Source organism: Bos indicus x Bos taurus, chromosome 5 (assembly GCF_003369695.1).
Source record: "Bos indicus x Bos taurus breed Angus x Brahman F1 hybrid chromosome 5, Bos_hybrid_MaternalHap_v2.0, whole genome shotgun sequence".
Classification (NCBI taxonomy): domain Eukaryota; kingdom Metazoa; phylum Chordata; class Mammalia; order Artiodactyla; family Bovidae; genus Bos; species Bos indicus x Bos taurus.
The window spans coordinates 68,035,519-69,188,951 of NC_040080.1; the positions used below are offsets into that span (position 1 = coordinate 68,035,519).

The window sequence follows — 1,153,433 nt, forward strand, 5'->3', positions numbered from 1 at the left end:
TTGTTCCATGTAGCCATAGCTCATTCCTTTGCAATGTTGTTCAACATGTCTTTGTATAAGACACACTGCAATCACTATATTCATGTTTGCCTATCCATGAGAACATAAAATATTTTCTGGATTTTCTTCTATACGTCATGTTGTTTTATGCTGCCAAAAACTAGGATAGCTCAAATGTTCATACAAACATCTCATCAAATCCATTCCTGAAAGAATGACAGATAAAGGTTGTACAGCTTGTAGTGATTTCAAGTTCTCATGGAGTTAGTTACTACATCCTCTTCATTTTTCCTATGGGAGCTTTAGTTTCTCTGACTATGTCTCATCAAGTAATGATGTCAGGTTTTCTGCTTCAGAGAATTTGAGTCCATGCAACCTTGAACATAGAAATAACCCTGAACTGAGTCCTACTGCCACATTTATTCCAGTGGGCCAAAATGAGTCTTTATGTCAGCATCACCATCAGAGAATAATTTCACATCTCCAAAACACACTCTACCATCTTGCTGGAATGTCATCCATGCCTGATTTCCTAAGGGGCTTTCTAATTCTCTTAGTTCTATTAGAGTTTTCACTACATTGTTTCACAATAGTGACAACTTGACTATCTTCACACTATATCTTCAGGACAGTAAGGATCATCTATGTTTATTTCTTTACTTCTATATTCTTGATACTATCTAATTTTTGGAAAATAAGCTTTTGGATCAATAAATTCTGAATTAGTGAATAAATCAAAGATTTTCTAAAATACTTAAGTATGCTGGTTATTTAAAATCCAGACAGAGAGCATCCTTGCTTAAGGAAATTAACATTTTAAAGAAGCAAGGGAGATAGAGGATTTGTTCCAAATGAGCTCTTACATGTCAATTAAAAGATAAATAATTGAACAGAAAAAATAAGCAAAAAACATAATTATTCAATTTCCTTAAAAACCATGTTTAATAATGGCAAATGTTCATTCTATCTTAAAACCTATTCTGAATGACTTTCATATGTTAACTTACTAATCCTCACAATAACAAGAGGTAAATAATATCAGTCTCATACCATTTTACACAAGATAAAAGTAAGGCACAGGGAAGTTACTAGAATATGGTGACATCGCTATCGTATGGTGCAGTTGAGATTCAGACAACCTAGCTTCAAAGCCTGAATGTTCAACCATTATTCAACACTGCTTTAAGAACAATAGATACAAGAAGAGGTGGTCCACCTTACTCATGATGAAAAATGTAAATTGAATAAAAACGGGTACCACATTTCAACTCCAACAGAGATGCAAAGGTTGACAGATAGGTACTCCATAACTGTGACTGGTAGTATAAACTGAAGGGAAAGTTGGCAAGATCTGTCCAATGTACCCATATGTGTACAAAGAGACGTACACAAGTAAGTTCAAGACCAAACTGTTCATAAAAGGAAACAAGTGGAAACTGCCTAAATTTATAAGGAAGCAGTTCTGATTACATATATGGTTATATATCCAAACAACAGAATAATGTACAGTTGCTAAAAAATACCAAAATAGGTGTATCTATACTAACATGGAAAAGCTGTCCCTGATATAATTTCAATTTAAGAAAAAAGACCCAGCAAATTCCTGAAAAGAATATATTTTAGTCTTATGGATAAGAGTTAATATGTTAAATATACTTCATAAATCTCTAGAAAGCTATACTTTAAAATATTAACAGTGGTTATGTCCATATAATTGGTCAGCATGCTGAGGGGAGATGGATTTGGGACCATTTGACTTTAAAATGTACCTTTCTATTCCAAATTTATTTCAATGGGTGTGTATCACTTTAATATTAAAAAAGTCAACAGTGACAGTAATATAAACCCCTTACCCTCTTTTATAAATACTAAAGTAATACATATAATGACCAGCACACACTGCCCAAAATACACATGGTGGCATCCTCACTTGCAAGTGAGATCCAGACCCAAGGTGCCCACCCCCAGCAGAGCACTTACATTCAGAACATAGTAGCCAGTGTCTATTGTGGCCCCATTAGATTCCTGACAGAATCTCTCCCGGCAAACCATCTCTCCAGGATAACTCTGGTGTTATCAGTCTTACAAACAGCTCTCCAGGGCATTTCTTCTTGTTATTTGTATAGCAGTTTCACAAAACCATAGCATAATGTAAGTTTCTGAAAACTGCCATTGGCTTCCAGAAGTAGGAGCTCAGGTGGCATTTTCTTTTCTTGGCTCCTGGTTCCGTGCTTTAATGCAGTATCTAGATTCCCTGGAGGACCATTATAGACCTACTGCCTCTTTCTTAGGAACTTAAACTGACTGGCCATATGTCATCAGACTCTCAACCCACACCATGATTCCCCATTATTTTCAGTGGAATTTAGTGTCCAAAAAAGAATATGAATGATAAAGCATTTACTTTTCTAGCAAAATAGTACCCTCCCCACCCTTCCACCAAATCTATACTAAAAGTAGTAGTTTCCTCCAATAAAGGAAAAGTCAGAAGGCTAGGACTTGGACCACATAAAACAGAAACATTTTTATTGTGTTTTTCTTTGCCTTAATTTTCTAGAAGATTTACATCCATAAGAAGTTTCAGGAGCAACGCAAATACTTAAAGGATGGCAATGCAATGCAATTTGTAGACACAGAAAAAGCTGAAGAACAGGCTCTGAAACTATAGACACTCATGATTCTAATATATGCTCTTAAGAGTTTACTAAAGAGCTTAAAGCTGAATCCACTATTGGTTGGTCAAGAGATAATGTGACAATATAATTTATCTTCCAAAACATAAAGTTTTGGTGGAAAGTGAGATATTATTAGTAATACTGTGGGATGACAGGCATAAAGTAGGAGTCTCCCAAGGAAAACAGAATATGAGGTCACCCTGTCAGAAGGACAGCATAACCAGTAGATTGATTTTGGCCTTGATGTTAAGTAGACTTGTATTAATACTTTAATTACAATTCCTCAGTTTTAGAGTAAAATTCTTATATGGGTCTCAAAGTCTTCTTTTATCAAATTGACTTAGTACAGAGAGAGCTTGAAAGTGTGGAAACATTAATATACATAAAGCACATACTTCACTGCAGGCATTCAAAATAGTAGTTCTATCCTTATATGAATAGCTTTGTAAAAAGAATAAAGCTCTGTCAGCTGACCTCTCTACATTTAAAGTTCTTAACTTCAGTATGTTAGATTATCAGACTTTTCAACCACAGTGCTTTTTGCCAGAAGAAAATGGGAGTCATATATGCAAAATATTCCAATTAAATATAAGCCAAGAGTTTATAAAAGGTACAGATAAACTGTTACAGATATATAACCGTACCTTTTACTGCTATAAAAGGTACAGATAATACAGATAAAGTCACAGGCTTCCCTGGTGGCTCAACAGTAAAGAATCTGCCTCTAATGCAGAAGACCTGGGTTCAATCCCTGGGTCAGGAATATTCCCTGGAGAAGGGAATGGCAACCCACTCTAGTATTCTTACCTGGAGAATTCCATGGACAGAGGAGCCTGGTGGGCTACAAGCTATAGCGTGGCAAAGAGTTGGACATGACTGAGCAAGTAACACTTCCATGTTTACAGACAAACTATTATCAGTATGGAAGAGCTCAGAGAATACTGTTCCCATGAAAATCTACTGAGGAATCTACTAGAGTAGGCAGGCAGATAACTATATAGACACTGGCATAAAGACTTGTGATGAGCATTAAACATACAGTTAATTGTGGAACTACAATTAGAAGAGATTAGAAAGGAGAAAGCATAGTGCGTCATGGCTAGTATGCACACAGAATAGACTATGTTGGTAGTGATACTAACAATATCGATATTCTGAGACTATTGTGATTACAAGGTACAATAAAAGAAAAGAGGATTATTCTAAAGTTATTACGAAAACCTTGAGAATGATGATTCCTGGTTTGGAAGAAAGAAGATACAAATATAGAAAAGATTAAGTTTAATTAATTTGATTAGAAGAATCAGCATGAGACCATTAAGTAGTTTATCACATATTTTATATATATTTATATATGTGCTATATCTATACGTATAAAATTAGCACTTCCCAAATCACTGCAGATGGTGACTGCAGCCATGAAATTAAAAGACATTTGCTCCTTGGAAGAAAAGCTATGACCAACCTAGACAACATATTAAAAAGCAGAAACATTACTTTACCCACAAAGGTCCATCTAGTCAAAGCTATGGTTTTTCCAGTAGTCATGTGTGGATGTGAGAGTTGGACTATAAAGAAATCTGAGCGCCAAAGAATTGATGCTTTTGAACTGTTGTGTTGGAGAAGACTCTTGGACTGCAAGGAGATGCAATCAGTCAATTCTAAAGGAAATTAGTCCTGAATATTTATTGGAAGGACTGATGCTGAAGCTGAAACTCCAACACTTTGGCCACGTGATGCAAAGAACCAACTCATTGGAAAAGACCCTGATGCTGGGAAAAATTGAAGGTTGGAGGAGAAGGGGCCAACAGAGGATGAAATGGTTGGATGGTATCACTGACACAATGGACATGAGTTGAGTAGGCTTTGGGAGTTGGTGATAGATAGGGAAGCCTGGTGTGCTACAGTCTATGGGGTCACAAAGAGTCGGACATGACTGAGTGACTGAACTGAAATGAGATGGTTTGCTAGTGGTAAAGAACCTACCTTCCACTGCAGGCAACGTAAGAGACCAGGGTTTGATAGCTAGACCGGGAAGATCCCTGGAAAAGGAATGGCACTTCAGTATTCCTGCCTGGAGAATACCATGGACAAAGGAGCCTGGTGGGCTACAGTCCATAGGGTTGTGAAAAGTCGGACATGACTGAAGTGACTTGGCATGCACTTAGTACACGTGCATACCTATACCTAACTTTAGGTATGACCAAAGAGGTCAAAAAGCAGTGACCAGCCAGGTAACACTGAGCATCTCTAGTGCACAGGTTCAGTCTTAAACTATTACACAAATAAACAAATGAAGCCTTCTTAGAAGATTATCTCCTTCCAAGCCTAGGTCAGGGAATGCAAAAGGTGAGCCTAGAACATCTTATCATATCAAATTGTAAAGAAGTTTTCAGGCTCAGGTAAGGTCAAAAAGCCTCTGGAGTCAATCTAATGAATCTCCTTTTACCCCAAAGATGGGAAAATTATAACTTCCTTCTTATATTAAATGCAATTAAACCTTCCAAGCCTTCCAAACATGCATGAATCTAAGAGTATATAAAATTATTTTAAGGAAGATGAAGAATGAAAGGAAAGTATTTCTTTATCTTGAAAATTGGTAAATAAAAAGAACCAAGCATTTATTTTACCTTTCCTATATAAACCTTATTACTAGATAACCAAATAATAAAGTACTGAATTCGACTATCTCCATTTTCAGTATCTACTAACTCAGGTTCTTCAAAAGATAGAAAATGAAAGTTGTTCAGTTGTGTCTAACTCTTTGCGACCCCATGCACTGTACAGTCCATGAAATTCTACAGGTCAGAATACTGGAGTGGGTAGCCTTTCCCTTCTCCAGGGGATCTTCCCAACCCAAGGATTGAACCCAAGTCTCCTGCATTGCAGGCCGATTCTTTGCCAGCTGAGCCACAAGGGAAGCCCAAGAATACTGCAGTGGGTAGCCTATCCCTTCTCCAGTGGATCTTCCCAACCCACAAATTGAACTGGGGTCTATTGCATTGCAGGCAGATTCTTTACCAACTGTGCTATCAGGGAAGCCCAAAATTGTAACAAAAAAGGATGAAGCCATAAAAGAAGTAACAATGATTTTTAAAATAGCAAGATCAAATTATAGTGTCCAAACTGCAGTCTTGGGTAAGAAAACTGTAAAAAAAAAAAAAAACATGAAGAAGTGATTCAGTATCCAGTAGTTAACTACTTTGAGGGAATTTTAATGAGAATGAAAAAGTTATATTTCTGGTATATGTGGTGGTTATCAGTATAATAATCTACAGAATAACACATATTTGGGTGAGGGTTCACATCTTACAATACAGAGACAGAAAATGCCCACACCTTGTTCTATTCCCAAAGTTTCGGATTTCACTGATGGGGCAGGGTTAGAGCACTGTATATTTTGTTGACTTTCCACAGATGATTTTAATGTGTAAACACAATTTTTTGCCCTGCTTCTAATGTTGAAAAAAAAAATGATGAGATATTTGAACTTGGGAAACTTACAATTTAGACAAAATGAAAAGTATTTTATACCTTATTGAGTCACTGAGAGGTAGATACCTACTGGTAGATGTCTGCATAAATTAGACATATTATATAGACAATGGAATATTATTCAGTCATAAAAAGGAATGAAATCTTGCCATTATGCAACAACATGAATGGACCTAGAGGGTATTATGCTAAGTGATATAAGTCCAAAAAATGCTATATATAACTTCATTTATATGTAGAATCTAAAAAAAAAAAAAAACACACACACAAATGAAAAAACAAAACAAAACGGAAGCAGACCCACAGATACAGAGAACAAAGGTTTCCAGAGAAGAGGGGGTGGGGGATGAGAAAAATGAGTAAAGAGAATTAAAGAATACAAACTTCCAATTATAAAGTAAGTAAGTATAGAAGTGTAATGCACAGCATAGGGAATATAGTCAGTAATATTATAGTTTCATACGGTGACAGATGGTTAATAGACTTAACCTGGTGATAAATTTTTAATGTATATAAATGCCAAATCACTGTGCTGTAACTCTGCAACAAATATAATGTTGCATGTCAACTATACTTTCATAAAAATGGGAAAAATATTTTTTAAATGTGACTTAAGAAAGAGATTCATCAAATCATATTTTTCTTAAAGAACAACAATTCGTGTGTCACTGATTCTTTTTAATCAACAATTTAACAACTATTTTGATGTCACTGATTATTTTCAATCAACAATTTAACCTTTAAATTCTTCAAAGTTATCTCTGGTATTTGTACTCCCATAAAGCTAAAGCAAAGTCCATTTTGTCTTTTTTATAACTGTCAAATATTTTTATTGAAAAAACACAAATGTATATTTTATACATATTATAATTATAATATGAAATTTATACAATATGAACTATAAAACTATACTTTTTATAAAACTATATGTTTTCATCTACAATTTTATATTCTATGATATAAACTTTTCCTAGACTTCTCATAATAACCAAGCTTTCACATTTCATCAGTTTTTCAGACTCTCTTCATTGTAAATGTTTTGGTGGTGATGGTGGTTTAGTTGCTAAGCTGTGTCCAACTCCTGTGACCCCCATGGACTGTTGCCTGCCAGGCTCCTCTGTCCATGAGATTTCCCAGGCAAGAATACTGGAGTGGGTTGCCATTTCCTTCTCCAGGGGATCTTCCTGGGCCAGGGATCTAACCTGTGTCTTCTGCATGGCAGGCAGTCTCTTCCATAGAGGGTGGATCCTATACCGCTGGGCCACCAGAGAAGCCCCTGTAAATGTTTTGCTCTTCACTAAAAGCATTTTTCTCCTTCACTCTGCTTGAAACATAAAATCTTCAATATACCACCATCCAGGGTTTGCCGTGCCATACATTCCATAAGTGAGCCAGGCCCCTTGACACTTTTCTCACGGCTCTTGCTCTTATTTATTGACCTTTCCTTTGTTTACTTAGCATTTTCACAGAGGATAGTTTAGAAGAGGAAAATTGCTGGCATCCAAATCAAACTAGTTCATGTTATCACACTTTTTACTAACAGCAGCTAAGGGAACAGAGTAAATCATACTTTCTGCATTTCTGGCTGTCAATAACCAAGCAGAGGATGACAGTTCATCACTGCTGCTGCTGCTGCTAAGTCACTTAAGTCGGGTCCGACTCTGTGCGACCCCAGAGACGGCAGCCCACCAGGCTCCCCCGTCCGTCCCTGGGATTCTTCAGGCAAGAACACTGGAGTGGGTTGCCATTTCCTTCTCCAATGCATGAAAGTGAAAAGTGAAAGTGAAGTCGCTCGGTCCTGTCCGACTCCTTGCGACCCCATGGACTGCAGCCTACCGGGCTCCTCCGTCCATGGAATTTTCCAGGCAAGAGTACTGGAGTGGGGTGCCATCGCCTTCTCTGCAGTCCATCACTAGAGGAAGTATGATTTTTAGTTTTCTTAATTGATGTAATAGTTACATTTTCTAGCATGTTAATCACGTTTTAAAGAGGCAGTAGCTATTAAAGATGCTATAAAACCCAGGCATTTGATAGTTATCTAGTCTAACTGAGCTACTCCCTGCCATTACACATAATTGAAAGTTGATTTACCCGTCAACACTAAATAAACAATACTGTACCCTAAGAATAAATATTTTAATAATATATTATCTTTTTATTTCAGTTACAACAAAACTATGATCCAAAGCAGCCTACTGTAGCATTAAATGACTTACTTCATTTTGCTTACTTCATTTTTCCTCTAAATTCATAATTAAGAGTAAAAAAAACAACAACAACAAAACTCTTCTACATATTTATTTTAGGAGGGCACAAACCAAAGCTAAAAGTAACCCTCAAATGTCCTAGCTAAAGACCTGCTGATATTATAGCAGAATCTAAGAATATAAGTAAAAGGCTCTCAATTATTTTTTCATTCTTAAATTATACTGAATTGCTGCTATCAGAATGGAGAAGAAAAAACAGAAGAAAAAGATGGGGTTGTAAATTCCTTGATATTTAAATAGATTCCTCAGTAAATATTTAATCTTGAATCTTAATTTTCTTTTTCTAAATCTGATATTAAAAACTAGAGTGGTTTGACCAGACACATTCTCTAGACAAGTTACAAAATACATTAACTGAAACACACTTGTTATTCATAACCATCAGTGAGTGCATCATGGCCTAAGTCGACTGCCAGGAAGTACTAAACAGACCATTACATTTCAATCCCAGCATCATCTATGATGCATTATAGGTCCATTTTTGATTGGCTGAAGGGCCTTATTAAATGATTGGCCTTGTATTGCATGAGTTTTGTAGTTCACATCAGAATGCACTGACCTTGTCTGTCAAAACCAAATGTACTGTTCCAGAGAGAGAATTTCCCAGCTGTTGAAAATATTAGGTTTCACATGATCTGATAAAAATCTTAGATAGAGCCTATATTTCTTCCTTAGTAAAGAGACTATATCAAGTATTATTTGACTTCTACTGATGACTAATAATGAATTTAAACAACTGTTACAGTCCACTCTAGGTATATAATTACTTTAGAAGATATGAACGGTTTATGATTCAATTATTAAAAAGTATTGTTTGCCTTTAGTAAATTTGGTCCTTTATAATCAGAACCTTTGGACACAAATGGAAGTGTATTTTAATTTAATTTTAATTACACATTTGCCCCACTATCCAAAAGTAGAGCAGATCATTCTCATGAAATCTTGAAGCCAAAATGGCATAAAGCAAAAAAGCAGTTACCTTTTTTCATGAAAGTAAAAATCCTGTTTGATTTCTTTCAGTTAGTAAAAACAGATACTCTTACAGTTTCTTCGTAAAAGCTACATGGGAAAAAGTAAACTTTCAAAAAGACGGTACCTATATTTCTCAAATATATCTCAAGAAAATTCTGTTCTATTCAACCAAAGTAAATTCATAACAAACCAATATGTACAAATGGCAATTTTTACAATATCATGATTTCATCTTTGAAACAAGAATCAAAATCATATGAATGCTATACAGTAAAAAGTGGATTGTTGGTAAGCAATGACCCCATGAATGAATGAGAAAAGACACTCACGGTGGGCCTTAGGAGCAGCCAAGAGAACTTCACCCAAGAAAAGAGGCAACCAACACAACAGATAAAGGACCAATGATGCTCACTGCTCCTTGAGAGAAAAAAAATAGTTCAATGGTAAAGGAGTACCTCTAAAATTATTAACAATAGAGAAAAACTAATACATATGTAAAATGTTTTCATAAAATTTAATTACTGGAATTTCACATATTATTTTCATTTAAATAATAACTTGAAAATTTTAATAACTACCAAATATATATCCTTATCATAGTAATTTTGGTTCTGCTTGATCAAAGTAAATTCAAAATGAAATTATAATACCTTTGTATTTACACCTAATTGCCCATATAAACCTAATTGCCCATATAAATCTAATTGTCTCAAAAAATACATTCACTTGTTAGAACCTCCACAAAATATAAAAAATAATTACTTTACTGGCTATCAAGATAACAGAAGGACACAGAACTCACCTTCTCCCACAAAAATATCAAAAATATATCTACATGTGGAACAATTCTCACAAAATACTAACTGAACATGGAAAGAAGATCTCACACAACCAAAGTCGTGAAAACCTGCAACCTAGGATACTCTACCCAGCAAGATAACAATTTAGAAGACGAGATAAAGAATTTCTCTGAGAAGCAATTAAAACTAAAAGAATACAACAATATTAAATATATCATAAAAGAACATTGAAAAATACTCTTTTTAAAATTGCATCAAAATAAAATACTTAGGAGCATACCTGACAAAGGAAGAGAAAGACTTATATGCTGACAAGTATAAAATATTGATAAAAGGAATTTAAGTTGATTCAAAGAACTGGAAAGATACCTCAAGTTCTTGAACTGGAAGAATTAATATTGCTAACATGGCCAAACCACCTGAAGCAATCTACCAATTTGATGTAATCCCTATCAAATTACCATGACATTTTTCAAAGAAGTAGGTTAAATAATCTTAGAATTTATATCGAATCACAAAAGATCCAGAATTGCCAAAGCAATCCTGAGGAAACAGAAAAAAGCTGGAGGCATAACCTTCCCAGACTTCAGGCAATACCACAGAGCTACAATAACCAAACAGTGTGGTACCAGCACAGAAACAGAATCAATGGAGTAGAATAAAGATCTCAGAAATAACCCCACACTCCTACAGCCAATTAATCTTTGACAAAGTAACCAAGAATATACAATGGAAGACAGTCTCTTTAGCAAGTGGTGTTGTGAAAGCATGCAAATCAGTGAAGTTAGAACACTGCCTCACATCATACACAAAAATAAACTTAAATGACTTAAAGACCTAAATATAAGATATGATATCATAAAACTCCTAGAGGAGAATGTAGGCAAAGCATTCTCCCACATAAATCACAGCAACATTTTCTTAAGTCAGCATCCCCCCAAAAAAGCAAAAATAAACAAATGGCACCTACTAAAACTTACAGCTTTTGCACAGCAAAGTACATAAACAAAATGAAAAGACAAACTACAGACAGGGAGAAAATATTTGCAAAAAATGCCACCTACAAAGGTTTAATGTTCAAGATATGCAAACAGCTCATACAATTCAGTATCACAAAAAAAAATTTTTTTTAATGGGCAGAAGACCCAAACAGACATTTCTACAAAGACGTACAGATAGCCAACAGGCACATGAAAAGATGCTCAATATAATTAGTTAGAGAAATAAAAATCAAAACTACAATGAAGTATCACCTCACACACATCAGAATCAGTCCAGTTCAGTTGCTCAGTCATATCTAACTCTTTGTGACCCCATGGACTGCAGCACGCCAGGCTTCTCTGTCCATCTTCCCTGTCCAACTCCCGGAGCTTGCTCAAACTTAAATCCATCGAGTTGGTGATGCCATTCAATCATCTCATCTCCTGTCATCCCCTTCTCCTCCTGCCTTCAATCTTTCCCAGCATCAGGATCTTTTCAAATGAGTCAGTTCTTCACATTAGGTGGTCAAAGTATTGGAGATTTCAGCTTCAGTATCAGTCCTTCCAATGAATATTTAGGACTGATTTCCTTTAGGATTGACTGGTTGGATCTCCTTGCTGTCCAAGGGAATCTCAAGAGTCTCCTCCAACACCACAGTTCAAAAGCATCAATTCTTTGCCGCTCAGCTTTCTTTATAGTCCAACTCTCACATCCATACATGAATACTGGAAAAACCATAGCTTTGACTAGATGGACCTTTGTCAGCAAAGTAATGTCTCTTCTTTTTAATATGCTGTCTAGGTTGGTCAGAGCTTTTCTTACAAGGAGCAAGTGTCTTTTAATTTCATGGCTGCAGTCACCATCTGCAGTGATTTTGAAGCCAAAATAAATAAAGTCTCTAACTGTTTCCACTATTTTCCCATTTATTTGCCATGAAATGATAGGACTGGATGCCATGATCTTCATTTTTTGAATGCTGAGTTGTAAGCCAGCTTTTTTCACTCTCCTCTTTCAGTTTCATCAAGAGGCTCTTTAGTTCCTCTCCACTTTGTGCCATAAGGATGGTATCATCTGCATATCCAAGGTTATTGATATTTCTCCTGGCAATGTTGATCCCAGCTTGTGCTTCATCCAGCCCAGCATTTCACATGATGTACTCTGCATATAAGTTAAATAAGCAGGGTGACAATATACAGCCTTGACGTACTCCTTTCCCAATTTGGAACTAGTCTGTTAATTATATGAAGTTTATACTTCATATACTGAAACACATACTAAAGTAGACATCAGAATAAATAACATCAAAAAGTTTACAGATAATAAATGCTGGAAGTAGGTGTGTAGAAAAGGGGAGCTTTTCCTACACTGTTGATGGTAATGTAAATTTGTGCAGCCACTATGGAAAACAGTATGAGGATTCCTTAAAAAAATAAAAAAATAGAGTTGGCAACCCCAATCCTGGGCACATATCCAGAGAAAACTCTAACTGGAAGAAATTCATACATACACTCCAATGTTCAAAGCATCACTGTTTACAATAGCTAAGACATGAAAGCAGTCTCAGTGTTCACTGACAGATGAATGGTTAAAGATGTGATACATATATCACAAATTTACTTGTACACACATATACACACACATAGGAATATTATCCAGACATAAAAAAAGAGCAAAATAAGGCCATTTCCAACAAAAAGGATAGACCTGGAGTTTAATGTATATAGGTGAAAGAGAAATACAAATACAAATATATGACATCATTTATTTGTGGAATATTTAAAAATGATACAAAAGAACTTATTTGTATCATTAAGTTCAGACATAGAAAACAGTCTTATGGTTACCAAAGGGGTAAGGGGTGAGGGATAAATTAGGAGTTTGGGATTAACAGGCACACACTACTATATATAAAACAGATAAACAATAGGAGCCAATGTATAGCATAGGCAACTATATTTAATATACTGTCAATCCAGTGTTCTTGCCTGGAGAATCCCAGGGATGGGGGAGCCTGGTGGGCTGCCATCTATGGGGTCGCACAGAGTTGGATACGACTGATGCGACTTAGCAGCAGCAGCAACATAAGCTATAATGGAAAAGAATCTGAAAATTTTCATATATATATATATCTATATATATATATATCTGAATCACTTCCTTGTATGCCTTGAAACTAACACAAACTTGTAAATCAAGCATACTTCAATTTTTAAAATTATAAAACAGAAAAGAATTAATTTGTATTTTATTTGTTGAAATTAGTGATCTTGCAAAAAGCCTCTTTATAATTAATTGTCTAGAGGAGACCGATGTATTATCTAGCCCTCAGGTGCAATGACTAACATACCAAATGATGACCTTGACTTATTCACTTCTTTGATTTGCAAAAAGATATTCTGTGTTTCCTTCCACCTTATACTTAACCACTATTATCAAAATAATTTCATAAGTACCCAAGAAATCATCTGAGGCCCCAAACTTTTATAGAATGTATAAAAGAAAATTGTATAATTTTTACAAAAATAAATTTGTGTTATGTGCCTGAAGTCACTGCAAAATATCAAAATATCTATTTATTAATCATATTTTATAACTAATATTTTCATTTATAGCATTTCTATATTAAAGCTACTTATGATTAAAATGTAGTATATAAAAATCAAAATTCATACAATTATTTTTAAAACTTCAAAGCACAGATCCTCAAAAAGATAAGAAGCTTTACAAAAAAATACTGATATCTGAAATAAAAAATCATCTTCACAGCACATTAATTTTTTATCCTGAATTTAAAGACATCCTATAGTCATATGTGGCCCATTAAATATAAAGCAAGTGTTCAGAGATTTGACTATTTAAAATATAAAGTGCAAGAAGTACCTAAACCAAACAAGGCATGGGACTTGAATTTCTTCCTGACCATACGAGAGTTTCCCCTATGACCAGATTTGCCTTCTGAAGTAAAAGTCACCCAGAACTGAACTTTTTCAACTACACAAGCTTTGGATAAAACTTTTTACTAAATTAATAAATTGACCTGCAGTTCTACTGATGAGAAATAATGCCTAGCTTCTGAATGATTATATTATAGGATCAGTTAATTTCTTTCCTGTATGTTTATTAAAACTATGTCCCTAGGGAGTCTATATTGCCATCTTCCTTGTGCCAAGATTTAAAACAGAGAGGAGAAGGTGTTTAGAAGATTGCTCTGGTGACTGCTGGCTTCCCACAACCACTTCAGCCCACGACCAAGACAGAGCCAAGCAACTTACTTAGGCTCAAAACTTCTGCTCCAGAAACTTGGAGTCAGATCTTGCACCCAAGGGTAGCGAAGGTAACTGAGATGACAGGGAGAGCTTACACCTGATACCTGGCTCCAGCCTCTCATCCCTAGCCTCACCTCCTATCAAGATGATTGTTGCTAGTACACACTGAGGAAAGATAAGACACACAAAAAATGGAAAGATATCCCATGCTTTTAGATTGGAAGAATTAATATTATTAAAATGTCCAGATTACCCAAATCAATGTAGTCTCTATCAAATTCAATGTACTCTCTATCAAAATATCCTTATTTTTCACAGAAGTAGAATAAATAACCCTATGGAATCACAGAAGACCCAGAATTGCCAAAACAATCCTAAGAAAAAAGAAAAAAAGCTGGAGAGGTCATCTTTTCAGACTTCAGACTGTACTATGTAGCTACAGTAATCAAAATAGCATGATATTGGCACAAAAACAAATGTATAAATCAATGGAAGGGTTCCCTGGTGGCTCAGTGGTAAAGAATCCACCTGCAAATGCAGGAGATATGGGTTCAGTCCCTGATCTGAGAAGATTCCACATGCCATGGAGCAGCTAAGCCCATGCACTGCAACTACTGAGCCTATGCTCTAGAGACTGGGAACGCCTGGCACTGAGCCCACATGGCACAACTACTGAAACACGTGCAACCAGGAGCCCATGCTCTGCAACAAGAAAAGCCGCCAAAGACAAGCCTGTGAACCACTTCTAGAGGTGAGTCCCCACCTGGCAACACTAGAGAAAAGCGCAAGCAACAACAAACACCCCATACAGACAAAAGTGAATTATAAACAAAAATTTTTAAAATAAAACAATGGAATAGAATAGAGAGCCTACAAAGAAACCTACACACCCATGTCTAATAGGTGAAAAACAAGGCAAGAATACACAATGGAGAAAACACAGTCTCTTCAATAAGTTGTACTGGAAAGAATGAGATTAGAACATTTCCTCACACCACATTCAAAAATAAATTCAAAATGGATTAAAGACCAAAATGTAAGATCTGAAACCATATAACTCCTACAAGAGAACACAAGCAGAACACTCTTTAATATAACTGCAGCAATATTTATTAGAACCTATCTCCTAAGGCGAGAGAAATAATGTGATAATAAATATTCTAATTAAACTTAGAAGTTTTGTACAGCAAATAATGTGATTTCCATTGACAAAACAAAAAGACAACCTACAGAATGAGAAAAAATAATTGCAAATGATAAGACCAACATGGGTTAATATTCAAAATATGCAAACAACTCATACAAATCAATAGCAAAAAATAAGTAAACCCAAACAATGCAGGAAATGGCAACTCCAATAATTCTTGCCTGGAGAATTCCATGGACAGGAGCCTGGCAGGCTACAGTCAATAGAGTCACAAAGAGTCACACATGAATTAGTGAAAATATTATAAACAGCCCAATCAAAAAATGATAAAAAGACCTGAATACACATGTTTCCAAAGGCACACAGATGGCCGAAAGGCACATGAAAAGATGCTCAATATGCATCAGGTGGCCAAAGTATTGGAGTGTCAGCCTCAGCATCAGTCCTTCCAACGAATATTCAGGACTGATTTCCTTTAGGATATACTGGATGGATCCCCCATGCAGTCCAAGGGACTCTCAAGAGTCTTCTCCAACACCACAGTTCAAAAGCATCAATTCTTCAGCGCTCATCCTTCTTTATAGTCCAACTCTCACATCCATACATGACCACTGGGAAAACCATAGTCCTGACTAGACAGACCTCTGTTGACAAAGTAATGTCTCTGCTTTTTAAAATTTTGTCTAACTTTGTCATAACTTTTCTCCCAAGGAGCAAGTATGTTTCAATTTCGTGGCTGCAGTCACCATCTGCAGTGATTTTAGAACCCTAAAAAATAGTCTGTCACTGTTTCCCCATCTATTCATCTATTTGCAATGAAGTGATGGACAAGATGCCATGATGTTAGTTTTCTGACTTCTGAGTTTTAAGCCAACTTTTTCACTTTCCTCTTTCACTTTCATCAAGAGGCTTTTTAGTTCTTCTTCACTTTCTGCCGTAAGAGTGGTGTCATCTTCATATCTGAGGTTATTGATATTTCTCCCAGCAATCTTGATTCCAGCTTGTGCTTCATCCAGCCCAGCATTTCACATGATGTATTCTGCATATAAGTTAAATAAGCAGGGTGACAATATACAGCCTTGATGTACTCCTTTCCGATATGGAACTAGTCTGTTGTTCCATGTCCAGTTCTAACTGTTGCTTCTTGACTTGCATACAGATTTCTCAGGAGGCAGGTCAGGTGGTCTGGTATTTCCATCTCTTTCAGAATTTTCCACAGTTTGTGGTGATCCACACAGTTAAAGGCTTTGGCATAGTCAAATAAAGCAGAAATAGATGTTTTTCTGGAACTCTCTTGCTTTTTCGATAATCCAACGGATATTGGCAATTTGATCTCTGGTTCCTCTGCCTTTTCTAAATCCAGCTTGAATATCTGGAAGTTCACTGTTCACATACTGTTGAAGCCTGGCTTGAAGAATTTTGAGCATTACTTTAAAAGTGTGTGAGATGAGTGCATTTGTGCGGTAGTTTGAGCATTCTTTGGCAATTGCCTTTTTTGTGATTGGAATGAAAACTGACATTTTCCAGTCTTGTGGCCACTGCTGAGTTTTCCAAATTTGGTGGCATATTGAGTGCAGTACTTTAACAGCACCATCTTTTAAGATTTGAAATAGCTCAACTGGAATTCCATCACCTCCACTAGCTTGTTTATAATGATGCTTCCTAAGGACCACTTGACTTCACAGTCCAGGATATCTGGCTCTAAGTGAATGATTACCTATATTTCTATTATTAGGGAAATGCAAATCAAAATCGCAAAGAGGTATCTTCTCACACTTGTCAGAATGGCCAACGTCAAAATGTATACAAATAAGAAATGTTGGCAAGGATGTGTGGAAAAGAGAACCCTTGCATAGTGTTTCTAGGAATGTAGACTGGTGCATCCCCTATGGAAATAGTATGGAGGTTCCTAAAGAAACTGACAACAGAACTATCATATGATCTAACAATTCCACTCCTTCGGTATATATCCAGAAAAAATGAAGACACCAATTTGAAAAGGTAAATGCACCCCAATATTCACAGCAGCGTTATTTAAAATAGTCAACCCAAGATGGAAACTCAAATGTCCATCAGCAGACAAATGGATAAAGAAGATGTAGCGTGTGTGTGTGTTTATATATTATATACATGTAAATATTATACACAGATGGATCTAGAGAATATTATGCTCAGTGAACTAAGCTAGAGAAAGATATGATAGCACTTACATATGGAAACTGAAAAACAAAGTAAATGAATATATACACAAAACAGAAACAGACTGACAAATGCTGAAAACAAACCAGTGGTTAGCAGTTGGAGAGGGAAGGCAAAGTAGCATGATATGGGAAAGGGATTAAAACTAAAAACTACCATGTATAAAACAGATAAAACAGCAAAGATGTATTATAAAGCACAGAGAATAATAGTCATTATCTTCTAATTGCTTTTAATGGAATATAAACAGCAAAAATACTTAATCACTAGGCTAGTCATCTGAAACTATGTATAAATAAAATTGGCAGGGGAAACTGTCAGAATTTAATAGAAAAAAAAGTTTACATAGTTCACAAAATAAAATGGAATATCCTTTACTCTTAAAATAGAAAATGCATTTAATTTACTCATAATTTGAAATAAAGTGATACTGAGTATCTGATTCTTATCTCAAAAACTGCAAAAACAGTTAACAGTCTGAAAATAGAATCTGTTGTGTAGCTTTTGGGTAGAAACAAATACTCTTATGTATTGCTAGTGGGAATTTAAAACTGGTACAAAAATTTTAAGTACAATTTTGCAAAACCCATCAAAATTGCATGTCCACTTACCTTTTAATTCAGCAACTGTACATTTAATAATTTACCCAAATATACATACTCAAGTTCACTCACTGCATCACTGTATACACAATCTCAACAATGGCCATACATAGGTGAGTGGTTGAATAAAATATAGTAACTATATATTATGAGGAACAATGAAGTTGTTTAAAAAAAAGACAAAACAACTTCTATGAACTGATGGGAGTGACTGCAGGTTTAATTATTACATGACAAAAAAAAAAGAAAAATATTTTAATAGAAATATAAGAGAAAATAATAAAGTGTACATGCATCTATTCACTTATGCAAATTAGAAACATAGATGGGATAAATCAGAAACTAATGAAATGAAGGTTATATAACAATGGTTCACAAGGTTTTTGCATAAAAACTGGGTGGAAAGAATGGGAGAAAAAAACAGATTAGATAGAATCATAGGAGCCATATTGATACTACTGTAAATAAAGTTTTTATGTATTTCTACGAGGAGATTCAACCAGTCCATTCTGAAGGAGATCAGCCCTGGGACTTCTTTGGAAGGAATGATGCTAAAGCTGAAACTCCAGTACTTTGGCCACCTCATGCAAAGAGTTGACTCATTGGAAAAGACTCTGATGCTGGGAGGGATTGGGGGCAGGAGGAGAAGGGGACGACAGAGGATGAGATGGCTGGATGGCATCATTGACTCGCTGGATGGACGTGAACGTGAGTCTGAGTGAACTGCGGAAGTTGGTGATGGACAGGGAGGCCTGGCATGCTGTGATTCATGGGGTCACAAAGAGTCAGACACAACTGAGCGACTGAACTGAACTGTGTTACTATTTTATAGATTTAAATAAGTAAATAAAATCAACATGGACAGAGTTTGGAGGCCAACATGGAACAACAACAACAACAAAAAACAGATGAATCTGGCTGCTCTGCAAGCAGATAATATAACTTATTTAAGAGGCAGGGGGAGAATCAATGTAAATAACCTTGGAAAATAATATTTTTAATATATTCTCCAAGGCTAAGCATAAAAAAGAAAACACAAATATTGTACTCTAGTTCGCAGGGTTTTTTACTACAGGATGTGGGTTAGCAAATATGAAGCTATTTTGAGCATATTCTAGGTTTGAACAAATAAATACACATGCAATGCATAATGAAAACCATATTTCTTAGTATTATAGAAAATAGTTGCAAGAAATGAAAAAAAATATGTTGAGAATGTGCTCCTCAGAAAGAGTGAATAAAGCAATATAACTATAAAAACATAACATCTGGAATAAAGAAAATTCAACACATATGTAACTAACAAAATCACCAGGATATAGGTAAGGAGAAACACAAGGATGAGATTTGAGAAAGAAGCCAATTGATGGACCAGTGCAGAGAGGAAAAGAGGGATCCAGGATTTCAGGAAAGATGTTTGTAAGAGGAAAAAAGGACATATTGAATCATCTGATATGTTTGGTCCATCCAGGGAGGAGTTTTATACTTTTGACAAAGAGATGTGAATAAATTATTGCTAGAGAACAAGAAATGAACCAGCTTTTTATTCCAATAAAGTTAAAAAAATATACTGAAAAGGACAAATAATCATAATGTATGACATTATATTTTTCCATAACAATTTACTATGCAAAATGATCCTGGAACATAATTTTCAAAGAATAAGAGTTAAAATTTTGAATATAAAACTTCATATTCAGTTGAATTATTATTTGAAATTCATGGCATAATAAAACTATTTCCATCATTCATGGTTTCAGATATTTAGTCTTATAAAGACCTACACTGAAGAAACTTTTGGATGAAGTTCACAGATAAGGAAAACAAATCCAGAAGATGTGGGGAAAGAAGATAGTAATAGTAAAAAATAAGCATTAATTTTTAATTTAAGGGCAATTACCATAAGATTCAAGAGTATATAATTTTAAGCCAACATAATAGCTTCATTTATTCAATGTCAAGCAGAAATAGACAAAAACAGAAACAGAAAGTTCAGTAAGTAGAAAATTTGCAAACTAAGGCAAAAATAAATTCTAATATAAGAGAAATTACTGTAGGTGTCTATTGGTTACACTCACCCACTGAAATCTAGAAGCTCCTAGACAGAATAAAAAATATTGAATTAAAAGAAGAAAAAGCTAAAATTGAAATGTATGTGGTTTCAAGAGATACATATAAAAATCAATGGGATTGGAAAATAAAAAGATGCAAAAGGGAGGGGAAGGGAGGGAGGAGGGTGGAGGGTTCAGGATGGGGAACGCGGGTATACCTGTGGTGGATTCATTTCGATATTTGGCAAAACTAATACAATATTGTAAAGTTTAAAAATAAAATAAAATTGAATGTCATATTAAAAAAAAAAGATGCAAAAGAAAAAAGACACAGGCAAAAATGAATCAAAATCACACCAGAATAGAAATCTTACTATGTCAATAAAGAAAAATATATCAGAATTACAAAAGACAAAGACAGACACCATCTACTTCTAAAGGAACAACAGGGCAGAATGATATAACCATCATAATCATATATGCAACTAAAAATTCAGCCTCAGAATACATAAAGCAACAGCTCATGTGTAGGAGAGATTTTTGTTACATTATGTCTTGTCTTTTTTCTCTTAATCAATGTTCCCAGAGTTTTATCTATATCATTAGCCTTTTAAAAAACAAAATATTAATTATTGATGCCAGCTACCTCATTTTTCTGTCATTAGTTTTTGTTAGGTTTTATTTCTATTCATACTTTCTTTGGATTATGCTGCTGGATTTTTTCTCTTCAAAATTCTTAAATTACTTGGAAATCCCAAGCCTGGCAGACTACCGTCCATAGGGTCACAGAGAGTCAAACACAACCAAACATGCTTATGTTTACCTTGTTACTTTTTAATTTTTCTTTTCTTTATTTCAAAAGTACATGTTATTATTTAAATTTCTTTGAAGTTATAGAGTAGGATGGTAATAAATAAAGTATTCTCTTCATTTCTGAGCTTAGCTACTAAAGTATTGCTCAAAATTCTCCAAGCCAGGTTTCAACAGTATGTGAGCCATGAACTTCCAGATGTTCAAGCTAGATTTAGAAAAGGCAGAGGAACCAGAGGTCAAATTGCCAAATTCCACTAGATCATAGAAAAAGAAAGAGTTGCAGAAAAAATATCTAGTTTTGCTTTATTGAGTACGCCAAAGCCTTCGACTCTGTGGATCACAGCAAACTGTGGAAAATTCTGAAAGAGATGGGAATATCAAACCACTTGACCTGCCTCCTGAGAAATCTGTATGCAGGTCAAGAAGCAACAGTTAGAACTGGACATGGAACAACAGACCGGTTCCAAATTGGGAAAGGAATACGTCAAGGCTGTATATTGTCACCCTGCTTATTTAATTTATATGCAGAGTATGAATGCCATGCTGAATGAAGAAATGCCAGGCTGGGTGAAGCACAAGCTGGAATCAAGATTGCCAGGAGAAATATCAATAACCTCAGATATGCAGATGACATCACCCTTATGGCAGAAAGTGAAAAAGAACTAAACAGCCTCTTAATGAATGTGAAAAAGGAAAGTGAAAAAGTTGGCTTAAAACTCAGAAGTCAGAAAACTAAGATCATGGCAGCCAGTCCCATCATCTCATGGCAAATAGATGGGAAACAACAGAAACAGTGACAGATTTTATTTTTGGGAGCTCCAAAATCACTGCAGATAGCAACTTCAGCCATGAAACTAAAAGACACTTGCTCCTTGGAAGAAAAGGTATGGCCAACCTAGAGAGCATATTAAAAAGCAGAGACATTACTTTGCCAACAAAAATTTACCTAGTCAGAGCTATGTTTTTCCAGTAGCCATGTATGGATGTGAGAATTGGACTATAAGGAAAGCTGAGTGCTGAAGAATTGATGCTTTTGAACTGTGCTGTTGGAGAAGACACTTGAGAGTCCCTTGGACAGCAAGGAGATCCATCCAGTCCATCCTAAAGGAAATCAGTCCTGAATATTCATTGGAAGCTGAAGCTGAAACTCCAATACTTTGGCCACCTGATGCAAAGAACTGAGTCATTTGAAAAGACCCTGACGCTGGGAAAGATTGAAGGTGGGAGGAGAAGGGGATGACAGGATGAGATGGCTGGATGACATTACTGACTCAATGGACATGAGTCCAAACTGTGGTGTTGGAGAAGACTCTTGAAAGTCCCTTCGACTGCAAGGAGATCCAGCTAGTCCATCCTAAAGGAAATCAGTCCTGAATATTCATTGGAAGGACTGATGCTGAAGCTGAAACTCCAATACTTGGCCACCTGATGCGAAGAACCCACTCATTGGAAAAGACCCTAAGGCTGGGGAAGGTTGAAGGTGGAAGAAGGGGACAACAAAGGATTAGAGGATGGCATCACCAATGTAATGCACATGAGTTTGAGTAGGTTCCAGGAGTTGATGATGGACAGGGAAGCCTGGCATGCTGTAGTCCATGGGGTCACGAAGAGTTGGACACAACTGAGTGACTGAACTGAGATGCAGCATTTTGGCACTTTATTATATAGGAATTTTTTTGTATCCATTCTTTTTCCATGTACTTTTTGTAACTATGGGAAGATTCCAGAGCATTGTAAATGCCAGTTTCTTTGTAAAGGCACACTACAAGTAGGTAATATAAATTGATACTCCTTACCCATATTTGAGTATTTTTCATTACGTCAATTTTTCATTAATGTGATACTTTGAACCATTCTCAGAATGTTTCTTAAACATATGATTCTTAAAATGAAAAGAATAAAGACAGATTAAAAACTTGGAATCAGATAATCCTAAAGGAGAAGGGATTGATTTTTCAGCTTCTTCATGTTTTGCTCTTGAACATGAACAGTTAAGATCACCTGTAACACATAGAAGAATAGAAAAGTGGTGTCTCTAAATGCATGTTGTCCAGCAGGCCTGCTGAATAGGAACTGCAATTTATGGCAGAAAGATAGAGAACTGTCAGACACAACCAACAGACTAAGCAAGTACAAGTACAGACTGCCGGATGTGAAATGATGACTGTCTCTTAGTGGCCATATTACCTTGAGTTAGTCACTGAGGTTCTCAAAGGTTCAGCTTCATAATAACAATGATTATAATATCAGTACTTCCTACCTCCAAGTTGTTTTCAGGATTAATTAATCCACATAAAACATTTATTCAAGTATTTGGCAGAGGGTCCTTGTCAATAAGCAATAATCACTTTTACCACCCGATATCAGTACAAATAAATCTATACACACACTAAGCTCACAGTAATTTCTTATATTTTAGAATTTCCTGAGTGGCCTTATCTGTTCTATATTTATAAGAATGAGGGTGGTTGTGTAGATAATGGACACATCTCTACATGACTACCCTCCTGCCTATAGAGTCAGTATTCATTATGCCAATAGCCATATGTGGCTAATTAAATTTAAATTAATGAAGTTACATAAAATTAAAATTATTATTTTCAGTTATACTTATATTTCATGTGCTCAGTATTCACGTAAGATCAATGATTACCATACTGAATCATCACAAAAAGTTTTCATGGGCAGTGCTGATAGAGGAAGATACAACTTTAAGCTGAGTCAATCACATTCTCTCTCATAGGAGACTGAGTTTGGAGTGAATATGGAGTCTGGAAGCAGTTAGGCACAAGCGCCATTTTTATTAACACCTTAGAAAGAATGCCACAAATCCCTGGTGCTAGGCGTGAGAGTTCTGATTAACTGGCCTTTCCAAAGTATGGGTGTCAATCAATTCCCTAAAGTTTTCAATGTTCCCTAATAAGTAATAAAGCAAAGAAACTCTACTTAGTTGGAAAGGTCTTCTCCCAATGAGTTGCTTTGTTTTCACTTTTTCTTACAAAGATTTTCAAGTAAAAAAAAAAAAAATCTAATTTTTAATTAAGTTGTATCTGAATTATTACAGCATGCTTAGGTAACCCTATCCATTTCCACAGGTATAAAATTTCTTCTAGAACGTGTGTAGGTTCATGCTGTTTCTGTTCATCTTATACCCACAGGATTAATTTCCCAAAGTGGCCCTGCTAAGTGTGTGTTGATTTTATTGTTTTAAGATACAAATAATGGTAAATAATTTGAACTATGCAAAACAATAGAAAATGGCAATTAAGTTCTCTGACACCCTGATCCACCGTCTTGCAGTTCCCTTTCCTAGAGGGAAACACATTTATCAGTTCTGTGTGGTTACTTCAGGAGACAATTGTCTCCTTTTATGGTTGACAGTTTAGATTTCTAATCAACTTCTAATTTATTCTGTTTAGTTTAAGGGAGAATTTTTTTTTTCAAATAGCCAATTATCTCAACTTCATTTATCTATAGAATTCATCATTTCCCTAAGGTTTTATAAACAACAGCATTTTCATATTCCAACTTCCTATTTATGTGTTAGCCATTCTTAGCATTCTCTTCCATACTGCTGACATACTCCATTTTCTATTCTCACACTACCTGTCAAATATTTCTAAAATTATATGTGGAAAGATAGAGTAAGATAGAATTAAAGAGAGATTTACGAGGGAAACTAACTTTAAATAACATCTGGTTTCAGGGCAAGGCAAAGCTCTTCAAAGTTTTTCCTTTACAATCTCATTGTGTCCAGAGGACCTCTGAATCAAATTTGTAAGATCCATTTAATATTCATTGGAAATTGGTTTAGGATTTGTTTGAAGTTGTGAATTTAATTCAGATGTCCATTATATCTACTACTGTGGGCAGGAATCTCTTAGAAGAAATGGAGTAGCCATTGCAGTCAACAAAAAAGTCTGAAATGCAGTACGTGGATGACAAAATGAACCCTGGTCGTTTCCAAGGCAAACCATTCAATATCACGGTAATTCAAGTTTATGCCCCGACCAGTAATGCTGAAAAAGCTGAAGTTGAATGGTTCTATGAAGACCTACAAGACCTTCTAAAATTAACACCCCAAAAAAGATGTCCTTTTCATTATAGGGGACTAGAATGCAAAAGTCGGAGAAAGCAACGACAACCCACTCCAGTGGGTTGCCTGGAAACTCCCATGGATGGAGGAACCTGGAAGGCTGCAGTCCATGGGGTCGCGAGGAGTCAGAAACAACTGAGTTACTTCCCTTTCACTTTTCACTTTCATGCATTGGAGAAGGAAATGGCAACCCACTCCAGTGTTCTTGCCTGGAGAATCCCAGGGACAGGGGACCCTGGTGGGCTGCTGTCTCTGGGGTCTCAAAGAGTTGGACACAACTGAAGTGACTTAGCAGCAACAGCAGCAGAATGCAAAAGTAGGAAGTCAAGAAACACCTGGAGTAACAGGCAAATTTACCCTTGGAATACAGAACGAAGCAGGGCAAAGGCTAATAGAGTTCTTCCAAGAGAATGCACTGGTCATAGCAAACACTGTCTTCCAACAACACAAGAGAGACTCTACACATGGACACCACCAGATGGTCAACACCAAAATCAGACTGATTATATTCTTTGCAGCCAAAGATGGAGAAGCTCTATACAGTCAGCAAAAACAAGACCAGGAGCTGACTATGGCTCAGATCATGAACTACTTATTGTCAAATTCACTTAAATTGAAGAAAGTGGGGAAAACCACTAGACCATTCAGGTATGACCTAAATCAAATCCCTTATGACTATACAGTGGAAGTGAGAAATAGATTTAAGGGACTAGATCTGATAGACAGAGTGCCTGATGAACTATGGATGGAGGTTCATGCCATTATACAGGAGACAGTAATCAAGACCAACCCCAAGAAAAAGAAATGCAAAAAACCAAAATGGTTGTCTGAGGAGGCCTTACAAATAGCTGTGAAAAGAAGAGAAGTGAAAAGCAAAGGAGAAAAGGAAAGATATACTCATTTGAATGCATAGTTCCAAAGAATGGAAAGGAGAAATAAGGAAGCTGTCCTCAGTGATCAATGCAAAGAAATAGAGGAAAACAATTGAATGGGAAAGACTAGAGATCTCTTCAAGAAAATTAGAGATACCAAGGGAACATTTAATGCAAAGATGGGCTCAATAAAGGACAGAAATGGTTTGGACCTAACAGAAGCAGAAGATATTAAGAAGAGGTGGCAAGAATACACAGAAGAACTTTACGAAAAAGATCTTCATGACCCAGATAATCACAATGGTGTCATCACTCACACTCACCTAGAGCCAGACATCCTGGAATGTGAAGTCAAGTGAGCCTTAGAAAGCATCACTACAAACAAAGCTAGTGGAGGTGATGGAATTCCAGTTGAGCTATTTCAAGTCCTAAAAGATGATGCTGTGAAAGTGCTGCACTCAATATGTCAGTAAATTTGGAAAACTCAGCAGTGGCCACAGGACTGGAAAAGGGCAGTTTTCATTCCAATCCCAAAGAAAGGCAATGCCAAAGAATGCTCACACTACCGCACAATTGCACTCATCTCACATGCTAGTAAAGTAATGTTCAAAATTCACCAACCCAGGCTTCAAAAATATGTGAACCGTGAACTTTCAGAAGTTCAAGCTGGTTTTAGAAAAGGCAAAGGAACCAGAGATCAAATCGCCAACATCCGCTGGATCACTGAAAAAGCAAGAGAGTTCCAGAAAAACATCTGTTTCTGCTTCATTGACTATGACAAAGATTTGACTCTGTGGATCACAATAAACTGTGGAAAATTCTGAAAGAGATGGGAATACCAGACCACCTGACCTGCCTCTTGAGAAACCTGCATGCAGGTCAGGAAGCAACAGTTAGAACTGGACATGGAACAACAGACTGGTTCCAAATAGGAAAAGGAGTGTGTCAAGGCTGCATACTGTCACCTTGCTTATTTAACTTATATGCAGAGTACATCATGAGAAATCCTGGGCTGGAAGAAGCACAAGCTGGAATCAAGATTGCCAGGAGAAATATCAATAACCTCAGATATGCAGATGACACCACCCTATGGCAGAAAATGAAGAGGAACTAAAGAGCCTCTTGATGAAAGTGAAAGAGCTGAGTGAAAATGTTGGCTTAAAGCTCTACATTCAGAAAAATAAGATCATGGCACCGGTCCCATCACTTCATGGCAAACAGATGTGGAAACAGGGGAAAGAGTGGCTGACTTTATTTTGGGGGGCTCCAAAATCACTGCAGATGGTGACCGCAGCCATGAAATTAAAAGATGCTTGCTCCTTGGAAGGAAAGTTATGACCAACCTAGACAGCATTTTAAAAAGCAGAGACATTAATTTATCCTCAAAGGTCCCTCTAGTCAAGACTATGGTTTTTCCAGTAGTCATGTATGGAGAGTTGGACTAAAAAGCTGAGAGCCGAAGAATCGATGCTTTTGAACTGTGGTGCTGGAGAAGACTCTTGCGAGTCCCTTGCACTGCAAGGAGATCCAACCAGTCCATCCTAAAGCAGATCAGTCCTGGGTGTTCATTGGAGAGACTGATGTTGAAGCTGAGACTCCAATACTTTGGCCACCTGATGCGAAGAGCTGATTCATTTGAAAAGACTGTGATGCTGGGAAAGATTGAGGTCAGGAGGAGAAGGGGACAAAAGAGGATGAGATAGTTGGATGGCATCACTGACTCAGTGGACATGGCTTTAGGTAGACTGTGGCAGTTGGTGAAGGACAGGGAAGCCTGGCATGCTGTGGTTCATGGGGTCGCAAAGAGTCGGACACAACTGAGTGACTGAACTGAACTGAATGACATTATTAAGGAAAATGTAGTTTTTAATGTAAAAAACTCTTCAAGAAAAAAAAAAACAGTTATGCAGTATACACACAGGTGCTTTTTTAAAAATTGTAAAAAGCTGCATAAATTATTGCAAATCATTTAAAACTGCAAGGAAATGTTATGCACTAAATATTAAAGCATGCCTGTCATGAGACAACCTCCCCTTTGCACACTTATTGAATACCTTTTGTAATTACAAGGTAACTAAATTGGATGGCATGACTATAGTTAATAAAAGCATATAAATTTCATTTCAAAAGAATGACTATAATTAAAAATGTTTTTAAATAAAGTTATTGCTTATGTAGACAGGTATGGAGGTCAAAGTTGTTAATGACATAACAATTCAACTTGTTTCCATGGCTCAGAGCTTTCCTAAAGTCACACATCACCATAAGGAAGTATGGATGTTTCAGTACTCTGACACATTAGGCTCTGACACCTTATTTCAGACTTGGATTTTCCCCATTCAAATCATCATGACATTGTCATATCTTTATAAGTATTGTTTTAAAAGTCATGTGAATAACTCTGTTGTTACTGCTAGTCTTGCATGTGTGCTGATCACATGTATCTTCATAAAATTTTTCCTCTCTCAGTACTTTCTAGGAACTGTCCAAAAATTGTTTCCTTCCTATTTTCTCCACATGTGAAACAATTTCCCTATAGACCTTGGCAAAACTTCCATTACTTTTGGGAAGCCTATCAAAATCCAACAATCTTTCACACTCCGATTAAAGGACAAGACTAATCAGATTTTTAACAATATAATAAAAAAAATACTGAAAAAGAACAGTATGTATAGTATACCTGCAGTAGCATGAAAACTACTAACCCTCTTAGAATATGAACTACACAGAATTGTACTAAATGTTCAAAACTAAACACATTTATGTTTGGTTTTGTGTGGTTTGAGTAAAAAAGACTAGTTCTGCCTTTATAACCTAAAAGCCTACAACAAAAGTTGCCTGTGGGTCTAGACTGCAGCTTCTGAATTCTCTTCTACCATTGGCCTTAAAAAAAGGTTAAATGTAAGCATATTATAATGCTATTGGTACTAACAGTGCCATGATACCAGTGGTCTACTTTTTGTCTGAGATAAACAACTCCCTAAGTGAGATAAATCCTTTGGCCATACTCCTAAAAGGACTGTTTAACCATTTCTTAAATAAGACTATCAGAACTAATGTTACTATTTTTATCACCCATTTTATCAATTTTTAAATTCAATCAAAAACACACCAGTTTCTGTCTCATATATACTATATACTGCTACTGCTACTGCTAACTCACTTCAGTCATGTCCAACTCTGTGCGACCCCATAGACAGCAGCCCACCAGGCTCCCCCATCCCTGGGATTCTCCAGGCAAGAACACTGGAGTGGGTTGCCATTTCCTTCTCCAATGCATGAAAGTGAAAAGTGAAAGTGAAGTCGCTCAGTCGTGTCTGACTCCTAGCAACCGCATGGACTGCAGCCTTCCAGGCTCCTCCGTCCATGGGATTTGCCAGGCAAGAGTACTGGAGTGGGTTGCCATTGCCTTCTCCCATATATATAGTACTTTCTAAACATTTCTTCTAGATGTCCAAAAACATCTTAAGATGAACAGATCTGAAACTCAATTCACAAACTACTCCAACTCTAGTAGTGTGCAAGAGAATCACCAAAATACTTGTAGATTTTGACTGTTATTCTTGCGCCCTTTAGCATTACATTCAGTTGATCACAAAATCACTACTGATTTTGCCTTCTAAATATCTTTAGAATCCATCCATTTCTCCCAAGGACAATTGATGACTCCATAGTCCAGTTCTCATCCTTCATAGTTCATCTTTTATTCATACTCCATTCTATCTCATCCCCCTCAAGCTAGCTATTCCCCTACAGCTAGATTTTCTTTTTTCAATATGAAAATCTAATCATGTGACCTCCCCATCTCCATTTAGACCATGCCATTGGCTTTTCACTGCTCCTAAAATAAAGATGCAAATTACAATATGCTCTACATGAGGTAGCTAAAGTTTACCTCTCATTCCTCACATTATTCCATGATGCCCTCAAGTTATTCTCTAAGCTCCAGTTACCACTGATTATTTGCATATGCTTTTCTTTTCTTTCTCTTTCTTTACAACTTTTATCTTCACCTCTTTCCCACTGCACACTTAACTCCTCTAAGATATTATCATTTCTTCATGGAAATCTTTACTCACACACATCTTATGACAAATCCATCTTATTTATATCTCTTAACTCTGTGTCTTTTCTAAATAGAAATATCCAAGCTGAAGTTTTATATCTTATTCTATAACTGTTTTCAATGAGATCTCTCTCTCATATACATGCAAGGAGGGGAGAAACCAGGTCTACCTTGCTCATCATCATAACTTCAGCTCAGTGCCTAGAAAATCAACAGCTAATTCAATAAATAATTGCTTAATGAATAAGTAAACATACTGTGTTCCCTACCATGTGAGCTCATTCTATTAGCTCTGTGTGTGTGTGGGGGGGGGGGGGAGATGAAAAATAAAGTTCTTTCCCTCGTACTTTCCTTAGATCATTTCCATATTTAAAACTGAAAACTTCCTCCCCCACTACTCAAATAATCCTAATCCTCCTCATCCTGCCTTTTTCCTTAGTACTTCTCACCTTCTAATACACTGTAAAATTTAATATCACATCCATTGAAAGCAGGGATTTTTGTCTTTTGCTGACTGATGAACCCTAATCACTTAAAACAACTCCTGGCACATGGTATGAATTTAACAAATATTTGTTGGATGAAGGAATGAGTATTTCCAAAAATAATTAATCACAGAACATCTTATTCAAAAGAGCTGTTTCCTACAACATTGACTTCCAACTTAGTTAACTACATTATACAACTATAACAATGGTTTTCAACAGTTCTTTTGCCTGTTTGGGAACATTTGGAAACATTTGGCTGATGTCTGAACATATTTATAATTGTCAGAGCTTAGGGTGGGGGAAAGCACTGGTATCTGGTGGATAGAGGGTAGGGATATTTCTAGATATCATCAGTGTACAGGCAGCTCCCCACAACTAAGAATTAGAGGGGCCCCAAAATACCAAAAGTGCAGAGGATACAATATTCTGAACCTCAGTCTCTACTGTTTGAGTCCCTGCATTCTTTCCATGAACTGACAGCACTTCTTTCTGCCATGTCAAAGACTTCCCTTCAGCTGTGCCATTTCTTCTCTTGCTTCAGGCTTGTCAGTATGGTCCTGAGATTTGATTACCACTATGTATGCCTTTTGTAAAATTTGGTGAATTTAAATTTATCAAATGAGATGCCCTGTTTAATTTCCTCTCTTCTACAGAGCCTAGAACATAGAGATATCACACTTCTATTTCTGACAAGGCTGTTTGAAATCAGTAAGCTTAACTCATCTTTCTGATTAAATTTGTCATTTAAAATCAAATGTTACTTAGTGATATTCCAATAGCTTCCATTAGAAACCAGACAAGCAATCTATTCTAAAGATATATGTTCTTAAAGTTTGACTGCTGATAATAACAGGCAAGTTTGGCCTTGGAATACAAAATGAAGCAGGGCAAAGGCTAACAGAGTTTTGTCAAGAAAACATACTGATCATAGAAAACACCTTTTCCAACAACCCAAGAGAAGATGCTACACATGGACATCAAAATATGGTCAAAACTGAAATCAGATTGATTATGTTCTTTGCAGCTGAAGATGGAGAAGCTCCATACAGTCAGCAAAAACAAGACTTGGAGCCAACTATGGCTCAGATCATGAACTCCTTATTGCAAAATTCAGATTTAAATTGAAGAAAGTAGGGAAACCACTAGGCCATTCATGTATGCCCTAAATCAAATCCCTTACAATTAAAGGATTTGATAATGGTAAATAAATTGAATCTAATCGTCACAGTGGAGGTGACTAATAGATTCAAGAGATTAGATCTGGTAAACAGAGTGCCTTTAGAACTATGGACAGATGTTCACAACACTGTACAGCAGACAGTGACCAAAACAATCCCCAAAAAAGAAATGAAAGAAGGCAAAGTGATTGCCTGAGGATAGCTGAGAAAAGAAGCAAGGTGAAAGGCAATGGAGACATGGAAAGATACATTCAGCTGAATACAGAGTTCCAGAGAATAACAAGGAGAGATAAGAAGACATATTTGAAATACAAGAAATACAGCAAAACAATAGAATAGGAAAGAAAAAAGATCACTTCAAGAAAATTGGAGAACTCAAGGGAACATTTTGTGCAAGGATGGGCACAATAAAAGACAGAAATAGTAAGGACCCAACAGAAGCAGATGTTAACAAGAGGTGGCAAGAATACATAGAATTACTATACAAAAAAGGTCTCAATGACCTGGATAACCACAATGAGCTGGACACATAGAGCTGGACATCCTGGAGTGTGAAGTCAAGTGGGACTTAGGAAGCATTACTATGAAGCAAGCTAATGGAGGTGACAGAATTCCAGCTGAGCTATTTAAATTTCTAAAAGATGATGCTGTTAAAGTGCTGCACACATTACATCAGTAAATTCGGAAAACTCAGCAGTAGCCACAGGACTGGAAAAGGTAAGTTTTCATTCCTATCCCAAAGAAAGGCAATGCCAAAGAATGTTCAAAATACTGTACAACTGTGCTCATTTCACATGCCAGCAGCATCATGCTCAAAATCCTTCAAGCTCAGCTTCAGCAGTATGTGAACTTCCAGATGTACAAGCTAGGCTGAGAAAAGGCAGAGGACTCAGAGATCAAATTGCCAACATTTGTTGTATCATGGAGAAAGCAAGAGAATTCCAGAAAAACATCTACTTCTGCTTTATTGACTATGCTAAAGCCTTTGACTCTATGGATCAAAACAAACTGTGGAAAATTCTTAAAGACATGGGAGTATCAGACCACCTCACCTGTCTCCTGAGAAACCTGTGCGCAGGTCAAGAAGCAACAATCAGAACTGGACTAGTTCAAAATTGGAAAAGGAGTACAACAAGGTGGTATACTGTCACCCTGCTCATTAACTTATATGCAAAGTATATGGTGTGAAATGCCAGGCTGGATGAATCACAAATTGGAATTAAGATTGCTGGGAGAAATATCAATAATCTCAGATACGCAGATGATACCACTCTAACAGCAGAAAGTAAAGAGGAACTAAAAAGTGTTTTGACAAATGTGAAAGAGGAGAGTGAAAAAGCTGGCTTAAAATGCAATTTTCAAAAAACTAAGATCATGGATGGCATCCAGTCCCATTACTTTATGGCAAAAAGAATGGGAAAAAGTAGAAGCAGTGACAGATTTTATTTACTTGAGTCCCCAAATCACTGCACATGGTAACTGCAGCCATGAAATTAAAAGACACTTGCTGCTTGGAAGGGAAGCTATAATAATCCTAGACAGTGTATTAAAAAGCAGAGACATCACTTTGCCTACAAACACCCATATAGTCAAAGCTATGGTTTTTCCAGCAGTCCTGTATGGATGTGAGATTTGGACCATAAAGAAAGATGAGCCCTGAAGAACTGATGCTTTCGAACTGTGGTGTTGGAAAAGACTGTTGAGAGTCCCTTAAACAGCAAGGAGATCAAACTAGTCAATCCTAAAGGAAATCAACCCTGAATAGTCATTGGAAGGACTGATACTTAAGTTCCAAAACTCTGGCCACTTGATGTGAACAGCTGATTCATTGGAAACAACCCTGATGCTGGGAAAGATTGAGGGTAAAAGGATAAGTGGGAAGCAGAGGATGAGATGGTTAGACAGCCTCATCAAGTCAGTGGACATGAATTTGAGCAAACTCCAGGAGATAGTGGAGGACAGAGAAGCCTGGAAAGCTGCATTCCATGGGGTCACAAAAAGTCAAACATGATCTAGTGACTGAACAACAACATAACCTCTCAGAGAACTGAATTTGAGGCCCCATCTGATTTCAAGCAACTTAAGTTTCCCTTTCAAAAGTTTACTAGGGATAATATATAGTCACTCCACAGAATCTGGATATAATTCCTTCAGTTCAGTTCAGTTGCTCAGTCATGTCCAACTCTTTGTGACCCCATGAACTGCAGCATGCAGGGCCTCCCTGTCCATCACCAAATCCCAGAGTTCACTCAAACTCATGTCCATTGAGTTGGTGATGTCATCCAACCATCTCATCCTCTGACGTCCCCTTCTCCTCCTGCCCTCAACTTTCCCAGCATCATGGTCTTTTCAAATGAGTCAGATCTTCGCATCAGGTAGCCAAAGTATTGGAGTCTCAGCTTCAACATCAGTCCTTCCAATGAACACCCAGGACTGATCTCCTTTAGAATGGACTGGTTGGATCTTCTTGCAGTCCAAAGGACTCTCAAGAGTCTTCTCCAACACCACAGTTCAAAAGCATCAATTCTTTGGCACTCAGCTTTCTTTATAGTCCAGCTCTCACATCCATACATGACTACTGGAAAAACCATAGCCTTGACTAGACGGACCTTTGTGGACAAAGTAATATCTCTGCTTTTTTATATGCTGCCTAGGTTGGTCATAACTTTTCCTTCCAAGGAGTAAGCGTCTTTTAATTTCATGACTGCAATCACCATATGCAGTGATTTTAGAGCCCCCCAAAATAAAGTCAGCCACCATTTCCACTGTTTCCCCATCTATTTGCCATGAAGTGATGGGACCGGATGCCATGATCTTAGTTTTCTGAATGTTGAGTTTTACGCCAACTTTTTCACTCTCCTCTTTCACTTTCATCAAGAGGCTCTTTAGTTCTTCACTTTCTGCCATAAGGGTGGTGTCATCTGCATCTGAGGTTATTTATATTTCTCCCGGCAATCTTGATTCCAGCTTGTGCTTCATCCAGCCCAGCGTTTCTCATGATATACTCTGCATATAAGTTAAATAAGCAGGGTGATAATATTATCTATTGTCTAAGTAAAAAAATTACTTGGAAATTATTCACATTCTGTGAAATAAAATATATTTGACTACTAAGTAAACCATATGTGTCCAAAATAGGATAACATGTACCCTTCAGGTTAGAATTATTCAGGATATCTTATTTACCATTTTAACTTTGTGCCTAATATGTCATTATCACATACTAGGTACAAGGTTTCAATAGAAGTTTGGGAAGGGCATAAAGCAAATGTATGACATTAATGACTACTTTTTACTAGCTCACATGTGAAAACTTTATACAGAGTGAAGTAAGCCAGAAAGAAAAACACCGGTACAGTATACTAACGCATATATATGGAATTTAGAAAGATGGTAACAATAACCCTGTATACGAGACAGCAAAAGAGACACTGATGTATAGAACAGTCTTTTGGACTCTGTGGGAGAGGGAGAGGGTGTGATGATTTGGGAGAATGGCATTGAAACATGTATAATATCATATATGAAACAAGTCGCCAGTCCAGGTTCGAAACAGGATACTGGATGCTTGGGGTTGGTGCACTGGGATGACCCAGAGGGATGGTATGGGGAGGGAGGAGGGAGGAGGGTTCAGGATGGGGAACACATGTATACCTGTGGTGGATTCATTTTGATATATGGCAAAACCAATACAATATTGTAAAGTTAAAAAATAAAATAAAAAAAGAAAAAAAATATGATATAAGTTTTATTCCTTCTGACTTTCCAAATTAGAAGAAGATAATTGGACAGATTCTAAGAAAAATCCCAAGTCTGTATTGAGGTTTACTGGAGAGGAAGGAGGGGAAAGGTGAATAAATTACTAATGTCTGACATGAGTGTAAAAATTGTAAGTGGTAGCAAGAGTAACATGCATTTAGTGCCCCAGACTAACCCTGTTCAGAAAAACTAGTATTTTTCTTTCACTCTTGGTTTTAAATAAGGTCCTCATTTCTGTATGGGATCTATCAAAACCACTTTCTTTCATACCAGTTGACATCAGTGCACATTAGCTTGTTACCTACTTGGATTGAAGCAGTCTCAGTTTCCATTTTTGTAAGTGCAAAGTGATCCAGGTTGAGCTCACCTTAGAACTGAGGGTGAAAAAAGAAGGAACGCATCTTTGTGAAGGCACATGAAAAGGAGTGTTGAGAGAAGTGGGAAATTAAGAAGGTATGACCCCTTTGGTTTCAAAATGCTATAAATGAAGAGGGATATGTTTTCTATTGTTTCATAACAGGTTACCACACATTTAGAAGGTTAAACAATATCCATTAATTATCTCGGTTTCTGTAGGTGAAAAGTCCATCATAGTTTAAATGCATTATCTGCCCAGGGTCCAGTAAGTTGAGATCAAGGTGTTGACCAGGTTTGGGATCTCATCTGAGACATGGGCTCCTCTTCTAAGACTACATTATTATTTCAACAACTCAGTCCCTTGCAGCCATGGAACACATGGAGGACTGTAGGCCAACAGGAGAATCACTGACTTCTAGGATCTTTCTTAAATGTCTTGTCTGTTTAGGTGGCCCACTCACAGTAATCACTATTTTGCTTAATGCAAAATTAAGTGATTTGGGACTTCAATTACCTCTGCAAAAATCTCCTTACCTTTGCCATATAACATGAGAATGACTACTGAATCCTGTTCACAGGTCCCCTTTTCAAGGGGAGGAGATTAAATAGGGCATGTTCATGGATCTTTGGGGTCATCATAGAACTCTACCCAACATAAATCCAGTTAGAGAAGAAGCTAAGAAAGCTGATTTCACATCCAGTATCGCTTATAAGAGACAAAGGGAAACACAGGCTGGGAGAGAACCATCTTCCATCAAATCTCACAAAATATCTGAGAAGGAAAGGGATACTGAGGGCTCAGGGTGACCCCAAGGGGAAAGCTAGTCAGAGGCATCACTGGCATGACACATAGCAAGACAGAAGTCCCTTTGTGGGTGGGAACCAGCCACAGTGCCACTGTGAGTTTCTCCAAGGATGACCAGGAGTGAAGAACCTGAGTGACCCTAATTCCAAACACATATTTGTAAAACATTGTATAGAGAATCCAGAATTTTCCAAAGAGATTTTATTAAGGGTTGGGGAAGAAGTCATCTGATTTGGGGAAGTTATAATTGTAGTGGGTGTGAAATAACAAAATGTATTTACATAGATTTAACTTCTGTTTTACATATAAGTTACTTAGAGTTGCTCAATTTTAGGCAGACATTATAGATGGCATTAATATGAATTCTATGACTTTAGTGATATCTGCTCTAAATAACAAACCACACACACAAATGGAAAAAGTGAACACTGGACAATAATGAAATGCTACAGGCTCGACTCCTCTGTGGTGGACATGTTTGAAGTTTGTTGCTTTGAGATACTACAGTCCATGGAATTTTGTAAGATTCTGTGTTTTAAATAAAAGAAAATAATTGGACATCTGAGAACTATAAGACAAGCATTCCTCTATTACAAAAAAATCATTGTACTATATGGTTGTTTAATGTGTCCTCCTATTAAATGTCTCCAAGGCAAGCACTGAGAAAAAATATTTTCACTTTCAGCCTCACCAGGATTTTGTGTCAAACTGCCTCATGGCCTCTTGTATTCAGGATTACCCTCACTCCTGAGTTATTATGTAACATAATAGAGATCACTGCTACTTCCAACTGGCCTGTAAGCAGCAGGAGAAAGTATAACTCTAATCTACTCTCATAAAATAATATATTTCTATTCTATCTTTCACCATTCTCCTCCCTTACAACTGGGAAAACTCTTCAGAAAACATATTCACCTAAAGGATCTGAAATGGGAGTTGCTTTGTTAGCAAAATAATGACATCAAGCAATAAACAGAGGACTTTTATGAGCAGAATCAAATATTTATCAACAAAAGGCATACATGACTGCTCTTTAAAAAAGAGCTGCAAGCTGTGAATATGTCTGCTGACTGATTTTTTTGAGATGGGATTCTAAAGCTAAATAAGCACTAGATAATTCTTTCCCTTACACAGGCCATCAGAATCAAGGGGATTCCGACAAACTGATACTGCTCTTGGGACCGGGGGGGAGAGGATGTACTTTTGAATAAGAGTTTGAATTAGGAAAAAAGATTCTTATATTTACATAATTAAAAATTGCATTCTCCACATTTGCCTTGCTTGGAAGAAACACTAAAGCCCTAATTAACCCAGAATGACCCATTGCATTCATGTATGACTTTATAATTTTCAAAATGCTGTAAATATGTTACTTAAGCCTCACTAAAACTGTGTCCAGTCTAGTAATAAAAGAGAATGAGAAAAAAGAAGTAGGACTCCATTTTACATATATGAAAGGTAAAGCCAAAGAAAGCAAGTTACTTTAACATTATATAGAGATAGTTCCTTAGGTCTGCATATATGGCATAGCCTAATATTTATTTTCTGTCACCCCAAAGAGAAAAGAGAATTAAATTAAGAGGGTAAATCTTGAGTTCTCATCAGACACACACAATGTTTTCCTTTTCTTTTATTTTGTATCTGTATGAGATATTAGATGTTCACTAAACTTACTGTGGTAATCATTTCATGATGTGTGTGAAATCAAATCATTATGCTACACATCTTAAACTTATATAGTTTAAGATAGTGATAGTGGTATAATTTCCTGTTTTCAAACTGTGGTGGCAGATAGAGAACGCTCCATGTAACACTTTGTGATGGGATACAAATGGCAGGTCATATTCAAATAATGACATTCTCACAGACATATCCACATTTTGATCAAACAAGACACTCTTTGGTGGGAAAGTAAGGAAAATTGCTATTCATTTGGCCTTTACATATGAAGTTAACTTATAATGTAATTTTATAAACATGAAAAAACTAAATCAAAAATTTAGAGAGATCAAAAATTGATATTCTGTGAATAAAAATAAATGTGTGACTTATCTCACTTACATAGTATTAAATTTTATTTTAATGCATTTTAATGTTTTTAAGACTCCATATACAATACCAGCAAAGTGACTTAGTTATGGACAAATGAACAAACATTAAAATACACACTATTATAATTATGACTGATTTGTGCTGTTATATGGCAGAAACCAACACATTACTGTAAAGCAATTATCCTTCAATTAAAAAAAGTAAAAATAAATAAAAATGCACTATGACCCAACATGTAATATACAGATTTCATTGATTAAGACATAATATCATTGCTGCTTTTACCTGTATCCTGAATGATAGCTTTGATTTAGCCAATGTAAATCATTTTAATGACTTATTTATTTCAGGAAAACATTTTAATAGGATTTAAGGAAATTTAAGAAAATCATTTTAATCATTTTAATGAAAGGAATTTAATTCCTTTAATGATTAAAGGAAATCATTTACTTGTGTAAGATATATTCTTTTTCATTAAAAATTCTGTCAAACGTTTACTCTGTGCTAAACATGGTTTACAAGAAGAGAACACACACAGAAGTCCCTACCTTCATAAATGTTTTATGGGAAGATACGAAAGAAAACAAATTATATAGCCTACTGAGATAAGTGCCAAGAGAAAATAATTAAAGCTGAGAAGGTAAATGTGAATTATTGGGTGAAAGGAGGAGGGGATGCAACTTTAAATAGGGTGGTCACTTGAAAAAAGTAACTCCAGACAGAAGCATGCCTAGGTGGTTTTTCAAAGAGAAACACGACTAGAATATTGGGAATAGACGAAAGAGAGAAGTAGGACAAGAGTTCACACAAGTAATGAGAAGAAAGATTATATAGAGCCTTGTAGGTCAAAGAACAGGGCTCTGGCTTTTACTTTTTTTAATGAATTTTTGAATTTGAGTCAGTCCTAGTGAGGTGGATGAACCTAGAGCCTGTTACACAGAGTGAAGTAAGTCAGAAAGAGAAAAACAAATATCATATCTTAATGCATATATATGGGATCTAGAAAAATGGTACTGGTGAACCTATTTGCAGGGCAGGAAGAGACACAGACATAGAGAACACACTGGTGGGCAAAGTTTTGTGAGGGAAAGAAGAAGGTGGGACAAACTGAGGGAGCTGCATTCACATATATACACTGCCATGTGTAAAACAGATAGCTAGTGGAAAGCTGCTGTAAAGCTCGCACAGGGAGCTCACCTCGGGGCTCTGTGGTGACCTAAAGGGGTGGGATGGGGAGGGAATGGGAGGGAGGCTCAAAAAGGAGAGGATATATGTATACTTATAGCTGATGCACATTATTGTACAGCAGAAACCAATACAACATTGTAGTTATCTAATTAAAAACAAGTTAAAAGTCCAAAAAATTAAATATAAAAGCAAAGGATTTTGAACAAGGAAGAAATATAATCAAACTCATATTTTAAAAGGTCACTCTGGCTTCTGGACTGAGTAGAGATCAGAAGAGGGCAAAGATGCAAATACTGAGCACCATTAGGAGGGGATTGTCATAATCTACGTAAGGGTGATGGAAGCTTGATCAAGAGGTGCAGTTGTGGTTATATTCTTATACATCTGTAAGTTGAGAGGTGAGAGCATTACCTGACATGTTAGAAAAATGTGTTGAAATAAAGAAACAACCCAATTGTCTCAGATCTTTGACCTGAACCGCTAGAATGGTGGGGTTGCTAAAAACTAAACGGACAAGATTATAGGAGAAGCAGGTTTGGTGCAAATTATCAGAAACTCAGTTGGGTTCATTAGGCTTAAGATGTCAACTGAACAGGCCAGAAGAGATTTATTTTAAATCTAATCTAATTCTAGTCTTTTTTACTCTCTTATTTATAACTAACCCAGTGGTAAAACTTGGAAGAAAAGTAACCATAGAATCACAATTGGAAAGCCCAGCAGTGTTATATAACCATTGTGTTTGGGTGCTCAGTCACTCAGTCCTGTCTGACTCCATGGACTCTAGAAGGCTTCTCTGTCCATAGAATTTTTCAGGCAAGAATACTGGAATGGGTTGCCATTTCCTCTTCCAACCCAAGGATCGAACCCACACCTCCTACATTGAAAGGTGAATTGTTTTACCACTGAGCCACCTGGGAAACCCACTATATAACCACTGCCTCAATTATATATTAATATGGACTATGATAGTGATAAGACAAGTTATGGATTACACCAAATTTCTGATGACCATTCTTGACTTACTCCTTTCTTTACCTCTCAAGAGACTGATATGTCATGCTTGATTGCAAAAATAATTTGAAATAGTTAACACTTAAATTAGTACTACACTTTAGTACTTGACCTATTATTTAAAAAAAAAAAAAAAACTCCATTCAACATCTTTAACAATTACCAAAAGTTAAGAACTGAAAGGATAAGGTGAAATCCAATCAGTGGCATGTCAGAATTGCAAGGACTTTCAGAAATTTTAGGAGGGAGGAGAAAAGAAACTTCAGTTTTAACATCACAGACTCTTTTACTTCCTAAAACCTATTTATAAATGCATATAAGTTGGTAAGAGAATTATAGCTTAATGGTAGATATCTGTTCTCAGAATCATCCTTCCATTAGTGCTTTGTGAAAGAGGCTTTGTCATCTTCTCCTTGGGAGAGGGTAAATTCTTTCCCAACAGCCTTCTGTGTCCCACATATAAATGGATGACATCTCCATAACTTAATGAATCATTCCAAAACATGTCCAGTCCTAGCTCAAGTTCAGCCTAATATGAATTGATAACGTGTGCAGAGACAGGGAGGTGTGTGTGTGGTAACTCTCATACAGGCACATACATCTATCAGATGCAAGCACACGGGGTCATAGTTTTAGAATGATGATGGTTTTAATATGCGACCCTGCTGCTCCCTGAAACTTGACTGAATGAAAGAGATAATGCAAAAGGAATAATGTATCCTAAATGATGCCAACTATGTGTACTAATTTACAGAGGTTACTCACTGCTGCTTTAGAAGACTTATGCATCACAGATGTAACTATTAATTACAATGTTACTGGAATATTTGTAATCACTTCAAAATTAACCTTTATATCCTCAGGAGGTTTGCATTTATAAGAGTCACTTGGTGTCTCATAGAGAAACTAATTAGTCAACAAATGATAAGTACAGAAAGAACACAAATTAGTTCTTTGTTTACTGCTACATGGTGGTACCATGTAATTTGTATTGTAATTAAAATGTTTTATATTGCAAACAGAAAATATTTAATTCAGCGATAGATAATAATAGCAGTTTCAAGTGTTCCAGGAAATATGTTGACACATTCACTGGGCTTTACTCTTTTGGTATTCACAATGCAAGAAAGAAATGGTGGAAAAATAAATCTAACCATTATCAAGGGCATTTCTCTCTTTCATTACCATTGCAAGAGTCTCGGAGTAAAATCTTCATAAAAGCTAGAAAATACTTTGGAATAGACAAAACAAGAAAAATTCAGAAATAGGGGACAGGTAATTTTTTAAATATAGAAAAACATTTTTATAATATCTCATAAGAAGTAGTTTTCCAAATATAAGGATAAAAGGTTTATAAAAAAAATCCTCTCAGTCATCCCTAAAATGTTACAAGTACCACTCTGTGATGTTATTAATCTTCTTCTTGTTTATTATTAATCTTCTTAATTAATTATTAATTTCTCTAGATTAACTCTTCTAGCAATGGAGGCTTTACCCAGATCCTGAGCATTAGGTTATGTCCAATTTCTCCCATCCTCGAAGAAGTGGGATTTAAATAAGCTTTATCCCCAGTGACAATTATTAATTATTTATTAATCTTCTTCTTCTTTCTCATTTTAAGGAATAAGAAAGAGGCAAAAACTGGGGGTTAAATTTTTAGTTATCTTTATTCTGCATGACCGAAAGCCTTGATCATTCCTACTTGTTTTGATTTACCAGCAAAACATCTTTCCTCTGTGCTAAAGAACGAAAACACAAAAATGAGGGTCTTTTGATTTTATTACAATGATATTTAAATTGTGCCTTCTATGTACTCAAATTTTGTCTCTTCATTTAAAGAATTTTTATTTCATTTTCAGTAACTTATTCTTTATATTTTCTTCTTTTCTATTCAATATTTCTGAGCATTTTTGTTTCACTTTATATTTTCTCTTGGACCATCCTTGATAGATTTATCTTTAAGTTATTTTCAGATTGCTCTATTCTCATTTATCTGGTTACATCCTTCTGACTTTTGATGTTGGTAACTGTTCTCAGTGTTAATTTTCTTCATGTATATAAAAGTTAGGACTCTGTAGTTTGAATTGAAGTGAGGTTTTTCTCTCCCATTTTCATCCTTTGTCATCTAACAATTTTGAAATTTCTCTAAAAATTTTGAAATTTTCTTTGTTGTCTAGCAATTTTTAAATTTCTCTAGATTAACTCTTCTAGCAATGGAGGTTTTACCCAGATCCTGAGCATTGGATTATGTCCAATTCCTCCCATCCTCCAAGAAGGGGGATTTAAATAAGCTTTATCCCCAGTGACAATTGTAAGTCTTATTTTCATCACCTTTCACAAACCTTGCAACCTCAGTGCAGCCTTTACTTTCTATCCATGAGATCTGCTCTGTTCTCCTACCATAAATGAACACTTCTACTAGCAGTTCCCATCTGCAGGAGGATCATTTGTTGCTTTAGTCCTATTTGTCCCATTGTATTTTGGTTCCATAAGTGGAAGAAAGATGCTTATTTTTAATTTACAAGTTTTCTAGTTTCTTCAGACTCTATTCTTCTGAGATGACAAAAAACAAAAAAAGCAAAACAGTGCCGCCTTTCGAGGTGAAAAGCAGGCAGCGTCTGCTAACTTTGCTCTCTGTTCTTATTCTCAACCATATTGTTCTTGGATGTTCCTTCCTTTCTGTCCTAACAATATTTTACAAAACTGAGTTTCCACTGTGGTCTAGTAAAACAAAAATTTTTGACATAAAAATATCAAAGTCGTTAAAGACATCAGCTTTGACAGTAGAGAAGTAGGGTCAGTCTTATCACTTCAGTGAAACATTTATCCTTCAAGAACTTGCAGTCTATCACATAAAATGAAGATAACAGTATTACCACAAAGAAGTTTAGCTGAGAAGAATAAATGAAGAGTGCTTAATTAAACTGGCCACACAATATTAACTATTTATATACTTAAAACCAGTTATTTGTCTTACAGACTACCCTGTATTGAAAATTATGAACCTCAGATAGGGAAAGATGAAAACATCACCTGCAAATCCAAATTCTTCAGCTTATACTTGGACCTTTAAATTTACTGGAAATATATTCACATGTTTTTGATCATCAGTGCTCACCCGCCACGGGTCAAAGAATGGTAAAGAGTTGGAGGTTCTGATGTTCCTTTTGGCACTTTACTTTCTGGATATGAACTCCCAGAAGAGCAGGCAACTCTAAATTTACCATGTGCTACACACTCTTCACCACTGAATCAGTAAGCACCACATTTATGCTTAACATAATGAAACATGGAATTTTATGCACCCATAAGGAAATCCTCCCTATAATTCTTGGAATATGAGTTATTTGCTATTACAGTAGTAAAAACTCACTGAACATTTCACTTACTGTGTGCCCTTAGATACATTAATATATTTGACTATCTCTCATCTCTAAAATGAAGAAATATTATATCAGTTCATTGTGAATATTAAATGAGGTAATATATGTAAATTGTTACCAAAATGTCTGATAAGCTAATAATGCAAAATTTACTTCAGGTCTACTTCCATCTTTGTCAACAGGTCTATCTTCAGGTTTCAGTGAGAAGCCATCCTAATAGTTGACTAACTTCAATAGCATAATGCCTGTTAAAATTTATTCATCTTCATGCTCCACTATAGACTATTTCCACCATAAAATTTGTAACAAATGTAAATTTCCTGATCCAAACTCTTCTAAACCCCTTATTTTATGTCTGACTTTTTGTTAGACACTATAAAAAGGAAAAAATTCCATTTTCTAACCTCACATGCATCTTAGGAGTGGCCATGTGACACAGTTCTGGCTAATGAAATATATGTAGAAGTCCACATATGCCTCTCCCCTTCCTTTCTTCCTATCCAAAACATGGATGTGACACCTAAGAGATAAAGAGTTATCTTTCAGTTACCAGGCAACGTGTTGAAGACGATGAAATGTTAAGAAAAGGCTTGGATTGCTAAGAAGATCACCTGCATTAACTTCTTCCAGAGAAGAAGAAAAAATAACTCACTATTTGATGTAAGACACTTGATATTTGCTCTTGAATGTACTTCTATGTGGGACTAGCAGTAAAGAATCTGCCTGCCCATGCAGGAGACTCAAGAGACATGGTTCCAATCCCCAGGTCAGGAAGATCCCCTGGAGGAGGAAATGGCAGCCCACTCCAGTATTCTTGCCCAGAGAATCCGATGGACAGAGGAGCCTATTGTCCTCTGGGGACCCTATGGTCCATAGGGTCACAAAGAGTCAGACACAACTGAAAGCAATTTAGCATGCATACGCACATAATACTATGTAACTTATCATTGAAGCTTTGTACCTGAGTGAGTGAGAAACTGGAGGAAGCAATGTTACAGTAAGAACCCTAAAAATCTATAGTCACTCAGATAGCAGTTACAACCTTGAATGTAATACTTTCTCTAAATAACCCATTTCTCTTTATTTTGTTCTATTCTTTCCTCTGCTTTGCTCGGTTTAGTCACTCAGTCATGTCTGGTTCTTTGCAGTCCCATGGACTGTAGCCTGCCAGGCTCCTCAGTCCATGGGGATTCTCCAGGCAGGAATACTGGAGTGGGTTGCCATGCCCTCCTCCAGGAGATCTTCCCAACCCAGGGATCAAACCAAGGTCTCCTGCATTGCAGGCAGGTTTTTTACTGCCTGAGCAACCAGAGAAGCCTAAGAATACTGGAGTGGGTAGGCTACCCCGTTCTGCAGCGGATATTCCTGACCCAGGAACAGAACCAGGGTCTCCTGCGTGGCAGGCGGATTCTTTACCAGCTGAGCTACCAGAGAAGGTATACCTCCCTCCATCCATATTATTTAACTTTTAAATTAAAATAATATACATATTAGATAAATATAATAGTAGATAAATACTTGTAATCCAAAGATGGTAATTCTTTGACCAGGTACTCTGAAAAAAACGCCTGTTTACTCTTTTTTGCTTATTTCCTCCTGCTTTTCTCCATGTTTCTACAAAATATATTTATAATATTTCTTAATAATAAATATTAGATACTATAATTTTCCAATATTATATATGATAATTTGGCTACATTTAATCCTATATCTCTAACTTCCCCAGTAGGTTATATCATTTATCTCATTGAAATTTCTAATCAGCCTTTGAACAAAATGAACAAAATAAAAGATATATGCTTATACTTTGTTTTTATGCAGCTTTTCCTGCTAGAATTTTTATTTGCCTGAAATTTAACAGGATGCACTTAATGATTAGTGTATTTTATTCATTTCATTGAGCTCTCAATGGATCCATTCAAATGACTGACATGTTTCAGTTCTGAAAAATTTTTTGTCATATATATTATCTTTGTTCCATTTTCTCTGTTTCATCCATCTGATATTGAATCTTACAGAATCTCATCTCAGTTTTTATTTTTCCTCTCATAGTTGTTATCTTTCTATCCCTTTTTCCTAACAGATTTCTCTGCTTTTATCTAATCTTTCTTCTGGATTTTTTTTTTCATTATGGTCACATCACAGTTTAAAATTCTAAGGGCTCTTTGTTATTTTAAATAAGGTGATATTATTTTCTATATATGCAATTATTTCATACACCTCTTAACATGTGAGGATTGGACTTTCTTGCATTTTTGTAGTATAGAGAATGGAAGTTTTCTTTTGTTCTAAAAGATAACAATATTTATTCATGGTTCACATTTTTCTATTTTTATAATCTCTGCTGCTCATGTTCAAGGGTTTATTCACATGTTTGTTAACCACTGATTCATCCATTATATTTAATAATAAAATAGTCAAACCAAAAAAAAAAAAAACTGATTAGAAGTTCTGTGGAAGAAAGAAACAGTCTATGTAAAGTGTGTTTGGAAAAAAGCTTTCATTTTCACTGATAAACTATTCAGGTGTCAGTTTTACCAGAAGCTCTAGAAAGAGTAGATACCAAGCTCCTGGTATTTTGTTTGAGGATTGAGAGTGTAGATTTTAGAAGTTAACTATTTGATACCAATACTTTAAGCAGAGACATCACTTTGCCAACAAAGGTCCATCTAGTCAAAGCTATTGTTTTTCTAGTAGTCCTGTATGGATGTAAGAGTTGGACCATAAACAAAGCTGAGTGCTGACGAATTGATGCTTTTGAACTGTGATATCGGAGAAGACTCTTGAGAGTTCCTTGGACTGCAAGATCAAACCAGTCAACTCTGAAAAAAATGCCTTTGAACTGCAGCACGCCAGGAGTCCCTGTCCATCACCAACTCCCGGAGCTTGCTCAAACTCATGTCCACATACCAAATTCTGCCTTCAGTCTCTACTTGGCATCTCTGATTCTTTGATTGGCTCTTTATTTTAATCGAGTGGAGATATAGTCATTTGTCCACTCAGTGAGCAGGGTTGAGGAAACATTGGTTCTGCTTCCTCCAAATACTGACTTCCAACCAATCCTCATGTTATGTCATTTAATTTGTCCCTGTACTCTGTTTCAAGCAGCATCTTTGAGATGGCAACATCTTTTGGATTCAGTGACTCTAATTGACTTTCTTTTCATTCATATCAGTATGATGTGAAACGTATATTCTATACCTTCCTCCTCTCTCTAGCTTCATTTGTACAGAAGTTTATGAAGTCTCATCCACACATTCTCAGTCCCATTTTATCTTTTATAAATTTTCATCTTTTCAATGGTTATATATTTAGAGTACTGAGTAAACTAAGAGAGAAACTTATGCAGTCAATCCACATAACCAGTAAACAATATATTTTAGATGACATATGGTATATTTATACAACAAACAAAAGCTAAGTTTAGCTGAAGGTATACAAAAGATAGCAATTACAATGTGTTCTGAAATGCTTATCTTTCTATGGATATGGATTAGAGAGTGCTTACTTTAAAGAGCCAATCATTTGGTAAAAGAAGGATAATGAGTATTTGAAAAATAATGCCAATTAGAATGGCTTAAAGTAATTGGGAGTCTTTGGCCTAGAGGCGATAAGCTGGCAGTGAGAGATGACTTAGTGCTTAGATGTCGTGACTAGTTCTCCTCCTTTCTTTCATCTGAACAGACAGACAAGCAAGTAAAATGTAAAATACTTGCCTCAAAAGAAATTTTAAAGAATCATCCCAATACAAAAATGCCCATATACTGAATTGTACAGATGATTTAGACAAGTAATACAAATTCAGTGTATATGAAGTATAGGTATATGGAAATAAAAACAGAGGTCTAGATTAAAAGAGCAAAAAAAAAAAATTACTAATAACAAATGCAGGCAGTCTTTAATTTTGCACAGTATCTGTAAATGAAGTTGTTTGCATTCGTTTCCCAGACTGCCATAGGAAATTACTATAAACTTGGTGGTTGAAATAAGAAATTTATTTCCTCATGGTTCTGAAGGTCAAAAGTCCATAATCAAGCTGTAAGCAGGGCCCTACTCCCTCTGGCTCTAGGGAAGAATCCACTGTTTGTCCTCCTCTAGTTTCTGGTGGCTGTCAGCAATCCTTGATTTACAGGCACATAACCGCAATCTCTGCCTCATAATCACATTGCCCCCTCTTCTGGCTTCTATTCTTCCTGTCTCAAATTCACCTCTGCCTTTGTCTTATTAAAAAGATTTGTCATAATTTACAATGGCAAAGATTTTATTTTTAAAATAAAGTAACAATCATGGGTTCCAGGGTTAGAAGACAGACATACATTTTGGGGGTGCTACCATTCAACCCACTAAGATCATGTGTATAAGAACCATATCTTTACATTGATCTCAGTTATCATGCAAGTGTGCAGAGGGAGACCTGCCTATAATTCCTATCAATTATTTGGCTTTTCAAGGTGAGGAATTGAGACCTGGAAACATATCTCAGATTATATAGCTTAGCTTAGCATGACAAAAGATAGCATCAAAGATGTGAAGAACCAGAAAAAAGTATTTTAAGTGCCAGTGCTATCATCAAAAATGTGAGCACAAGACTATAAACTATGTATAGCAGGGCTTCCAAGGCCATCCAGTCAGAAGCCTCCAGGTGATAAACAATTCCCACAAAAAGTTATTCTAAGCAGTCACTGATCAACGTTCATTAAGTAACATGAGGTCTAATACACGCAGTATAACATCAACAGAACATGCAACATTACTGTCATGCTTATGTGCTTAGCTGCTCAGTTGTGTCCAGCTATTTGCAACCCCATGAACTGTAGCCTGCCAGGCTCCTCTGTGGGATTTTCCAGGAAACAATACTGGAGTGGATAGCCATTCCCTTCTCCAGGGGATCTTCCCAACCCAGGAATCAAACTCAGGTCTCCTGCATTACAGGCAGATTCTTTACCATCTGAGCCACCAGGGACTATAAAGTATTTAATTCATACAGTATTAGATTACTAATTTCCTTTATGTTTAAGTGTTATTAAGATGAAATTTATGCCAATACTCATTTTAAATCAGTGCTGATTTTACTGTCTTGCTGGTTTGCAAATGAATCAATGGAAAATACATATCAAACTAATGGAGAATAGGATATAACAGAATACACAATAACTTAGTATATCCCCAACACAAATATACAAAAGTATTTAAAACAAAATGAATGTTTGTAAATTAAACCTTATAACTTGAGTAATTAAACATCAATAAGAAAAGTGCACATTATAGTGAAGACATTGAATAACCACTGTTAAATCACCAAAATACAAGGGTACTGAGTTTGTTATATAACTGGTGCTTTAAAATGTGTTAATTTATAGTCTTAATTTTATGATTTAATTAAGCAAACAAGAACACAGTTAAGGGAGGGTGTTACTCCACCGGACCAACTGAGCCAAATGTTCTGGTCAAATATTTTCAGAAATTAATCGATCAAAGATTGAATATCAACATTTCAATGGTAAGAAAATAGGTCTGTGGGTGACTTTGTTTTACAAGTGAAAAATAGCATTTAAGTATGTTAATGAGGAGAGACTTTACACATATAAACGCATTAATATTAAAATGGGTTGAATCCTTAATTCATTATTTATTAACTCTATGACCAAGTGTAAGTTCTTTAATGTGTCTGTACCTCAGGTTCCTAATATATAACAGAGATAATAATGCCTCTTTCACCAGTTTATTGTTAAGGGTAAATGAGGGAATACGTTGCAAGCCCCAAAGAGAACAAGGGCTTTAAAAACTTATTATAATATTAATCTTTAAAATAATCTGTAGGTAGAACCCTCAAATATTTTAGCAATACCTTTATAGTTATAAACCAGCAAAAGGTACCAATTCTAGTCCACTAATTATAAGCAGAAGAGACCAGAATTAAGGTAAAGATTGTACCCAATGGTTTTAACTAATGAACTCAATTTTTAAAAAAGTTTATAGAATGCTTTTTGTGGCAGTAATTGAGCTGGATAATAACTGAAATGCAAAGATGAGTAAATATTGATGTTGGCCTTCAAAACTTCAGTTGATTTAGGAAGGTAGATAATTACACAACAATACTCAATACAGTATTACACTACAAGTACCGCTACAAAGAAAGGGCCTGAAATAGTAAAGGTGGAAGTTTTTTAATTTTTCCAAGGTAGGTTTTGTATTTCTGTAATAAAATGGATTTACTGACACTTCTTAAGATGGACTTTAGAGTCTGATATTGATGAGTGTGGCATGTGAGGCAGAGTGTGTCCACAGGCCTGCTGCTAAGTCGCTTCAGTCGTGTCCGACTCTGTGTGACCCCATAGACGGCAGCTACCAGGCTCCTCCATCCATGGGATTTTCCAAGCAAGAGTACTGGAGTGGGGTGCCATTGCCTTCTCCACCACAGGCCTGAGAGTATTACAATTAGATGCGAAGGGCATGTACAATGGGATGAGGGTAAATAAGGAAGGAGCATTTGCTTGAAGTTTTATACACCAGGATGAAGAGTTTATATTTTCTTCAGTGATAAGGAGGGATTGTTAATATTCCTTTTTTCTTTTTTGAGCAGTGGAAATAACATTGTAAAATTATATTTTAGAAAGATTATGTTTGATTTACAAGTTAGGATGGATTAAAAATTGTAAACAATAAAGGGAAGAATATCAATTACATAACACTTGTATAAAAGTATCAGTCTAAATGAGAGATAACGAGAGCCTAAGCATATGGGACTCTGAGTGACAAATATAAATGACATTATGCAAGTCAAATCAATAGGACTTACTGGTTGCCGATAGGAGAAACCAGAGAAATCAAAGATATTCTTATAAAACAAAATTCAACAGACAGTAACAACATCGTGTGGGTAAGAATGAAGGAGGACATATATAATGGAATATTCAGTTCAGTTCAGTTCAGTTCATTTGCTCAGTCATGTCCGACTCTTTGCGACCCCAAGAATTGCAGCGCGCCAAGCCTCCCTGTCTATCACCAACTCCCGGAGTTTATCCACACTCATGTCCATCGAGTCAGTGATGCCACCCAGCCATATTACTCGGCCATAAAAAGGAACAAATTTGAGTCTGTTCAAGTGAGGCAGATGAACCTAGAGCCTGTTATACAGAGTGAAATAAGCCAAAAAGAGAAAAACAAATATCATATTAATGCGTACATATGGAATCTAGTATGTACTGATGAACTTATTTACAGGGCACGAATAGAGATGCAGATGTAGAGGATGGCCCTGTGCACACAGCAGGGGGAGGAGAGGGTGGGATGAACTGAAAGTAGCACTGATAAATATATACACCACCATGTGTAAAATAGCTAGTGGAAAGTTGCTATGTAACCAGGGAGCCCAGCACAGTGCTCTGTAATGACCTAGAGGGCTGTGAGGGGGAGGAGGAGTGAGTTTTAAGAGAAAAGAGATATATGTATACTTATGGATGATTCACTTTGTGGTAAGGGGCAGCCAATACAACATTGTAGAGCAATTATCCTCCAATTAAAAAAAAACTCAAAAAAAAAAAAAAAAAAAAGAATGAAGGGTGATGATGCTAAGTGAGTACAGAGTCACAGAAATAAAGGTAGACTATTCCCATACAGGAGAGCTTGCCTATCACTAACAATGCCACTAGAAATTTCAAAAGAGTGAAGTATGAGAAAAGATTATGGCAAATAGGTGATTATACATATACATGTGCACACAGAGCACATACATATGTTGCATCTATGAGAGGAAGCCATGAACAATAAAGATTCATTGAAAATAGAATTCCAAGTAGGAGAGATGAGCCTTTAAAAATAAAAGATTGAGAGAATAGAAACATATTTCTAGGAAAATAGAAGTAAAAGTAAGACAAATTTATTATTTCTGTAAGAAAATATATGGTAGAGTAAGAAGTGAATCTACTTCCTAAAATAAGAGCTTGAGAGTGGAGTAAGCAAGCATTGAGTAATGTACATATTAAGCTAGAAAAAGTTGTCACAGGAATAAAATTAAGTCTTCATGCTGGTCATCAACAACACAAGATAAATAAGAGGAATATTCAAATATAGTAAGGACAATACAATAAACATAATTGTCATGATTTTGTGACTTCTAGCTATATTTATCTGCCAAGAAGATGAGAGGGATAGAAAAAGCTACAACAAAAGGAGTACCAAGGCTGAGTCTTCACAAAGCCCAAACGTTGGCTATTTTGTTGTGCATACATGCTTAGTCCCTCAGTCATGTCCAATTCTGTGATCCTTTGGACTATAGCCTGCCAGGCTTCTCTGACCGTGGGATTTTCCAGGCAAGAACATTGGAGTGAGTTGCCATTCCCTTCTCCAGGGGATCTTCTTGACCTAGGGACTGAACCCACATCTTCTGTGTCTCCTGCATTGCAGGAACGTTCTTTAGCCACTGAGCCATTGGGGAAGCTCCAGTTCTGTTGTAAAGTAACTTATATATTTATTGCAATTTCATCATGAAAGTGCCTAATCATGGCTAGGCATAGAAATAAAAGAAAGTGAACAAAATAGACTGAGAAAGGCAGAAGAGTACAGGAACAACAAAATCGGGCAGGAAACTGAGTTGGCAGTGTCAGATAAATGGGAGAAGTCAAAGGAAAAATCAGAGTGGCTCCTGCCAAGTAAGAGTTGTGGGTTCCATTCATTCTTGGGTTGGGAAGATCCTCTAGAAAAGGAAACTCTCTCAAGTATTCTTGCCTGAGAAACCCCATGAACAGAAGAGTGTAGCAGGCTACAGAACATGGGGTCCCAAAAGAATCTTAGCTATTAAAAAACAAAGAAACAACTAAGATAATGCTAAGGAATTGAAACTGGAAGTATTTGCATCAAGTGTATAGAGTAACAGATTGCTAAAATATGTTTCTTCTTGTTCTTTAATAGAAACAAGAAATCAAACCATGGATCAGAAGAAGCACACGAATCATATGCAGGGGATATTCAGATCAATCCTTTCTACAGAATGCAGTAGAGATCATTTAAAAAATATTACATAATTACATAATTTACTTCTTTTAAATGAACTATCTGGATAACCCTGTGCTTTTGTATGGTTCTGACTTCCACTATAGTCAGTTAGGGCTTCCCAGGTAGCTCAGCTGGTAAAGAATCTGCCTGAAACCCGGTTCAATTTCTAGGTCTGGAAGTTTCCCTGGGGAACGGATAGGTTACCCACTCCAATATTCTTGGGCTTCCCTGCTGGCTCAGGCAGTAAAGAATCTGCCTGCAATGCAGGAGACCTGGGTTCGATCTCTGGGTTGGGAAGATTCCCTGGAGGAAGGCATGGCAACCTACTCTAGTATTCTTGCCTGGAGAATCCCCATGGACAGAGGAGCCTGGTGGGCTACAGTCCATGGGGTCGCAAAGAGTTGGACATGCTCGAGCAACTAAACGCAGCACAGCACATCACCAGTTAAGATTATTCCATCATTCATTCATCCACTAGATTATGTACTATATTCAATGCACTATGCCAGAAAATACTTCTCAAATACGATAAAGATGTTGTTGTCATAGAGTTTACTCTATAGAGATAAAAACAAACTAAATAATTATATATATATATATATATATATATAAAGATTCCATGTATTGAGAGAGTGTAATTTCCTCAGTTCTGTCTCACCACAGCAAAAATATGAAGCTCAAGGCATGAGGGCGGGCCAACCCAGAAGAGAAGAGAAGCCCAGAGGCTCAATTTGGCTCCTCTTTTTACATGTATTTTCTCCTCCCCCGAGCCTGCCCTATATAAATTGAGCTAGTCAGGAGGGCTGTGTTTGTTTCACCTGAGGTTCCCACTCTGGTCCTCAGACTTTCCTTTTCTCTATTTTTTGGGCTTTTCCATTCTTTGTCTTTTAGCCACTGCCATTCTGGACTCCTTTTTCTTATTCTACCTAACACATGAGAGCTTAAAACAAAAGAAGTTGACCAGACAAGGAAACATTTTTAAGAAAATACCACTTGACCTGATAACTGCAGATGAGAAAGCAATAAATGTGTTTGTTTGTACATTGTTTGTTAGGGGTTGGAGGGGGAGATTTGTGGTAGTAGTTATGTATGTAAGATGCTATATGCAAACACCTTTGAATGCAAGAGAAAGCCAGATTTCAAATACTCTGTAACTGAAAACAGTCCAGTATTACTAGAATGTAGAAACAGACAGGGAGATAAAGCAGTTTTCTGTATGCCATATTAAATATTTTAGTTTTATTCTAAAAGCAATTGGCTACCAAGGAACCCACTTAAGCAAGAGGTGTCATAACTAGATTGTATCTTGAGATCACCGGCTGCAGGGTGGAGAAGAGGTAATACAGAAGCCAGCACAAATAAAGAAAGATCACTTAGTAAGAGACTGAAATAGACCAGAAGATATGAAGCTGATTTAATCAACAGTTGGAAGGGGAAGAAACTGATGAATTTATAAGATATTTAGGAGGCTCAATTGACTGACAGGGTTTAGTGATGGATGGCATGGAAGTGAAGGTGAGGAAATTGTCAAGCATATCTTTTTTTGGCAGAGTAGATGAATGATGGTATCATTTATTGAGATAGGGAACTCAGGAAGAACATCGTGTTTCGGAACAAGTGAAGTCAAGTGCTTTGTCTTTGAGATATCACATTGATATTCCCTTGAGACTGCTTGATGGCAATGCCAAGTTAGCAAATGAACATTCTGTTCTGGAGCTCAGTGAAGGGGTCTCAGCCTGTGCTGTGAGGTTTCTAATAGCTGGATGGACAAGAATAAAACTGCAATGATGTGGTCAGCAAAGTAGCAGGAAGTCCAGGACACCAAGTGTCATGAAACCAAATGAAAGAAGGTTTGGTTTTGGTCCATGTTGTTTTTTTCCAAAGGAGAGAGGTTGCAATTTAAAAATACTGTCTAACCCTGCTGTGTGTGTGCCTGTGTGTTAGTCACTCAGTCGTGTCTGACTCTTTGTGACCCCATGGACTATATAGTCCATGGAATTCTCCAAGTAAGAATACTGGAATGGGTTGCCATTTCCTTCTCCAGGGGACCTTCCCAAAACAGGGGTCAAACCTGGGTCTCTGCATTGCAAGTGGATTCTTTACCATCGGAGCCACCAGGGAAGCCCCTAACCCTGCTGAGAGGTCAAATAAAGAAGTGAAAAAAAACAAAAAAACAAAAAGTGGTTTTGGGGATATAGAAGTCATTTAATAAACTTAAACAAAGCTATTTGACAGAGTGAGGAGATGGAAATCCCATTAGAGAAGATTGAGGTGAGAGTGAAAAATGAAGAATAGACATTGAAAATATTAAAACTCTGGTCAAGAAGTTGATCTTAAGAAAAGATGGGGGGGAAGTCCTCTTCTTTCAGCTACTGTGAAGTAGCTGAAACTGAATTTATTCTAACATAATAAACTAGAATACTACACAAAGAATATTGAACACCTATTTTCAGATATTGGACATTAGGCAAGGTGGCATTGCGACCCAGGAGAGAATGAGGTGCACTTGTATTTACCTTCCTTTTCTACCTAGAGATGCTTGGGCAAGAACAGTTATCCTAAGACATTCACAGAATTCTGGAAGAAATGAGGAGATGGAGATGAGCATTCAGCAAAGGATGGTGGTGAAATTTGCAGGGCAAATTAACAAAGAGGAAAGTTATACAAGGGAAAGGCTCAGGAAATCTGCATAGGACCTTTCTTAAATCTGCTGCTGAATAGTAAGCCACAAATGCATAGGTGGAAACTCCAAGAGGTTAATTAAAAAAACAAAAAAAAAAGAAAGAAAGAAATTTCAGGGGACTTTAAGAAAAGCAACTTCTAGAGCTAACACAGCGCTGGAAGAGAGTAAAGTTCTGGCCAATAAAAAGCAGAGAATTAATCCAATAGTCAAATGATTCAGTAGAAACACTAGAAGGGTTATACTTTATTAGTAGAATTAAGTGAAATCTGAAATAGCATTTCTCAATAAGGCATGGTTCTACCTCTGCATAACATCTTCAGTAATGTATGAAAACATTTTTGGTTATCACATTTGGGGAAAAAGAGGTACTACTTGTATGTAGCAAGTAGAACTCAGGGATGGTGGTCAACATTCTATACCTTCCAGAACAGTATGCTAAGTCACTTCAGTCGTTTCCGACTCTGTGCGACCCCATAGACAGCAGCCCACCAGGCTCCCCCATCCCTGGGATTCTCCAGGCAAGAACACTGGAGTGGGCTGCCATTTCCTTCCCTACAGCAAAGAATTATTCAGCTAAAAGGTCAATAGTGCTGATGTTAGAAACTCTGTACTAGAGTAAAAGAAGTACTGTCCTTAGATAGAGGCGGCAGTCCTGAGCCTGGCCATGCACCTCAGGGGTTTTTAATGTTTCTCATTTCAAAGGCAGGTTTCCTGCATTGCCTGGGAACAGCTGAGACTACTAGCAAGAGACTAGTGGAGATCCATTGAGCTTTGCCCAGAAATTGTGTGGGCTCAGTCCCCATTTGTCTCGAGAGTTCTCAGAACCTTCCCATGCAAGGGATCCGTTAAATGTCACAAGGAGCTCTGACACACATGCATATGGAACTGTTTAAGGACTGCACGATTCTAGAAGGAAGGCTTTCACACTTACTGCTTCTGATAACTCACACAGGTGTTTCCTTCACAAGACTGTGAAACTATGTTACTACAGTTAAACTTGTAAAACTTCGTAACCACAGTGTTGACTTGTTGGGATGCTCACTCATGTTGAACACACACACACAGAAGTCGCTCAGTCGTGTCCGACTCTTTGCGACCCCATGGATTGTAGCCCACCAGGCTCCTCGGTCCACGGGATTTTCCAGGCATGAATACTGGAGTGGGTTGCTGTTTCCTTCTCCGGACAGGTGAGTTCAATAATCTCTAGGCTGATTAAATTTCACCAGCAGCGTGAGGAGCTCTGCATGCTAGTGGATGGGCTCTTCCAATGCCACCACTTTCAGTCTTCAGCACCTGAGGGTAGTGAGGTGGAAAATGATATCCCTGACCCTATTAATTCTGTTAATACCAACACTTCTGGCTCCCAAGGCAGTCATTTAATCACACGTACAGGATCATGGGTCAGACAGCCCTTTAAGGGTAGTCATACTCCATCCTCCAAGAATTTCCAAACCATTGCTCTTCTGATTATACTGTCTCTTGATTCCAATCTACCAATATGTGGTGATATTGCACTTTTCTGAGTTGGCTCTCTGCCGTTTCAGATGAAGACCCAGTATTCTTTGAGCAGATAACACTGTTAGTAACATGCTACCAAGAGACCCTTCCCCCATCCTCCCCACTGATGGCAATGTATAGAACTTAAGACTGCTCTCAACCTTGAAAAAGATTACATTTTAGGAATGAAGTCACTGCAGCCTAAAAAGTTCAGGAGAAGAAATAGCTAGATGTGCTGTTCTACACATGTATGCTATGAAATTCTGAGTGGTAAATTTACCATAACCAGAAAATAAGTTATTTGTATTTTATGCATACTCCAGTAAGACACATTTGTACTATTCTTCAATAAAAAGCATATTGACATGGAATTATATTCAGTATTCCATGATAAACCATAATGGAAAGAATATAAGAAAATATGTACAACTGAATCACTTTGCTGTACAACAGAAATTAACACACTGAAAATCAACTATACTACAATATTTTTTTTAAAAAGCATCCTTACAATCAGTATTGTTGCATTTCCCAGTAACAATTCACAAATGGAATATGTAAATATGTTAAAAACACATAATTAAAAAAGCACAAGTCAAATTCACATTTGAACACAATAAGCATTCATAAATACCTTGTAATTACACTCTGAAGAGGATCCTTTAATGTAGATCCACTGAGTCATTGCTAGTCTATCTTGCACAGGTGCCTTCTTTAAAAATTCCTTTCAGTGGCATTTATTGAAAGAATGTCCTATCACGTTTAACTAAAACCTAAATTTCAAGATAATCTGGCACTCCCAATTTAAACTATATTAAAACATATTCATGCACGTTAAAAACATATTCATGTATATATCCTGCTGCTGCTGCTGCTGCTAAGTCACTTCAGTCGTGTCCGACTCTGTGCCACCCCATAGACGGCAGCCCACCAGGTTTCCCCGTCCCTGGGATTCTCTAGGCAAGAACACTGGAGTGGGTTGCCATTTCCTTCTCCAATGCATGAAAGTGAAAAGTGAAAGTGAAGTCGCTCAGTTGTGTCCTACTCTAGCGACCCCATGGACTGCAGCCTACCAGGCTCCTCCGTCTATGGGATTCTCCAGGCAAAAGTACTGGAAACAATCCGCCTGCCAAGGTAGGAGACATAAGTTGGAACCCTGGGTTGGAAAGATCTCCTAGAGAAGGAAATGGCAACCCACTCCAGAATTCTTGCCTGGAGAACTCCATGGACCTCTGAGCCTGGTGGGCTACAGTGCCTGGGGTGGCAAGAGTCAGACACAACTTAGCGACTATCAACAGCATCATTATGGAAATTAATGGCTAAAGTATCTAGAAAAATTAGGGAAAAAATGTTTAATAAACATATTCTGAATTAAAGAATATGAAGGACTTATTGTCTTTATTTACAACACTGTTTTCTGTGAAGAAACTTAGCCTTTGGGTTGCTATTCCTTTCCACAGGGGATTTTCCCGACCCAGGGATCCAACCCAGGTCTCCTGCATTGCAAGCAGATTTTTTACCGACGGAGCCACCAGAGAAGCCCCATTGGGGGCACAACTAAAAAGAAAACTAGTGACTTAGTGGAGCTTTAAATTCTGGCAACTTTTGTGCTTTCTCCAACATAAGACTTAAAACCTGAAGCTTTAACTCACCTGGGAACTGCCCGGGACAGCGTCTGGAGCTGCTGAGGCGTTGGAGCTGCAGGCGGAGGTAGGAGGGGGCCTCCGGGTCGTGGGAATCTGCTGAAGCCCGCCATTGTGGGCACACCTGGTCCATGCAAGACGCTCAGTATCTCAAGAGCCGGCAAGCGTGGGGGTGAGCTGACCCGCTGGCGGAAGCGTGTGCGTGGAGTGACCTAGGCTGCTGGAGCCGACCCGCTCTGGGATGCGCTGGAGGCCTTGGTTCTCTGGGGCCTGCCCAGAGCCTAGTGCCATGGTGACATCCTGGGCCTGCTGGACTGGCAGGTACAGAAGGGGCAAAGCGTAGCGGGGAGGCCTGGAGTTGGGAGACGCAGGATGAGCCAGTTTCTTGATTCACCGACACCGGCTTTTGGTCTGGCATCATAGAGGCTTTGTAGGGCCTAGACCGGAGAAGGCAATGGCACCCCACTGCCTGGAAAATCCTATGGTTGGAGGAGCCTGGTAGGCTGCAGTCCATGGGGTCGCTGAGGGTCGGACACGACTGAGCGACTTCCCTTTCACTTTTCACTTTCATGCATTGGAGAAAGAAATGGCAACCCACTCCAGTGTTCTTGCCTGGAAAATCCCAGGGATGGGGGAGCCTGGTGGGCTGTTGTCTATGGGGTCACACGGAGTCGGACACAACTGAAGTTACTTAGCAGCAGCAGCAGCAGGGCCTAGGACATCTTCAGGCCAGCAGGAGGTGAGATGGGGCCAGGTTTTCCAGGAACACTCAGGGAGTCCTGCTGTGGAGGCACTGGTCTGGGGAGAGGCTGGGTTCTTGGGAGCCCTGAGGGAGCCACGTAGCTGGTGGGAGTCAGCCTGGTCCTGAGGCAAGGGGGCTCAGTAGTAAGGTTAGTAGGTGAGTCAGATGTTCACTTTATAGCCTCTTCCTCCTGACAGGTGTTTCTACTTGCGCATGCGCACGTGCCTCCTTCTGGTCCCTGGATGTTGAAGGAGGGGTACCGAGGGTAATGTGAGACTGTCTTGCCTTCTCTCCTCAAAAGCTCCTTTTTTTTTGGTGTGTGTGTGTGGGGGGGGCGGGGATTTCTGTGCCTCTCTCGGGTTCTGTAATCCCTGTAATCTCTCACCTGGAACCCTTCAGTTCAGTTCAGTTGAGTCGTTCAGTCGTATCCGCCTCTTTGCAACCCCATCAACTGCAGCATGCCAGGATTCCCTGTCCATCACCAACTCCCGGACTGATTCTTGTGAATTTATGGTGGGGGAAAAGGAAGTGGTAGAAATTTCAGTGCCGCCGTTTGGCTGATGTCCAGACAAGAACTTTAAAAAAGTTATTATAAGTGTACAGATTTAAACAAAGGAAATTGTGGACATAATGAAATAGAAATAAACAACAACATAAAGATCAACTATGTGCAACTTTTTGAGATGAGAGATAGCATTTCTGAAATGAACTTTTCTCTGCAAGGTTTTGCCAACAATCAGACATTAGACACTGCAGAAGATAAAGATAGTGAACTTGAAGATACAGTAGTAGAAACAATCCAAAATAAAACACAGAGAGGAGAAAGACAAAAAAATGAAACGTTTCAGTGATTCAAGTGACTATATCAAGCATTCTAACTCTTATAGTTTTATGTTTGGGAGGTAGGAAGGGATTCAGAGGGGAAAAAAAAAAAAAAAAAATATATATATATATATGGAGAAATACTTGCTGAAAACTTTCTGAATTAATGAAAAGCAGAAAAATATAGAGCCACAAAACACAAACATTCATACTAAAAACCTCATAATCAAATTGCTAAAAAATAAAATAAAAATTGGAAAAAAGCCAGAGAAAAGGCCTCATTGTGTATATACAGTGGAACAAAGATAGTGCTCACAAACTTCTCATGAGAAACAAGCAAGCCCCAAAGCAGTGAAATAATATTAATGTGCTGAAAGAAAGAAAACTGCAAACCCAGAATTTTTATCCAAAAAAATATTCTTCACAAATTCAGGAAAAAATAATAGATTTTTTTTTTCTTTTTTTTTTCCAGAAAAGTGTATCACTAGCAAAGCTGAATTACTATAGCATATGTTTTAGTTAGAAAGGATATATATGCACACTAACATTTTGGGTGTTATATTGTATTGCTTCTGCTTACTTTGAGTAGGTGGAGTTTTGACATGGCTTGGCTACGTGATGACTAGTGCTTTTTACTGAAACTCCCTAGATGGATTTCTAAATATTCCTCTCAGCTAATGGACATTGGTAACCATAGTATAAACACAGCCTAGATGAGTAGCTGAGGTTACAAAATTAGTTAATATCCCTTATATTGTGTAAATTAATTTCTGGTTCAGACTCATTTAAAAATATAATACTAAAAAAACCTGACTTTAAAATGCAGTCCAATTTCAGTCTTTGGTTTATTATTTCCATGCATTATCTGGGGGAGTTTTATTATATTCTGCATATATATTTGTTTCACATTTGATGTCTTTAGTTCAGTAAAACTGGGATAAAACCAGTTGTTTGATAGCATAAACTAATGTGTGATTTATAATGATTTTAATTTTACTTGAAGAATGCCTTCAGAATTATCTATTGCACCTTACTCAACCCAGAAGAGAGTTAATTAAAACTTTGTAGATTAATTGAGCAAATTTTAAGCATTTTAAAATGTAATTTATCCTCTGTTATTTTTAACTTTTGCTGTAATGTGTGAGCCAGTTTATTGAATATGGTAAAATATTTATTCTTTCTTTCAACCAGTATTTATTTTAAATGAAATATTTTTCACTTAATAATAAATATGTATAGGAAAATTTATCTGCACCAGAGCTACAGAGGCCTTTCTAAGAAAGAAAACATACTGTGTTTCACTAGAAAATCAGGTTGAATAGAAATATACTTCCTATATTTTTTACTCACCAAACTCAAGAACATTTATTATCTAAAATGTGTTGGGTGCACATAACTTAAATGTAAAGAGTGAAAAAGGAGCTCATTTCATCCATTCAGACAGTTCTCATAGAAAGAATTTACTGTCAGTCCAAATGGAAATAGCTTAACATGATAAATGTTTTTTAGAGTTGAGTCTGTCCACCAAAGGTAGATTTATAAATTCAAAAAATCCTATGCATATATATTCAAATTGCTGTAAGATTTTGACAATATTGAGTATTGCTTTAAATAAAGATTTCCTCCTCCAGTTCAGAAAATTATTTTTTATGAGTATGACTTTATTTACAAAAAAGGATTTGAAAATGTTTTCTTATTTTGTTTCCAGTTGAGTATTCAGATGAGCACACTATATTCTTCGTATTTTATTAACATAAGTATTATAGATGGTCTTTTCCAACATGTAGCACTTGAGTCACCTAACTGTCTTTTCTGGCTAATAATATATTTTGCATACATCTGACCAAAGGTCAGATCAGGCCATGGTCACCTACATGGAAACCAAAAATTGTAGGCAATAACTTCAATAAGAACAGGAAAATAGTGCACAAGCATGCACATGTATGTATACCATATACATGTGCATAAACACATGTGTTCATGTGTACTCACACATCATGCATAACATAACTTGAAATAATGAGGCTTGGAAAAAAAAGCAGTAGAGCATGTTTATACACCGTTTCCCAATGAAAGTCACAAACGGAATAAGGCATAGGCCCTGTAATTGATCATCAAAAGCACTTATGAATAATGAGAGAAGACTGCAAAATATTTATATCAATCTTTACAGACATCCTTTCTTACACTGATAAAAGCATATCCAGTACTGCCAGAGACATTTCTATTGATGTATCATTAGTAGCATCCATCAATCTACAACCTGCATTGAGATATCAGTGAAATTTGACAGTCTTCTGATTGTACTTTCTAAGCCCTGAATCTTTCTGCTTTTGATCCTCCCCACTTCAATCTCCAGCCAATTTTAACTCAAGATCTTGCTCCATTGCATTTTGTAACTTCTTGATATATTTGTAGGTTAATGCTTCATGTTTTAAGCCTCATAACAGAGAAAATATAAGAATATAAGCTTCTACTAAGTTGCTACCTTTCTCTTTCATTTTACCCCAGACACTAGGTTTCTTTAAAGCAAACAATGTTTAAAATAATTCCTTTATATCCTTTAATTCAGAATACATGTTTACCAAGCATTGTCAGACTTTTATTTTGGGGGGTTCCAAAATCACTGCAGATGGTGACTGCAGCCATGAAATTAAAAGATGCTTACTCCTTGGAAGGAAAGTTATGACCAGCCTGCTGCTGCTGCTAAGTCACTTCAGTCGTGTCCGACTCTGTGCGACCCCATAGACGGCAGCCCACCAGGCTCCCCCGTCCCTGGGATTCTCCAGGCAGGAACACTGGAGTGAGTTGCCATTTCCTTCTCCAATGCGTGAAAGTGAAAAGTGAAAGTGAAGTTGCTCAGTTGTGTCTGACTCTTCGAGACCCCATGGATGGCAGCCCACCAGGCTCCTCCATCCATGGCATTTTCCAGGCAAGAGTACTGGAGTGGGGTGCCATTGCCTTCTCTGATGACCAGCCTAGATAGCATATTAAAAAGCAAAGACATTACTTTGCCAACAAAGGTCCATCTAGTCAAGTCTATGGTTTTTCCAGTGGTCATGTGTGGATGTGAGAGTTGGACTGTGAAGAAAGCTGAGTGCAGAAGAATTGATGCTTTTGAACTGTGGTGTGGGAGAAGACTCTTGAGAGTTCCTTGGAATGCGAGGAGATCCAACAAGTCCATCCTAAAGGAGATCAGTCCTGGGTGTTCATTAGAAGGACCGAAGCTAAAGCTGAAACTCCAATACTTTGGCCACTTCATGCAAAGAGTTGACTCATTGGAAAAGACTCTGATGCTGGGAGGGATTGGGGGCAGGAGGAGAAGGGGATGACAGAGGATGAGATGGCTGGATGGCATCACCGACTCGATGGACATGAGTTTGAGTGAACTCTGGGAGTTGGTGATGGACAGGGAGGCCTGGCGTGCTGCGATTCATGGGGTCGCAAAGAGTTGGACATGACTGAGCAACTGAACTGAACTGAATCATTTTTCTAATTTTTCTAGACAGCATTATCATTTATTTTTATAATATTTAAATTAATCAGTTTGCTTTAATATGCCTTAAAACCAAGTGGAAGAAGTACCAAAATATCTCAATATTTAGTTTTTAAAATTCAGTATACAATATTTGAATCTACTTCACATTAAGCTAATGCTACATTAAGCAATTCATGTGATAGGCTTTAATATAGGCTAATTTAAATAAATACCACTCAAAGGAATTTTTGTTAAGTACCTGTGCAAGATAGACTAGCAATAACTCAGTGGGTCTGCATTCATGGATCCTGTTCACAATGGAATCACAGTGTAATATGACCATCTACGAGGTTCAAATGAGAATTTGCATGGTCCTTTTTTATTACACATTTCTAACATATATTTACTTATACACCTCATTCATGAATTGTTACTAGAATGTGTAACAGTAGTAATTATAAGGATGATAACAGTTTACATTTATTTAAAGCGTACTATGTGCCTGGTCTATACTTTATGCAAGATTTTTTCAGCTAACCCCCACAAAAGCCTTAAGAAATAAGTAGTATTACCCTACTTTTACAGAAGAGGAAACTAAAGTTTAGAAAAACTAAGAAAGTTATTGTATGAAGAATACATGAGACACATTCAGGTGGTAGAGAACTGATCGACTCATCAGAAATAAATTAATATAGGACAAAAACCAGTGGAAAATAGGAGTGGATAAATAATATGAACAAAATGCAGTTATTGAGAGTCAGAATAAGGTGTTCAAAGACAATGTAAAGAATGCATAATAGTTCTGGAATCAAACCAGAAAGATTCCCATCTTCATCACTTACTAATTACATTACCTTGGGCAAATTTCACCGGATGTAAAATAAGTATATTACTAATACCTCACAGGCTTGTTGTGAAGATTAAATGAGATGAATGAGATGATGGATGGTAGAAGTAATTAGTATTGTACATGCTCAATAACTTCTAATCACCGACCTGATCCTATAGGTAGACGGGGATAACATTGCAAAAGTCTTCAAGACATCACTCTGTTGTAAATAATAAATTAGAAAAGACATGAATTGGAAGTAGACATGCCCATTAAGAAACTAAACTGCATTAGTTGCTGGAATTCACTCTTTTAGAGCCTGTTAGTAGTACTGAAATGGAATATAATGGAAAGTAAGGGGAGGGTGGGAAATTAAAGAAAGAAAAGACATATGTGAAACAAAGTCTTGGACAAAGTCTGAATAGAGAGTTCACGCTTCCAAATTTAAACAGTCAGAAATGTTAATAGATGGACTTTCATCTAGACTCCTCAAATGTTTCAGTTTCATCTGTAATATGCCTGCCAAGTATTTTTAGAACATATATTGAACAAACTGCTGAACAGAATAAGCTTCTTAAAATAGATCATTTTTTTTCCAGGCAACTTTTAACTGTATAAAAGCAAACTCCTTAAATATCTGACCCCAAGAATCTCATATCTATCTTGTGTCCATAATCCTAGTGTCTGAATCTATACAGTGTGATCCCATTTCCACACACAGAGTCTTTCAGATAACCTAGCCTCTGATAAATTTTCTACAAATAAAATCCCTCAGACTGTTCAGTTGTTTGCGAACTGAGCTCTTTTATTCATTTTTATTAAGGTAACTGATTTATAATACTATATAACTGTCTTGTGTTCAACATTATAATTTTACTTCTGTGTACACTAACAAGGTGCTCACCACCAAAAAATCAGTTTCCAACCATCACCATACAGTTGACTTCCTTTACCCATTTCACCCTCCCCCAACACTTTTCCTCTGGTAACTGCTCCTCTGTTCTCTGTGTCTACATGTTTGTTTTTATTTATTTTTTTATATTCCAGCTATGAGTGAAATTATACTATAATTTTCTTTCTCTACCTAACTTGTTTTACTTTACATAATACCTTCAAGCTCTATCCATGTTTTCAGAATGAAAAAAAAAAATCATTCATTTTATGACTGAGTAGTATTCCATTGTGTATGTATATATATATATATATATATATATATATATATATACACAAATATATATATATGTATATATACCACCTCTTCTTTATCCATTCATTTAAAAGAAAAGAACAAAGCTGAATTTTTGAATCTTCTCACTATCTTTGCTCTTCATTATTGAACTCTGCCCTGATGTGTATTAAAGAGTAGAGCTCGACATAGGGCCTTTCTACTTGAAGAGTGTTCACAGTGTAGCATGATACAGGAAGCAAAATACTTTGGTACACACAGTGCTGGAACAGAGATATATTTAATGTGCTAGTGACAGAGATATATCAACTTACTCTGCCTAGAGAGCAGTGGCTTCTGTAAAGATGAAGTCTTCACAATAGGATAATAATTGAACTTGAATGACTAGGAATGTCTGAGTTGGAAGAGCATGACATCAGCCCCTAGCTTTCAATATATGAAATTTGAAGAAAAACTATGGCATGCTGAATAAAAGCTGTGAATCCATGAGGGATGAATGCAGTTTAGAGTTTATGAAGAATAAGTTTGGAAAACAAAATTGGCAAAGAAGATGAGAACAGACTTTGAATGATTCTGTATAGTATACTAATATCATAGCAAAATAACATATCTGCAAATGAAATGGCTTATTATTATTGCTCTTATGATCATTAAAATTACTAATTTCTTTTGTTCATACTTATTTCTACTATCAAGTTATGTTTTACCCAACTGGAATTTAAGCAGTTAAATTTATTGGATCCAACATAGAAGTCATCAGTCAAGCATATGACAACTTTTTTCTATCATGACTCTATTACATATTTTCTTTTTTTTTTTTTAATTTTATTTTATTTTTAAACTTTACGTAATTGTATTAGTTTTGCCAAATATCAAAATGAATCTGCCACAGGTATACATGTGTTCCCCATCCTGAACCCTCCTCCCTCCTCCCTCCCCATACCATCCCTCTGGGTCGTCCCAGTGCACTAGCCCCGAGCATCCAGTATCGTGTATCGAACCTGGACTGGCAACTCGTTTCTTACATGATATTTTACATGTTTCAATGTCATTCTCCCAAATCTTCCCACCCTCTCCCTCTCCCACAGAGTCCATTAGACTGTTCTATACATCAGTGTCTATTACATATTTTCTTACCTTCCTCTTTTCCCATGCTCCTTAAGTTTGCTTATTATATTATGACATAAAGCATAATGGCTAGAATACAGTACATTTGACCCATACACAGTGTAAGGGCTAAGGGCTACAACCTTCCACACAGTCAAAACTCTGTGTATAACTTTATAGTGGGCTCTCTGTATTCATGGCTCTGCATCTACAGATTCGACCAAGCAGGCAGACCGTGTAGTAGTGATAGCCGACGGTGAATGACATCAGATTCGTGATCTCTGAAGAAGATTTAGCTTTGGGACCAGGGACCAGGCTTGATCACTCAAGAGCTTTTGTGTAGCACAGTTTTATTAAAGTGAAAAAAGGACAGAGAAAGCTTCTGACATAGACATCAGAAGGGGGACAGAGAGTGCCCCCCTCATTAGTCTTATCAAGGCCTTGTATACTTTTACCAGACCCACTCCCACAACATACATCTTAAATTAACAAGAACAGAACTAACAATAGAAAGATCTTATAAGACCCACTCCCACAATATATGTCTTAAGGTAACAAGACTAGTCCAAAGATTCTTGTTAAGGAAAATCATGTCCTCCAGCAACATTGTTATATTGACTAAGAAAAAGTTAAGTCGCTAGCTCAGTCATGTCCAACTCTTTGCGATCCCATGGACTGTAGCCCACCAGGCTCCTCCATCCATGGGATTTTCCATGCAAGAATACTGGAGTGGGTTGCCATTTCCTTCTCCAGGGAATCTTCCCAACCCAGGGATCGAACCCAAGTCTCCTGCATTGCAGGCAGACGCTTTAACCTCTGAGACACCAGGGAAGCTGACTAAGACAAAGCAATGTAGAAAAAAACATTTGTCCTTTTCTCCTTGAGAGCCCCAGACCCCTTTCTCCTCAAGGGCTCCGGACCCCTTTCTCTGCCTTGGGGGCCCTGGACCTCTTATCTTCCTACCTAGGAATTGACTCTGTCAGTAGTACATCTTTAGTGGAAAATATCTGTACAAGTGGACCAGAGCAGTTCAATTCACTATTTTTTTTAATAGTCAAATGTGCTAATATTATGAATTCTGGCTATTATATCATACATCACATGCAAAAGTTAAATAGATACAAATCATAGACCTAAATACAAAATTTACAGCTTGTAAAATATCTAAAATAAAATAAAAGAGGAAGTCTCTGTGACCTTGGAGTAGACAATACTTTCTAATATATAACACCAAAAGCAAAAAAAGAAAACAACGAAAATCACTAAGTTGGCCTTAATCAAAATTAAGACTCTTTCTCAAAAATCAAACATTCAAACCACAGGTAAGGAGAAAATAATTACAAATCACACATCTAATAAAGTATTTGTGCCCAGAATACATAAGGATATTAAAAATGGGTAAAATATTTTAGAACTTACTTCACAAAAGAAGCACCTGGCCAATAATCATTTGAAAAGATGCTCAACATCTTTTCCTTTAGGAAAAAGCAAATTAAAGCTACATGAGACCAACAGGGACTGACTATATAGCACAGGGAACTATATTCAGTATTCTGTAGTAACCTATAAGGAAGAGAATGTAAAAGAATATATACATATGTATATTCAGTTGTATATATATAACTGAATCACTTTGCTATACATCTGAAACTAACATGATATTGTAAGTCAACTATATTTCAATAAAAATGATATCTATATAAAACACACAGAGAAAAAAGACATAAGCTACCAGTACATATCTATTAGAGTAGCTAAAATTTTAAAAACTAATATATCAATTGTTGTTGAGGATGGATAAACTGGAACACTCATACAGAGTAGAAATGTAAAATAGTACAACCACTTTGGAAAACTGTTTGGTAGCAACTTACAAAGTTAAACATATATCTTCCATATGTATTGTATTCCATAGGTATTTATCCAAAAGAAATAAAATTGCATGTCCATACAAAGCTATATATACATATATATATGGATATTTATAGCAGCTTTACTTATAGTCATCCAAAACTAGAAACTACCCAAAATGGATAAATAAATTGTGGTACATCCACACATTGGAATATTATTAATCAAAATAAATGAGCTACAATTCATGAAAATACATGGATGTATTTCAAAATAATCATGCTGAGTGAAAAACCCAGATCAAAAGAGTACGTGGTATTAATTTCATGTAATTTGCATTCAAGAAATTGCAAATTAATATGTAAATAACAGCTGATCAGTGATTGTTCCAGTGAGAAGAGGTAGATAGGGAAAGGCAGGTGGGAAGAATCACAAAGGAAGAGAAGAAAGTTAAAAGGATTATGACTGTTAATTATTGTGAGTGTAGTGTTTCACAAACATACATATATTTCAAAACTATAAAATTCTCCACTTTAAATACACACAACTCATTGTGTGTCAATTATATTTCAACGTGTGTGTTTAGTCGTGTCCAACTCTTTGCGACCCTGTGGACCGTAGCCCACCAGGATCCTCTGTCCATGGGATTTCCCAGGCAAGAATACTGAAGTGGGTTGCTATTTCCTCCTCCAGGGGATCTTCCTGACCCAGGGATTGAACCCACATCTTCTGTGTCTCTGCATTGGCAGAAAGGTCCTTTACCATTGAGCTACCTAAAATATCAGATAAATTCTTCAGTTTCAACATAGCCTCCAACAGTTTACTGGATGATGAATGTCCTCTATATTGTTTTTGTGTGAGTCATGGTCCTCACTAATAAACAGCAAAATTGATATTTCTAACCCATTTTTTAAGAATCCAGAAAAGAAGGATTGTGAGTTACATGGAAAGCATCTCATGAAGCCTGGGAATAAGGCATCTGATAGGAGACCTGACTAATCATAAGAGAAAGACAGTCAAATAGTTTTGGGCATTTGGTCCCATCCCTTCATAGCAACTAGATGGGAAGAAGTAGAAACAGTAACAGATTTTGTTTTCTTGGGCTCCAAAATCAATGCCAACCGTGACTGCAGCCACAAAATTAAGATGCTTGCTCCTTGGAAGAAAAGATATGACAAACCTAGAGAGCATATTAAAAAAGAGACATCGCTTTGCCAACAAAGGTCCACGTAGTCAAAGCTATGGTTTTTCCAGTAGTCGTTACGTATGTAAAAGTTGGACCATAAAGGAGGCTAAGCACTGAAAAACTGATGCTTTTGAATTATGGTGCTGCAGAAAATACGTGAAACTCCCTTGGATGGCAAGGAGATCAAACAGACAATCCTAAAGGAAACCAATGCTAAATATTCACTGGAAGGACTGATGCTAAAGCTGAAGCTCTGGTTCTTTGGCATCTGATGTGAAAGGCCATCTCATTGATAAAGACCCTGATGCTGGGAAAGACTGAGGGCAGGAGGAGAAGGGGACAATAGAGGATGAGATGGTTGGATGGTATCAGGGACTCAGTAGACATTAGTCTGAGCAAACTCCAGGAGCTAGTAAAGGACAGGGAAGCCTGGTGTGCTGCAGTTCATGGTGTTGGAAAGAGTCTGACACAACTGAGTGACTGAACTGAACTGAAATTAATTATTATTATTATTTGAACTTGAAATCATAATAAAATATGGTAATATTCTTCCTTTTCCGTCACTGATCTAGAAGGAATGAAATCTAAATGTCTCTAGAAGAATATTCTCTATTACACTGTCTAGTTCTATGAGAAATTTCTAGGAATATTTCTACTTAAATGAAAAAACAAACCCCAGGGACAGTATAATCAAGACTTTAAGACTTTATATAGGAGTGATGAAGAACTTTTAATTCTTCAGGCACTTAGTAGAAGCTTGTTTGGTGTTTTTCAGATAAAAACATTATCTGAAAAATTCTTGACCTTACTGAAAAATGTCATCTAAATGATGTAAAAGGTGATAGTTTAAACCACAAGTAACGTGGATTCAGATAAAGGGAGAGAGAAACAGAGATGATATCATTTGGGAAGTGTATTACTAACTTCTTGGTCAAATGAGAATAGATCTGTTCCTGACACAGAACAATGTCTAGGTTGAGCACCTTTTAGAACTTCCGTTGTTAATGGCACTTCAGATTGACTACACTGGGCTGGTTCAAGAACACCTTCTCTCTCATTATCACCACTCTGATCTACAGCAGACTTCAATATTTTGATCAACGGTAATGAGGACATTTTAAAAGGACTGAAGATTGATAGATACAATATTGACTTTGGGCCCTGACATTTGAAATTGAGAGGATGAGTAGGTTGGCAATAAGAAATATTATATATATATTTCTTATAATATATATATTATATATATAAAATATAGCTATGTTTCTGGAGTACTGAAGAGAGTTTATGTTGATAAAGGCTTTGGAAGCAATATGTATAGAAGTGAGATTAAAGCTTTAGAAGTAAAAGAGGTATCTAAGGGAAGGAATATACACTAAGAAAAGAATAGCAGACCAGTGATTAAAGGAAAGAGGTGGGGGAATATAAACAAATATAAGAGAAGACAAAGTGCTGAAATGGGAGTTACCAGGTTTGCATCAACTAGTGCCTACTTTCTAGGTTAAGAATTCAAGGATTCTGTAAGGCTGTAGCTCACTTTGCATTGAAATTTCTTTTCGCATAATTTTATTTTTTAAGAAATGTACTTGGAAGCACTGAAACATTTTAATATGCAAGAATAATAAAAAGCTAACACATGTATATTCAATTAAAAACATGCTTCTGTGACCACTGATACCATCCTGGTGGAATATCTTTTATATGCTATTCAAAGGAGCTCTGTGGTTCTATAGAGAAACTCATTTTCTGGCAGAAGTTCGAAAGCATTTCTGGTATTAAAAAAAAAATCAATGAGGAAAAAAGCAAGAAGGATGAGTGGTAAACTCTCATTTAAAATCTTGTACACTCAACAGAATACCTTTCTGCAGCCTTTCAATGAGACAGGACTTCTTTAATTTGAACTGAAACAGGCTGTGTTCTATATTTCTTAGCTTGGCTGACATAGAGGTCAGAGATTTACTATGGGACAAGTTAGAATCGCTTACATATTTCTTAAATTTAGATTTGGCCTAGATATTTTTCCTTCTGAAATGATAAGAGACATGGCAATAAAATTAAACTGCTGCTTTTTATCATTTTGAACTTGCAAAGTTTAAAACAATTATAAAATAAATTGTGCTTAAGGAAACCATTGAACTTATTAAGTCTGTCTCTTTAAAATGATTGAGTCATTTTATCTCCCAATCAGCCTTGAATTGTTTTCTAAATGATCTTAGGGCATTGTCTGAATAGCCTTTCTTAGCAGGCATGCACAAACATATACAAATGTGAGAATAAAATTATGCTAACTATAATAGTGTTCAGTGTGAATCTTTGACATCTTTTACTTGGTGCGTGCTACTACGCTCCCTAAGGTTGTACCCTAGTCATTGTTGTCACAGGAGAGTATTGGATTCAGTTTAGTCGCTCAGTCCTGTCCTACTCTTTGCAACCCCATGAATCACAGCACACCAGGCCTCCCTGTCCATCACCAACTCCCAGAGTCCACCCAAACCCATGTCCATCGAGTCAGTGATGCCATCCAGCCATCTCATCCTCTGTCGTCCCCTTCTCCTCCTGCCCCCAATCCCTCCCAGCATCAGAGTCTTTTCCAATGAGTCAACTCTTCGCATGAGGTGGCCAAAGTATTGGAGTTTAAGCTTTAGCATCAGTCCTTCCAATGAACACCCAGGACTGATCTCCTTTAGAATGGACTGATTGGATCTCCTTTCAGTCCAAGGGACTCTCAAGAGTCTTCTCCAACACCACAGTTCAAAAGCATCAATTCTTCAGCGCTCAGCTCTCTTCACAGTCCAACTCTCACATCCATACATGACCACTGGAAAAATCATAGCCTTGACTAGACGGACCTTTGTTGGCAAAGTAATGTTTCTGCTTTCGAATATGCTATCTAGGTTGGTAACTTTCCTTCCAAGGAGTAAGCATCTTTTAATTTCATGGCTGCAATCACCATCTGCAGTGATTTTGGAGCCCAAAAAAAAATAAAGTCTGACATTGTTTCCACTGTTACCCCATCTATTTGCTATGAAGTGATGGGACCAGATGCCATGATCTTAGTTTTCTGAATGTTTAGCTTTAAGCCAACTTTTTCACTTTCCTCTTTCACTTTCATCAAGCTTTTTAGTTCCTCTTCACTTTCTGCCATAAGGGTGGCAGCTGAGGCAGAAATATATTAGAGTTAGATGGATGTTGGGCCATGAGGTCTGATAAGTTTAGAGCAGTTTGCAAGAGTAGAAACGGACAGAAGAGACTTAGTGGCTGATTGGATGTGGGCAATGAAAGAGAGAAGGAGGAAGCAGAAATGAATTTCAGGTTGATGTAATCAACAATGGGAGAGATGGAGAAGATTATGTAATGACATAGGATTCATTGGAATTAAAGCCAGTTTGGGCTTTCCTGGTGGCTCAGTCAGTAAAGAATCCACATGCAGTGCCAGAGACCTGGGCTCGATCCCTGGGTTGAGAAGATTCCCTGGAGGAGGTCATGGCAACCCACTTTAGTATTCTTCCCTGGAGAATCCCCATGGACAGAGAAGCCTGGCAGGCTACAGTCCACGGGGTCGCAAAGAGTCAAGCACGACTGACAGACTAAGCACAAAACAACATAAAGCCAGTGTGGAGGATTCTAGGAAAGGAGCAGAGAAGCTTAAAGATGGTTGTGAACTGAATAAGAAACAAAATGGCATGATCTGGGCTCAACAGCATCTAGTTTGGAAATACCAATTCTGCTATTGCTAGCTCTCATCTCTGCTTTACTTTCCACACAGCCAATAGAATGATCCTTTTGAAATACAGTAGAACATTTTGCTGTCTGCTAAAATCCCTTCAATGAATTATCATCTTCCTTAAAAGGAATCTCACCATCTTCATCCTCCACCCTCATCCCCAGCCTGTGATCAGTGCTTCAATTTCCTCTCATTCTGCACCTTGTTTACTTTCCTTTGTCCCAAGTAGTCTCCTTACTTGTCTATGATTAATGCCAATTAATGTTACCAATGTCCTCATTGGTAACCCCATTATTTTATTAACGTCTCTACTTAAAACTCACCTTATCAGAAAGACCCTCATTAACAAACATCTAAAAACATTGATTTTTTTCTTTCCCTACTCTGGCTTAATTTTCTTCTCAGTCTTCATCACACCTCTATTAATTATATAGTAATATGTTTATTAAGAATACAAGCTTCTTGAGAATAGGGACTTTTTTTCCTTCCCTCTTGTAACTCCAATGCATAGAACATAGTATGTACTTAATTCAAACTTTGAGTTGATTATCAATTTTGTTCAGCACTTCTGCTCACCAATGTCCTCTTCTCTTACACCTCTGCCTTTTTTAAGTACCAGTGGAAACTCTTTTGATAAATCTCTACTAACTCAACTTTCCAGGCATTTGTTCCCTCTCTGAAGGCTGGTGTCCAGAGGATACTGAAATCTCACCGCTGTTAGACTACTTCCTAGCAGTATTATTTACTTCTTCTACTAGTAAATCAATAGCACTGGCTTCCAATCTATCAGTTGGACTTGTCAGTGTCATTGCATAAAGTAATTTATTATTATGTAAATCAATATGATATGAGTGTGAAAGGAAAAAAACTGTTATTTCTGTGAAAACTAATTTGAATAATATGAAAAGACTTGATAAATGGGATTTATATTTTAAAACATTGCTATTGGCTGCCAGCTTTAAAAGACTGAGGGAAAAAAGGTCATAAACATCCAGAATTATTCACTCAGTATGATTATATATGCACATAGCCTTATTCTATTTTAAATATATTCAAACTGGAAACCTTAGATAATGCCTTATGGGTGTGGTTTATGCCAAAAGAATGATGTTGAATTTCAATCAGTGAAAAAGAAAAGTCTTTGCTATGCATCAAAAAACCAGAAATGTATATTTATATGTTTCAGGTTAAAATAAAATATTCAGGGCATTTATGAATATTTTTAACTCTCCATTTAACTGTTTTTTCCCCTTAATTAACACTGCTAGCATTTATTAGGTAAATTGATTTCTTGTTAACTTAACCCCATAGTCTCCATATTTTGCCCTTCCCTCATTCATCTCAGCACAGATGAAAATGAAGTTCCATCTTGTGTATATACTTGGATCTACTGGCTTTGGTTGACCTTACTTCCATGTCAAAAAGCCACCTGTATTAGTTTCCTAGGGCTGCCATAACAAAGCACAAAACATTGGATTTGTTGTGCTTAATTCCCTCGTGATTCTGGAAGCCACAAGTCTGAAATCCAGGTGTCTGCGGGGTTATGCTGCCTCTGAAGTGCAAGGGAAGGATCTGTTCCAGATCTCTCTCCCAGCTTCTGGTTGTTCCTTGGCTTGTGGTTATTAACTCCAGTCTTCACGCCACATCCTCCCTGTGTATGTGTCTGTGTCCTAATCTCCCCCACTTTATAAAGACACCAGCCATATTGAAATATGGGCCCACTGTACTCCAGTATGCCTTCCTCTTAATTTGATGAATTATATCTTCTTAATTTGATGAATTATATCTACAGCGATGTAGTTCCATACAAGGTCACATTCTAAACTATTGGAGGTTTGGACTCCTACATATGAATTATGGGTAGACACACTTTAACCTGTAACAATGTCTCACAGAAAACTTTGAACACAATGGAAACTAGTAAATTCATAAGAGACATATTAAAAAGTAAATGAGAAAGTATGTGACAAAGTGATGATAGTATGAATACTGCCAGGTTTTTTTTCCCCTTTCCATACTTTCTTTTTCCATTATTTTGCCAACCCTATGGTTTATCCTCTGAAATTCAGATTCACTTTTCCAACACCTAATGAGTCTAATAAGCCAACTGTGCAACTACACAAATGGACAGATACAACTATTTAAGAACTTTATGAGCGTTTTTTGTTTGCTTGCTTGTTTGTTTGTTTTTATTTCTCAAATTTAGGTATATCTTCTAGTGGAATAAATGCTTGTCATTGTTTGTGCCAAACACAAGCATCACTCTGTATAGGACTTTAGCTTTTGCCTAAATATGAAAAGGGATTACAATTTTGGATCAAGATTGTACAAAAATACATACCATATGTTTGGAGAATCCTTCTTCCAAAATTTGAAAATTATATTATCAAATTACTCTTAAGCCATTATTTCCATAATAAAAAAAGAGGTAGCTATGTGAAATGATAATTTAAATGACATGCTGAAATGCTGATAGGCTTAGACAGGCATAACCAAATTAAAGGGAAAGTCTGAGCAAATATTCATTGAACATTGAGTTCATCACATAGCCGGTTGAAATATATTAATTAAAACATCCAGTTGCAGAAGCTTTATTAATCCACTGGTGAACATAAAACTCGGCTTTGCTTATAAGCCATAATGATTAGATCAGCTTATTATAGCCTAAGGTTTTTGTTTGTGTTTGCTATTGATAATTTTAAAGGGATTTCCTTTTTTAACTGTGAAACATTTCTTACATTGAAGCATTAACAATGCTTACATCTTCTCTTTGAAATAATGGGTGATTCATCATCAGGACAGGTTTCTTACAAATGACTCATTTATCTCAGCATGCAGTCTTAATCATAAAAAAATTCAATGACTTAATATCAGTGATGGCTAAAAAGACACACATAATTTACTTATACTTTCTTGCCAAATTTAAAAATATTTAAGTAAGACAATGATTTTCTTCATTTATTATGAAAAAGACAATTAGTCTTAAAAAAAATAAGTCATAGGAAATAATTTTATCCTTACTTACTGGACTGAATTTTATGAGGCAATAATACAAAAAATATATGGCATTTTTCAATAGATGTGGCCACTGTCTTTCAACTGACAATCTACTTTTCTTTTTATTTCATTTTAAAAATCTTACCTGACCTTCAGAGAAATGATCACATCCTATTTCCCCCCCTTTTCCTTTCATTTCTGTTAACAGCATTCAGTTCAGTTCAGTCGCTCAGTCGTGTCTGACTCTTTGCGACCCCATGAATCGCAGCCCGCCAGGCCTCCCTGTCCATCACAAACTCCCGGAGTTCACCCAGACTCACGTCCATCGAGTCAGTGATGCCATCCAGCCATCTCATCCTCTGTTGTCCCCTTCTCCTCCTGCCCCCAATCCCTCCCAGCATCAGAATCTTTTCCAATAAGTCAACTCTTCCCATGAGGTGGCCAAAGTACAGGAATTTCAGCTTCAGCATCATTTCCTCCAAAGAAATCCCAGGGCTGATCTCCTTCAGAATGGACTGGTTGGATCTCCTTGCAGTCCAAAGGACTCTCAAGAGTCTTCTCCAACAACACAGTTCAGAAGCATCAATTCTTTGGTGCTCAGCCTTCTTCACAGTCCAACTCTCACATCCATACATGACCACAAGAAAAACCATAGCCTTGACTAGACGGACCTTTGTTGGCAAAGTCATGTCTCTGCTTTTGAATATGCTGTCTAGGTTGCTCATAACTTTCCTTCCAAGGAGTAAGCATCTTTTAATTTCATGGCTGCAGTCACCATCTGCAGTGATTTTGGAGCCCCAAAAAATAAAGTCTGACACTGTTTCCATTGTTTCCACTGTTTCCCCATCTATTTCCCATGAAATGATGGGACCAGATGCCATGATCTTAGTTTTCTGAATGTTGAGCTTTAAGCCAACTTGTTCACTCTCCATTTTCACTTTCATCAAGAGGCTTTTTAGTTCCTCTTCACTTTCTGCCATCAGGGTGGTGTCATCTGCATATCTGAGGTTATTGATATTTCTCCCGGCAATCTTGATTCCAGCTTGTGTTTCTTCCAGTCCAGCGTTTCTCATGATGTACTCTGCATATAAGTTAAATAAGCAGGGTGACAATATACAGCCTTGACGAACTCCTTTTCCTATTTGGAACCAGTCTGTTGTTCCATGTCCATTTCTAACTGTTGCTTCCTGACCTGCATACAGATTTCTCAAGAGGCCAGTCAGGTGGTCTGGTATTCCCATCTCTTGCAGAATTTTCCACAGTTTATTGTGATCCACACAGTTAAAGGCTTTGGCATAGTCAATAAAGCAGAAATAGATGTTTTTCTGGAACTGTCTTGCTTTTTCCATGATCCAGCAGATGTTGGCAATTTGATCTCTGGTTCCTCTGCCTTTTCTAAAACCAGCTTGAACATCCGGAAGTTCACGGTTCACATATTGCTAAAGCCTGGCTTGGAGAATTTTTGCATTACTTTACTAGCATGTGAGATGAGTGCAATTGTGCAGTAGTTTGAGCATTCTTTGGCATTGCCTTTCTTTGGGATTTTAATGAAAACTGACCTTTTCCCATCCTGTGGCCACTGCTGAGCTTTCCAAATTTGCTGACATATTGAGTGCAGCACTTTCACAGCATCATCTTTCAGGATTTGAAAGAGCTCAACTGGAATTCCATCACCTCCACTAGCTTTGTTCATAGTGATGCTTTCTAAGGCCCACTGGACTTCACATTCCAGGATGTCTGGCTCTAGGTCAGTGATCACATCATTGTGATTATCTGGGTTGTGAAGATCTTTTTTGTACAGTTCTTCTGTGTATTCTTGCCACCTCTTCTTAATATCTTCTGCTTCTGTTAGGTTCATACCATTTCTGTCCTTTATCGAGCCCATCTTTGCATGAAATATTCCTTTGGTATCTCTAATTTTCTTGAAGAGATCTCTAGTCTTTCCCATTCTGTTGTTTTCCTCTATTTCTTTGCATTGATCACTGAGGAAGGCTTTCTTATCTCTTCTTGCTATTCTTTGGAACTCTGCATTCAGATGCTTATATTTTTTCTTTCTCCTTTGCTTTTCACTTCTCTTCTTTTCACAGCTATTTGTAAGGCCTCCCCAGACAGCCACTTTGCTTTTCTGCATTTCTTCTCCATGGGGATGGTCTTGATTCCTGTCTCCTGTACAATGTCACGAACCTCCATCCATAGTTCATCAGGCAGTCTATCTATCAGATCTAGTCCCTTAAACCTATTTCTCACTTCCACTGTATAATCATAAGGGATTTGATTTAGGTCATACCTGAATGGTCTAGTGGTTTTCCCTACTTTCTTCAATTTAAGTCTGAATTTGTTAATAAGGAGTTCATGATCTGAGCCACAGTCAGTTCCCGGTCTTGTTTTTGTTGACTGTATAGAGCTTCTCCATCTTTGGCTGCAAAGAACATAATCAGTCTGATTTCGGTGTTGACCATCTGGTGATGTCCATGTGTAGAGTCTTCTCTTGTGTTGTTGAAAGAGGGTGTTTGCTATGACCAGTGCATTTTCTTAGCAAAACTCTATTAGTCTTTGGCCTGCTTCATTCCGTATTCCAAGGCCAAATTTGCCTGTTACTCCAGATGTTTCTTGACTTCCTACTTTTGCATTCCAGTCCCCTATAATGAAAAGGACATCTTTTTGGGTGTTAGTTCTAAAAGGTCTTGTAGGTCTTCATAGAACCATTCAACTTCAGCTTCTTCAGTGTTACTGGTTGGGGCATAGACATTACCATTCTCTTAATCGGACAGACTGAATCCTGAACTTCATTTATGCATTCAACAAATATATACCTGATTACTGCCAACTGACTTTGGGGAAACTTGTTCTAGCCTCAAGGAATGCAAAGGTAAGAAGAGACAACTTGTGAAAAAAAAAAAAAAAGAGCATAATCATATACCATTTCACACTCACAAAATGGAAAAAAATGAAAAGCATAAAAATGTTAAGCTTTGTGGAGAATGTGGACTAACTGGAATTGTGACAATGCTCGGGGAATGTTATTTGATCAACAACTTTGAAAGACCTTCTATTATTGTCTATATAAGTTGAAGATACACTTACCATATGCCAAGCAAGTTGACTTTTAGGCATATACCCTATAAGAGCTCATGCATATGCATACCAGGACATATATAAGCATGTACATAGCCATAGTGTAACAGTCCTATGCCTAATATAGGTCTTTGCCTTCCAAAGTGAAGAATATCTGATGAATGTTAGTGAGTATGGAGTATTTAGATGTTACCATTGTTGTTGTTATTTATTCATATGTTACAATTATTCTTTTGAAGACATTTAATTTGAAAAAGTGATAGGGATAAAGAAGCACTGATAATCATAAAAAATGACATTAAAAATGAGAAATAACATCATAACAATACAGACCAATAGGAAGTAGAATTGACAAACCATAAAAATCGTAGAAATAAAAATAAAGCTATTTATTGGTTTAAAAGTAATTAGGAATATTATACTTGCATAGTCAAGAGAATAGTAAATGAAATATGCTACTGAGGAATCCACCCAGAACACAGTTCTGAGAGCTGCTCTTTGTTAAACCCAAACCAAACCCACAGTACCATCCTGCACTGAGCTTAGATACTCCCACTGGCTTTGAAATTTAAATGAAGCATCCAGAACTCTACTTTCTATTTTAAGACCAGCTCTTCCTTGACTGATTCTGCCTTCATGTTGTGAGATTACACGTTCTCTCACCAACTTGTGTATGTTCTGACACTGGCTTAGGCATTTAGTTACCAAGTGAATTGTAAGAATTGGATGATGGATTAATTTCTCTCTGCATTGTGTTTATGTATAATATGAGGAAAATAATAGTGTTCTCTTGGTATTTTACTAGGATTAGATGAGTTGCTGCTGCTGCTGCTAAGTCGCTTCAGTCGTGTCTGACTCTGTGTGACCCCACAGAGGGCAGCCCACCAGGCTCCACCGTCCCTGGGATTCTCCAGGCAAGAACACTGGAGTGGGTTGCCAGTTCCTTCTCCAATGCATAAAAGTGAAAAGTGAAAGTGAAGTCGCTCAGTCGTGTCCGACTCAGCGACCCCATGGAGTGCAGCCTACCAGGCTCTTCCATCCATGTGATTTTCCAGGCAAGAGTACTGGAATGGGGTGCCATTGCCTTCTCCGTTAGATGAGTTACTGTATGTAAAACGCCTAAAGTACTACCTAGAGCACGGAACGTTCCTTTATTTTTCCAATTCCTATTTCATTTTGGATAGTTTCTCTTGCAAATTTTCCAAACATATCTATCTTCTGCAGTGTCCAGTAGGCTACTAACTTCTTTGGTATCGTTCTTCTCCAGTATAGTTTTCATTCCAGACATTGCAATTTTCATTTCTAGATGTTCAACATTGGTCTTTCAAATATATACATATATCATTCATGTTCTGCTCAATGAAATTAATCTTTCCCCTACTTTTTGAAACATATGGAAAATATTATAATACTGTGTTAATGCCCATGTCATGTCTGTTAATATTATAATCAGTGTCACTTCTGGGTCTCTTCCCATTGATTGATTTTTATCCACATTATGGGTTGTATCTTACTGCTTCTTTTCATGCCTTATACTATTTGATTGAATTTTTTTTTAACTTATCAAGTCTGGAAATTTTGTATTTTTATAAATTCTTAAACTATTTTCTAAGATACAGTTTATGCTACTTAGAAACAATTTTTCAGTTTTATTAGGTAGAACCAGAGCAGTCTTTGGTCTAGAGATGATTTTTTACTTCACTACTGAGGTGATACCATTCTGAGTACTCTACATAATGTACCTTGATTTCAAGCTTTTATCCTCTGGCAGGTGGGAACACAGCTAGGCCTAGCCATATGTGAGTTTGTAGGGGTTGCACTCTGTTCCTTTCAAGGTGGTTCTTTTTCCAGCCTTTGAATTTTTTTCTGACATATGATCAGTGCTCAGCTGGAGACTAGAGGGAGACTCTGAAGATCTCTAAAATGTGTTCTCTTTTTTCTCTTTCTCTATGAAACACTGTACTCTGCTGTGTGAATTCCAACTACCTTGGCCTTACTGAACTCTCAACTCAATCTCCTCAACTCAGGAAGACTGCCAATATCTGAAAATAGTTGTTTCATATATTAGTCTCCAATTTTTTTAGCTGTTTTTGGGTGTGAGAGTAAATCTGGTCACTATTCATCCTTCGGGCTAGCAGCAAAAGTTAAATAAGCTATTATTAATAATGACAACCCTCTGAGTCTTATGTAGCACTTACATGGGAATTGCATGAAGTAAGTTAGGCTATATGTGCATGTGTATTAGCATCACAATTAACTCCATATGGGAAAATAGGTGTCATTGCTTTCAACATGTCTTTTAGCCATCTGTGCATGCATGCTAAGTCACTTTAGTCATGTCTGACTCTGTGTGACCCTATTGACCGTAGCCTGCCAGGCCCCTCTGTCCATGGAATTTTCCAGGCAAGAATACTGGGGTGGGTTGCCATGCCCTCCTCCAGGGGAGCTTCACAACCCAGGAAACAAACCTTTGTCTCTTATGTCTCCTGCATTGGCAGGCTGGTTCTTTACCACTAGGGCCTCCTGGGATGCCCATCTACCCATTGGCATTTCAGCATTCAAAAACTAAGATCATGGCTCTCGATCCCACCACTTCATGGCAAATAGATGGGGAAAACATGGAAACAGTGACAGACTTTATTTTCTGAGGCTCCAAAATCACTGTAGACAATGACTGCACCCATGAAATTAAAAGATTCTTGCTCCTTGAAGAAAAATGACAAACCTAGACATCGTATTATAAAGCACAGACATCAGTTTGCCAACAAAGTTCCATCTAATCAAAGCTATGGTTTTTCCAGTAGTCATGTTCAGATGTGAGAGTTGGACCGTAAAGAAGGCTGAGCACTGAAGAACTGATGCTTTGAATTGTGGTGCTGGAGAAGACTCTTGAGAGTCCCTTGGACAGCCAGGAGATCAAACCAGTCAACCCTAAAGGAAATCAACCCTCAATATTCATTGGAAGGACTGATGTTGAAGCTTCAATAATTTGGCCTTATGATTTGAGGAGCCAACTCATTGAAAAAGACCCCAAGGCTAGGAAAGAGCAAAAGTAGAAGGAGAAGGTAGTGGTAGAGGATGAGATGGTTAGATAGCATCACCAACTTAATGGACATGAATTTGAGCAAACTCCAGCAGACAGTGATGGACAGGGAAGCGTGGCCTAGGGTGGCGGGGGGGAAGTAATATGAGTTAAAATGGATAAAGAGAAATTTCTATGCATTTATTTTGGTGATGATTGAGCAAGTATACACAGCTATCAAAATTTATCAAAGTATGCACTTAATATATCTTTATTTTAATAATGTAAATTATACATCAATAAAGTTAATAATAAGAAGAAAATGCAATTGGCACACTTTTCTACAGAGATACCCTACATTTTCGGTGGAATTAACACTTAAAATTTTTACTGAACACCCCTTAAAAATAATATGTTCCCTAAGGATTTTTTAACTTTTATATTAGAATATAGTTGATTAACACTGCTGTGTTAGTTTTAGGTATACAACAAAGTGATTCAGTTCTGCATATGCATGTATCTATTTTTTGCAAACTCATTTCCCGTTTAGGTTGTTATGTAATACTGAGCAGAGTTCTCTGTGTTATACAGTAGGTCCTTTTTGATTACCCATTTTAAATACAGCAGTGTATACACTCAGGATCTTTTAATTTTCTGGTTCTTTTTATCTACAATGCTCTTTCCCAAAACAACAAGATCCACAGGCACTTCTTTGAGCTCTTCGTTGAATATAATCTTATGAAGACACCACCCATGACATTCTATGTAAAAAATAGTACACCCACTTTTTGTCCCCATCATTCCACTTCCTTATCTTGCTTGATTTTCCTTCATAGCAGTTATTGCCACCTGCACATTATGTGTGTACTCGTTTATGTATTTATTGTCTGCCTTCTCCCACTACTGAAGGAGACAGAGTTTTTGCTGTTTCACTCACCTCTGTGTCCTAAAAGCCACAAACATGGAAGTGCTCACATGTATGTGCTCAATAATATTTGCTGAACAATTGCTAGCAAGTAGGAAGGCAGTGGCAAAATTAGCTGTATGACAGCACATAAGATGGTTGCTGCTGCTGCAGGCCTGGCTGAAGTTAAAACCGGAGGCAATGGAATGAAAATTATAGGAGAGTAAGCAGTGGACTTCAATGCTGGCTGAAAATTATTAGTACCTGGAGAGCCCTTAAGTAAAACACTTCTAATATCCAGGCCCTGCCACTGGAGAATCTATTTTAATTGGTCTAGAATTGGGTCCAGATATTAACTTTTTAAAGCTCTCCAGGTGACATTAAGGTGCAACCAGGGGTGAGAACCATGGACATAGAAGAACAATTCAGCCCTGTTCCTGCTCTTTGACTTTTGGCCTTCAATATACCCACAGGCCAAAATCTATGACCACTTCAAGGCTCAAAGTGCCTGGCTTCAAAACTCAACTCTCTCAAGCAAGAAGCACAGAAAAGTTATGATTCTAGACATTTATGTTATCAGCGACTGTCTATGAGTTTATGTTGGTGTGTGCATGTGCAAATATGGGAGAGTACATTTTTAAGTGCGCATATCTTTGAGTTTGGGGGAGGGAAAGAGGGAGAAAAAGAAACAATGTGTGTGTGTGTGTGTGTGTGTGTGTGTGTGTGTGTATACCCTACGTGTTTGAAACATGCTTTTAAATTTTTTCAAAGAGACATAAAACACAGTTGATAATTTAGTGATTTATTCAAGTACCGTGACATTTGTTTGGTTTGCATGGTTTCATGATTTTTAAGTATTGTAAGACAAAGCCTCCTGGCCAACTACCCCTTCTTGTTCAGCTGGAACTCTAAGACAAGTCCCAGCCACAAGGGTGGCATCAGGTCTAGACTGTAGGTTGCAGAGTATGCAAGATTATTTCTGAGATAACCTACTAGTCAAAAAACAATCGAATTTTTGGAAACAAACTTCAACCTAAGGCTGAGATGAGGCGTCAAAACCAGGCTGATAAGTGGGAAGATAAGATAGCAAGGGGAGCACCAATAAGATCAAACACTTTGGTTTGAAAAAGAACATGAAAAAACTGAAAATATAATAGATAGACCCTGAATGTTGTGATATGGGCAGTGTGACATCTGCAGCTTCATGTGGGTGCAGACATGACCTAATGTTATTGTAACTATAGTTCATTTACCTGGATCAGAGATACGTGAAAATAAAATACAGTAGAGAAAGGAGACCAACAAAGCAGTCATCATTTAATCAATTTCTCTACATAATGCACATGTGTTCAGAATTAATTTTGGATTACAGTAAGCAGATGTTCAGCCTATCTTTATTCCCATTTTATTATTTAGAATTTAGATCATTGGACATTTAACAAAATAAGTATTACTAAAATGAACTATGAGAACCACTCACATTTTGTTTTATCAAAAAATTTTAATATTAAATGAGAAAGTGACTGCAAATTAGGAAAAACTTTTCAGCATAATTGCATATAAAAAGCCTCAGGTTTTCAAAGTATATACGTTAGGGGGTATTTTTTTTTTAACAGTATCAAGAATATACTTCTGGAAATACAAATATGTTTTCCTTTCAGGAGAAAAATGCATTTATTGCAGAGTATTTGTTACATTTAAAGGCAAGTGATACTTATATATACAAAGTAATCAAAATATAAACAAGATTTACATTAAATATAGAAGCAGAAAACAGGAAAATACAGTAATGAATAGTGTGAAAACAAGAAAAGAAGATTTCAATCATGGTAAAATCACCAAATTTCAGCCAGTTCTGTTGCTTGGTCGTGTCCGAATCTTTGCAACCCCATGGACTGCAGCACACCAGGCTTCCCCATACATCACCAACTCCCAGAGCTTACTCAAATTCATGTCCATCAAGTCGGTAATACCATCCAACCATCTCATCTTCTGTTGTCCCCTTCTCTTCAATCTTTCCCAGCATCAGGATCTTTTCCAGTGAGTCAGCTCCTTGCATCAGGTGGCCAAAGTATTGTTGCGTCAGCTTCAGCATCAGTCCTTCCAATGAATATTCAGGACTGATTTCCTTTAAGATTGACTGGTTTGATTTCCTTGCAGTTCAAAGGACTCTCAAGAGTCTTCTCCAACATCACAGTTCAAAAGCATCAATTCTTCAATGCTCAGCTTTTTTATGGTCCAACTCTCACATCCATAAATGACTACTGGAAAACCCATAGCTTTGACTAGATGGACCTTTGTTGGCAAAGTAATGTTTCTGCTTTTTAATATGCTGTCGAGGGTAGTCATAGCTTTTCTTCCAAGGAACAAGCGTCTTTTAATTTCATGTCTGCAATCATCATCTGAAGAAATTTTGGAGCCCAAGAAAATAAATCTGGTCACTGTTTCCCCATCTATTTGGCATGAAGTGATGGGACTGGATGCCATGACCTTAGTTTCCTGAATATTGAATTTTAAGCCAACTTTTTCACTCTCCTCTTTGACTTTCATCAAGAGGCTCTTTAGTTCCTCTTTGCTTTCTGCCATAAGGGTGGTGTTATCTGCATATCTGAGGTTATTGATATTTCGCCCAGAAATCTTAATTCCAGCTTATGCTTCATCCAGCCTGGCATTTCACATGATGTACTCTACATATAAGTTAAATAAATAGGGTGACAGTATAAAGCCTTGATGCACTCCTTTCCCAATTTGGAACCAGTCCATTGATCCATGTTTGGTTCTAACTAAAAATTCAAAGTTAAACTGAAGAAAGTAGGGAAAACCACTAGACCATTCAGGTATGACCTTAATCAAATCCCTTATAATAATACAGTGGAAATTACAAATAGATTCAAGGGATTATATCTGATAGAGTGCCAGAAGAACTACGGGTGGAGGTTCGTGACATTGTACAGGAGGCAGTGATCAAGACCATCCCCCAAAAAGAAAGGCAAACAGACAAAATGTTTGTCTGGGTAGGCCTTACAAGAGAAAGGCCTGAGAAAAGAAGAGAAGCTAAAGGCAAAGAAGAAAAAGAAAGATATACCCATCTGAATGCAGAGTTCCAAAAAATAGTAAGGAAATAAGAAAGCCTTCCTCATTGATCAATGCAAAGGAATAGAGGAGAAAAATAGAATGGAAAAGACTAGGGATCACTTCAAGAAAATTAGAGATACCAAGGGAACATTTCATGCAAAGATGAGCACAATAAAGAACAGAAATGGTATGGACCTAGGAGAAGCAGAAGATATTAAGAAGAGGTGGCAAGAATATAGAGAAGAAATATACAAAAAAGATCTTAATGACCCAGATAACCATGATGGTGTGATCACTCATCTGGTGTGCAAAGTCAAGTGCCTTAGGAAGCATTACTATGATCAAAGCTAGTGGAAAAGATGGAATTCCAGCTGAGCTCTTTGAAATCCTAAAAGATGATGCTATGAAAGTGCTGCACTCAGTATGCCAGCAAATTTGGAAAAATAACCAAGTTTACTGGTTGAAATATATCTAGCTCCCCCTAGTTTTTAAAAGCATTTAAAAGTGCAGTCATATTTCCAAATAGTACCTTTCCACTAAGAAATAGAAAAATTCTTCAAACAAAATGATTAAATCATATCCTTAGTGAAGCTTTCAGTAAACTACCATAATTACCACTAAATTCTCTTTAAACCTCTTATCAGTCAGGGTTTAATCAAGAGGCAAAAACCACACAGTAATTTGAACAGCAGAAGTTTTATATGAAGAAATATAAACTACTTATAGGTAATTAGCTACTCAAGGGGATAAGAAGAAAACTCTAAAGAATACACTAGAGCTAAGAAAGAGTACCAAGAGTAAAACAAACTTGGAGATGGGCCCCTTCCCAGGTTGGAGTTTGGTTGTTGTTTCGAAAGTGCAATTGAACACGCTGGAGTTTGGAAAAATTCATGGCATTCCCCAGCACCAGAGCTAGTCCATAGTCACTGATCTGAACCTAGGAGTTGGAGAACTTCCCAATAATGTTAATGAAGTTCACTAAATTTCATTAAATTAAAGTTCATTAAATTCACTAGGGAGCTTGTTGGACTCCCACAGAATTTGCTAAAACTTCCTGCCAAGGTGGGAAGGAAAAGATGCTGAAGTTATCAGAAAGTTATGTGGGGCACCCCTGGAACTCCTGGAAATCACCTTGAGGAAGAAGGTAGGGGAGGGCATCCTGAGGAACGTGCAGGATGCACGTGCAGGATGGTGAATGGAGAAGGCAATGGCACCCCACTCCAGTACTCTTGCCAGGAAGGTCCCATGGATGGAGGAGCCTGGTAGGCTGCAGTCCACTGGAAATCTAGGAGTCAGACAGGACTGAGAGACTTCACTTTCACTTTTCACTTTCATGCTTTGGAGAAGGAAATGGCAACCCACTCCAGTGTTCTTGCCTGGAGAATCCCAGGGACGGGAGAGCCGGGTGGGCTGCTGTCTATGGGGTCGCACAGAGTCGGACACAACTGAAGTGACTTAGCAGCAGCAGCAGGATGGTGACCAGGAAACCAGATACAGGGCCTGAGGAACCTGCAGGAAGGCTTGCCCAGAGATGCCTCTTCCACTGGCTGCTCTGCATGCCAGTCTAGCAGCACAGGAACCAGTAGGAAGAAGATCGCAGCAGAAAGAGTAGAACTCGCTTCCTCATGTTGTGTCCCTCATGCTGCCTCAACTGGCATTGCTTAACATTGGGCCAGCGTACCAGAGAGAAATCCGAACCAGAAGCAGGGTGATGAAGGTTAAATTGAGAGCTGAGAGGCAATTCACTGATAACTGGCATATCACTCCCCTGACACACGCTAAATTCCTAATACTTTTCACATCAACCTACTAATAGTTTGGAGTTCTAGTTTTTAATAAATAATTACAATGTTATTAGGTCTTTTATGACTGATTTGACTGTTTGTTACAAAATAATCTATATCTAGCAATTTATTTCTCTTTAAAGATCAATTTCTAATAAAGTTAAAAACTCAGAACATCAGTGAAAGTGAAAGTCACTCAGTCGTGTCTGACTCTTTGTGACCCCATGGACTAGCCTGCCAAGCTCCTCTGTCCATGGAATTCTCCAGGCCAGAATAGTGGAGTGGGTAGCTTTTCCCTTCTCCAGGGGATCTTCCTGACACAGGGATTGATCCCAGGTCTCCTGCATTGCAGCTGGATTCTTTATCATCTGAGCCACCAGGGAAGCTGCAGAACATCAGTGGCCTTCCAAAAACATCAGGAGGACTTCATGGTTAATTTTTCCTGGATCCTTCGAGGATAACATTTAATATATACTTAGAACTTTCATTATTATCACATGAGTATCCATCAAACATTATTAAGGAGTAAAATTAATGACACTAATACATTTTTCTCATCTCCCAAAGCTACTTCTAATACATAACTAAATTGAATGAAACTAATTCACTTTCATATTTAATAATCCCTGTGTGAATTTAAAAATATGTAATTCTTGTTAAAACCTATCTTTTTTTCCTAACCCAAAATATTTGGAGAAATATACTTAAAGCAGTAGATGAGTTTAATGCTCTTTTTAAAACACCATTGAATAAAATAATATGTACAGGAAAATAAACAGCTGCTTTTCTAAAATTTCTTTATTCTTATAAAGATTTAGTTGCAAATGCTGTTTATTTGGAGTATTGAATGGCTAACAAAAGAAATGTCTTTCTAGAAGTCTCTGGCACTTCTTAAGTATGAATATTTTACTCTACAGAAATAGAGGCCTTTACACTACTCTGCCAGAACAAGGTGACTAAAAGCAAGCAACCTCCAGGTCACAACAAAGAGTCAACCTTCCTAGTAATCTTCCCATTGAACTCAATTTAACGCCTTCTTATTACTCATCAAATGCATCTAAACCAATGGATCTAATGACATCATTTGTTTCACAACTGGCCCACCTGATAAAAGAAAATTAGTTCCATGCTCAATATTTGAGAGGATAATGGACTCTGTAATGACACAAAGTACTGAACTCTGTCTTGTTTATAGGAAAATTTCAACAAAAGCATGTACATAAAGGTACTGTAAAACACAAAGATTATTTGTACTAACTGCTCACTGTTCTTTCGTGTTGTTAGGTTCTGCATGGTACATGTACAAAAGAGCAGAGAAAAGCAATGAGGGCTTGAATGTACAGCAAATGCAACCTTGCCTATTTAAAGTGTATTTCCTCACAAAATGCAAAGTGTATTCCAGTAAACTATATAATTTATAATTTTTTAATAAATTGAATAACCACATGATCTAGGTTTCCAATGATGGTATAAAATCTAAGAGACCAAACAAGCAGGATACAGGACAGATCCCTACTTCTTGAAGCCCACACGTAGCAACTGCCTCTACCTCACACCAGTTTTCGGATGGAACATAGTCACCTGTGAACTGGCTCAGTGCAGCACCAATAATGCTGCATTGTATAAAGCCGCACCACTAATAAATGTCACTTCATAGAGGTCAGCCCAATCACGTTTTCTTTCTGTAGTTGTGCCAAATTTCTGTAAGCTGTTCATACAAAGAGGCAATGGTATCAAACCCTGAATCTGTCCAGTCCCCTAAAGGACCATTCATGCACATGTGCTTTTCTCAGAGAAACACTTGTTATCATCTTCATGGAGCACTATTTTCTTTCAAATACACCATAAAAAAATCTCTGACAGTATTTTGACTAGAAAACTTGCTTGATAAAGGGACATATACGTAGAACCAGTTTAGGTGAACATACATGAAACTCTGAGGACCTCTGAGGTATTTCTTCTCTCTTTACAAGGCTCAAGGAACCAATACTGATACTGTCTTCTAAATGCCAAGAAAATGCAAATTCTAGTGAATGCTCAAGTCCCAACCAATCACAATTAATTAACTGAATTTATGTTAAGCACTGTGACCTAAATGATATGGGAATTATGACATCCCTAGGCAGAGCAAAATAATGGAAAGATTTTCTCCAAACCCAGCAAAAACTGTCATTTCACTTATATGATCCCATTTACAATGTGGCAAGTCTGGAAGTCATTGTCAAGACCAATCACCTCAAACTTTCTGAAAACCTTGACATTCTCACATTGATTAGATGACTCTCTGAATAAGGTGGAAATGCAAGCCACTCTTGGCTGTTTAAGGGTTAGTTTATGAATTAACTAATTCTTGGAGACCTCATCCATTTCTTTTTAACAGCTACATTAAAAAAAATAAATGCTCCCAGGATAAAAACTTGAATTGCAATTCTAACTCTTTCAAAGATTTTGTATCTGTTTTAACATCAAATCTCCATACCAACCTTACACAAAAAACAACCATACACAAAAAAACACAAAAGCCATAAAAAAATGGTGGCCACAATCAGTGACAGATAAATCAAGCAAAATGATCTTCATATTGATGAAGGCCATTACTTGTTTTCTCCCCCCAGCATATACTCTTTTCATATGTACACTGCTCTCATTTTCTCACTTAGCATCTTATCTAGATTTCATTAACAGAGCATTATTCTCAGCAAACTAAACTCGGCATGGCCATTAATTTTAAGTTTGGTTAATAATGGAAAAAGTTATAATTGTTCAGAAAGGCATTTGCCTTATGCCCCAGTGCAAAGTTGCTTCAGTCGTGTCCAACTCTTTGTGACCCTATGGACTGTAGCCCACCCATTTGCATTATAAGACTTCAGTTTACCTTTGGTATTGGCTGTTCAATGTGATTTGTCAGGACACTTCTTGTGTACTACTTCATACACTCACAACCCCACCTTTCATTCCAGCTACTGGAGAAATTACAAGTTCTGTGAACTTTGGCAGGATCTGATCAGATCAAATCATGAAGTTCCTTTCCTTAGCTCCATCCCTGGAACTCTGGGTTTCTGTCCTGAGGCTCCAGAATGCTTCATTGCAAGATACTCACTAAACCCTCTTAGCATTCACACATGTGAAAGACAGAGTAGAAGAATAATGTGAGTGAGAATATATACTCTTGGGAAGTGGCCAGTGATACATGGCTATCTGAGAGGCACTTGAGAGAAGACTGAAAGATCAGTGATAAAGAAGGCTAGTAGAGAAAAAGAAAAGACAAACAAGAACTGGCAAAGCATGTAAAGATTTCTATAAAACCAGAAAGCAGGCATCATGGAATATACACTAAACACCAAAAAAAAAAAAAAAAAAAAGATCAGACTGCTTTCATCATAAGCACCCCAGAAATGGCATAATATATAGATATATGGGCTATATGGGCCCAACAGGAAGGACTCCAAGATTCCTGCTGCTGCTGCTAAGTCGCGTCAGTCGTGTCCAACTCTGTGCGACCCCATGGACTGCAGCCCACCAGGCTCCCCTGTCCCTGGGATTCTCCAGGCAAGAACACTGAAGTGGGTTGCCATTTCCTTCTCCAATGCATGAAAGTGAAAGTGAAGTCGCTCAGTCTCACTGTTAGCGACTCCTTGGACTGCAGCCTACCAGGCTCCTCCATCCATGGATTTTCCAGGCAAGAGTACTGGAGTGGGGTGCCATTGCCTTCTCCGCTCCAACATTCCTAGATCTGTCTAATGCTGCTGCTTCTAACTGTCCAGCCTACCAAGAACAGAAACCATCACTCAGCCTTTGTTATGGCAGCAGGTAGATTAAATTGTTTCTCTTCTATTTGGAAGGGTCAGAAGTTCATCCTCATGAAGACAGTTACCAATTCCAAGTGTGTGCTTGCTTTTCCTGCCCTCAGAGTCTTAGCCAACAACACTGTCTGAGGTCTTATGGAATGCTTAATCCACAATTAAGTAGTCCTATATGCAGCCATGAAATTAATGATGCTTACTCCTTGGAAGGAAAGTTATGACCAACCTAGATAGCATATTCAAAAACAGACATTACTTTGCCAACAAAGGTCTGTCTAGTCAAGGCTATGGTTTTTCCTGTGGTCATGTATGGATGTGAGAGTTGGACTGCGAAGAAGGCTGAGCACCGAAGAATTGATGCTTTTGAACTGTGGTGTTGGAGCAAACTCTTGAGAGTCCCTTGGACTGCAAGGAGATCCAACCAGTCCATTCTGAAGGAGATCAGCCCTGGGATTTCTTTGGAAGGACTGATGCTGAAGCTGAAACTCCAGTACTTTGGCCACCTCATGCGAAGAGTTGACTCATTGGAAAAGATTCTGATGCTGGGAAGGATTGGGGGCAGGAGGAGAAGGGGATGACAGAGGATGAGATGGCTGGATGGCATCACTGACTCAATGGACGTGAGTCTGAGTGAACTCCGGGAGGTGGTGATGGACAGGGAGGCCTGGCGTGCTGCGATTCATGGGGTCGCAAAGAGTCGGACACGACTGAGCGACTGAACTGAACTGAACTGATAGAGTGAAAGAGGAGAGTCAAAAAGTTGGCTTAAAGCTCAACATTCAGAAAACTAAGATCATGGCATCTGGTCCCATCTCTTCATAGCAAATAGATGGAGAAACATTAGAAACAGTGTTGGACTTTATTTTTCTGGGCTCCAAAATCACTGCAGATGGTGATTGCAGCCATGAAATAAAAAGATGCTTACTCCTTGGAAGGAAAGTTATGACCAAGCTAGATAGCATATTCAAAAGCAGAGATATTACTTTGCCAACAAAGGTCCATCTAGTCAAGGCTATGGTTTTTCCAGTGGTCATGTATGGATGTGAGGGTTGGACTGTGAAGATAGCTGAGCACCAAAGAATTGATGCTTTTGAACTGTGGTGTTGGAGAAGACTCTTGAGAGTCCCTTGGACTGCAGGAGGTCCAACTAGTCCATCCTAAAGGAGATCAGTCCTGGGTGTTCATTGGAAGGACTGATGCTGAAGCTGAAACTCCGATACTTTGGCCACCTCATGCAAAGAGTTGACTCATTGGAAAAGATTCTGACGCTGGGAGGGATTGGGGGCAGGAGGAGAAGGGGATGACAGAAGATGAGATGGCTGGATGGCATCACCAACTCGATGGACGTGAGTTTGAGTGAACTCCGGCAGTTGGTGATGGACAGGGAGGCCTGCGATTCATGGGGTTGCAAAGAGTTGAACACGACTGAATGACTGAACTGAACTGAACTGATACATCACAACACCCAAACAGGACATACTCTTCATAGCAAAGAAAGTATGAAAGTGAGACCATTACCATGGTATCAAGTGATTTAACCTTGATGTTTACCATTCCCACAACCCTGGGCTCTGCAGGAGTAGTGATCCTTGTTTCTATAAGTGGTGCCATCTTGCATGTGGACACAATAAAGTTCCCACTGAACTATAAGCTATGGTGGCCACCAGAATATTTTGTATTCCCTGTGTCTAACTCCAATACTTTGGCCACCTGATGCAAAGAACTGAACTCATTTGAAAAGATCCTGATGCTGGGAAAGATTGAAGGCAGGAGGAGAAGGGGATGACAGAGGATGAGATGATTGAATGGCATCACTGACTCAATGGACATGAGTTTGGGTAAACTCCAGGAGTGGTGATGGACAGGGAGGCCTGGCATGCTGCGGTCCATGGGGTCGCAAAGAGTCGGACACGACTGAGTGACTAAAGTGAACTGAACTGTGTCTAGGAACGAAGAGAAGTCGTTATCTTTGGGGGAGTAATTTATCCTAACCAGTAGGAGGAATAATACTGTTTCTACAAAATGAGCGTGGAAAGGAATATAAGTGATCCACCTGGGTTCCTCTTAGTATTCTCTTACCCCATCGTAACTGTAAATGAAGTAACTCTGACCTGAAAAGAAGTATGAAGTCCCTGAAACTTCCTTAACTCATCAATATTGTAAATCAGAAGCTACAATACATCCCAAAAGGAAGTATGGGAATAAATGCCACCATAAAAGATTTAGGGGTGGTGGTATCCATTACATCTTCAATCAATACATTTGTTGGGCTCTGCAAAAATTAAATAGATAGTGGCAGATGATGTTGAGCTCCATAAATTTTGCCAAGTGGTAGCCCGAATCACAGTTACCATGCAAAATGAGGTATCTTCACTGGAGAGAATAATGAGGTATGTAGTGTGTAGCTATTGATCTGGTTAATGCACTCTTCCAAATCTTTATCGATAAGGAGGATCAAAGGCTGTTCTTTATTACTGCGTGGGAAAACACACATAGTCTCTTTGCTCTATGAGTATATTTATTTTCCTGCTCTGTCATAATACAGTCCTTAATTATCTTGATATTACAATGGAAATAGACCATACTATAGTTACTGTCTATGATCATGATTTAAAAAGACTTCTGGAAATAAATCCCTTATATATTTCATATTGAAACATATAAATATACTTTTTTACTGTAATAATGTACCACATTCTGTTAGATTATATCATAATGTAACATAACTGTTACATAATAAATAAATTATTCATTTTTTATTTTTATTTATTAATATTTATTTGGTTTATTTATTAATTAATTAATTATTATTATTTATTAATAACCCTTCCAATTTTGCTTATAAGCAATGTTCCACTGATTTTCTAGATAATGTGTATTTGATAATTTTCTTAAAACATAGGACGAAAATTCAACTCTGGCTGGCCAAAAATACATAAGTTTTAAAATTGTAGATACATAAACAGTCAGCTCAAGAAATATTCTAGTTTGCATTGTCACTAACATTTCTTGATACATTCACCAACATTAAGTAATATGAATGGAAGAATTTAATTCAATAATATCTTCCTTGGGGAAATCTGTCCCTCTCTCTCTCTGTTTGTTGTTCATTTAGTTCTTAACCACCCCAGGATTATTTCAGTAAAGGAAGAGTACCACTAAACTGCTTTCTTACGTTCTTAGATGTCTGATTCTTTTAAATGGAATGTTCTTTTGTGTTTTTAATGCCCTTGAAAATTTGAGTGTTGACATTTGGGAATAAAAGGTAAGGCTGAACTGATTGTTGCTCTATGTAGGAGTGAAAAATGAATCATGAGATTCTCAGACAATTAGAATGAGATGTGGAGAAGAGAAGAGGAAAGTGAGAAGAAAGAACAAAAGCAAAGGAGAAAGAGAAACAGTGTATACATGATCAGAAGGGAAAGAAGGAAGAGACCTGAAAAAGAGGGTCAGGAAGGGGGAAAGAAAGAGGAGAAACAGAGAGAAAACACAGGTAAACGTTTACATCATGACAAGAATGGTAAATTTAAGGAGAAAAGAAAACTAGGCAATGAGGACATTTGGGTGGAAGAATAAACAAGAGACATTAAATAGGCTTTGTTAAGATTGCAATATAGTTGAAAAGTCTCCCTTTTGTATTAATGTTTTGTTCAAATGGAAAAGAAAAGGGAATTTGGGGTAATGCTGAGTTCCAAATCATCCACTTGGTAGTGATTCACAGTAGTTTGTCAAAATCTCTGGTGTATTGAAAGGGTAATTCTGGGCAGCTTTGGACTAGTAAGAAAACACTTAACCTGGGGTCAGAAGACCAAGTTCTGCCTAGTATCACCTTCTAAATGGTAATAAGAGTGTCATTTAAAGCTTCCCAATCAAAATTTCCTCAATTGAAAAGCTTAAAAGATAAAAATGAACATTTTGAGTTATTAGACTGGTTGAGTATATAAGCTTTAAATAAAAAATATTTGCATAATATTCCATGTAGTAATTCATCAATAAATGTTTGCTGAATGCAAAAAGACTATAATTCTTAGAAATACAATAGAAAAAACCCAGAATAAAATATGTAAACCAATGGGAACTAGATAAGATGGAGACAAAGGGATTTTGCAGCTCTTTAAGAATTGTTCCCAATTATTTGACTCTAATTTGATCCCTTTTCTTATTCACAAAAATCATATTATTGAATTTCAATATGAAATGATATAAAGCTAAAAATAGATTTGAAAATTCCTATAAAAAATAACTTTTCCCTTTCAGTGATTATCATTTTCCATCAGAGACTTAAAAAGATTTACTTAAAGAAATATTGACTAAAACCAAGCAATATTGTGATTTCTTATGATTGTTTAAAATATTTAAATATTAAAATTATTTATAAAGTATAATAAGAATTTTCTTCTTCTTCAGTTTCTACATACTTGTTATCTCCATAATCAGAGAGATTTAGAGGGAATGAGCTGTTTAATTTTAATTACCATAATCTATTTAATTGACATAGAAATATATTGAATTACTTATAAAACTGCTAACTATGTAAATCTATCTCTTCAGAAGATATTGACTGAGGAGACCCTAATAATCTAATGTAAAAATATGCACTTTCACTATTTTTAAAATATGAATTATTGATCCAACTAACAGCTCCAAAGGAGCTATTAATGCCCATCATTAACACTATTTAATGACATTTTAAAGCAATGATTATTCACCTAATTGACCATGACAGTTGCTTTGGTGGAGCTATGGTATGACATCTAATATCTACTTAAAGACTTTTTTGAAATTGCAATTATTGCTTCATTGTGCTATCACAGAGAGGTAAGTAATGACTACCACCACTGTCAATGAGAGCAGAATTAAAAGCTCCTCCTTGCTCAGTAGAGTAATTTTTGGTACATCCGGACATCACAATAGTCATGAATTTAGCTGTAAAGGTGGCTTAGAAACTTGAGAGTTACTGTATGCTCAATGAATTAGGTCCATTTTCCTAAATTCCTTCCCCTTCACTTTTTTTCCTTTCCACTCCTTTACCTTCCCATTTTCCTGCATCATTCTCTTTTTAATTTTACTAACATTACTAACTACACGTCGTGCCCAGTGTACAGTTATAAACTGCTTGCCCCTGGTAATGCAAGTTAAATAAAACTCATTCCCCCTTTCATATTCTGTTGGAATAGGGATAAAAGTTAAGTTGATGAATAATTATGGCTCAGTGTATTAAATGTTATTTAGGGATATACAAAGGAATCACAGAAAGATGTCTTCTAATTCAGATGGGAGAATCAGGGAATGGTGTCTGAAAATCATGATATATAACCTGAACTTCTTTGGAAAGAAGTCTATCCAAGTAGATCTGGAGAAAGAGGGTGTGTCTATCTGTTCATGATCCATGGCAAGGAATCAATTTGACTTATACTGACCTCTAACCTGATGCTCAGAAAGATTGAAGGCAGGAGGAGAAGGAGACAACAGAGAATGAGATGGTTAGATGACATCACCAACTCAATGGACATGAGTTTGAGCAAAGTGGTGAAGGACAGGGAACCCTGGCATGCTGTAGTCCATGACATCACAAAGAACTGGACATGACTGAGCAACTGAACACCAACAGCAACAACAACTTCTAACCATCAAGTGAATTAACTTTTCCTCTTTCGGATTTACCAGAAGCAAATGCAAATACTATTGTCTGTTTCTTAATTGAGAACTCAAATTTACATTTAACTAGTATGATTCTTGTTGCAAGAGAACACCGTGCGTGCGTTAAAAAAAAAAAAAGAAGAAGAAAAGAAAGACATAGCAGTCTGTCAGATCTTGCCTTCTCCTTGACATTGCTGCAGGGTATTTAAGGTCTTTGCGGCCCTTCTGAAGCTTAGACAAGAAAGAGAAATCAAAGGCTGATGAATTTGTGGTGAGGTAACACATGAGTCATCTCTTGTTTCTGATCCTGGTGTCCCCTACTGTTTATTAGTTTGAATTAGTATCATAGTTTCTGTGGAAGTAGAGGACAATCACTCAAAATGTCCTCGCTTCAGTTACTCAATAAGTCCTCTCCTCCCATTACTGACAAGCAAGGATAGTGTGGTGAATCAGTCATAGAGAGATTTATGATATTAGGAGAAGTCTGAAATTGAAGTATCCATTGCAAAGTTAGCTGACATTCTAAAGCACAAGAGGTGAGGGGAAAACATAGGTTAAGATTATCAGGGGACTTACCTGGTGGTCCAGTAGTTAAGAATCCACCTTCCAATGCAGGGGGCACAGATTCCACCCCTGAATTGGGTAGATTCCACATGCTGAGGGGCAGCCAAGCCCCTGTGCCACAACTACTGAAGCCCACATGCCTAAAGCTTGTGCTCTGCAACATGAAAAGCCACCACAATGAGAAGCCTGTGCTGCAACTAGAGAACAGCCCCGGCTTGCCACAACTAGAGAAAACCCATGTGCAGGAATGAAGACCCAGTGCAGCCACAAATAAAAGGATTATCAGAGAAAAGGGGATTGTAGAAACAACACAGTTCCATTATTATTTGCATATCCCTAACATCAAGTTGTGGAAAAGGCAATGGCACCCCACTCCAGTACTCTTGCCTGGAAAATCCCATGGATGGAGGAGCCTGGTAGGCTGCAGTCCATGGGGTTGCTGGGAGTTGGACACGACTGAGCGACTTCACTTTCACTTTTCACTTTCATGCATTGGAGAAGAAAATGGCAACCCACTCCAGTGTTCTTGCCTGGAGAATCCCAGGGACAGGGGAGCCTGGTGGGCTGCCATCCATGGGGTCGCACAGAGTCAGACACGACTAAAGCGACTTAGCAGCAGCAGCAACATCAAGTTGTAATGAAAATCAGGCTAGCATGAATATAAATACTTTTTCTAGGGCAAAGAGGAAAGCTGCACAGCAAACTGGGAATTTATAATAGCAAATTTCTATCTTTGGATTGTGTGCATGTATTTGTGCATTCAGGATTTGAAGCAAGCCTAATAGAAATATGGGCTTCCCTTGTGGCTCAGATGGTAAAGAATACGCCTGCAGTGCGGGAGATCTGGGTTCAATCCCTGGGTTGGGAAAATCTCCTGGAGATGGGAAAGGCTACCCACTCCAGTATTCTGGCCTATCAGAAATATATGCAGCAAAGATATTCTGATGCATCAGATAACCTATTTCATTTCAGTGTGACTGGAATATAAAATGTGTACATGTTCTTGTCTGGGTTCTATGCTGTTTACATTGGATAGAGGTAGCAAGGTAATGAAAAATAAAGCTACAGGGGTAAGTAGGGGATCACCTAAATAAGCTGGCCTTACCTGGCCAATTAGGGTATGTGGACCTTATCCTAAAGATTAGATAGAAAACAATCAAGAGTAAGTATGGAGGAACGATGTTAATTTCTGGAAAATTTACTGACACCTAAATTGAAATAAAGAGATAAATAGAAATAATAGATAAAATGAAATAAATTTCATTCAGAAGAGACCTGAATGAAAATTAAGCAGACCAGTAAGGAGGTCTTGGGTATTGTCATAAGTCAATTAAGAAATAACTTGTGCTTTAATTAAGCATTGTCAATAGCATTAAGAGGAAGTCAAAATAAGATAAAAGAGTCATGGGGAGGATTGGTGAATATATTTAATGCCACCATGTGAGTGTTTTTAATACCACTGAGCTGTACATTTAGAAGGGTTAAGATGGTAAATTTTATGCTATGTGTATTTACCACAATTTTTAAAAATGGAGGGAAAAAAATGGAATTTGAGAATATAAAAATTTGCAAGGCAGGATTGTATTTTAGGATGAACTTATTGTGGATATGAATAAGGAGGAGTGTCCCTTGTGAATCTTTTATTTCTGAGTTGCAAAATTGAATGTGAAAGGTGGACATTCTCTGGTTCAGGAAAAACAGGGGAAGAGTAACTTTTTTGACTGGAAGAAAGGTGACAGGCTAGATCATGTGTTTATTGTTAATGCTGATTTTGAGATGTCTGTTGCTATCTAGTTTATGATGTCCAATAGGCAAAGAGAAATATAGATGTGGGCCGGAGGGAAAGGTCTGAGTGAGGGATATTGAAGACATAAATTTGAGTCATAAAATTTGAAGTCATAAATAGGAGTCATAAAATTTGAACTTAAAACTATGAGTGTGGCACAGAGAATACCAAAGAGGATTAGAGAGGATGAATGCAGTTTCAAGCTGAGGATTGAACACTGTGAATGGGGCAAGTGGTGGAAGAGAAGCCCTGGAATAGTGAATAATAAGCTGTTAAAAAAAAAAGGGAGAAAAAGGACTAGGTGAGACTGACATCATAGGATAAAAGGGAAGATAAGTTCTCAAACAAGAGATGCTTTAGCAGTAGCAAGTGGTACAGGAAAAAAAAAAAAAGAATGACATAATTTATAATTAGGAAGCACAAATCTTTTCAGCAGAAGTTTGGGCATGAAAGTGAAGTCGCTCAGTCGTGTCCAACTCTTTGTGACCCTGTAGACTGTAGCCTACCGGGCTCCTCTGTCCATGGGATTTTCCAGGCAAGAGTATTGGAGGGGGGTGCCATTTCCTTCTCCAGGGGATGCTCCTGACCCAAGGATCGAACCTGAGTCTCCCTCATTGTAGGCAGACGCTTTACCGTCTGAGCCACCATGAAAGTCAGGCTAAATAAACGTGAATTAATAAGGAAATGTGAATGACAAGGGGAGATATATAGTTCATGCTTGATGTAAAAGGAAACACTTTGCTATACAGTGGAAACTAATACAACATTATAAAGCAATTATATTCCAATAAAATTTTAAAAAGAAAACTTTTTTTAAAAATATAAGAAAGCAGAGAATAAAAGCTGTAACTGCAGAAAGATGCAGAGTGTATAGATACATGATGAAACCAAAGTTTTTGTTTACATTTATTTTCTTGTGTTTTTATTTTTATTTTTTTTTCATTTTTTAGATGGGAGACATTTTGGTCTGTATTTTGCTTAAAAGGCATCAGTGTACAGAGGGGACTTGAAGGTTCATGGTAACATAAATAATTAGAAGAATAGGCTTCTAAAATATGAGTGGTGTATTAGCCTAAAACAGAAGGAATAATATTTCTGCTAAGATATCAAGAAAGAAGGACAGGAGAGATTATCAGGAAACACTTGGAAGTCACACCAGATGGCCTCTATTAGGAGACAGAATAATATTATTATATAAGCTGAGTCTCTAAAGAAAAATACTTTGGATCCAAATCCCAGTCACATCACTTAGGAAAGTTGTTGAGCTTCTTCCAAGCCTGTTTCTCTATTTGGAAAAATAGGGTGATATTGAATTAATTGAGAAAATATATGTCAAGTGATTAATGTATTACACAGTGTTCAGTTTATGTTATAAGCTATTATTTTCTTTAGGGAAAAAAAAGCTGAGACAATCACCAATGGCACTAAAGTCAGCTACATGGTGAAGGTTTAGTGACCATGTTGAGAATTTGGGAGAATTGTTTGACTATAAGATGTGTTACATGACATTAGGAATTTTCTGCATAATAGTGGGACACCAGTAATGCCATTCTTCACATATAGTAGGTTGCTGCTGCTGCTAAGTCGCTTCAGTCCTGTCCGACTCTGTGTGACCCCATAGACGGCAGCCCACCAGGCACCGCCGTCCCTGGGATTCTCAAGGCAAGAACACTGGAGTGGGTTGCCATTTCCTTCTCCAATGCATGAAAGTGAAAAGTGAAAGTGAAGTCGCTCAGTCATATCTGACTCTTAGCGACCCCATGGACTGCAGCCTACCAGGCTCTTCTGTCAATGGGATTCTCCAGGCAAGAGTACTGGAGTGGGTTGCCGTTGCCTTCTCCGTATAGTAGGTTAGAATCCTCAATTATTTTGCAGCTTTCATCTCATTCTTTCTCCCATGTACTCTTGTATTTATACAGCTTTAATGATTCTCCCTGTTGCTGGGAGAAATATCAGTCACCTCAGATATGCAGATGACACCACCCTTATGGCAGAAAGCGAAGAGGAACTCAAAAGCCTCTTGATGAAAGTGAAAGTGGAGAGTGAAAAAGTTGGCTTAAAGCTCAACATTCAGAAAACGAAGATCATGGCATCCGGTCCCATCACTTCATGGGAAATAGATGGGGAAACAGTGGAAACAGTGTCAGACATAATTTTTTTGGGCTCCAAAATCACTGCAGATGGTGACTACAGCCATGAAATTAAAAGACGCTTACTCCTTGGAAGGAAAGTTATGACCAACCTAGATATCATATTCAAAAGCAGAGACATTACTTTGCCAACAAAGGTCTGTCTAGTCAAGGCTATGGTTTTTCCTGTGGTCATGTATGGATGTGAGAGTTGGACTACTAAGAAGGCTGAGCACCGAAGAATTGATGCTTTTGAACTGTGGTGTTGGAACAGACTCTTGAGAGTCCCTTGGACTGCAAGGAGATCCAACCAGTCCATTCTGAAGGAGATCAGCCCTGGGATTTCTTGGAAGGACTGATGCTAAAGCTGAAACTCCAGTACTTTGGCCACCTCATGGGAAGAGTTGACTCACTGGAAAAGACTGATGCTGGGAGGGATTTGGGGCAGGAGGAGAAGGGGACGACAGAGGATGAGATGGCTGGATGGCATCACTGACTCGATGGATGTGAGTCTGAGTGAACTCTGGGAGTTGGTGTTGGACAGGGAGGCCTGGCGTGCTGTGATTCATGGGGTCACAAAGAATCAGACATGACTGAGTGACTGATCTGATCTGATCTGAATGACTCTCCATTAAATTTTATTTTTTTTGTCAATTGATATATATTGGACAGCTTTTACATGGCAGGGACTGCTCAAGGCTCTAGAACACAGCACTGAATAAAACAGCTAAAATTTTCCACCCTCATGTAATTTCACTTAAGTGGGAGAATCATAATGAGCAAGATAAAGTAGTGAAATAGGTATCTTATTAAATGGTGGTGAGTGCTAAGAAGAAAAAGCATGGAAATAGGAGGAAGTAGGACTACAATGTCAGATAGGGCAACAGAGAAGGCCTCTCTTGAAAGGTGACTGTTGAATGAATATCCCAAAGTGACAGATCAAGTTATATGGATAACTGAAGTATTCCAGATACTTTAACAGCAAATACAAATATCATGAATGGTCTAGAAGGCCAAGTTGATTGAACAAAGTGAATAAGGAAATGATAGAAAGGTAATAGGACATTGTATGGCTGTTGTACTTTTACTCTGGGCTTCCCTGGGGGATCAGACAATAAAGAACCTGCCTGCAATGCAGGAGACCTGGGTTCAATCCCTGGGCCTATAAGATCCTCTGCTGAAGGGAATGGCTACCCACTCTGGTATTCTTGCCTGGAGAATTCCATGGACAGAGGAGCCTGGTGGGCTCACAAAGAGTCAGACAAGACTGAGAGACTAACACCTGCACTTTTTCACTTGTGCTTTTACTCTTAAATGAGAAAGGAAGCCACTGATGGCATTTTAAAAGGCTTGAAATAAAATAAAATTAAAAAAAAAAAAAAAAAAAAGGCTTGCTCTTGCTGCAGTGTTCAGCAAGGGAGAAAAGGACAGGCAGGGAGACCAGGTAGGAGGCTATTACAACAGCACAGACAGGCAATGCTTATGGCTCAGATTAGAGTAGTAGCAGATGAGGTGGTAAAAAGTGGGTGAACTCTGGATACATTTGAAGATGGGGCCAAGTGTAAGATATCAGTTATGAAAGGGATATTTTGATGCCCATCTCTCTGACTATGGCACATAACTCTCAGTTCTTTCTAAAGAAGCCAAAAGACAGATATTAAATTTCAACTCCACCAGTTCCCTCAAATTACCTTCTGTTCATTTCTGACATTTGACATTATAATTTTCACAAGTTTCAAGAACTGAGATATTACTGTTTAGACTTCCTCTATCACGGCTTAAAATGTTTTTTGAGTAATTTATTATGGGGTAAATGTTCTGAGTTTAGTCAAACAATAACATTGAATACTTTGACCTTATGTAAATCAGAACCTCTCTTAATCTCAATTTCTCCAGTGATAGAATATTAATTTCTGCCTTTCCAAATTCATTCACAAGAGTATTCCAGTCAAAACTGATAATGTATGCTGTAGAAAATGTCATTTGTTATTTGTATCATTCCCCATGTACAAGTGTCTTCCAAAGAGGAACTTTGCCTTTTACTGTTTTCCAGTCCTCCACAGTGATAACCGAGCTTTTAATTTTTATTGACCTTTGTGTCTCTATATGACAAAGCAATTAGTAGAAACTAGAAAGAGTTGATTCTTCCCAAATTACAAGTAATGAGATTGACCTTAGCTCTGTTACAAATAAACTTGTTTTGAAACAAAATCACAACCAATATAATTTTTTAGGTTTCTTCATCTTTAAAAATAATGTTTGTCTTTCTTACTTGTTCCATTTAGTCCTCCTGCATAATTTTAATGCATAAACATCCAAATATTATATGCTAAAACTGAAAGACATATTATTAACAATTGACATTTTGTTGGAATGCCCATACACTCATTATGAAGTGGAAGAAAACCAATTTATTAATTCATAGTCATGTGATTCTGTCTGCTGTAGTCAAGCAAATTATTACAGATATTTCTTTGTTTAGGTACTTTAGATTTGGGGAGAAAAATAAAGCTATGCAAGTAAAATCATATGGAAAACTGTCTTTGGTATCAACATTAAACCCACTTCATTTTTTAAAATATTTATTTTCATAATGAGATGAATGTGTAAATTATAGAAAGCCACTTGTTTTAATGCATTATTAGTTATCCAAAATTTTAAGCTGTTGCAGGAAGGTTATCACTAGGCTTTCAGTTTAAGTAAATAAGTAGTGCTATTGAACAATTTGACCTTCAAGTGAAATAAATGAAAATTCATCTACTAAGGTTTTTAAGTAAATTCAACTACAAAATGTTTCAGTTTCAGTTCAGTCACTCAGTTGAGTCTGACTCTTTGCAACCCCATGAATCGCAGCACGCCAGGCCTCCCTGTCCATCACAAACTCCCAGAGTTCACTCAAACTCACGTCCATCGAGTCGGTGATACCATCCAGCCATCTCATCCTCTGTCGTCCCCTTCTCCTCCTGCCCCCAATCCCTCCCAGCATCAGAATCTTTTCCAGTGAGTCAACTCTTCACATAAGGTGGCCAAAGTATTGGAGTTTCAACTTTAGCATCATTCCTTCCAAAGAATACCCAGGACTGATCTCCTTCAGAATGGACTGATTGGATCTCCTTGCAGTCCAAGGGACTCTCAAGAGTCTTCTCCAACACCACAGTTCAAAAGCATCAATTCTTTGGCACTCAGCTTTCTTCACAGTCCAACTCTTACATCCATACATGACTGCTGGAAAAACCATAGCCTTGACTAGATGGACCTTTGTTGGCAAAGTAATGTCTCTGCTTTTGAATATGCTATCTCGGTTGGTCATAACTTTCTTTCCAAGGAGGAAGCGTCTTTTAATTTCATGGCTGCAATCACCATCTGCAGTGATTTTGGAGCCCCAAAAAATAAAGTCTGACACTGTTTTCACTGTTTCCCCATCTATTTCCTATGAAGTGATGGGACCAGATGCCATGATCTTAGTTTACTGAATGTTAAGCTTTAAGCCAACTTTGTCACTCTCCTCTTTCATTTTCATCAAGAAGCTTTTTAGTTCCTCTTCACTTGCTGCCATATGGGTAGTATCATCTGCATTATCTGAGGTTATTGATATTTCTCCCGGCAATCTTGATTCCAGCTTGTGCTTCTTCCAGCCCAGCGTTTCTCATGATGTACTCTGCAGAGAAGTTAAATAAGCAGGGTGACAATATACAGCCTTGACGTACTCCTTTTCTTATTTGGAACCAGTCTGTTGTTCCATGTAGAGTTCTAACTGTTGCTTCCTGACCAGCATATAGGTTTCTCAAGAGGCAGGTCAGGTGGTCTAGTATTCCCATCTCTTTCAGAATTTTCCACAGTTTATTGTGATCCACACAGTCAAAGGCTTTGGCATAGTCAAGAAAGCAGAAATAGATGTTTTTCTGGAACTCTCCTGCTTTTTCAGTGATCTAGCAGATGTTGGCAATTTGATCTCTGGTTCCTCTGCCTTTTCTAAAACCAGCTTGAACATCTGGAGGTTCACAGTTCACGTATTGCTGAAGCCTGGCTTGGAGAATTTTGAGCATTACTTAGATTTAATATAATTTTCCCATTTTTTTGACATCTTAAAAATACAAATTTGTCTTTCTTTTACTAGTTCTAGTAATATATATTATTTATGTCCTCCTGAACCATATACTTGATAGAGAGTATTAAATCAGATGATACCTCAAGACAATGGGAAGCCACAGAAATAACTTGCATTATCAAAAATTTACTTATGAAATGAGAACTTGGTTGTTTTATTATTATTCATCTCTTTAAAACACATTCAGCAAATACATGTGTCTACTTAAAGGAAAATCTATATATAACAAGATATTTCTTATTCAACAATATTGGGTTTCTTGTCTAAGCACTGTGTCAAGAAGTTTCAGCTGGTCCTTCATCTCTTACAGGTTGAGTGACTAAATACTGACAACTCCGGTACATTTGAAGGCTGTGTATCGTTCAGTGTGGATAGGATAGGATTGGAAAGCAGATACTCTCATTCAGTCAACAAATGCTCTGAGGGCCACTATGGGCTGGGCACTGCCCCAACATTGGAAAGTGTAGCAGATGTTTAAGAGCCTTAATGCTGTATTTAGAAGATGCACTTTTCCCCCTCACACTTTAGTATCTCTGACATTGCAGTACCTCTTACAGCAAACAAATGGCACCTTAGCTTCAACAAAACATGGTCATTCTAATTCCCTTTACTAAAATAGCATTTTTTAAAGAATAGCATTTTTTTAAACTCCCTCGAATGAAGAGCATGGAGTTTAAATATACAAGTAAATCTTGATCCCTTCTCTTATACCACTGTGTGAGAGATCTAATATTGACATTTAAATAGCACGCTTTTAATAATGTATATGCGTGCAAGCACCATTAATTTCTCAAGTTGTGAACTACTTGAAGCCAAGGATGACATCATATTCTTTTCTTTCTTCAAACATGTGAAGAATCAGTTCAGTTCAGTCACTCAGTCATGTCCAACTCTTTGCGACCCCATGAATCATAGCACGGCAGGCCTCCCTGTCCATCACCAACTCCCGGAGTTCACTCAGACTCACGTCCATCAAGTGGATGATGCCATCCAGCCATCTCATCCTCTGTCGTCCCCTTCTCCTCCTGCCCCCAATCCCTCTAAGCATCAGGGTCTTTTCCAATGAGTCAACTCTTCACATGAGGTGGCCAAAGTATTGGAATTTCAGCTTCAGCATCAGTCCTTCCAAAGAACACCCAGGACTGATCTCCTTTAGGATGGACTGATTGGACCTCCTTGCAGTCCAAGGGACTCTCAAGAGTCTTCTCCAACACCACAGTTCAAAAGCATCAATTCTTCGGTGCTCAGCTTTCTTCACAGTCCCACTCTCACATCCACACATGACCACTGGAATAGGCACTCATTATATATGTATGAATGGAGACATGATCACTGAGACTTGAGCCAAGAAAGGAAGAATTTTCCTCTTTCTCCCATTTAATTTGCCTTTGTATTCTACAAATAACAACAGATACATGGTAAGAAGTCATTTCCTTTGATTATTAACTATATAGGTATTACAAAGAGTATATGTGTGTGTGCCTTTGTGTGTATTCTTTATTACGGTTAAAATCTGAGTTCAATAATATTGTGAATATTTTGACCTGACCCTGTATTTGTATTTTGAAAAATACCAGACTGCAGGGTATATTTAGGATAATTTTAGACATTTGCCTTTTGCTTTGTACAAAACTGTAAGTGAGTTGCCAGAATATTGTGAAATTTTATTTTTTCCCTTTAGATTAAGGAAAATTATTATAAAGCACAGAATAAAAAAAATTATAAAGCACATAAGCCACAACTAAATATTTGGACATGGACTAAAGCTATGTTCCCAGCTAGCTAGATTTTTTTTTCCTTATGAACCAGGGTTTTGTGTGTCTCCGTGTAGCCTCTGCCATGGATCTCTGCACAATACCAGACTTGTTCTCCCCTGTTGTCAAATAGAATCCCACAGATATAGCTTGTGTTATTTCTCAAAAAAAAAAAAAAAAAAAACCCTCTCTCTTGCTTTCAGAAACTTAACTTGGCTCAAAGGAATTTAAACTACAAGAGCAAGCAAGCATCTTGTAAACAGATGCTTTTGTAAACAAAGGATCTTGATTTTTCAACCCACAAAATGCCCTAGCTTCCAGAACCACATGTAGTACTAGCTGTTCTAAAGACCAGCAGAGGCTATACACTTTCTCCTCTTCTTCCCACACACCCTCCTGTTCAGTCTTCTCAGACTTTGCCAACCCTTTCATCTAGTTTTTACTTTGTGGGTCTAGCTGTCTCCTAGTTTCACAAAAATTGATTTGTTAATTTTGTGTTTGGTATTTCTTGTTGCTTTGGGGTAATAGGAAGGAATAGAAATGCCAGCTTTACCCCATCATCCTTAAATCAGATATTCTCTGGAAATGTTTCTATCAAAGCAGGAACCATTGAATGTATTTTTGCTACAGGTAAAATAATTTTCTGAGGATCTGCTCTCAGAGTTATTTGATGAATACCTAGCTGTTCTCCACCTATTTATTCCACCGTCCATTGAGTTATTGCTACTTCCTTACTCTGGCTCCAGAGAAGTCACATTTTAAATGTGACTGGTGAATCCCAATGGATTCTGCCCCGCCATGAATTACATAAAATCCCCATTGCTGTCTGCTCCTAAGATGAAGCAAACAGATTAGTTATCATTAAGGAAGGTCATGTCTCTATTGGTTCATTCTCCCCCAACCACCCTGTAAACACAGAGCATTTATCTATCTATCTTTGAACAGTATTATTCTCAATATTTGACTTTCTGCCTGGTAGCTATATTTGTGATCTTCATCATCAATAGTGTATCTGGACTCAGGATTGTTGTTATTATAGTTTTATTTGGGTTTATTTTAAGTATTCTACTAACTTGATTGAATTTCTACTCTAACTTCACATACAGGCATGTGCACTCAGTCACTCAGTGGTGTCTGACTCTTTGTGACCCCATGGGTGATAGCCCTCCAGGCTCCTCTGTCCATGGGACTTTTCCAGGCAAGAATACAGGAATGAGTTATCATTTCCTCTTCCAGTGGATCTTCCTGACCCAGGAATTGAACCCATGAGTCTCCTGTGTTGGCAGGTGGATTCTTTACCATTGAGCCATCTGAGAAACCCGTTCTAACCTTAGGTGCTTAAATGTTAAGCTTTTCCAGTCTTTGGAGGATTTATAGCCTAATGTTTTCTCAACCTTCTTGCAGATGCTCTAGTGCTGTTTGATTTCTCTGTTATGATACTAAACCTTACTGAACTTCAAGACCTGGAAATACATTCACTCAGCACTGCTCACTTGGTTCTAAAACACAGCTCTCAATTCATTACCACACCCTGAAATCCTAATCTCTGCCTCAGCCAACCAAATGTGAGCATCTTATCAATGTAAACAGAATCCATTGCTACTAATTCTCTGCTATGTCAACCAACTTTTAGTGAGCTCCGAATATCCTCAGATACACTAATTTTTTTAAATATGCAGAAAATAACATTCTCCATAGTCTTTAGAAGTTAAGTAGAAGTTTTAGTTAAGTACTTGATGGTTAGCACCAACTGTGTCAGCTTAAAGCAGATAATGTTTGAAGAATCCGAAGAAGCACAACATGAAAAGTGAAGGAAGAGTGCCAGATTGTAGCTGAGAGAACAGCTGTGGCCGAGATCTAGAAGAGCGGTAACCGTGGTGCTTTCAGTTTAAAATGAACCTTGTGAAAGTTCGGAAGGGCAGATCTCAGAGAGACTATATTTAAATTTTCTTTTTTAAAATATAAATTTAATGGTGAAAGTGGGCACCCTTGTCTTGTTCCTGACTTTAGAGGAAATGCTTTCAATTTTTCACCATTGAGGATAATGTTTGCTGTGGGTTTGTCATATATAGCTTTTATTATGTTGAGGTATGTTCCTTCTATTCCTGCTTTCTGGAGAGTTTTTATCATAAATGGATGTTGAATTTTGTCAAAGGCTTTCTCTGCATCTATTGAGATAATCATATGGTTTTTATTTTTCAATTTGTTAATGTGGTGTATTACATTGATTGATTTGCGGATATTGAAGAATCCTTGCATCCCTGGGATAAAGCCCACTTGATCATGGTGTATGGTCTTTTTAATGTGTTGTTGGATTCTGATTGCTAGAATTTTGTTAAGGATTTTTGCATCTATGTTCATCAGTGATATTGGCCTGTAGTTTTCTTTTTTTGTGGGATCTTTGTCAGGTTTTGGTATTAGGGTGATGGTGGCCTCATAGAATGAGTTTGGAAGTAAAACTCTCACTATTTGCAGATGACATGATCCTCTACATAGAAAACCCTAAAGAGTCCACCAGAAAATTACTAGAAATAATCAATGACTACAGTAAAGTTGCAGGATATAAAATCAACACACAGAAATCCCTTGCATTCCTATACACTAATAATGAGAAAGCAGAAAGAGAAATTAAGGAAACAATTCCATTCACCATTGCAACGAAAAGAATAAAATACTTAGGAATATATCTACCTAAAGAAACTAAAGACCTATATATAGAAAACTATAAAACACTGGTGAAAGAAATCAAAGAGGACACTAATAGATGGAGAAATATACCATGTTCATGGATTGGAAGAATCAATATAGTGAAAATGAGTATACTACCCAAAGCAATTTATAGATTCAACGCAATCCCTATCAAGCTACCAACAGTATTCTTCACAGAGCTAGAACAAATAATTTCACAATTTGTATGGAAATACAAAAAACCTCGAATAGCCAAAGCGATCTTGAGAAAGAAGAATGGAACTGGAGGAATCAACCTACCTGACTTCAGGCTCTACTACAAAGCCACAGTTATCAAGACAGTATGGTACTGGCACAAAGACAGAAATATTGATCAATGGAATAAAATAGAAAGCCCAGAGATAAATCCACGCACATATGGACACCTTATCTTCGACAAAGGAGGCAAGAATATACAATGGATTAAAGACAATCTCTTTAACAAGTGGTGCTGGGAAATCTGGTCAACCACTTGTAAAAGAATGAAACTGGACCACTTTCTAACACCATACACAAAAATAAACTCAAAATGGATTAAAGATCTAAACGTAAGACCAGAAACTATAAAACTCCTAGAGGAGAACATAGGCAAAACACTCTCCGACATACATCACAGCAGGATCCTCTATGACCCACCTCCCAGAATATTGGAAATAAAAGCAAAAATAAACAAATGGGACCTAATTAACCTTAAAAGCTTCTGCACATCAAAGGAAACTATTAGCAAGGTGAAAAGACAGCCTTCAGAATGGGAGAAAATAATAGCAAATGAAGCAGCCGACAAACAACTAATCTCAAAAATATACAAGCAACTCCTACAGCTCAACTTCAGAAAAATAAACGACCCAATCAAAAAATGGGCCAAAGAACTAAATAGACATTTCTCCAAAAAAGACATACAGATGGCTAACAAACACATGAAAAGATGCTCAACATCACTCATTATCAGAGAAATGCAAATCAAAACCACTATGAGGTACCATTTCACACCAGTCAGAATGGCTGCAATCCAAAAGTCTACAAATAATAAATGCTGGGGAGGGTGCGGAGAAAAGGGAACCCTCTTACACTGTTGGTGGGAATGCAAACTAGTACAGCCACTATGGAGAACAGTGTGGAGATTCCTTAAAAAACTGGAAATAGAACTGCCTTATGATCCAGCAACCCCACTGCTGGGCATACACACTGAGGAAACCAGAAGGGAAAGAGACACGTGTACCCCAATGTTCATCGCAGCACTGTTTATAATAGCCAAGACATGGAAGCAACCTAGATGTCCATCAGCAGATGAATGGATAAGAAAGCTGTGGTACATATACACAATGGAGTATTACTCAGCCATTAAAAAGAATCCATTTGAATGAGTTCTAATGAGGTGGATGAAACTGGAGCCTATTATACAGAGTGAAGTAAGCCAGAAGGAAAAACATAAATACAGTATACTAACGCATATATATGGAATTTAGAAAGATGGTAACAATAACCCGGTGTACGAGACAGCAAAAGAGACACTGATGTATAGAACAGTCTTATGGACTCTGTGGGAGAGGGAGAGGGTGGGAAGATTTGGGAGATTGACAATGAAACATGTAAAATATCATGTAGGAAACGAGTTGCCAGTCCAGGTTCGATGCATGATGCTGGATGCTTGGGGCTGGTGCACTGGGACGGCCCAGAGGGATGGTATAGGGAGGGAGGAGGGAGGAGGGTTCGGGATGGGGAACACATGTATACCTGTGGCGGATTCATTTTGATATTTGGCAAAACTAATACAATTATGTAAAGTTTAAAAATAAAGTAAAATTAGAGAAAAAAAAAAAGATATAATTCAGGAAGTTTTTCATGCTAAAAAAAATATATATATATAAATTTATTTATTTTAATTGGAGGCTAATTACTTTACAATATTAGAACTTTCTTTTCTATACACAACAGTAGGTGATAGGAAATCGAAGCTTGGTCTTCTAAACAAATTCCCACAAGCTCTTCTGTAACACATTTATTTGCACTTCTCTGTTTATCTCCCTATAAATTAATTGTGGACATTTATGTATTAGCATTTGAGAATTGATCTACTTAATAATCTTCCTGGGTTAGGAAGATTCCCTGGAGAAGGAAATGGCAAACCACTCCAGTCTTCTTGCCTGGAGAATTCCATGGGCAGAGGAGCCTGCCTAGCTACAGTCCATGGTGTAGCAAGAGTCAGACACGACTTAGTGACTAAACCACCACCAATAATTTAATAGAATGGTAGAAAGTCTGAACATTATTGAAGTCATTTTTTAGTAAACTTAAAGAAAAAGATGCTATTTTGTTTTGGGGAATTGTTATAAACAGTTATCAGGAATCAAATATATAATATCCTTATTAAAGATGCTTTACAATATACACATATATTAAAATTAAGACAAATTGAATTTAATTTATTAAATTCAATTTATTTATTGAATAAATACTTTTATGAAATTTTAATTATTAAATTATTAAATTCAATTTATTTATTGAGTAAATACTTTTATGAAATGTGTATCCTAATTTATTAATTAAATTCAATTTGTCCTAATTTTAATGTATTTGATTAGTTTGTTGCTGATGTTGCTTTAACTGAAGGAGAAAATTATTTAAATGCTGAGGCAATCATTTGTTTTGCTGAGGTCTTCTGTGTTAGAAGAAAAGGTAGGAGATTATCAGTGTAAATTTGGAATGAAGAAAATCATACTACAAAGGTTATAAACCCAAAATGTATAAAGACAAAATGTAGACACAATTGACTGTATACAAAGGAATAAAAAAGTGTTTGATAAATATATTACAAACAAAGTCCAAAGGCATGTGATAGATTAAGAAAACTATTGGCAAAATATGGGGCAGATAGTCAATAGGGCTTCCCTGGTGGCTCAGTGGTAAACGAACCCACCTGCCAATTCAGGAGATATAGGTTTGATCCCTGGGTCGAGAAGATCCCCTGGACAAGGAAATGGCAACCCACTCCAATATTCTTGCCTAGGAAATCCCATGGACAGAGGAGCCTTGCAGCCTACAGTCTACGGGATCACAAAAGAGTCGGACACGACTTAGTGTCTAAACAACAACTAAGAGTCATCAATCCAACAACCATTAAATACCTATACACTGAGAAGAAAAGGCAAACAACATGAAGAAAAATCAACAAATGATTTAAGAGTTTCATAGAAGTCCAAATATTAAATGAATGTATGAATTCCCCAATTTATTCATAGCCTGCTGAAGCTGCTGCGTCGCTTTAGTTGTGTCCGACTCTGTGCAACCCCATAGACGGCAGCCCACCAGGCTTTTCTGTCCCTGGGATTCTCCAGGCAAGAACACTGGAGTGGGTTGCCATCTCCTCCTCCAATGCATGAAAGTGAAAAGTGAAAGTGAAGTCACTCAGTCGTGTCCGACTCTAGCGACCCCATGGACTACAGCTTACCAGGCTCCTCCGTCCATGGGATTTTCTAGGCAAAAGTACTGGAGTGGGTTGCCATTGCCTTCTCCGATCCATAGCCTAGGGAGTGCAAATAAAAGAACAAGGTACTGTTTTTAAACTAGCAGCTTGGCAGAAATTTAAGATATACCATCCCATGCTAGCAAGAACATCAGTAAGTGCAGTACTAGTCAAAGTGTCAATTGCTGCAAACATTTCGAAATTAGTCTGGGAACCCACCAAACACACTTTAGTGACTGAAAACATGATTAGCTTGTTGGAGGTGGTCCTTAATCCAAAATGCAGTCCCTGTCCATACAATTCACAAACAATGTTTTAATCTAAGCTTGTTTTTTTTTAGTCTTATTCTTTAACTTGACTCATGCTAATAATTTTTCAATATATATGAGGGAAAAGAATGTGAAACTGAAGTCAATATAATTTTTTTTGTCTTTTGGAAAATTTCTAAATAGAATATAGTACATTTCTCAATTTATTGCTTATTGAATTTAGTATTACATATAATAAGCATTTTAAAATATCTTTGTATTTGAGATGCCAAGATAAGCATCTGTAACATAAAAGTATTTCAAATCTAAAAGCAAAGAAGGCAATTGTATTATAACCAGCATAGTACTACATCCCGAACCAATAAATTAGTCTGAAGTTTCTCTCTTTTTTTTTTTTTTGCTGTGTAGCAAAATTTACTTAACACTTATTCAATCGTTTATTTAAGAGCAGTTTCAAATACTTAATATGTATTGGGAAATGTACTAGATTCTGAAGATATAAAAATGAATTATCAGTGGACTACACAGAAAGTAAATCAGCAGTTACAAGACAAGATATAATATTTACTATTTATTTAATAGTAAATTATTTAATCCATTATATTTACTATTGATACTTTAGTTATAAGCCTAGAGTACATGACAGGCTCCTTGTTGTTCAAGCTTTTGGCAAGACAGGGAACATGATGTTTCAGGCAAGTCTTCTGAGAAGTAATGTTTAAACTGAGAGTTAAAGAGGAATAGAAGCTGTGTGCAGAAGAGGGAAAGAAAAAAAGATTTCTAGGTAGCTTCCTCAGTGTGAGTGTTGTAGGTTCAGGTATCTGTAAGTGCTGGACCAAAGAAAATACATACTTGACTCTGCTGTGTTTTGTTCCTTTCTTTTAAACCCAATTTTTAAAATTTAAACCCAATATTTAGCACTTATTAAAATGTTTAATATGCAGAGCTACATAAAAGTAAAAAGTCAAGATTTCAAAAGGGGAGTCAGGAAGTGCAAACAAAATAGTCTTTTTGGCACAAGAAATACTACCTAATTCAAATAATATCAATAATATTAAGTACACTTGTGTTCTCTGTAGCAAGCTATAGGAAATGCTAAAGAAAACCCAATAATACTTACACTGCACACAAAACACTTGCAAATGTTAAAAAAATAATTGGTCTTCAGTATCCACTGCTGGAACACCTGTTGACAGAAGAGATATAACTAGTTAAACATTCTTAGCATACCAAAGGCTTTAACTTCTGTTATATGAACTGTGAAACATCTTTGGTTTATAATTTCCTCTATTTGGTCTTTTTTAAATTTATTTTTTAATTGAAGGATAATTGCTTCAAAATTTTGTTGCTTTCTGTCAAACCTCAATATGAATCAGCCATAGGTATATATTTGGTCTTTTTTAATTCTTAAAGCATTAAAAGATACCAAAGAAATGTTATATTTTCCCAAGTTTTTAAGAATTCACCTAAAAACAAGTGGATATAACCTCTATTGAATAACTGAGTAAGTTAGGTTTCAGTGAGGAACATTTTCTTCCCAATGAGACAAGCTGAAATAGAACTGATATACTTATACCTTGAGCATGTACTAAAATGTTTAATATGCAGAGCTTGCAGAAAAGTAAAAAGTCAAGATTTCAAAAGGGGAGTCAGAAAGAGCAAACAAAATAGTCTTTTTGGCACAAGAAACACTACCTAATTCAAATAATATCAATAATATTAAGTACATTTGTGTTCTCTGTAGCAAGCGCTTATGTTCTCAACATAAACAATTTATTCCCATAATGCTGTGTCCTCTGTGTCCGTCCTGCAAATAGCCAGGCTCATGCTGCCTCCTTTCCTTTATTTATATGGATTCAGGGGTTAAAGTATTGACCCACTTCCTTCAAGGGCTACCTCAAGCTCTTCTTCTTCATGAAGCTTTCTGTTAGCATTCAAACCCATATCAATCTTCCTATGCTCTGAAACACCAATATTATCAATACCATATATCTTAGCATCATTCTTCAAACAGTGATTGAGTAGTTGCCTACATTGTGCTTGGTGCCAGGGAAGCGAAAATAAATTAAGCTTGATGCCTTCTTTCACTGCTCAGAGTCCGATCAGGGAGACAGATGTAGAAACAAATACAATGGAAATTACATATTCAAGAAATGTCATTAAGGGAACAGAGGCTAGAGTAGTTTTTGTTTTTGTTTTTGTTTTTAGAGTAGTTTGTTTAGTCATGTTCTATCTTTATTTAGTTGTTTCATGTATAATTTAATATATCTGTTCTTTGCCTCCTAGCTTACAGAAGACACTTTAACACTGAATATCTAGTGGTCTATTGAGTAGAATGTTTGGATACATTTTTGTGAAAAAATAACAGTGTCTTTGTAATTTTTCTGTAGATCTAGAACAGTTCCAAAAATTTAAAACTTATTTTAAAAAATAACACTAAAGACTATGCCCATCGAGAGAGAAGTAATATTTGTGAATTACTTAAGTTTCCATTCATTTCATATGTATTCCCCACCTTCTTAGTAGTTTTGTTCTCAGAGCCTATTACCTCTTTCCCACATCCAATTTTCTTATCTAGAATTCCCCTACATTCCTCTATATTAGTTAAAACCTGCAAGATGATACAAATTGATTAACATTGCAGTACTTTGAACAGAAACATGAATTCCAATTTTGAAAAAGATGTGTATAGCCAGTTTTAGCATCATAACTTGGAAATATCAGTTGGCCTCATGTGCAGATGGAGCCTAAACGCTGAATGTCTGGCTGCTAGGCCAGTTTTGACACATTAGGAAAAAAAAAGAGAGAGAGAGAGAGATTTGTAGTTGTCTGTGGAGGCGACCTAAGATAACAGGATACTCCCCTGTTTTTATTATAACATTTTTCTTGCATCTTCTAGAATGTGATCATATCAGTTTCCTATTGCTGCTATAACAAATCACCTCAAACTTAGTGGCTTGAAACAAAACAAACTTACCGTCTTTTTGTTTGAGGAGTCAGAGCCAAAAGGAGAGACCTGAGTTTCTGCTGGTAGTTCTGGGAGATTTGTTCTCTTACCTTTCTCAGCTCCTAGAGACCACTCACATTCTTTGGCTTGTGGCCCCATTCCTCTATCTTCAAAGTCAGGAACATCGAACTGACCCCTTCTCACACTGCCAACTCTCTGGTTCCCTCTCTTCTACCTCCCTCCTCTACTCTTCCACCTCCCTCCTCTGCTCTTCCCTTGTGATTACACTGAGCCCACCTGGATGATCCAGGCTAATCTCCCCATCCCAGAGTTAGTCTCTTAGCAAACAATTACATCTGCTACATTAATTCCCTTGCCATGTAACCTTTAAAACCTGGAGATTAGGACATGGATATCTTTGGAAGATGCTTATTGTCTCTAGCATGATTCTGCCAAAATATCTGCCCTCCTCCAATCAGACATGCCAGAACCAGCTTGGATACCCTCTCTGTCCTTAGAAATCAAGACTGGTTACCCTCTCTGTCCTTAGAAAACACAGCCCTATAAATTGCAACTCACGGTGCATACTGAAAATCTTTACTTTCTCTTGAGTTAGGAATTCTGCCATTTTCAGGAGGTACATCTTCTGACTCTATCTTGTGTGTACTAAAAGTGTGTTGGTCACTCATTTGTGTCTAACTCTTTCTGACCCCACACACAGTAGTCCATCAGGCTGGCTCCTCTGTCTGTGGAATTCTCCAGGCAAGAATACTGGAGTGGGTTGCCATTCCCTTCTCCAGGGGATCTTCCCAACCCAGGGATGGAAGTTGGGTCTCTTGCATTGTAGGCAGATTCTTTACCATTAGAGCCACCAGGGAAGCCCTGGTGTGTGATAAAGCTCACTGGATTAAAAGCAAAATAACTTGTTTTCAGTTTTCTCTTTGAAAGTCAATTTTAACAATTTTAATGATAGAGTATTGGTCAAGATTCTACTCTTTGGTCATCAAATTAAAACTGACCCTGACTAGACATTGCTATTGAGATAATTCAAGTGCCACATCTGTACAGAGGACTGGATAGCTTTAGCACATTTTATGCTGATTATGAATTTAAGCCTCATTAACAATAGACAGGGATTCATCTAGCCATTCAGCATAAATTTTTTGAATACTACTTTTTTCAAGGCCACTGGCTAACAAGTGGGAAATCAGGAGAAATACAGACCGATGTAGTGCTAACTATATAAACTTAACATTTGACCAGGAGACAGAGGTGTAAAACTACTAAATATATAATGAATTATTTAATTACAGTTGTGGCCAATGTAGCAAAGAGCAAAGCTTTATATATCCAGTAATTCTCCAGCTATCAACTAGGTTAGAAGGAAAGGGCTCACAAAAAGGGAAAGAAAGCACTAATGGAGTGAAAATTTTACCTGTTTAGTTCACCACTGTGTATGTGTCACTTTGCATAGTGCAGGGGACTTACTAGAAACTTATTAAATATTTACTACATGAAAGAAGATGCTAGAATGGAAAAACCAGAGTGTTTTTATTAAGAACTGTATTATTAAAAATGTATAATATTTGGACAGCAGAGCAGCCTTGCATAAACCATGTTTCCCATAGGTTTATGCAGAGGAAAGATGTGATCTGTATTGAACAAGACCCTTCCTGTTCTGTCCCAGGTCTTTGATTGAGCTTCCTCACAATTTTCTGAGCCCAAACTGCAGTAGTAGAGTCAAAAACAGTTTGGCATGGCTCAGATCCTGGAGTAAATGGGGCCTGTATGCTCAAGTATAGGGTTTCGAGTAAAAGCTAAGATGTAGACACATAGAAATCGTGCTCTCAGCAACAAGTCTGAGAAGGGATCAACAGACTCAGAGGAGCAAAGAGACAACGGAGCTAGCAAGTGCTGATGAGAAGGCAAACATGGAAAATAGGAATAAGCTTGCTAACATTTGTCTAATTGCATTTGTCCAGACTACCCTCTTATGTCTCAGAGCGTCTCATGAAAGTAGTAGAACTCACATCCCATGCTGAGCTTCAAGATTTTCACAATACTCATAATCTGATAACTGCCAGCATTTACCTTCTAAATGAGGTGTGGAATTAATAACAGTCTTCTCTTCTACATCAATATGAGCTAAAACTAAAAGTAAGCCTGTAAGAGCGAGATAAGAAAAAAAGTTTTATTCCTCTTATTGTCAGAATATGTGTAATTTGCTAATACAGTTAAGAAAATTAATCCTATAATCTTCTCACATTACATATTAAAGAAGAAATCATTTGTAGTTTATTCTTACCTTATTTTTTTCTTCCTCTTCCATGTTTTTTTTTTTTTTTTTTAAACTCTGGTCTAGAAACAGTAAAAAAGGCAAAGTAGTCTCACAGTTCTTTCAGTCAAAGAGAAAATAACCTTGAAGTCAAACAAAGAATGTCTATCATTTAAAGTAGAGATGAAGAAGATCTGATTAAAATCAGAATTCCCATCACTACATCTCTACTCACCACACCAAAATCAGTGGCTATTGATTCTTTTAATTAAAAAAGACCTGTTATAGAAATACTACACTGAGACCAATCCCATATGGGCATGTCTGCCTGGATTTCTATTTTTTTGGCTCATACCTCAGAGATAGACATGCGTAAATTTGCAATTAAACATTACAGGACCATGATGCATGCTCATCCACTGAAAAATCCCAGGGGGAAAGAGTATAAAACCAAGGGAAGAGAAATATGAGTAGACTCTCATAAGAGAAGGAGAAAAGATAATAAGAGCCCAAGACACAGAATAATGGATCAAAGAGTCAAAATAGAAAATGAAAAAAAAATTAATGAAAGCAAATCACTAAAATCAAGATGAATTATTCATTAATCACTCAAATCTCCATTAAGTGTATAACAAAAATATTATTAAATGAAGTTTAGACTGGGTGTTATATCCAACATTAAAATGTTACTTATACATTATCTCTAAAAATGTGAATCAACATTTATTCTCATTCTGTGTCTCTCTAATACTGTCATTATGTGAAGTTATTGGTGATGAACAGGGAGGCCTGGCGTGCTGCAATTCCTGGGGTCGCAAAGAGTCAGACACAACTGAGTGAATGAACTGAACTGAACTGAATGTAGACTTCAGCTAAGAAATAGGAGACAAGGTAAAGCTTATATATATATATATATATATACATACATATATAGTGGTAGTTTAGTCACTAAATCATGTCCATCTCTTGTGACCACATAGACTGTAGCCTGCCAGGCTCCTCTGTGCATGGGATTTCCCAGGCAAGAATACTGGAGTGGGTTGCCATTTCCTTCTCCAGGGGATCTTCCCAACCCAGGGATCAAATCCAGGTCTCCTGCATTGCAGGTGGTTTCTTTACTGACTGGAACCACCAGGGAAGCATATATATATATATGCTTATATGTATATGTATATATGTATGTGTGTATATATATATATGTATATATACATACACACACACATACATACACACATATGTATATGTATATATATTTTTTTATTTTTTACTAATAACAAGTAATAGCTATAAATCAAAGGAAACTTCAGCTTTCTGGCACCAATTAATGCAAATTGGCACCAATTAATGACTTTCTATGGTTGTTTTCTCCTTTCTCATATATTTGGAGTAGGAAATGGCAACCCACTCCAGTGTTCTTGCCTGGAGAATCCGACAGACAGAGGAGCCTGGAGGGCTACAGTCCTTGGAGTTGCAAAGAGTCCGAAACGACTGAAGAGACTCGGCACACATAGCACATATATTAGTATTTGCAACATATATATAGAAGCAAAATAAGAGAAAAGGGAATAGAAAATGATAGGAGAAAAACAGGGAAAAAGAAAAAATGAGAAAGTGTATCATTTCATAAATGGATCTGATCATTAAATTTGCATTGCAGGTTATTTCAGTTTTGCATTTCGAATACTTGAAGTATTTTAAAATACTTACCTTTCTTCTGTTTATTAAATGCAAAGTAGTTTAATGTTCTTAGGTCTGGGACCATGATGTTGGTGTCTGGAGCAAAGCCAGTTCTCCACATTTATAAAAATGTTCTAAATATATATTTCCTCTGTATATTATTAAATTATTAATAGTGAATTTTTCTCTTTCTGAGATAGATTCTTTTATAAAGCATAAGGGATGGTGTTTAAATGTAAAATGCAGCATTCGAGGAATAAAACCACTGTAGCAACTTACAAAATTCTAAACAGAAAATGAGGAAGGCATAAAATAAAGCTACAAGAAATGATAAAAAGAAAGCAGAAGTAAACAATGAAACTGTAAAATAGGAAAAAACACTGAGAAAACAAGGTGTGGGCCAGTTGGGGAAAAAACTGATTAAAAGTCTTTGAGACATTACATCTGATTACCCTAATTGTTCCCTTTGGAAAGACTAATTCCTACAGGCTTTTGTCAATGAATCCTGTTGCTTATTGTTGTTATTCATTTGCTAGGTCTTGTCCAACTCTGAGACCCCATGAACTGCAGCAAGCCAGGCTTCTCTGTCCTTCCCTGTCTACAGGAGTTTGCTCAAACTCATCTGCATTGAATCGATGGTGCCAACTCCCTGAAGGCTGTTAAAGAGAAAAACCACAAGCCCAAAAAGGTGTCACTTGTGCTGCTGCCCATGATACCAAATCTAGATTTAATACCTAACCTAATGGCTGTTTTGGCCTTCCTCAGAAATACAATAATAATTGATTAGTTTGGAATTCTGCTCAGAACCAACGAGATAATCTGTCATCTGGGGCCTCTCCATTCCCCAGTCCCCACACCCACCAGGTACAGAGGAAGAAGAGGCAATCTGCATGATAAAACCCTTAACATTCCCTTTTCCCCCAAAAAAGATGTCCTAGCCTAAATAATCCTTGCTTTCATTTTGCTAATAGCTCCTTTGCCCCACCCTTCTTCCTATAAAATCTTTTCCATTTTATATAACTTCTCTGAGCATCCCCCGCTTTACTAGAAGTATTGCTGCCTGATTCATGAATCACTGAATAAAACAATCAGCTCTTCAGATAGACTAGGTTGAATTTTGATTTTTAATAAGGACCACGGCTGATTAATCTGTCATTTAAGTTGTAAACATTTCAAAGACATTTCTTCTATTATGTTTATGGCACCTTGGAGCTCAAAAACATTCAGTCAATTCAAATTTTCTTAGATTATTTTATCAAAATTGTAAAGAAGGAAGGTATCACCATATATTGCCATCCAGTAGGAAAAAAGGAAAAATATTTAAATCATTAATTTTTAAGGGCGTGGTTTATATATTAAGAATTGGTGATCATATACAGGTCACAATGGTCACCACAATAGAGAATGAATACTCCATAAAAAAGGGGGAAAAAAGTTCAATCACAAAATTGTATGTTTCCTATCTTAGTAATGATCCTTGAAGATCTGGAGAAACCAGTCCCAATTAGGATGGCTGTGAGCAAAAGATTATGTTCTCCTTTGCTTTGCCAACAACGAACAAGATCTTTTAAATATTCAAGATCTGATTCACAGAAGAGTTTAAGAAAAACAAAAAGATTAAAATAAGGAGCAGAGTCTCCTGGTGGTCTTGTACACTGTTGCAAGAAGGGTGAGTTTTACGGTCCTTGAAGCTGATCAAAATTTTTCTTGGGAAAGACCTAGTGACCAGATGGTAAAGTAGGAAGGCCCTTGCTTATCTCACCTCATGGGCATACCAAAATGACAACCATTCACAGGGCAACTACCTATGAGAAAGACCTGAGGACTAGCAGAAAAGATTCTCCACAAAGAAATACACAAAGAAGGAACCACAATAAGATAGGAGCAGGGGCAGAGACACAGTATAGTCCAGGTAGGCAATCCACCTGGGATGTGATTTGGGGAGGATAATCACAATTGCAGACATTCTCTCCAAGGAGCAAGGGCTCTAAGCCCCATATTGGGGTCCCCTACCTGGGGGTCCTGCACTGGGAAGACAAGAATCCAGAACATCTGGCTTTGGAAGGCTTTGGAGCTTGCATATAGGAGAGCCAAAGGACTGTAGGAGCCAGAGGTGCCAATCTTTATTTTTAAAATAACAATTGTAATTCAATACACAAAGCACAAAACATATACAATGTGTATAATTCAATACACAAAGCACAAAATGCCATACTAAACTGATGGCAACAAAATATGGTATTTCATTTGCATTGCATGACAAATGACTAGCATCTTTACTCATAATTGAGTTCCTGGAAATCAGTAACAAAGACATTGATATACCAAGGGAAATGAAGGGAAAAAAAGTGAAATAACACAAGTGACTAGTAAGGATTAAGCATATACGAAGATGACTGAGCTGAAAAATGACGGAAGAAAAGCACTTTCTTTGTAATATCATATCGCCAAAGATTAAAAATGTAACATATGTACAGTTTTAGGAAGCATAAGCATATAAACAATGGGGGAAAAGATTGATGAAGTCCTATCTGAATAGTAGGAGAAAGTCTATTATAGTTTGAACTCAAGCTATAAATTTAGAGTATCTTTAGTCCTAGCATTTCCAATTCATTGGAATTATTTCAATAAATTACTTGGATAAATTTACAATTTACCACAAAATAAATTGTATTTATTATAAAATAATTTGTATTTATTATGAAATAAACCTTTTTCTTTTGCTTAAAAATTTTGTAGTTAAAAACTGACTTGCATATTAATTTATCAATAAGCCCAAAACGATGTGTTCATGTTCATGAACATGAGATTTCATGTTCATATAGTTAATAACATAGAGGTGGCAGAATTAGAGGAGGAAAAAGGCATTTAAGAAGTAAAATAATATACAAATTTCCATATCCTTTGATATTTTGAAAAAAATGATTCCAACCTTAAAAGGCTCATGCCACTTCTCATAAGCTCTGAGTCCCAGTGTAGAGGCTGTAATTTGGAAAGTCGTTGTTACTCAGTTGCTAAGTTGTGTCCGACTCGTTCGGCCCCCTTGGACTGCAGCACGCCAGGATTCCCTGTCCTTCACCATCTCCCAGAGTTTGCTCAAACTCATGTCCATTGAGTCAGTGGTGTGATCCAACCATCTCATCCTCTGTTACTCCCTTCTCCTCCTGCCTTCAATCTTTCCCAGCATTAGGATCTTTTCCAAAGATTTGGCTCTTCACATCAGGTGGCCAAAGTGTTAGAACTTGAGCTTTAACATCAGTGCTTCCAATGAATATGCAGGGTTGATTTCCTTTAGGACTGATTGGAAATTGGGTCAAATCCACTTGCTGATATTGGAAAGCTTCCCTCCAGGAAACTGGGACTTCCCCTGGGATCATATGCTGGTGGCAGCCACTTTGGGAAACGTTATACCATGAAGAGACTTATGCTGGCAAGCACCATTTTGGTGTCTTCCCACTCGGCTATTAGTGGCAGGGGCTTACCTGCTTGCTAGCAGGCCAGTACAAGTCCTGGTACCCATGGGTCAAGCAGCCCACTTCATAGGACCTGGCCCCACCCACCAGTGGGCTGGCACCAGCCCCAGCCTGCTAGTCAGCCCAGGACACACCCTCACTTGCCACCGGGCTGTCCTGCAGCCAGCCACCCTGGGACCCGGCCCTGCCCACCAGCAGGCCAGCAACCACCACATGAGACAGGGTCTGGCAGCCAGTTGGACCAGGGGCTGACTTATTTCCTGCCTTAGGCAGACAGAGGAGAAAGTTAAAGTGTCCCTCTTATTTGGCTGTTTCTTACTTAATTTTCATTCAAAATAGTCAATATGCTACTGGGGCATGTTTGGGGGTGACCTTGCCCTGGGTCCTGAGTCCAGTTTGTGCCCTGGTCTCTCACTTGGGCCAAAGTCATTCCCCTAATGATTGGATGTCTTGAATATTTTTACTGAGTGGTTTGAAAAGTGACCCCCCCACCACCACCATACTTGAATAAACATCTGCTTCAATTGATACATGTTAGAACATTCTTCTCACCTGCAGCGGAGACAACAAATACTCTACCCCCACCCCACCGCACCTCCCAATTAGCTCTCTTTTTCACTTGCAGCTAATAGGGGATCTGGTGCCCGCATTTCTTACTGGTCATATGCCTGAAGTAGTCACCGATATATTAAAACGTTGAAATACAAACACAAAATTATACAAAGTTTGGCAGAAGACTATAGTAAAATATTTTTCAGATCTGGAAACTAGTGATAATTTCTCAGCTTTAGAAAAATTTTAAAAGCCATGGAGAAAAGATAGGCAGTTTCAAACTTTCAGAAACATCTTTACAATGGAAATCAGCAAAACTGAGACATATAGGAAATCAAACTCCTGCTATATGTAAGTGTTCATGTTCATATTATGTTCATGTTCATATCAAAAAATTCATGTTCATATTATGCAGAGATTGCCTTTGTATTTACAATAAAAATATCAAGACCCCCAAGAGATACACAGGCAAGTGAAGTGAAAGTTGCTCAGTCGTATCCAACTCTTTGTGACTGCATGGACTATGCAGTCCATGGAATTCTCCAAGGCAGACTACTGGAGTGGTTAGCCATTCCCTTCTCCAGGGATCTTCCCAATCCTGGAATCGAACCCAGGTCTCCCACATTGCAGGTGGATTCTTTACCAGCTGAGCCATCCGAGAAGCCAACATAGGAATCAAACTGGCGTCTCCTACATTGCAAGCGGATTCTTTACCAGCTGAGCTACCAGGGAAGACTATATAGGCAAGGATCATGAATAGATCGTTAGCAACCAAAGAAAAGCAAATATTCTAAACATTAAAATAGTTCATCCTCACTGCTAAACTTAGAAATCCATATAAAAAACAATTTAAATATCATTTTAACCCTACTAAGTTGCAGGGAAAGGAGTTCTACTTAGCATTTATACTGGAGATAAACAAATATGCTTATACAAAACTTGCTGAATTTTGAGCTGCAAAAACCCTAAAGGCAAGCAATATAACAAGTGGCACAGTGGTAAAGAACCCGCTGCCAATGTAGGAGAAACAAGAGATGCAGGTTCAATCTCTGGGTCAGGAGGATCCCCTGGAGTAGGAACTGGCAACCCACTCCAGTATTCTTGCCTGGAAAATTCCATGGACAGAGAAGCCTGGTGGGCTATAGTCCATGGGGTCGCAAAGAGTCAGATATGACTGAGCATGCACCCATAACAATATATAGCAAGAACCAAAAATGTTCATTTTGTCTCAGGAATGTCACCTCTGTAAATTCATCATAAAGATAACTGAATGGAAGGAAAAAATCAATAGATAAAAAGAAGCTCATGGCAGGGCTGTCAAATGCTAGCTACATATCTAAACACACACAGACATGCTCCCTGTATTCTCTGAGTAGCACATAACATAAATTCTGTAAGAAATATGCCATGCGTTAGAATCATAATTTTGAAGACTGTGGAGAAATACAGAGTTTCTGGTATTAATGGGAAAAGAATAAAAATAAAAATGAACAAAGAGAGGAATTGACACTGTGACTTGTAGTTACAGAAAACATAAAGTTCAGAAGTTAATCTGTAAAACTAAAATTCATGTTAAATGGCTGGGATTAGAAATAGGCTATTTTTCTAACATTTTAATAATCTTATATAGCGCTTAAGAGCAAAAAAAAAAAAAGAAGAAGCTACTTTGTTCTTTCAAAGGTTTGTTTCTGAAAGGTAAATCGTTTGTCATTATCAGCACTGTCAAAAGAAAATGGTAAGAATTTCATTTGGTATGGAAATAAATTAAGTTTTGGTTCATACAAAACCCTGTTAAAATCTAGATCTATAGAGAAGGAAAATTCTTGCAGAGAGCTAGAAAAGAAGGTGAGATTTCTTTCCATTTAAGGGAAACCCAAACTTTCATCAGCACCTTAAAATACTGCCGATTCTGGTCACTTAACTATACAGAAGGAAAAATAAAGTCAAAGGCAAGAGAGCTGGAATTAGAGCATCCACATGTCAAAGAAAATAGTAACGAGCTATTCTTCAAGCTGAAGTAGGTATGGGTCCAGCTACAAGAAACGGCAAAACCTTCTGACACTTCATACCTAAAGTTCCAGAGACCTCTTTAAACTCTGAGAAAGATTTTGACAATAAATTGCAAGAAATAGCTACATTAATTGCAAGAAATAGCTATATTAATTCCAAGAAAACAGACAAGTCACCGAATAGCAGATATACCTAGGTATTTCTTATTGTTATAAACTGATGATGAAAATACTCAAACATTCTCATCTTTTAGGCATCACAGCATGAAAATAGAGCTTTTTAATTAATTTGGTTAGTATTTTTATCAAAGATAAATATACTTACCATATGAGGCAACAAGTAATTCTACAAGGATTAAAAAAAAAAAAAAAAGCAATATTTTGTGCACCATTTCCTCTCTCCAAAGGATTCACTTTTAGCTAAAACTTTTCGTATTTATTTCCTTATCCCTAATAGTTTCTCATAGTGATACTTGTAAATTTTATTTCCATTTTAAGGCACTATGAAGTAAGTAGATAATGCCCTCCTGGTGCCTACTACACATGCACATTCACATGTCTTAATCCTCTAACCTCTGAATTTGGTTAAGATAAATATTCTGTTTTTCTTTACTAGATGCATGGTTGTCACTGCTGAACTATGTCCTTTACCATAATTATTTTTGCTTTTCTGGACAATGTTTTGTTTTCCCTGTAATTATTTTTTTCTGCTCGTCTGATTAGCTTTCTATGTAGTCACCACTGATTTAATTCCTTAAATCTAATGTGATGTGTGGGGCTTCCCAGTGGCACTAGTGGTAAAGAACCCTCCTGCCAGTGCAGGAGAGGTGAGAAACACGGGTCCAGTCACTGGGTGGGGAAGATCCCCTGGAGGAGGGCATGACAACCTACTCTAGTATTCTTGCCTGGAGTATCACATGGATAGAGGAACTTGATGGGCTACAGTCCGTGGTGTCTGTAGAGTTGGACACGACTAGGATGCACACAATGGCACCCCACTCCAGTACTCTTGCCTGGAAAATCCCATGGATGGAGGAGCCTGGTGGGCTACAGTGCATGGGGTCGTGAAGAGTCGGACATGACTGAGAGACTTCACTTTCACTTTTCACTTTCACTCATTGGAGAAGGAAATGGCAACCCACTCCAGCGTTCTTTCCTGGAGAATCCCAGGGACGGGGGAGCCTGGTGGGCTGCCGTCTATGGGGTCGCACAGAGTTGGACACGACTGAAGCGACTTAGCAGCAGCAGCAGCATGCACACAGTGAGATGTGCAAGCCTCACCTCAACACACTGAAACAATTTGTTATCGCATTACTTTCATTTTTCTTAAAGAAATCTTTCCTGGAATCATTTGCCCTGCATTAGCCTGATTGTCCTTGAATCTGATACACTGTTGTTTTCTTGGGAATGTCTCTCTGATTTATTGGCATTTGTTTCACTTTTATTCTTTTTGGAGCCTTGTGTTTTTCATTTCATATTTTCCTCTATCTGGAAATAAAGATTCTAGATAGGAAATATTTTTCAATCAGAATTATTAAGCCATTGCTCTATTACCTTCCAATTTCCAGTGTGTCTATAAAGATTATCTAGTACCATTCTGATTGTGAAAATATCAGGTCATCTTCTTTGTACCATTTGGAAATTTCAGAGTGATAGGTGGCACAGTATGACTTTTTCATCCACTATGCTATATACTTGGAGGGGGGACTCTCAGTCTTGGAAATGATATTCATTTCTATGTATTTTTCTTAAGTTGCTTCTTTGATGATTTTCTGTTGTTTGTTTTCTATTTCATTCTGGCAGTCACGCTGTTGTGATCTTGGATCACCTGGACTGGTTCATTAATTATGTTATCTTTTCTCTCTGGCTTTATATATCTTTATCTCTTTGATAAATCTCCAAAAAATCACTTAGAAAATAGGGAAAGGAGATTTTCCTAATCTTATCTTCTTATTCTTGTTTTTTTTTTTATTTTTATAATATTTCAATAACTAAGAATTCACTTTACAACTAGATGTTCCTTTTTGTGGCATGTTTTTCTTATTTAATTAGTGTAGTACATTTTCTTGTTGCTTTACAAATATCAGAGACATTATAAATATTTTCTTCTGCCTTAAAAGCCCATATTTACTCTAAATCAAGAGGTCATATAGTGATTATTAGCACAGACTCCAGTAACTAAGTGCCTGCATTCAAGTCAAGACCCCACTGCTTATTAGTTAATGTGACCTTGGGAAAGTTAGTTAACCCTTTAATATCAGTTTCTTTATCTATCAATATTATAAATGATAGAGTTGTTCCAAATATTAAATAAATAATACTTACAATACACAGAAGAACTATACAAAAAAGATCTTCATGACCCAGATAACCACATGGTGTGATCACTCACCTAGAGCCAGACATTCTGGAATGGGAAGTCAAGTGGGCCTTAGGAAACATAACTACGAACAAAGCTAGTGGAGATGATCGAATTCCAGTTGAGCTCTTTCAAATCCTAAAAGATGATACTATGAAAGTGCTGCATTCAATATGCCAGCAAATCTGGAAAAATCAGCAGTGGCCACAGTACTGGAAAATTTCAGTTTTCATTCTAATCCCAAAGAAAGGCAATGCCAAAGAATGCTCATTACCACACAATTGCACTCATCTCACATGCTAGCAAAGTAATGCTCAAAACTCTCCAACCCAGGCTTCAGTAGTACAGGAACTGTGAACTTCCATATGTTCAAACTATATTTAGAAAAGGCAGAGGAACCAGAGATTAAATTGCCAACATCTGTTGGATCATTGAAAAAGCAAGAGAAACATCTATTTCTGCTCTATTGACTATGCCAAAGCATTTGACTGTGTGGATCACAATAAACTGTGGAAAATTCTTCAAGAGATGGGAATACCAGGCCACCTGATCTGCCTCCTGAGAAATCTGTATTCAGGTCAAGAAGCAAAAGTTAGAACTGGACATGGAACCACAGACTGGTTCAAAATTGGGAAAGGAGTACTTCAAGGCTATATATTGTCACCCTGCATATTTAACTTATATGCAGAGTACATCATGGTAAATGCTGGACTGGATGAAGCACAAGCTGGAATCCAGATTGCCAGGAAAAATATTAATAACCTCAGATATGCAGATGATACCACCCTTATGGCAGAAAGCAAAGAAGAACTAAAAAGCCTCTTGATGAAATTGAAAGAGAATGAAAAAGTTGGCATAAAATTCAACATTCAAAAAACTAAGATCATGACATCTGGTCCCATCACTTCATTGCAAATAGATGGGAAAACAGTGGAAATGGTGACAGACTTTATTTTGGGGGGCTCCAAAATCACTGCAGATGGTGACTGAAGCTATGAAATTAAAAGACGTTTACTCCTTGGAGGAAATTATGACCAACCTAGACAACATATTAAAAAGCAGAAACATCATTTTGCCAACAAACGTCCGTCTAGTCAAAGCTGTGGTTTTTCCAGTAGTCATGTATGGACATGAGAGTTGGACTTTGAAGAAAGCTGAGCACTGAAGAATTGATGCTTTTAAACTGTAGTGTTGGAGAAGACTGTTGAGAGTTCCTTGGACTGCAAGGAGATTCAGCCAGTCCATCCTCAAGGAAATAAGTCCTGAATACTCATTGGAAGGACTGATGCTAAAGCTGAAAGTCCAATACTTTGGCCACCTGATGCAAAGAACTGACTCATTTGAAAAGACCCTGATGCTGGGAAAGATTGAAGGGTGGAGGAGAAGGGGATGACAGAGGATGAGATGGTTGGATGGCATCACCGGCTCAATGGAAATGAGTTTGAGTAAGCTCTGGGAATTGATGATGGACAGGGAAGCCTGGCATGCTGTAGTCCATGAGGTTGCAAAGAGTTGGACATGACTGAGTGACTGAACTGAACTGAACTGAATAGTTATAAAGTACTCATAACAATGGTTGACATAAAGTGAACGCTATAAATGCCATGTTAAATGAGAAGCTGATCATTTTTTCCCCATTTGTTAGTTTTGGACTTTGCTATTCATACATTACTTTAGATATTTTGTGATGTCCAATGTATGCACAGATCTATTTCTAGAGTACCAAAGAGATGACAGCAGATAAAGAATCTGCCTGCGGTGCAGGAGACACAGAAGACACGAGTTCGATTCCTGGATCAAGAAGATCCCCTGGAGAAGGAACTGGCAACCCACTCCAGTATTCTTGCCTGAAAAATCCCATAGACAGAGGAGCCTTGTGGGCTACAGTCCAAAGGGTTGCAAAGAGTCAGACACGACAAAGAACACATACACACACACACACACACACACACACACACACACACACCCCACACACACAGAGATGACTGAAAACTCTATGCCTGCTAAGGGTCTTTCCATTTGCAATCTTCACCATAGGCCATTTGATGGGGGAGCCCTGGATATCACTATGTTCATATCTTGGGCTTGTCAGATCCCCTGTCTGAAGAGTACATACCTGCTTGTAAGATAAGAAAAGATGATGATGTCTTTCAACCTTCAGTGTAAATGTTTACTTAAGCTTTTCTTTAAGGTATTTCTACCCATCACTCTGTTTTGTGGTTTCTGGAGAATGAACTCCAGTGTTCGGTCTGTTAGGGATGAACTAAATTAGGGAAGACCTGGGTAACCAACTTTCTCTTAAAGCAAATTTCATCATTTAAGTCCTTAGATTTTATTGTCACAGGCTTACAAATCACATTCTCTGAGCTGGTCAGTTAATAATCACTTACCCTCAATTTTCCAGGTTCCAGTGCTCTCAGCAAAAGTGGTTTATTATCTCGTTTATAAATCCTTTTGCTATTTTGCTATTTATATCTTGTTATAAATCCTTTTGCTATTTTGAAAGGGATTTTTTACAGAGAATAAAGGTGAATGTGAATGTTCACTTTACTATCTCTACCAAGAATGTGAAATGCCTATTTAAGACAACGAAAGGCAATTATTAGTGAAAAAAAAAGTTGTCTAGTTGTACCTAGGCATTTATCTCTATAAATTTCTTTTTCTTCAGAAAGCATTGATATTTTTGGAATAGCACTGTGGAATAATTGCATCCATTTAACAATTCTCTTCTCAATAATAAAGCAGAAAGAATACCTTAGTTCTGAATCCAACCAAGATATTCACTCCTCTGCTCAGCCAGCCTCGGTCTCTCTGCAAAGGAATTGCCAGTGGTGCTAGTACTCAACACCAACCACCACACGTTGCCTTCTTTACGTTATGCTTAAGCATGTAAACATACATGAGGTTGTCTGTCTGTGAGGTGCTATATCTCAATTTTTTTCCCCATCTTCCATGAAAATTGTTTCAAAAGAGATTTTAGAAAAGCGAAAGTGCTTCGGAGAGAGCTCAGAGAAGCATCATCTTCAGAAGTAATTCAGAAAAGGTCAGCAAAAAGAGAGTGAGAAAGTAAGAAAGAGCAGTGGCCAGAATATTCACTTTCTCTGTATCTGATATGGTGAGGGAAGGCTTGCTTTTCAGGTCTGAATTTTGCTATAAACAGCGCTGTACTTTTCAACAGAATGTGCTTTATGGTAAGAGTTATTTCAAGAAAAGCCTTTTTTGCCTTACACTCTGTTGGGGGAAAACAAATTAAGGGCATTAAATTGGGAGTAGGTGTATTTTTTTTAACAGGGTTTCAGCAGTGCTAATTAATATTGCTAAGTTTAGCTATTCATCTATTCTGTATTTTAATTAAATAAAATTATAAGTGAATGGAAAGACATTACTAATCCATGGTTAGTACTATGGGTCTTAAAAGCAATGACTGTCACTAAAATATTACATCAGTGGCACTGTGATGGCAGCACAATCTTTACTGCAGACAAGTATCTAGGGGAAATCTGCAGCCTATCAGTACTGTACCCTCAAACCTACTAGAGATAAATACGACAGCAGAATTGGAGCATAACATCTCAACCCTGAGTCAACTGAGTTTATCTTCTTTTGAAACACTCTGTCTCTTTTCATCCCATGTTACACCCCATCCAAATGTTCTGACAAGTATAAATATCAAAGAAGCATAGTGAATGATTTAAACATATAACAGCTAATGCTGCTGCTGCTGCTGCTAAGTTGCTTCAGTCATGTCCGACTCTGTGTGACCCCATAGACGGCAGCCCATCAGACTCCTCCATCCCTGGGATTCTCCAGGCAAGAATACTGGAGTGGGTTGCAATTTCCTTCTCCAATGCATGAAAGTAAAAGTGAAAGTGAAGTCGCTCAGTCATGTCCAACTCTTAGTGACCTCATGGACTGCAGCCTACCAGGCTCCTCTGTCCATGGGATTTTCCAGGCAAGAGTACTGGAGTAGATCACCAGTGCCTTCTCCGAACTGTTAATGAGTGAAAGATTTCTCTTTCTGCCTACATGCCATCTTTCTGTAAAGTTAGTTCCTGGAATTATCAATACCTATTAACAGAACACTTGCCCTATAAATTTCTCCAGACTAAACAGAGTTATTGTATTATCTTACTAACTTTTTAAAAGTATATTCAATTATTAAACTTCACCTCAGGTTGTTCCATTTTGATCCCAAATTCAAGATAGTCATCCTGAAAAGCATTTATTGATGTGCAAAATGATTTATATTTTACTCCTAAAAGGTGTTTTGCTTGGTGCTCTTTAAAATTAGACCACTGAGACTTAATTATTTTCTTTTTTTAAAAATTAAACAGCTATATTTGTAAATACAAATATATGTGTTCTGTATTATTATATTTTATATAAAAATATATTTTTGAGCAAGATAATGAATCCCCTGAGACCCCATGTAAATTTACCAGCCCCACAAAAGTATATTTTTCCATCATGTAAAATACTCCACACCTCTGACTATATAGTGGGCTTTGATTTGGAGAGGAATAGAGAATAAGATTGTGACATCATGTGGAAAAGTGAATTTAAATTGTCGTAGATAGGCAGCAATATTCAAAAATATCAGAAATTTAAATCACTGATTCCCCATTATTTTCTTTTCTTAAAACATATACAAGCTGTGAGACAGAAACGTGCCCTGGTTACCTAGCTGAGTGATGAGAACATGTGTCACTCTCTGCCTATTCATTCACATACTGCCTGATAAAGAATTGAAATTGTAGGGAATGTTAATAGAAAGACAGACTGTGAAGTTCTTCTGTAGAGGCTATTACTTGATGCAAATGAAAAATGCAGAACACAGTGCTCTGGGCTCTTTGGCCCATTCTGCTGAATTGAAAGGGAAAATTGAAAAGGCTCCAATTATTCCATTTATTATTTTGATGAGTTTTTATAACATGAAACACATATGTGATTAATGAGGATTTTATGTAGACTATGCATAAAAAACTTCATCTACAAAAAGCAAATAGTGTTATTTTCTGGCTAGTGAAGGTGAAAATGAAATGCAAAATAAAGTTGATTGACTTAAATTTAATATATAAAAGGTAACACTAGTTAATAGAGTATTGATTAAAGATATAAAAAGAGATGGTGACAATTCATCAAATATCCTTGTTTTAGATCCTCAGCATGACTGCTTAATAAACATCTTTTCTTGTAAGTAATTTATATTTTCATATTACTCCTTTCATATCTTGTTTCTTTTTCCTATAGAAATATCAAAATCACATGCTACCATTACCAGCAGCACATACTTATGCAAAAACTATTATTAAAAAAAACTCCGAGTTTAACATCTTAAATGGGATTGATCTTAAAATAGAAGCAGATGCCAAAGGGTTAGAAGTAAATATAATTAAAACACATCAGCTATAATCAGTCAATTAATTCAGGCTCAAAGCTATAATTGAAAAAGAAATATATCTGTAATTTTTATGTTCTTAATCCATATAATATTAATTTTCAAGTAATTTAAATATGATTCATTCATATATTTTATATGAATTTATAGTTTATTTTGTATAAATTTATAACATAATTTACTTCTAAAAAATACTTGTATCTTGACCACTTTATAATATATCAAATATTTAAAATAATTTTTAAATCTTAAGAAAATTCAGTTTTTTTATTGAATTTATCTTCTCTTCCTTGTTACCAGGTGTTGTACTCCCCATATATAGACAACTGACATCCTCAAACCACACACACTTATAAGCTTCCATTCAATATTTAGCTCTGTGAAAGAGAAGGAATCCACACAGCCTCTCCCCAGGGTTATGCAAAAACAATTCTGAATCCTAATTCAAGAAAAAAATTAAACCGCTCTCTATGCAACAACTTCATCCTTTGTTTTCCTCTAAGTCTTGACATGTAGACTGATGGGCAGGTCCCTAAGCACAGCACTTCAGCCCTCCTGAGAATACCTCATGGAGTACATATCATTCTGTGACGTCTGTGATTGTTTCTTTATCTGTTAAAGGAACAAAAATAATAAAGGAACAACCACCCTACTTATCGTATTGCATTTTAAACATTTTCTTCTTTTTCTTGAACCACTGGTTAATATCAAGCTACACTTGACAATTGGAACTTTAGCAAGAAATCTGCAACTCTGTCAAAACAAGTATTACTTGTTTTACTATTACTGTATGTTCATATATGGCCAAATAAATGGACTGTGATCCAGCGTAGGATGAATAGCCAGAATGGCCAGTTTATCAATCCAGTTGGCAATCTGGTCAGTTGGTCCAAGAAATATCTAGCTAGAACCAATGGATAGTTCACAGGAAAATATATTGAATATTTCTATTATGTCCTACTTAAGTTTCATAAGTATCTTTCAACATATAAGAACATAAAAATACAGTAATGTGTTACATTTACTGATGATAGAAAAACAGGATTAAGAGCTGCATTATTTCTGCTCACAAATAGGATCCTGCAAAGTTGAGAACACCCTAGGGTAGAACTATTCTCTCCTCCTTGAAATGATGTAATAAAAGAGTAAAAATATTTGCTGGACTAGTATTTTAAAAGGAAGCACAGATTTTAGACTTGAACTAAAAAAGAAACAAAACCTTAGCATATGTTTTTGCTCCAAATTTCTCATATATGGTTAAAAAAATGTACAGCACATCTCTGCATGTCTACCTTCTATGCTATGCTATGCTAAGTCACTTCAGTCGTGTCCGACTCTGTGCGACCCCATAGACGGCCTCCCACCAGGCTCCTCTGTCCCTGGGATTCTCCAGGCAAGAACACTGGAGAGGGTTGCCATTTCCTTCTCCAATGCATGAAAGTGAAAAGTGAAAGTGAAGTCCCTCAGTCGTGTCCAACTCTTAGCAACCCCATGGACTGCAGCCCACCAGGTTTCTCCGTCCATGGGATTTTCCAGGCAAGAGTACTGGAATGGGGTGCCATTGCCTTCTCCGCTACCTTATATAGTCAAGTGTAATCATTCTTGCCATATACCACCAAGATAATAGAAACTAATAGCATTTTGCTGGAATAATTTTGAACCTTCAAAAAGAGCTGCTGAATATGGTTAAGTATTATTATTAATCACTAGCTATGCTCAGGATCAATATAGATGCATAATAAATTTAGCTTTGCCTGAATTATGCCTGAAGATATATTTAAACAATTATGTGATGCTTCTACATAGTTATGTAGACCATACAACCCAAATTTTCCAGCTCAATTGCAGAGTTAAATATTATATTTCATTGTCAGCACATGTGTCCTGGTTTTTATTTTGAAAAATTTAGTCACTTTATATACCAGTGATATTCCAAGATTCATGATATTTATGTGGTGTATTCTCATTAAAATTTCTTCTTGCTGCTTTACCAAATACGACTCTCCATGGAAATAATATTGAAATGCCATATTATTTCCAAAATTTCATGAGCATGTATTTTTTTCCTTTTACCTAATTAGGCCAAAAGTTGGTGTAAACAGTAAAAGATAACATTACATTGTTTGCCATTCTTCCTTCTCCTCTATAGTCATTAAATTACTAAATCAACATTAGTTGCAATATGCACAAAATCAATCACTGTTCAGCCTAAAAAGTAACAGAGATTTTCCCACAATTGATATAAACCATATCTTCACAGAGGATATATTAGGAACACAGTTTGCAAAAATACCTGGCTACTCATAATAACAAGTTTGTAATATTCCTTTTGCTTTACAAAGTAACTGTGCATTTATTTTTTTTTTTTTTTTAGATTTTATTAGAACTAACTCTGTAAGGTTGGAGAAGGCAATGGCACCCCACTCTAGTACTCTTGCCTGGAAAATCCCATGGACGGGGAGCCTGGTAGGCTGCAATCCATGGGGTCACTAAGAGTCGACATGACTGAGCGACTTCACTTTCACTTTCATGCATTGGAGAAAGAAATGGCAACCCACTCCAGTGTTCTTGCCTGGAGAATCCCAGGCACGGGGGAGCCTGGTGGGCTGCCGTCTATGGGGTCGAACAGAGTTGGACACGACTGAAGCGACTTAGCAGCAGCAGCAGCAACTCTGTAAGGTTACCATTTCAAAGAGGCAAAGGCGCTAGAGCAAAACCCTAAATGATGGGGTTTTGTCAGTTCAGCCACGTCTGGCTGGATCCATAGGAAAGATATAAGAACTGAACTAGTGTGGCAGACAACCAGGAGCATATTTCTTCAAGCTGCTGCTTAAAGATCTTCCTTTTAATATTCTAAGTAGTAGAGAGGGAGATGAAGTCAAGAAACTCAAAGTTGACTCAAAGAAAATTGGATGGAAGTTGACAGAATAGATGATTCTGAACAAAATTTAATGTGGGTGTTTTTTGACTTACATTCATGCCTTGCCTGGTTGCTAGGAAGAGGTGAGCCGATCTGAACAAAGAAGAACAGCCAAAAGAAATAAATATACCCTTACAAGTAAGAGTATAGTAGTTTTAGAATATGAACAAAAAGTCTTCAGTACTGTGACCATCAAGAAATAGAGGTCTGCCCCTTTCTTTTAAATCTGGGTGGAGTTGTGACTGCTATAACCACAGAATATGATGGACACAGCACCATATGACTTCTGAGGATAGTTCATATAAAATCATGCAGAGTTTTCCTTATTTTTATTGGAACAATTGCTTTTGGAATCTCAAGCTCCGTATCTGACTATCTTGAAGTCTTTATGCCATGAAGAAATCCCAGGCACCAGAAGAATCTTCCAGACACATATTAGTGAAGAACTCTCTAGATAATTCCAGCCTCCAGTTATTCAAGTCATTCAAGTCATTCACAGCCACTTGGGTCTTCCCAGTTGTGACCCAAATATCATAGGGACAAACTAGCCCCACTATGACCTTTCTAAACTGATTCACAGAACCTGTGAGCATAAGAAAACTGTTTGTTTTGTGTCTTTAAGCTGTGGGGTAGTTTGTTACACAGTAATAGACAGCAGATACAATGGATAAATGTAATACTGAATACATGTCAGGACAGGGTTTTTCTCCAGTTCTTTCTAGGAGCAAGGCTTTGGTAAGAGAAGAGACTGAGAGAGAGAGAAAAACCCATACCCATTTACTCAGACACATCCAATTCTTTGCAATCCCAGGGACTGTAGCCTGCCGGTCTCATCTGTCCATGGGATTCTCCAGGCAATAAAACTGGAGTGGGTAGCCATTCCCTTCTCCAGGGGATCTTCCTGACCCAGGGATCAAACCCATGTCTCCCACAGATTCTTTACTGTCTGAGCTAGAAAAGGTCCTCATTTAGCTTATGGCAGAAAGTGAAGAGGAACTAAAAAGACTCTTGATGAAAGTGAAAGAGGAGAGTGAAAAAGTTGGCTTAAAGCTCAACATTCAGAAAACTAAGATCATGGCATCCGATCCCATCACTTCATGGGAAATAGATGGGGAAACAGTGGAAACAGTGTCAGACTTTATTTTGGGGGGCTCCAAAATCAATGCAGATGGTGACTACAGCCATGAAATTAAAAGATGCTTACTCCTTGGAAGGAAAGTTATGACCAACCTAGATAGCATATTCAAAAGCAGAGACATTACTTTGCCAACGAAGGTCCAGTGTAGTCAAGTCAAGGCTATGGTTTTTCCAGTGGTCTTGTATGGATGTGAGAGTTGGACTGTGAAGAAAGCTGAGCGCCAAAGAATTGATGCTTTTGAACTGTGGTACTGGAGAAGATTCTTGAGAGTCCCTTGGACTGCAAGGAGATCCAACCAGTCCATTCTAAAGGAGATCGGTCCTGGGTGTTCTTTGGAAGGAATGATGCTAAAGATGAAACTCCAGTACTTTGGCCACCTCATGCAAAGAATTGATTCATTGGAAAAGACTCTGATGCTGGGAGGGATTGGGGGCAGGAGGAGAAGGAGACGACAGAGGACGTGAGTTTGAGTGAACTCCGGGAGTTGGTAATGGACAGGGAGGCCTGGCGTGCTGCAATTCATAGGGTTGCAAAGAGTCAGACATGACTGAGTGACTGAACTGACTGACTAGCTTTAGACTGGATATAAAGTAACTAAGAGAGGCAGACAAAAGTAACAAGACAAAGTTTTGTTGTTTTTATAGCAATTTCCTTCTGGAAAATGTGAAGCATCTAAATTTCCCAGTGACATTCAGTGTAAGGACTGAAATGATCTATTGTCTTTTCAACTTCAGTAACAAAGAGAAACTGAAGAACCTTGCCTATCCCTTAAAGAATGCAGTCTGGATCTTTTAATGAGAGCATGGTAGAAAATGCAAAGAGAAACGTGGAAGGAAAGGGGGAGGGAGGGAGAGGAAGAGGAGGGGAGAAGGGAGGAAGAGAAAATACCCATCTGAGATGGATGCTGTAGGCAGGAAATTAATGTTAGCTCCTTACATCAAGGCAGTTGTACAATCAGCAAAGAAAAGTTTCTCTTCTTCATTTAATTTTGGAGAGTTGAGATCGACTAAAATACAGAAAGAAATCACCTCAAAGCCTAATCCAACAGCGTGCGTACTATCTGATTCTCAGAGGAAGCTACTATTTCAGGCTTCAGAGGCTTCCCTTCTTTCTCCCTCATCAGTTTATATTTCTTCTAGGAATCTCTTCTATGTATTTGTAGTTTTAAAAAATCAGTTTTTAAGTTTTATCTGACCAATTTCCTGCACAAATAACAAAAGAAAGATGGTAGTTTAATAATTTGTTGTTGTTGTTGCCAAACCGCATGATTTGTGGGATTTTAGTTCCCCAACCAGGGGTTGAACCCAGGCCCTCAGAAATGAGACCATAGAGTCCTAACCACTGGGCTTCCAGGGAATTTACAATAATTTGTTATTAAAATTTAGCACAAGAAGTTCATGTGCCAACAATGAAAAGACAGTGTATTTCAAAGGTATTTTATAACTAGTCTGAAAAGTCTGGAAGGAAGGCAGAAAAAAAGACATTGTTTATTTACATTTTAATAGAGTAAGAATTCCATTTTGAAAACTGCCGCAGTTTTATTTTAAACCAAACCATGTTTGAATATGCCCATTTCAGCATTTTTAAACACCTCTGCTTCCCATTAAGCCGCTACATATGTTTAATTTCCTCAGTTGGAACTCCACTGAGATAACAATATACAGAAAAAAGCATGAGCACTTTGGGCAATCCACAATCCACAATTACAAGACAGTTGTAATAGTACCTGTATAGTGTGTTCCATCTCAGTGGCTAGAAAAGTACTGAATCTGACAAAATAAATTCTTGCTCTCCTGAGTGGACAGACTCCACTACACTAGCTCAAAGATGACTATATCATATATTGCCACTTTTAGGGAAAATTTTATATACATATGCTTCCTTTCTACTTGACACTAAGCTAAATGAATTGAGTGAGCTCAAATATTTTATTTTGTCCAGTGATGTTGTAAATCATGTTGAACATCTAAAGAATCTCTCTTGTGAGGTAGTTTATTACCAAATATTTACACAAGAAATGTGAAGGGATGTGGTATTCATTCACATAGGAAAGAAACTAGAAAATTGCAACTGTTGAACTACTGTTTATGTAATGAGGTCTATAACTTCTAATTTTAAGTTAGTGCCACTTACTCCTCTATTGGAGAAATTAACTTTCACGAGTTAATTAGAAATAAGTGCATTACACTGAGAGATTATTCTACCCGTCAATAAAACTGATTCTAGGATGTTTTGATGCCTGTCACTCTACAAGTCATAAATCTTGAAAATAACACTGTCAATTCTTAATAATCTATAAATTAATCTCTCTTTCCCTCATTCTCCCCTGTTTCAGAGGAGGAATTACCCTAGTCTTTTTCATGACTCCTAAGTTTATGTCTGTTCTGCTTTCAGTTATTGCTGCCTTTTACAGAGAAATCCTTTGCTACTGGAAGACACTCTAAGAGTTGAAAGAGATTGACTTGTAGGAGTAAATAGACCTTAGTTCTGCTGTTGCTGCTGCTAAGTCACTTCAATCATGCCCATAGACGGCAGCCCACCAGGCTCTGCTGTCCACAGGATTCTCTAGGCAAGAATACTGGAGTGGGTTGCCATTTCCTTCTCCAAGACCTCAGTTCAGACCTTGATAACTCACTGTTTCCTAATTCCCAGAGGTGTGGCCTTAGAGGAATTACTCAATCACCTTCTACCTTTAGGTAAAGAGTTTGTAAAACTCTTTCCTCTATGGTGTGAAAACATTGGCCTTTGGTTAACTTTAGCAAAATGACTCCTGCATGGTAAATTGGATTTGGATGAGAGGAACTAGAAATGTACTATGAATACATTATAGGAAAGCCTTAGGTATTGACTTCCCTAAATGTAAAGACTCATAACTAGCAACTTCCTCACTGTTTCCATTGTTTCCCCATCTATTTGCCATGAGGTGATGGGACCAGATGCCATGATCTTAGTTTTTTTGAATGCTGAGTTATAAGCCAGCATTTCACTCTCCTTTTTCACCTTCATCAGGAGGCTCTTTAGTTCCTCTTCATTTTCTGCCATAAGGGTGGTGTCATCTGTATATCTGAGGTTATTGATATTTCTCCCAGCAACCTTGATTTCAGCTTGCGCTTCATCCAGCCTGGCATTTCACATGATGTACTCTGCATATAAATTAAATAAGTATGTTGACAGTATACAGCCTTGACATACTTCTTTCCCAATTATGAACCAGTCCATTGTTGCTTGTCCAGTTCTAACTGTTGCTTCTTAACATGCGTACAGATTTCTCAGGAGGCAGGTAAGGTGGTCTAGTATTCCCATCTCTTTAAGAAGTTTCCACAGTTTGTTGTGATTCACATAGTCAAAGGCTTTAGCATAATGAAGAAGCAGAAGTAGATGTTTTTTTTCTGGAATCCTCTTGCTTTTTCCTATGATCCAACTGATAAACAAACTTTGTTTTTATTACCGTCCTTTTTGCAACTCTCCAAAATGCAGTGGAATGAGAAAAGGACATATGCTTCCTGCTTGTGCAATTCCATCCCTCTCTTTTTTAGGGCCAGATTTTGAGATGGGTTTTGTGCAAGAAATACTGCCAGAAATTGAAAGATAAGTCCTCTTGGAGCTAAGTGTCCTTGAATATAAACAGAGGCAACTAATTCTTTTATGGACCTGTGAGGGGAATGAGAGCAGAAACATTTAGTAACTTAACAAAAATCCCAGAGCAAGTATTACTTCTCTTTACAGGCCACCTTATCATTGATTGAAATGGTTCAAAAACTTGCCACAGTTGTCTGATTATACAACACCCCCCACACACACACATAGACATACTAAATCATTCCAAATGATAAGAAAATAAGATAAAGTAGAAAACTAAACATAAGTCCAAGAACCAGAGGAATTCTGAGGTACTGGGTCTGTGGGAGTGATCTCACCTTGTCTTCATGCAGGTAACTATTGGAACATTTGCTCTCTACAAAGCAAGATGAAGTTTTACATTTGTTGCATCTGTTTTTCCCAGTCTTCCTTTGATCCTTGACCCTCAGCTCAACAACAACAAAGTATTGCCTCCCCTTCTTCTTCTAAAGCTCTCTATAATTTTTAAATCTTTCAAAGAACCTGTATTTAATTATCTCTAGCACCTGTTTCCTTGTTTGCCTGCCCAGTTCAATCATAAATTCCACAGTGAGAGCAACTGTAAATCACTCATAGGATAACCCCCAGGATTCAGTACATAGTATGTCCTTACCAAATATTTTAAAAATTAATAGATGAGCTAATACAATGAGGAGAATTTATTTGTTTGCTTTGTTATTTATTATATATATATATAGTATATTGTATCTATTATATAATATATTTATTATATACTGGAGTATACTTGCTTTACACTGCTGTGTCTGTTTCTGCTATGCAACAATGCAAATCAGCTATATGTATGTATGTGTATGTGTATATGCATAAATATACCATCTCTCTTGAGCTTCCTACCCTTCTCGGTCATCACAGGCTACTGAATGGAGCTCCCTGGACTGTATGGCAGCATTCCACTAGCTAGCTGCTTCACACTCGGTAGTGTGTATGTGTCAATACTACTCTCAATTCGTTCCACCTTCTCCTCTGCTCACCCATGTCCGCAGTACTGTTCTCTGTGCTTGCGTCTCGTTCCTACCCTGCAAATAGGTTCTTCTAAGTGAGTCAGTGGAGACAGTGATATTTGTCCACATAATAATGCAAATTTCTGTTTCTGCAGGCGGGGGGAAGCATATGTTTAAAACTTATGTCACTAAATATCATATACATATAAGCATTTAAGGCCATCTGATGATTCCTGATGTATTTCACTGGGCTTAATAAAGACTTTATGGGGTCCAGAGCATGTATGCCAGGCTGTTGCTGCTGCTGCTGCTAAGTCGCTTCAGTCATGTCCGACTCTCTGCGACCCCAGAGAGACGGCAGCCCACCAGGCTCCGCCGTCCCTGTGATTCTCCAGGCAAGAACACTGGAGTGGGTTGCCATTTCCTTCTCCTTTGCATGAAAGTAAAAAGTGAAAGTGAAGTCGTTCAGTTGTTTCCGACTCTTAGCGACCCCATGGACTGCAGCCCGCCAGGCTCCTCCATCCATGGGATTTTCCAGGCAAGAGTACGGAGTGGGGTGCCATTGCCTTCTCCGCAGGCTGTTGCTAGTTTAAGGTAAATAAATATATAATATTTTAAAAATAATACTCAAAGAAACTAAATCTCCTTTTACTCAGAATAGAACAATTTTCTTCTATCTTGTTATAAAATAAGCTATATAATCACCAAGGCTCAGAAATCTTTAAGAAGAGAGAATTGGGAAAAGGAATCTATTTTACCTCTGAAGAGATTTTGGGGAAGAAGAGAAGCAATAAATTCATGACTAGATCCTAAAAAACAAGAACCTTATTAATGTGCTATATGTGTATTAATCCATCAAAGTTTACTCACAAAAGGAAAGAAAAGATCTTCATGAAACATTTAAGGAAATTTGTCCTATATTTGTACTGGAAAGACAGAAGCAAAGATCTAGGGGTCATAGGGTTAGACTGCAAGAAAGAATTCTTATTTTTACCCTTAGCAAAAGCAAATTAGAAATGTGTACACAGATATCTGATTTTTTTGACTAAAAAGAAATCTCTTCAGTGACTCTTCATCATCTTACAAGCAAGCCCCTCCTGCATTCTAAAAGACCTCACTTACTCAAGCTCCTGAATTAATAAGGAATATGTAGATTACAAAGAAACTCAACTCAAAATAAGCTAAACAGAAAGGGGGATTTGGTTGGATAGAAAATCTAGTTCCTCATGAAAGAGTTGATCAACCAAATTAATAAATGAGCTTGCATGGTAATGCAGGCTGACCTCAGAAAGCAAAGGAACAAGAGTGCGAGCAGTACAGGATGACCCCCAGGCCTCAACTCAGCTTCCTTCTCTTGTTTGTTGCTGCTGTTGTTGTTGTTTTTGGCCATACCATGTGGCTTGTGTGATCTTCGTTCCCCAACCAGGGATCCAACCAAGGCCCTTGGCAGTGTAAGAATGGAGTCCTAAACACCTAATCAGCCTCCTTCTGCTCAAAAACCTCTTATTCCAAACTAACAAACTGCACATGTGGCAAAAATATGGCCCCTGATAAAACTCAGGTTTATGTCTGACTGCTTCAGCATTGAAAGACTCATTGGACTTTCTAGATGCCAAGGGAGTGTCTCAGCTTGGATAGAGTACCCAATATGTATCAAAGAACAGTAATGGAGGAACAAGGTCACATAAGAACATGAGAGTCCCCTTAGTGTCCATGTGAATGGACTGAAAAGAGAGCTATTTCCAGAGGAAGGAGAGCTGTTCCTGAGAGAGTTGTCACCAGATCAAAAAAAAAAAAAAAATCAGACTTTTATAAGTAGAGTAATAGCCCCCAATGATGTCCATGTTTTAATCATCCTAATGCTGGGAATCTGTGAATATATTACCTTGGATGGTAAAAAGGACTTTGTGATGAAGTTAAGGTTTTTGAAATGGGGAGATTATAATGGATTACTTGTGTAGACTGTGTACACCCAATATAATCACATCCTTGTAAAAGAAAGAAGCAAGAAGGAAAGTCAGATAGGAAGATGCTATGCTTCTGGTTTTGAAGATGAAAGAAGGAACCATAAGCCAAGAAATACGGTCTGCCTTCAGAAAGTGGAAAAGGCAAGGAAACATTCTCTCTGAAATTCCAAAAGAACACAACCATGCTAACACTTTAATTGTAGCCTAGCCAATCCCATTTTGGACTCCTGACCTCCAGAACTGTAATGTAACAGTACCAAGTTTGCAGTACTTTGTTACAGCAGCAGTAGGAAACTAATTCCCAGTCTGTCTATTGTAACCTCACTCCTTTAAGCAGCAGGCTTATACATGTCATGTTCCAACATACACAATTTTCTGTTATTTTGAAAGAGTAATATAAAATTAAAACTTTACTCTCGCCAGTTACGTTTAGTGTATGTTTTTGCAGCATGTCTTCTAATACCAGCCCTCTGACTGATCTCTAAGAGATTGTAAGTGGATAAGTCATGTCTCTACTTCTTTGAAATACAGCCCCATCAGGAGAATCCACTGACCAATATTCCTTCCTGACAAGTCTCTCCTCCACATCTTTGGGTTAGTGTTCTCTCTTGCTAATTTTGTATTGAGGTGTATTTGACAATTAAGAATTATGTATATTTAAAGTGTACAATTTGATGATTGGATAAATATATTATAAAAATAATCAGCACATTCAATATTAACATATCTAGGTTAGTGGTCTCTTCTAATTATTGTTGGTTTATTTCCTCTTCTACTGATCCCTTAAACATACACATCTTTTCCTCCAGTCTATGATCTGCTCCTCTGTATACTTTCTCCAAAGACCACTAGCATGGCACTTGGAGACACCCAGATTTCAGTATTATGTCTGACAATCAAATGTGGGTCAGATTATTCAGTATGACTGTGTTTGCCAAATGATCATAATACCTGCTTGTATTGTTATTGGATGATCAGAGACATCTAGAAAATGCCTTCATGTAGTATAGATAGTAAATCATGCCTTTATTATTTTGCTTTCTATATTTCCTCTTCATTTTTTCACAGTTGTTTTTCTCTAACCCTGCTGTTTCGTATGTAGTTCTAAAACTGCCTACTGGACATCTGCCTATGCAGGCATTCCCTTATGGCCACAAGTCTAAAACCATTGCATTTCTCATGTAGTCCACAACTTCTGAGTTTTATATTATCATAACAGAACCACTAGCAATCACACGTCACAGTATATCACCTGACTGGAAAGTTAATAAATTACCTTCCAACTAGCTGTTTCTTAAAGCCAGTTAGTGTAGTCAATCAATTGTGTCTGACTCTTTGTGACCCCATGGATGGGAGCCCTCCAGCCTCCTCTGTTCATGGAATTTTCTAGGCAAGAATACAGGAGTGGATTGCTATTTCCTTCTCCAAGGGATCTTCCCGACCCAGGGATCAAAACTGTGTCTCCCACAATACAGGCAGTTATCATGAAATATCTCACTTAACTTCTTCATAATATCCACACTTCAGTTTCCAAACGTTTTCCAGTTTCTTTGACGATTGATTCCCAATCCTACCATCTTCAATTTCTATGATGATACTATTTTATAATTGGATGAAAATGAGTTCCAATGAACTACCCCATCTTGCTACCTCGTCACCTCAAATTTTCTGAACATCTTAATTAACTCCTTACTTTTATCCTTCTATCAGGGAAAAAAAATTACTCTTCCTCTCCATCTAACTTTGAAAGAAGGAAAACCTCACAGCAATTTAAAAATCAGTTTTAAGTGTCAAAAAGAGCTGGATTCAATACCAAGCTTTTTTATTTTATAGCTATTTTATTAGCTATGTGATCTGTAACAGCTTAGCTTTTATTTTGTCTTATTCAATATGAAAAATACCTCAAAAGATTGAGATGATGATTGAAAATGGAAGAGCACTGCATGGTACCTTTACACTCTTCTTGACCACATTGCCTTTTGGTGGCATCCCCCTACTCTCTACCATATGTATTCCCTCTCATCACTACACTTCTAATCTGGATCTCATTAAACTGAAAGTATTTGAGACTAAATGTCCTTCCTCCAAACTCGATTTTCTGAAAAATATTTAATCACCATACAGAGAGTTGCCAGATTCAGAAAATAAAAATACAGGACACAGTTAAATTTGAATTTCAGGTAACAATTAATATATTTCATGATTTTTTTTAGCATAAGTATGTTGCAGGCAATATTTGGGATATAATCATACTAAAAAATATTCATCGTTTTTCTGAAATTGAAACTTAACTAGTTATCCCCATATTTTATCTGGCAACCTTAACAATATATCATTTTAAAGATAGATAGGGAAAATCTCTGGGAAAATCTCTGCTTTAATTTTTTCAAGATACTTAAATGGAGAGAGTGTTCTGAGAGTTAAATGAGTTCATGTATGCAAAATATCCAGAAAATGCAGGGCATGTGGTAAGCATTTGTTAAATAGTTGCTATTTACTAAAACTTTTGAAAACCTTATAGGTGCTTCTGTTAATACATACAAATATTACTATTTTATAGATGATAAAACTTAGAAAGTAACATTAAGGTCTTGTGGGTATATAATGATAGATGTTTACCTCCTCTAACTGCTAAGCTGATGCTTTTCATAGTCTTATAGGTCACCTGCCATGAATTGTAAGGTTCCAATTTATACACAATATGTGGGATTACTGCAGAGTACTAATGTCTTGGGCAAACTGACAATGTAGTTTAAAAAGATAAACCTGCTCTTTAAAAAAAGGAAGAATAAAAGAGGCAAGAAAATAGGCAAGAAAGGAGAGAGAGAAGGCAGTGAGAGGATGTATTATACTGAAAGTGGATCACCCATTATCACTCCGGGTTTTGTGGTTTAATAAAGATAAGTTTATCGTAGGGAAAGCATTAACACATTTTTACTACTGCTGAGTGATTCATGCTATGGAAAATTTCTGTTTCTCTGTACTCCTCTCCTGCTTTGGATAATGCACTCTCTTATTAATAGTCATTTTCATTAGACTTGGTGAAAACATATTTAAAATGAGCCATTTTTACTCCCTCCATCATTGAGAGAACTCAATTTTGAGGACAATAAATTTCTGTCTCTCTTGTTTACAATGGACCAGCATGTGCCTCATGCCATTTCCTGTCTTCAGCTGTGAGATATTACCAGCCTAACAGGGACAAACCAGTAATGTACACAGAGAGACAATACTCTGAAGGCATCTCATATTTTAAAGACACACTGGAATAAGTCTATTTGGTATGACCTATAACCTCACACGGTATTAAAAAGCACACACACGGTATTAAAAAGCACACACTGTGCTGAAGAAACAAAGTATAAGGTCTAGTAATAAATAGCTGCAGAAGGAACTAGATGAAATTAGTATTTGATTTCAAACATTCAAAGATATATTAAGGATCTAAATCTATTTTATTTTGAATTGGCTATATTAAGTCTACGGATCATCTAAATGGACTCAAAAGAAATCTAGTTAGATCATTCAACTCTTAAAGAGTCAATGTTCATTTGGTTTTGAAACTAAGTGTGTATACCTATTGATCACAGCATAACAAACTCTCCCCAAATACAAGTTGACTTGAACCCAGATCCATTGGATAAGTATTATGGAGAAGAATAGCACATATTTGAATTTTTAATATTATGTATTAATTTAAGAGCCAATACTTAGTTTTCCTATTGCATTTAATTTGTCACCTGAATTATCTTGATTGAAAATCAGTAGCAAATAAGTGTCTAGACTTCTGTTTTTGACTACATTTTTTGAGTAATTCCTAGACTGCTGGAATTACTCAGTGTCATCAGTAAAAAAGGCCATGAAAGAAAAGTACAACATTTTCACTAACCTTTCTAAAAAAGTCATTTCTAAATAGCTGCTTCAATCATTTCTTCTTCTTGGCAAGCAGTAGGGGTTTTCTAAAACTTTTTAGGGCTCACAGTGGCCCACACACTTGGGCAAGTTTACCTTCTTATCCTTTGGGGTCCACTTGCAAGAGTGAAAAGAATTAGAGGAGCAAATATACTTTACCTCAATCAAAATTCTAGGTGCAATCTGCAGGTGACTTTTTAACAACCAATTTACTGTAGCCAAATCAGTCACAAGCATTACATAGAGGACATTTTGCAAGATGGGTTCACCATAGGTGGGACAATTTCTGATGAGACACCATTAGGGTAACTAGCATGTAGTCAGCATCACTGGGGATCTGACAGATTCAGGTAAGGATAGTACCTTCCCAAGCAAACATACTGTAATCAGTGGGCAATTGTGTCCAAACTATAAGGTGTTTCAACTTAAAATCACTGAATATAGTTTATATCAAAGAACACAAGTAAGACCAAACACCACAATTGATGAACTACATATAAAGCAGTAGATAGTTAATAAAGAGCCTCTTAATTATGTTGTAAACTTGAAATTTTTGTAAAAAATATGTCAAAAATAGTCATCAAAGATACACAAGCAACCAATTACCATTGGTATAGCAATAATAACATCATGATTCAAATTTAATAATTCTTAGACTCCTGTCTTAATTTATCTAGCCACAAATGCTGTTACAACTTTTATTTATTTATTATAATACATACCTATAACTATAGACTTAATAAAGGAAGACCTATTCTAAATGTATAAAATCTTTAAACAAAACAAAAATATTATTAAAATTATTAAAAATGATAAAACTATCAAACCAACAATATCAAATTTTCCATCAGTAATTTAATAGGGTGTGCTATTTTACTCAAACTGAACAATTATTTTCAATGTACATATGATACATATTTGGCTTCACTCACATATCAGTTGGGAGAGAATCTGCCTGCAATGTAGGAGACCCAGGTTTGATTCCTGGGTTGGGAAGATCCCCTGGAGAAGAAAATGTCAACCCATTCCAGTATTCTTGCCTGGAGAATATCATGGACAGCCTGATGGGCTACAGTCCATGGGGTCCCAAGAGTCGGACATGACTTAGCAACTAAACTACCACCACCATGATATATATTGCTGTGATAAAGGTTCTAAATTTAAAATAAATATATATATATATATATATACTTTTTTATTGTGGGAAAATACACATAACAAAATTTTGCCATTGTAGCCAATAAGTGTACTGTTCTGTGAACATTAAGTATGTTCACATTTTTGTGCAACCATCACCACCATCCATCTTCAGAACTTTTTCATATTCCCAAGTTGAAAGTCTCTGTCCGTTAAATATCAGTTCCCCATCTCATCTTCCACTCAGCCCCTGGCAACCACAGTTCAGCTTTCCAACTCTAGGAATTCTACTACTCTAGGTACTGTATATTAGTGAAATCATAGAATATTTGTCCTTTAGTGACTGGATTATTTTTTTCAGCAAAATGTCCTCAAAGTAAATCTATGTTGTATCATGTGTCAGAATTTTCTTCCTTCTTGCGTGCAAACTGTCACTTCACCATGTCTGACTCTTTGCAACCCTGTGGACTGTAGCCCACCAGGCTCCTCTCTCTGTCCATGGGATTCTCCAGGCAAGAATACTGGAGTGGGTTGCCATGCCCTCCTCCAGGGGACCTTTCAGACCCAGGGATCGAACCTGTGCCTCCTCCATTTCCTGCATTGGCAAGCGGGTTCTTTACCACTAGCGCCATCTGGGAAGTCTGAATAATATTCCATTGTCTCTATGTTTCACATTTTACTTACCCATTAATCTGTGAATGGACACTTGTATTGTGTCTACCTTTTGTCTCTTGTGAATGATGCTTCTGTGAATACAGGTGTACAATTGTGTGTTTGAATCCCAGTTCTAATTTATTTGGCGTATGTACCCACAAGTGAAATTGCTAGATTATATGGTAATTCTATATTGATTTTTCAAGTAATTTCCATGTTTTCCACAGAAGCTGCACCATTTACATTCTTACATTCTGGTAATCAATTTATATTTTTGATTCTACTCCTTTTTAATAGTGCCTTGATCATAACACCCAACTATCTAATTGGACTAAACATCTTTGCTGCTAATAAAAATAATCTCAAAAATTATGCTGATAATGGTAGTTCGTGTGAGTACTTGATTTTAATGGATGAAGATATCTCCTCAAAGCGCTGTTAGCATTTTGTTACTGTTCCTTCTAACTTCTTCCTATTTTGGATTCTTCATATTAGCATATATGTGTACTAATGTACGGAGAAGGCAATGGCACCCCACTCCAGTACTCTTGCCTGGAAAATCCCATGGATGGAGGAACCTGGTAGGCTGCAGTCCATGGGGTCGCTAAGAGTCAGGCACAACTGAGCGACTTCACTTTCACTTTTCACTTTCAGGCATTGGAGAAGGAAATGGCAACCCACTCCAGTGTTCTTGCCTGGAGAATCCCAAGGACGGGGGAGCCTGGTGGGCTGCCGTCTACGGGATCGCTCAGAGTCGGACACGACTGAAGCGACTTAGCAGCAGCAGCAGTACTAATGTAACAAAAAGAGAAGATATTTCTCTATGCCTACTCAGGAAAACAAGTCTTATTTTTTTGTCATCCATCCAGCATTCATTTGCAAAAGGTCCAGTATCTCTCTTCTTTAGTAACCAATCCTTGTGTGATTCTTGTTCTGTTTCCCAGGACTAAGTTTTCTTTGAGGGCAGTCTCAGATTTGCTGGGCCTCTAAGGGCTGTAAGTGATATGCCAGGTCACACTCCTGAGAAAAGGGGGATTCCTCCCTGGCCCTGTACCAATAAGCTTACTGCTCCTGCCTTCTTCTCCTGGACTCTGCAGGTGGCCGTTAACTCCTCTACCATTAGTACCTCATCTTCACCATGACATCTTCCCAAACACCCTTGACACAGGTTCACCTGGTTTCTAGACTCTCATGCCCTCCATTGTTTGAGGCAGAAAGAAATAACTCCTGAGCACCATTCTACTAAGAAAAATATTATCCATCCAATTCATTCTGATCTTTTCTAATCCACTCCTTAAAAAAAAAAAGAGAGAGAGAGAATAGTTCAGGATATATCCAGAATAAAATCTAGCAGAAAATAGATGTAGTTAATAATTTTTATGAGATTTCTATTCTTAAATATAATGGAAGAAGTGAAAGAAAAATCTGCTTAAACTAACTCTACAAATGCTGCAACTTGTATAGATCTGGACACATTATACTAAGTGAAATAAGCCAGAAACATAAAGACAAATACTGTATTATCTCACTTATATGTGCAATATAAAATATTTAAACTCAAAGAAGCAGAGAGTTGAATGCTGGTTGCCAGGGACTGGGAAAATGAAGAAAGGATGGTCAAAGAATACAAGGTTTAAGTTATGCAAGAGAAATACTTCTGGATGTCCACTATGTAACATGCCTATAGCTAATTTTATTATATACTTAAAATTTGCTAAGAGGGTAGGTCTGTAGTAACTCATCTCACCACTAAATAAGTAAATAGTATAATAATAAAGGGAATAAGTGGAAATTTGGGGAAGTGGTGAATTTGTTTATGGCACTGATAGTAGCAATAGTTTCATATATATATGCTTATCCTGAGACTCATGGAGTTGCATACATTAAGCATGTACAGCTTTCTACAACTCAGTGAATTTTTTTTTTTTAAGAAAGCACGTGACCTGGAAGTAATGCCTCAAGAGGCTCCAATACTTTAGCCATCTGATGCTAAGAACTGACTTACCAGCAAAGACCCTGATGCTGGGAAAGACTGAAGGTGAGAGGAGAAGGGGACGACAGAGGATGAGATGGTTGGATGGCATCACTGACTCAATGGACATGAGTTTTAGCAAACTTCAGGAGATGGTGAAGGACAGGGAAAGAGTTGAACATGACTTAGCAACTGAACAACAACAAAACTGAGTATTGGGGTGATCAAGTGATTTGTTTTTTGCAGATAATTTTGTGTTTCCTCATCTGTAAAAATAGTTAATTTTAAAATAATTGATGATTTAAACAAAATGTATAGTAGTGGAAAGATATAGTGCATTGGAAGAAGACCATCTGGAGCATGGATCTTGTGTTCCACACAGACTAGCCACATGGACTCAGTAAATTATGTAAGTTCTCCGAATCTCAGTTTATTCACCTGCAATTTAGGTATGAAACTTTTACCTTGAAGCACTGATATAAGGACTATTAGTCAATATACATAATGCATCAGATCACCTAAATGTGATAGACAGGAAATGCTTAACACATGAGAGCCAGTATTACATTTTGGAAATTTTTTACATTTTCACCATCTTTTTCCCAACCTCTGGAGAGCAAGAGACACCATGTTTAATACACTAAAGTTACAGCTGGCATTATCCAACTCAGCAGGAAATCCATTTAAACACCCTTAACGCTTCAAAATTTCCCAGCCCTACCTGTCTGCCTGCACTAATAATCCCCAGCAGTGGGGAACCTGCCTTTTATTCCTCCTATGAGGCTCTGGCACCAGCACAATGACAGGTTATGTTTCTCATATTCTGTCCTCCACTTGCACCGCTTTGTTCAGGGTCCTGTAATAACATCTCAGAAAGTAAATTTGTGCTAGCCCAGGTAAACTTTGTTATCCTGTGGCACATTATCCCTGAGTCATTAAATGCTCCAGAGTAAATCCTCCTGCTCTGCAGTTTAATAGGGAGTCACTCAGAGTTCTGGAATCAATTACGTTCCTGCTCCCTGCTTCCCTCCACAGAAAAGGGTTGACAAATGACACACAGAGGCCTGGTTAGTGAAATGAGTCACTTTTCCCTTAACTGCAACTTAATCAGCATGGTAGTCTTAGTGCTAATGAACATGAGTCCAACCAAATTTCTGCTGGAAGCAACCCAGAGAACTTCTCCAAGGCAATCATTTTATCGATGAGAAAATTAAAGTCCAAAGAGTAAATGATCCACCAGGACATAGTAGGCTCTGATTACAAGCTTGGTGAATGAATTAACTTTTATGTCAGAGAGCTGGCTTTTAGTACAAAAAGTAATAGCTTATGTATTTTAAGGGATGACTGTTGTTCCATACTATACTAAGTGCTTCACGTGTGTTAGCTTAGGGGACCCTTGCCACAACATGTTTTACAAACTGAGGAAACTGAGGTTTAGAACACTTGGTGATTCAACCAAGGCCACAAAGCTTTTAAGAGGTGAAAGTGGATTTTGGTCCTTGAAAATCTGTCCCCAGATCACATACTCTTAATAAATAGTCTATGCTCTTCTTCAGATTAGGGTTCCAATCCTGCATTTCTGTTTTTAAAATACCTCTTAACTCTCTCCATTTCTCTCCACGGTTATGGGTTTCCCTAGTGGCTCAGTGGTAAAGAATCTGCCTGCAGTGCAGGAGACTTGCAGGAGATGTAGGTTCAATCCCTGGGTCAAGAAGGTCCCCCTGGGGAAGGAAATGGCAACCCACTCCAGTATTCTTGCTTGGAAAATTCCATGGACAGAGGAGCCTGGCGGGCTCCAGTTCATGGGGTCATAACGAGTCAGACGTGACTGAGTGACTTACCAACAACAATATTAATCAAGTTCAGCCACCATCCCCTCACATTTCTATTTCTGAAGCTGCCTCCTAACTGACCTTACCTCCAATCTTCTCCCTCTGCTATTCACCCTCTACTATTCTTTTCAGAACTATTAGACTAATCCTTCAGAAAGACAATTTAATCATACTGTGGCCCATGGTTTAAGCTCTGAAAAGTTTCCTCATTATCCTTGGTATGTAATTCGGCTTATCAATGGCTCATAGGACCCTTCATATTCATTCCCCCCTTGAAACTCATAGCCCTATTATATTTTTTTTTCCTATTATATTTTTAAAATTTCTTTTACTTCCTAAAAACAATACTCTCTTTAACCTTGAATCTACCCTTTGTCCTTGCTGCCTAACATCTACTGATTGATTCCAGGATCCAGGTTACTTACTTGGGAAAGCATCCACTCAACCTCTCCCAAGTCTTGCTTAGATGCCCCTTCTTTGTATGTGTTTCTCTAGCAAACACACACACACACACACACACACACACACACACACACACACAAACAAGCAAAAAACCTAATCACGTCATAGTGAATATTATTGTTGAGTTGCCTGTTCCTCCCATTAAATGACTTACCAAAATAAAATTCAAATTAAATTTGCCTGTTCATCATTGGATCCCATTTGCCTTGGAAATCGGTTAACCTGTCTGTCCTTCTGTTTCCTCAGGATGGTGATGAATGATGCCTGCTGCTGCTGCTGCTAAGTTGCTTCAGTCATGTCTAACTCTGTGCAACCCCATAGATGGCAGCCCACCAGGCTCCCCCATCCCTGGAATTCTCCAGGCAAGAACACTGAAATGATGCCTACTTCATTGAATTAAGGGGCTTCCCTGGTGGCTCAGATGGTAAAGTATCTGCCTGCAGTGCAGGAGACCTGGGTTTGATCCCTGAGTTGGGAAGATCCCCTGGAGAAGGAAATGGCAACCCACTCCAGTAGTACTCTTACCTGGAAAATCCCATGGATAGAGGAGCCTGGTAGGCTACAATCCATGGGGTTGCAAAGAGTCGGACACAACTGAGCGATTTCACTTTCTTTTTTTTTTTTTTTTCTTTCATTTAATTAAATAAGAAAATACACATAAAGTATGTATTGCCTGACATAATAATTCCTTAGCAAATGACAATAAAGATAATTTTCAATATAGAGATACTTTGTGATATTTCATCAGGAAGGCAGGACAATTATATTAAATACCAGCTTAAAATGGTGTCTGATATGTTTAATATGAAATACAAATTTCATTTTGAACAGCGACAAATTTAAGAAATACAGAGAAAGGATGACACTGAGAGAGAGCAAAGGGGAGAGGTAAAGTAGAAAGAATAAAAGCATAAATTTGAAGAAGTTGGCCTTCTTATTAGCCTGCAGGACCCACTATCATCCTATGCAAAGGTCCTGTGGCCAGGGAAGCCCAATTCAGCTTTCTGAGGGAAGGAGGAATCTACCAGGGTAGAATAAGAGTTTCATAGGGCTTATTATTCCAGTATGGAATATTCTATATTATTTAGGGAATTCCCATTTAAATCCTGGGAAAAAAATCAATGTATTTGCTTACTAAATCTTACATTTTTCTTAAAAAGATAAAAGACATGTATTTCACAACAGATGAAAGATAAACTTTACCAAAAATGTCTAGGCTGACCATTTGAAACTCATTCACACTAAAGTAGAACTAGTCAGTCAGCAAGATGTTTGGCTATTGTTAGATTTTTCCCATTTTCCTTTCTAGAGGCAGATAGAGAACAGGACAATTTTAGTTACATCAGAAGTTGAAGTATGCAGCTAAGTCTCTGTGTCTACCTTGAGGGTAGGCAGGGTGGCAACAACAATCAATACAAGGTATAATTCAAAGGGGCCTCCCAGTTGGCTCAGTGCTAAAGAATCTACCAGCTTTGCAAGAGATGCTGGTTTGATCCCTTTGTAAGGAAGATCCTCTGGAGAAGGAAATGGCAACTCACTCCAATATTCTTGCCTGGGAAATCCCATGGACAGAGGAGCCTGGTGGATTACAGTCCATGGGGTCACAAAAGAGTCAGACATGATAGCATGATTTAGCAACTAAACAGCAACATAATCCAAAGACTTCCTAAATTTAGTTTAGGGCAGCAGATAGAGTGAATATTTTGTATAAAGGTGTTTTTGTCTTAAAAAACTTTGAATTCATAAAGTTCTGCTTCACATATTAATATTTTAATGAACATATATCATTGTTTAGTGTAGAATCTCAATTCCTATGGGAGTTCTTAATCTTGAAGTTGTGTACATAGGAAGCTGCCCTCCAAGAAGCTGGCAACTTAACAGCAGAAACTACAGTGGGCTAAGTGAAGGAGGGGTTCCATCCATCCAAAAATCCATGCTTTTGTGGGGGCTAGACAACCTCCCCTCCAGAAGAAATTGTGGATAAGAATGTGAAAAGCTGAGCCAAGCCACAGTGAGGTTCTCCAGTGTGATAAGCCAGACACTTAGAAGGCTTTCACTGTATATACATATATTCTTTATGGATGGATGTTTGCGTATGCGTGTGTGTGTGTGTGTATACACTTACATTATATATATATTTAAAGTGATATCAATTACAGATTTTTTCTTACGTGACAAGCAAAATAGGGGGGAAAAGTTCTTATTGTAAGATAATTTGGCTTGTGAGTACTAACCATTTGACAGACAGAATGCTAAGCACTGCTTTCATGTCCCTTTGCATCTGCATAACAACCTTGAGAGATAGTCATTGTTATTCTTATCTTACTACGTAGAAATTGAGGATCATAGAGGTTAACTAAATAGCCCAAGGTGACACAGCCTACATGGCAGAACCAAAAGCCCTGCCCAAATTTCTTAGGCTTAAAGATGAGATTATAGCCCCCAACCACAGCACAGGGGACCCTCATTTAGTCTCCAGGTGAATGACCACCGTTACAGAAGTACGGCTTAGAACATACACAAACACAAGCAAAGGCAAGAAAAGGTCCTGGATGATGATACCTCTTCACCTCCAAAGGAATAAACAAAGTCAAGGTTTGACTATCCAGAAAACACTCCCAAACTGTAAAGAATGCTTTTCCCTTTTAAAGCTCCCCTCGTGGTATCAGGCTGCCAAGCATTTCCTTGCAGGAAGACATTACATAACCTTGCAGACCATCCCAGTGCTTCCTACTCCCCTTACACTCAACAACCCCCAAGACTTCAGCCTTCTATTTGCTTTCTCTTTAAGAAAATACTCTCCAGATGCAAAGATAATATCAAACAAAAATAGCTTTTTAGTTCATTAAAAGATCACTTCAGGCCAGAACAGGATTCTTACCTCTTCATCTTGTTTTCATGTCAAACATATTAGTAGAAAAACAATTTGCCGTCATTGATTTCCCCAAATTCCCACTCCCAAAACATATCCCAAGTATTCATCTCCCATGAAATTCTGTATTAGCAGATTAAGTTATTTCAGGTACATTGAATGATGATCTCTCAGGCATTTAAAATAATGTAAGCAAAACTAAAAGTACAACCTTCAAATTGCCCAAAGAGCACTTTATAGCTCTATTTTCCCTATATTTTATAACACTGAATGAAAGGAAACAAATATATGACTATTGAATCAAGACAATATTCTTCAGAGACAAATGTGAAAACAGGAAGTTGATCTCCATAAAATTAAGAAGTTACATAACATACTGTGGTACAGCTTAGACTTTAAAGTGCATGTGAGTTACTGGAGGATCTTGTTACATTTGAGATTCCATTTCAGTAGGTCTGGAGCAGGACTGAGATTCTGCATATCTAACAAACTCACAGTGGATACTGCTGCTGCTGGTCTAGTTACCAAACTTTGAAGAGCAAGAGCCTGGTTATGTAAGGAGTAGCTCTTGAATTAAATAGCCTGAGTTTGTAGCTGGCTTGCAACTTAACTATGTTGTGATCTTAGGTGCATTATTTAACCCTCTCCCTGTTCAAAATTGTCTGTAAGGCAGGGCTAATCAGAATGTTGTTTCATAAGACAGTGTATGTGAAACATTTATCATAGTGTTTGGTAAATAAGAGATAATTAGAAGAAGGAGCAGGAGGAGGAATGAGTGAAGAATTAATGTATTTTCTTTTAATGTGGCTGTTTAACAGGTGCAAAGGGACAAGTTTTCAGCCTTATGGAAATAATGGAATTGTGTGTGTGTTCACTGTTTCACAACTATCTCATTATATATGCATATATATTCACTGTTTCACAATTACATAATTATATATGTATATATATGTGTGTGTGTGTGTGTGTGTGTATATATATATATATATATATATATATATATATATATGTAGGAAATGGCAACCCACTCCAGTAGTCCTGCCTGGAAAATTCCATGGACAGGGGAGCTTGGTGGGCTATAGTCCATGGGGCCACAAAGAGTTGCACACAACTGAGCACATGCACACACACACACAGTTTTAGTGTTGATTCACATATTTACTTAGGCTTTCTCCAAAATGAATGAGAATACATGATAAAATGATGAGCATGCCTCAGGATCTAAAGAGCAGATATAAATTGGTCACTGAGTGTGAGCTTCTTGACCAAGCTCACAACCATAAGTTCGAAGTTGAAGTTGAGTCACTCAGTTGTGTCCCACTCTTTGCAACCCCATGGACTGCAGTACACCAGGCTTCCCTGTCCATCACCAGCTCCCGAAACTTACTCAAACTCATGTTCATCGAGTCAGTGATGCCGTCCAACCATCTCATCCGTCAGCCCCTTCTCCCACCTTCAATCTTTCCCAACATCAGGGTCTTTTCTAGTGAGTTAGTTCTTTGCATCAGGTGGCCAAAGTATTGGAGTTTCAGCTTCAGCATCACCCTAAAACTGGCTCAAAATCCAGGAGATTCAGGGAAGCCCTGAGCTCATGAAACAGCTAACACAGGACTAATTTGACTACTGAAAAGCTACTGAGAAATTTTGATGGCCACTTGGAACTAATTTTCCAGCCGGAGGAACTTCTGGTCAGCTAGTGACGATAAAAGGTTTTTCCAGGGGAGTAAAAGTTAGCTTGACTAGTAGGAAGAGAAAACCGCATGTTCAAAGGTCGGACATGGTGGAGCATGGTGGGAAAGAATTGTTGAAAGAAGATAAACATTCTGGGAGAGCAAATGGCAAGAGGCTACATGGCAAGAAATGAGGGTAGATACTGGGGCAATGCCAGATCATGGCTGACCTGGAGTCCATAGAAAGAGATTTATCTTGCTCTTAAGAGCAAGCATTGACATGATCAGATTTCAAAATATCACACTATCTTTAGTATGATATAAGGTCTGGAATGAGGCCAGAGCTGATACTGATCAGTTGGAAGACTATTAACAATCATTGAAAACAATGATAGTAGAATGAGAGAGGGGGAGGTGATTCACTGAGGTGAATCAAGAAGGTAAGGTTGTCATTTTAGAAATATATATGATAAATTAACCATTCAGCAGCTTAATGTATGTCTTCCTTCAATCCTGCCACCCTCTTGCTAATAAAATTTCAGAGTTGTCATAGTTCTGAGAATAACACTGTAAGTCAAATAATATCATCCAAGTATAATTTCCCAAATATTTTCGTAAGAGGGAATTGTGTTCTGACCAAGAGGTTGATATGCAGTGATTTAAAAGCCAGACCGCACATGTCACATTTAATCAACTGTAACTTGGTGTGTGAGTATGCTGTATGAATGAAAACCATTTTGTCAAGAGGCAATGTCTGAGTCTGCAAACCGGATTGAACCTCCACAGTAACGTGAGTCATCACAGGGTTTAGCCATCTGAAACCTGAAACCCAAGAATCAAATCTTATGAACTGAAACATATTGGGAGTCAATAGGTCAATGTAGTGTTGCACTATTTGCTGTAACGACACTAAGCAATCACACGGATGGATTGGCAGAGCAACCTTCGTGTGAATCACCGTTGTAGCATCACCCTGAGTTCATTTTTAGTTTGAACTATCTATGAAAGAGCTGGAAGAGACACATGGCAGTACCCCTAAAGGAGATGCTGTGACTCAGGAGCGGACAATGCCAAGATGAGTGTGTATTTACTTTTATCGCAGAGAGCTGGATGGCAGTGCAGCCTGGAAAAGTTCCAGCGACATAACTCACCCTCGATGATGAAGAGATCAGTGCTTTAAAGAAAAGAACGTAGGCTTTGAAGCTGGACTAGATAAACGTGTCTTTGCATTGAAGTACTTACACTTTCTGGCTTTGCGAGCGTGGGAGAGAAAGACGAACCACATTTTCTCCCTGTGAAATAATAATGACTGATTTATACCACATGTGAAGACTGAACAGCCAATATACAAAAAGCACATAGAAAAGTGACACATTTGTCACATAGAAGTGTTCATAAACATGTGTTCTTTTTGTTCATTTTTCAGTGAGTGCTTCAGGACTTTAGTGTACATAAGAAACCCCTAGAGGGTTTGTAATAATGTAGGTTCATAGTTTCCACTTCCCAGTATTTCTAACTTACAGATCTAGAGTAGTTCTCAGAAATGTATATCCCAAAGCACACCAGTGCCTGATGCAGCTGATACACGGACTAGTGATTTCATGTTGAGAGTATTATAAGAGAGCTGAGACAGTTTTTCTGGGCCACAAAGGGGCAATCCTGGAACCACTACAAAAAAAAAAAGGATGGAGTTCTGACTCAAAGAACGCTACAAAAAAAATGACTCAAGTTTCCTGGAGTGGTTCAAAATCTCCATAGGAAAGAAGGTGTCCTTACCTGAGGCCAAATGCAGGATATTTCTCAGAAGCAAATGTCAGTGACTGGAGATCATTCTGCCAAGTAACCTAAAATTTAAGGCAAAACCATAAGATCATCCTATGACTAAGAATGTTTGATTTTCAAAGGTTAACTCTTATTTTAGCTCAGTGAGTGAGTTTTTAGGGGAAAATGAATCCAGTATTTAAATGTTAGGACATATATTTCTATATGCAAATTCATTTTCTATGTTTTATTTCCCCTGCTTTGCTATCTCAGAATCTCTAAGAAGCAAAGTCAGTTTCTTCTTATTATCCCCTCACTTAACATTTCCTTTGCTCAGTTCTGTGCACAGAACTCTCTCATTAAGAACAACGAGTCAATCAACCTTCTGCATACAGGATGTAGTATTTTATACTGTGTTCAAACACAGCAGCAAGTACAACAACATTTTACCTGATTTCCAAAAACTGTTCATCTCCCTAAGCAAGCTCAATTCATTTACCTTGGCAGCCAGCTCCCCCCTCCAGCTGAGGTGAGTGAACCAGCTAGTCTCATTCCCAAGTAGCTGTCCATTCATCTACTAGCCTTGTTCTTCTAGATGTGTGAATGCATTAAATCACGTGGGGCTCGGTGGCGATAAATCACAGCTCTGCATGCCTGACTTCCACTGAAGCTGCTGACAAGAAAACCTCATAAAAGAAGATCACTCAAGATAATAATCTTGTTCCAGATATGATCTGGGGGGAGCCAGAAGCCATAAAAGGGAGAAAAAAAGGAGAGGAAGAAGATGTGACCAGTCAGCATGAATTCAAAATTAAAAAAAAGGAAAACGAAACAATTTAGGCTCCTTCTTTTAAAATAGCTTTAGTATATGAGAGAATGAGAAAAGAATTCCCCCAATCACAATTCTTTGGGAACAAAACTAACCTGGGCTTTGTAAATAGGAATTTAAGACTTAGGAGAAAAATAGTTTTAAAGTTGCTAATCATTGCTTTCACATTCGAGGACCCTTTCAAACGCAAAAAAAAAAAAACAAAAAACAAAAAAAACCTCTCTATATTTAGGTCTTTTTAGAGCCCCAGGGAGAAATCAAGGAACTGGTAATCAGCACTTTTAAGATTAAATTCTAAGTGACCCCAGACAATCAGAAAATGGAACTTTCTTCTCTTCAAAGGTTCATGTAGTATGTGACTTGACTGAATGCAATCAGGTAGAGAACGTAAAAGAAAAGACCTGATTCTGAGTTAAGACAAAATTTCAGAGGTACAGGGAGAAAGGCAGACCCCAGAAAACGGGAGAGACGAAATCATCAATCTATCTCTCACAAGATTTTAAGACACAGTGTATTTTTCCATGTCTACAGTCTTTGTAGCTGCAAGAAAAGCAAATCAATTAAGGGATAGTTTGTTTTAGGAAAAGTATTAATGAAGGGTTTCTTAGGGTCTCTTGTAAATAAGTAGTTCTTATATAGTACTCTGTATGCTAAAATATGTTTCTAAACAGGTTTCCCTAGTCACATCTAACGCCTAAAGTAAGATTTGCCCGTCTTCTGGTTTCCATAGAAAACCCTCTAATGTGCCCAAATTTTAATCATTAAGAAACTCGTCTTGTGAAGGAGGAAAGAAAGTTCTTGAAAGTTTTTCATGCACTTCTCCTGAAAATATTTCTGAAAGACTTTGAATGAAATATAATATTCATTCAGCAAAAAGTCATGAATTAGCAACTCTCCCAGCCTCTCTACTTTCTCGGTTTGAGGCGGCTTCCGTGTGAAGACTGACTGCACTTCTGACACCATCAACACATCCAGCTGTGCTCCCTAAAGCTGAGACAGCCTCCCCATAGCAGGCCTTTTCTTGGCACCCTTGGGGATGGATACAGGTGGAATGCACATGTTGGATTCAGCTTCCACTTATCACTGACCTAAGCACCACATCCACCCCTCATCACTAGGGTTATCAGGCCACTCGGTGCACACTCTGTGTTTATTTCATCACCAACCCTAGGAGAATGTATCATGTGTCTAAATTTTGTGCTCTCACATGCCCAACTCTCCAGGTTCAGTAGCAACTACTTTGCTACTTAGTTCACTGCAATTTTGTGAACTAGGTATGGTAACAAGGCCAACTAGGTATATGCCCACCTAGCCGTGTCCATTCTATGTCTAATAGTATGACTTCTACTATCCCTATGCCAAAGACCCACATGGTCCTAAATGTTCACTTTAAATACCAGCTTAAGCCACAAGGATACCCAGAACCTGTAATACCCTCTTGCTCAGCCTCTTCTGCCCTTCCAACAACAACAACAAAATGTCTATATCAGTTGCTGCAGTATTATTCTACCAATTAGAGTTTTGCAAATGAGGCATGTGGTTCCGTATCTCTGTTCCTTTGAAAGTTTTTCTGTTTATAAAGCTAACTCCAGCATGTCCCTCAAAACTCTATTCAGGCATAGAATTTCATGCAAGCTTTCCTAGGTCCCTCCTTCCCAAATCTCTCTCACCTCTGTGCCCCAAAGCTGTGTGCACAAGTCTATAGTAACCTTTTCACTGTTTGTTTACTGGTCTGTCACCCTCAAACAATTTGAGTTATTGATTTATCAGCATGTTGCCATTTTAGAAAAGTTCTTTCTGCATCTGCTTCCATGCTAAGTACCCAGATCTCTGTTGTAGCATTTAATTCTTTAAAGTCAGAGATAAAATTTTCTCTATTTTTTTCAAATGGGAAAGCACACTCAGACTGAAAACAAATGATTTGCTCAAGGCCAAACAGCTAGTAAATAGAGGAGCAAAGATTTGAACCTCCAAAGTTTTCAGTCTTTGCCAATTTCCAATACTGGTTCTCTGTTGTCGACAGTGGCAATGCTTAACACTTGTTAACTTACTGATACGAATGAGTGAATGCCATTATTGATTCAATGCAATTGTTTAGATTAGGAAAGGTGCTTGACCAGAGCTATGCCAATCAGATTCTCTCTCCCAAGATTTTACAATTTGACTAAATTCTTGTTATGTTCCTCTACAGTACTAACCTGGAGAACTTATTCATTCAGTGACAAACTGGGCAACTAGCTCACAATCTCTCCTTCAAAACCTGCCATCCTCCTGGGGAAATCTGGATATCTCACCCAATATGCTGACATCTCACTTCCCTGAAGCCTCAACAGACATCTCCTTGTATCTTGACACCCTTTCCCTGAGAACTGACCCTAATCTGCAAGGCTGACCCAAGGAAGTTAGGTTACAAGTATCTAACACATTTCACAGGCACAAGTTGTTTGAATTAGAAGCCTAAACAGACATCTCCACAAACCTCTACTTGTATCTTGACGCCCTTTCCCTGAGAACTAACCCTAATTTGCAAGACTGACCCCGGGAAGTCAGGTTAAGAGTATATAACACATTTCACAGACATAGTTGATTGAATTAGGAAACATACTAGACCAAAGTTGCACCAGTTAGATTCTCTGTCCCAAGAATTTAGAATTGGGCTGGTCAAGTGAATAAAGAAAACATTTAAACTCTGGACATGAGAAGTGGCCTGGTTTGTTCATGTACATGTCAAGCAGTGAAATCTAGTGTAGAAAGAGAATACTGAAGTAGATACATAAAGAGGAAGCAAAAAAGATACAGAATATCACTTGAATAAATGAGATGGTTGGATGGCATCACCCACTGAATGGACATGAGTTTGGGTAAGCTCTGGGAGTTGGTGATGGACAGGCAGGCCTGATGTGCTACAATCAATGAGCTGCAAACAGTCGGTCATGACTGAGTGCCTGAACTGAACTGACTGATCACTTGAATTATTTACATTTTATGCTTACTTTTACAGCATGGCTTATTTCCAGGCTGCCTTTTGGTTTGTTCCACGTATATGTATATGTATATATGTGTGTGTGTGTATATATATATATATATATATATATATATATATACATGCCAGAAAATTTGAAAAACTCAGCAGTGGCCACAGGACTGGAAAAAGTCAGTTTTCATTCCAGTTACAAAGAAAAGCAATGTCAAAGAAAGCTCAAACTACCGCACAATTGCACTCATCTCACACACTAGCAAAGTAGTGCTCAAAGTTCTCCAAGCAAGGCTTCAACAGTACGTGAACAATGAACTTCCAGGTGTTTAAGCTGGATTTAGAAAAGGCAGAGAAACCATAGATTAAATTGCCAACATCCGTTAGATCATCGAAAAAGCAAGAGTTCCAGAATAACATCTACTTCTGTTTTATTGACTATGCCAAAGCCTTTGATTGTGTGGATCACAACAAACTGTGGAAAATTCTGAAAGAGATGGGAATACCAGACCACCTGACTTGCCTCCTGAGAAATCTTTATGCAGGTCAAGAAGCAACAGTTAGAACTGGACATGGAACAATAGACTGGCTCCAAATTGGGAAAGGAGCACATCAAGGCTATAGATTGTCACCCTGATTATTTAACTTATATGCAGAGTACATCATGAGAAATGCTGGATTGGATGAAGCACAAGCTGGAATCAAGATTTCCAAGAGAAAAATCAATAACCTCAGATGTGCAGATGACACCACCTTTATGGCAGAAAGTGAAGAAGAACTAAAGAGCCTCTTGATGAATGTGAAAGAGGAGAGTGAAAAAGTTGGCTTAAAACTCAGCATTCAGAAAACTAAGATCATGGCAACTGGTGCCATCACTTCATGGCAAATAGATGGGGAAACAATGGAAACACTGACAGACTTTATTTTGGGGGCTCCAAAATCACTGCAGATGGTGGTTGCAGCCATGAAATTAAAAGATGCTTGCTCCTTGGAAGAGAAGTTATGACCACCCTAGACAGCATATTGAAAAGCAGAGACATTACTTTGCCAACAAATGTCCATCTAGTCAAGGCTATGGTTTTTCCAGGAATCATGTATGGATGTGAGAGTTGGAATATAAAGAAAGCTGAGCGCCAAAGAATTGATGCTTTGAACTGTGGTGTTGGAGAAGACTCTTGAGAGTCCCTTGGACAGCAAGGAGATCCAACCAATCCATCCTAAAGGAAATCAGTCCTGAATATTCATTGGAAGGACTGATGCTGAAGCTGAAACTCCAATACTTTGGCCACCTGAGGCAAAGAACCGACTCATTTGAAAAGACCCTGATGCTGGGAAAGATTGAAGGCGGGAAGAGAAGGGGACAACAGAGCATGAGATGGTTGCATCACTGATTCAATGGACATGAGTTTTAGTAAGCTCCAAGAGTTGGTGATAGACAGGGAAGCCTGGCATGCTGCAGTCCATGGGATTGCAAAGAGTCAGACAAAACTGAGAGACACAACTGAACTGATATTTATCAGTTCAGTATATATATGTATATATATATACTACATTTCACAAATTTTCTTTATTGTTTTGAGTTATTTGGAGAGTTTTAAGATAATTCTTCATTCCAGGTACCTTCTCCATCACTTTTATTCAATCGCAGGACTTCGGGAGCACCTCAAATAGCTCTACTGTTACAGAACCAAACTTGGGCCCATGCACCTGTATGTAGTAAAGCTCACCTACTGACACTTGTAGCTATTGTTTAGTCAGTTGTGTTCAACTCTTCTCCAAACCCATGGACTGCAGACCTCCAGTCTTCTCTGTCCATGGGATTTCCCAGCCAAGAATACTAGAATAGGTTGCCATTTCCTTTTCCAGTGGATCTTCCTGACCCAGGGATCAAACCCACATCCCCTGCATTGCAGGTGAATTCTTTACCACTGAGCCACAAGGGAAGCCTCTAGCAAACTAATACCACACCTCTAAATGTGCTTCAGGAGAGTGTGTTTGTGGCTTCTGCCATTTAAGGAGCAGGGTGATAAATAACAATTGGGATGCCACTTTTCAGTATATAAACTTTCAATTTCTCTGCTTCTAGTCCTGTACTTCACCATCAACACACCCAAAAGCGCACACGCGCATACAGACACACACACATCTTATTGTGTCAGGTGTCCTGACATTTTTATTTAATTTCCTCAGAGAAAAAGCCCCCTGGATAGCTGTGGGAGACTCTCCTGATTTTGATAACTGAGGCCATGGATCATCAACTTCAAGTCCTCCATTCAGAGATCTTCAAGAGCCCTCTCTTTTCTTCCTATGCCTGCTCTTTACTTTCTATGGTACATGGTTTGTCTAAGACCTGAAACTCTATGAAGGGTCTTGAGTCTTTTAGATGTACTGAAAATTCAGCAAGCGACGTTAATATCTCCTTCTGCAATAGCCTAGTTTCTAAATTTCTATGCTTCTTCAAAAGTGTATGGCATACTCATTGTCACCATTGTGGATATACATATATATGTATATTTCTTAATTTTTAAATTCTCATCATAACTGGCTTTCTGAAAGTGTGGAGGTAAGTATACATGAACAATTTATTTCTCTCTCAACAAAACTCAATCAGCTTTTAAATATGTTCCTAAATTTGTATCTCTCTAATTCCACATTTCCTTTTAACTACTGTTCTGTCAGCCTCCTCCACAGACTTCAAATTATTTATACTCCTTATCTCTATTTCATTACCTCTCCATTCATCTTCACTCATCTCATCTAGCTCCTCCCCCTACCCAGGCTCCATTAAAAGTCCCTGAATAATGTCCCCTAATATTTCAACATCATTGTATCCTGTAGACACTACACAGTTGACAGCTCATCATCACTGTTTAGATGCCCATCCTCAATTTCTTGTTGCATTCTCTCCTGTTGCTTCTCATGACACTTCCTCCTCATAACTTGTCTTCTACCTTTAAGGTTATGCATTCCCGGCCTTCTTCATTGGCTTAATCTCCTCTGTTGTTGTTGTGTTAGTCACTCAGTCGTGTCCGACTCTTTTCAACCCCATGGACTGTGGCCTGCCAGGCTCCTCTGTCCATGGGGATTCTCCAGGCAAGAATACTGGAATGAGTAGCCATTCCCTTCTCCAGGGGCTCTTCCTGACCCAGGGATTGAACCCAGGTATCCTACATGGCAGGCAGATTTTTTACTGTTAGGAGCCACCAGAGAAGCCTCCTGTTCCTGAAATTTAAATGTTGGGCTTTCCCAAGGTAGTCTCCTCTACCTGAACATTACCTCTGAGGCAAATTTCTCTTCAGAGGCTACTCTTTACATGATGATTCATTCTACTCCCTTGGTTCCAGTTACTGCATGTTCCCTTATGATTCTTAGATGTTCTTCTCTAGATCACACTAGGCCTGGGACCCAAGGGTTCATATAGTCTATTACCTATTTAGCATCTCCTTACAGATTTATTATAGGCATTTCAAACCAAATATTTAAGTCTAAAAATGGTAATGTATCAATACCACGATATGAGAGAAAAGCTGGAGTATATAAAGGAAATAAAATAATAACCAGAAATACAGAGGCAGAGGAGTATGTGTTGTCAAGGAAAGCAGAATAGACCACTAGAACGATGGATTTGTAAATCAAGGTATTATGAAGATCTTGTAAGAATCCACACTTGGAAAAAATAGGTATTAGGTTAGATAAATTTTGAAAGAAGAGTGAGAGGTGCAGCACAACTGTGGTTTTGGTAGTGTAGAGGCATTTAATGAGAGTCTTTGGGGAGTAGGGAGGTCAAAGTGATGGCACATGGAATGAAAAAGTCAGACATTAACCTTTTTCTATCCTCATGTTCTGTCCTGATATCCCTTCTGAGTACAGATTTAATTCTGGTATGCTATTCATGTATAAAAATGTATATTTTCAAATCATTCATTCAGCATTACCAACCATCTCTCAAGCTATAGTCATGTAGGGGTACAGACAAGACTCAGTTTGACTTTACATTGTTATATTTCTTAGTTTAGCCCCACCAGCTAGATCCTCAAAACTCCTGAATGAAAGCTCCTACCTCTATATGACATGAAGATAGAGAGGAAGGTCACTGGAAGGTGTGACCTTGTGGTGCCTGAGGAACTGTTTCTTGTTCCTCTAAGGGACTCTTAGTTTTCCTCACCAGTTATTGTTCAGTTGCTCAGTCATGTCCACTCTGTGACCCATAAACTGAAGCACACCAGGCTTCCCTGTCCTTCACTGTCTCCTGGAATTTGCTCAAACTCATGCCCATCGAGTCAATGATGCCATCAACCATCTTATGCTCTGTCACCCCCTTCTCCTCATGCCCTCAATCTTTACCAGCATCAGGGCCTTTTACAATGAGTTGATTCTTCACATCAGATGGCCAAAATATTGGAGCTTTAGCATCAGTCCGTTCAATGAATATTGAGAGTTGGCTTCCTTTAGGATTCACTGGTTTGATCTTCTTGAGAGTCCATGGAACTTTCAAGACTCTTCTCCAGCACCACAATTTGAAAGCATCAGTTCTTTGGCTCTTAGCCTTCTTTATGATCCAACTCTCACATCTGTACATGACTACTGGAAAAACCATAACTTTGACTATACCTTTGTTGGCAAAGTGATGTCACTGCTTTTTAATATGCTGTCTAGGTTTGTTTGGAGAAGGAAATGGCAATCCACTCCAGTATTCATGCCTAGAGAATTCCAAGGAGAGAGGAGCCTGGCAAGCTACAATCCACAGGGTCACAAAAAGTCAGACACGACTGAGTGAATATCCACACAGGTTTTTCAAAGCTTTAATTCCAAGGAGCAGGCATCTTTTAATTTCATGGCTGCAGTCACTTTCACAGTGACTTTGGAGCCCAAAAAAATGTCTAACGCTGTTTCCATTTTTTCCCCATTGAAGTAGGTGAGACTGTGCAAAGTTTCCAGAAAAAATATTGTTAATGAACCGCACTTGAGTCTGCTTGACTGACTGTCAGCAACATCAATCTATTGACCACAGATTGTGATGAGCAAAATGTACAGTGTTTATTGAAAGATGCACAACAGGGAGCCGAGCAAGGAGAACAGGCCACTCATGCTCAAAAGATCTGAACTTCTCGTGCCTTTTGGGGAAGGGTTTTTAAAGGCAAGGCAAAGGAGAGGGTTGCAGGGTACCTGATCAGCTTGTGTATATTCTTCTGATTGGTTGGTGGTGAGGTAACTGGGTGGTATTTTGGGAATCTCAATCATCAACCTTCCAGTTCCAAGTGGTTTGAGATCTACATCCAGGTGGTTAGCATACAATTATTTCTTGCATCTGCAGACAGCTCAAGGATATGGTTCAGGATTCTATCACAACCCTTGAGGAGGAACTAATGTCCCTTGACTTTGTTTTATGGCTAACTACTATTATTTTGCCCTGTTTGACTGTTTTCCTTTGTTTTTGAATTTTCTTATTTCTCTGATTAAATTTGCTCCTTGGAACTCAGGAAAGGCCTAGGAAGCTAAAGCTTTTCAATGAACAAGAGGAAGTGACACAGGGAGGTCTGTCCTACAGCATTTCAGTATGAGCGCCAACATGACTCTTTTATCAGTGTTGTTGTGAAATGAACTATGCTGGTTTGATACAACAACCAATATGCTCTTTCTTCTGCAAGAAGTCTCATACCAGAGGTATATACTGAGCCTTTTGTTTTCTTTCTCCTATAATTCTGATCACAAAAGGGTATAAATGTGCTTCTCCAGGGCAACTAGTGTTGCTTCCACAACCACTTTAGGAACTTTCCAGGCGTAATCTGAAATTGGCCCCTGTCCTTGGTGAGGGAGACCAAGAAAAAGCTGTTGGTGTGTGTGTTAGTCACTCAGCCATGTCTGACTCTTTGCAACTCCATGGACTAGGCTCCTCTGTCCATGAAATTCTCCATGCAAGAATACTGGAGTGGGTCCTCATTCCCTTCTCTGGGGAGATCTTCCCAACTCAGGGATCAAACCCAGATATCCTGCATTGCAGACAGATTGTTTACTAGCTGAGCCACCAGGGAAGCCCAAGTAAAAGGTAGATTACTCTATTTGATAGGTGGCAGGTTCAGTACGCAAAGGACTTACATAGGATGCTTGTCTTGGGCAGCTACAGGACCAATAGATCTCTGTATATACCTGCCAGAATCTTAAAATTTTACAGTGTAGGCCTTACCAGGGATCAGCCAGAAGCCGAGTCCATAGCCTCATCATCACATATCTATTTCAAGGCTGTTTCCTTGGAGCAGCTCCTGGGAGTGAGGAAGGCAAGCTGAATACACATTCCAAGAACAGAGGAGGGGTCGGGGAGCCTCCAGTTGCCTGGTTCCAGTGTGTGCATCAATTGACCTTCACATTTTGATTAACTCCTCCAGTAACCAGTCGGCTTACATTGTTCCACACTTTGTCATTCTGATTGTTTTTTATATATTTTTCCCCTGCATCTCATCTTGGAACTGAGTTTTCAGATTGCTCCTCTTTATTTTACATGGACGTTCAGTTTTGCAGGGCAAAATGGGATCTTACAAAACTCTAACTTTCAGCTCTATCTTTTTTCAAAGAACTGATCTTTTCCCTATGCCATCCATCTTGACTCATTCTCATAGTTTAGTCGGCTACAACTTGATCATGTGTCTCTTTGGAGCTGTAACTATCCATCCTTAAGCTAATATTGAGAGATAGAACCCATTTCATATTCCCATCTTAAAGATGACTATACTAACACTTAGTCTGCTTATTTCAGAAAATTCTTAAAAGCTAGTTAAATAAAGTACTGTCTATAAAATGTTTAGCAGATAATAACACTTCTCACTACTTCCACACCATACCACATGGTCAAATCATAATCTCTCATGCAGATTATTCCAACAGGCTCTTCATTGAGCAACCCACAGTTTATTTTTCATTCTCCCACAACAACTCATGATATTTGTAAACATAAATTTGTCATTCCACAGTCACTCCATTCAAATTCTCCAATGGTACCCCATCTCAGAGTCAAAACCAAAGTTCTGATGTTGCTCTATAAAGCTCCATTTGACCTAGTCCTCTATCATGTCTCTTACTTGATCTGAAATGACTTTTCCTTTCATTACCTGCCCCTTTAACATTCAGTTCAGTTCAGTTCAGTCACTCAGTCGTGTCCAACTCTTTGCGACCCCGTGAATCGCAGCATGCCAGGCCTCCCTGTCCATCACCAGCTCCCGGAGTTCATCCAAACTCATGTCCATCAAGTCAGTGATGCCATCCAGCCATCTCATCCTCTGTCGTTGGCCTTCTTGTTTTCATAGAGTGCAGCAAATATGCAGCCACCTCAGGGCCTTTCTTCTCTGCCTACACAGCCCCTCCCCTACCATCCCAGGTATTTGCATGCCTGTATTCATTATCTCCAGCATCACCTTTGCAGCTTGCCTAGCAACCTGATTTTAAATTATAACCTTCCCGTGACTCCCTGAGAGCTTTCCAGGCAATGCTAGTGGTAAAGAACCTGCTGCCAATGCAGGAGACCTAAGAGACACGGGTTTGATCCCTGGGTCAGGAAGATCCCCTGGAGGAGAGCCAGGCAACCCACTCCAGTATTCTTGCCTGGAGAACCCAATGGACAGGAAAGCCTGATGGGCTACAGGCTGTAGTGTCACAAAAATTTGGATATGCCTGAAGCGACAGCTCTCATGCACGCATGACTCCCTGAACTCCCTAACTTCCTCCCTATTTAATTTTACTCCATAATATTTTTCATTATCTGATATATTCTGTGTTTTAGTTATTTTGTTTACTGTCTATATCCTAAACTCACACACACACACACACACACACACACACACACACACACACCCATTGTAAGCCACAACATCAGGAATTTGTTTCTGTTTTGTTTTTGGTTACATCCCCAACAGATAGAAAATTGCCTGGATACCTAGTGGGTGCTCAATAAATATTTATTGAATTAACAGTGAACAGTCTTTCCCATAGTAATAATTTCCATAGTAATATTTTCATATTAATGAAAATAATATTAATATGCAATATTAATTTATATTTCCATAGTAATATTTCCCAAATAAATATTAATAAACATTTGGTGCATTTGGTATTGCTATTTTTCTCTTGACATTGTTCTATTGCCATTAGTATTAGCCAGAATGAGAACCCAGTTCTTCTGATGTCACATCTCAGTGATCTTCTTGCTCATCCAAAAATAGTGTGGGTTAGAAGATAAAGAGAGAATAAATTATACCAGCAAACATAAATAAATAGAAATAAAAAGCATTCCAACATAAGAACTAATAAGTTTTCATCAAATGCACACTGAAAATATGAAGGATGCAGCAAAATTGTTAAAATACGTTCCATATCCTCCCACATTATCTTTCAAAGTAGCATGGAGGCCAGTGATGCAAATAATGATTCAGGTGTTGTTATCAAAGAATAAGAATTACATGGTTCAAGGTGCATGAATGTGTACGTGCTGAGAGTATTTGGCAAAGGCATTTCATAAATTGACAAAAGGTACAGGGAGGAAAAGTGTGTAACTTCTTTCCTTAAAAGAAAATATTGAACTTTTTCCTAACTTGGGACTGGAGGTACTAAATACATTTTCACAGCAGTCAAAAATTGGGAATAACTCCCAAATCCCCTTTCTTTAATTTTGAAAGTTATTAGATCATTCCCATAAAGATGGTTGCATTAGAGTTTCCCCTAAAGATATCTCCTACCTACTAAAAGAAGTATTGTTGGCCACATATCTATTGTATTTATGGTTTATGGACTAGGTCAGACAATTGCTAACTTCCTGTCCATGTCACCACATGCCTAGCATGTGGAGACCACAAGGTTGCAATCAATGTCTTACAGTAGATGAAGGAGCTTTGCAATGTTATTCAGCCCCCATGAGCCTTCCTTTTCTCACCTGTAAATGGCTCTCATTGCATCCTTTACTTATAATGCTGTAAGGATTAAAGAGATGATTATGTAAAGTTCTTGGCTTAGACTCTAGAAAATAGCAAGTAATGATAAATGTTAATTTCCTTTCAGTTCCCCCAGATACTCAAACCCTGGGGCTCTTGCTCAAACTAGTTCATCTAATCACCTAACGTTAAGTATATTCCCCGTCACTGATAATAGAAAACTTTCTTTCTGAAAAATGTTCTATGCCAAAATAAGTGACAGAATTGATTGTAAAATGGCATCTAAAATGCATAATAGAAGAGAAATTTTGAAGCAGCTAAGACTCAAGTAGCTGACTGACAAGTTTAGCTAGGGAGGCCCAGATCAGGATAAACAGACTCTGTATAAATGCTGTTATGAGATGATTAAACAAGGCTATAATAAATGACTTGATCTAGATCATGGTATACATTCCACCCACTTGGAGCCTCCAAATTTTTTCCCCAGACCTCCATATTGTTTTATATTCCTACCAACAGTGTAAAAGTGTTCCAATTTGTCCACATCCTCACCAACATGTTATCTTTACTTATTTCGGTTCAGTTCAGTTCATTTTAGTCACTCAGTTGTGTCCGACTCTTTGTGACCCCATGAACCGCAGCACACCAGGCCTCCCTGTTCATCACCAGCTCCCGGAGTTTATCCAAACTCGTGTGCATTGAGTCGATGATGCCATCTAACCATCTCATCCTCTGTCGTCCCCTTCTCCTCCTGCCTTCAATCTTTCCCAGCATCAGGGTCTTTTATAATGAGTCAGTTCTTCGCATCAGGTGGCCAAAGTATTGGAGTTTCAGCTTCAACATCAGTCCTTCCAATGAACACGAAGGACTGATCTCCTTTAGGATGGACTGGTTGGATCTCCTTGCAGTCCAAGGGACTCTCAAGAGTCTTCTCAAACACCACAGTTCAAAAGCATCAGTTCTTCAGTGCTCAGCTTTATAGTCCAACTCTCACATCCATTCATGACCACTGGAAAATCCATAGCCTTGACTAGATGGACTTTTGTGGACAAAGTAATGTCTCCGCTTTTTAATATGCTGTCTAGATTGGTCATAACTTTCCTTCCAAGGAGTAAGCGTCTTATAATTTCATGGCTGCAATCACCATCTGCAGTGATTTTGGAGCCCAAAAAAATAAAGTCAGCCACTGTTTCCACTGTTTCCCCATCGATTTGCCATGAAGTGATGGGACCGGATGCCGTGATCTTAGCTTTCTGAATGTTGGGTTTTAAGCCACCTTTTTCACTCTCCTCTTTCACGTTCATCAAGAGGCTCTTTTGTTCCTCTTCACTTTCTGCCATAAGGGTGGTGTCATCTGCATATCTGAGGTTATTGATATTTCTCCTGGCAATCTTGATTCCAGCTTCTGCTTCCTCCAACCCAGCATTTTCCATGATGTACTTTGCATAGACGTTAAATAAGCAGGGTGACAATATATAGCCTTGATGTACTCCTTTTCCTAGTTGGACCCAGTCTGTTGTTCCATGTTCAGTCCTAACTGTTGCTTCCTGAACTACATACAGGTTTCTCAAGAAGCAGGTCAGGTTGTCTGGTTATTTCTTTTCTAACCACAATTTCCTATTTTTCTAATTCAACATTTTAAGAGTTAGCATTCTCTAGGTTTTTGCCTTTTATTTTTTTTCATATTCTTCATTATTTAAAAAGAGACCTCATTTATCTCTCTTATATCCTATGGTTTCAACTTTGATCTTCTTATTTCTTATACCTGTTTACCACACTAAATGCCCACAAACAACTTGTGTGCTGAGTCTCAGTACCCTAAATTAACTTCACTTCAGCTAATCATTCACCATTTCCATCTGTCCCATACCAGAACTTGTTAACTTGTCACTTCTAAATAAGTGATTTTACCAATCATGGAAGGTTCAGCACTAGAAATGAGCTCTCTCTGCCCTTCTCTTTCTCCCTTTATCTCCTCCTTTCCTTATTTCCCCTTTTCTTCTGCTCCCTCTCTCACTTTCTTCATTATTCATTTGACAACTAAACATGACTTTTCACCTGTTGCCAAAATTACATTCATAAAGCCAAAGAGGAAAGTCATAGGGCCAAACAAAACATTTTGGTTTAATTTACCCATTAGGAATGGCTGCATAAATTAAACCTGACCATTTAAGGCTGATGAGAATCAATTCAGAAATTAATATATAAAGGAGTTATGTAAGTATCAAAAGTGGCTCCTCCTACCCCACCTTGTTCGTTGTATCTAATTAGTCAAATCATGTAAATTGTGACACTTAAATAGTTCTCATTCCACTTGACTCTGTTCTCTCTTGACCATTTTTATGGGCCTTCTTAGGGCTCATCAGTCCTGCCTAGGTTACTACAGCCCAAGGGCTCCATTCTCTCTATCCCAGCTCTGCACTGTTGCTGGAATGATCTTTCTGAAAATCCAAGTTGACTTTCTTTCTTCCTTTTCAAAGCCTTTGGGGTTATGGTGGTCTTAAATGTGAAATTCAGTCTCCTGACCATATAAAGCCCTTCATGAGCTGATACTCTATTCTCCCCAGGCTCAAGTCCAGTAGCTCACAATGCACCAATTCCCCCATCTCATGTGACTCCTCTGTATCAACTTAAATATCACCTCCTCTTTGAAGTCTTCCCCGACTCCCCAAAGCTGACTTAGTTAAGTGCTCTTACTTCTATCCCCATAAACATTTTGTGCAGATCCATTATGGCAAATATCTCACTATATTTTATATAGAGAGAGTCCTGACACTAAAGTCCTGGGGGCAGACTTTGTGGCTTATTTAATTTGACATTAAAGTCCTAAGGGCACACTTGCACTAAAATCCTGAGGGGCAACCTTTGTGGCTTGTGTGCGTGTGTGTGTACAGTCGCTTCAGTCATGTCTGATTCTTTGAGAACCTATGGACTGTATCCCACCAGGCTCCTTGTGGGTTGCTGTGCCCTCCTTCAGGGAAACTTCCCATCCCAGGGATTGAACACTACTTATTTCTTACGTCTCTGTCATTGGCGGTGGGTTCTTTATCACAAGCACCACCAGGTTTTGTCACATCCAATGTTAATTTCTTAATGCTAAGCAAAGTGCCTGGTATGCAATGAGCTTTCAATAATTGCTTATTGAAAAACCCAATGAGCAGGTAGGTTGAATCACATGTGGCATACCTTCTCTACATAATATTGAGGGTCTATAGTAAAAATCCTAAATATCTGTTTGCTTTCTCAAAGGGTTCTTAAAGATGTTTCTCAGGGTCTCAGAAACACAACTCCTCTGGGTATAAAGGATTAATAGGGCCACTCTAGTCATCTAACGAAGTCTGAGCAATGAAAGGTCATCTATAGACCAATCTAATATACTTCTTTGGAGCAAAGCCTTGTGGCATATTTTCAATGACTTAGCAATGCATTATGTATTGTCAATAATATCCAGACTGTAGCCAAGTAGTTACATGAGACTAGAGCACAAGGTCACAGGAGAGTTTATGGTGCTTGTAACTGAACAGCATAAAGTCAATCTTCAATTCAATGAAGGAAATAACACCACTGACAGCATCACTTTCCAATATGAGACAAATAAATTGCTTTTATGATTAGAGACATGTAACACACGTGTCCAATCTCCAATTCACTTCCAACAATGAGTTCAGCTGTCAACTAACCCTGGCCTTCATGGTCAAGCAGGTTATCATAAGACAGCATAATGCCATCAGAAGCCTCTCTCTACAACCTCTCCACTGCAATTAGTTCAATCCAAATACATGGGAGTACACATATATGTGCATGTACACACACACGCATGAGCTGTGTATTATTTTCTGTCCCTGTCTGACCAAGGCTCAAGGTATGTTTTTAACAGAAGTCTCCCTGCCTTTGAATTCATAGACTTCTGCGCTGTCTTCTTTTGTAACACTTTCTCAACCTCAAATATCACTTCCTTTTTGGAGACATTCAGTTCATCTTCTTCAAAATGAGTCACTCCTCCCTCCTTTCCCCATGGCCCTTTGAACAAAACTTATTGTAATACATATTTCAAAGTTATTCTAATTATTTGTTTATCTATTTCATTTTTTCTACTTGCTGGTTAACTCCTTGAGGACAGAGAATATGGTTTGCTGGGCCTTATGTCTCAGTACACAGCAGGCTACCTGTCACATCTAATGTGCTCATTATGTTGTTGAATGAATCATTGTATTTCAGTTATAGGTTTGCCATTATTCTTCTAAGAACACAACTTTAAAAACAAAAAATAGTCCTTTTTGGATGGTCTATGTCTTTATAATTCTAGTCTCACTCATATCTGCAAACAAAGCTCATATGTTCTGTCCAAGAGCTTTATGTCCCAAGTGGGAGTCCTCCTTTCCAGCCGGGCTGGCTCACCACTGCCCAACATACATTAAACGCTAATCCCTACCTTGATTCATTCAATTTAAAGGGCCTTTTCTCCTCTTCTACAAGTATTTGACACTTACCTATCATGAACAATTCTCCAGTGTTCTTGCCTGGAGAATCCCAGGGAGGGGGGAGCCTGGTAGGTTGCAGTCTATGAGGTCGCACAGAGTCGGACATGACTAAAGCGACTTAGCAGCAGCAGCAGCAGCATCATGAAAGATCCTATTGAACTCTCACTTCCTCCATAAAGCTTTCCCAACATGTCCAGTCCTGACTTATCTTTTCATTCAAGGACTGGGGCCAAGGTTATGCCTATGCCTCTCTTATGTGCACAACTCCTTCATTTGTATTCTTCACAAGATTCAGCACTTATGCATTCGTTCCTAATTACTTTTCACTTATTTTTCCCATTTTATCACCTAGGCCCCCTAAAAGGTGTAGGGCATTCCAATGTTTCCCTTTTATAGCATTAAGTATATACAGATCATTTATACTGTAACCATAAACTTTGTCCAGTGTCATACTATCTCATGAGAAACTGATTAATTTCCTGCTGCTGCTAAGTCGCTTCAGTCATGTCCGACTCTGTGCAAACCCATAGACGGCAGCCCACCAGGCTCCCCCGTCCCTGGGATTCTCCAGGCAAGAACACTGGAGTGGGTTGCCATTTCCTTCTCCAATGTATAAAAGTGAGAAGTGAAAGTGAAGTTGCTCAGTCATGTCTGACTCTTAGCGACCCCATGGACTGCAGCCCACCAGGCTCCTCCATCCATGGGATTTTCCAGGCAAGAGTACTGGAGTGGGGTGCCATTGCCTTCTCTGGATTAATTTCCTACATATGGCTAAATCTGGAAACCTTTAAAACAAAGATGAGATTAAAATAATTATGAAGAACTTATTTATTATGGAATAAAAAATTTAAGAAAGGGATTATTAGACCTTTGACTACTTAACAAATTAGGGAAAGGAACTCTCTTTCCTGAAATCCAAAATAATTTTCACAGATGGGAAATTAATATCAGTTCAGTTTTGTTAAGTCACTCAGCCAGGTCTAACTCTTTGTGACCCCATGGACTACAGCATACCAGGCTTCCCTGTCCATCACCAACTCCTGGAGCTTGCAAAACTCATGTTCATTGAGTCCATGATGCTATCCAACCATCTCATCCTCTGTCGTCCCCTTCTCCTCCTGCCTTCAATCTTTCCCAGCATCAGGGTCTTTTCCAATCAGTCAGTTTTTCACATCAACTGGCCTAAGTATAAGGGTTTCAGCTTCACCATCAGTCCTTCAGGACTGATTTCCTTTGGGTTTGACTGGTTTGATCTGCTTATAGTCCAAGGGACTCTCAAGAGTCTTCTCCAACACCACAGTTCAAAGAATCAATTCTTTGGTGCTCAGCTTTCTTTATGATCCAACTCTCACATCCATACATGACTACTGGAAAAACCATAGCTTTAACTAGACAGATCATTGTTGGCAAAGTAATGTCTCTGCTTTTTAATATGCTGTCTAGGTTGGTCATAGCTTTTCTTCCAAGGAGCAAGCGTCTTTTAATTTCATGGCTGCAGTCACCATCTGCAGTGATTTTTGGAGCCCAAGAAAATATGTCTGTCACTGTTTCCTTTGTTTCCCCATCTATTTGCCATAAAGTGATGGAAACGGATGACATGATCTTTGTTTTTTGAAAGTTGAGTTTTAAGCTAGGTTTTCCACTCTCCTCTTTCACTTTTATCAAGAGGCTCTTTAGTTCCTCTTTGCTTTCTGCCATAAGGATGGTGTCATCTGCATATCTGAGGTTATTGATTTTTCTCCTGGCAATCTTGATTCCAGCTTGTGCTTTTTCCAGCCCAGCCTTTTGCATGATGTACACTGCATATAAGTTAAATAAGCAGGGTGACAATATACAGCCTTGACATACTTCTTTCCCAATTTTGAACCAGTCTGTTGTTCAATGTCCAGTTCTAACTGTTGCTTCTTGACCTGCATCCAGAGTTCTCAGGAGGTAGGTAAGGTGGTCTGGTATTGAGAGGGTAACAGTCAGGAAGGCCGGGGGTCTTCAAATGGAGGAAATAGGCTGCAAGTGTCAGACATTTTTTATCTTTCTTAAGCCACAGGAGGAAACAAACTAGTGAGAGATATATATATATATATTCCCTTCTCTATACAAATTTTAAAAGGTTTCTCTTAAAATACTGTGTTGCCATAATTACACCTGGTTCCATCTGAAGTTAACTGTTCTCAAACCTTGAGTTAACCAATGCATTTTTCTTATCGAAATGTTTGTCTTAAGCTACGTTAATGTACTATGCATTTACCCCAGACTCTGTCTTCAAGTCAGTTCTGCCTAATGGCTCAGAACCTACTTGACAAACCATTATGTTATACTCAGACATTGTTACCCTAATCAATGTAAATGAAACTATTTGTATGGTAATCTGCCCTTCTACAAGATTCAAGTAAATCATTTTATGGCCAGGGATGAATTGTCTGGTGCCAATATTATCCCAAAATACATGTTAAGGATGAGGGGCCTGGTGCTATTTTGAGTTTTAAGCCATTCCTTTCTTTCATTAACAAACTGCTAGTGACTATATAACATCCAGCTGAAGACTAGCAGGGAGGTATTCTTTCTGCCCCCTTCTGATGCCAATGTCACAAGCTTTCTCTATCTCCTTTATACTTTAATAAAACTTTATCACACAAAAGCTCTGAGCAATCAGGCCTTGTCTCTGGCCCTGGATTGAATTCTTCGCCTCTGGAGGCCAAGAATCCCGGAATCTTTTCATGGTTCAGCAACAACCTTTCAGTATCCCAACCTCTGTAAGGATATTCCACAGTTTGTTGTGATTCACACAGTCAAAGGCTTTGGCATAGTCAATAAAGCAGAAGTAGATGTTTTTCTGAAACTCTCTTGCTTTTTCTATGATACAACGGATGCTGGCAATTTGATCTCTGGTTCCTCTGCCTTTTCTAAATACAACTTGAACATCTGAAAGTTCTCAGTTCATGTACTGTTGAAGCCTGGCTTGGAGAATTTTGAGCATTACTTTGCTGGTGTGTGAGATGCGTGCAATTGTGCGGTAGTTTCAGCATTCTTTGGCATTGCCTTTCTTTGGTTTTGGAATGAAAACTGACCTTGTCCAGTCCTGTGGCCATTGCTGAGTTTTCCAAATTTGCTGGTATATTGAGTTCAGCACTTGCACAGCATCATCTTTTAGGATTTGAAATAGTTCAAGTGGAATTCCGTCACCTCCACTAGCTTTTTGGTAGTGATGCTTCCTAAGGCCCACTTGACTTTGCACTCCAGGATATTTGGCTCTAGGCGAGTGATCACACCATTGTGGTTATCTGGGTCATTAAGATCTTTTATGTATAGTTCTTCTGTATATACTCTTGCCACCTCTTCTTCATATCTCTGCTTCTGTTAGGTACATACCGTTCTTTTTCTGTCCTTCATTGTGCCCATCTTAGAATGAAACGTTTCTTTGGTGTCTCTAATTTTTATGAAGAGATCTCTAGTTTCCCTTTCTATTGTTTTCCTCTATTTCTTTGCATTGATCACTTAGGAACGTTTTCTTATCTCTCCTTGCTATTCTTTGGAACTCTGCATTCAGATTGGTATATTTTTCCTTTTCTCCTTTGCCTTTAGCTTCTCTTCTTTTCTCAGCTATTTGTAAAGCCTCCTTAGACAACCATTTTGCCTTTTTGCCTTTCTTTTTTTTGGAGATGGTCTTGATCACTGCCTCTTGTATAAAACTAAACACTATAATTTTATAGCAATATTTATGTAGTTAGTATTAAAGAATTGTATATTCAGGAACACTGAGAAATAAAAAAAAAAAAAAACTTTCTATAGCAATGTGACAGAAGGATAACAAGTAAATTTCTACAACACTTGTGTTTATCTAAAAAAAACTACCTCTCAGTTAATAAGGGTTATTTCTTATACTATCTTGTTGATAAACCTCTGTACAGGCTGATTCAATCAAAATTTCTGTATCTCGCAGAATTCCTATAACAATTGAATATGTGTTCTAGCCTCAATTTCTAACATATAACTGCATTAGTAAAAGCATAAAACTACATGGGATTTATCATACCTGGTACCATACAGTTTATTATACTAATTTTTTTAGAGAGGTAGCTTACATAATTTACTTTCTCTTTCAGAAAGAAGGTGGAAAGCACAGGAAAAATTATTATAAGTGTATGTAGTTGGGGCTTTCAAAGTATAGCATTTATAGAAAAATCTTTTATTTAAAAAAGAGAGCTTAATATCCCAATTGTTTCCCAATTTGTTTGCTATTATATAAACTTGGACAATTTGTTTTTATATCATATTAAGATATATCAAGTTGGTGGGGAAAAGCTGGGCCATTCTGCTCAGTAATGTTTTTGTGAAATGTTTGTAGTCTTCAGGACGTGAAAGGAAGAAAATTGCATGTATTTATCACCCATTATGATCCAGGAACTGTGCTTGTTACTTAACCATTATCTCTCCTACTATCTTGTTGATAAACTTGTGTACAGGCTGATCTAATTACAACATTCACTTTGAGGCCATTAGTATTTTCAGTGCTGCAGCGTGCAGTGTACGAAGTTTACAGCAGTACAGCAAACTCTGGAGTGAGAGAAAGTGAAAGTGTGACAGTGTTCGTTGCTCATTCATTTCTGACTCCATTGACGGTAGCTTGCCAGGCTCCTCCGTCCATGGAATTCTCAGGCGAGAATACTAGAGTGGGTTGCAATTTCCTTCTCCTGAGGATCTTCCCAGCGCATGGATCGAACCCACGTCTCCCTCTTTGCAGGCGGATTCTTTCCCATCTGATCCACCTAGAGTGACAGCCTCATTCAAATCACAACTGTATCATTGACTGTCTGTAGAGACCTCTCTGGACCTTAACTTTATAATCAAGAAAATAATAGCATTAAAACTTCTACCACATAGTTTTACTGATAAAGATTAAATTGAGTCTGGTATTTGTACATCTCTTAGAATAATACATTGGCAATTAGAAGTGTTCTCTACATGTTAACTGACATTACTTAAAATTAAACATGTAATTAATTATTCCCTACTCAGGATGCAATTTTTGCAATAGTTGCTTCTTAGATGTTAGTCTTGAAATCATCCTTGCTGGGTCACCAACATGGAAATGAAATGATAACCTGAGCTCACCTGAACATAAACTCCTTAATAGATTTATTCAATTAGTTCTTCAGAGACAGATACATGCCTGGGAGTAACCAAATCATATTATAAAAAATGATAAATACATTTAAGTGGTTTTGTTTAGTAAATAAACATTTTCAAAAGATACAGGCACTGAAGTGCTGGTAAACCAACTCTCTGGGGAAACATAAATCTCTTATTAGTGTTTGCAGATTTCTTTGATATAAATTCTCCCACAAGCTAACTACTCTTTAACGTCAAGGAACACAATTCTTGGATATTTGACATTTTGATTCTCATAAACTGACGTGAGCCAGCCTCAGAGACCATGGGAATAGGGGTATTATCTGCCTTCATTCCTCTTCTAACTAGAATCCCTCCAGTGATGTGGCAGTGTTATCTTTGCCTTGTACTTGCTTTTCTATTTATTACCTGTTTTGATTCTATGTGACTAGAGCTTTTTGACTGTTCATGTATTTACACAAACTCCAGCCATTGTGTCACAAAAGGTTTTAATGTGCTAACTGCCAAGTGAGCCCCAATCAGCAGGATGTAACATAAAGGTCACTACCCTGCAGTCATCAACTGGATTTAGCTTTCAGAGGAGTTTCTTTTGATCAGTCAACAGCTTTCTGAAATACTGAATTAATTAGCAGCCTCTACAAATTAAGAGCTTTCACATAAAAACATGAATTCTCAGTTTGTCTTATGAAGTTTGAAGATCTGACAACACCAAGCCCACATCCCCATGAGGCAGTATCTTCCAGGAGCTAATTGGGCACTGCCTCCTTTAAGAGCATACCATATGCTCTCTGGCTTGCCCATGCATCCTCCACTCTTAATGCTTCACACCCTGGTCAGTTTTGCTCATTTCTATTACCTATCTTGCCCCTGAAAGATTTTGAGTTGGGATTAATCTGAGGCATAATGTGGTTTTAAAATAAGAAGAAGAAAAAAAAAAAAAAACTTTGGAGTTAGACAAACCTGGGAACGAGTCCAGCCTCTGCCATTGACACATGTGTGAACATAAGCAAGTGATGAAACTCTGCTAAGTCTGTTTCATTCTCCAAGAAATGAAAATAGAAAGTCACCTCAAAGGATTATAAGGAGGCCTAAACATGACAGCACTTGACAACACCTTGCCCAGCTAGCTCCATCCTAGTGATCACTCTCCCATTTCTCAAGGGGACCTCTTGCATCCCTTCCAATTTTGTTCATTTCACTTTGCTAGAACTCAGTTTCTCTTATGTTGGACTCACTGAATTGGGTGTCTTTATTTCTTTTCCTTTACCATTTCTTTTGTTTCAAGTTATATTTTCTTTGTGCAAATGCTGCTTACCTCAGAAATGTCAATTGCCTCACTGGTCTCATTTTTGCTCTCTGGTCTTGCCAATCATTTTAACTGTGTAGGACACATGTACATCTACTGGATCTGACTTGTCATCTCCTCTGTCCACACCCAGTGAAAGAAATATGGAGATATCCCAGTGGTTGAGATTGGAAACAACCCTTTACTAACCAACCCTACAATCCCCTCCCTGCTCCATAGAAAACAAAGTACAGACTTTCAGTTATGAGATGAATAAGGTCTGAGGCTCAAAAGTATAACATGATGACTGTAGTTGATAACAACTGTGTTGTATAATTAAAATTTGCTAAGAGCAGAGAACTTCAATGTTCTCACCAAATAATAAATAAAAGGTAAATATGTGAGGTGATGGATGTGTTAATTAATTGAGGAGAATCTTTTCAGTGTATACATACAGCACATCACCATGTTACACACTTTAAACATCTTAAAATTTTATTTGTCAATTATACTTCTGTACAGCTAAGGGTGGTAAACAAGGTAATATTGCCCTCAATATATGCCCTGCACTTTCAGTGTGAAGCTTTTTCCACTGTTGTAGGATAGGTAAAAACTGCCAAATACATACTTTACAAATTAGCTGCTGATTCTATTAATGTTTTTACTCTATACAGAGGAGTATTTTATCACTTTATCAGTTTCATTTTGATAACCCCTTCCTTCTGAGCACATATATGCCACCAACCATCTAACCTAATGAAAGTACTTGTGCTTATTATTACAGCAGATAACAATAGCAGATTTATCTCCCTTCTTCACTTACTGTCACCGAATAAGTCCTTAGCCTCTGTTGATTCTACTTCCATAACAAGCCTTGAGTCTGTATCTCTGATCTCTGCTATCATCCACCCTAGTCTGAGCCATCCAATTTCTTGCACAGAAAACTGCAACAGCCTCAGAGCTGCTCTGTCTACATACAATTGGACATACATGAACCTTGTCTCCTTCTATTAACTAGAGTGATCTTCTACACTATCAAATCTGATATGTCACTCCACTGCTTGAAATACTTCAAGGATTTCATTGGCCTTAGGAGAAATCTCAAATTCCATGCTTTAGCACTGTGGGATGAACTGGTAGTACAGCATGGAATAAGCCAGACATGGCCCTGTCTTCAAGGAGTTTAAAATGTACTGGCAAACAGAGACAATAAATTGCAAAAATGTAAGTAACTCTACAATTATAATTTTGGTAGGTTCTATGAAGGAATCTTTGTATCTATTTAAATTAATTTATAATATATATTTATAGAAATGATAGTGTTATTATTTTAATTTTGAAGGTAGCCGTGACAAAATTCTGGTGAGCAAAAGGATGGTGCAAAGTTTTAGTTAATAGAAGCTTCTTACAGTGATAAAACAGTGTTTTTTTAGGTGTTCTGTGGGCATTTTCTCATTGAATTTTTGTAGAAGACCTTTGTATATTCTTTCACAAATATTTATTGACCACTATGTGCCAGGCATGGTGTGATGAAACAATGTTATAGAAAAGATTAAGACAGAAAACAGACGGGGAGATTAAGAAATATAATGGCATAAGAAAAAACAGTAAAATTACAATTAAAGTAATTACTGTATATGAACAGAAGCTACAATTCAAAGATTTGAACTCAAGGCTATCTTAATCCCAAGTCTATTCTCTGGATCACAATATTATGCCACCTCCTTGAGCTCTCTCCACAAGACAGAAGCATATATTTTAGTCAAGAATCCTACATTTATTCTATTACACACTTAAAAGAGCCTGTCCTTATTATTTTTAATAACTAAATATAGAATTTTAATTATAAAACAGTTTCACACATTAAAAGCTACATAATAATTGGAAAACAATGATCCACACAATATAGTATGAGCATTTGTTAATTCATAGTTAATTTTATTGATCTCAAAATCCAAATCATTACTTACTTAAATCTTACAGTTTAGCAGTCTCTAATGGCCAAAATTTGCTTCACTGGTGATCAGCAGTAAAGAATCTGCCTATCAATGCAGTAGTTGCCTCCTTGATCCCTGGGTCTGGAAGATCCCCTGGAGAAGGAAATAGCAACCCAGTCCAGTATTCTTGCCTGGGAAATCCTGTGGACAGAGGAAACTGGCAGGCTATAGCCCATAAGGTAACAAAGAGTCTGACAAAACTTAGCAACTAAACAGCAACAACAATATTGACCAAAATAGTTGCAAGACTGCCAAATTCTCACTCCCTTTTGATCTCCAGGTAGTGAGTTTTTCTTGTTTTTGTTTCACTTTGATTTTTGTCAGTCATTTCAATACAAAAAAAAAAAATTCTTATGACAATATTTCTATGAGGGCCATGTCCCCATATCTTAGCACATATCAACAGAGAGATGCAAAATAGAGTTAACTGAATGCCTCCATCATAAGAAATGCTGTACTATATGAAGCACAAGCTGGGATCAAGATTGATGGGAGAAACATCAATCACCTCAGATATGCAGATGACAACACCACTATGGCAGAACGTGAAGAAGAACTAAAGAAACTCTTGATGAAAGTGAAAGAGGAGAGTGAAAAAGTTGGCTTAAAACTCAATATTCAGAAAACTAAGATCATGGTATCTGGTCCCATCACTCCATAGCAAATAGATGGGGAACCAGTGGAAACAGTGACAGACTTTATTTTTGGAGGCTCCAAAATCACTGCAGATGGTGATTGTAGCCGTGAAATTAAAAGATGCTTGCTCCTTGGAAAAAAAGTTATGATCAACCTAGACAGCACATTCAAAAGCAGAGACATTACTTTGCTAACAAAGGTCCCTCTAGTCAAGGCTATGGTTTTTCCAGAAGTCATGTATGAATGTGAGAACTGAACTATAAAGAAAGCTGAGCACTGAAGAATTGATGCTTTTGGACTGTGGTGTTGGAGAAGACTCTTGAGAGTCCCTTGGACAGCAAGGAGATCCAACCAGCCCATCCTAAAGGAAATCAGTCCTGAATATTCATTGGAAGGACTGATGCTGAAGCTGAACCTCCAGTACTTTGGCCACCTGATGCGAAGAACTGACTCATTTGAAAAGACCCTGATGCTGGGAAAGATTGAAGGCGGTAGGAGAAGGGGATATCAGAGAATGAGATGGTTGGATGGCATCACCGACTCAGTAGACATGAGTTTGAGTAAACTCCAGGAGTTGGTGAGAGACAGGGAGGCCTGTTGTGCTGCAGTCCATGGGGTCTCAAAGAGTCGGACGGGACTGAGTGACTGAACTGAATTCCTCCTTCCAGAAAGAATGAAGTGTTACAACAATCTAGGTAGAATAACTGCCCAGTCTGGCAGAATTACCGTTTGCATTGAGCCATCTCATCTCAGAATTGGACAAGATAGGAAAGGGACTCATTTCCAGCCTACTTTTATGTGCTTAAGCGCCTATCAACGTTGACACCTGGTGGTTATCTGGCACATAAAGGAAACACTCTACTGATGAGATACTTCTCAGAAGAGTACCGCAGTCTCTTTCCTGGAGCAAAAACTTATGTATCCCGACTGTCCTATTTGAGACATTCAGAGCCAGTCTGTTTCCTCTTCAATATAACTATCCCGTTGAACATTATTATGCATCTGTTGAAATATCACATTAACTATTAAAAACAGAATAACTACTATGTTACATTTGAGGTTTTACTTCCTAATGGTCAGTGTAACTAAGGCTGTCTTTTTGATTCTACATCTGGGAAAATGAGTAATGGTTCTTATAGTGTTCTGCAGGCCATTCAAAGATGTTTATTCCAGTTATCTTGTCAGCTCCCTCTTCATCTTCCTTTTCAGGCTGACCCATTTAGTTCCTATAAGCAACTTGCAGGAAATAGTTGTAACTTCTCTGAGTTTGTTCCCAGTTTATTGTGTTCTAGAGAAAATGGCTAGATATGAATTCAACTGTTACTATGTATATTTTTCTAAGCTGTTTAGATCACAACATTTAAAAAGAAAACTTACTTAGAAGGTGTATTGGTTTAAATAAGTGAAAAGTTCAAGGAAAAATCTTTCTTTAGGACCGGCTGGATACAAGGCTGCTAGCAATGAAGTCAGGGATGTGTAATTTCAACTTGACTCTTTACTGGTTTCATTCTCTGGCAGTGGCTCACTCACATTGCTCTGGCATAGCAAAACTATGGAAAGAGCACACTCATTTTCCAGTTCTAGCAAAATGCTTGGATTGATATTGAGTTCCTGGCTTGCTCACATGTCTACTTTTAGTCCAAAAGCTGAGTGGGTTATTCTGTTCCCTTTGGCCAGGCCTGAGTCATGTGACCATTCCAGGAGGCAGCATCAGTTCAGTTCAGTTCAGTTGCTCAGTCGTGTCTGACTCTTTGCGACCCCATGAATTGCAGCATGCCAGGGCTCCCTGTCCATCACCAACTCCCGGAGTTCACTCAAACTCATGTTCATCGAGTCAGTGATGCCATCCAGCCATCTCATCCTCTGTCATCCCCTTCTCCTCCTGCCCCCAATCCCTCCCAGTATCAGGGTCTTTTCCAGTGAGTCAACTCTTTGCATGAGGTGGCCAAAGTATTGGAGTTTCAGCTTCAGCCTCAGTCCTTCCAATCAGTTCCACTCAAATCACATGAACTGAAAAAGAAAAATAATGAGTTCTCTTATACCAAAAAAAGGAAGACTGGGCGGCTGAAAATACTGATATTCATTATACTGCAAAAAGAGCCATAGTGACAGCTTTTGTATGCCCTGTGATCCAACAGGGACATAAAATAAATTACCCTTTGGAGCACCTGAAAGTGGTGATAAGTGACTTTAAGTTAGAAGGCTAGTTTGAATTTGTCTAAAATTTGAATCTTTAAATTCACCAGCATATGTCCTGTACCTAGCACAGTGCTTTGGCCATAATGGAGGCTCAGAAAATGTTTGTAAAATTGTTATTTAAGTTTTAAGCTAACATGATACCACAAAAGGTGAATTTATTTTCAAATATTATAATCAAGACCCAAATATAAACTATGAATGAGTCAGATATCCATCAACAAAGTATAGACCTTCTTTGCATTCAATGTGCAAAGAAATTTACATAGATTTGTTTATTTAAAGTAGGTGAGGGAGATATAAGGAAGTTTGGGGAAAAATAAAAGGAAAACTCTATGTGGTATCATGGAAAAACAGAGAAGGAAGGTGTATATCAGTAAAGCTCCTTAACTGTGAATAATACATTTAATTATTAAAACTGAAAGCAGAGTAAACATTCTGTTTACTTTGATTTAACACTCTTCCCCCTTTTGTCTCAAACTGGAAGATGAAAATAGACAGGTTCGTTGTAATTTTCTGAGCAGTCAGTTTTACTTCTTGATCACAGCATAGATTTTTCATGGGTTCACAAGGCAGAGAATTTGTTGATCCAATAAAAACAATTTCCATGGGTTTAATTTAAATTAATTTTAAAATTAATTTAATAATAGCTTTCTCACCAACATTAAAGTGTATGAAATTCATTTGCAAAATGAAACTAAAAGCTATACTCTTCCTTTTAACTTTTGAAAAAGTAGTAAAATATAAAAGAAAATTTATCAATAATCATTTGCAAATGTATAATTTAAAAGCAAACCAATAAAGTAATTTAACCTTGTAAGTCTCATGCAAGAAACAAAACAACAAAATACTGATTCGGCGAATGATAGATGCGGTGAGGATCAGTCTTTCTGAGAAGGTAATGTTTTAAGTAAGACAAAAGTGGTGAAAAGGAGTCTTCCATATAAAGGATGGAAGGAGATATGTATCCTGGCAGTGAGAATAACACATGCAAAGGCTCTAAGACCAAGTGACATTTGAAAATTTAATGAACTGTAAAAAGCCCAAAGGTGACAGATGTTTAGATGGTTTAATGTGCAAAATAGAAAGAGTTCAAATCATGCAGGATTTTAGAGGCTATGGTAAAAGAATTTAAGTTTAATCTTAAGGACAAAGAATAAGACGCATCACTGGTTTTAAAATAGGAGAATGTTATGATTTTATTTGTGTAATATATGTACATAAATAATAAATTGAAATCATCAAAATCTATGTGTTACAGGAACCCAATATTCCCATCATTAAATAAAAACCTTAGTTCTCCCACATCCTTTGCTCAGGATAGTGAAATACTTTAACTACTGGAGAAACTCTAGATGCCCTAGATAGAAAATAGGTAAGATCTACTTCTAAAAATGATAACGTAATCTCAGACTTGTTAAAGAGAGTTTAAATAAAGTTCTTGTACTAGTGATAAACAAAGGATATTTTCTTTATCATTCAAATCAATAATGAAAAGTTAAGCAACATATAAAAATAAACAAATGATAAGAGAAGTTCATAAAAAGAAACATGTAAATGGTAAACAGAATTTTGAAATAATTCTTGCTGCTGCTAAGCTGCTGCTGCTAAGTCGCTTCAGTCGTGTCCTACTCTGTGTGATCCCATAGACGGCAGCCCAGCAGGCTCCCCCATCCCTGGGTTTCTCCAGGCAAGAACACTGGAGTGGGTTACCATTTCCTTCTCCAATGCATGACAGTGAAAAGTGAAAGTGAAGTCACTCAGCCATATCCGACTCTTCGCGACCCCTTGGACTGCAGCCTCTGAGGCTCCTCCGTCTATGGGATTTTCCAGGCAAGAGTACTGGAGTGGAGTGCCATTGCCTTCTCCCGAAATAATTCTTAAGCTTACTTATTTTTTAGCTTTTTATATAGCCAATTAACAATGGTGTGATAGTTTTAGGTGGACAACAAAGGGATTCAACCATACCTATATATGTGTTCATTCTCTCCAAATACTCCCTCCCATCTAGGCTGCTGTTACATAATATTGAGCAGAGTTCCCTGTGTATACAGTAGGACCTTGTTGGTTATTGATTTTAAATATGAAAACAATGCTTAAGCCTATAGATGAATAAATGCAAATCAAAACACAAGATTGGCCTAGGTCTATTATACATAGATTTATATATTGTTTATTTAGCTATAACATATATTTAACAACTATTACTCCCCTTACATATGTAGACAAATCATTTAATGTTGAAAAAAACTAAAAACAATCACCCAACTAAATTTTTAATATGCCCAACTAAATTGTGACCCTTTTTTATTTGTATGTTTACAATTTATTTTGTGAAGATTGAGTTTGTATTTAGATGAAATTGCTTGCTTTCAATTCCAGGTTTTCTTGTGCACATACAGAAAGTGAAGCAATAGCTGTTATTATACTAGTTCCAGTAGCAGAAGAATTTCACAGACACTCAAAAAATATAAATTTTGTGTGTCATAAGATACTTTGGGCTTCCCTGGTGGCTCAGTAGTAAAGAATCTGCAATGCAGGAAATGCGGGTTTAATCCCTGAGTCAGGAAGATCCCCTGGAGAAGGAAATGCCGGGTCCCTTCATTATTCTTGCCTGGAAAATCCCAAGGACAGAGGACCCTGGTGGGCTACCCTTCCATCGGGTTGCAAAGCACTTGGACAATTTAGCAACTAAACAACAACAAAGATACTTCAAATAGAATGTCAAAAAATTAATTTTGATAAATATGATGTTTCATCCAATTCATGTAATCTAAGTAAAGTTTTAAGATATTCATTAATTCAGTGGTGATATATGACATTAGTTTGAATGCTAATATAAACTCAGTTAATTCTCAAAATTGAAAATGATTTTTCTTGGGATGACAGTGTGGATACAATTTTGGGTGGAGCACATTGTGAAGCAAAACCAAGTTCTCGTTAATTAAGAAAAATCTAAAAATAAAAATGTACTTAAAATTGGTGGTGATGAACACCTAATTTATAATTGTATAGAAATGAGCTGTAACATACCAGTCCAAAATGAAGCTGAAGTGTCAAAATATACAACTAGTTTTACATATACTAGTGAAAGTAACTTTGTTGAAGCGAAACTGATGTTGAACACAAAAGAATATTTCAGCTTTATAGCATATGTTCTCTGACTTAAAGTCCTTCCATCAATTTGATTTTAAACCTATATGACCTTTTGAAATCGACTTTGTAAATAAATAATAGATATTTTAAACTGCCTAAATATGTGGTCAGAAATGATAATTTTATATAGAAGAATAGAGGGGCCCATAATAGGTTAGGTAGTGTTATTTGCTCAGTCATGTTCAACTCTTTATGACCCTATGGACTGTAGCCTGCCAGGCTCCTCTGTCCATGAAATTCTCCAGGCAAGAATACTGGAGTGGGTTTCCACTTCCTTTTCCTGGTGATCTTCCCCACCCAGGGATCAAACCTGGGTCTCCTGCATTGCAGGCAGATTCTTTACTGTCTGAGCCACCAGGGAAGCTCCATAATAGGTTAACTTAGTTTAATTTTTTTTTTTTTTAATGTTCAGAACACTCATAAGGAATGTCAACATGTTCCTTCTTTTCCACAGTGTCACTCAGAAAAGTGAAGCATCTTCCTGGAACAGTATGGAAGTGCTCAAACCTTCTCTAGTTTCCTTATGAATTCCTGCTGTTTAAAAACACTTTATTCTGATTTCAAAAAGTTACTAATGGAGTAATTCACTGCAAATATTCAGACTATTATGAAAGATATAAAATATAAAGGGAACATCCTCCTTAATTGAATCTCACAGAATAACTACTGTTAACAGTATGTGCGTTATTATTCTTTTTCTCAATCTCTCTTCATTTATGTTTATATATATGTATGTGTGTATATTATACATATATATGCACATGTAAGTCAAATGCATATTTATGTGGAGCATGTTTTACAATTTTTTAAAATAACAACATAACAATATGTATTGGACATCTTTCCATGGCATACTGATCTCTCGCAATCTGTTTAAGAGCATAGAAATCTGCTTTTAAACTAGCAGCCATTCAGAAAATTGTATGTTCATTATACAAACTGAGTCTTTCTCAAGATTTCACTAAATTTCTGTTAATCTTTCTATTAATGAAAAAGTTATCAAGGATCCCAGAAAAAATAAATGACTATAATAATCAATTGAGGAAGGAGGGAAAAGCTCCATCTGGAGTCACTCACCACTGCTCAGGTCTTAGGATGAAGTGACAGCTTGAATTTAAAGAACTTTCATAAGGAAATACCCCAACAATCAAGCAGCTGTGGAGTATAAATGATTTTATAGCCAACAAAATATATATTTCTAATAATAGAGTAGTGTATTGGAGGCTGGTTTGGGGGCAGGCTATTGTTTAAGGAAAAGTCTGTCATCCCAGTGATGTCAGGGTTCTGAGGGTTATGGAAATCGACTCTATCAGGACTGTAGCTCAGGAAATGGAGTGTAACAGGTCAAGTACTGTATCAATTTGGGGCAAGCCACCGGGCAGAAGTGCCCCTGGCATGGGTCAGTGCCCCAGCCAAATGAAAAAGAATATAAATAGATCCAATTAAAAGCAACCCCCTTTTGGAAGTCACTTTGGCTCTTAAACAGGTGGGCATATCTGCGTATCTTTGGTTAACATTTTGAGGGGAGTAAAAAGCAATACAAACAAAATCTCCCTTACCTACCATGGCTGGAAGTGAAATGAGTAGCTAAAATGGAAGAAATAAAATTAAATTCCATGATCATAACTGGATTATCTAAAGAAAGTTGGAGGGTGCTACTTGGAGGGTGCGATTCAATTTCTGTTGCTGAAGTGTGACCTTAGGAAGTTAACTAGTGTAATATAACAACTCATCATGGCCAAATTTCCAGAGGCATTAAGACTCAGAGAGTTAAAAATAAGTTGCTTAGACAATGGGAGAAAAGACCATTTAAGGTGAATATTTTCTGTCTAAATTAGCTAGATTGGCAGAATATATTAAATGAATTCACAACATAGGTCCAAATTTCACATTTATTGAAAATGCTATGTTCAAAACATGGTACTGGGTGCATTCACATAACTTTTCATAATCAAATTGAGACAACAATTTTGAAAGAGGGTTATGATAAAGACTGCTACCAAAGTTAAGAAGCGACTCACTAGAAATCATTGTTAGCTAACAGAAGAGCCCTTTTTGAACCCAATCCCCCATACACCATAACTATAAAATTGCTAGATGTTCTACTTTTCTTAACAGAAGCACATTTGGCAACACGTGATGCCTGGTTGTACACAGTGACCCATGTCACTTTTCTTCCAGCAAGGTTCACGGGTAAAAAGCCCACAAGGCTGCTCATAGTAAACCAGAGTTTCAGCCCCAGGACTGCCCTTAGCTGTGTGATCCCAAGCAAATCAGTTCAGCTGGCTTTGATTTCCTACAAAGAGAGTGAATTGGTAGAAACCATCTAAGATCTATTCTAACTCCACAATGCAAACTTTAATGTTAATTTGTATTAATTCTGTGAATTGTGATCCAGATTTAGCAAAATGCACATACCCTGAATAAAGGGTACTGTGCTAAATATTTTTTGAAAGATTAGATACTTTTTCCCTCCCAACAATCCTATGGGGTAGATATTATATTATTGTTCCTATTTCACATATTATTCATAAAAAACAACTGAGGGACTTCCCTGGTGGTCCAGTGGTTGAGACTTCTAATACCAGGGGGATGCATGTTCCAATGCAGGGGGCACATATCTGACCTAAAATCCCACATGCTGTGTGGTGCGGCCAAAAAAAACCCCAACCAAACAAAATTAAGCTTTCACTGACTATAAATGACACAAACCATAATTTATATCTATGCATTCTGACAAGTTCAGCATCTCTACCACAACCACCAAGACATCTCTTGATCATGGTGCCCTGCTGTGCTCAGTCGTGTCTGAATTTTTGTGACCCCTACCCCCCTCCCCCGGAGAAGGCAATGCCACTCCACTCCAGTACTCTTGCCTGAAAAATCCCATGGACGGAGGAGCCTGGTAGGCTGCAATCCATGGGGTCTCTAAGAGTCGGACACGACTGAGCGACTTCACTTTCACTTTTCACTTTCATGCATTTGAGAAGGAAATGGCAACCCACTCCAGTGTTCTTGCCTGGAGAATCCCAGCGACGAGGGAGCCTGGTGGGCTGCCGTCTATGGGGTCACACAGAGTCGGACACGACTGAAGTGACTTAGCACATAGCACCCCCCCCACCTCCCCGCCCACAGACTGTAGCCCACCAGGCTCCCCTGTCCATGGAATTTCCCAGTCAAGGATACTGGAGTGGGTTGCCATTTTCTCCTCCAGGGCATCTCTCTGGCCCAGGGATCAAACCCGCAGCCTCTGCATTGCAGGTGGATTCTTTACCACTGAGCCACCAGGGAAGCCCCTTGATCATAGTGGATAAATTTAATTTATATTGGCTCCATTACCTCAAAACTCCTTCTCACCATCACTTTAGAGGTTGGGGTTCCAAGAAAGCAATGTAGAAAAATTCAGAAACATCAAGATTTTTTTTAGAAAGTTGCAATAAAACTGAAATATATGGCACGATTGTATGTTGCTCACAACTTTAATCAACCTGAACCATTCACAGGAAGAAAGTCTGCGACTGTGTTTGCATTCCTAAAACCAAAATCCAGAAATGTAATCTGGCTAAGAGAAGGGAAGTGTGATGACAAGCACTTATGTCTCTAGTATTTGAGAGAGTTTCTAAAAGCAGCTTTTATATTTTATCCTTTATTCAGCTTTCAAAAGCTGTGGCACAAGATGCAGCCTGGGCTGGAAAACTGGGAGAGAATACACATCCCTGCTTTGTTTATTAATGTTTTTCTTCTTTGTAAACATCTGGATTTATACACTTTGGACTTCTCTCTTTTTGCTCCTTTGCAAGAGACTTAAATTATTTTTGTCTAGTTTTATTGAGATACAATTGACATATATCATTGTATTAGTCTAAGATGTACAACACAGTAATTTGATATACATCTATACTTCAAAATAATTACCCCAGTAAGTTTAGTTAACATAAAATTTCCTCACATAGTTGGGACTTTTTTCTTGTGACAAGAAACTTTTAAGATCTATTGATACTATTTAAGCAACTTTCAAATATATAATATTGACATTACATTGTCAATAGAAGTTTATACCTTTTGATTACCTTCATACATTTACTCCAGCTCCCAAGTCACACCTCTGGCAACCACTAATCTGATCTTTGTATCTATGAGTTCAAGTTTTTATTTTTTAGATTCCACAAAGATCATACAGTATTTGTCTTTTTCTGTCACATAATGCCTTCAAGGTCCATCTAGGTTTTTAAATGGCAGGATTTCCTTTTTATGACTGAATAATATTCCATTATATATTCCATTATATATATAAACCACATTTTATTCATTCATTCATCTGTCAAAGGACACTTATTTTTTTTTTTTTTCCAATTTGGCTATTGTAAATAATGCTGCAACGAACATGGGGTTGCAGATGTCTCCTTGAGAGGTCTATTTTGTTTCCTTTAGATACATATCCAGGATTGGGATTGCTAGATCTCACGGCAGTTCAATTTTAAATTTTTGAGCAACCTCTGCAGTGTTTTCCACAGTGGTTACACCAACTTACATTCCCACCTACAGTGCACAAGTGTTCCCTTTCTCTATAGCTTAGCCAGAATTTGTCATCTTCCAGGTGGAGCTAGTGGTAAAAAACCCACCTGCCAATGCAAGAGACATAAGAGATGTGGGTTCAATCCTTGAATCAGAAAGATTCCCTGGAGAAGGAAATAGCAACCCACTCCACTATTCCTGCCTGAAGAATCCCATGGACAGAGGAATCTGGCAGGTGACAATTCATGGGGTTGCAAAGAGTTGGACACAACTGAAGCAACTTAGCATGTCTTTTTGATAGAAGCCATTCAAACAGGTGTGAGGTGATATCTCATTATGATTTTTTAAAAGACTTAAATTAACTATAAAAAATATTTTTGAAGAGATAAGGGAAAGTTAGAATCATGAATGTCATTTCAGTAAATGATAGTACATATTCATAAGAACAGGCAAACATAACACACATGTACACTTCCTCTTTAAAAAACTACCTGCTGTTTAAATCCAACCATCTCTAGCAATCTTTCAGAATAGCAACAAAAGTGATAAGAAAATGTGTTTGTGACTATGCTCACTTTTCTGGGGAGCATATTCAAAGAACTGTGACCCCAGGAAATTGCAAACAGCTACTTATATATAGTGCTGAAAAGTTAAAATCTACCAAGACTACTTGTAACATAATCTAGAAAAGGCATTATTTTTTTTCATTGGGTTCGATATTAATGGGGACTATTAAACTATCTACATGGCAATTGGCATTCAGTGCTGTTGGGTAACTCTTGTCAGATAAATTGTATCACTCACCATTCACACTGAATCATATCTGGAACATGAAAAAATGTATATACATTGCTATCAAATCAAATGATACCTTTTTATTGACATATTTTGTTGTATCATAGATGGAAAATTTTTAACTGAATAGTATGTATTGAATAATTTATTCTACTCATAATAAAAAAAGTAATAGTCTAGGGAAAATGATGATTTTTTGGCCTTTCTATTGAGAATGTGACATATTGGTGGCACTTTAAACAAATTCTGTGCCTAAAGACTTAATGTGCATTTCCTGACCACCCTAGATATATAGTCTCCATATATTTCCTTCATTTTTATTCATTTATTTAAAATGTCCTTATTATAACAGTTATTTGTATGTATACACTCTTCTCAAATAGATGAAATTCTCTTAAACAGAAATTTTAAATATTGGTTTAGCTGCTGAATGGAAAATGAATTAGGAGATGAGATAGGAAGAAAAGCAGCCATATCATAGTAACAATTTAGGGCAGAGGCAGAGATAGGTCAAGTGAAGTAGATTTCAAGTTTATTTGAATTGAACAAATAAGGAACTATGAATAAACAAGAATGTGTGCTGATCCTTGTCAAGAATGACCCATATTCTTAACTTCAGAAATTGTGTCAATGGTGGTAGAACTTTCTTGTGGGTAATGGTAAGAAGAGCAGTTTGGGAGACAGGGTAAGGTATATCAAAAGTGTATCTGTGTAATATTAAGTTTGAGATGTCTGTTGGAAATGACAAATATTTGGCTATAGGATTGAGGAGTGTAGAACTCAGAATAGATGTTTGAGTTGGAGAAATCTTGGAGTTACCACCACAGAATGAATTGTAAGCCATGCTTTAAGAGACTCTAGAAGGAGAGTACACAAAGGAAATGTATGAGGATCTTTGGTCAGTTCCTTAAGAACTCTGCTATTGAGAAATCTGAAAAGGAGTCGAAGTCACCAAAGGAGGTGGATAAAAAGAGTCAAAGAGTAGAAAAAACACTAGAAGACAAGAGAAAAAAAGAAGAAAGTGAAAGTCACTCAGTCGCGTCCAACTCTTTGCGACCCCACACACTAGACAGTCCATGGAGTTCTGCAGGCCAGAATACTGGAGTGGGTAGCCTATCCCTTCTCCAGAGGATCTCCCAACCCAGGGATCAAACCTAGGTCTTCCGCATTGCAGGCATATTCTTTACATCTGAGCCACCAGGGAATCCCAGAAGACAAGAGAAAGGACTGTTTCAAAAAGTGATCAACAATATTATCTTCTGCTAGGTTTAATAAAATATATACAAAATAAAAAGTTCATTCCCTTTGTATTATGGGAGTCCTTAGTAATCTGAGTGGGAGAAAAGTAAAATATATAGAAGGGACATATATGTGAAGAAAATGAAAAAGTGTGAAGTCTTTACAGGAGTTTGACTGTGGGAAGGGGTGGAAGGACAGAGTGGTAGCTCTGTGTATCAGGATAATTTATGCCAGCTGCCTCTAACAGACAAACCCAAGGACTTCACATAGTCAGTATGTCTCACTCATGTGGTGTTTGGTGATGATCCTTCCTGCACTTCCCAATCCCATAATCATGATGTCTAGAACACGTGGCCTCTAAGTTCACTGTGACAAGACCTATGGAAAAGGTACACCAGCTTTTAGCATTACATAAACCTTTCACTCACACTCCAAGAGCCAGAACCAGTCTAATGACCAAGGAAAATTGGAAATTTTAAGGGAGCTCTTGAAATAGTCAGTGTACATATACTGCTATACCACCGAAATTGAAGCAGCAGGTAGGGCTCAAGGAATATTCTTTTATTTGTTGATTGGTGTGCTTGGTTTGTTATTTATGATGGGAGATGTTGTAATCCATTTTTGTTATCTGATGAGAACAGTCTGGGAAGGAGAGAGGAATGAGATAGAAGCCGAAGAGAAAGGAAATCTCAGAAGACAGAATTTCATGGGAAGGGAAAAGGGAATAGAATCCAAAGCACACAAGCAAAAACTAGCCTCTGACACTTTATCTGTTGAGTCACTGTCATAAATGGAAGCCATAGAGATTGGTAGAATTATACTTTTAGATTTGGTGGTAGAAAGATTAAGTGCCCATTTGGTGACTTCTTTGTCCTCATAATGTGAAGCATGGTTATCAGCTGAAACTCAAGTACGTGGTGAGGTGCAAGCCCAAGAGATTGAGGAACATGGTAAGGATGTGAAAGTTTCCAAGAAGAAAACATCTTCCATTGGAAACCTGCTTGATTTATTTCCTGCCACTTTCCCTCAAATATTCAGTTTTCCAACTACCCTAAAATATTTAACATAACACAAATATGCCATGTGGGCTGCCCTGGTGGCTCAGATGGTAAAGAATCTGCCTAAAGGATGATGAGGGAGACTTGGGTTCAACCTGGGTCAGGAAGATCCCCTGGAGAAAGGAATGGCTACCCACTCCTATATTCTTGCCTGGAGAATTCCCATGGACAGAGGAGCCTGGCAGGCTATAGTCCATGGGGTTGCAAAGAGTCGGAATATGCCATGCAATTGCTCTGATTCCATATTTATCCTTGCTTTTTCTCTTCCTGGATTAATCTCTCCAACCCCATCTTGTCTGCCTTGTATATCTTCAGCTCTTGACTCAAGTAGGAGCCCTTTTATGAAAACTTTTCTTCTTCTAGGAAGAGTTGGTCCCTTCTCCTTCCTCTTTCAGTGAACTATGTCTCTCTCATTAAACTCTAAGTTTCCTGAGATCATGAAACCTTTATTCACAGAACCTAGTACACAGCATTGCACAAAATGTGGAGATACTCATAACTGCTGCTTGAAGTTACTGGCATTTAGTAGAGTATTAAGTATGTTAAAGATTGTGAATAAAGTTTGTCACTCTAAAGATCTGATAGAAATCTAAACTTCAAGTGTTTAAAATATAATTCAAAATAGCAAAACAGGATAGAAATCAGCCCATATTTACTAACAGAGAATGGGTGTTTTCTGCCACATAAGCAGCTAGTTCCAAGTCAGAAACACTGTAAATAACTAATTAAAATATCTTTCTGCTGTAATAAAAATAAAATGCCTTAAGCAGTCTAACCTGCTTTCCCCAACTCATTTAGCAACTTCCTTACTGTGTAAAGGCCCTTCACAAAATAGACACCAGCTTTGCAGAAGGTATTTTTGAATAATTGAAATATGAAAGCAAAAATTTTAAGACATGCCATCTGTTTTGTTTTTCTTGGAACCCAATGATTTTATCTTTCCTGAGTTTCAAACTACCTCACCCTTTATAGCAATTCATTAAAACTTCACAGCAGGGGGAAGGTGAACAGGAGAAGCACAGCCATAGGATATGAAAAATAGCTGTTTCTGCTCTGATTTCTGTATTCAGACCTCCCAATTAATCCAGGGCATTTCTATCACTTTGGGTTGTTTCTCTCAACTCTACAAACCCTACAGGCAGGAAAACTTGGAGCTAATTTTCAATCTGGCAACTCAATTTTTAACCAATCTAACCTGACATGGTTACATCTTCCATACCACTGTGCAAACCTAATTAAAATCACCACTGTTTAGGTAATAAAAGTATTGCCATATTTCTCAAAATCAAATTAAAATCCAGGATTCCAAAGTTGCCATCACTACATGCACCCCTGCACGTTATTAGGAAGCAACATATAATTACTGGAGGCAGAGTTTATGGGGAGCACAAATTTATTTGGCTAGATTTTGGAGCATATTCCTTTATCCTCTATTAAGTTGCAAAATTAAATGTTCCCTCAAAAGTAGAGGCAACCCCCATTGCATGGGAAACACTGAAATTAAACTGGTACAATGGAAAGAACACTGGTCTCATATATGAGAGCCTTAACTTCCACAGCTCCTACTACTACCTAATGTGCAACACAATACCTCTGAGTCTAGGTTTTCTCACCTGTGAAATGGGGGATTTGGCCCTCTTGATCCCTAAGATCAATTTCAGTCCTACAATCTGCCTACAATCTAACTTACAATCTAGCCTTAGCAATGCAAAGGCTACAGAGAGCATTCATGTCTCATTGTGAAACCTATCTGTATTCTTTTCATATTGCCCAGTGCTGTGAAACTCAATAGGTGTTTAATAAATGGTGGATAAACATATGTATAAGTCAGCAGAATGCATGGAATTAGAAGAGAGAATCAGGGAGAATGATTGATTAAAAAGAAGGAAAAAAAAAATAAGACAAATGAAACATTTATTTAGCATACTTTCCCACTCCTTCTTTACTCACCTGCTATTTAATTTTTTTTAAGTACTGTTCGCTCCTAAACCAGTTGTGAAATAAATTGTTATGTATTAAAGTACCTGTTTTAATTAATATTTATCTTAGCAACAAGCATCAAAAAACCCCAAATAATAGTGGCTTAATTAAGAAAGATGATTAGCTCTCCCTCATGTAAATTAGGCACTTCAGAGCTGGTGGTATTGTTCTATGACCATCAGTACTATAGTCTCCCTCTGTTTTTTGTTCTCATTTTTCTTTTTTGAAAACTTTTTAATTTTATACTGGGGTATAGCCGATTAACAATGTTGTAATAGTTTTAGATGAACAGCAAAGGGGCTCAGCCATACATATATATGTGTCCATTCTCCCCCAGATTCCCCTCACATCCCAGCTGTCGCATAACATTGCTTTGCTCTCATTTTTAAAAGGAAGATTCCACCCTGCAGCCAAAAAGGCTGATCATCTGTAGCATAACTGCATGTCAGAACTAGGAGGATAAAAAGGAAGAAAAAGGCTTGTCTTTGAGGAAACATCACATCATTTTACATGCAAAGAGCATAGTCATGGCCACACAAAGGAGGCCAAAAGTTCATTGTCTTTTGGTGTTTTTCTGGGAAAATATTACCACTAACATTTGGGGTGTATCTATTACTTTGAAAGAAGAGGAGAATGGATTTGGAGAGATGATACTTCCCATTGGGCTTCTGGCCTATGTACAAAATCTTGCGCTGGACTCAGGAAAAACTGTGAAGTAGCTTTTAGGGACATCTGGCTTCCATTTTCTGTGTCACTCTCATTTTTGTATAATAACAATTGCTTGTTTCCTCCCAATCTCTCTTAACCTGGAGGAAACTAGACAAACTCCTTCATTTTAATCTATTAGATGCTCATTGTGGTATCTCCTCAAAGAACATTTGCATTTTCAAAGAAATCTTAAGATTCAAAACTTAAGCCTAGAAATGAAATAAATGTCTCATTGAATAAAGGCCACAATGAAGGAAAAGGGGTTTTAGGAGGCACTCTCCCATGAGCAGCTCAAATGTTACAGCTGAGCACTGTGTTGGCTTCACTGGTGGCTCAGACAGTAAAGAATCTGCCTGCAATGCAGGAGACCTGGGTTCGATCCCTGGGTTGGGAAGATACACTGGAAAAGGGAATAGCAACCCACTCCAGTATTTTTGCCTGGAAAATTTCATGGACATGGACAAACGAGCCTTCAGGCTACAGTCCATGGGTCACAAAGAGTCAGACACAACTGAACAACTAATACATGTAACACGTCCAGCAATAAGGCCAACCTGATATCACCTTCATTATTGTTTTTTCTCCAATAATTCTTGTCTCCATCCTTCTGCTGAGTCATGATTTTCTTCTTTCTATGCACTTATTAACTGTTATAGAACTACATGGTATATAGAAGAGTTTTATTTTATGCTATAACTAAACTTGATCTTCTAAATCTAAATGAAGATTACAGCTTGACATCATTGAAAACTTTAGGTTACAAATCTGCCAAATATTGAACTACCAAAATCTTAGTAGATACTAATTTATGGACACTAATATACTCAAATGCCATTAATGATATTAAATTTTAATGAACGATAGTTACGCTTATGAAAGCAACAATAATGAGGTAAGTAGCATCTATCACTATCAGTTCAGTTCAGTCACTCAGTCGTGTCTGACTCTTTGTGAACCCATGAACTGAAGCACGCCAGGCCTCCCTGTTGATCACCAACTCCCAGAGTCCACCCAAACCCATGTCCGTTGTGTCAGTGATACCATCAAACAATCTCATCCTCTGTCATCCCCTTCTCCTCCTGCCCTCAGTCTTTCCCAGCATCAGTTCAGTTCAGTTCACTTCAGTCACTCAGTCATGTCCGACTGTTTGCAATCCCATTATTTGCACCACGTCAGGCCTCCCTGTCCATCACCAACTCCTGGAGTTCACTCAAACTCACATCCATTAAGTCAGTGATGCCATCCAGCCATCTCATCTTCAGTCATCCCCTTTTCCTCCTGCCCCCAATCCCTCCCAGCATCAGGGTCTTTTCCAATGAGTCAACTCTTCACATGAGATAGTCAAAGTAATGAAGTTTCAGCTTTAGCATCATTCCGTTCAAAGAACATCCAGGACTGATCTCCTTTAGAATGGACTAGTTGGATCTCCTTGCAGTCCATGGGACTCTCAAGAGTCTTCTCCAACACCACAGTTCAAAAGTATCAATTCTCTGTCACTCAGTTTTCTTCACAGTCCAACTCTCACATCCATAAATGACCACTGGAAAAACCATACCCTTGACTAGAGGGATCTTTGTTGGCAAAGTAATGTCTCTGCTTTTTAATATTCCCAGCATCAGGGTCTTTTATAATGAGTCAGCTCTCCGCATCAGGTGGCCAAAGTATTAGAGTTTCAGCTTCAACATTAGTCCTACCAATGAATACCCAGGACTGATCTGCTTTAGGATGGACTGGTTGGATCTCCTTGCAGTCCAAGAGACTCTTAAGAGTCGTCTCCAACACCACAGTTCAAAAGCATCAATTCTTCGGTGCTCAGCTTTCTTTATAGTTCAACTCTCACATCCATACATGACTACTGGAAAAACCATAGCCTTTCCTAGAGGCTATATTACTTTGTTGGCAAAGTAATGTCTCTGCTTTTTAATATGCTGTCTAGGTTGGTCATAACCTTCCTTCCAAGGAGCCAGCGTCTTTTAATTTCATGACTGCAATCACCGTCTGCAATGATTTTGGAGCCCAGAAAAATAAAGTCAGCCACTGTTTCCACTGTTTCCCCATCGATTTTTCATGAAGTGATGGGACCAGATGCCATGAACTTTGTTTTCTGAATGTTGAGCTTTAAGCCAACTTTTTCACTCTCCTCTTTCACTTTCATCAAAAGGATCTTTAGTTCTTCACTTTCTGCCATAAGGGTGGTGTCATCTGCATATCTGAGGTTATGGATATTTCTCCTGGCAATCTTGATTCCAGCTTCTGCTTCCTCCAGACCAGCGTTTCTCATGATGTACTCTGCATATAAGTTAAATATACAGCCTTGATGTACTCCTTTTCCTATTTGGAACCAGCTTGTTGTTCCATGTTTAGTTCTAACTGTTCTTCCTAACCTGCATACGGGTTTCTCAAGAGGCAGGTCAGGTGGTCTAGTATGCCCATCTCTTTCAGAATTTTCCACAGTTTATTGTGATCCACACAGTCAAAGGCTTTGGCATAGTCAATAAGGTAGAAATAGATGTTTTTCTGGAACTCTCTTGCTTTTTCCATGATCCAGTGAATGTTGGCAATTTGGTCTCTGATTCCCCTGTCTTTTCTAAAACCAGCTTGAATATCTGGAAGTTCACGGTTCACATATTGCTGAAGACTGGCTTGGAGAATTTTGAGCATTACTTTACTAGCGTGTGAGATGAGTGCAATTGTGTGGCAGTTTGAGCATTCTTTGGCATTACCTTTCTTTGGGATTGGAATGAAAACTGACCTTTTCCAGTCCGTTGGCCACTGCTTAGTTTTCCAAATTTGCCGGCATATTGAGTGCAGCACTTTCACAGCATCATCTTTTAGGGTTTGCAATAGCTCAACTGGAATTCCATCACCTCCACTAGCTTTGTTTATAGTGATGCTTCCTAAAGCCCACATGACTTCACATTCCATGATGTCCAGGTCTTAGGTGAGTGTGAGTGATCATCGTTATTATTTGGGTCGTGATGACCTTTTTTGTACAGTTCTTCTGTGTATTCTTGCCACCTCTTCTTAATATCTTCTGTTTCTTTTAAGTCCATACAATTTCTATCCTTTATTTTGCCTATCTTTGCATGAAATATTCCCTTGGTACCTCTAATTTTCTTGAAGAGATCTGTAATCTTTCCCATTCTGTTGTTTTCCTCTATTTCTTTGCACTGATCACTGAGGAAGGCTTTCTTATCTCTCCTTGCTATTCTTTGGAAATCTGCATTCAAATGGGTATATCTTTCCTTTTCGCTTTTGCTTTTCACTTCTCTTCTTTTTACAGCCATTTGTAAGGCCTCCTCAGACAGCCATTTTGCCTTTTTGTATTTCTTTTTCTTGGGGATGGTCTTGATCCCTATCTCCCGTACAATGTCACAAACCTCTGTCCATAGTTCATCAGGCACTCTGTCTATCAGATCTAGTCCCTTAAATCTATATCTCACTTCCACTGTAGTCATAAGGGACTTGATTTAGGTCATAGTTGAATGGTCTTGTAGTTTTCCCCACTTCTATTACTATAAGACATTCTAATTTATGGAATAAATTCAGCCCTTCATTTGCCCCATTGTGCCTAGCTATTAGAGCACAGGTATGGGTTTTTTTGTTTTTTTTTTTTTTGCCAGTTTATTTTTTTTTAATTGAAGGATAATTGCTTTACAGAATGTTGTGGTTTTCTGTTAAACATCAATAAGTATAAGCCATAGGTACACCCATGTCCCCTCCCTCCCAAACTTCCCTCCCATCTCCCTCCACATCCTACCCTTCTAGATTGTCACAAGCTACTGTTTGAGTTCCCTGAGTCATACAGCAAATTCCCACTGGCTATCTATTTTACCTGTGGTATTATAAGTTTCCATGTTACTCTCTCCATACATGTTACCCTCTCTCTCCTCCCCTCTCCCCATGTCCATAGGTCTGTTCTCTGTCTGGTTCTCCATTGAGTGAGTGAAATCCCTCAGTCATGTCCGACTCTTTGCAACCCCATGGACTATACAGTCCATGCAATTCTCCAGGCCAGAATACTGGAGTGGGTAGCCTTATCACTTCTCCAGGGGAATCTTCCCAACCCAGGCATCGAACCCAGGTCTCCCACACTGCAGGTGGATTCTTTACCAACTGAGCTATCAGGGAAGCCCCTGGTTCTCCTTTGCTGCCCTGAAAATAAGTTTATCAGTAGCATCTTTCTAGATTCCATACATATGCATCAGTATATGATATTTATATTTCTCTTTCTGATTTACTTTATTCTGTATAATAGGCTCTAGGTTTGTCCACCTCATTAGAACTGACTCAAATTTGATTCCACATTGTGAATCACTTATCATTCACATGGTTCACTTTATAGATATTGTGATCTACTGGGTGAATTCCAGATTCTAAATTAAACAGCACAGAGCATGACAGCTCTCCATATCTATAAACTTCTGTTTAGAACAATTGTAGACTGCTTAAAATTGGTCTAAAGCATCTGGTAGGTGTTATTTCACTTAAACATGGTACATTTTTATCTAAATTAAAATTTTGGAAGATTTTAGGAATCTTTTAAAGATATCACAGTTATGCTGAGGAGTTGAAAATAATTGGGACTCAGTTTCATGACCACCTACTGCACCAACATGCAAGTTCCTCAGACAGCATTTGTTCTGAGTCCCCAGGCCACTCAATTCTGACTAGGTCAAAGAATGGTACATAAAATGAGGAAGATATGTGCAATGAAATATCTGGGAAACTCTTAAAATGGCAAAGTCCTGAGTTTCAATCTTATATAGGCATAGAGTGCAGACAGAGTGCTAAAATCTTGATTTTTTTTTTTTAATTACTAGAAAATCAAGTGATTCTGATAGAGGTTGCAGTAGTTGGAATACTCCCCTTTCCCCACCTCATAATCTCCTGAACCTGTGACTATTTACCTTACACAAGAAAGGAAATTTATATTTTGATATTGAACTCCATGAGCTGTTTGTTTATTTTGGATATTAAGCTTTTGTCCACTGCTTCATTTGCAAATATTTTCTCCCATTCTGAAGGTTGTCTTTTCCTCTTGTTTATGATTTCCTTTGCTGTTCAAAAGCTTTTAATTATGTGATTGTGGTAAATGACTTTGAGATGGGGAAGAAGAGCCTAGATTACCCAGGTGAGTCCGATCTAATCACCCAGTCCTTAAAAGTAGAGGACCCTTCCCAGCTGTGGTCAGAGGAGCAGGCTAGAGAGGTAGCTCAGAGACATTTAACGTTGCTGGCTTTAAAGATGGAGGTAGATCACCGTGAAACAAGAAATGTAGGTTGCCTCTGAAAGCTTTTATGAAAGGCTTGGAATTTTTTGTTTTTCTTTTTCTTTTTCTACAGGCTTCAGAAAGGAACACAGAACTGCTGACACAGTGGTTTTAGCCAATGAGATCTGTATTGGACTTCTAACCCACAGAACTATACTGTACTCAATTTATGTTGTTTTAAAACTGTGGTGTTGGAGAACACTCTTGAGAGTCCCTTGGATTGCCAGGAGATTCAACCAGTCCTGGGTGTTCATTTGGAAGGACTGATACTAAAGCTGAAACTCCAGTACTTCGGCCACCTCATGCAAAGAGTTGACTCATTGGAAAAGACTCTGATGCTTGGAGGGATTGGGGGCAGGAGAAGGGGACGACAGAGGATGAGACAGCTGGATGGCATCACCAACTCGATGCACATGAGTTTGAGTGAACTCCGGGAGTTGGTGATGGACAGGGAGGCCTGGCATGCTGCGATTCATGAGGTTGCCAAGAGTCGGACATGACTGAGCGACTGAACTGAACTGAACTGAACTGAGATTTTAAAATAGTCAAAAATACTTACCTGAACTGAAGCCTTTAAATTTGTGACAGTGTGTTAGAGAAACAGTAGAAAACGGATACATGGGTGGCCTAAAATTCTGCAAATTCCTGTTAAGTATTCAAAAATACTAAAGCACACAATCAAATGACATTCAAGTGGAATGAGTGTGATCTATTCCTCAAAAGGGAAAACCTTTTCTTCAATGTTCAATTACTTAAATTCAGTAGTGGGTATTGCTCTTATGATATGGTTATAAGATATGGTTTCAATTTCATCAAAAACTGAAAAAGAGTAAAGGATAAAAAGTATAATATCATATATGAAACGAGTCGCCAGTCCAGGTTCGATGCACGATACTGGATGCTTGGGGCTGGTGCACTGGGACGACCCAGAGGGATGGTATGGGGAGGGAAGAGGGAGGAGGGTTCAGGATGGGGAACACGTGTATGCCTCAGGTGGATTCATTTCAATATATGGCAGAACCAATACAATATTGTAAAGTTTAAAAATAAAATAAAATTTTAAAAAAAGATATAAAGGTAAGGAAGAAAAGAATGCAGGAAGTAGAAAGGGAATAAGGAGAAAACAAAAAAAAAAAAATGAGAGAAAAACAGGAGACTTGTTTACTTATGTTGGGGAAGTAGCCTGATAAAAGATTTTAATGCTTTCTTATTACCAACAAAGGCCCAGCAAGTTAAAGTCATGAAGTGGCCTAATAAATAGCCAGGACCTCTCCATAATTGTAGAACTTTTTTTCTGAACATGCCAAAGCTATTATGCCCTGTGAAGCACATGTGCACCAGTAATTTTGATTCTGTTCTAAATTTGGCTCCTAATCACTATTCCACTTTCAATCAAAAACACTCTGCATCTCCTGTCTCCAAGCATTTTGACTTTTTAATTTCTGTAATAAAATCTCAATCTGCTGAATGCTATATATTTCCCAAATCCTGAACTCCAACTTGATACATTTTAAAACCCAACCGAGTTCTCTTGTCTCTTTTCCAGGGCCAACCAAAAGCAAACTGTAAATGGGGAGAAGTTTGGTTTTGAGTAAAGAGTTTTTCTCTTGCTAGAGGCTACAATCTACTCCATAGGTTGGAAACCCTAAGGCTATGTGGAAAGTTCCTAAAAGCTTGTGAGCCTCAGGCAGAGGTAATTTGGAGGGCATGTAGAAGGTTTGAGTTTCCATATTTTACAGCCAAATATCAGATTTAGAAAAAGTAATGGTTAAAGCATTTACGGGAGAAGGCAATGGCACCCCACTCCAGTACTCTTGCCTGGAAAATCCCATGGACGGAGGAGCCTGGTAGGCTGCAGTCCATGGGGTCGCTAGGAGTCGGACACGACTGAGCGACTTCGCTTTCACTTTTCACTTTCATGCATTGGAGGAGGAAATGGCAACCCACTCCAGTGTTCTTGCCTGGAGAGTCCCAGGGACACGGGAGCCTGTTGGGCTGCCGTCTATGGGGTCGCACAGAGTCGGACACGACTGAAGTGACTTAGCTTAGCAAAGCATTTACTAGTTAATATGAAGATCTACTAGAAAATATGTAGATGACATAACTCTTAGCTTGGTAAGAGCAAGGAGTCTTGGTAATTGGTCTCAGCCCTTATCTAGGTAAATAGTGCCATGAACCATCATGTTCATTGTCTTTTGGGAAAGTTAACTTTTTCCTCTGAATTTTTTTTTTTCTGGATGAATACTCTGATTTACCAGAAATAAGACAGTGCTTACTATCATGTTTATAAAAGTTCCTTATTTCTGCTAACACACTGATCCAGAGAGATCTTGGTCTCCCTAAGCCTTTCTTCTCTGTGAATATCCTATCCACTTTCCATGTTTTATTTCTCCTCCATAGACTCACCCAGTGCTCCAGCTGTCCCAGTTGCCATGTCAGAGCATAATGGATAATTCACAGAGCTTCATTATCGTGAGTTAATCCTCTTGCAGTCTAAACTCCCAGTAGGTTCTAACTAAGGAAATAATGAGTAAGCCAGGATCCAAAGGCAACCTCTAGCCCAGTTACCTTTTACAATATGGCCCAGGAATTCAGTTTATGAAAAGCAGTCAGATTTGGATTAAAAGTATATTTTAAGACAATTGAGGCAATTACAGGGAAACTTTTTTTAATGTGCATTCTTTTGAATTGAACTAAGCATGAGCAGAAGAGATTTCTTCATGAGATGGACATTTTTCTTTGTTTTAATTGAAACTGAAACTCGAACACAAGGATCTGTAAGAATATGAATTATACTGCATGGTCAGAGCATGTGGCAGCCTCCCCTCAAAAAATAAAAAAAATAAAAATGGGTGATGCTAACACTGCTGATAGCATGTGTCACCCTCCTTAGGTAGCCCATGTAAGGAGGAGAGAAATAAACAAAAAAGACTTGCATATAAAAATAAAACCACAAAATCTCTAAAAGGAGTATCATAGAATGTGGTGGTGGTTATTATTGATATTCTGTAGTGGAGAAGCATTTCTATGTTTTTTATATTTATTACAAAATTTTCAAATATATAGTATGGTAGGCATAATAGCTCCCCAAAGATACCTACAACATCATCCCTGAATCCTGTGACTATATTACTTTACAGGACAAAAGGGAGTTTGGAGGTATAATTGAGGAAATGAATTTTAAGATAAAGAGATGGTTACCCTGGATTATCCAGGTGAACCCAGTCTAATTAAAAGCAGAGAGCTGTCTCTGGCTGGAGTCAAAGTGATGTGACAGAAGTTGGAGGGAAGAAGGTTTGAAAGATGTTGATCCACCTTTGCTGAAGGGAGACCACCTGGAAAGAATGAGCCATGAGCCAGATTGTGGCAGCCTCTTGGAGAAGGCGATGGCACCCCACTCCAGTACTCTTGCCTGGAGAATCCCATGGATGGAGGAGCCTGGTAGGCTGCAGTCCATGCGGTCGCTAGGAGTCAGACATGACTGAGCAACTTCACTTTCACTTTTCACTTTTATGCACTGGAGAAGGAGATGGCAACCCACTCCAGTGTTCTTGCCTGGAGAATCCCAGGGACGGGGGAGCCTGGTGGGCTGCCATCTCTGGGGTCGCACAGAGTCGGACATGACTGAAGCAACTTAGCAGCAGCAGCAGCAGCAGGAGGATAGATGTACCTAGCTGACAGCCAGCAAGGAAACTGAGAGCTCAGTCCTATGACTGAAAGGAATTAATCTGCCCTTAGAAGCACATTAGTTCCCCAAGCCTTGAGAAAGGAACTCAGCCTTGCTGACTAGTTAAATTTGATTTTATTATATTGGAAGTAGAGGTCCCAATTGAACTATTCTGTACTTGCTCTTCTGATCTCCATTCAAGTTAACAAATTACAGAAGCAATAGAAAACTAATTCATATTTTAAAAATGAAATATGATAAACATCTATGCCCACTGCTTAAATTCAACAACCCTAAACATCGTCATATTACTCATTTATGTTGTATTTTGCTCAATTATTTCAAAGTGTGTTTTAGAAGACCTGACTTAATCACTAAGTACTTGATCATTCATCTCTTCAAAAAAATACTCTCCTACATAAGCACAGTATCATTATCACAATTAACAAATTGAAAATACAGTCAGTTCTGTTATAATGCTTCTCATGAAATGTGAATTTGTTCCAATGCAATTAATACATTAGGAACAATTTGAGCATAACAGGACTTTGAATTTGCTTATGACTATGATGTTTTCAGAAAGCTATAAATACTTTCAGCTTTTCTATTATTTGGAACAGGATCCAATCAAATATCAGATTGCATTTGGTTATGTCTCTTAAACACCTTTTTTTTTTTCTAATGACACTGATTTTTTGTTTTGTTTTGTTTTTTGATTGGGCCAACTGTCTTAATAGACTATCTTAGATTGTTTCTGGGCTTATCTAATTGTATCCTCAAAATTTAATTTGTTTCTCCCTTACATTTTCTGTAAAATGTTATTTAGAACCAAAGTTTTAATTACAGTCAGTTATATATTTGGGAAGAGCAACTCACAGGTGAAAACTAAATAACCCCTCCTCTCCTTTCTTTCATCAACTGGGTCTATTTGTTATTCTGTCTAAATTTCTACTGACAAGTCAAGAAAAATATTTAATTCTTCCCTTTACCAGTTTTAAGAATAAGGAGTAGGTGTAATAGAAATAGGGGATTTCTAGGTAAAACTCAGAAGTAATAAAAGAGAAGATTAGTATACAGTAGGTATAGGTATTTTTAAATGAATGTATCATAAAATTATGAAGTTAAAAGAGTAAACTAGAAAGATTTATTACTCATATTGTAGATAACTGCTAATTTCTCTAAAAGAAAAAAAATCTATTAATCAGTAAGAAAAATACCAGCACTTCTATAGAAAAATTAAGAAATGACTATCAATATAGAGAAATGTACATGGCTCAGAAGTATTAATATGCTCAACATTTATCTCACTTTTCTAGTATCAATGTATAACTTTTTTCAATGTGCAATAAAAATGATAAAATACATTGTGATTGAAATGTGGAGCAACTGGTGTTTTTACGTGTTGCAGCTAAAAGTCAAAGTATATAAAACCTTTATTAAAGGTTATTTGGCAATTTTTTTTTTAACGTTGGAACTGATATATGGATTTTTAATTTTTGTATATTGGAGTATATTTTGTATATTTTTCTTAAATTTTGCATATTTTGTATATTAATATTGGAGTATAGTTGATTAACAATGTTATGTTAGTTTCAGGTGTCCAGCAAAGTGATTCAGTGATACATACACATTTATTTATTATTTTTCAAGTTCTTTTCTCATTTAGTTTCAAGTTCTTTTCCTATTTAGGTTATTAGAGAATATTGAACACAGTTCCTGTGCTATACAATATATTTATATATACACCACATCTTCCTATTGGTTATCTATTTTAAATATAGCAGTGTGTATGTGTCAATCCCCAATTCCCACTCTCTCCTTCCCCTTCCCTCTTCTTCCCTGGTAACCATAAATTCATTCTCTAAGTCTGTGAGTCTATTTGTAACCGAAAATACGGGCCAGCTGCTTGCCACCCAAAAGCCAATAAAGAGATCAAATTGGTGGACAGGAAAGTTTGCTTTATTTTGGATGCTGGCAACTGGGAGGGTTGGGGGCAGACACCTGTCCAAAGCTCAACTCCCCCAACCCCTGACAATCAGTGGGCAAGAGCTTTTAGAGGCAGAGGGAGGGGGCTACATACAGAAACAGCACAGTCAGCTCTAACAGTGGCCTTGAAATTGGTCATTGGTGGTCTGACCATTATCATCTTGATTGTTTTCAGCACAGTTGATCTTCAGTTCCAGGTTTGGTTTGTTTCCATTCCTATGAGGCCAGTTCTCAGAATTATGGCAGTTTATGTCATGGCTACAGTCTGGTCATCATGTAGTTAACTTCTTCCATCTGGTAGATGTTTCAGTATCTGCAAAACAGCTCACAGGCTATGACTCAGTATATTATCTATAGTCCTTGAATATCCTTAATAATTGAACTATTATAATTTAGTCTCCTTTAACTCTTTTCTTTTGTTTCTGCATTTTGTCGCATCTCTGATTAAACTTATTCTTTGACTAAATCTTGTCCACAGACAAAAGGCAGGCAGAGGACATGGGAGGCAAGGACCATAGGGTCCTGCTCCATTTCATGTTTCTGTTTTGTGAATAAGTTCATTTTTATTATTAAAAAAAAAATTCCACATATAAGTGATATCATATGATGCTTATCTTTCTCTGTCTGACTTACTTCACTTAGTATGATAATCTCCAGACCCATCCATGTTGTTGCAAATGGCATTATTTCATTATTTTTAATGGTTGAGTACTTTTCCATTGTATATATACGTATGCATATATATATATATATATATATATATATATATCACATCTGTATCCATTCCTCTGTTGATGGACATTCTAGTTGCATCCACATTCTTATTATTATAAATAGTGGTGCAGTGAATATTGGGGTGCATGTATCTTTTCAAATTATGGTTTTCTCTGGATATAGGCCCAGGAGTGGGATTGCTAGATTACATGGTAGCTCTGTTTTCAGTTTTTTAAGGAAACTCCATACTATTCTCCATGATGGCTGCACCAACTTACATTCCCACCAACAGTTTAGAAGGGTTCCCTTTTCTCCACAACCTCTCCAGATTATTTGTAGACTTTTTGATCATGGCCGTTCTGATTGGTCTAAGGTGATAGTTCATTGTCATTTTAATTTGCATTTCTCTAATAATTAGTGATGTTGGGCATCTTTTTGTGTGTCTCTTGGCTATCTATGTGTCTTCTTTGGATAAACATCTATTTAAGTCTTCTGCCCACTTTTCGATTGGGATACTTTTTTTAAAAAATTGAGCCAAATGAGCTGTTTGTAAATTTTAGAAATTAATCTCTTGTCAATCACATCATCTGCAAATATTTTCTCCCATTCTGGGTTGTGAGTTTCATTTTGTTTATGGTTACCTTTGTCATGCAAAAGCTTTTGTTTTTAAATAAAACCCATTTGTTTATTTTTTCAATTTGTTTCCATTACTCTAGGAAAGAGAAAAGGTATGATTGTGATTTATTTCAGAGTGTTCTTCCTATATTTTTCTCTAAGAGTTCTATATTATCCAGTCTTAAATTTAGATCTTTAATTCATTTTTAGGTTGTGTGTGTGTGTGTGTGTGTGTGTGTGTGTGTGTATGGTGTTAAATTATGTTCTAATTTCATTGTTTTACATGAAGGTGTGCAGTTATCCAACCACCATTTATTGAAGGGACTGGCTTTTCTCCATTGTCTGGTCTTGCCTCCTTTGTCATAAATTAATTGACCATAGGTATGTGAGTTTATTCTGGGCTTTCTATCCTGTTCCATTGGTCTATATTTTTGTTTTTGTGCCAGTACTATACTGTTTTGATAACTGTAGCTTTGTAGTATTGTCTGAAGTCAGAGAGCCTTATTCCTCAAGCTCTGTTTTTCCTAAGATTGCTTTGGCTATTTGGGGTCTTTTGTGTCTCCATGCAACTTAAAAAAATTTTGTTCTGCTTCTATGAAAAAATGCCATTGGTAATTTGATAGGGCTTGCATTGAATACACAGAGCACTTGGTACTGATTATCAAAATTAATCCATATACTCTTTTAATCACTTCTCCTTAAGAATTTAGCCTATGGATATTCTTATAGATTAAAGACTAATGTAGACAGTATTTCCATTACATTTTCAATAATTTGGTAATGGTCTACATGTCCATTAGTTAGGATTGAGTAAAAAAATTTGTACAGGCTTTTCAGATGAAGGGCTTCCCTCATAGCTCAGTCAGTAAAGAATCTGCCTGCACTTCAGGAGACCGGGGTTCGATTCCTGGGTCAGGAAGATCCCCTGGAGAAGGAAATGGCAACTCACTCCATATTCTTGCCTGGAGAATCCCATGGACAGAGGAGCCTGGAAGCTCCCATATTAAGTGAAAACGCAACATGCAGAACAGTGAAAATAGGCCAGAACTGGCATCTATTGAAAATATAGGTATGTCTACAAGCATGTGTGCACAGATCATATACACATAGTCATTGCTGTCCAACTCTTTGCAACCCTATGAACTGCAGCCTGCCAAACTCCTGTGTCCATGGGGATTCTCCAGGCAAGAGTACTGGAGTAGATTGCCATGCCCTCCTCCAGAGGATCTTCCTGACCCAGGGACTGAATCCAGCTTCTGGTGGTCTCTTATGCCTCCTGCATTGGCAGGCGGGTTCTTTACTACAAGCTCCACCTGGGAAGCCCAGCACAAACATACATGTGCCTATCTGCAAAAGTAACTGATAGCAGTCCCATCTTGGAATGAGAACTATGTGGCTGGGAACAAGAACTGGAGAGAAATATTTTAATATACATTCTTTTGTACTTTGTGAAGGTTATGCTTCCTGGATGTATTACCTATCCAAAAATAAAATACATATGTATGACTGGAAGAGATCACTTAATGGGTGAATCTCATAGAAGGGGAAAATTCAAGAGCTTTGTTTTCATTTATGGAGGCTAGAATTTGGATATCAAGGTGACAGAGGATTATGATCCCACTGCGATATGAGGAAAGAATCCTTCCTCATATCTTCTAGCTTCTGATGGTCTCAGGTGTTTCCTGACCTGTGAGAAAATAACTCCAACCTCTGCCTCTGTCTTTACACTGCCCTCTTTTCTGTATGTTTTTACAAATCTCCTTCTCTTGAAGAACACCAGTCGCTGGATTTAGACCACCCCCTGCCCAACCTAGGATGACTTTATCACAAGATGCTTAATTATGTTTGCAAAGACCCTATTTCCAAATGAGATCACATTCTGAGGTTTCAGGTGATGTGAATTTTGGAGGGGACACTACTTAACACACAACATATTCCTACCAGGGGAGCTGAGAGGGTAACATTCTGAGCTGCCATGAATGTAGTGAAAAGTGAAAGTTCTGTTGCTGTGAGAGAGAGGGCTAAACTGATTTAGAGGGAACAAGCTGTCTCTGGCTCCCTGCACTAGCTTGGTTTTATTTTTACCTCACTGTTTGGTCCCTTTTTTAGTCATTATGGTTTTCTTTCCCTTTTCTTTTTCCCCTGAACTTTGTGTGTTGGAGAGCCTCAGATCCTAGTTCTTAAATTTCCTAACTCTGATTTCCCTGGATACTGAGTTTCATATCCAAAATCTTTAAGACCCTAGCTTCTCATCAGTGCCCTCACCATTGTGCCCAAGCCAGGACCACAGAGTGTGTCCAATTGTAGTCTCAAATATCGGTCACTCTCAGAGCCTTGCTGTTCAATCCGTGCATCCTATTTTGTGGCCCAAACACTGGCTACTACACACATCTTCTAACTCCCAGCAGTTTGGTTCTCATGTTTTTCCCTCTATCTGGAATTCTTTCAAATTCTTCTACCGTGTTCCAACTCATTCTTCAACTGTCAGATAAATACAGCTTCCTGAGAGAAGCTTTCCCCAACCTATCACAAATCAGTCCATGCCCCCTATTATATACTCTCACCTTTTACTCTCTACGCTTTTCCATCATAACACTTATTTCCATTAAATTGAATTCATCTATGCCATTGTGTACTGAATGAAAGGCAGCATGGCAGAGTGATGAAGAGCACAGGTTCTGGACCCAGTTCAACTGGGTTTAAATCCTATCTCATAACCTCCTAGCTTTCTGACCTTGGACAAATTGCTAGACTATCCTCAGCTTCCTCATGTGAAAAATAGGATGAACATAGTATATACCTGATGAGACAGCTGTGGGAATAAGGATATGAGCATGTCCATATGTAGAGACATGTGAATAAATACAGCTGATACATGTGACAGCCATGTATTCAGCCATGGAATAATAATATATTTCTATGAGTGATACAACTTGAATTTATGTATTATAAAAGCTGTAACCTAAAACTGCAGATGACTTGAGGCACGACTGCATATTTTGTTAAAGTATATGTTTTTTAGAAAGGCTCCTTATATGTGTGAAAGATAACACTGCTGCTGCTACTGCTGCTAAGTCGCTTCAGTCGTGTCCGACTCTGTCCGACCCCATAGAAGGCAGCCCACCAGACTCCCCTTTCCCTGGGATTCTCCAGGCAAGAACACTGTTGTGGGTTGCCATTTCCTTCTCCAATGCATGAAAGTGAAAAGTGAAAGTGAAGTTGCTCAGTTGTGTCCGACTTCGCAACCCCACGGACTGCAGCCTACCAGGCTCTTCCACCCATGGGATTTTCCAGGCAAGAGTACTGGAATGGGGTGCCACACAGATTGTCTCAAATTCCTATTTTCCCCCTTGCCTTGTTCAAAACATCGGCTTAGGTGCAGAATACTATGATTCTAAGCTTTCTATAAGCCAGAAATGAGTAGGAGATCAAGTTTTGACCAATGACAAGGATAGAGAAATACCTGGGAGGACTTTTCATGTCAAATCAAAAGACAGATCCTTCCAGGAGAAGACTTAAGTGGTGGTTACTGAACCCTTTGCTGAATTCCCCTGCCCAGAATTCATGAGATCCAAATATTGAAGAATGGTAGAACAAGTGAATGAAAAGAGCCAGGTGCTTGATGACTTTTTTTGTACAACTATATTAGCCCTGGATGCCTACACTGGACTTCTTATTATATGAGAAACATTAACCCTAAAAGGCTAAGTAGACATGCAATGGCCAGACTAAATACACACATCTGGTTCACAAATGAAGCCCAGGAAGCCAAACACCTGCAGCAATGAGCCTAGAAATGGTCAGAACTTTGTCAAGGGTTCCTGACAACTGTTTTTGCTTTCTCTCCTCATTCAAACTCAAGATCAACCAGCAAATGTCAGTGTTTCCCTCCAAACCAATCATATAAGATGCCCTATTCCTAGAGAACCTGCCTCCAGCTTCCCCAAGTCAATAACCTCTAATCAGAGCACATGTGAAACCTTGTCTTTTTTTTTTTTTTAACTATAAAATCTTCCCAATCCTCCAATTGCCTTTGAGTCTCTGCCAAATGCAAATGACAATGTCTGACTCACTTACTATAGAAAGTTCTGAATAAATAGTCTGCTTTTTCTCATTTGGGTGGTCTTCGTTTGTTTTCACAACCTTGTATGTGTTTAAACATCTGTTTGCCAGTTTTTCTGTTACTCAAGGCTAAGTGAAATCTTGATGTACCATTATTGTTGATGCTTTTAATGAGCTATTTTACTAATAAGACAAGGAAAACTATTCCTGAATGCAGTGTGTCTCAAACTTCAGTGTGCATATAAACTCCCTGGGTGTCTGATGTAGTTGGTGTGGGGTGAGGCCCAAGTCTCTGGTTCTAACAAGTTCCCAGGTTATATCAATGCTACTGATCTGAGTACATTTTGAATGGCAAGTCCACAGTGGATACCTTCCAGCAAGCATTTAGATCTCCAACAATTTTATAATTAAAAGTATCAATTTTCCTTTCTGATGGGGGAGAGTGATGCTAGGAGGGCATGGGTTCAGCCAAAGAAATGAACATGGTATTTCATGTTCTCCTTGCCTCCAGACTTGGTTCTTTGATGTCTGGGACCTCTCTAGGTTTCCCTTCTAGACATTCTGGGTAGGCAAAGTCAAAGAGTTTAATAAAAATGCACTAGAAAACCATGCATCCAATCTGAATCTCTCACTCAAACACTCTTCTTTGTGAAAAGCGATGAGAAGTCTGTGCCTGACATTCTAGTTGCTGCAGGGCTTGACCACCCATTGGTCATACAATCTGGTCTTCCAGTATCAAAATGATGACACAGCAGTGCTTCAGTAATGAGAGGAAAATGTTTCTAGAATGAGCCTGCAAAATGCTGAGTCTCCAACAGATAAATCTGAGAATGAGAGAGGGGGGAATTAATCAACAATTTCACTATAGCCACATTTTTTACTTTCAGAACAAATATACAGCTTTTCCCAAATCACTCCCTTATGCAAACACTATAAGAAAAAAGCACCCCACTACAATAAATAATGAGTCTGTTTATTAACATCACAGAAAAGAATACTCTGAATTTCTGAGGGAAGTTTTATGTTCTGAAGACTAAGCCTGAAATTTTATTCAAACAAAATCTTGATCAAAGGCCCTGTCAAGAGAAGAAATCTTAGAATCCGGTTCTTACCTTTTTTTCCAGGTATTTTGAAATGCATGAAACTCAAATAGGAGTTTCCCACAACCCCTAAGCAGGCACAGAAGCTGTCTCCAGTCTCAAATTTGTGGCAACGTGGTAGATTATGAACAAATCTACCAAGAACACATCGTTTTGAGAATTATAAATCAGACTGGCTGCTCCACTCACAGAAAATAAAGCCATTATCATAACTTTCTCACCAGGATCTGAAAGTCACCAAAACATGAAAGCCTGTTATACCTCCTGATATGCAGTAAATGGATATTAAAGCATATGGACTAGCAATTATATCTTAGAGTGATAATCTGGCAATCTTTGTGCTCTCTGAGAGCATAGTAAAAGTAAATATAATCTTAAATGTGGTAGATGACCAAGACAGTCTACTAGATTTACTTGACTAAAAGCTTGATGGTCTTCTCTATGCCCTAACATCCCTTTTCTTACAGAATTTACATTAGAAAACTTGTGATTGTGAACCCTTTCCTTGCCCCTTTGATATGTAAATCTTCCTAAAAGTTTCTTACCAGTTTCACCACCCAGAAATGTCTGTCTGAAGGACTTGGGTGTCATCTCTTTGAAATAAAGTCAAGGAAACAACCATAGGTGTGAACAGGTACACAGGGTATTTGGGGCCTCAAGGCTCTTTCTTTTGGAGGAGCTTCTACTTCCCTGAAGGGTGAAGTTCCTCATCACTCATTTAGCTCCTGCTTCTGGGAGAGGTCCAGGAATACCTGAAAGGGGGAGAAGAAATAAACACAGGGATGTTATGCTGCCTCCTGTAGTGAATGCAAAGGATTATACATTCATATTCCATGAATGATATAAAATTACTAAAGCTGACCCATGTGCTCCAAGGTAGACCATGGGATGCTGTCCTAATACAGGCTGAAGCTCTGGACCCACTTCCCATTCTCTGAGGACTTGTAGGAGCCTAACTCCTATGAGTTCCTTGATCCAGGTTGCAAAACAGCCTACCTCCTGTTAGGATAATAGGGGAAAGTTGACTCTTCTTTCAGGTAAGGCCAACTAGGAAACACAAATGACCTAAGACTCTTCTCATTTCAGCTCTTAAAAAACTCCCCAGCCCTTTGCTTCAACTGAGTTGAGCTCAGACTGTGTTCTGGCCTCTCCTCTGTTGCAATAATCTTGAAATTTTTCCTTGCCTGTTTAACTTTATCCTGTGCAATATTTCCTTTGATGTAGGCAAACATTTAATTATGTAACCTACTAAAGGAATGCACCCATGTTCTCTAACATGTTCACCATTTAAGAGAAGTAATGAAAGGGGGCAGTTTTCCAAATACTGCTTACAGTCCCCACCACAGCAAAATTGTTAGCATTCTGGATTAGAAGCTGACACCAATGAACTGATGTAAGCTTCACAACAAACATGTTAGGTTTATACCATATCGGAGGTAAAATGTAAAGAAATAGAGGTATAGAGGGGAAAGGCATACTTCCTGTTGACTATCTGTCCCACACTTTGCAGTGAGGAGAGTCTGGAATTAAGTATGGTAATTGATTTTCGAGGACTACATGCACTGAGTCTTTAGAAGGTCAAAGAGAAGTATCTAATTTAGATCGGGGAGGTGTTAGAGAGCAAGTGACATTTTAATTACAACTTGAAGGATCAGTGGGTATTAACCAGGCAGAAAGTTAGAGAATAGTTTACCTAGGTGGCGGGAACAACATGCACAAGCCATGGAAACATGAGAAGGCAGAGCATACCCTGCTGTTGGGAAAGACTGAAGACAGGAGGAGAAGGGGATGACAGAGGATGAGGTGATTGGATGGCATCACTGACTCAAAGGACATGAGTTTGAGCAAGCTCCAGGAGTTGGTGATGGACAGGGAAGCCTGACATGCTGTAGTCCATGGGGTTGCAAAGAGTTGGCCATGACTGAGCCACTAAACTGAAACAGACCTGAGACCATGTGTTGTTGATTGGTAACTGGTTCATAGTGTGTATGCAGAACCCTTAATTCTTGTTCCCTCACCCCATAACATATACATTAGCTAGTGCATTCAATTTAACTTCCAAAACAAGATCTATCCCCTTCTCACCATCTCTATTCTACTTAAGTTTGAAAACAAGAGTAAATTTAAAGCTTTGATTTCAGAATCGAGCCTCTGTGGCTTGAGCAAGGTCATAACACTAGTAAAATGGTTAGCATAGAATTCAACCACTTCTTATCTCCCCTATCATGACTTCCCTAGCCAGCTACCATAGTTTTTCCCTGGGTCATTGCACAGCTTCCCAACTAGTCTGCCTGCTATCACTTTTCACTCTCCTACAATCTCATCCTTGGACTACAACCAGAATGCTCCCTTAAACCTGTAAATCAGGGTCATGCTTTTGGTTAAATTCTTAGAGTTGCTTCACATTGTCCTTAGAATAAAATCTAGATTTTTTTTTTCTTGGAGGGGAGCATAAATATGTTTGTTCTACTCCTCTGGTTTCATGAAAGGTTTTTAGGAAGGTACTTTTAGACTTTTGCCTCATTTTAAAACCCTAATCATGAAGGTATCTTTAATCACTGCATCAATAAACTGGAAAGAGAACTGACAACAGATGGCTTAACCTCCCCCTTCTTCTTGGGATCTATAGGCTTGTGCAGAACTTGCCCACAGGCCTGCTCTCTGTCAACCAAAGAAAGGGTCTTGGCCCCAGTGGATATTTTTGGATGACTCTCTCCTTATTTAGGAACACATCTAAAATGTCACCTGACCAACCTGTCTAAGGTAAGACTTTCACCCCCATTACTCCTGTAGAAATCAGTTATTTTACTTATAACATCACTCACTACATGAGATTTCCTTCATCATTTGTTTTGTTTTGGTTTTGGATCTTTCCACACTGGAAAGCAAATCCATAAGAGCAGGAATCTTTTCCTTCTGTATCTCCAAAGGCTAGACCCATACCTAGCACAGGTGGACAAATAATTGTTATGTAGATTCAATCTACAGAAGTAAAGAATGGTTCAGATGAGATGAGATCAGATCAGTTGCTCAGTCGTGTCCGACTCTTTGCGACCCCATGAATTGCAGCACGCCAGGCCTCCCTGTCCATCACCAACTCCCACAGTTCACTCAGACTCACATCCATTGAGTCAGTGATGCCATCCAGCCATCTCATCCTCTGTCGTCCCCTTCTCCTCTTGCCCCCACTCCCTCCCAGCATCAGAGTCTTTTCCAATGAGTCAACTCTTCGCATGAGGTGGCCAAAGTACTGGAGTTTCAGCTTTAGCATCATTCCTTCCAAAGAAATCCCAGGGCTGATCTCCTTCAGAATGGACTGGTTGGATCTCCTTGCAGTCCAAGGGACTCTCAAGAGTCTTCTCCAACACCACAGTTCAAAGGCATCAATTCTTCAGCACTCAGCCTTCTTCACAGTCCAACACTCACATCCATACATGACCATAGGAAAAACCATAGCCTTGACTAGATGCACATTTGTTGGCAAAGTAATGTCTCTGCTTTTGAATATGCTATCTAGGTTGGTCATAACTTTCCTTCCAAGGAGTAAGTGTCTTTTAATTTCATGGCTGCAGTCACCATCTGCAGTGATTTTGGAGCCCAGAAAAATAAAGCCTGACACTGTTTCCACTGTTTCCCCATCTATTTGCCATGAAGTGATGGGACCGGATGCCATGATCTTCGTTTTCTGAATGTTGAGCTTTAAGCCAACTTTTTCACTCTTCACTTTCATTTTCATCAAGAGGCTTTTGTGTTCTTCTTCACTTTCTGCCATTAAGGTGGTGTCATCTGCATATCTGAAGTTATTAATATTTCTCCCGGCGATCTTGATTCCAGCTTGTGCTTCTCCCAGTCCAGCGTTTCTCATGATGTACTCTGCATATAAGTTAAATAAACAGGGTGACAATATACAGCCTTGACGTACTCCTTAGATAATTAAAAATAGTTCTGTTAGCTAAGGGCCTCAAATTTCATAGCATAAAATCTTTGCCCTCTTCAAATAGAGGAATTTTAAAAGTTAAAACTTTAAAGCATTGTTCAAAGTTTTGAAAACTGAAAAATAAAAATAAAAGGAATTTAACTCTCAAATAATAATTTTTATAAATTATAAATTATTAGAAAATAATTAAAATTTAGCCATGAAGCTATGCAGAATATGTGAGTTTTACTTTCTAGTTGAAAGAGATACATCAATAGACAAAGTAGAATTTGGTTATATAAAAAATGGTCACCTTTTGATTCATTGCCTAATATCCTTAATAATGTAAATTTACTGCTTACCTATACTTAAGAGCCTGAGAAATGTAATTGGGTTCTCTATCCCATGTGAGTAATCTCTAATTTTCATATTCATTAAATCACTTTTAATCTCACACACGAAAATACGCTACTGCTCCTAGTTGTCTAAGTAGGAAGATTCATTTTGTAAATGAAAGCAGCTGTAAAATGACTCATTAATCTCTATAACATCATAGGTGATTCAAAGGACATGATTTTAAAACAACTGTCTACCTTGTACTATGTAAAGACAGTTTTTAATTTATTGTCAATATCTCCTGGTCATTTTCTAGTGGTTTTAAGATAAGTCTCAGCTAATATGTCTAGCTTGACTTAGAAAATCTAAGTCATCATATATCTGAGGCAAAGATATTGATCTTCCTGAATGAATGTTTGAATTCCCACAGTCCATATTCTCCAAAAGAAATATATTAATAGATTTGAAGATGTTTGGGAATTACAAAGACAAGAGATAATTTCTTCTTTTAACACTTTATTCCACTGATCCCCTGTAATTTCTCCTCTCTCAGATGAAGTTTGGGTAAGGCATTTGGGTAACAAGACTATCATTGCTGCTTTCAAAGTGACATTTGATTAAGCCAAGCACCTAGGGCATTTATTTAGAAGGACTGGATTCTTGTGCTAAGAAGTTAATCCTTGTGTTTCTGATTCAATTACATTTGCAGATTCAACCAGGACTTTTAATTCTATCTCTTCTTCCACAGGTGATTACTTTGAGGGAATTCTGATAGTCTAAGTTACATTTGCTGTTTATTTTTGGAGATCTTCAAATAAAGTAATGGAGGTAGACTTAGAAACCATCTTTCTCTATTTAAATAAGGTAAGGAGGTTATTGCATTCTTTTAGCTATTATTATCCATCCATTTTGTCAATGTTTCTAAAACTTAAAATGTACAAACCACTTTGAAAAAACAATGTCTTAAAGACTATTGATATTAAAATAAATTTTTTGTAAAATGACTTCAAAGTTAAACAAACACAAAACCAGATGTAAAATCATTTCATTTATATAATTTAACTACCATAACCCTGAAATTAATTTAAATATTTAAACACTAAAAAAAAAAAATAGTTACAGCTTATTTATTGTGATGGATGAGGTTGTGTCCTGGAATTAAATTGACAAGGTTGGGGTTTAACAGTTAAAAGATGGAGCCTCAAGACTAGTTCTGTATGTCATAATTCTTCAGTTTTAATTTTTAATTCAGAACATGGATTTTTGCAAAAATATGGTAAGAATACATTAATAGATCCCAATTTCAGAAAACTCAAGACAACTACCACTTACAAGTCATGGCTATTAAGCATATTCTCAAATGTCAGTTTCAAAAGTCAGTCTGAAAACTTTCTCATTCAAATTAGTATTAAACTGAATGAAAACTTAATCATTGATAGATGTTGGAAAATATTTATAATTTAATACTTTTACCATAGTCCATGCTAATGAAATGCTATAAATGATCTATACAAATTAGGTTTACTATAACTCTGGTCACAATGTTTATAGACAGTGCAATTTCAGCACAGCTTCCTCACACTTGCTGTACCTATACTACTTTGAATCTCAATTTTCCACTGATGTTCTCTAAGCTACATCAATACCCTCCTTTACACAACCTTGATGCTGGGAAAGATTGAGGGCAAGAGGAGAAGTGGGCAGCAGAGAATGAGATGGTTGGCATCACTGACTCAATGGACATGAGTTTGAGCAAACTCTGAGAGATACTGAAAGACAGGAAGCCTGGCATGCTGCAGTTCATGGGTCACAAAGAGTTGGATATGACTTAGCAACTAAACAACAACACAGTACCTTATGGGGCTTTCGGTCTTCATCTGGACAAACAAGATCTTAAACACAAATATAAATGTTGGCACTGTGATTATGTGAAAATCCCAACAGTAACTCTTGAATGCCTAAGAATTTACCCCCAGGCCCATGGAAGTTTTGATGAGGTATTTATTTAACCACAAAAAACATAGGTTAAATTGGCGGGTATAGTATGTGTTTCAAAGAAAAAAATACATTATTTTCTTCTCCTTTTTAACCTCCTACTTCCAATGTACTCCTGACCTTGACTGAAGGAGGATAGATGAGGGCTCAGCAAGGTTAACATTTTTAGCTGTCTTCTATGTGCCTGGTGGCCCTAGAGCAGTGGCTGCATGGTGGCTGAGTGGCTGTGAGGAGATACCCCATGTCTGCTGCTCAGTGCTGGAGCAACTGTGAGGAGATACCCCACATCCAGGGACAGAGAAGCTCCAGCAAAACAACAGGCACTGGAGCAGCAGCTGCGCAGCACTGGAGTGACTTTGAGAAGATACCCAATGTCCAAGGGCAAAGGAGAAGGCCCAGCAGGATGGTAGAAAGGGTGAAATCACATTTAGAATCAAACCCCAAACCCACCAGAGATAGGGCTCATACCTTGTGTGCACCAGGACCCAGAGACCCCACAGACACTGAGACAGAACTGTGTTTGTGTGTCTTCTGAGGAGGATATGGGTCAGCAGTGAATTGCTGCAGGGGCAGGGGCTCTGGGTGCAGTAGACCTGGGTATGGCATAAACCTTGTTCGAGGAGGTCGCCATTAACCAACCATAGAGCTGCCAGAACTTACACAGGATTAGGGAAACAGACTCTTGGAGGGCACAAACAAAACCTTGTACACACCAGAACCCAGGAGAAAAGAGCATTGACCCCACAGGAGATTGACCCAGACTTGCTGTGAGGGTCCAGGAGTCTCTGGCAGAGACATGGGTTCATGGTGGCTTGCTGCAGGGTTGTGGACACTGAGTGTAGCAGCATGACTCTTTTGAAGAAGGACACCATTATCTTCATTCAGTTCAGTTCAGTGGCTCAGTCGTGTCCGACTCTGTGAGACCCCATGAATCGAAGCATGCCAGGCCTCCCAGTCGAACACCAACTCCTGGAGTTCACCCAAACTCATGTGAATTGAGTCCGTGATGCCATCCAGCCATCTCATCCTCTGTCGTCCATTTCTCCTCCTGTCCCCAATCCCTCCCAGCATCAGGGTCTTTTCCAATGAGTCAACTCTTTACATGAGGTGGTCAAAGTAATGGAGTTTCAGCCTCAGCATCAGTCCTTCCAATGAACACCCAGGACTGATCTCCTTTAGGAAGGACTGGTTGGACCTCCTCGCAGTCCAAGGGACTCTCAAGACTCTTCTCCAACACCACAGTTCGAAAGTATCAATTCTTTGGCGCTCAGCTTTCTTCACAGTCCAACTCTCACATCCATACATGACCACTGGAAAAACCATAGCCTTGACTAGATGGACCTTTGTTGGCAAAGTAATATCTCTGCTTTTCGTATGCTACTAGGCAGCTGCGATGGCTGCGATGACCGGCGCACTAAGCGCAGGCGGCTGCGACGACCGGCGCACTAAGCACGGCCGAGAGGAGCTACCCCATGTCTGAGGTCAGGGGCAGAAGCCAGGAGGACCCCATGCCTGAAGGGCAGCAGCCAAGAGGAGTTACCCCATGCCCGAGGTCAAGGGCAGCAGCCGAGAGTGCCAGGCTGCTAAGGTGCAGGAATGGCTGAAAGGAGCTACCCTGCGTCCAAGGTCAGGGGGGGCGGCTGAGAGGGCTACCGTGCGTCCGAGGTCAGGGGCTGTGACGAGAGGAGTTACCCCATGCCCCCACCCACAAGTCCAGGGGCGGTGGCGGGGAGGAGCAACCCCACGCCCAAGGCCAGGGGCGGCGGCTGGGAGGACCAATCCCACGTCCAAGGAGCCATGGCTGCACGGGCGCAGGAGGGCCTAGAGGAGCTATCCTACGTTGAAGGTCAGAAAGGGCTGCAGTGAGGAGATACCCCTCGTCCAAGGTAAGGAGCAGCAGCTGCACTTTGCTGGACTAGCCGTGAAGAGACACCCAACACCCAAGGTAACAGAAACCCAAGTAAGACGGTAAGTGTTGCAAGAGGGCATCAGAGGGCAGGCACACCAAAACCATACTCACAGAAAACTAGTCAATTTAATCACACTAGGACCTCAGCCTTGTCTAACTCAATGAAACTAAGACATGCCTCTGGGGCAACCCAAGATGGGTGGGTCATGGTGGAGAGATCTGACAGAATGTGGTCCACGGGAGAAGGGAATGGCAAAACACTTTAGTATTCTTGCCTTGAGAACCCTGTGAACAGTATGAAAAGGCAAAATGATAGAATACTGAAAGAGGAACTCCCCAGGTCAGTAGGTGCCCAATATGCAACTGGAGATTAGTGGAGAAATAACTCCAGAAAGAATGAAGGGATGGAGCCAAAGCAAAAAGAATACCAAGCTGTGGATGTGACTGGTGATAGGAGCAAGGTCTGATGCTGTAAAGAGCAATATTGCATAGGAACCTGGAATGTCTGGTCCATGAATCAAGGCAAATTGGAAGTGGTCAAACAAGAGTTGGCAAGAGTGAATGTCGACATTCTAGGAATCAGCGAACTAAAATGGACTGGAATGGGTGAATTTAACTCAGATAACCATTATGTCTACTACTGCAGGCAGGAATCCCTCAGAAAATGGAGTAGCCATCATGGTCAACAAGAGTCCGAAATGCAGTACTTGGATGCAATCTCAAAAACGACAGAATGATCTCTGTTTGTTTCCAGTAAACCATTCAATATCACAGTAATCCAAGTCTATGCCCCAACCAGTAACACTGAAGAAGCTGAAGTTGGACGGTTCTATGAAGACCTACAAGACCTTTTAGAACTACACCCAAAAAAGATGTCCTTTTCTTATAGGGGACTGGAATGCAAAAGTAGGAAGTCAAGAAACACCTGGAGTAACAGGCAAATTTGGCCTTGGAATACGGAATGAAGCAGGCCAAAGACTAATAGAGTTTTGCCAAGAAAATGCACTGGTCATAAAAAACCCTCTTCCAACAACACAAGAGAAGACTCTATACATGGACATCACCAGATGGTCAACACTGAAATCAGATTGATTATATTCTTTGCAGCCAAAGATGGAGAAGCTCTATACAGTCAGCAAAAACAAGAACGGGAGCTGACTGTGGCTCAGATCATGAACTCCTTATTACCAAATTCAGACTTAAATTGAAGAAAGTAGGGAAAACCACTACACCATTCAGATACGACCTAAATCACATCTGTTACAGCTATACAGTGGAAGTGAGAAATAGATTCAAGGGATTAGATCTGATAGACAGAGTGCCTGATGAACTATGGATGGAGGTTCATGACACTGTATGGGAGACAGTGATCAAGACTATCCCCAAGAAAACTAAATGTAAAAAGGCAAAATGCTTGTCTGAGGAGGCCTTACAAATAGGTATGAAAAGAAGAGAAGTGAAAGGCAAAGGAGAAAAGGAAAGATATACCTATCTGAATGCAGAGTTCCAAAGAATAGCAAGGAGAGATAAGGAAGCCTTCCTCAGTGATCAATGAAAATAGAAGAAATCAATAGAATTGGAAAGACTACAGATCTCTTCAAGAAAATGAGAGATACCAAGGAAACATTTCATGCAAAGATAGGCATAATAAAGGACAGAAATTGTACAGACCAAACAGAAGCAGAAGATGTTAAGAAGAGGTGGGAAGAATACACAGAAGAACTATACGAAAAACAGCTTTACAACCCAGATAATCACGATGGTGTGATCACTCACCTAGAACCAGACATCCTGAAATGTGAAGTCAAGTGGGCCTTAGAAAGCATCACTACAAACAAAGCTAGTGAGGGGATGGAATTCCAGTTGAGCTATTTCAAATCCTAAAAGATGACGCTGTGAAAGTGCTGCATCAATATGCCAGCAAATTTGGAAAACTCAGCAGTGGCCACAGGACTGGAAAAGGTCAGTTTTCATTCCAGTTCCAAAGAAAGGCAATGCCAAAAAATGTCCAAACTACTGCACAATTGCACTCATCTCACATGCTAGCAAAGTAATGCTCAAAATTCTCCAAGCCAGGCTTCAGCAATATTTGAATCGTGAACTTCCAGATGTTGGTCCCATCACTTTATGGCAAATAGATGCGGAAGCAGTGGAAACAGTGACAGACTTTATTTTTCGGGGCTCCAAAATCACTGCAGATGATAACTGAAGCCATGGAATTAAAAGACGCTCGCTCCTTGGAAGAAAAGCTATGACCGACCTAGACAGCATATTAAAAAACAGAGACATTACTTTGCCAACAACAGTCCATCTAATCAAAGCTGTGGTTTTTCCAGTAGTCGTGTATGGATGTGAGAGTTGGAATATAAAGAAAGCTGAGTGCCGAAGAATTGATGCTTTTGACCTGTGATGTTGGGGAAGACTCTTGCGAGTCCCTTGGACTGCAAGGAGATCCAGCCAGTCCATCCTAAAGGAGACCAGTCCTGGGTGTTCATTGGAAGGACTGATGCTGAAACTGAAACTCCAATACTTTGGCCACCTGTTGCAAAGAACTGACTCACCAGAACATACCCTGCTGCTGGGAAATATTGAAGGTGGGAGGAGATGGGGACAACAGAGGATGAGATGGTTGGATGGCATCACTGACTCAATGGACATGAGTTTGAGTAGACTCCGGGAGTTGGTGATGGACAGGGAGGCCTGGCGTGCTGCAGTCCATTGGGTCTCATAGAGTTGGACACGACTGCACGACTGAACTGAACTGAACTGGTGTGCCTGGTGATTTTCATACTTAATCTCATTTAATCCTCACACCATCCTTGGCCAATCCGGACAGAGGAGTCCAGATAAATTACATAACGTGCTCGATCCCACAAACTAATAATTACTTCAATCACCTTCTAAACCTAGTTTTTTCTTTCCAAAGTGGAGGTTCTTTCTCCTAAAGACTTAAAAAACCCATACTATCAAACTTCAGGGATCACCGTCAATTGTGAGTTTGTTTTTCCCCCCAAAGACAGCAAACTTTTAGGAGTTCCCCGGCATTGGTTAGGATTGGTGGTTAGGACTCAGGTCTTTCACTGCTATGGAGGAATTATAGTGTCATAGTGACTGTAGTGAAAGGCGTCCACCCTAGTGTGGTGATATTTATTTGTCCATGGCTACTTTTCTATCAATGAATGGATAAATGAAAGAATGAATGCAAAAATAAAAGTTAATATATTCCTGGACATAAAATTTATATCTTTAGGTCAATCCAAGTTTAGATCATTCTCTTTGCAACTGGAGTAAGATAGTATTACACTGACTAACTTCTATAAGCTTTCTTTGAAAAGTTCAGAAAACAGGGAGCAGAGACCTGGACTATGTGCCTTACAGAGCTAACCCTCGAAAATGTATAGCTGGTTACAGCTAATGTTATTAAGTACGGAACTTTGAGCATCATGAGCTACAATGCAAGGCCAGGCCCTGAGTGATATGATATACAAATAAAAAGTCCAGTAAAAAAAGTTCTATTTATTCTACTTGCCAGCTTTTTTTTTTTTTTTTTTAAGGTGGAGGAGGAAAATTCACAATCAAATTTGTGGGCAGTGATTTTCCTTATGGGCTACTAAAGATGATGCTTATACTGTCTTTTATACCTCACTCTCATTTATTCACTAAGCTAATTATTATCACCACCTACTGTTTTTAACATTGTCATGGGTTTTAGAGAGTATGCCAAGAATTCTTCTTTATTCTTTGCATGTTGTCCTGAGGAATAATGAATATCAGTAGAGATAAGAAAATGGGAAATCATACAATAAAAGCAAAAATTCAAAGGAATATAGAGACAAATGCTAAATTAATTGCCCCTCAGCTTAAATATAATTAGGAGTAATGGCTGTCACACCCCTTGTAATATACAATGCAGTGAGAAGCCACCCAAATTCTATTTTCTCCAATTATTCTTCATTTATATCTTTGACAAGAGGAATAATAATTCTTGTCAAAAAGTCTTACCAAAAGGAAGCAAGAGAGGGCTATGCAAGTGTTCTCAGGTTGCAACAAAATGTCAGAACCCTGAAACTTCAAAGTGACAGTGAGTGTCCCAAAATGGTTCCCCAGGTATGTTTCTATTTAGTCTTAAGATGGTAGGTGCTGCAATAGGGCATCAGAGGGCAAACACACTGAAACCATACTCACAGAAAACTAGTCAATCTAATCACATTAGGACCACAGCCTTGTCTAACTCAATGAAACTAAGACATGCCCGTGGTGCAACCCAAGATGGGTGGGTCATGGTGGAGAGATCTGACAGAATGTGGTCCACTGGAGAAAGGAATGGCAAACCACTTCAGTATTCTTGCCTTGAGAACCCCATGAACAGTATGAAAAGGCAAAATGATAGAATACTGAAAGAGAAACTCCCCAGGTCAGTAGGTGCCCAATATGCAACTGGAGATCAGTGGAGAAATAACTCCAGAAAGAATGAAGGGATGGAGCCAAAGCAAAAACAATACCCAGCTGTGGATGTGACTGGTGATAGAAGCAAGGTCTGATGCTGTAAAGAGCAATATTGCATAGGAACCTGGAATGTCAGGTCCATGAATCAAGGCAAATTGGAAGTGGTCAAACAAGAGATGGCAAGAGTGAATGTCGACATTCTAGGAATCAGTGAACTGAAATGGACTCGAATGGGTGAATTTAACTCAGATGACCATTATATCTACTACTGCAGGCAGGAATCCCTCAGAAGAAATGGAGTAGCCATCATGGTCAACAAAAGAGTCCAAAATGCAGTACTTGGATGCAATCTCAAAAATGACAGAATGATCTCTGTTCGTTTCCAAGGCAAACCATTCAATATCACAGTAATCCAAGTCTATGCCACAACCAGTAACGCTGAAGAAGCTGAAGTTGAACGGTTCTATGAAGACCTACAAGACCTTTTAGACCTAACACCCAAAAAAGATGTCCTTTTCATTATAGGGGACTGGAATACAAAAGTAGGAAGTCAAGAAACACCTGGAGCAACAGGCAAATTTGGCCTTGGAATACGGAATGAAGCAGGCCAAAGACTAATAGAGTTTTGCCAAGAAAATGCACTGGTCATAACAAACACCCTCTTCCAACAACACAAGAGAAGACTCTATACATGGACATCACCAGATGGTCAACACCGAAATCAGATTGATTATATTCTTTGCAGCCAAAGATGGAGAAGCTCTATACAGTCAGCAAAAACAAGACCAGGAGCTGACTGTGGCTCAGATCATGAACTCCTTATTGCCAAATTCAGACTTAAATTGAAGAAAGTAGGGAAAACCACTAGACCATTCAGGTATGACCTAAATCAAATCCCTTATGATTATACAGTGGAAGTGAGAAATAGATTTAAGGCCCTAGATCTGATAGATAGAGTGCCTGATGAACTACGGAATGAGGTTCGTGACATTGTACAGGAGACAGGGATCAAGACCATCCCCATGGAAAAGAAATGCAAGAAAGCAAAATGGCTGTCTGAGGAGGCCTTACAAATAGCTGTGAAAAGAAGAGAAATGAAAAGCAAAGGAGAAAAGGAAAGATATAAGCATCTGAATGCAGAGTTCCAAAGAATAGCAAGAAGAGATAAGAAAGCCTTCCTCAGCGATCAATGCAAAGAAATAGAGGAAAACAACAGAATGGGAAAGACTAGGGATCTCTTCAAGAAAATCAGAGATACCAAAGGAACATTTCATGCAAAGATGGGCTCGATAAAGGACAGAAATGGTATGGACCTAACAGAAGCAGAAGATATTAAGAAGAGATGGCAAGAATACACAGAAAAACTGTACAAAAAAGATCTTCATGACCCAGATAATCATGATGGTGTGATCCCTGACTTAGAGCCAGACATCCTGGAATGTGAAGTCAAGTGGGCCTTAGAAAGCTTCACTACGAAAAAAGCTAGTGGAAGTGATGGAATTCCAGTTGAGCTCTTTCAAATCGTGAAAGATGATGCTGTGAAAGTGCTACACTCAATATGCCAGCAAATTTGGAAAACTCAGCAGTGGCCACAGGACTGGAAAAGGTCAGTTTTCATTCCAATCCCAAAGAAAGGCAATGGCAAAGAATGCTCAAACTACCACACAATTGCACTCATCTCACACCTAGTAAAGTAATGCTCAAAATTCTCCAAGCCAGGCTTCAGAAATATGTGAACCGTGAACTTCCTGATGTTCAAGCTGGTTTTAGAAAAGGCAGAGGAACCAGAGATCAAATTGCCAACATCCGCTGGATCATAGAAAAAGCAAGAGAGTTCCAGCAAAGCATCTATTTCTGCTTTATTGACTATGCCAAAGCCTTTGACTGTGTGGATCACAATCAACTGTGGAAAATTCTGAAAGAGATGGGAATACCAGACCACCTGATCTGTCTCTTGAGAAATTTGTATGCAGGTCAGGAAGCAACAGTTAGAACTGGACATGGAACAACAGACTGGTTCCAAATAGGAAAAGGAGTTCGTCAAGGCTGTATATTGTCACCCTGTTTATTTAACTTATATGAAGAGTACATCATGAGAAACGCTGGACTGGAAGAAACACAAGCTGGAATCAAGATTGCTGGGAGAAATATCAATAACCTCAGATATGCAGATGACACCACCTTTATGGCAGAAAGTGAAGAGGAACTAAAAAGCCTCTTGATGAAAGTGAAAGTGGAGAGTGAAAAAGTTGGCTTAAAGCTCAACATTCAGAAAACGAAGATCATGGCATCCGGTCCCACCACTTCATGGGAAATAGATGGGGAAAACAGTGGAAACAGTGTCAGACTTTATTTTTCTGGGCTCCAAAATCACTACAGATGGTGACTGCAGCCATGAAATGAAAAGATGCTTACTCCTTGGAAGGAAAGTTATGACCAACCTAGATAGCATATTCAAAAGCAGAGACATTACTTTGCCAACAAATGTGCATCTAGTCAAGGCTATGGTTTTTCCTGTGGTCATGTATGGATGTGAGAGTTGGACTGTGAAGAAGGCTGAGCACCGAAGAATTGATGCTTTTGAAATGTGGTGTTGGAGAAGACTCTTGAGCGTCCCTTGGACTGCAAGGAGATCCAACCAGTCCATTCTGAAGGAGATCAGCCCTGGGATTTCTTTGGAAGGAATGACGCTAAAGCTGAAACTCCAGTACTTTGGCCACCTCATGCGAAGAGTTGACTCATTGGAAAAGACTCTGATGCTGGGAGGGATTGGGGGCAGGAGGAGAAGGGGACGACAGAGAATGAGATGGCTGGATGGCATCACTGACTCGATGGATGCGAGTCTGAGTGAACTGCGGGAGTTGGTGATGGACAGGAAGGCCTGGCATGCTGCAATTCATGGGGTCGCAAAGAGTCGGACACGACTGAGAGACTGATCTGATCTGATCTGAAGACTATTGGAATAAAGTGATTCTACTCATAAACCTCTCATAACAGGAAAACAGAGGCTAAAGCTCTAACTAATAACTTCACAGTCACTCTTCATTCTTGTCAGAAAAGGCACAACACATTTTAAGGGTACTATATTTAAATGCTACTATAATTTTTTGCAAAAGGTTATGCAAAATGTTTTGCAAAAGGTAGTAAAATAAAATTTTAAGTTGATATTCTACCAAATAAATGCATGAAAATAAGCTGCAAAATAATTTTTTGTTGAGTCTCTTTACTCTTATTTCTGAAAGAAGCAGCATAAAACAAATTTATATCCATATGAAAAAGTTTCACTAAGATCGTTATATTTTCATTAACTATTAGATAAATACTATAATTTATAGTACAATTCTTTCTAATAATATGGCATTTATGAATGTTAAGTTTAATTTAGAACTCTTGGAAATGTATTAAGCAATTAAAAATTTATCCATTTTTTTTCAACAAGATGAGTGTTATAGGCGCCTACAGTTGTCCATTTATTTTTGCCCTGTTAGTAAATGTTAATGAATAAACAAAATCTGTGTGCATTAATATGCTATGAGGGGAAAAAACCTTGTTCTTTTTTTAACATTTCAATTTATTTTGAAATTGTCTACTAGCATTTCATACTTACAAGGATTTATTTTGTCAGTTGTAACTAAGTCATCGTTATTACAATGGCATAGAGGTCAATATTCTATCAGTTTTCCAGATAATTTTTGTTAGTTAGAAATATATGGACCATTTTCTTGTGCAATTCTTTTATCTTATTTCCTGTAACTTCAGAAAAAAAACTATACCTTAAAAGTTTACTGTAGAAAGGAGACAGTCAAAGAAGAGATATACAATCCACAACAGAGAAGTGTATTAGTAAAGGCCAGTATGCTAATTCATTTAGTGAACACCTCGTGTATGCCAGGGACTGCAGTAGTCACTGGGAATACAAGGGTGAGCAAGGCTGACCTTGTATAGATCATCACAGAACTTCAGACTGGTTGGAAATAGAGAAGAAAAAATTCCAGGATCCAAGACAGGGCACAACCAAAACCTTAAACCAGCAAGTCCTCTGACAGAAATGACATGAAAATAGGCTTGACCTAATGGAAGATATGATTAGAAAGCAGTGAGATAAGGTGATAGATAATGAAGAACAGATCATATATGTCTAGAATAACAGGACTAATGTCTTTGAATAAAATGGAAAGTTGAATTTTAGACATAGTCTAGTTTCTGATCTGCATCAAGCTATAAACAAATTAACTACTCAGTGAATTTACTAAAATCAGAAGTCTGTATATTAGCATTATTTGATCATGTTGCATTCCACTGTGATCATTTTTTATTTTAGTTTCGGACATTTTGAATATAGCATTTCAAAATGTAGATGTCATGCTTTTCTTTTTTATTTTGGAGGAAGAGTTTGAAAAATGTAGTTTGTCAGCTGATAAGAAATAAATTCCAAAAACATAAAAGCATTGTAGAAAATGTAACATTCATTCATTTAAATAGTTTTTTTTACATTCGCTTGTACTAGGCAGCACTTCTATATCTCATGGTTAAGATGAGGAACCAAAAAGAAAATGTCTCCACCTTCACAGAGTTTGCACTGAAGTGGGAGAGACACGTAGAAAGAGAATAAGCAGATTATTATATGATACAATGGCAGAAGATGTGTGCAAGAAAGAAGAAAGTAGGACAAGTATAAAAAGGGATGAAGATGGTAAGTGGGAAGCATAGATATTTTGGATTCAGTGAGCAGATGGGAATGTCAGAGGAAGTGACATTTGACCAAAGACCTGAAGGGAATGAGAAATGATCCACATGAGGATCCGGGTGTGCGAGGATACAAGAGAGCTTCCAGGAAGAGAGAAGAGAGTGAGTGGAAATTTGCTGAGGTGGGGACTTGACATGTTTGAGGAATGACAGGGAGGACAATGGGACTCTGAGCAAAAACAGAAGTGAGAGAAGGATTGAAAGGTAGTCATGTAGGGCTTTGTGTGCGTGTGTGCTCAGTCGTGTCTGACTCTTTGTGATCTCATGGACTGTAGCCTGCCAGTCTCCTCTGTCCATGGAATTCTCCAGGTAAGAACACTAGATTGGGTTGCCTCTCCTTCTCTAGGGGATCTAGGGGATTGAATCCACATCTCTTACATCTCCTGCATTGGCGGGTGGATTGTTTTACCACTAGCACCATCCCAGGCCTTTGTAGACCACAGTAAAACAATTGAATTTATTATAAATATCATGGAAACCAACTGCACAGTTCAGAGAAAAAAAGTGATACAGTCTGATTTGTGTCTTGAAAGGCTATCACTCCTGTTTGGTGAAGAAACTATAGAATATGCTGATAGAAATAGGTTAAGTAATTAAAAGGCATTTAATAGTAATCTTGGTAAGAGACTAGGTACATGGAAGTGGGTATATGGAAGTGTGAAGGTGGTTCTAATTGGCTACACTCATAATATAATTTGAAAAAGGATGGACAGAATTGTTAGTGGATATGATTGGTGAAAGGAGAGAATAAGCAGAGTTCTTGTTTGGGGTATACACAAGTGGGTGTTAAGAGAGGGATAGATTCTATGGGAAACAAAAAATAATGAGATTGAGAATTGAACAAAATATAGGAAAGATGTTCTTATTCAGAGCAAAAATAGAAAGTAAAATCAGGAAAAATAAAAAAGGGGAAGACAGAAGTCTTAAATGAGAATTTAAATGCAGTGATTATATTTGAGAGAAATTACAACTTTTAAAAACTTTTAAAAAGCACAGTTACTTGACTTTGTAACTGAATAGTTCTGTTGTCACAGACCAGGAAATATCTTCACTACTTTGGCAGACTTTACATTGAATAGATATTATATTATCATTATAGTATACTCCCCTGGAAAATTGCTTTAATAGTATATGAATATGTCATTTGCTTGACAATGATAGTAGGTCTGTGCATTTGTGTCATTGTTGAGCCTGAAAGAAAAGGGACAATAATCTAAGTGCCTTTCATCACAAGTAAGGTGATGCCAGCCTAGAAGATAATGAACTTCCACGGGGTGGACAAACAGCCAACACGCTGTTATATGCTACCGACGTGTCCTCCCAGAGCAATTTATTACTCAGAAGTTTTGAATTTCCCAAAGGGGAAAGAAAGCCTTTCGTGGGCATAGGTTTTTTTAGTGAATGCTTATGACAGAGCATTTCCTCTTCATTCTATGTCACAAAGCTGCTTATCTATTAGGAATGGGAAAAGTCAGCTTTGATAAGTTGGAAGCCTATTTAAAATTCTCTAGCTCAGAGCCATTATCTCAGTGCCTTTTAGAGTTTCACATTCCCTGTTTTCAAGCTAAAGGGAAAATGCGGAGAAAGTTATGCCTTCTAACATAATACAGGGCTTTGATTGCTAGAGTTTGGTTGCAAAACAATTTATAAGTCACATATATTGATCACATTAATTTCCAATTGCAGGTTTTTAAGCTATAAAATAAATAGAGTTGGTCTTAAAAGGAAACACAGAAAGACCACCAGGTGCACATCAACCCCTAACCCATTTTCACAATATTACAGCTGCTCAGACTTTTGCTTTCCAGCAGCACCACCCCTCATTTGGAAGGATATAGCTTATTAGGTGTTTGATCTTTTATCAGTATCCTATGGAGGCTAATGACAGTTCAAACAGAGCTATAATGATCTTACCATTAAGTCTGGGGGAAAAGCCAAAAAGAGAATCTAGAATCCTGGAAAACAGTAGAGCTAAAATCAAACCTAACTGCTTTCCAACATTGTCTAGCTTAGAACATCATAAGAGGCATGAAAATACAATTGGGAAATTTTCCTAGAGCTAGCAGGTGAGTCATTATGTGACTTAACATAAAAGCAAATTTTGAATAATTGCAAGCTTCAGTTCAGTTCAGTCACTCAGTCGTGTCCAACTCTTTGCAACCCCATGAATCACAGCACACCAGGCCTCCCTGTTCATCGCCAACTCCTGTAGTCTACTCAAACTGATGTCCATCAAGTCAGTGATGCCATCCAGCCATTTCATCCTCTGTCATCCTCTTCTCCTCCTACCCCCAATCCCTCCAAGCATCAGGGTCTTTTCCAATGAGTCAACTCTTCGCATGAGGTGGCCAAAGTATTGGAGTTTCAGCCTCAGCATCAGTCCTTCCAATGAACACCCAGGACTGATCTCCTTTAGGATGGACTGGTTGGACCTCCTCGCAGTCCAAGGGACTCTCAAGAGTCTTCTCCAACATCACAGTTTAAAAGCATCAATTCTTTGGTGCTCAGCTTTCTTCACAGTCCAATTCTGACATCCATAAATGACCATTGGAAAAACCATAACTTTGACTAGATGGACCTTTGTTGGCAAAGTAATGTCTCTGCTTTTGAATATGCTATCTAGGTTGGTCATAACTTTTCTTCCAAGGAGTAAGCATCCTTTAATTTCATGGCTGCAGTCACCATCTGCAGTGATTTTGGAGCCCAAAAAAATAAAGTCTGACACTGTTTCCACTGTTTTCCCATCTATTTCCCATGAAGCTTAGGCAACTCCTAAACTTTATGAAGTTTACCCATCCACAAAACTGTTGCTTAAGACCTTTCTATTGTTGTTTACCCCAAATTACCCCTCCTCATCAGCAAGCTGAGTTTGATATATTTAAACCTAGCTTATGGACCTTACGGAGCTGTTTCACATTTGTGTGCCTGCATGTGTGGTTGCCAAAGTCATGTCTGACTCTTTGCGACCCCATGGACTGTAGCCTGCCAGGCTTCTCTGTCCAAAGGATTTTCCAGGCAAGAATACTGGAATGGGTTGCCATCTCCTTCTCAAGGGTATCTACTGGACCCAGGGATTGAACCCACATCTCCTTCATTGGCAGGTGGGTTCTTTACCACTGAGCCAAAAGGGAAGCCCCCAAAATTTTGAAATATAGGTCACTGCAGAGACCTCTCAGTGACTCCACTCTGAAGAACAGATGATTTCTCAAATCCTGTTTTCATTCTTTTTGTTCATACTAATTTCTGGACCATCTGGGCTGGCCCCTCTGCTGTATATGGCTCTTTCCACAAGATTGAGCTTTTGCTTCTGTTTGTACCTATGCTATTTCTTTGTCTTGAAGGAGGAAACAGAACAGGCTCTGTCTTGAAAGCAGGACTCCATCTTGGGCCAGACTGTGGACTTTGAGCTATATGCCCAGTATCTATGGAAACAACATACCAACTGGAAAGCTAGGCCCCCTGAAGGAAGAGCCCCAGGGCTCATACTTAGATTCTCCATCGCCTAAAATAATACCCTAACTACCTGAGTAACCGAATAGAATCATATATTCTATTATGCTTATTGGGGTATGACCACAGGCCTATTGATAATTGTCCACTGTTAACTACCTAGGTAAGGCATATAAATCACCAGGTAACTTTGACTGTATCTTTATTTTTCCTTTGTTCAGACTAGTTTCAGGGAATTTGGGGAGGCAGCTTTGTGCACAGCTTTGCGCACATGCACTTAGGGTATAAAAGTTTTTCACAAAAACTGGTCAGGTTTCCTTGGCTAAGAGGAGACTCTGCCTTGGGCCCGCCAGTGTAATAAACTGCACTCCACTACCTGCATTGTCCTTCTGAGTGAGTTTGTTTCCTGGAACGCATGGCTACAACAGTCTCAGTCCCCTTCATGTTGAATGGAATAGTAATAGCTGACATTCAATATTACCTAGAACAAAGTAGCCATTGAATAAACGTGAGCTAGATTTGCAAGATAATTCTATTGTAGTAATACAACATCTAGGAAGACATACCACTTCTGCCTTGGAAAAGTTCTAAATTTAAATAGCTAGAGGGAGTGGGGTTTGCTAAGGAGATAATGACTAAGTATCTCAGCAGAACTGGGGAGAAGCTGGGCACAAGCCCTGCTGGTCATCACCCTTGATTCCTGAAAATTCTCACAATTGAAAGAGCTAGTGATTAGGCTTTAAGATCTGAATTTACATATTATCTAATATTTGAGGAAACCTTCTCTGTTAGCTCCAAATTTATTTGTTTAAAAAGAAATCACCTTTCCTTAAAATACAAAGTTACTATTATTACTGCTACTACTAGAATCATATCCTGCTGACCAAAGTTATATGACTGAATCATTATATAAATGGACTATGTACTTCCATTTGTGATGTTCATGGAGGAACATAGGAGACAGACTTAGAGACTTTTTTTTTTGACTTAGAGACTTTTATGTCAGGACTTTGAGGGAGAACGGCGATGGTGGGGTCTTGGGTTGTAACTTTGGGCAAATGAGATCTTAGCAAGTCCAATAACCTTTGACCAGCACAGTTCCCTCCCTTGGCTTGACTAAACTTTAGACCAGTTTTGTTCTGACTATAGGCTCCTGACTTCCCTTTTCTTACAGCATTTACTTTAGACTACTTGTAATTGGATGGTGGAAGGGCATCATCAATTCAATGGATACGAGTCTGAGCAAACTCCAGGAGATAGTGAAGGACAGGGAAGCTTGGTGTGCTTCAGTCCATGGGGTTGCAAAGAGTTGAACACGACTGAGCGACTGAACAAAAACAACTTGTAACTGTACATTCATTTCCTTCATTTTTAAATGTAATCTTTTAAAAAGCCTCTTACCAGTTTCACAAGCCAGGGATATCTTTCTCAAGAAACTGGGAGCCATCCTTTTGAAATATTAGCAAGGAAAATAGAGCCTCTTATCTCCCAGTCTCTGTGGGAGGGTAGGAGCCTAACTCCTGTGGGTGTCTTTGTCCGAGTTTAAAACTACCTTCTCTCAACTTTACCTTTCTTTTGGGTAAGAGCAATTAGCAAACACAAGTGGCCTAAGATTCCCCCCAACACACATCCTCCCACCACAACATGCACACACACACTATCTCTTAAAAATTCTCCCACCCTTCCTCTCCTCCTAGTTAAGTATCCAGACTCTATGTGTTCCTCACCCGCCTATCTCTGGCAATAGTATCAGACTAAAATCAAATTGTTTGCCGATTTTATCCAGTGAAAAAAATTTTAACACCCTACCACCCATACAGTGGCAACCCACTCTAGTACTCTTGTCTGGAAAATCCCATGGATGGAGGAGCCTGGTAGGCTGCAGTCCACGGGGTCGCTGGGAGTCGGACACGACTGAGCGACTTCACTTTCACTTTTCACTTTCATGCATTGGAGAAGGAAATGGCAACCCACTCCAGTGTTCTTGCCTGGAGAATCCCAGGGACAGGGGAGCCTAGTGGGCTGCCATCTGTGGGGTTGCACAGAGTCGGACATGACTAAAGTGACTTAGCAGCAGCAGCAGTAGCCCATACACCAAGAAAGGAACAGAGTTTAGTCTTAGACTCCTACTATCTCTGATCCTTTCTTGACAGGTTTATAGGCCTTTGTAGGTCTGCCACCTGCTTCGTTTCTGCCAAGAAATGAGGCAGAAGATGACCCGTTCATGTGGGCATTCGTCAAGCTCTGCACCTTCCTGGTTGGAGGCACCATCTTAGTTTTTTATTTTAATAACACTGTGTTTCTGCTGTCAATAAAGTGAATCAATTATATGTATAGATTATATATACATCCCTTCCTCCCACCTCCTATATCCCACCCCTCTAGGTCATACAGAGCACCAAGCTGAGTTCCCTGTATTATACAGAAGCTTCCCTCTAGCTACCTAGACACCCTCTTTTTCTTTCTTTCTCCTTCCTTCATTGTTCTGCCCCCTCCCTCTTCCCCTTCCCATTTTTTTCTCTTCTTTCCCTTTCTCTCCCTTACATTAGTGACAGTTATTCATTTTTCCTGAAGGATCCATCATCTCTTTAATGAGTTCAGTCTTTCAGAAGAAAATAAAATTGATTTTATTCTAATGTAAAGGAAATTGGCAACATGATTCTGTTTCTTATCATGAAAAAACCATTGAAGTGAGGAAGGCTAAAGGGCCAGGGGGAAGAGGTTGAGACAAAATAGGTACAGAAAATAAAATAGAAAACTGATAGCTCAACAAAGTATCTTGCTAGAATAACATGACCTGTAGCAACTCAAAGGCAATGGCAAAGAATGCTCAAACTACCACACAATTGCACTCATCTCACACGCTAGTAAAGTAATGCTCAAAATTCTCCAAGCCAGGCTTCAGCAATATGTGAACTGTGAACTTCCAGATGTTCAAGCTGGTTTTAGAAAAGGCATAGGAACCAGAGATCAAATTGCCGACATCCGCTGGATCATCGAAAAAGCAAGAGTTCCAGAAAAACATCTATTTCTGCTTTATTGACTATGCCAAAGCCTTTGACTGTGTGGATCACAGTAAACTGTGGAAAATTCTCAAAGAGATGGGGATACCAGACCACCTGACCTGCCTCCTGAAAAATCTATTTGCAGGTCAGGAAGCAACAGTTAGAACTGGACATGGAACAACAGACTGGTTCCAAATAGGAAAAGGAGTACATCAAGGCTGTATATTGTCACCCTGCTTATTTAACTTATATGCGGAGTACATCATGAGAAATGCTGGACTGGAAGAGGCACAAGATTGCTGGAAGAAATACCAATAACCTCAGATATGCAGATAACACCACCCTTATGGCAGAAAGTGAAGAGGAACTAAAAAGCCTCTTGATGAAAGTGAAAGAGGAGAGTGAAAAAGTTGGCTTAAAGCTCAACATTCAGAAAACTAAGATCATGGCATCTGGTCCCATCACTTCATGGGAAATAGATGGGGAAACAGTGGAAACAGTGTCAGACTGTATTTTGGGGGGGTTCCAAAATCACTGCAGATGGTGATTGCAGCCATGAAGTTAAAAGACACTTACTCCTTGGAACGAAAGTTATGACCAACATAGATAGCATATGCAAAAGCAGAGACATTGCTTTGCCAACAAAGGTCTTTCTAGTCCAGGCTATGGTTTTTCCAGTAGTCATGTATGGATGTGAGAGTTGGACTGTGAAGAAAGCTGAGTGCCGGAGAATTGATGCTTTTGAACTGTGGTGTTAGAGAAGACTCTTGTCCAACCTAAAGACCAGTCCTGGGTATTCATTGGAAGGACTGATGCTAAAGCTGAAACTCCAGTACTTTGGCCACCTCATGCGAAGAACTGACTCATTGGAAAAGACCCTGATGCTGGGAGGGATTGGGGGCAGGAGAAGAAGGGGACTACAGAGGATGAGATGGCTGGTTGGCATCACGACTCGATGGACATGAGTTTGGCTGAACTCGGGGAGTTGGTGATGGACAGGGAGGACTGGCATGCTTTGACTTTTGGGATCGCAAAGAGTTGGACATGACTGAGTGAATGAACTGACTGAACTGTGGCAACTCATCTTCCCAAAGGAGAAATGAAACTTTGGCCACCACTTCCCTATGAACAATTCAAGTGAAACTCTCTCTAAGTGAGAGTGTGGTAGGCAACCCTGCAGACTAGCAGCATCAGCATCCTGGGAGCTTTCAGAGACACCAAATCTCAGATCCTACCTAGAACTACTGGATCCAACCTACAGAGCCATGAGGATCCCAGGTGATTCCAGTGAACCCAAAGGTTTGAGAAACCCTGGCATGGAAAGCAAACTCTAGAGTCAGAATAATAATGGTGGCAATTCAGGATGGTGTGTCCAGTAGAGTCAAGCAAGCTATCAACAATGCTTTAACAGATAAGGAAACAAGGCAATGAGAAGTAACTTGTCTAAAGGCACAAAGTTAATGCAGACATACCTTGTTTTATTGTTCTTTACTTTATTGCACTTAAGATACTGCTTTTTTTTTTTTTTTACAAATAGGAGCTGTCTGGCAACTCTGCTTTGAGCAAGTCTATCGGTACTATTTTGCAACAATATTTGTCCACTTTATGTCTCTTTGTCACATTTTGCTAATTCTTGTAATATTTCAAACCCCCCCAGTGACAATAGTACTCTTTGATGAAGATTCAAATGATGGTTAGTATTTTTCAGCAAGAAAGTTTTAGTGTATGTATATTGTTTTTCATATAATGCTATTGCACACTTAATGGAGTACAATATAATGTAAACATAAATTTTATATGCAGTGGGAAGTCAAAACATTTGTGTGACTTCCTTTATTACAGTATTTGCTTTACTGTGGTTGTCTGAAAGCAAACCTTCACTGTAGCTGAGATATACCTATGAATGGAAAAGGAAGTTAAATAAGAGTTCAGTTCAGTTCAGTTGCTCAGTTGTGTCTGACTCTGTGACCCCATGGACTGCAGCACACCAGGCTTCCCTGTCCTTCTTCAACTCCTCGAGCTTGCTCAAACTCATGACCATCAAGTCGGTGATGCCATCCAACCATCTCATCCTCTGTTGTCCGCTTTCCCTCCTGCCCTCAGTCTTTCCCAGCATCATCCCAGGCCTTTTCCAATTAGTCACTTCTTCGCATAAGTATTGGAGTATTGGAATTTCAGCCTCAGCATCAGTCCTTCCAATGAATATTCAGGACAGATTTCCTTTCGGATTGACTGGTTTGATTTCCTTGCAATCCAGGGGACTCTTAAGAGTCTTCTCCAACACCATGGTTCAAAAGCATCAAAATAACACCTAAATTGAAGTCCTGAGTCTGCTACTTACTAGGAAACCTTGAACAAGTTACCCAAACTCTCTGAGGCTTTCTTATCTAAAAAATAGAGGTAGTGTATACACTCCACAGTTATTATGTAGATTAAATGAGATTACCTGTATAAAGAATCACATATGTTGATATTATTGTTTAGGTTTAATGTTTCTGATAATCTCTGGGGAAAAAGTAGTCATTCTGTTCAAGAATAAATATATTCAGTTATCCTTATGTTAGATGTGAGATGAGAGTGAAGGTAACCATAACAGGTATGCAAGACAATACTGAGAAGAATTTACTTAATTTTCAGATCTGTGGAAATACATGATATATTCCAGAGACAGAGTTTAGAGAAGAAATTAACAGGTCTGAGAATTCAAAGAGAAAATGAAAGAAGTCATGGGAGGAAATTTTAAACCAGCATCTTTTGTTGCCAATTAGCAGACAATTTTAACTTAATGTTTGTATTAAGCCCTGAGGTGTTTTAAGTTAGCATAATCAATCATTTTACCATGTGATTTGCCTTAGGTTTTCCCTTTTTTTTTTTTTTTTTTTTGCTTTGTTTCTTTTTTCTTTTTTTAGCAAGAGGTTTACTCAATAGGGTAGAAGATGAGAGACATAAAAAAGTGGAACCTGTTAAGAAGTTGTGAGGTTAAAATCGTGTTCCTAGAATCCTGGTTCTATACTAGGCCTGTCAAGCCACGAGGCAAACTGAGAAGTCTCCTGCAGTGTTTTCAAAGAAACCCAATACAAAAAGAAAAGGAACAGTCTAAAAGCAAGCAGTATGAGGTGCAAAAGAAATCATGCTGTTGCAAAACCCTCCCTTGTTTTAACCAGTGCACACACACTATGAGTGCACAATTCACCCTTATACACACACACACACACACACCCTTATATCCATTCCCCATTTCTCTGCCTCCAATATTTTGCTTTGCTGGTAACCAAAGTAGAGGTTCTGAAATTACACGGAACATTTGAAAATAAAAAAAAAAAAGACTCAAATTTCCTTTAAAATATATTTTTGCTTTGAAATTTATCACCAGGCACATGTAACATGGGGCATGCTACAGTGTAGGCAGGGAACCTTGCTAGGGTTCCTCATGCCATTTAAACCTCCAATTTCTTAATTATCACCTACTTCCTACTCCCTAGAATGAACCCGTTAGTATATTTTATAGTATTAATAGATCTATTATTAGCAATTGTGTTTCAGAATTGCTTTTCATATAAAAGGCTTGCACTGACTGTGTCATCCCATTGATCTTACCTCAATGTGCTCCTTACAGTCATTTCAAATGGCTAATAACTTGCTAATATAACTTTACAGGTACATTTTGTCCCCTTCTCTCCGCTGATTGTAGACATACCAGCTCATTAAATGCTGTGAAAGAACACAGGTTAAGGTCCTTTCTTTTAACAAGCCAGCCATGTGAAACTGAAGTCTGAGCTCTTTTTCTTGTAATGATCTTGCTGCACCACCTCCATAATAGCAGGAGGTAGGGTGTGCGGCGAGAATATTTCACAGAGCTGCTTCTACAAGGGATAATTAATTTGGGAGTGGTATTTTCTAAAGTTTTCTTTCAGATCTTGCTTTAATCTTCTTTTTCCTCTCTCGTGTCATTGCCAAATCTCATCGGTACAGGTGGTGGGCCAACTGAGAAGCACGCCAAGGTCACACTGCAAAATGAAACATGTTGAGGCACACGTGGGCACTAACATTACTGGTCCTAGCCTGGAGCTACTTCTAACAACACATAAAAAGACAGCAAGTTGCGGTCACTTAGCAAAATAGCATCAGGGACAGTGTGAGTCTGCAGGAGTCCTCAAGCGTTGGTGGTTGCTAGCACAGTTGCTAACTATAAAACACAGGATTTTCTATTCCCGGAAGTCCTTGTGATTACATTTGATTTGGGGGTCAAGTTGGAATGAAAAGTGTTAGCGCTAGTCCAGACTGTTTAATAAACTGCTTACATATAAAGGTGAAATAGGCCTGAAATTATTTAAATACTCAATAACAATATAGAAGCCAGTTATAGTAGAACTATTAAGAAGTTAGTAGTGTTTCTTGCTGAGTTTACTGTAAAACAAATATTGCATACCTGCCAGAAAAAAAATCACAGATTTTAATTTTAATTCCATTACCGCAGTTAAATTAACACAAAATGACAAAGTTGCTCAGTAATTGTGTTCTTTTATTATACCCACTGCTTATGCTTTCAAATAAAATCAGTCAGCTCTTACAAACAGTGTTTTTCACAGGAGACCCTTTCAGTGAATGCCTGCTTCCAGAGTCTTCACTTAGAGTAACCCCCTGCTGACTCAATTCACTTACAGATATTTTCATAACCTCTCTCACACGAACATAAATGTTCATGGGCTACATCCAAGAAGTTAACAAGCCTAAGATAAGAGCTCTGCTGAGCAATGAACTCAATTCCTGCTCTACTTTGAGGGAGAACATGGGATGCTAGCAAAATAATGTAATGAGATACATCAACCTGTCTGCCTAGGGAACTCAACTTGCTCAGAATAAATTAATTTAAACCACCAATCCGGAGAGTTCAAATGCAAATGACCAACATAGCTACATTACCCATTCTGTCTAGTTTTCACCATTGCAGTACTTTTCAGTTATTCGAACACAAAGACAGAGGCTCTCACCACAGTGCTCCTGTAATGTTATGTACACACTGCCTTTCTAGCCTTTTCTTTCATATTTCACACTTCTTTGGATGACTTTTTTTCCCTAGGGATCTTGGGTGCCCTGAAGGTAGCACGTATATTTTGGTTTTAACAAATACTTGTCATATGAGTGAATGAATGAGTAGTAATGGATTGAATATTTTAAAATTTCCATTTTCTTTCAGATGACCTGAGCTCTTAATTTATAACTTCTGTGTTTAGTATTCATACTATATTATGTTTGCAGATATTTTAAATTTCAAATGTACCATCTTTATTTTGCTAATCATCTTCCAAAGACCTTTTCAAATGTAACCTGAGCCATGAAGCCTTTGCCACTTCTTCTAACAGCTAGATCTCTTCCTTCTTTGATTACCCATAGCTCTTGAAACATACTTCTGTTTTAGAGCCTTTCTTACTGCTTTTAATTTAGAGTTACTTATTTAATTTTTATTTCCCCAAACCCACAATTGTCTAAAATTTTCTCAAGGACAGGCAAGGACCACCTTTTCACAGTTGCCAAGTTCAGCATATATTCATGTATATATAATAGCGGTTTGATTCACCTTAACTAAAAGTATTGATCCAAAATATGGCTCAATATTATAAAAGATATCATAATGATTTTGTCAGGGGAATATGTAATTTCCTGGGTTCTGTCTCACTGCAGCAAAAATTTGAAATGGCAGACTGGTGTTACAGCTCAGTTTTATTTGGCAAGCAAAGGAAAATACATCCTTGAGGACTGAGAGCAGATGAACTCAAAAGAAGAGGCTCAATCTTAGCTCCTCTTTTTATATGTTCTGTCTCCTTCCCCTGAGTCTGCTCTATGTAAATTGGGCTAGCCAGGAGGGCTGTTTGCTTCATCTGAGGTTCTCACTCCAGTCCTTGGATTTTCTTTTGTTTCATTTTCATGGGCTTTTCCCTTTCTTTGCCTTTTAGCCACTGCCATTTTGGACTCCTGTTTCCTATTCTAGCTACCTAACAATTTTACAAAAATAAAACATGATCCCTGCTTATAAAAAGTTCTGGTCTTAAAATACATGAATTTTACCTAAATAACTCACCAAAATGATGAATGTGGGCTAAAATAGTTATAATTAACAGAATAGGGAAGAAGCAAAATTTTTAAAAGTAAAAAAGAACAAGAACTATAATCTATGAAAAACAAGTATCAGGAGTTATACTGTAATACAGTGGAATGAGCTCTGCCATTTGCTTTTTTAAGTGACCTTGGCAAATTTGCATTGCCTTCTAGGATCTCTATAAAATGGACAATCATACCCACTTTATTTATTGTGAGAAAGATGAGATTTCTGAAGCTTCTTTTAAACTTTAAGGTGCTACACAAATATAATTTAAACACAGGATGTGGCTTCAGGAATAGAAGGAAATGGAGACGGATGGAAAGCATTATGTCATATTGAAAACTCTCAGAGTAGCTTGAATTTGAGGAAGTAGAAAGGAGAACATGTGCATCTATCTTTAATGTGGAGAATGATATTATCAGCCCGTCAGTCAGTTCAGTCGCTCAGTCGTGTCTGACTCTTTGTGATCCCATGAATCGCAGCACGCCAGGCCTCCCTGTCCATCACCAGTTCATGGACAAGTAGCTTTAAGATGTATAATTGCAAAGTATTCAGAAGTAAGTCTGCCAGAGAAAGAGGAATACTGTATATTCTTACCTATATATAGAATCTGAAAGAACTGAACTCCTAGAAATAGAAAGTAGAATGATGGTTTCCAGGAGCTGAGGAAATGAGATGTTGGTGAAAGGGCACAATCTTCCAGTTACAACATGAATAAGTGTGGAGGGTCTAATGTACAGTGTACTGTCTGTAATTAACAACATTGTATGGTGTTAACATACTTGAAAGTTGCCAAGAGAGGAGTTCTTGAATGTTCTCACCACCAAAAAATGGTAATTATGTGAGATATTTTGTGGTGTCAACTAACCTTATTGTGGTAATCATTTTGTAATATATATGTATCACATTATCCCATTGTATACCTTAAGCTTATACAATGTTATCTCACTTATATCTTAGTAAACCTAAGAGGGATAGGAATACAATAAATTTGTATGTGTGGGACCAGACATTACCATTTTTTAAAAAAACATACCAGGTTATTCTAATGTGAACCAAATGGAGAATCAAACTGTATACAGTGGTTGTTTTACTTTAATATGCATAAGCTCCACTTGGGGACATTGTCAATATGCATGTTTTGATGCAGTGAGTCTGGGTTGTACCTGAGATTCTGTGTTTGTAATAAGTCAGTCATAGGTCCTAACAATATCCTCTTTACTCTCAAATAACTAAATTTTAATAAAAAAAATTTTAAATGATCTGAAATTCTTAGAAATAAAAATTGCTATACAGTATGTTGTATTTGGGAGAAATATTTTTAGGGTAGTTTTTTCCCCACAAGTTTTATTGAGACATAATGAACATGTAAGATTTCATTAGTTTAGCATATACAGAATAATGATTTAATATATGTATTTATTGCCAAATTATTACTACCATAAGTTTGGTAAACATCTGTCACTTCACATAGTTAAAAAAAGTTTTCCTCTGTGATGAGATCTTTTATGATCTACTATGTCAACATCTTTTAAATATATAATGATAGTATAGTATTAATATTAGTATTAGCATTAATACTAAATATAGTATTAATGATAGTCATCACACTATACATTACATCCCCAGAATTTATTTGTATTATAATGGGAAGTATGAACTTTTTGACCACATTTACAGATTTCCCAACTTTCCACTCCCTTGCCCTGATAGCCACAAACATGGTCTGTGTCCATGACTTTGGCTATTAGATTTCCCACATAAGTACTTATAAAGTGTTTTCCTCTCTGACTTATTTCTTAGAATAATGCCCCCAAGTTCCATCTATGTTGTTGCAAGTGGTAGAATTTCTGTATCTTTTATGGCTGAATACTATTCCATTGTACATATGTGTGTTTATGTACATAAACATATATAAATATATGAAAATATGTAAATATTGGGTATGCTAAAACATTCATTCAAATTTTTCCATAAGTTATTACAAAAAACTCAAAATTTTTGGCCAGCTCACATATATATTCCCCATTTTCTTTATCCATTCATCCCTCAATAGATACTTAGGTTGTTTCTATGTCTTGGCTATTTTAAATAAAGCTGCAATAAACAGGGTAGTGTGTTCTTTTCAGGATAGTGATTTCATTTTCTTCAGATATTTTCTAGAAGTAGAGTTGTTGGATCATATGGTAGTTGTATTTTTAACTTTTTGAGGAACCTCCTACTATTTCTTGTAGTGGCTATACCAATTTTCATTCTCACCAACAGCATTCAAGAGTTCCCTATTCTTCACATCCTTGCAAAACGTGTCTCTTAAAAAAAAATTGTTTATTTTTACAGTAGGTCCTTGTTAGTTATCTATTCTAAATATAGCACTATGTACATTTCAGTCCCAAACTCCCAATTTATCTCTCCCCTCTCACTTCCCCCCTGGTAACCATAAATTCATTCTCTAAGTCTGTGAAACTTTTCTGTTTTGTAAATAAGTTCATTTGTATCATTTTTAAGATTCTGCATATAAGCAATAGTATATGATATTTGTCTTTGTCTGACTTACTTCATTTAGTATGATAATCTTCGGGTCCTCTGTTTTGCTGCAAATGGCATTATTTCATTAGTTTTAATGCCTGAAATATTCCATTGTATATACGTACTGTATATTCTTCAGTTATTGATGGATATTTAGGTTTCTTTCATGTCTTGGCTATTGTAAACAGTGCTGCAATGAACATTGAGGTGGGCATGTAACTTTTTGAACCGTATCTCTTTTTTGATAATAGCTATTCTAACAGAAGCGAGGAGCTTTTGACTTGCATTTGCCTAATGATTATGATGTCAAACACCTTTGCATGTACCTGTTGGCCACTTGAATATCTTTTTTTGGAAAATGTCTATTCAGGTACTTTGCTCATTTTAAAAATTGAATTATTTATATTTTTGCTATGAGTTGTAGAATTTCCTTATATGTTAATATTTTGGATATTAACCCCTTATCAAATACATTATTTGCAAATATTTTCTCTTATGCAGTAGGTTTTCACTTAATTTTGTTTATTGTTCCCTTTGCTATGTAGAAGTTTTTTACCCTTTCCCTATTGTGTATTCTTGGATCCTTTGTTGTAAAGCGGTTGACCACATATGTGTGGGTTGATTCCTAGGCTCTCTATTCTGTTCTATTGATTTACATTTCTGGTTTTATGTCAGCACATACTCTTTTGACTACTATAGCTTTGAATATAGCTTGAAATCAGGAAGTGTAACACCTTGAGCTTTGATCTTCTTTCTCAGGATTGCTTTGGGTATTCAAGGTCTTGTTTGGTCCCATACAAGTTTTATAATTCATTTTCTATTTCTATAAAAAAAAAAAAAAAACATTGAAATAATGATAGGAATTGCATTGACTCTATAGATGGCTCTGGGAAGCACAAGCACTTTACCAATACTAATTTTTCTAATCTATGAGCCCTGGATATCTTTCCATCAATGTGTTTTCAATTTCTTTCATCTATATGTCTAGTTCTCAGTATTAAACCTTTCATCTCCTTGGTTAAATTTATTCCTAAGTGTTTTGCTTTTGGTACTATTTAAATGAGTTTTCTTTTTCAGATATTTTGTTGTTAGTGTGAGGAAACACTACTGACTTTTGTGTGTTCATTTGATATGCTGCCTCTTTACTGAATTCACTTATTAATGTAACAGGGTTTTACTGTTGGAGTCCTTAGGATTTTTATGTATAAAATCAAGTTATCTGTAAACAAGGATAATTTAAATTCCTTCCCAATTGTAATGCCTTATTTTTCTTCATTGCTCTGATTAGGACTTCCAGTACTATGCTCAATAGAAATGGTGAACAAAACCCTGTTTTGTTCCTAATATTTGTGCAGAGCTTTTGCTATTGAGTATGATTTTAGCTGTGGGCTTGGCAGATTGTTTTTAACTCTAAAATTTTAAAACACACGCAAAAAGCACTCGGTATGCCCTGGTGATTGAGAGACCAGAATTAGGAGACTAAGCTAGGAGATAGTTGTTGCCATTTGGTCACTAAATCATGTCTAGCTCTTTGCAACCACATGGGCTGCAGCATGCCAGGCTCGTCTATCCTCCACCATCTCCTGGAGTTTGCTCAAATTCATATCTACTGAGTCGGTGCTACTATCTAACCATTTCATCCTCTGCCACCCCCTTCTCCTCCCACCCTCAATCTTTTCCAATATCAGTGTCTTTTTCAGTGAGTTGGCTCTCCTCAACAGGGGGCCAAAGGATTGGCACTTCAGCTTCAGCATCAGTCCTTCCTATGAATATGCAGAGTTGGTTTCTTTAGGATTGACTGCTTTGATCTCCTTGCTGTCCAAGGGACTCTCGAGAGTTTTCGCCAATACCATAGTTGGTGTTGTGAAAAGCATCAATTCTTTGGCATTCTGCTTTCTTTATAGTCCAACTTTCACATCCATACATGACTACTGGAAAAATCATAGCTTTGACTATACAGACCCTTTTTGGCAAAGTGATGTCTCTGTTTTTTAATATGCTAAGTTTGTCATAGTTATTCTTCCAAGGATCCAGCGTTTTTTAATTTCATGGCTGCAGTCACCATCTGCAGTGATCTTGGAGTCCAAGAAAATAAAGTCTGTCACTGTTTCCATTATTTCCCCATCTATTTGCCATGAAGTGATGGGACCGGATGCCATGATCTTCATTTTTTGAAGTTGAGTTTTAAACCAGTTTCTTCACTCTTCTCTTTCACCTTCTACCTGCCATAGAATCTACCTGCCAATGCAGGAGACACAAGCAACTCAAGTTTGATCGCTGGGTTAGGGAGATCCCCTGGAGGAGGAAATGGCAACCCACTCCATTATTCCTGCCTGGAAACTCTGATAGATAGAGAAACCTGGTGGGCTACAGTCCATGGGGTCGCTAGGAGTTGGACATGACTGATCATGAGCAAGAGCACGAAACTTTCACCTTCATCAAGAGGCTCTTTAGTTCCTCTTTGCTTTCTGCCATTAGAGTGGTATCATCTGCAAGTCTGAGGTTGTTGAGCTCATATCTGAGCCAGGAGATAGCTATAGAAATTTAGGCACATAGGTGATTTAAGTCCAGCTAGAATAATGGTACATAGAATGCAGAAGAAAAGGGAGAAAGCTGTGAGACATCTTAATGGAATACTAAGTAGAACTTGAACAGATAAGGATAGGATGATGGAAAATGCAGAAGATTAATAAAGCAGAAACAAAGAAAATTAGTTGTGGCACAGTAATATATGAAACAAGTGAAAAGATAAACCAATGTAATATTTTATGTTGGTTGTAAATTTAGAAAACAATGGTCATAATCTACAATTTGGGATATAACTGAATTGTTGTAGTGTAGTCACATAGATTTGGAGGAACTAGATAACCTATTATCCTGAAATATTGATCCAACCCTCAACTTTTCTGGATGAGGCAGAGTGAAAGGGGTTCTTCATTATCTTAAGTGATAGTGCTCTCAGGAAGTATATCTGTCATTTAAACATGGTGTTAAATCCAGCACCTTTTAAACTAGAACTGTATCTTCTTGATGTTCATCCTACTTAGTACTTTTTAAAAATCTCATATAGAGTGAATCAACTTCTATGTTCAAAATATAACTAGTAAACTAAAATATGTTGGGTACTTAACACTATTATAAATATATGGAATGTAAAATGGAGAATCAAAGATTATTCCATGTTTACATGAGGTTTACAGGCTAAAAAGTAAGAAAGGTGCATTGTCCTTTCCAAATACTGTAAATGAGAGCTATTAATTTTAGACTAGCTGTATCTGAAGCTTGAGTTATTCCTGGCCAAAGCAGGCATGAATTAACAAGAAGAAAACTCATGTTTCTTTGACGATCTTAGAACTCCACTAAATTGAAATTTAACCTTACCTTTGCTTTGTGTACAATCCCTGTACTTCAGCCTTTGTTTCTCTTCTAGTCCTCCTGCTCTGCATTTTACTATTTTGATGGCCAACTAGGTCAGGTTGGATCTTTTCCCTTGGAGATAAATTTTGTACATATGTTGACCTGGCCATAAATACAATACAAGTGTACCTTGTCATCTGGACCCCTCTTTCTATAATCTGTTCATCAGATTCAGTCATTCTTTCAACAAATACATATTGAGCATCTAATATATTTCAGGTTGGCTCTTCATGCCTACCTTTACTAGCCTAAATCAAGTCTAACTCTTCTAACACTTTACATTGAACTTTTTGTAATGCCCTGATATGATTAAGACCTGTAGCCAATTCCGTTTGTTATTGTTTAGTTGCTAAGTCATGCCTGACTATTTTGAAACCCCATGGACTGTAGCCCTCAAGGATCTTCTGTCCATGGAATTTCCCAGGCAAGAATACTGGAGTCATTTGCCATTTCCTTTTCCAGGGGATCTTCCCAATCCCTGGATCGTACCTGTGTCTCTGGAATTGGCAGGTGGATTCTTTACCACTGAGACATCAGGGAAGCCTCTGTTACTCTCAAATCAAATCTTGTTTCTAACGCTTTTTCTTCCCATGGGTTCATGTTGCTAAAGTTTTAGCATGCATTGTGACTGGGGCTGTCTAAGACATTTAAAAAAACAAGGTACATTTATATAACAACATAGATATTAGTGAGTTCCAAATGTGAGAGTTCTTAATGAAATTCAAGTCAGTATGTACTGCCCTATGTGTAACAAACACTTTTTACAATTTTTTCTATGAACTTGCAGTCCATGCAGTTTTGCAGCTCAATAAGTTTTCTTATATTCTTTCATCTGCCACCTGGTTTGCAACTGCATACCAAAATCTATTCACTTACTTTTCTAATCTTTGATCACATGATAATGGATAAATTTTTTTCTGTACCAAGCTCTGGCACAGTTTGCTGTCTACAATATTTCTCTTTGTTTCTTTGAAGAGTAAATCAATTCTGCCTCTGTGGAAACTTGAAAAAAATCAAAAATTATAAAGGGGTTCCTAACCCCAAGTTTTTTCATTCTGGATACCATAATCTTAAATATAATTCTATGGGTCCCACTCATCTAGATATCAACCCAAGAGAATAACTGAGCAACTGAAGCTGTTTTATTCTTAACTTTGTAAAGATAGCAAAATATTTAGTTGAGAGTATCCCCCACTATGGAATAAGAATTATATACATATTACTTAGAATAATTATATGAAAACATTATACTTTTAAAAGCTATATATTCAGTAGAGCTATGATACTAATCCTGTTTATTCTTATTAAGCAATGGTGACAATCTTTAGCCTAATATGGCACTGGTTCAACTGGGATTCCTGTTCTTGTGTTGTCAAAATAGCTGATCTTTTTCTGTAGACTCCACACAATTTGTCTTCTAAAAGACAGTTCAGAGATATTACTTACTTATCACTGAATCTTTATCCTCTATTTTACCTTTTAAATTTGCTGAAGCTTTTTTCTAAGTACTTAGTCTAGGCCAGAGACAAGTTGGTTGCTCACCAAACCCATCTCCTCCTTCTCCTGAGACAGCAGTATATTATATTAGTCTACGGAGCCATGTGGCTGTGTGACTAAGCTCTGACCAGTGGACTGTGGATAGGGAGCCACACCATAAAAACCCTCCACAAGGGATTCAACACGCTTTGTTTCTCTGCTGACTAGCTGGAAGGAAGATGACCCTGAGGGCCCCTTTGTAAGCCATAGGTTGAAAATTCTTGAATAGTTAAGAGAAGAAAGGAGACTAGGTTTTCTGTCACTGAGAGAAGAGCCTTTCATCAATCAGGAACACCTGTTTGGGCATCATGGGAGAAAAAAATAGACTATACAATTTATTGAAATTTGAGATTTTATCTTTTATAGCAGCTAGTAATATCTTTGCTAATGTACTATTTAGGCCTGGAGATGACTGACATGATGCATTTCTGCTCATTGTCTTTACAAGTTCTGTATTTTGTGCTTGGCCATTCATTAGCTAAGTTTTGGGGCTTCCCAGGTGGCACTAGTGGTAAAGAATCTACCTGCCAATGCAGGAGACATAAGAGACAGGTTCAGTCCCTGGGTTGGGAAGAGCCCCTGGAGGAGAGCATGGCAATCCACTTCAGTAATTTTGCTTGGAGAATCCCATGGACAGAGGAGCCTGATGGGCTACTCTGAAAAGGGTTGTAAAGAGTCAGACATGACTGAAGTGACTTAGCATGCATGCACATCCATTTATATCTTGGGTTTGGATTTTCAAGTTCTAACTTTACTTTATTCCTCAATAGTAAACAATTTTACCCTAGATCTAGTTAAAATTCAAGAACAGAGATTATTTTATGCATCTATTCTCTTCCTACTCCTATTTCTGTGGTATAAAGGAAACAGGAAAAAGAAAACATAACTTCTCAACCAAGGTTATCCTGCATCAGTGAAGAATTTAGTTTGAAGACTGGTCCAAATTATCTCTGGATGTGTTGGCAGATAAGCAACAAAGTAGACTCTCAAAACCAAATTCCAGGTTGGGAGGTGGTCTGGGAAGCTGCTCCATCCTAGAGTAAGCAGCTCACATCAATATTGGCCCCCTGGTTGGACAGAATCATGACATGGGAAGTGATATCTAGAAACTTGTCTTAGCTATTGGGCCCCCTACCATATAGGTTTTTATTCCCTCCACCTGCCCATGGAGAGAGACCCTTACCTTCTCTGTGCTCTGGGGTCCCTGCTTTGGCTGACACAAGATATATATTTCCTCTGGGCCCTGTCTCAGTACTCAGAATTTAAGCAGGCATTATATGTTTTGTGACTCTCTGCGATGTCATGGACTATAGCTGCCAGGCTCCTCTGTCTATGGAATTCTCCAGGTAAGAATACTGGAGTAGGTGGCCATTGCCTTCTCCAGGGGATCTTCCCTACCCAGGGACTGAACCCAGGTCTCCTGTATTGCAGGCAGATTCTTTACCATGTCAGTCCCCAGGGAAGCCCTGTATATTTTACTAATTCCCTTCTTTTTATGTTAGGAAGTTTATACAGGTAAGCTTATATATTGGGTCAAGGATAAATAACTCTCTTACTCTATCTCCTCATACAAGTACTCATCTTCATATGCAGTAGCGTCACAGCACTCCTGACTGAAAAATAGAATCCTCAAAAAATGTTCTAAGTTGTAAAGGAGAAGCTCTTTAAACTGGGAATTAAACCCTTTCTTCTTCCTCAATAATACTACTCAACAAATAGTAAACATCTGCTGTGTGCAAGACACTATACTTGGCTCTCTCTGTGAAAGAAGAAAAGAAAAAAAGGCAGGTTCAGGCCCTGTACTTGTTGGAGCCTCGTGTGTATGTACTCAGCTCTGTCTAGCTCTGTTTGACCCTTTGGACTCTAGTCTGCCAGATTCCTTTATCCATTGGATTTTCCAGGCAAGAATACTTGAGTGGGTTGTTATTTTCTCCTCCAGGGAACCTTCCTGACCCAGGGACTGACCTTCATTTCCTGTGTCTCCTGCATTGCAGGAGGATTCTTTACCCACTGGGCCATCAGGGAAACCTGTTGGAGCTGTAACTCTAGTCAAATAGTCTAGAAAGGAGAAATAGGGAAACTGTGTTCTGTTGTTGTCAGAAATTATACTTTTCGGATGGTTATCTGGACTGAAAACACCTTCCTTTTTAATGTTTTTATCAGTTTGAAGGAGCTAAGCGATGTGATATTTAAAATGCTCATATTCTATGACCTGTGGGTCACAATAAGTGGCTTACTTTGTGTTTTCCCCAATTTTTTTTTCTAACAAGTTTGTACATTCTTCAGCATAGGAACCACATTTTTCTATCCTGTTCATTGCCAAGCACACTACCTGGCACCTGATAAGCCCTCAGTAAATAATTAAGTGATTTCTGCAAATATTTCTGTGACCAGAATGCCTGAGTACTGATTTTACTGGCCTGAAAAAAACGGCTGCCCTCTCTTGTTCCCTTTTGCTATTCATAGGAGAACCATGGGAATGTGACCCACTGACTGAAAAGAACTCAATCAGTGCTGGAGAAATCTCTTGATTAAACCTGTTTTCAGTTCAGACTCAGATCTCCTTGCACTGTTGCTAACATATCCATCACATTTCTAACTCACGGAAATTTTGTCTGGGTATATCCTTGTCCTCACAGTTGCGGGGGAGAGGGGGGTGGCGGGAACCAGCAGGGCACATTTGCACGCTTGCCCTTATTTCAAGAGAAAGGACTGGGAGGCACACTCATCAATCACTCTCTAGAAAGTAATGAGAGAAGGGAAATCTTGGGGAAAGCAATGATAAGGTGAGAGAGTGAACAGGAGACAGATGCAGAATCCTGAAAATCAGAGTAATTTCAATGACAGAATTTCCTTACTCCAGATACATGCAAATATTACAGGGAATGTTGAAAATATCAAATTCTGAAAAGAATACTGAGTGTAGTTACAAGAAAAGTCTTTGGAATTGACCTGACTATTCATTTACTTATATTGACAGTAACTTTCTCAAAATGCTTAATGAAAACTTAGTCATTAGGTATCATAAATTACCTATGGACAATTTCTTTAGAAAATATGCATTTTGTGAAAGAAAAGTTTGATTTGATTTAGACCTTTAATTTGTGGCTCCATGAGAAGTTATGTCTATCTTAGCATCAAATACTTTAAAAGCATATATGTATCAGAAGGTTACAAACATATATCACTTTCTGGTATAATTGGAGGTAACTGTAATATTTTTGCTAGTCTATAAAATTCTAATAAGTAGTTTAGGTAATAGTCCTATCAGATAAAAGGGACTTTCATTCCGTATGCCTCTTACTATTACCAGCTTAGAGCAAAGCAAACATCATAAGACCTGTACATTCTGGAATTTTTTTTGGTAATTAAACAACTTCAGTGAGGTCCAAAAGTTAATCAGATTATTTTGTTTCTTTTTCTGTCTCTGCAAACTTTTTGGAATAGGAATAGGTAATGCCATCAAGTCTGTTGGTTCTGTCATAGTTAAAAATTAACCAAAAGTCAGATACACTGATATCAAGATTCATTCCACTACACTACATGTCTTCCTGTAGATACTCCAGGGCACTGCTTCTATTAATTATTCAGTTATATTGTGCTATTTATAAGATTGTTCAGAGAATGAAGTTATTTATTCCATTTAAAAGGGGAAATAGTGTAAGATTCAAAACTGTTTGGGAAATAATATGCATTGAGAAATACCGGAAAATAATAATACATTAATATCATAGACATTTCAAATTTTTGTCAAGAAAGATATGGCCAACCAAGATTAAAATTTCCCATGGAAAATGAGCTAAGAATAGAAAGTCCATGTTCTCCATAGATATGTGTGTATTTATATGCATACATCATCAATCAAAAAAAGATGATAAGATGAAATCCACTTAGAAATCAACTTCTCTATTAAAATAGGATTGATCCTCCAAGGCAACACTATTAAAAGAACAACTGCATGGGCTGGGTCAATAATAAAGTGAGGGCATTCTCTAAGTCATTTAGAATCTATCAATAACTCCTATCTCCACCGTTCATATGTCCTAAAATGTAAATCTGAACATATGCCCCTACAAAAAATTTCTCACTTCACCCTCACATTTCAGGGTTATCTTATAAGAGATGATAGATAGAACCTTCAGTTGATCCTGAGAAGAAATTTAATTTGATTTTTCCTGAGGCAGCATCCTGCCACCCACACATTATCTCTCCCTTGAGTTGAAATAGCTCTTAGCATTCAAATGAACAAAAGTTCAAATATGCAGAAAAATACAGCTTTGGAACTACTGAATTGTAGTCCCAATCTGCCTACAAAATGTAGAGAGTTTGAATAAAACCTAAAGCTGAGTCACAATATTATGAACATATGGGTTCACATATACATTGTCAATAGCCCTATTGGGAAAAGTTAAGGGAATCCATGTGGAAACAGTCACTCAAACCCCGTGTTTCTATTTGGTCATCCTTTCTATCCTCACAGTCAGATTTAGTGTCTAAAGAGTGTGACAGGGCAATAACAGAGAAACAGTCATCTTAAGTACCCTTTCCCACATTATGGATTAAGTTCAGTTCACAGTGTAAGGGCGTTTTTATTTTTTCCCTCTTTGGGAAAATTTTTCTGTTTATAGTCTTTATTTTAAGCCTGGATTACCAAAATGGCATCTTAGTGTTTATAGTCCTTGAATTGGCATTAAACTCAAACATATTCAAAGCGAGTATTGTCATATCAGGCCAAGAACAGGCACTCAGCTGCTCTGGCTCAGCTTCTACATCTGACACTTCACTAAAATTATTTGATACCAAAGAAGTGAAAATGTGACCATGGTTTTTCTCACATCACAAATTGTATATAAAGCAAAGGGCAAATTACATTCCATTACAAATGGAAAAGAGGCATTAATTTCTTCTAAAAAAGAAATTCTGATTTTAAATATTATCTTTAAAAAAAAATGTGGTAAGTTCATGAGATAGCAAAAAAAAATACAAATTGTCATTATATCATCACCAGGAGAGAACCATCTGATAAAATTAAAGATCTAGTATTTTAGAATACTTTTCACATTTTCTTACAAATTCATGTGTGTTTTTCTGTATATGATAATATTTTTTATGTAGCTTACATTTTAACTTATCATATGTGCTGTGTAATTTAAAACACTTCATAGAAATTATCTTAATCGATATAAAATATTTAAACATGATTATATACTGCATTTCTTTTTAATTTTCCCTGTCCATCACCAACTACCAGAGCTTACTCAAACTCATGTCCATTGAGTCAGTGATGCTATCCAACCATCTTGTCCTCTGTTGTCCCCTTCTCCTCCTGCCTTCAACCTTTCCCAGCATCAGAGTCTTTTCCAATGACTCAGTTCTTCGCATCAGGTGGCCAAAATATTGGAGTTTCAGCTTCAACATCAGTCCTTCCAATGAATATTCAGGACTGATTTCCTTTAGGATGTACTGGTTGGATGTCCTTGCAGTCCAAGGGACTCTCAAGAGTCTTCTCCAACACCACAGTTCAAAAGCATCAGTTCTTCAGCACTCAGTTTTCTTTATAGTCCAACTCTCACATCCATACATGACTGCTGGAAAAACCATAGCCTTGACTAGACGGACCTCTGTTGGCAAAGTAATGTCTCTGTTTTTTAATATGCTGTCTAGGTTGGTCATAACTTTTCTTTCAAGGAGCAAGGGTCTTTTAATTCCATGGCCTCAGTCACCATCTACAGTGATTTTGAAGCCCAAAAAAATAAAGTCTGACACTGTTTCCACTGTTTCCCCATCTATTTCCCATGAAGTGATAGGACCAGATGCCATGATCTTAGTTTTCTGAATGTTGAGCTTTAAGCCAACTTTTTCACTCTCCTCTTTCACTTTCATCAAGAGGCTCTTTAGTTCCTCTTAACTTTCTGCCATAAGGATGGTGTCATCTGCATATCTGAGGTTATTGATATTTCTCTTGGAAATCTTGATTCCAGCTTGGGTTTCAGCCAGCCCAGTGTTTCTCATGATGAACTCTGCATATCAGTTAAATAAGCAGGATCTTTTAGGAACTTTCAGATATACAATACAGTGCTGTTAAGTATGATCACCATGATGCATATTACATCCCAGGACTTGTTTATTCTTATAACTGTAAGTTGGTACCTTTTGACCACCTTTATCCATTTTCCATGTCTCTACATCCTGCCTCTGGCAGCTATTATTATATTTGCTGCTTCTGTAAGTTTATTTTTTTTTAGATTCCACATATGAGATCATATAGTTTTTGTTCCTGGTTCTGACTAAATTCACTTAACATGATGCCCCCAAGGTTTGTCAGTGTTGTTGCAAATGGCATAATTTCTCTTTTTTTAATCACTGTGAATAATAGTCCACTGTAAGCAAGCAACACATTTTATCTATTTTATCTATTGATTCATTCATTAATAGGCATTTAGAATGTTTACATGTATTATTGGCTATTGTGACTAATACAGCAATGAACATGGACGTGCAGATATCTCTTTAAAATAGAGATTTGATTTCTTTTTGACAAACACTTAGAATTTGGGTTACTGGGTCACATGGTAGTTCTATTTTTAACTTTTCAGGAAACTCCATCCTGTTTTTCACAGGGACTGTACCGTTTTACATCCCTACAAACATGTGCAAAGGCTCCTTTTTTCCCACATCCGCACATTTCCTTCATTTAGGTTTCTGTCTTCCACCATACAGTCTTTATTATTCTTCCTTGTCCAGTTATAAAAATACATATACAGTATTTGATTCTATAGTGGTTACTTCAGATTTTTCAAAAAAATGCACAAACTCTGTGATTTTTTATGTTATTATTTTATAGAGTCATTCTGAGAACTAGTTTAGGATATGTTAATAAATAGTCCTTTTCTGTGATTTTTTATGTTATTATTTTATAGAGTCATTCTGAGAAGAACTAGTTTAGGATATGTTAATAAATAGTCCTTTTCTGAAAAGCTAGGGATGTAACAACCCTCCCCACAATCTTAGTGGCTTCTTACAACAGGTCACCATTTTCTCTCAATTCTTTAGGGTGAGCGGGTTCAGCTCAGGGTCTTGGAGTTTGTCAGGAGGGACAGGGTTCCAGTCATTAGAACTCAAAACTATGGTAGATGCCTAAGGATATTCACTATGACAGCTGGTAGCTGATCCTGGCTGTTGCTGAGTCTGAGCTGGGCTAACCAACTAGTATGTCCACACAGTTTTAACACGTGACTTTTTCTTCTCGCAACATGGTAGTGACTGGGTTCCAAGAAAAGTGTTGTGTTTTTTTTTAACGTTTTATTTTTTGTTGGCGTATAGCTGATTAACAATGTTGTGATAGTTTCAGGTGAGCAGTATAGGCACTCAGCCATACAGCCATGAATACACGTGTCCATTCTCTCCCAAACTCCCCTCCAATGCAAGCTGCCAAATAACACTGAGCAGAGCTCCATATGCTGTATAGTAGGTCCTTCTTGGTTATCCATTTTAAATATAGCAGTGTGTACATGTCCATCCCAAATTCCTTACTATTCTTTATCCTCAACCTTCCACCTGGCAACAAGCTCCTTCTGGAAGCCTGTGAGTCTGGTTCTGTTTTATAAGTTCTTTTGTATCATTTCTTTTTAGATTCCACATATAAAGGATGTCATATATTTCTTCATCTCTGTCTGACTTACTTCACTTGGTAGGATACTCTCTAGGTCCATCCATGTTGCTGCAAGTGGCATTATTTCATTCTTTTTAATGGCTGAGTAATATTTCATTCCATATATGTACCACATATTCTTTATCCATTCCTCTGTGGATGGACATCCAAGTTCCTTCCGTGTCTTGGCTATTGTAAACAATGTTGCAATGAACACTGGGGTGCATATATCTTTTCAGACCATTGTTCAAGGAAAGATTATTCTGATAATCCCAAACAGCACCTATAAAATGAATTTAGCATCAGAAATCCTAAGACAAGACAGCTTCTGATGCATTAAATTACTCAGGAAAAAGTTAAGACCTGCGTAGGTGCAAGAGGAGGAAAAAGTTCCACTTTTTTGTTGGAAAGAACAATATTCTCATACAAGGAGGGAAGGAATTGGTAGAGGCTGTATTTTAGATACTTAGAAAACTTTCTCATAGATATAATATTTTTGAACATACTGAAGAAAAATCTTGTGTAACAGCTAACCAAATTATTTTTTCAAGGCAAGTTTTTTTTTTTTTTCCCTCACACATAACTCATCATCCTTATAACAACAGTCCCTTAACAAGTAAGTTTCAGAAGCGTTACTTTAGGCCAGCATTGTCTAACAGAAATATACTACAAAACATGTGTAATTTTAAGTGTTCTAAGAATCCCATTAAAAAATAAAAAATAATAGCATCTTTTATTTAACCCATTATTTCTAAAATAATATCGTTAACAACATGTAATCAACATAAAAATTGATAAGATGCTTTACCTATGTTTGTACTTGTTTGAAATCCAGCTTTGCTGAAATCAGTTCTTTCTATATTAATTTTCTGTCTGACTAATATATCCACTGTTGATCATGGAATATTAAAATCTTCTACTATTATTGTGCTGCTGTTTATTTCTCCTTTTAGATCTGTTTGTATTTGCTTTATATAATTAGCTCATCTGACATTAGATGCTCAAAAATTTACAACTGTTGTATTTTCTTGATGAATTAACCTTTTTATCCTTACATAATAACCTTCTTTGTCTCTTGTAACCATTTTTAACTTAAATTTTATTTTGTCTGGTGTAAGTATGACAACACTTGGTCTCAATAAGCTTTTGCTTGGAATAGCTTTTCCATCCCTTCACTTTCAGTCTAGGCATGTCATGATGGCTAAAAGGAGTCTCTTATAGGAGCATTTTATGTACCTTGCCTTTTTATTCATTCAGTCACTCTTCCATTTGGCTTGTAAAATTTCCTCAAAGGACCTATTGATAGATGTGGACTCACTATTGCCATTTTGTTCATTATGTTCTGTTTTTCTTTTACCCTTTACCTCTCTTGTCTTCCTTTGTGATATGATGACTTTCTGTGGCAGTTTGCTTTGATTCCTTTAATTTACTCTTTTGTACTACAGGTTTTTCCTTGATGCTTACCATGCATCTACACGTAATTTATTTATTATGGCTGGGCTGGGTCTTTATTACTACACACAGATTTTTAAGGGCTGCTCTCTGACTGCGGTGTTCAGGCTTCTCTCTGTAGTGGCTTCTCTTATTGCAAACCCCAGGCTCTGGAGCACAAGGGCTTCAGTAGTTGTGGTGCGTGGTCTCAGTATTTGATCACATGGACTTAGTTGCTGCACAGCATGTGGAAGCTTTCCAGGCCAGGGATCAAACCCGTGTCCCCTGTATTGACAGGCGCATTCTTAACCATTGGATCACCAGTGAAGTTCTACATATGATATTTTGTAGTTAAACATCCTATTTTAAGCTGGAACATTTGGGCTCCACAGTCACCTCTGGTTGGGTGGGACCACAGGCTGTGTTCTGTGGCAGGGTGATGCCCCTGGTTGGAGTCTTTAATTAGTGCTGCAAGGTGAGTTCCTCAACTTTTCTTGGCCAGACGGGGCCTTAGGCTGTGCTCCCCAAATCGAGTTGTGTAGATTTTGCATTCAGGCAGGGCTGCAGGTAGAGCTTCATGATCAGACAGGGCCTCAGGCCGTGCTCCACAATCAAGAGAGTCATAGCCTGTGCCCTGAGGTGAGATCAGGCCGCAAGTGGGCTCCGCCACTGGACAGGTGTTGGTTGTGCTCTGCTGTTGGGCAAGGTCATTGGCCAACCTGCCTGGTCAGGTGGGCCTCCAGCTGAATCCTGCAGTTAGATATGGCAGGAGGCTGCTGTGCTTCTTGGTTGGGTGGGTCACTGTCCCGGGCCCCTGGTCAGGTGGTGTCATGGCGTGTACTCAGCAATAAGGCAGAGCCATAGGCTGCACTCTGTTGTTGGGCAGGGCTGCAAACCAGTCTCTGAGGCTGGGCAGTTCCATAGGATGGGTCTGAGCTGGAACCACTGCTTGGTCTTCCTGGTCAGACTGGGCAGGAGGGTTTGCTAAGGAACTGGACAGGTCTGCTGACTTATTTCCCTACCCAGCCATGCCTTAGAATGTGCTCTGCAGCTGCCTGGCATCTATGGCTGTGTTTCCTGGTGCGGCAGTATGGGAACCACACTCAGCAGTTGGACAGGGTTGGTAATTTGTTTTCTTGTCTGGGTAGGACTGACAAGAATGGGCTCCATGGCTTATATGGCTGCTGGCTGGGGACACAACCCAGGTATAATTGCTCACTGAGTTCTCTGGCCAAATGAAGCCACAGCTGGGATTCTCCTTGTACCACCACCAGCAGAAATGTGGTCTGCCAATATTCATGCACTGGTTGCTATGAACCCCTTCTCCATCCCTGTCTGATCCCTGGGTGTCCAGGCACAGCCAGTGATGCCTTAGAGGCAAGATCCAAGTGGCCCTTTTGGGGAGCATCTGACAATGGTGTGAAGAAGAATGTCTACGTAGGTTGGGCTTTCTTTTGCCCAGTGGAGAAACTGAAGGCCAAGGGAGGCTCCTCTCAGTTTGGTGCTGTGCCAGTGTGGGGAGAGGGGCAATGCAATCAAAGTGAAATCATTCCTTTTGCACTTCTAATGTGGTCCTTCTCAGTCTCTGTGGTCCAAGGGAGTGCTTCTGCCTAACCCATGGGTTCTGGGGTCTTCGTATAGGTGTCTTTTCTGTGGATAGTTGCTAGTCTTGTGAGTGGGATTGAAGTCAGGGAGCACCTATTCTGCCATCTTAATGATATCAGCTTGTTTCTTTTAATAAAGTAAAACTAACCTGGCTTCAGATTGTCAGTAGAAAGAAAACACAGATAATCTTTTATTCTGCTCCTTAGTCCTTAGGCTCTTATAAAACTGCTTCTGTCAGGTTTAAAGTAAACAAATATAAAAAGAAATGCATAGCTCACTTGTGTTTATCCATAGGAATTCATTTGGTATGACTTTGCTGAACAAAGGTAAATTGCTGCCCAACCTCCTTGACTCTCTGTCAGAGACAGAAATTGTTTCTGTGCACCAGTCTGTATTTCTTCCTTGTACAGGTTTATAATGTATAAAGGAAGACGAGAGATCACATCTTCAAACATGTATTGTATACACATCTTTCACTCTTCCTTTTCATCCACAGTATTTGGCATAAGAAAATTATATATATATCAGAATCCTGTATCCTACTGAGTATCATCTTCAACTTCTGTTCTACTGTTTCTTAGTAAATATAAGCCCCAAATGATGTAAGAATGTACTAATGGGACCTCAGGAAGGGGATGGGCTTGATTCTGCTTTAGAAACCAATACTTCACAGTAGGGGATTGATTGCCAATTTTCTTGTTGCTGCACAATCTGCATGAAAATGCAGGAAGTAAATAGCAAGAACTAAACTCACTTCATGGTAGATAGCTCCATTTCAAAATGGCAAAATTTATCACAATATTGTATCTTACTTCAGCTCCATATGATCTAAGGTTATTGTAATTTATTTTCTCATACATATGGTACTATTAAATACAGTTAATTTCAGATGTTAATCAGTTAATCAAAACATTAATTCAGTTTACCCAGTGTAACTAAAATGATGCTAATACATCAGTAGTGATAGAATCCAATGTGTGTGCTCTTAGTTGCTCAGTCATGTCCGACTCTTTGAGACGCCGTGAACTGTAGCCTGCCAGGCTCCTCTGTCCATGGGATTCTCCAGGCAAGAATATTGGAATGGGTTGCCATTTTCCCATCCAGGAGATCATTCCAACCTAGGGATTGAACCTGCGTCTCTTGCATCTCCTGTATTTGCAGGTGGATTCTTTACTCTTGGAGAAAGAAATGGCAACCCACTCCAGTATTCTTGCCTGGAAAATCCCATGGACAGGCTGTAGTCCATGGGATCGCAAAGAGTAGGACATGTCTAAGGGACTTCACTATCTTTACCTCTAGCGCCACCTGGGTAGCCCGGTAAAGTCCAGTACTAGGTACACAATGATCACCAGAGAGAGTTTGTGCTCCCTACTACTTTCTACCTTGAAGAAAAGTGCCAGGAGGCATAGGTGAAATATAAAGACATTGGTAATGATGCCGGGGTATATTTTTGACTAAAAGAGAAAAGAATGAACCCTGCTTCTCCATAGCATGTACTCTTTGCCTTTTTCTGGCAGGGAGGGCACCTCTTTGGAGTATCTCCACATTATCTTTTTGAGATCTTGATGCTTTGTAACTTATTAAGGCTTGTACAAAGTAACTATTAACTATCTCCCATTTGGTAATGAGTTCTTGTTCTGGAAAACCCTAGAGTAATAGTACTCAACAGAAGGCAATTTTGCTACAAGAAGACAGTTTGTGATGTCTAGAGTCATTCTACATGCTACAATGTATAGGACAGCCCTCCCCAACAAAGAATTATCCATTCCAAAATATCAATGTGCTATATTAAAAAACTTGGTATGTACTGCAATGACCAGAATGAAGGCCAGAGGGCGAGGGTGGGAAGCCAAAAGCAGATGACAGAGGTATTTACATTATTACATCAGTCTCTAATCTTCCCTATCACAATAAGCCTGTCATCTTGGTATTGTCTCCATTTTCCTCATGAAGAAGGCATTGCGTATGTGCACACACAGGTATACCTGCAGATAGATACGTAGATGCATAGAAATATTATAAATAACCCTCCAAAGTGAATTTTAATTACCTGGTTTTTTGTGTGTGTGTTCAGAAAATATTATGACAGTTCAAATGAGTTATTTTGCTCAATAGTTCACAGAGCCAAGATCTAAATTCAAGTCACACTGCAAACTCTTGGTTGTTCCATGGTACCACTCTATCAACAGAAGTGCATATTCATTCATCTGTGAGCCATTGAGTCATTCACTCATTGAACTACTATTTTTCTCTTAAGGGTGATTGGACCTAGAAAGTATCAGACTGCATGTGTTCACATCCATGTAGCTCTTTGCAGTTGTATAAAGTGCTTTTTTCACATATTATCTTATCCTCAAAATAGATCAGAAAACTGTAGCTCTACAGATTAGGGAAATCAAGACTCACCATTGAATCTTTCTGATTCTTTCCATTAACCTTCCCTAGAAGAGCCATTCTCACCTTAGCTCGTCTCATGTTCGCCATAAGTGTTATTTCAGTGCTTCCCAAATATTTGAACAAAGTGGTAATACTTGCTCAGTCACTTTAGACAAAGTATTATTTGTTCATTCTCCTGGCGTTTCAGCTGTGTCAAAATCTCCCAGGCCACAAGAGCTGAAAGAATCAAAGACCTGACACACCAACATGTTGTAGACACTGGTTGAGAGCATCTGGTTAGCCTCACATACAGGCTTTACAAGACCTCTCTGTTTACTCCCTTGCTCACTAAAATGTATTGGGTTCATTTGAACTATTTGGCCAGCCCAATAGTAAGCAATACTAACATTATGTCAATAAAAGCACAAATTTATAATCAAAATTGCAATGATTAGTGTCCACATCAGATGAACATCTCTATAAACATATCTTCATGTTTCCTAGAATTTTAAACATTGTAGAAGACTAACTCAAACATCATCCAAATTATTTCTGAAGGGATAAGATAAAGAAATAGTTGTCTCTTAAGAGTACACAAATGGTTAGTGTATTTCTCTCAGTGTTTTTTCTCATCATCAACACAAACCAGTAAGAAAAAAAGTAAATTATGATATAATTATGTGCTTTTCTAGTATACCATTTACCATTAATCCTTACCTTTACATGCTATTGTAATTCATTTTACCCAACAAAAACAACATTCCTAATGATGTATTAGCTCAAATTTAGTGTAATATTTCAGGAAGTAGAAATAGGAATCTCAGACATAATAACATGTCACTATGAGTGAATTTCCTTCTGTGCCTGTGTCACTTTTGAGTGTATTTTTCCCCTCACTGGAATTTGGTCTTTTCAGATAACACTTCTCAACTCCCATCACAGCATTATAAATAAGTTTTAAATCCTTTTGAATTAAATAATTTCACAGTTTCTTCTTGGCTAACCTTTTTCTCTAGCTAATCTAGAATATCTATGAAATGTGAACAGATCAAATAATCACATGCATCCTATTTCTTACTTGAATGTGTTAATTGCTAACAACTTCTTGCAGTATTTTCTGTTACCATGAATAAAATCACATCGATTCACTTCATCAAAGGTGCTGAAATAGTAACCATTTGAAAGAACAGAGTGTATTAAATAATCTAGTTTATTTGATGGGTTTTTAGGAAAATTGAATTGTGATTGTGAGAGAGTATAGAATGTTCAAATATGGTATATCATGTTAGAGGATATTTAGTAGCTTTGTGTGTGTGTGTGTGGTTATAAATTTTCAACCTGCTTTGTTAACAATTCTGAGTGAATCAGTAATTTAACCTCCTGGTGAAGAGAAGGCATATTCTTGTGGAATTCCAGAAAATGCCAGTCATCTGTGAATTAATTGTCCAGAATCTAATCCCAATAAATTATGCACCTGTGTTTTCAAAACACATATGTTATTTGTACTCTACATATAAATTGAACTGAATAAAGTTTTTTTGTGTGTGATTCATGTATTCATAACCCCAAAAGCTTAACTCTGTGAAAATTTGTCTTTTATCTAAAAACAATGTTTATAACTGCTATTCCTGCTTAGAGTTACACACACACACACACACACACAAATTCCTTCTTCCAAGCAGAGATTTATGAATGAGTAAAGTAATTCGAAAATAATGTATAGACAGTGACATAATTGGTATCATAGTAAAAAAAAATTTTAACAAATATAAATATGTTTAGGTCACTGTCCGCTCAAAGTCTTCGGTAATCCCCCCACTGACTTGAAGATAAATACTAGGCATTTTATTAGGTACCCAAGGTCCTTTAGCCTTTCCAGCCTCATGGTTCTCCCCTCTTCACCATGCCTTCTGTTCCAGGTTTGGCCTATCTGATATTCCTTGAACCTACACACCAGAAGTACTATTTTATGCCTTTGCCTAGATGTACTTTCCCCAGGCTTCTATCCTGATGAGTAAAATATTTTTTCCTGCTGAGGGTAATCAGCATTCCTGCCTTAGCTTGTGTGTGTAGCCCTAGTTAGCCACTCGGTCTGCTTATGCTACATTGTTCACACCTCTGCCTTGATTAAAAGATGAACTACTTCTACAGAACGGAAATGTTTATTCCTCCTCCAAGAAACATACAAGACCTTAGAATGTGAATTTTGTACAGAAAACTTACACTTGTTTCAGTCTAAACTTACTTCTCCTAGTCACCTCATTCCTTCACTTAATTTGTTTTGACCTTGTAGTTTTCTATGACTACATTTTCAAATAAGTAAATATACTTGTATTAACCTAGAAGTTGGCATTAGAGTTCTTTTTAGAGAAAATTATCTTTATTAGGTAACACATTTCTAAACCACAGTGAAAAGGTAAGCCCCTGTGGCACGTGTTGGCAGCCTTCAAGACTACAAAAGCTATCATGCTATTGCCCTGCATTGACAATGAACAGGAATTTGTTGGTGGGAAATGAAGAGGAAAGAGAGGAGGGGGAGAAAGGAGGACAATGAAGATTTCAGCTAGACTTTGAATACTGCAGAGAAACTTAGAAGCAGGGTTGTCCTAATGAGCTGATTTCATTGATGCAATATAGACCTGTCCATCATTCTAAATCTCAAATATATAATCTGCACCAGGAGACAGAATTCCACCTCTGGGATGTCTAGGTACATAGCAGGGACACTGGGAATGGTATCATAAGAGGATCCCTAAACTGAGATCATGAAGGTAGTAGCTGAAATCAGGTATATCCATGAGAACAGAACCTCCTGATATTTGCAGGCATATTTTTCTAGACAACAGTCTATGGAAAGTCAATTAAGTCAATCTGAGTAATACTTTAAGGATAGTGTGACTCCACTTGGTAGTAGTATGGAAGAAAATCAGTCATGGCACCATTAACATAAGACTTTGTTTTAAAAATGCCTAGCAAGAGAAGGCACAAAATGATCTTTCTAATTTGAGAAATAGGGGTGGTGACTTTATAGAGCTTTGGCAGGAGGCTTAACTATTTTCAGCTAATAAAAAGAACAGTGCAAGGGCAAATGTTAATTAAAAAATAAAATGCTTAATTTTCATTTTTGAAAATAGACTTTTACCCCTCCCTTTCCTTAGAAAATTTATTTTAAAAAAACATAAGTTTTTTCTTTGTCTCTTTGAAATACATGTATATCTTTTCAGAAGTTATGAAGCCTCTTGCCAGCTTTATGAGCCAATAATATCTTTCTCAAGGACCCAGGAGCCATCTATTTGAGATGCAAGCATTAAGGAAGACAGCACCCCTACCTTCCCAGTGTCTGCTGGGAGGACAGGAGCCTGCCTTCAGCAAGTGCCTGGCTCAAGTTGCAAAACTACCTCTTGTCATAAAGATATGATACATTTATTTTCCTTTGGTGTGAAAACTATTAACTACCACAGTCATCCCAATTACCAGGTGAATTTACGGTGAACTATGTGTAACAAATGGTGCTGCCAAGTACCCTGACTTGACTAGTTATTTATTTTTAGAACATGTATGCAATGAGCTGTATATGCTTGGCTTGCCTTTATAAAGGGGTGTGGTTTCTTATTGTTTTTGTAATCTCTTCACAAATTGCTTATGGTGCCTATAACATTCTGGTTTAATGCTCATTCAGTAGTAAAATGTTTCTCCATTATCATTGTGCTGAAGTGTTCTACATTGTGAGGAGATTTTGATTTTATTTATAATTCCAGGAACAATTGGTCAAAAGAAGTTTTCCCCAAAATGGAGCAATTTTGTTTGTAGATTAGCAACCATTGGGCAATTTGGATTTTACCTAAAGAGACTGGGTAGGAGGGTGTATTACAACAATATCTTGTGTATTAGACTAATATCTTGTGCAGAAGAGGGTGGGAAAAAAGCAGATGTGAAAAAGAAGGGGAACACAAGTACATGAAAGAATCACAGTGGGAAATTCTCATTCAATATCTATTACAATGGATTATAGAAGTAAAGTTATTGATTAGAATTCTCTTTCTCCCATAAACACACTGACATCAAAAGGATTGTATAACTCATTCTGCATCCTAGCTGTCCAGCATTTACTACAGTGAAAAATGTTCTTTTTTTTTGAGTTGATATATAATTGACATTACATTGTGTAAGTTTAAGGTTGTGTAATGTGTTGATTTGAAACTATTGCAATATAATTGCCACCATAGCTTGAGCTAACACCATTATCACATCCCACAATTATTTCTTTTGTTGCATGAGAATATTTAAGATCTAGCCTGTTAGCAATTGTGAAGTATATGCAGTATTGTTGATTGTAATTAACAGGTTACACCTTCAGTTCAGTTCAGTTGCTCAGTCGTGTCCGACTCTTTGTGACCCAATGAATTGCAACACGCCAGGCCTCCCTGTCCATCACCAACTCCTGGAGTTCACTCAAAGTCATGTCCATCAAGTCGGTGATGCCATCCAGCCATCTCATCTTCTATCATTCCCTTTTCCTCCTGCCCCCAATCCCTCCCAGCATCAGAGTCTTTTCCATTGAGTCAACTCTTCACATGAGGTGGCCAAAGTACTGGAGTTTCAGCTTTAGCATCATTACTTCCAAAGAAAACCCAGGACTGATCTTTAGAATGGACTGGTTGGATCTCCTTGCAGTCCAAGGGACTCTCAAGAGTATTCTCCAACACCACAGTTCAAAAGCATCAATTCTTCAGCACTCAGCTTTCTTCACAGTCCAACTCTCACATCCATACATGACCACTGGAAAAACCATAGCCTTGACTAGACGGACCTTTGTTGGCAAAGTAATGTCTCTGCTTTTTAATATGCTATCTAGGTTGGTCATAACTTTTCTTCCAAGGAGTAAGGGTCTTTTAATTTCCTGGCTGCAATCACCATCTGCAGTGATTTTGGAGCCCCCAAAAATAAAGTCTGACACTGTTTCCATTGTTTCCCCATCTATTTGCCATGAAGTGATGGGACCAGATGCCATGATCTTAGTTTTCTCAATGTTTAGCTTTAAGCCACACCTTAGGTCTCCAGAACTTTTTTATCTCCTTGTTGCAAGTTTGTACATTTCAATAACATTTCCCCAATGTCTCTCCCTAACAATCCATGATAACCACCACTATTCTACTCTGCTTCTTCAAGTTCAGCTTCTTAAACTTCCATTAAATAAGTGATATCATACAATATTTGTTTTTCTATATCTGACTTTCCTCATTAAGCATAATTCCCTCAGTGTTGTTCTTTCTCTTTCATGACTTGATAACATTTTATTGTATATAGCTAACACATCTTTATCCATTCATCCATTGATGGATACTTAGATTGTTTCTAGGTCTTGGCTATTGTTAATAATGGAGTGCAGATACCCTTTTGATATCCTGTTTTCGTTTCCTTTAGGTATATACCCAGAAGTGAGATTTCTCAATCATATGGTAGTTCTATTTTTAATTCTTTGAAGAAGCTTCATATCATTTCCCTTAGTAACTGTACCAATTTACATTCCCACCAACAGAGTACAAGTTGTCCCTTTTCTCAGCATCCTTGCCAAAGCCTATTATCTCTCTTCTTTTTGATAATAGCAGGTATTGAGGCGCTATCTCATTATGGTTTTGAGTTGGATTTCCCTGATGATTAGTGATGCTGAACATCTTTTCATGTGTCTGTTGTCATTTGTATGTCTTTTTTGGGAAAATCTCTATTCAGTTCCTCTGCACATTTTATATTGAATTGTTTTGTTTCTTACCATTCAGTTGTATGAGTTCCTCATATACTTTGGATATTAACCCCTTATCAGGTATATGATTTGCAAATATTTTTTTCCATTCTGTAGGCTGTTGTTTCATTTTGTTTCCCTCATTGTGCAGAAGCTTTTAGCTTGATGCAGTCACACTTACTGTTTTCTGCTTTTTGTCTTAGTTTTCAATGTCATATCCAAAAAATTATTGTCAGACCTCATGTCAAGGAGTTTGCCTCTTACATCTTATATTGATGTTTCATGATTTGAGGTCTTACATTCAAATCTTTAATTCCAGTAGATTTTTGTGTATGGTATAATATAGGGATTCAGTTCCTTCTTTTGCATGTGGTTCTCTTGTTTTCTCACCACCATTTATTGAAGAGACTATCCATATCCCATTATACATTGTTGGCTCCTTTATCAAAAATTAATTGATCATACACATGTGGGTTTATTCTTGGCTGTCTATTTTGCCCCATTGATCTATGTGTCTGGTATTATGCCAGTACATGCTGTTTTTATTACTACAGCTTTGTAATATAATATGAAGTCAAGAAGTGTGATGCCTCTGGCTTTGTTTCTTCTCATTGCTTTGGCTATTCAAAGTATTTTTTGGTTCCATGCAAAATTGAGGATTATTTTTTTTCTATTTTTGTCTAAAAATTACATTATAATTTTAAAAAGGATCGCATTGAATCTATAGATGGCTTTGAATATTATGGATGTTTTACAATATTAATTACTCTGATCCACAAACATGGGATACGTTTCCATTTGCATTTTCAACTTCTTTTATCAAAGTTGTGGTTTTCCTGGTATAGGTTTTCACTTCCTTGGTTAAATTTATCCCTAAGTATTTATTGCTTGTGATGCTGTTATAAATAGGATAGTATTATTTTAGCTCTTTTCCAGATATTTGTTATTATATATAAACAATTAATTTCTGTATATTGATTTTACATCCTGTACCTTTGCTTAGCTGATTGGTTTCAAATGATGTGGGGTTCAGTTTTTGTGAGTTTTTTTATATATAAGATCATATCATCTGTAAACTGAGACAATTTTACTTTTCTGATTAAAATGTCTCTTATTTCTTTTGCCTGGTTGCTTTGACTAGAACATGCAGTACTACAATGAATAAAAATGGCAAAAATGGACACACTTGTCTTGTTTCTAATATCTGAGGAAAAGTTTTCTATCTTGTATCATTGAGTATAATGTTAGCTGTGGGGTTACTATAACAACCTGTTTTATGTTGGGGTACGTTCCTTCTATGGGCTTCCCAGGTGGCGCTACTGGTATAAAACCTGCCTGCCAATGCAGGAGACAGAAGTGACATGGATTTGATTCCTGGGTTGGTAAGATCCCTGGGAATAGAGCCTGGCAACCCACTTCAGTACTCTTGACTGGAGAATCCCATGGACAGAGGAGCCTGGTGAGCTACAGTTCATATAGTCACAAAGAGTCAGACATAACTGAAGTGACAGTATGCATGCACGCATGTATCTTCTATACTCAATTTGTTGTGTGTTTTTATCACAAAAGGATGTTGTGTTTGTGACAAATGCTTTTTCTGTATGTATTAAGATGATCATGTGGTTTTTATCTTTCTGTTAATGTGGTGTATCACATTTATAGATTGATATATATTGAACCCATCCATATATCCTAGGGATAAATTCCAATTGGTTATAGTATATGATTCCCTTAATGTATTGTTGAATTCAGTTATTGTTAATAATATTTTATTAAGAAGTTTTGCATCAGTATTCATCAGGTATATTGGCCTATAGTTTTCTTTTCTTGTAGTATACTTACCTGTCTTGGGAATCAGGGTAATACCACCTGGTAAAATGAGTTGGGGCGTGTTCCCTGCTCTTTGATTTTTTGGAAGAGTTTGAGAAAGGTTGGCATTAGTTACAGCATTAGTTATTTAAGTATTTGGTAGAATTCACCAATGAAACCATCTGATCCTGGGTTTTTCTGTGTTGGAAGGTTTTTGACTACCTATTTAGAAACCTTCCTAGTTACTGGTCTGTTTAGATTTTCTATTTCTTCATGATTCTGTCTTGGTAGTTGTATGGTATAGGAATTCATCCATTTTTTCTAAGTTATTCAATTTCTTGGCATGTAATAATTCACAGTAGTCTCATATGACCTTATGTATTTTTGTGGTATCAATTGTAATGCCTCTTCTTCATTTCTAACTTAATTCGTTTGTGTCTTTTTTTCTTAGTTACTCTAGCTAAAGGATTTTTTTTCTTATCTTTAAAAAATACAACAGTTCTTATTTTTGCTCTTGCTTTAGTGTTTCTGATCTTTTTTCATTTATTTGCATTCTGATCTTTATTTCCTTCCTTCTGCTAACTTTGGGATTAATTTGTTCTCTTTGAAACTAATAGCTGACAAACTTTTTCCAAGCTCTAGGCATCTATTACAAATTAACTTTAAAACAGGTCCAGGTATTGTGAAAAAGAGGTCTTTTGACATAAAGCTTGTCTTTTTTTGTTGTGGTTTTCACATGGCAATTATTATCAATTTGATTTATCATTAAACATAAGTGCAATACAAATCCAAGAATGCTTTTGTCTAGAAATTGATAAATTGATTCTAAAATTATATGGCAATGCAAAGCACATAGAATAACCAAAACAATTTAAAATCGATGAGCACAGTTTAGAAACAGATGACCCAGTTTAAGACATGCTGTAGCACAATGTTGACCAAGTGGTTCTGGCATAAGAACAGACAGAAATAAGTAACAGAGATCCAGAGGTGCTAGCTTCTAGTAACAAAATAAATGACCCATGGGGATGAAATGTACATCATAGGGAATATGGTCATTTATGTTGTAGTATCTTTGTATGATGATGGATGGTAACTAGATATAATACAGTCATTATTTCATAATGTATAGAAATAGTAACTCACTATGTTGTTCATCTGGAACTAATGTTGCAGTTGAATCAAACTTCAGTTAAAGAAATATGTAGACTGGCAGGAAATACATCCAAATGGTAATAACGGTTACCTCTGGGATAGTGAGGAATATGGGTGATTGTTCATCTTTAATTTATGATAAGGCTTTCTTTAATGACCTTATTTCTCTCTCCATTTGTTGGAAAGAGTATTTGTGCTCCCCAGAATCTACTCCCCAGATTGTGGGAGTAGATTCACTCCCACACTCCCCAGAATGTGCTCCCCAGATTCCATCAGAATCTTCAGTCATCTGAATCTGATTTTCAAATTTGGCTTCTTCATTATGGTGGTTTTGTTTGGTTGGTTTGGCTTTTAATCTCTGTTCTTAAAAACCTCTTTGTCACTATCCTAATGCCTTATCAGTTAAATAGCCCTTCAAAATTTACATGTTCCGTAGAAGAGGTTTCAAAAACTTTGGAATTGAAGGATACAGCTTTCTCATTCTTAGTAAAGTTTCCTCACAGCATTAGACATTCTCCTTATTACTTCCAACCAAGGATGAACATGCTGACACAGCCTCTGAAATCCCACGCCCAGCCCTGAGGGCTGCTTTAATCAAATCTGTAATCTCAAGGGGCATAAATAAGCATTTCTTTCTCTGCCTCCTACACTGTATTGCTAATCACCCTACCATAATCATGTTAACTCCTCCACCACCTCTTCCATCAGACAGAAGCTCCCAGATCAGAAATATACTCTATTTGTATTTTAATCATTAGCATCCTGTACCTTTTCTGGTACTTAATAAGTGTTTGCTGACTCAATGAATGAATCACAATTTCTCCAAATACAAATAAAATTTGCTAAATTAAACAAGGAAAAGGAAGAAAGTTAAACTAGTGGACATCTCTGGATGATTGGTAGTGACCAACTGGGAGCTATGTTAAGAAGGACTATGACTATAAATGTAAATATGTAAGTAAATATGTATATACACCAACATACACTCCTTAGAAAGACTACTGAAATTAGTAATATTTTCTATGAACTAGTAGAATAACGCTGTCATGAGTGACACGTATTTACCATTTTGAGGTCAGATTTTCAATGTGTGTGTGTATGTTTGTATAATTTTATAGTTTACAAAGACCCTAATGTATTTTAAAGCATTTGATTTTTTACAACAAACTTATTTCCTGCTTTACAGATGTGTAAAAGGAGGTTAGAGCATTAAAGTCATTTTCCAAAGATTGTAATTTATAAAGTTACTCTGGGACTCAAACCTGACTTCTAACAACAATAACAAAATAACAGAGATATTCCCACTACACCACTATTGCTCACTTCTCTATCACCTGTAATTATACACAATTCATGTGCAGGCATGCCCAAGCAATATATGGGTGGCTACCATTTTAGCATAATTATAGCAAGGAAACAATCTGGAGAATATAAACTGAACAATTTTTACCAAAAGCGATCCATATGTCCCTTGCAAATGTCAGTTATTAACAGTTACTAATTATACATTCGTATTCAGTACAAATGATCAAGTGATCATTTGTTCAAGTGATTGGAGGTTATACAAGAGTTAGTTTAACAACAGAAATGTCCACATAGTGATTGAACTTTGATGGTAAAATTAAGTTGAAACCCTTCTTATTTGCTTTGTATTGCCTGGAAAAGTCAAATTAGCATAGATAAGCAAATAGTTCTAGCAACTATGATCCAAGTATAATGTAGCTCAAAAATATGTAAGGGAAAAGAATAAGACATGAGGGAAGAACTCAATGAGGCTGACTCAAGGCATTAGCCTTCTCATGTATTTGGTATTTTGTTTTATTCTACATATTCATTGTTTTTTCAAAGTCAGCCCCTCGGGGATTTAGAAATGGATGATGAACAGGGGAACAACTCTAGAATTCTACAATCCTCTATAAATTCTGCTAAAGCCCATGTAATATGTTCTGAATTGGGGGCTGAGGAATAAAGAAGTTAGGGGGACAGAGCCAGAAAGTTTGTACTCAGATGTGGAAAGACACCTTCTGGTCAGCATTGCTGTGTGACTGTGGGCAAATAGATTCCCCACAGGTTTCTGGCCTCAGCTGTGCACCAGATGGTTGGGATAATAACATGGTGTTGTGGGGCTTTCCTGGTGGTGCAGTGGTAAAGAGTCTGCCTGCCAATGAAGGAGACCTAAGACATGCGTTCGATCCCAGGGTCAGGAAGATCCCCTGGAGGAAGGCATGGCAACCCACTCCAGTATTCTTGCCTGGAGAATCCCATGGACAGAGGAGCCTGGTGGGCTATAGTCCATAGGTTCACAAAGAGTTGGGCACAACTGAAGCAACAGTTTGTATGCACATATGCTTGGAGTTGTGAGGAGCAAATGCGTAAATGTGCAAAATGCTTGAGAAAATGCCAGGGCAATGCCAACCACTCAGTAATTATAAGCTACTAGTAATAAAAGTAGGTACAGGGTCAAAATTATTGTTTTTTTTAAATAAGAATAATTGCAGGAGTACTGAAACTCCAATAGTTTGGCCACCTGATGCAAAGAACTAACTCATTTGAAAAGACCCTGATGCTGGGAAAGATTGAAGGTGGGAGGAGAAGGGGACGACAGAGGATGAATAGATTGGATGGCATCACTGACTCAATGGACATGAGTTTGAGTAAACTCTGGGAGTTGGTGATGGACAGGGAGGCCTGGTGTGCTGCAGTCCATGGGGTTGCAAAGAGTCAGTGTCTGACTGAGAGACTGAACTGAGCTGATAGTGGGAAGAGCACTCTGGAGTCTAAATACCTGGCTTTAAATACAACCCCTGCTGCTGATAAACAAACCTCTTAACCTCACTGATTCTTAGTACCATCATTAGCAAAATGGATCTAATAATATTTAATGCAAAGGGCTATTATGAAGATCAAGGCCTTGCACATTAAAAAAAAAAAAAAAAGGTTTTATAAGTGAAAAGAAAAAATACTATGTAAACTTTAGTTACTCTATTCCCACAAATCCTCAGCACAGTTTGTGAGAAAGCTGTTATGTCAGTTATACCATAAGGTAGGCTCAAATTTGAAACAGACTTATGCTATTCATTACCACTCTGACAACCAGGTAAGAGAAGATCTGAATGGCAGGCTGGAGAAGAAGGGCAGGGTCAAAAGAGAGAACTGGAGCATAAAGCACTATTTTGGAAGGGTTGAAGTAATTGATTATAAGCAAAGAGCATTAGACCTCAGAGAAAGAAGACATTAGGAGGATCAAATACCCAAGAAAAGTTTCAGCCACAAACCACACAATTCAACTAAGTTAGACCTAGCATGAACTTTTTGTTATTTTCTTTTCAACTTAAAATTATGAAGGATGTATTATTGAATTGGACAAAATATTTTGCTTAGTTTAAGTATGATGTGAAAGCCATTTTTTAAGAGTTCATTATGATTTTCCAGCTCACTAACTCACTCAAGTTAACTGTAAATACCCACATATAAATTACCTTTTTCTTTAACCTCTGATAGATTGCTGTGTTGTTGTGTTCAGTTTCTCAGTCGTGTCCAGCTCTTTGAGACCTCATGGACTATAGCCTGACAGACTCGTCTGTCCATGGGATTTTCCCAGCAAGAATACTGGAGCAGGTTGCCATTTCCCCCTCCAGGGGATCTTCTTGCCAAAAAAGCCTCCTTTATCTTAAATTATTTGGTGTTTTCTCTCCAAAGATTCTGTGATGAACAATGCACAATTCTAAAACGTTATAGTTTCTGAAACTCATTTTATAAAAGTGGAAAACAACGTTTGGCTACCAGAAATTTCTGTAATGACACTGGCATCCTGAGCAGAGACCTGTAAAAGAGCCCACCTGTCAGCAGATCTTGCTAAAACATTACATCTCCTTTCAGAGCAGACGGTAGCTATTAGCTCTTTAATATGAAAATGAGCAGTCTCAGCATAGTTTCAAAACTTGTGAAATGTCACCACACACATTTCACTGCACCTGCACGAACCACAGAAATTACAGCCATGTTCCCAGTCTCATTAAAAACGTCACTGACAGTTGCCTTAACTCACTTTTTTTGCTTTGAAACCATAAACTCTGTTTCCTGTCCTAAGCAAAAATATCTAGACTTTCCAGGGAAAAGCAACTTTTTTAGATACACTGGGTGGTAATGCTAATTCACACACAAGATTTTAAAATTGCCCTTGATTCTAAATTGTGCCCTGTGGCATTCTTAATTAATTCTCAAATGTGTTGTATTCCTTTCTAGGTATTCTCTACCTAGTTACAGCAAAGCCACAGTGAGGTCTTTGCAGACATTAAGAATTAATACTTTAAGTAGTAAGTGGACTGGAGACTGAGATATAAAGATAAGTGAAGATAAAAAATAAGGGATTTAAGTAAAACTGAGCCCATAAAAGTAGTTCTCCCAAGATTATGAGTGCTTTGGTTGGGTCTCTCATTCACTTCATATTGCCCTCAGCACATAGCCCGCTCAAATATGCATTTTATAAATACCTATTGGTGCTGACACACAGACACGACTTTTAATAACACCACAACAAGGAACCCAAAGTGCCAAGTTTTATTAAACCTCCTCCCTCCCACCCACCGAAAAAAAAAGTGCATTCTCTCCTAAGTTCTCAGTTATTGACAGTAGCAGAACATTTTAGCTTCCCATTTATGTTTTAGGTCTAAATGCTATTTTTTAACATTCTCATTGATCATCTCTGGACACTTTTTATTAGGATCTCAGATGTTAGTGGAGTTGAATGATGCTTTTCTTTGAAAGTTTGTATTTGCAAGTATTCCCTTCTTGAAAGGCAGACAAGTCTCCCAGAACAAAAGGGAACTGGAACCCTCTCTGAGGTTTTTAAATATAAAAATACTGCTGATGAGCTTGAATAAGTCCTTTGAATCCAGCCTTCATAACTAATACCAGTAGCTCCTGAAGGGGAAATTCACATAAAGGTAAACAGCCTGGATTAATGATCTGGGCGCAGCACCAAGACCCAGACATGTTTGGAGGAGATGTCTAGGCTCTAGCAGGGCTGGTACTGCTCATGCTGATCCGGTCTCCCTGGCATCTTCCACATGTGTAAGGGTAACACCAAAGAGCAAGACCCTTAAAAATAGATAACACCACTGTTGGCTCCAAAGATTGCTATAGGATGCATGGATTGAATGTGACATTGTGCTCTTGCCTTGCTAAACCTGGGCATGAAACTAACAGCAACTGCCTCACACTCTGGCTTCCCTGGAAGCATCACAGCCCTGGCTTCCCCAAGGGCACAGTGATTTCCCAAGCAAGTAAGGTCCACTTGATGGTAGCACATTTCCTCTGGCTACCTTGGGCATTGTTGAGTTCCATCTCATTGGTTCACAGGGTTCCATGGTCACCTATAGAAGTTCATTCAGAGGTTAATGACCATATCTGGGATTTGGAGAAAACATTCATGGAATTAACCAAGTAAAAGACTGAACTTTTTTCTAGTTAATAGGTAGAGTGTTAGTGTTCAGACACAGAGCAAAATGTAAACATGACCTTAATTTACTCAGATGCCCAACTGATGGACATAAATTTTTCCTCTCCATAATCAGCCTTCAAGAACTCTAGGGATTATCTGGCATAAAAACAAGCAAAGCTAAAGCATATTATAGTAAATCAATATGTCAGTTGAGTGGTACATATATAAATCTTGAAGTGTCATTTTTCACTGGAACCAGTTTTCCTGCACAGTGTCTGTGAGACAGTTTAATATGCTGCTGCTAAGTCACTTCAGTCGTGTCCAACTCTGTGCGACCACATAGACGGCAGCCCACCAGGCTCCGCTGTCCCTGGGATTCTCCAGGCAAAAACACTGGAATGGGTTGCCATTTCCTTCTCCAATACATGAAAATGAAAAGTGAAAGTGAAGTCACTCAGTCGTGTCCGACTCTTAGTGACCCCATGGACTGCAGCCTACCAGGCTCCTCCGTCCATGGGATCTTCCAGGCAAGAGTACTGGAGTGGGTGGCCATTGCCTTCTCCAAATATGGCTTATTAAGCCAGAGCTTTCCTGAGTAAGAGTCCTGCAATTGAGATACACCTCCCTCATACTGAATGCTGATCACCAAGGGATACTTAGGTTCATGGCTGGGTAGATGCCTTGCCTCTGTCTTTGTCAGCTGATGCCAAAGCCATGATTCACAAATTGAGCAGTCCTGACATGTCTAAGAAATTAACTCATCTCCTTGCTTTTAGTCACCATCTTTTTTCTCCTCTCCTTTTCATTCAGATGTCATGTTCCTTGACCACCTTGTAGAGCAGCACTTGGCATTTTTCATTTCAGTTCAGTTCAGTCGCTCAGTCGTGTCCGACTCTTTGTGACCCCATGAATCGCAGCACGCCAGGCCTCCCTGTCCATCACCAACTCCTGGAGTTCACCCAGACTCACGTCCATCGAGTTAGTGATGCCATCCAGCCATCTCATCCTCTGTCGTCCCCTTCTCCTCCTGCCCCCAATCCCTCCCAGCATCAGGGTCTTTTCCAATGAGTCAACTCTTCGCATGAGGTGGCCAAAGTACTGGAGTTTCAGCTTTAGCATCATTCCTTCCAAAGAAATCCTAAGGCTGATCTCCATCAGAATGGACTGGTTGGATCTCCTTGCAGTCCAAGGGACTCTCAAGAGTCTTCTCCAACACCACAGTTTAAAAGCATCAATTCTTTGGCGCTCAGCCTTCTTCACAGTCCAACTCTCACATCCATACATGACCACAGGAAAAACCATAGCCTTGACTAGCTGGACCTTTGTTGGCAAAGTAATGTCTCTGCTTTTGAATATGCTATCTAGGTTGGTCATAACTTTCCTTCCAAGGAGTAAGCATCTTTTAATTTCATGGCTGCAGTCACCATCTGCAGTGATTTTGGAGCCCCCCAAAATAAAGTCTGATACTGTTTCCACTGTTTCCCCATCTATTTCCCATCAAGTGGTGGGACCGGATGCCATGATCTTCGTTTTCTGAATGTTGAGCTTTAAGCCAACTTTTTCACTTTCCTCTTTCACTTTCATCAAGAGGCTTTTGAGTTCCTCTTCACTTTCTGCCATAAGGGTGGTATCATCTGCATATCTGAGGTTATTGATATTTCTCCCGGCAATCTTGATTCCAGCTTGTGTTTCTTCCAGTCCAGCGTTTCTCATGATGTACTCTGCATATAAGTTAAATAAGCAGGGTGATAATATACAGGCTTGACGAACTCCTTTTCCTATTTGGAACCAGTCTGTTGTTCCATGTCCAGTTCTAACTGTTGCTTCCTGACCTGCATACAGATTTCTCAAGAGGCAGGTCAGGTGGTCTGGTATTCCCATCTCTTTCAGAAGTGTCCACAGTTTATTGTGATCCACACAGTCAAAGGCTTTGGCACAGTCAATAAAGCAGAAGTAGATGTTTTTCTGGAACTCTCTTGCTTTTTCCATGATCCAGCTGATGTTGGCAATTTGATCTCTGGTTCCTTTGCCTTTTCTAAAACCAGCTTGAACATCAGGAAGTTCACAGTTCACATATTGCTGAAGCCTGGCTTGGAGAATTTTGAGCATTCCTTTACTAGCATGAGAGATGAGTGCAATTGTGCAATAGTTTGAGCATTCTTTGGCATTGCCTTTCTTTGGGATTGGAATGAAAACTGACCTTTTCCAGTCCTGTGACCACTGCTGAGTTTTCCAAATTTGCTGGCATATTGAGTGCAGCACTTTCACAGCATCATCTTTCAGGATTTGAAAGAGCTCAACTGGAATTCCATCACCTCCACTAGCTTTGTTCATAGTGACTTCACATTCCAGGATGTCTGGATCTAGGTCAGTGATCACACCATTGTGATTATCAGGGACATGAAGATCTTTTTTGTACAGTTCTTCTGTGTATTCTTGCCACCTCTTCTTGATATCTTCTGCCTCTGTTAGGTCCATACCATTTCTGTCCTTTATCGAGCCCATCTTTGCATGAAATGTTCCCTTGGTATCTCTAATTTTCTTGAAGAGATCCCTAGTCTTTCCCATTCTGTTGTTTTCCTCTATTTCTTTGCATTGATCGCTGAGGAAGGCTTTCTTATCTTTTCTTGCTATTCTTTGCAACTCTGCATTCAGATGCTTATATCTTTCTTTTTCTCCTTTGCTTTTTGCTTCTCTTCTTTTCACAACTATTTGTAAGGCCTCCCCAGAGAGCCATTTTGTTTTTTTGCATTTCTTTTCCATGAGGATGGTCTTGATCCCTGTCTCCTGTACAATGTCACGAACCTCAGTCCATAGTTCATCAGGCACTCTATCTATCAGATCTAGGCCCTTAAATCTATTTCTCACTTCCACTGAATAATCATAAGGGATTTAATATAGGTCATACCTGAATAGTCTAGTGGTTTTCCCTACTTTCTTCAATTTAAGTCTGAATTTGGTAATAAAGAGCTGATGATCTGAGCCACAGTCAGCTCCTGGTCTTGTTTTTGTTGACTGTATAGAGCTTCGCCATCTTTGGCTGCAAAGAATATAATCAATCTGATTTCGGTATTGACCATCTGGTGATGTCCATGTGTAGAGTCTTCTCTTGTGTTGTTGGAAGAGGGTGTTTGCTATGACCAGTCCATTTTCTTGGCAAAACTCTTTTAGTCTTTGCCCTGCTTCATTCCATATTCCAAGGCCAAATTTGCCTGTTACTCCAGGTGTTTCTTGACTTCCTACTTTTGCATTCCAGTCCCCTATAATGAAAAGGACATCTTTTTTGGGTGTTAGTTCTAAAAGGTCTTGTAGGTCTTCATAGAACAGTTCAACTTCAGCTTCTTCAGCGTTACTGGTTGTGGCATACACTTAGATTATTGTGATATTGAATGGTTTGCCTTGGAAATGAACAGAGATCATTCCGTCGTTTTTGAGATTGCATCCAAGTACTGCATTTCAGACTCTTTTGTTGACCATGATGGCTACGCCATTTCTTCTGAGGGATTCCTGCCTGCAGTAGTAGATATAATGGTCATCTGAGTTAAATTCACCCATTCCAGTCCATTTCAGTTCACTGATTCCTAGAATGTCGACATTCACCCTTGCCATCTCTTGTTTGACCACTTCCAATTTGCCTTGATTCATGGACCTGACATTCCAGGTTCCTATGCAATATTGCTCTTTATAGTATCAGGCCTTGCTTCTATCACCAGTCACACCTACAGCTGGGTATTGTTTTTGCTTTGGCTCCATCCCTTCTTTCTTTCTGGAGTTATTTCTCCACTGATCTCCAGTTGCATATTGGGCACCTACTGACCTGGAGAGTTCCTCTTTCAGTATCCTATCATTTTGCCTTTTCATACTGTTCATGGGGTTCTCAAGGCAAGAATACTGGAGTGGTTTGCCATTCCCTTCTCCAGTGGACCACATTCTGTCAGATCTCTCCACCATGACCCGCCCGTCTTGGTTTGCCCCATGGGCGTGGCTTAGTTTCATTGAGTTAGACAAGGCGGTGGTCCTAGTGTGATTAGATTGACTAGTTTTCTGTGAGTATGGTTTCAGTGTGTCTGCCCTTAGTATGATCTAATTGTTTCCAACACAGAGGAGACTTTAAACCTAAATTACCATAGCCTGGTGTTATCTATATAAATCCATCCCTTAATTGTGGGAGATTTTTTCCTCCTTTGCTGAAACTTTTCTTGTTGCTCTGACTGAGCTTGAGTAATAGAAAAAAAGCTCAAATTTATGGCCAGAGTCAAAGCAGCATAATTAATTGGCCCAGTGAGGGGATCCTATCTAGTAATATCACAGTTACCTGAATATGACTATAATTTTTGTTTTAAGTAAATTTTCTCAGAGCCAACCAGTTAGAGTCTTGTAGTAGAGAAATTTAACAAGGTAACCCAGAACTAGACACAGGTAATTGGCCACAAACCCAACAATTGAATTAATTTTTAAAACTAGCATAGAATCAGGCTTATGATAGAAAAGCATTTCATTTATATGCAGAGGTCTAAGAAGTTAAGAAAACATAAATGATCATACAAATCATGTCCAGCACCTTGGGCAAGCTGTCTACCTCTGATGTCATCATCTTTTCATCCTGGTGTAGTGTAGTTTCTCCTGCTTGAGCATCATTTTAAGGTGAGATCAGGTCAGCTGTCTTCTCTATAAACCAATCCACTGTAGGGCCTGGTCAGGGCACTCTGGCTGGTTGTCCACATCAGGAGGAGATCAGGGACAAAAGGGTCCCAGTTGTGGCTGCTGGGTCTGGTCCATTGGCAGGCAAGCTGACCCCTGAGTACCCCAAGTGGTCAGGATGTCAGTCTCAGCAAAGAAGAGTCCCCGTGGAGTCGCCATTTGTTGCAGGAAGGCAGACCCCTTCCAGGGCCTGAAACTGGGCTCTTGTCTAACACTCGGAAATGAATTGTCCGAGGAGACACATGTGCGGATAAAGCAAGAGACTTTATTGGGAAAGGGCACCCAGGTGGAAAGCAGTAGGGTAAGGGAACCCAGAACTGCATTTTTAGCTACCTTCAACTCACCTATTGACTTTTTGAACTGTGGCACTCCCACTAATTGCATGGTGGTCAGTGAATTTTCTCTTCCCAATTTTAAAGGTACATGAATTTAGAACAGTGAGATAAGATTATGATTTTGAAGTAAAGGATTTCTGACAATCTGCTGTTTGGATTTTTGAATCTTTATTTTTTCCAAATTTATCATCAGAATTTTTATTTAAGAATTTCCTGATTTTTCATTATTTTGGCAAAATATTCATATACTAATTGAAAGCATGTAAGATTTCAACAATTCTTCAGTACAATACTGTCATCTTCTTTTATTTATAGTGGAGTCTAGTTGCTTTACAATGTTGTGTTAATTTCTTCTGTACAGTAGAGTGAATAAATATATATCCCCTCTTGGATGCAGGGGAGGATTTCCTTGCCACTGAGGTCACCACAGGGCACTGAGTAGAGTTCCCTGAAGTACACAGTAGGTTCTCACTAGTTATGTATGTTATACAATAATAATTGTATATATGTCAATCCCAATCTCCCAATCCATCCCACCCCTCCATCTGCCTTGGTATCCGTATGTTCACTCTGTATGTCTGGTTTCTCTATTTCTGCTTTGCTATTTCGTCTATACCATTTTTCTAGATTCCACATATATGCACTAATATACAATATTTGTTTTTTCTCTTTCTGACTTACTTCATTCTGTATAACTCTCTCTAGGTACATCTATGTCTCTGCAAATGGCACAATTTCTTTCCTTTTGTATGGCTGAGTAGTATTCCACTGTATATGTGCACTGCATCTTTTTGATCCATTCCTCTGTTAATGGATATTTAGGTTGCTTCCATGTCCTGGCTATTGTAAACAGAGCTGCAGTGAACATTGGGGTGCATGTATTTTTTTGAATTATGCTTTTCTACAGTACTCCAAGAGGTAGGATTGTTGGATCATATGGTAGTCTTACTTTTAGTTTTCTAAGGAACCTCCATATTGTTCTCCATAGTGGCTGTATCAATTTACATTCCCACCAACTTTGTGTTAGGGTTCTCTTTCCTCCACACCCTCTCCAGCATTTATTGTATGTAGATTTTTTGATGATGACCATTATGATTGATGTAATACCTCTTTATAGTCTTGATTTCCATTTCTATAATAATTATTGATGTTGAGCATCTTTTCATGTGTTTGTTGGCCATCTATATATCTTTGCATAAATGTCTATTTAGACCTCTGCCAATGTTTTGATTGGGTTTTGGGGGGTTTTTTGGTTTTGAGCTGCATGAGCTATTTGTATATTTGGAAGGGGGGTTGTTTTTTAATTTATCTGTTTTTGGCTGATGGGTCTTTGTTGCTGCATATGGGCTTTCTCTAGTTGGAGTGAGTGTGCTTGTTGTGGTGGCTTTTCTTGTTTTGGAGAATAGGCTCTAGGGTGTATGGGCTTCAGCAGCTGTGGTACACAGGCTTTGTTGCCTCACAGCATGTAGAATCTTCCTGGACCAGGGATTGTACCTGTATCCCCTGCATTGGCAAGTGGATTCTTACCACTGGACCACCAGGGAAGTCCTGTTTGTATATTTTGGAGATTAATCCTAGTCAGTTGCTTCATTTGCAAATATTTTCTCCCATTCTGAGGATTGTCTATTTATTTTCTTTATAGTTTCCTTTGATGTTGGAGAAGGAAATGGCAACCCACTCCAGTATTCTTGCCCGGAGAATCCCGTGGATGGAAGAGCTTGGTGGGCTACAGTCCACGGGTCGCAAAGAGTTGGACACGACTGGGCAACTTCACTTTCACTTTCCTTTGATGTGCAAAAACGTAAGTACAATTAGTTAATTAAACAAAATCCCATTTGTTTATTTTTGTTTTTATTTTCATACTCTAGGAGGTGGGTCAAAAAAGATCTTGTAGGAATTTATGTCAAAGAGTGCTTTTCCTATGTTTTCCTTTAAGAGTTGTACAGTGTCCTGTCTTACATTTATGTCTTTAATTCATTTTGAGTTTATTTTTGTGCGTGGCATTAAGTAGCATTCTAATTTCTTTCTTTTTTTTTTTAACTTGTAGCAGTCCAGATTTCCCAGCACCACTTATTGAAGAGGTTGTCTTTTCTCCATTGTATATTCTTGTCTCCTTTGTCATAAATTAGGTGATCATAGCTGTGTGGGTTTATCTCTGGGCTTTCTACCCTGGTCAATTGTTCTATATTTGTTTTTGTGCCAGTTCAATACAGTCTTGATGACTGTAACTTTGTATTATAGTCTTAAGTCAGGGAGCCTGATTCCTCCAGCTCCATTTTTCTTAAGATTGCTTTGATTGTACAGGGTCTTTTGTGTTTCCATATAAATTGAACACTTTTTAGTCTAATTCTGTGAAAAATGCCAAAGTTAATGCCAATTTGATAGGGATTGCATTGAATCTTTAGATTGCTTTGCGTAATATAGTCATTTCTACAATATTAATACTTCCAATCCAAGAATATGGTGTATTTCTCAATCTGTTTGTATCATCCTTAATTTCTTTCATCAGTATCTTATAGTTTTCTGAGTATAGTTTTTTTTTTTTCCATCTTAAGGTAGATTTATTTCCAAGTATTTTATTCTTTTAGTTGCAATGAAAAATGGGATTGTTTCTTTAATTTTGCTTTCTGATCTTTCACTGTTAGTATATGGGAATGCAGGAGATTTCTGTGCATTAATTTTGTATCTTTCAACATTACCAAATTCATTGATTAACTCTAGTAGTTTTCTGGTGGCATCTTTAGGATGTTCTATGCATAGTATCATGTCATCTGCAAACACTGACAGTTTTACTTCTTTTCAAATTTTGATTCTTTTAGTTAATATTTCTTTTTCTTCTCTGATAGTGGACACTCTTGTCTTGTTCTTGATTTAGGAGGAAATGCTTTCAGTTTTTCATCTTTGAGAATGATGATTGCTGTGGTTTTGTCATATGCAGCCATTATTATATTGAGGTAGGTTCCTCTTTGCTCACTTTCTGGAGAGTTTTAACATAAATGGGTGTTGAATTTTGTCATGCTTTTTCTGCATCTATTGAGATGATCATATAGTTTTTATCTTTCAATTTTTCAATATGGTATATCATATTGATTTGCATATATTGAAGAATTCTTGCATCCCTGGGATTAAACCCACTTTATCATGGTGTATGATCATTTTAATGTGCTGGTGATTTCTATAGGCTAGTATTTTGTTGAGGATTTTTCATCTGTGTTCTTTAGTGATGGTGGTGATTTAGTTGTTAAGTTGTGTCCAACTCTTGTGACCCCATGGACTGTAGCCTGCCAGGCTCCTCTCTCCATGGGATTCTCCAGGCAAGAATACTGGAGTGGGTTGCTATTTTCTTCTCTGGGGGATCTTCCTGACCCAGGAATGGAACCTGGTCTCCCGCATTGCAGGCTGATTCTTTACCAACTGAGCTATGAGAGAAGCCCACCTTTAGTGATATTGGCCTTTAATTTACTTTTGTGTGTGACATCTTTGTCTTGTTTTGGTATCAGGGTTTTGGTGGCCTTGTAGAATGAGCTTGGGCGTGTTTTTCCCTCTGCAATTTTTGGGATGAATTTAAGAAGGATAGCTCTTTGTTCTCTAAATGTTTGATAGAATTCACTTGTGAAGCCATTTGGTCCTGGACTTTTGTTTGTTGGAAGATTTTTTAATCATGGTTTCAATTTCATTACTTGTGATTGGTCTGTTTATATTTTCTATTTCTTTCTTGTTCAGTCTTGGAAAGCTGGACCTTTCTAAGAATTTGTCCACTTCTTCTTGGTTGTCTATTTTATTGACATGTATCTGTTTTTTAGTTTCTTATGCTTCTTTATTTTTCTGTGGTGTCAGTTGTAACGTTTTCATTTCTAATTTTATTGATTTGAGACATCTCCCTTTTTTCTTGCTGAGTCTAACTAAAGGTTTATCAATTTTATTCTTTTTCTCAAAGAACCAGCTTTTAGTTTTATTGTTCATTGCTGTTGTTTTCTTAGTTTCTATTTTATTTATTTCTGCTCTGGTCTTTATGATTTCTTTCCTTCTACTAATTTTGAGTTTTGTTTATTCTTCTTTCTCTAGTTGCTTTAGATGTATGTTTAGGTTGTTCATTTGAGATTTTTCATGTTTCTTGACAGAGGATTGTATTGCTTCCCTCTTAGAACTGCTTTTGCTGCATTCCGTAGGTTTTGAGTCATGGTGTTTTCATTGTCATTTGTTTCTAGGCATTTTTTTGGTTTTCTCTTTGATTTCTTCAGTGATCTCTTGGTTATTTAGTAGCATACTGTTTAGCCTCCAAGAGTTTATTTTTTACGGTATTTTTTTTTCCCTGTAGTTGACTTATAATCTCAGTGTTGTGGTTAGAAAAGATGCTTGATATGATTTCAGTTATCTTAAGTTTACTGAAGCATGATTTGTGACTGAACAGGTGAACTATACTGGAGAATGTTCCATGTGCACTTGAGGAAAAAGTATATTCTGCTGCTTTTTATGAAACATAAGTGAAGTCACTCAGTCATGTCTGATCCTTTGCAACTCTATGAACTGTAGCCCACCAGACTCCTCCATCCATGGAATTTCCCAGGCAAGAGTACTGGAGTAGCTTGCCATTTCCTTCTCCAGGAGGTCTTCCTGACCTAGGATCAAACCCAGGTCTCCCGCATTGTAGGTAGACATTTTACTATCTAAGCCACCAGGAAAATGTCTTATAAATATCAATTAATTCTATCTGGCCTAATGTGTCATTTAGAGCTTCTGTTTCCTTATTAATTTTCCATTTGGATGATCTGTACATTGGTATAAGTGGGGTATTAAAACCCCCCACTGTTGTGTTACTGCCGATTTCCCCTTTTATGGCTGTTAGCATTTGCCTTATATATTGAGGTGCTCCTATGTTGGGTGCAAAAATATTTATAATTGTTATACCTTCTTCTTGGATTGATCCCTTGATCATTATGTAGTGTCCTTCCTTGTCTCTTATAGCAGCCTTTATTTTAAAGTTTCTTTTGTCTGATAGGAGTATTGCTACTCTTTCTTTTGATTTCCTTTTGCATGGAATATCTTTTACTACTCCCTCACTTTCATTCTGTGTGTGTCCCTAGATCTGAAGTGAGTCTCTTGTAGACAGCATACTTGTGGGTCTTGGTTTTGGATCCATTCAGCCAGTCTTTATCTTTTGTTTGGAACAATTAATTCATTTACATTCAAGGTGATTATTGAAATGCATGTTCCTATTGCCATTTTCTTAATTGTTTTGGGTTTGTTTTTATGTCTTTTCCTTGTCTTGTGTTTCCAATCTAGCACTTGTTGTAAAGCTGGATTTGGTGGTGCTAAATTCTTTTAGCTTTTGCTTGTCTGTAAAGCTTTTGATTTTTCCATTGAATCTGGATGAGACCCTTGCTGGTTGTAGGTTTTTCTCTTTCCTCACTTCAAATATATCCTGCCATTCCCTTCTGACCTGCACAGTTTCTGCTGAAAAATCAGCTGTAGATCTTATGGGAATTCCCTTGTATGTTATTTATTGCTTTTCCCTTGCTGCTTTAATATTTTGTTTTTGTATTAAATTTTTGTTAGTTTGATAATGTGTGTCTTGGCATGTTTCTCCTTGGGTTTATCTTGTATGTGACTTTCTGCACTTCCCAGACATGGGTGACTATTTCCTTTCCCATGGAAGTGAAGTTTTTCAATTATAATCTCTTTAAATAATTTCTCAGACACTTTGTCTTCCTCCTCTTCTTCTGGGATCCCTATAACTTGAGTGTTCATGTGTTCAGTGTTATCCTAGAGGTCTCTAAGACTGTCCTCATTTCTTTTCGTTCTATATCATTCTGTTCTAAGGCAGAGACTTCCTCCATTCTATCTTCCAGGTCAGTTATCCATTCTTCTGCCTCAGTTATTCTGCTACTAAGGCTTTTGTTTCCCTAAGGTATGTGTAACTTACAGCTTTTGGGAAAGATTTAAAGAAAAAGAGAACCAAAATATATACAGTCAAATATATTCTACTTCCCTATTAAATAGGAAATGTAATAGTTTAGCAAAGGAAGTTAAATAATGTGAATTATGAGTAGTGACAGAGTTCTTCACACAACTTAATCAAAGTTATAATTGGCCCACCCAAACCCAAACCAGAGTAGCCAATAACTCAGAAAATCTTAGTCTCATGTGTCAATTTCCACCAAGACCCAGAGAGAAATGAAACATGACCTTTAGCTGCAAGATAGTGAATGCAGAGAATGCAGCTACCCTAGTCCAGTATCACAAGGATCTTTTCAGTAGCAAACAGGAAAATATAGCCAGTACTACATAAATATAGTTGATAAAGACTCTACACCTTAAAATCTGAATTGTATAGACTTATATACAGAGAGCATAAGAACTGTCTGCACCTTGGATATCAAGGATAATATAAAGAAGTGATCACAGTGTGGTGAGCCAACTCCTTTCTGATAGAAAAGAGGATTATAAAGCTACTAAACTCCATAATATACAAGAAAGGCTAAGGATCAAGGCTTTTAACACATACAATCTAAGCTAGATATAGTTCCAGTTTTCAAGTTACGTATATTGATTGGTATGAAAGCCAACTTGATATTGCAGTGTGCTGTGTGTGCTAGTCGCTCAGTCATGTCCCACTCTTTGTGGCCCCACGGACTGTAACCCCCCAGTCCATGGGGATTATCTAGGCAAGAATACTGGAGTGGGTTGCCATGCCCTCCTACAGGGGATCTTCCCAACCCAGGGATCAAGCCCAGGTCTCCTGCATTTCAGGAAGATTCTTTACTGTCTGAGCCAGTTAGAGAGTGACCCAAAATCAATGGTTCAAATAAGATAGAAATTTGCACTTTAACTGTGCAAGATTGGCAGGCAAGCTCCACTCCATCAAGCAATCTGTGGTTCAGATGAGCAAGGCAGTTCTACTATCCTATGGGCATTGTTATCAACTGCATAGTAGAACTGAGTTTGGAGGGTCCTGCAGTCCAAAGGGGACACATTTCACTTCTACCCACATTCCACTGAAAGAAGTAAAGAGCAAAATTTGGTGGAAAGCTAGCAGGATTTGACTTAACAGCACGGTTGCACATTTCATTTTTGGTTTGAGAGAAATGTGTGGTTGGATGAATGGTTGAATGGATGATTGCCATCTATTAACAGTTTTCAAAATACTGAAATGTATATGATCTAGTTGGTGTAATGACTCTTAATTAACCCTTTTTATGTTATAAATTCAAAGTCATGAGTTTAAGGGGAAAAAAATTCATTGATCTGAATGGATTCAAATTTCAGAGATTAAAGTGTGGAGAATAAGGAGAATAGGTAAACAACAATATCACTGAATGCTGTCTCATTAAGAATATCCCTAGACCTTACCTTTGTTCATTAAGGATTTACATTCATTTTCCCCATCTTCAGTTTTCTTTATTGATACATAGTTGTTTGTTACCTTTCTTATATAGTGAGCAATGACAGGTACAACATACATATGCACATATGTGATAGATCATTGAGAAATATACACCAAAAACCAGTAATAAAATGTGCTATGAGGTTGTAGAGAAAAGGAAACCATTGTGCATTCTTGGTGCTAGTATAAATTGGTACAGCCACAATAGAAAATGATACAGTTTTCCTCAAAAAATTTATAAAGGTATGATCTAGCAACCTCACTCTTGGTTATATGTCAAAAGGAAATGAAATCAGGAACTCAAAGATATCTGCACCCTCATGTTCATTGCAGTATTAGTCACAATAGCCAAGATATGGAAATAGCCCAAGTGTCCATCAACAGATGAATGGATAAACAAAGGTGTGGGATATATATAAAATGGAATAATACTCAGACATAAAAAGGATTGAAATCTTGCCACTTGTGATAACACAAATGGACCTAGAGAGTATTATGCTAAGTTAAGTAAGTCAGAAAGGGAAAGACAAATACTGTGATCCCACTTTTGTGTGGACTCTAATGTCAAAATAAATGAATATAAATATAGTTAATTATATACATATATGTGCATATATATATGCACAATAGGATGTTATTCAGCCTTGAGAGAGACGGAAGTCCTGCATTTGTGACAACATGGATGAACCTGTAAAAGATTATGCTAAGATTAAGCCAGATACAGAGAGACAAATATTGTATGCGGGATCTACAAAAAAATTAAATGCATAGAAGTAGAGAGTAGAAAGGTGGTTACAGGAGCTAGAGGGGTGAGTGAAATGGGGAGAACTTGTCAAAGGCTACAAAGTTGCCATTTGTAGGGTGAATAATTCCAGAGATCAAATGTGCAGCATAGTGACTATAGTTAATACTGCACTGAATACCAGAAATATGCTAAGAATAGATTCAGGTACCTTATAAAAAGAACTGATAACTATATGAGGAGATGCATTAATTAACTTAAATTTAGTAATTATTTCACTATACAACATGATTTGATATACATATATATTTGATGTGTGTATATCAAATCATGTTGTATACCTTAATTATCTACCATTTATATTAAAATGTATGTTTAAAAATGTGCTATATATTGACTGATTTGGAGACCAATTGACTCATAGTATTGTTGGAAAGAGGAAGATTTTTCAAGGAGCTCCAACCATTTTGTCCATAAAACTCTCTTCTCTCAAAGCAAAGTAGTTCAAAAGGTTATGAAGATGCATGTTTAGTGTTATACATGTACTTACAGGCCAAACTCTCAACTGCTTTCCTGTCTGACCCATTCACTTCACCATTTTCCTACTAATATAATAGAAATGTTTATATAATGGGGAAGGGAATTATGACCTTTGAAGATTTCCTGATCTGAGACGAGCAGGGAGCATACCACTATGGCAGTCTGTCAAGAATGAGTGTTTAAACAGTGTATTTAACCTGACTTTTTTGAACTAGATTATTTGATAGCCATAGAATCCAAGTACCACCTTTTTAGTTTCCCATTACATTGATCTCTGCAACATCTGAATAAAGAGAATGGCATGTTCTTAAAAACAGAAGGTTTCTAGAGCTCTGCTGAGCTGTGAGCAGTGGCAGCATCTGCAGAAATTTGCATAGGAACAGGTTTACACCAAGCTTCTGTCAGTATTTCTTAGGGTTTTACGCTCATTTCACTGACAAGAAATGGCTTCATCCCTATAAAAATGTCTTCCAGCAGTTTTTACTTGTGTATCAGTACTTCTTATATGAAGCAGAAGAACACATTAAGAAGAACAAAGGAGGCAGTCTTATGTCCTGGTTATACTTAAGGGCTTTGTAAGCATATTAGTGGATATGCACCCATTGCTTGCTAGCTTTGAATCAGGTCAAATTATTTAAACAACCTAAGGCTCAGTTTCCTCATCTGTAAATAGACTATCATTTTGTTTCATGGTACACAGTCTGAGGATAAAGTGAGAGAATATGTGAAAAGCATTTAGGACCGTGCCTAGCACATGGTAAGCAGTCACTAAGCATACTACGGTTACCTACTGTTGTTTATTCTTTGATGGACTTTGATTTAAGAATAATATTGACTGTTTGTAAAAATTATGACAAAACCCTGCTGTGGTCTCTATCTGGATCTGCAATCCATAGCTTCTTCCATTAGTATTTAAATTGGTGGTAAATTCATAAGTTTCTACAGCACTTCAAGGTAATGTTTTCCTATATGTCTCAGCATTGACTGATGGTCAAAACATCTGAGACTCACTGTGCTTGAGAAACTGGTAATGAAGCTTATAGAGCTTATTGAAAATGCCATTTAACAAAATATATTAGCCCATTCGAAATGTCACCTCCAACTCTATTGTATTTCAAGTTAAACACCATGCAAAAATATATCTAAAAGGCTCTATTACTTGCTTATTTTCAAGGGTATGGGGAAAATGTCACCAATTTGCAGACATCAAGGGCCTCTATAGTGTCTCTTTGACAAAAGGGTGGGAAAGCAAGCTATGCACAAAACATGCACTGGTAATGATCCCTCACTTATTAGAAATAATGTTTTCTGATTTCCAAATCTTTCAGAATAGAAACTGCTCATTTCGCTATTTCATGGCATCTTTTTTGGTATCCATTAATGTAACATTTCCTTCTACATTCAGTGGGGGAGATTTCTCTCTAGTGAAATGTCACCCTCCATAAATAAGAGTAGTGCAAGCCTTCCATCACTGTAATAGTTAAACAATGGCAAAGCTGAGTAATTGAAACAGAAAGAGAAGTCACCTTGACAGGGCTGTAACTGGCAAAAGCAGTTTAAGGTACCATAGCTTTTATTGTGAATGAGTTGAGTGAATTTACATCTATTCACCAAACAAAATATATTTAAATAATATTCCAGTTTTGAGACAAATCAAGGAAATTCTTCTTGGACTTCTTACCTCTCTGTTTAGTTATAAGAAAATATGCACAGTTTGGAAAATAAAATTAAACTGGAGCTTCTTTAGCATTAGGAAAACTACTGAAGTCACTTTGGGGTCTTCTACAAAAGAATGTCACTAAAATGAAAAATGAATGAAGTGCTTGCTTTGACCCTTGATATGAATTCTAGGACTTTTTAAAGGTTTGGGTTTTGTTATTGTTTACTATCCCACAATGGGTATATACAAAATCAGTTATATTAGACTGTTTGGAGTTGTAGCTGCCAAAGTAGATATTAGGAAAACGTAGACTACAAGGAATTTAGGAAATAAGCATGCTACTTTAATATACAGCTCACTGGGTAGGATATTCTTTTCTTTCCCCTGAATTAAACACATAATTGCATCAAACTGCCATTTGGCATCACTAAAGTAAACCTCTTTTGAACATTGTCATTACTACTTTTTGTACAATCCAAGAAATGGCAGCACTTCACTTTATATAGTAAAAGTTAAAAGACTGTTTTGAGTTATAAATATGTGGACTTTCTATAACTTTTAGTTTGGACAAAGATTCTACTTAAATGAACTGAACAGAAATTAAATTGCCAGCTCAATATTATTGACATTTAAATTCTATGTAGGAAATACTATAGGACCCAACAATGAAAATTAGAGCTTTTTGTAGAAAAAAAAAAATTTAGAACTCTTAGCCTTAATGTTTATTGCCTATCAAACATATTTTCCAAATTTAATAAAATATAATGTGTTCCTGCTTTGATGCATTAACATTTCCCATCACACTTTCAATGGCATGGTGATTATTGCTTAAAATTAAACTTTAGCAGGCCTCCGAATCTAAGTCCAAGAGCTATTCAGTTGCTGCATGACATTTTTCTGGAAGTGACAGAAATATAGAAAAGATGCTGAAGTGAATTCATCAGGAATATGCCTTGTAGCACCCCACTGGGCAAGCTGAGTTTTTCCTGAAATAGTTACAGAATAACATTTTTTCACAGAAGCAACCAGAGACCCTTTTAGTGAATTCAGGACCCATTGCGATGGGGATGTGTGAGATATTGGACCCTGCCTCTACATGCAGACAAAGCAAGCTTTGTCCCAGATGACCTGGAAGTAACTGCTCATGTCTCATTGGACTTTCTAGGACCACCTATCTTCAACCAGGAATCTCTGTACAACATAATTCTTCCCCAGTAAAGTGATTATTTCCTTTGTATAGGATGATTACAATTTCTAAGCATGCACACACACACACACACACACACACACACACGCTCACATGTTCTGTTAATGGGCTAGTTTCTTTTTTTAAACATCCTTTTACTTAGAATTACTGTTACTTTCCTTTATGTAATGCATAATGAAGGGTTTCTGTGGTGATTCAGACAGTGAAGAATCTGCCTACAATGTGAGAGACCTGGATTTGATCCCTGGGTTGGGAAGATCCCTTGGAAAAGGAAATGGCAACCCACTTCAGTATTCTTGCCTTGAGAATTTCATGGCCAGAGGAGCCTGGCAGGCTATAGTCCATGTGTTCGCAAAGAGACAGACACGACTGAGCAACTGTGAGAGAGAAATGCACAATGGAAATGAAAATTAATACTGTGAGAGTCTTGGTAGAGCCGAGAAAATCCAGAACCACCTGCTGAAACATCAAGATGAGATTTTCAGACTTGTGTTCTATTTTCCCGGTTTCTGAACTTTGAATATTTATAAGTATATTATGAATGGTAATTTTTCTATTAAAACTGAAAATAATGCTGCATAGTGTGACACATACAAGTATACTTAAGAAAATAGAAGGGGATTTTTAAAAACCAGAATTTCTTTTAGAAAGTGAGGTATTTTGATTCTTAGACCTTTATTCTATTCCATGAGGAGGCTGCCCATTGGGGCAGAATATTAGCAGGACTGGTCTCAGACTGAAATGGAGTCACCACTTTCAAACCCAGAGATCATAGTAAAAGGTTAAAAATATTGAAGGGGTCTAAATCTAACTAGAAGCATGGTCCTGGAAATTCCATTAACATAAGTCTTAACGTACTTTGCTAAAAGCAAATTCTTAAAGGGCCAAGCCTGATGATTGTCTTCATATTTAAATGACCTTTTAAAACTATTACAATAAATCTATAAAACAGCTATATGCTGCTTTAATATGGTGGAGCTGATGGTTATCCTGACATGTTTTTCTTAGGCATTATCCTCTTTGCTTCTATAATCAATGCTATAAATTTTAAGTACAACTACCCTTTTATAGGAAAAGGTATTTAACATAAAAATCAGCCTTCAGCATTGTTTGACCTGAATATTACCAAATTATAAATCCCTTCCTTCTCAGGCAAGCAGTGCTTAGTGTTTTTGATACTCTACATAATTGTTGCATTTCCTTTGCCAGGTTGATTTATATCTGAAAAGAGAAAGATAAATCTACTTCTTACTTTAACCTATATGTATAATTAAGTTAATTCTATATTTCATTTGGCATATGAAAATATGTCACTGATGGCTATTTAACATCTTTCTTTACATGACATCCTTTGTTTAGATTCCTAGCATTTCTTCCAATTAACTTGTTTCTACATGACAGATACAGTTGCCCCTTGAACAGCATGGGTTTGAACTGTACAGGTCCACATACACCCCCTTTTTTTAAACAATAAATATTACAGTACTACATATTTCCTAGCTGGTTGGATCTGTAGGTATGGAACCATAGATACAGAGGAACTGAACTGTGTCTAAGGAGGGCTAACTATATGTTATAGGTGGATTTTCCACTGCTCAGAGTTGGCAGCCCTAAACCCTACATTGTTCCAGGGCCAACTTTACAGTGATTATAAGTCCACTGTTGGACTGATATAAAAGCCCAGGCCTATGGTTCTGTGTATCTTTCCCATAAACTAGACCTGACAAAAATCTGGTTTCCTTGAGTTATCAAGACTCATCTATATGGTGAGTCACTAGAAACAATTATTCTTTCAATCTGTTCAACAGGGAAGAAAATTGAGTAAATTTTGTCTCCTGGCATATTTGTTTCTAGCCTATCCTTACAAAGTCTTAAAAAAGTGGAAAAGTGATAAGTGCTTATATAATCTTATCAAAGCATAGAGTATAAAAGATAACCTACTTTTCACATTCCAAATTCAAGCTTAAATTTATCATATTGAATACATAGTCTACAGATTTCTACCTTTCTTGGCTTCTTTAAAAAATTATTCTTAAGAAGGAAACAAAACTTTCTATCCAACTTTCTGGGACCCTGAAAGAAGCCCAGTGTAAGTCAAAGAAGACTGTATTCTTAGAACTTGTCATCTGTTAAAAATGTTACATGAATGCTTGTTTTTCAAATCTAGACTTTTTCCCTGTCACCCCTGTCTCAACTGAGATTACAGTTATAAAATTTTTCCATTAGCATCAGTGACAGAGGGAGGGCCAAGGGCTTAAAAAAAAAGTCACAAATGGCAAAAGTCACATGAGACCTTGTGTCACATTTTATGTAGGTCTTCTTTACCAATTGTGCCACTGCAAAGACCTTGCCCACCAAATAGCAAGTTACCAAAAAGAAATGTTTTCTAATAGAATTGTTGATAGAAATCATGATTTATATGACATAAATAGGTAAAATGCATCTGTGCTCAGTCACTCAGTCAGGTCCAACTCTTTGCGATGCCATGGACTATAGCCCACAAGGCTCCCTTGTCTATGGAATTTTCCAGGCAAGAATACTGGGTGGGTTGCCATATCCTGACTCCAGCGGATCTTCCCAACCCAGGGATCAAACCCATATCTCCTGCATTGGTAAGTGGAGTCCTCACCACTGAGCCGGGAAGCCCCAAAATAGGTAAAATAATATTCAAGAAATCTTACCTAAATATTAGAGTGTCAAGCCTCAATAGAAACAAAACAATTCTATTTCAAAACATTCTGACTGATTTGAACCTGGGTATATATTTGTTCATACTGGTAACTCTCACTCTGGTGAAAAAAATGAAAGTTTTGATTATCTGAATGTTGTATTTTATCCTTTATTCTAGTAGGATAAAGCTATTCTTTAAAATAAATGTATTAGTTGGGAAACTACTCAATAACAATTGTGATAACCACTTCCCTGTCAGATCCTTCTTGATGTTAATTATTTCATAAAATTTTCACAGCTGCAGAGTTAGTTGCCATTGCCCTTATTTTGGAGAAGGAAATGGCAACCCCCTCCAGTATTCTTTCCTGGAGAATCCTGTGGACAGAAGAGCCTGGTAGGCTGCTGTCCATGGGGTCACAGAGTCAGATATGACTGAAGTGACTTAGAATGCATGCATGCATTGGACGAGGAAATGGCAATCCACTCCAGTGTTATTGCTTGGAGAATCCCAGGGACGGGGGAGCCTGGTGGGCTGCCATCTATGGGGTTGCACAGAGTCAGACATGACTTAATTGACTTAGCAGCAGCAGCAGCAGCCCGTATTTCACACAGGAGAAAATTAGGACTTAGAAAACATGAATAACTTGTGCCAAGTTGTCGAGACTGAACTGGGACCCAGGTCTTCCTGATTGTAGACACCAAGCTCTGAACCACTAAGCCCAATCAATTCTGTCCTTTTTATAGAAGTAGTGTACCATTGAAATATGTTACAGTTATATGAAATTCAGCATTCTAGCTTCCAAAAGAATAAACATTTCTGAACTTCACTAACTATCTAATAGAATTCCAATATTGGAAGAGAAAATTAAAGTAGACAATCCCTCTGGCTAGGACACTAGCAAATATTTGATATAAATTGACAGTCTTTGTGCTTCTGTTTGAGACAGTGAGTATTATGTCACTACCTATGGAAGCACAAGCTGGAATCAAGATTGCTGGGAAAATATCAATAACCTCAGATATGCAGATTACACCACCCTTATGGCAGAAAGTGAAGAAGAACTAAAGAGCCTCTTGATGAAAGTGAAAGAGAAGAGTGAAAAAGTTGGCTTAAAGCTCAACATTCAGAAAACGAAGATCATGGCATCCAGTCCCATCACTTCATGGGAAATAGATGGGGACACAGGGGAAACAGTGTCAGACTTTATTTTTGGGGGCTCCAAAATCACTGCAGATGATGATTACAGCCATGAAATTAAAAGATGCTTACTCCTTGGAAGGAAAGTTACAACCAACCTAGATAGCATGTTCAAAAGCAGAGACATTACTTTGCCAATAAAGGTCCGTCTAGTCAAGGCTATGGTTTTTCCAGCAGTCATGTATGGATGTGAGAGTTGGACTATAAAGACAGCTGAGCGCCAAAGAATCGATGCTTTTGAACTGTGGTGTTGGAGAAGACTCTTGGGAGACCCTTGGACTGCAAGGAGATCCAACCAGTCCATCCTAAAGAAGATCAGTCCTGGGTGTTCACTGGAAAGACTGATGTTGAAGCTGAACCTCCAATACTTCGGCCATCAATGATGTAAAGAGCTGACTCATTGGAAAAGACCCTGAGGCTGGGAAAGATTGAGGGCAGGAGGAGAAGGGGATGACAGAGGATGAGATGGTTGGATGGCATCATCAACTCGATGGACATGGGTTTGGGTGGACTCTGGGAGGTGATGATGGACAGGGAGGCCTGGTGTGCTGCAGTTCATGGGGTCGCAAAGAGTTGGACATGACTGAGTGACTGAACTGAACTGAACTGATGGCATGAAAGACCAGCCATAACTATTTCTAGTAAGTTGTTTGCAGCAAGATCTTTTAGAATATAAATACATTATTATATAGACTTTTCTACTAATAGCACTATGTTTCCCTCCAGTTGTTCTTCCTATAGTTATCTAATGAGCTTCTACATACGAGAAATGATCAGGGAATCTCTCTGAGGTAATTCCAGCAACTGTGGCATATGGAGACATTGTTTTCAAGTCCCTTTGCCATGATTTCTAAGCAGCATGATTACCTGGTGGTAGAGGCTAGAACAATTGTCAACCCCCACTTCTAAGTTCTGAAGTGTTCTCTCCTGCAAATGTCAGGCCATCCTGACAGGTTTTGTGCTAACAGGAAACAAGGAAAATTTTTCTATCAGAATTTGAGTATGTACATTCTTTTGTCCATTCCACAGTGAATATTTTTCTGCTATCAAGATCAATTCCATGACTCTATGAAAGGAATTTTTGAGACTTTTGCATTTGGTGCATTTAGCTCTATGTCACTTATGAAGCCATTTTGTGTTTCTGAGCAGTTATGTTCCTCTAAATACTGGTGAAGATTTGCCAGACTGATAGGTTTTATTTCAGTAAAGATATTTCTCCCTCTATAGCTCTGCTTTTCCCCAATTCAAATCAAGAAGACATACCTTTGAAATAAGATGGTAGAGAGCTGTGATGTAGTGAAGAGTGACTCTTCACCTTCCTTGTCCTTCAAGTTCCTCAAAGACTGTGATTGTGCCACTTATTCCTCCCATGTTCCAGTTACACAGACATATTCACTCTATTTACTCACAAATTAATGATGGATAAAGGCACAATAAAGGACAGAAATGGTATGGACCTTACAGAAGCAGAAGATATTAAGAAGAGATGGCAATAATACACAGAACTATACAAAAAAGATCTCCAAGACCCAGGTAACCATGATGGTGTGATCACTCACCTAGAGACAGGCATCCTGGAATGCGAAGTCAAGTGGGCCTTAGGAAGCATCACTACGAACAAAGCTAGTGGACGTAATGGAATTCCACTTGAGCTATTTTAAATTATAAAAGATGATGCTGTGAAAGTGCTGCACTCAATATGCCAGCAAATTTGGAAACCTCAGTAGTGGCCATAGGGCTGGAAAAGGTCAGTTTTCATTCCAATCCCAATGAAAGACAAAGAACGCTCAAACTACCACACAATTGCACTCATCTCACATGCTAGAAAAGTAATACTCAAAATTTTCCAAGCCAGGCTTCGACAGTATGTGAACTGTGAACTTCCAGATGTTCAAGCTGGATTTAAAAAAGGCAAAGGAACCAAAGATCAAATTGATGACATCCGTTAGATCATTGAAAAAGCAAGAGAGTTCCAGAAAAACATCTACTTCTGTGTTACTGACTACAACAAAACCTTTGACTGTGTGGATCACAACAAACTGTGGAAAATTCTTAAAGAGATGGGAATACCAGACCACCTGATCTGCCTCCTGAGAAATCTGTATGCAGGTCAACAAACAACAGCTGGAATGGACATGGACCAACAGACTGGTTCCAAATTGGGAAAGGAGTACATCAAGGCTGTATATTTAACTCATATACAGAGTACATCATGAGAAATGCTGGGCCAGGTAAAGCACAAACTAGAATCAAGATTGCCAGGAGAAATATCAATAACTTCAGATACACAGAGAACACCACCCTTAGGGCTGAAAGCAAAGAAGAATTAAAGAGCCTCTTGACGAAAGTGAAAGAGGAGAGTGAAAAAGTTGGCTTAATACTCAACATTGAGAAAACTAAGATTATGGCATCTGGTCCCATCACTTCACGGCAAATGGAGACTATCTCTCACAGCAGTGAGAGACTATTTTGGGGGGCTCAGAAATCACTGCAGATGGTGCTTGCAGCCATGAAATTAAAAGACGTTTGCTCCTTGGAAGAAAAGCTATGACCATATTAAAAAGCAGAGACATTACTTTGCTAACAAAGGTCCATCTAGTCAAAGCTATGGTTTTTCCAGCAGTCATGTATGGGTGTGAGAGTTGTACTATAAAGAAAGCTGAGCACCAAAGAATTCATGCTTTTGAACTGTGGTTTTGGAGAAGACTCTTGAGAGTCCCTTGGACTGCAAGGAGATCCAACCAGTCCATCTTAAACGAAATCAGTCCTGAATATTCATTGGAAGGACTGATGCTGAAGCTGAAACTCCAATACTTTTGTGCCTGATGTGAAGAACTGACTCATTGGAAAAGACCCTGGTGCTGGGAAAGATTGAAGGTGGGAAGAGAGGGGAACAACAGAGGATAAGATGTTTGAATAGCATTACCATCTCAATGGACATGGGTTTGAGTAGGTTCTGGAAGTTGGTGATGGACAGGGAGGCCTAGCATGCTGCAGTCCATGGGGTCGCAAAGAGTGGGACATCACTGAGTGACGGAGTTGAACTGACTGAAATGAATGAACACATTCCTGGTTTGAGCAGCTCAGCACTGCCTTTCACCACACTTCTGTGTGTTCAGTGCTGCCTACCAGTGGAGATCTTTGCTTTACTGATTATATCCCACTCCCTAGCTTGGTCTTTTTATGTTAACAGAATTGACAGTCTTCACTCAGACATATATTGTGATTCAACTATTCAAGAAAGCGGATAGTCCAACTTTTCTTTTCCTCCCTACCTTTTTCTTTTTTTATTTCATTATTTAAATAAACAGGAATGTGTCTGCTGCTCGCTGGACACTCATTTAAGATCTGGGGAAATAATTCTTAAGAAAATAAACAAGATCATACCTTCATGGGTTTACATTTGTGTCAAATTAGGGAGGGAGTTAGGCAGTATGTGAGTAAACTAGATAATACCATATTAGACAAAAGCTTTAAGGAAAATGAAATAAAGTTAAGTGGTGGTGAATGGACAGAGTAAAGCATTGCATACTTTGATAGGGTACTTGGAAAGGCATCTCTTAGGAGGAAACATTTGAAAAGATATGTGAATGACAATTAGAAAGCTAACTCCCGGAATCTCTGAAGGACAGATGGAACAGTCAGAGTAAGGAATATGGGGTTTATTCTGTTGTTTGAAGTGTGGTAGACCTTTGGAGGAGAAGGCAATGGCACCCCACTCCAGTACTTTTGCCTGGAAAATCCCATGGATGGAGGAGCCTGGTGGGCTGTAGTCCATGGGGTCGCTAATAGTCAGATACGACTGAGCAACTTCACTTTCACTTTTCACTTTCATGCATTGGAGAAGGAAATGGCAACCCACTCCAGTGTTCTTGCCTGGAGAATCCCAGGGATGGGAGAGCCTGGTAGGCTGCCATCTATGGGGTCGCACAGAGTTGGACATGACTGAAGTGACTTTGCAACTTAGCAGTGCACATAAAAGTTATGCATATAATATAGTCTATTAGGTGTGCAGTAGCATTATATTTAAAATGCAATGTGCATGCATGCTAAGTCACAATTGTGTCCAACACTTTGAAACCCCATGGACTGTAGCCATCCAGGCCCCTCTGTCCATGGGATTCTTCAGGCAGGAATACAGGAGTGAGTTGCCGTGTCCTCTTCCAGGGGATCTTCCAGACCCAGGGATCAAACCTATGTCTCCTGTGGCTCCTACTCTGCAGGTGGATTCTTTACTGCTGAGCCACCAGGAAAGCCCCTTCAAATACAGTGCATATGTCTTAATTAATACATAATTTACTGCTAAAAGATGCCAACCATCATCTGAACCTTTGGAGAGTCATAATCTTTTTTGCTGGTGCTGAGTCTTGCCTTAATATTGATCACTGCTGACTGATCGGGGTAGTTGTTGCTGAAACTTAGAGTGGCTGTGGCAATTTCTCAAAATAAGACAACAGTGAAGTTTGCCCCTTGATTGACCCTTCCTTTCACGAATAATTTCTCTGTGGCTCGCCATGCTTTTGGATAGCACTGTAACCACAATAGAACTTCTTTCAAAATTGGAATCAAGCCTCGCAAACCTTACTGCTCCTTTATCAACTAAATTGATATAATATTCTAAATCCTTTGTTATCATTTCAACAACCTTCACAGCATCTTCACCCAGAGTAGATTACATGTCAAGAAAATACTTTCTTTGCTTATTCATTAACAGCAAATGCTCATTTATTTTATCATGAATTCAGTCACTTCTTCAGATTCTATTTCTAGTTCTCTTGCTATTTCTGCCACATTTGCAGTTACTTTTTCCACCGAGGAAGTCTTGAACCCCTCCAAGTTATCCATGAGGGTTGGAATCAACCTTTTGTAAATTTCTGTTTGTATTGATATTCTGAATCTTCCCCATGAATCACAAATGTTTTTAATTGCACCTAGAATGGTGAAATTTTTCCAGAAGGTTTTCATTTGACTTTGCCCAGATCCATCAAAGGAATCACTATCTGCATATTTCTTAAAGGGTAGAACTTGAAAGTCAAAATTACTCCCTGATGCATGAATTGCAGAATAGGTGTGGTGGTAATAGGTGTGAAAGTAACATTAAATTCATTGTATTGAATACATCAGAACCCTAAGGTGACCAGATTCATTGTCAATGAGTAGGAATATTTTAAAAGGAACCTTTTTTTCTGAGCAGTAGGTCTCAGTAGTGGGCTTAAAATGCTCAGTAAACCATGTTGTAAACAGATGTGTTGTCATCCAGGCTTTGTTGTCCATTTATAGAGCACAGACAGAGTAGATTTAGTATACTTCTTAAGAGAGCCTTAGGTTTTTTGGAATGGTCATGAGCTCTGGCTTCAAGTCCAGTTGCATTAGCCCCTAACAAGAGAGTCAATCTGTACTTTGAAGCTTTGAAGCCAGGCCTTGACTTCTCCTCTCAAGCTCTGAAAGTCGGATGGCATCTTCTTCCAAGGGAAATGTGTTTCATCTACATTTAAAATCTGTTGTTTAGTGTAGCCACCTTCATTAATTATATTAGTGAGATCTTTTGGATAACTTACTGTAGCTTCTAAATCAGCACTTGCTACTTCACCTTGTATTTTCATGTTATGGAAATGGCTGCTTTGCCTCTTTCATGAACCAACCTCTGCTACCTTCAAACGTTTCTTCTTCAGTTTCCTCATCTCTTCCAACCTTCATAGCAAAACGTTGAAGAGAGTTAATGGTCTTTCTCTGGATAAGACTTTGGCTCAGGGAAATATTGTGGCTAGTTTGATCTTTTATCCAGACCACTAAAACTTTTTCTGTATCAGCAGTAAGACTGTTTGACTTATCATTCATGTGTTAACTGGAGTAGCGCTATTAATTTCCATCAAGAACTTTTTCTTTACGTTCACTACATAGCTTAGTATTTGATGCAAGAGACCTAGCTTTAAGCCTATCTCAGCTCTTGCCATGCCTTCCTCACTAAGAATAATCATTTATAGTTTTTTATTTAAAGAGAAAGACGTGCACCTCTTTTCACTTGAGCACTCAAAGGCCATTATAGGGTAACTGCTGCTGCTACTGCTGCTGCTAAGTCGCTTCAGTCGTGTCCGACTCTGTGCAACTCCATAGATGGCAGGGATTCTCCAGGCAACAACATTGGAGTGGGTTGCCATTTCCTTCTCCAATGCATGAAAGTGAAAAGTGAAAGTGAAGTTGCTCAGTCATGTCCAACTCTTAGCGACCCCATGGACTGGAGCCTACCAGGATCCTCCGTCCATGGGATTTTCCAGGCAAGAGTACTGGAGTAGGGTGCCATTGCCTTCTCTGTATAGGGTAACTAATTTACCTAATTTTGGTATTTTTGTCTCAAAGGGAATAGGAAGGCCTGAAGAAAGGAAGAGAGATGGGAGACTAGTCAGTCAGTGGAGCAGTCAGAATACACACAACTTTTATTAAAAGTTCTCCATATTATAAGGGTGTGGTTTATGGCACCCCAAAACAATTGCAATTGTAACATTAAAGATTACAGGTTGCCATAACAAATTTAGTAATAATTTTAAAGTTTAAAATATGTGAGAATTTACCAAATGTGACATGACAAACACTAAATGAGCAAATGCTTTTAAAATAAAAAGCAAAAGTGCCAATAGACTTGCCAGACTCAGGATTGCCACAAATGTTCAATTTGCAAAAACCATAGTATCTGCAAAGTGAAATAAAGGAAAGTGCAAAAAAACAAGGGGTACTGGTACATTTGATGCATTTTTTATTGGAATGATTATAGGTTCACATACAATTATGAGAATGGTGAAGGGCAGACATGTTGTACCTCTTGTATAATTTTTCTGATGCTAACATCTTGCAAAACTATAGTATTACAGAAAGAATACTAGCATCCATTCAATGTATCCCACTTTTACTTGCTATTGTTTTTCACTTTAGTCATATTAATATGTGTTGACTTATATCTCATTGTAGTTTTAATTTCTGTAGTAACTAATTATTTTGAACACATTTCCATGTACTTATTTGCCATCTTCAAATCCTCCTCAATGAAATATTCATGTCTTTCACCATTTTATACTGGAGATCAGCCCTGGGATTTCTTTGGAAGGAATGATGCTAAAGCTGAAACTCCAGTACTTTGGCCACCTCATGCGAAGAGTTGACTCATTGGAAAAGACTCTGATGCTGGGAGGGATTGGGGGCAAGAGGAGAAGGGGACGACAGAGGATGAGATGGCTGGATGGCATCACTGACTCGATGGATGTGAGTCTGAGTGAACTCCGGGAGTTGGTGATGGACAGGGAGTCCTGGCATGCTGCAGTTCATGGGGTCGAAAAGAGTCGGACACGACTGAGCGACTGATCTGATATATATATATATATATATATATATTTAATTAAAGGATAATTATGTTACAATATTGTGATGGTTTTTGCCACATATCAACATGAATCAGCATTAGGTAGACATAAGTCCCATCCCTCCTGAACCCTCTTCCCACTTCCCTCCCTACCTTATCCCTCCAGGTTGTCACAGTCAGGACAGAGCACTGACTTTGGCTTCCCTGTGTCATACATCAAATTCCCACTGTCTACCTATTTTACATATGGTAATGTATATGTTTCAGTGTTATTCTGTTGTATCATCCCTCCCTCTCCTTCCCCCACTGGGTCCAAAATAACTGTGTCTCCTTAGCTGCCCTGAAAGTAGGTTGTCAGTACTAGATTTCTAGATTCCATATATATGCATTAATATTCAATATTTGTCTTCCTTTTTCTTACTTCACTCTGTAGGTTCATCTACCTCATTAGAACTGACTCAAATATGTTCCTTTTTAGAGCTGAGTAATATTCCATTGTGTATATGTACCACAACTTCTTTATCTATTCATCTGTTGATGGACATCTAGGTTGCTTCCATGTCCAAGCTATCATAAATAGTGCTGCAGTGAACACTGGAGTACATGTGTCTCTTTCAATTCTGGTTTCTTTGGGGTGTATGCCCCACCATGGGATCGCTGGTTCATATGGTGGCTTTATTCCTATCTTTTTAAGTTATCTCCATACTGTTTGCCATAGTGTCTGTATTAGTTTGCATTCCCACCAACAGTGTAAGAGGGTTCTCTTTTTTTCACACCCTCTCCAGCATTTATTGTTTGTAGACTTTTGATGATAGCCATTTTGAGCAGTGTGAGATATCATGTTGTAGTTTTGATTTGCATTTCTCTAATAATGAGTGATGTTGAGCATATGTTCCTGTGTTTATTAGCTATCTGTATGTCTTCTTTGTAGAAATGTTTTAGGTCTTCTGCTCACTTTTTGATCGAGCTGTTTGGTTTCTGATAAAGAGCTGCATGAGATGCTTGTATAATTTAGAGATTAATTCTATGTTAGTTGTTTCATTTACTATTATTTTCTTCCATTCTGAGGGTTGTCTTTTCACCTTATTTATAGTTTCTTTCATTGTGAATTAAAAAAAAAGAAAGAAACAACTTTTAAGCTTAATTAGGTCCCATTGTTTATTTTTGTTTTTATTTGTATTACTGTAGGAAGTGGGTCATAGAAAATCTTGTTGTGATTTATGTCAGAGAGTGTTATGCTATTTTTTTCCTTAAGAGTTTTTATAGTATCTGGTCTTACATTTAGGTCTTTAATCCATTTTGAGTTTATTTTTGTGTACGGTGTTAGGAGGTGTTCTAATTTCATTTTTTCACATGTAGCAGACCAGTTTTCCCAGTACCACTTGTTGAAGAGACTGTTTTTTCTCCATGGTATGATTTTGCCTCCTTTGTCAAAGATAAGGTGCCCATAGGTGCATGGATTTATCTCCAGGCTTTCTGTTTTCCTCCATTGGTCTATATTTCTGTTTTCATGCCAATACCATACTGTCTTGATGGCTGTAGCTTTGTAGCATAGTCTGAAGTCAGGTAGGTTGATTCCTCCAGTTCCATTCTTCTTTCTCAAGATTGCTTTGGCCTTTCAGGGTCTGTTGTGTTTCCATAAATGTTGTGAAATTATTTGTTCTAGTTCTGTGAAAAATACCATTGGTAGTTTGATTGGTATTACACTGAATCTATAGATTGCTTTGGGTGGTATAGTCACGTTCACTACATTGATTCTTTCAATCCAAGAACATGGTATATCTCTCCATTTGTTTGGGTCATTTTTTTATTTCTTTCATCAGTGTCTTAAAGTTTTCTGCAAACAGGTCTTCGTCTCTTTAGGGAAATTAATTTCCAAGTATTTTATTCTTTTTGTTGCAATGGCGAATGGGATTGTTTCCTTAATTTCTCTTTCTGATTTTTCATTTTACTGTATAGGAATGCAAGAGATTTCTGTGAATTAATTTTATATCCTGTGAATTTACTATATTCATTGACTAGCTCTAGTACTTTTTGGTGGCATCTTTAGGATTTTCTTTGAAAATCATGTCATCTGCAAACAGTGAGAGTTTTACTTCTTTTCCAATCTGGATTCCTTTTATTTCTTTTTCTTCTCTGATTACTGTGGCTAGAACTTCCAAAACTTCCACCATATTGAAAAATAGTGGTGAGAGTGGGCACTCTTGTTCCTGAATTTAGAGGAAATACTTTCAATTTTTCAACATTGAGGATAATGGTTTCTGTGGGTTTGTCATATATGGCCTTTATTATGTTGAGGTATATTCCTTTTAAGGGCTTCCCTAGTGGCTCAGATGGTAAAGAATCTACCTGCAGTGCAGGAAACCTGGTTTTGATCCCTGGGTCAGGAAGATCCCCTCTAGAAGGAAATGGCAACCCGCTCCAGTATTCTTGCCTGGAGAATCCCATGAACAGAGGAGCCTGACAGGCTACAGTTCATGGGCTCACGAAGAGTTGGACATGACTGAGTGACTAACACTTTCACTTTCACTTTCATAATCCTTCTAGGGGCTTCCAAAGTAGTGCTACTGGTAAAGAACCCACCTGCCAGTGCAAAAGATGCAAGCTACACAGGTTCAATCCCTGGGTCTGGAAGATTCCCCTGGAGTAGGAAATGAGTATCCACATCAATATTCTTGCCTGGAGAATTCCATAGACCGAGGAGTCTACAGTCCATGGGGCCACAAAGAATTGGACATGACTGACTAACACTGTTTATATTCCTTCTATGCCTACTTTCTGGAGAGCTTTTATCATAAACGGGTGTTGAATTTTGTCAAAGTCTTTCTCTTCATCTACTGATATAATCATTTGGTTTTTATCTTTCAATTTGTTAATTTGGTAACAAATTAACAAATCACATTTATTAATTTGCTTGTACTGAAGAATCCTTGCATCCCTGGGATGCATTTGATTATGATATATGATCTTTTTAATGTGTTGTTGGATTCTATTTGCTAGAATTGTGTTGAGGATTTTTGCATCTATGCTCATCAGTGATATTAGCCTGTATTTTTTTTTTTTTTTTTTTTGGCGGCATCTTTGTCTAGTTTTGGTATCAGAGTGATTGTGGCCTTGTAGAATAAGATTGCAGAGAAGGCAATGGCAACCCACTCCAGTACTCTTGCCTGAAAAATCCCATGGATGGAGGAGCCTGGTAGGCTGCAGTCCATGGGGTCGCTGAGAGTCAGATACGACTGAGCGAATTCACTTTCACTTTCCACTTCCATGCATTGGAGAAGGAAATGGCAACCCACTCCAGTGTTCTTGCCTGGAGAATCCCAGGGACGGGAGAGCCTGGTGAGCTGCTGTCTATGGGGTATCACAGAGTCGGACACGACTGAAGTGACTTAGCAGCAGCAGCAGCAGCAGCAGAATAAGATTGAGAGTTTTCCTTCCTCCTCAATTTTCTGAAAGAGTTTGAGCAGAGAATGTGTTAGCTTTTCTTGAAACTTACGGTAGAATTTGCTGGTGAAGCCATCTGGCCCTGGGCTTTTGTTTATTGAAAGATTTGTTATTACAGTTTCGATTTCTGTGCTTGTAATTGGTCTGTTCATATTTTCTATTTCTTCCTGGTTCTGTTTTAGAAGGTTATACTTTTCTAAGAATTTGTCCATTTCTTCCAAGTTGTCCATTTTATTGGCATAAAGTTGCTCATAGTATTCTCTTATGATCCTTTGTATTCCTGTGTAATCTATTGTAACTTCACCTTTTTCATTTCTAATTTTATTGATTTGAGTCTTCTCCCTTTTTGCTTGATGCAGTCCATGGGGTAGCAAAGAGTCGGACATGACTGAGCGACTGAACTGAACTGAACTGATTTCTCCCACCTCTAGCAATGACCAATCTGCTGTCTGTTTCTGAGTTTGGTTGATTGTAGATTCCATATATAAGTGAGATCATACAGTATGCTATGTCTGACATTTCACTTAGCATAAGGCCCTCAAGGTCTATATACCTTGTCATGAATGACAGAATTTCCTCCTAAATAATCAGTTATATTCCATTGTATGTATGTACACAGATGATAGCTTATGGTGAACAGTGTCAGACTTGTGATTTCTAAGGAAGAGAATTTAGCTTCGGGACCAGGAACAAGGCTTAATCACCCAGAGCTTTCATGTAACAGAGTTTTATTAAAGTATAAAAAGGATAAGGAAAATTTCTGACACAGACATCAGAAGGGGACAGAGAGTGCCCCACTCCCCAGTGTTCTCAAAGCCTTATATACCTTTTCAATTGGTTACTAAAAATAGAGCCATTCTCATGACTTACATTTTAAGATAACACGATTAGTCAGAAGGTTCTTAAGAAGGAGAAACATGTCCTTGAGCAAGATAAATTCAGTTCAGGTCAGTCACTCAGTGGTGTCTGACTCTTTGCAACCCTATAGACTGCAGCAAGCCAGGTTTCCCTGTCTATCACCAATTCCCAGAGCTCACTCAAAATCTTGTCCATTGTGTTGGTGATTCCATCCAACCATCTGATCCTCTGTTGTCCCTCCTTCTCCTCCCACCTTCAATCTTTCACAGCATCAGGGTCTCTTCAGAGTCAGTTCTTTGTATCAGGTGGCCAAAGTTTTGGAGCTTCAGCTTCAGCATCAGTCCTTCCAATGAATATTCAAGACTGATTTCCTTTAGGATTGACTGGTTTGATTTCCTTTCAGTCCAAGGGACTCTCAAGAGTCTTCTCCAACATCACAGTTCAAAAGCATCAAATCTTCAGCACTCAGCTTTCTTTATAGTCCAACTCTCACATCCATACATGACTACTGGAAAAACCATAGTTTTGACTAGACAGATCTTTGTTGCAAAGTAATCGCTTTGCTTTTTAATATGCTGTCCAGGTTGGTCATAGCTTTTCTTCCAAGGAGCAAGCATCTTTTAATTTCATGGCTGCAGTCACCATCTACAGTGACTTTGGAGCACAAAAATGAAGTCTCTCACTGTTTCCATCGTTTCCCCATCTTTGTGCCATGAAGGGATAGGACTGGATGCCATGATTTTAGTTTTCTGAACATTGAGTTTTAAGCCAACTTTTTCACTCTCCTCTTTCACTTTCATCAAGAAAATCTTTAGTTCTTCTTCACTTTCTGCCATAATGGTGGTGTCATCTGCATATCTGAGGTGATTGTTATTTTTCCTGGCAATCTTGATTCCAATTTGTATTTCATCCAGTCCAGCATTTGGCATGATGTACTCTGCATGTAAATTGACTCATTGGAAAAGACCCTGATGCTGGGAGGGATTTGAGGCAGGAGGAAAAGGGGACGATTGAGGATGAGATGGCTGGATGGCATCAACAACTCAATGGACATGAGTTTGGATAGGCTCTGGGACTTGGTGATGGACAGGGAGGCCTGGCGTGCTGCAATTCATGGTGGTCACAAGGAGTCAGACATGACCGAGCGACTGAACTGAACTGAACTCTGCATATACGTTAAATAAGCAGGGTAACAATATACAGTGTTGATGTACTCCTTTCCTTATTTGGAACCAATGTGTTGTTCCATGTCCAATTCTGACTGTTACTTGTTGACCTGCATACAGATTTCTCAGGAGTCAGGTCAGGTGGTCTGGTATTCCCATCTCTCAGAATTTTCCACAGTTTATTGTGATCCACAGTCAAAGGCTTTGGTGTAGGCAAAAAAGCAGAAGTAGATGTTTTTCTGGAACTCTCTTGCTTTTTCAATGATCCAGCAGATGTTGGCAATTTGATCTCTGGTTTCTCTGCCTTTTCTAAATCCAGTTTGAACATCTGGAATTTCACAGTGCACATATGGTTGAAGCATGACTTGGAGAATTACTCAAGCATTACTTTGCTAGCGTGTGAGATGACTGCAACTGTGTGGTAGTTTGAACATTCTTTGGAGTTGCCTTTCATTGGAATTGGAGTGAAAACTGACCTTGTCCAGTACTGTGGCCACTGATGAGTTTTCCAAATTTGCTGGCATATTGAGTGCAGCACTTTCACAGCATCACCATTTAGAATTTGAAATAGCTCAACTGGAATTCCTTCAACTCCACTAGCTTTGTTCGTAGTGATGCTTCCTAAGGCCTACTTGACTTCACATTCCAGGATGTCTGGCTTAGGTGACTGATCACACCACGGTGGTTACTGAGTCATAAAGATCTTTTTTGTATAGTTCTTCTGTGTATTGTTGCCATCTTTTCTTAATAACTTCTGCTTCTGTCAGGTCCATACCATTTTTGTCCTTTATTATGCCCATCTGTGCACGAAATTTTCCCTTGTCATCTCTGTTTCCTTGAAGAGATCTCTAGTCTTTCCCATTCTATTGTTTTCCTCTATTTCTTTGCACTGATCACTGAGAAAGGCTTTCTTATCTCTCCTTGCTATTCTTTGGAACTCTGCATTCAAATAGGTATATCTTTCCCTTTCTCCTTTGCCTTTTATTTCTCTTCTTTTCTCAGCTATTTGTAACACCTCCTCACACAACCATTTTGCTTTTTTGTATGTTTTTCTTGGGAATGGTCTTGATCACTGCCTCCTATACAATGTCACAAATCTCCGTCCATAGTTCTTCAGGCACTCTGTCTATCAGATCTAATCCCTTGAATCTATTTGTCACTTCTACTGTATAATTGTCACTCGAGTGTATGTTCCTCAGTTCTTTGTCTCATCACAACAAAGATTTGGAGCAACGGACATTAAAGCCCTCCGAGCATCACAGCTCTCGGGTCTTGGACAAACCGTGTTACAGCTCTTAGGCAAATCGGTGTTACAGTTCCATGTTATTTATAAGATAGCAGGAGAATCCAAGACTTAAAGAGAAGAGAGTGGAGGAGTGCGTGGGGAGGGAGAAAGAGAGAGAGAGAAAGAAAGTGCGCGCGCATGCACGCGGGAGAGAGAGTCCGAGAGAAAGCGCTTTGGCTGCTCCTTTTATATGTTTTTTCCTCCACCTGGGCCTGCCCTATGCAAATTGGGCTTAGCCAGGAGTGCTGTTTGTTCTGTTTGTTCTGCCTGAAGTCTTCACTCTGGTCCTCGGACCTTCCTTGTCTTTTAGCCACCTCCATTTTGGACTCCTTTTCCCTATTCTACCTACCTAACATTCCCCCTCAAGAGATGGGAGGCCCAATTCTTTGGGAATAGGGGCGTCGAGGTCTTTCTGGCTACTTCCTGCTGAACTGGGGCGGCGAGGGGTATTGGGCCTCACCCTCTTGCTAGTCTCAAGCCTCAGAGTCCTTATAGCGGTGTCCAAGGGTGTGTTTGATATTTTCCATGGTCAGCTGTAGTTTTATATCTTTGTAGAACTGGCACTGCATGTTGTAGCTGGTTGACCTGGGCAGAGACAAAACAGGTTAGACAATTGACAGTACATAGAATAATCATAAGCATCATCAATATAGCATAACAAGGACTAGTAGGGACATTGGTCAATTTTAAATTCACATCGCCAGGATAGCTCAAGTCCCTCCTTGTTCAGGGATCAGAAGATCTATTTCCTGTCTGTCTTGGAGTACAGTCTCTGTCAAGCTGTGTTGGCTCCTTAGAGTTATCCTGAGAAATCTTATCCCCAGAAACCAGATTTTGGGGGGTCTTCATTAGAATGGCACTCATTGGTAGTTTTGAATAGGTATTTGAGATCTCCCAGGGGCTCAAAGGTGTATCGAGTGTCCTCTTCTGTTTTCTTCCATGGCTTGACTCATGAGTAGTGAATCCAGGAGTCATTTCCTGGTACCTTGACTGCTGTAGGGGTAGAAAGTATTACAGGGTAGGGGCCCTTCCATGTGGGCTGGAGTTGAGCCTTTGGGGACCCATCTTTCCAGACTTTAATTAGGACTTGAGTTCCTGGAGCATATAGTGGTGACTCTTTAGAATCTTTTGGGTCCTGGTTCATACCCCACAAGCGTATATCCTGTTGGAATTGCCCAATGGCCATGGTATAAGACTGGAGGATCTGAACCTCTGGATCTAGGAAGAGGTCATTAACATAAACAAAAGGTCTCCCATATGGCATCTCATAAGGACTAAGACCAACCTGTTCCTTAGGGGCAATGCGGGTGCGGAGGAGAGCTATTGGTAAAGCCTCCTTGCATCCCAGGGAGGTCTCCTGGGTTATCTTTTTTATCGCTGATTTTAAGAATTGATTGGCTCTTTCTACTTTTCCTGAAGATTGAGGCCTCCAGGCACAATGGAGATAATAAGTAATGCCCAATGCTTTCGAGACTCCTTGGGTGACCTTAGAAGTAAATGATGTCCAATTGTCACTTTGTAATGACCTGGGCAGACCAAATCTTGGAATGATTTCATGGAGCAGTTTTTTAACTACCTCCTCAACCTTCTCGGTCCGGGTGGGAAAGCCTTGAATCCATCCTGTGAATGTATCTATCATAACTAATAGGTATTTATACTCTTGAGAAACTGGCATCTGGGTGAAGTCCATCTGCCAGTCCTCTCCTGGGTAGGCCCCACGTCGTTGGACGGGCTGGGCCAGCTGGGGTCTTCAAGCTCCTTGAGGGTTATTTAATTGGCAAATGGGACAAGAGGAGACCACCTGTCTTATAGTTATTTGGAGGCCTGTTCCTCTGAAGGACCTTTCTAGTAATCTTTGGAGGGCCTTTTCTCCTAAATGAGTAGTGGCATGTAAGGAGTTAACCAACTTCCATTGGAGGTTTCCAGGCAGAAAAAGGAGTCCCTCCTTTTGGAACCACCCCATATGATCTTCTTAAAAGCCCTCGCTCTTAGCTTTAAGAGTCTCACCTTCAGTATATGAAGGAGTTTCTGGCAAATTAGTCTGTGGAACTAAGGTGGCAATCCCTATTAGGTCATGGTTCTGTAATGTTGCAATCTTACCTGCCTGATCAGCTGCTTGGTTCCCTTGTGTCACTTCCGTGTTCCCTTTTTGGTGTCCTTTACAGTGGGAGACTGAAACCTCAGTAGGCAGGTGGACTGCCTCCAAGGGTCGAAGAACCTGATCACCATATTTGATTGGGGACCCTCAGGTGGTCAAGTGGCCCCTTTCTTTCCAAACAGCCGCATGTGCATGTAGCACCAGAAAGGCATACTTGGAGTCAGTGTAAATGGCTATTCTTTTTCCTTTTCCCAGCTCTAAAGCTCAAGTCAGAGCTATGAGCTCAGCTAATTGGGCTGAAGTACCTGGTGGCAGAGGCTTAGCCTCTATGGTCTCAAAATTGGAGACTACTGCATACCCGGCTCTTCTTTTTCCATCCAAGACAAAGCTGCTTCCATCAGTGTACCAGATTTCCTCAGGATTGGTCAGAGGATCTTCTGACAATCCCTCTAGGGGTTTTGTCCAGTGGTCCAAGGTTTCTAGACAAGAGTGAAATGGGAGAGAGCCCTCGGGGGTAGATAGGAGGGTGGCTGGGTTAAGAACCTCTCAAGGGGATATAGTGAGGCCTGGATTTTCCATCAGCATTACTTGATATCTGAGGATTCTTTGATCAGACATCCATAAATGGCCTCTCCCATTTAGGAGTTGTTTTACTTGGTGGCTGGTAAAAATAGTTAGTTTGCCCCCAAAGGAGAGTTTTAAAGCATTTTCTATCATGATTGCAATAGCTGCAAGATTTCGAAGGCAGGGGGGGCCAACCTCGGAAAGTTGGGTTGAGCCTCTTGGATAAGTAAGCTACAGGCTGGGGCTCAGATCCCAACCTTTGAGTTAACACTCCCAAGGCTATTCCCTCTCTTTCATGGACATAAAGTTAGAATGCTTTTTCTGGGTCTGGCAATTTCAAGGCAGGTGCCTGAGTTAAGACCTGTTTTAGTGTAGCCTCTGCCTCCTTTTGAGGAGTTCCCCACATCAGTGGGATTGAATCATCTCGTCCCTTTAAGTTTTCGTATAAGGGCTGGGCAATTAGACCATAGTTGGTTATCCAGATTCTACAATAACCAGCTAGCCCCAGGAAAGCTCGCAACTGTTTTCGAGTCGTGGGGGAGGGCAACTGGAGGATTCCTTGTACCCGATCAGAGGACAGCCTCCTGGACCCGTGTGTAATCTGAACTCCCAGGTAAGTCCCCAGTCTCTCTTTTGAGAGGATATTGTTTCCGGTTAGGAAACCGAGTGGGATCTTGGAGGACAATGATGACTGGTTCAGCTTGGTGGCCTCGTCCAGGAATCCCCTGATCCCACACCTGGGGGTTAATTTTGTCTTCGCATAGTTTTTGGTCCCTCTCTATTGAAGGTGTAATGGGTTCTTCAGTAGTAACCCGGAGCTGTAGAGTTCTAGGGGCTGTAAAACTTCCCATCACAAGGGTGGTCCCCAGTTTAGTGAGTATATCTCTTCGCAATAAGGGGGTAGGACACTCAGGGACCACCAGAAACTGGTGGGAAAATATTTGTCCATCTCAGCAACAAAGAAGTGCTTGGGTGAATCTTTTAGTAGTTGCTTTTCCTGTAGCACCCAAAATGGTACAGGTTTGGGAGGAGAAGGCTCTGGAGTAGGAGATCAAGACAGAGTAGGTAGCCCCTGTGTCAACCAAGAAATTCTCGGACCTACCTGCCACATCCAGTTGCACCCTTGGCTCCAGCCCCGTGAAGGTTATCTGTGACAGGCGGGCTGGCTGGAGCGGGCCGCTTCAGTCCTCTTGAACCATCGTGAGGGTAGGCTTGGCGCTTGACCTTGAGGCTCTTGGGTCCCAAGGGCAGATGCCACCCAATGTCCCAGTTGATGGCATTTGTGGCAAGCTGTTCTAGGAGACTTGTCATGGTTTGGACACTCTTTGGCCCAATGCCCCGCCTGTCTACAGATCAGGCATCTGTCTCATGCCTTGTCCCTCAAGGACTCGGGGTTTGCCATAGGGCTTCTCTGGAGGGCGGCCAGCATCTGGGCATGCCTTGTCTCTTTCTTTCTCTCCTTCTCCTGGGCCTTGGCCTCCTTCTCCTGTTCTGTTATAAAAGGTATTGGTGGCTGTCTGGACCATCTCATCTAAAGAGGCAGCAGGGTCCTGCTGTTGTAGCTGCTGTAACTTAATTCTGATATCTGATGCACATTGGGACAGGAATTTGTCCTTTAAAATCACCCATCCCTCGTAAGAGTCTAAGTCCAGGTTGGTAAACTTTTGGAGTACCTCTTTTAAGCCTCTCCAGAAAGGCAATGGGGTTCTCATTGGGCTCCTGAGTTATTGCTGAGACTGGGCACATTCCCACAAGTAATAGGCTTCTTTATGTTTCCATGGTTGGACTTCCTTAGGGGTGAGTCTTTCTGAAGCTTATCCTACCCAGAACTGTTGCAACCTGAGAGCCAGGCGTCCCCGGGTCAGGGTGCAGATCCCCAGGCAGGCTGAGGCGTGACGGCCTCCCGAGGATTGGGTCCCTGGGCAGGTCGAGGTGTGACGACCTCCTGGGACCCCTGGGACTAAAGGATCCCTGAACAGTTTGAGGCGTGACAACCTTTCGAAGACCGATCCCTAGGCAGGTCAAGGCGTGATGACCTCCTGGGACCACCCCCCTTCCCCGGACTGGAGTTTGGGCGTACCCAAGAGCTCCAGTGTGACCAGTATTGGGTAGGATTAGGGGTTGGATATTATAGAGTATTTCCCAACTATTTTCTGGTTGTCTCTCTAGAAGATTGTAGGGGCAGCCTTGTGGGTCTGGATGGGGCTCAGGAAAAGAGCATGAAACAGGAGGGAAGGGGGCAGAGCACAACCTTTGAAAGAATGACATAGCACAAGGGTATAACGTAAACCAATTAAAATCAATTGGGTCCAAGATGACAAGTCAAATTCAAGTAAACCTTAATCCCCAATCTATAAACCAACAGACACACCCAGAGGTGGCAGGACAGCTCCAAGGCACAAGGTCAAAAGAGGGAGGAGTGGGTGGTTCCCCAATGGCTGGGATGATCCTCTCACTCATTAGCATATGAATTCCATCCCCTCACAAAACATAGCCAGGCCTAATACCATGGCCGCAGCCCTTGCCCTTGGCAATGGTTCACACCCTGAAGAGTGGCTTCTCTCTGGACCCTAACAAATCTACCTCTTATCGCTTTGTCTCTCTGAAATTTTGCAATGAGACATCAGAGCCTGAGTTTCACTAGTTTTGGCTGGGCTTGAGTCCCCGGAGAGAGCTGAAGGACAGGAGGAAAAAGCAGTGGGAAAAACATGCCAAGGAATCCCCTTCATAGCCCGCCAGAAAATTTGCTAAATATCTGACCGGTGCTCACAGTTTCATTGGTCTGAACTTTGGCACAGAGAAGAGAAAGGACAGAAGAACCCCCACCAGCTTGGGTAACAGCTACTGGGACTCAGCAGATAGAGCCTTTGGGACATGCTGAGGAGTAGCCTCTCCAGAGTCCCTCAATTGTGCCCCTGCCGCCCACCTGTTCGCAGGAGGTTCAAGGAAACAAGAAACGAGAGATTGTAAAGGTCCCTCCAGCCATTGGAGCGAGGACCTCTTACCTTAACTGGAGGTCTTCTGGAATCTGAGACTGGGCTGCGTGAGCTTTCTGCTGAGTTCGTTTTTCACTGTCCCGGTTTCCAGCACGATGGGCCTTCCCCTTTGCTGGGTTTCTTCGCTTTCCGCTTCTAGTGTGGGAGCTTCGCTGAGTTGGGCTCCTGTTGTGCTTGGCCTCTTCTACGCAGAGGTTGTTTCAGCCAGTTTATATCCGAGTCACGGCCCCATAGATGTCACTCGAGTGTGTGTTCCTTGGTTCTTTGTCTCGTCACAACAAAGATTTGGAGCAATGGACATTAAAGCCCTCAGCACATCACAGCTCTCGGGTCTTGGACAAACCATGTTACAGCTCTTAGGCAAATCAGTGTTACAGCTCCATTTTATTTATAAGATAGCAGGAGAATCCAAGACTCGAAAAGAGAGTGGAGGAGTGCATGGGGAGGGAGAAAGAGAGAGAGAGAGAGAGAGTGCGCACACGCATGCAGGAGAGAGTCCAAGAGAAAGCGCTTTGGCTGCTCCTTTTATATGTTTTTTCCTCCACCTGGGCCTGCCCTATGCAAATTGGGCTTAGCCAGAAGTGTTGTTTGTTCTGTTTGTTCTGCCTGAAGTCTTCACTCTGGTCCTCGGACCTTCCTTGTCTTTTAGCCACCTCCATTTTGGACTCCTTTTCCCTATTCTACCTACCTAACATAATCATAAGGGATATGATTTAGGTCATACATGAATGATCTAGTGGTTTTCTCTACTTTCTTCAATTTAAGTCTGAATTTGGCAATAAGGGGTCATAATCTGAGCCACAGTCAGCTTCTGGTCTTGTTTTTGCTGACTGTATAGAGCTTCTCCATCTTTGGCTGCAAAGAATATAATCAATCTGATTTCAGTATTGACCATCTGGTGATGTCCATGTGTAAAGTCCTCACTTGTGTTGTTGGAAGAGGGTGTTTGCTATGACCAGTGTGTTCTCTTGGCAAAACTCTATTAGCCTTTGATCTGCTTTGTTTTGTACTCCAAGGCCAAACTTGCCTGTTACTCCAGGTATCTCTTGATTTCCTACTTTTGCATTCCAGCCCCCTATAATGAAAAGGACATATTTGGGGGTGTTAGTTCTAGAAGGTCTTGTAGATCTTCACAGAACCATTCAACTTCAGCTTCTTCAGCATTACTGGTCAGGGCGTAGACTTGGATTACTGTGATATTGAATGGTTTCCTTGGGAACAAACAGAGATCATTCTGTTGGTTTTGAGATTGCATCCAAGTACTGCATTTTGGACTTTTTTGTTAACTATGATTTCTACACCATTTCTTCTAAGGGATTCTTGTCCACAATAGTAGATATAATGGTCATTTGAGTTAAATTTACCCATCCCATCCATTTTAGTTCGCTGAATCCTAAAATGTCAATGTTCACTCTTGCCCCCTCCTGTTTGATCACTTCCAATTTGTCTTGATTCATGGATCAAACATACCAGGTTCCTATGCAATATTGCTCTTTACAGCATTGGACTTTACTTCCATCACCAGTCACATTCACAGCTGAATGTTGTTTTTGCTTTGGCTCTGTCTCTTCATTCTTTCTGAAGTTATTTCTCTACTGATCCAGTAGCATATTGGGCTCCTACTGACCTGGGGAGTTCATCTTTCAGTGTCCCATCTTTTTGCCTTTTCATACTGTTCATGAGGATCTCAAGGCAAGAATACTGTAAGTGGTTTGCCATTCCCTTCTCCAGTGGACCATGTTTTGTCAGAACTCTCCATCATGCCCCATCCATCTTGGGTGATCCTCCATGGCATGGGGCTCATAATCTCATTGAGTTAGACAACAGGGTTAGTTTTCTGTGACTGTGGCTTTCTTTCTGTCTGCCCTCTGATGGATAAGGATAAGAGGATCATGGAAGCTTCCTGATGGGAGAGACTGACTGAGGGGGAAACTGGGTCTTGTTCTGATGGCGGGGGGGGGGGGGGGGGGGTATGCTCACTATATCTTTAATCCAATTTTTAAAAGATACATTATTGTTATATAATTATTAGTACAGAATTTAAAGTAAAACATACCCTTGAGCAAGATGAGTTGTTTTGTTGTGTAATCATTGTCTCTGGGCTTAAAGAAAGAATGTCTTATGTGACTTTTCTCCTCCTTGAGGGCCCTGGACTCCTTATCAGCCTAAGAATTAACTCTCTCACATACATATATACACACATACACACGTACATGTTTTCCTTATAAATTTATCTGTTGATAAGCTATTATGAAGAATGCAGTGTTGAGCATGGGGGTTCAGAAACCCCTTCAAGATAGTGGTTTTGTTTCTTTTAACTAATAACCTAGAAGTAGAATTGCTGGAGCATATGATAGTTCTATTTTTAATTTTTGAGGAACCTTCATACTGTTTTCCATAGTGGTTGTACCAATTTATATTCCTATAAACAATTCACAAATGTTCCCTTTCCAGCATTTGCCTTTTATCTTTTTGACCCTAACAAGGGTGGGAATAAGTTTTTGGTTTGCATTTCCCTATGATTAGTCAGAGAAGGCAATGGCACCCCACTCCAGTGTTCCTGCCTGGAGAATCCCAGGGACAGAGGAGCCTGGTAGGAGGCCGTCTATGGGATCGCACAGAGTCGGACACAACTGAAGCGACTTAGCAGCAGCAGCAGCATGATTAGTAATGTTCAGCACCTTTTCAACAGCCAGCACCTGTTGGCCATTTTAATATATTCTTTGGGAAAGTATTTATTCACTTCCTCTGTCCATTATTAATCAGATTTTTTTTTTTTTTTTTTTTTTTTTTTTTTGCTATTGAGTTGAAGAGTTGACTCATTGGAAAAGACTCTGATGCTGGGAGGGATTGGGGGCAGGAGGAGAAGGGGACGACAGAGGATGAGATGGCTGGATGGCATCACCGACTCAATGGATGTGAGTTTGAGTGGACTCTAGGAGTTGGTGATGGACAGGGAGGCCTGGTGTGCTGCGATTCATGGGGTCGCAAAGAACTGGACATGACTGAGCAACTGAACTGAACTGAACTGAACTGAATGAGATTTTATATATTTTGTAAATTAACCATTTTACAGATACGTGATTAGCAAAAGTTTTCTTCTATTCTGTAAATTGCCTTTTCATTTTCTTGTTTCTTTTGCTGTGCAGAGGCTTTTTAGTTGGATATAGTCCCACTTGTTGTTTTGCTTTGTTGCCTTTACTTTTGGTGTGATATATAAAAACTCGTTGGCAGGATGAATTTTATGGTGCTTGCCCCCTGTTTTATTCTAGGGGTTTTATGCTTTCAGATTTTACATTCAAATTTTTAATTCATTTTGAGTTGACTTTTGTGTGTGGTGTAAGGTATGAATCCAGCTCTGTTCCTCTACATGTTGCTGTATTACACTATTTATTGGACACTGGGCTCCCCAGGTGGCCCTAGTGGTAAAGAACTTGCCTGTCAATGCAAAAGACATAATGACACAAGGGTTCATTATGTGTTGGGAAGATCCCCTGGGGGAGAGCATGGCAACACACTACAGTATTCTTGCCTGGAGAATTCCACAGACAGAGGCCTGGTGGGCTTCAGTCTTTAGGGTCACAAAAAGTCAGATATAACTGAAGTACCTTAGCAAGCAAACATTTGAAAAGACTATCCTTTCCCTATTGTATTCTTGGCTTAACAATTAATTGACCATGTATGCATGGGTTTACTTCTGGGCATTCTATTCTGTTCCATTGATTTATGTGCCTGTTGTTTTTTTTGTTTGTTTGTTTTGTTTTATGCCAATACTATACTATTTTGGATACTGTAGCTTTGTAATATGGTTTGAATTCAAAGTGTGTAATGCCTCCATCTTTGTTCTTCTTTCTCAAGTTTGCTGTGGCTATTTGGGGATTTTTGTGGTTCCAAACAAATTTTAAGAATGTTTACTGTATTTTTGTGGAAAATGACCTTCCAATTTTTATAGGGATTGCATTGAATCAGTCAAGTGCTTTAAGTAGTATGGAGTATTAACAGTAATAACAGTATTAACTATTAATTTTTTCCAGTGTATGTGCATGAAATATCTTTTATTTATGATGTCTTCAATTTCTTTCATCAGTGTCTTACAGTTTTTAATGTATAGGTCTTACACTTCCTTAGTTAATTTATTATGAGCATTTTATTCTTGTTGCCATTGTAAAAATGACTTTTTAATTTACCTTTGATAGTTTATTATTAGTATATAGAAACATAACTGATTTTTGTATCTTGATTTTGTGTGCAACTTTAGTGTAATTTGTTTATTACTTTTAACAAATCTTGTTTGGACTCTCAAGGTTTTCCTACATGTTATATCTAGTCATCTGGAAATAAAGACAGTTTTACTTCATTTCTGATTTGGATGCATTTTGTCTATTTTTCTTGCCTGATTGCTCTAGCTCTTACTTCTAGTACTGTGGTGAACAAGAGTGATAAGAGTGGGTTCCTGATCTTGTTCTTGATCTTTGGGGAAAAGCTTGTAGCTTTTAAACATAGAGTCTGTGGTCTCATATATAACCTCTATTATGTTGTGGTTAGTTCCCTCTGTGCCAAGTTTATGAGAGCTTTTATCATGAACGTATTTTGAATGTTGTCAACTGCTTTTTCTGCCTCTATGGTTTGTAACCACCATGTAATTTTTCTCCTACATTTTGTTAATGATGATATAGTGTATTTTTGTGGTATCCTCTCTGTCTTGAAGAAGTGGCCACATGTAGGAAATGAAAATTTTAGTTTACCTTTGTCCTCACTCTTGTCTCTCAAACTTTCATGATTGTTCAGCTTTCTCTGTTCATAGTGATTCCCAGTATTAGACATTGTTCCAAGACCTGTCAGTGTTTCAAAGAGGAGAATCTCAGTCAACACCTAGATGCAGGCTTATTAGAAACTGAATCCTCAAGTAACAGTTTTTAAAATGTGTAAATATACTTCTTTTAGGGGAGATCAGGAGATGGGTATTTTTGCCTGCTCCCTCTGGTCAAATCTTAGGTGGATAGAGCATCAAGAACTGTTTGTTTGTTTGCTGCCATACTCAGGCCAATGAATACAATTCCTGGCAGTCCTCAGAGCCAGGCTTATCAAAGGAAGTGACCTCTGAACAGAAGGCATATTAGCTTGGATATCAGACATGTGCACAATCTGTTTTGGGGCAATACTAGCATACCAAAGTGAGACAGAGGGAGATATGACAGCTAGTCTCTCCATTATCTGGACAGTATTGCAGTCAACTCCTGGAAATGTGTTAAATTAGAAGCCTGGTCCTCTGATGACAGCTTTTATAATAAATCAATAGGTCTCTTTAGTGGGAAGACAGGATGTTTCAGTCTAGTACCTCTGCAGTGGGCCCTGCTGGGGGAGGATTCCAGTGGAGAGTCCATGTGTGCCCATTAAGAACTCTTTTCTTAGTTCACAATAGCCTTATGGGTTTCATGGACACAATACCTGTTGTCTTTCAGAGGTAGATGTTTTAGGGAGCTCTCTCCCAGGTATAAATCTGAAAAGATTATATGGGGCATGAGATATGGAGTCTAAACCTTTCTCTTCTCAGGGAAGCGTTGTGACTTCCTTCCCATTATATGCTGATGCTCAGGTGTCCCAATTATATGTTGCCAAGAAAGGGGTATGACAAAATATCTCCTCAGCCTCTCCTACCCATTTTTTCTCTTTTGTCAAATGTATGTGAGCCACTCACTCAGCTCATTTCTGAATTTCTTTCAGAGGAAAGAATGTTCCATTTGTAGCTGTAGATTTAGTGTGTCCATGGAGGAGGTAAGTTCAGAAGCTTCCTGTATCATCATGAAATTAAACTCTTACTGTTGAGTTTTGGAAGTTGTTTATATACTCTAGACACTAGTCATTTATTGAATATGTGGTTTGAAAATATTTTATCCAAGTCCATCATCTTCCTTTTCAATCTTTTCACATGATATTTCACAAAGCAAGTTTTTAAATTTTAATGAGATGCAAGCTATTAATTAATACTTATGGATCATATGGGCTTCCCAGGTGGCTCAGATGGAAAAGGGTCTGCCTTCAGTGTGGGAGACCCGGGTTTGATCCCTGGGTCAGGAAGATCCCCTGAAGAAGGAAATGGCAACCCACTCCAGTACTCTTGCCTGGAAAATCCCATGGATGGAGGAGTCTGGTAGGCTACAGTCCAGGGGTCACAGAGTCAGACACGACTGAGCAACTTCATTTCACTTCATGGATCATATATTTAGTATCAAGTCTAAGAACATTTTGCCTAGCTGTAGATTCCAAATATTTTCCCCCATGTTTTTTCCTAAAAGCTTTATAGTTTTGCATTTCACATTTAAGCCCACAATCTATTTGGAGTTAATGTTTGTATAAGGTGTGAAGTTTAAGCTAAGATTTTTGAGGTTCTGATTTTGTTGATCTGTTTTAGTGTTTGCCTGTGAGTGTACAATTGTCCCCACACAATTTGTTGAAGATAATTTTATACTTTGGAAATTTTATTTTGACTATTGTATGGAGAATGGATTATGGTAAAGGGAGGTAGCTCAGCTGGTAAAGCACCGCCTGCAATGCAGGAGACCACAGTTCAATTCCTGGAATGGGATCAAACTGGCGAAGGGATAGGCTACCCACTCCAGTATTCTTGGGCTTCCCTGGTGGCTCAGATGGTAAAGAATCTACCTACAATGCAGGAGACCTGGGTTTGATCCCTGGGTTGGCAAGATCTGCTGGAGAAGGAAATGGCAACCCATTCCAGTATTCCTGCCTGGAGAATCCCCATAGACAGAGGAGCCTGGTAGGTTACTCTCCATGGGGTCACAAAGTGTCGAACACAACTGAATGACTAAGCACAGCACAACACAGCTTAGTCAGAGAACAGACAGAGAAATGGGGGGAGAGCAGCAAATAGGAATGAGGTGACCAGTTAATTATTTTTTTTCATTTGTCTAGGTAAGAGATGATGGTGAATTGTAACAGGTGATAGCAGAGGAGATAAAACAAAATATTCAATAGATTTAGAGTGTTTGTAGATGTGGAGTAAATAGCACTTGCTGATGGTATTAGTTGTAGCAGTGAAAAAAAAATTAAAGATGAATAAGTTTTAATGTGAGAAACTGAGTGTATTATAACTATATTTATCAAATTAAAGGAGACTGAGAAAGGAGAGCTGAAAGTTAAGACAGAGGTATCAAAACTTCTGTTTTGTCAATATTCTGTCTGAACACTAATTAGACATCTGAGTGAAGATGTCAAGTAGATTGTTGGAGTAAGGATCTTGGCATTCAAGGGCAAGATTAGGGCTGAGATACTAAATTTGAGGAGTCATTAGCATGAATAATATTTTTAGGGAGGAAATCTAAATAGAAAAGATCAAATCTTTCATCATTGTCTTAGATTAAGAAATTAAGTCTCCTGAAAGATCACATGTGTATATTTCCTAAAAGTGATAAAGTTGTGTTAACTACTAACCTAATCCAGTAAAATTCTATTTAATTATTTATACTTGGCATGCATCTTTGATCAAATACTTTAATATATTTTATTGTAAGAAATTACTAATTACCTAATTTAAATTATATATCTTAGTAGTCTCTTGTATGTGTGTTATTGCACCTAAAAATTAGAATCTGATAAAATAAAAGGCCTTAGCTTATGCTGTATAATCATTTATCTTTTAAGAATAGCTTCAATGAAACTAAAAAAAAAAAATACTGAAATAAATTATGTTGGCTAAACATGATGTATTTTTAACCTCAGAAACTATGATAATAAGTGAAGACAACCCTCATAATTCCAATCAATTCTCACATTTTATGTGTTTCAAAGGACCCTGAGTGACTGGATTAGTGTTCTGGATACAATGAAAAGATTCAGGTCTGCTTTGGAGTGTATCACAGCCTTTTTTTAATGAATCTTTAGTCATGGATATTGATGAATCCCTATAGGCTGAAAGAAAAGTTGATTCAAAAATGTGTATATTTATTGAAAATGGGGTAGAGGAATTTACCTGAAGATAATGATATGGCTCTACCAACAGCTCTGTAAGGATCTTCAAGTATTTATATAAAAAAAGATATGTGCAAAAGATAAGAACACATTAAGTACAGACTGTGTATAATACAGATTTGTATGAATATTAATTAGAAATCAATAACTGAGACATCTGGAAAATTCCTGTAAAACTAACTCTCTTTAATTTCCTCTCAATAGAAAGGCCAGAACACTTCTTTTTGGCCAGATGCTTGTATGTTAAATGGTGATTGAGAGAGAATTTCAAAATATAATGGAGAGTATAAGTATTTTGGCATTTGGGAGGAGAAGGCAATGGCAAGCCACTCCAGTACTCTTGCCTGGAAAATCCCATGGATGGAGGAGCCTGGTAGGCTGCATTCCATGGGGTCGCTAGGAGTCGGTCGCGACTGACTGACTTCACTTTCACTTTTCACTTTCACACAATGGAGAAGGAAATGGCAACCCACTCCAGTGTTCTTGCCTGGAGAATCCCAGGGATGTCAGAGCCTGGTGGGCTGCTGTCTATGGAGTCGCACGGAGTCAGATACGACTGAAGTGACTTAGCAGCAGCAGCAGCAGAGACCAGCTACTGGTTTGAAGCCCTGAGATAGCTATGTCTCTGAATCAAGGTTCCCTATAAATTCATAGTCATTATGTACATCTCCACATAAAGGTTTAAGTATTAAATGAGATTATATAAATCAAGGGTTTGGTGTTAGAGTAGGGGTGTTTTAAAAGACAGTCTTTTTCTTTAATTCCTGTTTCATTTCTGCTTGCTATCTCCAAAAGAATCACTTCCTACTGCATCAGATAATTAAGATGAGTAATAAGGAATCAGACACATATATATGTATATAGGAAGACATTCTTTCAATGGATTCATGCATCAGTTTCAGATGGATTATTTCTCCAAATTATTGAAAGAATTCAGATTACAGCACCAAATCATTAAATAACAATCATTAAATAATCAGAGATAATGTAGAAGCACTGGGAAATGAAGGGTAGTAAATGTTCTGATTTCCAAAGACTAAAAGAGAAATAATGGTTGGATTATGGCACAAAGAGTTAATGTATTCTAGTCTACTGCTACTGCTACTGCTAAGTCACTTCAGTCGTGTCCGACTCTGTGCGATCCCATAGACGGCAGCCCACCAGGCTCCTCTGTCCCTGGGATTCTCCAGGCAAGAACACTGGAGTGGGTTGCCATTTCCTTCTCCAATGCATGAAAGTGAAGAGTGAAAGTGAAGTCACTCAGTCATGTCCAACTCTTAGTGACCCCATGGACTGCAACCTAGCAAGCTCCTCCATCCATGGGATTTTTCCAGGCAAGAGTACTGGAGTGGAGTGCCATTGCTTTCTCCGATTCTAGTCTAGGTTACATAATAATTCCAAGTAATGCAGAATTCACTTGACCATAGTGTTAACAGTGAAAGTGAAATCCCTCAGTTGTGTCTGACTCTTTGCGACCCCAAGGATATACAGTCCATGGAATTCTCCAGGCCGGAATACTGGAATGAGTAGCTGTGCCCTTCTGCAGGGAATCTTCCCAACCCAGAGATCGAACCCAGATCTCCCCCATTGCAGGCGGATTCTTTACCAGCTGAGCCACAAGGGAAGCCCAAGAATACTGAAGTGGGCAGCCTATCCCTCCTCCAGGGGATCTTCCTGACCGAGGAATTGAACCAGGGTCTTCTGCATTTCAAGCAGATTCTTTACAAACTGACGAGTGTTGACAGAGTTACAGTGAAACATAACTAAGTCACACAATTTTAAACAAAAGACATATAAACCTCTTTATTCTAATTGGACATTTGTTTTAAGATATTAAGCTGGATGTGGAGGAATCTTGACTTGTGATAGCATCCCATGTGTGATCATGGTTGTGTGTGTGTGTGTGTGCTCGGTCGTGTCCAACTCTGCAACTCCATGGACTGTAGCCCACTAGACTCCTCTGTCCATGGAATTTTCCAGGCAAGAATACAGGAGCAGGGAATTCCTTCTCCAGGGAATCTTCGCAACCCAGGGATTAAACCTGCATCTCCTGCATTGGCAGGCAGAATCTTTACCACTGTGCCACCTGAGAAGCCATGGTTGTGGAAATATTCAAAGACAACTTTTGGTCAGCAGTGGGGAGCACACAATGACTCTACTAAGATCTTAGATATTTGCTCATCTCTTCTTTTACGTTGTTTAGTCCAGATGAGATATCATCTGCATAGATAGTGTTGATCCACTTGGAGAGTTTTACATGCAAATCTGGCACTTAATCTTGGTTTTATTTGTACAGCATTCAAACCAACTAACCTAGAAACTGTAAGCATCTTTACTTATAACCCATATGATTTATTACCCACCAAAATTGATAACAAGTCAATGTTTAAGACCACAGGCTCTGTAGCGGGATAGCCAGGATTTTAATCCTTCTCTACCACTTTTTAGCTAGCAAATTATTATACTTAACCCCTTCTATTCAGTTTCCTATCAGCAAAATGTAGACAATCATAGTACCACCTTCATTAATGGTTGTGAGGACTAAATGAGTTAAAATTTGTAGAGGGCTTAAAACTATATGGCATAATCACCTAAAAATGTGAAGTAAACACTGAATTAAAATAAAGTATTGTTTTTATTTGGTCTTTAAATTAAGACTGCTAACTTAGAGATGGTCATTTGAAGAAAATTTATTTATAATTAGAAGTGAGAAGATAAAATACAATTCACTGCTTAGAATAGCATAAGAATGCCATACAGGTCAGACCAGATCAGTCGCTCAGTCGTGTCCGACTCTTTGCGACCCCATGAATCATAGCACACCAGGCCTCCCTGTCCATCACCAACTCCCGGAGTTCACCCAGACTCATGTTCATCGAGTCAGTGATGCCATCCAGCCATCTCATCCTCTGTCGTCCCCTTCTCCTCTTGCCCCAATCCCTCCCAGCGTCAGAGTCTTTTCCAATGAGTCAGCTCTTCACATGAGGTGGCCAAAGTACTGGAGTTTCAGCTTTAGCATCATTACTTCCAAACAAATCCCAGAGCTGATCTCCTTCAGAATGGACTGGTTGGATCTCCTTGCAGTCCAAGGGACTCTCAAGAGTCTTCTCCAATACCACAGTTCAAAAGCATCAATTCTTCAGCGATCAGCTTTCTTCACAGTCCAACTTTCACATCCATACATGACCACTGGAAAAACCGTAGCCTTGACTAGATGAACCTTTGTTGGCAAAGTAATGTCTCTGCTTTTGAATATGCTATCTAGGTTGGTCATAACTTTCCTTCCAAGGAGTAAGCATCTTTTCATTTCATGGCTGCAGTCACCATCTGCAGTGATTTTGGAGCCCAGAAAAATAAAGTCTGACACTGTTTCCACTGTTTCCCCATCTATTTCCCATGAAGTGATGGGACCAGATGCCATGATCTTCGTTTTCTGAATGTTGAGCTTTAAGCCAACTTTTTACTCTCCACTTTCACTTTCATCAAGAGGCTTTTGAGTTCCTCTTCACTTTCTGCCATAAGGGTGGTGTCATCTGCATATCTGAGGTTATTGATGTTTCTCCCAGCAATCTTGATTCCAGCTTGTGTTTCTTCCAGTCCAGTGTTTCTCATGATGTACTCTGCATATAAGTTAAATAAACAGGGTGACAATATACAGCTTGATGTACTCCTTTTCCTATTTGGAACCAGTCTGTGGTTCCATGTCCAGTTCTAACTGTTGCTTCCTGACCTGCATACAAATTTCTCAAGAGGCAGGTCAGGTGGTCTGGTATTCCCATCTCTTTCAGAATATTCCACAGTTTCTTGTGATCCACACAGTCAAAGGCTTTGGCATAGTCAATAAAGCAGAAATAGATGTTTTTTGGAACTCTCTTGCTTTATCCATGATCCAGCAGATGTTGGCAATTTGATCTCTGGTTCCTCTGCCTTTTCTAAAACCAGCTTGAACATCAGGAAGTTCACAGTTCACATATTGCTGAAGCCTGGCTTGGAGAATTTTGAGCATTACTTTACTAGCATGAGAGATGAGTGCAATTGTGCAGTAGTTTGAGCATTCTTTGGCATTGCCTTTCTTTGGGATTGGAATGAAAACTGACCTTTTCCAGTCCTGTGGCCACTGCTGAGTTTTCCAAATTTGCTGGCATATTGAGTGCAGCACTTTCACAGCATCATCTTTCAGGATTTGAAAGAGCTCAACTGGAATTCCATCACTTCCACTAGCTTTGTTCATAGTGATGCTTTCTAAGGCCCACTTGACTTCACATTCCAGGATGTCTGGCTCTAGGTCAGTGATCACACCATTGTGATTATCTGGGTCATGAAGATCTTTTTTGTACAGTTCTTCTGTGTATTCTTGCCATCTCTTCTTAATATCTTCTGCTTCTGTTAGGTCCATACCATTTCTGTCCTTTATTGGGCCCATCTTTACATGAAATATTCCTATGGTATCTCAGATTTTCTTGAAGAGATCCCTAGTCTTTCCCATTCTGTTGTTTTCCTCTATTTCTTTGCATTGATCGCTGAAGAAGGCTTTCTTATCTCTTCTTGCTATTCTTTGGAACTCTGCATTCAGATGTTTATATCTTTCCTTTTCTCCTTTGCTTTTCACTTCTCTTCTTTTCACAGCTATTTGTAAGGCCTCCCCAGACAGCCATTTTGCTTTTTTGCATTTCTTTTCTATGGGGATGGTCTTGATCCCTGTCTCCTGTACAATGTCACGAACCTCATTCCATAGAATGCCATATACAAACAACAATTACTCAAATAAAGGTATTTAGATACACCTGAGAAAAGAAGAGAAGCTAAAGACAAAGGAGAAAAGGAAAGATATACCAATTTGAATGCAGAGTTTCAAAGAATAGCAAGGAAAGATGAGAAAGACTTCCTCAGTGATCAATGCAAAGAAATAGAGGAAAACAATAGAATGGGAAAAACTAGAGATCTCTTCAAGAAAACAGAGATACCATTTTGCACAAAAATGGGCATAATAAAGGACAGAAATGGTATAGACCTGACAGAAGCAGAAGATATTAGGAGAGATGGCAACAATACACAGAAGAACTATACAAAATGATCTTTAGGACCTAGATAACCACAATGGTGTGATCACTCACCTAGAGCCAGGCATCCTGGAATAAGAAGTCAAGAGGGCCTTAGGAAGCAACACTACAAACAAAGCTAGTGGAGGTGATGGAATTCCACTTGAGCTATTTCAAATCCTAAACGATGATGCTATGAAAATGCTGCACTCAATATGCCAGCAAATTTGGAAAACTCAGCAATGGCCACAGGATTGGAAAAGGTCAGTTTTCATTCCAATCCCAAAGAAAGGCAATGCCAAAGAATGCTCAAACTACTGCACAGTTGCACTCATCTCACATGCTAGCAAAGTAATGCTCAAAATTCTCCAAGCCAAGCTGCAATGGTATGTGAACCATGAAATTTCAGATGTTCAACCTGGATTTAGAAAAGGCAGAAGAACTAGAGATCAAATTGCCAACATCCGTTGGATCATTGAAAAAGCAAGAGAGTTCCAGAAAAACATCTGCTTTTGCTTTATTGACTACATCAAAGACTTTGACTGTGTGGATCACCACAAACTGTGGAAAATTCTTAAAGAGATGGTAATACCAGACCACCTGACTCCTAAGAAATCTGTACGCAGGTCAACAAGCAACAGTTTGAACTGGACATGGAACAATAGACTGGTTCCAAATAAAGGAGTACGTCAAGGCTGTATACGGTCATCCTGCTTATTTAACTTATGTGCAGAGTATATCATGCCAAATGATGGACAGGATGAAGCACAAGCTGGAATCAAGGAGAAATATCAATAACCTCAGATACACAGAGGATACCACCCTTATGGCAGAAAGCGAAGAACTAAAGAGCCTGTTGATGAAAGTGAAAGAGGAGAGTGAAAAGGTTGGCTTAAAACTCAACATTCAGAAAACTAAAATCATGGCATCTGGTCCCATGACTTCATGGGAAATAGATGGGGAAACAGTGTCTGACTTTATTTTTTGGGTCTCCAAAATCACTGCAGATGGTAACGGCAGTGATGAAATTTAAAAAATACTTACTCCTTGGAAGTAAACCTATCACCAATCTAAATAGCATGTTAAAAAGCAGAGACATTATTGTGCCAACAAAGGTCTGTCTAGTCAAAGGTATGGCTTTTCCAGTAGCCATGTATGGATGTGAGAAAAGTGAAAGTGAAATCATTCAGTCGTGTCCAACTTTTTGTGACCCCAAGGACTCTAGTCGGCCAGACATCTCCAGCCTTGGGATTTTCCAGGCAAGAATACTGGACTGGGTTGCCATTTCCATCTCCAGGGGATCTTCCTGATTTCCTGGTGGCTCAGATGGTAAAGAGTCTGCCTGTAATGCATGTAAAGAAAGCTGAGTGCCAAAGAAGTCATGCTTTTGAACTGTGGTGTTGGAAAAGTCCCTTGGACTGCAAGGAGAGCCAACCAGTCCATCCTAAAGGAGATCAGTCCTGGGTGTTCATTGGAGGGACTGATGTTGAAGCTGAAACTCCAATACTTTGGCCACTTATGCTGGCCAAAGAAGAACTGACTCATTGGAAAAGACCCTGATGTTGGGAAAAGTTGAAGGCAGAAGGAGAAGGGGATGACAGGGGATGAGATGGTTGGATGGCATCACTGACTCAATGGCCATGAGTTTAGGTAAACTCCGGGAGTTGGTGATGGACAGGGAGGCCTGGCGTGCTGTGGTCCATGGGGTCGCAGAGAGTCGGACACGACTGAGCAATTGAACTGAACTGAACTGTACAGCCAAGAAGCTTAATTATCTGTATATAGGCCTTCTTTTAAATATTTTTCTATTATGCTTTATCATTGTGCTATACAGTAGGGCCATGTTGTTTATCCATTTTATATGTACCAGTTTTCATCTGCTAATCCCAAACTCCCAACCCAATCCTTTCCCACTGGCCTCCCCCTTGGCAACCACCAGTCTGGTTCTATGTACATGATTCTATATTTGTTTTGTAGGTAGGTTCATCTGTGTCATACTTAGATTCCACATATAAATGATATCATATGGTAGTTGTCTTGCTCTCTCTGACTTAGTATGATCTCATTACATCCATGTTGCTAAAATAACATTATTTTGTCCTTTTTAAAAATGGCTGATAGTATTCAGTATTGTTCTATATATGTAAACTTCTTCTTTATCCAGTCATCTGTTGATGGACATTTAACTTGTTTCCATGTTTCAGCTATTGTGAATAGTGCTATGAACATAGGGGTACATGTATCTTTTAAATTATAGTTTTGTCTGGATATATCCAAGAATAGGATTGCTGGATTACATGGTAATCATATTTTTAGTTTTCTGAGGAACTTCCACGCTGTTTTTCACAGTGACTACACCAACGTATATTCCCACCAGCAGTATAGGAGGGATCCCTTTTCTGCACACCTTGTCCAGCATTTCTTTGTAGACTTTTTAATGATGGCCATTCTGACCGATGCAATGTGGTACCTCAATGTAGTTTTGATTTGTACTTCTCTAATAATTAGTGACGTTGAGCATATTTTCATGTGCCTGATGGCCATCTGTATTTCTTCTTTGTAGAAATATCTCTTTAGGTCCTCTGTCCATTTTTTAGTTGGCTTGTTTTGTTGTTTTCAAGTTGTATGAACTGTTTGCATATTTTTGAAATTAAGCCGTTGTTTGTCACATCACTTGCAAATATTTTCTCCCAGTTCTGTACACTGTCCTTTTGTTTATGGTTTTCTTTGCTACTTTAACTTAATCTTTATAACAGTCTAGGGCAGCAGAGAAAACCAGATACTATTATTTTTCACAGATGAGAAAATCAAGGCTCAAAAAATGTAAAAGTAATGTGCTTGACTAAAGTCTCAACTTATTTCATGGCCCAGATTCTCTGCAGTGCTCTCAAATAACGGCTAAGTCACAAATCAAAAACCTCTTTCACTCTTATTCTTAATATTTCCTTGAAACAAATACCTCTTTCACAATGGGGAAATTCAGCAGAGCTTCTGTTTACAGTTGCATGAGATGGATGCTGCACAAACCGAGGGACTGACATTCTCATAGTGGTGTAGCTAAGTGGTGCTTCTTGAATTTGTGCAGTGCCCAACCCATATGAGCACATGAGGTATGGATGAAACAACTAGCTTTACTGATCCAAAAGCTCAAGTTAGAAACACCAAGCAGCTGTAGAATTGCCATCCTGATTTCCATTTCATTGTGTTTTCACCCCAAAGAAGAAACAAAGATGAAATCAAATAAAGTAACTTTAAGAGAATATTTGTCACTCTGGTTGAATTTTCTTTTACTTGAAATTCACCCTGTCTATACTCAATTGAATAGAATGACATTTGATTGAACTGACTGGGAAAGAAAGTGACAAGGTACATCCGGATTCAGTTTCTCATATTTGGTTTATTGTTTAGTGCAGCAATGCCTGAAATTAAATGAACACACACAGAAGATTCATCATAATGCTATCTGTGGAGTTCTGTTACAGGGAGACATTGCTATTACAAAATCTTCCCACAGTTGAACTCTGAAGATGGACTTGATATTCTGCACAATAGCACCTTTCATGTGAGTCTGAAACCTTTTTTCCCCATATTTTCACTGAAATCAGAAATCTGGTAATTGGATTTGTAAAAGTGCCTTGTGGAGTAATTATGTGTAATACATTCTCAAGTATTCTTTCTTAGTAAACCTGTTAGGGATGCTAAGAGATACCTCACACCTTTCCTTTCACAACTGCCACATGGTCTTCTTTGAAACTGGTTCCAATAGTGAGTTCCTTTAATAGAGAAAACAGGCTGTTTTAACTTTTAAAAAACTAAATAAGAATCATAAGACAAAAGGATATAATGTTTAGCTTGAGGTGAGATGAGGAGGGCCAAATAAGTTTCACTCAATGTCATTACAACGCTACTAGAAACAGTTAAGCCAACAAAATATTTAAGCTTCTATTAGTGTTTAGAGATATTGGAAATATATATCATTAGTTTTCATAATAAAATAACACAGAATTTTAAAATGTCTAAAATCATCTTTTAAAAAAATAGAAACCAACACATTGTAAAGCAAGTATCCTCCAGTTAAAAAAAATAGCACAGAATAAATTAATAAAAAGCATCTAAGGTAAAAATATGACCAATGCTGGTGATGTTTTAGTAATATATTTGGAATGCCTGACAATGAACTAGCAATAGATTGTTCGTGTACTCTAGAATAAACATTTAAATTATAATTTGAGTGTTTCCTAATGCCTTGAAATTTAAAAAGAAATATGTTCCATGAGAACTCACCAGCAAAGACTGACAACAGTGATTATCTTTCTGCCAGTTAGCAGCATGGAAATTAGAAGGAGCCATTTAATCCCTCAGATTGTTTAGCTGTGACATTTTTGATGCATAGTACAAGAGATTTAACTATCAGCCAGAAAACAAACAAAGATTAACATGACATTTGCACTGCAAATCACAATCATGCTCCATTTGCCAGAATCTTTCTTAACAGCTGATACTCAGCATTTCCAAGTTAGGAACAAGTTAGTCAACAAGAAGCAAACTCACTTATTACTAAGTGTGACTAGGTAGTGCATATTGAATCATGTAATGATTTCATTTAATAAGCAATGTCTTCACTACCTGCTGCATCCCAGACATTCTTGCACAATTAAAGTTGAGACAAAAAGGCGAGGACTGCAGACGTTAGACAGCAAACAAATAAACACTATAAAGAAAAGCAGTGGGCACATAGAGAAGAGGCATCAGAGTTGGCTTGGGTAGGGGGAGAGGCAGGTCAGGGGAGACTTGGCAGAGACACTCACTGAAGGAAAGTGCTTATTTTTTTCCACCTCCTCATTTTATAAAAGAAAAAGAGGACTTAATTGACTGCAGATAATTACCTCACAAGCAACTTTTAAAAATTCTATGTAAACTATATTCAGTTCAAACTTTAAGATATCAACAGGAAATATATATATATAACTAAGATTAATAATAATAGTTTAATACCACCTATGCTGAATTATGGAGAAGGAAATGGCAACCCACTCCAGTATTCTTGCCTAGAGAATCCCAGGGACAGAGGAGTCTGGTGGGCTGCTGTCTATGGGGTCTCACAGAGTCAGACATGACTGAAGCGACTTAGCAGCAGCAGCATGCTGAATTAGCTGAATTAAGTCCTTCTTGAGAGCTTCATTCTAGGAAGACTTTGTTTAAAAATTATTTTATCAATAGTAATCTTATGATGTCTCAATTTTTTCCCATTTAATTCTATGGTAGAATTGTTAACATAATTTGATAATTTAAACTTACAGATGTGATTTAAAAAACTGACTGGCAAGGTAGGAGGAAGATAAAGGTAGAGTCCAGCTTCAGAGACAAAAGAGGTGTTTGGGAGGAGCAACTCTAATACTTTGGCCACCTCATGCAAGAGTTGACTCATTGGAAAAGACTCTGATGCTAGGAGGGATTGGGGGCAGGAGGAGAAGGGAACAACAGAGGATGAGATGGCTGGATGGCATCACCGACTCGATGGACGTGAGTTTGAGTGAACTCCGGGAGTTGGTGATGGACAGGGAGGCCTGGCGTGCTGCAATTCATGGGGTAGCAAAGAGTCAGACACAACTGAGCGACTGAACTGAACTGAACTGAACTGAAGGAAGTTTTCAGAACTACATGCAAGGATTGGGTGTGATAGGATTAGCAGTACAAGCATTCTTGTTCAGTCCCTAAGTTGTGTCTGACTCTGTGACCCTGTGGACTGTAGCACCCCAGACTTCTCTGGCCTTCAATATCTCTCACAGTTTGCTCAAACTCATGTCCACTGAGTCAGTAATGCCATTTAGTCATCTCATCCTCTGTCTCCCCCTTCTCTTCCTGCCTTCAGTCTTTCCCAACATCAAGGTCTTTTTCCAATGAATCAGCTCTTTGCATCAGGTAACCAAAGAATCGGAGCTTCAACTTCAGCATCAGTCCTTCCAATGAATAATTCAGGGTTGATTTCCTTTAGGATTCCTTTAGTACAGACATGGGGTGGGGGTGGGGGGCAGAAAGTATGTAAGGGCAAGAAAATGGAAGGCCATTTATGTCTGATATAGAGTATAGGTTTCATATCAGGACCATGAGGAGCCATTGGAGAATTTAAAGTTGATGTGTACAAAAATCATATTAGAACTGAAAGGTTATTCACATAAACAAGCAAAGTTTGTATTGGAGGGGAGTAAGACTAGCATGAAGCCACTAGAGGTGGCTGAAAACATGGGCCCAACTCTTCATCCTTTCTTCTATCTAATCTTACAACGTGACTTTACAGCAGCTTTCAGTAAGAAGTAATGATTTGCAGTGATTTTCAGCTTTCTCCACCTGCAGAATATGAGTTACCTTCGTAACTGGCTGTAGCCATGAAATGTAGTCAAAGTGAGTCTTTACCAGTTCTGAGTGTGTATCTTCATGGTTACAGAACCCTGCCTGCTCTGCCATGAGAACAAGCCAAACTACCACTTGGAAGTAGTCCAGTTGTTCTAGCTAAGATCATCCTAGACCAGCTTACAGTCAGATATTCCCAGGAGATGTGAAAAAGTCGATAGACTCAGCAATGCCTGTCCAAACACAGCTCCCTGCAGACATAAATGTGAGCCTAGCCAAGATCAGAAGAACTTCCCAGTTGACCTATAGATTTCGGAGGCATTATTTTTTTATGCTACTGCATTCAGGAATTGTATATTACACAGCAGGGGGTAACTGATACATCATTCTAACAAATCTTCCCTTGATGCATTATGAATGGATATAGTAACAGGAAACAGCTTCCAATTAAAAATCAAACATAAATCCTTAACACAGAATGCAAACTATGCAAATTCTTTCTTCTGTGACATACTCAGGCCTTAGTGAGGTTCCTCATTGCTAACGTAGCCTACCTTCATCAATATGATAGGCTTCTTTTTGGAGCACTGTGTTTTCCTGCTCTTCATTTCCATGTTTTACTTTGAGTCACTACTCTCTCTCTGAGTGCCGCTCTATGCAAACTCAGTGTTTTGTGGAATTTATCTGAAGATTAAGTTCATTTACTAAAAATTCAGTTTATTATCACTCCCGGGAGGGATATCATTTGAATAAAAGGTAAAACTTTTATTCACTGCATCTAACATAGTTCTTGGCACATAGTAGGAACACAAAAATGTTTGTTAATGAATTAATGGCTCTCTCCTAATTAATACTCATCCCTAATAAGCGTTCTCCACTTTCAAATCTATTTCAAGTCTCTGTTCCCCTCCCTAGATTTAAAAACCAACATTCCATTTTATTTGCTCTTTGAATTTTCCTACAGCTCATGACACATGCTTTTCATGGCTAAATTAACACCCTACTAGTTACTACTCTAGAGGTTATAATCCTATCTCTGCCACTTATTATTTTGTGGCACTGGAGAAATTGCTTAAACACTCTGTGGCCCCAGTTTTTTTAATTAGCAAATCATAATGTCAATAACACAGATCTCAAGTAAGATTAAATACATACTTAAAGTGCTTAGAAGCTTCCTTGGTGGCTCAGACAGTAAAGCATCTGCCTGCCATGCAGGAGACCTGGGTTTGATCCCTGGGTCAGGAAGATCCCCTGGAGAAGGAAAAGTCAACCCACTCCAGTATTCTTGCCTGGAAAATCCCATGGTTGGAGGAGCCTGATAGGTTACAGTCCATGGGGTCGCAAAGAGTCGGACACAACTAAGCGACTTCACTTTAAAGTACTTAGAAAGAACATCTGGGGCACAGTAAGCTCAAGAGAGGCATCTAAAAATGTCAAGGTTTACTTGAAATATTTTCTACTCCCCTTGGAGATTCCAAACTGAATTTTGCCCCTTGTATACTCAGCAGACAAAAATCTACTTAATACCTGAATGTGCCATTCTTTCACCCAGCGGCTTCTAGCATTATTTTCCTTGGCCTCACTACTAAATTTTTCTTCAGCTTCATCCATCTTTTTCTTTGCTTATCTGACAAAAGAAAGGTTATTCCTCACCCACTAACCCTTCTGCTTAATATTCCCAACCCCACCTGTTTCTCCTTCCTCCAGGATATTAATCCATCCCTCCCTTTATCAATTTCTCCTTCCCTACTGCCTCCTTGCACTCAGCCAATAAACCTTTCTGCCTTCACCTGTCAGAAAAAATATTTTCACTTAGTCTGGGAGTAAGGTTACACTTAATTCCAGGGGTGGGGGAGGAAATTATTTAAATATAATGCTTCTACACTGTCCTCTTCTATTTATCATTTGTAATGATACTACCCAGCTCCAAACTCATTTATATCATATATGACTTTATTATTTTCTACCAACTTGACTTTACACCATTGTAGAACAAATTATTTTGACATTTTTCACAATAAAAGAACCACCATTGAGTAAATATTATGTACAAGATAGGGTGCTGAGCATGTTACATGTATTAATTCACTGAATCTTCACAACAATCTTGTGAGGTAGATATCTTCATTTCATGAATAAGGATACTGAGACTTAGTTAATTTATCTCTCATTTATCTATTCATGATCTTCAGTTCAGTCGCTCAGTTGTATCTGACTCTTTGAGACCCCATGAACTGCAGCACGCCAGGCCTCCCTGTCCATCACCAACTCCCAGAGTTCACCCAAACTCACATCCATGGAGTCAGTGATGCCATCCAGCCATCTCATCCTCTGTCATCCCCTTCTCCTCCTGCCCCAATCCCTCCCAGCATCAGAGTCTTTTCCAATGAGTCAACTCTTCGCATGAGGTGGCCAAAGTATTGGAGTTTCAGCTTTAGCATCAGTCCTTCCAATGAACACCCAGGACTGATCTCCTTTAGGATGGACTGGTTGGATCTCCTTGCAGTCCTAGGGACTCTCAAGAGTCTTCTCCAACGCCACAGTTCAAAAGCATCAATTCTTCAGTGCTCAGCTTTCTTCACAGTCCAACTCTCACATCCATACAAGACCACTGGAAAAACCATAGCCTTGACTAGACGGACCTTTTTTGTCAAAGTAATGTGTCTGCTTTTGAATATGCTATCTAGGTTGGTCATAACTTTCCTTCCAAGGAGTAAGCGTCTTTTAATTTCATGGCCGCAATCACCATCTGCAGTGATTTTGGAGCCCCCAAAAATAAAGCCTGACACTGTTTCCCCATCTACTTCCCATGAAGTGATAGGACCAGATGCAAGATCTTAGTTTTCTGAATTTATGATCTTAGAGTAATTCTGTAAGCCTAAATAGCCCAGGGACAAGCTGATAATCATCTACGTGCTGATCAACTTCAGTGATTGCTTTTTGACTCATGGTCTAACTACCTAATGACACTTCTCTGTCATCAGTCACCAAATACCTAAACACCAATGGACTCGTCAATGTTCACATCCCCATAGAATTTCTATGGGGTTTGGTCCAGCTTATTCCTCATACATTTTCTTTTTTCCATCTAGATAGGAACACCCCTATTTCCATCTATTCCTTTATTGCTTTATATTTTTAGCCCTAGGTTCTTAACATGCCTCTCCTCCTTTCCTTCCTTCTATAACACTATATATAAACACAGCCTAATTTCTATATTAAGAAAAATGAAGTTTCAATTCTGCCTCTCTGACACAACCACTGTGCTGCTTTTCTTTTTTATTTCCTTTGGAAATAGAAGGGGATTAAAAACATGTGCTGTTTCCACTTTCAAATCTCTCATTTACTCTCCAACCCACTGAAATCTCAAATCTACAATAAACACTTCATTGAAACTGCTCTTTCCAAGACCAACACACTGTAATTACAAATCCAATAAAACCTGTTCAATTCTTATCCAACATGATTTTTCTGAATGTTTCCTTGGCACTTTTAACTCATTAGGCTTAAGAATTTATCTCATCTCCACCTGCCACTCAAATCCTTTTCCTCCAGAGTTTTCTAATATTTAACTAAATCTCAATTATCCCATTTTAGTAGGCTCAGGACTAAGTTCTCTTCCACATCTTCATTATACTTATCCAATCATCCTACCCAACTTCTCATTTCTACCTTGGCAAAATCCTTCATTATTTCTTAACCCAGTGAAAGAAAGTGTTAGTCACTGAGTCATGTCTGACTCTTTGCAACCCCGTAGACTGCAGCCTGCCAGTCTCCTCTGTCCATGTAATTCTCCAGGCAAGAATGCCGGAGTGGGTAGCCATTCCCTTCTCCAGGGGATCTTCCCAAGGCTGGGATTGAACCTAGGTCTCCTACATTGCAGGCAGATTATTTACCTTCTGAGCCACCAGGGAAATCACCCAAAGAGCTTTTCAAAAATATTTGTGCCCAGACTCTAATCCTAAACCAATTAAGAGACTCTCAGAAAGTAGAGTTGGACATTGGTAGTTTTATATCTTCACGTAATTTAAATTACAACTAGGATTGATAGCCATTTGCTTCCCCACATTCTCTTCAAGGTAATAGTCCAAGCTCAGGCCCTCAGTAGCTCTCCGGGATTATGTCAGTCGCCTCTAACTTCTCTCCAAGCCCATAATCTCTCTTCTTTAAGACCTTCTATCACTTTTTGCTGAAATCTCTGAAACAAAACTTTGCAGTGCCCTGCTCACATAACTTCTAGAATAAAGTTCAATTGCTTTGTGCAACAGATAAAACCTTCCAGAAGAATGTTTGACAAAGTGCATACCATTTAGTAATTTGAAATATAGCGAAGATTTGAAAAAAATCAAAACAAATGTGAAACACTTCAGTCTTCTCTGTACCTACTTTCCATTGATTAGCATAGTGCCCTGAAGATTCACGGCATTTAAAAGTATCCATTGAACAGATTTTAAAGACCACTTTAAAAGTTAAACTTCAGGTAACACCTGATTTAGCCAAATATGCTTGTGTCTAGTAGGAATTTAGTAAGTCAATTATATGCTGGATAATTGTAATATTTATACTACTTTTCAGTATCACACCAAGTAGTGAATAAAATCTGCTACCTCTACCCTTTTTTCAAAGCATTCTATATATTTAAAACAATAGAGAAAGAAGGGAAGCAAGGGCAGGATGGGAGGGAAAGGAGGGTAAGGAAGAAAACAAGAAAAGAAAGGAGGGGAAGGCAGGTATGAAGTCAGACAGACAGACAAACCTATACTTCAATAAAAACAGTAATGTTCTATTATGAATTCTCTATGTGGATAAGGGGAACGGGAGATGCCCAGTATAAGTCTCCCCAACTTTTCAGCTTCTCTAAGACGTCTTTCTTTTTCCTAATTCTCTCTACATAAGTGGGTGAAAATGAGAAACATCTCCATGATGATAAATACTACTAGATATATTTGCACATGTTGCTCTGTCAGATGGATATATGATCATGAGAGTTTCCCTGGTGGCTCAGATGGTAAAGAATCTGCCTGCAATGTGTGAGACCTGGGTTCTATCCCTGGGTTGGGAAGATCCCCTGGAGAAGGGAACAGCTACCCACTCCAGTATTCTGGCCTGGAGAATTCCAAGGACAGAGGAGTCTGTCAGGCTACAGTCTGTGGGTCATGAAGAATCAGACATGACTGAGCAACTTTCACATATGATCATGAATTGAGAAAATTATCAAAACTTTTAAAAGATCATGCCCCAGTTAATGTCCCACTTAATTGCTGTGATACTAACCATTGTGTACTATTAAAAGTCACAATCCAATTATATAGCATTGTATATATGGGTCTTGCTAAGAAAAATGAAGAAGAGTAACAAACTCCTTTTTTATTTCAACCATAGATACAGAATCTCAGACCTCTTCCTATCCATTAATGCCAACTGCAAATTTGAAATCTTATATGGTACTGGTTTGATGTTAAAACTGAAGGCTTCCATTGTGTTAATGCAATAAGAATGTATAAAAATAACTCTATAGGATATCATTCCATAAATAGAGAACTTTAAAAAAGTTATCACGAATCAAACACCTATTGACCCATACTCTGTGTTGTCACATACTGGAGTAGATATTTACCAAATTAATTAAAAAGAATAGGATCATACATCACATATTATTGTTGTTTAGTCCTTGGAAGAAAAGTTATGACCAACCTAGATAGCATATTGAAAAGCAGAGACATTACTTTGCCAACAAAGGTCCGTCTAGTCAAGGCTATGGTTTTTCCAGTGGTCATGTATGGATGTGAGAGTTGGACTGTGAAGAAAGCTGAGCGTGGAAGAATTGATGCTTTTGAACTGTGGTTTTGGAGAAGACTCTTGGGAGTCCCTTGGACTGCAAGAAGATCCAACCAGTCCATTCTGAAGGAGATCAGCCCTGGGATTTCTTTGGAAGGAATGATGCTAAAGCTGAAACTCCAATACTTTGGCCACCTCATGGGAAGAGTTGACTCATTGGAAAAGAGTCTGATGCTGGGAGGGACTGGGGGCAGGAGGAGAAGGGGACGACAGAGGATGAGATGGCTGGATGGCATCACTGACTCGATGGACGTGAATCTGAGTGAACTCTGGGAGTTGGTGATGGACAGGGAGGCCTGGCGTGCTGCGATTCATGGGGTTGCAAAGAGTCGGACACGACTGAGTGACTGAACTGAACTGACTGAGTCTCTAAATCATATCTTACACTTTTGTGACCCCATAGACTGTAGCCCTCTAGGCTCCTCTGTCCCTGGGATCTCCCAGGCAAGAATACTGGAGTGGGTTGCCATTTCCTTCTCCAGGGATCTGCCCAACCCAGGGATTGAACTCACATCTCCTGCATTAGCAGGTGGGTTCTTTAATACTGAACTACCAGGGAAACCCCAGGCACAAAAATAAACATACTCAAAAGTGTATGTGGAACAAATGAAGTCTGAAAAGTTCTGTATTTGAGAGGATAGTATTGTACCAATGTCAATTTCTTGGTTGTATAAGATGTTATCACTAGGGAATGGTGGGGAAAGGGTACACAGAAGGCTTCTGAACTGTTTTCATAACTTTTTATAAAAAATTTAAATTCAAAATCAAAGCTATTTAAAGTAATTTAAAAGGCTAAATCATAGCCATATTTGTTTTAATTAACACTCCCATATATGGTTGACCTTTGAATAATGCTAGGGTCAGGGGAGATAACAATTAAAAATCTACATATAACTTAGAATGCATCCTCCCTGTTTGTGATTCCTCCATATGCATGATTTCACCTCCCTGGAATTAAGCTCAGATTGTGTAGTGCTAAAGTATTTACTGTTGAAAAAAATCCATGTATAGGTGGACCTAGGCAGTTAAAACCTGTGTTTTCAAGGGTCAACTGTATAATGAATTTCAAAGGATAAACAGTATATTCTTTTAGACAGTTTTTTTTTTAATAAAATGAGTTTTGTATATTGCTAGCAAAAATTTGCCAGTTGTGCTCATAGTCAAGATGTGAGCAAGAGGCACAAGTATAAATATATCTATTTCAATTGTTTCTTAGCAAAGAAGCAACCCAAAAATTGGAACCTTGTGTAAATGGCAAGATTTGCCATGGATTTTTATAAAACAATTAAAGAATATATGTCAGCTTTCCCATAAAATCAGAGGTTTTCCTGGATAGTAACTGAAGTGCTTTTAAAATAGAACACTGAAAAACAGATTCTCTGAAAATAACTCAGGAAAGAGAGTCCATTTTTATATTCCAATTTTATTCACCTTTTCTGAAGAGTCACAACATTACTGGGGATAATCTAGTTAGTATATTTGAAATTCCATTTATTTTTTCTATTGATATGCATGTATTACACTTGAATATAATACAGTATTTCCAGTGTTGTTTTAAAGGACATAGTTTAAAAAAGAGAGCATAATCTATAATTTCAAACCTAGGACAAATTCATAATTTCTAAAATAATATAATTTTCCACTTTGTTCCAAAGAAATTAATATTATCACTGATGCAGAAACTCCAGCACAACTATTACTCCTTTCTTTACAAGTTCAGACAGTCTTGAACCATTGCAAAATTCACTCAGAGCCATCTAATTGTATGCATAATGAAAATGGAAGAAGAAAGTCATTCCATGGATTTATGGGTCAGTATACTTTAGTTCAATATCAAAAGTATACTTTACAAATTTCATATTTAACAAATTTTACAGTGTTAGTCATTCTGCTGAGAAAAGATTCTGGGTAATATATTGGTCTTTGAAGATTGTTACCAATTTACCCTGGAGAGCTTTGGTCTGTAGGTCAGCCTCCATCATGGAAATCAACATATACATAATTGGCCATGTGAGTGAGTTTTAAAATCACAGAAGATACCTACACTCTGTCTAACATAATAGAATGTCTAATAGGACAATTTCTGAAGTATCTTCTTATCAATCTAAGATGAGTAAACACAGAAGCCTCTCCCTTTACAATCCTTCAAACTATACATTTACACAATATTGTTACAGAATGGCTATGCAATGTCCATTCTTCTTTCCCTCCACATAACAAATGAAGCAAAATAAAAGTAGTATAAAATTACACATTCTGTGAATAACTTAGAAAAAAAAGTACATATGTGTTTAAGGCCTTGAAATATTTGTAAGATTTTCCTTTAGAACTGAAAACCACAGATGTGAAAAGGACTACAAAAACATGGACAAAAACTGACCTAAGAAATTGTTTGAATGGGAAAACTAGAAACAAATATTTATAAATTTGAAGCCAAGGAAATGAACAATTTATTCTACCAACAGACTTGAATAAACAAATAGGCATTCAAACAGTCCTTGGAATCAAGCAAGAGACAGCCTTTTAAAAATAAGATAGAAATGACAGTTTAAAAAAATATTAGAAGAAATCTAAGCAAATAATTTTCGAGCTAAGAAATCAAAACCCACATGCATCCATGGCAATTTTTTGAAACTGAATGTTACCTAAATACTTGACTGCTCATTGATGATTTCTGTGAAGGGAAAAAGTAAAGATAAAAATAAAAGAAAAAGTTCACTTAAAAAAAAAAAAAAACTCTGAAAGGGAATGTACTCTAGAGGTACCAAATAGGAGTATATAATGAAAATGGTAATTCAGTTCTAACTACTACCTATTTAACTGACAGAGAGCTGCAGTAGTGTGTTAGCCTTGGGGAAACATGTCAGCTTGTCTATACATTCTTATATGATTGATGTTTTCAGATAACTATAACTTGCCAACAATAACTATTATCAATGGATATATATTTCCATTCCTTTAACAAAAGCAACTTTAAGATGTTAAAACATGTAGGCTTTCAGAGCTCCAAGGTTAGGATACAAATTAAATTGTCTCAGTTTACACCATGCCAGAGGAGAAGTTTGCAAAGGAAATGTCACTGAAGCCATGTACAATCCTAGCCAGTGAACACAGGACCCAGGAACAGGTCCATGACAGAAGGCCAGTGCACTTGAGAGACTTTCAGAAACAAGAAAGGCAGTCACATTTGGGGCCAAGAGCCCAAAGGGTAGGTGTCTCTGATACCATCCAGAAATGCCAACTCTTCAGAGAGCAACTTCAAGTTCTTTTTTAAGTACAATTATACAAGTTGAACGCAGTTCAAATCTGATGAAATCTTCATGATACTGAAGTTCATGTAGGACTTCTAAAAAGTCTTGATTCCAAGAAGCTGATTATGAGCCATGAAATCCCCCAGAAGTAATAGACTCCAGAGTGCCACTTCGGAGCTGTATAAAATTTTTCCTTCAAGATCACCTATGAATTATGTTTGTATGCATATGTTCAATGTAATCAGCCTTGAGGATCACTTGATTTCACCTTGGTTAATGGGTTACCTACAAAGAAAAAGAAAGTAGAATCATTTCATAACAGCTATCATCTTAAAACTCTACACAATTAAGTATTAGAAATGAATAAGTAAAAACTCAAAGTGCTGGTATTTGCTATATTAAATAAATTACTGAATTTTAAAGGACTACCATATTTAGGTATTTCTAGCTTATTAAAATTATTTTCTCTATTCTTTCATAATATTTTTGAGAGCCATTTGCAGTTATCCAAGTGACTCCAACAGTGACCAGGAAGATCTCAACTGGAGAAGTTACCCCTTTTGGACCCAAAGAATGGCTCTGGAATCCATGTTCTTTGCATAGACTTTGTGAATATAATCCAGAGACCATACACTTCATGCCAGGAGTCAGTGAATGAAAGACTTTGTTCTTAGGAATCCAATCAGACCACATCTTCAAGAAAGCCCTTGGGATTTGGTTCCATAAAAACCATTCTTGAAATAGTTGACAAGTTGAATGCTTATTTGACTCAACTGCATTTCAGAAAATCCACTATTCATAATGCAAAAAAAAAAATTGGGGAGAAAAACAATTATAGTACAATCCTTTACCAAATTTTAAGGTCCCCAAAATTTCTCATGAAATTTATTAGAGCAGTATTATTAAAGCTATTGTACATATTATTGAGGCAGAATCATGTGGATTTTCACAGGTACTCAAGTCAAAAGAATGTTTATTTACAGGAAAAAAAGAATAATAGCTAGAATACCTAATATGTACATAGATATCATTATATGTATGCAGAAGAAATATGATACAAAGAGAGACAAAGATTTCTGCTGTGTCAATGAATTTCTAGTTATGCTGTTAATACCATGGTACTTAGGATTGCCTAACAGTTCTTTTCCAGTGATGCTTACAACAAAAAGTGAATTTTAAAAAATTATTGTGGATATTTTATTTTTATTTCATTAAGTAACATAGTTACTTATCTTTTAACGAAACATTTGCCAAAAGAAGGGTTTTTGTTTTGTTTGTAGTTTGATCAACTACGAAAAATAAAAACATAAAGTAACAAGATGTTGCTCTGCCATGGCTGGTTTCAAATTACAGTATAAAAAAAAGGTGTAAAATTCAAACATGTATATTCTGCATGGAGGCAGCAAACATGTTTGTGTCTCTTTGGTCAGTTTCATTCCCAAAGGTGGAGCTTCTGCCTGCAAATCTGTAGCTTCTTACTCCCACTCACAGAGGACTGAACTGATGATGGAGGGATACAAACATAATGGGCCTGCTGGCCTCTAGAGATTCTGGGAGCAGGGGTGTCTTAGACAGGGCAGCGATTTTATTATCAATTTGTCTGCCACTCAGTGATTACTTTATACAAGGTCTGTGAAGGGTTCCCAGTCTGGGAGTCAGTGTAAAAAGAATATGGGGAGGACATATATTTCTATTTGTCATAGGTTGCTAATGAAGATAGCTCATCATTGTGAAAAATACAGAAATTTTACTTTTATGATACACTTTTTTTGACAAACATTGATTTAATATGGTCTTTGATTTCCAGTGGCTGAGAAAATTCACCTGCCTTTTCTGAGAATTCTCCTATTGGTTGCAGGAAGAAATCACTGTGAAATGTAATATGGGCACCAGTGTTTGAAATGACAGGAATAACGAAGAGAACAAATGATTTAGCCTCAGGAGAGGTTCAGCACTCAAGGGACACGCTGCAACAACTCCAGGAAAGTGAGTAACATGTCCTTTTGAACTACTACAAGCCCAGATTCTAAGTAATCTATTGGTGGGTATGGCAGACACATTATTACATCTTCATTCCAAGGTAAGCATTTTGTTCTGCTGGTTTATATAAAGCTGAGGAGTGATTCTCTCAACTATTTATGTATTTAAAGCTTTATTTTCACATAATTTTAATTTCAATTTAATTTCATAAATTTAATTTCAATTTCAAATAATTTTAAAAACAGACATCAAATTTACAGTATAAAACCAAGGACTTATCTATCTGAAATACAATCTTCCTCCATCTCAGTAGAGGAAACATAAGTATACACAAACACAACTATACAATCCAGATCCTCATAAATGTACACTTATATTATGCTGTGAATTATATATATGTACATTTACATTTCTATCAGCTAAAATAATTGCTAGAAAACTAAGCTTAACTCAAAGAAGTAATTGTCTAAATAAGCATGGATTGAAACAATGAAAGCTTTTCCTTATTCTCTAATTTTACACAATGTTTCCTAGTTTTTTAATCCTAAAAAACCCTACATTTTATGAGATGAAGACTAAGCGACAATTAATTTTAGGTATGATTTTTCCAAATTATTTGATTGTGATCAGAGGGCCCCTGTGGTTGGCATATAGTTGCTGGATTTAGGTCAGTGTGGCAATAATGACACTGACTGTGTCGTGCAATATCTGGGCCCCACAGTTTCCCATGTGTAGAACGGAATAATCTTGTTAGCCTCACAGTGGTCCTGTGAGGATCAAGTATATTTATGAACACCTAGCTTTCTCAACTATAAAGTACCATAAAATAAAAGTTTTAGAGTTGGGGTCAGTTTTTTTTTTTCTTTCAATACATAAATCTTTAACAAGAGAACCACTGAAAGTAGAATGAGAGGATCCTACTGACAGACAAGTTAGAGGACTGCACTTAAGAATTCAAACAGAGGCTGTCGTAATTTGCCCTTTTCAATGAAATATAAATATGAACATAAATCATCACCCTCCTTGATAAGCTCCAGATTTGTACCAAACAAAATGGCAAAGCCAAAGATTTTAAAACAGGCAGATGATTCTGAATACAGGTACCTTATCACCAATTTTCATCATCTAATATGCAAGATCCAAATAACATTTTAAAAATAATTGTCTAAAATGTAATACAAAAAAATGCATTTATGGTTTTTATGCTCATTAAGTCCAAGTGACTCATAGTTAAATTCTGACATGCTAATGGGGGAGAAACGATTGCCATTTTAACCTTTATAGATGATAAACTGAAACTTTATTTTTTTTTAACTGAAATTTCTTAATATGAGAGATCTCAGGCAATACTTATACAATTCAACATTTAAAAAATTTTCTTTCACTTAAAAGTAAGTTTTTAGTACACCAAATGAAACACTGCCTTTTATTTTTTTTAGAACTTAAATATTATTCTCTTTTCACTCAAGCCCTATCTTTTGGACGAGGCCAACTAGTAAAAGTTTTACTTTCTAAGGAAGCTTTTCAGCAAATTTTCAGTGACTAAAAGCAGGAGGTTGCAATAAAATCAATTTTACAGGATAGGAAATTGCATTTACTATCATGAATTCACTGTCTTCTCATTCTGAGGGCAATAGATATAAAATACTGCATGAGAGAGAGAAATGGTCCTACGATCATTACGGATATGCCTTGAGCTTCATACGCTATAATCACTGTCTCAGTAAATTTGCCTTTCCAAAGGCAGTATTCTACACAGCTGTTCTTTTGCATGCAACTTTTATTTGTGTGTGCTGCACACCAGCCAATTCGGTAAGTGAAACTGCTGGGCTGCTGAACACATGCAATAATAATAACCATTAGTATTATTATTTCTAGTTACAAGCACAAAGCTACCTTGGTAATGAGCCACCAGGATGAAGAAGCTAATCTGGTAACATTCAATAAGAAGCACCAATTATTTTTTTAGATGAAAGCATCCATTTATTTCTTCCAGTCGAACAAATCTATTATAGGGCTTTCAAATTTCTCAATAATTTATGCTAAAATCATGTCTTTTAAGTCTGCTCACCAGTTTAAATTGAGAAACCAAAACCAGGTAAATGGCATATTTGAGATTAAGTGAAGTCAACTATTTTAAAATTGTGTGTGCTCAGTTGCTCAGTCATGACTCTTCGCCTGTAGCCTGCCAGGATCCCCTATCCACAGATTTTTCCAGGCAATGGTACTGGAGCGGGTTGCCATTTTCTACTTCATACTGTATTAATTTTGTATTTTGACCATTGTGTTACATCCTCTGCCTATCTTCAAGGTAAAATAAATTTAAAAGGTTAAAAAGGAAAAATATTCAAGAATCTATTCTGTCCCCAAATGTAAAAGATGCTTTGATGTTTCTATACAGTTCCTAAAATCGTTATATGTATAGAGTCTACAGTTCTTTTTACCCTGTTTAAGTCATGCTGTTTAGGTTACCAATGGGAGACAGTACACTATGGGGAGAGACATAGTGACAAGTAGTGTGAGCTCTGCAGACAGACTGCCTGAGTTCAGATCTCTGCCTTATCACTTTCTCACACTGTGGGGTTGAAATAAACTATTTAAACTCCCTGAGCCTTAGTCTCCCCATATGAAATACAAAAATGGTATTATCAGCCCTCATAAGTTTGCTATTGTGATTAAATCAGATAATCCCTGCAAAGCGTCAGTCCAGGCAAATGCTTTTCAAATATTAACAGGTGGTAACAGTAGTAATTCCCAGCTAAGACTCAAAAGGTGATACATAGGGTATCTACGGCAGAGGACATTACATCTTGTTTCTCTACAAATATTGATTTAATTAGTTAATTTTCTGTCTTATAGTAACTGAATTTGCAATCATTCATTTCATATGCTGTTAATCAAAGTCATATGATGGTAGTTATATATAAAGAAGAAAGCACTATTGTTTTGGTTGGCTTTGGGAGAGACTGTTGTTTCAGACAAGGTGAGAGGGTATTTAATGGTCAAAAAGAATATACTTTGAAGTCAGGCTGTGTAGGTTCAATGTTTCATTCTGTTGATAACTCAGCATGTGACCTTGAATAAGACAACTATAATATTAGTACCTACATCATAGGGTTGTATGAGCTGAGGAAAAATAAATTAATTAGTCAAGTGCTTATATTCTAAGACTTCCCTGGTGCCTCAGATGGTAAAGAGTGTGCCTACAATGTGGAAGACCCAGGTTCAATCCCTGGGCTGGGAAGATCTCCTGGAGAAGGAACCCACTGGTATACTGGTAACCCACTCCAGTATTCCTGCCTGGGAAATCCCATGGATGGAGGAGCCTGGCAGGCTACAGTCTACAGGGTCGCAAACAGTAAGATATGACTGAGCGACTAACACAGATAATTATATTCCAAGGTACATAATGAGCATTATGTAAGTGGTAACTATTATTATTCAGATATGAATACATTTCTAGGCAGCTGAATGCACTGAATTCTTAGTTTTGCTCTCAATTATTTCTGTGCATATGTTACTAGTCTTTATAGGCAATTCCATTATTGGTCTTTCTGATGAATCAGCTGCCATCAGACTCTGAATGCAGGAAAAATATTTAGGAAATTAGTACTGTACTTTAACCATCTAGGCTTAAAAATAAATGTGGTATAATTATGCCAAACAAAATGCAGATTTGTAAATTTCCTTATTCATTATGTTTCTTCTGATGTATTTGAGTTCTATCTCACATCTCAGATATTTATTTTTTTAATTTTAGATATTCACTTTGCCCACCTATATAAGTTTGTGAAATCAATGCCAAAACTCTACAATATACATGTGAATCTTATCATATTAGCTTAATTTACAAAATATTCTTATTTTTCCTGGGTGGTCACGAAAATCTTGTTATGAGGAACTATATTCCTTTGAATATAAAATAAGTCACATATACAAAATATTAAAGACAATGCCTTATGAAGATTACAAGTCAATTTCATTTTTTAAAAAGTTAAATTTTTGCTAAAATATCTGTGTAATAAGAGAAACACTTATCTTTAGACTGATGGATATTCTTTAAACAACTGGAAGGCAAGGACTATGCAGCTGTATTTCTGAAGGGAGGCAGTAGGTTGAAATGCAGTACAAGTCCAATTTTTACAATACAACTGCTTAACAGGCCCCATTTCAAATGAATGTTTTAATAAATAAATTTAACTTACTCAATATAGGTGTAAAGGAAGACTAGAATACCCTCACAATCCTAAATGCTGACTTTTTAAATTAATTTCTTTACTGAAGTATAATTGATATACATTATATTAGTTTCATGTGTATAACATAAGGTAATCTACCATTTAAAATCTTTCTGAATCAGTAACTGGATTCTTAAAGCAATCCCAATTTTTTAAACCACTAAATGCTGATTTGAATGAACTTTTCTTGCTTGGAATATAATTGCTGCTTCACTGCAAATGTATTTTTTTAATGTAGCTGTTACAAGTACATGAATTAAATTCTTGCTTCACTCTTTGTGTACTAAATGTGCAATTAAAACATCATTACTCTGCAGTAGCAGGCTTTCTCATTTAAGCAGGAGAAAAGCTGCCATTCAGTTGGTTGTAACAGTACATGAATGCGCTTGTGCTTTCTTAAAGCACCTTATGCAATGAGGTACTATGAAATGAAAGTTTCCTATTGGTCTGAAGTAATCATTTAAGAGCAAGCTGACCAGACAGCTTTTAAGTATAGATGATGCAATATGAGGCAATGACTTACATGAATTACTGTCATAAACATGTACATCTATATAAAAAAGTAAGCCTCTATTTTGCTTTCATGGTGTTGGAGGTGATTCCGATAAGCCCTGAAACTGACTACATTTTCATATCATAGTTTAATTTTCCTTCCCAAGAATGACTGGTGCTATGGATTGGCCTCCACGTTTGGGGCAAAAAGCCAATCTACTTATCACTTCAGCTAGGGTCAACATTACTGTGAATTGACCTTGTTATCTGTTCTAGGAATTCTCAAAAAAATTTAACAGCCTTGGGCAATTAGAAATATAGTCATTTCAAACAATAGAGCTGTAGTTAATTGATTCTATGTATGTGTACCACAGTGTGGGTCCCAATATGGAAGCAGAAAATGGCATAGTCTTCCTAGACTTCTGGGGAAAAAAAAAGAAAGAAAACAGAGCCCCAGATTGACTGAGAAGAGGTGGCCTTGTACTGATAAGAGTTTATAACAGTGATACTACCGTCTGGTTTTTATAACTCTGAACAAGTCACTTTAAAAAAATCTCTGAATCTCCAGGGTTCATTCACACATGCCAAACAAGTTGGCTGGACTCAGTGAGTTTCTGATTCCCTTCTGTCCCCAAACTCATGACTTTTCTTAAGGACTAATTCAAAAGAGGATAAAACTTTATCCTGATTACTTAAATTCATGGGTGGTATAGCCACCATGTAGACTTCATTTTTCTGAAAAGCCTATATTAGAATGCAGAACTAGTGAGCTTTTTACCACAAATACAACATCTGTCAGTGGCTTTCAGGTTCCTGTGCTGTGCCAATGAAGATCTCTACTAGAAATGAATCTTGGGGAACAGATGGACTTGCACCATTTCTTGGAAGTTTGAAAGCTGTGCAGTGTGCCTGCCATGAACTCTTTCTTCTATGTGAATCAGGAAAGAAGATGACTGTTTCCATTGCCGTTTATGCACATTCATCCACTCAGAGGCAGATCAGCTAACATTAACTGTTAGCCAAACAAAACATTCCCTGGTTTCTCCTTGGGTATTTAATAATTTCCTCTGGGACATTAAGAAAATTTTAAAATTTTCTTCTTCTCCTGGTCCTGCACCATACACATTCTTACATTTACTCCAGGTGGAAAATGACAAAAAATAGATGCTTTTGAAAGACAACAGTATAATGGGGTTACACTGTTCAAACTTTATGGAAACATGATAAAGTCCTTAAAATGGGAACAGTTATTTTGAATGCTTTGAGGAAAGCTGGTAGATTTTTAATAATATTTTTCTGCTGCTGCTAAGTCGCTTCAGTCGTGTCCGACTCTGTGTGACCCCATAGATGGCAGCCCATCAGGCTCCCCCGTCCCTGGGATTCTCAAGGCAAGAACACTGGAGTGGGTTGCCATTTCCTTCTCCAATGCATGAAAGTGAAAAGTGAAAGTGAAGTCGTTCAGTCGTGTCCGACCCTCAGTGATCCCATGGACTGCAGCCTACCAGGCTCCTCCATCCATGGGATTTTCCAGGCAAGAGTACTGGAGTGGGGTGCCATTGCCTTCTCCGATATACTATTAATAGCAAAGTTTACCTATTTTTAGAGACAGTTGAGACTTTGAATGCAGTTGGAAAGGCACTTTACCTAAGTTTGATCGGTTCATTTTTTTAGACTCACTTCTCATTTATAAAGGAGTTATTTGAATGGATAGTTTTTATCCAATTTCTGTCATAAACACTTTAAAAATTTATATCTGCTCAAGCATCACAGTTAAGTATTTCAGCCTCACAGCACATGAGGGCTAACAGAAGTAAGCACTAAAAAATTATGCTTAAAAGATGATTTTAAGATAAGTGGACTTTTGGAAGAAGGATTGACACTTTGAAGAAATCTGAGTTACTGGTGTAGGAATTACCAAGAGCAACATTTTCCCTTAGCTTCTGGTTGGTTGAGTTATAAATGTAAGTTGCTCTTGGTAACAACTTCTCCTTGAGATACTTGTCTGCGTAAAGAATATGCCTCTGTCGTTTTGAAAAGAACTTGGTGAAATTTGTGGAAGCATGAGACTAGTACCATGCCTGAAGCAGCATATACTCTTTTTCATCCCTATATTCTGCCGTAAAATTAAGTTTAGAGATGACCACTCCACATGTGGTATATCTTTGGAAAAAAATCATTCTGTAAGTTAAAAAAGCTAGAATTCATTTTCTGAAGGTCAGGGCAGCATAGGCAGTGATGTTTAATATGTTGGAAGTTTCTGCTTTGTTTCTATTTCCCAAATATATTTCTCACTTTTTAAAAAATAGTCTTAATCCAGTAGTCTCAAATTCCCAAAGTTGATTAAAATATGAATCTTTAAATCTAACCAGTTCTAATTACCTAGATGCCGGTATGACATAGTTTATTCAATTAAGGGGCAATTTAACATACAAAGAATGAATGATTAGGTAAGAACACAATCTTCATTTGGCTTATGGAGATTAGGTAAAAATTTGATGGTTCCATGCTTTTCATGCTAATTTACAGACTCATAGGCAGGTTGAACACTGACAGAGGTCCACTTATACACTCAGGGTTTTTGTTTCTGTTCTTAGGAGAACAACATATTAGCTACAGGGTCTTTGTAGGTGACAACATTCGGTTGACCAACAATGACATTGGCTATTTGTGGCCAGTTTGAGGGCCTCCTATTAAAAAAATGATGCCTCCCCTTTTTCCCTTTTTATGAAGAATAATTCAGAGCCTTTTTTACTGACCACTGAGGCAGTTCTGGAGTCATTTTGAATCTTTACTCCTTAATGAAACTTCTGTCCCTTCCTTAGAATGTCACCAATGCTAGGATTTGCCACACTAATGCTCCAACATGGAGCCAGAACATTTTTGGATGTGGAAAAATAAAAAAAACTATCATCAAACACAGCAGAAACCTTCTCTTTCTACTCCATTCAAATTTGAAGAGTTTTACACGTTTGCCTAAGGAACAAACCCATGTCAGGTACGCCACTGTTAAAAACATTATTACAGGAAACAGACCTGGGCAAAGGGGAATATTTCAACAACCATAAAGGGACAGCAAGACAATAACTTCCTTTACCTCCATAAAAACCCACAATGGGGACAGTTTTGCATCTTTCCTAGAGGATTATAAACTCTTAGAACATTCTTTTTATTTCAGAGAAACACATACCCATAAATAGGGCCTAAAATAAACAGCTCTTACGAGAAACTGATAAAAGGATAGTAAGCATTTCTCGTGACTATTTTGGGAAGCATTCTGCACAAATGTAAGAAAGGAGTTCATTTAAAATCAAGGAAGGAGGGAGGAGCCAAGATGGCGGAGGAGTAGGACGGGGAGAACACTTTCTCCCCCACAAATTCATCAAAAGAGCATTTAAACGTCGAGTAAATTCCACAAAACAACTTCTGAATGCCGGCAGAGGACATCAGGCACCCAGAAAAGCAACCCAACTCTTCGAAAGGAGAGAGAAGAAATACAGCTCCACCCACCAGAACACCGACACAAGCTTCCCTAACCAGGAAACCTTGACAAGCCACCTGTACAAACCCACACACAGCGAGGAAACACCACAATAAAGAGAACTCCACAAACTGCCAGAATACAGAAAGGACACCCCAAACTCAGCAATTTAAACAAGATGAAGAGACAGAAGAATACTCAGCAGATAAAGGAACAGGATAAATGCCCACCAAACCAAACAAAAGAGGAAGAGATAGGGAATCTACCCGATAAAGAATTCCGAATAATGATAGTGAAATTGATCCAAAATCTTGAAACTAAAATGGAATCACAGATAAATAGCCTGGAGACAAGGATTGAGAAGATGCAAGAAAGGTTTAACAAGGACCTAGAAGAAATAAAAAAGACTCAATATATAATGAATAATGCAATAAGTGAAATTAAAAACACTCTGGAGGCAACAAATAGTAGAATAACAGAGGCAGAAGACAGGATTAGTGAATTAGAAGATAGAATGGTAGAAATAAATGAATCAGAGAGGATAAAAGAAAAACGAATTAAAAGAAATGAGGACAATCTCAGAGACCTCCAGGACAATATTAAACGCTACAACATTCGAATCATAGGGGTTCCAGAAGAAGAAGACAAAAAGAAAGACCATGAGAAAATACTTGAGGAGATAATAGTGGAAAACTTCCCTAAAATGGGGAAGGAAATAATCACCCAAGTCCAAGAAACCCAGAGAGTACCAAACAGGATAAACCCAAGGAGAAACACCCCAAGACACATATTAATCAAATTAACAAAGATCAAACACAAAGAACAAATATTAAAAGCAGCAAGGGAAAAACAACAAATAACACACAAGGGAATTCCCATAAGGATAACAGCTGATCTTTCAATAGAAACTCTTCAAGCCAGGAGGGAATGGCAAGACATACTTAAAATGATGAAAGAAAATAACCTACAGCCCAGATTATTGTACCCAGCAAGGATCTCATTCAAGTATGAAGGAGAAATCAAAAGCTTTTCAGACAAGCAAAAGCTGAGAGAATTCTGCACCACCAAACCAGCTCTCCAACAAATACTAAAGGATATTCTCTAGACAGGAAACACAAAAACGGTGTATAAACTCGAACCCAAAACAATAAAGTAAATGGCAACGGGAACATACTTATCAGTAATTACCTTAAACGTAAATGGGTTGAATGCCCCAACCAAAAGACAAAGACTGGCTGAATGGATACAAAAACAAGACCCCTACATATGTTGTCTACAAGAGACCCACCTCAAAACAGGGGACACATACAGACTGAAAGTGAAGGGCTGGAAAAAGATTTTCCATGCAAATAGGGACCAAAAGAAAGCAGGAGTAGCAATACTCATATCAGATAAAATAGACTTTAAAACAAAGGCTGTGAAAAGAGACAAAGAAGGTCACTACATAATGATCAAAGGATCAATCCAAGAAGAAGATATAACAATTATAAATATATATGCACCCAACACGGGAGCACCACAGTACGTAAGACAAATGCTAACAAGTATGAAAGGAGAAATTAACAATAACACAATAATAGTGGGAGACTTTAATACCCCACTTACACCTATGGATAGATCAACTAAACAGAAAATTAACAAGGAAACACAAACTTTAAATGATACAATAGACCAGTTAGACCTAATTGATATCTATAGGTCATTTCATCCCAAAACAATGAATTTCACCTTTTTCTCAAGCGCACATGGAACCTTCTCCAGGATAGATCACATCCTGGGCCATAAAGCTAGCCTTGGTAAATTCAAAAAAATAGAAATCATTCCAAGCATTTTTTCTGACCACAATGCAGTAAGATTAGATCTCAATTACAGGAGAAAAACTATTAAAAATTCCAACATATGGAGGCTGAACAACACGCTGCTGAATAACCAACAAATCACAGAAGAAATCAAAAAAGAAATCAAAATTTGCATAGAAACGAATGAAAATGAAAACACAACAACCCAAAACCTGTGGGACACGGTAAAAGCAGTCCTAAGGGGAAAGTTCATAGCAATACAGGCACACCTCAAGAAACAAGAAAAAAGTCAAATAAATAACCTAACTCTACACCTAAAGCAACTAGAAAAGGAAGAAATGAAGAACCCCAGGGTTAGTAGAAGGAAAGAAATCTTAAAAATTAGAGCAGAAATAAATGCAAAAGAAACAAAAGAGACCATAGCAAAAATCAACAAAACCAAAAGCTGGTTCTTTGAAAGGATAAATAAAATTGACAAACCGTTAGCCAGACTCATCAAGAAACAAAGGGAGAAAAATCAAATCAACAAAATTAGAAACGAAAATGGAGAGATCACAACAGACAACACAGAAATACAAAGGATCATAAGAGAGTACTATCAACAATTATATGCCAATAAAATGGACAATGTGGAAGAAATGGACAAATTCTTAGAAAAGTACAACTTTCCAAAACTGGACCAGGAAGAAATAGAAAATCTTAACAGACCCATCACAAGCATGGAAATTGAAACTGTAATCAAAAATCTTCCAGCAAACAAAAGCCCAGGTCCAGACGGCTTCACAGCTGAATTCTACCAAAAATTTAGAGAAGAGCTAACACCTATCCTGCTCAAACTCTTCCAGAAAATTGCAGAGGAAGGTAAACTTCCAAACTCATTCTATGAGGCCACCATCACCCTAATACCAAAACCTGACAAAGATCCCACAAAAAAAGAAAACTACAGGCCAATATCACTGATGAACATAGATGCAAAAATCCTTAACAAAATTCTAGCAATCAGAATCCAACAACACATTAAAAAGATCATACACCATGATCAAGTGGGCTTTATCCCAGGGATGCAAGGATTCTTCAATATCCGCAAATCAATCAATGTAATACACCACATTAACAAATTGAAAAATAAAAACCATATGATTATCTCAATAGATGCAGAGAAAGCCTTTGACAAAATTCAACATCCATTTATGATAAAAACTCTCCAGAAAGCAGGAATAGAAGGAACATACCTCAACATAATAAAAGCTATATATGACAAACCCACTGCAAACATTATCCTCAATGGTGAAAAATTGAAAGCATTTCCTCTAAAGTCAGGAACAAGACAAGGGTGCCCACTTTCACCATTACTATTCAACATAGTTTTGGAAGTTTTGGCCACAGCAATCAGAGCAGAAAAAGAAATAAAAGGAATCCAAATTGGAAAAGAAGAAGTAAAACTCTCACTATTTGCAGACGACATGATCCTCTACATAGAAAACCCTAAAGAGTCCACCAGAAAATTACTAGAAATAATCAATGACTACAGTAAAGTTGCAGGATATAAAATCAACACACAGAAATCCCTTGCATTCCTATACACTAATAATGAGAAAACAGAAAGAGAAATTAAGGAAACAATTCCATTCACCATTGCAACAGAAAGAATAAAATACTTAGGAATATATCTACCTAAAGAAACTAAAGACCTATATATAGAAAACTATAAAACACTGGTGAAAGAAATCAAAGAGGACACTAATAGATGGAGAAATATACCATGTTCATGGATTGGAAGAATCAATATAGTGAAAATGAGTATACTACCCAAAGCAATTTATAGATTCAACGCAATCCCTATCAAGCTACCAACAGTATTCTTCACAGAGCTAGAACAAATAATTTCACAATTTGTATGGAAATACAAAAAACCTCGAATAGCCAAAGCGATCTTGAGAAAGAAGAATGGAACTGGAGGAATCAACCTACCTGACTTCAGGCTCTACTACAAAGCCACAGTTATCAAGACAGTATGGTACTGGCACAAAGACAGAAATATTGATCAATGGAATAAAATAGAAAGCCCAGAGATAAATCCACGCACATATGGACACCTTATCTTCGACAAAGGAGGCAAGAATATACAATGGATTAAAGACAATCTCTTTAACAAGTGGTGCTGGGAAATCTGGTCAACCACTTGTAAAAGAATGAAACTGGACCACTTTCTAACACCATACACAAAAATAAACTCAAAATGGATTAAAGATCTAAACGTAAGACCAGAAACTATAAAACTCCTAGAGGAGAACATAGGCAAAACACTCTCTGACATACATCACAGCAGGATCCTCTATGACCCACCTCCCAGAATATTGGAAATAAAAACAAAAATAAACAAATGGGACCTAATTAACCTTAAAAGCTTCTGCACATCAAAGGAAACTATTAGCAAGGTGAAAAGACAGCCTTCAGAATGGGAGAAAATAATAGCAAATGAAGAAACCGACAAACAACTAATCTCAAAAATATACAAGCAACTCCTACAGCTCAACTCCAGAAAAATAAACGACCCAATCAAAAAATGGGCCAAAGAACTAAATAGACATTTCTCCAAAAAAGACATACAGATGGCTAACAAACACATGAAAAGATGCTCAACATCACTCATTATCAGAGAAATGCAAATCAAAACCACTATGAGGTACCATTTCACACCAGTCAGAATGGCTGCGATCCAAAAGTCTACAAATAATAAATGCTGGAGAGGGTGTGGAGAAAAGGGAACCCTCTTACACTGTTGGTGGGAATGCAAACTAATACAGCCACTATGGAGAACAGTGTGGAGATTCCTTAAAAAACTGGAAATAGAACTGCCTTATGATCCAGCAACCCCACTGCTGGGCATACACACTGAGGAAACCAGAAGGGAAAGAGACACGTGTACCCCAATGTTCATCGCAGCACTGTTTATAATAGCCAAGACATGGAAGCAACCTAGATGTCCATCAGCAGATGAATGGATAAGAAAGCTGTGGTACATATACACAATGGAGTATTACTCAGCCATTAAAAAGAATACATTTGAATCAGTTCTAATGAGGTGGATGAAACTGGAGCCTATTATACAGAGTGAAGTAAGCCAGAAGGAAAAACATAAATACAGTATTCTAACGCATATATATGGAATTTAGAAAGATGGTAACAATAACCCTGTGTACGAGACAGCAAAAGAGACACTGATGTATAGAACAGTCTTATGGACTCTGTGGGAGAGGGAGAGGGTGGGAAGATTTGAGAGAATGACATTGTAACATGTAAAATATCATGTAAGAAACGAGTTGCCAGTCCAGGTTCGATGCACGATACTGGATGCTTGGGGCTAATGCACTGGGACGACCCAGAGGGATGGTATGGGGAGGGAGGAGGGAGGAGGGTTCAGGATGGGGAACGCATGTATACCTGTGGTGGATTCGTTTTGATGTTTGGCAGAACTGATACGATTATGTGGAGTCTAAAAATAAAATAAAATTAAAAAAAATAAAAAAAGAAAAAAAAAAAATAAAATCAAGGAAGAAAGTGTATAAAAATCAATAGACAACCATTTTAACATAAAAGGGTAAGAGAATTGTAGAAACATTATGTAACAATATTCAATTAGAATTCGCAGACTTAATATTTGCAATTGTAACCATTCATAGGTTGCCTGCACATCTATATCTACAGTAATTTGTAATTTGCTGAAGCATGAACCTGAATCATACCTACTTTAATGCTGATAAATGAGGCCATGTCATTTACCCAGTGTGCCTGGCCATCCACGGGCCTTCAATTCTCAAGGCAGCTTTGTGGTTCTCTATCATCAACTGTGTAACCCCCACTAATGGTCTGAATGGGATTCATGACTTTTTTCAGTTGTAATTTATGACATTTTGTAGACAGACTTTCAAAAGTTTTCTTTATAATCCCTCTTTCCCAAAGTACCCCCAAAATATAAAACATGTACTACTTGATTTTCAAATATTTAAATATTTGACAGTATAACATGAATCACCTGAAGGAGTGGCTAGTAATCAGGGTCAGATAACAGAGAGCTTTGGTAAAATGAATCAAAAGTAAAGAAAAACATTTCCTACATAAAGTGAGAGTTCTGGATAGTTAAAATTAATAGCAGAAAGAAGATTAATCATGTCATAATATAAAAAGATATTTTCTAATTTTGAAAAAAAAAAAGTGAAGTGAAAGTGAAGTGGCTCAGTCGTGTCCGACAAACAAAAACAGGTCTTTGTGCAACAAGAACAGATCCCTCTTTCCCATCATTATCACCTTGGCCTCTCTCTACCTAACCAGAAAATGTGAGATAAAAATGATTGTCTGAGGAAGAACGGAATTTTGGGTTCTAGTCACATTTACTTTATCCAGATATATCAGGGCCAATACAGTTATGAAGTGGGTCAATGTCATGACTTGCCATGGTCACATGTGACTGAAGGCAAAGGGTGAAGTTGGAGAAAATTTAGAAGAGCTTCACATTTTTCAGAAAAAGCAAGGGACAGATGAGAAATACACTAATTCATATTTCCAGGCCTCCATTTTCTTCACATTGTTCAAAAACATGGAAAGCCTTATAGATGGTTCTTTAATTTCATTTCTCCCCATTGAATATTTTTAACAATGATAGCATTTTCTCCAGATGTTTATCTCTAATTAGTTTCTAGACCCTAGTCATCTTCTTAATCAGTTCCCCCCTGTGTCTTATTGTTACTATCTTAATCGAAGCCTTTATTCTGGTTTGTGGGGTTGGAATAACCTCCTAATTTGTCTCCCTGAGTGGTCTCATGCCTTGGAGCTTCTCCTCCTGTTTGCTATCATGATCCTAAAAAGAAAAAGCTATAAAAATGTCCTATTATAGAAGGAAATCTAAATTCTTGCTGGTAATACAGACAGTCGTTTATGATAAGACCTCAACCCACCCAGCTTCATCTTTCCTCTTCCCACCCTCTTCAGAGATACACAGACCCAACTCCAGTCACACCTAATGATTTAATCCTCCTAGGACTTGATATGCCCTGTCCTATCTCCTTATCTTTGGATACATTTTACCTTTGCCTAAAATATTTTCCTTTCAAACCTCAGAACAAACGTTACCACTTCTAAATCATAAGCCTTTGTGATTCATCCAGTCAACATAATAGATGGAAAACATACTTTTTCCATACTTCTATATGGGGAACACATGTATACCTGTGGCGGATTCATTTCGATATTTGGCAAAACCAATACAATATTGTAAAGTTTAAAAATAAAATAAAATTTAAAAAAATAAAAAAAAAACCTATCTTATTGCATTATGATTATTTATTAACCTGTTTGTTTCTCTCACTTAACTATGATGTACTGAAAAAATATTAGCATACATTTTGTTTCCTCAGTGCTAAGCCGTATTTCATTCCAGGTACATAAATGATGCCTGCTGCTACTGCTGCTGCTGCTGCTGCTAAGTCGATTCAGTTGTGTCCGACTCTGTGCGACCCCATAGACGGCAGCCCATCAGGCTCCCCCGTCCCTGGGATTCTCAAGGCAAGAACACTGGAGTGGGTTGCCATCTCCTTCTCCAATGCATGAAAGTGAAAAGTGAAAGTGAAGTCGCTCAGTCGTGTCCGACTCTTAGTGACCCCATGGACTGCAGCCCACCAGGCTCCTCCGTCCATAGGATTTTCCAGGCAAGAGTACTGCAGTGGGGTGCCAAAATGATGCCTAATACTTACTAAATGAAAGGATGAAATGAGGAATGGGTAGGTGGATGGATAAATGAACAAATTAATGTATGAATATAAGGGAAAAGTGATAAGTAATTTCAGAAGGGAAACTAGAGATACTATTTGGATTCTCTGGGAATAGCAAGAGGAATGATTAAGTGACCCAAAAGGTCAGTACCTCCATTTAAAAAAAAATTATGATTATTCCCATGATGCTGTGGTTTCAAAATTTGAAATTATAGATATGCATGGGTCTTGACATCAGCTTCACATTTGTACCTCGGATATTTAAATTTATTCTCATTTGGAGAAGGTCTGATTTTTAAAATGAAATTAATTCAGGAAAATAATAATGCAAGAAGATAATAGCAATCTGTGGTGCTTTAATTGGTTTTAGACTAACCACTTGGGATGTAGGAAATGTCCAAATAGATACATCAAGGTTCATTCTGGCATATTCATTACAGTTAATATTTCAGTTTAAAATTATCCTAATTAAAAAAAATCACTCTCTTGAGTAATTTGCATACTTCTGCTTAACACTGTCAGGATATTTTCTCATGAAATACTATGTGGTGACAATTACCCTACATCTAGGTATTACATGTTCACTTGCATCAGGTATGGTGGTACAAATGAAATATCAATTTTCCTATGATGTAACAAAGTAACAGATACCACGATGAGCGCTTTGTTCCCAAAATACTGTACATGCAATCTCTCTCTCTCCACCATACATGCTATAGACATACTAACTTAATTTATAGCCTCCATATTTAAGATGCCTCACCCTTCCAACCACCACTTTATTTTTTCAAATAAAGAGACTAGTATTTTTAAAGGCAAACAAGTTCATTTTTGCTTAGCAAAATGCAGCTGACTGCATTTTCTGGTCTACATTCTAATGCCAAAGACAGTGAATCATTCTGCTCCTCAGGGAAACCTGGAATCACCCTTCCTTTGCATTCATTCCTCAGGTCATAATTGCCAGCATCAGTAGACAGCTGAGTGCACATCCATTTTCTTTTGCAATCCTCATGATTATTATGTGAAATTTTTCAACTTTTACAATTTATTGTTAGTCTTTGTTACTAAGTACTATTATCTCCAGGTTATAGTTGAAGAAACTGAAGCTCAGATAACTTAAAAGTGAAGCTTCTCAAAGAAGCATATAAGTGTAAGTGATACTCTGGGGGCTGTGATCCCTATTTGGGGGGCTTTAAAACTAGTGAAACAGGTCCTGCATACCTGGTTCTTCCATTCATTTGTTTGACTAATATTTACTGAGCACATAATAAGTGGCAGGCACTGTCCTTTGTATGGGGGGAAAAAAATCACTGCTCCTGTGAAACTGACAATCTAGAGAGCCAGACAAATGACAGACATGACCCGTAAAATTTTTAAGTATGTTAGGCCATGCCAACAGAAAGTTAAGAGAAACAAAAGGATTTTTGAGGCAGGAATATGCAAGTTCAGTTAGATGGGGAAGGCTTGCTGAGAATGTGAAATTGCAGGAAACACCCACAGAGATAAGAGAGCCAATCAAGCTGACATCTGGAGGAAGAACATTTCAGGCGGAAGGAACAGCATGTGCAAATGTCCAGAAACAAGAAAAGTAAGAAGGGCAGGGTGGTGGCAATGGAGTAAGCAGTGAGGAGAGTGGTAGTAGATGAAGTCACAGACGTTTGTTCATTTGTTCATTCATCTATTTCTTTGTTTATTCCACAAGTGTTATTGCTCCTATGTTACTAGGGTAAAAGGGGGCAATGCAGATACTATCCTTGTTCTCATGGGGGCACAAAAAGAAACCACATTGAAGTTATCAGAAACACACATGGCTTTGTATGCTCCTCCCTCTAGAAGCCTCATTCCTGGAAGTTGGACCTGGAGAGAGCCTAAGTACATATGTGAACGAGACCACGATGACTTCTTTTCATAATGGACTCTCTTCCTATTCAAATATTTATTCTTATAACTTAGAGGGCTACTGTTCTTTCTGTTTAGACAATGAAGGCTTGCAGTGTTTTAAGGAAGAGGGTAGTCAGGGACTGTATCCACACACATAGGGCAAGCAACAGAAGTTTTTCCTGGCAAATGTTTTCCACTGACTGGTGGCAAAGAGTTCCTGCATAACATGAGTTACATTCACTCCTACTGCAGCTAAATTGAGACATCTCCTAGTATAGAAAACCAATCCAGAAATAAGAAGGTCACTCATCCCTCCATTGTAGCACTTAGTTTTTCATGTCTACAAGAAAAGCTTTAAAGCCATGTTCCCTCCCCCTAACTATTCAGCTGTTCTTGAGCTATTGAAGTTAAAGAGAAATGTGAGTTCAGTCATGAGAAAAAATACCATATCTCTGCTTTTAGAAGATTCTGAAAGAAAGAGATGGAAAAGCAGCTAAACTAATATCCAAAGTACAGGGGAAAGAATATCTTAGGTGCTACCCCATCCATGGCAAACTCATTTGAAATGTGTACTAGAGGGAAAGCCAAAAACTATTTGGTCCATTTAGGCTCTTCTACTCAAATATTTATTCTTACAACTTAAAGGGTAGATTGCCTGCATTTCATCCCAGCTCCATTGCTTATTAGCTCTGAAACTTTGGGCAACATTTTCATTTCTCAATCTCCTCATGCATAAAATGAAGATAATAATCATGACTATCTCATGACATGTTTGTGAGGATTAAGTGAACTAATATGTGTTAAGTGCTTATAATACTTCTTGATAATACTGAAAACTTAGTTATTTTTACTAATTCTAGTAAAAAGGGAAGTAGCATGAAGCAGTAATGTATGCAGAAAGTCACTTATGTGATTTCTTCATGAGGAATTAAACCTTTTATTAGGAAATATCCCTCCTTAACAGTAATTGTTGCCACAAATTCTTCTTTACTACTAGTATTACTGTATCACTTTTTGTTAGGTTAGTTTTTACATAGTGTATTTTTTCTGGGTTTTTTTTTTTTTTAATTTTGTTTTCCCTTATTTTTATAGTTCAGAGGCACTATATATAACAGGTACTCCTGTTAAATAACATATACTTGTGTTTTGATTTTTTGATCCAGATTGACAATCATTGTATTTGCCTGTTATTAATAATTGGGTCATTCAGGCCTGGGGGATTTGGTATAATCACTGACAAATATGGGTTAATAACTACCAAGTACTTGCTATTTGTTTCACTTATTCTAGATTCCATTTTCCTCTCCTTTGCCTTCTTTTGTTAACACTGACAGTTACCTCCAAGGCTTTAGTAACTCCCAAGTCTGGACTAATCTCTCTTGCTCTTCACCACCACTTCTCCACCCTTCCTCCCTGCTCCCCACCCCTCGACCTTGGATTCTAGACTAGATGCTCTTCCCTTTCTTGTGGACTTTTCAGTGCCTCCAGGTATACCACCTTATAATTTGTCAAATTCTTCAATCTCCTTTTGGGGGCAGGAAAGAAGAAAGGGGTACCTTGACCATATTACTAAATATCCATTACTAAAAGTGAAAGTCAAGTTATGTGGGATCAGTTTTAATGATGAACTTGGTGTTGATTAGTCATCCAACAAATTAAGTAACAGTTCAGATTTACTTTGGTATTTACCTGCATCATACCTCTGCATTATAATCATGTTTAACTCAAGTCTTCTCTTCAAACTTACTTTCATCTAATGGTCAGACTAGAAATTAAGTTGCTTATACTTCACTGACTATATTTTCTAGTTTGCCTTGGATAATCCTGATTTACACCTGTCGTCCTGACTTCCTGTTGGGTCTACCCTGGAAATAAGGCCTCAGGACCATAAATTCTATTATCACCTACATAGAGTAATTACCCTTATTGTGGAAATTTGAATTTTAATAAATAATTCCTGAATGTTGAAATCTTTAAGCTATGAATGAATGACTCTCTGATACAAGAATATCAGCCACTGAAATTCAGGCAAAAGGGGAACATAACTTGAAGCATAAAACATTTCTGAAACCCATTAAATCACATGAAATTGCTAATAAATTTTTAAGGCTGGCATTGAAGAAGGGTTCCTAGATATAGCTCTGTACTAAGTTCTTCAACCTTTCCATCATAAAAATGAGACATAGAGGTTGTAATGTGAAAAATTGACTATAATATTATTAGTTAGTACTATAATCCAAGGTCATGAACTCTGAAAAGCAAATTAACACTATTGCATAGACTATTACTTTTAAGATAAAATATTTGTTATAATAAAAAGGCAAATAGGCTTTGTACAAAATCTAGGTCTATTTCAAAACACTGTCTTAAGTATAGGGTTCATTTCCTGAATTTGGGGGGTTATGTCTATTAGTTTATAAGTAAAAATTCTATTATGATGGAACTTTCCCAATTTTGCCCAAACTTGAAAAAGGCAATCATTTGTAAATTTCAATTTCTCCCAATTAAAAAAAGTTTACATGTTTGACTCATATGAATGCTCATTAACTGATGATGAGGAGGAGGAAAATGATGAATTTAGGATTTTCAGAAAATTAGGCAGGCAGTAATTATAAGCAATGGTTAAGAGCATGGGATTAAGAACATCAACCAGCCAGGGAGCTTATCCTGAGGTAGCTATTTGTCAACTGTGCAGCCCTATTATTTCACTCTCAAAAACCCCTCCGTTTTCTTCCCTATCAGTTCAGTTCAGTCACTCAGTCATGTCTGACTCTTTGTGATCCCATGGACTGCAGCACGACAGGCTTCCCTGTCTATCACAAACTCTGGGAGCTTATTCAAACTCATGTCCATTGAGTCAGTGATGCCACTCAACCATCTCATCCTCTGTCGTCCCCTTCTCCGCCCTCCTTCAATCTTACCCAGCATCAGGGTCTTTTTCAAATGAGTCAGTTCTTGGCATCAGGTGGCTAAAGTATTGGAGTTTCAGCTTCAGCATCAGTCCTTCCAATGAATATTCAGGACTGATATCCTTTAGGATGGACTGGTTGGATCTCCTTGCAGTCCAAGGGACTCTCAAGAGTCTTCTCCAACACCACAGTTCACAAGCATCAGTTCTTCAGCATTCAGCTTTCTTTATTATCCAACTCTCACATCCACACATGACTACTGGGAAAACCATGGCCGTGACTATATGGGCCTTTGTTGGCAAAGTAATGTCTCTGCTTTTGAATATGCTGCCTAGGTTGGTCATAACTTTTCTTCCAAGGAGTAAGCATCTTTTAATTTCATGGCTGCAGTCACCATCTGCCCAAAAAAACAAAGTCAACCACTGTTTCCCACCTATTTGCCATGAAGTGATGGGACCAGATACCATGATCTTTAAGCCAACTTTTTTACTCTCCTCTTTCATTTTCATCAAGAGGCTCTTTAGTTCTTCACTTTCTGCCATAGGTGTGGTATCATCTGCATATCTGGGGTCATTGATGTTTCTCTCAGCTATCTTGATCCCAACTTGTGCTTTATCCAGCCCAGCGTTTCTCATGATGTGCTCTGTATATAAGTTAAATAAGCAGGATGACAATATACAGCCTTGACATACTCCTTTCCCAATTTTGGAATCAGTCTGTTGTTCCATGTCCAGTTCTAACTGTCGCTTCCTGACCTGCATACAGATTTCTTAAGAGGCAGGTCAGGTGGTCTGGTATTCCCATCTCTTGAATAATTTTGCACAGTTCATGGTCATCCACATAGTCAAAGGCTTTGGCAGAGTCAATAAAGCAGAAATAGATGTTTTTTTGGAACTCTTTTGCTTTTTCAATCATCCAATGGATATTGGCAATTTGGTCTCTGGTTCCTCTGCCTTTTATAAAACCAGCTTGAACATCTGGAACTTCACACTTCACATATTGTTGAAGCCTGGCTTGGAGAATTTTGAGCATTACTTTACTAGCATGTGAGATGAGTGCAATTGTGTGGTATTTTGAGCATTCTTTGGCATTGTGTTTCTTTGGGATTAGAATGAAAACTGACCTTTTCCAGTCCTGTGACCACTACTGCATTTTCCAAATTTGCTGGCATATTGAGTGCAGCACTTTCACAGCATCATCTTTTAGGATTTCAAATAGCTCAACTGGAATTCCATCACCTCCATTAGCTTTTTCTTCCCTATACAATTAGATAATCCCTATCTCATCCCACTACTGTGAAGATTAAATGCAATAATGCCTGTAGTGAGAATACAATAAATCCTAACAAACACTTTGATTCAGTACTTGAAAATAAATATTTTCAAAAACATAAGTTTAGGCCCCATTTCATTGCCCTCAGGAGGCTCTGCCCAAACTTCTTTTCTTCACTTTACAGCAGAGGTGGGAACCTCTGCCTTAGAGAACTAGAGGGGAATGTTACAATTTTGGGGTAGAAAACTCTGGATTTGAGACTATAGCATTGCTTTTCCAGCCAGTACAGAGCTGTTTGGAGGCTGGTAGGGATGGTGAGGCCTGAAACAGCTTCTGGAATTTCTGAGCAGCCCTGGTCAATACCAGATGGACCCAGTAGTTTTGAGTTACATGGACAGTCTACTGTGGCAATCAGACTTCTCACTACTGGATCCTCCAAGCTGGCTCAATGTTTATGTTATTGGGTTTGCCTTTGAGTACTTTTCCAGCAGTCAGTTTCATGACTGCTCTGACCATGTCTACTTCATCAGCCCCGAAGTTACTCAGTTCATCAAGTGCACTGGCAGCCCAGCAGAGACTGCCATGTTCCTTGAACCCTTGGACCTCCCCAATAAGAGTTATATTTTTAGCCATCAATGATAGTTCCAACCACACAGCTGGGGGAACCCACTGGAGCTTTTTTGGTTTATCTGCAAGATAAAAATGGTCTTTTTCATTATGATTCTTATGGTAATAGTAACTCACTCCATGTGAAGCAGGTAGCAGAGAAACTGGAGGCTTTCTTAGGCTTTCTTCTCTTTATGGAAGAGAAAACTCCTGCTCAACAAAACAGCTATGACTGTGGGATGTATGTGAAATGGAACACTGAGGCCTTGTGTCAGAACTTCTTTAGACAACAGCCAGAATCACTACTGCAGCTACTCGCTCCTACATACATCACAGAGAAGAGAGAAGAATGGAAAGATCTCACTGCCAGACTTGCTAAAAATGAGCTGTTGAAATATATTTGACTTTTGAAGTCTCTTCCTTCTGCTGTCCCCAAGTGTTGGAGGCTGCAATCTCAGTGCCTGAGGGAAGATGCCTGGGAGAGGAATGCTTAGAATGCTTACCTTCTCATGAAAGAATGTTGTCTTCTGCATTATTCTAGTGGAAAGTGTCACTTTAACCCTAACTTCAGAGCAATATGTTCTGTAAAGATGTCTTCAAAATATGCACAAAAATTGATTAATTCCCTTTTGGGCTCCCTTATACACATTCAGTTCAGTTCAGTTCAGTCGCTCAGTCATGTCCGACTCTTTGCGACCCCATGAACTGCAGCACGCCAGGCCTCCCTGTCCGTCACCAGCTCCTGGAGTTTACCCAAACTCATGTCCATCGAGTCGGTGATGCCATCCAGCTATCCTATCCTCTGTCGTCCCCTTCTCCTCCTGCCCCCAATCCCTCCCAGCATCAGAGTCTTTTCCAATGAGTCAACTCTTCGCTTGAGGTGGCCAAAGTACTGGAGTTTCAGCTTTAGCATCAGTCCTTCCAAAAAACACCCAGGACTGATCTCCTTTAGAATGGACTGGTTGAATCTCCTTGCAGTCCAAGGGACTCTCAAGAGTTTTCTCCAACACCACAGTTCAAAAGCAAGCATCAATTCTTCGGCGCTCAGCTTTTTTCACAGTCCAACTCTCACATCCATACATGACTACTGGAAAAACCATAGCCTTGACTAGATGGACCTTTGTTGGCAAAGTAATGTCTCTGCTTTTGAATATGCTATCTAGGTTGGTCATAACTTTCCTTCCAAGGAGTAAGCGTCTTTTCATTTCATGGCTGCAGTCACCATCTGCAGTGATTTTGGAGCCCAAAAAAATAAAGTCTGACACTGTTTCCACTGTTCCCCCATCTATTTCCCATGAAGTGATGGGACCAGATGCCATGATCTTAGTTTTCTGAATGTTGAGCTTTAAGCCAACTTTTTCACTCTCCTCTTTCACTTTCATCAAGAGGCTTTTTAGTTCCTCTTCACTTTCTACCATAAAGGTGGTGTCATGTGCATATCTGAGGTGATTGATATTTCTCCCGGCAATCTTGATTCCAGCTTGTGCTTCTTCCAGCCCAGCGTTTCTCATGATGTACTCTGCATATAAGTTAAATAAGCAGGGTGACAATATACAGCCTTGACATACTCCTTTTCCTATTTGGAACCAGTCTGTTGGTCCATGTCCAGTTCTAACTGTTGCTTCCTCACTTGCATATAGGTTTCTCAAGAGGCAGGTCAGGTGGTCTGGTATTCCCATGTCTTTCAGAATTTTCCATAGTTTATTGTGACCCACAGAGTCAAAGGCTTTGACATAGTCAATAAAGCAGAAATAGATGTTTGTCTGGAACTCTCTTCGTTTTTCCATGATCCAGCAGAGGTTGGCAATTTGATCTCTGGTTCCTCTGCCTTTTCTAAAACCAGTTGAACATCTGGAAGTTCATGGTTCACGTGTTGCTGAAGCCCGGCTTGGAGAATTTTGAGCATTACTTTACTAGCGTATGAGATGAGTACAATTGTGCGGTAGTCTGAGCATTCTTTAGCATTGCCTTTCTTTGAGGTTGGAATGAAAACTGGCCTTTTCCAGTTCTTGGTTTATTCCAAAGAAAAAAGATTGATCTCTAAAACAAATTGAGAATATGTGAAATCTAGAAGCAAGAAAAAAATCGTAGAGCAACCAAAACTTACCGCACAGCCCACATATTTCAAGAGATCAACTGGCTAGAAGCAGATCAAGACCTAACCTAATTCAAGATTGAAGTATTATCAGTTACTCAGTTCTGTGATACCTATTCTATTCAACAAGCAAAAGCTTTCCCAGTATAACCTTTGCCAATACTTGATAGAGATGGTGTTAGCCCATAGTCACCCATCTGATTCCTAGAGCACTTTAAGAAAGGGGGAATCTTAAATAACTTTGTTGAAAGTTTGTCACAGACATTTGTCTGTGGTGGACCTCTTGTTTTACATCTGAAACTTACTAAAAGTTGGTTTATTTTTGAGATATAAAGGAGAAAAAGTGACCTTTCTCAACTCTCACTTAATTCAAAATGCAGACGATATAATTTTTGAAATGTGGAACAGGAGTAAAAAGAAATGCTACTCCTTCTACAAGGAAAAATAAAAAACAAAAACATGTTTAGCTACTCCAGATTATTCTCATTATTCCACTGTTATAAAATATGAACTCTAATTATATAACAAGGCATTAAATGTAAATGCATTTCTGGCTCTTTGATAATATCATTGTCCTTTCAATGCTATGCATCTTCTGGGTCAAGTCCACTTTATTTTCAAAGGTTATATAAGAGTGAGGATAAATTATAAAGAAGGCATATTATGGACCTATATATAAGACCTATATATATAAGACCTATATATATAGGACCTATATATATAAGACATATATAAGACCTAATGTAGTGTATTTCCTGAGATCAAAAACTTATGTATAACATATTTTGTTTGAAATATACTGAGGTTAAAAAATCACTTAAGTTTTATTTGTTATGCCATAAATAGGAATTATTGGCCTCTGCTAATTGCTGAATGTCTATAAACGCTTCCAGTATCAGTTTCTACTTGGTGTTTTTGTGATTTAGTGAGAGCATTAATGTTGTATTAGCAATAGCAGAATGGGCAAGGGGAGCTCCACATTCAATAAAACAGTCCTTTACTGCTGCAGCAACTAATCTCATCTCACATTGCTATAGGCAAACAATTGCAACAAATTTACCTGAAAAAAAAAAGAACCCCCCCCCCATACCTAGCATGTAAACCACAACATAACATCCCTCCCTTTCAAGTTAACAATTTAACCATAAATGGATACTTTCTGTGAGTCCTCCTTGAATTGTATCAGTGAATATAAAAGTATCAGCGAAGTTAATGTCAACAAGAGGCAGGGGAAAAAAAAAAAAAAAAAAAAGCCACCTTTACTTTGTAACTTCAAGAAATCCTCAAAAGAAGCTGCTGAAAAGCCACCAAAGGAGAAACTGTTTCAGTTCCTGCAGCATAAACCTGGGAAAGATACCTTTATAACTGATTAATACAGAAGTTCCCACTAGGCTTATCTATCTTATCTTTAATAGGTAACTGGAAAGGCCCAGATCCTGTGACTATTACAGGCCCTGGAATCCACTTACTCCATCTCTATGGTTTAGGATGAATTTTTGTAGCTAATCCAAAGGGGAGGGAATGGGTACACATAGACCAACCTCAAGGAACTTGTGTTTTTTCTTTAAAACCTTTGTTTCAATGTGCATGGAGGTGGTAAAAGAAGTCTTGAGAAATCTCTGTGTCAGTATTTATTTAACAAGACTGACTCCTGTGGAATAATAGTGTTTATGTTTGAGTTGTGAGGAAACTGGTCCACTTTTTGAGCCTATTAGTAACTTGCTTGATTCATCTATTTCACTTAACAAGGCCATATAGCCCTTGCATTCAGCCAAGAGTTCTTTTAAGTGCTTTACAAATATTAACTCATTTAATCCAAATACGGAAACTATATGGTAAGTGCATTGCTGCCCCAATCCCACAGATGTGCAAATTGAGGAGCACAGATGTAAAGCAATTTGCTCAAGTCCATCAATTACTCAGTTGCACAACAGGGATGTGAACTCAAGTAATCTAACTTCTAGACAGTTGGTTTCTTAATCATTATACCATCCTTGAAGACTTCTCAATGGAACGCAGCTTCCATTTCTCATTGAAGCAAATGAGATCCATTGTGAAAAGACAGACAGACATTCCTGACAATGTATCCACTGAGAGTGGTTAAGGCAATGCTAATATAACTCTGGGATCCTTCCTAGAGTTTTCAACAATTTTTTTTTTTTTTAATGTAAAAGTCCTACTAAATTAAACATAGACTATTTACTCCCCTCCCAAAAAACAAAGCTTCTTTGTTTACATGTTAGGCTAAGCAGCTAGGCATAGAGCTCCACAGTGTTTTTATGACTCTACTTCTTAGCTCTGTTGTATGTGGTATAACTAAGGAGTGAGATTGTTTTCTTTGGTGTTGTAACAGTTTTTTTTTTTTTTTTTTTTCTTATCAAAATCACATACTTAGACATAGATGATTTAAGATTACAACTTTTCAAACTACTTGTCTGCTTTACATATCTTATTAGAAGATTGCCCTTTCCAAAGTAAGCTTGTATCTAATAGTCATAATAAGAAGAATGTAGACTAAAGAGATCAGAAAATATGTCAAAACTTCTACTGTAGATAGGAAAATATGTAATTTGAAGAGACTTCTCCATTCAGCAGAAATATTGTGATTATATTTGTCTTTGGATATCCAGTTCCTGATACAATGACTGGCGTTGAATATATGTTCAATAAGTGCTTAGTAAATAATGATTCAGATTTGATTTTGTTTTCCTATATCTATTGATAGGAACTATATCCATCCTAAAGGAGATCAGTCCTGGGTGTTCATTGGAAGGACTGATGCTGAAGCTGAAACTCCAATACTTTGACCACCTCATGTGAAGAGTTGACTCATTGGAAAAGACCCTGATGCTGGGAGGGATCGGGGGCAGGAGGAGAAGGGAGTTGGACCCGACTGAGCGACTGAACTGAACTGATATACAGGGTAAAAAAATTTCTCCGTATTTACATAGAGTGCCAAACTATACACATGAAAAACATCCTCTAGGCATATAGAAAGATATCACTTCTTTTTATATAGGTGTCATATATATATGTGTGTGTGTGTGTGTGTGTGTGTGTGTATATATATATATATATATATAAAATGTTAATTTTGTCTTTTCAAAGAACAATATCTTATCTCTTCTATTATATATTTTAGTCTCTTTTTCATTTATTCCTCTCATCCTTGTTAGTTCATTCCTTCCACTATGTTTGGGTTTAGGTTGCTGTTCTTCTCCTAGGTTCTTAAGGGGTAAAGTTGGATTGTTAGAGATTTTTCTTGTTTCTTAGGTTTTTATTTTGTGGTTATTATGAGGCTTACATATAACAACTTACACTTATAACTCTCTATTTGAGGTTGATAATAATTTAAGTACAAATAATCTAAAGCTCTACAGTTTTATTTCCCATACCACATTTTATCTTTTTGATGTTATGTTTTAAATCCTTCTATCTTATGTATCCCTTAACACATTTTATAGTTATTTTTACAAAATATTTTTATCTTTCATTATTCATAATAGCTTTCTAAGTAATTCATTACCTTCTCCATATATTTACCTTTACCAGTGAGATTTATACTTTTTATATGTTTCCTTGTTGCTAATTAGGGCCCTTCCTTTTTAACTTAAAGGGGTCACTTTAACATTTTTTTGTGAAGCCAGTTTAATAATGGACTTGGTTAGTTCTTATTTGTCTGGAAAATTCATCCATTCCTTCAATTCTAAATGACAACTTTGCCAGGTAGAATATTCTTAGATGGTAATTTTTCTTTCAGTACTTTGGATATTTCATGCCACCTCCTTCTGACCTGCAAAATTTCTGCTGAGAAAACTGCTGATAGTCTTGCGGGGGTTTCTTTACAGATTGTTTTTTCTCTTGCTGTTTTTAAGATTCTCTCCTTGTCTTTAATTTTGACATTTTCAGTTCAGTTCATTTGCTCAGTCGTGTCCGATTCTTTGCAACCCCATGGACTGCAGCACGCCAGGCCTCCCTGCCAATTGCCAACTCCCGGAGTCCACCCAAACCCATGTCCATTGAGTCAGTGATGCCATCCAACCATCTCATCCTCCATCGCCCCCTTCTCCTCCTGCCCTCAGTCTTTCCCAGCATCAGGGTCTTTCCAAATGAGTCAGCTCTTCGCATCAGGTGGCCAAAGTATTGGAGTTTCAGCTTCAACATCAGTCCTTCCAGTGAACACCCAGGACTGATCTCCTTTAGGATGGACTAGTTGGATCTCCTTGTACTCCAAGGGACTCTCAGGAGTCTTCTCCAACACCACAGTTCAAAAGCATCAATTCTTCGGCACTCAATTTACATTTTTTTAATTTATTTTTTAATATAAATTTATTCATTTTAATTGGAGGCTAATTACTTTACAATATTGTATTGGTTTTGCCATACATTAACATGAATCCACCACAGGTATATACATCAATTCTTCAGTGCTCAGCTTTCTTTACAGTCCAACTCTCACATCCATACATGACTAGTGGAAAAACCATAGCCTTGATTAGATGGACCTTTGTTGGCAAAGTAATGTCTCTGCTTTTTAACACGCTATCTAGGTTGGTCATAACTTTTCTTCCAAGGAATAAGCGTCTTTTAATTTCATGGCTGCAATCACCATCTGCAATGATTTTGGAGACCAAAAAAAAAATAAATAAAAGTTAGCCACTGTTTCCCCATCTATTTGCCACAAAGTGATGGGACCAGATGCCATGATCTTAGTTTTCTGAATATTGAGCTTTAAGCCAACTTTTTCACTCTCCTGTTTCACTTTCATCAAGAGGCTCTTTAGTTCTTCTTCACTTTCTGCCATAAGAGCAGAGTCATCTGCATATCTGAGGTTATTGATATTTCTCCCTGCAATCTTGATTCCAGCTTGTGCTTAATCCAGTCCAGTGTTTCTCATGATGTATGAATATAGATTGGATTCTCTGGTTTTCATCTTATTAGGAACTCTCTGGGCTTCCAGAACATGAATGTCTGTTTCCTTCTCCAAATTAGGGAAGTTTTCAGCCATTATTTTTTCAAAACAGCTTTCTGCCTTTTTTTTTTTTCTTTCCTCCTTCTGTAATCCCATGATGCCAGTGTTAGTCTGATATTGTCCATTAAGTTCCTTAAGCTAATCTTGACTTTTTTTTTTCATTCTTTTTTACTGCTCTGATAGGGTATACCCACTGTTCTGTTTTCAAGTTCATTGGTCTTTTTTTGCCTCCTCTAGTCTGCTGTTGAACCCCTGTAGTGTAAATATTTTTCAGATCAGTTATTCTAAACTTTGGCTTCCCTGATAGCTCAGTGGATAAAGACCCAGGAGACATGGGTTCGATCCTTGGGTTGGGAAGATCCCCTGGAGAAGGAAATGGCCACCCACTCCAGTATTCTTGCCGGGGAAATCCCATGGACAGAGAAGCCTGGCAAGCTACAGTCCAAAGGATCACAAAGAATCGGACACTACTGAGCAACTAAGCACATATTATAAACTTTAGTCCTGTGACTTCTATTTGGTACTTTTTATATGTTCTTCTCATATTGAGGTTTTCCCTGTGTTCATTTATTCCTCTCCCAAGTACAGTGATCATGCTTAAATACTATTACTTGGAATTATTTACCAGGAAAATTACTTATCTCCATTTCACTATGTATTTTGACTGATAAGACAGAGGAGTTCAGTCTTTTGTTCCATTTAGGACTTCAAATGATGGCATGAGGCCCACCCAAATGAAGGGTAATCTGCTTTACTCAAGTCCACCAATAAATTTAAATCGCTCCTAAAAACAGCCTTATAGAAGCCTTTAGGAATGACTATCTGATTTGAGTTCCTATAATAACTGTCCCTGGAGAAGTCAATGGCAACCCACTCCAGTACTCTTTCCTGGAAAATCCCATGGATGGAGGAGCCTGATAGTCTGCAGTCCATGGGGTTGCTGAGAGTCAGACACAACTGAGTGACTTCACTTTCACTTTTCACTTTCACGTATTGGAGAAGGAAATGGCAACCCACTCCAGTGTTCTTGCCTAGAGAATCCCAGGGATGGGGGAGCCTGGTGGGCTGCTGTCTATGGGGTCTCACAGAGTCGTACATGACTGAAGTGACTTAGCAACAGCAGCAGCAGCAGTAACTGTCCCTAGTCTTGGAAACTATGGAATGGAATATTCCAGAGATAAGAAATGTAAATTCAAATGAGTTATTATAGCTAGATCCAGATGCATCAGGTATTAAGTTATTACCCCTAAAATTGATCTTTTAGATACTGTAGTGTGTCCTCCTTTAAACTGTGAAATCAGTTTTCCAATAATTTCTAAAAATGAGAATATACCAATGTGTTGTGTCATGGCATTTGTAATTCCGTAAACATGCTGTACCCATTTAAAATAAGGTAAAACAGTTTTGAGACCTTGTGACTTCATGCAAAAGGTAGCTTAAACCATTTAAGATTACTGTCACTTGGGGGTGGGGGTGACCTTGGAATTACTAGTGCTGATTAAACCTGTTTTTCTCTTCCCTCAAACACATGCAGACACACATACACCTCCACAGAAACATCCCCTAAAATGTTTGACCGAACATCTGGGCACTATGGCCCAGACAAATGTACATATAATATTAACCATATACCAACTAATACCTTGCCCTTGACTTTCTGACTTTCTGAACACACGGTTCCTATATTTACTGCCTTCTAATAATCAAGATCATGTGATGACTGAGCAACAGTTGCAATATTTCTTGAATTTCTTTCTAGTGGAACTTGAAAGGGACACTCTCAATATGACCATTCTACTTGTAAAGCCTATAAAGTTGTAGCTATCATTTGCCTTTTGAGCAGGAATTAGTCTACCTTCATGATGGGTTTGCAGAGATCTGAATACTGAAGTGCTTAGGGGTACCACCCCTGCACAGTCAAAAATCTGCACATACACAATTCCTTATCCACAGATTCAACCAATCATGGATCATGTAGTATTACTGAAAAACATCAACATGAGTGGATCTATACAGTTGAAATCTCTGATGTCAACTGTAACTTCTACCCTAGATATTTTTAATCTATTGATACTGAACACTTTTCTTTCATGTTACAATATCTTTGGTATAATATACTGTGATAAGATATAGTTGCACTGAATTAGGGTCTCCTTAGACCATTGCATAGGTGAAATGTGAATTTGTCAAAAGTCACCATTAACCGAAAGCTTTATTCATAAAGGACTTTCCTTACAGCTCATACAAGAAATCATCAAGGTTATAATGTGGAGGCAGATAGTTCACATCTATATTATACATGCAGGGGTGCTCTCAACAAGTTGATTTCACTGCTGAAATTTAATCTCAAACAATGGTTGGCTGTCTGGCAGACATTTGCCTTCAGTAATCTCATAAATCGATCACATGTTGTAATTGAAGTTGGAGGCTGAGATTTCTAATCATGATACCTGTTTAAATTTATTTGTCAGCCAATGTGTTTGTTGAGAATATTCAATTTTATTTCAAGATAGAATAAAAGCATCTCAGTTATGAATCCTAGAAACAGGCTGACCAAATCAACTCTCTTCATGATTACTCAAACAGTCCTTTCTAGAATAGGGTGTTTTAAAGTTGTAAAACACATTGCATTTGATTATTTGCAAATATCCTTTGAAAATGAATTTACACTGCCTGGTATTATTTTGTCTGTCTGTCTCTCTCTCTTACTTCTAGTGTTCCTTTAATAGGGCTAGAAAGAGAATAGGAGAGGCAAGGTAAAGGTAAAATATATTTGCCACCAGAAGAGAATAAGCAATAAAGAGTAAAGGTAAAATAGCCAACAGTAAAAAGAACCTCAGCAGAACAGCCCTTTATTGACTTCAGGCTAATCCCATCATAAATCATAGGAAGCCAACATCTCAACTTAATAGGAGCAAAGCACAATAATACTGAACCACAGCAGCAAAAGGTACATTCAGCGGCTAAATAATTCTTGTCTATAATAAGTTCAATATTAAGCATTATATACATGGAATTCCCTATCTTAGTTATAAACTATAAAGATTTTTGGCTTCTTTGCTTTAATTTGGCAATTTGAGTTTTATATCTTGGGTGACATTTTAACTGAATGGTTGGTTTTGCTGTTAGTAATATGTTAAAGATTTTAAAATTGTTCTATAAGCTTGAAGCATTAATAGATATGCACAGTGTTATAAGGCTCCAATATTCTTCTTTTCAGGTGGCAATTTTAAATTAGTCTCTGTTTAATTAGAGCTATTACTATGGTCCCATATACAAATCTTTCTCCTTCCCCTCTCTCATATTTTAAAACTATCAGAAAAATTTTAAGTGATTTAAAAGTCTAATCCAGAAAGTACTTAGTGTTGTCTCTATGAATAGTTCATCAAGAGGAAAGAATCTAGTCGAAAAAGCATCCTAATGGATTTTCATTTTCGTATAGCGGTAGAATAACAGATGCAAAGGTGGAAAACAATGAAAGCATATTTTGACATCACAGAACATAATATTTCCATTGTGCTTAGTCACTATCTATTAAGCAGACAAATTATTTAGTAATTTGCCTTTGAATGGTCTAAAAACCTGTTGTCCATGTGTTTTAGGAAGGTTATAGGCCAGCAACATTACACTGCCCATGCATTCCCATGGCATCTATACAAACCTCTGTCCGACCAGTTCTGCACATGAAAGTGATTTATTGACTTTCTCTCCAGTTGACCGTGAACTCTTGGACAGCAAAGTTTTTTGATTTTTTTTTTTTAAAATTAGAATCCCCAAAGCCTACCACACTATCAGGCTCAGTGCCACATAACAGACCTCCAATTGATCTTTGCAGACTGAATGAACAAACGAATGGATAGGCTTCCCTTAAATAGAGTTAGTTAGTTCTGCTAAAGGGAGTCATACTCCTATTTTAAAAATGTTTCTAACACTCCATTCTGTTTTAAATAGATGTATATTCTGCAGTGTTTACAATGTGTCACCAATGACACCATCCAACTAGGATTCTGGTATTAAGATTTTGATAGTAAGTAATATTCAGCTGACAGATCATGAACTTCCAGTACTTCTTTCAAATATCACACCCAGAAAGAAACTTAAAGACCATATAATCTGTTGTAGATTCTATGTCCTTGTTGGATCAACTGATGGCCCTGTCTCTCTGGAACTCTCCCATTCTGTGTTCTCTTGGAATCTTGTCTCTCTTGGTTTTCCGAGTTCTCTGTCTACACTTCATGTTCCTTAGCAAGTACCTTATACATTACCAGCTAAAATGTCATTGATGCTCTTCCCTTTCAACATATTCCTTTTAGGACAGCCTTTTTAGTTAATTATTTCAACACCATCTAGGTATGATTGGACTCCCCTGGTGGCTCAGATGGTATAGAATCAGCCTGCAATGAGGGAAACCCAGGTTCAATCCCTGGGTAGGGAAGATCCCATGAAGAAGGGAATGGCCACCCATTCCAGTATTCTTGCCTTGAGTATTCCATGGACAGTGGAGCCTGGTGGGCTGAAGTCCATGGGGTCTCCAAAGAGTTGGACATGACTGAGTGACTAACACTTTCACTTCAGGGATGATTATTCTTAGACTTCTATCTTGATTTCTAGGGCTATATAGTAAACTATCCACTCAATATCTCTACTTCATTGTGTCTTTATCAATTAGCATTACCAAACAGGTTAAGCCAGAAATATGGGGAGATAATTTTCTCTCAGTAGCCTCTTATATTCAGTTTGTTACCAAGCCTTGCTGATTTTCCTTTCCTACTCCTGGACACCCTCAGTGTATCGCTTTTTTTTTTTTTCCCCTTAGTTCAAAATTGTTATCCTTATCTCAGTTCCCTACAATTCACCACTGTAGCCAAATAGACTTTGTAAAGTGTAAATCAGACTCTTCTCCTTTACTATTTAAGGTTCTTCAGTGGTTCACCATTGCTTAGAGAATAACACCCACTTCTTTTAGCATGGCAGTTAAAAGGCCATCGTGATTCCCTTCTCAGGGGTTCCATCACACATATGAAATTACCCCATGAGCTGATTTTAATTCCAGGAATAAGACATGCTCATCTATGCCTCCCTGGCTTTGCATAAGCTGTTTTGTGTTTGTTGTAGTAAAATGAACTAGTTAACTCTGAACTTCTGCTTATCCTTTTAAATCACAAATTGATGACTTCCAGAAATGAGGAATTTACCATTTCTCAAGGCAGCCCGTTCAACATCATCTTGAGCTGACACCAAGAGAGTTATTCCTTGTCCCTAATTATATTCTTTGTAGTCACATAGAACAAGTCTAATGTTTTTCTTTTTCATGTTATATCTTTAAAAAATTAAAAAACTATTACTCCTAGTGCTTCTATTCTTTGAGGAAAATATCAACAAAATCCTTTATATAAACTTCTTTTTTTCACGCCCATTGAACGTTGGTGTCTAGAATTTTATGGGTACTACAGATGTGGTCTAACCATTATATAGTTAAGCTCAACTCTGCTTTTGTACACCTCACAACCAACTGGCCATTATTTAGAGGTAGTCTGCGAGGAGGGGGATGGGATTTACTCTCATCCAAGAGAGTTAGACTACAGCTGTTTCTGCACAAAGCATCTGGAATTCTGAGCTTGAGGGAAATTTTACCATACTCTCCAAAGAAAATAAAAATGGATCTGAAATCATTGATTCAGGCATTTAAATTTCATAGAAAGTGTGTGGAGAGTAGTGGGAAAGAGCCATTGAAGAATGTATTCAGGAAAGATTATATTTTTAATAGAGGGGTTGTTATACACCACAGAAAAGAAAGAGGCATAGAACCCCCACTAGCTAGAGATGCTCCAACTTCCTGTTCTCCCAAGTCCTATGACATACTGTTCTTCTTTGATTGTGCTCAGTCATATCCAACTCTTTGTGACACCATGGACTGTAGCCCGCCAGGCCCCTGTGTCCATGGAATTCTCCAGGCAAGAATACTGGAGTGAGTTGCCCTATCCTTCTCCAGGGAATCTTCCCAACCCAGAGATCAAACCCGTGTTTCCTGCATTGCAGGTGGATTCTTTACCACTGAGCCACCAGGGAAGTCCCCCAGGAATATAACTTTGAACAAATAGCAAGCTCCTTAATATTAAAAATAAATCTCTGACATAGTTTTAGTCCTCACGTAACAGACAGGAATGCTATTTAGGCAGTAGCCTAAAGATATAAACCTCATAGTGCTAATGACATTATGAAATGTCATAATGAAATTTTATGATGCCTGAACTAGATTCCCATTACAATGTGCAAACATTCACAATTAATTATAAGATTATAAGCACAATATTCAGAGTAACACCCACAAAAAATACCGGGCCCAAGTACTGTAGAAGCATTTAAATCTTATAGGAACTTCAAAACACTCATGAGTTGTCCATTTCTCATTTTAATTGTAAAAATGTAAGCCAAGTTTTTTTAAAAGAATATATTTTCTGATGATTTATTTGTTAAAGGTCTTTGCAATAATTTCTAATAACTCTCTAAATAAATAACAAAGGAGACACTCTTGGCTCTATTAAATTACTATTAATTAAGTAAGCAGCTCTTAAATTTAAAATACTAGGTTTAAAATGTCACTTTTAGAAGTGGTACTGCTTGGACATCTAGATTGGTATTCCTCTACCCTTAGACTTAAATCTAATTGAGGAAAAAAACATTCTGTCTACATCTCTTTTTAAAACTTAATATTACAATAATTACAGGATTGCTTAAATGCTTTTTTCAAATGTCTGTGTCATTTGAGATTTTAAATCTTCTCTAGTATGAATTTCACTCAATATCTCCATTTTTTCTTACCATGATAAAAAAATTTTTACTTACTCCTCTTAATAAATATCAAATTTAAGAAGTTATGCTTAAATTTCTACTACATAACCTAGATTTAGTGGGTATTAATGTAAAATATAAAGCCTGTTCTCCCCAACTCACATAATGTCAAATTCCTCATTCTATTTGCTCAAGACAAAAATTAAAGTCAATACTGACTTGCCTCATATTACCTTTCTAATCAAAATGTGACCACTTGCCCTTGCTCACTCCCCTCAGGCACACTAACATCATTGCTATCTCTTGAATATGATATTCCCAGGGGAGCTTCCATGGCAGGTATTTTGTGCTTTTTCTTCCCTTTACCTGAAAAGCATGGCCTCTAGATAGTCATGTGGCTTGTCCTCATATCTCCTTTGAGACTCCACTATGCAAACTCCCTTGGCTCAGCACTCTCTATTTCTCCTCCCTGCTTTACTTTCTCCCATGGCATCTACCACCATCTAATATATACTTTACTCATTTATCTTTATTTTGTCTCTCCATGTGTGACAGGAAGAATTCTAAAGATATATCCCCAAGATTCCTGTCCCCAAGGAATTCAAAGAAACACTAATCTTAGTACTTCTGTGAAGGGACTTTGCTAGGTAATTAAAGTTGCTAATCAGCTAACCTTAAAATAGGGTGATCATCCTGGACTATCTGGGTGGGACTAATGTAATCACTTGAGTTTTTAAAAGCCCAAGAGTCAGACAGAGGAGAAATGGGGGAATAAGGACGTCAGAGAGATTCAAAGTGTGAGAAAGACTGAATGCGCCCTGGCTGGTTTGATGATGAAGGAGGCAATGTGATAGAGAAAGCAGGCATTCTGATAGAGGTGAGAGAGTCTTCCAGATGCCAGCTGCAGAGGGATAGAAACCTCATTCCTACATCTACAAGGAACCAAACTGCCAATGACCTGAATGGGCTTGGAAGCAGATTTTCCCTTAGAGCCTACAGAAAAAAAAACAGCCCTGTTGGGAAAAGATGAAGAACCCATTGGTTTGAACCTTATGAAACACAGAGCAGAAAAATAGCCAGGCATGGAAGTTGGACCTACAGATTAGTAATGGATGTTGCTTCACATCACTAAGTTTGCTAAGGCAACAGTAAAAAATCAACACACCCTATAAGAATCTAGGCCCTGTGAGGCCAGGGATCCAGTCTGTTTTCCCCTGTGCTGTGCTATGAAAAAAGAAAAGTGACAGTGTTAGTTGCTCAGTCATGTCTGATTCTTTTCAACCCATGGAGTGTTGCCTGCCAGAATCCTCTACTGGAGTGGGTAGCCATTCCCTTCTCTAGTGGATCTTCCTGACCCAGGGATTGAACCTCGGTCTTCTGCATTGCAGGCAGATTCTTTACCATCTGGGCCAATGTGCACTAGAACCTAGAATAATACCTGACAATAAAAGACAATAATTACTTGCTAAATTGAAGAACAGATACAGTATACACATTCTTTCCCATGAAAACTATATTTTAAAAGATCTTGTGAAATTTTTACCCCAAAATATTGACAAAAAATATTTAAAATATAAAACACGAATTGACTTGAAAACTGTCTATTCAATAGCTTGTATCTTTGCAAGTCAGCAGTGGCTATCACTTCCATGCAGCCAACACAAGCAGCAGTCAAACACCACTTCTAAAGTCATGGTTTCCAACTTGCATGTTGAAACATCTTGTTGGGTTATAAAAATCAATTTATGGGGTTGATGAAGAGAGGGAAGAATGAAGGAAAGGAGAACAAAGGAAGGAAATAAAACACAAAAATCAGAATTTTAGTTATAGTGTGGGGTATATGAGTGTGTGTGTATTGGGGTGGGTGTTGTATATATCTTGGATCATAATGTAAGATGTATTTCTTACTTAGGTCCCATCAAAATAATTGAAAACTACAGCCCTAAGAGTCATCATGATCTGTCATGGATGGACATGGACAAGAATACAATTCAGGGCCTGGTCAGAGGTGAGATAAAGACAAAAGAATGACGAATGTGTCTGTTAGAAAGGGCTGATCAAAAAAAGACCATACTACCCTAAGTCTATGTTAAATTCACAAGTCAAGAAGGGAGCTTGTGATTGAATAATTCACACAAATTGTACCACCTTAAAGTGAGAAAATGAACCTTTCTTCTCTTGCTGTGTTCTTGCCTTGCCTTGGACCTGGAGTTGCTCCCCTGGACACCATTCAGACCCACCAACTCAGAGTCATCAAGTCTTGGTATAAAATCAGGCAGCATCTGGAAAGGGGTGACTGGAGACTGTAATCAGCCAAGCACCCTAAGATGCTATTTCTTTTCTCCCTTAGAGAGAGAGGATGAAAAACCTAGCACTTATTTATCTTCTGATATCAGCCAGTTATTAGTATCATATAAATTTAGCTGGAAAAGAAGTTGGAAATGTCCTTGGCACAAGGAATCAAAGAATAAATGGTGGTTAGAGGAACTTGAAATTGAATCTAGATCAATATTCTCATTTTTCTGCAGATGAGGAAGCTGAACTACAGGCTTATGCTATCCCTATTATTATAATAATGTTATTCTTGACTTATGTTTACCAGTAGATTCCAACGTTTATTGTTGCTACTGCTAAGTTGCTTCAGTCGTGTCTAACTGTGCGACTCCATAGACAGCAGCCCACCAGGCTTCCCCATCCCTGGGATTCTCCAGGCAAGAACCCTGGAGTGGGTTGCCATTTCCTTCTCCAATGCATGAAAGTGAAAAGTGAAAGTGAAGTCACTCAGTCGTGTCCAACTTGTAGCGACCCCATGGACTGCAGCCTACCAGCCTCCTCCGTCCATGAGATTTTCCAGGCAAGAGTACTGGAGTAGGTTGCCATTGCCTTCTCCGAATGTTTATTGTTAGTGATCTGCATATGGATAGCAAAAGAATAATGCAATTGTATACTACTTTTTCCCCTACTCAAGGGCATATTCCTGGTGGGCAGGCAACATGCTATATATATATATATCTTTGTGTTCTAGTTAGTGACTACAGTAGTTGGGGAAATTAAATAAGATAATACCTTCAATGTATTTAGCAGAGTACCCAGCATACTTTAAGAGCTAAGTAAATATTTTCATATTTGATTTTGTTGCTTTGATTATAATATGAGCATTTTTACCATAAAATATTTAGGTACAGGAAATTTTTAATATTTGTTGATTCTCATTGAATTACACAACAAAGTAAAATCATATTTTATGCCCTTAAAATCCATTATGTTTGAAGTGATGTTAAAAAATTAGAGTTCTTATCTGTTTAAGGCATTTTAAGTAAACGAGTAAAGATGAAAGAATTCCAATTAGTTAAAAATTACTCAGAAAATGTCTTGTTAGGCATATGAGGATTCATGATTCATAAAGATAATATCTTTAATGAAAATATAAAACTCTTGTATAATATCAACTCAAGTTCACTTATCCTTAGGTAAGAAACAGACCTCAGAGCTGTGTGACCACTGAAATTTGAAATCTGTACCAATGCTGAAGGGCTGTAAATCCTAAAATTAGAATGTGACTTCTTTTAGGAGATATTCCACAGAGAAAGTATATCCAAACATTAAAAGAAATGAACCACAGTCTATTTTTTCTGAGGATTCCAACAATGTTATCAAAGATTTTTTTTTCTCAACTCTTACATGTTCTATAGCACCTTTCCCCTCTGCTACTTTTCTATTCTATAATTAGCAGATAATTATGTGCTCTTTCACAGTGGAAAGACTATTCTTTTATTAATGATTCTTTGAAAAGTTCTTTATTATTTATCTTTGAAAGTGAGTTCGAAATCAAAAGCCTTTCATGGCTCTTTTCTTTTTAACTTAGGAGTTCTTTAAAGTAATACACTAGATGCTTACAGATGTTGTATGCAGTCATTAAGTTTTACCTTTAGGTGAGAAGTAGGGCTTGGGAAACAAATGTTGCATCCTCCTTTCTCTGCATAAATGTTTGAAGTTTTGAAAGCATGTATGCAAAATATTGATGCTCCAACAAGGCCTGTCTATGCTATGCCTTTTCCCCTTGTTAGGACAAATAGAAAATGGGTTATAACAATAAGCTTCCTGAATCTAGTACAAAGACAGAAGGAGGATATAATTAGCATTTATGGGAAGTACAATGTAAGTTCCAAATTAGTCTTAAATGAGGAATTCACCCAGCCCCTGATCTGTAGTCAATTCTGGAAAGTATCATGCATCTCTGCTGAGGCCAAGCAAGCCTCATTGATGTTTTTGGCTGACTGCTTCTCTTCTAACATTAAATTTACCAGAGTACTCCAGATTGGATATGGGCAATTATGAGGGAGGGTGTATGTTATTGCAAATTTTAATCATTTCTTGAGCCATTTTGCTTGCAGTGTAATCCCACAAGATCAACATATTCTGCATAAGAAACCCAAATGGCTTTTGGCTGAGAGCAGCTCTTCAGTTACTTTATAACCTATTCCTGCTTAACTTCTAGATGTTCCCATTTGTGGCTGCTGCTGCTGCTAAGTCACTTCAGTGGTGTCCAACTCCGTGTGACCCCTTAGACAGCAGCCCACTAAGCTCCCCTGTCCCTGGGATTCTCCAGGCAAGAACACTGGAGTGGGTTGCCATTTCCTTCTCCAATGCATGAAAGTGAAAAGTGAAAGGGAAGTCGCTCAGTCATGCCAGACTCGTAGCGACCCCATGGACTGTGGCCTACCAGGCTCCTCTGTCCATGGGATTTTCCAGGCAAGAGAACTGGAGTGGGGTGCCATTGCCTTCTCCGCATTTGTGGCTAGGACCTGCCAAATCAGGGCCTCAAGGGCTTGTTGGCTCCCCACAGTCATGGCTACCTTATTCAACTGGATAGTAATACCAGTGGTTAGAACAGTAATCAGATTTCTTCTCAACAATATTGCTGCTATTTAAGTATGGCAGACCCTACCTCTATCCAACACTTTCACTATGGGTAAAGTAATGTGCCAGAACTGTTTCAAGAATTTTTCTTATCTCCTGTACTTTTGGGGCTATTTCAACAGAGATGGCAGAACAATAACAACCTGGTGACCTTGGGAACTTTTCTTCTTTGGGGCTTCGGGGAAATTCACCCACGTTGTTGTGTAAGCCAAACTCACATTCATAATTTAACATCATTTTGCCCAGCCATTTGAAATGCCATGATGCTCCTTTAGGTGAAAACATCTAAGTAGCTTCATTTTCACCAGCAATCTTTTTACTTGTGAAGCAAAAAATAAAAATAATTTACTTTGATTGTATAATCAAGAAGCTCCTTCTCTCAAGCCTTTTATCTTCTCTTATATATAATGATTTTTCCTTTTTAAATGAGAATCAAAGACTCTTAGGCTTGGAAGGAATTATTAAAACATAATTTAATACAAACATCTACTGTTTCATGAAACCTTTCAACAGTGTCTTCCAGGAGGTTTTACAGCTGTTCTCCAGGGCAAAAGAGATGAAGGAAAAATAAAAAGGGCAATCCACTATAAGTACATTAATTATATAAACTTATAATTAAAATAAACCAGAGGATCTAGATGTGGTCTTCCCTACTCACAAGCACTCAGTCTTTTATCCATCTTGTTTAATTACACTAGGAAGAATTTGTGAAGAAGAGACTCAATTTTATTTGAACTCTTGATAATATGGCCAAACAGGGAGTAAAGCAACACTTGTGAAAGAATTAATTACAAGAATTTAGATCACATGGTCCCGACCTTTTCATTTCAATGTTCTGAAAAGCTAAAAATATTTTTAAAGGTCTGCTTGAACAGAATTATAGTAAGTTTTAATCACAGTTATATAAGTTAAATGAGCTAGTATAAACTATGGGTTCAGAGGTTAGGTTCTGCAATAAAAAATGTATAGTTTGAACCCTAACTTCTCATTAATTAGTTATATGACCTTGAGAAGTCACTTAACATTTTAAAGCTTTGACTTACTCAGCTGTGAAAAGGAGATAATATTACCTTCTTTACCAGGCTATTAAGAGGATTAAATAAGCTAATTCACATGAAGCACATTTTCAGTATATGACATATATTTTACGTATCTAATAAATGTTAGCTTCATCATTATCCACTCATTTAATAAAAACATAGAGCCTTTTTATTGGAGCATAGTTGCTTTAAACTGCTGTGTCAGCTCCTACCGTACAGCAAAGTGAATCAGCCATACATAAACATACATCCCCTTTTTTGACTTCTTTCCCATTTAGGTCACCAGAGAGCGTGAATAGAGTTCTCTGTGCTGTATAGATAGGACGTTCTCATTAATTATCTGTTTTATACATAGTATTTATATATATGTCAATCTCAACCTCCCAATTCATTCTACCTCCATTCCCCACCATTCCTCCTTGGTATCCATGTGTTCTCTACATATGTGTCTCTATTTCTGCTTTACAAACAAGATAATCATACCATTTTTTAAAACTCTCCATGTATGTGTTAATGTATAATATTTGTTTTTCTCTTTCTGACTTTACTCTGTATGGCAATCTCCAGGTCCATTCAAAACTCTGCCTATTTAAACTTAAAAACTTTTGCACAGCAAAAGGAAACCATAAACAAAACAAAAAGACGACCCTCAGAATGGGAGAAAATATTTGCAAATGAAACAGCTGACAAAGGATTAATCTCCAAAATATACAAACAGCTCATATAGTTCAGTATCAAAAAATCAACCCAATCAAAAATGGACTGGAGACCTAAACAGATATTTCTCCAAAGAAGACATGCAGATGGCTAACAAGCACATGAAAATATGCTCAAAATCACTAATTATTAGAGAAACGCAAATCAAAACTACAATGAGATATCTCATCACACCAGTCAGAATAGCCATCATCAAAAAAATCTACAAACAATAAATTCTGGATAAGATGTGGAGAAAAGGGAATCCTCTTGGATTGTTGGTAAGAATGTAAAAGATACAGCCCCTATGGAGAATAGCACAGAAATTCCTTAAAAAACTAAAACTAGAGCTACCATATGATCAGCAATCCTACTCCTGGGATGTACCCAGAGAAAACCATAATTCAAACAGATACATGCACCCATGTTCACTGCAGCACTATTTACAATAATCAGGATATGGAAGCAACCTACTACTGCTGCTGCTAAGTCACTTCAGTCATGTCCGACTCTTTGCGACCCCATAGATGGCAGCCTACCAGGCTCCCCTGTCTCTGGGATTCTCCAGGCAAGAACACTGGAGTGGGTTGCCATTTCCTTCTCTAATGCATGAAAGTGGAAAGTGAAAGTGAAGTCACTCAGTCGTGTCTGACCCTCAGCGACCCCATGGACCACAGCCTACCAGGCTCCTCCGTCCATGGGATTTTCCAGGCAAGAGTACTGGAGTGGGGTGCCAGAATTTCCATAAATAGAGGAGCAGATAAAGAAGCAGCTGTGGTACATATATACAATGGAATATTACTCAGCCATAAAAAGGGATGAAAACCATAGATGTTAGATGAATCACTACTTTAAAAAAATTGTTTCATAATCAAATCTTCACACATTTCCATGAGTGTTATTTTAGACCAAGGATTAATAATTGGGGGGGTGGATTTTCATGCTATAAGTAGCTTATAAGGAAGTTTTATATTGCTAGAATGATTTTAACAAATCAATATGGGTTATATCATGTGCTAACTGAATAATACAATTATTCTAATTAACTGATCATGCCCTCCATGGATTTTAGAAAGGAGTGTCAGCATTTAACTGACAAGTTAGAGTCATGATTCATTTGACAAAATATAACGTTACTATTTATTATAAACTTGGTTACTTCTGTGTATGGCTGAATACACAGAAAATACACTAAAGATATTACTCAACATTATATATCTCATGGGATTTTAAATTAATCCTCTTGAATATGTCCAGACAAGATTTAAAAAAAAAAAAAATAAGAAACTGCTATTGTTAAATAATACCCTAACTAGCCTCTAGTTTAATGTTACTTTTTATAAAACATTATTATCTTCTAGTCCCCAATTATCCAATTATAAGCAATAGTCAGCTTTCCCTTCAGAGCAAAAATCAAAATAAGACAGAACTTTCATCTGCTGATTCCACAAAGAATTTAAATTCTGCCAGTCTACAATATCCATTGGAGGTAATTAGAAAATCAAAGAATAAAAGTATTTTTCACTTCTCCCCAGAAATCAGTCATTGCAAAGTGAAATACATCACCATCTGAAGAGCATTCCTTTTATACTGACCCTGAGATTTGAAAACTCCACTAGGTAATTCATTACAGTGATTACAAACGCAACCATTAGAAAACTATTTATTGATCCAGAAATTAGGGAGGTCAAAAGAATTACTTTCATAAAAATGAAAGAATATTAACTAGGAAATGTTTATTGAATCATAAATAAATTCTCCTTTTTTTCAGGATTTATTCAGATTACTATCCATCAGAAGAATGAGGGATTAGGGTCACCTCCCCAGCATTTAACATGCATCCTCCAGCAGGAGTCGGAGGCGGTTCACATTACTGTGAGTATCTCATTAAGGAATAAACAGTATTTAATTATTAGGTAACACGACAGTTGTTGGCAACCTACAGATGTTATTCTGAGTGAAACAAAAATGTGCTATGAAAAAATGAATAGGGAGAAAATGAGGAAAAAATGTACCGTGTAAAACTGTACCCTCTCAATCCTACAACCACTTAAAGAGGTCACTGCACATGCTCCATGCTCTATGAATTCAGCGATCTTTAACTTTCACAGACTGACTGTCCACTTACCCTAGTTGTTTTCACTTTATTCCCAGAGGAACAGCTCCATCCTTTCCGATCTGGAAGAACTTTACATTCCTCTCCCTCAAGACATGGTTGCATATGGCACCACCATTTCTGTTCCACTATGGAAGCTATAGATTGAAAAAAAAAGCAATTCAAGGTTTTCTATTTGGGCTTGTTAATTGTCTGGGTGTGCATGCTTTTTTTTGTTGTTTTGGTCCAAAGGTAGTAAATTTTTATAGATTTTCTGACTAAAAATATTTTTAATTTTAAAAAATTTTACTGTGATAAGAATACTTAAAACTTTAAGAGGGTAAATATTATTATATATGTTCAGTGTATAATACAGAATTGTTAATGATAGGCACATTTTTGAAGGGTTTTTCATACAAACACATAGGTTTCATTGAAATTAGCATATTAGAAACAAATTATGTGGATGTAGTATTATGTTTATGTATAGACATAAACATATAAGAAATTGAGTCTATGACCAGTTTAGAATCAATATTTTAGAATCAATGTCATATCTCCCCCAAGTAGACTAAAATCAGGAAGGCATTCAAATTGATGTCTTTTTTTTTTTTTTTAAACTATGGGCAGTAACGATCATTGCAAAGAATGCATCATGAAAATATATGAGCACTTAACAAAATATTATTTATGATCACATCAATTATACAGATCCACATAAATATTTATATCCTATTCGGTGAATCCTCCAAGAAAGAAATTAACATTTTGATGAATCTCTATAAAAATATTTCATGTGACTTCTATCCACAACTAAACATTCATTCATATGTATGATATTTATTTTTTCATTCTTAAGAACCATCCATGGGTTTAAGGACCCAAACTATTTAATCATCTATTTTTATATTGCCTTTGCCAATTAATTTACACACACAAACATACACACTGGCCCTCCACTAGCAAATCAGTATTTCATGGTATCAAAGTAAGAAGTACATGGACTTCTTGGAACCTGATTATAGTGCCTTTTGCTATAAGACTGTGCAAGTCCTTAGACCTTCTTTCAGTGGATTTTAAATTTCAGAATGCTGTTCAAATGATCTCATGCCAACCATATGATTGATGGTGTGGCCCCCCAGATGAACCCCAGAACTGAGAATCACTGTGAGATTCCAGTTCTATGCAGTCCCCAGTTACACTATCATGAGAGCAATGGAAAGCCTCACCATCCACACAAGATGGAGCAGCTCGCGTGGTGCCCGCCACCTGCCCAGGGAAGCAGGAGCACTTGACTGTTTGTGACCGTTCTTCTATCTTGTTCTTATTACAGCATCTGTGGAGTGCCACCACTTCGCAAGTGCCTGTTTTAACATGGTGAGCTGCACACAAAACAAAAACAAAAGATGAGACAACACTGAGAAAGCTTTGGATACTTCCCTCCCTTTTTAATTAGAAGTGCATTAAATATAGCTCTATAAAGGGTCCACCATGCATGAAACTAGAAATACAATGATGCTGACTCCATAAGGCAGATTTGATTTCTTTGCTAAATGTGGTAGGACCATTTCTATCAGTAAATGCCTGGTGAAGCAGGAACAGTTAGTGGCTAGATTAGAATGAGCTGTTAGAACAAACAGTCTGAAATATAGAGGCAATATGTGGTGCCATCAAAAACATATTTATTTGCATGTGGCTTTTTTTTTTTAACACCTTTTTGTTCAATATGTTGATCAAAGTAGGGTCACTCCATAGACAAAGTGCCCTCTACTGGGGCTGAGACAAGCCTTATTCTCAAAGTGGGTGGGCTGATAAAGGTGATAGTCTTTAGGTTATTCTCTCTCGGGTTGAGGCTAAGAGTCAGGAAGGGAATTTCTTTTCAGAACTTAGGAAGTCTGAGGGTGGGAACCCACCTCCTCAACATTCTTCTGCTCAGTTTTCTTGGAAATGAACTAACTGGGTGATTTTTTTAAATTGCTGCCATTTTCCTGAAAGTCCCATCCAGTCTCAGGACCCACAGATCATTCCTGCGGATTTTGCCTGAGGGAACAACTGCCACCAAATGGCAACAACCACAGCCAGAATGTGGACAGACTTATATCTGCCCTGGCAAAACCCAGTCCAACACGCTGTGAGGCTCCACTGGCCGTTTTCTCAGCCTCACAGTAAGGCTACCCAGCTGCTGAGGTGATTGACATTTTTGGACCCCACTCATCACATTAGGATAGGGTTCAAGTTTGCCTTCATTGTTTCTTTTTCCCCAGCATATCTTCTTCAAAGTAGTAACCCTACTGTGAAACGATAAACCAAAAGTTCCATCTGCTAAAAATAAAAAAACAGCTTAAAATCAAACGTTTGTTGAAATGTTATGTTTTCAGAAATTTTAAAGCATGTGATTGCTATAAAAACAGAGATTTAAATAGAAAAGTAGGACATCTGAAGTTATTTAATGTTATAAACATATTAAGACCCATTTTGTAAATAAGGTTAGGACATCATGCATTTATATTAATTTTCCCCTTAGAGATGGGGAACCACTGAGCAGGGACTCAGACTAGACTGTTTAGATTTTTCTTGTGAGAACAGATCACATTCACTGTCCACCTCCTTCCCTATGTGAGACCAAGAGACTCAGGTATAGCTTTGACACATAATCCTCAAAAGAATTGCAAGAAGCAAGTACCATTTCCAATGTCATGAAGGTTTTTCTGCCATGGTAGATACAAACAGGGATTTCTCTGTATGTGCTTCAAGCAGAAGGCTATCTCTACAAAAGGTAAAAACTTGAAAGCCAAATTTCTGTTCCTTGTGCTCTAGACAACAATATTTTCTTAGCTAATAATGATTCACTTTCTCTCAATTTATTGAATGCTTTATGTAATATGCAGGTCAAAGTACTGCTTTCTACACTGAACCTCACTTATTCCCTTTTCTTCTGGAGTATAATTGCTTTACAATGTTGTTAATTTCTGCTGTACAGCAACGCAGATCAGCTATATGTATATGTATATCTCCTTTCTCATAGACCTCCCTCCTAACCCACTGTCCCACCCTCTAGGTCACCACAGAGCACTGAGCTGAGCTCCCTGTGCTATACAGCAGGTTCCCACTAGCTATCTATTTTACACATGGTAGTGTCAGTCAGTTCAGTCGCTCAGTTGTGTCCGACTCTTTGCCACCCCATGAACTGCAGCACACCAGGCCTCCCTGTCCATCACCAACTCCCAGAGTCTACCCAAACTCATGTCCATTGAGTCAGTGATGCCATCCAACCATCTCATCCTCTGTCATCCCCTCTCCTCCTGCCCTCAATCTTTCCCAGCATCAGGGTCTTTTCAAATGAGTCAGCTCTTCGCATCAGGTGGCCAAAGTATTGGAGTTTCAGCTTCAACATCAGTCCTTCCAATGATCAGTCCTTCCATGGTAGTGTAAGTCAGTCCTAATCTCCCAGTTCATCCCACCTTTTCCTTCCCCTCCTGTGTACACACGTCTGTTCTCTATATCTGTATCTCTATTCCTGCTATGCAAATAGGTTCATCTGTACCACTTTTATAGATTCCACATATATGTGTTAATAAACGATATTTATTTTTCTTTCTGACTTACTTCACTCTGTATGACAGACTCTAATTGAGTTACTACCACATATCAGGGATAGTTCTAAGTAATGGGGATGCAACAATGCATAAGATGAATAGAGACCTGCCCTCAAAGAGCTCATACGCCTGTGGAGAAAGCGAATAATCCTTAGGGACTAATAATTAAGTAAGAAAACAGTAGATTTTCTAGCTTCTTAAAAGAGATGCAATAGGGTAATGTGATAGAGAGTAACCAAACAGGGAGAGAAGGCAGAATTGTATAAGAGTCTCAGGGAGGACCTCTCTGAGGAAGTAATCTGAGTGATGACCTGAGTGATGATAAAGGAAGCCTCCATGATGAAGAGCTAAGAAAGGAATAAGTTTCCAAAGGGATGGAGCAGCAAATGACATGGTTCTGAAATGGGGAAATGGCAGCAAGATGACCAGTGTGGCTGCACCATGGTGGAACAACTGAGAGGCTGAGGACAATGTGTCAGAAACAGAGGGAAATGGCTTAGGGGCAGGTGTGCCACAGTAAAGAGATTGAATTTTTTTCTCATTACAAGACAAAACCTTTGAGTGGATATGTTATCTCATTAGGACTTCTCCCGTAACTCAGATAGTAAAGAATCTGCTTGCAATACATGAGACCTGAGTTCGATCCCTGGGTTAGGAAGATCCCCTGGAGAAGGGAATGGCAACCCACTCCAGTAATTTTGTCTGGAAAATTCCATGGACAGAAGAGCCTGGCAAGGCTACAGTCCACAGGGTCACAAAGAGTCAGGCACATCATCTCATTAATGCTTTAGGAGTTTACTCAGGCCACTCTTTAGAGAAAAGACTGAAGAAAGCAAGAGTGGAAGCAGGGATACCAATCATGAAGGGGCTACAGGAGTTCAGGAGATGAAGGATGGGACACAGACTAGACTAAGAGTTGGAATGAAGTGCCAGATGAGGAGGTATTTCAGGGTAGAGTTGGTTTGAATGGACTGAATGTGAGCTGTGAGAGAAAGAGGAGTTAAAGATTATTTTTAAGCTTGTCCTAAGGAATTAAAAGTTGGTGGTTCTGGAAGATAGAAGAGGCCTGGGAAAGAGGTGTTTATTAACAGTTGGGTTGGGTCAGAATTGCTTGCTTCTGTTTTGTCTTTGTTAAGTCTGAGAGTCTTATAAGACACTGGAGGAGAGGTGTAAATCAGGCAGCATCATTTACACAGTGGGGTTCAGGAAAGAGATCTGGACTGCAGATAAACACTTAAGTGAGTTAGGTTAATAGGTGATATTTAAAGTCATACACTGACTAATTACCATGAAAAGACTACTGATAGAGAAGCAGATAAATAATAGTCTAGAACCTAATTCTAGAATTGGGAAGCAGAACATGAAGTAAGAGGAAAAGAACATGAGACAAGGCATGGAAAACTAAAGAATAAACTGTTTCAAGAAACATAGATTGGTCAGTTATTCAAATGCTGCTGAAAGCTTTAATAAATAAAGCAAAATAATTGTCTACTAAAGCAGTATTATGGTGCAGCGGCTCAAACAGAGCCTCCAAAACCAGAGTGCACGTGTACAAAGTCACTTCAGTTGTGTCCAACTCTTTGAGACCCTATGGACTACAGCCCACCAGGCTCCTTTGCCCATGGGATTCTCTAGGCAAGAAGTAGTTGGGTTCACATCTGCTGCTGCTGCTGCTAAGTCGCTTCAGTGTGTCCGACTCTGTGCGACCCCATAGACGGTAGTCAACCAAGCTCCCCTGTCCCTGGGATTCTCCAGGCAAGAACACTGGAGTGGTTTGCCATTTCCTTCTCCAGGGTTCACATCTAAGCTCTTCTAAATAGTAGTGTGACCTTGCCCAAGTCAGCAACTATCTCTGATTAGCATTTTTCATATCTAAAGGATGAATATTAATAGCACTATCTTCATATGACTGGTTAGAGGACTAAATGAGTTAATATGTACAAAGTATTTAGAGCATTCCCCGCCTCATAGCAGGCACTCTGTGTTAGCTATTATTAGCACTTGATCCAGATGAAAATCATTTTAATGGCATGATGGAGATAAAAGCATGATTAAAGTAAGTTTATTAAAGAATGAGATGCAAAACTGTAGACAATTATAAAAATTTCTTTCAAGGAGTTTTTCTGTAAAGGGAAAAAGAAAATGAAGCAGTAGTTGGAATGAGTCTAAGGGTCAGGGAAATTTTTTTTAATGGATGCCATAAAAGCATGCTTGCTTGCTGGAATAATCTAGTAGAAAAAGAAAATGACAATATAGAAGAGAAAGAGGGTAATTTTAAAAAACTGTTCTTGAAAGGGGAAAAAAAAGAATTAAGATGCAGGGCATGTGGTGGGGTTGGCGTTAGATTCATGTGGGGACATTTAATCCATTTTAACAAGAGTGAAGGTGGGATGCGTGAATTTAGTCAGGTAGGTGTGAGCCGTTTAGGTGGTTAGAAGATAATGCAGTTTCATATCTGATGTCATCTCATTTGCTATGAAATATGAGAGATGTTTGAGAAAAAAAAACATGAAATATGTATTTCAAAGAGGAAGAATAAATGTACTGGGAAGGAGTGGTGGGAATGCCTGGCAGGGAGCTGGCTGATGCACACGGTAAACTGTAGAAGACATAGTGGAATGAACGGAGGGGTGGGATTATAGCACAAAACGGAAATAAACATCTGTGTGATGACAGACTACCTGGGATGCTTGGACCTCCAATAGGGATGATGGGATGTGTCCTGCAGGTCTTTAAATGGAAGCCAGAGACAAGAGATTATTAGGGTTTCTTAAGATAGTGATGCTATTAGGCAGAGCACTGATCTGAGACAGCTTCAGGGAGAGCCAGATGTTGGTTCAGTTCTCTCTCACAGAACCACAGAAGACAGGCGCACACAGTGAGGTTCCATGGGTCCCTACCCTGAGACAAGAAACACCATTTCAGCATTACCCACCAGGGCCATTCTATCATCTTTGTCATATGGAGATTTTATCATAAGTTGGAAAAGAAAGTTGGTGAAAAATCTGCATCTGGTTTCCCCTTCCCAATGTCAAAATTCTTTTCTACTTTGCCTGACAAGAAAAACTGTACTTCTCCACCCCGTTAATTATATTTAGATGTGGTGATGGAACTTGCTTTGGCCAATGAAATGAAAACTAGACTTATGAGCAAAAGCAAAGGATATCAGTCTGTGAGGACGTATTAATAGTATTCATTCACCAGATTTTTCCCCACCAGCCAGAGCAACAAATTATACAGAAATTACTTAGTGACTGAGCACAAGAAAGGGATAATTAAATTTAGAAAAAAAAATAGAATAGATGGTAGGTAGGTTGATGATAAACACTATACCAAATTCAGTTCCCAAGTTAAAAGACATGAAACAGGGCCCCCACCAACCACATGGACATAAGAGTAAGACATAAACCATAAAGTGTTACAAGACTCTAAAATTTGATTGCTTGTTAATATCACAAAACAGCCTACCCTGACAATACCATAGTACTTTCTACTGCTTCCTAGGTTGTTCAACAGGAGATAGATAGAAATATATATATATATATATATATATACACACACACACACACATATATACACACACACACACACACACACACAAATGCATTGGTGAGTGGACAAGTCAGTGAAGAATGATAATCTCAAAACCAGATCATTCTAGGGCATTGAGTCAATGAATAAATATATATAAGAAAATGCTGTTTAGACATTTATATAATTAAATGAATTGTAATAAATTATTTCCAATTGGATAATGCTGGGAAGGATTGGGGGCAGGAGGAGAAGGGGACGACAGAGGATGAGATGGCTGGATGGCATCACCAACTTGATGGACGTGAGTCTGAGTGAACTCTGGGAGTTGGTGATGGACAGGGAGGCCTGGTGTGCTGCGATTCATGGGGTTGCAGAGAGTTGGACATAACTGAGTGACTGAACTGAATTGAACTGAATGCTGGCTAAATTCTGTATGTCAGAGCTCTGGTGAAGAAAGTGTGCTTCTTTCTTCTTTGAGGAGAAAAAAGGTGAAATGGTGCCCATATGGTATAAGGAGAAAGATAAGGTTGGAGCTGCGCTGAGAAGAAGAGAGGCATGTTTCCCTTCAGAGAAGATGGGACTAAATGTTAAGGGATTCATAATAAAGGTGACCTGGAAGACCGAGCCTCACAGACCCACAGCTTTTCTGCCTATGAATAAAGTGCACAGACACACAGATTGTTTCCTTGTGAGAAGTGGGATTTTGTAAAAAACAAGCAAACAAACAAACTCTATCAACCTTTGTTCTTTTTATTAAAAATTAAAGTTGTAAAGTTTCTTCAGGGGAATTAGAAAGGGATCAGAGAAGGAAATGGCAACCCACTCCAGTATTCTTGCCTGGAAGGCAGACAGAGGAGCCTGGTGACTGGAGATCTTCGGGTCACAAAGAATCAGACGTGACTTAGTGACTGAGAACAAGAAAGGATAATTACATTTTTAAAAATGGAATAGATGGTAGGAATATATGCAGGTAGATGTGGAGGGTTGGGTGGAAGGATGGATAATCCTACACTCAAAGAGTTTGAAGACATGGGTAGGGAGAATACTGGCTGTTCAATATTTTTATATATGCCAGTTAATGTGGTAAACAAAATGAGATACTTCAAAACAGACAAGTGAATCTTCTAGCAAAATTTAATTCACCTAAGCATGGCACCTGTCTCCTGAGAAACCTGTATGCAGGTCAGGAAGCAACAGTTAGAACCCTTTATGGAACAGTTGATTGGTTCAGGATTGAGAAAGGAGTATGGCAGGGCTATCTGTTGTCACCCTGTTTTATTTAACCTATAGGCTGAGGACATCACGAGAAATGCCAGGCTGGATGAGTTACAAGCTGGAATCAAGACAGGTGAAATAAACATCAACAACCTCAGATATACAGATGAAAAGTGAAAATGAAGTAGCTCAGTCATGTCCGACTCTTTGCAACCCCCGTGGACTGTAGCCTACCAGGCTCCTCCATCCATGTGATTCTCCAGGCAAGGATACTGGAGTGGGTTGCCACTTCCTTCTCCAGGGATCTTCCCGACCCAGGGATCGAACCCGGGTCACCTGCATTGCAGGCAGACGCTTTACCGTCTGAGCCACCAGAGAAGCAATACACAGATGATACCACTCTAGTGGCAGAAAGCAGAGAACTAAAGAACCTCTTAATGAGAGTGAAGGAGGAGAGTGAAAGAGCCAGTTTAAAACTACATATTAAAAAAACTAAGATCATAGCACTCTGCCCCAATACTTCATGGCAGATAGAAGGGAAAAACCTGGAAGTAATGACAGATTTTCTCTTCTTGGGCTCTAAAATCACTGCAGATGGTGACTGCAGCCATGAAATCAGAAGACAATTGTTTCTCGGCAGGAAAGCTATGACAAACTTAGACAATGTGTTGAAAAGCAGAGACATTATTCTGCCAACAAAAGTCCATACAATCAAGCCTATGGTTTTCCCAGTGGTCACATATGGTTGTGAGAGCTGGACTGTAAAAAAGGCAGAGCACCAAAGTATTGATGCCTTTGAACTGTGGTGCTGCAGAAGACTCCTGAGAGTCCCTTGGACTGCGAGGAGGTCAAACAAGTAGATCTTAAGAGAAATCAACCTTGAATACTCATTGGAAGGACTGATGCTGAAGCTCCAGTATTTTGGTCACCTGATGTAAACAGCTGGCTCATTGGAAAAGTCCCTGATGCTAGGAAAGACTGAGGGCAGAAGAAACAGAGGGCATCAGAGGATGAGATGGCTAGATGGCATCACCAATGCAATGGACACGAACTTGGGCAAACGTCAGGAGATGGTGAGGGACAGGAGGCCAGGTATGCTGCAGTCTATGGGGTCGCAAAGAGGAGGACACAACTGTGCAATTGAACAACAGCAAAGCATTGCATAGGTGTTCCCATATATAATTCTTATTTTTCTGCTATATAACTTAACTCTTACATCAAATTCTTATAGACAAAGGCTAATTTTTCATGTAAACTGCTCAGTATGTGGTACATGTTTAATAATTAGTAAACAAGTAATAAGAAGGTAAAACTAATTTCTGTGGTTTTCCTTTAAAAGCTTAATGACTGTAAAAAATTAAAGCAGTTACTAGACTTCTCTACCCAGAGTCAGGCAGAGCTCATGATAAACTAATCTAGTCAAATATTAGGCCTTTCCAAATTAACAAAATAGACTTCACAGACAATCAGCATCATACTAAAATGATGCAAGACACCCTGGAGAAGATTTAAATGAAAAAAGAACAACCAATTTCCTTGATGTCATAATCCCCAAGTCACAAAAGATAAAACAACAAGAACAACAATAACAACAACAAAAAAAAGACCCTCACGTCTTTCTGCTACTTTCTCCTCCCTGGACATAATGCAGAGCACAAAATGTTGCCTCTTACACCTTGGTGAAATGACACTAGACACACATAGGCTTAATTCCTATGAAAACAGGAATACCAAGTCTTGCCCAACTCTAATTGTTGCCTGCCAAGGTTATTCTTGCCACCTCTTATTAATCTCTTCTGCTTCTGTTAGGTCCTTATCATTTCCTCCTTTATCATGCTTACCCTTGCATGAGATGTTCCCTTGATATCGCAAGTTTTTTTGAAGATATCTCTCTTCTTTCCCATTCTATTGTTTTCCTCTAATTCTTTGCATTGTACACTTAAGAAGGCAGTTCAAAGCCTCCAAAACCAGAGATCATCTGAATTAAATTTGCCCATTCTCATTGCTTTGAGTTCACTGATTCCTAAGATGTCAGTGTTCACTCTTGCCAATCTCCTTCTTGACCACATCCAATTTACCTTGACTCATGGACCTAACATTCAAGGTTCCATTGCGATACTGTTCTTTACAGGATCGGACTTTGTTTTCACCACCAGACACATCCACAACTGAAAGTCATTTCCACTTTGGCCCAGCCTCTTCATTCTTTCTGGAGCTATTTCTCCAGTCTTCCCCAGCAGCATATTGAACACCTTTCAAACTGGGTGGGAGTTTGGGGGTGGGGCTCATCTTCCAGTGTCATATCTTTTTGTCTTTTCCTACTATTCATGGGGCAAGAATACTGGAGTGATTTGCCATTCCCTCCTCCAGTGAATCACGTTGTCAGATCATATATCATCAAGGGAATATCATATGCAAGGAGGAACACAATAAGGGACAGAAATGATAAGGACCTAAGAAGAAACAGACAAGCTTAGGAAGAGGTGAAAAGAAAACACAGAAGACCTATTCAAAAAAAAGGTCATAATTACCTGGATAACCACGATGGTGTGATCACTCACCTAGTCAGACATCCTGGAGTGTGAAGTCAAGTGGGCCTTAGGAAGCATTACTATTGAATAAAGCTAATGGAGGTGATGGAATTCCAGTTGAGCTATTTCAAATCCTAAAAGATGATGCTGTTAAAGTACTGTAGTCAATATGCCAGCAAATTTGGAAAACTCAGCAGTGGCCACAGGACTGGAAAAGGTCAGTTTTCATTTCAATCCCAAAGAAGGGCAATGCCAAAAAATGTTCAATCTAGCACACAATTGTGCTCATTTCACATGCTAGCAAGGTAATGCTCAAAATGCTTCCAGCTAGGCTTGAGCAATACCTGAATGGAAAAATTCCAGGTGTACAAGCAGGATTTAGAAAAGGCAGAGGAACCAGAGATCAAATTGCCAACATGCACTGGATAATAGAGAAAGCAAGGGAATTCCAGAAAAAAATATCTACTTCTGCTTCAATGACTACACCAAAGCCTTCAACTGTGTGGATCATAACAAACTGTGAAAAATTCCTAAAGTGATTAGAAATAACAGACCACCTTACCTATCTCCTGAGAAACCTGTATTGAGGTCAAGAAGCAACAGTTAGGACATGGAACAACAGACTAGTTCAAAGGGGGAAAGGACTACAACAAGGTTGTATGTTGTCACCCTACATATTTAATTTATATGCAGAATACATCATGCAAAATTCTGGGCTGGATGACTCACAAGCTGAAATCAAGATTTCTGGGAGAAATATCAACAACTTCAGTCATGCAAATAATACCACTCTAATGGCAGAGGATGAAAAGGAAGTAAAGAGCCTCTTGATGAGGGTGAAAGAGGAGAATGAAAAAACTGGCCTAAAACTGAACATTCAAAAGACTAAGATCATGGCATCTGGTTCCATCACTTCACAGCAAATAGATGGGGAAAACTGGAAGCAGTGAAAGATTTGATTTTCGTGGGCTCCAAAATCACTACAGATGGTGACTACAGCCATGAAATTAAAAGGCTCTTGCTCCTTGGATGAAAAGCTATGACCAATCTAGACAATGTAATAAAAAGCAGGGGCATCACTTTGCCAACAAAGGTCCGCATAGTCAAAGCTACGGTTTTTCCAGTAGTCATGTATGGATGTGAGTGTTGAACTATAAAGAAAGCTGAGCACCAAAGAACTGATGCTTTCAACTTGTGGCACTGGAGAAGACTCTTAAGAGTCCCTTGGACAGCAAGGAGATCAAACCAGTCAATCCTAAAGGAAATCAACCCTAAATATTCATTAGAAGGACTGATGCTGAAGTTGAAGCTCCAATACTTTGGCCACCTGATGCGAAGAGCCCACTCATTGGAAAAGACCCTGATGCTGCAAAAGATTGAGGACAGGAGGAGAAGGGGGCAACAGAGGATGAGATGGTTGGATGACACCACCAACTCAATGGACATGAGTTTGAGCAAACTCCGAGAGATAATGAAGGACAGGGAAGCCTAGCATACTGCAGTCCATGGAGTCAAAAACAGTTGGATACAACTTAGTGACTAAACAACAACAAGCTTACTACCCTTGTATCTCATTTCAACAATAGGATATGGCCCTACTGGTTCCCTAGAAACATGGCCTTAAGAGACAGCCTCTTAAATCGTATCTCAAGATTCTTAAATGTTATTGCAAAGCCATTGTGACTGGGATGAAATCTTGTAAGACATTTTACTAAATCCTTTGTTTCTAACTACATTTCACCTTCTCCACAGGATAAAAAAATCTGAATAGCATTTGGTTTGTATGTGTGCACAAATTAAATATATATATATATATATATATGCAGATACCTATATTTACACATAAAATTATATATACATATTGTTTATATAGGGACTTTATATATATGTGTGTGTGTGTGTGTGTGTGTGTGTGTTAATACAGTCACATTTTATTCATTACCTATGAACCAACTGAAAAGAAAGTAAAGTGAAAGTCTCTCAGTTGAGACCCCATGGACTGTAGCTGCCAGGCTCCTCTGTCCATGCAATTCTCCAGGCAAGAACACTGGAGTGGGTAGCCATTCTCCTCTCCAGGGGATCTTCCCAACCCAGGGATCAAACCCAGGTCTCCCGTATTGCAGGCAGATTCTTTACTGTCTGAACCACCAGGGAAGCCCAAGAATACTGGAGTGGGTAGTCTATCCCTTCTCCGGAGGATCTTCCTGACCCAGGAATCAAACTGGGCTACCCTGTACTGCAGGCAGACTCTTTACCAGCTGAGCTACCAGGGAAGCCCTGCTAGAAATACATAAATATGAAAAATGGATTCACAGTAGAATAATATTTATGCAAATCATTTACCTTGAGTAGTGGTTGCTTGCCTTTAGTTAATAAGAACACAAAGCTATGCATATCACATTCTAAATGTAAGAATAATCCATTCACTCTGGAAACAATTCAAGGGATAATTACCATGGCCTACATCTATAGAATATTCACTGTATATTATGCATTATTCCATTTTATTATCACAGCAACTATTAAAGAGGAAACTATAATTATCCCCAATTTACAGATGAAGGAACTGAGCCAGGAAACGGTAAGTAACTTGCCCAAAATAAAATAGCCAATAGACAAAACCAGACGTGAGAATTCAGGGCAGTTTGCTTTCAGAAGCCACGATCTTCAACTCTGTCATGTAATGCCTTTTCTATGGAGCTCTGCACACCATGCAGTAAACTATAGTTTCCGATGATGTGAAGGAAAGCACAAAGTGTATCACTGTCCCTACAAGGGATGCTTGGTAGCCTTGAAAGGACGAGGGCACTGGAACTGAAATCCTTCAGTACAACTCTGCCCTGTACTGCACTATACTTGAGTGAATGTTTAAGTCTATTTGCCTTTCACAGAACTGCTGTTCCTCTCTAAAATAGCTCCAGAGTCCTTATAAAGATTTAAATGAGATAATGTATGTGAAACTGCTTTTAAATTGTATACCATTAAAATTTTTTATTGTAACTATTAATGAAATGAATATCAAAATGATCCAACATATATACATTTTAAAAATAGAGCTGAGAAAGATCCATATTCTATAAAAGTTCTAATTTCATAATATATACTTAATTATGTTGACATGAGATGCTTGTAAAAAGAATCTGACACAAGCCACAGAAGAGAGTAAACTTAGCATCAAGTTGTGAATTTTTCCAACTTGATTTCCTCTCCATTAGATTTCAGTTCTTATTTGTATTCTGATTTGTCTCATTGATTCTGAAATTTTGTCTCCATATACTTCTTTTGAATAGTTTTATCATCTTGACTAGCTCCCCAGACAGTCTGCATTACAATTTCTAAGCAGAAATAAAGCATCACCTACATTCACCAAAAGGTATCTGAAATGCAAGCTAGTTAGTGGACTTAGGTTGCTGTAAATCACGTTGAATGGAAAAAAATGTGCTGAAACAAAAACTTTTTGAGACAGCTAGTTTCTCACGTTAATTCATTAGACTGAAAAAAATGGGGCACATGTTTAGACTTTCATGCTCAAGCAATCTAATTGAAAGAAATGGTCGTTTAAAAAACTCAATGAAATTTCAAAAGTTCACATAATTTATGAAGTCAGGGTGATCAGGGAGGAAATAGCCAAATGCCAATGACACTTTTACAGAGCTTGTTTTCTAAAACTGTTCCAGTTTCATATGGAAAAGATAAAATCATTAGGGAAAACCAGATTGCCACTAAACGATAATAATCCTAATAACAGTACAGTCTCCATTAACAAAAGCAAACCCTCAACCAGGGGATGTCCTGCAATCTGTTTTAAGAGAAAGAAGCAGAAAAAAAGATTTATTCTTGGAAGAGTTTTAGATTTATTGCCCCTCAGCTCAATCATGAACACCTTCCACTATGTTTTAAATGAGAAGTGATGTTGAGGAAGGTAAACCTCAAGGAATATTGGTCTCTTTATAAACTGTTCAGCAACTTCTGCTGGTAAGGCCTGCTCTGAAAAAGAGGAACTGGACCCATCAAATCCATCTCTCTAAAAATCTGAACTCAGACTTACAGAATTGTCCCCTGGAAATGGACCCTTACATCCAAAGGCCATTTGGTGTCAGGAGTCACACCTTGACCTGTGGAGAGCTTTTTGCAAGATTCATGGTGTTGAGAGATAGGGACTCACAAGAAGCAGGTAAGAGCAGGAGCTAAGCATGAGGGCAGAAGTAAGAGATAAAGAAGTAGGTAGTTCTACCATCCACCCTCGTGTCTGCCTTTCCTTAGGGCTTCCTGAACTTTTCCCTCAATTCCTGAAACATTTTATAGAATAGGTTTCAATAAGTCCCTTTTTCCTGATATAATCTGATGATGTCTCTGTTCTTTGACCCCCAAATAATATACTGACTAGGCTATTTCTCCTTTTTAAATAAAGTTAAAATTAACAAAAGCTAATTAGCAATCAGAACTATTGTATGGCACTGGGAACTGTATTCAATACCCTGTAATAAACCATAATAGAAAAGAATATGAAAAAGAACACACACACATCTGATTTACTTTGCTGTGCGTCAGAAACTAACACAACAATGTAAATCAACTATACTTCAATTAAGAAAAGAAATATTTTCTACCCCCACTTCTAAGAGCAAAAGACAAATTTCTACCTTCAAAGTAGGATCTGGGAAATTCACAATTCAACCATCTCACTTTCTATATTTATCTCATATTGAAAACTGACATTTCAAAAGATGACTATCACCAATTACTATGAGGGGGACATGGTCCATTATTTTCTTTTTTTTTTTTTAATTTAATTTTCTTTTTTTTTAATTTAATTTTATTTTTAAACTTTACATAATTGTATTAGTTCTCTAAGTCGCTTCAGTCGTGTCCAATTCTGTGCAGCCCCATTGACGGAAGCCCACCAGGCTCCCCCGTCCCTGGGATTCTCCAGGCAAGAACACTGGAGTGCGTTGCCATTTCCAGACACTTAAAAATAAACTTCCTGTTTAATCCCAAATTATACCCCCAAAATGTGAAGAATCATAACACCCTCAATTCCTAAATACTATGAGAGTCAATGCTATTCTTTTATGACTGTTAGTATTCCTATAAGTGCTTGTAGGAAGAAGGGCAGTGCAGCCCAAGTGCTTTTTGAGGAAAATGATAGAGTGAGTAACAAGAGCAGTGAAAAAAACATGGGATTTTTGTCCCTGAAGAGTGAAATGTTGAGTGTTTGAGTTTCTTTCCTCATCTGCAAAATGAAGAAATCAGACTAGTTTTAGAGTTAATTTAGAGGTTCCCTCCAATTCTAAAATGCTGTGAGTTTATGAAATGACAAGTTCCATTATAATGGGTACAATATGTTAGACCTAATAGAAAGTGAAAGTCGAAGTAAAACATATTTTTAATTGATCCAAACTCACAAATTAACTTCATTAAGTCACTGAACTTAATGAGAAACTGAGAAGAGAGTTTATGAAATTTATATTGTGAATGTATTTCTTATCTGTATGAAGCCATGAATCTTAACTGCACAGTATAATATTCACTATAAAGTCAACCTGTATCTTCATCCTGCTTTATGCACAAAATAGTTTGATTACTGTTGATTCCATGAGAGCAATCAAGTCAGAATATTATATATAGCATGGTGGTTTGGGTGAGGAGTCTGAAGTCAGATGGTCGAGGTTCAAGTCCCACCTTTAAAAGCAAGTATCTACCTATTCACCAAGACTCCCTTTTCTTTCCCACAGGGAACACAAGTAGACTACATTTTCCAGTCTCCCTGGCATGCAACACATGGAATAAGGGCAGGAGTGAGCTATACTTCTTCATGATCAGGTCTTCAAAAACCCTCCCCCATTATCAGCCACTCTCTGTCTTCCTCTTTCAGATAGAAGTCAGTATCAAGGGTTATCCTGAAGAGTCACCATCATCCTGCGACCCTGAATGATGTATAAAGATCTACCCTCTGATACTAACTGGATTCACATGCACAAGAAATAAAATTAGGCTTTGTTAAACCAGTAAGATTTAGAGGTATCCACCTGCAATGCAGGAGACCTAGGTTCGATCCCTGGGTTGGGAAGATCACCTGAAGGAAGGCATGGCAACTCACTCCAGTATTCTTTCCTGGAGAATCCCAGTGGACAGAGGAGCCTGGCAGGCTATAGTCCATGGAGTCACAAAGAGTCGCACATGACTGAGTGACTAAGCACAGCTGTTAGAATAGCACATATTAATTAGTATGGAATAATATTCCTAGTAATGGATGTAGGAAGGAGTTGGATGCACTCCAAACATTTGATAAGAAAAATTACACAGAGAATAAAAAGAGCCTGAATGTTTGTGTCTCCTCTCCCACTCAAAATTCATATATTGAAAACCTCATGCCCAAGGTGATGGTATTAAGAAGAAGGAACTTTGGGGTTTTTGAAGGTGATTAGATTTAGTGCTTTTATGAAAGAGACTCCCCAAAAGCTAGTTTACTCTTCTGTAACATGAGGATACAACATGGAGTCTGAAACCCAGAGGAAGGCCCTCATACTACCACCTGATATCCTGATGTTAGACTTCTAACCCCTAGAACTGTGAGAAATAATTTTCTGTTTTTTATAGGCTACCTAGTCTTTGGTATTTTGTCATAGCACTCCATGTGGACTGAAAGATGAAGACAAAAGATGTGTTTTTTTAAAAAATTACCTAACCTCTCTAAGCCTTAGCTTCTCATCTGTGTAATGAGAATTACATTATCATCTAAAGGGTTATAATGAAGATCAATTGAGTCAACATTCATAATGATGCTTATATATGAGAAAGAGTAGATCTTAGCTATAATTATTAGATGCTAGGTAGAATTATTATGGATACCTTATTTAAACCCTTGAATCTATTCATATACAATGCAGATATCTAAGAGAGAATCATTGATTCTTAGAGACTTCTAGAATAATAAAGTCCTTTGTTGTTATTTAGTTACTCAGTCATGTCTGACTCTTTGCAACCCCATGGACTGTAGCACACCAGGTTTCCCTGTCAGAAATTGATGGTGAGAAAACATGTTAATTCAAGATCAGAGATTAGTACTCAGCTCTCTTAATATTAGTCCAGTGTCACTTCCATTACCAACCCCCACATTTCTGTTCACCAAATTCCTCTCTTCTGCCTCTTTTAAACCTCCTTATTTTCTCTCTCTCCTCTACAACTTCACTTCTACTGTCTTAGCCAAGCTATCCATAGCAACTTTTCCTTAAATAATCATGAGGATCCCTATTGGCTAGATCATTCCCTTACACAAAAAAAAACACACACCATCTACCTTGGTAGGTCTTTCTAAAAAAATTATAAATAGATAATAAAATTAAGGCTATGGTTTAAAAGTATTCTTGGCTCTTTATTTTTCATAGGATAAATTCAAAACTCTTGGGCATAGCATGAGCATCCTCCCATCAGACCAATTCTGATTTCTCCAGCCTCACTTTCCTGGGTACTCTTGACACAACCTACACAGAAGTTATATAAACTATTTTTATAATCTTATTATATCTTTGCTCAGCACCTTTCACTCTTTCTTGAATACTGGCCCACTTTTTACTCTAAGGAAACACCTATCCCATCTTTAAAGTTCAGAAAACTATGAAGCTGTTAATCAACCTCTCAGGTAGACTGTACTGCTCTGTCCTCTGGTTAACATTTTCTTATTTTACCACACTTGTCGCAGTTTTCTATATTTACATTTTATATCTCTCTTTCCCTCTACTAAATTGTGAGGCCCACACTCATGATTATTCATCTCTGAATCCCTAGCTTGAGGCACAGTTTGAGATCCATAATAGAGAAATCAATATCCTTGATGAATAAATGAATAAATAAATGCTTTACTATAAGAGTTTTCAGGAGAGGGAAAAAAACAGTAAGTTTTAATCATTTTTTTCAAGTCCAGTCTTAGATGAACTTATTAGAATTGTAAAAACATTTGACCTTGCTATATTGAAATGGATACATGAATATGTGTTTAATTTGTTCTATCGGAGAACCAAGTAGAGTTTCAAGAGGAAAGACACATTCAATGAGCCCTGGATTAGGCAGTTGGAAGCCCTAAATTCCATTTCCAGTACTATCACAGTACTGGGCTTCACTTGTGGCTCAGCTGGTAAAGAAACCACCTGCAATGCCAGAGACCTGGGTTTGATCCCTGGGTTGGGAAGATCGCCTGGAGAAGGAAAAGGCTACCCACTCCAGTATTCTGACCTGGAGAATTCCATGGGGTCACAAAGAGTTGGACATGACTGAGTGACTTTCACTTCACTTCACTTCACTTCACTATCACAACTAATTGTGAGTAAATCACCTAATCTCTCTAAATCACAATTTATCATCCACAAAATAAGAAAGTTGGCCATATAAAATAGGAAACTATTTAATATCATATATAAGGAAAATAATATGTCAGCTAAAAGCATTTCAACCAGTAGCATTTGTACATAACAGAAGAAAGTTCCAACATAATCACCAAAAGTCTGTTCATCAGAGAAGTCATGTGATGATGTACTTTGACACAAGAGACCTTAACTTTGGTCTCAAATTGGTCAGGAAAGCTCTTTGAAAAATCATTTTACTTATTTAGACTGCAGTTTCGTCAACCACACAATTAGAAGGATCTCTGTTTCTTTTCCACTCTGAAAATTTACTGTAAGCTACATACAAATCTAGATAGAGGCACTAAAGTCATTTAATTTTAAGAAATGATTACCCCTGAGAGAAGGTTGAACTTCTATTTCCTGGATCTAATTTTGCAGATTCATAATTCCATACCCTTCAGTGTACTAAGAGGTTTTCTACATTGGAGGCATTTTGTGGGGCCAGCAAGATATCTATAAACAGAAGTAATCAACATTATTCAAGAATGAACAAAATCTCTGGCTTCCAACAAAATCTTTTCTCATACATGGAAGGTTTTCTTTATTCCCAGTGATTGACATGAAAAGCAAATTTAGGTTTTCTTTCCTCACTACTTCAGCAATTTCAATATGGAACTTCTGGGTTCTGAGTGTCACTCTAGATCAAAAAGATATAAATCCTAAGTCAAATTATTAAAGCAGACTAGACAAGGCTTTTTTTAGTTTTCAGATGCCAGTAGCTCTTTGAGAAATTATATTCCGTACTACCTAGTCACTGGGTAAGAACTTTACACTGTCATAAAAACCAAATTTTATGGTTGTTGATAGCTTCTTAGATAATGTCTTCTTTAAAAATGTGTTCAGAATTCACATTTGATTGGAAATTCAAATTAGAAGAGAGAAATAGCAAAGTGTAGTAGAAGGATCATTGCTGGATGAGTTGGAAAAATCTATGCCCTCCTTTGCACTCCACTACCAACTAACCCTGCATTCACACATGGAAGATATACATAATACTGATTATATCTCAGGCACTGTGCTGTCTCCTGAGAATATAAAACCAAAGGGAAAACAACTCTCAATGAGTTCAGAAGGCAGTAGAGGAAGAGAGCCATGTGCACAAAAAGTAAAATAAAGTGATTAAAGGGCCATGACACTCATAGCCACAGATTGTACTAAGATAATCTAAATCCATGAATTCTACCCAGGAAGGGGCAGGCATGAGAAGGGAAATAGGAAATAATTTGTAGAGAAGATGTTTAATCTGAATTTTGCAAGATGCTTGAAAGCTTGCCAAGCCAAACTAGCAACACTGACCTCACTTAGCTTCCTGATCTGGAATAGATGGTCTCTGAGGTTCCTCTGGTTTTAAATTTCTATAATTTCATTGACCTTTTCAATAAAAATATAGAAAGGTTTATATTGATTTGGTTTACTTTGCCAAATATAAATATGTGTATATTGAACCACAGAACATGTACCATCCAAAACCATATATTAAAATACTTAGAATATAAACCTTTCTAAAACACTTGTCCTGCTTCTTTAAACATTTATCTCCTAAGTATCATTTTACTTTCAGTATTAATCCTGGCCATGATTGTCGGCTTCCAGCCCTCCGATGTGCTGAAGTGTAGCTTTACACAGATGCGAAAAAACACAAGACTCAGTGTGAAATGTAGCAGTGAGTGAATACTAACCGGGTGACATCCCAGGAATGTTATTTAGTGGAAAAGGTCCCTGGTGTCAGTTTGTTCTTTGCATAATTTGACTTTTTCTCCTAAAAGTGATGTGAGCATGTACAGTAAGGCCCTCCTGGGTAGTGTAAAATGGACACCATCCAGCAAAACTAATTAATGAGTCAGAGGCTCAGGCGGTCTTTTGCTAGGGGGTAGCAGAGCATCTGGTGATTTCAAGAGGAAATCAGACAGATGCTGGCTTTGCCACAGCTGAGTCTTGCTGTGTGACTTTGAGCAAAGTTCTTACAGTCAAGCTGCAGTTTCCTCATCTGCCAAACAGGAATAATAAAGCTACTTCACAATCTTGTTAGGAATATTCAATAAAAGAAAGTAGGTAAAGCTCTTAGCACTGTGTCCACCACATAGACAGTGTTCAGTGGTTATTGGCTATTATTATCAACAATATTATTACAAATACAGGGCTCCTATTATCCTTCTGAGGACAGTCGTCAGGATAAGAGCTAGGACAGATGGCAGTGGTTTTAACTGAAACAGTAGCATTGATATATATATATACACACACACACTACTATGTCTAAAACAGATAGCCAGTGGGAAGCTGCTACACAGGGCAGCTTGGTGCTCCATGATGACCTAGAAGGATGGGATGGGAGTAGGTGGAAGGGAGGCTCAGGAGGGATGGGATATATGTTTACATATAGCTGACTCACTTTGTTTTACAGCAAAAACTAACACATTGTATAGCAATTATACTCCAACAAGGAATAAAAGGAAACTAATTTATGGATCTAGTCATCAGCAAGTTACTCTCTTCTCTAAGTCAGTCAGTTCAGTTGCTCAGTTATGTCTGACTCTTTGCAACCTGGACTGCAGTCTGGACTGCAGCACGCCAGGCTTCCCTGTCCATCACCAACTTCTGGAGCTTGCTCAAACTCATGTCAATCATATCTGGTTGGATGGCCGGTAAGGCCATCCAACCATCTCATCTTCTATCATCTCCTTCTCCTCCTGCCTTTAATCTTTCCCAATATATAAATAATTGCACATAGCATAGCTGACACTTGAACAACATGGGTTTGAACTGTGATGGTTAATTTACACACAAATTTTTTTTCAATAGCAAACAGTATAGTACTACACCATCCATGCTGGATTGAATTTGCACAAGTGAAATCCTGAAGGTACCGGAACCATGTATAGGCAGGGTGGACTGTAAGTTTTACGGGAACTGTTGACTGCTCCGAGTGTGGATGCCCCCTACTGCCACATTGTTCATGGGTCAACCATAGCTGAGAACACAAATCTAGAGGCAGACTGTGTGTGTGTGTGTGTGTGCGTGCATACATGTGGTCAGTCATGTTCGACTCTTTGCAGCCCTTTGGACTGTAGCCTGCCACTGTCCATGAGATTTCCCAGGCAAGAATACTGGAGTGGGTTGCCATTTCCTCCTTCAGAGGATCTTTCTGACCCAGGGATTGAACCTGAGGCTTCTGTGTCTCCTGCATTGTAGACAGATTCTTTACTGCTGACTCCAGAGCCAGACTGTGTGTTAGTCACTCAGTCATGTCTGACTCTTTGCGACCCCATGGACTATAGACTACCAGACTCCTCTGTCCATGGGATTCTCCAGGAATGAATACTGAAGTGGGTTGCCATTGCCTTACTCAGATTCAAATTCCAGTTCTGCTCTTTGCTTGCTGCATAACCTTTGACAGGTTACTGAATGTCTCCATGTTTCTGTTTCCTCATTTGTAAAATGAAGAAAAATCATAGTATCTGCCTCACAGCACATTTTTAGGGACTTAATAGCTAATAAATAGAGAGCATTTGCAACAACAGTATCTGGCCACAGTACATATTCTGTAAATGTTTGCTATTGACATAAATGATGATTTGCTTAACACCTTTGGTGAAGCAGGAGGTAGTGTCATTGATGAAGGATGAGTGGGGAGTGAGGGGGAAGATGTGGTTGGTGGTAGGTAACTTCTTAACTACGCAAAATAATATTCTCAAGAAGCCTTCCTGAGGAATAGGATAGCTGAGAGGTCATTCTCTAGGGTCAGAAACACCCGGATTAGAAAGCTAACCTCACTGAAGTTACTTCACTTCAAATTCTCAAGGGGCTCAGTCATAAAGTGGGATACAAATTATCCACCTCATGAAAATGTTGTGAGGATGAAATGGAATACTGGATGTGAAGTAGTTACCTCTATGCCTTGGGAAATTCTTTTTGAAGGCTTGACCTAAGGACTATGTCAATTCAAAGCCCTCAACTTAACCACTGCTGGGCATTGTCTCTCTAGGCTAAGGCCCAAGAAAGCCACTCAGAAAAACTGTCAAACTGTTCTGCCACCAAACCCCACTCTTGAACCTTATTCATCACTATATCATCTCTTCTTCCTTCAACCCCAAGCTGAACTTGCTTCTTACCTTGGGTTCTTAATGAGAGTCCTCATGACACCTTGTGAACATTTGCCAACAGGCACTTGCCATCATCCTTGGCCTTTTGGTCCAATTCTGTTCCCACCTACTCACCCTAGCTCTTATCTCTCATCCTATTACCCTTCTCATGCATAACTTCAATTATTCACTCATTTATTATTGACTAATGACTTGTGGTATGCTAAACGTAGGGAGGCCAAACTCTGCCTTGGTGGAGAAGACAAATTTTGATCAAACTATGATAGAGCTGGAAGGCAGTACAGGGGAATGATTTGGGATACAGGCTATGGAAACTGATTGGGCTTCTGAGGTGACACTAGGGTTAAAGAACCCACTTGCCAATGCAGGAGACATAAGAGACATGGGTTCAACCCTTGGATTGGAAAGATTCCCTGGAAGAGAGCATGGCAACCCACTCCAGTATTCTTCCCTGGAGAATCTCATGGACAGAGAAGCCTGGCAGGCTACAGTACATAGGGTTGCAAATAGTCAGACACAACTGAAGCAATTTAGCACCCATGGAGTCAGATCAGCCCAGGTCTTCAGGCTTATTAGCTGTCTTCAATGACCTATGTCATTGCTCTAAGATTAAGTTTCAGCTGTGGGGACATGTGAATACCAATGACCACTTGTAACCCTCTTACATTTACTTACCTACTACTTGTCTTGGTAATTTGCTTAAGACCAAAAAAGGAAAAGAAATCCTTTTACCTGTGACCCTTTGCTTGCAAAGACAGATGGAAGAGGAAGCTTATTTTAAAATATGATCTGATAAAAAGGAAAAAAAATACGTTTTCAAAGCTTTGGCTATCTTTCTATAAATAAAAGATCACCACCACATCTCTGTTTTTTGAAAACACAAAGCAATGAGCTCCACTAGAGAATGAACTGTGCTTAGTGTCACAATATAAAGCTCTGAGTTCACCTTGGGCAAGTATCTTTGCACATTATGTTGCATTTAAGAAAACATTTTTCTTCTTAAATTATGCTTAAAAGGTAGTCAGACTGAGAAGTACATTCTTTGTAAGCATTCTTTGTACATTCTTTGTAGCATTGTACATGTCTTTGTGTGTCTGTGTGTGTGTGTGAGAAAGAATAGGATAAATTTTAATCTAATTTTCACACATCTGAAATCAGACAGAATGAGGAGTACTTTTACTATACACTGGTATAGGAGTCAAGGACCCACAGAAAAAATCAATACTTTGAGTGACAAAGTTCAAAGGACCATATCATTTATTATCTGACTCAGGACCCATTCAAGAGTGAAAGGTTTGCTATTAATGATTATGCTTAAATAATAGGTATTAAATGGAGCTGGCTGTATGCCAACTGGAACATATAATCATAGCCAATGCTCACCCTGAACCAAAGCCTGCCTTTGATAGGAATAGTCTTACTCTAGCCTAAATACCCAAGCTTTTAGAAATGTGCTGCTGTGGATCATTATGTCTTATGAACTCTCATGGTGGGGATTAGGGGAGACTTAAATTCCAGAAGAGACTAAAAGCAATTGGGAAAGTACAGGCTTCCCTAAATGGGGATGGAGAATTTTTCACTCTGAGGAATCAGTCACTGTTTCTTTCTCTGAAAAGCATATGCTGGGCTCCAGGTTTTTGCCCAGGTACAATCAAGTAGTTTCCTCTCACTGCTGCTGCTGCTGCTAAGTCGCTTCAGTCGTGTCTGACTCTGTGCGACCCCATAGACCACAGCCCACCAGGCTCCCCTGTCCCTGGGATTCTCCAGGCAAGAATACTGGAGTAGGTTGCCATTTCCTCCTCCAATGCATGAAAGTAAAAAGTGAAAGTGAAGTCGCTTAGTCGTGTCCAACTCTTCACGACCCCATGGACGGCAGCCCACCAGGCTCCTCCATCCATGGGATTTTCCAGGCAAGAGTACTGGAGTGGGGTGCCATTGCCTTCTCCATTCCTCTCACTACCACAAAGCAAAACTGATTAGCAAGAATCAATTTTGACTCTTCCATGCTAGATCTGTGTCTTTGGCCACTTTTCTTATTATAATCACACATAATGGCCTGCCTCAGAGAACCGTTCCTGCTCTGTGCCACTTAAAGTGTCTTTGGTTAGATCAGAGAAAGATAATCTGACCCCGCCACCTGTGAATGATTTTAAGAAAAAGAAACTAACACATCCCCCTGCCTGCTGCTGCTGCTGCTAAGTCGCTTCAGTCGTGTCCGACTCTGTGCGACCCCATAGACAACAGCCCACCAGGCTCCCCCGTCCCTGGGATTCTCCAGGCAAGAACACTGGAGTGGGTTACTATTTCCTTCTCCAATGCATGAAAGTGAAAAGTGAAAGTGAAGTCGCTCAGTCGTGTCCCACTCTGTGCGACCCCATAGACGGCAGCCCACCAGGCTCCTCAGTCCATGGGATTTTCCAGGCAAGAGTACTGGAGTGGGGTGCCATTGCCTTCTCCTGAAGCTTGCCATTCTAGGAGATGTTTGCACAAATTAAATGGTCTTTTTACTTTGTTTCCACATCTCCACCTCATCTCTGATCCATAAAAGAACCTGGCATCCAGACTCTGACAAGATGGTTATTTTGAGACATTAGTCAGCCATTTTCTCCACCAGCCTGCTATCCAAATAAAGTCCTATCCCTTCACTCAATACACCACCCTTCAGATTCATTGGCCTCTCATAGAGTGAGCAGAGTAAGCTTTGATTCAGTAAGAAAACTGTGGCATCTGCAGTGTCTTTGTACTAAATCTGTGCTTTTCCTTTGTTACTATAAACATTAATACTCAATAAGATAACATCTCTATTAATGAAGAGAATACAGCCCAAATGATATTGATCTTAGGCACAACTTTACAACCAGAGGTGTATTTTTGTGTTCAAAGTGTGTTTGAGGAGATCAGAAAAGGACAGTTACAATGTGAAAAGTCATTAAATGCCCATGAAAACAATGTCAAATCTCCCTGAACATAATATAGGTGATTCCGAGGCATAGAGCATATGGAAAATATGGCAGAGCTCAGATCAAAAGGGTGGGCAGGCAACATATACAGAGAGGATAAATGCCAACAGGCACACCTGTGCTAGTGCAGGACAAGGGTCACAAATGGAAGAAGCTGATGGCTCAGTGGGTAAAGAATCCACCCACAATGTAGGAGACATAGGAGACGTGGGCTTGATCCTTAGGTGGAGGAAGATCCCCCTGGAGTAGGAAATTTCATAGACAGCATAGTCTAGTGGGCTACACTCCAAAGGGTCACTAAGAGTTGGACATGATTCAGCAACTAAGCACATAAATATGCAGGGACATGAGATCAACTTCAGTGAGAACCAGAAACCTTCATATGTTTTTCAAAAACTGAAGAGCTTAGAGGTGAGGTTAGAAAGGGAAAGAATGTGGAAAGTGGATGGCCAGAAGGCATCAAGTTCTCTTCAGCTTGACTAAACTTGAGATGGATTTTTTGCACACTATACTCCCCTGACTGTCCTTTTTTTTTTTTTTTTTAATAGCTGTTACTGTAGCAAATTTGCAATTGAAAATTCTTCGTTTCCTCCTTTGAGATATGAATTGTCTCCCAGACTCCTGCCAGTTTTACCATCCAGGAATGTTTTTCTCAAGGATGCAAAAGAAGCCATCCTTTTGAAATATAATCATCAAGGAAGTTGGAGCCTGTCCCAGTCCCTGTGGGAGAGGAGGAGCTTCACTTTAATCTGTACCAATTAGCAGATGCAAAGGAACACAGATAGACCAGTCTCCCGATAATGTCCTCCAGTACTTTTCCTCCAACTCAACCTCTTCCTCCCAGCCCTGCTTCCATTGTTTAAAAATTCTCCTGCCTTTTTTCTCAGTGATATTCCATCTCTCTTCCCTTGGCACTAGTCTTGAATGAAGTCTTCCTTGACATTTTTAAAGAAGGTTGAGTGCCGAAGAATTGACTGTGGTGCTGGAGAAGACTCTTGAGAGTCTCTTGGACATCAAGGAGATCAAACCCATTCATCCTAAAGGAAATCAACCCTGAATATTCATGGAAAGGACTGATGTTGAAGCTGAAGTGCCAATACTTTGGCCACCTGATGTGAAGAGCTGACTCATTGGAAAAGACCCTGATGCTGGGAAAGATTGAGGGCAGGAGGAGAAGGGGATGACAGAGAATGAGATGGTTGGATGGCATCACCAACTCAATGGACATGAGTTTGAGTAAACTCTGGGAGATAGTGAAGGACAGGGAAACCTGGCATGCTGTAGTCCATGGAGTTGTAATGAGTTAGCGACTGAACAACAAAGCACAAAATTTTCTTTCACAGGCTCTCAATGTACAGCAGTGCTTGGATACTGAAAACATTACAAGGTCTAAATTAACTTTGTGTGACCAGGATAAATGTGATTTCTGAGGCTCCTGAGAGCCTCCTCCTAATCTCACTTTCCAGACAATCTCTTTACTAGCTTGCTGAGGAAACAGAGTATTCCTAACAGGGAATAAGCCTGTCCTACAATCGGAGAGAAAGGTCTGGCTGATGCAATGCTTCAGTGTGAAGGCATTTCAGAAGTGTTGTAATCAGTCAATCAATAGGTATAAATAGGTCTTTATAAGATACTTTCCTGTTTGGATTGAGGAGCAGGAAGCATGAGAAGAACAGAAGGACAAAGGGGAAATGGGGAGGAGGGGAAAAGTCAGAAAAAGGAGGGAAAAGACAAATACCACAACATTTACAGCTTAGCCTAGAGTCTGCCTCATCTACCTCCAGCTGGGTGGGATAAAAAGAAGTTAGGGGCTGAGGTATTTTTGTCCTGCAGCTGCAAACACAGGCTGCCACACTCAGCTTGATTAATGAAGATGTTCAGGGTTTGTTTTATTAAACACTCTGACTTCTTGTAAAGTAGCTTAGATTTTAGAATATCACTGTACTTGAAATCGGACATGGTTTTTCCACTTTTCTTTCTATGGCACGAATCAAATTTGTGGTATGTGTGTGTGTGCACACATGTACAATACAGCCTCAGGCAAAGCAAAAATTATCAATCCCCCTCCATTACAGACAATGTCATGTTGGAAAAAAAAAGCCCTCAGTGTAAAAGTGTTAGAAATAAACCACAAACATATATCTTAAAGTCATTAGTGAATCTTATAGAAAAAATATTGTAACAATAATATGTTACTACAAAAAAATTTTACTGAATAACCTATAACAAAATAATTGAACTAAAATAATAATAATTACAATTTAAAATTCAGAAGAGTAGCAATTTTACTTTCACTTAGGGATAATTGCCAATAGAAGTAAAAATGGCAGTTTATGAGATTTCTTGTCATTCACCAACCCATAAAACTCATAAAACCCTTTCTACCTGTTCTGAATTTTGTTCTTATACCTCCTGAACTGGGGTCCTCCTTAGGAAACAGTGGGATTTGGGCCAGGAGGGATCGTGTATTAGGCACAGTGGTGGTGTAAATGACTACTAAAAAAAGCCTTTTATCCCATGTAAATATTTGAGCCCAAAAGTACAAGGTTAAATTCTTGGCCTAAAAAAATAAGCTTGTAAAGATTTTCCCTGTCCCTTTGTTATTTAATCAGGTTTCAAACTCCTCTTAATTCAGGGAAGGTTTAGAAGAGGTTTTAACTAGTGTTGACATTGTATGTAATACAGTATTTATGAGCTTAGGTGAAGCAAATATGTTTACTTTCTATTCATTTAAAGTATTTAGGAACATTTGAAAGAGCCCTTTTATTTCCTGATAATGAAGACCAGAGCTGACATTTATATCTATTTTCCAGGAGGTCCTAGAATTTAATCTTAAAGCTTGAGGAAAATATTTGTGGAGAATCTATGCTAAAACACTTCACATATTTTGTTCTCAATATACTGTACTTTAATAAAAGGGTCAATAAGTTTTTTGAAAAATACTTAGATAAAACACTGCTTACAGATCAGTAACTACCTGATAAGCAGCCTCAGGCAAGGAAGTTTGAAGTGTTTGGAGCCCACAGAAGATCAATCAGAAATATAAAAACCAAACTATAAAGAAATATTATAAAGAATACAAAAATTAGTATTCACTTACATGGTACTGTTGAATAATACCTCCCTTTTTTGGTTAAGACAAATTCATATGAATAGGCCTTGATTTCATAATGTCTAATTATACATGACAGAATCAAGTCTATTTCTGATAATAATACTATCTGATAATAAACTGTTTCTGATAATGAAGAATTTGGTACCACTCCTCTCTGTCCTACTAGTGTACTTAGTTATCAAACTCTATTGTAAAAATTGGCTTCCTCTGCTAAGACAGGGATTTCTTAATTTGGCACAGAGTAGTGAAAATGGAATACTGGCTGCCATGTCAATAAACAAGGACATGACAGTCATCAGTGACTGCAGCCCTTCAAGGTGAGCTGGTGAGCCCTAAGGGCACTCGGGAAGAAGACTAGCAACAGTCTGGTAGCCATCAGACTGCAGTCACTCCCTAAGGTGAGCACCAAGGGAGCTCAGGATGTGAACAACACAGGATACTGGCCCTGATAGCTGAGATGATTATGAAAGAAATTTTATTTCAGTGAGCCCAGACTCTTGCATCTTCCCATACACAGAAAAATACTAAATTCCTCAACTTGAAATACCTGGTTTTCTTTAACAATAATATTTTGATGTTCAGACTACCTGCCCTTTGCTTCAAACTTCTATATAACCTAGTTCCTCCCTTCACCTGCTCAGAGCAGTTCTCTCAGGGTTACTTGAGATACTGTTTCTTGGGTTTGACATCCTAAAATTTCCCACTGAATAAAACATAACTCTCAACTTTTAGGTTGTGAGTATTGTTTATGTAGACAGTAGGTTTTCAATAAACATTTACTGAATAGAAATGAATGAACATTAAGGATATGCCAGACAGGAAGCTAACAAAGCATGCTTCACCTTCTATTCCAGACTTGACATTACTTACTTTATTAATAAAAAATTACTTCAGAAAAGGGAAGCGGCCAATAGGATCTGCTCTTTAAACTAGTAGAGCACAGGTGGTCTACTAGCTGATCCACTGGACAATGGTCCTCATTGTGTCTAAGATCAGAAGTAAGAACCCTGTCTTGCTGTAGGTTGTATAGACTGCATTCCTTCTGAAATAATTTTAAACTATTTTAAATGTAATTCATTTGGATTCTTAAGTTCCAAGACAAAATCAAGACCCCACTAAAAACTGAAGAATTCAGCACCCTATATTTACAATTTTAAAGTCAGTGTCATTAAGAAGGAACAGAAGTATGTCTTTTCAATATTTATATAGCTTAATGTTCCATTTCAAGGCTTTTACTAGTAGTTCAATCAGTCAGAGAAGATGAATATAGTGGTAATTCTACATAAGTAACCTAAGACAAACTTAAATCATGCATAAACAGAAGATCAAATGGCAGTCAGAGACATGAAAACAGCATGGTCACTTTATGAAGCCTGGTGGGCTGCTGTCTATGGGGTCGCACAGAGTCAGACACGACTGAAGCGACTTAGCAGCAGCAGCAGCAGCAGCAGCAGCAGACTTTTGTGATCAAGGTTTATCTAGGTGATCATGCTTTCTCCTGTGAGATAGGCCTTTCCTGGAAAAGAGTGGAAAGATAGAGACGGAAAGGTCATAGTCTAATTTTTTTGAGAGTTTGAAAATGAGTCCATCCCATGCAGAAAGAAAGGAAAGGAAAGAGGGGGAAAGATGGTAAGAGACTGAGCAGACTTCATCAGTTTGGGCTTCTACAACAACGGTATTATAGACTGGGTGGTTTAAACAACAAACATTTGTTTCTCACAGTTCTAGAGGCCAGGAGGTCCAAGATCTAGGCCCCAGCAGATCCAGTGTCCAGTGAGAGTGTCCTGGCTTGAGGACAGCTATCTTTTTGCTATATCCTCACACGCTTGAGAGAGAGTGAGGTTATATCTTTCCTATCTTTTTAGTAAGAGTGCAAGCCCCATTTATCAAGGCCCCACCCTCAAGACCTAATTACTTCCCATAGGCCCCATCTTCTAATATCATCCCATAGGGGGCTACGAGGTTCAATACGTGGATTTGGGGAGCGAGGACATAAGGCTTCAGTCCACAGCAGAGACTGCCTCTCGCTCTAAATCTTTTGAAGTGTGGATGATTGGAGAGGCTCTGAGAAATTTTCTTGTTAAAAGAAGGATCCAGTACCTAGGATCAGCATAGCAAAGAATGGCAAGCACATCAAGAGAAGTGACATAAAAGAAGCTCCCTGAGAAAGGTGTAACACATGGTTCACCCCTGGTCTTCATTGTATCTAAGATCAGAAGTAAGAACCCTGTCTTGCTGTAGGTTATACAGACTGGGTTTCCTCTTTCCCCTTTCACTGGCATAGTATCATCTTCATGGAATTGTTTCCAATCCACAGTTTGGAAAAAGAGTTTGGGGAGAAACTTTTCACAGTCCAGTATAGGGGGAGAAAATACTTTAGAGATAAATTTCAAGTGTTCAATAATTTATCAAAAGAGAAGAAAATTAGATGGGAGTTCATCACAAGTTCTAATTTAATGAAACGGGACATTCAAAGTGTCTTGCAATATCTTCTTCTCATTTTTCAAAAAATTGTATTTCAAATTTACATTACAGGGAAGGAAAGCTTTATATATTTAGTCTTTTTACATTCTCTCATTTAAAATTATTTCCTTTTTTTTTCTTTTTAAATTTAATTTTCTGACTCCTAAGAAAGGAATCCTAACAGGAAATGAATGTTACCACATTTTACTACAGTGTAGTTTTTCCATGGAACCAATGCCCAGATTATTCCTATTTTTTGGCAATGCCATATTAACTGTAAATATGAAAGGGGAACCTCATCCCTTTTTGTAGTCAATGAAGTGCCAATCATGCCTAGAACTGTCCATATGGATGTGGAGTATAACACCTCTGGACTTTGAGTATATGAGCACATTTGTATTATATTTGTTTACTGATACAAACATATTTACTCTGATGCAAACCAAAAAAAAGTCATTTGTATATACACATGCTCCTTGCAAAATCCTATGAAAGACATGTTGGAAAAAGAAAATAACGATCAATAAAAATGGGAGATATTGGAAGTTTAAAAAATCAAAAATTGAGCACAAAACAGAAAAAGTGCTTTACCAAATACATTGTTTATAAGAGGATTTAAGTATTAAATACTTTCCAAGTTACAAAATAAATATGCCATATCATCTAAACTTGCTGTTCTGGCACTAAAATAAAATGCATACATAAAAGTAACTTTTATCCACCAGTCTCTGTATCATAACTCACACTTAATTTGTAATGATTGAGTACACTGGTATATTATCATCTAAACCAGATCTTTTTCCTCAGCTGATATCCAGGAAGAAAAAAAAACAAGTATTACCTTTAAGAAGAACCCAGAATAGCATATTGAATCTGTTTTTATACCTATTATCTCATATAAACTTTATAACTTCATAAAAGGGAAAGTTCACAGTTTTAAAACAGGCTCAAAGAAGTTTGGTTTAGCAACTTGTTCAAGGCCAGGTTTCAAATTCCTCTTAATTTAGGAAAGGTTTAGAAGAGGTTTTAACTAAAGTTGACATTGTATGTAATGCAGAATTTATGAGCTTAGGTGAAGCACATATATTTACTTTCTATTCATTTAAAGTATTTAGGAACATTTGAAAGAGCTCTTTTATTTCCTGATAATGAGGTGAGTAAGTAAGTCCTGTCAGAGTCAGATACGACTGAAGCGACTTAGCAGCAGCAGCAGCAGCAGCAGCATCAGCAGCAGGGGAATATACGGAGAAGGCAATGGCACCCCACTCCAGTACTCTTGCCTGGAAAATCCCATGGACAGAGGAGCCTGGTAGGCTGCAGTCCATGGGGCCGCTAAGAGTCGGACATGACTGAGCGACTTCACTTTCACTTTTCACTTTCATGCATTGGAGAAGGAAATGGCAACCCACTCCAGTGTTCTTGCCTGGAGAATCCCAGGGAGGGGGGAGCCTGGTGGGGTGCCTTCTAAGAGGTCGCAGAGTCAGACACGACTGAAGCGACTTAGCAGCAGCAGCAGAACCATGTACAAAATGAAGCATTAAACTTAGAAAATAGAGAGGAAGATCCCAGTTAGAAACTGTTGATTCTTGGTTGAGGAGACAGAGTTGTGAGTCCAGGAAGGAAAAAACAGCTAGAGTTTACAAAACAGTTTACCATAGAGGAGAAGCTACACAGAGAGAGAACTTGAGTAAAGAGCAGAGTAATAATCAGTACATGCTTCTGAAGAAAGTATCTGAGGCAGGGAAAAGAAACACCCAAAAGGATTCAAGGAAACAGTAGCTAGAGATCACACAGGACTGGGAATAGTGCCTGGTTTCAACAGCTAGACTGGAAAACCTTATAATTCATGAGGTATTGAATACTCAGAAGGACCTTACCTCAGTGGTAGAGGATAATTAGTTTTAGACTAAATGCTGCCCTGGTCCTGCCTTACTAATCTTAAAAAGCAAGACCCAGAGCATATAAAACTATTTCCAAGTAACTTAACAGTGTACCAAAATGAAGTTTAACAATATTTATAATTTTAAAAAATCCAGCACCCAAAAGGGCAAAATTCATAAAGACTTTCAACCAGTCAAAAATTAACAGACATGTAAAGAAACAGGAAAATACGACCTATAAAAAAGAAAATAAAATAATGAAGCAAATGAAACTGACCCATAATTGACATAGATGTTAGAATTAGCAGACAAACCTCAAATCAGCTATTGTATTTGCATTCCAAATATTTAAGAGGTGAGAGAGAAAAAGACTGAAAATGTTTTGAGAAAAGGAAAAGACAAAAATAATTCAAAGTGAACTCTGAAATATGAAACCTGCAATGTCTGGGATGAAACAATACACAGGATAGGATTTGTGGTGGCTTAGACTTTCATGCATTGGAGAAGGCAATGGCAACCCACTCCAGTGTTCTTGCCTAGAGAATCCCAGGGACGGGGGAGCCTGGTGGGTTGCCATCTATGGGGTCGCACAGAGTCAGACACAACTGAAGTGACTTAGCGGCAGCAGCAGCAGACTTGCAGAAAGAAACAATACTATAAAGGCAGAGCAACCCAAAATAAAACACGAAGCAAAACAAAGACTAAAAATATAAACCATAAGTAGAGAGCCAGCAAGCTGTGGGTCTAAACTATGTGTAATTGGAATTTCTTTAATTATATGTGTGTATGTTTCAACTACATTTACTTATTTGTCTTTCATCCACTTTGAGTTTCTGAAGAAAGGGAGTGAGGTTGAAGGATAAAGAAAGATATTTTAAGAACTAATGGATAAAACCCCCCAAATTTGATTAAAAATTTAAAACTACAGATATCAAAAGTTCACCAAACCCCAAGAAGAAGAGACATGAAGAAAACAGCAGCAAGGAACAATATAATGATATTACTCTGATAAACAGACAATCATAAAAGCTTCCAGAGAAAAGAGACTCATAAGGTCCAAAAGAACAAAGATGAGGAAAAGAGAAGATCACTCATTGGAAACAATGCAACTGAAAAGTAGTGGAACATGTTTTCGAGGCTGAAAGATAAAAACTGTCATACTGATAATTCTATATCCAGCAAAAAATATCTTTTAAAACTGAAGGCAGAATAAAGATATCTTTAGAAATACAATAGCTAAATAATTCATCACCAGCAGAGCTGCACTACAAGAAATGTTAAAGGAAGTCCTTTAGGCATAAGGAAAATTGTACCAAATGGAAATATGAATCTATGTAAAGGGATAAAGAGTACAGGACATAGTATGACGTGGGAAAATATATAGGATTTTTCTTATGATTTAATTATTTAAAAGAGTGACTTCTTATAAACAGTAACAATATAGTTTGAGGTTAATAACACATGTAGATATGAAATGTATGTTAGCAATAACACAGAGACAAGAAAGGGGAAGCTGAAGTACACTATCCTAAGATTTTCACAGTATTTGTGAAACATAATATCACTGGAAAATAAACTGTTACCTTTAGTTAAAGATGTGTACTGTATACTCTGAAGCATCCACTGCAATAACAACAAAAGTTATAACTAGCAAACCAACTAAGATATAATGGAATCATAAAATTACTCAATCCAAGAGAAGCCAAAAAAATATTTAAAAGGAGTAAAAACTTATAGGACAAATAGAAAACAAATAGGAAGATGAGTGATTTAAACAACCATATAAATAATCAAACAAAACTGTTTAAATACACTGATTACAAGGCAGAGATAATTAAATTAGATGAAATTTCAAGATAACTATTTAAAGATAAAATAGGTTAAAATTAAAGGGTGGAACAAGCCATGCTAAGCAAACACTAATCAAAACAACTGGAATGAGTATTAATTTTGAACAAAGTTGATTTCAGTACAAAGAATATTAACAGGGATAAAAAAGAATACAAACAGGGATAAAGAGGTCAGCTCATCAACAGGATATAACAGTTGAGTTATACAAAGAATATTTTCTGGACACAGTGGAATTAAATTAGAAAGATCTAGAAATTGCCCAATTATTTGGAGACAAGATAACATACTTCTAAGTCATAGGTCAAAGAAGACATGCAAGAGAAAGTAAAATACTTTTAACTGAAATTTTAATGAAAATGAATTATAATCTGCCAAAACTTGTGGGATGCTGGGAAACTAACAGCACTAAGTACCTACATTATAAAAAGAATAAAAATATATTCTTATTCTTATTTATTTAATTAAATATAAATTATTATATATAATAATATATTATTATTGTATTATCTTATATTACTTATATATAATAAGAATCTTAAATCAATGCCCTCAGCTTCCTTCTTAAGGAACTACAAAAAGAAGGGGAAATTAAACACAAAGTAAGCAAAAGAGAGAAAATACTAAAGATTAGAATTAAAAATAAGTGAACTAGAAAAATAGAAAAACAATAGAGAATATCAATAAAAACCAAGAGCTGGTTGAGACATTTATGCAATTTAATAAAATTCATAAACCTCTAGCCTGGATTATGAAGAACAAATGTGAGGAGAAAAAAATTACCAATAACAAGAATGAGAGATGTGACCTCACTACAGATTTTATAGATATTAAAAGGGGAGAAATAAAGAAAATAACTTTGGGCCAATAATGTTAATGGCTTGGATGAAATGGACAAATTCCTTGAAAAACATAAGTTAGAAACTCTACTTAAGAATTGGATAACACAAATAGCCCATATCTATGAAAGAAATTGAATTTTTAGCTAAGAGCCTTTCCACAATGAGAACTCTATGCCTGGATGACTTCACTTATTAATTCTACAAAATATTTAAGGAAGACATAATGCCAGATCTACCAAAACCCTCTGAAAATTGAAGAGGAGAGACTATTTTCCAATTCATTCTCTGAGGTCCATATAATCCTGATAACTAAACCAGCTAACTCATTATAAGAAAACTATTGTTCATCCCTCATGAACATAGAGGTAAGAATTTATTTATTTATTTATTTTTTTAGAGGTAAGAATTTAAAGCAAGATTCTAGCAAAATAAATCTAACAATATATTAAAATGATAATACAGATTGATCAGGCAATGCATGGTTTGTTTAGTATTTGAAAATCAGTGTAATCTACCACATTAATCAAAGAGAAAATGATTTTGATAAATACAGAAGAAGAAACTGACTAAATCCAACATCTATTCCTGATTTAAAAAAAAAAAAACTCTCAGGAAATTAGGAGTAGGAGACAACATATTAAATTTGATAAAGAGTATCTATGGAAAACCTACAACTATTCTATGTAACTGTGACATATTAAATCAGAAGAAAGACAAAGATGTCCATTCTCACAACTACTATTAACATTTTACTGGAAGTTCTGAATAGTTCAATCAGGCAAGGTAAAAATATGAAAAGTATCCAGATTGAAAACGAAGATATAAAACTGCATTAACTGATAACATGATCACCTACAGGGAAAAAAAACCTATAGAATCTACAGAAAAGATACTAGAACTAAGTGAATTTAACAAGATTGAAGGATACAACATTAACAGACAAACATAAATTGTATTTCTATATATGAGCAACAATTAAAAAAATGAAAAATTTTAAATAGCATCAAAAATTATGATTACTTTAGCAATAAAAGCAACTAAGGAATATCTAAATCAATGGAAAGATATATCTTATTCAGGAATCAAAACATTTAACATTGTTAAGATGTCAGTTCTCCCCTTACTGGTCATTAGATTTGTCGTGATCTTAACCTATCAGAAGATTCTGTAGAATCTTATAAATGCAGCTAAAATTACTACAGAAGTGCAAAAGAGCTAGAATATTGAAAATAACTTTGGAAAACAAAACAAAACAAAAGCTACAGAACTAATACTTCTTTTTTTAATTTATTATTATTATTTTTTTTATTTACAATATTGTATTGGTTTTATATAAAGGTTTATTCATGGGAAATAGATGGGGAAACAGTGGAAAGAGTGTCAGACTTTATTTTTGGGGGCTCCAAAATCACTGCAGATGGTAATTGCAGCCATGAAATTAAAAGACACTTTACTCCTTGGAAGGAAAGTTATGACCAACCTAGATAGCATATTAAAAAGCAGAGACATTATTTTGCCAACAAAGGTCCATCTAGTCAAGGCTATGGTTTTCCAGTAGTCATGTATGGATGTGAGAGTTGATCTGTGAAGAAAGCTGAGCTCCGAAGAATTGATGCTTTTGAACTGTGGTGTTGGAGAAGACTCTTGAGAGTTCCTTGGACTGCAAGGAGATCTAACCAGTCCATCCTAAAGGAGATCAGACCTGGGTGTTCTTTGGAAGGAATGATGCTAAAGCTGAAACTCCAGTACTTTGGCCACCTCATGCAAAGAGTTGACTCATTGGAAAAGACTCTGATGCTGGGAGGGATTGGGGGCAGGAGGAGGAGACAACAGAGGATGAGATGGTTGGATGACATCACCGACTTGATGGACATGAGTTTGAGTGAACTCCGGGAGTTGGTGATGGACAGGGAGGCCTGGCGTGCTGCAATTCATGGGGTCACAGAGTCGGACATGACTGAGCAACTGAACTGAACTGAACTGAGAATAATCAAGACTATATAGTACTGTCATGAAGGTTGAAAAATAGAAGAGTGGTGCATAATAAAGAAACTAGAGATAGGCCCACACCCATATGGATAATTTTCAACAAAAATACAAGGGCAATTTAGTGGAGAAAATGCAATCTTTTCAACAAATGGTGCTGGGAAAATTGTCTAAACATGTAAACAGAACACTTCAACAACAACAACAAAAATATGACAGGTAGCACATATGCATGTGGAAGGACATTCAACATCTGTAGTCATTAGGAAAATGCAAACAGAACCACAATGGTACCTTCTTAACACACCTATCACAATTGCTAACATTGAAAAAACTAACTAAACCAAGTTTTGGCAATACTGTGAAGGAAATGGAAGAACTAGAATTCTCATACACTTCTAGTGGAAACGTAAAACAGAGCAACTACTTTAAAAATCACAGCAAATGTGCTCCAAAGTTACTGCAGATGGTGACTGTAGCCATGAAATTAAGAGACACTTGCTCCTTGGAAGGAAAGCAATGACAAACCTAGACAGCATATTAAAAAGCAGAGACATTACTTTACCAACAAAGGTCCATATAGTCAAAGCTGTGTTTTTTTCCAGTAGTCATGTATGGATATGAGAGTTGTACCATAAAGAAGGCTGAGCACCGAAGAATTGCTGCTTTTGAACTGCGGTGTTGGAGAAGAGTCTTGAGAGTCCCTTGGACTGAAAGGAGATCAAACCAGTCAATCCTAAAGGAAATCATTCCTGAATATTCATTGGAAGGACTGATGCTGAAGCTGAAGCTCCAGTGCTTTGGCCACCTGATGTGAAGAGCCGACTCATTAGAAAAGGCCCTGATACTGGGAAAGATGGAAGGCAGGAGAAGGGAACAACAGAGGACGAGATGGTTGGATGGCATCATCAACTCAATAGTCCATGGGGTTGCAAAGAGTCGACCATGACTAAGCAACTGAACAACATCTTTGCAAAGAGTTTGTCAATTTCTTAGAGTGCTAAATATTCCATATAACCCAATCATTCTATTCCTAGTATTTTCTCAAAAGAAGTAAGAGCATATCTATATAAAGACTTGTAAATAAATCTTTATAGCAGATATACACACAAAGAGGCATACTCATCAAAAGCTTAAAATGACTCAGCCATCAACAGGTGAATGGATAAACACATTGTGATCTAATCATACAATATACTACTACTAAGTAGTAAAAAAGCAATGAACTATTGATACAATCAACAACATAGATGTCTCTCAAATAATTATGCTGAAAATGAAAGTGGCCAGATTTAAAGAGCATATATTATATAATTCCATTTATATAAAAGTCTAGAAAAATTCAAACTAATTTGTAATGATAGAAAGCAGATTCATGGTTGCCTGGAAGTTGGGAGCTAGGATAAAGTGAGGAAAAGTGGGAAGGCAATATTTTAAAGGAAAAAATTACACTATTCTCCTATTCTAAGAAAGAAATTTCTTAGTCAAATGGGGAAAAACTCAAGAAATGAGATTTGAAAGGTATTATTAAAATTGTGATTTGACTTGAAAAGTCATGCATGTCTAGGAGTTTTGAGTCCAGCTATTGTCTTTGCAATGAATAGAGGACAAAAGTAACTTAGCTTTAAACTTGTCTTAAATTTAGCTCTGAACAACAGTGAAGCATCTTCTTGTTCCTAGATTATGAGACGTGACAGGCAGTCTTTCTGAATCTGAAATTTACTGACTGCACAGTTTAACATAAATATAAATGCAGAAACCCTGATGCTGGGAAAGATTGAGGGCAGGAGGAGAAGGAGGTGACAGAGAATGAGATAGTTGGTTGGCATCACCTAATCAAAGGACATGAGTTTGAGCAAACTCTGGGAGATAGTGAAGGACAGGGAAGCCTGACATGTTGCAGTCCATGAGGCTGCAGAGTCAGACACTACCTAGTAACTGAACACCAACAACCTGTTACAATGCAGGAACGTTCCTAAGAACTACCAAGCCAGTGCAGGTACAGTGGACATCCTTCGTCATATATCTTTCAAGCAGCCGTTACAAAACTCTCAACCAGACCACTAGTTCCAGAGAGTAGTCAGTAAATTCACAAGAGTAATTCTTGGTAACTGTTTACCACCCAGTTGCCAGACCAGCTAACTTAGATGAGCTAATTTCATTGAGCAATTAACCTATTTATTCCAGTTGGATGTGAGCAGAGTTCACACAGCATCACACATTAATATCATCTCTAGTAGCCTTCAAAAGCAAGGCTAATGAATGGTTTGCCACAGCCGCACTGCTGAGCATGCCCCACTGCACACGCCAAACGAAAAAAAACCCCTCATCCATCAGCTTGCTTGCCAGCCACCAGTAACAGCCATCTGTCAAGGAAAACTTTTCCTCTTTGGGGAAAAAATCAAGAAAAGTCAAAATGTAAGCATTCTCTTGAGAGTTATGCACTAATGACCCAGTGAAATTAAGCCCAGAATAGTATCAGGACACTTCCAATGAGCTGCAGTGGACAGTTGGATGGATTTATAGCTGCTGATTCAGGGAAAGTTTTACATGAATTACATGGCAAATCGGCCTAGACTCAGCTGGGTGCAAAAATCTGTGAGAAAAAAAAAGAAAAAAAATAGAAAACCACAGATGGAGTAGTCCATGTAGAAACTCTAGGATCTGGCCAGTTTTCATCCATCTGATTTCAGCCTCCTCAGGGTACAGGGACTTATTTATTCAATCAGTGCTTCACTGGTGAAAGCATGTTTCCCTGAAAGGTGATCTCATCTTCCACAAAGTCAAGACCCCTCCTTGGCCAGAGAGGCAGATAAAGCTTTATTGCTGATGCTTCAGTTAAAGCTGTAAGACATCGGTTATCTGGACTTGTTGATGCAAGAGTTTACTGCCTATCAGTTAGATTTCCTCCCATCTGAAATATTTGTCTTTTAATATTTTGAATATCAACCACAAGAAGAAATATATTTCATATCAGTAACCCCTACCTAGAGAGGGGATTTTCCAAATACTCAGCACTCAGTGTGTCACTGGCATCAATTTTTCACGGGCACATCTCCTATCAGAATAGGGAATTTATCAAAGGGACTAAGACATCAGCCATGTACAGCCTATTACTGCCATGACAATTGGCTACATTATCATGAAACACAAGTTTGAACCATACTTCCCCTTATGGTGAGCAATGCATTTATATATTTTATTCTGTTCTATCCACTTTCTTTCATTTGTTTATATGCTAACCATCCCAGATGGTGCTAGTGGTAAAGAACCCACCTGCCAATGTAGGAGACACAGGTTGGATCCCTGGGTTGGGAAGATCCCCTGGAGTAGGAAATGGCAACCCACTCCAGTATTGTTGCCTGAAGAATCCCACAGACAGAGGAGCCTGGCCAGCTACAGTCCATAGGGTCACAAAGAGTTGGACACAACTGAAGCAACTTAGCAGCCACACACATGACCTATTAAAATGCTTTCATGATCAACTAACGCACATAGCATGCAGTTCAGAAAACACTGCCCTGACAAGGTGATTAAATTTTTTTATTGTGGAAAAATACACATAACATAAAATGTACCATTTTAACCATTTAACTGTTCAGTGATATTAAGTACATTCACATTGTTGTGCAACTATTACCACTATCCACCTCCAGAACTTTTTCATCTTCCCAAACTGAAATTCTGTACCCATTAAACACTAACTTCCCACCCCCTCTCTCCCTAAACCCTGGCAACCACCATTCTGCTTTCTGTATCTATGAATCTGACTACCTTAGGTACTAAGGCTCATTTTTAAGGTATAATATTTATACAAAGTAGGAATAAGTATATAATAGAACCATCATCAAAATGTGAAGTTCTCTCATACTTATATATTATATTGTTAAATGCCTTATGAAAAGATACTACAGATCAGTGATACAGAGATCTACATGAGATATTTAAAATATTCTATATGTCCATCAGCAGATGAATGGATAAGAAAGCTGTGGTACATATACACAATGGAGTATTACTCAGCCATTAAAAAGAATGCATTTAAATCAGTTCTAATGAGGTGGATGAAACTGGAGCCTATTATACAGAGTGAAGTAAGCCAGAAAGAAAAACACCAATACAGTATATGAATGCATATATATGGAATTTAGAAAGATAGTAACAATAACCCTGTATGCGAGACAGCAAAAGAGACACAGATGTATAGAACAGTCTTTTGGACTCTGTGGGAGAGGGAGAGGGTGGGATGATTTGGGAGAATGGCATTGAAACATGTATAATATATGATATATTATATATGAATTAATATATATATGAATATAATATAATATATGAAATGAATTGCCAGTCCAGGTTTGATGCATGATACAGGATGCTTGGGGCTGGTGCACTGGGATGACCCAGAGGGGTGGTATGGGGAGGGAGGTGGGAGGGGGTTTCAGGATGGGGAACATGTATATACCTGTGGTGGATTCACGTTGATGTATGGCAAAACAAATACAATATTGTAAAGTAATTAGCCTCCAATTAAAATAAATAAATTTATAAAAAATAAAATAAAATATTCTATAGAATAGTATCTAAGATAACTGATTATATGATCTTTAAAGGGAAATACTTAGCATCACCAAATTTTCTTCTCCATTTTTCCTTCATAGGTCCAAGTGCCAATAATTTGAACCTACCAAGAAGCAGCATATCCTAAAATAGCTTTCAACCAAAAAACAAAAACGGATAGAGAACACAGCTTCCTTCATTCTTGGCTCCACTGGTTCTCTATATGACTTGTACCAAATTTGCAGATAGTCTTTATTACCAAACATTTGATTAAAATCCATATTTCATTTTTTAAATTCACAGACAGATAATAATACTTTGTGGATAGGGAACAATATTACAGAATCCATTTGTGATCTCACAGCATATGTTTGTTCTTCTTTTTCTTTATATTTAAAAATAATGTTCCATTCACTGCTTAGTAGTATATTATTATTATTATTATTTATTATTAACTTTTGGGAAGAAGTCATATATAGGTGTTATCAATAATTTAGACTTTGTCATTAAGGACATTGGTCCTACCTTGGGACAGGTTTTGATGTGTATAAGAGGGGCTTGTGAGAGCTGAGGCCAAGAGTATAGCCCTTTCAAGAGGGCAAGAAAACTAAAGCCCTAATGGGGTAGGACCACCATCCAAGGCTCACCACAAACTTCTAAGGTAAACAATTATAAAATATATGCATATGTCCGATTTAGAGATTAAATAAACAAGGATAACAGGATAAAATAATTTACTCAAGGGTGGAATCCAGGCAAAGAGAGATGGTATCGGGTCTCTAGTACAGTTCTCTTTTTCTCTGGAAAAGTCTTAATTTTTCTATTCCATCTAGTTTGCTGCTGCTGCTGCTGCTAAGTCGCTTCAGTTGTGTACGACTCTGTGCGACCCTATGGACAGCAGCCCACCAGGCTTCTCTGTCAACAGAATTCTCTAGGCAAGAATACTGGAGTGGGTTGCCATTTCCTTCTCCATCCATCTAGTTTAAGATTGTATAAATCAAGTAAATTACATTGCTTGCAAATAAATACTATCATTTGTAATGGTAGGTAACCGATACTTTTATAAATGATAACTGAGAAAATATCATAGAATTAATTTAAATGGCACTTAAAAAGCAGAACATAGTTGAAGTAATAAAAGTAGTAATCATAAGATAATATAATTAATCATAGTCTTGAATAATATACGGACTATCTATCCATGTTGTACATATAATGTTGGTAACCTTTATCTATGATGTCTCTTTTAATTTTCAATACAACCCTAAGAAGTTGGTAATATTCTTGTATGGGAACTCTGAATTCAAATTTAAAACTTGATAGAGAAAGAAATGCATAATTGGAACCTTCCTTTCAGAAGAAAAATTTGACAGCTTTAGGCAATTTATATTTATTAGGAGGAAGTTGCCAGTGAGAAACCTTGATTCAATAACTGAAATCAGGAAAACATGAGAGGACTTTATTTGGACATGTTGAATTACTGGTAACAGCCCAATATAGAGGGAGAAATTCATCAAGACTTCGTTGGAAATGTGGAAACTTGATTGGCCTGAGAAATGAGCTGGGAAGTCATCTGCTACAACAGTAAAATCCATGAAGCTTTAAGAGTAGAGAGGGCACCATCAATGATAAGGACTCAGAAGGCAGAATTTTAGAAATAGGTGAGAATGAACCATGAAAGAGAAGGAATATTCAGAGATATAAGGGAATCAGGGTAAGGCCAACTAGAGATGGAAATGGAAGAGAGATTTGAGAAAGTGGTTGTAGGCAACTGTGTCAAATGCTTCAGAAAGGCTAAGAAGGACCCGTAGGGAGAAAAATCCTTTGCTGACCTTCAAGAGAACACTTACAAGTCACAGGGTCAGAAATAGACTCCACATGGAACAAAAGAGATAAAAGTTAATGAGATGCCATTTATCATTCTCAGTGTAAGACACTGTAAAGCCAGCAAGGATCACTGTAGTGCATGTCAGTTACGAAGACTGCCTCAAAGGAATCCAGGGGCTAGGTATTTTCAGTGTCAGAGAGCTCCATTTGTGTGCCATTCTACACTTAAAGCATTGTAACTTGAAACATCCACCATCCTTTAAAAGTTGCTTTTGAACTTTGAAAGGCAATATATTCCATTTTTAAGAATGGAGAGCATTAATAACTATTTAACATTTTCCTCCAGTGGAATATAGAGCTAACCAATACTTTTATCCATGTGGTACAGATGATAAACAAGACAAGGCAACTGATAAGAAAGATATGTCCAGTGATAGGAATGACTTACTAGCGAGCATGGCTGGCTATGTTTTCAGCTCTAAAACCCAAAGTTCTGTTAGCTCAAAGTCTCTGGCCAAGGAGACTTTACCCTGGAGTTCTAAGTCTATCATGCAACAGAGTAGAAAGTGAAAAAGAGGAATCAATGATGGCAAAGTTATAAAATTCACTCTCAAGTGACACTAAACAATGTCTGATTTCATTTAGGGTAGATTTCATTCAAATTCTGCAACCAACTTTGTTCCCAACTTTAAGCATCAATGTTCTATTCACTCTAGATACACTGAATAAGATTATTCTATTATTAAAAGCAAGAACCTATGTCAGTAATTGTACATCTTATGGGTAACAAAATTAGCCTAAATCCCCTTAGGCATATGTTGTATCAGTCAACCCTGTGCTGGCATATATACATAAACTGAACATAAACACAATTTTTTTCTAAGATTTTGCTCAACTGTTTAATAAATATAACTATAGCTTGTTGATTTACTAAGTATTTTTGTGAATTTTTAAAATCTGAAGCATAGTAACTTCTGCCTTCATGACTAGCTAAATGAGATCTCAGGAGATTAGCTATTACAAATCACTGAAATAACAAAAATATAATACATATTCCAGAATACTAAGAACAATAAGAATACTAAGATTTACATATCACTCCCCATGTGCCAAGTGTAATTGTATGCATATTATGTATATTATCTCTTTTAATACTCTTAATAAGACCATAAGAGAGGTATTATTACTAGATACAATATTCGTCACTTATCAAATTAAGGAAGAAAAATAGCACCAAACTCAGTGCATTTGTTACAACTTTCCCACTCAAAATATTCAACATCTTCAAATGACAGTATAAATTCTGAGACCTCAAGTACCAATCCACAGTTTCCTGTCCAAGTCAAGACTAGAATACAATGGCTTTGCATACTTAAATGAAAAAAAATCTGTGACTCATATTTCTCTTTTATAAACTTTCAACATGTAACAGGGAGTTGACACAAGTGCCCAATTCACTATTAATGTGATTAATATATAGGATATAATGTCCATCTTCAAATACTCTTGTCACTAATTATAAGCATTCACAAGCATATCTGTCAAGAACTTGCTATAAACAAAGCCATATGGTTTATACTACTCCCTTCTCACAACTTCAGATTCAGGGAGACTTGAATTAGCTCGTCAGGCACACTCTCCATGATTTTCTCCATGAGAGAAGGACATGAGAAGGGTACTTCAACCAGTTCCTACTCATAAACTTATGTTAATGTCACCCAGAATGTAGATTAGGTCGAGTCTGGAGCAGAGAATTGAGTCAGGAACTGCATTTTATATTACAATGATTCTGGATGTCATTCATATAATATCTTTGGGTCAAGGTCGTCAAACCAAGGTAAGTTTCTATGAAACAAGCTCCTACAGTAAGTATGCTTCCAGGAATCATTATGACCGGAAGTCTTTTAAAAATTAATAAATTCTAACACCTTTTAAGCACTTTCTAGTCCCAAATGCTTTGTACACACTATCTCATTTAAACCTTACATTAACCCTTTGTATCTCTTATTATTCCTACTTATCAAATGAGAAAATTGAGGCACCTATAGATTAAGTAACAACCTAAGATTATATACTCATAGTGGGTAGAACCAAGACTCAAATTAACAAAACTTCAAATTTCAATGGCCTTTGGAAAGTTACCTATCCTTTATCCATAGCATTCCTATTCTTACATAAAAATGATTTGACATTGTAGCCAGACAGCAGGACAAGTCTTACTGTAACATTCACATATTATTAAGCTTAAAGCTTAATTAAGCTTAAAAGCAGAATTAATGGATAGCATAAATGCTATAATCATTCCTTGCACAAAATCAACAATTCTATTTTTATCTATCCATAATAGAATATGTATCTCACATTAATCCATGATAAAGACAATATATATTATGATCAAAATTTTATTTTAATGATGATTCACTAATTTAAAATAAATAGTACTTGAAGAAATATAATGGATATAATGAAGGCACAATGCTTTCTAATGCACAAAAATTGACCACAATATGTAAATATTATCATTTGTTAAAACACATTAGCAGTCCTAAAAAATGGGTAAATGAGACCCATAGCACATGCTAGTGAGATATCTATACATTACCTCATTCCTGACTATATATAGAAACATCCAATTTTAATTCAAACACTCAAATTCAATGACTATTAGATTACATATTACTAAATTTATAATAATATGTTTTTTTTAATGGACACAAAATACACTTCAGGTATACCTGTGGCGGATTCATTTAAATATTTGGCAAAACTAATACAATATTGTAAAGTTTAAAAATAAAATTAAATTAAAAAAAAAAAAATGGGGGGAGGAATTCCCTGGCAGTCCAGTGGTTACAACTCTGCACTCTCACTGCTGAGGGCCTGAGTTCAATCCCTGGTCAACTCAGGCCCTCACCAGTGACAATGCAGAGTAAGTCCATCAAGACACCTTAGGCTATAATTTTTAAATTTCCAGAATGAATACATACATGCTGTAGAAATAAGGAAGTGTATTCACTAGCATGTGCAAATGTCAACTTGTTTAATTTTCCCTTTTGAAAGCACAGGGATACTAATAAGCAGAACTCATTACCATGTTTTTAATACAATTATCTATTCATAAACCACAGAGCTAGGGTGGAATTGACCCTAATTTCTGATGATTTTATTTCAACAGAATTAATAAAATATTAAATTGTTTATTTATGTACTCGGCAATATGCAACACTAAATACAAACATAAGATATAGTGTCTACAATCAAGATATATAGAAGAGAATGAAGTTAACAACAATTAACATTGAGTCTGTCATTCAGAGTGAAGTCAGAAAGAAAAAACAAACATCGTATATTAATGCACATATGTGGAATCTACAAAAATGGTATTGACGAACACATTTGCAGGAACAAAGATGCAGACATAGAGAACCGACCTTGAACATTATGGGGGAAGGAGAGGCTGGGACGAATTGAGAGAGTATCATTGACATATATACACTCAGTTCAGTTCAGTTCAGTTCAGTAGCTCAGTCGTGTCCAACTCTTTGCAACCCCATGAATCGCAGCACACCAGGCCTCCCTGTCCATCACCAATTCCCAGAGTTCACTCAAACTCACGTCCATCAAGTCAGTGATGCCATCCAGCCATCTCATCCTTTGTCGTCCCCTTTTCCTCCTGCCTCCAATCCCCCCCAGCATCAGAGTCTTTTCCAATGAGTCAGCTCTTCACATGAGGTGGCCAAAGTACTGGAGTTTCAGCTTTAGCATCATTCCTTCCAAAGAAATCTCAGGACTGATGTCCTTCAGAATGGACTGGTTGGATCTCCTTGCAGTCCAAGGGACTCTCAAGAGTCTTCTCCAACACCACAGTTCAAAAGCATCAATTCTTCCACGCTCAGCTTTCTTCACAGTCCAACTCTCACATCCATACATGACCACTGGAAAAACCATAGCCTTGACCAGCCAGACCTTTGTTGGCAAAGTAATGTCTATCCTTTTCAATATGGTCTCTAGGTTGGTCATAACTTTCCTTCCAAGGAGTAAGTGTCTTTTCATTTCATGGCTGCAGTCACCATCTGCAGTGATTTTGGAGCCCAGAAAAATAAAGTCTGCCACTGTTTCCACTGTTTCCCCATCTATTTCCCAGGAAATGATGGCACCAGATGCCATGATCTTCATTTTCTGAATGTTGAGCTTTAAGCCAACTTTTTCACTCTCCTCTTTCACTTTCATCAAGAGGCTTTTTAGTTCCCCTTCACTTTCTGCCATAAGGGTGGTGTCATCTGCATATCTGAGGTTATTGATATTTCTCTTGGCAACCTTGATTCCAGTTTGTGTTTCTTCCAGCCCGGCGTTTCTCATGATGTACTCTGCATAGAAGTTAAATAAGCATCGTGACAATATACAGCCTTGACATACTCCTTTTCCTATTTGGAACCAGTCTGTTGTTCCATGTCCAGTTCTAACTGTTGCTTCCTGACCTGCATATAGGTTTCTCAAGACGCAGGTCAGGTGGTCTGGTATTCCCATCTCTTTTAGAATTTTCCACAGTTTATTGTGATCCACACAGTCAAAGGCTTTGGCATAGTCAATGAAGCAGAAATAGATGTTTTTCTGGAACTCTTGCTTTTTCCATGATCCAGCGGATGTTGGCAATTTGCTCTCTGGTTCCTCTGCCTTCTCTAAAACCAGCTTGAACATCTGGAAGTTCATGGTTCACGTATTGCTGAAGCCTGGCTTGGAGAATTTTGAGCATTACTTTACTAGCGTGTGAGATGAATGCAATTGTGCAGTAGTTTGAGCATTCTTTGGCATTGCCTTCCTTTGGGATTGGAATGAAAACTGACCATATATACACTACCATATGTAAAGTGGATAGCTAGTGGGAAGCTGCTGTATAACACAGGGAGCTCAGCCCCGTGCTCTGTCGTGACCTAGAGGGATGGGATGGTGGGGGAGGCTCAAGAGGGAGGGGATATATGCATGCATATAGCTGATTCATTTTGTTGTACTACAGAAACTAGCACAACATTGTAAGCAATTATACTCCAATTTAAAAAAATAAACAACAACAACAACAAAAATCGCTTACTTAGATGTGAAGGATAGAGAGGGCATATGATGACTTGTTTCCCCAAACTGTGCTGTAATTTTGAAAGGAAAATGTATGATTATTTTTGTATTTTATCCTTTCTGTCTAAAAGTATAGTGACCCAAAAAATGGTATATAAGTGTATGTGTGTATATGTCTATGCATTCCCCATCTCACGGGGAAGAAACCCCATGGGAAAACCTTTAAGGATGATTAGAATTTAGATAAGCTGAGAAGCAAAGCAATGTGCAAAAGCTTAGAAGTACAAATGAGAGAGCGCCAAATAATTGATGCTTCTAAACTGTGGTGTTGGAGAAGACTCTTGAGACTCCCTTGGACTGCAAGGAGATCAAACCAGTCAATCCTAAAGGAAATCAGTCCTGAATATTCATTGGAAGGACTGATGCTGAAGCTGAAGCTCCAGTATTTTGGCCACCTGATGCAAAGAACTGACTCATTGGAAAAGACCCTGATGCTGGGAAAGATTGAAGGCAGGAGGAGAAAGGAACGACAGAGGATGAGATGGTTGGATGGCATCACTGACTCGATGAACATGAGTTTGAGCAAGCTCCAGGAGTTGGTGATGGACAGGGAAGCTTGGCGTGTTGCAGTCCATGGGGTCACAAAGAGTCGAACACGACTGAGTGACTGAACTGGACAAATGAGAGGATAGGGCATGATATTTAGTAGGATGGTAAGATTAGATTGATGTTTTAAAAGCCTCTAAGTTTAAGCAGAAGAGCTTAGATTTCCAGGATAAAAACAACACTGAAGGACTATTGGTCTGAAAGGAGTCTTGCAGGATGGGTTATGGGGGTGAAGATTGGAATCAATGAATTAATGTGGTTGGCAATAGCTTTACATCCTTACATGGTGCCTGCAGCACAATATACAATTAGTAAATGTTTACCAAGTGAAGAATCAATGAATGAACTATGAGATCAAAATGGAAAGGGAGGCTAGTAAAGGCATTTAGAAATGGTGGCGATGGGAAACAGATGAATCACAGAGGACATCCAAGTTTGGAGCTATGTGAAAGCACACAGTTTGAAGGTGCTTTCTGTGCAAGATCACACCGATGGAAAGGCAGAGAGCACAAGGTTCAGTGAGCAGCATCAAAAGTCAGGCTTCCTTGATCATATCACAGTCCTAATGCTCGCTAGCTAAACTTGGGCAAGTTCTTTCACCACGTGAGCCGTGGTTTTCTCATATTTAAAATACTGATAGTAAAATAGTGCTTTTGTCTTTAAAATGGCATTATAATAGTACTTATAAGATTAGCTGAGATAATAAAAGTAAAGTACTTCGTAAACTGTCTTACACATGTGTGTGTGTGCACGTCTGCACACATGTTCTCAGTCATGTCCAACTCTTTGTGACCCCATGGACTATGTCCAATCAGGGTCCTCTGTCTATGGGATCTTCCTGGCAAGAATGCTGGAGTGGGTTGCCATTTCTTACTCCAGGGGATCTTTCTGACCCAGGGATCAAACCCATGTCTCCTGGGTCTCCTGCATTGGCAGGCCATATACCATTGTGCCACCTGGAAAGCCCTCAGGTTACACATAGTCAGCTTCAATAAATGTTAGTTACTAGACTTGAGGTTGGGGGCTTCCCTGATGGCTAAGTAGGTAAAGAATCTGCCTGCGATATAGGAGACCGCCTACAATGCAAGAGACTCAGGTTTGATCCCTGGGTTAGGAAGATCCCCTGAAGAAGGAAATGGCAACCCACTCCAGTATTTTTGCCTGGGAAACTCCAAAGACAGAGGAGCTTGGTGGGCTACTGTCCATGGGGTCCTCCTGAGAACTACATTTCTTCTCTCATCATCTTTGCCATCTGATCATATTATTTCCTTTGTGTAAAAAAATAAATATAAATTTACTGTTCCTATTGTTTCATCACTTAAAGATTACTCAAACATTGGTAAATGAACACCAGAATATTTTTCCTTAAAATAAGCCTTGCCCAATATTTTAAGAAATTCTGCCTCTGATCTTCAATGTATTAAACCTAACTTCCTAGAGTTATTTTGACTCTTTTTTCAATGGAGCTGGGAAGGAGAAAGTGTGTTAAAGGAGGCATCGTCATTACTTTGAGTTCCTTTAAAAAAAATGCTATAACTTTAGGGCAAGACTCCTTTGTCTTTAAATGTAGATATCTCCACTTACACTTAAGTGCATTTTAGGGGATTAAATGTAGCCTCAGATAAAATTTAGATAATTTGGGAGGGCAGTGCTGGCAACCGAGAACAGATTCAAATTATTGTTTCACATGATACGATTCCTATTACTTTAAGAAGACCCTCATAACATTTAAGCACTAATAAAATTTAAATAATATGGCAGAAATAGCTTGTGATCTAATGAGACAGCTATCTCCCTGTACTCCTTTCCTTATTTCAGAGTCATTGCTGGAAAGTAGCTGCCTGGCTAAAGACTACACTTCCCATCTTCCCTTTTACCTTGGTGGGGCCAAGCTGTAGTCAGTGGAATCAAGGTGGATGTGAGATTCACCACTTCCATTCTTGGGGCATAAAAATGTCCTATAGAATCCTCAGTGATCTGCTGTTCTTCCCATGTCAGCCAGCTGGAAGTGTTTGCTTAAGGGGACTTCCTAAGCCAGGTTTTGAAGAAAGCAGATTTTAGTCAGCCTGGGTTTCTGAAAAACTGGGTGAGAATTGAGATCAACCCACCACTCTTCCTGGCACTGTCAGGGAATAGAATTTATTGTATGAACATATGAGATTTGGTGGTTTGTTTTTGTTTTTTTTTTTTTTACAGAAGCTAGAGTAACCCTAGCTAATCTACCCAGTCCGATTACTATACAGTCAACTATTAATACATTAATACTACATAATTTACATGTAAATAAAAATAAAAATTTCTCTCAAAGGAAATCTTCAAAGGAAGATTTCTAAATAGCAATGTCAAGTGATAAACTATTATTAATGTTAATAAAAATAAATTTAAAAAATAATTTGTCCAATATTTATCAATTGTTTATGATGTATGAAGTGAACTGAAAGTCGCTCAGTTATGTCTGACTCTTTGCAACTCCATGGACTGTAGCCTGCCAGGCTCCTCTGTCCATGGACTTCTCCAGGCCAGAATACTAGAGTGGGTAGCTGTTCCCTTCTCCAGGAGATCTCCCCAACCCAGGAATTGAACCCAGGTCTCCCATAATTCTATATAATTATCACAATTAATTCTGAAAATCCTAGCATTAAAAACTATAAAGCACAGAGAGGGTAAGTGACTGAACCAAGATTATATTGTTATTAGTTGGTAGAGAAGGGATTTAAAATACTCAAATGGAAGATAATCATATGGCTAGAGAGCAAAGAGAATATTAAGAAATTCAAGCCAATAAGAAAAAAAGCAAATCTATAAGTTGACTGTCCGTTCAATTAGAAAGTGTTTATATACAGGGCATGACGATATTCAAGGACTTTGGGAAACAAGATGTAAAGGACATAAATCATGACATGAAGCAATTTTAAAACTATTTGGAGACAAACCATCTACAACGTAACCATAAGAAAACAAAAGTATATGTCATAATAATATTGAAGACTATGATGAGAGTTTAAGTGAGAACGTTCACTTTCCAGTAAGAGTGCAGTTTTCATAGAAAATGCACTTAGTCTGGCCCTTCCTAAATGAGTAGAATTCAAGTTAGGAAAAAATCAAGTGGACAAAAACATGCTATAATCAAACATAGGAAATGAATGAGCAAAGAGCCAGAAAAATAAGTAGCAACAGTTCATAGTGAATCTTGAATATCAAACTAAGTTTTCACTTTATTAAGCACATAAACAAAGCCACTAGCAGAGTTTTATACCAGTTAGATCAGTGGTCCCCAACCTTCTTGGCACCAGGGACCAAGTTCATGGAAAACAATTTTTCCACAGACTGGGAATGAAGTGAGGTGGGGATATGGTTCAGGCAGTAATGTGAGTGATGGGGAGTGGCAGATGAAGCTTCGCTCATTCATCTGCCTCTTACCTCCTGATGTGCAGCCGGGTTTCTAATAGACCCAGCTAGTACTGGTCCATGGACCAGAGGTTGGGGACCCCTGAGCTAGATAAGGGCTTCCCTCATGGCTCAGATGGTAAAGAATTGGCCTGCAATGAAGAAGACCTGGGTTCAATCCCTGGGTTGGGAAGATCCCCTGGAAGAGAACATGGCAACCCACTCTAGTATTCCTGCCTGGAGAATCCCCATGGACAGAGGTGCCTGGCGGGCTATAGTCCATGTGATCAATAAACCTAGTGATTGAGTATGGATTGAACTAGAGGGTTCAAACCTGAAGAGCCTCATCTTCTTCTCCCTGTGTTAGTGTAATGGCCATTTTGTTTGGTGCTTTACTTTTCTTTTTAATAAAATTTACCAAAGATGATTTAAAAACTTGGATGAATTAAAAAATGCAAAATAACTTCCTAGCTTGTTCGCTATAGTTCCTTCCTTAATTTTCCCTTGAGTATATACACAGAATACTGCTTTACAAAAATAACTCTTTCTGTTGTATAACCTCCTTTTAAAACTTTTTCATCATAGTGGTTGTATAGCATCCCATCAATTGACTAAATCATATTTTATCAAAAAAGACCCAATTATAAAATTAGTTTGTACTCATTATTGACTAATATTAATAACTGTGATGAATATCAGACCAATACCTCTCCTCAATAAGACTTCCCTGGTAGCTCAGATGGTAAAGCATCTGCCTACAATGTGGGAGACCCAGGTTCAATCCCTGGGTCAGGAAGATCTCCTGGAGAAGGAAATGGCAACCCACTCCAGTATTCTTGCCTGGAAAATACCATGGATGGAGGAGCCTGTAGGCTACAGTCCATGGGGTTGCAAAGAGTCAGACACGACTGAGCAACTTCACTTTCACCTCCCCCCAACAAAGATGTCCACATCTTAATCCCCAGGATCCGTGTATATGTCACCTTACATAGCAAAAGGAACTTTGAAGATATAATTAATTTAAAAAACCTTCAGATGGGAAGATTATCCTGGAGGTTGGCCCAATGTTCTCAAAAGTGTCCTTTAAGAGAGAATGTAAAAAAAAGGGGGGGGGAATATAATAGTGGAAACAGAGGTAAAAAGATTGGAAGATGTTATACTGCTGGCTTTGAAGATGAAGGGTGGGGCAATGAGTCAAGAAATGCAGATGCCTTCTAGAAGCTAAAAAAGGGAAGGAAATGGGTTTTGCCCAAGATGCTCCTGAAGGAGCAAAGCCCTGACTCCACATTGAGTTTATCCCAGTAAGATCCACTGTGAACTTCTGATCTACAGAATTGTAAGATAATTTGTTTTTCTCTAAGTCACTGGGTGTGCAGTCATTTGTTACAGCAGCAATAGGAAACTAAATACATAAGGTTTTTGCATCAAGTATTTAAATGTGAGAGAAGATAGTGTCATGAATAGAGCAGCAGTGGCAGAAATAGTAGAGAAATGGAAAAATCTGATATATATTTTTGAGGCAGACCTAGTAGAAGAGGCATTAGACTAATGGATTTTGACTTGAAGAAGTAGACTGTGAAGACATGTATTAAGTTGGGAAAATTGTGGAAAAAACAGGTTGAGAAGGAAGAAGAATGGGAAAATAAAGAGTTTTATTTTGAAAATGTTAAATTTCAGATGCCTTTTAGACATTCAAGAGGGGATAAGTAGGCAATTGAGTATATTCATCTGGGACTCAGAGGAGAGGAAAGGGCTGGAGACAAAAAATTTACATAGAATTTGGGAATCATTAGTATTTAGACAGTAGTTAAAGCTGTGAGGCTATATAAAATATTCCCCCATGCTCTGTTTATTAAGCACTTACTTTTCTAATATTGGGACATTACAACAGTGAATATCAAGACAAGACTGCCTGTGCTTTCATGGAGCATTTATTCCAGTGAAACAAAATAAAACAAATGAATAAATAATAATATAAATTAAAATAAGTGTTATAACAAAATAAAGTGAGGTGATGTGGGTTCTCAGGGCTGATTGAAATGAATGAAGCAGTTGGAAAAGTCTTCTTCAGTTGACAAAAAGTACTAGAGTTTAGCGGAGGGAAGCATCATTAGATTGGGAGTGAGAGACTCCTTCATTGAGGAAACACTTAAGCTGACGTGTGTATGACAACCCTACTCCTAACCCTTCCTTGTGTATGGCAAAGGAGCAGCCATACTTATTGGACTTCTTACCTGTCTTCTCCCATTTGACTGAGCACTTAGAGAACAAATGTATTAACTAATAACTAATTCTTTTTGTATGTACAGAATCTGGCACTGATAGAGCTATTATTATGATCTATATTATTATACATGACTTTGAAACATTATGAGCAAATGATAACTATTTATTGTGTGCTAGATTTGGGAGATCAAAAGAAATAAAGAGATTTTGTTGCTGTTTCCAATAGCTCACAATCTGTTTGAAGAGACTATGAGGGAATGATGCTAAAGCTGAAACTCCAGTACTTTGGCCACCTCACGCGAAGAGTTGACTCATTGGAAAAGACTCTGATGCTGGGAGGGATTGAGGGCAGGAGGAGAAGTGGACGACAGAGGATGAGATGGTTGGATGGCATCACTGACTTGATGGACGTGAGTCTGAGTGAACTCCAGGAGTTGGTGATGGACAGGGAGGCCTGGCGTGCTGCGATTCATGGGGTCGCAAAGAGTCAGGACACAACTGAGTGACTGATCTGATCTGATCTGATGTATAAAAACACAGTGACTGAAATGCAAATATGTCAGGAGGCATATTGTACCTGCTACATTATATGTGACATAATGACATCCTGATAAAGTGAACTAAAAGTGGGCTTATATGAAGGCAAGATTCTTAAACCAGACCTCACATATAATAGGATTGGGGACTTTGACAAGTAACTCTGAGACTTAATTTTCTAATCTGTAAATGGAAATAAACAAATCTTCCTGTCCCATGTTCATGTGACAGGGCTAAGTCGGTCAGAAAGGGAAAACAACAAAATGATTATCATGATAGTAAAAATAATATGTATTTCAGATAATATATCCTAATCATTAGTCAGTCAGTAATTATTAATAGGATAACATTATTAAGAAACTAAACTGCAAAATATACTCTGGAGATAGAGAATATATAATGAAGAATTTATATTATATGATTTTGACTTACTGGAATTCTTAAACATACACAATCAATTCCTAGACAAGATTTTTTTCCCCCTAAAAGTGAGATTTTTATCTTTTCATACTCAAAGGTCATCTTAAAGGTAGTGCTTTAAATATATTTTCTGTGCTAAGTGGTGACTAGGTATGCCCTAGGTCTTTAAAAACCAATGCCATAACTCTCTCCAGTTTTGATGCAGATTAGTGTAGCTCAAGGCAGCCATAAAAAAGCCACAATGAGTGAATTTTAGCAAAAAGCAATAACAGTGATATATAAAAATCACCAGAATAAACATAAATCAGCCACCTCAAAATGACATATTGATACAATTCTGTGGTCTTTTCAACCAACCTCTACTTTTCTCCAGGCATTTTCCCCCAAATGCTCCAAACTTCATTCTCAGAAACTTTAAATCACAGCGATGGCTCTGGGGAGCCTCCACTGTTCAGTTTTCCTTCACTTCTTGCTTCCATCATCCTTCAGCAACACCCAGGGCTGCCAGCTATCCAAAACAGACTCTCCCCAGCATCCAGCATCAGCTGTATCATTCCTCCTCATAATTCAGCACAGGATGGCAGCCAGCCTCACCAGGAGAATGGAATCCACATCTTCCTCCATTGGGATTTGAGCCAACTGACTGATCATTTTTCTGAAGCCCCAACTTCCTCTCTATCCTGCTCAACCATGATTAAATCTTCACCTCATTCTCTCTGATCTATACTGTCACATGTCTTCTTCTTCTTCTTCTTCTTCTTCTTTTACCATATAGCATCTGCCAAACACGATTTCATAAAAGTTGTGCTCATTTCAGTGCTCATATTATTTTGCTTGTGTTTAATAGCCACATGCTCAGTCACTCAGTCATGTCCAACTCTTTGCAACCCCACAGGCTGTAGCCCACAAGGTTCCTCTGTCCATGGGATTTCTCAGGCAAGAATACTGGACTGGGTTGCCATTTCCTTTTCCAGGGAAACTTCTTGACTGAGGGGTCAAACCCACGTCTCCTGCATCTCCTGCATTAGCAGGTGGATTCTTTTACCACTGAGCCACTTGGGAAGCCTGTTTAACTGGTAATGTGCCAAAAAAAAAATATTCACTTTGGATAAGTAATATAACTTCCCTGGGACTTCATCTTCTCATCAGTAAAATTGGGGTAGGGTGGATTAAAATTAGTATTTTTCAGACCTTTATTAAATAGTGAGATTCTTTCTCCAAATACTATTGTATATCAATATACAAAGCAAATCACCTGGAATGGATCACCTCCATCACCATCTGATGCAGGTTGAAATAAGATTCCAGAGTCCTGTCCCCTGGAGTATCATCACCCTTTCCTATGACAGCCCCTGAGATATTTTTAAGTCTCAAGACTCCAAGGGGCACATGACTGTCTTTGAACAAAGTGATCAAGAAGTTCCTGTCTAGCTCCAATATCCAAAGATTCTATTTAATGTGGAGAGGAAGATTGAGAGGCAAGGAAACTATATTGTTGTTGAGTGCTAATTTTTGTTTTATTGAATTGACCCATAAACAGTATCTCATTCACTTCCCCCCAACAATGCTATCATACTCATTTTTACAAATGAAAAGACACACACTCAGAGATTGTAACCTGATGGTTTACATATTTGTAAGAGATTAGGATGAGATTCAAACTCTTGCTTATCCTATTATTGTATATTGCCTCTAAACCACATCACCTCTTCCTAACCTACCCTTCATCAGCCATCATCACTGGTTAATTACAGTTTCTTACATGGATGTTAAGCATATCTGACCCATGGAATACTTATCCTAGTTAAAAGTAGAACAGTAGGAAGGAGCAGGTTTATGTAGACCACTATAAGAAATAATAGTTTTGAGCTAAAGAGATAGAGATGACAACATTGATAAATTTATAAATAGTTAAAATGTGCAAAACCTAAAAATTTTTAAATGTACTAGAAAAATTGTGATTACCTGAAAAGTTTACTTCAAAGAATATATTGTGAATTCCTCTTAACCCATTCAGTATCATCAAGTCAGGGCATTTATGGGATTTCTAGGACTTGTAAAATCTTTCCAATAGTAAAATGTAAAGATAAGCAGATTTTTTTTTCTCATATAACCAGCTGAATTGCACGTCCCCAGAATACCTCTTATGTAAATCCAAATATCTCTGGATAATTACAGAAATAGTATCATTGTAGAAAACATACTAGGGATCTGAACTCAAAAACTTGTTAGATACTGCATTATCACTCCCTATTTATCAGCGTCTATCTTTCCTCAGATTCTATGCTATCTTTGCTCTTTTTCCTCTGGCAGATGTTCAGGGGTGAATTATGCAATTTAGAATCCAAAATTCTACTTCATCCAGATGCCTAATTTGCTAACTATTCACTTGTCGAAAACACAAGTTTACTATCTATTACATAATGGTGACAGCTCAGAACAGCTTCTGTTTTCCATTTCATGAACCGATATTGAGAATCTGACAAATGTCCCGGAAGGCATTTTTCAGTACACATTTCCATGAAATTTTATTAAATTTCATAAGTGCACCAACATCTGGGAGGTTAAAACTTTCTCCACCAAAGTTTTAAGTTTCAAAATCGTTGTACATTTTTCATTTCAAAATCTATGGGCAAATTTGTGAGATAATCATGAAACTTCGTTTAGTCTCCAAATCTTGTTAAAAGTGTAGCTGATCTTGAAAAGAGCCACTCTTCCCTATCCAGACAACATGGGGAGAAATTGTTTGTACAAGTCTTAATAATCACTGTTGAATTCTTAAAGAATCTGCATTTACATCAGTTTCTTCTCCAATAGTTGCCAACATCTCTCACCATGTTAAGGATTCCATTACTCTATGGATCAATGATGACATATTGATAGACTGTGCATCTAATTTATTCACTTCAACATGACATGTTTATAAAACGATGGTGTGGGCATGAATTGTTCAAATAACTGGACACCAAGAGATAATAATAATATTGTATTGTGTTCCAACCTTAAATCTGTCTCACTGTATTCAAATAATGTGGGAAATGTATGTTTAGATTAACATCTACATTCATCCCTTCATTGATTTTCACTTACCTCTAAGAAGCAATAATAGCATTATTTCTTTCTTTCTAACTATATGATTCTTTCACTCTACCTAATTGTGAGTTTTAGGAACTTCCACTATCCAGAATGCTGCCTGTCAGAGTCAGTAACACAAAAGGAAGAGGAGGTAGGAAGGTAGAGAAGGGGAGAGGGGGAGAGAGAGAGAAGAGGAAAGGAAAAGAAGGAGGAGAGGAAAAGAAAAAGATAAAGAAAACATAAAGATAAGCCTAATACATGAACGTGAAAATAACTCTACTTGGAAAATGAGATGGATTCTAATCCAAGCTCTTTTTCCTTGCTGGAATATTTGAAAACATACTTGCCCTCCCTGGACCTCATGTATAGAACAAATGACTGGGACTAGGTGACTGGTAATTCTAGCAGTAACATTCTATTAGGTTTTTTATTTTGTGGTTGTTGTTTTCTTTTTCTTTTTTAACAAAGGGACCTACACACACATGCAGAGAAAAGAGAGAGAGAAAGAAATATTCTTGTTCTTTGTTTTGAAATATTATTCAGTCAAGGGATATAACCGTACCAAACTTTGAGATGTCTATACCTTCTCTAATTTGTTAGTGAGAGAGACAGCATCTTTTATTGCCTCTACATATTAGGCATTCATTCAAGGACCAGCTCCTCTTCTTTCCTAAAGATTACTTATAGTATTGACACTTCATTTCATAGGGCTCACGCACCAAACACACACACCATGCAATTAAATGAGGGCACTAAAACATCCCATTACAATCTGAACTAACTACTGCATGTAAGATAAATATATCTCTTAACTCACTTTTTCTAGCCATAAGGTAAAATGTTGATACATTTAGACTCATGATTAAGTATTTATCATATAGGTAAGTGGCTTGAAAATTCTCAATATTTTATTAAATGGAATCTGTTTTTATGATTCTTTTTAACAGCTAATCTAGGAAGTGGTTAGGAAATAAAAAGAAAACCACAGTTAAATAAAAGTTATTTTTCAGAACTCAAACTGAACTTTTCAGGTAGCCTGGTGAATATTATCTTTTATTAAAGTAGAATGCAAGGAAAAAAGAGAAGAAAACAATGGAAGAAGGGAGGGAGGTAGGGAGAATGAGAGAGAGGAAGAGAGAGAGACTGTTGGAAACGTTTCTAGGAATTTTGTTCCTCACTCAGACTGTGACTCATACTAACATAAAGTTGCAAGTAAGAACTCTAATAAGAACACATTTATTCTCTATCCTTAAAAATCCACTAAGCACTTCTGCAAGAGAATGTTAATTATAACAATGCGTAACTGACTTTATGGGATTTAGACACAGAAAAAAAATTTTTTTTAATTAACTCATTTTCTGCCATGCCTTAAAACTTTTTTCTAAAACTTAGTAAAATTTCTGAACTTAGTTTTCCAAATTTTAAGTGATTTTCACTTCTGTAGAACTTTTAATTCATAGGAATTTTCCTATTCATTTTTATCTTTGAGTTTCTAATCCACTTATGGGGTAAATGGGAATTGTTAGCCCCATTTTATAGATAGTCACAGTTATATGTGATTAAATGAATTAATTTTAAAACTTTCTAGAACTAAAAATCAATTATAAAGCAACAAATACAAGAAATTTAATGATAGATTTTATGGAAAATCTCTCTTTGAATATATTTTGTGAGTTATAATTTCTCATTTATTTTAAGATAAAATGAAAAGAAAATATTAATTTGTGTACTAATTCAATCTGTAGCTACTATAGTTAAAGGTTTTCATCTTATTCTTTGATGATGAGAAAACATAAATTTAAAACATTGAGAACTGGTTCTTTCACCATCAAAATCTTGTAATTCGTGTACTGCAGATATAATATAAATCACCTATTTATTACATATTTATTAATGCATTTTCCATGAAACCCTGTAGCATTAAATTGGGGGTAATATACAGTAGTAAAGGAAATGAATCATCTGTGCCTCTAACTGCAGTCTATTACAATAAACCCACCTAAATATGAGATCAAATTGCCAACAACCACTAGATCATAGAAAAAGCAAGTGAATTCCAGAAAAACATCTATGTCTGCTTCATTGACTACATATGCTAAAGCACTTGACTGTGTGGATCACAACGACCTGTGGAAAATTCTTAAAGGGGTGGGAATATCAGGCCACCTTACTTGTATCCTGAGATACCTGTATGCAAGTCAAGAAGCAACAGTTAGAACAATGGACTGGTTCAAAATCAGGAAAAAAGTACATCAGGGCTGTATATTGTCACCCTACTTATTTAAGTTATATGCAGCATACATCATGCAAAATGCCAGGCTAGATGAAGCATAAGCTGAAATCAAGATTGCCAGGAGAAATATCAATAACCTCAGATAGGCAGATAACACCATCCTTATGGCAGAAGGCAAAGAGGAACTAGAGCTTCTTGATGAAGGTGAAAGAGAAGAGTGAAAGAGCTGACTTAAAACTCAACAGTCAAGAAATTAAGATCACTGTATCTGGTTCCATCACTTCATGGCAAATAGATGGGGAAACAATGGAAACAGTGACAGACTTTTTTTCTTTGACTCCAAAATCACTGTGGATGGTGACTGTAGTTATGAAATTAAAAGATGCTTACTCCTTGGAAGATAAGCTATGACAAACCTACAGAGCATATTAAAAAAGAGAGATATCACTTTGCTGATAAAGATTCATCTAGTCAAAGCTATGTTTTTCCTGTAGTCGTATGTGAATGTGACAGTTGGACCAGAAAGAAGGTTGAATGCTGAACAACTGATGTTTTTGAACTGTGGTGTTGGAGAAGACTCTTGAAAGTCCTTTGGATTGCAAGGAGATCAAACCACTCAATCCTAAAGGAAATCCATCCTGAATATTCATTGGAAGGACTGATGCTGAAGCTGAAGCTCTGATGCTTTGGTCACCTGATGGGAAGAGCCAACTCATTGGAAAACAACTCTGATGCTGGAAAATATTGAAGGCAGGAGGAGAAGGGGATGACAGAAGATAAGACGGTTGGATGGCACCACTGACACAATGGACATGAGTTTGAGCACACTCGGATAGAGAGTGAAGGACAGGGAAGCCTGGCATGCTGCAGTGCAAGCTATCACAGAGTGGAACACAACTGAGGGACTGAATAACAACAACAAATACTCTAAATCAGAATGAAAATTCAACCATGAAGAATCAAAATGCAGATAAGGTAAAATTGCTAGAAAACTAAGAAACCAGCTTGGAGCACAAGATATTTGCTCACTGTGTACCTTCCTGGTGTTAACCGTCACTTCTCTGTCAGTCTCTCCAGCCCTTCAGATACAGGAACTGTTCCAACTGCAGATTTGCTCTAGGGTTAGTTTATATCACCACACTCTTAACATGTGTTTTTGCTGTTCAGTTGCTAAGTCATGTCTGACTCTTCGTGACCCCATGGACTGTGGCACTCGAGGATCTCCTGTCCTTCACTATCTCCCAGAGTTTGCTCAGAATCTAGTCCATTGAGTCCATGATGCTACCTATACATCTCATCCTCTGCTGCCTCCTTCTCCTTTTACCTTCAATTTTTCCCAGCATCAGGATCTTTTCTGATGAGTCAGTTCTTTGCATCAGGTGGCCAAAGTATTGGAGCTTCAGCTTCAGCATTAGTTTTTCCAGTTAATGTTCAGGGTTGATTTCCCTTAGGATTGACTGGTTTGATTTCCTTGTTGTCCAAGGGACTGTTGAGACTCTTCTCCAGCACCACAGTTCAAACGCTTCAATTCTTTGGTGCTCAGCCTTCTTTATGGTCTGACTTTCACATCTATACATGACTACTGGGAAAATCAGAGCTTTGACTATACTAACCTTAACATATTGCATGATAATTTTGTTTATGTTTCCTTCTTTCCCAATAGACTATGAAATACTTAAAAATAAGAACTAAGTCTTGACCTATGTATTTCTAGGGCCAGTGTAATGTCTAGTATGTAGACACTTTATACTAAAGTGTATAAATATGTAATTAAGAATAAATGATTTATATTAAGGGAAATACAAATATATTCTCCAAGGAGTAGATCCTAATCAGGATCAGAGAAAGCACCAGGAATACAGCCAACATTCAGATAAAGGTTCTTCATTTATTCATAATTGATCATTTCAACCATTCATTCCATATGTATTCTCTGTAGAGTTATATTTAACTCTGTGGAAATACAATGGTAGTTGTTTTTATTCCATAAGCTAACAGCTAGCACATGCATTAAATATCCCATTTTAAAAATTGTGTAAAAGAATCTTCTAATTTTACTCTTTATGTGCCAAAATAAGCATAATATCTGTGTGATTTTCACTGTGTTATGCCAATTTAAAAATGTTTGTAAAAATATTAAAAAACCTGCTTCTTTGGATCAAAGCCAGTCTCCATAAACTATATTGAAGTGAAGTAATTTCAGTGCAGGTGCTCATTAACTTTGCTATCTAAGAGCCCAGGTTCTCCAAGAAGGTCACAAATTCAGCTTCAATTCTGGGCAAACCACTCAATCTCTGAGTACTTTTGTTAGCAAGTCAGCAAAGTGAGTAGTTGTACCAGATAACTTCACAGGTTCTTTCCTGCTCAGAGCACTCTATCCTGGTATAATTGCTCTTCAGGAATCTTAGTTTGGACTCTGCAGTAGTTTCAGTCCTTGAAACAAAACCAGATAAATATAGTCTGCTGCTGCTGCTGCTAAGTTGCTTCAGTCATGTCCGACTCTCTGTGACCCCAGAGACAGCAGCCCACCAGGTTCCCCTGTCCCTGGGATTCTCCAGGCAAGAACACTGGCGTGGGTTGCCATTTCCTTCTCCAATGCATGAAAGTGAAAAGTGAAAGGGAAGTCACTCAGTCGTGTCCGAATCCTACCAACCCCATGGACTGCAGCCTACCAGGCTCCTCTGCCCATGGGATTTTCCAGGCAAGAGTACTAGAGTGGGGTGCCATTGCCTTCTCCAAAACATAGTCTTCTATCCCCTCCTAATTCATCAGGTCCTTCAAGGTTTGTGTCCTACCGGTGGAGATCTGGCATGAATTTCTTCTTTTTTATTTTTTTTAAGGAGAGGTAGGGATGGGCTGTCCTGCTAGTCCAATGGTTAACCCTGGTGGTCCAGTGGTTAAGAATCTGCCTGTCATGAAAATGAGTATACTACCCAAAGCAATCTATAGATTCAATGCAATCCCTATCAAGCTACCAATGGTATTTTTCAGAGAACTAGAACAAATAATTTCACAATTTGTATGGAAATACAAAAAACCTCAAAGAGCCAAAGCAATCTTGAGAAAGAAGAAGGGAACTGGAGGAATCAACCTGCCTGACTTCAGACTATACTACAAAGCTACAGTCATCCAGACAGTATGGTACTGTCACAAAGACAGACATATAGATCAATGGAACAAAATAGAAAGCCCAGAGATAAAGCCACGCACCTTATCTTTGACAAAGGAGGCAAGAATATGCAATGGAGAAAAGACAGCCTTTTCAATAAGTGGTACTGGGAAAACTGGTCAACCTCTTGTAAGAATGAAACTAGAACACTTTCTAACACCATATACCAAAATAAACTCAAAATAGATTAAAGATCTAAACATAAGACCAGAAACTATAAAACTCCTAGAGGAAAACATAGGCAAAACACTCTCTGACATAAATCACAGCAGGATTCTCTATAACCCACCTCCCAGAGTAATGGAAATAAAAGCAAAAATAAACAAATGGGACCTAATTAAACTTACAAGCTTTGCACAATGAAGAAAACTATAAGCAAGGAGAAAAGACAGCCTTCAGAATGGGAGAAAATAATAGCAAACGCAGAAACTGATGAAGAATTAATCTCAAAAGTATACAAGCAGCTCCTGCAGCTCAATACCAGAAAAATAAACAACCCAATCAAAAAATGGGCCAGAGAACTAAACATACATTTCTCCAAAGAAGATACACAGATGGCTAACAAACACACGAAAAGATGCTCAACATCACTCATTATCAGAGAAATGCAAATCAAAACCACAGTGAGGTACCATCTCATGCCAGTCAGAATGGCTGCTATCCAAAAATCTACAAACAATAAATGCTGGAGAGGGTGCAGAGAAAAAGGAACCCTCTTACACTGTTAGTGGGAATGCAAACTAGTACAGTCACCATGGAGAAGAGTGTGGAGATTCCTTTAAAAATTGGAAATAGAACTGCCATATGACCCAGCAATACCATTGCTGGACATACACACCAAGGAAACCAGAATTGAAGGAGACATGTGTACCCCAATGTTCATCGCAGCACTGTTTATAATAGCCAGGACATGGAACCAACCTAGATGTCCATGGGCAGATGAATGAATAAGAAAGCTGTGGTACATATACACAATGGAGTATTACTCAGCCATTAAAAAGAATGTATTTGATTCAGTTCTAATGAGGTAGATGAAACTGGAGCCTATTATCCAGAGTGAAGTAAGCCAGAAAGATAAACACCAATACAGTATAATAACGCATATATATGGAATTTAGAAAGATGGTAACGATGACCCTATATCCAAGACAGCAAGAGAGACATAGATGTAAAGAACAGTCTTTTGGACTGTGGAAGAAGGTGAGGGTGGGATGATTTGAAAGGATAGAGTTGAAATGTGTATATTATCATAGGTGAAGCAGATCACTGGTCCAGGTTTGATGCATGAGACAGGATTCTCAGGGCTGGTGCACTGGGATGACCCTGGGGGATGGGATGGGGAGGGAGATGGGAGGGGCATTCTGGATGGGGAACACATGTGCACCCGTGGCTGATTCTTGTCAGTGTATGGCAAAAACCACTACAATATTATAAAGTAATTAGCCTTCAATTAAAGTAAATAAATTAATTTAAAATAAAACATTGTCAATTTATGACCACAGATACAAATAGTTAAACAGAGGTAGGAAAGCTATTTGTTGTACTACATGATGTGTGGGTTGAATTTTATAATAAAGAGTATAGTTTTCCATTAAAAAAAAAAAAAAAAAAGAATCTGCCTGTCAATGCAGGAGACATAAGTTTGATCCCTATTCTGGGAAGATCCCACATGCCTTGGGGCAACTAAGCCCATGCACCATAACTACTGATCCCATGCTCTAGAGTCTGTGCTTCACAAGAGAAGCCACTGCAATGAGAAACCTGCACACTGCAAGTAGACAGAAGCCCCCACTCGTGGCAACGAAAGAAAGCCTTTGCACGGCAAAGAAGACCCAGTGCAGCCAAAATAAGTGAATAAATAATAAGTCTGAAATTCTATATTCTGGATACTTTTTTTTTTCAAAAAAGAAGTAGGGATATGACTCCTAGCATAATATTAACAACATAATCTGAAGAAGGACTTATGCATGAGCAAATAGCAACCATATGCCGAAAGCCATCACTGTGGTGCAAGATTTTAAATTGGCCTCTAAGATACCCAGCTACTCATGTCCACACCCTTGAGGGTTCCCTCCCTTTGAGTATAAGTGTGACCTGTGATGAGCTTCTAACAAGTAGAAGATGGCAAAAGTAATGGGATGTCATTTTCTGATTATGTTATATGAGACCCTGTCTTGCCAGCAGAATGGCTTCTGAGTCTCTTTTCTTTGACAGCTGTGAAGAAGCAAGCTGCCAGGAAGTGAAAACACACTACAGGGATCTGCTGGTATCTAGGAGCTGAGGGCAGCCTCAGTCCTACAGGCAACAAGGAAATGAACTTGCCAATCACCTGAGTGAGCTTGGAAAGAAAACTCTCACCTGGTTGAGCCTCTGATGAAATTGCAGATCCAGCCCAAACCTGGACTGCAGCCTGGTAAGATCCTAAACCACTGAACCCAGTTATATAGTGTCTGAGCTCCTGACTCACAGAAACCATGAGATAATAAAACACATGTTATTTGAAGCTGTCAAGTTTGTGGTAATTTGTAATGTAATAATATCAATAGATAACTAATACAACAGTGAAGGTAATATTGGTCTTCTCATACCTGTATTTTGTGTAGGGTGCTCATCAGTGCCATGCTAGGTAGTAAAAAGTATTCTGATCAATTTTCAACTCTCTATTCAAACAACAGATAAAGCTATTTTATTTCCCTCCAAAATGTAACACATTATTCTCTCAGAAAATTGAAATAAAGAATACCTTATAAAATAAGTGAGGAACTTATGCTCAAAGTTAACTGATGAGGTCTTTGGCCATTCATTGCAGTTAGAGTCCACTAATACTAAGAATAAAAATCTTAAATTTATTCACTTATTCAGTCATCAAATATTTAATGAAGTTCTATTTTGTGGAAACTGTGGAAAGTACTCTGGGGAATCCAGATATGAATAAGGCATGACTGATGTCCTAAGAAAAATTACAACTCTGCCGCAGTAAGTTTTGACAATGTGTTGTGCATGCAAAAAGGTTTTAAGTTGTTTATAATACTGTATGTCTTAGTGGATCATAGTTTCAGAAAAGAGGAAAATACGTGCATTATTGCAAAGTAAAATTACTTGTACGAACCCATCTATAATATCTGTTTTTTTAAAATTTGATTTCAGATAAATAACCATAAGTCTTATAGATGGGTAATATTTCAATAACTGGATACATGGAAGAGAACACTCTATGGGAGAAAACAGTGAATAAAGGCACACAGAGCTAAGAATAAGTTTCTGTTGTTTGGTTGCTAAGTCTTGTCTGACTCTTTGTGACCCCATGGACTGTAGCCCACCAGGCTCTTCTGTCCATAGATTTTCCCAGGCAAGAATACTGGAGGGGGTTGCCATTTCCTTCTCCAAGGGATTTTCCTGATCCAGGGATTGAACCCAAGTCTCCTGCATTGGTGGATTTCCCTGGTGGTTCAGATGGTAAAGAATCTGCCTGCAATGCAGGAGACCCAAGTTTGATCCTTGGGTTGGGAAGATCCCCTGGAGAAGGGAATGGCTACCCACTCCAGTATTCTCACCTGGAAAATTCCATGCACAGAGGAGCCTACTGAGCTACAGTCTATGGGGCCGAGAAGAGTTGAAGATGAATGAGTGACTAACACTCCTGCATTGGCAGGCAGATTCTTTACTGCTGAGTCACCAAGGAAGCCCCTAAGAATAAGGGGCATGTTCAAATAATAGAGAATTTCCGTTTGAAAGTCATCATGGTTTATTGGAAAGATCCCAATAAACAGCACAGTATAGAGCATCAGTTAAAAAATAATAAGGGCCTGAAACAGGCTGGGATCAACAGAGGATCCAGGCAGACAAGAAAGATGTCATGGATGTGGACCCTAGAATAAGCAAAACAGCTGACTGCATGAGACAGATGTTAGAAATGACTTGAAAATGACTCTGATATTCCAAGCCTACATGAGAGGGAATAGAAGCATCATTAACAGAGTAAGGAAAGCTGAGAGGTGGTACCAGTTTGTGAGGAGGGAATAGTTGGATGTGGTACCTATTTTACTTAAAGGGCTAGTTAGAAGGGAGGGCTGAGAAGTAGGTATGGAGAAGGAGATCAAGGAATGAGGAAACAACTAAAGCAGTAGTTCTGATTGAGTGTTAGGTTTATGATGAGTCAGTCTAAGTTGGTAGAGAAAAAAATGGGCACAGTGATATATTTAATACCTTTTCAAGGAGACTGAGCAACAAGGGCTTCCCAGGTGGTGCTAGTGGTAACAAACCCACCTGTCAATACAGAAGATGTAACACAGTTCAGTTCAGTTCAGTTCAGTCGCTCAGTCGTGTCCGACTCTTTACACAGTGTCAGATGTAACACACTCGGGTTCAATTCCTAGGAGGAGGGCATGACAACCCACTCCAGTATTTTTACCTGGAGAATCCCATGGACAGAGAACCCTGGTGGGCTACATTCCATAGGGTTGCAAAAAGTCAGATATAACTGAAGTAACTTAGCATGCATGCAAGCAACAAGGATCTTGAATAAAAATGTGGGGAAAATTAGAAGATTGGAGTTTTTCAGGCTGTTTTACAAGATTAGATGTTTTTCAGGCTATGTATTACAAGAACAATTCAAAAGGAGAGAGCTCTGATCTGAGTATTTTCAGAATATGAAAATAAATATTTATTAAAAGATGCTATAGAAATCTATAAAGCACAAATTTAAACTATAATTGTTATTTTGGAATAGCAAGTTCCTTTTCTATTAGGGAAAATTAAAGAGAAAGAAGACTTTCTATCTCTATTTTGAATATAAATAAGCCACAGAGCTATAAGAATGGAATGTATGTATAGCTGCATTGAATATGGAAAGGTTGATGAAAGTTGTGAAAAACCTGAAGTCATTTTATATATCTTCTTTGGGCAATTTTCTGACATGCTTTCCAATTCTTAATACAGCACCCTGAGTTGAACCAATGACAGCCAGATGCAAGATTATAGCACTTTGTCTTCAGCTATGGAAAGCAAGTTATTTCTTGATGATGAATGTTAGGTCCAGACAAGCAAACACCATGCCCACTAATCCTATAATTTGCATTTGTTTTAGCAGGTTTCCATGGTTTCTATTTTTAGAACACGCATAGCATGATGTGCCGCTCTTCCACATCTCAACACAGCACTTAACACAATCACACGGAGAAAGTGCTTACACTTATCCATTGACCCATAATTATACATACACATATCTGTAAAGTTGAAATTGTGTTTTAAGTGAGAAAACAGATGTAAAATAGCTAGCAAAGTGAATTCTCATTAAATACTTAAACATGCAACTTAGAAATAGTCAATGACAAGTCTCGTGATTAAAAATAAGAAAACTGGGAAACAGTTCTAAGCTTAGAAATATTAACACCAACATAAAGTAAATAATTTACGAAAGTTTGAGTGGCCACAAGTCAGGCCACCCATGGGAGCTCTAACACGGTGCAGTGCATGCGTACTCAGTTGTGTTCAACCCTTTTAGACTCCATGGACTTAGTCCACCAGGCTTCTCTGTCCATGAGATTTTCCAGGCAAGAATACTGGAGTGGGTTGACATTTCCTACTCCAGGGGATCTTTCCAACCCAGGGATTGAACCCCTCTCTCTGGCATCTCCTGCACTGAAGGTGGATTCTTTACCACTGACCCATTGAGGAAGTCTCATGGGTTTTGATATAGTACATATTAATTTCCTAGTGGCCAGGGAATCTCACCATAAATGCAAAATATTACCCTCAGCTTTGACTCATGCAAGATGCAATATGCACAGTCTAGACTGTGCTTACCTTCTCATTCACTCAATTTCTCTGTCTCTCAGTTCTCTTACTAATATTTTCATACTTCCTTCAGTCTTATGTACTTAAGGAATGACAACATGTCAAAAAACAAATGGAGTCAATTTGTAGAGGCCATGTTTTCTTACAAATATGGAAGGAACTGTACTGACAATACAGAGACCGAATATTGTTCTCCAATACCCATGTCCTCCATCTTGTACAGTAAGAGAACTTTCCAATCTTTAGCTCAGAATGAACTAAGCCCAGTCTCTTGCAGTTGCAGGTAGCCTTCTGATTTAGTTTTGGTCACAGGGATGCCAGTAGAAGTATGATATACAATTGACAAGTTGTACCCTTGTCAATAAAAGAAAGTAGCCTGTCCTCCCCTTCCCCTTTTCCACCACCATGGTCCAGGAAGATGAAGGGGTCACATTAGGAAGCTGAAGCACTAAGGGAGAAGAATCTTCCATCTTGATGAATTCTTGTCACACATCTCCAATACCATTTCAGAATTTTATGAGAGAAATAACCTTCCATCTCACTTAAAGCAGTATTACTCTGAATCTTGCTAACCTATCTTTGTGATTCCAAAACACTCATGTATTATTGAGGAAATAGTTTCTCTGGTGTTCTTTGTTCTTAGAAATCATACTTGCTTTATTTTCCTTTTAAACTTGTAGCTCCACTTTGAGAAAATGATTATATTCAAATAATCTCAGAGCAGTAAAAATTTTAAGTAACACGTGGTTTGATGTTTCCTGATGTGTAGTCAGTTGGATAAGCAGAAGTCTCATAAGATATAAATAAAGGGTATTAAAGTCAAAAAAGTTTAGAAAGCACTTAAAATTAATTCCCTTAAGATTCATGAGGCATATTAGTATATCCAAAAATAAGAGTATTCCTAAAATAAATGAAAATGTTTAACTTTTTCCCCCCTAGAAACATAATATAGAAACATTTAAACACAAATGTATTAACATACTTCATAAATACTCTTCTGTAGAACATTCTTTGGAGATTCTGAATCACTAGTTAATGCATAAGCCCTACTATATGTTCAACAAATGGCTCTTCATTTCTTGCTTAGATACCATCCAATAACAGAAAACTCATTACATCAAAAGATGGTCCATTTCAACCACTTCTCACTTGTGAAAATAAAGTTAATTAAGGATGATATTAATTAGTTCTATTAAATGTGTCCATGTCCTCCTTTTTTACCCCCTTTCCATTTGCCACAATGTATTAAGGGTGGTTTACCAGTTTAATGATGGCATCTGAAAATTCAATGAACTCATTTGAAACAATTCATATACTCAACCTACCGAGGGTTTCAGTTTCAGTTTAGCAATGTTTTATCAATTCATTTTAGTTTCACAAGCATTCTACACATTAGAGAGGAAGGAGTAAATTAAGGAAAATTTACTTTCATTCAATCATCTGATAACCTAGCAAATAACATTGAAAGAAAGTCAATAATCTTCAGATAATCACTATAACCCATTTCTTTACTTGCCACTTGGCTAGAATCCTGAGAGTTGGAATGTCAAAGAATTATGTAACCTAAGTGCTCCTTTAGTCTTCCACATCTAATCTCCTAATCAATAATTACTGCCACATTATATGGCCATCAAACCATATGTGCATGGGCCACATTAGTTTTTCATTAGTCATAATAAAGCACAGTCTATTAAAAATTTTTGGATCACAACAAACTGGAAAATTCTTTAAGAAATAGGAATATGAGATTACCTTACCTGTCTCCTAAGAAATCTGTATGCAGGTCAGTAAGCAACAATCAGAATCGGTCATGGAACAACAGACTGGTTCAAAGTGGGGAAAGGAGTACGTCAAGGCTGCATATTGTCACCCTGCTTATTTAACTTATATGCAGAGTACATCGTGCCAAATACTGGATGGGATGAAGCACAAGATGGAATCAAGATTTCAGGGAGAAATTTCAATAATCTCAGATATGCAGATGACACCATCCTTATGGCAGAGACTGAAGAGGAACTAAAGAGCCTCTTGATGAAGGTGAAAGAGGAGAGTAAAAAAGCTGGCTTAAAACTCATCATTCAAAAAATGAAGATCATGACATCCGGTCCATCACTTTATGGCAAATAGATGGGAAAACAATGGAAACAGTGACAGACTTTATTTTATTGGGCACCAAAATCACTGTGGACAGTGACTGCAGCCATGAAATTAAAAGATGCTAGCTCCTTGAAATAAGGGCCATGACAAACCTAGACAGCAGCGTTAAAAAGCAGAGATATCACTTTGCTGACAAAAGTCTGTATAGTCAAAGCTATGGTTTTTCCAGTAGTCATGTATGGATGTGAGAGCTGGACCATAAAGAAAGCTGAGTGCCAAAGAACTGATGCTTTTGTTTTTTTTGTTTTTTTGTTTTTAATTTTATTTTATTTTTAAACTTTACAATATTGTATTAGTTTTGCCAAACATTGAAATGAATCCGCCACAGGTATACCTGTGTTCCCCATCCTGAACCCTCCTCCCTCCTCCCTCCCCATACCCTCCCTCTGGGTCGTCCCAGTGTACCAGCCCCAAGCATTCAGCATCGTGCATCGAACCTGGACTGGCGACTTGTTTCATACATGACATTATACATGTTTCAATGCCATTCTCCCAAATCTCCCCACCCTCTCCCTCTCCCACAGAGTCCTTAAGAACTGATGCTTTTGAACTGTGGTGTTGGAGAAGACTCTTGAGAGTCCCTTGGACTGCAAAGAGATCAAACCAATCCATCCTGAAGGAAATGCATCCTGGATTATTCATTGTAAGGACTCATGATGAAGCTGAAGTTTCAATACTTTGGCCAACTGATGGAAGAGCCTACTCATTGGGGGAAAAAAAAAAAAAAAAACCCTCATGCTGGGAAAGATTGAAGGCAGGAGAAGAAGGGGACAAGAGAGGATGAGATGGTTGAATGGCATCACCGACTCAATGGACATGAGTTTCAGCAAACTCCAGGAGATGGTTAAAGACAAGGAAGCCTGGTGTGCTGCAATCTATGCAATCAGCCAGAGTCAGACACAACTGAGTCTGAGCAACAATAAACCAAAATAATATAATTTACAGCATAATTTTATATAAATAGTAATGTGCATGGTATAGTAACTGTTTAACTATGAAATTAAAAATTGTTTTGCCAAGATAACTGATACTTGAGAAAAGAGTATCTAAACTATTTGTTTTGATCAACTTTTTAATAGAATTATTGTCCTGGCCAATTTTTGATCAAGCTGTTTTCAATCAGATTACTTGCTACCCTTTAATAAATTAACCAAATATATAGTTCTCAGGAATTTTTTTAAGCTGCATTCAGTAACTTTAATCAAACTGATTTCAATCAAATCTCTTAGACCTTACTAACTGTAGCTTTCAACACTAAATGTCAGAAGTTTAATTAAAGAGAATTAATAGTGATTCTACTGAGGTCCAAGTAATATATAAACATTTGAATAGCTATCTAATGACTCTACATGGACAGTTTGATTCTGAATACAAATATAATCTTGAATAAATTAATGATGTTTTTGTTTCTTTTCCCAATTACAATTTTAAATTAAGCTTATTCAAATGTCTCATCACACTGGTAAGATATTTGTGGGTATTCATTAATTCTATTTAAAACTATAAAGGTCTCAGGATACATTTAGTTTCTGAGCTGTTTGTTGGACACTTATGTTTTTAAAAAGAGTTGTGCATATAATACAGGCTTGCCTCATTGAACTTCTGTGTGATCAGTGCTCACATAATGAACAGGTAGATAACCATAATTCCTAATCACAATAACATAAATTAAATAAAGACAGCAAGTTACTTGGCTCCTTTGTTAATAGGAGAACATGTAACTTGGAGGAAATGTTCTTATGAGCTTTATATATTAAACTATTTTAGTCACTAATGTAAATTTATTTTTTCTAATAGTAAAATGTCTAGTCAAGGCTATGGTTTTTCCAGTGGTCATGTATGGATGTGAGAGCTGGACTGTGAAGAAAGCTGAGTGCTGAAGAATTGATGCTTTTGAACTGTGGTGTTGGAGAAGACTCTCGAGAGTCCCTTGGACTGCAAGGAGATCCAACCAGTCTATTCTAAAGGAGATCAGTCCTGGGTGTTCTTTGGAAGGACTGATACTAAAGCTGAAACTCCAATACTTTGGCCACCTCATGCAAAGAGTTGACTCATTGGAAAAGACTCTGATGCTGGGAGGCATTGGGGACAGGAGGAAAAGGGGACAACAGAGGATGAGATGGTTGGATGGCATCACCGACTAGATGGACATGAGTTCAAGTGAACTCCAGGAGTTGGTGATGGACAGGGAGCCCTGGCGTGCTGCAATTCATGGGGTCTCAAAGAGTCAGACACGACTGAGCAACTGAACTGAACTGAACTGAAAATGCAATAATTTATATTTAATATTGAAAGTTGCTAATTTTACATAAAAAAACAATTTAAAACATCCAAAGGTTTAAACAAATAGGGACATATATGTATTTAATAAATTTCAAAAAAATACACATTAGCTAGACATCTTTAGGAAAAATATATCTCTTTTTGATCCCAAAATTTTTATTAAATGTAAATAATAGTAATATATGTAGATAATAAGGGAGAATAGTAAAGATTATAATGCTAATCTTTCTATAATTATTTAGTTTATAAGTACTGACAATATTAAAATATATTTATTTCAAATCATCTTCAGAGAAAATATGAACACAAGTACATAAAAGAAGAAGGTTTGAGAGAAAAATGGCAATGAAATCCCCCTTTGCACATGTTCTTTTGCAGTGCGATACTAGCACTAGCCAATCAAGAGATGAAGTCTACTTCCCTCTCCTTGAGTGTGCTTATCCTGTTTTTATCTGAGCTGTCCTTAGTATCTTGCTTGTGCCCCAAACTATGGAGCAATAGATTGAGACTGTGTGATTTCCCAAACTAGACCACAGAAGGCCATGCACCTTACACCTGCTTCTCTTGGAAAGACCACCTATCAGATGTTCCAGATGTGTCTTTAGACACTTCCTCTGAGAAACAACCCTGGCACCATGTTGTGACATGCCCAAGCCAGAGGAGATGTCACCCAGAGGTGCTCTGGTCAATAGTCCCAGCTGAACCCCATCTGCCACTCATGTTTGACCTGGCACGAGACACAAAGTCTCCAAGTGACTCCAACTCTAGTCTTCAAGTCACAACAAGCCAACCAAGTATTCTCAGCTGACACCCCAAAGAATCCACCACTGCTCTGTCGTGTCCCAATTCCTGATTTACAGAGTTTTGAGCATAATAAAATGGTCATCTTTTTGCCACTAAGTTTGGGATAGATGATTATGCAGCAGTAAATAACCAGAACATTCACAGATTTATTAACTAAATCCAGTGTTTTCTATTCATTTTTCATCCTTTCCAACCTTACATTAAATATTCATCTTACCAGTATGTTCATGACATAGCACATTCTGATTCTCCCACTACCTCAATCTCTTTCAGTGGATTCATTTCCTCTGAATGAATAAACTCTCAAAGGAATCCCAAAGGTCCTTTATTCAACCCTTTCCCTTTTGATTACCTCATCCATTGCTAGGATTTAAGTTATAAATTCATTTATTGATTAATTCATTCAATAAGTATTTATCGACCACCTACAATATGTGTTAGACACTATTCTAGGGTGTGGATATATATTACTATGCACCATACAGACAGCATCCTTCCTCTGAGACTGCATACATTCCCATAAGAATAAACAGAAAATAAACTAGTACACAATAATATAATATCCCACATAGAAATCAGCACTATGAAGAAACAGAAAGCAGGGTGAAAAGGACAGAGGGGTATTATTTTACGTAGAGTTATAATGGAAGACATTTTTAATAAGTTATATTTCATCAGAGATACCAAGGGAACATTTCATGCAAAGATGGGCACAAAAAAGTACAGGAATGGTATGGACCTAACAGAAGAAAGATATTAAGAAGAGGTGGCAAGAATACACAGAAGAACTATTCAAAAAGATCTTCATGACCCAGATAATCACAATGGTGTGATCACTCACCTCGAGCCAGACATCCTGGAAGATGAAGTCAAGGGGGGCTTATGTTAGGAAACATAACTATGAATAAAGCTAGTGGAGGTGATGGAATTCCAGTTGAACTATTTCAAATCCTAAAAGATGATGCTGTGAAAGTGTTGCACTCAATATGACAGCAAATCTGGAAAACTCAGCAGTGGCCACAGACTGGAAAAGGGCAGCTTTCATCCCAATCCCAAAGAAAGGCAATGCCAAACAACATTCAAACAACCACACAGTTGCACTCATCTCACACACCATCAAAATAATGCTCAAAATTCTTCAAGCCAGACTTCAACAGTATGTGAACTATGAAATTCCAGATGTTCAAGCAATATTTAGAAAAGGCAAAGGAACCAGAGGTCAAATTGCCAACATCCACTGGATCATTGGAAAAGCAAGAGAGTTCCAGAAAACCATCTACTTCTGCTTTATTGACTACACCAAAACCTTGACTGTGTGGATCACAATAAACTGTGGAAGACTCTTTAAGAGATGGGAATGCTAGACCACCTGACCTGCCTCCTGAGAAATCTGTGTGCAGGTCAACTAGCAATAGTTAGAACTGGACATGGAACAAAAGACTGGTTCCAATCTGGAAAGGAGTATGTCAAGGCTGCATATTGTCACCCTGCTTATTTAACTTATATGCAGAGTACATCAAGCGAAATTTCAGGCTGGATGAAGCACAAGCTGGAATCAAGATTGCTGGAAGAAATATCAATAACCTCAGATAAGCAGATGACACCACCCTTATGGCAGAAAGTGAAGAAGAACTAAAGAGCCTCTGGATGAAAGTGAAAGAGGAGAACGAAAAAGTTGGCTTAAAGCTTAACATTCAGAAAACTAAGATCATGGCATCCAATCCCATCACTTCATGGCAAATAGATGGGGAGACAGTAGAAACAGTGGCAAACTTTATATTTTGGGGCTCCAAAATCACTGCAGATAGTGATTGAAGCCATGAAATTAAAACACACTTACTCCCTGGAAGGAAAGTTATGACCAACCTAGACAGCATATTAAAAAGCAGAGACATTACTTTGTTAACAAAGGTCCATCTCATCAAGGCTAAAGCAGATCTTCAGGAATTGGGAGCAAAGCACAGTTATTGTTTAAGAGCTACCTATGAAATTATTAATTGCAGTTAAGTCTCAATTAATTTGATAACCATGAATTTCAAGTTAGAAAAGGCAGTATGATTCTTTCCAAACCCCTTTAGAAATGGTAACATTTAAATTCCTGATTCTTGGGATCAAGGACATCACTCTCAGTCCCTACTCATCCTTCATGAGTCTCTACTTCCTAGCCAGTAAAGTCAAATATCTCTGGCATAGTACCCAAGAGCCCTTATATAATAGCTCCAATCAATAACTATCTTTCTGAATGTATCTCCATCTATAATGTTCCAGAACTCTATTGCCCAGACAAACTGGGGAGACTTACTACTCCAAACATGCCATAAACCTTCATGACTCCCTACATTTCATTATGCTGTTTTACTCTTTCCACAGCTCCAAAACATCAGTGACTTCAAATCTGGCTGTGCATCAGAATAATTTGGGGAGGTCTAACACACACATTTGGAGAAGGCAATGGCACACCACTCCAGTACTCTTGCCTGGAAAATCCCATTGGCAGAGGAGCCTGGTAGGCTGCAGTCCATGGGGTCGCTAGGAGTCGGACACGACTGAGCGACTTCACTTTCACTTTTCACTTTCATGCATTGGAGAAGGAAATGGCAACCCACTCCAGTGTTCTTGCCTGAAGAATCCCCCATGGATGGGGGAGCCTGGTGGGCTGCTGTCTATGGGGTCGCACAGAGTTGGACATGACTGAAGCAACTTAGCAGCAGCAGCAGCAGCAACACACACATTAAATAGCCCCATTGCAAGATCTGAGGTAGAAGCCAGAGATTGTCACTATTCTCATGTGATTCTCATGCAGTCAGATTGGTCCCTAAACCAAGAATGGAAACCACTGTGCCAAATGAACCCATTAACAATCTGCTCATCCTTCAAGATCCAGGGGATATCTCTTAATCACTACTCCTTCTTGCTGAAATTCATTACTTTCTCACTTACACTATGTTTATTTTTTTTCTATATGCCAGGCAGTGATCTAAATGCTTTCATACACATTACCTCACTCAATCCTTACAAGCACCAAAAATCAACATAGCTTAGATAGGGTTCCTTCCTGTTTGCATCATTTTGCTCCTGCGCCTCACAGGGACATGTGCCCAGCTTATAGGCGTCTGCTTCTCACTCAAGAGAAATGGGAATGTGGCAGCATGAGCAGGAAGTCAGTAAAATCAATAGTATCAGGCTGCCTGATGTGACTTGCTGCTGGATTCCTTACCTGCACATCAGCCCTTATTTCTGCAGTGAGTAACTCCTGTGATTCACAATGTTGACCTTAGCCTGATCCAGTGACTTTAGCTTCTGCAGGGGGAAATCTGGTGGACTGACTTCGCCTTCAGGCCAGTCTGCAGCTCCATTTGTAATAGAGCCCACCCGCTGGTTGTAAGTCTCAATACAGTTGTGCTCTGACCTGGTGTACAGAGCTTTGTACAATGTTTTGCTAAGAGGTCAGTATATGTTTTCCCAAGTCTCTTCCTGAGGAAAACATCAACTCATAGGAGACTATCCCAATTAGATAACTTCAAACAGTGAACAAACCCTGAAGATAAAAATAAGTGAGAAATAACTGCAAGAAATATCCAGCTTTGAAATCCTACCAACAGTTGATTTTACCATTTGACTAGATTCTTATTTTTTCTGGCCTAAGTGACAGTCATTTCTCTTTATTATCACTCCTTATGCAATAAAATCAGTAACATTATATAATTCACTGAAGCCACAGCAATCATTTTTTACATAAAATCATGTAATTTATTTCTTCCATGGTCCCTCAAAACAATTCTTGGAACACAATATTTCTTTTTTTTTTTTTTCCTGTCTGTCATTTTCTTAACTTTTTTTCCTCTGTGACTATGAGCTTCTAGAATTACTTGTGTTGTCTCAGTTGCTCCGTCTTGACTGCTTTCTACATTTCTAACTAGATGCTAATCCATTTCTCTTCATTGCCTGAGAAAAATCAGCTTGACCCCAAACTTTACTCTCTTCTTCTGACTCTAGAATACATGAAACCTGTGAACAGGCATCAAGAAGAACATAAAAACTATATACCATCCAAACTGAGCCACTGTTAACAGTAATGTTTTTCCTTCTAGGTTTTGATATATCCATATATAAATAACTATATTTTTAAAATGAGGATAACACTATACAAGGTTTTTACTGTTATTAAATTATATATGTCAAATTTTGTACACTTCTCGTTCTTTGGGAAAGAAGACTTAATATTTAACAAACAAATTATCTTTAATGCCTGTAATATTTTACTAGACACTACAATGATAAATTGGTTTTCAAACTATTGAATATTTGGATACTTTTCATCATCTACTATTACAAACAACACTATGAGCAACACTATCAGTCAGTCAGTTCAGTCGCTCAGTTCTGTCCAACTCTTCACAACCCCGTGGACTGCAGCACGCCCGGCTTCCCTGTCCGTCACCAACTCCCGGAGTTCACCCAAACTCAGGTCCATTGAGTCAGTGATGCCATCCAACCATCTCATCCTCTGTCGTCCACTTCTCCTCTCGCCTTCAATCTTTCCCAGCATCAGGCTCTTTTCAAATGAGTCAGCTCTTTGCATCAGATGGCCAAAGTATTGGAGTTTCAGCTTCAACATCAGTCCTTCCAATGAACACTCTGGACTGATTTCCTTTAGGGTGCACTGGTTGGATCTCCTTGCAATCCAAGGGACTCTCAAGAGTCTTCTCCAACTCCACAGTTCAAAAGCATCAATTCTTCGGCACTCAGATTTCTTATAGTCCAACTCTTACATGACATCCATACATGACTACCGGAAAAACCATAGCCTACCTAGATGGACCTTTGTTGGCAAAGTAATGTCTCTGTTTTTTTTAATATGCTGTCTAGGTTGGTCATAACTTTTCCCCCAAGGAGTAAGTGTGTTTTAATTTCATGGCTGCAGTCACCATCTGCAGTGATTTTGGAGCCCAAAAAAATAGTCTGCCACTGTTTCCACTGTTTCTCCATCTATTTGCCATGAAGTGATTGGGCTGAATGCCATGATCTTTGTTTTCTGAATGTTGAGCTTTAAGCCAAATTTTTCACTTTTCTCTTTCACTTTCATCAAGAGGCTCTTTAGTTCTTCTTCACTTTCTGCCATAAGGGTGGTGTCATCCTTAACAATAGCTATCTTTAAATTATCCAGAAAAAAAAAAAAAAAACTATGAATAAACATTTTTAAATATAGATCCTCTGGGAATTTCCTGGCAGACTCTGCACTCCCACTACAGGGGGCCCAGGTTGCACCCCTGGTCAGGGAACTAAGATCCTGCAAGCCCAAAAACAAAACAACATAGATCTCTGACATAGGTCTGAATTTGTCCTGAGATAGATTTATAGAAATGAAATACTACTGAATGAAAGACCACAAACATTCTGTTCCTTTCTTCATTTAACCTAAAAACTATGCTTTTTATCATCTATATTGTGTCAGACCCTGCCATAGGTTCTAGAAATACAGCTATGGTCAAGATATAGCACCCATCCTTAAGGGGCCTCCCGTCCAGAAGGAGATACAGTAATTGTACAATTATTAGTACTTAGAAGTACTAAGCATCTTCAGTACTGAAATAACAGTAAGTAGAGTAGATATTCCCTTAACTCACGTCTATTTTTAAACTCTGGATTATTTGATATCCTCCATTCCTAGCCTTTGACTAGTGGATTCCCCAACACCAAGAGCAGCATACTCTTGGGTTATGGCTACTTGTTCCTACTGGTTAAATTTTGTATTTACCAAAAATCAATTGAGTGTCCTCACAAACATAGTTGTATCAGTTGTAACTGTACTTACATAATCCAATTAACTATTATAAAAATTGATACTATTCAAATGTGAAAGATTTGGTAAGATTCAAGAAAGATGATTAACTAAAAATGTACTTCTGAGAAGACAGACATAAGTAAAAAGTGCAAAAGATTAGAGAAAAATATATGGAAAAATGCTGCACACAGATTATTCAGAAAATATCTCAGATTCTTGAATCCCAACCTGGAAATTTAGATCATACATTGAGTGCTATTTATACAGGGAAGATAAGGCAAAACTTTATTCAGAGGACCAATTTCCAAGTAAAGGCCTTAGCCATCCATAACAGTTGAGTGAATTGATGTACATTTTTGTCAGTTTTAAATTTTATGATTTCCTCCTTAAGCCAGCTGTTGGACTATTTCTGCTGGTCTCAATGACACCTAAAAATATAAATAATTCCTTAACAGAAGCAAAGCTCTTATAAAATAGTTCCAAACTGCTTTGTTGAAAGTTTATCTAATTCTGTTCCTCAAAACTAATTCATGTGTCTTTTTTATCATAAATTAGCTATCACTTAGAATTCGGAAACTTTGCCAAGAGAGTGTGTGTGTGTGTGTGTGTGTGTGTGTAATTGTTATGTTTTTAGAAAATTAATACTGAAATGGAAACAATACTTGAATGTTTCTATGTTTACTGGGAATTTGTGTTTCTTCCTTTGTGAATTTTATGCTACCCTCTAAGACTGCTTTTGGGGTTTTCCCTTAATGGCTTGTATTAAAAAAACATTCTTAATGTATTTAAGCTATTACCTCATTACCTGTCATAAATAATTTTTGAAGTCTGCTTAACTGACCAAACTTTTAAAGTATCATATAGTCATAGTCATTATTCTATAACTTTATTCTTTAAACGTATCTCCACCTTGTGAATGATATAATAATCAATAGATTTGATAAGGATTGCAATCAATATTCTATCTTAGAGCAATGTTATTTTTATTTTCTTTCCTTTTATTACTATTTTCTTAAGTTTTAACAATCAAGATTCAGTTCAATTCAGTCACTCAGTCATGTCCGACTCTTTGCGACCCCATGAACTGCAGCACGCCAGGCCTCCCTGTCCATCACCAACTCCCGGAGTCTACCCAAACCCATGTCCATCAAGTCGGTGATACCATCCAACCATCTCATCCTCTGTCGTCCCCTTCTCCTCCTGCCCTCAATCTCTCCCAGGATCAGGGTCTTTTCAAATGAATCAGTTCTTCACATCGGGTGGCCAAAATATTGGAGTTTCAACTTCAACATCAGTCCTTCCAATGAACACCTAAGACTTATCTCCTTTAGGATGGACTGCTTTGGATCTCCTCACAGTCCAAGGGACTGTCAAGAGTCTTCTCCAGCACCACAGTTCAAAAGCATCAATTCTTGGGCACTCAGCTTTCTTTATAGTCCAACTCTCACATGCATACATGAGCACTGAAAAACCATAGCCTTACTAGACAGACCTTTGTTGGCAAAGTAATGTCTTGCTTTTTAATATGCTGTCTAGGTTGGTCATAACTTTCCTTCCAAGGAATAAGCATCTTTTAATTTCATGGCTGCATTCACCATCTGCAGTGATTTTGGAACCCATAAAAATAAAGTCAGCCATTGTTTCCACTGTTTCCCCATTTATTTGCCATGAAGTGATGGAACCAGATGCCATGATCTTAGTTTTCTGAATGTTGAGTTTTAAGCCAACTTTTTCACTCTCCTCTTTCACTTTCATCAAGAGGCTCTTTAGTTCTTCTTCACTTTCTGCCATAAGGGTGGTGTCATCTGCATATCTGAGGTTATTGATATTTCTCCCAGCAGTCTTGATTCCAGCTTGTGATTTTTCTAGCCCAGTGTTTGTCATGATGTACTCTGCATACAAGTTAAATAAGCAGGGTGACAATATATAGACTTTTACACACAATATACAGACAATATACAATGTACTCCTTTACCTATTTGGAACCAATCTGTTGATCCACATCCAGTTCTAAATGTTGCTTCTTGACCTGCATACAGGTTTCTCAAGAGGCAGGTCAGGTGGTCTCGTATGCCCATCTCTGTCAGAATTTTCCAGTTTATTGTGATCCACATAGTCAAAGGCTTTGGCATAGTAAATAAAGCAGAAGTAGATGTTTTTCTGGAACTCTCTTGCTTTTTCAATGATCCAGTGGATGTTGGCAATTTGATCTCTGGTTCCTCTGCCTTTTCTAAAATCAGCTTGAACATCTGGAAGTTCACAGTTCACATATTGCTGAAGCCTGGCTTGGAGAATTTTAAGCATTACTTTACTAGCAAGGAGATGAGTACAATTGTGCGGTAGTTTGAGCATTCTTTGGCATTGCCTTCTTTGGGATTGGAATGAAAACTGACCTTTTCCAGTCCTGTGGCCACTGCTGAGTTTTCCAAATTTGCTGGCATATTGAGTGCAGCACTTTCACAGCGTCATCTTTCAGGATTTGAAATAGCTCAACTGGAATTCCATCACCTCCACTAGCGTAGTGATGCTTTCTAAGGCCCACTTGACTTCACTTTCCAGGATGTCTGGCTCTAGGTGAATGATCATACCATCATGATTATCTGGGTCGTGAAGATCTTTTTTGTACAGTTCTTCTGTGGATTCCTGCCATCTCTTCTTAATATCATCTGATTTTGTTAGGTCCCTACCATTTCTGTCCTTTATTGAGCCAATCTTTGCATGAAATGTTCCCTTGATATCTCTAATTTTCTTGATGAGATATCTAGTCTTTCCCATTCTATTGTTTTCCTCTATTTCTTTGCATTGATCACTGAGGAAGGCTTTCTTAGCTCTCCTTGCTATTCTTTGGAACTCTGCATTCAAATGGGTATATCTTTCACTTTCTCCTTTGCTTTTCGCTTCCCTTCTTTTCACAGCTATTTGTAAGGCCTCCTCAGACAGCCATTTTGCTTTTTTGCATTTCTTTTCCATGGGGATGGTCTTAATCCCTGTCTCCTGTACAATGTCATGAACCTCCATCCATAGTTCATCAGGCACTCTGTCTATCAGATCTAGTCCCTTAAATCTATTTCTCACTTCCACTGTATAGTCATGAGGGATTTGATTTAGGTCATACCTGAATGGTCTAGTGGTTTTCTCCATTTTCTTCAATTTCAGTCTGAATTTGGCAATAAGGAGTTCATGATCTGAGCCACAGTTGGCTCCCAGTCTTGTTTTTGCTGACTATATAGAGCTTCTCCATCTTTGACTGCAAAGAATATAATCAATCTGATTTCGGTGTTGACCATCTGGTGATGTTCATGTGTAGATTTTCTCTTGTGTTGTTGGAAGAGGGTGTTTGCTATGACCAGTGTGTTCTCTTGGCAGAGCTCTGTTAGCCTTTGCCCTGCTTCATTCTGTACTCCAAGGCCAAATTTGCCTGTTACTCCAGGTGTTTCTTGACTTCCTACTTTTGCATTCCAGTCCCCTATAATGAAAAGGACATCTTTTGGGGGTGTTAGTTCTAGAAGTTCTTGTAGGTCTTCATAGAACTGTTCAGCTTCAGCTTCTTCAGCACTACTAGTCGGGGCATAGACTTGGATTACCGTGTATTGAATGGTTTGCCTTGGAAATGAACAGTGATCATTCTGTCATTTTTGAGATTGCATCCAAGTACTGCATTTCAGACTCTTTTGTTGACTATTATGGCTACTCCATTTCTTCTAAGGGATTCCTGCCCACAGTAGTAGATATAAAGGTCATCTGAGTTAAGTTCACCTATTCCAGTCCATCTTAGTTCACTGATTCCTAGAATATCAATGTTCACTCTTGTCATCTCCTGTTTGACCACTTCCAATTTGCCTTGAATCAAAGATTATGTGGCACACATTGTTATTCCTCTATGTGATTTCTTCTTCATTCTTTAACATCTCTCCTCACAAGCATAAAAAATGACACTGCTCTTTCTTCATATCATAACCTTTAACCCATTGTTGACTACTTGACAGTTACATAAACTGCAAAGCACTTTTGATATATAACCATTCAGCTGCTGCTGCTACTGCTAAGTCGCTTCAGTCGGGTCCGACTCTGTGCAACCCCATAGAGGGCAGCTCACCAGGCTTCCCGGTCCCTGGGATTCTCCAGGCAAGAACACTGGAGTGGGTTGCCATTTCCTTCTCCAATGCATGAAAGTGAAAAGTGAAAGTGAAGTCGCTCAGTCATGTCTGACTCTTAGCGACCCCATGGACTGCACTGCAGCCCACCAGGCTCCTCCATCCATGAGATTTTCCAGGCAAGAGTACTGGAGCGGGGTGCCATTGCCTTCTCCAGTAGTATTTAAATATGAGTCATATTCTTGGTTTAGACAGGATGAAAGAAAGTATCACATGAAATCCACTACCTACATGAAATCCACTAATATTCTTTTAAATGAAACTAATTTGGAATCTGTGAACACTTCATCTCTAATAATCATCACTGTTATCTCTGATCGGCTCATTTAGAAATTTTGTGACTGAATCCAGGAATGCATTCCTACATTCAATAACTACTAATCAGATAGTACTCTTAGCAAGATTCTGCACTAATTGCTGAAAATAACACAGAACAAACAGATGTGGTTGCAGCATTCCTGAAACTTGCATTCTACTGGGGAAGAGCAATGGCAAACAAATTATACCAATAAAAAAGTAATTATAATTTTAATAAGTGTTATGAAGAAGTGCAAACCGCTACAAGAGCTTGTAATTAGGGTTCTTTGAGGAACTACTCTCAGAGAGGAGCACTGAAGTAATGGGAATAATTAGCCAGTAGAGTAGACAACTTTGGAGTTGGCTGAGTGGCTCACAAAATTCACAAAGAACTCTGCACTGCCACATCTGTTTTACACAGGCTTAGCTCACAGCCTGAGCTGATTAAAGTAGGCATGGACATTTGATCCAAGGTGAGGCAATTCTGGGGACTAACCCTAAGAAAGGAGAATCAGTGCCTCTCCAGTCATAGAAGAGTCAACACAGGAGGGAGAACCAGCACTTTGCTGTGGCTGTTCTTTGCATGGGGAGGGAAGAAATTGTAGGAGAAGAAAATAAAGGCTATATGAGAGATTTATGGACATGAGAGGCAGAGACAAAAGGGAATCCAAGCAATACTTAAGTTTCCTGAGGCAGTTGTCCCCAAGACCTGGATCACTCCTGCCTTTCATACAGCTATGGGAGGTGCTGCAGCATGCTTCCAATAAATTCCACGTTTGCCAAAGCTTGTAGAATATGATTTCTTTTTTCATTTCAACCCAAAGCACGCTAAGTCACAAAAGCAGGTAAAATGGGAGAAAGTGTATTCCAGACAGAGAAGACAACAGACACCAAGGCTCAAAGCAGACAAAAAGTTGACACCTTGAAAGAATCCTTCGAGATGAAAAGAGAAATCATCTGAGATGAGACAAGGTAGAAAGAGTTGGAATCCTGGGGGGCCTTATGGACCATCTACAGAGTCTGGGATATAGCCTATGAGAAATATTCATACTGTTCCTCCTGAAGCAGAAAAGGAAACAAACAAACACAAAAGGCAATTCAATGACTGAAAAACATGTTCCTCCTAGGTAGTTTTAAGTACTTTCAGCAAACACTTTGGAGCACCTATTAGATGCCAGGTACTGCAGAAGTGCAGCAGAATAGTCAGGGGAAGGATAAGTGTGGAAGGATGAGAGTTTGACTTCCCAGAGGACATTTATACACACACACACACACACACACACACAACACTTACTCACTTTGCTGTACACCTGAAACTAACACAATACTGTAAATTATCTATACTTCAATTTTTTAATGGTGAAAAAAGAAATTTAAAGAATTTTAAAGTACATTTGTCAATAATTTTGAAGCAATAAAACATTTGTAAATATTGTGATTAATAACCTTAAAGCTATGATTCTCAACTGGGGAAAATCCCAGCTCCCCATCCCCAGGGACATTCAGCAATGTCTGGATACATTTTCGGTTGTCAGGCCTGGGGTAGGAGAACTGCTTGTATTGAGTAGGTTGAGATTAGGGATGCTGCTAAAATCCTGCAGTGCAGAGGACAGGACCCCATGACAAAGAATTACCCATCTTCAAGTATCAATAGTGTCAGGGTTGAGAAACCCTGCCTTACAGTAAACAAGGTAATAGCAAAGCTATTATACATGAAGTTGCCAAAAAGTGGAGATTTCATTCAGGCTTGTTCTATCAGGTGTTAAAATTTGCCTATGCCTCGGGAACACTGAAGCAGGCCATCTGTTGTGGTCTAGAAACTTACTAATGGGGGCCATAGGATAGAAAGATATGAAGATGAATAGACAACAATCAATCCTAAGATACCAATAAACATATGATCATGTAAAACAATGAAGTGACTATCTGATGTGAGAGTTGGAACATAAGAAAGTCTGGGTGCCAAAGGATGATGTTTTCAAACTGTGACGCTGGAGAAGACTTTTCAGAGTTCTTTGAACTGCAAGGAGATCAAGTCAGTCAATCCTAAGGGAAACCAAACCTGAATATCCATTGGAAGAACTGATGCTGAAGCGGAAACTCCAATACTTTGACCTCCTGACGGGAAAAGCCAACTCATTGGAAAAGACCCTGATGTTGGGAAAGATTGAGGGCAGGAGGAGAAGGGGGTGACAGAGGATGAAATGGCTGGATGGCATCACTGACTCAATGGACATGAGTTTGAGCAAATTCCAGGAGATAGTGAAGGACAGGGAAGCCTGGTGTGCTGCAATCCTTGGGGTCACAAAGAGTCAGACACAACTGAAAACAATAACAATCTAACCCGGACTAGGGGATCAGGTAACACTTCCTAGGTGAAATATGTCTTAGTAGCTGCCTAAGAAGATAAAGGAGAAGGCAATGGCACCCCACTCCAGTACTCTTGCCTGGAAAATCCCATGGACGGAGGAGCCTGGTAGGCTGCAGTCCATGGGGTCACTAAGAGCCAGATACCACTGAGCGACTTCACTTTCACTTTTCAATTTCATGCATTGGAGAAGGAAATGGCAAGCCACTCCAGTGTTCTTGCCTGGAGAATCCCAGGGACGGGGGAGCCTGGTGGGCTGCCGTCTTTGGGGTCGCACAGAGTCGGACACGACTGAAGCGACTTAGCAGCAGCAGCAAGAAGATAAAAGCATGAGCAGAATCAGTATCAGAAGAATGACAAGGACTCAGCCAAGCAAAGCTGAAGTAGACAATGGAGTAAAGATTGCAGGTAAAAGGAGCCTGAAATATGAAGATCTAGGGCTGCCACCTATGGGGTCGCACAGAGTCGGACACGACTGAAGCGACTTAGCAGCAGCAGCAAGAAGATAAAAGCATGAGCAGAATCAGTATCAGAAGAATGACAAGGACTCAGCCAAGCAAAGCTGAAGTAGACAATGGAGTAAAGATTGCAGGTAAAAGGAGCCTGAAATATGAAGATCTAGGGCTGCCACCTATGGGGTCGCACAGAGTCGGACACGACTGAAGTGACTTAGCAGCAGCAGCAGAGCTGTAAGAGTGCATGGAATGTCCATGGGGCTCAGGTCCTCAGGAAATCTGAGGCAGAAAACCCAGGAAGGGGAAGGCTAACCAATAGAACGGTGAAGGGGTAAGTCCTTGCTGTCCTCAGAGGGGCAGGAACTCAAACTGAAAGCAATGTAGCCGCAGTGAGTGCGCGCATGCTCAGTCATGTCTGACCCTTTGTCTCCCCGTGGACTGTAGCCTGCCAGGCTCCTTTGCCCATGGAATTTTCCAGGCAAGAATACTGGAGTGGGTTGCCATTTCCTATTCCAGGGGATCTTCCCAATCCAGAGAGCAAACCTGCATCTGTTGCATCTTCTGCATTGGCAGGTGAGGTGTTTGTGTTTTTTTTTTTTTTTTTGCCACTAGTACCACTTGAGAAGCCCTAATGTAGCGGCAGTCTGGCTAACAAAGCAGAGTTGTGACTTGGTATACTGTGAAGTAGGAAGTAGTGGCATTTTTAGGTTAATTCTGACTTAATATGCTTCAAGTCTATTTTTATGTATGTGCCTGAAGTGCCTGAGTTCTGTATTTCACTGTGCCTGTATATTGAGAGTGTGATAAATCAGGGATAATGTTATTTGGCATGTTTCACAACCAGTCAGTTTGACTGACACAAGGAATCAACCTTACATATTTTAAAACCTCTTAAATTTACTTTGGTCATAAGGCTGGGTATATGAAACATTCACCTCCATTTTTGTTCCTTGACAACCATTTCTTTAATTTTATATACATGTTAGTCTGCAACATATACCCTTCAACCAGAGAACAGACAGTAAGTTGCACAGATTCTGTAACTAGTGGTAGTTTAGTCGCTAAGTCATGTCCAATTCTTGCGATCACGTGGACTGTAGCCTGCCAGGCTGCTCTGTCCATGAGATTTTCCAGGCAAGAATACTGGAGTGGGTTGCCATTTCCTTCTCCAGGGGATCTTCCCAACCCAGGAATCGAACCCAGGTCTCCTGCATTATAGGCAGATTCTTTCCCAACTGAGCTACAAGGGAAGCCCAACATATACCCTTCAACCAGAGAACAGACAGTAAGCTACACAGATTCTGTAACTAGAAGACTTACTAAAGACACTGGTTGAGAGATGACAGAACAAATAAGCCTACTGAAAAATCTCAGGTAGAGAGAAAAACAATTTGATACCGGCTGCCAGTGAATTATCTATGTTTCTAAGGCAACTCCCAACATAGCTTGTTGTCTTCAGTAGTTATACATCAGAAATTTTTTAGGCTTTTTTCTTTCATTAAAGGACTTCTATTCTTTTTTTTTTTAAATTTTATTTTATTTTTAAACTTTACATAATTGTATTAGTTTTGCCAAATATCAAAATGAATCCATCACAGGACTTCTATTCTTTAAAATAATCTAGATCTCCGGCTAAACAAAAAAGCTACTATTTTCCTGACCAACTTCCTATTAAAAGAACAAAGGAAAACAATAATCTGTTTCTTTTCTGAAAGTGTTAGTTGCTCAGTCACATCCGACTCTGCAACTCCATGGACTGTACTGTCTGAATCAGTTTTAATTCAGTTTCTCTTCTGAGACTGGAACAGTGAGGATGGTGTTACACCGATAGACACTTCAGAGACCGGGAACAGAAGGCATGAGGGAAATTTAGAGTTAAAGTATGGTCAAGGCCAGCGTTCAGAGGCCAATAATTATAGAGGTGCTGGAAATCAAGGCTAAGTAAGGTCAACCATCAGCAGGAGAGTCCAGATCCCACTTACAAAAAGAGTCTTATACTGGCACAAAGCATCTTCAATTTAATTCAACAGACTGATGGAGTGTCTAATCCTCCCAGGGCCCTAAGAATATCCATGTCTCCAGCTGGAGCAAGGGTCAGCCTGATCTAGAAGTCGGGCCACAGACTGCTTGTACCAGAAGGTGCTATGCTGTGCTGTGCTGAGTCGTTCATTCGTGTCCAACATTTGGTGAGACACAGTATAAATGTGGTCCATGAGAACTGTGTACAATCACAGATAGTGTCCAAGCACAGCGAGAATAGACCCTGGCAAAAGAGTTGCATTAGATTATGACAAGCTCTCTCCCTTTATTCTAAATTTAAATAGTCAACATAGGACTTTTCTTCCCAAAAGAAAGGTATTTTGGAAGAACCTTTCTCAAGCCAGCATACTTCTTAAGGCTGGGGCTAATTCAAAAAGTAAAAGTTTACAAGCTGACTGATTGTGTGTGTGCCCATGAGATTCTCCAGATAAGAATATTGGAGTGGGTCACCATGTCCTTCTCTAGGGGATCTCCTGACTCAGGAATCAAATTCACATCTCTTGCATCTCCTGCATTGGCAGGCGGATTCTTTACCACTGTGAAACTGCAACTGATAATAGGGTATCCAAATTGGTCAAGGGAGGTAATAGACAAACAGAGCCCAGATAAGCCAAGTTATATTTCAGTTTCTTACCCTCAACTAAAATACTGGTCAATGCCAGATAAAGCTTAAGATTTAAGAAAAGGACCAGGGGGTTTTAATGGCACAGTCTTCATAGGTAAGTTTTGTTTCTGTTTTTGCTCATGATTTAAAGGTGTATTGAAAATAATTACACTTAACACTAGATCATGAATTTTCTCAGCCACCTACAAAAGCACACAGGGACAAAAGCTATATAGTAGAAAAAAAAAATACCATCTGATTCATTCAACCAAAGAGCTTCTCCCACATGGAGGAACTTGCTCTTTTTTTTTAGGGGGGTGTCAAATGCGATGGCACCCCACTCCAGTACTCTTGCCTGGAAAATCCCATGGATGGAGGAGCATGGTAGGCTACAGTCCATGGGGTCACGAAGAGGAGTCGGACACGACTGAGCGACTTCACTTTCACTTTTCACTTTCATGCATTGAAGAAGGTGTTCTTGCCTGGAGAATCCCAGGGATGGGGGAGCCTTGTGGGCTGCCGTCTGTGGGGTCGCACAGAGTTGGACACGACTGAAGCGACTTAGCAGCAGCAGCAGCAACAAATGCTCAATATCAAGTGCAACCAAGAGTATGTATTCTAAAGGCAGATGCAATTTCAACATAGCATGTTCCTGATTTTTTTTTTTAAGTTGAACTCTTTTGTTCTTGAAAATGTCAGGTACAAATCCTCTGAAATCTCTGACATCTTCAGCCTCCAAACAGTGGATTACATAAATGTGTATGAAGAATAAGAAGCCAAGTTAAGGACCTGAGTATATTCAGGTTTGTGAGACTTTTATAATGAGGCCATTTAAAGAATTCTCATGTCAAGGCCAAGTGTACTCAGTGCAATACTTTCAATAAATCAAACAAAAACACATATTCTAGGATAGAAAAAGTCAGATGAGACCCATTTTTTCAAAACCCTCAAAGCATGAGGAGCCCCAAATATTTGACGATGTTTTAATTTCATCAAAAATGAAAAATACAAAGTAGTAGCCACAAACTGAACATTAGGAAAACCCAAAGAGCTATACAACGCTGAAGTAGATGTTCTTTCTCTTTGAAATGCCCTGCACAAGTCAGATTTAAACCTCAGATGGTAAAGAGTCCACCTGCAATGCAGGAGACCCGGGCTCGATCCCTGGGTTGGGAAGATCCCCTGGAGGAGGGCATGGCAACCCACTCCAGTATTCTTGCCTGGAGAATTCCCATGGACAGAGGACCCTGGCAGGCTGCAGTCTATGGGGTTGCAAAGAGTTGGACATGACTGAACGACTAAGCACAGCAGCACTGTTACTGAAGACATCTCTTTGATGAATTTTCACTGATATTTGAACGGCACTAGCCCCAGATTCATCATGTGGCTGCAACTAATGTTGAATAAACTGGAGAGTAGATGAGTGGCCATATGCACGGAGAAGCTGAGCAGGTCTACAGAGGGAAGAATGTACCAGACATTCAGGGTAGTGTTGAGATTAATTACCACATGGAGAGACACTAATGGCCTGCTGTATGTTTATTAGGTCATACAGGAGACCAGGGACAAATTTTGCAACAAACTTCCCTCACTAAAAGCACATGATGAAGAAGACGGCAATATGGAAAGTTATTTCAGAAAAATCTTTTCTATCTGTAACTACAAGTCTAAGCTACCTGCATCAGATAAATTACTTGCTAAATTACGCTACATCATTTTTTCCTTAAAACAAAGTTCAGTTCAGTTCAGTTACTCAGTTGTGTCTGACTCTTTGCAACCCAATGGACCAGGCTTCCCTGTTCATCACCAATTCCCAGAGCTTACTCAATTCATGTCCATTAAATCAGTGATGCCATCAAACCATTTCATTCTCTGTTGGCCCCTCCTCCTGTCTCCTTCAATCTTTCCCAGCATCAGGGTCTATTCTGGTGAGTCAGTTCTTCTCATCAGGTGGCCAAAGTATTAGAGTTTCAGCTTCAGCATCAGTCCTTCCAATGAATATTCTGGACTGATTTCCTTTAGGATAGACAGGTTGGATAGACAGGTAGGATAGACACCTTGCAGTCCAAGGTACTCTCAAGTCTTCTCCAACACCACAGTTCAAAAGCATCAATTCTTCGGCGCTCAGCTTTCTTTATGGTCCAACTCTCACATCCGTACATGACTACTGGAAAAACCATAGATTTGACTAGAAGGACCATTGTTGGCAAAGTGATGTCTCTGATTTTTAATATGCTGTCTAGGTTAGTCATAGCTTTTCTTCCAAGGAGCAAGCGTCTTTTAATTTCATGGCTACAGTCACCATCTGCAGTGATTTTGAGCCCAAGAAAATAAAGTCTTTCACTGTTTCCATTGTTTCCCCATCTATTTGCCATGAAGTGACTGGACTGGATGCCATGATCTTAGTTTTCTGAATGTTGAATTTTAAGCCAAGATTCCCTCGTGGCTCAGATGCTAGAGTCTGTCTGCAATGTGGGAGACCCAAGTTCAATCCCTGGGTTGGGATGATCCCCTGGAGAAGGAAATGACATCCCACTCCAGTATTCTTGTCTGGAAAATCCCATGGACAGAGGAGCCTGACAAGCTACAGTCCATGGTTTCACAAAGAGTCAGACACAACTGAGCAACTTCACTTTCACTTTTGCTTTCTGCCACAAGGGTCATGCCATCTGCATATCTGAGGTTATTGGCAGTTCTCCCAGCAATCTTGATTCCAGCTTGTGCTTCATCCAAAACAAAGTTGGGTTACAGTAATTCCCCGTTATCCACAGTTTCACTTACTGTTGGTTTCCAAAAACAGTAAGCAGAATATTCCAGACGTAAACAAGTCATAAATTCTAAATTGCATGTCATGCTCAGTAGCATGATGAAATCTCACAATGTCCTGCTCAGACCTGCCTAAACATGAATCTTTGCTTTGTCCAGTATATGTATTCTGACTGTAAATCAACAGTATTAGATCAGCTATAAGAGGATCACAGTACTTGTGTTCAGGTCATCTTTGTTTTACTTAATAACAGTTCCAAAGCACCAGAGTAGTGATGCTGCGATTCAGAGCTACCAACGAGCAGCTGTAGAGTGCTTCCCATAAATGCAAAGTTCGAAGTTCTTCACTTAATAAGAAAAGAAAAATGTGTACCTACACTGTTAAGATCTATGGTAAGAAGGAATCTTCCATTGGTGAAATTCGGAAGGAGGAAAAAAATTCACTCTAGCTCTGTCACACCTCAAACTGCAAAAGTTAAGGCCACAGTGCATAAGTGCTTGGTTAAGATGGAAAAGGCGTTACATTTGTACATTAATGTTCATCACAGTATATTGCTATAATTGTTTTCTTTTATCATTAGTTATTATTTTAATCTTTTACTGTGCATCATGTATAAATTGAACTTTATCATAGGTGTGTATGTGTAGGAAAAGACAATATATATATATATATATATATATATATATATATATAGTTTGGTACTACCCTTGGTTTCATGCATCTGCTTGGGGTCTTAGAATGTATCCCCCATGGATTAGAGGGGGTTATTAGGAAGCAGTTGAACTCTAGATATTGGGGAAATTGTTATTTAGGAAAATCCGGAATTGCAGAAAAAGCAACATAAAGACTTTAGGAAACTGTATTTCTCATTTTATTCTGCTTGGAATAGTCTAGAATTAGAGTAATCTGTAAAACACAGAAGTAACTCCAAAGATCATAAAGGTCAGCCTGTTTTTGAAAATGAATTGAGAAATTAGCGGATGTTAATTCTAAGGAAAGGAGGACTAAAAGATGTGTGCCTGAAAATACTGACAGGACCATTACACAGAAGGAATAGTCATGTGATGCTTTGTTATCTGTTTTCAACTGGTTGCAATTATGCAGATATTATTACTTCTAATTATGGAAGTAGGCACATATAAACACAGATGAACAAATATATAAATATATGCAGACATGAGAAAAATTTTCAAACAAGTTCAAATGATTTGATATTTCAAACACTGAAACTGCTGATTGTGGCAATACATTAAAAAAGCTGAAGACTGGTCAGGAGTATTGCATTGAGTTGGCCAAAAAGTTCAGTTGGGAAAGCCAAATGAACTTGCTGGCCAACCTGACAGAATGGTCATGCTCTGATTAATGGTTACAGTATATGACCTCCAAGAATTTTTCACTTTTGAAATTTTGAGTTAATTGGTTAACATGGAAAGAGCAAATGTTCAGCGTTAATAATAATACTGGAAAAATAATACATACTTGGCTAATAAGAGGTGGTTCTAGAAGCACTTAATAATTTATGTAGAGATGTAGATAATGGGGGGCAGGTGACGCTTTAAAAGATCAGAGTTTTTATAAACCAGTGCCTTCTCATTATTCATTGAATAATTTCTTCCCTAGAAAAGCCACATGAGACTTCATGAGAAGTCCACTTTAAATTAATTCTACATTTCAGCCAATAAAGAATTACTTCAGCCTTGAACTTCAGAATGACATGGAGTGGCAGGCATCTCCTGTTTGAAAAAGATTCTTATTTAAGTGGTTTTCTGAGAAATATTTCAAGGCATTTTCAGTAAGACTGAAATCTGGTCAAGTAGTGTTTCAGTGTTGCTATATTCAGAACTGAATCATATATACGGAGTCATTTGTCAAAATAGAAGGACAAGTTTGCTTTATTTTTATAGTAAGACAAAAGAAAGCATTTTCTACATATTTTCTATGCGCTGTTATTTCTTCAGGATACAAAATTTATATTACTGAGACTAAAGTCATTTTGCTATAGGTTAAAATGAATCATTTTTATAGAAACTAGGTTTTAAAGCTCATTACACCCAAAGATTTCCATTATGATCTAATTTGAAATGAAAGTAAACAGAAATAATAATTTTATTCTTCTAAAATAAGAAGTCACTGTGCTTCAATAAAATATCACAAAACACAGTTATAGAGAAGTAACAAACTGGCTAAAAAGCACAACTCATGAACAATGATCAGCCATGTGAGAATCTATTATTAGTTCATAGAAAATCATCTTTGTCTATGAGGGATAACTTGTTGTTTTCTCATACCTAGGTAGTATTGTTTCCTGCCTTAAAAACACTCCACAACGCAACTTTATCTGGAGTATTACAAAACTTAGAAGTAATATACACAGTGTATATTTATATATTACATATAGACTATCTAAAATTCAAAGAAAGCTACCATTATGTTCTTAGGACCAAGTACAGAAGTGGTGTGTAAGTCAAAATGAATCAAGAATGATGAAGTAGTCTACTTGAAGTGGTAGCTGATGGTTCCTGGGTAAACAGTAGAGAATAAACAGAAATTTCATAAACAGAAAAAAGTCAAATGATAAACTGAGAAAGCAATTGGTTGAGTTGACATTGTAAATCTTGGGTGCCTAAGATAGCCGCAGCCTAATCGTGTCCACAGCATTTGTAGCACTGACAAAAATACAGGAGTTTCTTTACTGTGACACAGGCCATTCAGTGAGACTTACTAAAGTGTAAATATATTCAAATTTTTATTTACAGTATTCTTAATACTTTGTACCTAGGTTCCCTCCTTGTTTACTCTGTGACACTATCTCTTAGGGGGGGAAAATGCATATGGAGATTCCAAATATGCCCAAGAGCTTAGGCACCCCCAGATTCTGGCTCCCAATAACCCAAGCCCCACATTTCTCATCACCTTATAGGGTCAGGACAACTGACATAGAGACCTCGAAATATCACATCATGAAGCATTGTGCCTCTATGATCAATCTTTGATTTATCAATAAGAATAGGATCTTTAGCACAGAAATTGTCCCTGTGAGGATTTGATATGAGAAGCCATATTTGAGACATTAAAAAAAAATCCCCTCAACAGGACTTACTTCCCTATAGCATAGGGAACTGTACTCAGTATCTTATAAAAAACCCATGATGGAAAAGAATCTGAAAAAGAATACACACACACACACATAATTGAATCACTCTGGTGTACACCTAAAACTAACACAACATTGTAAATCAAGTGTACTTAAGTTTTTAAAAATCCCCTCAAGGGGTGAGTTAGGTTAGTATCCTTTGGGGAAGAAACTACCGATTTTCCAAAGAAAGTGTCTCAGCACTTGGAAATACAACATTATTACTGAAGTTCCCCAGTATGTCCAGAGGCTCAAGCAATCATTTGCTAACTCTATAAAGCACTTTGCTGCTAGCATTCACATAAACAATCCATAAAATAAGGTTCTATAAAAATATAAAACATCCAACATACCAACATACTTTGTGGAAAGATTCCAGGATGTTCCTATTAATAAAATAGATATAAAGTTGCCTAAACCCATTTTGGAACAGGAAAAGTTAAAGTGTTAGCTGCTCAGTTGTGTCTGACTCTTTGCAACCCTATGGACTGTCCATTCTCAACCCCATTCTCTGTCGTGGAATTCTCTAGGCAAGAATACTGGAGTAGGTAGCCATTCCCTTCTCCTGGGTATCTTCCCAACCCAGGGATAGAACTAGGTCTCTTGCATTGCAGACAGAGTCATTACCATCTGAACCACCAGGGAAGCCCATTTCCTAAGATCATAATTCCTTCACTAACACTACAATAAACATCTATCAATATATAATAGAATGGTTGTGTTCAAATAACCAGAGAATTCATTGTATTAAAAAAAGTTTTTACTCCACTTTGAGGACATTAAAAATAATATCAACCTATACTTTGAAATAAATATATTCAGAGTCCAAAGTAAAAGTCCAGATTCTCTTAGAAAAATGAAACTTTACCTAAGGAACAACAAAGTCAACCTTGAAAAGTGGCAATTCCAGTACTGATCAATACTAATACAAAATCCCAGAGTATCTTCACAGGTACTGTCATTGCAGATCTAACATACTAGATGAATAGACTTTTTTTCCTATCTTATTAACATAGTGTAATTATTGTGGTTTGACGTTTGATGTTCTATAGCATATTTTTGTCCAAGTTTTTAAGAAACTGTTCTCAATTTTTCTTTTTATCAAAAAATATACGTATTTGGTTTCAATAGCTTTTTCTAAATGGTTAGATTCAAGTTCAGAAATACCTCTGAAAGATGAATGGGATTCATTCTAGTATTTATACCAAGATAATATTCTTGGTAGTAATTCTACCAGGAATTTTCATTAATGATATAATTTCTTAAAAGTTTATGACTTATGTGAGAATTCTGTACTCTGATAAAATAAGATCACAAGTCCAAAACAAATTCAAGTCAGAAATCTCTGAAGGATAACTGGTTATAAATCTTTCTGTGATATCCAAGTTGACTTGATTAGAGCTACTATCTTTGTTTATGTAACTTGAATATTATTTCACTTAAAAACTTGATTTGTGGTTAAATGAGACTTGTAACCTAAAACAATTGCCTGGCCAAAGGCAGCTCTGAGACTGACAGTCACATTTTAGAAAGGTGTTTCATGCAAACACAAAGAAATTTCAACAGCTGTTAAGTTACAGTGGTCAAAGTTTTGCAATTTCAAAATCCAAGCTGTTAGTCTAGAAAAACTAAAGACTTGAATTTTATGTCCCAGAGGTATTTCATCAACTAATTCATATTGTGATCATAGCTTGCATCCTGCCTTCCTTCTTACTTCCCACACAGATTCCTCATGCTTCTCTGAGCCCCGTTTCAGCCCTGACACGTTTCCTCCCATCACAAATCCTTCACTCATTCATTACACATCCTCTGTCTCCTGCTTTCACCAACCTTCTCAGGCTGACACATATTTATGCATTTTCTAGTCATTTTACTTTTTCTTTAGCGCTAAGATGGACTTGTCTCTATCATTTCTTCTGCTGTTTATATACCTGTGCACATGCTTTGTCTTTGTCTGTGAATAGGTAAGATTTTATTAAATACTCATTGTGTTCAGATTTTCATTAGATAATTGTGTTTTTCTTTTAGTTGATGAGTTCCTTGAGAGCACAATGATCTAATTCACTTTGATAGTTTCTTGGTGACTAAATAGTATCTGCCATGTAATAAATGCACAACACATATTTGTTGAATGAATGAATGATATATAAATTATCGGAAAACTAAATGGAAAGAAAAAACCAATGGGAATTTGATATTATTTCTGAAAGTAACTTCTCTTCAATATTTGATACATATAAATACTTTGAAAAACTATAATATGTAAAATGTTTAAGAAAAATACATTAGGACACATGTATTCCCATGTCAACATAATTGACCTAAAAAGACTGAAATTTCCTCATTTCTAAAATGAATTCATTTACAAAGTTTATTTAACATAAATTTTAAAAATATATATATTGCAAAGAAAGAAAGTGCTTTATCTATCTTTGACCCAAATGTCCCCAAGGCATGAGCTTTGTACAGGAGTATTTGCTACAGAAGGAAATGGCAACCCACTCCAGTATTCTTGCCTGGAGAATCCCATGGATGGAGGAGCCTGGTGGGCTACAGTCCACGGGGTCACAACGAGTCGGACACGACTGAGCAACTTCACTTTCCTTTACTTTCATAGTTTTAGAATAGCATATCTTTGTTAGGAAACAAACACAAGAGTGGTTTTACTTAAGTAACATCTATTTTGAGACAAGACATTTGCAGAGTTAGGAAATAACACATAGGCCATAGCTACTACACAAACACAAATAGCCTAATAATTTATTAAAATGGCATGCTAACATGTTTTTTCCCTGAATCCTCTATTAGTGTGGCTGTCACTTTTATCTATAGCTGATTTTCACTTCTTTTTATAGCTCTAATGTTTCAAGTCAGGAAAAAACTTATTGATTTTCTTAGCATTAACCTTCCAGTGAACTAGTTATAACTTTACAATATATTATCAAGCAGATAGATCTTTTTTTTTTTTTCTAACAGGTAACACTCAGTTTCCTCTAAACACTCCTATAGATGCACATTTGCAAAAGCATTTTAATTTCATGTATGGGGTTTATTATATATACCATATTTCAAAATAGAAAATCTTTCCTTTATGATTCACACTTTAATTTTATTTCCCAAGAAATGCCTTTCAAAACTATCAATATTTATAAAAGCATTATCAGTAAAAATTAAAAATTTTGTATATAGTAGAAACTATAATGAGTTATGGCACTTTAAAAGAAATTTCATATGCATTATCATTTTTTTTTACCTCTATACCAATCCAGTGTAGGAAAATGAACACCTATCACTCCTACTTTAAGATACCCTAATATCTCAAGGTTAATGTATTTCACCCAAGGGCATTCAGCTCAAACCCTAAATTCTCCTAACTCCAAATCTTCTTTTTTCACCACTCTGTAAAGTAGCTTAGGCACCATTTCAAATTAGTTTTACAGTTTGCATATCCTACAGATGCAGTCTTCTCTCATATCCACTGTGAACTTATAAACAATTTATTTGGGGAAGTAGACATGTTCATCATGAGTAATCAGCTAAGTAGTCATTTTGTTTGATAATTTAATATCCAATCTTGTGTCCTGTTGATTTCATTTTATTAACATCCAAATATCATGACCAGACTTGATTTAGTAAGTAAATTACTTCCCATTATACAGACAGCCAGTACATTAGTGATACACAAATGGAACTCACAATATGAAAAAATAGAGACTATAGTGAAATTGTTCAGTTGTGTCCGACTCTTTGTGACCCCATGGACTGTAGCCTACCAGGCTCCTCTGTCCATGGAATTTTCCAGGCCAGAGTACTGAAGTGGGTTGCTATTTCCTTCTCCAGGGGATCTTCCCAATGCAGGGATCAAACCCAGGTCTCCTGCATTGCAGGCAGATGCTTTACCATCTGAGCCACAGGGGAAGTCCAATAGAGACTATAGAAGATATTAAACATGTTTTCCAGTGACTTGATAACTTGTATTATAAAAGTATAGAACAGTATGATTTGGTAATTTGATAAGAAAGGTATTCACAGAAGTCTATTGTGACTGAAAAAAAAAATTTAAGTACTTCAATAAGCCATCATCTATTTGTTATGACACTGTTAAAAAATACAAATAAAACAAACTATAAGATATAGAAAAGAACTTTTTCCTCAAATATTTTTTCATATGAACTCACAAATGTATAGATTACTGATCTAGTAGGTTATATTAGCTTTTCCAAGTCTTTATATCAATGCTACTAGGAATTTTTACAATGATTAATGAGAGGAAAAGAATATTACTATGAAACAGAAATCATAGTAATGAAAATTGATTAACTCTGGGTCATGCACTTGCAACAAGAGTAATATCATCCCACAAGAGTGTGAAAATTGCTTCATGGGAACCATGAAAAAACTATGGAAAACTCTTACCTTCTTTATCTACAAAAATCACAGATACACATGCAGCACATAAATATATACAAATTTCAAGGGGTGAGAATCAACTAAAAAAAAATCTAAAAATCTCCTTAGAGAGCAAAAGTAGAAAAAGAGTTGAAAAACACTGCTCTATGTCAATAAGCATTAGCAAATTCTGCAGTAAGTTAAAAAAAATTCAAAACTCCTTTGACATCCTTTAATTGTTGCTAGGTGATTACAATCAGTCATAGGAATACATTATAGAAATTCCCCAAAATGAGTTGTGAAATGCTTGTTGATAACTGTGCAGTGTCCAGTATATACACCTGGAAATAACTGAATATTTTTAAATTAATGAATGGTTCACGGTCAAAAGGTAACAAATGTTTCATAATTTTCATCTCTTTTTTTTAAGCACATAACTATGCAATAATGATATAACTTCATCCAGTGAGTATCAAAACCAACACCAGAAAACTATACCCACCTAAAATAGTAAGATTCACTCTTCTCTTAGCAGACTTGCTTTGAGTTTATTACAAAAACAAAAAATTCCTGAAAGCAGGGAAAGAAGCTACAGTAAAAAATCTAAGAGAAAAAAGAGACTTTGCAAGAAGAAATACTCATAAATGGAGCAGGGAGCTGGGGGCAGGTGGCACAAGGCATGGGCATAAGAACATTCAGAAAACATTTTTTTTTTGCATGGTATGCATGCAAAAAATTAAAAGTATAAAAGAATAAGATTTTGCACAAGTTTGGGCAATAAAGGTGAAGAAATCACCCAACCCGTCTCCTCCAAAAAGAGCAAAAGAACACAAAGAATATAGAAAAATATTAGAAGACAAGTTCAGGAGGTCAAACAGCCAAACAATAGGAAATCCAAAAACTGAGCGAGGAGGAAAAAAGTGAAACTGGACAGAGAGATAGGAGCACTACTTAAATACAAAAAAAAGTGAAACTGGACACAGAGATAGGAGCACTAGTTAAATAAAAGTGAAAGTAAGATTATCTTTGAAAACTTAAGTCTAGCTTGAAAAGATTCACTCAATAATTAAAAGGACAAAACCTAGATATATATTGGCAATTTTTTTTTTTAATTTAAGGTGACCCAGGGATTGAACCCAGGTCTCCTGCATTGCAAGCAGATTCTCTACCATCTGAGCCATCAGGGAAGTCCTAAATTAAAAGAAACTATGTTAAAAGGATTCAGGTACTCCACACCCACCATCACTCCACCACAAACAAAAAAGAAAAAAAGAAAAATTACCCATAGCTAGTAAAAGAACAAACGTGGTTGAAAACACACATTGTCTGGAGTTCTGAAGCTGTGCTCCTGCATATTATATGCAAATGCACTGATCAGGCAAAATGTAAACTACTGGTAACAGCTCAAAGTGTTAATCCTTTATAAAGAGCTCTCATAAAACAGGGTCACCTAATAAAAACAGTGGATAAATTACATGAAAACGCAATTAATAAAAAAATCAACAGTCAATAAACCACTAAAATTTAATCTTTAATAACCAAAAATCACAAATTAAAACAGGATGAAATTGACAAAAATTAGTTAGAATGATAAATCTCAAGGACTCCAAATTGGTCTGGCCAAGTGTTGACAACAGTATGTAAGCTCTTTGCTGATGGGAATATGAATAGGGATGTTTGTAATTTTTCAATAATATCAAAATGCACACATTTTAACATGCATCATGTTAATAAATCAATCTGCCTGCAATGCAGGTTCGATTCCTGAGTGGGAAGACCACTGGAGAAGGGATAGGCTACCCACTCCAGTATTCTTGGGCTTCCCGGGTGGCTCCAGCTGGTAAAGAATCTGCCTGCAATGCAGAATACCTGGGTTTGATCCCTGGGTTGGGAAGATCCCCTGGAGAAGAGAACAGCTACCCACTCCAGTATTCTGGCCTGGAGAATTCCATGGATTGTATATAGTCCCTGGGCTTGCAAAGAGTCGGATAAGACTGAGCGACTTTCACTTTCACTTCGTGAATATATTACATATATTACATCATTTTAATTTTATCAGTGCTTCTTTTATACTTTCCAAATATTCTAAAATGAACATGTTATTTTTATAGTTAAAAATATCATTTTTAAAACATGTTAAAATTTAAGCCATTTGAACTAGTACTCGATCACTGCAAATTAAGAAAGGAGAAAAATCTATGGATACAGTATATTCCCAATATTATACGAATAATATTTGAAAGTTAATAATTATATATGTATAGGATTACAGGTGTTTTAAATTTTCTTTTTTATATTTTATACATTTTCAAATTTTCTCTGACAACAGTGAGACACCCTATGTTCTGAAAAACTACAATCTATAAACATTAAATTTGAAAACCATGTAAACGGAAAATATACAGTGGATGTGACCAAGGTTTAAAAGTTATCTAAGGTTTTCAAACATCAATGAAAGAAATATTAAACTGTCAAAGGAATCAATGAATAAATCAAATATTAGAAAATGAAAATAATTCAAACATTAACTATCCATTAACAGAAAATATAAATTAAAATATGAATAAGAGACTATGTCAGGACCTTCTACCTTAACAAAGATATTGATTTGTAGCCAATATTTTCAGACTGGTGAGAAGCAAAGTCTTATATACCTCTGTGAAGGAATAAAAGGTAATTCGACAAAATGTATAAATATTCGTGCAGCAGCTACCTGTCATTTTCTTTCAACATGTATCTTTCTATATTCCTGTCTGTATTGAAGTGGGTTGAAAACTTATACTAGATTCTTCCGACTTTCTTGCCAGCTGGCTTCTGGTTAGATTCTGCACACGGTAGTGTGGCAGCCACAAAGATGGATGCTTAGTTCTCCCTCAAAAGTACCCACTGCAAATAACATAGTTGAGTGATGGCCTCCAGTAACTCCACCTGTGGATCTGTGTCAAGACCACACTTCATTTGGGCGGCAAGCAGGCAGTGACACAACAGCCCTTTATGGGACTCCCTCCAATGGGCAGCCTTTGCTCCAGGACTCAGAATTGGCCTGGCCAAGACATTTTCAAAACTGGGCTAAAGTTTAGGGTTCTTCCTACTGAAGCCTCCTTCCTTCTTTCTCTTCTTTCTCTTCTTTCTCTTCTTTCACAGGTGTCAAGCCTTCCTCCTGGTCTGACGACTAACCCCATCTACTCCTGCTCCCTCCCTCTTTATACTTCAAAGATATTTCCCACAATAAACAATCATGCACATTGAATTCTGTCCTGGAGTCTGCTTCTTGGAGGAAAGTGCTCTTAAGAAAGAGGGAGTCCAATTTTTTCTCCAGCTTCTGGCTTCAGAAGTGCTAAGGGAGATTGTGTGAATATCTGTTGACTTCAGCAGCATTTGCTGAGAGTTCAGCAGCATTTTCTGAGAGCCCAGCAGTGCTGGAGGCCCGTGGGCTCTTGGAATCTCGAGACAGAATTGGTTTCAGGCTTCTGGCTTAGAAGCAATGGAAGTGATTCCCAAAGCACCAGCAGTGCTTCAGCAGTCTCAACAGTAAACACTATAAGTTGGAACTCTGGGGTAACTCTGGGCTTCCCTGGTGGCTCAACTGGTAAAGAATCTGCCTGCAGTGTGGAAGACCTGGGTTCAATCCCTGAGTTGGGAAGATCCCCTGGAGAAGGCAACAGCTACCTACTCCAGTATTCTGGTCTGGGGTAGAGAAAGGAACAGCTACCCACTCCAATATTTTGGCCTGGAGAATTCCGTGGACTGCATAGTTGTATAGTCCATGGGGTCACAAAGAGTCAGACACTACTGAGAGACTTTCACTTCACTGGGTACTCCATTTTCCTTTTTGCTCTCCCATCCTTATGGGCAGTTATAGCTTTCTGTAGTTAACCAATGTCTGGATAGTAACATCACAATTCCCTGTTTCATTCTCCAACTCTTTCAACACTGTTGTAATCAGTTCTTTATTTTAAACCACTTACTGTGATTTCCTTTTTACTGAGTGAATGCTGAATGACACAAAACTAATCATTTTATTCTTTTTCACCTCAAAAGTTCTCACTTGTGTTAACTATGTAAATAAATTTAAAATGAACAAAATGCATTAATAAAATTTAATTAATTGATAACTAAAGGAGTACGTCAAGGCTGTATATTGTCACCCTGCTTATTTAACTTATATGCAGAGTACATCATGAGAAACTCTGGGCTGGAAGAAGCACAAGCTGGAATCAAGATTGCCAGGAGAAATATCAATAACCTCAGATATGCAGACGACAGCACCCTTATGGCAGAAAGTGAAGAGGAACTAAAGAGCCTCTTGATGAAAGTGAAAGAGGAGAGTGAAAAAGTTGGCTTAAAGCTCAACATTCAGAAAATGAAGAACATGGCATCTGGTCCCATCACTTCATGGGAAATAGATAGGGAAACAGTGGAAACAGTGTCAGACTTTATTTTGGGGGGCTCCAAAATCACTGCAGATGGTGATTGCAACCATGAAATTAAGACGCTTACTCCTTGGAAGGAAAGTTATGACCAAACAAGACAGCATATTAAAAAGCAGAGACATTACTTTGCCAACAAAGGTCCGTCTAGTTAAAGCTATGGTTTTTCCAGTGGTCATGTATGGATGTGAGAGTTGGACTGTTAAGAAAGCTGAGCACCGAAGAATTTATGCTTTTGAACTGTGGCATTGGAGAAGACTCTTGAGAGTCCCTTGGACTGCAAGGAGATCCAACCAGTCCATCCTAAAGGAAATCAGTCCTGGGTGTTCTTTGGAAGGAATGATGCGAAAGCTGAAACTCCAGTACTTTGGCCACCTCATGAGAAGAGTTGACTCATTGGAAAAGACCCTCATGCTGGGAGGGATTGTGGGCAGGAGGAGAAAGGGACAACAGAGGGTGAGATGGCTGGATGGCAACACCAACTTGATGGACGTGAGTTTGAGTGAACTCTGGGAGTTGGTGATGGACAGGGAGGCCTGGCATGCTGCAATTCATGGGGTCACAAAGAGTCGGACATAACTGAGTGACTGAACTGAACTAAATTAATATTAATATCAAATATAAATAAAAGTTCTCACACAAATGTTTTTATATTAATATTAACAAACAAAACAGTCTCAAAGAAATCTAACAACAAAGATTTTCTTATGTAACTTAGGGTACATTATTACAATGTTTTTTCATGTCCCAATTAAAAAATGTTTTATTGATAGTTTTAGATATATAAAAAATATATCTAGATATATATTTAAATATATAAGGGCTTCACTGATAGCGCAGTTGGTAAAGAATCCGCCTGCAAGCAGGAGACCCTGGTTTGATTCCTGGGTTGGGAAGATCCCCTGGAGAAGGGAAAGGCTACCCACTCCAGTATTCTGGCCTAGAGAATTCCATGGACTGTATAGTCCACGGGGTTGCAAAGGTCGGACAGGACTGAGCAACTTCCACTTTCACTTTAGATATATAAGTAAATACACATCATTTGTTGCTATTTTGTTGCTGTTTAGTCACCTTCAGTAGCCAAGTTGTGTCTGACTCTGCTACTCTTATGGACTGCAGCACACCAGGCTTCCATGTCTCTCACCATCTCCCAGAGTTTGCCCAAGTTCATGTCCAATTGAATCAGTAATGCCATTCAACTATCTCATCCTCCGTCACCATCTTCTTCTGCCTTCAATCTTTCCCAGCATCAGGGTCTTTTCTAATGAGTCAGCTGTTTGCATTAGGTGGTCAAAATATTAGAGCTTCAGCATCAGTCCTTCCAAAGCGTATTCAGGGTTCATTTCCTTTAAGATTGACTGGTTTGAGATGGTTTCACAGTGAATTCTATCAAAAATTTAGAGATGAACTAACATCTATCCTACTCAAACTCTTTCAGAAAATTGCAGAGGAAGGTAAACTGCCAGACTCATTCTATGAGGTCACCATCACCTTTATAACAAAACCAGACAAAGATGCCACGAAAAAGAAAACTACAGGCCAATATCACTGATGAACATAGATGCAAAAATCCTTAACAAAATTCTAGCAAACAGAATCCAACAATACATTGAAAAGATCATACATCATGACCAAGTGGGCTTTATCCCAGGGATGCAAGGATTCTTCAATATTCATGAATCAATCAATGTTTTACACCACAGTAACAAATTGAAAGATAAAAATCATATGATTATCTCAATAGATGCATTTGAATCAGTTCTAATGAAGTAAATGAAACTGGAGCCTATTATCCAGAGTGAAGTAAGTCAAAAAGAAAAACACCAATACAGTATACTAATGCATATATAGAGAGTTTAGAAAGATGGTAACAATGATCCTATATGCGAGACAGCAAAAGAGACACATATAAAGAACAGACTTTTGGACTCTGTGGGAGAAGGTGAATGTGGCATGATTTGAGAGAATAGCATTGAAACATGTATATTACCATATGTGAAATAGATCGCCAGTCCAGGTTCAGTGCATGAGACAGGGCGCTCAGGACTGGTACACTGGGACACCGTGAGGGATGGGATGGGGAGGGAGGTGGGAAGGAGGTTCAGAATGGGGGACACATGTACACCCATGGCTGACTCACGTCAATGTATGGCAAAAACCACTACAGTATTGTAAAGTAATTAGCCTCCAATTAAAATAAATATATATATGTTGATGTATGGCAAAAAAAGTAATTAGAAAAAAAAAAATATATATATATATATTTAAAAAAAGATTGACTGGTTTGATCTCCTTGCTTTCCAAGAAAGTCTCAAGAGTTTTCTCCAGCACCACAGTTTGAAAGCATCAGTCCTTCGGTGCTCTGCCTTCTTTATTGTCTAGCTCTCACATCCATACATTACTACTGGAAAGACCATAGCCTTGACTATATGGACTTTTGTTGGCAAAAGAGATGTCTTTGCTTTTTAACAGTGTCTAGGTTTGTCACAGCTTTCCTACCAAGAAGCAATTGTCTTTTAATTTAGCATTTATTGCTAATTATACTACTAAGTGGGGAAAAAGATAAATTTGAATATGTACTTATCATATATAGCCCGTAGAGTTTTATTCAGAAAAATATACTTGGGGCAAATTGTGAACCTGTGAACCAAAGTGCATGTACAATAATGTCCACAGTATCATTGGCAATAACAGCCAACAACTGGAAAAACCCATATGCCCACCTCAGTAAAAGATAAATGCATCACATTCTTCTCACACAATGGACTCCTATGTCACAATGTGGATGAATCTCAAGAAAAAAAAATGTTGAGGGAAGAAGCAAATAACACTTTTATTTTTATTTTTTTTATTTTATTTTATTTTTATTTTTTTTTAAATTTTATTTTATTTTTAAACTTTACATAATTGTATTAGTTTTGCCAAATATCAAAATGAATCCACCACAGGTATACATGTGTTCCCCATCCTGAACCCTCCTCCCTCCCCATACCATCCCTCTGGGTCGTCCCAGTGCACTAGCCCCAAGCATCCAGTATCGTGCATCGAACCTGGACTGGCATCTCGTTTCATACATGATATTTTACATGTTTCAAATAACACTTTTAAAAATACCTAACATGATCCCAATTTAACAAAATCAAAAACAGACAAAATAATCCTCTATAGTTAAGCATAAGAAGACAAGGAGAGGTACCTCTGTGGGCAAAGGGTTGTAATCAGGAAGAGGGATAAGGAACTTTGGGGGGCTGGTAATATTTTATTTACTGTCCTGGTTGGTATTTTACAACAATTGCTATCTTTATAATTGTTATTTTGAGTGTACATATGTGTTTTGTGCATTATTCTGTATTCATGAGATATCTTAATATTAAAAAGAGGAGAAAACTCAGGATATTAAACTCCAGGAAAACCGCAACTTTATCTACATCATTTAAATCAGAATCACCAAGACCATGGTCACAAAAGAGTTGGGCACGACTCAGTGGTTAAACAATAACACTACCAGCCCAGAACCGCATAGTCTCTCACCTAGTCCATGTCAATAAATGTACAAATAAATAACAACTGAATGAACAGAATGCTCTCAAATATGTCTAATGCATTCATAAATTAAATCAGATGAAAATATGCCCACATGCCATCTAATTAATTCTATGTGCACGAATTATGGGTAATTTGATTTCTCTTCTTGATATTTTTCTTTCTTACCAAAGCTTCTCAAATAAACATGCATTACTTTGAAAATTCAATGAAATAAATAATAAAACGTATTGTTAAAAGTCGAAAGTACAGTCAGTTAATGTTATGGCCATTTTTCTTTCTCTTAGGCCTTTAATCTAATTGTTCTTATAAACAAGGCTCTTGAAACACTATGAATTATAAATCAGGGTTCTTAAATTTTGGTGTACATCATAGTCAACTGCAAACCAGCACAAGAGAACATAGTAACATCCTAGCTAAATTAGATCAAACAATTTTAACTGAATATGACCCCAAAGGATCCGCTCCAGCCACATCCCCTGTTTAACTGCACACACCATCCTCCCTGCTTTATGTCCTTGAGACACAGTGATCTTGTTTTTGCTCCAAAGCATTCTCTTCCTTCGTGTTTTAGCACCTTTGCACAGGCTACTGATCCTACCTGGATGCCAGCTCCTGCTCTCCATTTAGGCCTTAATTCAAATGTCTCTTCCCTAGAAAAGACTTTCCTGATTGCCTTCCACCCATTTTGTATATTATATACTCTTATCCTGAATATCTCTAAATATTTTAATGCAATTTATAATTAAATATCTATTTTCTCAATTATCAAATTAGTGTTTTTCACACCTACTATTTTGTAAGTTCCACAGAGCATGAAACAAGCTTGTGTTGGTCACTTATTAACCTCCAGAACCTGACCTAAAACCCAACACTTAACAAATACTCAATATGTATTTTGTATATTTTAAAGTGAGAAAAGGAGGTCACAAAATTTTATACAGTTTTTGAAAGCGTAACAGTGGTTATTTTGGAACATGAAATCATGAATGACTCTTATTTCTGCCTCTTTTGCTTATCTATATTTTTAAAATATCAATTATTGTTGTTGTTCAGTCACTCAGTTGTGTCCAACTCTTTGTGACCCCATGGACGACAGCATGCCAGGCTTCCCTGTCCTTCAATATCTCCCAGAGCTTGATCAAACTCATGTCTATTGAGGCAGTGATGCTATCCAACAATCTTGTCCTCTGTTGCCCCCTTCTCCTCTTGCCTTCAACCTTTCCCAAATCAGGGTCTTTGCCAGTGAGTCAGCTCTTAAGTGTCAGGTGGCCAAAGTACTGTCGTTAGTAAATATTTATTGCTTTGGAATTAAAACAAATTTTGTTTTAATGAAAAAAATATATTTTGTTTATTGGGTAACTGGTTGGACACATAAATAAACTATCAAATGAACCAACAAATAAATCAAGAACTACCAAAAGGAAAAAACTAAATGGCTGCTCTCTCATGTAGGCTTTAGGCTGAAAATCACAGTTTAACCTTTTTTCTGAAAAAATGTCATTTAATCAAAAGTTCCAACTCATATTAGTAATCACCTAATATGACACTGAAGGATAACATATAATTAAATGAACTGGCAAAACCAATACAATATTGTAAATTTAAAAAATAAATAAATTAAAAAATGTGTGTGTGTTTAACTCTCATCTGTGTATCAGTTCAGTTCAGTCGCTCAGCCGTGTCCAGCTCTGTGACCCCATGAATCGCAGCACACCAGGCCTCCCTGTCCATCACCAACTCCCGGAGTTCTCCCAAACCCATGTCCATAGAGTTGGTGATGCCATCCAGCCATCTCATCCTCTGTTGTCCCCTTCTCCTTCTGCCCCCAATCCCTCTCAGCATCAGGGTCTTTTCCAGTGAGTCAACTCTTCGCATGAGGTGACCAAAGTATTGAAGTTTCAGCTTCAACATCATTCCTTCCAATGAACACTCAGGATTGATTTCCTTTGGAATGGACTGGTTGGATCTCCTTGCAGTCCAAGTGACTATATCCCACACTAAATACAGATCACTTTCCAACTCAAACATTCAATGATGATTCGTTCTATCTAAATTTAGTTTGGATATGATGGGTATAGGAAGAAAAGACAAGAAAACAGTCTTCTAAGATTATGACTGTTTTTCTATTGGGAACTTGGCATTCTAAACTGAAGTATTTCCTCTCTGATCTCCACTATCTGAAGCTATACCTGATGTAATTTCTTCCAAGGGGAAATAGTGCTTATACTTTTTGATTGGCTGTCACAATGCTCTGAGTTAATCACTACACCCTTCCCAAAATGCCCAGCCTGAAACAACTGTGAGAATTCAGGACAGAATATCTGTGGAGATTTGTCTGTGGGTGAGGGACTTTTAGTGCCCAAAGCTCAGAAGACTTTATTAAGCAGGCAATGACATTTTCTGATTTTTAGATATCTCATTTTTCAAATACAAATGCTCTAGATTTCTACAGTGTTTCTACATTGTGTTAAAAAAACAGAGTAAAACTATTCTGCAATTGGTTGCTCTTGAGAACACAGTGCTATTGCACTGGTATTTGGAAGAGCTATTTATTTTGTTGTTTCATCTCCTACACTTACCTATTCTGTAATGATCTCATCTCATACCACTCTCTTCCTTACATACTCTGCTCTACGCACAGCAGCCTTGCTACTCGTCATTCTCCAGGCATGCTCCTATTTGAAAGCATTCATACTTATTTACTGCTCTGCCTGGAACATCCTTCCTTCAGATATTTTCAGGGCTAGTTCCACTGGAAACTTTAAGTCTTACCCAAAGGCCTTATTTAAAACTACAATCCATCTTGAACAATTCTCATACCTCTTTCTTCCTTTCTTTTTTCCATAGCATTTACACTATAAAACTGGTTTCCTTTTTATTCCATCTTCCCACCTCTAAGACAAAAACTCCACAAGTACAACATTTTTGCCTCTTATATGTACTGCAATATTCTCAGTCCTTATTGTGGGTACTCGAAAACTATTGAGTAAAACATATTTTCCATCAGAATTATTCACTTATATTCCTGTGAAAACTACCAACAGACTCTTTGAGTCTAGCAATCCTGGTTCCCAGAAAGGGAAAGTGTGTACAAGGGGAAACAATAAGAATCTTACTAAACATACAGCTTCAATTGCTGCCTACTCAGAACCATATAGGACTCTTTGAGAGTCCCTTGGACTGCAAGGAGATCAAACCAGTAGATCCTAAAGGAAATCAACCCTGAATACTCATTGAAAGGACTGATGCTGAAGCTCCAATACTTTGGCCACCTGATGTGAACAGCTAATTCATTGGAAAAAACTCTTGTTGCTGGGAAAGATTGAAGGCAGAAGGAGAAGAGAGTGACAGAGGATGAGATGGCTGAATGGCATCAGTGATTCAATGAACATGAATTTAGGCAAACTCTAGGAGATGGTGAGGGACAGAGAGGCCTGGTGTGCTGCAGTTCATGGGGTTGCAAAGAGACAGACACAACTGAGCAACTGAAAAACAACAGCCCCATAGACGAGCAAGAAAAAAAAAGGGACTTAAATAGTGATGAGATTAATGACCTCACTGGTCACAAGGAAGAGGGTACTTGCTGGACAACTACCCTCTGTACCAGTTCTGTACCAGGACAGAAGAAAATAGGTTAGGTTCTCATATCGTCCACTGAGGTATTTCTTGGCAACCCCAATGCCCAGTTACAACCATAAATTTTTAATTTTGTAAGTACAACAACCCCAGAATTAAGAGCATAATAACACAGAGCTTAGAACCCTTAGCTGTGAGGTCTAGGTAAATCATCAAGGTAAGCCTTCTAGCTGAATAGGAAGGAAATAGGAATCTAATGGCTAAGGAAGTGGGCAGATAATGAGTATCAGCTAAGGCCTTGGTATCAACTGCATTAGTGATGGCCCCACAATTCCTCCTCAAGTAAGTGTTTTTGGAAATTGTAACCAACAAGAATCTTTGATAAGCTTTGCTTGGACAGAGTAAGTTTAAATAAGAAGCAAGCAACTCTAAGGGGTAAAAGAAGTGGACTGCATGATACGTAGCTGTTGGTTCACTACCAAGACCCTTTTTATCAGCAGCGCACCTTACCCATACTTGCTGTGAATGGTAGGAGATTACAATTCACAGCCCCTCCCTTGTTTAGAGCTCTACCACCTGTTAAAGAGAAGCTTTTAATATTCCAGGAGGGTTACTCCCTACCGTGTTTAACATGTCAACAGAGAGTGCCAAATGGACACAAATGGAGAAGAGGCTCTTTATCTCACTTCAAGGAGGGAATCAACTCTGTGAAGCAATTTATCTTTTGAGCCACCTGAAGGACTTGACCAGGCTATTCTCCAGCTGAGACCCTATTTGTGCTCAACTTTTGTCTCCAACTCTATCCTGCTGCACTTGCTCTCCACCTCCTGAGAGTATTCTTTCTATAAATCACATAAATAAGAATTCCTGACTTGGCTCTGATTTTAGAGAAGCTTACCTAAGACACATGCAAATCAACTCATGAAGAATGAATTCTAAATATAGGCCTTAAAAACTCTCACAATATGATTCCAATAAATATTAGCTCACAAAATTTTAAAATCACAAAACCCTAAAATAAAGTACGATGAGTGAGAGTCATGAGGAGGAAATCGTAAAAATTTCATAAAACAGAAGCCTCAAATATATGTGTGACATTTGATATATAATGTATAAAAAGAAATAGAAACTAAGCAAATAAAGAACAAAATATATCAAAAGCCAAGTCAATTTGTAAGAAAAAAGAGTTTTTAGTAACATGTAATAGATGAAATTAAGACTCCATAAATACGTGAAAGAGCAAATTAGACTGAAGAGAACACATTTTTGGTAGGAAAAAAAAAGATTTGAATTAATACTGCAGAATACTGCACAGAAAGACCTGAAGGTGCAAAATATAAGAGACTGAAATACATGCAGTACAGAGAGGGGAAGCTGACATACATATAACCATAGTTCTAGCTCAGTAGAGATATAGAAGGAATATCTCAAGATGTAATATCTGAAATTCTTTCAAAGGTCATGAAAGACACCAATCCACAGGAAGTCAACTAAATCCCAAATAATACAAAGAAATTCACTACCAGATATTTGTCATGTCACATGGAATGAGACTTCCGAGATTTGATTTCTTCTCCCAACAGTTACCCTAGCTAGGCAATTTGGGTCAAATGATTTAACTCTTCTTTGCCACAGTTTCTGATCTATATAACAGATAAAATAATAGTAGCTACATTATAGATTGTCATAAGTATTAAATGAGTTCATATCTACAAAGCTCTTAAAATAGAGCTGTTGGATTTTTAATATTCATCTGTATTACCTTTACCTTGAATGCTCACACAGTGTGCTCTGGATCAGAGACAGATTTCTTATTAATTATCTCACAATAAAAAATGAAAATAAGCAAACAGGGCTCCTTTGCCCTAAACCTAACCTATGATGAAAGCCATGTGGTCTGTGGGAGATAGAGACTTCACTCTTAAAGAGCACACACAAACTCCCACATGTTCTGGCACCCAGTGCAGGAGTAGTAATTTGAAAGAAGCCTGAGTTAGACCTAGCAGAGTTGCCTGGAGAGGCAGGGGCTGGTTGCAATTCACCCTGGGGACATAGACATTCACAGTAGCCATATATGGGAGCTTTCTACCACATGGACACTGCTGCTTGCAGCTGCCATCGTGGGATCCTCCCTCTGGCTTATTAATGCCAAGACCTGGCCCCATCCAACAGCTTCTAGACATCAGCGCTGGAAGTTCAGTTCAGTTGCTCAGTCATGTCCAACTCTTTGCGACCCCATGGACTGCATGCAGCACACCAGGCTTCCCTGTCCATCACCAACTCCTGGAGCTTGCTCAAACACATGTTCATCGAGTCAGTGATGCCATCCAACCATCTTATCCTCTGTCGTTCCAGTGCTGGAAACCTCAGGCCAAACAACTAACTGTTTGGGAACACAGTCCCACCCATCAGCAAACAGACTGCCTAAAAACTTCCCGAGTTCACAGCCACCTCTAAACTCAGCACTTCCAAAGGGTCCATAGTACAAGAAGGCCAAGACCCAGCTCCACCCACCAGTAGGCCAGCACCAGCAGCTCCCATCAGGAAGCCTGCACAAGCCTCTAGACCAGCCTAATCTATGATGGGGCAGACAGCAGATAAGACAGCAGTAAGAAAATCACAATTCTTCGCCTGAGGACATAGTCCACCTCATCAGGCCAGACGCTACCCTGGGACCAGTGGGGACCCAGCTCTGTAACTAGCAGGCCAACACAAGCTTCAGGACACCATGGACCACATATGCAACTGAGTCAAGAACCAGACCCCTGTCCACCAATGATCTGACACGAGCTCTGGGATCCCTGGAACCTGAAGCCAGGCTCTAGGACTGATCTTACTACCTGCCAGTAGTCTGGCACTGACTCCAGGATTCAGATTCATTCACCAGTAGTGGGTACGATAGTCCCAGAGTCTTCTGGACTCTGACTCCAACCACCAGTGAGTTAGTATTAGCCTCAGGGCATCCTGGGGTTCTGCAATCAGCTGCCTCCTGATCAGGCCCCACTAGCAAGGCAGGGTCTGATAATCATCTGGGCCAGAAGCCAACAAAACCCACCAGACTGCCTACACAGTCAATCTGTCACAACAGAAGGACCTAGACAGCCCTCTTAGAGGGAATCTCAAGAGCATATAGCTTAGATAACAAGAGAGGAGTGTGCTGCTGGGTGTTTTGATTTTTTTTTTATACAACTAGAATGAATAATTCTAAAATTTGTATTGAAACACAAAAGATCCGGAATACCCAAAGGAATCTTGAATACAAAGAAGAGAACTAGAGGTGTCACACTTCCTGATTTAAGACTATGCAACAAAACTATAGCCATCAAATTAGGATGGTACTGGCACAAAAACAGACATATATCTATATCAATAGAACAGAATAAACAGCCCAGAAATAAACCCATGCACCTCATGGTCACTAATCTATAAAAAAGAGGCAAGCGTATGTAATGAAGAAAAAATAGTCTCTTCAATAAGCAGTGGGAAAACTGGACAGCTACAAGTAAAGGAACAGAATTAGAAATTTTTCTCACATCATACATAAAAATAAACTCAAAATGGATCAAAGACTAAATGTAAGATCTGAAACTATAAAACTCCTAGAAGGAAACATAGGCAGAATACTCTTTGACATAAATCATAGCAATACATTTCTGAATCTCTCTTAAAGAGCAATGGAAGCAAAATCAAAAATAAACAAATGGGATCTAATTAAACCTAAAAGCTTTTGCACAGCAAAGGAAGCCATCAATAGAACAAAAGACAACCTACTACATGGGCAAAAACATTTGCAAATGATATGATAGATAAGGGGTTAATATTCAAAATATATAAACAGCTCATACGACTCAAAAAAAATACAATTTGGTTAAAAAATAGGCATAAGTGAATAGACATTTTTCTGAAGGAAAACACACAGATGGCCAAGTGGCATATGAAAAGATGAACATCACTAATCATCATGGATATGCAAAGTGAAATCACAATGAGATACCACCTCACACCTGTCAAATGGCTATCACAAAAATGATCACAAGTAATCAATGTTCACAAGGATATGGAGAAAAAACAACCTTTGTACACTGTTGGTGAGAAGGGGAATGTAAATTGGTGTACCAGTATGGAAAACAGGATGGAATCTTTCCCCAAAATGGAAAAATAGATCTACTATATGATGCAGCCATTCTATTCCAGGGTATTTTACCAATATAGTCAGAGAAAACTATAATTTGAAAGGATACATGCTTCTGAATGTTCATTGCATCACTGTTTACAATGGGCAAGTTTTGAAAGCAACCTAAATATCCATAGAGAGATGAATGTATAAAGATGTGGTATGTATGCACAATGGAATACTACTGAGCCATAAAAAGGATGAAATTGTGCCATTTGCAACAACATGGATAGACCTGGAGGGTATTGTGCTTAGTCAAATATGTCAGAGAGAGAAAGACAAACATTGTATGTTATTAAAATAAACAAATGAATATGGTAAAACAGAAACAATCTCTTAGATATAGAGAATAAATTAGTGATTAATAGTGGAGAGAGGAAAAGAGGAGGGGAAAAATAAGGGTTGGGGATTAAGAGACACAAACTATTATGTATAAAATAAGCCATAAGGATATAGTATATAGCACAGGGAATGTAGCTAACATTTTATAATAACATTAAATGTAATATAATCCATAAAAATTTTGAATCACTGTGTTATATACCAGAAACTAATCTAGTATTATAAATCAACTATACCTCAATAAAAAGAAATAATTGAAAAACTTTCTTAGTACTACTTTGAAAACCCATTTGACAGAATCCGGCAAGACTGAAGATATGCAATGCCCCATGACCTAGAAGTTTATTCATTGGAATGTGCCTTTGAGACACCCTTGCACATGTACAACAGGAAAGATACACAAGAATATTCATAGAAACTTAGTTCATAATGACAAGAACACAAAATATTCATGTATGGACTGTAACCACCAGGTTCCTCTATCCATGGGGATTATCCCAGCAAGAACACTGTAATGGGCTACCATGCCCTTCTCCAGGGGATCTTCCCAACCCAGGGATCGAACTCAGGTCTCTTGTATTGCAGCCAGATGCTTTACCAAAGAACCACTAGGGAAGCCCAAGAATACTGGAGTGGGTAGCCTAACCCTTTTCCAGGGGAACTTCCCGACCTAGGAATAAACTGGGGTCTCCTGCAATGCAGGAGAATTCTTTATCAGCTGAGCTACCTGGGAAGCCAAAAAAAAAAAAAAACAGAGCAACATTAAATAATAAGAATATTAACCACAGGTATTTACCATCAAATGTAATGAATGTCACAAATATACTATTTGGCAAAATAGCAAATTATAAAAACACAGTATAACACTATTATGTAAATCAATAACAAAATTCAGCAGCATGTCATGTGGATATACACAGATACATGGTAAAATTATAAATAAAAGCAAAGAAATTATAAATACAAAGTTTAGAATAGGGATTAGCTTAGGTAAGGAGGCAAAGAAATGAAATTAGAGTGGAAGACACATGTTCAAAAGAATTAGAAATGTTACATGTCTCAATCGGGTGATGAGCACACTTGTGTTCTTTTAAGAATATGTCCTAAATATTCAGTTCAGTTCAGTAGCTGAGTTGTGTCCAACTCTTTGTGACCCCTGAACCGCAGCATGCCAGGCCTCCCTGTCCATCACCAACTCCCGGAGTCCACCCAAACCCAGGCCCATCGAGTTGGCGATGCCATCCAACCATCTCATCCTCCGTTGTCCCCTTCTTCTCCTGCCCTCAACCTTTCCCAGCATCAGGGTCTTTTCCAATGAATCAACTCTTCGCATGAGGTGGCCAAAGTATTGGAGTTTCAGCTTCAACATCAGTCCTTCCAATGAACACCCAGGACTGATCTCCTTCAAAATGGACTGGTTGGATCTCCTTGCAGTCCAAGGGACTCTCAAGACTCTTCTCCAACACCACAGTTCAAAAGCATCAATTCTTCGGCGCTCAGCTTTCTTTATAGTCCAACTCTCACATTCATACATGACCACTGGAAAAACCATAGCCTTGACTAGATGGACCTTTGTTGGCAAAGTAATGGCTCTGCTTTTTAATATGCTGTCTAGGTTGGTCATAACTTTCCTTCCAAGGAGCAAGTGTGTTTTAATTTCATGGCTGCAATCACCATCTGCAGTGATTTTGGAGCCCCCAAAAATAAAGTCAGCCACTGTTTCCCCATCTATTTGCCATGAACCAGATGCCATGATCTTAGTTTTCTGAATGTTGAGCTTTAAGCCAACCTTTGCACTCTCCTCTTTCACTTTCATCAAGAGGCTCTTTAGTTCCTCTTCACTTTCTGCCATAAGGGTGGTGTCATTTGCATACCTGAGGTGATTGATATTTCTCCTGGCAACCTTGATTCCAGCTTGTGCTTCTTCCAGCCCAGTTTTTCTCATGATGTACTCTGCATAGAAGTTAAATAAGCAGGGTTACAATATACAGCCTTGACGTACTCCTTTTCCTATTTGGAACCAGTCTGTTGTTCCATGTCCAGGTCTAACTGTTGCTTCCTGACCTGCATACAGGTTTCTCAAGAGGCAGGTCAGGTGGTCTGGTATTCCCATCTCTTGAAGAGTTTTCCACAGTTTATTGTAATCCACACAGTCAAAGGCTTTGGCATAGTCAATAAAGCAGAAATAGATGTTTCTCTGGAACTCTCTTGCTTTTTCCATGATCCAGCGGATGTTGGCAATTTGATCTCTGGTTCTTCTGCCTTTTCCTAAACCAGCTTGAACATCTGGAATTTCACAGTTCACGTATTGCTGTATGTACATTAATTAAAATATTATGTACATGTCAAATAATATGTAAATAATACTTATTAGATGTAAAATAGTTTAAACAAAAGGAATATTTGCATAGAAAATATAAAAGGAAGAAAGAAAGGAAAAGGGGAAAGAGGAAGAGAAATTTTTCCTACATTCTTCCTCCAAAATATTCTTATAGGGTGGAAATGGATCAGCAAAACAACTCAAAAGTCATTTCTATACTGCACTGGGTTTGGCACTTTGAGTAGGTTTTCTGAGTCAATCTCATATGTTCAAGAAACATTCTTTTTTTTTTTTTGGCAAAAAGTAAGAAAAGATCTTTGTTTTGAGGTTAGCACAGAACAGAGCACAACTTATAAGTTCTTAAAAGCAGCTCTAAAAATTGTATGCAGTATTCACTATGGAGCAGTCCTTTTGATTGATTCTCTTAGAGACCCCACGACTTGGCTTTGGAGATGAGAAAACATCCTTATCATGAGCCCTTGTTTTGCTGGACTGACACTCACAATTACTATGAATCTCTCCCATTTCTCTCAATTCTATTTTTATAGACTGAGAAGGTGCACTGGGATGACCATCCATGGGGACCATATGGATGATATGTCTTCTCTATTCAGTTCAGATCAGTCACTCAGTCATGTCCGACTCTTTGCAACCCCATGAATCACAGCACACCAGGCCTCCCTGTCCATCACCAACTCCCGGAGTTCACTCAGACTCACGTCCATTGAGTCAGTGATGCCATCCAGCCATCTCATCCTCTGTTGTCCCCTTCTCCTCCTGCCCCCAACCCCTCCCAGCATCAGGGTCTTTTCCAATGAGTCAGTTCTTCACATCAGGTGGCCAAAGTATTGGAGTTTCAGCTTTAGCATCAGTCCTTCCAATGAACACCCAGGACTGATCTCCTTCAGAATGGACTGGTTGGATCTCCTTGCAGTCCAAGGGACTCTCAAGAGTCTTCTCCAACCCCACAGTTCAAAAGCATCAATTCTTCGGCGCTCAGCTTTCTTCACAGTCTGACTCTTACATCCATACATGACCACTGGAAAACTGGTGTCTTCTCTAGTGAAGTCCAAATCAGGGGGCTCGGCCCCAGTAGTTTGCCCCTTTTTAAAAGGTGAATATTGAAAGCTGCAGTTATAACTAGACATGGAACAAAGGACTGGTTCAAAATTGGAAAAGGACTACGTCAAGGTTGTATATTGTCACCCTGCTTATTTAACTTACATGCAGAGTACATCATGCAAAATACCAGGCTGGGATGAAGCACAAGATGGAATCAAGATTGCAGAGAGAAAATATCAATAACCTCAGAGATGCAGATGAAAACACCCTTATGGCAGAAAGTGAAGAAGAACTAAAGAGCCTCTTGATGAATGTGAAAGAGGAGCATGAAAGAACTGGCTTAAAACTCAACATTCAAAAACCTAAGATCGTGGCATCTGGTCCCGTCACTTCATGCCAAATAGATGGGGAAACAATGGAAACAGTGAGAGACTTTATTTTCTTGGGCTCCAAAATCACTGCAGATGCTGACTGCAACCATGAAATGAAAAGATGCTTGCTCCTTGGAAGAAAAACTATGACCAACTTATACACCATATTAAAAAGCAGAAACATTACTTGGCCAAAAAAGTCCATATAGTCAAAGCTATGGTTTTTTCAGTAGTGTGAATGTGACAGTTGGACCATAAAGAAGGCTGAGTGCCAAAGAATCGATACTTTTGAACTATAGTGCTAGAGAAGACTCTTGAGAGTCCCTTGGACTGCAAGGAGATCAAACCAGTCAATCCTAAAGGAAATCAATCCTGAATATTCATTAGAAGGACTGATGCTGAAGCTGAAGCTCCAATACTTTGGCCACCTGATGGGAAGAGCTGACTCATTAGAAAAGACCCTGATAATGGGAAAGATTGAAGGCTGAAGGGGATGACAGAGGACAAGATTGTTGGATGGCATCACCAACTCAATGGACATGAGTTTGAGCAATCTCCAGGAGATGGTGAAGGACAGGAAAGCATGGCATGCTGTAGTCCATGGGGTCTCAAAGTGTTGGACAGGATTGAACAGGATTCAGTCAACAACAGGATTGTTGTTGTTGTTGTTGTTGTTGTTTAATGTTGTTTTAATATTATACCAGTAACCCTTATTTAAAAATTTTTAAGCTTTATTTATGGATCTGTGAGCTATACTAAGGAAAAGAAGAAAACATGCACAGTGGGGCAAAAACAGGATTGTGAAATATGAAGAAACTTTTTATAAAATTCATATTTTGAAAGGTGACTTTTTTGTTTTAAACATAGGGGGGAAAGATTTATAAGTGTTTGTAAGTGTCACACCACATCTTTCCCTCCCTGGCATACTTCTTCCATGTAATGCTAATTAAATGCACACGTGTAACTATTTTAAGTGTTAACAAAATTCAAGGCACGCTTAACTCTAATCAAAAATAAGAAAGTAAGTTGCTAATCTGTGGACTTTACAGAGGAAAAAGAACTAGATTGTAAAATCATATTTCACAGAAAAATCTAAATTGACTTTTCAGGTTATGAATACTTAATTATGGTAGGAACAGTCCAGAAATAGCCCATTTTAATTCATTTAGGAAAAAGTATTTATTCACTATGCTGAGTCTCATGCTCAGGAAAGAGAACAGAAAGAGGCATAATTTTGAGCTATCAAGCTTAACACACATAAATAAGACAAATATCCTCCCTTCCCCTGTTTCATGGCAGGATTGAACCTGCTTAATATCATACTAGCGGTAAAACCCAAATAGTGGCCAAAGATATACTCTGGCATGAAGAAATATGACCTACAAAAAGTACTGAAATTCACATGTATACATATTATTAAGATAAATATTATTAAAGGTGCTTTCATTATTGGATAATTACACGTTGAAACTCATCTTTGTTGCCTGTCAACTCAACATTTTAACATCTTAAAAATGGAAATGGTAGGAATAAAGCAGATTCACAGTTCTGTACTCTGAATATTATTTGCAGAAGTGACAGTAATCTTGGAAACATTTTAATACTCATTCATTCCCTATCAAAGCCATATTAGGATCTCTGCATCTTCACTTGAAAAGAACTGCAATGGGCAGACCCATATTTAGTAAAAGTAACTCACCAGTAAAGGCAGAACACAATAGTCTGTATTAAACAGAGTTTCCTTCCATAGACAGCGAGGAAGAAATGAGAAGAACTTACCTTTATGATGGTTTGCACTGGATACAACTTTCCCCCACAAGGTTACAATAAATATTATTATTAGCAGTTTTCCTTTTGTTGCTTTCTGTAAGTATCTCTTACTCATCCTGTAAAAAATGATAATAATAATAATAAAAATCTTAAGTATGTGAACCCACTGTTTATCCACTATAATCATGGTACAAGTTCCTATGACATTTTAACACCTACATTTGCATTTCTTATATTAAAATACTGTTCTCTGCATATAAATTATGAACAGAAAAAAGATTAAAGTTTTCCAAACAAAGTACCTTGATACAATGCAAGTGATAAGAGAGGCCCTAGCTCTATCAACCTTGTTTCACTTAATGACAGCTGAAACCAACCAAAAAACATTACTATTTTTCTCTCCATATAAATATAGATTCATCTTTTTCAAAAAATTCAAGGCACAGCTGTTTGAATAATCTTTAAGTAAGTGATTTGTTTTACTTTTAAAAAATTCTTCTTCAAAGCCAAGTCAAACGGTCAGGGTAAACAGTTGAGATAAAACGTATTTGATGAATTCCTGCACAGAATAAAATCATTTCAAATCTACTATTTCTAATGTGCTTTTTAAAAGTCACTTTACTGTACGACATCACTACTGCTGAAACACAGGTGTCTTAATATTGTTGGAACCTACCATGCTGTACTTTATGAGTAGAAGAAAAATGAAACAGGAGAATGAAAAATAGCAAGTTAACATTTGCAAGTTGAGACTACAAAACAGGAAAACAAAGCAATGTTATAATAAAATAATAGCTACCCAAAACAAAAGTTTAGCACCTACTTTCTGTAGCACTGAATACAACATTATTTCAACTGTTCTTCAGGACAAATTGGGGATGTTGGTATGTCTATCCCCATTTTGTAGATGATGAAGGACAGAAATTACATTAAATTTGTGTTTAATGATAGAGTGAAAACTCAAACACCAAATTGCCTTAATCTAAAATCTTTACATTAACTATTATATTGCTAAGGGGTAAGCAAAACATAAAATATAATCCATCCGCATTTTATTTATGAGGGAGATAAAATATACATCCATCACACTGTACCTCCCCAGATTCAATCCTGAATGGACAGAACTCCATTCTTATCTGACCTGCATTCTTGTCTTAGTTCTAGTGCAAGTTTGTGAGGTCGCTTCCTCACCTAGCCTGATTCCTCCTCCTGAGTCCTCCATGTTATCTTTTTGCTCACACCTTCACTTCCAAAACATTCTGTCTCCAAAAGTATGACTCTGTGGTAGCAATGATGACTGTATAATTTTGAAGAGGAGTCACTCATACCAATAAATGGATTAAAAATAAATTGATATTTTATGCATATTTAATACAGATACACAGTTACACTTCTTGGCCTGGAGAGATTGTTCACACTGATTCAGATGTTGAGGGGGCAGCAATGTGTGACTAAGAACACAGACTCCAGACTTACTCCTGAATCAGACTGTTTGGATTTGAGTCTGGCTCTCTTGGCTTCTGATTGAGTAATCTTGTGTGAGTTTCTGGATCTCCTGCTTCAACTTTTTCTTCTGCCATATGGAGTATGTATGTGAAGAGCCTGGCCCCATGGCTGGCATGTATAAGGGCTCAATGACTATGAGCCTGGAAAGTGTTCAGTCATTTGGATGTTTTGTTGTTCCTGGAGTACATGAGAGGCCCATCCATGCATGAGATGATTGAAGGGAATTTCAGTGGACCCAACAGCTGCAAGTCCTCCATGGACCTTGGTTTTGTGACGTGTTTAGATAATGTACAAAGGAATAAGTGTTGACCTTTGGATTAGATGGCTTGGTTTAAAATCTGGCTTATTGCCTACTATCTATATGACTTTATAAATTACTTAACTAAGTATTTTTGCAACCAAAGTGAGAATAATATCTATCTCATAGTTGTTGGTACAAAAACTAAAGGAATTAGTTCATGGAAAGAATTTACCACTACACATACAAGATAATTAATGCTCAATAGGTGTTAACCATTACTACGGCCATAACTTTGTTAGACCTGCATTTCCCAAATCTGTGTGTCCTGCGAGGCATCACTTCACAGAATGTTAATACAGTATTGAAAAACAAAGGGGGCAAGTAGATTTACAAAACTCTGGGTGCAACCAGACTTTTTGAAACAAGAGGCATATCTGAGTGTACAGCATTGTCTAGAAACCTTTCTTCACAGCGTAATACAGTATACTAATGTCCTCAGGAAGTATCTTAGAAAAACAATCTGGTTTAGGGATATTCAATCTCAAGTGCCCATTTAATTCCCATTTAAAATCTTCCATTCTATTACCTTTGTGGTTTTTTGGCACTCTTACTGTTAGCTTTGTTATGAGATTCTTCTTTTTCTCACATTTTTGCCACCATCCTGCCTCCTCTCCTACATCCAATCCCTGCAACAATATTGTACTGCATAACCTATAACAGAATGAACAGTTTAGCAAACTTCATCTGACAAGAAGAGCTGCTTAGCATAATTCTTGATAATAGCTTTCCCATAGCAAATGGCCTCTGCTACAAGGTCAATGACCCATTGTATTTTCCCTATCATTGTTCCCCGACCACATGGCATGACAGAACTGACAACTGGTCAAACAGATAACTAGACATATGGAAACAGAAACACCCACAAAGTCACCAGGCTGTCAAACTGAAAAAGGAAGGAGAAAGGAGGTCAACATATGGAAGTCTGTAAAGACCCCTGCCTTTCCTCTCATACCACCCCTACCCCTATCCAGTCAATGACCACGTTCTGTCAATACTGCTTTCTGAATATCTCTTACTTATGCACACATCCCTGCTGCAATACTGCAGCTCAGGCCACCAAAATTTTTCATGGGCAACACGCAGCCTCCTAACTGGACTTCCTGCTGCCAATATTGTCGTCCTTGGGAACCAAAGGCTGAATCTTTGTCTGCTTTTCATATGATTCTGTTTGTCATGTTTAGTACTTAGGAAGTACCTGATAAATACTGCTAACTGAGCGAAACGCATTCTCTATGTGTGCTGTGCTTAGTCACTCAGTTGTGTCTGACTCTTTGTGACCTCATGGACTGTAGCCCACCAGGCTCCTCTGTCCATGGGATTCTCCAAGCAAGAATACTGGATTGGGTTGCTGTGCCCTCCTCCAGAGGATCTTTCTAACCCAGGGATCAATCCCAAGTCTTCCGTGTTGCAGGCACATTCTGTACCATCTGAGCCACCAGGAAAACCCGTATAGCACACTCTATATTGTAGCCAAACATGTAACTATGATCATGAGACCCCCTTCATGTGATTGCAACTTTCACACGATTCTCTTCTAGGTTTAAGGGAAAGAAAAAAAAAAAAAAAAAAACTTGTACTGGTATCAGAGTTAAAAACAATAACTTTACTTTTTCTGTCTTTCTGTCTCCAATCTTACTTTACACCATTCTTCCCCAACTCTCTCTCCATGTACACTCATAGTCAATATTTTAACTCTACAAAATTTCCTCTACATCTTCCAACTAAATCTCCATGTCACCTGAAACATGTCACCCATCTCCATGTGCCACAGACTCTTCAAACTGCTAACTTCTATTCATTGGTCAGGGTGTAGCTTAGAATTCCTTCTACAGGATTTGGTCAAGACCATGTTAAAAGCCGGAGAAGGCAATGGCACCCCACTCCAGTACTCTTGCCTGGAAAATCCCATGGGCAGAGGAGCCTGGTGGGCTGCAGTCCATGGGGTCGCTAAGAGTCGGACACGACTGAGCGACTTCACTTTCACTTTTCACTTTCATGCATTGGAGAAGGAAATGGCAACCCACTCCAGTGTTCGTGCCTGGAGAATCCCAGGGACGGGGAGCCTGGTAGGCTGCCGTCTATGGGGTCGCATAGAGTCGGACACGACTGAAGCGACTTAGCAGCAGCAGCAGCATGTTAAAAGCCCTACTCTATATAGACCAGGCACATGTCACACTGTAATATAATTTTCTATTTACTTATCCCCATCCCTTACTGTCATACAAGATTTCTAAAGATAGGGACTGTGAACCATACATTTGAAAATACCTAGAGCCTGAGAGTCTCTTGAACTGCAAGGAGATCAAACCACTCAATCCTAAAAGAAATCAACCCTGAATATTCATTGGAAGGATAGATGCCGAAGCTCCAATAATTTTGCCACATGATGCAAACAGCCAATTCATTGGAAAAGACCCTGATGCTGGGAAAGACTGAGGGCAGGAGGATAAGTGGGCGACAGAGTACAAAATGGTTAGATAGTATCACCGACTCAATGGATATGAATCTGAGCAACGTCTGGGACGTACTGAAGGACACAGAAGGCTGGCACACTGCAGTCCATGGGGTCACAGAGAGTCAGAAATGACTTAGCAACTGAACAATAAAAGAGAGCCTGGCCCAAGGTTCAGCTCAATAACTAAGAGAGTATTTGTTGAACGTGGGTCACATCATGTTGTAGAGCCAAAGATATCATGCCATTGCCAACATGAGCAGGAAGCAAGTGTATGTCACTATTTTAGGATGAAACTAGGAAAAGACCCACAGAAAGAAGAAAGTGAGATAGGGGTAGGGGAGGGGAAGATAAGACAAAGCGAAGAAGAAAAAGAAAAGGGAGAAATCCAATCTGGAATGTGATTTATTCTGATTTTAAAATAACAACCAAGATTGAGCAAACTGAAATGTAACAGAGTGATGACTGATGTTCCACGAAGGGGCAGCACCCAGGAAGAAAACCCTAAAGAAAATAGGCTGGATGGTATGCTTCTTCCTGACCTTGTACAAGAGCACAGAGGGTGGGGGCACTCACTTCTCATTCAAGGTGCTAAACACCAGGTCTCAGTCTAAAAATTTCCCCCGTAGTCAAAGGTTGAATGCACTTTCAAAATTGTCACACTGTTGTTTTGTTTTTTTCTTTTTTTTTTAAAGCAACATTTAAGTGAACTTTAGAACAGCAAAAGCTGTGAGAAGAAGAAACTGGAAACTGAAGGATAAATTCACAGAGAGGATGAAACCTTGAAATTGCTCCCCAAGCAGCAGCCGCTGGCAAGACAGGGGAAATAGAATAATTGAGAAATGCTAACCTTGGCGGTGAAGGATGTTGAAGTGAAAAGCTGTCAAAGTAGAGAACTGACAATTAAATCTCCAGACTTTCTTTTGCTCTTCTCATCTGTACTATGTTTCAGTTATATCCGTTCAGATGTCTGAATGGTGTTAGAACCCTCTGCCCCCACACTGATGTTAAAAGTGTATTTCAATTATAAATAAGCAAGAAACTATTATGCTCCTAGAAAAATCACTTTACCATAAAAACAGAAGGCAGGTTTAACTAATATAAAGAAGATGGAAAGGGAAAAAAGGTGGGAAAGACTTATAAACAAGAAGATAAAAAGCTGGAGCCTGGAACCCAATCACCTGGCCTCTCCTAGAGCTTAAGGCACTTATTTGTGGAAGTAAAGGTCATGTGTATGTGTGTGTTTAGGCACGCTTGGTCATTCAGTCGTTTCTGACTCTGCGACCCCATGGATTATAACCAGCCAGGCTCCTCTGTCCATGGGATTTCCCAGGCAAGAATACGGGAATGGGTTACCATTTCCTTCTTCAAGGGATCTTCCCAACCCAGTGATAGAAACTGAGTCTCCTGTGTCTACTGCATTCCAAGTAGATTCTTTTACTCCACTGAGCCATCAGGGAAGCCTTAATAATGGTCATATAAGGCAATGTATATTGGGTTGGCCACAAAGTTCATTTGAGTTTTTCCATGTTACAAAAACCCAAAGGAACTTTTTGGCCAGCTCAGTACAAAAGTCTTTTTATATGACGTTTTTCTACACTGATCTAACATTCATATCAACCTTGTGTCAACAAATTACGATGGCATGAACTTTAACAGCCAAATCTAGTAAAGGGATTTAACCTTGAAATAGAATGCTCCAACTGATAAGTTCCTTCTGTCCTGATAGGGACCAGAATGGTATTTATAAAATGTAAATCAAATAATACCACACCCTGCTCTTTGCTGAAAACCCTAGAAATTTACCTGCGTATTGAAATAAGAGTAAAAATCTAAATTTCTCACTGGAGAGAACATTCAACATCATCTCCCTGCTTGACTTTTCTGACCTCAATTCACATCCATGTTCCCCTCCATCTTTACACTTCAGACACATTGGCCCTCCCTCTGTCCCTTTGTCAGAGGAGGTAATCAGGAGGACATGACTGCTGGTTGATACTCAAGCTGTACCCAGGCAGCTTCCTTCCCTGTCCTAGGAATGTATATTCTGCCCACTGTGCCGACAGGGAGAGCTACTCCAAGGATGTACCTTGAGAGGTGATGTGTGCTGCTAAGACCATCCAGACTGAATACATGACTGAACCCTAGTAAAGCCTCTTAAGATTTGCTGGGCAGCTGAGGAATGATTTCCCTCATCCAGCACCTAAGACAAGCCTCCAGTGTAAGTTCCCTTGCTTGTTAAATGCTCCACTTACCAATCTCCCTTGTGCATCCCTCCTCACCCTCCACATATGGAGGCCAGTTTCAGATTTCACCCTGGAAACTTCAAGGGTGTAAACCAATCCCCTTGCAGCCAAATTCATTCTAGAACCCAAATTAAATGTTAGCTCTGCCTTGAAAGCTCTCCCTCTAGTCTTTGCATGGTCAGTTTCAGTTCATGGTCACCTCCACAGAGAACAACTCCTGAGCATCTTACCCTTCAGAGTCCAGAGACACCCACCCCACTCTCTCTTGTTCTTAATATCCTGTCATATAGATCTTCCTCATCTTAAAATGGGGCTACATCCAGATTAATTCAGTGTACATTGAAAATGCATTTGATACACTTAACCTACAAAACATCAGAGCTCAGACCAGCCTACCTTAAGCATGCTCAGAATACTTACATTAGCCTTTGCATGCATGCTAAGTCGCTTTGTGTCCAACTCTTCATGACCCGGTGGGCCGTGGCCCACCAGACTCCTCTGTCCATGGGATTCTCTAGGCAAGAATACCAGAGTGGGTTTCCATACTCTCCTCCAGGGAATTTTCCTGACCCAGGGATCGAAACCAAGTTTCTTAAGTCTCCTGCATTGTTAGGCAAGTTCTTTATCACTAGCACCACCTGGAAAGCCCAACATTAGCCTACAGTTGGGCAAACATAAAGCCTATTTTGGAGAAGGAAATGGCAACCCACTCCAGTATTCTTGCCTGGAGAATCCCATGGACAGAGGAGCCTGGCAGGCTACAGTCCATGGTGTCACAAGAGTTGGACATGATTTAGTGACTAAACCACCAAAGCCTATTTTACAATGAAGTGTTGAATATCTCATAAATTTATTGAGTGCTATATTGAAAATGAAAAACAGAATGGTAGTATGGGTACAGAATGATTCTAAGTGAAGCAGCTATTTACTTTTGGGATCATATGGCTAACAGGAAGCTTCAATTCACCCATATTTTCCAGTATCAGGAGCAAGTATTGTACCACATATTGCCAGACAAGAAAAAAATTCAAAATTCAAAGTATAGTTTGAAAGTATAGTCAAATTCAAAGTTATATGAATGCAAACCATTTAAAGTTGGGGACCATCTGTATTTCCTCCATTTATTATAATCTGAAATTATTTTATTCATTTATTTACATATTTGAGGTATTTATTTTCTTCTCTCGCTAAAATGTTATTTCTATAAGGACAAATCCTCTCCACTTTTTTTTTTTTTTTTGCCCCACCACACAGCATGTGGAACTTCTCCAACCAGGGATTGAACCTGTGTCCCTGCATTGGAAGCACAGTGCTTTAACCACTGGACTGCCAGGGAAGTCCAAGTTCCTCTCCATTAATCACTGTGCCAGCACACAGAATACCTACATCACAGAACATCAACATATGTTCAATGAAGGAATCTGTGCCTTGATTTTAGAATCAGAACAAATGAATCCTTTTTAATGGAGGTTTCATTACTTTTTTATTTTAAACAACTAAATGTCTGCTATACTCAGTGGCTAAGAATATCAGTGGAAAGTACGGTGCACAGGCTGGCGTGTGGAGAGATACAAAATGAAGTGAGGAGCATGGGAGATGAGAAAATGGAAACAGACTAAATCACTCTTTTAAGAAACAATACTGAAAAGGGAAGTAAAGACAAAATGGTAGCGAGAGACTTGAACAGGTGATTGGAAAAAGCCAGAAGGAAGAGGTATGTTAAAAATACCAAAGTCAGGGTAGACTAAGTTTTTGTAAATATCTATGCTCTACAAAGACAAGTTATTATGACAATATTATTATTATCCTAAGTATTGTTATTACTTTTAATTTCCCTATTTTATATTGAAGCAAATGCATCTTCCAAAATTAATTATCCTTTGTTTTCTGATAGGTTATTACAATAACCCTACTAAATATGACATCTTGAGCCACAAATTTCACTACGTTGCTGGTTTTATCCAATAATAATGTCCAACTTGACTAGCATTTATGCTAGTCAAGAATATTGCTATTGCAATATTCTTTGAGGCAGGCAGACAGTGATATCAGTATTGAGATTAGATAAATATAGATGCATATTAAAGTATAAGGGATCCGTGTGTGTACATATTTTGTACATACAATATATAGTAGCAAATTTAAGAGATAATCATGTGACCCTACCAATAATCCTGTGGTATTGTATTATATTATCCAGAAGCTGAGGTGGTAATCTCTACTCATTTTTATTATTGGTATTCATTTGGATCCACTTTATACCACATATCCAATACCATGACATTATAGTATTTCACACCACACTTAACTGTGTATGTTATTTGAATTAGAATCTACCCACTGAATAGAATCTGTATTTCCCATTTTAAAATTATCAAAAGTTTATAGACTTACAGGACTTCCCTGGTGGTCCAGTGGTTAGCAATCCACCTTGCAGTGCAGGAAATGGGTTCAATTCCTGGTCAGGGAACTAAGATCCCACATGCCAAGGGGCAACTAAGCCTGTGTGCTGCAGCTGCTGAGCCTGAGCGCCGCAGCTGGAGAGAAGCCCACACGTCCCAGTGGAAGATTCCATATGTCACAACCAAGACCTTAAGTAGCCAAATGAATATCTAAAAAGTAAAGTTTATTTACTTTGCATTTTTATATGCCAGTCATAAGATTAGTCCAATTAATTCACATTTTTTTTAGGTAACTTCAAAGCAAAGACTTTGGAATATAGTCCTGGTTCTCACATTTTTCTAAATGGAAACAATAGCTATAAAATTCACTCAATACATCAGTGTTTCATGATGAATGTACCTTTTACATTCCATTCAGTTAAGAAGTCGACCCTGGAGATTTAGCCAAGAAAGCTCCACTGGTTTCTAAGGATTGCCTGGCAGCAAATATAAGCCTCTTTTAAGAACCACTATTGCCTCCTTCCTTCACCCAAAATTTATACTTCCATTCATTTTCCTACAATACTGCAATTTTGGTGGGTATAGAAATCCAGGAGTGCTTTTGCTTGATGCCTAGTAATGTACAACCAAAGTGCTGATTTTACATAAGTGCCTTTGCCACCTACAGACCATAATGATAGGAAATAGAAATGTATTATCCTTCAAATGATTTTTCCTGAAACATACAATATTCTAAGGCTCCAAGTGCTAATACCCAAAACAGACAAAAACACTATAGGCAAAATAAAGCAATCATTTATGAGAGACACCTGAAATGACGAGGGCTAAGCTAAACCACATTGCTGTGCATGTTATTACAACTGAATCACTTACCTTCCTTTTCAACCTATAAAATGGGAATGCCATCTATTTTTTCAAATAGGAATGTCATTAAAACTAATAAGAAATTGTGTGATGGCTTGAACTTAAAAGAAAGTTATGTGCTAAATCAGCACTACTACTATTTCTTCAAAGATCCTTCTTTCAGAGCATGGCTTGCAAGGCAGAACTGCTTACCTGAATATGATCCTAGCTCTGACATACAATAGGAAAATGCCTCTGTCGAGTGTACTTAACAACTATGAGCCTCAATGCCCACATACAGAATGCATAAATACTATTACATACTGGTAGGACTGTTGTAAGGAATAAATACAGTGTATATAAAGAATCTGACACAAAGCCAGAATAAAGTAGACACTCAAACTGTAGTGATTATTATACATTATTAATAACATCTAGGGCATAGCCACCTGGCTGGGAATTAGTGAGAAATAGTTTTTGAGCAACAAGTAAAAGAACTTACATGTTTTAATCATAGGTGAAAATGAATCTACTTTTAGGAATTTATCCTAAGTCTATAGAATTAAAGACAGGAATATGAAAAAGTCTTAAAAAAAAAGCAAGGCTAATTAATAGAGTCTTCAGATGGCTCTGCAAAATGAATACTGATACTGGGATATCAGAGAATAGACATCAAATTTATAAATGTACAGAATTCTAAGATCATTAGATACATTAGATCATTAGCTATCTCTAATGCCTATAGAGATACCTGGAACACAGCATGCTAACTGAAGTTATTAATATTGCTACATATGTTTATAGTTTTAAATACACTGGTATCTATGGCCAACTAATCTATGACAAAGGAGACAAGAATATATGAAGAAAAAGAGTCTCCTCAATAAGTGGTTATGGAAAAAGTGCACAGCTTCATGTAAAAGAATGAAATTAGAACATCTCCTGGGCTTCCTTGGTGGTTCAGTAGTTAAAAATCCACCTTGCAATGCAAGTGACATGGGTTTGATCCCTGGTCCGGAAAGATCCCACATGCTGCAGAGCAATTAAGCCCATGCGCCACAACTACTGAGCCTCTCTCTAGAGCCCATGAGCCACAACTACTAAGCCTCTCTCTAGAGCCCATGAGCCACAACTGTTGAGCCCACATGCTGCAACTACTGAAGCCCACGTGCCTAGAGCCTGTGCTCCACAGCAAGAGAAGCCACCGCAGGGAGAAGCCTGCTCACTGCAACGAAGAGTAGCTCCACTGGCCAAAATCAGAGACAGCCCACGTGGCATCGAAGACCCACCACAGCCAAAAATAAAACAAAATAAATAAATCTTAAAAAAAAGAGTCTATTATGTTTTTTTTTTAAAAAAACGAGAGAGAGAACATCTCTTCACATCATGTACAAATATAAACTCAAAATTGATTAAAGACCTAAATGCAAGACATGAAAGTTTAAAACTCCTAGAAAGAAAACATAGGCAGAACACTCTTTGACATAAACTGTAGAAACATTTTTGGGGGGATCTGAATGAAATAAAAGCAAAAATAAACAGATAGGATCTAATTAAACTTAAAATTTTTCACAGCAAACCATCAACAATATGAACAGATAATCTACGGAATGGGAGGAAATATTTGCAAATGATATGACAGCTAAGGGGTTAGTATTCAAAACATATGAACAGCTTATACAACTCAATATCAAAAACAAAACAAACAAAATGGTCAAAAGATCTGAATAGACATTTTTTAGAGAAGACATACAGATGGCCAACAGGCACGTGAAAAGATCCTCACGATAACTTTCTGATGTAAGCTTTGTACATATTAATATTCTCAGATTACAGATCAAATCTGAAAGAACATTTGAAGACAAGTTGTAGATGGTGGAGGGTCTTGAAACCAATTTTCTGCCCACTGGTTCAGTTCTCATTGCAAGTTAACAATACTCCAAATACTCTGTAATGGGCCCCAAAGTAGATGGTACATTTTAGACTTAAAAAAAGACTAAAAGCAAGTTCTAACTATCATTTATCTAGAAAATCATCAAAAGAAGATCACCATATTTCCATGACACTGGATAAAGGAAAGACTATTGTTTTTCATTACTGTGGTCTATGGGCTACAAAACAGTCAATCTTTAAATGGTGTATCTTTTATTATTTATACTCACTGCATGATCTGGTGAAAGGTGAATTAAAACTTCAGAGTTAAGGGTCCAATATCTACCAGATATTAGTCTATTGAGATTAGACCTAATAAAATTGTTATACCAGAAGTGACAAATTTAGGATTATCAGATAAAATAAAGGATGCCAACTTAAAGTCACTTTTATATTTTTACAGGTTTACTGAGAAAAATAATATATTAGAATGCTGCAAATATTAGTGTATACAGTTTGATGCATTTGGCCATGTCAACACTCATGATACCATCATCATTATCAAGACACACAAATATCCATCACCTCCTAAGTTTCCTTGTGTTGTTTCCCTCTGTGTATAAGTCTGTTAAGGACAATGTTTAACATGAATTCTACCATCTAAACAAATTTCAAAGTGCACAATGCCACATTGTCAATTATACACACTATGCTGTACAGCAGATTTTCATAACTTATTCATGCTTTATAACTATAACTTTATACCTATTAAATAACTCCCCATCTTCTCCCACAACTTCTGGCAAACAACTTTCTGTTTTCTGCTTTTGTAAGTTTGACTGATGAGATACCTCACATGAGTGGAATTATGCAGTACTTGTCTTCTTGTGACTGACTTATTTCACTTAGCATATTGTCTTTCAGATCCATCCATGTAATCACAAACAGCAGGATTTCCATCTTTCTTAAGGCTGAATAATATTTCCCTACATGAGTACACCAGGCTTCCCTGGTGACTCAGTGGTAAAGAACCTGTCCTCCAGTGCAGGAGGCATGGGTTTGACCCCTGCATGGGGAAGATCCCCTGGAGAAGGAAATGGTAACCCACTCTAGTATTCTTGCCTGGGAAATCCCACGAACAAAGGAGTCTGGTGGGCTACAGTCCACGGGGTAGGAAAAAGAGTCGGACACAACTCAGCAACTAAACAACAGCGAGTATACCACATTTTCTATATCCATTCATTTGTCAGTAGTCATTTTGGTGGTTTTAATATCTCAGCTATTGTTAACAACACAGTAGTAAACTTGGGAGTGCAGATCTCTCTTCAAGATATTAAGTTCAATTGTACTTTAGAAATATACCAAGGAATGGGATTGCTAGATTCTTATGGTATTCCTATATGGAAGAATTTTTTGGGTGGCATCACGAACTTAATGGACATGAGTATGAGCAAATTCTGGGAAACAGAGAAGGACAGGGAAGTTTGGCATGCTGCAGTCCATGGGGTCGTAAAGAGCTGGACATGACTGAGCAACTGAACACGACAGTGATATTCCTATCTTTAATGTTTTAAGAAACCTGAAAAGTGTTTTCCACAGTGCTTTGTAGACATTCTCACCAACAGAGTGCAGAGGTTCCAATTTCTCCACAACCTTACTGACATTTGTTATCTTTTGGCTATTTGGTGATATCTCACCATGGTTTCGATTTGCATTTCCCTGATGATTAATGATATTGAGCATCTTTTTATGTACCCGTTAGCCACCTGTAAGTCTTCTTAGGAAAAATGTCTATATAACCCTCTGCCCATTTTAAAATCTATTTTGTTTTGCTGTTAGATTATAAAAAGTTCCTTATATTTCAGAAATAAATCCCTTATCAGATTTATCTAAAATTCACATTTAACTGCTGCTGCTGCTGCTAAGTCACTTCAGTCGTGTCCGACTCTGTGCAATCCCATAGATGGCAGCCCACCAGGCTCCCCCGTACCTGGGATTCTCCAGGCAAGAACCCTGGAGTGGGTTGCCATTTCCTTCTCCAATGCGTGAAAGTGAAAAGTGAAAGTGAAGTCACTCAGTCATCTCTGACTCTTCTCAACTCCATGGACTGCAGCCCACCAGGTTCCTCCGTCCATGGGCTTTTCCAGGCAAGAGTACTGGACTGGGTTGCCATTCCCTTCTCCAATTAATTTAAATAAGACATTAACATTGACTTCTATGTGGAAACATGCTTGAAGAAAAAAAAACATACTTAGAATATAGAGAATGGTAGAAAATAAAATAAATCTTCATATGTTTTCTGATTGTCTATTTTCTGCATATAGACTCAAGAAAAGATGTCTAAAAACTACTTCTTCAACTTGGCTTAAGTTCTTCTGACCAGTGTTTAAGATATGAATTGTATATTTCAGTTTAAAATGTAGCAAATTTAGTCTTATGGCAACTAAGGACATGAGGCTTGAAGTCATAATGGGATGTTGAGACTACTTTGTACCACCTGCTAGAGACATGCTATTTAATTTCATAAAGCCTTAGTTTCTGCTTATGTAATATGTAGATAATAACAATACCTACTGGAATGCTAAGTAAGTTAATTTATTTAAACTTCTAAGCACAGATTCTGACACATAGTAATTGATCTATAAATGCCAGCTGTGACACAATAATCATTTAAAATTCTTCTGTGATTAACTTCTTTTTCAATACGGAAAAACCAGGTAACTGATCTCAGTATCTTTGCCACAAGGCACAAAGAAGACAACACTAAACACCTATCCTTCATTCTTACATGCCCTGTTGGGGTGTTTTACTCCTTTCAAAGTATAGTAGTTAAATCAATCAGATTTTAATTTAATCTCTCTTTCACTTCACAATATTAACCTTAAATAAAATTCTTTCTCTGCATTTCTGTTTTGTATTTAGTGCCCTACTCTTACGATTATTTATCATTCTTTTTAATTATGAAACACTGTTTCCACAATTCAAATCTGCTCTTCCCAAGGGAAAAAGTTAGCAGAAGGCATTATGGTTATGTGCTTGTGGCACAGCAGTAAAGGATCCTCCTGCCAACACAAGAGATGTGGGTTTGATCCCTGGGTTGGGAAGATTCCTTGAGAAGGAAATGGCAATCCACTCTAATATACTTGTCTGGAAAATCCTGTGGACAGAGGAGCCTGGTGGGCTACAGTCCATGGGGTCACAAAAGAGTCAAGCAGGACTTCGTGAATGAACAACAATAAACAACATTATGATTACCTGGTATGGTCAAAGTGAGATTTCACACCGAACCACCCACAACAAGTAATATATGACATCAAACAATAAACCAGAAGCAAATTTGAGTATAACTGAGATAAAACTTAAAATGAAGTAGAGCTATTTAATTGGAAAGAAGCCTAGGCCGTACCATTTAATATAGAATATACGTGTACTATCAAATGATGGTGCATTGATGATATTTATAAAGGAGATGGCTATATTATTAAAATCTAGACAACACAAATCTTATTTCATGCTCAATCTCCTCCTACAAAAACTTTAGGCAAATATGTCAACTAGAAAAATCTTGATTTACCTCCTCCCACCTTCTTACAGCAATGATTCTCTGTCAAAATATGGCTAGAAACAGGTGGTAGGAGACAGGCAGTATGTAGACAAGCCACAAAACATCCACTCCTGAGTGACAGAGATGGTGATGTTTCACAGCTGTTGGGTGGCATATAACTAAATAGAATAAGAAAACTCCCAATCATACTCACTCTTTGATAGATGCCAAAATCACAAGCCTAGGATATAATTTTGTGATTCTGTATGGCAAAATCATCACCAGCTCTACATATAACATCTAAATTCCACATACAAGATTCATAACAAAATATTTTCTTCCCCTTTTAAGTAAACCTTTTATGATTATTAAAGGAAATATTTTGTAGTCGTAAAATCAGTTCTAAATATTTGTCCACTCAATTACCATTGAGACTAGGTAAGTACTTTTTTACTTTTGCTCTAGTTATCCTTGTTCTCTTAGGAAATGAGGCTGTAGGAGAAATTCACTCCACTTCGCAATTTCTCCTTCATGCTAACAAAGAAGCAAAAGAATGAGTGGCAATGATAAAAATAATTCATCTTCAACGGTTCTTTGTTAGGATAACTTTTGTAACTTAAGAATGACACATTCAGGCTTTTCTGTGGCTCAGCAGTAAAGAATCTGCCTGCCAATGCAGGAGATATGGGTTTGATCCCTGGGTTGGGAAGATCCCCTGGAGGAGGAAATGGCAACCTACTCTAGTATTCTTGCCTGGGAAATCCCATGGATAGAGGAGCCTGGAGGGCTACAGTCCATAGGATTGTAAACCGTCAGACATGACTGATCAACTGAACACACACACACGCAAGGACACTTTCTCATTGTAACTACAGCTACAGGTCTGAGGGCATCCAGTGTGGCCCATAGGCCATCACACATTGTCCACTAATAATATACATTCAGGAGAGAAACATGTCTTTACCAATAAACCACTGCAATATAGTCCCTCCCTCAGCATAGAACCTTCTCAGCAGTAAGTGACCTAAAAGGTTAAAGTTGTATTTCTGAAGGCCTCCTCACATATAACCATCTCCCAAAAGGTACTAATATTAACTCATTTCAACCTTACCTTCGAAAAGTATAAAAGCAAGCAAACCTTGGACAAGGCACTGAGAGCTGTGTTGAAACACATGCCATTCTATAGCCTCAAAAACAAACAAAAAACAATGGAAAGAAGTCCAAGAAGAGGTAATCAAGTTCAACAGAGTCCACACTCTGCTCTAAGAGTAATGGTTTGAGCAAAATGTTTGGACACCCATGTGTACCATCATTTAACTCCAAGCACAGCAGTGTTGCAATGCATGATTAAAAGAGATTGCAGTTCTGAGACGTGTACATTTTCACTACTTCACTGTACACACACTCCTTGTGTGTGTTCAATATTTGTACATAACTTCATAAATGTTAATGAAATCCTTTAGAGAGAAGGGTGGCACATGAGCAGATTTTAATATAGTAAAGTATTATACTTACTGTTCAGTTAATAACATAAACAATTGAGAAGTTAGTTCATTAAGAGTTAAAGCAGCAACCACTATATGTTTAGACCTCATTGTCCTACTCCAGTATTCTTGCCTGGAGAATCCTGTGGACAGAGGAGCCTACCGTCCATGGGGTAGCAAAGAGTCACACACATACATACTGATTACTGGCTTCTTCCTTTCACAACAAGATTTCGGCTCCTTTTAAAATCTTACTTTTTTACCCTTTCCAATATCTGGAATTTCCTTTTCCGAATAAAATCACATAATATACAGTATTTCCATCTTTGCCACTAGCCATTTCTTTCCATCCCTATCATTTTCTTTACGGTGAACTTGGTTTCTTTAGTTGGAGGGCGGGTATGTTCCAGCAGTATGCAAATCACACAGTGAAGCAGCAGTCAAGCAGTTAAATGTGCACTCTTGAGACATTTCCCCAATGATTAGACTTATTAGATTCTGAAATTATAGCCCAAAGTGTTGGCAGAAGGGTGTTACCTGAATCTCTTTCAGAAAAAATCCCCAAAATAACACAGACTAGAAGGAAGTCCTACACTGGGGCCGGGGCAGGTAGGATTAGTCCAAGCTACTGATTGAGTCTCCCTGATGGCTCAATCAATAAAGAATACACCTGCAATGTAGGAGGCCCAGGTTAGATCCTTGGGTTGGTAAGATGCCCGGGAGAAGGAAATGGCAACCCACTCCAGTATTCTTGCCTGGGAAATCCATAGACAGAGAAGCCTGGTGGGCTACAGTCTATGGGATTGCAAGAGCTGAACACAACTTAGCAACTAACCCATTACAGCCAGTCATTCCATATTTGTTGAAAACCTACTGACCTTATTTCCTCCCAATTTATATCCTCTTACTTCATTGTCGGGAACAATAATCCAAGACACAGCAGGTAGAATACTTTACAACAACTGTGCCAGATACCATGTCAGTTTAACAGCAATTTAACCAATAATCCCTGAGTTAACACTCTTCTTATGTGTGTGCTGTGCTTAGTCACTCAGTCATGGCCTATTCTTTGAGACTCCATGGACTGTAGCCCACCAGGCTCCTCTGTCCATGGGGATTCTCCAGGCAAGAATACTGCAGTGGGTTGCCATGCCCTCCTTCAGGAGGATTTTCCCAAACAGTGATCGAACCCAGGTCACCTGCATTGCAGGCGGATTCCTTATCATCTGAGCCACCAGGGAAGCCCAATACTCTTCTTACCATGTATAATTAAAGTACTTTGTAAAGTATTTTATAAATTATACTTCTTACCAAATCACATTACAATAGCTAATATCATACAGGATAAACATCATGCTGTGTATATTTAGCAGAATATCATGCAGCCTTGAAGAAGGCAATGGCAACCCATTCCAGTACTCTTGCCTGGAAAATCCCATGGACAGAGGATGGGATTGCTAGGCTGCAGTCCATGGGGTCACAAAGAGTTGGACACATCTGAGCAACTTCACTTTCACTTTTCACTTTCGTGCATTGGAGAAGGAAATGGCAACCCACTCCAGTGTTCTTGCCTGGAGAATCCCAGGGACGGGGGAGCCTGGTGGGCTGCCGTCTATGGGGTCGCACAGAGTCGGACACGACTGAAGCGACTTAGCGGCAGCAGCAGCAGCATACGTTATTTGTATAGTATTCTTCTCTCCCCCTACTAGAATACAGACCCCATAAAAGCAGGAACCCAGGCTTTCTATTTCACTACATTATCCCCAGTTTACTTACAATACTTCTTGTCACAGAGTAGGCATGGAATAAATGAATTAATAAAACAAAGAAATGCTACATATATCCTTTTAATTTTGAACTTGGTTACACTACATAATCATGTACTTTTTCTTATGTCTGATAACATTTAATTCCTCCACCCCTTGCAGGCAATAGGATACTGTTAACTGTTAATCTATCTTATGTGAGTCCCATCTCTGTAACCACATCCTAAGCTCCTTGAGAAGCCATATGCTATAGCTCTGCTTCCCTAAAAAGGATCTTACCTTCCATAGTGCCATATGGTATACTAACAACATTCACATCCATGATCACATTTGATACACATGACCATGAGGCTGGCAGATATAATCATCCCCCTGCAGAGATGAGGACACAGGCTCAGAGAAATTCAGGGATTTGTTCAAAGTTACTAAGTGGCAGAGCCAGAACTCAAAACCAGGTCTTTTAGCTCCAGGCCCAAAATTCTTTCCAGTTTGGTAATGAAAACAACAATGCTCATGTCCTATTTAACACATTTTAAAATAGAATTATGTATTTTTAAAGAATTCCTACTATATTTGGGAGTGGGGGAGGATTTATACAAAAAAAAGAAAAAAGATACCTTGACCATGGATTTTTTTACATGCTCAAAAAGATTAAAATTATAAATGTCTGGAAATAAATTTAGCTATTTACTGATATAAGACTAGAGGGAAAGAGGAAGAGAGAGAGGCAGAGGGATAGAGAGGAGAAAAGGAGAAAGAAATGTACATGGAAATGTGAGTTTGGTTCTGTCATACCTCCCATTCTCATTAGGAACCAGAAATCCAGAATCATATCTGAAATCTCTCAATTTTTAAATGTTCTCAATAATTCAACACTCTGCATGACAAATACTGCCTGTGGGCAGCTGCGTGGCCTCTGATCTAATCTGCCATTTTGGGGGGTATGTTTTAGAACAGACAGAACTTCCTAGTCATAGGCTATAGAAACTCTGTTTGACTTGAATCAGAAAAACAAGCAGGAGGAGAGCATCTAATAGCAAAAATGACCTAATACAATATTAAAAATCTTAAAAGATTATACTGTTAAAGTGGTGCATGCAATATGTCAGCAAACTGGAAAAACTCAGCAGTTTCAGGCCACAGGCCTGAAAAAAGGTCAGTTTTCATTCCAATCCCAAAGAAGGGCAATGCCAAAGAACGCTCAAAAACTGTACAGTTGCACACAGTTCACATGATAGCAGGCTTGTGCTCAAAATCCTTCAAGCTAGGTTTTGGTAGTAGTGAATTGAGAACTTTCAGATGTATAAGCTGGATTTAGAAAAGGTAGAGGTACCAGAGGTGAATTTTCCAACATTCATTGGCTCACAGATAAAGCAATGGGGTTTCAGTAAGAAATCTCCTTCTGCTTCATTGACTACACTAAAAGCCTTTGATTGTGTAGATTGCAACCAACTGTGGAAAATTCTTAAAAACATGGGAATACCAGACCACTTTACCTGTCTCCTGAGAAATCTGTATGCAGGCCAAGAAGCAACAGTTAGAACTAGACATGGAACAATGGACTGGTTCAAAATTGGAAAGGAGTATGTCAAGGCTGTATATTGTCACTCCACTTACTTAACTTCTATGAAGAGTACATCATGTGAAATGCCAGGCTGGATGAATCACAAGCTGGAATCAAGATTGCCAGGAGAAATATCAATAACCTTAGATATCCAGATGATACCATAATAATGGCATAAGGCAAAGAGAAACTAAAAAGCCTCTTGAGAATGAAGCAAGAGAGTAAAAAATTTGACTTAAAACTCAACATTCAAAAAACTAAGGTCATGGTATCAGGTCTCATCACTTTATGACAAATAGAAAGGGGAAAGTGGAAACAGTGACCAATTTTCTTTTCTTGGGCTCCAATATCACTGCCATCAGTGACTGCAGCCATGAAATTAAAAGATGCTTGCCCCTTGGAAAAAAAAGCTATGACAAACCTAGTCAGTGTATTACAAAGCAGAGACATCACTTTTCCAACAAAGGTCTGTATAGTTAAAGCTATGGTTTTTCCAGTAGTCATGTATGGATGTGGGATTTGGACCATAAAGAAGGTTGAGTGCTAAAGAATTGATGTTTTCAAACTATGATTTTGAACAAGACTCTTAAGAGTTCCTTGGACTACAAGGAGATCAAACCAGTCAATCCTAAAGGGAATTAACCCTGAATATTCATTGGTAGGACTGATACTGAAGCTGAAGCTCCAATACTTTGGCCACCTCATGAGAAGAGCCTACTCATTCAGAAAGACCCTGATGTTGGGAAAGATTGAAGGTAGGAGGAAAAGAGGGCAGCAGAGGATGAGATGGTTATATGGCATCATCAACTCAATGGACATGAGTTTGAGCAAACTCTCAAACAGTGAGATAGTGAAGGACAGGGAAGTCTGGCACACTGCAGTCCATGGGGTCCCAAAGAGTTGGACACAACTTAGCAACTGAAAAACAACATCCCCATTCTTCTTATTTAATCCAACTGAAAATTGTGTCTAGACCTGTGACTTCCAATGAGTGCTTTTTCATCAGAGAACTGTACTTTTAGGAATATTTTAAAATTCATAGATTTAGAGATGTTTAGAACATGAATGCAACATAAAACTAAGTGTGCTGTCCATGGGAGAATCCAGAGGCTAAAAACAGAGTATTTGTTCTTGCAAGGACAAGATCCAATGCTATGCTCACATAAAGATTCTAACTGAGGACGAAAGAAAAGGACCTACTGAAAATCAGATGTCTTGAACTAGAAGTAGTAATCACAGCATCTGCACTTTGGCGTCGGGTAGAAAACACAGGAGGAAGACAATAAAGCACAGGGTATAAAAATACCAAAAAAGTCAGCTGGTTCTTTTCAACTGGGAGGAACAAAAATTACAGAGTGCAAAAGGATATTCAAAAGACTCTGGTAAAAATGTGAAGCCTTAAATAGCTCATAGTTCAGACAAGCTGGAATATAGATGCAAAGTAAGCAGAGAATAAAATGTTTGTACTTAGTTTTCTCACAGTATAAGGCTCAAAGGCCAATCATAGCTGCTTCAAATTAATTCTTTCACCAACCTCAGTAACATGACTTCCTTAGCAGTGCCATCTTTCACATACCAAAACACTTCAATTTATAGAAAAGGCAGAGGAACCAGAGATTAAATTGGCAGCATTCTCTGGATCATCAAAAAAGCAAGAGAGTTCCAGAAAAACATCTATTTCTGCTTTATTGACTATGCCAAAGCCTTTGACTGTGGATCACAATAAACTGTGGAAAATTCTTAAAGAGATGAGAATTTCAGGCAGACCACCTGACCTGCCTCTTGAGAAACCTGTATGCAGGTCAGGAAGCAACAGTTAGAACTGGACATGGAACAACAGACTGGTTCCAAATAGGAAAAGGAGTACGTCAAGGCTGTATATTGTCACCCTGCTTGTTTAACTCATATGTAGAGTACATCATGAGAAATTCTGTGCTGGAAGAAGCACAAGCTGGAATCAAGATTACCAGGAGAAATATCAATAACCTCAGATATACAGATGACACCACCCTTATGGCAGAAAGTGAAGAAGAATTGAAGAGCCTCTTGATGAAAGTGAAAGAGGCGAGTGAAAAAGTTAGCTTAAAGCTCAACATTCAGAAAATGAAAAACATGGCATCTGGTCCCATCACTTCATGGGAAATGGGGAAACAGTGTCAGACTTTATTTTGGGGGGCTCCAAAATCACTGCAGATGGTGACTGTAGCCATGAAATTAAAAGACACTTACTCCTTGGAAGGAAAGTTATGACCAACCTAGACAGCATATTAAAAAGCAGAGACATTACTTTGTCAACAAAGGTCCATCTAGTCAAGGCTATGGTTTTTCCAGTAGTCATGTATGGATGTGAGAGTTGGACTATAAAGAAAGCTGAGTGCCAAAGAATCGATGCTTTTGAACTGTGTTGTTGGAGAAGATTCTTGAGAGTCCCTTGGATTGCAAGGAGATCCAACCAGTCCATCCTAAAGGAGATTAGTCCTGGGTGTTCATTGGAAGGACTGATGTTGAAGCTGAAACTCCAATACTTTGGCCACCTGATGTGAAGAGCTGACTCATTTGAAAAGACCCTGATGCTGGGAAAGATTGAGGGCAGGAGGAGAAGGGGACAACAGAGGATGAGATGGCTGGATGGCATCACCAACTCGATGGACATGGGTTTGGGTGAACTCCGGGAGTTGGTGATGGACAGGGAGGCCTGGCATGCTGCAGTTCATGCAGTCGCAAAGAGTCAGACACAATGGAACAACTGAACTGAAGTGAACTCTCCAGAAAGCACCTCTAAAAAGTATCAAACGTGAATACCTTGGCCAACATTCTAATCTATGTCTAAATCCTCTACTGACTACATGAAAATGCAGAACAAACACATGATTTGGAGTAAAAATACTTGAATTCAAGTATTGGTCACCTGCTACTGCTTAGGGAAGTGATTTCTGGAGTTATTTTATCTCTTGGAGCCTCAGCTTTTTTTGAAGGTATAATACTTGCTCTAACTACTTTACAGGATTGTTAAGAAAATCAAAAGAGCTAATCTATGTGAAAAACGTATAAGTTTTAACCCTAATAATCATATTATCTAAAGAGTCAAAGTTTCGTCATTCAATGAAACCATAGCCTCACCAATCATCCAACAAATATGCCAGTTACTTTAAATAATGGCTATAATGTATCTGTGAAAATGACAGGCAGGATCCTTGCACAAATGGAGTATACAGTTTGATTAAAGTTGTAGATTTAAGTTTTGACAAAAATATAGCAAACAAAATAATTCATCATTCAGCTAATAAAAGGATTATAAATACATTTTAATCATGTATTGCTCATTTTCTATTAATTTCCATAAATAAAAGAGTATAATGGCATAGATTCAATTCTGAAGTACACTGAGCCTGAATTCACAAACTATTATTTACTATATACACATCATCATTATGTGATAATTATTAAACAGCATAGATATATTTGCCATTAGGCAAACTTAACGGAAATGCAACTGTTTACTCCAAGTTTGGCTTGGGGCAATATCGTTGTTCAGTCGCTAAGCCACGTCCGATTCTTTGCAACCCCATGGACTGCAGCATACCAGACTTCCCTGTCCTTCACTATCTCCCAGAGTGTGCTCAAACTCATGTCCATTGAGTTGGTGATGCTATGTAACCATCTCATCCTCTACCACCTCCTTCTCCTCCTGCCCTCTGCCTTTCCCAGAATCAGGGTCTTTTCCAATGAGTCAGCTCTTTGCATCAGGTGGCCAAAGTATTGGAGCTTCAGCATCAATCCTTCCAATGAATATTCAGGGTTGATTTCCTTGAGGATTGACTGGTTTGATCTTGATGTCCACGGGACTCTTAAGAGTCTTTCATGCAAGGCCTTCTGGTGGGCATTGTAAGCAATACCAAGATCAGCAAGCCCCAATTCCTTCCTCCTTTAAGGGACTCATAATAGAGGAACGGACATGAGATTTATAAGATCACTTAAGTAGGAGAATGAGGCATGGAATACTAAATAAAAGATTGTAGAGGTTTAGGGAGAACCCCAGGGACGGGGGAGCCTGGCAGGCTGCCGTATATGGGGTCGCACAGAGTCGGACACGACTGAAGCAACTTAGCAGCAGCAGCAGCAGCAGAGACAGTGACCAAACATCCCTTTCAACGTACCTTCATAAAATGTTTACAAATAGGACAAAGCACAAGACTAGTAATTCTGAGTTAGATTCTAATCATATCTTCACTCAAACTGGTTATATGAATGGAAATAAATTATTTCAAGCCAGTTTTCGTATCTATAAAATAAAAAAATAAAACATTACCAATCTTATGGTTTTTTCAAATTTTTTCTGAAAAAAAAATCAAGATAGAATAAGCAGATTTGTCTGAATATCAGTTCCTCCACAATTTTGGCAGTTACATTATGCAACAAATGGGAAGTACCCTCTCTGTTTTTGACACTAAGAACATCCTCCATAAATGTTAACCCTGTATATGAAGTAGGAAATAACTGAGCTAAATCTTAACATACGGGTAAGATTTTAATAAGCACAGATGATAAGAAAGCATGACATATCAAGATACGTTTTTGATATTCAAATTAAGTTTAATTTAATACAAATGTCACATCATCTTAAAGAAATGGAAACTATCATGACTTAAGTATTCATTCTGTAATGGGTATGTTTAGACAAATTTAAGCAAACAGCAAAGATTCAGAAGTCCTACCACCAAATCTACAAGCACTGAGAAAATGATAAAGCTAATTTAATCTAGGGAAAGACATGGAACTGGAAACATGCAAGGATTAGAAATGGCAAGCAGTCTCACTTGGCTTCACCCTTAAGTCCATGGACTGGAATAAAAAGTTAAGTCTAGAACAAAGCATTTCAAAAATAAGAAAACAGCCTCAGGGAGATGAAATGACTTGCCCAATAGGGACACAACCATAAGTGGTAGACTTAGGCCCCCATCCAGGTCCTCTGATTACAAATTTCTTGTTCCTTCAAATCATTCTACGGCAATAACAGTGGGAATGTTATACACCAAATGAAAGAGCAGAAGGAGTTTTGGGTCTCATATTGGTTGCCATTTTTGCACTAAGGGAGAAAGACAACATAATGCCAAGGGACAGAGAAGTTTGGCCCTTTTTTATTCCTCTACTATGTTCAACAGAATGAGTCGAACTCTTCTCCTCCTTCCATGCTAGTGACTTGACCATTGATGTGCTTGCCTTAGCAGGCTTCATTTCCATCTTCTGACAAAGGATAACACTACTGATATAAACTAGTATTCTCTCCTTTCAGAATGTTCATTTCTATGTAAGGAAACAAATTTGTCTAGAAATAAATTTGTTTAGGGTACTATCTTCACTCCATCTCAAGAACCAATCAGAAAGAAACCCAGTAAGTATAACTAATGGAATACACCTAAATCTAGAAATATTCCCATAGTTCTGACAAAACATTGGTTAATATTTGAGTGATGATATGGGTAAGGCCTCCCTTTGATAAAGGAGAGTGCATTATAGGGAGCGGGGGAGAGGCTCAGGAGGGAGGGGATTATGTATACTTACAGCTGATTCACATTGTTGTATGGCAGAAACCAACACAACATTGTAAACAATTATCCTCCAATTACAAGAAACAAAAATTTTAATTAAAAAAAAAGACTGAAGTAAAGTAAAATCTGGCCATTAAAAGGACATGCACAGTCTTTGAACATCAGAGTAAATTGTATAATATTAACCATAGTAGTTAACTTAGAAGTTAACTACTTCTAAGGTGCTTATGATGGTTCCAAATCAGTAAAACTTTTGCTGATATTAAAATATACCCTTTAGGATATATGATGTGGCCTAGTAGTTCAAACTCAGGCCATAAGAACATTAATTTCCATGAGCTTTTATAGAGGTTTTAGGGTCAGACAGTAATCAAGATGTTTCAGAGCAGAGAGTATATGAATATATCACCCAGATTTAAAACCACACCATAAAATCCCATTTGAGACTGTTGGAGAGGGCTTTTATGAAGCTGAAGTGTTTAACCCACTAGCTGAACACTTGAATCTTGTCTGATAGCATTTCACTTAAGCATTCTAAAATATGAAATATTGGACAATAATAAAAGATGAATAATAAATTTATATTAAAAAATTGTTTCAAGAAGAGTATTTTTCTAAAGCTCGAACCTATCTGCCTCTCCTTTAGATTCATCCCACCCTCTAGTACTTAGAATCAGTTCTAGCAGTTGGAATGAGAAATTTAAGTAGAGCTGGCCCCAAACCATGGGACTCACATCACATTTGTCAGTCTGGCCCTCACCAGGTGCCCTGGTTCTGGAAATGGAGCTTCTATCATTTTTCCAGGCCTGATTTCTTTATCTAGCACCTATAAAGGACTTCTCTTTGCTCTTGCCATCTCCTTGGAGTTCTTTCTGATCCTGAAACTTAGCCCTAGTCTTTGCTACCTCCCAATAGTCTCCCTTGACATTAATTGTCTGCTTATACCTCTCCTGCTCTCCACAAGAATTCTCTGGGCTATGCTGCTTTTGCCTTATGGCCTAGATACCAGGCTTCACCTACCAGAATGAAACTTCCCTCAAAGACCCAAGCTGGCCTGATCCCACTATCAGGCCCTCATAACGTCAAGGTCTAGCTCTGAGTCCAAATGGACATCTGTGTCTACTTGATCACTGGGGGCTTATAATCTAACTGAAATAAATACACACACACACACACATACACACACACACACACATATCTGGGGTATATATGTATTTATGTATATGTGTATGTGTATACACATATGTACACATATATGTGTATATATATAGATGTAGATATAGATAAATATATGTATTTACATATTTTTACAAATATATATAAATAGATAAGTATATATAAACATATACCCCAAATATACACACACACATATATATATATGGGGTGTGTATGTATATATATATATGTATATGTGTATATATATATATATCAGAGAAGGCAATGGCACCCCACTCCAGTACTCTTGCCTGGCAAATCCCATGGATGGAGGAGCCTGGTAGGCTGCAGTCCACGGGGTCACTAGGAGTCGGACACGACTGAGCGACTTCACTTTCACTTTTCACTTTCATGCATTGGAGAAGGAAATGGCAACCCACTCCAGTAGGTTGCCATAATAATATAAATCACATATTACATACATATATATAATATAAATAACATACTTATAATGTAATAAATATAAATATATATAATCACATAATATAATATAAATCACATATTACATACATACATATATTTATGTGTGATATGTATATATACATATACATGCATATATATAATTATATTTATGCCCATATATATATTAAAATTTATGTATATAATATTTGGAGAAGGAAATGACAACCCACTCCAGTATTCTTGCCTGGAGAATCCCATGAACAGAGGAGCCTGGTGGTCTATAGTCCATGGGGTTGCAAAGAGTTGGACACAACTGAAGCAACTGAGAATATACATAATTGGTTCTTGACTTTTGTTGTTTTATATTGTTAGTTCTTATAGGTATTTAAAATATCAAAGAAAAAAACAATGTGGTTCATGAACTGGAAAAGACCTTGACGCTGGGAGGGATTGAGGGCAGGAGGAGAAGGGGATGACAGAGGATGAGATGGTTGGATGGCATAACCAACTCAATGGACATGGGTTTGGGTGAACTCTGGGTGTTGGTGATGGACAGAAAGGCCTGGCATGCTGCAGTTCATGGGATCACAAAGAGTCGGACATGACTGAGTGACTGAACTAAACTGAACTGAAATGTTCATTCAGATTTGTCCACAACAACTTATGGAAAACATGAATGAATATTTTGGCCAACACAATAGAAAACAATGCTTTCTGATAGGATTAGCTTTATTATTAAATTAGTTAAGACATATAAAGCACTTAGCAAATACTGAAATGTTCAGTTCAGTTGCTCACTCGTGTCCGACTCTTTGCGACCCCGTGAATCGCAGCATACCAGGCTCCCTGTCCATCATCAACTCCCGAAGTTCACCCAGACTCACGTCCATCGAGTCAGTGATGCCATCCAGCCATTTCATCCTCTGTCATCCCCTTCTCTTCCTGCCCCCAATCCCTCCCAGCATCAGAGTCTTTTCCAATGAGTCAACTCATCGCATGAGGTGGCCAAAGTACTGGAGTTTCAGCTTCAGCATCATTCCCTCCAAAGAAATCCCAGGGCTGATCTCCTTCAGAATGGACTGGTTGGATCTCCTTGCAGTCCAAGGGACTCTCAAGTGTCTTCTCCAACACCACAGTTCAAAAGCATCAATTCTTTGGCACTAAGCTTTCTTCACAGTCCAACTCTCACATCCATACATGACCACAGGAAAAACCATAGCCTTGCCAACTTCTATTATTACTGTAACCCACACAATACTCAGGGAGAGAAAATGATGAAATCAGAACATTTCTAAGTGATTAGAGCAAGGAGGTATCATGCTCCTGACTCATAGGCAGTTTGTCATTACTCCAGCCCCAATCGGAACTCTTCCCACCAAAAGTAAATGCAAATCTTAGCTGTAGGTAAAAGAACACCACACAGAAAAGTCATTCACATGAAGCAACCGTAGCTACATCCTCTTACAAACAGAAAAGCAGGCAAAGTGAGAATGATAAGTACATATAACAACTCATGTTCTGCAAAGCTTTTAAAGGATGCAATCTTTCTTAGAAATTCAGTAAGAGGCTACACTTTAAAAGATCAAGTAGACACAAAGAACTTTAGAATAAAAATGACGGCCCCAAGCAAGAATGCAATAATCCAACACATATTAGGACAAGGCAAGCACCAAGGAGGATCAAAGCAACCTAAAGAAAGAAAATTTTAGTGGATCAAGGTGTGGGTATATTACCATATTCTTAGTGAACAGATCCTAGAAATGAACATGAATTTCAGTCTATAGAATTTGCCTTGTACGTAAACATGCTTTAGGCAGTCACAAAGTAAATTTTAGAGTATATTTCTTATTCCAAAATGCAGGATTCATTTATTTTCAAACAAAGCCCTCCTGATCCTCTTCCTTCCCAGCAGAGGTCAACTCCCCTGGGGTTGTAGGAGGCTGTACACCAGAGGGGTCTACAGCCAGTCGGCCTTGACTACAAACTGCCTGTATGACTTTGGTAGAATTATTTCCTCTCACTCTCTATTCATCTCCTTGCCTGCAAAGTGGAATTAATGCCAGAATTTACCAAATAGGAATAGCATGGTTATTTTTTTTTTAATTTTTGTTTTTAAACTTTACATAATTGTATTAGTTTTGCCAAATACCAAAATGAATCTGCCACAGGTATACATGTGATCCCCATCCTGAACCCTCCTCCCTCCTCCCTCCCCATACCATCCCTCTGGGTTGTCCCAGTGCTCTAGCCCCAAGCATCCAATATCGTGCATCGAACCTGGGTTATTAAATTAGCTAAGCCAGGTGACAAGTGAAACAGTTAGGATGTTGCATGACACACAGAAAACATATATATTGTTTATCCATTGGGTACCAAGTTAAAGGATGTCACATTTGTTGCTGACAAATATCTAGACTAACTGGATCCTGCTGAGTATTCCAGTCAATGTTCTGGGGACTACTGGGGGGCCAAGGCAGATAACTCCTCTTTCACAATGGTGTGTTCCACCCTGCTTCTCAGGGCTCAGTCCCCCCAACTAGGCTTAACAAGTTCATTTTCTCTGGCTTTATTTTACCTTACAATGTAAGTTACTAGGAATGAGTTGCCTGAGGACCTGGATGGTTTCTTTGATCTCTGTGGACCATACATTTAACATAACATAACATCAGGCACAAACCAAGGTTTCAAAACAACAAATGATGAATGATCAACAAATAAATATCAAACAAGGGAAAAAAATTTTAAATCCAAGACGACTTGCTAAAATCAGCAGGCTTTTAAACTAAGAAAATGAAATTATCGTTTTAATGTTATTTTAAGAGTTTATAGCTAAAAGCACTAGCAATGCTTTTTAAAGTGAATTGTGTAAACTGTCATGTTGGAGATCTTGAAATGTTTTAATGGAATATTACCACCATTTCCTTCTGTCACTTAAAGACTTAAAAAATTTCTTTCTGCCCCAAATGTTCTGAGAAGCGTGTATGTTCTCTATGCATTGGACTGCGTAAACATCGAAAAATTATCTGCTTCTCCATCAACCACTGATTTTTTCCATTACCAAATGAGAGATTCTAAAGGCCCACAGTGACTAGGATAAATCACCCCATTTCATTTACTCTATTAAAGGAGATATTTTATGTTCTACTGCCACAAAATTCAAGATGAATGGCAGAAATAGCCTGTGAGCTGAAGACTTCCATTTTAAAATGGCATCACAATTTATCCTATTTCCTACTGTACCATGAGCATTACATTATTCATTAGAAGCATTTGTTTTTAAGCAGCTATTACACAGCTTTCATTGAGCGTAGCCTTCCCAGCATATGGTGGTGCTTTGGAGAGATACCTTCCAGAGATAAGGTCACTTTGTGGAATTCTCCCCCATGTGACCACAGAGTGTTTGCATACATACAAACTCACTCCATGACATTCTTGTCATGTCTGCTCAGTGAGCAAGTAATTTGCCATTCTCATTACTCCAGGTACTTGGTACCTGGTGGAAAATCAATCTTCTTTCCGCTCCATACATCACAGCTCCCCCAGACACCCAGTGCATTCTGGCTCTAAAATGAAGCTCTGAGAATAAGACACAAACTTGTTTCAGCAAGTGCATCATCCAAAGGGGCTAATGAAAGTTACACCTCACTGGGAAACCCCATCTTGGGGCAGGGGAAATGTCTATACACAAAGCAAAGGTGCTGTTTTGTGCAAAGCAGTTCCTACACCAGAGGGAGAGATGTCTTAATAGAGGAACAAACAAGTAGCTGCAGGGGGTTTAGTGAACACTCTTTCAGAAATATTAATCTACCAGCTCTTCAGGTCACAAATCATTTTCTCCACCTCTTTGACAGGCTGAAATTTGACTTTGAAAGACAATCCATTGTAGGATCCTGACTGGCTATAATATATCAGGCTTTTCCCCAGGGGCAGAACCAGCTCATACCAGCAGATGAAATCATTCTGTGTTTTCATTGGTACTGATTGCTGTTTTTTTCATCAACATGTCCAACTCAACATCATAACATAAGTGCCAGTGGGAAAAAGAAGTGGAAATATTTTCATTCTATGCTGCTGCTGCTAAGTCGCTTCAGTCGTGTCCAACTGTGTGCAACCCCATAGACGGCAGCCCACCAGGCTCCCCTTCAAATCCAAGGAAGGGTAACATGCTGGAATTTTCATGGCTCAAATGCATTTTAGAAAACCACTAATTCAGTGCCAACAAATATTTATTGAATACCTACTATGTTCTATTTTGGGAGCTATAGATAAAATAGTTAATAAAAGAAACAAAGTCCTTCTCCTCACAGAATTTATGTTCCAGAAGAGTGAAAGTAAATGAACATCTAAATAAACCAATATGGTAGTTTCAAGTATTAATTACAGCTGATGAAAAAAATAAGAGAGCCACGTGATAGACAGTGATGGAAGGCTGGAGATTTCAAAGCAACATCAGAGAGGATGGTGAGAAAAATAGTAGTCAAAGGAACTAGCCATGAGAAAAAAAGGGAAAGCATATTCTAAGGGGAAAAATAGAGAAATATTGAAATAGAAGGCAGTGTGGCCACAGCAGGTAGGCATGGGTCAGAAAAGTGATACTGGCAAGAGTTGGATCACAGAGGCCTTGGTTAAGATAAAGAATTTGGGATTATTCAGGGGAGGGAGATGGGCTGGAAGTTCAAGGGTTGGGGGACATATGTATATCTATGGCTGACTCATGTCGATTTTTGACAGAAAACAACAAAATTATGTAAAGCAATTATCCTTCAATTTAAAAATAAATTAATTTTTAAAAAATAATTTGGGATTATTCAGTGTGCAGTGAAAAGTCATTGGAAGGTAGAAGTGGAGGAAGCTTTACAATAGGGCAATTTACAATAGGTCAAATAACATGATCTCATGAACATCTTTTAAAGATCACTTTATAAAGAGTTTTTACATGGATACAGAATTGTACAGAGTTGATGTAATAGAGCTAGGAGGAAGCTGGGGCCATCGCAAGTGAGTTGTTATGATGGCTTGACCAAATAAGGTATCAGCAAAGATGAATAAAACTGCATACACTGTGGTATGTTTTGAGTATATACACCTCAGAGCTTGTCCAAATATTTTATGAGAAGGTAGTAAAGAAAATATTGGTGTCATTAGTAACAAAGAGAGGAGATGGAAATGAATAATTCTCTTTGGACATACTAAGTTTGAGAAGAGAGGTGTCCAAGATGATACTTAGGAAGTTGGGAACCCAGACCTGGAGCTAAGAGAGATAAATTCTGGGGCAGACAGATGCTGTTTAACACCAAGTATCCATATGAACTCACACTGGGTAGGGTTGCCAGATGAAATACAGGACACAAGCTAAACACGAATTTCAGACATAATGAATAATTTTGGTTTAAGTATATCCCAAAATAGGAAAGATGATATTTAAGGGTACAAACTTACAAAGAAAAAAGGTGGGAAATATGTTCACTTTTATTTTCCCACAGTTGCCTTTATGTTTCATGAATATGGGAATTATAAAATAGCCAGTAGAGCAGATAGAAAGTCCTGGAGATCTAATGCACAGTATAGAGATTATAGACAACAACACTATCTTATATACATCAGACTTGCTAAGAGACTGCTGCTGCTGCTGCTAAGTCACTTCAGTCATGTCCAACTCTGTGTGACCCCATAGACAGCAGCCCACCAGGCTCCCCTGTCCCTGGGATTCTTCAGGCAAGAACATTGGAGTGGGTTGCCATTTCCTTCTCCAATGCATGAAAGTGAAAAGTGAAAGGGAAGTCGCTCAGTCGTGTCCGTCTCTTCGCGACCCCATGGACTGAAGCCTACCAGGCTTCTCCGTCCATGGGATTTTCCAAGCAATAGATCTTAATTATTTCCACCACAAAAAAAGAAAAAGTAATTATGTGATATGAAAGAGGTGTTGGCTAATGCTACGATGGCAATCATATAAATATATATACATAAATCTATCAAATCAATATGTCATACCCCTTAAACTTACATGCTATTGCATTTCAATTATATCCTAGTGAAAAGTATGTCCCAAACACCGCATGAAACATACAAAAGTATGTCCCAATAGTTTATATGATAGGTAGATAGATAGATATAGACAGATGTATGTGGATACACACTACACGGGACATCAGATCAGAGCAGATCAGATCAGTCGCTCAGTCGTGTCTGATTCTTTGTGACCCCATGAATCGCAGCACGCCAGGCTTCCCTGTCCATCACCAACTCCCAGAGTTCACTCAGACTCACGTTCATCGAGTCAGTTATGCCATCTAGCCATCTCGTCCTCTGTCATCCCCTTCTCCTCTTGCCCCCAATCCCTCCCAGCATCAGAGTCTTTTCCAATGAGTCAACTCTTTGCATGAGGTGGCCAAAGTACTGGAGTTTCAGCTTAACATCATTCCTTCCAAAGAAATCCCAGGGCTGATCTCTTTCAGAATGCACTGGTTGGATCTCCTTGCAGTCCAAGGGACTCTCAAGAGTCTTCTCCAACACCACAGTTCAAAAGCATCAATTCTTCGGCGCTCAGCCTTCTTCACAGTCCAACTCTCACATCCATACATGACCACAGGAAAAATCATAGCCTTGACTAGACAAAACTTTGTTGGCAAAGTAATGTCTCTGCTTTTCAATATGCTATTTAGGTTGGTCATAACGTTCCTTCCAAAGAGTAAGTGTCTTTTAATTTCATGGCTACAGTCACCATCTGTAGTGATTTTGGAGCCCAGAAAAATAAAGTCTGACACTGTTTCCACTGTTTCCCCATCTATTTGCTATGAAGTGATGGGACTGGATGCCATGATCTTCATTTTCTGAATGTTGAGCTTTAAGCCAACTTTTTCACTCTCCACTTTCACTTTCATCAAGAGGCTTTTGAGTTCCTCTTCACTTTCTGCCATAAGGGTGGTGTCATCTGCATATCTGAGGCGATTGATATTTCTCCCGGCAATCTTGATTCCAGCTTGTGTTTCTTCCAGTCCAGCGTTTCTCATGATGTACTCTGCATCTAAGGTAAATAAACAGGGTGACAATATACAGCCTTGACGTACTCCTTTTCCTATTTGGAACCAGTCTGTTGTTCCATGTCCAGTTCTAACTGTTGCTTCCTGACCTGCATACAAATTTCTCAAGAGGCAGATCAGGTGGTCTGGTATTCCCATCTCTCTCAAAATTTTCCACAGTTTATTGTGATCCACACAGTCAAAGGCTTTGGCATAGTCAATAAAGCAGAAATAGATGTTTTTCTGGAACTCTCTTGCTTTTTCCATGATCCAGCAGATGTTGGCAATTTGATCTCTGGTTCCTCTGCCTTTTCTAAAACCAGCTTGAACATCAGGAAGTTCACGGTTCACATATTGCTGAAGCCTGGCTTGGAGAATTTTGAGCATTACTTTACCAGCGTGTGAGATGAGTGAAATTGTGCTGTAGTTTGAGCATTCTTTGGCATTGCCTTTCTTTGGGATTGGAATGAAAACTGACCTTTTCCAGTCCTGTGGCCACTGCTGAGTTTTCCAAATTTGCTGGCATATTGAGTGCAGCACTTCCACAGCATCATCTTTCAGGATTTGGAATAGCTCAACTGGAATTCTATCACCTCCACTAGCTTTGTTCGTAGTGATGCTTTCTAAGGCCCACTTGACTTCACATTCCAGGATGTCTGGCTCTAGGTCAGTGATCACACCATCGTGATTATCTGGGTCGTGAAGATCTTTTTTGTACAGTTCTTCTGTGTATTCTTGCCACCTCTTCTTAATATCTTCTGCTTCTGTTAGGTCCATACCATTTCTGTCCTTTATTGAGCCCATCTTTGCATGAAATGTTCCTTTGGTATCTCTGATTTTCTTGAAGAGATCTCTAGTCTTTCCCATTCTGTTGTTTTCTGCTATTTCTTTGCATTGATCGCTGAAGAAGGCTTTCTTTTCTCTCCTTGCTATTCTTTGGAACTCTGCATTCAGATGTTTATATCTTTCCTTTTCTCCTTTGCGTTTCACTTCTCTTCTTTTCACAGCTATTTGTAAGGCCTCCCCAGACAGCCATTTTGCTTTTTGCATTTCTTTTCCATGGGGATGGTCTACTTACATTAAAAAACGTTACATAAAATTCAAATTTAAGTAGGCATCCTGTATTTTTAATTGATATATCTGGAAACCCCAACTCAAAGTAAGATTTTAAATAAGAAAGACCAAGACCTAGTACACTCTGAACTTTAGAGGTGTAACAGAGAAAGAAGAGTTTATAAAATGTTTACAAGGAGCCCTAGAAGGGGGAGACAGTCAGGAGAGAGTGCTTCCACAAGCATAAAAAGAAAAAAGACATCCCCAAAAGAAAGAGATAGTCAACCGAGACCAAAGTGTGGACTGTTGCCTAGGGATTGAATAAGAGAAACTCAACAAGTAACCATGACAGTGGATAACAGGGAAGCAAGCCTTGGTGACCTTGGAAACAGCAGCAAGAGTGAAGGGGAGGAACAGAAGTCCCTTAGGAGTGGGATAAGGAGATGAAGAAGTGGAAACAGTGAACATAGAAAACAGGATGGTAGCATGGGGAGATGTAGGGTCAGGAAATGTAGGAGGATTTGTGTATGTTGGCGTGAATGATTCAGTAGAAAAGGAAAAGTGAACAACTCAGGACTGAGAAGCATGAAAATGGTAGGACCAAAGTCCTTGAGAGGAAATGAGACCCAAACCATGACAGATGGGTTGACTTAAAGTAGTAGAAGCAAATTTTCCACCATAAAAGAAAGAAGATAGTGGATGTGGGGATAGTTTCCATTGTTTTCAAATTTTATAAATGATCACATAAAAATACATACACAAAATAGTCCATTCTTTCCTACATTTTAGTTTGTTCAAAATAACTATTATATACTATTTAAACAAGCGTAGAAGAAGAAGGAGACAAGGGTCACAGGATGAGATGGCTGGATGGCATCGCCAATGCAATGGACATAAACTTGGGCAAACTTCAGGAGATGGTGAGGGACAGGGAGGACTGGTGTTCTGCAGTCCATGGGGTCACAAAGAGTCAGACACAACTGGGCGACTACAACAACATCCCAAAACAATGAATTTCACCTTTTTCTCAAGTGCACATGGAACCTTCTCCAGGATAGATCACATTCTGGGCCATAAATCTAGCCTTGGTAAATTCAAAAAAATTGAAATCATTCCAAGCATCTTTTCTGACCATAATGCAGTAAGATTAGATCTCAATTACAGGACAAAAACTATTAAAAATTCCAACATATGGAGGCTGAACCACACGCTACTGAATAACCAACAAATCACAGAAGAAATCAAAAAAGAAATCAAAATTTGCATAGAAATGAATGAAAATGAAAACACAACAACCCAAAACCTGTGGGACACTGTAAAAGCAGTCCTAAGGGGAAAGTTCATAGCAATACAGGCATACCTCAAGAGACAAGAAAAAAGTCAAATAAATAACCTAACTCTACACCTAAAGCAACTAGAAAAGGAAGAAATGAAGAACCCCAGGGTTAGTAGAAGGAAAGAAATCTTAAAAATTAGGGCAAAAATAAATGCAAAAGAAACAAAAGAGACCATAGCAAAAATCAACAAAGCCAAAAGCTAGTTCTTTGAAAGGATAAATAAATTTGACAAACCATTAGCCAGACTCATCAAGAAACAAAGGGAGAAAAATCAAATCAATAAAATTAGAAATGAAAATGGGAGATCACAACAGACAACACACAAATACAAAGGATCATAAGAGACTACTATCAGCAATTATATGCCAATAAAATGGACAATGTGGAAGAAATGGACAGATTCTTAGAAAAGTACAACTTTCCAAAACTGGACCAGGAAGAAATAGAAAATCTTAACAGACCCATCACAAGCACGGAAATTGAAACTGTAATGAGAAATCTTCCAGCAAACAAAAGCCCAGGTCCAGATGGCTTCACAGCTGAATTCTACTAAAAATTTAGAGAAGAGCTAACACCTATCCTGCTCAAACTCTTCCAGAAAATTGCAGAGGAAGGTAAACTTCCAAACTCATTCTATGAGGCCACCATCACCCTAATACCAAAACCTGACAAAGATGCCACAAAAAAAAGAAAACTACAGGCCAATATTACTGATGAACATAGATACAAAAATCCTTAACAGAATTCTAGCAATCAGAATCCAACAACACATTAAAAAGATCATACACCATGACCAAGTGGGCTTTATCCCAGGGATGCAAGGATTCTTCAATATCCACAAATCAATCAATGTAATATTAACAAATTGAAAAATAAAAACCATATAATTATCTCAATTGATGCAGAGAAAGCCTTTGACAAAATTCAACATCCATTCATGATAAAAAGTCTCCAGAAAGCAAGAACAGAAGGAACATACCTCAACATAATAAAAGCTATATATGACAAACCCACAGCAAATATTATCCTCAATGGTGAAAAATTGAAAGCATTTCCTCTAAAGTCAGGAACAAGACAAGGGTGCCCAGTTTCACCATTACTATTCAACATAGTTTTGGCCACAGCAATCAGAGCAGAAAAAGAAATAAAAGGAATCCAAGTTGGAAAAGAAGTAAAACTCTCACTGTTTGCATATGACATGATCCTCTACATAGAAAACCCTAAAGACTCCATCAGAAAATTACTAGAGCTAATCAATGAATATAGTATAGTTGCAGGATATAAAATCAACACACAGAAATCCCTTGCATTCCTATACACTAATAATGAGAAAACAGAAAGAGAAATTCAGGAAACAATTCCATTCACCACTGTAATGAAAAGAATAAAATACTTAGGAATATATCTACCTAAAGAAACTAAAGACCTATTCATAGAAAACTATAAAACACTGGTGAAAGAAATCAAAGAGGACACTAATAGATGGAGAAATATACCATGTTCATGGATTGGAAGAATCAATATAGTGAAAATGAGTATACTACCCAAAGCAATTTATAGATCCAATGCAATCCCTATCAAGCTACCAATGGTATTCTTCACAGAGCTAGAACAAATAACTTCACAATTTGTATGGAAATACAAAAAACCTCGAATAGCCAAAGCAATCTTGAGAAAGAAGAATGGAACTGGAGGAATCAACCTGCCTGACTTCAGGCTCTACTACAAAGCCACAGTTATCAAGACAGTATGGTACTGGCACAAAGACAGAAATATAGATCAATGGAACAAAATAGAAAGCCCAGAGATAAATCCACGCACATATGGACACCTTATCTTCGACAAAGGAGGCAAGAATATACAATGGATTAAAGACAATCTCTTTAACAAGTGGTGCTGGGAAAACTGGTCAACCACTTGTAAAAGAATGAAACTAGCACACTTTCTAAGACCATACACAAAAATAAACTCAAAATGGATTAAAGATCTAAGTGTAAGACCAGAAACTATAAAACTCCTAGAGGAGAACGTAGGCAAAACACTCTCCGACATACATCACAGCAGGATCCTCTATGACCCACCTCCCAGAATATTGGAAACAAAAGCAAAAATAAACAAATGGGACCTAATTAAACTTAAAAGCTTCTGCACAACAAAGGAAACTATAAGTAAGGTGAAAAGACAGCCTTCAGAATGGGAGAAAATAATAGCAAATGAAGCAATGGACAAACAACTAATCTCAAAAATATACAAGCAACTCCTACAGCTCAATTCCAGAAAAATAAATGACCCAATCATAAAATGGGCCAAAGAACTAAATAGACAGTTCTCCAAAGAAGACATACAGATGGCTAACAAACCCATGAAAAGATGCTCAACATCACTCATTATCAGAGAAATGCAAATCAAAACCACTATGAGGTGCCATTTCACACCAGTCAGAATGGCTGCGATCCAAAAGTCTACAAGCAATAAATGCTGGAGAGGGTGTGGAGAAAAGGGAACCCTCTTACACTGTTGGTGGGAATGCAAACTAGTACAGCCACTATGGAGAACAGTGTGGAGATTCCTTAAAAACCTGGAAATAGAACTGCCTTATGATCCAGCAATCCCACTGGGTTTGGGCATACACACTGAGAAAACCAGAAGGGAAAGAGACACGTGTACCCCAATGCTCATCGCAGCACTGTTTATAATAGCCAGGACATGGAAGCAACCTAGATGTCCATCAGCAGATGAATGGATAAGAAAGCTATGGTACACATACACAGTGGAGTATTACTCAGCCATTAAAAAGAATACATTTGAATCAGTTCTAATGAGGTGGATGCAACTGCAGCCTATTATACAGAGTGAAGTAAACCAGAAAGAAAAACACCAATACAGTATACTAACGCATATATATGGAATTTAGAAAGATGGCAACAATAACCCTGTATACGAGACAGAAAAAGAGACACTGATGTATAGAACAGTCTTTTGGACTCTGTGGGAAAGGGAGAGGGTGGGATGATTTGGGAGAATGGCATTGAACATGTATAATATCATATATGAAATGAGTCGCCAGTCCAGATTCGATGCACGATACTAGATACTTGGGGCTGGTGCAGTGGGACGACCCACAGGGATGGTACTGGGAGGGAGGAGGGAGGAGGGTTCAGGATAGGGAGCACATGTATACCTGTGGCGGATGCATGTTAATATATGGCAAAACCAATACAATATTGTAAAGTTAAAAAATAAAATAAAATAAAATTTTTTAAAAAGCCAAAAAAATAAAAAACACTAAAATTAGAGCTAGTTTAATCCAGCTATTGCACTTCTGGGTATACATTCAGAAAAGACAAAAAAGTTAATTCAAAAAAATGCACGCACCCCAGTGTTCATACCAGCACTATTTATATTAGCCAAGACATGGAAACAACTTACATGCCCATCAACAAATGATTATCTTAAGAAGATAATAACACAATCTCACTCAATCATAGAAAATAGTGAAATATTAACATTTGCAGCAGTATGGATGGACCTAGAGAATATCATGCTAAGTGAAGTATGTTAGAGAAAGGAAAACATTATATGATACCACTTATTTGTGGAATCTAAAAAACAATACAGATCAATCTATATAGAAAACATAAACAGACTCACAAAGAGCACAAATTTTTGGTTACCAAAGAGAAAAGGAATTAGTAAGCAGGGGTGGGCAGGGTGGGGACAAGATAAATTAGGAATATTGAGATTAAGAGATAAAAACCACTGTCCATAAATTAGATAAGCAAAAAAGACTTACTGTATAAAAATGAGAACTATATTCAATATCTTAACCAATAATGGAAAATAATCTCAAATATATATGTGTCTGTATATATGTATGTACATATATATATAAATATAACTGAATCACTTTGCTGTACACCTAACTAACACAATATTGTAAGTCAACCACACTTCAAAAAAAAAAATGTTTTCTTATCAGGTGAGAAAAATAACACATATACAAGATTCTCAACAACTAGCCACAAACCATAAAGCCACAGATAGGTGACAAGGAAGAGAAGTGAAGGCAAAGGAGAAAGGGAAAGGTATACCCATCTGAATGCAGAGTTCCAAAGAATAGCAAGGAGAGATAAGGAAACCTTCCTCAGGGATCAATGCAAAGAAATAGAGGAAAACAATAGAATGGGAAAGACTAGAGATCTCTTCAAGAAAATCAGAGATACCAAAGGAACATTTCATACAAAGATGGGCACAATAAAGGACAAAAACAGTATGGATCTAACAGAAGCAGAAGATATTAAGAAGAGGTGGCAAGAATACACAGAAGAACTATTCAAAACAGATCTTCATGACCCAGATAACCATAATGGTGTGATCACTCACCCAGAGCCAGTCATCCTGGAGTAAGAAGTCAAGTGGACCTTAGGAAGCATCACTATGAACAAAGCTAGTGGAGGTAATGGAATTCCAGTTGAGCTATTTCAAAAGATGATACTGTGAAAGTGCTGCACTCAATATGCCAGCAAATTTGGAAAGCTCAGCAGTGGCCACAGGACTGGAAAAAGGTCAGTTTTCATTCCAATCCCAAGAAAGGTAATGCCAAAGAATGCTCAAACTACCACACAATTGACTCATCTCACACGCTAGGATGGTATGGGGAGGGAAGAGGGGGGAGGGAGGAGGGAGGAGGGTTCAGGATGGGGAACACATGTATACCTGAGGCAGATTCATTTTTATATATGGCAAAACCAATACAATATTGTAAAGTTAAAAAATAAAAAAAAAAAAAAGAATGCTCAAAATTCTCCAAGCTAAGCTTCAATGGTAAGTGAATCAAAAACTTCCAGATGTTCAAGCTGGATTTAGAAAAGGCAAAGGAACCAGAGATCAAATTGCCAACATCTGTTGGATCATAGAAAAAGCAAGAGAGTTCCAGAAAAACATGTATTTCTGCTTTATTGACTATGCCAAAGCCTTTGACTGTGTGGATCACAACAAACTGTGGAAAATTCTTCAACAGATGGGAATATCAGACCACCTTACCTGCCTCCTGAGGAATCTGTATGCAGGTCAAAAAGCAACAGTTAGAACCTGACATGGAACAATACACCTGTTCCAAATTGGGAAAGGTGTATGTCAAAGCTGTATATTGTCACCCTGCTTATTTAACTTATATGCAGAGAACATCATGTGAAATACTGGGTTGGATGAAGCACAAGCTGGAATCAAGATTGCTGGGAGAAATATCAATAACCTCAGATATGCAGATGATACCACCCTTATGGCAGAAAGTAAAGAACTAAGGAGCCTCTTGATGAAAGTGAAAGAGGAGAATGAAAAAGTTGGCTTAAAACTCAACATGCAAAAAACTAAGATCATGGCATCCAGTCCCATCATTTCATGGCAAATAGATGGGAGAATAATGGAAACAGTCAGACTTTATCTTCTTGAGCTCCAAAATCACTGCAGATGGTGAGTGCAGCTATGAAGTTAAAACATGCTTGCTCCTTGGAAGAAAAGCTATGACAAACCTAAACAGCATATTAAAAAGCAGAGACATTACTTTGCTGACAAAGGTCCATCTAGTCAAAGTTATAGATTTTTCCAGTATTGATGTATGGATGTGAGAATTGGACCATAAAGAGAGCTAAGCACCAAAGAATTGATGCTTTTGAACTGTGGTGTTGGAGAAGATTCTTGAGAGTCCCTTGGAGTGCAAGGAGACCAAACCAGTTAATCCTAAAAGAAATCAATCCTGTATATTCATTGGAAGGACTGATGCTGAAGCTGAAGCTCCAATACTTTGGCCACCTGATGTGCAGAGCCAACTCTTTAGAAAAGGGCCTGATGCTGGGAAAGATTGAAGGCAGGAGGAGAGGGAATAACGAAGACAAGATGGTTGGATGGCATCACTAACTTGATGGACATGAGTTTGAGCAAGCGCTGGGAGATGGTGAAGGCCAGAGAAGCCTGGCGTGCTGAAGTCCATGGGATAGCAAAGAGTTGGACACAACTGGGCGATTGAACTGTACTGAAGTGTCAAATACTTTGATTCCATTAAAAAGTCCAGTCCTTCGATATCTTTCTACCCTTCACAAAGGATACACTCACTATTTCCTGATCTAGTCATCACATACTCAAAAATAAAACAGATCTCAAAAACTAAACCAATGACACTGTAGCTCAGTTTTCTTCAGCTTTATTGATATAAAGCATTGTGTATGTTTAAGGTATACAATATGATGATCTAAGTATATATTGAAAAACAACCAAACTAAGGTAAGTTAACACCTCTATCCCCTCACCAAATTACCAGTTTTGTATGTGTAATGAGAGTACATTTAAGATGTACTGTCTTAGCAACTTTCGAATATGGAGCAAAGTATTGTTATGTATAGTCACTTCACTGTACATTAGATCTACAGAACTAATTCATCTTGTAACTTGAAGTTTACAGGCTTTGACCAACATCTCATTTCTCGTACTCCCTATCAGCCACCAGCCTACTCTCAATTTCTATGATTTTAACATCTTTGGATTCCACATATAAGTGAAAACATACACTATTTGTTTTTCTCTATGATATTTTATTTACCATAATGCCCTCACAGTTCATCCATGTTGTCACAAATGGTAGGATTTCCTTCTTTTTACAGCTGAATAATATACCATACTATATAAATATCACATTTTCTTTACCCATTCATCCATTGACAGACACTGAGATTGTTTCCATGTCTCGGTTGTTGTAAATAATGCTGCAATCAGTGTAAGACCTGATGAAGGCTTCCCTGGTGGTTCAGATGATAAAAAAAATCTACCTGTCAATGTAGGAGATGCAAGAGATGCAGGTTCCACCCCTGGATTGGGAAGATCCCCTGGAAAAGGAAATGACAACCCACTGCAGTATTCTTGCCTAGAAAGTTTCATGGACAGAGGAGCCTGTTGAACTACAGTCCTTATAGTCACAAAGAGTCAGAAATGACTGAGAATGTGCACACACACAGACACACACACACACACCTGGAATTTACTCAAGGACTTCAAAGCCAACACAAATACAATGGAGGAGAGATTCAGAGAGGGATTCACAAAGGTCAGCATTCCCTAGAAAGACACCCTTGCTTATTTTAAATAACCTCAATAGTTCATATATTTGACAGCTTATATCTCTAAATTATAAATTGAGCAGACTCTTCATAAAGGGAACTTCTCAGAGGTTGGGACTATGCCATTCTGCAGAGTTGTATCCCAGAAGTCCACAAGAGCACTGCCATGTACTAGATACTCAGTACATGTGTTTATTGGATGAATAAGTAAATGGAAGAATGGAGGAAGGCATTCCTAGGCAACCTGGTAATCTAATGTTCTAATTTAAGGTATAAAGAACAGATTATGCCAATTCCTCAGATGTTTAATTTTATATAGGAGTAACTCCCTTCCACCGAAAGTATTGTGAATAAGAATTTTGTTAAGACATAAGACTACAAATCCAAACAGCACCTGAAGACAGGAAGACAGAGCAAAGTGTGAGAAAGAATGGAGGGAGAAAGGAAGAGAAGGATGATATAATACAAAGGTTAGGGAGGGAAGGAATACAACTATCGAATGTTGGATCAAGAGGATAGCACCTAAAAATCTATGACCATAGATGAGGCAACAGGGAGCCAGTTCTTTATTCTATTTCTCATTTCTCCTTCCATAGCAATTACATCCTTAAACTTAGCCAAAGCTAAGTATGAAATACACAAGGAAAGTAATGACTCTGAGGTTATGAGTTAATAAAATTTTGGAATGAAAAAAATTAACAATGGCAGTCACAAGCACAAATGAAGCCAAAATCTAATTATACTATACTTTCATGAATACAAAAAACATTATGAAATATTTTTATAATCTACCAAATACCATGTGTTTTTAATCTGCCCAGGGATTCCACAGACTTGCATACAATTATCTCTTCAGTTAAATACACAGCACTCAACAAGTGCTGAGATTCACATTCACATCATTGTTCCTGATATTATGGGGCCACTTCAAATGCTGGAAGCTCTTACTTTGCCACTCTATCTGCTTAGAGAGGTTTTGGTTATCAGCATTTCAATCTGCTCATTTTAATCAGTACTCCTACACTATTTACCTATACCTTACACGTGAGTCTTTTGACAAATGATTTATTTGATTTTCTTTATTCTTATCTTGGCAGCACTTTGAAAACTGAACGAAGGAAGAAAGAGGGCTCAGCAGGCATTGGACAACGTGTCTCATTGTCAATGGAAATGCTAAATATACTCAATGATTTCTGAAACAGCCCAGTATCTGAGCTAAGCTTCTAAAGAGAGATGTAACTGTATTATCAGTGTTCTTTCCTTCTGCTTGCCATCAAGCTATTGGTGATATAAACAGCAAATGGAGCATATAGTTATCTGAGAACATGGTGCCCTACCTAGGTCGTACCTTATCTCTGCTGTCAGTCAAGATGTTTTGAACAATAACTGATTTCATAAGCAATTGCTTTCTATCCTATTTGATACACAGAAAAACAGGTAATATATGTAGAGTTAGGAAGAATAAAAGTGGATGTGAACCACCACCTACTAAACCCATCACCAAGAACAAAAAAATTACTACTGTTCTTAAAGCTATATAGTTCCCAGTTTCCTTCCTTCTTCTCCTCCTCATCCAAAAGTAATCACTAACTTTTTTTTAAGTAATTTTTGCAGCTATATATGTATTCCTAGCCAATGCACTAATTCAATTTGCTTAGTTTAAGCTTTACAAATATGGTATCACACTATACACAATCTCTTGAAACTTGGGTCTTTTTTTTCACTCAACATTATGTTTCAAAGATGTGTTTGTGTCATTGTATTCAACTGTAATTCATTCATTTTCAAAGTTAGATAATCCCTTGTGTGACTTTAGCAAAATATACTTATCCATTTTTGTCACTGGACATTTAGGATGTTCCTAGGGATTTCTGTTTTTGTATTTTTGACATTTTAAATAATACAACTAGAAATATTCTTATATACATCTCCTGGTTCACATGTGTTAAGAGTTCCTCTGGAATTTATACTTAAGAAAAGAATTGTTAGTCATAGGGAATGTATGTGTTTAACTTCACAAGATGATACTAAATTGTTTTCAAAAGTGTCCATCCTAATTTACACCCCCATTAGCAGCACTGTTGGAGTTTCCATTACCTACACTCTTGCCAACATTCGATATATTAACAGGAAAGCTTCTCTCTCTCTCTCTTTTTTTTTTTTTTTTTTTTGCATTCTAGTGGGTTTAAAACAGTATCCATTTTGATCTTAATTTGTATTTCCTTTATCATTACTTAAGACCAAATTTTTATTGAGATATAGCAGATATATGGGCTTCTCTGGTGGTTCAGATGGTAAAGAATCTGAAAGCAATACAGGAGACCCAGGTTTGATTCCTGGGTTGGAAGATACCCTAGAGAAGGGAATCACAATCCACTCTAGTAGACTTGCCTGGAGAATCCCATAGCAGCAGAGGCTGGTGGACTACAGTTCATGGGGGTCACAAAGAGTTGACTTTGTGACTCAGCAACTATCACACACAGCTGACATCAACATTTTATTAGCTGATATCTTTTTATATGATGCTTGTCTAACTTCATGATTTTCATTGATATTCATTAATTTCTGAATAAGTAAATGATGTTTAATGTTAGCATTCAGCATTATTCCTTTGTTTCTATCAGTGAGCCACCAAAATCACATTGTTGTTGTTTTTTACCACTGAACTAACCAGCCAGTAAAGAAAGTTAAGCTGTCCATGTGATTACCAATTTCTGATCTGTTTTTATAAGAAGCATATTGGATTTTCTTTTAAGAAGCTGTTGGTCACTTTTTAATGATCTTTCTAAAATGTATGCCTACATATGTCTATTTGACTAAGAATATTTTCCCAATAGCATTCTGTCTATTTTCTAAACTGTGGAAAATTCTTAAAGAGATGGGAATACCAGACCACCTTACCTGCCTCCTGAGAAACCTGTATGCAGGCCAAGAACCAACAGTTTAGAACTGGATGGTTCAAAATTGGGAAAGGAGTATTTCAAGGCTATATATTGTCACCCTGCTTATTTAACTTATATGTAGAGTACATCATTTAAAATGCCAGGCTGGATGACTCACAAGATGGAATCAAGATTGCTGGGAGAAATATCAATAGCTTAAGATATGCAAATGGTACTACTCTAATGCCCAGAGAGTAAAGAGGAACTACAGAGTCTCTTGATGAGGGTGAAAAAAGAGAGTGAAAATGTTGGCTTAAAATTCAACATTCAGAAAACTAAGATCATGGCATCCTGTCCCATCACATGGCAAATAGATGGGGAAATAGTGGCAAATTTTATATTCTTGGGCTCCAAAATGACTGTGGACAGTGACTACAACCACAAAATTAAAAGGCACTTTCTCCTTGGAAGAAAAGCTATGACAAACCTAGACAGCATATTAAAAAGCACAGACATCACCTTGCTGACAAAGGTCTATATAATCAAAAGTATGGTTCTACCAGTAGCCATGTACAGATGTGAGAGCTGGACCATAAAGAAGACTGAGCACCAAAGAACTGATGGTTTCAAATTGTGGGGCTGGAGAACACTCTTGAGAGTCTCTTGGACTGCAAGGAGATCAAATCAGTCAGTCCTAAATGAAATCACCCCTGAATATGCATTGGAAGGACTGATGCTGAAGCTGAGGCTCCAATACTTTGGCCACCTGATGCAAAGAGTTGACTCACTGGAAAAGACCTTAATGGTAGGAAAGATTGAGGGTAGGAGGAGAAGGGGACAACAGAAAATCAGATGGCTGGATGGCATCACCAACTCAATGGACATGAATTTGAGCAAACTCAAGGAGATAATGAAGGACAGGGAAGTCTGGCGTGTTTCAGTTCACGGGGTCCCAAAGAGTCAGACAAGATTTGGCAACTGAAGAAAAAGAGCAATGCTGCCAAATTTGATCTGCTTTCTGAGTTTCAACTCTTCAATTTCACTTTTTAAAATACTTTTAAATTCTACTTTCCACTGTTGTAGTTAAAAAAAACATTCTCTAAATTTTATCATCACTTGCAAATTATGGCAAAATAAGTACATGGTATTCCTACAGCAGAAAAAGACATCTAAACAATGTAATTATAATGCAAAATCATGATTTTTTGCAAGAGGTCATCTGAAGAAAGTAGAAGTACTTGGCCTATAAAAAGTATTTTCTTAGATAAGATCAGAAGAAATACAATGAGATTTAACGTTGAGTTGAAGGCACCATACCCATAAAACATTTTGAATTCATACAGCTTTGTGACATTATGTCTCCCACAGCATCAAGAGACAATTTTAGATTGCCAAACCACATCAGTTAATGATGATGATTATACAGCTATGCATCCTCTCACAGATCTGCCACGATACATTTCTGATAATGGGGTCTGTTTCTTTGAAAATCTTCATGCATAGGTATCAAATTTTACTTCTTTAATGTATATGATTACAATTCTAGAAAACACAGTTTTTTTACTTTTATAGCTCCTGTGACTATGGATAGGGTTTCCAGTTCTGCACCTCTGCCACTTAAGCTCTTTCACTGCAACCTACTGATTTAGCCACAGGCGTTAACATTAAAGATTCTATATTTTCATGGTATGACACTGTAGGTATTTAACCTCTTGTTTACCTATGAAGTCTACGCTGTGTACAGTAACACAATGTAAGAATTCTAGCCAAACTGTGGAATCAAGGAAAAATATATCACCTCAGTTAACAGCTTAATTGATATATTTATAAAATGACTGTCACAACTTTTAAAAATAAGATATTAATACCATGACTACTTTCTATCTGCCCAGCTACTCAAAGCTGGAGATTGCATACTATCAATGCTTAGTTCAAAAAATAGCACATAAACCACTTCCTGTGCTAGAGTTAACCTTGCTTTCCTCATCTTCTCGGCCTGTCTGTGGCATAAATACAACTGAGCCTACCCTTCATTTTGAAACACTCTGCCCTCTTCTACAAGTGACGCATTGAACACCTTCACACTCTTGATTCTCCTGCTACCTTCCTGGCTTCTCATTCTCAGGGTGCTTAGCCTATATTTGCTCCTCAAGCTGACCTCTGAATGGTTACCACAGTGTCTCATGGCTCTGTTGGAGCCTTCTTTGTCTGCAGTGTATCCCCAAATCACCTCATCAAGTCTCATGGCTTTAATATGATTTCCTCACTGTTAACAAAATTTTCCTCCAACCCTGACATCTTAACCTGAGGCAGACTTTCATACTCAAATAACAATTTATAAGATTCCCTGGCAGTCCAGGTGTTAGGACTCTGTGCTTTCAATGCTGAGGGCCCAGGTTCAAGCCCTGGTGAGGAAACTATTAAATGTTAATAATATTCTGCAAGTCTTGGTGGCATGGCCAAAAAGAAAATGTAGCATTTCCAAGTATATGACTAATGAATATCTCATACTTAACAGATAGAGTCATGCATTTCCATCGTTCTCTCCCACTATTTCTCCTATTCTTCATTATACCACCATCTTGCCAAGTAAATAAATCAGAAGTCACCTATTTTCCCTCCCATTCCCAACTTTCATCACATCCTGTACTCAGTAGCCTAAATATACATTAAATCTACCTACTTCTTTCCCCCTCCATTCTTGTCCAAGTCTCACCTTGACCACTACAATGGGGTACTATCTGACCTCTCTGCTTCCACTCTTTCACTGTAGAATTTTTTCTCCTAATAATGTAAGAGCCATCATGCAAATTCCATTTTTACATGCAAATTTTACACTGGTTCACGTAACATCCGCCGTGGTACTACCAACGTGCTGTTATTACTGAGAATAAAATCCCAGCTCCTGCTTGTGGCCTCATAGGCCACGCATGATCTGGCCCATTCTACCTCTGCCATTTGATCTATTATATTTCTCCCTCCCACTCATCTCTTTCCTAAAAATTCTAAACTCAAATTTCAAACCAGTCAATCCTAAAGGAAATCAACCCTGAATATTCATTGAAAGAACTGATGCTGAAGTTCAAATACTTTGGCTACCTGATGTGAAGAGTCTACTCATTGGAAAAGACCCTGATGCTGGGAAAGATTGAAGGCACAAGGAGAAGGGGATGACAGAGTATGAGATGGTTGGATGGCATCATCAACTCATAGGACATGAGTTTGAGCAAGCTCCAGGAGATTGGGAAAGCCAGGTGTGCGGCAGTTCATGGGATTGCAGTGTCAGACACAACTTAGTGACTGAACATACACACAAGTCCTCAGGTCCTTTACATTGTCTAGTTCCTTTCCCTGAAAGTTTCTCTCATTCCCTCATTCTTCAGATTTCTGTTCAAATTTAACCTTTTCCAAGAGGGTTTCCACCTGTTATGTAAAGCTTAGTCCCCAGTTGATTTCCATCCAACGAACATCACTATCAATAATAATGTATTTGTGCATTTGTTTGTATATTTTATGATTCCTACCACTAGCATCTAAATTCCATATGAAGCATTTTTTCTGCCTTATTCACTACTGGGTTCCACATTACTCGGTCTAGAACAGTGACTGACACATAATAAGCACTCAATAAATATTTATGAAAGAAAAAAATTTTATAAAGCCCCTCCTTCTGATACCCACGAGCCATTCCCAGAAAAGGCCCTGAATTCTTTTTATTTTCATGTCAAATTGAACAGTCCTGGAGAAATTTCTTGATTTGTGTTCTATTCTCTAATTTTAAGAAACAGTGATTTTAAATCTCTACAGTTTCTCTGTACATCAACCATTATATGTGAGTCAAAAACACAACTGCACTCATGAAATTGAAAACTTCACATTTAATTTTACTTCTAAGGAAGTTCAAGATCAAACGCTATTTTCTAAAACATCAACTGTAATTTACGCTCATTCAGTTACCTGCCTTTCAGACAATGGAATAGTAACAGTCTAAGTGATTTGAGAAAAATGCTTGACTTTCGGAAAGTCTACTATATTTTCAAGAATCATCATCAGGAATTACTAAAGATTTCTGCAACTGTAAAGCCATGTTTTTGAAACACTAAAAAACTGACACATCATAGAAGTTAGAAGTAGAAACCTTAAAGCATCCTTCTATATTGACTACATTATTAATAACATAAAAAAATACAAATTTGATCTCCATCAATACACTATGGCAGTTGGGGATGATGTTCTAAAGACAACACACATAAAGACCCTCCTGGCTTTGCAATCACAATACCAGGTTGAAGGTAAACCAATAAAAAAGTTTGGGCATTTGGACGAAAAATACTACAGATGTTTTTTCTAGTGGGACTAACTTCCCCCAAAATTCAGTTATTTAAGAGGCAGAGTAGAAAAGTGAGAGTATAGGGAGACTTTAGATAGAAGTTTAAAATTTGGCTCTGCCTCTTACAAGTTTGTACTCGATTGTTTTACCTATGTTTCCTCATCAAGTACTCTGTCCTGGAGACTACACTAGTTGCTAGGACTATAAAATAAGCCTTTAGTAGTGTAGAAACTTAGTTTTAGCCTTCCCTTAGTGGTTCAGCTGGTAAAGAATCTGCCCGAAATGTGGAAGACCTGGGTTCAGTCCCTGGGTTGGTGAAGGGAATGGACACCCACTTCAGTATTCTGGCCTGGAGGAGTTCATGGACTGTCTAGTCCATGGGGTCGCAAAGAGTCGGACACAACTGAGCGACTTTCACTTAGAGCCTTTAGATTTCTCCTGGATAAAATGGAAATAATACTAACTCCATTGATGATCAACCAAGATAAAGTGGGTGACATACATGGCACAAATGAAAACACTTCGATAAACAACTTATTTTCATAATTTTCAACCAGGTTACATTAACCAATGGGCTATGCGATTCCTCCTAGCGATGTATAGTCTACATTATTCGGTTCCACTGGCAAGAAGCACACTGTAACTACTGGCCTGAGCATAAAATGAATGAGACTACAAGAGCAGTTGTACCTAGAAAATGTCAGTATGCTGAAAGGTTTATTAAATAAATGGTTCATTGGCCTCATTCTTTCAGTCAATGAAAAACCACAAAAATCTACCATGCTGATTTCATTTACCAGCCAAGGTATTTTTAAATGTAATATCTTCAGCAGGTTTCCATTAAAAATTAGATGCTAAAAAGAAGTCAGAAGAAAGTGTACATTCAGTACCTAATGAAGAATTATGAGTTTTGTTTTGTTTTTTTCATTTTCTGGTTCTCCATTTCCTAAGAATTAATTGGTTAAATCTAGGAATATAGCCAGCAAGTATTACTCTGTTTCATGGAGAATTACTGTACCTAATTCAGCAGTACATGAGATTCTTACAATGTAATAGAAATATTTTATGACTATCTTAAAAATGTAATCTCTTATCTTCTAGAGTAAGAGATTGTATTATTGTTCAAAAGCCTAAGCCATTACCAGGCCTTTTAATAAGTGTGCTAATTACTTGAAATGACATAAGAAGTACCACAAATGAAAGCGCAATAAGCTGTCAGTTGTTTTTGAAACCATAGTTCAATAACCCAACATTACTATTATCTTAAACATTAAGATACTAGTTTTGAGAGTTATAAATAGCTATAATAATGATGATCCAAACTAAAGACAATAAATCCTCAGCTTAGCCCCTCAAAAGGTAAGATGTTCTCAATATTATTTCATTAACATTGAGGATCAAGTTTGCTACTGTACATAAGTGAATATGTAAACTATAAAAATGCTAAAGAAATGAATAGAATTAGTAGCACCAGAGTCTTAGCATCAGCAGACAGACCACTGTTACCTAAAAACTGTGGGAAAATTTCCTCATATCAAATCAGTATGAAATGAGATTATAATCAGGAAAAAAAGGTTCTTGTCCTCCTCAGTTATGAAAGCAAAGCACAATGCATAATCCCTTTCTCATACATAGGGGATAATAGCTTTTTGAAAATTACAAAAAGGCAAACACTCATTTTACTAAGTCCCTGAACAAAATGCCTTTAACATCTATCTATTGCTACCAGGCATGCAGACACTCTCTCACACAGAAGCCCCAAAGCTGTCTCTTTTAATACTTTATCAAATTCATCTGAGAATACATGGAAAAAGCCTAAGTTCAGTAATCAAGTTGTTAACATGCATCTTTAGTACTTTTAATCTCCCTTTAACAAAGACAGTATACTACCTAATTCAGAGTAACTGCAGGGACACGAATTTGGTCCTTAATGGGTTGACAAGAAAAAGTATAACTATTCTAAACATTGAATGCTAACTTGAAAATATGGAAAAGTCACCTATATTCCACCACATTATAGAATATCACCACCTGCAGGATATAAGGATGTCACAAATCCTACTACAAGGATACAGGTTCCAGGGGGCTCTGGAAAATATGCAGAATATAAATTCTGAAAGTGTCAAACACAGTGATATGTGGTGCTAGAATGTCCCAGAATGTCGTCTGTCAAGAACCATCAGCCCAGACACCCAAAATCAAACACCAAAAGGTGATCCACTGAATATAATATCATTAAAGAACATGAACTCATCTCAAGTAAATTTGAGGAAATCTTTTTACATAGCAACACAGAAACAATTTTACCTATATCTGAGCATGAAGGAATAAACTAGATAGTATCTCACGGTCTCTCCCATTCGTGTATGTCACTGTATGATCAGAATGTTGCACTCTACAAATCTCAGCCTGTCTCAACTGTTGCTAACTTTCCCCCAAAGCCAGTTTATTCCCTGGTCTGCAGTGTGATTTTTAATCCTAGAGTGATACAACAGTGCAATTTCAGGAAGCGTGAAGGAGCCTGCATTTCACTGTCAGAGAGTTACCAGAGATGACAGTTTGTAATCCCATGGACACAATGAAGGATGCTCACATATCAGGAAATCTAGAGAGAAAGGCACCCAAGGCCCTACACAGGATAAGTAGTCAGTCACAAATTTGTAAACTGTACCGAGCATTTTGACCTTGAAGTCACAACATTTTCAAGGTTCTATTTACTTGTCTATAAACATGGAGGTGAGTTATCAAAGCATAAGAAAAAAATCATGCCATTTTAGAGCATACTAGGTAGTGCCTGGGGATGCAAGGGTAAGTAGGGCACACAGCCTCTTCATGGGTAAAGCTGACCAGGAGGACATTTCCCTATGAGATTTTGAGCCTCTGGGGCGTGGGGAGAGACATCTAGTTTAGAAATATACATTTGAGAATCAGAGCATATGGATATGTGTGAGGAGGTGAGGGGTAGTTAACGAGTGAGAAGCATGATGTGATCAACCAGCAAAAAGTCTGGTGTTAGCAGAGCTGTAGAAGAAAAATGCCAAAATTTAAGGAAAAGCAAAGGAAAAGATGCCTACGCCAAAGACACAGAGGCATGAGAAATGCCAAGAGTGTGCAAGGATTAGGCAGCCAATGGGGGATAGAGTTACATGGGAAGGAATCAAAGAGCAGTGGCAAATGTAGCAAAGCATAATAAAGAGGGCTTCCCTGGTGGCTCAGTGGTAATGAATCCACCTGCCAATGCAGGAGACACGAGTTGGATCCCTGGCCCAGGAAGATCCCACCTGCAGAGGAGCAACTAAGCCCATGAACCACAGCTATTGAGCCTGTGTTCTAGAGCCCAGGAGCCACAACCCCTGAAGCCCACATGCCCTAGAGCCTGTGCTCTGCAACAGGAGAAGCCACAATAATGAGAAGCCTTCTACAACTACAGAGTATCCCAAGCAGCAACGAAGACCTAGCACAGCCAAAACTAAGTAGATAAGTGTATTTTAAAAAGAATAATAGAGATTGGAAATGGGAGAAAGGAAGACTTGAGACTGATCACATCTGAAGGCTTTAAGTTTTTTTATACATGAAAAGGCACACTAAGTTTTGGAAAATCAAAGTGGAAAAGTTGAGTAGGATCTTAAAGGGAATGGTAAAAATTTGGAATAGTCACTGAAAGGAATCTACTTAATAAAAACTTAAAAACTTTTCTTGACCACTGAAATGAACAACTGACATACTTATTGACTTTTCAATGTGTAAAGATAGTGCATTTATTCGACAAATATTTTTTAAAGAGGTTATAGGAAAAGACAAGGATACACAAGATAAATCTCAGATGTTAAAAAGTCAAGTGTGTAAATAATTCCCAGTACAACACAAAGTAAGTCCCCAAGAGTCACAAGTATCCTTGTGTTTGTGTGTGTGTGTGCGTGTGTGTGTGTGTGTGTGTGTGTGTGTGTTCTGGAGCCGGTGGCTATCAGATCCATTAACCCTCTTTTCTCTTTCAGTCCCTCAGGATACAAAGCATGCATTCATTAGATGATTCATGCAACTTGGGAGTACAACCCACAGCATGGAAAGAAATGGTCTCTTATTTTTATTCATTTACGTATCAGAATTTGAGTATTAGGAACATAACTCCTAGGACTAAACTAGGTGTTAGGAAGACTGGAAAGGATCACTCCCTCCTGACTTCCATAGGGTACAATAAGCTGAGGACAAGCAACACATGAAGAGGCTGGGGGCGGGGATCTAAGGCTGTGACTATCCGCTTGTCTCAACTATGTGAACAACACTCACCCCAGAGATTGACTTTGGGATAAATATAATCAATAAATACCTCCTGGGCAGGGCTGGGGGTTAAAGTAGTATAAATAATAGCCCCTGTCTTCAAGGAGCTCCCAATTTAGTTGGAAAATAAAACTTACCCATGAGAAATCTTAAATAACATTAAGATTCTGTAGACTGGTCAAGACGACGAGAGAGCTTCCCTAGGGTTATGCAGTGGTTGCTGCTTAGTCACTCAGTCATGTCCAGCTCTCTGTGACTCCATGGACTCTAGTCTTCCAGGTTCCACGGAATTTTCCAGGCTAGATTGCAGGAGTGGGTTGCCATTTCCTTCTCCAGGATTATACAGAATTTTTATCAAATTCATGCTATAGACTGAAATGTATTTAAAGAAAAAAAGAATACATTTAAGGGAAAGCTATGAAAGAGGCAGGAACTGGGCTGGGTCTTAAAACTGGGTAAAGGTCGAGACCCCATGCAGCACAGCAAAGAATATCCAATCCCATCACAATCAGTACCTCCTTTGTCATCACTCTTGATAAACTCATCCTGTGCAACTCAGAATCATCTGTATTTCTTCAAAGCGGGTAACCAGCAGTCCTAACACTGCCAATGATTTGAACAACACTATTTTAGGAGATATTCACCTCAAAGATCAGATACTTGACTGTTGCTTTGTCTTCAGGACTTGCAAAAATAGGACAAGTAATTTGCCTCCAAGTTCCCCGCCTAGCTAAGGAGTTATAGCTTGTACAGATGTTCACGAAGGTTGCATTTATTCATATATTGTCCTCATGATTTTCAGAAGAAAATAGCCACGTTTACTTTAGGTTTTATTTTCTGGGCCATTCATTTAAGATTGGATTGGAAAGCTTCTTTGAGTTTTGCATTTAAAAAACAAAAACCAAACCAAAAAATCACAGCAATTTACCATAATTAGCACTCCTAGAATCACTCAGCAGCAGGAAGTTCCTTACCCCAATTCTCAGTATTCCCACCTTCACCCAGTCTCTGGCCAACTGTTTAAGCAAATAAGCACTGAAGTTGGCCCAATCCTTAATCCATCAAAACCCCTAAGCTATAAACAACCCTACCATTTCTTTCACAATTCCTAAGTCAAGCTCCACTGTGGTTAATTCTTTGCATGTCTGAGTTATGATATTTTCCACTCACATAGCCCTTAAATTAATTCACCTTGGGGTATCAAATTAAATCCCATAGGAATTCATTGTTAGGCTTAGGTACAGGTACTGAAGATCACACCCAATCTTTAGAAAGCCCACACTTATCACGCATCCAGTGAGCAAGGTTATCTGTCCTAGTTTGTTTTCCGGGGCAGAACAAGAATAAAACCAGAGTTGGTGCCAGGGAAGCAGAAAGCAAGCATCAGGCCCAGACAGTGAGTCACAAATAGAACTGGGCATAAAACCAGAATTGATTACAGAGACTCTGAATGAGAGACATCAAGAACTTGAGAAGGTGAAACACCAGAACAGCAGCCAAGAAGCAACAAGCAAGGCTCTGAAGAGGAAAGTGAGCAATGAAAATGCAAACAACACAGGACACCAGAAAGGATGTAGAGAATCTCAAAAAAGAACCAAATGAAAGCCAAGCCAAAGTCAATGCCTCATCCCTACTTGCTAAGTGTTCTCATCCAGCTCTTATTTGAGGAAAAACTTAACAATTTTATCCAAACTCCACAGTGAAACTTACCGATACTGATAATTACTGATTTATCAAGTGCCTGTGTGCCTAGCATCATATGCATGTTATCTCATTTAAGCCTCAAAACAACTCTCTAGGCATTAATCAATACTCTATTTTATACATTAGAAATACAAACTGCAGAAACGTGTGTAACTTCTTAAGGTCACCCAAACAGTAAGAGCCCAAGATGGGATTCAAAATGCTCATTGCTCTACAATATGCTATTTATGATGGAGTTTGTGCAAGCAAAATGCATGCAGTTCTCATTCTAGAACTGTGCTGTCCACTGCAGTCACCACTAGCCACATGTGGTTATCAAGCACTTAAACGGTAACTAGAGCCACATGTTGAAATAATGATATTTTGGATATAGATTTAAATAAAATACATCGTGAAAATTAATTTTCCCTCTTATTTTTTTATATGACTCAACAGTACATGAACTGAGAACTCCCAGATGGTCAAGCTGGATTTAGGAAAGGCAGAGGAACCAGAGATCAAATAGCCAACATCCACTGGAGCATAGAAAAAGCAAGAGAACTCCAGAAGAACATCTGCTTTATTGACTATTCTAAAGGTTTGACTGTGTGGATCACAACAAACTGTGGAAGATTCGTCCAGAGATGGGAATACCATCCTCATGGCAGAAAGTGAAGAGGAACTAAAGAGCCTCCTGATGAAGGTGAAACAAGAGATTGAAAAAGCTGGCTTAAAACTCAACATTCAAAAACGAAGATCATGGCATCCTGTCCCATCACTTCATGCCAAATAGATGGGGAAACAGTGGAAACAGTGGCTGACTTTAATTTTGGCCTCCAAAATCACTGCAGATGGTGACTGAAGCCATGAAATTAAAAGACACTGTCTCCTTGGAAGAAAAGCTGTGACAAACCTAGACAGTATATTAAAAAGCAGAGACATTACTTTGCTGACAAAGGTCCATCTAGTCAAAGGAATGGTTTTTCCAGTAGTCATGTATGGATGTGACATTTGGACTATAAAGAAAGCTAAGTGTTGAAGAATTGATGTTTTTGAACTGTGGTGTTGGAGAAGACTCTTGAGAGTCCCTTCAACTGCAAGGAGACCAAACCAGTCCATCCTAAAGGAAATCAGTCCTGAATATGCTAAAGCTAAAACTCTAATACTTTGGCCACCTGATGCGAATAACTGACTTCTGATGCTGGAAAAGATTAAAGGCAGGAGGAGAAGGGGGTGACAGAAGATAAGATGGTTGGATGGCATCACTGACTTAAAGGATATGAGTTTGAAAAAGCTCTGGGAGATGCTGAAGGCCAGGGAAGCCTGTTGTGCCGTAGTTCATAAGGTTGCAAAGAGACACAACTGAGCTACTGAACAACAACAACTAGAAAAGTTAAATATATTCAATTAATATTTAATACTTATTCTATATACCTCATATTGCTGTTGATTATCTTAGAGCATAAATTCAGTCTTTCTTGAGTCCTTTTTAAAACAAAACATAGGACTTCCCTGGTGGTCCAGTGGTTAACAATCTGCCTTGCAATGCAGGAGACACAGGCTCAATCCCTGGCCCAGGAAGATCCCACATGCCACAGAGCAACTAAAGCCCACAAGCCACAACTACTGAAGCCCATGTACCCAGAGCCCATGTTCCACAACAGAAGCCATCACAATTAGAAGCCTGTGCACCACAACTTGGCTTCCCAGGTAGAGCAAGTGATAAAGAATCCGCCTGCCAATGCAGGAGACATAAGAGACTCTAGTTTGATCCCTCGGTTGGGAAGATCCCCTGGAGAAGGGAATGGCAACCCACTCCAGTATTCTTGCCTGGAGAATCCCATGGACAGAGGAGCTTGATGGGCTACAGTTCATGGTGTTGCAAAGAGTGAGACATGACTGAAACAAAGCCTCTGCTTACCACAACTAGAGAAAGTCCACGCACACTAATGGAGACCCAGCAAGACCAAAAATACATAAATAATTAAATGAACTTAGAAAAACAGAGTCTCCAAATAGGATTTTTTTTTTTTTTACTTTACAATATTGAGGCGGGGGATGATTTGGGAGAATGGCATTAAAACAAATAGGACTTTAAATATATGCTTAGTTGCTCAGTCATGTCCAATTCTTTGTGACACCATGGATTGTAGCCCCACAAGCTCCTCTGTCCGTGGGATTTCCGAAGCAAAGAATACTGGAGCCGGTTGCCATTTCCTTCCCCACGGGATCTTCCCAACCCAGGGATCAAATCGATGTCTCTTGTATCACCTGCATTGCTGGCATCTTCTTTTACCGTCTGAGCCACCAGGGAAGCCCAAAGTTTTAGCTATGAAGAATATTCAGACAGGTAAAAAGCCAACAGAAAGTTCTAACTTTGCTCCTGATTTTACCTTCCTTGCTGGAATCACTCTGTTTACTGTAGCCACCAGCATCCAAGTATGGAAACAAACTCTTCTTTTATTTCCTCTTACAATAGCTAAGAAATTTCTGCCTCTTCCAAAAGGTATTTGAATGACCATGATAAAACAGAAGTGAATCACAGATGATTCAAGGAATAGTAAAATAGACCTGATAACAGATCAGAGGTTTCTATTCTGACCTTAGTTAACTTGTATAAGAGCTTGGAAGCCTCACCCTACCTCAGTAAGGAAGCAGCCATGTAGGCCCGAGGTCACAGACTTGCAGAAACTTATAGAATCCTCTGCTGTTTATACAGATAAGAAGAACAGTTCTGGTGAACTACTAATACAAAAAGGAGTGGCCATGTGTTCGGTAAATAGGTGACGGATGTCTGTCTTCAAAGAATCGAATCTCAAATTTTGAAAAATACTCTGCAGGGGATGGGATGAATTTGTAGATTAGGGTTAACATATATATACTACTAAGTATAAAATGGGCTTCCCTGGTGGCTTAAAAGGTAAAGAATCCACCTGCAGTGTGGTAGACCTGGGTTTGATCCCTGGGTCGGGAAGATCCCCTGGAAAAGGGAATGGCAACCCACTCCAGTATTCTTGCCTGAATAATCCCACAAACAGAGGAGGCTGGCAGGCTACAGTCCATGGGGTCACAAAGAATCAGATACAACTGAGGGACTAACACTTTCACTTTTCACGTATGGGAAATAGATAACTAATGAGAATCTACCGTATAGCATAGGGAACTCTGCTCTGTGGTGACCTAAATGGGAAGGAAATCCAAAAAAGAGAGGATATATGTATATGTATGGCTTATTCACTTTGCTGTACAGTAGAAACTAACATAGTAGAAACTGTACAGTTGTAAATTAATGGTTTACAACATTGTAAACCAACTATATCCCAATAAAAATTTTTAAAAATTAAAAATAAGTAAATAAAATCAAAACTGTCCAATAATTGCTATGGAGGCAACTATGAACAATCTCCTCTCCTGGTTTTGAGGCTGTTGGCTTTAGTGCACTAGAATGAAAACCAAGTAAAGAAAGAAAGAAAGAACCAGGAAAGAAAATACGCAGGCAAAGTACTAAAAAAGCTGAACTGGTCCTGATTGCTAGACAAAGTGTCCACCTTTATAGAACTCAAGAAATCAGCATCTTCAATTGACAGAGAAAACTTCCAACTTCTCTTAAAAGATTTTACAGATATGTATTGATTATTACATACATTAATCCCTGGAGACAGCTCTAATTCAACAGCTCTTGTTGGCACAGGGGAAAAAAAAAAATTGGGGAGATACTGAGAAAGAAATGTACTCCAAGCTTCAATATTTAATATGGCACTTTGAGGGATGTCCCAAAGTGGGTGATCCAGTGGTTAAGACTCTACCTTCCAATGCAGGGGGCAATCCCTGGTCAGGGAGTTAAGATCTCACATGCCTTGTAGTCAAGAAACTGAATCACAGAACAGAAGAACTGCTGTAACAAATTCAACAAAGACTTTAAAATGGGCCACATAAAAAAAAAGATTGCAGTTTAAAAGCCTGACTTCTTTTCTAGCCTCTGATGTCTGTGTATCACATCCTTCTGGTTCCTAGGATAGAAGTTAGGAGGATGTGAACGACAGGGAGCAAGTAGATCATGATCCCAACTTCTGTTTGTAACATTCTTTATTAATATTTGTTGTATGGCTTCACTTTCTCAGTAATTTGTTATGCAAATGAATGGGGTCAGCAAAAAATGAACCAAAGTCCTTTATGCACCAGAGCTACAATCTGGTTAGAAAACATATGCCTGGAAGGTAGCTATGCCCAGCCTGACTTCGGGACAGTCAGATGACGGGAGAAAGTAGATGCCATATCTTCACAACCCTTCACTAGAGCCCAACATCTGAGTCTTGAGAACTATTATTTCCTTGTATCCAGAATAGAGGTGACAAAAAAAAAAAAAAAAAAAAAAAAAACTCTTTAAATAAGCAGGTTTGGAAGCAGCTGTGTCGCAAAGTAAATACAAGCACAGGACTGAAAGGGAAAGAGCAACTATATTTCCATCCCGACTGACTTGAAGCAGGACACAACCTTGCTGGAATTAGACTAAGTAGTCACTCCATCCCCTAACATCTCCAACATTCTAGAATTCTGTGGTTTGTGAAGGGAGAGATTTGTTCCTTTCATCTATCCTAAACAATTATAATAATACCATGCAAGAATGAGATCAGTCTTGACTATAGGCAAAAAGAGTGATAAAATTTGGGGATGCCAGGAAATCTACCCTAATCCCCCCTCTCTCTCCACACACCTGTCCCTGATGCTGTACCTTTAAAGATGAAAACCCACAGGTATAATTTCACTAAGTATAAGGTGATAACAGTGTTCACTGTTTAGGATGAAGGCATTGAAATCAAACTTCATTTACTTCTTAATTTTGCCATGGGAAATGGCATGTCTTTGGATCTAATATTAAATTTATGTAAAGGGTCTACAGTTTGTCTCACATGAGAGGAGGAAGACTCAAAATATGAGCATCATATTCACCATGTATGCATGCTAAGTTGCTTCAGTAATGTCTGACTCTTTGTGACACAATGGACTGCAGCCCGCTAGGCTTCTCTGTCCACTGGATTCTCCAGGCAAGAATACTGGAGTTGGTTGCCATGCCCTCCTCCAGAGGATCTTCCCAACCCAAGAACTGAACTTGTGTCTCTTAGGTGCATTGACAGGAGGGTTCTTTACTACTAGCACTACCTGGTAAGCCCCACTTTCACCATACAGCTCCCCAAAGTTTGCACAACTCTCCAAAAGTGTGGGAGTTTGGGCAATTGCCTGAGTGTTCATAAGGTTGGAATCTATTATTTAGAAAGCCTAGTTATTGGAAGCTGTGAGTCCACTCTAAACCCCATGAAAATGATTAATGTTCTTCCAGTTAAAGACTCTCTTGGTCCATCAATAAGCAGAGACTACCTAGCAGAAAATATTACATGTGGGAGACTTTCCTTCAAAAGACATATCTAAAAATATCCTCATGGCTAGATTGTAGGACCTGCCATTACATTCTCAAGACTTCACCTTAATATTATCATATACCATTCACTGATTCCTTCAACTCGTACTTCAGTGAATGCTATATGCCAGGCAAGGGATCCAGAGTTGACAAGGAATTAGCTATACAAGGCTTTTAGTCTCTCTATAGCTGTTTTATAGTGGACATGATTTGGAACTTGCTCTAAACTCTGTTTCCCCAATTAACATAGTTTAAGATTTGGAAGGGACGACGAACTTATGTAGTCCACATATCTGTCAGTTCTCTCTGCAAGATCCCCACCAAGTGCCTGTCGCACGTGTTCTAGAAATCACCCCAAGCAAAGGAACTCAATTCCACCAATTAGGACAGATGCATTTTCCCAGTAGATCCTCGTCCTAAGGCAAGCAAATCAAAGCCCCCATCCAAACGTGCATTTTTCAATACTGAGGACAGCTCTCACCTTTCTCTTGACTCATCTAAGTCCTCTCTGGGGACTTCAGTCATTCCTCATATGAAATGGCATGAAAATGTTTCTAACTGGAGTTATTCTCTTCTGTATAGGTTCCAATTTTTCTGTGTTCCTATTGAAAGATGAGATCCAGAGCTAAACATAATAAAAGGAGAATTTATATATAATAATTTTTTTAAAATACACTTTGGGGTCTGATAGATCTGTGTTAGAACCTCAGCTCTAAAACTGCCAACTATTTTTGACTTTCAGCAAGTTAATTAACCTCTCTGAGTCTGGTTCGCAACTTCTGTGTCCTAGGAATCAGAATGTTTCGTTACATTCCTCAAAGGTTGATTACAAGGTTTAAATGTGATTAGCATGTCTATTGTCCAGCATGGTATCTCACAAATAGCAAAGGTTTAATTAATGGTAGTTGTTTTTACAGTGTTATTATTTTTACTTTCTAGCTGTAATCCGACTAGACCAAAGTAAAGTGTGACTGTTAGGTCATCTTTGAAATTGTTGAACTTACTTAAAGACTCTCTATTGTCTTTTTTCATTTTTCACCTTTGGCTGCAATATTGTACTTTTGCTTTTTTATTTGCTGATTTTTTGGCTTGCTTTTGCTTTCATTCCACTATTATTTAGAAAAAAATTTCTGAGCATAGACATCTGAGCCACATGTTACAGTGAATCTGTAACACATGTTCAAAAAGATCACTTATTCCCAATTAGTAGAATCACTGTGAAAATTCCAAATTAATCTAAGATGCTCTCCATTTCTGCTTGAGAAATAATTTTAAAAGGATATACTTCAGGGTTTATGCTTCCTTATCCAAATTACGTACAGATGTTGCCTGGAAATGTATTCTTAATAGCTACATTAACTATGATAAGTTCACTCACATCATTGTCATTCATGTCTAATTAACCTAAATGCCCAACTGGGAGTAGTAAGAACTTGTACATGGCAAGGAGAGTGAGTCATGTGGATCTCCCAGCCCCCAGTCCTGCCATTAGAATATACAAGGATAAGAGAGAGAGATGAAGATGAGTGTTCAAGATCAACAGGGATAACTGTCAGAAGAACCTGGTAAGAACCTTAACAGCATAGATCAGAAGTCATTGGACATGGAGACATTTTAACAAGGAAAGCATTCATGAGATAATAAAATAGTATGAAAAAGCATGAAACTTCCCCTATGAGTCCAAGTCTAGATAGCATTTTGAAAGAAATGCAAAACTTTTTTCATAGTTTTCAGCTGTCAAAAATTAAACATTTCATTTTTTTAATAACAAGGTCAGAGTTATATCCAGTTCTTCATGTGGTATTCCTGAGGATAAAACACCCAGGCTCTACTTGATTATGTCCACTAGTGAGAGGCTCACTATCTCATAAGGCATAGCATTCTGCTGACGGACTATCTTTTGGTTAGACATTTGCTCATTTTATTAGATCAAACTCCGTACCCTCCTTAACTCCCTGGTATAATTGACCTCTGCTCACTAGAGTCACATATCAGGAAGCTCAATAGGTGGGAAATTGAGGGGAAAGGGCTGGTAGGTATTTGGACACATAGCATTTTTCCTGTTGCCCGTTAAAGCAGGCCAGCCAACTTATTCCTACTAGGGAACAAGCCCTTTAGGGGCCTGAAAAAAAACAGAATGAGAATGTTTGTCTGTCCCTGGATATAAGTCTATCAAAGTCACACAATTCCTACATCAGACATAGATCTAAAGGCCCAAGAAGCCATGTGGTTAAAAAACACACACACACATACAATTTAGCCAACAGCAGGGAAAGCCTAGCCCAAAGAAAGAGAATCAATAGCTAAATTTTGGAAACAAAAAAGACAACCGTTCATTTAGAAATTTCCTGAATCTTATGAACAAATGCAGTTCTAGAGAGACAGTAGTGTGTAGTTCAGGGGTTCCCAATTACATTGGGCTAAGAACCTGCTTGTTTAAAATGCAAGCTACTGGGTTCCATGGGCTTCTCAGAAGGCATTAGTGGTAAGGGGCCTCCTTGCCAATGCAGGAGATGCAAAGAGATGCAGGTTCAATTCCTGGGTCGGGAAGATCCCCTAGGAAAGGACATGGCAACCCATTCCAGTATTCTTGCCTGGAGAATCCCATGGACAGAGGAGTCCGGTGGGCTACAGTCCAGGGGTTGTAAACAGTCAGACACAACTGAAGCAATTTAGCAAGCACTGGGTTCTATCCTTAGAGTTTCTAATTCAATAAGTCCAGTGTGGGACCCAGGAGACTTCATATGTAACAAGGGCAGGCTCTTTGGTAAATATCGGTGCTATGATTAACAGCTCTGGAGTCAGAAAGATATGAATTAATATTATACCTGGGTTTGCCAGTACCAACCATATTTCTTCTTTAGTAAAATGGAGATGATAATCATAGTTAACAATCTCTTTGAGGTGTTAAAAGAATGAAATAAGACAATGTGTGTAAAGCTATAACACAATGCCTATAAGAAAGTGATGACCAACCTAGATAGCATATTCAAAATCAGAGACATTACTTTGCCAACAAAGGTCTGTCTAGTCAAGGCTATGGTTTTTCCAGTGGTCATGTATGGATGTGAGAGTTGGACTGTGAAGAAAGCTGAGCGCCAAAGGAATGATGCTTTTGAACTGTGGTGTTGGAGAAGACTCTTGAGAGTCCCTTGGACTGCAAGGAGATCCAACCAGTCAATTCTAAAGGAGATCAGCCCTGGGTGTTCATTGGAAGGACTGATGCTAAAGCTGAAACTCCAGTACTTTGGCCACCTCATGAGAAGAGTTGACTCATTAGAAAAGACTCTGATGCTGAGAGGGATTGGGGGCAGGAGGAGAAGGGGACGACAGAGGATGAGATGGCTGGATGGCATCACTGACTCGATGGACGTGAGCCTGAGTGAACTCCGCAAGTTGGCGATGGATGGGGAGGCCTGGCATGCTGCAATTCATGGGGTCACAAAAAGTCGGACATGACTGAGTGACTGAACTGAACTGAACTGAACTGATAGTAGCCCATTAAGTAATTTGTAGCAATCATCATTTTTTACTTTTCATTATTACAATGTGTTGATTTCAGTTTTCCCTCAAGGAATTACTTCAACCATCAATACCACTTTCCCTCTTGCCTTTCTTTTTCTGATGCTCTGTGTGAAATTCAGAAGATATCTTTGGAAATAGGACATAGAAAAATCAACCAGAAAATGGTATATTTGATATTCAGTACACCTTTCATAGCCAACCTTTCCCTCTTTCAACTTGCCCTCTCCTAGACACCAGCCCCTGATTTCTACTGCCATTTCTCTAAAACAAGCCTACTGGCATGTTGCACTTTTTGCCTAGAAAGCTCTTTTGACTGCCTTTCTGAATAAATATTTTCCATCTGTGAAACACTCAAATCAACCATCACCTCCCCAATGCAATCTTTCTGATCATCATATTTTGTTTCATAATTATAATTGTATAATGGTCAATTTCTTCATTTATCTCATATGATCATTGAGTCTAAATCTGCAGTAAGAGTAGGAAATTGGGCAATAGGGCAGTATACAGTAGTTAATCACTCAACCCAAAACAATAAAAGTCTGTTTCAAATTGCTTAATATAGGCAAATACATTTTTGGTCTAGCTTATCAGTATTGTAATCTCAATTTTCCACTTCACTTTCTTGCTGTTGACTCATGTGAAAATTTCTCAGTCTCATTAGTTCATTACCAATATGAAATTATTATAAGCAAAATGTTTTAAAAAGTAATGAGCACATAGGCAATTTTTTAAGTACTTGAAACACCATCAAGCAATGAAATTAAAAGATCTATACTGTTGGTATAATATATAACTGATGTAACAAATCAGCACTAATTTAAATACTAATTGAGACAATGAATTATTAAATATTCATTCTTTCCTTGACAATTGAATAAATCATTAAGTATACTTCATAGAATAATATGATCTTTTAATAATGTTATGATAATAAGTAAGTCATACAGGGCTTCCCTGTATGTATGACTAATCCAGGTCAGAATGATGGTGACAGAAGTCAGAGCAATGACAGTGGAGGTGGTGAGAAGTGGCCAGATGCTGGATATAATTTGAAGGTAGAATCAGAAGTCTTACTGATCGATTGAATGTGGCTGAAGGCAGAGTATGAAGGCTTACCATTAGATTGAATGTGAGTATTAGAAAAAGAGTACTCAAGGTTGACTTCAAGGTTTTGGAAAATAGAACTGCCACTATCAAAGATGGAAAGGGCTATCAGCTGTCTATCAGCTCTTCATGTGGAATTGTTGGATTAAGCAATTTAATACAAAAGTGAGAATTAGATACTATGCCTATGGGTGAGTATATACAGAAGAGAAAACAGGATTAAAAACTGAGCCCAAGACCTCACAAACACTGAGTATTTAGGGAAAAGAGAAGCAACCAGTAAAGGAGACTGAGAAAAAATAAGGCAGGATAGAAGAGTGTGGTTTCCTTTAAGTCAAATAAAGAAAGAGTGTCAGGGAGAAGCGTGTGATCAGTTATGTCAAATGCTGTTAATTCTTCAAGGAAGATGAGGACTAAGAACTGAATATTGGCATTAGCCATGTGTAAGTCTTTGGTTATCTTATTTATTTATTTTGGGGGCGCTGCACCAAGAGGCGCATGGGATCTTAGTTCCCTGACCAGGAATGGAACATGCACTGCCAGCAGCAGAAGTTTGGAGTCTTAGCAACTGGACTGCTGGGGTAGTCCCTGGTTATCTTAACTAGAGCAGATTTAAATAAGAGGGAACACAAAGACCAGATTATATTTGTTATAAGAGAAACATGCAAATATTTTACATCACTCTAAAACAAAATTAAAGTTAGAAAATATTTAGAGTCACTGCCCTACATTACACATGAAAAAGAAGTCTAAGAGTTCTCATCACATGGAAAAAAAATATTTTCTATTTCCTTAATGTTGCATCTACATGATATAGATGATGGGTGTTCACTAAACTTGCTGTGGCAATCACTTTGCAATGTACGTAAGTCACATCATTATGCTGTCTACCTTAAACCCACACAGTTCTGTATGTCAGTTATAGCTCAATAAAATTGGAAGGGTTAAAAAAAGAGAGAGAATGGAAGAAGAGCAAGATTTCTTCAAAGGGAGGTAAAATGATGGAACTGGTGGGGAACTGTGGCAAAAATTACTTTAAAAATCCTGCATAAATTACTTAATGTTATGTATGCTGGTAAAAAAAAATGATCCACTTGAGAGGTAATTAACTGATGATGGAAAAAGAAGGGAGAATCCATAGTTATGTCCTTGGGAGATAGGAGGTGAGGTTCATTGTTCCAATGAGTAAGTGGAGGGACTGGCTTTAGGTATGAACAGAGATAATTCATCTATAGCAATGGTTCACAATGCTGGCAGGACAGAAACACCCCCTGGAGAGTCTTTTAAAAATGCAATGCCCAGGTAGGTTCTAGTTTAACTGATCTAGTGCAGGAGCTGAGGCATCAGTAGTTTTATAAAACCTCCATGTGATTCTAACTGTGCCAACAGGATTGAGAGCAATGCTCTACAGTGGAGGCAGGAAGGTAGAGGGTGATGGGTGGGTAGACGTGTTGGTGAAAGTTCTCTACTGATTCTTCAGTTTTCTGAAAGACTCAGGAAGTAAGGCCTTCAGAGAAGAGTGGGGATGAGGAAGGGGTTCTGGCCTTTGAGGAGGGAGGGGAAAATGGTGAAATAGACATGTGGAGAGTAGAAGACAGCATGATTGCCAAGAAGCATTCAAGACCCATTTGAGGTGTATGGTTACATATTTAAAGAGACACCAGTCAACCTGTTTTACTCTTGCCTCAATCAGCAAAACCCAACATTCAAAAAACTAAGATCATGGCATCTGATCCCATGGCAAATAGACGGGGAAACAATGGAAATAATGACAGACTTTATTTTCTTGGGCTCCAAAATCACTGCAGATGGTGACTGAAGCCATGAAATTAAAAGATGCTTTCTCCTTGGAAGAAAAGCTATGACCAACCTAGACAACATATTAAAAAGCAGAGACATTACTTTGCCAACAAAGGTCCTTCTAGTCAAAGGAATCGTTTTTCCAGTAGTCATGTATGGATGTGAGATTTGGACTATAAAGAAAGTTGAGCGCTGAAGAATTGATGCTTTTGAACTGTGGTGTTGGAGAAGACTCTTGAGAGTCCCTTGGATAGCAAGGAGACCAAACCAGTCCATCCTAAAGGAGATCAGTCCTGGGTGTTCATTGGAAGGACTGATGCTGAAGCTGAAACTCCAATACTTTGGCCACCTGATACGAAGAACTGACTCATTTAAAAGGACCCTGATGCTGGGAAAGATTGAAGGTGGGAGGAGAAAGGGACGACAGAGAATGAGATGGTTGGATGGCATCACTGACTCAATGGACATGAGTTTGACCAAGCTCCGGGAGTTGGTGATGGACAGAGAAGCCTGGTGTGCTGCAGTCCATGGGGTCACAAAGAGTCAGACACGACTGAGTGACTGAACTGAAAAATCAGCTGGGCCAGTGCAGAAACAGAGAAGTTTGATTTAAAGAAGTTTATGCTTCTCCAAGGAAGTATAAAGATGCAAAAGAAGGGCAATTCAATAACAAAAGCAAGGTAGTGAGTGTATAAACTGACCATGGGATTAAAATTAGATAGAGAGGGCTGAGAGGATAAAGAGACTGGAGGATAGTAAAGTTGGTACGATTAATGGGTTGAAGATCCTGGAGGGGTTGAAGGGCTAATGAAGGATATGAGAAGGATTTCAGTATAGTAAAAGGAATTTAATTAAAAGGCCATGGATGGTAGTCAGAGAGTAGCCCAGCTGAAATTGAAATTGTGTGTGGGTTATAGTTATCAATAGTGCCAAGGCCTGAGGATGACCTGGGATTAAATGGCTGAAGTAGGAAGCATGACAAACTATTAGAGAAAGGGAGTTTAAGAAACCAAGCTGTCAGGACTTCTCTGGTGGCTTAGTAGTTAAGACTCCATGTTTTAAGGCAGCGGGTGTGGATTCGACCCCTGTTCGGGTAACTAAGAGCCTGCATGACGTGTGACTTGGCCAAAAAGTTTTTAAAAAATAAAGAAAGAAATTAAGTTGTCAAAGTGTTGGAAGGATTATACAGAGTTATATCAAAATTTCCATGAATTAACAGTGGCAGAAGGTAAAATCATCAGGAAGTGCAGAATAGTTTAAGAATCAGTGGTAAGAACACTGAGAGACAGCAGATCATACATTCTGCTGACATGAGTTTCAACAGTAGGGTGTTTGAGAGAGGATGAAGGGGGAACGAGTTAGAATTGCTGATGAGTAACTGGGAAACCTCCCTCGTTTCCAACCTTGATAGTAGAACTATTGGAGGAAAAAAGCAACCACTTGAAATACCTTCAGGGGAAGCAATATTCTCTGAAAAGCCAGGTTATCATTAGTACAAGAAGGTGAAGGAACTGTTCAGAGAAAATGGGGAATATAGAGGTTTTGTTTACAAGCGACCTTAAAGGGCCCAGTGTAAAAGTGCTGGGAGATGAGGAGAGTAGGAGGCAGAGACAGAGGAGGGGATGGGCAACCCTAATGGGAATTAGCACGTGTGAGAAGTCTGGAGCTTTTATGGAGAACAACTTTAAAGGAATAGAGAGCAAACAAAACTAGTCCTTACATGCTCAAGGCAAAAATGCATTGGGTTGGCCAAAAATTTTGTTCAGGCTTTTCCATGCAATCACACAGAAAATCTGAATGAACTTTTCGGCCAACCCAATAATAGTGAGGCTGAGAATGATTGGAATAAATGGAAGAATTCTCTCTTGACCTTTTAGATGGAATTAAATATGTCCAGAGCAATGGAGTGTTCTTAGCCCTCCGGTTGGTGGGATGTATGTTCTTCCTTTAAAATACAAAGTAAAATTTTGTATGAAAAACAGATCTGTTAAAAAAACAAAAATTGAGGTAGTGTTTAGTCAGTAGTGTCTGACTCTTTGCCACCCCATGGACTGTAGCCCACCAGGCTCTGCTGTCCACGGGGATTCTCCAATCAAGTGTACTGGAATGGGTTGCCATACCCTCCCCCTGCAGGGGATCTTTGCAAACCAAGGATCGAACTCAGGTCTCCCGCATTGCAAGTGGATTCTTTACCATCCGAGCCACCAGGGAAGCCCAAGAATACTGGAGTAGGTAGCCTATCCCTTCTCCAGAGGACCTTTCCGACCCAGGAATCGAACCAGGGTCTCCTGCATTACAGGTGGATTCTTTACCAGCTGAGCTACCAGGGAAGAGGTGGTAAAAGCAACAGTGAAAAGGAGATGAGACTTGGAAACTGAACAGTTGAGGTTAAATTTTAGTTATAGTAACTGGTTATCAAACTACAGTTGACTTTGTAGGCCATGACCCTCCACACATTTGAAAGCCCACACATAAGGTATAGTCCGCCCTCTGTGAACATGGTTCCTCCATGTGTGTGGTTCTGCATGCATGGATTCAACCAATTGCAGATCAGATAGTGTTGTACTGTAGTATTTGCTACTGAAAAAAAGTCCACATACAAGTGAAACTACATCTCAAACCTGTGTTGTCCAAGGTCAACTGTAACTGTTTTTACAGATTTAATCACCAGCTTCCCATTGGCCATTGTGACCCTACAGTAATTTATGGTCACAGAAGCTGTCCCTTAGCACCCATATTCAATTTGTGTTATTCTCATCTCTAGAAGACTCTTTTGGAAGAGTCAGAAACATCGATAATCATAATAATAAACATAATCTGATTAAGCACAGTTTGCAAGAGCTATGGGGCCAAGAAGACTGGATGAGCAACTCCATATCCAGAGCCAAGGTGGGGCTAAGTCATCACAGGAAGTCCACATCAGACTGAGTCTGGATTGATCTCCCCAGATCAATCGATCACTGTGCAATTTCCACACATACAACAGAGCAGCAGATGGCAAATGAAAAGCAGCACAGACCATGTGATACTTCCCTGGTGCCAAAATCCAAAAGCTCTCAGAATCAGCCTTGGGAAGAAGGGGAAGAAAAGGAGAACAGAACCCTGAATCTGACTATTCACCCAAAACAGACTTAGGTTTTAAGGCAGAAGTGACTGTATAACCCTAAAAAAGACAAGTCAAAATGAAGCCTTGAAAGCATCAAGGGTTTTTTAGTTTAAATTTAGTTAAATTAATGTTAGTTTAAATTTAGTTTAAATTAAGTTTAAAATTCAGATAAAGGAATACAGAAAGGTTTACATCTTTGTACCCCCTGAATACTAGAAGCCGCTTCAACAAAAGTAGGAAACATGCATTGAACATTTAGCATATGGTAGGCTTCATGCTAAGCAGTTTACATGGATTATCACATTCCTCTTCACAGCAACCCTACAAGTAAAAACTATGATTCACTCTATTTTGCAGATGAGAAAACTGAAACCTCATACCTATCCAGGGGCAAAAATCAATATTCAAGCTGCTGGATACAAGACACCTGATCCTAACCATCACGCTCCATACTGTTTACACCTAGTAGTAGAGCAAGCCATTTGTATAGTCACTATTTTGGGACCTTGCTTTACGTTAGTACATTACATTCAGTGGATATCTCTAAAGGGCTTATTTCTCCACTGGAGTTAAGTTCCTCAAAACCTTGGAACATACTTTCAGAATTTTCAGTCTCCCCTTACAGCACTCTACATGAGATAGGGAGTAACTAAGGCCCCTGAATAGCAATGTCTGTAATCCAATTTGTCAGGTGCCACGGGGCACAGTGGTTCACCTGGGAGCAGCTGCTTCCTTTGAGAGCCTTGATGTTAAATCCTAAGAGGATTCCATAGCAGAAGCAATTTGGCGCCAACATCTTAATGAATACAGTGAGAACCTGTCTCCTACTTAAGCCTGGTTATAGTTAGTTGGTTTGATAAAATACATAACTAGACAGACCAATGAGAGGTCATTTGTTTCCTTTTACTATATGTCAAAATAGCTGAAGAAATTACACTATTCAACATGTTCTTGCTCCTCATGCCACCATCAGTTTAATCATGATCACAAATAGCTCTAGTTTTCCCCAAGGCATTCTATGATTAAGTGTATTATCTTTTTTTTTTTTCCAACTTTAGGATTCTAGTCTGTTCCATACATTATCGTTCAGCATTCAATAATCAATCCTTGCTATAAGCACATACAAATTAATCCTCATGCTGAATGCCTATAATAGACTGGAAGTCTCAGACACCTTGGTTCATCTAATACATAAAAACACCTTAATTTTAGATGTAAGTATTGCAATACTCCAATTCAAATCAGTGTAACCAAGAGGGCACAATGCCAGTTCCTCTGCCTGTGAGGAACACCACAAAGCACTGTCCAGGTGCAGTGAAAGTGGATACCTTTTAATGCATTTTTGTTATAAGCATATTCTATGAAGGCCATGATTGAGGAATCTACACTCCTACCATGTAATCATTATTGAAGCTTACCTGTGGTCTTTTGTGAAACCCTCCAGAATACATAAAATCTTTGATCTGCTCTACTCCAAATAATTTCAAAAACTAAAGAGAAATAAGCTAATCTCCAGCATGGAAGGTGCTGTTTAACTCAAGCTGCGCGGATCCCTGTTGGTCACCATCATTTTGTAATGTTACTAGGGCTTTTGTTTTTAAAATGCACAGCAGGCTTATAAAGCAACTTTATCTGGTGAATTATCTTCTTTGGGAAATCTTCTAGAACACAAAAGTAATATACAGCAAACCAATTTTTGTATCAGGTTTGTGCCAGGAAATTTCTATAGATAATCAAAATTCTGTATACAGGGCTCTTGCTGCTGCTACTAAGTCGCTTCAGTCGTGTCCGACTCTGTAAGACCCCATAGACGGCAGCCCACCAGGCTCTCCTGTCCCTGGGATTCTCCAGGCAAGAATACTGGAGTGGGTTGCCATTTCCTTCTTCAATTACAGGGCTCTGCTTGCCTACAAAAATGTATCTGAAGACAATTCTGCTTCACCAATGTTTTCATTCCTTGCAAATATTACACCAAAGCATAAATTTTCTCCTTTACCTTGTAACTTTTTTCACCTCAGTTACTTCAAATAGCATTATAAATTATTGACTCATTTCAAATTAAATTTTATACCAGAAAACTAATTTCCTTATCTAAAGTAGTAGAAGAATGTATATTATTAGTGTACATAAACAAAAAGCACCCATATGGTATTTTCAAAGGAGAAAAACAATTTGTATACTTTCCCATTTGGGGAAAATGGTTTCTGAAGGCCGACTACAAATTCAGTCCACTGCTGGGGAGGGAGGAATTTTCCTCTACCCTTCTAGATTCTTCTGGCTGGTCTAAGAAGTAAATCAACATGATACAGATCAACAGGAGGAATTAAACAAAAGGTTAACAACAAGTATACATGAGAGAGACCCAGGAAAACAGTAACTCATCAAAATGGGCAAAACCCTCACCTTAAATATCATCTCCAACTGAAGATAAAAGAGGATATTGGGGATAGTGGTTTTGGACTTTGAAGGGAAGGAAGGCAACTCACAAGGAGATGGAAAAGCAAATGTTTGCTAAACACACATTTGCTGAGCCTTGTAGAAAAAAACGCCTCTTGAAAGTGAAAGTGGAGAGTGAAAAAGTTGGCTTAAAACTCAACATTCAGAAAACAAAGATCATGGCATCCAGTCTCATCACTTCATGGGAAATAGATGGGAAAACAGTGGAAACAGTGTCAGGCTTTATTTTTGGGGGCTCCAAAATCACTGCACATGGTGACTGCAGCCATGAAATTAAAAGACACTTACTCCTTGGAAGGAAAGTTATGACCAACCCAGATAGCATATTCAAAAGCAGAGACATTACTTTGCCAACAAAGTTTCGTCTAGTCAAGGCTATGGTTTTCCCCGTGGTCATGTATGGATGTGAGAGTTGGACTGTGAAGAAGACTGAGTGCCGAAGAATTGATGCTTTTAAACTGTGGTGTTGGAGAAGACTCTTGAGAGTCCCTTGGACTGCAAGGAGATCCAACCAGTGCATTCTGAAAGAGATCAGCCCTGGGATTTCTTTGGAGGGAATGATGCTAAGCTGAAACTCCAGTACTTTGGCCACCTCATGCAAAGAGTTGACTCACTGGAAAAGACTGTGATGCTGGGAGGGATTGGGGGCAGGAGGAGAAGGGAATGACAGAGGATGAGATGGCTGGATGGCATCACTGACTCGATGGACATGAGTCTGAGTGAACTCTGGGAGATGGTGATGGACAGGGAGGCCTGGCGTGCTGCGATTCATGGGGTCACAAAGAGTCGGACACGACTGAGCAACTGAACTGAACTGTAGAGAAAACGAGACACAGATTGCATGTACCCTGTCAGAATTTCCCCCACCACTGTCGGCCCACATTCTTTGCAGATATCTCTGGTGATAGCTCCATTCCAGGGAACACGCTTCCTTGTCTAGATTCTTTTAGGCAGTTAGGAGGAAGGTCAAAGTTTCTTTCTCAGTCTTTCTTCCTGAGTCTTGAATTTCTTTTTTTTCTAGCGCAAAATAATCTGCATGCCACAGAGACATTTGGAGTGGCAAGTTTTGCTCCTATATCACCAATTCCATCAGTGATAGGGCTCTTTCTTTTGAACTTTTTGTTTTGTATTGGAGTAATGCCAGTTAACAATCTTGTGATAGCTTCAAGTGAACAGTGAAGGAACTCAGCTATACATATACATATATCCATTCTCCCCCAATCACCCCTCCCACCCAAGTTGCCAAATAACATTGAGCAGAATTCTATGTGCTGTATTGAATGTCCTTGTTGGTTATCCATTTTAAATATAGCAGTGTGTACAGTTCCTTCTCCAAATCCCTAACTATCCCTTCCCTCCAGCAACCATAAGTTTGTTCTTTAAGTCTGTGAGTCTCTTTCTATTTTGTAAGTAAGTTCATTTGTATCATTTCTTTTTAGATTCCACATATAAGGGATTTCATACACTATTTCCCTTTCTCTGACTTACTTCACTCAGTATGACACCCTCTTGGTCCATCCATGTTGCTGCAAAGCATTAATTCATTCTTTTTAACGGCTGAGTAATATTCCTTTGTATATATGTACCACACTTTCTTTATCCGTGCCTCTGTTGTTGGACATTTAGGTGGCTTAGCTATTGCAAACAGTGCTGCAATGAACACTGGAGTGCATGTATCCTTTCAGATCGTGTTTTTCTCCAGATATATGCCCAGGAGTGGGATTGCAGGGTCATTTGGTAGCTCTACTTTTAGTTATTTAAGAAACCTCCATACTGTTCTCCATAGTGGCTGTACCAATTTACATTTCCCACCAACAGTGTAGGAGGGTTCCCTTCTCTCCACACCCTCTCCAGCATTTATTGTTTGTGGATTTTTTGATGATAGCCGTTCTGGTTGGAGTGAGGTGATATCTCACGGTAGTTCTGATTCTCATTTCTCTAATAATTAATGATGCTAAACGTCTTTTCATGTGGCTCTTGACAACAAAAAAAGGAATTAAGATACACATGATGAAATATTATTTTCTTTTCTACTTGTGTACAACTTTTGAAAAGAAACTTTAAGGTGGTAACCCTTTAATGAGAATAGTAATAATACTTTCTGAGGCTGGGAAAATTAGCTACAGAGGTGAAAGGGAAAAATCAGATGATGGTCCAGCAAGGAGAAGAAAGATACCACACACACTCTCAAGTCTTTTAATGCCCTAGAATCGCCCGTCAAACATTTTTTTTCTATAAGACTCTAGATTTTTGGCACCCAAGTGCCAAAGGTTAAGGTTCCATTAACCTTCTCATATCCTTCTTCTCCCTGGCAGAGAGTTGATGGTTATATATTTTATGAAAATCCACTGGAAATTATTCTGCATGGTACACTTTTTGCTGCATCACAGAGCCATCAAATTAAATACTAGATGTAGGCTTCCCTAAGCTACAAGCTGCTGTCTCTGGGGAACTATGAAAGCTAAGCAGGGTTCTAGGTAGACACAGAAATAGATAGAAATTAGGTTTACCCAGCTGAGCTTAAAATCAAGTTCCCCAAACTTCCACATAGTGAAAAAGGGCTCTGGAGGTCAAGGTAAAAGAGATACTTGTGCTGATGTAGGAAGGAATCTTTGTGTGCTAACCCACATTTGTTTCATTTCTAGATTTATCTCGGATGCTTCAAGGCAGCAAGGAAGGAACATGGAATTTAGGACCAGACAGACTGAACCCAAGTCCCAGTTCAATCTCATAAAGATTCTTAACAAATACATTCTTAATTGCTCTGAGCTATAGTTTCTACATTTATGTAAATGGGAAGGTGATAACTACTTCATTAGTTTGTCATGATTAAATAAAACAACAAAGTTTTAAATAAAACAATAAAGGTGCAGAACGTGAACCCAGGGGTTAAAAATATGTCACCTCCTTAACTAAAACTGTTCAAAACAGCAGCTGTTGTCATAGTAGCAGATATAGTAAGAACAATAATAATGACCTTTAACTGAACACTTGCTAGACTAGGTACAGTGCTAACACATGCACATTGTTGTTGTTTAGCCACTAAGTCGTGTTTGACTCTTTTGAAACTCCATGGACTGTATCCTGCTAGGTCCTCTGTCCATGGGATTTCCCAGGCAAGAATACTGGAGTGGGTTGCCATTCCCTTCTCCAGGGGATCTTCTCGACCCAGGGATAGAACCTGCATTTCTTGTATTAGCAGGTGGATTCTTTACCACTGAGCCACCAGGGAAGCCCTAACATATGCACATAGTACTCCTAAATCTCATAAAAGCCTTACAATATGGATGTTATTTCACTGAAAATTATCACTATGGAGTGGTGCAAACAGTAAGGAGAAAGCTGGATAGGTAGAGATTTCATCCCTTGATTGGACTCCAGGGTCTGCCAAATTGGCATCTAATTTGACTTGAAGAAGGTTAAGTAACTTCTCCAGGATCAGACAGATAAGAAGTTCCCAATGCTCATCTTGTTCATGTATTCTAAATACAATAGTTTTCCCTAGTATATGGAACATATCTCAAGACCTAAAAGTAAAAGAGATCCTTGGGGCCCAAGTAAATCCATATATCTTCACTACCATAAATACTCCCATTGCAGAGCTCAAGACAGTCAGATAAAAACTGTTCCACAGACTCCCTTAACCAGAAACTAGTAAAGTAATATCATGATATAATTAAAATTATAGTATACAATTATATTAATTTATATATTTATAGTGTAATTTTAATAGTATAAAATTATACTATTAATATATAAATTAATATAGTATACTAATAATATTGTACTTATTAAGCAGTACTATACCCATCAGAGACAGAAGACCAGAACCTCCAATCTAATCATGAAGTCCTCAACAGGTGGCCTAGAGGAACCCAAGGTCTTACTCAAAAGAGCTCAGAGACTCCAAATTGATGAATAAACCCTAACCCTCACCACCACAGATGACACTATACTAATGCATATATATGGAACCTAGAAAGATGGCATTGATGAACCTATCTGGAGGGCAGCAATGGAGACAAAGACATAAAGACCAGACTTATGGACATGGTCAGGGGGAGGAAGGAGAGGGTGGGATGAATGGAAAGAGTAGCATGGAAGCATATACACTACCATATGTAAAATAGATCGCTAATGGGAATTTGCAGGGAACTCAAACCGGGGCTCTGTAACAACCTAGATGGGTAGGAAGGGGTGGGAGGGGAGAGAAAGGTTGAATAGGGAGGGGACCTACATATACCTGAGGCTGATTCATGGCAATGTACGGCAGAAACCAACACAATATTGTAAAGCAATTATCCTTCAATTAAAAATAAATTTAAAGTACAGGACGTAAGTAACTCTTCTGTTAGGAATTAATGGTGAGTCCAAACATCAACTAGAATCACATTTAGCACCTTAGAAAGGAACAAAATTACCATGATTATGATGAAGAACCCCTTTCCTATACTTCTTTATCATGCCCAGCTGAACTCAGATGAGATATATGATAACTCCTGGAACCACCAAATATATACCAACGAGATGCTCCTTTGCCTGAGAAAACCCTGCCTCAAAGCAGAGAGAAACTGTCTTCAATTCATCCAGACACATCTTCATTCTATAATATTTGTGACACTTTACAAAAGATACTTTTCTATATCTCAGAAGCTGTGCTACAGATATCCAAGTTGAGTGAGAGTTTCTCTAGACAGAACTTTCAATGCGGTCACTCTTGACATTTAGCACATAGTGAATTCAATGGTTTATTCAGGAAGGAAAAAAAAAAACCTAGTCCAAAATCTAAATAAATGAAATATATTGATTTTACAAAGACTCACCACTTCTTGAAAAAATTTCCTCAAATAATCACTTCCTTACCACACTTAATGTGTGACTCTCCTTCCACACTTTCACTCATCGGGAAATGTATTTATAAAATGAAGAACATCGATTTGTCTCAGATCAGGTAAGATTTATGAAAAATGAGTCCACCTGGCTGAATTCATAAACACCAACTAAGCCTGTTATGAATACATATATGAAAAAACTAATTACTGACTATATAGCACCATCACTTGAATCAGGATGAAAAATAGAACTGCATATGCAAAGTGCTAAGTTTTGCTAATATTCCTTCAGTTCAGTTCAATTCAGTCGCTCAGTCGTGTCCGACTCTTTGTGACCCCATGAATCGCAGCACGCCAGGCCTCCCTGTCCATCACCAACTCCCGGAGTTCACTCAGACTCACGTCCATCGAGTCAGTGATGCCATCCAGCCATCTCATCCTCTGTCGTCCCCTTCTCCTCCTGCCCCCAATCCCTCCCAGCATCAGAGTCTTTTCCAATGAGTCAACTCTTGAAAAAAATGTTAATTTTATGAGAGTGTGCTTTATTTTTAAAATGTCTGGTTTCTGACAATATTATCCAAAAATAATTATTCAATAGTGAATGCCAAGAAATACAAGTACCAAAATGATAAGCAATACTTCAAGCTACCTTTTCCAGAAATACAATCTGTTTCTCAATTGATAGAAACTCATCATAAGCAACTGCCTATATCATAGTTCTCCAGGAAACTTTTATTATGTTCTAATTCATCAAAAGCCACCACACTAAACTTCCATTTAATACTTGAATCAATGAAATAATTCACTGAGCTATTTATCAATTTATAAACACCTTATTAAGTATCAATGTGCTACATCACACCAATTTTAAACTCCATGAAATATAATCAGAAACTAATTCCTGATATATACATAGTTTCAGCATGAGATTTACACAGGTTTCACAAACACCATAGCTTTAACAAAAAGAATATGACATTCTTCAGTATATTCATTACCTTGAAATAGAAAAATTATAACCACTGATCAAAGAAACCTGCCACAAGTTTTAAAAAATCATTTTTTGCAATGATCAACATGAACAAAACCCAAAGAGAAACCAAGACTTTAAAAACTTGGTGTCTGACAGCCCTACTCCTCACTAAACTGCATAATCTTGGCCAACTTGGATTTCAAATTTCACATCTATAAAGTAGGAAAAAGCACAATTTCTGTCTATTTCAGAGAATTTTTGTGGAGCAAATGGGATAATTTATGAGCTACATACAAGTACTTAATGTTATTATCAAGGGAATTTTCAACTGAAAAGAGAGAAACCGTGAAATTCATTAGTTACTTATCTCTCCTGGTGGGACTGTTCTCTTTACCCACTCATAGCAGAAGAGCCAAAAATAAGCTGTTTGCTGAAGTAGCACTCAGAGAAAAAGAGCAATACTCTGCACTGAAATGTTCACTCCTGGGGAAGTTCCTAAATTTCACTGAGCCTCCCTTTCTAAATAGAACAGCTTCCCAGCCCCCACTTTCCACACATGTGACAATACACTGAACAGTGTTCAATCTTCCTCACCTTTCCCATGTGTAAAATCAGCTTTATTAACAATATATTTAACACCTATACGTCATGCTTAGCACATCCCTTTATCTGTCAAAGAATAGGTTCCAGCGGCTGCAGATATAACAGAGAAACAGAACAGAAAAAAAGCCCAGACCCCAGTTGAGGTTATATTTGAGTATGCTAAGAACAAACAATAGGCTGAATACACAAGTGCCATCTTTAGTCTCTTACATGACAGCAGGGCCAACTTCAAAAACACAAGGGTCTGAGATCAGAAGGACCTGTGCTTGGCCTAACATTGTGCTGGTGTCACCTTGAAATTCTGAATACTTGTGAACAAGTGGCCCAACATTTGCATTTCCTAGATGGCAGGTAAAACTGTAGAAAAAAATAAAGTGAGGAGGGAGATAGGGAGACATGTGGTGGGAGGAGTGGTCAGCAGGGCCTCAGCACGACCCTCTGCATCTTGAGCTGCACGAGGGTGCCCGGCTGAGCAGGCAAGGGAAGTCAAAAACCACCTAGAAGTAGAGAGAGTCTTCTTTGCAGAAAACTGTGGGCAGCTTTCCAGATAGTTTTCACAAGAGAGGACAATTACACAGATTACCAAGTGTCACAGGTACCTTTCAATGCAGTAGCCCAGCAGCCGGTCTCCTTGTCCCTTTGCAAACCACAGAGCCATGCTTCCAGGGAGGGCACCACTTCGTTGACACAGACAAGGTAGCAATGGGGCTGCTTGTAAAAGAAGGCCTCTTTGAAAGGGTGACGATCAAATAAAGGTCGCCGGAGGTGAACAAATGAGTTGTACAGAATGGAGGAAGAGGAGAAGGCCAAGGGAACAGTACGTGCAAAGACCTTGAGACAGGAGCTGTCTCAAATTCTTGCACAAGCCCAGAGTTCAAAAAGCCCTATTAATGCATACATGTGGAATCCAGAAAAAAATGGTACAGATGGATCAATTTGCAAAGCAGAAATAGAGACACAGAAGTAGAGAACAAACATATGGATACCAAGGGGGTACAGGGGATGGGATGAATTGGAAGATTGGGATTGACATAAACACTCTACTATGTATAAAATAGATAACTAATGAGAACCTATTGTACAGCACAGAAAACTCTACTTAATGCTCTGTGGTGACCCAAATAGGAAGGAAATCCAAAAAAGAGGGGATATATGTTCATGAATGACCGATTCACTTTGCTGTACAGCAGAAAATAACAAAACATTGTAAAGCAACTAAATTCTAGTAAAATTTTTTTTTCTTTAAAAAGCCCAAAGTGGGGGTGGAACAGGGTCAGAGAGGCAAGTGGCAGTGTGAGGCCATAACCAGAACTTTGGCTTTTAGTCAGATATGGGAAGTCATTGATGTTTTGCACAATGTCATTTATGGATTCTGGCTTGAGAATAGACTGAACGTGTTAAGAATGCAAATATAGGGAGTGCAATAGGAGCTTGTTGTTGTTATCCAGATAAGAATGATGGTGGCTTACACCAGGATAGTAGCAGAAAAAAAATTGGTGAGAAGAGGTTAGATTTTGGATATATTTTTGAAAGTAAAGCCAACAGGACTAACTGATGTATTTGTGAGTGTAAGAGAAAGAGAATGACTCCATGGACCTTACTCAGAAGAACTAGAAGGATAGTTACCATTAACCATTAAGATGGGGAAGACTGGCAGAGCTTGTTTGGTGGGAAATCAGTTTTAGATAATTTACAGATGACTCTTGAGCAATGGGTGTTAGGGGTGCCAACCTCCACACACTCAGAAAAGTAGGTCCTCTGTGTCTATGGTTCTGCACATGGATTCAATCAATCTTTGATCCTATAGTACTGTAGTATGTATTTAGTGAAAAAAATATCTGTGCACAAGTGGAACTGTGCATGTCGAATTCATGTTATTCAAGAGTATACTGGAGATGTGTAATCAGATATGAAAGTAGGCAGTAGAGTAGATATATGGGTTTGGAATTCAGGAGAAAGTCTAGGTTAAAGATTCAAACTTAGGAGTCATCAACATATTGATATTCAAGGTTATGATACTGGACAGGATCATCAAATAAGTGATTTAAATCATCAATAAGTGATTTAAAGAGGTCTAAGACTGAGACCCAAAGTCCTTTAACATTTAGAGTGAAAGAGGAAGCACCAGAGAAAACTGAGAAGGACCAGCCAGTGGGATCAGAGCAAAACTAGGAAGGTATGATGGCATGAGTCCCAGGCAAGTACATCCAGGAGAAGAAGATGATCACTGCATCACACACATACTGCTCTGAGGTCAAGTAAAGTGAAAGTGAAAGTTGCTCAGTCAGGTCCGACTCTTTGCGACCCCAGGGACTATACAGTCTGTGGAATTTTCCAGGCCAGAATACTGGAGTGGGTAGCCTTTCCTTTCTTCAGGAGATCTTCCCAACCCAGGGATCAAGTCACATGCAGACAGATTCTTTACCAGCTGAGCCACAAGGGAAGCTCAAGAATACTGGAAGGAGCAGTGAAAGTACCCTTCTCCAGCAGATCGTCCTGACCTAGGAATCAAACCAGGGTCTCCTGCATTGCAGGTGGATTCTTTACCAACTGAGCCCTAGTCAAGTAAGAGGTCAAGTAAGAGGACTGAGAATTGATCCTTCCATATAGACAAATTGATCCACCTAAATAAATGGGGGCTATAATGGTAACTTCAAAAAAAGAGATGTGTGAAAAAACAGGTCAAATCTATAAACTACTTCATGAAGCTGATAAAATACTATAGTTGTGAGTCTATCATTTAGTTACATTAGGGAAAATTGTATTAATTTATTTCAGATGAATATAGTTTGATGCCAGATTGTTCCACATAGGAAACACTAGCCATTTATGACTACTGAATACTTGAAATATGACTCATGTGAGTCAGGAACTAAATTTTTAACTGTGTGTGCTAAGTTGCTTCTGTTATGGCCAACTCTATAAGATGCTATGGACTGTAGCCTGCCAGGCTCCTCTGTCCATGGGATTCTCCAGGCCAGAATACTAGAGCGGATTGCCATGCCCTCCTCCAGGGAATCCTCCCTGACCCAGGGATGGAACCTGTGTCTCTTACATCTTCTGCATTGGCAGGTAGGTTCTTTACAACTAGCGCTACCTGAAAAGTCAATTTTTAACTTTAAATTTTAGTTAACTTATGGTAAAGAATCTGCCTGCAATGCGGGAGACCCGGGTCTGATCCCTGGGTTGGGAAAATCTCCTAGAGAAGTAAATGGCAACCCACTCCAGTATTCTTGCCTGGAGAATTCCAAGGACAGAGGAGCCTGGTGAGCTCCAGTCCATGGGGTCACAAAGAATCAGACACGACTGAGCAACTAACACACAGAAAACTTTAAGTTTAGTTTTAAAACATAAACCTCATTCAGTTATTTAAAAACATTTATGTTTGTTTTGAACAGCATGTGTATGTGAATCTATTTTTAACTGTAATTTTACAAAACTGAAATACAAATCAAGTGCTTTTCATGAAAATTTATAATTTGAATTGATAATACTACAACTGTTGACTGTAACCAAATTTCTAAGACTACTATTCACAAAACCTTAAAATAGATTATTAATAATTCTTATATTGATTATATATTAAAATAATTCTAGATATGGTATACAAAGTATTTTTTAATTAACTTCAGTTATTTTACTTTTTTTCATGTGGCTACTAGAAAAATTTTAATAATATGTTGGCTCACATTATATTTTATTAGACAGTATTGGTTTAATAGATTCAATGTTGTAAACAAAAGTAGGTCTTGCCAAAATTAAGAACTTGGTCACCTCTTTCATCACGAGCTTCTCTACAGCAACTGAAAAACAATGATGTTCAAAGGAACAGGTAATGTTTCCTTTCTAAAAATTTGCATGTCCAATTACCATTCTGTTCATAGAAAATCCCACCTCGGTTCACTGAGCCAATTTTCACCCATCCTTCAGAAATCCTCCTGCAGTGCAGGAGATCCATGTTCTATCCCTGGGTTGAGAAGGTCTCCTGGAGAAGGAAATGGCAACTCACTCCAGTATTTTTCCTGTAGAATTCTATGGACAGAGGATCCTGGTGAGCTAGTCTGTGGGGTCACAAAGAGTCGGACACATCAGAGCAACTAACACTCTCACTCACTGTCTTCAAAAATTTAACCAGCAATATATGCTCTGCGAGGATGAATTTTCTGATTCCTGTAAGCCAAGATTTTCCCAGTCTCCTTGGTATAGAGATGATAGCATTAGTGCATTATACTTTTAATGACATGAAAAGTGAAAGTGAAGTCGCTCAGTCATGTCCAACTCTTTGTGACCCCATGGACGGTAGCCTACCACGCTCCTCTGTCCATGGGATTTTCCAGGCAAGAGTACTGGAGTGGGTCACCATTTCCCTCTCCAGAGGATCTTCCCAACCCAGGGATTGACCCTGGGTTTCCCGCATTGTAGGCAGATGCTTTGCCGTCTGAGCCCAACAGGGAAGTTTCATGACAAAGAAATCACAAATATCTGGCAAGCAGCCACACACCTAAAAGGAAAAAAAACAGAGAAATGATACCAAGAATGACAGAGTACCTATCACATGTTAGCAGCAACAGTTTCAAATTTAATCTTCACAAAACCCCTCATTGTTATAGTAAACGCTAAGAGTCACTGAGTGGCATTCAACAGACATGGCAGTAAACACCTTACGTGTATTATTTTCTATCTTCACAAGTCCATAGCATTATTATCCCCATTACACAGAGCAGAGGATAAGAAACTTACACAAGATTACACAGCTAATAGGGCTTCCCAGGTGGCTTAGTGATAAAGAATTCACAGGCCAATGCAAAGACGCAGAAGATGTGGGTTCAAGCCCTGGGTTGGGAAAATCCCTTGGAAGAGGAAATAGCAACCCACTCCAGTAAGCTTGCCTGGGAAATCCCATGGACAGAGGAGCCTGGTGGGCTACAGTCCATGGGGTCACAAAGAGTCAGACACAACTTATCAACTGAGCGCACAGGCACACAGCTAATAAGCATCAAAGCCAAGATTAAAAGTTTAGGCAGTCCCTTATATTTGAGATCTGAAGGAAGCATAACCTTAATGCAAACAACTTCTAATACAAACAGTTACAAATCTGAAAGCTGGAGAAATCGACTAGAGGAAATTTTGTCCACAGAAATATATGGGGGCAATAGTGTGACACCCCAGAAGACCTTGGAAATAAGACAATCAGAGACAGGGAAGGTCACTTTAAAGATTGATTAATATATTCAGAATGGTTTGATTCATATAAAATACAAAACTTGGCAGAACAAGTTATATCATTTCATGATGTGTCTGTAAATTTTAAAAATTATAAAAAGCAAGCAAATGATTTTCACAAATGGCAGGATGCTGGTCTCTCCCTGGGGAGAGAATTTATTGTAATCATGGGGAGCTCAAGAGTGTTGTAAATGATCCGTTTATTGATGTGGCTGGTAGTTTTTGGATGTTTACATTGTAATTCTTAGTAAAACTGTATATATATTTTTATGCAAATACAATAGCTGTGACATCTTAGCTCTATAGCCCACATTCCTATTAAACCCATACAGGAGAGGAGCAGAGGTCAGTAAGTGCCTCTCCCCATTGCTGAGTCCTACTCAACATTCTGTCTTACTTTAATCATCATCTCCCCACCCAAGCCTAATTATCCTATTTAAGTAGTTCCTCTCTGTCTTACTATCATTTACTGCTTATCACTTGTGATGGTTAATTTTACATCAACTTGACTGGGTTACAGGAGACCCAGTCTCGATCCCTGCATCAGGAAAATCCCCTGGGAAAGGAAACTGAAACCCATTCTAGTATTCTTGCCTGGGAAATCCCACGGACAGAGGAGCTTGGTGGGCTACCGTCCATTGGGTGGCAAAAGAGTCAGACACAACTTAGCAACTAAACAATAACAATAAACACATTTGAAACAGTAGACTGAGTAAAGCAGATTGTCCTTGCTAACATGGGTTGCCTTCATCCAATCACTTGAAGGACTAATTAAAATGAAAAAATTGGTATAGCCACTAGGGAGAATACTATGGAGATTCCTTAAAAAACTAAAAGTAGAGTTACCATATGATCCAGCAATCCCACTCATGGGCATATATCCACAGAAAACCATAATTTGAAAGGATACAGGCATCCCAATGTTCACTGTAGCACTATTTGCAACAGTCAAGACATGAAAGCAACTGAAATGTCCATCCATGGAGGGATGGATAAAGAAGACATGATACATATATATGATAGAATATTATTTAGCCATAAAAAAAGAACAAAACAATGTCATTTGTAGTGACATGGATGGACCTAGAGATTGTCACACTGAGTGAAGTCAGACACAGACAAAATATGATATTGCTTATATGTGGAACCTAAAGAAGTTGTACAAATGAACCTATTTATAAAGCAGAAGTGAGTCACAGATGTAGAAAGCAAACTTGTGGTTACCAGTGAGGAAAGGAGGAATGGAGGGATAAATTGGGAGATTGGGATTGATATATATACACTGCTATATACAGAATAGATAGCAAACTAGAACCTACTGAATAGTACAAGGAACTCTATTCACTACTCTGTAATGACCTGCTGCTGCTGCTGCTAAGTCACTTCAGTCATGTCCGACTCTGTGTGACCCCATAGACGGCAGCCCAACAGGCTCCCCGATCCCTGGGATTCTCCAGGCAAGAACACTGGAGTGGGTTGCCATTTCCTTCTCCAATGCATGAAAGTGAAAGTGAAAGTGAAATCGATCAGTCCTGTCTGACTCTTCACGACCCCATGGACTGCAGCCCACCAGGCTCCTCCGTCCCTGGGATTTTCCAGGCAAGAATACTGGAGTGGGGTGCCATTGCCTTCTCCGCTGTAATGACATATGGGAATAAAATCTAGAGAGTGGATGTATGTGTGTGTATAACTGATGCACTTTGCTGTACAGCAGGAACTAACACAACATTATAAATCAACTATACTTTAATTAAAAAAAATGATCTTACCAAGAGGTTAAATTTTGTGGGGTTTTTTTTTTTATAGGCAAACATCCATTCTAGAAAGGTTTTTTTTAATGGTTAAAATAAAAGAAGTCTAATATTTTAAAAAGAAAAATATCAGCAATTTGGACTATTCCCACTTAGAACACCATTTAGACTGAAAACTATGAATAAACAAAAAGTGGATGCCCATGTCTGCAATAAATGTGCACAGGTATGCATAAATATGGTGGCTCCAATTAGACAACTGACCACTGGTTGTGAGATGAAAATTAAATGAACCATCGGAAAGAGGAGAGAAAGGTCAGAACCACAGGGGAAAGCCTTGGCAACTTTGTCTGGAAAACAAAACTACAGAGGGAAAGGAGATGAAGGGCGCTGAAGGAAAGAGAACAGTGAAGATGTGTCACAAAGGAAGCATACTTTATCCTTTTTTTTTCTTTCTCCACATGACCCTGAAGCATGTACTATGAATTTCAAAATAAGTCAGGAAATCAATTCACCAAGCTAAAATTGTGTCACAGTTTCATTCCTGGGTTCTGGAAGGACTGTCAATAATGCCGCCTTTGGCACCCTTTGAAAGATGATCCAAATGATACACCCACCCCTTTAGGCTTACCTGAGGGAAGGATATCCACTGAACAGAATCTGGTGCTACAGGAAATCTTGACAGTAATATGTAACTGTGTCGATATTTATAATGCCTCCTTTCCTCTTAATATTTATTCTGATAGTTTATACTTATAATTTATATTGTGTACCTGTACTATATACTAGAATATACTCAGGAAAGCTAGGAGGTGAATATAAGTTAAAATTTAAAATATTTCATGGAAAAAATTAGCTGGTAAATTCATGAATAAGTGCATTGGCACAGAGTTTCATACCTGCAATAATCATTAAATAGATTAACTTTTCTAAGATGCTTGGAAAAGGACTTGGCATATGAAAAATATGTTAAATAAAAACATAAAATATGAAATGTATGTACATATAATACACACATTATATTCACTTTTCTCAAAATACTGCCTATTATGTAAAGTAAATACCTATTTGAAAATAGGCTGCAAAGTCCTGATAAAATGCTACTTAATTTTTTACTATTTCCCTGTGAGTGATTCATGGTTTTACAACAGAAAAAACATTTGTTGCCAACATATTCCAGCTTAAATGCATTTTTATAGTTTGGCTTTTCTTATTTTAGAAGTATTATTATATTATACATTATATATATATAATATATAATAATATATATATTATATTTTAGAAGTAGAGGAGTATTATTATATTATATATAATATATAATAATATATATATTATATTTTAGAAGTATTATTTAGAAGTAGAGGAGTCTCTGGGCTAAGTGTCTCTTGTAATAACTGATTTCAGTTTCACTACTGGGTTGTGGAAGGCTGAGAAGCAATGGGGAGGTAAGTCATATCACAAACTATAGAGTTACATCAGGTGCTACCTGCCTGGCTTTAATTTTGAATCTAAGACTGTAAAAAACACATCTGAACAAAAGAAAGAGATTATATTACTGTTTTTCAGATGGTCAAGCAAAATTTAGCTAAAGCTACAACTGCAGAGGCAAAAATAAACCCTGGTATTCTTAACGTCTAATAAAAGCTAGACTCTATATGTGGTCAAAAACTGTCTAAAGAAAATAAGGAAATCTTCCTCAAACAGGACATGGGGACTACCTCCACTTGTACAGCTTGAAGATAAATGGATCCTGAACAGCAAGTATTCTCCACTGTCTGCCTCCCCAGATTGATCCTGCTGCTGTAGTCAGAACTCTCAGGCTCCCAACTCACAGAATGTTAGAAATAAAAGGGATCCCAGCAAACATTTATACCCGCCTTGTGTTACAAAGGGAAAAACTGAGACCCAGAATCAGTTAACTGACTTAGAACTTAAGTTACTTGTTGAAGGTCACATAGCCAGAGTTATGGCCAGACCACTTTCTCATCACCTTGCTTCGTCACTGCTGTCCCAATTTTGTCATCCATCGTGACTCTAAACAGTCCTTCACCAACTCTCCTACTTCAAAATAAGCCACACCCCTAGGATCCTGATTACATAATCACCAACCCAGTTTCAAACGCTGGAATTATCAAATAAGGCATACTTCTGGTGACATATTTAAGATCACTTAAAAATCAAAATGAAGTAAGGTTCATGAAAGTTCAGGCATCCAAAATGGAGCCAGGTGGCCACCTGTGGATATGGTTTCAGACATGTTCCAGTATCACTGAGAACTTGACTTTTTTAAACTGAATCAAACTTGAGGACACTATCAGCCATTTTCAAAACAGAATTTGCTAGTAGCTGCTAGCTGCAACTTTGTAGTTCCAAAGCCCTCCTCCACCCACAATCTTCCCAACTATGTAAACTTTCCAAAACCTAACCAATAGTTTTCTTTTTTTTCCAGCAACAGAGAAATCAATGGTTTAATGTATGGGGGAGCTTACACATCTGAAGCAAGGTCCTGGAGTGACACACCATTATATGCTGCAAATGGCCAGCAGGACATGGAGCCAGTCTTGGCCCCTGGGGAAGGGGTAAAGAGGAAATTACCAGTTATAAGGAAATCTACATCAGGTAGGCTCATTAGTTATCACAGAAACCAGGAGAGAGGCATGCTCCTCACCGTCTCTTTGATTACGAACAATCACCAGCTAGTCTGGAGTGAATACTCGACTTCCCAGGTGGCAGTGGTAAAGAATCCACCTCCCAATGCAGGAGACACAGAAGATGTGAGTTCGATCCCTGGGTCGGGAAGACACCCTGGAATAGGAAGTGACAACCCACTCCAGCATTCTTGCCTGGGAAATTCCATGACAGAGGAGTCTAGTGGGCTGCAGTCCATGGGTCGTAGAGTTGGACACAACTGAGCACAGATGCATGCACTAGGAAGGTAAGTCAATGTGAGTCTGGTGTAGATGAAGCAGGCCCTGTATGTTCACGGATGGCCAGCCCAGGTTCACACCTACAACTTTCAGGCCCCACATGCTGGTGGACCACCCCCACCTCTCTCCATCCCGTCTTGTATTTCCCCACATCCTGCCACTCACAGGAGTTTCCTCAGTCTCTGGCTGCTAGGCCAATTATTGGACTGCACCCTGAAGGCCTACAAGACCTGTGCTTTCCCAGCTTCAAGACCAAAGAAAGAGCCCAGAGTTGAAAACAGAGATATTAATGGTTTAATGGAGGCAGGAGCTTCCACATCTGCAACAAGGAGTGACACTCCTTGATAGTCTTGTTTTTCCTCCAGGTCCTAATTTACTTTATGATATTTTAGCAGATGAAACATGATTTATGTTAAGTGTTATTTATTATTGTCTTAGTGACAGCAGTGGCACAGTGGTAAAAAATCTGCCTGCCAATGCAAGAGACTCAAGAGACATGGGTTTGATCCCTGGGTCAGCAAAATCCCCTGGAGGAGTGCATGATAGCCCACTCCAATATTCTTGCCTGGAAAATTCCATGGACAGAGGAGCCTGGTGGGCTACCGTCCATGGGGTCACAAAAGAGTCAGACACGACTGAGCAACTGAGAACACACACACAGTGATGTTAGTAGGACTTCGGAAATCTAAGCTCCTGCTGCCACCAAAAGCTCAGTCTGTCTGCACTCTGGTCCCAAATCGAGTCTCAGAGACAGAGTTTTAGGTGAAGTTGAAAAGGATAGCTTTATTACTTGGCCAGGCAAAGGGAGACACACAGGGCTTCCGCCTTGAAATACTATGTGCCCCCTCCCCCCAACCACTTGTTTCTTAACAAGCACTATTACTTCTCGTCTGCTCCAATCCTAATTCTTGACTAACAATTTACATAACCTTGCAGGTGTCTTACTTTATAATCTCCTCCCACTTGTGGTCCAGCAGCACACAATTCAAGCACATCTTGTATCTGTTTCTCTTGGGCTGCAGCCCTAACAAACTCCAAATAAACGTTCCCCCCGCCAACCAGGTCTCCATTCTTGGAATTCATGATTAACAACTCTGCCAAACTAATCACTATTTGCACCTATTAATGAAATTTGTTAGTCAACATTTAAGGCTTCAGTCAGATTTCTGTAACCTGTAATATTCACCTCATAAGAAGAAAAAAATAAGTTAAATATAGCTTAATACACATTTGAGAAAAAATGCAAAGGACTTTAAGTAATGTAATAACCCAAGACAGCTAAACCCAGGGTAGCAATTTGAATTCTTCCTGGTGTTAATGGTGGCTAAGTGGTGAGGAAAATGAATTGCCAAAGAATGTATTTCTCATCGCTACTGCCACATTTTTTCTGATTTTTTTCTTGGACACACATGACTAGTACCAAGTCTCTGCAAATGTGACCATTTATCCAGGTGATGATTGACAGGAAGAGGGCAGATAGAACCAAGACAGATATCTATGCTGATCATTTTCCACCGCAGACTCTCTTAAGGTAAAAATGTCCATAATGTCAATCTATATTTCAGTGCTTTCATTAGATAATTATTTTTATCTATTAGGTAATAATGAAGAAGCTATGAGATGTTCAGCAGGGAAATAGACTATAAAAATAAAATATTAAATATGAAAGGTTTTTATCAGTTTTCTCTACTATTATTTTGCATGCCCCATCCTGAGGTTTTAGATTTTTATCTCTTATTGTTATGTTCAAGATTTTTTAATTAATTCAAATTAATATATTCTTTCCTAGATTTTCAGTACCTAAATCCTTACCTTCCTGGGATCAACACAAAAACTCCAAGAACTGACAAAGACAAGCTCATTGGAAACAGGCTTTCAGAAATACAATGCTTACATTTTATTATTTACAGAATATTTCTACATAAATACATTGGATGATACACTGGATGACTAAAAAACAAAAAAATACACAACATAAAAGTTGAGAATTATGTTTTATTTGGCGGACTTTCTAGGTCAAGCCTGGGAGGCAGCCTCTCAGACCAGCCGAGAGGGACTGCTCTGACCAGGTAAGGGAAGACCCAGGATATGAATGTTTTTGCAACAGACTAAATGGTCAGAACATCAACAGATTACTGTTAATTAAAGAAAACCAGACATCTCATGTTAATGAATTTAGCACTTTTCTATGTATGGGAAGATAAAATAATCTGGGCTCACTACCATCATTCCTTTGATATTCTCCTTAACTATCTCAGGCTTCCCTAGTGGCTCAGAAAGTAAAGAATCAGCCTGCAATGCAGGAGACCGGGATTCAATTCCTGGGTCGGGAAGATCCCTGGGAAAAGGGAATGGCAACCCACTCCAATATCCGTGCCTAGAGAATTCCATGCACTGAGCAACTAACACTTTCACTTTCAAAAAATTTGGCCATCTGGGGCCAGTGTCCTGTTCTTTCCATATTGAGTCCCCTGAGAATGCACCCTTGGGGGTGGCTGCAGCCCTTTGGTCTCCATCCAGAGTTCCCTTAGGGCTCGCCATGGGGGGAGGGGCAGGTGTAGTGGATTGAGTCTGCAACATCCTTTGTTTACTGATATGGCAGGCAGCTTTTTAGATCTACATATTCATGTATCCACACCAAGATTTTCTAACTGAGCAGGACCTGAAGGGGCCTTCCTGGGACAGACCCTTCCCCCATATCCTCTGGACTGCAGCACATCAGGCTTCCCTGTCCTTCACTATCTCCCAGAGTTTGCTCAAACTCATGTCCATTAAGTTGGTGATGCCATCCAACCATCTCATCCTCTGCTGTCCCCTTTTCCCCCTGCCTTCAATCTTTCCCAGCAACAGGGTCTTTTCTAAAGAGTCGGCTCTCTGCATCAGGTGGCCAAAGTATTGGAGCTTCAGCTTCAGTCCTTCCAATGAATATTCAGGATTGATTTCCTTTAGGATTGACTGGTTGAATCTCCTTGCAGTCCAAGGGACTCTCAACAGTCTCCTCCAACACCACAGTTCAAAAGCATTAATTCTTCGGCGCTCAGCCTTCTTTATGATCCAACTCTCACATCCATACATGACTACTGGAAAAACCACAGCTTTGACTACATGGACCTTTGTTGGAAAAGTATATCTCTGCTTTTTAATACACTATCTAGGTTTGTCATAGGTTTTCTGCCAAGAAGCAAGTGTCTTTTAATTTCATGGCTTCAGTTACCATCCACAGGATTTTGGAGCTGAAGAAAATAAAGTCTGTCACTGTTTCCGTTCTTTCCCCATCTATTTACCATGAAGTGATGAGACCAGATGTCATGATCTATATTACCTAGATAATAATATCTTATGCACACTTCCTGAGTTGTTTTACAGATGCTAAAATCTCCACCAAATAGCAGATATTAACTACTTAATGACCATGACCACACAGCCCCAGGCCTATGGGAGCCTGAGGACTAATAATACTAATCCCCCAGTGACAAGGCTCTGTTCAGTTCAGTTCAGTTCAGTTCAGTCGCTCAGTCATGTCCGACTCTTTGTGACCCCATGAATCGCAGCACGCCAGGCCTCCCTGTCCATCACCAACTCCCGGAGTTCACTCAGACTCACGTCCATCGAGTCAGTGATGCCATCCAGCCATCTCATCCTCTGTCGTCCCCTTCTCCTCCTGCCCCCAATCTCTCCCAGCATCAGAGTCTTTTCCAATGAGTCAACTCTTTGCATGAGGTGGCCAAAGTACTGGAGTTGCAGCTTTAGCATCATTCCTTCCAAAGAAATCCCACTCTGTTACCTCACCTTCAACCAGTCAGAGAATTGTGCACTAGGTGATTCACAAATGCTGAGACTCCCCTCCCTCATCTGACCTTTAAAAATGCTTTCCTAATGCATATATATGGAATTTAGAAAGATGGTAACAATAACCCTGTGTACGAGACAGCAAAAGAGACACCGATGTACAGATCAGTCTTATGGACTCTGTGGGAGAGGGAGAGGGTGGGGAGATTTGGGAGAATAGCATTGAAATATGTATAATATCATGTATGAAATGAGTCGCCAGTCCAGGTTCGATGCACGATACTGAATGCTTGGGGCTGGTGCACTGGGACAACCCAGAGGGAGGGTAGGGGAGGGAGGAGGGAGGAGGGTTCAGGATGGGGAACACGGGTATACCTGTGGCAGATTCATTTAGATATTTGGCAAAACTAATACAATAGTGTAAAGTTTAAAAATAAAATAAAATTTAAAAAATAAATTAAAAAAAAATGCTTTTCTGAAACTCGTTGGGGAGTTTGGGGGTTTTGATCGCTACCTGTCCTGGACTCTGTATGGCACTTTATACTGACACTGCACTTTCCTTCTCCTCAACTAGGTGTCAGTAGATTGGCTCTACTGCTCATGAATAAGTGGACCTAAGTTTCGTTCACTACCAGGTTTCCAATTTGTTTTTTGTTAATCTTTAGGATTCTTTTCATTGCCTTAAAAAATTGTATATCTGAAGCTGTGGAAAAGTTATGACATAGATAAGAGTTTGAGAAAAATCATTTACAAGTCTCAGAATCAGGCATACTCCCTGACTAAATGTTTCCAAATATATTTGATTATTTATGTGGCCATAAAAGACTTCCCTGGTGGTTCAGATAGTAAAGTGTCTGCCTAAGACAAGTGTTTTTGGTTTTGCTCTCAAGATGACCTTTTTTAAGACAATTTCTCCTCCTTTACATTTTGTAAAAACAGAAATCTGTCAAAGTAGCCCAGAAAACCAAGACCAGTTTTTAAGTATGTCATTTTATTCTGAGTCAATAATAAAGCACATTCACCCAAAGCAAAACTATACGGTGTCTCTTCATCCAATCTCCTGTTCATGTTTATCATTTCCTCCATGAAGCAATAAGGCTCTTCTGGAAATTAGAGAAATATTAAGTAAAGACTCAGCTATTCCAGTGTCCTGAGAAAACATTGCCCAAATCTGAAAGCACTATGCAAAGGCATTGCATGCTTGCACTTTTCAAAGAAAAAAATGGCACTCCTCTTAAAAAAGACCTATAACTTTGTATTGAGTTCAGTTTAGTCGTTCAGTCTTGTCTGATTCTTTGCGAACCCATGGACTGCAGCACGCCAGGCTTCTCTGTTCATCACCAACTCCTGGAGCTTGCTCAAACTCATATCCATAGAGTTGGTGATGCCATCAAACAATCTTAGCCTCTGTTGTCCCCTTCTCCTCCTGCCTTCAATCTTTGCTAGCATCAGGGTCTTTTCCAATGAGTTAGTTCTTCACATCAGGTGGCCAAAGTATTGGAGTTTCAGCTTCAGCATCACTCTTTCCAATGAATATTCAGGACTGAGTTCCTTTAGGATTGACTGGTTATATCTCCTTGCTGTCCGAAGCACTCACAAGAGTCTTCTCCAGCGCCACAATTCAAAAGCATCAATTCTTTGGCACTCAGCTTTCTTTATAGTCCAACTCTCACATCCATACATGACTACTGGAAAAACCATAGCTTAGACTAGACAGATCTTTGCTGGCAAAATAATGTAGAGACATGATTTTTAATATGCTTTCTAGGTTGGTCACAGCTTTTCTTTCAAGGAACAAGTGTCTTTAATTTCATGGCTGCAGTTACCATCTGAAGTGGTTTTGGAGCCTCAAGAAATAAAGTTCGTCACTGCTTCCATTGTTTCCCCATCTATTTGGCATGAAGTGATGGGACCGGATGCCATGATCTTTGTTTTCTGAATGTTGAGTTGTAAGCCAGATTTTTCACTCTCCTCTTTCACTTTCAACAGGAGGCTCTTCAGTTCCTCTTCCCTTTCTGCCATTAGGGTGGTGTCATCTGCTTATCTGAGGTTATTGATATTTCTCCCAGCATCTTGATTCCAGCTTGTGCTTCATCCAGCCTGGCATTTTGCATGATGTACTCTGCATAGAGGTTAAATAAGCAGGTGACAATATACAGCCTTGACGTACTCCTTTCCCAATTTGGAACCAGTCCATTGTTCCATCTCCACTTCTAACTGTTGCTTATTGACCTGCATACAGATTTCTCAGAAGGCAGGTAAGGTGCTCTGGTATTCCCATCTCTTGAAGAATTTTCCACAGATTGTTGTGATCTACATAGTCAATGGCTTTGACATAGTTAATAAAGCAGAAATAGATGTTTTTCTGGACTCTCGCTTTTTCAATGATCCAGCGGATATTGGCAATTTGATTACTGGTTCCTCTGCTTTTTCCAAAACCAGCTTGAACATCTGGAAGTTCATGGTTCATGTACTGTTGAAGCCTGGCTTGGAGAATTTTGAGCATTACTTTACTAGCATGTGAGATGAGTGCAATTGTGAGATAGTTTGAACATTCTTTGGCATTGCCTTTCTTTGGGATTGGAATGAAAACTGACCTTTTCCAGTCCCATGGTCACTGCTGAGTTTTCCAAATTTGCTAGCATATTGAGTGCAGCACTTTCACAGTATCATCTTTTAAGATTTGAAATAGCTCAGCTTGAATTCCATGACCTCCACTAGCTTTGCTTATAGTGATGCTTCCTAAGGCCCACTGACTTCGAACTCCAGGATGACTGGTTCTAGGTGAGTGATCACACCATCTTGCTTATCTGGGTCATGAAGATCTTTTTTGTATAGTTCTTCTGTGTATTCTTGCCACCTTTATATTACCAACCTTGCCAACTTTGGCATCTTTGTATTACCACCACTCAACTAATCTATTTTTCATGTGGTTATTTCAATTGAATTACAAGTATTAGTAACAATAAGTTAAATGCAAGATACTACTCCATTGAAAAACAGGTACAAGTTAGTAACACCTTTCAAGTCAGGAAAATAGTTGAGCAACAGTAATTCAAAAGAGGTATAATTTCACCAAAATTACATTGTAAAATAAGCACAAATTAAGTGCAGCTATGATTCAGCTTTACCTTGAGATTAATAACAACTGCCAATCTCTTACTAAGAATTCACAGTTCTTTTAGCTTACATCCTAGTTTATTTGCTACATATCCATGGGATTTTTAGCCTACACATACACACACTCACAAATATGTATGATTAATAAGCAGTGACTTCAGTTAGTACGCTGTTAACAACACACAGGATATAACAGCTTCATGACTTCTATATTATTGGGGAACCTGTGTCAATGTCTTCCTTAAACTGGAAGTACTTTACTCAGCAAAATACAAGGGCATAGTTGAACCAATGTAGTACTGAAACAGTAGGTAAAGGGGCAGGACACAAGCTTTAAAAGAATGACATAGCAGCTGAGAATGCGACATAAACTGGTTAGAATCAACTAGGTCCAACATGGCAGAAGATTCAACTTCCTGGAAATCCCTGTTCCTTCCCCAAATTAATCAGGATAATCCTCCCACTGGCCTATGGAGTCATCCAGCCCATTGAAAACTACCTCCTCTTATATTAGGGGTGTTCTCCCTTTTTCAGATGACCCTGTGCCCTGAGGCCATTCTCGCCTTTTGAGAGGGACTGCTTTCTCTCTATAGAAAGTGTATCTCCCTAAATTAATCCACTATTTACCTATCACTTTGTCCCTCTTTGAATTCTTTCTGAGTCCAGACATAAAAAACCTGAGCTTCATAAACAGGTGTGCTATTTCATTTAAAAGAGCAGGCTCAAGTCTCTGTCTGAGTTATGTGCTTTCAGAATCACAGGGACATGGAGGACAGAACAGTGTATCACACAATCAGTCACAGATATAGGTATTTCACTGATGACAAGTCACTGTATGCACATTTTCTAAAAAATATATTAAAATAGAACATACTTTCTTAGATCTACCCTTACCTGAATTTATTTAGAAATAAGGGTTTAGAGAGACTTTCCCTGGTGGCTCAGTGGTAAAGAATCCACCTGCAATGCAGGAGTTGCAGGAGACACAGGTTTGATCCGTGGGTTGGGAAGATGCCCTGGGATGCATGGCAACCCACTCCAGTATTTTTGCCTGCAGAATCTCACAGACAGAGGAGCCTGGTGGGCTACAGTCCACAGGGTTGCAAAGAGTTGGACACAACTGAAGCGACTTTGCATGCATGCAAAGGTTTAGAAGAGAGTTTAGGGGTGACACTGAACTTACAGGATTAATTTTAAGGCAACTGCAGAGCTACTGATGGGGACTAATAAAGGTTTTCAAAAAGTCCACTCAAGACTCCAGAGAGAACATTTACTTTTTCTTTTTCTTCTGGAGGAGTGGAAGGAGAGAATGGAATACTCTCCAAAGTAGCCCTTGGAGTCAGTAATATATAAATCTAAATTCAAGTTAATTGCTTAGAAAACAAGAGGCATCTCATGTACAGTATAGATTTTATCACAGTCAACCAATATTTTTCCTATGTGTATCTATTTTAACCTTATAAGATTTTTTTTTCTCTTTTCCTTTTTGGGTCCTGATGAAGGAAGAGGAGAGGATGGGTTGGGTTGTGCCCAGGAGTAAAAACAACCCAGAAAAGGTGAATCAGGTGAAGGTACTGCAGCCATGAGCAATCTTCCCAAAGAAAGTCCAGTCTCACCGGACCTTAGGATATTACAGGGGCCCACAGGGTATTCGTAGGATGAAAAACACCTGGGAGACCCCTCCCAGAGACTCTTCCTCCCAGACTCATCTATAAGGGCCTGGCTCATTCCACCTTTCATACAAACACCAATCCTCCTCAAGGTCTCCCCAGCAGTCTTCACCCCAATATGAGGTGCCTTGCCTCAGTGGACTGTCCAGGTATATGAACTGTCTGTGGCCTGAATGCTTACCAGGGGAGGAAGTGCCTAAGGACAGAATTGGGAGGGAACTGCGCATGTGTGGGCCAGAAATCTGCAGCCTTCCGGCAGCCTCAAGAGCCACGGGTAGTCACAAGGGCTTCTGGGCTAGAACTCCGGGGCTCCAAATGCACGTCTGCCGAGGTCCAAGGCCACGCAGCCTGCATGTGTCATTTCATTGCACATTCTCGGGGCCCAGCATCTGTGAGGTGTTTCAAATGCCACCAATGAGACCATAGCTGCCCGTTCCTCCAGCCTTACCACTGAAGGGCAGTCTTGGGGCATCAGTGTCTTCTCCTGACCCAGCTCATCTGTCAGCACCCTTGGTAGGGAAATTTTATACACAACGGAAAAATACCTTTGGTAATATTGCTTGGAGATATGTAGGTGAAGTAGATTGAGCTGAAAAGACACTGTGATTGTGGGGAGCAAAGTGGGTGGAGAACATAATCAACATCCTTTCTAAAACTTCCTCCAAATAATACTTAATTCTCTTTGGGTGAGCTACTTACTACAGTGTTAAATGTAATTTCAGTTTGTTGCAAAATGGGAAACTCATGTACCTAAATGACACTTGGTAACTTTTAATGTTAGAAACTGGGACAGACCCCCCCCCCAAAAAAAAATGTCTAGCTGTTACATTACTACACAGATATTTCCACTTGAACTTTTTCTCAGAGCAAGCCCTATTTCAGGGTTTGTTGACCTACATGAAATCATTAAACCAGAGAAAAGATTTATTAACTTGAAGTCTTCATTCATTGTATAATTCTTAGAAGCTCACAAGTACCAGGGTAATATAACCCTCCCTGAATACACACACACACACCATCATCCCAGTAAAAGGTATTTTGAGGGTCTTGTATTAAGAGTAGACTACAATACCTGGAAATAATATTAGTTTTACTAAAAAATAGTGTCTTAAAGACCCATATTATTAGAGTAATACAATAACTGGATTATGAACTTACTAGCTGATATTTATTGCTTAATTTAGATAAAATATTAATATTGATTGGGCACATATGTTAACTACATTATTTAGACCAAATAATAATAATATTATTACCCTATGTTTACCTTCATACAATAGATGTTTCTAGAAAGATTAAATTTAATTAAAATGTGTATTAAATTAACTTTAATACATAGTCAAGAGCTGGATTGACTTTTTCTGGAAGGAACTGCTTAACGTACAGCATTACATGGTTCTCACACTGGACATTGGAGCAGTGGATATGATTGAACCATGAATCAACAAAAGCATGTAGTGATTTTATTTATATCAATTTTCTTGGTGCCAGGAAGTCCTCTTAATGTCCCAAATTTAATGATGTAATTTTAGTGATTTTAAAATTTAAATAGCCCAATAATATGTACAAACATTTTAATTTAGTCTCAACCACAATTTCTCTGTTAAGATGAGAGCATGAGATTTAGTGGCAGATACTAAGACATGAATAACAATTATCAGAAAATTAGATTCTAGTGGCCTACTAATTTATGAAGACTAGTTAGTTTTTGGTTTTTTTTTCCCCTAATACTTTTGTCCTACACTTTCCAAAGGTTTTCAGGAACCCCTGTCAGGGTCAAAATATTCCATTTTATTGCATCTTGTCTCACTAGATTCTTTTGTTAAAAAAAAAGAATTCTTTTGCTATGTATTCCCTTATCAGCTTTATACATGCTCATCTTCAACAACTAATATGTCTTCAATAGAAACAAATGCTTGTCTTTTGTAGGTGGAGTAAGGAGTTCACTGACAAAGCAAAATTAAACAACTCTTTCACAGTTGTTTTTTGTCCCTTCCTCCATCTTCTTGAAATCCAAAAAGAGGAAGGAAAACACACAGTAATATTGGTTTGATGACTCTCTGCCTTGAAATGCCAATTTTTTGAGAAATTAACTGGGATAAAATGACTACATTTTCAGTATCCATAATAATACCTGAAAATGTAGTTGGGTTTGTTTTTTTAAGAATCTGAAGTTAGGTTTTCACAGAAGACCAGATGGTGTTTTTTTGGTTTGGGGGTGGTAGTGGAATTTTGTTTTGTTTGTTGTTGTTGTTTTTTAAAAACAGGTGTGACAGTCATTTTCTCCAGCTACTGTATTAGCACATTTAATTGCTAAGTTCACAGGCAGCCATCTCAATTCTTTTACCAGCAGATGGTGAAAGTGATTTTAAAAGAGGAGTAAGGATTTTTCAAAAAACATTTCAGAACCGCATAAGATCTGCTCCTCCCTCAATGGGTGTGTCAGCCTCTGATGAGCGCTAATGGAAGTCACATAACTGCCTTGACAGTGCATTTGCCTTTAATTACTTGATGGTTATCCAGATTTTGTGAAATTACTCACACATTATCTAACAAAGCTTTATGTACTTGCAGTAACTTTCTTCACATCATTTTATCACCATTAGCTAATTAAACTTCACTGCAAAATACATAGGTAGAAAGTTTTATAGGCTTTATTTTACTGAATGTAAATAGTGTATCACCTGGTATATGACCAAGAGAATGGAAGTTAAATGTAAGTCCCACACTCACAAGGATTTATAACTTCATATCATGTTTGCTCCTCAAGTATAAATGACTTGAGTTTAGAATAAGGAGACATTTAGTGTGACAGGCACTTAGTTGCTTATCCATATCCGTTCTTCTCTTCTCAGCTAACAGAATCCTTTTTCTGTTCAGACTGGCCATTGTTAAAGAAAAAATTCTGACACTTGTTTCCCTTCTCCAAGGGATCTTCCCAACCCAGGAATTGAACCCAGTGCTCCCGCATTGCAGGCAGATTCTTTACCAACGGATCTGTCAGGGAAGCCCTCAGATGATAAGAGCTTAAATCCGGAACTACAGCAATAGGGATATTGCAGTAGGAGACAGAGATCGAACTCAACTCCAAATACAGCGAAGACAAAGGTGGCCCAGTGGCAAAGATTCTGTGCTCCCAATGCAGGGGGGCTGGATTTGATCCCTGGTCAGGGAGCTAGATCCCAAATGCTGCAACAAAGATTGAAGACCCTGGGCCATGCAGCCAAATCAATAAATTTTTAAAAACAACAAGAACAAAGGCAACTGGGGATCTACAGGCAAGGAACAGAGTTGAGGGGCCAGTGGATAAAAATTTATAGAGAGGAAACATCAAGGACAAGAGGATTCCTGCTAAAATAACCTAATAGGATTCTTGCTAAGACAAGTCAAGGATTTGTACATTAAAGATGGGGGATGAACAGCGTGACCAAGATCAAAGGTGGGGGAATTCTCACTAAAATGACTTAGCAGGATTTATTGTTAACACTGGGCTGGGCAGGCCAAAGACAGAGTGGGAGCCAAAGCTGAGGGCGAGTCAAGAAGAGGACTCAAAGGAGCCATCCAAAGTTTGGTCAAAAAACCTTTGTTACCATGTATTCAGCTAAAAGTTTAGATCTCCCTTGCAGTTGAGTATGACATGTTACATGGTTGTGAACAATACATAAAGGAAAGTCTGCTGCAAAGTTCTGGGACTGTTTTTACTTTTCAAGTGTAGTCACTGCCTTCTCCCACTTCTTTCTGAACATAGCGAATCCCAATTGTGACCACAGAGATGGAAGCCACATGCTGAAGATGGTGGAACAGAAAGAGCGAGCCCAGGACATTGCTGAAAACATGTAACTCATAATGCAACTCTGGGTTGCTTCCTCCAGATTTCTTTTTATGTGAGCAATATTAAACCAGTTTAGTCAGGTTTTCTGTAATTAACAGTAGAAAACAATCTTGGCTGAGACATTTGGCAAACATGATTCCCTTATTATAATAACAGTGTTCTTGGTAAAATTATAAGTTCAGTTGGAAAGATAAAATTCTGAAGTTAATTCTTAAAAAATTAAGTATGAATGAACCACAGACATCTCTTTCTTCGGCATTTATGCAATGCTTCTTTTGAGAATATGTTACCAGAGGAGAAATCTAGGCTATGGGATATAAAGATTTGTAATCCAGGTTTTAAAAATTTAGCATGAGCTAATATAATCCACGTGTAACATCAGGATTCCTGGTTAAGTAAAATAGAAAGCAATCATTAAAACAGAAATCACAGCATTCTGAGTAGCCACACAGGTATCTGAACTCCGTGGTTCTCTGGAAGAGAAACTCTAGAGAGCCCTGGGAAGCAGAGCACATGGCTTCCATAAGAGCAGAGACCCTCATAATATCTAATCTGCAAATAGCCTCCCCCAAAGCCCTAATGTTCCAAGTAAATATTATCATTTCCAACATGTGCTATGAGATGAAGAATATGGGAAACCCCTATCCAGATTAGTGACTTAACTGTGGCTTGAATTTTGAGATGGATTACAAGCAAATTGCTACATAAATAAAATATTAACATTTATAAATGACTTTGTTTGCAAATGTAGGCAAATTTATAATAACCTGTGAGTGCCATTTCTCTCACTCACATTTTGATAATTTCCTCTTTAGTTTGTTAATGTTTTTAATTATGCATACATACACACACATAAAAGCATAAATGTGGCTCACACTTTTGGGAAGGGCAGTCTTCTTATAGTTTCCCTTTTTACTCAGCTTCCTACATCCCCTTATCCTTCAGCCATCTCCTCCAACCTCCATCTACAATAGCACCTCATCCTTGCTCCTCAGGGGACCTAGGTTAGCAAACTGGTGCGTATTCTTTTCTTATTTACTCATATAATCCTATACAGACCTAGATGTGCACAGAAAGATATGTACAGATACATATATATAATTTTCTTGTCATTGTTTTATCAAAAATGAGCCATATTATTAAACTTCCCTTTTCTTACACAATACTGTCTCATGGAAATTCTTCCAAGTTATGACAGTAATATTTTCTTTAAATGGCTACATAGTATTCCAAACTATGGAGATACATGTATTATATATAGCATACACACACACTTTATTTTCTGATTTTCAACAGGACAAAATGCCTTAGTAAATACTTACTTATAAATAGGTGCTTTTATTTCTATGGTATAAATTCCCAACACCACAATTCTAATTTTTTTCAAACAACCTCTGAAAGTGGCTATTTCCATCAGCAATATATGAATAACCTTTTTTTCTACATCCCTACCAATAATTTCTATCACTAATATCTTTCAATTTTTGTTATTCTAATAATTATGAAGTTATATCTCATTTTTACTTTCATTTCCATTTCTCTACATTTAGATTAGAGCATCTATTCACATTTGTTGACCATTTGTATTTGCCCTTCTGCAAATCATCAGATCATATCAGATCAGTCGCTCAGTCGTGTCCAACTCTTTGCAACCCCATGAATCACAGCACGCCAGGCCTCCCTGTCCAACACCAACTCCCGGAGTTCACTGAGATTCACGTCCATCGAGTCAGTGATGCCATCCAGCCATCTCATCCTCTGTTGTCCCCTTCTCCTCCTGCCCGCAATCCCTCCCATCATCAGAGTCTTTTCCAATGAGTCAACTCTTCGCATGAGGTGGCCAAAGTACTGGAGTTTCAGCTTCAACATCATTCCTTCCAAAGAAATCCCAGGGCTGATCTCCTTCAGAATAGACTGGTTGGATCTCCTTCCAGTCCAAAGGACTCTCAAGAGTCTTCTCCAACACCACAGTTCAAAAGCATCAGTTCTTCGGTGCTCAGCCTTCTTCACAGTCCAACTCTCACATCCATACATGACCACAGGAAAAACCATAGCCTTGACTAGACGAACCTTTGTTGGCAAAGTAATGTTTCTGCTTTTGAATATGCTATCTGGGTTGGTCATAACTTTCCTTCCAAGGAGTAAGTGTCTTTTAATTTCATGGCTGCAGTCACCATCTGCAGTGATTTTGGAGCCCAAAAAAATAAAGTCTGACACTGTTTCCACTGTTTCCTCATCTATTTCCCATGAAGTGATGGGACTGGATGCCATGATCTTCGTTTTCTGAATGTTGAGCTTTAAGCCAACTTTTTCACCTTCCTCTTTCACTTTCATCAAGAGGCTTTTGAGTTCCTCTTCACTTTCTGCCATAAGGGTGGTGTCATCTGCATATCTGAGGTCATTAATATTTCTCCCGGGCAATCTTGATTCCAGCTGGTGTTTCTTCCAGTCCAGTGTTTCTCATGATGTACTGTGCATATAAGTTAAATAAACAGGGTGACAATATACAGCCTTGACGTACTCCTTTTCCTATTTTTCTTGGGCTGTTTACCTTTGTTTTGAAAATTTTCTTAACTATATAAATATTGATCACCATGACTGTATATATTCCCAAATCTATCACATGTTTATCTGTTTTTTTCCATACATAGATTTTCAACTTTTAAGTGATTAGATAAAAGCTTTCTTTTTCCTTTGTACATAATCAGTTATTCATCTTGGTTAATGAAGTTTCCATAACCTTTATGTTTTTTGAATCATTTATATATTTTTTAACTTTTTACACTTTAATCTGAAATTTATTTTGTATATAGCATAAGATAGGGATCCATTTTTATTCTCTTTCGAAGAAATTGAAGATACAATGTCTGAATATTAACTCCTTATATTTAACTTCATTATTCTCTTATTTAGTAATCTATTCATCTATTTTTATAATGATTTGACTAGAGGGTTTATAGTGTGTTGTTTTATCTAATATGAAAAACATCTCCATATCCTTCTTTTTCACATTTTTATTGACTATTCTCAGCTATTTATTCTTCTATATGAACTATAAGACCATTTTATCCATTTAAGAAATTAATCTGTTGGGATTCTCATTGAAATTGCATTAAATATACATGTTAATTTTGGAAAAGTTGATATTTTCATTATATGCCTCCCCCATATAAGAATTAATATATCTATTACTTTATGCAATGTTTGCTTTACAGTTTTTGTTTGTATAGGTCTTCTACTCCTCTGGGTAAGTTTACTTCTAACTATTTTACAGTTTTATCACTAAAGGTAATATAGTATTTCTAGGTATGTCTTACTAGGACAAAGAAAATAAATTGCTTACTTTTGTTTAGGTAGTGCATATTTGGCAAACTTACCAAATTCTGTCATTAATTCTATCAGTTGTTTATATCCAGTACAAATATACATCTTAGGTACATGCTTTATTGAGTAAGAATAAAGTAAAACCAGTGTGGGTCCTGGAATGGGCACGAAGATTAAGGCCATAATACCAACATCAACCACTATGCCTTTGTATGGAGATGGAAAAACAGAATGTCTCTCCTGAGATATTTAATAAATATATGGACTAAGATTTCATGTATTATTACTCAGTTTCCACATATTTCTTCTCCAATCCGAAGTATGCATTTTTGCTTTTTCTTTAAATATTTGAAATTATCTCATAAATTTACAGCTTATCAAAAATTTCAGTGCATTACTTTTTATCCAGTAAACGGGGATGGTTTGTATGCTGGATTTGTTTAATTTTTAGTTTCCTATTTTCATTTTCAATTTCACATTTAAATAACTTGAATAATGTCTTTATCATTCACCACTTTAAGCCTATGAGTTTAAATCTTAACTGAAATTGGTTTGTTGTTTTATACTATGATTCTATCTTCAATTTCTCTAGAAAATATCTCTGGGTTCAACACTCCTTCCTCTGCGCTCCCAAATCATTATGCACGCATTTCTACATAGCAACAAGATAGCACAGAAAGGTGCCCAGCCCATTACATGGTGAATTCTTTAAGGGAACAAGCTACACCCAGTTACCACTGTATCCTCAATAACTAACACACTGCTGGGCATATTTTTGGTGCAAAATATGTCTGTTGAACAGAGTTTTGTGGTTCACACTCAATTTGTATTGATTTATTTTATCTTCACAGCCACTCTGTGAGAAATGCTTTATCATTAATCTCATGTCTCAGATGAAGGCATCAACTCTGAGCAGCTCAGAGAGTGATGGTACAAGACTGGAATCTGGTCTTCTGGCTCCTCTCCCACATACTTACTCCTGTTACCCACATGATCAGAAGTAGTACATCCTCCAATTAAAGCAGTGTTTAGCTATATAATCAACTGTATGATTCAGTCAATTATACTACCTTTCCAGATATTTTTAAAACTATCAGTGTGCCTTTTAAAAATTATAGCCACTTAGTCCTGGAGAATCCTGTGGACAGAGGAGCCTGGTGGGCTGCTGTCCATGGGGTCGCACAGAGTCAGACACAACTGAAGCGACTTAGCATGCATGCATGCATGCATGCATGCATTGGAGAAGGAAATGGCAACCCACTCCAGTGTTCTTGCCTGGAGAATCCCAGGGACAGAGGAGCTTAGTGGGCTGCCGTCTATGGGGTCGCACAGAGTCAGACATGACAAGCGGCTTAGCAGCAGCAGTAGTCCTGCCTAAGTGAAAAAAACTTCCAATCTCAAACTTGCCTTGTTAAACTAAGCATCTACAGTATCTCATAAGCATGTACCATGTGACTAAAAAAAAAGTGGAACCCTTCTTTGTCCTTTCCGTATTTGCAATCAACTTGGGTCTATCATTTTTACTTAGATATATACTCTCTGTCCAATATTAATGCTATATAATGGTGGTCATCTTGGCTGATGAGATAATACGGTTTCTAAGCAAAATTTTATTCTAGAGTTAAATCTTTTGCTTTCTGGGATTTTTTGGCTTTGCTTTCTGGGAACTTCTGGCTTGACATAACACTTTATATCCCACAGTGCTTTTACATAAATTTAATGTCAGTGGGCAAACCTTCTCCCCTTTATTTTATAGGTAAAGAAGTTATGTTCTAAAGAGGATAAGCATCACATACTTGTTCGGTCACAAAAACATTGAATGGTCGTGCAGAGATACACACCAGGTCCTATGACACCAAGTTTATGGAACTGTTCTTTTTACTTCTCCAGCCATGCAATAGAGTATATTTCAGGTTCTCCATGTGACCAGAAGTTTTTCATTTGTTTGTTTTGAAGATAAAGCCTATGTTTGTTGCAATCTCTTCTATAACACAAAATGTTTAGATTAAAAAGATTCCCCAGATTTATTTGATTTTATCTTGTTATCTACTTGAGGCAAGTCGATCTGGTGCTTTCTCCATGAACAAATGGATAGCATTCAACTTCACTTTAATAACAGAATGCTTAATCCCTCTAATTGACAAAAAACCTTACCTATCATTGGTGTTTTTCCTTACACTGGAATTCAATAATTTGAACTTTGCTTATTACAACAATACTTTCACTACTTTTCACTATTGATTTGCATTAAAATCCACCAAATGCCACATTCATTCTTGATTCATTCATTGGTTAAAGATCATGTGTTTTACATTTAATACAGAACTTCCAGTAATTCCTGCTTATCTTCATTATTTTAACCCAAAGCCATGAAAAGTAACAAGTACCTGAATCACAGTTTAATTCAAAACATAACACAAGTAATGTAAATTATCTCCCTGAAATAGTTCTTATTTTATATATATATAAGGTCCTTATTTTATATGGGTAAAGGCTTGATCTGGTCATCTTTTCCTTAATAGTGTTCTATTTAGTCACCTAGGAGCTGAAAAGTAGACAATAGCCATGCTTATAATTCTAAAAAATGCAGTCATGAGTGGATGGAAAACTGAGTCTTATGATTTTTATTCTTGCTTATTTGGTTTCTAAATCCTTTTAATCATTATTACTGTGTTAGTCACTTAGTCATGTCCAACTTTTTGCAACCCCAGAGACAGTAGCCCACCAGGCTCCTGTGTCCATGGAATTCTTCAGGCAAGAATACTGGAGTGGGTTGCCATTCCCTTCTCCAAATATGTAGCAGGCTCCTGTGTCCATAGAATTCTCCAGGCAAGAATACTGGAGTGGGTTGCCATTCCCTTCTCCAAATATGTAGTCTATACTTGGCTTTCTTTGTTTTCAGATTACATGCTCATAAAATTCTTTATTAGCAAATCTTATCACTCCTTCCTTACTGATATTCCCCATACCATAATTTAGACAGTCATTTTAACCTAGATTTTTATAAAAGTCCCCAAATCATCTCCCCTTCACTCTTTTTCATCCCTCCATGAGCTGCTCAATTATGCTGAAGCTGAGCTATCAGAATGCTTTAACCTCTAGGAGATAAGACATGCCCAGACACCTCAAATTTACCACATGCTAAATAACTCTCTTCCTCTACTGCCCCGCCTCCCCCAGTCTGCCATGTCTCACTGAGTCTTGGCATTACCAAGTTAGCAACGAGTCATCTCTGATCACTCCCTCTTCCTCATCCCACACTTTTCTTCATTCATTCATCTATTCACTAAACAAATATTCAACACCCTAGTTAAGTATTAGAACAATGCTAGGTACTACTCAATTTGTTCTTTTCACCAGATTTTTCTTTCTCTTCTCACTTTGCCTAATGTCATAATTTTATTCATCCTTCAGGAACAGTCCAAGTGTCATTTGTAATTCCTATATGAACCTCTAAATTTTCCTCATCTTCCCCATACGATTGGTTTTCTTATGTGTCCAAAAAATTATTAATTTACATACTTCTGTTAAAACATGCAGGGCAGTTTGATTTGAATTGGAAAATTATCTATACCCCCTCTACCAGATTATAATGGCTCTAGTACAGTAAAATGCTTCATTTATCTTTAGGTTCCCATCAAGAAGTAAGTAGAGAGGTTCAAAGGTGAACTATCAATGTTAGCAGAGCATAGTCACACAATATTTGAGGAAAGGTCAGACTTTCAAATTCAGGCAAGCAAGCAATCACCTGGGAGAAGGTAACTGGCAAGAATGGTTCATTTCTTGAGAAAAGAGTGATATAGTGGGCAGGTAAACGGGCAAAACTCAATCAGGGAGCAAGACAACAAGTTGACCAAAGTCCAGGCAAAAACTTAACAAGCAGGACTACATCAAACCAAAAGGCTTCTGCCCAACAAAGGAAACCAGCAACAAGGCAAAAGTGCAGCCTAAAGAATGGGAGAAAATATTTGCAAACCACATATCCACTAAGGGGTTAATGTCCAAAATAAAGAAGAAATTCACACAACTCAATAGCAAAAAAATGTTAAAAAGTAACCCAATTTAAAAATGGACAAAGGACTTGAACAGACATTTTTCCAAAGACAACACACAAATGGTCAAGAAGTACGTGAAAAGGTGCTTAACATCAATAATCATCAAGGAAAAGCAAATCGAAAGCTCAATGATGTATCATGTCACACTTGTTTAAATGACTTATCAAAACAGAGAACAAATGCTTGTAAGCATGCAGAAGAAGAACATCTGTACACTGTTGGGAACATAAATTGATGCAGCCACTATACAAAACAGTATGGGAGGTTCCTTCAGAAATTAAAAATAGAACTACCATATGAGAGTTGGTAACTCTCATATATACTCACTTCTGGGTATATAATTTCAAAAGAATTGAAATCAAGACCTCAATGAGATGTTCCTACTCGCATGTTCATAGGAGCATTATTCACAATAGCCAATGTATGGACAAAAACTAAGTGTCTGCCAATGATGAATAGATAAAGAAAATATGGTATATAAGTATACAATGAAATATTCAGTTCAGTTGCTCAGTCATGTCTGACTTTTTGTGATTCTATGAACTGTAGCACACCAGGCCTCCAGTCCATCACCAACTCCAGGAGCTTGCTCTGGTGATGCCGTCCAACTATCTTACCCTCTATAGTCCCCTTCTCCGCCTGCCTTCAATCTTTCCCAGCATCCGGAACTTTTCCAAGGAGTCAGTTCTTTGCATCAGGCCAAAGTATTGGAGTTTCAGCTTCAGCAGCAGTCCTTACAATGAATATTCAGGACTGATTTCCTTTAGGATTGACTGGTTTGGTCTCCTTGTAGTTCAAGGGACTCTCAAGAGTCTTCTCCAACACCACAGTTCAGAAGCATCAATTCTTCAGCTCTCAGCTTTCTTTATAGTCCAAATCTCACTTCCATACATGACTACTGGAAAAACCATAGCTTTGACTAGATGCACCTTTGTTGGCAAAGTAGTGTCTCTGTTTTTAATATGCTGTCTAGGTTGGTCATAGCTTTTCTTCCAAGGAGCAAGTGTCTTTTAACTTCATAGCTGCAGTCATCATCTGCAGTGATTTTGGAGCCTCCAAAAATAAAGTATCTCACTATCTCTGCTGTTTCCGTATCTATTTGCCATGAAGTGATGGGACCAGATGCCATAATCTTTGTTTTCTGAATGCTGAGTTTTAAGCCAGCTTTTTCACTCTCCTCTTTCACTTTCATCAAGAGGCTCTTTAGTTCCTCTTCATTTTCTGCCATAAGGGTGGCATCATCTGCATATATGAGGTTATTGATATTTCTCCTGGCAATCTTGATTCCAGCTTGTGCCTCCCCAAGCCCAGCGTTTCTCATGATGTACTCTGCATTTAAGTTAAATAAGCAGGGTGACAATATACAGCCTTGACATACTCCTTTCCCAATTTGGAACCAGTCATGGAACCAATTTGTTCCATGTCTGGTTCTAACTATTGCTTCTTGACCTGCATATACGTTTCTCAAGAGGCAGGTAAGGTGGTCTGGTATTCCATCTCTTGAAGAATTTTCCACTGTTTGTTTTGATCCACACAGTCAAAGGCTTTGGCATAGTCAATAAAGCAGAAGTAGATGTTTCTCTGGTATTCTCTTGCTTTTTTGATGATCCAATAGATGTTGACAATTTGATCTCTGGCTCCTCTGCTTTTTCTAAATCCAGCTTGAACATCTGGAAGTCTATGGTTCACATACTGTTGAAGCCTGGCTTGGAAAATTTTGAGCATTACTTTGCTAGCATGTGAGATGAGCGCAATTGTGTGGTCATTTGAACATTCTTTGGAATTGCCTTTCTTTGGGACTGGAATGAAAACTGACCTTTTCCAGTCCTGTGGCCACTGCTGAGTTTTCCAAATTTGCTGGCATATTGAGTGCAGCACTTTCACAGCATCATCTTTTAGGATTTGAAATAGCTCAACTGGAATTCCATCACCTCCACTAGCTTTGTTCATAGTGATGCTTCCTGAGGCCCACTTGACTTCACATTCCAGGATGTCTAGGTCTGGGTGAATGATCACACCATCATGGTTATCTCAGTCATGAAGATCTTTTTTTGTATAGTTCTCCTGTGTAGTCGTGCCACCTGTTCTGCTGCTGTTAGGTCCATACTATTTCTGTCCTTTATTTTTCCCATCTTTGTATGAAATGTTCCCTTGGTATCTCTAATTTTCTTGAATAGTATTTCTAATAAGTGAAATATCCTTCAGCCACAAAAAAGGAAATCCTGTCACTTGGTACAAAAATGAGTCAACCCACAGGACATTATGCCAATTGAAATAAGTCAGAAAGAAAGAGAAACAACTATTAATATCACATAGTATTGCTTATATATGCAAAAATTTTCAGTAACAAGATAAATAAGGTCTGAAGATCTACATGGTGACTATAGTTGATAACACGGTACTGTATACATCTGTTAAAAGAAAGGAACTTAAATGTTCTCACACACAAAACAAGTTAAATACAGGGAATACTTTCTTAATGTGTAACAGACCATCATATTGTACACTTTAAATATATCACATTTCATTTGTCACTTATACCTCAATAAAACTGGAGGGGAGGAGGGAATTGAACACTAGAGGCAGGACAGGACTGAATCTCAGGAGCAAAAAGTAAGAAGTCTAATAACCAGGGATTGACCAGTTCCAAGAGTACTTGGACACAACTGTGAAATTATTTATTTTGTTTACTTGCTAAGTCATGTCTAACTCTTTTTGCAACCCCATGGACTGTAACCCACCAGGCTCCTCTGCCCATGGGATTTCCCAGGCAAGAATACAGGAGTGGGTTGCCATTCCTTCTCCAGGAGATGTTCCCAATCCAGGGATTGAACCCATGCCTCTTGCATTGGCAGGCAGATTCTTTACCACTAAGCCACCAGGGAAGCCCTTATTACTCCTTAACTAGTTTTAAATGGCACTGTGAAGTGGGAATGAGACTGAGATGACAAGCAAATCAGTGACCCCCCCAGTCAAAAGGCCAAAAGCTAAAATTTGTAACATGGCCTAGAAATTTCTGAAAAATATGAACCCTGCCTCCATCTCCAGGCTCATCTGATATTATTGTCCTTTGAGCACATCCTCTAAGCTTCAGCCATCCTAGCATCTAGTTTCTCCATGTGCCTCTCCCAGAATCTTATATTTTTTTCCTTCTCTTCTCCTTATCTAGCTAGCTCCCACTTATTCTGTAGTTTTCCACTCAGGTAATTATAATTTCATTCACTTTTTCACCATAAAGGCAGTAACACTGTCTTAATTGGTGTGTGTATGTGCAGGGGAGGTTGTAAAATATACAAAACAATTTTTATCTTCCTCATTTTAAAGTTTAGGTACATTCACATTGTTACACAACCAATCTCCAGAACTCATTTTATCTTACAAAACTGAAACTCTATACCCATTAAACAACAACCTCTTCTGCCCATAATTGGAAACTACCTTTCCACTTTCTGTCTCCATGAATTTGACAATTCTAGGTACCTCATTTAAGTGGAATCACAGTATTTGTCTTCTCTTTGTAACTGGCTTACTTCACTTAGTATAATGGTCATTCATATTGTAGCATATGTCAGAGTTTCCTTTCTTTTAAGGCTGTATTATATTCCATTATACTTCCCAGGTGGCGCTAGTGGTAAAGAACCTGCCTGCCAGAGCAGATTAAATGTAAGAGATATGGGTTTGATCCCTGGGTCAGGAAGATCCCCTGGAGGAGGGCATGGCAACCCACTCCAGTATTCTTGCCTGGAGAATCCCATGGACAGAGGAGCCTGGTGGGTTGCAGTCCCATGGGTTCACACAGAGTAGAACAAGACTGAAGCAACTTAGCATGCATGCATATTCCTCAAGGAAATCAACCCTGAATATTCATTGGAAGGACTGATGCTGAAGCTGAAGCTCCAGAACTTTGACCTCCTGATGTGAAGAGCCGACTCACTGGAAAAGATCCTGATGCTGGGAAAAATTGAGGGCAAGAGAAAAAGGGGGCAAAGATAGTTGGAATGCCATGATCAACTAAATGGACTTGAGTTTGAGCAAACTCCAGTAGATAGTGAAGGAAAGGGAAGCCTGGTGTGCTGCAATTCATGGGGTCGCAAATAGCCAGACATGACTGAGCGACTAAACAACATATCGCATTATATGTATATGCCACATTTTATCTCTTCATCCATAGGTGGACACTTGTGTTGTTCCCACTTTTTTGGCTACTATGAACAATATTGCTATGAATATAGGTGTACAAAATTTCAAGACCTTGCTTTCAATTCTTCTGGATATATACCAAGAAATGTAATTGCTAGATCATATAGTAATTCTATTTTCAACTTTTTGAGAAACTGCCATACTGTTTTCCATAGCAGCTGTACCATTTTACCTTCCCACCAACCGTGTATAAGTGTTCCAATTTCTCTTCATCCTCGCCAACACTTTGTCTTTTTTGTTTTTAATCTAATGGGTGTGAGTTAGTATTAATCATCTTTTAAATCATCCACATCATCAAGTTCATGCCCAATAAGATAATAAATATTCAATAAATACATATGGAATTAAATTGGCAAAAAGTTCAGCTCAGAAGCATCCAAGGAGAACAGATGCACATCACATGGAATGATCCTATCTCAAGGGAGGTTGGAGGACAGCCCACTTTGCTCTCACTTGCAGCTATGCTAACACAACTTCTAGCTTCCTGCTTTCTCATTTGAGGTGTTTTAAACTATGTAGACACATTTACAACACTAAGATGGGAGATTTCAAAAATAAATATGAAAAAATTTTTTTCTAGTCAAATGAAGCATTTTTCTGTATCTATCTTTTTCTATGTATACATCCTATTGTGTTAAGTTTACATATGAGCAGCAAATATGTGGGAGAATAATAGCCAAGCTGCCCTAGGGATAAATTGCATCTATTATTACAAACAAATTTTTAAATTGCTTCAAATTAACAGTGAGAAGTGCTGAGGGACTATACCACAGAAGGTCTCGATCTTTTCTTGTGGGTCAGGCTTCAGTGAGGAGATGACATTTTAGTGTATCTTTCTCTACCTGTATATTTATTGTGTTAAGTTTTCAGAGCAGCACATGAACTTTTCTGTAAGTAGGCAATAATTAACTCAATCAAGATACACTAATTAATCTCCTGCTAAATATAAACACTGTGCTAGGCTCAATGGGGTTACAAAGAAGAATTCAAGGATTTAACTTGATCCCAAGAGGTAACATACCATCTGGGAATAACCATGTCCCATAGAAGTTCTATACCAGAAAAAGTTTAAAGTTTTTAAACACAGTCATCTAACTGTAAAGGATAAGTTACAGAGAATCTAACAGCCATCTATTACATAGTTAGTGAAATGATTTGATCCTCAAGAATCTTTTGATTCTAAAGACTTAAAAATCAAATATTATGCCTCCATTGTTCCATCTATGAGTTTAAATAAAACTCGTTCAGCAGTCAACATAGACAAGAAACACTAACATACTGGAACTGTTCTTTCAATCTATAATAATGCAAGATGTTGGAAATTGAAATGAAAGCATGAAAGCTTAAAGAACTTGAATCATTCAAAATAGTGTTGACAGAAGTGTTCTCCTGTGGACTTTCATACATTCCAGTTCACAACTAAAAAAGCAATCATGAATAGTAGCAGGAGGAGTAAAAATATACCTATCAGAAGAAAGCAAACTAACATGCACTTAGTCAGGATTTATGGAGTGTAGTATTACATGAATGAAGAGAAAACATAATCTACTTACCAGTGTCACCCATTTTCCAACAAAGAAGATAATAATCCAAACATGATATCCACACAAACAACAAATCCCATAAACAGGTCTGCCGGCCATTATTTCTGCAATTTTTGTCCTGGCCTGGTAATATGGTGGGCAACTACTGTTTATCAGGGTCTTGTTGCTGGTGCAGTGGGAGCTCATCACTCAACAGACATCATATTATCACTGAAAGGTGTTGAAACCTGTTCCCTATCTCCTTTCAACATTAGCTGTTCTTTGAGGTAGCTATACAGGTGGCTAGATAATTAGAAAATGAAATATTTAAAAGCCTTCATTTCTGCTGAACTGACTTCATTTTCTTCATATACAATTTCTTATTCTGATTTCTGAGTCTTTCTTCATGCTACATGGTATATCTTCTGTAATCCCTCTACCAACACTTCTATGACAACCCTGTCAGCACTCTTAACTTTCCCTAACTCACTTCATTCTCCAAGCCAAACATCACTTTGAGTTCCTATAAACTCAAACTTATAGACTTTATAAATGTATTATAGTATAATAAGCTTGTGCTTTAGCCTCTACATTTTACATGCTTCAACAGTGCACGTTAAAGCTTGTTGCTCATCTTAAACTACTGTACAAAAACATGAGACACACAAGTGTGAAAGTGAAGTCGTTCAGTTGTGTCCAACTCTTTGTGAGCCCGTGGACTATAGCCTACCAGGCTCCTCCATCCATGGGATTCTCCAGGCAAGAATACTGGAGTGGGTTGCCATTTCCTTCTGCAGGGGATCTTCCTGACCCAGGGATTGAACCACGATCTCCCTCACTGCAGGCAGACACTTTACCCTCTGAGCCATCAGAGAAGCCCTGAGACACAACATGGGCCTCAGTTTCATTGCCATTATCAAAGTCCTACATTCAACATTTTGAGCTTCTTGTGTTTGTTTGGAGATACACACACACACACACATACATACATACACACACACACACACACACACCTGCTTTGCTTATTTGTTTTAGAGATAGTATGATTTAATGATAGTAATAATCACAATAGCTTCCAATGAGAACTTACTCTGTTTCAGTCACTGTGCTAGTCATTTTACACATATTTTTTCAATCATTGAAACACTGCTCTTCAGTTAAGTTGGTATGAGGATAATTATTTCAATTAACTATATTAGGAAACTGATAGAGAAAAGAGGTTAAGGAATTTGCCCTAGAATTCCTGTCTCTGTGAATTCACATCTGCTAGAGATGATATCGAGAAGGCGATGGCACCCCACTCCAGTACTCTTGCCTGGAAAATCCCATGGATGGAGGAGCCTGGTGGGCTGCAGTCCATGGGGTCGCTAAGAGTCGGACATGACTGAGCGACTTCACTTTCACTTTTCACTTTCATGCATTGGAGAAGGAAATGGCAACCCACTCCAGTGTTCTTGCCTGGAGAATCCCAGGGACAGGGGAGCCTGGTGGGCTGCCCTCTATGGGGTCGCACAGAGTCGGACACGACTGAAGCGACTTAGCAGTAGCAGCAGCAGCAGAGATGATATCTATAGTGAAGGGTGGAACTAGTGTCATCTTTAGAGACACACAAAATTGAGATGCACAAAATTAGAGACTGATTTCAAATACCTTCTCTACCCCTCACAAGCTATATTACCCTAGGTGAGTTCATGAGCCACTTTGAGCCACATTTCTTCATGAAGAAAATAATGTGATTATAAGTAATAAGAGGAATTATGGATAAAACACAAAAAGGTGACTATCATACAGAAATATTTAGCTAGTTATATTTCTTCTTCCCTTTTTCTTCAAGTTAAGAAATATCTTTATGACATTGCTGTGCCCTACTGTTCCTAGTATAATAATGGTACCATAAGTAATCCATAAATGTTTTGTGACTATGTATTTTTTATTTTTAAGGAAAAATATATACTCAAATAGTAAGCAGTTTAAAGGTTTTTTAAAAACTCTTTTGAAAAACTACTTTAAACTTCCTTTTTTCCTTACTTCAGAATCTATTACCCATTACTAAATAGATACCAAGAATATGAAAACCTACAATGTAACAGGATGTCTGGATAAAAAGTCAGTGACTGCAAAGGATAACCCTCACCCAGCATGGGGGTATTAGACATCTATGAAAATACAGGATCTAGTCTGTTTGCCCAAATCTTACATTACACATTGTGTAAGATAGCAGTGTATAAGAGGCATGTACCCATCAGCATCTCAAATGAAAGATCAAGTAGGTACTAAGTGAAAAATAAATGAAGACATATACCTGATTAACAACGAACACATAGTCTAACAGAGAAAACATATATGACATAAGGTGGTAAACACTTTTTAAAAGGTACAAAAATAATAATATAATGGCACAAATGAGGGAGATATTCACTAAGCTTGAAGGATCAGAGAACTCAATACACATTTGAATTTGGCCCTTTAAAAGCATACAAGTTCACAGACAAAGAAGGAGACAAAGGGATATTCTATATGGAGGAAACTGAGAACAATTGCACAGGTGCACGAAAAAATTACAATGTATTAAGTTCAGAGGATGTCAAGAATCCAATATGGCTAAAGAAAAGGGCAAATAAAGATGTACTATCAGAGATAGGACAAGAAAGGAGCATACAGTCAGATGCTGAAGACTGCCGACTAAGGTATGTCACTCCCACCTGCTCTACAAGAGTTAAGTCATTAGCCACTGTACTGATGACCTTCAAACACCCTGAAAGGAATTCAGGACAGATGTTAGGAATGAGATACTGTGTTCTGGGAAAACTAGCAAAACAATCTTTCAGACAGATATTTTCAGGAGAAAACTTAATGAACACAAATTCCTGCACATTCCTGTAGTAAGAAAAGCATTAACTAAGATATCTGCCCCTTGTGACTAGCAGCAACCTTCTGTCTAGATGTGTGCTTGATTACACGTGCGCGCTACCAAAATCGCATATATATATATAGACCTCGCCCCACCTCTTATCTCTTCAGAACAATTTCTCAGCTATCTGAGAGGCTGTTTCCTGGGCCAGAGCCCCTCAATAAGACACTGAAGAGATTCAACTCACAGCACTTAAATTGTACAGTCTATTTTTCCAGTTGACAAGACCTTGATAGCCATGCTAAGAAGCACAGAGTCATAGCAGAAATTTGGGCTCTATCATTTGAACCCAGAGAATATATTTGACTTGCCATTTGAATCCAGATGTACACCAGATTTCTGTACCTTTGTGGTTAAAATATATATGTGTTCGTGTGTGTGTGCATGTGTGTGTGTACTGAATAAAATACTATTCTTTATTTATTCTTGGCACTAAGAATAAAAAAGGATAAAGAATAAATCAATTATCCAATGATAACAGAAATTATAAGTAGAGATCGTCAAATGAGAATAGAACTGACAATGACTAAAAGTGTTCATGATAAAACTTGTTAGCAACTAAAAATTGATTGAAGAATCAAATTTTCTTAATTTATATATATTTTTGCTTCCCAAATATTGGACTTTAAAAAGTAATGGCCACAAAAGAAAAAATATAATGTCAGAAGCTGTAATTTATTAAATATGATAAGAACAAAGCTAGCTATCAAAGATACGTAAAAGTTAAATGAGCAAAAGGGGAATAACACATGTGAAATATAAGAAATAAATCAATGTAGCCAATATAACATTTTCCTTTCAGAGGTTATGGTGTTAAGAATGAAATAGCAGATCAAGCCCAGAGCCTGAAGGACCTTACAATAGTCAAAGGAACTTGGTTATAACAAAAACTAAGGTCTTCTACAAGAAAATGACATAATGGAAGCACTTTTTAAAGAAAATTAGTTACCAAACCTGCATTAAGTCCCTACTGGGCCAGGATAGAGTTGTTAAGTGGTTACAGAAACCACAGTCTCCAATTAGCAAGCTCTTACAGAAAGCATCGTGAACACCCAAATCAGAATGGCTGCATTGCGAACAGAGAAGAAAAATCCAAAAACGGTTTAGGCAATGGAAAAAAAAAAGGGTCCTCAGTGATTCACTTTAAACAAGTAAAACAAACAAATGAAAAACTAGCAAGGTGAGGAACATTTCTTCTGCATTTAGACCTAGGAACTCCAAAAATGAGAAGGTAAGCCCTACATCTAGTGACTCATTAATTCTAGATGAATCAAGATTGAAAAAAGTTACTGGATATAGAAAAACATGTCATTAGTGAAGTTAAAGAATGAAAAGAAAAATTGGAGGATATGGAAAGCAGGGCAAAATAAGGAGTGACAAAATTAGTGAAAAAAAGAACAAGGAATGATTGGAAGTCAAAGACAATGTATGTTGAATATGCATCCAAAAATCACATGAGAAAAGGTGATCAGAGATTTCCTTTAGAAAAAGAAAAGAAAAAAAGAAAGTTTACCTGGGTCTTTAAAGATGGGAAGGAATCAGAAAATGGTAAATTATATAATATTCTGGAATATATTCTATTTTGTTATTCATATTATGAGAAGAGAAGTTAATAGAGGAAAATAAGTTATATCCAATAATAAATCAAGCACCAGGGTGAGGGCATCAGTATTTATAAAGAACAAGTTAAGAAGGGAGGACCTTAAATTAGCTTAGTTAACTTAGTTAATTTCACTCTCCTAGACCTTGCAAAGTTGTATGGATCCTGCTGTTGCTGCTGCTAAGTCGCTTCAGTCATGTCTGACTCTGTGCGACTCTATAGACGGCAGCCCATCAGGCTCCCCCATCCCTGGGATTCTCCAGGCAAGAACACTGGAGTGGGTTGCCATTTCCTTCTCCAATACATGAAAGTGAAAAGTGAAAGTGAAGTCGCTCAGTCGTGTCTGACTCTTAGCGACCCCGTGGACTGCAGCCTACCAGGCTCCTCCATCCATGGGATTTTCCAGGCAAGAGTACTGGAGTGGGGTGCCATTGCCTTCTCCGGTGTGGATCCTAAGTCCATATATTAAAACATTTGCAGTTAGAATTCACAGCTTGCATTTTGTTTTCTTGGCCAAACCCTTACTGATGGGCAAGGTATAAAGGTATTTGGTCTGGATAACTTAGGGAAGCTAGAAATGGGGAAAGAACTAAGCAGTAAAAAAAGAATACAGAATGAAGAATCTGTAATGCAATGTGAACAAGTAGAAAGACTTTTCTAAAAGATCAAATCACTAGTACCTAAGAACAAACTGATAATTGGAAATAGATATTATTGGCAGCAGTAAGTCATTTGGAGGAAGAGCTGGGCATAAGGGCATGAGATGTCAAGAGAAAGAAGCATACAAGAACTATCTGAGGGAAAGTGGAAGGAGTAACCCTTAAACCAGGATCAACTGGATTACAGATCCATGATAGGAAGTAGAGGATGTATCTTACACAAAAATCGAGTGATCCAAATGAAATAACTCATGCTTTAGAAATCATCTTCCCACCTACCTCAATATTCCATTCAAATACTAGCACCAGAAAACAGAACACTTTATTATCATCCCAAGGTGAAAATATTCACGTGAATTGTATAAGAGAACAACTTTTTCCTCATCAAGCATTATCATATCCATTAAGATAAATGCATGTTTTTAATACACCTATCAAAAACAGATTATAGCTATTACTACTAAAAGTCATTGAGTTCATTTCTTCTACTTAGGAGCAGATAGGAATACAAATTAAAGGTACACTACAAAAATGCTATAAGTTTCAAGTGCCTCTAACCTACTCCCTTATATAACAATCAAGGGGAAAGACTACTTCATATCTCATTTTTATTACATGTTGCAAAGGTAGATAAGTTGTGATGTCCTTAGAAAATACCATTTAGATTATTATTTTTTAATTATAGGTTAACACAGTGGTTCCTAACCTCGTTTTCATATTAGAATCATATGGGGAATTTTAAAAATTCCAAATCACAGACTACCATCTATAGCAATTAAATCACAACCTCTGGGTTTGAGGCACAAGCATCATTATTATTTGAAGTTCCCCAGGGGATCCCAATGTGCAGACAGGTTGGAAACCATTGTTAATACAGAACTCCCTCAAGGAACCCTGATTAGCCCTTGAGAACAGCAGCTCTCAGACTTTGCTGCACACTAGGATCATCTGGGAACTTCTTAAATCCCTAGAACTTGGCTGCACCCCAGACTAATTTAATTATAAACTTGGGGAGATGAGAGCCAGTCATTAATTGTTTTTTAAAGCTCCAAATGTATAGCCAAGTTTAAGAATCAACATGGCTTGTAAAAGTAATCACAATCATTAGATGTCTGGGGGGAAAAAAGCTTTATTTTTTAATGTAATAATTCTTATTGAAACTCTCCAGAAAAAGAAGAAGAAGAATGTGTATTATGTAAAAATAATGATGCTCTAGTAAGCAGATCAGCTATTATGTTAGCAGTATTAAAAATTAAGACAGCGGCAGAAAAAGACTAAGCAAGACAAAGGGAGAAAAAGGAATGTAACCCATTGCATTTAAAGAGGTGTGATTGAATCTCTCAGTCTCTACATAATTAAAATATGTGCCTGGCCTATTCACTACTCTTGCCAAACATGTAAGTCTAAAGAAAACTTAAAAAGAAAGAAGTTTAGTGGTAGAAAAAAGTTTCCAAATACTCGGATATGTAAATTGGGTGACCCAATAACTTCAAAGCAAGTAAAGGTCATTTCTCATCCCTCACTCTCATTCTAATCAGTCGGTTCTGGCCACTCTGTGGTTTTCCTGAAAATTAGCTAAGTAAGAACAAAATGTATATTACATTTCAAATGCAATGGAAGGGGTGATTGAATTAAATGATTTGATGACATAACTTTTAAACGTTTATTTAATCTTCGCCTTTATGTAAATATCTTTCAATGGAAGGTATAAGTATCATTTAAAACAGATTTTATAAAGTATAATTAGATGTGCTGTCAGATGGGAAGACAAATTAAAAGTGCAATTCACACTGTTACAGCAGCAATGCCACCCAGAACAGCTGATCTCCTGCACAATGCTCACAGCAAAATGAAATCCAGTCTCTACGGCTTATGTGATAAGACACTTGCAAGGATACTAGCATTTGAATTATTAATCAATGCAGTTTCCTTTGGTGAAAAAAAACTCATGTGCTACAAAAATGGAGGAAAGATTTTTTTTCATCAGTGGCAAACTGACTGCTTGGTCCAAAAATAAAAAGTCTCAATTATCATCAGTTCATCTAAACAACAGCTAGGCTCAGTGCTCAAACGTGCTCAGTTGTTTCCGACTCTTTGCAACCCCAGGGACTATAACACAACCAGGCTCCTCTGTCCCTGGAATTTTCCAGGCAAGAATTCCGGAGCAGGTTGCCATTTACTCCTCCTGGGGATCTTCCCGACCCAGAGATTGAACCCGTGTCTCTTGGGTCTCCTACATTGGCGGGCAGATTTTTTATCACTGAGCCACCTGGGAAACCCCAACAGCTAGGCATGCAACACCAATTGACAGCACATGGTTATGACAAAGTCATGTGCAAACAATCTATACAGCTGCTGGTGGCCAGAACAGACTGCTCCTTATGCCTCTAAGGCATATTCTTTATTTTCAATTAAAGTTACAACCTGCTTTCCCCCTGAATGCAGAAAACAAACTCATATGAAAGTATCTTCCTTAAACCCAGAGGATAGAAAGCATCCTATCATCAAGACTTAAAGAATTCAAAGCTAAGAAAGCTGCATAAACAAACTTATTTCTTCACTAGTTGGCTAGCCTAAGCACTAGCACCTTTTCTTTGTTAAATCATCACAAAGATCTGGTTCTTTGTCTAGTAATGATATACAGTCTGCTTTAGTCACTTTGGGGGGTCTCATTTCTATGAGACTTCTGTGCAAATCAATTAATTTTTTTTTTCACATGTGACTGTCTTGTTTCAATTTTATTATTAGAGCAGCCAAAAAGAATTCAAGAAGGCAAAGGGGAGCACATTTCCACCTGCCCAACACAGCCAATCATTTGGGGAGAATTCAGCCATTGTTATAAATGTAAATCCCTGGTCTAAAGCCAGATGAACCAAGAAATTTTTAAATTATCTGCAATTTCTAATGCAAACGTAGGTGCAATTCTAGATATTAGCAGTCTTATCCTGAAACATCAAGAGGAATTCAAGAGGCAAACCTTTAAAAATCATTTTCCCGCTTCACCAGCTTAGACAAATCTTTCATAGATGAAAAAGTCAAAGATGATATGATTTGACCTTTCAATCTCTTCATTGAGCCACTGTTGAATTCACTAGGCACCCAATCAAAAGACATATGTTTTTTTCCAACAACCTGAGTTGTTATTGTTAACTAAACAATGAGGTCATTAAACTGACTTGGCTCAAATGCCACGGGGGTTTCTATGGAACCTACCCAAAATCTAAGCCTGTAAATGTCTCAGAGCTACAAGATCAAAGCTTAAGAACGACCAATCACAAACAGCCAACTAGGCATTAAGCCATAGCCAAGCAAATAGTTTACTTACTTTGTTTCCACACCTTCTGTTCTGTAAGTTTTTCCCTGGCTCCTGTAGGAGAAGCATTCCTAACTACTTCTATTTAATAATTTTGATGTTGCCAAATTGGAATTGATTTTTTACTCAATTAGACTCCAAAAATGTTTAATATGCTTCAGTTTATCTTGCAACATACATAACTCTGAAAATAAATATCATAAAAACAATTTTTAAATGGACTATCTTAGCTGTTAAAAGAAACACATATGACTCAATCAGTTTTTACTTTGAATCTGGTCAGCAACGTTTATTACGATTCAAACATTATAAGGAAAATAATATAAGAAACATTCATTTTAAGCACAAAACATTTTGCAATTTTCCTGTGAATTTGCTTTATAAATTTAATATATTTTAATCCAAATGAAAGACAAACTTTTCTGCCCAAGCTTCATTAAATGGTTGATATGATCAATATTTCAATTCTTCTCTTAGCAAAATCTGTGGATAAATAAAACATTTCATCTCCAAATTTTAAAATGGTTCTAAATTGCTAATACTAAAAAAAGCATTTTTAATTATCTCCTTCTCTAAAAGATGGTCTAGGCTCTTTGTATTCACACTAGAAATATTATAAAAGCTCTAGCAAATTATGAAACAAAAATGCCTTATTGTTTGATTTTCTTATTTGATGTTGTTCACCAAGTAAGCATGTCCTGTCTTTCATTGCAAAGCTCAGATAATGGATGTGCTGCTGTCAGCCAAGCCCTTTCTGACTGAAACCTCTTCTTTCATGAAACTCATTCAGTAACCCTGAACCTGGCCTCTAAAAAGAACATCGTATTTGCGTATCTTATAGTTGGTAGACCAAGGAAGTAAAATTGTCACTCTTTTTAAAAGCAGAGCTTTCTCGTGGCTGCATTCATTTAATTCTACACGTCTTTGTCATTTCCTAGAGTATGTGGCCACTCTTTCCCTTTGTCTTTTTCAGCATAAATCAATGCAAAACAGCCACTTTTGTGAACAACAGTCTTTCAGCCAGGTTCCTAATAATGCTAACATAGTGGTGTCCTCATTCTTCTGATCAGTCCTCAGACATCCTTTGATTATTGCAGGGTAAAGGGAAAAGGAAGGATCGTAATACAGATTTCAGTAGACTAAGAGTTGCCTTCTTTTTGATTAAGAATTTATTTTTTAGGAATCATGAAAACCTCATAGCTCAGTTGGTAAAGAATCCACCTACAAGGCAGGAGACCTCGGTTCTATTCCTGTGTCGGGAAGATCCCCTGGAGAAAGGATAGGCTACCCACTCCAGTATTCGTGGGCTTCCCTTGTGGCTCAACTGGTAAAGAATCCACCTGCAATGCGGGAGGCCTGGGTTTGATCCCTGGGTTGGGAAGATCCCTTGGAGAAGAGAAAGGCTACCCACTCCAGTATTCTGCCCTGGAGAATTCCATGGACTATATAGTCCCTGGGGTCCCAAACCGTTGGACACAACTGAGCAACTTTCACTTTCATGAAAACAGCCCCACAACACTGTCTATGGTATGGGTGTCAGAAGCAGTGAAGGAAGGCAGAATTTACCTCAAATATGTCCCCTTGGCATAAGGATTATTTTAGGGTACTGGTTATTCTTAAGAAATAGCAGACATAGGAAAAGCTCTTGAAAATCAAGTAGAAGTCACCCTTTTGTAAGAGATATTTACAAAGGAAGTCTCCATTTGTAACCACATCTCCCTTTCCATACCAGGAGGAGGATGTTTAAATCTCTAGAATCTCTTATCAGTGGAAAAGGCATGAATTTAAATCCACATAACAATCCTACCCTTGATTGCTGTGTTTCCCCTGGCAACCTTCCAAAACTGACCTCTCTCTCTCCCAACATCTCCTTTGTCTTTCTCTGAAGAAAGTATTTAAGGTGGTAGCTTGGGTCATTTGGGGAAGTCACTTAGTTTTCCTACGTATCTCCCTTGTATATAAGAAGTAAACAAGTCATCTGCTGTTTGTTTTTGTCCTGTTAATCTATTATTTATTAAAGGAGGGAGGTCTCAGCCAAGAACCTAGAAGGGTTGAGGAAAAATTATTATTTTTCTTTCCCCATAGCAGCATTACCGAGATTTTGTTTAGCAATGAATTTTTACTGAGCTGTGTGATTTTGAGCAAGTTTCTTAGCTTCCCTATACCACATTTTCCCATGTGGAAATAAATGTAATATTACTCTCTCAAGAGGAGGTGGATTAAAAGGGATGATGTACATAAAATACTCTGCCCCTGTGAGTAACTGCCAAATTAAATTAATCCTTACTTTGAAAGGAGAATTTAATAATGATCTCCAAAAAGCCTAACACCCTCTAAAAATGACTTCTAAAATAACTGGTGAATCCAGGAGCTGCATTCATCATATACACCATATCCCACATTCCAAGATATACATCTATTAATGTCACAATATTTTGTAACAAATACTCTAAATGGGGGACTTAATCATTTTCAAAATGAACATGAATTTTGACATTGAAAACAAAGGATAAATGTTCCTATATCAGAAAGAAGATATGACATACATCTTTGTCAGAGAGAAGCACTGGGGTGAGGACAATAAAGAACAAGCAGCCCACAGGTCACACACACCCTCACACGCATTAACCTGGTTGTCCTTGTGGTGCTGAGTGGCTATCAAAGTTGAAGATGTCTTGGACTCAACTGGGGAGCATTTAAGTCTACGTGGATAAAATGCAGATTTCTGGGCCTCCACGTAAACTATTGAATTGGAACCTAGGGCGCTGGGGGGAAGGGTAAAACCCTAGAAGAATCCCCTCTGAGGCTCAGTGTCCTCACCAGTGACTGCAAAGCAGCAGTCCATGCACTGTACTCCAAGAAAATGCAAGAACCGAAGTCTCATGTGAGCAGTGGCTATGCTTACTGACTCTTGCCTAATCTTGCCTATATGTGCATGGCATTTCAAACTAGGCACACATAGTCAATATTTCCTAAATGAACCCTTGCAACTATCTCCTAATCGGAAAAACCAAAAGCTTAGCTCTCCAGTAACCAAGAATGTGTGTGAAATTCATTTTCATGAGAGAATGCATTTCACTTGTTCAGTGCTAAACTATAATAGGTTATAATGTGAAACTAAATGACATTTGCCATTTTCTTACAAATAACTTGATGTTATGCCCTCTTAGTATCAAATGAATTACCATCAAAATGAATTCTGGTCAAACAAACTCCCCCAAACACCACAGTTACTTTATTATGGTGCAGTACAGTTGTATAATTACCCTACCACTGCAGAGCACTTAGCACATAATTAGTTAAATAGTAATTATCCTTGGAGAACCAATAACTAAGTGGAATCTGTGTATGAGAAAAGGAATCACTGCCTTACTGGATCAACAAGGGAAAGAAATCTTCAATGAAGGTTTAAAAATTAATCCACTAAAGAATATCTCAAAATCATGGATTTTAGATCATATTATTTAAATAATATGAATAAAATGAATATGAATAAAATGAATACTTAAATAATATTAATAAAAAAGAAACAAAGTCAAATAGAGAAAATGTGTTGAAAAGATGATTCATTTTCTGTATTATCATTTCAGAACTGAAAACTGACTGCATAAGTTCACCTTTTCTACTTAAAAATGCTAAAATCCAGTGTATCTACGTACCAGGGCATAGAAAGAGTGTGAAAGAGGGAGGTAATATATGTTCTAGTAAGTCACTGAAGTACTGCCCCTAAAATGTTCTGAATCGGATAAAATGTCATTCAAATTGGAAAAGGAAGGAGTGTTCATAAGGAGGAAGTTAAGAAAATAACAGAGAAAATAAGAAAAGTGAAAGAAAAAAGAAAAATCGATCTCAAAAAGAAAAGCACTCTGAACACAAGGTAAGCATCCAGCATGGCCCTCACCCCAGGCCACCAGTCATGGCAGTAAAAGCACCCAGAAGGAAGCCAGTTAGTGAAAGACGCAGAAATGGGGAACCTGATGGGAAGAAACATCTCACAAAGGAATAATTGTGGAAATAGAGAAATAAAAAGGAAAAATAAGCAGCCAGCCCTCCAAGTCCATTCCCCTCCCCACATTCTGTAGGCGAGCCCTACTAACCTTGTGTTCTCTGAAAGAATACTTTAAATACCATACTGCCAAGAGGCATCACTGTGAATGTTTATTTAGAAAATAATTTATTTTCTTTTACATAAGTTATCTTTGAAGTGTATTTCATGGTTATGCATTGTTCAGAATTACTTCCAAATACTTGTTCTCCCACAGGAATACGTCACTGGAATCACAGTAACAGAGAATCAAAAAAGATTATTTGATTTTCAAATAACAGAGCATGACTTTGCTTTATCTTCTGGATCTCAGGTGCAAGGAAACAGGGCACTCTCATCATTGGAAAGCCTCTCTCTTTGGCATAACTTCCAATGTATTCCTAAATCCTACCTTGCTTGGTGTCCCAACCCCTTTCCTAAACTGCTTGCTATATGTCCTGAAATATGACCATAGATTTATGAAAATAGGAAGTTCGTAGGAATGTGTTTCACTTATTAAAAGTAAATAGTAGACTACGCATCTCATTTTTTTATTCTTTTTTTTCTAAACTTGTACCAGGTTCTTAATATCTAAGTTTTTTAATATCTGTCCATTTTGCTCCATCTATATCTAATTTGTTGCCTTGAAGTGCACAAGTTGGGTATACATCCTCCACACTTTACTTTTCAGTTCCTTAGTTACAAAAATCTTTGTTGCCTCTGATAAAGAATATTGCTATTGCTATTGTTATTGTTATTATTGTTGCTGTTCAGTCGCTAAGTTCTGTTGATTCTTTGCAACACCAGGCCTCCCTGTCCATCACCAACTCCTGGAGCTTACTCAAACTCATGTCCATTGAGTCAGTGATGCCATCCAACCATCTTATCCTTTGTTGTCCCCTTCTCCTCCTGCCCTCAATCTTTCCCAGCATCAGGGTTTTTTCCAGTGAGTCAGCTCTTTGCATCAGGTGGCCAAAGTGTTGGAGCTTCAGCATCAGTCCTTCCAATGAATATTCACGACTGATTTCCTTTAGGATTGACTTGTTTGATCTCCTTACTGTCCAAGGGACTCTCAAGAGTCTTCTCTAGCATCACAACTTGAAAGCAGCAATTCTTTGGCATTCAGCCTTCTTGATGGTCCAACTCTCATATCCGTACATAACTACTGGAAAAACCATAGCTTTGATGAGATGGACCTTTGTTGGCAAAGTAATGTCTCTTTTTAATACACTATCTAGGTTTGTCATAGCCTTCCTTCTAAGGAAAGCCCAATGATTTTGGAGCCCAATAGAGCAGAATATGCCACTGATTATTTTGAATTGAAGTTACTTAAGGAAAAACCAATAAATAAAGATATTGTGAACCTCCTCTGTCCACAGGAAACAAATCTCACATGTGAAAAGTGCCCTCGCTGTACCAAAAGGATAAAAGGCATCCTTATCAACAGAACCAAAGAATTTAGAGCCAAGAAACCTGTATAAACAATATTTGTGACCTCGTCACTAATTTGCTACCCCAAACCCAAACCCCTGTGCTTTGTGAGTTCTTCACAAATGTATTGTCTAAATTACCTAAAAGGTATAAAATGCTGCCTTCTTTGGTCAGGCCTTGTATTTTTATAATCTCCTGTACAAGTAAATTGAAAATGTTGTCCTGCCAATATGCCTGTTAATTTTTTTTAATTTTTTATTGGAGGATGTATTGTGTTATTTTCTGCTGTACAGCAAAGTGAATCAACCATACATTTACATTAGACCAGCCAAAGAATTGAGAATGGAAGAAGGGAAAAGTTTTCTACCTCTGCACCTCTAGCTCTTAAGTACTACTCCTATCACCACCAAAACAGATGAGAAGATAATCCTCTGATATATTCCTTTACCTTTGTTAGAATTTGCTGTCAGGCATACCTAGGTCTGAGAGAGTGGCCATGCAGCACACGTTAACTTAATTTCATTAACTTCTATCAGATAAATTTCCAGAATGACTAGACAGGCACACCCTTGTTTTACTGTGTGGTGCTTTATTTGCACTCTGCAGACACTGTGGGTTTTGTTTTAAGTTGCTTTTTTTAACAAAGGTTCGTGGCAACCTGCTGTCAACCACGTCTACTAACGTCATTTTTTCCAACAGCATTTGTTCACTTCATGTGTCTGTGTCACAGTATGGCAATTCTTGCAGTGTGTTAGACTTTCTCACTACTGTTTTATTTGTTATAGTGATCTGTGCTAAGTGATCTCTGATGTTACTATTGTTAATGTTTTGGGTTGCCACAAGCCACACCCATATAGGATAGCGAACTAAACCAAGACATGTATGTGTTATGAATGCTCTGCCAACTGATCGCGTCTGTCTCTCTCCCTCCTCTCTGGCTTTCCTATTCCCTGAGACACAATAATACTGAAATTAGGCCAATTAGTAAACTTACAATGGCCTATAAGTGTTCAAGTAAAAGGAAGAGTCAAGTGATGGGGCAAATTTTATTGCTATCTTATTTTAAGAAATTGCCACAGTCATCCCAACCTTCAGCAACCACCACTCTGATCAGTCAGCAGCCATCAACACTGAGGCAAGACTCTCCCACCAGCAAAAAGATTATAGCTTGCTGAAGGTGCACATGATGTTTAGCATGTTTTAACCATAAAGCATTCTTTAATTCAGGTATGTACGTTATTTAGATGTAATGCTACTGCACACTTACTAGACCACACTATAGTATACACAAAACTCTTACATGCACTGGAAAACCAAAGCTTGTGACTTGCTTTATTGCAATATTCACTTTAGCATGGTGATCTGAAACCAAATCCGCAATATCTCTGAGCTATGCCTGTATTCTTACCAACAACTGGGTGGGGAAAAAAGAGGTAGTATTAAAAAACATTTTGTCCTAGGTGCTTTTCATATGTTTAAAAGCTCTTTAATTCCCTTTCCTGCTCTGTGGATCCACACTCCATTCAAGTCTAGTTTTAAAAAGGAAGGAGAAAGAAAGGCCTATTTCTGAAAGCACAAGGTCAACAGCTTACATGTATTACATAACATCTTATGAAAACATGTACGCATAACACTTTATGGAAAAACCTGAACAAACTGATAAACTCAAATAATTTGGGTTGAGTAGGTGATAAAATATATCACTGTTTTAAAAGGCTCAACCATGTACCGGGACTAGCACTGGGAAGTTAAAAAACTAAACAGTGCTGGAATATGGTATATTTTCTACAGAACACCTTATTTATTTTGTTCTTCACAATACACTACATCTCCCATAAATACACTCTCCCATTTATACCCAATGAGATCCGAAATGACACCCTTGAGGAAGAAAACAAAGAAAAGCTCCCATTCAGACTGCCAGTAACTTTCCTTCTGGAAACTTTCTGTTATTATCACCAAGTAGTAAAACGGGATGGGTGGAATTCGAGGGTCTAGATCCCTAGAGTTATTAATCAGCAGTCTAAAAATCAATCTGAAGGTTCTGCATTTTAAGAATTAGGGAAGTCAGTGCATATCCCGCTCAGAGGCTGAAAAACAAGCTTAACAGCTCCTATTAACCAAATAAAGCTAATAGCCTCAAGCCCTAATACCAATAGCTCTATGATCTCAGGCTTACTCCTTTTTGTTCACTTTTATTATTATTGCTACTCTGCAAATATATCAAGCAACCCAAGGTCTCTTGCTATTATTCTGCCCTGAACTCTCTATCCCCATCTATCCACATGGCTCATTCCTGGCTTTAATCATTTCTATTTAGCAAAAATGCCTCCACAGCCACTCTTCATGGCACTCTGCCTTATATGCTCTGCTATACTATCTTTCAGTGCACTTATCACATATATTTCCCAACTAGAGTGTAAACTGGAGAAGGAAATGGCAACCCACTCCAGTATTCCTGCCTGGAGAATCCCAGGGAAAGGGGAGCCTGGTGGGCTGCTGTCTATGGGGTTGCACAGAGTCAGACATGACTGAAGTGACTTGCAGCAGCAGCAGCAGAGTGTAAACACCACAAAGACAAGGATTTTGTTTCTTTTCTTGGGCTACCACCAGCATCTAGAACAGCACATGGCCCAAAGAAGGTTCTCAAATATTTGTGGAACAAATCAGTTTAGATTATGATAGACCACTGAAGATCTAAATCATGAATGAGGCGAGAGCCCAGTCCCTGCCCTCATGGAGATTACACTCTCATATGAGAAACAGACTAGAAAGCTGTAAGCTTTGCAATAGAACTCAGGTCTTCTGAACCAGGTAGCTCTTTCCATACCAATAGCTGAGGGAAGACATTATCAAATATGACAAAAGAGGCTGTAAAAGCCAAGGTGGTTGCCTTTTTCCATCATGTATCTTCAACACTTTTATGGTTTTCCAGAGATCCATTCCCTGGGTTAGGAAGATCCCCTAAAGGAGGGCATGAAAAACCACTCTAGCATTCGAGCCTGTAGGATCTCCATGGACAGAGGAGCCTGGCAGCCTACAGGGGTGCAAAGAGCTGGACAAGGCTGAACAACTAAGCACACAGCACATTCAGCTTAGAGGCAACAAAAGAGAAAGTAGCTGTGAGAACTCTTCACAGACTGTTATTATTCTAAAGAGCGTTTTCAGTTATGTTTCTCATACATGGGATAGCATTTAAGTTTTAAATAAATTATCACCATAGTCATTTAATCGATGTGCATACATTTACACATATACATAATCACATGTATGGTTTAACAAGGGGTACAAGAACTGACAATTTGGAATTGTTTCTGTGATTATATAACTTGTCCCCATTAAGTCAGGATGCTTATTTTCTAACAGGATGAAAGCAATATCCACCAAGTCTTGTTAGAATTGTGATGGTGTTCTACTACCAAGCAAGTTAGAACACATAGCTGCTGTCCACATTCACTGGGGTAAGAATAAACATCGTATTTTATATTATAAGCCAGACTCTCCTTGACTAAACTTGAGGAAAGTGAAAGGAACTGAAGTTTAAAACACTGTCCTAGAATTTAATTTAGAGAGATGGAGAAGGTGAAAGTTGCTTTGAATGTGAAGTTGGGCTGATTATGCGATTTACCCTCTAGAAGCCACAGTTCATTCGTGTTGATGGACAATGCTGTCTGACACCAAAGAAATCCAATCAAGGAGACGAGCTGCTGCACTGAGAGCTTAAGGACTCAGACCTCAAGACTGGATAGCAATACTGGATTTATTTTGATTTGTATATTATATCCTAAACATGGATAAACAAAAGAAAATAGAAGTATTTTGCAAATAATTTCCACTAGAAGTTTATTTTATCCTTTATACACTTTATCTTCTGGAAATCATCAAGGACAAAGTATTAAGCAACAGTCTTCTAGTCCTAAACTCTTAGGGGAGAAAAACAAATTTCTTTAATTTATACTGTCTATCATCATGAAATACACTGAATTGTTATGATAATTCTGTATGGTAATTTTTTAATTTGCCTATTTGTACATTTCATTTTTAACCTTTATTGGCATATACTTGATTCACAATGTATGTTACTTTCTGCTATATAGCCAAGTCAATCAGTTATACATATACATATACCAACACTTCTTTTAGATTCTTTCCCCACATAGGTCACTACAGAGTATGGAGTAGAGTTCCCTGTGTTATACAATAGGTCCTTATTAGTTATATATTTTATACTTTAGTATATCTAAAATGTTATCAGTTCAACATGTAATTAATATGAAAATTAGTAAGGTATTTTATATTTTTAATTGCATCAAATAAAAATAAATGGTGCTACTGTATAGTATGAAAAAAGTGCATGTGTCTGTGTAGTTGGTCAATAGTAATGAAATCACAAATGTAATTCAATCTTCAGTACGTGGTATTTATTCAAGCAGAAATCAAATACAGTCCTTACAAAAAGAAGGCTCTTTTGAAACAACTCAATATACATGTATTAGAAATTTTCACTTTCCTCTTCTTCATGGCTATTTCTCTCAGATGTTAGGATCAGGGTATGTATAAGAGAGATAATTTTTTTTATTCCAAAAAATATATTTATAAGTGTATAAGAGTCAAAAGCATACCAATTCTCTGTTTGAAAACTAAAATCATTCAAATTTCGAAGAATTACATAAAAATCTGATATTATATAAATCAGCCTTGATAAAAGTCAAACCAAGGAGAAGACAAGCAAAGCTTCTATGTCAGAGGCTCACATTCCTCAGCACTAAAGCCACCACCTGATAAAACGAATTCTCTTGGTCAAGAAAAAGAGCTCCAGCAAACCCACATCTTGGGGAATTATTTAAAACAGAAGATACTAATTATTTTCTCTAAGAATCTCATCTGAGATAGCTGAGTTTCCTCCTCCAAATATAAACAAAGTCATTAAAATCATAATTTTGTTATAGTTTTTAAGCATCCAGTTTTATAAATGAGGAGGATAAAAATAACTTTGTGTTCTTTTCAAAATTCACAGAACAAGCTTGCGGTACAGTTTTCAGAATCTTAGTGCAGCAAGCTCCACGACTCATAAATCATAATGTGCTTCCTCTTGGCATCCTTTTCACATGTGGCTGAATTAAAAAACCAATAAGGAGTGGTGAGCAATAGTACTGCTAGTTTCTGTTAGAATGAGCACTTTATCTACAGATCTCTGCTTTCTCTTCAAGCCAGTAACCCATTTAGGTCCAGGACAAAGGAATACATGGTTGTGGCCAACTCATCACCGAGCAAATGTACAAATGCACTTCTCTCAGGATCTGGGGGCCATTACTGCACAGCCTGAGTATCATGCCTAATTTGTGTCTTGCCATATTCAAAATGCATATTGCCTTTGTTAGAAACGGACAGTAAATAGTATTCCCCTGCGAGCTCCCAAACTAAAGAGAGTCCAAAAAAGTCTGCACCCATCCCAAAGACAGTTAACCTGTTGAAAACTGTACTTTTGAGAATAATACCTAAACCCCAAATAAATTAAATTATTCAGGCTGCTCCTTCACCTAAAGGAAATTATCAAGATCTGCAAATAAAATAATAAGTAGCATCTCACAAAAGCTCTCTTTGGTGGAAGGAAGTCAATAGACACAGAAACATTGCCCCAAAACAGAGTGTGCTCAGGAAGCGCAGGGAGGGAAATCTAATGGTTCTCATAAATACCTCAACATAAATCAAGGCTTGCAGCAATGTTTGCTGAAGCCTATTAAAGTCAATAAATTCTCCTAAGGCTTAAATCATATAAAATAAATTAAAAATGATAAATCATCATCACGGTGAAACCTTCTTTCAGTTAGTATTCTTCTACAGTAGATGAATTGCTGCTTCGGACAGGTATGTGGGGTACAGTCAGGTTGGAGGGTTGCCCTGGAAATGCACAGGTTTTGAGGGATTATTTCTTGGGCCATGCATGTGTGCTAAGTTGCTTGTCATGTCCAACTCTGTGTGACCCTATGGACTATAGCCTGCCAGGCTCCTCTGTCCATGGGATTCTCCAGGCAAGTATACTAAAGTGGGTTGCCATGCCCTTTGCCAGGGGATCTTCCCGACCCAAGGATCGAACCTGCAACTCTTATGTCTCCTGCATTGGCAGGAGGGTTCTTTACCACTAGTGTCACCTGAGCCACCACAGCCCATCGTGAATTCCAGATTGAGCTAAACTCCCTCCTTTACAAGTCTCAGTGGAAATCTCTCTTTCTCCTGAGGAAGCACTTTGGGGAAAATTATTTTTTGTTGGCTTCTTTTTCATATATCTTATATGGCCGCCTCATTCCCCAATAAGACTTGAAGCATTTCAGGCAACAGAGAGCGAAATAAACTAAATGTATTCTGAAATGCTCCAAGATTTAGAGTCTAGAGAGTTTTTTATAATATTAAGATACATAAAACAGCTGAGTTAAAAATTAAAATGGATCAGAAGCCATTTAGGAAGTAATGAAATCAAAAGTATGTGAGCCCATATGGAAACAAAAACTCTGCTAGTAATAAACTCATGGAGGAGTTTTCCACTTGATCCTTCCTGCACAGAACCTTAAGAAGCAGAGTACAGAATGTCTTCAATTCATTCATTAATTCAACAACTGTTTATTGGCAGCAATTGCCATGTGCACTGCAATTCTGATGAAGAACAATTCTTCAAATAGAGCTGTTTCTTAACTTGCCCTTTGTTCAAAGCCAATGATATAATATTTAATTATATTCCACCAGTAAAACTCAAAACAAAAACTCAGAAAAACTACTCAACCAATGTATTCTACTAGAAAACCAAGGTTTTAGCTAAGATGTGTTGTCTTCCGGTGATGTAGTTTGGCCCCTGCAACAGAATTGAGAGACTATTCAGTTCTCATTGAACAGCGTGTCTCTTGAACTGTTTCTCAAAATACCATTTCAAACCTCTTTGGGGAGGAGGCTGTACATGCAAGCTTGGGCTTTCTGCTAAGAGATGTATGAAGTAGGAGTCTACACTTCTAATTGATGTCACAGAAGCAAAAGTAGTCATCTTATGCTGACACTTAGGAATTCAACTTTCCTCATTGTTTCAGAAAACAGTCTCATCATGATATAGAGATAGATACAGAGGTATCTGTGAACAGGAACAGTTTTTTTCTCAAAAATAAAGATTTTTCACTCAAATGCTTCTTACATGATTCAGATACCTCTGACCATGAAAAAAAAAAATTAAGACAGATATTTGTTGATAGCATGCTATATTGATCATACCTGTTTAAGATGACACATTTAAAGTAGCACTGCCTCGTGGCACTCACCACCAAGAAGAGTTAGCTGGAAGAGGGTCCTATGCTTACTAGTTTGGGGCAGAAGCATGGAATTCTATAACAGAGCTGCCTGTATCCTTTCATCAAGATGTGGGAGGATGCTTGGCAATCCATAGAGGAGATGGACAATAGTAACAACTACCTCATATCACACACACACACACACACACACACACACACACGCACAACGGTTATCCACTGCCCCCCAAAAGGCTCATGTCAATGACATATTGAAAAGCTGGGTCCTCCCATTAAAGTTCCCCTCAAAGTAAAACTTTGACAATTGTACCTGACTTGGCCAAATTGCCCATCACACTCCAACAGTTTCTAGGCTATATGAAATCATTCCTGGCTAACCAAGAGTATAAAAACATGTGCTCCCCACTCTAACTGCTTACCAAAGCCCTCAATACCACCACTGCAACTGCCGTCCTCATCCAGAAAGAATGTCACTGCCCACCTTTTAGAGGAGAAAAGCCAAAGCCAACTCACAACTTATATTCATAGATGGGTGTTAGAACCTGTACCTCTTCACCCACCTCCAGAATAGAAGTATTTCAAGCGCGGCATCTGGCAGAGCTCATCATCTGAAGCAAATGTATAGAAGTGCACAAAACAGGATGCCAAAACCTATTGCCCTCAGAGCCTGTTAAAAATGACTTGGAGAGAGGGATATGAAGAGGACATTGATTATCCGGGCTGGAGTGTGCCCATGTCAGAACAATTAATGCACCCTAAGCGTGTAAATAATCACCTTCACTATTTTAATGATTTCAGTAACTGAGAATCATCTTTTCTTCATCCGTTTCACCTCCCAAACAGCCCTCCCTACGATTCAGTCTCTATTAGCAATCTGCTGAGACATTAATTAAATATTGACCCAAAGAAATGTCTGCTACCTCTGATATCATGGCAATTCTCCAATCGAAAACCAGCTCTCAATTTGAGATACAGCACATGAAGAATTCTATCTCACCACTTTGATTATATTTTACCTGCTAGTACTTGGAAGCCAAAGGATTTCATTTAAAAATAAAGATTAAAAAATTCATGACAACTGCAATATAATGGGAACATCCCTGGATTAACAGTCAGGAGTCTCAGTTTTCTATGATGGCACTGTTCTTCCAAACTCTATGACTAAAACCATGGACCATTTGTTCATTCAATTTTTTTTTTTATTCAACTAAGTGTCTATTCTGAGCTAAGCACTGTGTCACTATCTCTGACTCTTCATTTGTTTAAATGGCAATGAATCTTAAAGGGCAATATTTATATCTATTCTGACAAACATACCAGGTAGTTACAAGTATTAAATAAAATTGTTTATGTGGGTAGTTCTCGGTAAACAATACAGCACTATGCAATTATGAAATGGCTATTACTAAAAACATTTTAAGCTGATTCTGCATTTGACCATCACATCAAGGGGTGAATATGTATAGAAAGAGAATTTGTGGGTACATGATTTGTAAATTATGCACAGTGATGTGTATATTATAATATATGTGAGCTATAACAAATGAAATATAATTTGTAGAATTAATAGAAATGGTGAGACAGAATATTTAAGTGAGGAACACAGTAAATTTTTTTAGATATTCATGAAATAACTATAAATGGGGCCAAATGAAATTTATAAATTATAAGACAATACATGGAGAGAAGCAACAGAACATGCTACTTTACACTGTGTTCCAGAACTGGATTGTCTAGGTGCAATTATTAGCTTTACCACTTTCATCTACTGCCTAGGAAAAGCTGCTTACTTTCTGGGTCTCAGTTTCCTCTTCTATAAAATGTGGTCAATTATAGTATCCATCTTCTGGATTTGATAGGAGGATTCAGTGGACTAGCATATTAGAGTTCAAGTTCTACAGCACTTCCCACCAAAGGATGAATTGTGTGTTTACAATGCAAAGACTTTCCCAATTTTTATATTTAATGGGGTAAAAAGCATAATGATGCCTATAAATCAATTTGCTGAATTTTACTGAAGGCACATATAGATTTTATGTCACTTCTCTATTCAAGTTCCTATAAAGGTTTCATGTTGCCTACAACATGGTCTCAAGTTCTTCATTGGCTTTTTTTTTTTTTTAACTTTACAATATTGTATTGGTTTTGCCATATATCAACATGAATCCACCACAGGTATACATGTGTTCCCCATCCTGAACCGTCCTCCCTCCTCCCTCCCCGTACCACCCCGCTGGGTCGTCCCAGTTCATTGGCTTTTAAAGTCTAATATTATCATCTACTATCCAAATATTTCTCACATCCTTGAACATGAATTTTACAGTTCAGTTATATCAATTGCCCCATTATTGGCTCTTTTCCATTAGCATAAATTAATGCTACGTCTCTCCTGTTTAAAAAAGCTTTGTTGATCTTCCTTATTTCATGTCTTTGCTTCTTCTTACAGCAAAACTTTCTAAAAGAATTATCTATACTTGCTGTCTGAATATCCTGATGCATTCTCTCCTGAACCTATTCTAACTTAGTTAATTTCCTGCTAGTTTTCCAAAAACAGCTCCAGTCAAGGTCAGTAATCAACACTGTCAAACCCAACTGCTACTGCTCAGGGCTTTTCTCACTCATCTATTAAAACCTGACTTCACTGATCACTCCCTGTCTTTTGAAACAGCCTCTACATTTTGGCTTCTAAAACATTACTCCTTCAATCCTTCTCTTACATTATTTCTCAGTCTTCTTTGCTGATGGTTCCTTTTCATCTTCCTGACCTCTAAGCACTGATCTAACTCAGGACTCAATCCTTAGATCTCTTGTCTTCTTACACCAACTCCCTAGTTCATCTCACCCAGTTATATGACTTTTTAAAAATATCTAAGTGCAAATTTCTCTCAAATTTGTATTTTAGGCCCTCCCTCTCTCCTGAAATTCAGACAAACTTCCAAACTCTATTAGTTAATTCTATATGGAAACCTAAAAAAGAGCCTCAGTTTGTATGTCCTGCAGAAATCTTGATCATTCCACACATGGCTGCTACTATTCTATCTCCCTAATTTTAGTATATGGAGACTACATTCGGAAGAAATATTTCTTGATCACCCTCTTTCTCTCATACTCCACATTCCATCCATCTACAAATCCTGCCAACTATTTATTGAAAATATAGGCAACAACTAATCAGATCTCATAGCTTCCACTGCTTTCTAACCCAAGGGCCCCTTTGCCTTTCAGCTGGACTTTTCACAAGAGCCATTCACTGTGCTTTCACCCTCGTCTCCCTATAGCCTGTTGCTGCACAGCAGCCAGGGTGAGCCTTTAACATATGTGTATCACCACTGCCCTCAAATATCTAGATGGTTTCACATTTCAATCTGTCAAATCCACTGTCTCTACCACAGACCCTGATGGTGCCTTCGCTAAGGTCCTATATGATCTGACCACCGCTTCATCTCTGACAGCCTTCACTCCTCACCAGCTCCTTCATCCACCTTTTTCTGCTTCACCTACACTACTCTTCCTTTTCTTTCAATATACATCCCTCCACAAGATTATAAGTTCTATGAGAGTGGAAACTTGGGCATTTTATAAACCGCTGCATCCCTGGAACCAAGAACAGTGCCGAGCACATTTATATACTCTCTGAAAGAATAGACTGAATGAATGATGATCCTTTCTCTCTCTGTTGTTCCATAAATAATAGCTCCTACACATTCAGTGTCAAGCCCAATGCCTACAGTATGTCACATCTTCATGAGAACTCTGAAGGCAAGCATCATTATCCCTATTATGCAGATGAGGAAGCTGAATCCCAGGAAGGTTATATTTCACATCCTAAATCACAAAGCTGGAGAGCAGCAGCAGTAAGGTTTTTTAACTAGAGTCTCTATTCATTTCACCAGGTCTCTCTGCTCATTAAATATTCCACCATCATTTCCATTCCTTAAACTGGTGTTCTTACTATATCCAGAATGCCTTCTTACAATCCTAAATCTCAGATTTCCACTATGAATCAGCGCTTCTCTTAGTAATTTCCTTTTTCAGCATCCCATTCATCCATATGAATCATTCCAATTCATATCAGTGTCTCCATTCTCAGAATTAAAGTGCTTAAAGCTTGTGAGGTACCACGGTCCTCTCAAGTATACATGTTTTCCATCATTTTCTAATCTGTATGTGTGCTAATCTTATCTGCCAAACAGATATCATTCAGGGCTTTATTTGGAACCCATTTTATTAAAATGTCTTTCTGCCTCATATCTTGGTCATCATGTTCCTAATAGGTGTTAAGTGATGGGTTGACCAGAAGATACACAAATATGTATAAGAATACAACGTACCTAGATGTCAGAAGCTACAAACCTCATCATTGCCAAATAGTCCTATCATTGGACAGACACAGAAGTTCAGAGTGTAGAGATCCATTTGCTTAGATGAATCCAAGTTTCATATATCAGGATTTTTCTTTCTAGTCCTGCTAACCCTCAGTTCTCACATTCATAAATTGAGGACACTCAACAAATGGTCACGGTTGGGTGTAGATGCTGAAATAGATGCTTAATCATTTTCTAACACAGAAACTAAAGTGTGTGTGTTAACAAGATCCTTATCTGCCTCAAGTTTTTGCATTTCATTCCCCTCCAATTTAGACTGAAAGCAGATGAAAGATTCATGTTCCTTAAATACCATATCCCTCAAATTTCTTGCTGTCTTATGAAACTCTGCACAGCTCTCTACATAGAATGAAGTCTAGATTCATCTCTGACTCACACCACAAACTGCTCAACACCAGATCCCACTCTACAAACTGGCCTGCAACTTTGTAACTAGTAATCCAGCCAATAAACTTGCTCATTTTAAGTAATTCAATGAGATGTCATATGCACATAATACTGATAAACATATTTCCTGCCATATTGGTAAACAAGGATTCCACAGTCATCAGTACTTGCAGCCGCCACGGATGGTGAGCTGGCAAGCCCTGAGGGAACTCAGGACGTGAAAAACACAGGACACTGGCGCCACATAGCTGAGGTGCACATCAAAGGAATGATTTCAATGAGCCCAGACTCTTGTATCTTCCCATACGTAGCAAAGCACTCAATTCCTTAAGATATCTGGTTTCTTTAACAGTAAACTTTCAGCATTCAGACTACCTACTCTTTGTTGCAAAATTCCTATACATCTTAGCACCTCCCCTTGCCTTCTCTGAGCAGTTTCTCAGAGCTATTTGAAGTGCTGTCTCCCCGCCGCTTGTGGAAACGGGGTTGAGGCTGCATGTCCCTGAGCTCCACCCGGCCCAGGGCCTGAGGCCCCAAGTTAAAAAAAAAAAAAAAAATGAAGTGCTGTCTCTGAGGCTTCAGTCCTCATTTTGCCCCAAATAAAACTTAACGTGCAACTCTCAGGTTCTGCAAATATTTTTTAACAATACATCTACCCTATCCTTTGTCCCTTGCCCAGGTAAGTTCACCTGTACAGTGTACCTTTTCCACCCTCAGTTTAGACTCCATGGACACTCTCCCCTTCTTCACAGTCCAGACATCTCCACTGAGAAAAAAGAAGCCATCAAAGTGGAATTCTGTCACCAGCACAAACTTAAACAAACCTATCTGTTTGTGCTGGCTCTGTCTTCTTCCCTCTGATTACAATGAAGAAAATTCACTATTCTTATTAAAAGCCAATGCCTCCAGTCATATCATACTCAATCTCCTATCCTATGGTCTTCTCAAGACCTCTCACCTGAATCTTAAGCCTCTCTGTCTCAAACCCTCTCCAGAGTAATTTTCACTAATATTCAAATGTGTTTCAATATGTCCCAACTGGAGGGAGGAAAAAAACATCCCACCAATTCACTTACCCCCCCAACTTGTTTCTCTACTCTCCTTAATAGTCTACACAGACTACCTCTACCTTTTCATGTGCATTCCCATTTTGGTCCATCTAATCACATTTCTCAGAGAAGGCAATGGCACCCCGCTCCAGTACTCTTGCCTGGAAAATCCCATGGATGGAGGAGCCTGGTGGGCTGCAGTCCATGGGGTCGCTAAGAGTGGGGCATGACAGAGCGACTTCACTTTCACTTTTCACTTTCATGCATTGGAGAAGGAAATGGCAACCCACTCCAGTGTTCTTGCCTGGAGAATCCCAGGGACAGGGGAGCCTGGTGGTCTGCCGTCTATGGGGTCGCACAGAGTCGGACACGACTGAAGTGACTTAGCAGCAGCAGCAGCAACCACATTTCTACCCATCTTTCCATCAATATTGTTTTCCTCAAAGTTGTCAATGACCTCTGTTTTGCCAAAGGTAATGGACTCTTCCTTGTTCCTCTTTTTTGACATCCTCATAGCCTCTGATGAGTTGCCCACTCTATCATCCTTGGTTTCTACATCTTTAAAATCTCAGCTTTCTTCTTACTTGCCTGGAGAGTTTTCTCTGTCTCCTTTTTCTTTATCTCATCTCTAAACATTTGTTCAGAATCTGGGTCTGGGTCATATTCTCTATGCTCTACAATATATTTTGAACATGTTCACTCCTCTGCATCTCCATTGAAATCAACCCTTTACAGGCCATCATCCTTGCTAGCCTAGACCACTGAAACTGCCTCCTCATTGGTTCATTTATCTTGTATCTCTTCCATTTGCCATTCAACAAGAATGATCCTATTAAACACAAGTCAGTTCACTTCACTCTCCTATGCAATACCCTCAGTAGCCTCTCATACAAAGAGAGTAAACTCCAGCCTCTTAAACTGATCTCTGAGGCCTTGCATCATCTACTCCCCACACCCCTACCCTGTCCCAGAAGGACTTGAGTGCACAGTCTTGCACCCCTGTCACTGTTAGCTCACTGTGCTTCACCCACAATGGTTCAGTTTCTCAAATAAGCTAAGCTTCTGCTCATGGCATGGCGTTTACACATGCTGCTCTCTCTTCTCAAAATATCCTTCTATCGTCATATGATCAGTTTCTTCAAGTTCCACAAAAATGTCACCTGCTTAGAAAGTGTTTGCTCATGACCTCACAATTCCATCAAAATGTCTTTGCCATCATCACTTTTCTCTATTTGTATACTATGTCTTCAATATAGCACATATCTAATTGTTTTATGTAGTTGTTTAGATTTGTTGTTTTGTTTGTTTCTGCTTCCTCTAATAAAGTATAGCCTGGGACCTGGTCTGCTTTTTTCCAACGTCACGTTCCCCCATGCCTAGCATAGTACCTGGCTCATAGTAGATAGTTAAATAATTCAGGTTCAATGAATATGTGCAAGATTTAAGAGTGTATCTGCTAGTATATTTATAATTCCGTTTATATAAAATATCCAGAATATGCATATCAATAGAAACAGAAAGTAGGTGAGTCACTGTCTATGGCTGGGGATAGCTGAGAAGAAAGAAATGACTGCTAAACACTAGTATGGGAATTCTTTCTGAAGCAATAAATATGTTCTAAAATGGATTGCAGTAATGGCTTCACAAACTCTCAAATACACAAAAATCACTAAATTGTATACTTATAAATAGGTAAGTTGTATAAGTATGTAAATTGCATAACAATAATGCTGTTCACACCCCCCCAAAAGAGTACAGTTAACTAATCCATGGGTTGATTGGGTCTATATGTTTGTTTTTTACATTTCATTGACAAAAGATGTACACTAACCTAGAGATTCTTTGTTTTATAATACTTAAGGTTACTATCCAAAAGTAAATGAATATGGAATAATGCTAGCAAGACAATCAAGTAGTAAAGAAGTATTTCTCCAACTCCTACTATATATCATGTGAGATATTGAAGGAAACCAAAAAGAAAAAGGCCCCTAACCTGCCCTTAAAGAGTATGAAGAATCATTTTAATCCAGTTTAAGATGCGTAAGAGGGAAACAGTGAAGATTACTGCATCAGAAAACTCTTGTTGGAACTTCCCTGCCATTTCAGTGGTTAAGACTCCGTGCTTCCAGTGCAAGGAGCATGAGTTCAATCCCTGACTGGGGAGCTAAGATCGCAATCACACATGCCACGCAGCCAGGAAAACATAAAAAAGAAACCTCTTGTTACCCATCTGTCATCCTCCTCCCTCCCTTTTTTACTCTAACTGGTACTTCAGTAACCAGCTGTGTGCAGATGTAACCTAACAGCCCCTCACCTCAGCTTTCTACCAGGGGCCCCCACTGCAACCACAGGGACACTGCAGAAATGCCCATCAAGTCCAGTATATGTGCAAACCTAGAGTTGTTGTTTAGCTGCTAAGTCAGCAGCAAACAGTTCAAAAATTCACCTTGGATAGATTATGATTGCTTCCCTCTTTCTCTTTCATGACTGTTCCATTTCTTCATCCTTGGGTCACTTCCCCAAATCAACTACCTGTGTGAAAGCCCTTGTCTTGAGTTGTGGTTTAGGAAGGAGAAGTCTTAGTTTCAAGCACTCTTCAAAGTATATTTCTCTATTCTCATCAGCTTAGCAAGAGAAACCAAATACCCTGAATCCAAATTATGGCATAATATCAATCAGATAAGATAGCAATAAATTCTTCTTAGGTCTACACACTTGCCAAGCCACTTTAGTCAACAAATCATTTCAATTCATGCATTCCTTTATCAAATATTGATTATCCACTATAAACCAAGGTCCCTTCTAAGTCCTGGAAATACAGCAGTGGACATAACAAAATCTACATCCTCAGAAGTAAAGGATTAAGAACTACAAACTACTACATAAAAAATAAATAGGCTACGTGGATGTACTACAATACTGGGAATATAGCCAATATTTTGTAATAATTATAAAAGGAATACAGACTCTAAAAACTGTGAATCATTATGCTGTATACCTGAAGCTTATATAGTTTTGCACATCAACAATGCTATTGTTGTTCAGTCACTGCCATGTCTGATTCTTTGCGACCCCATGGACTGCAGCACGCTAGTTGACCACATCAAGTGTTCTTAATTTTAAAATATCTGTACTCTCTGGAGGTTATATTCTAGTGGAAAGCAAAAAGTAACAAACAAATATATATCAGCTAGTGATAGATGGAAAATTAAAAATAATAGGATAGTGATAATGAGTGATGAGAAGAGGTTGTGACAAGAGAAGGATTCTTTGAAAGAGTGGTATCTGAGCAGAGACGAATGAAGTGAGAAGGGAACCAGGAGAAGAGGGCAAGGCATAACTTTGGCCATAGGATAGGACAAAAACTGGCTGGAACCAACTAGGTCAAACATGACGGAAGATTTGACTTCCAATAGGCCTTAAGCCGTATTATACACTCATTGTAATACATTAGCAAGTGCTAAATGACATGCCCGCCAGTACCACGACAGTTGAAGTGAACCATAAAAGGTCAAAAAGCTGGTGGTGACTCAGTCCTAGAAATCTATACCCCTTCCCCCAAACAACTGGAATAATCCTCCCATTAGCCTATGAAATTACCCAGCTCATAAAAACTAACTATGCCATATTTCAAGGCTCTCTCACCTTCTGGGATGGCCCACAATCTTCTGTGTGGAATCTGTTTCACTTTAAATAAATCCACTTCTTTGGAAAAGACCCTGATGCTGGGGAAAGATCAATGGCAATAGGAGAAGTGAGCAGAAGAGGAGGGTTAGATAGCATTACTGACTCAATGGACATGAATTTGAGCAAAATCTGGCAGATAGTGAAGGACAGGGAAGCCTGGCGTGCTGCAGTCCCTGGGATTGCGAAGAGTCAGACACAAATTAGGGACTACAATGAACAAAATCCACTTTTTACCTATCACTTCATCTCCAATTCTTTTGCAAGAAGCAAGAACCTCAAATTCACCAGGAAGGCAAAGGCCTCTGCAGTTGGAATGAACTTGGTCTGTTCAAAGAAGAGCAAGAAGGCAGGAGAGCTGGAGTTGAAGGAGCGCGAGAATGGCAGGAAAGAGGCAGCATAATTCTTGAAGGAAGTTAGAGGAAAGCAAGAGGTGGCCACAGGGGAGTTTTGAAATGTGACTGAATTTACATTTCTATAGGATCTTTCTGACTGCTACGTGGGGAAGCCTTTTTGGAAGGGCTGAAGTGGAAGATCCAGGGACCAACACAAAGGTTTAACAGTGGTCCCTAGGGAGAGAAGAGTAGATAAAGATGCAGGGAGGAAGAAAGCATTCAAATGACATAAGCATCTAAAAGAAAAGTGAACACGTTAATCCTCTCAAACAGTAAGTTTTTCTTGCAAATGAATATTTTGACCCAAAGCTAAATTCACATTAAAACAAAATTTTAAATGGAATTTTTAAGTAAGAAAGTACAAACAACAGTTCATACTACTGACAAAGAGAAGTCTTATTTTTAAGCACTTATGCTAAGGAGAGAACTTAGATCAGCTTCTTCAGTCACAATCCACAGGAAATCAAAGGTCAAATGTAAATTATACAAGTCTGAAGGGAAAAGAAAATCCTAGGCTCACAGGTGGAAAGATGAGAAAATTAAAAGGAATTTAATGAATACATTTAGTGAAGGAATTTGGGGAATAACCTAGGACAGGTAAAAGAAGAGTAGAGGTTTTCCTAAAAAGTATGATTGCTAATTCCTGTCACTCAGAACATCAGTATGAGGGGGAATATGAGGTTTCATTGAAATGATGATTTCAGATCTACACATTTTTTTAAGATAAATGTTTTGCTGTTGTTTAGTCACTAAGTCATGTCCTACTCTTTGCCACTGAGTGACTGTAGTTCACCAGGCTGCTCTGTCTTTTAGGGGAAGCACACTGACTGAAACCGCCCACCCTGGCCAGGCACCATAGTAACCATTTGCATGAGATGTTTTAAGACAGGAGGTCCTGGTAAGGAACACAGAACTGATAAGCCACCACCAACCAGAAGAGTCCGGGAAAGGTCAAAAGGAGACACCACATGTCCTACTACCTCCCAGAATCCTTATCTCTGGCATCCATCTTGGCTGAACAAGGCATGCACCACCAGGAAGGACTCTCAGTCAGAATGATTGGCTAAAGACAACCGGGAAACTAATCCCATCACCATAAAACCTGAGACTGCAAGCCATGCGGCAGAGCTGTTCTCCTGGGTTCTCTTACCCTCCTTTTCATACTGTTCATGGGGTTCTCAAGGCAAGAATACTGAAGTGGTTTGCCATTCCTTTCTCCAGTGGACCACATTCCGTCAGACCTCTCCACCATGACCTGCCCATCTTGGGTGGCCCCACACGGCATGGCTTAGTTTCATTGAGTTAGACAAGGCTGTGGTCTGTGTGATTAGATTGACTAGTTTTCTGTGATTATGGTTTGCGTGTCTGCCCTCTGATGCCTCTCGCAATACCTACCGTCTTCATGACCAAGATAATTACGATGGTGTGATCACTCACCTAGAGACAGACATCCTGGAATGTGAAGTCAAGTGGGCCTTAGAAAGCATCACTATGAACAAAGCTAGTGGAGGTGATGGAATTCCAGTTGAGCGACTTCAAATCCTGGAAGATGATGCTGTGAAAGTGCTACACTCAATATGCCAGCAAATTTGGAAAACTCAGCAGTGGCCACAGGACTGGAAAAGGTCAGTTTTCATTCCAATCCCAAACAAAGACAATGCCAAAGAATGCTCAAACTACCGCACAAATGCACTCATCTCACACGCTAGTAAAGTAATGCTCAAAATTCTCCAAGCCAGGCTTCAGCAATACGTGAACCGTGAACTTCCAGATATTCAAGCTGGTTTTAGAAAAGGCAGAGGAACCAGAGATCAAATTACCAACATCCGCTGGATCATCGAAAAAGCAAGAGAGTTCCAGAAAAACATCTATTTCTGCTTTATTGACTGTGCCAAAACTTTGACTGTGTGGATCACAATCAACTGTGGAAAATTCTGAAAGAGATGGGAATATGCAGGTCAGGAAGCAACAGTTAGAACTGGACATGGAACAGACTGGTTCCAAATAGGAAAAGGAGTATGTCAAGGCTGTATGTTGTCACCCTGCTTATTTAACTTCTATGCAGAGTACATCATGAGAAACGCTGGACTGGAAGAAACACAAGCTGGAATCAAGATTGCCAGGAGAAATATCAATAACCTCAGATATGCAGATGACACCACCCTTATGGCAGAAAGTGAAGAGGAACTAAAAAGCCTCTTGATGAAAGTGAAAGAGGGGAGTGAAAAAGTTGGCTTAAAGCTCAACATTCAGAAAATGAAGATCATGGCATCTGGTCCCATCACTTCATAGGAAATAGATGGGGAAACAGTGGAAACAGTGTCAGACTTTATTTTGGGGGGCTCCAAAATCACTGCAGATGGTGATTGCAGCCATGAAATTAAAAGACGCTTACTCCTTGGAAGGAAAGTTATGACCAACCTAGATAGCGTATTAAAAAGTAGAGACATTACTTTGCCAACAAAGGTCCGTCTGGTCAAGGCTATGGTTTTTCCAGTGGTCATGTATGGATGTGAGAGTTGGACTGTTAAAAAAGCTGAGCACTGAAGAATTGATGCTTTTGAACTGTGGTGCTGGAGAAGACTCGAGAGTCCCTTGGACTGCAAGGAGATCCAACCAGTCCATCCTAAAGGAGATCAGTCCTGGGTGTTCATTGGAAGGACTAATACTGAGGCTGAAACTCCAATACTTTGGCCACCTCATGTGAAGAGTTGACTCATTGGAAAAGACCCTGATGCTGGGAGGGATTGGGGGTAGGAGTAGAAGGGGACGATAGAGGATGAGATGGCTGGATGGCATCACTGACTCAATACACATGAGTTTGGGTGAACTCCGAGAGTTGATGATGGACAGGGAGGCCTGGTGTGCTGTGATTCATGGGGTTGCAAAGAGTCGGACATGACTGAGCAACTGAACTGAACTGACTAACATGCTAAACATTTTCCTTTGTGTGTTTCTAGGACTTTCTTCCGGGCATAGCAGTCAAGCGCTAACCTGCTCTATAATAATACCAGGGCATTATGCTAAAGAGGTCGGGTTTTTACTCAGCTGGGTGAATAAGACCTAGTTTCAAATACTAGGCTTTGTCACTTCTTTCCTCTAGAGATTTCATTTAAGACTGAAAAATACCCTTGCCATAAGAGGATATCAATATGTGAGGGTTTTTTTTTCCTCTTCCAACATAACTGAATGAAAAATTAAAAATCCTAGTCTACCAAAGCATGCCTCATTCTTCAAAGTGGCCTTAAGACTCTCATGAAATTTTCCCAGACATTACCAAACAATTCATGCCATAGCCTCAACATATGAATACAATTAGGCTTTCATTTTAAAGTATTTAAACTTAAGCTCATAAAAATCCAACTTGGAAGATCCTCAGGTATTAGTATCTGCATTTGCCAAATAAAGAAGTTAAAGGACAGAGACCTTAAATATCTTACATAGAAGCATATAACTTTGTACAGTATGGAGAAGATATATGTATGGATACAGCTTCATAAAGTGATGATCAGCCCATTGATCATCCATTGATGGTGGGTTAATCATTTAGCTGTCTGATTGATTAGCCTGTCATGTGCCCAGTTCCATGCTAATCAACACAATTTCATAGAGAGTAATTCAAAAGCTCTAACCAAATTCCTTAATCACCAGTACCTGCTTATTTATCTATATAATGACATTAATACTAGTACCTATATCCCAGAAAATATTTTGAAGATTAATCAAGGTTATGTATGTGAGCACAAAGGTTTTTTAATGAACTTAAAGGAAAAATTTGGCAATGAAAACTAATAATAATTGAGCTCCTCCCATCAGAAGGGTGGAAAGGTGACCTGGATGACATATGTCAGAAATGATGGATAAAGACTTTCCCCAAACCTGTGAGATTGTGTAAAGAGGTAAGATAGTGGCTAATATAAGTTCTTTTTACCTCTCTTTTCTGACATAGGTGCACTTTCTCAGAAATATTCATATATTTACAGAGAAAAATCTTACAAACAAAAAATTAATATGGGTTTCAGAGACATTCCAAAATAAATTGATCAAATGTTTGTTTGAATTAACCAACTCATTTATTTTTCCATTAAGATTTCTGCCACTTTCTGTTTCTTGTACATTTTTAAAAGAAAACAAATATAGCAAACAAAATTAAATTATAAAAGATAATAAATGCAGCTTTAAGCCTAACCCTCTAACTTATCATTTTGCCTGTGTCATTCTTTACTTTCTTCATATGTTTTAGCTATTCCAACTATGTTAGGAGAAGCTTGAGATAAACCACACCATATACTTTCTTTTTACTCCCTGCAACACTTGCTATAATTTCTAATACATAACAGATGGTCAGGACCTTGATATCATGAGAGTTGTGAACCAGATTCCATATCAGGTAGTACCAACGGCATGGAGCACATGGAACTCTCATGCATTCCAAGAGGGAGGTCAGAATTGGTACAAACACTTTGGAAAAATGGCGGTATTTATGAAAATTGAACATATACATTCTGGGAAAGATTGAGGGCAGGAGGAGAGGGGACAGCAGAGGATGAGATAATTGGATAGTATCACCAAGTCAATGGACATGAGTTTGGGCAGACTTCGGGAAAGAGTGAAGGACAGGGAAGCCTGGCATGCTGCAGTCCATGGGGTCACAAAGAGTCAGACATGTGATTTAGTGACTGAATGACAATGATGAACATATACATACCCTATGACCCAGTGATTCCACTACTCGTACATATTCAGCATGTATGTATAAATGTGTACCCTCAAAATCATCAGAGATGTTCAAAACAGTAATAAATGGAATATCCACAAACTGAAACAATCTACATGTTCTTTCAGGACAGAGAATAAAGGAATTATTGCAATACAATTATAGAATACTGTGCGGCAATGAAATAAAACAAACCATCTCCTCTCATATCAATAATGGTGACTTGTACAAACAGAATGTGAAGCAAAAGAAACTAGACCCAAAGAGGTTCATATTCTATGAATCAATTTACATAAGGTCAAAAACAGGTAGAATGAATGTATAAAGACAGAAATCTGAATAGCGATTGCCTTTGGGAAAGGGACATAAGAGGGACTCTTGGCACACTGGGGAAAAAAAACATGTCTCTTTTTGCCTGTAAGCAAAAAGCTTGAGGATCAGCATTATTATGCTCCACCACTGCCTTCCCCCCTTCCTAATGATATCACTGTAATTTATGAATATTTTACAGGAATTCTAAAAGGCAGGGGAAAGAGCATCAGAGCAAGAACATTGGTCTGTAAGACATTGTTGAAGTTCAATTGCTTCCTTGACAGCTCTGCAAGTCAGTTAAGCTGCTAAACTTCACTGTGTGCCCACATCTGAAAAATGTATGAATTGAACTGACATCTTTTATTCTAGGCAACACAATATATAGTGATTCAATTGTACATAAAAAGTAAAACAAAAATACACTATGATTACAATTAATTAAAAACTAAACATCAGAAGAAACTAGGGGAACTACAATTATAATGGCTCTTAAATGATGATGTTGTCAAACAGTTACAATACAAATGAAACTTGGAATCAAATGATCCCATAGTGGTACAAATAGAACAGTGTTACCAGAAAAATAAGATCCAGATGCTTTTATCAGCAGCCCAAAGATCCCTCAGCCCTCCAGACTCTCCTTGTTGTATGAACCACACCAAGTGTCCTTTCGTCCATCCAATGGAAAAAAATCTTCAGGGACAGGCAATGACATGATATGATCGGGCAGGTCACAGCCAGTGAATCTTCCAGAGGCTCCTGCTTCATTGTGTTTGCATGGATCATAAGCTATAGTACTCTACATATTGCTGCTAAGTCGCTTCAGTCGTGTCCAACTCTGTGTGACCCCATAGACGGCAGCCCACCGGGCCCTGCCGTCCCTGGGATTCTCCAGGCAAGAACACTGGAATGGGTTGCCATTTCCTTCTCCAATGCATGAAAGTGAAAAGTGAAAGTGAAGTCTCTCAGTCATGTCCGACTCTTAGTGACCCTATGGACTGCAGCTTACCAAGCTCCTCCGCCCATGGGATTTTCCAGGCAAGAGTACTGGAGTGGGGTGCCATTGCCTTCTCCGACTCTACGTATTACAGGTATTCAATAAGTATTGGTAGATTTGATTCCTTGAGATAAAAGTGTTCTGTGAGGCATACACTTCAATCATAAAAGGCATTTCTTGGTTTCTCCTTTTAATGGGAATGTAGCCATCTTGTCATCTTCACCTTCTTCCTCTAACAGAAATTCTGGCTCCTCCTTTAGCAGCCTGCTTCCCTTGAGTCTCAGGACTCGGGCTTCCTTTCCTACAGCCAGGCCTTGGAGTGAGGTAGGCACCCTCGTTTCTCACTGCAGTGTCTCTCTCTGGTTACATTCTCATATTACAACACATTCTTCTCATTACATTCTCCTTCTCTCCTCCATATAATATCCTAGCTTGGAGTCTCATCAGATTTAATCACCCAAGCCCACAATGTTGATGTCATCTTCTCTTGACAGTTTTAGCTCCTTGTGTACTATGACTCTCTAAAGCCCAACTCCTTTCTTCATATTTTGGCTATTTCAATTTATACATAAATAGGTCTTCTAAGAGCCTGGCCTCTCCCCAAATTTCTTTCCTCCAGTAATTATGTCCTATGCCCTCCTCTAGCCACTCCCTCCCAAGTCACATTCCTCACCTTGATTTTATCTACAAATCCTCCAAAAATTTATATTTCATGCATCCCATTTCCTAATCACATCCCATTTTCAGGTGCATGCCTCCTCTTGTACCTCAGATCACTCTGACAATGCTTAGACCCCATAGGAACTTGCAGAGCATTGATCCTACCAATTTTCACTGTCCTTTACCCTCCTAATATGTCTCCACCCTCCTACATAGATTAAAATTCCATGAAAAATTATTATAACCACTTCCTTGCAGTTATTCTTAAATCCTTTCCTCTGTCACCATCATCATCTCACATTAAGTCTCCTAACATGTCCTCCAGCTTCCAATTTTATCTACCAACAACCTACTGACAACAGAACACTCAGAAGGATCCTTTAAAAAAAGTAAGTCTGATCATGTAATCTTCCTGTTCAGTACCCTCCACTGACTCCCGTCTCAGAGTAAAATCCAAAGTCTAACCATTGGCTTACAAGCCCAGTCATGATCCATGCCCTTCATATCTGATTTCCCCTTCTCCTACTACTCTCTGTTCACTCACTGTAGACAGCAACGGATCCCCTCAATGAGCCTCAAACCCACCAGAGATGCCATGCATCAGGGTCTTTGCACCGTCTCCTCTGCCTGGAATGCTCTTATCTTAGGTATATCCCCATGAGTTTCTCCTTCGTCTTCAAATTTTGCTAAATGAGGCTTACCTTGAAATCCTATTTAAAACTGTAACCCATTCACCCCAGACTAGCACTCCCAACCCTCCACACTCCGCACTATTTTTCTTACTAGTATTGCTCTTTTATCCATCCACTATACTGTAAAATTTATTTATTATGTTAATTGCTTTCCCTTGCTCCTCCACTATTAGAATTCAGACTCTATGAGTGACAAAGGTCTTGATCTGTCTTGTTTAATTATATATCCTGAGTACCTAAAACAATGCCTACTACATAGTAGATATACAATAAATATATTTAAAGAAATTAAACATAAGTATGTTTTTGTGTGTGACTTGGCTGGATTTCAAAAGAACCAAAGGCAGATTGTAGTAAAACCTTTCAGATTCCTTGTGTACAATCTTTCTGCAAAAAGTGTGTTAAAAAAGATTAGAAAGTTCCTAATGACCCATATATTAAAGTCTAAAAGCTGATTTCTGTATTTTTCCCTAAAAGTAACAAATGTCCTAATTGTAGATCCACAACTAAGTCTATAAAAGTATGATTAATTTATATTTATCTAAAATACCATATATTATAAATGGAAAACAGTGAATGAAACCATCTCAATATCAAGCAATTAATGAAAAACCCAAGGAGGGACTTCCCCAGTGGTTCAGGGGATAAGACTCTGCCGGAACCTGAGTTCAATCCCTGGTCAGGGCACTAAGATCTTACATACTGCAGCTAAGCCCATGTGCTACAACTAGAGAAGCCCACATGCCACAGAGAAGACCTAGCACAGCCAAAATGAATTTTTAAAAACTGAAAAACACAAAGTTTTGAAGGTGATGGATATGTCACCTGTGGTTACGGTATTGTGGTTGTGTACATGTGTGCAAGCTCACCAAATTATATACATTAAATATGTGCAGTTTTCTTGCATGTAAATTTCCCCCAGTAAAGTTGTTCCCTTTTTCAAAAGCAAAACAACTAATAAAAGTCTTATTTTATGAATACCAGCACTTAAGAGCAGCCATATTTAATTAGAGAGAGTGAAAATGAGAAGGAAGACAGAAATTTTATATCAGTTCTGAAGGGCACTCTAAGGCCCTTTTAAGGTTATTAGAAATGGGGCCTTTGTTATATCTATTTTCACCTCAAAGCTTATCCCTGTTACAAATAGATTACCAGCACTGCTGTTCAACTTCCAGTCCACATTCAGGTTCTTTTGAGCTCATCTAAATGAAATAAAAAGAGAGTTGGAAAGGGTAAAGGAGAGCAGGTATATTTGAGATCACTAAGCAACAGCTGGAAGGGGGTGCAAAAAGGTGTTAAAAAAAAGAAAAATTACTTGAGCTAAAAATAGCTGTATCGTAGAAAAGGAAAAAAACATCTCATCTCTGCTCTGACATGAGGAGAGAAAAAGAAAAAAACAGCATCTCCACATTTGGCAGAAAATGTGACAACGCATAAACTGCCTTTAATACAAGGAAGACAATATAAATGTTCAATTAGGGAATCAGTGAATAAAATAATCAGTGAATGAAATAATAAGCTGTATTATTATATATATTATATATATGTTTGTAACTTGAGGGTTGCTTTCATTCTGGGAAGAAAGACGCCTAGCAAGAAGTGTCATATCTTGACGACCAGTCATTCTGATTACCTTTTAAGGGTGCTATTTTTATTCATATTGCCTTCACTTTAGCTTTGCTTCTTTCTCTCTTTCCAATCAGATTTTAAATACTGATCCACTGTGGCTTCAGAGTACAGATATGCTCTTGGAAACTCACATACAACATAATTTAATTTTAAAATATTGGTGAAATGCATGCCTTATTATTCAATTACATTTATATAGCACTTTCCATATTACTAGCCATTTTAAGCTAAGATTTTAGTACAAAAGTGCTTTCAGGGACCACGTACCACCTGTAGTTACTCTAGTCCAGACTGTTCATTTTGAAAGCAGGAAAATGACGTCCAACAAGGTTCAATTGTCTAGAGTCAGAAAGTCGGCCTATAATGCAGGTCCTCTCTCTGTACCTCCTGCTTTCTCTCCAGTAACCGACACAAATAAGCCAGGCAAGCCTTACTACATGCATTTTACAAAGAAGGAAATTGACGCGGAGACAGGTCATATACTCTAAGCTGTGCAAACAGTGAGTGCCCAGCTCAAGTCTGATGCTCTTTCTGATATGCGTACCTGTCAAAGGAAAGTCACAGTTGGAAAGAAACAACTGCAAAGCAAGTAAACCTTGGATAATCTACACCCAAATCATCTATTTATTACAATTTGCTTTGCATTATTTTCATATCAAGCTCTACTGAGGCAAAACAAATCTGTTTTCTCTTTTTTTAATACCAGTAAGGCTCATAGCAAGGATTTATTATTGTATTTTTCTTCTCTCAATTAAGAGAAACAACTTTTAATCTCTCTTGGATGACATGAAACTATAAAATATGGCATGATAATAGGAGTATTGACTAGATCCTAAGTTCCCTTCCATTGGATACTTTTTTTTTTTGTAAACTGTGTACAGAGGATTTAAAAGTTCAACATTTTGGAAAGGTTTTGTTCTTTTTTTAAACCTTTCTTTCTAATTCATCTGTGCTTGTTATTGACCAAAGAAAACAGGGTTGTGAAGTCTGCCCTCTGCTGGTAAAAAGAAGAAAATATGAGTTATGTGAATATCTGATATTATCTAAAGATCTGAAATATACTGCACTACAAATGATTGATTTTTAAGATAACCATCATGTTGTAGTATAGGCACTCAAAGTTGGAAAGAAAAATAGATTTACGAGACATAGAAACTGAAATTGAATGATAGGATTTATATTTATTTCAACATTTTACATTTGTTTTACCACTAACTGAAGTCGAACAACGAGCTATGGCTAGGAAGCTGTCACTAGGAAGAGAATGTTAAATCTGCCTCAGATAGATGGAGCCACTCCAATTTTTCAACATATTTTGCCAAGCAGATTGTCACCTGCTTATCAATTGGAAAATAGCAACTGCAAGCACCGACACTGTCATTTAAATGGAAGTCACCAAATTCTGTGACCAACACATCCTCTCTCCACCCATTTTCTATCACCGCTCTTGAGTAATTCCACATCGATCTTTTTAATACTTGCTTGCAAGACAAGAGAGAGACAATCCCCAGTTCACCTCAGATGTTCATTACAAGTCTGTGCTTTGGACTCAAGCAAGTTACATAAACTATATATATATATATATATATATATATAATAGGGTATAAAATTAGGACAACATTTCTTACATTATAGGGTTGTTTGTGGACTAAAGGGACAATCCACGTCCCTTATTACGTTGGGTCAAGTAACAGATCCTGCCTTGAAGCATGATAGATACGCTGTGATGATGATCTGTGCATGTTATCTGTCCCCTGGTCAGCTCTCCTACCATTTTACCCCTGCTTCAGCCATAGTGACCCCATGTTAAGCACACCATGCCCCTGGGCCTTTGCACATGCTGACCCTAAGACTGTATACAGCTTAGAACCTGTTCTCAGTTCATTTAGGGCTCTGCACCATGTCAAAGCAGAGAAGGCAATGGCACCCCACTCCAGTACTCTTGCCTGGAAAATCCCATGGATGGAGGAGCCTGGTAGGCTGCAGTCCATGGGGTCGCTGAGTCAGACACGACTGAGTGATTTCACTTTCACTTTTCATTTTCATGCATTGGAGAAGGAAATGGCAACCCACTCCAGTGTTCTTGCCTGGAGAATCCCAGGGACGGCGGAGCCTGGTGGGCTGCCGTCTATGGGATCGCACAGAGTCAGACACGACTGAAGTGACTTAGCAGCAGCAACCATGTCAAAGGGCTCTTCCCTGATCTCCCTATATAAAATAATACCCTTTATGCTGACTTTCTTCCTAGCACTTATCATTTCCTGTTATTACAGTGATTTTCCAGTCCATATCTTCCCACTAGGAAGCAAATTCTGTGAGGCAGGGGGTTTATTTATTTGGTTCACTGCTTTTTCACAATGAGTAGAAGAGGATCTGGTTCATAGTAGGTAATCAATTACTAAGCTTCCCAGGTGGCTCAATGGTAAAGAATCCACCTGCCAATGCAGGAGACTCAGGAAATGTGGATTTAATCCCTCAGTTGGGAAGATCCCTTAGAGGAGGAAATGGCAAGCCACTCTAGTATTCTTGCCTAGAAAATCCCATGAACAGGGAAGCCTGGCCAGTTACAGTTCATGGGGTTACAAAGAGCTGAACACGATCTAACCCAACATCAGTTCAGTTTAGTCGCTCAGTCGTGTCCGACTCTTTGCCACCCCATGAACTGCAGTACACCAGGCTTCCCTGTACATCACCAACTCCCAAAGCTTGCTCAAACTCATGCCCATGATTCCTTAGGATGAACTGGTTTGATCTCCTTGCAGTCCAAGGGACTCTTAGAAGTCTTCTCCAACACCACAGATCAAAAGCATCAATTCTTCAGCACTCATATGCATGTGTTAATCAGTTAATATTTTTATTGAATGAATGAATGAACTTAGCAGGTATATCATAGAGTTTGTTGCTGCGGTTAGTCACTAAGTCATGCCTAACTCTTTTGCGACCCCATAGACTAGAGTCTGCCAGGCTCCTCTGTCCATGGGATTTCCCAGACAAGAATACTTGAATGGGTTGCCATTTCGTTCTCCAGGGAATCTTCTTGACCCAGTGATCAAACCCATGTCTCCTGCATTGGCAGGTGGATTCTTTACTGCTGAGCCACTGGGAAAGCCCAACACAGAGATAATTTCAGCTCTTAATGGGAGAATAAACCAATGACTTCTAGAGCCCCATTCTGTGATTTTATAAAGAAAAATCATTGTGAATAAAGAGACCCCCATCTTCTTCCCATTGATTATTAAGAAAGTACTTTCAGAAGTCTTCATAATCAGGACTTATAAGTCCTTTCTTAGTCCTTTTTATGCAAAGAAAAAAATTATAAACAAATTAACCAAATAAATTTTGCAGACACCATGAAAAAAGATTGATCAGATATTTAAATAATTGAATGCACTACTATGTAAAATATTTTTTTCTTCTGAATTCCAGTAGTCTCCCCTTATCCTCATTTTCACTTTCCATAGTCACAGTTACTTGCCATCAACTGTGGCTTGAAAACATTAAATGAGAAATTCCAGAAATAATTCACAAGTTTTAAATTGCACACCATTCTGAGTAGCATGATGCAGTCTCACACCATTCCACTCAATTCTACCCAGGATCCCCAACCATTCACACAATCTGTTCCTGACATCTGACCATCCTTCATGGCCCGATGATCCATGATCACCTGAAGCAGATGCTGTTCCTGACATATCATATAGAAGGTCAATAATACAAGACCTTTTACGTAGATCCCATTTAGTTTTGTTTTCACGTTCATTACTCTGGAAAGTGGGTCCAAGAGGGCCTTGCTGTGATTTATATCAAAGACTATTCTTTCTGTGCTTTCCTCTAAGAGTTTTATAGTTTCTGGCCTTATGTTTAAGCCTTTTAGTTTATTTTTGTGTATGGTGTTAGGAAGTGTTCTAATTTCATTCTTTTACACATAGCTGTAGAGTTTTCCCAGTACCACTTATTGAAAAGGCTGTCTTTTCTGCATTGTATACTCTTGCCTTCTTAGTCAAAGATAAGGTGCCTGTAGGAGCATGGGTTTATCTCTGGGCTTTCTATCTGATTACATCGTTCTATATGTCTGTTTCTGTGCCAGTACCATACTGACTTGATTATGGTAGCATCATAGTATATTCTGAAGTCAGGAAGATTGATTCCTCCAACTCCGTTTTTCTTTCTCAAGATTGCTTTGGCTATTCGGGGTGTTTTGTGTTTTCATACAAATTGTACTTGTGCACACAGTAGGGGAAGGAGAAGGTGGGGCGAACTGAGAAAGAGACATTGACATATATACACTACTATGCATAACAGATAGCTAACGGGAAGCTGCCATATAACAGCCTGGTGCTCTGCAATGACCTAGAAAGGTGGGTTGGGATGAGGGGATGGAGGCTCATGAGGGAGGGATACCCACACACACATACACATATACATGCAATTATGACTAATTTGCATTGTTGAATGGCAGAAACCAACACGGACATTTATCTGTAAAACAATTACCTTCCAATTAAAAAAAATAAGTAACAAATAACTTAAGTCTTTTAAAAAAAAAGGAGTCAATGGTAGCCTAATGGTACATCACAATGCCTTTCATTCACCTCATTTCATCTCATCATGTGGGCATTTTATCATCTCACATTATCACAAGAAGAAGGCTGAGTAAAGATATGTAGAGAGAGAGACCACTTTCACATAACTTTATTAAATTATAATGTTATAATCATTCTATTATTATTGCTGTTATCTCTTATTGGGCCTAATTTATAAATTATTCATAAGTATTTATGTATAGGAAAAAAACATAGTATATAGGGTTCTGCTGCTGCTGCTGCTAAGTCGCTTCAGTCATGTCCGACTCTGTGCGACCCCATAGATGGCAGCCCACCAGGCTCCCCCATCCCTGGGGTTCTCCAGGCAAGAAAACTGGAGTGGGTTGCCATTTCCTTCTCCAATGTATGATAGTGAAAAGTGAAAGTGAAGTCGCTCAGTTGTGTCCGACTCCCAGCAACCCCATGGACTGCAGCCCACCAGGCTCCTCCATCCATGGAATATACTTTCAAGTATCCACTGGGGGTCACGGAATGTATTCCCCAAGGATAGGGGGTGGAATACTGTATTGTCTTTTCCTTTTGATCAATCATTTTAAGACAAATAAAATATAGCAACAAAAAACAACTATAAAAATATCACATTCCTGGAAGTAGTTAAGTGGTTAAATGTTAAATATTTCACATAGTTCTTGTTCTTTTAAAAATAAAGCTTTTAAGAGAATAATGCTTCTTGAGAAAGAAAAAGGGAAAGTGGTGACATAGAAAAAAATATACATTTTAAATGTGTGAACATATGCTAGTACCTATTGCTTTTTTTTTGTTATGACACTGTCAACACTTGTTAAAATAGAAGCATTTCAACATATGATCACGCACTGTGACATCTTCTAAGTTTGATCCAAAGATGATATGCCTAGAATTCATCTAAAAGAAATATTAGACTGTGTTAAAAATACTGCTACTATAAAAGTCCAACTTTATGAAGGACAGATTTTAAGTATACTTGTAATCACTAAGGAATAAGCAAAGTGATGGAATTGTTAACATATCCAAATATTTCTAGTTGGCTTTCTGCTATTACCATATATCTAGATGTACCAGGATTACACAGAAGAAAAATGATTGCAGTCATTTGGTGTTTAGAAAAATACCTGACACTATCCATTTTATTGCCAACATTTAGGCCCCATATTATACATGATGGGAGAAATGACCTTTGAAGAAAATTGTGGGGTCAAATAGAGAAAAATCAAAAAGAAATTGACAGAAAGGACTGTTGTTGTGATCATACTTGCATCTCCTTCTCAAATGACCAAATCCTCGAAACCAGTAAAATTTGTTATGCTTCTGAATGAAAATTTCCATCCAAATACACATGAGGGCTTCCCTGGTAGCTAAGCTGGTAAAGAATCCCCCTGCAATGCAGGAGACCCCAGTTGATTCCTGGCTCAGGAAGATCCTCAGGAGAAGGACAGGCTACCCATTCCAGTACTCCTGGGCTTCCCTGGTGGCTCAGCTGGTAAAGAATCCACCTGCAATGCAGGAGACCTGGGTCCAATTCATGGGTTGAGACAATCCCCCGGAGAAGGGAAAGGCTACCCACTCCAGTATTCTGGCCTGGAGAATTCCATGGACTGTATAGTCCATGGGGTCACAAAGAGTCAGACACAACTGAGCGACTATCATTTTCACTTTCAAGTACAAATTACAAGAAAGGAAATCTGGTAGCATGTATAACCAGCTTTTTGAAAAAAGACAAAGGCATGAAAACTTCTGTATCTAGCCATTTGTAGAATCATCATCTTGAATGCATAACTTCTGCTCTTCATAACATTTTGCAAAGTAGTAAACTATTTAAAATCAATTAAATGAATTTGGGGAATATCATAAGAGCAAAAGGTGGAGAAGGAAATCATCATATTCCCTGGTACCCATCCTTTTTTACAGAGATATCAAAAAGCAGGTGAGAAAACTCAAGCTCCCAAAACCATGTGCCTAGTATATGTCAGGAACTAGCAGCTGCTGAGAATATAAAGATGATATATAGTTTGAACCCCTTTAGATCTGACAGAATTAATAACATAGCAAACAGGACTTCTGCATGCATGCATGCTAGTTAAGTTACTTCAGTCATGTCTGACTGTTTGTGACCCTATGGACCATAGCCTGCCAGGCTCCTCTGTCCATGGGATTACCCAGGCAAGAATATCGAAGTGGGTTGCCATTCTCTCCTGCAAGAGATCTTCCCGAGCCAGGGATCAAACCTGCATCTCTTAAGCATCTCTTACACTGGCAGGCAGATTCTTTACCACAAGCACCACCTGGGAAGATTTGGTGGATAACATTACCACCATGGAATAAGTCAAAAAGAAACAGTATTAGATATGGAGCAATTTAGACACATTCATTTGGCCATTTCAGATATAAAAATTTTATGTAAAAGTTTGATATTATTTCAAATGACTAAGCCGTTGCAAGCAATACATTATGTCATTCCATCCTTTTGTCACCCCTAGAAAGTACTAAGATGCTTCCCTGATAGCTCAGTTGGTAAAGAATTCACCTGCAATGCAGGAGGCCCCGGTTCAATTCCTGGGTCGGGAAGATCCGCTGGAGAAAGGAAAGGCTATCCACTCCAGTATTCTTGCCTGGAGAATTCCAGGTCGCAAAGAGTTGGACACAACTGAGTATTTCTCACTTTCACTTTCAGAAAGTACTAAGAGAATTACATTCCTTGTTTTGCATATAAGAAAACCAATGTTCTGAAAATTTTATGACACCTACAAGGTGGAAAAAATAAGATTTTAGATCTGAACTCTGTTCTGCTAGCATCTAAGTCTATGGTTTTTCTGTTTATAACAATTTATCTTACCATAAAGAATAAATGCATCTTCCTTTTGTTTCCCTCTTCAGACTCTGATGGGAATGCCTTAGTGCAACTGCACTGTATGTCAAAATAATTCAGTGTACTTTGAAAAAGGCCTCCAAACAGCTTTTCCATTACCATAAAAGCATAAAGGGAAGTGGCCTATAGAAGTAGCCTTCTTAGAGGTAGCCTTATTATTAATATCATATTTAGATGTGATTAAGAAACACACCAGTCTCCACTAATTTTTATATCTTCTTACTATATTTTGCAGCATTAAAACATCCCTACAAAACCATTAATTTGAAACTGTAGTATAAGATACTCAACGAGCTCCAGGTCTTGCAGTAAGTACACCAGCATCTCAGCAACTCCACTAAGCTCTTCTGGAAACCTCAGTTTTCCTCACCTGTATAACAGAGCTAGTACTGACCACCACATTTGTGAAATGCTTGGTTGAGCTCTCAAGACATAAATGCTAAATAAATCATACTGCTACTGCTGCTGCGAAGTCGCTTCAGTCGTGTCCGACTCTATGCGACCCCAGAGACGGTAGCCCACCAGGCTCCCCCGTCCCTGGGATTCTCCAGGCAAGAACACTGGAGTGGGTTGCCATTTCCTTCTCCAGTGCATGAAAGTAAAAAATGAAAGTGAAGTTGCTTAGTTGTGTCCGACTCTTCGCAACCCCATGGACTGCAGCCTACCAGGCTCCTCCGTCCATGGATTTTCCAGGCAAGAGTACTAGAGTGGGGTGCCATTGCCTTCTCATAAATCATACATTTGTATATAATTTTCAAATGTTCTTAAGTCATTTTTATAATGTACGTGCAACATTACAGATAGAATCTATAGAAATCTAGAATCTTTAAGGTCTAATTTTTTTAGTCATATCCAGTAGACGCTGAGTACATAAAAGTGATTTAGCAATGACACTAAAAATTCAGACCACCTGATATAATCTAGTGCCTAGAGAATTATCAATAAATATTAATTATCTGTTACATTATTAAAAGTTGATAAATCTGTATTTCTCCTAAGGTAAATATAAAAAACAAAATATCTGGTCTGTAACAAAACTTATTTGTATTACTTTTATTTTCTTAATATATCACATTGAAACTAATGAAAAGCACACACACCATATTCTCCATTTCCCAGCATTTCTAACAAACTGCTGGTTTATAACAGTGTTGCTGTTGTTGTTGTTTTAATAACAGTGTTGCTGTTGTTGTTGTTTTAATAACAGTGTTGCTGTTGTTGTTTTAACTTCTTGCAGATGTTTTGTGGTAGCGCAGAGGTGCCTATGGTCAGAAAGTATTTCCCATTTTTCTTAGTACTTTCAAAGTTTCATTGCTTATACTCTTATTCAATTGTCTAAGCACACAAGTAGAAAAATCTCTGCAAGAGTGATATTGTGTCTGAATTATTTCATCTCAGACTTTATCCTATTCCTAAAATTACACTACAAAAACAAATATGTGGAACTTTAATGGCTAGGAATCCCATATATAACATAGTACTTGAAATTTAATCTCACCAATAACAATAGAGAATCAATATGTTTTAGACACAATAATACCGCCAAATACTCCACAATAAAATGCACTCACAGAAGAAAAAAATTAAATTCTCTTTTCTCAATTATTGCAAGGTTGGAAAAAAATCACTTAAATATAAATACTGGAGGAAAATGTAGCTTACAGAAAATAATGTAAGTACATTCATGCTGCAAACAAACAAAATTTGCCCAGTTAACGAAGAGTTTAGGGCCTCAGTGCACACTTACACACCCTTCTTATTAAAATGCTGGAAATTAATTCCTTGCCTAAGAGGCATTCATGGTTCCATATTTAAAATCATACAGGTTCACAGGGAGAACATTTAGATTATCTCCAGATGCTGTCATGCGAATTTAGCCTATTACAGAGCATTTGCAGTTCACAGACAAAGAATCAGTAAATTCAGTGGGATAGGCTATGTGAGAAGGATTAGGTTACCAGATTATAAATGAGGAAGAATTTTACTACATGGAAATCAGTGAGGTAAATTCAAGCTTTGCAGCTTATAAATTCGTGGTATTTACGGTAAGGGCAACACAATAGAAATCAATGCCTGCCTCTACCCACCCACAAATCTCTAATCATAGTATGTTAACAGACTTGAACTAATATAGGATTAAGTAGAACACAATTTTCCTGGTTAACATACTTTAAAAAAATTGTTAAGAGTGTTTATTAAGAAACACAACAAGAAAAAGGAAAGAAGACTTCCTGTTGCTACTAGGTACCATTTGAGACTTAAATACATAATAAATCTATAATTCCAATATCTAGTTTTTCAGGCAAACAATACACCCAGATATTTACCACCACAAACATCATCATCACACAGCATGGTGACTCTGCTGGACTTAATCTATTATAAAAAAGCACCCTTATTACTACTATTCCAATACCACAGTGTGAGTAATAAACCACATTGTGAGGTGCACAGTAGTACTTAATGAACTGCAATAACGTGAAACTGCTTTTCAGTAGAATGTGTAGAAACCAGGTCATTCCACTGGATAACCTATCTTAGTCACTCAGCTACTTTAGTCTTTAAATCTTGACCATTTACAGTTAGGCACTATGAGAGATTCAACATGTAAATATGATAAATTAGATGTAAGTTAAGCCATCATGTAAGTGAAGTGACATCGCTCAGTCGTGTCCGACTCTTTGTGACCCTGTGGACTGTAGCCCACCAGGCTCCTCAGTCCGTGGGATTCTCCAGGCAAGAATACTGGAGTGGGTTGCCATTTCCTTCTCCAGGGGATCTTCCCGACCCAAGGATTGAACCCAGGTCTCCCTCATTGCAGGCAGACGCTTTAACCTTTAAGCCACCATGTAATGTTCCCTTCAAATATAGCATAGTCAAAAGCCAAAACACCATTACACTTTTACAAAAGTTGATATAGCAGCAACAAGTTTCATTTCTCAAGCCATACCCAGCTGGTCTCATCAATATATGCAGAGAAGAAATGACCAACTTTTTAGATACACTTTTCACAAATAGTGCCTAGGACACAAGAGATGATCCAGAAATACTAGATAGCTGATTGTTGACAGATACCTTTTGTGAGCTACTGTGAAACAAATTCACCAAATTTTTACAATACACATTATTCCACTGGGTTCTATAACATACATTAAGTTGAAAGGCCTTACTGATATCACTAATCTTGATTCTATATTAGGCACCAAAAAGCAAGTAATTAAAAGCTACGTCCTCAAGGTTACTGTGTACATTTAGAATATTAGTGAGTCAAATTTGGCACAAGATACCAATATGCAGACCTAATCAAACGGTATATTAACCAGTGCTGCTGAGTAATTAATTTTGTGTTTGCGAGCTGGAAAGAATTTAAAACCATTTTCAGCTACTTCTCATCTTGGCTGCCCTCATTGTATATACCCAAAAAGCAACTCAAAGTCAGATTCAGGTAGCACGTATTAAGCAGAACTACTAAATATCAATTAAGCAGAACTATTAAATATCAATCAATGGACTGAACCTTCCTACATAAATTGATGATTCTGATATTCAACCAGGTTTCAAAACCAACCTGCCAGTGTTTGAGTATAATATCTCCACAAAGTCACGTTTAACTACCTTCAGCAGTGAGACAAACAATCTGGAAAAGGCCATGCATTTTATTTTTGAAGCATGCATGCACACATGCACAAGAATGTTTATCCTACAACCTCTTGAATCTTTCAAACAAGCCCTCTTGCTGTCCTACACGAGAGCATAGCTCATCACAAACATGAAAACAGTTATCACTTCTCCACTTCCTTCAATTTAACGTGGTCTGTCCATCATCGATCTTTTTGATAGCATCACATCTTTTTCTTTCACATAATTTACAATGAATGTATCAGCTGTGTGTTCACTTTTTACCTCCTGTGCTCTCCACTAGGGCTCTGAGTTCAAGGATCAAGGCCATTTGTGCACCATTGCACAGCCAGCACCTAAGGCACAGCAGTACTTAGCAGACGGAGACAGCATACAGCAGTACCCAGGTGATGGATATTCAGGCGATGGATGAATAAGCAAATGATTTGGAGGCTGCTGCTGCTGCCGCTAAGTCGTTTCAGTCGTGTCCGACTCTGTGCAACCCCAGAGACGGCAGCCCACCAGGCTCCCCCATCCCTGGGATTCTCCAAGCAAGAACACTGGAGTGGGTTGCCATTTCCTTCTCCAATGCGTGAAAGTGAAAAGTGAAAGTGAAGTCGCTCAGTCGTGTCCGACTCTTAGCGACCCCATGGACTGCAGCCTACGAGGCTCCTCTGTCCATGGGATTTTCCAGGCAAGAGTACTGGAGTGGGGTGCCATTGCCTTCTCCGTGATTTGGAGGGCATCAGCCCAAATTCAACTTTGTTAATTCTTAAAAACTTAGAGAAGTTATCACAGAAAGAGGAAGTACCTGATTTAACTGGTCTCCTACATAGTAGAAAAGTCCAGTAAAATATTTTTTAATGTTTTTTAAATAAACAAACTTGTCCAATAATGAAAGTCAGCAGTATCTTTATTCTATACATATTTACTGTTGCTCCACAATGTACAACAATGCCTCAAACACTGGTAACAGAACAGATAACAGGTCTTCCCCTCAGGATGTGATAACAAGATTTAAGAGTTTACTATACAAAGAAGTAAAGTAGAATATTTACTGCATTAAGTTCACAAGTTCACTGCAAAGATATAGCAGTGGAACGTCAATCTCAGTAATTGGATAATAACCATTATAAGAAAAAGTGGGAAAATGTAGGCCTCAGTTTAAACCAATAAATCATGGAGTTATAAAACTAAAACAAGCAGTCAAATTTAGAGACAGAAAGCAGAATGGTGGTCATGAAGAGCTGAGGAGAGAGGAGAATGGGGAGTTAGTGTTTTACGGGCACGGAATTTCATTTGGGGAGGATGGAAAACTGTGGAGATGGATGGTAGTAATGGTTGCAGGGCAATTCGAATGTACTTAATGCCACTGAACTGTACACTTAATCAGAATGATCAATTTTATGTTATGCATTTCTTCCACAATGAAAAAAAAAAAAACAGAGTCACACAAGCTGATTATACCTTCTGAGAGTATGATCGTCATTTAGCACCTCCACGTACAGAAGGGCTGGTCCTGAGTTTGTTACTGACTTCCACATGCTCAAGGATGGAGAAACACCCCCAGTATCAGGATCTTCACATAAAGAAAGACAGCTGCATTTGACAAATGATGCAGCATTATATGACTAGCAAGGAACCTCAAGGACACTTGACAGCTCATTTTTTACTCAGATTCCCTTTGAGGAAAGTTCTCCAGGGCTATGAGATCCAGTGTTTTGTTTTTTTTAATTCTCTCACCTTCAAAACACAGAGAAAGTTTTACCTCTCAAGTTAAAAAAAAAAGTCTAACTCTGAAAAATCCTAAGACACAACCATCAGAAATGACTTCAGGATGCAATTGACAAAGCTCACTGGAAAATGTTACCACCACCTGAATACTGTGTCTGTTCTCAGTCCCTTCTTCATACCACCACCAAGGGAAACAAAATTTAGAATCAGAATGCAGGTGGCATATTATTGGGGGAGGGGGACTTTTTTGGATATAAAATGCAAGGCATACTGTGACAACACTCCTTTGAGTCCTTCTCAGAATTAAGCAATCTACCAACCATTCGTATGGAAAACAAAACCATAAACTGTCACTGTCAAGCCAGTCAACAACATTTATGATCATGTGTTCAGGGTACTAGTAGATAAAACAAAAGACTTATCATTTGCCCTACAGGAGCTCGAAACAGGAAGGAAGATGATTTGTACTCTGTATTTAGGGTTGAAAATCGGAACACAATGATGAAGAGTGTGGGCTCTGAAGTGAGACTAACTGTGATGCAGTTGCAACTCACAATTTGTTAGCTGCACATCGTTAATAGTAACAAAGGGCTTAGCACACACCAGGAAGTTTGGTCTATAATCCATCCCAGTTAATCCTCACAAACTGTATAAAGTACATACCACTCTTATTTTACACATAAACTCAGGTTATTTAAATTCCCTGAGGCTCAGTTTCTCTGGGAGGGGGAAAGGATTAATACCAACTCATACCATTGTTTTGCAAGTTAAATGAATTAATGTGTAAAAAAAAAAAATTAAAATAGGATACTGTAGGCTCTCAATGAATGAAAGCTGATGCCATGGTTTAATTACTACACATTTATGGAAATAGCACATATTTGGAAAAGTTATTCTCAGGGAACATTTCAGAGACTGCTACTTTTTCTACACACTGAACTGTTTATAAATACAATTCAGCAAATGTGTGTGTTCCTGTTATATGCAAAACCCTGTACCAGACACTACAATGTACACAAAGACATATGATTAAATTTCTATCATTAAGGTGTTTAAACCTTAATGAATGAATTTACAAGAAAATACATACTGTCTTAAATTAAGACAGCTGACCAATGGACCAAGGATTGGGGTTTTGTGTAAAATATCCCTGTTCTGTGTATTCTGTTACATTCAGCATCATTCTTCCATCCCATAAATGCGATTTGACATTTTTCCCTCTATGAAATATGACTTCCTACAAGTTAAATACTAGGTAAGTTCACCCAAGCGTGGTTTCTCTTTTCTCCACATTGATATGGTGTATATTTTATAAACACCTGTACCAATTGAATACATGCTGATTTCCAATCACTGGTATGCAATTGTCTCAATAAAAGAAGATAAGCAGCCTGCATTCAGACATTCTATTTATAATGACAACCTAAGTTACCACACTCACTACTATTTTCTCTGATTAGAATGAATGAAAATAAATTATCAATAATGAAAAAGCTTCTTATTCATCTCACATGGTGATGTGCTTTCAATTCCTACTGAGATTTCCAAATGTATTTGTGGTGAAATCTACCCAGAACACTGATCTCAGTTGGAAATCTTATAGTTTGGGAGAATGCAGGAAATTTCCCCAAGGAAATAGAGAGATATATTATATAAGGTACTGGATAGTCTCACAGTAAATAAGTATTGAGCATATATAAGATGCCTGAGAGAATTTATAATGGAATATCTGACACTATAACTAAGATATGTTATAAAATATCTCCTATCTCTTCTAGGCAAACCCCATCAAAGTAAACTTTTGAAAGCAGTTAACTTGCTGAAATAACATAATAATTAGTCAAAATCCTTTACATTTCACCATGAAATCTCTAATACAACCAGTATCCCTTATCTTTCCAGGAAAGAATAGCAATATATACATGTAATTAAATAGTGTTGCTAAGCAAAGGCTTAAGACAGTATTTTTTAAATATATCTACAGATTTTAGCAGAGCACCAAAGAATTGATGCTTTTGAACTGTGGTGTTGGAAAAGACTCTTGAGAGTCTTTTGGACTGCAAGGAGGTCCAACCAGTCCATTCTAAAGGAGATCAGTCCTGGGTGTTCTTTGGATGAACTGATACTAAAGCTGAAACTCCAATACTCTGGGCACCTCATGCGAAGAGTTGACTCATTGGAAAAGACCCTGATGCTGGGAAGGATTGGGGACAGGAGGAGAAGGGTTTGACAGAGGGTGAGATGGCTGGATGGCATCACTGACTCGATGGACATGAGTTTGAGTGAACTCCAGGAGTTGGTGATGGACAGGGAAGCCTGGCATGATACGATTCATGGGGTCGCAAAGAGTTGGACACAACTGAGAAACTGAACTGAACTGAAGCTTAAATGAAATTAGAAAGCTGATGTTTTATATCACACACAAAGTGTTTACTTCCTGATCTTCCAATTTAATTGTTTTTCATTTTTTAGTGATACTTAACATGTTTAGTCAAGTTCAGTTGTATTTATTTCAGTGTTAGACACCAAAGATACCTCATTATCAATAATGAAAGACAGTCTCATCATTATAGATTAGACTGATGCCAAGCAGTCTCAACAGAATATTGAGAATTCTCATAAAAATATTTCATTGTTACTAAATGACTATCGATGTCATATCCTATACTGGTACTAGGCATATAGTATAACTTCAGGAAATGATAGAAAAGAGCAACACAAGCAAAGATAATTAAAATACAGTATGAAAAGTGCTACAGTAATGGGATATATAATATTAATACAAAGCTCCATAGAAGCACAGATGGATATGGACTCGTCAAAGACCCCATCTCCTTTTTCACCTGGAGGAGAGCTGAATTCAATTTTGGAAAGCTGATCCTCTATCTTGAAGAACAAATACTAGCTCACTAGGCAGAAAATTAAAACGAGCAAACAAAAACAAGAAAGGACATTCTCAGTAAAGAAAGAGACAAGGCGCATGGCCTACAGGTAGAAACAGACATGCTGTTTTTAGAGAACGTCAATTCCCTGTGTCAGTGAGCTGCCATGCACACTCAAATGCACCGGCTGAGCACTATTCTCATGCCAGGCATTTTGCTAGACTAGGGAGCAGCAAACAGCACACAGATCAAATTTTTCCTGCTGCCTGATTTTGTATGGCCTGCAAACTAAGAACAATTTTTGTATTTTTAAGTGGATGAAAAAAAATCAAGAGAAGAATAGCATTTCAAGGTACATGAAAACTGTACGAAATTCCAATTTTAGTGTCCATAAATAAAGTTGTCCACAGGGATACTCCAGGCAAGAATACTGGAGTGGGTTGCATGCCCCTCTCCAGGGAATCTTCCCAACCCAGGACTCGAACCCAGGTCTCCTGCCTTACTGGCAGATTCTTTCTTTACTGTCTGAGCCACCAGAGAAACCCAAAGATACTGAAGTGGATAGCCTATTCCTTCTCTAGGGGAACTTCCCAACCCAGGAATTGAACGGGGGTCTCCTGCATTGCAGGTGGATTCTTTACAGCTGAACTACCAGGGAAGCCCCAATAGTAATAGCTAGTACTTATTGTAACTACTCACTAGGCAGTTGCTAAAAGTTTTACATATGTTAACTGTGCAAGTAATTCTTACTCAACTGGGGACATATATACAATAACATGATTGGATTTAACCCTTTTCTTGGAAGAAAATATTTTTAGTGTTCAAATCACATGATTTTTTTCAATCCTAGGTAAATATATTGGAATTCCCTTGTAGCTCAGTCAGTAAAGAATCTGCCTGCAATGCAGGAGACCCGAGTTCAATTCCTGGGTGGGAAAGATCCTCTGAAGAAGGAAATGGCAACCCACTCCAGTATTCTTGCCTGGAGAACCCCATGGACAGAGTCTGGCAGGCTACAGTCCATGGGGTCACAAGAGATGGACATGACTTAGTGACTAAAGCACCACCAGCTGAAAATATTGAACACCTGAGCGACTTCACTTTCATTTCACTTTCATGCATTGGAGAAGGAAATGGCAACCCACTCCAGTGTTCTTGCCTGGAGAATCCCAGGGACGGGGGAGCCTGGTGGGCTGCCGTCTATGGGGTCGCACAGAGTCGGACACAACTGAAGCAACTTAGCAGCAGCAGCAGCAGCATAACCTTAACTCCTTTTATCAAGCAAGACAGGTAGCTGAGCCATCATTCATTCATCCTCATTCATCACTCCCTACAATCAGGTACTAAGTGTCTCTCACATGTCAGGAAGCAAAGTGAAGAGGCCAGGGTATACAACTGCAAGTAGTTTTTTCTGTTCCTAGGAGTTCCAACAGTTAAATACGAAAAGCAAACACACCACCAATCTCAGACCTGAAACCCAGTCACTGATCATTCCATCAACACAGCATTATCCTGTTGGATATACCTAATCCTTGAAAAGTTTCTTCTTAAAGTTTTCACTTCTAAATAGTTTTGTGGATGCGTGTTACAGTAAAGATGATAGAAAGATGGAAAGAGAATTAACAAGTATTGGTAATGAGAATGAAGCCAAAAAAGACAGAAGTCAGTGCTTCACACATGGTACTTTGGGCCTGTTTCCCAAAAACAAAGCTAATAACAAGGGATTGTTACTTGGCATGATTAGCTTAGAAATAAAGGGAAAAGGGCATAGGGGACAGGAGGTGGACCCACCAAGGTTAAGGACAAGAGGTGCGCTTGCCTTCATTTATTCTAGAAAGTATTTCACACCTCTAAGTATTTTGCTTATATTAAATCGATTTGTTTTTAAGTTCAGATCTAAATTTAGCAATTACATGTACATCAAGGATACCAGTGTCTTATGGTGTATTTCCTAGGCTTAATCACGTCATTGGAAAATTAAATAATATCAAATGACAAAGAAGAAAGTTACCATTGTGTTAGAGTATTGCCCACACACTAAAAGATTTACAAACCCAAGACTTATGGACCACAAATTAGAAACTATGATTTTGTAATTAGAAAGATGCTAAAGTGTATCTGGAATTCCCTGCAGACTTCTTACAGTAGCAATATGCCTTTGAGACTCACTAGAAAACAGCCCCAAGAGGGAAAGACAGCATCCTGTGCCTCTGTATGTTTTTCAATGCACCTGAGATGGGTAGCTTTACCACTGTACTTTCACTCTTCGTATTCTAAACTTGACACCCTGACAAACGGGATTTTGAAAGGCAAAGAGAAAAAAAATAGGTAGGGAAAACCACAGGTCTCTTCCCAAAACTTCCTACCAACATTTACCTCTCAATTTTTTTTCTTTACTGCAAATTATCATCCTTATTGTGGTAACTAACCTAAGTTACCTAATTAGAAAGTTTAAAGAAGAGATAAATAGACATTTGTTAAGCCTGTTGTGTCAGAAGTGCAGATTTGTTCTAAAGTACTTTTCTGTGTCTGACTTAATTAAAAGTTTTCCAACCTCAGGCTCAACTGTCTTCCCTCTACTGCTTGAAGAGATTCTGCTTCTACTCCTCTTACTTGCCTTGGATGTGGAGACATTCTCTGCATCATTTGGACCCCTTCCCCATCTGACCACACCATAATTTGGTACAATCACCCTTAGCTACACTAGAAAAGTCAATGAACAGCTCCATGATCTCAGCATTCATTCTCCTTAGCTCTCTGTACAGACTTGATATATACTACCGAAAAGATAACTTTCCAAAATCTACAGCCTAAGTAACCTAACCATATTATGTGGGCTGAATAGTCATGGAGAGTTTGATAAATTGGGCCTAGCAACAGATAAGGGCTTCCCTGGTGGCTCAGATGGGAAAGAATCTGTGTGCAATGCAAGAGACCCAGGTTCAAACCCTGGGTTGGGAAGACCCCTTGGAGAAGGGAATGGTTACCCACTCCAGTATTCTTGCCTGGAGAATCCCCTGAACAGAGGAGCCTGGTGGGCTACAGTGCTTCTCATAGGCATAGCTTCTTCTAAAATGATTCTGTGACAGTGTTCAAGGTGCCTACTGACTAACTTGAACACAGCCTCTGCAGACTGTTTCTACTTTGTAGATAGATGAAACTCCTGTTCTACCTGAGAAATCATTCTGATTCCTACATAATGACGATCTATTATTTGACGCTTTTTCTCAGTAGGACAGAAATCAAAAAAATGTTATTATGCACTGTTTCAACTCACAGTGAAGAGTTTCTACAGAAAACATATCTATATTTCAGGCAGACCAGGTGAAAATTAGCAAGAACATCTTACTGCTATTTTGCTAATGCCAGTGTAAAAAAAATATATATATATATATATATATATATGCTTTAACTTGCTTTGCATCACACTTAGTAAAGCATAATAAGCATGCATTTTAAAGGCATTTAATAAAGCATGTCTCAGAGATACTGCAGTTTCAGTTCCAGATCACTGCAATACAATACACTGCAATACAGGTAAAAAGTCCCATGAATTTTTTAGTTTCCCAATGCCTATATGTTTACACTACATTGTAGCCATTACGTGTGCAAGAGCATTGTCTAAATAATGTACACACCTTTTTTAAAATATTTTATTGCTAAGACATGCTAGCTATCATCTGAGTCTTCAGCTAGTCCTGAGTATTTTGCTGCTGGAGGGTCTTGCCTTGATCTTGATGGCTACTGACTGATCAGAATGGTGGCTGCTGAAGGATTGAGGGGGCTGTGGCAATTTCTTAAAAAAAAAAAAAAAGACAATGATGAAATGTGCTGCATCAGTTGACCTTTCCTTTCACCAACAATTTCTTTATAGTATGCAATGCTGTTTGATAGCATTTTACCCACAGCAGAACATCTTTGAAGATTGGAATCAATCCTCTCAAACTGTGCTTCTGCTTTATTAACTTATGTACTATTCTAAATCTTTTATTGTCATCTCAACAATCTTTTGAGCATCTTTACCAGGAGTACATTGCATCTCAATAAATCACTTATTTGCACACCATAAGAAGCAACTTCTCATTTGCTAAAATTTTATCATGAGATTGCAACAATTCAGTCACATCTTCAGGCTCTACTTCTGATTCTAATTCTCTCGGTATTTCCACCACATCTGCAGATGCTTCCTGGTCCACTTAAGTGTGGAAGCTCTCAAAGTCATCCAGGATGGCTGGAATCAGCTTCTTCCAAACTACTGTTACTGTTGATATTTTGACTTCTTCCCATGAATAACAAACATCCTCAATGGCATCTAGAATGGTGACTCCTTTCCAGAAGGTTTTCAATTTACAGTTGACCCTTGAACAATGAGGGAGTTCAGGATGCCAACCCTCAATACAGTTCAAAACTGCAAGTAACTTACAGTTGGACTTCAGCATCCACAGTTCAATCATAAATCATGTAGTACTTCAATATTCACTATTGAAAACAATCTGCATAGAAGACGACCCACGAAGTTCAAATTGCATTATTCAAGGGTCAACTGTACTTTGCCCAGATCCATCAGAGGAGTCATTATCTATATCAGCCATAGCCTACCTAGAGAAAAACTCTAATAAAAAATATTGAGCACCTACTATGTGCACTGTACAGAAAGCCAAGATGAGTAAGTAGTCTAGACTCTAAAATAACTTAACATATATTAACATGGCAAAAAATCAACCTTGTTTCATTTTTTTATACCATATATATTTTAGCACTTTTGGAAACCAAATCAATGAGGACCATTAATATTTTATATCTTAAGGGATTAAAAAAATCTAATAATACAATAATTAGAAGGGGCATTCACATCATGCTTTTTAGATAAACAAACACTAACCATGAAAAAGATTAATCAGAATTAGTCAACTGCCTTTCTCTAGCCCTCTGACAAATCTCTCGTGAAATGGGAAGGTTGGTTAGGTGTTCCACTTGTGTGATTTCCATTGCTCACACATTCCATGTGTCAGGAAGGTTGACCTTAGCAGATGGATGTAGCCAATGTGAGAAGTCACACAAAGAAGAGAGAGGAGCACATGATCCCCTCTCTGCCAGGTCTCCCCACAATTTGCACTGAGATGAACCCATGATGGATTTGCTTCCTTCTGGCTAATGGGAACCTCCAGTCTCTTGGCAAAGCCTGGAAACATCCCTTGTCACTATGACAGGTTCATCTCCTTGCTAATCTGCTTTTCTCTTTTCAGCTCCAGCCCAACTTGACCTTTCGTGCAGCATATTCTGTCTTTTTTCTCACAAACAGCTCTGATTCCTCTATCAGCTGGCAGACAGGGGTCACTCTGTCCAATTTTGTTTTGGTTTGCAGAGCCTGGGCAATGGCCTGTTTTGAATTTGCTGATTAATGCTATTATTTGGCTTATTCTCTGTATCTCCTATTTTTATCAAAGGTTTCCATTTCAGAAAGAAATCAAAATTGTGGTAAATCTTTTGGGGATTCCAAGCTTAAACAAAATGCCTTCAACAAAGGAGAGCACTTAGAATTATAAATTTGCATTTAAATGCTTGACCATGCTGGCATCACTTATGTAGCAATATCAAACAGCATGAGATAAATCAGAACACAGCATGAAATTATAGTCCTAACTTATCCCATTTCATAATAATTTTAGGGTCTTTCCTTTAAAAACCAATAGCTCAAAGACTTACATTTTTCCACAGAATATTCTTCTGTTTTGCATAATAGCTCTCCCATGGTTCATAGAATGACATATTAAAAAGCACTATTTCTACAATAATTAATCCTAATTTTCAAATTTAGCTAAATGACATCTGCCACATATTTATAACTATGAAATTAGACAAAATCATTGAACTAAAAGACTAACTTAAAATATGTAAATGAAAATTTTCTAGGCTGGACCAAGAAAATTACTTGGTAAGTTACTATTTTGATTGCATTTTATGTGATTGCAAGACAAAGAATCAACAAGCCATATGCAGCTTTTGCACATGGCCCTAGACATAAGGTATGGACTAAGAGGATAATATTTACAATCAAATAAATTAATGTTGTTCATGGGACAATAGAGTAAGGATAAAAAAAGTTACTAGGTAAAATTATTCTCAAGATAAGTTACATAAATTTTTTTTAAGAAAATGAAATTCATTGTAACAAGCAAAGCAAGAAAAGATTCATAGTTTCTCTTTGCTAGTGTTATGATTGATAATACTTATATTTGTATAGCATTTTCATATAAGAAACCCAAAACAATCTGGTGATTTTTTTTTCCTTGCATAGTACATCAACATTATCCTACTTTGTAGAGAGTAAATTTAACTCCTGCTCCAGGGGAAAAAAAAAAGATCTTCATATGTGGCACTTTGCCATATGCCAGCCCCAGTTTGAACTCTATCTTTGTAATCTAAATCTTCTATGCAGTTATTCCCATTTTAGATATAAAGAAATTGAAGAACACAGGGTTTAATTAATTACCTTTGACAAATTTACCCATTTGTCAAAGGTAAAAAATGATCAAGCAGAGATTCTAATCCAGGTATCTGTACCACTCACAGGCTTCATCAGCCTGTTCTAATGCTTTTCCATCACCAGACTGATTCAGATCTTATGTAATTCAGATTACATAAGAAAAAAGCTCAGGAGTTCTGAGGTGCAGTGGCTAAAAATCTCCTGTCTCCATGTTATCCAAATCAGTCATCCTTTTTTCTGTGTGAAAGGATTCTGACGCTTCAGTCTTGATGTTTACTTCCTGACTCATCAGAGCTATAGAGGCAGGCTCTGTTATCAAGCTGGCTGGGTTCAAATCCCAGGAAGCCATGTCATGGATGTGTTCTTATTTTCCAAAGAGAGAAAATTCCCCAAATATTTTTCTACTACTCTAGTGCCATATCAAGTTCTCAAGGAATGTATACAAAGCTCATGTTCATACTCATTTTCTATGATAAGTCTGAGCTTGAGGACCTAGTCTGTCTACCAAGAGCTGGACCAGGAAGGGAAAGGAAGACTGATGTTCATTCGCCCCTCCACAGTGAGCCTCTCCTCTCTCTCCCCATCTTTAACTTCTGAACCTCAACCTCTTTTGTCTGCAGGGTAAGAAATCAGTAGGTCTTAGAAAAAGACCACTTCTATCTAAGGCTCAAGCAAAGACATTTATGAAATAATTCTCAGCTGCCAGCAACTCAGTACTCACAATGTGGCCAACAATAGAAGCCCCAGTGGTCAAACATGTCAACATGGCACAAAAGAAAAGCATCACATGAGTACCTAGAATCCATCTCAGATTACAAGAAAGTTTAAACAGATTGTGTAAACTCAGTTAGTTTTCCTAAGTTTCTCCTAAACTATTGCTTTAATCATAACAGAAGGTTCTCAAAGCCCCTGACAGCCAGCAGTTGCAAAGTTGACACCAGGTTGATGGGCCACCTGTTGCAAGGTAGGAGCCAAGAACAAATGTGAGCAAAATCAGCTTTGTTTATTAAGCAGCAAAAGGGACATCTGTCATAACAGCCAGTACAAACACCCCAAAGGACAAAATGTAGACCAAACTATTCAGTTCTTGTTTGCTTCCGTCAACCCCTTCTTCACATCTAATACATATCTAAGAGGGATCTCTGGCACTTATTATCTGTACTGTGATAACAATAACATGCCACAAAAACCATAATTATTTTCACTCTTAATACATGGGCTAAACATGTATTTAATGTATAATTAATAGATACACATTAGAAAATTTATAAAGATGGATATTTTAAATGAACAATATGATAAATATTGAAAATGCAAAATGTTGTCGATGTATTTAATTTTTAATTAAAAATTAGGTAACATTTTAACTCATATAATTGGTTTTAAACAGCTTTTATATTTTTATCCCAAGTGAAAACAGGCCAGCTATTCTGAACCACTGAGTTGGACACATAATCTACAAGGGAGACACTCAGTGGCAGCACTGTCGGGGTCGATTGAGATGCAAAGAAGAAAGCCATTAAATTATGGAAGACCTAGCGTGTGCCTGACATACTGGACAGGTTGCCCTGTATGTTTCTTTTCAACACTAATATTATGCTTGTGAGGGAGGTATTATCATAGGCATTTTATAGATAACAAAATGGTATTATCGTAGTCATTTTATAGTAATTCAGAGATGTGACTCATCTAAGGTCATGCAGGTAAAAACCAGCATGTCTTCTGCTTGCAAAGTTACCAGCTCCAATAAACTATGCACTATAGTTTCTTTGTCCCGTGCCTGAAAAACTTAAATTCACATGAGAGAGTGCCTATCAGACAATATGGCAGGACATCCTCAGCTGATGAGACAAACAGTTCTTCCCCTATACCCATCCACAAAAAAAATGTGGACTATTAAGGCAAGAGAAAGTGCGATCACTCTATACTTCTATATCGCTTCACTAGTTAAAATAGAGGTCAAAGTCTCTCTAAAATGGCCAGAACAATAAACCCAGATGAGGAAAGTTGACTCTAGCTCTCATGATCATGGCTACATAGATGGAATTACATAAGAGAGGAATTTCTCCTTCCTCTCTCTCTTTTTCTCTCTCATATTCTCACTCTCTCTAATTCATTCACACACACACACACACACACACCCCACACAGGGCCTAGAGAAGTTTCTGGAGAATCAGGATGAACCTAGCAATAGCATCACACCAGTATATGGAACAAATGACCTCAGAATTAACATAGGGCACTGCTTTTAGAGTAAAGTACTTTTATTTCCCACTGAGATCTCTTCTGACTCCTTCATATAAATAGGCATCACAAGAATTCTTCCATGGTGTCACTCATGTATATTCTAGCAACATAAAAGTACACAATTTATCTTACAGGAGGAATTCACAATGGTCATTCCCACCACTCATTAATTTTCATCATTTCACTGTTCAGGAGGAGAAGCTCAGATAAGGTAAAAATACACCAGAATTCTTAGAAACCCACAGATGGTGGCAGAGTGAGGAGGTAGCTGGTTGGGGTTAGAAGATAATGGAGATGGAGACTCCTAGAAACTCAGAGCCAAGGGTATGGTAAGGATCGCCTAAGTGTACATTTCAATGACCAAAAATTAAGATGGAGAGAGAGAGCCATGAGGGAAACTTTGGAGAAACAAAAAGAGAAGACCCAAGGGAGCTGGAGGCCAAAGAAATGAGTAAGAGCAGTTTAAAGGAGTTTAGGAGGAGGCCAGAGCATGGGCTGGAAACAGCAATGAGGAACGAGGAAAACCTGGATCCCATCACCAGGCCTGGGGCTAGAAAGCAGAGGCACAGGAAGGGGATAGCCACTTCTTGCCAGGCTGGCCATGCAAACAGCAACCTCAGAGAAAATTAAACATCAGATGAAGTAAAAGGAATATACAGAGAAAAGTCTAAAACTATCACATATTTTTCTGATAACAGTCCATGGGCTCTAGAAAGCACCAGGAAGAGGTTTTAGGAGTCAAGGAGGAGTGTTGTAAGGGACAAGACAGTGTACAGAAGCTGAAATAATTGGGTATGGGACATGGTGGGGTGTGACATGGAAGACTGAAAGTTGGTATTGGGACTGACTGACATGAGGAAGACAAGGCGTGTCCCAGTCAATACATGAGAAGATCAAGAGGTGGGTCCAGTGCAAAAGCCAAGAACTTTCGACAACCAAGACAGGTGCTGACGAATCCACAGAATATTATAAAGAATACACATTGCTGTGCGTATTTATCTTGAGAACTTGGAGAACAGAAATTTAATAGTCATCTAGGCTATAAATTCCTCTTGCAATAAAAGCACAAATGTCTCCATGTTCCAAAATGGTGTCACTTCTGATCACCTATATTTTGTAGCATATGGAGCATAATTCAAATATTTATGGTGACCTACTGTATTACCAATCTTATTTAGTTTCAAGTGTGCTCTAATATTTTCAGAATGAATTTTCCAGACCGATTTAATTTCTTATCTGGTAAAAAAATATATAGCTGATATAGGATAAGGAATATTGTGAAGAAACAGTAAATTATTCGTAACACAGCAAAGATTCTAATTAGGCCCTGCTTGCTTTCAATGATCAAACTGGGAAGATATGGTCCATAATGTAAATAACATTTAAAAGTTGGCTGGCAAGTGTGCTTAAAAAGCAGTTATTGATGGCACAATACCAACCTGGAAATGCAAAGCAACTGTTAGTCCAAGAGATCAGTGGTAAGTGATGAATTACGAACACCTCTGCTGCTAATTTTAACACAAAGAATAATGTTGAACATACAAAGCAGAAGGAGATGGTTATGACGAGGGAAAAACACACCAGAGAAACAGAACAGACAGAACTTCATTCAACAATATGACTCCTCTCAATACAATTCAACCCCAAATTTTTCTGATGGATCTGTTAGTAACCTTGACATTAATAGAACATGCACATTAAGACTGAATCAAACTTTGCCAATATCTGTGACAATTGTTCTGAGAATTGTTTTGAAAACACAAGTATGTAAAAGGGTTATAGGGAATACAAAGCATTATGCTTATAATTGTACCTGTAATAATAATAATAATTTTAGTTTTACTTCTAGTCTCACCACATGAAGTGTTTACAGCCTTAAGAACCCCTGGCATGATAAAGGGATTGGCAATCATATCATTTTTCATCTTATTTTTAATTACGTTCCATAGTAATAATGGGTTTTGCTTGCTTTTCCTTCAAAAAAATCATCATATAAGACTTCTTGATGCATTAAAGAAAAATCTCCAGGTCCCTTCTAATAAGAAAAAACAACAAACATGCCTACAGCTACTTATATTTATGAGCATTAAGAGTGTTGTTAGTTTCTCCTGCTCAATATTAATCAGGCAAGTGGAAAAGTATGTTGAAGTTCCCATGTTCCTTTTTATCTAAAAAATAAAATCAGAAAAGGAAGCAGCATTCTCACCTAAGAATATTCTCCTCCTCAGCAATGATTCCCACTCTTCATGACTTTTTATCATTGTTGTTGTTGCTGTTGTTATATCATCAAGGGATTTAAAGAGTAAACAAACACCTATGATCCAAACCTCTGTCTCTTCCTCTCCCCCAACTAAGGATCTTCCCTGCAAGGAAACACGTGCATGGATGGCTACCTCACTCCTTCAGCCATGTCACACTGGCACCTGGAAAGTTAGTTCAACTTCTACATGGAGAGCAATGAGCTAAGTAATTACCCTTGCTTTTCCAAGGCTGAAATTATGGTGAGTTACATCACTCTTTGGCAGAAATATCACCCTTCCTGTGTTTCCTGATGAAACATTACCATATGCCTACTCTCATCATGAGGTTTCTCATGAAACTGCATATACTTCCTGTGTGTTTGGAGATCTTAACATCCATGAGCAAAGGAATTCTTCAAATCCTAAGAGCAGGAAATAGATAATGACTAACAATGATCTCACTCATTGCAGATCACTGATACAGAATGTATCAGCACTTAGGAAAGATGTTTGCTTTTATTAGTTCTGCACATTTTTGCTACATTTCTTTAGATTTCAAAGATCCAGTTCTCTTGTGACCGAGGTTCCCATTAATGAGTTAATGCCTCAAGAAAAGGACCCATTGTGTGTGTATGTGTATACATATATATCTCACATCTTCATTATCCATTCATCCAATGGGCACTTAGGTTGTTTCAGTGTCTTGTCAATTAGGAAAAATGCTGCAATGAACATAGGGGTGTATGTATCTCGTCAAATTTGTGTTTTTGTATTACTCAGATAAATATAAAAAAAAAAAAAAGATTCCAGCAACACTGACTTTATCATGTAAATTCTCTACCTATTCCTAATCACTGGTCCTAAACCAAAAAACTAGCAGAGAAATTTCTATCAATGATCCTGCCAAAATATGAAGAACTTTCTTACAGGTGTAATGATTTACGTCACCAATTTATGAATACATTGTGTATCAAATGTTCATATATAAGTTGAATTTTGTAGTTGACATGCATTTTCCTACAGAATCAATGGTTTAAAAAATGGCTAGGTTTCCTGGCTAACCTATGAAAATCTACTTGAACTATTATGTGCCTAAGCAAACAATACTATTTCAAATTTGTTTCACTATCACTTAGAACATTGTTTCTCTATGGAAAAAAACAAATCTAGAGTTCATCCATTCACTCATTTATATTAAACTGAATCATATGAAAATGTCATATATGTAGGTCAAATAATAGCTGAATATCAACAACTTCATATGATTAAATCTGATATATTCATTCAAGAAAAATTAACTGTATAGCCCAAGAATAAAAGAGGCTGGGAACAAAGGTGGGTAAGTCAAAGTCCTGTATTTACAGATCATTACTCAGTTAACACACAAATGTGTGTAACAGGTACATGACATTATGGACAGCAATTTGATGCATTTTGACTCAAGGGCAGCTAAAAACAGATCACACATTTCTTCATTAGAAAGCAATGTAAGCAGTAGATGTCTTCACCTCTCTTGAACCCCAACTCCCTTTGCCAAGCCCACACCCTAAGAAGGGACAGGAGGATGTTTAGGCATTACTTGGAAGACAAATCACATGTACACACTCAAATGTTTACTAGACTTGCCTACAACAGGAAAGGTCAGAGCCAATTCATTCTCCACAAATTTATTCATATATAATGGCCTATAATTCAAGTTTTCTCATTATTCTCTTTAGCTGTAATGTTCATTCAGGTTTTTCCAGAATAATAGATTAATCAATATAATAAGGATATTCAGTCTGTTTTCTATTTGAAAAATCTAGAGGATGAACACCTCTGCTTTATGTAAGCTGCCTAATTATGTTAACTATATTTGACCGAGTATATATTAGACAGTGAGCCAAGCAGGATGTTTGGATCATAATATGATCTCTTATTCTCAACTCTAATGTACATAGTTAATCTTCAATTAAATTTCTCACCAATTTCCCCATAGCCGTATTTTGTGCTATATTCTTGTTATTAAATTCCTATAAAATTATATTTTGGGGAATTGGATGAGACAATCCCAGAATCCAGTCCAATTCCAATAGAATTTTGAAATGTTACTCATCTTTCTGAATATAAAGTAATAGTCATTATTTTTTTAAAAAATCAAACAATGCAAAGATAAAGTAGAAATCGAGTGAAAGTGAAGTCACTCAGTCGTGTCCGGCTCTTTGGGACCCCAGGGACTGTAGCCTACAGGCTCCTCCGTCCATGGGATTTTCCAGGCAAGAATACTGGATTGGGTTGCCATTTCCTTCTCCAGGATGTAAATGTAAATTCTCTACCTATTCCTAATCACTGGAAGATCTCCAGGAGATCTTCCGCACCCAGGGATCGAACCCAGGTCTCCCTCATTGTAGGCAGATGCTTTACCATCTGAGCCACCAGGGAAGTCAGTCAGATGTAATTGGAGTGAGAGAGAATAAGGACAGCAAGGAATGATGATTTAAAAAAAAAAAAAGGAGAGTGATTTTGGACTTGTAACAAAACTACCATACTCAAAAAAGCCATGACCACAAGGGGGAAGGGGTAGTGGGATGGATTGGGAGACTGGGGACTTCCCTGGTGGCTCAGATGGTAAAGCCTCTGCCTGCAATGCAGGAGACCTGGGTTCAATCCCTGGGTTGGGAAGATCCCCTGGAGAAGGAAATGGCAGCCCACTCCGGTATTCTTGCCTGGAAAATCCCATGGACGGCGGAGCCTGGTAGGCTACTGTCCATGGGGTCGCAAAGAGTTGGACAGGACTGAGCAACTTCACTTCACTTCACTACTATGTATAAAATAGGTAACTAATGAGAATAGGTAACCAACTGAATAAGCACAGGGAACTCTACTCAATGCTCTGCTGCTGCTGCTGCTGCTGCTAAGTCGCTTCAGCCGTGCCCGACTCTTAGCGACCCCATGGATTGCAGCCTACCAGGCTCCTCAGTCCATGGGATTTTCCAGGCAAGAGTACTGGAGTAGGTTGCCATTGCCTTCTCCAACTCAATTCTCTCAGATGACCTAAATAGGAGGGAAATCTAAGGAAAAGGAGATACACATATACTATACTCCAATTTAAAAGAAAAAAAAATTTCTTTTAGAAAGTTAGATTTATCTGTATTTTCCGTATTTTCCAGGACTGAACGCTTCAAATCCCCATAATTGATAAATATATAGACTTCACAAATTTATCATGGGAACTCTCTAACAATAAAGATATGAAATCCTTTCAAACAAGCAAACAAAAAGCCACAACCAATATATCCTACTTTGTCTATAATTACTATACAAAACAGTATGTGATTAATAACTGATATGGTTTAAATTTGAAAATGCTCTATAGATTTAGAGGAGAGATGTCACTCCCAGCTAATGTGTCAAAAATAGCAGTAGGTCTACTCAACAAATCACTTTATAAATCACTTATTTGACCATTCATTCATTCGAGATATTTATTGAGTGACTACCAAGTGTAAAGCCCTATGAGAGTCCCAGGAGATCCAAAACTGAATTGGCCCTTCCCTGCTGCAGATTATATTCTCAGGAAGAAGGTAAGATGTGAACAACCGATTATACAATACACTCAGGGTGTTATTAAGGTCAAAGGCACAGGAATGCATGGTGCTCTAAGAGCATTTGCTGCAGTTGTCCGACTCTTTTGCGACCCCATAGACTGTAGCCTGCTGGGCTCCTCTGTCTATGGGATTTCCTGGGCAAGAATACTGGAGTGAGTTGCCATTTCTTTCTCCAGGGGATCTTCCAGATAAGGCCACCTAACCTAGTGGGAGAGATATGGAATGTGTGCTTGAGGAGTGCTGGTAACTGAGCTTTAAAGGGTTCAGAGTGAATTCCTACCATGAAAGACAAATGAAAGAAGTAGAAATGGGGTCTGAATATGGAGAGTTTCAAATGCAAAAGGCTAAAAATAGAAAGGGACAGAAGTTATTCAAAGAACTGAAAGGAAACCAGCGTGCCTTGGAGTGCACAGTGCAATAAGAAGGTAGTCAGAGATTAGGCTGGTGAAACAGGCAGCGGCCAGATACCACAAGGCAAGGTTTCTTAATCGTAGTGCTACTGACATTTGCAGTCAATACTTCTTTATTGTGAGGACCTGCCCTGCACACTGGAAGATGTTCAACAGCATCTCTTGTGTCTACATGGTAGATGCCAGTGGCACTATTCCCTAATCCTCACATCCTAGGAGAATCAAAAATGTCTCCAGATTTTGCCATATGTGCCCTTGGGGACAAAACCATCCCCAGTTAAGAACCACTGCCATAAGGCCTTGTAGGTGATATTAATACTGAGTCTGACCTTTATGCTTCAAGCAATGACATAATACTGAATACTATAAGGAAATGAGTGATTTTTCAAACAACCTGGGTAGGGCAAGAGGAAATTAAAGAGTGAAGTTCTACAGCTGTCAGAGAAACGATAGCTCTCCAAACCTACAGAAGAGAAGGGGGATCAGTTGGTCGACCCCTCCTGAGATGTTCTAAATGAGGTAAGCTGCCTCCTTGGCAGTGGACACAGGACCACTGGTTGTATATTTCCTCATTGTCCATTCACTTATCTGCATCATTTAGACTTCAGGCGCCTTTTGTGCATCTGTGTTCACCAAACAGCCTAGGAGTAATGCTGGGGGAGTGGGATTTTGCTAAAACTTAGTATGGGAAATAAATTGTAAATGAGGATTATAAAATATAGAATATGTAGCAATGATTATGGGCTTCCCTGGTGGCTTAGTGGTAAAGGACCTACCTGCAATGCAGGACACTGGGGTTCGATCCCTGGATCAGAAAGATCTCCTGGAGAAGCGAATGACAACCCACTCTAGTATTCTTGCCTGGAAAACTCGATGGACAGAGGAGCCTGGTGGGTTACAGTCCATATAATTTATGCTCCTTTGAGTATGTCCTCATGTGTGTGTGTGTGTGTGTATACATATATATATATATATATATATATATATATATATATATATACACGAATATACTCTCATACTTTCATCACAAAACTAAAAAGATCAAATTTCAAAGCCAGAGCAAATATCAAATACTGAAAATGAAGACATCGTGTCACCAGAAGGAGTAATTCTTTTTTAAAGAAAAATCCCATGTACTAACTTGAGACCTTTATTGTTTAGAACAGAATGTCAGTCAACTGTTTTCACCCTTATTAACTCGGTTCCTTCTGCTTTAAGAAAAGCATGTAATTTGTCACTGAGGTTTCTTTTTACTTCAGTCCTGCTGCATTGTTAGTGATTTTTATATAGTGAGTGCTTGGTGGGTATTTATCATGTTATTTAGAGGCAATAAATTAAGTAAATCTGGATGAGCTTCTAAAAGACTTGATATGTACACCCTCATTAAGAACCATAAGCAAATGCTTTCTGTCATAACACTGACCAGGTGAAAGTTAATTTTGTTTAGTGCCTCCACCTTCAGATTTTGTCTCTTTTTCTCTCTTGCTCCTTCCCATGTGTGGGCTGTGCCACTGAACTTTTTGTTCCTTCTCCATCTGTGCTCACAAACCATGGCCCATCTGTGCAGGATGAGTTTCATTCAAACCAGTAACCAAGAAGCAAGAACCAGTGTCCCTAAGCATCCAACTGGGATGGATAAACACTGCCAGTTGAATCCCTTTGACCCAAGAGCCAGGTGAAGTCTCCAACAGCCAGTGCTGTCACTGAATTGCTCTCACTGAAATTCTGGCTCAAAGTTCCAGACAAATTCCTGTCTTCTGCAAAATGATATGATTGTTTTTCTTCACTTTTTAAAATTTATTTTTAATTGGAAGATTATTGCTTTACAGTGTTGTACTGGTTTTTTTTTGTACAATAACATGAATCAGTCATAAGTATACGTATGTTCCCTCCCTCTTGAACTTCCCTCTCACCCCCACCACTTTTTTGAATTGGAGTGTAGTTGCTTTACAATGTCATATTAGTTCCTGCTGTACAACAAATTGAAATAACTATATATACACACACATGTATCCCCTCCCTCTTGAGCGCCCCCCCTCTCCCAACCCACCTGTCTACGCCACCACAGAGAATCTAGTTGAGCTCCCTGTGCTTTATAGGCAGTTCCCACTATCCACTTTACACATGGTAGTGTGTATACGTCAATGCTACTGGACTTCCCTGGTGTCCAGTGGCTAAGACTGTGCTCCCAGTGCAGGGGGGCTGGGTTTGGTCCCTGGTCAGGGAATTAGATCCCACATGCCTCAACTAAGAGTTTGCATGCTACAGCTAAAAAAAAAACCATATGACTTTGAAACCATTCATGCCGTAAGTAAATAATGTATATCTGCTTCTAAGCACTTGTAGCAGGGGTTCAAGAGCTTTGGCTAGCATCGGAATTGTCTGCACTGCCTTTTACAAATATATATGCCCAGGTCCCACTACAGACTTATAGAATAAGATTAACCAGAGATAGAAGCTGACCACTTATACTTTTTTAAAAATCCACAAGAGATCCTGCATGCCAAATTCTGATGTGCACCAAAATCTGAGAGTCATTCCTATACTTTATAGAATAGAGCAATAATTAATAATTATTGCTGAAACAATTTATTAATTGGTCAAGATAAAAGATAATTGACAACATAAATTTTCATACCTGATAATTTGACAGTTTCCTCTACTAGACTGAAATCTCTTTGGAGGAAACAAAATACCATAAACACCTTTGTACCCCATACTAGCCATATAGCAGATACTCAACAAATTTCAGAAAAATGAGTACTTATCTACATACATGAATATCAACTCTAATCAGTTTTCTTATTTCATTTGTATATAAGAAAAACTTCTAGACATACATAAAGCAAGAGGAAAAGATGGAATGCCAGGATCCTCATTTCATTTTATCACTTAGAGGTGCTATGCAAGAAAGTACAACATATCAGGTTCCCAGGAAGGAAATCCATGTTCCATTCACCCATCTTTTCCACCATGAGTGTATTTTAAGTCTCAATTATTACAGGAAATTAAAATCAGCCATTTGTACATGATAGTCATCAAGCTCCCAGGAAGAAATTAGATTACTCCCGAGTTCCTCACCCAGTCATCTCCCATATGCCCATTCACCGACCTGACTGCTCTTCATGGCATTACTGTTTTGTAATATCTGCCTCAGAAGACGCCTGCATCTTTTCTAAAACAGTGTAATAGTTTCTGTCCTTGCCACAAGTGGCCCACAAAGGATATTCTAGATCCCACATTCGATTTGAGACATCAGCAGCTCAAATGCAGAGAAAATGCAGAACAGGAAATGCAGAATCAGAATTCCTAATATGCATGTACAAAATGCCACGGGTACACTGGATTGTGAGGATATACAAATTCATCTGATGTGTCAAACTCTATGCACCATATACTAGTTCTCTATTTTATTTATTCTGAACCCATCCAACAATGACAAATATTCTTCTACTTATAGAGCACTCCATGAAAACCGCTGAGTAAGGACACTCTAATAGGTTCTCCGTTCCTAATAAATCACTATAATTTATGTTACACAGGTCCCCCTGGAGAGGATAATAAGAGGCTGATGTGCATAACATATTTCCTCAAAAAAAAAAAAAAAAAGAAGAAGAGAAATGCCTTTCACTGGATTCTTACTCTGGACAAGCAGTTGTAAAGCAGAAATTTGATGGTTGAGAGCAGGGCATTAAGCAGTGTCAAGAGAGATCTGTTGCCAAATGGAGCTTAGAATAAGACTTTTTAAAGTAACTGTGTGGAGATTCCTTAAAAAACTGGAAATAGAACTGCCTTATGATCCAGCAATCCCACTGCTGGGCATACACACTGAGGAAACCAGAAGGGAAAGAGACACGTGTACCCCAATGTTCATCGCAGCACTGTTTATAATAGCCAAGACATGGAAGCAACCTAGATGTCCATCAGCAGATGAATGGATAAGAAAGCTGTGGTACATATACACAATGGAGTATTACTCAGCCATTAAAAAGAATACATTTGAATCAGTTCTAATGAGGTGGATGAAACTGGAGCCTATTATACAGAGTGAAGTAAGCCAGAAGGAAAAACATAAATACAATATACTAACGCATATATATGGTATTTAGAAAGATGGTAACAATAACCCGGTGTACGAGACAGCAAAAGAGACACTAATGTATAGAACAGTCTTATGGACTCTGTGGGAGAGGGAGAGGGTGGGAAGATTTGGGAGAATGGCAATGAAACATGTAAAATATCATGTAGGAAACTAGTTGCCAGTCCAGGTTCAATGCACGATGCTGGATGCTTGGGGCTGGTGCACTGGGACGGCCCAGAGGGATGGTATGGGGAGGGAGGAGGGAGGAGGGTTCAGGATGGGGAACACATGTATACCTGTGGCGGATTCATTTTGATATTTGGCAAAACTAATACAATTATGTAAAGTTTAAAAATAAAATAAAATTAGAAAAAAAAAATAAAGTAACTCAGATGGGAGAGGGAGAGGGTGGGAAGATTTGGGAGAATGACATTGAAACATGTAAAATATCATGTATGAAACGAGATGCCAGTCCAGGTTCGATGCACGATACTGGATGCTTGGGGCTAGTGCACTGGGATGACCCAGAGGGATGGTATGGGGAGGGAGGAGGGAGGAGGGTTCAGGATGGGGAACACATGTATACCTGTGGCAGATTCATTTTGATATTTGGCAAAACTAATACAATTATGTAAAGTTTAAAAATAAAATACAATTTAAAAAAAAGAAACTGCTTATGTCTCATATAAATAAAATGAAAAGTTTATATAATAAAAAAAATAAAGTAACTCAGATAAAATTAATGTTACACTGCCTCAGTATCAATGCCATATTTACCGTTAGTATGTCTAGGATTGCTGCTAAGAACTCAAGAAAGGGGACCTCAAGGAGAGGCTGGCATCACCACCTGTTGCTTAGAAAATCCTGAGATGCATATATACTAGTGCCTGTGCTAAGTTGCTTCAGTTGTGTCTAACTCTTTGTGACCCTATAGACCTTAGCCTGCCAGGCTCCTCTGCCAATGGGATACTCCAGGCAAGAATACTGGTGTGGGTTGCCATTTCCTTCTCCAGGGGATCTTCCTGACCTAGGGATCGAACCTGTCTCCTGTGTTTCCTGCATTGCAGGCAGATTCTTTACCACTGAGCCACTGGGGAAGCCCTAAGCCATAGCCCTAAGCCTTAAGCCACACATTTTCTAAGCCACAGCAGCCCTAGAAAACTAATACAAACATTCAGTTCAGTTCAGTTCAGTCGCTTAGTCGTGTCCGACTCTTTGAGACCCCATGAATCGCAGCACGCCAGGCCTCCCTGTCCATCACCACCTCCCGGAGTTCACTCAGACTCACGTCCATGGAGTCAGTGATGCCATCCAGCCATCTCATCCTCTGTCATCCCCTTCTCCTCCTGCCCCCAATCCCTCCCAGCATCAGAGTCTTTTCCAATGAGTCAACTCTTTGCATGAGGTGGCCAAAGTACTGGAGTTTCAGCTTTAGCATCAGTCCTTCCAAAGATATCCCAGGGCTGATCTCCTTCAGAATGGACTGGTTGGATCTCCTTGCAGTCCAAGTGACTCTCAAGAGTCTTCTCCAACACCACAGTTCAAAAGCATCAATTCTTCGGCGCTCAGCCTTCTTCACAGTCCAACTCTCACATCCATACATGACCACAGGAAAAACCATAGCCTTGACTAGATGAAACTTTGTTGGCAAAGTAATGTCTCTGCTTTTGAATATGCTATCTAGGTTGGTCATAACTTTCCTTCCAAGGAGTAAGCGTCTTTTAATTTCATGGCTGCAGTCACCATCTGCAGTGATTTTGGAGCCCCAAAAAATAAAGTCTGACACTGTTTCCACTGTTTCTCCATCTATTCCCCATGAAATATTGGTTATATATATATATACAGGAACAGGAGGAAGTGCTAGCAAAGGAAGCTAAGAGATCATTGTTGGATAGAGAAAAGTGCTATATCATAGGACCAAAGGGGAAAGAGGTCAAACTGAATTTGGATTAAAGAGAAACATGTAAGAATTTCATAGAAATTACCTAAATACTTGCCTCCCCTTTAAAATGATCTTTCTGGTCAAGTGAGCAACTGGTCATGTGATAAGAAAATCTCAAAACATTTTTGAGACATCAGTTGTTAGCCGAAAAGAACTATAACAAATTCTTACAAGTCTATAGGACCTTACTATTCAAAACATTTTTATCACTGACTCTTAAAACAATCTGATGAGGTATACATAGCCTCCACTGCTTAATAGAGTTGAGAAGAAAACTGAACTTTAAGTGAAATTACAAAGTGCCAACATTATGTTAACTGTTTCTTTATTTAGTGTCTACAATTATCTTCTGAGGGAGTTGTTACCTTTCACAGCAGAAATATAGAAATGTTAGGCAAACTGTCCAGAATCAGAGAGCCGTAACTGGTTTTTGTTTTTTTTTTTTTAAAGGCAGTCAAACTCATCTGTTGCTTCTAAAATTCATGTTCTTTCCACTACATGGTAACAGACCTCCATTGGGACTGCTGAACTCTGTGGAATAATTACTGAAATTAGTCAAGTACTGAAAATAGAACTATATATATTTTCCTTCTGACTTCCCTTCACCCATTTCTCCTATCTCACCCCCTGCCTCTGGCAACCACCACTCTGAATCTATTAGCTTAGTTGTTTTACTTGTTTTTTTTAAGATTCTATGTATAATAAACATCATACAATATTTGTCTTCCTCTTTCTTACTTATTTCACTTAGCATAATGTCCTTGAGGTCCATCCAAGTTGTCACGGCTGAATAATATCCCATTTCATATATGTACCACAATTTCTTTATCCATTCATCCATCAATGGATCTTTACATTGCTTCCAATATTTTGGCTGTTGTAAACAGTGCTGCAACAAAGGGGTTCATATATCTTTTCCAAATAGTGTTTTTGTTTTCCTTGAATTAACACCCGAAAGTACTATTACTCTTGGTTTCATTAATCTTTCCCATTATTTTGGGGTGGGGGTCTCTACTGTAATTATTTCCCCACTGATCTTTATTATTCCCTTCCTTCTGCTGACTTTGGGCTTTGTTTTTTTCCTAATTTCTTTAGATTGTAGTGTATGTTGTTTATTTGAGGATATTCTGCTCATTTTTTAAATCAGGTTGTTTCTTGTCATTGAATTGTATGAGTTCTTTATATATGTTTGGTATTAACCATTTGTGGGGTACATGATTTGCAAACATTTTCTCCCACTCAGTAGGTTGCGTTTTTATTTTCTTTTGATGAAGAAATGATGATTTCCTTTGCTGCGCAGAGGTCTTTTAGCTTGATACAGTCCTGCTTGTTTATTTTTGCTTTTGTTGCCTTTACTTTGGGTATGAGAGTCAAAAATTATTTCTAAGGTACATCAAGGAGCTTACATTCTATGTTTTCTTCTAGGAGATTTATGGTTTCAGGTCTTAAGTTTAAACTGTTATTCTATTTTGAGTTATTTCTGTGTATGAGGTAAGATAGTGGTCCACTTTCTTTCTTTTGCATGTAGCTATCCAGTTCTCTCCTTAATTATTTTCCAGTAATTATTACCATGAGATAGGTACTAAAAGAAGATTAATGAAACTCTGTCTTCTTAACTTTACAGTAATAATTAAAAGATATTTCTCCTCTCCGAGAGAACTTTTGTGCACAGAGCAACTCAAGAAAATTCACAGAGAAGTACCTAGAATTTATTGCTGCCAAAAAGAAATATATTTCCTACCAATGTATATTAATAAAATGGACTTTCTGGTCAGGTGGACAACTTTAACCGGCTATGTGGTTAGGAAATCTTGAGGTAGAATTTGGAGGTCACAATCAGAATCATGTGTATACTTATTTATTATTCTGCTTGATAAAGAGTAGAAAATCAACTTAGGACACAAACCATATGGCACATTACAATGTAAAATTTAAGCATTTTAATAGCATCATGTTTTCTTACCACACTGAATATTAAATAAAGCTTTATGGTTTAATAAAGATTTCTCATAGGACCTAAAAGGTTTTTTTCAAATGCTAACCTAATTCATTTTAAGGTAATTTTTTGTGCATCTTTAAGTTCTAAAAGAAAATTACAATACTGATTAAAATCCAAGTATCCAGAAAAGCAAATGAGATAGCATTCTTTTATTATTTAATATTTATTTTTGGACTCAGAGTTATAAAGCTTATCCAAGAGGCATTTAACTTATCCATGTAGACTTAATACCTTACAGAAATGTATTTTAAATAATGATCATGATGGAAAGTCTCTTAGAGAGATGACCTCCACAATGCCAAATATTCCATACCTGAAGGGAATTCCCAGGAGAGAGGATAGTCCTCATCTGTCCCCAGGCTCTCTTCTTCCCATTATCAAAATTAACCTGAAGTCTCAACTGTGCCCCAGAGTTTAGGATCCTAATCTTATTAAAAACATTAATAAGATCATAAACAAAAACATGAGCAACTCCACCCCAAAATTTAGCATAAAATAGAATCAACATAAGTCTCCTTGGATGTTAGCTCAATCCTGGTGCTTATAACCAAATACTGATATTTAATTCTAGTTTCTGCACTCAAATCTTTGGTTCAGTAACATGTATGGTGCATGTTTTCCTCCAAAATAGAGACTTTGGCTTCATCTGGGCAGCCTTTCTTCTGGAATAGAGTCTTGCCCTACATGCCATTCTAGTGGCTGAGAACTTGCAATTAGTGGAATGTCTTCTCTGGTCCTACCAGCCTAAAGGTCTGCCTGGAGCCCTAAGTACTTACATTATATTATGTTAGCTTACCTGTCAAAACACTTATAACTCTATGAAGAGCCTTTATTTTGTTTGTTGCTATACTTTTTAACAACGGGCTCTGCATCTCATCAACCATATTAAATTGCATATATCATCTTACCATCTGTTCCGTTCCAGTGAGATGGCCTTTCAATATACTCTATCCTTCCAAGGTTAACTGTGCTACAGCCCAGGCCTGAGCACAACCTACCGTCTGATCACTTTTTGGATTCACCTAAATACAGAATTGTCATCACCTTGTCTTTCCTGCATCCTTTAGAGTCTTCTTCCTCAAAACTTCATAATTTCTACCAATCTCAATGGTTTTATAAAATTCAGAACCTCAAAAAAAAGAGCTAGAGATATCAGCCATAAATGATGAAGCAACAAATATTTATAAGTAGTATGTCTCATTTCTAAAAATAAAAAAGATGCCACTTCAATTAATATTTCAGTGTTTGGCTTAAATCCTACCTTATTTCAGAGGGATAAGTAATATTTGCACTTAATGAAAATTATACAGTAATTGAATCTCAAGAATTAGTCACAATAATCTTTAAATTTTACCTGTTGGTGTTTTGTTTTGCTTCAAATAATTTTGGAAATATGTCACATACTAAGTACCTTGCAAGGAGCCTATTCTTCAAAGGAAAGGCCTAAGTTGTCTAACATATAATATGTGATAATTCCATCTGATATTAAACCCATAAATCCCTATACATTGGTTGAAACCACGTGCTGGGGAATTTTATTAAGATTTATAAAAGCTTTACTGCCATCAGATTGAATGCTGCCTTAACAATTATGATAATCATTTTGGAAAAATAGACCAAACAAAGGAAAGCACTAAAAGATAACAAGTGGCACTTGTTCTAACATTCTAAAGCAAATATAATCCTCTTAAATTCAAAAATCTTCTATTAATTACTCATGAGACTTTAACTGTTCTTCGCAGTTTCCAAACGTTTTCATCTTTGAAATGCATATTTTCAGATACATACAGAAGTACGTGAGAATCCATTAACAGTATGATCCTAAATTAACACCATTTTCCTTTGTGAAAGACAGGAGGCAGTGGGTACAGAGGATATTAAGGAGTTATGGATTGTTTTGCTTGTTTGTTTTCTAGGTACCAAAAAAACTCAGATTACAAAATCTTCCTTCCCTTTCATCTATACCCTGTTGTTTAAATGGACCAAAGCTTTCTAGTTTACATTCTTAATATAAACACAACTAACAATAATCTAGGAATTTTAACACTTTCAGTTCAGTTCAGTTGCTCAGTCGTGTCTAACTCTTTGTGATCCCATGGACTGCAGCACACCAGGCCTCCCCATCCATCACCAACTCCCGGGGTTTACTCAAACTCATGTCCATTGAGTCGGTGATGCCATACAATCATCTCATTCTCTGTCGTCACCTTTTCCCCCCACTTTCAATCTTTCCCAGAATCAGTGTCTTTTCAAATGAGTCAGTTCTTTGCATCAGGTGGCCAAAGTATTGGAGTTTCAGCTTCAGCATCAGTCCTTCCAATGAATATTCAGGACTGATTTTCTTTATGATGGACAGGTTTGATCTCCTTGCAGTCCAAGGGACTCTTAAGAGTCTTTTCCAACACCACAGTTCAAAAGCATCAATTCTTCAGCACTCAGCTTTCTTTATGGTCCAACTCTCACATCCATACATGACTACTGGAAAAACCATAGCTTTGATTAGATGGACTTTTGTTGGCAAATTAATGTCACTGCTTTTTAACATGCTGCCTAGGTTTAACACTTTAAAGCTGCTATTATGTCTATGTAACTTAGAGTAACAAAATCTCTGTATCCACAGATAAAGTAGTGAAAGTTACAGATCATGAAGATACCAGGAATCCACGCCTGGGAAAGGAGTTTCCAAAAGGTAGCAAAGGGCAACATATTCTGGGGATAAAACCAGACCAATCATGTGTATTTTCCACGAGCAGGGAAGTCTGAACAGCCTGTGTTGGCTTGCACCAGGCAGGCATCATCATGAAACGGCCAACAGACCAAGCATTAATAAACATGGAGGTGGAGTGATTTTTAGCTCAGACTCATCCTCCTTTGATCTGGCTCCACTGTCTGCTGCTTACATGCTGATAAATCAATAGTCTTTAGCAGACATTAGTCCTTATGCCAAACATCTTGGAGGCCAATCCTTTTTTGGAAGATTCCATGAGAATAGCGTCTTTTTAATTCTTTTGAAGTACCACTAGCCAAATGCTAGCTGAACGGCTGGGCTTAAAATCTCTCTCAGGTACGGAAAGCGAAGACAAGCAATTCATCTCCTTCAAGCTTCCAAACTATGTGAGAACAGAGCAAGACCTAGAATGGCTGGGCTGATTTCTGCTTCTCCTCTCATTTGGCACAAACCCGTCCCCATCTGTGTTTCTTGGGCCCTTTGAAAATCACTGTGCCTGATATTTTGAGCCCTTGAACACCAGAGATGGCAGAAAGAAAAACACCAATACAGTATACTAATGCATATATATGAAATTTAGAAATATGGTAACAATAACCCTGTATACAATATAGCAAAAGAGACATTGATGTATAGAATAGTCTTTTGGACTCTGTGGGAGAGGGAGAGGGTGGGATGATTTGGGAGAATGGCATTGAAATATGTATAATATCATATATGAAACGAGTCACCAGTCCAGGTTCGATGCACGATAATGGATGCTTGGGGCTGGTGCACTGGGACGACCCAGAGGGATGGTATGGGGAGGGAGTATTCAGGGAGGAGGGTTCAGGATGGGGAATACATGTATACCTGTGGTGGATTCATTTTGATATATGGCAAAACCAATACAATATTGTAAAGTTAAAAAAATAAAATTAAATTTAAAAAAAAGAAAAAAAAATAAATGGAAAAACATACAACCATCCATTTAATATAGCAATGAGTTTGTTTATGGAGAAATGTAACTAGTCCATCTGACAGACATCTGAGACCTGGATATTCCTTACTTAATGTGGATATAGTCAAAGTGATAAGAAAGAAATAAGAATATAATTCTAAGGAAATATTATTCCCACAAATTAAATTGATTCCATTCATGCTCCAGTTGTGCTGTTCATTTCCAAAGTTTTTTATGCTGATAACCTCCTTGTCAATTTCTCTGCTCATGCTTTAGGCTCACACATTCTCTTAATCTGTTAATTATCTGTATTAGTTATTCATTGAATACTATGTGCTTTTGGTTGGAATCTGACCAAGCAATGAAGTTGCATGCTTTCCTATAAATAACTTATAACAGACAAATCTATATTTCATCATACAACACACATGACATACTCCCCAGAGAGATGTTAGCATTAAAAGAACAGTCTTTTGGACTCTGTGGAAGAGGGAGAGGGTGGGATGATTTGGGAGAATGGCATTGAAACATGTATAATATCATATATGAAACAAGTCGCTAGTCCAGGTTCGATGCACGATACTGGGGCTGGTGCACTGGGACGACCCAGAGGGATGGTATGGGGAGGGAGGAGGGAGGAGGGTTCAGGATGGGGAACACATGTATACCTGTGGCGGATTCATTTTGATATTTGGCAAAACCAATACAATATTGTAAAGTTTAAAAATAAAATAAAATTAAAAAAAAAAAAAACAAGGATGCTTACTTTTTTCTTTCAAAGCAAAGTAACATGGATTCTAAAATTTGCAGTTAAAACTAAAATATTCAAAAGCAACAAATTATTTACAGGTAGAGATGTTATGCTTTCAACTTACACCCTACAAACTTTGGTCATGTCTTCTATTAAAAAAAAAAAAAATGAACCTATATCTGGGGTGCCAGATATTACCTGGGGCTATTTGTAATGTTTATTTAAAAAACTGAAAAATATTACATATGAGAGAATCTAACATGACATTTTTCCTTTCCCCTTCCCCAAATCAATCTAATTACAATGGCTACCAGAACAATATGAGAGAAACCATTGTTCTCAACACACAGGTAACAAACCACAAGGAAACTTCTCAAACCACTATTGCCTACAGAGTCAACAAAAGACAAGAAAGATTACAGACTGCCTGCAGTATGAAAGACTAGAGCAAGGGAGCTGAGCACTAACAGAGAACTTAAGGATAAGAACATTGGAGGGAAAATCAGATGAAATGATGAAACTGGAAAGGAAGAAAAGCTAGAGAAATAAGGGACCCCCATTAGATAGGGATACAAAGGTCAGAGTAGCCCATGGCTATAATAAGGGATCCCAAAGGCAGCAATGCTATAATTTGCTTTTGAAAAACTACGACTGGGTCCAAAAGATTAAAGTGTGTTTCTGATACTATTCGACCCTAAAATTCAATCTGCTCCCATGTTTGTTGTGTATCAGAGCTAGAAAAATGAGTTAAGATAAGTCAGTTCCTATGATTTATTGCTAACCAATTAGGGAGCTTCCGGCTCACTGATCAGAAACAAAGATTAAAGGAAAAAGATACTGTAAAGGCTACACTTTTGCAATCTTCTATCTCAATTGACTACACAAAAAGATATGCAGAATCTCATTTAATATGAGTTATAAATCACTGCAAGTGTTAAAGGGAAAAACAAATGTTAACACTTAAACATGTTTATTCTGAATTTTGGGTTACTGTTATCAAACTGAAAAAAAAAATATTTTTAAATGAAACTAAAAGTGCCCTTATTTTGACAGAGCAAATCTATCCAATATAAAAATATTTATATAAATTTAAAATATTTATATAAATATAAAGTAAATTCTGGTACTATAATTGCTATTTGGCCCATTTCATTCTAACTGCCTATGCCATAATTAATCAGCAAAAACAATGGTCAGGATCAATACATGAATAACTAAAACCATGTGGATTGAGGGATTTGTCTTGGTCTAACAGTTATTTAACAGATTACTGCTCTGTTCATTAGATGGAGTTAATACTTTAACATATTACTCGCAAAATCCCAAGAATTTACACTTTTACTTTTTATTCCTTAAGCTAACACACAGAGAAAATGCATGTAAGATATGAGCGAAGTAAGTCAACAGAGAAGGAGAAATATCATACGACATCCCTTATATGAGGGATCTAAAACAAACAAAATAAGACTCACACACTTAGAAAGCGAACTTATGGTTGCGGAGGGGTATGGGGAAGGATGAGTGAGAGGGATAGTAAGGGAGTTTGGGATAGACATATACACACTGCTATATTCAAAATGGATAACCAATAAGAACATTCTGTAGAGCACATGGAACTCTGCTCAGTGTTACACGGCAGCCTGGATGGGAGGGGAATTTGGGGGAGATGGATAAATGTATGTCTGTGTATGTATACATATATATATATGGCTGAGTCCCTTTGCTGTTTAATCGGCTATCAGATCAGATCAGATCAGTCACTCAGTCGTGTCCGACTCTGCAACCCCATGAATTGCAGCACGCCAGGTCTCCCTGTCCATCACCAACTCCCGGAGTTCACTCAGACTCACGTCCATCGAGTCAGTGATGCCATCCAGTCATCTCATCCTCTGTTGTCCCCTTCTCCTCCTGCCCCCAATCCCTCCCAGCATCAGAGTCTTTTCCAATGAGTCAACTCTTCGCATGAGGTGGCCAAAGTACTGGAGTTTCAGCTTTAGCATCAGTCCTTCCAAAGAAATCCCAGGGCTGATCTCCTTCAGAATGGACTGGTTGGATCTCCTTGCAGTCCAAGGGACTCTCAAGAGTCTTCTCCAACACCACAGTTCAAAAGCATCAATTATTTGGCGCTCAGCCTTCTTCACAGTCCAACTCTCACATCCATACATGACCACAGGAAAAACCATAGCCTTGACTAGACGAACCTTTGTTGGCAAAGTAATGTCTCTGCTTTTGAATATGCTATCTAGGTTGGTCATAACTTTCCTTCCAAGGAGTAAGCACCTTTTAATTTCATGGCTGCAATCACCATCTGTAGTGATTTTGGAGCCCAGAAAAATAAAGTCTGACACTGTTTCCACTGTTTCCCCATCTATTTCCCATGAAGTGGTGGGACCAGATGCCATGATCTTCGTTTTCTGAATGTTGAGCTTTAAGCCAACTTTTTCACTCTTCACTTTCACTTTCATCAAGAGGCTCTTTAGTTCCTCTTCACTTTCTGCCATAAGGGTGGTATCATCTGCATATCTGAGGTGATTGATATTTCTCCTGGCAATCTTGATTCCAGCTTGTGTTTCTTCCAGTCCGCGTTTCTCATGATGTACTCTGCATATAAGTTAAATAAACAGTGTGACAATATACAGCCTTGACGTACTCCTTTTCCTATTTGGAACCAGTCTGTTGTTCCATGTCCAGTTCTAACTGTTGCTTCCTGACCTGCATACAAATTTCTCAAGAGGCAGATCAGGTGTTCTGGTATTCCCATCTCTTTCAGAATTTTCCACAGTTTATTGTGATCCACACAGTCAAAGGCTTTGGCATAGTCAATAAAGCAGAAATAGATGTTTTTCTGGAACTCTCTTGCTTTTTCCATGATCCAGTGGATGTTGGCAATTTGATCTCTGGTTCCTCTGCCTTTTCTAAAACCAGCTTGAACATCAGGAAGTTCAAGGTTCACATATTGCTGAAGCCTGGCTTGGAGAATTTTGAGCATTACTTTACTAGCGTGTGAGATGAGTGCAATTGTGCAGTAGTTTGAACATTCTTTGGCACTGCCTTTCTTTGGGATTGGAATGAAAACTGACCTTTTCCAGTCCTGTGGCCACTGCTGAGTTTTCCAAATTTGCTGGCATATTGAGTGCAGCACTTTCACACCATCATCTTTCAGGATTTGGAATAGCTCAACTGGAATTCCATCACCTCTACTAGCTTTGTTTGTAGTGATGCTTTCTAAGGCCTACTTGACTTCACACTCCAGGATGTCTGGCCCTAGGTCAGTGATCACACCATCGTGATTATCTGGGTCATGAAGATCTTTCTTGTACAGTTCTTCTGTGTATTCTTGCCATCTCTTCTTAATATCTTCTGCTTCTGTTAGCTCCATACCATTTCTGTCCTTTATCAAGCTCATCTTTGCATGAAATGTTCCTTTGGTATGTCTGATTTTTCTGAAGAGATCCCTAGTCTTTCCCCTTCTGTTGTTTTCCTCTATTTCTTTGCATTGATTGCTGAAGAAGTCTTTCTTATCTCTTCTTGCTATTCTTTGGAACTCTGCATTCAGATGTTTATATCTTTCCTTTTCTCCTTTGCTTTTCGCTTCTCTTCTTTTCACAGCTATTTGTAAGGCCTCCCCAGACAGCCATTTTGCTTTTTTGCATTTCTTTTCTATGGGAATGGTCTTGATCCCTGTCTCCTGTACAATGTCACGAACCTCATTCCATAGTTCCTCAGGCACTCTATCTATCAGATCTAGGCCCTAATCGGCTATACCCCAATACAAAATTAAAAGCTAAAAAAAAAAAAGAAAGAAAGAAAATACTTGCAAGAAGACTAAGATCCTAAAATTAGCTAAGTAAAATAGTAATAATACTAATTACATCAGGAACTGAAGCATCAACAAATGTGATTTATTAATATGTGATAAACATATTATCAGAGAAATTTTCATCACTTCTGATATCTCTGCAGCATCTCAGCAGTAGCAAGGTCTTTAGGACAGAAATAAGATTAGGATAGAGGGAGAGAGAAATATGGAAGGCCAGGTGTCTGAATGCCTGAATTTTAGGTCCCCAGTTGATAATTTGCATGACATCTGACAAGTCATAACCTCTCTAAACCACAATTCTTCCTTAATATATAAGCTCAGCTTGTGTCCCAGGAGCACTGTGATAACTAAATTAGATGGTGCAAGTGGCATTACTTTATAAATGATAAAGTCCAATATAATATAAATATATTACTACCACCAATGTTCAGCTCAACAGAGGAAACAATAAGAAATAATGAAGAATAAATTGGATTAGATGCTGAGTTTATTTGATCACAGAGTACTGTTAAGTTTCATTAATTCAATTTTCAATGCAGATTTTCAAACTTATTTATCCAAAGTGTTAGTTTGGCATTTTTAAATAAATACTTATTTGAGCATAAATCTTATTTAACTAATTAATAAATTATCTTCTTTCCTTGAAGTACACATAGCCAAAATGCAAAGCAACTGTCATTTTACTATCTTAGTGAGATTTTTTAAAAGTAAATAATAACCTTTTAGTTTCACTTCAGTCTACTAGCCTTCAAGAATGATCTAGTTCTGAATTTTCTGGAATACTAGGATATGCATAAACAGAGGCTAAAACAGAAAATGGGCAATTACTTTCTCAGTCAGAAAGTTTCTGAATGAAAACTCCTCACAAGTACTTTGTCTGACACTTTGCAACCCCATGGACTGTAGGTCACCAAGCTCCTCTGTCCGTGGAATTCTCCGGGCAAGAGTACTGGAGTGGGTAACCATTCCCTTCTCCAGGAGATCTTCCGGACCCAGGGACTGAACCCAGGTCTCCTGCATTGCAGACAGATTCTTTACTGTGTGAGCCACCAGGGAAGCCCTAAAACATCAGAGAGAGAGAAAAAAAAAGACAACTACATACATTCTTACTTTAAAGAAAACAATGTGTTATGATAAAGTGATCTCTGAAGTATATTTTTTCAAATAATTTTTTTTTGGTGATCAGCTTAAGATAGAGATTGCTTCCAATCAGGGAAATTCTCTCTCAACATCTACAGTGAATCACTTAGGGAAAAGCAAATGTACGACTGTAACAATACTCTTGAGATACTAGAAATTAAAATCCTCACTTAGCAGTACACATTTTCCTAGTTACGATTCCCAGATTCCTGAATCTTCATTTGTTGTCAGTTACTATTCAACATTTTATCATAATGCTGTTTCATAAAATTCATTTACACTTATGCCCTCATAGTTTCATGTTATAATCACAGTGAAAGTGTTAGTCATTCAGTTGTGTCCCATTCTTTGAAACCCCATGGACAGTAGCCCACCAGGATCCTTGGTGCATGGAATTTTCCAGGCAAGAATACTGGAGTAGGTAGCCATTCCCTTCTCCAGAGGATCTTCCTGACTCAGGGATCAAACCCAGGTCTCCTGTATTGTGGACAGATAAGCTGTATTATGAGTAAACTCAATATACAAATTGCCCAAATCATAGAATTAATAAAATAGAGAACTAAATGGTTTTACATAATCCAAGGCCCAAACGTTCTTGAGTTATTTCATAGTAGATAACAGGACCCACTAGCAATATGTAAATATTTTAGCTGGAAACCACATACATAACGAACATACACTGAAGGAGAGGAATGTATCACCAATGATCTGATAATATAAGCAAGATATCTGTAGGCAGAGTCACATTAAGAAGCTGACTCGCCGTGCAGTTGCTCATGTTATCAAGAAACCATCACTAGAAAATTGGAGAAAACTGTGCTGATACAAAGTTATCTCAAGGAGAGTCTGTATGAAAGAATAAGTCTCAAGACGAAGAGTATTTCCTCCAGTGGTATTTGTTCAAACAGCTCTGGTGATGTGCCTTCAAGGGAAGGAGGTGGCATTCCCTGAGTGAGCCTCCAGAATCCTTCCTGTACCCACCACTCCCTCCATTGGCATCCCTCCAAAGAAATGTTAAAGGAAAATGGATACATACATAGGTATGGCTGAGTCCCTTCACTGTTCACCTGAAACTATCACATTATTGTTAATTGCGTATCAGTTCAGTTCAATTCAGCCGCTCAGTCATGTCCGACTCTTTGTGACCCCATGAATTGCAGCACTCCAGGCCTCCCTGTCCATCACCATCTCCCAGAGTTCACTCAGACTCATGTCCATCGAGTCAGTGATGCCATCCAGCCATCTCTTCCTCTGTCGTCCCCTTCTCCTCCTGCCCCCAATCCCTCCCAGCATCAGAGTCTTTTCCAATGAGTCAACTCTTCCCATGAGGTGGCCAAAGTACTGGAGTTTCAGCTTTAGCATCATTCCTTCCAAAGAACACCCATACACCAATACAAAATGTTTTTGGTGTTAAAAAAAAATTTTTTTTAATAAAGAGAATTTTCCAGAAGGGGCATGAAACCACTGCTTAACCAGGGCAGGCAGATGTCACCTAACATGATCAGATTTTCCTTTAGATGGTGCACTCTGTGGCAGCACTGTGAGTTGGAGGGGGGACATGTAAGGTCACAGAGATATGAGCAGACAAGCACACTGACCCTGTAAGAAGTGTCTGGCATGTAACCCAGGGGCTGTGAGGATGAAAAGGAAGCGGGTGAACCCAGGCATGAGTTTGGAGGAAGTCATACAGGGAACTGGAGAAGGCAATGGCAACCCACTCCAGTACTCTTGCCTGGAAAATCCCATGGACGGAGGAGCCTGGCAGGCTGCAATCCATGGGATCGTGAAGAGTCGGACATGACTGAAGCAACTTTTCACTTTCATGCATTGGAGAAGGAAATAGCAACCCACTCCAGTGTTCTTTCCTGGAGAATCCCAGGGATGGCAGAGCCTGGTGGGCTGCCATTTATGGGGTTGCACAGAGTCGGACCCGCCTGAAGCGACTTAGCAGCAGCAGCAGCATACAGGAAACAAGCCAACAAGGAGAAGAACAGAGTGTCCTTAACTAAAATATTTTCAGTTGAATAATGGGTGCACGCTCAGTAGTACTCAACTGTTTGTGACCCAATGGACTGTAGCCCACCAGGCTCCTCTGTCCATGGGATCCTTCAGGCAAGAATACTAAAGTGGGCTGCCAGTTCCTCCTCCATGAATAATGGGTGAAAGAAGCTAAACAACATTGAATTCAGGAAGAAATGAATGAATGAAAAAAAAAATATAAACCCTTTCTCCAAGAAGACTGACTATGAAGGGGTGTTTCCAATCATCTTTAACATTTTAATAGCATTAGAAGAAAGTCAACATATATGGGAAAAATAGAAGGAGATGAAAACCAGGTTGCCAGGTGAAGTCAGTTTACATATATTATATAAGATGCTATTAGATTTATTGAGTGACATATTTACAACATAAAAAGTAAATTAGAGTCTTACCAAGAAAACCCTCTGCACCTCACACACAAACAGCATTGACAAGGTTCTGCAGGGAAGCATTGTTAGCAGTTACCTGTAAAAGAGCAGCTTTGAAAAATTTCCAAGCTGCCACCTGAATATCACAAATGAATAATTTAGCTAAGTGTGAATTACCTTCAGACAATGTGTAGATTCACAAGTATAAAATCAGACCAATGCTGGCCAGAGCAATGGCACAGCGCCAGCTTGTTTGGGTATACAGCAAAGCCATCTCTCCCTGGTACGTTTGAGAAAGCCGATTTTTTTTGGAAAGACAATTGCAAGATGCCTCTACTTGGCTCAGTGGTAAAAAATCTACCTGCCACTGCAAGAGACACAGAAGACATGAGTTTGAGCCCTGGGTCAGGAAGATCCCCTGGAGGGGGAAATGGCAACCTGCTACACTATTTTTTGCCTGGAGAATCCCACGGACAGAGGAGCCTGGTGGGCTACAGTCCACGGGGTCACAAAAAGCGACACACAACTGAGCATGCCCGCATGCTGCTGCTATTACCATTTCTGAAGGGCAAACAAAACACTCGAGACCAGCCCTCTGGTCTACAGACACACACATTTTAAAAGTTACAATTGCATCTCTTGCCAAGATGTCACAAAGATAAAAAAAAAATAAAAACTGCAATTCCACATTCACTCATGTATGTAAAACAAATAGTATCCATACTTATTAGTTAACAACATGGAACACCTCCATATAACTCCTGGTAACCTGGCAGGAAATCCCTAAAAGCAAAAGTTAAAGTGATTTGAAACCAGCTGTGTGCTATAGCCGGCTAGCACTAGCTAAGGAGAATCAGTTATGTATGGTACTTCTTCCCAACTCCTTGTTCAGTGAGGTCAAGTCAATAACTTAACAGCCATAGTGGGAGTATTTATACCAAAGAAACTGGAAAACACTGCAAATCAGAGTTGTGTCCCCTGCTAGAGAGGAGTTGTTAAACGTTTACCAGCCTACTGTGACTCTAAGCATCCGTCAGATCTATAAAAGGCAAACTTGGATCCCTTCCTATCTCTCAGTCTGGAAGAGTGCTCCAGGATTTCCAAAGGACCAACATTTTCAAGTCTGAAAGTTCACTCTCTCCAAGGGAGCACACCTTAACAGCATCCTTAGTGTTGCTAAATTACACCAGAGGAAGACTTTTTTTTTTTTTTTACTAAATCAGCTTTTGGTATTACTCTAATATTTCAGTTTCATGCTTCCTGACAGCTAGGAGTCTAATTACTACTCTGCCATTCATTCATTCAGCAATCCTTGACTACTCAGACCTTTAACCCAGTGAGGCGTACACATTTACTCCTTATTCCTCCTCCTCTTGCCTGCTTCATGCAAAAAGACTTCATCCAGATGCACAAACAAATGCCCCTTCTTTGTGATGAGGAATGGCACTCATATTACTCATCACCTTGCTTTGCAAGCATGTGCTCCTTGTTCTGTGCCAGGCACTGGCAATGAAAAAACGAATCAAGCACAGTCCCTCCTTACGAAGGGTTATAAGATCAAGCCAGCAGACAGACATCTAAACAACTGCTTCCTTGTGTATTTTCAGAGTAGAAACAGCAAGAATATTTTGTAACAATAAAAATAGGAACAGCAAGAATATTTTGGAATCCAGGAGAATTTCAAAAATAAATAACTTCTCATTACACAAATACTTCAATGCAATTCATATTTAGTGACTACAAAGAGCCAGGCACTGTGCATACCTCTTCTGTCCACAATGATATAGAAACACAGTGAGAGAAACAGACATGCAACCAGTAAAGTTATACTAAAGTATGAGCTGTATGTAGGATGCCACTCAGCAGTAAGGCACACTCTAGTCCTCAAAACCATATCCTATTTGGTCAGAAAAACTGTTGAATTAAATAAAACCAAAACATATACCAGCTGGCATTCTTTCTAAAATAATTCTCTGCTCCATTCAAAGAAAGAACCAATTATACTAAAGGAACCCTTCTCTTTAACCACTAAATGCATTTTATAATATTAATGGTTGTCATATAACATGAAACTTATGTGCATCACACATTAATGTCATAGATTGCTACCAAGCCTAAGAAATATTCAACTGATATTTTGTCATTTATAAATAACTAAAATCTTTTATAAATGAGAAAATTAACATATACTAATTTCCATTAGTATCTAATATCTAATGCAATAAACAAAGTAAAAACTAAACATAGTTTACCCCATATTAACAAACTCGAACAACAAATATTCCAATTTTGTTACAACATGATCAAAATATATAATCGCTAAGAATTAAATCTCCATGCAAAAATTTATTTCATCCAAAGGAACACAAAACAACCTGTTCTTAAAGCAGTTGTATTCTAAAAAAATTTTTTAAAACATTTTTCCAAAGATAGCTCCTGAATATATCTTTATATCATTAAACAATTTAATAATTATTCCATGTGGCAGTCTTAAAAGATCACAGTACTCTAGCTGCATGATATAACATCAACTTACATGTATATATATAATATCTTAAAAGAAACTTAAGATAATTTTCATATAAATTTATACAAGTGGTCAGCAAGTATTTTTTTAAATGCGCCAGATAACAATTTTAGGTTTTACAGTCCACATGGTTTCTGTTGCAATGACTAACTCTGCCTTTGTACTATGAAAGCATCTATAGCTAATATATATACTGACAAGCATGCCAAGTTCCAATAAAACTTTGTTTACAAAAACAGGCAGTGGGCCACAAGTGGCCTACAGACCATAGTATGCTAATTCAATAGCATGCCAATTTCACAGTATGCTAATATCAATTTCAAGTTTAAAAACTGAGCCAATTCAAACATCTTCTAATCCTTGCTACTATCTCCTCCTTGTTTTACCTTCTCTTCATATCAGGAAGACGGTCCTAATGTCTGCTCTAAGCAACTAGTGATTATATACTTTCATATAATAATATTTTACTTTAAACAGTTCTCTGCCTATGCACCCTCTACCAGTCTCTTAACACCTATAATGAACAGGCATTAATACATAGCAGCCCCTCAGAAAAGGCAATTGGTTTCAGCAGTTCCATTAAAATGATGGAAGCTGCTCTGCCTAAATTCTAATTGTTCTAGAACTTCAGGATCGGACCTAGCACATAAAAGTAGAATTTAAGACAATCTGAGGATATTGTGAATATATTAGCGGCAAATGAAGATTACACCCAAGCACTGATATTTATTGTTTGCTAAACAGAGCCCACGGATGGAGGAGCCTGGTGGGCTGCAGTCCAGGGGGTCGCTAAGAGTCAGACACGACTGAGTGACTTCACTTTCACTTTTCACTTTCATGCATTGGAGAAGGAAATGGCAACCCACTCCAGTGTTCTTGCCTGGAGAATCCCAGGGACGGGGGAGCCTGGTGGGCTGCCATCTATGGGGTTGCACAGAGTTGGACATGACTGAAGCGACTTAGCAGCAGCAGCAGCAAACAGAGAGTACAAATTTTAAACTGATAATTTTTTTAAGGTTCATTATTTGAGTATTACTTGAAAGTTTACTGAGAAGTTTATGGTTCACTCTTTCTTCATAAATTAAGTAAACTAACATTGGCTCATTAAAAGAAGTGAAAGATTATGGAGAGAAAAAGTTGAGAGTTTAGTGTTTCTTTTTATTACATAGAATTTTCTGAATGGAGCATTAAGCTAAAACAGTGCAGAAATACAAAATTTAATCTCCTGGGAGCAATTACTGATGGTCCCATAAGACTTCTAAAATCAGTTAATTTCATTCATTGTCATCCAAATCAAAATCATGAAAACACATAAAAAGTGAACAGTACATTTTCCCCAAGCAGCAATGTTTCCTTCCTTCAAGTGTCTTGTGTATATCATTACAACTCAGATTAATATTTACTCAGTAATTGATTTTTACTTGTTTGGTCAATATAAGATGCTGCTCTGAATACACATTTAATCTTCTGGTATATGTTTAAAACTATTCTCACTGATTTTTTCATTGTGAGTTTGAAAGAATATCTTTTAGAGAAACTAACATGAAGAGTATTTAAGACTGTTATATGACTCTAAGAAATGGATCACTTCATGGGAAATAGATGGGGAAACAGTGGAAACAATGTCAGACTTTATTTTGGGGGGCTCCAAAATCACTGCAGATGGTGACTGCAGCCATGAAATTAAAAGACGCTTACTCCTTGGAAGGAAAGTTATGACCAACCTAGATAGCATATTCAAAAGCAGAGACATTACTTTGCCAACAAAGGTTCGTCTAGTCAAGGCTATGGTTTTTCCTGTGGTCATGTATGGATGTGAGAGTTGGACTGTGAAGAAGGCTGAGCGCTGAAGAATTGATGCTTTTGAACTGTGGTGTTGGAGAAGACTCTTGAGAGTCCCTTGGACTGCAAGAAGATCCAACCAGTCCATTCTGAAGGAGATGGGTCCTGGGATTTCTTTGGAAGGACTGATGATGCTAAAGCTGAAACTCCAATACTTTAGCCACCTCATGCAAAGAGTTGACTCATTGGAAAAGACTCTGATGCTAGGAGGGATTGGGGGCAGGAGGAGAAGGGGACGACAGAAGATGAGATGGCTGCATGGCATCACCGACATCATGGACATGAGTTTGGGTGAACTCCAGGAGTTGGTGATGGACAGGGAGGCCTGGCGTGTTATGACTGAGCCACTGAACTGAACTGAAATGAAGAAATGGATAATTTACTAACTTTGAAATAAAATTAATAAATAGGCTAAAATCTTTGTAACTTTATTATGATCCTATCAGAAATATTTATTTTAACTAAAAAATAATAATTTTAACATAAAGCATTTATAATGCAACAAAAAAGGCCTCAGTTTATCAGGAAAATGTTGGGGGGACGCTACCCTTTTTCACTCCTTTGCAAGTTGAGAAGCTATCTCACACAGCAGAATTAAATTCTACTAACGCCAATTCTGCCTCAGTTGCTTAGTAACTGAGCGACTTTGGTCAAGTTAATGTCTCTCTGGGTCTCAGTTTGTTCCCATGTAAAATAGAAATAATATTAGAACCTATTTTGTCATGTTGAAAGCGAAGTGAAAGGAAAGTTGCTCGGTCCTTTCTGACTCTTTGCTACACCATGGACTACACAGTCCATGGAGTTCTCCAGGCCAGAATACTGCAGTGGGTAGCCCTTCCCTTCCCAACCCAGGGACCAACACACTGCAAGGGGATTCTTTACCAGCTGAGCCACAAGGGAAGCCCTTTGTCATGTTGATATGAGACTGTGTGAGAAAATACTTGTAATCTGCAAATAAACAGAGTTTAGTACATAGAAAATGTTGAATAAATGTTAGCCATCAAATACATTCATTTTTCTTGGTTTTATGTCATTTTATTTACTACAGGTTGACCTTGAACTGCAAACGAGACTATAGCTACATATAGAAAGGATAATTGGGGTCTTTTAGTTTGGACAAGAGGACACCCCAGTACATAGGATACAAGTGTGAACTTCTAATGACCAGTAACAGCTGTAAGGCCAGTCTAGTGCAGGGGTCACCAACCCCTGGTACCAGTTCCTGCTAGGAACCAGACCACACAGCAGGAGATAAATGGCAGGTGAGCAAAGCTTCGTCTGTATTTGCAGCCATTCCTCATTTCTCACATTACCTTCTGAACTCTGGCTCCTGTTAAATCAGCGGCAACAAAATAAATGTCATCTGTTTGAATCATCCTAAAACCATCCCACCCTCCATCGGTCCGTGGAACAACTCTCTTCCACGAAATCAGTCCCTGGTACCAAAAAGGTTGGGGAACACTGGTCTAGACAGAGCACTGCAGGCAGGATGACAAAGCAATGCTTTCAGCCAGCAACACCAAGCTGACCAAAAAACCAAAAAGCAAAAGTAACAGATTCGACAGTTAACACCTCTAACTCAAAATATGGAAAGCGTGTCTGCATGTCGACAAACTCAAATGTACACATGATATTAAAAGGTTTATACTTTGCCTTTTCAGGCCTTTTCCTCATTAGTGCCTTAGATTGAGTATAAAGACTTGCCCATTATGCTGCCAACAAAGAAACATTTCAAAAATAAAGTTCCAGAACACTTAAATTGAAGTCTCAAATGAGGCAAAAATCTGAATTCACCTCAATATCTTCAGCCTGAAGAAGATGGAAACCAGTTACAAGACATATTAAGCTGTAGCCCACTGAAACTTATTAAATAAGAAAGGGAAGGTGTATTTTACTGTGAATTGTACTTTAAAGTAAAGGCAATATAATGGTACTTCTGGAATCTCATAAACTTTGAATAAAAATGGAGCAGTTCACACTTAATGCTGTGTTTTATAAAACTCTTCCAGATACTTGAAGTGTGAAAGCTACTACTTTACATAAAACAACATTCTAATCTGTAAAGCTGTGTTCTAAATACATAACACATGGGTACATTTCATGGCATTTTAAAATGCTTTGTTTTCTGGACCTGCATTTATTGGTGATATCAGAACTAAAGAATTATAAATGTGTCCCAGTTTAAAGTATGGGAACACTGTGATTTCAACACAGTTTTATTTTTAAAACAGTATTCTTATCTTCTAAATATAATAAAGAGCAAAATTTATTCTCAAATATATAATAGGCTTTCCTGGACCACTATAATAGTTAATATTTAGCCCATTTAGTCCAGAGTGTTTTTAAAAAATATGTGCAACAGAAAAAAGCCTCGTCTGTTGCTCCATGATGACCTAGAGGAATGGGATGAAGTAGGGAGTGGGAGGGAGACTCAAGAGGGAAGGGATATATGTATATGTGGCTGATTCACATTGTTATACAGCAGAAACCAACACAATATTGTAAAGCAATTATCCTCTAATTAAAATAAATACGCACATATGAAAAAAAAGAAATGACTCTCTCGAGAGGGAATTGGATGAAAGTGGTAAAAAGCTACAACTTGCAGTTTTGAGATAAATAAATACTAGGGATGTAATGTACAACAATGATTAATATAATCAAGCTCGATGTATGCTACATATGAAAGTTGTTAAGAGAGTAAGTTCTAAGAGTTCTCATTACAAGGGAAAATTTTTTTCTTTTTGTATCTGTATGAATGATTAATACTCATTAAACTTACTGTGGTAATTATTGCATGAAGTATGTAAGTCAAATCATTATGCTGTACATTTTAAACATATACAGGGCTGTATATAAATTATATCTCAATAAAGCCAGAAAAAAAATAAAAGCCTCCACATCTGATTTTCCACAAGCCATTTAGTCAACTTATTACAATAAGTATAGGTATTTCCATATTCAGTAACCACTGTCATTCATTTAGACCTTCAGCAGCAGAAGTAAACTTATCAAAGCTGATTATGTGCTATGAAGGTCACAATTACCATGCTGCCACCATTCCAAGGACAAACTCCAAGTGAAACCTGGCAGGACCCTGAGGTCCTGAGGGCCCTTCCAGGTGCAAAAGCCCCTCCATGTCTCTTGTCTCCTTCTTGTAGAAACGCAATAGTCTCCCAGGCCTTCCCCTGAGTCACAAAAGAGCAGGCTTATATAGTTAATGATTAGGAAAATAAAGTCACAAAATCTTTAGTTCCTCCCTGAAGGATATAGATCATTCAGGTATGACCTAAATCAAATCCCTTATGATTATACAGGTGGAAGTGACAAATAAATTCAAGGGATTCGATCTGATAGAGTACCTGAAGAACTATGGACAGAGGTTCCTGACATGGTATAGGAGGCGGTGATCAAGACCATCCCCCAAAAAAAGAAATGCAAAAAGACAAAATGGTTGTCTGAGAAGGCCTTACAAATAGCTGAGAAAAGAAGATAAGCTAAAGGCAAAGGTGAAAAGGAAAGATATAAGCATTTGAATGCAGAGTTTCAAAGAACAGCAGGAGACATAAGAAAGCCTTCCTCAGTGATCAGTGCAAAGAAATAGAGGAAAACAATAGAATAGGAAGGGCTAGAGATCTCTTCAAGAAAATTAGATATACCAAAGGAATATTTCATGCAATGATGGACACAATAAAGGACAGAAATGGTATGGACCTAACAGAAGCAGAAGACAAGAAGACACAGAAGAACTATACAAAAAAGATCTTCATGACCCAGATAACCACAATGGTGTGATCACTGGACTAGAGCCAAATATCCTGGAATGCAAAGTCAAGTAGGCATTAGGAAGCATAACTATGAACAAAGCTAGTGGAGGTGATGGAATTCCAGTTGAGCTATTTCAAATCCTGAAAGATGATGGTGTGAAAGTGCTGCACTCAATATGCCAGCAAATTTGGAATACTCAGCAGTGGCCCCAGGAATGGAAAAGGTAAGTTTTCATTCCAATCCCAAAGAAAGGCAATGCCAAAGAATGCTCAAACTACCACACAATTGTACTAATCTCACACACTAGCAAAGTAACACTCAAAATTCTCCAAGTCAGGCTTCAATAGTACATGAACCATGAACTTCCACATCTTTGTGCTGGATTTTCAAAAAAGCAGAGGAACCAGAGATCAAATTGCCAACATCCATTGGATCATCGAAAAAGCAAGAGAGTTCCAGAAAAACTTCTGTTTTATTGACTATGCCAAAGCCTTTGACTGTGTGGATGACAGCAAACTGTGGAAAATTCTGAAAGAGATGGGAATACCAGACCACCTGACCTGCCTCCTGAGAAATCTGTAAGCAAGTCAAGAAGCAACAATTAGAATTGGACATGGAACAACAGACTGGTTCCAAATCAGAAAAGTAGTATGTCAAGGCTGTATATTGTCACCCTGCTTACTTAACTTATATGCAGAGTACATTATGCAAAATGCCAGGCTGGATGAAGCACAAGCTGGAATCAAGATTGCCGGGAGAAGTATCAGTAACCTCAGATATGCAGATGACACCACACTTATGGCAGACAACAAAGAAGAACTAAAGAGCCTCTTGATGAAAGTGAAAGAGGAGAGTGAAAAAGTTGGCTCAAAGCTAAACATTCAGAAAACTAAGATTATGGCATCTGGTCCCATCACTTCATGGCAAATAGACAAGGAAACAATGGAAACAGTGAGAGACTTTATTTTCTTGGGCTCCAAAATCAAGGCAGAGGTGACTTCAGCCATGAAATCAAAAGACACTTGCTCCTTGGAAGAAAAGCTATGACCAAACTAGACAACATATTAAAAAGAAGAGACATTACTTTGCCAACAAAGGTCCATCTAGTCAAAGCTATGGTTTTTCCAGTAGTCATGTATGGATGTGCGAGTTGGATTATAAAGAAAGCTGAGTAGGGAAGAATTGATGCTTTTGAACTGTGGTGTTGGAGAAGAGTCTTGAGAGTCCCTTGGACTGCAAGGACACCAGTCCATCCTAAAGGAAATCAGTCCTGAATGTTCATTGGATGGACTGATGCTGAAACTGAAACTCCAATACTTTGGCCACCTGATGTGAAGAACTGACTCATTGGAAAAGACCCTGATACTGGGCAGGATTGAAAGCAGGAGGAGAAGGGGACGACAGAGGATGAGAAGTTGGATGGCATCACCAATTCGATGGACATGAGTTTGAGCAGGCTACAGGAGTTGCTGATGGACAGGGAAGCCTGGCCTGCTGCAGTCCATGGGGTCACAAAGAAGTGGACATGACTGAGCAGCTGAACTGAAGGATACAGATGACAGTCTATACACATTCCTGAGGTGCTTTGCAGATACTGTAATTGCTACCAGAGGGAAAAATCTAACTGCATGATGACCAGACTGCAGCCATGACATAAATTGCTGCATCTTTTTTTTTCAAGTATAGTTGATTTATAGCATTTATAATATTCTGCCAATCTCTACTATACAGGAAAGTGACTCAGTTATACACATATCAATTTTTCCCATTATGGTTTATCATAGGTTATTGAATATAGTTCCCTGGTTTTTTCCCATACTAAAGGTAATAGTTTGCATCTACCAACCCAAATATCCCAGTCCATCCCTCTTCATTTCCCCCTCTCCCTTGGCAACCACAAATCTGTTCTCTTTGTCTATGAGTCTGTTTCTATCTTATAGATAGGTTCTTTTGCCCCATATTTTAGATTCAACGTATAAGTCTTATCACATGGTATTGGTCTTTCTCTTTCTGACTTACTTCACTTAGCAAGATAATCTCTAGTTGCATCCATATGATTCAGCAATCCAACTGATGGTAATTGTTGTTTGGTCACTAAGTCATGTCTGACTCTTTGCAACCCCACATATTGCAGCAAGCCAGGCTCCCCTGTCCTTCATTCTCTCCCAGAGTTTGCTCAAATTCTTGTTCATTGAGTCAGTGATTCTATCTAACCAACCATCTCATTCTCTGCTTCCCTCTTCTCCTTTTGCCTTCAATCTTTGCCAGCAGCAGGGTCTTTTGCAATGAGTCAACTTTTCACATCTGTTGGCCAAAGTATTGGTGCTTCAGTGTCAGTCCTTCCAATGAATATTTTGGGTTGATTTCCTTTAGGATTTACTGGTTTGTTCTACTTGCAGTCCAAGGGACTCTCACAAGTCTTCTCCAGCACCACAGTTTGAAAGCATCAATTCTCTAGCACTCATCCTCCATTATGGTCCAACTCTCACATCCATAAATGACTACTGGGAAAAAACCATAGCTTTGACTATAAAGGTCTACAGACCTTTGTCGGCAAAGTGATGTCTTTAAAATGCTGCCTAGGTTTGTCACAGCTTTCCATCCAAGGAGCAAGCATCTTTTAATCTCCAGGCTGCAGTCACCATCTGCAGTGATTTTGGAGCCCCCCTCAAAAAAATCTGTCACTGCTTCTACTTTTTCCTCCTCCTATTTGCCATGAAATGATGGGACCAGATGCCATGATCTTTGCTTTTTGAATGTCAGATTTAAGCCAGCTTTTGCACTCTCTTCTTTTACTCTCATCAAGAGGCTCTTTAGTTCCTCTTCACTTTCTGCCATTAGAGTGGTATCATCTGTACATCTGAGGTTGTTAATATTTCTTCTATCAATCTTGATTACAGCTTAAGATGCATTCAACCTGGCATTTTGAATGATGTACTCTGCATATAAGTTAAATAAGCAGGGTGACTGTATACAGCCATGTGTGTGTGTGTGTGTGTGTGTGTATACACTCCTGGGAATATATGCGGACAAAACTATAATTTAAAAAGATATATGCACCACTATGTTCACTGCAGCACTGTTCACAAGAGCCAAAACATGGAAACAACCTAAATGTCCATTGACAGATGAATGGGTAAGGAAGATGTGGCACATATATTAAATGGAATACTATTCAGCCATAGAAAAGAATGGAATAATGCCTGTGTAGCAACATAAATGCAACCTAGTTGCTACAACTAGATCAGTACTGAAACTATGGCTTGCACAATTCCAGGAACTGGCCTCAAGAGATGGGGGGAAAAAACAGTCCTGGAGTTGAAGATTAACTGCACTTAAAACAGGAGAAGGCAAGGGCAACCCACTCCAGTACTCTTGCCTGGAAAATCCCATGGATGGAGGAGCCTGGTGGGCTACAGTCCATGGGGTCTCCAAGAGTCAGACACAACTGAACGACTTCACTTTCACTTCTCACTTTCATGCATTGGAGAAGGAAATGGCAGCCCACTGCAGTGTTCTTGCCTGGAGAATCCCAGGGACGGGGGAGCCTGTTGGGCTGCAGTCTATGGAGTCACACAGAGTCGGACACAACTGAAGTGACTTAGCAGCAGCAGCAGCAGCATTTAAAACAATCAGTATGATTTGACCAAACCACCACATGACCAGTTTCAAGATGATTGTCAGAGTTGACTGTGCTGTTCTGCACATAGTCCATGCCTGCTGCTCTTACATAAATACCTCCTCACAGCGTGAGACTAGCTTGAGACTAGTATTAAAAAAATTAGACAACTGGCTACCTGGCTCCAACAGACTTTAGACCACCATACTCCCCTATTTCAGGGAGGGTGGGATTGGTTTACTAACTTATTCTCTTGGATTCCCTCTGGAATTAGGTGAATGGTTGAAGGAATCCTTACATTGGAACTAATTATTTTACTGTGGGATTTTCTTTTCTAGTGAAGGAGGTCATGGGGCTTCCCTGGCAGCTCACTGGTAAAGAATCCACCTGCCAAGGCAGGAGATGCAAGTTCAGTTCCTGGGCTGGGAAGACTCCCTGGAGAAGGAAATGGCAACCCACTTCAGTATCCTTACCTGGGAAATCCTATGGACAGAGCAACCTGGCAGGCTACAGTCCATGGGGTTCCAAAAAAGTCTGACACAACTTAGCAACTAAAAACCAATAAAAAAGGAGATCATAACTGGCATAATGACTCTTTGCAAAATAATTACTAAAAAGGTTAGGATGCCTCTTCTGGGACCTCAGCAGGCACCTAAGGGAACCAGACTAGTTTCTACACTACATCAGATCCTTCCACTCTAAGAATCCTTGGTTGCCCATGTTCAGCTTTAAGAAGTCACAGAAGACAATTCTTTATCCTTTTCCATAGAAATAGAAAACCTGACAGTGGGGATTGTAACTGAGGCAGTGAGACACTAACCAGGGGCTCTCGGTTCCTTGGCATTATTCTAACTCTGTTTCTTAGTAATGATGTGGCTGTGATCTTATGTTTACTATGCCTGACTTCTACCCTAGTTCAACATTAACTACGCTTAGCTTATTGCTGGTTGAGAAAGCTGTTGATGTACTGAGATTGAAGATTAGTTGTTTTATAAGCTTCACCCTGTTCCTTATTCTCCAGGAATAGCTAACCAAAGATTTACAGCTCAGATAGTGTTCCACCTGCAGGCAACACCTGATGGCTACTTACAACTACCTGATTAAGACAATCATCTCTAAAAACAGTTTACCCCTTTCCAATACATAGTCCTTTCCTCTTCTCCCTATATAACTTCTGAGCAAAACCTGGGGAGTTGGCTTGGTTTCTTTGGAACATGCTAGCTTCCTTCTTAAAATTGCCAGCTTCCTCAATAAAGCTCTTTCATTCCACCCAACACTTGTCTCTCAGTATTGGATTCTTGAGCAACTGAACCTGAGTTTGGTAACACAAGGACTGAAAAAAATTTTTGAAGTGCTATTCATAAATAATATTCAATAAAAGAGATCAATAGTCAACTAAAGCAACATTATCAATCTAATTATATTTTACATAGTACAAACTGGAGGTTGTAATCTATTAATATGTCACAAAATCAATTTAGTGGTTCACAATGTGTATTTGTTAGTTAAATGATAGAATATTAAATTATATCATATGTAATGAGTATCTTTTCATATAATGTCTTTTCAGTTATGTATTTTTATGCATATTAGGTTATAATTAAAACCTATTTATTATTATAGGTAACTGTCAAAAATCTTTGAAAGTCAATAGAGAACTATTATGCATAAATTTAAGTATAAAAGTAAAATATAAAACTCTTGACTCTTGCTTACAATTTATCTCTGTAGTTCAAACCCAAGAATTTAATACACTTCCACAACATCTAAAATTCTAGCAAATATAGAAATAAATGATTCCTTGCATTAAAGCTCAAATTTTCATTCCTGATGTTATGATCTACATTTTTAAAAACTGGAAGTAAAACTTTTCTCTTTATATTGCTCCATCCACCTCTTCTAACTCCTTTTGTGGAGGAGGTTGATATCTGAAGTTGGGAAGCACAAGACGGCCCACACATTAGAGTGCTAGCTTCCTAGAAGTGTCAAACATTCCAATCTTCACTTCAACAATATGCTATTGTAGCTCCAGTACTCTTGCCTGGAAAATGCTATGGACAGAGGAGCCTGGTCGGCTGCAGTCCATGGGGTCCCTAGGAGTCGGACACAGCTGAGCGACTTCACTTTCACTTTTCATTTTCCTGCATTGGAGAAGGCAATGGCAACCCACTCCAGTGTTCTTGCCTGGAGAATCCCAGGGACGGCGGAGCCTGGTGGGCTGCCGTCTCTGGGGTCGCACAGAGTCGGACACAACTGAAGTGAAGCAGCAGCAGTAACCAATACGCCCTCTGATTTTCAAAAATGTATATAGAACATCATGCTATAAAAGTAACTAACCAGAATGTCTAAACTTGGAAAAGTTAGTAATGTATATAATCAGTGTCGCATATAATAATTAGACTGAACTGAACAATAAGTAGTACTAGCAGCATATGGTCTAAAGCACTCACCGATAGTGTATTAGCTCGGTTCAGTCACTCAGTCATGTCTGACTCTCTGCAACCCCATGGACTGCAGCACGCCAGGCTTCCCTGTCCATCACCAACTCCCGGAGCTTGCTCAAACTCATGTCCATCGAGTTGGTGTTAGGAGAGAGGAATTGCACTAGAACTTTGGGGGCCTGGGGAGTTTATGGTCCATAGGTTCCCCTACCCACTTTACCTCCCTCACAACACAACCACTCCCCTGGAGGTGTCCATCTCAGCAGTCTGCAACTTTGGGGGGCTGATTTATGGCAACCACTGAACACTTTTGGCTGCTCTGATACTGATCTTAATACCTGGGGATGAAGAAACTCTTTTGCCATAATGTCTCCAAAACAGTGAAGTCACAAATGTTCGACATTCCAGGGAAAATGAAAATCAAGAACTACCTCAGAGACACTGACTCCTGCACTCCCTAGCAGGCTAAACAGGGGGGGCTGCCTGCCTCTGATACAATTGAAAAAAAAAGGGGGGGCGGGGATAATTCTTTCCTTAGAAACATGAAGATGGTGGTTTCTAATCCTCTGCCAAGACAAGATTAGCTAGTATTTATTTTGTTTAGGGCTTTTGTCTACATTTCTGAGACAGAAAGGCCTGCAAATTTTCTTTCCTCATACTGTCCTTTTCTGATTTTGGTGTCAAGATTGTGCTATACATCCACTGCTATTCTCTGGAAAAGTTTATGGTGGAATATTGTAAATATTTGTTCCTTGAATGTTAGGAAGAATTACCCATAATAGCATCAAAGCCTGGTGTTTTATTTGTGGGAAGATATTTAAAATTCATTTCATTTCTTCAGTGCTTGTAGAATTTGTTCAGGTTTTCTATTTCTTTCTGAGTCTTGATGAAAAGTGATTATTTCCCCCCATTTTTGTCTTAGTTTTCAAATTTAGTGATTAAGTTTTTCACCTCATCTTTCTGATCTTGTTAATTTCTCATCTGTGTCCCCTTTTTATTCTTACCAATTTGTTCTTGCTTTTCTCTTTTTCTTGTAATCCATCTTGCCAGATATTTGCTAATTATGTTAGTCTTGTAAAAGAAACAAATTCTGACTTTGGTGGTCCTATCTTTTAAAACTGTGTTTTCTTTCTAAATTGTGATTATTTGGGGGTTTATTCCTACTATATGATATTGTGCTTCCTTTTTTCTCTTATTTTCTAGACTTTTTTTTCCTTTCTTGCCTTGTTTTAAATTAAGTTTCTTTCTCATTCCATTTTTTTACTTCACTAATTTGGAAATTATGAACTCTGTCCCCTTTGAGTCTTAAATTTAAAATTTTACTATGCATACTTTAAAACATAAAGCCTAAAATTAATCAACATTATTTCCCTCCTTTCAAAAAATATAAGGAATTCAAGATACTTTAAGTCTTGCCATACTCTATCATACTTCAACTCAATTATATGTTATTGCCAAATATTTTAATTTATTTAATCACACTAATTAGACACTGTCATTACTGATTCATGTATTGGGTATCAGTTAGCTGTAACCACAAGTTCTGGTTTTCTTTGATCACCATTCCTCCTTACATTCAGATCTCCCTTTAAGAAATCACGTGTAAGTATATCTTTTAGAATTTCCTTTGGTGAATCTCTCTTTAATTCTCTGAAAATATCTATTTTGCCCATATTTTGAAGGACTGGTTTGCTGAACATAAAGTTATAATTATTTAATTGTTTTATTTTCACATTATAATTTATGATATTATTCCACTACTCTCTGGCTCCCATTCTTGCCATTGAAAAGTCAACTTTTGTAGAGAAATCTGTCTTCTCATCAAGCTGTTTGTAAGATCTTTGTACTCTCACTATGATGGGCCTCAGATATAGATTTCCTTTTGTTTACTTGGGCTTCTGTGGGATTTCTTAAACTTAATAATTAATATCTTTCACTAACACAACATCGTTAATCAACTATAGTCCAATATGAAATAAAAATTTTTTAAAAATAAAAAAGAATATCTTTTATCAATTTTGAAAAATTCCCAGTCATTAGCTTTTCAAAAGTCACCTCTCCCTCATTCTCCTTCCAAAACTCTGATTAGAAAGATAATAGGCTTTTCATGTATTATTTTATTCAGCAGTACTAAATTCCAGACTCATTTAGGCACTGGGAATACAGCAGTGAATAACACAGTCAAACCCTTCCCTCAGCGTCCTAACATTCTAAGGAGGCAAGGCAGACAGTAGGGAAATAATCACAGCTGTTGTATGTCTGATAAGCCTAAGTGCTTCATCTCCCAGTCTCCCTTAGATGTGTTCTCATCTCTTTTTCTCTCTGTGCCACTTTCATTCACTCATTCATTCAAGAAGTAATTACTGAGCATCTACTAATGGACATGCATTATTTAGGTGCCAGGGCTGCTGCACTAAACACGAAGGATAGTCTGTAAGGTGGGATATGGGGACACACTCAATAAACAAAATAAATAATAACAGTATGTCAGTGGATAATAAATACTCTGAATAAAGATAAAGCAAGGTGAGAGATATCAGACAGGCAGGAATGAGGGTGGGTGGCTCTTTTATCATGGATGATCAAGAAGACCACCCAGATAAGGTAATGTGTAGGTAGAAACCTGTAAGGAGTGAAGCAGCAAGCCATATGACCATATAACAAACAGCAAGAGTTAAGGTAAGTTCATTGTGAATGATTTCATCAGCTCTTCCTTACAGGCTACTAATTCCATTTTCAGCTATGTCTATTGTTGAGACTGTCCATTGAGTTTTTAATATCATTTTTAAAAATTTTTCATTTAGAAGTTCTATTTCCTTTTTCAAATCTGTTCGATCAGTTTCACAGTCTCTTGATCCTTACTCACATTTTCATCCCATCCTTAATTTCTTCAAACTTCAAATATATATTCATTATATTTTCTGTCATCATTCCAATATCTGATACCTTTGAGGATTAGTTACTTAATGTTACATAACAGTATCACTACAAATTTAGTAACTTTGGGGGAAGGCCACACTGCCCAGCATGTAGGATCTTAGTTCTCTAACCAGGGATCAAAACCACGGCCCCTGCATTGAAAGCAAGGAGTCTTAACCACTGTACTGCCAGTGAAGTCCCCAAGCTTAGTAACTTAAAGCAACATACATTTAGTATCTCACAATTTCAGAGGGTCAGGAGTCAAAGCTTAACTGGATGTTTTGCCCAGGGTCTCAGACAGCTGCAACCACGGTGTTAGCCAGGGCTACAGGCTCAACTAGGGAAGTTCCCATGGTTGTTGGCAGCCTTCAGTTCAGTTCAGTTCAGTCACTCAGTCGTGTCCAACTCCTTGCGACCCCACGAATCGCAGCACGCCAGGCCTCCCTGTCCAACACCAACTCCCACAGTTCACTTAGACTCACGTCCATCGAGTCAGTGATGCCATCCAGCCATCTCATCCTCTGTTGTCCCCTTCTCCTCCTGCCCTCAACCCCTCCCAGCATCAGAGTCTTTTCCAATGAGTCAACTCTTCCCATGAGGTGGCCAAAGTACTGGAGTTTCAGCTTTAGCATCATTCCCTCCAAAGAAATCCCAGGGCTGATCTTCAGAATGGACTGGTTGGATCTCCTTGCAGTCCAAGGGACTCTCAAGAGTCTTCTCCAATACCACAGTTCAAAAGCATCAATTATTTGGCGCTCAGCCTTCTTCACAGTCCAACTCTCACATCCATGCATGACCACTGGAAAAACCATAGCCCTGACTAGACAGACCTTTGTTAGCAAAGTAATGTCTCTGCTTTTGAATACGCTATCTAAGTTGGTCATAACTTTCCTTCCAAGGAGTAAGCGTCTTTTAATTTCATGGCTGCAATCACCATCTGCAGTGATTTTGGAGCCCAGAAAAATAAAGTCTGACACTGTTTCCACTGTTTCCCCATCTATTTCCCATGAAGTGATGGGACCGGATGCCATGATCTTTGTTTTCTGAATGTTGAGCTTTAAGCCAACTTTTTCACTCTCCTCTTTGACTTTCATCAAGAGGCTTTTTAGTTCCTCTTCACTTTCTGCCATAAGGGTGGTGTCATCTGCATATCTGAGGTTATTGATATTTGTCCTGGCAATCTTGATTCCAGCTGGTGTTTCTTCCAGTCCAGTGTTTCTCATGATGTACTCTGCATATAAGTTAAATAAGCAGGGTGACAATATACAACCTTGATGTACTCCTTTTCCTATCTGGAACCAGTCTGTTGTTCCATGTCCAGTTCTAACTGTTGCTTCCTGACCTGCATACAGATTTCTCAAGAGGCAGATCAGGTGATCTGGTATTCCCATGTCTTTCAGAATTTTCCACAGCAGCCTTCAGTTCCCTGCAATCTTTCAGACCCAGGATTTCACTTCTCTGCTGGCCATTGGCTGGATGCTGCCTTCTCCAGGGCAGACCCCTATATGGGGTCTTCTCCATGGGACATCTCACAACAAAGTAGCTTCCTTTTTCAAAACCACCAAAGGAGAATCTCCTTGCAAAATGTGCAATAGAATATTATGTATCCTAATCACAGAAACGACAATCCATTCTCTCTGTCATCTACTCGTTAAGAGTCACAGGTTCCACCTATGCTCAAGGAGAGGAAACTACACGAGGGTGTGAATGTCTGAGAGTAGGGACCATGGGGCCCTTAGAGTCTGTCTGCCCCTGGGTCTGATTCTATTATCTATTGTTTCAGCTGGTTCTCTCATGTGAAGCCGTTTCAACTTTGAGGTATTTGCTTTGTTATCTTATTTAATGAAATTGTTTAGAGGCATAGATAGAAGAAACCTTCCTCTAGGAAAGACTGAGCTTTGTTTCTACCAGTAGCCTCAGAAAAAAAAAGAAAGAAAGAAAAATAAGGAAATTCAGAATACATTGAAATCTGCTGCTGGCTTCAGGTTTTTTATGGCTATTCAAATTTCAACTTTATATGAGAGCTATTTTGTCTTTACAAAGTCCCATGCATGACCCAGAGAAGGCAATGGCAACCCAGTCCAGTACTCTTGCCTGGAAAATCCCATGAACGGAGGAGCCTGGTAGGCTGCAGTCCGTGGGGTCGCTAAGAGTCGGACACGACTGAGCGACTTCACTTTCACTTTTCACTTTCATGCATTGGAGAAGGAAATGGCAAGCCACTCCAGTGTTCTTGCCTGGAGAATCCCAGGGTCGGGGGAGCCTGGTGGGCTGCCATCTATGGGGTCACACAGAGTTGGACACGACTGAAGCGACTTAGCATCAGTAGCAGCATGCATGACCATTTTTCCTCCTTGCCACTCAACAACAATGTCCAGACAAGCACATCTTCTTGAATCGTCTTTCTGCGCAATGAGATTTTACTGGTTTACTCTCACTGGAGATGCCACCCTTTGGTCTTTAAAACTGCCCACTTGGGGTGGGTCTTAGAAATTTGTCTCCTGTCCCTTCCTTCAGTAGTCACTATGTGGTTCTTATAGTCAGATGTCTTTGGGGATGTTGTAAGTATTAAATATATCCTATAGAAAATGGGGTGATCAAAGGGCAGTCACAAGATGTGAGGTAGAAAAAAATCCTATGCTTTTTAGTACATTCTTTCAATATAATTTAATTGTATCACCACTAGGAGGTTTCTCATGTATGAGGTTTAAGAATTGCTTTGGAAAGTGAAGGCACCACAGGAATAAAGACGCTGTGTGCTGTGATGTGCTTAGCCGCTCAGTCATGTCTGACTCTTTGCGACCCCATGGACTGTATCCCACCAGGCTCCTCTGTGGAGAAGGCAATGGCACCCCACTCCAGTACTCTTGCCTGGAAAATACCATGGACGGAGGAGCCTGGTAGGCTGCAGTCCATGGGGTCATGAAGAGTCAGACACGACTGAGTGACTTCACTTTCACTTTTCACTTTCATGCATTGGAGAAGGAAATGGCAACCCACTCCACTGTTCTTGCCTGGAGAATCCCAGGGACGGGGGAGCCTGGTGGGCTGCCGTCTATGGGGTCGCACAGAGTCGGATATGACTGAAGTGACTTAGCAGCAGCATGCTCCTCTGTCCATGGGGACTCTCAAGGCAAAAATACTGGAGTGATTTGTCATGCCCTCCTCCACAGGATCTTCCCAACCCAGGGATCGAACCCAGGTGTCCTACATGGCAGGTGGATTCTTTATCATCTGAGTCATAAGGGAAACCCAAGAATACTGGATTGGGTAGCCTATCCCTTCTCCAGGGGAACTTCCCATCCCAGGAATCTAGCTGGGGTCTCTTGCATTGCAGGCATATTCTTTACCAGCTGAGCTGTCTGGGAAGCCCAAGGATGTTATAAGGTGCCAGAAAAATTAAGAAGACATCATCCATTCATTCAACAAGTATTTACTGAGCACCTACAAGGTATCAGGTCAGACAATTCTCCAACAGTTAGAGACACATCAGTAGATGCAAGTGACAAAACTCTGTCCACAGGGAACTTGCCTCTACTAAGTATTTTATTAAGCATGAGGGCATTAAGCTATTTAGTGTAAGAGAGGGAAAGACCCCCTTTGGCATGAAGAGGTCCAAAGGAGGTTCAGGAAAGAGAGATGTAAAAATATAAAACTCTTTTATTTCACCAGGTGACTGAAAATCAGATTGAGCCTTCATTTTCAAGATGAAATTTATTAATTTAAAATGTCTGCTAAGTCTGTTAATAACACACTCCATCCTATGGAGGGAACAAATTTTCTTACATCTGGATGGGGAATATTGATGGAGGATAAAATTAATGTACAGGTGAACCTATTTGCAAAGGAGAAACAGAGACACAGTCGTAGAAAACAAACACATGGACACCAAGTGGGGAAAATGGAGTGGGAGGAATTAGGATCAACAAATATACACTATTATGTATAAAATAGACAATTAATGAGAATCTACTATATAGCACAGGGAACTCTACTCAATGCTCTGTGGTGACCTAAATGGGAAGGAAATCCAAAAAAGAGGGGATATATGTGTACATATGGCCAACTCAATGGACATGAGTTTGAGCAACTTTGGGAGATGGTGAAGGACAGGGAAGCCTGGTGTGCTGCAGTTCATGGGGTCACAAAGAGTCAGACACAGCTGAGCAACTGAACAACAAAAATAGCTGATTCACTTTGCTCTAAAGTGGAAAATAGCACAACATTGTAAAGCAACTATAATTCAATAAAAAGTTATAAAAATACACAAGTTCTTCTTTGATTAAATAATAACAATATTGGCACAGGAGATGGGCTTTAGTGTGACATGATAAGAAATTACAGGCCTTTTCTTCTGTGCCTAGAATCCTTTCACCACTGATTTTTTTTTTTTTTTTAAAGACTATTGCTTTCTTGACTCTCAGCCTTATTTTCAAGGCTATGCTCCTATGCAGTGAGTGTGGAAAGACAGTCTTCACTAGGACTGCCAAGCTAGGGAGAATCCCTCCCTTCCCACTCTGAGGACACCTGTGAGTGGGCTAGTTAGGCCATCTCTGCTCTAAATCTCAGCAAGAAATGTAATGCCTCTTTCCTTGGGTTCATCCTTCCCTACTCATCTCATCTTGGTAGGAAGACCACAAGAATCAGGTTCAAAGTATTGGCCTGGACAAAGGAGAATAATGTGGCTGTTTTTAGTCTAGGCCTTACATCCCTGACAGAGAAGGCAATGGCACCCCACTCCAGTACTCTTGCCTGGCAAATCCCATGGACAGAGGAGCCTGGTAGGCTGCAGTCCATGGGGTCGCTAAGAGTCGGACACGACTGAGCGACTTCACTTTCACTTTTCACTTTCATGCATTGGAGAAGGAAATGGCAAGCCACTCCAGTGTTCTTGCCTGGAGAATCCCAGGGACGGGAGAGCCTGGTGAGCTGCCATCTCTGGGGTCACACAAAGTCGGACATGACTGAAGTGACTTAGCATAGCATAGCATTACATTCCTGATGGCTAAGATGGTAAAGAATCTGCCTGCAAAGCCAGAGGCCTGGGGTTCAATTCCTGGGTCGGGAAGATCCCCTGGAAAAGGGAATGGCAACCCATTCCAGTATTCTTGCCTGGAGAATTTTATGGATGGAGGAGCCTGGCAGGCTACAGTCCATGGGGTCACAGTGAGTCAGACACAGCTGAGCAACTAACACTTTACATCAGAAAGACAAGGGAAGCTGGAAGTCCACTCATAGTATAGCCCAATTTATGAGGATCAGAGTTTGGAGCCAAAACTTATAATGACAAAAGGAGTAATTACATCAAAGGATCTCACTCTTCAAGTTCTCTCGTCATTGTGCAGTTGAGGTGAAAGGCTGGTCAAGCATGTAGCATTATAGGTTCCAGGCCAACTTGGCCTCTTTTCACTCTAAAGTTAAATCTAGTAAGTGTGTTAATCTCTCAGTCATGTCCCACTCTCTGTGACCCCATGGACTACAGTCCACCAGGCTCCTCTATCCATGGAATTCTCCAGGCAAGAATACTGTAGGGGGTTGCCATTCCCTTCTCCAGGGGATCTTCCTAACCCAGGGACTGAACTTGGGTATCCTGCATTTCAGGCATATTCTTTACCATCTGCACCACCAGGGAAGCCCACCAAGTCTAATAATAGTCCAACCCTATGAAACAGAGATTATCATCATACTTCTTTTAAAAATGAGGAAATCAAGACTTGGAACTCAAATGAACTGCCTAAGATCATAGAACCAATAAATGGAAAGACTAGTTTCTGGGACAAATTCTTTGCTCAACTAGGCTGATTTATCAAAGGACCTGTCTATTTTCCACTGGTATTTGTACAATTTGCAATAGTTTTCATACATAGTCCTCAAAATTACCTAGCCAAGTAGTAGAGCAAGTGTTATTACTTTTTTTTAAGAGCCCAACACCACTGCCCTGTTGCGATCTGCTTGGAATGCTGCGGAGTGGTAAACTCACCTGTATTAGTTTTCCATTGTTTCCATAACAAATTACCACAAACATAACAGCTTACAACAGCAGAAATCTACAGTTCTGTAGTTCATTATACTAAATCAAGGTGTTGATAGGCTCCATTTTTTTCTGGAGGCTCTAAGAGAAAAGCTATTTATTGCTTGTTGACAAAATTCAGTTTCTCACAGTTGTAAAACTGAGGTCTCCATTTTCCTTCTAGCTATAGGCTAAAGGTCTTTCCCAGTTCTTAAAAGCCCGCTGCATTCCTTGACTCACAGCCCCCTTCTTCCATTTCAAAATCCAGGAACAGTGGTCAAGTCCCTCTCACAAATTTTTCCTCCTCCTTCTTCTGTCTCATCTCTCTGACCCACCAGGGAAAGGTGTTCCACTCTCAAGGACTCCTGTAATTAGCTGAGCCCACCTAGATAATCCAGTAAAGTCTCTCACCTGACCCTTGATCATTGCCCTTACCTGTGATCATATATACAAAGCCTCTTTTGCAATAGTTATTGACTTCATGGTATTCCCACAAAAGAAAGTGAAGTCACTCAGTCATGTCCAACTCTTTGCGACCCCATGGACTGTATCCTACCAGGCTCCTCCATCGATGGGATTTTCCAGGCAAGAATACTGGAGTGGGTTGCCATTTCCTTCTCCAGGTAGTCCCACAAATTCATATCAAAATCCTAAACCCCAATGTAATGTTATTAGGAGGTAGGGCATTTGATAGGTAATTAGATCATGAGAGTAGAGCCCTCATGAATGGGAACTTACTAAAGAAGAAAAAAAAAAAAAAAAAGCCCCAGAAAGCTCTTTCTCACCCCCTTCACTATGAATCAAGAGAACAGCCATCTGCAACCCAGAATAGGGTCCTCATCAAGTCCTCACTGGAACCTCTGTTCCTGCTTCCAGAACTGTTAGAACTAAATTTCTGATGTTTATAAGCCCCCACCCCACCCATTGCAGTCTATGATATTCTGTTATAGCAGCCCATACTGGGCTTCCCAGGTGACTCAGTCGTAAAGAATCCGCCTGCCAATGCAGGAGACACAAGTTCAATGTCTGGTCTGGGAAGATACCCTAGAGGAGGAAATGGCAACCCACTCCAGTATTCTTGCCTGGGAAATTCCATAGACAGAGGAGTCTGGAGGGCTACAGTCCATGGGGTCACAAAGAGACAAGAGTTAGTGGCTAAACAACAACCACTGACTAAGACAGCAGTAAGGTAACATACTGACAGATTCTGAGTCTCAGGACACACACATCTTTGGGGATCCATTATTCTGCTTCTGACCTTCCCTCAGTTGGTAAAGAATCCACCTGCAATACAGGAGACCCTAGTTCGATACCTGGGTCAGGAAGATCCGCTGGAGAATGGATAAGCTACCCACTCCAGTATTCTGGCCTGGTGAATTCCATGGACTGTAGACTCCATGGGATGGCAAAGAGTTAGACATGACTGAGCAGCCTTCACTTTCACTTTCACTTCATTCTGCTTCCACACAACCCTAGTAACTTGGCCCCATGATGGTTCTTAAGCAAGAAAGTTGTAATGCCTACAAACAAGGCTGGGTTGGGAAGAAGAAGAAGTTTTATTAATGGCCTCTTTCCATCATGCACAGCAAAAAATGAGAGACTTCAAATAATTACAATAATTAAATTACTATTCATACAAATGTGATTTTAGAAAGTTTTAAAAGAGGAAATAAACTTCCTAAGTAATTAGAATAGAATTTTTTATCAGGGTATACTTATTTTGTGATGCAGAACAATAACTTTTCAAGCTACATACTATAAAAGTTCTTATTATATGTCATTTAGATGCTTTGTGAAACAATAATAATTCAAATCTTTAATAACAAACCATGTCACAACAGGGAAATATTATTTGTTTCCATAAAAAATTTAATAATGATAACACATTCATTTTTTTTTTGCTTTCTCTAGGTTTATGTTCATGGTACTTTATCACTTTAGGATAACTGTCCTTTTTGTGATGCAAAAGTTTTCCATTAATTCAACCTGAAATGGCAATTTAAAAAAAATTTTTTGTGATTTCAGAGTAAATTTACTTATTCCATTAAAAGATAAGTTTCTTATTGAGTATTATTTAGTCATTTTAGCCTTCTTCTAAGTGATAGGTGCTTTGTAAAAGGTAAAATTGGTTATAACCTTTTATTCTTGAAGTTTTGCCCAAATCTTAACATGAAATAGTCCTGTAATTTCCAGTGCTAACCTAAGCCAATAGATACAATAATTGGACTATTTATCTATTTTGTGTTATGAATAAATCCAGATGCCACATCATAGCACAAACTTCTTATTCACTCATCTCCTAAAGTTTATCTGAGAAAACAGAAATATGTATTCTATAAACAGTTTGAGTTAACCTTTAGTCAACGCCCTTGGGATCTTTCTATGACAATGAAATCTATTCAGTATGTACTCCTAGAAAAGGCACCTTTGATCAAAAGGCAGATACAGAGGCAATGGAGTATTCATCTTAATGCTTAACCAAATCATATTTTCTATTTGCCCAACAAATGATATTCACATAGCAAATTCATTATCAAAATGGGAATAAAGCATTCTAAATACATCAAATATTATGTTTAATAGAAACATGTGATACATAGATTTCTTACAATCAGAAAGCAGAAGAGAACAAGGCATAAAGAGGAACTAAATAAATGTTAATTTACTTCCTTTGGGGGGGGAAAAAATCCCTTAGTAAACTATTAAAGGAATCAATCTTTACAAAAAAAAAAAAAAAAAAATTAAGAACAAAACTTAATCACCATTAATGAGATCTCAGAAATGAATCCAAATACAAAGAAAGCCAATGATTTTGATTGTTGTCCCTAAGAAAGGTGGCTGGCTATGCACAGAAAGTGACTCTAATGTTTAAGAGCAAGAAAAGAAAAGCAACTCCCTAGAAAAACAGTAATAAGAGCTATTGTTTACTCTTCACTTGCTCTGTTCCTGAGATAGAGCTAAGTGCTAATTATGTATTAATACATTCCTAACAATTGTGTAGTTTATGTGGCATGACCATTTTGGAGATGAGAAAATAAAGATTCATTTTTTGAGCAATTTAAAAAATTTGTTTAAGATTAAATAGCTAATAAGTGTCAGAGTGGGGATTTTTGAATCCGAGTTCAAAGCCCACAATCTTTCTAAAATTTACTGAAATCTTAGCTAACAGTTTTTAACTTCTGGGAAAAGGACACTCTTGTGGGCTTTTGTAACACATTTTGCCACGTTGTATGCACACACAAATTGCCAGGAGAAATAGCAACAGCCTCACAGAACACAGATGAAACCACTCTTACGGCAGAAAGTGAAGAGGAATTAAAGAGCCTCTTGATGAGGGTGAAAGAGGAGAATGAAAAAGCTGGCTTGAAACTCAGCATTAGAAAAATGAAGATCACAGCTTCCAGTCCCATCATATCATGGCAAATAGAAGGAAAAAAAAGTGGAAACAGTGATAGATTTCATTTTCTTGGGCTCCAAAATCACCATGGACAGTGACTGCAGTCAAGAAATTAAAAGATGCTTTCTCCTTGGAAGGAAAGCTATGACAAACCTAGACAGCATATTAAAAAGCAGAGACATCACTTTGCCAACAAAGGTCCGTATAGTCTAAGCTATGGTTTTTCCAGTAGTCATGTACAGATGTGAGAGTTGGACCATAAGGAAGGCTGAGTGCTGAAGAATTGATGGTTTTGAATTGCGGTGCTGGAGAAGACTCTTGAGAGTCCCTTGGACAGCAAGGAGATCAAATCAGTCAATCCTAAAGGAAATTAATCCTGAGTATTCAGTGGAAGGAGTGATGCTAAAGCTCCAATACTTTGGCCACCTGATATGAAGAGCCAACTGATTGGAAAAAGACCCTAATGCTAGGGAGGAATGAAGGCAAAAGAAGAAAGGGGAAGCAGAAGATGAGATGATTAGATGGCATCACTGACTAAATGGATATGAATTTGAGCAAACTCCAGGAAATAACAGAGGACAGAGGAGCTGGCATGCTACAGTTCATGGGATCACAAAGTCGGACATGATTTAGTGACAACAACTGTAAATGTTACGTTATGTTAATCACTCAGTTGTGTCCGACTCCGTATGACTCCATGGACTGTAGCCCACCAGTCTCCTCTGTCCATGGATTTCTCCAGGCAAGAATATCGGAGTAGGTTGCCATTTCCTTCTCCCAACAAAGAATATACACAGAGACAAAAAATAGTTTATGTATTAGCCTACAATAATAGCTGTAGACAATGAAATAGCTACTTGTGATTTCTAATTAACATACTGCCAGTACAACATTAAGAGGGAACCCAGGCCTAGCTTGCAAGCCAAAAATAATAAGAGGAGAATAAAAGGAAAAATATACATCACCAAATCTGTTGGACTTCGGTTTTCAAACCTGATTTCATGGGATTCAACAGAGATAATGCAAAATATTAAAATAATTGTCTAAATACAAATATGTTTCTTTTCAATATAATCATTAAGTTTCCCCTCGTTTCATATACAGTATAATTTTAGTAAAAAAAATTTACTTATATCACTCAGTTGTATTCCCTAATAAATGATATTAAGATACATACTAGTTCACTATGTATTAATCCATCTGCAAACCTGAAACAAAATGGTGGTTGGTAACATTCAAATATGCTTAGTGTCCACATAATTCACAAAACCTCCAAAACTATCACCACAGAAGTAACACTGACAATCCTTGCCGGAAGTCTTCTATTGAATTTGCTCTATCTTTTCAACTAGAAGTCCAGTTTCTGTTATCTATGTTAGTATTAATTTTACTAGTTTAATTAACACTATGAGGTCCTGTACACATATAATTGAATGCTATGTACAATATTATTTTAGATAGCTGTTTTGCTGTATTTTAGCACTATGCCTAAGGGAACTCTCTCAGCGTTAGCAAATCATACAGCATTGTTTTTCCTCCGAGGAATCTAGTTCCCCAAACCAGTCACGATGCAAACGTTTTTTGCAAGTTTTTTTCATACCGAGTACAAACTTTGCATGAAATCAGAACATCCTACTCACATATGTATTTTACTAAGAAAGTGCTCATTAAGATGATACACCACACTCCCAGGAAAAACCAGAGAGCAGTCAAAATGTCAATTATATTTGTATGGGAAGTAAACAGGAATAAAAATTTCCAAATTGCAAAAATCAAGTACTCAGCAACCTGTTGTACTTCAAAAAAACAATCAGTGAACATAACGCAAGTGACTTGTTTTCCTAAGTAACCTAACCAACAAGAATATCAAAACAATGGGAAAAGGTGAAGTTGAAAACTCCAAAATCATACCTAGACTTGCAAAATCAGTATTCAGACTGAGAAATGTGTGTATCTGGGTACAGGCCCAGAGCTTCATATATTATGAACTAATATGAACTTTTTGGGAGAAGGCAATGGCACCCCACTCCAGTACTGTTGCCTGGAAAATCCCATGGATGGAGGAGCCTGGTAGGCTGCAGTCCATGGGGTTGCTAAGAGCCGGACATGACTGAGGGACATCACTTTCACTTTCCACTTTCATGCATTGGAGAAGGAAATGGCAACCCACTCCAGTATTCTTTTTTTTTTTCCCCTTTTTTTTCCCTTTTTTTTTAATTTTATTTTTTAACTTTACAATATTGTATTGGTTTTGCCATATATCAAAATGAATCCGCCACAGGTATACACTTGTTCCCCATCCTGAACCCTCTTCCCTCCTCCCTCCCCGTACCATCCCTCTGGGTCATCCCAGTGCACTAGCCCCAAGCATCCAGTATCATGCATCGAACCTGGACTGGAGACTTTTCATATATGATATTATACATGTTTCAATGCCATTCTCCCAAATCATCCCACCTCTCCCTCTCCCACAGAGTCCAAAAGACTGTTCTATACATCAGTGTTTCTTTTGCTGTCTCGTATACAGGGTTATTGTTACCATCTTTCTAAATTCCATATATATGCGTTAGTATACTGTATTGGTGTTTTTCTTTCTGGCTTACTTCACTCTGTATAATAGGCTCCAATTTCATCCACCTCATTAGAACTGATTCAAATGTATTCTTTTTAATGACTGTCACTTCAGTATTCTTGCCTGGAGAATCCCAGGGACGGGGAGCCTGGTGGGCTGCCGTCCATGGGGTCGCACAGGGTCGGACACGACTGAAGCGACTTAGCAGCAGCAGCAGCATGAACTTCTTCCTATTTATTCTTAGCTGACCTCTGTATCATACAGATCGTTATGTGTGATCAATTTTTAGAATCATAGAGTCTGACTAAACAAGCAATATTATGTATACTGATAAAATATCTGACTCTCTGGATGTGTGTATTAATTATTAATAGGGGTGGAACTAGAACTTTCACCTTAAAATAATTTTTACACCTGTGCTCAGCATTATCATCCACAAAATGATAAAAGAAAAACAAGCTTTTTTCTGGTACGTCAGTTATAAACACACCAACAGTCTCCAGAAGCACACCACTTTAAAAAACAACTGGTTACAATGATTAATGTCAGTGTAATCCAGACAGTGTCAATGCATGTATGAAAATCTTGAGATAAATCCTGTCATTTCTGTGTGATGAGGAACAGTAATTTTTCATAAAGAAAAGATAATGACAATTAGTAACTGAAAGCAAAAATAGGACAATTCCCCATATAAATAAAAGGCTGCTAACCCTTCCCCTTTTCCTGAAAAAGCCCAATTTTTTTCAATGATAAAGCATCAGTCAAAAATTTACTCTCTTTAGAATACCAAAAGGAAATTTCAAGGACTATATGGGTGTCTCCTAAATATCCAGGAATTACAAACAAGACAAATAAAAGATCAGATTTCATAATTAGGTTTGCATTATTTCATTATTAAATGACATTTCGATTTGTATATCTCTTTATTACTTCCTTTTCTAATAATGTTTGTTTTTACTTTTTTATTTGTTCAGGTTCTTCTGAATAGAAAGGAAGACTATCAGCATCAGAGTTTCAGTTCTACAAACTCCATCCCCTAATTCCACAGTGGCTCAATTCTATTGACACTGGACTATAATTCCATTTCCCTTGGCTTTTACAAAAATAGAAATAATAAGGCTTATTTACTTGCTTCACTTCAAAAATACAAACGTCAAAGCACCTCAGAACAGATCTCTATGTTTTTATATCTTTTCATTATAGGAAACACTGTGATGAAAGTCCTTACAAATATAATTTAAAGGAAAAAACTAGAACTATAAAGTTAACCTTCAAGGAAATTTAAATTACAAATACCCCAATATGGTTGACTCATGGTCTCTCTTCACTTCCAATAGTACATCCTCGGTTACCTGTACAAATCCCCTTCATAGATAACTTGGCACTCACAAAGTTGTAGGATGGAACTGTGGGAAAGAGAGATGAGATGAGATTCTCTTTTTATAACCTCACCTGTGCTCTCTTTTGAAAAGCTGAAAAATATCAAAGCTAAGCTATTTTTCCTGCTGGCGCCCTAAGAGGAATTATCTCATCTTCCACCTGCCTCCTTGGAATAGGTCTTACAATAGTTAGGCAAGGGGCTCATACATCACCCCAGTCAAATTATCAGATGGGTTCCCTTTCTGTTTGGATATGGAAATGGAAAAATTCACAGACTCCAAATATTATTCAAAAAATTCAGTTTAGAGGATTTCTCCATCACCAAGCCAAGTGTTATCTTTGACTTCCCAGAGAGAATTTCAGATGTTTTGTATGACTCGGCCACTGTTAAGCATTACCAGGAAATGTGAACCTGCAGCCTCCATGGTTGCAAATCTCAGGAATATTGACAATCACAGGTAGCCATTTAAAAATAGAAACAATGAATTCTTACAGATGGAACACATTAGTGTTATCAATACCACTGCCCATGTTGCAGAGAAGAAGCCAATTCTGACTCCACAATGGAACCATTCCTCTGACTTGCTTTTCCTTGCTTTTGTTATTATAATCATACAGAATGGCCTGCCTCCAAGAATCCTGCCCCTCTGCCTGACTATTAAGCTACAGTGCCTTTGTTCAGAACCCTGTGTGCTTGTAGATGGATGGAAGGGGGAAATTAACACATAATCCACCTGAGGCTTGCCATTCTAGGAGATGCTTGCAAGATTAATGGCCTTTTTACTTTGCTTCCTTACTGTCCTCATCTCTCATCTATGAAAACACCTGGCATCCAGACCCTGATAAGATGGTTATTCTGAGGCACTAGCTTGCCATCTTCTCAGTCAGCTGGCTCCCAATTAAAGTCTCTTCCATGCCTCAACCTGTCTCTTGGATTCATTGGCGCATTGTGCAGTGAGCAGAGCGAGTTTGGACCCAGTAACACACAGACCGATGGAATGATACTTCTCAGAGATGTCACTGATACTTTTCTTGTCTTAAAAGTTTCTTAGGTAGGGCTATCACAAAGCATATACTCTCTAAAAATGAACAAAGCCAGCTTGAAAAACCTCAATCACAAAAGAAGCAGAGTGACTCTGAATCGCAATTTCCACAGAGGGGATTAGCTTGTGCAATCTCTGGAAGCCCCCAGTAAGTGTCTCCTTGGCCACACACAGGTCTCCTGCCCTCCAGGATGGATATTTTCTCGTTGTTTCATAACAGCCCATTACCCTTTTTTGTTTATCTCTGACCATAACAGAAAATCCCTACTGGCACAGAGGCAGGGGAAGAATCAAAACAGAGATTTCTTTAAAGGTCGGTGTTGTTTATTTTCTGGAAATCACTGATCTGGTGCTCTTATTATGAGTCTAAGGGGAAAGGGACAGCATTCTAATCCTTTATTCTATACACACCTAGCATGCTACCAAAACAGAGCACGCTGAACTGTAGCTTTCCAGGGTTGCTCTGCCTCCTGGATAGATAACCACCTTCAGAAGCTACACTTCCCAGGAGTCCTCCCAAATTGTATTTTAATAGCATGACTGACTTCCAGCAGAATAGGAACAATAGATAAGAAATGCCTTATGCTATATAATGACACCAGCTAATGTGTGTTGAGCAGCTCCTAAGAGCCAGGTAAACATGTAAATAGGTTCCTTACATGTGTATATTGAGTCTAAGAACTTTTCTTTACTCTTGGGGGGAAAAAAGGAGTAAGTAAAGAACGTATTACTCAGGACTCAATTGCCTCCCTTGGATCTTTGAATTTTGATTCTTTCATGTGAGAAGAACAACAAAACAGTGATCATGCACGTTGCCTCATGTTCAGTAGGTATGGCCAACGCACTCTTCATTAATATTGCAAAGACTTGCTTTGTTGCTGTTTAGTTGCTAAGTCAAATCTGACTCTTTGTGACCCCATGGACTGTAGCCCACCAGGCTCTCTGTCCAGGGCATTTCCCAGCAAGAATATTGGAGTGGGTTACCATTTCCTTCTCCAAGAGATCAAATCTACATCTACTGTATTGACAGGCAGATTCTTTACCACTAAGCCACAAATACTGAAAAGACCTGCTATCACATTTTAAAATAAAAATAATTTTATTTGGATTAGGTATCATGCTTATTATGGCCAAAGCACATCTGTCAAGTTCTTTTTAATACTTATAATGTTGCAAGGTAGCCTTACTTTTCAAATATATTTATACACTTGCTTGATAGTCTTGAGAGTAATATTAATTTGTCCATTCTTTCATTCTTTCATGAGCCATCTGAGATCAGCTCTCAGCAAAGAACTAAAGGAAATTCCAAAGATATAAAGTCAATTTCCTTCTTAAGATATTTATTGCTTGCACTGCTTTATTTTTAAAACATTATTGGAGAATTCAAGTTTAAAACTGTATTGAATGAGGTATAATAATAGCAATGGACTGCAGAGACTTTCTTAATCTCTAACACTGGCACCACTGGTAATTTTTTAAGCAAACCTCAAAGGATATTATTCCTTCCACAAGGACAGAAAAGTGTGTATGTGTGTGTATACACACACACAGACACACACACACACACACACACATGGCTCATGGGTAGAGGGAGGGAAGAAGAAGGAGAAGAGAAGAAAGGGGACAAGAAGGAGAAAGAGGAGGGCAAGAGTGAGAGAGAAAATATGCTATAATACTCACCAAATACATATTGAACAATAGGCTTCAAAACACATGAGCCAGGAGCAATAACTATAAAAGCAAATACAGTCAACAATGTGATCTTTACTTGACTTAATTCAAAAAGACTTTTGGTGGCAGCTCTTTGGCTAGAGCATTTATGTTAAGTGTTCCTTAACTGATGGAGAAAGTGCCATACCTCCATTCCTTGGTCTCTACTAGTAGTTAGGGTTACACTCATCTGTAGTGGTTAAGGCTACACCTGTTGTAACTAATAAATTAAGAGTGACCTAGTAACAGATTTCCAGTGGTCATATATGGATGTGAGAGTTGGACCATAAAGAAAGCTGAGAGGAAAGAATTGATGTTTTTGAACTGTGGTGTTGGAGAAGACTCTTGAGAGTCCCTTGGACTGCAAGGAGATCCAACCAGTCCTTTCTAAAGGAAATCAACCCTGAATATTCATTGGAAGGACTGATGCTAAAGCTGAAACTCCAGTACTTTGGCCACCTCATGCGAAGAGTTGACTCATTGGAAAAGACTCTGATGCTGGGAGGGATTGGGGGCAGGAGGAGAAGGGGACGACAGAGGATGAGATGGCTGGATGGCATCACTGACTCGATGGACGTGAGTCTGAGTGAACTCTGGGAGTGGTGACGGACAGGGAGGCCTGGCGTGCTGCGATTCATGGGGTCGCAAAGGGGACCCAACTGAGCAACTGAACTGAACTGAACCTATCACTAATTTGTGTGTGTGTGTGTGCTCAGTTGTGTCCGACTCTTTGTGATCCCATGGACTGTAGCCTGCCAGGCACCTCTGTCCATGAGATTGTCCCAGCAAGAATACTGGAGTGGGTGGCCATTTCCTTCTCCAGGGGATCTTCCTGACCCAGGGATCAAATCAACATCTCCTGCACTGGCAGGCAGATTCTCTAACACTGTGCCATTTGATAATAGGTATTACTAATTAATGCTCTCCTACAATTGATGTGAAGTTAAATCTTGCTTAATACACAAACTGCAAAGAAAAAGCAAAAAAGCTTTTTAATAAATACATGCTAAATAGATTGTAAACAGGCACTGTTGCAGGTTCTGTGAATACGGTGAAAGAACTTAGCCCCTAAGGGGTCAGAGGCTGGTAAATGCTTCGGAGATAACTAAAAGTAATCACATGAAGGAAAGCAACAGGAAAGTCCTCTCTGAGAAGGTGTCTTTTAGGCTGAAATTGAAATGTCAGGAAGGAAACATCTTCTGAAGATAAGGAGGAAGAGCTCTTAGGCACAGGGAATACCCAGTGCACTGGATTTAAGCGCAAAGACGTTTGGCATGTGGCCAGAGCAAGCTAGGGAGAGACAGTACCACAAAAGCAGCTCAGAGGAGTAGGCAAGTGTAGGACTTTGAAAGCTGGAATAAGGAGAGTGGATTTCCTAAGTGGGATGGGACCTTTCAAGGGTTCTGAAGCAGGAGAGAGACACATAATGAATTCAGGGGGAGCAACTATCCAAGAAAGGACACGAAGAAGATACCATGCTGACTTGGACTAGAAAGTTAGGGGAAAAAAAGAAAAGACAGATCTGAGATACTGACTCTTTGTGACCCCGTGGACTGTAGCCCACCAGGCTCCTCTGTCCATGGGATTCTCCAGGCTAGAATACTGGAGTGTGTTGCCACGCCCTCCTCCAGCGGATCTTTCAGACCCAGGGATCAAACTTGCGTCTCTTACGTCTCCTACTTTGGGAGGATAGTTCTTTACTATTAGCACCTGGAAAGTCAGAAACAGTGCTACCTCCTAGACATTTGGCTTGAACAAGTACCAGGTGGATGACAGTGCCAGTACTGAAATGGGAAAGACTAGAAGGGGTAGAGGAAATGCAGTTTTGTTGTGGTTGTGTTCTGTTTCAGACACCTAGGCACACCAGGTCTGCTGTTTTGTCAAGCAATGTACTTCACAACCCTAATGTTTATAACAATTAGTATCATAATAGGCATATCAAAATTCTCATATCACTATTCTGTTGTACTCATTCTCCAAGTATCCTGCATTAGAAAAAGCTACATCTCTGAAGAAAGATGGATAAGCTGACATGTAAAATGGGCATGAGGATCCTTGGGTGATTACAATCTTGCACTCTCAACACTAAACCCATGGCCCCACTCCACAGGTGAGGATACTGAATGACAAAATGATGGGGCAAAGGGAAAAAAAGAGAACAAATACCATGATCAACAGATAACACTGGCTTTCATCCAAGAGCAGGCCATTCTTATACAATCAGACTGTTTAGTTTGAAAGAGAAATCAGTGTCAAAATATAGTTCCTGGATATTCTTGTTGTCTTTTGAAGCCACTGAGACCTTTAAATTCCTCCCACCACAACAACACAGAGGAAAGGGCAAGTGCCGAAACAAATTAACCCAAGACACTGCTTTGGATAACAAGAAGTGCCACATCCCATCTATCATATTTCAGAAAACAAAAGCAAGCAATGCTGAATAGTGAGCAGAAGTAATCAAAAGAGAGAGGGAAAGAGAGACTGGAACCTGGGGAGAAAAAATTACTACAAATACCATATCGAAACAGTTCTACCTAAAGATTTCCCTGTAACTCTACGATTTTCCCCATCTGTACTTGACATTTTTCATTGCTTGTCTTCCTCCATTTAATCTTCCCATAAGCTCTTTGAGGTATTACTATACAGATGGGAACACTCATGTTCAGAAAAGGTAACTTTGTAGTATTGCACGGTTAGTAAGTTTGAGAGCTAGGATTGTACTTCAGTTCTGTTTAACTTGAAAATTCACGTAGTGCCTTCCAATTTTTCTTAGAATGAATTGAATTTAAAGATAACTAATTTTTTATAGTTCACTATATGCATTTCTGGTTACACAGTAGGTGCACAGTATATTTTCAGTTATCTGCCATTATAAAGTGACAGGTGGACTCAAGTGGCACTGAGGACTTCCTATACCATGGCTACACAGACAAGAACAAATCCTTCTATACAGTGCTGAGAGAGCATGGACTATTTTGATAAGAAGGACCAGCCTTCACATTTGTATGCTGCTATAGCAAGTTGACGCAGAAGAATCAGAGATCAAATTGCCAACATCCGCTGGATCGTGGAAGAAGCAAGAGAGTTCCAAAAAAACATCTATTTCTGCTTTATTGACTATGCCAAAGCCTTTGACTGTGTGGATCACAATAAAATGTGGAAAATTCTTGAAGAGATGGGAATACAAGACCACCTGACCTGCCTCTTGAGAAACCTGTATGCAGGTCAGGAAGCAACAGTTAGAACTGGACATGGAACAACAGACTGGTTCCAAATAGGAAAAGGAGTACGTCAAGGCTGCATATTGTCACCCTGCTTATTTAACTTATATGCAGAGTACATTATGAGAAACTCTGGGCTGGAAGAAGCACAAACTGGAATCAAGATTGCCAGGACAAATATCAATAACCTCAGATATGCAGATGACACCATATGGCAGAAAGTGAAAAGGAACTAAAAAGCCTCTTGATGAAAGTGAAAGAGGAGAGTGAAAAAGTTGGCTTAAAGCTCAACATTCAGAAAACTACGATCATGGCATCTGGTCCCATCACTTCATGGCAAATAGATGGGGAAACAGTAGAAATAGTGTCAGACTTTACTTTTTGGGCTCCAAAGTCACTGCAGATGGTGATTGCAGCCATGAAATTAAAAGACGCTTACTCCTTGGAAGGAAAGTTATGACCAACCTAGATAGCATATTGAAAAGCAGAAACATTACTTTGCCAACAAAGGTCCGTCTAGTCAAGGCTATGGTTTTTCCAGTGGTCATGTATGGATGCGAGATTTGGACTGTGAAGAAAGCTGAGGGCCAAAGAATTGATGCTTTTGAACTGTGGTGTTGGAGAAGACTCTTTCGAGTCCCTTGGACTGCAAGGAGATCCAACCAGTCCATTCTAAAGGAGATCAGCCCTGGGTGTTCTTTGGAAGGAATGTGGAGGCTGAAACTCCAGTACTTTGGACACCTCATGAGAAGAGTTGACTCATTGGAAAAGACCCTGATGCTGGGAGGGATTGGGGGCAGGAGGAGAAGGGGACGACAGAAAATGAGATGGCTGGATGGCATCACCGACTCGATGGACGTGAGTTTGAGTGAATTCTGGGAGATGGTGATGGACAGGGAGGCCTGGCATGCTGCGATTCATGGGATCGCAAAGAGTTGGACACAACTGAGCGACTGAACTGAACTGATAGTAAGTTAGATCTCTGTCTGCTCAACTATGTTATGTGTTAATGATAGAAGCATATTTAAGGTATGTGTTAAATTTGAACTTGAGTTGGTGGATGCAAATTTGCTTTCATTTGATTGACTTGCCTAGCAGAATACATGGATGCAATAGTGATTTAACTTACTGTATTATTACGCCTTTACATCTCAGACTTAACAGACACACACACACACATACATACACACACACACACAGGGAAATTTAAAGCACTGAAAAACCAAGGTTAGCTTTAAATTTCTGTGCTCAGACAGTACGGAGACTACCAGTCATCACAACATTCCAGCCAGCAAGACAGCACAAGAATGCTATAGTTCTTCCTGTATGTCATTAAGAAATTTTTTTGCATTGCAAAAATTCCCATACTTATCTTGCTTAGCCTTGAAACTGAAGGGCTAATTTAAAAAGAAAGATCTTTTAAATCCCTCAAATTCTAGTCTATACCACAATTTAATTGCTTAGGGAGTGATGTCTTATTTCATAATTCACAAAAATTATTAGATGGTGATAAATTTATTAATTTGGGAATATTTGCAGTAAGAATTATATATGCCAAAGTTTTTTTCATAACAGTTTCATAACAGATTTCATAACTAACAGATTCAAAAAATAGAATGAGAAAGACTAGAGATCTCAAGAAAATTAGAGATACCAAGGGAACATTTCATGCAAACATGGACTCAATAAAGGACACAAATGGTATGGACCTAACAGAAGCATAAGATATTAAGGAGAGGTGGCAAAAATACACAGAAGAATTATACAAAAAAGACCTTCATGACCCAGATAATCACGATGGTGTGATCACTGACCTAGAGCCAGACATCCTGGAATGTGAAGTCAAGTGGGCCTTAGGAAGCATTACTACAAACAAAGCTAGTGGAGGTGATGGAATTCCAGTTGAGCTATTTCAAATCCTAGAAGATAATGCCATTAAAATGCTGCACTCAATATGCCAGCAAACTTGGAAAACTCAGCAGTGGCCATGGGACTGGAAAAGTTCAGTTTTCATTTCAATCCCAAAGAAAGGCCAAAGAATGCTTAAATTTCTGTACAATTGCACTCATCTCACACGCTAGTAAAGTAATGCTAAAAATTCTCCAAGCCAGGCTTCAGCAATACGTGAACCGTGGACTTCCAGATGTTAAAGCTGGTTTTAGAAAAGGCAGAGGAACCAGAGATCAAATTGCCACATCTGCTGGATTATCGAAAAAGTAAGAGAATTCCAGAAAAACATCTATTTCTGCTTTATTGACTATGCCAAAGCCTTTGACTGTGTGGATCACAACAAACTGGAAAATTCTGAAGGAGATGGGAATACCAGACCACCTGATCTTCCTCTTGAGAAACCTGTATGCAGGTCAGGAAGCAACAGTTAGAACTGGACATGGAACAACAGACTGGTTCCAAATAGGAAAAGGAGTATGTCAAGGCTGCATATTGTCACCCTGCTTATTTAACTTATATGCACAGTACATCATGAGAAACTCTGGGCTGGATGAAGCACAAGCTGGAATCAAGGTTGCCAGGACAAATATCAATAACCTCAGATATGCAGATGACACCACCCTTATGGCAGAAAGCGAAGAACTGAAGAGCCTCTTGATGAAAGTGAAAAAGTTGGCTTAAAAAAAAGTTTGCTCAACATTCAGAAAACTAAGATCATGGTATCCAGTCCTGTCACTTCATGGCAAATAGATGGAGAAACAGTGGAAACAATGGCTGACTTTATTTTGGGGGGCTCCAAAATCACTACAGATGATGACTGAAGCCATGAAATTAAAAGACACTTACTCCTTGGAAGGAAAGTTATGACCAACCTAGACAGCACATTGAAAAGCAGAGACATTACTTTCTCAACAAAGGTCCGTCTAGTCAAGGCTATGGTTTTTCCAGTGGTCATGTATGGATGTGAGAGTTGGACTACAAAGAAAGCTGAGCACCGAAGAACTGATGTTTTTGAACTGTGGTGCTGCAGAAGACTCTTGAGAGTCCCTTGGACTGCAAGGAGATCCAACCAGTCCATCCTAAAGGAGATCTGCCCTGGGTGTTCATTGGAAGGACTGATGTTGAAGCTGAAACTCCAATACTTTGGCCACCTGATGCAAAGAGCTGACTCATTTGAAAAGACCCTGATGCTGGAAAAGATTGAGGGCAGGAGGAGAAGGGGACTACAGAGGATGAGATGGTTGGATGGCATCACCGACTCAATGGACATGAGTTTGGGTAAACTCCAGGAGTTGGTGATGGACAAGGAGGCATGGTGTGCTGCAGTTCATGGGGTTGCAAAGAGTTGGACAGGACTGAGTGACTGAACTGAACAGATTCATAAAACACTTTAAAAATAAATTCTGTTTCCCTCTTACTTTCAAAGATGCATCTTTTGATCATCATTTTACTTTTATGACAAATTGCTGTTGTTCAGTCACTAAGTAATATTTGACTCTTTGTGACCCTATGGACTCTAGCACATCAGGTTCTTCTATCCTCACTATCCTCCAGAGTTTGCCCAAATTCATGTCCATTGAGTCAATGATGTTACATACCATCTCATATTCTGCTGCCCCCTTCTCCTTTTGCCTTCAATCTTTCCCAGGTTCAGGGTCTTTTTCCAGTGAGCTGGCTCTTCACATTATGTGGCCAAAGTATTGGTGCTTCAGCTTCAGCAACTGTATTTCTGAATATCCATGGTTGATTTCCTTTAGGATTGACTGGTTTGATCTCCTTGCAGTCCAAGGGACTCTTAAGAGTCTTCTCCAACACCACTATTTGAAAGTATCAACTCTTCAGTGCTCAGCCTTCTTTATGGCCCAACTCTCATATCCATACATGACTACTGGAAAAACCATAGCTTTGACTAGCAGACATTTTTTGGCAAAGTAATGTCTCTACTTTTTAATATGCTGTCAAGGTTTGTCATAGCTTTTCTTCCAAGGATCAAGCGACTTTAATTTCATGGCTACAGTCACCATACACAGTGATTTTGGACCCAAGAAAATAAAATCTGTCACTATTTCTACAGAAACCTACTTTTTACCTTTATATTTCCCATGAAGTGATGGGACAAGATGCCATAATCTAAGTTTTTTGAATGTTGAGTTTTAAGCCAGCTTTTTCATTCTCCTCTTTCACTCTCATCAAGAGGCTCTTTAGTCCATCTTTACTTTCTGTCATTAGAATGGTATTATCTGCCTATCTGAGGTTGTTGATATTTCTCCCAGCAGTCTTGATTTCAGCTTCTGCTTCATCCAGCCCAGCATTTCACATGATGTACACTGCATATAAGTTAAATAAATAGGGTGACAATATACAGCCTTGATGTACTCCTCTTCCAATTTGGAACCAGGCCATTGTTCCATGTTTGGTTCTAACTGTTGCTTCTTGACCCACATTCAGGTTTCCCAGGAGGCAGGTAAGGTGATCTGGCATTCCTATCTCTTTAAGAAATTTCCAGTTTGTTGTGATCCATACAGTCAGAGGCTTTAGCATAGTCAGTGAAGCAGAAGTAGATGTTTTTCTTGATCTCCGTTGTTTTCTCCATGATACAACAAATATCGACAATTTGATCTCTGGTTCCTCTGCTTCTTTGAAACCTAGCTTGTACATCTGGAAGGTCTTGGTTCACGTACTGCTGAAGTCCAGCTTGAAGGGTTTTGAGCACTTCCTTGCTCGCATGTGAAATGGACACAACTGTACAGTAGTCTGAACATTCTTTGGCATTGCCCTTCTTGGGATTGGAATGAAAACTGATCTTTTCCAGTTCTGTGGCTACTGCTGTTTTCCAAATTTGCTGGCATATTGAGTACAGCACTTTAACAGCATCAGCTTTGAGGTTTTTTAAATAGCTCAGCTGGAATTTCGTCACCTCCTCTAGCTTTGTTCTTTGTAATGCTTCCTAAGGCCACTTGACTTCACACTCCAGGATGCCTGGCTCTAGGTGAGTGACAACATCACAGTGGTTATCTGGATTATTAAGACCTCTCTTGTATAGTTCTTCTGTATATTCTTGCCACCTCTTTCTCATCTCTTCTGCTTCTGCTAGAATCTTACTGTTTCTGTCCTTTATCATGCTCATCTTTGCAAGAAATGGTCCCTTGATATCCCCAGTTTTCTTAAAGAGACCTTTAGTCTTTCCCATTCTATTGTTTTCCTCTATTTCTTTGCATTGTTCACTTAAGAAGGCTTTCACATCTCTCCTTGCTATTTGCTGGAACTCTGCATTCCTTTGGTTATACCTTTCCCCTTCTTTGCCTTTCACTTCTCTTCTTTTCTTAGCTGTTTGTAAGGCCTCCTCAGACAACCACTTGGCCTTTGCATTTCTTTTTCTTGGTGATGGTTTTGGTTACCATCTTCTGTACAGTGTTACAAACCTCTGTCCATAGTTCTTCAGGTACTCTATCTACTTCTACTAGGTCTAATCCCTTGAATCTATTTTTCATTTCCACTGTATAATCATAGGGGATTTGATTTAGGTCATACCTGAATGGCTTGATGGTTTGCCCTACTTTCTTCAATTTGAGACCCAATTTTGCAATGAAGAGCTGATGATCAGAGCCAAAGTCAGCTCCAAATCTTGCTTTTGCTGACTCTATAGAGCTTCTCAATCTTTAGCTGCAAAAAACATAATCAATCTGATTTTACTATTGACGATCTGGTGATGTCCATGTGTAGAGTCATCTCTTAAGTTGTTGGAAAAGGGTGTTTGCTATGACCAGTGTATTCTCTTGACAAAACTCTGTTAGCCTTTGCCCTGCTTCATTTTGTACTCCAAGGCCAAACTTGCCTATTATTCTGGATAATTCTTGAGTTCCTACCTTTGCATTCCAATCCCTTATGATGAAAAGTACATGTTTTTTGGTATTAGTTCCAGAAGGTCTTGTAAGTCTTCATAGAATCATTCAACTCCAGCTTCTTTGGCATTAGTGGTTGGGGAATAGACTTGGATTACTATGATATTTAATGGTTTGCCTTGGGACTAAACCAAAACCATTCTGTTGTTTTTGAGACTGCACCCAAGTATTGCATTTCAGACTCTTTTGTTGACTATGATGGCTACTTGATTTCTTCTAAGGGGTTCTTACCCACAGGAGTAGATATAATGGTCATCTGAATTTAAATTCACCCATTCCCATCCATTGTAATTCACTGACTCCTAAAATGTTGATGCACACTCTTGCCATCTCCTGCTTGACCACATCCAATTTACCTTGATTCATAGACCTAACATTCCAGGTTCCTATGCAGTGTTGGTCTGTACAGCATCGGACTTTACTTTCACAACCAGGCATATCCCCAGCTGAGTGTCATTCCTGCTTTGGCCCAGTCACTTCATTCTTATTGGAGCTATTAGTAACTATCCTCCACTCTTTCCCAGTAGCATATTGGACACATTCCAATTTGGGGGTCTCATCTTCCAGTATTATGTCTTTTTGCCTTTTCAAACTGACATGGTGTTCTCCAGGCAAGAATACTGGAGTAGATTGCCATTTCCTTCCCCAGTGGACCGCATTTTGTTAGAACTCTTTACTATGACCCATCTGTCTTGGGTGTCCCTGCACAGCATGGCTCATAGCTTCATTGAGTTATCGAAACACTTTTGCCACGACAAGGCTGTGATCCATGAAGAGGTTCATGACTAACAGCATTAAGCAAACTCATATATGCAATATTTACATCTAATATAACTGGAATCCTTTTATCTACATGATTTTTACATTTTTAATGACTATAGGAAATGTCATGGATGAAACATGACCATGAGTTATTACCTTTTCAGATACCAAATATTGTACCAAAAATACATTTTTGTTCCCTGATATTAACTGAAACATTTGTGTAATAATAGCAGCTATCAGTTGAGTACTGACCATATATCAAACACAAATGTACTATCCACATGGTATCTTATTTAATATCAAAATCATTCAATGTACTAGGTATTCCACTAAAAGCAAAATAAGGAAAAAGCAGTACCCTTTATGGTGGACATGCCACCTGTTCTTTTGATAGGAATAAAGTTCTAGGTTGGATACAGATGCAAAGATAGACCCTGTGTACGCCCAAGGTCCCTTCACCTAATGTGGCTATGTGCCCAAGCTCTTGACAATAGAATGTGAGTAGAAGCAATTTATGCACATTTCACCTTACTTGCTTGAGTGGACATCAGTGCAACCAGACTAGACACTATCCTCCTTTTCACAGCTACAAGGTCATTCCAGCTGTGCTCCTATTTGACTATAAGCAGCAGAGTTACCAGCCAGATGAAAACACTTAAGATTGTTTCTGTTCAGTTGCTCAGTCATGTCCGCCTCTTGCAACTCCATGGACTGCAGCACGTCAGGCTTCCCTGTCCATCACCAATTCCCGGAGCTTACTCAAACTCATTTCCATCAAGTTGGTGATGCCATTCAACCATTTCATCCTCTGTCGTCCCCTTCTCCTCCCGCCTTTAATCTTTCCCAGCCACAGGGTGACTTTTCCAATGAGTCAACTCTTTGCATCAGGTGGCCAAAATATTGGTGTTTCAGCTTCAGCATCAGTCCTTCCAGTGAATACTCAGGACTGATTTTCATTAGGATGGACTGGTTGGATCTCCTTGCAGTCCAAGGGACTCTCAAGAGTCTTTTCCAACACCACAGTTCAAAAGCATCAATTCTTCGGTGCTCAGCTTTCTTTATAGTCCAACTCTCACATCCATACATGACTACTGGAAAAACCATAGCTTTGACTAGAGGGAACTTTGGTAGCAAAGTAATGTCTCTACTTTTTAATATGCTGCCTAGGTTGGTTATAGGTTTTCTTCCAAAGAGCAAGAGTCTTTTAATAACATGGCTGCTGTCACCATCTTCAGGGATTTTGGAGCCTAAGAAAATAAAGTCTCTCACTGTTTCCATTGTTTCCCCATCTATTTGCCATGAAGTGATAGGACCGGATGCCATGATCTTAGTTTTCTGAATGTTGAGTTTTAAGCCAACTTTTTCACTCTCCTCTTTCACTTTCATTAAGAGGCTCTTCAGTTCTTCATCACTGTCTGCCTAAGGGTGGTGTCACCTGCATATCTGAGGTTATTGATATTTCTCCAAGCCACCTTGATTCCAGCTTGTGCTTCATCCAGCCTGGCATTTCACATGATGTATTCTGTATATAAATTAAATAAGCAGTGTGAAAATATACAGTCTTGACATACTCCTTTCCCAATTTTGAACCAGTCTGTTGTTCCGTGTCCAGTTCTAATTGTTGCTTCTTGACCTGCATACAGATTTCTCAGGAGGCAGGTAAGGTGATCTGGTATTCCCATCTCTTGAAGAATTTTCACAGTTTGTTTTGATTCACACAGGCAAAGGCTTTGACGTAGTCAATAAAACAGCAGTAGATGTTTCTCTGGAACTCTCTTGCTTTTTCAATGATCCAACCGATTTTGGCAATTTGATCTCTGGTTCCTCTGCTTTTTCTAAAACCAGCTTGAACGTATGGAAGTTCATGGTTCATGTATTTTTTTTTAAACTTTACAATATTGTATTAGTTTTGCCAAATATCGAAATGAATCCACCACAGGTATACATGTATTCCCCATCCTGAACCTTCCTCCCTCCTCATCCCAGTGCACCTGCCCCAAGCATCCAGTATCGTGCATCGAACCTGGACTGGCAACTCGTTTCATACATGATATTATACATGTTTCAATGCCATTCTCCCAAATCTTCCCACCCTCTCCCTCTCCAATAGGGTCCATAAGACTGTTCTATACATCAGTGTCTCTTTTGCTGTCTCGTACACAGGGTTATTGTTACCATCTTTCTAAATTCCATATATATGTGTTAGTATATTGTATTGGTGTTTTTCTTTCTGGCTTACTTCACTCTGTATAATAGGCTCCAGTTTCATCCACCTCATTAGAACTGATTCAAATCAGCAGATGAATGGATAAGAAAGCTATGGTTCATGTATTGTTGAAACCTGGCTTGGAGAATTTTGAGCATTACTTTGCTAGAGTGTGAGATGAGTACAATTGTAATAATTTGAGCATTCTTTGGCATTGCCTTTCTTTGGGATTGGAATGAAAACTGACCTTTTCCAGTCCTGTGGCCACTGCTGCATTTTTCAGATTTGCTGGTATATTGAGTGCAGCACTTTCACAACATCATCTTTTAGGATTTGAAATAGCTCAACTGAATTCCATCACCTCCACCTGCTTTGTTTACAGAGATGCTTCCTAAAGTCCGCTTGATTTCACATTCCAGGATGTCTGGCTCTAGGTGAGTGATCACATCATCATGGTAAAATTGTTTACTAAACCACTATTTTGATGTTTGTTTGTTGCAGTGACTTAGCCAGTCTAATCAATAGATCATACATGCATGTATGTATGGTTCTATGTATGTATATATATGTGTGTGTTTTATAGGCAATAACCAATAGAGGCTTTTGGTTTTACTTTTGCAGGATTATTAATTCAATAAATTCCTTAAGAGTAAGTACAGACCAAAACATCAAGATCACTCACATGAACTGTAAATGAAACTATTGTTTTCTAATTATTATTGCTGCTGCTGCTGCTGCTGCTGCTACTACTAAGTCGCTTCAGTTGTGTCCAACTCTGTTCGACCCCATAGACGGCAGCCCATCAGGCTCCCCCGTCCCTGGGATTCTCCAGGCAAGAATACTGGAGTAGGTTGCCATTTCCTTCTCCAATGCATGAAAGTGAAAAGTGAAAGTGAAGTCGCTCAGTCATGTCCGACTTTTAGCGACCCCATGGACTGCAGCCCACCAGGCTCCTGCATCCTTGGGATTTTCCAGGCAAGAGTACTGGAATGGGGTGCCATTGCCTTCTCCAGATTATTATTGCTAATGATAACATTTGAACTTACAGTTTAGAAAACATTTCTAAAAACATTCTCTCTTGATCCTCATTATATTCCTTTTATTTTGTAACTAAACATATTCAGAGCAGTTGAGTGGTTTGCCAAATAGCACACACCCTTCAGTCAGCAGAGGAGACAGTAAACCAAAGTCTGTGTTCTTCACACTACACTATACCATCTCTTTGTAACAATATTGCTAATGTTTGACTTGGTAAATTCAGCTAATTTGAACTGTACATTTCAAACAGGAAGTGAATTATTCCTTATGTTATTTTATTGATAATTATCTATGCTGAGACTTTCCTACTTCTATGTATTTGAGCACATCTGATGTACTTTGCATTATTCTGAAAAATCCAACAGACCTATATGAAGTATTAGGTTGAAGTTTTTGGACTGTTGAAATTTGCCATTTGATATTGGAATACATTCTCCATAAATGTGGTTATGTTATATGTTTTAATATGCATTTCTCACTTTATTTTTTTGCTGACTTACTACTTGCTGCTTATATTATATTTATTTTAGACTATGGCAATGATATTAGGGGTTTCTCAAGTAGCTCAATGATAAAGAAACCTGAGTGATAAAGTGATGAAGCCTGCCAATGCAGGAAACACAAGAGATGCGGGTTCGATTCCTGGGTTGGGAAGATCCCCTGGAGAAGAAAATGGCTCCTCTTCCACTCCAGTATTCTTGCCAGAAAAATTCTATGGACAGAAGAGCCTGGCAGGCTATAGTCCATGTGTCACAAAGAGTTGGACACAACTGAGCATACACGTGCACATACACACGATGTCAGACAAAAAGCACATTCAAGTGATTTTTATTTGAGTTCAAAATGGGTCATAAAGCAGTGGAGACAACTTGGAACATCAACAATGCATTTGGCCCAGGAACTCCTAACAAACATAAAACACAGTGGTGATTCACGAAGTTTTGCAAAGGAAACTAGAGCCTTGAAGATGAGTGTAATGGCCAGCCATCGGAAGGTGACAACAACCAATTGAGAGCAATTATTGAAGCTGATCCTCTTAAAACTGCACGAGAAGCTGCCAAAAAATTCAACATTGACTTTCTACAGTCGTTCAGCATTTGGAGCAAACGGAAAAGGTGAGAAAACTCACTTAGTGGGAAGGTGAGAAAACTCACTTAGTGGGTGCCTCATGAGCTGACAGAAAAAAAAAAATCTTCATTTTGAATTGTTGTCTTCTCTTATTCTATGCAACAACAACAAACCATTTCTTAATCGGATTGTGATGTGTGATGGAAAGTGGATTTTATACAACATTTAGTAATGACCAGCTCAGTGGTTGGACAGAGAAGATCCAAAGCACTTCCCAAAACTAAATTTGCACCAAAAAAAAACAGTCATGGTCACTGTTTGGAGGTCTGCTGCCCATCTGACCCACTACAGCTTTCTAAATCCTGGTGAAACCATTACATCTGAGAAGTATGCTCAGCAAAATTGATGAGATGCACTGAAAACTACAATGCCTACAACCAGCACTAGTCAACAGAAAGGGCCCAATTCTCCATGACAACATCCGACCATGTGTTCTACAACCAGCACTTCACAGGTTGCAGGAATTGGGCTACAAAGTTTTGCCTCATCCACCATATTCACCTGACCTCTCACCAACTGACTACATCTTCGTCAAGCATCTTGACAACTTGTTACAGGGAAAGCACTTCCACAACCAGCAGGAGGCAGAAAATGTTTTCCAAGAGTCTGTCGAATCCTGAAGCAGGGATTTTTATGCTATTGGAATAAACAAACTTATTTCTCATTGGCAAAAATGTGTTGATTGTAATGGTTCCTATTTTGACTAATAAAGATGTGTTTGAGTCTAGTTATAATGATTTAAAATTCATAGAATTACTTTTGCAGCAATCTAATCAAAAAAGAAAAATGAAGAATTTTAAAGCTCCAAATCTCTTAAGGAAAAACCTTCAAATTATCTTTAGATTTTGTTAGGAGGGTAATTCAGTGCAATTTAAGGCTTTAGAAATAGAGATTTTTTAATAAATAAATATTTTCACTGCAAAATATGTGTAACATTTTTAAAATCACTTTCCTGTCCTGGATTTCAACAAAGTCTTATTATTGATATGACAGTTGAGTGAGCTATGTTTTTTTTTCTGCTTCCTAAGGTTTCCTTGGGCTTCCTAGGTGGCTCAGTGGTAAAGAATCCCCCTGCAATGTAGGAGATGTGGGTTTGATCCTGGGTCAGGAAGATCCCCTGGAGTAGGAACTGGCAATTCACTCCAGTATTCTTGTTGTAAAATCCCATGGACAGAGGAGCCTGGCGGGAGCCCATGGGATCACAAAGAGTCATATATGACTGAGCCATTAAGCACACACACACAAGGTTTCCTTAGGGTTTTGCAGGTATCTTTCTCAATAAAATCAAATATTCTCCTGATGACTCTTTTCAATTCTTCTTTTACTAAGGTTAGATACCACAGGTAAGCCTGTGTGTATTGGCCAGGAATCTTTCATGAGCATTCCTCACTCAATCTCACATCACATTTGAAACCATCAAAAGAAGGACGTCAGACAACAGCTTCCACCAATTCTTTTTTCCACAGCATTAACCAGAAGTTTTACTGTTATACAACAACAATATACTGTTATACTTACAAAGCAGAAGGAATAAAAATATAACTTCTCATCCCCAGAAGTATCCCCATGGGCTAGTGAGGACATTATTTAGATAAGATAGTTTTTCTGAAGGCCCTGAAGATGTAAATAGCTGCCTAAGGTAGCAAAGTCTCTGAGAAAAAAAAATAATATGAAACCAGAACCTCTGAAAAGGAGAAACCTCAAACGTGGAATTCTGATAGAAATGAAGCCTCAATGAATTTTAGATTCCTCCAGGATATCAGTCCAGATTTAGGTGATTAACTTTCTGAGATATTTAATATAAATGAAAATATTGCATATTCTTCTAATCCTAGATAATTATTTATAAATTCATCAGCCATAAAAAGAATTATTCAACACTAGATAAATTATTAAACTCATTAATTACCAACCTAGAGAATTATTGTTGGCTGACTTGATTAGGTCTCTCTTTAAAACCAACAGTTTAAAGAAATTTCAATTAATTTGACGCTAGTGATTTCAGAAGCTGCAAAACATATGAACACAGCTTGATGAGATGCTTTTATTCTGTGTTCTGTTTTCATTAATTGACAAAGAAATATTCACGGATATTTTGGCTCAAAGTCACTGCATATGCTGTCTTTTACATAAGAGTAAATTAAAAATTAAAGCTCCTTCTTAAATTAGCAAGTAATGATTGTTTAATTACAAAAGAGGAAATGCTTAGTAACTTCTTTCTGAATATTTGAAAGGAAAGTAATATTGTTGGTGAAGAAATGAGGATTAGCATCAACTGTGGCATATTTCTGAGAATTTACTTTAATGACTGGATCATTAAATCCCCCTAAGGCTATGCAACAGGTATTATAAAGCATGGAAGAAATTTTACAAAGATATAAAACCTCTTTCTCCCTTCACTGCCAGGATACCAACTTTGTTCCAATTCTCTTCTAAATTCTGACAACTTAGCAGTATTTTCCAGTATGCCCTGTCTATCTCCAGAGCTACTTCTTATTATCCCATATACTTTCCCAAAATGATTTCATCAACACCCGTGAATTCAACTAGCACCAATACGCTGTCAAAATCCACATCCTCAACACAAACCTCATGCTAAGTTCCCAATTCATACTTCTTTTATTTTTTAATTGGTGGGAAATTGCTTTACAATGTTGTATTCATTTTCACCATACAAGAATGTAAATCAGTCATAATTATATAGATATATACACACACACCCATAATATACCTTCCCTTTTGAGCCTCCCTCAACCCACCCCTCTAGGTGATCACAGAGTACCGGGATAGGCTCCCTGTGTTATACAGCCGCTTCCCACTAGCTATCTATTTCACACATGGTAATGTAATATGTCAATGCTACTTTCTCAATTCATTCCACCCTCACTTTGCCTCGCTGTGAACCCAAGTCTGTTCTCTACCAGTGAAGTGGATGAACCTAGAGTCTCTTATACAGAGTGAAGTAAGTCAGAAAAAGAAAAACAAGTATCCTATATTAACTCATACATATGGAATGATGAACCCAATCCATATTTTAAAACCTCTACTTCTATACCCCAGGACTTCAAAATCAACATGTTTCAAATTTACTCTCTCTTTCCTAACCCACACTCAAATCATCTGTTAGCTCTCCTGTATTCCCTCTCTCAATAAATCGTTTCCATTTTCTCTGTCAGAGACTGTCCATGTCATTCTGGGTACATCCATGAGTATCTATGGCCTTCATACCACCAGAACAATGCCATACTTCATAAGGAAAAGGAGAGAACAATAAAATCCTCCACTTTTGTTTGCTTTGTACCCTGGAGATACATGCAGCCCAGTTTATGTACATATTTCACAAATTTTCTTTAAAACAATTTCTTAAATTGTAATTACCACCTTTCTCTCTATGAGGTCATATGTGGTTCACCGAGTCAGGCTCTATTCCCAATGTCATGTTATCATCTGCAACTTCAGTTCTATCAAAAAATTAGCTCTCTATACACTAGTATCTCTCTTACAAGCTTCTTTCTTTCAAGTAAGTCTAGCCAAGCACATAGAAGCCTAGGGAAATTGCTGGTCTCATATACCCAGAAACATCTGAATGTCTGTGTAATCTCAATGTACTCTCATATTCACTCTCTCTCTCTATCACACATACATACATACACATGCAAACACACACACATACAAACACACACACTTCCAAATCTGCAAACTTTCATCTCCTGACATCTTTATCCCTGTCACTGGGACAGGTAGCAAACTGACATAAGAAACAAAGAGCATAAATTTAAAATGAAGTTAATAAAAATGTACTTTGTCAATTACATTCAAATTATTCAGTGTTTCTGACAGATCTCTATGTCAAGCCATGCTGTTGACTTCAAGTAAAGTTTTAACAGCATATTGTTACTAAATCCATTATTTGAAATCAGTACTCCTGTCTGGAACACTGGTTCATCTGGGCCACACTATTTGTGTTTTGTTTGTTTGTTTTCAGAAGCTGCTCACAGAAAGTAAATCAGGTAGCACAGCCATCGCAAAGTCAATCCCTTAATCTCTCCACATTAATTATCTTCTGCTGCATCACAAATCAACACACATTTAGCAGCTTAAAACAGTAATTTATTAGCTCATAGTTCTTTAGGTTAGAAGTCCAAGCACAAAGACACTGATTTCACTGCTCACGTCTCACAGGCTAAAACCAAAGTATCAGTCAGTCTGTATTCTCAATTAGAACTCAGCTCATCTTATAAGATAGTAAGTTGAGGCAGAATTCAATTCCTTGCAGTCAGAGGACTATAGTCCCCAATTCCTTGTTGGCCATGAGCTGGAGGTTGTTCTCAGATCTCAGAGGCCAGCTTCATTCCTTGCCATATGACCCTCTGTCTTCAAAGCAAGTGACAAGACCTTTTCCTTTTGTCAAAAATTCCCACTCAATCTGAATATTGTTCTCTAGGAAGACTGCAAGTGAGGTACAAGTGAAAGTTGCTCAGTTGTGTCCGACTCTTTGCAACCCCATGGACTATACAGTCCATGGAATTTTCCAGGCCAGAATACTGGAGTGGATGGCCGTTCCCTTCTTCGGGGGATCTTCCCAACCCAGGGGATGAACCCAGGTCTTCTGCATGGCAGGTGTTCTCTACCAGCTGAGCCACCAGGGAAGAGTGCAGTCCCTTTTAAAGACTCATCTGATGGATTCAGGCTCACCAAGGAAAATCTCTCTTTCTTAAAACTTCATCATGGGCCTAGTGCAGGCTCACATTTAAAGAGAGGGGATTATATCAAGATGTACTCCAGAAGGTAGAACTCTCATGGGCCCTCTTAACACTCTCCCTCCCATATGACCCTTCCTACTTATAATAGTTTTTTCCAAACACACAATCATGTGCTAGATTGAATTATATCTTGGCCAAGGAGATGAGGAAAAAAAGAAAGAAACAATAGACACAGAGAGAAGGATGTATGCTACGGCTATGGCTTCTTTGATTTGCCACATACACGAACTTTACAAAATTCTGAAATCTATACATTATTCAATGTGGATCTAATAAATCCCTGAATTTTTCTGCCTTCAGTTTAATTATGTATAAAATAATGATTCCTACTTCGTATGACTATGTATTCATAAATAACACACTTATAAAACTTACAAGGTGACAGAAAAGAAAAAAAATGGCCCAAACTTCACTGTATTTTTATGTCCATGAAGAGCAGTCTATACAACCAGTTCATAAAAAAAATTTTCACTATTTTCCCTTAGCATTAAAACTTTCCCCTAAGTATTACTTCTATATATAGAAATAAATACCTTTGAAATTATCATTTTAACTGTTCATGTTACCTTCACAATTATTGTCACATCAATTTTATAATTTAAGAAATTAATGCAAAATAGATAAAGTACATATTACTTTTCTCATTTTACAAATGGGAAAAGACCTGAGTCTAAAAAGGTTAAATAATTTTTCTTAAGCAAGTTAGGAGCACAAGAAAAAGCAGATTTCTATTTTTTATTGAGCTCATAAGCTCATAGAGTCTTCTGGTGTAGGCTCTGAAGTCAAGAAAAGACAGTAATCACATCATGTATCAAAGTAGTAACCAGTCATAAACTTATCACAATGGAACACTTCAGTTGAATTCTGAAGAACGTTTACTATAATTTAAAAATACAGACTCTAAAAAGAATTTGTGTCATTTACTCACTGAGATGAGTGCAATTGTATGGTAGTTTGAGCATTCTTTGGCATTGCCTTTCCTTGGGATTGGAATGAAAACTGAACTTTTCCAGTCATGTGGTCACTGCTGAGTTTTCCAAATTTGTTGACATATTGCGCAGCACTTTCACAGCATCATCTTTCAGGATTTGAAATAGCTCAACTGGAATTCCATCACCTCCACTAGCTTTGTTTACAGTGATACTTCCTAAGGCCCACTTGACTTCACATTCCAGGACGTCTGGCTCTAGGTGAGTGATCCCACCATCGTGATTATCTGGGTCGTGAAGATCTTTTTTGAATAGTTCTTCTGTGTATTCTTGCCACGTCTCCTTAATATCTTCTGCTTCTGTTAGGTCCATACCATTTCTGTCCTTTATTCAGCCCATCTTTGCATCTCTAATTGGTATCTCTAATTTTCTTAGAGATCTCTAGTCTTTCCTATTCTATTGTTTTCCTCTATTGCTTTGCATTGATCCTAAGGAAGGCCTTCTTGTCTCTCCTTGCTATTGTTTGGAACTCTGCATTCAAATGGGTATATCTTTCCTTTTCTCCCTTACATTAGTAAAGTAATGCTCAAAATTCTCCAAGCCAGGCTTCAGTAATACATGAACCGTGAACTTGCAGATGCTCAAGCTGGTTTTAGAAAAGGCAGAGGAACCAGAGAACAAATTACCAACATCCAGTGGATAATGGAAAAAGCAAGAGAGTTCCAGAAAAACATCTATTTCTGCTTTATTGACTATGCCAAAGACTTTGACTGTGTGGACCACAACAAACTGTGGAAAATTCTGAAAGTTATGGGAATACTAGACCACCTGACCTGCCTCTTGAGAAACCTGTATGCAGGCCAAGAAGCAACAGTTAGAACTGGACATGGAACAACAGACTGGTTCCAAATAGGAAAAGGAGTACGTCAAGGCTGTATATTGTCACCTTGCTTATTTAACTTATATGAAGAGTACATCATGAGAAACGCTGGGCTGGATGAAGCACAAGCTGGAAGCAAGTTTGCCAGGAGAAATATTAATAACCTCAGATATGCAGATGACACCACCCTTATGGCAGAAAGTGAAGAAGAACTAAAGAGCCTCTTGATGAAAGTGAAAGAGGAGAGTGAAAAAGTTGGCTTAAAGCTCAACATTCAGAAAACGAAGATCATGGCATCCGGTCCCATCACTTCATGGCAAATAGATAGGGAAACAACGGAAACAGCGTCAGACTTTATTTTGGGGGGCTCCAAAATCACTGCAGATGGTGACTGTAGCCATGAAATTTAAAGACGCTTAGTCCTTGGAAGGAAAGTTATGACCAAACTAGACAGCACATTGAAGCAGAGACATTACTTTCTCAACAAAGGTCCGTCTAGTCAAGGCTATGGTTTTTCCAGTAGTCATGTATGGATGTGAGAGTTGGACTATAAAGAAAGCTGAGCACCGAATAACTGATGTTTTTGAACTGTGGTGCTGCAGAAGACTCTTGAGAGTCCTTGGACTGCAAGAAGATCCAACAAATCTTTCCTAAAGGAAATCAGTCCTGGCTGTTCATTGGAAGAACTGATGTTGAAGCTGAAACTCCAATACTTTGGTCACCTGATGCAAAGAGCTGACTCACTTGAAAAGACCCTGATGTTGGGAAAGATTGTAGGTGAGAGGAGAAGCAGACGACAGAGGATGAGATGGTTGGATGGCATCACTGACTCATTGGACATGAGTTTGGGTAAACTCCAGGAGTTGGTGATAGACAGGGAGGCCTGGTGTGCTGCGGTTCATAGGGTTGCAAAGAGTCAGACATGACTGAGCGACTGAACTGACCTGAATTGAACTCACTTACTGAACAGTTAACACATTATGGAACTATAGTTCCACCATGTTCCATAATTATTTTTTTCCCATTTAATCCTTCAAACTACCCTTCAAGAGTAGGTACTATTATTATCCTCATCTTTAAAGATGAGGAAACTAAAGCCAAAAAAAAGATATTTGCTCAAAATCATACACAGTAAGTGTAGAAGTAAAATTTAAACTCTCATAATCTGGTTCCAGAATCAAGGTTCTCACCAGTAGACTCTGTTGCCACAATATCTAATTTTGTTGAGTGTCTCCTAAACTACAGGCACTGGGAATTTACTTTCTATGTTTAGGTAATGGAGATAATAAACTGAAGCAGATAGCTGATCTTATATGAACCTGCTATGATCTGATAGGACTATGACATGGTTTAATGTGAATCGTCTCTTTGGGTAGAAAATGCATCACTAAAATTTCTGTAACTTCTACATTGGTAGAAACCACTTCTTTCTTCTGTTACCTGAAGAGTTTTCATTTGTAAAGGAGAACATAGAATGATGCTTACTGGACATCCTCCAAAGCATGCTTAAACATATTCTCTGGTGGTACATGTCAAGTATAGGTCTGATCTTTTAGATATGTCTATATTTTATTAATATATCTCTCCTCCCCTCTATCAAAACAAAAGCAAAAATAAAGTGAGCTTTTGTTAATCTGAATCTAAACAGTATTTTTAAAGCTTCAAACCTCAGTCATTTACAAATAACATTTTATTCTGCATTAGCACTTTGTCTCCCAGAGTTTCAGCATAAGACAGGAAAAACATCTTAAATACTTTTATGGTGCAATGGCCAGATAGATAGTGAAGAAACCAATACAGTAGTATCTTTAGTGTGCTGGAGTCTCAACAGAATATCTCTGTCATTAAAATATCTAGAACATTTAAACTATGTTAGTAGCCTTAGCCTTTATGTGATTTTTAAAAATTTTTATCATCTATTTTGAATTCATTCCACACTGCTGCTATTTGGATAACACTTTAATCTTTTTGTGTGTATGTGATTGAGTGTGTGTGTTTCAAAAGATACATTCAAGAAGAGATACATCAGTATTCCTGGCATGTTTTTAAACTGAACTCCAAATTCAAGAGATTTATGGCTTAAGTATGAATACACAGTGCATTTCTTACATATATAAAAAAAGCCAACCTTTCATCAAAATCTGCCCTAAGTATGTAAAGGGAGTCAAAATCGTCTGGCAGAAACACATTTTTTTTAATATTTCCTCTCACGTTTTTATATTCCTTTTACAATTTTCAAACCCAAGTTTACAGGAAAGCTTTTTGAGAGCACAAAACCACTTCCCAATTATAGGCTTAATACTTAAATACCTAACAGCTTATCTAATACTTGTTTAAATAATGAACCCAATTATGACAATCATTAGCATTTTTCTATTTGCTCTTCTCTGTTTATAATAACACAGTACAAAAGGCAGAGATGTAATACAAATGATGCCAAAAAGAGCAGTGCAAAGTCAGATTCACAAGAAGTGGGGAAAGTCTCTCAGCAGCTTTACCAATGCACAGTTGAAAATGTTTACCAAAACCTGGAGAGCAATGTTGGGACATAAGTCTGCAAAAAATTATTATGAGGAGAGAAATACTGCTCCCCCCAAAGGGGAAAAAGAGAATAGGCAAAGGAAGTTCTTCCTTCACTGATTCATTTACTAAAGTTGAATTTTTTCTTCCTAATTAGTAGGCTTCATGCTTAGACTATTGTCAACACTCACAGAGCTAGAACAAATAATTTCACAATTTGTATGGAAATACAAAAAACCTCGAATAGCCAAAGCGATCTTGAGAAAGAAGAATGGAACTGGAGGAATCAACCTACCTGACTTCAGGCTCTACTACAAAGCCACAGTTATCAAGACAGTATGGTACTGGCACAAAGACAGAAATATAGATCAATGGAACAAAATAGAAAGCCCAGAGATAAATCCACGCACATATGGACACCTTATCTTTGACAAAGGAGGCAAGAATATACAATGGATTAAAGACAATCTCTTTAACAAGTGGTGCTGGGAAAACTGGTCAAACACTTGTAAAAGAATGAAACTAGAACACTTTCTAACACCATACACAAAAATAAACTCAAAATGGATTAAAGGCCTAAACCTAAGACCAGAAACTATAAAACTCCTAGAGGAGAACATAGGCAAAACACTCTCTGACACACATCACAGCAGGATCCTCTATGACCCACCACCCAGAATATTGGAAATAAAAGCAAAAATAAACAAATGGGACCTAATTAAACTTAAAAGCTTCTGCACATCAAAGGAAACTATTAGCAAGGTGAAAAGGCAGCATTCAGAATGGAAGAAAATAATAGCAAATGAAGCAACTGACAAACAACTAATCTCAAAAATATATAAGCAACTCCTACAGCTTAACTCCAGAAAAATAAATGACCCAATCATAAAATGGGCCAAAGAACTAAATAGACATTTCTCCAAAGAAGACATACAGATGGCTAACAAACACATGAAAAGATGCTCAACATCACTCATTATCAGAGAAATGCAAATCAAAACCACTATGAGGTACCATTTCATGCCAGTCAGAATGGCTGCGATCCAAAAATCTACAAGCAATAAGTGCTGGAGAGGTTGTGGTGAAAAGGGAACCCTCTTACACTGTTGGTGGGAATGCAAACTAGTACAGCCACTATGGAGAACAGTGTAGAGATTCCTTAAAAAACTGGAAATAGAACTGCCTTATGATCCAGCAATCCCACTGCTGGGCATACACACCGAGGAAACCAGAAGGGAAAGAGACATGTGTACCCCAATGTTCATCGCAGCACTGTTTATAATAGCCAGGACATGGAAGCAACCTAGATGTCCATCAGCAGATGAATGGATAAGAAAGCTGTGGTACATATACACAATGGAGTACTACTCAGCCATTAAAAAGAATACATTTGAATCAGTTCTAATGAGGTGGATGAAACTGGAGCCTATTATACAGAGTGAAGTAAGCTAGAAAGAAGAACACCAATACAGTATACTAACGCATATATATGGAATTTAGAAAGATGGCAACAATAACCCTGTGTACGAGACAGCAAAAGAGACACTGATGTATAGAACAGTCTTATGGACTCTGTTGGAGAGGGAGAGGGTGGGAAGATTTGGGAGAATGGCAGTGAAACATGTATAATATCATGTATGAAACGAGTTACCACTCCAGGTTCGATGCATGATACTGGATGCTTGGGACTGGTGCACTGGGATGACCCAGAGGGATGGTATGGGGAGGGAGGAGGGAGGAGGGTTCAGGATGGGGAACACATGTATACCTGTGGCGGATTCATTTCGATATTTGGCAAAACTAATACAATATTGTAAAGTTTAAAAATAAAATAAAATTTTAAAAAAACACTCATGCCTAGAGGTAAAGATTGGACAAAGAAATAGGAGAGATAGCAAACAGGTATCTGAATGATAGAAGCTTTAAGAAATACTCTAACAAACACCCAGAGAATTTATTTTGTTTTCTTTTACCACAATCTGAAGCATTGAAAAAGAAATCTCATATTACACACAAAAAAAAAATATGGTGAGAGAGAAAAGTTCAAGGCAAGACATGTTAGCATCACTTAGAACATTTACTAAGGCTTTCCTGATACAGTAGTTGTTCCCTACAACTCGAGAGCCAGAGGGTGGACACAAAATTCAGTTCTACTTATGATGTGAACTTTTAAAATATTATCCAAGTCTCTTTCTTTCTTCAAAAAGAGAAAGAGAACCCATTTAAGGTGCCCAAAAGTTACTGCATTCATCACACTACTTCAAGCTTTAGGATCCATGAGCAATTCTTCAGCTGCTGTATTCACTAAGAAATTAAAAAATCCAGTGTTGTTGGTTTTGACAGACCCCTCTCTAGCCAGGCTCCTTCAAGATAAACACTTCTTTCTATCTGTGCAAATTTCCCTGCCCCAATCCAGAGCCAGGTAGAGCAATTGTGTGTGTTTGGTATACTTAGTTGCTTGAAAAGTGAAGTCGCTCAGTCGTGTCCGACTCTCTGCGACCCCATGGACTGTAACCCACCAGGCTCCTCTGTCCATGGGATTTTCCAGGCAATAGTACTGGAGTAGATTGCCATTTCCTTCTCCAGGGGATGTTCCCAACCCAGAGATTGAACCCGGGTCTCCCACATGGTAGACAGATGCTTTATGTATAACTCTTTATGACCCCATGGACTGTAGCTCACCAGGCTCCTCTGCCCATGGAATTCTCCAGGCAAGAATACTGGAGTGGGTAGCCATTCCCTTCTCCAGGGAATCTTCCTGACTTAGGGATTGAACCTGGGTCTCCTGCATTGCAGTCATATCATCTGAGTCACCAGGGAAGCCCTAAGCGGAGTGATTACTGCCACCCTGACCGAGACAAGTCTGTTTGCCACTGTTCCAGGCTACCCAAACCTAAATCCATCCTTCAGTACCTCCAATCTCCATCAAGGAAACTATGACTTGTCTTCTTTTTATCAGATCTCCCTATCGCCATCAGTAGATTCTTTCACAGATAGTATAAGCAGATTTTCCTGAAGTAAGGGCAGTAAGGGAAGTAATGGCAGAAAGAAGAGTCTTCTCTACCTTCCAATCAATTATTAAGGGGAGGAATGTCAAAGTTTCTAGGCCCATTTCCTCAATTATGGGGTCACATAATGTTAAGAATCATAAATAGGACTGTATTTCCCCAGGTAAATAAAGAAACTGGCCAAAGCTAAAGTGAAAAGATATATGCAACATAAAGAATTAAAAAAAAAAAAAACTATTCTGAAGCTCATTGCCCCAATTTCTTCTTTGTACAAAAGAAGACTTTTTGATGTTTGTTACATTATCTATGTTATGTTTTATCCCAGTCTTAGAGGATTGTGATAATTTAAGTCTGATTAACCATGCTTCCAAGAGTATAACTTCTAGGCTATATGGTCATAAAAGAAATACGAACAGAAGAAAGTTGACCTAGAAGGTGACCAAGACAAATTAAATAAACTCTGATGCTAGCACAAAATTCTATGATTCTAAAAAGTAAACATTTATGTGCCTTAGAAACTTCACATGCATGTCTTTAGTTCATTCATTTCGTATGTTACTATATGCCAAACTCTCATGAAGGAGTGGGGATATGATGCAGACCAAGCAGATATGATCTATAATTTTATTGAGCTTATATTTTATTGGAGTGATGGAAATTAAAAAATAGAACAGGTACCATATACAAAAATTAATTGTAAATAGAAGATTTAAAATTTAAGAACTAAACTACAAAGGTTTTAAATGAAAACACAGGGGAAAACTTTATAGCAATGACTTTGGCAATTATTTCTTGCATATAATATCAAAAGCACAGGCAAAGAGAAAAAACAGGTAATTTGGACTTGCTCAAAATTAGAAACTTTTCTCCAGAGGGAGGTGATATATGTTTAATTAAGGCTTATTTGCATTGTTGTACAGCAGAAACCATCATGACATTGTAAAGCAATTTTCCTCCAATTAAAAAAGAAAAAAATTAAAGACTTTTGTGCATCAAAGGACATTATCAACAGAATAAAAAGGCAACTCACAGAATGGGAGAAAATATTTGCAAACCATCTATCTGATAAGGATATATTCAAAATATATAAAGAACTCCTATAACTCAATTTTTAAAAATTGATGCAGATTCATGTCGATGTATGGCAAAACCAATACAATACTGTAAAGTAATTAACCTCCAATTAAAATAAATAAATTTATATTTAAAAAAAAGAAGAAAATGGCAAAGGAGGCTTCTCTGGTGGTCCAGTAGCTAAGAATCTGCCTTGCAATGCAGGGCACATGGGTTCAGTTCCTGGTCTGGGAAGATTCCACATGCCAAAAGGCAACTAAGCCCGTGCAACCACAACTACTGAAGCCAATGCACCTGAACCTGTGCACAACAGGAAAAGCTACCACAGTGAGAACCCCATGCACCACAACTAGAGTAGCCCCCGCTCACCCAATTAGAGAAAGCCCATGCAGCAGCAAAGACCCAGAGCAGCAAACATAAATAAATAAATTGTTTACATTTAGGAAACAGTATAAAAAGTAGTAAAGGACTTGAATAGGCGTATCTGTAAAAAAAAAAAAAAGAAAGAAAGAAAAAAAGAAACCCATGAAAAAAAGATGCTCAGCATCACTCATTAGAGAAATGCAAGTTAAAACTACGATGAGATGCCACTTTACATCCAATAGGATGACTAATATCAAAACAAAAACAAAACCCACACAGAGAATAAGCTTTGGTGAAGATGCTGAGAAATTAAAGCTCTCAACTATAGGTTAGAATGAAAAATGGTGTAGCCACTATGGAAAATTGTATGGTGATTCCTGAAAAACTTGAACATAGAATTGCCATATGATCCAGGCTCGGACAGTAAAGAATCTGCCTGCAATGTGGGAGACGGGGTTCAATCCCTGGGTCAGGAAGATCCCCTGGAGAAGGGAATGGCTGCCCACTCCAGTATTCTTGCCTGGAGAACTCCATGGACAGAGGAGCCTGGTGGGCTATTGTCCATGGAGTCCCAAACAGTTGGACACAACTGAGAGACTAACACTTTCACTTTTTTCCAGGAATTCTGAGTATATATCCAAAAGATCTGAAATCAGGGGCTCAAACAGAAATCTGTATGCATAGCAACATTATTCAAAATAGCCAAAAGGTGAAAGTAAACTAAATATCCATCAATGAAAGAATGGATAAACAAATGTGGTTTATACACATATTGGATCAGATCAGATCAGATCAGTCGCTCAGTCGTGTCCGACTCTTTGCGACCCCATGAATCGCAGCACGCCAGGCCTCCCTGTCCATCACCAACTAAGGAAGTATTATTCAGATTTAAAAGGAAATAAACTCTGACATATGCTACAATATATATGAATCTTGAGAAATCAAAGTAGGGGGCTTCACTGGTGACTCAGGTGGTAAAGAATCAGCCTCCAATGTGGGAGACCTGGGTTCGACCCCTGTGTTGGGAAGATCCCCTGGAGAAGGGAAAGGCTACCCACTCCAGTATTCTGGCCTGGAGAAGTCCATGGACTATATAGTCCATGGGGTACCAAAGAGTTGGACATGACTGAGTGACTTTCGCTTTCATATGAACATATGCTAAATAGAGCATATGTTGAGAGCATATGCTAAATAAAATAAGCCAATTAAAATAGCACAACTACTGTATGATTTCATTTATATGAGGTACTTTGAGTAGTCCAACTCATAGAGATTCAATATAAAATGGTGGATGCCAGGGGTTCAGGCAAGGGCAAGGGATTTATAGGAAGCTGTTGTTTAATAGGTTGGAGCTTTGCAATCCCACACCTGGGCATATACCCAGACAAAACTGTAATTCAAAAAGATACATGCACCTCTATGTTCATAGCAGCACTATTTACAATAGCCAAGACATGAGAACAATTTAAATGTCCATCAACAGTTGAATGGATAAAGAAGTTGTGAGATATATATATATACACATACACAATGGTATATCACACAGCCACCAAAAGAATGAGATAATGTCATTTGCAGCAACATGAATGGACCTAGAGACTATAACACTTAGCAAAGTCAGAAAGAAATAGACAAATACCATATGATCTCACTTACATGTGGAGCCTAAAATATACAGATCAACATATCTACAAAATAAAAACAGATTTGTGGTTGCCAAGGGGGATGTGGGGTAGAGGAGGGAAGGAACTGGAGTTTGGGATTAGCAGAGGCAAATTATTATATAAATAAAGGATGGACAACAAGATCCTACTGTACAGCACAGGGAAATATATTCAAAATCCTGTGACAAGCCATAATGAAAAAGAATATGAAAAAGAAATATATATATATATAAGTGAAGTCACTTCAGTCGTGTCTGACTCTATGCGACCCCATAGACGGCAGCCCACCAGGCTCCCCCCGTCCCTGGGATTCTCCAGGCAAGAACACTGGAGTGGGTTGCCATTTCCTTCTCCAATGCGTGAAAGTGAAAAGTGAAAGTGAAGTCGCTCAGTCGCGTCCTGCTCTCCGTGACCCCATGGACTGCAGCCTTCCAGGTTCCTCCACCCATGGGATTTTCCAGGCAAGAGTACTGGAGTGGGGTGCCATTGCCTTCTCCGATATATACTCAGTCACACCCTGGATTCCATATGTTTTACCCATCAGTTCTTTTCGTCCATGATCAGTCAAGAAGCACCTGTTCCTCATTGCATCTCAATTCAGTAGATATGTATGCATCTCAAAACTTCAGTAGGAAAAAAAAAAAGGCAAATTGAATCAGCCAACTAAATAAAGTTTAAATAACTGGCCAGAAAAATAAAGGAAAAAAGAACAATTTCCAGGAGGAGCAGCACATACAGGAGCAGCTCTCATGATGCCCCCAGTCCTTCTATTTATGCAGAAACAAAGATCTGGAAGAGGATCAGTGGCCTGGCAAGGCTGCTAAAATGAGCTGTATGCTGCAGCCTAGAGCCTGCAATGGGCTTATCCCATGAAGTGAATAGAAGGAAAAACTGAGGGGAAGCCTCAGGGGGAAAAGCTCTAAAGACAGACTGCTTGCTCCACAGAAAATGGCACTGACATTGAGTTTAAAAAATACACATCAGAAGTGGGGGAATAAGGCTATATAAGAATTCTTCCTTAGGAGGAAGTTAGTGCCACAAGAATGCCTTGCATTTAAAAACTCAGAAGTGATGGAGTTAGCCATATGGAAAATTTGGAAGTCAAGAAATAGGTCTGGATATCTAGAAGTTGTCATTTTCTGAGATAATCTCAATGAGGGTTAGACTTAGGATTATTTTGCATTCTGAGAAAACAAAAAACAAAAACAACTTTGGCTGACCTGTTACCTATTCTCATCAAAAAATAAAAAGAACCAGAAAACAGAAATACTCTATGGAAATATCAATAGCATCACTTTTTTCCCCTCTTCAAAGAAGAAGCAGTAGCAATGAAAAATTCTCTAAAGTTTTCTTAATTTTAAACTTCAACAGATTTCTTCAAGGCAAAATACGATTTCAAACCAAATCTGAGACAACTGTTAACCATATGAACACCAAAGCTCTGTACTAGAATTATTCTCCTTTATTAATATTTGAAGGTTACTTAGTTAAAATCTCTTACTAGAAAATATACCAATAAACTTTTTAAAGTGATTGATAATTGACTGGGGACTGTCAGTGAGTAGTGTGATCTGGGTAAAGAAGCAAACAGAAAGATTAGTTGTGTTTCAAAGGGAATTGCTGTTCTCTACCTACCACCCATAATTTCTAGACTATTTTAAGCTTCAGTTTTGTGATCTATCTCCATACTATGATTCTGGTATTAGCCTAAATGGAAGAACTCCAACAGTACCCAAGAATTCAGGACTGGTTTTTTTTAGTTTTTGTGATAGATTTTTGTCAATTAATAGCTTTAGGATGAGATAAACAGATATGAAGAACAATAGGACTGAACTAGAGTCTAAATTCAGGTGTCACCATTGGGCAATTGTACTCATCTCCCATGCTAGTAAGGTCATGCTTAAAATCTTGCATGCTAGGCTTGAGCATTATGCAAAACAAGAACTTCCAGATGTCCAAGCTGAGTTTAGAAAAGGAAGGGGAACCAGAGATCAAATTGCCAACATTCGCTGGATCATAAAGAAAGCAAGGGAATTCCAGAAAAACATTTACCTCTGTTTCAACAACTACACTAAAGCCTTGACTGTGTAAATCATAACAAACTGTGGAAAGTTCTTAAAGAGACAGGAATACCAGACCATCTTACATGTCTCCTAAGAAACCTGTATGCAGGTCAAGAAGTAATAGTTAGAACCCTGTAGGGAACAACTGTGGAGAAGGCAATGGCACCCCACTCCAGTACTCTTGCCTGGAAAATCCCATGGATGGAGGAGCCTGGAAGGCTGCAGTCCATGGGGTTGCGAAGAGTCGGACACGACTGAACGACTTCACTTTCACTTTTCACTTTCATGCATTGGAGAAGGAAATGGCAACCCACTCCAGTGTTCTTGCCTGGAGAATCCCAGGGACGGGGGAGCCTGGTGGGCTGCCGTCTATGGGGTCGCACAGAGTCGGATACGACTGAAGCGACTTAGCAGTAGCAGCAGCAGGGAACAACTGATTGGTTCATGATTAAGAGAGCAGTACAATAGGGCTGTCTGCTATTACCCTGTTTGTTTAACCTATATGCTGAGCACTTCATGAGAAATGCTGGGCTGGTTAAGTTATAAGCTGGAATCAAGATAGGCAGGAGAAACATCAACAACCTCAGATATGCAGATGATACCACTCTAATGGCAGAAGTGAAGAGGAACTACAGGGCCCTTTGAGGGTGAAGGAGGAGAGTGAATGAGCTGGCTTAAAACTAAGTATTTAAAAAACTAAGATAATGGATCCAGCCCCATTACTTCAGAGCAAATAGAAAGGGAAAAGGTGGAAGTAGTGACAGATTTCCTCTTTTGGAGCTCTAAAATCACTGTGAATGGTGACTGCAGCCATGAAATCAGAAGGCAATCGCTCCCTGGCAGGAAAGATATGACAAACCTAGACAGTGTGCTAAAAATCAGAGACATTACTCTGCTGACAAAGATCCATATAGTCAAGCCTATGGTCTTCCCAATGGTCACGTACAGTTGTGAGAGCTGGAGTGTAAAGAAGGCAGAGCACGAAAGAACTGATGCCTTTAAATTGTGGTGCTGGATAAGGTTCCTGAAAGTCGATTGGACAGCAAGGAGATCAAACCAGTCAGTCATAATGGAAATCAACCCTGAATACTCATTGGAAGGACTGATGCTGAAGCTGAAGCTCCAGTATTTTGGTCATCTGATGTGAACAGCCAACTCATTGGAAAAGTCCCTGATGCTGGGAAAGACTGAGGGCAGAAGGAGAAGGGGTGACAGAGGATGAGACGGCTGGATGACATAATGCAATGGACATGAATTTGGGCAAACTTCGGGAGACAGTGAGGGACAGGGAGGGCTGGCATGCTGCAGTCCATGGAATCACAAGGAGATGGACACGACTGGGTGACTAAACAACAACAACAATAGAGTTTGTCAATTAATGGCTTTAGGATGAGACAAACAAGATATGAAGAGCAACAGGACTGAACTAGAGTCTAAATTCAGGTGTAACATCATGGCAGGGTGTTGGAGAGGGGACGGCACATGTGGAAGGGGGCAGGGTGTGACCACAGGAGATACTATCAATCCCTTTAGGCCAACTGAATCTATTCTATATTCCTGTTAACCTGGTATGATCTTTTAAAAATATATGGTTCACAGAAGTATCTGAATGATCTTTTAAAAACCATAGTTGGAACAAGTAATTGCCAAAGAGTCATTAGAATTGATGGTTTAGGGGAAGTCCATATTTTCCTGATTTCCAAGATCAACAACTGTGGGTAACATACTTGATGAGGCTTTTGCCTATGCAAACATCATTCATCTCGTCACCTTCATTTGCTTTATTCCTTTAACAGTTCTTTAGTCACAGGTATTTCTGCAGATCCAAACCTCACTCATCATTCTATCCTATAGTCTAAATTAAGAAGGATATCTCGTGATATTGTTCTTTATAGCTATGTGCTGCTGCTGCTAAGTCACTTCAGTCGTGTCCAACTCTGTGCGACCCCATAGACGGCAGCCCACCAGGCTCCCCCGTTCCTGGGATTCTCCAGGCAAGAACACTGGAGTGGGTTGCCATTGCCCTCTCCAATGCATGAAAGTGAAAAGTGAAAGTGAAGTCGCTCAGTAGTGTCCGACTCTAGCGACCCCATGGACTGCAGCCCACCAGGCTCCTCAGTCCATGGGATTTTCTAGGCAAAAGTACTGGAGTGGGGTGCCATTGCCTTCTCCAAAATTAAGAAGGATATCTAGTGATATTGTTCTTTATAGCTATGTGCTACCTAAATATTATCAGTCTCTTAAGGCTGCCTACACAATGTGTTCCACACTTAGTTACCTTCAGGCCCTTGCAACCCAATGGACTGTAGCACACCAGGCTTCCCTGTCCCTCAGTTCAGTTCAGTTCAGTTCAGTCGCTCAGTCATGTCTGACTTTTTTTTTTTTAACTTTACAATATTGTATTGGTTTTGCCATAGATCAACATGCATCCTCCATGGGTACACACGTGTTCCCCATCCTGAACCCCCCTCCCACCTCCCTCATGTCCGACTCTTTGTGACTCCATGAATCACAGCACGCCAGGCCTCCCTGTCCATCATCAACTCCCGGAGTTCACCCAAACTCATGTCCATCGAGTCAGTGATGCCATCCAGCCATCTCATCCTCTGTCGTCCCCTCCTCCTGCCCTCAATCCCTCCCAGCATCAGGGTCTTTTCCAATGAGTCAACTCTTCGCATGAGGTGGCCAAATTATTGGAGTTTCAGCTTCAACATCATTCCTTCCAAAGAAATCCCAGGGCTGATCTCCTTCAGAATGGACTGGTTGGATCTCCTTGCAGTCCAAGGGACTCTCAAGAGTCTTCTCCAACACCACAGTTCAAAAGCATCGATTCTTCGGCACCCAGCTTTCTTCACAGTCCAACTCTCACATCCATACATGACCACAGGAAAAACCATAGCCTTGACTAGACCAACCTTTGTTGGCAAAGTAATGTCTCTGCTTTTGAATATGCTATCTAGGTTGGTCATAACTTTTCTTCCAAGGAGTAAGTGCCTTTTAATTTCATGGCTGCAGTCACCATCTACAGTGATTTGGAAGCCCAAAAAAGTAAAGTCTGACACTGTTTCCACTGTTTCCCCATCTATTTCCCATGAAGTGATGGGACCAGATGCCATGATCTTCGTTTTCTGAATGTTGAGCTTTAAGCCAACTTTTTCACTCTCCTCTTTCACTTTCATCAAGAGGCTCTTTAGTTCTTCTTCACTTTCTGCCATAAGGGTGGTGTCATCTGCATATCTGAGGTTATTGATATTTCTCCCTCACCATCCCCCAAAGTTTGCCCAAGTTCATATCCATTGCATCAGTAATGCCATCCAGCCATCTCATTCTCTGATGCCCTCTTCTCCTTCTGCCCTCAGTCTTTCACAGCATCAGGGACTTTTCCAATATTAGTATATCTTGGCTTTTTTAGTGGATAAAATTTAAACATGATTTCAAAATCATCTGTACAACCTCTAGTCCAGTAGAGTTAAACTCGTGGTAGGATTTATTCAAAAATGTCAACCAATGGACTGAACTGAAAGCTTTTTCTACAAACAAGTGACGAGCTATAGGAAATTGGACTCTGAACAAAATATCCTGGCAGTCATTTACATGCCCATAATATAATCAAAAATTTTCAAACTCTACTACAAAGTTATCAAAATTATACTACAAAAATCAAAGAAAACAGAAAATACAATATGTTTCTACTTTGGAAAACAGAAGCATACTTTTACAGTTTGAAGAATAGGTTTTTATAGAAAACAGTTGACATCACTTTGAGCAATGTGTTGATAACTTAGAGCTTGCCTCAAGACTGTGTGAATAAGACATTTTCCTGGCAATTGAAGAATAAATTGAGGCTGAAATAGAGTTACTGTCAATTCTAGTGCTAGAGCCTCAAGGTCAACTGAAAAACTAGTCTATTCTCTGTTTATTTCCTACAATCATTTAATTAAACCTTTTTTTTCTTTTGAACACAACAAATATTTTTTCTAAAGAATAGATAATCCCAATAGCAACCTTTATTTTCCAGGAAAAATATTCCCAGTTCAATGAAGATGAATGAGCCAAGTTATCTCCTCTTTGGTTTTTTAGTTCTTTCCAGAAATCTGCCACTTTTATTAAAACATTTCATAAATCCTTCAGAGCACAGCCAATTTGGATCTAAATTAGATTTCCAATAATTAAGACTGAATAATGCTAGCAAAACTGGATTCTTTACTACATATTATGTATGCCTAGTCTCCATTGTTTTCCCACTTCTAGGAAATGCGAACCAAAGGTTTGAATATTCACACACATAATGTAGCAAAATTAATCAAACAGGTACTTTTAAGTACTTAATATACACCGAGCATTTTGCTAGGCACAGATACATCCTTCATCCTCTTCCTATCTCAGGTGCCAAGGCAAAGACTTGGCTTGAAGTCCCAACGCAAGTTCTTCATTTCTTATCCAAGTTTTCTACAACTATTCCAGTCCAGTCTTTTTCTAAACAATATAGCATTCATATCTATATTTCTCAATTCAACCCAAGGTAGGGAACATCCAAGAGACATTAAATATCATTACAGAGCTTGGCACATGCTTAGCATACAGGAAACGAATACTAAGTGCATGTTTCCCTCTTTAAAATAACACACATACTTACATAAACACAAGGAAACCCTGCATGTAACATTTCTCCTGATACAAGTCTTACATTTTATGAGTTTTATAACCTTTTTATGAGTAGAAGGTAGAGAAGAGGAGGCTCACCAAACCATCCACGAAAAACTGATAGATAATTGATAGTCCAAACAGGTAATTCATATTTCATATAGCTCTTTGCCATCTTTTCTCATTACTCATATCTCAAATGCAATCATTTAAAGCCACACTTAAGTGATCCCAGCCCCTATACATTCACTGAATGATTTGTCAAATTGAAGTTGAAATGTAAGTTCAGTCATCAGACTCTTTCATAATTGGCTCATACCTGCTATAGGAAAGGAATTTTGAAACACATCCGGAAGAGTGGCTATTAAGTGTTTTTAAATATATTTCCAATGAAAAGTAAAGCAATTCTAATGAATATCAACAGAGTATCAAGTTGAGTGACATATTCTTTCCAGCTGATCATTATCCAGTATGACACTGGGCAACAATAATGAATCCTTTGAATATTTAAATTTATTTTTAAAAGGGTAAATAATACCCACCTATTGGCATCTTTGCCCACATACTTTACCTCCTGTCTTGATAACATGAAACCATCTGTGCGCCTAGCTAAGCTCAACTCTCCATTTGCGCACTAGATCCCATCTACTCACACCTACTCAGGAACATTGATTCAGCCCATCTCCCCTTGCTCTTTTATAAACAGATTGTCCCTTTTATAGATCAGCACCATCGACACACAAAGATGCTGTGATTTCTCCCATTTTATTAAAAAAAAAAAAAAAAACCTTGACCTCTTTCCCCTGTACCTTCATTTCTTAATCACTTCATTTCTCTCTAATCCTTTACTGCAAAGCTCCTTTAAAAGTTGTTTAAATTCCTGACTCCAATGTCTAGCCACCCATTCTCTCCAATCAAGCTTCCACTCTGTCCAAAACCACTCCTATCAAGATCACAAATGACCCTCCACTTCAATAAATTCTGTGGTCAGTTTTTATTTGTTTCCAGTAATATGAGGACTAATTATCCCAGGTTCCCTGAAATACCTTCTTCAACTGACTTCTAGAATCCTTCTGGTTTTCCTTTCCACTACTTCTCGGCCTCCTTTATGGCTTCCTGATCAACTCCCCAACTTATAATAACCCGATGTCAGGGCCTGGATCATGGTTGATGTCTAATATAAATATCTTGAAGAAATCAATGAATCAATCTCCCAACAAATGTATTGGAAACCTGCTAAAGTAGGTTGGGAGATGGATCTGAGGTCAATGGTACTAATTTTTTTTTTCCTCACAAATTTGCCTGCTATGGGAATATTCTATCAAGGGAGAAAAGTCATAATGTTTAAATTTCTTTAGACCATTCCAAAGACATGAGCCTTGCAAACCTACCTCCAAATACCATAAAATTTTTAAATTATTATAATTAAATGAATAATTACCATTTATGACTGATCAGACATTAGTTTCCAGTCAAATTTATACTCCAATAGAGGTCTTGCTTGCAATATGAAAACATATAGTCCATTCATATTCTCTTTATTATCAATATGCACAGTATATTTATGGATATTTGATAGGACTTAGTATACAACTTATTATTTTAGATTATTATATAAAACTTGCCTGTTATAATTTTGCATTTAAAATGCATTAATGCTATGTCTCTGATTTATTTGATTCTCTGTCATTGGTTAGGCACACAACCTCCAACAATATCATTCCTTTGGGAAAAATATTATCTGCTTTATATAATCATTTGCAGGAATGTGTTGAGATTAAAAGCAATAATTGAATGTATTTATATATTTTTTTAACACAAGCCCTTCTTATGCACATGCTGGGTTTATCAAGATATTAATGACAGAAATGAAAATCTCAGCTAATAGCCATTTGAATTATAAATTACTATTTAATCTATGCTGCTAAGTCGCTTCAGTCGTGTCTGACTCTGTGCGATCCCATAGACGGCAGCCCACCAGGCTCCCCCATCCCTGGGATTCTCCAGGCAAGAACACTGGAGTGGGTTGCCATTTCCTTCTCCAATTATATATATAATTAAATAGTAAAATTATATTGTACTATATTACATTAATTATTATATTTGCTATTTAATTATAATTAGTAAAATTAATATTTAATTTAATGGTAAGATACAGCAATGACAAGAATAGATTGTGTATTGGCATTACTGGAGATTTTTTTTTGTATTTTTTAAAATTTATTTATTTTTTAATTGAAGGATAATTGCTTTTACAGAATTTTGTTGGTTTCTGCCAAACATCACCATGAAGAGACTTTTTTTTTAAACTAATAGAATTCACATACAATTTTGGCTTCAAAGTTGTTATGTGTCTTAACAGCAAAGAATTAACCAGATCCCCTGGTGAGTCTAAGTTTTTAGCTACAAAGATAATAATTGCTAGAAGTTATACATGCAACTTGGTATTGTCCTCCTCAAAATGATAACCTTGCAAGGCTGCACCGTCTTCCAGTGATGATGCCATAGGCTCAGAACGTTTTTGGACCTCTACCTTTGAAAACACTCCCAAAGCCCACATCACACTTTTGATTGTCCTCAGAGGGCAACATGTTCATACTCTGAGGGTGGCTCTTTTTTTTAAGAACTAAAATTATTTGGTGTCAGTTTCAATAAATTCAAGTGAATAAAACTGAGTAACACTATCTTGAGTCTAAAACAAGATTTAAATATAATACAAAATTAAAAGGCAGATGTACTTGTAAAGATTGTCAAATTTGTTCTGAAGGCAAGTCCAAAACAGGAAGAGATTTTAACATGTACTGAGCGATTACAGCAGAGTTGAAATGTGTGCAGCCTCCAGGAGTGAATACTTTGAAAGGTATCAATCACTTGGATTATACATTCAGAAACTTCTGTGTTTTAACATTTCCTTCCTGTGGGTATTTGCAAGTTTAGACACCTAAGAGCCAACCTTCCCCAACCTTCTCAGGGTTACATCTCCCAACATTAAAAAGATTAGTATCATTGACTAAAGCAGCTGTTGGCTTTAATAAGAAAGAATTTTAGAAAGAAATAAGTTTACCTCTTACAAAACAAATGTAAACCCAAATTTTATCCCCAAATTAGCTAATATATTTGTTTATTTTAGCTAGTATTAAATGCTTACTGTTCAAGATACTGTTCTAAACACATTGAACATATTGATTTCATCTTTACAGGAACCTTATAAAATATTAATAAATTCTATTATCAGCTTTATTTTTAAAATGGAGAAACTGAAATCAGAGAGATTAAGAAACCACCAAAAATCAAATAACTCAAGAGGTCGACAGAGGACAGAAACAAAGGCAACTCAATCCAGAGACTACTCTCTGAAATAAAAGCCTATACTGCCTAGAGTACTGGCTGTATTATCATGACAAGTTAGCAAAGTGTGTTTCAAAGGTGATGAAATTTGCAGGAATGAGGAGATTTAACAAAGAAATTTCAGTCATCATCAAGTTCTTCTAACTGCCCATTCTTCCAAATGCTAAAGATGTCTGTGATAATATCACTAAACCTGCTCACCTAGCTCCAGATCCCAGGTTCCAGACTTAATAGACGTAGTGAAAGTGTCTGCCTTGCTCTCTTATAAAGCTTTCCTATTTCATGACATATACAAGCACAAGAGCAATACATGCATGATACTATAAGGGTAGAAAATTCAAGGTTCCTAAAACTATGTTAGGCACTGAGGCTGCACCTATAAAAAGGGATGTAATCACCACCTTGCTGGAGTTAAGAGGTAGACAGTCAAGAAACAAGCAAATAAATGAGTGTTATTTGAATTATGATGGAAATAAACAAGGCACTGTGGTAAGAGGATGATCAAAATTTCTAGAGAATCACAGTCAGGCCCAAAACACTGAAACCCTGTAAGGCCAGGTAGCACAGCAGTGAATAAGATGTACAAGTGACACAGCAAAAAATTATGAAACCATTATCCATATCTGAGTGGTACACTTCAAATGGCATTTTTTAAATAAGGGGCTTAATAAGGTATTAAAAGGCAAAACTTCCTCTTACCTGAAGAGTCCTTCACACCTGATTCTACTATATTTTGGCGGAGCCTCTGAAAAATACAGGAGGTTCCAGGAATCTGCATCCACCCTCACCACTGTATTGTTAAATACACGTGTACCCTGCACTGCTTACTGTCTAATTCACAGTAATACAAAAGAAACCTAAGAGCTTGCTCGAAGATGAGAATCCTTGTTTGTCAACCCACAAGTATGAAGCAGTCTTCGTGAACTGACCTACATCAGAAAAAACCTCTCTGAGGATGCGGTATTTAAACTGAAATCTGATAAATGAGAGGATACAGTTATGCAAAGCTCCAAAAGAAGGGCATAACAGATCTGGTTCAGAGAGTAAATTTTCATGAAGACTGATAATAGGAAAATGTCTCTCTATATTGCCCTCTCTCTTAATACGTTTTTACTTTACCACTTCCCAATACCATTCTCTGGTGGCTCAGATGGTAAAGAAATGCCTGCAATGCAGGAGACTCAGGTTCAATCCCTGGGTCAGGAATATCCCCTGAAGAAGGGAATGGCTACCCACTCCAGTATTCTTGCCTGCAGAATCCCATGGACTGAGGAGCCTGCTGGAGTCCATGGGGTCACAAAGACTCTGACATGACTGAGCAACTAAGCACACACACACCGTGAAACCAGCGTTCTGAGAGAAGATGTGGAAGCCTTTATCAAGAGAAGCAGAGGGGTGCCTTAGGTTCTCTTATTTGTGGATCTTATCTGCTGGTGGGCTGCTTGTGCACAGCCCAAGTTCCCAGATGGATCCGGGGACTCCTATCTTGAGATGTGCTCTTTTAAAAGTCAAGCACCCACACATCATGATAAAACTAGTACTAAAATCCCATCCATACTGTGGAGAAAATGGCAGGGAGGCGGAGCTCTGCTCCAACTATACCTAATCAAGAAGAAACTTTAAAAAAATAAAAAAGCTAAGAAATGTAAAATGACATGGTACACCTCACAATGTGATCCTGTTCATGGGTAAGGAAATAGAAAATGTTAGCTGAAAAAGCAGAGGAATAAAGTTTATTTTGAAGCTAAATTTGGTATCTAGGATTATAAAGTCCAATTCCAACTGAGTCTCCCCTTTTTTAAGTACACACACCAAGAAGAAGGCAAACAATCAAATCTTGTCTTTACTTTTAATGAAAATACTTCCAAAATGTACAACTTGATTTCCAATATTTCATTAATGATAACTCAGGGTTACTGCTGCTGCTGCTGCTAAGTCACTTCAGTGTGTCCAACTCTGTGCGACCCCGTAGACGGTAGCCCACCAGGCTCCCCCGTCCCTGGGATTCTCCAGGCAAGAACACTGGAGTGGGTTGCCATTTCCTTCTCCAATGCATGAAAGTGAAAAGTGAAAGTGAAGTCGCTCAGTCATGTCCAACTCCTCGCTACCCCATGGACTGCAGCCTACCAGGCTCCTCCGTCCATGGGATTTTCCAGGCAAGAGTACTGGAGTGGGGTGCCAGTGCCTTCTCCGAACTCAGGGTTACAAATGAAGCCAAACCTGCCAGCGGAGCTAGTGTTGACACACAGGCACAAATGGCTTAGCTTGTCACTCACAGGCCATGTGCAAACCGTTCCCAAGGTTGCTAAGCTGTGGTGATCGCCAGGCCTCCCAAATGTCACCCTGATTCACACAAGGCTGTTGAGCAGAAGGCTCATGTGCCTGTGCATGTCCTCATGGGTACACGCCTGAAATCACACAGCCCTGTGCCCCGGACTGCAACTCTGTTCCATGAGCTTTGTGCACGCATCTCTATCCTTGACCCAGCCACCAGAATGTCTACTGCTGTTACAATCCCTTGCTACTTCTAAGCTTTTTAGTCAGCTGTTGCAGCTGTTTCTAATCTCCACTATTCTCTTTGCATTTCTTCAGTGATTATTCAAAAAGCATTAAGTCCCTAAGCACGGTGTTAGGCACCAAATGAACAAAACAAACATGGTACCTGATCACACAGAGCTTATTAATGCAAAATAGAGAGTGGGAGGTTAAACAAAGAAATATGTCCTTACAACTTGCAGTAATACAATACTATCAAGGGGTGGAATAGGAAGCAGTTCTTTGAGACTCAGGTTCCAGAAAGCTTTTCTGAGGAAGTAATAATGAAACCAAGGCCATGAAGGATAAGGAGGAGAGAGCCAGGAAAGAGTGGAGAGAAGACATTCAAGAAATAATGTGCTTCCCTGGTGGTCCAGTGGGCAAGACTCTGTGCTCCCAATGCATGGGGGCAGGGGTTCAATCTGTGATCAGGGAACTAGATCCCAGCATGCCACAACTGAAAGTTTTCATGCCACAACTAAATAAATAAATAAAGATCCTGCATGCCACAACAAAGATCAAAGATCCCACACACTGCAGCTAAGATATGCCCCAGCCAAATAAATATTTTTAAAAAAAGAAGAAAGGTGGTGCAGCAGGTTAAAGGCCTAAGATCAATGAGAGTTGGCATATGTGAGGAATGGAAAGAATGGAATGTGAGGAATGGAAAGAAGGGAAGGCAAAGGGGAAAATTGAAATGATGGAAGTGGGGGAAGAAGCAGGAGCCAGATCATGGCATATAGGTCATGGTAACTATTTTCAGCACAAGGACTAGCCAATATGGACATGATCTGCTTGATTGTACTTTAAATGATTGCTCTGTCTGTTCCCTGGGGAAGCACCAAGAAGAAGACAAGGGTGGAAGGTAGCAGGCCAATTAGAGGCACGGCAGCGGCACAGGGAGACTCCTTTTTATTTTTTTCTCCGTGAGCTCCTTCTCCCCTCCAGTCACGTATACCCAACTCTTATTTTTCATGGAAGACCTTGACTTATTAGAGACAATGGAATCCCTCTTTTCTTCTACGTGACAAATCATATAATAGTGTAAGAAAAGTTCTGATGCTTCTCAGCTATATTCACTGTTCTTGGAAGCTGCTTCATCATTACAGCCTGAAGATGTTTTAAGATTTTGAAGTTTATCCCCAGATAATTAAGTGTTTATATTCCCTTGTATCTAAAGGAGATAGTTCCTAAAATTCTATTGGATACTATATATATATATATATATATATATAAATCAAAGTGAAACTATTAATCACTCCATCGTGACCAACTCTTTGCAACCCCATGGACTGTAGCCCACCAGGATCCTTTGTCCATGGAATTCTCAGACAAAAAAACTGGAGTGGATCACCATTCCCTCCTTCAGATGGGATCTTCCTGACCCAGGGATTGAACCTGGATCTCCTGCATTGCAGGCAGCTTCTTTACTGCTGAGCCACCTGGGAAGCCATATACAAGCATACACAAGCATATATAAGTATATATCATACACACACACTTATTTAACTGAAAGAATTTAATATTTTGGAAGTATAAAAACATTTGCCAAAATTTCATTTCAATGCTGACTCACATTGCCTTAACATTTTATCACAGGGGTTCTTAACCTGCAGTCTATACACCTCTAAGGAGAGACTATTAACCAGCTCCCTGGAGGAATATGTAAATAATCAGACACATTTGTGTTTAGAGATTTTCCTACAGAGGTCTATAACACTCATCAGCTTGTCAGAAGGGTTCAAGAGTGATTGACTGAGGTCAACCTACCTGTGCCTAGCAAGCCTTCCCATCACCCATGGGCATGTAACCAAGGCCTGGTCAGAGTCCTCCCTGGCATTGACCTATGAAGATGAAGAGAAAGAAACTTTTTCCACTGGAGTTGCTAAGCTTGGGCTGCAATAGCCTTGTCCCCTGCCAAATGGAAAAAATAAATCTCTCCAAAACAGAACAAATGTGTAAAGAAATAGAAACATGGGTGTAAAAAAAAAATTAGGCAGATAGATTTTTGTGATCATTGGGTCCCTGGTTTCACTCATTAAGGTCTAGTTCTTACATCTCTTCTTCCAATTCGGAGATCTACCCTAGTGTTCTTCCAAGCTATTTGAGATGATCAGTTTTTTCAGTTAAGCTAGTCTGAGTTGGACTTCTCTGTCTCTTGCAGCAGAATTAGTTCTGGCTTATAAATTACCCCTGAAAGCTTAAGAATCATCTCTTTAATGTAGTTATCTGGTAGCAGAATCCAACAGAGATTTATAGATATTAAAATTGAAATTGAACCAAAATACAAATTTATATTTGACCAGCTAACATTCAGAGACATTACTGTGACTTAAGAGACCTACATACATTTTACTGGATTTAATTCTAGTGCAAGAAATTAAAACCCAATTAGACACCTGCGGAAAGCTTATTAAATCATATTTACACATTAAATGTTTGCTTAATAAAACTAATAAACCATAAGATCACTTGAGGTTATAAAGCAGATGGCATATTTTAGATAACTTTAAAGGAATTAGGCAGCCACCATTAAATTCTTTAATCCATTACATGTCATAAAAATAACTAAAAATTCCATGATAGAAAAGGATCTGTGAGTCTTTTCAATCTGATTCTAGTGGTAATAATGATATAAGGAGCAAAAACTGGTAAATCACAAAATATAAAAACACTGCCCAATCAATAGTACATGTCTCTAGAACATCCTGCAAATCAATAAGATATATAATAATGACAAGAAGCACCTAAGAGTAAATGAAAAAAAAGAAGTGAATTGTAACACAGCCCAGAACCATTATCCAAACTATTTCCAAAGTGCATTTAACACAAGAATATAATCAGTCTTCTTAACTTCAGTTACACAGGTAATAAATAAAATGTATCTTTTCTCCTTCATACTAGAGAGTCATAACATTCCAGAAATCTCACAAAACTATAGTTTTGAAACTTAGACAACCCTAGCACTTTGCTGCAGATTCATACCTGCAGGCTTTTAGCAGTATCTAGATCATTCAAAGTATATAATTATCAGTTATCTGAGATGTGAATTATAAATTTAATTTTCAGTCAAGTATCAATAAATAGTAATGCAGTGAAACCTCATTGGGAATAGAGTGTTTTAGATACAAAGATTTCACCAAACAGATAAAGAGACAAATAATAGAATGAGAGACAATAATGTATGGGGTCCTTCCTGGTTGCACTTTACATATATGATGTCATCCCAGCCTCACAGCATCCCTGCATGGGGGTATCACCTCCACTTTATACAGAAGAGAGATAAGAAAACAGAAGTTCACAGCACTAACTAATCTGCCCACATCACTTAAACATAAGAGATGAATGTAAACCCATTCTAATGCCAAGTCATATCACCAATCATATGCCTTCTCTTAGCTGCAATTTTTTTTTATTTAGACCATTTTCAGTTACTAAATGGTCATAAAATGGGAAGGCTTCCCTTGTGGCTCAGCTGGTAAAGAATCTGCTTGCAATGTGGGACATCTGGATTTGATCCCTGGGTTGGGAAGATCCCCTGGAGAAGGGAAAGACTACCCACTGCAGTATTCTGGTCTGGAGACTTCCATGGACTGTGTAGTCCATGGGGTTGTAAAGAGCAGGACATGATTGAGAGACTTTCACTTTCACAAAATGGGAATGAATTTTAGATATGAATTTCCTTTTTAAATAGAAAATATTGAGTATATTTTCTTAATGTGTCAGGGATAATCGATATGGAGGATTTTCTTTCATTTTTCTTTCTAACCCATCCAAGCCAAGCTTGTGATTATTCTACTTGCTGTCATTGTGTATTGTGTCTTCCTAATTGTAGCTTTCTAGACACATGTATTGGAGAAGGTAATGGCACCCCATTCTGGTACTCCTGCCTGGAGAATCCCATGGATGGAGGATCCTGGAAGGCTGCAGTCCATGGGGTCGCTGAGGGTCGGACACGACTGAGCGACTTCACTTTCACTTTTCGCTTTCATGCATTGGAGAAGGAAATGGCAACCCACTCCAGTGTTCTTGCCTGGAGAATCCCAGGGATGGGGCAGCCTGATGGGCTGCCGTCTATGGGGTCACACAGAGTCGGACACGACTGAAGTGACTTAGCAGCAGCAGCAGATACATGTATGTACATACACACACACACACCTTCAAGTTTGCTCTTCCAATCTGCTATGGATGGGGAAACAAGATGACCATGCTGCTTGAGAACTGTAGGTTTATTAAGAGTCATAAAATTCTACAAGAACCCAGAAAGTCAATTCCTTATCTTCACGGTTGGATCTCCGAAACCTCGTCAGTCTATTATCTCATTTCTAGTAAAAGTTATATCCTAAAGAATTGACATTTCAGAAAGCAGGATTAGAGATAGAAAATCACCTCCAAATATGTGAAATATGACTGTAATTCTATTCTTAGGCAATTTGGTCTAAGATTTCTAGCAAACAAGCTGACTTCTAAACATGCTGCTGCTGAGTCACTTCAGTCGTGTCCGACTCTGTGCAACCCATAGACGGCAGCCCACCAGGCTCCCCCGTCCCTGGGATTCTTCAGGCAAGAACACTGGAGTGGGTTGCCATTTCCTTCTCCAATGCATGAAAGTGAAAAGTGAAAGTAAAGTCGCTCAGTCGTGTCCGACCCTCAGCGACCCCATGGACTGCAGCTTACCAGGCTCCTCCATCCATGGAATTTTCCAGGCAAGAGTACTGGAGTGGGGTGCCATTGCCTTCTCCGGACTTCTAAACATAAAGTCTACCAATAATTGATGAAATAGATTGTGTTTGCATTTTCAATCCTTTACTCACTTATTAGCATCACTCTGAAATGGTATTCCTTATAACCTATAAGCAGACTGTATTTTCCTGGGCTCCAAAATCACTGCAGACAGTGATTGCAGCCACAAAATTAAAAAGATGCTTGCTCCTTGGATGAAAAGCTATGACAAACCTAGACAGAATATTAAAAAAGGGACATCACTTTGCTAACAAAGGTCCATATAGTCAAAGCTATGGTTTCTCCAGTAGTAATCCACGGATGTGAGAGTTAGACCATAAAGATTACTGAGCACTGAAGACTTGGTGCTTTTGAACTGTGGTGTTGAAGGAGACTCTTGAGAGTCCCTTGGACTGCAAGGAGATCAAACCAATCAATCCTAAAGGAAATCAACCTTGAATATTCATTGGAAGGACTGATGCCGAAGTTGAAGCTCCAAAACTATGGCCACCTGATGCAAAGACCTGACTAACTGGAAAAGATCCTGATGCTGGGAAAGATTGAGGGTAGGAGGATAAAGGGATGACAGATGATGAGATGGTTGGATGGCATCACTGACTCGATGGACATGAGTTTAAACAAATGCAGGGAGATAGTGAAGGACAGGGAAGTCAGGCATGTTAGTCACAGAGAGTCAGACATGACTTAGCACCTGAACAAGAGCAACATAGCATATCCCTTATCCTATTCAGTCTTCTTCAAAGAACATCTGATCCTTCCTGTAACAATGGGGGTTGTCATTTCTGTACATGTCCCAGGAACTGTGCAGAGCATTCTGTGTGCAGGGATTCATTACTTTTCATAACCATGCAGGTCTTCCAGTAGTGGTTGCACACACTGTGCTCTTCAAATTTTAAGAGAGCTCCTTCAAATTTGTAGTCACTTAGACTACAATATTGGAGAAGGCAATGGCACCCCACTCCAGTACTCTTGCCTGGAAAATCCTATGGATGGAGGAGCCTGGTGGGCTGCAGTTCATGGGGTTGCTAAGAGTGGGACACGACTGAGCGACTTCACTCTCACTTTTCACTTTCATGAATTGGAGAAGGCAATGGCACCCCACTCCAGTGTTCTTGCCTGGAGAATCCCAGGGACAAAGGAGCCTGGTGGGCTGCCATCTATGGGGTCGCACAGAGTCAGACACGACTGAAGCGACTTAGCAGCAGCAGCAGACTACAATATGAACTGTGCTTCCTGGGGAAAAGCAATGACTACCTCAGGCAGTGGCCTAAAATTCGGTACCACTTTGTTCTCTTTATCACAGAAATTGAGGAAACAAGGCTTGAAAAGTTATGTAAATAATAGAGCTACATCAGAAAGAGCAGCCTGAATCACAGATAAGTGACATCTTATAGTTTCCTATAGACTATTGTTTAATTGTTACACTTTAAGATATACCTGTTAAGGGCTGACTAATTGTGCCACCCGAATTCATATGTTGAAATCCTAACTAACTCCTAAAATGATATTAGTAGGATGTGGGGCTTTTAGGAAGTAATTAGGACATGAAGGTAGAGCCTTCATGAATGGGATCAGTGCCCTCACAAGAAGAAACATGATAGTTTGCTCTCTCTCTGCCATGTGAGGTGACCACTAGAAGACTGAAATAGAAGGAGGGGCCCTTACCAAGAACCAGACATGCTGGCAATCTGACCTCAGGCTTCCAGGTTCCAGAACTGTGAGAAATAAAGGTCTGCTGTTGAAGCTGCCCAAACTAAGACAATATCCTGTACAAACACTCACAGTGCAGAAATGGTCTAGGTTAGTAGCAGATTATACAATAACAACCTTGATTCACAGTCTTGTTTTTCAAGAGCACTCCAGAATATACAAAGATCCAGGACAATCCTGAAGATTCCAAGTGATCCCTCAAACATAAGAGCAGCTTGAGAATCCAGCACTCCACATTAGGTTCCTTAACCAATAATCCGTATTCACCTGAGATCCACAAGAGCCAACATATACTTGACTAATGAACTTGACCCACACAGTGCCAAGGCTGACACCTAATTATGAGACCATCTCCTAAATAAGTATGAAGGTACACAGAACTGACACATCTCTGACCTATACTCATGCTTATCATGAGTTTAAACTTAGATTGAAGGTATTTTGCATTTACCTGGAGATACACAATCATCATATAATACTTGCTTATCAAATTTTCTTAGATTGAGACTTAGTTCTTCTCTAAGCCCATACATAGCTCTTATCCTGAAAGACAAAGTGCTTAAGAGTGTAAGGGGATTCCAAGGTCAATCTGCAGTGGATGAACTGCAGGACCCTAGGTAGAGCTTCTATAAGAATAAACCACTGGAGGACACATACCATCACCCCCCAATATAGAAAATTCTACTTCAACACAGTGAGGATGGACCATTTCTTGAGTTTTTTGAGAGCCCATTCATTCCTCTCTTTTTTTATTAAGTATTTTTGGAGTACCTACTGTACGTCTAATACTAAGTTTAACATTACACAATGATATATTGAAATAAGTAAGAAATAGTTTCTATCCTCAAGAAACTCATAGTCAAGGGAAAGAGGAAAATATAAAAAGTAAATTCTTAAAACATAGCAGTGCTAACAAAATATGAACAAAGTGCTGGGAGAGTAACGAGCTCTGCCTGTGGGTAGCCCAGGAAATGGGAAGTATTCACAGGAGAAAAAAAAAAAAGGAATTTTATCAATGGGTTTTGTAGGACAAGTAGGAGTTTACCTGGTTAAGAAGCTGAGATAGAGCTAGTGGGAGTAATCTTACTCTTCCTGTATAATTAATTATAAGTGTGTGAGAGGAAATTTTTCTTTCTGCTCTCATACTAGTGCTTGTTTTCCTTTGACTATATTTTCTTTGAGTTTAAAGTAGGTAATCAGGAGAGATTCACTAAGTTTATTTTTTTGGATTAAAATGGAATGGGCTAGATTCAAAATATTTAAATTGTTCTACTTAAAGTGTTTTTCGAGATCCATTATAAAATCAGTGTCTTGACTCTGCAACAGTTCATGTTGTGAAAACATGAGACGTTTTTCTTCAAAAAGTATAACTTAAAAGGTCACAATTAAATTAAACATCAACATTCATTAAGATCAAGTTAATACTCCCTGAAAATTAGATTACTCTCCCCAGTGTGTATTTAAATTGGCAGCTGGCAAGTAGTATAACAGGTTCCACATTGTTACACCACAGCAACACAGAAGCCATTACACTGACATAAAATTATTGCTGAGAGGCTGATCCCTGAGATCTCTTCCAGGAAACTCCAAGAGCTGAACTACCTATTAAACAACAGTGTCAGAACAGTTATAAATTACAACAACTTTACAGAACTCCAGAGCTATTTCCAAAATCTACACAATTCCTCTTTCACAGGATAATAATATAGCCTGAACCCAATGGCCCCATCACCTTAAAGTAAGAAACATAATCAAATATATTCTGATAGAGAAAAACTAAGCTAGTGACTCATGGTATCTACACAAACTCAGAGCTATCATGTTTAATCCTCACAGATTTCATTAAAGAAGGGCCTGGAACTATACCGAACATAAATGCTCCGTCAGCTTATCTGTCTTATCCACAGTCCAATCCAGTCCAGCCAATGAGGAGATAAACTACCCAATTCCTGAGTCACCCATATATATTCTGAATGGTACTGGCCTTGATTTCCCTTTCTATAGCACACCCTTATGCTCATGCAACTTCTGGCCCCATCAACAATAGATCTGTGAACTCAATTACATGACTTCCACTCATCTGATTAGAGTTCATACTTGGAAAGGTTGAAGGAAAGCATCTGTCAACACTGTCATCTCACACTTAGCCACAAGCAGATGCATCAAACCAGAAGGAACAAGAACCAAAATGTGTGTTGTTCATTCAGAAATGCTCCTTGCCCAGAATTGCTGTCATGCACCTTGCTTACAGAAATACCTTCTTTTTGCAATATTTGCTCTATGTCTAGACACTCTGATGAAAGTGTCATCCTAAGGTTAAAGTCCCACACTAACCACACCAGAACCTAACAGCAAGGGTCTATCACCACCCAGTTCAGTAGATGGGGGATACCCACTCCAGTATTCATGGGCTCCCCTGGTGGCTTAGATGGTAAAGAATCCACCTGCAATGCAGGAGACCTGGGTTCGATCCCTAGGTTGGGAAGATCCTCTGGAGGGGTCATGGCAACCCACTGCAGTGTTCTTGCTGGAGAGTCCCCATGGACAGAGGAGCCTGGCAAGCTACAGTCCATGGGGCCACAAAGAGTCGGACACGACTGAGCAACTAAGCACATCTTCAAAGTAAGATAGTATTTAGGGTTGTATAGAAAGGCTATTTACAGACTATGTGCTTCCTTGTAAACACCTGGGAGTTGGCGGGGCCGGAAGGTATGCACTGAAGGGAAATGATACAAATGGGCAATCTAATTATTCCAGTGCTGCTCAGACTTGGAGACAAAAGCAAGAAAACTGATAGACAGAGATGAAAACCCATCCTCTTCTGACCCTATTGGGCCTTCATACTGCAGTACATATGCAACATCAAGCCCTATTTTTAGACTCTGCAATCCCACAAGCGTAAATCATTCCTATGCCACAAGTCACCTTTGAGTTAGCAATGCCAACTTTAACATTTTGCACCTTAATAATATAATAAGGATATTATAAACAATATAACTGAAAGCAAGTTGTATTTAAAATGAATAGTGATAACTTTAACAGAATAACATTAGCCTAAAAATAGATTGAGAGAATGTATTAAGTAGTAATTAAAAGAAAGAGTGACAAATGCGCCACTTAGCTAATTCTATCTTCACAATCGCTTTCACAGTTGAATATGGAATGCTGGCTGTTCTAAAAAAAAATGCTAATCAAACAGTCTTGTTTGTTCTTTACACAATACTGATTAGCGATTTTAGCCAAGAGGGTTCTCTCTGAACTGAACATCTGATTAAAGAAGGAAAGACAACTCAAGGCATAGGTTGGTCAAAGTGTTTTTTATAATAGTCCATGACCACTATTCCCTTACCTGACCTGCCTCCTAAGAAATCTGTATGCAGGTCAGGAAGCAACAATTCGAACTGGACATGGAACAACAGGGACTGGTTCCAAATTGGGAAAGGAGTACATCAAGGCTGTATATTGTCACCCTGCTTATTTAACTTCTATGCAGAGCACATCATGAGAAACGCTGGGCTGGATGAAGCACAAACTGGAATCAAGATTTTTGGGAGAAATATCAATAACCTCAGGTATGCAGATGACACCACTTATGGCAGATGATTTATGGCAGAAAGCGAAGAGAAACTAAAGAGTCTCTTGATGAAAGTGAAAGAGGAGAGTGAAAAAGCTGGCTTAAAACTCCACATTCAAAAAACTAAGATCATGGCAGCATCCAGTCCCATCACTTCATGACAAATAGACAGGGGAAAAATGGAAACAGTGACAGACTTTATTTTTGGGGGTTCCAAAATCACTGCAGATGGTGACTGCTGCCATGAAATTAAAAGAGGCCTGCTCCTTGGAAGAAAAGCTATCACAAACCTAGACAACATGAGTGTGAGCAAGCTCCAGGAGTTGGTGATAGACAGGGAAGCTTGACGTGCTGCAGTCCATGGGGTCACAAAGAGTCGCACGAGACCGAGCGACGGAACTGAACTGATGACCTTTACTGGGGCTTCCCAGGTGGCACTAGTGATAAAGAACCTGCCTACCAATACAGGAGACATAAGAGACTCGGGTTCCATCCCTGAGTTGGAAGGATCCCCTGGAAGAGGGCATGGCAACCCACTCCACTGTTCTTGTCTGGAGAATGCCAGGGACAGAGGAGCCTGGAGGGCTACAGGCCATAGGGTTACAAAGAAGTGGACACAGCTGAGGCGACTTAGCACACACATGACCACTGTTTCGGGAATGGAATTAAAAACAAAATCTCTAAACACTCTCCCTAAAGGTGGTATAGTAAAAGAAAACACTTATATTTTTGAAGAATTATTAAAACAGAATGTAATGTGCATCACTTGAGATCCACTGGGAGATTGCAAAGATGGAAAGAAATCTTTCTTTTTATATAGTCAAGAGGACACAAATTATTGCACACATATTTTCAAGATTAACAATAGTTAGTTCTCAAGCAAGAGGACTTAACAGCGCAATTTGTCACATGTAGCTCACCTTAAATTTACCTGGTAATTGGAGGAACCATCTGTGTGAGGTAATTAGCTTTATTTAGAGAAGAAGCAAACTGCTCATTCTTTATGACAAGAGGTAATTTTGTCAACTTGGTGAGAAGGTCCCACAAAAGTTAGGCTCCTACCATGCCAGAGACACAGGGATGCAGGGGCTCTTTCTTCTTCAGTGCTGACATTTCAAAGGGATGGTGCCCAGGCCCTTGAGAAAGATACTCCAGGGTCACAAAGCTGAGGAAAGGTGCATCCAGTTTTCAGAGGATATATATACATTTGAAGAGAGGGGAAAGTATGTACAAGTAACAAGTTTTCTAAAGGAAAAAAAAGAAAAGAAAAGAAAAAAAGGGAGGGGGGAGTCTCTTCCCTTATTTTCAACAGTGATGATTAAGCTTCTTAATTTTTATTTGTCCTGATACCAGCCAGTTTCAGTGTGATTGTTGTTTAGTCGCTACGTCATGTGTGACTCTTTTGCGATCCCATGGACTGTAGCTCCACCAGCCTCCTCTGCCCGTGGGATTCTCCAGGCAAGAATACTGGAGTGAGTTGCCATTTCCTTCTCCAGGGGATCTTCTCGACTCAGGGACTGAACCTGAATTTTCTGCATTAGGAGGCAGATTCTTTACCACTGAGCCACCTCCAAACTCATTTACAGAAGATATGTGACTATTGCAAGTTCTCAGACAAGAAAGTGTAAAAAATAATGGTTTCTACACCATCAAATCAGCACAAATTAAAACATCATGCCAAACCACATGCATTATGAACTACAATGATTATTGATAATATATTTCACGAAGGGAAAACAACTCCTTAATAAGCCTTTGTTTCCTTGCCCAATTCTGACAGGGATGATGATTTCATTTTTAATTTGTTCAGAAGTAAATTTATAATAACCAAAGGGAAATATTTTTGCTCCCCATATGAGATTATCTATCTATACAATCATTAGCCATTAAAAATGTATTACACTGAGAACAAAGAGAAGTTTCGCATTCTTCTAAATAATGCATTTTACCCTACAAAAGAGAAGTATAGTAGAGATAAGTTAAAGGAGTCAACATACCAAAGTTCCCAATCAGTCCTATAGTTGGAACATACATCTGACTGATAATGCATTTCAGACAAATAGTTCAAACCATTTAATGAACTTTCTACCTACATACAGTCATTTTCCACTAAGTGCTCTTATAAAGCATCATCTAATGTTAGCATTAAGAGGGATGTGTCATACCAATCAATAGCCAAACAAAACAAAACCACCAGAAATCAGAAGGGGATAATGCAGAGAGCAATGCTTTCTGATGAGACTTTTAGAGGACAACATCAAAAGGAATCATCCAGAGACTTGCCATTACTATATTCCATGCAACGTTGAGAAGTTACTTACACAGTCCTATTTAATGAAAAATAGGTGCAATCACAATTCTTCCCTCATGAGCTTCAATTCCCTTGGAAAAATGCTTCAATAAAAAGGAATATCATAAAGAAAAGAATAAAGGCTTAGTGAAAACATTAAGTACAGTTTTAAATTCAAACATCATCCAAAACGTTTCCTGAGTTTTGGTGTTTGGAGAGGTGGAGGAAGGCAAAAGGGAAGGGATGCTTCAGTGCTGTCAAATATAAAATCTGTTCTCCGATCTGATGTGTTTGGCAAATTAAAAGAAATCATAAGAGAATCACTAAAGATGACACTCTGGCCTGCTTGCTGAGAGTCTGTACAGCAACAGTATAGTTTCCTTTAGTATATTCTCCTTTAATTTACATGAAAAGAGAGCTGTGTCTCCAACACTCACCCCCTAACTTCCTACTGTGAAGACAGCTGCCTTATTTGCCTTTCAGCAAATTAAAAGTTAAAATAGCTTCCCTGTCAGGAGGAGCAGCAGCAGCAGCAGCGGAGAGACTTGCAAAAGAGCTTCATCTTACTGCTGTACAGCGTTCTATTTCCAAAGGATCATTGCTATCTTTTGACTCCCGCAAAGAATTTCTCAAGAAACGAGAGCTTTGCTTTATTAACTCACTGTTAGCCTCTCCACTGCTCCATGACAATGTATGTGTGCTCAATCGTGTCCCACTTTTTGCGACCCCATGGACTGTGGCCCCACAGGCTACTCTGTCGATGGGATTTCCCAGTCAAGAATACCGCTGTGGGTTGCCATTTCCTTCTCCAGGGATCGAACCCGGTCTCCATTATCTCCTGCACTGCGGAATTGTGGAGCCTCCATGATAAAGATCAAGACAAAATCCCTAACAAAGATTTCTTAATCCTCTTCATGCATTTTTTTTTTTTTTTTTTTTTTGCTTTCATATACTTAGACTGTGAAGATACACCCTCAATCCCTTACTGATAAGTAATTAAAGGTAATTAATAACAAGTGAAAAGCAAAAAAAAAAAAAAATTTAGGTCCCTCTGTGCTGTGTTTAGTCGCTCAGCTTGTGTCCCACTCTTTGGGACCCCGTAGACTGTAGCCCACCATGCTCCTCTGTCCACGGGGATTCTGTAGGCAGGAATACTGGAGTGGGTTTCCATGCACTCCTCCAGGGATCATCCCAACCCAGGGATCAAACCCAGGTCTCCCGCATTGCAGGCAGATTCTTTACTGTCTGAACCAACAGGGAAGCCCAGGTCACTCTGTAGTACAGGCAAAAATTTTAAAATAGCTCTGATATTTTCTTTAAAAAAAAAAAAATTTGAAAAGAGAGACCAATCAGGATTAACAAAGTTATTAGAAAAATGATCATTTCTTCAAAATGGCAAAGGCAAAAAAGGAAGATTACCAAAGGGAATATCAAGTAAATGCAGCCAGAGTCCTAAGTTTGGACTTTATTTTTCCAAATAAACCACATTCTGTCTTAAAAATGAAAAACAGGAGTGAATTCTGAGGAATTTTTTAAAGTCATGTTTTCTTAGTTATAGTATAGCATCCTCAAAATTTTCAGGATTCTGATTTAATGAACTAAAATTATTTTAAGTAGGGCTTGTATTCAGAGAGGATATTGAAATAAAAGACCTGAAAGAAAAGTTATTTCTTTAGGATATTCACTGGATTTCTTTTTTTTAATTGAAGCATAATTGCTTTACAGAATTTTGTGGTTTTCTATTATACATCAACAAGAATCAGCCATAGGTACAACTCATTTCCCTGGATTTCTTAACTCTTCTGCATTTCTATTTTCCTCAGTGCACATTCATAAAAACAACCTCTTATTTCCACATTTAGCATATAAAAGTAGCTTTATTTCTCCCAGATGACTGAAATAAGAATGCTATTAAATAGAACATAAATTACTATAGTATTTATCACATTAATATTGTTAGTATCTGCCAGATGCCATTACAATTATCTTCTCTTTTTCCTATCTTGCTTGGGAAGCTATGAACAGTATTGTCTAAAGAACTTATTCTTTCATTTATCTTTTCATGGTATTTTTTTTTTTGCCATACTTCATGAAAAACCATATGGAAGCTACTACCTGTGTATCAGTGATTTCTAATGTGTTAAAAGATTCGATTGTTTAAGAAATGCAAGAAATCATAATGTCTCAATACTTAAATTTATTTTGTAAAGCCAACCAAAAGCAATATTTTAGATCATGGGTCAGGTTGCTGAAAGCCTCCAACTGAAAAGATTTTTAATAATAATATAAATTATTACCATTGCCACACACATTAGATACTTGATCTAACATCTATAACAATACTGTGGAATTGTACGTGTGTTCCCATTTTACAGAAGGGCAAAGTGCATTGCCCAGGGTCACAGATACTAACTGGTAGACAAAGGCTTTGAATCAGAGCCTACTTGAATCCAAAGTCCAGGATTTTAACCACTACTTATATTAACAGGTGGAGAAGGCAATGGCACCCCACTCCAGTACTCTTGCCTGGAAAATCCCATGGACGGAGGAGCCTAGCAGGCTGTAGTCCACAGGGTCGCTAGAAGTCAGACACGACTGAGCAACTTCACTTTGACTTTTCACTTTCATGCATTGGAGGAGGAAATGGCAACCCACTCCAGTGTTCTTGCCTGGAGAATCCCATGGACAGAGGAGCCTGGTGGGCTGCTGTATATGGGGTTGCACAGAGTCGGACACGACTGAAGCGACTTAGCAGCAGCAGCTGTATATTAACAGGCATATTTATTATTGTCACACTGTTGTAATTATACAAGTTGTTTTTCTTAGTATGATTCATGACTCTAAGCATCCTCAAAGATTACCCCAAGAATTTTATTTTTATTAATAATTTTTGTCAGAGTTCTTTTATGGGACATTTCTAAATCAAGGGCATCATTTAATGGAACATGAGCTGATCTAATTATGGATTATTGAAATGCAGTGTGATTTTGGTCATTTAGGCCAAAGCTAATTTCTAAAACTAACACAGCACCGTCCCTTTTTAAAATAGTTTCTCAATATAGTGACCTCCTTTGAGTAATTCCTTCCCCATAATTTGGCTATTTTCTATTTTTATGTTAATCTCAAGTCCTGAAGAGAAACTATTAAATTCAGCCTGATCAGAATATCACCAAACTGAAAACTAACAACAGTTACCTTCCCATTTGTACCAAGGTTGTGTATGCTCCTCTCTCTAGGCCCCCATTTTCCAAGTTTATATATCAGATCATCTTCATGCTATTGCAGAAGGCCAGTATTTCACACTGTACTGATTTTTTTCAATTTATGACAGCATATTACAAGAGCTAGGGTAAGATTTTTACAGTTCATGATTCTCTAGCCTTGGATCAAGCCATGCTGCTGCTCAATCTTTTTCAGTCCTTGTTACCAGAGATTGTTGTATCTAAACTGAAATATATAGAATGGACAGTGCCAGGTTCAAATTGCAAACCATAAACTCAGATGGGCAAGAAATATTATATATTGATGTTTCTATAACCATGTGATGGAAATGTCATTTCAATAAATTTAAAGATGCATCTTCTCATCTACACTCACCTGCTCTCCCCACAGTCGTGGTTTCCAAAGGTTAGATCTGATTTCTACCCTGCGGAGGGAGCATAATTGTACCACAATCCAAAGAGTATGGAATGAATCTCATGCTGTTGATCTGCAATGCTATCTACTCAGACATCCAGCTTCCTTTTTAGTCTTTGGCCACTGACCCAAGGAAATTACTGCCAGGTGTAAATTCATACCCATCCACAATCGCCCCATCACCTCTAGATACCTCAACTTCAATAAAATTATTCGACTGTTTTTCTCTACAACCTTCTGTGGTCTAGACTCCCAAATAACAGAAAATAGTATGGAAGGAGGAAGAAAGCATTAGATAATCTAAAGAGAAACCAACCACATTTTTAAATAAAATGAGATACTAGTTCTGTAACTTGTCTAAAAACATGAAAATAATTGATCAACTTTAATATTTGGAGAGCTTTCCAATGACATTTTCACAGAAACAGAATAAACAATCCCAAAAATTTAATAGGAATATAAAAGATCCAGACTAGCCAAAGTGAATTTAAGAAAAACAAAGCTAGAGCATCAAATGCCATGATTCAAACTATATTACAAAGCTAAAATAATTAAAACAGAATAGTTTTGACATAAAAGCAGGGAATGAAGTACCCAGAAATAAACCTACACTCATATGGTCAATTAATATATAACAAAGGAGCAAAGAATATACAATAGGGAAAGAACAGTCTCTTCTATTTGAGAAAACTGGACGGCCATATGCAAAAGAACAAAACTGGACCACTATTTTACATCTTTCACAAAATTAACTCAAAGTGAATGTAAGACTTGAAGCCATAAAACTTCCAGAAGGAAATATAAGTGGTAAGCTCCTTGACATAGGTCTTAGCAATGATTTTTTGAATCCGGACATCAAAAGCAAAAGCAACAAAAGCAAAAATAAACAAGTGGGACTACAAAAAACTAAAAAGTTTCTGCATGGCAAAAGAAACTATCAACAAAATGAAAAGGCAACCTAGCAAATGGGAGAAAACATTTGCAAATCATATATCTGATAAGGGGCTAGTATCCAAAATGTATGAAGAAGTCACACAACATAATGACAAAACAAAAACAAAATCCAATTAAGAAATGGACAGAAGATGATCCAAATAAACATTTTTCCTAAGAAGATGTACAGATGGCTGACAGGTTTAAGATACTCTATATCATTTATTATCAGGGAAATGCAAATCAAAACTTCAGTGAGATATCCCCTCACATCTGTTAGAAGGGCTACTGTCAATAGGACTATAAATAACAAGTCTTGGCAAGAATGTAGAGAAAAGGGAACCCACATGCACTATTACTGGCAACATAAATTGGTGCAACCACTATGGAAAAGAGTACTGAGGTTCCTCAAAAAATTAAAACTAGAACTCCTATATGACTTAGCAATTTAATTTTCAGATATTTATCCAAAGAAAACAAAAACACTAATTTGAAAACATCTATATATTCCCATGATCGTTATAGTATTCAGTTCAGTTGCTCAGTTTTGTCCGACTCTTTGCAACCCCATGGACTGCAGCATGCCAGGCTTCCCTGTCCATCACCAACTCCAGGAGCTTGCTCAAACTCATGTCCATCAAGTTGGTGATGCCATCCAACCATCTCATCCTCTGTCATTTCCTTTTCCTTCCACCTTCAGTCTTTCCCAGCATCAGGGTCTTTTCCAATGAGTCAGGTCTTCATATCAGGTGGCCAAAGTATTGGAGTTTCAGCTTCAGCATCAGTCCTTCCAGTGAATATTCAGGACTGATTTCCTTTAGGATGGACTGGTTTGATCTTCTTGTAGTCCAAGGGACCCTCAAGAGTCTTCTCCAACACCACAGTTCAAAAGCATCAATTTTTCAGTGCTCAGCTTTCTTTATAGTCCAATTCTTACATGCATACATGACTACTGGAAAAACCATAGCCTTGACTAGACGGACCTTTGTTGGCAAAGTAATGTCTCTGCTTTTTAATATGCTATCTAGGTTGGTCATAACTTTCCTTCCAAGGAGTAAGCATCTTTTAATTTCATGGCTGCAATCACCATCTGCAGTGATTTTGGAGCCCCAAAAATAAAGTCTGTAACTGTTTCCATTTTTTCCCCTTCTATTTGCCATGAAGTGATGGGACCAGATGGGAGAAGGCAATGGCACCCCACTCCAGTACTCTTGCCTGGAAAATCCCATGGACAGAGGAGCCTGGTAGGCTGCAGTCCATGGAGTCTCAGTCGGACACGACTGAGAGACTTCACTTTCACTTTCATGCATTGGAGAAGGAAAAAGCAACCCACTCCAGTATTCTTGCCTGGAGAATCCCAGGGACGGAGGAGCCTGGTGGCTGCTGTCTATGGGGTCGCACAGAGTCGGACACAACTGAAGCGACTTAGCAGCAGCAGCAGATGGGACTGGATGCCATGATCTTAGTTTTTGAATGTTGAGTTTTAAGCCAACTTTTTCACTCTCCTCTTTCACTTTGAAGAGGCTCTTTAGTTCTTCTTTGCCTTCTGCCATAAGGGTGGTGTCATGTTATAGTATTCTTGCAGCATTATTTACATTTGCCAAGATATGGAAACAACCTAAGTGCCTATCAATGGATGACCAGATAAAGAAACTATATATATCTTTCTTTCTCTCTCTCACAAACACACACATACACTATGGAATATTATTCAGCCATAAAAATGTATGAAATCTTACCATTTCTAACAACATGGATGTACCTCAAGGACATTATTCTAAATGAAATATGTCAGAAAAAGTAAATACCAAATGCTCTATATTACATGTGGAATCGAATAAACAAATAAACCAAGCTCACAGATACAAGAACAGATTGTTGGTTGCCAGAGGCAACAGATATAGTGCAAGAGCAATGGGTGAATCATTTTTGTTTTTCTTCAGATAAACTGAAAAAAAGACACAAGCAGAGGTTTTCAGAGGGGCTTTCGAGAAATTGTGCTCCCTAATTTAAAAGAAAGCAAAAAAGGAAGACATATAAGGAAAAGTTCCCTCCCTGCCTATCTGAATGGGGCACTGGTATAGGGCTACAATGTCTGGGGTCATTTTTTGAATACACGGTGACCATCTCAAGGACCCAAAGGTAACAAGATGAAGAAAGCAGAACAGAGGTGAGGAAAGAGCTAGGATTCTTCATAAACTCACAGAGATGCCGCCTCATCTCTGCCTACTCTTGGTCAAGTGAAGCAATTAAATACTTTGCTCAACTGCTCAAGCCATTTCAATATAGCATTTGTAGCCAAAAGCAAGCTGACTTCACTGGCCAGAGATTGGACTAATTTACACTCAGGCTTCTCTGATGCTGAAAACTACTCTTGGGAATTTAGGGAGCTAAAAGAAGACAGGACCTCAGTGCCCCTCCACTCTGGAGCCACCTTGCCAGCCTAGACTGCTTGTGAAAATGAAAGTTGCTCAGTCATGTCCAACTCTTTGCAAGCCCATGGACTATACAGTCCATGGAATTCTTCAGGCCAGAATACTGGAGTAGGTAGCCTTTCCCTTTTCCAGGGGATCTTCCCAACCCAGGGATCGAACCCAGGTCTCCTGCACTGCAGGTGGATTTTTTACCAGCTGAACCACCAGGGAAGCCCAAGAGTACTGGAGTGGGTAGTTTGTCTCTTCTCCAGCAGATCTTCTTGATCCCAGGAATCAAACCAGGGTCTCCTGAATTGCAGGTGGATTCTTTACCAACTGAGCTATCAGGGAAGTGCAACCTGATGGCGATGTGTTAGGATGCTTCTGTCTTGACCAAGCCACTTTTCTCCATTTCTGTGACACCATCCATTTCCTGCCTTAAAGTGGCCTGTATTGTCTAATAACCACAGAAAGTTATTAGTTTTGGGAATGTGACACGGTATTACAAAGACAGTCTTAAAAAAAAAAAAAAAAAAAAGGAAAAATTTAGAGGGTATGTTTGGGTCTCTGACTTCAAATATGTGCTGTGTTGTGAAAGTGAAAGTGTTAGTCATTCAGTCGTGTCCAACTCTTTGGGACCCCATGGACTGAAGCCCATCAGGCTCCTCTGGCCATGGGATTTTCCAGGCAAGAATACTGGCGTGGGTTGCCATTCCCTTCTTCAGGTGATCCTCCCAACCCAGGAATCGAACCCAGGTCTCCTGCATTGCAGGCTGATTCTTTACCATCTGAGCCACCAGGGAACCCAAATTTCCCTTTGAAGGACTGAGAAATACTTTAAGAGAGATAGTTGCTCTAGAAGATGGCCACCTAACTCCAAGGGGCAAGGGACCCGCATGACCACAATTAGGGAAGACGCATCTCAGACATGAAGCACAACCTTGTCAGTAAAGAAAATACAGAGGTTCCAATAAGAATCCACAACTGACTGTCACAATGAAACATGCTACTAATTATGGGTGTTCCCTTGCAATTAAGCTGCTCTCACATGCTCAACTCCATACAGCCTGCTCTGGACTCTTAGAGTAACAACAAGGATTTCTTTATCAGTTGTCAGGGTTCCCAACCAGGTGGAAGACAGTACATAATCTGCCTGCTGATGCAGGAGTTGAGTTCAGTTCAGTCGCTCAGTTGTGTCTAATTCTTTGCTACTCTATGAACTGCAGCACACCAGGCCTCCCTGTCCATCACCAATTCCCAGAGTCTGCCCAAACCCATGTCCATCGAGTCAGTGATGTCATCCAACCATCTCATCCTCTGTCATCCCTTTCTCCTCCTGCCTTCAATCTTTCCCAACATCAGGGTCTTTTCAAATGAGTCAGCTCTTCGCATCAGCTGGCCAAAATATTGGAGTCTCAGCTTCAACATCAGTCCTTCCAAAGAAATCCCAGGGCTGATCTCCTTTAGGATGGACTGGTTGGATCTTCTTGCAGTCCAAGGGACTCTCAAAAGTCTTCTCCAACACCACAGTTCAAAAGTATCAATTCTTCTGTGCTCAGCTTTCTTTATAGGCCAAATCTCACATCCATACATGACCACTGGAAAAACCATAGCCTTGACTAGACGGACCTTTTTTGACAAAGTAATGTCTCTGCTTTTTAATATGCTGTCTAGGTTGGTCATAACTTTCCTTCCAAGGAGTAAGACCTGGGTTCAATCTCTGGGTCGGGAAGATCTCCTGGTGAAGGGAATGACAACCCACTCCAGTATTCTTGCCTGGAGAATCCCAGGAACAAAGGAACCTTGTGGGCTACAGTCCATGGGGTCACAAAAAGTGGGACACAACTGAGTGACTAACACTTTCACTTTCAATTCTTCTAAACAATTAATGGAGGAAGAAGCCTCTAGTCCTTAGTAAATACTACAGGGATTTGGAAACAATAGCATTTGCACATTTAATGCCATAGGACTTTTCCTCTAATTTGAGCGCCTTGTGAGACCCAGATAATAAGCTTTAGTGTTATTCCCCAACATCTAAAAAGGAGCCTGGAACACACTTACAACAAGAATCAGTCACAGAAAAGGATGTGTTATGGGCTGAATTGTGTTTCCCCCAAATTCATATGTTGAAATCCTAAGCTCTAGCATCTCAAAGCAAAATTCTTTGAAGTGGTGATTAAGTTAAAATGCAGCTGCTGCTGGGAGATGGTGGGTGGGGAGGGGGTTAGTCCAGTACAACTGGTATCCTGAGAAGAGCCAAGAGACAATAGGGATGTTTACGCACGGAAGAAAAACCCTGAGAGGACAGAGCAAGAAGGTGGAAATCTGTGAACCAAGGAGAGAGGCCTCAAAAGAAATCAAACCTGTCAGTGCAATGATCTTGGACTTTTAGCCTCCAGAACTGTGAAAAAATAAATTTCTATTGCTTAAAGCACCCAGTCTGTGATTTTCTTATGGTAGTCCCAGCAAACTCATACAAATGTGAATAAATACCTGGGATTCATTGCAAAATAGTATTTTCAGATTTTAAAAACTGCCAGTTGGTTTTGTCAGCTGAAATTCCTATCCCTGTTATTGATTAGTTCTCTCATAATCGTGGATCTTGTATATGCCACTTTATATTTGTATTGTATTGTAGTTACAGTAATTCACAACAGATTTAATTTTGCTATTCTGAGATGCTTTCAATTTTGTTTTCTAAGTATAACAAACTGTATTTTAGGAAATGTGTTTTAGGAAATACGATATTTTAGATGGGAAATTCCACATACTGACCAAGATCAATTCAGTCTAAGACCCCACATCTTTCTAACAGGTATGTTTAGGCTGATTATTTAAATGTTTAGCACTTAAAATGTTTCAAGTACCTAATCTTTATGAAGTTTAAATACTTCTGCAGTACAAGTTGGTCTCAGATACTGCCTTGTTTTTAAAAATAGATTAAATATAATTAAAATACGCACCAAGAAAATGGTGAATGACTTTTATGTTTTATTTTTTATGTGACAGACACAAATAATCTGGGAATAAGATCAAAATGTTCTTTCATGTAACATATAATCTGAAAAAGCATAGATACATAATATAAAAATAGTAAGGTAATATAGTATGCCACGTCAACTCTGAAAATATGGTTAAATACTGAATGTCCTTAATAGTTATATATTTTGGGAACTAGTTCATCTTTTTCTCTTTGTATTTGAGGTGCACAAAGTTGGATTAATCATAATCTTTGGCTTATACAATACTCACATCATTGGTAATTATATGACCCACTTCCATTTATTTAGCCATTTTTGAATAATATAGTAAGGAATCACAAATTTGCCCACCCAAAAGAAGTTAAGAGGATCCTGAACCACATTCAGCTACATGGTCACCTCATATGATAACCTTTCCAATTCTGAAACCTAAGGCAATAACCATATTCATTTCCATATTCAGCATTCCCTTGATGACCTTGTTTAACAGACTTATTACATCTAGCCGTATTTCAAGAGATATTTTAGCTATTTTTAACTTTATAAAAATGGCATAATTTTTTTAGAATGATACTTTTACTTAGGATTACATAGATAAGGTTCCCTCATATTTGTAAATGCAGTGTTTTATTTGACTACTACATCATGTTATGTGAATATATCCCACTTTATTCATCCATGCTTCTACTGATAACATTTGGGTCATGTGCAGGTTATTCTTTGACTAGCACTAATACGAACATCCTTGTACATGTTTTCTGTCACCCATGCCCATGTGGTTTACTGAATATCTAGCAGTGGAATTTCTGGATCCTAGGATATATGAATGTGCAACAAAATGTTCAATGTTTTCTAAAATGATTGCACCAATTTACACTCAGACCCATAATAAACATCTAGTGTATCTATATCTTCAACCATTATTGTTTTCAGGCTTTTAATTTTTTGCCAAAAGTTTCCATGCTCCTGACACCAGTCCTTTGTCAGTTGTATATATCAGAAATATCTTCTCCTGGTTTGTGATAGGACTTTTCATTTTCTTTAAGTGGTCTCTTGATAAATTTCTTATTTTAATATAGTAAAATGTATGTCTTTTCTTTTGTAGTCAACGTTTGATGCCTTATTTAAGGAATATTTTCTGACTTCTGGGTCTAAAATGCATTCATGTGTATAGTCTACTAAGTGTTAAAAAATTTGCTAACATTTAAATTCTTAACCCATCTAGAGCTGAGGGTTTTTTTTTAATATACTGTAAGGATCGAATTTCCTAGTTTTCTTGATACTTATGAAGTATTTATTCTTCAAGCATTGATCTCTAGTTACAGGAAATTGCTATTACACGTTTCCAAAATAAACTATCCCAAAATTCTGATATTACTTACTTATATTAATGCAATGCCTTCCTAAACGAAAACCTTACACAGTAGTAACTGAAGTTGCTAATTCTATCACATACAGTAAGAATGATTATAAAAAGGAGAGAAACAACTAAGAATCCCTAATCCCTTCATCAAGACATATTTAAAAATCTATTTTAACTAATTGGAACACACAAACTCACACATACACACACCATGCCTGGAAAGCAATGGCAATGTGGAAAAGGCAAGCATAATCAGTGCTCTGCATATCCACTCCCATTTCCATTTTTGCATTCCTACTAGGATTTAATTTGTTTTTACGGGCATTTCGTATATTGCTTATTTTGATTTCTACTCTAAATGAAATCAAGTTAACCTCCACCTTTTGTGTAAAAGTCTTCCAAGGTAGCTCGGATGGTAAAGAATCCCCCTGCAATGCAGGAGACCTGGCAGGCTACAGTCCAAGAGGTTGCAGAGTCAGACATGACTAAGTGACTTTCACTTCACTTTATATATAAAATTGGTTCACAAAGAAATGGTATACCATAGTTTCCCTTGTGGCTCAATAGTAAAGAATCCACCTGCCAATTCAGGAGATACAGTTTAATCCCTGATCTAGGAAGATCCCACATGCCATGAAGCAACTAAGCTTGAGTGCCACAACTATTAAGCCTGTGCTCCAGAGCCCCCGAGCCACAGCTATTGAAGCCTGCAGGCCCTACAGCCTGTAATCTGAAACAAGAGCAGAAACTGCAACGAGAAGCCCGCACACTGCAATTAGAGTAACCCTCCAAGGCAATGGCACCCCACTCCAGTACTCTTGCCTGGAAAATCTCATGGACGGAGGAACCTGGTAGGCTGCAGTCCATGGGATTGCTAGGAGTCGGACACAACTGAACGACTTCACTTTCACTTTTCATGCACTGGAGAAGGAAATGGCAACCCACTCCAGTGTTCTTGCCTGGAGAATCCCAGAGACTGGGGAGCCTGGTAGGCTGCTGTCTATGGGGTCGCACAGAGTCGGACACGACTGAAGCCACTTAGCAGCAGCAGCAGCAGCCACTTGCCATAACTAGAGGAAAGCCAACATAGCAATGAAGACCCAGCAGAGCCAAAAATTAAAAAATAATAATAAAAAAGAAGTGGAAACCAGAATTGAAAGAGACACGTGTACCCCAATGTTCATCGCAGCACTGTTTATAATAGCCAGGACATGGAAGCAACCTAGATGTCCATCAGCAGATGAATGGATAAGAAAGCTGTGGTACATATACACAATGGAGTATTACTCAGCCATTAAAAAGAATACATTTGAATCAGTTCTAACGAGGTGGATGAAACTGGAGCCTATTATACAAAGTGAAGTAAGCCAGAAAGAAAAACACCAATACAGTATACTAACGCATATATATATGGAACTTAGAAATATGGTAATGACAACCCTGTATGTGAGACAGCAAAAGAGACACAGATGTATAGAACAGTCTTTTGGACTCTGTGGGAGAGGGAGCGGGGGATGATTTGGGAGAATGGCATTTAAACATGTATAATATCATATAAGAAATGAATCGCCAGTCCAGGTTTGATGCAGGATACAGGAAGCTTGGGGCTGGTGCACTGGGATGACCCAGATGGATGGTACGGGGAGGGAGATGGGAGGGGTGTTCAGGATTGGGAACACGTGTACACCTGTGGCGGATTCATGTTGAGGTATGGCAAAACCAATACAATATTGTAAAGTAAAAAATAATAATAATAAAAATAAATATATAAAGGACTTCAAAAAAAAAAAGTGGTATACCAAAAAGTAAATTAATTTCCAAATATCCACTATCTCAGAAGAGTTTTTTTTTCTTTTTTCCACCGTTTTACTCTATAAAAGTGACAGTATTTAATTTCTAATCCATTTTAACAAATATCTATTAAACATCTACTATGGTCAGAGCACTGACCTAGATAATATAAAGGACACAAATTTGTTCTATTATAAAATCAGGGAGACATAAATTTATGGTGGGACCAACCATGATAAGCTATATAATGGAAGTGCCCACAAATGTTGACTGGGTTCAAGAACGTTGGTAATTACTAAGTACCTACGAGGATACAGCACTGTACATTTCAAAGTTCTCACTAAATAGGCATTTTTAATCTCTTTTTAAAAAGTTCATTTAGTAATTTCATGATGTTGGGAATTTAGAATAAAAACTGTCAACAGTAGTAAAATTTGTCAGGCAAAATCCATTTCTAGGCATTACCTCAGAGCATAATGTAAAGACTGGCATGCATGTGTGCATGCTAAGTCACTTCAGTCGTGTCCGACTCTTTGCGAACCCAGGACTGTAGCCCTCCAGGCTCCTCTGTCCATGGCATTCTCCAGGCAAGAATACTGGAGTGGGTTGCCATTTCCTTCTCCAAAAGACTGGCACAGAAGATGATGAATGTTGCCAATATATTTGATGAAGACTTTTCTCCAAACCCAGAAGAAGAACTGAAAAACAGGGTCTTTCCAAACTCTCTCGTTCTGAAGCCCTATACAGTCAAACAGTTTCAGCCTACTCAGTTTCTTGGCTTTAGGTTTCTATCTGACTCAATAACAAGATCAGCTCTACATAAAATTATGAAGATTTGTAATGCCTGTGCAAGGCCCTTCTTTTCCAGTCTTCCTTCCCTGTCTTTGTTTTCCACACTCCCACTGCCTTTATTCAAAACTTCTAGTGGAACATCCCATCCAGGCCTTCCAGTTCCAAAGGACATGCCATGATTTCTATAAGCTACCCAAGGTAGATTCTAACTCTGCCCACTACTCTTCACACCTCAAGGCTCTGGTCAGTATCACATCCCCTAAGAGCTTTGGGTGTCTTCCAAAGTAATTCAAACCTAATCTCACAAATAACGTACGCCCATATGAGAAATTTAGAGAAGCCCCATCCTTCCCTGGGCTTCCCTGGTGGCTCAGACGGTAAAAAGTGTCTGTCTGCAATGCAGGAGACCCAGGTTCGATCCCTGGGTTGGGAAGATCCCCTGGAGAATGAAATGGCAGCCCACTCCAGTATTCTTGCCTGGAAAATCCCATGGATGGCGGAGCCTGGTGCGCTACTGTCCATGGGGTCACAAAGAGTCAGACACGACTGAGCAACTTCACTTCATCCTTCCCTGGGCAGCAAATATAATTGTGTAGGTTTTTAATCCAGGCAGAAAAAGTATGGTGCTGCAAAAATTAAAAGGAAGATTTTTGCACTTGCAGTCAAAAGACCTCAGATTAAGCCTGAATTCCACAATAATCCATGTGTAAGATTGAGTAACTGAATCTCAGTAGAGTTAAATGGCTCAATCTATTAAATGGAAGGAATATTATTAGCAAATTCATATGAATGCTGTAGAAAATTACATGAAGTATAAGACAACATCTGTAAGCTATTAAGTGATCTAAAATATGTGATTTTCATTTTATGGCAATGATAAAACACCAGGAAAGATATTTAATTAGACATCACTCAAGACATTCTGTTGTAATGCCTACTTCATCTATGCCAGGAATAGAACTATCCACACATTTGTAAAAGACAAGGAGAACTTTCAAAATCATGCTTTTATTCAATCATTGACCCATAATAAAGAGTAAATGTCAGGTACCAGGACAAAGAATGCTGAGGGCCGAAGAAATGATGCTTTTGAACTGTGGTGTTGGAGAAGACTCCTGAGAGTCCTTTGGACTACAAGGAGATCAGATCAGTCAATCCTAAGGAAATCAACCCTTAATATTCATTGGAAGGACTGATGCTAAAGCTGAAGCTCCAATACTTTGGCCACCTGATGCAAAGAACTGACTCTTGGAAGACTCTGATGTTGGGCAAGATTGAAGGCAGGAGAAGGGGACAACAGAGGATGAGATGGTTGGATGGCATCACCAATTCGATGGACATGAGTTTGAACAGGCTCCAGGAGTTGCTGATGGACAGGAAAGCCTGGTGTGCTGCAGTCCGTGGGGTTGCAAAGAGGCAGACATGACTGAGTGACTGAACTGAAGGATATAGATAACAGTGTCTGATGCACGTTCCTGAGGTGCTTTGCAGATACTATAATTGCCACCAAAGGGAAAAATCTAACTGTATGGTGATCAGACTGCAGCCATGACATAAGCTGCTGCATCTTTTTTTTTCCAAGTATAGTTAATTTACAGCATTTACAGTATTCTGACGATCTCTGCTATACAGTAAAGTGACTTAGTTATACACACATATATATATTCCTTTCCATATATTTTTCCATTATGGTTTATTACAGGTTATTGAATATAGTTCAATAGGATGAGATGGTTGAATGGTATCACCGACTTGATGGACATGAGTTTGAGCAAGCTCCAGGAGTTGGTGATGGACAGGGAAGCCTGGTGTGCTTCAGTCCATGGGGTTGCAAAGAGTGACTGAGCCACTGAACTGAACTGAGATGACAAGGACATACAAGAATAGCCAAGGTAGGCATGGTTCCTGCCCTCAGAGAGCTTATATTCTGTCCATGGTATGAAACAGTTGAAAACTATGGAGGCACTGCAAGCACAATCAGAACCATCAAATTCCCAGGTGAGCACCAATCCGACTGAAATGAGTGTCATCTTCAATTTATTGAAACAAGGTTGGTCACACCTGATTTATTTACATAAATCAGCCTGTGAAACTGGTATAATCTTAAACCATATAATCTGTTTCATCACTCCTCACCAGCAAAAGACAAAGATACCTAGATGACACCCTGGGTTTTCATAAAAGAAAGCCTAATGGAATATTTCTACACTTGAAAGAGTAGGATATTTGCTTTCTGTTTGAGTCACACATCAGTTCTCTTATGATAACAGCTAATGCTGAGGGTTCACAGTGCCTAGTGTAGGCACTGTTTTAAGCATATGACACTATCTCATTTAACCATTACAACTCCATGCAATAGAAACCATTATTACTTGCCATTTTATGGAAGAGGGAAATAAGGCCTAGAGAGGTTGAAAACTTACCTCAGTCACACATTTATATTTTGATGTGCCCAAGATTCAAATCTAGGCTGTCTGACTATACATTTCATCTGGACCCGCTGTGCTCTCTTGTCTCTATATAGATTGTTCTCAATAGAGTAGATTGATGGTTATATTAATACAATATACAAAGAATGAGAAGTCACTGTTCAACATAACCATCGTCATCCCAGAACTCATTCTAAGGTGCTAGGTGCCTCCAGTAGCACCATTCACATAGGCCTGGTATCAGTGGCGCCCCCAGGAGTATGCGGTACACTACACCATAACCCCTCACAGTTGCCCCGTATCGCCATCATAACCATGCTTTCTTTCTCACAGCCTCTCTCAAGTTGCTCCTCTACCAAGGGAGGCCTGGCTCCCTCCTCTCTTCTGCTCTCACCACACACAGAACCACTCATCATTCAGGCCCATTCATATCCTCCCTGAGACCTCTCTGGGCTCTTCCAGCCACCTCAAGGATCTGCAGGTCTCTTCTGTGAACACCTACTTTATGCTCAGTTTAACTTTGTGGGCACTTAGAACTATTGCCTAACATTTGGTCGCATACATAAGGTTTTGTGTTTTACCAAACACACTTATCGACTCAACTACATGTAAGTTCATTGCACACAGAAACTTGCTTCGATTCTCCCCTCTGACTACACTGCTTCCCCATATACACAGATGTACACGCATTCTGCACCTCATATAGCACTAAAAGTTCAATAACTACTGTTTGCATAGTTGGTGGACTAATTGATTAATCTATTGAATAAATATTCACCTAAATTTAAACAGCTCCAAGATTTTCTAGACTCTGACAAGGATGCAAAATGTGTGGGCCGGTAAGGTAATAGACAGAGAAAGGGAATTTTTTAAAAAGCTTTCAATGGGAAATTACCCTGAATATAAAAATCACAAGAAATGGAAATGTATAAGAATTCAATCTATTAATAAAAAGTTTTAAAGGGAGAACTAACTGGAAAAGTAAGAAAAAGAAAGTAATTTTATACCTTTAACATGAAACTACCTCCTCAGGATCTGAAAATTAAATGCTTCTCTCCATCAGTTCTGTCGTTTCCCTTCAGAAGATGTCATATATCTCCCACATTTCAAGTGCATCTTAAAATCCACATGGCTGGCAACTTCTATTTTACTTCTCCCTTCTACTCTCTTTCTAACACACGTACACATATACCCCATATTTTCTGACTGCTCCCCCTGCCCCTCAAAAAATCTCCTTTGGACCATAGTTACTCATTTGGGTCATCAAAATAGTTACAGAGAAAATTATGTTCACTAACTCGGGCTCCCTCTGCTGGGTCTGCGGCAGTAAAACAGGTAACTGTGGCATCAGAGGTTATGGAACTCATTCCCTAGAGAATCTCTCCTATTTTAAGTAAAATTCAACTCAGTATTCATCAGAATATAATCATTTGAAAACAGAAAAGATTTAGGACTTGGAAAATTTGTAACGATAAATCAGGACAAGTGGTTTTTAAGAAACTGCATCACAAATCAGTGTTTTCTTTACCCCTGCTTATTTTAACATGGAGAATGGTGGAATTCAGCAGGGTAAATTTCAAAGATGGCAGAAACAATGATATAAACACGTACAGAATAAAATAATCATCAGAAGTAAGATCTGGATTTCATGTGTGTTTGTTGGAAACAGGGCTTCCCCAGTGGCTCAGTTGGTGAAGAATCCACCTGCAACATGGGAGACCTGGGTTCAATCCCTGAGTTGGGAAGATCCCCTGGAGAAGGGAAAGGCTACCCATTCCAGTATTCTGGCCTGGAAAATTCCATGGACTGTATAGTCCGTGGGGCCGCAAAGGGTTGGACATAACTGAGTGACTTTCACTTTGTCGGAAGCAAATGCAGATGGATGTCACCCAAACTTACAGAAAGTCTCTTAGTAAGGTTCCTGAGGACATAAAGAAAAAGCAGCAGTAGGTAGGTAGAATTACTGAGGTATCATAAATAGAATCTTTGATAACATCACTGAAATATACTAGCAAACCTGATGATACAAAGCATATTGAGCCTACACTGTCACACACACATCAAAAAGAAAAAAAAAAACCTGAAGTCACAAAGTGCATTCACATTTATGAAAGATAATAGAAATGTAACTTATCAAAATGGAAATGGTAGATATTGATTCCTGTTACAAGGAAATATTATTTCTCATTTAATTGATTTGGTGCTTGTTAAAAAAAAAAAAAAAAGAATGGTTAAATTGACCTCAAACAAACCAGCCAACCAGGAAAAAGAACGAAAATAGATCTAAGATCTTTAAAACTCCAGAAAATACTATCTGTAATATTTTTTCCCTTAAGACAGACTGGTATTCTACAATAAATATCTTAAAATCAATCCGAAGGCAATCTTGTAGAATCATCAAATATTTAGGAATTAGATATTCCACAGCCTAGAAATTCAAGGCCTGAGCTTCTCTCTCCAGAGCTCTAGTATGAATACTGAGAAACTGAAGACTTTACTGGTAGCTCCTCTGATGTTGCCAGTCCATCTTCCTTCCCCGTTGTCAAATAATTAGCCACATAAATGATTAACCAAGACTCCAGCCCATGACTAGCTACAAAAATTGAGATGCCCAGAGCAAAAGGAAAATGCAGGACCCCTTACAGAAAAAGTATTAAGAATTTCAAGGACTGCCCTGGAGGACCAGTGGTTAAGAATCCACAGGCCAATGCAGAGGACCTGGGTTTGATCCACAAAAGATGCCACATGCCACTGGGCAACTAAGTCCAGGTGCCACAGCTACTGAGCCTGTGCTCCATAGCAAGAGAAGCCACCACGATAAACAGCTCACACACTGCAGCCAGAGAGTAGCCTCCGCTCACCACAACTGTAGGAAGCTCACACACAGCAGTGAAGACCCAGCACAGTCAAAACTAAATGAAATTTTTTTTTTAATTTTATTTTATTTTTAAACTTTACAAATTGTATTAGTTTTGCCAAATATCAAAATGAATCCGCCACAGGTATACATGTATTCCCCATCCTGAACCCTCCTCCCTCCGCATACCATCCCTCTGGGTCGTCCCAGTGCACTAGCCCCAAGCATCCAGTATCATGCATCGAACCTGGACTGGCAACTCGTTTCATACATGATATTATAAAACTGAATGAAATTTTAAAAAAGAATTTCAAGACAGGAGAGCAGAGCACAAAACCAACCAATAAACCCTTCAAAGCACAACCCTTCTAAGTGCAAGACCCCATGTGACTACATTGGTAATAGGCCCATGACGCTGGCCCCACTCTAGCCTAGTTAGCTGGAGGTTAGCAAAAATAATGTCTTCGTGGATCCTTCATCCCTAAAGATGCTACCTTTGTCTTACTACCCTCAAAGAATTTCCTTTGCAAGAAAGACATCTTTATCAAAACCTGTTTAGTTCACCAAATGCATGTCAGAATCTGTTTTTTGTTCTATCTATCCAAGTTTGGCTTTGGAGACAGAGTATCTGTTGAGAAAACCTACGATAACTCAGGCTGACTGTTTTCTTTCCTCTCCTATGAGGGCCTCTACCACTTAAGTGGCTAAAAACACAATCTCCAAAGTCAAACAACTTGCCATTGTTCAAATCTCATCTCCACCACTGACCATCTGTGTGACTATGAACAAGTTACATAACCTTTCTGAATCTCTGTTTTTGATAGCAAATGATAATGGTACCATTTCAAACGGTTGCTTATCGAGACATATTGAGGCATTATCTATAAAGAGTTTAAGTTCTGGGTCCATAATAACTAATACATTTGGCATTATCATTATATAATAAAAAATTATTTCAAAGGTTTCAGAGTCTGGATCATGGAAAACCAGGTGGCTACCAATGAGCCACTTGGCATTTGAAACAGTTGTGCTTAGTGTAGTTTATTTCTAAAGGCCTTCATTTATTCATTTATTTCACAAATATTAATCTCTACTCTGGGATAAGCACTATGCTAAATGTTAAGAATGTAAAGATTGATAAGATTAAATTTCTGCTCTAAATAAGCTCTCCAACCAGAAACTTAAATGAGTAATTTTAATATGTGCCAAGAGCAACAACTGGAGCACAATTCTCCAAGCAGCTCTCCTGTTTCTGCACTTTCTGAGCAAAAGCATTATCAGCTATTGTATTCTAGACTAGCTGCTCAGGAATGTTTATCAAACAGTCTTGCAAGATACAGTGATTCTCTCTCCAGGGCAGAGGGTAGATTTGGTTTTTGACCAGAAGAATAAAGATAATGTGTCCTTCCAGGACAGTTGGAACAGGTTTGCTAATAGCCCCCTTTAAAAGGTTGAGGTTTCCAAAGTTCAGAATTCCTCAATTGAGCCACACACCCACTCTGTGCATAAAGAAGGGGGAAATGGATATTTAATGCAGTGGGAACCCAGGTATGAAACAGCACTGAGTAGATGCTTAAGTATAAAGACAAATTGATGCTTCTGAACTGTTGTGTTAGAGAAGACTCTTCAAAGTCCCTTGGACTGCAAGATCAAACCAGTCCATCCTAAAGGAAACCAATCCTGAATATTCATTGGAGGGACTGATGCTGAAGCGCCAATACTTTGGCTACCTGATGCAAAGAGCCAACTCATTGGAAAAGTCCCTGATACCGGGAAAGATTGAAGGCAAGAGGAGAAGGGGACAACAGAGGACAAGTTGGTTGGATGGCATCATCAACTCAATGGACGTGAATGTGAGCAAGCTCCAGGAGATGGTGAAGGACAGGGAAGGCTGGCATGCTGCAGTTCATAGGGTCACAAAGAGTTGAACACGACTGAACAACTGAACAACAACAACAATCTCAACAAGTAACTGGGAAAGACTGAAGGCAAAAGAAGGGGCAGCAGAGGATGAGATGGTTAGATAGTATCACTGACTCAGTGGACACAAATTTGAGCAAACTCCAGGAGATAGTGGAGGACAGAGGAGCCTGGCATGCTGCAGTCCATGACATCGCAAAAAGTCGGACATGACTGAGTGACTGAACAACATCATCAAAAAGGGCTGAGATGGGAAGTGGGGAAAAATGACGCTAGAGAATCACCCAAAAGCAGAACCTTGAAGGACTTTAAGAAAAGCATAAACTATTTCACAATAACTGTTAAGCGAACCATGTTTCAGCATTACGGCTCTTGAAAAGTTATGCCTTTTTTTTTAACAAATCTTTTTTTTAATAGAGCAACTTTTTTTCCCTCAAAATCCATTAAATAAATACTCTATAATACATGCTACACTGATTTACTGTTTTAGGAAGATACTCACCAATTTACTTGACTTACCAGTTTTCAGTCAGTATTTTATGGAATACATTTTTAAAAATTGAGAGCGACAGAGTCTGCTGGGTACATGAATACTTCATCATGGGTTCATGTACTGGATGTAGTCTTGGATTTAGCCTCTGTTTGGCCCTAATGGTGTTCTCCTGTGCTCCCATTAGAAAGTGGAGCTTGAGTACAAGATAATTATAAATCCAAAAGTGCTAAAGAACTGGTAAAGGAAATGGGTCAGAAAGAAGATGGCAACTTCCAAAGAATGATCAACTCCATTATTCACCACCCATTCCCAATTCTTGTCTTCCTCCTTTGGCAAGTATAATAAATCTTCATTTTATGTAGATTGTCTGTGCATTAAAGGTAATAATAGTTCTGATATCACAGTATTGTGAAAATTAAGATTTACTATATATTGAGCACTTTGAAGAATACCAAGTACATAGTAAGTGTTAGTTAAATGTTATCTGCTAATATTACTCCCATCATATTTATGGTTTCTGTAGATTACTGACATCACATGTGGAGAACAGATTTGAAGCTATCAAGACTGGCAAAAAATAAATCCACTGGAGGCACAATCAAGGCAAGAAAAAAATGGGTACAGAGTAAGAAACAAGAGTATGGTGGAAAATTATACATTCTGTTTTGAACGTGTTGAGATTGTTGCCTACCTAGGTTACATTTTTCCCTTCCATTTCAGCAGTTTGTTCAGGTCAATTTGATCACTCTCTTCTAGGACAAAACAAAACTATGTAAAAGTTTAATTAGGATTACACTTTGAAATAGAAACTGCAGAATATATAGGCTCAAGATTTTTCACTGTTTATTTAATGTTAATCTATTTAGAGAATGGCCCTGGAAGCCACAGGTTTAAGCATGACAAAAATCAATGCACTGAGTTCACACTCAGACAATTCATTTCTTAGGAAACTCAGAGCTTGTGAAACACATACTAAGCTTATGTTTACCATGCCCTTCCCAAGGCTTGTTATTCAACACAATTGAGAGTTAAATGTGTCTAACAGAAAGAGTAAAAAATAAACAAATCCCAGCTAAAAAAAACAAGAGGTCAAAACAGGTATAAGTGACAGATTTTGTTTCTTTCATGCTGTTTTTTATCCTCCTACCACTGATGTGAATATTCATGTAACTCCCCACCGCTCCTGTCCCACTCCACAATCTCAACACTTCCCTGTCCAACTCTCTCTTCCCCGGCCCCAGAACCTCCTCCAGCAGTTGCACAGAAGGGCAGAGACTATTCCTGATTTATGTTTTAATCTCTTCTTCCCAGAATAGCATAGCAAATATTAGGTGTTTAATATGTGCTTAGTAAAAAGAAATCATTGACAGCATAAGCCTACTTACTGATGACAACCTATACTTAATCACCTTATAACTCAGTGTGGTTCAAAGGACAAGACTAGGGTCACACAATCAGTGGTTTCTATTTTTTTAAGTCTCCATGCTCTATTTTTTTTTTAGTATAAATTTATTTGTTTTAATTGGAGGCTAATTACTTTACAATACTGTATTGGTTTTGCCATACATTGACAGAAGTCTCCACATTCTTAAATCTCATATATCACACCTGAATCCATGTGTGCAAGAAGTTACTACAGACACAAAAAATTACTTTTAGTGTCATGCTTGAGACTTCTATTATTTTTCAAAAAATTCAGTAAATGACATCATAAAAAGTTCTACCTTATTTGCTGTGCTAGCCCCAGATTGTGAATGAGACAGCTTCCATAATATTTAATTCATTGACTAATAATAAACAGATTCCTTCATTTTTCCTAACCAGAAGCAGTATTTTTCTTTTCCATTTTGTTGTATTGTGCACACAAACTTTGTCCAAATGAGTGAAGAAAAATTCCTTCCTTCTTATATTCCCCTGCTGCTAAGTTGCTTCAGTCATGTCCAACTGTACGACCCCATAGACGGCAGCCCACCAGGCTCCCCTGTCCCTGGGATTCTCCAGGCAAGAACACTGGAGTGGGTTGCCATTTCCTTCTCCAATGTGTGAAAGTGAAAAGTGAAAGCAAAGTCGCTCCGTCGTGTCCTACTCTTAGCAACCCCATGGACTGCAGCCTACCAGGCTCCTCCATCCATGGGATTTTCCAGGCAAGAGTACTGGAGTGGGTTGCCATTGCCTTCTCCGTATATTCCCCTAGTAGGCTTAAAATAAAAGCATGGAATATTGTAACAACAGCTGTATTGAGAGCAGTATTCTTCCAAGACCATGTCACCTATTATTTTTAAAGTATATTTAAAACACACTAACAGAGACCAAGTAATATTTCAATTTTGTGGTAATGTGAAAAGTAAATGATCCTCCCTATAAGAAAGTAGCAATTCTAACTCAAATAACTGTTATGACACAAGAATTAATTGAGCCTCTTCAGATAATTGCACCACAGCATAACATCTTTAGCCTTCTAGCACCCAGGAATCTTCACAAACCAACCCTCCTATCCTTTACCAACACAGTGGTAATTAATGTTGATAAAGACACTGAAGCACCGTAAGATGTTAAATTATCATCTAAATCACCAAAAGTATTCGCTGTCATCTTGTAGTTAACTGAATTTTGCTGAATTCTACTTTGATAAAAAGTGCCAGGCTGCATAGCAGGGTCTCTACAGACATTTTGGACCAGATAATGTCTTGTGAGAACCGTCCTGTGTGTCACAGGATGCAGAGTATCCTGGGCTTTATCCACTCAACACTAGCAGCACCTCTTCCTCCCACCACCCTGACAATCAAACATATCCGCAGGCACTGCCAAATGTCCACTAGGGAGCAAAATTGTTCCCAGCTGAGAGTCACTGCTTCAGCAGGCATATGTGGCAATTCTTGAGGATCAAAAATACCATAATATTCCATTTCCCAACAATATTGGATAAACAAGAAGTCTCTCTGTTATGCTTTGGTAACACTCCATTAACCAGCACATTAGACTAAGCCAGAAATCCCATTTCCTTGTTACAACAGATGATAAACATAAATCCAAAGTATTTGCTCTATTCATGAACTTAATCTCCTCACATTTTAGCAGCTGTTTTTAGGAATAAATTATTAATAGAAGACAAGAAGTAGCTCTTCTTGGAAGTAAACTGCCTCCAGTGTCACAAGTAACTGGAGAGCCTGAGGGACTTCAAAACCACAGTTGTAACCTCATACATAATGTCCCCTTTCGCGATTTCTTTTACTGGCAGCAAAGAAGGTAACATATATTTTCAACTGTTATCAGGAAGCCTTCAGAGTTTCTCCTGTTATTGCTGAAACTCACCTGAAGGAGGGAAAGCATTTTACATTTTAGCTCAAAACTGAAGTGGCAAAAGTAAGATATCTGCTTCAAGGGAGAAAGGAATAAGTGAATATATAAACTAATATTTCTGATAAAGTAAAACCAGTTCATGATATTTTTACTGCCCAACTCACTCACCAGGATAGACTATGGTAGAAATATGAATGAAAATGAGAGTTCCTTATTAGTTAGATTTAGAAAGTGATTATTTGGTGTGTTCCTCAATTTGTTCCATTTGGCACTTCTGGAGTGACTGAGTGATGTTGCTCAGTCATGTCCAATTCTTTGCGACCCCATGGACTGTCGCCTACCACGCTCCTCTGTCCATGGGATTTTCCAGGCAAGAGTACTGGAGTGGGGTGCCATTGCCTTCACCAGTGGAGCACTCACTGAATGGCAGGCACAGCACAAGAGCTGTTCACAGAGGTTGAGAGCATTTCTGTATGTAGACATATGACATGCTTCCCATAGCATGCATTCTAGTTGGCACTTGAAATCCACTGACTCATATTTGATATGTTTTAATTGTTCCTGTTTTCCAAACACAGTATGTTTTCTTTGAGAGGAACATACCAATTTATAAGCAAGAGTCAAGAAAGGGAGAAGAGAGGGGAGAGAAAATGGTCTGTTTGGGAACATTCTATTAAACTGTAAAAATCCTTTTCTGAAAAGTGAAAATCATATCAGTGGTTAGTAAACTGAGAACCCGACAAGGGATAAGCATCAACAAATAGCTTAACAAAATGGTAGCGACTGACTACAATGTTGATGCAAAACCAAAAAAGCCAACTGACATAAGACAACATGTTAAAATGGGAAAACCTTACTAATGAAAAGGGCCAATGCCGTAGAGCTCACTGGCTTTTGTGGAAAGAAGGCAACATATGAGGCAATGCAGCACTGCGGTTCACTAGACCAGCTAGAAATGTAGGGCACAAAGGCAAAATGTCAGAGCTGGTTCCCTGCTAAGTAATTATAATTAAGAGGTCACCTACAACCCTTGAAATTGTAAAGACTCTGGTTGGCATCCACACACAGGGAGAAAGAAAAAAAAAAAAAAAAGAGGTCACATTTGCACTTTCTCTGTGCATCTAAGCTTATCCAACAGCAAGTAGTTAACTCCTGCATAGTTAGAGGAAGCTTGGCATATAAATCCATTATTTTATAGAAACTTAGAAAGTCCTTGAAGTGAAGGTCTCTGGGCATGTTCCCAGTAGCTCTCCACAAATTCTTCTGCAAAATTCAAATGGCTCTCGGTTGTGCACCTGGAAGAGCCCAGTGTGTGCACTGTACCAGATACATTATGACTAAAGCAATAGAAACACTTTTCATTTAATTCAAGGAAACAGATAAGAGATTCACTTAGGTGTGAATTTTGTAGCAGCAGAAAAAAATCTATTCCCCCTAGCTAAAATGGCCATTTTCAAATGTTCTATCTTTTTTAAGCCTAGCTTTAAAGGAACCAGATATGTTTATTCAACTTTTATCTGAGTTACTATCTCAACTGGTTAGCCTGCTAAATAAACCAAGCCAAAATTCTCCATTTTTTTGCTTGCTGCCTTCCATTTCTATCCTACTATTGATTCTATGATGATTCTCTTACTAGAAATTAGTATTTCAGTCATCATCCCTCTTTAACAACTTCAGGCCAGATCAAGTTTATGTTTGAGAACCCTTCTAGATGCTGGAAGCATGGATTTAGTGCACGACATTAATATGGAAAATGTGATGTTAAAGCAGCAAATGAGAGATGCCTATACAAACTGAACTGTCAAAAGCGACAATCTGAAACCTAAACTGACAAAATTTTCAGCATGAAATAAAACTTGTGTCACATTTCATCCCAGGTGAGCTTGCTTTTGAAAATAAACTCTTTGGGCCAGTATTCACAACAAAAAGTTACCTTAATCTAGATTTTACTTGCTAAGTTGCTTCAGTCGTGTCCGACTCTGTGTGACCCCATAGACGGCAGCTCACCAGGCTCCCCCGTCCCTGGGATTCTCCAGGCAAAAACACTGGAGTGGGTTGCCATTTCCTTCTCCAATGCATGAGAGTGGAAAGTGAAAGTGAAGTCGCTCAGTTGAGTCTGACTCTTGGCGACCCCATGGACTGCAGCCTCCCAGGCTCCTCCATCCATGGGATTTTCCAGGCAAGAGTACTGGAGTGGGGTGCCATTGCCTTCTCCAGATTTTACCTGAAGGTGCATTTAATATTAGGACTAAATAATGCCATTTGCAACAACATAGAAGGACCTAGAGATTATCATACCAAGTGAAGTAAATCAGAGAAAGACAAATATCAAATGATACCTCTCACATGTGGAATCTAAAAAAAAATGGTACAAATGAACTTAATTTACAAAACAGACACAGACTCACAGCCACAGAAAACAAATGTACGACTACCAGAGGGGAAAGGGGGAAGGGATAAATTAGAAGTATGGGATTAATAAATACACGCTACTATATATAAAAGAGACAACAAGGACCTACTGTATAGCACAGGGAACTATATTCAATATCTTGTAATAAACTCTGATGGGAAAGAATCTGAAAAACTAGTGTGTGCATATGTGTGTGAGATATACACACGCATAACTGAATCACTTTGCTGTACACTTGAAACTAACACAACGTTGCAAATCAACTATACTTCAATTTTAAAAAAGAAACCTTAGTTTTATACTAAAGTTTAGAATGGCACTTCAGCTACCCGAGGGTACTGGAGCCTGTCACTTCTTGGTATTCATACCTAGTATTCACACTCCTGTGTAGTCGTACTTTGTGTCAAGGTTGGTCTGTGTAATCAATGGAATGTGGCAGAAGTGATGGTCTGCCATTTATGAGATGTATGTCATTTATGAGATTGACAAAATACATGCAAAAAAATATTAAACTGTAATCACGTCACTTCTGTCTTCAGAAAAGCACATTTTTAACAATAAAATGAGGATCCCACTGACACTGTATCTTCCCAATATCCATTCTACATTTTCCCCAGTGCATATTAAACAGGTTGTACAGTATCAACCTCACCCCCAACTGCAGAGGTGGGTTCTGATAGGTCTAAACCAGCGATTTCAACCCCACCAGGTCCATCAGCCCCTGTTAATAGTAACAATTTTCCAATATCCCTTTTATACCAAAAAATTAATTCATAAATAAATATACAAACAATTCTCTCCATGATTTCAAAAATCAACATAAGGCTCAAAATAAAATGTAAAGTAGAAGTAAAAGGAATTCATAAGACAAAAATATTTCAGGATGTAAATATTTAGGCATGCTATTGTAGTCAAGGGCTTCTCCAGTAGCTTGGATGGTAAAGAACTCACCTGCAATACAGGAGACCCGGGTTCAATCCCTGGGTTGGGAATATCCCTGGGAGAAGGGAATGGCTACCCACAGCAGTATTCTTGCTGGGAGAATTGCACAGACAGAGGAACCTGGTGGGCCACAGTCCATGGGTTGTAGAGTCAGACATGACTAAGCAACTAACACAATGTAGTCAAATACCTATACCTTTCCATGGAACCACCATGAAATGAGACTCCTACAAATGCAACTGATGAGGTATATTGCACAAACATCTCAAATATCAGAGCATCATAACAATCCTGATGTGATTTTTCAAACGGATGAACAAATCTTAGAAAAATTCTGAACAAAGTACAATATTCTCACCAAATATCCAATAGTGACATTTCTGGGAAATTCACTATGTATTAAAATATTCCTCCCCACACTCCCCAAACTCCATTTTGTGTTTAAATGTGGCACAGCTAAACTCTAAGTTCAGATGATTACATAAAACGTTTCACCTATATATTGTCTAGAAGCACATCCGAAAGGTATGCAGAATATGGGACACTTCTTTGTGGTACAAACCTGTCCCATGCACTGAAGAACCTCTAGCACTCCTGGTCTTCAGTGACTAAATGTCAGTTAGGAACTCCCTCCCTTCATTGTGATAACACAACATTCCTAAGTCTCTGCACATATACACCCAAGGATTGATATCACTCCCCATTAAGAATCTGGCAATATTCTCATCACAGGAATAAATACAGAGCCGAGGCCTAAGCCAGACATCATGAATGTTATCTTGGCTCCATCAAAGTCAACCCAATGAAAACAAAATTCAGAACTAATGATGGAAATTCTGGAAACTTTTTTTCTTTTTGGACAGTGTGGTAGGTGAATACAAAATCTGGAACTGAGCAATACTAAATCACAGAAGAGAAAAGGACTAAGAGAAGGACAGGAGAAAAATAGAGATGGAGAGTTACTCAATCATCCTGGAAGCCTCACTTCAATTACATAAGCAAACAATTTCCCTTTAATTCATAAGCCATACTCATACTAATCTATTTTTTTCATTACTTACAGATGGAAAGTGTTCTATCGTCCCCTTGCCCTCCAAAGATGCAACATGACTCAGGGAAAAGAGCAAGACATAACCCCATGAAGGCAAGAATTTTGAATATCTGATATAATTTTGTGTCCCTGAAGCACAGAATGGTGCCTGGTTGCCAATAAATATTAATCAGTTGAATGACTAAACAAACAACACAGGCTTGGACAAACAACCATGGAGAATAAAGGCTTATACTATCTTCATAGCTTTGCCATTCACTGCCTGGGATAACCTGGGCAAACAACCTCACCAGTCATGTCCTTAAGATTGTCTCTTCTCGGAATGCTCTTTCTCTCCCTTTTTTTTAAAAAAGATTTTTTTATATATAGACCATTTTAAAGTCTTTATTGAGTTTGTTACAATATAGCTTCTGTTGTACATTTTGTTTTTTGCCTGCAAGGCATGTGGGAACTTAGATCCAAGACCAGAGATCAAACTACACCCTCTGCATTGGAAAATGAAGTTTTAACCACTAGACACCAGGCAAGTCCCTCTCTTTCCCTTCTAATGGCTGACTTTTCCTAGTACTTCATGATTCAGCATAAGGGTCACTTCCCCTACCAACTCATCCTGACTACTCTGTAGCCACACCCACATTTCTATGGCATACCATTTATTTTTTTCACTGCACTTAGCACAATCTATGTTAATTTTGGTTTTGATTTGTTCCCTTATTTATCTAGTGTTGCTCTCTCCAGAATGTAAAGTTGATAAAGACAGGAAGCATATCTATTTAATTCATCTATCACAACATCTAGCACATAATTGTCAAATGACTGGAGCTAAATTCTCTAGTCCACCTCATATGACTCAAACTCTATATTCTGTAGCTTTGTGGACTTAAATTCTTCAAACATGCTTTTACATATTACACCTCCTGCCGAAAGTCATCTTTCATCTCAGTATTGCAGTACTACCTACCTCCGCTCCTGATCCTATTTCCCATCACTTGTCTAATTTCTGCTGTTCTATCACATCTCATCCTAACATCATTCTTTTCCAGAAGGCCTTCTCTGGCCCATAATACTAAGTAAAGCCCCCACTACTGCCCACTAGAATAATGGTATAATACTAATACTATAATACTAATCACATGTATTATAATATTTACTTAATTACCTCTTTTCCCTGGTCACCTGTAAGCTCTATGGAAATAGGACTGTATCTTGGCCACTGCAGCAGGCACATAATAGGTACTTAACGAAACCAGTTCCCTTCCTTCTCTCAATAAAACAGGTACTTGATCTGAGGTTGTGAACAAGAGTCTGTTGCACGAAAGAGCCAGTTGTGTGTGTGTGTGTGTTTCCAAATGACCCAAGCAAAGCCACATTCTTAGCAAAATCTGACTCCTCTAACTGGATAATTCAATAAATTGCTTAGCAATCCAGTGACAGGCATCAGAAGATTGCCATCAGATTTATGATTTGGAAACTCAACTACTCAACAAAAGTAAAAAACCCCTTCATCACAAGGTTATAGAGCCAGCAGAGTGTTACTACAACAAGGTGAGAAAGATTTGGAAAATTCATTATAAAGCAATGGATTGTTTGAAAATGAAAATAAACATTGAAAAGAAAAAACATGTAATAAAAAATAGATCTTATATCTCATGGTAAAACAACCAAATTAAATAAGAAAACAAGCTTTCCTTTTAGAAAGCAAATTTAGAGGCTGATTTACCACCTTTGAATTATCCCCACTTATGGATATCATCAGCTCAATTAAGTTAGCAACAAAGCTTGCATTATGCAATCATGCAAAAAATCATATGAAGTGCTCTTAGAAAAGCGTATCTTTTGACCGGTCAGTAGCTAGTTAAAGAATGAGGACTTATTTGCAATGTGAACTACCTGATAAAGAATGTAAATCTCAGGAGAAATCATGTATGTATAGAAGGAATGCCTGGCTCCTTCACCCTGATTGACTTTTCTCTGCTCTCTCTGTGTCTCAAGAGAAGAATGCTCTTTTTCATGCCAGAGGCATCATGATGAATGCTGATGAGACGATATTTGACTCATCACTGCCTAGACACTTATTTTGCATGCAATTTTTCAAGTTTGTAAATTCATTGGCTTGCACACACAGCAGTATTTGGGGTATGAGTCCAAGTTAACAAGTGAACAGGTTTTTGTTTTTAAATTACAGAGATTTCCATTAAGAGAAAATGTATGTTCCCTTTCATCAATTCAGAAGATCCATGTAACTTTAAGTTATTTCAGTTAATACAGTGATTCACAATTGGTATGAATCATGTATTTTAAGTATGGCTACAGATGGATTAGATAGGTACAAATTCAGAATCATAATGTAGCCCTTCCCATCTCTTCCATGATTCTTCTCTCAACCCTGATAATTTTCAAAGATACCTGTTTTACCCTTCTAGAAAACTCTATCATTCCAATTCAACAAATACAAATAGCAAAGGACAAACCTTTCAGAATATGATCCCTACTCCCTCCAGGTTTTGGGGGAGCATTTCACAGGAAAAATAAGCTATTCATGTAATTCATAACAATAATTATAAGGTATAAAGATCTCCTGAGCTTTTTTTGTAAATAGTATATACGCAGAGAAGTGTATAATTAGCAGTGGTCGGGGAGTCAAAGACAGAAGCTATTGACATCCTGAGAAATATAAGAAACCGGGATAACATCTCCTAACCACAAAGTGTTTTGTGGTGAAATATTTGTTAAAAGAATTAGCAAGAGTAGGCAACAATTTCTCTTACATTAGGGAGTGGGGGATGGGGAGGCAGTATTTAGAACACAGTCATTGGCTAAGTAAAGATTTATAGAACAGTGGTTGATAATACTGGGGGGCTCAAGGGCCTCTTTTTCTTATAATCTTCAATTTCTTATTCCCAGAAAAAAATGCATATACACAAAATTTTGATAATATTTGAGATTGTCTGAGCCCTTTAAGTCTATCCTTGAAAACCATCCCCCAATCCCCAAGAAAAGTCTCTGCTTTAGAGAGGACCTTCACCTTTAACATGGGACTGAAACTGAAAGAAAAAAAACCATTATATTAGGAATTTGTCTTCAACATGGTTACAGTCATTTGGCCAGAAAACCTCCTACATGTCACCCCTGCCACCTCAAGGATAGATGTACTGGGGAATACCCTGCACAGATTCTGCCCAGAGAGTCAGGGTAACATATTAATAGTTTATGGGCAAATAAACCATGCTCTATTGAGTTTACAAGATAGGTGACAATATCTAAGCTAATGAAAAATTGAAGAAAACTAATACTTTCAAGCACTTAAGTAGGCTAATCCCTCTACAGGTTATTGTCATTCTGTCACCATATTAAATCTTCATAAGAGCCCTTGGAGTTGTTGTTTATTCCCTACTTTAGACTCTTCAAGCTGCTGACCAATATATCACAGACTGTATGTCAGTTATGTCCGACTTTTTGCGACCCTATGGACTGTAGCCCTCCAGCTCTTCTGTCCATGGGATTCTCCAGGCAAGCATACCAAAGTGGGTTGCCATGCCCTCCTCCAGGGAATCTTCCTAACTCAGGGACTGAACCCACATCTCTTACATCTCCTGCGTTGGCAGATAAGTTCTTTACCACCATCACCACCCGGGAAGCCCACATACCACAGACTGGGTAATTTATAAACAACAGGTTTATTTCTCATAGCTATGGAAGCTGGCAGTCCAATATCAAGGTAACAGAACTGTAAGACTTCCAAATGAAGACGTCAAGTGTCCGCATGTCACATCAAGACATTAACCATGGATGTGTTCTGGCAAGGACTTCCTTTCTGGTTCACAGCTAGCACTTCTCCTTGTGGTGGAAGGAGTAAGGGATCTCTCTGGAACCTCTTTTATATGGGCACTAGTCCCACCTATCATGGCCCAATCACCTCCATTTCCTAACACCATCACCTTGGAAATTAAAATTCAGCATATGAATTTTTGGAGAACACAAACATTCAGACTACAGCATTCCCATTCAAAGGCAGTGGTTCCATAAGGTTAAGTAACCTGCCCAAGCCCACATTCCTGATATGGGAAGGAAACTGGATTCTAATCCAGATTTCTCTAATTCCAAAGCCCACGTGCTATTCTGTTTTATTACCCCACAGCTAAGTTGATGGCCTAACCATTCACAGTGCTTAGAATACAGACAGAGCCCAGGCCTCTTTCTTGAGCATATACCTAATCTAGTTCAAAGTCTCCCAACCCTTTCTCACCAGCTCTACTACAAACACCCTGGTATAAGCCACCATCATCTCCATCTATAGTATAATAGCCTCCTCTCACTAGTCTCCCAGATCCCATTCTTACTCCCATGCATTCTGCTCTCAACACAGCAGCCAAAGTGGTCCTTTTAAAGCATAAATTAGATAATAGCATCACTCCTCTGCTCAAATCCTGCAATATCTCCCCAACATATTTTGGATAAAAACCATATGCCATATATACAGAGTGTAGAAAAATGGTACTGATGAATCTATTTTCAGGGCAGGAATAGAGTTCACAGAAAAGGAGATCAGACTTCTGGACACAGGGGTGAAAGAGAGGGTGGGACAAATTGAGAGAGTAGCATTGACTCTGTAGCATTGTATACACTGCCATGTGTAAAGCAGACAGCTAGTTGGGAGTTGCTATAAAGCACAGGGATCTCAGCTCAGTGCTCTGTGACGACCTAGATGGGTGGGATGGAGGAGTGGGCTGGGAAGAAGATTCAAGAGGGAGGGGACATATGTATACATATAGCTGATTCACTTCATTGTACAACAGAAACGCACAACACTGCATAGCAATTATACTCCAATAAAAATTATATAAATATATAAACAAATTATATATTTTTTTAAAGTTTTTAAAACTGTATGCCTTACAAAAGCCTACAAAGTCCAATTCCATTAGCCCCCACACTTGCCTGTCTGATCTTACCTTGGTTCTTCGAAATCTCTCCCTACAAATTGCTTCAAACTAGGAAAATGTCCTCCTTGATGTACTGATACCTCTTGATTTCCATACCTGCTTATTCCCTCTGCAAAGAATATTCTTCCCCCAGATTCCCCATTACAAACTCCCTCATATCTTTTAAGACCTTGTCTCAAAGGCCATCTCTTCTGTGAGGTCTTTTTTTTTTTTTTTTTCAGATTCTCTTTTATTACAGGTTATTACAAGATAGTGAACGTAGTTCCATGTGCTATACAGTAGGGCCTTGTTGCTTATCTATTTTTTAATTCATTTATTTTAATTGGAGGTTAATTACTTTACAATATTGTATTGGTTTTGCCACACATCAACATGAATCCGCCACAGGTATACACATGTTCCCCATCCTGAACCCCCCTCCCACCTCGCTCCCTGTACCATCCCTCTGGGTCTTCCCAGTGCACCAGCCCCAAGAATCCTGTATCCTGCATCAAACCTTGACTGGCAATTCATTTCATATATGATATTATACATGTTTCAATGCCATTCTCCCAAATCATCCCACACTCTCCCTCTCCCACAGAGTCCAAAAGACTGTTCTACACATCTGTGTCTCTTTTGCTATTTCGCATACAGGGTTATCGTTACTATCTTTCTAAATTCCATATATATGCGTTAGTATACTGTATTGGTGTTCTTTCTGGCTTACTTCACTCTGTATAATAGGCTCCAGTTTCATCCACCTCATTAGAACTGATTCAAATGTATTCTTTTTAATGGCTGAGTAATACTCCATTGTGTATATGTACCACAGCTTTCTTATCCATTCGTCTGCTGATGGACATCTAGGTTGCTTCCATGTCCTGGCTATTATAAACAGTGCTGCGATGAACATTGGGGTACACGTGTCTCTTTCAATTCTGGTTTCCTCGGTGTGTATGCCCAGCAATGGGATTGCTGGGTCATAAGGCAGTTCTGTTTCCAGTTTTTCAAGGAATCTCCATACTGTTCTCCATAGTGGCTGTACTAGTTTGCGTTCCCACCAACAGTGTAAGAGGGTTCCCTTTTCTCCACACCCTCTCCAGCATTTATTGCTTGTAGACTTTTGGATCGCAGCCATTCTGACTGGTGTGAAATGGTATGTGAGGTCTTTCTTGACCACACTATTTTAAATTAGATGCAAACTTCTACCTCGACATTCCTTATCCCCCTACCCTTCTTTATTTTTCCCTATATCACTTATTATCATTTGACATACCACTAATGTTACCTGTTCACTTACGTTCTGTTTTCTGCCCCCTGCAGAATATAAGATTCACGAGAACAGGAAATCTTGCCTGTTTACTGCTATAGCTCCAATCGCCAGAACAATGCCAAGGCCATAGTAGGTGCACAATCAACACTTGATGAATGAATGAATGAATAAATGGCCACTACTACTTTAAGTCTCAGTTGACAGACCAACAGAAGGCATTGAATTGTGCAGTCTTCTGAAACCTATATGGATGATGGCTGCTGTAATGGGAGGGCTGCCTTGCTACACTCCACTGCATGCCAATTAAATGCAGCCTTTGGGTGCATACACAGCACTCAGCAAAGTTTGACTTCCCCTGGTACAACCAAACGTCTGCTTCACATCTCTTTTCAGTTCAGTGCACCACTTAAGACATCTAAAACAATGGAAACAGAAATGTTCATTTTAATTTAAAATAACCTTTTTCAGAAGAGGTGTGAGCTTTCCATTTTAAACAGGCTCACCAACGGAATCCTTAATTCTATAATGAGTGCCACAAGAATTAATAGATCTCACACCACCCAAGGACCAGTGATAGGATGAAAATAATAATTTCTGCCCTTGTCCATGGAGTAACTAGATAAATAAAAGAAACTCTAAGATTTTTTACATTGTTAGATGTGTTTAAATTATGGGAACATGGAAGGGGGGACTTTTTCAAAGCTTAATACCTTTAATACCAACCTAGACAGAGGTCTTGTCAATCACTTGTTAAAAGGCAGGTTTGGGGAATAAGTCAATGTGTTTTAACACTCCTGAAGAAAATAGTCAGAAAGATAGTCATTATTATAATTACTTGGAGCTGTCGCAACCAGTGCATCCAACTCTGTAAAATGACTACTCTTTACTCAATTACTGAGTCTCATAAAATGTTCAAGTCTTTGTAGGATTCATTTCCCCTATTTAGGGACTGTAATTTACAAAGAAGTCGTAGAAGGCAATGGCACCCCACTCCAGTACTCTTGCCTGGAAAATCCCATGGATGGAGGAGCCTGGTGGGCTGCAGTCCATGGGGTCGCACAGAGTCGGACACGACTGAGCGACTTCACTTTCACTTTTCACTTTCATACATTGGAGAAGGAAATGGCAACCCACTCCAGTGTTCTTGCCTGGAGAATCCCAGGCACAGGGGAGCCTGGTGGGCTACCGTCTATGGGGTCGCACAGAGTTGGACATGACTGAAGCGACTTAGCAGCAGCAGCAGCAGGATAAACTGAAACATTCTACCCCTGAGAATCAGCACTCCAAGTTGTTTTTACTAGAAAAGAGAAACAGAATTTTATGACAGAATATGAAGTTTATGCCTACTCTTTTATAGTTGACTCACTGATTTAATATAAAATTAAACAACAGATCAAGACATTCATAACTACATCTTCTACTGGTTGGAAATAATAAGAATATGTTAGCCAAAGTCTACAGCAGAGGAACATTTTCTCCAGTGAGCAGGTTGTGGGACCAATGACCTATGTCTTAACAACAAGCACTGCTTGAAACCATGGCATGCGATTTTAAAAAAAGACCAAGGAGCCAACACTTTAGAGAGAAGCTTTCTTATTATTCCAACACACCAGAGATGGAAGGCATCCGGCCCAATTTTCCATTATACAGACAAGATAGCTGAGGTCTGGACTTGAGAAGTGACTAACCCAGCTTACACAGTGACTGAGCCAGGACCAAGATAAAGTCACCTAACCCCCAATCAACCATCTTTTCACTATATTTTGAGTACTCAAGACATCCTGGTTTACCTTTCTTTTAAGTAGCAGGAGGAAAGACAGAGAAAGGTCATGGTCATTTATTATTGTTTATTTGTATTTTTAATATAAAGACCTTAGAAAGACAACACCAGAGGGGCAGTGTATATTTCACTTCCCCAGAGCATATGGGCTCTTGGGGAGTGTGCTTTATAAAGAGGTTTGTCCTGGGAACTTGGCGGATTTTATTGTTAAATACTTTAGCAGTTTCCTGTTATTCGGTTGTTGAATTAAATTTTTATCCCAGCCTCCCCAAACCAATGTCTGCAGATAAGAAGCAGTTTTGTGAGGGAGTATCTGCAACAGGAATGACAGTTTTCTTCATTCTAAAATGTTCTGGTAGACATTCAAAGATGGATTTCCTCCTGCCCAACAAAAAGAACAGCTTAAGCTCTCAGTTTCTCCAGCTTCCCATCAGCTGCAGAACTGCCTCACTGGAGCTCACACCCTCTTGTTTAGTTGCCAAGTCGTGCCTGACTCTTTGCAATCCCATGGACCACAGTCCTCCCAGCTCCTCTGTCCATGGGATTCTTCAGGCAAGAACACTGGGCTGCCATTTCCTCCATCAAGCCCTCTGGTAGCACCCAAATCCAGTATGCAAGCAAGGTGGGAGGATAAACAGTTGGGCAAATACAGGACAACTCTGAAGCATGATATTTGGTCCAAAGCTCACGCCCAGGAGGAGCAAGGCTTTGCCAGACCTACATCACCATTCTACTTCTCCCTTCACCCAATTCTGTTTCTTTCTCTTTCCCTTCACAGGGGTGGATCCTCAATAAATACACTGTCCCCCAAACTCTGTCCCAGCATCTGCCTCCACTCAATCCAACCTACAACAAACATTTACTTTGTTTCTCAGACAGACATCCTAACCACAAACTTTCAGCCAGCCCCGGGTGGTACCCAGTTCATCCTCTCATCAACTTCCCCAGTGCAGATTATGCACTGGTACTGCCAGAAGTGGGTTATTTCCTGTGGGAACAGGAAAATTTGAGAGACTAGCTGATCAAAGACTATAGGCCTTGCTCACATCAGATCAAAAAGTTAGCACATAAGCTGAATGAAAACAGCCTAGACTATAGAGAGGACAGACAGGTCCCTGGTGAAGTGTATACTAAGGAAGGACTCTCTGTTCATGTTTTATCATAACTAGCTTTTCCTGGTCAGCACTATTCTGGGTGATGCGTGTATACTGCTCCTTTAAATCATCACAACCACCCTCTGCTCTGAGGTAGGTTTTATCATCCCTGTTTTACAGTTTTAGAAACAAGAGAAGCTAAATAAATTCTTCAAGGTCACTAACCTGATCACAGATGCCTGAAATTCCTTTAACAATAAACAAAGTTCTTCATTCCATACACAGAATGTCGTTTTAAAGCCCTGAAGCATCTTTGGAGATTGAAAATTCAGAATGATGTCTGGGTTCTGGGGCCTGTGTGTTCCTATAGCCTGACAAGAACATAACAGGCGAGAGGGCTTATCTCAGCTAATGGATACACTTCTTTCTGAAATGGTTCAAGGTTGTTGGTACCAGCCTGGAAATTTTAGTTCCTATTGCTATTGGATGGGCTCTCATCTAAACCTCAACCTTCAGAAGCTTTACCTGAAACCTTCCACATCTGCTCCCTGCTTTGAGGGTAAACCTCAGACTTGATACTCACAACATTCAAACAAAGAACCGGCCCTTCGCTATTTCCATGCTTAAATTTTATTGTGTATTGGAGCCTAACAATTTGCCTTTTTTCGTGAGCCATATTTTGATTTGGCTTTATACTGTTATCTGCCTTTTAAAATGCTTAAACTGTAAACAATAAGAGACAATGTGAGCAAAGTAATGAAGAGGAGAGCCATGCCACAAATAGGGAAAACAAATGCTTATTTTCTATAGTTAGTTCTGCACAGGCTTTTCTTTTTGTTGTTATTGGTTTGTTAATCTTTATTGTAGTATAGTTGATTTGCAATGCTTTGTTAGTGCACAGACATATCTTATAAACCTAATGGAACTCATAGGTAAGCCTCAGTAAACACTAAACTCCATCAACTAAGAACAGTTGACAGAGCTACAGTCATCATTGGTTTCCTGGTAATCTAGGAGAATTCAAACTAAATTTTCCTATGGAAATGCACTGAAACTGGCCTTCACACTAAATTACCATCATTTCTGTTGTTATTAGCAACCATCTATTGAGTACTTTGGAGAAGGAAGTGGCAACCCACTCCAGTACTCTTGCCTGGAAAATTCCATGGATGGAGGAGCCTGGTGGGCTGCAGTCCATGGGGTCACAAAGAGTTCGACATGACTGAGCAACTTCACTCTCTTTCTTTCTATAGTTCCTTCTGGAGAAGGAAATGGCAACCCACGCCAGTGTTCTTGCCTCGAGAATCCTATGGACAGAGGGGCCTGGTGGGCTACAGTCTATGGGGTCGCAAAGAGTCGGACACAACTAAGCAACTAACACACACACAACACGTTGAGTACCTACAAATGCCAGACTTTACATGTGATCCTCATCAGTCAGTTAAGGAGATATGTTCATATCCATGTGTGCTAGCTGCAATAGGTATTATCTTCTCCTTTTTATCAAAGAAGCAGGGGCTCCTAAAGGTTAAGTAACTTCTCTTTGCAATGTGATCTTAGAGAAGCTATTTAACCTATCCAAGCCAGTTCTGGCCCATATAAAATGGGAAAAATAACTACTGGAGCCTGTGCAGTACTCACACTCCTGGTTTTCCACCTGGCTCACATCATCAAATGCTAGGCTATCAATTAGTCCTAGGACATCAGTTAGCATTTCTTGAATGAATGAAATTCACAAGGCCTAAAGGCGATGAGAATTAGAAATACTGTAAGAAAATGGATGAGGACATTCTGCAGCAAATGGTGGCTCATTGCCATCCAGAGTCACACTTTGGTAAATACCAGGAATTCCAACTTTGTGTCAATTTCTAAATACCTTAGTTCCTTTCACTATATTGTATCATGTTTCAGATCATAGCACTCTTATATTTCCAGAAAAATTTGACAGCTAGAGACATACCAAACTGCTAATCTCTCCTAAGCATGACCACCCAATATTGATTGGAGAAACTGAGAATAAAGTAGGAGAAAAGTTCTACCCAAGTCAGAGCTTTCAATAAAATGCCTCAGCAATACTTCAGGCAAAATTCCCTGATATTTTCTAAAGAAGGATTGCTGCTGCTGCTGCTAAGTCACTTCAGTCATGTCCGACTCTGTGTGACCCCATAAATGGCAGCCCACCAGGGTCCCCCATCCCTGGGATTCTCCAGGCAAGAACACTGGAGTGGGTTGCCATTTCCTTCTCCAATGCATGAAAGTGAAAAGTGAAAGTGAAGTCGCTCAGTAAGTGTCCGACTCTTCGCAATCCCATGGACTGCAGCCTACCAGGCTCCTCCATCCACGGGATTTTCCAGGCAAGAGTACTGGAGTGCGGTGCCATTGCATTCTCTGAAAGAACGATTAACAGCCTATAACTAGTCAAATTCCCTTTAAGTTAAATGGATTCCCAAAGAAATCAAACAGATTCACCTCTTGTCAAAGCAGGGTATCTGAGACGATGTTTAAAAGGTTAATATTTATTGAATTGTAACTATTTTCCAGGCAACATTTTACCTACTCCATGTGGATTAACATCTTTAATCCTATGAAAACTCTATTGTGTAAGTAGTACTAGTGTCCCCATTTTCCAGTGGAGATGAGTGAAGCACACAGAAGTTAAGGAAAATGCTAAAGTCATACTATGAATAAGGGTTTAGCCAAGATTTAAACCCAGGTATTCCAGTGGACATGGAACAACAGACTGGTTCCAAATAGGGAACGGAGTATGTCAAGGCTATATATTGTCACCCTACTTATTTAACTTATCTGCAGAGTACATCATGAGAAACGCTGGGCTGGATGAAGCACAAGCTGGAATCAAGATTGCTGGGAGAAATATCAATAACCTCAGATATGCAGATGACACCACCCTTACGGCAGAAAGTAAAGAAGAACTAAAGAGCCTCTTGATGAAAGTGAAAGAGGAGAGTGAAAAAGTTGGCTCAAAGCTCAACATTCAGAAAACTAAGATCATGGCATCTGGTCCCATCACTTCATAGCAAATAAATGGGGAAACAGTGGAAACAGTGGCAGACTATTTTGGGGGGCTCCAAAATCACTGCAGATGGTGATTGCAGCCATGAAATTAAAAGATGCTTACTCCTTGGGAGGAAAGTTATGACCAACCTAGATGGCATATTCAAAAGCAGAGACATTACTTTGCCAAAAAAGGTCTGTCTAGTCAAGGCTATGGTTTTTCCAGTAGTCATGTATAGATATGAGAGTTGAACTATAAAGAAAGCAGAGTGCCAAAGAATTGATGCTTTTGAACTGTGGTGTTGGAGAAGACTCTTGAGAGTCCCTTGGACTACAAGGAGATTCAACCAGTCCATCCTAAAGGAGATCAGTCCTGAGTGTTCATTGGAAGGACTGATGTTGAAACTGAAACTCCAATATTTTGGCCACCTGGTGCGAAGAGCTGACTCATTTGAAAAGACCCTGATGCTGGGAAAGATTGATGGCAGGAAGAGAAGCGGATGACAAAGGATGAGATGGTTGGATGGCATCACGGACTTAATGAACATGAGTTTAAGCAAGCTCCAGGAAATGGTGATGGACAGAGAGGCCTGGCGTGCTGTGGTTCATGGGGTCACAAAGAGTCAGACACAACTGAACAACTGAACTGAACTGACTCCAGTGCCAGAGACTGTGTTATACAGTTCCTTTGTATCTGTCTTTCCAGACTTCTTTGCCTTTAAAGAGACTTAAGAAATGGCTAAGTTTAAAACTGTGCCTAGGACTTCCCTCAGAGAAGGCAATGGCACCCCACTCCAGCACTCTTGCCTAGAAAATCCCACGGACAGAGGAGCCTGGTAGACCGCAGTCCATGGGGTCACTAAGAGTCTGACAAGACTCAGCAACTTCACTTTCATGCATTGGAGAAGGAAATGGCAACCCACTCCAGTGTTCTTGCCTGGAGAATCCCAGGCACAGGGGAGCCTGGTGGGCTGCCATCTATGGGGTCACACAGAGTCGGACACGACTGAAGCGACTTAGCAGCAGCAGCAGCAGGACTTTCCTATTAATACAGTGGTTAAGAATCCACTTTGCAATGCAGGGAATGTGTGTTTAATCCCCAGTCTGGGAGGATTCCACATGCCACAGGGCAACTAAACCCACAAGCCCCAACTACTGAGCTCACACACTCTGAAGCCTGTGCTTGGCAACACGAGAAGCCACCACAATGGAAAGCCCTTACACCACAGCTAGAAAGTAGCACCCACTTGACACAACTAGAGAAAACCCACACTGCAATGAAGACCCAGTGCAGCCAAAAACAAATAAATATTGTAAATTGTGCCTAACAAGTTTTTTTAATAAGGAGATGACTACATGTTAGGTCACTTCTCATCTATCTGTGACATAATCTCATAGTCTTTCAAGACTAACAGATCTCTTTATGTTCCCAAAAACATGAAGCCCCTTTGGCAGAAGAATCTCCCATACACAACGGTCATCTGGGGAGAGTCTCTAATCACATTTGCAGACTTACTTAGGAAAAAAACTAGGTACTGTTATGGCATGCCCAACCTTCTATAAAGCCAAGTGATCAGTATGCAGAACTTAGACCTTAGAACTAATCATATACAGGAATGTTTTCACCTGCTGAACTCGTCAAAGAATCTGACCAGCCCAAAGATGACCTGACTAGGAACTTATCTCAACACCTGTAAAATCTGCCCAGAGTCACATCCCTAGAGCCACCACACTGCACAACTCCAGCAGGTATCATTTATGTGATCCACATGAAGGGAGCTGCCTAGATCAGTGCAGTATATGCCCAGAGCAGCTGTGAGCAGCAGCCCAGACTCAGCTAATGGCAGTCTCATAGCAGTCTTCTTTGCCTGCTCCAGTCTTACTCACCAAGTCTCCTCTTGATGGTATCCATTTCTTGGAGACCATCAGTCAAATTGAAGGCAGGAGGAGAAGGGGACAGCAGAAGATGATATGGTTGGATGGCATCACCAATTCAATGGACATGAGTTTGAGTGAGTTCCAGGAGTTGATGATGGACAGGGAGGCCTGTCCATGGCATGTTTCAGTCCATGGGGTCACAAAAGGTCGGACACGATTGAGCTACTGAACTGAACTGAGTCAAATTATCTTTTAAAGTTCTAATGCTCCCTTATGTTACCACATAATTGATAGTTTTTTTTTTTCTTTCCTGTTTAACTCAAATGGAACTAGCAAATGATAACTGCTATTGTTCTTAAGATGTGTGTGCCCTTCACTAGAAGATACAGTTCAATAGAGAGAGCATGAAATGTTAGCCAAGTTCCTGTAAGAAATATATTTATCCAAAATTTTACCAACTTCCCATTGAACATTGCTACTAAGAAGAAGGAAGTGGTCTGCTTTTGGAATCACTATTGAATCATGCAGTTATGACTGGATATCATTTCTGCTAATCATGTCTACTCAGAAGAGGTCAACAAAAAAGGTCAAGTCACCAAAACTCTACAAAGGAATGACCCTATCCCTCACCTCCATTAAAAAAAGAACGAAAGGTCCAGATACAGTTAGACATTTGTAGAAAAAAATTAAGAAAAAGAACCCACAAAGAGAGCTGGTCCAGTGTGGTAACATATAAATACTGTGTGATCCTTTTTTAGACACAGAACAAAGAAGCAGAAGAATAACCCTTCACTGATTTATATCTGTAAAGTAACTAGATTTGCTTCTTTTCCTAATTTCAAATATACATTAAAATTATCCCAAAAGAAGATACTCCCTATATATGGCACCATTTAAAACAATATCCCAGACCCTTTAGAGAGAACACCACCTAGCTCCAATGCCACAGAATATCATCACACCGCCCTGTGGCTGGCAGTTTGTTCATTAAGCTGCTCTCAAGATGGACTGGTTAAGGAGGTCTATATTCTCATCTTATAAGAAATTGATCTGGAAGCTATGCCTCAGCCTGATGGACTTAGCCTTGATATCCAACCTGAAAGTGTTAGTATATCATCACCTACACATACCAGTTTATTTAAAAGCTTTTCCTCGGTGAAATATAAACAGTGTTTTTTTCTCTCTCTCCAAAGCTCCTCCTTTCTCAGCATAGCAAGCATTTAACAGTATCCTAGGCAGGCTCCATCACTCCTTAATCACCTTTTGTTATCAATCATTTGTTCAACCTGATTTCCAGTCTCATATCAGAGCTAAAGCTTTCCCCACTTGCCATTGCTCAGTCTGTGGTAGAAACGATATGAAGGGAGTGGAGCAAAATATATTCTTTAACTTATCTTCCTCATTTATTTTAGAGTGAACATCCACAAACTGCCCTCTAGGACATGCTCTCCCCCACTAAGTCTCTCCTTCAGATGAAGGGAACAAGCACCTCTTACTTGAATAGCATTACTGGGTACCACTGGCCATGGGTATGTCCTGGAGAGGAGAATGGTAACCTACTCCAGTATTCTTGCCTGGAAAATTCCATGGACAGAGGAACCTAGAGGGCTACAGTCCAGGAGGTCACAAAGAGTCGGACACAGCTGAGCACAGCACAGCACCGGGTACCACTGGCCATAAATGTGAAATCTGGAAAAAATGTCCAACTTCTCATTCTCTCATGAGGAACATGTGTGAATCTGTCAGCTGACTCTGCAAGGTGTCCTCCATGCACAGTCCCTGGACATGAGGAAATCTTGTTCCAGCCTGACCTCTTTGCTGGCCCACTCTCAGCAGAGTGGTATATACCCTAAAGCCCTTTTTGTGGGGATGCCCTTCATACTATGTGGGGTCCAAGAAAGACAGCTACTTCTTGGCACCTCTGTGACCAATGAGAAATTCACTCATCCTTCCTTTCAGCGCCAAATGGTAGGAAGGCAGGCTACTCTCCCTCTCTCTTCTCTTGGCCATGCAATTCACTCCAGTTCTCCTTTTCCCTGCTGACATAAACACAGAGATCTATCAAGTCCTTTGCCAAATCTAACATCTATCCTGGAGTGAAGTGACAGTTTCCCCTTCTTGCAGTCATCCCAAGTCTCTAAAAGGAGTTTTCCCAGGTCACCCTCATTTCACCTTGAGAAAGTAAATACCTTTCCCCAGACTTATTATTCTTCCCTGCTCCCATTATCAAGCACCACACTCCTAGAGGCTATGCTCTGTGTGCCTACAAAGCTCCCCCTTCCCTCACCTAACTTTTATAGACTGGAACTGGGGACTAGAAGGTTGGGTAATGACTGGGGGTAGCAAGGCTTCTGCCTCTCAGCCCTGAGTGAAGTCTGTGGCTCTCCATTATAGTAGTTCTCTTAAGAATAGAGGTTTAGATAGTTCCTTGGTGGTCCAATAGTTAGGACTCTCAGATTTCACTGCCAAGGGCCCAGGTTCAATCCCTGGTCAGGGAACTAAATTTTGCAAGGCACTTGACACAGTCAGAAAAAGAAGAGTAGAGGTTTAACCTCTCTGTCTCTAGCTTTGAAATCTAGTCTCTATATCTCAGGCAAAAAATGTCACTTAACAATCCCATTACATGTAGAAACACATTCCAAAGCCTGAAGTGGCAAAAGGCTGCCTTCTCCATGATCTCTGGAATATATCTGATAAGGACTAAAATCTCTAGGACTTGACAAAATAAAGAGTCAAATACAGACTCTGACCTGATAATCTTCATTTGGGAGTTTTAAAACCTGTTTATACAGAGCCAGAGATCTAGAGAGTGACTGCCTCTTGCTAAAATTTAGGTCCTTCATTAAAATATTAATATGATCACTGGGCAAAGTAGAAACAAAGGGGCTTTGTCTCACTGATGTTGGTAATTCAGAAGGAGTTTTCTCAGTTACTTGATATAACCAATTAGAAGTCACTCCATCTAATGCTCATATGACCTCTTCCTCAATAAATCATCAAATGTGTCTTACAATATACGTTGGACTCCTCTTATCAAAGTGTTCAAAGATTTTTCAGACATCCCAACCTGAGAGTCTTTCAAAATTTCCATTTTCTGTGACCTCATTACCTGACATTATTATCTTAGAATGACTTGGAATTCTTTTTCTGGCCCCTGTCTCACTGGTACAATTCAGTTGGAGTGAGCATACTCTCAGCCCGACCCTGAGCTAAGCCTTAGCATAGAGTTACAGTGATCGTTAATGTACAATTTGCTTTTGATTCCAAGACAAACACATTCATGAATCTACTATTCATTCTGGACACAAATCCCAGTAACATTCCCTCAGATTCTTTATTGTAATTTCTTTTTTTTTCCTTTTTCTTTTTTTTTTTTTATTTTTTTTTTACTTTACAATATTGTATTGGTTTTGCCATACATCTTAAGAATCAACATGGATAGGGATTGGCTCTTAAGACTTAAAATTCAGGTCCTCTAAATGTTGGAAAACTAGGGATAAGACATAGATCTTTAGGCAACTTTCTAAAGCTTTGAGGAAGAGGTTTCAAAACCAGGTTGTGCAGAGTCCTAGCATTCCACAGAGAGATGACAGGAACCTTCATGGTAGTGGTTCTTTCCGCTCTCTCAATTTACATATTGTCAACCATAATTCATTAGCTTCATATATTAGGATTCATATTTTATTTGAGGGAAATGGTTTTGCCACCCCACAATAAACATTTTCTACATAAATTTCTTTAAATGAACCAAATAGTACATATTTTCTTCCCTTATCAAATAAGAATAAAAGCTTCCTGGAGAAACTTATTTACCAATTAACTATCATTCAAAAAAAAAAGTGGTGTAAAAAAAACAGGTGGTGTTAATAACTATGCCAAAATGCAGTCAATAATTTTGCAATTCACTCTTCAGTATTCAGCTATGCCAAATAACTTCCTTCAACTCTAACTTGGCCACAGAAATGCCTTTACAGAAGTATAATACTATGCCTTGGCCTTTATCAGGGGTCAGTATAAGGAACCTCTTTATGACAAACATTTCTGTTTGGTTTGTGACAGTGTTACTGAAGACTTTGTCCAGGTCCCTTATATAACAACACATGCCATGAACTTCCCTTAAAGCCATGAGCCGTAAAAACCTTCCATGTTTATTTTTTCAAGATATCAAAGAATCTGTCATTTAGATTTGCCTTCAGCTGCCAATGAATTGAAAGTTAAATCTGGGCACAGAGTCAGGGAAAGGACCTATATTCAAGATGCTGTTTTTTCTGACCCAATTATCACCCAACTCTTCATTAATTCAGCCAATATTAAATGGTTCGGTAAGGTGCCAAGCATTGCAGTAGGAACCAATGACACCCAGAAGAATGGTATGGGGAGGGAGGAGGGTGGAGGGTTCACATGTATACCTGTGGCGGATTCATTTTGATATTTGGCAAAACTAATACAATTTTGTAAAGTTTAAAAATAAAATTAAATTAAAAAAAAAAAAAAAACATAATGCCTTCCCTACAAGAGATCTTGGCTGGACAGCTCTTGTTCTATTTTCATGATTTTTTGTATATATCTTTATTTTTAACCCATTTCATATCTGTTTTTGAAAACACATACAGTATTACCGGTAAACAAACAAAATGAACTAGCATGTTTTGGAAAGAGAAGGCATTAATTTAAATTTGCCTAGAGGGGTAGATGAGTTATATTCTCTTCGCTTCCTGAATCATTATCTACTGAACCTCTCTTCCAATCCATCCTACAATCAGATTGATTTTCCTAATAGGGCTTTCCTGATCATATCACTCACCTATTCAAAAGTGTTAACTGCCACACCACACACTGGTCCTCAAAATCAACCAAACAGCAGCAATCAGAGATAGTCTTGGTGCAAAGAATATAGAACCTGCCTAATGCTCCATCTTTCTTGTGTTTATGAGAGGAGGGAACTGGGTAACCCATTCCTAAACCAAACTAGGTATATCCAAATGTGTAAAGCCCCGTCATTCTAGAAGAAATGACCATCAATACATGTGTACTTTCACCTAAAATTCAACTTTTTATCCATTTGGGATCTTATCATCACCATCATAAGTTATTTATTTCCCAGTTTTGCCACGTTCATATCACCAACACCAACACCAAAAGCAGCAGGAAGGAGTGATTCTGCAGTTTCAAATTTTGTTTCAAATGTGCCCTGAAATCTGACTCCTGGAGCCAGAGGAGCTCTAAAAGGTCCCTTGAGATGCAAACTGGTTTCTTTCCTTTAGTCAAGAAAGCCGCTCTTTTTACAAATTCAACCACTTTAGCAAACCACAGTTCAAGGTCACCCAGCCAACAAGCACCCACCTTGCAGGTTTAAGCTTCCTGTCATTGTACCTCCATGAAGAAGAAAGCCAACCCATGAGGCAGTGTGGAAAGCTGTCCATGACAACTGTCCACAGCCCATCAGTGCATGCCTCTTGCAAATCAGTCCTTGTTGAAAGTCTCCACAGAGAAAGATGGTGTTCCTAGATTTTGTTACTTGAAGAGAAGTCAAGGAAGTATTCGCTATGTAAAGGAATGTCTTCTCTACTTTAAATGCAGAAGATTGCCCAGAATGACAATATATATGGTACATTTGCAATATCTGATGTGTGTATAGTTATTTCGTGTCATATAGAAAAGACCTGATACTTTAAGATTTTAGCAACAATTTCATAACGCAATTACATATTATCATTGAGAAGAAAATCCTTTGGCCAGTTTACGCTGGTAGAAGAAATGTTCCAAAGCTAATTTCCTTCCCCTCCAGATTTGTGTATCTAGTACATAGAAAAGAAATCTCTTTCTACACACACTTGAGCCCAATGAGATTTCTATGCCATATATTAGAATAGACTCTATTATTTAGAGAAGTATATTAAGGGGGTTAGGAATATGAACAAGACTCAAAAAATAAATTCTTCTGTTACATTTCATTTAGTTATCAGATACAGTTACCCAGTGAACTAGAGGAACAAAATCATGTTAGCCTTTAGATGTTTATGGTTCTAGGGAGGAAACACAATGCAAGACCGTAGTACAAAATATTTTCAATAAAACAGACATTTCTGATTTAGTACAGTCCTCTGAAACAGCAAGCTGATCTGTAAAATATACAGCACAACAATGCTGCTTTGGAAAATGTGCAAACACCTTACATTGCAATCAACTGTATCTAGAGGCGGGGAAAAAAGATGACGTCTGGAAGGTTTTTCCTGCCACGCTCATGAGAGAGCATTTTTTAATTACATTCACATTCTCAGATTACTTATTTGTATGCACAGTTAACAATGGAAAGAAAAAACCTCAATGTGGATGTGATTTGATGCGAACTACTGAGAGAAATGTAAACTTATGTCAATTCCTTACAGAGGATAAAACAACTAAGGAGGAAGAAGACCCCCTCCAAGAAGATATGGCACCTTGAAACCCCTTAAACTCAGCAATTCACTCTTGATCCAAAAGGCAGCACTAAAATGTGACCAAACATTCAGTGTTTGGAGATTTTACTTATTTGTTGATTGCCTGTGGCATAAAGAGGTCTCCGGTTCTCTGGAAATGTGAAATCCAAAACTGTCTAATTCAGATCTGAGGGCTAGATATGAACATTCTGACAGTGTCTTCCACTGCATAGTAATTCATCTCCTGTTTAAATGCTATTCTGAAATTCAGGGTCACTCTCTCATAGAAGTGAGACATAGAGCTGTGATGGGGGCCATGAATAATTTTAGGCTATTTGTACACAGCTGCAGCTACTTGCATGGGTAATTGCTTTTGCTCAAATCACCAGCATAATTGTGACTCTAAAGACAGATTTGAAAGCCACTGAAGTGTCAAATTATATTACAACAATAGAGCCAGTTCTCCAGAAAGTATTCATGTTTTAATTTTAATCAAGCTCCAAGAATGTGTTGAACCCTTGCTCTAGGGCAAATAAAAAAATGCCAAAATGTTGTGATATGTTGATGTCTAGCATAACAATCAGAGGAGGGACATTCGCTTCATTATACTAATAGTAAGATTCCATTAATAATTCTAGTACCACCACCTTACCCAGTGCGTGGCATTCAATAATGTTGTTTTTAATGAATAAATACAACTTCTGATTTCTACAATTTGAACTAGGAATTTGTGATATGAAGGTAGAAGGACAGCTATAGTTGTTCTCAAAGGTAGCTGGTGATGACTGTTCAAAGCAGGGTAATCACTACAACAAAACTGGATTGACCTGCTACCTCTGGCATAAGCTTGGCACGCTGACCACCAAACCTATCACATCACATTATCATGTCAGGTGAAGAGGAACATTAGGACATACTCTAGAAAATGCTGCATCTAATCAGGCAAGATTTTGGACAATAACAGGAATATGAAATAAAAATGATAACTCAATTGTATGATACAAATAAAACAACAGTGAAAAAGAATATACGATCCAGAATATAAAGCCTTCATAAGAGAACAGTGCAAATAAATAGCAAAAAATGATAGAATGGGCAAGACTAGAGATCTTTTCAAGAAAACTAGACATACCAAGGGAACATTTCAAGCAAAGATAGACACAATAAGGGAGAAAAATGGCAATGACCTAATAGAAGCAGAAGAGATTAAGAAAAGGAGGAAAGAATACACAGAAGAACTGTACAAAAAAAGCTCTTAATAACCCAGGTAACCAAAGTGGTGTGGTCACTCACTCAGAATCAGACATCCTGGAGTGTGAAGTCAAGCAGGCCTTAGAAAACATTACTACTAACAAAGCTAGTAAAGGTGATAGAATTCCAGCTGAACTTTTTCAAATCACAAAAGATGATGCTGTGAAAGGGCTGCACTCAATATGCCAGCAAATTTGGAAAACTCAGCAGTGGCCACAGGACTGGAAAAGGTCAGCTTTCACTCCAATCCCAAAGAAAGGCAATGCCAAATAACGGTCAGACTACTGCACAATTGTACTCATTTCACATGTAAGCAAGATTATGCTCAAAATCCTTCAAGCTAAGCTTCAGCAGTATGTGAATGGAGAACTTCCAGATGTAAAAACTGGGTTTAGAAAAGGCAGAGAAACCAGAGATAAAATTGTAAATATACACTGGATCATAGAAAAAACAAGAGAATTCCAAAAAATATCTACTTCTGCTTCATTGACTATTCTAAAGCCTTTGACTGTGCGTTCACAACTGTGGACTATTCTTAATGAGATGGGAATACCAGACCATCTTACCTGCCGCCTGAGAAACCTGTATACAGGACAAGAAGCAACAGTTAGAACTGGACATGGAACACAGACTGGTTCAAAATTGGGAAAGGAATACATCAAAGCTGTATATTGTCACCCTGCTTATTTAACTTCTATGCAGAGTGAAAAGAAAGTGAAGTTGCTCAGTCATGTCCGACTCTTTGCGACCCCATGGACTGTAGCCTACCAGGCTTCTCAGTCCATGGGGTTTTCCAGGCAAGAGTACTGGAGTGGGTTGCCATTGCCTTCTCCAGGGGATCTTCCCGACCCAGGGATCAAACCCAGGTCTCCCTCATTGTAGGCAGATGCTCTACTCTCTGAGCCACCAGGGAAGCCCAAGTATATGCAGAGGACATCACGTGAAATGCCGGGCTGGGTGAAGCACAAGCTGGAATCAAGATTGCCAGGAGAAATATCAACAACCTCATATAGGCAGATGATACCACTTGGCAGAAAGTGAAGAAGAACTAGAGAGCCTCTTGATGAAGGTGAAAGAGGAGAGTTAAAAAGCTAGCTTAAAACTCAACATTCAAAAAACGAAGATCACGGCATCTGGTCCAATCACTTCATGGAAAACAAAGAGAAAAGGGGGAATCAGTGTCAGAGTTCACTTTCTTGGACTCCAAAATCCCACATGTCTCAAAATGCAGATGTTGGCTGCACCCATGAAATTAAAAGACACTTGCTCCTTGGAAGAAGAGCTATGAAAAACCTAGATAGTGTATTAAAAAACAGAGACATCACTTTGCCCACAAAGGTCCATTTAATCAAAGCTATGTTTTTTCCAGTAGTCATGTATGGATATGAGAGTTGGACTATAAAGAAGGCTAAGCATCAAAGAATTGATGCCTTCGAGCTGTGGTGCTAGAGAAGACTCTTGAGAGGCCCTTGAACTGCAAGGAGATCAAACCAGTCAATCCTAAAGGAAATCAACCCAAAATACTCATTGGAAGGACTGATGCTGAAGCTCCAATACTTTGGCCACCTGATGCAAATAGCGGACTCATTAGAAAAGACCCTGATCCCAGGAAAGATTGAAGGCAAGAGGAGAAGGGGGCAACACAGGATAAGACGGTTGAATGGCATCACTGACTCAATGGACATGAGTTTAGCAAACTTTGGGAAATAGTGAAGGACAGGGAGGCCTGGTGTGCTGTGTCCATGGGGTCTCAAAGAGTCAGACATGACTTAGAGACTGAACGACAACAATAAAGACTAATGTTCAAGTCCCAAGGTTTATGTGCTGTGTGCTCTTAGTCAATTCACTGAAACTCTAACCTAAGAGTCCTACTAATGTTAGTAATGGATTGCCTGCAGGTGAATAACTGTGAGGGCTGTTTTCACACAAGAAGCCCAGGAGTGTGGAGTTGGCTTGGTGACTTAAGCAAGGCCAGAGTCATGGAGTTCTCTTGGCCTCTCCCTCTGGTCTTAACAAATCTGATCAGATCAGATCAGTTGCTCAGTCGTGTCCGACTCTTTGCAACTCCATGAATTGCAGCACACCAGGCCTCCCTGTCCATCACCAACTCCCGGAGTTCACTCAGACACACGTCCAATGAGTCAGTGATACCATCCAGCCATCTCATCCTCTGTCATCCCCTTCTCCTCTTGCCCCCAATCCCTCCCAGCATCAGAGTCTTTTCCAATGAGTCAACTCTTACCATGAGGTGGCCAAAGTACTGGAGTTTCAGCTTTAGCATCATTCCTTCCAAAGAAATCCCAGGGCTGATCTCCTTCAAAATGGACTGGTTGGATCTCCTTGCAGTCCAAGGGACTCTCAAGAGTCTTCTCCAACACCACAGTTCAAAAGCATCAATTCTTCGGTGCTCAGCCTTCTTCACAGTCCAACTCTCACATCCATACATGACCACAGGAAAAACCATAGCCTTGACTAGACCAACCTTTGTTGGCAAAGTAATGTCTCTGCTTTTGAATATGCTATCTAAGTTGGTCATAACTTTCCTTCCAAGGAGTAAGCGTCTTTTAATTTCATGGCTGCAGTCACCATCTGCAGTGATTTTGGAGCCCCAGAAAAATAAAGTCTGACGCTGTTTCCACTGTTTCCCCATCTATTTCCCATGAAGTGATGGGACCGGATGCCATGATCTTCCTTTTCTGAATGTTGAGCTTTAAGCCAACTTTTTCACTCTCCACTTTCACTTTCATCAAGAGGCTTTTGAGTTCCTCTTCACTTTCTGCCATAAGGGTGGTGTCATCTGCATATCTGAGGTGATTGATATTTCTCCCAGCAATCTTGATTCCAGCTTGTGTTTCTTCCAGTCCAGCGTTTCTCATGATGTACTCTGCATATAAGTTAAATAAACAGGGTGACAATATACAGCCTTGACGAACTCCTTTTCCTATTTGGAACCAGTCTGTTGTTCCATGTCCAGTTCTAACTGTTGCTTCCTGACCTGCATACAGGTTTCTCAAGAGGCAGGTCAGGTGGTCTGATATTCCCATCTCTTGAAGAATTTTCCACAGTTTATTGTGATCCACACAGTCAAAGGCTTTGGCATAGTCAATAAAGCAGAAATAGATGCTTTTCTGGAACTCTCTTGCTTTTTCCATGATCCAGCGGATGTTGGCAATTTGATCTCTGGTTCCTCTGCCTTTTCTAAAACCAGCTTGAACATCAGGAAGTTCACGGGTCACATATTGCTGAAGCCTGGCTTGGAGAATTTTGAGCATTACTTTACTAGCATGTGAGATGAGTGCAATTGTGCGGTAGTTTGAGCATTCTTTGGCATTGCCTTTCTTTGGGATTGGAATGAAAACTGACCTTTTCCAGTCCTGTGGCCACTGCTGAGTTTTCCAAATTTGTTGGCATATTGAGTGCAGCACTTTCACAGCATCATCTTTCAGGATTTGGAATAGCTCAACTGGAATTCCATCACCTCCACTAGCTTTGTTCATAGTGACTTCACATTCCAGGATGTCTGGATCTAGGTCAGTGATCATACCATCGTGATTATCAGGGACATGAAGATCTTTTTTGTACAGTTCTGCTGTGTATTCTTGCCATCTCTTCTTAATATCTTCTGCTTCTGTTAGCTCCATACCATTTCTGTCCTTTATCGAGCCCATCTTTGCATGAAATGTTCCTTTGGTATCTCTGATTTTTCTGAAGAGATCCCTAGTCTTTCCCATTCTGTTGTTTTCCTCTATTTCTTTGCATTGATCGCTGAAGAAGGCTTTCTTATCTCTTCTTGCTATTCTTTGGAACTCTGCATTCAGATGTTTATATCTTTCCTTTTCTCCTTTGCTTTTCACTTCTCTTCTTTTCACAGTTATTTGTAAGGCCTCCCCAGACAGCCATTTTGCTTTTTTCCATTTCTTTTCCATGGGGATGGTCTTGATCCCTGTCTCCTGTACAATGTCACAAACCTCATTCCATAGTTCATCAGGCACTCTATCTATCAGATCTAGGCCCTTAAATCTATTTCTCACTTCCACTGTATAATCATAAGGGATTTGATTTAGGTCATACCTGAATGGTCTAGTGGTTTTCCCTACTTTCTTCAATTTCAGTCTGAATTTGGCAATAAGGAGTTCATGGTCTGAGCCACAGTCAGCTCCTGGTCTTGTTTTTGCTGACTGTATAGAGCTTCTCCATCTTTGGCTGCAAAGAATGTAATCAATCTGATTTCGATGTTGACCATCTGGTAATGTCCATGTATAGAGTCTTCTCTCGTGTTGTTGGAAGAGGGTGTTTGTTATGACCAGTGCATTTTCTTGGCAAAACTCTATTAGTCTTTGCCCTGCTTCATTCCATATTCCAAGGCCAAATTTGCCTGTTACTCCAGGTGTTTCTTGACTTCCTACTTTTGCATTCCAGTCCCCTATAATGAAAAGGACATCTCTTTTGGGTGTTAGTTCTAAAAGGTCTTGTAGGTCTTCATAGAACCATTCAACTTCAGCTTCTTCAGCATTACTGGTTGGGGCATAGACTTGGATTTCAGTGATATTGAATGGTTTGCCTTGGAAACGAACACAGATCATTCTGTCATTTTTGAGATTGCATCCAAGTACTGCATTTCAGACTCTTTTGTTGACCATGATGGCCACTCCATTTCTTCTGAGGGATTCCTGCCCACAGTAGTAGATATAATGGTCATCTGAGTTAAATTCACCCATTCCAGTCCATTTCAGTTCGCTGATTCCTAGAATATTGACATTCACTCTTGCCATCTCTTGTTTGACCACTTCCAATTTGCCTTGATTTATGGACCTGACATTCCAGCTAATAACTGTGTCTGTGATAAAAGGAGGAAAGGCGACAGGTGGGGACAGAAGCTTTATTGGAAGAGAAAAGACTTCAGATCCATGTAAGACTTCCATTTATAGTTCATAGGCTACAACTGTGTCACACACCACTGGTAGCAAGGAAGGTTAGGAAATGCACACTTTTTAAGATGAACACATGTCCAACCCAGTCAAAACTGAAGTTGTGTTAATAAAGAAGGGAGATTGGAATGAATAGGTAACTAGCAATGTCTGCTTCAATATTCTTTACAGACTTGGTGTCAAGGATTATATGAGATAACATATTTGAAAAGGTTCTGTTATCCAGAGAGCTAAACAAAGTTGTTTTTTGAAATTGAAGTGTAGTTGATCCACAATATTATTTGTTTCAGGTATATAACAGTGTTTCACAATTTTTAAAGGTTATATTCCATTTATAGTTATAAGAAATTAGCTATATTCCCTGTGTTGTGCAATATATACTTCCAGTTTATTTTATACATACTAGTTTGTGTTTCTAAATCCCTTACCTGTCTTTCTCTTCCCTCTCCTCACTGATAATCACTAGTTTATTCTCTGTATCTGTGAGTCTGTTTCTTTTTTGTTATATTCACTAGTTTTTTTCTGATCATACATCTTAGTGATATCATAGAGTATTTGTCTTCCTCTGTCCGACTTATTTCAATTAGCATAATACTTTCCAGGTCCATCCATGTTGTTTTAAATGGTAAACATTCATCCTTCTTTATGGCTGAACAGTATTCCAAAAGTTGAACTTTTTTAAGTGCAATAAATATTATACTATTTTCATGTATATACAGTATCTTGGAAAAAGATACTAAGGTAAAATATATACTATATTTTAACTAATATATAAGCACATTAACTAATATATAGTAATATTAGGTCACACACATACATTTGAAACAAACGGGAGGAATGAATATCTTTTCCTTGTGCATTTAAGATAGCATAAATTAAAAGCATGCGATTCAGTTATGGTATATAACATTAAAGCACAGTATAGGAGCTTTTTACATTTTGCTTTATTTTTATGTAAATACACTATTTACCTTTTTTTGTTTTTGTCTAAAAATGGAGCATATATGCCTTTACTTCATTTACATGTGATGAAATTAATAGTAATTATGCAGTTTGTACATTAAAATACCTTGAAACACTATGCTCTCCCTCAAATAAAAACTATAAAAAATCCTAAGCATGAAATTTAAAATAATTATCTTCAGTATTCAAAAATAAATAATAGAAAATATTTTTTTCTTTCAAGAAGTCTTACATTTTTCATATCTTAGAAAATGGTCTGAGGGAAAGGTTTTTTTCTAAAATAAAAAAATCAATGCAGGAAAGAAGAAATTAGGAAAATATTCTGTCTCAGTGACAATATAATTATAGTGCCCTATGAAGAAGCAATTGGCACAGCTACTTGATTTTTGAATATCAGAGCATAGGCAGATATTAAAATGCAATTTGAATATGAGCGATGTTAAAGTGGTAAGTGATATTAAGGAGTAGATATTTAGAAAACCTCAGGAATCACCTTACCTACATCTATTCATGGCCAACAAGACCTCTGCAGTCAAGCCTGCCTCCCTTGTTACCCCTCTGTCGCCCTGAGTCTCACCAGTTCACTAACACCTCAGGGCTTTTGCACTTGCTGTCATCTTCCCATTTTTCCAATGGCTGTTTCCTTCTCATCATCCCAGTGCTGATTCAAACATCACCTCCATAGAGATGCCTTCTGGGAACATCCTAATTAAACAGTTGACCTCCTCTAGCCTCTCCCACCCTGGAGAGAGGTCCAGGTCCAGGTCCTACCATCATCTCGCTTCTATTTTTTTCATAGCATTTACAATTATCTGACAGTTTTTTAATTCTATGCCTACCCCAGTAAGGGCCTTCCCAGGTGATACTAGTGGTAAAGAACCCACCTACCACTGCAGGAGATATAAGAGGTGCCGGTTTGATCCCTGGATCAGAAAGATCCCCTGAAGAAAGAAATGGCAACCCACTGCAGTATTCTTGCCTGGAGAATCCCATGGACAGAGGAGCCTGGTGGGCTACTGTCCACAGGGTCGCAAAGACAGGACTGAAGCAACTTAGCACACATGCCCCTACTAGACTAGAATATAAGATCCAAAAAAGCAGAGGCAAGGTCTGTGTTGTTTAATAGCTCTATCTCTAGTACCAAAGACGGGGCTCATCACAAAGTAAGTGCTGCTTAAGTATGTGTTGAGTGGGAAAAAAAGATGCATGTGCATTCCATAAACAACAAGTTTATATAACCACATTTAGATATTTGGGAAGGACTAAATTGCTGTGTATAGGTGAATATAGTAGACAGTATTTCAAATCATAAACATAATTTTCACATAACAGTTTATTAAAACATATTCTATTTGGCATATTTCTACTGAGTGAAGTATTCTAAGTACTAAAACAAAACAACTGAAGAGTTGACCCAGATATTCCCCTGGTGAGTTCGTCACAATTTATTAGCATATAAGAACATATTTTTCCAGGTACTGTCAATTCTCTACAGGAACAGAGTCAAATCTTCTCAGAGCTATCAGCTAAATTCCTTAGACTTGGTACTCTCAAATTGCTGCTGCTGCTGCTAAGTTGCTTCAGTCGTGTCCGACTCTGTGTGACCCCATAAACGGCAGCCCACCAGGCTCTCCCATCCATGGGATCTTCCAGGCAAGAGTACTGGAGTTGGGTGTCATCGCCTTCTCCATCTCAAATTGCTTTGGCCCCTTAAATCTGCATCTTGTATCTTAGACCTAGGTCTCTATTCTTCAGATTCACTTCTTTCCTACCCTGCCCAGTTATAAAGACATTGTTGTGAAACTACAATTGGTCTTTTTCTAGATGTTTCTTTTTTTCTTTCTATCACAGCTAGTCTCTCACTTTTAGTTTCCAAGACAGGGTGGTAAAGGCAAGATAATGCCATTAAAAGCAAAAGAGGATGTTAACCTCCTTAATTATCTCCAGCACTTAAAGCTCATGTACTTTCAGTACAAATGAAAAGGAACTGGAGGATATGAAGCATTCAACTCCTTCCTCAACTCAGTTAAAGCAAGAAAGAAGAAATATTTCTCTTCTGTTGAAACACTCCAGTTTAGAAGTAAAAGGTAATAACTTCACATATTATACAGGTATACAACTGAATTTTTAATTCAATGTGGAGTTCTAAAAAAATTATTAAGAGTTCAGGCTGTCAAAAGACTCATTATAGAAGAAACATAATTTCTTCCTGTCCCATGGTGTAACTTGACATAGCACTGAAGAACTCTTCTGTTTCTATAACTGCATTAGATGTGACTAAAAGACATTTTTTGAATACTCAAGTTGTTTCTTTAAAGTATTGACTCATGCAGGGCTGTAGTCAATCACTTGCCAAAAGGTAGGTTCAGGGGAGAATAAAACAGAAACAAATAACTAAACAAAGGATTTTAATAATCCTGAAGAAACTAACATTCAATGTAATGGCCATTAATAAAAATATTCATGCTACCGTTACCAGCAGAACTGCCACCATAAACTGAGGAGACCATGGTGAATTACTGAGCATCATAAAATTCTTAAGTACCTTGTAGGATGCATTTCCCCATTTAGGGATTATAACTCAGGAAGAAATATTCTAAAAGGAACAGGCTGCTCCTTTGAGTGTCAGAACTCCAAGTTGTTTTAACAGAAAGCCACAATAAATACTTTTTATGGCAGAACCTGAATGATAGGCTTGCATTCTCTACCAAGTCTCAGTTTCTGAGCTAAGCTCAGTGCAAATGAAGTAAAGCAGTAAAGGAAGACAATGTTTGATGCCCGTAGCTTGCCCCATGATATGCCTATTCCTACACTCTTGGATGCCCTGCCTGTGGAGCTCTGTGTCTTCAAGGATCTCCTCTCAGCTCTGTACCTTTATCCAACACATTCAGCTCAAGCAAGAAGACATCCTCTGTGATCCAGAGCCCCATCAGACCCCATGTTTTTAGAGCTCAGAGGGCAAAGTGTTTGGTGATAAGAGTATATCTGAAGCCCTTTCTGAAAATCTCCTGGGAACCTAGCCATGCAATTGCCCTTTCCTCCTCCATTTTCCCCCAACACACACACACACAATCTCTCTCTCTTGGTCTTTCTTCTTTCCCTAACACCTCTACAATTCCAGACGGTGATTAAGAAAAAGTCAATATACCTATGAGTAGACTGATAAAAGAGATTTCTACCAAGGTTCAGTGTCACTTCCTGTATTAGTCAGGGTTCTCCAGAGAAACAGAACCAATAGGCTATAAAAGGAGATTTATTACAAGGACTTGGCTCCTGCAAACATCGAGGCTGAGAAGTCCCACAGTCTGCTGTCTACAAGCTAGAGACTGAGGAAAGGCAATGGTGTGATTCAGGCCAAGTCCCAAGAGCTGAGAACCAGCGGAGCCAATAAGGGAAATCACATCTGAGGGCAAGGAAAATAAGAGGAGATGTTCCAGCTCAAGCAATGAGGTAGGAAAAAAGAGGTTAATTTCTGTTTCTACTCCCTTTTGCTCTAGCCAAGCCCCCCAAAACTGGGTGATGCCCACTCACAATGGGGAGGGCAATCTACTTTTTCTGAATCCACAAATTCACATGTTAATCTCACCTAGAAACAACCTCACAGACATGCCCAGAAATAATGCCTAATCTGGGCAACCCATGGCCCACTCAAGTTGACATACATAATTAACCACCACACTTCCTAAAACAATCTTTCCAGAATCTTTCAGGTAGTTTCTCACGCATACATTCTGTTTCTTCTCCTCTTAAAGGCCTTGGTCAGTTGTGTTGCAAATACTTAGTAACTCCGAATAAGGTGCCATTTTTTCATATTCAACTCTTTTCCCTTAGCCTTAGCACAGTATCTACCACAAAAAAATATTAAATGTGGCTAAACAGGAGTGAGTTGGAAAACAGTAAGAAATTGGTTTTTGCCTGCCACCCAGGGGCTCCAAGACATGCAAAGGAGATGAGGCATGCATATAAATAACTCTAATATATAGCAGAAAGTAATGTCTCATAACAGAAAAGTACAAACTCTTACTGCCAATTTCTGACTTCAATATGATCAACTGCAAGTGCACAAGAGTATGAGGCAGGTCTGTCTCCCATAGGTATGCCTCTGACCAGTTCTGGGTCCTTACCTGTGACAGAGGTCTGAAATTAGGTCTTGTTGCTCTCAGGGTGGTATTGTAAGGGCAAATACAAATTTAAAATAGAAAACTTGATCCCTGTCTAGAAGAGACATCTGCACACCCATGCTCACTGAAGCATCATTCACAGCAGTCAAGATAGGAAAACAACCTAAATATTTGCCAACAGATGAATAAAGAAAATGTGGTGTACATTAACAATAGAATTCTATTTAAAAAGGAGATTCTGCCATTTCCAATAATATGGATGAAACTTGAATACATCATGCCGAAAAAATGAGCCAGACACAGAAAGACAAATATTGCATGATCTCCCTTATATGTGATGTGTATGTGTGTGTGTGTTTGTATTTTTAAGGCAAATTCATAGTAACAGAGAGTAGAATGGGAGTTACCAGAGCCTGCAGCACAGGCGGAAAAGGGGAGATTTTTAAAAAGAAAAAAAAGTAGAATAGTGATCGCCAAGGACTAGGGCGAGAGAGTCTTAGAGTTATTATTTAATGTTATTAAATATGTTTAAGTTATCATTTAATTTAGTTAACATTATTTAACTAAATATTTAGTTAAGTTTTATGGAGTGAAAATTCCGTTTTATAGAATGAAAAGAATTCTGGATATGGATGGTGGTGACAGTTACACACAGTAGGAAGGTGCCTAATTCAACCAAACTGTAAACTTAAAAAGATTAAGATAGAAAGTTTTATGTTATATATATTTTACTACAATAAAAAAATGAATAACCTGATGCATAAAATACCACCAGAAAAGAAAAATACTTCAGAGAGTAAAGAAAGTCTAAATGTATATACACAACAAAAGCACAGTGAATGAGAGGATTGCTCTTTTGGATATTAAAGAAAGTTTCAAATCTTGGAATTATTTTTTGATAAGAAAGAAAATAAGATATATCCTCCCCACTGACCATCCCTTTCCTTAGTTACTTGCAAACACTTGTAATTTATAAGTTCTTTCTCTCTCCAAAATACACATAAATCTTTTTAAAAGATAAGTCAATCTCTTGCTGACTTTAAAATCCAGGAATGGGGACTTCCCTGAAGGTATAGTGGCTAAAACTCCACACTTCCACTGCAAGGGGCATAGGTTCAATTCCTGGTCAGAAAGCTAAGATCACACATGCTGCATGGTGTGGTCAAAAAAAAACCAGGCATGTCTCCCTCAAGGACCTGGAATCCAACTCTCTGAAACATAATCATCTAGGATAGGACCCCCATCTTCTAAGATGATGACCACCCCCATCTAAGAAGATATGACTACTAACTTCAGTGGGAACTTCATGCCAAATTGCAAAAGCTACCACCTGCCATGAGAAGTGTGTTTCCCTCTGGGTAAAGTCAACTAGCTAATATGGATAGTCACCTCAATTACTAGGTGAATATATGATAAACTATGCTTGACAAGCGATACTGTCTAGTCTCCTTACATGAGGACTAGTCATTATGTGTCTGGAGAACATGCCTAGCAATCCAAAACGCTGAGATCTCTTTGTCTTTATAATCTCTATAAATCACCTAGATATACATTACATTCTGGTTTAATACTTATTCAATAATAAAACTGTTCTCTTTCTCTCTACCTTTGTGGAGAGATTTCCTAAGTTGGAAAGAGATGTTGTTTTTAATTTTATTTCCCCAACAGCATCCAGCATGAATTCTGGGCAGAAAAATGCCCAATGTATTGCAGTCTTTCCCTTGTGTGTGTATATGTGCACTGAGTTGTTAAGTTGTGTCCAACTCTTTGCAACCCCATGGACTGTAGCCCACCAGGCTCCTGTTCATGGGATTTTCCAGGTAAGAATACTGGAGTGGGTTGCCATTTCCTCCTTCAGGAGATCTTCTTGACCCAGGGATCAGACTCACATCTCTTGCATCTCCTACACTGGCAGGTGGATTCTTTACCACTGAGCTATCTGGGAAGCCCAGACTTTTCTCCAGTCACCAGCAAATCTGCCACGTTTCATTGGGATTCCTCTTTGGATTCTGAAGTCAGAAAATAATGAAACCTTATTTAAAAAGGAATTTAGATGTCAACTAAGAATTCTATATCTATTATATGGATGTTTCTATGTGGCATTCCACACACACACACAAAAAGACAAGCTTTCTTTAAGATTTTAGGACTTTTAAGGTCTAAGGAAAGGGAAGATTTCTTTAAAAGCAGAAATGAAGGAAGATGACACAGAGAAGATGCAGCATGAACAAAGTTCACTGAAGGAAAAGCTAAGTGTTTAGAGAACCCTAAGAAGTTTGGTCACATTGAGATGTTGTGTGCATGCAGAAGACTGGAAGTAAAAACCAGTCATGGACATTAGGATAAGAATGCAGAGATCCACATGCCGGATGAGAGTTTCCTCTTGACTCAAAACATAACCCGGCTTGTCTCTGAAATTTAGCAAAGATCTTTCATGAGAAATACAAAAGGGTGTGTTCAGTGCCACACTTCCTTTTTTATTTTTTTACTGAGGTTATAGTTGATTTACAATATTTCAGGTGTACAAAGTGATTCAGATATACATATGTATCTTTCTATATATATATATTCTTTTTCAGATTCTTTTACTTTATAGGTTATTACAAGACATTGGATATAGTTCCCTGTGCTGTACACTAGGACCTTGATTATTTTATGTACAGTAGTGTGTAACTGTTAATCCCAAACTCCTAATTTATCCCCTCCCCCACAACTTTCCCCTTTGGCAACCAAAAGTTTGTTTTCTATGTCTGTGAATCTATTTCTGTTTTGTAAATAAATTCATTTGTATCATATTTTAGATTCTATATATATGTGGTATCACATGATATTTGTCTTTCTCTGACTTACTTCACTCAGTATGACAATCTCTAGGTCCATCCATCTTACTGCAGACAGCAATACTTCATTCTTTCTATGACTGAGTAATCTTCCACTGTGTGTGTGTGTGTATACACATATATATGAAGATGAGTATATGTATGTATATATATCGTCATTATCCACTATCTGTTGATGGACATTTAGTTTGATTCCATGTCTTAGCTATTATAAACAGTGCTGCTATGAACACCAGGGCAGTGCTACACTCTTTACAATTCTGTAAAAATTATCCTCAATTCCAGACAAAATCTTCAAACACCAGAAGAAAACATAAATCTCAACTTTTCACTGCTCTTACAAGCTGGTCTTTAATCTGACCACAGTTATCAGTTCTATCTCCATAACAGCTAGCAGCAGTTTGGGGTGTTGTTATTAAGATGGCACAGCTCTTTAGAAGAACAATTTCTTTGTTTTCAACTCCTGATCTTCTGGGCCAGAGCAACCATTGCTCTCATTTTTCTTATGCTGTCACTCATAGAGGCTAAGGCCAGCGGTTCTAGTTTTTCTTTGACCTTCCTGCTTGTTTTCACGGAGGTAATTTACCTATTTAAAGATGATTTGTTGAAACCAAATGAGCAGTCACGGAAATGTAAGAACCCACAGAATGTCCTCTTTCATTTATGATATCTGCATTCAAAGACAGATGATTTTAAAGAGAGGTTGTATTTAAGTACAGCAAATATACCTGTTTGTTTTCCAAGTAATGTAACTCTCACTGGCCTACATTCATTGCAATGGATCCTCAAACTGGTGGGCAAAGGAAGAAATGGAGGTCCACAGTAACCATTTGTATAACATGTCATATTTTTTTTTGATAGGGATAGTAAAAACACAAGGGTTGGGGGTACGGGGGGGGGGTGGATAGCTGCATTTTAACTCTTTCCCATGACTTTACTAAAAGGATTTTCACTTCAACAGATGTTTCTATAATCAGAGCCAAGATCTAATTTATTTTTGGAAAACAGAAAATGGAACTGTTATGAATAGTCTTATTTTAGCAATCAAAGAGAGTGGAAAAAGAAATCTAGTATTTGATTTGTTTTTCATAAGCACGATTCAAAGCACATCTGTGCTTATGCCATGAATCCTTCTGTATAGGACTCTCCTTTAGAAGTTTCAGTAAGAGGTGAATCCATTGATCTGCAATTTGGTAAATTTGAGGTCTTTGAAGGGCAGCCAAAGTTTCACTTAGTTTCTCAACAACTCTCTCTCTCAAACCTGAGAACATCTATCTTGTACCTGAAGAACTTAAGATACAGTTTTATACTCAGGACATCATTGTGCCTTGCAGACAAAGCCAGGCAGCCTTATTGAGACACAGAGTTCTTTTTAAAGATATATTTCATTTAGTATCTTAATAAGCATGTCTGTCTTTAGTGGAAGAAATAAGCATAAAAATACAACGGCTGCCTTCTGTGGAAATGTCTACATTTTAAATCTAGCCAGGGTTCAGGACTTACACTCTCATACACACATGATTCACTTGAGATTTAAGAAAATTATTTTTTATAAATCTACCCAGCAGTTAATCAATTGGAAAAAATTAATCAACTAGAAAAATTCAGACATAATCTTGGTTATTTGAGAGTATTTTCCAAGTGTTAGAGCTTCTCATATGTTTCAGATTAAATCATGATGTTTTGATAAAGTCTTGATAGTCGTCAGTCATGGCTCTTTACAACCCCATGGATTGTAGCCTGCCAGGCTCTCTCTCCATGGAATTCTCCAGGCAAGAATACTGGAGTGGGTAGCCATTCCCTTCTCCACAGGATCTTCCCAACCCAGGGACTGAACTTTCTGCACTGCAGGCAGATTCTTTACTGTCTGAGCCACCAAGAAAAGGAACGTTAAGTATCACATGAATGAAAGAATAGAGATAAAGTACAAGGCCTGGCACAAAGGGTTCAATAAGCAACAGCTAGCAGTACTTTGGCCACCTCACGCGCAAAGAGTTGACTCATTGGAAAAGACTCTGATGCTGGGAGGGATTGGGGGCAGGAGGAGAAGGGGACGACAGAGGATGAGATGGCTGGATGGCATCACTGACTCGATGGACATGAGTCTCAGTGAACTCCGGGAGTTGGTGATGGACAGGGAGGCCTGGCGTGCTGTGATTCATGGGGTTGTGAAGAGTCGGACACGACTGAGCGACTGATCTCATCTGAGCAGTTCAGCACAGCAGTAGTGGTAGCTGTAGCAATAGTCATCCACCCTCCCCTCACTGAACAGTTCATTTGACAAATGAAGCCCAGAAAAATTAAATCATTTGCCCAAGGTTACAAAACTGGCTAGTGGCAGACCTGAAATTGGAATGCAGGCCCCCTTACACATCTAATAGTCTTTTCCCAATACCTTGGGGGAAATAATTTTTTCAATTATAATGAGTTATTTTGTCATACGAAAGATCCTGTGAGAGAAGGGTGAATCTTCATTTCTATATTCCAATGGCAAGCCTTCTCAGCCTCTGTACTGATTATCATTTCAGAATGTAATGGGCTTTCCCTCAGTCATTACCTTCTTTGAACCTCTCATATTTTTTCCCATCATCATTGCCTTCTTCTTTAGCTTCAGCAACATCACCATAAGCCAACTCCTGTCTATTTACTCCTTCTCTGTTTACTTTCTTGCTCCTTCAGGCGCCCAAAGAAGGGGACACTGCAGAGCTAAACTCTTGAATCCTCTCTCTCCTTTAGAGTTCACACATATTTCCAAGGACTCTCTCTAAAACATCTTCAGCCCTCAGGTCTTTCTTGAAATCTAGCAGCAAATTTCCAGTTTCCTACCGGACGTTACCACATAAATGTTCCAATATAACCTCAAAATTACTAGGTCTGGAATAAAAATTATCATCTTCCCCTCTAGAGTAGCTCAAAATCTTCATGTTCAAAGTTTGTCAACAGTTCCATCATTCTTCTGGTCTTGAAACCATGAAGACATCATTGAGTCTCCTTGCCCTTCGGAAGTGATTGATTACAAATTCTGTTGCATCTCTTTTCTCTTTCCTTTCCTCTCCCACAAGTAACACAAGTATTACATTAGTTTAGTTCCTTACCAGCAACTACTCTGAAATGGCTCTGCCTTTATTTCTCACCATCTTACAAACTCCCTGACAGTAACCTGTCTTCCTGAGTCACACACATTTTATCATATTTTTCCTCAGGTCAAATCTGTCCAACTACTTCACTGCACCTACTAGACAGGAGCTACCTGCTTTGCTTTTGCAGTCAGAACTCTCTACCACCTGGCCCTGTCATCCACCATGTTTGTTCCATTTCTCAGTAAAATGCAATGTTACATGTCAATTAGTATGTTTAATGTTTCTCTTTGACATTATTGAGGCAATGAGAAAAGGCATATAGTGCTCAGAATTAATGTGATTGTTTCTTTCTTACAAAAACAAAAATTAAATTTAAACAACCTAATACTTTTTTAGAATTGATGTCACTCACTAGTAACATTTTCCAAATGAAGTTCACTTTCTAGAAAGGTTTTATAAGCATTGTCTTCCACAGACAATTCAGGTTAAAATACAGTCTCGATAATAACGCCAAAGAAAAGCAGGAAATCTGTTTCATTTTCTCCAACAAAAAGGTAAGGAAGTCTGCCCCAAACTTACTGCTTAGAGAATCTAGAATTTAATGTTTTGTCAGCTGGGCTGTTTTTTTTTTCTTCTTAATCGGTGGTTACTTAAACATACTAGAGTCAGTCTCTCTTTCTTCCATATTATTAACAAACATTATCTGGATTCTGACTTCTCAGGATGTTTAGGGACTAGTATCATGAATGCTCTTTTGAGAAGGCTATTACCTTAATCCTTCTGCAAAGAAACATATCTACAATAACAATTCTTTGATTTTTCTCATACTTTCTTTTTCTTTTATGTATCTCTCCTTAAAAAGAATATTTACCTCTAATGCAAATTAAAGCTACACTGAAGCACCACTTCTTAACTATCAGACTGACACTAATCAAAAAATCTAACATGTTCTTTTGGCAGTCTGGTAGAACCATGTGCACTTCATACAATACTTGTGTTAATGGAAAAGTTAAAACCCTAAGGAGGAAAATTTGGCAAAATTACATGTGATTTTAGCCTATAAGCCAGCAATTTCACTTCCAAGAATCTATTCCAAAGTAATACTGGCCAAAAAAAAAAAAGCCCTTTTTTGAAGCACTATTTAATAATAGCAAAGGAATGGAAACAGCTTACAAATGAATTAAACAGACCCTATTTTCTCTTGTTCAATCTCTGCTTCCTTTTCCTTTTTCCCCTCTGTTTGCTACCTCGCGTTCACTTCCCCCCACCCCCCCACCCCTGGACCTTAAAAAACTACAAAGATTCCAAAAATACTCTTTAAGAACTGCTCTGACAGTTGCTGGTAGGAGACTGACACCCATGATCCCAAACATGAGGCATGAAGAACCAAAACCACCTCTAACTGTCCTAGCCGCAAGCTCTCCAACAATTAAGATGAAGTAGCGCGGCCATCTGGAGAAGGCACTGGCACCCCACTCCAGTACTTTTGCCTGGACAATCCATGGATGGAGGAGCCTGATAGGCTGCAGTCCATGGGGTCACTGAGAGTTGTACATGACTGAGCGACTTCACTTTCACTTTTCACTTCCATGCATTGGGGAAGGAAATGGCAACCCACTCCAGTGTTCTTGCCTGGAGAATGCCAGGGATGGGGAGCCTGGTGGGCTGCCATCTCTGGGGTCGCAGAGAGTCGGACACAACTGAAGCAACCTAGCAGCAGCAGCATGGCCATCCCTTCTCACACTGTGAAATTCCAGGTCTGAAACAGCTTGGGGAATTATCTGATTTTCAAGTACTTCCCAGTGCTCATCAGCTCAATAAAGCCTGTAATCTCTACCTGAATCATTTTAACTATTATATTTGACGACCCCACAATGTCCATCTACAGGAACTAGCCAAATAAACTCTATTACATACACCAAATGAGCACTATGCAAGTGTAAAACGTGTTCAGAAATCTCCATATATTACAATGGAATGATTTCCAGAAATTTTAAGTGGAAAAAAAAAAGAGGGGGGAGAGAAAAATATGTACAATATGCTGCTATTTATCTAAAGATTTGGGGTAAAAATATACACATTCACTTAATTATTCTTAAATGTCTATAAAAACAAAAACTTAAACAGTTATCTATATAGAGGGAGGGTGGGAGGGAGGGAGGGAAGCAGTGGAAGGGGGCAGGGATAGAAACCAGAGTTCTCTGAACATGCCTTGTGTTTTAGATACAAATATTTTACTTTCAAATTTTAAAAAGCAAGCTCTGAAAGCTAAAAGCAATAAGAAACCAATGAATCTATGTAGCCTAAGCACAAAGAGAAACTATTAACTAACATTAGATGTTTTCAGCACTCATTCATTGGTGATAGAGTTGGTACCATCATCCTGAGCCTGTTGTGCATATACTGTCAGAGGAAACAAATGCACAATTATATTGCTGTCATTGGTAACCAGGTTTTCCAGCATGGGATTAAGACATAAAATCAAAGAAATTAAGTAAAAGCTCTATAGTCCTATTGGAGGTATTATTATAAATTTATAATAAAATGTCATAAAACTCAGCATTTCCTAATTCTATACACTGGAAAGGCTTTGCAACAACATACAACCCAATAGCAATGGGCAACCCTAATTCCCAGATCCTAGTTCTAAATGCCACTTCCTATCAAAGAGCAGCAGGGCTACTTGAGAAAAATAGTTTGTTCCAGGTTTGTAGAAAGAAAAGTATTGTTAAAAGGTTGAGACATCTTGTCACACTAAAAATAGAGTTGTTAAAAAAAAACTCATGAGGAAACTTGAAAAGGTTCATACTGACCAAAGACAGGGCAATTTAAGCATTAATAAGGATAATATCTGCAGTGGAATGAGACATATGAAATATGACTTCATAATTACAATTTTTAAGGGACCCATTAGTCACTTATTTTTTTCATTAGGCACCTTTTAAAGATGCTAAAATAATACTTGAAAATTTGTAAATTAAAAAAAAAATCACATTTTTATACTGCCTTTTCTACACTGTACCTCTGTGTGAGAAACAAATAAGCAGAGATTTCTCCTTATAGCAGAATAGCCAATAAATAAAAAACAAATAATTGAATTGCTATATCACTACTCTGTAACCCTTCATAAATTACTAGATCTAAGCACTGAATAGTGATTAATAACATCAAGAAAGAAAGAAAATCATATATTACGCAAGTATACAACACTATCTGTGACGTATTCTTGTCCCAAAAAATCTAAATTGAATATGACCACACTGCTAAGTTGCTGCTAAGTTGCTTCAGTCGTGTCCGACTCTGTGTGACCCCATAGACAGAAGCCCACCAGGCTCCCCTGTCCCTGGGATTCTCCAGGCAAGAACACTGGAGTGGGTTGCCATTTCCTTCTCCAATGCATGAAAGTGAAAAGTCAAAGGGAAGTCACTCAGTCGTGTCCGACTTCCAGCGACCCCATGGACTGCAGCCTACCAGGCTCCTCCATCCATGGGATTTTCCAGGCAAGAGTACTGGAGTGGGTTGCCATTGCCTTCTCCGATGACCACACTACTAGTTTGAATTACCAATTTACCAAAAATATAGGGAACAAATAAATGCGTTAAAAACATAGAAAGAATTCAATCATTAAAATTCAGACTATAGGAAGTCTACTGGACAAATGACCTCATTTCTTTCACTGATAAATTACAAGGAAGAAGAATAAAAGAGATGGAGGGGGAATATAGGTTTAAAAATATTTAACAGAGGCATCAGTCATGAATAGATGGACTATATATATATATCCTGATCCAAGATGTCTATATATATTTTTTTCAAGATCCTGATCTTAGCAGTTCTCATAAAAACTTCAACACCAACTGCTGGATATTTGGTAATATTTAGGAATTAATGTTAAATGTTTCGGCATGAAGATATTGTGATTTTTTATCTATGACACTATTAGTTAAGGTGTACAACATAATTATTTGATATATGTATATATTGTGAAATGATCCCCACAGTAAGATAATATCCATCATCTCACATAGTAACATAGTTACATATTCTTTTTGCTTATGATGAGAGCATTTGAGATTTATTCTCTTCAGTTCAGTCACTCAGTCGTGTCCGACTCTTTGCAACCCCATGAATCGCAGCACACTAGGCCTCCTTGTCCATCACCAACTCCCAGAGTTCACTCAGACCCACGTCCATCAAGTCAGTGATGCCATCCAGCCATCTCATCCTCTGTCGTCCCCTTCTCCTCCTGCCCCCAACCCCTCCCAGCATCAGAGTCTTTTCCAATGAGTCAACTCTTCGCATGAGGTGGCCAAAGCACCACAGTTTCAGCTTTAGCATTATTCCTTCCAAAGAAATCCCAGGGCTGATCTCCTTCAGAATGGACTGGTTGGATCTCCTTGCAGTCCAAGGGACTCTCAAGAGTCTTCTCCAACACCACAGTTCAAAAGCATCAATTCTTCGGCGCTCAGCTTTCTTCACAGTCCAACTCTCACATCCATACATGAGCACTGGAAAAACCATAGCCTTGACTAGACGGACCTTTGTTGGCAAAGTAATGTCTCTGCTTTTGAATATGCTGTCTAGGTTGGTCATAACTTTCCTTCCAAGGAGTAAGCGTCTTTTATGCTATACATTACATCTCCATAACTTACTCACCTTATAACTAGAAGTTTATAGTTAAAACTTTTGACCCCCCCTTCACCCATTTCCCCACTCCCTGCCTCTGACAGCCACCAACCTGTTCTGTTTCTGAAAGTTTTTTTTTATTTCAATATAAATTAAATAATACAGTGTTTGTCTTTCTCTGTCTGACTTATTTCATTTAGCATAATGCCCTTGAGGTCCATCAATGTTGTGACCAATGGGCATGATTTCATTCTATTTTATGGCTGAAGAATATTCCATTGTATAAATATACCACATTTTCTTTATTCATTTATCCATCAAAGGATCTCTCAATTGTTTCCATGTGTTGGCTATTATTTTAAAAATGATGCAATGAGCATAGGGTGTAGATATCTTCTTGAAATAGTGATTTTAGTTTCTTTGGATATATATCCAGAAAAGGAAGTGCTGGATCAAATGGTAGATATAGTCTTATTTTTTTGAGGGTCCTCCATATTGTTTTCCATAGCAGCTATACCAATTTATATTCCCACGAACAGTACACAAAGTTTCCTTTTCTCCATATCCTCACCACTTGTTATTTCTTCTCTTTTTAATAATAGCCAATCTGACAATATGAAGTATATCACTGAGGTTTTGATTTGTATTTCCCTAATAATTAGTGATGGTGAGTACTTTTTCAAGTACTTATTGGTCCTTTGTATGTCTTTAGAAAAATGTCTATCTAGTTCTTCATTTTTTAATTGAATTGTTTTTTTGCTGTTGAGTTGCAGGAGTACTTTATATACATACACATACATATATTTTAGATACCTATTTATATATTTAAGTACATATACATTTATATATTATATATATATTACATATATACAGCATATAACATCTTATATATAGTATATAATGTCATACACAGTATATAGCATCATATACAGTATAGAACATCTTACATCCTATAACGCAATGATGAAACACTGAGGAAGATACAATAAATGGAAAGATACTCTGATTATGGATTGGAAGAATTTATATTGTTTAAATGTCCTTACTACCGACAGCAATCTACAGATTTAATACAGTCCCTATCAAAATTCCAATGGCATTTTTCACAGAAATAGAACACACAGTGCTAAAATTTGTTTTGAATCACAAAAGACCTGAAAACACAAAGCAACCCCTGGGGAAGAACAGAGGTGGAGTCATCACACTTCCTGATTTCAAACTATATTACAAACCTACAAATCAAAGTAGTATGGCATTGGCATAAAAACAGATGCATAGATAAACGGAATAGAATACACAGCCCATAAATAAACCTCTCTCTCTCTATATATATATATATATTATAGTCAATTAATTTGTGACAAAGGAGCCAAGAATACACAAAGGGGAAACGATAGTCTTTTCAATAAATGGCATTGGGAAACCAGACTGCTGCTGCTGCTGCTGCTGCTAAGTCGCTTCAGTCGTGTCCGACTCTGTGCAAACCCATGGACTGCAGCCTACCAGGCTCCTCCATCCATGGGATTTTCCAGGCAACAGTACTGGAGTTGGGTGCCATTGGCTTCTCCGGGGAAACCAGACAGTCATATGCAAAAGAATGAAACTGAACCACTATCTTACTCAATACACAAAATCAATTCAAAATGAATGAAAGACCTGAACATAAGACCTGAAACCATAAAACTTCTAGAAGAAAACATAATGGGCAAGCTCACTGACTTCAGTCTTTGCAATGATTATTTGGATTTGAAAATTAAAGCAAAAACAAACTAACGGGACTACATCAAATTAAACAGCATTTCCGTAGTTTTTTGAAAAAATGAAAAGGCAACACACAAAACCGAAAATACTTGCAAATCATCTAGCTGATAAAGGGTTAATATCCAAAATACATAAAACTTTTAAAAGTTACTATCTTTTAGAAAAATACTGAAATATTTTAAGAAGAAATAATAGCTAACTTGGACTCTCTAATCTAGGGGTAGAGGAATAGATGAAGATATAGATGAACAAAACCAGCCATAAATTGTTTTTTATGGAAGCTGGTAATTTGGCAAATATCATGCACCTAGTAAGCAATAGGGAGAAGGCAATGGCACCCCACTCCAGTACTCTCACCTGGAAAATCCCATGGATGCAGGAGCCTGGCAGGCTGCAGTCCATGGGGTCGCTGAGTGTCGGACACGACTGAGCGACTCCACTTTCATTTTTCACTTTCATGCATTGGAGAAGGAAATGGCAACCCACTCCAGTGTTCTTGCCTGGAGAATCCCAGGGATGGGGGAGCCTGGTGGGCTGCCGTCTATGGGGTCACACAGAGTCAGACACGACTGAAGCGACTTAGCAGCAGCAGCAGTAAGCAATAGAACTCATCTGATTTATCTGATGCCAAAGTCTATGATCTGTTTGGTACACCGAGATTTTCTCAAATGCACTACACAGATGCCTACACACGACCATTTGTAAACTGATGACTGCCTATATTACCTAGCTTTCCAGGGTTTCCCATGCCTTGTGTACTTGTGCTTAGTGGCTCAGTCGTGTCTGACTCTTTGCGATCCCATGGACTGCAGCCTGCCAGGCTCCTCTGTCCTCGGGGATTCTCCAGGCAAGAGTACTGGAGTGGGTTTCCATGCCTTTCTCCAGGGGATCTTCCCAATCCAGGGATCAAACCTAGTTCTCCCACACTGCAGGTGGATTCTTTACCATCTGAGTCACCAGGGAAGCCCTTAAATGTGCATTTAGTAAGAGTTTTATAAGTGTGTACCTATTATAGTAAAACGTGAGGCCAACTAGAAGAGTGGTAAATTAGACTTAGAAAACACAAAAAATAGATGTTTTAAACTAAGTAACAGGCCCTTTTAAAAAGCATTTTTGTTAATATATTATATTCATAAATGACAGCACCTATATAATAGAAATGAATCTGAGGACTATAACAGAAACAAGTTTACCATGAAACACAAATCTAAAAATTAAATTAAGATTCTAAGACAATTCCCCTATTGTATAGTTTCCAAGTTCTTTACAAGCAGCATAACTGTCTTGTTTGTCTTGTTGTGCCAGTGATTTATGAAAGCTCTAAGAGAAAATTGCAGTCCCAAGGACCCTAGGGCAAGATTTAATAGTACCCTTGGGCCTAAAATAATTGATATCCCATTTTTAAATGTCAAACAAAGAAAATTATATGTCAGAGTCCAGTGTTATCATCATCATAATAATAAGCAAAAGTACTTTTACAGTCAGGTAAATCAGATGTTAGGTCATTAGCATCACACTGGGTGGGTACTTTAGACAAATCTCCTTGAGAAAACAAATCTCCTAGTGATAAAGGGAGTGTAAAGATTCACCTTCTTCTGAAACGCTGCCAAAACATGAAAGAAATATTAGCTTCAAAATTTGTCTAACACATACATCACGTCAGCCAGGTTCCTGAGATAGATAACTCTGCTTTTATGTTCTTCCATTTCCATATTTGCTCTACCAGAGTAATGTACTTGTTTATTACTTCTGTAGTATTTACTCAAGAGAGACCCCCAAGAACTGTAAACCCTAACTGCAATATGGGCTTTATCAGATAGCAGACTATCTTGGCCTATTGTTATAGTTCCACCCATCAATACTTTATTAACATATCCACAAATTTTGAAAACATGTTCATTCTCACTCATCTGTTCAGGCTGCTATAGCATTTCTTGGTTGATCTCTATTCTGAAAACAATAAGTAGCTTGCAACCTATGTGTGTGCATATGTGTGTGCTCAATCATGTCTGATTCTTTGCAGCCCCATGGTCTGTAGCCCACCAGGCTCCTCTGTTCATGGAATTTTCAGGCAAGAATACTGCAGCAGGTTGCCCTTTCCTTCCCCAGGGGATCTTCCCGACCCAGGGATTGAACCTGCATCTCCTGCACTGGCAGCCAGATTCTTTACCACTTAGCCACTGGGGAAGCCAGCTTATAACCTAACAACATTATATTATTCACTTTGCTATGACTCACCACTCTTAAGGTTACCACATGATCTCTCTTATTATAAATTACATTATTGCTGTTATGATTATTTTAGTATTAATCATTTTTATTATTTATTATAAACCATCACCTCATTACTGATAACTGATTCATGTAGATGATCTATAGTGTTTGAAGAGAACAAGAGAACATAAGCAAATCCTTCAGCTCTACTCTGCTAAAATTTTATATTACAGAACAATTCCAAATTCTGAAATATTCAGTGGTACTGAAAGAAAACAACAGCTGTGACTAGAACAAAGTTTGAACAGTAATAAGAAACTTCTGCTGCATGACACTCCATTTATAATAAATGATTAGGAAGAGGCTGCTGCTGCTGCTAAGTCGCATCAGTCGTGTCTGACTCTGTGCGACCCCATAGACGGCAGCCCAACAGGCTCCTCTGTCCCTGGGATTCTCCAGGCAAGAACACTGGAGTGGGTTGCCATTTCCTTCTCCAATGCATGAAAGTGAAAAGTGAAAGTGAAGTCACTCAGTCGTGTCTGACTCTTAGAGACCCCATGGACTGCAGCCTACCAGGCTCCTCTATCCATGGGATTCTCCAGGCAAGAGTACTGGAGTGGGGTGCCATTGCCTTCTCCGTAGGAAGAGGCATCCCCCCCCTCAAAAAAAGAGAATTTCACCAGAGACTTCAAAGGACCTCTCTTCTTCTCTTTTGATGCATTGTATACTGATAATACAGAAATAAAGTATGAATAAACACATTTAATCTATTATAATATTAAGAAACTGGCCATAGGCCCACACCTATCATTTTTAAAAATTCATGGAGGATTAGGAAGATGGTCAGAGGAGAACTATATCATATTTATTTTTTTAATGAAACCTACCAAAGCAAATCATCATAAAAATCTTTATCAAAGAGAAAAATCATATAGATCATGTAGTAGAAAGACTATTGAAAAAATAAAACACTTCAGACAAATTTAATATTTTTATTTAACAAAATTATAAGTTCAGGAGATAAAAGACAAGGATACTTTTCTTCCTTCCTCCCTCCCTTCCTTTTCCAATAAACATTAAGGAACAACAATATGCCAGAAAATAAGCAAAGAACAGTCTCTGCCTTCAAGAATCACATAATCTAGTGACTAAGGCAAATAAATAAATACTTTCAACAAAGTAAAGTGGATACATTAAGGGATATAAATCAAAGTTGTGCTTAAAAGAGGAACCTTAGCTCCATTTAAATAGAAGACTCTTGACATGACTTAAGTGATATATTCATCAACACACCAAAAAGTATTTCTAAGATCATGTAACTACAACAATTCAACAAGAAAAATAAAGCATCACAGGAATTAATCTTCGATCCAGAGTGCTTTAATTAGTTTTCTACAATCTCCATGAGGCCTAAAGAGAATGCTTCATAACCCTGTGGATAACTATGTCATTTCTTTCAAGGCAAGAGCTGACTATTCCCTCTTTTTATTGTGTATAATACTCAGTAAAAAGTAGGTGTTTAATACATACTAACTACACACTAAATGGGCTTCCCTTGTGGCTCAGAAGGAAAAGAATCTGCCTACAAGGATACAGGAGATCTGGATTCAATCCCTGAGTTGGGAAGATCCCCTGGAGAAGGAAATGGCAACTCACTCCAGTATTCGTGCCTGGAGAATCACACGAACAGAGAAACCCGGCAGGCTACAGTCCATAGGGTCGGAAAGAGTCAGACACGACTGAATGACTAAGCACACACTCACACTCAAAGCTACATGAACATGCAAAGTGTTTTCATATATAAAGATGGAATTACAATGCCAGTGACCTTGGTAAATGGAAAATGATTGACAGAAAACAAATGAAGGCTGGAAGAAGCCCTTGCCTTTGAATTTAAATAATCTGGGTTCAAATTTTAGCTCAGTCACCTAATAAGTTTAGTGACCTTTAACAGAACTATTTTTTAATCTGACAATCAACTATTTAGCCATAAAATGAAGTAGAAGATATCAATACTAACCCCTGGGGCCCTTAGCTCATTATGAGGAATAAATGAACAAATACATATATATAAAGGTTACTAACTCAGGGCATGGTCCAATGTAAAGTACTCAATAGATGCGAGTCTCCTGTCTTCACTACATACACAGGAAAAAAAAAAATGAGGTCCCCTAACTAGAAAAGATTTTGAAGTTTCTCTTCCTTAATTTCCCTTGAAGACATTCTGAACTTAGAGTACTGAAAAAGGTCATTCCACAATCTTCCTTATCAAATGGTTTAACCTCCCTTAGGAGCAGAAGAACATTTCATGCAGATATGGGCACAATAAAGGACAGAAATAGTATGGATCTAACAGAACCAGAAGATATTAAGAAGAAGTGGCAAGAAAACACAGAAGAACTACACAAAAAAGATCTTAATGACCCAGATAACCACAATGGATCACACCATCATGGTTATATGCAGAGTACATCATGCAAAATGCTGGACTGGATGAAGCACAAGCAGCAATCAAGATTGCTGGGAGAAATATCAATTACCTCAAATATGCAGATGACACCATGCTTATGGCAGAAAGCAAAGAAGAACTAAAGACCCTCTTGATGAAAGTTAAAGAGGAGAGTGAAAAAGTTGGCTTAAAACTCAACATTCAAAAAACAAAGATCATGGCATCCAGTCCATCACTTCATGGCAAATAGATGGGGAAACAATGGAAAGAGTGAGAGATTTTATTATCTTGGCCTCCAAAATCACTGCAGATTGTGACTGCAGCCATGAAATCAAAAGATGCTTGCTCCTTGGAAGAAAAACTATGACCAACCTAGACAGCATGTTAAAAAGCAGAGACATTACTTTGCCAACAAAGGTCCATCTAGTCAAAGCTATGGTTTTTCCAGTAGTCATGTATGGATGTGAGATTTGGACCATAAAGAAAGCTGAGCGCTGAAGAATTGATGCTTTTGAACTGTGGTGTTGGAGAAAACTCTTGAGAGTCCCTTGGACAGTCCCTTGGTTTGACAGAAGATCAAACCAATCCATCCTAAAGAAAATCAGTCCTGAATATTCATTAGAAGAACTGATACTAAAGCTGAAGCTCCAGTACTTTTGGCCACCTGATGGGAAGAACTGATTCATTAGAAAAGACCCTGATGCTGGGAAAGGTGAAGGCGGGAGAAGAGGATGACAGAGGATGAGATGGTTAGATGGTATCACTGACTCAGTGGACACAAGTTTGAGCAAGCTCCAGGAGTTGGTGATGGACGGGGAAGCCTGGCGCGCTGCAGTCCATGGGGTTGCAAATTCAGACATGACTGAGCAACTGAACTGAACTGAGGAGCAGAAGAAAGAACGTGACCTCAATATCAAGCATAAGTTTAATCCATTCAGTTAGTTGACTATTATTAAATATCTACCACATGCCATCTTCCCTGGTGGCTCAAATAGTAAAGCATCTGCCTACAATGCAGGAGACCCAGATTTGATCTCTGGGTTGGGAAGATCCTCTGGAGAAGGAAATGGCAACCCACTCCAGTACTCTTGCCTGGAAAATCCCATGGACAGAGCAGAGTGGTAGGCTCGAGTCCATGGGGTCGCAAAGAGTCGGACATGACTGAACAACTTTGCTTCACCACATGCCATGGACTTTGTTCCAGACCAGAGTCTTTGAAACCTGTGTCTTAGTTTCTGATCTAGATTTGAAACAACTTTTAGTTAGATTTAGATATTACTTGGTGACAAAGGAAAACACGGAAGAATTTTGAGAGTAGAGAATGAGTTCAATCTGAGACATCCAGGTAGAGAGGTGTAGTATACAGTTGGATATTTCAATTGAAAAACTCTTGCTTGGAATCTCAGATTTGGAAATCAGTAACACAATGGCACTAGTTAAGTGATGAGAGTAAATAAGATCAAGGAAATATGCATATGTAGATATTCTAAGGACAGAGTACTAGGGAACATCATTATTTCAAGGAAGTCAGACATGACTGAGTGACTAAACAACAACCGAGGAAGAGGAGCCAGCAAAAGAGGTTCTAAAGAAAGACCATAGAATAAAGAAAGGAACCACAAATATTGTTTATTAAGCCTGTGGGGGTGGGGAGGGAAGTTGAGCTGGAGAAGAAGGTAATGGCCATCTAAATCAAATGTCAGAGAAATCAAATAAAATGAAGCCTAAATAAAATCCACTGGGCAAAGAATTTAATTTTTCCCATAAAGAAGTTCAAAGAAAAATAACTTAATAAGAGGTCCATCTAGCATTTGAATGCCTCCAAAATAATGCTCTCCTGGAAGCTGTCCAGCTGCACTTTCATGAGCACCCCAATGTTATAAAATCACCACTTTCTAAAGCTCTTAATCTTCAGACAGCTCTAAATAATTCCAATATTTTTCTCCTTCTGAATCGAAATCTTATTCCTTGTATGTCTATCCATTGATACAACACTATTTTCTAAATATTTGAAGATACAGCCTTACCTTAATGTGCAAATATATTTGTGTCTATATGAATATGCATATATTCATGAATATACATGTATGTGTATTAGCTCTCTCTCCTACTGGATTAAAACTCCAAGAAATAAGGACTCTTTCTGCTTTACTAAGTATCTGCAGCACATAGGATAGTGCCTGACACATAGTAGGTACTTCATGAACAACTGTATCAACATATATTGACAAACAGGGTACTAAACTCTAGAATAAATTATTGAATGAAATTTTAGCATTCTTTTCTCTGTAGATCTTTTTTCCTTAATTGGATCAATGTTCACATAACTTTCTAAATCAGTGTAAGAAAGTAAGATAGATTAGGTGCCCTCTAAAACTCCCTTCCAGAACTTTGACTATTAAAAACTGATGAAGTGTGTCTGCAGTGGAAACATCCCTTCAGGAAATCCGAAAAACTAGGTTTCAGACCTGGATCTGACACTATTTCTGTGTCCTGTAGCACATTTTGGCCACTTCTTCGACCTTGAGACCTCATTTATAAGATGAGACTTCTGGATTCTACATTTCCAAGGCCTTTTCCTGATTTAAAACTATTATATTATGGCAGGGAAGGGGTGGAATCAGGTATAAATGTTATAATAAAATGAGTGAAGAAAAATATTCAAAATGCCTACTGATTGCTCTGATTATATCATTTCTTTGAACTGCACATTTTTCTTCTTTTCTGAAGTTATTGTGTATCTACAATAAGCTCCTTTTATACCACATTTTCATTTTGCCATATCCCCAGTCATTTGAAATACAACTGCCCTGTCATCTTCAACAAAGTGGCTCTTCAAGTTAAAGTACACTCTTGTTTGTTATGATTTTAAATCATATCTTTCCCAAGAGACCTTTCTCTTACTAACAAAACTTTCTAGCTGGGGCTTTTTATAGTGTTAGAGTATAATCTATAGTGATACTTAAATTATTGATAAATAAGACAAATTATCATCAACTACTAATCCATTCTAGAAGCAAATAATTCAGACTAAGGAAGTATACAAAGAGAATATAAAGCATATATATTCTGAACATATATATACATATATATAATTGCATTGCATGATACTTCTCATTTAAAAAAAAGATTCAATATGTTCTTTTCTAACACTGAGCTTTAAAGATAGATTCCAAAGAAAATATAATGTAGCTATAATACAGTACTCCTCCTTCAATTTTGTCATCATATTATTAAAAACATCCATAACCCTCAAGAATAGGAACCTACTATTCATGTGACCATAGAGTGTCTGCTGCTATATTATTAGGGGAAAAATCCATTTACATACATATTTTCTGTTTTACTCAAAAATGGGATTGTCTGAATTCTTCCAATATAATTAATGTTTCCATGAAGCTTTGTCATTAATCAGAAAATTAGAAGATTGCACTGTTCAATACTCACCAAGCATTTAGCATCTAATTAGTCTTATATTGATGTTCTACAGAGGCAACTGAGTTTGGCAGCCAGGACTGCTGCCTAAGCTATTCCCACTCTACCCTTAAGAAACCCATTTCTTATATAACCAAGAGCCCAAGAGAGATTTTTGTAAGATAAATGTAATAGAATGTTTCAGCCTGAATTTAAATTCCAGAAAAAGACACATTTTAGCTCACATTTGTTTCGAAATTGGAGCTTTTCCTTTTTTGATTCAAAGGAACAAATATTTGAATATATGAATAAATTTTTCATATTTTCTTGAATGCTAGCTCTTTATCTCATTACTTAATGTCTTATCATATGAAATTGGAGGACCATACAAAGCTACATATGGGAAATCTAAGAGAGATTCAAAAAATGCTATGGATGTTATAGTGTAATTTTAATGGTACAATTCTAAACTTAGACAAGACCTACTTATGATGTTTATGCTATGCTATGCTATGTCACTTCAGTCGTGTCCGACTCTGTGTGACCCCACAGACGGTAGCCTACCAGGCTCCTCTGTCCCTGGGATTCTCCAGGCAAGTACACTGGAGTGGGTTGCCATTTCCTTCTCCAATGTATGAAAGTGAAAAGTGAAAGTGAAGTCGCTCAGTCATGTCCGACTCTTAGCGACCCCCTGGACCGCAACCTACCAGGCTCCACCATCCATGGGATTTTCCAGGCAAGAGTACTGGAGTGGGGTGCCATTGCCTTCTCCGACTTATGATGTTTAGGTAGAAATAATTTGAATCAACAGTGTTTTAACCAGCAGTGTATTAAGCAGAATGGGTCTACTTTTCCAAAAAGTATGACTTAGATGTAGTACTATATGGTTAAAAACTTAGCCCCGAAGGCAGGATGATTCAAGATTCACCTGGTTTTTACAAGCTGGGCAGTCTTCGTCAAGCCACTTACTTACAAAATAGGGATAACAGTAGTACCTTCTTCTGGAATTACTGTGTATATTAGATAATTCATGAAGTGTTTCGTACAGTGCCTGGAATGTTGTAAAAGCCCAAATTTTTAATTTTTAAAATGTCTATAGATCTCCATAAAGAGTAAAGACCACAGGGGGAAAGTCCTTACCCCCTCACATTGTGCTTGTCCATGACATTCCTGAGGTTGCTGCTGCTGCTAAGTCACTTTAGTTGTGTCTAACTCTGTGCGACCCCACAGACGGCAGCCCACCAGGCTCCTCTGTCCCTGGGATTCTCCAGGCAAGAATACTGGAGTGGACTGCCATTTCCTTCTACAATGCATGCATGCATGCTAAGCCGCTTCAGTCATGTCCAACTCTGTGTAACCGCATGGACAGCAAGCAGCCCACCAGGCTGCTGTCCATGGGATTTTCTAGGCAAGAATACTGGAGTGGGTTGCCATTCCCTTCTCCAACAGTCCTGAGGAGTACAGCCTTAAAACACAATGATATCCAGGGATAGCAGAGGGGAAAATGGAAATAAGGAACTCCAGGCATACTCCCCACTTCTCCTCCACTGCTCTCTCCTTCTGCTACCATTAGCATCTCTATACAGCAGATCATAACAGGAAAGGTGGACTCCTTAGTTTATGAGGCCAAGTTGTAGCAAGCTGAGCAAAAACCCAGAGAGAGAACAAATAGAAAGGTGACTCTTCTTTATGACATAAAAAAAGAGCTGAGATTCCTTTCTATATTTCATTGTTCCCCAGGGCTCTCTCCTTGGTGTTTTGTTAAACACTCTTCCTGGAGATCACATCTAATTAGGTTTCAACAGCAGCATGTACACCAATGACTCCCAAATCCCCATGTCTAAACTATAATTCTGTCCCAAACACCAGACCCAAATTTACCCCTACTTATTTAGACTTCATCTTGGATATCCCAAGGGCACATCAAACTCAAAATGCTTAAAATTCAACCAACTATCTTCATCTAGATAGACTAGGGTAACTTTGGGGGTCACACTGTGTAACACAGTACTAGTCACCCAAGCAAAGACCTATCCTTGACTCTTTCTCTCCCTCTTTTACACATTTAGTCTCCATGATCAATTGGTTCCATCTCCTACATCTAACCTTTGCCTTTTCTTCCTCCCTTCTTCCAACTTCTTTCTTCAAATTCTTGCCATTTCTCACTTGCTCTCTAGCTGGTCTCCCTGACTTCCTATTCCAAACCCTCATGGAACTTAACCTCTATAGTGCCACCAAAGGATCTTTCTAAATATCAGAGAAGGATGGGTCTCAAGAAGGACCCCAGAACTAATGGCAAAAGACACAAGACTCGTGGTTAAAACATAGAGGAGCTATTACACAGCAAGAAGCATGAACATCACTTTCGAGTCAGTTGCTTTGCCACCAAGTCCCATAGGTACAGTACAAAACAGCCCATATGGACGATGCATACGCACTGCTTTGTGGAAATTAGGAATGTGGGCTTAGGAAATCATTCATAATAAACTACTAGTAGATGCGCCCTTTGCCTTTGAGGGAGACATTATTTTTATTAATGCTGGACAGTAAGCAAATCTGCCCTGTGATTCAGAGGGAGACATTATTCCAGGACCATTCACTTTTTAAACACGGTTAAAAAGATATGACTCCGGGAGTTGGTGATGGACAGGGAGGCCTGGCGTGCTGCGATTCATGGGGTCGCAAAGAGTCGGACACGACTGAGCGACTGAACTGAACTGAACAAGATATTACAGAACTATAGGATACCTAGTGTCTTGAGAGACACATAGAGAATTTTCTCCCAACAGTTAGGCTTTGAATTCAAGCCAACTTCTTGGCACTCACTAGTTGTGATTTTTACCAGTCTCCATCAATTTCTTTACCTGAAATTGAGGATAGCAGTTATCCTGATCTCATAGCGACTTTAGATATCAAATAAAATCACATGCATGAAAGTGTTCTATAACAATAAGCAGCATGCAAATGTGGTGATTAGTTATGCCTTTGCAATACACTGTTTATTATGTAGATGAAAAATCTAGAATTTTAGAATAATAAAATTAAAGATCAATTAGTAAAACACTTATTAAATGCCTGAGTATGTTCTAAGGTAGGCTTAGGTGGTACAAGGTAAAGAACAAAACATTTCCAGATCTCAAGAATTTCACAGTCTAGAAAGGACGCGGACAGAGCATGGTCTAAGATAACGTTCAGGGGACAGAACAGAAGCACAGAAGGATGACCTATGGTCATCTTTGACTTACAAAGTTTAGAGGGATCTAAGTAATCATTAAATCCAATCATCTCATTTACATTGGAAAAACTGATGACAAAAATGTTCAGTAACTTTTTTTTAGGGTTGCCTATCTAGAGGCAAGGTCAGAACTAGAATCCAGTCTTTTAGTTTGGTTGAAAAACAAAACAAAACACCTTCGTAGAAAGTTCCTATTCCGGGATAGAATTTTTACAAGATCAAGAGGGAAAAATTCATTTGGCACCATACATCTTTCTCTCCTCTGTAGCTTTAGTTTGTTGCCATTTTGCCTCTTTGTTCCAAGAATTATAATGGATGTATTCTTTGTCTAACTTTTCCTTCTCTCTAAGGTCATTTCCTCTTCTTCTTGTATAAAAATTCTAGCTAGAACAAACTTCCATTCTGACCTTTTTTCTTCCCTTTCATTCCATCTGGTCCCTATCTATTACCTTTTCCCCCACTATATCCTGTAAAATGCTAACCCTGCCACCTTTTTAATCCCTGATTGCCAGCTATTCAGTCTGCTTCCTGCTTTCATTTCACTCCAGTCTGCCATAGCATCCACTCCGTGAACCTAAAGCAGATTTCACAAAATACAAAGTGAAATATTAGCCCCAAACCCTGAGTTTAAAGACTAGATGTAATCAGCTGCAAGGAAAGATACCAGACAAAGATGACTATAACTTAAATAGCCTTCCTAGATATATAACAGAAACTCTGCTCCAAGGAAAAATTCACCAGTATACATTAAGCTTGACTTTAATTCTACTTATTGATTTTTAAAATCTTTCAGTACTATACAGTACTTAAATTTTTCATTAACCTCATATTTGAGATTGAGTTGGGGAAGAAGCATAGATCTATCTTTTTCAATATGTTCCACAATGGCCCTAGTTCAATAGCCTTAGATCTTAATTATAAAGTATGTTTTTGAACAATACCAAGAAAAATCAGATCTAGTCAGTGTAAAGCCTGTCCTTTGACTCACATTAAAAAGTTCCAAAAATATGTTTTATATTTCAAAGACTGAAGACATTATGTCTAAGGGCTTTGAGCACCTTTTGAAGCATACAGGGATGCTAAATATATACAATTTAATGCAATCTTTTACAATGAAAACAACACAATCCAACTTTAAGTTTTTAATGAACTAATCAGTTGACTGTTTTGGTTTTTATGATACACATGAGTTTCCTTCATATTCAATTACAGTCAAAGAATTTTAATTTTGTGAAATCATCTACGGTGGCAAGCATTTAAAAGCTCTGTTTAACCCAGAAGAACTAAAATAAAATCAATACTTGAACGCATACTATCTGTACAAAATAGCATTTAAAATTAGAACACCAGTAATTTTCAATATCACTGAAACCAAGAACAATGATATCACAGTCAATAGTGTTTCTGAAGGCGCAAGAGTGAAGGAAATCTGGCTCATGATAAATTATGAAAATGGTAATTACGTGGATAAGAATAAATGGCTTTAAATTCCCTAATGAACGATGAGTCAAGTCACTGACAAGAGCAATCAAAATATATTCCATATGTGATTAACAACACTTAAATTTGACATTGACAAATATTATTTAATTTATACAACCGCAGAATCATAAGCACACGTAGTCTCTAAACCTCCAGGTTACAATAAATTGTAGAAAGAATGGAATATCGGTCAGCATGCTCATTTTGTTTTTTGTCTTTGATGTTTTGACTAGAATGCATTTATTTTTTTAATGCCAATATACCTTTCAGGTTAGAGATGGAAATTCCAAGTCAAAATAAACCCTCTTTCTCTCACACACACAGCCACACTGAACACAATTAGAATAAATGACAGTTCATATAATACTTCCTCACACATTGAAGCAACATACAAAAAGACATTCTATCAACATGAGCTATTGATCATTTTCCTGTTAAATGTATTAAGTACCTGTTAGATGCCAGACACTGTGCTAAGTACCAGGAATTAATAGAAACATGTTTATGGTTCTGCCTCACAGAGCTTACAGTCTAACAGATTCAGTAAAATCAATTCACATCATTACTCAGCTATGAGCAAAGCTATTCAATGTAATAGAAACTTCTAAAGCACTTAAAAGAAATTGAGTAAGATTTAATAGCATTACTATTACAAACTATTTTAATCATTCAGCATGCAAGAAAACAAACTGCTTCCCTCTGACATGTCTAAATCTAACCTCAGATTGAAATTAACATACCAAGAAGAAAACCTGAGAATTTCCAGGACATTGATAAAACTGGCAACAGAATTTTTTTTTAACTGGGCTTGTAACATGAGATCTAGGTCATCTCTCAGTTGAATCGAGTTACACATTTGAGATACAACACCTCTGGCATTAGTAAAACTGGTTTAGAAAAAAAATATTAATTATAAAAAAGTCAAATACCCTACATAATAAGTTATTATGCCTTCAATGTTAAAGAAATCACTTTTTTTTGAAAGCTATTTAGGATTGATTAGCAGAGCAAAAAAGAAAAGGAGAGAGATTCACTTTATTGTAATTAGCCTCTAATTAAAATAAATTTAAATTTAAAAAAAGTTATAAGCACAATAAACACACAAGGAAAACCATCTTTTTCCAACTCCATCCTCCCACATATTCCAAATAACTACTTAAATTGAACAAAAATCCAGACATTGTGGCCAAAATTGTGACATTTAAACCTTAAAGAAAGAAGTTACTGTTGAAATTACAAAAATTATTTGAGGAGCTAAAACTGACTTGACTAAATCTGTGTTTAAGATAGTGCCTTACTTATAAAATAAACTTATTTCTTCAAACTGTAGGAAATAAATGAAATTTTCATTAATATGTGAAGAAAAGGCAATTTCTGACATGTTCTGGGGGAAAATATGTTCTCTAAATAGAAGACTAGAAAACTAAGCATAACACTTATGAATTCTATGCGCAAATTAAAGAACCTTTGAGACAAGTGTTTGAGGTCAGTGGCCAAGTTCAGGCTGCTTACTACAAGGAGAAGCCTGTCGGAGAAGTAATAGTAGGAGCCTTTCTGCTTGCATGGAGTGAAATTCAGGTGAGGAAACTCTCTAAAACCTTGCAACTCCAGTGCCAGCAGCATTAGCTCCACCCAGGAGCTTATCAGAAATGCAATATCTCCAGGCCCCACTGCAGAACCTGCATTTTAGCAAAATTTCCCCAGATGATTAGTGTACATTTCCAACTTTAAGAAGCACTGATCTAAAGGAAATGGTTTTACAGAACTATAGAGCTATTCCAGATATCTGGCATACACTTAAACTTCTGTATTCCCAGCACATTGCTTAAACCCTCCAAAGTACCACCAATATCAAGATGAGTTCAGCATCAACGGTACAATGAGTCAGTAAGAAAGAAACTAAAACCAGGGGTGAGATTGAACCTCTCAATATGATCAGTCAGCTCTTCCAGCTAACCCTTTTGCTGTCAACCACCTTGGCTCCAGATGCAATTGGGGTTGGAGGATTGTGGCTACAGACAACAGAAGGGCAGGCATACACATATCTCCCTCGCTAGCTGTCTTCACATATCCCTCTCAAGAATGACACAATCATGGCCCTTGGCCTACATACAGCCTGCAGATATGTCTGTTGGCCCACTCAGTATTTCAAATTTGAATAGCATCATTTATAAATCTAAAACTTTCACAGTAAAAATTCTACACTTCTAAGTCCTGTTCTACAATTCGGAAAATCTAGCAACACCAGGCCCACATTCTGGCATGGCAACAAATGGAGCCAAGGCTCAGTTCTCCCATTCTGAATGTTGGCCAGAATCTCTACCATTCCCCCCAATCTCCCCAACACTGTAGCTGAGACTGTCTGTTGCCATGGCCAGCTTCATTAATTCACATTCCCAGCCAGACTCCTATGCACATTTGAATTTGCAACCCCTTTACGAGTCTCTAGGGAGCATCACGTCACTGATCAAGTCATTCAGCCTATCTGAATTTATTTCTTTCATGTACATAAAACAGGAAAAGGAGCCATTGTTTGTGTTACACTGGTTTAAAAATCCATCTTTTGAGCTAGAATCAACCCACTTAACTACATATTACCTCACCTTAAATATATACTGTGATATTATTCTTCACAACTCATTCCAACTCAGATATTATAACTATTTCTTTTTGGAACTATTCTCCAGTTATAAACAAGAATAGTAAAAGCAGCTGTAACACAAATACATTGTTGAACCATTCCTCCAGATTCATTTCAAAACGTCAAGTATTATACTAAAATGGTAAATTCTGTAGCTTTGTTTACTGAAATACCCCCAAGCACCTAATGAGTATTCAAGACATTGAATAGATCTGTGGACTTTCCCAAGGAGTATAAATTCTCAAAAGTTCACATGCAGATTTTTGAATGAAGGTGTTTAATTATCAACAGGTATATGAAGATTATTCATTTGTTAACCTAGTTCTGTTTGGGTTAATCAACCAAATCATTTTCATTCAGTGACTCTGAAAACCAGCAGTAGAGAAGAGACACGTAACTCCAACAAACCAAAGACTCAAGGCCTGTTACAACTTGTTCCACAACAAAAAAGCATCATGCAAATTAGGAAAAATGGATAAATAGAATAAGAGTTAGTCTGATTCGATTTTGTGTCCCTTCATCTATAGTCTTTAGTTGTCATCATAATCATCATTAACATCATCACCATCCCAATCATATAAAACTGAACTTTGACAAACTGCTTACTGAAAAGCATTTATGGAACATTTACTGGTGTTCCAGAAACTTTCTATGCTAGCCATCTCTTGACTTTCTAAATAAAGGCATGTACTGCAACATTATTACATTTCCTACACCATGAAGCTTAATAGGTCAGGACACAGCAAAAAAATACATTTTTAATTATCTTGAAAACTTAAATGAAAAAAATATATTGCTGAGAAACTGAGGCACAGAGAAGTAAAGTGATTTTCTTGTGGTTATGTGGTTATTTATTGGTAGAGCTACAAAAGAATTTCCAGAGCTCTCACCACAGTACCACACGGGTTTTATAAAAATCATTTTCAAAATTTATTTGCTAACCAAAATGCAAGCCAATGAATTTTAACCCTTCAACAAATAATGTGATGAGCAAATATATCTTCAAATAGCAAAGTCTAAATTTTGACCCAGTTCTGGTGTATTTATACACACACCAACAATCAATCTAAAAGAAGTTTGCAACAAATGCTAAATATGCTTCTTAGCAGGAAACTACTGTGATATAACATTTCAGGACCTAAAGCTAGAGGAAAAAAAAAAAATAGGCTAGAATTTTCCTTGAACTTAAAGCTGCCCAAAATGGGGCCTCTGTTTCCAGAGTCTGAGATGTCAATACCCTTGGCCTTTGGATTGCCTGCCCAAAAGGTAGATGATCTACCTCCTTTCTCCTTATATGCCATGAAAGAAAACTAAAGTTAGAACTGTTTCACTCAATTCAAGCCAACTTTCTGAAGAAAATACAAACCAAAGCAGGACCAGGTCACTGCTGCTGATATGTCTGATGGCCATTCTAAGGAAGAATTTACTGAACTCTTCAGCACCAACAAATTTGAGTATGCCATCTATCATACCCCTACGAAAAGGTACAACTAAACTAAGAAGGAAGTAGTAACAGTAATTAGGTTTTCTACCTTAAATAATTTGGAACTGTCATAAACTAATATAAATTAAAAAGTATATATGGTGCTTTCCTCAAATGATCTGAATTGACCACTTCTGAATTCTTGACTGATCTGAGCAGTCCCAAACTGGCTATATCAATGCACAAAGCTCTATTATTTGAGTAGACGTTAAGTTCTAGGAATTTAAAGGGCTTGTTATCTTGAAGAACATATTCTAACAGTCTCAGTGTTCTATTACTAGACTGAGATTTTGTTATTACTATTCCTATGACCACATAACCCTTTTGTAGTTGCCCGTCTTTGCTTACTCCAATCTATAAAGTCAAAAAACATGAAGCCAGGATAATGCCGACTAGAACAAATAACACACCTTGCTTTTCTCATCTAGATGGCCTTTATCGTAACAGAGCAGGAAAGAACAAGCATATGTTTTCTCTAATATTTAAGTACAATTCTTTTGCGGATCTCCAAGAATGTTGAGAGTGAAAACTCAGTCAGAGCCAAATAAAACCAAAGCACGGTTTTTACACAAAAATAATTTTCAATGATCAGTTTTTTGCACCAGAAATAATCTGTCTTCTCATAGCCCAGGTGATTCTCCTCAAAAATTTTAACTTTAAAGCACATATAGGCTTTTCAAAAAATCTTCTGTCACAGTGCCTACCATGGATATCTTCATGAATTCACTTATAAAGAGCTGTATAATCTGCTAGCTCTATAATCTGTTCTGTATTATTAAACTCAACAGAAAGCTCCATATGCAGCAACAGGAGGCCATAGGCAATTAACACTGCAAATAGTAAGGCTTAGAATCTTTGCATGACCTTTAAAGGTCAACACAGTTGCCCATTCACATGCATGCAATTATACAGTGACTAGTTCATAGCAGGGAAAAAACTCAAAAATATTTAGTAAAACAAACCTTGCATTCATCAAAAGCTACTTTGCACTCTCCAGGCTCTATATGAAGACTTATAGCTCAAGAAGATAAAAGAGCAAAGGAGACTTGTTGGGCTGATTGTCCCCGTTTTGTCAAAGTACTAAATTCAGCCTACCACTATAATTGCTAAGCAGGCAGCATTATCACATTATCCAATCTCTCTCTCTATAAAAAGTTTCCAAAATCTACTGTGTAAAAGGAGAACTATAAATATAAATGTAATTGAATAAGTATGTTTTGGCTATTGCTAGGGGAAAGGGAGATGTAACTTCTCGAACTGGCCATTCAGGGTAAATCATAAAATAATTACAGGTGCTATGGAGTAATTTAGGAGACTAAAGGAAGTGATTAAAAGGACTTTATCAAATAAAAGCATATAAGCTCTGATTCCCTAGTTATATTATATATCCCATATGGATAATTGTGAATAAAATGGAATACTTTCCTCATAGCTTATATATTCATGTCTTATATAAAGCCCAAGTAACCTGAAAGTCTTCTATTTTTTAAATGTTAATAAAAATCAACTGCATAAAATTTTCACTAATTCCAATCACTAAGTGGCCTATACTTATAGTCTAGGGTAAAACCCAACACATGCATGTAGTACACACATTGGAAGTAGGTGGGTTCAGGAAATTTAACAAACTTGGAGTGTAATGTCAATATGTTTCTGGAAATTTTATAGATACCATTTGAAACCAGAATAGCATTCTCTCATGTAATGCACAGTTTGTGTTTTGACTGCAGAGGTACATATTCAATAAAGAGAATATAGATATAGTCACTGTTTAAAATGTGTTGAGATTGCCAGTCATGGTGTCAATAAACACATTCCAAAAAGCCCTTACATAGAGGACAAAACTGATGTTTTTTGCATTTGTAGCCTAATGAATAAAAATATCTCCAAAAGAGAGAACTGAAGAGAAAAAATACTGCCTGCAACAGTGGCTCAAAGATTAAAGCTCAATTATAAGCAACCTTGTTAAATGACAGCTACAGTTGCACTGTAGGTCAAATCATGTAAAAGAGTGAAATATTAGGTACCTTTAAAATGTAGACCTTTTTTTAAAGGCCTTCTCTCCCCTTCAATACATTAAATGCAGATGTGTGTATGCATGTACATACATTAACATATAGAAGTCGAGATTAGAGTCATATCGCCAGAAAAAAAGTATTTAAATTCCGTTTTTCTTCACATTCCAATTACGTCTAACCATTCCTCTTAAAATTTCTGTCAAGAATGAGGAGAAGACAAAAATTGTTAGCTGGATTTCATTGACAAGGGCACTGACTCATTGTGCCAAATGAACAGAATCAGGCTCTCTAAAAATTACCAGTGGTCAATGACAACTTAAAAACCAAAACCAACTCCTAGGCTGCTGTTTGCTGGGCCTGACTTTCCCTCTCCCTTATTTCAGACTGCATTCTAAACCTAAAGTAAGACTGTTCTCTAAAAAGACTCATTGTGAGAATACATTCCTCTTTCAGTGGTACAGTTCCATGTGCTCCAAGTAGTTCAAAATAAATCAAAGAATTTTCAAACAAAATGGCAAATTCACCGTATTACCTGGCATTAAAATCAATGGTTCATAAACAATATATATTTCATGAAACACTGTGCAGGTATGTGGACCAGATATGAGGTTGATGCAGCTGGTTTGGCCTTCATATCTAGAAACAGTCTGTGTTAATGCATTTCTTTCTCTTTGCTTTGATGGAGCCCTACAAATAACAGGTTGATGAACTGCATTTGTAAATGTCAGGTATAGATCAAAGGGGACTACATTAGATGCTTATTTTACTTCAACTTATGGTTTTTCACCTAGAAAACAAAACTGCATTGCACAGTCAAGTTCCTTATTTTTACTTGAATCTTCAACGAACAAAACAGTCGCAGAATAATGTGACTTAATGAGGCATCCCTAATAAAATACTGGAGAAGTAAAAGCAGGGGCACTGAACTGTTTGTACTCTGGTTGTTTCATCCTCTCAAATATATTAGAAATAAACTGATGACACTTTAGAACATTCTTAGTTTGGGACATGCACTAGAGAAGCAAACGCCCATCAGTTTGCTACCACAGCCAAACTTAGGCAGAATCTGACAGTACCTTTTATCAGAGCTCATGATTCAAAAAAAAAAAGGCCTGGAAAATGCTAGAGAAGCACATATTAGCCTATCTATATAGGATAATCCATAACTTGCAATTAGTGATAAATCAACCCTAAAATGCACTTTCAACATTTCAATACTCAAGAACACTTGGTAAAAGAATCAAAATTAAAATACTATATTGAAGATATAGAATCCAGGACCACTAAAACTTCGATACTATACAAAATAACTTCCATAAAACCTATCACCGCCTAAGTTTCATCACTTCATAAATTTTTAAAAAGGAAAAGTGGCCATGTCTAAAAACAGATCTTTTTACAGCTGTGTTATGACATTTTATAACTTGGTGTTTAGTAAATACTATAAAGCAGTCTTCAAGAAATATGTACCTTTCTTCACATAGATCCATGGGATGTCAATGAATCTTCACTCTCCAATCTGTCACTTAAAATAGCTAATACTTTGCAGCTTCAAAATCACATTAACTCAGTAACCTTAGGTTCCTTTTTAGCACAACTTGTAGCACTATAGGTGTTTGCTTTTATGCCAAGTTTTTTGGTTCTTCCTTAAGAGACGTACGTCATAGCACTATGTATAAATATGTAAGTTCAAGGACCCTAAACTATAAAACTATGCTAAAGGCAAGAATCAAGATTCCAGTCTCAAAAAAAAAAAAACTAACTTGAAAAAAGCAACATACTAAAACTGTGTTATGCCTCTTAAAAGTATCTAAGTACCTAAGAAGTCAGTTGGCAGTGTAACACTGTTCTCATAGTATTATATCTATAAATAATGTAACCCAATTTTTTTCATTGGAAGTTAAGAAAATGAAAATAAAATAAACTCCAGTGTGGTTAGTAATGGCCTTTCAATGGCTACTGATAACTTTAAAAATTAGAATTCTACAAAGGTCAATATGCAAACAACTGACCCAGGAGGTGATCCAAAACAGGACAAAGTAGGGAGAGAGAAGATTAAATGTGTCCGGTCATTTTTAATAATCTTAGATGTGAGATTTGAAACTGTAAAAGATTCACCAGTCTGAGAGTACATGTGCAAACACTGGAAGGCTGGAATAAATACAGATAATCTTAATGCTTGGTTTTTAAAGGGTTTAGAAGTGCTTTCAGTCTCCTCTGCTAGTTATTGCCATTTAGCACTTTACACAGAAATCTTAAATTAATTACTCATTTGTCTTAACTTACACTGCCTAATAGATCAGTTTTAAAGTGTTAATTGATAACAGTCTGAATGCTGATGTCTCAAACAATCTAGCTGGGGAAGACAGGAATCAGATAATTATCATGCAGTCAATAATCATTAAAATTCATCCTGTCATGAGTAAAAGACCCTTATGCACTGGCTGCTTTGGGGTTACTTTACAGAGCAAAGGTTGCATACAGGTTTGGCTTTGTTTTTTCAAGAACAGAGCTTGCAAAATTCAAGACGGTATTTAACACTCTCAAAAAGATTATTTTCTGTCTTATGGCCACAAGCCCAACTCACCCAGCACCAGGTGAAGAGTGGCTAGCTAGTTACTGTAGTGACTACACCTGTGATTCCACATGCTCCAGGCAATTGTTTAACATTTGCTCAGGAAGTGGAATACTGACTCACTGACTCGGAAAGCTTCGCATCATTCAGGGGCTCTCCAGCACCGACAGTTCGTCCTCTTTATGTGGAGACTAGATGGCTCAGCCTGCAGTTCTAGGGGAAAGAGGGCGATGGACCTCAAACTTTCCTTTGCAAAGGCAGTTTTTGGAAATAACAGGTTTCCCACTGACAGTGGCCTAAAAGAAAACACTTCTTGGTGGAATCTGGCCTTCTGGAATAGAGGAGGAAGGGCCAGGCAAGCAGTGGGTCAGAAAAACCGTGTAGTATTAGCAAGATTGTGGGGACATCCATCCGGAAACAAATGAAAAACCGTCAGTTTCTCGAAGCTGTGTTTTGTTTTGTTTTCTGAACGCTATTCCTAAAACGATCCTTGTCCTAAACCTCTCCCGTAGTATCCTTTACTAGATCTTTATCTCAGTAGTAAAGCGTCTGCTACCAAATCTAAGTAAAGCCTTTACGGAGGGAGACACGGCGCCAGAACTTATCCAGATGATTCTTTATGAAAACAGTCAGAGGTGGAGAAAGCAATCGCCTCATTGAAACACCCACCTTCTGCAGACAGGCCCGAGAAATAATCAGAAGTAGACAGAAAGTGGGGATTTCAGAAAGAGGACCTGAAACGCTATTGATGTCAGGGTCCCTTATACGCGACCCCCAGCTTCTTATTAGGAGTCCAAAATGATTACCAACCGAGATCGGTTAGGTAGAGGGATAGAATTAACACCCACTTCAGTCCTCGGCCGGGTGGCTCTCTGTGTTAGGAGAAATGGGGCAGAGAAGAGAGAGAAGAGAGGAAGGGCAAGGCTCTTGGAACCTCCTTCGCTTGCTCTGACCCCCTCGGCGTTCCTCTACTCCCGCCCCTACCCCGGCCTCCCAATTAGCATCTGCTATCACCCCCTCGCTGTCCCCCGGTGAGCTCCCTACAGCCCCCGACCCCCAGGTCCTCCGGCTGCCGCGCGAGTCCCCAGCGCCGGCGGGAGGCGCGGCCGGCACCTACCTGCAGCCCGGCTTCCTGGTGGCGGCAACACCTAGCGATGCTCCTGCAGCTTCCGCGGACCCGCGCCAGCCTTATCGCTCTCGCATCGCTTCCAAGATGCCAATCCGCCGTTACCGTTCTGGGGCATAGGGAAACGAAGTCTGGAGGTGTGTGCTAGTGGAGGGCGTGTGAGTGTGGCCCCGAGCGTGCGTGTGTGTATGTGTGCGCGCGCGCGTGTGTTTCCTCCTCCGATAGCAAAGAGGGTTCAGGAATCTCTTGACATCCAAACTGGAATCCCCTTAAAGTGGATGGAAGGTGACGTGTCTTTCCTCCTCTCGTTTTTCACGAGTCAAAGTAATCAAAAGATTTGTGGGCTAGGGGAGAAGCCAAAGTCCCCAGCCCTCGCCAGCGCCCGCGGTCGCCCGCTGTCCTCGCCGGTGCGCGCGGTGCGCTCAGCTCCTCACACTGCGAGAATCAAGGCGGTCTCGCAGCAATCGCCGCTCTTATCCATCTCTGATTTGTTTGCTTTTAAAACGCCGAGTAACGACTTTTCTTCCTCCCGCTGCACGTCGTCTCACACAGATACACACGCACACATCCTCAGTTCACTCTCTCCCGCCCTCCCGTTTGCTCTCTGGGGAAAGGCAATTGGACGGAACGGTTCACCTTCAGGAAAGCAGCCTCCGCCGCGTATTTCTCCAGTTCCCTGGCTCGCAGGTCCCGGGTCTCCGACGTGCGAGTGGCTGGGGAGGTTCGGGATAGGACGGAGAAGAGGCTCCGAGCTCGCTGTCCTCCGCCCTCAAGACGCTGGAGTTGCCCAGTGCAGGCAGGCGCTTGTGTTCCGGCTTTTAGCAGATAGGTCTCAGCTGATGCCGGTTCCGAGACTTGGCGCCAAGTCCACTTAACAGCAACTCATAGCCAGCTGCAGCCCCTCAATCCCGCCTCGAAGTGCTGCGGGCAGAACCCCACGCAGCCCAGCCGCTGCTCCTCTAGGCATCATGGGCTGGATGGAGGGGAAATCGCCGCTGTCCCCCTGTCCCCAGTACGCTGGCACCGTCACCACCGAGAAGGTGCGAGCTCCAACATCGAACACCAGCCAGCAGGTGCTGTCTGTGTCAGTTCGCTAAAGAACGGGAGAGATGAGGCGGGGGAGAAGGCGGAGGAAACAAATCAGATCCCCAGAATAAAAAGAAGCGGTTTAGTAACCGAAGCCTCCTCTCCGCCTCGCACCCTATAGGTGCTGCACTGTCAAAAACACACTAGTGGGTACCTTTTAGAAAGTCACCGTAGAGGACAGAATCCCCTGTTCCACCCAGACCCCTTATTCCACCCAGCCTGGAAGTCCAGGGAGTTCGGAATGACTGGCTTCCCTGTGTGGTGCAGGGAGAACGCAGGTGCAAGGAGAAAACAGGTGCCAACACTCCAGGTTGAGTTAAGCTAGAAAATACAAGGGCAGGACCAGGCGGCGTCGCCTCCCTCGATCTCTCTTCCCAATAGCCACCTCTGTTCAGCAGCCGCACCTGCTTCTGAGAGCAAACTGCGGTCTTGAAGAAAAAGAGGCAATAAAAGATGAGAGGGCAGATGTAAAAGCTGGACTATGTCTCCCTCTAGAGGGAGATCCGGGTTAGTACGCTTTACAGGCTGTAACTGGGACTTCAACTTTTCCACAAAGGAAGAGTATCTGGCTTCAGAGAGTTTTTTTCGTTTTACAAATTCCAACCTTTAATTTATTTATAGACAGGATTTGTACCGAAGGCCTAGATAAGCAGTGTCTTTGATAAAGGAAACTTACAGTCGTTACAGAAATTTAATAGCAAAATGCTGAAAGGTCATGTCCTTACAGGTTTGGGCAATTTGAGCGCTGACTTAAACAGTAGGCATAAGGGCTCAAATGAAGAGTCTTCTAAGGTTCAGTTTGATTAAGTTTGGCCATGAGCAAAACTTTAATCTAGTGACTAGAGGATTATGCAAAAATGAATAAGTATGAATAATGAATTTGGAAAAAGAAAATCTAAAACAAAGAAATGATCCTGATGGATCCAGGAAATCTTACAAACCCCTTATATCTAGCGATAACTCACAGATCTTGCTTTGGAGCCAATATCCATACCTTATTTAACTAGTCTTTGTCAAGGTGACTAAATTCCTTCTAGCTCTGAAGTTTTGTGCTTTTATAGTTCTAATACACTAAAACCATTGACAGACGGTCACATACTCCTTTCATCAGTTACAGGTATAAGTAATACTGGTTACCACATTTACAAAGAAATGTGGAACATAGTTTCACTTTTTAGCCATCTTAAATTGTGCTAGGCTGGGGTGATTGTTTTGGAGAAGACTCTTGAGAGTCCCTTGGACTGCAAGGAGATCCAACCAGTCCATTCTGAAGGAGATCAGCCCTGGGATTTCTTTGGAAGGAATGATGCTGAAGCTGAAACTCCAGTACTTTGGCCACCTCATGTGAAGAGTTGACTCATTGGAAAAGACTCTGATGCTGGGAGGGATTGGGGGCAGGAGGAGAAGGGGACGACAGAGGATGAGATGGCTGGATGGCATCACTGACTCGATGGACGTGAGTCTGAGTGAACTCTGGGAGTTGGTGATGGACAGGGAGGCCTGGTGTGCTGCGATTCATGGGGTTGCAAAGAGTCAGACACAACTGAGCAACTGAACTGAACTGAATTACCAAACCAAAACTTGGGTCCACTCACCCTTGGGCAGTAAAGCCAGTCTACCGACACTCGGTTGTAGTAAGGGAAAATGCAATGATTATTGTAGACATCAGACAAGGAGTTCTGGGTTTTCTGAGCAACAGCACTGGCACTCCTTGTCTGGTGCCTACAGTAAACACTGCTCTTTCCTTCACCACAACCCAGAGAGAGTAGATTGGCTTTACTAAACCAGAGGGAGTGGACACAAGTTTGCTTCAATAAGATAGTGTCACAGATGTTACAATATTTTATTACTTTGGTCAAGTTAAAGCTAGGGCCCAGCTGTAACATTAATATTTAGATTTTGTGAACTATTTGAAAGTTTTAATTCAAAATATTTCTGTATGATACATGAAACTAGTGAATATAACAAAAAAGAAGCAGACCCACAGATACAGAGAACAAACAAGTGGTTATCAGTAAGGGGAGGAGAGGGGCCATACAGGGCTGAGGGAAAGAGAGGTACAAATTATTGGGTCTAAAGTAGGCTCAAGGATGTGTTGTACAACACCAAGACTGCACCCAATGTACTTGTTTACTCGTGGCCAACTCTTTGTGACTCCATGGGCTGTGGCCCACCAGGCTCCTCTGCCCATGGATTCTCTAGGCAAGAATTCTGGAGTGGGTTGCCATTCCCTTCTCCAGGGGATCTTTCCAAGACAAGGTTCAAACCCATGTCTCTTACGTCTCCTGCATTGGCATGCAGGTTCTTTACCACTAGCACCACCTGGGAAACCATAAGAATACAGGCAATAGTTTGTAATAACTGTAAGTGAAAAGTAACCTTTAAAAAAATGTATAAAAATTTAAAGTAAATAGTCAAAATAAGCAGGAAAACAAAAATTCCATTTAAAAATTATTTTTAAATGTATTCAAGTTTTTGTTAAATTCCTTTCCATTCACTCTGAATTTTTGGAGTAGTTCTATTTTAATGTGATAATTAATTTAGTTTAGGGTTAAAGAAAGAAAAGAATTTATTTTAAAAAATAGCTTAGACTAATTGAAGTCATTTAAAACAAGGAGTGAATGTTTTTAAAGCCAAATTCAGCTTTCTAATTGCAGTTTCCTGGACACTTTGGGTGATATACAGTATCTGGTGAGTTTACTTTCCACTCTACAGCATTGCATGGGATTTTCTATGATGCTGTGCTGTAAAATACTGTCATATTTGCTATTTCCTGGTACAGTGTAGTTTTTACCCTTTCATTTGAATAATAGCATGACACATGTGCCTGTGTGCTCAGTCATGTACGACTCTTTGTAATCCCATGGACTGTAGCCCGCCAGGCTCCTCTGTCCAGGCAAGAATACTGGAGTGGACTGCCATTTCCTCCTCCAGGCGATCTTCCCTACCCAGGGTTGGAACCTATGTCTTCTGTGTCTCCTGCATTGGCAGGCGGATCCTTTACCACTGTGCCACCTGGGAAGTCCTCATGGCACACGCACATGCACACACATGCACGCATGTGTACACACACACACAAGCCAAAACTAAATAATGTAGTTTTATTCTTTCAGCTAATTGTACTAGAGTAGATTTGAATCAGTCAAATACATGTCAATCATTTGAGGTACCCTCACCTGGTCTCTTTCAAAAGATTCATATCATATGGTCAAAGATTTTTATTTTGTTCCTCTTGCCTAGCAACTTTCCTCAGGAAGCAAGGTTTACATTTTAAGACACTTGGCACTACTGTTTCACTGCCAGTTCTACAGTAATTCTCAATCAGCTATGTTAAGTAGTAGCATGGAATCCAAGCAGGAATGACTGGGAACCTGGGCTCTGTGCTGGGAGGAATAGCCGTTTACAAAATCATTTCAGAACACTGGCTTTCCTTTCTTACAAGAAATATAAAGCATACTTTCAACCCTTCTAGCTTCTAATTCAGTAGCTCTCAGTGACTATAGGAAAATCTATCATTTTTTCATATTGCTGAATTTGTATTTTATTGTTAAAATGTATGCCATTTCATCCTTATTTTCAATATTAAACCCATATGTTTTTACAAAAATACAGAAAAGAAGTTCATGAAGAGAACAAATGTATAAGTTAATTACAAAATATAATAGAATTTCTTATCCACACTCATAATTCTGTAATAGCCTTTGTACTTTTCGTAAATATCTAGATAATATCTGATGATTTTTAGATCAAGGTTTTCCTATTTCCAGCACCTCCCAGACTTTGAAATCAAGTATTTTGTTTTCCCTTTGAAACAAAGCAGCAAATATGTCCCAGTTGAATAGAAATCTTGAGATGATATTTGTAATCATCTGTTTATTTAAACTGCCTGCCTCATCTGATATAAACAATAAAAAAAATTACTTGGAATGCAGAACTTCACTGATAGCAACTCCATGTGCAGCTCTTCACATTCTGAGGGCTTACTGAAACATCACTTTGGGGCACTTCAAGCTTTCTGCTCGGAGAAGGCAATGGCACCCCACTCCAGTACTCTTGCCTGGAAAATCCCATGGATGGAGGAGCCTGGTAGGCTGCAGTCCATGGGGTCGCTAAGAGTCAGACATGACTGAGCGACTTCACTTTCACTTTTCACTTTCATGCATTGGAGAAGGAAATGGCAACCCACTCCAGTATTCTTGCCTGGAGAATCCCAGGGACGTTGGAGCCTGTTGGGCTGCCGGTCTATGGGGTCGCACAGAGTCGGACACGACTGAAGCGACTTAGCAGCAGCAGCAGCAGCAGCAGCAAGCTTTCTGCTAGAGGCTTTCTATAAAAAAAAAAAAAAAAAAAAACTCAAATTCTTAAGTCCTCACAACATGCCATAAAGTACACAATGTGTGTGTGTGTTAGTTGCTCAGTTGTGTCTGACTCTTTGGGACTCCATGGATTGTAGCCTGCCAGGCTCCTCTGTCCATGGAATCCTCCAAGCCAGAATACTGGAGTGGGCAGCCATTCCCTTTTCCAGGGGATCTTCCTGACCCAAGGATTGAACCCAGGTCTCCCATATTGCAGGCAGATTCTTTACCATCTGAGCCACCAAAGTACATGATATAACCCCATTTTACACATTAAAAAAAAAAAAAAATTGAGACAGTTTCACTGTGATTAAGTGGCAGAGCTGGAAATCAAACTAGATGGATCTACTTGAATCCAAAACCAGTTTTTGGTTTGGTTTTGGCTTTAATTTTTTTTTAATCTGTTTGTTTTTGTCTGTGCTGGATCTTCCTTGCAGCTTGGGGCTTTCCTCTAGTTGCAGTAATTAGGGGCTACTCTCTGGTTGCAGTGCTCAGGCTTCTCATTGCAGCAGCTTCTCTTGTTGTGCAGCATGGGTTCTAGGGCACACAGGCCTCAGTAGTTGTGGCACAGGGGCTTAATTGCTCTGCAGCATGTGGGATCTTCCTGGGTCAGAGACTGAACCTGTGTCCCCTGAATTGGCAGGCATATTCTTTACCACTGAGACATCAGGGAAACGCCTTGGTTTTTATTTTTTTTCTACCCTCCCCAGCACCACCACTAAAATAGGCTATCTTCTATATTACAGGGAAATTAAAATCATTTGGACCTGGATATGGGAAAAAACTTGGGCTTCCCAGTGGCACTAGTGGTAAAGAACCCATCTCCAATGCAAGGGACATGAGACTCGGGTTCGATCCCTGGGTCAGGAAGATCCCCTGAAGGAGGGCATGACAACCCACTCCAGTACTCTTACCTGGAGAGTCCCATGGACAGAGGAGCCTGGCAGGCTACAGTCCATAGGGTCGCAGAGAGTCGGACAGTACTGAAGTGACTTAACATGCATCATGCATGGAAAAAACCAAAGAACATGGGTACATTAATAAGAATAGAAGGAAGTTATTTGTGGGAGAGAGAGAAGAAAAACAAGCACCAGCTTCCCTCAGTGCTCTGAGGGTCTAGGATATTAAAACAAATGAGCAAAAAGTTCTGATTTCTAGTGTATGAGTGAAGACAAGTGCCGCTCATTCCCTGCTGTCTCCTTTCGTTTGGTTTACTTGGTGCTAATCACCTCATTCCATCTTTTTCAGTAATGTCTCTCTCACTCACTTTCGTTTTCATGAATCAGGTACACAGAAGGAAGCATAGCATCCATTTGGTGGCTCAGCTGGTAAAGAATCCGCCTGCAATGCGGGAGACCTGGGTTCAATCCCTGGGTTGGGAAGATTCCCTGGGAAGGGAATGGCTACCCACTCCAGTATTCTGGCCTAGAGAATTCCATGGACTGTATAGTCCATGGGGTCGAAAGGAGTTGGACACGACTGAGCAACTTTCACTCACTCACTCAAGGTGGCATGTGTACATTATTAACTTTTAGAATCCCTATCACCTAGCACAGTACCTAACATACAATAAATATAAATACATTATAGTCAATAATCAGGAAACCATATTGGTCAAGTGAACAGACTGAAACCATGGTGATAAACGAAGAGAACTGCTCCTCAGAGCGGTAAGACAAAGTACTAAGGCAGGAGTACATAGGCACTGCCCTTTGTGGGGTATGGAGGCAAATGCAAGAAACCGCTCCCTAAGTTAGTGGCTTAAAGAACAAGTATTTATTTAGTTCACATTTCTGTGGGATTGGCAATTTGGGTTGAGTGCATCTAGGCTCAGCTGGGCAGTTCCTCTGGACTCAGCTGAGCTTACTCTTGTGCCTATAGTCAGCAGTATAGTACCTCACCCCATTGACTGACCGAAACCTGGAGAACTGGAGAGTAAATAAGCTGCTTGTCTCTTCTCATTTAACACGGTGGCAATCACAGGCTTCTAAGAGTGGCAATAGGGGAAGCCTCAATACCCAGCACTTTCCAAATCTCTGCTCACATGTTTGCTACAGTCCTCTTGGCTAGGCAGTTCATCAGGCCAGCCCAGATTCAAGGAGTGAAGAAGGACTCCATCTCTCAATGGGTAGAACTACAAAAACACGTTAAAGAGTGGGGGAAAGGTTTTGTGTTCAATTTTTCAATCTAGTATAATAGCTAGCATCTTGCACAGGAGCTTAATCCAGCAGGAGTATTGTGATCTGACTTGTGCACAGCAGAGTATTCCCATTATAGATTAAAGGACACCTGTCTTGGGTACAAACAAAAAGTTTGCCCAGATTATGGAGTCCCTGGACTGTTCCCATGATCAGTTTAAAAGATACAGTCCATCCAACAGCTTTCACCAATACATTGAAACACGTTTCTACAATTCTGTCTCACTAGAAAGCACAAATTTCCCAAGATTTTATATACTTTCCACATTAGCCATTGAATTAATCTCAGTGCTTTAATTTACAACTCAGATTTATCAACAGTATTATAAAAATCTAACTGGTTAAGCTAAAAATCACTAGCAAGTTTTATATGTCAGAGATTATGTCATCTTTGGTACATGGAGGTAATAGTATCAATTCTGGTTATTTAGAGACTTTATTTGTTTAGTTCCTGATTTTTTTTACCATACTCCAAAGAATGAGATGAGTAATACCTGTTATAATGGCTTTCCAAATGCAGTTGGTTGAAATGCACCTTATCTGTAAACAATCTACCTGGTTAATTCCAACTCATTCATTATGGCTCAGGACAAGGGTTATCTCCTCCAAAAACTCATTCACAATCCCCTTAATCCACTGTATTAACTTGTTTCTCCTATGTACTCCCAAACACCTGATAGTTCCTTCTATCTTAACCTTTACCACAACATATTGTAATTGAGTCATTTTTAATAGATCACCCTATGTTAGACTATATGCTCTTGAAGGTACATAGTCATGTTTATTCTTGTTTCATCTACCAAAGCTACAGTCATGAATGGATGAGCAACTGATCTCAATTCACAAAATTGTGGAACAATATATGGTCACATTTATTTTCATATTCAATAATAATGATGTTAGGCCTTCATCTTGCTAATCACAGGGATTACCTTCATCTAGGCACTAGAGTCCAAGTAGCTACTGGCAATCTTGAAAAATGCTGACATGGTTTATAAAATTAGTCTTCTTTATTACTGCAACCACACACACGCACACCAGAGACAGGAACTCAAATGCATTCCTCAAGGTCTCTTGTCCTGCTGACCTACAGAGTCCCACCTGCTTGTTTCTATTTCCTACGTTCAGCTGCCTCTATGCACACTTTAGCAGGAAGCCCCACTTTAGAATAGTAACAGAAGTTCACTTTCCTCCAACAGCTGAACTGCAGTGGTTCCTAGAGTACAGGGAAAGTTTCACTTCTCCACAATGTTATAGTCAGTCCAAGGTCCAAAAAAAAAAAATAGCCCCAGACTCTAAAAGACCCATCTCTTGGTGAGCAACTTGTTTCAGTTACAAGCACATAGACAGTTTCCCCAAAATGTGCCCACATTGCCAGAGTAGCTAGGTAAGAAAGAGACCTGGTGTCAGCTTCATGCTGCACCCAGTAGGAGCCCTTCCCTATGACACCTTACATACTGTATTGGTATAGAGCCCGAGTCTAGACATCCTCATTCCTTGTGAACCTGAGGTCGGCCACAGGGAAGGATGAGATAAGGTGGACAATCTTGTCTCACTCCTTGGCCAGTTGCTTGCTGAGTTGCAGAGACCTGACTTACAAAGAACCCTTAGGAGAATCTAAAATTTGTTTCCCAGTAGTTTTGGGGGAAAATGTGAAATCAGAGAAAAGTACCTCTTTCTTGTCTGAAAAATTCTAAAGATACGAGGCTAGCTGAAGGGACCAAACACTGCAGACCGGGGAAAAAAAAAAAAGGTTATCAGATAGTTAAGAGGCAAATTTCATGGGCCAAATATTAATATATATTAGTTCCACAGACCAAGCAGGTGTCCCACAAGCCACCTGAGACATCAAAGCAATGGAAGAAAAAACTATTTTTTTTAAACTACTTTTTGACTGCACTTAATTTGTATCCATTCTGTTTATTAATGGCCTGAACATTGGGTTCTATGAACACTGGCCTTTGGGACCTGTTAGTCATATAGTGTTTTAGTTGGCCAAAAAGTTCTTTTGGGTTTTTCATGCCATCTTATAGAAAAACCCAAACAAACTTTTTGACCCATGCAGTATAACACAGAAAGAAACTATTTACATATACCACTTGCTGGTGGAAAGATGCTATAGTATCATAGTAGGCAGGAGGTCTCATGATTTCTAGAACTAAATAGGAAGCAAGTAAGTAGCTATAAAATCATTATGAATGGCTAGCATGGGCTTAGGATTAGGCAGAGACTGACAAGATCCAGATCTATGAGAAATTAATGGTCCATGTAATGAACATACCAGTCTCAGCAGTATAGGTTAGAGGGCTGGATCTTTAGGATTAAGAGTGTTACTCTTAATTAATTACTACCTTCCTCCACTAGAAATTAAAATCTCTTTTGGTTTGAGGTAGGAAATCTAGGGTCTTTAACAACCTTACCTGATTTAAGTCATTGGCTGTCTTCATTCATATGATTTTCATAAATGACAAAGATTTGTTGTCCTTCGGTCTACGCCTGAAGTGTGATACACAGCCTTCTGCCAGTGCTACCAGCTCCAGATTATCTGTCTCTTGACTTTATCATGCCCATGGTAATCATGGACAATCAGTGTTTCTTCCAATCCTCGTTCTTCCTGCCTGGTTTACTGGACTAACTAGACTGCTTTTGGTCTCCACTCCTTTTTGCCCTCCTGCCTCCCTCCCTTTCCCACTGCAAGGTTGTAGAAGCAGACAGACTCTCACTTTATCACGGAACAAAAGATATCACACAGCAAAGGTACAAGCCAAGATGAAAGTCAGATTTCAGTACCATGCTTAAGAGCCTGGTCCTTCTAGTCTTTAGCTCAGAATCCCATTTCCCTGTATTATTTGCCAATGAGTTATTAATAACCCATAGTTTTCATCCACAGAATGTGGCTAAGTATAGGGGGAAAGGAGTGTCAAATCCACTGAATTAATTGATCATGTACCAAAGATTGTTTTTGCTGAAACTAAGTAGAGGACAAGGTTTACAAGTTTTTATTCAGAAATGGAAAACAAAAGAATGAAAACTAATGTATTTCTTCTCATAATAGTTTTATAAAAGAGATATCTCATGTTATGACTTCTAAACTAAGGCTCAGAGATTAAGTAAATTGCTCAACAATTCAGGTAAAAAGTGATAGCAGCCAGAATTGCAATTAGATCTGACTCCAGAGCATAAATAAAAACTCGTATCACTTAGTCCATTGTTCTTTTTACTCTACATATATTGTTCTGGTTTAATCATTTCCAGAAAGCTCAAACTCAAACCCTGAAATTCCTCCATTGGAACTCTGGATTTCTGTACAAAATTTCCTCCCATTTCTAGTATAACAAAAATGGTTTCTGTCATCCAACATGATCAAAACGTTGCCTACAGAGATTTAAGACAGTTTCAAGAATCTTCTATGTGTATTTCAGCCACCCAGTGTCAAAACAGAGCAACTGCAGGCAAGTGCTGATGTCTCTACAGTTTATACTGCCTGCTTTACAGCAACAAAAATAAATCATGACAAAAGTTCTAAAGTCTTTCAAAGGTAAAGCTTGTACGTTTAGAAGATAATCCCACAACAGAAAGAAGCAAGTGAAAATGAGAAGCCAAAAAAATTTTTTTTTCCTGTTAGGATCCAGTTTATTTTTTTTTAATTATTATTTTATTTTTATTATTTTTTTTTACTTTACAATATTGTATTGGTTTTGCCATACATCAACATGCATCTGCACAAGTGTACACATGTTCCCCATCCTGAACCCCTCTCCCACCTCCCTCCCCATACCATCCCTCTGGGTCATCCCAGTGAAGTAATATCAACAAAGATGTGCCTGTTACAAAATCCTAGAAGAAATAAAGGAGTAAAAGGAAATGAGATAATAAAATTTAATTGTGTGAAAAGAATCAGTCAAAATTAAGAGGAGATAAATTTAGTTTTTAACATACTTTAATGTATAGGTTCATTAGACAGCATCAGTTCAGTTCAGTTCAGTATCTCAGTTGTGTCCGACTCTTTGCAACCCCATGAATTGCAGCACGCCAGGCCCCCTGTCCATCACCAACTCCCGGAATCTACCCAAATTCATGTCTATCGAGTCGGTGATAATGAGCCATAAAAAAAGTGAGTGGAATTGCCAATATTGGAGGTATTCAACAAAATCTCTAGCTAGACAACTGATGGGAAACCTATAGAAATCAAGTTCCCTCAAGTAGTAATAACAAATGCAAGGGAACACCATGCAGCAAGCAATCTAATAAGACGAACATTAGAACAGCATCATCATCTAAGTGAATTTACTACACGCTTAATTATATGTAAATGGCGCCTGCCCTTTCAAAAAGTCCAAGACAGCAAAATGATGGCATCACTACAAATGAAGTTATTAGTTCCTAATCCAATTATGTGAATGATAAAGAGGAGTGAATTTTAGGGATGGGGTATAGTTTAAATTTTAAAGGTAGACAAATAGCCATAGAGCCATACGTAAGATAGGGAAAGGATTTTTAATGGTAATATGTCTTCTTTCTTAATTATTCATTTTGTGCTTAGGCTCTCTGGGTCAGATTCTACTGTGAAATCCTAGCTCTACTAGGGTGCTGGCCCCAACACAGAACACATGTGTACAAGGTTATGTAATAGACTGGACCGGTAGCTCTCAACATTTTGATTAGTTTTCATGTGTGTGACAGAAAATATTTTCATAAATGTACCAGGACTATTCCAAATTCCTTTTTCATACAGTTTTATTTGCTTATTTTTGGCTGTGCTGGGTCTTTGTTGCTGCACTCGGGATTTCGGTAGTTGCTGAGACGAGGGGCAACTCTTCATTGCAGTGCAAGGTTTTCTCGTTGCAGGGGCTTCTCTTGTTGCCGAGCACAGGCTCTAGGGCACACAGCCTTCGGTAGCTGCAGAGCAGTAAGCTCATTAATTTTGGTTCCCAGGTTATAGAGTGCAGGCTCAGTAGTTGTGGTACAAGGGCTTAGTGTCTCCCCGGTATGTGGGATCTTCCAGACCAAGGATCAAACCCACATCTCCTGCACTGGCAGGCAGATTCTTTACCACTGAGCCACCGGCCCATTATTCAAAATTCTTGTCTTCTTTCCTATAAGTCCATTCTCTCCCACTGACAAAGTATAGCTAATACAACTGAGTAAACAGGGCAGTCATGAAGGACAATCATAAGGATAACTTCTCCAGTTTACATTTCATACAAACTTCCCAAAATGTAGTGCTTTATTAAGTCACTTTATTATGAGTAACTAACTTTGCAACAAAATCACCAAACTGTATGAAGGCAGTCCAGTTCACTTCAGTCTCTCAGTCACGTCCACCTCTTTGCAACCCCATGGACTGCAGCACGCCAGGCCTCCCTGTCCATCGCCAACTCCCAGAGTTTACTCAGACTCTTTTCCATTGAGTCGACCATGCCATCCAGCCATCTCATCCTCTGTCGTCCCCTTCTCCTCCTGCCCCCAATCCCTCCCAGCATCTGAATCTAAAGCTATGTATAATTAAAACTTTTAATATCAGAGTTCCTGAAGATGCCTGAAAATAAGCCCAAACAAATGGTTGAAACTTGAAGTCTCTGCCTTATGTCCTAGTTCTTAAAAAAAAAAAAAAAAATCAACTATGAAATTATGTAAAATGGAAGCCACGAATAACATATTTTGTTCTCTTTGGTGGAAATAACCATATGAAAGGCTGTGAAATGATTGTATTAGTAGAACATATACTGGCAACCCAGGAAGTTTCGAGGCCCCAGTTTTAGCCTCTGAATCAGTTTGTACCCAGAAGCTACTCTAAATGCCTGTTTTCTTTTCTAGGTTTAGACCAGGCAACTACTGGCATACCACACAGTGCTCAGTCCCTCCTGACTAGACATGGAGCACAGCTGGAGAGTAGCTGAGTGTGTGGGAACCCAGTCCAGGCTGCCCCAAAATGTGCCTCGATGGTGTATTGAATACTTTGAATTAAAGTTACTGTAGAAAGAGGCAATGCAAGAGGTCCAGCTTGACTCTCCTCTCTGTCTCCCTAAAGCAGGAAATAGATCTCTCATATAACAGGTGCCCTATGTGTATCTAGAAGTACAAGGACACTCTTATCACCAGAAATTGGGAACATAGGGCCAAGAAGTCTATGTAAACAAACTTTTTACTTGTTTAATTTACAAGCCCAAACTCTGTTTTAGATTCTTCACTCATTAAGTACCCAAAGGCTATGTTTCTTTGTCCTATCCATTCTTCACAAATGAATCGTTTCCTTGTCTAAAAAGCACAAAAGCTTCCTGCTTTGGCCACTTCTTAGGTCCTATTTCTATGAAACTGCCATACACATGAATTAAAACGTGTTTCTTTTTCTCCAGTTAATCTCTCTTGTGTCCGTCTTGCTACCCTGGGGCTGAGACAGTATGGAATCTGCCTGCAATGTGGGAGACCTGGGTTCAATCCCTGGGTCAGGAAGATCTCATGGAGAAGAAAATGGCAATCCACTCCAGTGTCCATTTTATTATTAGTTTAGCCACAAGAACTCAAGAGACGAAAAGGGGAAATTTTCTCCTCCTGGAAAGTTAGTGAGCCACCGGAGGGCTAGCTGGTCCCCACTTCCTATCCTGAGGCTGCTGCAGCTGAGAAGACCTGGGATATCTGACAAAGGTGATTGTTGTTCTTGTTTTTCAGTCACTCAGTTGTGTCCAACTCTTTACAAGCCCATGGACTGCAGCACATCAGGCTTTCCTGTCCTTCCTTCACCATCTCCCGGAGTTTGCTCAAACTGATGTGCATTGAGTCGGTGATGCCATCCAACCATCTCATCCTCTTGTCCCCTTCTCCTCCTGCCATCAATCTTTCCCAGCATCAGGGTCTTTTCTAAAGAGTCAGCTTTTCACATCAGGTGGCCAAGAATTGGAGCTTCAACTTCAGCATCAGTCCTTCCAATGAATATTCAGGATTGATTTCATTTAGGATTGACTGGTTTGATCTCCTTGCAGTCCAAGGGACTCTCAAGAGTCTTCTCCAACACCACAGTTCAAAAGCATCAATTCTTCAGTGCTCAGCTTTCTTTATAATCCAACTCTTTCATCCATACATGACTAAAGTTAGCAGAAGGTAAGACTTCTTACCAAGTGCCTGCAAGGTCTGGTGGAAAGAAAAGTGGTGAGATTCTCTTTTCTCTCTCTCTAAATTTAGAATTAGCAAAAGAAAATATTCGTAGAGCTAGTTCTTTGGACTTAGTGATCCCTAGGAATCCTTTTCCTCCCACATATGGTCTCTGATTTGCTTTTTTTTCTTTAATTGAAGATAGTTGATTTACAATGTTGTGTTAGTTTCAGGTGAACAGCAAAGTGATTCAGTTTTCCATATACAAACATATATATTTTTCAGATTCTTTTCCATTATATTATGGAAAGTTATTATAAGATACTAGAGAAGCCAATGGCAACCCACTCCAGTACTCTTGTCTGGAAAATCCCATGGATGGAGGAGCCTTGTAGGATGCAGTCCTTAGGTTCACTAAGAGTCAGACACGACTGAGTGGCTTCACTTTCACTTTTCACTTTCATGCATTGGAGAATGAAATGGCAAACCACTCCAGTATTATTCCTGGAGAATCCCAGGGACAGGGGAGCCTGGTGGGCTGCTGTCTATGGGGTCACACAGAGTCAGACACAACCGAAGCGCCTAACAGCAGCAGCAATATAAAATACTGACAACTTACAGTGAACGATATCAGATTTGTGATCTCCAAAGAAAAGGATTTAGCTTTGGAACCAAGGACCAGGATTGATCACTCAAGAGCTTTTATGTCAGTTCAGTTCAGTCGCTCAGTCGTGTCTGACTCTTTGCGACCCCTTGAATCACAGCACACCAGGCCTCCCTGTCCATCACCAACTCCTGGAGTTCACTCAGACTCATGTCCATCGAGTCAATGATGCCATCCAGCCATCTCATCCTCTGTTGTCCCCTTCTCCTCCTGTCCCCAATCCCTCCCAGCATCAGAGTCTTTTCCAATGAGTCAACTCTTCACATGAGGTGGCCAAAGTACTGGAGTTTCAGCTTTAGCATCATTCCTTCCAAAGAAATCCCAGGGCTGATCTCCTTCAGAATGGACTGGTTGTATCTCCTTGCAGTCCAGGGGACTCTCAAGCATCTTCTCCAACACCACAGTTCAAAAGCATCAATTCTTCAGCACTCAGCCTTCTTCACAGTCCAACTCTCACATCCATACATGACCACAGGAAAAACCATAGCCTTGACTAGACGGACCTTTGTTGGCAAAGTAATGCCTCTGCTTTTGAATATGCTATCTAGGTTGGTCATAACTTTCCTTCCAAGGAGTAAGCGTCTTTTAATTTCATGGCTGCAGTCACCATCTGCAGTGATTTTGGAGCCCCAAAAAATAAAGTCTGACACTGTTTCCACTCTTTCCCCATCTATTTCCCATGAAGTGATGGGACCGGATGCCATGATCTTCGTTTTCTGAATGTTGAGTTTTAAGTCAACTTTTTCACTCTCCACTTTCACTTTCATCAAGAGGCTTTTTAGTTTCTCTTCACTTTCTGCCACAATGGTGGTGTCATCTGCGTATCTGAGGTTATTAATATCTCTCCCAGAAATCTTGATTCCAGCTTGTGTCTCTTCCAGTCCAGCGTTTCTCATGATGTACTCTGCATATAAATTAAATAAGCAGGGTGACAATATACAGCCCTGACGTACTCCTTTTCCTATTTGGAACCAGTCTGTTGTTCCATGTCCAGTTCTAACTGTTGCTTCCTGACCTGCATACAGATTTCTCAAGAGGCAGATCAGGTGGTCTAATATTCCCATCTCTTTCAGAATTTTCACAGTTTATTGTGATCCACACAGTCAAAGGCTTTGGCATAGTCAATAAAGCAGAAATAGATGTTTTTCTGGAACTCTCTTGCTTTTTCCATGATCCAGCGGATGTTGGCAATTTGATCTCTGGTTCCTCTGCCTTTTCTAAAACCAGCTTGAACATTAGGAAGTTCACGGTTCACATATTGCTGAAGCCTGGCTTGGAGAATTTTGAGCATTACTTTACTAGCGTGTGAGATGAGTGCAATTGTGCGGTAGTTTGAGCATTCTTTGGCATTGCCTTTCCTTGGGATTGGAATGAAAACTGATCTTTTCCAGTCCTGTGGCCACTGCTGAGTTTTCCAAATTTGCTGGCATGTTGAGTGCAGCACTTTCACAGCATCATCTTTCAGGATTTGAAATAGCTCAACTGGAATTCCATCACCTCCACTAGCTTTGTTCATAGTGATGCTTTCTAAGGCCCACTTGACTTCACATTCCAGGATGTCTGGCTCTAGATGAGTGATTACACCATCATAATTATCTGGGTTGTGAAGACCTTTTTTTACAGTTCTTCTGTGTATTCTTGCCATCTCTTCTTAATATCTTCTGCTTCTGTCAGGTCCATACCGTTTCTGTCCTTTATCGAGCCCGTCTTTGCATGAAATATTCCCTTGGTATCTCTAATTTTCTTGAAGAGATCTCTAGTCTTTCCCATTCTGTTGTTTTCCTCTATTTCTTTGCATTGATTGCTGAGGAAGACTTTCTTATCTCTCCTTGCTATTCTTTGGAACTCTGCATTCAGATGAGTATATCTTTCCTTTTCTCCTTTGCTTTTTGCTTCTCTTCTTTTCACAGCTATTTGTAAGGCCTCCCCAGACAGCCATTTTGCTTTTTTGCATTTCTTTTCCATGGAGATGGTCTTGATCCCTGTCTCCTGTACAATGTCACGAACCTCAGTCCATAGTTCATCAGGCATTCTATCTATCAGATCTAGGCCCTTAAATCTATTTCTCACTTCCACTGTATAATCATAAGGGATTTGATTTAGGTCATACCTGAATGGTCTAGTGGTTTTCCCTACTGTCTTCAATTTAAGTCTGAATTTGGTAATAAGGTGTTCATGATCTGAGCCACAGTCAGCTCCTGGTCTTGTTTTTGTTGACTGTATAGAGCTTCTCCATTTTTGGCTGCAAAGAATATAATCAATCTGATTTTGGTGTTGACCAGAGTTTTATTAAAGTAAAAAAAGGGACAGAGAAAGCTTCTGACATAGACATCAGAAGGGGAACATAGAGTGCCCCCCTCACTAGTCTTATCAAGGCCTTATATATTTTAACCAGACCCACTCCCACAACATGCATCTTAAATCAACAAGAGTGGAATTAACAATAGAAAGGCCTTACCAGATCCACTCCCACAAGTCTTAAGATAAAAAGATTAGTCAGAAGGCCTTTGTTAAAAGGAGAAACATGTCCTAGAGCAAGATACATTGTTATATGACCCATTTGTACTTTTCTCTTCCTTGAGAGCCTTGGACCCCTTTCTCCTATCAAGGGCCCTGGATACCTTCCTCCCTGAGGGCCCCAGACTCTTTACCAGTTCAATTCAATTCAGTCACTCAGTCATGTCTGACTCTTTGTGACCCCATGGACTGTAGCACACCAGGCCTCCCTGTCCGTCGTCAACTCCCAGAGTTTACACAAACTCATGTTCATTGAGCCAGTGACACCATCCAACCATCTCATCCTCTGCCATCCCCTTCTCCTCCTGCCCTCAATCTTTCCCAGCATCAGGGTCTTTTCAAATGAGTCAGTTCTTCAAATCAGGTGGCCAAAGTTATTGGAGTTTCAGCTTCAGCATCAGTCCTTCCAATGAATATTCAAGACTGATTTTCTTTGGGATAGACTGGTTGGATCTCCTTGCGGTCCAAGGGACTCTCAAGAGTCTTCTCCAACACCACAGTTCAAAAGCATCAGTTTTTCGGCACTCAGCTTTCTTTATAGTCCAACTCTCACATCCATACATGACTACTGGACTATTTATCAACCTGGCTCAGAGGTTAAAGCATCTGCCTGCAATGCGGGAGACCTGGGTTTGATCCCTGGGTTGGGAAGATCCCCTGGAGAAGGAAATGATAACCCACTTCAGTATTCTTGCCCAGAGAATCCCATGGAGAGAGGCGCCTGGTAGGCTACAGTCCAAGGGGTCGCAAAGAGTCGGACACGACTGAGCCACTTCACTTTCACTTTCACTTTTCTTTCTAATAATTAGCTCTCTCAATACTGAATATACTTCCCTGTGCTAAACAGTAAGACCATTTTGTTTATTTTATGTACAGTAGTGTGTACCTGTTGGAGAAGTTAATGACACCCCACTCCGGTACTCTTGCCTGGAAAATCCCATGGATGGAGGAGACTGGTAGGCTGCAGTCCATGGGGTCGCAAAGAGTTGGACACGACTGAATGACTTCACTTTCACTTTTCATTTTCATGCATTGGAGAAGGAAATGGCAACCCACTCCAGTGTTCTTGCCTGGAGAATCCCAGGGACGGGGAGCCTGGTGGGCTGCCATCTATGGGGTCACAGAGTCAGACATGACTGAAGCCACTTAGCAGCAGCAGCAGTATGTACCTGTTAATTCCAAATTCCTAGTTTATCCCCTTTCTTAGATGAACTCTGGGAATGAGCTTTCTGGATTTTGTGAAGGCTCTCATGTGGGATGCCTCCTTACATCTTTAGTTAGGCCATTAAAAAAAAAGGCTTATTGGTGTGAGTCATTATTTGAAATTAATATAAGATCCTACTCATCAATGGCCTGACAATGGACCCGTTAAATTGGTTATATTTAAAGGAAAATTTTTTTAGAGCTGTCATTATAAACAACTGTCATATTAGTACTCAAACTGAGAGGGGGAAAAAAGTATAATGTCTAGCCTTAAAGATCCTTTATTCTGAAAAAAAAAACAAAAGTTAGACTTAAAGATCCAACATAAATTTCTCTTCTTAGGAGAAAACAAAACAAAACATCTCCAGACTCTCCTACAAACAATCAAGAAACATGATCTGGAAGCCAATATTCAAGGACTATTAGAAACAACTGTCTTTCTCTTACAAATCTCAACACCACCAGAAATGCAACTCTAGAAACAAATCAAGGCCCACATTTTTTACCAGTCCCAAAACTTCACCTATTCCTCTCAAAATGCTTGTTGATACTATAAAAGATCAGAATAATGAAGCAACATTTTCCATACTTAAAAAAAATTTTTTAATAATAATTACCCTAAGACTTATAATAGAGAAATATACTCCAAAACTCCTAGGAGAAAACTTGAATTTTCTTTCTCTGTCCCTTAAAGTTATAAATCTTATTATGTCTTTGAAATGTAAACACAGCCCACATTGCCTGAGACTGAGCCCATATTAGCTCCATTGGTAGAACCTGAAACAACAAACAAAAAAGGAAAGAGGCCTTTTTAAATACAAATTGTTAAAAGGTTGCTCCTGCATCGCTAATAAATCACAGCCTCCTTATAATTGCTTGTCAAGGGCAAATAAAAATCTTAAATTATTCTCCACAAATAATAAGAGAATTTAGCTATATGAGCAAGTAAACTTCATTTATTCCAACTGTTACTTATCAAGTACTGAGTTTTTTAGTTTACTTGATTAATGGCTAAAGTTTTAAAATGATAACTATGAGATCTGTGGTGGTGCTTTTCTACATATCTACACGTGTGCATTGTAGATACCCTATTTTTCTACCATTGTATGTTTTTACAAAATTATTTTGTAAAAGAGCTCTATGTATTTGACCTAAACAAGCAAGTGCTTTTATAAACGTTCTCAAAAATATAATAAAAACTAATCCAAATATTTTTCAAGTCCACATAATCTAGAATAATCTTTGGTGAATAAAAGCTAACTTTAGGCTTGTTGGTCTGAATGGCTGAAATAACTCAGTTGGGAGAGCATTAGACTGAAGCTTTTTGGTTTAATTAATACAGGTATGTCTTCAGAGTTACCAGCACTAAATATAGTGCAGATAAACAACTTTTATTCTACCTGGGTATACTAGTCAAATGGCCTCATGTAGTCTCTCTAGCAGTATGTCAACAATAACAGCAAAACTTAAGATAATGACTAAATGCTTTACTGTCTCATGAAATCATCATGAGTAATCTAAGTATATTGTTTAAAAACAAATGATTTAAATAGATGTAAATGAGATAAGAGTTTTTAAACTAAATTTTTAACAATAATTACTTTATGATATGTCTACATAGTTTCCTAAATCTCTTTAGTAATTATACCGTTAGAGTTTTGCAACATTAAATTAAATGATGGGGATGCATTTAATGTCTAGATCATTTCCAAATAAGGTAAAATACTAAAACATTTATTGCTGAACAAGTCTGTTTACCTACTTTTGACCTCTTATTACAGAGACCAAATAAGTTCCAATGCCAAAGAATGTTCAAACTTCTGCACAACTGCACTCGTTTCACATGCTAGCAAGATAATGATCCAGTCCTTCAAGTGAGGCAGTAGCAGTACATGAACCAAGAACTTCCAGAGGTACAAGGTGGATTTAGAAAAGGCAGAGAAACCAGAGTTCAAATTTCCAACATCTGTTGAATTATAGAAAAAACAAGGGAATTCCAGAAAAACATCTATTTCTGCTTCATTGACTAGGCTAAAGCCTTTGGCTGTTTGGATCACAACAAATTGTGGAAAATTCTTTAAGAGATGGGAATACCAGACTACCTTACCTGCCTCCCAAGAAACCTATATGTAGGTCAAGAAGAAACAGAACTGGACATGGAAGAGCAGACTGGTTCAAAATTAGAAAAGGAGTATGTCAAGGATGTTATCCCACTTATTTAACTTATTGCAGAGTACATCATGCAAAAAGCTGGGCTGAATGAATCACAAGCTGGAATTAAGATTGCTAGAAGAAATATCAACAATTTCAGATAGGCAGATACCACCCTAATGGCAGAAAGTGAAGAGGAACTAGGAGCCTCTTGATGAAAGTGAAAGAGGCGAGTGAAAAAGCTGGATTAAAACTCAACATTCAGAAAACTAAGATAATGATATCTAGTTCCATCACTTCATGGCAAATAGATGGGGAAACAATGCAAATAGATAGACTTTATTTTCTTGGGCTCCAAAATCAATGAGAATGGTGACTGCAGTCATGAAAATAAAAGATGCTTGCTCCTTGGAAGAAAAGCTATGACAAAGCTAAACAGTGCATTAAAAAGCAGAGACCTCACTTTGCCAACAAAGGTCTGTCTATTCAAAGCTATGGTTTTTTCCAGTTGTCATGTGCAGATGTGAGAGTTGAACCATATAGAAGGCTGAGGGCCAAAGAATTGATGCTTTTGAACTGTGGTGCTGGAGAAGACTTTTGAGAGTCCCTTGGACAGCAAGGAGATCCAACCAGCCCATCCTAAAAGAAATCAATCCTGACTATTCATTGGAAGGACTGATGCTGAAGATGAAGCTTCAATACTTTGGCCACCTGATGAGAAGAGCCGACTCATTGGAAAAGACCCTGATGCTGGGAAAGACTGAGGGCAGGAGGAGAAGAGGTCGACTGAGGATGAGATGGTTGGATGGCATCATTGATTTAATGGACAAGAATTTGAGCAAACTCTGGGAGACAGTGAAAGACAGGGAAGCCTGCCATGCTGCAGTCCATGAGGTCACAAAGAATCAGGCACAACTGAGCAACTGCCCAACAACAACAACAAAATAAGTTTTGGTTTATTAGTTAATGTATTTAATGGTTTATTGAAAGATTCTACTATGAAATAGCTTATGTTTCTAGAAATTATAAAATGTATGCAAAAATTTTCCAAGCCACATAATATTATTACAATTCACAACTGTTTACTTCTTCATTTTCACTAAAAAATTAAGTTTCAAAGAATTAAGTTCCAGTTAATCAGTATCAGTATCAGTACAGTCGCTCAGTTGTGTCTGACTCTTTGCAATACCATGAACCACAGCACACCAGGCCTCCCAGTCCATCACCAAGTCCTGGAGTCCACCCAAACTCATGTCCACTGAGTCAGTGATGCCATCTACTATCTCATCCTCTGTTGTCTCCTTCTCCTCCTGCCTTCAATCTTTCCCAACATCAGGGTCTTTTCCAATGAGTCAACTCTTCGCATGATGTGGCCAAAGTATTGGAGTTTCAGCTTCATCATCAGTCCTTCCAAAGAATACTTAGGATTGATTTCCTTTAAGATTGACTGGTTAGATCTCCTTGCAGTCCAAGGGACTCTGAAGAGTCTTTCTCCAACACTACAGTTCAAAAGCATCAGTTCTTTGGTGCTCAGCCTTCTTTGTGGTCCAACTCTCACATCCGTACCTGACTACTGGAAAAACTATAGCTTTGACTAGACGAACCTTTGTCGGCCAAGTAATGTGTTTGCTTTTCAATGCACTGTCTATGTTTGTCATAGCTTTTCTTCCAAGGAGCAAGTGCCTTTTAATTTTATGGCTGCAATCACCATCTGCAGTGATTTTTGAGCCCAAAAGAATAAAGTCAGCCTCTGTTTCCCCATCTATTTACCATGAAGTGATGGGACTGGTGGAGAAGGCAATGGCACCCCACTCCAGTACTCTTGCCTGGAAAATCCCATGGACGGAGGAGCCTGGTGGGCTACAGTCCATGAGGTCTTGAAGAGTCAGACACGACTGAGCGACTTCATTTTCACTTTCCACTTTCATACTTTGGAGAAGGAAATGGCAACCCACTCCAGTGTTCTTGCCTGGAGAATCCCAAACTATGGAGCCTGATGGGCTGCTGTCTATGGGATGGCACAGAGTCGGACACGACTGAAGCGACTTAGCAGCAGCAGCAGCAGCAGATGGGACTGGATGCCATGATCTTAGTTTTCTGAACTTTGAGTAGAACAACCTGGAAAATGGCAGAGTACAAGGACTTACACTCATCTTCTCCTGCAAGAACTCCAAAACTGCAACTCTCTGCTAAACAATCATTGACTGGAGAACACTGGATCCCACCAAAAAAAAAAGATACCCCATGTCCAAGAGCAAAGGAGAAGCCCTAGCAAGATGGTAGGAGGGGTGAAATCGCATTTAGAATCAAACCCCTTACCCACCAGCAATGCTCAGAGGGTTCAAATGAACCTTGTGTGCACCAGGACCCAGAGACCCTGCGACACTGAGCCAGAACTGTTTGAGTGTCTCCTGAGGAGATATGGGTCAGCAGTGGCCTGCAGCTGGGACAGGGGTTCTGGGTCCAGCAGACCTGGGTATGGCATAAGCCCTCTTGGAGGAAGTCCCTATTAACCCCACCATAGAGCCACCAGAATTTACACAGGACTGGGGAAACAGACTCTTGGAGGGCACAAACAGAACCTTGAATGAAAACCACACTCACAGAAAACTAAACAAACTGATCACATGGACCACAGCCTTGTCTAACCCAATGAAACTATGAGCCATGCCCTGTAGGGCCACCCAAGACGGATGGGTGATGGTGGAGAGTTCTGACAAAAACATGGTCCCCTGAAGAAGGGAATGACAAACCACTTCAATATTCTTTCCTTGAAAACCCCATGAACAGCATGAAAAGGCAAAAAGATAGTTTCCTCTAACATCTGGCTATGACTCTCCAAACTAACATTTCCAAATTTATGCTATCCTTTTCATTTGATATCACTGAGAATTAAAACTGCCCTATTACCTGAAGGCCTGCAAACTGATACTAGATGACTTAATACAAACTTCAGAGAAATTGCCACAGTCTTCATGCTCTGCTGTATGAGCCATTCAGAAAAGCTTACTGATGATATTATCAGAGACATTTCAAACTTCAACCCTGATATCTAGACATCTTGAATGACTGGCCTCTGGGCTCAGAAACTGGTTTATAATCTGCTCCAGTCATTAACCTCTGTCTGTCTTTTGTTTCCATGGACATGCTTCTTATTAAATATACAATTGCTTGAAGTATAGACCTAATTTTGGGAACCCACCTGGATCACCACCTACGCAAATGGGTCTAAGTGAACTAGCCTATTGTCAAGGCTAAGAGATTGGTTCAATGAGATGGAAAAATATACCAGCTCAAATTTTAATATGTAAAACTTCCAGGGAAGTTTCAGAGCAGAAAACTCTTGGAACTCAGGGCCCACTATCCCTAAATGTGCCTCAGTGGCATATTGATTATTTTGAATTAAAGCTACTTAGGGAAGATCCAATGCAAGAGTCTTCCCAGGTGACGCTAGTGGTAAAGAACCCATGCCAATGCCGGAGACATAAAAGATGCTGGTTCAATCCCTGGATTAGGAAGATCCCCTGGAGGAGGGCACAGCAACCCATTCCAATATTCTTGCCTGGAGAATCCCATCAACAGAGGTGCGTGGTGGCCTACAGTCCACAGGGTTGCAAAGAGTCAGACACAACTGACGCAACTTGGCATGATGAAAGAGAGACCATTTGACTCTTCTCTCTCTCTCCCTAAAGCTGGAAATAAATCTGTCATGTGAAAGGTACACTCCCTGCCATCTGGAGGTTGAAGGACCTTCTTATCACTAGAGATAGGGAATTGGGAGCCAAAAAGCCTATGTAAACAAACTTTGTTACTTCTTTAATTTACAAGCCCAAACTCTGTTTAGATTCTTCACTAATTAAATACCCAAACATTGTTTCTTTGTCCTGCCCATTCTTCACAATGTATTGTTTATTTTTCTAGAAAGTATGAAAGCTACCCTGCTTTGGCACTTCTTAGGTTCCATTTCTATGAGACCTCCATATACATGAATTAAAATTTGTTTCTTTTTCTCCTGTTAATCTCTCTTGTATCCATATTATTATTTGTCCAGCCACAAGAACTCAAGAGAGGTAGGGAGGGGAAATTTTTCTCTTCCCAATAAGAGGAAGAATGAAATAGTTCTAAGCCATACTTAGAATTCAGAGGAGAAATCCTTGGTTGTAATCTGTTTATAAACAATCTGTCTAGTTTTCTTTATGAATACTTAAACAATGTAAATTCAATTTGTTTAATAATTATTCAAAGTACAGTTTGCTATTAGGTACTCCTTTGTGTAGTACTGGGCTTTTTAAATATACATGGTCTTGTCTTTTAGAATTTATAATCCAATTCAGAGAATAAAAATGTTTATCAGTCTCTGAAATCCTTCAAAAACATTTATTCTTTATCTCAACTGTAGGGAGCTTCAACTTACAATGGGATGTCTTTCAAGACATTATATGTTATTTGAAACTCAGAATGTCCTCATCTGTGAAAACAATATTGAAACAGAGAGTCGGTTCCCAGACCTGTGTACCAAAATAAAAAATTCAGAAAAAAAGACATTAAAAAAGGAGATGCTGAATCAAGTTTCCAGTTGATACTACTATCAGAATGTAAACACCCTTTGGACTCTTACCTTTGGGGGAACCAATAAGAACCTGATGAAAGAACATACTTCTAAAATTTAAATAACAGTTTCAAGGAGTCCAGTGATCCCCTGAACCACGAAGGAATCCCCCACTAAGAAGGGCTGATTCAGGTGGAGTTCCCTGGTGGTCCAGTGGCTAAGACTCCATGCTCCAATGGAGGGGACCTGGGTTCAATCCCTGGTTGGGGAAGTAGATCCCACATGCCCCAACTAAACCATCCCACATGCCACAAAGAAGGTCAACGATCTTACAGGCCACAGCTAAGACCCAGGGCAGCCAAATAAATTAATAAGAAATGTAAGACACACATTTGAAGAAGAAAAGAAAAAAACAGAAGGGCTGATTTAGACACCTGAGTGACATTAACAAGATGATGAAATAGAAATTTCCACCTCTTGATCCCCCAACAGAGACATCAATAAAGCAACAATACTTGGGCCAAGATACCTTTATGAGGCTTTCAGTGTCCAATTAAGAATTTGCAACACCCCAAAAGAGCACAAAATCAAGAAAATAAAATGGTTTCACTTGATTCATGTCGGCCCCTCCCTCAAGCCACCAGTTCAGGGCTGAGACCACTGAGCCTTCAATCTGATCTTCAGGGGAAAGAATGAATGACATGTCCACCTAGCATCTGTATGTAGCCTTTCAGGAACTGCCCAAGAGACTTATTTCTGTCTCACTTCATTCAGAGTGCTGAGGCAACCAGCATAGTTAGAACACCTGGGGGCAGATAAGGGCAAGGATAAGATGGCTTCACTAGTGAATTCTACAAATATTAAACATGATTTAATGCCAACTCCTTTCAAGATCTTCCCCAAAAATTAGCCTGACAAAATGGCTTGATACCAAAGCCAAAGACACTACAAGAAAAGAAATTACAGGCCAATAACCCTGATAAATACAGATGCAAAAATCCCCAACAAGAACAACCAAAAAACCAGCAAGTCAAATTTAAAAACAGCACATTAATAGGATCATAGACCATAATCAAGGTGGATTTATCCCTGATTGATTTATCCCTGATGCAAGGATGGTAGCACATAAGCATATCAATGAATAGGATGCATCACATTAACAGAATGAAGGATAAAAATTATATGATCATCTCAATAGAAGTGGGCTTCCCTGGTGGCTCAGCTGTTAAAGAATCTGCCTGCAATGTGGGGAACCTGGGTTTGATATCTGGGTTGGGAAGATCCCTTGGAAAAGGGAAAGGCTACCTGCCACGGTCCAGGCTGATCCAGGGTACTCGAAGGAGAGACGGCGTAGGCGAAGATCAGGAAACAATTGCTTAATTAAATGTTAATTAAGGATATAAAGAGTAATAGAATGAGGATAGCTCAGTGAGGAAATTCAGTGGAGAAAAGAGGCTGAAATATGGATAGCTCAGTGAGGAAATTCAGTGGAGAAAAGAGGCTGAATAATTCAGCCAGAAGGTAAGAGAAAGAACGACATGGTAGACCAAGTTTTGGTGAACACGGCCCGCACTTTATTTTCCAAAGTAGTTATTATACCTTAAGTTATGCATAGAGGATAATGGGGGAAGAAGGGGTAGAGTCATGCAGCAAGCCAGGCTTTCTTCCTGCAAACTTATCCTATGCAAAAGCTTAGGTGATTTGCATCATCTTCTGGCCCGGAGGCCTGTTAACATTTTAAGACCCTTTCTTCAGAAAACTTATTTTTCTCTAAAGGTGATAAGTCAAGCGCCACCCTCCAAAAGCATTAGATAAAGTTGCATTCCTACAGAGCAAAGGTGTGGTGGGCTATAACAAGAAAAAGAATTAACTCAAGGGTCCCAGGTTACAAACATTAAAGCTACTACTTACACCAATTATATTAATCAATACACAGCCAGGGACACAGCAGGTAAGGGATATGGAAACTTAGCAGCAAACATTGGCCCAACAAGTGAAAATCCCTTCACCAATACAATTTCTAATCAATCTTTTAACTACTCAAAAGAATCTGTGTTTAGACAGTTTAGAACATCTCCTGCCTCTCACAGTTGGGAGGCTCTGAACAATCACATGTGGCTGGAAAAAACTATTCAGGCAGGCTAGAGGATTTCCAAAGGAGTTTGTAGGTTGAAACACTGTCACACCCAGGAATTATTAACTGGAGCTGTAAGCTAACTCTTTTTTCAGAGAGAGGTAGTGGGGGACAGCCCCTCATAAAGTCAGAGGTGTAGGTGAAAGCACAAAGCAGAAAATAGGCAGACTCTGGTTTTGGGGGTAGATGGGGGACTCCTGAGGCTCGATCCCGCCTTTGCGTATGCCGAGCCTCCTTCCTCATGACCTTTGTCATGGGCGGAGTTCCTCACGCTGGCTACCGGCAGTGATAGAATTCCAGTTGAGCTATTCCAGATCCTGAAAGATGATGCTGTGGAAAGTGCTGCACTCAATATGCAATATGCCGGCTCCCGGCAGCTACCCACTTCAGTATTCTGGCCTGGAAAATTCCATGGACTGTATAGTCCATGGGGTCACAAAGAGTCGGACACACTGAGAGACTTTCACTTCACTTCACTCAGTAGAAGCAGAACAAGCATTTGGCAGAAGTCAACATTCTTTCACGATAAAAACTCTCAACAAATTAGGTATAGAAGGTATAGTTACATTATACCTTAACATAATAAAGACCATATATGACAAGCCCACAGGTAATATCATACTCAATGAAAGTGAAAGTGTTAGTCACTCAGTCATGTCCAACTCTTTGCGACCCCATGGGCTGTATAGCCTGCCAGGCTCCTCTATCCATGGAATTCTCCAGGAAAGAATATTAGACTGGGTTGCCATTCCCTTCTGCTTCCCAACTCAGGGATCAAACTCAGGTCTCCTACATTGCAGGCAGATTATTTACTGTCTGAGCCACCGGGGTGAAAAATTAAAAGCCTTTATCTAAGGTCAGGAATGACACAAGAATGTTCACTCATACTCCTTCAACAGTGCTAAGACTCACTCTCCTGCTTCAAGGTAAAAAAAGATGTCTAGAAAAGGAAGGAAGGTTTGGAACACTCATCTGAGAGAGATTACTAAAAACTTAAATCATTTTTGTATAAGATACCTATGTATATTCACATGGGAGACTGAAACTTTCTAAGTAGTGATGTCACTTTCTCATAAAGTATTTATTAATTGCATTGCTAATATTGTCACCAGAAAAATCACTGTGCACTAGACCTAAGTCATTCATTTTCCCAGAAGTTGCCCTAACAGTGGGAATATTCTGAAATGAAAAAAGATCAGCATTTTTTCATTTCACTTCATAGGATACAAGAATGATAAATTTACTAGCATATCCCACAGCCTAGGGAAGTACTGACATTTTTGCCTTTCAACTTTGTTTTTCAGATATGAAGAATAAATATAATCTTACTTTCAGTAAATTTATTGTAGCCACAGCCTATCCAGAATAGTATTTGATTTAAGAAAAAGAACACTGTTTCACAAATCAACAAAATAAAAGATATGGGTACAGACATAGGTTTTGCAACTTACTATTTATGTAGTCTAAACTCCCTGAAACTTGGTTTTTATCTGTAGGGAGAGGGCACTTATATATTGTCAGCTATTCACATGATGAGCATTAAATAAAATTGTATCATTGTGAAGACTACAAGTTTTACCCATTGAAAGAACAAGTCCCAAAGACCTATATCACCATGGCAAGTGAGTAAGTTTAAAATGTTCTTAATCTTTCCCCAAAGGACCTAAGACTATATAGTCAGCAAAGAGAATACTCACACTTTCCAAGGGATTTTGGACACAGGGTTTGATTTGACACTGAAACATCACATGTTACCTCTGTTAGAGTACCAGAATATGGGGGTGAAGTCACAAATGCAATCCTGTCAAATTCCTGCTAAAAGTGGATTCACAGAGACCTCCAGTGCCTATTTGTTCCCTCTCTTGTTCCCAAACATATAACCACTACGAACAATACTCAGTGATTAGCAGATACCCCATACTCAGTGGGATAAGACCTATGCAGTAAAGAAGCCAATTAAAAACTTCTAACTACCCCCATCAAGATTTTAATTTTTCTGAAAGTATTTCATCCCTGGTTGGGAGTTGATGGCAGAGACTAGGGCCACCATTAAAGACCTTAAGGATGCATGGTTGCTAGTTCTCATCATATCCCCATTTAATAAACCAACCTGGAAAGTATTAAAAAAAAGAAAAAACAGAAGTATCCTGGATAATGACAGCATAAGGCAACCTCAATCAGAAAGCGACTCCAATAGCAGCTGCTATGTTAGATGTGACCTCTTTGCTAGAATAGATTACTGTGGCCTGGGATGTGTGCTCAGTCATGTCCTACTCTTTGCAGCCCCATGGACTGTAGCCCACCAGGCTCCTCTGTCCAAGGAATTTTCCAGGCAAGAATACTGGAATAGATTGCCATTTCCTACTCTGGGGGATCTTCTCAACCCAGGGGTCGAAAAGTAGGCAGGCAGATTTTTTACCACTAGTGCCACCTGGGATGGCCTTGGGTGCATGTTATACTATCACTGACCGGATAAACATGTCATTTTCCATCCCTACTGGAAAGATCAGAAATTGTTTGAATTTACATGAAGCAAATATGTGTATATATTTATGAAAAAAACAAAACTAGGTTAATGCTTTTGCCTTCTGACATAATATAGTCATTGAAATCTGAACTGGTCATTTGGCAAGACATAGCATTGGTTCACTTTGCTGATGGTACCATAATTGGACTGGATGAGCAAGAAGTTACATACATATTATAGGCCTTGGTATAACATATGTGTTCCAAAAAGTAGGAGTTAAACTATACAAAAATTCAGGGAAATGCTATACAAGTAACATGCAAGAGTCCAGGGCTCTGGGACAAGTCATGACATTCTTTCTAAACTAAGGAACAAATTATTGCAACTTGTCTCTATGCACAAAGAAGGAAGCATAATGTCCAATATTTGTCTTTTGGTTCTGAAAGTAACATATTACACACTAACAAGACTGCTGGTATATTTAACATGTGGCATGACAGTCTGAGTGGGGCTCAAGCAGGAAAGAGACTTGCAGCAGGTCCAGGCTGAGTGCTTGGACTGTATGACTTAGCAGATCCTTCAGTATTCAAGGTATGAGTGATGGGAAAAGATACCATGTGAAATTTAAGACAAGCTCCCAAAGTAAAATCACAATGTACATCCTTAGGATTCTTATCAAACTATGTCATCTGTAGCAGTGAGTTGTACAGCGTTTAAAAACATAATAATAGGTCTCTGGAGTGCTATTGGACCTTCATAAAGACACAGAGCCTGATCAGTGGAGACTCAGGTGACCAGTGGGCCAGTACTGCTCATTATGAGGTGGGTTCTGCCAGACCTTCCCTAAGTCAGCTCAAGAGAGTCATGTGGCCAAAACTGAATTCCTTTCCTGGGTTCCACCCACCTCCAGAGTCAAATCCAGATACAAAGGCATAAACGCTCAGCACTTCCTTCAAAATGGAGCACCTCAGAAAGGCCATGCTAGTTCCAAAGTTCCCCTTGAGATGGTTGAGGCCCTTGTCACAACTGCGTCACAGCTCAACTCCTCCCTCTTACCATTCGTACTTCCTTTCATTCCCCATGGGTATTGATCTCAAGGACATATTTCAATAAATTTCTTGCAAACAAATGTGCATCTGAGAATGTTTTCCTCCAGAAAACTTACCTAAGATATACATACCAAAATTATATTCCATTAGATGAAGGGAGGAAAGGGGAAATAAAGAAACTTTACTTCTAGGTTTTTATAAATGTGAATTGATTTCTAATTTATAAGGAAAAAAGAGTGGAAGAGAGGGAGAAAAAGGAAAGGCAAAAAAGACTCCCCTCCTCATCTTTGATAAACACACCTTCCTATTCCTTGAAAAGCTATGTAGTGTGTTGTGTAGCCTTTCACTTCACAAGTTAACTGAAATGAAGAATAACATTACTCCAGAGAAAAACTACCATTTGCTATTCAACAAAGAAGCTAAACATTTTAACCCAAACTCTACTTGTTTTTACCTCCTGTGAAAATCCAGAATTTCACTCACTTACTTTAAATAAATATTTATTTGGCATTTATAATATGTCAAGCACTGATCTATTTCTATAATATAGTAGCATTATCTTTATGTACACTCTTAAATCTATAAGCCAAATAGATATTTCAGATGTTATTGGATATAATGCTATTCCTAGCCACTTACTTTCCTTCTCTTTTACATTTCATTTATACCTCATTGCAAGTCACAAAGTCAATAAAGCAATGATAATCAGAATAGATATCAAAAGGACATTTAAATTGGAATAGTTTTCTATTTACTAAAGATATCCTGAAGGACATTTTTTCAAGCAGTTACACATTTACATAGGACATTCAGTAATATCATACTTGCAAAATAGCTAGACATTTTGGCATTTTGGATTTGAGATGATGAGATTAAAATGGCAATATACGAAAACTGTGATTTGGACTAAATGAGAAAAGATGAGAACAGAATAATATATTATGAATGAATACATCAAGGTGAGTATAGCAAAAGAAAAAAAATTTATGGAAAAATATTTCTGAAAAGACACAATATTTAAGTTCCTCTTATTAATATTATACTTACATAAATCAATGAATAAAATTACACTCTGTTTCTAAAAACAAAAATCTAGGTTTATTTATAGGAGTTCAAATACAGATATAAGAGAAATTAATTTGGTTATTTGAAGTGTGAAATGAAGAATTAGCTTTAGTTAAAATTATAAGTGAAACCTCGGGTCACAGGTTTACTTGTATTTAATAGAAAATTTGAAAATGTTGCTAACACCAGTGGGGAATGCCAAGCATTGGTAGATACAAGAGAAGACTAGAGAGCATGTACAAATGGTAACAGCAAAATAAATTAAATCTATGCTTAATCTAGGGAGAAGGCAATGGCACCCCACTCCAGTACTGTTGCCCGGAAAAATCCCATTGATGGAGGAGCCTGGTAGGCTGCAGTCCATGGGGTCGCTAAGAGTCAGACATGACTGAGTGACTTCACTTTCACTTTCCACTTTCATGCATTGGAGAAGGAAATGGCAACACACTCCAGTGTTCTTGCCTGGAGAATCCCATGGACAGAGAAGCCTGGTAGGCTGCAGTCCATGGGGTCACACAGAGTCGGACACAACTAAAGCGACTTGGCAGCATACTTAATCTAAACTAATATAAACCTAGATTTCTGTATATCAAGGACAGAGTTTTTCTTAAATATTCAGAAATTAATTCTAATAGTAAAATTTTTAGGACTGTTGACTTGAAAAAATATATTTTATGAGTCATTTATTTGCTAACAAAAATTTTTTTTTCACTTAAAGTTGTAAACAGTATTTGCCATAAGGAGTTGAATTTTTTTCACAATTTGTATGGAAGGAAATGGCAACCCACTCCAGTGTTCTTGCCTGGAGAATCCCAGGGATGGTGGGGCCTGGTGGGCTGCCATCTATGGGGTCACACAGAGTTGGACACGACTGAAGCGACTTAGCAGCAGCACAAAAAACCTCAAATAGCCAAAGCTATCTTGAGAAAGAAGAATGGAACTGGGGGAATCAACCTGCCTGACTTCAGGCTCTACTACAAAGCCACAGTCATCAAGACAGTATGGTACTGGCACAAAGACAGAAATATAGATCAATGGAACAACATAGAAAGCCCAGAGATAAATCCACGCACATATGGACACCTTATCTTTGACAAAGGAGGCAAGAATATACAATGGATTAAAGACAATCTCTTTAACAAGTGGTGCTGGGAAAACTGGTCAACCACTTGTAAAAGAATGAAACTAGAGCACTTTCTAACACCATACACAAAAATAAACTCAAAATGGATTAAAGGTCTAAACGTAAGACCAGAAACTATAAAACTCCTAGAGGAGAACATAGGCAAAACACTCTCCGACATACATCACAGCAGGATCCTCTATGACCCACCTCCCAGAATATTGGAAATAAAAGCAAAAATAAACAAATGGGACCTAATTAAACTTAAAAGCTTCTGCACAACAAAGGAAATTATAAGCAAGGTGAAAAGACAGCCTTCAGAATGGGAGAAAATAATAGCAAATGAAGCAACCGACAAACAACTAATCTCAAAAATATACAAGCAACTCCTACAGCTCAACTCCACAAAAATAAATGACCCAATCAAAAAATGCGCCAAAGAACTAAATAGACATTTCTCCAAAGAAGACATACAGATGGCTAACAAACACATGAAAAGATGCTCAACATCACTCATTATCAGAGAAATGCAAATCAAAACCACTATGAGGTACCATTTCATGCCAGTCAGAATGGCTGTGATCCAAAAGTTTACAAGCAATAAATGCTGGAGAGGGTGTGGAGAAAAGGGAACCCTCTTACACTGTTGGTGGGAATGCAAACTAGTACAGCCACTATGGAGAACAGTGTGGAGATTCCTTAAAAAACTGGAAATAGAACTGCCATACGACCCAGCAATCCCACTGCTGGGCATACACACTGAGGAAACCAGAACTGAAAGAGACACGTGTACCACAATGTTCATCACAGCACTGTTTATAATAGCCAGGACATGGAAGCAACCTAGATGCCCATCAGCAGATGAATGGATAAGAAAGCAGTGGTACATATACACAATGGAGTATTACTCAGCCATTAAAAAGAATACATTTGAATCAGTTCTAATGAGGTGGATGAAACTGGAGCCTATTATACAGAGTGAAGTAAGCCAGAAAGAAAAACACCAATATGGTATACTAATGCATATATATGGAATTTAGAAAGATGGTAACAATAACCCTGTAAACGAGACAGCAAAAGAGATACTGATGTATAGAACAGTCTTTTGGACTCTGTGGGAGAGGGAGAGGGTGGGAAGACTTGGGAGAATGGCATTGAAATATGTATAATATCATATATGAAACGAGTCACCAGTCCAGGTTCGATGCATAATACTAGATGCTTCGGGCTGGTGCACTGGGATGACCCAGAGGGATGGTGTGGGGAGGGAGGAGAGAGGAGGGTTCAGGATGGGGAACACATGTATACCTGTGGTGGATTCATTTTGATATATGGCAAAACCAACACAATATTGTAAAGTTTAAAAATAAAACTAAATTTAAAAAAAAGATTAATACTATTAAAAAAATAAAAATAAAATTACAAAAATATATATATTTTTTAAAAAAGGAGTTGAATTTTCTCATTAAATTTAGGACAATTATATCACTAAATATAACCTCACTGCTCTTATTACTACTGACCCACCTACTCTGTACATAAAACTGTGCCTTCTTCCATTAAATCACAACTGTATCAGTGCATCTTACTCCTTAAATAACTTTCTACATTAAATTATTCTAATATATTAACTTTAAGATACAACACAAAATCTCATTCTGTCACAGGGCTTACTCAACAAGCTAACCTACAGATTTGGAATTTTTCTTAACCTAGTGATCAAAGAGAATGTGAGATGAAAACTGAAAATACTTATGTTTCAGAAAGCGAAAAAGTCTAGAACAAAATTATGAAGTCTATTAAACAGCTGAATTATTGAAATGTCATCTTAAAAAACTGTTTAAAATGATTTTACTAAAGGCAGAATGTAATGAGAGGCAGAAACAAACTACCAGAATGAAAAAAAAAAAAAAAAAGAATTAAAATGAAGTATAAGTCATGTGAAAGTAAGCAGTGGAAATAAACTACAAGGAAAAATACAGTTTAAAAAAAAAAAACACTAATGATTATTTTGAAAAAGAAATTACAAAATTAAGCCCATTTAGTGAAAAGGAAGAAAATACCATTTAATAAAGTGAGAAACTAAATATAAGAACCCAGAGATTTTTTAAATATCTGACTAAAACATCAATAAGATACCCCTACACACTTATTAGAAAGATGGGTCCAAAACACTGATACCACCAAATGCCGATGAGGACATGGAGCAACAGGAACTCTTATTCATTGTGGATAGTAATGCAAAATGGTACAACCACTCTAGAAGATGGTGTGGTCATTTCTTATAAAGCTAAGTAAACTCTTAACATTTAATCCATCAATCATACTCTTTGATATTTACTCAGATGAGTTGAAAACCTATGTCCACATAAAAACCTGCAGATGTGTATAGTAGTTTTTTCATAACTGCCAAAATTTGGAAGAGATGAAGATATCCTTTTATAGGTGAATGGATAAATAAACTATAGTCCATCCAGATAATGGAATATTATTCAGAGCTAAAAAGAAATGAACCCTGGGACTTCCCTGGTATTCTAGTGGTTAAGAATCCACCTTCCAACACAGGAGAATCAATCTGTGGTTAGAGAACTAAGATCCTACATGCTGTGCAGCAGCTAAACCCACAAACCACAACTACTGAGCCCATGCTCCACAACAAGAGAAGCCCACATGCTGCAACTACAGAAAGCCCACACACTGCAACGAAGAACCAGAGCAACCAAAATTAAAAGAAAAAAGAAAAAGGAAGAAAGAAAGAAATGAGTCCTAACATAGATAGCTAATGGGAACCTGTTGTACGTCACAGGGAACTCACCTCAGTGCTCTGTGGTGACCTAGATGGGTGGGATGGGGGAGTGATGGAAGGAAAGTCCAAGAGGGAGGGGATATATGTATACACATGGCTGATACGTTTCTTTGTACAGCAGAAACTAACACAGAATTGTAAGGCAACTATACCCCAATTTAAAAAAGAGAAAGAAAGAGATGAGTTACCAAACTGTGAAAAGGCATGGAAGAAACTTAAATGCATATTATTAAGTGAAAGAAGCCAATCTGAAAAGGCCAAATACTATTAATATATGATTCCAACTATATGACATTATGGAAAAGCAAAATTATACAGACAGTATAAACATCTGTGGTTGCCAGGAGTTCTTGGGAGAAGGGATGAATAGGCAAAGCACAATGGATTTTTAGGCCAGTGCTACTATTCTCTGCAACACTATAATGGTGACTACATTTGTACTCACTCAATGGTGAGTACATTGTCATTATACATTTGTCAGAATCCATAGAATGTGCAACACCACGAGTGGATCTTACTGTGAACTATGAACTTTGGATGATAATGATGTGCTAGTGAAGGCTGTAACCCACTGACCACTCTGGTAAGGAATGTTGATAAGACCTACATGTAGGGACAGGGAGCATATGGGAAATCTCTGTACCGTCCATTCAGTCTTACTGTAAACCTAAAACTTCTCTAAAAGCTAAAGCCTCCTTTTAAAAATAAAACAAAAAAAAGGAGATGCCTGGAAGAAATGAAGCAAAATATTCAACAAAATAATCATCTCTGTGTAGTTAGAATATAGGTCATTTTAATTCTTTTTTATACTTTTCTATACTTCCCAATTTTTTATGATATACATACATTGCTATTATCATATATATTATAACCAGAAATTACTCATGCTGTCTATAAAAGGATTTGGAAATTACTGAAAATATTTTAATAGTATAGTAATAAAGATAATAATCAAAGGTAAATGCATGAACAGTTGTAAAATACTAAAAATATATTTAAAGAGATAGAGAATATGAATAGACCAACACTGACTAAAGAATTTAACTTTAAAAAATGTTTCAGACCTCACAGAATTCACTGAAAATATATATATATATTTTTAAAAGAGTACTATTTAATATGCAGTGTCCAAAAATACTGAAAATATTGAAATGCACTCTAACATATTTTATTAGGAATCTAAGTTGGTAACAGATATTAAGATTTATTATTAAGCTGTGATAATTAAGGCAATGAAATATTATCACAGGGATAAACAAATGGATCAATGATTCAGGACAGATAACCCAGAAAGACCTGCTTGAGTATGACCACAGGGGTAGCATGATGAATTGGTGGATAAAGAATGGACCTTTGAATACATGATCCTGGGATAACTGGGGGAAATGACATGGGGCTCTAATCTCACACCATTCATAAGAATCAATTTTAGGAGGATTAGAGAAGCCAATGTAAAGACAAAATTAAAAAGTTTCAGTAATAACATTAGAGAATAGTTTATGATCTTTGAGGAAAAAAAAATTTTTTTTAAAGACACCAACACCCTGACTATATAAGTGAAGATTGATAAATGCTAGCACATTAAAATGAAGAGTTAATGTTCATCAAACGACAGTATACAGAGGTGAAAAGAGAAAAGTACAGAGAATATATTTTCCACACATATAACCAACAAAGAGCTAATATCCAAAATATATGAAAACTTTTACAAATCCATAAGTTGGAGACTTCCAGAGTAAAGATTCTAAACCACATTAAACAAAGAGTTTAAGTCTAACAAAAAGATGGAGTGGGGCTAAATAAGGGTTAAAACAAGAAAGACATATTAGGAAGTAGTCTGTGTCTGTGACAGAAGGGTGAAGAGACATTGTATTTTGAAAACCTCTAGTCCCCTGGACATACATGTCTTTCTCCATTGACTGGAGAGAATTAAAGGCTTTAAAACACACCACACACACACACGCACACATACTTCTAGATCATAAGGAAATTTCCGCTAGTCTCAACACAGCTCTGGCTTCTTGTCCACAAAAACTTTCTTACAAATGAGTAATCAATAAAGAGCCAGCACAAGATCTGCACAAAGATTGTACCAGAGTAAACAAATAAGGAAAGACAATTGAAAACACTCTCCAGAAAACATTGCTGAAAAATAAGCAAAAATTGTGACCCACTCATTTCACCATGAAATTAATATATATTCATATTTTCTCCGTGAACTGAAACAAAATAATTCCTGTATACATACTGTGATCAGTTTTTTAAAATTAAGAAAAGATCTCACCTATGATAATAATAAAAAGACAAAACAGCCAAGATTTTATTAAGTAAAAAGTGTGTGATATCTATACAAAGAAATGTTAAAATAATATTAAAGGACACAAAACTAGAGTTAAACAAATGAGGAAGCATACCATATTCTTGGTTAGTAAGACTCAATACTGTTAGGATATAAATTCTCCTTAAATTAATCTGTAGATTCAATGCAATCCCAACAAGAATACTAATAGGACAGATTCAGAGAAAAGAAGGCTGTCAGAGGTGGGGGATGGAGAATGAACAAAATGGGTGAAGAAAGTCAAAGGTACAAACTTTCAATTATAAAATAAGTTGTCACTGGATGTACTATACAACACGGTTGCTGCTGCTGCTTAGTCGCTTCAGTCATGTCCAACTCTGTGTGACCCTATGGATTCCCATGCTCCAGGCTCCTCTGCCCATGGGATACTCTAGGCAAGAGTACTGGAGTGGCTTGCCATGCCCTCCTTCAGGGGACTTTCCCAACCCAGGGATCAAACCCAGGTCTTCTGCATCACAGATTCTTTACTGTTGAGCCACCAGGGAAGCCCATACAACATGATAAGTATAGTTAATAACATCACATTTAATATTTGGAAGTTGCTAAGAGAGTTAATCTTAAAAGTTCTCACTACAAGAGAAAAAATTCTGTGATATGTATGCTTGACAGATGTTGACTAGAGTTACTGTGCTGATCATTTTGCAATATATACAAATATTATATCATTATGTTGTACACCTGAAACTAAAATAATGTTTCATGTCAATTATATCTCAATTTAAAAAATACTAACAATAAATAAATAAATAAATAAAAAATACTAACAGGACTTTTCCACTAGGCAAACAGATTCTAAATTTTGTATATAAATGCATAAACAAGTAATATGTGATCAAATGATTTTTGACAGGGTACCAAGACCATAATAGGAAAAGACAGTTTTTTCAGCAATGTCAGAAGAACTGGATATCCACACACAAAAAGGTAAGGTTGGACTCTCATCTTACAACATATACAAAAACTAATTCAAAATGGATTAAGAGCCAAGTGAAAGAACTAAAACTATAAAATCTTTAGAAGAAAACATAGAGTGGGGGAAAGCTTTATAACAATGAATTTGGCAAGGACATCTTGGATGTGACACCAAAAACACAGGAAGCAAAAGAGAAAAAAAAAAGATAAAGTGGACTTCATCAAAATTGTGACACTTGTGCAACAGAGGACGCTATCAATAGAGTGGAAAGGGAATGCAACATGATGTAGCCACTGTCAAAACAGTACGGTTCTTTCTCAAAAGAAATGAAACATAGTTATTATTTGATTCAGTAATTCTACTTCCTGGGTGTATATCAAGGCTGCATATTGTCACCCTCCTTATTTAACTTCTATGCAGAGTACATCATGAGAAACGCTGGGCTGGGTGGAGCACAAGCTGGAATCAAGATTGCCGGGAGAAATATCAATCACCTCAGATATGCAGATGACACCACCCTTATGGCAGAAAGTGAAGAAGAACTAAAGAGCCTCTTGATGAAAGTGAAAGAGTGAAAAAGCTGGCTTAAAGCTCAACATTCAGAAAATGATCTGATGATTAGATCATGGCATCTGGTCCCATCACTTCATGGGAAATAGATGGGGAAACAGTGGAAATAGTGTCAGACTTTATTTTTTTGGGCTCCAAAATCACTGCAGATGGTGATTGCAGCCATGAAATTAAAAGACGCTTACTCCTTGGAAGGAAAGTTATGACCAACCTAGACAGCATATTCAAAAGCAGAGACATTACTTTGCCAACAAAGGTCCGTCTAGTCAAGGCTATGATTTTTCCACTAGTCATGTATGAATGTGAGAGTTGGACTATAAAGAAAGCTGAGCACCGAAGAATGGATGCTTTTGAACTGTGGTGTTGGAGAAGACTCTTGAGAGTTCCTTAGACTGCAAAGAGATCCAACCAGTCCATCCTAAAGGAGATCAGTCCTGAGTGTTCATTGGAAGGACTGATGTTGAAACTGAAACTCCAATAGTTTGGCCACCTGATGCGAAGAGCTGACTCATTTGAAAAGACCCTGATGCTGGGAAAGATTGAAGGCAGGAGGAGAAGGGGACAACAGAGGATGAGATGGTCGGATGGCATCACTGACTCAATGGACACAAGTCTGAGTAAACTCCAGGAGTTGGTGATGGACAGGGAGGCCTGGCATGCTGCGGTTCATGGGGTCGCAAAGAGTTAGACACAACTGAGCGACTGAATTGAACTGAACTGAGAGTGACCAGAAACAGATCTAATACAATAAAATTATTTTGAGTTGTTGAGAAAGATGATTATTTAATTAATAAATAACTTTGAAATAGTCTTGTGGCAAATAATATAATTGGATTCATATATCCCATCTTATGCTGAGAAAAATTCCAGATTTATCAGACTCAAATATTAATAGAGGCTTCCATGGTGGCTCAGACGGCAAAGAATCTGCCTGCAATGTGGGAGACCTAGGCTCAGTTCTTGTGTTGGGAAGATTCCCTGAAGAAGGGAATGGTTACCCACTCCAGTATTCTGGCCTGGAGAAGTCCATGGATAGAGTAGCCTGGTAGGCTGCAGTCCATGGGGTCACAAAGAGAAAGACTCTGATGCTTCAACCAGCAGTTCTCAAGCTGCATTTCAGAGAACCCCTATGGGTGTCTAAGATGCTTTAAGGGTCCCATGAAGTCAAAACAACTTTCATAATAAAATGAAGATGTTATTTGCCCTTGTCGCTGATTGATATTTGTGATAATGGTGCAAAAGCATTGGTGGATAAACTATTGGTGCCTTAGCATGAATAATAGTAGTATCAATCTGTACTAAATTGTTCATGGGGTCGTAAAGAGTTAGACAAGATTGAGCAACTTTCACTTCCACTTTTTTTCATAAAGAAATTAGAAAAATTTATGTGGAAAAAATTTTACAATCTTGAAATAAGTAAATTCTAAGTGTGTGCTTTCCACCTTAAAAACCATAAAAGAAAAGACTAATTTGACTACAATTAATTTTTATAAAAAAAATACATGGAAAAATCAAGAGAAGTTTTTTTTTTAAGAGCAAAACTAGAAGTAACTTGCAACTTATTCGTTGACAAATGATTAATTTCAACTTACCATTACTACAAATATTGAATGCATTTCCTGTGTTATACAATACGTCCTTGAGCCTAGTACCTCCCGCTTCCTCACTTTTATGTTGCCCCTCCCACTCCGCTGGTAACCACTAGTTTGTTCTCCATATCTGTGTTTCTGCTTCTTTTTGTTATATTCACTAGTTTTTTGTATTTTTTAGACTCCATATATGTGGTATCATAAAGTATTTGCCTTTCTCTGACTTACTTCACTTAGCATAATGCCCTCCAAGTCCACCCAAGTTCACTGAGTTTTTAACTGAGATTTTATTGAGATAAATATAGATTCACATGTAATTGTAAGAAATACTGCAGAGAGATCCCATGTACCCTTTCCCCAGTTTCCTCCAATGATAATATTTTTTAATACTACAGTTAATATCACAAACTGAATACTGACATTGATAACATCCTTGGTTCTTATACAAATTTGCCCAGCTTTACTCATACTCATTTGTATGCATATACTTATGGACAGAGGAGCCTGGTAGGCTGCAGTCCATGGGGTCGCTAGAGTCGGACATGACTGAGCGAATTCACTTTCACTTTTCACTTTTATGCATTGGAGAAGGAAATGGCAACCCATTCCAGTGTTCTTGCCTGGAGAATCCCAGGGACGGGAAGCCTGGTGGGCTGCCGTCTATGGGTCGCACACAGTCGGACACGACTGAAGCAACTTAGCATACAATATTATCCCATGTGTAAATTGGTGTATCCACCACCACAGTCAAGATACTGAGCAGTTCTATCACCACAAAGATCCTTCAAGTTGCCCTTTTATAACTACACCTATCCATCCCCTCCATGCACACACAATATAATAAACTTTGGCAAATATATACAGTCATGTAATCATCTCTACCAGTAGTCAAATACAGTAAAAAAAAAAAAAAAAAAGAGCAAAACTAGAAGTAACTTGCAACTTATTCATTGACAAATGATTAATTTCCCTTATATAGTAAAAGTTTCTCCAAATCAGTATTTTTCAGAAAAAATAAGGAAAATGAGGGAACATCTAGAGACATTTCATGGGTTCCTGGTCATTAGAAAAATTGTGCCAACATATATAAAGAAACATATATAAAGATACACTGAAATGTCCATTTTCACCTATAAATTTGGCAAAGATTAGAAAGCTTAATAGAGTATAGAGAAGCTAGCATTTTTATAAATTGCTCGTTGATGTGTAAATTAGTTTAAGATCTATAGACAATTTGGCAATATTTATCAAAATTTCCAGGGTTTCCTGCATTTTGACTCAGCAATTCCACTTCTAGCAATTTATCCTACAGATGGTCTCATGCAACAAACATACACCCTATTCCCAAACAACGTATTTAGATTTTGCTCCAAGGCTATGCCTATTGCCTCTGGCAAGTTTACTTTGCTGGCTCTTTTTAAGGTATTCATAATGGTGTGTTCTCTATGCTTCCTCCTACAAACACTGTTGCTTAATTTCTAAAGTTTTCATCATCATTTCCACCTATCTGGTGGACTGGGGTTTTAGCTGTCTCCTGGTTTGTGTTCTTTTACTTTCTCATTCCCCTGGTTGCTTTCAGATGATTTTTCAAAAGAGAAAAGGTAAATGCCAACTATATATGCTACCATCTTCAAACCAGAAGTGCTCATGAGTCCTTGAACTCTCTAGTCCCTTGGCTTCTGCAATTCAACTCCCTCCTGCTTTTCCTTTTCTTGTCTGTCCTATCCTCCTCATTTACATTCATAAATTCTTCTGCCTAAGACATCGTTTAAATGCTATTGCATCTTAGGATGTCACTCTTGGTCCACACATTTCTCTTGACATAGTTTTCTGAAGTAATCCCACCTATTCTCTAGGCTTTAGCTACCACCATGTTCTTGCCCCCTCCCCCAATCTTTAGCATTGACCTGCCTCATCAGACTTTTACTTCAGTTCATCTTGTATTACTTAAGCCCTTCAAACAATGAATATATAAGATGCACCAGGTAAAGGCTGACTGACAAGCAATCTGAATTTATAAATACTGTTGCTTTGATATATTGCACTATAATTTCCTCTTTCCTATGTTGTGTAATTTTCTAGCCAGCAGATACTACTTAATTGACTTTCTAATTATTGGGCCTGGAAATACATAATAATTAAGATGATTCTCTTTTCAGAGTTGCTTTCTGACATAGAAAATTAGAAATTATAAACTTGGGTAAATCTTTGAAGATCTGTATGTTACTTATCTTTGTGTTAGAAACATTATAACTAATCAGACTTTTAGTACTTTAAACCATACATTCAAACATGGAAGAAAAAAAAGTCATTAATTTTGACCTGACACTGAATATGCCCTTATTTTCACAGTCCACAGACTTCTAAGCTGTTTTCTCAGTTAAAAAAAAAAAAAGGCATCTCATTCAAAAATTCTGAAGAACTTCCTTGATGGAACAGTGTGTAGTAATCTGCTGCCAATGCAGAGGACACCGGTTTGATCCCTGGTCCCGGAAGATTCCACTTGCCACAGAGCAGCTAAGCCTGTGTGCCACAATTTCTGAGTCTGCAGTCTAGAGCCCACAAGCTACAACTACTGAAGCCTGTGCACCCAGAGTCTGTGCTCTGCAACAAGAGAAGCCACCACAGTGAGCAGCCTGAGCACTGCACCTAAGAATAGCCCCACTCTCCACAGCTAGAGAAAGCCTGCACACAGCAATGAAGTACTCAACGCGACCAAAAATAACAAAATAAAAAGTGTTTTAAAAAAAGGTTTTGAATATTTAGTGTAACCAATGTTTATTGAGTACCCATTTATATGAAAGCCCTTGTGCTAGATGCTTTGAAAGATGTAAAAATGAAAAAATAGAGGCTCAATCCTTCCATAGATTTATAGTCTAGGGATGACAAAAACAAATAACAAGTGTCATTCCTCTGTGTGAAGAATATAATATGTACCAGAAGAAGTATACAAATAAAGAGCCTCAGAGAATAACTAGAAGAAGAGATAATATCTGGATAGGACAATGGAGAGTGAGAGGGTCAGGAAGAGTTTGAGGTAGACCTTGAGATGATCAGAAAAAATGAGTAGAGTTTTGCTACAGAAAAGTTTGAGGGCAGAAGAGAAAAGGTATTGTGAGGACATTCCAGTCCCATGGTTTCTAATGTTACTAGCTCACTAGGAGAATATTTAATTTTCAACATCCTCTCCTTACACACACACAAGACAAGGTTGAGAACCATTATTTTATGCAGAGAGAATAGCATATGTCCTACATAAGAAGATATGAAATGTAAATATAGTCTAGGAAACTGAAGGACCTGTTTCTATTTAAACATAAGATACAGGTAAGAGAGTGATAAGGGCTTCCCAGATGGCACTAGTGGTAAAGAACCCGCCTGCCAATGCAGAAGACATAAGAGATGTGGGCTCGATCCCTGGGTTGGGAAAATCCCCTGGTGAAGGGAATGGCTACCCACTCCAGTATTCTTGCCTGGAGAATTCCATGGACAGAGTAGCCTGGCAGGCTACAGTCCATAGGGTTGCAAAGAGTCAGACACAACTGAAGCGACTTAGCATGCTCATAAGAAAGTGACAAAAGATACACTAGATTGGGTCAGATCATGCAAACTTGCCTCACATTGATACTTCTGTTGTAAAGAGGTCAGATCTGACCTACTTCCTTTTTGTCTTCATTTACTGTGGTTCAGAGATACAAATGTCTCCAAGTTTCTTTAGAGATAAACTCTGTTTCATTTTTCTGTTTTGAAGGAATTTTCGAAAGGAGGACTGAGAAATACCTTTGTCATCTTGAAAAGGGGCTACCCTTTCCTTTCTTTTTGGCATTCAATTTAATTTTACAACATTAAGTCCTTATCTTGACTGATGCAGGTGTTTTATCTAGTTTTCTCCAGGTTAATTTCAGTCTCATTTACTGATGTTTCAGTTGAACTCCTAATTTGGTTCCAGCAACTGCTGCCACAGTAGTTATTGGGAATGTGGAAATCTAACTTCTGGGTCCTCTGAAAAAGCAATATACCGTGGCAGAAGGAACAGAAAACATTTCTGACTGCTCCCCCATTTGGAAATTATCTCAAATAACAAGAAACAGAAACACAACATTTTTGCCTATACTGGGAGAAGCAAATATAAGCAAGCTGCCTTGGCCCTCAGAACCCTTGAATGGCTCCAGAGTTGGAGGCAGTGACGCAGAGGAGCTGAAAACAGATACTGCTTGTAAAACTGTACAGCTTGTAACAAAACTCCCAATTCCTCACCCTCAAACAAGTCAGGCAACTTCCCCAGTCACCAGAGGGAAATAAGTGTTTGTCCTCTGGAAATAACAGAGAGGTACCAGTTTGGAGATTACCAGGCAAATGAAAGAGTGGTGAAAAGAGTCCATACTGAGCAGTGGGGTGCTTCTCTTCCTCTTTCCTCTTTTCAGCTCCAGAAAGCAGACAGAAAGAAAGTAAACAAAATTCCAAAAATGATGACAAAAGAAAGCTCCAAAATAACAATGAACATCAAAGCTGAGAATGCAACCAATTCAGATTGGCAGGGTATCAGATAAGTCCAGTGTTATTGTTTTCAGGGGAGGGAGCAATAGAATAATTGTTTTAAAGTTTAGGCCTGATGAAAATTATGAAAATTAGATTGAGATATATTCTATGGAGGTTTTAGAGCTATGGGAAAACTTTATTCAAATTTTCAAAGAAAAATAATAATTTAAAAATCAAGCAATTATCAGCTTCAGAAAAAAAGAACACAACAGGGAACAAAAGAATGCTGTTAACACATGGCTCAGGAGTGATCAATATTTATGGAGTCAAAGATACAGACACAATTAGAGGTTTAATAATCAAAAACTGAGACAAAATTATACAGAAAAATAGAAGAAAGGAATAAGAAGCTATGAATGAGCCAAATAAAGCATTTATGTTTCAAAGCAAGAAGACAATAGATGCTTATGATGAAAGCATGTGCATATTCTATATAATGGGGTAAATATCAGAATAAACTTTTAAAACAGTTGAAAGTGGTGACTTCCAAGGACAAGCATGAGAGAAGGCAGAAATAGGGACTACAATTTTTATGCTATACTCTATAATGCCCATTGAATTTTTAACTATTTGGATATAATACTTTGGCAAAAAGTAAATGAAGGGCATTGAGTTTAATATGAACATACTGTAAAATTCAACATTTCTATTTCTAGATACATACTCTAGAGATGCTCTCACACATATTTATAAAAGGGTATGCATTCAAAATATTGACCAAAAGTGAAATGTCAATCAGATGGAAAATAACTAAAATGTGCTATGTTTAAATGACAGAACATCATATAGCAAGTAAAAGCAACCCACTGATTACATGTGTGTGTGTGTGTGTGTGTGTGTAAATAGTGGATTATAAAAACAATATTGTCCAAAAAAGCAGTTGCAGAATGATTTATACAGAATGAATTCATTTAAGTAGAGCTTAAAACATAAAACTGTACTCTAAATTTTATCTAACTATATTTTTACATATGCACAAGCATAAAATTTGAATGAAAAGACACACTGAATTTACTAGAGAAAGAGGAAGGAAATGGGACTAGATAGGAGGGACAATGACTCTCAATTCTAAATGTTATAGTCACTATATTATAAAAGGATAAAGCAAATATGATAAAATTTTAACTATTAAGGATGTTTTATGGTCATTTTACAGGTGTATGTTTTATTTCTGTAATTTCCTGTATTTTTCAAATATTTCAAAGTTTAAAATTTAATTGCCCAAATTCTAAAATTGAATTTCACACACACTTAGCTTTATACATCTAAAGATTAAAAAGCAAAGTCTTCTTAACCTGAGGAAACACAATACTTTGATTGGAGTAAAGTTCACACAGATTGAAATTTACATACCCTATATGAATGTAATCTGTAGTAACTAACCAACTTGTAAAACTCTAATTAAAAACTTTTTATTTAAAAATAAGCACATTTCAAAAAAAATAAGCACACTTCTTCCCAAAACCAAAACTCTTCCCAAAACTCTTTGCAACCCCCTGGACTGTAACATGCCAGGCTCCTCTCTCTGTCCACGGAATTCTCTGAGCAAGAATACTGGAGTGGGTAACCATTCCTTTCTCCGGGGATCTTCCTGATCCAGGGATTGAACCCAGGCCTCCTACACTACTAGCAAATTCTTTACCATCTGAGCCACCAGGGAAAGCCCAAAAGTTATATTCATTTAAAAGTCATTTTAAATGAGTCACTGACCTGAAATGTAGACAGTAACTTTGTGTTTTACATAAAATTGTGTTGAAAACTACAGGCAAAATTATTAAGATTTTAAGCTATTAATATTTTAAATATTATGATACTCAAGATATTAAGAAAATGAAAACACCCCTATTTGTGAAATATTTATATAGTATGAGAATATTATATAGGATATACACAGGTTATTGATTCTCCATTACATACTTCCATACAGAGACTACATTCGAATGCCGAGCTTCTCCACTTAGTAATAAAGTTGATAAAGGAAGCATGGCAGGAAAACGCTTTAGTACTTATAATGCTAGACTTGCAGTGTAGCAGTGGCAAATTTGGCTTTAAGAGCTGCCTAATTACATATTTATAAATGCATATCACGTACCTTTGGGCTGGAATCAAGCCCCATAGCCATTTCAGTTTATCAAGTAAATGAAGTAATTTTTATAAAACATTATGCAGTTGATTAAACCAAGCAACAATATACACTCATGATTATTTGTAAAGGCTATCATTTATGGACTGATTTTTTTGTTGTTGTTTTATTGTGTGGTTAAATGCCAGAGACTTGAACCAGCAAAACCTAACTACATGGTATAAATCCAGAAAACTAAGTTGATGGCTCAGTAGCAATCTTCTTTTAATGATTATAGCTATTATTTAACATTCGTTATGCACTGGCATCATTCTTCTCATTTTATAAAATACACCTGCCTTTTCAAAGGACCAGATTTTGGCTTTTTTGTTTGTTTCTATTTTTTTTGTTTGTTTCTATTTTATTAATTTCTGTGACTTACTCTGTTGTACTTTTATCATTTAAAAATGAAAATCTAGCTCCCTAATTATCATTTTTTCTTATTTATGCATTTAGACCTTACATGTCACTCTTGGTTCTATTTTAGCACCAGACTGTTCTCATTGTTATTACTTTATAAATGTTATGCAGTTTCCAATTAGAAATATTTTAGCCATGAACCATTTAGTTTTCAAATACACAGTATTTGGGGCCATCTTTCTTTTAGAGTTCTAATTTTGTTCAGAAAAGGAGCTCTTTAGGACATGGATTGTTTGACATTTTCTGAAATCTTTCTGGCTTTGTACTGCTTGCTTTCTATAAATTCCTTACCCTTGTTCGAAATAATCTGTATTCTCTAATAGTTGGCCAAACGAGTTTATATATGATTATTAGATAAAGTATATTTCTGAAGATGTCCTGATATGTTCTATCTTTACTGATTTCTGCTTGTTCTGTCGTCTTTTAAAAGAGTTTCTCAATTTCTACTTATAATTATTTAGACTTTCTGCTTTATATGTTTTGAGATCATGCCTCTAGTTACAGAAAGACTCCAGATGTTAAATTTCCCTTGTAAAGTATTACTTTAATCATTAAATGGTGACTTTTTCCTAATAATTTTTTTTTTGCCTCAAAGTCTATACTGATAGAAATTTGATTGATAATAGATGGTAAGACAACCCAAAATAGGTTTTGATATATCAGCAAAACCAACTGTCTTTGGTATTTTCCTGGCATGTTATTTTCCATCCTTTTATGTTCAATATTTCTATATGTCTTCGTGTTTCAGATACTTCTTATAAACTGCTTAAGGGTGTTTTATTTTTTAAGTACTAAAAAGCCTCTGGTTTTTAACAAGTCCAATTACTCATATTTACTGTGATTGTATTTGGCCTTCTTTCTACTCATAGATGGAGAAGGCAATGGCACCCCACTCCACTACTCTTGCCTGGAAAATCCCATGGGCGGAGGAGCCTGGTAGTCTGCAGTCCATGGGGTCGCTAAGAGTCAGGCACGACTGAGCGACTTCACTTTCACTTTTCACTTTCATGCATTGAAGAAGGAAATGGCAACCCACTCGAGTATTCTTGCCTGGAGAATCCCAGGGACAGCGGAGACTGGTGGGCTGCCACCTATGGGGTCGCACAGAGTCAGACATGACTGAAGCAACTTAGCAGAAGCAGCTACTCATAGATATGCTATGCTTTCTATATGCTATACTTTCCATTGCTGCTTCTTTGAATCTCTCCCTATTTGGTATTGTTGCTGATCTCCTTGCTGTTCTCCTTGTCTTCCTTCTAGTGAAGTGGTTTAATTTACTTTTTTTCCTCTTTTTTAATGATAGTTACCCCTACAGTTTTAACACACTTGTTCTAAAGTTAATGGATACTGCTAATACTTAGACCATTTACTGTACTTATTGAGATTATTTCAACTTCTTTAACTGTAATATATACAAAACAAAATTACTATCTTAACCATTTTTAAGTGTACAGATCAGTAATGTTAATATTTTCACATTGTTATGCACTTAAACTCCAAAACTCTTTTCATCTTACAAAACTGGAACTCTATACCCATTAGACAACAACCCCCCCCCCATTCATCTCTTTCCCAAGCCCTTTATAACCACCATTATATTTTCTGTCTTTATGAATTTGACTACTCTAGGAACCTTGTATAAATGGAATCCTATATTCTTTTTCTGACTGGCTTATTTCACTCAGCATAATATTCTCAAGGTTCATTCACAAAATTACTCTTTAAAAATACCTCTTCTTAAAATCAGTCTAATCAATAGTTATATGTATTTATTTCTTTGCTCAAAATGGCTTCTTACATCCACTTCTGTATTCAATTTTCGTCTTCCTAAAATACATGATGTGAGAAACTGTGAGTTCAGTGTGTTGTAAACTCAATCTTTTCCTAAAAATCTATAATTTCCCCTCATCTTCATCTTGAATAATTCAATTGAGTACACAATTTTAAGCTGATAGCAATTCTCCTTTCAGTACCTTTAAGATATTTTCTCAATGTCTTCTTGCATATACTATAACTGATGGGAAGTTTTCTATCTAAATGGCATTTCTCTAAGAGAGAACTGTCTTTTTCCTTAGTATTTAAGATATTTTCTCAGATTTCTTTTTTATGTTCATGAAAAAGAGCCTATATATATGTAGGTATGAATATGTATGGATTTATTTTTCTTATCAAACTCATTTTGATTTCTGTACACATAGATATGTGTTTGCATATCTTTAGAGAGAAAGAGAGAATGTATGTGTGTGTGTGTGTCTATGGAGAGAGAGTTGATTTTGTTTAGTTTTACATACATCAGTCAGTTCAGTTCCTTGGTCATGTCTGACTCTTTGTGAACCCATGGACTGGACCATACCACGCCTTCCTGTCCATCACCAACTACCCGAGTTTACGCAAACTCATGTCCATTGAGTTGATGATGCCATCCAACCATCTCATCCTCTGTCATCCCCTTCTCCTCCCACATTCAATCTTTCCCACCATCCAGGTCTTTTCAAATGAGCCAGATCTTGCATCAGGTGGCCAAAGTATTGGAGTTTCAGCTTCAGTATCAGTTCTTCCAGTCAATATTCAGGACTGTTTTCCTTTAGGATGGACTGGTTGGATCTCCTTGCAGTTCAAGGGACTCTCAAAAGTCTTCTCCAACACCACAGTTTGAAAGCATCAGTTTTCCTGTGCTCAGCTTTCTTTATAGTCCAACTCTCACACCCATACATAACTACTGGGAAAACTATAGCCTTGACTAGACGGATCTTTGTTGGCAAAGTAATGTCACTGCTTTTTAATATGCTGTCTAGATTGGTCATAACTTTCCTTCCAAGGAGCAAGCATCTCTTCATTTCATGGCTGCAGTCTCCATCTGCAGTGATTTTGGAGCCCCCAAAACTAAAGTCTGTCACTGTTTCCACTGTTTCCCAATTTATTTGCCATGAAGTGATAAACCATGATCTTCGTTTTCTGAATGTTGCACTTTAAGCCAACTTTTTCACTCTCCTCTTTCACTTTCATCAAGAGGCTCTTTAGTTCTTCTTCACTTTCTGCCATAAGGTTGGTGTCATCTACATATATGAGGCTATTGATATTTCTCCAGGCAGTCTTGATTCCAGCTTGTGTTTCATCCAGCCGAGTGTTTCTTATGATGTACTCTGTATATAACTATACAGCCTTGATGTACTCCTTTTCCTATTTGGAACCAGTGTGTGGTTTCATGTCCAGTTCTAACTGTTGCTTCCTGACCTGCATACAGATTTCTCAGGAGGCAGGTCAGGTGATCTGGAATTTCCATTTCTTTCAGAATTTTCCACAGTTTGTAGTGATCCACACAGTCAAAGGCTTTGGTGTAGTCAATAAAGCAGAAGTAGATATTTTTCTGGAACTCTTTTGCTTTTTCGATGATCCAGTTGATGTTGACAATTTGATCTTTGGTTCTTCTGCCTTTTCTAAAACCAGCTTAAACATCTGGAAGTTCACAGTTCACATATTGCTGAAGCCTGGCTTGGAGAATTTTGAGCATTACTTCACTAGCGTGTGAGATGAGTGCAATTGTGCAGTAGTTTGAGCATTCTTTGGCATTGCCTTTCTTTGGGATTGGAATGAAAACTGACTTTTCCAGTCCTGTGGCCAGTGTTGAGTTTTCCAATTTGCAGGCATATTAAGTGAAGCACTCTCACAGCATCGTCTTTTAGGATTTGAAATAGCGCAACTGGAATTCCATCACCTCCACTAGTTTTGTTCATAGTGATGATTCCTAAGGCCCACTTGACTTCACATTCCAGCATGTCTGGCTCTAGGTGAGTGATCACACCATCGTGAATATCAAGGTCGTGAAGACCTTTTTTGTACTGTTCTTCTGTGTATTCTTCCACCTCTTCTTATTATCTTCTGCTTCTCTTAGGTCCATACCATTTCTGTCCTTTATTGAGCCCATCTTTGCATGAAATGTTCCCTTGGTATCTCTAATTTTCTTGAAGAGGTCTCTAGTCTTTCCCATTCTGTTGTTTTCTCTATTTATTATACTGATCATTGTGGAAGGCTTTCTTATCTCTCCTTGCTATTCTTTGGAACTCTGCATTCAAATGGGTATATCTTTCCTTTTCTCCTTTGCTTTTCACTTCTCTTCTTTTCACAGCTATTTGTAAAGCCTCCTCAGACAGCCATTTTGATTTTGTGCATTTCTTTTTCTTGGGGATGGTCTTGATCCCTGTATCCGGTACAATATCATGAACCTCCATCCATAGTTCATCAGGCACTTGTTTGCTTGTCTATTAGGTCTAGTCCCTTAAATGTATTTGTCACTTCCACTGTACAATCGTAAGGGATTTGATTTAGGTCATACATGAATGGTCTAGTGGTTTTCCCTACTTTCTTCAATTTAAGTCTGAATTTGGAAATGAAGAGCTGATCTGAGCCACAGTCTGCTCCTGGTCTTGTTTTTGCTGACTGTATAGAGCTTTTCCATCTTCGGCTGCAAAGAATATAATCAATTTGATTTCACTATTGACCATCTGGTGATGTCCATGTGTAGTCTTCTCTTGTGTTGTTGGAAGAGAGTGGTTGCTATGACCAGTGCATTCTCTTGGCAAAACTCTATTAACCTTTGCACTGCTTCATTCTGTACTCCAAGGCCAAATTTGTCTGTTACTCCAGGTGTTTCTTGACTTCCTACTTTTGCATTCCATTCCCCTATAATGAAAAGGACATCTTTTTGGGGTATTAGTTCTAGAAGGTGTTATAGGTCTTCATAGAACCATTCAACTTCAGCTTCTTCACCATTACTGGTTCAGGGCATAGACTTGGATTTTGTGATATTGAATGGTTTGTCTTGGAAACGAACAGAAATCATTCTGTTGGTTTTGAGATTGTATCCAAGTACTGCATTTTAGACTCTTTTGTTGACCATGATGGCTACTCCATTTCTTATAAGGGATTCTTGTCTACAATAGTAGATATAATGGTCATCTGAGTTAAATTCACCCATTTCAGTCCATTTTAGTTTGCTGATTCCTTAAATTTCAACATTCACTCTTACCATCTCCTGTTTGACCACTTCCAATTTGTCTTGATTCACGGACCTAACATTCCAGGTTCCTATCCTCCTTACAGCATCAGACCTTGCTTCCATCACCAGTCACATCCACAACTGGGTGTTGTTTTTGCTTTGGCTCCGTCTCTTCATTGTTTCTGGAGTTATTTCTCCACTGATCTCCAGTAGCATATTGGGCAGCTACTGATCTGGGGAGTTCATCTTTCAAGTGTCCTATCTTTTTGCCTTTTCATACTGTTAATGGGGTTCTCAAGGCAAGAATACTGAAGTGGTTTGCCATTCCCTTCTCCAGTGGACCACATTTTGTCAGAACTCTCCACCATGACCCATCCATTTTGGGTGGCCCTACACAACATGGGTCATAGTTTCATTGAGTTAGACAAGGCTATGTATGGTCCATGTGATTTGTTACTTTTCTGTGGTTGTGGTTTTCAGTCTGTCTGCCCCTCTGATGGAGAAGGATAAGAGGCTTATGGAAGCTTCTTGATGGGAAAGACTGACTGAGGGAGAAATTGGTTCCTGTTCTAATGGGTGGGGCCATGCTCAGCAAATATTAATCCGATTTTCTGTTGATGGGTGGAGCTGTGTTCCCTCCCTGTTATTTCAGTCCAGTTCAGTTCAGTCCTGTCTGATTCTTTGCAACCCCATGGACTACAGCATGTCAGGCCTCCCTGTCCATCACCAACTCCCAGAGTTTAGTCAAACTCATGTCCGTTGAGTTGGTGATGTCATCCAACCATCTTATCCTCTGTCGTCCCCTTCTCCTCCTGCCCTCAATCTTTCCCAGCATCAGGGTCTTTTCAAATGAGTCAGCTCTTTGCATCAGGTGGCCAAAGTACTGGAGTTTTGGCTTCAACATCAGTCCTTCCAATCAACACCCAGGACTGATCTCCTTTAGGATGGACTGGTTTGATCTCCTTGCAGTCCAAGGGACTCTCAAAAGTCTTCTTCAACACCACAGTTCAATAGCATCCATTCTTCAGCACTCAGCTTTCTTTATAGTCCAACTTTCACATCCATACATGACTACTGGAAAAACTATAGTCTAGACCTGATGGACTTTTGTTGGCAAAATAATGTCTCTGCTTTTTAATATGCTCTCTAGGTTGGTCATAACTTTCCTTCCAAGGAGCAAGCATCTTTTAATTTCATGGCTGCAGTCACCATCTGCAGTGATTTTGCAGCCCCCCAAAATAAAGTCTGCCATTGTTTCCACTGTTTCTCCATCTATTTGCCATGAAGTGATGGTACCAGATGTACCTGGGGCCAAACTATAGTGGAGGTAATGAACATAATGGCGACCTCCTTCAAAAGATCCCATGCATGTACTGCTACACTCAGTGCCCCCAACCCTGCAGCAGGCGACCACTGAACCACACCTCTGCTGGAGACTCCTGGACACTCACTTTACTTACATAAAGTTTAGTTTAAGTTTTGAATCTGAAAACTCTGTTTCTGGGAAAAAAAAAAAAAACAATCATCATTTTCTCTTTTAATATTGGTTATTTTTCATTCTGGAACTCTTATTAGACAAATGTTGAGTTTTGTCTATTCTCCATTAAATAATTATTCTTTCATATTTTCTATGCCTTATCTATTCTACATTCCAGTAATACAGTAGACAGAGGATTTTTCAGCAAATGATCACCACCTTTTCCTAGCCCTACATGAGGAATACACTTCTCTGCTATTGACTGTGGGCTTGCATAGTTGGACTTGTCTCTTGGTCTTCTGCTTTTTGCATGAGAACAGGTTTACCTTGAAGATGGGATATTTGTGAAGCAGGCTTAGTCCCAGTCTGTAGCTTGGAGACCAGCTGAGCCCCACTGACATCAGCCGAACTCCATCCCACTCACAAGTGCAGGATAAGAAATACATGCAGATTATTGTGCATTAGTAGGATTGGAGGTGTTTTGAAAGGCAGAAAAATTGGACAGATAAAAAATTTGGTATTTAAAGTGCTTCTGTAACAAAAACCTAAATTATGTAGCACTAACCTTAGGAATGGGCAGCAGGCAATGATGTAATTGTCACTGGAGAGTTGAAAAATGGCAGCATTATGCAATGGCAATTGTCACCTGCAATAACATGGAAGGCAGAACATATATTTAATAAACTTGTGAAATTAGGTGAGATGATTTAAAAGTAGAATGTTAAAAAGTGGGCTTCTAGCTGCCACTTGCAAAGGCATAAGAAAGAGATGAACTCAGGCTTCCCTGGTGGCTCAGTGGTGAAGAATTCACCTGCCAATACAGGGGACACAGGTTTGATCCCAGGCCCGGGATGATCCCACATGCCACAGGACAAATAAGCCCATGCATGAGCCATAATTACTGAGCTCATCTGCCTAGAGCCAGTGCTCTGCAACAAAGGAAACCACAGCAATGAGAAGCCTGTACACTGCAACTAGAGAGAGTAGCCCCTGCTCGCCACAAGAGAAAGCCCATGGACAGCAACAAAGCACAGCCATAAATAAACAAAATAAAGAAATCTTTAAAATTAAAAAAAAAGAAAGAGATTAACTTTAAAGGAACTGCCTGAATTATAGAGTTGAGAAAAACTTAGAGTCCAGAAATTTTGAAACTTACAGGATTAAAACAGAAATTGTTTATCACTAAATTCCAACTTCAGAGAAGTAGCAAGTCTAATCTATTGCAGTGATACTTGATCTGGGATAAAGACAAAATCTCTAAAGAAGTTCCCATTACCTTCCTTACCCCTACCATAGTTTGGCCTCAGGCCAAACAACCAGGAGAGAACAAAGCCCCAACCATCAAAAGAAAATTGGATTAAAGATTTAATTTAATTCTGATGGCCCTGGCCATCAGAATGAGAGCTAGTTTCCCCGCCTTCAGTCTCTCTCATCAGGAAGCTTCCATAAGCCTCTTATCCTTCTCCATCAGAGGGCTGATAGAATGAAAACCACAATCACAGAAAACTAACCAAACTGATCACATGGATCACGGCCTTGTCTAACTCAATGAAACTATGAGCCATGCTGTGTAGGACCACATAAGACAGACGTATCATGATGGAAAATTCTGGCAAAACATGGTCCACTGGAGAAGAGAATGGCAAACCACTTCAGGATTCTTGCCTGGAGAACCCCATGAACAGTATGAAATGGCAATGGAAGATGCACTCCCCAGGTCAGTAGGTACCCAATATGCTACTGGAGAAGAGTGGAGAAATAACTCCAGAAACAATGAAGAGGCAGAGCCAAAGCAAAAACAATGCCCAGTTGTGGATGTGACTGGTGATGGAAGTAAAATCCAATGCTGCAAAGAACCATATTGCATAGGAACCTGGAATGTTAGGCCCACGGATCAAGGTAAATTGGAAGCGGTCAAACAGGAGATGGCAAGAGTTAACATTGACATTTTAGGAATCAGTGAATTAAAGTGGACTGGAATGGGCGAATTTAATTCAGATGACCATTATATATACTGTTGTGGGCAAGAATCCCTTAGAAGAAATAGAATAGCCCTCATAGTCAACAAAAGAGTTCGAAATGCGGTACTTGGTCTGCAATCTCAAAAATGATAGCATGATCTCTGTTCACTCCAAGGCAACCCATTCAATATCACAGTAATCCAAGTATATGCCCCAACCACCAATGCTGAAGAAGCTGAAGTTGAACAGTTCTATGATGACCTACAAGACTTTCTAAAACTCATGCTGAGAAAAGATGTCCTTTTCATCATAGAGAACTGGAATGCAAAAGTAGGAAGTCAAGAGATACCTGGAGTAACAGACAAATTTGGCCTTGGAGTACAGAATGAAGCAGGGCAAAGGCTAACGAAGTTTTGCCAGGAGAACACACTGATCATAGCAACCACCCTCTTCCAACAACACAAGAGACGACTCTACACATGGACATGACCAGAAAGTCAATACCAAAATCAGATTGATTCTATTCTTTGCAGCCAAAAGTGAAGAAGCTCTATATAGTCAGCAAAAGCAATACTAGGAGCTGACTGTGGCACAGATCATGAGCTCCTTGTTGCCAAATTCAGACTTAAATTGAAGGAAGTAGGGAAAATCACCGGAGAAGGCAATGGCACCCCACTCCAGTACTCTTGCCTGGAAAATCCCATGAACTGAGGAGCCTGGTAGGCTGCAGTCCACGGGGTCGCACAGAGTCGGACACGACTGAGTGAATTCACTTTCACTTTTCACTTTCATGCATTGGAGAAGCAAATGGCAACCCACTCCAGTGTTCTTGCCTGGAGAATCCCAGGGATGGAGGAGCCTGGTGGGCTGCCATCTACAGGGTCGCACAGAGTTGTACATGACTGAAGTGACTTAGCAGCAGCAGCAGCAGGGAAAACCACTAGGCCAAACAGGGATAAGATCTGATAGACAGAGTGCCTGAAGTATGAACAGAGTTTCGTGACATTGTACAGGAGGCAGTGATCAAGACCATCCCCAAGAAAAAGAAATGGAAAAAGGCAAAATGGTTGTCTGAGGAGGGATTACAAATAGCTGAGAAATGAAGGGCAGTTAAAGTCAAAGGAGAAAAGGAAAGATATACCCATTTGAATGCAAAGTTCCAAAGAATAGCAAGGAGAGATAAGAAAGCCTTTCACAGTGATCAATGCAAAGAAATAATGGAAAACAATGGAATGGGAAAGACTAGAGATCTCTTCAAAATATATTAGAGATACCAAGAGAACATTTCATGCAAAGATGGGCACAGTAAAGGACAGAAATGATATGGACCAAACAGAAGCAGCTTTAAGAAGGGATAGCAAGAATACACAGAATAACTATACAAAAAAGATTTTAAAGACCCAGATAATCACGATGATGTGATCACTCACCTAGAGCCAGACATCCTGGATGTGAAGTTAAGTGAACCTTAGGAAGCACCATTACAAACAAAGCTAGTGTCAGTCACTCAGTCAGCTCAGTCATTCAGTCGTGTCCGACTCTTTGCGACTCCATGAATTGCAGCACGCCAGGCCTCCCTGTCCATCACCAACTCCCGGAGTTCACTCAAACTCAAGTCCATTGAGTCAGTGATGCCATCCAGCCATCTCATCCTCTGTCATCCCCTTCTTCTCCTGCCCCCAATCCCTCCCAGCATCAGTCTTTTCCAATGAGTCAACTCTTCGCATGAGGTGGCCAAAGTATTGGAGTTTCAGCTTTAGCATCACTCCTTCCAAAGAACACCCAGGACTGATCTCCTTTAGAATGGATTGGTTGGATCTCCTTGCAGTCCAAGGGACTCTCAAGAGTCTTCTCCAAAACCACAGTTCAAAAGCATCAATTCTTTGGTGCTCAGCCTTCTTCACAGTCCAACTCTCACATCCATACATGACTACTGGGACTTTTGTTGGCAAAGTAATATCTCTGCTTTTAAATATGCTATCTAAGTTGGTCATAACTTTCCTTCCAAGGAGTAAGCGTCTTTTAATTTCATGGCTGCAATCACCATCTGCAGTGATTTTGGAGCCCAAAAAATTAGTCTGACACTGTTTCTGCTGTTTCCCCATCTATTTCCTGTGAAGTGATGGGATCAGCTAGTGAAGGTGATGGAATTCCAGTTTAGCTATTTCAAATCTTTAAAATGATGCTGTTAAAATGCTGCAGTCAATATGCCAGCAAAATTGGAACACTCAGCAGTGGCCACAGGACTGGAAAGGTCAGTTTTCATTCCAATCCCAAAAAAAGGCAATGCCAAAGAATGCTCAAACTACCACACAATTCCACTCATCTCACATGCTAGTAAATTAATGTTCAGAATTCTTCAAGCCAGGCTTCAACAGTACATGAACCGTGAACTTCCAGATGTTCAAGCTGGATTTAGAAAAGCAGAGGAACCAGAGATCAAATTGCCAACATCCACTGGATCAAAAAAAAAGCAAGAGAACTCCAGAAGAATTTCTGCTTTATTGACTACACCAAATCCTTTGACTATGTGGATTACAACAAAATATGGAAAATTCTTATTTTCCATAGAGATGGGAACACCAGACCACCTGAACTGTCTGCTGAGAAATCTGTATGCAGGTCAAGCAGAAACAGTTAGAATTGGACATGGAACAACAGACTGGTTCCAAATTGTGAAGTAGTACATCAAGGTTGCATATTGTCACCCTCCTTATTTAACTTATATGCAGAATACATCATGGGAAATGCCAGGCTGGATGAAGCACAAGCTGGAATCAAGATTGCCAGGAAAAATATCAATCACCGCAGATATTCTGATGACACCACCCTTATGGCCGAAAGTGAAAAGGAACTGAAGAGCCTCTTGATGAAAGTGAAAGAAGAGAGTGAAAAAGTTGGCTTAAAACTCAATATTCAGAAAACTAAGATCATGACATCTAGTCCCATCACTTCATGGCAAATAGATTGGGAAACAGTGGATACAGTGGCAGACTTTATTTTGGGGGCTCCAAAATCACTGCATATGGTGACTACAGCTATGAAATTAAAAGACGCTTGCTCCTTGGAAGGAAAGTTATGACCAACCTAGACAGCATATTAAAAAGCAGAGACATTACTTTGCCAACAAAGATCCATCTAGTCAAGGCTATATTTTTCCCAGTAGTCATGTATGGATGTGAGAGTTGGACTATAAAGAAAGCTGAGTGCTGAAGAATTGATGCTTTCGAACTGTGGTGTTGGAAAAGCCTCTTGAGAGTCCCTTGGACTGCAAGGAGATCCAACCAGTCCATCCTAAAGGACAACAGTCCTGAATATTCACTGGAAGAACTGATGCTGAAGCTGAAGCTCCAATACTTTGGCCACCTGACTCATCAGAAAAGACCCTATCACTTGGAAAGATTGAAGGCAGGAGGAGAAAGGGATGACAGAGAATTAGATTGTTGGATGGCATCATCAATTTGATGGATATTAGTTTGAGCAAGCCCTGGAAGTTGGTGATGGGCAGGGAAGCCTGGCATGCTGCAGTCCATGGGGTCACAAAGAGTCAGACATGACTGAGCCACTGAACTATACTGAACTAGTCATTACATAGTGGATGCTCCCTGGAATGGAACATCTCCTAAAGATGGTAGCCTTTTGTTTGACATATTATGTGCCATGCTAAGTCGCTTCAGTCGTTTCCGACTCTCTGCGACCGTATGAACTGTAGCCTGCCAGGCTTTTCTGGCCATGGGATTCTCCAGGCAAGAATACTGAAACAGATCGCCATTCCTTTCTCCAGGGGATCTTCCCAACCCAGGGATCAAACCAGTGTATCTTCTGTCTAACCTGCACTGATAGGCGAGTTCTTTACCACTAGTGCCACCTGGGAATAACATCAAACCTTCTGTGAGCCCTTTGTTAGTGGAGATGTTTGAGATACTGCTGGCAGCAAAGGAAAATTCATACCTGTAACATAAACTGTAATCAAGATAAATCATTGCCTTTTCCAGAATTACGGTCCAATGTATTTAACATGACACCATTTGTTCTTCCTTTAGGGATGATTCCATATTACAGGCTCAGTATTGATCTCTGTTCCCAATAAGTTGGATGTTTGGCAGCAGTAACAGCTAGATCAGTCTTGATAAGTAGGAGACTGCGCTGCAGTCCCCTTGTATAGCCATCATCCCTGCAACTGTGGCTATGATATTCATGTGTTCGTTGTTACAGCTCTGAGGATAGAGGCTATTTGATGTCAACTGTTTGAGTCATTCAGTCTGTTTGTTCCAATATTATTCTGGGGTATCCGTTCTATGGTTGGTGCTCACATACAATAAAAAAATTCTTGACACTTTTGCCCATCTCCCTCAGTTCAGTTCAGTTCAGTTCAGTCGCTCGGTCATGTCTGACTCTTTGTGACCCCATGAATCACAGCACGCCAGGCCTCCCTGTCCATCACCAACTCCCGGAGTTCACTCAAACTCACGTCCATCGAGTTGGTGATGCCATCCAGCCATCTCATCCTCTGTCATCCCCTTTTCCTCCTGCCCCCAATCCCAAAGGATCTTTGTTGGCAAAATATTATTCTGGGGTATCTGTTTTATGGTTGGTGATCACATACAATACAAAATTCTTGACACTTTTGCCCATCTCCCTAGGGCCATCCGTATAACTTTACCTCAGACTTTCTGGCCCTCAAACTAACAATATTTCTCCTTTCAGGTCACTGAACAAACTTGTCTTTCCATGCAAAATGGATGACTAAGTGTACCAACCAAAATTCTGCTGATTGAGAGAATTTATCCTGGTCTCGTTTTTTTTAAACCCACTCATGAATGGATCTGTAGGGTAACTACCACTCTTTTCTTGACTTTCACCCACACACTGATTTGAATCATTCATAAGTAAAGCTCAAACTTTTCCTTTTATCCGAAACTAGTCATTAGGTATCCATCATGCAGCCACAGAGATGAGTTTAGGTAGTAGGTGTCTACTACACGTGTTACCTACTAAATCTTTTCACTTGGATAGAAAGTGAAAGTGTTAGTTGCTCAGTTGTGTCCAATTCTCCAATTTTTTGTGACTCCATGAACTGTAGCCAACCAGGCTCCTCTGTCCATGGAATTCTCCAGGCAAGAATCCTGGAGTGGGTTGTCATTTCCTTCTCCAGGGGATCTTCCTGATCCAGGGATTGAAGCCAGGTCTCCTGCATTGCAGGAAGATTCTTTACCATCTGGGCCACCAGGGAAGGGATCTATAAAGATAAAGGATATGGTTCAACAAAGTCTTGACAGTACCCAAAGTATTTCCAAGTAAGTCTATAAGGTAAGATGATCATATCTCAAAAAGAACTGTGAGTGAGCCTTTCGGTATGTAGGATTGACTGGAATCAATACAAAGGAAATCCATGACTGTTCCTTCAAGCTGTTCTAGCAAAAGTCACCACAGGTTTGAACTGAAAGAAACTGAGGCTCTACAGATATAAAAAGAACTTTAGGCCCCAACTTTCTACAGGCAGGGACCAGACTGTGAAAGCATCTTAGCCACCAAGAAGAGCCCTTTTCAGAAGTGACTAGGGAGGAGTATAAAATAAATAAATAAACAAAGATCCTTCCACCTCACCAGAGGACAGAGCAAAGAGCCATGAAGAAGCATGGATGGGAACGATGTTCACCAAGGAACATTATGGTTCCCCAAGGTGGAGGTATTTGGAAATACTTGTCTAGCAGGATTTCAAAATTGGTATGAGCCAGTGACTCCTATCTGTATCTCATTCTTCTCCTTTTCAAATGGAAGTGTCTTTTATAGTTATCCTTTCCTTTTTCCACCATAATATGTTGAATATTTGAGAGCAGATACTTTATCCTATAAGTTTCTAGGTCTTTGAATCACAAAGAGATACACTAAAAATTCATGTGATCCTAAACTTTAAATCTGATGTCATGCTTGAATGAGACTTTGGGGGTGTCTTGAAATGAAAGAGAGTGTATATTACATATGGTTGATGAAAGAATATTTACAACTGTAAAAGAAGACTGTAGTAGATTAGATTTAAAACATTGTTCAACAGAGAGTCATTTGTCTCCTTCCTCCTCTGGAGAGGAGGATTTTTTTGCCTTTATTTAGTTCTGCTGTATTGACTATGCCAAAGCCTTTGACTGTGTGGATCACAATAAACTGTAGAAAATTCTGAAAGAATACCAGACCACCTGACCTGCCTCTTGAGAAACCTGTATGCAGGTCAGGAAGCAACAGTTAGAACTGGACATGGAACAGCAGACTGGTTCCAAAATGGAAAATGAGTACATCAAAGCTGTATATTGTCACCCTGCTTATTTAACTTCTATGCAGAGTACATCATGAGAAATGCTGGGCTGGAAGAAGCACAAGCTGGAATCAAGATTGCCGGGAGAAATATCAATCACCTCAGATGTGCAGATGACACCACCCTTATGGCAAAAAGTGAAGAGGAACTAAAAAGCCTCTTGATGAAAGTGAAAGAGGAGTGAAAAAGTTGGCTTAAAGCTCAACATTCAGAAAACGAAGATCATGGCATCTGGTCCTATCACTTCATGGGAAATAGATGGGGAAACAGTAGATACAGTGTCAGATTTTGTTTTTGGGGGCTCCCAAATCACTGCAGATGGTGACTGCAGCCATGAAATTAAAAGACGCTTACTCCTTGGAAGAAAAGTTATGACCAACCTAGATAGCATATTCAAAAGCAGAGACATTACTTTGCCAACAAAGGTCCGTCTAGTCAAAGCTATGGTTTTTCCTGTGGTCATGTATGGATGTGAGAGTTGGACTGTGAAGAAACCTGAGAGCTGAAGAATTGATGCTTTTGAACTGTGGTGTTGGAGAAGACTCTTGAGAGTCCCTTGGACTGCAAGGAGATCCAACCAGTCCTTCTAAAGGAGATCAGCCCTGGGTGTTCTTTGGAAGGAATGATACTAAAGCTGAAACTCCAGTACTTTGGCCACCTCATGTGAAGAGTTAACTCATTGGAAAAGACTCTGATGCTGGGATGGATTGGGGGCAGGAGGAACAGAGGATGAGATGGCTGGATGGCATCACCGACTCAATGAATGTGAGTTTGAATGAACTCCAGGAGATGGTGATGGACAGGGAGGCCTGGGATGCTGTGATTCATGGGGTCGCAAAGAGTCGGACATGACTGAGCGACTGAACTGAACTGAACTGAATTTGGAGTTTATAATGTCCTTTGGCCAAATTAATGTTAATAGACATGACAAGACCAGAGGCTTGCAATGTGCTTACATGACTAAGATTTCTTTCTTGCATTCCAGCTTTTCACATCAGAAGAATATGCCTCAGGTATACTGATTCTTATGATAACAGAAATGTAGGGCATACTTAGACCAAACTTGTGGCTAGAGCCAAAGTCAATTGAGTTTAAGTAAGATTTCTCAAACCTTAGTAACAATAGACTTGCAAGAAATAAATGAAAGTCTATTCCCTGTATGCCACCAAGTGTTTGGATGATTGGCTACACAGTAAAAGCAAAGTAATATAGGGAGATTTTTTCTCAGATAAAGAATTCAATTTGAATGGGGAACATATGTATACCTGTGGTGGATTCATTTCAATATTTGGCAAAACCAATACAATATTGTAAAGTTTAAAAATAAAATAAAATTTAAAAAAATAATAAAAAGTAAAAATAAAAGTAAAAAAAAAAAAAAAAAGAATTCAATTTGAGGTGGGGCGGGGGAGGAGGTTAGGGATTAATGGGGCTTTCTCAGTGATTTAGCGGTAAAGAATCCACCTGCAAGGCAGGAGCTGCAGGAGACACGAGTTCGATCCCTGAGTCAGAAAAATCCACTTGAGGAGGGCATGGCAACCCACTCCAGTATTCTTGCTTGGAGAATTCCATGGACAGAGGAGCCTGGTGGGCTATAGCCCATGGAGTCACAAAGAGTTGGACACGACTGAAGTGATTGGGCATGCATGCAGGAGATTAAAAGATACAAACTCCTGTGTATAAAATAAATAAACAAAGATATATTATATAATATAGGGAAATGTAGACATTATTTTGTAATAACTTTAAATGGAGCATAATATATAAAAATATTAAATCAATATGTTGTATACCTGAAACTAATATTATATCATAAAGCAACTATACTTCAATAAAAAATAAAGTTTGAAAGGATGCAATTTCTGAGTTGTTTCTTTATTTTCATCTTAATTGTAATGTGACCTGTTGTTTTTACCTGAATGTGGTGCCCAACACCAATTCATATTTTGAAGCCCTTATCCCCAGTGCCATGCTATTTGGAAGTGGGGTCTTTGGAGGGCAATTAGGATTACATTAGGTTATGAGAGTGGCGTCCTCATGATGGGATTTGTGCCCTTATTAAAAGAAAGGAAAAAACATGAGATGGCTCTCTCACCCTGACTAACTACTTGAATTCAGCCATCAATCACCGACTGTCTTTGGACTACTTACACAATCTGCACCTTCTGTAGGTTCTTAGGTCTTCAAACTCAGACTGGAATTTATACCAATGGCTATCCTAGCCCTCCAGTTTCCAGACAGAAGATCACAGGACTTCTCAGCTTCTATAAGTGTTTAAGCCAATACACACACACACACACACACATATATATGTATATCCTATATATGTACATGTGTGTCCTATATATTTGTGTGTATATAGGATACATATATATGGGATATATATACAAATATATAGGATATATATATATAGGATATATATATATATAGGATATATATGTCCTATTAGTTCTGTTTCTTTGAAGGATCTTGACTAATAAAGAAATTGGTACTAAGAAGTAGGATACTGCTGTAACAAATACCTAAAAATGTGGACCAGCTTTGTAACTGGGGAATGGGAAGAGGCTGGAAGAACTTTGAAGTGCCTGGTAGAAAAAGCTCATATTGTCATAAGGGAATGCTAAAGGTGATGTGGTGAGAGCTCAGAAAGGAAAGAGGAGAACTAGAGAGAAAGTGTCCATCTTCTTAGAAAATACATAATCATGAACAGAATGTTAGTAGAAATGTGGATGGTAAAGGTCATTCTGATGAAATCTCAGATAGAAATGAAGAACAGACTATTGGAAACTGGAGGAAAGGCTTTGCTTATTAAAAAGTGGCCAAGAATTTGGCTGACTTGTGTTTGTGTTCTAATGTATAGTGGAAGGTAGGACTTGCAAATGATGGCATTGGATTTTTAGCTGAGATTTCTAAACAAAGTGTGAAGAAGTAGGAGTAGCTTGGTTCCTTCTGATTGCATCTAAGACAGATTTAAATTGAAGATAAAACTATTGAGCAAAAAGGAACTAGAACTTAAATATTTGGAAAATTCTGATCCTACCCACTCCCCACCCCCCACCCCCCCCCCCCCCCCCCCCGCCCACACACACACAAAAAGAACAAAGTGTATTCATAAGAGAATGCTAAGGGTATGGCTGACTGACCATTCAATTAGGAGTTTAACATGGGTGTTAATCACAGATCTAATCAACCACTCCAGCAACCCTGCCAGTTTGAACTGAAAGGAATGGAGAGGGGACAAAACCAAAGAAAGCTGTCAGAGTTTTTACACCCTAAATCACCCAAACCATAATGCTGTTTAGCTGTGAACAGGTGTTATTTTTCAAGATAAGGGAAGAATGGCCCTGGGGGCGATTCAGAGATCTTCAGGGCCACCACCACATTTTCAACAGGCTAGACAGCCACCAAGGGAAGCCAGAGTGAGACTGCCTGGAGCTGTGGAGGCATGACGCCCACTGCTAGAGCTGAGGTGTAGACTGCGTGTTCCCGCTGAGCCATTGGGGAGATACTGCCACTCCAGGAGATTTGAGCATCTAACCAAGACTATTCTCTCACCTTAAGATCCAATGGGAATTGCCTTGCTAGAGTCTAACTTGTTGGGACCCACACCCTTCCTTCTCTCACACTTCTCCCACTGAGAATGGAAATGTCTAACCTATACCTGTCTCACACTGAATTACGCAAGTGCAAAACCTGTCTGGTTACATAGGTTCATAGCTCCAGAGGAATTTTTGCCTTAAGATGAATCATACCTGATGTCTCACCCACATGTGATTTAGATGGGACTTTGACTTTAGAGTTAATCCTGGAAAGAGTCAAGACTTTGGGAGCTGTTCAGATAGAGTGAATGTATTTTGCCTGTGAGAAGGATATAAATTTGGGAAAGCCAGTGCCAGAATGCTATGGACTGAATGTTATTGTATACCATCATCCCCCAAATTCAAATATTTAAGCTCTAATCCCCAATGTGATGGTATTTGGAAGTGGGACCTTTAGGAAGTGATTAGAGATAGATTGGGTCATAAAAATGGGGCCCTCGGGATGGGATTAAAGTCCTTTAATCCAGGACAGGAGATCAACTCCAGTTTACAGAAAACATGGTAACGTTAGCTCTCACTATCATCTCTAATTGTTGGCCACCAGAAAGGAAGAACAGGAATGGGGGAGTGATAAACATGATCCTTCCTTATATGAGCATGAATATGACATTTCACACATAACTTTAGCTCACATTCTATTGACCACAACCTAGAACATGACCACATATATTAGCAAGGGAGATTAAGTAACCATGGTGTGTTCACTTGTTCATAAATTGAGAGACAACATTGTTAAGATGGCATTACTCACCAAATTGATCTACAAATTTCGGCAATCTTTATCAAAATCCCAGCCGACTACTCTACAAAAATTGAGAAGCTAATTTTAATATGCTTATGGAATTTCAAGAATCTCAGAATAGACAAACAATCCTACGAGAGAAGAACAAAGTTGAAGAACTCACACTTCTCAATTTCACAGCATATTGCAAAGCTAGAGTAATCAAGGCAATGTGATACTGCCATAAGGATAAACATACAAGTGAATGAAATAGAACTGAGAGTGTTTGTAGCTCTGGTTAGTTAATTTTCAAAAAGGTGCCAAGACCAACGGAGGAAAGAATAATATTTTTAACTAGTAGTGCTGGAGTTTCCACATGCAAAAGAGTTAAATTAGACCCATGCCTCACATCACATACAAAACTTAACTCAAAATGAATCAAAGACTAAATGTAAGATCCAAGCTATAAGACTCTGAGAATTGTCTATGTAATAAAGATCTAGTATCTAAAATATCTAAAGGACAATTACAACTCAATAATAAAAAAGATAAATAATCCAAGTACAAAATGGGCAAAGGATGTGGATAGATATTTATCCAAAGAAGATATGCAAAGGGTCAATAAGCAAAAAAAAAAAAAAAAAAAGATGTTAACATCATTAGCCATCAGGGAAATGCAAATCAAACCACAATGAGATATCACTTCACACACACCAGAATGCCTATAGTCAGAAACACAGATAATAACAAAGGTTTCTAAGAGTTGGAGAAATAGGGACTCTCAGAGACTGCTAGTGGCAATGTAAAATGGTGCAGTCACTTTGGAAAACAGTCTGCCTGTTCTTCAAATGACTAGACACAGAGTGACCATTTGACCCAGCAATCCCACTCCTAGGTATATATGCCCCAAAAGTGAAAATATACATCCACACAAACAATTTAACACCATGTTCACAGCAACATTATTCACAGTAGTCCAAAAGTGAAAACATCCCAAATGTTCATCAACTATGAGTAGATTAAATTAAATGTGGTATATCTATACAATAGAATTATTATTATTCGATAGAAAGAAATGATGCACGGATACATGCTACAGCATGGATGAATCTTGAAAACATTATGCAAAATCAAAGAGCCCAGTCACAAGGGAGGATATATTGTATGATTCTATTTAAATGAAAGGTCCAAAAAGGCAAATCTATATAGAAAGTAGCTTCCCTGGTGGTTCAGACAGTAAAGAATCTGCGCACAATGTGGGAGACCTGGGTTTGATCCCTGCATTGGGAAGATCCCCTGGAGGAGGGCATGGCAACCCACTCCAGTATTGTTGCCTGGAGAATCTCCATGGACAGAGGAACCTGGCGGGCTACAGTCCATGGACGTGACTGAGAGACTTGGCATAGCATATAACATATACAAAGTAGATTCATGACTACTTGGGGCTGAGGGGCTGAGGGCTTTGGAGTGACAGCCCAGGGGTGTGGAGTTTGGGGGAGGGTAATGACAATATTCTAATATTGATTGTGGCAATAGATGCACAACTCTGTGAATATACTAAAAGACATTAGTGGTGCACTTCAAAGGAGTCAAATGTATGGCATGTGGAATTATATCTCAAAGTGGTTTTTAAAAAGAAAACGCATTCAGAGTGTTTGATTGTGTAGCCATGTGTTCAGCTGAAACTTCTGTTGCTATGGAAGAAAATTAGAGTATAGGTTTGTAGACCATAAGCAATCTCTGCCATAGGGAGTACTATGACTTTTGGCATACCCAGTTTCCAATTTAGTAGAAAATCTGTTATATTAAGAATGCCCAATATCAGTAATATAGTGACTTACCGAATTAGTGTGACATTATGCAAAAGTAACAGTCAGGTTATCTGGCTGCTAGTCCTAACCCTACCCTTTCACTAGCTTTATGACCTTAGAAGGTCACAACCTCACTTATTAAACTGTTCATCCAAAAGGTAAGGATGAAATGAGATGATTGCTAGGTCCATTGAGGTCTAAGAACACTTGATTTTTGACGCTACAAATGGAGATTTTCACAGATTGTTTCCTCCTCATTTGTCAGTTCAAGAGTCAGAAACTTGTTCAGTGTTCCCAGGAGCCCCCTTCATGTATATCAACCACTGTAAATACTGTTCCATAGTATTTACTTCTCATTCTCAAATAGTTGCTCTTTACGTTTCCTTTCAAGAGTTTGTATTTTACTGTTTGAGGTACTGAAAGTGAATGAGAGTTTTTCTCCTTAATATTTATTATAGACACTCAAGGCTAAATTAAATCAAGGTAACAAATCCGAAACTCTGATTTTAAACAGGAAAATATTTGACTATAATTGTAAGTAAAGGAGATTATAACAACTATAAACTGTTAGTAAAGACTTGAATTATTTGGCAATGATTCCCAAATAAATAAATCTTAGTTACAGCTAACCCAAGCCTTTCATTTATGTTTCCAATTAAGGGAAATGTATCACTAAATAGCATTTGTCTTGATGTTTTGCTCTTAAATTTAAGTATATTTAATCTTTTTTAGTTATTTTAAAAACCATCATCATATTGCCATTGTCTTTCTGTGTTGTATAAGTTTACTTATTCAAGACGCCTTTGAATCTCATACTGTATTATCTCTTACCTGTCAAAATATGAGTCCTAAGGAGTTAGTTGTATAAATCAATATATAGGCACTTTCAGTGCTTTTCAAGGAAGCCATGTTTTCAGTCCCATGCATCCCTAAGCTGCTCCCTAGGCATGTTGTACTCATTGAAGAGACATGGGTCCAGGGAAGAAAAAATGATTTAGAACTCATTTGGGGGTAGGGTGAGGTTGGATAGGGGTGGGTGTTCACTGCCACAATACAAAATGCAGAATGTTTGGAACTAAAAAGAATAATTACTGATGCTTTCACTTTTAACATATGTTGTGGTCTCCTCTATATAACTGAGATTTCTCAAAGGACTGTTTAACTTCATAAAATCATCTAGGGGGCTTTTAATACATCAAATTCCTAGTTCTGACCTCCTGATTTTCCAATTTGAGAGGTACCCAATAATGTGCCACTTTTACATATTTCATACCTTCTTCTTACATATATAGAAGTCTGTGTATGATCAGTCAGTTCAGTCGCTCAGTCGTGTCCGACTCTTTGCGACCCCATGAATCGCAGCACGCCAGGCCTCCCTGTCCATCACCAACTCCCAGAGTTCACTCAGACTCACGTCCATCGAGTCAGTGATGCCATCCAGCCATCTCATCCTCTGTCGTCCCCTTCTCCTCCTGCCCCCAATCCCTCCCAGCACCAGGTCTTTTCCAATGAGTCAACTCTTCACAAGAGGTGGCCAAAGTACTGGAGTTTCAGCTTCAGCATCATTCCTTCCAAAGAAATCCCAGGGCTGATCTCCTTCAGAATGGACTGGTTGGATCTCCTTGCAGTCCAAGGGACTCTCAAGAGTCTTCTCCAACACCACAGTTCAAAAGCATCAATTCTTCAGCGCTCAGCTTTCTTCACAGTCCAACTCTCACATCCATACATGAGCACTGGAAAAACCATAGCCTTGACTAGACGGACCTTTGTTGGCAAAGTAATGTCTCTGCTTTTCAATATGCTATCTAGGTTGGTCATAACTTTTCTTCCAAGGAGTAAGTGTCTTTTAATTTCATGGCTGCATAGCAGCCTACAAAAAGATCTTTTCAGTGTTTTCAAAATAGGCTCCATTTTTAATGAGATTTTCTAGTGTGATGATCTTTAAATGCAGTAATGAATACTATGATCCTTACAAATCTGAAGCAAACAGGTTTTACATACAGTCTGCAAATTATCACACATTTAAGTTATCGTAGATAAATATGTGGTATACATATATATAATATATGGCACACTATTTATACAAGTACTTCATTCCCTCTGCTTAAACATTATCTAAGTATATACACATATATAAATATAATATACAATATATTTTTTAAATCTATATGACATAGCATATATTTGAATTATATTTATATTTAGCCATTGGTAGCCAGGCTTAACAAATCTAAATTAGATCTATTTGTATAGGCTATATTTTTAACATAAAAATAAATTACTTTTACAATGCTTACTAAAAATACATGCTCAGTTGCTCAGTCATGTCTGACTCTTTGCAAACACATGGACTGTAGCCCACCAGGATCCCCTGTCCCTGGGATTTCCCAGGTAGGAATACTGGAGTGGGTTTCCATTTCTTCCTGCAGGGGATTTTCCCAACCCATGGCTCAAGCTCACATATCCTGTGTCTACTTCATTGGCAGGAAGATTCGTCACCACTGAGCCATCTGGGAAGCCCACTTACTAAAAATATTTATCATCAGTTGGATACACAATTCTTAGTTTATTGTGTTTTAACTGAAATATGATTTATCTACTAAAAAAGAAACCCAATGGACTATAAAGGATTAATATAGAGACCTCAAATAGAAGAAATTATTGAGTATAATATCAGTCCATTGATACAAGCCAGCATCTTTATTAAAGAAATTGTCATAATTCTTAAGAAGAAAAAACATCCTAGGAGAAGTGATGCCTGTTACGGTATATGAGAGTTATACTAGGGTTTGTTTATTTAATTTACTGAGACTAAATATTCCTGGAGGGCTAGAGATGGAAATTGTTCTATCAAGAACTGACAATCCAGCCTTACAGCTAGAAAAAACTGTGCCCTTATCACAAGGTCATTGCCTGTATTTGGATAAAATTAATTCAGAAGCCAACTTCTCTCTTTACACTGCTGCTGCTAAGTCACTTCAGTCATATCTGACTCTGTGCGACCCCATAGACAGCAGCCCATCAGGCTCCCCCATCCCTGGGATTCACCAGGCAGAGAATATTGGAGTGAGTTGGGGTTTCCTTCTCCAATGCATCAAAGTGAAAAGTGAAAGTGAAGTCGCTCAGTCGTGTCTGACCCTCAGCAACCCCATGGACCGCACTCAGTCAGTCAGTCAGTTCAGTCACTCAGTCATGTCTGACTCTTTGCGACCCCATGAATCGCAGCACACCAGGCTTCCCTGTCCATCACCAACTCCCGGAGTTCACTCAAGACTCACGTCCATCGAGTCAGTGATGCCATCCAGCCATCTCATCCTCTGTTGTCCCCTTCTCCTCCTGCCGCTTCCCAAATTCTGGAGAGCACAAGAATCACCTGTGAGATTGTTAATATGCAGGCTTCAAGAAATTCTGATTCACTCTATCTGGAGTTGGGCCTAAAAATCCACATTTTTAAATGCACCTTCTTTGTGATATAGCTAATTCAGAGGCCACACTTTCAGGAATACTACCTGAGGCTGAAATGATTTTTCCTTTTTAACCCTCCAGCCATTAATAGTTCACTGGATACGTAACATACCTTTGGTGTTGGAGAGGAAGAGCAAATTCCAAATGAGTTCCATTATCCCTTTCTGAAGTTCAGATGAAGAGCTGCATTCTCTTCTTGGATTCCTTGCTCCTTAAGAGCGCCTTTTTGAAGGAGAAGGCCTAAAATTTAATTTGAGGTGCCAAAGTCAATTCTTAATCAGATAATACTATTTCTATAGCTTTTTTTAAATTTTATTTTATTTTTTAACTTTACAATATTGTATTGGTTTTGCCATATATCAAAATGAATCTGCCACAGGTATATATAAAGGAACACCTAATTCCTAAGTTGATTTCATCATAAATGTTCTTCCATATCATGATAGCAATTACTTAATGAAATCATTGTCGGGGAAAATTTCCTTTCCAGTGAATTATCATTTCTCTTAGATGAGTCTTTCTGTATTTAAAAAAAGCTAATTTACTCTCTTTAACTTAAAGTTCTTTCAGACTTGAAAAAAAAGTATTCATGGGATTTTTCTGGTGGTCTAGTGGTTCCAGAATAACATCTATTTTTGCTTTATTGACTAAGCCAAAGCCTTTGACTGTGTGGATCACAATAAACTGTGGAAAATTCTGAAAGAGATGGGAATACCAGACTGCCTGACCTGCCTCTTGAGAAACCTGTATGCAGGTCAGGAAGCAATAGTTAGAATTGGACATGGAACAACAGACTGGTTCCAAATAGGAAAAGGACTACGTCAAGGCTGTATATTGTCACCCTGCTTATTTAACTTCTATGCAGAGTACATCATGAGAAACGCTGGGCTGGAAGAAGCACAAGCTGGAATCAAGATTGCTGGGAGAAATATCAATAACCTCAGATATGCAGATGACACCACCCTTATGGCAGAAAGGGAAGAGGAACTAAAAAACATCTTGATGAAAGTGAAAGAGGAGAGTGAAAAGGTAGGCTTAAAGCTCAACATTCAGAAAACGGTCTGATGATTAGATCATGGCATCTGGTCCCATCACTTCATGGGAAATAGATGGGGAAACAGTGGAAATAGTGTCAGACTTTATTTTTGGGGGCTCCAAAATCACTGCAAATGGTGATGGCAGCCATGAAATTAAAAGACGCTTACTCCTTGGAAGGAAAGTTATGACCAACCTAGATAGCATACTCAAAAGCAAAGACAACAAAGGTCGTCTTGTCAAGGCTATGGTTTTTCCAGTGGTCATGTATGGATGTGAGAGTTGGACTGTGAAGAAGGCTGAGTGCCAAAGAATTGATGCTTTTGAACTGTGGTGTTGGAGAAGACTCTTGAGAGTCCCTTGGACTGCAAGGAGATCCAACCAGTCCATCCATTCTAAAGGAAATCAGTCCTGGGTGTTCTTTGGAAGGACTGATGCTAAAGCTGAAACTCCAATACTTTGGCCACCTCATGCGAAGAGTTGACTCATTGGAAAAGATTCTGATACTGGGAGGGATTGGGGGAGGAGGAGAAGGGGATGACAGAGGATGAGATGGCTGGATGGTATCACCGACTCGATGGACATGAGTTTGAGTGAACTCTGGGAGTTGGTGATGGACAGGGAGGCCTGGTGTGCTGAGATTCATGGGGTGGCAAACAGTCGGACACGACTGAGTGACTAAACTGAACTGAGTGGTTAAGACTACATGCCTCTACAATGAGATTGATCCCTGGATGGCGAAATGAAGATCCTGCAAGCCATGCAGCAGGGTCAAAAATAAATAAATAAATAAATAAGTATTCATACCTAGAGGGGCGGGATGTGGGGGAGGGAGGCTCACGAGGGAGAAGATATATGTATAGTTATAGCTAATTAGTGTTGTGCAGCAAAAACCAACACAACATTATAAAGCAACTATCCTCCAATTAAAAATAAATTTTAAAAAAATGTTCAAATCTTTATAAGTTATTATTTGTTTTCTGAATTAATTTATGCAATATGTAAAGAGAAAGCTTACAATTGCAAACCTTGTTAAACAGTAGAAGAATTTGGAGAAAACTTCCTTTATTTTGGAAGTCTGACAGTTTGGAACTGTCTTTTAATTTGCCACATTTCTTTTACTTCCCCTTCAAGACAAAAAATCTTGAAATTCATTTTTCTCTGAAAGGGCTAAAAGAAACTTGCTGTATAGCACCATTTACAATACCTGAACCATTCAAAAGCAGTTAGAGGATTAGAGAGTCTAAAGGCCATTGCTTAAAACCACTCAGCTCTTGCTCTACTCAAAACAAGGTACTTTCCTTCTTACCTTAATCTACTTCTGTTTTCCATTAACCACTTTACATAGTCAGTGGACATGGGCTTTATTCTTAGTTTTAACTTGCCTGCAAAGCCATTACATTCAGTAAGTACTTCTCCAGGAACCATTGTCCACAACTGTATCAAATACCCTGGAAGATCAGAAGGAAGACAAGTAGGCAGGAAGGGAAGGAGGGTAGAAGGAAGGAAGGAAACCAAGTTTTGACCAAAAGTGTTAATTTATAATCTACTTTAGCCAGCAGTTATATGTATTATCCAGCTCATGTGTATTTACAGCTCTGCTCCTCATAATTCATCTCTACTCTGTTTCCTCTGATTGTAATACATGATGTTGGCTTAAGTGTTGCTCTTGCTTCCCTGAACTGTTTCAGAGTCTCTGTTAGTGAGTCTTTATAGCATTTCTCCTGTGTAGTATGACAATAATTAAATCTATTACAACTGGTCTAGAAGCTGTTTGTATCTACTATCATCTATGCATGGCTTATATCTGACCCAGTGGAAATGTAATCAGCATAATTCTCAAGCTTCAGGTCCTTATTCTTGATGAATATTTATTAAATTTGATGTTAAGATTTTGGCAACATTGCAAAAAAAAGTTAAAATAATCTCATAATCATCAAAGACTTTAGTATGGCTTATTACTTTCTGTATTGTGTCACTTTTATATCGGTGGTGGTGGTTTAATCGTGTCTGACTCTTGCAACCCAATGGACTGTAACCTGCCAGGCACCTCTGTCCATGGGATTTCCCAGGCAAGAATACTGGAGTGGGTTGCCATTTCCTTCTCCAGGGAGTCTTCCTGACCCAGGGATCAAACCCACTTCTCCTGTTTTACAGGCAGTCTCCTGCACTGCAGGAAGATTCTTTGCCACTGAGCTATCAGGGAAGTCACTTTTACAGTTCATTGCCATACTTTTGTGAACCAGCAGTCCAGAGAATAAATCTTATTGAGACCAATTTCTTATGTGACCCATGATATAACATATCTGTGTAGTGCTTTTACAGTTGCCAATTTTAGGTCTGAAAATACTTTGCATTGTTTTTATTTCCTCCAGATAGACTGTTTTCCCACCAATCTGTATTAGTTTTCTATTGCTACTATAACAAGTCACCACACACTTAGTGGCTTGAAACAGTACACATGTTTTATATAACATTTCTGTAGGTTAGAAATGGAATACAGATTTCACTGAGCTAAAATAAAACCATCAGTGCAGCATTCCTTTCTGAAGGCTTCATTTCTTTGCCTTTTCCAGCCTCTAGGAGCCATCTGCACTCCTTGGCTTGTGGTCCCTTTATTCCATCTTCAAAACTGTTCCTCCATTGTCATATCTACCTCTGACCACAGCCAGAAAAGCTTCTCAAGTTCTAAGGATTCACGTGATTAGCTTGGGTCCAACTGGATAATGCAAGATAATCTCCCCACCTCAGGGTCCCCAGTTCAGTTCAGTTCAGTTGCTCAGTCAAGTTTGACTCTTTGTGACCCCATGAATCGCAGCACGCCAGGCCTCTCTGTCCATCACCAACTCCCGGAGTTCACTCAGACTCACGTCCATCGAGTCAGTGATGCCATCCAGCCATATCATCCTCTGTCATCCCCTTCTCCTCCTGCCCCCAATCCCTCCCAGCATCAGGTCTTTTCCAATGAGTCAACTCTTCACATGAGGTGGCCAGAGTACTGGAGTTTCAGCTTTAGCATCAGTCCTTCCACAGAAATTCCAGGGCTGATCTCCTTCAGAATGGACTGGTTGGATCTCCTTGCAGTCCAAGGGATCCTCAGGAGTCTTCTCCAACACCACAGTTCAAAAGCACCAATTCTTCAGCACTCAGCTTTCTTCACAGTCCAACTCTCATATCCATACATGACCACTGGAAAAACCATAGCCTTGACAAGACGGACCTTTGTTGGCAAAGTAATGTCTCTGCTTTTGAATATGCTATCTAGGTTAGTCATAACTTTCCTTCCAAGGAGTAAGCGTCTTTTAATTTCATGGCTGCAATCACCATTTGCAGTGATTTTGGAGCCCCAAAAAATAAAGTCTGACACTATTTCCACTGTTTCCCCATCTATTTCGCATGAAATGATGGGACCGGATGCCATGATCTTCGTTTTCTGAATGTTGAGCTTTAAGTCAACTTTTTCACTCTCCTCTTTCACTTTCATCAAGTGGTTTTTTAGTTCCTCTTCCCTTTCTGCCATAAGGGTGGTGTCATCTGCATATCTGAGGTTATTGATATTTCTCCCAGCAATCTTGATTCCAGCTTGTGCTTCTTCCAGTCCAGCGTTTCTCATGATGTACTCTGCATAGAAGTTAAATAAGCAGGGTGACAATATACAGCCTTGACGTAGTCCTTTTCCTATTTGGAACCAGTCTGTTCCATGTCCAATTCTAACTATTGCTTCCTGACCTGCATACAGATTTCTCAAGAGGCAGATCAGGCGGTCTGGTACTCCCATCTCTTTCAGAATTTTCCACAGTTTATTGTGATCCACACAGTCAAAGGCTTTGGCATAGTCAATAAAGCAGAAATAGATGCTTTTCTGGAACTCTCTTGCTTTTTCCATGATCCAGCGGATGTTGGCAATTTGATCTCTGGTTCCTCTGCCTTTTCTAAAACCAGCTTGAACATCAGGAAGTTCACGGTTCATGTATTGCTGAAGCCTGGCTTGGAGAATTTTGAGCATTACTTTACTAGCGTGTGAGATGAGTGCAATTGTGCGGTAGTTTGAGCATTCTTTGCCATTGCCTTTCTTTGGGATTGGAATGAAAACTGATCTTTTCCAGTCCTGTGGCCACTGCTGAGTTTTCCAAGTTTGCTGGCATATTGAGTGCAGCACTTTCACAGCATCATCTTTCAGGATTTGAAATAGCTCAACTGGAATTCCATCACCTCCACTAGCTTTGTTCATAGCGATGCTTTCTAAGGCCCACTGGACTTCACATTCCAGGATGTCTGGTCTAGGTCAGTGATCACATCATCGTGATTATCTGGGTCGTGAGGATCTTTTTTGTACAGTTCTTCTGTGTATTCTTGCCATCGCTTCTTAATATCTTCTGCTTCTGTTAGGTCCATACCATTTCTATCCTTTATCGAGCCCATCTTTGCATGAAATGTTCCTTTGGTATCCCTGATTTTCTTGAAGAGATGCCTAGTCTTTCCCATTCTGTTGTTTTCCTCTATTTCTTTGTATTGATCGTTGAGGAAGGCTTTCTTATCTCTTCTTGCTATTCTTTGGAACTCTGCATTCAGATGCTTATATCTTTCCTTTTTTCCTTTGCTCTTCGCTTCTCTTCTTTTCACAGCTATTTGTAAGGCCTCCCCAGATAGCCATTTTGCTTTCTTGTATCTCTTTTCCATGGGGATGGTCTTGATCCCTGTCTGCTGAACAAAGTCATAACCCTCCACCATAGTTCATCAGGCACTCTATCTATCAGATCTAGGCTCTTAAATCTATTTCTCACTTCCACTGTATAATCATAAGGGATTTGATTTAGGTCATACCTGAATGGTCTAGTGGTTTTCCCTACTTTCTTTAATTTAAGTCTGAATTTGGTAATAAGGAGTTCATGATCAGGGTCCTCAACCTTAATCAAATTGACCAAGTCCCTTCTGCCATGTTGCCACACATGGTAACATATTCACAGGTACCAGGATTACGACGTGGACATCCAGCCACTATTCTTTCTTCTGTGTTGTCTGTCTTAATCCACAGGTAAGATGACTAGTGAAGGTAAAGAGTTAGTCACTCAGTCTTGTCTGACTCTTTGTGATTCCACAGACTAGAGCCCACCAGGCTCCTCTGTCCTTGGAATTCTCCAGGCAAGATACTGGAGTGGATTGCCATGCCCTTCTCCAGGGGATCTTCCCAACAAGGGATCAAACCCAGGTCTCCCGTGTAGGGGGCATATCCTTTATCATTTTAGCTACCAGGGAAGCCAAGATGACTATAACAAATGTATTTGATCTATTATGTGTATAATTAGAGGAGATTCCCATGCATATGAAACTATTTTTGTATATTATTCCACTATTGGCTTCTAAGTACATTGTTTTATTCTTAAGAACACCTTCACAGAAAAGACTGAGAGTAAAGCTGAACTTTCAATATTATCCATCTTAGCCCCTGTAATGATTGGGTTTCTTTGAGATGGGATACTGCTAATTTTAATATAAATGTTTACATTACTGCATAGCAACTTTGTGATCTTAGTGAATTTTTTAGACATTTAGTAGATGCTCCAGTCTAAGAGGGATAGGTAGCTCGTCAATAAGAATTGCTCCTATACTTTAGGCTCTATGATGAGTTTTACATTCATTACTTCATGCTCTTTTTGACTGAATGCTATAGTCTATTATTCTCATTTCACAGACGAGGAAACAAAAGTTTCCAGTATCACAAAGCTGGTAAGTAGCAGAGTGGGGCATTCAAATATACGTCTTTCTAATTCTAAAATATATAATCTTCCCTCTATATGTTTTGCAGAAGGAAATGGCAGCCCACTCCAGTGTTCTTCCCTGGTAAATCCCGGGGACGGGGGAGCCTGGTGGGCTTCCATCTATGGGGTCGCACAGAGTCAGGCATGACTGCAGTGACTTAGCAGCAGCAGCAGCTATATTGTATTAAATTTCCATAAACATTAAGTAAATCAAGTTATATGTGGAGGTATATCATTATTTCCTGTACATATCAAGAATCCCTCATGATATACAAATTACTTTCAGGGTGTTACACAGTGGTCTCAGGCCACTAATAATTTTAGAAACGCACAATTGATGACAGTTCAAAAACGCCTAGAGAGAAGCATCCTGCTGCTGCTGCTGCTGCTAAGTCACTTCAGTCGTGTCCGACTCTGTGTGACCCCATAGACAGTAGCCCACCAGGGCCTGCTGTCCCTGGGATTCTCCAGGCAAGAACACTGGAGTGGGTTGCCATTTCCTTCTCCAATGCAGGAAAGTGAAAAGTGAAAGTGAAGTCACTCAGTCGTGCCCGACTGTTAGCAACCCCATGGACTGCAGCCTCCCAGGCTCCTCTGTCCATGGGATTTTCCAGGCAAGAGTACTGGAGTGGGGTGCCATTGCCTTCTCTGGAGAAGCATCCTGGCTAGCAGCAAAAATCGATAGTAAATATTTTCATTAAATCACCTGACTTGTTTTACCTTCATTGTTGATGTCTTCTAACTTGACTAAAGCTTCCATATGGTCCATAGTGTCCCTATTGCTTAGACATACCTGGAAGACAACATTATGAAAAAAATGCCTTATGGCAAAGTTTACATCACTCCCAGAATATAGATGTACTCTTTAAGACATGCTATTATAAAATATATTGTTCTAAAACTCTTTGTCAGCAGTTTAAATCTTTTTGCTATCTAAGCCAAAATGAAGAGGAGTGTCCAAACAGAAAATCTGAATAATTCGATACTCTCTTGGGAGGAAACAAAGTTAATCTCTCTGGAATTTATATAGTTGCAGAATCACTGAATTGTTACACAAGTCTCTACCTCACTTTGGATGTTTAGATTTCTAAGATACGGGGGCATAAAAGAAAACGTTTAAACTCTTACACAAAACTGATATAAAATAAGAATGATCAAGTATATAATGTTAAAATCAATATTTTGTTTAACTTGTCTTTTAAAACAAAAGATCAGCATGTTTGAAATGATGTAGCTTTCTAAAATCTATCTATTATTATGAAGCTTGGGAAAAGGACTCAGAGGCTGTTTAACGTATCTATTTTTTCTTGAAGTAGTCATTTATGAACCTTGAATTCTATTTATAAATATAACACATTAAACCTTTAATATGTCAATAAATGTAAGCAACAAATAAAGAAAAAATACAATGGGCAGATTTCCCTGCTATTAACCTTGATTTAATCTATATCACTCTTTGTTGGATGTCTTCCCAGGTGGCTCAGCGGTAAAGAATCCACCTGCCAAGCAGGAGATCCAAGTTTGATCCTTCAATCGGAGGATCCCCTGGAGAAACTAAATTGCAACCCACTCCAGTACTCTTGCTTGGGAAATACCATGAACAGAGGATCCTGGCAGGCTACCGTCATGGGGTCACAAAGACTTGCAAACAACTTTAATGACTAAACCACCACCAGCCACTCTGTTGGATAGGATAACCGAACTCTTTTCTTGGAAAAGTTTTGCACTATACAAGTACATTTCATTTTGAAATATCTAGGACCCACAGAATATACTCTCTTAATTTTTTTTGCTATAATTCTAGATCTATGAGAATATTTGATTTGTTTGTTAACTCAGTTTAGTTCTCTAATCATTTAGTATCTACCATAGATTGACATCAACCTCCAGAGTAGTGTCAGCTTTCACAGCATTTTGGTTATGCTTCCAAAACAGAGAATTTAAAGTAGCAGCTCCAAATAATCCATTGGCAGACTTCACACCCAGGTTAAAATTAAACTTTCTAGATCCTTTAGGATAGAAGGTATAATTTTGTTTGTTCTCTTTTTTTTTTTTTAATTTAAATAACTTTAGTTAGGGCAGATCTTTCGTTAGAGTTCCCACAACTCCTCACTGTCTTAACAACAGTTTTGCTTCACTCATTTACATTAGCTATTATCGAACCCTTGCAAGCATTTGAGTTTCAGCCCCAGAAGAGTCTAATCACCTTATTTTTTATGAAAAAAAAAAAAAAAACAATGTTCACAGAGATTAAATAACTTGGCCAAGGTGACCAAGCTAGTTAGTGGCACCGAGCCAGAGTCAAAATCCAAGTACACTGGCCCTTTGTGTAAGACACTGTATTCATTTCACTACTTTTTCTTTCTCTTTATCAGAACATAACATTTATCGGAAATAAGAAGACTGTGGGTTTTTTAAGTTTTAAAAACAGCATCGTGGCACTTACAATTTTTGTTCATATCTCAAGTTTCAAAATATCATTAACAGATTAAGCATATTACTACATGCTGTTTTGGTGTTTGCACTACTCCCCCTCCTTTCCACTGCCTTTTAGCTGTTCCGAGAGCTAGTAAAGGGGAAAATGGAGTTATAAAGTTACAAAAGAGAAACGAATGAAGGGTTTAGAGAGTTGAACAGGCATGGGGGAGTGGGGAGTTATCAAAAGGAATAACTGTAGAGGAAGGACAAGGAAGAAGGAAAAAGTGAAGCAGTGGTTCCTGAAGACCCTGAAATAGGAAGAGCTGAGAAATAAAGACAGCTAGGTCATCAACCATTGTTCCTTTATGGAATGTGCTGATTCTAGCAGATTTTTCCTTAGGCTCATGTAGCCAACACCAAACAAAATTGTTAAATATTCAAAGTTCCTCTGAATTCTTTGTACTTTCTTGCATTCAACTCTACCTAAAGATGCAGTTCTTTTTCTTCTTTCTCTGGTCCATCTGAGGTCTATCAAGCACTCATTTGACACCTTAGTTTTAAGATTTACTCTCTTCCAGATTGTTGACATTTGAAGTCCTACCTTTTAGTTGTTGAATATAATAACTTTTCTGAAAGACATCACTTAAACATCAGTAAGTAGAGAGGGAATTATTTGAAGATGAAGGAATCCTGCTTTTAGGTAAAGTGCACTTGATTCATATCAAGCTTAAAATCTAAAGTACTCAGATACCCCTTTTCCCTATTCAAAGTCCTAGGTTAAATTTTTAATAGGTAAAAAAGGTGCAGAGTCTGAGAAGGTAATAGCAATCACCAAGAAAATAGTACATTTTTTATAAAGTTAACTAAGGGAAGCATCAATGAAGACACTTATTCCAAACAAGTCAATGTAATACTTGGTTCAGTTATCTGTGTGAGTCAAAGGAAAGTAACATTTCTCATCAATTATCTACTTATTCACTAGAGAAAAAAGATATTCAGTAGTGAACCTTAACCAATTTAGTATTTATAAACAGTATCTTATTTCTCTTCATAACTGAGTGTAGAAGTATGATAAGCAGAATTTCCATAAATTTGTAAATCTGCTTGCTAATCTAAGCAATTTAAGTTTACTAACTATAGCAATCAATTGATTGTTATTATCAAGATCGTAAAGCCCAGTAGAAAAATAAAAATTCACCCAAACCTTCTAGATGCTGGAACTAAACTGCTTGGTTTCAAATCTGGGTTCTGCTGCTTGCCTCAATTCCTTATCTACCTAATGAGTGAGTGAGTGAAGTCACTCAGTTGAGTAGGACTCTTTGCAACCCCATGGACTGTAGCCTAATAGGCTTCTCTGGTGGCTCAGACAGTAAAGTGTCTGCCTACGATGAGGGAGATCCAAGTTCGATCCCTGGGTCGGGAAGATTCTCTGGAGAAGGAAATGGCAACCCACTCCAGTACTCTTGCCTGGAAAATCCCATGGACAGAGGAGCGTGGTAGGCTACAGTCCATGGGGTCCCAAAGAGTCAGGCTCCTCCATCCATGGGATTTTCCAGGCAAAAATACTGGAGTGGGTTGCCATTTCCTTCTCCAGGAGATCTTCCTGATCCAGGGATTGAACCGTGGTCTCCCGCATTGTAGGTAGTCGCTTTACCGTCTGAGCCACCATGGAAGTCCTTATCTACCTATTGAGAGTAGTAATAATACTTGCCTCATAGAATTGTTAGGAGAATCAAAATAACACTTAAAAGTGTTTAGAACCTGATTTGGCACTGTATAAGTGCTTGTTAAATAAAATACTGTGACTCTTCTTTCTTTTTTGACTCTGAAGGCAACTAGTTATGTGTACAAAATGACTTCATCAATCTGACATAATTCAAATTGACATTGAACTTACACATCTATATCCAGTTAACTCATTGCCTTGAACATGATGCAAACGAATAAAATGTTATTTCATTTTGTTGCATGGATACAGAGTTCAACATATCAGAAATGCCCTGTCTTTGAAAAAAAAAAAAACCAAGCTGGATAGCAGGGTATGCATGAGGCCTCACTTCTCAGTTGTTGTGTTTATAAAATGATGGAGAGGATCTTTGCCTTCAAAACCTGTAACTTCTTTTTCCCAACAACTTTATTGAGATACAATTAATACACTGTTACAAATAATCCCATCAATAGAGAACATTAGCGTTTATTGATTGGCTACTGTGTCCCAGGTAATACACATACATTGTTTTTCTTAATCTTCATAAAAATTCTTTAACACACGTATTATCTTTCTCAATTTGATGATTAAACTATAGCTAAATACTTTGCAGCTAGAGGTTGAGGCGTGAACATGAGGTTTGAATTCATGTTCGTTCATATGATTCCATTATTCTTCCCATATCCATAGGCCTTTCTGAAAAATTACTTAGTTCTCTTTCAGAGTTTAGGTGGGAAAGGAGGGAAACTTAACCCTTTGATAGTACTCATGGTTAAACTAATTTTTAACGTCAAAAATCAAATAGTATAAGAAATAGCAGGAACTGGAAGCTGTTTTCAGACTTTCAAATCAAGGATGATACAAGAATACAAAACAGTATTATTTCAAAGAAAATAAGCAATCCTAATGCTGATACACACAAATTATACTACCCTGACTTGGAAGGGTTCAACACTTATATTACACCCATTTTCTGCATTCCATAGGGGCTGAAAACTAGTACACAAGAGAGATCATGCTGGAATTCTTATCCATCTTTTAGACTTTTCACATCATGTTATCTTACAGTCAAATCGCTGGACATCTTCATGCTCGGAATTACTTACGCAGTTTTGCCACAATTTATTTCTTAAACACATATTTAGGTCATTCTTATGTTAGGCAGCACTAGATGTACAAAGCGCTAGCCACTAGGTGTACAAAGGTGTTGTTTTTTGTTTGTTTTAAATGAATTAGTGCAGCCTAGTTTCTATGTTAGTTTAGGCTTTCGTAAGGAGTGGTAATTAGTGTACTATACTGGACAGCGAGCCAGTGTGCATGTGAAGCTGGATTATAAACTTGCCTCTCCACTTACTGTGTGACCTTGGCATTTGATTTTTGAGACTCGATTTTCCCATTTTTAACATAATCGGCTTCAAATAATAGCTAGTACTACCTACTTTCAGGTGCACACACCATGGGAAGGTGTGGCTAGGAATATGTAACTTCATAGTATCTAGGAGAATGGGTTTCTCGCCTGTTTTCGCTCCTTTATTTTAGTACCTGGCACTATTCGATACATATTTTACACCTTGTTCACCGAGGAACTGGAACGTGTTTTTCACTGCAGCTTAGCTATCTGGGTGTGCCTGGGGAGGCGTCACAAAGAGCCTATAAAAGGTCTCCACCTACAGCAGGAGTAGGAGCGCAAGAAAGAACCCAGAAAGAGCACTGGGGCTAAGCGTTGGGTTTCGGGTTGCTAGGTTTGGTCCAATCTTCACCGAGTTTAGGTTCTGGGACTCGCAACGGAAAGACTTGAGTCACAGACCTGTTAAAAATTTTCTGCCATATTTCAGCCGTCCCCACGCCCCCTCGCCCCGCCCCGCCCTCAAGCGTGAGTGAATGCGCAAATAAGGGTTTTCAGGCGTCTGTGGGAAAGACGGAGGGGAAGGCAGAAGGCAGGATGGACAGGGCGGTGGCACCGCTCAAGTGAGACAGGATCCAGGCCCCACAGTCGAGAGTTAAAACCAGGCGTTCCCGGGTCGTAGGAGGCCGAGGCGAGCTGCTGGACGGGCAGGGGCCGATGCGAGGCAGCCGACCACGGCGGCGCACTCACTCCGCCCGGGGCCAACGCCGGTCCGGAGGCGCACCCCCCCACCCTTTCGTCTCTTTTGGTTTCGACCTGCCGACTGGGCGGGGCCGCGGGACGCCATTCCCACAATGCTCTGGGGCGTGCCGCCGCCGTCGCTGCCGCCTCCGCTACCGCTAGTGGAAGAAGATGGCGGAAGGCGGAGCGGCAGATCTGGACATCCAGCGTTCTGACATCGCGACGCTGCTCAAAACCTCGCTCCGGAAAGGGGACACCTGGTGAGGGAAAGAGGTTGAAGTGGCTGCGGTTGCCCGAGGGTGGTGGGGAACTCGGTGGGAACTGCTGGCTGGTGTCTCGCTGGTGACAGGTGCGGGCAGGTCCGGCGGCGGCCGCCTCAGGAAGCAGGATTTTGGCCGCTTCCGCAAGGTTGGGGCAAAGATTGGACCCGAAATGAGGGCCACAGTTCATGGCTCGTCGAGGCATGCTGAAAGGCTTGCGGGGAGCGGCGGCGGCGGCTCGTGCGGTTCTCCTCGTCCTTCTTCCTCTGGTTGTGCCGCTCCCACTTCAGGCCTTCCCGAACGATAGGTTACTCTCGTTCGGTATGAGTCTCTTAATGTTTGACAGGTCCTGGTCTCGCGGCTGATCACGATCTCACCCGCTTCACTTCTTTAGTCATTTCCTTTCCCTACATTGTCGGCATCCAAGTTCCCCTATTCTGATTCTCGTATTCTTCCGGGAGGCCGGCTGCAGGATGTTTGCGGTTCGTACTACACAGGTGGCATGTGTCAGGGCGCCACTTAAGAGAAAGGAACCTAGTTCCTAGTTCCTTGTCAAAAGGAGGGAGAGGAGTACTGAACCTTAGGCTTCTGAGTGGTACCACGTGGTCTTGTGCTTTAGTGGAGGCTTGATAGACGCCGGCAGCGTTTCTCTTAGAAGTGCAGCCCTTCCCTCTTACTGGAAGGATAACGTAGGCCTGCAAGAAGTAGATAAGTCCACTTGAAGCTTCAGTCACTTGCTAACATTCAAACTTATAAAATACCAAAGGATATACTTAAAATATCGAAGGAAGTATTTGTAGATTTTAATATTTGTGGGCCATATCAAGTGGTATTCAAAATAACTTAAGTATGTGAATATGTAACCGAAAGTGCTCTGTTTCATTAGGAAGGATCATGTGCCTCTTTATTATAATAAAAGTTATTTTCACTTTTCTATCGTCGTGTATAATATGCAGCATGTTTTTTCATTTCCTCATTATGGCTTAGTGGAAGGAGGGTAAGATTTAGACTCAGGTTAGCCTTTCCACCACTTAGCTTGCAGTGTGACTTTGAGGAGAGTTAATTTAAATTGCATCTCAATGATTTCATCTACGAAATGGACAGAATGATTTCATTTAGGGGTTTATCCTGATTCAGTGAAATAGTCTACAAGATTTTCTGCCTTGAGATAACATTAAATTTTAGTTACCTTCTTATTACCACCATTTCTGTTAAAATGCTGTGGTATTAGAATCATTGTCAAGTAAGCTAGAATCACTGTCAAGTAAGCTAGTAGATGGCAGACTTGGGACTTGAATTTAAATACTTTGGTCTAAGTCTTGGTACTTTTTCTTATTTTGTTAGGCTACACTGTAAGTTTTATATGATTAAAAATCCCTGAGAGTGTAAACATATACTTGTTGGATTGCAGCAAAAAAATATGGTTTAATAATCATTTTTGCTCATAACGGAGTGTTCCTGTGATGTTTATTATTGTGGGGAAATTGGATATTTCCTGGGACATTTTTGTTTACCTTTTCCTGTGAATTGTTAAAGATGAAATCAATCTTTGCTTTTTCCTGTTAAAGAACATTTTAACATTCTTAATTTACCTTTCCTAATACCACCTTATACTAAGGTAAATGTGGATTTTCATGAAATACAAATCTACAATTTAATATATTTGTTGATGTTCAGTCATTAAGTTGTGTCTGACTCTTTGTGACCCCATGGACTGTAGTGCTGCAGGCTTCCCTGTCCTTTACTGTCTCCTTGAATTTGCTCTAACTCATGTTCATTGAGTTGGTAATGCTATTTAATTTAATATATAGATATTACTTATATGTATATTACTCCTTGTTAATGTTGTTGTGGTTTTGATATACTGAGTAATAATTGGTGGTGTTAACCATAAAGGATGATCAAAGCAGTATGGATATTGTGACCATTAAAGTTTAGCATTTTTATTTTTGACAAAGTTACTGTAAATCATTTTAAAGATTTGTTGATATTTATAAGAGTAAATACAGGAAGTTCATAAATTTGAGTCATTTTAGTGCTTCCATCTTAAAACTGAGGCTCAGACATTTAATTAACAGCAGAATGTGCAAATTTTTATCCTCACAATTGATTTCCCCTCTCATTTACAGGGAAAAAATGCAGGAAAAGATGGTACTGGGATGCTCCAGAAACTAATTTGGTTTATATGTGAGCCAGTTTACTTGGAATTAGCAAGTGAAACCTATCAAAAAAGGAATTAGCAAAAGTTTGATTCAGAATTTTAAGGAGAATAATTTGTTAAGTATGAATTTGATAACGTGTTCGTGAGTACAGAATTGGTAAAGATATTTAATGGTTTAGTTGTAGCTTGGGTTCATGTTTTTGGTACTCATTAAAACTTGTTACGGAGAAGGCAATGGCACCCCACTCCAGTACTGTTGCCTGGAAAATCCCATGGACGGAGGAGCCTGGAAGGCTGCAGTCCATGGGGTCGCTGAGGGTTGGACACGACTGAGTGACTTCACTTTCACTTTTTATTTTCATGCATTGGAGAAGGAAATGGCAACCCACTCCAGTGTTCTTGCCTGGAGAATCCCAGGTACGGGGGAGCCTGATGGGCTGCCGTCTATGGGGTCGCAAAGAGTTGGACACGACTAAAGCGACTTAGCAGCAGCAAAACTTGTTAAACAGTTATTTCTCTTTTTAAAGTCTTTAAAAAGCCTTGGATTAGTCATTTATGGGTGTTTGGGCAAATTCTGCTTGTTTTTTAGTAGCTGAAATGGGCCATATGCAAATGGAACATTGTCTTGGCATATGTATATTACCATCTTGAAAAGACTGATTGGACTGTTAAGAAAAAATGATAGATTTACCATGAGTTTATTCTTGAAATTTTAATACTAACGTTTCATGTTATAGTCAAATACATTCAAATAAGTAAAGATCATTAATTAGGTTGTGAGCACTTTGCAGATAAGGACTGCCTCCTACTACTCTGGTAATTAATGCTAACACCTGGCCGAGGATACAGATTTGCTTCTATGTGGATACTAGAATTTCTGTTTATTTGTAAATAGTGGATGAGTTTTATCTGGAAACTAACTTTCTAGAGATGAAAATAAGCTACTCGTGTCTGAGATGAGTAACAAACCTTATGATATGTTTGGTATTAAATTTTGTAGTGAGAAAAATGTCAAAATTGATGTAAAAGAGATACACTTCTTAAAAAGGTTGGGTATAAAAGTAACAGCTGTCTGTGTTAGAAGGCGTGATCTTTTATGCTGTTTCCTCATCTGTGTTTAGCTTCATGGAGAGATTCAGAAAACTATGAACAACACTATTATTAGAATTTAGAAAGTGTAGAAAAAGAGTAAAGGAACTAGAACTGTTTGGCCTAGGATGAATGAAAGACAACTTAATTTTTAGGTACATGGTAGTCTCTTCTAATAAGATAAAAGGAAAATTTGTTTAAAGTACATTGCATTAAGTATTATCAGGGATGGAAGAACCTATTGAAGGGAATGATAGTTAAATAAGTAAGTATAGAAATATACAAATACATGTTGTGGGTTATGTACTCTCTTAGGTGATTTCTTTTAAAATAGATTTATTGTAAGTAAATAGATAGATGATTATAAGTCACCAAAATCACTGCTGTATTCCCTCATTATATTAAATGTTATGTATCTACCAATCATTTCCACTAATTTTTATGTTCAAGTATGTTCAAAGCTTACTTTACAGATTAAATCTTGCATGTCATTTTTGTATAAACTCTAATAAAATTAGTAGATTTAAGGTAACTTTGAAGAGTAACTTTCATTTATAGTCATTTAAAAATGTACTCATATAGCCATGTGTGATGTTTTTGTCTCAAACTGCAGAGGAATTGGACCAATCAAGTTTTTTTGATAGAGGAGGCATTAATTTCCATTTTAGAGCTTTCCTTTCCTACTGTTTTACTTAGAAATCTTTATTTTATGTAGTCCTTTATGTTTTTGCAACTTTGATTCACACTAACAAAATAATCTTAAATCAGGCCATCAGTTAATAATGGAAATGGAAACTATTAATCAATATGAACTCCAAATTGTTTAGTGTGTGCTTGCCAAGAAGTTTTTATATTACTCTTACTGTTAGCTTTAGTTGTATCAAAGTGTTTACCTCTAAAATAGGATGTATGTTATATCATTTGCATCAAATGAAACCAGAAAGCAAAACTTTTTTAGTGCTGGTCAATTGATGAACATAACAGAAGTAGGGATGTTAAAGCATATTTTTCACATTTTAATTGCTTAAAATTGAGAAAAGTAGCTTTTCCTTATTTAATCCTTTTCATAATTTTTAAAATCACTTGTAAGTTGTTAGTGAAGCCAAGATTTAATGTACCCCATTTGGCCAAGCATATCCAGAGCTTTAGCATCTACTTAGTGACATTCAGATTTTATTTTTTCCTAAATCATACCACCTTTTTTCATTAGCACATACAAAGTATTAAATAGATGTTTTAGAAAATAATTTCATAACTGTTACTAATCTTGCTTGGATGTAAGTATGATGAGAAAAGAATTGTCAGGCTATGACCTATGATATTACATTAAAAAGGCACTGTGCTAGGTGTTGCTGAATCACTTAGTCCCTCATTACTACTATTCTAGGGTACCAGAATGTGAATGTGTGCCAGTGCGCACTGGCCAGAATAGGAGTTTCCCCAGATAGGCTTGAAGAAGTGTTCACACAGTGATACATCTGAGATTTGGACCCAAGTAGTTTGGGGCTTTTAAATCAGGCCTTAAAGTTATTGTGCTACACTGCCTTTTAAATGGAGAAGGCAATGGCACCCCACTCCAGTACTCTTGCCTGGAAAATCCCATGGATGGAGGGGCCTGGTAGGCTGCAGTCCATGGGGTCGCAAAGAGTTGGACACGACTGAGCGACTTCACTTTCACTTTTCACTTTCCTGCATTGGAGAAGCAAATGGCAACCCACTCCAGTGTTCTTGCTTGGAAAATCCCAGGGATGGGGAGCCTGGTGGGCTGCTGTCTATGGGGTTGCACAGAGTCGGACACAACTGAAGCGACTTAGTAGCAGCAGCAGCAGCAGCCTTTTAAAGATGCATTTTAAAGTGTTCCACTTGTTTTTTTAAATGGACATTCTTTTCTCTTTAAATGGAATCTAATTTATATTTAGGAAGAGAATTCTACCATTTTATCCCACACTTGTTTCTTGTGACTGTTTAGTTTTGATATGATGGAAAATCTTATACTGCTTTTGGGAAAAAAAATATGTTTAAGGATTAGTAGGTTATTAACTGAATATGTAGAACAAATATTATTTCAGTCCAAAAGTACATTTAAACAAAAGCAATTGGGCTCATGTATTGTTTAGATTTGGGATTTTGTTTATTAGTAATCATAAGCGATTGTTAGAGGCCATATGGCCCCCTTTACGTATAGTTTTACAGAAACAGCATATCGAGCAGATAGTAAGAGCTTGTAGTAAGAGTAGGATATTTTGTTTTAGTACTTTACCCATATTTTAAAAGTATAAATCACAAATAAATGTCTTTTTTTTTCCCATTAAGAATCCGTAGAAATAGCCCAGAAAATGCAAATGTGAAAGTTTGATATTTTACGTTCCATGATTACCAACTTCTTGTGAATTTTCAGTCAAAGCACACTTAAGACAGTGAAAGGTACATAACCATATTGATACCTCTTTAACATCTGAAAACTGACAGTCCATGTAGTATCACTGCTGATAAAATGAGTTTTCCCGTATTATTAGTCATTAGATATATTTGTTTTATTACGTGATGTTCGGTCACTCAGTCGTGTCCAACTCTTTGTGACCCCATGGACTGCAGCACGCCAGGTTTTTGTGTCCTTCACCGTCTCCGGGATTTTGTTCAAACTCATGTCCATAAGTTGGACAAGAGTTTAGAGTGATTTTTCTTTTCCTCACTGTGAGAATTAACTTCACTGAAAAACTATGATTATTGATAAAAGTGAATTGAAACCATCAGCTATATTGGCAGGGAGATAAAGGGAAAGTTGAGAATTACTGGTGAAGGTGTTTGTGCACATCTGGTTGGATTCTGAAAATAAGTGTATATTCTGTTCTTGTAGATGAGAAATCTGAGTTGAGAGAAATCAGTTGGTTTGCATGTGGTTCACAGGTAATAATACCACCACTAGTGAGCATGTATTGAATGCTTACTCTCTTCTAGCCACTATCCTAAATGCTTTATACTTGTGCAGCTATTAAAGCAAGAGTTTTATTTACCTCATTTTATAGATGTTTGAGGGTTTAAGAGCTGGTTTTTAAAATATTACTTACATACCTGGTTTATAATGATTAAAATACTAAATCCTATTAGTATCTTTTTAGTATTAAAATGTTTTGTGGTGTCACTACTCAAGTGTAATTCAAACAGTATTTCATAAACCATTGAACTGTTTCTTCTTAGTCTCCATATAGAATTTGTCTGCAGTTGCTGGGTTTTTTTCCTCCCTGAGTAATGTCAGTTTGGTTTGTGCCTCTTATTTTCATTTCCTTAGTTACCACTGTAATTCACACTCTGTATCTTATATTTATTCCTTTGAAGTTGTTTTTTCAGATTCTTTCTCCATCTATTCTTTAGAAAGGGAAATGTAGTTCCGTTTAGCGTCACCATCCGTTGTACACAGAAGCCACTACCAAAGAAACGTAGAGTGAGACTGATTGGTAGTAAGTGACCTCAGTTTTGAATGCAGATTAAAGTGATGTATCTGAGGGAATGATCAAGAACAGCTCCTCAAAAAGAAAAAGCTCAGATTCTAATATAAGGCAGAAAACCTCTGTAGGGTTAACCTATATTTGGTTCTGCCTAGAATACTGCTCGTGCAGTAAGATTCCACTCGGTTTTCTTATAGTTCTCCAAAAAGAAAAGGAGGGTAGTGACTACTTTTTCTTCTTTACGAGGAGGAATACTAAGAATCCTGTCCCTTCCACTCTCCCTTTAGCTTTGAGAAGGTCCAGGTATTAGTGTGATAATTCCTCGTAATTCAGGAAAATGATTTAGCAGACGTGGCCTTAGAAAAGACTTTTTAGTGAAAGGCACCAAAGGCTCTCTCACAAGCAAATTCAACGTGTCTCTGAGACCAGGCTAATCTAAGTTTTAAGCCAGTTTTTGCTTTTAAAACTGAAATATAGTTGATTTACAATGTTGTGTTTCAGGTGTATAGCAAGGTGATTCAGATATAGATACATATTTTTTAGATTTTTCCATTAGAGGCTATTACAGGATATTGAATATGGGTCCTTATGCTATACAGTAGGTCCTTCTGGGTTATGTATTTTATATACAGTAGTGTGTATATTTTAATCTCAAACTCCTAATTAATCCCCCCATCTCCACTTTCCCCTTTGGTAACCAAAAGTTTATTTTCTGTGTCTATGAGTCTCTGTTTTGTAAATAAGTTCATTTGTATCATTTTTTTAAGATTCCACATAAAAGTAATATATGATATTTGTCTTTCTCTGTCTGACTTATTTCACTTAGCCAGTGAAATCAAAACTGGGGAGCATTAGAGAAAAAATTCTTTGCTTGAGTGAAAAGAGCATCAAGTTCCTGTAGTAAAAAAAAGATTAAGGGTGATAATTACATTTATCGTGTTGTACATTACCTCCCTAGTACTTATCTTCTAACTGTAAGTTTGTATCTTTTGACTGCCTTCTTACAAGTCCTCCTCCCCCATGCCCTTGCCTCTGGTAACCACAAATCTGATCTAATTTTTATGAGTTTGGTTGGTTGGTTCTCCTATAACACTGTTACTTCCTGTTACAGAACATAGTGATTTGCTACTTCTATACATTTCAAAAGGATCACCAGGATAAGTCTAGTTACTATGTGTCACCATACGAAGGTATTACATGATAACTGATTCTATTTCCCACATTGTACATTTCCTGCTTGGGACTCATTTATTTTGCAACTGCAAGTTTGTGCCTCTTAATCTCACTTACCTACTTCTCTCCTCTGCCTACCTTGCTTTTCTCTAGCAACCACCTGTTTGTTTTCTGTATCTATGACTATTTCTGCTTTCTTATGTTTGTCTTTTAGATTCCATATATGCGTGAAATCATACATATTTATCTGTCTGACTTATTTCACTTAGCGTAATATTCTCCATGGCCATTCATGTTGTTGCACCTGGCAAGGTTTCATTCTTCTTTATGGCTGAGTAATACTCCATTGTGGGACTTCCCTGGTGACTCAGTGGTGAAGGAGAAGGAAATGACAACCCACTGCAGGAAACCCCATGGACAGAGGAGTCTGACCAACTGTAGTCCATGGGGTTGCAAAAGAGTTGGGCATGACTTAGTGATTAAACAACAAAAACAATATTCCTTTGTAATATAATTAACGGTGCTGAATATTATATGTGAAAGTTGTTAGAGTAAATCCTAAGAATTCTCATCATTGTTGTTTCAGTCACTCGGTTGTGTCTGACTCTTTGCCCACCCCATGGACTGTGGCACATTAGGCTTCCCTGTCCTTCACTGTCTCTTGGAGTTTGCTCAAACTCATGTCCATTGAATCTGTGATGCCATCCAACCATCTGATCCTCTCTTGTCCGCTTCTCCTCCCACCTTCAGTCTTTCTTAGCATCAGGGTCTTTTCTGAGTCGGCTCTTCTCCTCAGGTGGCCAAAGTATTGGAGCATCACTCCTTCCAGTGTATAGTCAGGATTGATTTCCTTTAGGATTGACTGGTGTGATCTCCTTGCTGTCCAAGGGACTCTCAAGAGTCTTCTCCAGCACCACGGTTCGAAAGCATCAGTTCTTCACCACTCAGCTTTCTTTATGGTCCGACTCTCACATCAATTCATGACTACTGGAAAAACCATAGCTTTAACTAGACAGACCTTTGTCGACAGAGTGATGTCTGCTTTTTAATACACTGTCTATGTTTGTCACAGCTTTTCTTCCAAGAAACAGACATGTTTTAATTTCACGGCTGCAGTCACCATACACAGTGATTTTGGAGTGCAAGAAAATAAAGTCTGTCACTGTTTCCATTTTATCCCCATCTATTTGCCATGAAGTGATGGGACCAGATGCCATGATCTTCGTTTTTCAAATGTTGAATTTAAGCCAGATTTTTCAGTCTCCTCTTTCACCTTCATCAAGAGGCTTGTTAGTTCCTCTTAGCTTTCTTGCCATTAGGGTGGTGTCATATGCATATCTGAGGTTATTGATATTTCTCCCAGCATTCTTGATTCCAGCTTGTGCTTCATCCAGCTGGCATTTCACATGATGTACTCTGCATTTAAGTTAAATAAGCAGTACACAGCCTTGACATACTCTTTTCCCAATTTGAACCAGTTTGCTGTTCTATGTACAGTTCTTTTTTTTTTTTTTTTAATTTTATTTTTAAACTTTACATAATTGTATTAGTTTTGCCAAATATCAAAATGAATCCGCCACAGGTATACATATGTTCCCCATCCTGAACCCTCCTCCCTCCTCCCTCCCCATACCATGTCCAGTTCTAACTGTTGCCTCTTGACCTGCACACAGGTTACTCAGGAGGAAGGTAAGGTGGTCTGATATTCCCATCTCTTGAAGAATTTTCCATAGTTTGTTGTGATCCACACAGTCAAAGACTTTAGTGTAGTCAGTGAAGCAGAAGTAGATGTTTTTCTGGAATTCTGTTGCTTTTTCTGTGACCCAGTGGATGTTGGCAATTTGCTCTCTGGTTCTTTTGCCATTTTTAAATCCAGCTTGTACATCTGGATGTTCTCATGCTGTTGAAAGATTTTGAGCATTACTTTGCTAGCATATGAAATGAGTGCAGTTGTGTTGTAGTTTGAACATTCTTTGGCATTGCCCTTCTTTGGGATTGGAATAAAATCTGAACCTCTTCCAGTCCTGTGGCCACTGTTCTCCTCATAAGGAAATTTTTTTTCTATTTAATTTTGTATCTATATGAGCTAATGGGTGTTCAGTAAATTTATTGTGGTAATCATTTCATGATGTATGTAAGTCAAATCATTATGCTGTACACCTTAAACTTTTATAGTGCTGTATGTCAATTGTATCAATAAAACTAGAAGAAAGAAAAAAGAATGATAAGGGTTAAATGATCTAACCATAAGATCTCTTTAACCATAAGAGATCTGATAATTTGGCTTGCTTTATATTATTTAGCAATATGTCATAGCAACTTGATGAAGTTTAACAGTTTAATCAAGAGATTTATCTGTGATATAGATGGAAAATTTATTTTCTTAAATTTGAATGAATTTCAAGCTTTTCAAATCTCAGAAAAGGTATAGCGAAGTATTTATATGTACCATGCAGTTGTGGCTATGATTACAAATACTACCATTCATGTATGAGTCTGTATGAAATAAGTGATAGTGTTCTCTTTTACAGTTTCAGAAACTGGAGTACAGAGCTAAGTGCACATGGTGATGTGGTCAGTCAGTGGTGCAGCAGAGGTTCTGATCTAGGCAGTCACCTCTGAAACCCACATTTTAAAATGCACTGCCACTGCCTGCCTTTGAGTGATAGCCATACCCATTTTGTGGGAAACAGTTCTTTGAGGGATGAATACTTGAAAGTATTAGAATTAAGAAGTGGCAGTTTTGTCATATTAGTAAAATACCATGTTCATCTATTATCTATGAGGAAACTACAGAATTTTCTAGGTCTTTCTGGTTTAGTATTGTAGTCTTGGCAGTCTCATTTCTAACTAATATAGCTCTTTGATACAAGTATTGTTTCCTGCAGATTCTTTACTTATTCCTTCCTTATAGGAGTTTACACATCATTCATGTTATTTCCAGTACATTTTACTAAGTCTTGACTTTCACTTACTTCAAAACCAATCTTTGTAAAATTATCCCTAGTAATTCCATCCAGATTTATGGCCCTTTCACACTTTTGAAAAAAGATAATAGCTTTATTGTGTATAATTGACATATCATACTGTCTCTGGAGGAAAGGAACATGGGCAGAGAAAAGAAATCGGTGAGTGGTATCACATATCACTTGATGTGTACAATTCACTGAATTTGGGTATATTCATAGAATTGTGCCACCATCACCACAATCAATTTTGAAATATTTTTATCAGCCCTAAAAGAAACCACATACCTATTAGTAGTTTCCCCCACCCCCTTTTCTACCCACATCCCGCTGTTCTTGGCAGCTACTGATCTACTTTCTTGTTCTATAAATTTGCCTTCTGGATATTTCATGTAAATAGAATCAATATATGTGTGATTTTTATCTCTGGCTTCATTTACTTAACATAATGCTTTTTAGATTCATCCATTTTGTAGTGTATATCAGCACTTTATTTCTTTTTATTGCCACAAAATGTCCCATTGTATAGGGATGCCATATTCAGTTTATTCCTTCTTCAGTTGATGGACTTTTGACTTGTTCACACTTTTTGATTGTTATGAATAATCCTTCTATGAACACTTATATGCAAGTTTTAGTCTAGACATAAGTTTTCATTTCCCTTGGGTGCATATCTGGCAATGGAATTGCTGAGTCTCTGTGTTTATTTTTTGAGGAACTAATGGACTCTTTTCCAAAGCAGTGATGCCATTTTCCATTGCCACTAGTGATGTATAAGGGTCCAGTTTCTCTGCATTGTTGTGATACTTACCTGTCTTTTTGATTATAGCCATCTTGGGGGATGTGCAGTGGTATCTCATTGGAGGCTCAATTTGCATTTTCATAGTGGCAAATGTTGGTGCACATCTTTTCGTATATGCTTATTAGCCCTTTTGGCAAAAATGCCTGTCTGCATTCTTTGCCCATTTTCTCACTTGGCAATTTTCTCTTCATTATTGAGTTTTAAGAGTTCTTCATATATATTCTAGATACAAAGCCCCTATCAGATAGATGATACGCAACATTTTCTCCACTTCTGTGTGTTTTCTTTTCAGTTTCACAATCTTACTTGGCCTCCTTCCTGAGTTCTTTGTCTTTTAGTTTAGATGTAAAAGAGGTCATAAAAATTAGTTCTTGCCAACTGATTAATTTAACGTGTAGAGCAAAAAATAGGTTGGAAATGCTTCAGACCTAAAAATTAAGATATAAAGGGATGATTAACCAAACCATTGGTTTATTTAAACAACTTAATAGCTTTCCTTGATTATGTTTTACTGAAGAGTTTTCATTTGTGGTACTTAAAAAAAGTCAGTGAGGTATCTAGTTTTATAATGATTTAAAGTACTAGATACTATAAGTATCTCTTTTAGTATTAAAAAATGGCTTATGCTGTTGCAACTTAAATGTAATTGAAACAGTATTTTATTCAATGAGATGATTAGTTATAGAGTGAATTAATATCCAAAGGTGTTTATGCTGTTAATTCTACACACAACAGTTTTATACATGTTCTCAGAGTAAGTGTGCTACATTGAATTAGGCTGAAGTTTTTGTGTGTCTCCTCAGTTGCAAAATAGTGACTGTCTTATATCTACTTTGCAGAGAAAAAGGTAGAGTTTTTAAAAAAAAATAAACATCATATATCAGTATTAAGCAATTAAGAAGGAACTGCTTATTTGAAAATTGTCAGCATAGACGTATACTAATCCAAAAAAGCAAAACAGAACCATGCATTCACTAGCCCTATGGTTTTCTGAATCCAGCTCTTGGGATTTCCCCATTTCCCTGTATTGCTTTTAAATGTCTTTGTATTTACGACTGTTCTGAATCATTCATTGGTCCCTTTATGTGTTTCTTAAATTTTCTTTTAGAGTGTACAGAGACACTAGCCAGCTTTTGAGGCTCCTACCTTTCTTCTCTACCACCCCCCCCCCCCCCCCCCCCCGCAAAAAAAAAAAAACCCACAAATAACAGTGAAAAACCTACAACCTGGCCTTTTCAGTTCTTATAATAGCTTTTCTGCATTTGAGGGCTGTTTTAAAATTGACTCATTTTGAATTGATTTGTTTTGGGTCCTAAAATTGATCCTGCTTCTCTGTAGCCATTGAAAATTATTCTGTCCAGACCACATTACAAATTGTCTGTCTTGATACCAGTAGAACATTTAGCACCATACAGTTTAGGCCTTTTTGAAGTACTCATAACTTTATGTAAGTTTTGATTTATTAAACATTTCACTTGTATTTAAACCTCCCAACACTCCTGTGAGATACTCCCAGTGATCTTCATGAAGTGTAAATCAGATTATATCTCTTCTAAAAATCTGTCAGTGGCTTTCCTTGCATTTAGGATAAAATCTTTGATTACCTTAAAGGTGCTGTAGTGTGGCCCCAGCCTCCCTTATCCAGCATCTCTTCTCCCTTTGTCATAAACTCCAACTGCATTTAACTCTTCTAGTATACCTGAATCCCGAAGTTGTTCTGGGTCTAGCACGTGCTGTTCCTTCAATCTAGATAGCTTTTTATCTTATTCTTCATGAAATAACTCCTGTTCATACGCTAAGATATTATTTTTTCAAAAAGGATTTTGTTTATTCTAAATGTGTCTCAGTCACTGCATTGTGTCCAACTCTTTGCAACCCATGGACTGCAACCCACCAGTCTCCTCTGTCCATGGAATTTCCCAGACCAAAATACTGGGGTGGGTTGCCATTTCCTTCTCCAGGGGATTTTCCCGAAACAGGGATTGAACCTGCATCCCCTGCATTAGCAGGCGGATTCTTTACCACTGAGCTTCCTGGGAAGCCTTAGTTCTCTGTTAGTAAATGGCTTCCAAAGTACAGTTTAATACAGTAGAAAGAACACTAAACTTTAGAGTCTGAAAACTAGAGTGCATACTGAAAACAGGCCCTACACACTCAGTGTTGTATGACCTTGTTAAGGTACATAGCTGCTCTGAGTTTTGGTTTCCCCATCAGCTAAATTAAAAAAAGAGGGGAAAAAGTTACTCTAAAGATTAATTTGAAAACACTTTATACAAAAAACTTTACATAAATATAAATTAAAACATTTCTGTTCTCTTGTTGTTGTTCAGTCATCCAGTTGTGTCTGACTGTTTGTGACCCCATGGACTGCAGCATGCCAGGACACTCTGTCCCTCACCATCTCCTGAAGTTGCCCAAGTTCACGTCCATTGCATTGGTGATGCCATCCAGCCATCTCATCTGACACTCTCTTCTGCCCTCAATCTTTCCCAGCATCAGGGACTTTTCCAGAGAGTCAGCTGTTCACATCAGATGACCAAATGCTGGAGTTTCAGCTTCAGCATCGTAGTACTTCCAAGTATCCAGGGTTGATTTCCCTTAAGATTGACTGTTTGATCTCTTTGCTGTCCAATGGGCTCTCAAGAGCCTTCTCTGGCACCACAGTTTGAAGGCATCAATTCTTTGGCACTGCCTTCTTTACGGTCCAGCTCTCACAACTGTATGTGACCACTGGGAAAACCATAGCCTTGACTATACAGACCTGATTGGCAGAGTAATGTCTCTCCTTTTCAGCACAGTCTAGGTTTGTCATAGCTTTCCTGCCAAGAAGCAAACATCTTCTAATTTCATGGCTGCAGTCACCATCTGCAATGATTTTAGAGCCCAAGAAGGGGAATCTGTCACTACTTCCACCTTTTCCCCCTCTATTTACCATGAAGTAAAGCAGGCTGGATGCCATGATCTTAGTTTTTTTAGTATTTCGTTTTAAGCCAGCTCTTTCTCTCTTTCACGCTCATCAAGAGGCTCTTTAGTTCCTCTTTGCTTTCTGCCACTAGAGTGGTATCATCCACATATCTGAGGATGTTGATGTTTCTCCCACCTATCTTGATTCCAGCTTGTCACTCATCCAGCCCAGCATTTCTCATGATGTGCTCAGTGTATAGATTAAACAAACAGGGTAACAGCAGACAGCCCTGTTGTATTCCTTTCTCAATCTTTAACCAATCAGTTGTTCCATACGGGGTTCTAACTATTGCTTCTTGAGCCTCATACAGGTTTCTCAGGAGACAGGTAAGGTGGTCTGTTACATGACACTAAATTTTAATTTTAACAGTAGAGTGATTGATCATATTTGTGTTTTTAAAATGTCTGGCAGCAGAATGGAGGCTAAATTGGAAGCAAGCAAATTTAAAGCATTTACAAGTTGGGCAGCTGTTATAGTACTCTATGCCACTTAAGACTGATGAGGAGGGTGAGTTACAGAACTAAGATACTTTTCTGAGCATGAAGAAGAGAGGGACAGACTTGGTTGCTAGATGTTAAGGGGTCATGGAAGAATATAGGATAATTTGGTTTCTGGTTTGGGAAACTAAATTACTGATGACATTTATTAAAGAGATGTTAGAGAAGGAGTACATTTGAGGATGTAAAGACAGTTGACAACTTGAAGTTGAAATTCTATAAAAAATCCAAGTTGACATGGGTGAATAGAAATTGGAAATATTCAAGAACTTGAGGATTGGTCTTAGCATGCAGATTTTAGACTCCTGGTGAAGTTACAGTATCACTGAGACTATTGACTGTGAGAAAAGAGGAAATTGAAGAGCAGCTCTGTGACATTAACGTTTAGGTAGAAGTAGGGAATCTTGTAAAATAGCTAAATATATTTAGATATAGATATATTCCTGCCCTCCGGAAAGGTACAATCACTGAGATTATTTTTAAAAGCACTGATACAGTAACAAAATTATGAATCCTTTGTATTAGGTAGGGTGGCCACTGGTGACTTCACGAGGACCTTTTTGAGGGCCCATTGGGATAGCAAGATCTGTTGTGCTTTGGTGAAGAGTAAGTGCAGATTGAGGAAGGAGAAGCTTGGCTACAAGGACAAATCAGAAAAATGGGAGCAGATAGAAGAGGAAATGTGTATGTGAGTAGGGCAGTCATATGGGCAGAAGGGGGAAAAGAGTGGATGGATCTTCTTATATGCTAAGTTAAAAAAACAGAATAGATATGGGGGAAAAAAAGATGGTAGTGGCTGTTTATAAGTTAAGTCTCCAAGGAGGCAGAAGGAAATTAGATCCAAAGAATAGGAACAAAAATTATTAGCCTTAGATTTAAGGAGAGTTATATACTCCACGGGTATATAAGGGAATCACTGATGATAAAGGTGTGGAATAAGAGAGTTAGAAAGTTGGGGCTTACTTCTTTGAAAAGTAAGCAGCAAGGCTGTCTATTCAGCCTAATGGATTAGAGACTTAATGTTTTGAAAAGGTTTGAAATAGTTATTGGAAGTAGAGAAGGCTAAACTGGAGATATGCTGGAGGATTGTTGGTTGTTTTTAAAGGACTTGAAATCGATTGAAGACCATAGATACTTAATCTCTGAAATTTTCTTTAGTAATTTTGAACTCATAATATCATTATAGAAACATTTTCATATTGATATACTAGTGTTTGAGAATCATCAGTCAGTACAATTCAGTGGCTCAGTCGTGTCTGACTCTTTGCCACCCCATGGACTGTGGCACGCCAGGCCTCCCTGTCCATCACCAACTCCCAGAGCCTACTCAAACTCATGTCCATTGAGTCAGTGATGCCATCCAAGCATCTCATCCTCTGTCATCTCCTTCATCTCCCGGCTTCAGTTTTTCCCAGCATCAGGGTCTTTTCACATGTCAGTTCTTCACATCAGGTGGCCAAAGTATTGGAGTTTCGGCTTCAACATCAGTTTTCCAATGAACACTCAGGACTGATCTCCTTTAGGATGGACTGGTTGGATCTCCTTGCAGTCCAAGGGACTCGCAAAAGTCTTCTTCAACACCACAGTTCAAAGGCATCAATTCTTCGGTGCTCAGCTTTCTTTACAGTCCAACTCTCACATTCATACATGACTACTGGGAAAACCATAACCTTGACTAGATGGACCTTTGTTGGAAAAGTAATGTCTCTGCTTTTTAATATGCTGTCAAGGTTGGTCATAACTTTCCTTCCAAGGAATAAGTATCTTTTAATTTCATGGCTGCCATCACCATCTTCAGTGATTTTTGGAGCCCCCAAAAATAAAGTCTGCCACTGTTTTCACTGTTTCCCCACCTATTTCCCATGAAGTGATGGGACCAGATGCCATGATCTTAGTTTTCTTAATGTTGAGTTTTAAGCCAACTTTTTCACACTCTTTCACTTTCATCAAGAGGCTCTTCAGTTCCTCTTCGCTTTCTGCCCTAAGGGTGGTGTCATCTGCATATGTGAGGTTATTGATATTTCTCCCGGCAATCTTGATTCCAGCTTGTGCTTCATCATTCAGCCCAGCGTTTCTCATGATGTACTGTCATAGAAGTTAAATAAGCAGGGTGACAATATACAGCCTTGATGTACTCCTTTCCCAATTTGGAACCAGTCTGTTGTTACATGTCCAATCCTAACTGTTGCTTCCTGACGTGCATACAGATTTCTCAAGAGGTGGGTCAGGTGGTCTGGTATTCCCATCTCTTTCAGAATTTTCTACAGTTTGTTGTGATCCACACAGTCAAAGGCTTTGGCATAGTCAATAAAACAGAAATAGATGTTTTTCTGGAACTCTCTTGCTTTTTCGATGATCCAGTGTATATTGGCAATTTGATCTCCGGTTCCTCTGCCTTTTCTAAAACCAGCTTGAGCATCTGGAAGTTCATGGTTCACGTATTGCTAAAGCCTGGCTTGGAGAATTTTGAGCATTACTTGTGTGTGAGATGAATGCAATTGTGCGGTAGTTTGAGCATTCCTCGGCATTGCCTTTCTTTGGGATTGGAACGAAAACAGGCCTTTTGGGTAGTGACAAATGTGAGGCATCATCATTAAAGTCCTTTGTATTCCCTGGTGGCTCATCTGGTTAAAAAATCCACCTGCATGCGGGAGACCTGGGTTCGATCCCTGGGTTGGAAAGATCCCCTGGAGAAGGGAAATGCTACCCACTCCAGTATTATGCCTGAGGAATTCCATGGACTGTATAGTCCATGCAGTCGCAAGGAGTTGGACACGACTGGACGATTTTCACTTTCACTTTTCACCTGAAACAGGAAATGATAGTGATTCAGCCACAGTCCGAAGCCTCACCCAAAAGCTGAAATGATCTTGAGCATATTTTGGTACGTTTACTTCATAGCTTTTTATATAGGAACACAGTCAGATGGCTCAATATTATTCAGAAATATTTCATCCTCAGTTTCATCTGTATGATACTAACTTTTTTGTGTAAGAAACTTAAATTTGTTTATCATAAAGAGGTTAATAATTACTCTGGGCTATCTAGGTGTTTGCATGTTAGTATTTAGTTGAACCTAGGATGGTTGCAGGAGAAGGCAATGGCACCCCACTCCAGTACTCTTGCCTGGAAAATCCCATGGACAGAGGAGCCTGGTAGGCTGCAGTCCATGAGGTCGCTAAGAGTCAGACACGACTGAGCGACTTCACTTTCACTTTTCCCTTTCATGCATTGGAGAAGGAAATGGCAACCCACTCCAGTGTTCTTGCTTGGAGAATCCCATGGACAGAGGAGCCTGGTGGGCTGCCGTCTATGGGGTTGCACAGAGTCAGACACGACTGAAGCGACTTAGCAGCAGCAGCAGCAGGATGGTTGCAAGTCTATAGTTTAATATTTGGTAAGTTTAATATTTGGTACTAAAGCTTGATCAGCTTAAAGTCAGTATATATGTCAGTTTTAGAATTTTTTGATTGTTTGGTTTACATATCTTCCCAGATAACAAGGGTAATAATCTGTATTTTTGTACTTTGTGCTTTTCTTTTCTTACGAGATGTCAACCAATCATTTTCACCTTTCTGGCTTAGTTAGTAGTTGCTCTAGTTAACAAAAGGAAATAATTTCTTGAAAATGAATGCATTACTATATATCAGATTCATAATTTGATCAATTTGGAAACAAGTCATGTTTTTCTAAAGAAAATTCTTCAAGGTTTATGTAACTTTTTCTTAGAATCTAATGGTGATTGCAGCCATGAAATTAAGACGCTTACTCCTTGGAAGGAAAGTTATGACCAACCTAGATAGCGTATTCAAAAGCAGAGACATTACTTTGCCAACAAAGGTCCATCTAGTCAAGGCTATGGTTTTTCCAGTAGTCACATATGGATGTGAGAGTTGGACTGTGAAGAAAGCTGAGCGCCAGAGAATTGATGCTTTTGAACTGTGGTGTTGGAGAAGACTCTTGAGAGTCCCTTGGACCGCAAGGAGGTCCAGCCAGTCCATTCTAAAGGAGATCAGTCCAGGGTGTTCATTGGAAGGACTGATGTTAAAGCTGAAACTCCAATACTTTGGCCACCTCATGCGAAGAGTTGACTCATTGGAAAAGACCCTGATGCTGGGAGGAATTGGGGGTTGGAGGAGATGGGGGTGACAGAGGATGAGATGGCTGGATGGTATCACTGACTCGATGGACATGAGTTTGAGTGAACTCTGGGAGTTGGTGATGGACAGGGAGGCCTGGCGTGCTGCGATTCATGGGGTCGCAAAGAGTCAGACACGACTGAGTGACTGGACTGAACTGAATGGAAATTAATCTGTTGGATTTGGAAGAGATTTGTCATCGTTCAGTCACTCAGTTGTGTCTGACTGTTGGCAACCCCATGGACTGCAGCATGCTAGGCTTCCCTGTCCTTCACCAACTTCTGGAGCTTGCTCAAACTCATGTCCAATAAGTTGGTGATGCCATCCAATCGTCTCGTCCTTTGTCATCCCCTTCTCCTGCCTCCAATCTTTCCCAGCATCAGGGTCTTTTCTTTTCAAAGAGATAGTATAAAATTAAATATGAGGTAATAGAAAATAATAATTATAGAAAATAATGAATTTCTTTTAAAAAGTAAAGAGTAATAAAACTAAAGCTATGCATTTTATACATTTTCCTGTACACATTTTTATCCCGTTTTTATGCTTGAAATCTCGTTTGCTATCAGCTTGGTTGACTGCAACATTATTCATAGTCTGTATGTTTGACTCTTTCATTTTGTGCATGTATATGAAGATTGTACATTAATCATTGTTACTGTTTAGTTGCTAGGTCGTGTCCAATTCTTTTGTGACCCCATAGACTATAGCCTGCCAGGTTCCGCTGTTCATGGGATTTCCAAAGCAAGAATATTGGCATGGGTTGCCATTTCCTTCTCTGGAAATCTTCGTGACCTAAAGATCAAACCTGTGTCTCCTGCATTGGCAGGTAGATTGTTTACCACTGAGCCACCAGGGAAGCCCATATAAACGGTTATTCTGTATTAAATAGGAAACATATTAATCATATTAAGTATGCTGCTGCTGCTGCTGCTAAGTCGCTTCAGTTGTGTCCGACTCTGTGCGACCCCATATACGGCAGCCCACCAGGCTCCCCCGTCCCTGGGATTCTCCAGGCAAGAACACTGGAGTGGGTTGCCATTTGCTTCTCCAGTGCATGAAAGTGAAAAGTGAAAGTGAAGTCGCTCAGTCATGTCTGACTCTTAGTGACCCCATGGACTGCAGCCTCCGAGGCTCCTCCATCTATGGGATTTTCCAGGCAAGAGTACTGGAGTGGGGTGCCATTGCCTTCTCTGAAAACTAACCCTTAGGAAACTTATATGAATATTTAAAATAATGATGTCAAATAAGAAAGATTTATAAACACAATAACAAAAAATGTCAAATAGGGTGTTATTTTGTGCAACATGAGAGGAAATCAAGTTTCAACTGGTGACTATTAAAGTGTTACTGAGTATTCAGGAAATGATATTGTTAAGCTAATACATAGTAGCAAGTTAGTTTGGTAAATAAAAGCATATCCAGAAGCAGTTTTATTCATTCATTCAGTAAATTTTTATTAACCAATTGCTTTGGGTCAGGAATTGAGTGAGGGACTGGAATTACAAAGGTTCATGTGACATGGCATCTGATCTTGAGGAGCTCACACAAGGAAAAGATGTATGTCATCTGCTGCTGCTGCTGCTAAGTCGCTTCAGTCGTGGCCGACTCCATGCGACCCCATAGACAGCAGCCCACCAGGCGCCTCCGTCCATGGGATTTTCCAGGCAAGAGTACTGGAGTGGGTGGCTATTGCCTTCTCCCATATTAAGTATACTATTTCAGAAAACAGAATACAAAGAAAAATGTAACAAAACTGCTTTGTAAACCTCTGTTAGTTAAAAAAGAAAAGCTTTACAAATACAGTTGAATCTCCCTGTACCTGTTTTCACTCATCCTAACCCCTTCCCTCTCTTGCCACAGGGAGCCACCATCCAGAAATGGATTTTTATTATTCTCTTTACTTATATTTTCAATATGTATACATGAATCTATGAATATTGTTATTTGTCGCATGTTTAAAAATTTTCTATAGTTGTACTGTGTGTGCATATCTGTATCTTAATGTATTTGTGTTATATTATATGTATCCTTTTGCAGCTTCTGTTTTTCTTATTCAACATTGCAGTTTTGAGATTTATCCATGTTAATACTTGCAGCTGTATTTTTCATTTCAGTTTTTGTATAATATGTCGTGATAGGAATAGTGGATATTAGGGAGCTTTTCCTGTTTTCCATTTGCTAATTATGTTGTGTTATATATGATGTAACTGCATTACAAGTTGTATTCTTGTAAATATGTGCAAGAGTTTCTTATAAGACTTAGCAATGACAATATGTGATTCTGCAGTATGCACATCTTCATCTTTAATAAATTTGCCGAATTAGTCTCCAAAATGAGGATTCTAGTTTACACCCTAAGTGATAGTTTATGAGCTGTAGTTACTACACATCTTCTCCACACAATATTATTGACACATGTATGTGTGCTTGTGTGTTCACCAATTTCATGCAAACGCGGTGGTATGATATTAATTTGTATTTTTTACATTGCTAATGATATAGATATCGAGGCTATTCTGATGTCCTGTGTATTGTCCTTTTTTTCTTTTTAAATTAAAGGAGTTTTTCATGTATTCTAATCCTTTGTTGGTTATAGGCAGTATTTTTCCCAATCTCTGTCTTTCTTTACTTGGTTCCTTTGTTAAACAGAAGCTTTTCATTTTAACCTTGCAATTTTATCAACCTTTACTTTTAAGAGTTTTTGCTTTTTGTGTTTACTCTTCCTATATTCTGAAGTAACAAGAGTTTTCTCCATTATCTTTTAAAAAATTATATTTTTGCTTTCACATTTATGTTTTTAATCCAACTATGATTTATTTTTGTACAGTTTCTGCTGTAACAGAGCATGTGTTCCTGAAAATCACTGTGCTATAAGCAAAACCATGCAGTAAAAACCCACAGGGCATATGGGAAAAATAGTGTTGGGGCACAGCACTTGAAAATTTCTTGGCAGCGACCCATGATACCTAATAAAAATGGTAGCATAGTTTTACATTTATTAAAGGTTAAGAAATACACTAATACCACAAAAAATGTGTCATTTTTATTTTGAAAAAAAGGAAATTTGCTTGAAGTGGGATTCAAAAACATTGCAGCCTGTAAGTTATTGTGAAATGGTAGAAGGAAGGTTATCCAAAATGCACCAAGAAATTGTAACAGATGTGGAGTGTGTAGTTCATAATGCACATGGTGATTGTAAGTAGATGTAAAAATGTGTGTTTTGTGCATACTTGTGCCACTCAGTATAGCTGGGTAGTTGTCCACATTTATCTAGTGTTTGTTTTGGAGTTAGGGCTAGGCTGAGACAAGTAAGGCTCCTAGGGTGTAGAAGGACACACTCCCTGTTGGGGTCCCTTGGCATCTCACTTGCTTTACCCTAGTCCTCGCACTAGAGTGAAGTAGTACTTAAGCATACGCAGACTTTGTGTTACTGTTCCCTTATATCAGTCATGTTTAACACATTCAGGTTTTCTTAAACTTTTTCAAGTAGAACTGACTATATATGTGAGGTGTAGAGCTCTAATTAATTTTTTCCATGTATATATATCCAGATCTTTCTACATGGGTTTGTAATTATGCTTTTAGCATGTAGCGTAGTTCCACAAATGTTGAATACTTGAGCCTGGTTCTTGTTTCTTTGTGCTTTCATTGGTCTTTTTGCTTCTCCCTATGCTGCTAACACATTTTCTTAATCACAGGTCTGGCACTAACTTTGTAACCTTGGGCAAGTTAATTTCTATGTGCCTGTGAAATTATAGGAATGCCTACCTCATTGGGTAATTAAAGGAGTAAGTGAGTCAGTATATTAAAGTACTTAGAAGTACTTGCCTTGCCCAAGAGTAAAGCTCAAATGTTAGTTATTTTGTTATTGTTAAAGTAATCCTTGTAACTGAATAAAGAGTCTTGAGAGCTAGTAAACTGAGATTGCCATCTTGTGTTTTCTTTTCCAAACTAAGAGGAAATGGGGAGAAGCTTATGGAAGGATTCCCTGAGAAAAGTGATGTTTAAATTATCTGAAAGATAATAAGAGTTAACTAGGTGGTGAGAGCAGTAGGAAAATATTTGAGGCAGAAGGAACCGTGAGGCAGAAAATAGTATGTCTAGGAACTAGATCTCAGCAAAAAGAAAAATGGTACTAGTTAAGACTAAAGAGGGAGGTAGGAGCAGATCAGATCATGCAAGACCTATTAGGCAAAGTTTCCGATTTTAGATTTCATCTTAAAATCAGGTATAACTATTTGTAAAGATTGCTATTTCAAGACTAAAACCCATGAAATATCAACCTTTACAAATAGTTAAAACTATTCAAAAAAGGAACTCAGAAGTTGGGTGCATCTGGACCTTAATAACGTATCAAAGATTAAGAGTGCTGTTGAAAATGTATAATAAATTTAGGTCTTTGTTCACTTAAAATCTTGGTGAGCTGTTGGTTTTGTCCTAGGCTTTTATGAATTAAAATGGAGGAATCTTGTGTTTGGGGCAGGTCTATAATAGATTAAAGTTTTTACAGTACAACAAATCCATGTAAATGTCTTAGAATTTTTTTTTTCATTTATATGTCCACTTTATCTAATTTCAAGAGTATACCTAAGAAGACTGCACGTTAGAAGACTGCACGTTATTTCCATAATAGATACTCCTGTGTTTTCTGCTTCCCTCATGTTTCATTGGCTTTCCCTGGTGGCTCAGAGGTAGAGAACCTGCCTGCCAATGCAGGAGACGAAGGTTCAATCCCTGGGTCAGAAAGATCCCCTGGAGACCAAAATGGCAACCCACTCCAGTATTCTTGCCTGGGAAATCCCATGGACAGAGAAGCCTGGCGGGCTACCATCCTCAGCATCATAAAGAGTCAGACACAACTGAGCACGCATGCACACATACAGTTAAGTCTAATTTTCTTTATTCAGTTTAACATAAAAAGATGTTGCTAGTCTAATCTATTTTGTTTATCTTACAAACAGGGTTTTCTTAAAACTTAGTTTTTCAATTCTCTTTTTTCCTCATAGATCAAAATCTACAACTTGGGGGCATTCCATTGTATGACCCTGATAGTATGTTTGGAATACTCATGTATAGATAATTCTTCTACCTTACCCATTTTTAGGAAATCGAACTGCTGATGAATATTCCTTAAAAATTGTGGGGTTTTGTTAGGTTGGTGCCTTTACTTCAAGTATTTTCAGACATAAAGATAGCATTTCATTCCTACAGGGCTCTATGAATAGTACTGTAAGCATGGAAGCATTGGAATGATGTTCTAAAAAACTTGGCTACACACGTGGACTTTAAACATCTTGTTAACCTTTGCTTTTGTTTGTGATTGAGCCTAGTTAACTGTGAGGGAAAATGTTTCTGAAAAGAATTTTAAAATAATTATGAACCAGTGGCAAAGCATGGTATATATAATATAAATAAATTTCTATGGTTTTTTTAGAATAATAATTTTTTTATGCTTTCTTTGCTAGAGACTATTATTTTACTTTTTCTGTAACTGGTCATCTGATGAGAAAGCTAATTTAGGTATTTGAAAATAGGGTGAATATAGTTTCAGTAATTGTTATAGTGCTTGGTTTCATACTTTTAAATCAATTAAAAACCAGTTGCTTGCCCCAGCGAATTTTACTTATGTACAAGAAACAGTGGGAGACAGTGTTGTTGCTATCAACTTCTGTTAGTAAAGAAGCTAGATATTTTTAAAGTTTCTTTTAAAACTTTGATTATAATTACTAAAATCAATCTTCCAAACCTTTAATAATTGCTTTCCTTACTCCCTGAAAGATACAGTAAAACATATACAATTAGCATACTGTATTTTTAAGTTTTTTGCAAAAGAACCATTTTTCATGTTAACATTTTACCATGTTGCATGTAAAATTTTACCTTGATTGACGCTTGTCATTGTCATTTGAATTTTTGTTCAGTTGGCACATATTGTGCTGAACAGCTACTGCATTTTTTTAAAAGTTCTATTAAGGATTTTTTGTTTAATGTGTATGTCAGTAGTTGTCTATAGTAGATATTTTATAGAACAATAGAAATAATACCTTACACAAGTGAAATATTTCTCTTCTACAACTGTGGCATTAGTTATTCTCAGTAATCCTTTGAAGTAGATATGTACTTTGATATAAAGTGAAATATAAAAAATAGAGGGACTTCCCTGGTGGCCCATTGGTTAAGACTTCACCTTCCATCGTGGGGGATACAGGTTTGAGCCCTGGTTGGGGAGCTAAGATCCCACATGCCTTGCAGTTAAAAAACCAAAACATGAAACAGAAGCAACATTGTAATTCATTCAAAATGGTCCACATTAAAAATATATATATTTTAAAAAAAAGATAGCTTTTCTGCTATTCTTAACGTTCTTGATATTTTCTTTTACCAATTTCTCTTCTTTTTTAGGTACCTAGTCGATAGTCGCTGGTTCAAACAGTGGAAAAAGTATGTTGGCTTTGACAGTTGGGACAAATACCAGATGGGAGATCAAAACGTTTATCCTGGACCCATTGATAACTCTGGGCTTCTTAGAGGTATTATTTCCTTAAATCAAGTTGGTAAATGTGTTCATTTTAATATATTATGGTCAACATATATAATGTGGAAAATGTTAATGTAAATAAATTGATAAATCAGAAATTTCTTATATAGTCATCCCTTGGTGTCCATGTGGGGTTTGATTCCACGACCCCTCTCAGATACTAAAATCTATGGATGCTCAAGCCCCTTATATAAAATGGCATAATATTTGCATATAATCTATATGTCTTCCCATAAACTTTAAGTCTTTTGTTGGTTACTTTTAATACCTAACAAAATATAAATGCTATGTAAATAGTTGATGTTACATAGCAAATTCAAGTTTTAGTTTTTGGAACTTTCTGGAATGTTTTTCTTCCCAGTGGATGCAGAGGGCCGACTATATTATAGATTTGACCTAATGAATTCAGATTATTTTGTCATAATTAGTTTTCTATATTATGACAAATTTTGTCATTTATGATGTAAAAAGGGTTTATTAGCTTTTAAGACTAGATAGCACTATCTTACTGTTTGGGGGAAATGCTCTATTGTGTTATTATTTTGCTAACAGACACGTAACTTCTTTAATTCGGGAGCAGTGGTATATGTTACCTTCTTGGATTTTTGGATTTTTTTCTACAACCCTTACTATTAATACTTGTCAGCTCTTCTAAAACTCTGGTAACATTTAAAGAGAATAAAACCTAAGTACTAGAACTTTCATTACTGGCCTAGGTAGAATAACAAGGACCAGACTTATCTTTCCATTTAAATGAACCAAAACCCTGACAAAATATATGAAACCGTGGTTCTCAAAACATTGGACATCAGGCATTGAAGAACAGTGATCCCTGAGAAGTATGAAACAAATGAAATGAGCCCTGTGTTTTCCTCAGCTTACTGTATTGAGAGAGTTTCCAAGGCACAGCACAAAAGGGGAGACCCATGCAAAGCCTGGCAACCTCCCTTAGTTGAGAAAAGAGTTTGGAGTCCAGGGAGACCAAGACAGCCAGAGTTTCCAGGGCAGAGAACCAGAGAGGAATGAGCAGCACGTAAGGAGAGAGAGAGACCTAGAGATCTACAGAAACCACTGAAGACTCTTGTAAGTCTTCAGCTGACAGTTGACTAGTGCATGTGTGTGACAAGCCACCCAAAGCCAAGAAAAGAATTGTCAAAAGAATTAGAGCAATCATTTAGGTTCATGTGACCAAATCAGGTTCATTTGCCAGATGCGCTACAAGCCAGATGCTGACATGGCAAAGTTTGCAGCAGGGAAAGGATTTATTTGTGAGGCAACCAAGTGAGGAGTGGGGAGAACAACTCTCAAATCCACCTACCTGATAGCAAGGGACTCAGGGTATTTGTGGAAATAAAGAAGCAGGGTAGTCCAAGGTATGCAGAGCATGGGGAAGGGTAATTGATGATAAAAAAGTGAGTCATTCTTGTGCAGATGCAGGTAAGCTGCTTGCTTGTCCATAAGACACATGTTCAGAAAATGGAGGCGTTAGCATGTTCTGAGGGTGGAATTGTGGGCCCTTTCACGTCAAAAGGTCACCAAGTGGACACTTCATACAAGCCCAGTTGGACAGTTAGTGGTTTTAATCTTAGCTCTACCTAGAACTGAACGCAGCTGATTGCAAATTCCTGAAAAACATCTCAGGAAAGTATCTTATTTTTAGACTTTATGAAACTTGGAGGACATGCGAGTTTTTGTAAAAACAATTAAAGTGAGTTTGATCAGTGAAGGCATGTTACAGTTCACTGTTCATTAAGAAATTACAGTTTAATGGATCTAACTGATGAGTACCCTCAGTTTCACTCATAAAGGAGCAAGAATAATGTGTTCACAGTAGCCAGAGTGGAAAACGTTATAAATCATGGAGTAGACTGCAGAGAATGGGTTTGCCTCTATAGAAGGGCAAAATGAATCCTCTTGTCCTTCTAAATCAAAAGCAACTATTTCCAAGTAACTTAACTGCATCTCAGAACAGAACACAAGAGTATTTGTGTGTGTGTGTGTGTGTGTGGGTGGGTGGGTGGGTGCACGCGCGCGTGTGCGCTCAATTGTGTCTGACTTTTTGCAACCCCATCTATTATAGCCTACCAGGCTCCTCAGTCCCTGGAATTTTTGTCCCTCAGACAAAAATACTGGAGTGGGTGGCCATTTCCTCCTCTAGGGTATCTTCCCCACCCAGGGATTGAACCCGCGTCTCTTGGGTTTTCTGCATTGGCAGGCAGATTAGATTCTTTACCACATGCCACCTGGGAAGCAGGAATACAAAAATATCCAACATCCATCCAACAAGATAAAATTTTTAATATCTTGGATCCAAACAAATAGTACCCAGAATGCAAAGAAGCAGAAAATATAATGCATAATAAGGAGAAATAGCAACGTTTAAAAAATTTTTTTAAGTGGAGAAGAACACAAAGCAAATGAAACAAATAAAAAGTGAATAGCAAGTGAGATGGTAGATTTAAACCCAACTCTATGAACAATTGTATTTAATGTAAATTTGAGGTAGAGACTGTAAGATGGATTAAAAAATAAAGATCCAACTGTATACTGTCTACCAGAAACCCACCTTAAATACAGAGTACAAATAGAGATTGAAAGATTCTAAGACTAACCTCCAGTCATCCTCACTCTTATATAACCATCTCCCCTTTGAGTGTAAGTGGAACCTGAGAATAAGATATCATTCCTGTGATTATTTATGTTATATGACAAAACAGAGATTATCCCAGTGAGCTTTATCTGATCATACATGCCCTTTGAAAGCAGAGCTTTCTCTGGCTGGTAGCTATAGAAGTTAGGATTTAAAGCATGAGAAGAACTCATTGCTGATTTGAAAATGGGACTATGTGAAAAGAAATACAGGTGTCATCTAGGGACAAAGAGAATGGTTGTGCCTATAGCCAGCAAGAAAACAGGCACCACATACCTGTAGCCATGAGGAACTAGATTCTGCCAACAACCTGAATGAACTTGGAAGTAGATTCTTTCCCAGAGCCTTCAGATAGGAGAGAAGCCTGTCTGACATCTTGATTTCCTCTTTGTAAGACCCTAAGTAGAAAGGGAAATAGATGGCGAAACAGTGTCAGACTTTATTTTTGTGGGCTCCAAAATCACTGCAGATGGTGACTGCAGCCATGAAATTAAAAGACACTTACTCTTTGGAAGAAAAGTTATGACCAACCTAGATAGTATATTGAAAAGCAGAGACATTACTTTGCCAACAAAGGTCCATCTAGTCAAGGCTATGGTTTTTCCAATGGTCATGTATGGATGTGAGAGTTGGACTGTGAAGAAAGCTGAGCGCAGAAGAATTGATGCTTTTGAACTGTGGTGTTAGAGAAAACTCTTGAGAGTCCCTTTGACTGCAAGGAGATCCAACCAGTCCATTCTAAAGGAGGTCAGCCCTGGGATTTCTTTGGAAGGAATGATGCTAAAGCTGAAACTCCAGTACTTTGGCCACCTGCTGCGAATAGTTGACTCATTGGAAAAGACTCTGATGCTGGGAGGGATTGGGGGCAGGAGGAAAAGGGGACGACAGAGGATGAGATGGCTGGATGGCATCACTGACTCGATGGACGTGAGTCTGGGTGAACTCCGGGAGTTGGTGATGGACAGGGAGGCCTGGTGCAATTCATGGGATCACAAAGAGTTGGACACGACTGAGGGACTGAACTGAAGTAGAAAGCCCAGTTGAACTCACCTGAAGTTCTGACCCACAGAACTATGAGACTATAAATAGGTATTGTTTTAAGCTACTATGGTTATTTGTTAGCAGTAGAAAACTAAGACACATACTAACTTCAGTCCATGGGGTTGCAAAGAGTCGGACACAACTGAGTGATTGAACTGAAATGAACGCATACAACACTATAATCAAAAGAATGCTGGAGTGGCCATTTTAATATCAGACATTAAGATTTAGAACAGTGAACATTATCAGGAATAAAAGTGCATTTCATAATCGTAAATGGGCCAGGACAGTTCATTAAGAAAACATAATAATCCTAAAAATATATACCCATCTAATGGTGTTACTTGAAAATATGCAGAGTACAACCTGACAGAACCAGAACCACAAGGAGAAATAGAAAAATATCCACAATTATATAATGGATATTTCAGTGCTATTCTTATAATAGAAAAAGTGTAGACAAAAAAGTAGAAAGGAAATAAATCAATCTGCTTGTCCTGACATTTATAGAATACAGTACGTTCCCTATATACTAACCGCGAACTTTCAAAGTACATGCATTCACATATCCAGTCATATAAGTTGGTTCATGTGTCTGGAATACGTTGTTGCATGCATCCTCTTACAAGTGGTTGTGCTTTTGTGTACTTTACTGTAAAGTACTGTATAGAGTACAGTGGTGTAGTATCTTTATTTCAAGCCCAGGATGTTCAGAAGCAAGCATAAAAGCAGCGGTGATGTAGCTGGTACTGCTAAGAAGCACCAAGCAATAACAATGAAAACAAAAGTGAAAATAATTGAGAGAGTGGAGCAAGGCAAAAAGATGGTGAAGATCACTTATTCTTATAACATGAATCATTCAGTCTTGGACATGTGAAGTATGCCATGCCAATGATGTTGACAATAATACCAAAGGAGCATGGAAAAGTAATGGAGGAGATGGAGAAACTTCTCAGTATGTGAATGCAGGATCGGTGTCAGCTGAGTTGCTCTCAGTTTAATGCTGATGCAAGAGAAAGTTAAAAGCCTTATGAAGACTTGAAGAAGAAACATGGTGAAAAATCAGAAGGCACATCTTTTAAAGCCAACCATGCTTTTATCGATTCAAGGCTAGAGCGAAGCTTTACAATGTAAAGGTAAGTGCCAAGGCAGTGAGTGTAGGTATGGTATCTGCCTGGAAATTTCCTGAAATGCTTTAAGAAATTATTGATGAAGGAATGTATTTACTATAGCAGGTTTTTAATGTGGATGCGAGGACTGTACTGGAAGAGGAATTCAGACCAAAGTTATATCAGTAAGAAAGAAAAGTTGATGCCAGGCTATAAAACACTAAAGGATAGGCTAACTCTCTTTGTTTGGTGGCAGTGCTTCTGGCAGTATGAAGCCAGAGAATCTTTTAGTTTCTCATCCAGAGAACCCAAGAGCCCTTAAAAACAGACAGGGACTCTCTTCCTTTTGTGTGGAGAAACCCCAAAGCCCGGGTTACACAGGCCATTTTCCAGGATTGGTTTTTCCACCATTTTATCCCAGAGTTGAGAAATACTGCTTGAAGAAAGACATCCCATTCAGCATTCTTTTGCTGCTCAACAATACTCTCGGCCACCCTCCAAAGTCATTCATGGATGACTTTCATCCCAGTGTGTATCTGCCACCAAATACTATGTCAGTTATCCAGCCTGTGGACCAGGGGGTTAAAAGCCTGTGGACTTTTAAGAAATACTATTCGCATTGCACTTTTTGTCAGGCAATAAAGGCAAGTGACAAATCAGGAACCACCTTGCAACAGTTTTGGAAGGGCTGTACCATGTACAAACCCATAAAAAACATTGACTTTGCTTGGTGTGATATTTAGTTGTCATCATGAATGGGATTTGGAAGAACCTTTACCCACAATTTATTCATCATTTTCATGGATTTGAGAAGGTAGACAAAGAATCAAAAGAGGTCTTCAGCCACTTAGTGACCCTCAGGAAAAAAATTGGAGCTAGATCTGCAAGAGGATGACCTCATTGACCTTGCTGTGCAAAATGAGGAGCTTACTAATAAAGACCTGATGGAATTGGAGGCCCAGAGAAAGGATGAAGAGAGACAAGAGGAAGAAGAAATAACTGAAGAACAAAGAGATTAATGACACATAAAATGGCAAAGGGTTTTCTTTATTTGAGGAGGCACTGTTAGTTTTTGAGGTGTGGGGCCCAAGTGCCACTGCTGTTCAGAATGCAGTCCAGTGCTACTCTGTCATCTGTGACAAGAAAAAAGAGAACTACTTACCCAGACATCACTGGATTGTTTTTTCAACAGGGTAGATAGAATTGAATCGGGCAAGGACCCAGAACCCGTGTCATCAGCATCAGGCATAAGTGACATTGCACCTTGCCCTCTGCCTCCTGTTGCTGACAGTCTTTCAGCTCTTATCATCTCCCACCTCCTCTCCTGCCTCCATCAGTAACTCTTCTTGCCTGTTCACTCTATGCCAGCCCCTGTATGCCAGCTGTTGTACTCTATGTACTACTATACTTTTCAAGGTACTGTACTATAAGATTAAAAATGTTTTCCTTATTTTTTGTGTGTTTTTAAATATTATTTGTGTGGAAAGTGTTGTAAATCTATTATAGTGTAGTACTGTGTAGCCAGTTGTGTTAGATACCTAGGCTAACCTTATTGGACTTATGAACACACTCTTGAAATGGAACTTGTTCATGTGTAGAGGACTTACTGTATTCCCACTGAACAACAGCAGAATGAAAATTCTTTTTGGTGTTCACATGAAGCATTTAGATAAACTGTATTATGCATAAAACCTGGTTCAGTAAAGTTAGCAGGAGTTAAATCATACAAAGTATGTTTTCTTACTACAGAGGAATAATAACTGAGAGGTGAAACGTCTTGGTGTTTGAAAACTAACATACTTATGCATAACTCATGGGTCAAAGAGAACTCAAAGAAATTAGCAAGTATTTTTAACTAAATGAAAGTGAAAACAAAACATATCAAAATTTGTGGAAGGCAGATAAATAGTATGTGGAGGGTAGTTTATAGCTCTTTTAACATGTATAAGGAAAAGGAAAGGTTATAACTGAGAGGTAAAACATCTTCAAGTGTTTGAAAACTTAACATGCTTCTGCATAACTCATGGGTCAAAGAGAACTCAAAGAAATTAAGAAGTATTTTAAATGAAAGTGAAAACAAAACATATCAAAATTTGTGGAAGGCAAATAGTAAGTGGAGAGGAATTTATAGCTCATTTAACGTGCATAAGGAAAAGAAAAGGTCTCAAATCAGTGACCTTGGTTTCTGACTCAGAAAACTAAAAATAAGAACAAATTAAATCAAGCAGAAGAAAGGAAATACTAAGTTCAGAACAGAAATCAAATAAAGGGAAAACAGAAAAATAGAGACAATCAATGAAACCAAAGACTGGTTCTTTATGAAGATAATAAAATTTATAAAGACCTAGTTTGATCACAGTTCAGTCGCTCAGTCGTGTCCAACTCTTCGCGACCCCATTAATTGCAGCATACCAGGCCTCCCTGTCCATCACCAACTCTCGGACTTCACCCAGACTCACGTCCATCGAGTCAGTGATGCCATCCAGCCATCGCATCCTCTGTCGTCCCCTTCTCCTCCTACCCCCAATCCCTCCCAGCATCAGGGTCTTTTTCAATGAGTAAACTCTTCACATGAGGTGGCTGATACTGGAGTTTCAGCTTCAGCATCATTCCCTCCAAAGAGAAAGGTAAAAGACATAGCTACCAGTATCAGGAACAAGAGAGGTAACATCTGTATAGAAATCTACAAATAGCAAAAGGACAATAAAGAAATATTTCTTGAAAGATGAAAACTAATAAAGCTCATAAAGCTCATTCCAAAAGAATGAATTTTCTGAAGAGCCCTATATCAATTAAAGAAGTTGAATTTGTAGTTTAAAATTTCCTCACAAAGAAAACATCAGACCTTGATGGTGCCACTAGTGAATTCTACCAGTACTGTTTAAGAGAATTATGCCAATTCAACAAAAGCTCTTTTCAAAAATTAGGAGAGACTGCTTCATGCAGTGAAACCAGCATTACTTTGATACCAAAGTCTAAGAGAGACATTTCAAGAAAAAAAAGTTCTCAACCAGTATACCCCTGATGAGCATAGATGCATCTATTATTAACAGAATTTTAGTAAATCAAGTCCAAAAATAAAGAGGATAGGTATATAGAAAAAACATTACCAAAATACTATATAAAAGAGTAAAATACAAAGAAACTTCCTCAACCTCAGAATGGGCATCTATGAAAATGGGCATCTACAGATGACATACTCAACAGTGAAAGACTGAATGCTTCCCCTCTAAAATCAGGGAAAAGCAAGGATGCCTACTCTCAACTCTTTAAGCCAAGATTGTACTGGAGGTTCTAGACAGTGTTTAATAAAGCAAAAAGAAAATGTAAAAGACATACAGATTGTATCAGATCAGTCGCTCAGTCGTGTCTGACTCTTTGTGACCCCGTGAATCGCAGCACGCCAGGCCTCCCTGTCCATCACCAACTCCCGGAGTTCACTCAGACTCACATCCATCGAGTCAGTGATGCCATCCAGCCATCTCATCCTCTGTCGTCTCCTCCTCCTCTTGCCCCCAATCCCTCCCAGCATCAGTCTTTTCCAGTGAGTCAACTCTTCGCATGAGGTGGCCAAAGTACTGGAGTTTCAGCTTTAGCATCAGTCCTTCCAAAGAAATCCCAGGGCTGATCTCCTTCAGAATGGACTGGTTGGATCTCCTTGCAGTCCAAGGGACTCTCAAGAGTCTTCTCCAACACCACAGTTCAAAAGCATCAATTCTTCGGCACTCAGCCTTCTTCACAGTCCAACTCTCACATCCATACATGACCACAGGAAAAACCATAGCCGTGACTACGCCAACCTTTGTTGGCAAAGTAATGTCTCTGCTTTTGAATATGCTATCTAGGTTGGTCATAACTTTCCTTCCAAGGAGTAAGCGCCTTTTAATTTCATGGCTGCAGTCACCATCTGTAGTGATTTTGGAGCCCAGAAAAATAAAGTCTGACACTATTTCCACTGTTTCCCCATCTATTTGCCATGAAGTGATGGGACCAGATGCCATGATCTTCGTTTTCTGAATGTTGAGCTTTAAGCCAACTTTTTCACTCTCCACTTTCACTTTCATCAAGAGGCTTTTGAGTTCCTCTTCACTTTCTGCCATAAAGGTGGTGTCATCTGCATATCTGAGGTTATTGATATTTCTCCTGCAATCTTGATTCCAGCTTGTGTTTCTTCCAGTCCAGCGTTTCTCATGAAGTACTCTGCATATAAGTTAAATAAACAGGGTGACAATATACAGCTTTGACCAACTTCTTTTCCTATTTGGAACCAGTCTGTTGTTCCATGTCCAGTTCTAACTGTTGCTTCCTGACCTGCATACAAATTTCTCAGGAGGCAGATCAGGTGGTCTGGTATTCCCATCTCTTTCAGAATTGTCCACAGTTTATTGTGATCCACACAGTCAAAGGCTTTGGCATAGTCAATAAAGCAGAAATAGATGCTTTTCTGGAACTCTCTTGCTTTTTCCATGATCCAGCGGATGTTGGCAATTTGATCTCTGGTTCCTCTGTCTTTTCTAAAACCAGCTTGAACATCAGGAAGTTCACGGTTCACATATTGCTGAAGCCTGGCTTGGAGAATTTTGAGCATTACTTTACTAGCATGTGAGATGAGTGCAATTGTGCGGTAGTTTGAGCATTCTTTGGCATTGCCTTTCTTTTTGGGATTGGAATGAAAACTGACCTTTTCCAGTCCTGTGGCCACTGCTGAGTTTTCCAAATTTGCTGGCATATTGAGTGCAGCACTTTCACAGCATCATCTTTCAGGATTTGGAAAAGCTCAACTGGAATTCCATCACCTCCACTAGCTTTGTTCGTAGTGATGCTTCCTAAGGCCCACTTGACTTCACATTCCAGGATGTCTGGCTCTAAGTCAGTGATCACACCATTGTGATTATCTGGGTCATGAAGATCTTTTTTGTACAGTTCTTCTGTGTATTCTTCCCATCTCTTCTTAATATCTTCTGCTTCTGTTAGGTCCATACCATTTCTGTCGTTTATCGAGCCCATCTTTGCATGAAATGTTTCTTTGGTATCCCTGATTTTCTTGAAGAGATGCCTAGTCTTTCCCATTCTGTTGTTTTCCTCTATTTCTTTGCATTGATCGCTGAAGAAGGCTTTCTTATCTCTTCTTGCTCTTCTTTGGAACTCTGCATTCAGATGCTTATATCTTTCCTTTTCTCCTTTGCTCTTCGCTTCTCTTCTTTTCACAGCTATTTGTAAGGCCTCCCCAGACAGCCATTTTGCTTTTTTGCTTTTCTTTTCCATGGGGATGGTCTTGATCCCTGTAGGAAAAAGTAGTAAGTCTTCCTTTATTCACAAATACCTGTGTCTATGTAGAAAAGTTAATAAAATCTACAAAAAGAAAGCTTCTAGAATTAATAAATGAAATTAGCCTATAGGATACCAGACCATTACTCAAAAACCAGTTGTGTTTCTTGTACACTAAAAATGAACTAACATGAATTTAAATTTTAAAAACATATTTTATAATAGTACCAAAATATAAAATGCAGATAAATCTATAATACATGTAAACTAAAAACTACAGGATATTGCTGAGATAATTTAAAGCCTAAATAAAGAGAGAAATTATATTTTTGGATCAGAAAACTCAGTATTGTTTAATTCCTCCACTCAGTCTACAGATTCAACACAATTTCAAATCACATTCCTAGTAGGCTTTTTAAAAAATGAGATAGAGTTTCAGTTCAGTTCAGTTCAGTTCACTCAGTCATGTCCAACTCCCACACCATAAAATTCATCCTTTGAAATTCTGTAATTCACTGGCTTTCTTTTTTTATATTCATAGTTTTACAACCATCACCATTGTCTAATTCCACAAAATTTTCATCACCCCAGAAAGAAACTTCATATCCATTAGCAGTCACTCTTCATCCCCTCTCAAGACCCCAGCCCTAGGCAATCATTAATATATTTTCTGTCTCTGTGGATTCTCCTTTTGTGAACATTTCATCTAAATGGAATCAAACAATGCGTGTCCGTAGTGTTGTACTTCTTTTGCTTGGTACAGAGTTTTCAAGTGTCATTCATGTAGCATGAATCAGTATTTTATTCTTTTTTTAGTGGATGGATAATTTTCCATTGTATAGAGATATGCCACATTTAATTTATCCGTTCATCAACTGATGGACATTTGGGTTGTTTTCACTTTCTGGCTATGAATGAATAATTCATTCATGAACTGTTCATGTACGGATTTTTGTGTAGATGTGTTCTTGGTCATATAGTAACTCTGTTTATCTGTTTGAGGAATTGCCTAACTTTTCCAAAATAGTTGGCACCATTTTATATTCCCACCAGCAGCAAGTAGGGTACCAGTTCCTCCACATCTTGCCAAACTTATTATTGTCTATTCTTTTATGTTATAGCCATCCTAATAGGTATGAAATGGTTGTTGTTGTTCAGTTGCTAAGTCAGGTCTGACTCTGCGACCCAGTGGTGCCAGCCTTCCCTGTCTTTCTCTGTCTCCTGGAGTTTGCTCAAACTCACGTCCTTATAGTCAGTGATGCTATCCAAACATTCCTCCTTAGCACCCTTTTCCTCCTGCCTTCAGTCTTTCCAAGGGCCAAGGTCTTTTCCAGTGAACTGATATCTATTGTTACTTTTGTAACAATAGATTTGTATTTGTTATTTTTATATCTGTTTGTTATTTTGATTTCCCTAATGATTAATGATGTTAAGTGTCATATCTGTGCTGCTTATATCTGTTTTGGAAAAATATTCAGAAAAAAAAAGAAAAATATTCAGATCCTGTGCTCATGTTTTAATTGGGTTATTTGTCTGTTTACTGTTACGTTTTAAGAGTTGTTTATGTATTCTGGATACTAGTCCCTTATCAAACAAGATTTCCAAAAATTGTCTCCCATTCTGTGTATGTCTTTTACTTTCTTGATGGTGCCTCTAAAGTGCAAATTAATTCTGATGAAGTCCAGTTTATCTATTTTTTTCCTTTGGTTGCTTGTGATTTTGTTGCAGAAACCATCACTTAATCCAGGATCAGAAAAGACATGTTTTCTTCTAAGAGTTTTTTAGTTTTGGCGGTTACATTTCTGTCTCTGATCAATTTAAAATTAATATTTGTATATAGTGTGAGATAAAAAATAGTTGAACATATTAGAGGATCTAGTAGTAGATCCACACATATATGCAGTTCATTTTACATAAAAATGTAAGAGAAATTCAGTGAAGTCTTTTAAATAGATGAATGCTGCTTGAGTGTTAAGTATCTATTTGCCAGAAACAAACGAACTTTGACCTGTACCCAGCACCATATACAAAATTAACTCAAAACACACCATAGACTTAAATGTAAAAACCAAAATTATGAAACTCTTAGGAAAAAATTAGGAGAAGATTTTTGTGACACTGTGTTAAGCAAAGATTTCTTAAGTATGAATTAAAAAGTACAATTGATAAAGGGAAAAATTGATGATTTGTAATTCATCATTAACAAAAGCTTCTTCAAATAACACTGTTAAGAGAATGAAAAGATAAACCACAATGTGGGAGAAAGTATTTGCAAATTACTTAGCTGATAAAATAGGTGCAGAATAAAGAATTCCATAAAGCCCAGTGGAAAAAATAGACAAAAGGCTTAAACAGATGCCTCACCAGAGAAGGTGGTGTTTTCAGAAAGCACATTACTCAACATCACTAGTCATTAGAAGAATGAAGATTAAAACTACAGTGAGGTCCCGCTGTGCATGATTTGAATCATTTACAATGATTCAAATTACAATTTAAAAGATAAATCCATACCAAGTATTGATGAGGCTGTAGAGCAAGTAGAACTTTCATACACTATTTTGGATAATGAAATAGTCTTGCAGTTTCTTAAAAAGCTAAATATACATTTACCATAGGAACCAATCATTCCACTCCTTGGTATTTACCCAAGAGACATGAAGAGAAAACTTACACATAAGTGTTCATATCAGTGTTACTTGTAGAGAAAATTGGAAACAGTCCAAAATGCCCATTAGTAGCTGAATGAATAAACAAATTACAGAATGTTCATATAAAGTAATGAAATCCTACTCAGCAATTAAAAGGAATGAACTCTCGATACGTAAAAATATGGATGGATTTCAAAATAATGATGCAGCATAAATGACGCCAAATAAAGCAGTACATACCAATCTTATATAATCTAGAAAATGCAAATTAGTCTACAGTTGGAAAACACAGATAAGCAGTTTTCAGGGCACAAGACAGTGAACCTGGTTGGACAGGAAGGAGAGATTACACCAAAAAAAAGGGCGACAGGGAAGCCTTTGTGGCCAGGGGGTGAGGGGAAATGCTGATGGATATGTTTATTGTTTTGGTAATGATGATTTCACACTTGTATTGCTATGTCACAACAATAAATTTTACACTTTAAATCTCAGCAGTTTTGATATCAGTTTTATATCAAAAACACAGAAGTAACAAAAATGAGAGGTTCTGTGTTTAGGGTTGTTCTTCCTCCCTTAAAAATGATTTAAAAATTGATCATTTTATTTTATCCACTATAGGGCTTCTCAGGTGGCTCAGTGGTAAAGAATCTGTCTGCCGGTGTGGGAGACATGGATTTGATCCCTGGGTCGAGAAGATCCCCTGGAGAGGGAAATGGCATCCCACTTCAGTATTCTTGCCCGGGAAATCCCATGGACAGAGAAGCCTGGCGGGCTGCTGTCCATGGGGTTGCAAAAGAGTTGGATACAACTTAGTAACTAAACAACAACTAGATATAAATTACTATTTGATTCTGTTACATAATAAAATCATTTACCCAGACTCTTGAATTATTGTGGAGAATAACATAGACATCTTAATTTTTAAACTTTTTTCTTTCCCTAAATTTATTTTGAAGCAGCCGATTATAGTGGAAAGAAAACGGATATTAGTGTAAATAGATACATGTTTGAGTCTAGCCTACAATTTTCTGTATGTGAGCTTGGGCAGGTTAATCAATACCTGAATCTATTTACTAAGTAAAATGAAGCTGTCTGCTTCATAATATTGTTTTGAAAATCAACTGAGATAAAAGTATTTTCCATAATGGTACCTTTCATTGTACCTGCAATTTTCTGTGTGAATGTTTTGGGCAATTTACTTGATTTCTTTGGATGTATTTTTAAATCTAAAATAGATATTCATCTTATAGGATTGTTTTCGGAATTGACTGAGATAACATGATCATCTGCTATAACATGACTTAGTACATGATGCATAAGAGAGTTTCATTTTCAGAGGGTTCTGAAAATTTGTTCCAAATAGTCAGTCTCATCAAGAATTTAATAAAGTTACAACTAAGAATTTTTTAAACTGAGCTTTAAAATTAATACTTACTTTGTACCAGCTATTGAAGTTCATATAAAATTCAGAGTTTTCTCATTTGTGTTCTATATGAAGCATAGTTTTTCTCAAAGGTTTGTATGATTTTGTAACCATAGATTGATCGTACATAGAGTAAATAATATTTTTTTAAAGCATTTCTCTTGCTTCTTGATTTTTATTGTATCTTGTTAAAAGTAGTACTTTATCATTGAAATGCTGCCTGTAACAATTTTGCTTCCCATGTTTGTTAATTCAGGGCTGACTCAGAATGAGAAAATCTTCTTTATATTTTTGAGTTATTTACAAATAACTCAGTAAACTATTTGTTTCTGTTTTTTACACTTTGGAAATTCAAGTGACCAAATAATAATCAGTGAGTCTCAGGTTAGGACTGTGATATAGGTACAGCTCACAGTATTGCTTGTAGATCTCTGGCCTGCCCTGTCCAACTGGAATTTTGAAAATGGATCATAGAAGCATAACTGAACAACTACCTCTACTCTGGATCTGTGGAGGAATCTAGATTGTGGACTCTCTGGAGTAATGAGATACCCTTTTGTGGTTTCCATCATGGTTCTCAGTCCATGTGCTTTGGTATTGTGAAAGATTATTGATTTGCTTCTGAATGTTCTTCATCAGCTAATGCTGAATTGATCACTATTACTGTGTGACAGATCTCTGATACTCAAGATATTTGGGAAACACTCTTCATTGGGATCCTCTGACCAACAGTTTAGTATTTCTTTAAGAGTTCAATAATAGAAAAGTTACTTTTTAAAACACTGTTGGTTGACTAATTATACATACTGAAACTTTGTAAAGCAACAGTTTATTTTGAAATGCCTAGATTTAAGTTTGTGAACCTCTTCAGAGGTTCTTTCAAAACTCATTATTTAAATACCTGAATTAGTCTTCATGAATTTACATAATTTGTAGTATGTTCGACCACAGTATTTAGAGCTATGTAGTATTACTTCTTTTTCTGTATTGATTTTATTTTCTGTTTTGTAGATGGTGATGCCCAGTCACTTAAGGAGCACCTTATTGATGAATTGGATTACATACTGTTGCCAACTGAGGGCTGGAACAAACTTGTCAGCTGGTACACATTGATGGAAGGTCAGGAACCAATAGCACGAAAGGTACATATTAAGAAATGAATAGAAATATTTTTCTTAAACAGTTCATATTTTGTTGTTAATTTCCATGACTTATGAAGCCTGAATTGGAGAAAAAGACCATCAAAATGTTACTGTACACTAGTGCACATAGAGTGAGGGTGTATTATATGCTAGCCACTGATATAAGCATATCATATACATTATTAACTAATTTAATCCTCATGAAAAGTCTTTCTAAGGTAAGTATTATCCCCATTTTATAGGTGAGGAAATAAGGACAGAGGTAGCAAGGTTCAGGATCTTTTAGAAAGCCACTTGAGTTTACATACTTAAATTTTTTTAAACTTGAAAATGCAGTTGTTTTTCTTATCCAGATTTTAAGCTATATAATTACAGTCTAGAAACATTAAAAATGACCCATTTTCTTTATTTTGGGGAGCTAAAAAGTCATTTATGAAAGTGTCAGTATTGCAATAGTAGAATAATACCCAGTACTTAAGGTAGATCTGTCAACCTTACAGAAGTATTTGATAGTGTAGTCAGGTAGAGCAGAATTATTTATCTGGTTTTATTTCCACATAAAAATGATTTAAAAAGTCAATTATATAACACAAGGGTATAAACTTCTAGTAGACCAAACCATAATTGGGTTTATTTGAAACTGATGCTACAAAGTTGATATATTACCGGTTTGTATTTGTATATCTGTGGTTTAGGTATAGAACTGAATTTTGTTCTCTAAATAGAATGTGAATATGCCTTTGATTTAGTTAAGTTTTGTTCCTTAATTTCACTCAGTCTTAAAGCCAATTTAAAGTTAAGAGTCATCTCTCCTAGGAATGCTAGCCATAAATAAATTATATATATATATATATGTATATATAAAATATATAATTACTCCAGTAATCTCGCCTGGAAAATTCCATAGACAGAGGAGCCTTGAGGGCTGCAGTCCATGGGGTCACAGAGTTGGACACAACTGAGCACACACATATATGTGTGTGTATATATAATGGCCTACAATTTTTATCTATAGTTCCTATAGAACTGAGTGTTTTGACCATTTGAAGGATAAAATATTTAGCTGTAAAACTCTCTAGAAGACTTTTATTCCTGGGTAAAGAAAAACCTATGTCTAGAATACATTCAAATGTGTTAACTTGTATTAATTCAACATTAATGACATGTGTTTTTTCCTTAATAAATGTAGAATATCATATAGTAAACTGATCAGCTGACAACTCCTTTGACATTTCTTCTTGAAAGAGGCCTTATTGGCATTTTTTGAACTCTATGTCTGATAAGCAAATTAAAGAAGATAAAGAATGATGAAGACTTCATATAGGGAGAAGGAAAAAAAGTTTAAGAAGTCTTATTGTTTAGTCGCTGAGTCGTGTCCGACTGAAGCCTGCCAGGCATCTCTCTCCCTAGGGTTTCCCAGATAAGAATACTAGAGTGAGTAGCCATTCACGTCTCCAGGGGATCTTCCTGATCTAGGGATTTAACCTGGATTCTCCCAAACATAGGCAGGTTGTTTACCATCTGAGCCACCAGGGAACCCCAAGAAGTCTATTAGTAGATTATATATTTATTTTTAATGAGGCAGTTGGAATTTGCTTCACTTGTAAAATAATTTTCAAACTTTAGTGTGTATTAAACTATCTAGAGTACCTATTAAAATGTCTTCCTTCAAACTTAAATCAGTTCAGTTCAGTTCAGTCCAGTCACTTAGTTGTGTCCTACTCTTTGCAACCCCATGGACTGCAGCATGCCAGGCCTCCCTGTCCATCGCCAACTCCCAGAGTTTACTCAGACTCGTATCCATTGAGTCAGTGATGCCATCCAGCCATCTTGTCGTCTGTTGTCCCCTTCTCCTCCTGCCTTCAATCTTTCTCAGCATCAGGGTCTTTTCTAATGAGTCAGTTCTTCACGTCAAGTGGCCAAAGTATTGGAGTTTCAGCTTTAGCATCAGTCCTTCCAATGAATATTCAGGACTGATTTCCATTAGGGTGGACTGGTTGGATCTCCTTGCAGTTCAAGGGACTCTCAAGAGTCTTCTCCAAAACCACGGTTCAAAAGCATCAATTCTTCAGCACTCAGCTTTCTCTATAGTCCAACTTTCTCATCTGTACATGACTAATGGAAAAACCATAGGTTTGACTAGATGGACCTTTATTGCAAAGTAATGTCTCTGCTTTTTAATATGCTGTCTAGGTTGGTCATAACTTTCCTTCCAAGGAGTAAATGTCTTAATTTCATGTCTGCAGTCACTATCTGCAGTGATTTTGGAGCCCAAAAAAATAAAGTCTGTCACTGTTTTCCCATCTATTTGCCATGAAGTGATGGGACCAGGTGCCACAATCTTAGTTTAAATCAGTAAGTCTGGGAATTTCCATTTTTCCTATGCTTCTAATCCCAGTAGACTCACATAAAGAACAGACCCTGATGTCAGTAGAACTTACTTCAAAGAATAGACTTGACTGGTTTTTTAGAATCTGAAGCCCAGCTTCAAATTTTACTAATTTCTGATTGCATTAAGAAATCTAGAATTGGTAATACCCCTGCTCTCATGTAGAAACAAAGTTAACCATATTCCTAGGCCTCAAATCATCACTAAAATGTCTCACTTAAAATATCAGGCATTCATCTTAAAACCAGAAATAAAACAGGCAAATAGGCAGGAAGTACAGTGGAACCAAAATCCAAGAGAAACAATGGATAATGGAAACAGATTCATGAGGAATCCAGATGACAGAAGTATTAGAAACCTTAAAATATTGTGCTTGTTATGTTAAAAAAAAAAAGTTAAAAAGAATGTAATTCTAAAACTGAACACTAATATGAAAACGTTAAGAATTAAGTGCTTGTTATTTGACCAAACCATATTTGGATTTATTTGAAGCATGTTACAAAGTTGACCCATTAACAGTTCATATTTGTATATCTGTGGTTATTTGGGTGAAATACTAGACTAAAAAGAAACAATGTGTAAATGATAACACCATTAGAAAATAGACTAAAGCTTAAAGAGACTGAAGAGTGGAAAATAAGGAAAAAAGAGGGACACATGGAATGCAATGAATAAGCGTAACATAGATTTAAGTGGTCTCCTCAAAGGAAAGGAAAGACAGTATGGGGTAAAAGTAATACTGGAAATAATAGTTGAGAATTTTCCAAATATGATGCAAGGTATCATGCTACAGGTTAAAGAAATGCTCTGAATCCCAAGCTGAAAAAATTCAGACGAAATCATACACAGAAAAACTGTTAAGAAAACAAAGATATCCCCAGTAATAGGCAGAAAAAAAGATTTATTACCTTCAAAGTAAGGGTAAGACAGATGCTTTCTCAAGAGAAAGCCAAAATAAAATATAATAATAATGCTGTATCTTCAATACACTGAAAGAAAATAATTACTAACCTTGAATTCTATAACCTTGGAAAGCATCCTTAAGAATAATAGTGAAAAAAGTTGTTTTCAGATAAATTGATAGGATGTGTTACCAGCATATTTGCACCAATGGAAATAAAAATTGTTTTCAGAATGAAAATTTACTCTGTACAGAAGCTTGGAAACACAGGAAAAAATGCTGACTGGCAGAAGCAAATACTATAAATGAGTGTTAAGGTAGGCTCTTTAAAATAGTAATAATTTCTTATGAGGGTCAGGTGTGTATCAAATTATGTACATAGCAATATTAGCAGATAGTTGCCCCAAGACAACCCCCATTATCTCCATCTCTTCATAGCCACAGCATTGAATAGTCCCCATCCACATTGTACCAGGGTCTGTACTGGTTTTGTATTATACTGGTCTTTGTGGCCAGTGACATATAGCAGAATCATAGTACAGGATATCACTTTCAAGATTAGATTTTAGGTCAAAAGGTGTAAAATAAGTCATGGGAATATATTGTACAGCGTGGTGACTATAGTTAAAAATACGATATTGCATATTTGAAAATTGCTAAGACTTCTAGAAGATCTTAAAAGTTTTCATTGTAAGAAAAGAAACATAATTATGTAAGGTGATGAATGTTAACTAGACTTAGCTGTGGTGATCATTGCACCATGTGTATAAATATTGAATACATTGAATATTGTGTTGTACACCTGAAACTAATATGTTATTGCTCCTAATTTTAAAAATTAAAGATTAAATTATAAAAGACACCTTGGCTTTACGTCTTGGGTGCACACACCCTATTGCTGTCTCATTTCTCAGTCTGAGAAATTCACCTGCACACTCAGGCAGCCTATGGATGGGCTCACATGTTAAGGAACTGAGATCTCTGGGCAGTAGAGAAGAATGGATATCTGCTAACAATGATTTGAGTGAGCTTGGAAGTGAAACCTCCAGTCTCATTTGAACTTTGAGTAATTGAGGTCCCAGCCCACAGCTTGACAACAACCTTGTGAGAAACCCCAAGCCAGACCAGCCCAGCTAAGCTGCCCTAGATTCTTGACCCTCAGAAACTATGTGAGATACCGTTTGCTTTGCTAAGCTGATAAAAACTTCAGGGAATTTATTATATAGTAGTAAGTAGCTAATATGGACTTCCCAGGTGGCACAGTGGTAGAGAATCCACCTGCCAATGCTGGAAGACACAAGACCCTGGGTTCGATCCCCGGGTCAGAAAGATTCCCTGGAGGAGGAAATGGTAACCCACTCCAGTGTTCTTCTTTGGAAAATTCCATGGACAGAGGAGCCTGGGTGGGCTAAGTCCATGGGGTTGCAAAGAGTCAGACATGACTGAGCAAATAAGCATACACACACAGGTAGCAATACTGATTTTCGTACCTGGAAGTTGTGTGTTATGGTAACAGAGACTTGAGATGTGGTGGTGGCTTTGGGACTGGGAAGTGGGTAAAAGCTGTGAGAATTTTAAGAGTATTAATGAAAGCCTAAAGTGCCCTGAATAGTAGTAGAGTTTTAGACTTTGAGGAGGCTGCCAGTGAGATCTTAAAGTGAGGAAAGTCTTCTTGGAACCCAGTGATTTTTGTCATAAGATGGAAGAAACTTTTAACAACATGTCACTGAAAGGTAAAAAATACACTTAATAAACTTAATAATCTGCCAAAACATTGAAAGTACTGCTGAGTTTCTTCTTGTTCTGCTTCTAGTCAGATGAGAGAAAAGAGAAGCTAAAGAAAGGACTGTTAAATAAAAAGGAGCCAAGACTTGCTAGTTTTGAAAATTACCCTCTCCAGATGACAGACAATGTTGAAACAAAGAAATGCTTCCAAGCAAAAATCAAACTCAAGGCATTCTCAAGAAAGCATGGTCTAAAGTTGAAACCTAAGGTTGTGACTGTAAAATTTCTTTGTTAAGATCTCAGAAAAGATGAAGGTGGTGCCTCGGGTACACTTCAGAAAAAAAGGCCCTTTAAAGAATTTCAGGGTGTTCTTTGCTCTTCCTTTCAATATATGGCTTTTAGGACTATAGGGCTTCTAAGAAGCTTCAGGATGGTGTCCCTGAGCCTTCTCAATATAAACCCAGAGTAGAAGGGACTTACCTAGATAACATTTGTGGTTTTGACTTTTGCCTCCTGGGTGAAACTCCAGTGAAATCCAGTAAAGATCCAGTGTTTTCAAGAATCACTGTCATTTTGGACTGTAGAGACAGCGTAAAATTTTAGAAACCTTTGGCCTCCCAGACTTACACAGGCAGGGATCAGACTAAGAATTTACTCAACTGCAAACATGTGCTGACTTTCATGAAAGAAGGTGACTCAGAAAACAACCAGGTGTTACGAAGAGTAGTTTTTTCAGGTCAAGGCAAGAGTGAGCTCTAATCAAGGAACTTTCAGTGTTTGCTCAGGTGGATTTCAGAATTTCTGTAGACTAATAACTTCTTTGTACCCCTTCATTTCCCCACTTTAACAGAAATATCTGTCTGAGATTATCTTCTGCCTTCCCCACCATTTTATTTTGGGTGTAAGTGGGGCAGTAAATTTATCTTCTCGTTCACAGGCCCATAGATCTATAGGCCCATACTCAAGATGCTTAAGGAACTTATACCCAAGAATCTTCATCTGTACCTTCATCAGATATAGATGACACGTGTCTGAACTTTGAGTTGATGCTATAATGGGATGGGACCAGTTGGGAGCTTTGCATGGGTGGAGTGTATTTTGCATGTTGGTGACAGGAACAATAACTTTATTGGTACCAGAGGAGTGTACTGTAGGAGATAACCTTGACGATTGCACCCAGGTTATCACCACCTCTTGTTATTCATACTCATGTAATCTATATCATCCCAGAGTTGGTCTCTGTGACTAGTAAAATACAGCAGAAGTTATAGTATTATATGTTGTCAAAATGAGTTTATAAAAGATACTGACACTTCTAACTTGGGAGGGCTCTCTTGCTTTCTCTTGGATCAGTCACTCTTGAGTGAAGCCATATGTCATGCATTCAGCCTATGGAAAGACTTACATGATGAGGAACTGAAGTCTCTGCCAACAGCTGCAAAGGAACAGAGGCCTGCCAATAACACATGAATAAGCTCGGAAGCAGATTTGAACGTGATTAACCACTGTGACCTAATTGACATGCGCTGCACTTAGTGCAGGATACAAATATTTTTTAACACATGCTGGGCCATCAAGCAAATTCCAATACTGTATGCTAGAAATTATTCAGTGTATTTTCTGTCTCTCAAGGAATTTAGAAGTCAGTAACAAAAAGATAACTAGATGATCCCTCAGCTACCTAGAAATGAAACAGTGTACTTCTAAGTAATTCTTCGGTCATAGAAGATTAACATGTAAAATTAGACATATTTTGAACTGGTTGGTAACTATACAGCATAAAAGTGACTTAAGTCATTCTTTGAATGTAAATACTGCAAAAGAAGGAAGACTGTTGTCTCAAGAAAAGAAGAAAAGGAAATTAAGACTAATCAAGAACTAAATGAAGTAGACATAAAACAGAACAAAAAAATGCATTAAATGACCAAAGTTGACTAATTGTAAAGAACATTGCAATTTGACTAGTAAAATAAAGATGAGTCCTGGGAAGACTCTGATCAAGAATAAAAGGAAAATAGGCACAAGTCATCTGTATTAGGAATGAAAAGGGGAATACAATAGCAGAGTCCAAAGACCTTTTTTAAAAGATTGATTTTGAACAATTTTATGTAATTTGAAAATTTAGGTGAAGTGGACAGATGTCTAGAAGAATGTCAAATGTCTAGAGAAGAATGTACTAGTGTTGAGTGAGAAATAGAAAATCTCAATTGCCATGTCTGAATAAAGAAGCTAAATCATTAAATAAACATCTTTTCACAAAGAAGACTGTTAACTCCAGAAGGCATCACCAGTGAATATTCTACCAAATATTTAATAACACAGTATTAGCAAGCCAGGCCAGAAATGGGCAAAAAAAAAGAGTTAAAAATGGCCAGGCTGCAGGGATAGAATGGATACATGTATATGTACAGCTGAGTCCCTTCACTATTCACCTGAAACTATCACAACATTGTTAATTGTCTATACTCCAATATAAAATAAAAAGTTTAAAAATAAATAGGCTGGATTTTTTTCAAACACAATTTTTATTTTACTTAGAAAATCACTTGTTATAATTTTAGTATTATCTGAATAAAGTAGAAAAACCATCTCAGTAGATACAGAAAATGCATTTGATAAAACTCAGTATCAATTTATGATTTTTTTTAAAACTAGAAATAGAAAGCTAAAGCTGTTGCAGACAGTACTTATTGATAAAGTGTTCAAAGCTGTCCCTCTCAGATCAGGGACAAGACAAGGATAACTATATTAGAAGTCTTAGCCAGGTGGTAATGTGAGGAAGAATAAAGATTGAAGATGAAGAAGTAAAATAGTAATGTTTAGAAGACATAATTGTATATGTTGAAAATTCCAAAAGCTCTACCAAATAAGCCATTAATATTAATAATTAAGTTTCACAAGGGGAATGGATATAAAGTAAATGTATTAATAGAAAAACCAATTATATATAATCAACAAAGTTGAATTTTAAAATAATGTTTCGATGAGATGGCTGGATGGCATCACCGACTCGATGGACATGAGTTTGAGTGAACTCCGGGAGTTGGTGATGGACAGGGAGGCCTGGCGTGCTGCAATTCATGGGGTCTCAAAGAGTCGGACATGACTGAGCAACTGAACTGAACTGAAGAGATAAAAGTACCAAGAAATAAAACTTAGAAAAACTGCTTTTCTACAATGAAAATTACCAAACACTACTGAGCAAAATTGAAGAAGACCTAATGAGTTAATGGTCAAAGGGTCACCAAGCTTACTCTGTAAAAGACAATAAATCTTTTCAGCTTTATGGGCCAAAATATTCACTTTGGCAGCTACTTATCTCTGCTGTTTTGGGTGCAAACACAGCCATTGGTGATACTGGACATGGAACAACAGACTGATTCCAAATAGGAAAAGGAATACGTCAAGGCTGTATATTGTCACCCTGCTTATTTAACTGATAAGCAGAGTATGTCATGAGAAACGCTGGGCTGGAAGAAGCACAAGTGGGAATCAAGATTGCCGGGAGAAATATCAATCACCTCAGATATGCAGATGACACCACCCTTATGGCAGAAAGTGAAGAGGAACTCAAAAGCCTGTTGATGAAAGTGAAAGAGGAGAGTGAAAAAGTTGGCTTAAAGCTCAACATTCAGAAAACGAAGATCATGGCATCTGGTCCCATCACTTCATGGGGAAACAGTGGAAACAGTGTCAGACTTTATTTTGGGGGGCTCCAAAATCACTGCAGATGGTGATTGCAGCCATGAAATTAAAAGACGCTTACTCCTTGGAAGGACAGTTATGACCAACCTAGATAGCATATTGAAAAGCAGAGACATTACTTTGTCATCAAAGGTCCATCTAGTCAAGGCTATGGTTTTTCCAGTGGTCATGTATGGATGTGAGAGTTGGACTGTGAAGAAGGCTGAGCGCCGAAGAATTGATGCTTTTGAACTGTGGTGTTGGAGAAGACTCTTGAGAGTCCCTTGGACTGCAAGGAGATCCAACCAGTCCATTCTAAAGGAGATCAGCCCTGGGATTTCTTTGGAAGGAATGATACTAAAGCTGAAACTCCAGTACTTTGGCCACCTAATGCGAAGAACTGACTCATTGGAAAAGACTCTGATGCTGGGAGGGATTGGGGGCAGGAGGAGAAGGGGACGACAGAGGATGAGATGGCTGGATGGCATCACCGACTCGATGGTTGTGAGTTTGAGTGAATTCCGGGAGTTGGTAATGGACAGGGAGGCCTGGCGTGCTGCGATTCATGGGGTCGCAAAGAGTCGGACACGACTGAGTGACTTAACTGAACTGAACTGAAACAAATGGGAATAACTGTGTTCCAGTAAAGTTATTTACAAAAAAAAAAAAATAGTTTTAGCCTATGGATCAGAGTCAGCCCACCCCTGGTCTGTTGTTGTTTAGTTGCTTTGTTGACTTTTGCAACCCCATGGACTGTAGCCCTACAGTCTCCTCTGTCCATGGGATTTCCCAGAAAAGAGTACTGGAGTGGGTTGCTATTTTCTTCTCCAGGGGATCTCCCCGACCCAAGGATTGAACCCTTGTCTCCTTCATTGGCAAATGAGTTCTTTACCACTGAGTCACCAGGGAAGCCCCACCTCTGATCTAGGTGTTGGTTAATTAATGTCTGCTGCTGCTGCTTAGTCACTCAGTCATGTCCGACTGTTTGTGACCTCATGGACTATAGCCCACCAGGCTCCTCTGTCCATGGGATTCTCCAGGCAAGAATACTGGAGTGGGTTGCCATTTCCTTCTCCAGGGGATCTTCCTGACCCAGGGACTGAACATGGGTCTCCCACATTGCAGGCAGATTCTTTGCCATCTGAGCCACCGACATCATAAAAAGAGGGGCAACTAGATATTATCTGCGTCTTATTAGAATATAACTCACAATCTATGAAGTAGTCTTACTAAAAATTGCAAGAATAAAAAGATAAATGGTGAATTTTTTGGTTAAAAGACACTTGAGACTTCTCAATTGCAGTGTATGGGCTTTATTTGGATTGATATTAAAAATCATTTTTATTTTAATTGGTTTTAATTTAATGGATATTTGATATTAAGGTATTCATTTTAATACTTTAGGTGTGATAATATGGTTATGTTTGTGTTCTTGTTTTTAAAGTGTCCTGAAATGTTTGTATAGAATATCACAAATAAGATTTGTGTTACACATTAACACCTGTGATTTCATATTTGTATTATACTTCTCGACTAGTCTGTCTGTCTTTTTACCACTAGGTGTTCTTACCCTGATTTCAAGGTCTGGATCTAATTCATTGTGTATTTCTAACACTGAACATAGGTACTTAGTAAATGCTGCTAAAATGAGTATAACTCCTCAAAAATAGTAAATGTGTCCATTAGGCCCAGTGTTATCAAATTGTTTTGAAGTAACAGATTTCTTTAGAAGTTACTTCCTCTTTCCAAGAGGGGAGAAGTAGGCACTTGAAGTCAATTCTTTCATAAGCCACTGTAAAGAGTACACTACATTAGGTTTATCAGGTATATTTCATGACGTTAGTCAGATTGCCCACTAGTGTTCAAAGCAAAATGAACAAATGGAAATTATGTTTAATTCAGCTTTATCTTGTATTTCCCTAACTAACTTAGTAAAGAAACTTGACCTTCATTGTGGCCATGAATTAATAGAATCCAAGCATAGATTTCATCTTGTGCTTGCTCTTTATCTCTGATGTAGAAAAATATTATAATTCACCTAGGAAAAAAACATTTTAGCTGTCATCTCTAATTCTGAAACATAACTGTTATTTCTGAACATTCACCTTTCTGTCTTATATCAAATGTATATTTTAATGGTTATAGTAACTAGATAAATGTAACTTTGTATCTGGTATTTTATAAACCTGTTTCTTCCTATTACAGTCTTAATAGCCATCATTTTAAAGGTTATTTTCAGCACAAACATTTTTAATGAAGATAGGATACTTTATATACACAAATATAAAGGAGTTACTAAATGAACAAATAATGTACGTATTATGACACTAATATATAAATATGCTAATTATTTTTCTCTGATGCAGTGCTGTTGTATTCAGTCTTTAATCATTCATGTAGTATGATTCTTGCAAATAAAAATTGTTGGAGGACAAATTCATATCTTGCTTTAAAAAACTGCTTTTTAATATACTACTTTTGGAAACAGTATAATCTTCTAAGTACAGCAATAGTATTCTGAGTAGTGCTAATTATCACTGTAAGGTGTTGGAGAAAAGAAAAAAATGAAAAAATTCTGAACCCTAATAAAGAGTGTGTTTTGAAGTACTCTTAATTTTTTAAAAATTTTTTAAAAATTTTTGTTTTTTGGAGTATAGTTGATTTACAGAGTTACGTTGGTTTGGGGTGTATAGCAGTATGAGTCAGTTATACATGTCTATGTAGTCATCCTTATTTAGATTCTTTTCTCATGTAGATTATCACAGAATGTTGAGTAGAGTTTCCTGTGCTATACCATAGATCCTTGTTGATGTCTGTGTTGTAATATAGTAGTGAAATAGGGAATTAATGTTTATTTATTGTTGACAGTGAGCTTCTGACAGTTAAATCACCAGATTCTTTCCAGGAAAAGAAACTGCTTACTTAGAGAATACATACCTCAATGTAAATCATAATGGACGGTTTTCTCTTTTTTTTTAAATTTTATCCTGTTTACTTATCCCATTACCTGCTCTACTGTTAGAATTTCCTCCCCCACCCCCGACCCCCTGCATAAAATGAGGCCTGTGAGTACCTCAGTTTGGCAACCTACTGATGATTAGTAACTAACATATTCTTACTCGAATATTGAGTCCCAGAGCAGAAATTTCTGATTGTTAGGAATATTTGATTCTTAGCTTTATAGCTCCATTAATCTTATAGATAATGTAATATCCTTTGCTTCATGCTTAACTTCAAATATGATATAAAACAAATTAGTTCTGGTTTAGACAGTAATATACTAGTTTATATAATGCGTTCATTACAGAATCGCACACTATTACTTTAGAAATGTAACAAGTATGATTAGGAGAATATATATTATAAAGTATCATAAAAATTAGCATTGAATTGGACGTTTTAAATGCTAGCAAACTACCTTTGAACTTTTTGAGCTGAAACAACTTCCCTGCAAGTGAAAGACAAATTCTGAGTCCCTTACTGAATTGATGCTAAGCAAGTGAGTACAACAGTCATTTGGAGCCTCCCTTTTGCCATATTTGTCTAATGTATCACGTATCAGGCTGATTACTATTTTCAGAAACAGTGTTCATGACTGAAATCCTACAGTTAACCTTTAGAAGATCAAAAGGAAATATACTTATTAAAAAGGTGACCCTAATATATACATTTCTTCTCTTTCTGCTTTATTGCTTGCATGTTTAGCAACTTTTTTTTCCCTTTCATTTGTTGCCTGGAACTACTCAGTGTGCATTTAAAGGTCAAACAAAGTCATCTTAGGATGGAAAACTAACATATCAATTACAGGGCATAGCTGAATATTTTGGCAACAGTAATTTGGAGTTACTGTTTTAAAAGATTTATTTTAACATACAGAGTGTTATTATAGCTGTTGCTAGCTGAAATTATATAAAACTTTAAGTGGTTTTTAAAGGTTTTTTGCTTGAGATCAAGTGCTAAAAGATAAAGTATGTCTGTATCTTTAATCCGAACCGTATTTACACTTTGCATGCACTTTCTCATCATAAATACTAAGTGTATTCATTATTTATAGTATACCAAAGTATCTCCATAGAGTAGTAGAATGCCTTACTATACTGTCTGTTAATATTTGTATCATGATTGTTCATATTCTGTTAAATATTAATATTTCCAAAAATGTTCCTTTCTTTTTCAGCTATCCAGTATCTTTTATATTAATGAGTTTTAATAGTTATGGTTTTTTCACTGGACATCTGCTTTTTCTAAAGTCTTTTTAGAGATATGTTATTCAAAACAGTAAGATATATCAAGCTATAGCTGACACTAGTTTGTTTTGTTTTCTAGGTGGTTGAACAGGGTATGTTTGTAAAGCACTGCAAAGTAGAAGTATATCTCACAGAATTGAAGCTCTGTGAAAATGGAAACATGAACAATGTTGTAACACGAAGATTTAGCAAAGCTGACACAATAGGTAATGCAAGATCCTGTTTCTTTGTTAAACCATTGCTATTCAAAATTTATTTAAAATTCTATTTGTTCTATGCTACTAAGATGAAAACAGTTTTAAAGGTTTATCCTTAGATATTACAGATTTCCAAGCTTGATACAATATGTCATAGCTTAAAGTTGAACTGTTTATCATTTCTAGATGTACTTTACATTATTAGATGAGTTTAATATTTGTGCCATTTTACTTTTTAAAAAATCAAATAATTATAGTTTTAATTTAGCATTTGAAAATATATGTCATGTTTGTAACATGAATTATAAATTAATGTAGAACTTTAAATACTTGCTTAGGTAAAACTTTGTCAGGTAATGTACTTTTTAATAATAATAATTTACCCTTCTTTAGCATGAAGAATGACTTGTTTAATTTGTTTTTTCTCTCATTCTTGGGAGTCCAAATACAATTAAATAGCTAGTAAAGTAGTGGGCTTAGCATTATTATGACTCACTGATTTTTTTTATATAATGAGTAGGTTACAGAATTATAGTATCAAATATGTGTGCCTAACTCTGTCTATATATTTATATATCTACATATGTTTATATATCTACTGTCTGAGCCACCAAGGAAGCCCATATATTTACCTATCTACACAAATAGATGTATAAAATGTTAAAATATATGTAAATGTTTTAAAATATGTACATTTTTAAAATTCTGCTTAAAAGCTACATTTTAATTATAGATCAAGGATGTATTGAATAAACAAAACAAAGCTCATAGATTCAAAGAACAGATTGGCTGCCAGATGAGTGGGGCTTGGGGGTTGGGTGAAATGGGTGAAGGAAATTAAGAGGTATAAACTTCTGGTTATAAAATAAATCATGAGGCTTTCATGTACAGCATGGTGACTGTACTCAGTAATATTATATTGCAAATTTGAAAGTGGCTAAAATGTAAATTTTAAACCATTATGTCACACACCTAATACTAATATAATACTGCAAGTCAATTATACTTCAGTTTTAAAAAGGAATATATTGAATAAAATGCTTTGTAAATACATGGTTATGCATTTACTAACAATTGCAGTGCTTTTTGATGAAAAAACTGAAAATAAAAATTATAAATAGTAGTTATTTTCAAATAAAGTTCTTGGAAAAGAAAATTATTGGTGATAACATTGATCTTGTTGTAAAATGTAAATGGTCACTGGAGAAGGACATAATACTTAATGTAGAATTCAGCAAGGAAGTGAGATTAGCAAATTTATGAATTACACCTATATAACTTTCCTTGTTGAAATCAGTCATTAGATGCACTTTATTTTATTTTATTTAATTTTTTTATTTCTTAAATACTTTAATGCTATTTTCATGCAGAATGTTTTAAATAATCTTTAAAATGGTATTTGAAGGACATGATGGGAGCATATTATAAAACTACACTAAAATAGCACAATTTGTTCTAAAGCAAAGTCAGACATTTATGTTCTTAGAAAAGCAATATACGTTTCAAAACATAGTTTCTAGAGATATGTGCAGTATATGTGTAAATGACAGAAATCAATGAGTATATGCCACACAGCTGAAAACAATGTTGTACAGACTCAATTAAGTAGGTTTATGAAACTTTACGTAAGATCTTTACAAGTACACATGGAAAAATCCATATTTATACAATTTGAACTAAAAGAACAACATCCACTTTCAAATATATATGTGGTTTTCATTCCATTACCAAAGAAAGGCAACGCCAAAGAATGCTCAAACTACCACACAGTTACACTCATCTCACATGCTAGTAAAGTAATGCTCAAAATTCTCCAAGCCAGGCTTCAGCAGTATGTGAACCGTGAATTTCCTGATGTTCAACCTGGTTTTAGAAAAGGCAGAGGAACCAGAGATCAAATTGCCAACATCCTTTGGATCATCAAAAAAGCAAGAGTTCCAGAAAAATATCTATTTCTGCTTTATTGACTATGCCAAAGCCTTTGACTGTGTGGATCAGAATAAACTGTAGAAAATTCTGAAAGAGATGGGAATACCAGACCACCTGACCTGCCTCTTGAGAAACCTGTATGCAGGTCAGGGAGCAACAGTTAGAACTGGACATGGAACAACAGACTGGTTCCAAATAGGAAAAGGACTACGTCAAGGCTGTATATTGTCACCCTGCTTATTTAACTTATATGCAGAGTATGTCATGAGAAATGCTGGGCTGGAAGAAGCACAAGCTGAAATCAAGATTGCCGGGAGAAATATCAATCACCTCAGATATGCAGATGACACCACCCTTAGGGCAGAAAACGAAGAGGAACTCAAAAGCCTCTTGATGAAAGTGAAAGAGGAGAGTGAAAAAGTTGGCTTAAAGCTCAACATTCAGAAAATGAAGATCATGGCATCTGGTCCCATCACTTCATGGCAAATAGATGGGGAAACAGTGGAAACAGTGTCAGACTTTATTTTGGGGGGCTCCAAAATCACTGCAGATGGTGACTGCAGCCATGAAATTAAAAGCTGCTTACTCCTTGGAAGAAAAGTTATGACCAACCTAGATAGCATATTCAAAAGCAGAGACATTACTTTGCCAACAAAGGTCTGTCTAGTCAAGGCTGTGGTTTTTCCAGTGGTCATGTATGGATGTGAGAGTTGGACTTTGAAGAAAGCTGAGCGCCGAAGAATTGATGCTTTTGAACTGTGGTACTGGAGAAGACTTTTGAGAGTCCCTTGGACTGCAAGGAGATCCAACCAGTCCTTCTAAAGGAGATCAGCCCTGGATTTCTTTTGAAGGAATGATGCTAAAGCTGAAACTCCAGTACTTTGGCCACCTCATGCGAAGAGTTGACTCATTGGAAAAGACTGATACTGGGAGGGATTGGGGGTAGGAGGAGAAGGGGACGACAGAGGATGAGATGGCTGGATGGCATCACTGACTCGATGGACGTGAGTCTGAGTGAACTCCGGGAGTTGGTGATGGACAGAGAGGCCTGGCGTGCTGCGATTCATGGGGTCGCAAAGAGTCGGACACGACTGAGCGACTGAACTGAACTGAACTGAATAGGAAAAAGCCTAGAAGAAAAAATATCAAAATGGTAACAGTGGTTATCTCTAGGTGAACATTTTATTTGTATTTTATGTGTTTTTGCAATGAGCAAGATTTATTGCTTCAATCAGGAAACAAGTATTCATTTTTATAGAAAGACTAAAATAACCTCCCTTCCTTGACTTCTTCCTGTAGCCTCCTTCGTAGGTGATTTTCTGTTTTTTGTACTGCTTACATGGGTGTATCCACTTTCGAAGTTCATCATTATATATTGACGATTTGTGCATTTTTCCATATGGATTTACACTTCAGTTAAAAAATCAGTGCTGCCAAAATACAAAGTAGTATTAATAATATACTTACAGTTATTTGATGTAATTTTTTAAATCTTCTGGCTAGTTTGCTCTAAGTTTTGAAGTACACTTTAATGTTTACTATGTAATTAATGCCTTAATTAAACTGTCTTTCACTGTAAGACTGTTAAAGAGCATTAAAAGCTAAGTAGAACATAAACAGTGCTATTGAACTAAGTTTGATTATGTAGGTTAGGTGTGGCTTTTGTTTTTTAAGAAAACATGTATTGTTAGACTTAGTATTTTACAAATAATGTTTTGTCCAAAATTAAGTATTCTAAAAGAGGTATTTTATATTTCTTCATATGTTATAAAATATTTTAAGTGTAATTTTCTTGAAATCTAAGTTAGGTGAGTTATTGACAATGTTTAAAAATACTTTAAAGATTCATCTAAATATGGTACCAAAACTTAATAACTCTCAAACATGTAGATACTCCTGTATCTTACTTTACAACAGATAAACTGCTCTGGGTTTTTAAAAAAGACTTCTCCCACTCAGGTAATTGGTTTAGAAATAAGATACCTGGTTTTACCTTAGAATCAAGAGATTTTTGACCAACTTCTCTTCAAAGATGGCACTTTTTTGTTTGTCTCTATATTCTATTTAATTTCAGTTAGCTATTTAAACTGTAAATTATATTCAGCTTAGTATAAATTATTCTTAAATTGATTTTGTCGTAACGAAATTTCATCCTGTGGCATCTCTGAATCATACTTTAATTTCTAACACCAACACATCATCAGAGAATACATTAATTTTATAATGTATAAGAAGTTAAAGTGCACCCTGTATAATGTAAACTATATTTTAGTATTATGTGATTGAACTCTTACCTTTGAGATATTAATTTCTCCAAGTAATTATCTGTCAGAGTTACAATTATCATTTTGTTCCTAAAAAGTATACCCTGTCTCAAAAACTTGATTGCTTTATATATTTCCTACGTATTTGTTTATCTTCTCTTATTATTATCAGTATTTTAAATTTAGGGTTTTTATGCTAGTGAGCACTTATCTCTATGTGTACATTATTAAATATTTATTATATTTACATATCTTTCCTCCTTATGTCTAGATACAATTGAAAAGGAAATAAGAAAAATCTTCAATATTCCAGATGAAAAGGAGACCAGATTGTGGAACAAATACATGAGTAATACATTTGAACCACTGAATAAACCAGACAGCACCATTCAGGATGCTGGTTTATACCAAGGACAGGTATTGTTTAGCAATACTGTTTATTTTAAGCATACTATCCATGAAGCTTTTGAGATTCATAAACTTTATGGCTATCCTGACACTCTACAATGGGTTCTACTATCTCTGATTTCCTCTTTTCTAACTCATCTGTTCTCTTTTCTCTGCTGGTCACTAGTTATGCACTAATTATAACTTCTTCTCTCCTTGAGCTTGAGAATAACCTACTTTTTAAAAATAAATTATTTTCCATTGACAAATAACTAATATAATAAGGGATCAACATACTTTTTGTAAAGGATCAAGTAATAAATATTTTTGTTTCAGCGGTCTTTATGATCTCTGTCATGACCACAACTTTGCCATTGTAGTAGCAAGAAAGTAACGGTAAACAATATGTAGAAAATGGATATGGCTATGTTCCAACAAACTTTATTTTCAAAAGCAGTCAGTGAGCTGAGTGAATTGTAGTTTGCCAATACCTGTTAGAAGGGGTCAACCCCCAGTTTGGTCTTTCTTTATGATACAATCCAAACAAATGAAAGACTTTATGATGTAATCCAAACAAACGAATGTGTTGAGAAATGAAGATTTCTAGACACAATCAGCAAGTCTTACTGATTCTTCCTTCCACCTCTCTCTTTAATTAATCTCTGTTCCATTTCCAGCCCTTATTTTTCAGTAATGTTTTAACAAATCCCTCTGCTTCCAGTCTTTTCATGTCCATTCTCAACCTTCCATATTTCTGCCAGAATACCCTTTCTAAAATGTAAACCTTATTATTTCCTTTCCACTAATCTTCCCTGGCTCCTTAACAATTGTAGAATAAAGTCCCAGCACCTTAACATAGCATGCAAGTCATGGTTTATCCTTTTACCTTATTCTTCCAGCGTCTTTTGATTAATCTTGCCTTTTGATTTGCATTCCTAACAAAACCTAACTGAACTACTTATAGTCTTTAAGTCTATTATGGTGTTCCGTTCTCTTGTTCTTTGATATATGTTGTTTCATCTGCCCATTGTACTGTTCTCTCCATTCCCTGTATTCATCCAAAATAAAATTCTTTTTAAACATCCAAATATTAAAATGAAGCTTCCCATCCTATCATGTAATCTAACCAGATCAGATTATCCATCCTTCCAATTCCAATGTCAGATCATTTCTTCAGCCTTTCATGATCTGTTTATCTCAGTATCTAACTAAGGCATAGAATTTTTTTTTTACTTTGGAGAAAAAATTTCTCCCTTAACTTCCATAATGATTTACATGTATGTCTTGTATCATTCATTGTATACTTTGCTGTGCTTAGTTGATCAGTCATGTCCGACTCTTTATGACCCCATGGACTGTAGCCCGCCAGGCTCCTCTGTCCATGGGATTCTCCAGGCAAGAATACTTGAGTGGGTTGCCATGCCCTCCTCCAGCAGATCTTCTCAACCCAGGGATCGAACCCAGGTTTCTCGCATTGCAGGCGGATTCGTTATTGTCTGAGCCACCAGGGAAGCTTGTATCATTCATTGTGTACTTCAGTTATTTATATATTAAGCTCCCTGGCTAAACTATGAAGTTCTTGTTTTGGTTGGATTTTGTGTCCTAAATAGGACCTATATTTTAATACCTAACACAGAGCCTGCTGCTCCAAGATATGGAAGTTTTTGCTTTGTTTTGTGTTAATTTAAAATTGATATTGATATGTGATGGAAATTGTTCCTACTATAATCAAATATTGTCCTGAGCTGTAAAACAGTGATTTTCACACTTATTTTAGCCATTATATTCTTAAGTAAAATCTTACAAAATCTAACATGTATTCTAATTTAAAGGAGTTACCCAGTTGAAGCAGATTGAGACATTTGGAACTACTGGCTACTTGACGCTCCCTTCCTTATCCATCCAGCTCTCTCTCTCTTACAGTAGAAAGATCCATCAGGCCATGAGGTTGCTCCAGGGAATACAGTTTAAATATGTAGGATTATTTCTTAAATCTTTTCAGTAATTGAGTCTGTGTAATGTCTGTGATTCTCCTTGTCATGTATATTAGACTGAGGCTTAGAGAATTTAAGTAATTTGATATTCTTGATAGGAATGCATCTATCAGAATGAAGATGACAGAATTATTTTAATAAGACTAAATATCTTATTAAACATTCTTATAGAATATCTTTAGAGACATTTGATCTTTTGAAATAGAAATGGTTCAGAGAAAATGCATGAAATTGTCTAGATTTTTGACCAGTTATTTTCTGAATGATGATGAATGAACTGAACACTATCTTAGACTTAAAACAATTTTTTTTTCTTACTGAAATAGAAAATATCCTCATTAGAAAGTGAAACAAAGATACATTATTGAAGAGTTTGCCTCTCAAAATAGATGGTCTTTACCTCTCTTTCTTGTATGTGTATGTTCAATTTAATATTTTTTTAAATATTTTCATTTTGAGTTAAGGTTTTAACCTTAAATGATGAAAATTTTATTCAGAAAATGATACATTTGAGTAAGGAAATGAGTTTTAGCATTTCTGATGGCATTCAACATTAATTGTAAAGACAAAAGGAATTTAAAATACAAATACTGCTTGGGATTAAAGGTTACAGTTAAACTTTAAATATTTTTTTGATTCTTCAGCTTTAGGATCTTCCTTTAAAAAACAAACTGTAAGCAAAGATATTAAATATATACCTTTGACATTTTCTATAGCTATACTCTTTTGCTTTATAGCTGATTTAAGTGCTGCTAGAGACTAAGTTCAGAAAAGGCAAAGGCACCCCACTCCAGTACTCTTGCCTGGAAAATCCCATGGACAGAGGAGCCTGGAAGGCTGCAGTCCATGGGGTCGCTGAGGGTGGGACACAACTGAGCGACTTCATTTTCACTTTTCACTTTCATGCATTGGAGAAGGAAATGGCAACCCACTCCAGTGTTCCTGCCTGGAAAATCCCAGGGACGGAGGAGCCTGGTAGGTTGCCATCTATGGGGTCGCACAGAGTCGGACACAACTGAAATGACTTAGCAGCAGCAGCAGAGACATAGTTTATGTGTATATGTTTTTTAATAAAGTATAATTTTTACTTAGATGTCTATACAGTTATAAGTTGTAGCACAGGAAATCCTTCCTTCAGAAGTTAAAAATTACTCAGCAAACTCAACTTTATAAACATGTAAAACTATGTAAATATATGACTATATCATCTTAAACCAGAAATTGAGCATAATAGTTAATTGCCTGTGGTAGTTAGGGAGAGGAATATGATCAGGGAGGTGTCAGGATGGCAGGTATACAGTGCACTATTCTTAATGTATTACCTATACTTCATGTGTGTTTTGGGAGTTTGTTTTTTGTTTTCTGGTCAAGCTGTATGGCTTGCAGGATCTTAGTTCCCCACCCAGGGATCGAACATGTGCTCCCTGCACCAAGGGCACGGAGTCTTAACCACTGGACCATCAGGGAAGTTCCTCACATGTGCTTTTTGTTTATAGGAAATAATTTAAAGGTAACTTTGGCTTCCCCAATAGCTCACTGGGTAAAGAATCTGCTTGCAATGCAGGAGACATAGGAGATGCGAGTTCGATCTCTGGGTTGGGAAGATCCCCTGGAGGAGGAAATGGCAAACCACTCCAATATTCTTGCCTGGAAAATCCCATGGACAGAGGAGCTTTGTGCGCTACATACAGTCCATTGGTCGTAGAGGGTCAGACACGACTGAGCAACTAACACACCGCACACAAAGATAACATTAGTGTTTTAATTAGCATAGTTTATCAACAACAAAGAGTCGGACACGACTGAGCGACTTCACTTCTTCATCAACAACATGGTTCCATGAATTTTTTAAATCAGTATTTCATTTGTATATGTATTCTGAATCAGGCTTACATTTTTACATGGTTAATATCCAAATGCCAACTTAGAAATTGCCTGAAACATATAGTCCACAAAAGTATATTACTAAGTATACATAGGTCCCCTTCTTATGACTCATTCACATTGTTATACTGCAGAAACCAGCACAACATTGTAAAGCAGTTATCCTCCAAATAAAAATTTTTTAAATTATTTTATCAATAAAGAAGTATATTACTAAGAATATATAGAACAGGTAACAAAATTGCAACTTTAAAAGAGTTGATAAAAATGTAGTGTAGAATATATGCAAATTTTAATGCCTTGAATTTGCTTCCAGGCATATTTTCTATATTATAGTTTTCCTGTGGAAATTTAGATACTAACTTGTAGAGATCACTTATTTCTTTTGTTAATTATTTTGGTTTTTCTTCTTTGCACAGACTCACCCCTACTAAAACCTAGAAGAGAGCCTTCTTTTTTAGATTGGAAGATAATGAAAAAAGATTCTGGGGTTTTATTTTAAAATATAGTTCACCTCAGCCTGTACCTTTCATTTGCTAGAGGTGATTTGTGTCTACCCTAACTATGCTGCAGTAGGGAACTGCAGTCTGATTTTCATACATGGTTCTATCATTTATATCTTAAAAGATTTTCTAATTTATACAGTGATAATGTAAATAAGGACAAATTTCTTCTTTTTTTAAATTTTAAATTTATTTATTTTAATTGGAGGCTAATTACTTTACAATATGGTAGTGGTTTTTGCCATACATTGATATGAACCAGCCATGGGTTTGCATTTGTTCCCCATCCTGAACCTCCCTCCCTGTCCCATTCCTCAGGGTCATCCCAGTGCACCAGCCCTGAGCACCCCACCCCGTCTCATGCATCGAACCTGGACTGGCGATCTGTTTCACATATGATAATATACATATTTCAATGCTATTCTCTCAAATCAAAGCCCCTGACAAATCATATATAATCTGTAATTTGGAACTGTCTTTGTCTCTGTTCCTCAGTATTTGCGTAACAATAGTTGACTGAGATCATATATCAGCATGTTTAAGAACAACTATAACCATTTATTGAGCATCTGTTTTTTGCACAGTACTTTTACAAGCAACAAACAGAAAACATACTCCCCAGATTCAAAAAACTTCTATCAACTTGGTTTAAACTTTTTTAATGCTTTAAGTCATAGAACCAGTGATTTTCCTTGTAGTTTGTTACCGTCTTTCTTTCTGTCATTGCCGACGTCTTATATTCAAGGTCTCTTTATCTCCCTTGACCCGCTTTGAAATCAAAGTGCAGATACCTCTTTACCTTGTCTACTGTGTCCTATAAGTCACTGCAGAGTTGCTTTAGTTATTTAGCATATACAGCTAATCTTCTTAAGCTATTTTAACTTCAGCGTTAAGGAAAAACACTCTATTATTGTCTTATTTGCAGGTGTTAGTGATAGAACAGAAAAATGAAGATGGAACATGGCCAAGGGGTCCGTCTACTCCTAAGTAAGTGCTCTCACCTTTTATGGCTTAATACATGATTTTGAAGCTTTGATTTCAGATAATACAGAATGATAGAAGAACGTAATTATATCCAACTATATATCCAAATGTATTTAACTTTTTAATACTTTAGTGTTTTATTCTAAGTATAGGAGTTGTCTAAATTTGCACCTAAATTAATATGCTGTAATTTAAAAGCTTTCCAATACTTTCTTTTAAAATAATGTATAAATGTTATAAATGTAATGGTGCACTAATACAATCAAATCACTAAACATTTTGTTTAATATTTTTCAAGCTTTTTGTGATTTTTTTAAAGTGTCTGTTAAAAGAATATTCTTTATCAAAATGAATCTGATGTGAAAGTAATACTTTTTATTTATTTAAATAAATAGAGTATAAAAGTACAAGTAGAGATAGAAGAGTTTTATTTTGATGGTAAAAGAGCAATGAAAAAATTAGGAATCTTCTATTAAAATTTTTTAAATTATGGTAAAAAAAACATAACTTGATATCTGTCCGCTTAACAAAGTTTTAAGTGTGTGCACTTGCAGTATTGTTAACTGTAGGTACATTGTTCTACAGAAGATCTCTAGAATTTATTCATCGTGTAGCAATCTTTATTCCTGTTGAACAGTAATTCCTCATTTTTCCCTTCTTCAGCCCCTGGGAATCTCCATTCTGCTCTCTGTTTCTATGAGTTTGACTAGTTTGCATAGCCTCATACAAGTGAAATCACACAATATTGTCTTTCTGAGAATTGTCTTACTTTACTGGACATATTATCCTCAGTCATATGGACTTATTGCTTTTTGAAAAAAATCTAGTCTTTGATAGCTTTCATGAAGTGAAATACGATTATCTCTGTATTGTATAGCCTGCTTATATTATCCTTTGCAAAATTTCAATTCTTCTGATTTTTGCATTATTTAAATACAGTCCATGCTATTAACAAAGCCATTGGGCTGGATGTCTGTAGGAATAAGATCATCTTTGCAGGGCTTAATAGTAACAAGGGCTTCCCTGATGGCTCAGTGGTAAAGAATCTGCCTGCCAGTGCAAGACACATGGGTTTGATTCCTGGATTGGGAAGATCCCCTAGAAAAGAAAATGGCAACCCACTCTAATATTCTTGCCTGGATAATCCCATGGACAGAGAAGGCTGGTGAGGCTACAGACCATGGGGCCATAAAGAATCAGACACAATGTAGCAACTAACCCACTACCAAGCATACTGTCCCTTAGGACGTTCATCCATGTTATCAAATATGGCATGATTTCGTTCCTTTTTCAAGGCTGAATAAAAGTCCTTTGTATATTTTCTTTATCCATTTGTCCATCAACAAACATTCAGGTTGTTTCTATCATCTGGGCTATTTTAAATTATACTACTATGAACTTGGGAGTGCAGATGCCTCTTCAAGATACTGATTTCATTTCCTTTGTATGTACACCCAAATGTGAGATTTCTGGATCATGTGATAGTTCTAGTTCTAATTTTTTAAGGAACCTGCTTACTGTTTTTGTAGTGCCTATACCATTTTACACTGCAGCAGTTTACAAGGGTTCCAGTTTCCCCACATCCTTGCTGGCTCTCGTTTACTTTTGTCCTTTTGGTAATAAACACCCTAACAGGTGTGAGGTGGTATCTCATTGTGGTATGATTTGCATTTCCCAGTGATTTCTGATATTGAGCATCTTTTTAACATACTTATTACCTGTTTGTGTGCCTTCTTTGCAGAAATGTCTGTTCAAACAAGCCCTAGACCCATTTGTAAATCTGGTTATTTGAGGGTTTTGCTGTTGAATTGTAATGAGTTTCTTATATATTGATATTTTGAATATTAACCTCTTATCAGATATGTTGTTTAAAGATTTAAAAACAAGACCTGAGTCTATAAAGCATGACATTGGTCTTGGCAGTGATATATTGAATATGACAGCAAAAGCACTAGCAACAAAAGCAATAATAGACAAAAGGGACTATATCAAACTAAAAAGTTTGCACACAGTAACAGAAACAATCAACAGAGTGAAAGGGTAACATGCTGCATGGCAGGAAGTATTTTTACTGGTTTTAGGATTTTCAGATCCACATTTCATTATCAAAAACACTTAGGGCTAGTTGTATTTCAGTATTTCGACTTTGTAGACATTTGAGAAGTAATGTGTCACATGTGCCACTTACTATTTTACTATTTCTGTAACGTCCAGGGAGACTCTCATAGTTAAGCACATTAGTATTCATTAAGTATTCACACCGAGCAGGATAAATAAGGAGTATAAATAGCTCATATCAGTTCAGGTTAGATTGCCCTTAAGGGAATCATGGAGATTTTTTTAAGTTTTCAAAGCTTTTGGAATTTCAGATTTTCTGATGAAAGATTGTGAATTTGTGTTTTGAAATCCTTAAAATAACGGTTTTTAAATTTATGATAATTTAGTCATTGTTAACCAACCTAGCTAATAAAAGAGAACAGCCTGCCACTTAATTTCCTTCAGAACTAAAATATACCTTTAGTGAGTTATTCTCTGTCCTTTTTATCTTCTGTGAAGTTTATTTAAATTTTTTGTAGGAATATGCCCAAGTATATTAATTACATTTTATTTTTACTCCACTTAGTTGGATGTAATACAAGAGTAGAAATTACTTTAGAGAGATACTAAAAAACACATGGTAGAATCATGTAGATTTCTTGATGCGTTTAGTTTTTAGAAGTTAGGAATATTTTCTTTGTGAATATTCACATTTAGTGTTTAGATCAGAACTACTATTTTTTTTTTCTAGCTTATCTTTAGATAGTTGTATACCTGTTACAGCTTTAAATAACTTTGCTTGTGGGTTAATATAAAAGTCCCTTGAATTTCAAAGATTGATAGATCTTTTCAACTTAAAATTACTGATACTCACCTAAGAGATAAAACTACATATTAATATTTTATTTTATTATCTTCGTTCCTATCTGCTAGCACAGTACTAGTTTTATTTAAACAGCTATAGTTACTTGCTTTTGTAAGAGAAAACATTGTTTATTATATAATACTTTACACACTATACACATGTAGTAAATATTGGTAAGTGAAGGTACTATACCAGAGATATACACAGAAGTACAATTGAGTCCCATTCTTCACTGAATCAGCCAGTTTTATAGGAAACCCAAATATTAAAACATGTAAAGTTTAAGTATTCATTCACTGTAAAATGTGAGAAATACAATATAGCAGTATGTCATAAATTGCCAAATGATAGTTTATTACTTAATATTATTGTATTAAAAATGCAAAAAAAATTGTAATTAGCATCTAGTATATGGAAAGACTCTCAAAAAACTAAGAATAAAAGGGAATTGTCCTAACTTAATAAAGCCTATAAGTCTAGAATCTGTAGCAAACATGTAATTGAAAATTTTCGAACCCAAAATAAATAAGATTAGAAATTTTAAAAAGAAATAAAATACACTATTTGCACATAATAATACTGTCTTCATAAAATCCAAAGACAAGAGACTAGAACTAAGAGAATTCAGCAATACTATATAATATAAAATTAATTTATAAAAATTAACAGGTGTTTTCCATACCCATAGTTCAATACTCTTTAGCTTAGCTGGTAAAGAATCCACCTGCAATGCAGGATACCTGGGTTCAATCCATGGGTTGGGAAGATCCCCTGGAGGAGGGCATGGCAACCCACTCCAGTGTTCTTGCCTGCCTTGAAGAAGTCCCATAGACAGAGAAACCTGGCGGGCTACAGTCCATGGGGTCATAAAGAGTCAAGACATGACTGAGCAACTATCACAACACAACATATAATAAGTATTTTTATCTTTATAGGCCATAGGGTCTCTGACTCAACTATAACTGCTGATACAGCTTGAAAGTAGCAGTAAACATTGTGGAAACATATGGATATGGTGTGTTGCAGTAAAACTTTGTTTTTAAAAAAATGTGGATTTGGCTTGTGTGCCATAGATTCTTGACCATGATATATAACATTAGTAACCCACTTTAATAAGATAATTTGGATAGTATCTGTGACTAAGGGATCACAGAACATAGTGTGAAAATTAATGTGTTTGATTACATTAAGTATTTCTGTTAAAGGAACTGTATACAAAGTTAAAAGTCAAATGTAGGTTTTAGAAAAATCTAAAGCCTACAAGGGAATAATACTATAGTGTGCAAAGAACTGCTGTGAATTAACGGAAACAAAGCAGATAACCTTTTATAAAAATAAAAGATTAAAAAATTTAAAGAAGGGGACGCCCAAGCGCTGACAAGTAGTGAGGTGGTATACAAACTCTCTTGTAAAATTAAAGCATGAGATACAACCTAATAGCCATCAGAATGACAAAAACCTAAAAGGGTGCTAGTAAGAAGTGTTTGGAGAGTTGTAGGAGACGACTTAGGTACTGATGGTAGAACTACAAACTAGTACCATTCTATAAATCAGTCAGTGTTTAATTAAATTAGGAATGCTTAATGCGTCTGACCCAGCACTCAGTGGAATTTTTTACACAGGTCCCTGAATATATTATGCAGTCTTTGTAGCTGCATTGTTTGTGATAGTGGGGATTTGAAGGCAGCCTCGCTAAATATCTTTTTCAGGTAGAATGAATAAGAAAAATGATGTTGATGTATTGTGGAAAACCAGTGCAGTAAGTAGAAGTAACAGTGGTAAGATCTTTAAAACTGAATAAACTTTAAAACATACAGTTGAGAGAAAAAAATAAAAACAAAATGAAATTTAACTTAGTATCATTTAGGTAAACTTGGAACAGAACATATTATATAAAATTATAATATTCAAGAACATTGAGAAGGCACCTGAAGTGGAGGAAAATAGTACAGATTACGGGAAAAAAAAGTTTGAGGAATTATCATTTACAATTGAAGTAAAGATGCAAATTCCTTTTTTCTGGATAAATGCCAGTTTTTTTTTAAAAGAGTGAAATTCTGTGTATTCATTGAAGTTACTACATTATAACCACATGTGACTTAGACAAATTCAACTGTAGCAGAAGGCATGTAATTTTAAGGTCCTCAAAAAAGAAACTTCAAGATATTAAAATACAGAACAACTGTAACACTTAGAATTGTCATCATGTCTGTCAGAAGACAACCCTTGGTCCTCCGCATAGTATGAAGATGCTAGTTCTAATAACCACCACTAATCTGGGGTCTGTCCAGTGCTCATACTGCTTAGCACATAAATACTTCCTACTTAGAGTGTCAAAAGCCAAGGAAGAAATCATTAAAAGCTGTAATATGGTGATGAAAGGAAGAGTCACCTGTTGAGTTTGTTAAAACACTGTTACCTAAGCCCCATCATTAGAGTTTCTGATTCAGTAGATCTGGGTTGGGCTCGTGAATTTGCATTTCTCATAATAAGCTCATAGCTGATTCTAATGCTGTTGATCTGTCACACTTTGAGAAATTCTGTAGATAATGTTTCTTAGTATGTATTGTGTGAACCACTATAGACAGAAGTTTCCACAGTCCTTCCCACCAGACCAGCGAGTATAAATCTTTATGAGGGGACTCAGGAATCTGAATTTTAGGTGCTGCTTATGAAGAAGAAAATACAAGAACACCACTACAGTAGGCATTGAGAGAAAGCATGTTAGTATCTGTCTTGACTTTTCTATACTACTGAAAACTAACTGTTCTGAAGGACCTAAAAATCATACTAGGCCCATTTCTATCAGAATGGAGACAATATATCCTAACCTGAGGAACTGCTAAATATAAAAGCCATATTAAGCATAAAATATAATTTTTTTTAAAACATATAGTCCTGTTTATAAAAATGTATTAACCTACGACAACCCAAAATCTAATTGGAAATCTTAAGAACCGACCTAAAAATTATTCAGAAGTTTTCTATTTTTATCTATTCAGATTTGTCTGCTGGATATCAATTTATAATTTTATTTTTTCATCTTTATATTCATGCTTTTTTTTTTTAATTGAGATGCTTAGTTTTTTCCAGAACTTGGATTTCTAATCTAGTTCTTATTTAATTTCTTAAAACTGCTCAAAAACACATTATTTTCTAATAATATTTTATGAAAGCTTCAACCATTGTAATGTTTTTTCTGTTGTGTTAAATTTGACTATCTTTCCGAAAATGTTGTCATTGGGTGGATAGTCTTATTATTCAATTGGAGGTGTGTAGCTAGTTACAGCTTATATTTTTTTTTTAATTATTTTAAAATAGAGTAATTCTAGAATCCTGTGTGTTCCTAAAGAGAGGAGAAATCTAATCAGCAGATTACCCCTTACTCTTGAGAAAATTTGTTTAATGTTAACACCTTATCCCCTAGTTAGAAGCAGTATAACTTGATTAATTAACTAAATTGTACTATTACTTTTTTTCTGTATGATTTCATTTAGGTATAATTGTCTCAAAGAGTGCTTTTGACAGTACTAACATTTTAGAAATTAAAATATCCATATTTTGCTGTTTTTCTAAAATAAGTAAAAATTCTTATAAAAATAGCATGAGAAGTTGTTTTAATTCAGACATTTTCATTAATTGCTCAAAAATACTGACAAGAGATGTGTAATTAAGAATCTGTTGAAAAAAGTAAGGGTCATTGATGACTGAAGAGGCAGTTTTCATAAGCTAGAAAACATTTGGAGAAGAATCCGAAATCAACCAGGTAAGACATGACAGGCTAAAATAAATCAAATAGAAAACTAAGCCGGTAGTTCTTAACTCAGATGTTGGCCCTCTGCCATCTGTGGTGTTCTGATTAGCAGAATTCCAAGTTGGTGACTGAGCACTAAGTATAAACTTCATCTTAGTGGTATGTTAATATTTTTACAGCACTCTGTCCCTGAATGCTCTACTTGGAGAGAGGAAACATTTTATAAATAAAACCACTGCATACTACTTTTTATTTAGGATAAACAATAAACATCTAGGTGACTGTAATAATTGTTTTGTTTTTTTTACACCAGCTGTTTTGATTTTGTATCTGTTTAAATATAGGTAGAAAAGCCTAGCATATATTTCTTTAGGACTTTTTAAAGACTTATTAAGCCCAGTTTGCATGTGTAGTAATTGCAAGGTTAACTGTATAAATGGATTCAGAAATGGTGGATAGACCTGTTCAATTGAAAATTCGTACTAGGAAACTCTTGTGAGATAAAGTATTGTTTTCATTTTAATAACCTGAATAGACACTTTTTAAGTATTTATAAGCAAGACAGTCTCTGTTTATTTGAAACAGATTTGGTTATGATAGTTTTACTTCAGTACTAAAAGAACAATTGTTATTACAGTTCACAGAAAGTGCTTTCTTAAAGTTTCTGTGAAAGTATACAAATTTGTTACCAATTTTAACCTTGTTCAAATATTGAAAGGTGAGGGACTGAGTGATTTTGGTTGTAGGAGTTGAGAAGATGGCTCAGGAACCAGTTTTTCATTCCTTGTCATTCAAATTCATATTTTTCAAATTAATAACATCTTCAATTTAAAATGCAGCCTATGAACCATAAATCTAGAGTAACATTCCAAAAGCTGCAATTTGTTGTCATTTTTAAAGATATTTTGAGTCTTTATAAATTTTCTTTCATGCTTCATCTCATTGGTCTGAGTAAGAAAAAGACAGAACACAACATTGTAAATCAGCTATACTCCAATAAAAAAATTTTTTTAAGAAACAATGATTTTTTCTGAAACTAAAAAGTTTAAGGTAATGGAACTGCATAGGATGCAGTTATTATGGGCAACCAAAGCTTAGAAAGTAATGAGAATTACAGGAATGGAGTTACATTCCTGGAAGTGAGAAATATTACTGAATTATCTAATTAAAAATGTAAAGAACTGTATACTAAACCTTAAAAGTGTCCCTAAGTAATGATATAAGACAAAAAGATAAAATGAATAATTCTGAAGATTTAGGAAATCTTGACTCTTGTTTGGTCATAAAGGCCAAGGGGAAAAAGAGCTTATAGAATAAAGGGAATGGTAAGCAGTGTATTTAAATGATGCAGAAATTAGAGGGAGACAAGAGATTCCGTGTATTTGACAAATGAAGACAGCATGATGGGAATAAGAAATAGAGTATAGGGAAAGAGGGGATGAATACCTAGTCAGAAAATGGAACACCTCATATAGATCACTCATCATGAAATGTACTGAAAGAAGAAAAATAAGGTGGTACTTGGTTGGAAAGGCATTATTCCTAGAGAGAGAAAAAAAGTATATATAAATATATTTATTATTTAAATATATACATCCTTTCCTAGCTATTTGTTACCTAATGATGAAGGCAGCATAATGGTGGAATGAAGTTCTTGTGTATTGTTATTTACCAAAAACTTGATTTTTTCCAGCTATTTTAGTGGTCCAGACCCAGATATTTTTTGGAAATGCTTGTGCTTGTATTGATACATAAACACACACTTCCCATAACTATACTTTGTGGTTCCTGAATTTAATATTCACTAAGATCTTGAATGTGTATACAGATTTTCCTTTAAAATTCTGAAAATGCACATTGATTAAATAAATCTTTGTGTAAACACTACCTATTTCTTGTTGTGGCAAGATAATGTATAACCTAGTACTATGTCTCCAAGTTTTACCAAAGGGAGCATGGTCACAATCAAGCTTATTAGTTAGTGTTAGATTTAATATTTAAAAGCCGTATCCAAATTAAATTGAAGTAATGACATTTAGATAGTATATTTCATGCATAAATGAAACTTACGTATTCAGTTCTCAAATAGATGCTTGATTCAGAGGTACTCACAAAAAATTATTGGATACTTTCTTTATCCTGTGGTTTGTTCCAAATGTTTGAACAATTTACAGTGACACATATAAGTCAAGGTTGACTGTATGACTAGATTAAAAAGTCAGGACGAAAATAAAAACAAACATGCATAGTAAGATGAAATCAGAGGAGTTAGCTGGTAGGAGCAGAAATTGCTCTTGGAATTAAGGTAAGGGCTCTTGGAATTACTAAAATTGATCTGCAAGTGTAAGGACATTTTTGGGATCCCTATTCAGACTAATTCAATTTTTGAGACAGTTGGGGAAAAAATGTGAACATGAACTGAATATTAGTTTGGGGCAGACAGTAGTATCGCAAAAGATCTCTTAACCTGCTGGGGAGACATACTGTAGTATTTACAGGTGTACTTATAAATTTAAAATAGTGCGGCAAAAACATGAATGTGCAAGTTGAGGGCTTTATAAATAAAATGAGTGGTAGAATGTTAATAATTTTTGAAGCTGAATGACTGATACTGGGCACATGAGGACATGTGTGTGAAAATTTTTTCTGTTAAGACAGCAGAAAAATTGGGTTGCAGTTTTGGTGTTGAGAGTGATAATGATTAAAGAAAAGTAACTAATTTTTTTTAAGTGGAATATTTTGTCAGATCCCATTAGAGCAGTCAAAATGGGAAGCAAAAATTACGTTATGTGAAGCATCATATATGTAAATTTTCATAAGTTCTCTTTTGTTTAAGTATTTAACATGCCACCTGACAGAAAGGAGACACAAAGCAAATGCTTGTTGAATTGAACTAATCTGTATCTCACAGCAGTAAAGGTGCTTAATGTTTCAAGAGATTTAAATTTTTTATTTTCTCTAAGAACTTAGTTTAGGATGATTGTTAGAAACTGGGAAAGTTAAGATCAGTCTTGTTTTTCTTAATAATTTTTGTTTTTTAATGTTAAATTTTAAAAATTTGGGTTTTATGTCATGTTTGAAAATAAAAGTTTTAAATTAGATATGTCAGTATTCAGACTTAATTTCTTTATATTTTCATTGCTCAATATATATTAGATTTCCATGTATGTTGAATATTTAGGTAAAGTTGTGTTTTTCTGTTCATGTAAGAATTTTAACTTGGCCTTGAATTATAGGCTTTTAGCTGAAACGCTGGGAATAGGGGAATTAAAATACTGCATTCAGTTGTCAGGGGTGAAGTTTAATTTTCCCACTTCATGAAATCAATTCAGTTGCGCTGTTTTACTTTTTTCTGTCTTGTTAAGAGACGATTCACTGTCTTATATTACACTTAGCCCTAACTAGCCAAAATGAGTTTAATGCTAGATAACTGGCTTAGCATCTAGTTTGTGCATAATATTCTAAGCATTTTTTTTTCACTCATCTCTTTAGAAAGCTGTTAGTGCAAAGTTGCTAGTAAACAGTGTGATTCCCAAATTGTATTAAAGAAAGAGTTAGTGTTCAGGCTATAATCCACAGATTGACTAATCAACCCCTAAATTAATTCCACAAATACTAGCTAGATTGGGCTACGTGTAATCTAGGTCAGAAGTTGGAATCACAGTAGATAAGTGATCTAACTATTAACAATAATGTCTGTATCAGGATTTAAAAAGTTTTATCAAACTTTTCTATTTACCTGTGGACCACATCCATCCAGCTCTGATCTCTGTGCTCTTTAAAAGCAAGCTCTCTACCAATGGATTTATCCGAGTGTTTCCTTGACCTTGCTTTTCCTTCATTATCAACTCAATCCTGTGTATATAAATGCCTTGCATACTGCCCATATATAGTAGACACTGGTTAACGTTATTTTGTGCTTTTGTTTCTTTTCCAGTATCATTTTCCAAGCTAACTGATAGATATAAACAAATCTCTCCCATCTTTAAAAACAAGACCATTAATTTCCTCTGAATATCATTTAGTTTTTCTCCCTTTGATAGCCAACTTCTTTAAAAAGGCACTGCTTACTATTCCTTATCACCTATTCAGGATTTGCTGCTAAGTCACTTTAGTCGTGTCCGACTCTGTGCGACCCCATAGACGGCAGCCCACCAGGCTCCACCATCCCTGGGATTCTCCAGGCAAGAACACTGGAGTGGGTTGCCATTTCCCTCTCCAATGCGTGAAAGTGAAAAGTGAAAGTCAGGTTGGTCAGTCGTGTCCGACTCTTCACGACCCTGCAGCCTACCAGGCTCCTCCGCCCATGGGATTTTCCAGGCAAGAGTACTGGAGTGGGGTGCCATTGCCTTCTCTGTAGCAGAGTCCTTATTGAACTTTTTAAAAACCTAATTTATTTGATCTCTCTCTTTAATACTTCTTTTTGATAGCTATCTCGTACAGAAATTCTCTTATTTTGAGACCATTATACCAGTTTTTCAGGACTCTGACCAATCGTAACTGGCTGGCTCTCTTCCCCTCTAGGGCTGCCTGCCTATTTTTGCACGTTTCATACTGCACAACTCTGGGGACATCATTCACATTGTAATCTGTAAAAGGCCCTCTTTGGCACTGTGCAGTTTTATCTACCATTGTTTTTGTACTATTGGTGCAAATATCTACCCAGTGAAGGAAGTCAGATTATGTTTAAATAACATGTTGGTGTTTTTGTGAAAATAGTTTTGACCTCATGGACTGCTGCCTGGAAAAGATCTTGTAGCCCGCTCGGTGTCCATGGATTGCACCTTGAGTACTGTTTTCTGAATCTCCAAGACATGTTGCCTGTGCCCACTCCACTGTCTTAGTCCCCCTTTATTACTTCTCACATTTGTTGTTCTTATAGTCTCCTAAATGCTCTTCCAGTCTAAAGTCTCTTTCTGTTCCTCATGAGTTAACTTTCTAGAATACAAATTGGCTATGTTGATACTCTTGAAATCTTTCAATATGCCACAGCACAATTGGATAGAATCCAGATTCCTTCAGAGGACATAAGAGGTTCTTTATTATCACACCTGCCTTACTAACCTCTGTTTCTAACACTGCACACTTCCTACTCTTTCTATTTATTGATAATTCCCTAACGCATCATGATTTCTGTAGCTCCACACATTTTCACATACTGTTCTTTGCACCTAGAATACTCTTATGTTCCAGTTTCCACCTACCCTTCCAGCTGTGCACATTTTAAAATTACTTCATGTACTACCCACAAAATTTGATTTTGTTATAATTTTAAAATTTGTTTTAGAACTTAAACTGTTTTATAGGTTGCTTGTGTCATTTCTCCGTTAGATTATGAGCTATTTGAGATCAGGAACTGTGTCTGTCTTTGTATTGCTGGACTTAACAAGGGCAAGAAATCCTGTACTGTCTTGGAGTAGAGTTGCTAATGAATAGTAAAAACTGACAGATGGGCAGAAAAAACGTTACACACACACGCACACACAGACACATACGCACACTCCCCACCTGCATATGGGTTTCCCTGGTAGCTCAGATGGTAGTGAATCTGCCTGCAATGCTGGAGACCCTGGTTTGATTCCTGGGTCAGGAAGCCCCCCTGGAGAAAGGGATAGGCTACCCACTCCACTATTTTGGGGCTTCCCCTGGTGGGTCAGTGGAGAAGGAAATGGCAACCCACTCCAGTATTCTTGCCTGGAGAATCCCAGGGACGGAGGAGCCTGGTGGACTGCCGTCTATGGGGTCACACAGAGTCAGACACGACTGAAGCAACTTAGCAGCTGGTGGGTCAGACGGTAAAGAATCTGCCTGCAGTGTGGAGGACCTGGATTCAAACCCTGGGTTCAGAAAATCCCCTGCAGAAGGGCATGGCACCCCACTCCAGTATTCTTGCCCAGAGGATCCCCATGGACAGAGGAGCATGGCGGGCTACAGTCTATGGGGTTGCAAAGAGTCGGACACAACTGAGCAACTAAGCACAGCACATATATACCATCAGTTCAGTTCAGTTCAGTCGCTCAGTTGTGTCCGACTCTTTGCAACCCCGTGAACCGCAGCATGCCAGGCCTCCCTGTCCATCACCAACTCCCAGAGTCTACCCAAACCTATGTCCATCAAGTCAGTGATGCCATCCAACCATCTCATCCTCTGTCGTCCCCTTCTCCTCCTGCCCTCAATCTTTCCCAGCATCAGAGTCTTTTCAAATGAGTCAGCTCTTCACATCGGGTGGCCAAAGTATTGGAGCTTCAGCTTCAACATCAGAACTTCCAGTGAACACCCAGGACTGATCTCCTTTAGGATGGACTGGCTGGATCTCCTTGCAGTCCAAGGGACTCTAAAGAGTCTTTTCCAACACCACAGTTCAAAAGCATCAATTCTTCAGCACTCAGCTTTCTTTATAGTCCAACTCTCACATCCATAAACATGACCACTGGAAAAACCATAGCCTTGACTAAATGGACCTTTGTTGGCCAAGTAATGTCTCTGCTTTTTAATATGCTATCTAGGTTGGTCATAACTTCCCTTCCAAGGAATAAGTGTGTTTTAATGTCATGGCTGCAATCACCATCTGCAGTGATTTTGGAGCCCAGAAAAATAAAGTCAGCCACTGTTTCCACTGTTTCCCCATCTATTTGCCATGAGGTGATGGGACCAGATGCCATGATTTTAGTTTTCTTAATGTTGAGCTTTAAGCCAACTTTTTCACTTATATAAATATATATATGTGTGTGTGTGTGTATATATGTGTGTGTGTGTGTGTGTGTGTATATAGGCATTTCACATGATATATGACCTTAGCCATATATATAATAAATATATGTTATAATGTTTATTTTCATAACTTTTAGTATAAGTAAAATTTAAGGGAATATTTCTCTTTCTGTATACTTGAAAACTTGTAGTGAGTTGAATTAAATTGTAGTCAAATGGGTCACATTTTGAAAGATTAACCTCCTTAATTCTTATAACTTAGGTGCAGTGTTTTTAGTTTGTTTCCCTAATTTAGCATTAATAATATGAAGGCAAACAATGCCAGAATGCTTCTTTATTACTATTAACATTTTAAAATAAATACCTTAAAATATTAGTATTTATATTAAAATTGCATTTTAAGTGCATCTTCTACATTGTTTTATATTAAAACTTGGTGGCTATATTTTTTGTTTTGAGCTTAGTACAGTTAAATAAAATCTTGCAAGGGTCTTCTGTCAGAAAGGCAGCTAAATAGAAGTCCCACTTGATATAATCTTACCTGTATATAGTCAACAACAGCAAAAAAATCCTCCTTTAAAATGAAGAAAAAATTTTACCAAGATTTCATAAAACTTCAAAAGTTAAATAAAATTTTTATATGTAAGAAATTTTATTACTCACCACTTTGCAAAATTCAAATTACCAAAAAGTAAATTTTATAGATTATATACTTTCCTGCTCATTGACCATATTGGTGTTCATTGTCACCTGAGTAAAAGAAATAAAATAATTTTTAAAACAGTAATCACTTTAGGCCTCACTAATTTAGAATTTCTGATGACTAAGATACTGGACTGAAAGTATTAACTTCTTAAGGCCCTACAGCCTGTGGCCTAGATTTTGCCTAGTAAATTAAATTTGAGTACAAATTTACAAGAAAAATTAAATCTTTCAGAAACTTCTAAGTACTCGAAAATAATTGTTTGTATATCATGGATTTGTTTATTATAAATCATGCCTTCAAATCATGTTTGTTGATTAAAAGCCACTAGTAATTGAGATTTCTCCAAAAAGATCTGAACTAGTGAGGTGTGTAGTATGCAGTCAGATTTGTATCTGTTCAGTTTTTGCAGGGATGAATTTGGCCAAATATTGCTTCATGGGATTATGTTTGGAATTCTCTTTGCTCTTTTATCCCTCTTGCCTTACACTTTTAAATTGGTAAATCCTCTGATATCTGTGTTGTGTATAATCACAATGCCATGGTACACTCTGGGGGCTTCCCAGGTGGCTCAGTGGTAAAGAATCTGCATTCCAGTGCAGGAGATGTGGGTTTAATCCCTGGGTTGGGACGATCCCTGGAGTAGGAAATGGCAACTCACTCCAGTATTCTTGCCTGGAAAATCCCATGGCCAGAGGGACCTAAAAGGCCACAGTCCATAGGATTGTAAGAGTTGGACACTACTGAACAACTGAGCATGCATGCTCGGTATCTACTGAGACAAAGTGGATTTCTTTAACATGCTTCCTTTAAAAATTCAGTATTTTAATTCCACTGACTTAAGAAAATTATTGATTGTAAAATATCAGTAATGGTTACCTGAACTCAGAAATGGGTGTATTGCATTAGTAGATTTATGAGAATAATACTAAGTGTTATATTTAATTTGATAAATTTCTTTTGAAAATAGTTCCCTTATATACCATTATTTTTTATATGAATGAATACATCAGAAATTGAAAACCAAAGGATGATGATTTTGTCATAAATCTGTTTTCCAGCATTCATTTACTACATACATTGTCATCTGTTAGTTCTTTTCTTTATTTCATAATTAATTTCAAAATTCAGCATTTTTTATCTAATTTAACATTTTCATATTTTTAAAGGTCCCCAGGTGCATCCAATTTTTCAACTTTACCAAAGATCTCTCCTTCATCTCTATCAAATAATTATAACAACATCAACAACAGAAAGTAAGCACTGAATCTTAAAAACTCTTTGTTTAATTGATCACCCTATTGTGGTTGCAAAAAATCTCTTGTAACTAAAATTCAGAATAAAAAAGTCTTAATGCATTAAAATTGATTTTCTTTTAAATCACTTGTCAGTTCTTCTAAGAGTAACTTTGCAAGAAAGCAAGCAGAAGTATAAACTTCTTGATTTAATATATATACTACAATAATTTACTAAAAGAGAAATAAAGCACTTTCAGAGTTTTATATTCTAAATGCTAATTATTGACATATATAAAGTCTGTTATCATTCAAATTTTTAAGAAGAGTATGAATTTCAGATGTCATTTTAGAACTAGACATGTAATCACAGACAGCATATGGTGTTTTTTTTAAAGTGTGTATCTGTGATTCAGTTGGAAGGTACAGTCAGTAAAATTGAAAAGTGTATACAAATTCTTATTTATGAAAAAAGCAATTACTTTTTCTTAAATAGCTTGGAGAAACAATTCCTTTGCTCTACCACGAATACTCAGAATCTTGGGATAAATAAAAATTACGTGACAGTGTGTGCCTTTGAATATATTGCTATAAGAAAAATGATGAAAGTCACTTGGTATTCACAATAACATCTGACATGGATATATTGCCTTGAAAATTGACATGGTTTTATAGGAAAGGCTAAAAAGAAAACTATAATTAGTCCGGTCCATTATGGAAAGAACTTTAATCCAGAGATGATTATCATCCTTTTACTTCTTGGATGTATACATTGTCACTTCTATATTAGATTTACAGTGTTTATGTTATTAAATATTTACACTGCTTGTCCAGTTCATAAATGACATCTGATTATTCTAGAGAATTAATTCAAAAATACTTGAGACTATTTGTGAAATACTCTTTTAAAAAGCACCATTAATTGACTTTATAGGTTTAATTAATGTTCCCTTAAAATTCTTATGGAGGGTGGGGCTTGATAAAATGATTCCAATTTTAACATACATCTGGATTATAAATATATAAGAATAGCCAAAATAACTTTGGAAAGGAAAAACATTGAAAATGATTAATCCTATTAAATATCACAACCTGTTATAAAGATAGAATTCAAACAACAAAGTACTGACCCAGTAATACACCTCCAGATCAATGGAATAGAAAAGACAACTCAGAAACAGACTGTTACATACAAAAGAATTTAATGTGATCAGAAAGTATCAGTATTCTAGACTAATGGAGAATGGGCAGATTATCCAGGAAATGCTGTTAGAAAAATTAGATTGCTATTAAAAAGTATTAATTGTCAGATATATAAAAATTAAAAGGCAAATAAGTGGAGAAAATTCTTGCCAGAAATGGCAATGAAGGGCAAATATTCTTAATATAGCAAGCTTATAAAAACCAGCAAGGAATTTTTTCAGATGGCTAGAAAAGTGAGTAAATGATGTAGCTGGGCTGTAAAAATAAAAGAATTAAACATTTTAAATGTTCAAATTCACTAACTAGAGATAGGTAAATTAAAACCATTAACAACTCCATCTACTTCCCCCCACCTCCATCGCACTGGGAAAAGTTAAGTGATGATATATTTTCTTATAAGGATTCTGTTTGAGTGGTTGGAATGTTAGTCCAACTTTTCTCGAAAAGAGTTTGCTATCTGTATCAAGATTTAAAACATTTATTCCTTTATTTCAGTAGTAACAAGATATGCACACTGTAGTATAATAGCGAAATATTGAAGACACTGGATATCCAAAATTTCAATGTAGTATGTTCTCTTCTATTCAAAAATGTTTATTCTCAAGCAAAAGAGTGAAAGGAATCCTCCTATAATCTGGTTTGTATTTTACATGGTATCTTTTAATTCATTAAAAGTAATTTTCTCATACGAGATAAAATATTTGTGTTTCTGCCGATTGCAGATGGCTCCCACATTTACTGTAAAAGAATTTGGTTCCATGTATTTATAGTTATTCTATACATGTTAGTTATTCTCTACATGTATTTATAGTTATTCTTTGGAGAGAGGTTTTTTGACATTGTATTGAACAATGTTATAGACTGTATTGAACATAGACTGTATTTTGACCAGAGTAGCCATATTAGTACATGTGGTCTGGTGCTTCTATTTTTGTCTTATTTCCTTCTCATTGTAAAAATATGACAGTACAATGTGATTTCAAAACCTCTGACTGGAGAAAATATTAAAAAGGGGAATTGGGAGTGGTTTCTTAAATTTAAAACATGAATAATGATTATACTCCTATGACTAGATTATGTTTTTAGCTATTTATATTTGTGTAGACACTAAAATAGTCCTTTCATATTGGAAATTTTAATAGTAAATAGTTGCTGGTACCACTTTACTTCAAAGTAAAACTTACCTTTCTTAGGTAAGGAACAAAATTTAAACATTTATGAAATGAGTTTTTTTAACTTGAAAAAACTTGAATTAATGTTGTCATGTTTACCTAAACAATTATCTTACATAAAATTTACTTCTTGACTTTCTTTTCAACTTGTGGAAATAAGTAGCTGCTTAAGACTTCAGATGGAAATAGCATGATTTCTTTAATTAAAAGTATGTAAAATGGGTAGTAACATTGTTAAATTAAGTACATTTATGAAACTTCATGTATGTGGCTATATACTCCAGTGAAAGTGCATGTTAAAACCAATAGTTCTGACATACAAGTTTATATGGCATTTATTTACAAATTCAAGCTTTAAACTGATACATTATTAAGATACAAAATTTTCATTTTTAGAAATAAGAATATTTGTTATAGTAATAACAAAGTGTACTTGGAATTGTATAAGTTTAATAAAGATTAAGTTTTTATTAAAGACTAATATTATGAAGAATCAGATGCCTGAATATTGTTTTCCTTGTAGTTTTCTTATTAATTCATATAATATTCATTATATATGCCAAAATCTTTCTTTTCACTGCATTTTCTTCTGTCTTGCTACATTTGTTTTGCTATAATACTGCCTTTAAAAATAAATATCTTCAATGTATTTATTGTCTCAACTCATGGGTTTCCACATCAGAGCACATTCTGTTTTTCTGTTAATTCATTTAAAACTCTTTCATTTGCAATGGAAATGACTTTGTGTAAGAGATTAAGCGATGAAAAGGAACTGGAACTAACGACTGCCAGAGCTAGCTAGTGATCTGGCTTTTGACAAGTTACTTGGTGGAAGCATCATTTCATTAACTGCAAAGTAAGCATAAACTTTTAAATGTATATTCATTTAAGATGATAGATTTATAATACATAATTAATCTAATATAGTATTAAAATTCTTATTAAGATTCCTGGAAAACTCATTTATTTTTGCAAAGTAGCAAACCCTATGGGATAAGGACTAGCTTACACTTTTTAGGAAAAAATAGCAGAAGTCATCATGAAACGTATAGAAACTGTCTTTCGGGCTTAGGTTTCCATGTTCTTTGTTTAAGTGTTTAAAGAACTGCTGGCTTTGGTATTTTCCTCAGCAGACTTCATTTGATTTAAAGAGCACAAAAGATGTGGATTTTAAGTGACCAATGAAAACAGTATTAAAATATTTTTAATTTGTTCTCATTATTATCATTGAGCATCTAGACTAGTATCTCAGTCTTTGGACAAGGTTTATTCTTATCCTGTCACTTAAACTAAAACACAGATATCCTTTAAGTATTCAGATCTTAAAAGATAAAACCAAACACTGCTTTTGCATATGAGTTTTGTATTCATTTTTCAGTAAATAGGAATCCCTGTCCCAGCAAACTCCATCCTCTTGCCACAAAGAAGAGTTGAGTTTTCAACATTTGTTTGTTATTGGGGGTAGGGAGTATCAGAATATGAATAAGCTTATAAGTGTGCTTTTAGTCTTTTCATTTGCTTGGATGTGAGTGTGGATATGGGTGTGTGTATGTGCATGAACATACATTTGGGCATACTTTCCCTCTGTATTATGTCTTCTTTTATTATAATTTTATAGCTGATATATATATATATAGCATACATATATTAAATATAACAATTATATATATATATATATTGGTTTTCAACATGTTGAAAATGTAGACCTTTGGCCTTGATTTTAAGCGCTTCTAAAAGGGAAGAAAGAAAAACACAATTCAGTTTTTCTGTTACATATCCTAGAAGTTAGAGTCAAGAATCAGTTATTAAGTTAATATATATTGAATTGTTGACAGGTGCCTTGGACTTAGTTACTGGTAATAAAAATTATAAGGCTAGTGATCTTTGAAAGATGCTTGAACCCATTTTTTTTCCTCTAACTTTAAAACAAGTAAATAGCTACAAGTCTATGAAGCACTTTTATTTATTTTAATTGGAGGCTAATTACTTTACAATATTGTATTGGTTCTGCCACACATAAACATGAATCCGCTTTGGACCCTGCTATTTTTAAGTTTAGGGTAGATTAATTTTTTAGTATAAGAGTTGATCTTTTATTTGTAATGAATACAAAAATATTAATGGTATAACATTATGTGTATAATTATTGATTGATAGGATTTTGTGTTGGGGCATGTATGTTTACTTAAGGTTTTGTTAGAACAGACAGTAGTACAGTTCATTTAAACTGTTGTAATTATAAAGTGAGAGTATAGAAGCTACAATGAAAAGTTATTTGAAATTACAAGTAAAAACTGTTTTTGAAAAAGTAATACCAGGAATAAATTATAGCCAATTGAGATTATCAGAGTTACTGATTTACCAAGTTTATTTGTGATAGTGTGTTCTTTTGTTTGTTTTTACCAAATGACCTTGATTCTTATTTAGGTTTATCCAAAGCATTCATCATAAATAGCTTATAAGGTAACCTATTAAAAATTAAGAAGCCAGATGGGGAACACATGTATACCTGTGGTGGATTCATGTTGATGTATGGCAAAACCAATACAATATTGTAATTAACCTCCAATTAAAATAAATAAATTCATTAAAAAAAAATTAAGAAGCCATTATTTTCCACAAACGAATTTTTAACTACATATAAAAAAAAGGAATCTAGCTTATTGATTTTCTTAGTTCTTTGTAAAATTACTCTGATTCTCTAAAGGTTGAATATTACATCATTTTTTAAAGATTATTATCTACTGTACTCATCATAGTACATATTATCCTGAAGTTGTATTTATCTAGTTAAATAAACTCCTTTTATCTAACAAGCTAGAAGATTCTTTCTGTAATAATAATACTGAAATGTACTTGCTTAGAATCATTTCAGTTTTGCATACCTATCATCCCAGACGTTTTTCTGCATTTGAATACTAGTTTTGCTGATCTAGCATAGAATACTATAAATAGAATCTTCAGTGCATCAGAATAGTGATGTCACAGAGGCCCTGGAAATCTGTGCTCTTACCTGTAACTAAAGCACAAGTCTTCCTATTTCTCTTGTTCCCATTCTATTACAATAGCAATATGTAAAATGGACATAAATGAGGTGATTTATTGCTGCGGGTGGTGTTTAAAATCTGAATTTTTCAAATTTGTTGGAGCAGTGAAGAACAGAGCAAGCTGTGAAGCTGCTCCAGTTAATTAAGGGTAGAAAGATGTAATGTGGTTTGTATTGGTTGATGTGGTATATGATACAGTGATTTTGTTGATTGAATGAGGAATTAATTAAGGGGATTGTTGTGATTTGGGTTCATGTTAGAAGTACCTCAGTTAAGTACTTTATAAAAAAATTAATAACTGACCACCTATCTCAAATAGGACCCTGTTCATTATAACTGTATGATGATAATTGTGCATTATGAAAAATATTTTTTGTTTTTTCTTCCAGTGTGAAAAACTCAAATTATTGTCTCCCATCATATACCGCTTATAAGAACTATGATTATTCAGAACCTGGAAGAAACAATGAACAACCAGGCCTCTGTGGCCTAAGTAATTTGGGAAATACGTGTTTCATGAACTCAGCTTTTCAGGTAGGTCTTTCCAAACAAAGTGAAACTCCTGTGCTTTATGGAAATCATTAATACAGGAGGAATAGAGTTGGGTTTTACATGTCAGAACTTGAATATTATATAATATGTTTGAAGAGCTTTTGTTTTCATGGAAGCTTGAAGAATGCACATTTGTTTCATTCTGATGCTGGTAGTAGAATACCTTATGCTTCTCAGTTAGGTGGCATGTGATTGATTATCACATAGTAGATTAAATATAAATTCATGGGAAAATATAATTCCAATCAGAAAACCTAGGGTCTCTGAGAAGAAAAAAAAAACTAGTGAGATCTCTCCTTTACGTGAAGTCTCTTGTTTTTTAAGACATGGGTGGAAATCTCAGAAAATGCTTTTTATGGTCACCAGTGTTCTCTAAAAAAAAAAAAAAAAAAAAAAAATTATTTTTAAATCTTTTTTTTTACCTTAATGTGAAATTAAGATTTTAAAAAATAAAATTTAATGAAATTTTGTATATGCATTTTAAAAAATCACTTTCCCTTAATGCTCTTTCAATTTGGGGATATAAGAGATCACTGCCCTTTTTTCCCCTTTGTCTGTTCCATAGAGCTTCCTTTTTCTTCCTATTGTCTGTACCTTCTTCCAACTTTACTTGTGAAATACTGATATCTTTGATTTAGAAGTAACAAGATCTATATATACTTGAATATCACTGTCACTATGCATAAAATTATAGCCGGTTATTTTATTTCCCTTTTAAAATAAAATTTTGTGTTTCAAAGAGCCCAAGATAATGGTATACTATTTTGATATTTGAATTTTACCTACATTTGTCAAGTCTTTTTTTCCCCCAATTATGAATTTTATTTCTAAATCTACAGTATTCTGTTCTCTATTCAGATTTAAATACTGAATTGCCTATGCCCAGGAGGCACCCTCCAAAGATACAGATTAAACACAAATGTAGATTGAAAAGGACATACTTGTAAATCTTTTTGACTATCTGAAAAAAGTATAGGACTCTTCTTCATTCAAAATTCTAAATAATTTATACATTCTCATTAATCCACTTGTTTCCTAAATTAACCATTGTCTTTATAGCATTCTTGAAAAATTAGAATTTAGCCATCATAACTCTTGACTAGGAGTTGACAATTTTTTTAAGACACACACTAGGGTGTGTAAAATTGATAAATTCCAGATATCTTGGTTTAAAGGTGAGCCAGTCAGTAAATTGTCTGCTCAAGCAGATATTGTGTAGGTTTAATAAACTTTTCCTTTAAACCTACTTTGATGATTAATACTGCTTATACTTTAATGTGAATCACTTTATCCAAAATTTTTTTCTAGGATCCTAGCACTAGTTAGACAATTTAATTTTAAAATATTTTGTCTTTATTTTTCGGAAGAAGAGAAAGGTAACTCATCTGAAAAGAACAAGCCAAAACTATTGTTATCCTGACAGTTTAATTTAGATAATACAGTGCATGGCTGCTGAGCTTTCTGAGATAGGGACAGGGCAGACATTGTCATTTTGTTTCTGTATCTGTTGGACTACTCTACCTAATCACTGAAAAATCATATTTAGCGCCATCTCTGGAAAATGTTTTATATATATAAACAGTGGTTATATCAGTATCAGAAAACCCTTTCTCATATCGCCAGTCACATTAATTTTTATACAACTGCTTATCCTTGCATTACCAAAATTATTTTCATTCTGGAGGCTTGATATCTTGAGGTCTTTTGGGTTTTGTTTTTAACATTCTAGTATGGAAAACCAATCTTGGTGATTTTTCATAAGGATTAAGAATAGGACTTTTGTAAAAATTGTAGTTGCATAAGCATAAAAAATTTCAGTCCATTAGAACAAGAATTAGTGTTCATGCTAATGCCAGAGAGTCTTTGGCTTACATTCAAACTAAATTTCTTCTAAGGCAATATTACATTCTCATTTCCTGTGCCTTTGTTATAGTCTATTTAGTGTTATCCCCATATGGTTAACTCAGTTTCTCAAAAATGAATATTAAAATGAAATCTACTAATCAACTATGTTGAGCTAGATTTGGCATTTGTTGAACTTCCCTTGTGTATATTTAAGGTAAAAACTTCATTTTACTACTTTATTCTTCTGTTGAAAGCAGTTTTATTACAATAAACTGGTATACCTAATGCTGACTTCTCTTTAATATATTTCACTTTTTGTTTCATTTCAGCTGAGATACAGATGTGAGGATGAGGTTTGTTAGGGTGATAGTTTGTAATTTTCTGATAATCATAAAAGAGAAATTTTTCATGAAAATTTCAGCAAAGTATTTTAAATAACTACTAGCATTAAAATAAAACTTTCCAAGTTGGGGAAGAGAAAAAATTAGTTTTAATTTTTGCTGCTTTTGAATTTTAATCCACATGCAGAATTCGAAAAGCTAGTACTTCAGTTTTATTTTCTTAAAGCATCTATAATTTTTAATTGCTTTAGATGTCAGCTTTGAAGTAGAAAATTCACCATTTAAGTTTCCTTGTAACTTCTGTGAAATGAGATAGTTCATTAACTTCAATAAATATTATAAAATAAATTTTCTACTGATAATTTGAATTGTAATATAATCTCTTATTAATTCAGTAATTCTAAAAGATATGAGTGAACATTAGTACATCAGGCAGTATAATTGTTGACAATATCTTTAAAAACATGGGTGCAAAAGCATTGCAATTTTTTTGTGTGAGCATAGGTTATGCTTAACCCATCAGTAGCCTTGAGATAATGAAATTGATCATTTGTGATTAAAAACTAAGCAGCACAAATTTGAGTGTTATTTAATATTATCTTTGTTATTATTCAGTTTAAAAATGCTGGTACTCAAGATTTTCTCTGATTTAATGATATGGATAAGTGTTAAATTTTTCTGATGAGTATAGTACTGCCATATAGTTTGTTTATCTAGTTAATATTTGCTAGATGTCAAACATGTGAGATACATTTAGACATATGTCCTGACCTATTAAGATTATAGCCTTGATATTGTAATTTTCAGATGTTTTGCTTTTTAACGTGAAAATCTTTTTTGAATTATTACCGTGAAAACTTTAATTGTCTCCTCAGCAATTAAATAGATACAGTGAAGTTGCTTTGGTTGGTTGAAGTACCCAGAGTGCTGTCTGCTTTTCTTCTATTTAATGGCCCCAGGAGCATGCTCATGGAATCCTAGGACTCTAAGGAGTAGTTTAACATCTCTCCTGCTAATTAGCTGTGCTACCCTGTATAAGTTATTTCTCCAACTTATTTTTCTCCTCAGGTGAGGAAAATAATATCAATAGTCCCCTTATCTTAGGAGTTTTATGGGGATTGAGTTGATGAATATAAAGTTCTTAGGATAGTGACTGGCACATCATAAATGAATAGGCATTACGTTGATATTTTATCTTTTTTTTTATTGAAGGAGTTAAGCAGAGTGACCGGAGAAGGCAATGGCAACCCACTCCAGTACTCTTGCCTGGAGAACCCCATGGACGGAGGAGCCTTGCGGGCTACAGTCCATGGGGTCACTAAGAGTCGGACACGACTGAGCGACTTCACTTTCACTTTTCACTTTCATGCACTGGAGAAGGAAATGGCAACCCACTCCAGTGTTCTTGCCTGGAGAGTCCCAGGGACGGAGGAGCCTGTTGGGCTGCCGTCTATGGGGTCACATAGAGTCAGACACGACTGAAGCGACTTAGCAGCAGCAGCAGCAGCAGCAAGTAGAGTGACTGTGGGAAAATTCTACCATCCATAGTCCCTGTGTTTATTTTTTCTCCTTTCCTACAAGTCTTATTCCGCTTTGCCTGGACCTAGCGAATGAAGGAAAAATTGAATGTACTTTTAACTTTTTTGTTGTTGTTGTTTAGTGTTATTTCAATAACGATATTTATCATCTCCATTTCTGAGCTTTGTTAACTTAGCTCTCCTAGGCATACTGACTAAGCAGGGGATATAACAGCATAGAACTTTTCATGAATAATCAGTCTGCAGGAAATTTAAAGTTCTTGAGTTCAAGCAATCTCTGGCTTCAGCCTCCTCAGTAGTTATGATTATAGGCATACATCACTGTGTTCCAGTAGCAAAATGAGTTAGCAAAGTAGTTTTTCAGTGCCCTTAATATACTACTCCATTGAGAAAATGTCTGGTTTTTTAAATTTGCATTTTTTGAGGTAATTTTAATTAGCATTAGTTGAGTAGATTTCAGGAGCACTCCAACCCTTGTCTTTTTCATTGTCAAGGCGTAGGATGCTCATGATTGGCTTCCTGGAAGAAGCAACTCTTCAGATGGATTTGAAGCAAGGGAGTGATATGGTCTTTTCCACTGGAAAGCAGCATGGCGTAAGATGGTTGTTTTCAAACTCTTTACTTGAAAGTAATAGGGCTTCTTTAAAATAGACACTAAGAAGTCATTGAAAAAAAGAGATGATAAGGACCTATTTTTTATCCTTTGTCATAAATGTCAGTTGAAATTTCAAATGTTTTTAAAGTCAGCTTTTTCCTATGGTCTGTTGGGTTAGGTAAAAAGTTATTCTGTAAATTCCAAAGAATGTTGAAAGTTTTCAAAGAATATAGAAAGTTGAAAAGTCTTTTTTTTTAAGATGTAATTAAAGAGAATGAGTAATATTACACAGAAATAACATTCTTTTAAGAAACTGGATTCTCATATAATGCAAAACTGTGAAAAAGTCACTACTAAAGCTATTATTTCTGTGTTGGAGTACTTCATAGCTTTGAACAGAACTAAGTATAATGCTTTTCTATACCTACCTCGAGCTTTCTTTTGCATTTATTGGAAGAAATTTTTGGAAACACAGTTTAACATGAAACTTTCTAATTTTTATTCAAATTAACCAAACTTTTGATTCAATAAATGAACATAGTTTCTTTCAATCACAAAAACGAAACACCTAACCACAGAAACAAGAATTTTTTTTAAATAGTTTAGGATTTTGAAGAAAATGATAACTTCAGATAAACTGAGAGTGTGGCTGATGAAAAATTCAAATACTATTCTTATGGCAGATTTTTACCCAAGCAATTAATTAAACTCAATATATTTGAGCTCCTTCCATACTGTGTACCTAAAATTACATGGCAGACTAGCATCATAAATATGGTTTAATCGTCTTGTCAAATGGCAACTCAATCAGATCTTTCCATTTTGATAAAGGTAAAGAAATGGAAACAACCTTACTTAGAACCATTCACTTTCTTATCACAGATGCCAGTGTTTTTACTTCTCCCTTGTTTGAACTAGGGAAAGGGAGACATATTTCTTCCCTTTAGAAAAAGTAAGGGGACTGGGAAAAGAGAACCTTAATGTCAGGCAGATTATTAGGGGAAAGAGTATATATATAGCATAATTCTGTAAGTATTTAGTTTTCATAACTGGGGCAGAAGCAGTATCTCTGATCGAATGCCTTGTACCTGTGTAAGTTGGCTAATGGTGATTTCTGATCATGAAAATATGCCTTTCATAACCAGTGATCTTACTTGTCTGTTCTTCACATTCTTCCAAATTAATATACACATTTCTCTATGATTAATGCTTCTGTTTCTGTTAATATAAATTTTCTTATGTTTTGTCAGTCCCTAATTCTAGAATACGAAATGACATGAGTACAGATTACAAGGAGTTGTAGATAATATTATTTCAAGGAGTTGTAGATAATAACATCCGATTTTAATACAGAATTGTTTTACATTACACTCACGAGGTAGAATTACTTGGAGTGCTAACATATAGCAGCAGTTATTAATATAATCAGACTGAATTATCTTGTACTGATTTTAATAATTATTCAAAGTACTTGTAATTGGAAACATAAGAAATGTCAGTCTTTATAATGGTAACTACTAAAACTTGCCCCATTTTAGTAGTTACCAAAGTACCCTTCTTTGCATAGTAAAGAAGCAAGAAAACAAAAAATGGTTTCAGATTTATTTGTATTACCTAAACAATCAAAAACAGTTCATTTCCTTGACGTGAAAAACTTTTTCCAAAATACTTTTTTTTCCTTTATTAAAAATATGCATGTCACTCAACACATTATGATTGGAATGTTCTGAAGTATATCAGGTTTATGTTCTAAATTTTATAAATTGGTATTATTAGTCACTGGAAAAAATAAGCTATTGGACAGATAGAGCCTTAGAAAGCAGAAGGCCATGCTAAATATATCTTAAAGGCTTTTTATCTTTTGCCTGTTTGTCCTAATGTATGTATTTAAATTCTAGTCAGTTAATGTTATGCTGTTTTAATTACAAGAAGCCCTCTCTATTTGATTTTTTTTTTTTTTTCTACTGTCACACTTAAGATCATCTTTCCATTTCAGTTTGTGAGTAAGAATAGTTTGTGGTAATTCATGTTACCAGTGATCAACTTCATTAGTGTTTTTTCTTTGCCAATAATGGATGCTTGCTGCTGCTGCTGCTAAGTCGCTTCAGTCGTGTCCGACTCTATGTGACCCCATAGACGGCAGCCCAACAGGCTCCCCCGTCCCTGGGATTCTCCAGGCAAGAACACTGGAGTGGGTTGCCATTTCCTTCTCCAGTACCTGGTGGGCTACACTCCATGGGGTCACAAAGAGTCAGACACAACTGAAGTGACTTAGCACATCCATTCATTTACTCAGCAAATATTCACCAAAGGCTCACTAAGTGCCTTTCACTCTGGGAGACATTGACTATGCTGTGGTGAACAAAAGAGTACTATTTCCATGAATTGTAGTCTAGTAGACGGAGAAGGCAGTGGCACCCCACTCCAGTACTCTTGCCTGGAAAATCCCATGAACGGAGGAGCCTGGTGGGCTGCAGTCCGTGGGGTCGCTGGGAGTCGGATACGACAGAGCGACTTCACTTTCACTTTTCACTTTCATGCATTGGAGAAGGAAATGGCAACCCACTCCAGTGTTCTTGCCTGGAGAATCCCAGGGACGGGGGAGCCTGATGGGCTGCCGTCTATGGGGTCGCACAGAGTCAGACACTACTGAAGTGACTTAGCAGCAGCAGCAGCAGAGGAAAGTGATCATCGCTTAGTCATGTTTGACTCTATGATCCCATGGACTGTAGCCCACCAGGCTCCTCTATCCATGGAATCCTCTAGGCAGTAGTAGTACTGGAGTGGGTAGCCATTTCCTTCTCCAGGAGATCTTCCCAACCCAGGGATCAAATTCAGGTCTTCTGCATTGCAGTCAGATTCTTTACTGTCTGAGCCACTAGGGAAGCCCTAGTCTAGTAGAGTATAAACATTAAATTGTGAGCATGATAAGCATCATAAAGAGAAAAAATCATGGAAGGTACAATGAGTATAACAAGAGCTGGGAGAGCATCTGATTTATACTGGATGCCATGCTCCCCAGAAATAATGTTTGAACGGTGACCAAAGAATAATTGTTAGGCAGGTGAGAATTGAAGTCAGACAGAGCAACAGCATGTGCAAAGCTCCTAAGGCAGGCAAGCTTGAGGAGCCAAAGATGAGTAACCCGTAGGATAATATTTAAAATGGGGGTGGTGGTGATAAAAATGAGTTCAAAGAAATAGGCAAAGACCAGATCATGTAGGGGGAATTTGGATTTCAATGCATTACAAAGGCATTAAAGGTTCCAGGCAGCTATCATCTCATCTAGTTTACTGCAGTTATCTTTTAACTGATTTCTCTGCTTATACCCTTAGCCCTTATGATTCATCCTCAAAAATGAACTTTCAGAGAGATCATTTTAAACTTAAAATAGGGCCTTTCCTGGTGGTCCAATGGCTAGGATGCCATGCCCCCAATGCATGGGGCCTGGGATCAATCTCTGTTCAGGGAACTATCCCACATGCTACAACTAAGACCCAGCACGGCCAAATAAATAGGTTTGTGGTGGTTCTTTTTTTAATTAAAACATTTCCTGTTACTCCTTGTTCATATCACTGAATGCCTTCTAATTTCACTAAGCAAAAGCTACAGTTCTTAAAAGAGACTATAAGGCCCTGCGTGATCTGGCTCCTGCTATCTTATTTTCTACCACTTTCCTCCATGCTCACTCTGCTCCCTCCTCACTTAGCCCCCTCACGTATTCCACAAATGTTCCTGCCTTGGGGTCTCTATACTTATATGAGTCAGATGTTCCCCTCCTCGCTCTATATATAGTGGTAATTGCCCTTACCATTGCATGACCACCTGATACTTGGGCACTCGTGCTCTCTCTCTCTCTCTCTATATATATATGTACACATATGTATATATATGAGTTTTTTTGTCTGTTTGCCTCTCCCTACTTCCAATTCATGCTCCATGAGCATGGGAACTTTGTTTTAGTCACTGCTATAGCCCTGCTACCTCAAACAGTGTCTGGCATGTAGCCAGCATTCAAATTAATGAAAAGTAAAGGAAATCACAAGTGTGTGTCTGGCTTCTGGCTTGTACATCATAATGATGACATAATGATAACAATGGGAGGAGAGACACAGGGGAGGTGGGTTTGGAGTAAGGAGAAGATTATGAGTTAATTTTAGGCTTATGCAGTTTGTCATGCCCATGAAACATCCAAGTTGATACATCATAGACAGATGGATGTTCTAAGAGTATGGAATACAGACACAGGCTTAGACTGGAAATAAAAATGTGGCTGTTTGTAGTTGGTTTTAAAATCAGGGAAATGATTACATCTGTAAAGAGAGGGCATCTGTAAAAAAGAGATTCCAGGACTAAACTAAGATTTACAGTTTAACATGTGAGTGGAGGAAAGATACTACTGTTGCAACAAGAGAATAGAAGGGGATTATGGATTCAAGTAGTTTCTTGATTTTGTGATGACTTCCAAAAGAATGAGACCATATTATAAGCTAAGAATACAAGAACAAGATTGCTCAGCAATACTGAGATCTCATTTGAGATTGAAGACCATCAATTTAGAATGATATAAATTTCTTCACTTAAAATTCTAACAGTGTTTAGCTACATAATGCATAAAATAGATGGCTGGGTTCATACAATAAGACAATTGAGTTCATCTCGAGTTGAAAAAAAAATAGGGGTCAAAGAAATTAAGAGCAGCTAGGCTAGTCTTCTTGTTTTGGGTGGCTAATGTATTTAGCTAATCCAATAAACATACATGAGACTTACTCTGTGCCAAGCATTGTTCTAGACATTGGTAATACAGAGTTGAATAGACATTGGTAATACAGAGTTGAAAAAGACAGTGCCTGTCTTCTAGAATTTCATTGTGTAGTGAATAAGATAAACATGTAAATAAAGAAGGTATAATATGTGATATAGAAAGCATGATAGCCAACTGTTTTAGAAGCAAAGAGAAGAGATCTATTGGGAAATAAGTGAGGCTTCCCCTAAGGAGGTTACAGTTGAATTGGTTCTTGATTTCATTTGATTGAGTACATTATTCACTAAGACTTATGTTTGGTTAAACTGGTGATAAAAATAGCAATGACGTACCAGAGGTAGAACTATATAACATTAGAGCTCATACTTGTTCAGATGAGCACCCCCTTTTTTTTTTTATCATAGAAATCCCTACATCAGAAATCTTATTTTACCATAGCAAAAAACACATTGCTCATACACTCAATAAACATATTGATACCTCCTGGATGCTATATAGATAACAGTGCTTTTTCATACATCTGTCAGCTCTAAAAAGAGAAGTACCTAAAATATTTTGAGCAGTGACAGTATCAGTGAAACAAACATAAAGTCTCCTAAAGTAATTGCATCAAAGATGACATTCATTTGAATTTGAAGGGTTTACTGGAAAATCACTCTTTGCTTAATAATCAGGTCTCATGTGTAAATAAAGATCTATGTTCATTTAGACAGATTTTGCTTTGAATATAAATCGAGTCATTGACTGACACATACACAAACACTAGTATACATACACATGCATGTTTATTATGCATATATGAATGAATACATATATTTTTAAATAGATCTGGTATAAAATTAAGATATTTTGTGTAATTTTCAGTATTAAAATTAAAATATCAGGTAATTACTGATATTTTCAGTAATTGCCCAGGGCTTTTTTAAACATCATGTACCTTGCCCAAGAGAAAGCTTTCAGTTACTCTTCTTGCTGCTGCTGCTGCTAAGTCACTTCAGTTGTGTCCGACTCTGTGCGACCTCATAGACGGCAGCCCACCAGGCTCCCCCGTCCCTGGGATTCTCCAGGCAAGAACACTGGAGTGGGTTGCCATTTCCTTCTCCAATGCATGAAAGTGAAAAGTGAAGTTGCTCAGTCGTGTCTGACCCTCAGCGACCCCATGGACTGCAGCCTACTAGGCTCCTCCGTCCATGGGATTTTCCAGGCAAGAGTACTGGAGTGGGGTGCCATTAACTGTTCCTAAAAGAAATTAAAAACAAGTTCTTTACCGGAATGTTACTGTTCATAAGGAAATTCCTAGTATTAATATATCCTTTATGATTCCTCTTACATTCATTGAATACCATATCAAAGTATCTATATCATCATAATTATACTACCATCTTCCTGAGACCTTTCTTACCTTCCCTGAAACCTGTTCCATTAATCATTTCTTGTTTGTTCTATACCTTTAACCTTACCTTTTCACTCTCTTCCTTTCAACATATGTACATGGTCAAGTCTTATTTAAAAAAATGAGGTAAGAGGAAGATGGAGTACCCTTGACCTTGAAAAGGATGGTCTGTGCTTTCTCCCTACTTTCTCATATTCCATTCAGTAATCCTCATGACTGCAGCATAGCACAGTAGGTAAAAGCTTGGATTTTGCAGTTTGACTGCTTCAAATCCTAGTTCTATAACTTTACAAGTTGTATGATCTTGGATAAGAAACTTTTTAATTTTATCTGTTACATGGAGATAAAATCCTTAAGAAGTACTTGGCACATAACAAGCATTGTGTAGGTATCAACTGCTGCTGTATCATCACTGTGACCATTATACCACTCCACAGAAATTATATTTGGAAAGGTCATTCTTGACTCCCTGTTTCACTAGGCTCTTTGTAGCCCCTCTAGTTGAAATCTGCTTATAACTGACAAATCGCAAAGCTCTCTCCACCATAATTCTCCCTCCTGAGTTTTCCTCCAAAATGTAACTATTAGATGGACATCCCTGACTAAATAATATTACAGATAACTCAAACTCAGCATGTCTGTGACTGAACGTATTTCCTAGAAGCTTAGTGCTTTTATTTAGTATACTACCTTATAGGTGCAATCATTGACCCAAGTCAAAACCTGACACCACAGAATCTGTTGATTCTACTGTTCTTAAATATCACTTGTATCTATCCTTTTCTGTCCTGCCAGTACAGTATTTTAACACTTGAGTGCCTTTTAAATGAACTGTTGAAAAATATATCTAACTCATTTCTTTGTTCCTAACTCATCTTTTTGTTCATCATTTATTCTCTTCTAATTCATTTAGTACAAAGTGTCATTGTTTTTAAATGCAAATACCTCCTTGCTTAAAACTCATTTCGTATCACCTAAAGGATAAAATCCAAATTGGACCCTACCTAGCTCCTTAACTAAAAGGATTCTCATAATTTATTAAGTCTGAGGTCTCTTTATATTTAATGTTGCCTCCTTCCTAGTTGCCTTTCATACACCCACATATTTGCTCATGGACACCCACACACACATGCACACACACCTCTTTTCCTCTGTCTCTTCTGGACGGATAACTACTGCGCAGTGAGAATCATACAATTCGAGACTGTCTTTGGCTTTTTTTATATCCCCAATGTTTGATACGATGGCAGATAATAGTTCAGTACATTACAATAGTGTTTCTCACAGTGTTTGGATGAGACTGTGCTGGTCAGCAATAAAATAACTGTACAAATTAAGCATAAGTGATCCAAAGCTTTCATAGTAGTTAAGGTAATTTCATTTCTATTAAATCTAATAATTTAAAAATGGGGCTTTGTTTTCTGTATGTTGTTTCTTATTTCATTTTTCTAGTTGTTCATTTTCATTTTATGAACTTTATAAAGTATCAGTCTATGACAATTTGAAGAATTTAAAACATATTAGTCCCTCCACATAGATGGTTTGAAAAACACTGAGTTAGGAAAATTTACCTGAAATATTTGCTTGACCTGTACCACATTAATGATATTTCTGGAGCTAAGTGTCAAAGAGCACAATAATTTTTAAAAGAATTATAACATGTAATATATATGTATATATGTAGTTCTTACAAAGACCTGCCAATGTAACCAGTTTGATAGCACTTGAAGTGGCCTGCCATGTTAATCACAGCTTGTCAGAACATACCCTCACTCGTGTGCAAAGTGTTTCTTTAATGATTTCACAGTGAATGATATGAAAACATCATTTTAGAACATTGTATTTCTAGAGACTCTTAAAATAATGATCTTCTGTTCTTAATATTTGTTGAGTTCTTTTTTATTATGAAAATGGAAACCTTCATAGTTCATGTTATCACATAGTTCTTAAACTTCTGTTTCAACTCAGCTTAAATATTGTCAATTATGTGCCTAGTGCCATAAAACGATACAGAGAAGTATATGACTTGGTGGTTCTCTTAAAGAATGTAGTAAGTCAGTGAAGCTTTTTTTTAAAAAATTCTGCTATACCTTTCTGTATGTGCCTAGATCTAAAAGATGAATGGTTCACGCAATTCTTAATGCTCATTTATTCAAAAATGTTTCTTTACTGAATATTGTTTGTGAGGGACTGAACACTCACAAAATTATAAAAGTTTGTTTCTTCTTAAAACCTTTGACAGTCTCCTTGCTTAAAATGTTGACATTAATTTTATTGTGAGCCAGTTCTGAATTATTAAAACAGAGTAGGAGATAAGCTGCTAAACATTAAAATTGACTTTGTAAGCTTTAGTCCTCTAAAATACAACTTGCACTAACATTTACTAATGTTATTAGAATCATTTAGCTTTAGAATGCTTTCAGTAAACTGAATATCTAAACATAAAATCATTCAGTATATAACCTGTTACTAAAAAAAATTTTTTTTTTACAATTGCTGTTGGCAGTCCATTAGTTTTAAAACATCATGCAACTTCTTGAAGCTTGTAGTATCCTTATTGATATAATCATTATCCCAAAAGTTTTGAAATATATCTCTGTGGTATCTTCTATCCAGTGGATCTTCTATCCAATTTCTACTTTTAGCTTTTAATATGAAAAAGCACTAGTCTTATATAGTCATGCTTTTTTAAGCATGACAGTTCTAATTACAGGAGATACTGTAAGTAGCAGTGTAGTCTTGCTGACAGAATTCTTCTTTCTCAGTCCTGTAGGTGAAGGGGAAGAGGCATTGACATTTCTTTGCTAGCCAAAAGGTTTCCCATTAGTTGTCATACTAACTAAATTTTCATAATAATTCTTATTAAATTCAAGTAGTGTGTGAAAAATAGATTCCATAGAATTTGAAGAAAATGGTGATAGCAGAGATTTTAAATGAAGTTTAATTTTTTCATGTCCTAAGCATAGTGCCAGATTAATGGTAAAATGTTAAAATGTTAGAATATTTTTGTTTAGTTAAAAATGCTGCCTTTAAAAGTGCTTTATGTAAAATTCCAATATTTTAAGTAGTGTGTATGCCAATTCTCTCTTCACTAAGTAGGTGGGAGAGGGAAAAAAATATTTAAAGTTTTTTAAAACTAAAAAGAAAATTATATCCATTTGTATTTTACATACACAAATTTATTCTTTAAAGAAAACTTGGAGAATGGAAATGTAAAGCAAAACATGGCTTTAGTTGTATTTGTTTCCCCAGAATATATAGAGAAACTTCAAAATTGATCCCTCAAATATGAGATTTTCCTTTTCTAAAGAGAAAAATAACAAAAAATAAAATATGAAGTGTCTTATAAATCTCGTTTTTCAAATCTCCATGGTGAAAGGGCAGGCTTAGATTTGTAGTTCTTCATTGTGAAAGTCTACATCATACTTTTCTGTCTTATCCACTACTTTATTACATAATTAGAGCCAGTATCCCAGTTTTAATAGAATGCTTTGGAGTTATACAGTACCTTTTTAGAATGTTTATACTGTTGTCATGACAAAAAAAAAAAAAAAAACATCCAATCTGACAAATCTGAAAATTCTTTATCCATCTAATCTTAAAATCCAGAAAAATATATTGGGGGGTATTCTAAGATTACTTTAACCATGGATTACTTTAGGTTTTATTTTTTAAATCATAAGAAAATAATTTCCATTTTAGGTTGGGTTCCTATATTTAGCATTGGTCAGTTTGAAAGTGTAGCTACTTTAAGAGTTGTGAGTGGGATTACATTTTGATCAGTTACAGAATGAGTTACACAATTCTCAAAGGCTTTAGGTAATCAAAAATTAAGTTTGTTTTCTTTCCTGTTCTAGTTACCGGTTTACTAAAATAGTGAGCATACATGATCACTTGAAAATTGGGCTTCTGGAGCACCTGAACAGAAAGGGAGTGGTTCATATTCAGCATTACAAAAGACAACTTTCTCTTTTTGAAGGGGATTACTTTGACTATTTTCCAGGTACTGGGGAAATTCCAGATTCATTACAAGTTATTGGGATGGCTATTAATTATTCATTTCCTAAAATATGTTGATTATAGACTTGAGATTTGGTTATATAGTAGAACTTGATATCACTTGGTCAGTTTTTTTAAAAACTGAAAGATTGTAGTGAAATACAAAATAGAGACTCTTAAAATGAGTCACTTTTTCAGAGAATTCTAGAAACATCAGTCTTACTGATCAGAACATTTAATGGAAGAACTTATTGACAGTAATATAAAACAATAGGATTTTTGCATGTGTGTTTAAGGAAGTTATTTTTAAAAAGCATTGTAGTCTTTCCAAGAAATTTAAATAATTAGAGAAAATCAGACTTCACATAATAACACCAATTATAGCATGTTGGGTTAAAGGTGGAAATGTATAACCAGAGTTTTTCATAGATAATTAACACTTTTTAAAATAGTTGAATACTATATGCATTTTTTAAAAAAGAGTTCTTCATGGTGACAGTGGTTAAAAGTCTGTATACATTGATCCATATACAATGTCCAGTAGATGAGATATTTGATTATTTAGAGTAATTCTCTGAAGAATTATTATGTCTAGTTCCAGGTTGATTTGAGGGAAAGAGTCATCATGAAAATATATTACCATATATTTTCCTTTCACGTATCTTTTACTTATATGGATTTATCTTGAGAGTTATTTTTTGGAGAATTCACATTAGTTAACTTTTTCTTCATTAAGAAACCCTCTTTAGGCATTATTTGGACTTTTATTTTTTAACTTGTAGAGCTTTGAGTAAGTTATAGTTATATAGCAGGCTGCAATTCAGATCTTAGTCAAGTGTTTTCCCACTGTTCTCAGTCTCTGTAAGAACTGCTTTACCATATAAGTTTTAAATTCATTCATCACACCTTTATTACGGTATGTGCCAGGCATTGTGCTAGATGCTGAGTTACAAAAGTGAATAGAACACGGACTCTGCTCTCAGGATAAAGACAGTATAAGAGTTCAAGTTAATAGAGTTAGTCCAGAAGAAGGAACATTAGTTTATCTTTGAGGTAACTGAGATACTGAGATGAGTTTTAAAGAATAAGTAGGAATTTCTTACAGGGGAAGAACATACTAAGGGAAAGAGTACATGCTAAGGCTCAGTCTTAATACTTTAAGAAATATATCATAAGATCCCTAATTCAAATTCACATTCTTACATGCAATTTTGATTTTAATGCATATGTGAGCACAAGTAGAGAAGTATAAAGCCACATTGAGAAACAGATACATTTGCTCACAGAGTGATTGGTTTGCACATAATACACCATTCTCATCATTCTTCCTGGACCAACATCTTTTCATACTAGCTTATATCCTGAACCTTCCAGTTAGCCAGCTGTGAAGATGCTGAGTCACACAGGCTAAAATAATGAATGCCAAAAGTCTGCTGCTGCTGCTGCTAAGTCGCTTCAGTCGTCTCCAACTCTGTGTGACCCCATAGAGGGCAGCCCTCCAGGCTCCCCCGTCCCTGGATTCTCCAGGCAAGAACACTGGAGTGGGTTGCCATTCCTTCTCCAATGTAAGAAAGTGAAAGTGAAGTCACTCAGTCATGTCCGACTCTTAGCGACCCCATGGACTGCAGCCTACTAGGCTCCTCCGTCCATGGGATTTTCCAGGCAAGGGTACCAAAGTCTACTATATACTAAATATGAAACTTTAGTATTCATATTACCATATACTAAATACACAATTTAGTTTTTAATACTTAGATCTTCAAATGCTCTTGTCAGTTTTGCACAGTATTAACTTGCCCTGGGATCATAAAAAGTTTAAATGAGTATTTACCCTAGTTAACAAGTGCATTTGCCTGTTAATGTAGGTTTTTTTACTTTTTCTCTTTTGCATCAAGAATTGAAACTACCCCTGGAGAAGGAAATGGCAACCCACTCCAGTATTCTTGCCTGGAAAATTCCATGGACAGAGGAGCCTGGCAGGCTGCAGTCTGTGGGATCACACGACTGAGCACGCACACGTGATGGTGGGTGGAGAGAGTTGGGTTGGTAGCAATTAACAGAGGTAGAACTGAAAAAAAGAATTGAAACTACTAATACAGAATCTTTTTCTTCAGTCTGATTATTGCTTCATTTTTAAAATGGTATTTGACAAAATTCTATGCAATATTAGGACTGACTCTAAATACAATTGTAATACAAACAAAATATGGCTTAAGATACGTGTTTTACGATTAGTCACATTACTTTATATTTGGACCTCGTTTTTTGATGGTGAATTGTAAGAGCTAGTTCTTAAACTATGGAAGTATTGGCATTTAGTCAGTGTCAAGCTTTGAAATCAAATGAATGTAATAGAGGTGAAGCTCAGCATGTCATATGACGAGTAGAATGTCAAAAAAAAACTCATAAGTGGCCATAAAAATAACATGCTAATATTGTTTATATAATCCTTTTTTGTTTTTATGATACATTCATATATATTCTCAGGGTTTGTGTTTTGTTTTTTAATTCTCAGTTTTTTATAAGAAAAATGATGTATGTTATGGATGAAAGTTTTGTGGGTGGTGGTGGTTGTTTTCTCCAGTTCAGAAAGTATTGAGAATAAGGGATATATACACATAGGCACAACGTACATTGTATGATTTCTGGTCTATATTCTGTTGTTGGAGTAAAGTAGCTTATGAGTTAATAAGGACATTTTCTATGTCTACATATATAGGAATTCATATGCCTTAGGAAAGGAATTATCTTGGAACACTTCCAAACAGATAGGAAAGTGGTGTTTTTTATATTAGAAGAATCTTTGAGAGATATGCTTTAGAACTCTGGTTCTAGTTTTTATTACTGTACTAATTAAATTTATCTTTATTCTTTAAAATATTGTACTTAATGGAAGCCAGTCCAATATCAAATTTTCTGGTAATTGTCAAAGGTGTTCATGTTTCTGAGAAAGCCTCATTATAAAGATTGAGTAATGAGTTGCATAAATTACAAATCAATTGTATTATGAGCAAATTTAAGAAACCAGCTTCTTTTCTTCTGCCAGAGCGATGGCATTGAATACTGATATCACCTGGAACGTGAAAATATTTTAGTTGTTTGAGCTCTATTCCAACTGTACCTTGAAATTGATACCCAAAGAGAACTTAATATATAACTGGTTTTTGTATTATTTCAAGAATATAATGACTCCATTATTTTCAAAGTAAGGGAAAAAAGTATGGTATTTTCAAGAGGTGGAAGAAAAATCTGATATCAGTTTAGTTTTTAAAATACTATGGACTGTGTATTAGAACAATTGAATATCTGTATTTGTATGTATTTGTACAAATTTTTAGAAAAATTAAGGTCATGAGTTCCTGAAAACATTACCTTTAACAAATAAGATGCTTTAGGAGACTATTTAGGACTTAATAGTTCACATTTAAAATAAGGTTTATCTCAGGGATACATAGGTTATGTACCTATGGCTGATTCACGTATGGCAGAAGCTAATACAATGTTGTAAAGTAGTTATCCTCTAATTTAAAAAAAAAGTAAAAAAATTTTTTTATATCTTGACAGGAATACAGGCAATTATTTACTGAACCATTGTGTTTTGTTGTTTAGTTTGTTATTAGTTAATTATAATCAGTTTCAAACTGGCATGAGTCACTATGAAAATAAGCACTGTTCTCTTTAAAAATCCAAGTAGAGACCTGTTACAAAGCAAATGGTAGATTAAATGAAAGTCAAAAAGGCACCAGGGAGGTTTAATAGGTGTTGTCTTTTTGAATTTGAAATTTTAGTCTGAGATTACTATTAAAGGATTTGTAGCAAGGAAGTGACATAATCAAGTCTTAAATTTTAGTGACAAATTTTAGAAAGATCACTATGGATGCAAAACTAAAAATTTTTTAATTATAGTTGGAAGCTCTTTGCAAGATAAGGATAACTATGAATAAGTAAAAGCAAACTGCAAGAATTATTCATGTTTGCACAGCTTGATTCTTTAAAGTGTTTGGTAAAACATTAACTTCTTTATATAATTGTTGCACACAGTAGTAGAATATTATACATTCTTAGTATAACCCTGAGCTGATCAAATATAAGGATTTGAAAACTAATTTATAATTGTTGTAAATGCTGTCTTATCTCCACTTTGCTTCATTGACAATTTAGTGTTGGTCCTGTTTGTACTAAATCAGATGATACTACTGAGTGATGGCATTTATGCCCTGTGTAGTCATGGTATATTCTAGGTTGCTGGCCCCTACCTCCAAGCTGGGTATAAAACCAATATATATTATAAAAAGAAAATGAAACTGAGAAAGCCTGTAAGATTAGGAAAATTTGAGATATAAAAGGAGTTAGGAGCAAAAGTACGGAAAAGAAAAAAAAAAAAATCCTTCCCTAATTGCATCTTATACTGTAAAAAAATAAAATAAAAATTTTTACTGTTGAAAATAACTTGTAAATCACAGCCTATGTAGCCCACCTCAAACATTTTTTGACTGTTGATACTGTTTTCACTGCCTAAAATAGTGTAATAACAAGTTCCATATTATAAAGAGTTCTCCCTCTTATCTTGAGGTTGGGGCCAGGCTACCAGCTTGAACAGTATTATTTTTATTAGACAGAAAATTCCAAATTAGATATCATGGTTACGAGTACACAGAAATTGACTTTTAATTGAAAACACAAAATATAACACCATGATTTATTTTTAAGATTGAATATGCTTAAGTTTTAGCCAAACAGTATATGACATATAGTTTATAACATCCAAGTTATCAGCATAAACTCAGCAGGCTTAATTTTTCATAGTTACCCAGACTGTTTAACTTAGTTCTTATGAGTGGTAAGCAAGCTTTGAAAAACTTTCATTTCCATTAATATGAATTCTGAACTCTTCTATGAATGGGTTTCTACTACTTTACATGCAAAGAACTAGCTTCACTTAAAGCATTTTGTCACTATACTCCAAAACAAATATCTTCCTGCAGCCAAAAAGTTACCTCTATGACTCTATGCCTGTGTCAGTCTTTACATATTCTACTTAATGGCTCTAGACATCTAATTGATAAAGTAATATTGGGTTCAAAATGAAGTCACATTATATAGCATTATCAACTTAAAATTATTTTAGCTTGAGATAAAATATTCTGGGAAAACTGTACTCCCACTGTCTATTTTATTTTAGATCCTAAATTATTCAAAATGGAATAGAGCTGGAGAATTAACTTACTCATAATTTTAATCATACCATAAAGTAAAATTGGGTTGTTGTATTATTAAATAGAGCTGGAAGAAGTAAGAACACTATTGGCCAGAGTTCACATAATAGAAGTTTGTTTTCTCAGGCTCAGCTGATCTGTACTGTCCCTTCTAGAAAATGATTGACCCAAAAGGAAACCTTAGAAGGCTGCTCTTTCATGATGATGAATTGACAATGGAAGCAGTAAATACCTCTTTAAAGTTCATTTCTTACTTGTGTTCCATCTCAGTTTTTAGCTGCTACTCAGGCTAATTGGCAAATGCTTGGGATGGTTAGACAATCCATAATTTCTCCCAGAAAAAAAATTCTGAACTTCTCTCCCAGTTAACCAGTAGTTTGCTGTGGTTAAAATTAATGTAGGTTTTGCAGCAACAGATACTAGCATTTTTGTTTACTATAAATAATTGACTTGAAATTTGGGAAATGAATAGTTGAGTACATCATTTGAATGTTTACTTGATCAGTTACTTATTTTAGTGCAAGAGGCCATCAATGTAAATTTATATATATATATATATATATATAATCACTTTGTTTCTGCATTTTAGTGTTTAATATGTATGGTTTCTTTTACTTGAAAATATATTTTATTTTTTGCAGTGTTTGAGCAATACACCTCCACTTACTGAATATTTTCTGAATGATAAGTATCAAGAAGAACTGAATTTTGACAATCCCTTAGGAATGAGAGGGGAAATAGCTAAATCTTATGCTGAATTGATCAAGCAAATGTGGTCTGGAAAGTACAGCTATGTCACACCAAGAGCCTTTAAGGTTAGTATCTTAAATACATTTTCATCAAGTCCTTTTCACCCCCAAGAGGACAGAAGTCTTTGGGAAAAGAGCAAAGAATCATAGCTATTATAATGGTTTGTGGCCCTCCAGAGGGACTTAGCATATAAATAGATATGCAGCAAATAAAGTATTAAATTTTCAGGGTGGGGTACAGAACAGATGAGTTCCGGGAGATGGTAAAGGACATAAATAAAAGTTGAGAAATACAGGCATGGTTCAAAATGACAACAGACAGACAGCAGTGAGCACTTGCAGATTGTTTTAGACTGCAGCATATCTCTAAGAAACCTACCTAAATATTTTATACAAATGTAAAGACTAAATTTGGGCATATCATTAAGCTCTAAGGACTCTTATTTTGAAAGTCATAAGTTTGAAAAATTACTGAAATTAGTCTGCAAAGCAAGCACTAAATATTGAGTATGGTGATGGTGGTAGTTTAGTCACTCATTCATGTCTGACTCTTGCGACCCCGTGGACTGTAGCCCTCCAGGCTCCTCTGTCCATGGGATTCTCCAGGCAAGAATACTGGAGTGAGTTGCCATTTCCTCCTCCAGGAGCTCTTCCTAGCAGTTTTCAATCACTTTTTATACAACTTAAATGATATTCTTATAGGAAATCGACTGGACAACATTTTATTAACTGTATGCTGGTTCTTTTAAAAATAAATAGCAACAAAGCAGAAAAGCTCCTACATTTGTTCCTTAACTTTCCAGACTTTGGACCAACTGGTTTAGACAAATCATTCCTCAGCCTTTATCCGTAATTCCAGTTACTTTTCATTTTACAAGATGTCCTCATTTAAAATTACATTGTAAATAGGTCCTTGATACCTGACTTTTTTCTTTGACATTTCTTTTCAGTCTCATCAAAAAAATACTTAGCACTGCAATGACTAGAAAAAGTATGTATGAGCATGAATATTCCTTTTGTCTCTATGAGATTTATCCTCTTTAAACACAGAAGCTAAATGAGAGCACTGTAGTTTTCAAGTGACCCAAAAATGTTACTGAATTTTAAGTCTGTGTGTTGTGTGAGCTCAGTCATATTCGACACTTTGCGATCCCATAGACACCAGGCTTCCTCTGTTCATGGAATCGCTTCCACTAAGAGCAAGTCTTTAGTGTTTCCCAATTCTTTGTACAAAACTGCAATGTTTTCTCATTGTTCTTTCCTCAGGTCAACGTTTCTTTTCTATTTTACACATTAGTTACCATTATTAAAATATTTTTAGATATGTAATTATTTATGTGTATTTATCCATATGTAATTATCGTATCTGAAAATTAGCGCAAAAGTGCCACAGGTTGATTTCAGGATTACAAATAAATTTTAGGAAGTAGATGAATTCACAGATATGGATTATCAGTTATAAATTTTTTAAATCCCTAGAACTGATTTTATAGTTTTGCTTTTCTTACAGACACAAGTAGGACGTTTTGCACCTCAGTTCTCTGGATACCAGCAGCAGGACTGTCAAGAACTATTAGCTTTCCTATTAGATGGACTACATGAGGATTTGAATAGAATTAGGAAAAAACCATATATACAATTAAAAGATGCTGATGGAAGACCAGATAAGGTAAATTTAATCATATTATTGTCACATTGTTACAATAATGTGATATCTCTGTGTAATGTGTGTCTGTTTTCCTTATAGGTAGTTGCTGAAGAAGCCTGGGAAAACCATTTAAAACGAAATGACTCTATCATAGTAGATATATTTCATGGCCTTTTTAAATCAACTTTAGTTTGTCCGGAATGTGCTAAGATTTCAGTAACATTTGATCCTTTTTGTTACTTGACACTTCCATTGCCCATGAAGAAGGAACGTACCTTGGAAGTTTATTTAGTTAGAATGGATCCACTTACCAAACCTATGCAGGTAAGTAATGATTCTTTTCTTGGAATTTGTTAGTGCTGAGTCCTTATGCCTGAAGTACAATTCAGTAATAAACTTTTTTGCATAAGAGATTTTTATATGCTAAATACTTTGAAAATTAGTACAACTCATCATGTAAAAAAAAAAATTCTCAAAGGCATTTTCTTATCGAAGAAAAATGAGAGGTTTGATTTTATAATATGGTTAGGAATAGTAGCTTACAAAGATTAATAATATAGTATTATTTACCCAGTTTTCCAACTGGAACTTTCTTTAATCTTCATTGTAATTTTTTTCCTACTGGCCATTGGAAGTGAAACTAATATTTGCTGTACATTTTGATTCATGATATGATAAGACAATGGTATATTTAAAATACTTGTAATATTTAAGCATTTTAAGAACCTGGAAGAGAAGTGGAAATTAATTAGGGTAAGAATACTTGCTTCAGTAATGTTCTAATATTTTAACAGTTTGGTTAGTCTACACAAGAAGAGAAGAACTTTATTCTATACAAGAGCCCTGTGGTAGACCTTAATATCAATTGTCTGCCTGATTCCATTGCCTAGTGTTATAATTGGGTTATTTTACATTTTATGAAGCAAAGTACTACGTATTTTCCCTTTTTTAATCAGTTAATCCTTTTCTGACATTTGACCTACCCTAATAAAAGTATTTCCTTCCTTTTCTACCTTCTGTTCCCCTAAATTCTATTTTAACACCTACCAAATTTTTTTATGACCTTTGGTTTATTTTAAATTTTGTCCCCTAGACTGTGAATTCTTTGAAGAAAGGAACTTTGGAAATCTTTTTATTCCCAATCCTCATGACTTAGAAGTGTTCAAAAATTTTATTCATTCAAATATGTGTTGGGTACTTTCAGAGTATAAAACTCTGGTAAATAAAGTAAACATAGTTCATCCTTTAAAAAATTGTTTACTAAAATCCTAGTATAGGTTCCAGCCAGAAGTGCAGTTTTTTAGAGCGTATTAGTTATATTAGTCTGCTCAGGCCACCATAATGAAATACCACAGACTGAGTGACATAACAAATTTATTTTCCCACAGTTGGAGGCCGGAAATGGAAGAATATAGAGAACCAGCTTGGTGGTTTCTAATGCTGACTCTCTTCCTCACTTACAGATGGATGCCTCCTCAAATGCATCCTCACAGGGCAGGGAGATAGAGAGCGGGAACACAGGCTCTAGAGAAAAAGGAATTAGCGTGGTTAGCCCATCAGATGAGTTTCCCATCACTGAAGTTGATTTAAATTAAGAAGTTTGTTAGTAATTACATTGAATATGTATTATGTATTGAACTCACATACTATGCAAGGTGTTGGATGTACAAAGGTATTCCTTGTCCTTGTTCTCAAGAAGTTCGTCATACAGTGTGAAGAGTTCTCCGACAGGGTGCTCGAGGAGTATACAGAAGGAATAACCTACCCAAACTGGCAGTGACGCCTGTGCTGAATCCTGAAGAATGATTAGGATTTAAGCACATGAAAATTGGGAATAAATACCAAGAGAGTGACACATACAAAGAAAGGGCTGAGGCAAAAGAGAACATGGCCCACTTCTGGAAACTACAGGTAGATAATATGGTAAACACAAGCTAGATCACAAAGAAGCTTAATGTGCTATCACAAGAAGCTTGGACTTCATCCTAAAGACTAAAGGAACCATTAAAGCTTATTAAGTAAAGAGATGGTATGGTAGATTTGTGTTTCAGAAAGAAAGAACACTGGCTAGTGCAGAGATTGGATTGGAGAGGCTTAGATCAGATGTACTAAGTAAAAGGTTAAATAAAAGGTTTTTTTGTAGTGATGAGATGACAGATGACAAGGGTTTGGACTCTCAAGCTAAGTATCAGGATGGCAGGCAGGTAGAAGCCAGTTGAATATAGAAGTTGAAAATATATTAAGATATTCAAGTTTATGGGATTGGAAAACTGAGGAGAATGGTACTGCTTGTTTTACTGGAAGATATAGGAAGAAAGTTTTAAGAAGCAGCCTAATTTAGTATTGGATATGTTGATTTAACATGACTTAAATCTGTGTTAAGTATTGGACAAATTGAGAATCATGAGGAAAATTTGGGAGAAGTATCAATAAGCACTGACTTTATATGTGTAGACTAGAGGAGAGAGATCTATGCTTGAGAGATAAATTGAGTGGTGAGCTCTATGAAGATGGTAGGGAATGTATTAGAAGGATGAGATAACTTAATTGATCATCTAAACCAGAGAAATTTGAAAAATGAAAAGGGCCATATTAATAATTATACCAAGACATGAGATTAACCCAGGACTGGCCTAAGCAAACTGGGATATATTGTCACCTAATCTAAGGAGAGCATATAGAATCAAGAAGGCTAAAGATAAAAGCCTGAAGGATTACACTAGAGGGTTAGTTCTTTCCTCAAGAAGATTTGACCAAGGCATTAGAAAAGAATAAGATGTAGTAGTGTTGTAGGGAAAGGAAGATTTTGAAGGAGGCAGTGGTCAGCAGTCTTGCTACAGAGAGATAATAAAATAAAGACTGATAAAGACTTGGTTAAATGGTAGCCTTGATCACAGGTTAAAGAGGTGAGGACAGAAGCCAGGAGTGGATTAATAAGTGAATGGGAGATAAGTTACAAGAGTGTGGACATTACTTTTAACAAGGCTATTTATGAATCAGAAGAGAAAGGGAGACAATTAGTGGAGAATTATTAAAAAGCAACGAGAGATGGTTTTGTTTTTTGAGACATTTCTGATTTTATAAGAGTTAAAAAGTAAAGTGAAAGTGTTAGTCGCTCAGTTGTGTCCAACTCTTTGCAGCCCCATGGACTGTAGCCCACCAGGCTCCTCTGTCCATGGAATTCTCCAGGCAAGAATACTGGAGTGGGTAGCCATTCCCTTCTCTGGGAGATCTTCCCATCCCAGGGATAAACTTGGGTCTCCTGCATTTCAGGTGGATTCTTTACTGTCTGAGCCACCAAGATAAAATGAAATAAAGGATAATTGCTGAGTTTATGTTCTAGAGGAGTCAGAAGAGAATATATAGATGCCAGGGTTAGTCTTTTTTTTGTTTGTTTTAAGCTGCAAAGCATTTTTTTAAATTGTTTTTAATTTTTTTTTAATTGTTTAATTGGGAAGAGTACCACCTGATTCCCTTTCCTTGTATCAAAAGAGACAGAGAAAAGGACTTTTTAGACTCAGGTTTACAGGGGAAACAATAAGTTGGAGATTTTCCTATCGCCTAGGCTGTTTTCTCACTCAAATAGGTATTCTGCTGATAGTGAGAGGAGTAATGGTGAAATAGGAAGCCTAAGAAATAGTGACGATTTTAAATAGTTATTGAGAGAAATATGAGAATAAGCAAATAAAGGAGACAGAAGAATTTCTGGCTAGGATTGAAGGATCCATTGAGATTGGGCACTGTGAGTTTGTAGTACAAACACCAGTCTGTAAAGTTGGGCAATTTACTCCGGCATATCTAAACAACTCTAAGAAAGTATAGCAAGAATAAAATTGAATAGCTGAATAATAAAGTAGTTAAAAGTTTTTGCAGTGGAATGAAGGGATAAATCATGGGGATGGAAGGGCATGGAGATATTAAGGAGCCAGTGGAAAAAACTGAGAGTTAAAAGGACTAGATATCTCAGTGCAAGCCAAGAATAGGAAAGAATGGGTCTCCAGGAAAAATAAATAGTGTTTAGACAGTTAAGAGTTTAAGGTATCAGGTGGAAAAGGAGATGGCAAGGTCTGAGACGTGAACCATGGTTAAATGCAAGTGTAGGCCTTTGAATTGAGCAGTGAAGGAATAATAAGGCTAAGATAAACTGTCCACATGGACTTTGTCACCCAGGACAATGGCAAGATCGGAGACAGACACTGTGAGCCAAATGCCAAGTGAATGTGAGGAAGCAACCAGAAGGTTAGTCTCACTAGTGAGTATTTTTTCCAAAGTAATAAAGTCATTGCAATTTTCTTTTTTTGTTTTTTAGTACAAAGTGGTTGTCCCCAAAATTGGAAACATACTTGATCTTTGTACAGCATTGTCTCTTTTGTCAGGCGTACCTGCAGATAAGGTAGGATGTTTCTGGGTTTAAAGTAGGTAAATTGGAGTTTAGTTTTTCACTGTTGTAAACCCTGCTTAATAGAAATTTATTTCCTTTTAGATGATAGTTACTGATATATACAATCATAGATTTCACAGAATATTTGCAATGGATGAAAATCTTAGTAGTATTATGGAACGTGATGATATTTATGTGTAAGTATGAAATTCATTGCACAAATATTTCTTGAGAAAAAAATGAAAGGAAATATCATAAAATTTTCAAAGTTTACAGTCAGTTTTATCCTTGCAGGTTTGAGATTAACATAAATAGGACAGAAGATACAGAGCATGTGATTATTCCTGTTTGCCTGAGAGAAAAATTTAGACACTCAAGTTACACCCACCATACTGGTTCTTCACTTTTTGGTCAGCCTTTTCTTATGGCTGTTCCACGAAACAATACTGAAGATAAACTCTATAATCTTTTGCTTGTGAGAATGTGGTAAGTGCCAAACAGTTCTGCATTAACAAAATAAAATATTAAATAGCTAATAAAAGCAAACATGCAAGGTACTATCAGAACATAATTAGTCATCTATATTATCTTTGTTTAGACAGGTAGCAGTGTAAGAAATCAAATTATAGGCTAATCAGTTTCTTGATCATGTGAAACGCTTCACTGAGATAATTTCAAATACAGGAAGCATAAATTCTCTTAGTTGTTTTACACCAAAAGTTTATAGTTGGAAGAAAATAGTTTATCATGTATGCACTTTGAAATCATAACAAATGTCTTATGCTTCATTTCTTTATACACAGCGCTCATACTGATAACAAGAACTCATAATAATAAATAGTTTTATTTAAAAGGATAAGCTTTTATGGTTCTTTCTTTTGTAAGGCAACATCTTTTTGAATTGAACCTTGGTTTGAATTAGAGTAATCAAGAATGCCATTTACTCCCTTTCTTTTATCTGTTATAACTGACATATTTAGTATTCTTTCTTGCATACCTGTTTTAATCATTATAGTCCCATAACCCATATGTAAAGATCACATTACAATCTGTAAGTGGTCTTAGTGTACTATATATATACATCATCTAAATGAGAATCTTTATAAAATAATTTTATGAAATTATTTCCCACAAACTTTTAACATAAAAGAGGAAGATGTTAAAACCCTAGAAGTAACAAATTAACTTTTTTTTTTTAAGACAGCCAAACACAGATGATTATGGTACCATACCTTGAGCCTGAATTTATCATTGAATCCACTAAATGACCACTGTTAATTGCATTTTGAAGTTTTGTTTTATTGAAAGAATGGAAAACTTTTCTAAGTTTTTACCTTAGTAGAACTGAACTTGTTTGATTTCTGGTTTTATTTCAGCCGATACGTCAAAATATCTACTGACACTGAAGACACTGAAGGATCCCTACACTGCTGTAAGGACCAAAATATTAATGGGAATGGCCCAAATGGCATCCATGAAGAAGGCTCACCAAGTAAGATTTATGTATTAAATTGTAAAATTTTCTCTTGGGTTATTGCTGCAGAGGGAAATTAAGAGGATGAGGATTAAGGAACTTAACAATATCTGCAAGCCTGGGGGGGGGGAATGTTCATATCAATAAGTATTAATAATGTAGCATTGGGTTTGTATAAAGATTTCTAATATCTAATATTAGGTGAAATGGAAACAGATGAGCCAGATGATGAATCCAGCCAGGATCAAGAACTGCCCTCTGAGAATGAGAACAGTCAGTCGGAAGATTCAGTTGGAGGAGATAATGATTCTGAAAATGGATTATGTACTGAAGAAACTTGCAGAGGTCAACTCACGGGACACAAAAAGCGATTGTTTACATTCCAGTTCAACAACTTAGGCAATACTGATATCAACTACATCAAAGATGATACCAGGCATATAAGATTTGATGATAGGCAGCTTAGGTTAGATGGTAAGTATTTGTGGAAAATGACTTAAACACTAAACTGACCAAAGTGTGTTGGGGGGTTTTTTTTGGTTTTTTTTGAGGTGAAACCTTGAAATTCAACACTGTCCTAGGAAGTAACATTTACTTATCTATCTACATGTTTAAATAAAAAGCCTTCATTTCTAAGTATACTAAAACATGTCAGCGTTTATTAAATGAAGATTGGACTTACGCTTAAGTTTTGTATCTTTTTTAAAATATTTTAATGGCTTGGAAATAGCAAATTACCCTGATCACCTAGTACAGCAATCTCTCTATTCTGCTATATATCTTAAAATGTATTATTTTATATCTTAAAATATATTAACTCAATACAGCATATTAAATCTTAAAGAAAAAAATATGTTTTCCACCTTAGAAAGGTCTTTCCTTGCTTTGGATTGGGATCCTGATTTGAAAAAAAGATATTTTGATGAAAATGCTGCTGAGGTAAGTCATCGCTCATTCCTTCTTTCTCTTTTCCATATTGACCACACTGTTTGGTTACAGTCTTTTTCTTCTACCAGATATGTTTATTTTGCAATTTTAAAAGTGGTTATGTGTTAAAAGACAAAAGGTTCATCTTCTTTGAACCTACTATTTAAACTTCCTGATTGTCTGTATAGGTATGTATACAAGAAGTGTTAGAAATACTGTAAATGTCAGCTGAAATAAGCTTTTGATTTATTTTAGAACATTTAGGAGTTTTTCATGACTATTCATAGTAATATGATATCACTAAAATTAGTTTTGTTTCATTTGTTTTCTTAACTCAAGAAATACTTCTCTTTAGGATTTTGAAAAACATGAAAGTGTGGAATACAAACCTCCTAAAAAACCCTTTGTGAAATTAAAAGATTGCATTGAGCTTTTTACAACAAAAGAAAAGCTAGGTGCTGAAGATCCCTGGTAAGAGACAAAATTAAATAATTGTTTCTAATTATTTTGTAAGGATATATACTGATGTATGTGCTACCTCAAATTGAAAAAGTAATAGTTAAATTCCCTTTGATATTTTAAACAATAAGCATTTGTTTATATGCTAATAATATATTAAGAATGAAAATGTCTTTAAAGTTTTATAATGTTAAGTTTTAATCTTGTTTTAGTATATTTTCCATAATAGCTCTTTTACTATGAATAATTCATTTTAGTTACATTTTTCCAGGAACTTTTAGCTGTGGAGGTATTCCAACAGAAGCTTTTTTAGGAAAATCACAATATCTTTTGTGTTGTTACTAATTTGAGTCCAGAAAGTCTCAAGATTTTCCTAATACCTTTATTTCAGCACAGTTTTGCTACATCCATGTTTTTTTAGCTTACTAAAATGTAAATAATCTAGCCCTCGTTATTTCTTTGAATACTTATTTACATACTCATTTTCACTACTTAAATCTATTTGAAACATGTATTGATGAAAAATAACAAGTTCCTGTCAGTCTTTTACATATTAGGCATTACCTGGTATTACCTCTGACATTATCTCTACTAAGCTTTAAATCTTTCTGTATATATTTAGGTATTGTCCCAATTGTAAAGAACATCAGCAAGCCACAAAGAAATTGGATTTATGGTCTCTGCCTCCAGTACTTGTGGTACATCTCAAGCGATTTTCTTATAGTCGATACATGAGAGACAAGTTGGATACCTTAGTTGATTTTCCTATCAAGTAAGTTCTGATTGAACTTAATAAACCTTGGGCACCTCTAACTTTTTTTAACATCACTCCCAAATTATAGGTGTTTTTTTATTTATTTTTACACGTAGTTGACTTTAAATATTATGTGGTTTCAGGTGTAAGGTATAGTGATTTGATAATTTTATACATTACACAGCATACAAAGTTACTATAATATTAGCCGTACTTTCTGTGCTATACATTAAGTCCTTTTGACTTATTGTATATCTAAATCCTTTTCACCTATTTTACCCATCCTCCCACCCGTCTTCCCCTTTGGCAACCACAAGATTGTTCTCTGTATCTGTGAGTCTGTTTCTATTCTGTTATATTTGTTCATTTGTTTTGTTTTAGATCCAGTCTCAGTTTTCGAGTGTATTTTTGGGGTTGTTCTAGCAATTTGTGTGGATTAGTAACAATTTTTATTCCTTAAGAGATCTTTCAAAGGACAAAGAGAAAATACATTAAAAAAAAAAAAAGTAAAACTTATTTTATGTTACATTATCTTTTGAGTTCACTGGCCCTGTTTGTAAATCTAAGATACTTCATGGGATCTTAGTGGTTTTGTTTTCATCATTAATCCTCCATTATTCCTAAATGCATTTTTAAAAAAAACTAATGTGAAAACTGAATAGTGGAATTGTTTAGAAGGCAGATGATCAGTAGAGTAATAAGTCATTCCTATTGTCATCTTTTGGTTTTCTTATTTCAGTGTCCAGAGTAAGTCATCCTATTTGTAAAAATATATAAAGAAGTCTATATACAGCATATCAGTAGTCTTTTTTTATTCTTAAATTAAAATCATTGAGAATTCAGATGGACAAAAAGGGAATAATGTATCTTCATTCATGGAGTCCAGGAAGGACTTCATTACACCCTATTTTGTAAAAACACCATGCTGCTCTCCCATTTTCCTGAAAAAAAATTGGCAGTATTCTTTCATATTTCATAATATTGGCATACCAAATTTACTTACTACAGTTTGTAAGTAAACAGATACTGAAGACAGGTGTTGTATATGCATGCAGAGGTGACTGGAAGGAAATAAATAATGTGATACTGAAAACATTCTCTGGATTGCTTATTCTAATCCATGTTTATAAATTTAAAATTGAAAATGTTTTGCAATTATAGAATAAAAATGCTTATTTTCTCTTTAACAAAACAAAATTATGAGCCATCAAACTTTTCAGGAATACAGCATTTTGAAAATACGAGTAAAAAAAGAAACAAGAGTAATGATAAGCTAAATCTATTAGAGATCTATTTGAAATTTAGAATTGTTATTGCTTTTTAATTATACAAATATAAAAAGAATAACCAGAAAAAAAGATAAACTATAAAATGGTCATATTCCAGTTTTGTGTGTGATAAATTATAAACAGCTGGTTGTATTTCAGAGAATGTTGCCTATTTAGGATGCATAGGTCATCAAAACCTGGAAAACATAGAATAGATATTGGGGTTATATTTAAATATATTTTATATTCAAATTAGGATACAATTTCTAAGAAAGTTTTTTTTCACTATCCCTTTATTCTTCCTTAAATAAATAATTTCTGAAAATGACTTTAAAAAAGAACCCACATGATAAATGGTGATGTCTATAATTCCTCTTATACTAAGAAATGTATTAGCATGAAAATACTAATCTGAATACAAACGATCAGTGGAGAATTTTTAAATTCTCTCAATCCCTAAGAAAATTTTTGCTGAAACACTCAAATCTCAAGGGTATTTGTATAATTTTATAGTTATTTGGCCCTTAGTAATTTCTTTAATGAGATATGTGTGTGTGTGTGTATAGGAGTATATTTAAATGAGAGTCAAACAACACTGACTGAAAAGTAAAATTTCGTTACATTTAGGGGAAACATAAAATTAACTTGATCTCTTTTTTAAACAGTGATTTGGATATGTCAGAATTCCTAATTAATCCAAATGCAGGTCCTTGCCGCTATAATTTGATTGCCGTTTCCAACCACTATGGAGGAATGGGAGGAGGACACTGTAAGTAGATAATTTACTTTTTTACTAAAGTCATTATGTTTAATAACGCCAGACTTTTTTCCTTAAAATATTACTTCTTAAAAGAAAAATGTGAGATGTGTCTTACACAGTAGATACTGTGTCTACATCAGTAGATATTGATTAATGAATGAATCAGCTTTTGAAACTCTTTTTCTTTTTTTAACATTAAGAGAAGAGGATTGAGTTAATCATACTCCTCAGAGCACAGGAAATCACCGGTCCGTTCAGGGCTCCTGTCCTTCGCCTTCTCCTCCTCCTCCCCTTTCTAACATGTTTGTTGTATGCGCTCTCACAAATCACACATCATTGTTAATTTGTATGATTGTTGCTCTGCTATAGAGTTTACTCTTCTCTCTTGACACTTAAGACTTCTCCATATTACTTGTGTCAATTTAATTCATTGCTTCTAACCACTCATGACTTATATCTACCATATTCTCTCTTTTCACTTCACGGTGGACATCCACATTAACTTTAACTTTCTACCATTTCGAGAACAGTAAACATCATTGTTTTTAGTCTCCTATGTGAGAATTTCTTTGAGCTACATACCCAGATATAAGATTGCTGGGTTGGAGTAAAGTACTGTGAACGGCACTCCAGGATGATTATACCAATCTGTGCTCTCCAGTTGATAGGTTTTTCTGAAGAACCATCACTGTATTCTGGGGTAAATCCTATTCATTAAATATTTTTTTTAATATACTCAGTTGGATTTGGTTAGCTAGTTTTGTTTAGGATTAAATAAAATTTAATTCATGTCTGAAATGATATTGTAGTTTTTTTTTTAGTTCTTTCATTAGCAATTCAGTCACTCAGTCATGTCCGACTCTTTGCGACCCCATGAACTGCAGCACTCCAGGCCTCCCTGTCCATCACCAACTCCCGGAGTTTACCCAAACTCATGTCCATTGAGTCAGTGATGCCATCCAGCCATCTCATCCTCTGTCATCCCCTTCTCCTCCTGCCTTCAATCTTTCCCAGCATCAGGGTCTTTTCAAATGAGTCAGCTCTTTGCATTGGATGGCCAAAATATTGGCGTTTCAGCTTCAACATCAGTCCTTCCAGTGAACACCCAGGACTGATCTCCTTTAGGATGGACTAGTTGGATTTCCTTGCAGTCCAAGGGACTCTCAAGAGTCTTTTCCAACACCACAGTTCAAAAGCATCAGTTCTTCTGCACTCAACTATCTTTATAGTCCAACTCTCACATCCATACATGACTACTGGAAAAACCGTAGCCTTGACTAGCAGGCCTTTGTTGACAAAGTAATGTCTCTGCTTTTTAAGATGCTGTCTAGGTTGGTCGTAACTTTCCTTCCAAGGAGTAAGCGTCTTTTAATTTCATGGCTGCAATCACCATCTGCAGTGATTTTGGAGCCCCCAAAAATAAAGTCAGCCACTGTTTCCCCATCTATTTGCTATGAAGTGATGGGACCAGATGCCATGATCTTAGTTTTCCAAATGTTGAGCTTTAAGCCAACTTTTTCACTCTCCTCTTTAACTTTCATCAAGAGGCTTTTGAGTTCCTCTTCACTTTCTGCCATAAGGGTGGTGTCATCTGCATATCTGAGGTTATTGATATTTCTCCCTGCAATCTTGATTCCAGCTTGTGTTTCTTCCAGTCCAGTGTTTCTCATGATGTACTCTGCATATAAGTTAAATAAGCAGGGTGACAATATACAGCCTTGATGTACTCCTTTTCCTATTTGGTACCAGTCTGTTGTTCCATGTCCAGTTCTAACTGTTGCTTCCTGACCTGCATACAGGTTTCTCAAGAGGCAGGTCAGGTGGTCTGGTATTCCCATCTCTTTCAGAATTGTCCACAGTTTCTTGTGATCCACACAGTCAAAGGCTTTGGCATAGTCACTAAAGCAGAAATAGATGTTTTTCTGGAACTCTCTTGTTTTTTCGATGATCCAGCGGATGTTGGCAATTTGATCTTTGGTTCCTCTGTCTTTTCTAAAACCAGCTTGAACATCTGGAAGTTCACGATTCACATATTGCTGAAGCCTGGCTTGGAGAATTTTGAGCATTCCTTTACTAGCGTGTGAGATGAGTGCAATTGTGCAGTAGTTTGAGCATTCTTTGGCATTGCCTTTCTTTGGGATTGGGATGAAAACTGGCCTTTTCCAGTCCTGTGGCCACTGCTGAGTTTTCCAAATTTGCTGACATATTGAGTGCAGCACTTTCACAGCATCATCATTCAAGCTTTGAAATAGCTCCACTGGAATTCCATCATCTCCACTAGCTTTGTTCGTAATGATGCTTTCTAAGGCCCATTTGACTTCACATTCCAGGATGTCTATCTCTAGATGAGTGATCATACCATCATGATTATCTGGGTTGTGAAGATCTCTTTTGTACAGTTCTTCTGTGTATTCTTGCCTCCTCTTAATATCTTCTGCTTCTGTTAGGTCCATACCATTTCTGTCCTTTATCGAGCCCATCTTTGCATGAAATGTTCCCTTGGTATCTCTAATTTTCTTGAAGAGATCTCTAGTCTTTCCCATTCTATTGTTTTCCTCTATTTCTTTGCACTAATCATTGAGGAAGGCTTTCTTATCTCTCCTTGCTATTCTTTGGAACTCTGCATCCAAATGGCTGTATCTTTCTTTTCTCCTCTCCTTTTCGCTTCTCTTCCTTTCACAGCTATTTGTAAGGCCTCCTCAGACAGCCATTTTGCTTTTTTTCATTTCTTTTTCTTGGGGATGTTCTTGATCCCTCTCTCCTGCACAGTGTCATGAACCTCTGTCCATAGTTCATCAGGCACTCTATCAGATCTAGGCCCTTAAATCTGTTTCTCAATCCACTGTATAATCATAAGGGATTTGATTTAGGTCATACCTGAATGGTCTAGTGGTTTTCCCCACTTTCTTCAATTTAAGTCTGAATTTGGAATCAAGATTATGACCTAGTCTAATGAAACAGGCTAGGACATTTTACTGTTTTATGTTTCCTGAAACAGCTAGTATAATATAAGAATTAACTAGTAAGAAAGTTTCGTAGAATTCATCCAATAAAACTATTTGGACTTCTCAGCCATAAATTATTCTATTTATGTCATGTTTATTGATTTTCTTTTTGCAGAATGTGTACATATTGACATTCTCCATTTTTCTTAAAATGTGTATTTCCCAATTTATTTGAGAATAGTTGTTTATAATACTCTTATGGTATATTTTTTGGTCCCTTGTTCTTTTCTGTCTTTTGAAAGAATTAGACTTTCTATTGTATTATGTTTTTTTTTTTTTATTATACATGGTATGTCTTCTATCTTGTTGATTTCTTCTCTTCTCCTTGGTATGTTTTTCCTCTTGTTACTTTGAGTTTGCTCTGTTATTCCTTTGGTTTCTTAAGTTGCATCCTTAACTTTGTTTTCATTCTTTTCCCTCTGTTGAAGGCTATAATTAAAGCTATAAGTTTTCCTTTAAATACTCTATCACTGTTACATAAATTTTTACATGTAGTCTTCTTTTTCTTTGAATTCTGTGTATGTTTTTAGTTTCCTGTATAATTTTCTGAATATCACAAGATTATCTCATGTGCTTTTTCAAGTATATATTTTTTGTAAAGCTCTCCTTTTTTTCTTAATTTTATTTTATAGTAATTAGGGCCATTATCTATATTAACCTTAGGAGTTTATTAAGGCTTTCATGTAGCTTATATGGACTGCTTCTTAAATGTTTATGTACTTTAAAAGCATATGTATTCCCCATTCAAACATAGAGTTCTCTGTTTCTATTACAGGTAATCTTATTAGTTTTATTTAAATCACAACTATTTCTGGTTATTTTTGATGTTCATTCTTTTTCTGGGATGAATTTGTCAGGACTACTACTAAAATGATTTATCTGTTTCATCTAACAGTTTTATTAGTTGTTTTGCATTATTAGTTGCATTTATGTTTAAAATGGATAGTTCTTCTTTTATCTATTCTTTTTTACCTGAGTTTGATACTCATTTTTCATTTTGTCTTTTTCTCAGAATTACAAATATTAGTTTAGCTTTCTTTTGATACCATCATTTAGTTTGCAAACTCTGTGTGCCTTTTTGTTAGATGTGTCTCTTTTTTTTTTTCTTTTTTTTTGAAATTGCTCAGTCGTGTCCGACTCTCTGTGACCCCATGGACTATACAGTCCATGGACTTCTCCAGGCCAGAATACTGGAGTGAGTTGCCTTTCCCTTCTCAAGGGGATCTTCCCAACCCAGGGTTTGAACCCAGGTCTGCGGCATTGCAGGTGGATTCTTTACCAGATAAGACACCAGGGAAGCCCAATATTATTGTTCAATCTTGTCCTTTTAGTGTCAGACTTATTGGTCTGAAAATATGTTTCTTTAAATTTGTGAATGTGGTGGACTTGATTTCAGATTGACAAATTTACAACCCATAATGGGCTTCACTCAGAAGAATAATTTTAAGAGGAGTAGAACTATTTAGAAGACAAAATCTGTAGTGTCACTTTTTAAAAGTTATGACAGCAGATAATTGTTATGAGTACATTTTGCAGCTTTGTTTCTTCAGTTATTGGGTAGTTTATACAAAGTATGAGATAGGAAAAGTGGGCATTTTTTTAACTTAATGATAAAGCGAATCTTTAAAATTTGTGCAGATTAATTGATCGCTTTTTACATTTCTCTTGCCCTGTACTTTTGTTGAAGACTGGAAATGATTCTGATGTAAAAAAAACAAAACAATACAGATCAATGAGTTACAGTATTGTTGAAAAAATATTGGTCATAGAAAATTTAAACTTACACTTGAAAATTCAAACTTTGGAATCATAAACAGAGCTGAGTTTAAATCCTAACTCTGCTGCCTAACAGCTATACTCTTGGACAAATTAAACTTCTGATGCCTCACTTTCGTCATCTGTAAAATTTAGAAGAATAGTAATGATAATACCTTCTTTATGAAATAATACAGCACTGGGCCTGATACAAATGCTAATCACCATTTATTGTCATTAGTATTGTTATTCTTTGTATTAAAAAAATAATAAATATGCCCTGTATGTTCCTGGGATTAAAAAAAAAAGTATAGATAGAAAGTATCATAGACTTCCAGATTATAGAAAATTATTCTGAAAACCTTTAAACATTGGAATCAGTTGAATATATGATAGATTGGCCTAATGTAGATGATTATCATGTAATTTTAATAGGTATTCCTTATATAGACAATTTTAAAGTCATGAGGGTTCCCTCCCAGAAAACCACAGATCATTTAAGTGATAGAAGTGATTGTATTTTTTTCATTAGATACTGCTTTCGCAAAAAATAAAGATGATGGAAAATGGTACTACTTTGATGATAGTAGTGTCTCAACTGCGTCTGAAGACCAGATTGTGGTAAGTATGTCTTTTAATCTTGAAGATCAAGGAATCCATTGTTTTAAAAGGGGCCCATGGAGCACTATAGTCTATATTCTAGCAGTTCTAATAGTTGAGGGACTCATTCTTATTTAAAGATAACATAAAATTGTCCTTTTAAGTGGAGATCTGTCTTCTAAATTTGTCCACTAGCAGAAGCATAAGTTGAACATGAAAACTTTTCTGGTAGTTTTCAACATGAAAACTGGACTTTTCTAATGAAAATATTAAATTCTCCCCTGAACAATAGGCTCAGACATTCTAGACATTGGCTAAAGTCAGAATGCTAAAATAGAAAAATAAAAAACTTTTAAGGGCCTTACCATACCTGAGATATTTAAAGAAAAGTCTTATCCTTTATGACAATTACATATTCAAAGTCTCGAAATGATATAATTAGGTAAAACAAATTACAAAATTTTCAGAATTAACCCTGTGTATTTGTCTGATGTTTTCTGAATAGTAGAAAAATTAGGAAGTTACATCTGCTCACACTTGCATCAGCTTGTCAGCCATAGCTGAAGCAAAAATATTGGCATTTGCTTTGTTTTCTATCAGAGCACATTTTTATTATCAAATATTGATTGACAGTGTTGGTTTAGTTACTAAATCATGTCCAACTCTTATGGACTGTAGCCTGCCAGGCTCCTCATTTTCGAGGCAAGAATACTGGAGTGGGTTGCCATTTCCTTCTCCAGGGGTCTTCCTGACCCAGGGATCAAACTCGTGCCTCCTAAATTATAGATGGTCTCCTGCTCTGCAGGTGGATGCTTTATTGCTGAGCCACCAGGGTAGCCTCTATTAATTGATGAATAGATGACAGGTGACTAATAATGTTCTAAGAAGAAAACTAAGGCTTGCTTGATAAGAATTTATTATTCTATAAATTTTGCCTTTATAAATTTTGCTTATTGATCACAGTATTTACAATGAATGAGAAATGTAGTACTTCCTCATGCAATGATATTTCCTATACAGAGGTTTTCTGTTGATGTGGGGAGCACTGATTGCTTTACTTTATTTCCAGTTTAAATTATGTATTCCTTGAGGGCAGAGACTAGCTTTTTGTTTTGTTTTAGTTTATAATGCTTTAAAAGTCAGTTTAATAAATTAATAAACTTCTGAGCCCAGTTACTGGCATAGTTTTAATCAGTTATTGTATACATAGATATGAAGTTATTTTGAGTTGTTTATAGATGTTTTATATCTTTATCACCTGTTTGTACACATGATTTATATACATACATATCATTGCTTATCTCCCTATAGCTACAGCAAAGAACAAAAAGAGACTTTTGAAGTCTTAGTATTTTTTAAAATGTGTTTATGCTTAAGTTAACTACATTTTTGTCGTATATTTAGACTTCTAATTTTATATCATATCCCTCATTTTTCAGTTCTATTCTCTTCCTTAGTCTCCCAACCAAAACCCTTAAGTTGCCTACTTCCTCCTTCAAAGTCTATTTGACAACACTGCCTTAATATTGCTTTCAGATAAATATCTTGTTTATATACAGTATGTGAATTTGATGTTACCTTACATTTTAACAGTAATAATTCTTCATTTAGTCAACAAGTGTTTGAATACATTCTATATATAACACTCTATTCTACACAAGGTTGAAAGTGAAAGTGTTAATCGTTTAGTCCTGTAGCTCACCAGGCTCCTCTGTACGTGGGATTTCCCAGGCAACAATATTGGAGTGGGTAGCGGTAGCCATTCCAGTCTCCAGGGTATCTTCCTGACCCAGGGTTCGAACCTGAGTCTCCTGCATTATGGGCAGATTCTTTACCATCTGAGCCACCAGGGAAGCCAAAAAAGACAGCTATCTCTAATGTCAAGAAGCTTACAATCTATAGGTGACAGAGACATGAATTGACAATTGTATATGATAATTACTGTTAAATATCTTGACTGTATAGATTGAGGCAGCTGTCTCAACTAATTGGAGTGTAAGGAAACAGAACCAGTGCAGGGAGTGTTTGATCTGAGTCTGCAAATATGAATAGTGGTAAATTAGACAAAATAACCAAAACCAAAGATATTCTTAGCAAAAAGAACAGTAGCTATGAAAGCAAGGAGATGTGGCAGAATATACCATTTAGCTAAGGGAACAGCAAATAATTTGGTGTTACTGAAACAAAAGACTTGTTAGGAATGTGGAGCAAAAATTAGACTGGGGCTAAACTTGGCACTCAGATCATGAAAGATGAGTTCTTCGTTGTTTTGATCTTTTCTTAAAGTCTGTAAGAAGTATTGGGTGGTTGTTAACTAACAGAAGAACATTATTAAATTTCCATCTTAACATGTCTTGAGAACACTTTAGAAGACAGATTGGAGGGCACCCAGTAGGCTGTCCTGAAATTTAAGCCACAAGATCTTCTAAAGTTAAATCAGTGGTAGTAAGTATATAGACAGGGGAGAATGGATTTGTGAGCTCTTTAATGGATAGAAATACTAGAACTTGATTAAGATGACATGTAAATATAGAGGGGGGAGGGAGATGATGACTCGTACTTTGACATTTACAAAGATAGTGAATAAGAAAATTTGCTGTGAAATTGATACCTGTATAATAGCTCTGTGGAAATTTCCATTAGGTAGTTGGACTAATTGGACTAGAGTTCAGGGGTGAGAACTGGCTTAAGTTATGAATTTGAATTGTCTGTTCTAGGTAGCAGTTAAAACCATAGGTTTGAATGAGTCACCTATGGGAAGATACATATTCAGAAGAGCAGTGAGCTGAGGACTGAAAACATGATTTTTTTTTTTTTTTACTTTAAGTCAGGATTTAATGAGCCCACAGGAAAATCAGAAGAAACTGTAGAGATGAAGCATCTAAGGAAAAGTAGTATAACAGAAGCCAAAAATGCTTTAATGCAGGAGGAGGAGTAAAGCATTAAATGCCACCAAAAGATTGGCTAAAAAAGGCACCCATTTAATTTGTTTATAAGAGGGTTTTGAGCCTGGTGAAAGGCATTTCATTACAGTGGTTGCAGCAATCACATTGATTGAGGAGTGTGCATGAGAGTAAATGATGAATATTAGATTTTCTATAGACCCCAGCCTGGCTGCGAGGAAGAGTAAGAGGTATATGGCAGCTAGAAAAGGAATGGAGAGGAATTTATGAGGGAGAAGACTTAAGTATTTTTTATGCCAAAAAAGTCCAGTAGATAAGAACTCATTAAAGTTACACAGTGATGATTGATGGAGCAGTATCCTTAAGATGGTAAGAAAAGTTGGAATCTAGAACAAATACAGAATGAAGCTATTACTATTAGAAAGACACTTGCTTTGTCCTTAGAGACAAGAGGAAAGAAGGCATAGAATTCTATTTCATGTTAGAGTAAGAAGGTGAATCTGTGATATGGTTGCATTGATTTATCTGTCCAGCTAACTTAGAAGAGAATAAATGTTAAATCCAGTGACCATTCTTCCTTTATAGATAGAAGTCATACTATTGATATAGTTAATAAATTTTAGTAACCTCCATTGACCATGTGTGGTGTTCTTGATTTATGTCCTATCACCAAAATTGGTTATCAGCTAAAAATTCATTCTATATTTAATGTGATCTTTGAGAATCATAACCATTATAATATTCTTTGTTTGTTTTAACAGTCCAAAGCAGCATATGTACTCTTCTACCAGAGACAAGACACTTTCAGTGGAACTGGCTTTTTCCCCCTTGACCGAGAAACTAAAGGTGCTTCAGCTGCCACAGGCATCCCATTAGAAAGTGATGAAGATAGCAATGATAATGACAATGATATAGAAAACGAGAACTGTATGCACACTAACTAATGAAAGTCCTAGAAGCCATAAAAGAGAGACTTTCCTGCTGGTGGTATCTATTGAAATGATGAAGTTACCCACCACATTAAACAAAAGTCTGAGATGGGGAGTTTCAGATCACTGAATGTAAATCCTTTATCAGATTTTAACTTGTGCAGTACTTGAAGTGAAACACAATGAAAACTTTAACATAAATTGTCTCTTAATACATTTACAGTCTTGTATTTACAAGCTAAATATATATAGGAAATCACAAATAAATCCCTTTTAAGTTTGCTGCTGTTTTGATGAATTACGTTTTCTTTAATTTTTTGGATGTGAGTTAATTGATGACAAATGTTAAATTTGTGGATGTTGGTCATTTATTTTGCTCAGATAATAACTGCAAGAAACCTATGGCTGAACTTAGTTCTTGGATAATCTAGTTCATGTGCATTAGGCTGCCACATATACTACTATGATAATGAGCTGCAGTATCAATGTGGCATAAATACTGCAGTAGTATTCTTGGAAAACCAAATTTCCAAGTCTTTACCTGGAATCAGTGTGGGCCTGTTATAAAACTAAATCATGATACAAGAAGCAGTCTTGAAAAAGTTATTTCCTTTTGTAGTACCATAAAAAAACAGAATATTATGTTCATCTTACTACTACTGTGGAAACAGGTTCTAGATTTCACACTTCATCGAAAGTCACTTTTCAGTTAAATGTAAGTATTTTTCACTGCTGTTGGGATCTATTCCTTAGATATTCAAATTCTTTTTTACTTACTTTAAATTTAAAATGCATATCTTTAAATCTGGTGTTGGTCCAAAATTAAAATTTTGGCTGTCTGTTTTTCTCTACCCCATTTTTTAGTAATTTGGCAACTTTTAGCTCTCCCAAGTGTTGTAATATAAAGACAAATTTAATAGTATTCTGTATCTATAGTAATGATTGCATCAAGCTTAGGTGAGAAATTTTTTTCTGGCCTTTAAATTACTAATGGACAATTGGCTTTAAAGGTAGGTCTGTTAACTTTCTTTGTGTGTTCCTGATGGAATTCACCATAGCCTTACAGCTTTTCTCAGAAGGGAACTTGTTACAAGAGAATTGGCATTGCATGTTCCAGAGTCAGAACCTGTACAGTATATAAAACATACAAACCTTGAAGTTGATTTTAGTTCACCACATTCAAGGATCCAGGATGCCAAAAATGTGTGAACATTTGAAACATTTTTCATTTGCTGCTTTTTCCCCTTTGATCTAGTTGAAAGAATGTATTGTCAATTGGCATATAATACTGCCTTTAATAGAAAATAAATGCTGGGGCACGTTTCACATATCGACTACCTGAGAAATTGCTATGTGTCCCACTATTAGTAAAGCAAAAAGTATAATGTTCTTCATTTGAACTAATCAAATACAATAGATTATAAATTGTGTATTGTAAATAAAAGTTCACTCTGTGAGTGCACATTTTGGTAAATTATTTATTTATGTTAGCATTTAAACGTGAAAGAAAAATGCATTTAACCAGGATAAATGAGGTATGTTGATCATGGCTTTGCTTTATACCTTAATATTAAAGCTGGTTTTTCATCCTGGTATTTTTAAAGCTGTTTTGCGTTTTTCCTTTTTATCCTTTCCTTTTCTTTATCTTTCTTTCTTTCTTTTTTTTTTTAATGTAAACTAACCTCCTGCATGACAGAGGTTAAAATTTTGTCTGCACTTGAGTTCACTTGAGTTTACATTTGAAATGTGCATGTTTATTTATACAGATTTCAATAAAGCTATTCAAGGCCTTATTTAGTCTTTTATTTCTTACTCTGAATCTTTTAATAAAAGTCCCCTATTTTATGGTCAGTGACCATATGCTCTACTTTTTAGTTATATAGTTAAAAATAGAAAGGAAAACATGTCGTAGTGAGGTAAATCTTCCTGTTAAGGACATGTTTTAAAGTTGACTTTTTCAGTTTAAATATTCATTGAGCAACTGTTTGTATACCAATTAGAGTCTTGAGATTTAGCAGTAAACAATATCCCTGCACCCAGAGAGCTTGCAGGCTTTCTCCTATCTACCAACTAGTAAACTTTATTTCCATTTTTCTGAGGTTTAAAGAAAAGACAATTTTTTTTTTATAGCTCTAGACTAGTTTCTACCCTAATTGTGTGTTTTTAAAAAGAAAACGATGTTAATAAAATTACTGAATTTGTCAAAATCAAATGGCATTTTCTGCTGCAAAAAATAAACTCTTAAAAATAGTGCAAAGGGTATTCCATACTCTAAAAGTAGGTATCCGTACGTAGTACAGGGTCATAGGAATATATCCAGTCTAGAATTCTGCTTCTAGCCTAGATACTTGGTAATCATATGACTTTAAATTTAATCTCTCCTGGTCTGTCTCTTCACCTGTAAAATAATGATGATAATAATAATAGCATTTATTCAGCACTTACCAGAGACCAGATACTATATAAAAGTTAGATGTTTTATCTCATATAATTCCCCAATAGCTATGAGGTAGGGACATCAATCCTCCCCATTTCTCATATGGAGAAACAAGGATACAAAGCAGTTCACACAGTTGCTATGTGGTGGATATTATGCGATGGCCAATATTCTATCCTCAGATGTATGTACTACCTCCCACTAGATTTAGTGTCTGACTCACAGGATTGTTTGGAGCTCAAACAAGATAATGTGTTTTACAGAAAGTGCTTTGTAAACTGTGTAGTATACTCACTACTGATTTTTTCAGTCTACATAGAAAGTCATCTTGAAGTCTTATAACTTTGCTCCCAAAAGTATCTTCAGGTGACTATTTGAGAATTGAATAAGAAAAATACCAGCTGGAATATGGACTCACCATTCCCCTTTGAAATTAACTTCATTCAACTCACATACATTTATTACAATTTTAATTAAATTTTAAATATTAATATAATGACTTTTCCCAAATGCAACCCTGATTCTCAGGACTTTTTTCATTCACCTGTGACTTGGTTTTAATTAATGTCTGTGAAAAAGCTGTAGCCTGATGCTTTACTTAAATCTCTTGCTTTCTCTTATAATCTGTGTTCTTTTAGTGGTCCTATATTTGTCCTTGCTTTTCCAGCAACTAGATATAAAACCACACAAAACATTGATTGGGGCATGAAAAAAATTAGTTAAAGGCCAAAACCATTGATACAGTATAAGGCAGTACTTTTTCACCGGTTAATTTCCGAGGTGGGGACATCTTATGAGAAATAAGCCTGGAGACTAAGATAAAGACCTGTAGTCTCCTTCAGTGGCTTACAAAAGTGGGGAAGAGGGGAGGGTTTCTAGGGGTGGGGAGCATGCTAGTAGGAACCTTTTATCCTAGAGAATGTACTATTTCTTGACAGTATCACTGGGGCATGGTGATAATAAGAAGTAAGTCAACTTTTAGTCTGTTTTACTCTCTTTAAGTATTTGCAGACAATCCATTTCATTACTGCCTGCTTCCTATCCTCCCTACTTGTATGTATGCTTCTGATCTTTGCTTGTGCGGTATAGATGAGCATGTTCTCTCCAGGTTAATGTTTAAAAATGTGGAAGATTCTTGTATAGTAGGAAGGAAACAGAAGTCTTTAAATTCTCAGAAGGAAAGGAAAATAAATTTCTACATGATTTAATAACATGATAAAATAAATTTTATTTCTGAAGCCAAAGAAAAATAGTGAAAATCTTTGTTCATATTTTCTACTCTACAATAAAATAATTATTAAAATTTTATTTGAAACAGCTTCTCTTGAAAAAATACTTATGTTCATAACTCACAAGTACTTTTTTTTAAGTGCCAGAGGATAAAGAAAGGGAGAAAGAGAGTGTATTTATATTCTTGCTGACTAATACATTAAGTTGCAGAGCTGTATACTCTATGGTTTCATTATCAGATTTTTTAAAAATAAATACGTGTAATTTTTCTCATAAACATTCTGAGTTTGGGGCATTTTAATTCAATATGTATGTTTATGTTTAATTCTTATTTACTGTATATTAAAGCAAAAGAATTTTGAAGTAGCTCAGATAACACTTTTATTTAAAACTGGATTAAGTATATTCAAATTTTTATCTACATAGAGTAGGTTTTTAAATATTAGAATTGGAAAGATAAAATGTTTATGGTAAGAATTCAGATATTAATCAAGCTTTATTTGAACTGATGATGGGGTAAAGAATTTTTAAATGGATATAAAACAGACAGTACAAAAATTATTTTTGGCAAATATATGCATTGGGAAACATATTCACCCTACATCATACCTTGGTCTAATTATAACCTGCTCTACCTTGGGAAGCCTGGAAATTGCCAAGATAGTGAAAGGAAAAGACTGAGTTATTAAGGGAATCTAGAAAGGGGAGAAACCATTCAGGGAAAATCAAGAGTTGACATAATGTTGTGATCTAGAGTCTTAAAGGATAGATAGAAAAAATCAGCCAAATGGACTTGGATTTTTTTTTCCTAGAAATGCATGTTAAACATGATTATACAAAGCAGCTAAAAATACAGCTATCTCTTTGGAAATTGTTCTTTTAAATGGAAATGCTGTAAAAAAAAAATAAGATTGCACATTTTCAATATGCACAAAATCAAATATTTTAAATGTTTAAATTGTTTTGGTAATTAACTGTTCATCTGTAGAAAATCATGGTTGAAGTTGGTGCTCACTTGCTCAAAGTTTTCCCTCATATCAGGAACTTATAGCTTGTTTTATATAGTTTGATGAAACAAAATAGTTTCATTTGCTGTGACTTTCAAGTCCGTTGCTAGCTGGAGTTAAATCTACATACATAAAAGTAAAACAATAAATATGGAAACATCCCAACAGTCTTTTCCCATAATGTGTATTCTTCCATTTTTCTCGGTAGTGACAAATTCTTTACATTTCCCAAACTGTTGTTTTAAGCCTTGACTATGACTTTGTTTTTTAACTAATAGTTAAAACCTTGCAGGGTTTTGAAACTCTATAACATCTCAAATGAAGTTTCTTATTAAAACGTATTTTGCTTTTCTTTTAGAATTTCTGAAGGAATATTGTAGGTTAACAAGCATTGTAGCTCCTCATTCCTCCTCTGCTCATTCACTGTTAGGTATGCTAGGTTTTGGATAGTTCAGACTCGTACTAGAGTGTTCTGCTTATTCCGGCCTTACATGTATGCCTTCACTCCTTCATCTGGCCTGCTTTCTTCTCACCTTGAGTTCTTTCTGTAATGAAAGTGAAAAGTGTTAATCACTCAGTCGTGTCCGACTCTGTGACCCCATGGACCGCAGGCCACCAGTCTCCTCTGTCCATGGAATTCTCCAGCCAAGAATACTGGAGTGGGTAAGTAGCGATGTATTTCATTGTCTCTAGTGAAAAGTATATTCATTTTTCTTTCATTTTCTCATATCACTAGAGAATATTCATACCTATATTCATATCTTTTCATTATATGAAGTGGGCAACGTTTAAACTCCCTTGAGTTCATAAGAATTAATCCCATCATGACCTTTTAACTCATTTCCTAAAGAAGTTTTAGATGTTCAGATCATTGTTCATTCTCTGAGCTCCCTGATACCTGTAGTGAATTATCGGTGTTCTGAAAACTCTTCAAGACAAAACATCCTACAAGCATCTAGGGTAGGGATTTTAGGGATTGCCCTCATTTAACAAAACCAATTGGGGGCAGGAGGAGAAGGGAACGACAGAGGATGAGATGGCTGGATGACATCACTGACTCGATGGACATGAGTCTGAGTGAACTCTGGGAGTTGGCGATGGACAGGGAGGCCTGGCATGCTGTGATTCATGGGGTCGCAAAGAGTCGGACACGACTGAGTGACTGAACTGAACTGATAGGGAAATAGTCCTTTTTTTAAAATTAGAAGAATGCCTATAGGATTCAAATATTGAGTGACTAGTAAGATAAAACTCAATTTATAGAACAGTTATATTCAATTTTGTACCATATATCTATTGTGTGAGTTGAGGTAATATTGCAAATTCAAATAGTAACCAATAATCACAGATACTTGGCTATGATGTTTGTTGGGAGACAGTGTAGAAAACATTCTGTATTTAGAACCATTCACCACAGCTGACTCTAAAGTCATTAGTTCTCAACCATAAAATAATAGTTTCTTGTAGCAATTAATGGATATAAAGGTATAAACTTTGAGATTTTGCAGAATAAGGCAATATTTTCTATTATGGGCAACTAGAATGCTCTGTCATTGCTCATGAAAGACTTCTTCAATGGAAGGCATAAATCCAACTTTTGAAGTCATTGTTACTTATTTTTAGCAAAAGAATAGTAGGATGAGTCAAATTAATATTTGTTTTTTCCTTTTTTTTTTTTTTTAATGTTCTCCTAACTCCTCTAAAAAGACTTGGAGCAGAAGTCTTAGTGTGATGGTAAGCTTGAAGATTAAAATTTCATTGTGGATACTAGAATCCAGTTACATACTAACCAGTAGGATTTTTAAAGCTACTTATGAGCATAACCATTTTACAATAGAACATTTTTCTCTGTCTTCAGCAGTCATGGATTATGTTGTCTTTTTTCCTCAATTTAATTAGATACTAATTATCTAATTATCAGATACTAAAAATCATTTGAGTAAAGATAATCAAACTCCAATAGTTGTGACTTTTATTGCTCAGATATATTTATGTACAATTAAAAATAATTTAACCAGTATTAAGTAACTCTGCATGTCATGGCAGACTAAGATACAGCATCTCCTTGTTTGAAAATATAAATGTACAGTCAGATCCACTCACCAGAATTATGTTTTCTGGTCACCAGTCCCTTCCTACTCCAGTCCATTCTCTATTCTGCTCCCAGAGTGAGCCCATTAAAAAAAAAGCCAGATTCTGTTCCTCTCTTTAGCCTAAAGTCCTCCAAACTGTCTATGAATAAGAGAGGGGTTTGGAAAATAGACTCAGGAGTTTAATCACCTGTGTTTTGGGCCTACCACTTTTCTGTAAGTCTTGTTACCTCTCTGATTCTCAATTTACAAAGTAGAGCAGAATTTCCATCTAGGAGTGCTCGGGAGGATCAGTTTGGTTAGAGGGAAGTGTGAGATTTTAAAACTGCGTGTTTGCTTAGCAAGCGCATGGCTTTTCTTGGAATGTAGTTTACTGTGGTAGAGGGCTATGAATAGTTATTTGTGAGGAAACCAAACTCATCTCCCTGAACCATCCACTCTTGTCACTGAATATTACCCTTAGTTCAGTTCAGTCACTCAGTTGTGTCCCAACTCTGTGACCCCATGGACCCCAGCACGGCAGGCCTCCCTGTCCATCACCAACTCCCGGAGTTTACTCAAACTCATGTCCATCGAGTCCGTGACGCCGTCCAACCATCTCATCCTCTGTCGTCCCCTTCTCCTCCCACCTTCAATCTTTCCCAGCATCAGGGTCTTTTCCAATGAGTGAGTTCTCATCAGGTGGCCAAAGTATTGGAGTTTCAGCGTCAGCATCAGTCCTTCCAATGAATATTCAGGACTGATTTCCTTTAGGTCGGACTGGTTGGATCTCCTTGCAGTCCAAGGGACTCTCAAGAGTCTTCTCCAACACCATAGTTCAAAAGCATCAATTCTTTGGTGCTCAGCTTTCTTTATAGTCCAACTCTCACATTCCATACATGACTACTGGAAAAACAGTAGCCTTGACTAGATGGACCTTTGTTGGTGAAGTAATGTCTCTGCTTTTTAATATGCTGTCTAGGTTGGTCATAACTTTTCTTCCAAGGAATAAGCGTCTTTTAATTTCATGGCTGTAGTCACCATCTGCAGTGATTTTGGAGCCCCCCAAAATAAGGTCTGTCATTGAATATTACCCTACATTTTAGAATAATTGTGAAGCATAAATTGTGTCTTGATCATTATGAATAATGCAGCAGATATTACTAAAAAAGTACACCCATGTGTGGGAATGATTTTTCTCTCTTTACAAATGAACATAGTCATCCCTATTCATTATCGTTCACACTCAAATTCCAATAAGCTTTCTTTAGCAATAGAACAAGGAGGGAAACAGTTTGTCCACCCAGATTACCTATTCAGTGGAAAATACTGAGAACTAGCCCTTATCCAACCCCTCACCTTCCCTGAGACATACACAATTTGACAGCTCTGGGCTTTCCCACATACTGTTCTGCTTAATGGTCTGCTTTATCTCCTACCTGGCAAACTCCTACATACCTTCAGGACCGATCGCAATGTACATTGCTTGCTCTTCCTGACACATTGTCACCATAAGCTGTACATATCTCTCATCCCCCATTAGACTGAAATAATTTGATGGTAGAGTTGTTCATAGATGCCAAGATGGTGTTGGATATAGTATGTGTTCCTAAATGTGGTAATTGTTAAATGAAGGATTTGCCTCAATATCTGAGATATAACTGTTACTATGATTTTGTTTTATCCCTGATATCCCTAATGAGTACATATTTTAAAAGCTTTCAAAGTAAATTTGCCTTATGAATGTGCATTAAATGCATGTTTAAAATACAGTAGCATTCTAAGTTCAGCATTATTAAAAACAAATTAAGTATTAATTTTAGGCTATTCAAAATTAAATGTGAAGAATAGCAACACTTCATTTTTATTTTCTAAAGACATTTTATTGTAAAGAAATCTGTTTTCTAACCTGATCTCCATGACAAAGTAACCATTCTGTGACTAAGTTAATTAGCCTCCTAATCTAGTATCACATGTGCAACATTCTAAAGTCTGCTTTCCCTTAAGATTGTCCATTTTTCTTGAATCTAAGGTTTTCCAGGAGAATTAACAGCTACCAGAAGTAAGATCTAGATCCTTTTTGCCTCTGCATTGACCAACAAACTAGTCACCAAGTTTGTCTTCTCTGAAAAAGGTCTCAGAGTTATTAAATTGTAATGAGAGTTTACCTACTAATGGCTTCCAAGCAGCCTGTAAAGCTGTACTTGTCCCTAAATCACATGCAACCACATTGAAAGAGTAAAGATGCTGTTTGGTTGGAATATACAAAGGTATACAAATTGCTCATTTGAAAGGACGTGAAACAGTCCTTAGTTTTCAGATTTGAATTTCCATTTTAAAAGACTTCACTTTTGAGGCAAAAAAGGGTCTTATTGATGGCCAAGGGTAAGACTCAATTTCTTAACATGGTATTTTGAAACAAAAAGAGCCAAATTTAAGAGACGAGGACAGAAGATAGTTTTGATTGGAAAAAAGAAATTTTGTGGTGGTTTTTTTTTTCTTTCATGAGTGGTTTAAGCTGTACAAGTATTTTCATGGACAGAGGTCTCAAAATTCCCTTTGAACAACTAGGTATACTTGGAACATTCTGAATCTGCTGCTATCTTTAAAAAGGCACATGAATGATAACTGTATAATGACACCAATTGTAATTGAATAAAAATAAAATAATAGCCCAACCAGAGTTACTTGTATATATAATCCACTAACAAATTTTTTAAACCCTCAATGATTAGACCCAGAAGGAAAATGGAATTGCTTAACTTGTTCAGAATCTGCTTTCTGAAATACATGATAAATCATTTAATTGATATTCTAAAAATGAGTAATATAGAAGTATTTGAGGCTCGCCGTGAGTGATGCTAAGACCAGGTGTTTTCTTTGGCACTAGTGAAGTTGGTATAACTCTGGAAACCACTTTCACGCTGCAGTTATTAGCAAATACAGAATTGAGCTTCAGAATTCAGTGGAGTTCTAACAGCCCTTTTTGCCCTCAGAGGCAATGTAAAACCAGGGCAGAGAGAAGACAAGACCTTATCTTTCGTGCTAGTTACGTCTACCTCTCCTGTCACTGGACCCACTTATTGTTTCCAGATTCTGAAACACTCACTTCAGGTTTTTATGCCTGTTTGTTTCTATCCTTACACTTAGCTGGTATCTCTGTAAACTTGAATTTTTACCTAGTCATCCTTCTATAACTACTGTTTCCACAGCTACATTGGATTTCCAAGGGCATGGCTTGTCCGTTCAGACTCTGATATTTGCTCATATTGTGGAGTTTTGATTTGGTTTTTCATGATGTAATGTTGGGATTTACCCCTAAAATCAAGTTTATGTTTTGTCTTCTCTATTTTGGCTAAGGCACATTTTCTCGGATTCTTTAAATCTGCCCATAGAAAACCCATAATAAAACTATAATATACTCCCTGTAACTAGACTATCTGTCTAGTCAAGGCTATGGTTTTTCCAGTGGTCATGTGTAGATGTGAGAGTTGGACTGTGAAGAAAGCTGAGCACCGAAGAATTGATGCCTTTGAACTGTGGTGTTGGAGAAGATTTTTGAGAGTCCCTTGGACTGCAAGGAGGTCCAACCAGTCCATTCTGAAGGAGATCAGCCCTGGGATTTCTTTGGAAGGAATGATGCTAAAACTGAAACTCCAGTACTTTGGCCACCTCATGTGAAGAGTTGACTCATTGGAAAAGACTCTGATGTTGGGAGGGATTGGGGGCAGGAGGAGAAGGGGATGACAGAGGATGAGATGGCTGGATGGCATCACTGACTCGATGGACGTGAGTCTGAGTGAACTCCGGGAGTTGGTGATGGACAGGGAGGCCTGGTGTGCTGTGATTCATGGGGTCGCAAAGAGTCGGACACGACTGAGCGACTGAACTGAACTGAATTGAACTAGACTGTTAACTTCAAGAATCAGGGATGTTCTTCTGTAGTAAATATTCTGTGGATATATTTCTGCAATTGTCATATTGTTGTTTTCATATAATTTCAAATACAGAAAAATGAAGTTCTTGAGGGAAAGTCTGGATCAAAATAATTTGATGTAAAATGAGTATATTAGTTTAAACAATGGGAAATACATTCCAAGAATATTCATGAAAATGTTTATTTCATTTGCCTTGCTGAGGCCTTGTCATTGTTAGGTTGCCTCCATATGTTATAAAATAGAAAATAACATGTATCTTGCACAATTACTAGAAATTAAACAGGAAAGTATAAACTCATGGTAAACAGATCCAAAAATAGCCCAAATGTTAGAATTGGTAAACAAGGACTTTAATAAATACATTAAAGAGTCCACAGGAAAAGACAGTGAATAAGAAATAGGTAATGTCAGGGAATATATATGAAAACTGTATGAAATAACCAAATGTAAAAATTGAAAGAATATAATAACTGAAATTAAAAATGTATTAATTTGATGGGATTAATGCAGAACACAACTTAGAGCCAGGGATTTCCCTGATTGTCAAGTGGTTAAGGCTCCAGGCTTCCACTGCAGGGGTCACAGGTTCAGTCCCTGGCTAGGAAACTAAGATTACGTGCATGCCATGTGGCATGGCCAAAAGTTAAATAAATCCAGAAATTATCTAAAATAAAGCATAGAGATTTTTTTTCCTAAAGTAACAGGGACACGACCTGCGAGAGAGAACCAAACTGAAGCATGGAGTAGAAAAAAGAATTGAAAACAGATGACTGAAGTTTTCCCAAATTTGACCAAAGAAATCAATGTGGAAAATCCAGTGTATCCCAAGCAGAACAAAAAGAAGAGAAAACCACATCCATTCCCTTAATTGTCAAATTAGTAAAAATCCATGATAAATTAATTCTCAAAAGTAGCCATTGTGGGGTGGGAGGGAGTTGTTAAACATTGCTACAAGTAACATGACATTGACATTTCATTAAAAGCAACAAAGGCCAGGAGAAAACGGAATGACATCTTTGAAGTGTGTGGTGGGAGAGTGGGGATTGTCAAATTTAGGATTGATACACAAGTAAATATCTTTCAAAACTGAAGGCAAATTACACATTTTGAGATTAAAGACAATTTGTCTATCAGTAACCCATACTACAAAAATGCTGAGGGACATGCTGGAAGAATTTCCAGATGGAAATTCAGATTTATGGGAAGGAATAAAAACTCTGGAAATGGTGAGTAGAGCATGTGGATAACTAGAAATTTTTTTCTTTCTTAGAAAAAATCAAATGGTTGTTCGAAACTGATGAAAATGTACTGTGGTATTTGTAATGTGTGAATAAAACATACTACATTAGATAAAGAGGGTAAATTAAAATTATACTGTTATAACGTTCTTATATGTGAATTAATATAATACGAATGCAAAAGATCATGGTATATTTAGCTCAGTCGTGTCCGACTCTTTGCAACCCCCGTGGACTGTAGCCTAACAGGCTCCTCCATCCATGGGATTTTCCAGGCAAGAGTACTGGAATGGATTGCCATTTCCTTCTGCAATATTTAGAGCAGCCACACACACACACAAAGAACAAAAGAGGCATAACTGAAAATCAATGGAAGAGATAAAATGTAATAATAATATTAATGTCACCCCTCCCCAACAAACCCAAAAAGTAAAGGCAGGAAAGAAGGGAAAAGGAACAATAGAAAGAGCAAATGGTAAACAAAGGAAAGTGGTAGATTTGAATGCAACCATATTAATAAGTTAAATGTACTAAATTCTGGATAAGGCTGAAGTAAAGATGCAACATATGCTTTTTCCAACAGTCACAATTTAAATATAAAGACCAAACAAGTCATAAGTAAAAAGATGGAAAATTATACACCCAGGCATAGGAAATTTAGTGTGGCTGTATTAAAATAAGATGGTTGACACTTAGGGAACACTACACACAACAAATTCGCAAGAAATAGTCTCTAAGGCAAAACTGTTGTTTAGTCGTTAAGTCGTGTCTAACTTTTGTGACCCATAGACTGTAGGCCACCAGGCTCCTCTCTCCAAAGGATTTCCCAGGCAAGAATACTAGAGTGGGTTGCCATTTCCTTCTCCAGGGAATCTTCCTGACCCAGGGATCAAACCTGCATCTCCTGCAGATGGGTTCTTAACCACTGTGCCACCAGGGAGGCCCCTAAGACAAAATGCTGGTCCATAAATAAGTTTTAGCAAATTGCAAATGATTGACATCATACAAATATGCTCTTGTACCCCCAAATAATTAAATTTGAAATATGTCAGCCCCCCTGTATCCACTGGTTTACAATGGCACATTCCAGATCCAAAATATTTGAAACAAAATTTCAGAAAGTTTCAAAAAGTAAAACCTGAATTTGCTGGATGCTGGCAAGTATTTATATAGCATTTACATTGGATTAGGTATTGGCTCAGATGATAAAAAGAATCTGCCTGCAATGCAGGAGACCCAGGTTTGATCCCTGGGTCAGGAAGATTCCCCTGGAGAAGGGAATGGCAACCCACTCCAGTACTCTTGGTCCGGAGAATTCCATGGACTGAGGAGCCTGGTGTGTTTTAGTCCATGGGGTCACAAAGGGTCGAACACGACTGACTTACTAACACTTTCACTTCACTTTCAGGTATTATAAGTGATCTAGAGATGATTTAAAGTATACGGAAGTATGTGCAAAGGCTTTATGCAAATACTACACGATTTTATATAAGGGACTTAATTATGCATGAGTTTTAGTATCTGGGATGGGAGGTCCTGAAACCAATCCCCAGCAGTTACCAAGGGATGATTGTAAATAACAAGATATTTAGAAACTTAACCTGGGTCAAGGAAGAAAGTCACATGAAAATTTAGGGGTTAAGCTAAAAACATAAAAATTATGTTTATACTATGTTGTAATCTGTTAAGTGTGCTGTATTTAGCACTTTGTCTAAAAAAATAACGTATATAATTGCTAAAAAATTCTGTCATTGGAGCCTTTAGCATGTCCTGATCTTTTTGCAATGGTAACGTCAAAGATCACAGGTCACCATAACAAATACAACAATAATGAAAAACGTTGAAGTGTTGTGAGAATTACCAAAATGTAATTACCAAAGACACAAAGTGAGCAAATGTTATTGGGAAAATGATACCAATAAGCTTGCTTAATGAAGGGTTATCACAAATCTTCCATTTGTCAAAAAACAAAAAACGGAATATCTAGAAGATACAGTAAAGCAAAGTGCAGTGAAATGAGATATGCCTGCAGTAAATCAGCAAGACTGATTGTATTAGTTTGCTAGGGCTTCCATAACAAAATACCACAGAGTAGGTGGCCTAAACAACATAGGTTTATTTTCTCATGGTTCTGGAGACTGGAAGTACAATATCAAGGTGCAGGTAGACTAAGGCCTCTCTCCTTGGCATGCACATAGCCACCTTCTTACGTTTTCTTCACATGGCCATCATGCAGTATATCCCTGGTGTCTCCCTTTGTGTTCTAATTTTATAAAGACACCAGTAATAATTGGATTCAGTTCAGTTCAGTGGCTCAGTCGTGTCCAACTCTTTGCATCCCCATGGACTGCAGCACGCTAGGCCTCCCTGTCCATCACAACTCCCGGAGTTTACTCAAACTCATGTTGAGTTGGTGATGCCATCCAACCATCTAATCCTCTGTCATCCCCTTCTCCTACCACCTTCCATCTTTCCCAGCACAAGGGTCTTTTTGAATGAGTCAGTTCTTTGCATCAGGTAGCCAAAGTATTGGAGTTTCAGCTTCAGTATCAATCCTTCCAATGAATATCCAGGACTGATTTCCTATAGAATGTACTGGTTGGATCTCCTTGCAGTCCAAGGGACTCTCAAGCTCTTCACCAACACCACAGTTCAGAAGCATCAATTCTTTGGTGCTCAGCTTTCTTTATAGTTCAACTCTCACATTCATACATGACTACTGGAAAAACCATAGCTTTGACTAGACGGACCTTTTTTGGCAAAGTAATGTCTCTGCTTTTTAATATGCTACCTAGGTTGGTCATAATTTTTCTTCCAAGGAGCAAGCATCTTTAAATTTCATGACTCCAGTCACCATCTGCAGTGATTTTGGAGCCCAAAAAAATAAAGTCTGTCACTGTTTCCACTGTTTCCCCATCTATTTCCCATGAAGTGATGGACCAGATGCCATGATCTTAGTTTTCTGTATGTTGAGTTTTAAGCCAACTTTTTCACTCTCCTCTTTTACTTTCATCAAGGGGTTCTTTAGTTCTTCTTCGCTTTCTGCCATAAAGGTGGTGTCATCTGCATATCTGAGGTTATTGATATTTCTCCTGGCAATCTTGATTCCAGCTTGTGCTTTATCCAACCCAGAGTTTCTCATGATGTGCTCTGCATATAAGTTAAATAAGCAGGGTGACAGTATACAGCCTTGAAGTACTCCTTTCCCTATTTGAAACCAGTCTGTTGTTCCATGTCCAACTCTAGCTGTTGCTTCCTGACCTGCATACAGATTTCTCAAGAGGCAGATCAGGTGGCCTGGTATTCCCATCTCTTTAAGAATTTTCCAGAGTTTGTTGTGGTCCACACAGTCAAAGGCTTTGCCATAGTCAATAAAGCAGAAGTAGATGTTTTTCTGGAACTCTTTTGCTTTTTTGATGATCCAACAGATGCTGGCAATTTGATCTCTGGTTCCTCTGCCTTTTCTAAATCCAGCTTGAACATCTGGAAGTTCACAATTCATGTACTGTTGAAGCCTGGCTTGGAGAATTTTGAGCATTCCTTTACTAGCTTGTGAGATGAGTGCAATTGTGTAGTAGTTTGAGCATTCTTTGGCATTGCCTTTCTTCGTATTTCTTTGTATTTTATTTCTCTGTATAAGCAATGAAAATTGGAAAAGTACCATTTGTAAAATTATCAAGCATAAACCTGAGAAAAATGTGCCAAATCTATATGTCAAAAATTATAAAACACTGATGATCTGTGACCCAATTAAATGATTATATTATATTTATGGATATATTAATACTGTTAACCTATCAGTTTTATTCTAAGAGATCTATGGAATCTACACAATCTCAGTAAAAAATCCAGCAAAACTTTTTGTAGAAATTGACAAGATCACTATAAGAGTTTATATAGAACATCAAAGGAGATAGCCTAAGAAATTTTGAGTAAGAACAAAGTTGGAGGAGTCACATAACCTGATTGTAAAACTTACTATAAAACTACAATAATCAGAAAGTGCAAATGTTGGTGAAAGGTGGACATAAAGATCAGTGGGACAGAATATAATCCAGAAATAGACCTATAAATATAGGATCAATTGACATTTTGCATAATATTAATAGCAATTCAGTGCAGAACAGATTGTCATTTTAGCAGTGATGGAACATTCCTATGCAAAATAGCTAACTCCAACCCATAACTTATGCAAAAATTAACTCAAAATGGATCATAGTTCAAAACGCAAAAATCTAAAACTATAAACTGGGGAAAAAAACAGGAGAAAATCTTTTTGACTGTGGGTTAGGCAAAGATATCATAGTTATGACACCTAATACATGATACAAATTGAAAAGTGATAAAGTAGACTTTAATAAAATTGCAAAACTCTTGTTCTGCAGAAGACACTGTTAAAGAATGAAAAGGCAATCCACAGACTGGTAGGAAAATCTTTGCAACTGAGTATATCCAGTAAAAAAAAATTGTATCCAAAATATAATTCAAAACTCAACAGTAAGGAAACAACTCAATTGGAAAAAAAAAAAAAAAAGGAAAAGCAGGAGACTTGAATAGGTATTTCACTGATGAAGATATACTGATGCCATATAAACAGATGAAAAGATGCCCAACATAAATCATTAGATGCAAGTGAAAGCCACAATGTGATACCACTCTAGTCCTATTAGAATAGCTAGAATAAATGCCAGATTTTAGTGAGAATGTGGAGCGGCTAGAATGCTCCGCTACTAGTAGGAATGCAAACTGGTGTAGCCAGTTTATACAGTTATCAAAGCAGTGTGGTGCTGGCACAAAACAGACAGACCAGTGGGGCAGAAAAGAGCCCTAAAACTCACACCTGCAGTCAGTTAATCCTGGACATGGAAAGATTGGGACAGTACTCCCAAAGATATTTTTCTCCTCCATCTCTGCTCTCCCCTCTTCTTCACATCTTTTGGAGAGGCACCATGCTGCTTGTTAAAAGTGTGAACTGTGGAGCCAAACTTCCCAGATTCAAATCTCAGCCCCACTACTAAGTAGCTATTTAACTCTGGAATTTTTTTTTTTTTTTTTTTTTGACCATACTACACAGTTTGCAGGATCTTATTTCTCTGACCAGAGGTGAAACCCACACCCCTTGCCGTGGAAGCATGGAGTCTTAACCACTGGACATTTAACTTAATCTCTGCTTGTCTGAGTGTTCTCATGTCTAAAATGGATATAATAATGTTTACCATATAGGGTTATTGTACAGATGATATAAGGATAATTGTAAAAGGCTTAGGTCAATGCTTATGTGTGCCAACTGAATTGAGTTTCTATTTCCTGTCTACGAAGCACTGTGATGTTAGTATTCCTGATATAAATGTCTCTCAGATAGAGGTGGGACGAGTCCTTGAAAGAACAGGTCTTGTCTCTTCTTCCTCCTCTCTCTTAACCTCTGTAACTTTTTCTCTGGCTCCCTCTCATTTTCTCAACAAATATTTACTGAGCACCTTCTATGTACCAGGCACTATTTTAGGCTGATGATTATATTTTGAATCAAAAAAGCATTTACCCTCTGTTTTTGCAATATTTTAAAACAAATTAGTACTTGTTGCAGCGCTATAAGGTGGAAAGGGGCTTCCCTGGTGGCTCAGACGGTAAAGCATCTGCCTGCAATGCGGGAGGCCCGGGTTCAGTCCCCGGATGAGGGAGCGTGCATGTGTGCTAAGTCATTTCTGTGGTGTACAACTCTTTGTGAGTCTATGGACTGCAGCCCACCAGGCTATTCTGTCCGTGGGATTCTCCAGGCAGGAATACTGAAGAGGGTTGCCATGCCCTCCTCCAGGGGATCTTCCTGACCCAGGGATCAAACACCTACCTACTTCTTATTATATCTCCTGCATTGGCAGGTGGGTTCTTCACCAGTAGCGCCACCTGGGAAGTGGAAAGAAGGAGGGGAAGGCAGAAATGCAAGGTATTTTTTTGTTGATCTATTCTGTCGAAAAAGCAAGAGAGTTCCAAAAAAACCATATACTTCTGCTTTAGTGACTATGCCAAAGCCTTTGACTGTGTGGATCACAATAAACTGCAGACAATTCTGAAAGAGATGGGATTACCAGACCACCTGACCTGCCTCTTGAGAAACCTGTATGCAGGTCAGGAAGCAACAGTTAGACCTGGACATGGAACAACAGACTGGTTCCGAATAGGAAAAGGAGCACCTCAAGGCTGTATATTGTCACCCTGCTTATTTAACTTCTATGCAGAGCACATCATGAGAAACGCTGGGCTGGAAGAAGCACAAGCTGGAATCAAGATTGCCGGGAGAAATATCAATCACCTCAGATATGCAGATGACACCACCCTTATGGCAGAAAGTGAAGAGGAACTCAAAAGCCTCTTGATGAAAGTGAAAGAGGAGAGTGAAAAAGTTGGCTTAAAGCTCAACATACAGAAAACGATCTGATGATTAGATCATGGCATCTGGTCCCATCACTTCATGGGAAATAGATAAGGAAACAGTGGAAACAGTGTCAGACTTTATTTTGGGGCTCACAAATCACTGCAGATGATGACTGAAGCCATGATATTAAAAGATGCTTACTCCTTGGAAGGAAAGTTATGACCAACCTAAATAGCATATTCAAAAGCAGAGACATTACTTTGCCAACAAAGGTCCATCTAGTCAAGGCTATGGTTTTTCCAGTGGTCATGTATGGATGTGAGAATTGGACTGTGAAGAAAGCTGAGCGCCGAAGAATTGATGCTTTTGAACTGTGGTACTGGAGAAGACTCTTGAGAGTCCCTTGGACTGCAAGGAGATCCAACCAGTCCATTCTGAAGGAGATCAGCCCTGGGATTTCTTTGGAAGGAATGATGCTACAGCTGAAACTCCAGTACTTTGGCCACCTCATGCAAAGAGATGACTCATTGGAAAAGACTCTGATGCTGGGAGGAATTGGGGCCAGGAGGAGAAGGGGATGACAGAGGATGAGATGGCTGGATGGCATCACTGACTCAATGGACGTGAGTCTGTGTGAACTCCGAGAGTTGGTAATGGACAGGGAGGCCTGGCGTGCTGTGGGGTTCACGGGGTCGCAAAGAGTCGGGACACGACTGAGCAACTGAACTGAACTGATTCTGTCTCTGTTTTTTTTGTCTGACTCTGTCCCTCTCATTCTCTTTCTCTGTCTCTGTGTGTATACCTCTTGAAAGAAACGAACTAAGAAATTTCCCGAAGTACAGGAAGAACTTGCTGCAACTGAACTGAACTGCTTGAGTACAGTTTAATCTGGGTTATCCTGGTTGTAGCCAATTTTAACCAGCAGGGGGCAGGAGTGTCCAGCTGTATAAATTCTTGCAGCTAGATCTTTCAAGACCTCCATTTAAACTGCTTTTAATTTCTTCTATGGATTCTTGATGAAAGTGAAAGAGGAAAGTGGAAAAGTTGGCTTAAAGCTCAACATTCAGAAAACCAAGATCATGGCATCCGGTCCCATCACTTCATGGGAAATAGATGGGGAAACAGTGGAAACAGGGTCAGACTTTATTTTTCTGGGCTCCAAAATCACTACAGATGGTGACTGCAGCCATGAAATTAAAAGACGCTTACTCCTTGGAAGGAGAGTTATGACCTACCTAGATAGCATATTGAAAAGCAGAGACATTACTTTGCCAACAAAGTTTCGTCTAGTCAAGGCTATGGTTTCTCCTGTGGTCATGTATGGATGTGAGAGTTGGACTGTGAAGAAGGCTGAGTGCCAAAGAATTGATGCTTTTGAAGTGTGGTACTGGAGAAGACTCTTGAGAGTCCCTTGGACTGCAAGGAGATCCAACCAGTCCATTCTGAAGGAGATCAGCCCTGGGATTTCTTTGGAAGGAATGATGCTAAAGCTGAAACTCCAGTACTTTGGCCACCTCATGCGAAGACTTGACTCATTGGAAAAGACTCTGATGCTGGGAGGGATTGGGGGCAGGAGGAGAAGGGGACGACAGAGGATGAGATGGCTGGATGGCATCACTGACTCGATGGAAGTGAGTCTGAGTGAAATCTGGGAGTTGGTGATGGACAGGGAGGCCTGGCATGCTGCGATTCGTGGGGTCGCAAAGAGTCAGACATGACTGAGCGACTGATCTGATCTGATGGATTACTTTCCATTTTTAAGCTGTCTAATTGCAGTTGCAGTTCAGTCACTCAGTCATGTTCAACTTTGTGATCCCATGGACTGCAGCATGCCAGACTTCCCTGTCCATCACCAACTCCTGGAGTTTACTCAGACTCCCGTCCACTGAGTCTGTGATGCCATCCAACCATCTCATCCTGTGTTGTTACCTTCTCCTCCCACCTTCAATCTTTCTCAGCATCAGGGTTTTTTCCAGTGAGTCAGTTCTTCACATCAGGTGGCCAAAGAATTGGAGTTTCAGCTTCAGCATCAGTCATTCCAATGAATAGTCAGGACTGATCAACTTTAGGATGGACTGGTTGGATCTCCTTACAGTCCAAGGGACTCTCAAGAGTCTTCTCCAACACCAGTTCAAAAGCATCAAATCTTCAGTGCTCAGCTTTCTTTATAGCCCAACTCTCACATCCATACTTGACTACTGGAAAAACCATAGCCTTGACTAGATGGACCTTTGTCAGCAAAGTAGTGTCTCTGCTTTTTAATATGCTGTCTAGGTTGGTCATAGCTTTTCTTCCAAGGAGCAAGCATCTTTTTTATGGCTGTAGTCACCATCTGAAGTGATTTTGAAGCTCAGGAAAATAAAGTCTCTCACTGTTTCCATTGTTTTCCCATCTATTTGCCATGAAGTGATGGCCAGTCTAGCTGTGTAATTGGTGCATAGCAAAAATAACTACTGGTATTGTCATAATAAAACAAATCTAATTTGGCAAATTGGAATAAGTTTTTACTGATCTTGACTGTTGATTTTGTTTTCCCACAAGGATTTAGCCTCTCCTTAGACCTCCAAATAACAAAATTTTCTATGTCTTTATATTCAGTAAACAATTTCAACTGAAGATAGGATGGATGGAAAAACTAACACTCTCAGGACATCAGGCCTCATCAGCAATCCTGGGCTCCTCATTTAAGTTCTTTGCGTTTTTGCTTAAGAAGTTTATAAAGACCAGGCTGAAGGCTATATTGGCCTAACCCAGGGAACCATACCCTTTAGGGCCTGTGGACATTATGAAGACATGTCCAACTGACACTGAAGGGCCAAGGGCCACAAGTATGACCTTGCTTTCTGATCTCTTGGCTTTCTGCACTTAACGGCTGTCACAACCAAGGGCCTTCCCAAAAGTCAGACCCACCTCAACAGTATTAAAAAGTTATTTTTTTTTAAATGTTACCAAGGAATTTATTTTTATCCCTTTGTTTGATTTTTTTTTTAACAAAAGATATGTTTTGAATTTCTATTCAACATACAAATTATCCTGTAGTGCTCATCATGTGCTGTCTATAGCCGTTATCGGTGCTTTCTAAATGTTCCTTAAGACAGCAGATGGGGTACTGAATATTACATTAAAGTGGTTGGTAAAGCAGTGGCAGGGTTTGAGAGGGCTGACTCCAATTCGGAAAGAATTTCTATTGTGGGCAAAATGCTATCTTATAGCATTGCATGCTGTAGATAAATCATTTGTGAAAAAAGAGTTAATTGATATTGCAAACTTCATTTTTGGTTTAAGAAATTGCCTCGAAATTCCCTCATGGCCTAGTGGTTAGAATTTAGTGCTATCACTGCCATGGCCTGGCTTTAATCCTTGACTGGGGAAGTGAGATCCCACAAGCTGTACTCCATGGCCAAAATATTGAAAGAAAAAAAAAAAAAAAAAGAAATTACCAGTCTCCCCAATCTTCAGCACCTACCCCTTTGATCAGTCAGCATCCGTTAGCATTGAGGCAAGAACCTCCAACAGCAAAATAGATTATAATTTGCTGAAGGCTCAGATGATGGTTAGCATGTTTTAGCAATAAAGCAGTTTTTAACTAAGGTATGTACATTGTTGTTTTAGACATGATGCTATTACATACTTGATAGTATAGTGTAAGCATGACTTTTATATGCATTGGGAAACCAAAAAAAATTGTATGCCTGACCTTATTTCGATATTTGCTTTACTGTGCTCCAGAACTGAAATCGCCATATCTTCAAGTGTGACAGTACAAAGTTTAGTTAAAAGAGAGAAAGAGTGAGCACAAGAGCTGTACTCACCTGTTATTCATTTTGCTGTCCTGGAGCCATTTCATTCCATTATTTATCACCCAGAGATGGGGTGGCACCAGTATTAATTTCCTATTACTGCTGTAACACAATTAGTAAATTTAATGGCTTAAATTTAGACAAATTTATGATCTTAAGGTTCTGTAAATATAAAGTCAGAAATGAGTCTTACAGGCTAAAGTCAAGATTCTAGCAGAACTATATTCCTTCTGGAGATACTGGGTGAGAATTTGTTTCCTGGTCTTTTTAAGCTTCTACAAGTAGTCTACATCCGTCAGCTTATGGTCCCTTTCTCCATTTGCAAGGCCAGCAACACGGCATCTTCTAATTTTTCCCTTTCTCCATGTTACTCACATACCTGTGCTTCTGTTGTCACAGCTCCTTCTGTGACTCTGACCTTCCTTCTTGTTGTTGTTTAGTCACTAAGCCGTGTCTGACTCTTGTGACCCGTCGGACTATCGCCCACCAGGCTCCTCTGTCCATGGGATTTCCCAGGCAAGCATACTGGAGTGGGATGCCATTTCCTTCTCCAGGGGATCTTCCCTACCCAGGGATCAAACCTGTGTCTCTTGCTTTTCTTGTACTGGCAGGTAGATTCTTTACCACTGAGCCACCAGGGAAGACCATCCTAAGCAGAGAATAAAGGAAGACTATTAATTCTCTCTTGGCTACCAGTGTCCTCTGACATAGAGACTGAAAGGGAAAAGTACATTAGGTACTCATGCACTCAGTAAATGGGTAGACTGTGGTTAAAATAAGTTCTTAATCAAGGGAGACATCATGCTACCTACAGTCACTGCTGACAACAGGTGGAGACCATAGATTGTAGATGGAGATACTGAGTGTGCTAAAGGGCAGGAGATCTAGGTAGAGATGCTGATGGGTAGTAGACAACCTGATGAAAATACTCAGGATCACAAACAGGTGACCTTCTGAAATTTATCAGTTGGGGTTTGGGCAGTGGCAGAAAAGAGTTTTCTAGAAAGAAAAGTTACAGATTGCATAATGCGCCAGTATATCATTACCACTTGGGCTGAAAATTTCCTTTTCTTTACTACGTCCAACTCTTCGTGTTACCTCCCTTCTCAGTAATCTAGGAAATTGGATTTAACAGACTACATCAGTGAAGTTCCATACCCTCAAGGTTCCTGTTGGGTTTGGGAGGCACTGAG

At 38.0% G+C, this 1,153,433-nt stretch overlaps 2 protein-coding genes and 1 pseudogene across 8 annotated transcripts; 2 read left to right on the forward strand and 1 right to left on the reverse strand.

Annotated features, from left to right (window-relative positions):
• Nucleotides 1-353,647: 353,647 nt before the first annotated feature.
• FAM19A2 (family with sequence similarity 19 member A2, C-C motif chemokine like) lies at nt 353,648-918,344 on the reverse strand. Of its 2 annotated transcripts, none has more exons than XM_027542409.1 (5): nt 916,841-918,344; nt 526,740-526,846; nt 403,758-403,910; nt 402,562-402,686; nt 353,648-355,780 (listed from the first exon to the last, which is right to left on the reverse strand). In XM_027542409.1, exons 2-5 carry the CDS (start codon nt 526,843-526,845, stop codon nt 355,769-355,771), a joined length of 396 nt encoding a protein of 131 aa, XP_027398210.1. In that variant the 5' UTR covers nt 526,846; nt 916,841-918,344; the 3' UTR covers nt 353,648-355,768. The 2 variants fall into 2 exon arrangements, with proteins under 2 accessions (XP_027398210.1, XP_027398211.1); XM_027542410.1 differs by lacking the exon at nt 916,841-918,344 and adding an exon at nt 529,064-529,161.
• Nucleotides 379,649-380,322, forward strand: LOC113893008 (annotated as a pseudogene).
• An 84,664-nt stretch (nt 918,345-1,003,008) lies between the features above and the next one.
• On the forward strand, nt 1,003,009-1,131,944 carry USP15 (ubiquitin specific peptidase 15). Of its 6 annotated transcripts, XM_027542411.1 has the most exons (22): nt 1,003,014-1,003,423; nt 1,029,064-1,029,191; nt 1,044,350-1,044,480; nt 1,057,506-1,057,632; nt 1,062,088-1,062,233; nt 1,067,510-1,067,571; nt 1,082,808-1,082,894; nt 1,088,685-1,088,829; nt 1,109,181-1,109,354; nt 1,110,799-1,110,957; nt 1,111,036-1,111,260; nt 1,115,246-1,115,329; nt 1,115,420-1,115,514; nt 1,115,612-1,115,803; nt 1,116,694-1,116,809; nt 1,116,993-1,117,265; nt 1,117,660-1,117,730; nt 1,118,074-1,118,189; nt 1,118,800-1,118,949; nt 1,120,865-1,120,968; nt 1,126,252-1,126,340; nt 1,129,984-1,131,944. In XM_027542411.1, exons 1-22 carry the CDS (start codon nt 1,003,335-1,003,337, stop codon nt 1,130,164-1,130,166), a joined length of 2,946 nt encoding a protein of 981 aa, XP_027398212.1. In that variant the 5' UTR covers nt 1,003,014-1,003,334; the 3' UTR covers nt 1,130,167-1,131,944. The 6 variants fall into 6 exon arrangements, 5 of the variants coding, with proteins under 5 accessions (XP_027398216.1, XP_027398214.1, XP_027398212.1 ...); XM_027542412.1 differs by lacking the exon at nt 1,082,808-1,082,894; XM_027542413.1 differs by lacking the exons at nt 1,118,800-1,118,949; nt 1,120,865-1,120,968; nt 1,126,252-1,126,340; nt 1,129,984-1,131,944 and having other exon boundaries at nt 1,003,011-1,003,423; nt 1,118,058-1,118,158.
• The last annotated feature ends 21,489 nt before the right edge of the window (nt 1,131,945-1,153,433 follow it).

Bases quoted from the DNA above. Each gene is read 5' to 3' on its own strand.
- FAM19A2 (XM_027542409.1), bottom strand. From the start codon at position 526,845: ATGAGTAAGAGATACTTACAGAAAGCAACAAAAGGAAAACTGCTAATA. The intron at 403,911-526,739 runs GTAAGTTCTTCT...TTTTGTGTGCAG, and splicing joins CAGTGCAAACCATCATAAAG to CTCACCATGTTAAAACAGGC. The intron at 402,687-403,757 runs GTGAGGCTTTCC...TTCAATCTATAG, and splicing joins TGCTCCATCTTGTGTGGATG to CTTCCATAGTGGAACAGAAA.
- USP15 (XM_027542411.1), top strand. From the start codon at position 1,003,335: ATGGCGGAAGGCGGAGCGGCAGATCTGGACATCCAGCGTTCTGACATC. The intron at 1,067,572-1,082,807 runs GTAAGTGCTCTC...ATATTTTTAAAG, and splicing joins AGGGGTCCGTCTACTCCTAA to GTCCCCAGGTGCATCCAATT. The intron at 1,111,261-1,115,245 runs GTAAGTAATGAT...TTTGTTTTTTAG, and splicing joins CACTTACCAAACCTATGCAG to TACAAAGTGGTTGTCCCCAA.